This window comes from Phacochoerus africanus, chromosome 6 (genome assembly GCF_016906955.1).
Source record: "Phacochoerus africanus isolate WHEZ1 chromosome 6, ROS_Pafr_v1, whole genome shotgun sequence".
In the NCBI taxonomy this organism is placed as follows: domain Eukaryota; kingdom Metazoa; phylum Chordata; class Mammalia; order Artiodactyla; family Suidae; genus Phacochoerus; species Phacochoerus africanus.
Window position 1 is genome coordinate 106,832,343 of NC_062549.1, and position 1,132,753 is coordinate 107,965,095.

The 1,132,753-nt window shown below is 42.7% G+C and overlaps 12 protein-coding genes, 4 long non-coding RNA genes and 1 other non-coding gene across 31 annotated transcripts; 10 read left to right on the forward strand and 7 right to left on the reverse strand.

Moving 5' to 3' along the window:
• The first annotated feature begins 2,056 nt into the window (after positions 1 to 2,056).
• On the forward strand, positions 2,057 to 47,975 carry SYT6 (synaptotagmin 6). Its single transcript, XM_047784957.1, has 4 exons — positions 2,057 to 2,253; positions 13,129 to 13,394; positions 14,737 to 15,292; positions 47,627 to 47,975. The coding sequence occupies exons 2-4, from the start codon at positions 13,225 to 13,227 to the stop codon at positions 47,801 to 47,803; spliced, it is 903 nt and encodes a 300-aa protein (XP_047640913.1). The 5' UTR covers positions 2,057 to 2,253; positions 13,129 to 13,224; the 3' UTR covers positions 47,804 to 47,975.
• A 94,509-nt stretch (positions 47,976 to 142,484) lies between these two features.
• Positions 142,485 to 148,254, forward strand: LOC125129821 (uncharacterized). The gene is made up of 3 exons (XR_007135565.1): positions 142,485 to 142,898; positions 143,124 to 143,218; positions 148,097 to 148,254. It is a non-coding gene; the product is annotated as an uncharacterized LOC125129821 (long non-coding RNA).
• OLFML3 (olfactomedin like 3) lies at positions 145,553 to 148,409 on the reverse strand. Its single transcript, XM_047784959.1, is given in 4 exon segments — positions 145,553 to 146,238; positions 146,240 to 146,853; positions 147,178 to 147,466; positions 148,174 to 148,409. Coding segments are annotated over 4 exon segments (1,224 nt in total). The 5' UTR covers positions 148,288 to 148,409; the 3' UTR covers positions 145,553 to 146,031.
• Positions 148,410 to 149,981: 1,572 nt separating this feature from the next.
• On the reverse strand, positions 149,982 to 206,545 carry HIPK1 (homeodomain interacting protein kinase 1). Its single transcript, XM_047784958.1, is given in 19 exon segments — positions 149,982 to 154,544; positions 154,546 to 154,749; positions 155,829 to 155,959; positions 158,090 to 158,331; positions 160,942 to 161,148; positions 161,610 to 161,792; positions 162,830 to 162,852; positions 162,854 to 162,974; positions 165,856 to 165,923; positions 165,925 to 165,990; positions 167,276 to 167,397; positions 173,210 to 173,435; positions 174,037 to 174,199; positions 174,789 to 174,973; positions 175,662 to 175,748; positions 176,583 to 176,702; positions 183,918 to 184,041; positions 194,723 to 195,800; positions 206,407 to 206,545. Coding segments are annotated over 18 exon segments (3,633 nt in total). The 5' UTR covers positions 195,799 to 195,800; positions 206,407 to 206,545; the 3' UTR covers positions 149,982 to 154,259.
• Positions 206,546 to 228,694: 22,149 nt separating this feature from the next.
• On the reverse strand, positions 228,695 to 235,828 carry DCLRE1B (DNA cross-link repair 1B). The gene is made up of 4 exons (XM_047784966.1): positions 235,206 to 235,828; positions 234,174 to 234,339; positions 233,630 to 233,812; positions 228,695 to 230,023 (listed from the first exon to the last, which is right to left on the reverse strand). Exons 1-4 carry the CDS (start codon positions 235,392 to 235,394, stop codon positions 228,948 to 228,950), a joined length of 1,614 nt encoding a protein of 537 aa, XP_047640922.1. The 5' UTR covers positions 235,395 to 235,828; the 3' UTR covers positions 228,695 to 228,947.
• A 31-nt stretch (positions 235,829 to 235,859) lies between these two features.
• AP4B1 (adaptor related protein complex 4 subunit beta 1) lies at positions 235,860 to 247,184 on the forward strand. Of its 4 annotated transcripts, none has more exons than XM_047784964.1 (11): positions 235,860 to 235,954; positions 236,201 to 236,390; positions 238,006 to 238,230; positions 239,486 to 239,616; positions 240,262 to 240,409; positions 240,745 to 241,241; positions 242,388 to 242,471; positions 243,371 to 243,516; positions 245,030 to 245,237; positions 245,738 to 246,019; positions 246,406 to 247,184. In XM_047784964.1, exons 2-11 carry the CDS (start codon positions 236,278 to 236,280, stop codon positions 246,825 to 246,827), a joined length of 2,256 nt encoding a protein of 751 aa, XP_047640920.1. In that variant the 5' UTR covers positions 235,860 to 235,954; positions 236,201 to 236,277; the 3' UTR covers positions 246,828 to 247,184. The 4 variants fall into 4 exon arrangements, with proteins under 4 accessions (XP_047640920.1, XP_047640919.1, XP_047640918.1 ...); XM_047784963.1 differs by having other exon boundaries at positions 235,901 to 236,050; XM_047784962.1 differs by having other exon boundaries at positions 235,916 to 236,078.
• On the forward strand, positions 246,793 to 261,196 carry BCL2L15 (BCL2 like 15). The gene is made up of 5 exons (XM_047784967.1): positions 246,793 to 246,907; positions 253,935 to 254,086; positions 254,638 to 254,759; positions 258,578 to 258,802; positions 259,418 to 261,196. The coding sequence occupies exons 1-5, from the start codon at positions 246,852 to 246,854 to the stop codon at positions 259,433 to 259,435; spliced, it is 573 nt and encodes a 190-aa protein (XP_047640923.1). The 5' UTR covers positions 246,793 to 246,851; the 3' UTR covers positions 259,436 to 261,196.
• A 9,112-nt stretch (positions 261,197 to 270,308) lies between these two features.
• Positions 270,309 to 335,480, forward strand: PTPN22 (protein tyrosine phosphatase non-receptor type 22). Of its 3 annotated transcripts, none has more exons than XM_047784971.1 (21): positions 270,309 to 270,559; positions 291,415 to 291,523; positions 292,053 to 292,129; positions 292,243 to 292,338; positions 292,758 to 292,796; positions 294,372 to 294,443; positions 294,561 to 294,620; positions 295,751 to 295,893; positions 296,660 to 296,726; positions 297,508 to 297,585; positions 301,012 to 301,098; positions 309,850 to 309,926; positions 310,075 to 310,892; positions 313,825 to 313,908; positions 314,057 to 314,166; positions 316,084 to 316,111; positions 320,735 to 320,818; positions 321,055 to 321,170; positions 323,883 to 323,913; positions 328,831 to 328,908; positions 334,371 to 335,480. In XM_047784971.1, exons 1-21 carry the CDS (start codon positions 270,473 to 270,475, stop codon positions 334,433 to 334,435), a joined length of 2,406 nt encoding a protein of 801 aa, XP_047640927.1. In that variant the 5' UTR covers positions 270,309 to 270,472; the 3' UTR covers positions 334,436 to 335,480. The 3 variants fall into 3 exon arrangements, with proteins under 3 accessions (XP_047640927.1, XP_047640928.1, XP_047640929.1); XM_047784972.1 differs by having other exon boundaries at positions 270,310 to 270,559; positions 310,078 to 310,892; XM_047784973.1 differs by lacking the exon at positions 270,309 to 270,559 and adding an exon at positions 273,737 to 273,875.
• Positions 335,481 to 335,961: 481 nt separating this feature from the next.
• Positions 335,962 to 385,033, forward strand: RSBN1 (round spermatid basic protein 1). Its single transcript, XM_047784974.1, has 7 exons — positions 335,962 to 337,125; positions 349,910 to 350,583; positions 369,425 to 369,562; positions 369,860 to 370,002; positions 378,059 to 378,226; positions 379,397 to 379,505; positions 380,406 to 385,033. Exons 1-7 carry the CDS (start codon positions 336,441 to 336,443, stop codon positions 380,877 to 380,879), a joined length of 2,391 nt encoding a protein of 796 aa, XP_047640930.1. The 5' UTR covers positions 335,962 to 336,440; the 3' UTR covers positions 380,880 to 385,033.
• LOC125129830 (uncharacterized) lies at positions 382,891 to 387,378 on the reverse strand. Its single transcript, XR_007135573.1, has 2 exons — positions 387,320 to 387,378; positions 382,891 to 383,076 (listed from the first exon to the last, which is right to left on the reverse strand). It is a non-coding gene; the product is annotated as an uncharacterized LOC125129830 (long non-coding RNA).
• A 419-nt stretch (positions 387,379 to 387,797) lies between these two features.
• Positions 387,798 to 459,910, forward strand: PHTF1 (putative homeodomain transcription factor 1). 7 transcript variants are annotated; one of them, XR_007135567.1, is made up of 23 exons: positions 387,798 to 388,032; positions 388,317 to 388,391; positions 389,650 to 389,706; positions 415,145 to 415,214; positions 415,677 to 415,835; positions 421,916 to 422,072; positions 423,380 to 423,514; positions 425,690 to 425,849; positions 426,907 to 427,080; positions 427,162 to 427,251; positions 429,269 to 429,490; positions 432,830 to 432,958; positions 433,560 to 433,832; positions 435,333 to 435,464; positions 436,221 to 436,307; positions 448,364 to 448,519; positions 450,107 to 450,202; positions 450,905 to 451,030; positions 451,540 to 451,672; positions 454,731 to 454,815; positions 455,027 to 455,138; positions 458,889 to 458,999; positions 459,792 to 459,910. XR_007135567.1 is itself a non-coding variant. In XM_047784975.1 (19 exons), the coding sequence occupies exons 2-19, from the start codon at positions 388,347 to 388,349 to the stop codon at positions 451,558 to 451,560; spliced, it is 2,289 nt and encodes a 762-aa protein (XP_047640931.1). In that variant the 5' UTR covers positions 387,798 to 388,032; positions 388,317 to 388,346; the 3' UTR covers positions 451,561 to 452,084. The 7 variants fall into 7 exon arrangements, 1 of the variants encoding a protein (XP_047640931.1); XR_007135566.1 differs by lacking the exon at positions 454,731 to 454,815; XR_007135568.1 differs by lacking the exons at positions 448,364 to 448,519; positions 454,731 to 454,815.
• On the reverse strand, positions 456,984 to 696,654 carry MAGI3 (membrane associated guanylate kinase, WW and PDZ domain containing 3). Of its 2 annotated transcripts, XM_047784969.1 has the most exons (22): positions 695,785 to 696,654; positions 558,021 to 558,137; positions 545,945 to 546,064; positions 540,056 to 540,265; positions 534,446 to 534,620; positions 530,157 to 530,236; positions 515,167 to 515,224; positions 510,841 to 510,935; positions 503,549 to 503,737; positions 500,716 to 501,321; positions 499,421 to 499,452; positions 496,720 to 496,876; positions 494,896 to 494,987; positions 490,525 to 490,717; positions 487,427 to 487,615; positions 481,565 to 481,750; positions 472,670 to 472,772; positions 471,805 to 471,931; positions 470,465 to 470,608; positions 461,473 to 461,611; positions 460,570 to 460,660; positions 459,907 to 459,968 (listed from the first exon to the last, which is right to left on the reverse strand). In XM_047784969.1, exons 1-21 carry the CDS (start codon positions 696,098 to 696,100, stop codon positions 460,611 to 460,613), a joined length of 3,378 nt encoding a protein of 1,125 aa, XP_047640925.1. In that variant the 5' UTR covers positions 696,101 to 696,654; the 3' UTR covers positions 459,907 to 459,968; positions 460,570 to 460,610. The 2 variants fall into 2 exon arrangements, with proteins under 2 accessions (XP_047640924.1, XP_047640925.1); XM_047784968.1 differs by lacking the exon at positions 460,570 to 460,660 and having other exon boundaries at positions 456,984 to 459,968.
• LOC125129829 (uncharacterized) lies at positions 607,612 to 625,063 on the forward strand. The gene is made up of 3 exons (XR_007135572.1): positions 607,612 to 607,886; positions 619,957 to 620,041; positions 624,955 to 625,063. It is a non-coding gene; the product is annotated as an uncharacterized LOC125129829 (long non-coding RNA).
• Positions 696,655 to 755,213: 58,559 nt separating the features above from the next.
• TRNAE-UUC (transfer RNA glutamic acid (anticodon UUC)) lies at positions 755,214 to 755,285 on the forward strand. Its single transcript has one exon. It is a non-coding gene; the product is annotated as a tRNA-Glu (tRNA).
• Positions 755,286 to 928,104: 172,819 nt separating this feature from the next.
• Positions 928,105 to 994,508, reverse strand: LRIG2 (leucine rich repeats and immunoglobulin like domains 2). 3 transcript variants are annotated; one of them, XM_047784979.1, is made up of 19 exons: positions 994,053 to 994,191; positions 989,832 to 990,010; positions 963,134 to 963,199; positions 960,557 to 960,631; positions 960,261 to 960,395; positions 959,582 to 959,725; positions 959,317 to 959,460; positions 956,297 to 956,440; positions 955,956 to 956,099; positions 953,576 to 953,656; positions 952,279 to 952,350; positions 952,073 to 952,141; positions 945,201 to 945,364; positions 942,367 to 942,687; positions 940,894 to 941,175; positions 939,268 to 939,717; positions 938,522 to 938,671; positions 936,171 to 936,461; positions 928,105 to 932,605 (listed from the first exon to the last, which is right to left on the reverse strand). In XM_047784979.1, exons 4-19 carry the CDS (start codon positions 960,625 to 960,627, stop codon positions 932,379 to 932,381), a joined length of 2,889 nt encoding a protein of 962 aa, XP_047640935.1. In that variant the 5' UTR covers positions 960,628 to 960,631; positions 963,134 to 963,199; positions 989,832 to 990,010; positions 994,053 to 994,191; the 3' UTR covers positions 928,105 to 932,378. The 3 variants fall into 3 exon arrangements, with proteins under 3 accessions (XP_047640935.1, XP_047640933.1, XP_047640934.1); XM_047784977.1 differs by lacking the exon at positions 989,832 to 990,010 and having other exon boundaries at positions 994,053 to 994,508; XM_047784978.1 differs by lacking the exons at positions 940,894 to 941,175; positions 989,832 to 990,010 and having other exon boundaries at positions 994,053 to 994,508.
• Positions 994,509 to 1,064,630: 70,122 nt separating this feature from the next.
• On the reverse strand, positions 1,064,631 to 1,073,228 carry LOC125129832 (uncharacterized). Its single transcript, XR_007135574.1, has 2 exons — positions 1,072,226 to 1,073,228; positions 1,064,631 to 1,064,850 (listed from the first exon to the last, which is right to left on the reverse strand). It is a non-coding gene; the product is annotated as an uncharacterized LOC125129832 (long non-coding RNA).
• A 16,554-nt stretch (positions 1,073,229 to 1,089,782) lies between these two features.
• Positions 1,089,783 to 1,126,152, forward strand: SLC16A1 (solute carrier family 16 member 1). Its single transcript, XM_047784980.1, has 5 exons — positions 1,089,783 to 1,089,985; positions 1,112,737 to 1,112,997; positions 1,118,040 to 1,118,183; positions 1,122,015 to 1,122,881; positions 1,124,056 to 1,126,152. Exons 2-5 carry the CDS (start codon positions 1,112,781 to 1,112,783, stop codon positions 1,124,331 to 1,124,333), a joined length of 1,506 nt encoding a protein of 501 aa, XP_047640936.1. The 5' UTR covers positions 1,089,783 to 1,089,985; positions 1,112,737 to 1,112,780; the 3' UTR covers positions 1,124,334 to 1,126,152.
• Positions 1,126,153 to 1,132,753: the final 6,601 nt, after the last annotated feature.

A 1,132,753-nucleotide genomic window follows, 5' to 3' on the forward strand; every position in this document is an offset into this window, starting at 1 on the left:
CTCCGAATCTCCTCCCTCCGGAACGTGAGTCACTGCCCGAGCCACTTCCAATTAGCGTGTTAATTAGGAGGAAAGACCCTCCTCCTCCACCCACCAGTCGGGTACACACCAGCCCCGCGGCTTCCAGAGGCTCCGGATAAAGTTTCCTTCCCAGCTGCGGAAGGCAAAGGGGCCTGAGCCTGGAGTGTCAGGTGAACCCCACAGAGGAAGGGGCCCACCCTCCTACCAGCCGAGAAAGCAAGACTTTTGTGACAGGACCACCGCAGGGCTGCGACCTGGTGGCTGTCCACAGACCTCCAGGGCTGACTGAGGCACGTAGGAGCTCCTCAGTCAACCTGCTCCTAGGCCACACACCACAATTCCTGGAAGAGAGTTCTGCCCGGTCTAGCCTCAATCCTTCGTTTCAGTTTTCGGTCTTTCTGGCCCTTGTTACACTTATTAGCAAGATACATCATCTCCGATGGTGTTGCACCTTTGCGGGGAGATGGGTCTGGCGGGAACCGAGCGCCCTCTTGAAACGCCCCCCATCCCTATTCGGCAGAAACTTTCCCCTCCGGTTGCCATGGAGAGAGACGGCCGCTGCCTCCCGTCGCCATAGCAACGTGCGGGTACCGCGGACCGCAGGATTGCGGGGCTCAGAAAGTCTTTTTGCAGTTCGCATCGCCCCGCGGTCTTAGGGTCTTCTGCCTCCGAAGCCAGGAGCTGGAGGAAGTCTAACTTCTCCCATCAGAAACCTTGGCCAAGGTCCTCCTGCCCCCAGCGGGTCATTCTTCTTTCCGTAGAAGGTTCATCTATTTCGTTACCACTTGTGTGGTATGTGGCAATCTACCCAGTGTTTTCACAAACATCATCTTTATATCCCCAGGCAGCCCGTGAAACACTCGTAATTATTATACCCCTTTCACAGAGAGGAAACACTGAGGTTCAGAAAGGCTTAAGGTCACTCCAGGCAGTGGATGCGGAACCAGATCCCAGGCTCTTTCCTGGGTCCTGCACCCTCCAGGATGCGGGACAACCTGGCTCCCAGCCTTGAACCGCCCGGACTCAGACCGGTCGCTGAGTGTAGAGGGGGCGGCCGTGAGGCGCCAGACTTGCCAGCTGCCGCGGGATGCCACGTGAGGGGCGGAGACCCTGCGGGGAAGTGATTAAAAGCTGAACCGAGCCGGAGGGGGCTGCTGCGGGGAGGGTCTTCTTGAGGCCGTCTTGCCCCGCCCCACTCCGGCCGCGGCGCGGGTTTGGGCGGCTGCTTGGAGGGCCTGGGTGTCCCGGGCATGAGCGGCGTGTGGGGGACCGGGGAGCCTCGGTGCCAGGCGGCGCTCGCGGTCCTGGCCTCGCTGTGCCGGGCCCGGCCGCCCCCGCTCGGGCTGGACGTGGAGACTTGTCGGAGCTTCGAGGTAGAGCCCCCAGAGCGGAGTCCGAGCGCAGCCGACTCAGGTAACAGGAAAGCCGAGGCCCCCTCCCTTCCTAGCTTCTCGCCCTGGCTGTCCCAGCTCTCCAAAGCCGCGGGCCCGGAACCCCGGAACCCAGATGGAGAACTCCGGCTCGGGATTAGGGATTCGGATCCAGCCTGGTCCAGTGCCCTGGCCTATCGCCCGCAGGGCAAGTGGAGAGACACGAAAGGGACCGGGAGAGACAGAATCCCCCCTGCCCCCTCCCGTGAGACTCTGCGGGGTCCCCGCGGAAAGCGGGCTCCAGGGACGCGGTGCCCTAAGGGCCTCAGTTTCCCTCGCGTCTTTCCACTCGCCCAGCGGGCGATCTGCCAGGGGAGGGGTCCATGGGGCGAGCAGCAGACCTAGGACATCCCGGCTGAGGAAGTAAACTCATCTCTTGGCCGGTGTCGAGGTCCCGGGGTCCGCCGGTCGGTCTGCCCGTCAGTGTATCTGTTCTCTCGGGGAAGGCGGCTCGAGAGCCCCTGGGTCTCTCGGGGAGAAACTTGGGTCTGCGGCTGGCACGAGGTCTTTGTGTCCGGGTGTCTCCGGCTGCCGGCGGCTTTCTGCGTCTCGGCGGGGGGCGGGGTGGGGGAGGGTGTCGCCGCGTCCTCCCGCCCACCCCCCGCCCCTATAACTCGCTCCCTCGGTCTCCCTCTGACTCACTCGGACTCGGGGGCCGGTGCGCGACTGAGCCGCTGCCTCTCGCCGACTTTGCCAAGCGGGCGCCTCCTGCCCGAACGGCGCGGACCCTGCGCCGGACGCAGCCCCAGGCGGCCGCCGAGCCCAGGCGGGAGCCCGAGCCGAGCCGAGCCCGCCGGAGCCGGTGAGTCCCGAGCCCGAGCCCCGCGGGGCCGGGGCCCGGCGCACAGCTGCGGCGTCTCCTGGGAATCGCGACAGCGGGAATGGCGTGTCGCGCCCTGGCGGCCGGAGCCGCGGGAGGGTGGGTGGCGTGGCAGCCGGCCGGCCGCGGGTATTTACCTGCGGCACCGGCGCCGCGCGGCCGCGCTCGCCCGCTGCAGCCGGGCTTCTTTGTCCGGATCCCGACGTCTGGAGGGTCCTGGGCGGGAGGGGCACCGGGTCGCGTTCCCTCCGGGGGGAAGAGGCTGGAGGCAGTGCGAAGCCTCGAGAGAATGCGGAGTGGGGGTGGGGAGATCCTGCGGGGACCGAGACGCCCGGGTTCCTTGGGCTCCGCAGACTCCAGCCCTCCTGGTACCCCGACCCTGACCTCAGCGGCGCTGGGCCTAAAGGTACGCGGGGGTCGCCCCGCGGCTGCGCACCATCCGCGCGGGAAAGCGAGGAGGGGGCCGCTGGAGGCGGGAATTTCGTCTCCCCGCGCTTCTCCTGGGACCAGAAGCGGGGACGGATGCCGCGGTTCGGGGAGGAGGTACAGGTGGGGTAAGCTCCCCTGGGGACTCAGGTTCCAGGGCCCTGTTTTCACTTGAGGTTAAAGGTCGAACATAGAGAGAGGTCCTGGGTTAGGAACGGGCCTCGAGGATAGGGGAGAGGGAGCGGGGGAGTGGGCCCGTGGGAGGCTTGTGTGTGTGAGGGGGCTGTGTCCAGCCTTGTGTGGGTGGAGCCCACTTTGGCCCTGTGTGAGTTGTAGGGGGCGCTGCTCTCTCTTTCTCCCTCTCTCTGGCTCTGGCCTGTTTAATCAATGGGTCGATTACTGCAGCAGATGGGATTGAGGTTAGACATGCAGAAGAACTTTTAGAGGGTGGTACAATGATGGAGGTTCGAGAGGTTGATTCTTCTTGAAGAACCTCAGAATGTATTAGGCCCAGCTGGCATTATTAGACTTTGGTTCTCTGGTGCCATCACCTCCTGCACCACCCAACTCCCTGTATCCACCAGACACAAAACGTTTCCCAAGACAGGGGCTTTCTTCCTGCCTGCCTCCCCAGCTCCCTTCCATCTCTTCCTCCAATGATTCATCTCCAGGGGATTCTGACCCCTCAGACCCTAAAGTGGCTAATTCAAGGTGAGAGCACACCTGTCGAGTTCCACCTGGGATGGAGGCTGTTCCTCCTGTTCAGGGGAGAAATGCCGTCAGGGGCGGGGGGCGCGGCACTGGCATATGTGTTGTGGCACATCCCGATGCAGGGCGATACTAGTGTTCTGACTCCAGAGGGAGGCCTCATAGTCTGGAATGGCGGGTAGCTGGATGGCCAGGCTGGGGGTGAGAGAAGGCTGAGAAGTAAGAGCCCCAAGGCCCAGAAGAATCAGTATGCCTTCCCCGCAGGCTGCTTCCGAAAGGGAGCTTGAGTTGTCAGCCCTGGGGAACTTTAACTTTGGCTGCTGAGTCACAAGCCTCAGGAAGCCCGGGGACCAAGCTGGGGGGCTGAAAGGGATGGAGCAGGCAGAAGGAGACCCTTGATCGAAGGAGAAGAAAGAGACTGGTCGGGCATGGCTTTGGGATTGTGGGAGGTGGAGGGGTTCAGTGAGCAGGGGGTCTGGGGAAGATGCTGTGGAATTTGGGACCAGGTACCCAAATGCCCTCCCTTCCAGCCAACTCCCTGCATCCCAGAGCCACTGTCTGGGTCCAGATTCTCCAGTCAGAGAAATGCTGCATCTTTTCATTTGCAGTTTCATGAAAAATGCAAGTGACTAGAGCATGCCCAGTTTCCTTTACCCATTGCGTGTTTTTCCCCCTGCCTTCCTCCTTCCCTAAATCTCAAGCTCATGGGATTTCTAGTAACACCCTGAGAGTCAACCACCGAGATTCAGACTCTACTGTCATTTACTGGGACCCTCCTATACACCAAGGTCTGTGCTAGGAATTGCCCAGGAAATCTCAGCCAGACCCTGACGGGGGAACATCTCTACACAAACTGTCCAAGCTAAAAGCAAGTCCCATCTTTCTTGAAAAACTCTAAAAGTGAAGGGTCTGCTTTCCCCTACCTCCTTCAGTGGATACTGGCAGGCCGTTCTCCACCTTTCTTTGTGTCATTTGTCTTATGGAGATGAATATACTTTTTACATGGCCAAGTTGCTGAGTGTTAGGTCTGGGGAGCATGGGTTCTAGTAGCATAGTTCTCAAGGTAGTAAGCAGAGGCACAGTGTTGTTCCAGAAAGTGCAGGAATCTATTGGAGAGCCTGAGCTGCCCTGCCTCTCCCAGGCTGGCAGCCAGGAATGGTTATTCTTTGGCTTACCTATGACCATGGGAGGTATGTGATGTTCGTTCACTTTCCCAATGACTCTGGAGAGGTTCTGTGATTCAGCCTCCTGGCTTTGAGGTTGGCCTTTCGCAGCGCTGATAATATTTTTCCTGCTTGTGATGCCAAGCGAAATACACAGCATTTCATCAAAACACAAGCGTCCTGCTTCTATAACTGAAGAGTCAGCCACTCCCTCACTCCTTGATGGAAGGAAGGGATTCTGCAGACTTTGCCTTCCTTGGGGGAAGGTGCAATGCACAATCCTTCTGAACCCATGATGATGGTATTTGGACGCTGTGATGTGTCTTGTGCATTGGGATTCCTGAACCAGGGTCCAGTATCTAGGAGTTGCAGAGCCCTTGGCTTTAGAGGTCTAGAAGTTCTCTCTGTGTGGGGACTTCAGGAGTCGGGAAAGGTAGATCCGGAATGCTGCATCCCTCTGAGCTCTGTGCAGAAGATGTGTGCTCTTCTGACTAGTCTAACATGATCCCGCCAACAGACTGTGGGTATAATGTGTGACTGCCAATAATTAGGACTCACAATAGAGGCATCTGGATCAGGCCAGGTTTCTTTAGGTCTGTGTAGGGCTCTCTGGAGTAGGGGGACGCAGGGTAAGAGAAAGTCCTGACCCAGCCAGGTGGCGCCTCTGCTGGTCCAGCTTTGGAGGAGAAGCCTCTAAAAACAGAAGGGCTCAGCCACCCTCAGGAAATGAAAGCAGGGGGGCTGAAAGTAGAAGTAAGCCGGGCATCCAGCTCTGGGCACTCCGGGTGTGTTGCTACCCGCTCCCTCCCTTCTCTCTACTGGGGGCGGTGGGTAGCACTGAACTTTTTCTCCTCTGTGAGGACCCAGGCAGACCTCTCTTCTCACTAGTTGCAGGTATGAACTGGGTGAGGGAGGCAGAGGGAGAAGGATCTGGCTTTCTGTCTGCCTCTCCCCGCATCACCCCAGCCTTGACTGCCCCATTCGGAGGGGCCACGCGCCTGACCAATCGGGCAGAGAGGTACAGTTACCATCTGCCAAAAAAATAATACTAATAATTGCTAAATTAATGTCAATGCTCTGTTAGCCGTAACACTCCACATTAGTCTCCAATTTATCCCTGAGTCCCCTAATGATGGTGGAAACGGGGCCCAGTCATAAAGCTTGGTGCGGCCGTAATTAGCCCAGCATTGTCTCTCCTCATCACAGCTTTTCCAAGAGCATTAATTCCTTCTCTGTTTGGACTCTGCTAATTATCCCCATCGGTAGTTCGGCCTGGATCTCTGAAAGAAGGAAAGGAAGCAAAGGCTTTCTGCTCCCCCGCTCCCCACAACCTGAATTTTAATTACACCAGGTTCTCCTAATACATTTACAAGCCACAGCAGAGTTTATTATTAATGGAAGAAGACTGTGAGCCTCAGAACAGCATAGCCCCTGCTGCCCCAACACACACACACTCAGGTATTTCTCAAGTACATCTCTGGATGGACCTTTTCCGGGGGCCAGTGGTTATTTGCCGGGTGGCTGTAGTGTCTGCACTTTCCAGGGAAGAAGAAACAGATGGGGCATGAGCAGGCTGGTCCCAAGCCTAGTCCCCAAAGTTCTGTCCGGGTTCAGAGGGTCTGGCCAAAGGGTAGTGATGCCTTCCGCCCTCTCCTGATTAGAGTGAAGAAATGCCTCCCCAGCTTCTCTGCCCAGCTGTCACCTCTGCAGTTCCCTCAGAGGCGTCCCGACCCCTGGCTCAAGAGGTCTGGCTCAAGAGCCTAGGCTTTGGCATCAGGAAGGCCCAGATTCGGATCCCAGCTCTGCACAAGTTACTTTCTTAACATCTCTAAATTTAGTTAATTTATCTTTCAGGAGCTCCCACTGTGACACAATGGGATGTGCAGCATCCTGGGAGCCCTGGAACGTGGGTTCAACCCCTGGCCTGGCACAGCGGGTTAAGGATCTGGCGTTGCCACAGCTGTGGCTTAGTTCAAGGCTGTAGCTCAGATCTGATCCCTGGCTGGGGAGCTCCATATGCCACGGCGTGGCCAAAAAAGAAAAAAAAAACACAAAAAATTATCTTTGAGAAGTGAATATTAATTTTTTAGGGAGGATGTAAAGAGTAAATGAGGGAGTTCCCGTTGTGGCTCAGCAGAAAATGAATCTGACTAGTATCTATGAGGACGCAAGTTCAATCCCTGGCCTCACTCAGTGGGTTAAGGATCAGGCGTTGCTGTGACTGTGGTGCAGGTCGCAGACGTGGCTCGCATCTGACATTGCTTGGTTGTGGCGTAGGCCAGCAGCTACAGCTCTGATTTGACCCCTAGCCTGGGGACCTCTCCATATGCCTCACATATGGCCCTAAAAAAAAAAAAAAAAAGAGTAAATGAAAGTAAATGAGATAATATAAGGGCACTGTGCCCACTATAGAAATAAATAACTAATATTACTAGTATTAATGGTTCTGTCTAGAGTCTTTTCCTTTCCTGGGCTAGACACTGTTCCTTCCAAGGCTTTAGGGCCTCTGAGTTTCTTGCTATCTGGTCTCTGGGTTGTGCTGGTCTATGTCTCTGTGTCTGAATGGGAGCTCCTTGGCCAATGTAGCACCTGCCCAGCAGCGCCTGCCCAACAGAGCCGGGCACTGCCTGTTTCTGAGGTCCATCAGCAGCCCAGGCCTGGAAGCCAGGCTTCTCCAGCTCTGGGGGCAGCCAGGAAAATGGTCCTTTCTTTTCACTTCCTCTCCCCAGTTTATCTTTTCAATTACAGTCTGTGAGTGAGAATGCCTGTTACTATTACAAAGTGGATCTTCCCGACCATGGAAACCCATTAGAAAAGTGGGAACAATAGCAAGCGATAAGAACTGCTGATAAATCCTAACACTATGGGTGGAGAGAAGGGGAGGGGACACTGGGACACCAGGGCTCTATCTCTGGAGAAAGACGTGTCAGTGGGGAGATAAGAAAAGCCCTGCATTGCTAATTAATAGCCTACCGTTTTCCAGAGGGAGAAGGAGGCCATGAGCCATCACCCCTGCCAGACAGTCTCACTTAAGGTGACAAGCAAGTGCTGCCCTGATGGCATTCAGGGGGATCTTAACTTCCCAGGAGAGAAGGGGCCTGAGGTCTTTCAGATGCTTTGCCCTCTGGTCCTGGGTCCCCCTCCCTTGTTTGAGATGGCCAAGCTTTGGGCCCGTTCAGTACCCGGGAAACAATGATCCTCCAATAAAAACAAAAACCAGGAAGAAATAATAGCAGCTTACTTTTGGGAGCATGCAGGCACTGTGCTCAAAGCCTTAGATTATTTAATATTTGCAATGATTGTGTGAGGGAGGGATAATTAGAATCCCCATTAAGTAAAAGAGGACACCAAGGCTTGGAGAAGTGAAGTTACTTGCTCAAGATCATACATTTAGAAATGCAGATGGATTCTGGCACTGGTGCTCAGCTGAGATGTGTGCCTGGTGTCCGAGCACCCAGTGAGGTCCACTTCCCCAGCCAAGGCTAGAAGCCAGGTGACCTGCACAGCGCCGGGTCACTGGGTATTTCCGAAGCCAACTTCCATGCCTGTTTGCTCTCCTAGAGGCAGCTGGGTACTTGGCCAGTATGGTTTCCCAAATCAGGTGCCCGCTGAATACTGCTCTCCTCTGATGCCTGAGTGCAAAAGTTTCACACCGGATTTTAAATTACGGACTTCTTTTCCCCAATTTCCAAGAAAACTTTGCAAAAGCATAGCATGTTCTCAATTGTACATTTTTCTTCCCCAAATTTCTTCTTATTCCTTTGGAGCTTGCTCCTATTCACCAGCTGGCTGGTGGCAGTAATGACAAAATAACTGAACAAGCAGCAAGCAAATGAGTATTGACAGAGAAACTTGGAGAGTGAGATCTTTGATACAGCACACAGTATGTCTTGAGGTACCGGGAGCTCTACCTACCTATGACATAGTTATATTATGTCTACTAGTAAGATTGCCCCTGGTTTTAGGTCTACTAGTAAGATTGCCCCTGGTTTATAAAGTTAAAGCTGTTTATTAGTGTTCATGGTTTGCACGTGTTCTGCCCACGAAACAAATTTCAAAACTAGGGGATGTTCAAAACAAAACTGGGCTGAACTAGCTAAGCCTAGTAAACATAGCTAATCTTTACTAGAAGGTTCACTACCTTCTAGGCACTGTCCTTAGCCCTTCTGATATACTCGATCTCATTTCAATCCCACAACGACCCTCCGAGGTAGATCCTATCACTATCCCCATTTTATAGACGAGGAAAAGCAGCCTGAGAGAGATGAAAAGTCACAGTTTGAAACCAGTAGAGATGGACATTGAAGGAGCCCAGTCTGACTCCAGGGCAGGGCCTCTTTCTCTCCAGGCTGAAGAGAAATTAAAGAAGGAAAAAGAGGGAGGAGGAATACGAATACAAACAAAGTTCTTTCTCTCTTTCAGTGCTGTGCTAAGGGCTTTCTCCCTTCCTAGAGGCTCACCTCTCTCTTGTCACGAAGCTAGTGTCTGGCATAAACATGAAGGGCACTGGGTCAGGATTTAAAAGGTGGCTGAGCTGCCCATCAAATTTCTATCCGCTTCACAGGGTTGAAGTTCAAAAAAGACATGAGTGAGACCTCCCTGTGCTGTGGGTGCAGCTCTAGAAAAGACAAAAAGACCCCCCCCCCCCAAAAAAAAGACATGAGTGAGAATAAGGCTTCAAAGGCTGCCTGTGCCCCTGGATTTACACTAGGGCAACACATCCTGGTGGGTTGGCCCCGGTGGGTAGGAAGGCCCATAGTGCAGGTCATCGGGGCCTTTTTTTTTGTTTTTTGTTTTTTGTCTTTTTGCCATTTCTTGGGCCGTTCCCTCCGCATGTGGAGGTTCCCAGGCTAGGGGTCCAATCGGAGCTGTAGCGGCCGGCCTACGCCAGAGCCACAGCAACATGGGATCCGAGCCATGTCTGTAACCTACACCACAGCTCACGGCAATGCCGGATCCTTAACCCACGCAGCGAGGGCAGGGATCGAACCCGCAACTTCATGGTTCTTAGTCGGATTCGTTAACCACTGCGCCATGACGGGAACTCCCATCGGGGCCTTTGGACAGCCCTGGGCCATCCAGGAGCCTCAGTGTACCTTCAGCCAGGCTCTTCGGGCTGGCCGAGTTCAAGGGCACACGTCGTGATTTTAGAGGGGCTAACTCCCATCCAGTCATGCCCACCCAGGCCTCCTTCTGCTCTTCCCAGCCTGGCTCACCGCCTTGCTCCCCTATGGGAGTGAACCCACCCAGCATCAGGGCCTAGTTCTCCTTGCATGGCCTCTCTGTGAGATCCCCTGGAAGAAGATTCTCCAGGAGAGGAAGGGGCCCCTAGTCTTACCCACCCAGTATGCTGAGTCCCAATAATCCATACCTCCGCCTTCCCTAATCACAGCTCCCAGGGAACCGGAGCCAGGGGTCACGTGGAGACGCATTCAAAATAGCAACCACACCGAGGAAAAATTGATTCCTCCACCTCTCTTTTCATTTATGAATTCATTTTTTTTTTTTCAGGCTGAACATTCAAATGCACTCTCTGCTCTCTGGATTCCCCCCCGTTTCTCCCCCTTTCTCATTAAAATTCTAATTATTACCAGGGCAAGTAAGAGTTATGATCAAAGGAAAGCAAAACCCTAGAAATACCTTTTGTTTTCAGGTGACTCATAGTGCAGAGAAGGCACCCGGAACAGCTGTCATGGAACAGATGTGAAGGGCCTAGAGATGGTTGGATATGTAGAAGAAAGACGGGTGTATCTGCGGTAGCGCTCCTGGTGGACCCTGGGGTCCAGGTGGGGGCTAAAGAGATGGTCTTGGAACCATTTAGATCAGGAGCTCCTAAGAGCAACATTTACTTTGATCTAAGACCTCCAACCTGCATGTATTTGTTCCCACATTCTATACACATACACGGGGCGAGGCGGGTGGGTGGTGTTGACCTGAACGGTCTGGGTTGTATCTCAGTCCAAACACTTAGGAGCTGTGTGACCCTGGGCAAATCTATTGAACCCTCGGTTTCCTCATCTGCGAGATGAGAATAATCATCTTACCTATGTCACTGGAGACTATGAAACGAGCGAATACCTAAAAAGCCCTTTGTACCTAGGACGCAGTCATGTTCAATTCCTTGACTACATCCAATAACCAAATGCTATCATTCCCGTCACTATCAACCTGTATATTATACGTTTGATTTCTTCTTTTTAAGACAATGAACGAATATTCAAGCAATCTGATCATGTTTCCTCTTGGATTGCCAGGATACATGCACGCCAGGATTGGAGACCTTTAGACGTTAACTTAGAAGCAGCTTTCCTGGTCCCTGCCAGTCTCTGGCTGACTCACCTCAGTTCCTGTGCTGGGAAAGGCTCCTGTGTCTCTGTGCAGGGGCCTGGGGGCTGGGCTAGGTGGCTAAGGACTTGAGGATCCTGTGCTCTTACTCCCTATTCCTGAAGGTGGTAGCTGTCAAGGCCAGTACCCTACAGCCAGTGCAGTCAGGGGCAGTGCTGGTTCCCCAGAGAGGGTGGCTGATGTCTCAGCCTCCTTCTCAGATCCCTCTGGAGGGACCGCTTTCCCAGGGGCCTGTGTGCTGTGGGAATGTGCATGATCCCCCCCAGGAGGGACCAGGCATTTCTGCACTCTCAGCCTAGTTTAGCACCTGGAACGTGGCAAGTGCTCAGTCCATATTGGTTGAGAGATAATGACAGCTGTTTTATGTGCTGTTGATGGATCGATTGATTCACCCATTCATTCTCATGCACCAGTTTCTGTGCTGAGCCCTGAGTCAGATAAATACAAAAGCCACAGGGTTATAGTAGCCTACAGTTTAACCAGGGACAGTCTGGGACAGTAAAACAAGCCCCGAGTAGGGCAGTGGACATCTAGATCCTGGTCCAGGGTCTGTCTGACCTGTGACCGCCCTCCCCTCACCCCCCTGCCCAGGCAAGTCCCTTCTCTGGACCACAGCTCCCATCTGCAAAAGCACAGCCTGATCTCAGTACTTGGGGGTCATTTCTCACCTTAAATCCCAAGAGTCTTAAAGCATTGGGACAGGACAGTCGAGAGGCCTGCAGGGGCCAGGCAGATAACAGGGAGTGCAGCTGCTGAGCAGCCACCCTTCCCAAGGGCATCACCAGTTCCCACCATGCAGGAGCACGGGTCCAGATGCCAGGTCCTTAGGCCTTTCCCAGAGAAGCCAGGAATCTGTGTGATGACGACAATGGTGATGATGGGATTGCTCAATTTCCCAAGCATCGTGCAAGCCAAACAAGACTCTTCTGCTGGCTTTGTCTACACGTGACCTTTGTGCAAACCCACTGGTTCAAGGCCTTCTGACCTCTCACAGTAAGAGCAGCCCTTGGCTCAAAGGCTCACTCCTAAGGGTGGGGTGGAGGCCTCGCTCACAGCTCACCTGGGGTAATGGGCAGCCTGCTGGGGCAGAGGAGGCCTGGAGGTGGGACAGTGAACATTCCCCTCTGGAGCAGCCATCACATTCAAAAATACCTGCTTTGGAGTTCCCGTCGTGGCTCAGGGGAAACAAATGTGACGAGCATCCATGAGGACGCAAGTTTGATCCCTGGCCTCGCTCAGTGGGTTAAGGATCTGGCATTGCCTTGAGCTGCGGTGTAGGTTGCAGACATGGCTCGGACCTGGCGTTGCTGTGGCTGTGGTGTAGGCCCTAGCCTGGGAACTTCCATATGCTGCGTGTGCGCCTCCCCCCCCCCCCAAAAAAAAAAAAAACGCTTTCCAGCTAAGCTCTCACATAGCCACAGGAATGGAAAAAATGGCTATCGGAATCATTTGTATTTATCCTTGAAGTTAAACTGTGTGGCTCAGGCTCCCATTCAATACAAGTGTTTATTGAGCCTACTGTGTGCAAAGCTCTGGGCGTGCAGAAGATGCAGTTGATCTAATCCCCACTCTCGAGATTACACCCCATCTCATTCACCTCAAGTCAATCCAGTAACTATATATTAGTTCCTGGTGGGTGCGGGGTAAGGGGAGAGGACGAGGGAGCCCAGCCTCCGGTCCCCAAGGCCTCGCAGCCTGTGGAGGAAGAGAGCTGTGTACAAAAAACGGCTCTGCTCTACTCTGGCCAGAGTAACGGCTCTAATAGAAATTCAAACAGCATCCACATGTGAACGCTTCACGAATTTGCACATTTGCTTAGGCTGCTATTTCAATTACTTTCCCTTCCCCATGCACTTGCCCGCAGGGAGCCGGGGAGGAGGCCCAGGTGCTCCCCAGGCTGGTGGGGGGGGGGGAGCCGGAGCCAGAGCTGGAGGGGTCGCGGCTGCAGCTATTTCCCAAGGTGGACCGTTACCCCTACAACCGTCCCCCCCTCTGCGTGGGCAGCTTTCTCATGACCACTCTTTTCTCTTCTTCCGTCTCTGTCCCTTGTGTGTGGCCCCTCTTGGAACACCCTTCCCCGCGTCTCCCCGCCTCTGTCTGTCTCTGTCCCCTCCCTGCCCGGCTGAGGGCAGGCCCCTCTGTCAGCCTCCTGGCAGTGGTAGTTATTGTGTGTGGCGTGGCCCTGGTGGCAGTTTTTCTCTTTCTCTTTTGGAAGCTGTGCTGGACGCCCTGGAGGAACAAGGAGGCCTCCAGCCCCTCCTCTGCTAACCCCTCCCCCGAGGCCCTCCCGAGCCCCAGCGCCAGGGGCAGCATGGCAGACAAGCTGAAGGACCCCAGCAGCCTCGGCTTCCTAGAGGCAGCCGTCAAGATCAGCCACACGTCCCCAGATATTCCGGCCGAGGTGCAGATGTCGGTCAAGGAGCACATCATGCGTCACACGCGGCTGCAGCGACAGACCACAGAGCCAGCGTCATCCACCAGGTGAGCGGGGGACCCTCCCTTCCCTACGCTGACCTTCCTGTAGCCAAAGCAGGAATTGAGGTTCCAGCCCGTGAGGATCGGAGACCAGAAATAACCGCACGTGCGCTTTGGCGGGAGATCACGGCAGAGGACGAGCTCCCCCGCGGGGGACCAGCTAGAAAGGGGGCCCCAGGGGTGACTTCGGGCAAGGGAAACTTTGAGGTGGGGGGCTGTGCAGGTGGGCAGCCCCGGGATGTGGGTGGGGGGCAGGGGTCGGCTGGTGTGGAGGGAAGGAAGGACTTCCGGCAGAGGCGCAGAAGTTCTCGATGGGTCTGGGCTGTGGCAGTACAGCCTCTCGACGGAACCGCAGTGCGTGGGAGATGGAGCAGGACAGTCCTAACATTGTGCGTTCCCCGCACGACAGCGGCTGTACAAAATGACAGCAAAAAACAAAATGACAGCAAAAAACAAGAACCGCGTAATGACAAAAAACCTACTCTAAATTCAAGCAACACTTTAAAAAGATGTGGTACACGCAGGTATTAGGCATTGTATTTAGGAAAAACCTGGGGTTCTTGTGGATTCCTGGGTCCCTGGAAGGCTTCCTCAGGCTCCCAGGGGACCAGCCAAAGGGAAGCAGGCCTGGGCTTCAGATCGTAAGCCAGAAATGATGAAAGTGTGGGGTCACGTTTACAGAGTTTACGGTTTGATCTCAGGCAAGGTGCTCATCTTTCCTAAGCCTCACTTTTCCTAACTGCAAAATAGGCCGAATGACTCTCATGAGGTTGCCGTGAGGAGCCAGTGAAAGAATCCCTGTGATAATAAGCACTAACCATGGGTCACTTATTATATACCCGGCCCTCTTCCAAGGACTTCAGGTATATTGATTCGTTTCACCCCCCCGCCCCCTCAGCAATCCTATGCAATTGCTACTTTTATTATTCTCATCTTACAGCACAGACAGGCTGTCCCAGGTCACAGAGCTAGAAAGTGGCAGAGCCCAGATTAGCCTGGCTAAGCACGAACTATGGTGGGGTGATGGTCCTTCCCAGTGAGGGAGCTTACGGTTTCATGGGGGAACCAGAGCCACGTCTACCAGGAAAGAAGCCTAGAAAGCAGGCAGCAGCAAGCGGGGGAATGATAATGATCGCCACGGCTAACAGTTACTGCCGCTTACTGTATACCAGGCCCCATTCCAACTGCTCTACATGTGTTAAGACGTGCAGGCAAGGTGGGTGCAGAGGGAAAGAAGGTCACCGAGCGGGAGGAAGAGGGGGCCCCACGAGGGCTAGGATGAGCCAGGGCCCCGGGCTGTGTCTGCCTGCAACCCCCTTACCCTGCGACCGCTCCTGCCCTCTGCCAGGCACACGTCCTTCAAGCGCCACCTGCCGCGGCAGATGCATGTCTCCAGCGTGGACTACGGCAACGAGCTGCCCCCCGCGGCCGAGCAGCCCACCAGCATTGGCCGCATCAAGCCCGAGCTCTACAAGCAGAAGTCCGTGGATGGGGACGATGCCAAATCCGAGGCCAAGAGCTGTGGGAAGATCAACTTCAGCCTGCGCTACGACTACGAGAACGAGACCCTGATCGTGCGCATCCTGAAGGCCTTCGACCTCCCTGCCAAGGACTTTTGCGGCAGCTCCGACCCTTACGTCAAGATCTACCTCCTGCCCGACCGCAAATGCAAGCTGCAGACCCGGGTGCACCGCAAGACCCTGAACCCCACCTTCGATGAGAACTTCCACTTCCCCGTGCCCTACGAGGAGCTGGCTGACCGCAAGCTGCACCTCAGCGTCTTCGACTTTGACCGCTTCTCCCGCCACGACATGATCGGGGAGGTCATCCTGGACAACCTCTTTGAGGCCTCTGACCTGTCCCGGGAAACCTCCATCTGGAAGGACATCCAGTACGCCACCAGCGTGAGTACAGCCCTGCCCCGGGGCTGCTTGAGGGTGTGCAGTTCTGGGTTCGCATGGGATGTGTCCCCACCCCGCTCCCCCCTCCAGACAAGGGGGCCTTTGCCCTGCAGGACAGGAAGGGGTCTCTGGAAACCGATGAACAGCCCCGTCCACCCTGGGAAAGCCCTTGCTGCTGTGCCCCAGGTTGTGGAGGGTAGGGGCAGCGGAGCCCCCATGTGGGGAGAAGGGAAGGGAATTTGCAGCTATCGCTTCTGATCACGTGTTCTGGGATGGGTCTCTCTACCTGCCACCTATAAAATAATGTACCTCGTGGAGTTTCCCTTGTGGCTCAGGGGTAACAAACCTGACTAGCATCAGTGAGGACAGTGTTCGATCACTGGCCTCACTCAGTGGGTTAAGGATTCGGTGTTGCTGTGAGCTGTGGCACAGACGTGGCTCAGATGCCCCATTGCTGTGGCTGTGGCGTAGACTGGCAGCTGCAGCTCCTATTTGACCCCTACCCTCGGAACCTCCATATGCCTCAGGTGCAGCCCTAAAAAGACAAAAGAGGAGTTCCCTTCATGGCTCAGTGGTTAACGAATCTGACTAGGAACCATGAGGTTGCAGGTTTGATCCCTAGCCTTGCTCAGTGGGTTAAGGATCCGGCGTTGCCTGTGAGCCGTGGTGTAGGTCAAAGACACGGCTCGGATCCTGCGTTGCTGTGGCCCTGGCATAGGCCTTCGGCTACAGCTCCGATTAGACCCCTAGCTTGGGAAACGCCATATGCCGTGGGACCGCCCCTAGAAAAGGCAAAAAGACAAAAATAAATAAAGAAAGAAAAACAAAACGAAACAAAACAAAACATGTCTTCAGTGGTGGGTAAGGACCGGGCCAGGCAGCAGCATCTGCCAAGGTCACTGATGTGTCCTAGAAGCCTCACGCAGGCCCTCGGCAACAGGCTACATTAATCGAGCTGAACCAGGTTATGCTGTAGCAACAAACAATCCTAGGATCTGGTAGTTTAACTCAGCTGAGATTTAGTTCTTGTTCATGTTACACATGCTTGGCAGCTTGGCAGGAGTTCCATTCTACCTTGTTACCCAGGGGCCCAAGCCGACAGTGGCTCCATTTTGACCTGTGCTCCTACAGGCACCAGGAGGAAGAGGAGGTGGCAAATCGTGCGCTATTTCTTAAAGCTTCCATGCAGACGCATGCCACATCCAGCCACCTTTCATTAGCCAAAGCAAGACAAGTACAACTCCTAAAATCAAGGGGGCCAGGCACAGGGCTCCTACCACGTGCCCAGAAGGGAGACCAGAAGCACTTAATGACCAGCAGTGACCACTACGCAGTGCAGCTCCTGCCCGGGCCCGGCTGGAAGGTGGGGGGCCAGCCTAAAGGAAGACCTGGCTGATCCACGCATGGAAGCGGCAGTGCTTGACTGTTCACGGTCCAGTGGAATTAACCAAGAAGTTTTTAGGGAGCTGGGGCTCAAGTTGGCTTTTAAGAGGGAGGACAGGTCTGGCACAGAGAATTAAGAGGGCATCTCCAGGGCCCTTCTGCACAGTTTAGACAGCATTCTCCAGTCCCCCGGGTGGCTACTGAGGAAGCTGTGCAGCTGCACCTGGCAGGGGTAGGGGGCGTGCCAGTCTTGAAGCCCAGCCAGGCAGTTGAGAGCCCCGCAGAGGTGTTACCACCAAGCACCCATGACCCTGTGTCTGTGTCTTGAGTGCTGGGTGGACTGGCTGAATATCTCCTGGGATATTTCTTGCACTGTTTCTCTGGGTGTGGAGGTGACCCCCCCCAAACCCCGGTCTGCAGACCCTCCCTTTGGACGGTCAGTGCTCAGTATCTCTGTGCTGCATCTGTAAGGAGAGAAGCTGGGGAAGTCAGCCCCACTCTGGTGGGAAAAGGGCGAGAGTCTTGATTTGTTCCAAGGGAGAAAGCTTGGTGGGCTCTGTTTCTGCTCCAGGGAACGTCTCTGGGACACCCCATCCTCCTGGCTGGTGCTGGCTTTGACCGGTCCAGTCCAATGTCCCAGTGTGTCCCCCACCTCTGCTTTCCTGAACCGTCATCCCCCAAACCAGCACAAGCAGCGGGGCTGGCAGACGGGGCGGGCTGGAACAGCAGCTGTGCGCCAGCCCTAAGCCCAGGAGCTCTGCTCTATAAATCACTCTGAAGTTTACATCTGGTGCAGCTCTCCCCTTGTGGTCTCGGAAGGCAGCAGCTTCATTATGGTAACTATACAGGTAGAGAAAAGCAGCTCAATCCTCCCCGTCTGGAGGGGAGGCTCAGAGAGAGGGAGGGGTGCAGGCCAGGGACTGGGGCAACGGGGCTCAACTCCAGCCCTCTGAGGAGCCTGTCTTCTCCTCTCCAGAGACCGCCCCCCCCCCGTCCCCCGCCAGCCCCCACCCAATCCTGTGACTTTAGCTCTGGGCATGATGCAAATCCTAGTCCTGGTGCAGGCAGTCGGTGCACAGGGGTGCTGTTCACCTGAACACCAACATCCTACCTGCTGGAACTCTGTGGCTGTCCCGGCCCTTGTCCCACAGCCCCTCCCCCACCCAGCTCCAGAAAAAGGCAGATTATCCAAAAGGAGCTGGACAAAGCGTCGCCGTGGTCATCATCCTTGCTCGGTACACTTACAGCCCTGCTCCGGCTCCTCCCTTGCAGGACACTGTGCCAGGCGCTGGGGAGTGAGTGGGGAGTGAGGGGGGCTGGGGTAGAAGACACCCTCTCAAACCCAGCACGTTATAACCTGATTGCAGAGACAAGAATGATCACGTGACAGCCAGAGATGCAAAGTTGCAAATACTCGACGCTGTGTGCGATTCTAAGACTGAGAGTTAGGATAGGAAGGTTTCCTGGGTGAGGGAGGAGAACTGAGCTGGTGGGGAGGAACTGGGGCACATAACTCACTGGGCAGAGAGGAAGGGGAAGCATTCCAGCCAAGAGCAGGGGGGGTCCCGGCCCGGGAATTGCTGAAGCCAGAGAGTGGGTTGCCTGCTCAGGCTGCACTGAACGTTGTGCCTGGTGAGGCCTCTGGGACCCTCCCATCCGCAGCCTCCCCGGCAGGCCGGCTCTCAGGGGCAGGCTGTTTATCCTGAGGTGAGGAATCAGGCGAAGGAAGGGAAAAGGAAATAAGAAAGCTGGTGCATTTACCTGCCTTTTTTGGTGCTGACTCTAAAACTGAAATTGTTTGGAGCCCAGAGAGGCCTGAGTCCCGGCGACAGGGAATGATGGAGCGCGCAGTGTATATGACATCCTGCAGCCAGTGCGGGGGGGGGGGGGGGGGGGGCGGTGCGCAGCGCAGCCTGCTCTCATCTCGCCTGCACCAGAATCCTGCCAGATTCCCTTCCTAGAGCTGCATTTCAGCCTCCAGCTCCTCGGCCCCAAAGGCTGGTCCCTGAACACACCCGGCATTCCTGCCTCTTGCTTGTGCTCCTAGGGCTTCCTCTGGCAGGTGCGCCTTTCCCCACCCCTGCCTGGCACAAACCAAACCTTTCAAAGCTTCCCCCAAGTCCTTCCGCTCTCACAGCAATTGCTCCTTCGGATTTGTTCTCTGGGTCCCTCAGTTACACGCCCAGCCCAGCCGCAGTCTGTTTTGCAAGGCCCTCCCAACGGCTCAGGAATGGCTTGTGTCCCACATTTGACTCTCTCTTGTATTTTCCCTCGGGGCTGAGTGTGTCATTTTAGGTGAACATAAGAACTCTTATGCACATTCTTGTTAAATGACCAATGGCTTAGTTAATTCAAATACAAATATGTATTGATGCACAAGGAAAGGATTATTAGAGAAGCAATGGCAGTTGGGTGCAGTTAACCTGGGAAGGTTTCCTGAAGGAGAGAGTCAAGCGCTATTTTGAATATGGGTAGAGCCAGGCGTGATGGGGAGAGACCCAGGCGGTGCATTCCTGCCAGAGGTATGGTTAGGGTGGATGGTTTGTGTCTGGAGTAACAAAGAGATTAACACCTGGATCCAATAGTCTGCACTGAAGTGGAGGGTCCGTGACCCACACTCGGGGTGTAAGGAGAGGTCCTGTGAGTAGGGAGCTCAGGAGGCTGCACTGAGGTCAGACGGGCCACGAATGTTGTCCCCTGGCTATTCCTCGCATTTGTATGGGAGAACCAGGTGCAGCCCTGGCAGCTGGAAGCAGGCAGGGCCCTGTTTGGGTCCCTGCCCCGGTGCTCAAGGTGGTGGCAAGTAGCAAAGCCTGGAGCATTTGTGTTGCTTGTTCACAGCCACTGACCATGGAACTTCAAGGCTAGTGAAGCGGAGGATGCATTTTTGCTAACTGCAGATCTTAAGCCTCAAGGGACACTGGCTCTGGCACCCCCAGGTTGCTCTGGCGGGAAGCCTAGGCTGTAATGGAGCTAAGGTACCCCCCAACTGGAGGGTGAGAAGCAGGCAAAAGAGATGGACCAGGGCAGTCGGAGGCCTCTGCTGTTCCCTGGAATCAGGAAGTGCCGGCGTGGGAAGGAAATCGCAGGAGTTCATCAAATGCACTCGGGCCCAGGCAGGGCTGCTTCTGAGGCCACCCCACTCTTGCCTGGCTTGACCAAGGTCCCCGGGGGGTCTCCTGGGCATTCCCAGCGGCTTGCCATTTTCTCTCTAACCAGAACTTTGATTGGCTGAAACCACCCTGCTCTTCCCTTCCCCCCCCCCTCCAGCCCCCAGTCTCATTATTTCTATATAAAGCTGTAGATTTATCATTATAATAGAGCCGCCATCACCGGGCTTTGCTAACATCTCTGTAATCTTGTAGTTATTGCTACGGAGGCGCCTCAGACCCCACTGCACACAACTATTCCTGTCGCCATTCCAGCTCCTTCATGGAGGCTGTAATTGGGGCCATAAATATGTGTTGTGCTCGGTGGCATTAATGGACTCAGCCATCTTCCTGCCCTACCAGGTTCCTGCCAGGTCAGAGTGAGTGTGTGCATGTGTGTGGGTGTGTCTGTGTGTGTATGTTGTTGGGGGTGACGGAGTGCTCTCTATATTCCATGGAGCCTGGACTCAAGAGTCTGCAGGGAGAAGGGGAGGCCTTATGAGGCAGAACAGTCTCTCCTCTAGCCTGGGAGTGAGCAGCAAAGAGCTCAGGCTTTGGTGCCAGACAAACTTGTGCTGCATTCTCGCTTCTTCATTTTCTAACTCTGAGACCTTGGGGACATTATCTAAACTGTGCCTCAGTTTCAACATCAGTAAAATGGGGATAATATCGACACAGAGCATATAGCGGTGTTACAGTAGTAAATTAAATTAAATACACAAGATGCCTAGGACTGCCTGTCACAGAGCAGCCTCCTGAGCCCCATTCTCACAGTGCCCTTCCTTTTCACTTGGCCTGTGGTTCACTACGTGTACCACTCCCAGGCCTGATCCCCCACTTTGGCCCAGACCACCTATTCCGGATAGGTCATTTGTTATTCTTATTCCTCTTTTATTGATTTCTCTAGTTTATGTCTTGTCCCATCACCTGTTCTCTGTATGACTTTGGAAAAGTGACTTGCCCTCCCTGGACTGCAGTTTTCTCAGAAACCAGCTGCAAGGTTCTGAGATTCTTGGCTTCTCCTGTAGGGAGGCGCTTGGCTCTCTGGCTTTCAGAGCAGAGCCACCCAGTCCCAGGAATGTGGACTCCCAGGCAGAGGCCTAAAGCCCAGGTTCATAAGCCACTGTGCAGAATTTCCAGACATATCTTCCTCCCTTCAGTGTCAGTGAGAATCAGTCCTGCCCTCAAGCCCCTGGGAAATGCCCTCCAGGGGGTTCCTGCCACAGGGTCCGCTGTCTCCCTCCTTTGCCCGCGGGGCAGTCTTGTGACCAGGCTTAACCCCCACCCCCTTTCAGGTCCCCCGTTTACTGGTGATGAGTATGCATGTTATTACTGGAGCTTCTCCCAGGAGCACAGCCACTTGATCATATTTCATCCTCACCATAAGGGTTATTATTGTGCCCTGTATGTAACTAAGAAACAGAGGTGCCAGGTTAAGTGCCACCTGGTGCCACCCAGGCAGAACGTGGTAGAGAGCCAAGTCTCAAGCCCAGGCCTTCGGCAGAGCCTGCGTTCCGGCCCGGCCCCTCGCACGGAAGACAGACCCTGAAGCTGTGCAGCTCATCAGGGGATCCACAGAGGCGCTGCTGTGCTCTCTGTGGCCTGCTTCGTTTCCCTCCCTGCAGGGGACACTCTTGGGCTGACACTTGGATTCCATTGCCATCTCCCCAGGGTTCCTCCTGTGGGCACTGAGGGTGACAGTCATTCCTCGGTCCTTCAACAAACACGTACTGAGTGTCAACGACGTGCTGTCCGTTCAATCACTGAGCATGTGTGGCAAAGAGGGAGCCCAGCTCCCAGCCCGTGAGGGGGCAGAGCATGCCCAGTGGCCCCCAAGCCCCTGACCCCCTCGCGCCCTGGGCACACTCTTGGGGACAGACCAGGTCAGGATGCTGGCCACAAAATCCCGCAGGCTGCGGCACTGCAAGGCATGGACACGAGTGTTGTGGAGAAAGAGAGGAAAGAAATCCACGTCAGATGAGACAGGTCTGGCAAAGTTTTAGAGAAGGAAAATTTGAGGCCAGGCTTTATGGCAGTGAAGGAGGAGAATGCTCGAGGAGGGAGGGTCGGAGGGAGGGGAGTGTTTCTCTGTTGTCTTTGGAAGGACCCAGAAAGAACTTCTCTCACATGTGATGGGTTCCTTTCTTTGCGCAGGAACTACCTTCGGGGTAGTTACCATGCAGCAGGCACCGGCCAGCACCGGGAGTCCAAGAGCTGCAACGCAATCCTGTCCGCAAAGCCTCACAGCTTAACGGGGGAGGCCAGGAAAGCAGGCTCACCGTCCCGGGGCACACGCAGGTTCCAGCACACTGATGGAAGGCTGGCCTCCTGCAACGCAACCGCCTGCCTTGCCAGAAAAGAGTTAGTTGCCTCCTTTTCTTACACCCACATCCTTGAGTCCATGAAATCCCGAGGTAGCTCACAAAAAGCTTTTGCAAGCAGAGCCCCAGAATCCGCAACATTGATTCACTGTGACTCACTCAGTCATCCTGGGATGGGGCCTCCCAGGGCTCCCTGACCAGCAGCTTGGGGCAGCACTGTCGGGTGCACACCTTGGATCTAGGGTCCTGGTTCTGTCCTGGCCAGGAGAGCGGCAGGAGCATGAAAGAAGCATCATGAACTGTCATCCAACCACCATGTCTTCAGTGGTCCCTGAGAACTTATTTGGGGTCCCCAAACACTGGATATTAAAGAGACACACATAGCCCTTGCTTTCAAGGAGTTTACAGTTGGGGTGGAGCTTCCAGAGCAAGTGAAAGTGTAATCAAAAGAACACAATTATTTCAGCTGCATGAAAAGGGAAAAAGGGGGAGAGGGAGGGGACTATTGAAGCTGGAAGAATGGGGGAGCGGGATGGGGGCTGCAGGTGGTGGAAGGAGAATTCGAGAACAAGAACTGAGTCCTGGGGAACACGGACAGGCAAGAAGAAGGAGGGGACGGGCCAGCAAAGGGTCCCAAGTAGGCGGAGAGCCGAGAACAACGGGAACTGAGGAAGGTACAGGAGGGACGGCGGGGGGACTGTGCATCCAGCACGATCCGTGTGAGCATCTGCGGGGCAGGGACAGTCCTAGACACGGGGCGTGCAGGGTAAACGAAGCCTTGCTCTCCCGGAGCCCAGCCCCAGGTGCGGGGAGGCCAGCGGATCGGTGAGGTAACTGGCACGCCTGAGAGCGCTGAGTGGCGTGGAGAAAACAAAGTCAGGAAGTGTGCTGGGGGTGGGCTGGGGGGGCGGCTTGAGTTGAGGATTACAGGGTGAGACAGGGCAGTCAGGGGAGCCGTCCCTAAGAGGCCATCTGAGAAGGCCCGCAAGAGCAGAGGAGAGAGCCACAGGGATGCCTGGACGAAGCACGGGCCGGGCAGAGAGAATGGCTGATGCAGAGATCCCGAGGCGAGAGGATGTCCAGCCTGTTCAAAGAACAGTAAGGGTCCAGCGTGGCTGAAGCCGAAACAGGGCTGGGGAGCAGAGAGGCGAGGAGAGGAAGTGAGACAGGTGAAGGGGCAGGAAAAGTTCATGGAGACGCCGAGTCAAAAGCTGAAAAGCATCACTGCAGCTGGCAGGGTGGGAAGAGCCTCAACGGCCAGGGCAAAGCGGGGGAGGGCAGCTGGGAGGCCGTCACCATAAAAAAAGAGACAGCAGTGGCGTGCACAAGGATGAGGGTAGGGATGTAAGATGTGGCTTGATTCCAGGTGTATTTTGAAAGTAGAACTCTCAGTACTGGCTGACAGATTGGGTATAGGGTGGCGGGTGGGGAGAAAGAGAAGCATCACAGTTGGCAGCCTGGCCAGCCCAGGAGGGCATCGCCACTGACTGGGTTGGGGAATCCTGGCAGGAGAACCCCCACAGGGAGGAAGACCAAGACCCCAGACTTGGACACGTTGTTGTCGTCGTCGTCGTCGTCGAGGTACTGTTGGGCCATCCAAGTGGAGATGCTGGTCAGGAGCTTGGATAAAGAGTGGAAGGTCAGGGAGAGAGGCCTCGGGTAAAGAAATACATTTAGGAGACTGCTAAGCAGCAGCCAGTGGAACAGGAAGAAACCAGGCAAAGGCAGTGCCCTGGGAAACAAAGACCGTGTCTTCAGGATGAGAGAGGGAAGGATCAGCTGTATCGGGCGCTGCGATGGATGGAGGAAGATGCAGGCTGAGTCGGAACCACTTTGTTGAGCACCAGCCTTGCCAAGAGCCGTTTAGGAGGAGCCCCACTGGAGATGAGGTTATCTGTGGAAGATTGGGACATGGGCTGTATCATTTTAGGGGAACTCTTGTTTATCATTTCTGTATCATTTAGGGAAATGAGATTTCAAGTACCAGCAGGCTAGTTCCAGGTAATGGGCCAGAGCCTGGGGGAGAGATGGGGGTAGGGAAGGCAGGGGCGGCGGGAGTGGGGGGGGGGGGAGTGGCCCCCGTCCACTCAGAGCAGCTCAGGCCAGGACAGCACGTTGTGTCAGGAATTTGCACCCCTAGAGCTCTGCCTTCAATTCCCAAGTGTCTGGACTCTTGCTGGCAGCCCCAAGCCAGGACAGAGGCAGATAGAGAGCTTTTCCTAAGAGCCCCGCAGGGCAGATCAAGGTCACATGGAAGCTCCAGGAGGTGTGAAGGGAGCAAGGCTGGGCCTGGGCTGCCCGCCCAAATCCATGAAGGCTGCTCCCCCAGCCCTAGAGCCAGAGCTGCTCTGAATCACATGTGAGATGACCAGTCCCGCCGGCTCTTTGAGCGGCCTGGCCCAGGGAGCCCCAGCTGTGCCGCCTGACCCCACGCCTGAGTCAGAGGGCCCTGGGTGGCTCCAGGGCTGCAGGCCTCGCTTGTTTACTTGCTGCTCAGCTGGAGCGGCTTGTCTCTGCTAATGGTCACTTACCCTCCCTCCCTTGGCCGGGCCTCGGTATCCTCATTTGCCTCTGGAATGCCCAGCTCTCCTCCTGCACCCCCACCCTCAGGCCGGTGGCGGGGAGGGGCGGGGGGAGGCGAGTCCAGCCCAGACCCCTGCCTGGTTTACTTCTTTGGTCCCTTGCAGCGCAGAGGGCAGCTGGCTGGGGGCTTTCCTTTGCTCTCCTCCCTGAGGAGGGAGGAGGGAAGGGGCCTGGGCATTTGTCCCCTGCAAGGACACTGTGGGACGTGGGATGACGGGGGCTTGGAAGCCAGGAGCAGCTCTTCTTGCTCCAGAATGAGGAGTGCAGCCCTGCCTTCCCAGCTCATGTCCTATGATGACAGGGAGGAAGTTGGGAGGGGCTGTCCCAGGGGGACCTCCATGCTCCAAGCGGAGGTCCTGAGAACGTGGCTGCCCCCACCAGGCCCCAGGTTCTGAAGCCACTGTGACCTTGACTTTTCTGGAACTAAGCAAAGGGCCAGGTCTCCCCTAGCAAAGGGTTGCTGAAAATCCATCAAGAACCCCAAAAGCGGGAGAGGCAGGGTGTGGGGTCTGGGCAGCGTGTCTGTTCCCGGGCGAGGGAGGGGACACGATCCCAGAATGGCACCAGGGCCTCTGCACCACTGGTGAGAGCTCCAGGTCTGCGAGTTGTCCCTTCCGCAGAGGTGATGGGACCTTCCGCACCTTCTCACTTGGGCTAATGGGGATGAGTAGCTGTTCTTGGGTGCATGGGGTTAAAGGTTTCCCTTGCGGTGCCGGAAACAAAGCAAATTGGTGCAGGCGGGGCTCGGACCCGGCTGTAGGCAGAGTTGCTCCGTAACCGCTCCACTGGCCTTGGGTGTTCTCTCCTAAGTCCTTTCTAAACTCAGGCTTTCACAGTAGGTCCTTCCCTGCAGCTGCAGAGGAAGGGGCCCTAAGAGGCTGCCAGAGGCTCAGAACAGCAGAGACGGTGCCCTTCTCATCCTTGATAAATCGCTAGCATCCAGACAGCCCCACTGCCCACTCTGGCCAGCTGCCCACAGAACCCAGTTCCCACTGGCAACCGGGCCGCAGCCCTTTCCGCCTCCCTCCTCTGCTGGCAGCTTGCTGTAGCTCCAAGCTGGCTGGGCCAGCAGACCCTGCCCTGCCCCGGCCCCACGTGCCCCTCATTTGTATGCTGTGCATCTCCACGGCATAAATATCTAATCTCCCCCTTACGAGAGGATGAGTGGGAAATCATTAGGCAGCAAGCTCATGCATCAACATAAAGCTATTCCTCCAACACTGGTGCATTTTCTGTGCTTCCCGCACCTTGCCCGGCCGAGCCTTTGCGCTTGGCTTGTTGCTTCTGCCACCTGATAACCCACAGTTGACACCTTCTCCTGGAGAGAGATTATGTGGTCACAGGGACGCAACAGCCAAACCTCCCCTCTGGACATTGCCAAGGACATGCAAAGTGCAAGAATCATTCAGGAGGAAGGGATCACAGTGGGTGCCCTGGATCAGCGGCAATCCAGCGACTGGGGTCACCAGGTGTTACTCTGACCAGAATGGCAGCCAAACTGGAAGAACCGGGGGAGTCCCTGAGAGGTTTCTACTTCCTGCAGACGCCGATGTTATGACTCCATATCCTCATGGACTTGGGGAAGGTCAGAGCTGGAAAGGGCCTTGGAAATGATCAGGCCCAACCGCCTCCTGCCACAGATGGGCAAGTTGAGACCAGAGAAGTGACATGGCTGTCTGAGGTGGCTCCGTGAGTCTGTGCAGGTTGGGACCCGAGCCCCGGTCTCACGAGACCCAGCCCTGTGTCTTCCCACTGCCTTCCTGTCTCTAGGTTTTTACAGGGGATTCTCTTGCCCTGTTTTGTTTTGGTTTTTAACTCCCTCCCCCCTCCCCTCCTAGGCCTCTGCCCACTCCCAGTCCTCATCCTGTGCCTGCGCCTGCGCCTCTCTAACCTGCAGGGAAGACAGCCAACACTTGGGAGTCCCGGGCATGAAGGGTCAAAGGGCACAGAGCAGAGACGACACTCTCTCTGCCAGTTAGCGTCTTCCGTGCGAGAGACTTCCAGTCTCCACTGGGAGCGGAACAGGCAAACCAACAGGCAGTGTCAGCAAGGAGACCAAGGAGCAAAGAGAAGCTATGTTTCAAAGTGCCTCGGACCCTAAGCCAATGAACCCCCCAACCTCCAAGCAGGTATATATTTATACCTTGGAGGAGGAAGGGGCCAAAAAGCGGGCTGTAGAGTCGGGGTCCACCCCGTCCAAGTGTTTGCATATTTTTATGGTGTTTTGGTGTTGGCAACAATGCAGAAAAATGTGGCCTCTCCAGCAGGCACGCTCCTGCCAGCCCTGGTCCCCCGCCAGCCCCGTGCCCATCTGGCCATCATTCATCCTCATCAGTGGTCCCCTGTAGCCACACTGTCCTCTCAGGTCTGAATGGGCACCTGCTCATTCTCCCTGAATATTTAATGCCTGCCTTTCTGGACAAAGTCTCTGAGACCTTCGGGGTCTCTCTAGGGCTGCAGCAAAATTTGGGAAGGAGGGTTTTCCACAGAGTCCACTTGGCCTCGGGATTAGAGTAGGGAGACAGCCCCTGGGGCCGAAGGGGCTCACCCCTCTGTGGCAGTGCAGGCTGGCCTTGCCCTCGGTCTTGGTGGCCTGAGAAGCACCCGTGATTGCTTCAGAAGACTTGCCTGTCTTCCTGCTGATGGTCTGGACTTGGCACAGCTTGGAGTTCAGGGAAGGCACCGACTCCCTTGACAATGAGACTGGTTTCTCCAGGAGCTATTTTCTGTTGTGATCAGAAATCGTGTGTCTGAGTGTGTACATGGTGGGAGTCGAGGTGAGATGGGATCAGATGAGAGAACAAGGCTCAGATCACCATCTGGGTGCAGAATGCCCATGACAGGTGTGAGCGGGGCATCAGCTGGGGCCTCCCTGCCTCCATGTGCCAGGCTCCAGGGGCTCACATTAATCCTCACCGCCACCCTGCAGGGCGGGTACCGTTATTATCCAGCCTCGAGGTCACAAAGCCAGTGGGAGGCTGAGCCTGGAGTCAAAGTGGGCGATCTGGCACCGCAGTATGTGTGCTGACTCCTTTCAGCTGCCTTAGGAGCAGGCTCAGAGGGGCTCTCCCTGAGGGCCCGCCTCCTCCTGGGATGGGGACAGCAGAGGTTTTCCTGGTCCCCTCTTGCTCTAATTTTCTGTCCCTTCTGAAGTCACCTCCTCCCAGCCTCAGATAGCTCTTCCTCCTTCACTGACCCAGTCTCAGGATGCAAACCCCCACTCCAGCCCACCCCAAACAACACCGTGAGTAGCAGCACACCGATTGGAGGTTTGTCCTCCTGGGAACTAGGGATCTAGGCGCCGGTGCCACATGAACAGCCTCACGTAGCCGGGGAGGCTCTGGGGGCACTTACCCCAGACATGGTCCCTGATCAGCCTGCTCCCATCAGCCCTCCCCCATCCCCACCCTTCCCTGGTTCCCTGATTCCATCACAGACAAATGAACTCGGCCCCTTTAAGTGCCCTGGGCAATGTGGTTCTCACCAGCCCCCACCGGGCTCACTTCCAGCCCCACCTTCAAACATTCAGAGCTCAAGAAGGTATTCAACTCAATGACGGCCCTGCCCCGGTTGGTGAAACCCTGAGACTGGTCTGATGCCTTTGCTGGGCTCCACCCTCCATAGAAGGTGACTGTGGTTTTAAAAAGCATTTTTTTCTCTTGTTATCTAAGAACTTCTATGGCCTCTGGCATCCTGTGAGCCCCGAAAAGGAAGGTAGCACCATTCCTGCATAGAGGAGAGGCCCTCTTTAGGGGGAGAGAGGGAGCTGCTACCTGAGATATAGGAGGACCCACTTCCGACCCAGCCCTCCCAGTTCCGCCAATGGGCTGACGCTGAAACAGCCCCGCCCACCAAAACGAGGCTTCAGAGGGAGGCCCCAGGCAGTGGGAGGATTGGATGGAGTTTCAGCCGCGAAGGATAGAGGTTGTTAGGAGACCACAGATGAGTGCCCAGAAAAGAGAGGATGCCACTCCCCAGAAAAGGGCAGAGGGCTGCCAGGGAGGGGCCTGTGATGTGTCCCAGACCTTTGGGCCTAGAGCCCAGTGGTTAAAGACTCCAAAGGTACCCTCTCTGTGTGCCATTGTGTTGTCTGTGCTTATTTCTTTTGTTCAGCCCTAGTGTTGGAGAAGTTCTTTTTCCCATTGCTGAGTTATTTAGAGATGCTGTGGGAACCAGGAATAGGCCAGGTTCAGGTCTACACTTAGGTTGGAGTTTTAAAGAGAGTGCAAAAGATGATGGGGCAGCTGGAACTGAACAGAAAACCCCACAGGAAAGATGGGACAGCTTGGGGTCAGGGAGAAGGGAGGTACTGCCCCCCAGCCCTCTCCCGAGGCCTCCTGTGGGAGGGATGGGGAGAGGGGGCTCCCCAACCCCAGCCCTAGAGCAGCACCGGCCTGGGGCTCTTTCCCTTTGGGACCGAGTAAGTCGTTGGTTGACTCACATCCCTGACTCACATTGGTCCATGTGCTAGGAACAGTCCAGCTTCCAGAGAGAGAAAAACAGCCCTGATGGTGTGTCATGAAAACATGATAAGCATGTCCCTTCTTGAGAAGTTGGGGACAGGCTGGCTTTGTGACTCGAGGCACCTGCTCGAAAATGCCTCCCCCACATTGTCAGAAACCATCTCCAGCTGAGTCACTCCCCAAGGGCCCTGCTACGGGGACACTCCAAGCCCCCCCCCCCCATCTCCCCAAGACCAGTACATCAGACTAACGGAGAGTTAGCTGGCAAGTGAAAAAGCAGGAAGAAAGCACACAGGACAGCCAGGTGTGGGGTGCCTGGAGGGCAAGGGACAGTGTAATTAGGGAGAATTCTGGAGCCAGTGTGCTCTCCTGGGAAGCAGACCCTGCACAGGCATTTTGAAGGTGAGCTTTAGGACTCTGAGGTGGCTCTTTAGGGGGCAAAACATGGAACCAAACTTTCTTGTGGCTTCTGGGCATTTTGGTTGGCTTGGGAAGAGACAGGGGCGAAGGGGGGAAGGCAGACAGGGAGTGCTTTTGTAAGTCCAGTTCCTGCTGACAGGGCCTTTTTTTTTTTTTTTGTACTAGTAAATCCTATCTGAGACTGGGCAGATGCCCAGCTCTCTTTAGGGAGTGAGTGTTCCCTAAGGAAAAATACTCCCCAACCCGATGTGGGCCATGTTTACCTGAGGAACTCTGGCCGAACAGCTGTTTTCTCTTTCCTGTGAGAGGAAGGGAGTGTCTCAGCAGAGTCCCCTGACCAGCCTGGCTCTGGCCAGCTGGAGCCAGACCTCAGGAGCCCACGCGTGCACGCACACACACACACACACACACACACACACACACATACACGCTGCATCCCTCAGACACTGAGGGCCCTGCAAGGGGCTTGTTCCCCTTCAATTTTGCTTGACGGGCCCTTTGTCGCCTCCCCTCCCAGAGGACTCCAGCCCCCCCAGAGAGGGACATCTTTTGGTTTGTCCTGAGAAACTGGCACTTGGAAAAGAATTTCAGGAAGACCTTGGGTCCTGAAGATCGTGCCACTGGTTCATGCCCATAGGAGTGACAAGCCCACAACGGCCTCCGCTTCAGACCATCCCCCTCATGCTGAGAAGGGGCTAAGGGTCACCTGCCCACGTAACGCGTGGGGAAGCCGACGTGCTGAGAAGGGAGCAGGAGGGTTCAAGGCTGCACGGCCCGCTCGGGCCTGTCGGTCAGGACCCACGGGGCCCCGGCAGGCACTTAGCAGACCCCGCCTCCGTCCCCCAGAACCTGCAGGTCTGTAGGACTTGGAGTCTGGAGGCCAGGACCGAATCCTGCCTCTGCTGTGTGGCCTTAGGCCAGTCACATCACCTCTCTGCTCCCTCATTGGTCGAATGTTGGAAATGGCCTGTAGCCCATAAGGATGAGGTGAAATGTCAGCGGGAAAGGGCCTCCAGAGGTTCTCATCAAGGTTTCTTGCTCCCGATTCTAACAACAATGACACCTGGCATGTCTATGAAGCATGCTGCAAGTATGGTGTCTCATTTAACCCTCTCCACACAGTTAGAAACCAGCATTTCAATTTTATACATGAGGCCAACTGAGGAGATTCCCTGGAGTCAGTTTTAAAGCCATAGAACAGGGAACCAAAGCGGAGGTCATTTTCTTTAAAAGCTGTATGACTGTAATGTATTTCACCCTTCCTCGCCTCAAGGCAAAGAATTATATTCTTGTTTTAGATATTTTGGAAAATACAGAAAGCCACAAAAAAAGAGAAATACAATTCACTAGAAGCCCATTATCCCAAGATAACCACCATTAACATTTTGATGAAATCTAAAATCTTCCTATTACTTAGAAAAATTGCATGAATGCCGAGAGAAGCAGGAAGGCTCTGGAGACTGAGAGAGGGTTGACGCACTGGCTGGTTAGGTCTGGAAGTTTCCGGCATCAAGTGATTCTGGAAGAATGCTAGAAGGAAGAGAAGGAAGCAGTGTGGAGAAACGGAGGAGGCGGTTAGGCGAGCAGGGCAGAGGCTCACAGGCGGGGCAGTGAAGGAAGACAGACTCAGAAGCCGGGGTCTCCCACCCCACCTCGCCCCCGCCCCAGGGACCAAGGCCACGCTCATCTGTCACCAGTGAATCCCTGAACTGTGAGGAGCCGTCTCTTCCTGGCCGATGAGGTTGACACATCCTGGAAGACTCTCTGGGGAGCCCTAGAGCCTCACTGTGACCTTCCCTTGGGGACACGGGGTGGCCCTGGAGACAGCGGCAGTCTCTCTTCAGCCGACTGCTTCCCTTTTCCAGTGGGCAGAGCCACAGGCACAGCCTCTGAGTTTGGGAGGGTGCAGCCTGGCACAGTTCTAACGCCCAGGGCGCGTTGGGCCACTCCCTCCAGGAAACCCATCAGCAGTTCTGAAAGTGTCTTCTCAATGTGCAGGACTGGGCTCAGCCAGCCAGGCCCTCCCCACCAACCCCTAGGTCCAGACCACTCATGGTGCAGGTGCCCCAAGGGCAGGGACCCCCTCTTGTTATCAATAACAATACTGCTATCACGTCCACCTTGCCCACACCCCGCACTATCCAACTGGCAGATCCCTTTGGCACACAGTGTCTCATTTGATCCTCAGCAAGCCTTTGTAGGGAATGAGCCTAATACCGCAGGCAGAGAAAAATCAAGCTGAGACAGCCTGAGTGAATTGTCTGCAGGTTGCACAACAAGTACTAAAACCTTTCGTTTATTTGCAACTGTCGCTTCGTGTTGCTCCAAAAAGGATTTAGCTAGTTCACAAGATCTAGAACATGATGAAATATAAGTTGAAGGCATCATACACATGTGGCAAAAGGCTGAAATGAAAGAAAGTCAAGCAGGGTCCAGAGAGGCCACTACCCATTACGTGGGGGACCCGCAGTCCAAACACTGCCCGGGGCAGGCTCACACGTGCCCCGAAGCATTCCAGCAGCTACGTGCCAAGAGAAGCCCAGTCACAGAGTCCATGAAATAAACATAAACCAGGTGCTCGGGTCAAACAAAGCTGTTCCTGCTCCTAGGATGGGCAGCAATCCTGAACATCACAGCGGCAGCTCGGAGCCCGGTCTCTGAATTCCAAAGCCTGAGCAGTATCTCTGAGTTCAGTTTCTCCATCTGCAAAGCGGCGCAGGGCAGGGGGAGATCCTAAGACCTGGTGCATAAATTTGTTCTGACAAGGACATGAGTTTCTTTCTAAAAGGATTTATACACATGAGGAATTGAGATAACCAGCACATAGCACTGTCACACACGGCCTAACCAGAGCTCCAGAAGCAATGGAGAAAACCAGAACATCGGGTAATGAGATCGTGGAGGAGGCCTGAACACAACCTTTCAGCGAGCCAAGCGGGTTTGGCGCGGTGGTGGAGAGGGTGGGCCCTGGGGTCTGGCCGCACTTCCCTCCTCTTAGGCTGGTTACGATCTCTGCGAGCCTCTCTGAGCTGGCTTCCTCACCTGTAAGGTGGGGGTAAGAATAATCCCCAAGCTCTTAGCCAAGCGCCTGTGAACCAGGGCGCAGTGAACACGAGATGCATGTAGAACCTTGAGGGCTCTGTCTTGTCACCACCCTTACTGTGACACTGTGGAGGTGGGCGGTCTCTGGAATCGGGGGCTCTCGATGTTCCACTGCCACCCCTTGTTTATTTGCACGTCCCCTGTCACCCTTAACCCAGCCTCCATCTCATAGGTGCCCAGTTTACACACATGGAATGAAATGCAAACTGGGAGAGGGCTTACAAGTGGTCCAGGCGCTGAAAGACTCCATCTAGCTTCTGATCTGTAAAATGAGGTCTTTGTGCTATCCAAGAGCCCTTGAACTCTTACGTGGATCATCACAGAGAGGTCCTGACTGTGAAACTGCTAATTGCGCTGGTGACAGAAGGTGCTCGGCTAGGAATTCTCTAAAGAGCGCGGGCTCCCGCCCTCATCTCTAAGAAAGGGCTGCGCTAGAACAGAGCTGGGCGTGTGCATGGCGGTGCTTTTCCAGGAGCCATCCCAGGTCCCGGAATCTGATTTCTCATTGCCTGGCCTCGCGGGAAGAGTCTGGGTGGGCCTGAGAAGGGCCTACCTTCTTGAGGAAGAGTGGCCTTGGCTGACAGACAGGAGATGGTGCTGCCTGGTGTGAGAGAGGCGGCAGATAGGGGAAGGGGGCATGTGAAAGAGGATGGCTCTGGGTGGGAGGCCAGGAAAGCAGGGCTGCCACTTGGAGAAGGAGCCTGAGAGGTGGGGAGGTTACAGCAGCCACATCAGGAGGAGCAGGAACCCCAGGGGTGCCGGGGCCCTAGGGGCTGAGGCTGGGCCAGGATGTGGCCGTGGGTTGTGGCCTTGCCTTGGTGCCATGCTGACCTCTTCCTGAGTCTGGGGGCTGTCCAGGCTCATTCAGGGCCCAGAGGCAGTCCCTCCAGGAGAGAAGGAAGGAAGGATTTGCAGGAACTTCCTCCACGGAGCTCAGGCACCTCTAGCCTCTGGCTCCCAAAAGGCAGCATCAGAAGGTCAGAGCCCCAGGAGCCTCGGCTCCACCAGTCCTCCCTGCCCACCCCCGGGGCTGCCTCCTGGTCCTGGCCTCACTCTTTGTTTCTGCCTCTCTGCAGCGGGGAGGAAACAACCATTAGTGTCACCTGCTCACCACTGGGAGACATTAGCGGCTCTGGCAGAACATGCGGCCTATAATTTTTGGAGGAGTTACAATAATGGAGCTAATTTGGTGTTTCATCATCATGCTTCTGGGTGAGCAGAGGGGGAAGGGAGGCCTGGGGCCTGGTTCAGAGCAACCTCCCAGCACAGAGCATTTGTACTTCTTCCCGCATCTTCGGGGGTCCTGGAACCAGGTCTCCTCCTCCCTTGGCCTCATCTCCCACCAGTAGCTTCTCCTCCTAGAGATGGGCTGTCAGTATGCAGCCTGGAGACGGCCCCAGCTGCCAGGTGCAGCTCCCCGGCAGGACAAGGCTGCAAGGGGCCTGAGAGTTTGAGGAAGTGTATGAAGAGCCTGCTCCGCACTGGATGGGGTGCTCAGGGCACACAGTCATTCATCTCCAGGTCCCCCGCTTTACAGATGGGACAGTGAAGTCATCAGGACAATGCTTTGGAAACCGCAGCTCAGAGAGGCCCGGGGGTAGGCCCTGGATCACTCCCCTGGCCTCCTGGCCCTAAGTTCAATGTTACCCCTACGTTTGTCCTGTTGCTGGGGGCACCTGAGCTCAAGAAGACCCTTAGATGCCGCTGGGTGGGGAAGCCCAGGGCTGAAAGGAAAGCAAGAGGCAGCCTTCCAGCCAGTACAGCTCCCTGTGAAGCCAGGGGCTGTGGCCTCTGAAACCAGGCTGGAAGATGCCCTGTTCCCATCCTCCACCTGGGGACATGGCCAAGGCAGCTGCTCCTCTTCCTTCTCTTGCTGACTCAGACGCCCACAGAGCACACCTGGCCCCTCCGCCCAGCAGGTGGCTTTGGGCAGCACCCCTGTGGGTGCAGGGCTACCACCTGCTGGACGTGGCAGGAGAAGGAGAGACATACAAACACTGCACCCTTGCTGTACATAAACCTTCATTTTCCTACTAGCAGCTGGCAAAGAGGTTTCCTCCTCTGCCTCCAAATCAGGGGCTTAGGGCAGCTGCCAGGAGGGAACCACCTGGGAGATGGCTGATGCTCCTTGTCAGAGGGGGTCAGACAAGGTCACAGATGTCACAGTCATGCAACTGGAATGCAGTAGAGGAGGGACCTGAACCCCGGATTTGGCCCTCAACTCCAGGCATCCGCCAATGGGGCTTTTCCCTTGTAGCAGAATTGTGGTTCCCACCCCTCTGGTTGGATGAAGAGCTGAGACCTCAGCTTTCCTCCAGCCCCGATGGAGAATTCTTTGTTGATGACGGTTGTGAGTCTAGATGGAGGCCCTGAAATGCCTGGAAACTACAGGCAGCCAAGGATGCTGAATTTCTCAGCTTTGGAGAAGGGAAGGCAGTAAAAACTACGGTCTTCAAGGCTCTGAAGGCGTAATGTCTGTGTTATGATGAAACAGCAGGCGGGAACTAGGAGAGAAGGGCCGAAGTGACCTGGGAGGCAGTGGATTGGACAGCAGGGGAGTTTCCTGTGTTCCAGATGGAACACGGAAAAGGTGTGAGTGAGATGTTTTAAAAGAGGCCTCAGTTGCTGAGTTTGGTGTGGTTCTGCCTGGAAGATGAGCTGACCAGTCACACGTGGTCTCTTGCTGCCTAGTGACAGGGGGCTGGGGTTGTCTTGCTATGATCCACAAAGGGCCCACATCAAGGGAGCGAATCCTGAGACAGGATACCTGCAACCCTCCCAGGAGGCCTGCAGGGGCTGCAAACCATCCCTTGCGGCACCTCCAGAGCTAAGAAAGCAAGAAAACCAAAGGGAGGAAAATAGCTCCAACCCTGCAGGAGACGGAGGGAAAGGCGTTAGCCACCCCAAACTTGCACGTGAAGGCTTCCTCCTCCCAGGCCCGGTGTCTGTACCCCAGAGACGCGCGGGTGAGAAGACCCCCACAGAGGGCAGGCCCAGCTTCCTCCACGAGGCAGAGCCCACAGCGCCTCTTAGCACTTGGCCAGCCCATGCCGTAGGTGTGCTGCATGAGCAACGGCTGCCCAAGGCCGGGATGCAGCGAGGCTGGGATGAGGGCCCCAGGCTGCGCTGGAGGGAGCAGGGGAGTGAGCCCCCCAGAGTCTGTAAGAGGCTGACATCGCACCCTTGGCCCCTTTCAAGAGGAAGCCCACTGGGCAGGCAGGGGGCAGCCACCACTCTAAGTCTCAGACAGCAGGTAGTCACAGCACAATTTCCGAGCAGGGTACGTGGCTCTGTGGAGAAGAAGCAAGGCCTTGAGAGTCATAGGCAGGAGTCCGGGTTGCTCACTCTGAGACCCTTGGCGATTCCTGAACCTCTGTGGTCCTCAGTATGGCGATAACTGTGGATTCCCCCCAGAAACGTTGTATGAATGAAATGAACCAAGTCCAGTGAGTGAAGGACCCAGCATGGGTCCCCACAAACAAGCTGAAGCTCCCAACCTGTTAGTCACCTTCTCCCCGGACTCTGGCTTTGATCTCAAAAATAAGGAGAAGAATTGGAAGAAACTCCAACATCTTGGCCAGGATGCGGGTGCTCAGTGGGTTCTTCCACCTCCACAAGGCAGTAGTGGTAGCCCGTCCCTAAGTGCAGTGGTGAGTCCCACCCCCTGGCGACGGCTGCCGGGTAATTGGCGTTTCTGGCAAGTTCCAGGTGAAACTGATGCTGCTGGTCAGGCAGCCTCCCTTAGAGAACGGCTCCAGTAAGAAACATTCGCAGAGGTGTCAGACACCTTTGAAACACCGTTCCGTTTTCTTAAACCCTCTACATGTGGGTGAGGCATCCTCTCGCTGAAATTTGGCTCTGCAGCGAGCCTGAGGTTCGCCAGGAAAACATAAAGGGTGAGAGCGAGCCGGTGCTCCAGGTGGATCAGCAAGGCTTTGACCCCCTGGACCCTTGTTCTCCGCTATCGGAGGAGAAGGGGCCCTTCTGTGACCCTGTGTTTACTTGCCAACACTGACACCCAGTGACACTGAGTGACACTCCACATCACAGAGACTCTAAAGGGGTCTCATCCAGGGCGGCCTCGGAATCGCCTGTCTGCCTTCCGTTACCAACGGAGGTGACAGAAGAGTCACCTGGGATACCTGCCAATCACTCACACCTGCAGCCGCACCCTCCGGGGTTCTGACTCCAGAGACCTCGGGCGCAGCCCAGGCGTCAGGTCCTCTCCTCCCCTGTGCGCCTAACACAGGACATCTCCAGACCACACCCCGAGAAACCCCTCGTCCCCGTCTCGTTACTCACCCGCGGGGACGCTGCTGGGCAGACCGAGGCTGAGGTTAAGCCAGGGCCCACGCCAGTCCTTTTCACCACCTTCCCGCCACATGCACCCCACAAAGCTGTGTTGCTCCTTAAGTCAACAACTATGGGGGAGCACGTGGTGTTTCCCAGGCACCGTGCTCAGTCTTGGGAACACGGTGGTGCGTAAATACAGGGCTGGGACAGGGTTAGGCAAGCAAAGCCCCAAGGAGGCAGAATTTAAGGCGGCGCTGGCTCTCGGAGGCAGGCATGATGCCAAGAGGGAGGCCCTCTGCTGCTTTTGCTTCTGTGCTCTGGGCACCTGGTTTGCTCTGCCTGGTAAAACAGACCCTGTTCCTGTCTCTGGGGAACACACAGGCTCTGCAGGGGGTGGGCTTGCAGGGGGGCCTGAAGGATGAGTGGACTGACACCTGCCCTGTGAGCAGTTTGGGAAAGAGTGATCAAGCAGAGGGAGCAGAATGTGCAAAGTCCCTGGGGCAGAAGGAACCTGGGACACTTGAGGAGCGGAAAGGGCCTGAGGGGCTGATGCTCAGTGAGAATGGCTGTGGTGGGGGAGCGTGGAGGGTTGCTGGGCCCTGTAAGTCTTGGCAAAGGTTTTGACTTTTATTTGACCACAAGGGGAAGCCATTGGAGGGTTTTAACAAAGGAGTGACATGCTCCACCTTACAGGTGGGGAAGAACTTTCTCCTTGCTCTGTGGAAAGTGAGGCAGGAGGACAAAGGGAAGCAGGGGGACTGTTAGGTGGCTCTGGCGTGTGGGCAGGTGAGAGGTGGCTCTGCCCTCTGCGTGGCGCTAGAGGTGGAGAGAGGTGGGTAGACTCAAGATCTGGAGCTAGAATTGACAGGGCTTGACAGGGCTTGGAGAACTAACGCAAAAGAAAGAGGTCTTGCCTTCATGATGAGGTCTTGCTTCTGTCTGTCTGGAGATGCCGGGTGGATGGAGGGGCCATTTCCTGAGTCGGGAAAATGAGACAAAAATGTACATGGAAGCTCAGCATCCACACTGAGCCTCTGAGAAAGCTGGGTTTCTGTGAGACGTCCAAGCTGGGATGTGGTGTTCCACATGAGTCTGGAGTGTAGAGGGGAGGTCTGAAGGCATCATCGATTCGGGGGGGCATGAGCATGGAGATGGGCATTGACATGATGGGTGGGCGAGAAGGATCAGACGGTGGAGGCGCTCACCTTCTCCCACAAACACATCCAAAAAAAACCCATCTACATGTAGAACGAATCACACAGAACATCTACTGAATGCTGGCAGAAGAACTTAAACCTCCAAAAAGGTCAAGAAATCCTCCACATTACTGGGTAGAACAAAAGAAGAAAACACAACGGGTGAGTGAGGAGAGAATGAGGGTTTAGAACCCACTGCTCAGAGTCAGGGAGGGGAGGCGGATCCAGCAGAGACGGGGAAGGAGTGGCCGCAGAGGTGAGAGGAGAAGGACGAGGATGCTTCAAGAGCAGCAGGGGCAACTCCATGAAAGGCTACAAAGAAGCTCTTCACCGAGCAGCCTCCTCACAGCAAGACCCGAGATCTGGAGCATCTGGAGCAGGTGAAGACCCAAACCCTCAGGTCATCAAGGACACGAAGACGCTAAAGCCCTCTGTCCCCAGTGGTTCAAGCACTTGCCCTCAGCTGGACCAAAGCCCTATCTGTTGGCATCCCGCCAGCCCCCGGCACCTGTTTTGCCAGCTGTTCCTCCTCCATCCCAGGGGGCCATCCCATTGGGATCAGGACATCTTCCCTCCTGCTGAGAGCCTGCTGCGACAGCTCTGCGCTGGCAGAGAGCAGATCACTCTCCGCTGAGCTGCCCGCCCCTCTTTGGGGGAAACTGACAGCTGTTTGTCAGCCACATGGCAGGACAACTTGAGACAAGAAACAAAGACAGATTCTCATCATTAAACTTTATGAACGTGCCATTTACTCCCTCTGTCATCCTGAAGATGCCAGTGGATGGACCAGAGTGGAGGTCAGGTCTCTCCCAGACCAGCACCTGTGGTGCAGCCCCTCCAGCTTGACCAAGCATTGCCTCCATCTCTTCCAGAACTTCCAAACTGCTCTCCTCAAACTCCTTCACCCCCTCGTAGCCCCTCTCCCTTTCCGCCCACCTTTTAAAAAGTCATTAAGAAGAGATCTGCACCTCCCAGTGTGATTCTGACTCACGGATATTTGCCCAAAAGTAATGGTGCGTGTGAAACGCTAAAACCTCTTTTCAAGGGCAGGTTCACAAAAGAGAGGCTGTGAAAAAAAGTTTCCTAAATAAAACCATCTGTTTCCCTGAAGATGCTCAGATAGAGAAACATTTGCCTCCCACTGACATACTGTAGTCTCTCAAGGGGTCCCACCCGCCCGCTCCACACCAGACCAAACCCACCGCAAGGCCTCACCCACCTCCTCCCGCACCCTCCCTGAGTCCCACAAGCTGGACTCTTTTCCACTGGCCCGCCCCGGGCTCTCAGTGTCCACGCCACAGGCCGCAGCAAGAGTGTATGGAACTCGTTTAAGGCGCCTCCATTCTGCTGGATCATTTATTCATAATGCTGCAAATCCTTTGGGGCAGAAAGCACTTGAGAGAAAAAGCAGGCATGGAAGTCAGAACAAATAGAAGCTGCCCCAGCTCCCAGCAGGGAGCCTGAGCAGCACAGCAGACAGGGCCCGCCCTTCCACCCCGGCCACCCCCAGCAGGCATTCTCCCCGAGCCCGGCAAGCCCAGGCCCCGGAGGAGCAGGGAACAGCCTATGCCAGCGCCAGCCCCGTGTTCACAGCAGGAGCTCTCTCCTGGCACCCCCGGGGGAGAAGCACCCACCCTTCAGCTCTCCTTTCCCAGCAGAGAGTTGAGCCAGGCACGGGGGCGCAGGGCGGGCAGGGTGTCAGTCTCTGCTCTCCTCTACCGCAGCCCCCGCAGCCACTGGGTCACCAGATCCTACTGATTTTGTCTGAAGCAAGATGTGCCTTGCCTTGCTTCGAGGAGTCTGTAACACCTGTCCCCAGGCTGTTAGACCCAGGGGCGTGGGAGACAACCAAGTCAGACCAGAGAAGTGAGGGCAGGTGGCCCAAGAGGAGGGAATGGGACAGCTGGCCTGGAAAGACGAGTGTGGTCTGGGACAGTCAGAGGGAGAGAGAGGTCACTTCAAGCAGTGGGAGGAACAGGGCGAAGGCACAAGGTGCAGATGAACCCAGAGGGCTGGGGGAGAGGGGCTGGTAGAGGAGGGTGTAGTGGCTGAAAGTGCGGGCTCTCGAGCCTGGCCCTGTGGGTCCCATCCCCACCCTGCCAGGTACTGGCTGTGTGCTGGGCCAGTGGCACGCCCTTCCGTATGTCAGGGGCCCCATGTAGAAGATGGAAATAATCCCAGCACCCATCTCATAAGGCTGTTGTGAAGATTATATGGTTTAATACACATGTGCACTTGGGACAGGATGGCCCATAACAGGGCACCCAGACCAGAATGGTTGGTGAGAAAGACAAGAGCCAAATCATGAGGAAACCGGAATGCCACTCGATGCTGGGCTAAGTGATTTTCAAGCCGACTCCTAGAAGCTCCAAGGAGGTGGGTTGAGGGGCTGAAGCAGGAGCACTGGGTACCTGGTCTCTAAGCCACTTGTCATCCATTTGGGTATATATTTGGATTTCTAGCAATATTTCATGTGAAGAGTTTTCCAATCACAAAACAAGTTTGGAATGGGGAGCCGGTGAAAGGTTTTGAGCAGGAGAGCAAGCCACCCCCTCCCCGTTCATGGCACGGAGGACAGATTGGAGGGGTAGGAGGAGGGAGTTAGAAAGGGGGAGGTCAGGGGAGAGGTGCAGAGGTGCTGCCGTCTGAGCTGAGGTGGGGGCTGGGGTGGGGGGGAGAGTCTGGGGATTCTGAGCCAGCAGAGCGTGTGGCTGGGCTATAGGAGGGCGAGGAACCGTCTGGCTTCCACTCCACCTCCCCCACCCCCATCCATTCTCCGCAAGCCTCCCCAGGTCCTGCGTTTCACAGGGAAGAAAATCCAAACGTCCCCCAGGGCCTCTGAGCCCTTCCCGCTCTCCCGGCCCGGCAGCCCTCCCCTCCACGCATCCCCACCCCGCCTGCCAGCCCTGGCACTCCCCGCGGTCTCCTGGCTCCCTGAAGGTCACCTCCCTCTCCCAGGTCTGACCGACCTTCTAAACTGCCCCCCGCCCCGCCCCCACTCATCACCCTCCCTCACATCCCCGGTTCCCTGGGCGCCCTCAGACACTCTCTTGCTTCCTTTATTCTTGTACAAGCTCCAGGGGCGGGCTAGGACTCCGTCTCGCCACTCCGTGTCCCCGTACTCGGGAACATTTAGTAGGCGGGCAATGAATAAATGACATACACGTGAAGATGGTCTCGGGCGTGGGCGTCTGGGCGGAGGGGGGGGGGGCGCTGTGGACCGAGTGGGAAACCGGGGCGGAGGAGCGAATGTCAAGATGTCTCCATCACCTGCGGGGTCAAGGGCAAATTCTCTGGGCTGCTCGAGGCCCCACCTCTGTGTAGCCCTCTAGCCACATGGAACTTCTGCGCCTTCCCTACATGTCTTTAAGCCCCGCTGCCTGTTTCCTCTGTTGTAAAACCCCTTCTGCTCCCCTGGCCAGAGCCTATGGAATATCACCCCTCTGGGAAGCCTGCCCTGACACCCCTGGCAGCGTTGCCTCCTCCCTCCTCCACCTCGCACACCTTGTCCACACCTCCCTTCCAGCACTGATCAAACCAGACACCACTGCCCACCCATAGCCCCTTCTCTCCCCTACCCCTGCCCCAAGACTGTGAGCTCGTGAGAACAGCAGTCCTTACAGTAGTAACAATGATAATAGCAGCCAATGCTTCCTGAGCACCTGCCCTGGGCCAGGAACTGTGCTAAGCACTTTGCACAAAACGATTTCATTTAATCTTTACCTAACAACCCTAAGAGGTAGGTACTATTATTAGCCCCATTTCACAGATTAGAAAACCACGACGATGAAGGGATTAAAGTAAGTCACCCTCCTCAGAAACGTCAGAGCTGGACCCAGAGCTGCCTGACTCCAAATCCATAGGCTCAGCTGTTCCTCCGTCAGCCAGTATCTCCTGAGCACTCACTGTGCATCAGGCCCTGGGCTAGACATGGCGGGGAGCACAATGATGAGTAAAACCAGACCCCATCCCCGTCCCCAAAGAGCCCACTTTCTAATGAGAACACAGCATTCCTCACAGACTCCCCACAATCAACAAAAAAGTTCTGCTCGAGGCGTGGGCTCCGGAGATGTCTGTGGTGCTGTGGGGGCAGGTATCAGGGAGGTCGGCCCAGGCCGGGCGTCCAGCCTCTACGCTGACTCATCTGCACCCCCAATTCCAAGCCCCAGGCTGGAGCCAAATTGGCTTCCACCCCACCTCGCTTCCAGCCCCCCAGCCCCAGGGTAACTTAACAGTACTTCCTGCCCAGTGCTTCAGAGATCCTTCTAGGTCTCCTGTGGCTTTCCTGAAAGTGTAGTGGATGCTTCTCTGCTGATGATGAGCGATTCAGACAAGCCACTTAATGATGAAGAGACTAGAAGTGTTCTCTAAGAGATGGGGAAGCTTCGTTCTTGCTTGGCTCAGCCTGGATTCCCAAGACGACGCGGAGGCACTGATGCCACTCACCGCCTCCTGAGGAGGAAGAACGCTGGCCCTGGAGAAGGACGCTGCACCGGGGGTTGGGGGGGGGGAGTGGGAACTGAAGGCACGAGAGCATCGGGGTTTCAAAACAAGAGTGGCTACAAGTTCCCGCTGTGGTTCCACTGGGTTGGTGGCATCTTGGGAGCCCTGGGACGCAGGTTCTCTTCCCGGCCCGGCACAGTGGGTTAAGGATCCAGCATTGCCACAGCTGTGGCTTAGGTCACAACTGGGGCTAGGATCTGATCCCCAGCCCAGGAGCTCCATATGCCATGGGGCGTCCAAAAATGAAAACAAAAAAACCAAACAAACAGCCTTGCTAGATTCTGAGGTGGATGACAGACTCTAGTGAGGCCTCCTTGGGCCATCACCATCGGCGATGGCTGACGATGGGTTTTCCAGATTGAATGAGGATTGGTTTTTACGGCTGGCGGGGACCTTAAGGCTACTACATCTAGTGCAACACCCTCATTTTACGGACCGAAGCCCAGAGATGTGAGATGACGAGCCCGACGTCCCTTGGCTGGTTAGTGGTGAAGCCCAAGTCTCCTGACTTGTGTTTCACTGCTCTTTCCTGTGCCGCCATGGAGAGGAATGTTTTTCCAGGCCGAGGGCTGTGTGAGTGCATCGAGGAGAGAGAAGAGCTTTAATGAGCTGTTGCAGATGGGCTGCTGGGGAACCAGCGAGGGCAACGCTGTGCAATGGACGGGTCTTTACAAACCTTACTGCGCAGACGCCCTGGCACTGCAGCCAGGGGACAGCACTACTGTAAGGGCCAGTGATGTAGGTGGACAAGCTGCATGTACTTAAAAGACAGACTTCTCCAGAAGCTAACATCCTAGCTGCAGGCCCACCTGCTCCAAGCACTAGTCAAGACTTCTACCAGCTGCTCCTGGGCTCAGATCCACCCTGTCAGCCCCCGGAAGGGCGGCTGAGAGGGCCAAGTTGGATTCTGCAGCTTTCTGGACAGCAGGGACCACTCCAGCACCAGGGAGCTCATTACCAGTCAGGGGCCCTACAGCAGCTTCCCTGACAGAGGGGGAAGATGAGAGCAATAACACGCCGGCTATTCTGCAGCCCCCAGTCACCCCTGGTTTTATTAAAGCCAACATCTCAGGCATCTCTAATGAAGATTAAAAAGGCTGGCAAGATGCACAGGATCTTGGGCTGAAACCTCCTGAGAAAGAGGGTGGCGCCGAGAGGACCTGGCAAGGCCACCCATGGGGCTGAGCTGGGCCCAGCTTTCCAGAGAGGAAGGTGGCTTCCAGGAGATGCTGGCTCTGTTTGCTTAGCCCCACCTCTCTATTTACTGAAAAGTAACCTATTTATCTTCCTTTATCAAATAATCCAGTCCTCTGCTGCCTGTGTGTGCAGGGGAATTAACATCCCCTTGATCCACTCAGCCAAGAGCAGCCAGCTTGCTGTCAGGCCCAGTGAGGCCTGATCACTGGGACGGTCCGGGGCCAGCCTTTGGGTCCCCGGCCCCTCTTTCCTCTCCGCCTCCAAGTCACAGTGGGGGTTTGGCCTGCTGTCTTTGCCTGTCTGGGCCCAGCGATGGAGGGTGGAGCTCACTGTTGGATGCAGAGACCAGGCTGGGGGTTGGCAGTTCCAAACCAGACTGCGGACTCAGCTTCCAGCTGCTCCAGTTCTGCAGGGAAAGGGCACCCCTGCAGAAAAGGGGGGGCCCTGTTGGGTCAGCGCTCCCCCTGGAGGGAGCCATCCTTGAGAGCTGCAGGTGGTTCCATGACCCCTGAAGAATCTCCCACATTCCCAGGCGCGTCTCTCAAGTTCACAAATCAACTTAGACTCCCTAAGATGAGACGCCCTTGAAGCCTCCACTGTGCATCTGTCAGGTGGCCCGGGGGGCAGCGGCGGGGGGGGAGGGGGGGAAGAGTGACCCTCTTTGATTCACCCTCTCTCAGGGGGGCCCTAGGAGCTTCCAAATTCCTTCCCAGGGCACTAACTTGATTGTAACACTGATGTTGAGAACCATTCCTTCGAGGGCTCTTCCGGCTAAAATGTTACCATCTGTTTCAGGCATCTGGTAGCTCCTCCTGTGCTACCGGTCGCCTCCGAAGCACAGCAGGCAGGAAGTGAAGCCCCTGCCCCAAGGGGCCTCCAGTCCCTGGACGCTATGGGAGGGCCCCGCTCTGGCAAAGCAGGGACTCAAAAACACCGGTGAGCAGCTCAGGGCCAGAAAGTGCTGCAGGGATGTAGGGGAGACGGGCTCTGAGTGGGACGAGCCTCGGGGAGGATCCCTGCCCTCCAAGAGGGCACAGAGAAGAGGAGGAGGCATTCTGGCCAAGGAGACCAAAGATACACCGGCCATGTGGATGGAAGAGAGGGTTGGTGCAGAGGGAGAGAGAGAGAGAACTGGGTGAGGAGGGAAGAAGGAACCCAACTGCCGAGGGTCCTGAAAGCAAGCTAGGAAGATAGGCCTTGATCCCAGGAGCCAAACCAGGAGAAGTCACCACGAGCGTTCGAGCAGCAGAGCCGGTCTCTGAAAGTCTCGCTAGTCGTGGAACCTCGGGCAAGTTGCCTAACTTCAGGGAACAGTCATCTGCTCTTGTGTGCGGTGGGTTATTAAGAGCGCCTACCTCACAGGCTGTGGGGAGACTCGGGGATAATTTAGCAAAGAACTTGGCACATGGTACACATGCAATAACCTTTGTTCTTATAGCTGTTAGTGTGTCTGAAAGGGTTCCCCTCACTCTGGGCAGGATTGAACCTTGGAGGGTTATAAGGAAATAAAGGGAGCGGGGGGCCTCCTTGAAGCTCAGTGCCTCAGCCAGGTGCATTGTGGACCCAACTCCTGCCGCAGAGGGGACAGTCAGGCTCCCACACCACCGGTCACAGGCCACCCCTGTGTCCCCCTCCCTGGACAAGGGGACTTGGGAGACAGGAGATGCATGAGAGGAAGATGGGGATCCTGGCGCCTTCTTTTAACTGGTTACATCCCACTAGGCTCGTGCGCGTTGAAGGGGACAGCACACGCCACACAAAACATGGTGCCCCGAGCAGGTCCTCAGTAGATACAAACAGAAGAACAGGTGGGGTTGTGGTCGAAGGTCTACAGGAGCCAGGGTTACCCTGAGATGCTCCAGAGGTGAGCTGGGAGGGCGCTGCTCTCCTAAGGGTCGGAGTCCAGCTGTGTCCCCCTCCCCCACCCCCACCCCTCGCCGTGGGAGCCTGGGAAGGACTTTACACTTGAGTTTAAACACTCAGTTTGTCTGTGAGCTGGAGGGTATCATGATAATACCCCCTGCCTTGCAGAGATGCTGTGAGCCCCAAAGGTGGGAATGCGCGTCACAGAAGAGCACAGGAGCCCATGGGTGTTGGTCTCGGCTCTGTGTGCTGGGGGCAGGGGGCGCGGTGGATCTCTCTACCATGTGTCCATCTCTGCCCCAGCCAAACTCCACCCCCTTCCCCCACCCCTCCACCCCACTCCCTAGGGAGCTGGGAGGATTCACCTGCTCCTGAGGGCATTTGATTGGGAAGGGGTGAAAAAAAGGACTGGGGCTAGGGAAAGAGTGGGTGTGAGTGCCACCTACAGGAGAGCATTGGGACCACATGCTCTGGAAGGGGTGGGGGATTATTTCCGGTAGGGCCAAGCATCAGTTGTCTCTCTGAGTTCCCACTCAAGGGTCGTTCTTTGGAAGAAGCAGCAGCAAAAACCTTGGAGTCACCCTTGACCGCTCTCTTTCTCAGAATCACCTCTTCAGGGAGGCCTCCCCAGCTAACCTGTCTAAAATTTCAACAACTACAGCCCATGAGCATTCCACGGCCTCTTTCCCCGCCTTACTTTTTTCTCCTTGGCCCTTTTTACCACCGTATTTACCTTCTTGTCTTTTGCCCTAGTATAAAATGTAAGCTCCGTGAAGGCAGCAATTTTTGTCTGTGTTGTTCTTTTCTGTATCTCCTGCAGCCTGAGCACCACCTAGCACATGGCGGGTGCTCAATTAATATTTGTAGACTGAAAGAATGAATGAACAAATGGGAGTCCTCATGTGAAATCAGAGCAAGCTACCCCAAACCCTGTCTTCCTCCTCTCCCACTCCAGGTCTGCGGGCTTTAAGGGAGGAAACATCTCCATGGCTTGGAGCCCCATGTCAGCCTCAGAGCCTGAGGGAGGGGGTTGGCAGGGACAGCACCCTCCTCCATCAGGTGGGGAGCAGGACGTCGAGGCATTCCAGCAGGGTGCTGTTTAATTCAACAGCCAGACGTGCTTCCCATCTCTGAAGTTTCCTAGTTCCTGCTGCTCAGAAGCTTGCTGGTACTGGGATCCCCGGTCATGGTGCCTCTGGGGGCAGGAGAGGCAGCAGAGTGTGTGCTCCGAGCTGGGTTCATTTTTGAAGGATGACCACATTTAAGGACAAAGTGGATCCAAGGCCTGGCCCAAACATGGGATGGCGAGTGGACGTCTCCTTGGTCAGCAGCAGGTCCTGGGCCAGTCCCAAGTACCAAGTGAGTTTCGGGAGAGGCAAGAAAACTGCCAAGGCAGAGGGACTCCCAAAGAATGACTGAGCTGAGGGCTAGCAGCAGATCTGCGGGGAGAGGAGACCCTGACGGCTGGAGTGCATCTTGTAAGGGACACTGACCAGGCCAGGCAGTGCGGGGACTCAAAGGGACCAGTGACCAAGAAGGGTGAGCTGGAGAATATGGCTGAGCCCCAGAGGGCCTGGTGATCTGGAGGCTGCAGCCACGGGGCAGAGGTAGGGCAGGTGAGGCCAAAGCAAGAGGGGGAGGACCTGGACCCGAGTCTGATCAGAGCTGAGAAGGCATATTGAAGGGGCCGAATTCTACTGAAGAACCAATATTGCTATCACTGCCTTACAGACCCTGGGACTCCCAGCATGGAGGCCAGACCCTCGGGTCTTAAAGACACGGTGCTCTGCCTCCAAGAGCCTTCTCCTGGGCCCCCACGGGCGCTGCGTGCCCCTCACCTGCTCTCTTGTCTGCTTCTTTGCAGGAAAGTGTGGATCTGGGGGAGATCATGTTCTCCCTCTGCTACCTGCCCACCGCAGGCAGGCTCACGCTCACGGTGATCAAGTGTCGGAACCTCAAGGCGATGGACATCACGGGCTACTCAGGTACCTTTCCTCCCCGAGGGCCTGCCCCGTGGCCTCTCGGCAACCCAGATGTTTAGATTTGGAGAGATGCTGAGAGAGAAGGGGGAAGAATCGTCAGTACTCTTAGATAGGAGCACAGCCCTGGAGGCAAACGGCCTGGCTGTGAAGGCCAGTTCTGCCACTTTGCTGTGGGATGCTTTGGTTTCCTGACCAAAAAAAAAAAAAAAAAAAACCATGAAAAAAAACCACAAAAAACGAAAATGTATGCAGGTTGCTTTAAGGATAAACATGTAAATGCTTAGAAATGTGTCAGACACATAATGAGCACTCAGTAGGTATCAGCTATTACTATCATTCTTTCTCTTTGATGATGGAGAGAAGAAGTAAATAAATAGAAAAAAATAAGGAAAAATCTTTCTAGTTTGTGTGAGGTCTCGGGACTGCCAAGGGTTATGTCAAGTTTGAGTGTCCAAGTGTCTGTAGGTCCACGCAGCCCTGCGGCAGCCCTGCAGACTGAGTCAAAGGAACAGAGCCAATGACAAGCAAAGCACATTTGTATTTGAGGTTTTCCTGCAGGGCCCTGGGCCTCCGTGTCAGCACCAGGAGAGCTGCTGGGTACAGCAGGAGTAAGCAAGTCCTGTTCTAGCAACCGAGGAGGTGCTTGTTTAAATGCAGCTCGGAGCCTGCAGGCTGGATGTGGTGTCACAGGCTTAATCCTTTTGCACGATGCTGCAGGTCGTTGTCAGAGAAGGTTTCTGAGTTCTGATGTAACAGAGGAGTCCCAGCGCCTCCATCCCTGTGTCAGCTCACATTAGCCCAGGAAGTGAAATGGGCTGGAGTGCCTCAAAGAGCAGACACGTACGCTGGGCTGCACTCAGAGCAGCAAATGCAGGGAAAGGCTGGGTTTATTTTCTTTGACCCCCACCCAAGGGGCTCTTTTGAAGATTCCAATCACCAATGTAAATCCACTCCAGAGGTGCCTCTGAACTTGGCGGGGAGTATATGGAATATTTTTCCTTTGAATCATTCATTATTTCCTGGAAAACTCCTTAGTATAATCAGAGCGGCCAGAAAGCGGGGACGGTCCAGCTGGAAAACATCTGGGCCCAGGCCCAACCTGGCGCAGCTGGAAGGAGATGAGACATGAGGCCTTGAAAAATGAGGTTTCGGGGAAGGGTAGTCAAGAAAAGCTGAAGGAAGGTGTGTTTGCTGCGGCTCTGAGTCCCTCAGAGCCTCTGCTCCCAGCCCCCACCATGTCTCTTGCAACACTCAGGTCTTTCAGGCCAAAAGCTGCCCCAGACAGCGCCTGCCCTGGCATGTCTCCTTCCACTGAAGCTGCCACCACACACCAGGTCGTGGCGAGGAGCTCAAACCACCTCTCCTGACACGTGCAAACCTCTGAGGCAGCAGGAAGCAGGGCCTCCTCTAAATATACAGCCAATGTAGATTTCATTTTAATATCAAAATAAGTATGTGCAGGGATGGAAATTCACTGAGGACTCTCAAGACTGCTGAAGGAAATAGGATTTTGCTGCCCCAGTCCCCACACTATCTTCTCTGGTGTAATTAAACTGATGGGCTAGAGAGAAAGCTTACGGCAAAGCCACCAAGGTAATCTTAAAGGCCGTTCCACGTCAGAGGGTTGGGGGGCAAGAGATTTTTCTCATGCAAAGTTCTAACCTCCCTCTCAAGATCGCCCCTCTTTTCTACCTGACTTTGGAATCTGGTATTCAATCTCGGCTGCATTCTGAAAATCCCGGGGTCCTGTTTTTGTCAGGGCTGTCTATCTATTTTGTTCACTGATAGAAGCAAACGTATGAAACAGTGCATGGAACATAATAAGCACTGGATAAATATGTACGGAATGATGAATAAATGAGGAATGAATGAACGAACAAACTTACAGCATAAGGAACCTTGTCAGAGGGTGATGCTGTGGGGACGCACATGCCAGGGGCCTCTCACACCAGATCTCCTGTTTCAGAGGATAAGGCTGAGGTTGCCTTCGCTCAGACCGCTTTGATGTTAGACTGAACGAAGGAGCGCATGGAGCTCATTAATTGCCTGTTCTTGATGTATGTGACACTGACCTCTAAAACCCAGCATCTTCCTATTCTCCTTGATCCAGTCCAGTCATGAATCAATTCTCTAAGCCTATCCACTGAAACTATGGCAATAAAAATAATACAAAATAATAACAAGGATGAGTACGCCCCGAAGGGGTGGTGAGTCGGTAAGCCTGCCCATCTCTGCCACCCCTGGTCTGTACTGCTCTCAGTCCAGGGAGTACAAATGTAAACTTTGGAGTCAGGCCTAACTTCAAATCTTAGGCAGGTTTCTTAATCTCTCAAACTTCCATTCCCCTATCTATAAAAGAGAGATGATGATAAATACAGAGTTGATGTGATGTTTAAATGACATGGTATGTGTGGAGTTTCTGCTGTCACACGAGGAGACTGGCAGCGTCTCTGTATCGCAAGGACACAGAGTCGACCCCCAGCCCAGCACAGTGGGTTAAAGGAGCCAGCGTTGCTGTAGCTGTGGCGTAGGTCACAACTGTGGCTTGGATGTGATCCGTGGCCCAGGAACTCCGTATGCTGCAGGGCAGCCAAAAAAGACATAAATAAATAAATAAATAAATAAATAATAACGGACACGATATATGTAAATTTCTTAGCACAGTGCCTGGCACATACCAAATGCTGAATTATGAGGCTTCATGACAAGGAGGCTGAAACGCACTACTGGTCTTTGCGCCCCTCTCTCACCACATAAAACAGCACAGGCCGATAGAGACGAAAGGACCTCAAAGGTTGTCCGGGGCCAGCGTCCCCCTAGAAGCACAAGCTTCTGCTCCAGAGCAAAAACCCTAGGAAACAGTCATCTCTCTGCTTAGCTCTTTGGATGAGGGTGAGATTGCTGGTTCCGTCATGGGCAACAGCCCCTGAATGGTATAAACTGGATATGCCTGGTGGGGATGAAGAGGGTTGGGGAAGGAAGCTGAGATTCTCCCAGTTAGTAACCAGACATTTGCCTAGGGGCCCATGGGACAGGTGGTCTGTCACATCTTTCCAAGCCTGGCGATGGGCACGTTTGCTCTGCTGTGGGGGTGTATGGAAACAGGCATGCAGGCAAGGAGACAGCGCCGGGGCAGCCACAAGCCCAGAGACGCTTTCCAAGGCCACATTCACCCCCGCGGAGTGCAGAGGTTGCCTGGCTCATGCAGGTCTTGGAGGTGGCTTTCCCACCTGTCCCCTAGGACCTGAACACTTGTCCAGGGCGTATCCATAGAGCATGGAGTGGAAACCAGAAAGCTGTCTCTCAACAGCTCCAGGAACTCCTCCTTACTCTTTACCGATCCCCTTGAGACAGAGCACTTGCAAAGGTTTGGTCAGAGACGGCAGGGTGATTAAGCGCCTCCTGGTCTCCCCAGGTCCCCCACAAACCCAGGTGCCCCCACGGCTGAGGCACAGCTGCTGCTGTCACATTGCTTAGATGGCGGCTCCTGTGGGTGTCTAAGGCTTGGGCTTCTGATCAGTTGTCGCACTTCTCTGTAGCTTCCCCAAAGCTGTGTGCCTCATCTGCCACGTGAACGATGCCCCCTGGGGCAAGAGGGCCTCGGGGGTACTCAGGTGCCCCAGAGGTAGAACCATATGCCTGTGAGTCAAGGAGCGGGGGAGCAGCTGCTTGGCCCGCACCTCTTGGCAGATTCACATGAGCCCTGGCTCCTGGGCAAGAAGGTATCTCAGCACATCAGCGTCTCAAAGGCTGTTATTACCCATGCATCGCCCTCCCATTTCTTGAGCTGTGCAGCATAAATAACAATTACGACGGTGGCCGAGACACCTGCACGAGGAGATACAATAGGTGTCACTTTACTTGGATGAGTAGAAAATTTCAGGGTAGGAAGCTGACCATGAAATACCCATTCAGAAAATGAAAGAAGAGACAGAGATTGGAGGCACGTGGAAACTCAGTAAAAAGACATCTCCTAGGGGGCTGGAGCAAGTCCGAGATCCTGCTGAGAAATGAAATGTCAGCCGGCCACCCTGAGTCCCAGGAGGCCGCCTCCCTCACTCCCCTGGCCACAGCCCCTCCTCCTCCACTGCCCCGAAGTGGGCAGGAAACAGCTTCAGGGCCACTGCTCCTCTCCCTGATGCCAGGGGGAAGTGAGCTTCCTGGGACAAAGGGACCCGTAACCCTACTGTCAGATGGGAAGGACACAACAAGCATCAGGAATGTTGCTGTTCACTCACTCTGTCACGCTGCTGCTACTCCTTGGGTGTCACCGATTCTGTTTTTACCCACTTCATCCTTTGGTTAATAATGCTGACAGGTCCCCTGAGAAAGGCTCCAAGTAGGTGAAAAGAACAGAGAGCTGGTTTAGGGCCATGATCTGCATGCCCACGGGCAGGTGTCCTGTCTGATTTGGGGCCAGCTTTCCCATTAGTGAAAGTCCATTAAGCAGTCTCTCCAGAAGCCTGAGGTCGCTAAAGACTCTGTGCTTATTAAGCACAGGGTGTCCTCAGAGACAGGTGTGCTACATAAATACAAGGTGGTTGAATTATTTTAACAACCCACGGACAGCATCTGAGGACAACAGCAGGCCTGGGGCTCCCATCCCCCGCCGCACATGCTGTTTGACGACATCCGTTTAACACGCTCCCCTCCCTGCCCGCTGCCCCCATCGGCACAGATCCATACGTCAAGGTGTCCCTGCTTTGTGACGGGCGGAGACTGAAGAAAAAGAAAACCACCATCAAGAAGAACACCCTCAACCCCGTCTACAACGAGGCCATCATCTTTGACATTCCGCCCGAGAATATGGATCAAGTCAGCCTGCTCATCTCGGTTATGGATTATGATCGGTAGGTACAGGCCCCAGAGGGCCACGTTTTCTGCCCCCCCCGCCGGCCCCAGTGCAGCGTAGGGCTCCTTGACCTTGGACCTTGTGGGTCACGGCTCAGACACTCACTGGCCTCAAATCTGGCTGCACCCCAGGAGGGTACAGGGGTTTGAGGAAGAGCCTGGATTCCCTCCAAGGCAGAAGCTCAAGCTTTTTTCCCCAGAGGGCTCATTTCCGTCAGGGGCTGCCTCACCCATCAATTTCCCGGAATTCACTCCTGATCATTCCCGTTCCTCCATCTGGCACCAAGTCTTAGCATCTGTCCTTTCGAATCCCTCTGTCCTCTCCATTCCTGCTGTTGCCTACCACTCCCCCTGGGGGATGGCTGCGCGGCCTCCCAGCTGAGCCCTGCCTCCCTCACCCCCTGCCTCAACCCAGCCAGCACCCTAAAGGCACACCTCCCTAAACGATCACTTTGCTCCTGGACCTGCCCTTCTCAAGAACCATCAATGGCTCCTGTTGTCCAAGCTCTTCCCCTGGCCTCTTAAGACCCCCCCAGATCTGGACCCAGCATATCCACTCAACCTGATTTCCCCTTCCTTGGCTATGTTTCTTCTCTTCCACTTTCCAAAGTCTGCTCTCCTGTCAAGGCCGACTCAAACACGTTTTCCAACTACTCCAGCCTCTGTGACTCCTTCTCTCCAGTTGCCATTTCACTGAGGTAGGAAGCAAACATGCAGTAAAAGCTCATCTCAGATCGTTGGCACAAGTTCTCGGGCATAGTAGGTGCCTGGTGAGCAAATGTGAGTGATGACTGATGTTCTTTCTGAGTGAATAGCTCACATCACAGCCGCTGGGTGAGGAGGAACGGTACTCAGAACAGGCGGATTTATTTCCAAGTAGTGCTGGTGTCTCAAATGCTCGCTGAGTCAAATAAAGGCAGAGACTGACATTCTCCCACTCCCCAAAGCCAGGCCATCTGCCCACCCGTCCTGAGATGCCAAACAAGTTGAGAACCTTTCATAAATCTGTCTGTGTCCACTGTCCACCCAAGGAGGCTGGGCCATGTTTCACTGCTGCTGGCACCCTGAGGCCCGGCCAAGCATCTGTTTGCATTGCTCAGCTTTCTGAGTTGGATGTGTGGGGCTGAGACCCAGACCCGGGGACCTCCCTTTAGGAGCGTATGTCTGGTCTCCGACACCAGGCCCTCTGTTTCTCCCTCAGCGTGGGCCACAATGAGATCATAGGAGTCTGTCGTGTGGGGATCAACGCCGAAGGCCTGGGCAGGGACCACTGGAACGAGATGCTGGCGTACCCTCGGAAGCCCATAGCACACTGGCACTCCTTGGTGGAGGTAAAGAAATCCTTCAAAGAGGTGGGTGAGGTCGCGCTTGGCCCTTGGCATGTTTGCTGCATGGCAGCGTGGGCTGGAGAATGGCAGTCGGCTGCTGCGAGACCTCGCCTTCGTGGGTCCTTGCGGTGTGGGGGGCGGGGGGGGGGGGCACACGCTTCTCAGGCAGGGTGTGACAGGTGGGAAGGAAGTGGAGGAAGATGGTGGGAAGCTGCCTGACAGACAGCCTCTGATGCTGAGTCTATTGAAAGCGACCCTGACTTCTAACCGGAAAATAAAAACTTGGAGGAAGCCTTCCAGCAGCAGACCATGCCAGGCCCAGAGCCAGGTCAGTCCTTTTGGAGGAAGCCCCAAGAGGGTGAGGTCAGAACTTGGCAAGAAAGGCCACCCCTGTCACAGCAGTAAGTTCCCTGAGGCTCTAGCCAGGCAGTCCTGTGGCGTTTTCCACTGTGCGGACGGAGCTGGCCAGAGAGCGGATCCTGTTCTCGAGAATGTGGCTGGAGGAGAGAGTGTGGCTTCAAGGTGGCACACCTGCTGGCTGGGTCCTAACAGAGACGTAACGGACACAGCACTGCCTGGGAGTCCCGAGACTTGGCTCCAACCCCAGCCCTTTCCACTTGCTGTATAATCTTGAGCTAGTTACTTCTCTCTCCACTGCAAAGAAAATGTCCCAGTGATACTGGAATCTGCTCCACCACCACCAAACTCCACCACTCTAAGATCCCGCCATCCAGCACCTTGGTGCTTCCCCGGCCGGCTTTTTCTCAAGTGGGCTGGGACACAGGGTAGCCAGGCAAGTTTTAACCTCATGTTGAGTATCTCACACGCCATCCCGGTCCTCCAAAGTCAGGTAATCACTCACTCAGTTGAGTAGGCTTCAAGCCAGAAAGTCTAGAGAGTTGTACAAAATTGGCAAATCTGCTAATAAAAAAATGAAGCTCTAACCCTGACATCCCATGGTCTGTCGGCTTAAAAGCAGAGTCGCATTAAAAACAGAGTAACCTGTGACACAGAAAAGGTGTGGACAGCAGGCCCAGAGGACCTGCCAGCTCCCCTTCCTTCTCAGGGTGGACAAGCCTCTTTCCACCTGTTTCCAGCAGGATGAGGTCTCGCCAGAGAGACAGAGCTGAGGGCCCTGGACCCAGGGCCTCCGGGGAGCCAGGCTCATGATTTGCCTTCCCAGGTAGGCATGGGTGGTGTGAAGCTCCCGGAGGAGTAAGGCACACGCGCCAGGCGGCTGTCTATCTGAGGCCTCGCGTTTCTGTCCCGTGGTTGCCTTGATTTTCCCACAGCTGTGGAGCTCGAATGCGTGAGGCCAGTCCCTCAGCTCCTGGGCCCCCCTCCTCCTTCTTTTCCAGAAGGCCCTCTCTGTGGAGCGTAGGTGAGGCACCCACCACCAGCCTCCTCGTACACAGGAGGCAGCTACTGGACAGAAGTCTAGATGACCTTGAGACAGAAGTCTAGATGACCTTGAGGCAGCACTCAGCCCCTGACTGCAGGCTGATACAATCTAGGGAAGGGGCAAGGCAACCTTTTTTTTAATCCTTTGGAGATATTGAAGAATACAGTAAGTTTACCAAAATGCTCAGGATGGCATAGGGGCGGGGCAAGGAATGGGCCCTAAGAGGCCTCTGACGGGCTGCAGGGCCTCAGGCAACTCACTGCCCCACCAGGCCTTCAGTTTCCTGGTTGACGAAATGTGGGGTGGGGTCCTCCCATCTCAGCGTTTCTAAAACTCTGACCCTAAATGCTGGACGAAGGGTGGCAGCTGAGCCCACGTCTTGCATTGCCTTTCTTTCTAATCTTGAAGCTGCAATAACCCATCACTGTTACCCAGCTGGTCTGTCCACACACACTGGATTAACCGGCCAGCAGTGGCTGGAGTTGGGAGTGGGGGGCAGGGGTAGCATGGAGGGACTGGGCCTCGGCCCCAGGATCACTCTCCATGATGAATACAACCTAATTAAGCCACATAATTGATTCCAAGTCCTGTTTCTTTGAGAACTCTGACTCAGTAGCCCAGACTACAAAAGAAAGACAAAGTAGAATCAAGCCCTTGAAAATGAATATTTGATGAGACAGAAAAGGGAGTGTAACAGTATATGGAAAACGAAAAGAGAATAAATTGATTCATATCCTCTTGGGTTTGCTTTTTGCCTGACCTCGCACACCGAGGTCCTGAGCCTGCCCCTCCCCGGCCCCCTAGCCTTCCATTTTCTGCTCAGCTGATCATGGTTCTCCGTATGAAGGAGCCGGAAATGACACTCATCCTGGCCACTTCGGATTCCATCCGTGCAGATTTTTACAAATGGGTACCTACACGTTCAGCACCCGCAGTTTATGTACCTTTATAAACATGCATCTAAACCCCACCGGGCTAATAGGAAGTAAACCCCCTTTGTGTTCTTGTGGGGCTCTGTCCTTGAACACGTACCATCTCAGTCGTCCTTAGCGCTCACATCCTGCCAGCTTTTTGGTCCTGTTTTGGAAACCCAGCAAGAAGCCAGCTCCTGGTACTTCTTTCTACCATTTGTATAAGACAGAGAGAGATCTTCCTCTCCCAGCCCCGGGAAGATATATGGCATCATATCTATGAAGCGATGTGTTCCTATTGCAGCTCTCTCAGAGAAACGTCAAGTGCTGTGATCATTTCTGTTTCATTAACGAGAACAGGGGGCACCACACTTGCTCTCTTGTTTGGGGTTTTGAAATAAGGTTGAGGAAACAAATTACCTGGAAAGGTATTTTTCCCTGCTGGGATTTTTTTTTTTTTCCATGAATAAAAACTGATTAAGCCATAGCGAGCATCCTTCCCCGGCAGTGGCTGTGGCCCCCTCCCCTCTGAGCACTGCTGCCCAGGGCCTGTGTGTCGTGGCTGTCACCACGCACCGAGGCCAGGCTGACCAGCCGTCTTCTCTAAGGCGTTTTATAAGGGCCAAATTCAGGTCATCTGCCGGAGGTTTGAGATGCTCTGTTGGAACGTGACCCATTTCAGAACAATACAAGATCTGACTGGAACACAGCCGCCCTGGAACAATCATCATCCTTGGTGTGCTGGGGACCAACCCCTGCCATTCCAGAGCCTGCAGGAATCATTCACCTTCTCATTGTCCACAAACCCATCTCCTCCCTCTGTGTATCTTCACAGGAAAAATCAGGGGCTGGCGGGGGAGCCAGTGTGCCTTCTTCATTTGTCCTGCATCAACAATTATGCTCCATGTGACTCCTCTTTGAGCTCTGATATAAAGAAAAAAAGAGGTACCCGGTGTGGCCATTTCGCTTTTTCTCCTCCGAACTGGCCCATCAATCAGGTTGTTTAAGTGGCATGCTTACCCAGGGGAGAAGCCCGTCATTACAATGTACCTTTCACTGACATTAAAGGTTGTCCTGAAAAAGGAGAACTTCTAAAACGAAGGTCTGTGAAATGAGAGCATTAGTAATCATCTTATGTCACCTTCTGGTTAAGAAACACTTGAGGCAGAAGTCACGGTGGGCGCAACAACCAGGCATTTATTTATCTAAAATATTTCACCAGGGAAACCCTCGGTTGTGATTTCATTCACGTGGATGCTGCAAGCAGAGAGACTGCCACCCGGAGTTAGGAGTAAGTACCTGGTGTGGACCCAAAGAAGTTAGGTTTCTTATTCCATCGTGTCTCCTTCTCCTGGTGTGGCCAGGTGCCAAGGTGGCCACAGGTTGGAGTGGACAGAGCACTGCGTATGGAGTTAGGAGACCGGGTTTCTGCTCCTAGCTCTGCTCTTAACCAGCTGTGCGTTGACTCCTCTGCATCTTTGGTTTCTTAGCTGCAAGAACAAGAGAGTTAGCCTGGAGGCTCCCCCAGGCCGCCTCCCAGTCGCTTCGTGCTAAGATTGCTCAGCCTTCATCCCATAAGGGTGGGCATCAGGACCTCCCTGTCCAGCCTTGCTTAGTTGTAAAGACCTGCAGGTTGGCCGGTCCAGGGGGGACCAGAGAGAACCGAACCCCGGGAAGGATAACAGAGGCTTTCCTTAGATCTGGGAACTTGGTAGGCGACCAGCAGGTCTGGGTCCTCCTCGGCAGTGCGGGTTCCCACAGGAGATGCTGGATGGGACGGTCTGATCCTTAGGTGGCTCGGCTCTGTCTGGAAGGGGCTGTGCTGTGAGCTAGGGGTGCGGGAAGGAGCGTGTCCTTCCCCACCCCACCCCCACCAATGGCACAAATGCGTAGTACCCTTCTCCTCGGCCCCATCACTCCACATGGAGACCCCAAAAACCCACGAGAAGCAGAAGGGACTGCACCTCAGGTTCAGAAAAGCCATCTCACCCACCTACCTAGCTTCTCTCCCTGGAGCCTAGTCCTGCAGGCATCCAGGAGAGTACTGAGTCTCCTCTGCCCACAGAAAGGATGGTGTGAGCAGTGGACACCCACTAGCTTTGAAGTTATACCACCCCCGGAAGCAGGTCAAGAATAGTCATGGGGTCAGACCCTTGCCCAGAAGACACTGTGCCAGCTCTGTCTGGCTTTTCAATTTAAAGAAGGGTTTGGGAGTTCCCATTGTGGCTCAGCAGGTTAAGAACCAGGATCCATGAGGATTCAGTTTCAATCCCTGGCTCCACTCAGTGGGTTAAGGACTCAGCGCTGCCATGAACTGTGGTGTAGGTCTCAGGCATAGCTCAGATCCTGCATTGCTGTGGCTGTGGTGTAGGCCGGCAGCTGCAGCTCTGGTTTGACACCTAGCCTGGGAACCTCCATATGCAATGGGTGCGGCCATAAAAAGCAAAAAATAAAAGGGGGGGGGTTGATCGCCCAAGGGTGGGATATCCATCCTCAGCCCTCCCCTCACTCCATGACGCCTCATTACACCACCGTCTTTACAGAGGGTTAGAGTTGGGCTGAGGTGGCCAACTTGTGAGACAGGAGAGTGAGGAGCAGAAGTGGGGGGCACCGGCAGGGGAGGGGCTGCCATCTGCTCCCACCTCTCCACTAGTCGGGAGTGAGGCCCCCTAAGACTGAAGAGGAGAGCCCAACGCCGAAGCAGTATCAGGGTTTTAGCTGTACTAACAGCTCCCAGACAAATTGCTAATAATTCATGATTGCGGGCTCTTGGCAGTAAGGGCATACTCTGCAGACGGCCTCTTTTGCTGCTAACAAAATCCGATTTTCAGTGTGAGAAATGACTGAAGCACTCAGAAATGGTCCAGCCGTAGCATCTCATTAACGCACACACGCACACACTCCACGTGCTAAAGAAAGCTTTCATTATCTCTGCAGTAGATCTTTTCTAGAAGCTCGAAAGCTGTTTTCCTTCTGTTTTTGCATGGCTAACAGCAAAATTCAAGAAAGCTTACAAAAAGCTGGGAAAAGGTGAATTCAGTGCATGGGCCGGATGAGTTGCAAAAGTTGAGATGTACGTTCCCTCGGCCGTGGGTAAGTGGCTCTTTTCCTCTCCGCAGTGGCAGGGCCGAGCCGCCAGCTTCGACAGCGAGAGCTCGTGCCCGTCTCCAAAACCACCTCCGACACCATGAGCTGCACAGCCGGCCGGGCTACACAAACGAGACTGAGCAGCGTTCTTTTTGCACTTGTTCAACGTCTAAACACAGTGTGTGCAGCAGCGGCCGCAGGGGCAGCACGCCTCTCACTCCGGAGTCTTAACTGCCCCTGTGTCGGTCAAGGCCGGGACGCTCGTCACGTGCTCAGAGCTGTCTTCGTCGTCTCTTGTCTCCCAAGGTGATGTTTTTGTGGTTTTTTCACTTTGTGTGGATCTGCTGCCAAGAAGGGAAAACACGTAGAGAAAAACAAAGAGGGGAGAGCCGTTGGTTCTATTAAATATGTAAAATAGTCTGGGGGGGAGGTGGTTTGAGTTTCTGAAATTTTGTGTCTCCGCTGAGCTCTGTAACCTCAGAGGACAAGGAGGTAGGATGGGCAGTGGCTGTTTTTGCAGACGCCAGCTGGAAGGGGAAGGTGCAAACCAGGCGAAGAGCCTTTACAAGGACTACTTAGGACTCTCAGAAGCTCTTTGCTAATGTGACGTGAACCGAGATTCGGATTCCTGGTCCCGTGTTGAAATCGCAAGCACTCCGAGGTATCCGTAGAACTTCAGCTGGCCTTGCAGGGCTCCTCGCTCCCCTTCCTCGTGGACTTTCCTCCTGAACTGACCGTGTCTTGATTCCTCACGGGAACCGAGTCACTTTCTTTGGGAATGATTCTGCAGAAACTCAATATGCCATATGTTTCCTGGCGTGCCACAGTTAATGGCCACATTTGTTTGAAAACAGATCTTTGTCCTCAAAAATAACCTTTATTGTTTAAAAAAAAAAAAAAAAGGAAGCACATATGTTCTGGAATGATTTCTGCATTATACATAGCTTTATAATTCCATGAAGTATCAAGCAGCTGTTTAAAATGCCTAAACAGATCCAAGAAAAACCTACCTAACGTGCTCATTTCTGAACGGGGAGTTGTGAAATCCAAGTAAAAGGTAGAGTCTGTCTTTCTGTGAAGAACATCTTCTTGATGGAAACCAAGTCAACCTGAGTCTATTTCAGCCCCCTTGACTCCGGGACAATGTTCATCTTAACTTTAGTTCTATAAATTACTAAGTACTGCAGTGTGTGTTTGTTTCAGTGGTAGTAAAGGGTTGTTTTCCTTTAGATCTCTACCGTAGGCCATATTCAGTAAAAAAGAAATGTTTGAACTCTTCTGTATTGTAATCGTACATTTCTGTTAAGAGCAGCCTTCCTACCAACCCCCTAGAACTAGGTTGATTTGCTCCATCTCAGTCTGTATAGTCCTGGTACATGTGTGGAGGTGGGTTTTTACGTCTGTTTGTGGCTGTGAAATGCCAATTTCCAGAGCTGTGTGTGTGACCTGCAAGAGGCAAGTCTGCTGAAGAAACAACCCTTCTTTCAGCAATGGAAGCTCAAGAACGTGAACACTGTTCACCTACCCTGTGTCTTACTCTTTACATGTCACCTGCTTTAGGAGCAACAACTCAATAAAGTAACCCTTGTTCTAAGCCAAGTTATCAGGTTTCTGTACTGATATTAACTTTGGGTAGTATCTTCTAGTCCTAAAAATGACCACACTGGGCAGGAGGTAACAGGATATTGTGGCAAAAGAAGCTTTCAGCTTAAAAAGAAAAATGTAGATAAACCCATACTCCACCCTATACAGAGCCCTGGACTAGGAGCTAATGCGTCATTGGTACAAAGGTGAGTTTTCTTCCCAAATGTCTTGTGATTGATAGGCCTTCCCAGTTAAGTGGTCTTGCAGCTGGATGTTCTCTTGAGGGAAAACAAACCAACCCAAAAAAACCTGAAGGTCATCACAAGACTTCCCACAGGCCATGAACCTTATTCTGTTTCTTGACTCTAGAATGACCCCATCAAGCTGGCCATCTGAATCATTGGGTAGATCCTGCAGGACCCGCACTAGGAAGGGGTCATTGAGTTTCCTAGGCCATAAGGAGCCCAGAAATTAGTGTGAGGGGGCCTTTCCAGAAGTGAGCTTGAAATGCATGTCCAGCTGTCATCGTCAAGCCTGTGGGCAAGTGAGGATGACCCTCGACCTTTCGGAGAAGGGAGGGTGATGAGTGCGAACCGTGGGAGAGTGACTGCTCTTAGACACCCCTCTAACACACCCTTTCATATCCAAGCAGCCATCTCTCACGGGGAAGCCTCCAGTGAGGGGGCAGCTCTGGAGAATCATTTCCTGGGCAGTTTACGGTCAGCCCCTGTACCACCCTGGCCAACTGCCACCACTCCCGCTACAGCCGCCTAGGTAAATGCCTACAGGCTGTGGAGCCCACCCCATCGAGCTCTCAGCTCCTGGACCCCCACCCCCTGCATCCTTGGGGGAGACCAGTCCTCAATTCAAAGCACGAATGGAACCTGAATTTCTGCCAATTTCATTATCTACCGTGCGTGATCTCTCTCCCTCACGGAGGAAAATAAAATGATTACAAGTTGCAGAATAAAATGAAAATACAAGGTTGATTCATGTGTCAGCTTCCTCTGCCATGAGAAATCTTTCTTGGTTTGGTGATGTGAGTTTTGCAAAGTCACCACAACCAGGACCTTTTGCATCGACGGGTTGTTGTTTATTTTTTTCATTTTTTTTTTTTTTTTGAAAATGCAAAGTTCCTTTCTCCTTTATTGAGCTGTATTTCCAGGCTAAAGAATGCCACTCCCCCCTGCCCCATACTCAGGATGTTAATTAATTGCATCGTCATTTTAAAAAATTACGTTATTAATTACTGCTTTGTGTCTTCCACCCCGTCAAAGGCTGGAGTTTAGTTTCTATTCAATTAAATCTCTGTCTCTTGACCATTTCTCTTGTTATTGTCTGTTCCTGAGGTTTGGCAGTCAGCACACACACCGGACACTACAAGGCTTTTATTTTTAACCTTTGTTTCACATAGATAACCACTTCCCTTCAATCAGAGGTACAGCAGAAGGGCTTGTTTTTTATCCAGCCCAAGGAACACCTGCGTAACCCGCAAGGCTGGAAGCCACCTGTGTTTTGTCAGGCTTGAAGCTCAGAGCATTTGGTACACAGGGTTCTGCTATTTCCTCAGCTGTTCAGCTCAACAAGCAGCCCCTCCAGATGCCGAGGCTTCTCTCGGGAAGCTTCACACACTCACATTGAGAAAGTGTGAAGCTTTCACTCACCGGGAGAGAAATCCTGCGAACTCTCGTAAAACACAACTTGATGAGACGCCACCGCCACCGAGGGAGCTGAACTGCTGAGAGAAGCACTTGCTGCCCAAAGATGCAGCTCCCTCTTGCTTCTGCTTTCCCATCAGGTCACCCACCAGCCACAGGGATCCAATGATGTGCTAGGCACATCGAGAGCAGATCAACCATCAGGGTAAAACGCGTCTGGCTTGCTGGGCTGCGCTATGCCACAGGAGCAGCCTTCAGATTTCAGCGGCTGAAAACAGCAAAGGTTTATTTCTCATTCGTGCTAGATGTTCATCACAGGTCAGCGAGGATGGATGGGGGGAACTCAAGATGACCACGCAGCCAACCTCTCAGACATTGTCAGTAGCCACACCAGGGGATAAAGAGAGCTCAGGAGGATCTCATCCTGGCCCCAGTGCTCTGGCCCGACAAGAACGCATGTCACTTTCCTTCACAGTTCCTTGCCCAGAAGTACTAAAACCTAGGGGGTTCATTCCCAGAGGAAGAAGAAGTAGAAAATATTTGGTCATCAGCACTTGGGAAGACCCAGTGAACTTGGGGTCCCGTGAAGGGTCCAGCTATGAAGGGTTGACTCAGAGAAACGAATGAAGGGAAACTGCAGTCTATTCATTTTGGAATGAAGTCATGGACTGTACACTGAGCCACACAACTGTACTAGTTTCAGACTTGAATCTTGCCCACAAAAAGCTTTTTAGTCTAGTAAGTTAGCCACACAAGTAATTACAGTCCATGGTAGAAAGTGCTAAATGCAGGAAGAGAGGCGAAATATAAGGCTACGTCCCGTCGTGGCGCAGCGGAGACGAATCCAACTAGTATCCATGAGGACACAGGTTCAATCCTCTGGCCTTGCTCAGTGGGTTAAGGATCTGGCATTGCCTTGCGCAGCCCAGCAAGCCAGACGCGTTTTACCCGGATGGTTGATCTGCTCTCGATGTGCCTAGCACATCATTGGATCCCTGTGGCTGGTGGGTGACCTGATGGCGTAGGTCACAGATGTGGCTTGGATCTGGCGTTGCTGTAGCTGTGGTGTAGGCCGGCAACTGCAGCTCTGATTCGACCTCTAGTCTGGGAACTTGCAGCCTTAAAAAGCAAAAACCAAAATAAAGAAAGAAAGGACATCTTCTAGCCCCTCTAAGGATGGGTAGGATTCGGGGATGTGGAAGCTGTGAGGAGGGGGCACTTTCCTGGCTGAGGGGTCCACAAAGGGGAAGACCTGGAGCTGAGGAATTCCCAGGGCTGCCAGGTGCCCTGCATCCAGGGGAGACAAGGAGCCCCCTGAGCACGACTGTCCCCTTGCCGGCATTCGTCAGCCCAGGATTCTTCCTGGGGACTGCATCTTTCCCCTCCCCGGCCTTCCCTGACCCTACCTGGTTCTTGCCAGTTGCCCCCACCGGGCAAGGACCTGCTGCCCCTCCCTCCTCCAAGGGCTTGGCTCCTGCTCCCAAAAGGACTGACCCCCTGGAACCACAAGGCTCTCGGGAATCTGAGATCGGTCTAGCTGCCAGACCTCCTTACCCAGCCTCACCTCCTCAGGCCCTTCTTCAGCCACAAGGCCATGCTTTGTCCTGAGTCCTGCTCCGTTCCTCTTTGAGGTGAGCCCTATTCAGATGTTTGAACTTCTAGTACAGGGAACAGGACTGGCTGCTCCCTGACTGGTTCATAGTGGCGCCCCCAGCACGGCTGTGGAAGCCTCCGGGGACAGGTGGAGGTGAAGAGACCCGCAGGCAGGTACAACACTCAAGAGGGGACCAAGGGCTCGGCCAGCATAGACAGTGCCCAGGACAATATGGGTGTGGAAAACACGACAGAGCCGACAGCTGAGCAGCTCTGGAAGAAGGGAGGGGGAAATGGGACTCAAAGTTGTGTTTTCGAACTTGAGGCCAAAAAAACGATGGTGCCTTCTTTAGAAACTCGGCAGAACAAGGGAAAAATTGATGAGTCCAGCTTGGGCCCAACTGAGTTTGAGCTGCTGGAGGGACGTGTTGCAGACAGCTGTGGTCCAACATGCAGCTTGGCAGAGAGGTCAGGCATGAGACTTCCATTTAGAGAAAGCTCACACCCCAAAACAAGACGTGGAGGCAGGAGCTGCCGCTGCCACGCCGGTACATAAACAAGGGGAGTCTCCCGGAGATGAGCTTCGGGGCCGTCACCATTTAGAGGTCAAGGAGAAGGGAAGTGATGGGAATAACGGCGGCGGTGTGCCCAAGCGAGGCCAAGCAAGGAAAAGGCTGAGGAACCAACACAGATCAATCAAGGGCTTCACGAAATGATTCTTCCCAACAAGTTCATCCAAAGTGCTTAAATGCAACTTGACTCCCAAGTCTATTTTCACCCACATTTGCAAGGACCCACCTCTTTTTTTTCTACCTCAGCTCTGCCCTCACCTTAAAAAAAAAAAAACAAAAAAAAACACAAAAACCCTGACGTAAAATAAACATAAAATTTACCATGTTAGCCATCTTTAAGTGTACAGCTCAGTGGCTTTTAAACGTATTCACATTTTTCTACAATCCATCCATGGATCTTTTTTCATCTTGCAGAACTGAAATTCTATACCCATTATTCAACAGCCTCCCAACCTCTCTTCTCCCCATCCCCTGGGAGCCATAAATCTACTTTCTGTCTAGAAGTTCGACTACTCCAGGGACCTCATGAGTGGACCTAACATGATATTTTGTTGTCTGGATTATTTCACTTAGCCTAATGTCCTCAAGGTTCATCCATGTTATATCATGTGTCAGAATTTCCTTCCTTTTTCAGGCAGAGTAATAGTCCATCTATGTATGTGTGTACCGCATTTTGCTTTCCATTCATCCATCAGTAGACATTTCATTGTTCGGCTACTGTAAACAATGCTGCTATGATCGTAGGTGTGTAAGTATCTCTTCATGTCCCTGTGATTTTTTAAATTTTATGGCCACACCCGAGGCATATGGAAGTTCTTGGGCCAGGGATGGAACCCACACCTCCACAGCTGCAATAGGATTCTTAACCCACTGCACCATGGCAGGAACACCTTCGTGTCCCTGATTTTAATTTGGGAGAGTATATACCCAGAGGTGGAATTGCTGGGTCATACGGAAATTCTCTTTTTAATATTTTGAGGAACCCCCATACCATTTTCCATAGCAGCTACATCATTTTACATTCCCACAAGCAGTGCAAAAAGATTTCAATTTCTCTGCATCCACATCAATACTTTTTTTTTTCTGAGTTTTTGATGGTAGGCATCCTAATAGGTATGAAGTGTATTTGGTTGAGGTTTTGATTTGCATTTTCCTAAAGATTAGTGATGTCATCTTTTCATGTGCTTATTGGCTACTCTTTATATATTCTTTATATTAATCCCTTATCAATTTTCTCATTTGTGAATATCTCCCAAACTGTGGGCTGCCTTTTTATTTTTTTTGCCTTTTAGGGCCACATTTGTGGCATATGGAAGTTCTCAGGCTAGGGGTCAATTTGGAGCTATAGCTACCACCCTACACCACAGACACAGCAACACTGGATCCTTAACCCACTGAACAAGGCCAGAGATTGAACCCGCAGCCTCACGGATACTAATTGTGTTCAGAACCCGCTGCGCCACAACAGAAACTCCTGGGCTGCCTTTTTACTCTGTTGATCATGCCATTTGACGAACAAAAGTTTTTAAATTTGATGTCCAATTTTGTCTATTTTTTCTTTTATTACCTGTGCTTTTGGTGTAATATCCAAGAAATCACTGCCAAATCCAATGCTATGATGCTTTCCCCCCATGTTTTCTTCTAAGAGTTTTATAGTTTTAGCTCTTATACTTAGGTCTTTGATCCATTTTGAGTTAAATTTTGTATAGGCTGTGAGGCAAGGGTCCAACTCCACTCTTTCGTCATGTGGATATCCAGTTTTTCCTGTATCATTTGCTGCAAAACTGTCTTCCCCATTGAATGACTTTGGCCCCTTTGTTGAAAATCATTTGACCATATATGTGAAGGTTTATTCCTAGGCTCCCTATTCAGCTTCATTGGTCTATATGTCTGTCTTTATACCAGTATTGCTCTATTTTGATTACTCTAGCTTTGTAGTAAGTCTTGAACTCAGGAAGTGTTAATTCTCCAACTTTTTTTTTTCAAAATTATTTTTGCTCTTTGGAGTCCCTTGAGATTCTATACCAATTTTAGGATGAGTTTATTTTTACTAAAAAAAAAAAATCGAGATTTTGATAGAGATTACACTGAATCTGTACATTGCTTTGAGTAGTTCTGACAGGGGTCCAACTTTTAAGGACAACTAAATCCCCCACAAGGGCCATTTGGTGACATTCTGGCCATGAATTAATCCTCACCTCTGGGGTTCCTACTGATAAACACATGTGTGATCCTTGGTATGGGGCCAAGTCACAGAGGTCAAAGCCACTGATTGGACCTTTTATAGTAAAGGAAGTCATCTCCCACAACTGCAGATGTCCTGGCCCAACTCCCAGCCTGCCGCTCAAACTCAACCTTACAGACCCAGTTCTCTCTCCTGCCCTGCTCAGTCCCAGAACACTCAGCTGGACTTATTCCCATGAATGTGGCTCGTCTCTCTCTACCTGCACACAGGTATTCACTCCACAAACGTGTGTTGAGCACCTAGTATATATCAGGTAACATGCTAGGGCTGAGGGCACATCAATTCATAATAATAACTAACAAACACTAAGCATTTCCTATATGGCAGGCACTGTTCTAAATGCTTTACACTCATTACACCACTGATTTCTCCCTCTAGCCCTAAAGGGTTCAGAAACTTGCCCAAGGGACACAGCTGAACCCAGATAACTAAATCCCAGACTCACATGCTTAAGCACCATGCCAAGCTGCCTTCTAACAAAACACAGAAGCTAATGCCAAGCTGCCTTCTAACAAAACATAGGAGCTCACGATTCAGAAGAGGAGACAGACACAGGAGTAGATCAGAAAATTATTAGAAAATAGAAAATTATTCTACAAAGAGGGCAATGGTAGAGATACAGCAGAGGTGTAAGGTATCCAGCCATCTATGCATATACCCCTCATGGCACACCCCTAAATGTACCCAGCCTCCCTGGAGAGAGCCCGACAACGGCCTCTTTGTGAACCCTCAGTCACACATCCTAATTTGATCCCCTACATCAGCTAAAGAGATGTGGAGTCAGCCCATAAACTCGTTCTATGCTGGACAATGCAAGGAGGAGGGAAGGCGGGCTGTAGTTTAGCAGCTCTACTGAAAAGCGGGGTGTCGAGTTCAGACAAGGGCTCATCACATTACGATGTGCAGCTCCGAACAGAGCCTGTGCCATTCGACTGGAAAAAAAGGGAAATTAATGATGAGCTGCCACAGGTGAGAGCAAACAGAAGAATTCAGAGGGTTCAGAGGATGCCCGCAAAGTCAGGAACTCACATAGGCGAGCCCCCCCTCCACCCCCCACCCACCACCTTCCTGCATCTCTTTCCTTTCAGACCTGGGTGGTGAGTCTCCCCCTGCAGGGATCTCAGCCGAGGACGAGGACAACTAACTCGCAGTAAATTAGTACTGGGAGGAGGAGTGGGGAGATGTGTGACTCTTTTCCCTGAGGTGACTCTTTTTTTCTGCACAGATTGGGAAAGTTTGGTGACACATCAGGGATTATCCAGAGAAACACATAGCATCAACGTGGGCAGGGGCCTCAGGCATCCTGAGCCATGTAGCAATTCTTCTTTTCTCGGTGGCTTCACCTTGCAGTCTGTGCCTGAGTCAGGTCTATGGGGACGCTTCAGGCTGAAGCAATAAGGGATGAAAACCCGTGGCTGGAAAGTCTGAGTGTTTTTGGAAACGTGAGTCCCTGAGATGACAGAGGACTTGCTAATCACAGTTGAAAGGGTTACGGCCCTTTATACCATGGTCTTTCATCTCTTCGGAGAAATTACTGACAATGACACACTGCAGTTAAAATGGATTGTGAAATCAAAGAGCTAGACAAGCAGCAGACACTGTCTTCCTTCAATTACTAGGAACTTTCTTTCCCAGATAATCCAAATATGCATGACTTTCTATGCAGAAAAGTTCTTCCTGTTATCCCCTGGTCTCGAACCTGGGACTGCCTTGACGTCCCAGGGGCCCGCTCCCTGGCAGTGAAGCAGGGGGTACAACTGTATTCGCTGTAGGCGCTTTTCATTCCAGCAGCTACCTGTTTCCTGCCAGATCTGCCATATGAGGATGGATTCATTTCTTTGACCCCAATAGATCTGGAAAACTCAAGAGCCTAAAGCCAGGAGAGCTGGGCTAAGTCCTGGCTCCCCCAGCTTTCCCAGTCCACCCTGGGCCTATGGAGTGCCCTCTCTGAGCCTTACCACCCCACCTGTGGGACAGGGGTGTCCTTGCTTTGATGGTGGCCGTGGTCAGACCCCGCCTCTGAACTGCACCCTGAGAGCCTGTTGCAGCACTGCTGCCTGGACCATCTCCTCTTTCCTTGAAGGCCTGTCATTTTCACAACCAGGGAACTTGAGAACAAAGGGGATAAGCCACCGCGCTGCTTCTCAGTCTGCAGAGGGTGGGAGGGAGCAGCAAGGGGAATGTAAGGAATAAATCAAGCGGCTATGTAATTAATTTAGAATAACTTAGGCGCTGAACATTGAAAAGAAACAAAAGTGGTGACATTTAGTGAGTGTGTCAGTCGATATCTCACTCATTCTGGCTGTCTTTTTAAATGTCAAATCTCTCACAGTCCCTTTTCCTTGCAGCTGGAAGGTTCGTGTTAACAACAACTGCTGGTTGTGGCTGATGCCCAGTAGGTCAGTTCGGACACGTGATTTCAGAAGCGGGAAATCCTGGAGGCCGCAGGAACAGGAGACAATGCCTGTCACCGCCAGAGAGCCAGGCTCTGCAGCTGCTCCCAGGGCCCCCCAGCGATTCATCCTCCGGCCCCTCTCCGCCTCTGGCCATCAATGCCAAAAACCACGAGGTGTCCACACCCAGAGAAAGATAGTCAGTGTGTTTTCATGAACACCCCCCCCCATTTGTGCCTCTTCCAACTTCTCGGAGCTTGAAAGTTTTCAAGAGAAAAACCTCAGCTGAACTCCAGGGAGAGAGAAAGCCAGGAGCCGGTTGCTCCAGAGAACTCCAGGCTCAGGAATTTCCATTCCGAGCTGATTGGCCCTTGGTTCAGTCCTCTATAAATACCAGATACAGCTTCGCAGACAAACCAGGGGAAGGAGCCAGCTGGGTTTTCACCGTGGGGAGAAAGCGTGAAGCCAGGCGGCACTGATCAGCCTCCGTCCCCACCTCCGTGCCTCCCCCAGAGCCGCCGCCCCACTGGGAGCCAGAGCTCCGCCGCCAGTCTCTTCAACCCCAGCGGGCGCAGCGCTGCAAGGAGGGGGGGCACCTCAAACCCAAATGGAAAACTGGCTGGTGTTCAACCAACCTGGAAGTTTAAGTGGCCTAGGCGGACGGGAAAGTTCCAGCAACCCCAGCTCATTTAGCAGAGTGCAGCTTCTGGCTGGAGGAGCAGCTGGGGCTGCGGTATTCTGGGCCGCCTGGGGAGTGGGGGAGGGGCAGCCGGTTTGGGACAAATGGTGACAGCTCAGCCTCGGCCAAGCCCAGCTGCGCAGGGAGGACAGTGACATGTCAGAGGAGGGGCTACCCTTCTACTGTCCAGTTCGCAGCCCGATTGTGCGAGAGTCCACACCAGCCCCTCAGGGAAGCCAAACGCACAGGTGCTCCACCGCCCCCAGCGTCCCCCCACTTAGAGCAGAGCCAAAGCACATGAAGGCTCGCCTCCACTGCCGCCTCGCCAGGACGCAGAGCCAGTGGCTTATTAAAGTCAGTGTTCCCACTCGGTCCCCGTGGCTCCCGGATGGAGTGTCTCCTGCACAATCAGCCTCCTTCCTTGAGGTCCTCTCCTCACCACAGCATCCCACCTCGCAGCCGCCCCAGCTCTTAGCCACTGGCTCCTAGAATCATGACCTCCCCGGGGCCCAGTGCTCTCCACCCTCTCCCTGGACGGTTCCACCCACCTCCTCCTCCACGGCACCTACCACCTCTGTGCTGGTGCTGATCTGCATCCCCGCTGCCCCACCCTCAGAGCACCAGGCCTAAATGGCCACCTGTCACAGACAAGGCCCTTGGACATCCTGCTGCAGCTTAAACCCAGTATTTCCCAAAGCAAACTTCTCTCCGAGCTGGCTCCCGCGGCTGTGTGTGAACTTCAGCTCTGGCCCATTGGTGTAATTTCAACTCTCCCTCCATCAGTGACCAGGATCAGAGCCTTTTTCTTGTCCAGCAACCTGCCCCCTCCCCTGCTGGCAGTGCCCTGCATGTCCAGCTCCCCACCACCGTGGACCTGCTAAGAGGACGCACCTACCCCCAGAAGCGGGAGGACACAGGAGCCAAGACCAGAGTCAGTTACCCAGATTCAGAACACAAGCGTGTGGTTCTAGAAAATCAAGCATCATAGTAACGAGGATGATTCTCCAGCAGTGGGTCTCAGGCATTGCACTTGAGCCACCTGGAAAGCTTGTTAAAAATGTAAATCACTACCACAGAGATTCCGATGCAGCAGACCTGGGGTGTAGCCTGGGAATCTGTCTTTCTTTCTTTCTTTTTAGGGCCCCACCTGCAACATATGGAAATTTCCAGGCTAGGGGCTGAACTGGAGTTGTAGCTGAAGATCTACGCCACAACTACAGCAACGCCAGATCCTTAACCCACTGAGCGACCCTAGGGATTGAACCTGCATCCTCATGGATCCTAGTCAGGTTCGCTTCCACTGCACCACGACGGAAACTCTGGAATCTGTATTTCAACAAGCCGACAAGTGATTCTGATATTGGTGAAGTCCATGCATTGAGGACCATTTGGCCCCAGAATTAAGACTGGCTTTACCGGGAGTGGGACAGCTGTTCCTACTCCAGAAGACCCTGACCCAGCCCCAGCTCCTCGGGGACTGTGCTCTGAATTCCAGGCGCAGGCAGGCACAGAGGGCTGCATTCCTGGACAGCATTGGGGTGGGGCTGTGCCCCCACCAGGTATCTGTCTGGCAGCCCATGAGCAGCACACTGTCAACCTGACCAGGAGGGGGATTGGCAGCAAAGGGCCCCACTCTGAAAACTCCGCTCTGTGCCCTGAAGGTCACCCCCCCCCCCACCGGCAATAGTTCAGACCCGACCACAGCAGGGCAAGGGCACTGCTTCCCACCCCACACCCTCGCTCTGCAGCCACGGAGCAAAACAGGGGCAGACAGCCTGATCATGACTGACAGCACTGCTCTAAACCAGGCTGACCACAGGCTGTGCAGGGACGGCAGGCGGTGGCCAAGTGCTGTCCAGAGCCCCTCCATCCACTCGCTCCCTAACCCCATCTTCTCCTTCTTATAGTCGACAAGCACCCAGGGTCTGAGAGACAGATGCGGAGGATCTTAGGAGGCCGGCTCTACATGATCAGGGACGGACTGGAGCAGAAGGTAACAGAGAAGGTGGAGGCCTGGGAGGGTGCTAGTCCCACTCTGTGCACTGAGTCTGAGGCTGCAAGGTCAACGGAAGCCCCAGGTTTTCTGCCCCTGGGAAAATGTCTTGAGATGCCTCCCAGGCTCCTGACTTCCTGCTGGCAAACTCCACATGGCTGACTGCAGGGACCCCAAACTGAGGGTGTCCCTGTCTCCCCAACTCTCCCCTCCCAGCCTTGGGGCTCCTGCGCCCCCACCCTCGCCTAGTGCACCAGTGACATTCCCTCCCTGGGCCAGGGCCTCTGAATCACCGGCTCTCTATTCCTCCCTCTCCTTGGCCACAGTCGCTCACACGTCCTGTCAGTTGCAACCGCAGACTGTCCCATACCTGTCCCCACGTTTCGGAAACCCCAGCCCTGCCTTAACTCAGGCTCTGTCACTTCTGGTCCAGGCGACTGTGGGCGTTGACCAGGGGGCCTGCAGATCTCTGCTCTTTGACCTCTCTTGGTTCCCAACCTGGCACTTTCGGATTATCTATGGATTGTCAATATTTAAAAGAACTACCAAAAGTGAACCCCAATACTGCCTCATGGACTATTAATAAACATGATTTGTGAAATGGCTGAAATCAAAGTGTGGGATCTATGGAGGTAAAGTTATGAAAGGGGTTTCCTGATGGTGAAATGTTGGGACCCAACCTATCTTCACAGGGTCCCGGCTAGCCACCTCCTGCAACGAAGGTCTGATGTCCCTTGTCTTTGGCCACCCGCCCCCGTTCCTCCAGGTCCCCTCCCAGGCATTCGAGTCAGCGCCGTTCAGCTCTCTCCACTCAGGTGCGTTTCCCAGCCCTCGCTGCATCCCCCACTTTGCCGGGACTTTGCTAAAGCGGTTCCCTCATCCTGGAGTGTTCTTCCATTCCTCCTCCTTTGCCTTGAAACTTTTCCTGTCCTTCATGTTGCTGTTCAAATGTTCCCCCTAGGTCTTCCCAGAGTTCTGCACCTCTCGAGCCAAAATTAACAGCTCCTTCCTCTCTGCCCCTCTAGGTCCAACGTTTGTCATCTCTTACCTGGAAGACGTTTCATTCTGACGTAGGTTGTGGTCAGGGTCTTCCCATCAGAGCAGACGCTGCTTGAGAGCTGATGTCCCCCCTGCACTTTGCACAGTAGGTGCTTGACAAATGCCTGTCGGATAAGTTGGAAGTGAAAGCATGAGTGGACGACTTCTACAGATTAAAATCAGCATCATCACAATGCCCCAGGATTATCTAACACCATCCACAGAGCATAGGATCATTTCCGGGAGAAACAGGCGAAAGAGAATACACCTTTGGAAGGTTCTCTAAGTGTTCCCACCACCCCTGTGGTCCAGAGTGGCCACTTAGGACCACAAGGCCACTATCTTCTGACAATACTAACACTAAGAAGAGCCGCTGTTATCTGTTAAATGATTATGATGTGCCAGGCCCCGCACCAGGTTCTTTACATGCAAGACCTGATTCATTCTGACATCAATCCAGCCAGGCAGGTTCTATTAGCATTATCTCACTGTACAGATGAGGAAACAAGAGAAGCCAAGCCACTTGCCCAAGGCCAAGGAGAGGAGCTGAGAACAAAACCTAGATAAATCTGATCCTAATCCTGCTTCTAGAGGGCAGGGCCACCACCACAGCCTGCAGCCCTGAGCCATCAGCATGGTCATTGGGTTTATCTCTTGCCAGGGAGGCTGTGAGCTCCGCCAGGCAAACTGGGCTCAAGCCACAAAGGACAGACCACTGGCTGCTTGCCCTGCCCAAAGTGCAGGTTCCTCCACAGGCCCCCAAACACTGCCCAGGAAGCATCTTCCTTTCTGTCCTAGAAACCTGGACCCATGCCACTGAGTGTCACCAGACTGAAAATGCTGCTTCTGCCCCCATGCCAGCCTTCTTTCCTTCACAAAGTGGTACCTGAGATCGATGCCTCGGATAATAGATGCTTTCAGTACTTTGGCCAGCCCTGCTAAGAAGGTTTGAATATAAACTGGGCCAGCAGGAAATGGTAATTAGGCAGCACTTTCCTGATGAGATGGGAGGATCAGCAGGTGTAAGATCAGGGATCTGAGTCCTAGGGTGTATTTAATTAAGCATCGCTGTTCTGTTCACACATTGGGTGGCAAAGCTTGAAAAAAATCCCAACCAATCTCTTTCCTCCTAATTCCGGATGGGGGCAGAGGAAGGAGGACAAGGGTGCCAAAAAAAAAAAAGAAAGAAAAAGAAAGGAAAAAAAACCAACAACACAAAACAGAGCAGAGCAGCCAGAATCTCGAGACTTGTTCTTCTACAAGCTCAGCTCTTGATTATGAAAAAGAAGAACCAAAAGGGAACAGAGAGAACCTTGGGGAGACAGGGCTCTAGACGACCCAGTGGCACACAAAAGGGTTGTAGGAAGGGGAAGGAATGCTTAAAATCGGTTAAGGCAATAGCTGAGAGTCATCCCATTTAAATTCTAACAAGGCTGCTATTCAGAGATAACAAAGGCCACGGTGTTTAATTAAGGGTATAAATGGTAGAAATATGAGACAGGAGCTTTTACGAACTGTTAATGAGGTGGATGGGAAACCTCTAAAAATAAACCAGGGTGAGTTGAAAGGGTAATTAGGGGCGCAAAAATAAACAGAGGGTGTCAATTTGAGAGATGTTCCTGCAAAGGCTCCTGCAGCTTGTCCTCAGTAGGTAGGGCAGGCCTAAGAGAGGGCCCCCAGGGGTCAGGGCCAGCAGCAAGGGCCCAGGAGTCCTCTTAACTTGCCTGGTCGCCTTCCTAGACGTTCAAGAATGATAATGAACTCTCCTACCCCGCCCTCACCCACTCCGACCAATCAGCCACAGACCCCTGCAGAGTGTGAGGCAGGCTGGGCCTTATTTAACAGGGAGTCCTCAAAGGGACCTGAGCAAATATTAGAGGATGAAAGACCTTAAGAGCTAAGGGATAAAAATCAATCTGGTTTCTGCCCTTGAGCTGATAGCCAGGAATTCTGCCTACCTGCAGAGGTGCGTGGACACGGACCCCCCCCACTTATCATCGGGGAGATTTCCAATCAAGGCCAGTTGCTCCCTATAGATAGCGGGAGTTGCTAACCCTTGAAGTGGATTTGCGGTGTCCTTATAAGCCTCTGGCCTCCCACCTCCACACTCTGTATCTCCCCTCCCCCATTACCACTCTAAACACTCCCACACTCCCTAGTGTTCTGTGGTCAAGGAGGTTCGGGAAATTCTTCCCACGATCCGCCCCTGGAGAGATGTGCGTTAACACATTTAACGCTCTGAGGAGTGTGGTAAAGAAATTTCTTTGTGTTTCTTTAACCCGGCCTTTTCCAAACTAACCTTTGTCCACAAAATACCATCGACCATGGCTCCCCGCTACCCACCCCCAGCTAGTAAAATCTGGGGGCATCACACGCAGCTCTGGGGACCAGGGAAGTGACTGTGGGAGGGAGGCTCTGGAGCCCAGGCCCCTCCCTGCTCCCTTGATGAGGCAGCAGTGCTCGGCCCCCAAGGTTCTGGGGGGCAGCAGGCTGCTCCTGGGGACCCGGGAGGAGGACACTTACCAAGGGAAACGAGGGGGACTCTGGAGACTAACATCCCTCATTTCACTCTCTTGCCAACTTCCCTGCAAATATTAGGCAACGCGGGTTCTTAGAGAGTTGTGTCCACCTCAAGGGAAGACCAAATCCCCCAGGTTCTAGTCCAGAGCAAATAGCTCGGCCCTGTGGATCCCTATCTGTTCCTAATGGGAGCTTAAAAATGGATCAGTCAGGAGTTCCTGTCGTGGCTCAGCAGTTAAAGAACCCGACTAGTATCTATGAGGACGTGGGTTCAATCCTGACCTCGCTCAGTGGGTTAAGGATCTGGTGTTGCCCTGAGCTGTGGTGTAGGTTGCAGATGCGGCTCGGATCCCGAGTTGCTGTGACTCTGGCGTAGGCCGGCAGCTACAGCTCCGATTAGACCCCTACCCTGGGAACCTCCATATGCCGCAGGTACAGCCCTAGAAAAGGCAAAAAGACAAAGATAAATAAATAAAACCATGGCCAGATATGAGAGGGTCTGGAATTGAAATCAGGGGAAACCCTTTAAGAACAGAGGCAGCACTCCGGTCTCTCCCTCGCCAGGGTCTACTTGCTCTCATCTCCCACCCCGTCACCTTCCTCTGTCTACTCGTTAACCCCCAGGTGTTTAGGACCCAACTCAGAGCCCACAGGTTCCATGAATCCTTGTTCAAGTGTTGGAAGAAAGAGTCTCCTTAAAGGAGCTTATCCATTCAATCCAAACAACAGAGGTCATAGGATTGCCTGCCCAGGGTTAGGTGTCCAATGCAGGTCCAAGGGCCATGACCCTGTGGAGGGAGGGTATCATGTGATATACAGAGCTGTCCCTTCCAGCATCCCTGGATGGGACAAATAATGAAGGCCTGTCAATTCCATTCTTCTGCTTGCCTGTCTGGCACACGTAACCTTTTCCCCAGTCAAACATTTCCAAAGCTGCTCTCATCTAATTCGATCACATTTACAGCTATAAGCCAACAGAAACGTGAAGTCACATTCTGCTCCTCATCCGGAGTCAGTGAGTGTCATGAGGCCGTCTCAAGGTTACTTGCTTGGCCCAGAATCCACAATATTCCATTTCTGTCTCCCCCTCTTCTACTTCTGTGAGATCCTGTCCAAATATGACTGCTCATTTTCTTATAAGCTATGAACTAAACAGTAAATTTAACTGTTGCCACTCCTCTACTGTCCAACAATAGAGCAAAAACAAGAGGACTGCAGAGTGGAAAATCATTTTCTTAGAAAAATAGAGGAAAGAAAGAAATCTCTAGGATAAGAATCATACAGTGAATCCTTATCCAAGCGTACATCAGATCCCGAAGCAACAGGGGACTCCTGGTCACCACCATAAAGCCAATGTCCTTGGGAAGCTGCCTATTCTTAGCAGCCCAAATGAATCCCAAGGTCCAGGTTTACACACCTTCTATTGTTTAGAACCCAGGATTCATTTCTTCAATCTGACTGTTCTTCCCTTAATGGCTGATACCACATGGTACAGAAGGGGTGTCACTGAAAAACACTAGGTATGTCATTCCTAGTCTGTCTGTCCTTATCCACACTCCACCCCAGCCATGAGACTTGCCTCTCAGTGGGAGGGTTCTTCTTGGGAAAGACGGGGTGAGAAATGCCTGGAGGAGCTTTTGGGAGTATCAGCTTCTCCAGCAACTCCTTCTCCTCCCAAGGAATTCTTTCCCAATGGCCTGAACATCCATCTTTGTCCATCAGAGCTCTTAACTTTGGCACTAGAAACTCAATGAGACAGAAAATTAGGACCAGACCAAAGTCGGGCTGGGTCCATTGGTTTCTAAACTTGGCTCTAAGTAATCAGAGAGCTCCAGCTACAGGCAAAATGGGCTTCCTGCATCCAAGTTACATAATCGCCCTGCTTTTCTTATTCACTCATAGACAGCCACTCTGGACAGAAACCTGTCTCTGCTGCTGGCCCTTATGTAGGTTATAAACAACAAATAATCTGCTTCCTTATCCTTACATTCAGGCGTCAGGCTTCCCGAAGTTCCATCGTTGGTGTGCCTGTGGTCTGGGTCTTAAGGGATAGCAGGTGGCAAATTAATTAGTTGTTTTTCCACCAAAAATTACAGACTAAAAACTTCCTATTCTGTAATGAAAAAAATTTTTTTTATTATATCTCATTCCAATGATACCATAGCTGGTCTCAAGTCTTAAGGCTCTAGCACTAGAAACCCCACTCCTGGTACCAATTTCCATTCTAATTATAACTTTTCTGGTTGAACATTTAAAAGAATGAAGGTAAATTTTTAAAAATATGTTTAACACTTAAACATACATATGTGTGTATTTGTGGGTGTATGTGTACATGTGTGTATATATGTGTATGTACACACACACACACACACACACACACACACACAAAGGGAGAGAAAGAATGACAGCCATGCTCAAGGAAACATGAAGTACAAAATAGAAAATAAACCCAGCATCTTCTCTGTCTCTTTCTCTCTCAGGGTGGTGACACATGGTGACCCAGGTTTTCAGCAATCTGTGTCCATTCCATTAGCCTCTCTTTTCAGGCCTTTCAGGAAGACAACTGGGAACTTACTCACTGCCCTCTCAGCAACCTCCACACGGCCCCAACGGTGTTACCACGGCCCCTGATTCTATAAGACCTTCCAATACCAGTGTCCACTGGTAACAGGCAGTACTCAGTGGCTTGGTTGAAACTCTGCAGAGGCAAAATCTGATTGGCAACGCTCACTTATCTGAGCCAGACCACACACAGACAGGTGCTGGTCAGCCATTGTATCCTCTGCCTCTTTGCCATCTATCCCATGTCAAGCCAGCCTTGTGAGAACCATGTAGTCTGTAATTCTGTCCTTCCTGGAGTTATGAGCAGCCAAATATCATGAAACAAATATCAGAATATCCAAATACTATGTATATCTATCTCTACATGGAATCCACAGGCCTGGAAAGTGAGTCACAGCCCAGACTGCAACTGTCATCTTTCTGTATGACCATCCTTCTCCTTTCATGGTCCTGACCTGAGTGAGTGGCACCAGCATCCATACAGCTCTCCAAGCTAGAAACAGGGGGTTGCCCTTCACCGTCTCTTCTACTCCAATCACATATAATTAAACAGTAAATTTCATGATTTTTACTTCCTAAATATCTCTTGAATCCATCCACTTCTCTTAACCCTCCAGCGTCATCTTAGATAATGCTACTGTAATCTCTTAACTAGCTTATCTCTATAGTCTTTTAACTGATCTTTCTTATTCAGTCTTTCCTCCTTCCAAAATATTGCCCATACGGCTTTTAGACAAATCTGATCCTACCACCCTTAAAACCCTTCAGTAGCGCCCCGACGTTCCAAAGCCTCCATAACCTAGCTTCTGCCTACCTCTCCAGCCTCGTTACTGGATTTCACTCTTAGAGCCATGCTGAGCACCACTGTCTTTCAGTCTCTCTTCTGGCTCAGCTTTGCACATGCCAGACCCCTCCAGGAGGTCTTCTCTGATTTCCCTTAGTCTAGGTTAGTTGTGTTTTCTGTGCACTCTCAGAGGGGACTTAGCATTACCACAGTTCTTATCCCTCAGAATTGTAAGCACCTGTTTTCTTATCTGTAGCCAACACAAGACTTTAAGTGCCTTAAAGGTAGGGACTGTGTCTTGTTGATGCTTGTGCTTGGCACATACGCAATACCGCAATACCGGTTTGTTGAATTAAAAAAGACACGCTTAGCTATTGCCATATATATACCTCCCACCTCCTGGAGACACTTCTTTGTTATTACAATGAGTGCTAGCCTTAGTGCAGGTCGTAAATTTTGTAAAGGATCTGCATAAGTCCCATTGGATCATCCCAGTAACCACCCCACCCCTGCCCCTGGTACAATGCCAAGAAGGAAGGAGGGGAGGAATGTAACTCTTATTTACCTAAGACGGAAATATGATTCAAATCTGTTAAGTGACTTGCCTGCTAGCAAGTGGTCAGGAATGGCTCCTACTTGGGAAATTCATAAGTGACAACTGGGGAGCAGGAGCCAAACTCTGGTGACAGAGAAAGCAAATGAATGAGCATGTTCTCAGGAAAACGATGCTATGGGTAGTGAGATTTGAGACCCTAACTCAGGCCACGCTGAAGTTAAGAAGGCCACGAGGGGCTTCTTCCAGACGCTCACAACTGCCACTTGGACACAAAGGAGAGGGTGACCTCATGTTCTAACCATTAGGCTGGTTATCATGGTCCTCAAATGATGATGTGTGATGCTCTCTAATGGCAGTGCACAGGGCTGGGCTGGGCAGGGATTAGACATAACACAACAAGCTCAAGAGGCGGCTAAAAATCATTGACCAGGGGAAAGTTAGGTACAGGGTGACCTGATTTGCAAGAGAACAACATGACAGGGCAGGCCAAGTGCTGGGCGGAAAGCACGGATCAGGGGGGACGGCAGAACACGGAACAGGCTGGGCAGCTGCTGCTTACGAGGGATGAGGTTGGCCTTGTCTCGCATGGCCCCATCCCAACCACATTCCGGGCACCGTTCAGAGCCTCCTTTCTTGATCAGTAACAGCACTGTGTGTGTGTGTGTGCGTGTGTGTGTGTGGTGTGTGTGTGTGTGTGTGTGTGTGTGTGTGTGTGTGTGTGTGTGTGTGTGTGTACCACATTCCGGGCACCGTTCAGAGCCTCCTTTCTTGATCAGTAACAGCACTGTGTGTGTGTGTGTGTGTGTGTGTGTGTGTGTGTGTGTGTATTTTAGCACCAGGACATCAGAGCACTTCAGCAATAACAACAGCAAAAAAAAAAAAAAAAAACATTTTGCTTTACACATAGGGAAAAAACTCAGGCAAAAAAAAGACCTGGCTGCATTAAACAAGCTTATATCCAGAAAACCCAAAGCCACTGATAGATCCACAGTGACAAATGCACATCTCCATTTGTCTTACCAGTTGTACTGAAAGGAAAAAGAAAAGGGTGACACCAAAAACAAATAGCTACCAACAAATAGCTTTGCCCCTGGGCAGATCACAGGCAGTCAGTCAGGAGATCCTTTGCCGCAACCAGGACTTGCAGCTGAATTAAAGCTCCCTAAATGCTGACACAGTGGTTCTGGCGGCTAAATGGGTGTTTGCACAATTGATCTAACCAAGAGTAAATTTGAGATCTGTGTTTCTGGGTTCCGCTGCTGACAGGCACTATGGGATGACCAAGCGTGGGAAAAAACAATTTCTTCCAGGAGAGGCTAAACCAAGGGTTTTACCTGAAGGTTAGAACTACGGTCCTAATAGGAAGTGACTTCTTCCAATTGCCCAGCATTAAGGAATCTGTAGCTATCCCAAACTTTTCAGCCATTCTTCCAGTCCCCCTGCCTCTTCGCTAGCTCCACACAGTTGTGTTTCTAACTTGGGCTCAGCCCAGCCTCAAGGCCAAGAACATAAATTTGACCTGTGACATAAAGAATTTGAAGAGCCTGGGTTCCCCATTTCTCCAGCCCCAATCTATTAAGGATTAGTTTGAGAATGTAAGCCCTGGGGTGGAAAAACAGGCTCCCTCATTGTCCCCAAAGTCCCTTTCTTACCCAGGCTGCTACCATACCCCTCAGACCTGACCTGCAGTTCTGTGGCATCTACTCTGAAATCTGTCTTTATTTCCATCGCCACCCCCCACCCCTCCCACCCTACTCTAAGCCACCATCTCCTCTCTCCTCTCTTTAGATGACTGCAAAGGCCTCCTAACCAGTCACTTTGCTTCCACTCTTGCCCCCTGCAATCCATTCTTCACACAAAAAACCAATTCTTTTCTTTGCAACTTTTAAGATGCATCCCCACCCCCCTTTTTCGGTCTTTTTGCCTTTTCTAGGGCTGTGCTCTCGGCCTATGGAGGTTCCCAGGCTAGGGGTCTGATCGGAGCTGTAGCTGCCAGCCTACGCCAGAGCCACAGCAACTCGGGATCCGAGCCGTCTCTACGACCTACACCACAGCTCACAGCCACGCCACCCACTGAGCAAGGCCAGGGACCGAACCCACAACCTCATGGTTCCTAGTCGGATTCGTTACCCACTGAGCCACAATGGGAACTCCCTCCCCAATTTTTTAAAGTATGGTTGCAATGTTCCAGGTATAGAGCAAAATGATTCATTCATACATGTATATAGATTCTTTTTCATATTCTTTTTCATTATTACCAGATATGGAGTTTAGTATGGAATTCAGTCCCCTGTGCTATGCCGTAGGTCCTTGCTGTTTATCTATCTTACACATAGTAGTGTATGTCCGTTAATCCCCAATCCCTATATTATCCCTTTCCCCTCTGGGAACCGTAAGTTTGTTTTCTATGTCTGTGAGTCTATTTCTATTTTGTAAATAAGTTCCTTTGTATCATTTTTTGGATTCCATATATAAGTGATACCACATGCATTTTTTAAAAGATTACCTAAGTAGAGAATATAGTATAACAAAGCCCCGAGTTTTTGTTGCTTTTTTTATGCATGCACGTGTGTGTGTGTGTGTGTGTGTGAGAGAGAGAGAGAGAGAGAGAAAGCTATGTCAAAGCAAATCTTAGGTATCATGGCATATCACCCACAAACACCTGCACATTATGCATCTCAAACGAATACAGAATTTCTTTTATCCTAAGAATCATGCTATTATCCCACTTAACAAAACTAACAATAATTACTTAATATCATCTGATACCAAGTCTGTATTCAAATTTCCTAGGTTTCTCAAAGATCTCTTTTCATAATTTGTTTGAATAAGGATTCAAAGTGGGTCTATACCCTGTGTTTCCTTATGTCTTTAAGGCTCTTTTATTCTATAATAGACCCCTCTCCTCTCTTTCCATGTCATTGATTGATCTCTTCAAAACAGAAATCAGATCAGGTCACTTCCTGCTCAAAACCTCCAACGACTTGCCCTTGCAGTTAGAACAAATCCAGACCTTCACCAAGCCCACGGCCCTGCATGATCCAGGCCCCGCCCACCTCTCCACTGTCCTCTGGCCACTTGTCCCATTCAGTCCAGCTGCAGTGGCCTTCCCTGGACTCACCAAACCTGCTCCCTGCAGGGTTCTGCGCTTGCTGTTCCCACCCCCTGAAATGCTTTACCCTGCGTCACCACACACACACCCAGATGTTGGCAGAACCAACTCCTTGTCCTTCAGGTCACAAACACAACTCAGACTGCCACCTCCTCAGGAAGAACCTCCCCCAGCCTAAATTCTACATTTGTTCTTCTTCCCCAAGGCCGCCTTCTAGCTGCATTTCACCCCATCTGCATTTCTTCAGACAGCTTACTACAATCTGAAATGATCTTCTCTTTAATTTGTTTACCTGTGTAACAGGACATTAAATAGAAGTTTCAGGGAGTTCCCATCATGGCGCAGCAGAAACGAATCCACCTAGGAACCATGAGGTTGCAGGTTTGATCCCTGGCCTCGCTCAGTGGGTTAAGGATCTGGCAAGCTGTGGCTGCGGTGTTAGGCCAGCAGCTGTAGCTCCAATTCGACCCCTAGCCTGGGAAGCTCCATACGCCGCGGGTGCAGCTTTAGAAGGAAAAAAAAAAAAGAAGTTTCCACCAAAACGCCAGGGGACAATAGATGTGACATATCAAAGCTAGATAACATATATGAAATCTACAAAGGAAATGATGAGAACATGTCCACGATTGTCAGTCCCTGCAGACACATCAGATAATATAGGTAAGAAAATAAAGAAGGAAGGACTTCTAGAGGATTTCTTTGGAAGGAGCTATTGCTGTCCTGAACCAGCCAACCCCTTCCACCCAAGAGGAAGGCCTAGGATGGGGACGCTACCTCCTTCAGGCCTGGAGAGAGGACCACTTAGAGCTCCTACCACACGTTCTCTCGGGTTAGCAAGAGAGGAGGAGGAGGAGAGAGAGAGCAGATGTGTGCCTGACTCTCACCTGAGGAAACTGAGGTGGTTAGCCTGGGAAATAGAACGGAGGGTGCTGTACTGGGTCCAGTCTGCACTTCCAGAGCCTGCTACGATAAGGAGGTGCTTGAGTACTTCCCATGGACCAATGTGGTTTTGTTTGTTTTGTTTTTTTGTGTTTGTGTGTGTGTGTGTGTTTTTAGGGTTGCCCCCACGGCATATGTAAGTTCCCAGGCTGGGGGTCGAATCAGAGCTACAGCTGCTGGCCTACACCACAGCCACAGCAATGCCCGATTCTTAACCCACTGAGTGAGGCCAGGGATGGAACCTGTGTCCTCATGGATACTAGTCAGGCTTGTTACCACCGAGCCACGACGAAACTCCTCCATGGACCAATGTGAACCGTGCAAGAAAATTCAGAGGGGTTCTGCCCAATGGGAGTCCCCAGAGGATGCAGTGATCCCAGCTGCAAGAAGCTGGAAGAGAAGGCTGGTCTCTAGAGACAGAGGAAAGCAAATGACCCCTCACAATTAAGATGCACGGACCTGGGCCAAAGGAACTTTAGTGACTGGCATTTCCAAAGGAAGGTCAGCTTTAAGTATTTGCCCGGCCGGAAGAACACAGAATAAAATCAGTCTAGTAAGAACTGCCCCATCCCCTTACCACACACCCCATAGCCCTCTCACACACACACTCCTCACCCTGAAAGGAGCAAAATCCTAGCCAGGAAGAGGTGAGAGGTGAGAGGTGAGACTATGTAACAAGAGAAAGCAGAAGCTGGCTATGTCCCTTTTCCTGGGGTCAGGAAGCCATCAACAGGTCAAAACTCAGAGGCTTTAATTCAATCTTTGGGTGAAACTGGAGTATTTAATCATTATCTTGCATCAGACATTCCAGTTTCTGTTTTTTTTTTTTGGATGTTAAGAAGCAAGCAATTTATTTTTTAATTTTTTTTTATTTCCCCAATACAATTTTTTTCTACAGTACAGTATGGTGACCCAGTTACACATACATGTATATGTTCTTTTTTCTCCCATTATCATGCTCCATCATAAGTGACTAGACATAGTACTCAGCACTACACACCAGGATCTCATTGCTAATCCATTCCAGAAGCAATAGTTTGCATCTATTAATCCCAAGCTCCCAATAGTATATTTTTTTAATAATGATTTTTTTTTCCATTATAGCTGGTTTACAGTGTTCTATCAACTTTTTACTGCACAGCAAGGGGATCCAGTCACACATACATGTATACATTCTTTTTTCTCACATTATCATGCTCCATCACAAGTTACCAGACACAGTTCCCAGTGCTATACAGCAGGATCTCATTGCTTATCCATTCCAAAGGCAATAGTTTGCATCTATTAATCCCAAATTCCCAGTCCATCCTATTCCCTCCCCCTCCCCCTTGGCAACCACAAGTCTGTTATCCAAGTCCATGGTTTTCTTTTCTGTGGAAAGTTTCGTTTGTGCCATATATTAGACTCCAGATATAAGTGCTATCTATACAGTATTTGTCTTTCTCTTTCTGACTTCACTTAGTATGAAAGTCTCTAGTTCCATCCATGTTGCTGCAAATGGCATTAGTTTGTTCTTTTTTTATGGCTGAGTAGTATTCCATTGCATATATATACCACATCTTCTTAATCCAATCACCTGTCAATAGACATTTAGGTTGTTTCCATGTCTTAGCTACTGTGACTAGTGCTGCAATGAACATGCAGGTGCATGTATCTTTTTCAAGGAAGGTTTTGTTCAGATATATGCCCAAGAGTGGGCTTGCTGGGTCAAATGGTAGTTCTATGTATAGTTTTCTGAGGAACCTCATACTGTTTTCCATAGTGGTTGTACCAATTTACATTCCCACCAACAGGGCAGGAGGGTTCCCTTTTCTCCACATACTCTCCAGAATTTATTTGTGGACTTATTAGTGATGGCCATTCTGACTGGTGTGAGGTGGTACCTTATAGTAGTTTTGATTTGCATTTCTCTAATAATCAGTGATGTTGAGCATTTACCACTGCTGTCCCAGCAGCCACCTGAAGCACTGACTGAAGCCCTTCATGTTTGCATAAATAAGTCCTCTTCCCAGCAGAATGGGGCCCAGATAAGCCCAGACAGGTACCTGGGCCCAACCAACCCCAGCCTCGCCTCCCTGGTGCCAGCTGCTACTTCATCCAGCTTCCCTCAGGTCTTTACTATTTAGAAACCCTGCTATCTCATTAGGGGTCTCAGAGCGGAATGTCTGCCTGTTGCATCAGCAAAGAGGTCTGCTCCTTATTCTGTGGGGCTGGAAAGACCCCGTTCACCCCATAGCTGGGTCAGCCACCAATTCTAGCTCTGCCCAGTTCCCTCCATGCTGACCCGTCCCGCTGTGAGTCAACACCCAAGCCTCCGAGAGCCCGGAAATACCTCCCTCACTTCACGGAAGTAGAACAGGGACCTGGCATTTGACATGCCCAAGGTCACAGCTGGTCAGAGGCAGAGCTGGAATCCGACCCTGGCCCCCCCCGCCCACTCCTCCCATCACACCACACACCTTTGGAGCTCCATCTCCATGCAATCCCCAAATCACCTACAGTTCTCCAGGCGCTGAGTCCTCCTTGTCCCCACATCCTGGGAGCCTTTCCACATCCTCTACCTCAGCCATGCCTCCTTCACTTGACTCCCAGGACACACTTTGCCCAAGAAGCCTGCTCACAGGTCCTGGACCTGTCCTTTCTCCTTGGGTCCCGTTGGGAAGGTTTGTTCTATGCAGAATGTTGAAATCAAAAGGGGCCCTAATGACTGGGTTTACTGCCCTGTCTCCCATCCCCCACCTTATAAACGAGGAAACTAAAGTCCTGGGGGCTGAAATGCCCTGACGGAGATCACACTGCCAGTTGTGGCTGTTTGAAGGAGCGGGCACTGCATACATACCCCTTCAGACACTCTTGGCGGTACCGCTCCTTCTTTACGCAACAGTCAGGCCTCTGCGGGATGGGGCCACCTTTGTGCTGTTACCCTGATGGCTGCCACTGCTCCCCCCACCCACTGCCCCCCAGCCAGGACTTCTCTGCCTACAAGGAGGGGAACCTGAAACAGCTGGGGAGTCAACATTCGGCCAGTTGGTGGAGGAATGAAGCTCTGACCAGAAAGGGATGGGAACTGATGGAGAAATGCTGCTTCTTTCTTTCCTCCAGATAGATAGCTCTGAGATGGTCCCACGCCATCAAACAACCAGGGAGTGGCCCACTTGCTAATGCATTGGGTTTTTGGGTTTTTTTTTTTTTTGCTTTTTTTTTTTTAAGGGCCACGGGTGCAGCCTACGGAAGTTCCCAGCCTAGGGGATGAATCACAGCTACAGCTGCTGGCCTGCGCCACAGCCATAGCAATGCCAGATCTGAGCCACATCAGCAACCTACCTACCCCACAGCTCACAGCAATGCCAGATCTCTAATCCACTGAGCAAGGCCAGGGATGGAACCCACTGCTCTCATGGACACTTGTTGGGTTCATTCCCTCTTGACAGGAACACCCTGCTAATGCATCTTTGCATCAGCTCTCATGTCCCTGCCTCACACCCTCTGATCCTCACTCCGGCTCTCTGGTTCCGTCCTGCCAGTACAATCTCCCATTTAAGCCTTAGCTGCAGGCTCTTTCCGCAGATCCTGGACACAGACAGAGACAGAAAAGGCGACCCCGAGGAGTGCCTGGCTGCCAGGTGGGTCTCATGAGAGTGCGCCGGTTTGGCTTAATTCATCAATCCCATGTCTTGCCCTCAGCCTCCCCAGTTCAGAAATTTGATTTTTCCGGAACCAGATAGAAGATCTCTCCCAAGGGCGCTTAGGTCGCCCAAGCTCACCAGGATAGGATACCTGTCTGCTTTGTTACCATATAAAACACAACTGTCAAACAGGCCAGAGGCCTGAATGCACTGAACCAGTGCCTCTTCTCTCTGTGGATGAGAAACTTGAAAGGCCACAAAGCCAGCAAGTCCTTCAGTGAGAGGTAAACCCTAGTCGTTCTAGAAGATCCCATCACTTTGGGTCATACCTCTCAGCTAAGCAGCTTGAGAACCTCTTAAGCAGCCTTGTCAAGATATTAACGGTAAGTCTACTTGGTCAAGAGCTCTTTTCCCTAAACAGTGTTTTGATGGGCACCATCTATATCTGCCTGTTATATTCCTATTTCTACACTTCTACATCATTATATTGTGATTATGATGATAAGTCAAAAAAAATTTTTTTTCTTTTTATGGCTGCTCCTGCAGCATATGGAAATTCCCAAGCTAGGGGTTGAATCGGCCACAGCCACGTGGGATCCAAGACATCTGTGACCTACACCGCAGTCTGCGGCAATGCCGGATCCTTAACCCACTGAGCAAGCTCAGGGATCAAACCCGCATTCTCACAGACACTGTCAGGATCTTAACCCACTGAGCCACAATGGGAATTCCATGAAGTCAAAATTTTGAAAAATTACTAATATGCTTTTCTCTTTTGCCATTCAGAGGATATGATCTCCCCTTCACTTAGCCCCAAGGATCTATCTGCCTGGTGAGAGATTAAATTGTTAGAGAAGAAGAAAAAAAAATTAATATTCTGCTATGGACATTTAAAATGAGATTTCTCAGCACGACACTTGTCTTTAGATCCAAGCCATTATTTTGAAAAAGTTAGAACTGCCAAGTGGCTAAAATGAAAGACTCGGAGGCACAATGTCTGTATTCAAATCCAGGTTCTACCATTTACCAGTTACTGAGGGAGTTCCCGTTGACTAGTAACAATGAGGTCCCAGGTTCAACACCTGGCCTCGCTCAGTGGGTTAAGGATCCGGCATTGCCATGAGCTGTGGTGTAGGTTGAAGACACGGCTCGGATCTGGCATTGCTGTGGCTGTGGTGTAGGCCAGCAGCTACAGCTCTGATTAGACCTCTGGCCTGGAACCTCCATATGCCACGGGTGTGACCCTAGAAAGAAAAAGAGAGACAGAGAAAGAAAGGAAGGAAGTTACTGAATTTCTCTCAGACTTAAGACTCCTTTTCTAGAAAATGGAAGTAATTATAGTGCCTTCCTTATAAGATTGTTGTAAGAATTTAACAAGCTAATACATACAAAGCACACATTCAATAAATTGGATTTCCTTTAAATATCAAGTGCTGTAATACTTAGAAGAAGTTACAAAGTGTCTGGAACATAATGAGTAGTCAATAAACATAGGCCATCAGTTTCAAAATTCCTTTATCTTCCTCTTTAGTGTATCAAGAACCAGTTCTAAGAGGGCCAATGAAGCCACTATGCTCTCTCTGAGGCAGGTGAGGGACAGGACACAGAAAAAGTGAAGAAGACCTTTCCTTTCAGTCCTGAGGGGTTATGGGTGGAGGAGGTGAGAAGGAGACAGAGAAAGGAGATAATTTCTCTCATCACACACACACACATACACACTGATTGACCTTCTGAAATGCCCAGAAAATGAGAAGTATTAAGGACACAGAGGAGCTCCTGTCATGGCTCAGTGGTAAAGAACCCGATTCGTATCCACGAGGATGCAGGTTTGATCCTTGGCCTCACTCAGTGGGTTAAGGATCTGGTGTTGCTGTGAGCTGTGGTGTAGGTGGCAGAAGTGGCTCAGATCCCATGTTGGTGTGGCTGTGGTGCAGGCCAGCAGCTGCAGCTCCCATTCGACCCCTAGTCTGGGAACTGCCATATGCTGCAGGTGCAGCCCTAGAAAGGAAAAAAAAGGACACAGAGACCTCATGAGGCAAAGCGTCGATAATGAGGACCAAGTAGCCATGTTGGGCAGGAGGAGGGTGCAGAGACCATGAACAGATCAGCAGGGTTGGGGAGCCAGGGGAGGGACACAGCGGAAACTCAGAGGGACCTCCACCCCACCAGGAACCCTAAAGGGAGGCTGAGTTAGCCAGAGAGTAATAGTGTGCCTGCCCAAGCTGAGAGGGACTAAATCAGAAATCCCTCTAGCTGCTGGCTTTGGTTGAACAAGCAGTGACCAGGACCAGGGACGGGAACCTCAGGAACCAAGAACATCCCCACACGGTTCCAAGGGGGTGGTGGGGGGCGGTGAGTGGACAGAAGACCCTGGAAACTGGGAGATGGGGTATTTTTACACAGAGAGACCAAATGTTTCCCAGACTTACTGTTTACATTGTTGCCCGGATTGAAGTGAATCTAGATTTTTCTAACAGCTATGAAGAGGCTGGAGACAAAATCAAGACTCCGGGTCCCTCCAGATGCCCAAGGGATGGTGTGAGTCTCACGAGCCCAGTCCAGTATCTACTGTCAGTGTTATTCTGGTGGATGCTGTCATCCGTGGAGCCCTTCTCCTGGGGCAACTGCTCTCCACGGGGCAGTCCAGACAAACATCGTTGCATGAAGAGGTCCCGCTCCCTTCTCCCCCCTAACCCAGCCCCGTGGATGACTGGTCCAGGGTGGACACCTGGCTCAGGCTGGGCCAACTATACTCTCTGCCTTGGGATTTAAAGATTTGGACCTGAGGAAGATGAGCTGTTAGTTACTAGAAATCACGGTAGATTTCCAGAGCAGTGACCTTCAAAGTACTACGGTGCGTGAGCCTCAACCCTTCCCCAAAAATACAAGTCCTTGCTTCTCTTCTTCTGTGGAAGGACATTTCTATGTAACGCCTTCAATTTGTATACATAACACGGGATGATTTTCGCATATCTACTGAATGGGTCATTGTGGATCACTAAAATTTAGGACCTACAAACTAAAGGGACTGTTATAAAAATGTTCTGAGGACTCTAATGGGATGTTCTGCCAAGGACGCTGTCTGCTGGGCCAAGTTGGCAATGATGAGCTGCTCTCACAGCGCGGGCGCACAGAGAATTGGAATTCCTGCAATTTGGGGTAATGACACTTTATTCAGTGCCTCATCAGTGTTGTTTTGAATCAACTGCGGGTTTTGGTAGCTTAATTATATTGATCATTAATTATAAATTGCATTCATTATCAATCACTGTAAATTTGGCTTCTCGATTGTTTAGCTTTATAATTATCAGTTTAGTTTATTGTGGTTGTTGGGTGTAGCGAACTTTTAGACCTATCATTTTTCAATAATTAGGCTTTAAACTGCATTATAATTCAATTAATACCATGCCCCCATACATGCATATGCATGCATATTCTCCCTTGCAATTTTATTAGTGCAGTGATAATTCATGCAATACTTCTATCCTCTAGAAATTGGGAATCCTTGGAAGGTTTCAAGGTTTTTGCTCTTCAGTGAGTCACAGTGAAAAATCTGAGCCCCTACTCTGGAGGATGGACCACAAATATCTGACATTAACCCACCAGAACTGTCCTTTTTCTTGCCTTTTCAGGAACCTCATTAGTCAACTCCTCTTTTAGTTCCATGAATGTATACAATAAGTTCTCCTTTTGACTTAAACTAGCTTGAGTTGGTTTTGGTTAATTGTATCCCAAAAAACCCTTAACTAATAAAGTCATCATATTTAAGAGGGAAACATAAATATTAGTCAATTCACAATCATTCTCCCTCCAAGTTCCAAGGAAAATTCTGAGTGAAATGGAGATGGTAAAGACTAATCAGATTTAGGTTACAAGAGGCATGGCACTAGGAAAAGAGGGAGACTCAGAAGGCAAGAGGAACAAAGAATGAAGGAGGAGCCAGATGGGCTAGAAGATTCTGGAAGAAGAGGAGAGTTTTGCAGAAAATGGCTGCCATGATGAGTGGGGGGATAGGAGGATTTTTAGGAATTTTACTTTGGGCAGAGACCACCCAAAAGTAGCCAGTGGCATTCAGGTTTGAACCTGACCAATCCTCTTCAGTGTACAGAGATTTTTTCTTAAAATGGGTACAATCACTAGAACCAAATCCCTAGATTCCACTAAATTCCAATCACATTTTAGTCTTGTTTCCCTGGGGTTCCTCCCATGTTCCCAAATTCTTCATTCCCACATGAGAGACCATCTCTTAGTTTATTCCCACAGATATACAATCACATCTATTGAAAGTTTTATTCTTTATCTCTGAGGCGACCTTAATTCCAAGTTCTGAGCGGGCTGTTCACTGCTGCTAAGCTGACAGCAGCTCCTTCTTCCTGACGCTGAGGCCTAACTGCATAAGCCCAGAGCCCAGCTCTCAGCCTGGTGCTCTTCCCCTGCCCCTCAGTCTGCCTAACTTTCGCCTGAGTACCTGAGTGTCTGTTTTGCCCATCCGGTCAAACGGACAGCACCATGAAGCCAGACCTATCAGTTCAGTTGTTCTTGTCATGGTGATACATCAAAATCAATTCGGGGGGGGGGGGGGCTTTCAAAAACCATAGATTCCTAGGAGTTGCCATTGTGGCTCAGCAGTAACAAACCTGACTAGTATCCAAGAAGACATGGGTTCGATCCCTGGCATCACTCAGTGAGTTAAGGATCCAGCTTTGCCATGAGCTGTGGTGTAGGCCGCAGACACAGCTTGGATTCCAAGTTGCTGTGGCTGTGGTGCAGGCCGGCAGCTGCAACTCTGATTCGACCCCTAGTCCGGGAACCTCCATATGCCGTGGGTGTGGACCTAAAAACAAAACAACAAAAAATAGAATCCTAGGCCCCAACTTAAACCCACCAAATATGAATTTCCCTGGGGGAGACTATTATTTAGAAAACAAAAACCTCCTCACAAATACTGACAGATACGCCTGATTTGAAAATACTGAAGAGTGGTACTTTTTTTTTTTTGCTTTTTAGGGCTGCACCTGTGGCATATGGAGGTTCCCAGGCTAGGAGTCTAATTGGAGCTACAGCTGCCGGCCTACGTCACAGCCACAGCAATGCAGGATCCAAGCCAAGTCTTCGACCTACACCACAGCTCGTGGCAACACCAGATCCTTAAACCACTAAGCAAGGCCAGGGATCAAACCCGAATCCTCATGGTTCCTAGTCAGATTCGTTAACCACGGAGCCACAATGGGAACTCCCTGAATGGTACGTTTTTAAAGAACGTTTTAGTGTCTATGGTGTCTTATATCCTACTTCTAAATCCTGTAGTGTTAGACACATTACAATATCAGCTAAATAAATTCTTGTTTGTTTGGCTAAACAGCCTGTTTATTATTAAACACTTCTTTGACTTAGTAATATTTGTTTATTACCCAGGGAAGTGGAGGCCTTTGGAAAAGTAAGACTAATGCAGAATTACTATATCAATAAATATTTATAATGTCATCATAAAGGATATAAAAGAGAAAAATCAGTTATTCTTGGTTGTAAATAACAGAATCCACACTAACTAGTTTAAACAGGAAAGGAACAAGTTCCTGCTGCAGAGCACAGGGAACTATATTCAATATCCTGTGATAAACCGTAATAGAAAAGAATAGGAAAAGAGGAGTTCCTATTGTAGCTCAGTGGGTGAAGAATCTGACTAGTATCCATGAGGATGCAGGTTTGATCCCTGGACTCACTCAGTGGGTTAAAGGATCCAGCGTTGCCACAAAATGTGGTGTAGATCACGGATGTGGCTCAGATCTGGCGTGGCTGTGGCTGTGGGCGAAGGCCAGCCGCTATGGCTTCAATTTGACCCCCAGCCTGGGAACTTCCATATGCTGTGGGTGAGGCCCTAAAAAAGACCAAAAAAAAAAAAAAAAAAAGAATGTATGTGTGTATGTGTACATATATATAAAACTGAATCACTTTGCTGTATGTACATCAGAAGTTAATACCACATTGTAAGTCAATTATACTTCAATAAAATTTTTTTAAAAATAGAAAAGGAACTTATTAAAGAATATTAGATCATTCAAGGAATCTCTAGAAGAACCAGACAGTGGGCTCAGAAGCTACACAGTTAGGGACCCTGCGCCAAGCACCTTGTAGGGTGTTCCCACGAAGAACCCCCATCTCAGCCACTTGGCAGCCCACACCGATGACGCAGAGGATGGACAGATCCAGCGTTTGCAACCGTGAAGGGCTGAAGCCTCCACCGCCACTCTCACCAAAAAGAGAGAAAAAGAAAAAGTAGATTCTACTTTCTCCTGTGGGTCACTCCTGAACTAAAGGCTCTAGAGTCAGCTGGCTGGAAGATTCAGATGTCCGTGCCTGAGCCGCAGGGGAGCTAAGAGAGGGAGCTGGATTTCTGGCTTCTGTCTTGAGGCGGCAGGACTAAATTTCCCAGAGTTAGAAAAGCTACCCAAAAGTTGGTAAGAGATTCTTCTTTCCCTTTCCACTCCTCTTCCTCTTCCCTTCCCTTCCTGACCTAAACAAATGTGACATCTGCACTGGGGGAGGGGAAGTGGCTGTGATGGGATGTCGGAACCCGATTAAGGTGAGGTCGTCTACACTGAGGAGAAGGTGGGTGTCCAGAACAGAGTATGAGGGCCTGAATGCAGTGAGAACACCAGCAAGGGAGAGTGGGCAACACAGAACCGTGGAGCCTGAGCAGGGTAAGGAGGGAGACGGTGTCACAGTCCCAGAGGGTGACAATGGCAGGATGGGGGGTACAACCCAGTGTAAGGTGTTGAAGCCTGAGAGGATGCAGGTGGCTTTTGCATACAAAGCTGGCCCAGGGCAGAATGTTGGAGCCTGCGAGGAGTGGGAAGGACAGTAACATGAGGGTGGGAACATCGCAGCATGAGTATCTGAGCAAGCGCATGAGGAGGACTTGCATATTGGGGTGGGCCTGTGTGCAGTTTGGGGGCCCAGGCAGGCTGAAGATGGCATCCACACAGAGGGAAGCTGCAGTGACCCAGCACTGGGCGTCAGAGCCCAGAAGGATGAGGGAGGGGTTCTTGCTGTGGAGGGGGCAGCATCGGGGGACTGGCTTCATTTAAGAAATTGACCAAACAAGCAAATTACGCATAATGGAGCTAGACGTATCACTATCAGAAATGGGAGTTACAAACACGGAAAGACAGACAACTAGAATCAACACTGTAGTTTGAGTCTTGAAATGGAGGCAGTGGTGTGAATTCACGGTTTTCAATATACACAGAGAAATAAATACATATGTAAATGTGTACACACAAAAACACACACACACACACACACACACACACACACACACGCATGCACACAAGCACATTGTATCCTCCCGCTCTGTCTCCTCAGAGAACAGCAATACCTCCAATGTCATGAGCACCTACAGCATCCAGCTGGTGGCTTCTAAATACCATCCTCAAGTGAAAGAACTAAAGCTTCTTAGAGAAACAGCTGATTCCATGATATCCTAGTCTGTCTAAGATAATATCAAAATATCACAGACCGATTGGCTTAAATAACAGAAGTGCACTTTACAGTTCTGGGGGCTAGAAGTCCAAGATCAAGGTGCCAGCTGTTTCACCTCCTGGTGAAGTCTGTCTTCTTGATTTGCAGAAGGCTGCCTTCTTACTGTGTCTTCGCATGGCAGAGAGAGAGAAAGGAAGCTCTCTGGAGTCTAATGGTACCAGACCAGGACCACACCTTAATGATCTCATTTAACCTTGACTGCTTCCTCACATACCTGTCTCCAAATATAGTCACTTTCAGGGTTAGGGCTTCAACATATGAATCCGGGGATACAATTCGGTCCACAGCACATAACTGGAATAGGGACACTGTAAGCTGAACCTAGAACACTTTGTTTTTCCAAAAAGTAAGGAAGTCCTCAAGGAATGATTGAGATGTGTCAAAAGAAAAAAAAAAAAAGTCACAGAAGTCAGTTTGAAGGGAATCACAATGACAAAATCTGTGGGAAAATATTGTCATAGTAACACATTGTAACCCTTTGAATAAAATGGAAAAACGAGCCCTATTGCTATAAAAACCAGAATAAATCGAAAGCTTGATAAGGAAGGAGATTGTTACATAGTCTCTGAGTACCACCTCACAAACTACTCATGACAAAAGTAACAAAGAATAACTTCACGGTGGAATGAGCTATAGACATCACCTTAATTAAGTGACCAAAGTTAATGCCATCAGCAGTGGGACAAATAGAAACCCTGTGTTACCTGGTAAGATGCAACAAGAATCACAAAGCATCACTCCTGTGATAATTGTACTGAAGGTTCGTACCCTAAATACCTTAAGTCGAAGAACAGTGTAGAAAATAACTGGCCTGGAATCTTCCAAAGTGCTAAGATCATGAAACTCAAGGAGAGACTGAGGAAAGCCTTCCAGATTAAAACAGACTAAAGAGACATGACCAAGAACACGACACGTGATACTCAGCTGAATCCTTTTGCTCGAATAAACACTGTCAGAACAACTAGCGGAACTTGAACAGGGTCTGAGAATTACATGGTGGCATTGTGTCTACCTGAGTGTCTGTGTTTCAAAGGTTATGTGGGCGAATACTCTTTTTTGTAGAAAATACACCATAAAGAATTTGGGGATAATGAGCCACCATGTCGGCAACTTCCTCACAAATGATTCAGAAAAACAGTTCTTCAAACTGTACTTGCAACTCTCCTCTAAGTGTGAAATTGTTTGAAAATAAAAAAAGAAAAATTTAAAAAGGAACCAGGGAACCACAACAGGACAAATGTATACTCCATACCCAATGTCACCACTTTTCTCTCACGACCCAGCAAACAAGGTTACTTCTTCCTCAACAGAGAGGCTGGATTCCCTTCCTACCCCTCCTCCCGACAGCGGGCAGCCTGCCTTCCTCTGTCAGCTTCGTTCCTCCCCCCAGGTCAGTGAGAGCCGCATCCCTCCCCCACCAAGGCCAGCCCTGCCGCTTCCCCCTGAGATCCCACCTCTGCTCCCGCCATCAGTCCCCTCGACCCTTTGTCTCCAGGCTCCTCTCTTTCTATTGGCTCTGCCCCTCCAACAAGCCACGCTTACCCATCCGCCACTGCCACATGTTTCAAGTCCCCTCCCTTTCTCCACGATTACTATTTCAGACCCTCATCCTTTTCCTCCAGCCCACCATTTCCTCAAGAATCCTTACTTTGAGGTAGCAGAACCTACTCTAAGAGTTAACTAGAAAAAAATTATTATATGACTACCTACCTCCTAGTGCCTCTGGGAGTACCAGAAAGTTAGACTCCAAAGGAGTGGGACTTGGAAACAACTCCTGCAAACCTCTCTCACCCAAGCTCACTCCCCCACTAAACTTCTGGCAAAGTCAGTCCACCCTGACTGCCTCCCCTGCCCTCACATTTCCACTGAAAATCACCCTTGCCCAAGTCTCTGGCATCCTCCCAGTTGCTAAGTATACAGACCCTTTTCCATTCTCAGCCTCTCCGAAATCTCGGCAGCATCGGAGGCTACTGTCCCTCTGGACACTTTCTCCCCACTTGACCTCCGTAACCCCTCCACCACCTCACCTACCGCTGGTTTTCCTCCTCTCGGGCTGGCCCGGCTCACTCGCCTCCGCAGGCTCTTCTCACTCGCCCGGCTCCTGAGGGCTGGTGCGCCTCAGGCTCCCTGCCACCTCTTTCTCCTGTACGCATGTGCTTCTTCCCAGGTGCACCCCCCGCCCCAGACGCACGTCCCCTTCGCCAGGTTCAACTCCTACCCACATGCTGGGGGCTCCTGAGTCTCCATCTCTAGCTCAGACTGTCCCGAGTTTCTGACCCATATGTGGTACCTAATGGCTACCAAGCGCTTTCACCAAGATGGCCCCCAAACATGTTGGCATCGATGTTACAAGTGAAAGAAAATCCAAAATGTTTTCAATGGAAAGGAAGTTAAGGAGAAGAGTCACAACTCATGTGCGTTATTTTAAGCTGCTAACTTTGTGGTAATTTGTTACACAGCGTTAGAAAACCAATACAGCCTCTCTGAGGCAGGCAGATTATTCTGCAAGAAAGCTAAGCCATGGAAGAGATTCCATGTTCCTAAACTCACCCCTCAGATCGCTCAGGGAGCCCAGGACTGGTCATCTAATGAAGGCGCCTCCACATAGAAACATGAAGCCAAAGAGAAGGAAAACTGTGCTTCCGTCCTGCCCCGTCTCCGGAGTAAAGAAGAGTAGAAGCGAGAACTGTTAGGAGGCTACGATCATAGTCCAGGCAGGCGATGACAGTGATCAGGATGGGGAGAAGTAGACGGACCTGAGACATGTTTGCAAAATATATAAATGGCCAGAGTTGCTAACTGACTGGATACAGAGGGTGAGAGAGAAGGGAACTGGAATCACTTCTCGGTTTCTGGCTCGAACCTAGAAATCAGTAGGGCTCTGGGGCTCTGCAGATGCCACTGACCGAGACAGGAAACTCTGGGAGAGGGACAGTTTGGAGGAAGAGTGGAAACCTAGGGGTTTCATTCGGGACATGTTAAGCGTGAGCCCCTGGGAGGCATCCAAGCAGAGATGTCAGTTAGGGGGCTGCGTGTGCCAGTCTGGAACTCCGAAGAGAAGTCGGGGGCTGGAAAATAAAAATGTATGAGTCATCAGCAAAGAGATGTTATTTAAAGCCATGGGAAGGGCTAGAACCACCAGGGGAGGGAATGCAGACTCATGCCCTTCCAGCCTCTCCTCCATACCGCCCTCGGACACGTCTTGCTAAAATGCAAATCTGATCATGTCGTTCTGCTTACAATTATGCAATGGCAGGCAAAGCGATTTTTCTTCTTTTAAGTTTCAATTTTCTAAAACTTAAAAGTTGTTTAAACTGTAAAAGCAAAGTTATGTTAACACATTGTACATTGACCTAGTTTCACGGAGGAAATCATATAGCACGGATTAAACGCGGGTACCATGTCTGGCAAGTTGGAAGGGAAACAGAGAACACAAAGAAAATACAATGAAGGCAAGCAAATAATTAAATTACAGCACATGTGTCGCTTTAAGGTTATGCTTCTCAGAGTAACTATGATCATTTACACACCCAGCCAAAGATGTGAACTGCTATAAAGGCTACTCGCTAGCTGCGTGACCTTGTAAATGGCTTTAATCTTTCTATGTCTCCTTTTGCTTTTTCTATAAGGTGGGAATAATGATGTTTGCACTACTTTCCTGGAAAGGCTGCTGAGAGAGCCAAGTGAGATAATGGAAATAAAAATACTGGAAAGTTTACAGGAGGAAGGGGAGGGCATAAGCTCCTTAAGTTCAAGGACTATGACATGTTATATTTGTATCCTGTCTGCCCCGCAGAGTGCCTAGAGTTCATTGCAGGGTCACTATCACAAAGGGGAAAAAAAAAAAAATGTTTCAAGGGCTCCCTGTTGCCTTCAGAATAAATCTCAGTTCAACCCTGAGAACAGAGTTGAAGATTGAGGCTTGGGTACAGATAGTTTATAAAACTGTCAAAGAAAGAAGGGATGAGAGAACAGGAAGAGATAGAGACAAAGGGAGCAAACCATACAATAGGGTACAATAGGGACCCCACAGCTGAAGACCCCTGAGAAGCTGACTGGGTGACTCCCAAAACTGTCCACCTGACAGACAGGAGGCTAGAGCACGTGTTCGCCTGGGTTCGAGCCCCTCCACTCCACGTGGCTGTCCTGAAGTGTATTGACCACCCACCCGCCCCAAGTGGAGCAGCTCCTGTGTCCTTGGAGATACTCAGAGTCAGCAGGTGGACCGTGCCTGAGGGGGAGCTATCACTGAGCCATGAGCCTGAGCTGGCCCTGAACCACCCACCGCAGCAGCAAGTGAAAGCAGAGGTGGCCTAAGGGGATGTGATGTCAGACACCAAAAGCTGTCTGCTACAAGTTCCAAAACTTTTCACCTGCCCTCTGTCCTCCCACAGCTCACAGCCCTTCCAGAGGGAGTTTTCCTGCCCCTGAACTCTGCTGAAAAGGAAGCCAGGTGTGGGCCTCTTTTCTGTTTTGTTGTGTTTTTTAGGGCCACATCTGTGCCATATGGAAGTTCCCAGGCTAGGGGCTAAAATGGAACTGCAGCTGCCAGCCTATGCCACAGCCACAGCAATGTGATCTATGCTGCAGCTTGTGGCAATGCCAGATCCTTAACCCACTGAGTGAGGCCACATCCTCACAGACACCATGTCGGGTTCTTAATCAGCTCCACCACAACAGAAACTCCTATGTGGGCCTCTTTTGTGCTTTGAAGCCCTGTCTGCCTCCCAGTGCCACAGCTAATAAGACCAAGAAGAGACACTCATCCTGTCTTAGTGCCACAGATTGGGTGAAAAATTGAAAAACAGAGGCGTTCCTAGAGTTTCCTGTTGTGGCTCAGTAGGTTATAAACCCTACTAGTATCCATGAGGATGTGGGTTCGATCCCTTGACCTCACTCAGTGGGTTAAGGATCTGGCGTTGCCATGACCTGTGGTGTAGGTCACAGATGCCGCTCAGATCCTGCAGTGCTGTGGCTGCGGTGAAGGCGGGCAGCTGCAGCTCTCATTTGACTTGACCCCTTACCTTGGAACTCCCATAAGCTTCAGGTGTGGCCCTAAAAAAAAGAAAAAAAAAATTCCAAAAACAAAACAAAAAATAGAGGAGTTCCCATCATGGCTCAGTGGTAACAAACCTGACTAATATCCATAAGGATGTGGGTCCCATCCCTGGCCTCACTCACTGGGTTAGATCTGGCATTTCTGTGAGCTGTGGCGTAGCCTGCAGAAAATGGCTCAGATCCCTCCATAGCTGTGGCTGTGGTGTAGGTCGGCAGCTGTAGCTCCGAGTTGACCCCTAGCCTAGGAACCTCCATATGCCACAGACTTCTTGAAGTTAGGAAGTCCACGATCAAGATGCCAGCTGACTCAGTTCCTAGGGAGAACTCTCTGCCCGGCTTACAGATGGCCAATTTTTCACTATGTCTTCACATAGTGGAGAGAGAGAGAGAGAGAAAGCGCTCTGGTCTGGTTTTTATATAAGGACACTAATCCCTTAATGGGAGCCCCACCCTCATGACCTTTTCTAAACCTATTACTCCCACAGGCCCCACCTCCAATACTATCACCATTGGGAGTGAAGGACTTCAAGATATAGATTTTGAGGGGACACAAAAATTTAGTCTATTAACATGTCCCAAAGGCAGTCAAACTTTAGGCTGACTAGTAAGCTCTAACTAGATAAGACAGACCAATCGGGTTCTTCCTCTGGGGAATCTGAACTGGGGAAAGCCAAGAGAATGAGTCCAGCTGCACTGAGTGTTGAAACTGGCCAGATGAAAGGCCAAGATAAGGCCTTAAGAACAGGTCCGTTTTACCTGGGGCAGGTGGGTCAGGAAAATTTATCATAAAAGAGACAATTCTTAGACTGAATCTTGAAGGTTGATTGATCATGCACATGTCTAAGAGTAACCATGTAGACAAAATGAATCAAAATTACGACCAGACCAAGATGATGAGAAAATAAAAGAAAATGTAAAGAAAAAGCGAGTGAGGGTGAGAATCAGGCAGTGGTGGTGGGCGGTGGGGAGATACTTAAAGAGAGACTAAACTTCCTGAAAGACCAGCACTACCCTATAGGAGTTGTTCCTGCTGCTCCTGAAGCCACAGCAAGGGGCTTCCCATCCCTGTGTCTTCTGACCACCCCTTACTCCTTCAAATAAAGGGCCTGAAGAGTTCCTGGCACTCACAACGGTGCCCTTCTCTGTATATTCCACAGTTTCTCAAGCCAGCCCTGCTTCAACTTCCCAGCCTCCTCTGTTCACCCTTTAAAAACTCAGTTCAGGCCTCAGAGCATTTCCTGTCTCCACTGCACCCCTCTAACCCTGAGTTACAGGTCTTTCCTCTGTCCTCTAGAATACCCCATACTTAACTCCATCCTAGCATATTCTTTGTCTGCTACCATTACATTGAGGCTCTCTGAGGAGAGGAGCAAGCAATTGATTATCCTCATTTAACAAATATATTGAGTGCCAACTATATGCCAGGCACTGTCCTGGACACTGGGACAGGAAAGTGAATAAGCCAGACAGAGTTCTTGTTCACAGCTTCTACTCTGTTTGTTTGTTTGGGATGGATGGATGGGTGGGTGATTTGATGGTTGGGTGTGTAGGAGGATGAATGGACGGAAGGATGGATGGACCGAAAGACAGATGGTTAGATGGATGAATGGATGGGTATGTGAGGGCATAAGTAGGTGAAGCTTTGACATAGGTAAGTCTACTGTGAGGGAACAAAAGGTCCTCTCTTCAATTAAACTTAAGGGAGTCAGTTCTCAGATCCAGGCCAGGACCAACTTCATCCCTGTATTGCTTAACTATCACTGCAAACAAATCAGCTTAAACCAACAATGATCAATTATTATCTCAGAGTTGTTGTGTCTCATGAATTTAGACAAGGCGCACCAGGAATCACTTGTCTCCACTCCACCCCACAACCTCTGGGTCTCACCTGGACAACTTGAAAGCTGGGGACCCTGAAATCACCGGCAGGTGTGACTGAGGATGGAGGACCTGCTTCCAAGGCACCTCACTCACACGGTTGTGAGCAGGCTAGTCCCCCTCCACATGGGCTTCTCCCCAGGGCTACCTGAGTGTCCTCAAGATGCTGCAAACAGAATTTTTAAATGGGAAGTCTAGGGAAATTTTAAAGTTGCCAGAAGAACTGAGAAAGAATTGGTAAGAGGTTATTATCCCTGGGAATCCCCAAAGCTACCACACCCTCGGTCCCCTGGCTCTCATAGGCCTCCTACCCTGAGATGGTCCCACAAAGGAATTTGTTTTTTTATTTTTGTTTGTTTGTTTGTTTGCTTTTTAGGGCCGCTCCCATGGCATACGGAGGTTCCCAGGCTAGGGGTCAAATGGGAGCTGTAGCCACCGGCCTATACCACAGTCACACCAACGTGGGATCTGAGCTATGTCTGTGAACTACACCACAGCTCACGGCAACACTGGATCCTTAACCCACTGAGCAAGGCCAGGGATCGAACCCGCATCCTCATTACCGCTGAGCCACAACTGGAACTTCCAAAAAGGAGTCATTTCCCTTCCTGGGGATTGGTCTGTACTTCCTGTCTGGCTGGATGGCAGACTAAGCTATCTAACCCAAGTATATCTGTTGTGACAGCTCTTTTACATGAGATGGAATTTTTGGTCTTCCAGATCGCCTCACTCCGTGCAGGCACCTTAAGTTACTCTACTTGTAAACTCTGCAGCTGCCCGCGCTGGTGCTTCTGTCCTGGTTGCTAGACACCGGGAAAGGAAGGCCAAACACATCTACAGATATCTCTCCCTGGTCTGGGGGTGTCCTACACAGACCTGAAGGTCACAGCACCATCATCTCTTGCTTGGAAAACTTCAACTGCCCCTGCCTGGTTCCCTCCCAACGACCTTGCACACCTTAGCTAGAGTGACCTTGCTAAGTAAGGTCTCATCTCCCTGCTCCCATTCTGGAGACTCTTCAAAGTCTCTTCATGGCCCCAGAATAAAATCCACACTGTGACAGAATCTATGAGGCCATTCATGCTCTTGCTTTGGTCACCTCTCCTGACATCAGCTTTCAACTGGTCATTACTAGGTTGTCCGAGTTCTGTGTCACCCGTGGACTTTTACACAAGCTGTATGCCTCCCCTGCCACCACCAGCCCACCCAGGCCTGTCTCATTCCCACGCACTTTCCAGTGTCAGCTTGAGTACCACCCTTCCCAGGGGCATATGCCTGACCTCTCCCCACCCCAAGCTGACACACTCACTCCCACTTTTCACACTCAACTGAATGTTGCTTGTTTGTCTATCTGTACTGTAAAAACCTTGAAGGCAGAAACCAGGTCCTGGATCTTTACTACCCGCCATGGTGCCTGGCTCAGAGTCCTCACTCAGTGAATATTTCTGGCTGAATGAATGAGCAGGGCCCCTCGTCGCTCTCCTCCAGGATCTGTGGCTCTGCTTTCTGGAAGCCTGCCTCAGCCTGTTTCTGCCACATGCAGCTGCCTAAAGAAAGCTGACTTAGCAGACAGATGGGTGCTAAGGTGAACTCAGTTCTCCTGCAACCTCTGCCATCCTGAGCCACTGTCACAGCTGTCTTGTTAGCTGCCATGCAACATGGCAGACTGGCATCGCCATCACCAGGTTAGGTCCAGCCCAGGAATCCATGCAACAGGTCCCTCCAAATCTCTAGGTGGCAGGGGAATAACCTGCCATCTGGCCACCCTCTCTGCCTGAGTAATCAAAGCTGTCACCTGGGGTGTCAGATAACCAGTGAGTGCGGACTCTCCTTTTCCTGGTACAGCCTGGTCAGTCCTTGCCAGGCTGGAGAGTCACATTTGTCATGGCAGTTGAAGCAGTTCTTTACCAAGGGCACCCAAAGCTGGAAAGATCCCAAGCACTGGAGTTGACACCATTCTGCTTCCATCTCTTTATACCGGTTCAGTGCAGGGTTTGGGAGCTGAGGTCCAGACTCACACTTCCCAAGATGCAGCTGGCTTCCACCACTCGCTGGTGGAATGACCTTGGGCAAGTCACATGAGCTTTTTAATCTTTTGGTTTCTCATCTATAAAACAGAGATAGTGCCTTCTCTTAGGATTGTTGTGGGGGTGGGGGGGGGGAGTTAAGGGAAACCATGGATGTAAGAGCTTTGAACAGACTCAATCCTCACATAACTGAGAGCTACTGTTATTTACACAGAGGGGAGGCAAGGCCCCATGGAATGGTCCTCATTCCCTAACTCTCTTCCTCGTCCCACTTCTTCCCCCTCCGACAGGATGATGACAGGATCAGCCCACTCTCTTCCTGGCCTTTCAACCCTTCAGGAGGCTGTCTCAAGGTCTTCCTCCTCTGGGGCTCTGCGGGTCCACTGAGAACCATGTATGCACTTCCGTGCCTGCCGGAGCTGATGAGCAGCTTATGGGTGTTTTAACTCCATCTCAGCTTCTCTCCACCAGCAATGCTGTAGTCTGCTTTTTCCCCTGAATGACCCCCAAACAAACACCCCTTGCTAGGGCAACAATTTATTTTCTTCCAAAGACCAGAGTCTAGAATACAGAAGGAGTGCATATTCTTCCCATTAACGCAGCTTTGACCTCTTTGGGAAGTAATTACCCTGGACCTATTATGCTAAGATCATCCACCCACTTCTGGGCGTGATTTTTATTACAAAGCATCTCCTGTTAACTGAAAAGGTACTGGCTGCACCATCTCCCTGCTATCACTTCTCAGATCCCCCTATTTCCCTTTTAATAACAGCTGTTTTGCTTTCTGCTATCCCGCCATCCACTTCCACCTTCCTATCCCGAAGCTCCAGCCCCTGTGGCAACTCCCACTCAGCCGCAGTTGCCAACCTGAAGGGCATGTCTTGGTCCCAGCAGCTTACTGCAGAGATGACTAACACAACCTAAGCCCAAAGATGACTCACTCAGGTTCCCAGCTCCGACCGGTTGGCTCACAGACCCCGTGACCCCCGTCAGGCACCCATTCCATCTCTGTCCTCCTGGAACTGTGACTCTTGCCTTTGTCCCTGTCCAACCACCCCACGTGCACCTGTTCCCACATCCTTAGCACAGAGGGCATCTCTGGATTTTTTCCTTTCCTCTCCATCTGTTGAAGTCTAAGGCTACAATCCATAAATTTCCTAAACACAAACATAATAACAAACATGATTCCTTCAAGGAGAAGAGACGCCCCGCCCCTAGCCCCCAAATCTCTGAGAGTTAATTCCATCTAAACCCCAAGCCCCCACACTCCCGGAGGCCACCAGTAACAAGGCACCCATAATAGGCACTCCCAGCGCCCCAGTTTTCTAAGTCTGCTCAGCAACCAGAGCCATTAAATCCAGAAACTAATTTGTAAGGAAAACAATGAAAAGAGTAATAGCCTCTCTGTAGGATTCCAATCGCAGGTCCCCGCCCGGACTGGTGCTCTGTAAAGAACGGAGAAGGGCACCTGGAGAGAAATGCCTATTAACATTCAAAAGGCCCCTAGTGGAACGGAAGCTGACCCGCTGCAAAATGGAAATCTGCCCCGGCCCACGGGAGCCAGCACTCCGGTTCACATTATTTATCCTGCAAACCGAGGCGCTAATAGGAAGCAATGGTGGGGCCACTCCAGCAGCTCAGGGGCAGCCGGCAGAGGCATCCCCAAGACCCGCGCCTGGTGCTTTGGAGCAGTGCTATTTGGAAAAGAAGAAAAGGAAAAATAAAGTGGTGAAGCGGGAGGGGGAGAAAGAGCCAGGAAAGCCGAGAGAGTCCACGGAGGGCAGAAAGGACAGTACAGGAGTCTTGGCAGGGCCCCGGCAGAAAACAGCCAACATTGGTGGGAGGGAAAGGTGGCTGTGGTCTCCTGTTCCCCCGGGAGGGGGCCGGGGACTCAGTGATGGGTAGAAATTCACCTTGAGTCATCCCCTGAGTCAGAGGCAGGCAGCAGAAACAGGTCTTCTGACCCGCTGTTCCTTGTCACGGGTGTCTTGGAGCATCTTTAACCAGGACTCCTGAGTGGGGATGGATTCGGCTGCTCCTTGGCGGCCAGCCGGGTTCATTTGATGTGATGTCTATCCTCTGCCACCCTCAAGGCAAGGGATTTAAACTCAAGAAGGAGCAGGATCTTCAAACAGACGTCCTTGGCCGAGGCTACCTCTCACCTCACATCAAGTACACCTGCTACCACCACGGCCAGGTGTGACTCATCGGCTTTGTTTCTCCCTCACCTCTACCACCGGCTCTGCTCACTGCCACACACCTCATCCACCAAGCCCCCTAGGAAGTTCATGATCTCAGAAGGCCTTCCTTGATTAGTTCGACCCAATTTTGATCTTTTCTATTGCTTGTGACGCAGCGTGGAGTGCCCACCCAACAGCCAAGGCCCCCTACTAACTTGCATCGGAACTCAGATTAGGGTTCAATATTCACCCTCCCCAGGCGCTCGAGGAAGGTGTTCCTTCCCAAGGCCCCTTCATACTTTGAGCTCATCACGATAGGACGTTATCATTGTTTAAATCTGGGGTTTATTATTTTTCCGGTATGGTGAGGCCGACACATCAGGAAGCTGATTGCCATGAAATGACAGTTACAGCTTCCAAGAAGAGGGAGCAGGCCACACCACGCGGGGGTGTGGGGGTGTTGGGGGAAGAACTGGGGTGAGTCTGGAGGGAGAGGGAGCCACAGAAAATGCAGGCAAGAGCCTTTCTTGCAGTTTCTCTAGGAGGAACAGGTGAGGCAGGGTAAGCAGGCCGAGGATAGGCTAAGTAGATAATTTCAGCAGACTCTGGGGCATTGGGGGCGTCCCCAGTTGCCTGGAACCTGGGCCTGGGGTGATCAGGAGACAGGGATGGTTGGGAAAGGTGGCCAGGGGGTGAGAGCCTGATAAGGGAGGTGGCTGGGGTATGAGGTACAGGATCTGGACTGGTTGTGAGGCAGGAGATAGATGGGCTCCAGGAGAGACGCTGACGACTCACCTGTTGTTTACGCTTCCGGAGGCAGGAGACAGGTGGGCTCTGGGATGGACATTTACAACCAGCCACCTATGGATACTTCAAGATAGAAAGAACCACAGGCGCAAGGCAAATAATTGGCACTTGTCTTCCGTGGACCTCTTAAACAATGGTAATGACAGGAGCAGAATAGGGCCTGAGCCCTGCTTGGGCAAAGGACCAAGAGACCACATGCTTCCCATCCTCAGGATCAGGGAGACCCCAACTGCACATGCACAGAGAGATGCCTCTGGCTCAGAAAGGCAGCGGACGCCAGACCATAGTAAGTCTAAACAACCTTCCCACCATGCTTTGTTTTGGAATCCATCTTGACCAAAAGATATGCACACATATCAGGGAGGGCCCTGGGTCTGGTCAGGGGTAAAACATAAACAAGGTAATTGGCCAGAGGAAAACAAAGACCCCGAAGAACTGTCCTATATAAGAGATGGAAATCACCTCGCTGGGGCGTGCCTCATTCAAGAAGACCCCCCACAACCCGCACTCCTCTTTGGGGTGTGTATTACTGCTTTGCTTCTGCCTTAGATAAAACAGACTACTTCTCTGTGTGCTCTCCCACATGTCCTACTGTGTTTCTAACAATAAACCCTCTATCTGTTTTCAGTCTTTGCCTCCTTGAATCATTCTTGCTTTCAATAGGGGACAAGAATCAGGACAATTCAGTTTTTAGCCTATAGCAGTCCTGGTTTTCAACCAGGCTGCCCAGGTTCAATTTCTGAGCAGAGAATGAAGATCTTGCTTCAAGCCATCACTCACTGCTGGCTCTCCAAAATCAGCTGGTTGGTACATGAAACGTTTGCTTGCAGGCCAGCGCCAGCCCTAGGAGAGGCAGTTTCTCCAGGGTCAGCAAGGGTCCAAGAGGTCAAAGCGTCAGTTCAGAAAATGGAAGGTCATGACCAATATAGTTAGACCTGAAGCTGCTCCAGCCGTCTTTTGACCACGGAAAAAGCCAGCAAGATCCCCAAGAAGCCACTTCAAATCCCCTGACCTTGTTGAACTACCAAGCAGAGCAACCCTAAATTGCTTCACTCGGATGCTCTCATTATGACAGAGAAATCCTCTAATGCTGCAGCCACTTTTTTTCAGCTATTATGTTACTTACAGCTGAAAGCATCCTAACTCATACCGCATTTAAGCCTTCTGTTTACTCTCAGGTAAAAATTCTAACTCCAACTTGTTTTGTTACACTAGAATTGCTTTTTAAAAAATGAGTTGCCTGAAATAACATCCTGCCCAGGTTGCAGGAACTATACACGAAGTCATAACAGCCCATTACGTTTGTTTAGAGCCTCATATTTTACAGCCTCCCCAGAGTCAAAGAGGGAGTGAAAAACAATCCAGCTGAAGGAGGAGGCGGTATCCTTCTCCTCTCCTGATTCCTGGATCTTCTTGTATGATGTTTCCTCTTGGAGAGAGGTTTGGACTCCAGGTAGGTGAGATGGTTGGAGGGGAGACTTGATGAGGCCAAAGACAGTGAAATTCAATTGCTATTTGACTCAAGGATCAACTAAGTACATGGTAGAAACCTTATCTTAGAAGGGAGAAAACAAGCTTCCTAGAGTTGGCTTGGCTGCTGCCCAGATAGGTGCCCTCTGCCAATCACATCACTTGTCTAAGCTTTGGGCCCCTCATATCACAAAATGAAGGAGCTGGACTAAGTGATTCCTGGCATGTCAAATTCCATGTAAAGACGGACCATCTCAATTCTCTTTCTGTTAAAATGCCAACCATGGAGTTCCCGTTGTGGCTCAGTGGTTTAAGGGCCCAACAAATCACTGAGTTGTCGGAAAAGATGCGAGGGTCAATCTCTGACCTCACTCAGTGGGTTAAGGATCTGACGTTGCCATAAGCTGTGGTGTAGGTCACAGACAAGGCTCGTATCTACCGTGGCTGTGGCTGTGGCTGTGGCTGTGGCTGGCAGCTGCGATTCAATGCCTAGCCTGGGAAGTTCCATGTGCCACAGGTGCGCCCATAAACATAAATAAATAAATAAATAAAATTACAAGCACAGGACAAGGACTATTTTATGAATGGAAAAAACTAGTTGTAAGTGTTTCACACACACACACACACACAAAAAAAAAAAAAAAAAAAAGAAGGGAGTTCCCGTCGTGGCGCAGTGGTTAACGAATCCGACTAGGAACCATGAGGTTGCGGGTTCGGTCCCTGCCCTTGCTCAGTGGGTTAACGATCTGGCGTTGCCGTGAGCTGTGGTGTAGGTTGCAGACGCGGCTCGGATCCCGCATTGCTGTGGCTCTGGCGTAGGCCAATGGCTACAGCTCCAATTCAACCCCTAGCCTGGGAACCCCCATATGCCGCCGGAGCGGCCCAAGAAATAGCAACAACAACAACAAAAAAAAGACAAAAGACAAAAAAAAAAAACCTAGTTGTAAGTGTTTCTGTTTGGCAGGGCCCTCTACCAAGATATGGAAATAACTTATCAGTGATGTCATTTAGACTGGGCTGAATGGTGTCCTTCTTCCCAAACCCTGGTACCTCAGAATGTAGCCTTACTTGAAAGTCAGGTCCTTGCAGATGTAATTAGCTAAAATGAGATTGTACTGAAGAAGGGTGAGCCCTTAGTCCAGTGACTGGTGTCCTTACAAGAAGAGAGGGAGAGCCACAGAGAGAACCCCATGTGAAGACCCCGGGGGAAAGACGGCCAGCGACAACAGAGGCACAGGCTGGCGTGATGCATCTACCAGCCAAGGTGCACCAAGGGTCAAGGGCAACTCCACAAGCTGGAATAAGCAAGGAAGGATCCTCCACTACAGGCTTCCCAGGGAACAGAGCCCTGGTGATACCTTGATTTCCAGCCCCCAGAACTCTGAGACAATACATTCTGGGTTTTGGAGCCATCCAGTTGGTGGGACTCCGTTTGGACAGCCCTAGGAAACGAATACAATTGCCAATAGCTGATACTTATTGAATGCTGACCCCGTACCAAGAGCCATGCTAAGTACTCTACGCACACAATCTCTTTTAATCTTTCCCACAACCCTGTGAAGTTGATGCTGTTTTTATCCAGGTTTTACAGGTGGGGAATATAAGGTTTTAGGAGTTAAGTACATAGCCGCAATCATCTAAGTAAATAGTCAGCTCGGAGCTTTGAGGATCCTTTGGTGCAGGAATTTCTGTGTTAAGGGGATTTTATATATTCGAGGCCTCTTGTGAATACCAAGCTTCTGCGCTACTTGAGCTGTGTGGCCCGTGCACAGTTTATTTGCCCACCAAGCAGCAGAGTAAAGCCCCTCAAGTTTAACAGGTCCAAAATGGCACCCCTCATTCCCCCCTGCAAACGTCTCCTTCTCACTCTTCACCAGTCTCACCGAGGGCTCTGGGCATCTGCTCAGACCAAAATCCTAAGTCTCTGCATTTCCTCCACTCACCCCCAACACAGGAGCCTCCAGCAAGTTCCTGTGCCCTCGGGTTATGTATTAAATGAGTCTCCACCCTCCCCTCTGCCACCACCCAGGTCCTAAGCACCAGCATCTTACTGCTCTGGCCTAACTAGTCTCCCTACTAGTAGTCTGCACTTCTGCTTCCCGGGAGTCCTCTCTGCATAAAATGTCCTTTCACACTTGAAGACAAAGCAGATCATACTATTCTCCTGATTAAAACTCTCCAAAGGCTTCTGATTCCACCTAGAATAAGATCCAACTAACTCTTTCCGTGGTCTCTGAGGCTCAGATGATCTGGCCTTTGGCCCCCTGGTAGCCTCATCACCTATCACTCTCTAGCTGTGCTGCTTGTTTTCGTGATCCTCAAAATTCCTTGGCTTTGTTGTTTTCACCTAAAATGATCTCCCCGGTTGGCTGCTTGCTTCCTCCTCATCATTCAGGCCCCCAAGGCCTTCCCTGACCACTATACCCATTTTGTAAATTGTCTCCAGGAGTTCCCTGGTGGCTCAGCAGATTAAGGATCTGGCATTGTCAGTGCTGTGGTGCAGATTCAATCCCCAGCCTGGGAACTTCTGCATGCCTCAGGCATGGCAAAAAAAAAAAAAAAGATTGTCCCTTTTCCCAATCCCATTTCACCCCACCACCCTGTTTTATTTCCTTTATTCTCAGAAAATTAGCATATACATTTATTCTTCATTAACTCTCTTGCCTGTTTGTTGTCTCTCTACATTAAAATTTAAACTCCCTGGGAGCAGGGGTCTCATCTACACGGGTTCACTGCTTTATTCCCTTGCCTAGAATGTGTCTGGCATATAACAGGTGCTTCCTAAATGCTGCCTGAATGCATGAATGAGATGCTAAGGTTCTCAAAGTGGGATCTGTGTTTCTGGCGACTCTCTCACATCTTTTGCTGCTCCCGGTTTAGTTTTGAGGCCCAGGTGTCACCCAACCAAACTCGGGTCCACTCGTCCGCAGGCCGTAAAACCAATCTATTGACCCAGGGTTGTGGGGAAGGAAAGTATGGCTTTATTGTAAAGGCGCCAACCTAAGAAGAACGGGTGGCTGGTGCGCTAATAAAACTCCCAACTCCCTGAAAGGTTTCAGCAAAGCACTTTTATAGGCCAGGTGAGGGAGGGGCATTCCAGGGGACACGATCAGCTCGTGCACAATTCTCTGATTCTGATGGTGATCAATTTTTAGGTGCCAGGAGGTCCAGGGGCTACGTGCTCCTAATCATCAAGTAGTTGGGAGTTAATTTCTTCCAGCTGGTAGTGGTTTTCAGCATCTGAAAAGCTCAGGATATGTGCAGCAGATACTGTTAGCCTGGTACTTCTGAGAGGAGCTACAGCTGAGGATGTGGGGGAAGGGTCTGTCCTGGGGAGGCCTCAGAGGGTCCCGCTGGGTTGAACAAGCAAAGTGTTCATCAAGTGCTTGCTGGTTGCATGACCAGAGAAAATTTTCTTCTCAAATTTCTGATCTTCTCGAATAGAGAATTTTCTGGGTGAAGCCAAGGACTTCACATTCAGAAAGCCATTACACGCTGTGCAGATGACTCAGGACGGCGCCCTCCAGCTTCTTCTCTAGAGGAAGTCTGTTCAGTGAGACAGATTCACCCTCCACACACACACACACACACACACACACACACACACACACACACACACAGGCCGGACCTGCCCCCAAGCCTGGGACACTGCTCTTCTAACTAAACTCACATGTGTAAATATTTTCTGGATTTTTAATTACTTCCAACAGAGAGAACACATTGGAGGCCCTTGCCAGTCATTCTGCTTCTCTTACCACTCCAAACTGCTTGGGAAAATGAGTTTTTCTGCCACAGGGGACAGAGAAGAACACTAAGGACTTTTTTTTTTTTTAATTAAATCCATATTTGGTGCTCTTGTCAGATGCATTGCCTCTATTTGTAATAAATGGAAGTGGACTTGTGTTTCTTGGGAACTGATTTATCCATTCCCCTTAGTGCTCTGTGGACCTGAAAGCCCCTCAGAAAGTTGTTCTTAACTCCAAGTTCCCTGGAGAGGGTGGGGTGGGAGTAGATGGAGAAGGAGGCGTTGGCTGGAACTGTGGTAGCAGGTTCCATGAGACCCTTGAAAAGTCTGCAGGAAGCACGGTCTGATGAGGGAAACTGAGCTTTCAATGAGTCCTGGCAGTTGTTTGCTCTTCCAAGAATATTACATCACACAGCACACATAAAGTCTCCAGGGCAGATGTCTGCATCCTGTCCCTACCCGTCTCCATAGTCATCCATCCCCGTTCTGGCCTAATCACTCCAGGCCAGGAAGGAGAAGGAGGGAAGTGATTTAAAGCAAGTTAAGTAAGCCTGGCATTAGCCTCTAAGAAGGAAGCAGCCGAGTCTATTTTGGGCAGTATCATTTCTCAACAGAATTCTCCAAATTCCTCTTCCTTTGGTAAAAGGTTGGGAAACCAAGCTGACTAAGCAACGTGTTTTGGTGAAGGTTCTTTTGGTTGCAAATAACAAAAACCCATCTGAGCCAGCTTAAACAAAATAGGAAAATGGATCATATGGAGGCAAGGTATCTCCCAGAACCCAAGATGGGGGGTGGGGGGAATCTCAGGTCAAATGCAAACCAGAAGCTAGCAGGCCCATGGGAACCAAATCAGCCATGATCCAGCTTTCTTTTATTTCAGGATCACACAGTCGCTCATCTCTGCTTCTCTCTGCACCACTATTTGATTCTCTCTCTCTGTAGGGTTTTTTTTTTTTTTCTGCTTCTCTCTACAGAGACCATCACTCAATTCTCAAGTTCATTCGTTCTCAGTTCAAGCCACACACAGGAACTCATGGTCCCTGAATCACAGCGCCAGGCTCTCTGGAGAAAGAGTCTGATTGGCTGAGCCGAGTCCACTCCTGATCCAATCCAGTCTCAGCCAAGTGCACATACACGAGCACATGTGGGGAAACAGGGTGAAGCAAGAAAGCTTCTCAGACAGAGCACTGAGGGGCAGGCAGCAATCCTCCAAACACCTCTACTGTATTACTACCCTGCATGGACGGAGAACTGCTTTTTCATTGTTGCCTCTGTTCCTTTAGTGACCACGGAGTGTTGAAAATGATTGTAATCTGACTCTTCATATATGGCTTTTGTATCTGAGAAGGTATTGTTTGTTTTGGAGAGAGGGCGTGTTGGCCATGCCTATGGCATATGGAAATTCCCTGTCAGGGATCCAGCCTGAGCCACTGGAGTGACCAAACTGGATCCTAGTGACCAAACTGGTGACCCACTGAGCCACCAGGGAACTCCTATCATTTGTTATTAGAACTTTCTAATGAATCCTAAAATGATTTTTTCCAAAGTAGTTGTTTTTTGTCCTCTTTTTGAATGTCTGAACAATGGTTCCCAAACCCCTAGCTCATGATTCATTCTCAAATACTGGGAACTAAGGTAGCAGTCCTGGGACCATGTTCACTGAGACTAAGAAATAATGGTAATAATAATAATAACGGGAAGAGGTAGTAAAGGAGAAGAAATAGACGTGAAAGAGGAGGAGGGAACGTGTATCAAATGCTTCCGACTGCCAGGCATTGTAATAAGCATCTTAGGGATCCACTGTCCCCTCCTTTCCTCAAGCAAGTCAGAGACACCAGGAACTTTAACTGCATTACCCACCCACATTCAGGACTGCTGCTCTCCCCCAGAGGCCCTGCAAGTGCTTGGTTTGATTGAACAAAATATTACTGACTATTCTCACTTACACAATAGCCTTCATTTATACCTAATCACCACGTAGCACAAAGATGATTATATGCTGATTAACTTGGCTTTAAGATTAATTTCAACATTAAACTCTGCCCATTACTTTCAGGCTTCCTAGTTTATTGTTTTACAGAATCAATTGTCTACTCAAACAAAAATAATTAGAGGAAATATCATGATACTAGGCTGTAATATAGATGGCATACATACGGCTCCTTCCCAAACATCAGAGGATAACTGGATATCTTGAAGAACTGATCTTAAGATATCTGGGTATCCCTTTGGAAATGGAAAGAATACGAGTGTCATGGAGATATATGGTATGGCCTAGCTGCATTTTCAGGTGCTAAACAGAGAGGTGGGCAATAAGATATTGTGGAAGGGTACTTGCTTCCAACAGCAACTAGCTATGATATCTCAGGGAAGTGAGGACGTGGAGGAAACTATTATTTGTTGAGTGTATACCACTGTAAGTAATACCAATGCCGGATACTTTAGTGATAGTAGGAAGTAAAGACAATAATACAGAAACTATAGAAATAAGAGAGCTAGGGAGTTCCCGTCGTGGCTCAGTGGTTAACGAATCTGACTAGGAACCATGAGGTTGCGGGTTCCATCCCTGGCCTTGCTCAGTGGGTTAAGGATCTGGCGTTGCCGTGAGCTGTGGTGTAGGTTGCAGACGTGGCTCGGATTCCGCGTTGCTGTGGCTCTGGCGTAGGCTGGTGGCTACAGCTCCAATTGGACCCCTAGCCTGGGAACCTCCACATGCCACAGGTGCAGCTCTAAAAAGACAAAAAGAAAAAAGAAAAAAAAAGAAAAAAAAAAGAAAAAGAAGAGAGCTAGTGTCTATTGAGCTCTTGTGCCTCAGAATAACCCTGATGCTGTCACTGTCCTCGGTTTTCCAGAAGAGGAAACCAAAGCTCAGAGATGCTAAGTAACCTGACAAAGACCATGTTGATAATTCATAGCTAGTCTGGATTTGAAACCAGGTCTGCTGGGCATCAAAACTTAAGGTCTTCCCTGTTCTTCTAGGCTGTCTCTAGGATCTCTCATCTCCAGGATTCTCAGCTTCCTCACTTGTAAAGTTGGATAATAATATTTTCACTTAAAATACAAGTTTTTTTGTTTGTTTTTTGTCTTTTTGCCATTTCTTGGGCCGCTCCCGTGGCATATGGAGGTTCCCAGGCTACGGTCGAATCAGAGCTGTAGCCACTGGGCTACGCCACAGCCACAGCAACTCAGGGTCCGAGCCGCGTCTGCAACCTACACCACAGCTCACAGCAACGCCAGATCCTTAACCCACTGAGCAAGGCCAGGGATTGAACCCACAACCTCATGGGTTCCTAGTCGGATTCGTTAACCACTGAGCCACGACGGAACTCCAAAACACAAGTTCTTGATGAGGGTCACAGGGTCCTATGTCTGAGAGCACTTTGTAAAATGCTAGCAAATGTAAATTGTTAGGGACTCATAAACGTAACCTATCTTCCTTGGAAAATATAGGCAAACCCTCCTGCCTTCCTTCCTTCTCTCCCTTGCTCTTTCTCTTTCTCCCCTCCCATTCCCTTCATCTCTTTGGTTCTTCCTCTGCTTTCTCTGGATCCTGCAACATCACCACCCTCCCCATCCCCGCCTGGTCTGGGAAAGCTTTAACTAGGGAGCCCTGGAGAGCGTGCATTTTAATTAGTTACCTATGACTCACTGGGAGATGGCTTTGTGACTCTGAAGAGAGAGGTCTGGCTGAGAGCTGGCTGCACACCCAGCAGTGGCTCAGGGCACAGTTGCTACATGATGGATGATATTGTTGCTCCAGTTAGGGTGCTCACTGGAGAGATATGAACAATTTCCTTTTATAATATCATCTTCACACTGCGTCTCAGGCACCAACCTGGAATTCTTCAACAGGAAATTGGACAACTGCCCCTCATAGGCATATTGTCTGTGATCAGATCTAGATCTGAGTCCCAGTTGTGCTACGTTTTTGCTGTGTGACCTTGGGGAAGTTATTTAACCTCTCTGAGCCTCAACTGTCTCATCTCTGAAAAGGGGACAGTGGTAAGAACATGTGTTGGAGATGTGAATATTAAATGAGGTAACAGCTACTTGTGAACAGTGCGCTTACAATTATCACAAATATTAGTTGTAATTATAATTATGAATTTTTCCAGTAAAGGGGAGAGGACAGGGTGAAAGGCAGTGACCTGAGGCTCTGAAAACTCCCTCATGGGTGGGATCTACAGAGGGTTTGCCTGGCACTTACTTTCCTTTATAATTTTTGCTGTTTAGAAAAACAAACACAGGTGTCTCCTATCATAACTTGCAGTGTAGACCCAGGCACCTGAGACAAGGCAGTGACGATGGTGAGCAGAAGGGGTAAATTCCAGGGGAATGGGCTTTGTGAGGAAGGGGCCCAGCAGGCAACTCAACAACGGCTCAGGGAGGTAAGTGAGGCGAGAGAGACAAATGCCCATTAAATGCAATTAGCAATCACCCCACAATCCTGAACCATGTGGATGCCAACACCCCTGAAGCTGTTGCCTGGTCCCTACCTCCACCCCCGGCTGCCCAGACACTCCTTCTAACCTGACTTTGAGTAGGCAAGGATGCTGGAGGAGGAAGACATCTGGTGAGGTTTGCCCCCGGCCCCTCCTGCCCCTCGTCGGCAGGGCAAGCTCACATCTACCACATCCTTAGACAACAGCAATGCCACACCCCCCGTCGAGAAGGGAGCATGACCCTTGCCCAAGCGCTGAACTTGGTATTAGAGGACCGGGAACCCCATTCGGTTTCTGCCATAGAAGTACTGTGACTCAGGCAGCTCACTTCATCTCTTGAGTTGTCTCCTCCGTCAACTGGCGATGTTAGCCTGTCCTGACCTCCTCTTTGACATAAGAATCAAAGTAAAAGCAAAAATCATGGGAACAAAAAAAAATCTGTTTCAATGTTTATTTTCAGGAGAATAAAAATGCAGTTAAAAGCAACGGACGAGGTGTACACAGGGCAACATGATTGGATCTTAAAAACATGGCCCTGAATAAAAAATGCAAACATAATGAGCTCTATAACACAATGCTGGTAACATAAATTAAAAATATATGCTCATAGGAATTCCCTGGTGGCCTAGTGGTTAAGGACTCGATGTTGTCACTGCTATGGCTCGCGTTTGATCTCTGGCCTGGGGACTTCTGTATGTCACAGGCGCAAGTCAAAATATATCTACATACACTCACAAAATAATCATACGTGTTTTTCAAAGAGTCAGCCAATGCGGCTTTACACAGGAAAACATCACACCTAGACATGCCTTTTATTTTTTTGTGTTTTTTTTGTTTTGTTTTTCTTTTTATAGCCGCACCTGCAGCATATAGAAGTTCCCAAGCTAGGGGTCAAATCAGAGCTGCAGCTGCCGGCCTACACCACAGCCACAGCAACACCAGATCTGAACCACATCTGTGATCTATGTGGCAGCTTGCAGCAACACCAGATCTTTAACCCACTTAGTGAGGCCAGGGATTGAACTCGCATCCTCACAGATACCATGTCAGGTTCTTAACCTGCTGAACCACAATGGGAACTCCTCCCATGCCTTTTAGTAACCACTCTGGGAGTTCCGGTAATGGTTCGGTGGTTAATGAATCCAACTAGGAACCATGAGGTTGCGGGTTCGATCCCTGGCCTTGCTCAGTGGATTAAGGATCCAGTGTTGCTATGAGTTGTGGTGTAGGTCACAGACGTGGATCGGATCTGGTGTTGCTGTGGCTCTGGTGTAGGCCAGTGGCTACAGCTCCAATTAGACTCCCTAGCCTGGGAACCTCCGCATGCCGCGGGTGCAGCCCTAGAAAAGACAGAAAGACAAAAAAAAATAAATAATTAATTTAAAAAAATAATCACTCTGGACACTGGGACTGGGTACCAGGAGGGAAGCCTGAGGGTAAGGAGACCATTTAGGAGATTGTAGGAACATGGGGAGCCTGAACTAAGGCAGTGGCCATGGGATGGAAAGAAGAGCCCAATCATCTCTGACCACCTCTGAGGGCTTCTCTCCCTGCATCCAGTCAGACACCAATCAGCAGGATCCCGGATTCTTCCTCCCTCTTCCTATCTCATGCCCTTGGTCTCCTCTCGCCATCCCCATGGCCACTGCCTTAGCGCCAAGTTTCTTGTTGGAAACCAAGGCCGCTGACCGTGCCCTTCTCTAGCACAGGAAATCCAGGAGGAGGCACGCGTGGGCAAGACAATGACTTCGGTTTTGGAGAGATTAAGTTGCAGAAGGTGGCTGAACATGCAATCACCTACACAGCTCAGGAGAGGGCCCTGGGCTGGAAAGATCCATATTTGGCAGCACAGAAACGTGAAGCCACAGGAGGAGATGACACATCAGGGAGAACTTGGAGGTGAAAAGAGAAGAGGGCCAAGAATGGGCTATTCGTTGAAGGGGCGGGTAGAGGAACGGAAACTGCAGAAAGAAGGAAAGAAGAAGAGACCAGAGGAGAAGAGATTAAAAGTGAGTCATGGAAATTAAGGAGGAGGGAGGTTTCAAGGAGGAGGAAATGCAGGGTCAGAAGCTAATGAAAACAGGTCAAATGACAGCAAGGCTGAGATGAGTACAGTAACAACAGGAAGTAAACCGAGACACAGCCAAAGAACGAGCAGAGGAGCGCAGAAAATTCTTTCAAAAAATATGGCCTGGGAAGGGAAAGAGGGAGAGAGAACTGTAACTAGAGGGATTCAAGGAAGGAATTTTTAAAGAATGAGTACATTCTTTAAAATGAACATAGCACAGGGAACTATATTCAGTATCTTATAAGAACCTATAATGGGAAAGAATCTGAAAAAGAATATATATATATATATATAGCTGAATCTCTTTGCTGTACACCTGAAACACTGTAAATTATCCAGACTTCATTTACAAATATTTTAAAGGATGACAACTTGAGTATCTACAGAGGAAAGGTTTGGGGAGCGAAGAAGAGCCTGAAGATATGAGAGAGACAGGCAAATGGATGGTAGGGGATCCTGGTAGGATGGCCGGAGAAGGTAATGAGGGCAGAGTTCAAGGGCACAGCTAAAAGGCTTCACATGGGTTGAAGAAGGCACCTCTGGCCCTGGATGCAATGAATTTTCCAGCTTTCCTAATACTGCAGACGCTTTCCACCCCCTGTAAATTAAGACTGGTCTCTTAATGAGGTGACTGTACAGTCTGCTCCACTTCCTATTTCCTCTTTCCCAACTTCCTCCAACAATGGCAAGAACACTGAGGTACCTGAGAAGCAGGAAGGGCCAGGAGCTAGTAGGGCTAAGGATGGAAAAGAGAATTGGCCTGTAACAGGACAGAGAGAGACGTCAACATCCCTCATAGTCCCCAAAGCAACACCTCAGCTGAACTGCAAGGCAGGCTGAGACTCCTCACTAATTCATAGGGAAAGTGTCCTGGCTGCTCCATGATTTAAACTTGTTCTCACTTCCCCCACCCTCCGAACGCCGGGTCCACCTCTCAGTGCACACACACACACACACACACACACACACCCTGCTCCTCTGGCCTTGGCTGTCCTTTCACCCCCGCTCCTGATGCGTGGCTCCTCCTCCAGAGCTTGCCTTGTAGTCATTACCTTGACTCGCTAGCTTTTGTCTATCTTGGGTAAAGGGATTTGAGGGGGTTAACAAAGATACACTGAATAGAACAAGATTTAACAATTAGATCATGAATCGGAAGGAAAAACAAAGTTAGAAGAAACAGGATAAATTCAAGGTTAAGGTGAAAATGTCAAAAATGCACTCCATAAGTTTCTGTAACCCTTATTTTATTTTATTTTATTTTATTTTTTATTTATTTATTTATTTTTTTGCCTTTTTTTTTGTTGTTGTTGTTGTTGCTATTTCTTGGGCCGCTCCCGCGGCATATGGAGGTTCCCAGGCTAGGGGTTGAATCGGAGCTGTAGCCACTGGCCTACGCCAGAGCCACAGCAACGCGGGATCCGAGCCGCGTCTGCAACCTACACCACACCTCACCGGCAACGCCGGATCGTTAACCCACTGAGCAAGGGCAGGGACCGAACCCGAAACCTCATGGTTCCTAGTCGGATTCGTTAACCACTGCGCCACGACGGGAACTCCTGTAACCCTTATTTTAAATGGCCATAGAGTGAGTTCTGAGCCTCCCAGCAGTCAAATGTAAAGAAAAAAACAGGAGGAGGTATGCTTTTATTCACTGTATTTTAATTTAATTTAATTTATTTATTTTGTCTTTTTAGGGCCATACCTGCAGCATATGGAAGTTTCCAGGCTAGGGGTCGAATGGGAGTGAGGCTGCTAGCCTACATCACAGCCATGGCAATGCCGGATCTGAGCCACATTTGCAACCTGGACCGCAGCTTGCCGAAATGCCAGATCCTTGACCTACTGAGCGATGTCAGGGATCAAACTCATGTCCTCATGGATACTAGTCAGGTTCATTACCACTGAGCCACAACGGGAACTCCTGTGCTTTAAAATAAAACAATTGTATTGAAATATAAGAAAAAGGGAACCCAAAGTAAAGGAGGAGCAAAGGGAACCTCCAGGAGGAGAGTAAAGGAAAATCCCAGGGTACCAGCCACTAGAGCGCACCAGAACATTCCTGGAGCTGTCCCCATCGGAGGAAACTGATGGGATACCTGATACGTTTGAAAGTATTAAAGAATTTAGATAAGTAGGGAAACGGTCAGCATGAAATAATGATAAATACACATAAATTAAGCATAAAGACAATAATTATCCCCAGAATAAAAAAATAAATAAAATAGTATAAGAAAGAAAAACTAACACTCTACCATCAGCATTTCAGGGGTCATAATAATCATGAAATATCAATATAAATGTTGATCAAATTTATGCTATATTGAGAGAAGAAAATGATGATGAAAGATATTTATTGTTTCAGTCCACTAAATTTTGGTGTAATTATATTTCTCACTATAAAAATGAAAAAGTGGGAAATCAATAATGCCTAAAATCAAAAAATCGAGAAGTAGTAGTTTAAATTTATTATTTAGTGATATGAAAGTTTGTAAGAAAAAGAAAGCTTACAAAATTTGGGGCTAGAGGGAGTTCTGGATGTGGCTCAGCAGTAACAAACCCAACTAGAATCCATGAGGACAAGGGTCTGATCCCTGACCTCGCTTAGTGAGTTAAGGATCTAGTGTCGCTGCAGAGCTATGGTGTAGGTCACAGATGCGGCTCGGATCTGGCGTTGCTGTGGCTCTGGCACAGGCCAGCAGCTACAGCTCTGATCGGACCCCTAGCCTGGGAACCTCCATATGCCACACATGTGGCCCTAAAAAGGAAAAAAATTGGGGGGCTGAAGATATGCTTCCAAGATGACTCATTCACGTGGCTGGCTGTGGGCAGGAGGTCTCAGTTCCTCACCACACAGACTCTCCATAAGGCTGCTTGAATGTCCTCACGACAAGCAGCCAAATTCCCCCCAAGTGGGCAGGATGAGAAAGAACATGGTGAAAGCCACAGTACCGTTTATGATCTGGCTTCAGAAGTCACACACGCAGTGTCATTTCAGGTTGGTATAGGGTCACACACGACAGCCCTACTCAGTGGGGGCGGTGACTCCACAGACATGAATTACCGGGGTGGCAAGGATGATTGAAGGCTGCTACACAAGTATTCAAAAAGCAGAAACTTGCCTAATAAAGTGAACCTCATCCTTAACATTCTTATAATAAGAACATCGTTAAGCCCATGGCATTGCAGAGAAACCTCCGTTTTAAAAGGCTAGCCAACCAGAGGCCAAAATGATATGTTCCAGCACCCAATCTCTGAAAATCTCTGTAGGTCTGACTTATCCGTGGATAAGACAGGGGATCTAGAGGGATGGTGGGAATGCATGTCTTTTGCCTCCATTGATGCTATTTTTTGCAACCGAGCAGTTGGTAAATGTTGAGTCGCAGGGAGCTCAATGTTATACTATCTGACAAGTACATGGAGTTCAGCTCCTCCCTGCTACCAATTAAGGGCAAATCCACATTCTTTAATAAGCTGAGCTGGAGATGGGCTGTCATCCACCTGTGAAAGTTCAGGAGCCTGGCTGGGACATATGCTTGGCTGGAAGGACAGCCTCTTGTATGTAATACCTGTCCTCGATGCAGACAGCCTTGGCATTTAGGACATTCCCTTCCTTTTTGCCCAAGAGCAGAAAAATGACCCATTCCCTCTTTCAAAGTTCTGTCACCCTCAGGAGTTCCCTAGAGGCCTACTGGGTTAAGGCTCAGACATTGTCACTGCTGTAGCTTGGGTCACTGCTGTGGTGTGGGATCAATCACTGGCCTGAGAATTTCCAGAGGCCACAACTGTGGCCAAAAGATAGATAAATACAATTGAAAGTTTAAAAAAAAAATAAGAAGAAGGAAGAAAGAAGTTCCCATCGTCGGAAAAGAATCCAACTAGGAACCATGAGGTTGTGGGTTCAATCCCTGGCCTTGATCAGTGGGTTAAGGATCCGGAGTTGCTGTGAGTAGGTTGCAGACGTGGCTCAGATCCCCCATTGCTGTGGCTGTGGTGTAGGCCGGCAGCTGCAGCTCCCATTCCACTCCTAGCCTGGGAATTGCTATATGCCGTGGGCAAGGCCCTAAAATAAATAAATACACAAATACATACATAAATAAAGTTCTGTGGATCCTCGAAGTCCAGCTCAAAAGCTCCTTGTCCATCAAGGCTCCTGCACTCCCTCCACACCTGCTCTTCTACCTCCTCCAGACCAGTGTCCAGGCCTCCCAGCCCCTCCTCTGTACTGACCATGGTTATCAGGGTGCACAGAGGTAGATGTATTGACTCAACAAACTCCACCATCTCATTCAGGTACAGGACACACCTCATCCAGGTACCACCATGTCAGCTTGTACCTTCCTAGACCTCAGGTCTGTTCACGAGAAATCCTTGTCACATTTGCCTCTACAAAGTGCCTTTAGAACAGGATGGTTCTAGGGCCACAGGGACACCTACAAAGGACATCCATAATTTTGTGTGTTTTTTCAGGCATTTCCCCCCCTAGGGACAAGACCATAGTTTTCATCAGATCCTTAAGGCCCAAAGAGCTTAAGAATCCTTGTTAGAGGTCACAAATCAGGGTGTGCAACCATATATGACCCTCTTTAAAGGTCAGAGGATTTTACACAATAATAAAGATTTCCAGCTTTTAGAAAGAAATTGAAAATGAGGCAACCCTGAGCCCTGGTGGCAAGAACTGACTAGATCAGGGCAGCAGCTGCCCCTCGGATGGGGCCCACAGGCTGCCCACAGTCCCCAACAGACCAGTTTCTTTTTGCTGATTCTGCCATCTTAACCCGGGTTTTTCGAGTTATTTCAGATCTTCAAAAACTGGCGAATGCTTCTCTCCCCGCAGTTGGTTTTTAGTGGTTTCAGTCGACTGCTCGCCTTTTTAGGAACTCTCCACCTGGCGCCTCATCTTTCTAAGGAGCTCACCCTCACACACACTCTTCTTTTCCAGAGAAGATATTTCCGTACCTGGGAAGGGGCCCATCTGGGCGGAACCCCCGCCTGACTCCGCCCCCCACTCCTGATTGGCGGGTGGGCGGGGCGAACCCTGCCCCACCTCCCGCCTACGGAACCAGTGTTTGATTCCGTTCTTAAGGCCTGCAGGCCTGTGAACTTACATATGCCACAGATGCGGCCCTAAAAAAAGGAAAATCAAAAGCAAAGCAAAGAAAAAAAATATACTGATTAGGCCTCATTTAAAAGGATACTTTTTTTTTTTCTTGTTTAAGGGCCGCACCTGCAGCATATGGAAGTTCCCAGGGAAGGGGTCCAAGGGGAGCTACGGTTGCCGGCCTACACCACAGCCACAGCAATGCTGGATCCTTGACGCACTGATCGAGACCACGGATCGAACCCGAATCCTCATGGATACTCGCCGGGCTGGTTGCCGCTGAGCCACCATGGAAACTTGGGAAAAGAAGACTTTAAGCAAAGGCTTGAAGGAGATAAGAGAGTCAACGATCTTTCCTCCAGATGGAGGAAGACTGTTCCAGAGGAAGAGAAAGCTCAAAGGCCCAGAGGTTCCTGAGACAGGAGTGTTCACGGATCAGCTGTCAGGGTGGCTGAGCCAGGGACGACTGAGTGGGAGATGAGGTCAGAGAGATAACACGTCAGTATGCGCCCCCCCCACACACACACTTCATCGTAGTCTTTGTTGGTCTTAACTCCGAGTAAGACCAACTCAGCCTTAACTGAGACTCCCCATTTTTCACCTGCATTATTGCAGTAGTCTCCTACCTGGCCTCCCTGACTTCAGCCTTCACTCTCTCTGCTCCACCTGTCAGTGCTGTCAGAGTCAGCTTTCTAAGACTCATCACTCCAATTTTTTTTTTTTAATGGCCACCCCCATTAAAGGCATATGGAAGTTCCTGGGCCAGGAATCAAATCCGAGCTGCAGCTGTGACCTACTCTACAGCTGCAGCAACACCAGATCCTTTAACTCACTGGGCCAGGGATGGAACCCAAACTCACTCACTGGGCCAGGGATCGAACCAAAACTCAGCAGTGACCGGAGCCACTGCAGTCAAATTCCTAACACACTGCACCCCTGCAGGAACTCCTCCTCACTCCCATTCTTAACACCTTCAACAAACACCTGCCCCCACCCCCCCCCCCCAATGTTGCCAGAAAATGTCAATTTCCTCATTGAGGCTTTTTTTTTCTTTTTTTGTCTTCTTAGGGCAGCACCCAAAGCATATGGAGGTTCCCAGGCTAGGGGTCTAATCAGAGCTGAGGCTGCGGGCCTACACCACAGCCACAGCAACGTGGGATCCAAGCCGCATCTGCAACAGCCGCATCCAGCAATGCTGGATCCTTAACCCACTGGGTGGGACCAGGGACTGAACCTGCATCGTCATGGATGCTAGTCAGATTCATTTCCACTAAGTTGCGACGGGAAGTCGTTGTTGAGGCTTTAAAACTTTGTACTTTGGGCTTAGATCCACCTCTCTTATCTTCCTACAATGCTGTCCAAGGAGCACGCCCTGCACCCAACAATGTGAAACCCACCCTAATTCCCTGTGTGGGGCCTGCCTCTCACCCTGTATTTGTGCCAGCTGCTCCTCCTGCTTCAACCCCTTCCCCTCCCTCTCTGCCAATAGCTCTAGTGCTTCCCTAAGCGGCCTGGGGGTGGGGAGGGGCCAGGAGGTTCCCCTTTGCGGGCACCTCTACTGCAGACTGTTTCATTGCTTTCTCATCACCTGTTCTCTCATCTGTCTGCCTTAGAGAGCCTGCTGAAGACTAGACAGTGTCTTTTTCAACTCCATATCTCTAGTTCCTGGCACAGTTCTCTGCACATAGTAGCCGCTCAATTAAATTCTACTTTTAAAATGAATGATCTCTTTCCTACCCTCTTCAATCCTAACCCAGGAAGCCCGAGTTAATCTTTTCCTCTGCTCTTAAGTACTCTCTTGCCCTTGAATTTGAGCAGTTACTGCAGTCCAGCCTTCATTAGTTACATACATACAGGTGTCCTATCCCTTCTTGGGTTATGAACAAATTGTCCAGGACGCTGGAATTAATTTTGATAACTACACTCCGCCCTCATCCCCACACCACCTAAGATGATGCCTCTCACAGAAAGATTCTAATAAAATTAAGAGCATGGCCCTGGAGAGTTCCCGCTGTGGCACAGCAGAAATGAATCCGACTAGGAACCATGATGTTGAGGGGTTCAATCCCTGGCCCCGCTCAGTGGGTTAAGGTTCTGGCATTGCCATGAGCTGTGGTGTAGGTCGCAGATGTGGCTTGGATCTGGCGTTGCTATGGCTCTGGCGTAGGCCAGCAGCTATAGCTCCAATTAGACCCCTAGCCTGGGAACCTCCATATGCAGCAAGTGCGGCCCTAAAAAGGCAAAAAAAAAAAGCATGGGCCAGACTGGTGTTTCCTTTTTAGCTTCCAGGCCTGTGTGGTCTTGTCCAGCCATTTTACCTCTAAGCTTGTTCCTCTTTTTTGGAAAATGTGTATGAGGATGGTGATGCCTACCTCAGAGCAGACTGAAGGAGTTAGATGAGCACAGAGTTTGCTATTTGATCAAAGGCTCAGCAAAGGCAGCTGTAATCATAAGAGGCACCGTGCAGAACTTCTCAAACTTGTGTGAAGTTTGGTCCCTAAGGGAGAAAATTTTTCATGGGATCCCTTAGAACAAATGCAAAAACACTGACTTAAAAATAAGTTGTGTCTCAGAGTTCCTGTCATGGCTCATCAGTTAACGAACCTGACTAGTATCCATGAGGAATCAGGGTTCGATCCCTGGCCTAGCTCAGTGGGTTAAGGATCCGGCATTGCTATGAGCTGTGGTGTAGGTCGCAGATTCGGTTTGGATCCCATGTTGCTGTGGCTGTGGTGTAGCCTGGTAGCTACAGCTCCAATTCGACCTCTAGCCTGGGAACCTCCCTATGCCACGGGTACAGCCCTAAAAAGACAAAAAAAAAATAAATCAATAAAGCGTCTTTATAAGTGGTGTGAGAATTTTTGTAATGCTTCCCATAAAAGTGCAAAGTCAAAATTCAAGCAATTCTTGGAGAACCCACAGACCCTAATGGAGGAGCCTCTGTTTACTAAGCTGACTTGGGGCAGAACCAAAGGCAGAAGCAGGCGGGAGGCCACTTCCAGCGCCAGCCGTGGGGTTATCCTCCAGGGGATGTCCACCGCTGTGGTCTGCAGACATAGAAGCCTTTTGTTCTATGGGGGAGGGGGAGGGGGGAGGCCAGGGAGGAGGAGCCAAAAGGCCAGTGGTTTGTCCCTGGCGACTCCAGCCTGATGTGGGTCCAGCCTGTGGGTGTGAGTGACCTCTCACCAGAGCCCTGGAGCCAGCAGCGCCTTGCACAAGACTGAGGGGAGAGGGACTGTGGGCAGAGGCAGAAAGAAGCTCAGGGGAAACAACGCAACTCAGAAATTTTATCTGCAGCAGATGGGAAAATCAGCAGGGCAGGAGCAGGTCATCCAAGCAAAGAAGAACCGCAGCAGCTAAACATAAAGACGGACCCCTGTTCCCGCTCCTTCCTGGCCCCAGACCCTGCAGGGGCTGAGGGGCAGAGGAGACTTTGGGGGTCTGCTGCCCTGCGGGTCCCTAAATGCCACTTCTCCAGCCCACACCACCCAGAACACCACCCTTCCCTCTCCTCTCTCCTAGCAGAAGCCGGTGTCTGGGAGCCACCCTGGCCACAGACCCAGAGCGGAAACATCTAGAGATTTTCCAACTCGCACTTCAAAGAGATCTGGAGCGCTCCCTCCCCACCAGCCACAACAGGGCTGCTTCTCCCACAAAGACAGGCCGAGGCCTCAGTAGTAAACATACAAACCGCACATCGTCCCTGCTCCCCCCAAAACTAAATAAAAGTCTAAATGACCAAGACAGCCACCGGTGGCCTTATGGTGCAAATCCGACAGAGACCATTTCCATTTCGGAATGAATCTGCAGGGGGCATTGGCGTCTCCAGGCTCTCTTTCCTCTCGGAAGAGGCTCAAGCTTGAAATGTTATTTTCCTCTTCCTCCCATCAGGAGACTTTGGAAAGATACAGGTATGAAGCTGAGCCTAGCATCCTAAAAACGTTCCCAGTGGCAACTCTGCAGGGGTAGAGAGTGCCCGTGTCCTCCAGCCACAGCACCCGCACGCACGTGACACAGCTCCTGGGAGACCACCTTCCCCATGGCTGTCAGATCACCTGTGACAGTGCTGGTAGAGGCAGGACATGCCAGGCCCAGCACCTCCTGGGAAGGTTCTGGATTAGTGGGAAAGCAGCTCTGCTCCAAATCTCTGTAGTGTATACCACTGTGTGGGAAAGTGAAACTCAATGGTTGACCCAGAGCCCAAAGCCGAGGTAGAGCTCCCTTTTCTTCTGTCATTTTCTTCTCCTTCAACGCCTTCCCTCCTCCCTTCCCACTGGAAACTGGAAGTATTTTCCAGAGGCCACTTAGGCCATGTGTTCCTAAGTCTGATTTCTAGGAACTAGCCCAAGAAAATAATGTTTGGTTTGGTTTATATCTGTAAGTGTTCTCTTTGGACTGTTACCTATAATAAGCATAAAATGACCCAACAGTAAGGGACTGAGTAACTGACAGTATGCTTGCACTCTGGAGTACGATAAAATCTAGGGGAAAAAATATGGGGAAAATCTCAAGCTACACAGGGAATTTTTAAAAAGTATTTTTCCAGGAGTTCCCTTTGTGGTGCAGTGGAAATGTGAGCTGTGGTGTAGGTCACAGACGTGGCTCAGATCCCGAGTTCCTGCGCCTGTGGCATAGGCTGGCAGCTATAGCTCTGATTTGACCCTTAGCCTGGGAATCTCCATATGCCTCAAGGGCAGCCATAAAAAGCAAAAAAGAAGAAGAAGAAAGAAAGAAAAGTATTTTTCCAAAACATTATTTCAACATATTTCCAATGAGATAAAGATAGAAGAAAACAAAAATATGTAAGAAAGAGGACTGGAAAGTAGTTCCTGGGTGGCTCAGTGGTTAAGGATCTGTTATTGTCATCACTGCTGTGACAGAGATTTGATCCCTGGCCAGGGAACTTCCACATGCCGCGGACAAGACCAAAGAAAAATGGGGGTGGGGGGGGAGAGTTCCCCTTGTGGCTCAGCGGGTTACAAACCCAACTAGTATCCATGAGGATGTAGGTTTGGTCCCTGGCCTTGCTCAGTGGGTTAAGGATCTGTGTTGTCATGAGCTGTGGTGTAGGCTGGCAGCTGCAGCTCCAATTCAGACACTAGCCTGAGAACTTCCACATGGCACAGTGTGGCCCTAAAAAGAAAAAAAAGAAAAGAAAAAAAAAAGAGGACTGGAAAGATACATTGTCATGTGGTAGGAACACGGATGATTTTTTTCTTCTTTGTACTTCTCAGTTTTTCCACAATTAACATGTATTACATTTTAATCAGGGTGTAAAAAGCAATAAACTCTCAGTCTTTCTAAAACACAGACACATGCTTTTACCCAATACACGTATTTGTAGAACAAACATTTTATCACTTTGTCCTCTGAGAAAAGCCAGAGTTGGAAAGGGCAAAGGAACACAAGGCAGGTGGTGATCATTGGCTGATCATTAATAAGTCTACAAATAACAAATGCTGAAGAGGGTGTGGAGAAAAGGGAACCCTCCTGCACTGCTGGTGGGAATATAAATTGGTACAACCACTATGGAGAAAGGTATGGAGGTTCTTCAGAAAACTGAATACAGAACTACCAAATGATCCAGCAATCCCACTCCTGGGCATATATCCAGACAAAACTACAATTCAAAAAGATGCCTGCACCCCTATGTTCATAGCAGTGCTATTCACAATAGCCAAGACATGGAAACAACTTAAATGTCCATTGACAGATGAATGGGTTAAGAAGATGTGGTACACATACACATGGGAATACTACTCAGCCATAAAAAAGAACCAAATAATGCCATTTGCAGCCATGTGGATGTAACTAGAGATTATCATACTAAGTGATGCAAGTCAGAAAGACAAAAACAAATACCATATGATGTCACTTTTATGTGGAATCTAAAATATGGCACAAATGAATCTATCTACAAAACAGAAACAGACTCACAAACATAGAGAACAGACTTATGGTTGCCAAGAGGGAGGGGGAGGGAGTGGAATGGATTGGGAGTTTGGGGTCAGTAGATGCAAACTATTACATTTAGAATAGATATGCAGTGAGGTACTGCTGTACAGCACAGGGAACTATATCCAGTCTCTTGGGATAGACCACGATGGAAGATAACATAAGAAAGGGAATGTACATGTATGTATAATTGGCTCATTTTGCTGTATAGCAGAAATTAGCACAACACTGCAAATCAACTATATATATTTTTTTAATTTTAATAAAAAAAAAAAGAATCACTGGCTGGCAGGTCTGGCTACATAATTTGCAGGGCCCTGTGCAAAATGAAATGGGGCGGGGCAGGGTGCTCCTTTTTCCAAAACCGAGAATTTCAATAGCAGGAGTTCCCGTCGTGGCTCAGTGGTATCGAACGTGACTACTATCCATGACGACTCGGGTTTGATCCCTGGCCCTACTCAGTGGGTTAAGGATCCAGTTGCCATGAGCTGTGGTGTAGGTCACAGATGAGGCTTGGATCTGGCGTTGCTGTGGCACAGGCTGGCAGCTACAGCTCTGATTAGACCCCTAGCTTAGGAACTTCCATATGCCATGGGTGCAGCCTATTTAAAAAAAGCAAAAACGGAGTTCCCGTCGTGGTGCAGTGGTTAAGGAATCTGACTAGGAACCATGAGGTTTCGGGTTCGGTCCCTGCCCTTGCTCAGTGGGTTAACGATCCGGCGTTGCCGTGAGCTGTGGTGTAGGTTGCAGATGCAGCTCGGATCCCGCATTGCTGTGGCTCTGGCGTAGGCCGGTGGCTACAGCTCCGATTCAACCCCTAGCCTGGGAACCTCCATATGCTGCGAGAGCAGCCCAAGAAATAGCAACAACAACAACAACAAAAAAGACAAAAGACAAAAAAAAAGCAAAAACAAAAACAGACTACATAGCAGAGCATGAACCAGGGGTGGGGCCCTTCTAAGCATGGGGCTCTGGGCGGCTGCCTGGGTCACATAACCAGCAAGCTGGCCCTGGTCACTGGCCTGGAGCAGAACACTTCGGTCCAGCAGAAGTTGACAAGCTGGGAGGAGCTGACGGGAGGTCCCACTGCTTCCTCACCTGTTGCTAAACAGATTTTCTTTCTTCCTGAGTCCAGCTTCCCAACAATCAACCTCTGGGACAGTGACACACTTCGTCACATACATGCATATCAGAAGCCAACCAAGACGACTTAAACTCTGGATCATAACCTCCCTTTTTCTTTTTTGAAGGTAACAGCTTATTTATTCTATTTTAAGGATACGAGAGATGCCAAGCCATCTTCTACCCTGAAATTAATGACAGTCCCTACTGAGAAGATATTGTGGAATTTTTTAAAAGCAATCTCTAATTGTTTTTTCTTCAGAATCATCAAGAACTTTGATGTGCACAGCTTCTTGGTCTTTTTCTGGTCCAAGTCCCCCCCCCCCCTTTTTTTTGCCAGTCCCTTTATTTTGAGAGCAGAGAGGAAATTTATTAACAAATTCACTCCAGAGCATTATTTATTCCGCATGTCTCACTCCGAGGTTTTTAATATCAGGAGTTATGGTAAATCACCCCTGAGTTGTGATCCCGTGAATCTAACGAGGCGCTCAGAGCAGCATCTCTGCTAATGACTGAGCGAAGGCAAGGCTGGAGGAGTGTTGATTCCCCTTGTCTGGGGGAGAGCAACCTCATTACCTACCCCTTGGATTAAATTATGTGCAAAGCAAATCTCTCCCTCTGCAGCCAGTCACAGCGGCCTCCTGCTACAGAAACGGAAACAAATCAGATTCAAACCACGGCCAGACACCTGCCTGAGCCAGAGCTTGTGAAAAATGGATGCAGAGTTGCTCAGGCAGAAACACACACACTAAACTCCCTCCTCTAACTTCTCTGGGAAACTGTGCAGGAGGCGAGGTCAGGGGTGGGTGAGGCAGGGCCCCAGTTCTACCCTTCACCCTAAAGGCCAGAAAAGCCCCTCTCGTTTTCTAAGATGCAGCATGTGGAGCTTTGCCCCATGGCCAGCCATTCCAAGCCCTCTGAACCTCTTTCCTCATGACGCTTCCTTTTTTATCTTGCTGAAAACTGAACAAAGTTTGAATGCTGGAAAACACTGTGAGGAGCATTTAGGTTCCACTCCTCCAACACGTGCACCCTCCATAAAGCCCCACCAACATTCATCCAGCCTTTGCTTGAACACCTGCAGGAATAGGAAGCTCACCACCACCAAGGGTAACACGAAACATTCTGGCACAGGACTGACCATTCTTCCTTGTGTTAAGTGGAACTCCCTCTCTTTGTGTAACCTACCTCTTCTGAGAGCTTTGTTCTACCCTTCGGGCCCAGATAAAACAGCTCTTACGATGAATTTTCTGATATTTGAAGACAGCGCTCTTACTTCCCATAGGTCTTCTCTTCAGTGGGCGTTTGCAACACCGGTTTCCAGTGACTTTGGCCTGGGACAGCCTCTTGGAGGGTCAGTTTTCGTGCTTGTAAAATGAAGAGAACAACATCAACTTTCAGGATTGTTGTTGGGATTAAAAAGAACACATGTGAGACATTTCACAGGAGCCCAGCATACAGTAGGTGCCTAATAAAGGGCACCCGTTCTAATTAGCCTCCTCACCTAGGACAGAAAAGAACACTGCTTCTCCCATCTGACCACAGCAGAGTAACCAGGCTGCTGCCCCTCCTCGCCCGCTAAAGCTGTGCTTCTATTCACTCAGCTTGAGAATCACCCTCCAGGCAGCCACACCATAGAGACCTACTGACATAACCTTACATCAAACAAAACCTTGAAGCTTTTTTGCTTTAAGCCTGTCATGCAACTAAAGGTGGTTGTTAAATGGGAAGATGCTAGTCAAGTGCCCACAGTAAGGACTCAAAAAAGAGAGGAGCTGTTAGCTGTTACCAGTGACAAACATGATTGTCCAGGAGGAGAAGGGAATGCAGGCTCTGAGGAGACTTGCAGGCTCGGCTGGCCCTCACTTCCTCTCAGCCTGATTCCAGTCATCTCTTGCTGCCTTTGTGCCAAATTCCCTTCGGTGTTGGCTGTTCCCCTCTTCTTCCTTCTCAAGTTCCCAGCTGCTTCCCAGCCCCTTACCCTCAGCAGGCCACATTCTCCATAAGACTGGGATTCTTGGAGTTCCCGCAGTGGCTCAGTGGTTAACAAGACCAATCAGTATCCACTGAGGATGCAGGTTCCATCCCTGGCCTTGTTCAGTGGGTTGAGGATGCAGAGTTGCCCTGAACTGTGGTGTGGGTCGCAGACGCACTCGGATTGGCATTGCTGTGGCTGTGGTGTAGGCCGGCACCTGCAGATCCGATTCCACCCCTAGCCTGGGAGCCTCCATATGCCGCGGGTACGGCCCTAAAAAGACAAAAAAAAAAAAAAAAAGAAAAAGGACTGGGATTCTTTTTTTTTTTTTTTTTGGCCAATTTCCTGTTGCTCAGAAGTTCCCCGATCAGGGATAGAACCTGTGCCACAGCAATAACCAGAGCCACAGCAGTGACAACACGGCAGCCTCAAGCCGCTGAGCCACCCAGAAACTCCAGCACTGGGTCTTTCTAAAGCCATTTCCCTCGGTATCTCGGCCCCTTGCGCCTTTTTGAGGAACCTTGTCCTTTTTCCTCCCCTCTCCTCCGTCCTCATCCTAAAGAGGCCGGCCCCCTGTCTCTGTTAACACATCAGCTCTGCCCAGACGCCTACCTTTTCCCCTCTGGAAACAAATACTGTGCGGATTCGGGAAAGGAGCAGCCGCCCCACGGGAGAGAACTCCGGCGCCCAGGGAACGTGAAGACGGACGCACAGTGACGCACGGCTTCCCCCACTTCCGGGGTCGTGGACCCGCCCACGCGGGCACGAGGAGGCCTGACCCGGGACGCTCTACACTGTGTGTGCAAGTGAGAAGTGGAAACAGCCCGCAGGAGGGGACATGGCGTATTAATGCTGCAGGGATTAAAATGAAGTAACCAGAGCTCTGTGATCATCTTGGACCGTCTGCAAAGTAACGCTGAGGTTTAAAAGACTGCTTACATGTATTTATAGGAGGTGCGAATTTTAAAACCTACGAAATCATTCTTCTCGCTGCATTGGTACAGGTATGAGCGATAAACATGTTTGTTTGTGGGGTTTTTTATTTATTCGTTTTTGGGTTTTTTTTTTTTTTTTTGCTTGTTAGGGCCGCACTTGCGGCATGTGGAGGTTCCCAGACTAGGGGTTCAGTTGGAGCTACAGCTGCCGGCCTACGACTCAGTAATGCAGGATCTGAGTGGAGTCTGCGACCTACATACACCACAGCTCATGGCAACGCCAGATCCTTAACCCAGTGAGGGAGGCCAGGGATGGAACACTCAACCTCATGGTTCCTAATGGGATTCATTTCCCCTGTGCCATGATGGGAACTCCATGGGGTTTTTGTTTGTTTCAATGCAAGGGACTCATACTAATTTAAGGATGGTAATTACCAGTGAGGAGGGAGAGAGGAGAAGTGAGGATGGGAGGGGGATTAGCTGAATCTGTAAGCCTCTAAGTCTCTTTTTGTTTTTTTTTTTTAAAGAAAGGGGGAAAGAGCCATATCAAGCATCAGAAATGCTAACATCTGGGAGTTCCCGTCGTGGCGCAGTGGTTAACGAATCCGACTAGGAACCATGAGGTTGCGGGTTCGGTCCCTGCCCTTGCTCAGTGGGTTAACAATCCGTCGTTGCCGAGAGCTGTGGTGTAGGTCACAGACGCGGCTCGGATCCCGCATTGCTGTGGCTCTGGCGTAGGCTGGTGGCTACAGCTCCGATTCAACCCCTGGCCTGGGAACCTCCATATGCCGCGGGAGTGGCCCAAGAAATAGCAAAAAAAAAAAAAAGGAAATGCTAACATCTTAAGTCTGAAGGGTGATTCGTGGTTGCCAGCTATATTATTTTTTTACTTTCAAAATATTTCATAGTTAAAAATACATGAAAAAAGAAACCTCCCCTCAACCCTGCTTCTCTTTTTGTCCTGCCTCCTGCTCAGCCTAACTACCGGCTGTTCACCACATTTCTTCAATGAGTAACCTTGTTTCACTGTCTCCCCGCCCCTCACTGACTTGCAGTGCACTGCAAATGCCCTCCAGCCGCCTCCAGCTCTGTCCCTCCTCTTCCTGGCCTCTCTGAATGTTGGAGAGTCCTGGCTGCCTTCTCCTTCTTGGTTCTCCCTCCTCTCTGGGATTTAGTCCTGAGGATGTCTAGTTCTACTCCGTCTCTCTCCTACCCTGGCTCCTCTTCATTCTCCCAGCCCCTGAGTAAACATCGATGCTGCCTTGAACCTCAGACCTTTTCCCCATCTCTGCTGTCTCCCTCCACAAGCTCACCCACTCCCATGCGGTCGCTACAGTGAAGGGGTCAAGGACATGACCTTTGGTGCCAGAGCCAGACAGACCTTGATACACGTTCTGGCTCCATAGCTTTCTAGGTGTGTGATCTTGGAAAAATTATGTCTTTAAACCTCAGCTTCGCCGTCTGTAAAACGGAGCTACCTGTCCAAATCTGCAGGGCGGTTGTTCTGTTAGCTCAACAAATGTTGGTGATAACTCACACAACATACTCACCTTGATTCAAAAGCTCTCCCTCAGCAATATGGCCTGACGGGGGGGTTTTGTTTTGTCTTGTCGGCTTTCTTTTCCCTTAAAGACAATGTATATTCTCATAAAACTCACCTAGTAGGTCTTTCGCAGCTACCCTTGTGCCTGATCCTCTCCACACCTGGGCGTGTGCCAGTCCCCGCTCCTGGGACGCCCTCTCAGTCCAGCCCTTGGCTGAGGCATCTCAAACACTGCCACTTGATGGCATTCTCTCCAAGCCCCGCCTCCTTGGAGTATGACCACTTCGTCCTTGGAATTCTCATGAAGCGCCCATCTCTTCAGGCACCGATCTTGAACTACTTGGGCAGTGGGGAGTAGAGAGAAACACATGCCTGCACATCGTCCTACCCTTAACCACGTCCCTGTGAGTTTTCACCCCTCACCCCAAGTGAGTTTTCAGCCTCTGGGAAGTCAAAACGGAGTCTTCTTAGTCGCCAGGACAAAGCCTGGCTCTTCCTTAAATGTGTTGGGAACCACCTTCCTGAGGGTTGAGACCCCTGCGTTTGGGCCATGTATGGTGGGTACAAGAGCCTCTGTAAACACTACTACAATTTACTATTACTGTGGACAGAGCTGAGTGCCCTGCAGGGACTGCAGCCCAAGGCAGAGGTGAATCCCCCAGGGGAATCTAGTGAGACTTGCTCCAGGGGCCGCGAAGCTGGCAAGGAGTTCCTGTTCCCAGGAGACTTGCAAAGAAAACTGTGCAAAAGCAAAAAACTGGCCTGGGCTCTGGCTCTCTGGCTGCTGGCTGGCTCATGAGGGAAGCCACTACATCAGGAAGAGCTCACAGCTCTGTGAAGTCCTAATGCCCCAGGTTCTCACCTTCAAGTTCATGGAGAACAAGCTTGGAAGGAGAAGACAGCCGTGGACATGAAGACCCTCCTTTCTCCCTCTGTGCCTTCCCGCCTTTTCCTCTCCTTGTTCTCCTCCAACACCCACTGAGCTGGAGCACTAGGTACCAAAGCCGTAAAGACCAAAGTCGCTGTCCTTGCTCTCAAGGGGCTGCTTCCCCACAGAAAGGGACAGTTTCATAGTCTAGTCTGGGTCCATTAACAAACAATGGCCTAAGGAATGACACAGGAGGCTGGAGCCAAGAGAGACTCCGGGGCAAGGAGGTCAGGTGGGAGCCTCCTGCTGTGGTCCAGTTTAGTGAGGGCCACAGCAGGGGCAATGGCGTGCAGAGGGGCCCTCATGGGTGTCCCTCCAGCCAGGCTGAGGACCCTGTAGAAGTTGGGTCCCACCACCCCCACCACGGACAAGGCCGGGGTAAAAGCTCTTCCTGGAGCACAAGCCCTTCCCCGCTGCAGCGTGATTCCTATTTATTCACCACCAGTCCATGAGCCGTGAAGACGTGTCCGCATCTGTCTTATTCACTGTTGCTAAAGAAGTACGTAGCACGTGGTAACTACTTCATCGATAGCCATTAAATTAGTAATTAATCCATCGTGCGTCCCAGTTGGCTTGGACACTGCGGTGAACCCACAGATGCTGCCTCCCACCTGAGCTCCGCTCAGACTCCACCATCGCTCAGGGGCCTTCCCTGACTCGGACCTATGTCTCACCCCAGATTTGCTTCCTGCTCCAGAACCAGCCGTCGGGCCTCACGCTGCCCTGTCTCTGGCTATGCAGAATGAACACCGTCTTGGACTTTGTATTTTCTGCCCGCCGACGACCACTTCTAACAATTCAATCCCACAACAAGGTCCGGGCTCTGTAGACTTCATCTCCCTTTTGTGAGTCTAAGATATCTACATGTTCCTTTGCCTGGTAATCATCAGCTTTCCTGATGATGGGTTTTCATTTGAACAGCATCTCTTTGCTCCTTCTTGCCAGACGGGCTCCTTGGCCTGCCCCATGCCTTGGCCGCCCGAAGCCCAGCACGGCGAGAAGACCCTCTATGCTGAGTCAACTGAGTAATGTGAGCGGTGGGCATCTGTGTAGCTTTATGATTTACGAATCACTGTCACAAGCATTATCTCATTTGAGTCATCACACCCCACCCTGCGAGGGAGATATCAATATTGTTGCTCTCTTACAGATGAGAAAACTGCGATCATGATCACGCAGGCAGAAAAGAGCTTGAACCTCAGGCATCTGCTCTGTGCCCTGCCACCGCCCTGCCCTCAGGGAGGCGGTAAGCCAGGCTGATCCTTCCCAGACGGTGAATCAGTAAGAGCATTGAGCTGCCCCAACTGCCCTTGTTAAAAACCCAGAGAAAATAAATCCCAATTTGTGGCTGATAATTTGTCTGCCATTTACAGGCTTTCGAATGAATAGTGAAGTCTGATTTCAATGAGTTTACTCCTACCTCAATTTAAAATCCAGTGATAAAACTAACATTTCCCCTTTATCTCCCCTTATCGACTTAATTATTAATAGTGTTTCTGGTTTACATCTTCTAAGCTTCACCTAGATACCTAAACAGTCTATAACAGTAAAAAATGTTTCACTTCAGTCAAGACTAAGGAGGGCTGGAAAGGACAAAGAGAGGAAGAGAAGGGAACTTCTATCAGGAATGAGAGGGGAGGAGTTCCCGTCGTGGCGCAGTGGTTAACGAATCCGACTAGGAACCATGAGGTTACAGGTTCGACCCCTGGCCGTGCTCAGTGGGTTAAGGATCCAGTGTTGCCGTGAGCTGTGGTGTGGGTCGCAGACATGGCTCAGATCCCACGTTGCTGTGGCTCTGGTGTAGGCCGTTGGCTACAGTTCCGATTAGACTCCTAGCCTGGGAACCTCCATATGCTGCAAGTGAGGCCCTAGAAAAGGCAAAAAGACAAAAAAAAAAAAGGGAATGACAGGAGAAAGCCACATCTACGTGTGTTTACCTTCCCTGTGCTGGGAAGGGAAAATGCTTAAGAATCCAGGTCATTGATTCCAGAGGCAGAAACCATTGCATTAGTAGCCGCTGCCAGCAGAAAGCATGCACCCGCTTCCTAAGCCACTGAGTAAACTGACCCCATCATGGCGGAGGCCCTGGAAAGGTACAGTGAGTTAAGAAATACTTGCAGGACTTAAGAGTCCCAGACCGGAGGACAGTAAGGCCTCCTCCAGATTCAAATAGCCTATGCTTCTGGTCTGTGCAGTAAGTATATTGCGACTCCAGTAAAGGTACCTGACATGTGCTGACTTTAAAATCGTTCGCAGCCATTTAACTCTTGTTCTGCCCTAGCCTAGAGTGGACAGCTGATTAGAAAGAGCGATGGAGATTTCTCGGAGTGGACCCCAAGGCTGCAGAGCGAACTGACAGGTGACAGTGAGGGAGGAGAAAGGAGAAAACCTGGGAAGAAAAGCATCATGGCCACATCCTACACAGACTAATTGGTTCTGAAGGCATCAGGGCATAACGGCACACATAGTAATTGATGTTGATAACAACCCTGAGTCATCACGAGGTTAAATCATAGATGTGTCACCGCAAGCTGATTCCCCACTCACTTACAAAATATTTATTGGACACCTAGTATGTGCCTGACTCTGTCTGGATCCCCAGAAAAGAAAGATGGATAAGGCATGGTCCCTGCCCTCGAAAGTCTCTCTGGACTTCAATGTCTTTCTTTGTAAAATGATGGAGCTAAACACTGTAATTCCTAAGATCCTTCCTGGAGGTCCTAAAAGCTTCACCCATTAGGGCTGGAACCTCAACAGTCCTGTGAGATGGTAATCCAGGGAACATAATCCTATTTTGCAAATGAGCACTGAGACTCCGGTTAGCATCCGACTCAAGGGCACACAGTTAACGAGAGGCAGAGCCAAGACACTCAGCCCTGTGAACCAGTCACACTGAAATAGAAGTCTTCTTCCTCCCACCCTGTGCTCTTTCCACACTGTCTTCCTTCCTCCAGAAGGGCAAGCAGAATAGATGGAGAACAGCTCATGCATTTGACAACTGCCTGGATTTACGGTCTGAAATACAATATTCAGCAGCTACAAAACAAAAATCATGTGCAATTGGACAGTAATAAATATCTGCAAGGCCAAGTGCAACCAAAATGGCATCAAAGGATCTATCAAAATCAACAGCAAGGTAAATCCAAAGAGTCAATAGTGATGGCTTCTAGGGACCCATGCTGAACAACCAGAATATCTCTGAGAGAGAAAATGCGGTAGAAAGAAAAGGAAGGTTGGGAGCACTGTATTTAAAAAAAGAAAGAAAAAAAACCTGAAAACCAAACACACATCATGGCAGGTGGAGTTGGTTCAGGCGCAGAGAAAAGACAGGGCTGCTTCCATAGACCCTGCTAACTTCCCTCATGGCTGGCACAGGACACCTGTCAACCCCACTGTTACTGATAATATAGAGACTATGGTGGGAAAGCTGCCCTGCCTTCCCACTGCCAATGGACAGAGAGAAAGGGCAGCCGAAGAGCCACTGGATCAAGACAGTTGATCACCAAACAGAGATGGCCCCCTGCACTGTCCAATATGAGACAGCAAGTCATGGCCCTGGGAGCAAGCATTTGGTGAGCAGATGTTCTGCTAGATATTTTATAACCACTAGTCCATGCATCCTTCCTGACAAGTCTTCGGAGTGGGTAAGACTCTCTGACATGCAGAGAACTGATTTGCTCAGGATGACATGGCCAGCGAGTGGCCAAGCAAGTATTTGAACTCAGCTTGCTTTCAGAGCCCTGGCCCTTCTCCACCCATCCACAGTCTCCAAGACTTGGTTCTGGCCCCACTACACTTATTAGCTGTGCAACCTCAGACAGACCGTTTCTCTCTATAATGCTCGGGGTCCTGAGACCTGCCTATCTCAGGGAATTGTAAAGGTCTGAGGAGATAAAAAGCACGAACAGGGAATTCCCGTCATGGCTCAGCAGTAACAAACCCAACTAGTATCCCTGAGGATGCATGTTCGATCCCTGGCCTCACACAGTTTGCTGAGGATCCAGTTGTTGCTATGAGATGTGGTATAGGTCACAGACACAGCTCAGATCTGGCATTGCTGTGGCTGTGGCTGGCAGCTGTAGCCCCCATTTGACCCCTAGCCCGGGAACTTCCATATGCCATAGGCAGGGCCCTAAAAAGCAAAAAAAAAAAAAAAAAAAGCATGAACTTTTTTTTAATCCCAAAAAACCTCCTGCAATCAGGATGATATCAATAACAATAAAAAATACTTTTTTTTTGAACCCAAGGACCAGGGATTGAACCCAAGCCACAGCAGTGACAACTCCAGATCCTTAATCACTAAACCACCAGGGAACTCCAAAATCATACTTCTTGAGCACCTACTCTGTGCCAGGCACGAGGCTTACTGCTTTACAGAGATTACTTCATTCTCACAACAATCTATGCAGTTGGTATTATCCACATTATATAAACTAGGAAAACTGAGGCTCTCAGAGGTGAAGTAACTTGCTCACAAGTGGCAGGGCCGGGGTGGGAGCAGGCTTAACTACTCCAGAACCCCCACTGTGACCCAGATGCTGAACCACAAAGGTCTTCTGTAGCTTTATTGCCTTCCTTCCCTTGGCCACAGGGCTTAGCTGTGCTGGCCTACTTTGAGCCGGTCCCCTTAGATGTAGGAGCTAGAAATCGTCACTGTGGGAAGGCCAGCACGTTCCGCAGTTGAAAGCAGACTGCTTTCTGTTTTTATCTGTAGCTCGGCTTTGTCCAACTGAATTGAAAAATGCCACGGAGAGCATTTACTGCCTGCTGGCCCGAGTTAGCTCCCGAGTTAGGAGACCAACCTGCCCAGAAATCCGAGGGTTCACAGTCTCGTGGGGGAGCATGAATACAAGGATGTATGGAGCCCCATCTCGGAGCCAGGCTCTGGGTTAGGCCCTGGGGACACAAAGATGAGCAACACAGAACCCATTGTGTTACCAGCTCCAGCTGGGATGCACACAGGGTCAATCGGGGCCCAGAGAAAAGGGCCCCCGACCCTGCTCCTGCCAGATGGGAGCGGGTGCAGCCGGAAAAGCACTCCTCCCCCAAGGAAGTGGGGCTTCAGAGCTCCATTCCGATTGTCTGCAGTGCTAGAGTTGGCATCAGTCCTCACAGCAGCAATCCTGTTGGGGAGATATTATCTTGCAGATAAGGTATTAAGGAATTTGCTCAAGGTATCCGAGCAGTAAGTAGCAGAGCCAGACACCGACCTCAGGAGCTCTGACTCCAAGCTGGCCAGACCCTAAAGTCTGTGCTCTAACAAGTCAGGTTGCCTCAGAGAACACTGTGCTGCAAGCTGTGACAGAGGAGGAGACAGAGCTCGGGGGACCAGAAGAGGAGAGGGGAACTGAGCCCTCTGCGAGCTGTCCTGGAGGACAAAGGGTGTGAACGAGCCGCAGTAGTGATTCAGGACAGGCCTGCCCAGGTTCTTTAGTGGTCTCGTGAGTCCCTAGGGCATGTGCAGGGAGGAACACTAAAAGGTCAAGGCCAGGAGTTCCTGCTGTGGCACAGTGGGTTAAGGATCCGACTGCAGCAGCTCAGGTCATGGAAGTGTAGGTTTGATCCCCGGCCCGGCACAAGGGGTTAAGGATCCATGTAGGTCACCGCTGCACTTGGATTCAGTCCCTGGCCTGGGAACTTCCACACGTTGCAGGTGCAGCCAAAAAAAAGCAGGGGTGGGGAGGTCAAGGCCAAGTGCCCAAAGTTCAGAGGATGGTGTCTTTTTTTGGTGGGAAGAAAAGGTGAAGATGAGTTGGGTTTGGGTTGTAGGAAACAGAAACCCACTCATCTTAACTTGAGCAAAGAAATAATTTAAGAAAAGCAAACGATGGAGTTCCCATTGTGGCTCATCAGAAATGAATCAGACCAGCATCCAAGGGGACGCAGGTTCGATCCCTGGCCTCGCTCAGTGGGTTAAGGATCCAGCGTTGCTGTGGCTATGGTGTAGGCCGGCAGCTGTAGCTCCGATTCGCCCCTAGCCTGAGAAGTTCCCTATGCTGCAGGTTCGGCCCTAAAAAAACAAAAAAATTTAAAAATTAAAAAATAAAAAGACAAAAAACAAAAGCAACAAGAAAAAGGAGTGTTTATTTTAGGGATTCAGGCATTTTGTAGAACCCAAGGGTAGAAATTTACCATAAGCCCAGGAGGGCTGGTTTAAGATGGGACATGCACACTGGCCCCATCAGCCGCCCTCTCACTCCCGCCTCTGCTTCTGCCTAGGTCTCCTCACCCTTTTCCCTCTGCAGTCTGGCTCTGGCTCTGGCTCTGCGCAGGAGGGCAAAAGATGCTTTCTCAGATCGAAAGAGCTCTGATCCGCAATTCTAAAGCCCTGGGAGAAAGAATCTGATTTGCTCCTCTTGGGCCCCGCAGCTCTGGACAGGGAATAAGAGTCCATGCTCAGAGAAGGTGAAGTCTGGGTGGCTGGGCAGACCCCAGAGGTCATGCCGGAGTGTTCTGGAATGTGTCCAACTCCAGATATTGTCAGAACCCATGTTCCGGAGGGAGGGTGCTGAGAGGTCTTCGTTTTTACTTCCTCATTCTGCCCTTTAAAGTAGAACATTGGCTTCCACATTTACAATTCTTCTGTGGAGTTATTAAATCCATAAATAAAGATTTAATCTTTTAAGCTCTGCATCGTGAGAGCAGAAGAGCAGGCAGAGGAGAGCTGACCAGCCTTGGAGGCCAGGGTAGCAAAGGAGGAAGCGGCTGGGCTGCTAGGGCAGAGGAGCAGGCGAGGCTGCCGTGGTGGAGAGGAGCAAAGAGCAGAAGGACGGCCCCTGCCCTCTGGCTGAAGGAACAGAAGAGCCCTCCTGGGGCAGAAACCACCCTGCCGAGGCAGCCACAGAGAGGCTAGACCGCAGGCCCTAAGGAGACCTATCCTGCAGGCTGGGAGGAATACCAGGACAGTCTCAACAGCTCTCCAAACAGACATGTTTTGACCTTGAGCAGGTAGAGAAACGGGGAGCAGTGGCCGGGGATGCTCCCAGGAGTCTCGGGGAAGGGGCGCCTATCCAAGGAGGAGAGTGAGAAGGAATCCAGAAAATCTGAGTCTGGAGGAAGAGGAAGAGAGAAAGGGCTCTGGCTCCTGTTGAGCTCAGAGCCTAATCCCAGAGGCGGCAGTGACAGCTGAATCAACATCTTCATTCCTGACATCTCTGCCCTCTCCCTCCCCAGCATCCCGGGCTCAGACATTGGCTCAGGTTCCTTGACGAAGACGGCGAGAGGAACACGTTGGTTTCTCTGGCAGACAGATGCAAGGACCAGCACAGGTAGGAGAGGATACTGAGAACAAAGAGGACAGCTGGGAAGGTACGGCGGGAAACCCTACGGGCAGAGTGAGGGGTCAAGGGAGCCCCGGGACCTTGCCCGGTGATGGAGAGGCGACGCCTGGGCCAGAGATGTGGCGGACAGCTGTCCCCACAGCAGCAGGCCCTCCTGCTTCTTCATGCCGGTCCCACAGCCCCTTCCCTGGCTCTCGACTGTCTCGGGGCCAGCTGTCAGGAGCAGACGTGGAACTTCTCCTTGGGCTCTTAGCCCCTCTTTCCCCCACCAGGGCCTCAGCTTTCCAGTCTTCTGTTCAGCCCAAACCAGAGGCTGTAGCCTTTTTCTGCCACGTAAGGTGTTACGGAGGGTCTGAGAAGGGGTGGTGAGGCTGTTTTTCGGTGATAGGATTCAGCTACCGAGGCTGTCTCCTCGAGCAGCGGATAATTTAGTTTAATGAATTTGGACAGTTCACTGGATCTGCCCACACAGTTCCACTCACCTCCTAAAACACGTCCAAAATAGCACTAGCTATTGTACACCAGCCAAAAAGGCAAAAAGCAAAGTAAGAAATGACAAGGCCCCAGAGATTCCTGCCCTTTCAGAAAAGTCTGAGTGAACTTTTCCCACGAAATTGTAAAGGGGGGTGGGCATGCTCTTTCCCTCCCGCCACGGAACCAGGCAAAGGAAGCTGCCCCAGAGGCGGCACACGCCTTGCGAGGGAAGGACGCGCTGTTAGCAGGTGCTCCTCGCACGGATATCACCGACACAGTCTGGGAAGCTGTTCCCTCCCCGGGGTCGTCAAAACGCCAATTTTTTTTTTTTCTTCCGGTGTTTGGTGCTTTTTCAAGCTACCTCTCCAGACACGACCTCCCCCTTCAGCAGCTCACGGTCAGACACTGACAATATGCTGCCGCACGAGGAAGCTGCCCGTGCCCACGTGCGCATGCGCACAAGCCCCCCTCAAGGCTGGACGCTCCCCCCCCCCCGCCCCGTGGCACGGCTGCCACCGAGAACTCCCTCCTTCCTCCACTCCTTCCCCGTGCACCGTGCGCGGCTGGAGCCAGATGTTCCGTGGGCAGACCCCTCCGTGGGCTGACAGGCGGTGATTACTGCTGCCAGCCCCACATTAGAGAGAACTGAATGGGTGCGAGCCCCCTCCCGCCCCGGGCTCCTGACAAAGCGCCTTTGTGAGGTGCTGCGCTGCCTTGCTTTGCCCCTGCCTCCCCGACCTCAGGAGCAGCTCCGCCTGGGGAGACCAGAAAAGACGACAAAGGGAGGATCTCAGGGCCCTGACTGATCACCCTACCCTGAGTGGAGGAGGAGAGCTGTCCTGGGATGGGGGGATGAGGGGGGAAAGACCTGTTCCTTTCCCTTCCCCCTCCCCACCCCCCACCCGGATCAATAACCAGGACTCCCAGGGCTGCCTGACATCAGCATACTGTCAAAATGCTGGATCTTGTCCACCGGCCTGCCTTGCTCCTGGGCGTTGGACGTGAGGTTGAGGCTGGAGTGGGGCCTGGTACAGAGCTCAGCAGATTCCTAGAGGCTGGAGTCCAAAGCCCGGGCTTCCTCCTCCTGCCCCTTCTTCCTTCCCCAGAAGGCCTTCTGCATTTCCGGACCCGAGGCCAGAGTGCCAGGCAGGAGAGGGTTAAGTCTCCCAGATAGACTGCAGCCAGGTGCCAGGCCTGGGGTAGGAAGGTGGGAATGAGGAAGGGGCGAGAGGGATGTGCTGGGAAACTGGCTAGACTAACGTTTGGGACTTGGTCACTGCCCCTCCTCCTTGCCCAAACCGCAGACACCGTGGCAGCAGGAAAATCAGAGTGGTTCAGACCAGGCACGATTGTGCAACCTGGCCCTGGGGACGAGCCTGATGCTGGAGATGGGAGTGGGGTTCAGCGTAGGGGGCAGAGTCCAGAGGTGAGACTTCAAGTTCTTACTGAACAACACCCAGGCCCCCGGGAGCTGGTTTCCACACTCGACTTCAGTGGGACTAAAATCCATTTTCTGGTTCAAAACCTCAGAGAATTGGAAGCTCTGCCCTGGGCCCCAGTCTCGTGGCCAGAGGCACGGTGCCACGGGTGGTTCTGGGAGGGCCGCTGTGGACCTTGGTGGGTGTGGAGGGAGGCCTTGCGCCCAACCTCCTCGACTGGCGGGATTCTGCCGCCTCTCCAGGCGCCTCACAGTAAAATCTGTAACCGGAGAAGTCCCCTCTCCCTCAGCAAGGGAGGCCAGCCAAGTCCTTAATGTGGCCTAAGGAGTGGGGATGGGGCGGAGGAGAAGACTGAGGGTCACGGGGGAGAAATCTGATCCGAGGGCTACCCCAAACAAACACAGGCGAGGAGCAGAGGATTTTCCTTTTAATGCAAAACGCCGCAGTACAAACGAGTCTGAGTCTCCTTCTTTAGGGCACTGAAGGGAGAAAGGAGAGAGGGGCAGAGTTCAAAGTCTCCTCCCAGCCCTCTCTCCCCTGACTCACACTGTGCAAAAAAGAATCTGTGGCCTGTTCACCAGGGTCGCCCCCCTACAAGGGTCAGAGCTCTGGGTCTGAGTCATCTTTCACTGGCTTGAAATTCTTCGATAGGGGGCAGGAGAGCAGGAGTGAATGCTGCGGGCTTTCTCTCTCTCAGCTCCAAAGGGATTCCTCAAGATCTGGAGTCCCATGTGAAATGAGGGGGCAATGAGAGTTTGGTTTCCATTGGCTAAAAAGAGGAGATTTGAATCGCAACTTGCGCACATCTGGAGAATGAGGAGCAGAAACTTTGGGAGGGATAGAAATGGATGGAGGCGAAGGAGATTCAGAAAACAAAGACCAGCTCCCTCACACTTCTTCCTCTTTCTTCCTCATCTCCAGCTTATAGACAATCTGGTAGCCATCATCCCAGGCGTAGAGCTGGCGCTCTCGGGGGTTATAGCGGAGGCTGGCATGGGCACCATATCGGCGGGGGAAATAAGGCAGTGCTGCCCTCTCAGGGGTCAGGGTGCCGCTGGCATCAAAGGAGCACTGGATGCGGGCCCGACTGGCCGGGGCGAGTATTATAGACGACATACAGGGTCCCACAGATGACAAAGGCAGCCTCCGCATTCTCTCTGGGACATGGCGTGTCCCACTGCTGCTCTGTGTCCAGTGTCTGTGGGTCTAACTTGGCCAGACACAGGTGCCTGTCATCCTCCCGGGTGGCATAGACAGCCCAAAGGCCCTCCTCATCAGCCGCCAGGTCTATGTACGTGTCTGCCGTCAGCCCGTACGGGGGGATCAAACCCTCTGCTGGGAACACCGAACTGTCCACCACTGTGCGGTTTGCCAGGTGGAACTTGATGAGCTGCAAAGTGTTCTCCAAGTCACCACCCCCGCCGGGTCCTCCAGGGGGCCTCCGGGCATAATAAAGAAAGCCACCATATACCAGCTGACCCGTGCCTACCCAGGGGAAGGGCACCCGGATTCGGGAAGCTTTCCGGGCAGCCATGGCAAGGGTGAAGTCACGCAGCCTTGGGAAGACAAAGGCCGTGTCATTCTGGGTCCCATCTAACACGAAGATCTTCTCTGTGGGCCCCAGTGGATCCTTGGTCCATAGACCAGCTGGGCCACCGAACCGCTTCAGGATCTTCATTGATCTCACCTGAGAGATTGTGTAGCCACAGTCTGGTGGGAAAGGAGAAAAGTACAGGACAAGGAAACACAGGCACGAGTTAGACGCTCACTGCAGGAACCCCCCACGGTGGGCCATTCGGAGAAGAGAAGGCATTTGCCCCGTGGACGCCTCCACTCTTACAAAGGCCGGGGAAAAAAGCGCACCACAGAGGCTTGGGTCGCCAGAAACTCTCCTTAACAAACCTGACACCACAGATTTCCCTAAGAGATTCCAGAAGCAGAGCTCAAGGGACCGGGACACAGAGGAAAAAAAAGGGAAAGAGCCAAGGACAAGTAAAGGTACTGAGTGTCAGGGGCCTGTTTGAGATCACTTACCTGTCACCATGTCGTACTTCTCATTTCTTCTTCTGCCCTTGCCTTTGGTCCCAGGGCCTCCGGTCACCTTCTCATCAACCTCCACACAGGGTGAGGCTGGGTTCTGGGTCTCCAGATAGTCCACCTCCCGCTCCAGACGGTCCACTCTCCCCGCAATGGTGTCAGCCTCAGTTCTCAGCGCCTCCCGCTCCTTCTCGGCCACCTCCAGCAGCGGCAGCATCTTGTTCTTGAAGTCGCGCAGCTCAGCAGCGTGCCGACTACTCTGGTCCTGGCACTGGGCCAGCCGTTCCTGAAGGGACGACGGGGTAGCAGGAGGGAGGGCTGAAGGGTTACAGCTCCCAGGCAGGGAGAGGCCCAACCAGGGAGTTGGGAACAGGGAAAAGTACAAACTCAGCCAGGCATCAACATCCCCTTCAACCCCCACCGAAAGGAAACCAAATGTTCAGAGATGCTAAATGTGCAGAGAGCCCGGCTGAGATTCACCAAGGCCCCGTCTCCACGTCTGTCCTTCAGCCCGTGTTCTGTGAGCAGGGCCACTGAGTCTTCTGAGCCTCTGGGGCAGTCTGAGCGCCTGAGGGTGAGAAGGGGTCTCGGCTCCATTATACAAGCCTCCTCTCAGGAATAGGCTGCTACAGACTTCAAAACTGTTGAAAAGGCAGAAAGTTGCAGATTCGCTGAGAACTTCCAACTTTCACAGAATCATCAGCTCAGCCTGAAATGCACCCGCACAACCCTAGCTCTCATTTCTACTCTGTTCCCTTATCCCATCTAATCCCAGGGGTAAAATGCAAAGGTCTCTTTGCTCTGGAATTGCCCTATGCATGTGGGGGAAGAGGAGGGCTTGCCATTCTGAAGGTCCTCTTATTAAAAGAGGGAGTTTTCTGTAGGTTCTTACAGAGCCCTAACTTGTCATCCCCAGATCCCCGACAAACTGGGCAAATCAACAGAAGATGTGGAATCCTTCCAGGCAGGGCCAGGAGAGAAGGAGTCACTTACCTCTAAAGCAGCTAGTCGGCGTTCCATGTACTCCACAAGGTGCTGCTGCTGTCCTTGAATGGGTCCCGACCACGACAAAAGGACCAGGATGAGGACAGGAGTGTGGGGCCCCATGGCAGCGGGAGAGCAGGGCCGGGCAGCGTGCAGTCCTGCGGCCAGCCTCCTCCACTCTAGCGGGCGGCGGGGCTAGCTTTGGAGGCGGGCTGGGGGCGGTGCCTCCTCTCTTTCTGGATCTCCCAGTCTCCCTCACTACTCTGGAATGCTTTCAGTCTCCTTACGGGCCGCCACCCCCTCCCTTCCGCCTGGATTGATCAAACACAGATGGCCCTGTTACAGAGAAGCCAGAAGCCTTAACCACCTCCCGCCTGAGCTGGTAGGCTCCCCAGGAGAAGGGAAGGAGATTGGAAACCCCAGGGCAAAGGCCTTCTGGGCAGTCACCAAGGAAAAGATGCTAGCAGCAGGAGGCAGAGGCCCCAGAGAAAACAGCAAACTCTATTCCTGTTTCAGAATGCTCCCAGTACTGCATGAAGAAACATCCTTCATTAATTCTTTCCTTTACCGGCAATAAAATAGTGTGAATTGTTTTCTGCCTTTAGTGGAAGCTGGAAGCAGGGGTGATGAGGGTTAAGGGGAAGAGATGGGAAAAAAGGCCTTGGAGGTCGTCTGTACTACCTCTTGTACAGCTCATTGGCGCCACCTTGTGCTAAATAAGCACCTGATGTCATCTCAGGATTAACAGGGAAACCAAGGCTTAGACTTCACCTCTTGAGGAAAATTTTCCACAAAGCAAGCCAAGTAGATTGAATTTACAGGGATTTTCATGATTAAAATGCAGCCTTCCCCATGGGGCTATTCAATTATTTATGAGGGCTATCTCAATCTCTCTCTGATTTAGCCTAAGAAAGAGAATGTAATTGAAATAAACAATTATATTAAAAAAGCCCAAAAATAGGTCATTGAGAAATGAGTAAATTAATTCTTGATTATCTAGACATGAGACTGACAGCAGAACTTTTCTATATATAGTCTTCCTTTGCCTGAAATCATCTATGCATATTCTCTTACCAAACTTGGGGAGTGTTGAGTGAGTTCACACTAATTTTACACTCATCTATTTAGGGGGAAAAAAATCGGAAAAACATGTTGAGTCTAAATCAAAATAAATGCATTCTGACTTCCCTACTAATAGGAGAGAACAGATTATGGATCATTTCTCTTGGTTATGCCCCAAAAGGGCCTTTCTAAATGTTTCTCATTTCCATATCCAAAGTAGGACTGCAGGAGCCAGCCCAAAATGAATTAATGGCCACCGTAAGGTACCCTTGTCCTAAGACACATGCATCAAAAGAATTCAAACAAACACAGCATTTATTCAGAGACCTGCAGTGAATGAAGCTCTAATTCCTTATCAGGAGAAATTTTACTCACTTTAATCAAGAGAAATCTGATCAGATGTCCTTCTCCTCTGGGAAAAAAATAGTATCTTCTTGTGGTTATTCTTATTTTCATTCTGCTACTTTAGATGTCTGGTGGAACATGCTAGGAGGCAGTTTAATTACAACCAGTGTGAGAAGTCTGTGCCTCTTTCAGAGGGCCAGATCCAGATGATCTTAAGTTAGGGCCCTGGATGCTCCATTCTTGGGAAGCGTCCTCTACCGACCCCTATTCATTTCTGCGTGGAGATCTGTATGAAGAATGAATTTGCCTCTAACACTCTACTGAGGTTCAGATGCAATGGACCTGGCCATTCCAAAGATGCCTATTACTGACCCTTTGGAACACTTACAACAGAAATCAAAGAGAGCCACTTGAATCAGAAAATTTATCCATTTTATTGATGCATTGCAATTGCTCTACATTTTACCATATTATGTAGAAAATACTGAAAATACAAGCTACTTTGTAAAACTAAAGACAAACATTGAATCCAAAGATAAACTATGTTTTACACAATGGACCCTTTTCCCATAGTTAGTATTAAATTTTAAATATCTATTTCCTTTGTTAAAATGATTATTTTACATACTCCCTAAGTACATCTGCATTACAAACAAAGCTCAGTAATTCTCAGAAACTGTTTCTAGAGGCTCGTTGTAAAAGGAAGCGCACAACCGGAAAAGGGAGAAAGCAAAAAAAGTTTAAATCGCACACAATAACTAGCATATCAAATACATTTAATAAAGTTGGAATTCCATTGCAATATCAAGGGTTCAAAGCAGAAATACTAACAATACATATAATGTACATAAAATGTACTGCTACATGTAGTGAGATTATTTTTCAAGCTGAATCAAAACCACACATTATATAAAGTTTAGCAACAAACAACCATGTAGACATGCTGCACCATCCATCAGTTTAAAAAAAAAAAATCGAAATAGGAAGCAGGCTTGGGTCATTCCTGTCACTGAGAGGCAATTTCATTTCCTATCCTAAAATAAATCACCCTAACCAGTGGGTTTTGCATAATAATGCTGAAGAAAACACACACTACTGTGCTTGCCTGGCTCTAGGCAGTCAAGCTCAGCCCCTCTAGTGGAGGAGGATGGATGGTCACAACTGTTTAAGTGGAGTTATTCCTGGGCCTGGGGATTTTAGCTGAGCACTGACTGTAGTATCACTTCCTGGGAGCGACTGAAAACTCTGGAATGATCTAGTGTCCTGCTGAGCCTAGAGTGGCTGTACCTAACCCTTCCCACTTCCTCTCTCACCCCGAAGGGGAGAAGTTGGAAATACAAATTCTGAGAGGAACTAAAGCCTTAAGCTGATCTGAGGTCAGGCCACTGTGACCTGGGCCAGATGCTCACTTAATTCCAGGGGCTTCCCCCATCCTGTCAGGGCCAGTAATGTTAAGCCCCAGGGACAGGCTCTAAAGCCACACTGAGCACATATACACAGACATGGGTGGATGTTTTTATCTTGGTAAGTCTGAAATGCCAATTTGCAAACTAAGACTGAAAATGTTTAAAATTCTTAAAGCCACACATTGCTAGTAAGGTGATTAAGGTAACAGTACAAGCTCTTGGTATCGTCTTCTCCCTGTGAAGACTCCTATCTTAAGTGGTATCCACTCATTGGACTGGGGGTGGGGAGGGGTGGGTAGGAGTGGAGTGTTTTGTGGCGGTTTTTTTTTTTTTTTTTCCTGCATCTCATTTCTTACAAAAACAACAAATCTTATCCCTTGTAGAGGAAAGATAAGGAACAAAAAATGTTTCCATCAGAAACTAGATCTGTCTTTGAGCAAGAAAATGAGAATGTGCTTGGCAAAAAGAGACACAAAGATCACACACGCTGACCAGAAAACTATGTAATACTAGTGACAGAAACTATACAAACTGCTTGGGTATCTTGACCAATAATGCTGAAAACACAACTCAATATAATGATAAAAAATATATATAGAAAACGCCGACATGTTCCTGGTCGGCTGTACTGACTATCTGTCCCCTCTTGAAAGCCCTTCCTACTTACAATGAAGATATTCCAAATACCTTGACAGCTCCTCGGTGTTCAACCTGGTACAGAGCTTGCTGACCAGGCTCCATGAAATCTCCCATCTCCATCCTGCACCTCCTTGACACCATCTCTACAAAGAACCAGTCCTAGACTTATCCCTCAAATATATAACTTTCAGTTCAGATGGAACACGTCTAGATCTCAGGGTTAACCTTCTTCCCCTAAATCTTTCACGGGCAGGAACTTCGCCATCCCTAGTGCCCTCTACCTGACCCAGATCCGAGCAGGAGCTGAGAGTACAAGGACAATTTCACAATTTGAAGGGCCCCAAGAATCCACAGTTGTTACAAAGAAACCTCAAGAGCCCAATGACTCAACAGGCTTTGGTTCCTTCTCGATATTCTTCACCGGCTAAGAACCTTTCTGTGAGTTCCCTGTCACCAGCGGCATCACAAAACTCTTCCTCATAGTACGGGGACGTGGTAAGCAATACAACAGGCTCTTTGGTATAAACACATCTGTTACATGTTTTGTCAACAAGCAAATATTTTACTAGGAATGTCAACTATTTGCAGGAAGGACTGCCACATGGAATAAAGGAAAAAATAAATCTCATCTAAAAGTGATTGCACATACTTAAAAAAATGCATATTTAATATTGGCTTGACTCCTCTCACCTGCTTCCCAAATTCTCACAGAAGCAAGGTAGCAACGCACAGTGAGAGAGCCACGTGGGGAAAATGCTTCTGTGAGAACTCAGCTGAGACTCCAACATGGAAAGGGGTAGAGGTGACAGTAAAAAAGAGAAGCTGCTGTTTTTATTTTCACTGTCGGCAGGGAAACTGAGAACAATGCATATACACAACACAGCTACTAATCAATCCTGTTCTGATAAATCCCAGTGAACAGCTCAGGGTCCACGGGGGCTTGCTGGTCCATCCTAAGGCAAGCTCACTGTAAACTCTATTAACCACTACATTATCATATAAGGCACTACAAGAAGGGAAGGAGGAGAGAAGGAAGGAAGAGACACACACTGAACAACTCCTCACCAGACACACCTGTGCAAAACAATTCCAAGGGTCTCCTCTCCTTGCAGGCAATGCCCCTGCTCACTCAGCACTACAGTAATATGCTCTAATATAGTTGCAATTAGTTCACATACATTCCAACAAGTATCAGTTCATTTTGGTTTAAATACAATGGAGACATCAATCCCATCTCCGGGGGTAACACTGGAGGATCAGATACACACTAAATACACAATTCAAGTGTAATCACTACACATTTGATTACAAATAACATTTTGGGTTAGCAGGAAAAATTGCTTGTTATAGTCTTCTAATCAATATGTACATATTTAATTATGCAAAATATTAAAACACCACCAATTACAAAACTTCTAAAATATTTTTAAATTCAGTAATAAATTTTTAAAATATTTTGCAATTCCTACATGCACTTACTGTGTAAGTCTTAATAAGAGAGCATTCAATTTGCTGCTGGCATACAAAGAAAGCTACTTTAAAGTATAAAAGCTATACACAACGTTCTTATCTGGTGTCAGATTCTCTAGCTTTTGCCCCAAATAAATCACATAGAATGAAGGAAGAGATGAGGCAAAGAGAGAGAGAGGTGTATTACTGAAAATTCATTCTAAATCTTCGGGCAAAGCTCATCAATGCCAGTATCACATAATACAAAGAGATTTTGCGTATAATAGGTCAATCACCACCATACAATAATAACCACCTTAATGGCTTTTCTAGTAATAAAATTTAAGCTGAATCAGAGAGAAGGACTTTTAAAAAATAATTTAAAAAGAACACACAGGGCTTCATTAAAAAATACCTGATGCTTTCACGGTAGGTATAGATTCTCTCACACGAAGTTGCCAGCAAATGGTGAGCTGCCTCTTTAACATTACTCTATAATTAACACAGGAGCAACTGAGAGAACCCCAAAAGCAACACAAAATAGCATGTAACCAGTTTTGCAGAAAATAACAATTTTCCATTAAGTATAATGTCACATGAAAACAAAACTAAAACACTAAATGTCCCATTAGCAAGGGTAAAATCTTCAGAAGTGCGAGATAGTAAAATATAGACTTGTGCAAGTTGCTCTTAAAGTAAGCGATTAAGTCTTGGTTTTTAAATAAGCAGAAAGTAATGATTCTTTCTTTTCTTATTTGTTACCAGATTTCTAGTCTTCCTATCAGCATTGTCCTCTGATCAGCAATTACAATACAATAAAGTTAAATAAAGAGGGGCTTCACTTGTTTTTAAAAGCATTTATAGAAATCAAGTCAGAGAGAGAAAATATTTTTCAAAGGCTAACTTCAGAATGATCTCTCTTCCTGGGTAATTGCAGAAGATGGGCATCTGAACTCTTCCAAATACCAAAAATGCTGTCACAAAAATGAAGAAGTAAAAAATAGGGCAGACTTTGGGAGACTACAACAATGCAGTCAACACTGAGACAGGTTCCCCAGAGAAAAGCCTTCTGCTTCAGTGGGCCCCTGCAGAGCAAGTTGCTGGCTACGGAGTTTCAGGAGAGGGTAAGGGAGGAAGGAGCTCTTCACAGCCCATGATTACGAACTCTGACCCCTCCTCCCTCATGCTCACCAACTACAAGTACGAATACTGGCTGATCTTGGTAGGACTCAGTGGATATCCAGTGTAAATTGCTGAGCCTCGGGAAGACCCAATATAAGACTGGGTGGCAAACTGGTGTTGGTACTGAGCAGGGGCCACGCTGGCAGAAGTGAGGAGACTGGGCCCAACACTGACAGGGACCTGGTGCACCAGAGTGCTAGGGTGGGTGGTATAGGCTGCAGCATGCCTTGAGGAGCCCTGGGGGGAGAAGAGATGAGCAATGGAGCTGGTGGAGCCCAATGCAGCAGCAGAGGTGGGGGGCAGCATACGTATACAGGTGAGGCTGGCTTGGCAGGTGAGCAGGGGCTGGGGCGAGGTGTGGGTGGCCCGACGAGTGTAGTGGGCTGCCATGCTGGAAGGCGTAGGGGGCTTGGGAGAGCGGGGCCACAAACGCCTGCTGCCTGCGGGGAGCAGGGTTGCTGCTTCTCTCCTGCGAGGTTGGAGCTGATGATGACTGCTGGTTCTGGAAGGAGGAAGAAGGGAGTGAGGAATGTGGAGATCACTCTGGTTCAGGGGACCAAAGGCCAATATGAGAGCTGAAGTTCTAACTTATACTGCTTCCGGCTGCCACAGCACGGAATCCCCCCAACTGGCAATGCTGTCAGAAGTCAGCCAGCCATCTCTCTGCCCCTTGGTAGAAGAGATCCTAACCCAGCCCAGATAGCAGAAAGCTTGCTCTCAAGTTTGACAGAGAAAGGGAGAAATCAAGAGTTCACAGGGTTATTATCCACTCCTGCACGTGAATAACTGTTGACTCAACTCACCCTATTCTGGCGTCAGTGACTTTGAATTTTTCCTAACCTTTCTTCCTTGCCATTGTTTTTTTTTTGTTCTCCTCTAAGTTCTTCATATCCCTCTTCAACTGTGGAGCCTAAAACACATGCACTAACTTGAACTTACATTTGCACTTGCATGTGCTTCCTCTCTCTCATGCACATAGCACACACACAGTTACACCCTCATATTTACACTTTCTCACTACTGGTAGACATCGTTCAAGCACCAGAATTTTAGCTGAGCAAAAAGTGAACACAAATAGAACAGTGACTGACCCAACCCCATCAAAGGAACAGATGGGAGGGAAACACCCCAAGTCCCAGACTCAAGCAACATGTAGGCCTAGAACCAGTTAAGTGGCCAGAAAGCTTTTTGCTGTCTCTTGCCTCAAGTAAACAGTGTAAGGCTCAGAGCTATGACCTGGGCAATAAAGGAAGAGAATCTGTCTCAATGCATGTGGTGTTATGGAACTAGGCACGGACTAAAGCATCTTAGGCTCTTTCTAAATTCCAGATATTTCTCTAATCTTCCAGGATGGATTAGGGAGGTCTGATAGAAATCCTGGAGATTACATCCTGAGCGCACCTGAGAGGGAAAGAAGAGACACAGCACATGCAGATATGACGCAGGCCACAAAACACCAAACTGTGTGACACCAAAGGGGCTTCATTTGGCTTTATTCAGCGATCCAGCCAGAAGCAGGGTTCTCCAGAGAGTAACAATAGGGGGGGCCCCAAACAGAAGGCAGCAGCCCCTAGCTCTTACCTGGCTAAGGTTGAGTGGCTGTGCTGCGCTGGTCCCCCCGCGTTGAGCTCGATACCCTGTGGGGGTGATACAACATCCAGATGACTGCCCACTCACTGAAGCCACTGGCTTGGTCTTACTGCTCAGGAGACCTAAAAAAGGATCAAGGTCTTAGTTATGAGCAGACATGGGCATCATATTAATCAGCCCATGTTTGTATGAGGTTTGCAAGAATTAAGGTTTCATGTATATTTCATTTCTTCAATCACATTACACCAGAAAAACAAAAACTGTTACTATTTCTTTTCTGTCTTGCTACAAAACTCCATAAAGGATCTTCAAAAGGTTTGCTTCAGTAAATATTACCTAATCTCCTATAATGTGGAAGGTACTATTAGAAATACAAACACAGGAGTTTCCCGTCATGGCTCAGTGGTTAACGAACTCGACCAATGTCCATGAGGATGTGCATTCGAACCCTGGCCTTGCTCAGTGAGTTAAGGATCACAGCATTGTGGCGTAGGTCACAGACTCGGCTCAGATCCCAAGTTCCTGTACCTGTGGCACAGGCCAGCAGCTACAGCTCCAATTTGACCCCTAGCCTGGGAACCTCCGTATGGCGCAGGTTCGGCCCTAAATAGACAAAAGACCAAAAATATATATATATAAAAACAAGTAAGACTCCCAAGGATACTTGGAAGGGATTAAGTAAGTACAGAAATGACAATGTGAAGCCGAGAAAAATACTGGTAACACTCAGGACATTTAAGTGTCAAAGGGGTTTAAGGGAAGGCAAGATTGTAACTTGTTGGGCATTCACTGTCTTTAGATTATAGGCAAGTGCATGGTAATTGACTATAAGCATGATCATTATTCAACTTTTTGTTTCCCTCTGTGGTCCCACTAAGACAACTGGAGCATTTATTCAGTGACTGGTGGAGTAGCCTGTTTTCTTTGGACCCAATAGGGAACAGAGCTGCTAACAATGCCGATCAGTAGCCTGGCTTCAGGAAGTTTTGCCTTGTCTGCAGTGGAACAGCTGTCTGCTTCTGGGGAGGGGAACCACACATCACCTTCAAACCATGTTTATGTCTCTGGCAGTAATATAATCCAGAATAAAACATTAACTTATAAAAATATGTAATAGACAGCTATACTGATGCCAAAAATTCATGCTCCACTTCTTTGGTGTATATATAGAGTTGCCACTGGAAAGGAGATGTCCAGACAAGGGCTATGTTTTCTGGGCCCTCTTGCGTCTATAGGGGCCACATGATGAGTTTTCACTATTTCTAGGGCTGAAGAGGTTAAAGACTACGTGCCTCCTCCAAACTTTCTCTTCCTGATTGGATGCTGAGAAGTCCAAGGCTCTGATCCTTAACTCCCTGCCGCCCTACCAACCAGGAGCACCTGCACTGGGAACTTATGTGAGTAAGAAATAAACTTCTATTATGTTAAGCCAGGAAAACTAGGGCTAGTTACCAAATAACTGAAGCAGGGCACCTAAATCCAGTACCTCACAGAAAAAAAAAGATGGAGGTAATCAGGTTAATAATAAAATCCACAAACACATCAATGTATATATACCACTGGGTGAGAAAGATCTACAGTACATGCTTTTTTTAAAAAAAAAACTTTTGTACTTTTAATATTATCATTTCCTTTCCATTTTTGGATTGTCAAATTTGAATCACTTGTAGCAAAAAAAAAAAAAAATTGCCCAATTCCCCCTGTCATAGAACAGATGTCTTATCCACCTTCTCCCATCAACAGGGAGTGTATTTCTGAGACTACAAGCTAATTTTATATTAATCCAAGCAAAATAAGCATAGGAGGGAATTCCCATTGTGGCTTAGCAGGTTAAGAACCTGACACAGTCTCTGTGAGGATGTGGGTTCAATCCCTGGCTTCACCCAGTGGGTTAAGGATCTGGTGTTGCCAAAAACTGCAGTGTAAGTCACAGATTTGGCTCGGGTGCAGTGTTGCTGTGGCTGCAGTGTAGACCTGCAGTTTCAGTTGTGATTAAGACTCCTAGCCTAGGAACTTCCATATGTTGCAGGCGTGGTCATAAAAAAAGGAAAAAGAAATAAGCACAGGAAGATAAACTGATGGCCCAAGATAATTTCGCATCACAAGGAACTGATTTCTGAATTAAGTAATTTTTAAGAACATCTATGCCTATGCCACTGGTCTATATACCACTGGTGTTGTATAGATTAGAGCAAAATATTAACAACACACACATCAAAGGAGAACTCAACTCCAGCTGTGAAAATACTCACCCGAGGCCTGGGTTGCTACAGTGCAATCACCAAGCTGAGTTTTCAGTGGAGGCACAATGATGGTGCGGGTGCCAGTGCCATCCCCCACGACTCTGCCGGGCCCCTCGGGAAGGGGTCCACTATTGCCCCGGAGAGCACTGAGGGTATCAGTGGAATATGGGCTGCTCAAGGAAGAGTCAGAGTCTGGAGAATCATTGACGGTGACATAACTGATGACATTAGACCTTGCCTTCAGGCCAGAGCTGACAAAAAGAAAATACAAGGAAATTCAACCCCTTTTAGCAATGCTTCTTTGATGGTCTCTAGTCCTTGAAATGAAGGATCTTGATGAAGATCATGATGATAATAACAACAGTAGCAGCAGTAACTTCTGAGAACTTATACCTTCTTGGAGGTCCCATCGTGGCAAAAAGGAGAAGACAAATAGATCTTATCTTTTCTTTTTGCTTTTTTTAGGGCCACACCCATGGCATATGGAAGTTCACAGGCTAGGGGTGGAATCAGAGCTACAGCTGCCAGCCCACACCACAGCCACAGCCACAGCAACACCAGATCCTTAACCCGCTGAGCCACAATGGGAACTCCAAGCACTATCCTTATACTCTACACATTTCTCACTGAATCATCTTAACACTTCTAGGAAGTAGGTAGTATTATCCTGGTTTTTTCGGATAAGGGAACTGAGGCAGAGGGAAATTAAGAAACTTGATCAGGGAGTTCCCGTCGCGGCACAGTGGTTAATGAATCTGACTAGGAACCATGAGGTTGCGGGTTCGGTCCCTGCCCTTGCTCAGTGGGTTAACGATCCGGCGTTGCCCTGAGCTGTGGTGTAGGTTGCAGACGCGGCTTGGATCCCGCGTTGCTGTGGCTCTGGCGTAGGCCAGTGGGCTACAGCTCCGATTCAACCCCTGGCCTGGGAACCTCCATATGCCGCGGGAGCGGCCCAAGAAATAGCAACAACAACAACAACAACAGCAAAAAAGACAAAAGACAAAAAAAAAAAAAAAGAAACTTGATCAGGAATTCCCATCATGGCTCAGTGGTTAATGAATCTGACTAGGTTTCGGGTTGGATCCCTGGCCTTGCTCAGTGGGATAAGGATCTGGCGTTGCCGTGAGCTGTGGTGTAGGTCGCAGACACGGCTTGGATGGTGAGTGGCTGTGGCTGTGGTGTAGGTCGGCGGCTACAGCTCCGATTAGACCCCTAGCCTGGGAACCTCCATATGCTGCGGGTGCGGCCCTGGAAAAGACAAAAGACAAAAGGACCAAAAAAAAAGAAAGTTGATCAAAGTCACACAAGTGATGAGAGGGTGAGGACAGGATTCAGACCCAGGACAGAATGATTGCAGAGCACACACCTCTAACAACTACTCCGTGTTGCTTCTCAGCCATTTCCACTCACAGTTACTTCAAAAATATTCTTCCAACACCACTTCTTTTCCATATCATCCTACTAGGCTACCAATGGTTCCTTACTGTACCTAATCAAACTTCTCACTACAGCTGTTTTTTAAAAAGTTTCTTCACAACTGATCCCACCTTACTAACTTGAGTTTTCCTTAATTTTTTTTTTGTCTTTTGTCTTTTTTGTTGTTGTTGTTGTTGCTATTTCTTGGGCCGCTCCCGCGGCATATGGAGGTTCCCAGGCTAGGGGTTGAATCGGAGCTGTAGCCAATGGCCTACACCAGAGCCACAGCACCCAGAGCCACAGCAACGCGGGATCCAAGCCGCATCTGCAACCTACACCACAGCTCTCGGCAACGCCGGATCGTTAACCCACTGAGCAAGGGCAGGGACCGAACCCGCAACCTCATGGTTCCTAGTCGGATTCGTTAACCACTGCACCACGAAGGGAACTCCAGTTTTCCTTAATTTTAATAGGCTTGGCTCCAGTCAAAGCAATCCTGCTAGTCACATAATTATGGCCATATTAGGCCCCTTCTCCTCACTGCAAAGTTTACCTCTTTCCTTCCCCAAATCATTTCAAAGATCACTTTCAAAACTGAGCTTCAAGTCTACTTACCATTTGTAAGTAGTCTTTTGTAACTGTAAATACCATTTTGTAAATAGCCCTTTTGAAGTATTTCATTCTAAACTTACTCTTTCAAGTTCATTTAAACTTCATTTACATATGACTGTTAGGTCTCCTAAGTTACTTTCATGTGTGAATCATACTTCCTCAGGTAAAAGTAGGGTTATTTCTTCTTTTGGTATGCCTGACACCAAAAACCCAATGAAGAACAGAGAACAGTGAAGGCAACTGACTCTTTTCCCTCCGAGAGAGATGTATATCACTGTTCTTAAATGTGGCCACTCTCTTTTAGGTGACTGCCCAATTAAGGATTTGGATTAAGGTGCTGGAATAAGAGGAAATAATCTGGTACTTAAATTCTTAAACTGAATGACCATATAGCAGAGGGGGTAAAAGAAGGTAGCTTAAAGTTCTACCTCTTCCAAAGAGGCAGCACGTTGCAAATCTACCAACTTGTTCCAATTAACTGTTGTTTATAGGCTTCTGCTACAGTATCTATTTTCAGATTCTGAAATTCCCTAAAGACAGGGGATCATGTCTGGACATCCAAGCTAGGAAAGCCTGACAAAGTAATATATACCTTCCATCTAATGTATCTGAAAAAGCTCATTTAACTGATGAACATATATATTACAGAAAATTTGACAAGGCTCAGTTATGGAAACTTGAGTGTTCTGGCTCACTCATCCAAGGCCATACTTCCAAAATATTCCTTTTCAGTCCTTTCTTTCATAGCCCAAATTGGGCCACTTGCCTCAAACCAACAGACTAAAAACCAAGGGCGGGAGCTACTGAGCCAGCGAACCATTCACCTGTCTTACCTATTGGGCTTATATTTGTTGTCTTCTTCCTCATCAGTGTCACTGCGGATAGTGATGACACTCACAGGAGGGCTGGGAGTATCTGGAATGATGATTGGCTGATGCTGATCTTGTACAGGGACTAGGGAATTATAGGAAGATGTGGTACGGAGGGGGCTGCTTCCAACTAGAGAATAGACTTGAGAAGGCAGAACATCCAGAGAGGACCTGTTGGAAAAGGTCGAAGGAAAGATCATCCAGTGCTTGGTCCCCAAAACTATTTATGTTTTACCTAGAACTCTTTCAAATTTGCTCTTTGATTCTCTTACAGAATCATTAAGCCAATACACTTCGCTATAAAAAATAAACTAAGCACTTTAGCCAGGGTTTCCAGGGACAAGAACATACATTTTATTTTTGTATGTTCTTTACCCCATGGTTAAATTTCACTTGTAAAGTAGGCAGAAAATAAAAGTATCAGCAAAAAGAAGGTTGGATTCAAAGTGGCAGCAGAAAGAAATGATTAGCATAACCAAGACACCTCTGTATACATACTCAAAGGTTAGCTCTTTTCAACTGGCAGCTTTTTGCTGCTTCATAGCCAAAGTATCTATAGCACAACACCTAAATGCCAGGCAACATCTCTCTCAAACTGACAATTTTAATTATTAGTCCTAACAAAGACTTACTTAGAAGAGACTGGAGCAGACTGCTTATTTTTCTTTGAAGGGAGGGAACTGGATTGTTGTTGTCTGACAACATGGGCAACGCCAACATTAAGGGGCTGAGCAGTGGCCAACGTCACATGGTTAGTTAGCAAGGACGGCTGCTGCATAATAGTGCTGTACTGGTTGCCATGAGAGTGGGCATTCCTGTATCAAGAGAAAAGAAGAGTGAATGCCTAAAACAACTGGGAAATCAGGACCAAATGCAGTTAAAATAACCAATAAAGCTGTTTTATTTTTACAATTGGTTTCTAGATTACAAGCTTTGGAGTTTTCACTGTATAGTTGCCTTTTTTTTTTTTTGCTTTTTTAGGGCCGAACTTGCAGGCATATGGAGGTTCCTACACTAGGGGGTCAAATTGGAGCTACAGCTGCCGGCCTACACCACAGCCACAGCAACGCAGGATCTGAGCCATGTCGCAACCTATACCACCAGCCCACGAACAATGTCGGATCCTTAACCCACTGAGTGAGGCTAGGGATCGAACCTGAATCCTCATGGATACTATGCCACAACAGGAACCCCCTATATAGTTTCTTTTTCTTTTCTTTTCTTTCTTTTTTTTTTTTCCCCAGCAAGCAAGCAAAGCTTTTTTTTTTTTTTTTTTGTCTTTTTGCTATTTCTTGGGCCGCTCCTGCAGCATATGGAGGTTCCCAGGCTAGGGGTCGAATCGGAGCTATAGCCACCGGCCTACGCCAGGAGCCACAGCAACGCGGGATCCAAGCCACGTCTGCAACCTACACCAGAGTTCATGCAACGCCGGATCCTTAACCCACTGAGCAAGGCCAGGGACCGAACCCCAAAACCTCATGGTTCCTAGTCGGATTCATTAACCACTGCGCCACGACAGGAACTCCAGCAAAGCTTTTATTAAAGAAAAGCAAATAACTCCCAGGCTGCTGGGAGGTGGGGAGAAGAGCCCCCACCCCGTATAGTTTCTAATTGCGTAAGATTTTCTTTAAATCTGAAGAAAATAATTCCTGAACTTACAACCTATTATTTTTCTTGTATTCAAGTTTCTTACAACTCTGTCTCTTAGCCTGGTATGGATTCTTTTCTCCCAGGATTTCACAGATAATCTCTTCTTTCCTTTATTTTTTTCCTGTCTCACCACATCCGAAAGTGTTCCTACTCTAAGGGATCTGCCCTTGCAAAGCTCCCAGAGAGGAACACAGGCACTTGCCTCCAGTCTGTGAGCTGCTGGCCAACTGCCCATGGCCTCTGGAATCACTGCTGTGGGCTGGACAGAGTTGTGTAGAGCCACCCAAGGCAACTGTTGCCAAGTTGAAGGCAGGAGAATTTGTTGGGTTCCTCCAGGCCAAGCCCTGCTGTAAGGAAACACAGCACAGAAAAACATCCAGACTTGATTCATTCTTTGGCTTTTTAATTCTGGTTTTTTAGATGAAAAGCATAAAATTCCGTATCTAAAAGAAAGTTGCTCGTAATTGTTAACTGCAGAGAGTTAAAAAGAAAGTCAGAGGGCTCAAAGGTTCCAAGTCTTATGAGTAGGGAAAGAGGACATGCTGCTTCCTCTTGGCACCGTCCATAACCTGACCACACAAGGGTATTAAAGAGAAGGACCTCCTGTGGTTAAGAGTGTTCCTAATTATACTGTAAAGGTGAAAGGAGTCTGAAAGTTCAAAGGTAAGTGTCTAGTTAAATGCTGGAGTAACATTTTGCAGAGTCTTAAGACATCCCTAGAAAGAGTTAAGATAGCTCTCTTGAGATTAAAAATGGGAATTTAAAAATATGAGTGCTAATCAGATAAAAGACATCAGGTTCAATTCAACCCAATAAAACAAGGGGAGAATGTTCCTTTTAAAAGGGTAGTTACTTGGAAAGTGGAGGCCAGAGTGTGGAGGACCAAAGGCCAAAATCCTTTGGCAAACAAGTTTACACCAGAAAGAGAAAACTAATTCATCATTTATAGCCATGGGAGAGAATTTAAAAATATGGCAATAAGAAAAATACGTAAGAAATAGATGCAGGGAGTACCATATTTTGTTTTTATTAGTTACCTAAAATATGTATCACTTGTAGAAACATAACATAAAAACTAATCACCAGAAGAAAACACATTATTTGTAGTTTTTAACAAGCCATGCCACTTGCCACAGACAGCAACAAATATGTTTTCTGTATTTCTTAGAGAAATTGTGGCATTTCCTAAAAAATGGGAACAGATTTGAAAGTTTCCTTTTTAAACTTGAATTGTACAGTACAATCACCTACAATGCTGGGGTACATATGGTTCTGTTTCTTGAATTTGAAACTGCAAGGCTATCAACAAACTGCTTTAAAAATACTTCTGCAAGTAACAGATCCACTTGTTACAAATACTGGTTCCAAACAAGAAGCCTTCAAATCAGAGAAACTGCAAACACGTCTGCTACCATAAGCAGAATTCAAAACAAAACAAAACAAAACAAAAAATAAGAGAAGTCTGTTAAGTCACACCATGCGTCTTTCCATAAGCCAACACCTGCACAAGACAAGGATGTAGTTTAATACAGAGCAAGAAATAACATTTCAACGTGAGGCAGAAAATCTGGCGTTCCAAGCGACGAAACTGTTTTGACAGAGGAAGAACAAAAATATGCAAAGCTTAGCAAATGGCTAATGCAAACTTAAGAGAAGCAGCAAAGGAGAAGTGTCAACTAACATTCCCAACCTCAAACTCTAGGTGTGCAAGTTAAAACCAATGGCTTAGATCAGTCAAGTTAGAAATACATCTGATCCCTTACACTCAAGTTTTATGCTTATGCTGTAATTATTTGGCAGTGACAAAGACTTTTAAATTGAAAACCAAATTCCAGTATGTTTCTGAAAGCGTTTTTCACTCACATGAAACAACAAATTTAAAGCTACTTTGAAAGATGGAGAAATATTAGGATTCAACAGTATCAGTTGGGTTTTCAAGAACTTACTAATTTCATTTTATTTTATTTTTATTATTTTTTGTCTTTTAGGGCCACACCTGCAGCATATGGAGGTTCCCAGGCTAGGGGTCTAATCGGAGCTGTAGCCGCCGGCCTACACCACAGCCACAGCCACTCACCATCCAAGCCGTGTCTGTGACCTACACCACAGCTCACGGCAACGCCAGATCATTAACCCACTGAACAAGGCCGGGATTGAACCCGCAGCCTCATGGTTCCTAGTCGGATTTGTTTCCACTGTGCCACGATGGGAACTCAAGAGCTGCTAATTTAAAATTTAAATAATAAAGTGCTAAATGTCAAATAAACAATTCTAACTCCCCCAAAGAAACCAAAACACATCCAAAATCACTATTAATAGGTTACAAATCCTGCAATTTATCTCTAAGTCCTGTTTGTTTTCCTATCTCTAAGACCCATTACTGCATTTGCTGATGTATTTAATAACTTTTCCCATGACTTTTGATAACGAAGATATTGTACTTGCATGCAGTTTTTCAGTCCTATTTTCACCTTTGTATAAAGACATATATGTAAAATACTTAACTTCTCCAAAGCCCCTATAAATGAGCTCACCTTTGATTTCAACCAACAATGAAATATAATCTAAAAGGGTTCCAAAGGGAACATGTTTAAGTGGAAGATATAAGCTGCCACTGATCATGAGTGGCAAAGAGTTATCTTCATGTGTTTATAGAGGGAAGGTTACTATCAACAGATAAAGAAATAAATTAAGAGCATCTTAAACATCTCTACAGGCACAAAAGTTGTAGAAGCTTAAAACAGAAAATAAAGAAGGAAGCTAACTTGCCAAGGGGTTCAAATTTTGGTCATCCGGGTACCTGTAGCAGAGCCAAATCAAAGGCCATTTCCTTCATTCTCAAGATTCAGAGGGTAAAAGATAGGGCAGAAAACAGGTGTAACAGTATTGAAGCTTTTTCGAGGCTACACCGAGAGCTTTTATCACACTAGGCTGGCAAAGAAGAATCAATGGAGCTGACTCCTTACAGAGCCACACTGAACATCAGAGTCAAACAGTGCTTCAGCAAATGTTGGGGAGGAAAACAATGAGACATTAAGGATGTAGCAAGAACACAGCCACAAGATGGCACATGCTTCCATGCCCCTCTGCAAAGACTAAGTCAAAAAAATTTTTTTGAAAAATGAGAAAACCAGAAGAAAACAGAACAAAAACAAACAGGAAAAAGTAAAAAAAAGAAAGAAACCAAAGAAACTCCGTTAGTAAACACAATCAAGTGAGGGGAATTACCAGTACAGCGGCAGTCTGTCAACCAGCGCCGGCCGGCCGGCTGCGCAGCTCAGAGTAAAGGGCACCGCCATACTGCGGTGTGATGGTGGCTACTTGAGGGTGGAGAGTTGCTACCATTAGTGGTGTACAGCTTCCCTGAAATGTAGATCAGGCAGGTGAGTGAAACAAACATGGAGGCAGGTTATCTGGATTCAGAAGGGTTTTCATGCCCCCCAGGTTTATTACCAACAATACGCAGTGATTTCATATCATTTAAAATGCATGTACAAGACACATCTTTCCCCTTCAACTGCACATACAGCACTGGCCCACCAGGTCAAATGTCAATGGCCTAAAGCAAAACAGTACAAGAATCCTTCTTGAGTCAGATTCTGAGGATCAGTTCTACAAAACTCAATTCTTAACAAAGGCTTGTAATTAAGAATTCCTCCTCTTACAACTCATGAAATAAGTTGGATTTCAGATTTCAGAGAATGTGTCATGGGCCACAGACACTTACACATAGAATGTAAAATACTGTATCTGTTGCTCATATGAACATTTCATGATTTTCTTGAGCATCTCAGTTGCATTTTACATGGCAGATAGAAACTTTTTAAAGCTTTCTAGAGCCTGACCACAATGAATGAAGGAATGTAATACTTGAAGAGGCATCTTTTTTTTTTTTTTTAAGTTGTTGGACCTCTGGACCCTGAGCTCTTTAAGGGTGGACAGCAGCTTCTTTTTTTTTGCTTTTTAGGATGCACCCTTGTTGGCACATGGAGGTTCCCAGGCTAGGGGTCTAATTGGAGCTACAGCTGCTGGCCTACACCACAGCCACAGCAATGCAAGATCTGAGCCACATCTGTGACCTACACCACAGCTCACGGCAACACCAGATCCTTAACCCACTGAGTGAGGCCAGGGATCGAACCCGAAACCTCACAGGGCCTAGTCGGATTCATTTCTGCTGCACCACGATGGGAACTCCTTGAAGAGGCATCTTGATGTGATCCAGCCTCTTAAGTGTGATAAAAGTCTGAAAGAATGAGTAAAGGGGACACTAAGAGCGCAAAAGGGAAACCTTTTACTTTTAGAATCAAGGTGTCATTACATATGTTCTATACCTTTAAAAGCGTCAAGATAAAAAAATTAACTGCATCCCACAAAATTTGAATAAATTCACTCAGGAGACAATTTCTCAAAGTTGGGATATTTATCTCTCCAAGTCTAAGGAAGAGATACTAGCAGAGTTGCAATAGTGTTAGGAATGAGTATGTCAGTCCAGTATAGATGCTGCATTTTAAGTCCACTGAATCATGACCAAGAAAGCTCTCATGGGTCAAAGCAAATACCATTTTCTAGGACAAAATATGTTGATTTTCAACAGTATTTCAGAGAACGTGAGCACTACTGAGCATCCAAGCTGCTCTGCTTTTACCTGTGTAAGAACTCCCGACTGTATCTGCAGTGGCTGAGCAGCTGGTGCCTGGGGTACAATTGGCACAGCATTATCCATCCTCACAGGGAATCCAGAGTGCTTTGTTGTTGCCTGTAGTCCAGCTGGAAAAAGCAGCATCAGTTACATTGCTTTGCTAGGTCCAGGATACTGTTTATTTGGGGGCTTTCTGGTTTGTTTTTAGCTTTGTTGTTCAAATAATCCACCCCCGAGGTTTTAGTTCTACGTACTTAAGACCAAAGAGTTTCACAGAAGTCTGGGGAGTTAAGAAGAGGGAGATTTGATTCCCTGCAGGTTAGTTAATGGAAAGATGCTTGATACAGGGAAGGTTGGTTTCAGGAAATTCTAAAAAAATTTTTTTCATCTGACAAAGCTTAAAATATAATACTCATCCTACTCCCATTAACAAACAGTACAGGCAAAAATAAACAAGAAACTTTCAGTTAGTAATTTACATTCACCTTTTAATTCATTAGAGGGGGGACAAAAGCCTAAACATTTAAAAATGTAATTTATTAAAAGCAAGGACTTTTAATTATTTATAACTTTTGGTTAATTATAAGAAAAATTATGAAAATCTCAATATTTATTATTATTTAGTTGCTCTTTTGTTTAGAATATTTTAAAGGGATGTTTTACTCAACCCCTCAAAAACATATAACGCATATAACGTAACTCACAAATTAGTCATATACTTTAACCAGTATGTGAACTGAAGGAATTATGTCTAGAATAAAAATATTTTAAAAGCAGATCCTGTGGTTTTTAGAAACACCTTTTTATACTTATTTTAGAAATCTGATCTTGTCACTGACAGCTTTCTAAGAAGACTCTTTTGCAGCTAATGGAAAGCTAGGAAAATCAAGAACTTTTTGCTGCCTTTAAAAGAGTGACCATGTCTCTCTCTCTTTTTTTTTTTTCTCTTCAGGGCCACACCCACAGCATATGTAAGTTCCCAGGCTAGGGGCTGAATTGGAGCTACAGCTGCCAGCCTATGCCACAGCTCACAGCAACATGGGATCCCCAACCCACTGATGGAGGCCAGAGATCAAACCCTCGTGCTCCTGGATATTAGTCGGATTTGTTTCCACTGAACCACAAAGGGAACTCCCACGTCTTACCACTTTTTATTCATTATCCTCTGAGCACAAATGCTGAATAAATTTTCCTACAGTTGGGAGGATCTCATTCTGGGGAAAAGAAGGGCTCAAGATAGTTCTCCCTTTTGCTAAGGCTTGAGAAGACAGCCTTCAAAAAGCCTTCTTTTAAAATCTACCTATCAAAGCTTTCAGTGTAGAAAATTTAAATCTCTATTATGCCTCTAATCACTAATGCCTACAGTTTTCTTAAGTGAGGATATATCCTTTTTTTTTTCCTCTGTCTTTTTGTCTTTTCTAGGGCCATACCTGCAGCATATGGAGGTTCCCAGGCTAGGGGTCTAATAGGAGCTATAGCCGCTGGCCTTCGCCAGAGCCACAGCAATGCCAGATCTGAGCTGCGTCTGTGACCTACACCACAGCTCACAGCAACGCCAGATCCTTAACCCACTGAGCAAGGTCTGGGATTGAACCTGCAACCTTGAGGTTCCTAGTCAGATTCGTTAACCACTGAGCTACAATGGGAACTCCAAGGATATATCCATTTTAATTAGAATATCCTTCAGTGACATTTTCTAGGCTATCGCCAACTAATTTCTCCAAAAATTACTATGGAGATATTAAATGAGCATAACTCATAAATTCTAATATTGTGTTCAACAAGTCCTCCAATTTCCCATTTCAGTAATTTATATAATTCAGTAACTAATTTTCACATAGGAAGACTTAATCAAGAAATGTACAAAGTAAGAGAGACTAGTAAAATCAGAATTAAAAGACTCTAGTAATAACTTTTTAAAAAATGCTACTTACATAAATAGGTAACATATTCATAGAAAAAAAAAAATGTACCAGCCATTCTTCCAAAGCAATACTATCAAAAAGCTAAGTGACATCAAAATTCTTGTTTCTATGCCCATGGCTAACTACAAGACAGTATTACTGTAACAGCTTCCTACATATTAGTAGGAACTGAGGAGGAAAAACCTTAGGAAGAAATGTTCACTATAAAAGTTCATCGTTGTGTCCCAGGATGATGAAGTAAAAGAGGACAAAATTACAGAATAAGAGTTGTTCAACTGGAACAGTACAGAAAGTAGTATTTATATTACTGACCTACAAAATGACTCTAAATAAGTATGAGATTGCCAAAGTAATTTAGGCTAAACCACAGCAAATCAAGACAGTTTAAAATTAGCTTCTTCAGGGAACCCCAAGTGGAAACTAAGAATTAAACAAAGGCAACATAGGAGTTCCCTTCGTGACTCAGTGGTTAACGAACCCAACTAGGATCCATGAGGATGCAGGTTCGATCCCTGGCCTTTCTCAGTGGGTTAAGCAACCGGCATTGCCATTGTATAGATCACAGACACGGCTGGGATCTGGCGTTGCTGTGGCTGTGGCATAGGGCAGTGGCTACAGCTCTGATTCGCAACTCCTAGCCTGGGAACCTCCATATGCCTTAGGTGTGGCCCTAAAATAGCAAAAATAAAATAAATAAATAAATAAATAAATAAGGCAATATTTTGGACAGGTTCTCCCTGAACTAAATAGGACTAAAGTTCTGTTTTAATTTGTTTTGTTGAACATAACTAAATTAAAAAAGCATTGCAATGAGTGTGACCAAAAACACAAAAACAAAATAGAACTAAACAAAAAATCCAAACCCAACAAACAAACAAACAAACGTATGGAAAGAAGAATGAAACTGTCTATGGATGAGGGACTTTTCTCCTCTAAGTGTAGGACCTTGTATTGTAAAACAACAGATGGTGAAAGAAAAGCACGCAGCCCGGAATAGAGGACTATTGGGCAGAAACCAGCATATGCCTGTGGCTGGCAAATCAACTGACAACTCTTTACAGCTATTTGAGTCTTAATATAGAATAATACTTCAAAATATATAAGCTATGGACCCCACTGCCTGGGTTCAAACTGTGGTTCTACCACTAACTAGTCATAAAAATTGGGGGCAGATGAGGGAAAAACTGAATGATCAATTTTCTCATCTATAAATTGGGCATAATGACATTACCCACTTCCCAGGGTTATGAGGATGAATACATGTAAGTACTCAGAACATTATCTAACATGTAGTAATACATATCAGTTTTCATCACTGTCATCAATTTATTTATTTATTTATTTATTTATTTAGGTCTTTTTGCCTTTCTAGGGCTGTTCCTGCAGCATATGAGGTTCCCAGGCTAGGGGTCGAATCCGAGCTATAGCCGCCGGCCTATGCCAGAGCCACAGCAACGGAGGATCCGAGCCACGTCTGCGACCTACACCACAGCTCACGGCAACGCCAGATCCTTAACCCACTGAGCAAGGCCAGGGATTGAACTCGCAACCTCATGGCTCATAGTTGGATTCGTTAACCACTGAGCCACGATGGGAACTCCACTGTCATCAATTTAATTAATTAATTTTTTTTTTTTTTCTTTTCTAGGGCTGCACCTGAGGCATATGGAGGTTCCCAGGCTAGGGGTCTAATCAGAGCTGTAGCTGCTGGCCTATGCCAGAGCCACAGAAATGTGGGATCCGAGCCGTGTCTGTGACCCTACACCACAACTGATGGCAACGCCGGATCCTTAACCCACCGAGCGAGGCCAGGGATTGAACCTGCAGCCTCATGGTTCCTAGTTGGATTCGTTAACCACTGAGCCACAACAGGAACTCCCATCAATTTAATTTAAAAATTCTCTTTAATTTGGAAATTTAAAAATTTGCTCTATAGCTAGCTCCTCAGGTTATTTAGACTTCCTAAATAGCAAAAAAAATTCCCAAAGCTTATACTTACCTAATTATACCAAAAGGGTTGTTAAAACCACTTTCCTCTCTACCTCTTCAGTTTACATTTTTATTAAAGGAACTATAAAGTTCTTTTGCCTGATCTTTTTTCTTTTTTTTTTTTTTGGTCTTTTTAGGGCTGCACCCACAGCATATGGAAGTTCAGGGGCTGAATCAGAGCTAAACTACAGCCACAGCCAACTTGGAATCAGAGCTGCGTTTGTGACCTACACCACAGCTCACAGCAACGCTGGATCCTTAACCCACTGAGCAAGGCCAGGGATTGAACATGCAACCTCATGGTTACTAATTGGGTTTGTTACCACTGAGCCACAACGGGAACTCCTGCCTCATCTCTTAAATATCATGAGAAGAAAGAGAAAACTTCAGAGTCCCACATTTGAAAACTGTTCCAATGAAACTCACTTTGGGAAAGGTGAGGGAAATGGGGGGTGGCTATTTGCTGAGTTCAGTAGAAGAATACTCAACACATGACAACCCAAAGTATAGAATTTACTATAATGAACACAAAAAAACAATTTGGTAAATTAGGCTAAATTTGCATTTACGGGTTTTGAATCTGCTCCTCCGCTCTCCCTGTAGTTTCTCCCTGGTTTACATGGCTATCGCTCTCCTGTCCTCCCGGTAATCTCTCAGTCTCCCCTAGCCCCTCTTTTCCTTCTGCTTGCTCCAACTCTGTCAGAAACCAAACAAACAAAAGAGTCACAGTCAATAAGTAACTGAAGTAAAAAGATAAAAATGCTAACTGCTTCTATGTAAACTGCCATGAGAAGCCTGAGTCTTGGTTTATTCCCAGAGGGCACCAACACTGACTTGTCATTAGAAAAGTCAAGGTGTCGTCAGAATACATCCTTAAAAAAAATTACTTAACTTTTTAAATGGCTCACCAGATCAATAAACAAGGAACAATAATGAGAAAATGAGGAAGGATGGGAATGTAAAAATTAAAATCTTATTGTAACACATCAGGTCAGAGCCCCTGCAGCTATTCTGTTCCTCGGTTGACAGGAGTTTGCAGGAACAATGTAAAATTCACAAGCTGAAGGAGATAATCCTTTTTTTTTTTTTTTGTCTTTTTGCCATGTCTTGCCGCTCCCATGGCATATGGAGTTTCCCAGGCTAGGGGTCTAACAGGAGCTGTAGCCGCCGGCCTACACCAGAGCCACAGCAACGCGGGATCCGAGCCGCGTCTGCAACCTACACCACAGTTCACGGCAACGCCGGATCGTTAACCCACTGAGCAAGGCCAGGGACTGAACCCGCAACCTCGTGGTTCCTAGCTGGATTCTTGTTAATCACTGCGCCACGACGGGAACTCCTGAAGGAGATAATCTTAATGCCTTCCCCACACAAATACCTCAGCTTGTAGAATTTTTCAATTCAATAATGATCTGGGGGCAGAGCCTCCTTGCCTGCCCACTTGCATCTCTCACAAGCGTCCTAGCTTAATAAATCTATTTCTTGCCTATCAAATAAATAAATAAACAAATAAATAATGATCTTTACTTCTGAATGTAATCGAAGAGGTTTCTACATTCTTAAACATGATTTTTACATTTTTGAATAAAGTTACCTTTTATTTGGCATGTCAAGTTACCTTTTATTTGTAGTTTTATTTTACAAAGGAAATAAGATCCAATATATGGCAGTTTCTGTTTACAAGTTTTTTTAAGATGTATATACTCTGCTATTAAAAGATACATGTTTGTGCTAGATATAGGACACTGGTACAAGACCTCTGCCGGCAAGAAAACTGGTATTAGGCAGTTCAAATAAGGAAATATTAACTGAACTCCTATGTGTCAGACAGTACCATAACTAGATAAATAACCAATGTAAAAAAGGTAAACCAACTCTGTTAATTTCAGTTATCCTCATAATCAGAGACTGAGTTTAAATGTGTCAAAGATCAAAACTAAACAACTAGATAACCTAATTAGGATCTGCCTAAAGGAGGTATGCCTTGATAATTCACCAGATATGATATAGGAGTTTCCCCACTTACTTTGAAAAGCAGGTGGACACACTATAAACGTTTGCTGAAATGGATCTGTCTGAGTGCAAATCTGGGTGGTTCCAGGCTGCAAGGAAACACCCTGCTGGGCAACTCCAGGGACTGGTGCTGCAGATGATGGGTACAAAGCCGACTGGTAGTTTAGCAGTGAGACATCTGAATTAGCCAGAGAAAGAGTAGCAGCTGCTGCAGTAGAACTGGATGCTAGAACACTGGCCTAAAAACAAAAGGATTATAACTGTATACTGGCATAAATTTTTTTTTTTTTTCCAGTTGTACCTGTGGCATATGTAACCCAGGTTAGGGGTCAAATAGGAGCTGCAGCTGTCAGGCTATGCCACAGCCACAGCAACACTGGATCCGAGCTGCATCTGGACCCATGCCCCAGCTTGTGGCAATGCCAGATCCTTAATCCACTGAGTGAGGCCAGGGATCACACCTGCCATCCTCACAGACACACCATGTTGGGTTTTTAACCCACTGAGCCACAACGGAACTCTGGTATAATCATTTTTACATGCATAGAATCTATCCAGAAAAAGAACAAAGTTCTTTCAAATAAAGAGAGTCATTTGGTTAAAGTCAATACAATCAACAGCAGTACAAATGGCAAGTTCTACTTATTTGACAATGCTAAGACTATGAGGGTGTGCGTGGATTAGGCCTTTGTGCTTAATTTTTATCAGCACATGACTGGTAGGTATTATCAGTGTGAAAATTCTTACAAAGCAAGACAACCAAGCACAGACTGGTTTCTTTACTTCACCTTGTGCTCTTATAGTTTCTACCCCACTTAGGTTTGAGTTAAAATCATTTACCTGATTGTGCACTGTATTGAGTTGGTTGCTAAAACTCATGGTTAGATTTGTGCTTGTATGTGGAGCAACATGTGTAGTGAAGGGACTCTTGATCTGACTCACTGTATCATACATGTGAACCCTCCGCTTGCAGATCTCCATGTTCTGAAAACATGACTTAACACTGAAAAAAGATATTAAAAATTCACTGAAATAAATGCTGAGATTTAACAGACAGCAAATACAAATCAACATTTCCCTCCCCCTAAGTACTTTCAGAGAAAATGAATCAAAAGTTTTTATAACCATAAAGAGGAAAAATACATGCCTAATTTTTATTCTATTTTATTTCATTTATTTTTTTGTCTTTTTGCCTTTTCTAGGGCTGTTCCCGAGGCATATGGAGGTTCCCAGGCTAGGGGTCGAATCGGAGCTGTAGCCACCAGCCTACGCCACAGCCACAGCAACGCGGGATCCAGGCCACGTCTGCGACCCACACCACAGCTCATGGCAACACCGGATCCTTAACCCACTGAGCAAGGGCAGGGATCGAACCTGCAACCTCATGGTTCCTAGTCAGACTGGTTAACCACTGCGCCACGAAGGGAACTCCATGCCTAATTTTTAATCTCATGATTTTTCAATAAGAAAACCATAAGTGAGCCAAATATCCAAGTACCAAAGCTAATGCTCATGTGATACTTCCATTTAGCTGTAAGATGGTAACAGAGAACCATATCATGGCAAAATGCCCCAGATCATACTATACTCACTGATTGCTATGTGGAAAATCCAGAAGGTGAGTCATTGTTACAAACTGATGGTTAAGAGTTTTCAGAGGAGTAATTCTCTTATCTGCATCAATTGTTAGCATTTTTTTTAAAAGATCAATGTATTCTCTTCGATCCGCCTTCTCTGCCAACATGTCTGTTCCCTCTAAGTCTGTGGACATATTCACCTTCCAAAGAAAATTTAAAATTATTATACATACTTCATCATTTAACCTACCATGTTGACATTTAACATCTGCACTATGTATACGTATTCTTATAGAGAGAATATTGATGTGTATATGTGTGTGTGTATATGTGTGTGTGAGTATCTCTCAGAGAAAAAGCTGAAGAAACTTTTTCACAAATGTAAGCTCTTCTTATACTGTCTAACTAAAATCTTCAATTTGGTACAGTTTTTTAATAGAATAAAGTTGAATAAACTCTTTTCACTAAAAAATCGGGATCAAAGAAGTTAAGCAAAAGGGATTGCAAAAAAAAGTGATTGCTATTACTTAAGTTTCTATTACTGAGAAGATTAAATGACTTAGTACATATTTAAACAGAGTTTGGAACAAAAGCATTAAATAAATTTTAGCTCTTTTGTAAGTATTTAGTAGAGAAAATGGACAGTAAACAATATTTCAAAATATTGAAATGTAAGCAAAAAAGCAAAGGAGAAATACATAATTCTAAAAATATACTTTGCTATCCTTTTAACACAAGGCAGAATATTAATGTTTATTTTTCTATAAAAAATGAAAGCATATACTAGAAGATAACAGTTTGAACCTCCCCTCAATATAACCAATGGAAGTGTATCTCTGATTAAAGAGATACATAAATGTCTGGCTTTCTGAAACTTTTCATACTCACCTGAGCCATGTCATCTAAACAATTAAAAATGTACTTTCGAGCTTCTTTTGATTTGATTCCAGTCTCCAATTCATGTTCTTCAGGTGTCTATAAAACACAGATTTTTTAAAAAATTCCACCTGTATGCTAATTATCACATTTTATTCTAAATTAAAGCCAGATTACAAAGAAACAAGTGTTGTCACCCTGCCAACAAGATCACAAACATAAAAGTAATTTACAACCAAAAAAATCTTCCGGTAGAGAGATGAGGTCTTGATACCTGGCCACCCTTTGAACAGTGATAAAATAAATATGCAAGCAATGATGCAGCACAGTTCCTAAAGAATGTCAATTAAGAAGAGACATTACCATTTTTCTCTAAAAGCTACCTTCAAATGAAACAATATTTCAAATGCTAACTATTCAATAGATTCAGAGGCCAAGAGTCACAGAGTTAATCAAATTACTCAGACACCTCTCAAGTAACAGAAGTAGGCTCAAAAGTAAAAAAGGAATATTTGTTTCAAGAAAATATGCAGGGTCTTAATGTGGACAGTTATCAAATAATGTTGTTTTGTCATATTTATTGAGAATTCTCTAAAAAAAAGGCCACTACTAAATCACTCTAGTTCTTCCTATCACTCAACGGTAAGCACTACTTGCCATACCCCCGTCTCAGTTGCTGACTGAAATATATAAAATAACCACAGTCAAATGAACTGGAGTTTAATGGGTTTGTTGTTTTAACCAAAGCTAGGGCCAAATGAGTACAACGAAATAATTTTGAGAAGTATTTCCTCCTGCAAACACACCTTCCCACTGCATCCCCCCCAACCCCCTCCCAACCTTTGCCCTCCTCTACCTCAAGAATAACTAAACTTTGTATTTAAATTGGGATTAAGAAGTACAGGAATGAGTAGTAGAGTAGGGGAGTCAGACCTTAAGCCTCCACAGTGGGTACCCCAAATTAGGATCTCTGTTGAAAAACCTGGTTGTTTTCGTTCCGGCACTGAGAAGATATTCAGCTGGCAGGCCTTGTGTTTGTGAAATGTAACGAATCTGAAATGTCAAAACCATTAACAAACATTGATTTGGAGTGAAAAGGGAAATTATTTAAAACTTCTACACTAAAACATTATTAGCTCTAGCCAAAAAAAGAAAGGTATGCAAAGAAATTAACTGTTTGATCAATATAAACAAAATTTATCTGTTAATACATACATATGCTAACCCACTCAGACCATTCCAAATATTTATTCAGTAACTCACTTGTTACTATACCTGACATTTACGAGGAAAACTCAGTCTTGAACATGTTCTGTGTGACTTTTTTTGGGTTTTTTTGTAGACTTCTGATACAGAGTTTAGAAAACTTTTAAGAGATTTCTAGGACAGAGCAGAATAGTTTCCAACGAACTATATCATGGATTACCAAGGGTTTGTCTGCTTGTTGATACATCACCAGATTTAAAAGATTAGAAACAAATTTTCATAAGCCTTTTTCTTCCTTGGCTACTCTAGCTCTTATCAACTGCCCCTACCCTAAACTGCCACTGAACTTATCTCTCATCCCATAAAATTAATCGCTTAATTTAGTTTCTCTGTCCCTACATCAGTAAAGGAGGTATGATGTTCATTCATTCAAAATTTACCAAACACTTACTTTGAACTAGGCCAACAGTGCTCAAAGTGTGGTCTAAGGGAACCCTTGGGGTTCTCTAAGAAACAAACTATTTTCATAATAATACTAAGAAGTTATTTGTCTTTTTCATCTCTTTCTCATGGATGTACATACAGTAGAGATTTCCAGAGGTGATATGTAATGTCTTTGCTCCAATGACTAAAAAGACATGTACCTGCATATTCTTGTGTTTTCTCAGTTTTATTGTTCACACTTTTGTTTTCACAATTCTCCCTACTCAAAAAAGCAATATGCTTTTTTCCTAACCTACTGAAAGCAATACAAGAGGTCATTTCTTTTACCATCCCCCCTCCATATATGAATGGCTATATTTAACGAAGAACTTAAAAAGAAACTTGTAAGCAAGGAGATCTTACTTCCCACCTCTTCTCCCAAAAAACTTGCTGTAATTTCTAATGCAATATATATTAATAGATATAAGCTATATAAGAGTCCTCAACAGTTTTTAAGAGTGTAAAACACAGGTCAGCAAACTATGGCCTACAGACCAAATCTGGCCTGTTGCTACAAGACTATTTTAGACAACAGTAGGATACTACCATAAATCTGTGGGAGCTGCAGAGCTGAAAACCAAAATACAGCACTAGCAAAATAGAAAAAAAAAATGTAATGTGGATAAGAACATTTAAGAGTCTCATGCTCTACCAACTGAGCTAGACGGACACATAAGAACATTTTAAATGTGAACTTCTGCATACAAAAAGGGTGAAATATTTAAAATCCAGGATAAAATCTGTACAATGAAATTATTATGCTGGTATTTTTTGTTGTTTTATTTTTTAGGGCTGCACCTGTGGCAAATGGAAGTTTCCAGGCTAGGGGTTGAATCAGAACTATAGCTGATGGCTATGCCACAGCTACTGCAACACTGGATCTGAGCTGCCTCTGCAACCTACACTGCAGCTCACAGCAACACCAGATCCTTAAAGCACTGAGCGAGGACAGGGATCATAAATGCATCCTCATGGATACTAGTTGGATTTGTTACCACTGAGCCACCATGGGAACTCCCATGCTAATACTTTAAATGATAGGGTAGAAATACATTTATTGACATGTAAAGAAAGATATTTCATAACATACTAAGTGAAAAAGCAGATTCAAATTAAATATAACCTCACTTTAAAAATTACTATATTTTACTGATTCTAAGAGGCACATTTTTTCATATTAACATCTTAAAATCAAGATATGACTTACAACTGATGGCCATGATAAATCACGGTTTTAGTGGCAGCATTCTTTCTTAGAGGTACAGAAAAATGGTGCATCTTTAATCAATGATGTCTTAGATTTGATGAAACACAGTATATAGGTTCCTCTCTATCTGTAAGGTTATATCTGAAACTATAGGTAGCATGTATTCATTCATTCTTTCAATAAGTACTTACTGAGTCAGGCAGTGGTGATTTTAAGATAGACATGGTTCCTGCTCTCACAGACCTTGCAGTCAAGTGAGGGAAAAGAAACTGAATGCATAATTTGAATTGAATAGACATTCTAAAGAAAAATAGGCTTCTATAAAAATACATAACGAAGGAACCTGATCTAGACTGGGAACTGGTGAGGAAAAGGTCCTTGAAGAAGTGACACTATAGCTAATAAATGAGTAGGGACTGACTAATTGAAATGAATGGTGGTGGAAAAGCATTCCAGAAGAAAACAGTTTGTGTGAGGGCCTGTGCTGGAAGGAAACATTCTTACCCAGGGTTGAAATGATGCCAGTAGGGCTAGGGTAAGAAAAGCAAGAAGAAATGGTTTAAGGTCAAATCTAGAGAGAAGAAAGGGGAGGGACAACCCATGTTTAGGGCTCAAAGGCCATATTAATTAAGGATCTCGCCCGTCAGGCTAGGTGATGGAAAATCATGGAAGAACAGGGGAATGGCACGATCAAATCTGTGCTCTGAAAAATCACTCTGGAAAAAAGATTGGAGGGAGGTCAGAGTAGATAAAGGAGACTGTCTAGTAGCCCAAGTAATGATGAAGAGAGCCAAGACTAGGGTAACAGCATGGGAAAGAATGAGTAGACTCAAGAGGCACTAGGACATAAATGGTCAGGAGACACATGCATGCACATGCATGTACACAGTAAAACTACATTTTCCTTCAGAGAACGTATCTCAATTGCACTGTACAATTATTTGTGTGATTATTTAATGTCTGGTTCCCATTACCAACTATAGCCTCCAGAGGGCAAGTTTTATTCAGTCCTATATCCCTAATATCCAGAGTTATCTGGGACACAAAGTAGGTACTCAACGAACACATGAAGAAAATTAACAAATTAAATATATAAATATATACAAAATATACCAAAACATTAATAGGTTACCTCTGAGGAACAGAACTACTAAAGGTTGAAATTTTTGTCTCTTGGCTTATTGTACCTTTTCCAATTTTTCTAGAATGATGCACTTATAAAGTTAAAACATTAAAAATTCTAATATTATAGAATGAGTTTCACTGTGAAAGTATAATGGGAAGATATCATACAGATACTGCTTTTCACATAGCTTAAAATAAAGTGACAACAAAAGTCCCACATTTATGCAAACAAAATATTATTGTCCCTTGTTTTAAATAATTAAAATGTTTGCAACAAAGTTGAAGCCATTAACTAACATCTAGAGAGGGCACAGACATTTCACTTCAAGACTCACAAACATCTGCTATAAAATCTCAGTCATAGCCTTTATGAAACAACCACAGCTGATAGCATACTTAATAGTTAAACACTGCTTTCCCCCAAAATCAGAAACGAGACAAGGATATCCACTCTTACTACTTCTATTCAACATTGCACCAGTGTGGTTCAATTAAAAGTAGTTAGGGAGTTCCCGTCGTGGCTCAGTGATTAACGAATCTGACTAGGAACCATGAGGTTTCAGGTTCGATCCCTCACCTTGCTCAGTGGGTTAAGGATCCGGTGTTGCCGTGAGCTGTGATGTAGGCTGCAGAAGTGGCTGGGATCCTGCATTGCTGTGGCTGTGGTGTAGACCAGCGGCTACAGCTCCAATTTGACCCCTAGCCTGGGAACCTCCATATGCCATGGGAGCGGCCCAAGAAATGGCAAAAAGACAAAAAAAATTTTTTTAAATAAAATTTTAAAAAAAGTAGTTAGGCACAGGAAAGGAATCCAATTGGAAAGGAAGATGTAAAATTATCTTTATTTTTAGATAACATGATCTTGTTAAAAACTGTAAGGAATTCATCATAAAAACTATTAGAACTAGGGAGTTCCCTGCGTGGCTCAGCAGTTAACAAACCCCCAAGAGGATCCATGAGGATGTGGGTTCCATCCCTGGCCTCATTCAGTGGGTTAAGGATTTGACATTGCCTTGAGATATGGTATAGGTCACAGATGCGGCTCAGATCCTGCATTGCTATGGCTATGGCTGTGGCTGTGGCTGTAGCTGTAGCTATAATGGTGGCCAGCAGCTGTAGCTCCAACTCGACCCCTAGCCTGGGAACTTCCACATGCCGCAGGTGCGCCCCCCGCCCCCCCTAAAAATTAGAACTAGAGTTCTACTAGAAAACTAAGAAGAGTTCAACAAGGTTGCAGAATACAAGATCAATTACAAAACTCACTGCATTTCTATGTGCTAGCAATTAACAGAAAATGAAATTAAGAAAATAATTCCATTCCCTATAGATCTAAAACACAGAATAGTTAAAAATAAATTTAACAAAAGAAGTGTAAAACTTGGACTCTGACAATTATAAAACACTTGTAAAGAAAACCCAAATAAATCTGATCATGTTTAAAGATCAGAAGACAATATTAAGACAGCGATTACTTCCTAAAGCAATTTACAGATTCAAGCAATCCCTACTAAAAAAAAAAAAAATTATTATTATTTTTTTTTGCAGAAATAGAAAAATCCAACCTTAAAATGAATATGGAATCTCAAGGGACCCTGAATAGCCAGAACAATCTTGAAAAAGAACGAAGTTAGAAGACTCACAATTCCTGGAGTTCCCGTCATGGCTCAGTGGTTAATGAATCCGACCAGGAACCATGAGGTTTCGGGTTCGATCCCTGGCCTTGTTGCTCAGTGGGTTAAGGATCTGGTGTTGCTGTGAGCTGTGGTGCAGGCTACAGACGTGGCTCGGATCCCGCGTTGCTGTGGCTCTGGTGTAGGCCGGTGGCTACAGATCTGATTAGATCCCTAGCCTGGGAACCACCATATGCCACAGAAGCGGCCCTAGAAATGCCAAAAAGACAAAAAAAAAAAAAAAAGAAGACACAATTCCTGGTTTCAAAACTGAAAGCCACCTAACAGAGAGACAAGTATCATGTGATATCATTGCTAGCGGAATCTGAAAAAAATGACACAAATGAACTTACTTAGAGACTCACAGACATACAAGACAAATTTATGGTTACCAAAGGGGAAAGGGAGGGGAGAGGATAAATTAGGAGTTTGGGATTAACATATTTAACTATTACATATAAAAAGGATAAATAACAAGAATCTACCCTATACAATGGAAAAGAATCTGAAAAAGAATATACATCTGATTCACTTTGCTGTGTACCTGAAACTAACACAACATTGTAAATCAACTATACCTCAATTAAAAAAGAAAAGAGGAGTTCCTGTTGAGGCTCAGTGGTAACAAACCCAACTAGTATCCATGATTCTTGGCCCTGCTCAACAGGTTAAGGGTCTGGCATTGCTGTGAGATGAGGTGTAGGTAGCAGATATGGCTTGAATCTGGCATGGCTGTGTTGTAGGCTGGCAGCTGAAGCTCCAATTTGATCCCTAACCTGGGACTTCCATACGCCATGGTGCGGCCCTAAAAAAAAAAGGACCAAAAAAAAAAAAAAAAACCCAAAAAACCCCTGCTCAGCTCTAAGACCAAAGATCCTGCTATAGGAATCTATTTGTATAAGCAAAGATGCATCAGGATAAACTATCCCAATTCTTGCTCTACAGCAGCAACATCCTATTTATTCATGATTCAGCATGGGAAAAACAACTTTCTCCTACCAGCTACAGTTTCGCATCTATGCAGCAGGCAAAAATTCTCAAAACTATCAGTTTCTTTATAAGGTAAGCCCCCATTGTATCTTACCTTCTAAATCTTACTTTATTTGGTTCCACTTCCTAGGAATATTTACAATTCAATCTGTTTACTAAGGTTGGAGATGCCACAAAACGGTTGACCTAGGAATGGCACACTGGAGGCTATAATTGCTCAGAGCAAGGTTTCTTAATCAAGGGGTTCATAAATTCTCTAACTTTGTATATAAAACATTGTGCACTTATTTTTCTGAGAAGATCCATAGCTTCATCAGATTCTCAAAAGAATTTAAAACTCAGAAAGGGCGTTCCCCTTGTGGTGCATTGGAAATAAATCTGACTAGGAATCATGAGGTTGCGGGCTCGATCCCTGGCCTTGCTCAGTGGGTTAAGGATTCGGCATTGCCATGAGCTGTGATGTGAGTCACAGACTCGGCTCAGATCTGGTATTGCTGTGGCTGTGGTGTAGGCCGGCAACTGTAGCTCCGACTGGACCCCGAGCCTGGGAATCTCCATATGCCTCGGGTACGGCCCTAAAAAACAAAGCAAAAACAAACAAAAAAAAACCAAAAAACAAAAAAAATTCACTTATCAAAAAAACCTCAAAATACAAAACAAAACAAAAAAACCTCATGTACCTACTATGTGCCAGATACAATGTCAGTAGCTTGGATATACTGCTAGAATCAAACAGTCTCTGCCCTCAAAGAGCTTATAGCATAGTAGTTAAAACTGTTTTTTGATGGGTTGTTGTTGCTGTTGTTGTTTTAAAGAATAAGAAATGTAAGAATTCACAATATACTTCCATGACAAAACTTTTCCCCTTAGGACTAGCTTCTTAGGAAAGTATAGCATATCTTCTAAAGTATGTCTGTTTTGAAACATAGATAATATATTATAGTATTTTTCAACTCATACGATTTCTATGATATGACATAAATCCTATGATATGATATAAACCTTATGTTACAGAGACCTAATCCACACCATAGCTTCTGGGGTCCAAGGTGTTTTAGTATGCAGAGAGTAATAATTACTTCATTGTGTGTCATGTATAAAGGAAATAACAGCTCTGAATGAGCCAAAGTTTGTTCTTAAAATTCCAGCTTCACATCCTTGCATTACTCTCCTATCTTAACTCACAAGACACATTCGTTAAGCAAAGTTAAATCTCTAAAAAACTATTACAGATTTGGAACAGTAGCAACCTAAAGTAATATAAAATAAAATCTTTAAGTGCAGAATTGCAAATATAACTTCAGAATAAGAAGCAGGGGGAGTTTCGGTGGTGGCTCAGCGGTTAACGAACCCAACTAGGATCCATGAAGATGCAGGTTCAATCTGTGGCCTCGATCAGTGGGTTAAGGGTCCAGCATTGCCATGAGCTATGGTGAAGGTCGCAGACGAAGCTCAGATCCCGAGCTGCTGTGGCTGTGGTGTAGGCAGGCAGCTGTAGTTCCTATTCAACCCCTAGCTTAGGAACTTCCATATGCCACAGGTGCAGCCCTGGAAAAAAAAAAAAAAAAGACAAAAAAACACTCTTACCTGATCATATTCTGAAGCACCAGGATAAAGAGGCCATCCCAGGAACAGCTCAGCTATCACACAGCCCAATGACCACATATCAATAGCTTCACAAAATGGTAATCCAAGAATTATTTCAGGGGCTCTAGCAAAATCAAAAATAGTATATTAAAATAATAAACATTATTTTGGGAAATTAACTATGTTTACCAAGTTGTGCTTTAGTATCAGGTAAAAGTACACTGATTTAATGAAATGGAAAGGATCTTTGGTATAAAATCTGGAAATTGAAACTCCTGGCCCCAGTTGTGTTTTGAAATTCAGAATGTTTTGAATTTCAGAAAGATACTGCCATGTATAAACTACCCACTGTGTAATAACCCCAATGAAGTATATAGGGAAGCATCCTATAAATAAACATATTAATATTTCTGCAACAAAACATGAGCAATCACACCAAGCCAAACAAATACTTTTAAAAGCCTTACACTGATTCAAGTCAGGTCTTGCCAAGAAATAGTTTATATCAAACTTAGAAAAAGATTTTAGTTTTGAGAGCTTTCAGAATTTTAAAATTATGGATTTAATTTTTAAATTAAGGGACTATGGATTTATTCTTTTTATTTTTAGCATCTTTTAGTTATAGACAAATTAAATGACCTGATCAGTAACTACCCCTTTAGGATAAAATGCCTTAGTGACATAGTGGTTCAAATTCTAGTCCATTATTTAACAGCTGTAGGCAATTAATCTTTTGATGCCCCAGGTTCCTCATTCATAAAATGGAGATGAGTACCTACTACATAGAGCCATGGTAAGATTTAAATAAATAAGTTAAAAATAGGAGTTCCCATCGTGGCTCAGTGCAAACGAATCTGACTAGTATCCGTGAACCCATAGGTTCGATCCCATGCCTCACTCAGGGGGTTAAGGAGCCGGCGTTGCCATGAGCTGTGGTGTAGGTCATAGACACGGCTCAAATCTGGTGGTGCTGTGGCTGTAGAGTAGGCAGGCAGCTACAGCTCTGACTGGGTTCCTAGCTGGGGAACCTCCATGTGCTGTGTGTACGGCCCTGAAAAGACCAAAAAAAAAAAAAAGTTAAAAATAATAAAGATGATGATGATGACGATGTTGTTTAAATATGAACACTCTTGACCAGTGCCTGGCACACAGCAGAAGCACTATGTATGTGTTAGATAAAACAATGACTATTATTTTAAAAATTTTGAAAAATAAATAAATACACAAGGAGTTCCCGTCATGGCTCAGTGGTTAACGAACCCAACTAGGAACCATGAGGTTACGGGTTCAATCCCCGGCCTCGCTCAGTGGGTTAAGGACCCAGCGTTGCTCTGAACTGTGCTGTAGGTAGCAGACACGGCTCAGACCCCTGTGGCTATGGCTGTGGTGTAGGCGGCAGCTGTGGCTCCAATTCAACCCCTAGCCTGGGAACCTCCGTATGCCAAGGAAAATTATCCCCATTTAGAGAGAAGAAACAGAGGCAAACAGATTAAGAAATGTGCCCAAAATCACATAGTTAATAGTGGCAGAGCTAGAATTTGAATCCTGGCAGTCTGGCTCTGAAGTTGAGTAAATTATACTGTCTCTAAATAAGTAAAACACATACCCATCTATGCACATCTATTTGGCAGGGTGGTACATAACGGTACTTTTTAATTGTGACTAAAATTAAGAGATAAGTGGGTTCAAAAGAGGGATGATAATAATAGGTAACAATATTCATAAAAATAGATGATATTTATATAGTGCTTACTATGGGCCAGGCACTGTTCTAAGTTCTTTATAAATGTGGAGTTCACGTAATACTTACAACAACTTTTTTTTTTTTTTGGCTTTTCTGGGACCACACCTGAGGCATGTGGAGATTCCCAAGCTAGGGGTTGAATCAGAGCTGTGGCTGCCGGCCTGAGCCAGAGCCACAGTAATTAGGGATCCGAGCTGCATCTACGACCTCCACCACAGCTCACGGCAACACCAGGTCCTTAACCCACTTATCGAGGCCAGGGATTGAACCCACAACCTCACGGTTCCTAGTTGGGATTTGTTAACCACTGAGCCACAACGGGAACTCCAATCCCTATAACAATTCTTGAAAGCAGGTATTATCATTGCTAAGTCATCAACTATAAGATGCACTTTTTTTTTCACATTTTAATACCTCTGAAATTAAGACGATTCCTGCAAATGGTTTAATGGCAGTGCCTTCACTTTCTTATTGGTACATAAAAAATAGTTCATCTTAAGGACACTCCAGATCTAGATCCTTCATTTGAAAGGAGCTAAATGGAAAAGGAGATCTCTCCATTAGGAACCATCTAATAGGCTGTGTCTCCTCATGGAGTGCCTAGGTTTCCAAACTTTATTTTCAAGCAATACGTGCTTATTGTTGCTTTGTGTGTATGTGGGGGAAGAAGAAGGGACAAAGATTGAGTGGGGAGGGTATAAAGATATCTCCCTAAATAAGAATATCCTCCCTGAGTAATTTTCTAAGTAGCCCTTAGAAAATAGAGTAAATTAGAGAACTTCATAGGGTTTAGAAGCTTTCCTGATCCTTGCACAGAAATAGCAGAAGATCCAAGCCTGCTGATACTGAACACTACTTGACAGCTAAGGATAGAACCACTAATACCATTAGGTCTTGTACTATTTGATGAGACCTGTGGTTTTATTAGCCAAAGAAAACAACCTTTAAAAGTGATAATCCCATTGCAGGTGGCTACAGCCCCATATTACTGATGGAATCTCAAAGTTCAATTAAATACAACCACTGTGGCATGTTTGGTAGCATGAATAAATGAGAGTACAAGAGTACACAGAAACATAAAAGCCTTTCCAAAATTGAAAAGGAACAAAATCTTTACTTTCACTGAGCAGAATTGTTAATTTCTAAGTTTATGGCAGTGCCAAAAATAGCTGGCAGGGAGAACACAAATGGCTTTGTGCCAAAATAAAAACTGGGCTTAGAACATTCCTAAACAACAACTGAAGAACAGCATATTGATTTTGCCATTCCCACTATACCAGGAAGACATTTTAGAATCCAAAAGGTAGGTCATAGGAAGGGGCCAGGCCACCCAGTAACTTTCTTTTAAAAGGCAGCCCTAAGATGTGATAACTGTTAGGCTTCTAGAGCTTAAAGTTGCAGGGAAATTAAGAAAAACACTAACTCCAGCCCCCAAGCCCTATTAAACAAAGAGAAAACTCTGAAGATTGGCTGGAATCAGTTTTTCCATTTGGTCTTGCCCTGCTTCTGGAGTAACAAAAGCCACTAAGGACTTTGAGCAAAAGCTCACTCAAAACAGTAACTCTACCACATCTACCATCCGAAAAGATAAGTACAAAGGGAAAAAAATGAAAGCAGTAAAAACAAAATAAACTAAGGTTTATTGAGGATTTTTTTTTTACTATCATTAGAGCCTATAAATGTTAGACTTACCTAAACTCTAAGAAGCAAAAAGACTGAAGTTATCTTCTTTTACTGCACAGAAAGAAATCATTTACATTCACCTCTAAAGACAATGTTTCAGACTCTGAATTCAGATTAAAATTCTTGATAATATTTTCATTACTATATCATCTTTCCCCTTGGCCTCCACTATTTCTCAATGCTTCAATATAAACTAAACACCGAAATTCTGGTTTTACTTCATCTATCTATAAAGTTACTCTTTCAGGTCTTTTTCCAGTTCTGACATTCTAAAAACCAGGCAGTAAAAAAGATTACTAGTGAAGTATAGGAAAGAGGAAAACAAAACTAGCAGCCTTCATTTTGGTAGAAGAATGACATTAATTATACTTTGGACATGGTGGCTCTCTTCTATGAAGACATGTCTCATCCTTAAAGAACAATTACTAAACAGGCTCTAATTACTGTAACCAGGTGGTAGAAATAGCAATCCCCGCTTTTTGATTTCCCAATTTCAAACTCCTTTAAATTGAAAAAGTCCACCTAAGTTATAAAGCATTATTTCACTAGAACCCAGAGTAAGCTGAGGTTGGTATCACTTAACAGCACAAATCATTCTCTGCTCATTTTCATGAATATTCTTGTTTCTTCCTACCCTTCTCAGAAACATCATACCAGAAAAGAGATGTTACATGAAGTCTAACTTCCTGCATCTGTGGCTTAGGTGTAACTGGTTTCAGTGTCAGATGAAACTGGATTGATTGTCTGTCTAGGATAAACTAAAAATATGCTTTTCTTATCCAGAAGGTCCAGATAAGAAATGTCCTTCCATACATAACAAAGTGCTCTTTCAAGATTTTAAGTATGGCAAAGCTTTGCGCCTAAAATTCAAGCCCCAAAGACACCAACTTTTCTTGGAATTAGTCTACATTTACATTTACAGTGGGCTAGGAAATAAAGCACTTTACTTCTACTGCCTGAGTCATTTAGCCATGCCCATGGTGGACAGAGACAGGGTGGCGGTAAAAACTTATGTCAACTGATAGAACTCTGGCACGTTATCAACAAGATAAAGCAATGTAAACTAAAAAGGAGGGTAAGAGGAAAGCTGGCTCTAGAGCCAGAATGCTTCACTGACCAAAGGATTTCAGAGAGGTTTTCTGAAAGACAACTGGGTGAGGACTTAATGGACTCCAATAAAGCAACAACACCAACACAAAGAGGACCACTGTGGATAAAACTAATGATAAAGAAGGAATGCCTGAGCTGCTGTTCCATTTGCCTAAGGCTCTAGCATTAAAGTGATACAAGAGAATACTCATGTTATTTATTTTTTTCTTATTAGGGCCACACCTGCAGCATATGGAAGTTCCTAGGCTAGTGGTCAAATTGGGGCTGCAGCCGCCGGCCTTCGCCACAGCCACAGCAATGCCAGATCCGAGCCACATCTGCAGCCTACACTGCAGCTCAAGACTACACCAGATCCCTTAACCTGCTGACTGAGGCCAGGGATCGAACCCACATCTTCATGGATACTAGCTGGGTTCTTAACCCACTGAGCCACAATGGGAACTGCAATGCTCAAGTTAAATCCTAAATGTAGTCAAGCCCTGGATACTGAATCTCAATATGCACAGTAATTACGCAATGATACACAGAATGAATTCCTGTTTTTAAGGGGTAAACTCAGTTCCATTTAAAATTATAATTGGGGAGTTCCCATGGTGGCTCAGCGGAAATGAACCCAAGACTGGTATCCATGGGGATGTAGGTTCAGTCCCTGGCCTCAATCAGTGGGTTAAGGATGCCGTTGAGCCATGGTGTAGGTCGCAGATGTGGCTTGGATCCAGTGTTGCTATGGCTGTGGTATAGGCCAGCAGCTGTAGCTCTGATTCGATCCCTAGCCTGGGAACCTCCATATGCCTCAGGTATAGCCCTAAAAAAAACAAAAAAAAATTAAAAATTAAAATAGAAAAATAAAATTACACTTGGCCCTCTGGATCTGCAGATACAAAACCTGTGAATGCAGAAGAACAACTATACTGCTGTACTACAGCTTTTTTTTTTTTTTTGGCTGCCCCCGTGGTATATGGAAGTTCCCCAGCCAAGGATCTAATCAGGATCGAATCCATGCCACAACTACAGCAACACCAGATCCTTAACCCACTGTTCCAGGTTGGGGATCGAATGCGCACCACTGCAGAGACAACTGCCAGAATCCCAACCGGCCGCGCCACAATGGGAACTCTTTTATCATTTTTAATAAGAGACTTGAGCATCTGTGGATTTCACGTGAGGGGGCCTAAAGAATTTATCCCCAGTGGATAACAAGGGATAACTGTACTCCTACAGTGAACAACTAAATGCAGTGGACTTACAGGAAGCTTTGTTGAAGTTGGTGGATTTAAAATTTTGAAAAACAACAACAAAAAAAGACAAAATAAAATAAAATAAAATAAAATATGGAGTTCCCGTCGTGGCGCAGTGGTTAACGAATCCGACTAGGAACCATGAGGTTGCGGGTTCGGTCCCTGCCCTTGCTCAGTGGGTTAACGATCCGGCGTTGCTGTGAGCTGTGGTGTAGGTTGCAGACGAGGCTCGGATCCCGCGTTGCTGTGGCTCTGGCGTAGGCTGGTGGCTACAGCTCTGATTCAACCCCTAGCCTGGGAACCTCCATATGCTGCGGGAGTGGCCCAAGAAATAGCAACAACAACAACAACAATAACAACAACAACAACAAAAGACAAAAAAATAAATAAATAAATAAAATAAAAAATAAAATTTTGAAAAACATATTTTCTATAAAAATAAAACAGAACCAAATTACTCAAATGACAGCTTAAATTAAAAGGATAAGGAAAGTAGCAAAGAACAGCAACCTAACACTGAAAATTATTCAAATAAATTACATATTAGAGAAAGCTAAGCTACCAGTACTATTTATCCCTCAAGCCTCCTTTACCCTTTAAGAGAAAATATCAGAAAAAAATTTTTATGAAATTCTTTTTTTCTGTGTCTTTTTAGGGCTGCATCTGAGGCATATGGAGGTTCCCAAGCTAGGGGTCTACTCGGAGCTGCTGCTCTCCACCTACACCACAGCTCACAGCAATGGCAGATCCTTAACTCACTCAGTGAGGCCAGGGATGGAACCCGCAATCTCATGGTTCCTAGTCAGATTCATTTCCACTAAGCCACGAAGGGAACTCCTATGAAATTATTCTTATCTCTATTGCTCTGTTACCACAAGAGATTGCCCTTTGTCTTTGACAGAGCAAGTAGTTAAAGGACACCTGCAGTTACCGACTAGAGAAAAGATCAAGAAAGCAGGCACTTATCAGCCCTCACGCCTCAGCTGTGCTCTCCTTCTTAGCTCCCCAGTGCTTACAAAATGAGATGCAGAATTGAACTCTCTGGTGCCGAAAGTAGAAAGTACTGTATTTATGTATTGCAGGGGGTGGTGGGATTGCTCAAAGGAGAATATCAGGAACAAAAGTAACTGGAACCTAAATATCTCAAGTCATAAATAAATAAATAGGGTGAGATTCTCAAAATTAGCCAACTTGCCTAGAGTGGCATGAAACCAGAAACCAAAGGCTTTATTCCATCTCACTCCAGTAAGAAATATCATAGTTTTATAAAATGATTAAAAAAAGATAAAAATAAGGTAGATTGTAAGACAATGCGGTTAAGACATTAATACTACGCAAAGTGATTTACAGACCAGTGAGGTTTTTTCAGAAATAGAAAAAACTCCATCCTAAAATTTCTATGAAATTTCAGGGGACTCCAAATAGGCAAAACAATCTTTTTTTTTCCTTTGTTTTTTTTGGGCCACACCCGAGGCATATAGAGGTTCCCAGGCTAGGGGTCTAATTGGAGCTGCTGCTGCCGGCCTACACCACAGCCACAGCAACGCGAGATCTGAGCCACATATTTGACCTACACCACAGCTCACGGCAACGCCGGATCCTTAACCCACTGAGCGAGGCCGGGGATTGAACCCAAAACCTCATGGTTCCTAGTCAGATTGTTTCCGCTGTGCCACAACGGGAACTCCCACAACAATCTTGAAAGAGAGTAAAATTGGAGGTCTCTCACTTCCAGATTTCAAAACTTATGACAAATCTACAAGCAATCAAAAAAGCATGGTACTAGTATAGACAGACATTTAGAACAGCAGAAGAGAACAGAGAACCCACAAATAAACCCTCATATATAAGGTCAAAGGCTTCTGACAAGGATTCTCCACTCAATGGAGAAAGGACAGTCGTTTCAGCAAATGGTGTTGGGAAAACTGAGTGTCTACTACATGCAAAAAAATGAAACTGGATCCATACTTTATATCATACAAGAATTAAGTCAAAATGGATCAAAAATTCAAACATAAGAGCTAAAACTATTCAAAGAAAACACAGGGGAAAAGTTTCATGACATTGGTTCAGCAATGATTTCTTGGATGCCAAAAGTATAAGCAACAACAAAAAAAGACAAATTGGACTCTTTTTTTTTTTTTTTGGTCTTTTCTAGGGCCGCACCCGCAGCTCATGGAGGTTCCCAGGCTAGAGGTCTAATTGGAGCTGTAGCTGCCAGCCTATACCACAGCCACAGCAATGCAGAATCCAAGCCAAGTCTGTAACCTACACCACAGCTCGCGGCAACGCCGGGTCCTTAACCCACTGAGTGAGGCCAGGGATCAAACCCACAACCTCGTGGTCCCTAGTCAGATTTGCTAACCACCGAGCCAAGACAGGAACTCCAAGACAAATTGGACTTTATCAAAATTCAAAAATTTTTGTGCAAATGACACCATCAAGAGTAAAAAGGCAACCCCACGAAATGAGAGCAAACATTTGCAAATTATGTATCTGACCACGGATTAATATCCAGAATATATTAAGAACTCCTGCAACTCAACATCAAACAAGCAATCCAATACAAAAATGGCCTAGCAGTTAAGGATCTTGCATTGTCACTACTGTGGCATAGGTTCAATTCCTAGCCCAGAAAATTCTGTATGCTGCGAGTGTGGCCTGAAAAAAAAAAAAAAAAAAAAGGAAGACTTAGACCTTTGTCCAAAGAAGATACAGATGGTCCATAAGCCCATAAAATGATGCTCACCATCACTAATCATGCAAATCAAAACCACAGAAGATATCATTTCACATATATAAAGATGTCTATTAGCAAAAAAAAAGAAAAAGAAAGTGGAAAATTTGGAATTCTTATACACTGCTGGTGGGAATGTAAAACTGCATAGTGGCTGAGGAAAACAGTTTAGCGGTTCCTCAAAAAGTTAAATACATCCAGCAACTCTCTACCCAACAACTCTACTTCTAGCTTTATACCCAGAATAATTGAAAAGAGGGATTTAAGCACTTGAACACCAATGTTCACCACACTATTATTCACAATAACCAAAAATGCATAAAAAAAACCCAAGTGCCCATCAACAGATGAATAAATAGATAAAACGTGGTACATATATGCAATAGAATATTATTCAGTCCTGAAAAGGAATGACATTCTTGGAGTTCCCATTGTGGCTCAGCAGTAATGAACCAGACTAGCATCCATGAGGACTTGGGTTCGATCCCTGGTGTCACTCAATGGGTTAAGGATCCAGTGCTGCTGTGAGCTGCAGTGTACCCATCACAGACGCAGCCTGGATCTGGTGTGGCTGTGGCTGTGGTGTAGGCTGGTAGCTACAGCTCTGGTTCAACTCCTAGCCTGGGAACTTCCATATGCCACAGGTGCGGCCTTAAAAAAAAAACAACCTAAAAAAAAAAAAGAAAGGAACTCTGATACATGCTACAGAAATTCAGAGATTAACCTTGAAAACACTGCACTAAGTGAAATAAGCCAGACCTCAAAAAGGACCTATATACTGTATGACTCTACTCATATGCAGTATCTAGAATAGACAAATTCATAGAGACAGAAAGTCAAACAAAAGTAACTAAGTGGGAGCTCCTGCGGTGGTGCAACAGGATTGTCCGAGTCTTGGGAACCACTGGGACAGGGATTCAATCCCTGGCCCGGCACAGTAGGTTAGGGATCCAATGTTGCCGCAGGTGCGGCTTAGGTCATAACTGTGGCTCTGATCTGATTTCTGGCCCAGGAGCTCCAACATGCCACAGGGTGGGTGGCCAAAAATGACCCCCCAAAAAAGGTAACTAAGGATGGGAGGTTGGGGGGGGGGGGGTAGTAACTGCTCAATGGTTACAGTTTCAGTTGATAAAAAAAATTTGGAAATGGATAGTGGTGAGGGCAATATCACATTGTGAATGTACTTCACAAAATAGAATGGTACACTAAAAAATGGTTAAAATGGTAAACTCCATGTTAGGTAGATTTAACCACAAATTAGAAAAAACAAAAAAATACATAGATGGCATATTTTCTGAGTCTTTGGTTAAATAGGTTAAAATATCCCTTACATTATTTTCACACATAATATAAAATTCTTAGTTCAGAATTTCCACTTTGTCAAAAAAATTTATTATAGGCATTTGACATGGTGGGCATCACTCTCGATAAACATATTTTGTGTGTTATCTTTGTTTATTGTTTTACTTCTTGATTCAGTGAGTGTACAATCTGTGTTTAATGCATGACTATTAAAATAAATACCAGATTCTCTTAAAATTAACAACTAGACAGAAAAACAAGGTACTGAGAAACAAATCCTTTAAAGACTTTCCTCTCTCCTTTCAGTAACACTCCTTGGTTACAGTACAAAGAAAAATTCCATATACTAGCATTTAAGTACTGGCCCAATAATTATTATATATTGAAAAGGTAGCTTTGTTAGAAGTATCAATATGGAAATATAAATCACTAAAATGCTTGCTTGGGTCAAGGCCATTTTAGGATAACGAAGTAAGTTCATAGAACTATGGAGAATGTTAAAATGAGAAGAAACCTTAGCAATCATCTCATCTAATTCTATTACACAAGAAAGAAAATGTAAAATAAACTGTTGCTAGAGCTAAAGTTGGAATTATTCCCAAGGCATCTTACCTGCCAAGATAGGAGCCTGGAAAAAATAACAGCATATGCTCAAATTCATCACAAATAAGTAAATACCTTATACATTTAAAGATACTTTGAGGTGGGGAAATTATGTATAATGGTGGTAAAGAAAGAACCACATGCTAGTATCATTCAACCAGGAACATCCTTTAGAATCAGACTGAATTAATTTTTCAAGAGTAAACAAAATTTCAAAACTAATGTTACATATAGGAATGCTGCACACATGGAATGAACTAAAACATATTATCTTATTCTGTGTTGAAATCTGTAAATAAATTCATTGTCATATGTAGCCCTTTGTGATATGGTAAACATAAAGACAGACCTCTAGCCTAAGACATGTTTTTCAGCATTTGCCACTTGCCTGTAGTAACGTGACTGTAAGTAGGTTGAGCACACAGCTTTGGAAACGTGACTAGCAGAACCAAAGTCAATGACCTTCACTCGGTAGGGCTGGCGTACTGGATCAACCAGCATTATGTTTTCAGGCTTAAGGTCAGCATGAATCAGACCAAGACTCTTGAGCTTCATCAGGGCTGTGGCCACCTGCTGCAAGATTGGTCTGATGTACTTGAGTGGCAGTGGGCTAAACTTGTTCTGCTTTAGAAAATCATATAAGTTCTGCTCCAGCATCTCGAACACAAGGCAGGTATGATTCTTATGCTGAAAACACTCGTAAGAACGGACAAAATTATACTCATCAGCATTTTCACTGCTTAGGCGAGAAAGGATGCTCACTTCAATCTGTCCTTGTCTGGCATAGGAGGGGTGGTTCTTCAAGATTTTAATAGCCACAATTTCCTTGGTGCTTCGCTTCCAGCACTTAGCCACCTGTCCAAATGTTCCCCGGCCTAGGAACTCCAAGACTTCATAGCTGTTGGTCATAGAGCAAAGGATCTCATGCTGGACCAGCTGGTAATCCCCTTCTCCACTGGAACTGCTACTCTTCGTGGTCACAGTGGTGGTCGTGGCAGCAGCACCCACCACAGTCCTGTTTTGCAGCATGAGAGGGGGATGTTCTTCTATGATTTGCACGCTACCGTTGCTGTCAACTTCCTCACTTTTTCTTTTCAATCCACATTTTTGATATGGCTCAAGCAAAGAAACGTTGCTTCTGTGAGTCAGGGTCTGGCTGCTTTGGAAGGTTGATGTAGCAGCACTGGCCGAGCTATCAGCGGCTGTTACAACAATATGCTCCACTGCAGGAGCTGGGAGGAGTAGGCCCTGGTCGTAAGCAGGGATGTTGAAATTTGCTACCTGGTGAGAGGAGTTGGCTTGCCCTTGTGTGGCTGGGAGGGTTTTGCTGTGAGTATAGTATTTGTCGTTGCTGCTCTGTCCAGAAACATCCCAGCCAGAGGGCTCTATTTTCAGTTTCTTCGCACTGCAAAAGGCACTCGACGACACTGATGGGGGGGAAAACACCTGCAGCTGTGATGCCATACCTACATTGAGAAAGAGGAAGAATTAGACTCTCAATTTTGTACAAGCCCTCAATTAGTATTTAAGAAAACTTCAAGTTTAGCAAAACCACAAGTAAACATATACCTAGCTGGAGTTTTATATACATTTTCCAAAACATGTTTCCTGTGATAGAATGATAAACTTTTTGGTCTAATTACACATCCTTAATCACTCTTTGAGACTCAATATAATAGGACATATTGTTAAATGAGTATGAATATCTATGATGGTTTACAAAATAAAAACAATAATAATAAGCTTAGACGACTGATGGCTTACTATGTGCCAAGTAGTAGTCTAAACACTTCATATACACTAGTCATTTAATTCTCACTACAACCTTTTGAAAGAAGATCATTATTTCCATTTTATAGATGAGAAAACTAAGGCACAGACCGGTTAAAATTATTTGCCCAAAATGACACAGCTATTAAGTGGCAGCACTGGAATTTAAAACTAGGTTCTTTGGCCCCAGAGTTCATTCCACAGATGTCTTCATTCCTGTCCTGATTAGCTTTTTAATCAATTATTTAAATTTAGACATAAATGGCATGCTTATAAAATTCATAGATGAACCAAATTTGGGCAGGACACTCAATATTGCTAACAGGTCCAAAAAGATCATAAAGAGCAGAAACCATAAGGTAAACCTAGCGGATGACATTTAACACAAATTTAGACTTCCTTCTTGGGTCCAAAATATGGCTAGCACAAAAGATAAAAGATTTTAGAAGGAGCATATACAAAAAACACTTTGTAAGCAAGAGAAATATTGTGTAATAATGTTCCCCATCCGCAAAAGCTAATTCAATCTTCAACTATATTCACAGAAATAGTGGTGTCCAGAATGTGGCAGACAAAGTGTAGGCAATCCACTCTGCTCAAATCACACATAAAAACAATGTCTAGGTCTGTCCACTATATTGTGAGAGGACCACTGATAAACTAACAAAGTAATCAGGATGATGTGAAGCCTAGGGAAAATCTTCTAAAGAACCGTGGGAAGTTATTTTTAGAAAAATATGGAGAAAGGGAATAAGAACAACCCATCTTTCTGTCCCTTAATGTCCCATAGACACCTCAAGCTCACTAAGCTCAAAGTTATTATTTTTCAGAATGAAGTCTAAACATTTGACGTAGCATATAAGCCATTTCAAACTTCTTTTTTCCCTTCTCAACTATATAATCCCCAGGTGCCTTGGGGCTCCATACTAATCCTGCTTGCCTTGATCCAACATTCCCCCTTTTTGCTATTTCGCAAGTTTAGTCATCTGAGAAAAATTCTCATACTTCTCTCTCTAACCCAGAATTCCCTCTCTTGAACTCTAAATCCTTATTTCCAAATAACTGCCCCACACCACACTTCAACATGGATATCTTAGAGACATCTCAAATTCAACATATCCAAAATTAAATTTTTGAGCCTCCACCCCGTGCCCAGTTTTTTACCCCAATTATGAGACACCACCATACCTCCAACACCTCAAGCCAAAAATCAGTGAGCTAATGAGTCTCAGTTTTCTCATCTGCTAAAATATTGACAGCAGTACCTACCTTATGGGGTTATTCTAAGGATTAAATAACTTAATACACATTATGTGTTCAGTGCCTAGAGCTCATTTAATATTATCCTCACTCATTCCCCTCCCTTAGTTCCCCATATCTAATCTATAATCAAATCTTATCATTCTACTTCCTAAGCATATTTCGGATGAGCCATTTTTCTCTACCCCATCAACCTTTCTAGTTAACTGCCAATAGCCTCCAAACTCATCTGGAATGCACTCAGATCTTTGTTTTTAAACTACGTAAATCCAAGGACTGCTCTTTCTTAATCACCTCTCTGCCTTTAGGGTTTTTTTCTTTGGGGATAAAGTCCAAAATCTTCAACCTCCCTTACAAAGCTCTCCAAAAATCTGGTTGCCTCTTCCAAAATCTCCCCACCTGGATTCCTCCATTCCAGCAGTACAGCCCTTCTTCCAGTTCTTGGAAGGCCTTCTAATATGTTAGAGACCTTCTGCTGGGAAAACTGTTCTCTCTCGTGCTCACTCATTCACACAGAAACACACCCCACAATCACCACTACCACTCCCGTAACACTCTGTTCCTACTTTATAAAATAAAATTATTTAATGTTACATTCCCAGCTACAGTAAAAGTTCCACAAGGACAGGTACCAAATCTGTATTGTTCCTTTGCTTATGTCACCAGAACCTACTATACAGACTCTGGTAATATACAGATACTAAGTATTTGTTGGGAGATTTGACAGCTGCCTACCAACCTCGTTTTTACTCTACTCTCATAATAGTATTTGGTGTTAAACTGCAGGATTTGCAAATGCTTTTGGTTTTTGACCTCCCTCTCTTTCATCTCTGCAGTCCCGGAGATATGGGGGAGTCTCCACTCTAGTACATACAGCATAATTTTACTAGTCATAAGAGAATAAATACACACAACTAGAAAGGAAGGAAACATAACAAAAGATGTTACAGAACATAAGAAAGCAAAGTATACATTTCTTTGTCTCTGCATGCAACTAAAAACCATCTGCACTGGACCAGATTGCTGGAAGAACAAATCTGCAAAATTCAATTTCTAAAATGTGATCTGGATTTACTTTAAAACAAAGTTTCCATAATTTATGTGAACCTTGAAGAGAAAAAAGTATAAATTAAAAGATGCTATTGCAATTTAACTCATTGGCTACAAAAATTTACAAATCATCTTGTTCTACATAAATCACTGACACAATACCAAACTACAATAAAAGAAAAATTGTAATCAAGTAGTGCCTTTACAGAGTTCCCGCAGTGGCTCAGTGGTTAACGAATCTGACTAGGAACCGTGAGGTTGCGGGTTCGATCCCTGGCCTTGCTCAGTGGGTTAAGGAGCCGGCGTTGCTGTGAGCTGTGGTGTAGGCTGCAGACTCGGCTTGGATCCCTCATTGCTGTGGCTGTAGCGTAGGCTTGTGGCTATAGCTCCAATTAAACCCGTAGCCTGGGTACCTCCATACACCGTGGGAGCAGCCCTAGAAAAGGCAAAAAGACAAAAAAGTAGTGCCTTTACAAAATTTACCCACTAAGGGAGTTCCCTGGTTGGTTAGCAGGTAGGATTCAATGCTTTCACTGCTGTGGCCCGGGTTCAATACCTGGTCTGGGAACTGAGATCCCACATCAAGCTGCTTGCCACAGCCAAAAAGATTAAAAACTAAAAAAACAACCAAACAAAATTTACCTACTAATATATGCAAAACTATTTATAGTCATCATAATATCAAGCCAGTTTTTGAACAGTGAAGCATACTGTTTTGAAATTTGTTTTCCATTGTATGTTAAGTTACTAATTTTAACAATCTCGAAAAACATGAACACAACATTTATGTAACTAAAAATATTTGGTAAAACAATTTAAATACAAAACTTGCAGTTTGTAGCCATGTCTAGGAATACAGGGGCTTAAACTAACAGTAAAAAGAAGTCATGAAATGTACCATCAAATTGTTGAAAGTATTATCATAACTAAACATTTTTTTAAAATATTCCATTTACCAGAGGAATGTTAAAAACTTTTCACCTCATGAACAAAGTAACAGATACTGATGGCCTCAAATTCACATTGAGCACTGCGAAAAACACAAATTCTAAGAAACTGTTCTAAAAGTTTAAGTATACAAATGAACATAATTCTGACTCAGTAAGATAAACTTAAGTCCACTCGTAAGGAAATAAGAACCTAGAATTTCACTTGCCTTCCCCTTAGCAAAGGTGTGTGGTACCTGAGTCAACATCGTGCCACCAGGACTACTACAGTGTGGTTGAGACTCTCCTGACCCAGTCAACTAGCACCGGGTAAGAAGATACCAAATCAAAGCTGCCTAGAAAAATCTACGCTAATTTATGTAATATTCTCAAATTCAGCTAAGAACAGCCAATTCTAGACACAAAATAAAGATACTATGTCCCACAAAATTTGCTTTTGCAAATGGGGACGCATTTTTGACGCATTCCCCCGCCCCTGCACCTGTAGCATGTGGAAATTCCCAGGCCAGGGATCAAACCCTTGCCATAGCAGCAACCTGAGCCACTGCAGCGACAACTCCAGATCTTTAACTCACTGCACCACAAGAGAACTTGGGGAGGCACTTTTCTTCCTAGGCTGAGAATTCCCAAACAAAACCATGGAACAAAATTAACAAACATCTGTGGAAAATTTACTATGTATGAGACTCTATTAGCAAATCACACATATTTTCAATTCACATGAGAACAGCTCCCAATAAATTAAAAGCTAACTTCCTGAAAATGCTGCACCTCTTCACTCTAGCAATAAACTGATCTTCTCATTTTAAACTTGACTTTCCAAAGATTTAACCATCTAAATATGAGGACAAACTTGCCCCCTACATTAATCCCAAACTAGAACTAATAGGCAAAAGGCTACTGGTACTTGTATGTATTACTAAAAAGAGAACTGAGTCTTGCTAGAATCCAAGGCTTTCAAAAATAATCAAATTAGCAGCTTCCCCACTCCCTGCAACAGTCACATCTATTTAACAACATTTACTGATGCCCCACCCTATAGGCACTACAGGTAGATAATCTTACTATAAACAATTCAAATATTTTATCTGTGAATGAAATAGCTGGGATGACAAACAAGGTAATCATTTGTCAATGTTTCACCCTTAGTCTCTAGTAACTTCCACCTTTTCCCTGCTACATCAATAATAAATTCCTACTGCTTTTGCTTGGTGTCATCTTTGCCTTTTTGATTCAGTTTAATAACTGGTGACCTAAATAACCTAAAACCAGTACTGCTTATTGATTTCTTCCTCTAGTACTTGTCCTCAGCTGCCATGTACAGATGTACACATTCTCCAGCACACTGATACATAAAAAAACACCCATATCACTCAAGTGGGTAAATAAGAATACACATTCTGTAAAAATAACAAGGTTGGGAAGAAAACTCTTTCACTAGAACACCAAATATCTCTCATTCCACCCCTACTACACAATTCTGGGCTATTTACTTCAACAGCCTAACCTGTCTCCCCAAATGGTACTTACTCTCAAGCCCCCTAAAAAGAAAAGACAGGAAAAAAAAATATCTATCCCCCACTTAAAACCTTAGCCTAGTCCAAAATCTCTAATTTGGATTGTCAGGCTTTATAAGATCTGGACCCTGATTATTTCCGCAGCCTCGTTTCAGCAACTCTTTCCCCCAGGCACTCTTCCAGTAGTGCTAAATGTCTCTGGGACTAGAGCAAGCCTTGATTTTCCTGCCCCAGTTCCTTCACACATAATGTTCTCTCTCTAAACTGCATTTTACTCTCTTAGCCTTCTCTTCTACTACTTCTCCTTTTAGCCTACGTTTAAAGCTCATTTTTTTCAGAGTAGCATTGGCTGTTGGTCTGGATCAAAGGCTACTCTCTTCTTCATGCCAGGCACAAGGCTAGACTATGTTTACCACTCCCTTTTCAACAGAAAGTGATGTATGAACCCTGAGTGTTCCTTTCCCTTTCCACCAGCAGGAACTCATGGAGACCCAGTTTCTGCAACGAGACCACACCCAAGGGATGCAGAGCAGAAGGATGGAAAAAACATCAGTACCTGAAGGATCTTGTAGAACACAGCCACCTGCCCATTATGAATGCTCACTTCAACCTGGACCATTAACTTCAGGCTGTTACATGAAAGAAAAATGATCTTCCTTAGCAAGAGTATTGTCCAGTCAAGGCCTCTGCGGATAAAATATACTCAGGAAAGTGTATTGTCCGGACCACTTCATACTGTTAGGTTTCCCTGGTAAAGCCTCCCATAGTATCCTCTACTACTTCTTAGCATTTATCACATTTGTACTTGTTTCAATTATTCATTGAACAAATGTATTCTGAGCACCTAGTACATCTGCCTGGCATTGTTCTAAATCCCAGGGAAAACAGCGGTGCTCCAGATGGACAAGATCCCTCATTCCCTGGAATTTACTTTCTACTGGGGAGACAAACACCCCTCCCTAAAAGAGCAACTAGTGATAAATGTATGATGAAAACAAACACAATGGTATGATAGAGCTGGTAGGAGAGAAAGAGATACTCTCGATTTGGTGGTCAGGGAAGACACTCTAAGATGGTGATGAGACTGGAGTTCCCTGGTGGCCTTGTGGTTGAAGACTGGTCATTGTCATTGTTGTGGCTTCAATCCCTGACCCAGGACTTCCACACGCAGCAGGTGCAGCCAAAAAAAAAAAAAAAAGCTGACACCTAATTGACAAGAAAGAGCCATTCCAGCGAAAGAGAACAGTTAGTGCCAAGGTACTTTCTTGGACTGTTTGAGGATGAGATCAGGGAGTTCCCGTGGTGGCTCAGCGGCAAAAAAAAAACCAACTAGTATCCACAGGATGTGGGTTCGATCCCTGGCCTCGCTCAGTGCTCAGTGGGTTAACAGTCTGGCATTGCCATGAGCTGTGGTGTAGGTCGCAGACAGGGCTCAGATCTGGTGTTATTATGGCTGTGGTGCAGGCCAGCAGCTGTAGCTCCAATTAGACCCCCAGCCTGGGAACTTCCATATGTCAGAGGTGAGGCCCCATAAAGACCAAAAAGAAAAAAAGAGAGACCAATATAGATGGAATGGAACAAATGAAAAAATAGCAGAAACAGGACCCAAAGAGGGAGACAAGGCTCAGAATCCAATGATTTGTAAGCCTCTCTGGATTTTATTCTATTTGTTTATTAAAAAGTGACTTCTAAACTGCAAGTTCCATGAGGGCAATTCTCAATATCAGAATACATATTTTCTTTTTTGTATCATCAGCATCAATCACGATGGTTGGCATTCAGCATGTGTCAAATTTTGCTAGAATGAATGGCTATAAAGAGATCACAGAACTTCTCCATATAAACAAATGAAAGGAGCCTCAGAAGTCATTCTGTCCAAATTAGAGAAATACTCACATGATAGAACAGAAATTATAGTCCCTTGTCTACAAGAGAGTACTTTTCTAAGAATAGTGATACAGAAAGAAAAAGTAATCTTGAAACCCTAAGGACAGCATGTGAATCAATGTTCCCCGCCCCCTTTCCTGTAGCACTTCCTTCACATGGAACCTTGTGAAACAAGTCAGTTCCCCAACTAGTATGCAAAAATAGCGTGTGGAATATAGGTGATGTTAGCTGACAAAGGAGTAACTCTACAATTCTATGTAACTTCCAGCCATTTAAACCAATTTTGTTATGTTCTGATAAACCACTGAGGGGTGCTTTCCTCCTAGGCAGGATATTTTTTCCTAAATTTTAACAGCTCTCAGATTTACCTGGAATGACAAACCCACAGCAACAGACAAAAGAAAAGTAGAGAGTTCCCATCATGGCTCAGCAGTTAACGAACCCGACTAGCATCCAAGAGGACACAGAATTGATCCCTGGCCTTGCTCAGTGGACTAAGGATCCAGCGTTGCCCTGAGCTGTGGTGTAGGTCGCAGATGCGGCTCGAATCCCAAGTTGCTGTGCCTTTGGTATAGGCCAGTGGCTACAGCTCCGATTTGACCCCTAGCCTGGAACAACCTTCATATGCCCCCAGGTACGGCCCCCCCAAAAAAGACAAACAAAAAGGTAGGTGCTTTTTGTGTTTGGTAAAAAGGTACTATCTTACTGTGTGTACAGAACAATTTACAAGGTCTACAAAGTTTAGAATAAAGAAAACTATACCTCAAGGAGTTTCAATCATTGGAAAAAATGACAAATTAACAAAGCACAAATCAATGTGAAATGTTAAGAAAGGACCCTGTTTAGATCAGCCAGAAAAGGCCTAAGGAAAATAGGGCTTAAGTAAAGTAACAACAGTTTGACAGATGGGAGATAGAAGAAGCTCTTACAGATGCAATAACTTTTGCCAATATGCCAGAATATGTCAAAAAAAGAAAAACCATTTAGAGTAACGTATTTGATTAGAAGCAGAAGATATTGGCAAAAAAAAAAAAAAAAGGGATTCTTACAGCTAAAATGAATCTTTAAAGACTCTAAAAGCCCCCTAATTCCAAGAAGAGAAAAAGTAGACCCAAAAAAGCCAAACAAGTTTTACACAGAGCTAATGAGTAGCAATGCTGGCCAAAAAAAGTCAGGTTTTCTGATTCTTGTTCACTAAGCATGGTGGGAAAGCACTGTACCAGGTACTCTTAAAGAATCCAAAACAAACACATTTAAGTTTCTCTATCTTCAAAGAACTTAGAACGTTGCTTAGGTGATAATGACACACAAAAAAAGAAAAATATAAAAACAGGATGTGAAAAAAATTTTACGTCCCTGATCATGCCCTTTTTACAAAACTGCATAAGGCATTTAGGGTGCTGGAAGATTAGGAACAAAAAATAAATACAAAAAAAAAAAGAAGCAGCAGCAAAAAGCAAACCAGTGATTAAGTGGTACTTCAAAGAAAAATTATTTTAATGATTTATGTTCAGAATGGCATGAAATTAAGGCAAGAAACTGGAGAGGAATTAACTGTAACTTTTTCAAAAATTCATTGTTTTATAAGCAATATCAATATATAGTCAATCAATCATGACATATATAAACTATATATAGTCATGAAAATGGAAATAAAAGAACCAATCAGGAAGTTCATGTTTGCAAAACTACTTCAAGTTACAAAAGAACCAGTTACCATACGTAACTAACAACAAGTTGCACAAGTTCTGAGTGTAAGAAGTTTATAAGGCAGATTTGGCTCACTGATTTCCACCAACACAACCACTGACTAAGCTATGCTTATGAAAACAAAACCACAGAATAAAAGAATTTTATTTTCCAAGAGAATTGTGAATCTTGAGATTATCTTTTTTCTTTTAGGAGTTCTGGTTTGGTTTTCGATCTCAAGTTAAACCAATCAACTTGCTCTGCAATCCATAAAGCTACAATGTCCAAAGAGATGATAAACTATTCATGGATAAAAAATTCCTGAAGATACCACCAGCAAAAGTCCTACTGACTAACTAGATATATTTACAATATCTCATTCACCATTTTACTCCTCAGATGCTTCACTGGCTTGGCAGCCTCCAGTTCCAACCACAAGTACTTTACCAAAATATCCCTCAAATCAGCAACAGTGTCTTAGAGTCAATCCATCATACCAGTTTTATAACGCAGAACCCTGAGATGATCACATGTATATCCAAAATCACCAGCTGAATTAACTACTATCAGATGAAATGACTTGTTGGTATATTTTTAAGTGTTTTACAGAAAGCTTTAGACCTACGTATAAAAAAGAACTGGTATGATTTGCATTCTCTATAATTAAAAAGAAAAAGGAAAAAACAGAAAACAAAAAAACAACTACAGACCAAGAATCAAAAATAGCTTTACACAAACAAGAGCAAAATTGTAGGTTTTGCTGAGGGCATCAGCCACTTAATTTAACCCCACTTCATCAGGAGCAGGAAGCCATGCTGCTGTTTTCATCAGTTACTAGGAAACAAGTAAGATAAAGGACAGACTGGGCAGAAGAAGCTATAGTCGAAATTAATATTTTGATGCAATTACTGAAAATTCCCAAAGTGTCGCTAAGAAAAAGCGCCTATCAAGGGCTCCCTCAAGATGAGTATCTGCAACTGAGTCAGTGGTTTAAGGGGAGGAAAGACACCTTCGAGCTTGGGGTTGTTTTTTTCCCCTTCTCTAGCCCCTCCTCCCTTCCCCCACCTAAACAGGAAAGAAAGCGCGCCCAGCATAAACACAGGCCAAAGCTCACGGTTTGTCACCACAACACACTGGAGGTTAGACCAGCGCTCTTAGAGACAGAGCCCCAGGTCTCGGTTGCTAGGCACAAAAAGGGCCTCTTTCCCACAGACCTGTGAACAGCAGGAGCCTTACCCAAGAGTTTTAGTAGTTTCCTCATAACCCATCTTTTTTTTTTTTTTTTTTAATGAAAGCTTTGGAAAACTGGCGACAGATAGCAAAAGTTTCCCTCTGAGCCAAACCTCTAGATCTGCCTTGCACAGATATACATTAGGTGGGCCGGTCCCACCGAGTCTCCACCATCATTACAATTTACCAACCTAAGGATTAAAAAACTGAAGCCGAAAGGATAGAAAGGCTTCCACACCCACCCCAGCAGCGCCGTCCTTTCCAGACACCGCTTCCCGGTCCCCAACGGCACAAATAATCCCAAACCATGGCGCTAAGCAGAGCTGTGAAATCCACACGCACAAGCCCCACACTGGGAACCGGCCACAGCAGCCGGGGGAAAAAAACCGGCCGGGTGAGGAGACGCCAGGCGGCCCCCTGTCATCTGAGGACAACAACACGCCCAGGAGAGAAGTGGCAGGAGATAGGGGGAGTTGCCCCGAAAACAAGACCCGAGCCTCCCCACTTTCCTGGGAACGCCATCTCCTCCGCGGCCGCGAACGGCCGGGCCGCAGGACTCGGCGCCGGGTCCCGGGTGGGGGCCCCGAAGGGAGGCGCCCCCCGCAGGCCGGGTGCCCGGGAGAACCCGCGGCCGGCCCGGCCCCGCCTCGGGGAGCCGACGGGAGGTCTCTCCCGCCGAGGCCCCTGCCTGCCTGCCCGCCCGCCCGCCTGCTTCGACTCACCGCCGGTGTGTCTGGTTCTCAGCCGCGAGCTGGGGCTGCCGTGAGGAGGCGGCGGAGGAGACGAGATCCGGGGCCCCGCCGCCGGGTCATCATACCCCCCGCGCGAGCCGGCCCGGGCCCCGGCCCCCGCCCCCCGGAGCCGTCCCTGCGCCCGTCCCGCGGGGGGAGCCCCCTCAGCCTCCCGCCCGCGCCGCCGCCCGGCCCCTCGCCGCCGCCGCCGCCGCCGCCTCAGCCCCGCGCACTCCCGCCTCGGCCTCCCGCTGCCGTCCGGGGCCACCGCCGGCCCCTCGCTCCGCAGCCGCCGTTGTCGCCAGACCAGACAAGCTGAGCGCCGAGCGGCCGCCCCCATCCGGCCGGCCCCGCCTCGCGGGAACTAGTCCCCCGCCCCGCGCCATGACACCTACTGAGGCGGAAGTGCCGGAGGGCGGGCGGGTCAGGCCGACCGCATAGTACTGATGGGAATGGGAGTGGGTGGGCCTCCGTGGGGAGCCAGCGTGGATCGCGTGCGGGGGTCGGGTTCTCCGCCCCCTCCGCACGGCCGACTCCGCTGTGATCAAAAAGTGCTTGGTGGCGGTGGGGAGGTCCAGCTTTAAAATGTCATCCCCGCCAATGTGACATCACCACCGGCTAGTGTGACACCCCTCAGAAATTGGGCAGCGCGCTGGGAGGCAGTGCCTGCCGGGGAAGCCCCCCTGTTGGTGAGGAATTACCTCCCTTTAGACTTTACTGTTCCTCGCTATCTAGAGACGTCCTGAGTGACAGCCGCGTAGGGGATCAGTAAGCCTCCACGAACATTAGCAGCCCCTTAAGGTGCTCTTCCATTGCCACCTTGGAAACCTTGGTTTGCATTAGATGAGAAAGAATAGCTTCGCACTGAGCCTAACCCCTCAAAACCTCTAGTGAGCAAATACTACCATAATTTTCTCTTCTCTACCAGGAGATAGTAAAGCCGGGTATTCAGGAAACGGCATGTGTTGGGCACACAACATTCTGAAAAAACATAAACACTGCATGGAAACGGGGTTATCCTAATAGAAAGACAGTTGCCATCTCCCAGGGACAAGATATTCTGGAACACTTAAGATGTACCTCTCACTATGTGAAATGCTCTGATTTCTAAAGTGTGGGACACTTGTAGGGAGAAGGTAGTATGTACATATACATATATATATATATATACACTTTTTTTTTTCATCCCGCAGGTGTTGGAGGCAATAGGGATCTGAGCCCTAGAAAGTAGCTGTACAGCAATAATACATAAATACCAGATATGTATTTGCATATACTCTTTAAGGAGTGGGTAGATATGGCTAAGACAAGATTCTGCTATCAAGTTCTATTTCTCCGGTCTCACTCATACATCCTTGACCTCTTTGAATCAGAGATAATTTTTGTGAAGATGTGCTAAAGTGATTATACTACTTTTGGGATTCTCTCCTGGCTTAACAACACTAGGAGCAGTTCTATTTTACTGGGAACAGGGAAGTGTATTTCCCTAGAGAACTAGGGTTAACAGAAGTGTTCAATCCCATAGGGAAGCTTTGTTTGCTTATTTTCATAGAAACTTAGAGAACACAAAGTCCTACACTGGGCTAACCTGGGAAACATAAAGACACAGAGTGCGGGTGAGCATGCCTGCCTGGGGAACCAGGAAAAAGGCAGAACTTGGGTTCTGGGGTAGAATAGATTCCAATTGAAAAGCAGGCTTCAAACACACTAATTGCTTACCATGCCTTGGTTCCAGCCAACTCCATGACAGGCTTCTAAGATCCTTCTCTCCCAAGTTATGTCTGTTTCCTCTTTTCAAACCCATGGCAAAATCTACCTGTTAGAAAGCCTTTCCTGATTGATTCTCGTTGTTCACTTCAGTATCTTCATTTGACTACTTTATTTCTTGTGTCTTATTTATTTATACTTTTTCTTATTTATTTATTATCCTATTTATTTATTTATTCATTATCCTTAGATCATTTCTTCAGTCTATATCACTACATAGACACTTTCTTAAAAATCTAGTATTTCCCCCCCTGTGATATTCATTCATCCTTCGGACAAACTGTGCCTGCTTGATGCCACGCATTCTCCCAGACATTGGATCATATGCAAAATACATAAGACGGGACCCTTTCCCTCAGAGAGTTTACAGTCTAGTGAGGGGAAAAAAATACACAAAGACATCTATATTTAAGATTTGAGGACTTCCTGTGTGGCTCACAACATAACTACTCGGCGTTGCTTCTACAGTGGCTGTGGCTCGACCCCTAGCCTGGGAACTTCCATATGCCGCAGGCGCGGCCACTTGTTTATTGGAGTTCCCGTCGTGGTGCAGTGGTTAACGAATCCGACTAGGAACCATGAGGTTGCGGGTTCAATTCCTGGCCTCACTCAGTGGTTAAGGATCCAGCGTTGCCATGAGCTGTGGTGTGGGTCGCAGACGTGGCTTGGATCCCACATTGCTGTGGCTGTGACGTAAGCCGGTGGCTACAGCTCTAATTAGACCCTAGCCTGGGAACCTCCATATGCCATGGCAGTGGTCCTAGAAATGGCAAAAAAAAAAAAAAGATTTGAATGACTGAGTCAGGGAGGATATTCAGAGAATGCCCTATTTCAACATAGTATATACTCAAAGAAGTTTCAGAGTTTAATGTAATTGGAGTTCATTCATCCATTCAGCAAATATCTATTATCTTCTGTATGCCTGCACTATATTAGAAATTAAAGATACAAAGAAGAAAATGTATGATCTGTGCCCTGAAAGAGCCTACAGTTTAGCAGAGAAGCGGCAGAATGTGGAATTAGTGAGGTAGGTGGAGTCAGATTTTGAAAGGCAATGAAGCTTCAGTAGAGGTTTAATCATTCAGGTAATATGAAGGAATCTGTGCTTTAAAGAGAGAGCTGGTGGCTGGCTGGAGTGGGCGAAGACTGAAGAAAGAGAGCCTAATAGAAAACTATGATGAGGGAGTTCCCTTTGTGGCTCAGCAGTTAGCAAACCCAACTAGGATCCGTGAGGATGAAGGTTCAATCCCTGGGTTCATTCAGTGGGTTAAGGATCCAGCGTTGGCTGTGGCTGTGGTGTAGGCCAGTAGCTACAGCTCCTATTTGACCCCTAGTCTGGGAACCTCCATATGCCCCTGGTGCAGCCCTAAAACAAAAGGAAAAAAAGAGAACTATGATGAGGGTTTGTTCAAGCAGGGAACTTGCAGAGAAGGGGGCAGATATTTGAACCATTTCCTCCCAGACCAAGCCAGGGCAGCTGGAGAGGAATATGGAGCTATTGCCAGTTGGAAGGACTGACATCCCATCTAGCGTGTGATATCCCTCTAGGGCCTGGAGCCTAAATTCAGTGTTATCAACAAGAAGTCCCTTGCTTAGGAGCTGCAGTGCTCAAGGCCAAGTAGGAGAAACTGACCAAAAGGCTGTGGCTTGAGAGAAAATGAGTCAAAAAGCTAGGCAAACTATCCAAACAAGTGGTAAATCCAAGGAACCAAGAAGAAAAAGAGAATTCAAGTAGAAGCCAAGAGCTGGAAAAGTGGGAAAAGTGGATGAGGGTGAAGGTCTGAAGGAACGGATAGGAGGCAGAACCTGGGGAAATCCTTTGAACCAACAAGAGAGAATCCTCACTTTTTTTTATTTTGTTTTTAAATCTAGACTCCAGAAAGCTTTTTATTTGGAAGTTATTTCAAAATATAGAAAAGTTGCAAGAATAATAAAAAGAGCACCCATACACCCTTTACTCAAATTCACTTATTAACATTTTATCCCTGTTGCTTTAATATTTGCATTCTCAGAGTTCCTGTCGTGGCGCAGTGGTTAATGAATCCGACTAGGAACCATGAGGTTGCAGGTTCAATCCCTGGCCTTGTTCAGTGTGTTAAGGATCCGGCATTGCTGTGAGCTATGGTGTAGGTTGCAGACGAGGCTCGGATCCCACGTTGCTGTGGCTGTGGCATAGGCCGGCGGCTACAGCTCTAATTAGACCCCTAGCCTGGGAACCTCCATATGCCGAGGAAAGTGGCCCTAGAAATGGCAAAGAGATTTTAAAAAAAAATTGCATTCTCATCCAAATAGGAGATTAAGCACACTTAATTTTTTTTTTTTTTTTTTGGCCACACTGGTTGCACATGGAAGTTCCCAAGCCAGGGATCAAATCTGTGCCACAGGGCAACGACCCAAGCCGCTGCGGTGACAACGCCAGATCCTACTGTACCACAAGGGAACTCCTACACACACATTTTATCTGACCATTTGAAAATAAATTACATACATCATGCCCCTTTATCCCTTAATAGTTGAACGTCCTAAGTACACTCTTTGTTTTTTGGGAATTTTTTTTTCTGCTTTTTGAGGCCATACCCATAGCATAAGAAGTTTCCCAGGCTAGGGGGTCCAATCATAGCTATAGCTGCCAGTCTACACGACAGCCACAGCAACTAGGGATCCAAGCCCTGTTGCTCATGGCAGCACCAGATCCCTGACCTGCTGATGGAGACCAGGGATCAAACCCACATCCTTATGGATACTGGTCAGGTTTGTTTCTGCTGCGCCACAACAGGAACTCCCCATACATTCTTTTACATATACAATACATACAATTATCAATTCCAGGATAAAATACTTTTATCTCATATGCCACCCATATTCCAAATTTGCCAATCTAATCATGTCTTTCTTACTGTCTTTTCCCCTTCCAGTATAAGATCCAATTTAGAACCATTTATGCACTTAATGTCATGACTCTTTAGACTCCGTTAATCTGAAACTTCTCCTTAGCCTTTCTCTTTGATATTTTTTGAAGATTACGGACTCATTTTATTTTTATTTTATTTTTTGTCTTTTTAGGGCCGTTCACCCGCAGGACATGGAAGTTCCCAGGCTAGGGGTCAAAACAGAGCTGTAGCTGGCGGCCTACACTACAGACACAGCAACGCCAGATCCAAGCCAGGTCTGTGACCCATGCTGCAGCTTATGACAATGCCAGATCCTTAACCCACTGAGTGAAGCCGGGGATTGAACCTGCATCCTCATGGATACTAGTTGGGTTCTTAACCCTCTAAACCGCAAAGGACACTCCCCAGACTTCTGTTTTGGTTTTTTTTTTTTAATTGTCTTTTTGCTGTTTCTTGGGCTGCTTTCATGGCATATGGAGGTTGCCAGGCTAGGGGTTGAATCGGAGCTGTAGCCACCGGCCTACACCAGAGCCACAGCAACGCGAGATCTGAGCCGCATCTGCAACCTACACCACAGCTCACAGCAACGCTGGATCCTTAACCCATTGAGTAAGGTCAGGGGTCGAACCTGAAATCTCATGGTTGCTAGTCGGATTCGTTAACCACTGAGCCACAACAGGAACTCCCCCAGCCTGCTGTTTTAAAAATAATAGAATGGTCCTCATTTTAAGTTTGTCATTTATGTTTATTTCATGTTTATTCATTATCAGATTCAAGTTATCCATTTCTGGCAGTATTTTGATACTACATAATGCTATTGTGTCCTTCTCAGGATATCACACCTAAGGCCAGATGATATCTCTGTCCTTCACTGAATGAAAAAAAAAATTTTTTTTTTTTGTCTTTTTGAGGGCTGAACCTGAGGCATATGGAAGTTCCCAGGCTAGGAGTCAAATCGAGCTTCAGCTGCTGGCCTACACCACAGCCACAGCAACGTGGGATCCAAGCCACATCTTCGATCTATACCACAGCTCACAGAAATACCAGATCCTTAACCCACTGAGTGAGGCCAGGGATCGTACTAGTCAGGTTCGTTAACCACTGAGTCAAGATGGGAACTCTGATAATATTTTTTTAAAATTGAAGTAGAGTTGATTTACAATATTGTGTTAGTTTCAGGTGTACAGCAAAGTGATTCAGTTATATATATATGTGTGTGTGTGTGTGTGTGTGTATTTTTTTCAGATTATTTTCCACTACAGGTAATTACAAGATATTGAATTTAGTTCCTTGTGATATACAGAAAATCCTTGTTGCTTATCTATTTTACTTACATTAGTTTATAATCTGTTAATTCCATACTCCTAATTTATCCCTTCCCTCCCTCTTTCTTTTTTCTTTCTTTCTTTTTTTTTTTTTTTGTCTTTTTATCTTTTTAGGACCGCACCTGTGGCATATGGAGGTTCCCAGGCTAGGGTCAAATCGGAGCTACAGCTGCCAGCCTACACCACAGCAGCAATGAAGGATCCGAGCCATGTCTGCTACCTACAGCGCAGTTCATGGTAACCCCCAAGCCGATCCTTAAACCTACAAGCAAGGCCAGGGATCGAACCCGCAACGTCATGATTACTAGCCAGATTCATTTCCTCTGAGCCATGATGGGAACTCCCCTCCCTCCCTTTCCCCTTTGGTAAACAAGTTTATTTTCTATGTCTGTGAGTCTGTTTCTGTTTTGTGTATAAATTCATTTGTATTATTTCTTAGATTCCACATATAAGTTATGGGGTGATAGTTTTTTCCACTTTTATCATTTTATTGAAGTACAGTTGATTTACGATGTGTTGATTTCTGCTGTACAACACAGTGATTCAGTTATACGTATACATACATCCATTCTCTTTCAGATTCTTTTCCCATGGGTAATAATAATTTTGATCATCTTGTTGAGGTTTCTGATTTCTCCACAGTATATTTACTCTTTTTTCTTGTTATAAGCAGTTTGTGTGGAGACACCTTAGACCATGCAAATATCTTGCTCCTCATTAAACATGTTCCCTTAGATTTAGCATCAATTGATGATGCAATTGTTAGTTATTTATTAATAACACAGACTGATGGGAGTTACCATCGTGGCTCAGTGGTTAACAAAACAGACTAGTGCCCATGAAGGTTCGATCCCTGACCTTGCTCAGTGGGTTAGGGATCCAGTGTTGCCGTGAGCTGTGGTGCGGTTGCAGAGGCGGCTTGGATCCTGCGTAGCTGTGGCTGTGGTATAAGCCGACAGCTGTAGCTCTGATTCGACCCCTAGCTTGGGAACCTCCACATGCTGCCAGTGTGGTCCTAAAAAGATTTTTAAAAAGACAAAAAAATAATAATAATACAGACTGATGGATTACTATGCTTTTCCTTACAGTCCTTAATTATTTGGATGCTGAAATTTTCCAGATTTAGCCAGTGGGTGCCTTTTCAAAATCTGGTATCTTTTTTTTTTTTTTTGTCTTTTTAGGGCTGTACCCACAGCATATGGAAGGTCCCAGGCTAGGGGTCAAATCAGAGCCACAGCAACATGGGATCCAAGCCGTGTCTGCAACCTACACCACAGCTCACAGCAACACTGGATCCTTAACCCACTGACCAAGGCCAGGGAATCAAACCTGTGTCCTCATGGATCATAGTTGGGTTCATTACTACTGAGCCACAATGGGAACTCCCCCCTTGTATCTTTTTAAGCATGTCTCTCTAACAAGATATTCTAGACTCATAATTTCTCTTTCCCAGATCTAAAGTCAACCATTTCTCTGAGGAGTCCTGGTTCTCTTTGAGAGTAATTATATTAGAAAACAAGGTCTGGGCAGTAGGAGCACAGTGATTTCCTATAGATGCTTGTGGCTTTGGGTATGAATGGCAACCCTGAATGGACAGTTTGCTCGTTTGTCCCTTCTCCCAGGGTTGCAAGACAGGTATCCCTGAGATTTTCCTTTCCAAGACTCCTTTAGGGTGTCTTTAGTAGAGAGAGCTTGGGTACGAGAATGTGGCAGACATTGTTCATTGCCTGTTCACTGTATAGTTAGGGTTTGATGACTGCTATGACACATAATCTCTGTCTCTTAGTGGCTTAACACAATTAAGGTTCATTGCTTGCTCATATCATCAGTCTGTTGTAGGTGGCCAGAGCAAAGTGCCAGTGATGGGTGCTTTCTGTCTAAATTCTTGGATTTCTTCACTGGATGTTTTACATCTGAGCAGGAAAAAAGGGGAAGTTTTTATAGGGCAGAACTGGAAGTCGCCAACACGTATACCCACTCTTCACACATTACACTGGTGAGAATTCGGGAACACGGATGCTGCTAACTGCAGAGAAGCTAAGAGGTGCTGCAACCTAGCTCTGTGCCCAAGAGGCAAAGACATACGATTTAGCGAAAATTAAGGCAGCATCTACTACGCTTATCCAAAAGCCATTCCCTACATTACTTCTCTTAATGAGGGAAGAAGCATCCCAGTTTCCTTCAGACAGAAGGAAAATCCTTTGATTTCAGGGATGGTAAGTTCCTCTCTTCAAATCAAGGGATAAATCATACTTGGTCTAAACCAGTCCTGGTAATTCCATTTCTCTTTGCCAGTGATTGGTCTAGAAGTGGGTATAGGGACTCAGTTCCGGTGGATGATATATGAAAGAAGTCAGCTGAGAGGCTCCTGGGAAAGTCTCTCTTTTTGTGTATATATATATATAAAAAAGACAGTTATTTGAGAGAAGAAATTCTTTTGCTCCTGTCTCTGTCTTTTGGCTAAAATAAAGGAATGGAGCCACAAGGCCTGGAGCTACCAAAGCCATCTCAGTGCTCTGCTGGGGCATCAGTGAGGTGAGCTTTGCTTTTGGTAACAATCTTAAGGACATTTTTCATGCAAAATGTGAACAGAAGAATAAATATGCCATTAAAGTATCATACACAAGGGACATGAGTTCTTAGGTATGACAAGTGTGCTCTTGGGAAAAAGAGGTTAGTGGTTGCCAGAGAGCTGCAGGGTTAAAACTAAAACCAAGGGAGAGAAGAGTGTGGTATACAAAGCTGAGAAGTGAAGGGCCCGCCTGCCTTTGGAACCAGCCCAGGATAATCAGGTGGGTAAGAACTCTTCAATCACCATGAAAATCTCTCATCTGTACTGTGAGAAGGCTGTGTTCCCTCGCTGCCTCTGCACCTCCCTCCTTCCCCAAAATCTCCCTCCCTGAGGCTGAGTTGGCTTCTGGGCTGAAGAGTGTGACTGCAGGTGAAAATCTGACTTGCAGAGTTCCTGCTGTGGTGCAGCTCCAGGTTGCAGGTTCGATCCCTGGCCCGGCAGGGTGGGTTAAAGGATCTGGCATTGCCACAGCTGCAGCTTAGGTTGCAGCTGTGGCTTGAATCTCATCCCTGGCCCAGGAACTCCATATGCTGCAGGGTAGCCAAAAAAGAAAAAAAATCTGACTTGCTTGCTCTCAAGTCTAAATCTCACTAGTCTTGTTTTCTTTTTGCATCAGAATAGGACATTTTGGGGACTGGGTCCCCACAGTACTGATGGCTTTGGTGGAACAAGAGTTTGGGTGAAGGCCATGCCTGTGGGATTAAAGGGAAACAGTCAAATACAAGCAATGAAAAGAATGAGGGAGTTCCCATCATGGCTCAGTGGTAACAAACCCAACTAGTATCCATGAGGAAGAGAGTTCAACCCCTGGTCTTACACAGTGGCTTAAAGGATTTGGCTTTGCCATGAGCTGTGGTATAGGTTGCAGACATGGCTCAGATTCCGTGTTGCTGTGGCTGTGGTGTAGGCCGATGGCTACAGCTCCGATTCAGCCCCTAGCCTGGTAACTTCCATATGCTGAGGGTGTAGCCCTAAAAAAAAAAAAAAAAAAAAAAAAGAACAACAACACAAAAGAATGAGAAGGTGAAACGAGAGAGGCAGTATTGCATAGCATTGTGAATGCACAAAATCCCACTGAATTGTACACTTAAAAATGGTTAATTGTATGTTAAACGAATTTCACTTCAATTTTTAAAAGGGAGGGGAGGATGAAAAGTTTGCAGGATTTAGGGATGATGGTGTAAAAAGACTTCACCCCTAATTTTCAAGGGTCAACCAGAAACTATTCTGGAGGAAGAGCAATTGCCTGCACAACCCAGTCTATTCCTCCTCAAACCCTCTTCCCTCCGTAATCATTTCTGTTTCCTCCCTTATCTACACATGACCATCTTACTCTCTCACTTTCTTCATGCCCTGACTCTTCAGCAAAACCAAGGGAATGTGCTTGTCTCTCCCCCTCCCCTGGATCAGTATCCTTTCTCATTATCATGCCTCCATCATTCCCTACCTTATCACCTTTCTCTCTGACCACCTGTTACACCAGCTTTTAGCACCTGCGTCCCATAGGTCATTCCCTACCGTCAGTTCCAAGCCAAAGCCAAAGCCAAAACAAATGCTCTGGGAAGATACACAGAGACCTACAAGGGAGAGAGCAAAGAATAGGTCAGGAACTCAGAATTTAATAACTAAATATTATTTGTGCTAAGTCATTTTCCACTTCCTACAAACTCAGAAATCAAAAACACCTGAATGATGTATCCCTCACCTAACACACAATTTCTGATCTGTGCTTGGTACTAATAACTGTTTTGTTCATTTGTTTGTTTTTTTGTCTTTTTTAGGGCCACACCTATGGCATATGGAGGTTCCCAGACTAGGGGTCGAATCAGAGCTAGAGCTGCTGACCTACACCACAGCCACAGCAACGTGGGATCTGAGCCGCATCTGCGACCTACACCATAGCTCATGGCAACACCAGATCCTTAACCCACTGAGCGAGGCCAGGGATCGAACCCTCTTCCTCATGGATGCTAGTCCGGTTCGTTAACCACTGAGCCTTGGTAGGAACTCCAGTAATAACTGTTTTGCTGGAGTTCCCGTCATGGCTCAGCAGTTAAGGATACCAAATGGTATCCATGAGGATGGGAGTTCCATCCCTGGCTTTGCTCGTGGGTTAAGGATCCAGCATTGCCTTGAGTTGTGGTGTATGTCGAAGATGTGGCTCAGAGCCCATGTTGCTGTGGATGTGGCGTAGGCCAGAAGCTACAGCTCGGATTCGACCCCTAGCCTGGGAACCTCCATAGGCTGTGAGTGGGGCCCTAAAAGACAAAAAAAAAAAAACAACTATTTTGCTAAATAAATTACTGAGTGTTTATTCACAGTGCTCAAAGCCTCAGGATTCAGTGAAACTAGAGAATAGAGTTTAAGAAATCTCAAAATAGCAGTCTTCATCTTTGGTTGTGAATATAACTGAATTTTTGTATTACTTTTGGAAACTCTGTAAGCAGTCATCACGGGGTTACAAATGGTACTATCCAGTGAGGTCAGAAGAGGTTCCTTATCAAAATTCTAGAGGGTACATTCTCTGATGTGAAATAGGGCTTCTGCCTGACCGAGCTCAGCGCTCCCAGGACGTCCAGCATAGAAGAGAACATGGGCTTTGGAGCCCGATGTCAGCAGGAATCTTGACTCTTCTAGGGCATCAAAGTGAACATGCTCAGAAGCTTCATTTGCCTCATCCTTAAATGGACATGATAATACTTTTGCTTTAGCTCCCTCATTCTGTCAGATAATGTCTTCAGTGTTATTTCCAAAAGAAGACCCTGAATCCACGAATGTTCACCTCCACTGATACTGTCCTATGAAATCAGAAAGTCTATGAGAAGTAAAATATAGAACAATAATAATAGGGACTTTTCATCCTATCTTGATGAAAAAGGGCAGGTTTTCACTTTTGTTTCTGAGCAGAGCAAGGTTTATTGCAAGAGAATGGGTGACTCATGCTCAAAAACCCTTAAGTCCCCAGTTGTTTTCTGGGAGAAGTTTGTGTTTTTTCTTTGGCTGTGCCCTGAGGCATGTGGAAATTCCCAGGCCAGAGGTGGAATCTGCGCCGCAGCAGTGACAATGCCAGATCCTTACCCACTGAGCCACCAGGGAACTCTGAGAAGTGTTTTTTGTTTCCGTTTATTGCAGTATAGTTGATGTGCTATGTTGTGTTAATTCTGTTGTACAGCAAGTGACTCAGTCATACATAGATATTCTTTTTCCTATTCTTTTCCATTATCATTTATCACAGAATATTAAATATCACTCCCTGCACTATGCAGTAGGACCTTGTTGTATATCCATCCTATATGTAACAGTTTGTATCTGCTAATCCCAAACTCCCAATTCGTCCCTTCCCCACCTCTCCTCCCCCTTGGCAACCATAAGTCTGTCCTCTATATCTTTGAGTCTGTTTCATTTTGTAGATACGTTGATTGTGTCCTATTTTAGATTCCACATTTAGATATCTGCCTAAAAGTGCAAGTTTGAATTATGTGCATATCAACCAAGAGCCTTGCAGAAAGAGGCAGCTTTCTCTAGAACCAAAAATTACTTTGTTCATTCAGGTGCTCTTCTGTAAGGATGGAAAATATCAAACTTGGTGAATTAACAGAAAGGCTCAATTCAAACTCAATTCGATGATGCTCTGTTCTCTATTATATCTAACAGATCTCTCCTCAAAGATATTCAAGGGTTGGGACTAATGTTATTCTCTATAAAATTTGATGGTTAAAACTTCATAATAATTTGGAGATACCACTGCGGCTCAATGGTTAACGAATCCGACTAGAAACCATGAGGTTGCAGGTTCAATCCCTGGCCTTGCTCAGTGGGTTAAGGATCCAGCGTTGCCGTGAGCTGTGGTGTAGGTTGCAGACACGGCTCGGATCCCCAGTTGCTGTGGCTCTGGTGTAGGCCAGCAGCCACAGCTCCGATTGGACCCCTAGCTTGGGAACCTCCATATGCCGTGGGTGAGACCCTAAAAAAGGCAAAAAAACCACAAACAAACAAAAAAACAAAAACCCTTCATAATAATTTAAAAATAAGTATTTCTGATAAATTAATCTTTTTACTGAAGAATCCTAATCTTTCAGGAAGTGTAACCTCTACCCTGAGGCTTGTGTTGACTCCAAAGCAAGTAAAACATGTTTTTTCCTGTCTTCAGTACATAGTTATAAAACATGTCTATTATAGGAAATCATGTTAATTCATAAAATATTCCAATTATTTACTTGTAAATACACTCTTCTTTTCTTCTTCCTTTCTTCATTCCACCCAAATATGTGTATCTATATAATATCTTTGGGTGTATATATGTGGTTATAGATACACTTTGCCTTTGTGAAATCTTTGATGGAGGAAAAGGGATGTCTTTCTCCCTTCAGCTGCTTGTGCAAAAGTGGTAACTCTTAATAGATTCGCCTCCAAACACAATGCAAAACCTCTTTTTCCAAAAACCCCAGTTCAGCTCACCAATATCTGTCAGTGCTGTAAGAACTTCCTGATTGGTATTCCTGATTTCATTCTTGCCCCATTCTCCATCTGATGTATACATCAGGAGTTCCTTCCATGGCACAGGGGGTTGAGAATCCGACTGCAGGGGCTTGAGTTGCTGCACAGGCGCATGTTCGATTCTTGGCCCGGGAACTTCATGTGATGTGCTTGCAGCCAGAAAAATATCTCTGTCTACATATAGGCATCAGATCACATCAACCCTCCCCCTACAGTAAGCACTCCAACAGCATCCCCTTAGACTTAGACAGAACTCACGCTGGCTTGCTTTAAAACCCGTACGTCATATCAGATCTGACTTCTCCCTCCCTCTCGGAGCCCATCCACCTTTGTCTTCTCCCCAGCAGGCACAGCTCTTCGTGATGGTCCTTGCGCACAGAGCTCATTGCCATCACACAGTCTTGGCTGTGATGCTGCCCCAGCCCTTTGGCTGACTGGCTCCTTTTCGTCTCTCAGGTCTCTTCCGAAGTGTCAGTCTCACAGAGACACTTCCTTGATGCGCATCTGAACTGCTCCCCATCCCTATTAGCCAGCATTATTTTCTTCTTAACATATGTCACACTCTGATACTTATTTATGTATACCGCCGTCTCTCTCCTTTAGAATGTAAGTTCCACATGAGCAGGACATTTTCTTTTGTTTGTTTGTTTCTTTTGCCTTTTCTAGGGCCGCTCCCTCAACATATGGAGGTTCCCAGGCTAGGGGTCGAATTGGAGCTGTAGCTGCCGACCCACACAATAGCCACAGCAACACAGGATCTGAGCCTCGTGTGTGACCTACACCACTGCTCACGGCAATACCGGATCCTTAACCCACTGAGCAAGGCCAGGGATCGAACCCGGACCTCAGGGTTCCTAGTCGGATTCATTAATCACTGAGGCATGACGGGAACTCCAAGCAGGACATTTTCTGTCTTGTTCACCATTTCCTATCCCCAATGTCTAGAATACATGGCTGGCACATAGCAGGCATGCAATAAATATTTGTTAAATGAACAAATGAATGAAGGAATTTACGGACACTAGCTTTCTCATAAGAGAGTTGCAAGTTACAGAGATAATATTTATAAAGTATCTGCTGAACCAAGCACTCAGTGGTTGTCAGCTCCTTGAGGGCTGCGGACTCTGCTTTATTCCCTGCTTGAGAGAAATAGTATTTATTGGGAGAGGATTGCCTAAAGGATGTGCAGTCCATCTGTTCTCCCATATTCATTCATTTTCACTCATTCAGCCACTGTTTATCATTAAGAACTTGCTCTGTGTCTAGACAGTAGGGACAAAGCAGTGAACAGAACAGATGGGGAAAAAAAAACAAAGTCCTAGAGTTTCCCTCTAGTACAGTGAGGCGCATGCCAACTCAATAAGTCAATGATATAGTATGATACATTCTCTATGGAGAAAAAGCCAGGCAGGGAATGAAGGGATGGCAGGCCAGGTGATTGCAGTCTTAAATAAGATGATGAAGAGTAGCCTCACTAAGAAAAACCTTGAAGGAGGTGAGGGAGCCCTGTGGTATCTCGGGTGGAAAAAGATTGTAGGGAGAGGGAAGAAGGGAGGCAGTGCTTACCAGGCGCATTGGAGTAACTGCAAGGAGGTCAGCTTGCCTGGAGTAGAGTGAGTGAAGGTGGGAGAGGAGGCGGCCGGTCATGAGAACTCGGGGTTTTGCTCTGAGTGAGCTAGAAAGCCATTCATTGGAAGATGTGAGCAGAGCAGTAACAAGTCTGATGTATGTCCTGCCTGCTGTGCGGACTATTCTTGTGTGTTTAGAGAGGAGGACAGTGCTGGAAGCAGAGAGAACGTCTGAGAGGCTGTTGAATAACTCGGACAAGAGACGAAGGTTGCTTGGACAAGGGTGGTAGAGGTGAAGATGGTAAAAACAAAACAAAACAAAACAAAAAAAAGACAAAACAAGACTCAGGATATGTTTCAAGGTAGAGTCAACGGGATTTACTGACAGATGGTAGTGTGGATGGGAGGGGAAAGCAAAGAGAGAAAATAGGAAACCAAGCTGACTAGGGAAACATGAGGATCACTCGGCGGCATGGAAGGCCATTCTGTTGTATGAGATGGTGAATTTAAAATGAAACCAGGGAGTTCCTGCCATGGCTCCAGTGGTAACTAATCTGACTAGTATCCATGAGGATACAGGTTCCATCCCAGGCCTCGCCCAGCGGGTTGGGGATCTGGCATTGACGTGAGCTCTGGTGTAGGCAGCAGATGTGGCTTGGATCCTGAGTTGCTGTGGCTGTGGTGTAGGCCAGCAGCTGAAGCTCTGATTCAACCCTTGGCCTGGAACCTCCATATACCACGGGTGTGACCCTAAAAGGCAAAAAATAATAAAATAAAAATAAAAAATCATCCTGGTTGAATGATGCCTCCAACAGCATTTAGTTGCTCCAGTTCAGGCAAAGAGTAGGTAGATAGCATGATTTATCCAGAATTAGAGTTTTTCAAGGCAAGTTTGAGTGAGAGCAAACAAGGGAGTGAGGTTATGTTGCTGAATCCTGGGCTGCAGTCCAGTCAAGGTAGGAAGCGAAGCTCAGAAAGGGCTTATAACAGTAAAATGCTGGCAATGAAGGTACTTGAACAGATAAGCTGGGACAAAAGAGACTTTAAATGTGAGGTTTCAGGTATCGCATAATTTCTGGTAACGACAGGGTGGTAAGGTCGAGGGAAATAAAGTCTTCGGGGTCAGAGAAACTGAGAGGGGCAGAAAGTGGAAGTCATCCAGAATGACACAGTTCCGAAGGAGGAAGTGACCATGGAGGCGGGGAGGTGGCCCTAGGAGGGCGTGGAAGCTCCCTGCCCTTTCCCACGCGCTTCGCCCCATGCATCTCTCCCATCTGGCTCTTCCTGAGTTACATTCTTTGATAATAAACTGATGAACTAGAGAGTAAAATGTTTCTCCGAGTTCTGTGAGGTGCTCTAGCAAATGAGTCGAACCCAAGGAGGGGGTCATTGAACCGTCCAGTCTATAGTGGGTCAGTCAGAAGCGCAGATGATAACCTGGACTCGTGATTGGTGTCTGAAGTGATAGGAGGGCCGTGTTGTGAGAGCAAAGCCTTAATCTGTGAAATCTCCTAGTAGTCTCAGAACTGAGTTGAATTAGAGGGTACCCAACAGGTGTTAGAGCATTGTTGGTTGGCAGGGGCCCCGATTTAGGCATTCAGTGCTCAGACCTTTTAGCAGGTTTTCTCCAAACTTTATATTCCTGATGCCCTAAGCCCCAGGAGTCTGGTCTCACCCTCATGCTTTTTTTTCTCCAGGATCTGATTCATAGGGTGAGTGAGCGGGACCCTATTTTCTTTCTTTTTTTTCCTTTTCTTTTTGCTTTTCAGGGCCACACCCACAGCATATGGAGGTTCCCAGGCTAGGGGTTGAATCGGAGCTACAGCTGTTGGCTTATGCCGCAGCCACAGCAACATTAGATCTGAGCCACATCTGTGACCTACACCACAGCTCACAGCAACGCCAGATCCTTAACCCACTGAATGAGGCCAGGGATCAAACCCGCAACCTCATGGTTCCTAGTCAGATTCATTTCCACTCCCCCACAACGGGAACTCCTTGACCCTATTTTCTTGGTTCCTCAAAAGCACATCTTTCAGTGAGCACATTAAGGATGGGGACAGACTTCACCCTCCACTCCCCAAAGTTATAAGAAATTGATGGGAGGAGTCCCCATCATGGCTCACTGGTTAACGAATCCGACTAGGAACCATGAGGTTTCGGGTTTGACCCCTGACCTCGCTCAGTGGGTTAAGGATCCGGCGTTGCTGTGGCTCTGGTATAGGCCGGTGACCACAGCTCCGATTAGACCCCTAGCCTGGGAACCTCCATGTGCCGCAGGTGCGGGCCTAGAAAAGACCAAAAAATAAATAAATAAAAATAAATTGATGGGAAGAGTCAGGACTGGCTAGATAGCCTTATTATAATAGTGTTTTAAATATGTGAATATTGCAAGGGAAAAAACAATCCAAGCTTTGTGTGACTAGAAAGTTTTGTGTGACTAAAAAATGATTCAATAGGCTATCTGTTTCAGGGAAGAACTACTCCCAAGATTCTGGGTGCTTTCTGTGATCAGATGGGTCAAGGATATGTTCAAGGAAGAGAAAGTTCACCAGGAATGAGACAGTCAAGGTGGAAGGGTATGTCTAAACAAAAGCACTGTAGATGGCCAGCTAGCTCAGTCTGCAGAGTGTGAGACTCTTAAATAAAAACATTGTGGTTAAAGGAGTTCCCATCATGGCGCAATGGAAACGAATCTGACTAGGAACCATGAGGCTGCGGGTTCGATCCCTGGCTTCACTCAGTGGGTTAAGGTTCCGGCGTTGCCGTGAGCTGTGGTGTAGGTCAAAGATGAGGCTTGGATCCCACGTTGCTGTGGCTCTGGTGTAGACTGTTTAGACCCCTAGGCTGGGGTGCAGCCCTAAAAAGACAAAAAGACAAAAAAAAATTGTGATCAAAATAAAGACAATTATTAGCCATTCTGAGGATGAGCCTTCCTCCCCCCCACCCTCCACCAGGCGGTTATAGATACAGATGAGGGCAAGCAGAACCATTCTGTACTGATGTAGGTGGGATGTCCTGGGAAAGAGACAGGCAGAAACCATGATCCCAAGACAAACAGCTGGTTGTGGTGGTGGTTAGGGAGAGTTGGGTGGGAAGCAGGTAACAAATCAACAGCTACTCACTGGTGGTAGCACCAAAGATATGTGCACATATAGGGAACTATATTCAATATCCTATGATAAACCATAATGGAAAATATGAAAAAGAATGTATACATGTGTATAAGTGAATTACTTTGCTGTACAGCAGAAGGTAACACAAGATTGTAAATCAATTATGCTTCAGTAAAATACGTTTTTATTATTTATTTATTTATTTGGTCTTTTTGCTATTTCTTGGGCCGCTCCCGTGGCATATGGAGGTTCCCAGGCTAGGGGTCGAATCGGAGCTGTAGCCACCGGCCTATGCCAGAGCCACAGCAACGCAGGATCCGAGCCTCGTATGCAACCTACACCACAGCTCACGACAATGCTGGATCCTTAACCCACTGAGCAAGGGCAGGGATCGAACCTGCAACCTCATGGTTCCTAGTCAGATTCGTTAACCACTGTGCCACGACGGGAACTCCTAAAATAGGTTTTTAAAAAATGTGCACATGGACCCCCAGATGGAACTTCTCCTGCCCATGAACCACTCCAGGAATGCAGAGAACTTTCTCCCTGGGAGTAGGCCTGACACAGAGAACCTAGGTCTAAATCCCTTTTCTTGAACAGGAGAGTCACTTCTATGTCTTACCACGAAGGGCAGTCTGGGTCAGGAATAAGAGATGATCCCCCAAGGCCAGCCAGGCAGATTTTCTTCTCTAACGAGACAAATCACTGTCAATCTCCTTGTGGAAAAGTAAAACTTTTCCCACACATCATGAAACAAACAACAAATTGCTCTCTAGGGAACTTCCTTTCTCCCAGTTAAACTTCAAGCTTAATTGCAAGATTTTCTTAGATCTATGGGGTCATCCTTGGATGCTAAAAATAAATTGGCTTCTAAAAGATATATTGCAATGCAGTGTTTTAATATGAGAGTGTGTTGAGAAGTCAAAAGAAGGCAACTGTCAATCTCTATTATAAGAAGCCAGACAATTTAGAATAGTATGAGAGTTCCCATCATGGTGCAGTGGAAACAAATCCGATTAGGAACCATGGGATTGTGGGTTTGATCCCTGGCCTCGCTCAGTGGATTCAGGATCCGGCATTGCTGTAAGCTGTGGTGTAGGTCACAGATGTGGCTGGGATCCCATGTTGCTGTGGCTGTGGTGTAGGCCGGCAGCTGTAGCTCCAACTTGACCCCTAGCCTGGGAACTTGCATATGCTGCAGGTGTGGCCATGAAAAGCAAAAAAAAGAAAAAGAGAAAAAAGAATAGTATGGGATCTTCCCATTATTCACACACAGACATGACACCAACCACCAAATTACCCAAAGCCTTTTGCTTCTACTCCATCTGAGTTCATATAGATCCCAATTCAAGGATTATGTGTGACACAGCATGTGCCAGGAATGGGCAGGTTTTCTTGCTGCTAGAAGATAACTCTGATCTGGGGGCCCCTGTGCTGGAGAGGGCCTTATCTCTCTCTCCCAGCCACCTTCGAGTAGCACAGAAGTGAGACAGCTAGAGGTTTCCGGATGAAGTCAGGCGAAGCCTTGCCCACACAGCCTCATAAATATAGCACACAAGATGAGTTTTCATGTACCATTCTAATGACATCATTTGAACTTAATGAGTCTTCAAGGTACTTTAATGCTGCCCTCTTCTGCAAAAACGATGGTAAAAAAAACCCACAAAAAAACCCTCTGGAGGGCACTGGAACTGGGTACAATTTGCATCAGGAACTTAAGATGGTTATCCCACTTTCCATAATTTACTCCAGGAAAATAAACAAAAATATCATGATATATGCATAGGGATGTTCATTGTAATATGTATAATTGTGAAAAAGGGGCACACGAAATGCCGACTAAAACAGAGGTAGTTTAATTAAGGTATACCCATATAACAGGGTATTATACAACCATTAAAAATGACATTTTGAGGAGTTCCCGTCGTGGCGCAGTGGTTAACGAATCCGACTAGGAGCCGTGAGGTTGCAGGTTCGATCCATGCCCTTGCTCAGTGGGTTAACGATCTGGCGTTGCCGTGAGCTGTGGTGTAGGTTGCAGACGCGGCTCGGATCCCGTGTTGCTGTGGCTCTGGCATAGGCCGGTGGCTACAGCTCCGATTCGACCCCTAGCCTGGGAACCTCCATATGCCGCGGGAGCGGCCCAAGGAATAGCAACAACAACAACAATAACAACAACAACAAAAGACAAAAAAAAAAAAGACATTTTGAGGAGTTCCCTGGTGGCTAAGCAGTTAAGGATTCACTGTTGTCACTGCTATGGCTTGGATTCTATTCCTGGCCCAGCAACTTCTGCATGCCAAGGGCATGGCCAAAAAAAAAAAAAAAAAAAAGGCAGACATTTTGAATATTAATGATACAAGAAAATGCTTAAGATACTAAGAAAGTAAAAAATGTAGGACATAAAACTATATACGTATCATCCCAATTTGGAAAAAATTATGTATTTAATATATCTACATGCACAGAAAAAGACTAAAAGAAAACAACTGATCTATATGGAGGAATTATAACTGAGTTTTTCTTTTTTATAGTTTATGACTTCCAAAGTTTCTTATTTTATATAGAGAATAATTTTTTTTTAAAGAACCAGAGGCTAAGAGAGCCAATATTCGAAATACCCATCACGTGGTAAGCACCGAGCTAGGAATTTTACCAATTACCTGTCACGGCGATCAGGAGGGGTAGATATATTTCAGCCCCTTTTACAGATAAGAAACCAAGGCTCTGCTTTTCTTTTGGCCTTGCCCGTAGCTTGTGGAAGTTCCCTGGGCCAGGGATCGAACTTGTACCACAGCAGCAACCCAAGCCACTGCAGTGACAATGCCAGGTCTTTATGAGCTGTCTACAAGAGAACTCCCCAAGGATCTGCTTTGAAGCATGGTATCTCTATTTGCTCAGCATGCCCTGGATTCAAGCCCAGGACAGTGCTCAATTTCTCTGCCACTCCACATGCCCGCCCTGCTACAGCTCCTGGGGGCCCATGGGAGGTTTACGGTGAAGGTCATTGGCAAAACAGAGCTGCATACAGCTTGTCCAAGAAAAAGGCCTTATTTTGCTTTGTAAACTCTTCTTCTAGAAGTAGGAAAAAAAAATCCCCCCCCACCGCACCCCGCAAAAGAAACAGAGGCGTCTTCATTGTGAAGGCTTGGGGCTCCATCCTGAAGCAGTTCTTATCCATGTGCCCAGCTCCACACGCCTGGGCCTTCTGAGACCATGGTATCTGGCGTCCGGCTTATCGGCTTGGCATTTTGTCAGGCTGTGAGCAGAAGGACAGGACAGAACTGCACGCCCCCACCCCGTCCACCAGCTGGCTCCTTGGTCTCTGCCCTGGATACTAGAACAAACAGGCTGTGTCCTCTGGCTCCCTGCTCAACCCAAGGATGGAGGGGGGGATAATGGGAGCGGGGGGCCAGCAAATACCCCAGCTATGTGAACAATCAGGACTATCTGGCAGCACATTTGATCCTCTGTAAACTTATTTCAGCCAAATGGTCAGGCCCTCCAGGCGGCTGGGGGGGGGGGGGGGGGCTAGTACCCTAAGCCTCATGTCTGGCTGGGTTCCAGGTACTGCCATGGTGAGGGGTGCCCAGTCCCCCAGCTGGCTCCCTTCCAGGTAGGTCCCCAAGGACACTAACTAACACTCCACTAACAAGGAGGCAGAGGTGGAATTTTCCTCCACTGTTTCAAAGATCTTCATCACTTCCTGTTCCCTCTCAGGGGCAGAGAGGGGAAGTGACTTGGATGGAGTCATAGCAAGTCAGTGACATTCAAAATTGCAATGTGCTGCCTGGGTCACCATGTTATCCTCCAGCACCACAGTTCCTAAACTAAAAGACAGAATTACCTAGGGACTTCTATCTAGGAAGAGACAGAAAGGGACATGGGAAATGTCATGTGACACACAAAACAGTGTGAATAGGAGTTCCCGTAGTGGCGCAGTGGAAAGGAATCTGACTAGGAACCATGAGCTTGCGGGTTTGATCCCTGGCCTCGCCCAAAGGATTAAGGATCCGGTGTTACCGTAAGCTGTGGTATAGGTTGCTGACATGGCTCGGATCTGCCGTTGCTGTGGCTGTGGTGTAGGACGGCTATAGCTCTAATTTGACCCCTAGCCTGGGAACCTCCATATGCTGCAGGTGCGGCCCTAAAAAAAAATATATATATATATACAAAAATGTGAACAAATTGGCCTTTTTTTCTTTTTGCCTTTTCTAGGGCCGCACCCACGGCATATGGAGGTTCCCAGGCTAGGGGTCCAATCGGAGCTGTAGCCACCCACTTATGCCGGAGCCACAGCAACGTGGGATCTGAGCCGCGTCTACAATCTACACCACGGCTCGTGGCAACACCAGATCCTAACCCACTGGGCAAGGCCAGGGATCGAACCCACAACCTCAGGGTTCCTGGTCAGATTCGTTAACCACTGAGCCACAATGGGAACTCCCAAATTGGCCTTTTTGATCAGACTCTTTTTCTGCAGCCATGTAAGAGGACTATATGTTCAATTTGGAGAAATACGGGTTAAACAAAGTTAAACAGATTAAGTTACTGCAGGACTTCTCAGTACCTTTAGTGTGCTCACATGTACTGTTAGCAGGTTATAATGAAATGTTTCTTAAATATAGTCAATTATAAAACTAAGGATTCCATAGGCACTAGGATTCCAATGATCACCCTTGGAGAAGTCTCGTTACAGGGTGAGTTCATGAGGATCCCGTCAACACAGAAAAGTAAGGCCCCAAGTAAGCTGTCAGTCACTATCTTGAACTTCAGCATTGGATCCAACAAGGCTGTCACTCTGTACTCTCCTTTTTGTGCTTGAGCAAGAGCTTATGGTATTTTTCCACTTGCTGGTCAAAGGCCCTGGAAGAGAACCTTGCTGGGAGAACATTCACTGGGGTCAGAAGGTATTTTAGTGCCAGGCCCCTGAACTCAGGAGCCAGGACAGGGGCAGCCTTGCTGCTGTGAGACAGGGGACCATCCTGGCCCATCCAGGCTCTCAGGTTCCCTGGGGCTGCTGAGTCCTTACTGTCGCCCCTGGGCCCCAAGGAGGGCCCTATACTGATTTCCTCCCCAGTTTTCCAATAGAGAAATTCTTCCTCTGTAGACCTTAAGTGCACTGGAAAACTGGAGGGGGCAGTCAACACAGTCACCATCTTTGGAGACTCAGAGGAAGGGACTGCCCCCTCCCTTGCCTTGCTGCACATGTCTGGGAACGACTGCTTCTCGGTCCGCAAAGGAGGGTGGCAGGGCTGCTTCTCAAGGTTCCCAGGAAGGTTCTTGGTCTTCTTGGAATCCCTATCAGCTTGAGGGTGATCAGCATTTTCCTCAAGGGATTCAAACACGACACCCTGAGCCCTCAGTCTCTTGAGCTTCCTTTCCAACAAGAGCCAGAGAAAACTTGGTTTTCTGGAGGAGGAGCTCATGTACTGCTGCACAGAGTCAGGAATCAGGGGCACAGAGAGCCTGGGGCTCAGGCTGTCCTGAAAGTAGTCCTTACAGGGTTGTCGACTGACAATGGGCACCACCTGGCAGGGCCTGAGGGCTGCCACAAAGGCCCGGAGCTCAGAGAAGGAGGAGTGGTCAGAGTAAGGGATGATATGGATATCCGGGTGGGAGCGGTAGATTTTCCGGCTTGTGGGAAGGATAGCGATGGTAGGGTGGGTCTGGTTCCACCGCAACACGGCGGAACGGCAGATCTCCATGTGGTCCACGGCGTGGATGCGGCCGGCCTTCTCCTCCACTGTGAATACATCTGCCAGGCCCAGGAGCTGCACCAACTCCAGGCGCCGAGGACTCAGTACCACCCAGGTCTGAAACTCCAGGGCCAGCTGCTCCAGCAGTGACTCTTTTCCCAGGCTATAGAGTCCTGAATAATGTGAAAGGGGGTGCGGGAATAAGAGAAGAAAGAGAATCAAGCTACCGGGGAATCCTAATAAATCAACCAAATGTTTAACCAAAATATCTAAAATCAATGGGGCTATCCCCTGACGGTGCATCAGGAAGGAGGTGGCATTTGAGCTGAGGTCTACGGAGGATGGGGTAGGGGGAAATTTAAGACAGAATCCACTCATTCATTCATTTCAACAAAGGGAAGCATCTGCCGAGTGTTAGGTACTATGAGAACAAGCAAAAATCACAGTCCTTAAGGAGCATAATCTACATGGGACACAGAACAACGCATGTTGGAGACATCCACACAGTATGATGAGGGCACAGAAAAGTATCTACCAGCTGGTGGAGTTAGGGAAAGTTTCCTGAAAATGACAATTCAAATGTCTTAAATGATGGGTCCAAATTACTCTGGCAGGGGAAAGGGATGGGAGAGGACATTTTAAGAGGGGTCATTTCAGGGGCGTTCCCATTGTGGCACATTGGAAATGAATCCGAGTAGGATCCATGAGGACGCAGGTTCGATACCTGGCCTTGCTCAGTGGGTTAAGGATCTGGTGTTGCTGTGGCTGCGGTGTAGGCCAGCAGCTGTAGCTCTGATTCGATGCCTGATCTGGGACCCTCCATAGACCCCAAATGTGGCCCTTAAAAGCAAAAGAAAGGAAAAGAAAGGAAAAGAAAAGAAAAAGAAGGAAAAGTGAAAAAGAACCTGTATTTCTTTTTTTTTTTTTCCTTGCTTTTTAGGGCTGCACCATGGCATATGGAGGTTCCCAGGCTAGGGGCTGAATCGGAGCTAGAGCTACCAGCCTATACCACAGCCACAGCCATGCAGGATCCAAGCCGCATCCACAAACTACACCAGAGCTCATGGCAATGCTGGATACTTAACCCACTGAGTGAGGCCAGGGATCGAACCCTGAAACCTTTTGGATCCTAGTTGGGTTTGTTAACTACTTAGCCACGAAGGGAACTCGCGAACCTGTATTTCTTTCAAATCTATCTTATTCCTCAGCATGGTTCAATACCTCACTCTTTGGGCATAAATGTAGCTGGCTTTCTTTTCTCTCTCCCTATTTCCTCCCTCCCACCTCTTTTTTTTAACCTTTTCTAGACTAGACTGTAAGCCCTCATACTTTTTTTTTTGTCTTCTTTTTTTAGGGCCACACCTGTGGCATACGGAGGTTCCCAGGCTAGGGGTTGAGCTGGAGCTGTAGCTGCTGGCCTGCGCCACAGCCACAGCAATGCTGGACCCTTAACCTGCTGAGTAGTGCCAGGGATTGAACCTGCGTCTTCATGGATACGAGTCACATTTGTTTCCGATGAGCCAACACGGGAACTCTTAAGCCTTCATACTTTATTAATTTTTCCATTCCCACTGCCTTTCAGGATACTTGGCACAGAATAAGGGCTTACTGTATATTTGCAAAATTAATCATGCCTGACTATAGTCTCTTCCTAGCCAGCTGTGCTTCTCTGGGAAAACTGCAGTGAAAACTCCAAGAATAGTTAGGACAGATATTTCTTCATGAGTAGTCAAGCAATCCTGAGAGGGAATAGCTCTTCATCAATTTGCTAGTCACTTTGAAAGGTATACGATTTTTTTTCAATGCCTTTGTTTAAACCTGTTTTGAAACTCCTTTCAGAGTTGGGTATGTCCTTTTAAAATAGTCATTGTGGTGGCAAATCTTTTTCCTTTTGTGGATTTATTACAATTTTAGAAATAATCAAAAAATCATATGAAACTAAATTAATTACATTTTTTTTTTTCTTTTTTGGCCACCCCCAAGGTATATGGAAGTTCCCTGGCCAGGGATCAAATCCAAACTGGAGCTGCGACCTATGCTGCAGCTGCAGCAACACTGGATCCTTAACCCACTGCACCACAGTAGGAACTTCCAGCTATTACATTTTTTAAAATAAAAATTGATTTTCGGGAGTTCCTGTCATGGCTCAGTGGTTAATAAATCCATGAGGACACAGGTTCGATCCTTGACCTTGCTCAATGGGTTAAGGATCCAGCATTGCTGTGATCTGTGGTGTAGGTTGCAGATGTGGCTTGGATCCTGAGTTGCTGTGGCTGTGGCGTAGGCTGGCAGCTACAGCTCTGAATCGACCCATAGCCTAGAACCTCCATGTGCCTCGGGTGCGGCCCTAAAAAGCAAAGAAAGGAGTTTCCGTCATGGCACAGTGGAAACGAATCCGACTAGGAACCATGAGATTGTGGGTTCGATCCCTGGCCTCGCTCAGTGAATTAAGGATCCAGCGTTGCTGAGACCTGTGGTGTTGATCGCAGACATAGCTCAAATCTGGCGTTGCTGTTGCTGTGGCTGTCGAGTAGGCTGGCAGCTAGAGCTCCGATTCGACCCCTAGCCTGGGAACCTCCATATGCTATGGTTGCAGCCCTAAAAAGCAAAATAAAAAAAGAAAAATATTTACTGAATATCTCTACCAGGCATTAATCTAGACATTTAGGATATATCCATAAGTGAAATAAAAAGCCTGTCTATTGTGGAGCTTTCATTCTAGCAGGGGGAGACAGATTAATAAAAACTAAATACAGGGAGTTCCATCATGGCTCAGTGGTTAATGAATCTGACTAGTAACCATGAGGTTGTGGGTTCGATCCCTGGCCCCGATCAGTGGGTTAAGGATCCAGCGTTGCTGTGAGCTGTGGTGTAGGTAGCAGACGCAGCTCGAATCCCACGTTGCTGTGGCTATGATGTAGGCTGGCAGCTGTAGCTCTGATTAGACCCCTAGCCTGGGAACCTCCATATGCCGCAGATGCAGTCCTAAAAAAACAAAAAGACAACAACAACAAAAAAACCCTAAATACAATCAATACATAAACTATGGAATACACTGTTAGGTGATAAGTGCAATAGTGTTCCTCTCCTACTTAAAACCCTTCAATAACTTTGTCCGAAGAGCAGTGGTTCAAAATGGCTTACAAGCACTTCAGTCCTTCCTGTTTTTCCAGCCTCCTCAACAACTGTGTGCCTGTCACACTGACTACTGCTTCTCTTTTCCACCAACACAGAAGACTTCCTCCCACCTCCACGCATGCTCTCAAGGCATCTGTGTGCATGCGTGTGGCCGGGGAAGTGGGGTCAGACAATCAACAGTAAGCAACAGCAGGGAGTTCTCTCGTGGCGCGGTGGGTTGGGGATCTGGTGGCACTGCCACTGTTGTGGCTTGGGTCACTGCTGTGGCACAAGTGCAATCCCTGGCCGGGGAACTTCACATGCCGTAGGCTCGGCCAAAAAAAAAACCAAAAAAACAAAAAAACCCAAAACCCCCAACCAAACCCAATGAGCAACAGCATATTAAAACATATACATATATGGAGCATATCAGAAGTTGATGAGTCCTACGAAAAAATGAAAAAGTTGAATTGGAATAGGGGATTGGGAGTTGGGAATGTCGGAGCAGGGACGCGGGGCAGATGGCAATCTTAAATAAGGTGGTCAGGGTAGGTTTCATGGAGAAAGGAGATCTGCACAAAGAAGGATGTAAGAAACCCCCAAAGAACCTAGATCTCCTAGCTCCAGATGAGTGAGAGAAAAAGGAAAGGAAAACCTCTCACCAATTTTTATGTTATGTTGTGGGTGCTTTCGAATGAGCTCAACAATCTGGCGGGCAGCTTCCTGCTGGGAGGGAAGAACCAGAGCTGGGTTGCAGTTGGTGTTGTCTAAGTACAAGGTGTGGATCGGCTTCCCCAGTCGTAGGGCTGGCTCCTTCAGCATGGACGGTGTGAACCGAAAATCACCTGGAAGAAGAATGTATGGGAGGCAGAGAGTCAGAAACAAAAAAGTACAGAAAACAAGCTTCTCCCAACTCTGGCGAGAGATGGGCATTTATTTACTAGCCTGTTAGAAAAAACTCGAGTCTGGCAACGATCTACTGTAGCACAGCTTCTTTGCGGAAATGTCTTCATCTTGCTCCTTTTTTTTTTTTTTAATTACTCTTTACAAAGTTTCTGCCCTTACAGAGTGGGAAACAAGTTGCGAAAGGGTCACTGTGCTCATATGTCAAAGGTCAGAGGCCTCCAGACTTCTATCGTGAGTCAAGGCTGCTTGAGAAAAACAGTGTCTAGACTGAGAGTGGGAAGGACTCTTCTGGAGGCTCACCTGTGTAGAGGATGGTTCCAAAGTATCCTTCAAAGAGAAACATGACAGAGCCGGGGCAGTGATTGGCATCGATGAGAGTTACAGTCATGGTCTCTCGCCCAACTTCATCTAGAGGCAGGATGTGGCTCTCACCAACCTCCAGGGCTCGGATCCACTGCTTAGATACCTGAAGAAACAGGTGGTCATCCCAGGGAATACAGACGCCCCTCCCTCATTTTTCCCTGGATCAGAAGCTGTGATGCGGATTTCCAAACAATCTTCCCTTCCACCTCCCACTCTCTCTCTTTTTTTTTTGGTCTTTTTTTAGGGTCACACCCAAGGCATGTGGAAGTTCACAGGCTAGGGGTCTAATGGGAACTGCAGCGGCAGGCTTACACCACAGCAACGCGGGATCTGAGCCCCTCTGAGACCTACACCACAGCTCAGCAACGCCAGATTCTTAACCCACTTAGCAAGGCCAGGGATAGATCCTGCGTCCTCATGGATGCTAGACAGATTCCTTTCTGCTGAGCCAGCCGGGAACTAACTCCCCCTGCCCCGGCTTTGTCCAAGTTTAAATTAAGAATCCAGAAAACAAGTCTAGTCAGCGATTCTCAAACTTTCTTGATCATAATAATCTTTTAGGAGGCGCCTGCTTAAAAAAAAAAAAAAAATCCAACTAGATTTCCAGGACCTGCACCAGCTATCTACTGAATCAGATGAGGGAGGAGTGAGGTCCTGGAGAATCTGTGTATTTACTCACTGGATTCTTAAGATAAGGCAAGTTTGGGAAACACTGGCCTAGTTTATGTCAAGAGGTAGGAACAGTTTCTTTGGCTGGACTAAAAGATATCCCCGACTTATCGTTAAAACATTCCTATTCGGCCAGATATAAGCCATACTCCTATTTTGGGCTAACGATGCATATCTGGGTTCAAACAACTATGGCATTTGTAAACATCAGTCCTCCCTAGCCCCTACCTTAAGACTTCAAGGCTGGGACAGATCAGAAGTCCCCACCCACATGCCGGGACCATCTCTTGGTCCCCATACCTGCAGGTGACGATGCAAGAGGTAAGCAGTGATTGGGGAGCAGTAGACGGGCCGGCACCAGGTGCTAGACAGACCCACGGTGTGGTCCGAGTGCATGTGGGACAAGAAGAAGAGCCGGGCGCAGCCAGCCCGGCGTAGGCTCCAAAAGTCCACAGCGATGGGCGTATGAGGGATCAGGACCCCGTTCATGGTGGCAGGGTTGGAGAGTCACCAGGCGGATCTTCATGGAAACAGAGCTCCTGCGTGAGGCTACGACAGCGGCATCATGAAAAAAGGCATGCCGGGGCAAGTACGGAGCTAGAGACCCTAAGAAAAGCCAGCCCAGTGGAAGAATGAGTGGGCAGAAAGAAGGAAGTGACCGTGCCCGTGGGCGTCCTGGGGTGGAAAGGCAAATCTCGGAAGGCGCCGGGCGGAGCGCCACTCCCCGCAGCGCGCGCGGGAGCCGGGGCCGAGGCCGGGCACTCAAAGCGCGCGCTATTGGGCGGAGACAGGCCGAAGTAGCCGACTTCCGATTGCGCGCCGATGCTCCGCCAGAGGGAGCCGCGCGGCTGCGCCGGGAGGTGAGAGCTTGGGGGAAGGGCACCCTAAGGTCGGGATCCAGTCTGCGCTCGGCGCTCCCTGGGAGCGGGTGATTGGCAGCTGCTCTGCGTGGTCTCTCTCGAGGAGGCGGGACTTCCGCAGAAAGCTTGATTGGGCCTGTCGGTGACCGCAACCGCGTGGAGGCGCAAGAAAGGCTGGAACCGGAGAGGGTGGGGTCCGCGGACTGTTGGCTGCCAGGCTGGAAATCCGCCCCGGGCCCTAGAGGTTGCGGGAGAGATCTGTGGACGGGGTGAACCTGTCTGCAGGTCCGGGGATGGAACCGCACAGCTTAGGGTGGGCCTCGCCCCGCAGCGAGAGGGTTGAAGTTTGGGCCTGGATGCCGGCCCTGGGGAAGCCAAGGCTGGGGCAACATCGCGCCTGTAGTGTCTTCACTGACTGACTTTTCCTTTACCCAGGTTCCCACATCAGGGCTGGAAGGAGCCCACGAGTTACCCAGGGATCTGTGGGAACTGCCCCGTGACTGTTGGAGAAGATGCCGTACCTTGGCTCGGAGGATGTGGTGAAGGAGCTGAAGAAGGCTCTGTGTAACCCTCACATTCAGGCTGATAGGCTGCGCTATCGGAATGTCATCCAGCGCGTGATTAGGTATCACCTAACGCCCCACCTCCCCCCTGGCCACCCCCATCAGGGCTCTCTACCCCTGGCCTCTCGGAAGGAGTAAATGAACTTTCTTACATGGCAGTCGTATGATTTGGTCTTGCTGCTTCTCCGGAGTGCCATCTAAGTCTCCCTTGTGGGACATATTTTACTTCTTTGACTCAGCTGGGTGTTGTCATCCATTTCTTGGACTTATACAGCTGGCTTCGGATGCCTAGTACAGACCTCCTCTTTTATTTTTCCGCCCACACATCCTACTGCCTGCTTGTGATTTTAACCTGGATATGTCTTCAAAGACATGCAAAAATAGCACTTACATCCCTCCCGGCTCCCCAAACCTGCTCTTCTGCTTGTTATTTAGGCTGATGAATGTCACCAGCCAGCTGACCAAGCATGGGCGTCAGTCTTGACACCTGATCTTCACTACTTGAGTCAGATGGTGTGGATTCATGGTTCTAAATATCCATCCCCCCCCTCCACTTTGTTAAAATTGGCACTCTGTTGTTCTAGTTTCCTTTATAAAAGCAGTTGCCTTGGCTTAGTAGTAGGTCACCTTGGCACCTCATTTCATTCAGAATGGTTTTGCAGCATACGAGTTTGACAGTGACCTGTGGGTCACAAACATTGGTATGCACAAAGTCCCTTGGGGATGCTTTTTAGGAAAATATAAAAATTTCACCCAATCCAGTAACTCTCATTTCAGTACAGTGGGATAGAACCCAGGAATCTGCCTTTGAAACAGGTAAACTCTCTAATTCATGTAGGAGATCATACTTTGAGAAACAGCGATCTAAAGAATAAAGTCCAAATTTCTTATCATAGCACCCAAGAAACACCCAACTACCTGCAGACTCTCAAAAGAATGTTCCATTCTTGCTTATGTCTACATGCCTCAAAGTGTGTCTCATTACCTATCTACTACACTTTCCTGGAGCTTCTGCTCATTCAGCTCAAGTAAATTACTTCCTCTGTGGAAACATTTTACAGCTTCGTGGCAGTGTTAGATCTGATTTCCACTGCATCTTTTCTGTTACTTCTGTTAATAATACTATAATAGCTATCATTCTGTAATTAGTGGTGTTCTTGTCTGGCTCCTTGGTAGACTTTGAGTTCCTAGATATCTGAGACCGTGCCTTCTTCAAGATTATGTCCCCAGAGGACTTGCTGGGAACTCTACCCTGTATTCTGTGATAATCTACATGGGAAAAGAATCTGAAAAAGAATAGATATGTGTACATGCATAACTGAATCACTTTGTTGTATAGCAGAAATTGTCACAACATTGTGAGTCAATTATACTTCAATAAAACTTTTAAAAATGGAAAGAAAAGAAAAAAAAAAGATTTTGTCCCCAGAACATATCCCTGGAATGTAAAACCTGAATGTCACTGAAATGTACTAGGAGTTTAGTAGTTTGTTTGTTGAATGAATAGAAGAACGTTTACTACAGGTGCATGGTATGAAGTATTGTGTGAAATGATAGACTTCCCTCCAAGAGATCACAATCTAGTTGGGTATCCAGGATAGGTATAAGTAAAACGTTGTCTGTTGTAGGCTGGGGATTATATATTTTACTTTTTCCTGCTATGCCTTTTGGTTTCAGGCACATGACTCAGGGCTTGGACATGTCTGGTGTTTTCATGGAAATGGTGAAAGCCAGTGCCACTGTAGATATTGTTCAGAAGAAGTTGGTTTATCTGTACATGTGTGCCTATGCCCCCCTGAAACCAGATCTGGCTCTCCTGGCCATCAATACCCTGTGCAAAGACTGTTCGGACCCCAACCCAATGGTGCGAGGGCTGGCGCTACGGAGCATGTGTAGCCTCAGGTGAGCACCCCTTTCCCTACCTGTATCTTGGGCTGATGAGTTCACGTGGGCATCAGGCAGGGTTTTTTTCTTTTTAGGGCTGCACCTGCAGCACATGGAAGGTCCTAGGCTAGGGGTCAAATTGGAGCTGTAGCCACTCGCTGGCCTACGGCACAGCCACAGCAATGCCAGATCCTTGACCTACTGAGCGAAGCCAGGGATTAAACCTGCATCCTCATGGATACTAGTCGGGTTCATTACCACTGAGCCACAATAGGGATTCCCAGGGAAGGTTTTCAATGATGACTATTTACTTGAACTCCTTAATACTGAGGAAAACACTGTTGTAACTTGAACTCATGTTTTCAGCCATTACCTTGGTTTAAAAAGCTATGTTTATGATTTCATTAAGGGATTTTTTTTCTTTTTTCTTTTCTTTTTTTTTTTGCCACACCTATGGCATGTGGAGGTTCTAAGGCTAGGGATTAAATCTGAGCTGCAGCTTCAGCCTATGCCATAGCTGCAGCAACGCCAGATCTTTAACCCACTGTGCCAGGCTGGGGATCAAACCTGCATCTCAGCAGCAACCTGAGCTGCTGCAGAGACAATGCCGGATCCTTTAACCCACTGCTTCACAGTGAGAACTCGTGTGTGTATGTGTGTGTGCGTACATGTAGGTGTGTGTGTATACATATATGCGTACATTTTAAACCTTCCCGTGCGGCATTATTCCACGTGGAAAAACCAAGTGAGGGTTTTTAAATTTGACAGGATCTTTCTCCAGTTTGCTGGAGAAGAATCTGACTGATGCATATTCAAACATATACATGTGATGATCTTTGTACAACTGTAAATATAATAAAATTCATTGAGTTTAAATAATGAATAATTAAAAAACCCATACACTGAACCCTCTCTTAAGTAATAGGAGCTAAATTATGTCAAAACTAGTACTTCAGGGAGTTCCCGTCGTGGCGCAGTGGTTAACGAATCCGACTAGGAACCATGAGGTTGCGGGTTTGGTCCCTGCCCTTGCTCAGTGGGTTAATGATCCGGCGTTGCCGTGAGCTGTGGTGTAGGTTGCGGACGCGGCTCGGATCCCGTGTTGCTGTGGCTCTGGCGTAGGCCGGTGGCTACAGCTCGGATTCAACCCCTAGCCTGGGAACCTCCATATGCCGCGGGATTGGCCCAAGAGATAGCAAAAAGACAAAAAAAAAAACCAACAAAAAAAAACTAGTACTTCAGGATCTGGCTGACTCTGGGATGTGTTGCTTAGGATGCCTGGCGTGCAGGAATATATCCAACAGCCTATTCTCAATGGTCTGCGGGATAAGGCTTCATATGTCAGAAGAGTCGCAGTGCTTGGTTGTGCCAAGATGCATAATCTTCAAGGAGACTCTGAAGTGGGTACGTTTCAGTGTAATCCATCATGATCAATATCTGTTTATATTTCTATTTTATGTTTGACTTTGTAAAAGATTGTGTTGCTTTGGTAGATGATATTGTGGCTGCACTTCTGTATATTTCTTTGTAGTAGGATACAGGGCTCTTTTCTGAGATTAGATTAGATAAGTCCTTTCTTTGGGTCCCAGGTGAGATCCTCTGCATCAGCTACATAGAACAGCCTGGAAATGGCAATGTTTTGGCCTTGTAGTTTGTTACTGCCTTTGCTATTTTTGTAGCAGAGAAGTTCTGCTTTGTCTACCAGGAACCATTACTCTGGCTCTATCCCTGTGACTCTGAAGCTTTTCTTTGTTCTTTTTTTTTTTTTTTTTTTTCTTTTGGTCTTTTGTCTTTTTAGGGCCCCATTCATGGTATATGGAAGGTCCCAGGCTAGGGGTTGAATCAGAGCTGTAGCTGCTGGCCTACACCACAGCCACAGCAACACAGGATCCAAGCTGCCTCTGTGACCTACACCGCAGATCACAGCAATGCCACATCCTTAACCCACTGAGCAAGGCCAGGGATGGAACCTGTGTCCTCATGGATGCCAGTCAGATTCGTTTCCACTGAGTCACGATGGGAATTCCAGGTCTTTGTTCTCTTTTATAGATGGTGCCCTAGTAAATGAATTATATAGTTTGCTGCGTGACCAGGATCCAATTGTGGTTGTGAACTGCCTGAGGTCTCTCGAGGAAATCCTGAAGCAGGAAGGAGGTGTTGTCATCAATAAGCCCATCGCCCACCATCTCTTAAATCGGTTTGGATGTCCCTGTGCTCTTTTTGTCATGATCAGATTTGCATATTAGTGGGATCTTTTCGATGTGTTAATTTGAGGAGAGGTCTTGAATCTGGATCTGTGCTACAGTGATCATATCTTTGACCTTAGACAACTGCGCATTTGGGGGTTTAAAGCCTTATTTTTTTGTAAACTTTAAGTGATAAATAAACAGAGTAATTCAGTTATGCCACAACCTATCTTCAAGAATTCTCCCCTCGTTTTGATGGAACAGATGACTAGTAACATGGTAGTAGCATGGAGGAGGTCCTAATTTTGTTGCTGCAATAGCACTTTTGTTTTCTTTTTTTGGATAGAATGCCAAAACTGGACCAGTGGGGCCAGGCCGAAGTATTGAACTTTTTGCTTCGCTACCAGCCCCGCAGTGAGGAGGAGCTGTTTGACATTCTCAATCTGTTGGACAGTTTTCTCAAGAGCAGCAGCCCAGGTGTGGTGATGGGAGCCACCAAACTCTTTCTGATCTTGGCAAAAAAATTCCCCCATGTGCAAACTGACGTGCTCGTGCAAGTCAAGGGACCTCTGCTGGCTGCCTGTTCTTCAGAGAGCCGTGAGCTCTGCTTTGCTGCCCTCTGTCACGTGCGCCAGATCCTGCACAGTTTGCCGGGTCACTTTAGCAGCCACTACAAGAAGTTTTTCTGCTCCTACTCGGAGCCCCACTACATCAAGCTGCAGAAGGTGGAGGTGCTATGTGAGCTGGTGAACGACGAGAACGTGCAGCAGGTGCTGGAGGAGCTCCGGGGGTACTGCACTGACGTGTCCGCTGATTTCGCGCAGGCTGCCATCCTTGCCATAGGTAGGTGTCTGCTGCTTTTCCTTTTTGAGAGCCCAGACCAACCAGCCAGAAACCACAGAGACCAAAAGGGAATGAATCTTGCTTCAGAGACCAAGTACCTTGCGCCAAAGAATTGCAAACCAGGTGGGGGCAGAAGGATTTTTTGGTCAACACTGGTATTCCATGTCTTCTAAGATATAGACTATGGGTGACTCAAACTGTAGCACAATTTATATTGCCTCTTGTTGTCTGTTATCCAAAATACTTTACTATTTGTTCTGTTACCACAGTCTTGTGGGGCAGTCAAGAAAAGTACATAAGTGTTATTAACTTCATTTTAAACATGCAGAAACCCAGGAGTTCCCTGGTGACTCAGCAGGTTAAGGATCCAGCGTTGTCACTGCTGTGGCTTGGGTCACTGCTATGGTGCAGGTTCGATCCCTGGCCTAGAACTCCCATATGCTACAGGTACAGCCAGAAAAAAGAAAAACTTGAAGAAACTCAGTCACTGTGGGGTTCTTAAGTTGCCCAAAGGTCATATAGTTCTTGAACTGGGATTGGAACCCAGCTTTCCTGACCTAAAGTCCTGTGTTAATTCAGCAGTCATTTATTGAGCGTCTATTCTGGGCTATGTTTTGTACTGTGTAAACCAAACAGAATAAAACCTAAGACTTATAGACCTTTTCATGCTACCATGTCTGGAATGTAAAAGGCTAGAGAGAATCACAAAATGCAAGCAGCCAGGGAGCTAAGTTTTGGAGGGTTTCAAGTGGAGGAGGAGAAGAAACCCTCACATGTAGAATAAAGTGTGGTTATTTTTAGGGGCAGAGGAGGGAACAAAGGAGCATAGAAATTCTTGCAGTCAGGAGCCAGCTGCCAGGTGTCTCCAGCAGGGATATTCCTGTGCAGGTGTGTTACAGCAAACTGGCTGCTGCATAAATAGCTCTGTTACTAGAAGTTTTCAACCTTGTTCAATGGGAAATTCTCTTTTACCAAAGTTCCCTTTATGGCAACTTTAGATCCTTATTTCATCAAGCAAGCAGTGATTTTTTTTTCTTTTTTTTAGGTATTTCTGGCTCTGCATGTCTTTGGCTGGTGGGAAATTATTTTAGAATGAGGTGGTAGTACTTGACCTAACACTTTTTTCTGCTTTCCCTTCCTCTGTAGGTGGCATTGCCAGGACCTACACTGATCAATGTGTGCAGATTTTAACAGAGCTGCTGGGGCTTCGGCAGGAGCATATTACCACAGGTAACAGATACCTTTCTAGGATTTTTTTTTTTCTTTTTGAGGGGGCCATACCCTAAGCACATGGAGGTTCCCAGGCTAGGGGTCTAATTGGAGCTACAGCTGCTGGCCTACACCACACCCCACAGCAATGCCAGATCCTTAACCCACTGAGCAAGGCCAGGGATCCAACCTGCGTCCTCATGGATGCTAGTCAGATTCGTTAACCACTGAGCCATGATGGGAACTCCTGGATATTTTTTTTTTTTTTTTAATTGCTCGGCCTATAGTAGTTACACAAAACATATTTGTTGTTGAATAACAGAGGTTTCAGCGTTTCTTTGCATCATCATCTGTTGCCATCAGAGGAACATATAGATCTAACAAGGTAGAGAGTCTCAGGTTGCCATGAGTCTACAGGCTCTTCTGTAGATGGGAAGGGTGCTAGGATGACCGCGTATGTCATTTCCCCACCTTTACCCCTCTTTTTGCTTTATGGCAGCATACTGTAAGCAGTGGTTTCCAGGGCCGGGCCAAGGGTGAGGCAAGCAAAGTGCCTAGAATGCAAACATTTAAAGAGGCACCCACTCTTAGCTTTGTGCCAACTCTGTGTGTCTCCTTAAATTTTACACCCTGGCACCTCGCTTGTAGCCCCAGCCCTGGCAGCTCCATCTATATTGTCTTCAGAGTCTCATTCGACAACTTGCACTCCCCACATCTGTTTACGTCTTTCTGGTTTGCCTAGTGCCTTTGCATACATGGATTCATTTATCCTCATGGCGACTGGCTAAGAGCCACATTCATTTAAGACATCACTGTCCATGTCAGACATTTCTCTGGTAACCACTGACGACCCCTCCGACACCCGTTTTACAGACAGTCACCCAGCAATCTAGTCTGAATATGTGACTTTTCCTGCACAGAGGCACTAATCCTGTGCTCTTGTATCCTGAGCTGTGTTGTAGTGGTGGTGCAAACTTTCCGAGACCTGGTCTGGCTGTGCCCTCAGTGTACGGAAGCTGTGTGTCAGGCCCTGCCCGGCTGTGAAGAAAACATTCAAGACAGCGAGGTGACTGTAATTCTCCTTTACTTCTCGGTGGAGGGGGAGTGCTCGGGACCCTGCTCTGTGAGATAGAATAATTGCTTTTTCTACCCAGTATCTAAAGTGGAAATTCTTAAAATTGATTGCCACCTTGGATTCTCTTTTGGTGTAGATGGGATATCCATTATTTATCTATGCATTTATCTATGGTTTTATTACGTGTGTGTGTGCTTTTTAGGGCCATACATGCAGCATACAGAAGTTCCCAGGCTAGGGTTCTACACCAGAGCCACAGCAACGAGGGATCCAAGCCTTGTCTGCGACCCACACCACAATTAATGGCAATGCCAGTTCCTTAACCCACTGAGAGAGGCCAAGTATCGAACCTGAGTCCTCATGGATACTAGTCACTGCTGAGCCACTCCAGTTTTATTATAAATGTTTTGACACCATTTTTCTTGTGAACAGATCTGCGTCAGAAATTTAGACATATGGTGTTTTTAGTTGGCATGAAAATGAGAATCATTTGGCGTTCCCGTCATGGCTCCAAGGTTAATGAACCCGACTAGTATCTATCAGGACACTGGTTTGATCCCTGGCCTTGCTTAGTGTGTTAAGGATCCAGTGTTTCCATGAGCTGTGATGTAGGTCGCAGATGTGTCTCGAATCCTGAGTTGCTGTGGCTGTGGCATAGGCTGGCAGCTACAGTTCCAATTTGACCCCTAGCCTGGGAACCTCCATATGCTGAGAGCGTGGCCCTAAAGAAGACAAAATAAATAAATACAGGAAAGAAAATTAGAATAATTTGTGGAATTTTTATAAATATTTGGGCTTAACCCCAGGTCTGCTCAAATGATCAGGTATGGTAGCCCTAGATGCATATAGTTTTTTTTTTTGTTTTTTTTTTTGTTTTTTGCTTTTTAGGGCCACACCCATGGCATATGGAAGTTCTCAGGCTAGAGGTCGAATTAGAGCTAAAGCTGCCAGCCTATACCTCAGCCACAGATACATCAGATCTGAGCCACGTCTGCGACCCACACCGCAGCTCACGGCAATGCCAGATCCTTAACCCACTAAGGGAGGCCAGGGATCGAACCCGCAACCTCATGGTTCCTAGTCAGATTCGTTTCCGCTGCACCATGATGGGAACTCTGACACATATAGTTTCAAGAAGCTTTGCGGGTAACTCTGCTGTTAATCACCACTTTAATGGAGTAACTTAGGGAAATCTTCCAGTAGCTTCCACTGAAACATTAAACTCCAAGTTGGATTAGAGACCCCAAAACTGAGGACGCCTTATTGCGTAAGCAGCACAGGCTATGAGAGTCCAGAGTCTCCTTTTGTGTAGTAGAATTTTATTCCTGTTTGTTGTAGAGACTGTAGTGGGAGGAGGGGAATCAATAAATGCCAGTTGAAGTGAAAAAAATGTTGCACCTTTTCTGCTGACACTGGGGAAAAGCAAAACCTGCAACTGCCTACTCTCACCTGTGTTTGGAGCAGCCAAATGTTGAGCACCTGTTTTTACCCCTGTACTCCCTAGGGGAAGCAGGCGCTTATTTGGCTGCTCGGCGTCCATGGGGAAAGAATCCCCAATGCTCCTTATGTGTTGGAAGACTTTGTAGAGAACGTGAAGTCGGAGGCGTTCCCAGCTGTCAAGATGGAGCTGCTCACTGCTCTGCTGCGCCTTTTCCTCTCACGGCCCGCCGAGTGCCAGGACATGCTGGGGCGCTTGTTATATTACTGCATAGGTAAGCTCTTCGGAAGGAAATAGTATTTGCCATGACCAGTCATAAAGGTTCTCACAGCTTTCACTGTTCAGTGAGCTGTGTCTGGGACCCTGGAAGGAAATGTCAGCGTCTTCTAGGGATTCCTCCATCCTTCATTTTTTTTTTTTTTCCTGCTATTTTGGTTGGCCCAGGGGTAGATAGAGGGCTTTTATTTATTTATTTATTTTGTCTTTTTGCCTTTTCTAGGGCCGCTCCCGAGGCATATGGAGGTTTCCAGGCTAGGGGTCGAATCGGAGCTGTAGCCACTGGCCTACGCCAGAGCCACAGCAACAGGGGATCTGAGCCGCGTCTGCGACTTACACCACAGCCCACGGCAACGCCGGATCCTTAACCCACTGAGCAAGGTCAGGGATCGAACGTGCAACCTCATGGTTCCTAGTCGGATTCGTTAACCACTGAACCACGACGGGAACTCCAAGGGCCTTTATTTTTAGTTAACTTAGTCTGTTGTCTCACCTCAGAGGAAGAGAAGGACATGGCAGTACGGGACCGAGGTCTCTTCTATTATCGCCTCCTCTTATCTGGCATTGATGAAGTGAAGCGGATCCTATGTAGCCCTAAGTCTGACCCTTCTCTCGGACTCTTGGAGGATCAGGCAGAAAGACCTGTGAACAGCTGGGCCTCAGACTTCAACACACTGGTGCCAGTATATGGCAAAGCCCGCTGGGCAACCATCTCTAAATGCCATGGGGTAGAACGTCATGGCCCAGAGCTTCCTAACGCCACATCCTTTGCTACAGCAGGTAAAAACAGTCTTTACTTTCTATCTTGTCATTAAAAATCTTTATCTTTTGTAATGACTGATAGAGAGTGGGGTACCTAGCTAAACCTCAGATTGTTCTCGGAATCTGAAGTCTTTGTGAACAAGAAAGAAGTTGGCCATTGGCTTTATGCCATTTCTCCAAAGATAGAAGACACGCGGAGTACTTTTGGAAATCTAGATTAAAAAATGTTGGAGTTCCCCAGTGCCCTAGCGGGTTAAGGCTCTGGCTAGGTCACTGCTGTGACGCAGGTTTAATCCCTGACCTGGGAACCTCCACATGCCACAGACGTGGCCAAAACAAAACAAGACAAATGTGGTTCCCCCAGGTTAAGAACATGTCTTACACGAGCCGTCTGACTCTTTTAGGACCCCTGATTCCGGAAGAGAACAAGGAGAGCGGGCAAGAACTCCCTGATTCCGGAGCCCTCACGCTAGTCCCCAATCACCAGCTCACTGCCGAGTGTTTTGAGAAAACATGGCTGAGCCTCCAGGTTGCCCATCAGCAGGTGTTCCCGTGGCAGGGAGTGGTCCATCCCGACACCCTCCAGATGGCCCTGCAAGTCGTGAACATCCAGACCATCGCCATGAGCAGGGCTGGGGCGCAGCCGTGGAAAGCCTACCTCAGTGCTCGGGATGACCGAGGCTGTCTGTTCCTCACAGAGCTGCTGTGGGAGCCCGAGACCTTGCAGATCTCTGTGAAACAAAACGAGCCGAGGACGGAGGCACTGAACAGTTTTGTTTCTGTGTTAGCAACTGTGATTGGCACGATTGGAGACTTAAAATCCTAACAGCTTCTTCCCTGTCCTGATGAAATGAGTAGCTGTCAGAGTTCCTTGGTTTTTCTTATTATAGCTGCTTGTAAGTCCAGGTAATATCAAAAACGCCAAGGCGAGTGGGAATCTGGGGAGTAGGATTCTTAGGTTTTTGTCCAAAGGCCGTTGACCTATTCTTCTCATAGCTGTTGGCGGGTGGCTCCATTTTTCCAGGTGATGTTGTAAAGGTTAAGGTTGTTGGTAAGGGGGTGGGAACATCCCACACTGAGGGATGTGTGGAAGATTCCTAAGAGGGATGGAAAAAAAGAATTTGGATTCTTTCCTAATCAGTTCAGGGGACAGTTTTACTAATTAAAGAGACCTGGAAACTGATGGAGTTGTCATTTGCAGAGGCTGTCTTTCTTTCCGGGATTATTGCTGTAATCTGTACTGTTCTCATATTTCTAATCATGCTTCATAGGCCAGAGTTCAGAGTCCTTGGCGTGGCATGTAAAGAACCTCTTGGTGCCATGTCTCAGCACTCTCCAAGACACCCTCTGTTTTGGCAAGAGCAAACCACTTGCGGTTTCCTCAATACACGAGGCTCTCTCTTGCCTCTGCACTCTGGCACCTGCTTTTGTTTCTTGCCTGGGGCATTTCCTCACCCTCATATCCTCTTTAACTAACACCTAGTCTGTCTTTCGGTGTTCAGCTCAGGCACAGGCTCTTTCAGGAAGCTTTCTGGGACCCTCACTGCCTTCATGAGGGTCTGGTTCAGGCTGTGAAAGCAGTTAGTACAGATGTCTAGCCATCCTATTGTGATTGTTGTTTGTTTGTTTTGTCACTCTCACTTTTAATTTTATTTATTCCTGGCCATGTTTTATACATTGACACAACTTCTGGCAAAAACAGATGTAATAAAATGATGGCAAAGTGTAAATAACCAGAGAATTCGGCATAGGAAAAATAAAAATATCTGTTAAGACCAGCTGGGTTAGGGCATTTCCCATTGTGGCTCAGCAGAAACAAATCCGACTAGTATCCATGAGAATTCAATCCCTCGTCGCACTCAGTGAAGGTTAAGGATCTGGCGTTGCTGTGAGCTGCGCTGAGGTTCCCAGAGGTGGCTTGGATCCCGAGTCGCCGTAGCTGTGGTGTAGGCTGGCAGCTGTAGCTCTGATTGGACCCCTAGCTTGGCAACTTCCATATGCCATGGGTGTGACCCTCAAAACCAAAAAAAAAAAAAAAAAAAGACTAGCTGAGTTTGGGATTGGAAAGTATACAAAATGTTCAGGCCAAAAGGGCCTGCATAGTTGGTACAGTTTAGCCTCAGATATAGCTCTGTAAGTGATTTGGCATTCAGAATAAAGAGAAATACATAGTTGGCATCATAGAGGAAGAAACACTTCAATTCTAATTTCTAAGAGAAATTCACACGTAGTTTCACATAGATGGCACAGAGGGATGTGTGGAAGATTCCTAAGAGTGATGGAAAAAAGAATATATATATGTGTATATATATATATATGAATATATATGTGTGTATATGTGTGTATATATATGGCTGAGTTACTTTGCTCTACAGCAGAAATTGGCACAACATTGTAAGTGAACTATACTGTAATTTAAAAATAGGTATGTAAAAGAAGATTCCCGTAGGGAGTTAGTAAAGGGTTTCCCAGGGCTTTCTTATAGTGTTCTTTAACGTAGGCAGAGAGCATAACTAATATGGAGCTTAGTGAGGGCATTTTTTCAAGGACTAAAGATAATAGGACCTAAATATCACCCAGCTTAATTCAAGAACTTCTACCAAGATACATAGATGGACTGCATATCCCTCAAAGAGTGCTTCACCCATCATTTCTCCCGACTAGGGTTTTTTTTTTTAAAGGTCTTTTTGTCTTTTTAGGGCCGTACTCTCGGCATGTGGAAGTTCCCAGGCTAGGGGTCCAATCGGAGCTGCAGCTGCCAGCCAATACCACAGCCACAGCAACGCAGGATCCGAGCCACGTCTGCGACCTACACCACAGCTCATGGCAACACCAGATCCTTAACCCACTGAGTGAGGCCAGGGATCGAACCCTCATCCTCATGGATGCTAGTCAGATTCGCTAACCACTGAGCCATGACGGGAACTCCCCAACTAGGCTTTTAAGAGGTGTAAATAACAGACAGTACTGAATTTTCTGGCGAGGGCCTGGGTTTTGTGATTGTCCACTGGACAGTTTCTAAGGACAGTGATTATCTTTCCTTCTAGTCGCTGTAGTGCCTACCACATAGTAATGACTCAACATGTAGTGCTGAATAGATGGCTGTATGTAAGTAATTAGATTTTGATGATGTTTTGGGACTGGTGTTTGAAGTGTGTTTTGCTGTAGCGTGTCGACTGTACAAAAGATGATAGATGGAATTCTGTTTAGACTAGGGTTTCTCAAAAGTGGTACTATTGACATTTGGGGCTAGCTAATTCCTTGCTGTGGGAGGTTTTCCTGTGCACTGTAGGATAATTATTAGCAGTACCCTGCTCTATACCATGAGATGCCAATGGAACCCCCAGTTGTGACGACTAAAAATGTCATCAGACATTGCCAAAGGTACCATGGGGGGCAAAATTGCCCCCATTTGAGAAAGACTGATCTAGACCATGGATCCCCAGGGACTGGAAGTAGGGCGATCAGAACAGCTTCAGAATTGCTTTCCATATTTTGACTTGTTCAGTTAAACTGTGAATGTTTAATTAGGTACTAAAAGAAATGAAAGTGTTAAGTGCTGCCAATTTAAAGTGTTACAAGGGGAGCTTCCACTGTAGCGGCAGCGTCTTGGGAGCACTGGGACTGGGATTTGATTCCCAGCCCAGCACAGTGAGTTAAGGATCTGGCATTGCTGCAGCTTCAGCTTAGTTTAAGGTTAAGGCTCGAATCTGATCCCTGCCCTGGGAGCTCCATCTGCCGCTGGGCGGCCAAAAAATAAAAGGAAAAAAAAAAGTGTTACAGGGAACAGGATTTAAGCGGTAGAAATTGAATAAATTGATTAACTTTTTAAAAATTAAAGACTGAATTGAAATGCTGACAAAAAAAAAAAAAGGGAGTTCCCGTCGTGGCGCAGTGGTTAATGAATCCGACTAGGAACCATGAGGTTTTAGGTTCGACCCCTGGGCTTGCTTAGTGGGTTAAGGATCTGGCATTGCCATGAGCTGTGGTGTAGGTAGCAGATGCGGCTCGGATCCTGCGTTGCTGTGGCTCTGGCGTAGGCCGGGGGCTGTGACTCCAATTCGACCCCTAGCCTGGGAACCTCCATATGCCGTGGGAGCAGCCCAAGAAATGGCAAAAAGACCAAAAAAAAAAAAAAAAAAATGCTGACCTGAGGAGTTTGCGTCGTGGCACAGCGGAAACAACCTGATTAGGAACCATGAGGTTGCGGTTTCCATCCCTGGCCTCACTCAGTGGGTTGAGGATCCGGCGTTGCCGTGAGCTGTGGTGTAGGTCACAGACATGGCTCAGATCTGATGTGGCTGTGGCTGTGACATAGGCCGGCCGCTGTATCTCCAATTTAACCCCCAGCCTGGGATCCTCCATGTGTCGTAGGTGTGGTACTAAAAAGAAAAAAAAAAGCTGACCGAAGGAAAATTAGGTATGGCTCAGCAGTCGGATGTTACTAAAGTGATCCCAACTACTGGAACTTTTAGACAATTAAGTCCCATTTTAGCTGCTTTTCTGTAACGTAAGGGGCAGAGCAAAGTATGAAACTGTTGCTTTTGAGAAGTGTAATTTTAAAATGATCTCAATGAAGAACTGATTTCTTTTAACTATAAAAATGACTAAGGCTTATAAAATACCATGAAGGTATACCATGAAATTAATTATTTAATATTCCTTCTTTCTAGGAGCTCTCTCTAGCTTCTGCAAATGTATGGCTTAGTGATATAAGTAGACACTTATCTGTAAAATCCGTCAGAATAGTTGATGCTGTGCTTTTAGAAAAATGGCTTTTTAATATCTGTCTTAGTAAGTGATATGTAACATGTAATGAATGTCCACCAATGACATTCCAAAGTGGTGCTTTGGAACATTGTAGAGGCAAAATCATTTGCATAGTTCCTGACGATAATTTTATTGCTGTGGATCAGTGACTGTTTGATGCCTCCATTCCCTCTTTTTTTTTTTTTTTTTGGCCTCTTAGGGCCACACCCGTGGCATATGGAGGTTCCCAGGCTCGGGGTCCAGTCGGAGCTACAGTTGCCAGCCAGCATCACAGCCACAGCAATAAAGGATCCTTAACCCACTGAGTGAGACCAGGGATCAAACCCACAACCTCATGGTTCCTCTTCAGATTCATTTCCTCTGTGCTATGACAGGAACTCCCTCTTCCTCTTTTTTGAATGTCCTTTTCTCACATACTGGGTATTTAGGAGGCAAAAAACTTATTTTCCTAGTTGCAGGTCTTCACATTGATTCTCGTTCACATTCAGACTGGGTGCACATGACAAGATCTTGGATTTTGAGCCAGTGGTATAAAAAGATAAGGCTTTGGGAAAGGGATAGAAATTGTTATGGCCAGAGCAGCAAGAGAAGCAAATGATAGTGATAAAAAATGTCAGCCTCATTTTTCAGTAGTGAAATCAGGATACAATATTTGCACTGCAAGAATGAAGGATACGTGGACTAAGGGGGAAGGGAATTGATGGCTGGGAGACTGATCCATTGCAGATTCAGAGAGAAATAAAAGGAGGAGAAAATTTTACCCCACATTGCTCAAGGAAGGTATACTCTCTTTTCTATGGCTTTACAACCTTGATTATACTAGATAATGCAAAGAATAGATAAGATAAGGAGTTCCTGTCATGGCTCAGCAGTTAGCAACCTGACATCCATGAGGATGTGGATTGGATCCCTGGCCTAGCTCAGTGGGTCAAGGATCTGGTGTTGCTGTGAGCTGTGGTGTAAGTCACAGACAGGGCTAGGATCCTGAATTGCTATGGCTGTGGCTGTGGCAAAGGCTGGCAGCTGTAGCTCCAGTTGGACCTCTAGCCTGGGAACCTCAATGTACCTCAGAGTGCAGCCCTAAAAGGCAAAAAGACAAAAAAAAAAAAAAAAAGATAAGATAATGCAAAGATTAAATTCCCAAGATGGCATTTACCCATAAGCATATCAATAAACCTTTGTGGGAAAAGGTTTATTATTTATGGTAAGACACACTTGGTTTTAAGTTTCTCTTCTGCCACTTACCTTGAGCAAGCTACTTAACACCAATTGGAGAGTATCTTATAAGCTTTTTTTGTTTTGTATATTATTTTGGAAGTATGTTGTAAATGTATTTATCGGAATCCTTAAATTGTCAATAGCCAGCTCCAGTGTGAAAGGAGGTTGGCCTCAGAGATGAGCGATCTTCTGACAAAAGTCTGAAGGCTACTTAGCAGAAACTGACGTTTTGGAGTTCCCGTCATGGCTCAGTGGTTAATGAATCCGAATAGGAACCCTGAGGTTGCGAGTTCAATCCCTGGCCATGCCCAGTGGGTTAAGAATCCGGCGTTGCCATGAGCTGTGGTGTAGGTTGCAGATGCAGCTTGGATCTCGAGTTGCTGTGGCTCTGGCATAGGCCAGTAGCTATGGCTCCAATTTGGCCCCTAGCCTGGGAACCTCCATATGCTTGGAGTGGCCCAAGAAATGGCAAAAAGCCAAAAAAAAAAAAAAAAAGAAACAAGTTTTAGCCCTAATGATAAATAATGACACACAAAAAAAGGCCTTTAGTGGAGTTCCCATTTTGGCACTGCGGAAACAAATCCAACTAGGAACCATGAGGTGCACAGCGGAAACAAATCTAACTAGGAACCATGAGGTTGCCAGTTCGATCCCTGGCCTCGCTCAGTGGGTTAAGGATCCAGGGTTGCCATGAACTGTGGTGTAAGTTGCCGACATGGTTCAGATCCCATGTTGCTGTTGCTGTTGTTGCAGCTGTAGCTCCGATTAGACCCCTAGCCTGGGAACTTCCATATTCCGCACCTGCAGCCCTAAAAAATAAAAAGGAAAAAAGAAAATATCCTGGAAGGGCTGATATGTTTGAATGCTGCTCCTCAGATGCTAACCCAAAATTTAGGTGTAGCTACATTAAGAAGGCAACTGCTAAGTCTAAGTGTCCAATCCTGAGAATCTGTAGAACAAGGATGGAGTTCAACCCTGTTAGGAAAATCTCAGTTAATCCCATTAGAGAATAAATCCCAGATCCCTTTCCTCCTGGTCTTTAGGCCTTGGGCTAAAAGGAGTGTCTTAGATACTGCTGGGTCATTCCACAAAACCTTGTCTTATTTAATCCTCATTATTTCCCTATGAAATATTCTGTGTTATCTCCATTTACAACACCTCAAAATGCCCAAATTTTTATTCACCTGCTCATCTTGTATATATCCTCTTCCCTCCACCTGGAGTGGTCTTATTCCTACTCTTTGCCTCATGAATCCCTACTTGTCCTAGAGCTCATCTCAGATGTTACTGCTTCGGGGAAGCCTTCCTTACTATACACTTTGTCATAATTCACTGTACCTCAATAAACACAAGAAATTATGTGATTAGTCACTTCATGTATCATTCATGCTGAAGTGTGAACTCCATGAGGACGGGAATTATAATCTATGTCACTTTTCCAGGTTATTTATAGTGCCCAGTATGTGTGTAGTTCCTTAGACAAGGGCACTCAGTAAATACTCAGTGTGTGGTTATGGCAAATGAATGCCAGTCAGGAGTCGAATGCTTGTGTAATATAAAACTTCAAACTTTTCCTTTAGATTACACCATGCCCGGAACCCAACAGGAAGTTTCTTAGTGAAATTACCCAAGAGGCCCTTCCTCAACTCTATTTCAGTTCTAGGTTGGCTATCTAACTTTTAAGGTTATTCATTAACCTTAGGTCTGGCTTGGGCGTGGCTCTGAGATAAAGAGCTGAAAGTCTTCAGCAAAACCTCCCCACTTAAGTGTGGGTGAGCTCTTCAGAGAAGGCCCACCTTTCTGAGCAACTCTTTGGAAGACAGGTGTAGGAAAGACTCCAGGGCTCCATGTCCCATTAAGAAACTTTGCAAGAGGTAGACACATCTGGTTTACCAGTGTTTTGGACTTGCTGCTGAGCTGAAAACTGCTTTGTTTTGTGGAAAAGGAAAACTCGGCTGCAAACATCGAAAATGAAACCCCCCCGAACTTTTGAGGAGCAAACGGAATGTATTGTGGATTCTCTACTCACAGACTTCTTAGGCCCCTCTTGCCAGGTTGCTAACCGGAGCCTACGTGGTGTAGATGAAACAGATTCAGGTAAGGCTTTTGGCCTGAGGTGGTAAATGCTAGTCAATTAGAGAAACTGAATATGCTTTCTTAAGTTTTCTGGGGATTTAAAAAAATTGTTTAGGGCTGTGCTGGTGGCACATGGAGGTTCCCAGGCTACGGGTTGAATTGGAGCTGAAGCCGCTGGCCTACACCACAGCCACAGCAACTCGGGATCTGAGCTGCGTCTGCGACCTACACCACAGCTCACGGCAACTGGGGATCCTTAACCACTGAGCGAGGCTCGGGATCAAAACTGCCACCTCATGGATGCTAGTCAGATTCATTTCCACTGAGCCACAACAGGAACTCCATTTTCTTACGTTTTTTAAGTTTTAAAAGGTAAACTCTAAGCTTTTAGCAGAGTCTGAAGGGAAAGTAATTCTCATTGAAGGGAGATTTTCTGTCTGTTGGTATTGATGGAATATTGAAGATTTTCTTAAGAGGGAACAATGCCAAAATTGTTTAGAAGTCCAATGCCCAGATTCCTAGAACTTGCCATCCCTTCAAGCACTGTGACAAATGTTTTCCTTCTGTTTTAGGAGAAGCTTGCTCTTTTGATGTGGCCATCATTGCTGGTCGCCTTCGGATGTTGGGTGACAAGTTCAATGGAGAATTGGAAGCTTCTGCCAAAAGCATCATTGCAGAAACCATTCAGGGACAGGTCAGATTTCCACTACCTTCTATTGTTTGCTGCTTTTTAAATTTCAAGCATTATTCCTATATGAATGTGACTAGAAATGTTCTAGGAAAGATTTGGGGGGTTAACACATTCAAGGAAAGGCAGCAGGAATTCTTCAGTTGCCAGTTCTGTAGGAGTAAAGGCCTAGGTGATATTGAGGTGGAGAGTTGTTTTTGTTTGTTTGTTTGTTTGTTTGTTTGTCTTTTTGCCATTTCTTGGGCTGCTCCTACAGCATATAGAGGTTCCCAGGCTAGGGGTCGAATTGGAGCTGTAGCCACTGGCCTATGCCAGAGCCACAGCAAAGAGGTATCTGAGCCGCATCTGCAACCCACACCACAGCCCACGGCAACGCTGGATCCTCAACCCACTGAGCAAGGCTAGGGATCAAACCTGCAACGTCATGTTTCCCAGTCGAATTCGTTAACCACTGAGCCACAACGGGAACTCCGAGGTGGAGAGTTTGTAGCATAGGCTGATCAGCCTCAGGTTATTTCGTATTTTTCATCAGAGTTGTGCTTAATGGCATAGAACATATATTTAGCACTTTATTCTTTTTTGGTCTTTTTAGGGCCACACCCGTGGCATACGGAAGTTTCCAGTCTAGGGGTCAAATCAGAGCTGTAGCTGCCAGCCTATACCACAACCATAGCAACGCTGGATCCTTAACCCACTGGGTGAGGCAGCCAGGGATCAAACCCAAATTCTCATGGATGTTAGTTACCACTAAGCCTCAATGAGAACTCCCTAGCACTTTATTCTTGGTAAAACATTTTATTCTTTTATGCACCTGTTTTAATATTTATTTTGCTGGTAGTGGTTGTCTTTTTTTCCTCAAGGTCCAGCAATAACATTATATACAGGAAGAATAGGAAGTTGACAAGTCTGATGAAATTAAGGATAAATATTTACAGCAGTTCACTAGGGTGTATCTGGCTTTTCTTCAGAGTCCTGGTTCCTGGACTCTGTATTGGGTATAAATATTGATAGACAATGCTCTAGAAGATGTTTCTGATTAATATCAATCATGACAGCTCAGGAGTTCCCATTGTGGCTCAGCAGGTTAAGAACCCAACTAGTATCTATGAAGATGCAGATTCAGTCATTGGCCTCGCTCAGTGGGTTAAGGATCTGGCATTGCTGTGAGCTGTGGTGTAGGTCACAGATGAGGCTCAGATCTGGCGTTACTGTAGCTGTGGCATAGGCAGGCAGCTGCAGCTCCATTTTGACCCCTCGCCTGGGAACTTCCATATGAGGCCCTAAAAAGGAAAAAAAAAAAAATGACAGCTCATATTAACTTATCACTTACCATGTACCAGTCAGTATTCTAAATGCTTTACACTTATTATCTCATTTAATCCTTACACCCCTCTATGAGGTATTAGAGAAGCTATTATCCAAAATAAAAATAAAAATAAGGAAAAAAAAGAAGCTATTATCCTTAGCACGACCTCTTCCCATCTGCATATAATACTGTGTGAGCAAACATCTATCCTGTTTCGTTCAAAGCTGTATTCACACAACCTAGAACAAAACTTGATATACAGGAGGCCCGCAATAAGTATTTTAACCCAATAAGTGTTTTGACCCACTGATTGAGGACAGGGATTGAACCCGCAACCTCATGGTTCCTAGTCGAATTCGTTAACCACTGAGCCACAACGGAAACTCCTGGGCCAGTTATTTTGTAGACTGTCCGTTTGGGTTTGTTTGATGTTTCCTCTTGAAGAGATACAAGAGATGTCCCTTTGGTAGGAATATGTTGCCAAGTCCATCTCACTGCATCCCATCAAGTGGCACAGATTTCCCTTTGTGGGACTGGTGGAATTTTAATCACTTAAGATGGTATCTGCAAGGCTTCTTCACTGTCAAGTTAATCCTTTCCCCTTACTTAGTAAATGTTTGTAGGGAGGTACTCTGAAGCCATTAGATGTCCCTTATCTCCATTTGAATCTCTTCATTGATTTCCTTTTTACCAGCATGGACTCATGAATTCCTACTTCATTTAGTGGGTTGCAATTTGTTCCTATTGTTGTTTATTTGTTTTTGTTTGTGTTTTGCTTTTTAGGGTCACACCTGTGGCAAATGGAAGTTCCTAGGCTAGGGGTTTGAATTGGAGCTGCAGCTGCCAGCCCACACCACAGCCACAGCAACGCCAGATCCGAGCCTTGTCTGCGACCTATGCCACAGTTCACAGCAATGCTGGATCCCCAACCCACTGAGCAAGGCCAGGGATCAAACCTACATCCTCAAGGATACAATTTGGATTCGTTTCCTCGGTGCCACAATGGGAACTCCATTGTTATTCATTTGTATGCTCAAATTGCCCTATCTCTGCCAGCAGGAGTCCTCGCAATCTGGGCAGTGTTTTTTTTGCATGTCACTATCATTCTCTGAGTACTTTAATTCCTTCCTTCCTTCCTTCCTTCCTTCCTCCTTCCTTCCTTTCTTCCTTCCTTCCTTCCTTTCTTTCTTCCTTCCTTTCTTCCTTCCTTCCTTGCTTGCTTGCTTGCTTGCTGCACCTGCACCATTTGGAAGTTCCAGGGCCAGGGATCGAATTTGCACCACATTAGCAATCTGAGCCACAGCAGTGACAATGCCAGATCCTCAACCCACTGCACCGCCAGGGAGCTCCACTTCCTTAATTTCTGACAGAAATCTTGAATTTTCCGAACCTCAGCCTGAAATTAGCCATTCCCTAAGGAGCTCTGGTTCCTTTTTTTTTTTTTTTTCTTTGGTCTTTTCTAGGGCCGCACTCGTGGCATATGGAGGTTCCCAGGCCAGGGGTCTAATCAGAGCTGTAGTTGCTGGCCTACATCACAGCCACAGCAATGCCAGATGCGAGCCGCGTCTGCGACCTACACCACAGCTCACGCCAACGCCAGATCCTTAACCCATTGAGCGAGGCCAGGGATCAAACCCGCAACCTCATGGTTCCCAGTCGGATTCGTTAACCACTGAGCCACGACGGGAACGCCTCTGGTTTCTTTTAATGGAGAACAATATTTAGAAACCAGAATCTAGTACTTTCCACATGATGCCCTTCCAGCTCATTTGGGTTGACACCCTGCTCTGACCACCACGGGCCCTCCTAGACTACACTACGGTGGATTTTGCTTGGCCTCACCTAATGGCTTTTGGACCAAAATGTTGGGAAAGGAAAAAAAAAAAGCTGTTTTATCACTTTAGAGTTTCCCAGACTTTGGTCATTCAAGCCATACCTTCGCACTTTGACCACCTATACTGTCATATGCTTACTCTTTTTAATCCTTTTGTTTTTCTTTTAATCATTTCATCCATTCTGAGCAATAATATCTGAAATCATGGGTTTGATGGGCTACTTATGTTTTCTTCTAATACCCATTATAATAAATTTTTTGTTTATCTTTTTTGTCTTTGCAGGGCCGCACCCGCGGCATATGGAGGTTCCCAGGCCAGGGGTCCAAACAGAGCTGTTGCTGCCGGCCTACACCAGAGCCAGAGCAAGGCCAGATCTGACCTACACTGCAGCTCACGGCAACACCAGATCCTTAACCCACTGAGCGAGGCCAGGGATCAAACCCGCAACCTCATGGTTCCTAGTCGGATTCTTTTCCACTGCACCATGACAGGAACTCCCTACAATAAATTTAAAATATTAAAATAAGGAAAGTTTATCTGTCTGCTCCCTAAGATGCCCTCAGATGCAACAAACGTACACCTGCCACTCTTTGAGAGATACATGCATTACCAGACTCCTACCCCTGCAGGCTCCTGTCTTTTTTTAATCATACTCTGCTAATATATTCTGTGTTTTTCCCCAGGCAGAAGCTGTATTTCAGGACATAGTAAAGTCTCTCAGCAAGGCCTGGTGCGCTCAGGATTCTAATTTGGCTTACGAGAGAGCCCTCCTGGGAGTGTCAGTGAAGCTTCTTGAATATGTGGCCCACTTGGCTCCTGATGTAGCAAGACAGGTGGCCACGCCCATGAGAAATATGATCAATGGGAACAGTGCCATCCGAGAGTACATCCAGGGCCAGGGAGGTTGGGTAAGTATTTTGGGACCCCTGGCTTTGCTAGACATTTGCTCTGTTTCTAGGTCTCCCAGTTGCGATTCTTTCTGTCAAGTGGAAACCACACAGGAAAACAGGCCTTCCAACTTTGCTGAAAATGCCAGGATTTTTCAAAGGGGAGCAGTCAGAAGCTCAGCCAGCAAGTCCTAGACCCCAGTGTCAGGCTGTCTAAAATGTTGACTGCCAACTCTGTCAAGTGACTTTCCACTTCCTTTCATAATCATCTGTGAAGTATATTGATGGTGGGGTTCTAATCTCAGTCTGACTTCACTCTGCTCCCTAGTAAATTTCTGGATCTTCTTTCCCTAACATCTTTGGATGTGTGTTGAGGAAATTCAGAATCATCTTACCGTCATCTAACAAAGAACCATCAGTGACATCTGCTGTGGTGATGATGATAGGAGGCATTCTAGGCCCAGGTTTTAGTGATCATAGGACCATCTGCCCCTGTAGAGCTCTCCCCTTCGTCTCAGGATCAGAAGCCTTACAAAGAGCTGCATTCCCTGGAGGTATCTGCAGGTCATTCTGATTTCTTTAGGGAGGTCCTGATGGCCATCCCTTTAACCGTAGGTTGTTCGTTGTCCTTCCTAGGAAAATCTGGAGAGCTGAAGAAGAGGAGGAGCTGTTTCCTGGACTTCTTTGACTGATCGGGTGATTGATTTCCAGCAGTTAAAACAGAGAAACAACGAAATCAAACACCACTTTCTCTTGGACAGAATTAAACTTAGCCAAATAATCTATTTTCTACTGATCGTTAAGTTAGGAGCAGCTCCCAGAAGTCTACAGAGATTTCATACTTTCTGTTTTTTAGGTGATTTTTTTTTCCCCCTGCATCTGTGGCATGTTTAAGTTCCAGGTCATGGATCAAACGCACACCACAGCAGTGACCCAAGCTGCTGCCGTGACCATGCTGGATCCTTAACTCACCGAGCCACAAGGGAACTCCCATGATTTTATGTGAGTTTTAATGAAGTTTTGTTGAAGCAAAGACTTCCAGGTGCAAAGTGGTAACTTGTTAGTAGTGGAATTCCAGGCAACAGGACAGGCCTTTGCTGGAGGTGTTGCAGGGGGAAGGGAGCACATGGTACACCAGCCCTTCAGACTTAGCCCTTTCCTTTGGTAAGGCTTGTCACTAATTTTGCAGTCTAAAGGATCTCAGGGAGATCTTCGGTTGGAAAATCTTGTTATTTTAAGTTGAGGACTTTCTTTTAAATTCATAACCTAAATTTCGTGTTAATTTCATCTGAGCCAAATTATTTTATGTATTTTCAAGGTTGGAAGCAAAAAAATAGCAGTCTGTTCATCTGCCTTTCTACTAAAGGCCAAAGAGAAGTAGGATAGGTACTGCATTTTTATTGCCTCAGGATGCGGGCAGTGCTGGCCCACTTCTAGGACTGTGGGGCCATCCCAGCGTAGATGAAGCCAGCTACATACCACAGAGTTTTTCAAAGTGTGGGTCACGTACCACTTGTGGACCTTCTATATTGCTGATTTCCAGGCCCCTTCTATAGGGATTCTGATTCTGTAGTTGTGGGCTGGGGCCTAGGATCCTACGTATTAAATCTGATCCACAGCTGATTTTGATGTATGTATGAAATTTGAGTACCATCACTTGATCAGAGGTTGGAAAATTACAGTCCAAATCAGCCCACTGCTTTTTTTTTTTTTTTTTTTTTCCTGTAAAGAACATTTGATTGGAATGCAGCCGCACTCACTTGTCTACATATTATCTATGGCTGTTTTAGCATTGCAGTGGCAGAGATGAGTAGTCATGGCAGACACCATACGGCCTGTCCTGTAAAGCTTAAAATATGTGCTATCTGGCTCTTTACGTTTACAGACCCCTGCTCTAAAGCTAAATGAACATTTCTCCCCGAGTAATTTAAACTCTGTTGCAATCCCGATAATTCCTGCCAAACAGAATTGTATGTTACTCAGCTCTTTTTTTCAGAATTTAATCTGCGTGTTTGTTAGTTCTTGCATAGTCCACACTTTCTCTAGGACCTTTGGCAAATCAGAGAGCTCTGTGACTCCTGAGTATTTGACGGTGGGCATACATTTCCCCGGCCCTGCCGCAAGTGATTGGAAGTAAAGCATGTGGTTTCTGTGGTCTGTGTATCCCATAATAGTTCTTAATAATTTCATAGACTAGTAGGCTGTCATCAAGTAGAGGCTCCTTCATCTCTAAGCCCCCAAACCAGACAACGTACCTCAACATCAAGAAGAAAAGCATTGCTCTATCTGTTTTTTAAGAGAGGTGTTAATGGCTTCGGCTAAAGTGCAGCAAAGCTAACCACATCCCCTCCCTTCAGCCACCCCGCCACTTGGCTCCCCTAGATGCACAGAAATAAAGATGTAGTGCTGCTAATACATTTTGACTTTTTCAAGTTATGCTATTTCCTCTATCCTTAGATAAATCACAATAGGTTATAATCCAGAAATGAGATTTCATGTTTCCCTTTAGTAGAAATTAGCTTTTTTTTGGGCTACCAATTTAAGACACTTGATGTACTTCTTTGTGTCCTTATATTGTATTTGACCTCTTAGGTGGAATCACTATTTTCACTTTGACTGATGCTGTTCTATTCATGAAAATAAGATTCTTCTGTCTATGCATTTGAGCAAGTGCAAATGTTCCACAAGTGCATTAGAACAAGTGCACATCTCAGCAAGTGCAATGTAAATTGGACAATGTAGAGACAGAGCAGATTGGCGGTTACCGGGTCGGGGGTTGGGGGGCGGGGGGGGGGGGGGACATAAGTGAAGGTGGTCAAAAGGTACAAACTTCCTATGAGCTGAGAAGTCCTGGGGCTCTACCCTACGGCATGGTGACTAGAGTTAACAGTACTGTAATGTGTATTTGAAAGGTGCTAAGAGAGTCGATTTCTAAAGTTCTCGCACACCCAAACTGTAGCTACGTGAGGTGATGGATATGCTAATTTATAGTAATCATTTTGATATATATATATGCCAAATCTTTATGTTGTATGCCTTAAGACTTATACAAAGTTATATGCCAATTATATTGCAATAAAGCTAGAAAAAGATTGAACGATAAATGTTAGAGGCCAGCAGCCTCCTCTTTTCTTTTCCCTGTTAGCCATACTTTTTTATCCTATATTGCCTGCAAAATGTCAGAATGTGAATGTGAATCAAGTTCCAAGTATATTGTCGTATTTTTTTTTTTATTTTTTCGTCTTTTTGCCTTTTCTAGGGCCGCTCCCACGGCATATGGCGGTTCCCAGGCTAGGGGTCCAATCGGAGCTGCAGCCGCCAGCTTACGCCACAGCCACAGCAACGCGGGATCCAAGCTGTGTCTGCAACCTACACCACAGCTCACAGCAACGCCGGATCTCTAACCCACTGAGCCAGGCCAGGGATGGAACCTGCAACTCCATGGTTCCTAGTCGGAGTCATTAACCACTGAGCCATGACGGGAACTCCATATTGTCCTATTTTGAGACAGAGGCTGGGGTGCCCCAGGGGTTATACCAGGACAATTAGTAAAGCATCTCTGGCCTGGGTGCTGTGTTTGTTGTTAGGCTGCCCAGTCTTGGGAGAGCTGAAGTGCTTGGGCTGCGGGAAGACCCTGTAGCCCAGAGACGGAGAATGCATTCAGATTGTGTGATTTTGACAGCTTAGTTTCACATAGATCATGTGACATCTGGGCAAGTAATCCAATTCCTTTGTGCCTGTGTTTCCTTAATCGGATTATTTCGAGGGATAAATGATACACTATACTTTGTAATGGCCTTAGCCCAGTGCCTGGAATAGTTTGTAAGTACTGCTTAAATAATTTGGAGCCCCTGGGCTTTGGAGTCCATTAAGTTCTAGCCTGACTTTTTTCTCTCCTTTAACTCTGCCTCCCACAAAGTTAAGCCAATCTTGTTTTACCTTTTACCTCAATGTGGGTTATTCATAAATCTGACTTATTCTCTCTTCTCCCCAAATCCACATCCACAAACTCAATTTTTATTTCTATTGACATTTCTTATCCCCATTCTTTCCCATATTGTTATCCAACTAGCCCCAAACTGTCATTTTTCCCTCTTGCCTGCTTCCAGTCCTACTCCCCCACTTAGTCTTTCATGATTATTCTTCCTTTTTGTCCTGATTCTCCCTCCAAGTTTATTACCACCTGCATGGACTACTGGTAAAGCCTTCTAGTTACGCTTTCAGTGGGTCATTGATCGTCCTGTTGCAGGCTCACCCTGTTCCAGTCTGTCCCATGTATTGGTACCAGATTGGTCAAAGCTGTTTCTTTGTCCCTTGTTTTGATTCATTTTTATTTTTTATTTTATTTTATTGTCTTTTTAGGGCCACACCCACAGCATATGGAAGTTCCCAGGCTAGGGGTTGAATCAGAGCTGCAGCTGCCAGCCTACACCACAGCCACAGTAATGCAGGATCTGAGCTGTGTCTGCAACCTACACCTCAGCTCACGGCAACGCCAGATCCTTAACCCACTGAGCAAGGCCAGAGATCAAACCCACGTCCTCATGGATACTAGTTGGGTTCATTAACCACTGAACCACGACAGAAACTCCTGATTCATTTTAAAATTTTATATACTACTGAAGGAGATTTTTAAGAACTGGGAAAAATTCATCAGAAAGGGGCATTTACGGAGTTCCCATTGTGGCTCAGTGGTTAACAAATCCGACTAGGAACCATGAGGTTGTGGGTTCGATCCCTGGCCTTGCTCAGTAGGTTAAGGATCCGGCCTTGCCATGAGCTGTGGTGTAGGTCGCAGATGTGGCTCAGGTCCCATGTTTCTGTGGTTGTGGTGTAGGCTGGTAGCTATAGCTCCGATTTGACCCCTAGCCTGGGAACCTCCATATGCCGTGGGAGTGGCCCTAGAAAAGGTAAAGAGACCAAAAAAAAAAAAAAGAAAGAAAGAGGAAGGGGCATTTATTTATTTTTTTAAATTAAGAATCATTTTCCCAAAGCATTGTCCACCCCACTTATTTTTGGTTGTACCACTGCATGCAGAAATACCTGGGCCAGGAATCGAACTGCACCATGGCAGTGACATCCTTAACCCACCGAGTCACTGGGAAGCTCCCCACAGCATTGCTTCGATTGCCATTCTCTTATAATCATTCAGTGGAGCTTTTGAAGGTAATTGGATATATTCATTATCTTGATTGTGGGGATGATTTCATGAGGATGTATACGGGCTGGGGAGCCATCAACCCTACACTTTGAAGTGTATAGTTTATTATGTGCCAATGCTCCTCAATAAAGTTGTTTTTAAACAAACAGTGGTTTTCCATTCCTATTAAATAAAGCCTGACTTTTCAGCCTGGTATTCAACTTTTCCCAGAGTCTGGCTCCAACTGCCCTTTCTAACTTTATGGATCAAGAGCCTCCTCCACATAACCAGTTCTCCAGTCAGGCTGAGCCACTCACTAAGCTACCCTCCTCCGAGTGTTCTCTGTGTTTCCTATTTTTCTCAGGCTCTACAGGCATCTTCAAGACCCAGCTCAAATGTCACCTCATGAAGATTATCTAGGTAACCCCAGTAAGAAGTGATCTTTGCCTTCTCATAATTTTTTTTTCTCACCCCAACCCTGACTGCCTTCTCATAATTTTATTTGCCCCATGTCTATGGTCATATCACAAATGGTCTTACATTATAGTTTTTTGTGTATTTACCTTCCGTACTAGAATAAAGGATCCTTGAATGGGGAGAATTTATCCTTCACTTTCGGAGCCCCCCTCCTCCCCATTCTCTTGCATGTATGCAGATCTTATAAGTATTCATTAAATGAATAAATGGGTGAAAACAGAGTGAACAATCAAATGAATGATTCAGCTTTGATTGTACTTTGAATAGAAGTCAACCTTACCAAGAATTCCAACTCTGTGGAGAAAAAAAAAAAAGGTACATTACTTCCGTTGCAAGTTATCAATTGACATTTGCCTCTTGAGGATTGGTGTTTCTGAAACCAAATTGCCTGTGTGCTGGGTGGGACGCGGGCTAGGAAGCTCCCCGTGGGGACCGAAGAACACGATGAGGTCTCAGAATGCTGTGGTGGCTAGAAGCCAGCTGGAAGATGGGTAGGGGACTTTTTGCTGTGGGTGATGTGAGAACATGAACAAAGCAAACAGGCTTTGTTAGAGGTGCTTATAAGCCTCTTCTGTGTCCATTTCTAAAAGGAGGAACATTTTTTTTCTGGAAATAAAGGAGGCATTTTTTTCCTGGACATTGGGGGTGCATTGCAGCCCTTTGGGCGGGGGGGCGGAGGTACTCTGTGCTTCAGCAATGGAACCATTCCTTTCACAGTGACAGCCCCGCTGCTTGGGCAGCAGCATTCAGGGAAGGACTCTGTGCCAGGACCCTGGACCTCTCCATAGGGAAGGCCCATCTGCTCCTGGCATAGTGAAGGTGCCCAGCCAGAGAAAGCAAGAGACCTGAGTAACCGATGGAGTGAATAACCAAGTCAGAGTGGATCTCTCACGAATGCCTAACCACAACAGTTATTTGTCACAGCATAGCTATTTTAGGTAGGCTCAAAACCATGTGAAGCCCTGTGGGTTATACAAATGTATAGAAGGCACTCTCATTGCCTTTGATAAGCTTAAAACTACAGGGAGGGGGTGGGCATTTTAAGTGCTTCCTTTTGAATAAATTCCTCTTTTCAGTAAATGTATGGGAGACAAGAAACGTGAAAAAATTAAAACGTCTGTAGCAGAATATAAGGATTTATACTGAAAGAATTCATACTAAAAGGAGGTCATGGTGAGATAGAGTTAGGGGCTGGGTTTTTGAAGAAAAGAGTAACTAATTAGTCTTTATGGTTTTATTTTCATCTTGATGAAAATTAGGAGTAATTGTGAGAGTAGCCAAAGAAGTGGCAATAGAATGACCAGGTCGATGGGTGATGTTGTGTAGGTGGGCTGGGGACACTTGATGAGGAGGGGCAATGGGACAAGCTAAGAAGTCTGGACTGGTCCCCATCAATGACCAGTAAGGCCTTTAGTTGTTCAGCATTAAAGTGGAGTCTTAAGAACATTTATCCAGCCTTAGTGACCAGGAGATATAAGAGCGGAAGATAGGAAGATGACCAAGAGCTTACTGCTGCAGGAATCCAGATGTGAGATGGGGATAGTGGTTAACATGGGAACAGAAAAGACAGATTGAATCTGAAAGACACCGAAGAGAAGGGACCAAGAGACCTTTTAAACCAAGAGGATGCTTACAAAGAACAGCGTGTTGCACAGAAAATACGCAAAGCCCATGTCACGTCAACGACCTTGGGATGTAGGGGAAGGCAGGAGTAGTGAAACTGAAGCAAAGTGGGTAAGTGGCTTTCTGAGGGTAAAAAACGCCTCTCCCAGGAGAAGGGTGTTCTGAGAAAGCTGAGTGTCTTCCCTATTGACAGGTTTATTTCGTTCTAATAACCTCCCCTCCCAACCCCGCCTTCCAACAGTGTCTTTGGTTAAAGTGCTTTTGTCATTTAACGCCCAACCTTCGTGACACTAATGTTTCCCCTTACACTGGCACACTCCCCTCTCCTTGGAACAGGTGACAGTGTCTTCGGCGCTCCTCCCTGTTGTCATCTTCCTCCTGAACAAACACGGGGGCCAGATGAGGCAACAGTGAGACGTTCCTTCCTCACGCCTCCTCAGGTACTGCGGGGTCACTTTCCACTAGAACTCAGCCTTGATGGCGCTGATAAAGTGTTTCTGAGCCTTTTGCTGCACGGAATTGTTGTGTTCCTGTAGGGCTTCTGCCAGACTGGTTTAAATGTTTCATCGTAAATGCTTCACTGCTTTGAGGTATTTGCCAGTCTTTGCTGAATGACTTGTTTCCCTTCCCCAGCTCTGATCTTCCCACAAGATATAAGTGAGTCAACAGAATCTTCAGTTATGCTCCTATTGTCCTCCAATGTCGGTAGACGTGTGAAAAATTAGGTCGTAGCTCAGATTTATTAAAAATAAAACAAGTGTTTTGTTTTTTCCTTCAGTTTGTTTTTTGCTTGCTTGAGTGGTCTGCTCAGGAAATGGCCTTTCAGCTAAGTGGGTTTTTGAGGTTTGGTTATTTCACGATGTTTCTGTATCTTTTAGTTTTACAGTGGAGCAGAATCCTAAGCATGGCTGCTTGCTTTTAAAGATCTGCAGTTCTGCGAAGACACTGTTTTCAGATCCTTCTGTATCATATCTAAGCGAGTTTTTCTTTCTTATCTCATATCTATCTCCATCTTGTCCCTCCCTAAGAAGAAAACAAAAAGAGAAATTGTTCTGCAATATGGACTTGCGGAAAATAGATTTAAATTTTATTTTACTCACCATCTTTTTGTTTATTCCTTAGTAAAGTTCTGATTCTGATGGAAGTAAAGATTTTCTAAGGTGACAGAGAGATTATGAAACTGTATGTCTCTTACTTGTCCAAATATAGAAAATCACTCTCCTTTTAAGGTTTTACTTGGCTACTTTGCAAATGTGTAAGTTAGCTTGGAATCTTTTAATTTTTATCAGTAATTAAGTCTATACCTTAATTCTGAGATGCTTTATTTGGTTAAGGATGGTTTTCACCACGTTTTGCTTGTTCACTGTTGTATACACAGCCTCAAACCTAGTGCTTAGCATTCAGTAAGTATTCAATAAATTTGCTGAGCAAATGAATACATTTTTTCTAATTAGAAAATAATCTCAAAGGAAGAGTTTTAAAAACCATCCATAATCCCAGCGCATATGAAACTGATTCTTTTCTGCAACTTTTAGTCTTCATTTAATCATGTACGTACTTTCACATGGTTTTAGTTGTTGTGAACTTGAAATTTTGTCTCTTAAAATTTTTTCCCATATTTCATGTTTTTAAAAAGCCACATTAGGAGATTCCATTGTGGCTCAGCAGGTTACAAACCTGACTAGTATCCACGAGGATGCTGGTAAGATCCCCGGCCTCACTCAGTGGGTTAAGTATCCAGCGTTGCCATGAGCTGTGGCGTAGGTCGCAGATATGTATCAGATCATGAGTTGCTGTGACTGTGGCACAGGCTGGCAGCTGTGGCTCCTAGCCTGGGAATTTCCATATGCCTCAAGTGTAGCCCTAAAAAGAAAAAAGAAAAAAGAAAAAAAAAAGCCACATTAAATATTGCATTATTTAGAGCAGCAGGGAATTTTCCTTTAAAGCTAGTTAGGGATAATTTGAGAAATACTATCCTGCTCTCAACAACTGTTGAAGAATTATGGTTCATTTTATTTTATTTATTTATTTTTACAGCTGCACACACAGCATATGAAAGTTCCTGGGCTAGAGGTTGAATGGGAGCTGTAGCTGCAGCCTACGCCATAGCCCCAACAACACTGGATCTGAGCCACATCTGTGGCCTACAACACAGCTTGCAGTAAAGTTGGATCCTTAACCCACCGAGAGAAGCCAGGGGTAGACTGCAATTTCACAGGACAATGTTGGGTTCTTAACCCCCTGCACCACAACAGGAACTCCTATAGTTCATTTGATTTATTATGGAGATCAGGATTGAAATTCTTCATTGGCTTCACATTGCTGGTAAGCAAGATACCTCAGTGGCCTCTCCCTCCCGGTTGTAAGGCTCAGTGAAGAAAATGCAGCCCAAGAGTGTTCAGAATCATGTCCTGAAAGAAGTTTAAAAAATGTTGCAAGACAGAGGAGTTCCCGTCATGAGTCGGTGGATATGAATCTGACAGGTTCGATCCCTGGCCTTGCTCAGTGGATTAAGGATCCAGTGTTGCTGTGAACTGTGGTGTAGGTCACAGACATGGCTAGGATCCGGCATTGCTGTGGCTGTGGTGTAAGCCAGTGGCTGTAGCTCTGATTCGACCCCTAGCCTAGGACCCTCCAGGTGCGGCACCCCCCCAAAAAAGACAAATGTTGCAAAACAGAAAGGATTGCTAATATCAAATAGAGGAATTTCTTTTGGAGTTCCCGTTGTGGCTCAGTGATTAACAAATCTGACTAGGAACCATGAGGTTGCGGGTTTGATCCCTGGCCTTGTTCAGTGGGTTAAAGATCCGGCATTGCTGTGGCTGTGGTGTAGGCCAGTGGCTGCAGCTCCGATTCAACCCCTAGCCTGGGAACCTCCATATGCCGTGGGTGCGGCCCTAGAAAAAAGACAAAAAAAAAAAAATAGAGGAAGTTCTAACAGTGTATTTCCAAATTTTCTTCATGATTATTTCCAACTAGTTTTGTTAACATATTATTAGTTGAATTTCTGTCCTCAAACAGATATGTTATGCTGATTTTTGTTTTGTTCTGTTACCAAATGAGATACTCTTGGGTAGGTCTGTACCCATTGAGGAGAGAATTTATGCAAGCTGAGCCGTGGAAGCTTTTTCTAGAACAGAAAGGCCCCATTAGGGGCCAAATGCCACATGCACAGCGTGGCTTCCTGAAACAGTGGCCTTCCCGCATTGGCTGCAGAGTACACGTGTCTTCTCTAGAGATAGTTGTTCAGGCTTTCAGCCTTAAAAGTTGCTCTGTTCCCGGCAGTGTGGTTGATTTTTACTCTTTTTCCTCTTCCTTCATATTTTACTAGCATGACATTCAGGGGATTTTTTTTTTCCCGCCTTTTAGGGCCACACTCGCAGCATATGGAGGTTCCCAGGCTAGGGGTTGAATCGGAGCTGCAACTGCCGGCCTACACCACAGCCACAGCAGCGCCCAAACTGTGCCATGTCTGCAACGTAAACAGCTCATGGCCACGCCAGATCCTTAACCCACTGAGCGAGGCCAGGGATCAAACCCGGAACCTCATGGTTCCTAGTCGGAATTATTTCTACTGTGCCACACAGGAACTCCACATTCACGGGTTTTGTGCCACCTTCCCAGTCACAGGCTCCTTCTGGGGGCCACTGTGCTCCTGGATCCTCTACAGACCAGTGCCCTCGGTCTTTATACCCAGAACCCAAAGAAGCTCAAGAAGTCCTGGAGGGCTGGGGTGGGTTCTGAACTCAACGGCACTTCCCTTACTGGACGTGAGCACTTCCCCAGCCCTGGGAGAGACGTGGACTGTCAGAAGCAGCTGACTTTGCTTCACACAAAGGAGAGTTTGAGATCTCTACGGCAGACTTAAACTTTCTGAAGAAAACGGCCTTCTCTAATGCAGAGAAGTTTGCTAGGACCACACTGACAAAAAACTTCTGAGAAGACTCCAGGGTCTGTCTCCCGTCTGAGGTTAAATGAACCTTATAGAGTTCATCTGGGCCTTAAGGAATCAGAAGCATCAAAGGGTCTTTGTGCTCATTGGGGAACTAGGCAGAGACCATCCATCCGTGGGGACCTGTAATTCTGCCTTTTCTCTAGGAAGCAAGAAAAACGATGACTTTGGCTTCAGGGCAATGGAGGAGAATAGACTCGGAGCTATGTTCTTTCTGCTTGGCCTCCTGTGTATTACAAACCTGACTTGTAATCAGGTTCTTCTCTTGGGAAGGAAGGCGCTAGGGCCCAGGAGTGAGGTGCTGGCTTTGTTGTGTGACCACAGAGGGCTGGTTACGCACTAATTTCCTCTGGGGCTTGTGATGAAGTCAGTAAACCACAGCCTTCAACATGCTCTGCTCAGGCAGCAACGGTGGCTTCTCAGTGCTGTCTCGGCCATGACACACATTTGACATGCCCTCCTTTAAACCGCTCAGAGACGGTCTCTCTTGCCCTGCAGCATGGACCAAAGAGAAGTCCTACAGAAGTTCCTGGATGAGGCCCAAAACAAGAAAAATAACAAAAAGGAGTTTGCCAATGAATTTCTGGTAAGTCCTATATGTGACCCGGTCGGGCTAGTGACATAGATGTTTAACTGCCTGCAATGGTCCAATTCTTTTAGACCAAATTGCTCTTGCAATCAAGTGCATATCAGACCTTTTGGGGAAGAAGGCATCCTAAAAGTGTGACTTCTCTAAGTGGCGTGTGTGTCCTTCGGGTGTCCTCTACCATGCCTGATAGCTTAGCTTTCTTAGCAAAACATAGTTTGGAATATTTTGTGTGCTAGTTCTTGGAGGTTGACTGGGAATCCTCCAAAAGACCTGCATCATTCCAGGGGTACAAACCTAATATTCATTGAACATCTGGAGTTCCCAGGTATCTGAGTTCTAGGTTTATGTTTCAAAGGACTCATTTTCATGCATATCAAGAGGAACCAGAGCAAGGTTCCCTTTTCATGGAGCATTACCCTTTTGGCCTCCTGTGGGGTTCCATTTGGATGACAGAGGCTTTTGAAGAGCACCAAAAGTACTTTCTGCCACGTTTATTTTTTCTCGTGTCTTTGGGCAATAACAGGGTTTCCTTAACCTCCTTTTGCTGGCTGGGGTAGGACAGGGAACAGAGAAAAGTGAGGGACATGGAGAGAAACATAAGCACAAGGGAGCCTGGGATCACCTGGGTTTGATTACCCAGGGGAACACGGCATCTCCTGCAGGGGAACTGGTTATTGACGCAGTGGCAGCTGAGCAGGCCTCATTCATTCTATGAGCCAGCTCATCCAGGGACACAGGATATCTGAGGGTACCTACCATGCATTTTGGAATACTTCCAGCTGATGATTCGAAGCTGTAGGAACTTCAAACTGTACCTTTTCAGCTGTGAAGAAATGGGAAAAATAAGAGAGTTTAAGTGTAAAATCTGAGATTAAATCATGATTCTGTCCTCAAGCAAATGATCAACTATTTGAAATGTGCCTTGATCTCACCCGGTCTCTATTTTCTAACTTCCGCAGTGGGGATAAGTCAGGCCCTGCCTCTCTGCACAGGATTATTGTGATGTCTCAATATCCATAACAATAATGCTTAAATGTGGCCGTTCATTCAGTAACACTTAATGAGCACCTGCTGTGTACCAAGTTCAGTTCTAGGCACTGAGGATATGGTAGTGAACAAAACAAAAACCTTTGCCCCCGTGGAGTTAACATTTCGCAGATAGATGTGAAACCACTTTGTACATGTTCTCGAGTGATTAGGTTCTTATCACTGAGTTATTGCCTATTATGATAGAAACCACTGTGTCAGCTCAATTTGGATTATATTGTGGTATCATGAAAAATTGCACTCTAACTGCCGCTGGCCAGGCATCTGAGTCTCTTTGAGTAGAGTTAGCAGGGATGGAGGGAAGACAGAAATCCTGGCTTCTATGTCTGTTAGACATGTATCTGCTCCTGGACTATAACTGGACTATAGCTGGAGCCAGATTCATCCAATGCAGAGAGGTGAATGGTGAGCTGAGGGGGCAGTGGCAGCTTCTGTTTTATTTTGGTTGTGTTTTTGAAAATAATATAGACAAAAAAAGAAAATAGAAAAGAAAAGAAAAGAATGCAGACTACATTCCTAATATTTTACCTTTTCTCAGCTCAGTTATTATAACCTCTCACCAAATTCTAGCAGCTACCTCACCTCCTGTTTTCTCTGCCTCTTGCCTTGCCCCACCTTCAGTCAATTTTCCCTTCAACACCCAAGTGATCTTTTAAGACTACAGATCTGGTTATTTGGTTTTTTTTCCCTGCTCAAAAACTTTTGACAGTTTGCATTTTTTTCCCAGCTGTTTGAAATTGTGAACTGTAACACATTTAGAAAAGTCCACACAACATGTTTAAGTATAATCATAATGCAACCACTACTCAGGTCAAGGAATAGAACCCTGTCAAACCCCAGAAGACCCGTTTAAAAAAAAACCCTTCCCCATCTGGTCCCTCACCCCACCCTGTCCTGCCCAGGCCAAGGAATAACCACTAAATTGACTTCTATATTAATCACTTCCTTACTCTTCTAGCTTCTGAGTTTAAGGACTTTGTTTTTGGGTGGTGATTAAGTGGAACCTCACTGTTCACTGACTCATGTCCTCCAGTGGAAAAACAGAGCCTTTCCCTCCCTCAGCCCCACCTAAAGGTTTAGCTGAGATACCAGAGAGTGGCTTTGATGGGGTGCTGGGTGTGAATGGGGCCAGGCTGCTTGCTTGGACAAGGTAAATAACTGCCCTTAAATTGGAAGGCTTTCCACTAGGTCACGTCCCACATTCCATCTTCAGCTCTTCACATGTTCTTCCAGGATGTGCTGTTTCTGAGATCTGGGAGCTGATTCTGTGACATAGGCCTACAGAGGGCTGCCTCTGTGGGAATTATCAAAAGTCCTCTCCACTTCCAGGTAGATGCTCTGTGCACCCTGGCCCCCCAACCCGCTGGGTCCCTAGTTTTGATTTCTGTCCCCACTTCCCTCTTGTGCAGAGCGCATAGCCCTGCTATGACAGCTAGAGCCAATATCATACTGTTTCCGTTTTTCCCCATGCCAAGTTTAAACTCAATAATCCTTCTGTAGTTGAAACTGCCACTGACCCCTCCTGTAAGGTTTTCACGCATTCACTCTAATATTTATTGAGTGCTCACTGTGTGCAAAGCATCATGCTAGATGCTGGTTCTGCAATGCAATGCTCCAGGCTTTGGCGGAGCTTATCTTCTAGGACAATAGAGGATGCCTTAGAGATGCAGATGTTAAACATTAACTACTCTATTAAATATTTATATAACTGTGATAGTCCTGGTGGGGTGTCAAGGAAGCATCACATTTATTGTCTTATTTATTACTCATATAAAAAACCAAACAAACTCGGAGTTCCCATTGTGGCTTAGCAGTAACGAAACTGACTCATATCCATGAGGTTGTGAGTTCCATCCCTGGCCTCGCTCAGTGGGTTAAGGATCTGGTGCTGCCGTGAGCTGTGGTATAGGTCTGTAGGTGGTAGACGTGGCTTGATCCTGAGTTGCTGTGGCTGTGGCATCAATGGTAGCTGCAGCTCTGATTTGACCCCTAGCTTGGGAACCTCCATATGCAGCCCTAAAAAGACAAAAAAAAAAAAAAAAAAAATCCAAGCAAACCTTATGAGCTTGTTCTAATCTCTGACTTCCAGATAAGAAAACCAAGACTCTAAGAAGTTAAATAATTGGCCCAAGCACACTCAGCTCTTTAGCCATAGACATGAAATTTAACCTGGATCTGCCATTTCAGAGCCTGTTGAATGAATTCTTATACAATAGTGCCATGCTTCAACCAATAACTTGAGTCCCTCAAAGGCCCTAGCCTGATGGTAAGTCTCTAGTTCTATAGCATAGTTTCTATACAGCAGACATAGCAGTATGCAGGAAGTTCCCGTTGTGGCACAGTGGAAATGAATCAGGCTAGCATCCATGAGGATGCGGGTTCCATCTCTGGCCTCGCTCAGTGGGTTAAGGATCTGGTGTTGCTGTGAGCTGTGGTGTAGGTCACAGATGCGGCTCAGATCTCAAGTTGCTGTGGCTGTGGTGTAGGCCTACAGCTGTAGCTCTGATTCAACCCCTAGCCTGGGAACCTCCATATGCCACAGGTGCAGTCCTAAAAAGAAAAAGAAAAGACAAAAAAAAAAAATAGCAGTATGCAACCACACTCTAGAAAATTCCTTAAAGGTACTTAAAGAAAAGGCCCTTATTGTTGTTATTTTTATAAAAAAAATCATTGCAAGTTAAAAGAAAATAAGTTCATCATAGTACCAAGACCCCAACAAATACTATTTTGGGGGTTGTAGAAATTCTAGTTCTTGTCCTTTTATAGGATGCCTTTTATATTATCGTAATTATAAACATAGCTACAATTTTTCATTTTCATATTTTCACTTAAAATGACAAAAGACTCTCAGGATGATTAAAATCTATATTAATGACGATGCAGAATAGTATAATGAAAGTATAATTATCATAGTAACAGCTAATACTTACAGAAACTGTCCTAAAGCCTTTTATATATCAATTGACTTAATCTATTGAGGAGGCACTGTTATTATTTCCTTTTTAGGGATGAGGAAATAGAGACACAGAGAGGTTAAGTGACTTGCTCAGGGTCATATCACTTGTAAGTTGCAGAGCAACTCAGGGTCATATCACTTGTAAGTTGCAGAGCTGAGTTTTTTTTTTTTTTTTTGTCTTTTTGCTATTTCTTGGGCTGCTCCCGCGGCATATGGAGATTCCCAGGCTAGGGGTCCAATCGGAGCTGTAGCCACTGGCCTATACCAGAGCCACAGCAACACGGGATCCGAGCCGCATCTGCAACCTACACCACAGCTCACGGCAATGCCGGATCGTTAACCCACTGAGCAAGGCCAGGGACCGAACCCACAACCTCATGGTTCCTAGTCGGATTCGTTAACCACTGCGCCACGACGGGAACTCCAGAACTGAGTTTTGAGTTCAGGTAGTCTTGCTTTGCCATCAGTACTTGTAACCCCTCTGGAGTCATAGACATCTGGGTTTGGATTTACCTTCTGCCTATTAGTAGCTATGTGACCTTGAACAAAGTAACTACAAAGTGATAGCAAATAATATTCACTTTGCAGAATTGCCGTGGAGCTAATCAAATAAATATATAAAATACCTGACATGTAGTAGGCACCCATATAATTTAATTCTTTCTCAATTGTTGGACATTTAAGCTCTTTCTAATTTTTTCATGATGAGTGATAATACCGAAATAAACATATTGGTCCACGTGGTTTTTCCCTTCGTTTGGATTATCTCCTGAGGCTAGATTCACCCGAAGTATTATTACTGGACCAAAGAATATTAGCATCTAATTGGTTAAGTTTTGCCAAATGTGTTTCCAACAGAGTTTGAAAAATTTGCAATGTCTGAATTTATCATCTTCTCTACGACCTTGCTAGTCTCAATTTAATATCTAAAAAAAGATAGTAATAGATAAATGTTTTCACTGCTTATCATATGCGAGGCAATCTAAGTGGTTTACCACTTGTGATGTTAATCACTACAACCAACCCAAGAGGAAAATATTATCTTCATTTTACCCGTGAAATGGCAAACTAGGATTTGAAATGTGGTATGTTTGATTCCAAATCCTCTTAGCCTCTATACGTACACTTTGTCAAGTAAAATCATAACGTTTTATGTTTCTAATTTAATTAGTATAAAATGCTACTTGTTAGGTTAAATTTTTTTTTTCTTTTCTTTTTAGGGCTGCACTCACGGCATATGGAGGTTTGAAGGCTAGGGGTCGAATCGGAGCTGTAGCCTCTGGCCTAAGCCAGAGCCACAGCAACACCAGATCTGAGCCGTGTCTGCGACCTAGACCTACACCACAGCTCACGGTAACGCTGGATCCTTAACCCACTGAGCAAGGCCAGGAATCAAACCTGCAACCTCATGGTTCCCAGTCGGATTCGTTTCCACTGCACCATGACAGGAACTCCTTTGTTAGGTTAATTTTATTTATTTGATTCCTGAACCTGAAAATTTTCCATGACTATTTTCTTTTATTTTATTTTAATGATTTTTAAAATTTTCTTCCCTTATAGCTGGTTTACAGTGTTCTGTCAATTTTCTACTGTACAGCAAGGTGACCCAGTCACACATACACATATACATTCTTTTTTCTCACATTATCATGCTCCATCATAAGTGACTAGATATAGTTCCCAGTGTTATACAGCAGGATCCCATTGCTCACCCGTTCCAAAGGCAATAGTTTGCATCTATTAACCTCAAATTCCCAGTCCGTCCCACTCCCTCCCCCTCCCCCTTGCCAACCACAAGTCTATTCTCCGAGTCCATGATTTTCTTTTCTGTGGAAAGGTTCGTTTGTGCCATATATTAGATTCCAGATATAAGTAACATCATATGGTGTTTGTCTTTCTCTTTCTGATTTACTTCACTTAGTATGAGAGTCTCTAGTTCCATCCATGTTGCTGCAAATGGCCTGAGTAGTATTCCATTGTGTATATATACCACATCTTCTTAATCCGTCTGTGGATGGCCATTTAGGTTGGTTCCATGTCTTGGCTATTGTGACTAGTGCTGCAATGAACATACAGGTGCATGTGTCTTTTTCAAGGAAAGTTTTGTCCGGATATATGCCCAAGAGTAGGGTTGCTGGGTCATGTGGTAATTCTATACCATATGGGAGGTATGCATACTATTTTCCATAGTGGTTGTACCAATTTACATTCCCACCAACAGTGAAGGAAATTCTCTTTTCTCCATACCCTCTCCAGCATTTGTTATTTGTGGACTTATTAATGATGGCCATTCTGACTGGTGTGAGGTGGTACCTCATAGTAGTTTTGATTTGCATTTCCCTAATAATCAGTGGTTGAGCGTTTTTTCATGTGCTTGTTGGCCATCTGTATATCTTCTTTGGGGAAATGTCTGTTCAGGTCTTTTGCCCATTTTTCAATTGGGTTGTTGGCTTTTTTGCTGTTGAGTTGTATTGGTTGTTTGTATGGTTTAGACATTAAGCCCTTGTCAGTTGCATCTTTTGAAACACTTTTCTCCCATTCTGTAAGCTGTCTTTTTGGTTTTTTTATGGTTTCCTTGGCTGTGCCAAAGCTTGTCAGTTCGATTAGGTCCCCATGACTATACTCAGTCTCCATTTCTTCATATGAACTTTCTGTTCATGCACTTTTCACAGTAACTAACCCATGGAACTGAGTTTCAGACTCTGTGCTTGAGAGCTTCACAAACAGAACATCATTTACTTCCCCAAAAGCCCTTTATAATGAATGGCCAGCAAAGTCCTGCCTGGACCACCCGTCAAGTGCGTCCCAGCTTCTCACAGCACCTTCAATTTCTTGCCCTTGTCTTGCTTCCTCTGCCACAGGGACTTTGCACATGCTGTTACCTCTGCTTGAATATTCCCTCATACTCCTCTACCTAGTTAACGCTTCATAGTTCTTCAGCTATCAATTTGGTGGTGACTTTCTCAGAGAAACATTCCATCTCTAACTATATCAAATACGGTCTTAGCATTATCAGACATTTTTTAAAACGTTTTTTGCTCCTCCCACTCCTCCAGCTTTAGTAAGCTATTCGCAGCACTTATTGCAGTTCTAATCTTACATTTATTTGTGTGATTACTTGATTAATGTCTGCTTTCCCATCAGATTGACGCTCCACAAAGGTAAGGCTCAGATTTAGTTCTGCTTATTTCGGTACCCTCAGCGACCAGCATAGTGTTTGTATTAGACACTGAGGGACAGAGAAATTAAACAACTTACCTGAGATCATGGATTTCATAAGTGGTGTAACTCAGACCTGAAATAGAGCTATCCAACTTTTAAGCCTGTGCTCCTAGTCCATTCCGCATCTTCCCACTCTATTGCTTTCAATTTTTCCATTGGTCTTAACTTTTTACACTTAAAAAGAAAAAAATTGTAGAATATAGGAGTTTCCATCATGGCACAGCAGAAATGAATCTAACTAGGAACCATGAGGTTTTGGGTTCGATCCCTGGCCTCACTCAGTGAGTTAAGGATCCAGTGTTGCTGTGAGCTTTGGTATAGGTCGCAGACGTGGCTTGGATCCTGTGTTGCTGTGGCTGTGGTGTAGGCCGGCAGCTGTAACTCCGATTGGACCCCTAGCCTGAGAACCTTCATATACTGTGGGTGCAGCCCTAAAAAGAAAAAAGAAAAAAAGAAAAAAAAAAAAACCAACAAACAAACAAAAAAATGTAGAATATAACATATACACAGGAAAGTGCTTTAAACATACATATAGAATTTAACAATTAGTAATAAAGTAGGCATCTATATAAGTGCCACTCAAATCAAGAAATAGGACATTTGGAATTCCCATTGTGGTACAGCAGAAATGGATCCGACTAGGAACCATGAGGTTGCACATTCGATCCCTGGCTTCACTTGGTGGGTTAAGGATCAGGCATTGCCGTGAGCTGTGGTGTAGGTCGAAGACTTGGATCCCCTGTTGCTGTGGCTGTGGCTGTGGCTGTGGCGAAGGCTGGCAGCTGTAGCTTCAATTTGACCCCTAGCCTGGGAATCTCCATATGCTGCAGGTGCTGCCCTAAAAAGAAAAAAAAAAAAAAAAAAAAAAGGACATTATCTTACAGATGTGGCTTGGATCTGTCATTGCTTTTGCTGTGTAGGCAATACATAGCCAGCAGCTGCAGCTCCCATTTGACCCCTAGCCCAGGATCTTCCATATGCAGCAGGTGCATCTGTAAAAGGAAAAGAAAAAAGGGCAGGGGGGAGAAATAGGACATTGCCCACAACACACCCTAGAAATACCTTGGGGTATCCTTCCAGATCCCACCAGACTAGAGGTAAACATATCATGATGTTATTTTTTTTCTTTGTTTTTCTGCATAGCCTCAAGGCCTATATATCACTAAGCAACAGAGATTAATTTTACCTGTTTTTGAACTCTATGTAAAATCATACTATATATACCTTTTTAATATCTTCCTTCTTTTGCTCTACATTATGTTTATAAAATCCATTTAGTTGCATGTTTCTGGGTCTTAATTCTTTTTTTTGTTTTTTGTCTTTTTGCCATTTCTTGGGCCGCTCCTGCGGCATATGGAGGTTCCCACGCTAGGGGTCGAATCGGAGCTGTAGCCACCGGCCTATGCCAGAGCCACAGCAACGCAGGATCCGAGCCGCGTCTGCAACCTACACCACAGCTCATGGCAACACCGGATCGTTAACCCACTGAGCAAGGGCAGGGACTGAACCCACAACCTCATGGTTCCTAGTCAGATTCGTTAACCACTGCACCACGACGGGAACTCCTGGGTCTTAATTCTTTCTAATCATTTTTATGAACTCTGACAATGTTTAATATGTTGCAGAGTGCACTGAGAGATGCCAGCAGGTAGTCACTTTGGATGGTATTAACTATTTTGGATCACCATAGTCCAGTGTCTTTTTTTTTTTTTTAAGGGTCACACCCACGACACATGGAGGTTCTCAGGCTAGGGGTCTAATTGGAGCTGCAGCTGCCAGCCTACACCACAGCTCATGGCAACGCCACATCCTTAACCCACTGATCAAACCTGCAACCTCATGATTCCTAGTTGGATTCATTGCTGCTGTGCCACGATGGGAACTCCCATAGTCCAATGTCTTGACTTTAGCTTTACTGGCTTAAAAATTCAGTTTTGTCAGTTGATCAGGTTCAGGCAAACATGCAAGAAATTCACTAGAAACAGGAATGTTAAGTTAGTGATTTTGGGGGGAGAGAAATCAGTGTCAAACAGAGCAGAAGTTTGCACTACTGGCCAGCATATTCTCTAAATTTGGAGAAAAACTCATGTGAGAACCAACTATAATCAGAAAGTTGTCTGATGAGGATTTTAGCGGCCTCAACAGTGATGGTATAAAGTCACCATCTCCTTCTTCGAATCCCCAGGCTATTGGCCAGCACTCTTTTCTGGAGGACACGAGAGACTTTACTTCTGAAGACCATCCTCTTCCATTAGCATTTTTTAGCAGATCAGTTATAATTCACAAAGAGTTCACTGGTGGTTCAGTGGGTTAAGGACCTAGTGTTGTCACTGCAGCAGCTCGGGTCTCTCTCCTGTAGCGCATGCTCCTGCCTTGGCCCGGGAACTTTCACATGCCGCAGGTGCGGCCAAAAACAAAAAATTTGCAGAGGAACATGTATTCACTTTGGTCAACTACTACCACCAAGTGTGGTTTTCTGACATGTACATTTCAACCATTGTGTTAAATAACGCGTTAAAGCTTGGTCATACGTGTTTATGCTGGTCATTTTGCCGCAGTCTTTAGGTTTAAAACTTCTTAGATGTAGTTTTTCTTTTCTACATTGGAGGCGGATGAGGCATTTTCATTTAGAAAGCATATTTTAAAAATGTTAATATGTGTATAAAAAGTGAGAGCTTATTGAAGGACAAGAATTGTGCTAAATATACATATATGAACGCATTGGATGTCTACCTGTATTTTTTCAAAGATCGTAGGTACGAAAATATGAACATGGCTTCATGTAGGGAGGGCAATTTGATTACAGTGTATTTTCTTCCTTCTAAAAAAATGTTTGGGGGAGTTCCCGTTGTGGCGCAGTGGTTAATGAATCCGACTAGGAACCATGAGGTTGCAGGTTTGATCCCTGCCCTTGCTCAGTGGGTTAAGGATCCGGTGTTGCCGTGAACTGTGGTGTGGGTCGCAGACGCGGCTTGGATCCCGCGTTGCTGTGGCTCTGACGTAGGCCAGGGGCTACAGCTCCAATTAGACCCCTAGCCTGGGAACCTCCATATGCCAAAGGTGTGGCCCAAAGAAATAGCAAAAAAGCAAAAAAGCAAAAAAAAAAAAGAAAGAAAGAAAGAAAGAAATATATGGTTGAATAAAAATTGAAACTTAAAAAAAAAAAAATGTTTTGGGAGTTCCCGTCGTGGCTCAGTGGAAACGAATGTGACTAGCATCCATGAGGATGCAGGTTCAATCCCTAGCCTTACTCAGTGGGTTAAGGATCCAGTGTTGCCCTGAGCTGCGGTGTAGGCTGCAGATGCTGCTCGGATCCCGCGTTGCTGTGGCTGTGGTGTAGGCCGGCAGTGACAGCTCCAATTCGACCCCTAGCCTGGGAACCTCCATATGCTAAAGATATGGCCCTAAAAAAACAACAATAAAAAAATGTTTTGGAGTGAAGACACTGCAAATAGAAGTACAGAAAACAAAAATACCACTAATATCACTTCACCTATCAAATGCACCTATACTTAAAACATTATCATCCTAATGTTTGTCAGAGTTGAGAAATATGCATTCTCCTACATTGTTGTTACAACTTTCTGGAGGCAAAATTTTTATATCAGTTCTGATATATATAGTTAGGAATATAGGCCAAAAGCCTTTGAAATGGAAAAATTCTTTAACTGCTCCTGAGAGTTCATCTGAAGGAAATAATGAAAGATATTTATATAGATTTTGGCCACCTATTGTCATAGCATTCAGAATTATTGTTTAGGAAGACTGGAAGCCACTTAAACGTCCAATAATGTAAAGGAGCATGTGAAAAAACTTATGTTGCATCTCACACAATAGAATACTCTGACATTATTAAAAATAATGTAGAAGAATACAATTTGGTAAGTAAAAGAGAAAGTTAAAAAACCCTTTATACAGTATGAACCCATTGTCATGACACACATATAGATAAAAGGTTGGAATATAATTTTTTTTTTTGTCTTCTGTCTTTTTAGGGCTGCACTCGCAGCATGTGGAGGTTTCCAGGCTAGGGGTCAAATTGGAGCTGTAGCTGCCGGCCTACGCCATAGCCACAGCAACAAGGGATCCGAGCTACATCTTCAACCTATACCACAGCTCACGGCAAGGCTGGATCCTTAACCCAGTGAGCAAGACCAGGGATCAAACCTGCATCCTCATGGATACCAGTCAATTTCATTAACCGCTGAGTCAGGACAGGAACTCCTGAATGTAATATTTTGAGATATTAAGAATGATTAACTCTGGAGTTCCCCGGTCACCTAGTGGGTTAAGACTCTGGCATTGTCACTGCTGTGGCTTGGTTCATTCCACTGTGGCTCAGGTTTGATTCCTGGGCTGGGAACTTCCCCATGCCTTGGGCATGGTCTGAAAAAGAGCATGACTAACTCTGAGTAGTGGGGGTTATAGGTTATTTTTATGTCTTTTTTTTTTTTCTTCTAGGGCCACCTCCTGAGGCATATGGAGGTTCCCAGGCTAGGGGTCTAATCGGAGCTGTACCTGCCCGCCTATGCCAGAGCCACAGCAACGCGGGATCCAAGCCGCGTCTACCACCCACACCACAGCTCATGGCAATGCCGGATCGTTAACCCACTGAGCAAGGGCAGGGACCGAACCCGCAACCTCATGGTTCCTAGTCGGATTCGTTAACCACTGCACCACAACGGGAACTCCTATAGGTGATTTTTAATCATCATTTTTTTGTTGTTCTCTGTGTTCTAAAATTTCTCCAATTAATATATATTACTTTTTAATTTAAAGAATCTGTATTAAAATTTTTCCTTTAATGTTGTTGGATTCAATTTAAACAATGATTTAAAAAAAGACATATTTCCTGAAGATGAGCTTTCATAGAAAAGGTAAATATTTCATTTATTAAATACAAAGACATATTTATTAAATACGAAGAACTCAGTGAACCTAATAGAAAGAAGATACCCAGTTCTGAGGGCCAGGTGCTAATGTCCATTTATAATGCATTAGAAATCAGATTGGGGAGTTCCCGTCGTGGCTCAGCGGAAACGAATCTGACTAGGAACAAGAGGTTCCTAGAAAAGACCAAAAAAATAAAAATAAAACAATAATAATAAAAAAAAGTCAGATTGGTTTTGGAGCAATTCTGCAGACTTATCATAGACAGACCAGAGAAGGCTTAGATACATTTTAGTTCTATAGAGAAGATCTAGATACATCCTAATTCTAGGTGTTCCTTTTGTGGCTCAGCCCTACAGCTCCAATTTGACCCTCTAAAGCAGGAACTTCCATATGCCGCAGATGTGGCTGTTAAAAAAAAAAAATTAAAAAAAATTTTTAAAATAGATACATCTAGTTCTGTATTTACTTATAGTTAACAATATTTGCCAAGCAGTCGGGAACATAGTAGCTCCTGCATAGCAAGTGCACAAACATCTGTTGAACTGAAATGACTCATTTATGTGAATCAGCCTGTCACTTGAACATATTATCAGCACTTCCTGACTTTCGTGCTGGTGAAGGTGCACTTTTTTTGCTGCTTCCACCAGATTAAATATATCATATTACCTCTGAAGCTAATTTCTCCCAATTCTATCTCCAGCGTCTCACTAGGGACCTTCCCGTTCCACATTTTCAGTTATTCACAGGTCATTTAAAATACATTTTTAGGAGTTCCCATCATGGCTCAGCAGTAAGGAACCCAACTAGTATCCATGAGGATGTCGGTGGGAGAATTAAACCCAGTGGGTTAAAGGATCTGGTGTTGCCGTGAGCTGTGGTGTAGGTCACAGACTCGGCTCTGATCTGGTATTGTTGTGGCTGTGGGGTAGGCCGGTGGCTGCAGCTCTGATTCAACCCCTAGCCTGAGAACTTCCATGTGCCACAGGTATGACCCTAAAAAGAGCAAAAACAAATAAACAAACAAACCCACCACATTTTACAAACCCACCACATTTGAAATAAATTTCTTGCCATATCCTCTCATTTTCTTTATTTAAAGTTGAACCTCTTGGTTTATTCACCCCAGTGTAGTTTAGTGCTTATCCACCCACTCACCTACCTTTCTATAGGATTGCAACCCAATCCCCTTAAGTTTATTTAGTTGGAGACGACTGCGCACACACTCAGAGCCAGTTCAGTCTTGCCCCGTTCCTACCAGTAGTACAGCACCCTTGTTTACTGGTGTAGAGGCCAGAGCGCCTAATTCCATTCTTTAGCATTCATGCTTTTGTTGCAGGGCTTACATACAGGGAGAGAGGAAGCAGCCTTTATTCGTGCAGGCACTGCCTCAGGAGATTCATAGCCAAAGGCTGAGCTGGGAACGAAGCCGGGTGCTGTTTTACATACACTCTGTTATTTTTTTCTTTTACTCTTTGGTCCCTTTGTCCCCCTTATAAGGTAACATACATTCTGTAATTTCTGAGTGGACAGTTATAGATAGGGTTGGCCCCTGGATTCAGGTCATGTTACATTGTTACAGAGCTGCGCCTGCTCTTACAGGTGCTGCTGCCACATGTTGCCTTCCCTTTGTTCTGGGAGGGCCTGTCCCCCTCCCCACTATACTTTCTCTATCCTGTTGGAGGCTTGGAATAGATAATACTGACCTGCAGCTGTAAGTCGTTGAGGGAGGCTCTGGAGATACCCCAACTCTGAGTCCCCTCTTCTACCTGGGACAGAAAGGCCAAGTTTGATTTTTGCTACTCCCAAATGTAGCTTATGCTATGTATTTTATGCAGTAATGTAGCCTCCAAGGCAAAGATAATTGTAGTCTCGTGCTTTCTCTTTTCTTTCCCTTTTCTTTTGGGAGTGACCTTAATTCATTTACTAGTAATTACTAGTTAACGAGAAGTACAAGCAATAGATTTGTTACTGACCAGGGTTCTTGGCCTTCCTTTTCTTTTCTTTTCTTCTTTTTTTGTTTGTTTTGCTTTTTAGGGCCATACCTGCGCCACATGGAGGTTCCCACAATAGGGGTCGAATTGGAGCTACAGCTGCCGGCCACAGCCACAGCCACAGCGTCTGCAACCTACACCACAGCGCATGGCAACGAGGGATCCCTGGACCTGACCCACTGAGAGAGGCCAGGGATTGAACCTACAGCCTCATGGATACCAGTCAGATTTGTTTTGCTGTGCCACAAGGGGAACTCCATCTTGGCCTTTCTTAATCAAAAGAAATTGATAAGGGAGTTCCGCTGTGGTGCAGCAGAAATGAATCCGACTAGGAACCATGAGGTTGAGGGTTTGATCCCTGGCCTTGCTCAGTGGGTTAAAGATCTGGCTTTGCTGTGAGCTGTGCTGTAGGTCGAAGACTCGGCTCAGATCCTGCATTGCTGTGGCTATGGTGTAGACCGGCAGCTATAGCTCCAATTCAACCCCTAGCCTGGGAACCTCCATATGCTGCAGGTGCAGCCCTAAAAAGCAAAGAAAGCAAAGCAAAGAAATTGAAAAGAGGCCAGAGAAGAAACTCAGGCAATGCTTTACTGGGGCCCTTGCTGCAGCAATAGGCTAGTGAACATAAGTAACAGTTTCCCTTGCCCACTGTCCTAGGGAAGTGGCGGGGAGGTGAGATGAGGCGGGGGAAGTGTAATGGGGGGAGGGCTGCTGGTTCCTTATATGGGGTGAGGGCAGGGGTGGGGCCAGGGGTCGGAAAGGGTGGCTTAGATAGTTTGCCCACCCTTTAGGTGGTGGTGTATGCAGGGTGCATGCTTAGCACCGCTTCTGCTCCTGGTACTCTGTCCTATTTGCTCAGGGCTCTTCAGAAGTGGCAGTTGGATTTTTGGTCTTTTAGTAGCATCTTGTTCACAATTTGCCCTAGTGGCTCAGGCACATCGTTATTTTTAGTCCCTTCGTTTCTTCCTATTTTGTTGCTTGCGGAGTTGCTTTGTCCAGGTGCAAGTGCTGTAGCAAAGGGTCTCAGGTCCCAGACTGTCTCAGACTCAGTCCTAATTTCTAGAGTTTTATGGTCAGGACCTCAGTTCTGTTTTCCTGTCTTGAAAGGAAATGGGTAGTAAGTACAGTCCAGAAACCAAATCGGCTTGCTGTTAACTTATTGAGCACACACAGAATCTGGTTTCTCATACATTTCAACTGATCAGGGCTCAGGAAGGATTCTGGCCCCTTTTCCTTATTCTTTCAGCATCTCTTCTTTATTCCCCCCTCGCTCTTCTTGGAGCATCTCTAGGGAACTGACATCCCTTTTGCGGCTGGCAAAGAAATACCTTCTTTTGACGTCTCTTTTCTCCCTCACCCCCAGCCCACTCTCATGGCCCTGCTTTCACTTTTAAACCCTTTTGCTTCCTATTCTCAGAGTTTCTCTTTCTCTGGTGAGGTTTATCACTTCTTCTGTCCCAAGTCAGCTCGGCTTTATTTTCTTTTGGGGTGTTGCAGCCTGAGGCTCTAGCAGGGAGAGGAGAAGAATGAGAAAGATGAGATCTTTACAGTGGTCTGACCACAAGGTAAAATATCTGGGAAAAAAAAAAATCTTTCACACTTTCCAAATTAACAATTCTCCAGGCATTTTCTATCCTGTGCTAGAAGAATGTCTCCATTTGTCATCAGCCAGATAACACCAAGAGAAGGAGTAGAGTGGGAAATAAAAAGCCATTCTCTCCTGTTGTCGTCGTCAAAAGTGGCAGTCAACACAGCTAAACAAGCATAGGTTTTACACACACACACACACACACACACGCACACCTTTTATCTGTGAAATGTTATCCAATTAATGTAGGCATGTCTTTCAAAAAAGGGCTTTGCCTAAAGCATCTCCCTGGAAAGCATTTCACGAGCAAGAAAAGCAAAATAAACAAAAACAGTGTAACAAGTAATATGCACTAGGCTTCGTTTTGAAGTTTTTTAGAATGAACTGCACTAGGACTTGATATCTCTTCAGCAGTCCTGGAATCAATGGAAACCTGAAAATTATCATTATTGTTCTGTGGGTACATAAGAGCAGAGTGAGCTGAAAAACTGGTGTAACTTGAGTGGAAATATTTTTAGTCTTTCATGTATTTGTGCCACCTCCTTAAATTCCCAAACTAGCCCGCCTATATCCATCTCAGCATAAAAATATGCTGTATAATGATCCTTCAGCATCCCTCCTCCTGAGTCCAATTCTGAAAACCCATAAGAATTCAAACCATGGTAAGAAACTAGGATTTAAGAACGGACTGTACACCTGTTTTTTAATAGGTTGCCTATGTCTGATCTAATTCTACAAATAGAAGGAAATAAAATGGTCATTAGAACAATACATCCTAGTATTTATGGTCCAGCAAATAAGTAGGCAGTGGCTATCTGTTCCATTTGTCATTCTTAGTTGGAAACAGCTTACACTACTATACTTTGAGTTGTTATAATAATTAATGATCTTATTATTCGGAAAGTCTCAGCTGAATTAGATTCTAGATATTTGATAATTCTTTGTATTATGCTGACAAAGCTTTCATGACCCCACTTCTTTCCTCTCCTTACAGACTCAGTTGTCAAGTTATCCTGAGCTGATTTTGAAATCTTTTTTTTGTTTGTTTTTGTTTTTTTTGTCTTTTTGTTGTTGTTGTTGTTGTTGCTATTTCTTGGGCCACTCCCGCGGCATATGGAGGTTCCCAGGCTAGGGGTTGAATCGGAGCTGTAGCCACAGGCCTACGCCAGAGCCACAGCAACGCGGGATCCGAGCCAAGTCTGCAACCTACACCACAGCTCAGGGCAACGCCGGATCGTTAACCCACTGAGCAAGGCCAGGGACCGAACCCACAACCTCATGGTTCCTAGTCGGATTCGTTAACCCTTGCGCCACGACAGGAACTCCTGATTTTGAAATCTAATGATGAATTTGGATGCTTTGTTGAAACATTTTTCTATTCTCAACTACCTCTTTTATCTCTCTTTCTGTGCCACTATACCTTTATTTATACGCTCTCCCTTCCTCGCCCATTTCTTTTAATGACTTAGTATGACTGCCCTTAAGTAAACTCCTACGGATAAGACACACATCCTCATTAAGTATGTGAAAACTCTATACGAAATCTAAACACCTAAGGAAAATAATTAACCATTTCCTTCTTTTACAGTTTTTCTTATTACTAGTCACAGGGGAAAAGTTCTCTATTTCCTTATTTCTTTCTAATAGTTTAGGCTATGGAACAAAATAGACCATCATCATGGGTGAGAAATGCAAAAACAGTTCCGGGTGTACATTTATGAGAAAGGAACGGAAAGCCACCGTTTTAAAGAAGGGCTGTTACCCATAATTGTCAGTGACATCAGTTTGTACAATCTTGAAAGAACTTAAAAATCAATTTTAGAAGACTCATGCTTGTGGGACGGTGGAAAATATGGAAAATTAGCTTGGAGTCCAAGTGGGGAGAGTCTTCAGTACCTGGCTAAGGAGTTTTGACTTTTTCCTAGGAGCAAGGGGATTCGCTGGATAGGTTTGAGCCAAGAGAGATAAGAAAAGCAATACTTTAGTAAGAATAAGTTAGCATAATTGTGCCTAATTAATTTGAATTGGGAAAGACAAAAGTGTAGAGAGGAGTTAAGAGGCAGCTATCACTGTTCAGGCTTTAAGGGAAAGCGCCTGAATTAAGGTATCTCCAGGGGCATAGGAAGGAAGGTTGATGCGAGACATTGCATGGATAGAAGTGTTAACCTTGCGGTCTGAGTTAGAGGTGGGAATTGTGGGAAGGGGGGAACCAAAAGTAACTCTCAGTTTCTGGAACATGGTTGCCTAAGATAAAGATATTGCCATCGACATTAACAGTGGGGAGAGTAATGATTTTACTTTTAAATGTGCTTAGTTTGAAGCTGCAATAAGATACCCACTATGGCTCAGTGAATTAAGAATCCAACTAGTATCCATGAGGATGCAGGTTCAATCCCTGGCCTCACTCAGTAGGTTAAAGGACGCGGCATTGCTGGGAGCTGCAGTGTAGGTCGCAGACACGGCTCAGATCTGGCATTGCTATGGCTGTGGTGTAGGCCAGCAGCTGTGGTTTTGATTTCACCCCTGGCCAGGGAACTTCCACATGCTACAGGTGCGGACCTAGAAAGACAAAAATGACAACCAAGGGGAAATGTCGAGGACAGGCTTGGAAATTCAGGACTGGAACTCAAATCTCATCTCAATCTCAATAAAGAAATTTGAGTTATTCAATAAGGATTGGAATTATAATTCAATTTGAATCGGTTAAATATTAAAAAAACAACAACCAAACACTAGTATGCCGTCTGTAAAATATACTATCTCTGAGCAAAAGCCTTTAGTGAGAAGAACAGAGAGTTGCAGACTTAACTTTGGAACTTTGGATAATTCATAATTAGAAGATAGAAATAGGAGTTCCCGTCGTGGCGCAGTGGTTAACGAATCCGACTAGGAACCATGAGGTTGCGGGTTGGGTCCCTGCCCTTGCTCAGTGGGATAACGATCTGGCGTTGCCGTGAGCTGTGGTGTAGGTTGCAGACGCGGCTCGGATCCTGCGTTGCTGTGGCTCTGGCGTAGGCCTGCGGCTACAGCTCCGATTCAACCCCTAGCCTGGGAACCTCCATATGCCGCAGGAGCGGCCCAAGAAATAGCAACAGCAACAACAACAACAACAACAACAAAGATAAAAAAAAAGAAGATAGAAATAGACGTGGAAGAAAGGTTGAGAAGTGCGAAAGAGAAGTCAGATAAGACAGATGAGAACCAAATAATGTGAACTAATAAGGGCAGAGGGAGGACGACATTTCTAGAAGGAAGTTAAGTTAAAAAGAACGAAAACTGAGAAGATGCTGGGGGATCTGACGCAGAGGAAGTAATCAATGATCTGCATGTGACCAAGTCACCACTAACTAGTGGGCAAATGATGAAAATTCTTTTCTGTAGTTCAATTCAGTACATACTTATCAGCTATCACACATGCTTTCCCTTGTCTTTCTCAAATTGAATAAGGGTTGACCAAAGTCAGATCTGCTGCATATGCTTTCTTTGAGTGATAAAGGAGTTAAAATCCAGAACAAGGCTGATTCATAAGAAGGAACAAAAGAGGAATTATCATGTCCTCTCACCTGAAATTTTGGTCTGTAGTGTAATATTGACAAGTGAGAATTATTTTATTATTTTAATAACAGAGCTTCTCTTTATTAAACATCTACTCTGTACCAGTGCTTCACTCATTTTAATTCCCCCTCTAAGGTAAATATCCCCCCCACACTTTCCTTACAAAGAAATTGTGATGCAGAAAGATTAAGTAACGTGCCCAGTTTCATTCAACCAGTAAATGTAGAAGTCATTATTCAAACCCTAGTTTATCCAACTCAAAAACATACATCAAAATTAACGACAGAGCTGGTTAATAATGCAGATGCCCAGAGTTACTGCTATGACTCAGAGGGTTAAGAACCCAACTGGTATCCATGAGGATATGGGTTTGATTCCTGGCCTTGCTCAGTGGGTTAAGGATCTGGTGATGCTGTGAGCTGTGGTGTAGGTTGCAGACGTGGCTTGGATCTGGTGTGGCTGTGGCTCTGGCTCTGGCCAGAGGCTGCAGCTCTAATTGGATCCCTAGCCTGGGAACTTCCATATGCCACCATGGGTATGGAAATAAAAAGAAGAAAAAAATAATACAGATGCCCTTGGACTGCCATTGACTAAGTCATGTGGTACAGGTTTCTGTGCAGGTTGAGCCCTGAACCAGGTTCTAAACACTCTGTCCATTTAGAATTGTGTTTTGGTAGTTTTGTGATCCTGGGACCTTTACTTAACTTCCCTGTGCCTCAGTTTCCTTATCTTTAAAATAAAGAATAATTTTATTTTATGTTTTTATTTTTGTCTTTTTAGGGCCACACCTGCGGCACATGGAGGTTCCCAGGATAGAGGTCAAATTGGAGCGGTAGCTGCTGGCCTACGCCACAGCCATAGCAATGCCAGATCCAAGCCACATCTTCAGCCTACACCACAGCTCAGGGCAGTGCTGGATCCTTAACCCACTGAGCAAGGCCAGGGATTAAACCTGCATCCTCATGGATACTAGTCAGATTCGTTTCTGCTGAGCCACGATGAGAACTCCTAACAGAGAATTATTTTAAAGAGATACTTCACTTTTTCAACCATATTATGCTAGCCTCTGACTGGCCCAGATCATGTTCTATCAACAGAATATGATATTATTTAAAGATTATTGTTTGGTTGAAGGGTGGACTTGAAGTTTGGGTTATCTTTTAAGAAATGACTGCTTTGGGGACTGAAATCTTTGAAATTTTGCTAGCTGCGGAGAGATTTTAGTCATCTTAAATTCCATTTCTACTTGAAATAGCCGTGTCTTAGGTATAAAGAAAGCAAATCAAACTTTTAATATCTGATCTTTGGGTGGAACATAGTTTCTTTTCAGAAGATATTGCTTTTTAAAATATTCACCAGTTTCGCCTCTAAGTTTTAGCTATGTGTAGTTCAGCTGCATTAAGTGTGATCTTTTCACTTCTCCAAATCCACTGAACTCCGAAATCCTCATGCTCTGGGGCTCTGTTCTGGATGGAACCAGCCCTAGCAGATGCTGAAACGGCTGAAGTGGAATGTCTGGGCGGTGGAGATCAAAAGCTCTGTAGAGAAAGCCTCTTACCTTTTTCTCTAGGAAGATTGAATTACTGTAATTTTATTACAGATGCTGAAACGACAATCTACCAAGTACAAGGCAGATAAAACCTATCCCACAACAGTGGCTGAGAACCCCAAGAATATCAAGAAAAACAGATATAAGGATATCTTGCCATGTAAGTTTCATTTCTCCCTTTGAACTTGTACCTTCTCCTTCTCCTAAATTCAATCATCTTATCTCTTTTTACTCATTGGTTTCTGTTTTGTTGTTGTTGTTTTTCTTTTGCTTTTGGGGGCCAAACCCATGGCATATGGAAGTTCCCAGGTTAGGGGTCGAATTGGAGCTCCAGCTGCCAGCATACACCATAGCAACGCCAGATCCAAGCCACATCTGTGACTTACACCACAGCTCATGGAAACGCAGGCTCCCCGACCCACTGAGCAAGGGCAGGGATTGAACCCGCATCCTCATGGATGCTAGTTGGATTGGTTTCCACTGTGCCACAATGGGAACTCCTAGTTTCTGTTTCTAATCCTGGATTGCGGCTTTGACAAGTTAGTTTGTACCGTGTATGACTACAAAGGAACATGCATCCGTTCACTCTTCAAACACTTATGAGCAGCCACTATTCCCTGTGTTGGTTTCTGACTTACAGAAAGCCCTCTGAGCAAGCCCTCTCAATTATTCTTTCTTGTGTGTTACAGATGATCACAGCCTAGTAGAGCTGTCCATGATAACCTCTGATGAGGATTCCAGCTACATCAACGCCAACTTCATTAAGGTACACTCAATAGTTCCTATTTCTCTAGGTCCCTAAAGGAAAGGACGCGGGAATACTAGACAAGCAGCACATACTATTTGTAGTTACCTCATGTAATTTCTCTTCCCCTTTAGGGAGTTTATGGACCCAAGGCTTATATTGCCACCCAGGGACCTTTGCCTACAACTGTCCTGGATTTCTGGAGGATGATTTGGGAATACAGCGTCCTGGTAAGTGCAGAGTGGCTTTTGGTACGAGATCCTCCCAGTGTTTAGAGAGGAAGCAGTGTCAGGATATGGGACTGAGGTTTCCTGTGTATTAAAACCAGTGGGTGTGGGGGTCAGTGGCTAGAATTTTGGTGTTCAGGCATCTCTTAGTCAAAATCACCATGTCATTACTGTTCAAGGCAAGAAAAATTCTCGTCTTGACAGGCTCATTTGTTAATGAGAATTTGCTGATTTGAACAGAGAAAAGGGAAGTAAGGACAGAAGGAAGAGTGAGAGCAACATTTGATCATTTATCAGGACTTCTTTTTTGGTTACAAGACAAATAAAGAATAAGTAACACCTTTGAACTCTGGAACCCATGTATGAACTGCTTTTTTCTAACTGTATCAATGTTTAAGTTCCTGTCTATTTCATCCCCCCAGGTCATTGTTATGGCATGCATGGAGTTTGAAATGGGGAAGGTGAGTTGCTTTCTGGTATACCTTAAGGTAAAGGAAGAAGGAAAAGAAGGGGGGACATTGGTAGCGGAACGCTTCCTTAAGTGTGACTTGGTAAAAATGCTCCTCTTCCTAGTTTTCAGTTTGGGAAACTTGAAACACATGACTCTCAAGGCTTCTTTTTTTTTTTTTTTTTTTTTTCCACCCCTGAGAACCTCTTTTGTCTATTTTCCCAGTAGACTCTGTGGGTTTTATTTTGGTTGTGCTTGTGGCATGCAGAATTTTCCAGGCCAGGGATTGAATCTGCAGTAGCAATAATCAAAGCCATAGTCGTGACAATGCTGCTGAGCCACCAGGGAACTCCCTAGACTCTGTGTTTTAAAATAAAAATAAGGTATACTTTTGAAAGTAACCATTCATTTTCCTGTCATTGCTGAGAAGACACTTAAAACTACCAGTCAGAGCTTTTTTGTGCTGTCTGGCTTGGCTGCCACTAGCCACATGTGGCTCTTGCCCTCTTAAAATATGGCTGGTGTGACCAAGGAGCTCATTTTATTTCAAGGAATTTAAATGTAAAAACTGATATTCACTTTAGTTTTTGGAAAATCTTAAGTTATTTTTGGAATAACACAGACACTTGAATCTTTTTCAACCATAAATTTTATGAAATCTAAAGAGAGGTAAAATATTTTCAATTAATAGTCACCATATTAATTGAAATGTGCTGTTAATATAAAATACACACTAGATTTTGAGACAGTTTAAAAATGTCAGATATCTAATACAGCCACCAGGGAACTCCTCTAATAACTGTTTTAAATTGATGACTTGTTGAAATTTTTTTATCTATTGGGCTAATATACATTAAAATTAATTCCATCTTTTTTCATTTTGAATGTGGCTATTAGAAAATTTAAAATGGTATACACAACTCATATTTCTATTGAACAACGCTCTTTGAATCTGCTCTTGCCATTCTGAGTTGATACAATTCCAGCTAAAACCCAGAGAACGTGGGTTTCAGTTGGCTTGTGCAGCTTTGTTTTAATCCTTTTGAAATACTGAAAATGTCAGATCCCTATTTCTACTTCCTCAGACTTCTAGGAAGTCTGTAATTTGTTTTTTGTGGTTTATTTTATTTTATTTTATTTTATTTTTATTTTTTAATTTAATAGTTATTTCCCCAATACAATTTTTTCTACTGTATAGCATGGTGACCCAGTTACACATACATGTGCACATTCGATTTTCACACATTATCATGCTCCATCATAAGTGACTAGACATATTTCCCAGTGCTACACAGCAGGATCTCATTGCTAATCCATTCCAAAGGCAATAGTTTGTATCTATTAACCCCAAGCTTCCCAACCACCCCACTCCCTCCCGGAAGTCTGTAATTTGTATATCCTTATTTAATGTTTGTTTTTCCATCTTTGAGAATTCAGACTTGGGTTGAAGCCTAAGGGGGTAGGAATTCCTAACCTAAGGTGAAGGACACATTGCTGAATTTGCTTCTAAACAAGGGAGGGGGTTCTGTTACCCACAAAAGACTAGAATATATGGAGGGGAGTCACTATATTCTGCTTTGTGCAACAGAAAAAATGTGAGCGATACTGGGCTGAGCCAGGAGAAATGCAACTGCAGCTTGGCCCTTTCTCCATATCCTGTGTAAGTATCATGTCTATTTCCATTATGGCTGAGCAAATGCTCCAAGACTTACTTTATTTGAAAGTAGTCTTTGAATATTAGTCTTTGAAATAACTAAGATTTTAATTTTCTTCTTAGGAAACTGAAAATAGAAAATCTGATTATACAATCAGGACTCTAAAAGCCAAGTTTAATAGTGTAAGTATAAGACACTAGAGGTAGACCAAAAGCCCCATAGAGATCAGGCAAGTGAATATACAGATATGTGACTTGGTCTAGGCATACGACAGGGCGTGGTGGGACCTTTGATGTTCTGGATAAATCTTCATATCCATAAAAGACCTTTGGTGTAATCTATGCTCCTCAATCTACTCCAGGAGTTCCTGCCGTGGCTCAGGGGAAACGAATCTGACTAGTATCCATAAGGACATAGGTTCCATCCCTGACCTTGCTCAGTGGGTTAAGCATCTGGCGTTGCCGTGACCTGTGGTTTAGGTTGCAGATGTAGCTCGGATCTGGTGTTGCTGGGGCTGTGGTCTAGGCCAGTGGCTACAGCTCTGATTCAACACCTAGCCTGGGACCCTCCATATGCCGCAGGTGCAGCCCTAAAAAGCCAAACAAACAAACTACTCCACAGCAATGGCATACATATAAAATGATGATATTTCTAGGGTGAATAGAGGCTATGTACAGTAGATAGGGGCTGGGAACCAGCTTCAGAGCTCAGGCTGCTCAGTTTCTTTAAGGCAAAGGGATTTAGAATATCAGCATGACTGTGACCCATTGGGATGCTCTGGTTTGGACTATTTTCTTTTTTATTATTATTATTTATTTATTTATTTGCTCTTTTAGGGCCACACCTGCAGCATATGGAGGTTCCCAGCCTAGGGGGCAAATTGGGGCTGCAGCTGCCGGCCTTCATCACAGCCACAGCAACGCAGAATTTGAGCCACATCTACGACCTAAACCACAGCTTGCAGCAATGTCGGATCCTCAACCGAGGCCAGGGATTGAACCTACATCCTCATGGATACTAGTTGGGTTCATTTCTGCTGAGCCACAATGGAAACTCCTGGTTGGGACTATTTTTGTACCTCCTCTTGTGAGTGGGGCAGATAGGGACAGGTCAATAATAAATGACCTGAAATTATTTATAATTGTTCCTAGAGGGAATATGGTCACCAGAGGTCTATAGGGAAGAAAGTCCCATCAACTGCAAAAAATGATACAGATGCTATTTACTAAATTAGAGTAATCTTGTGGTGGAATGAGGTGGAGTCGCAGCCTTGAGCTCTCCTTTTAATCTGGCTTTTTTTTTTTTTTAATAGGAAACTCGAACTATCTATCAGTTTCATTACAAGAATTGGCCAGACCATGATGTGCCTTCATCTATAGACCCTATTCTTGAGCTCATCTGGGATGTGCGTTCTTACCAAGAGGATAACAGTGTCCCCATATGCATTCACTGCAGGTATGATGCTGTTGCATGAACCTTCTACCCAGAATAAACCAAATGTCACAGTCTGGCCAGGACTCCTGCTTTAATTGAAGGAAGACTGGCTTTGTTAGAATTAAAGGATGTAGGCTCCTAATTCTAGGCTTACTTTTTCCAGTCAATCAGAAAGGAATGAAGCATAAAAATGCAAATGATTGAAAGGGAAAGGTCAATAGCAGAAACTATAATAAATTCAACCTGAGCATTAAATTCATATTTCTCTAAATTTTTTTGGTGAACGCCAAAACTGCAGAGATTCTTTTTTTTTTTTTTTGTCTTTTATTTTTTTAGGGCCGCACCCACGGCATATGGAGGTTCCCAGGCTAGGGCTCTAATCAGAGCTGCAGCTGCTGGCCTACACCACAGCCACAGCAACACCAGATCTGAGCTGCATCTGTGACCTACACCACAGCTCACAGCAACACTGGATCCTTAACCCACTGATCGAGGCCAGGGATCAAACCTACAACCTCATGGTTCCTAGTCAGATTTGTTTCTGCTGTGCCACGACGGGACCTCCACAACTCCAGAGACCCTTGCAAGTGAGCTGTTGCCTCAGATCTGTCCTGAGGCTCAGTGTGGCGTATGGCAATTGACAAATATGTTATGGGAAATGTGGGGTTTAGAAAGTTTCATGGCCTCTGGGTTTCTTCTTCTACCAACCTGCTGGGGAAAATTTTCCAGCTACTGTCAATGATCCGCTCTCTGCAACTCGACATGCTGCTGTGATCTTTCATTTTAGCGCTGGTTGCGGAAGGACTGGTGTTATTTGCGCTATTGATTATACGTGGATGTTGCTAAAAGATGGGGTGAGTTTCTCTCAGCAAGCACTTGCATTTTCTTACCTTGTTCCTTTCAGACTTAGGAATTGTTTGGTTCTTCAAAATATCTATCTCTGCAATTCATTTTTTTTTTCCTAGAATATTAACTTGCTTTGTCAGATGATTCATTTAGTTTCTAAGCTGGTGGTTCTCAAAACGTGGTCCCCACAGCAAGTGGCATCAGTATTACCGGAGAACTTGTTAGAAATGCAAAATCTTGGGCCCCACCTCAGGTGAACTGAAGCAGAAACTCTGGAGGCTGTTTGTTGCTTCTGGCACATGCTATAGTTTTGAGAAGCACTGCCCTAAATGACATAGTTACCCTTCCTTTAGCCATACTGCTTTAGCGGAAGAACTCGATTTACTGTAAATTTTGTGCTCCAATCTATAAATTGTTTTTTAAAAAGTCTAATAGGAAATGAGAAGTTTAAAACGTGGGCTTTAGAACTGTCTGCAAACTTCTTTCATTTCCATAAAACTCTCATCCTTGCTCCCTTACTGAGATTTCTCCTTCATTATATTTTGAACTTTAGACATTTGATCACCCCAGGTGAAATTATTCTGAAGAGTTTCAATATTTCTGAGGTTGTAAATCATGATGCAACTGATGAGAAACTTCATTAGCTTAAAAAATACATCCTTTTTTCTGATATTGTCCCATGTTAGGAGAGCAGATTTCATGAAAGTAACAAGTCTATGAGACAGTGGCAATAATTTATTAACAAAGATAGGAACAAAGGAGTAAGATATTTTTTTCTTTATTTGATAGATAATTCCCGAGAACTTCAGCGTTTTCAGTTTGATCCAGGAAATGCGAACACAGAGGCCTTCATTCGTTCAAACTCAGGTATGGGTTATGGTGAATAACATGACGTGTCTGAATCTGGCTCCATCTCTCTGTTTGATAACAGTAAGGCATCTAAAAACAGCTGACTGCTTTACTGTCAAGGATGTTAGTCCATTCCCATTTCCTCTAACTCTGAATAGCCTAATATTTGGCCCTTATCCCTTGCCTGGGCCAAATTCCTTTCATCCTTTATATTTTACTGTTTATTCAGAAATATTAAGAAAACAATATAGATATTTCTTACAAAGGTATTGAAAAAACTCAGCACGCTCTTCGACTTATTAGGAAGAAATCGCTGAGTCAGGTTAACTTGAAGTTCTGTAGGAGTTCCTGTCCAGGTTCAGCAGTAATGAGCCTGACCAGTATCCATGAGGACGTGGTTTCAATCCCTGGCCTCGCTCTGGATTAAGGATCTGGCGTTGCTGTGAGCTGGGGTGTAGGCCACAGCTGCATTCCAATTCAACCCCTAGCCTGGGAATTTCCATTATGCTATAGGTGCTGACCTAAAAAGCAAAAAAAAAAAAAAAAAAAAAAAAAAAAGGAAAGAAAGAAGGAAAGAAATTGTGTAGTAGTAGTTCATTTTTGAAACCACAGAAAATCAGAGATTTGTCATTTCTTCTTCAGGAGGTAGTAGCAGAACCTGGAAGATGCAGTCTACAAGTTCATTTTAGGAAATAATAAAAAAAATCTAAAATCATCCATATTCCTGTCATCTAGACGTAGCCACTGTTAACTGTTTTTCTATAGTTTCGCCTGGTCCTTATTGTATGCATACTTTAAAAATTACAAAAACCCCCATAATTATGATTATCATACTAAGTGAAGTAAGTCGGACAAAGACAAATATCATATGATATCACTTATATGTGGAATCTAGTAAAAAATGATACAAATGGATTTATTTACAAAACAGAAGTAGACTCACAGATTTTGAAAACAAACGTATGGTCACCAAAGGGTAAGTGGGGGTAGGGAGGGATAAATTAAGAGTTTGGGATTAACGTATACACACTACTATACATAAAATTGATAACTGATGAGGACCTACTGTATAAGACAGGGAACTCTACTCAATATTCTATGATATATATATATGGGAAAAGAATACGAAAAAGAATGGGTATATGTCTGTGTGTTATTGAACCACTTTGCTGTACACCTGAAACTGACACAACATTGTAAATCAAGTTTAATTTTTAAATACCTCATAATTACAGTCATACTATATATATGATTATATATGTATCACAGTATATTAACTCACCCCAGATTGCTCACACTTGTTCATTCCATTAAAAATGTTCTTCCCCGGGAGTTCCTGTCATGGTGCAGCGGTAACGAACCAGACTAGTATCCAGGAGGATGTGGGTTTGATCCTTGGTCTTGCTTAGTGGGTTAAGGATCCAGCATTGCTGTGATCTGTGGTGTAGGTCACAAACATGGCTTGGATCCCGCGTTGCTGCAGCTGTGGTGCAGGCCTGCAGCTGCAGCTCCAATTGGACACCTAGCCTGGGAACTTCCGTATGCCACAGATGTGGCCATAAAAAGCGGGGGGGGGGGGGGGGGGGAGGTTCTTTCCCTTTTCTTTTCTCCAGCTCACATTCCACCTCCTAGGTAAAACATTCCTAGGCCAGGTCTCTCCCTTTCTATGATATTAATTCCTCCCACATTTCTATACCAATAATTTAACTATACTTCTAAATGGTCTCCTTCTTTAAGATAGAGCTTAGCATTCACCTGTTCATTCCTTCATTTCTTACTATTTAATAGGTAACAGGCACTTTGCAAAATTTGTTAGAACTACTTTTTAGTGCTTAACCAGCAAGACCCTGAAGTATTTAAGGCACTTACAAGTGAACTTGCACATAGGTTTAGAAGTAAAACAATTGACAGTGGCAGTTCAGATATTTTCATCTAGAAGTTGTGAATCAAGGGGAAAAAATGAAGAGCAATTATAATATTGTTTGGCCCACACAGGTTTTCCACTAATAGCTAGTGGAAAAAAAAGAATTCTTTTTAATGCGTTGACTGTAGGTGTTTTCTATATTCAACCTGTAGAGAGGAAAGTGTAGGTCAAATGATATTGGCTGGTTTAGTGCTGTCAGACTTAAAAGGTTGATCCATGTAAATGTATTAAGATTCCAGGAGGTATGCGACCCAGTTCTATAATATTAAATTGTAAATTAATACCAAATCAATAAATAAAAGCCATACCCCGTCTCGGAAAAAGTCCATTTCAGGCCTACTGTTAAGAATTGGAAGGGAGTGGAATCACTTTTAAGTAAGCCTTCCTGTTTTGGCATTTTCAACGACTGTCTTCATTGATCTATGGAACAAATATCTTACCAGGGATGGCTGCTTCCTTCTGACACGATTCTAACCAGGAAATTGCACAGTAACCAGACGAGTGCTTCCTGTGTAATTTTTCTCTCTTCTTAAAAATACTGAAGAGTGTGGGGGAAAAAAATGTATACATGTGAGAATAACTTGATCCCCATGCTGTACAGAGGGAAAAAATAAAAAAATTAAAAAAAAAATGAAAAGTGTACCAATGGCTGTTTGGGGTAACATAGACTCTGTATTGTTCTCTTGCTACAATTATTTTTGGAAAAAGTTATCCTTTATTTATATACAATTATGTAAAGTGTCAGGGATAATCCTGAATAGGCCCATCCGGATGAAAAGTAGAGCTAAAATTAAGTGCAGGTACAGAGGCAAAAACGGAGCAGTAAGAACCCATAAATGTTCTAATTGTAGAGATCTCATTTTTCTATGGTGAAATCCGTTTATAACCACAAATTGCCAAACTCTATTTGGCAGTCTACTCTTCTTTGGTATCTTTGCTAAGACAGTAACAGCCGCTTGATTTAAGTGTACCAAAGAGTCGAAAGATTCATATTCTAACCAGGAAATTACTTTCTGAATGACTTTGAACAAATTGTAAAGAGGGATAACTTTAGAGATCAAATGTGAGAGTCATGTTAAACAATACATATTAAAGCTGTCTGTGTAGCCATTAACCACGTCTTTTCCCTGAAGAGATGAATTACCAAAAACAACAACAACAACAACGCATCCAGGGTAAAATAAAAAATTTTTAAGTGTGAGCAAGGAAAACAGAATTAGAGGATGACCGTGGAAAGAAAGATAAGTAAGGAAGTGGGATTAGAACATAAAAAGCATGCTGCAGCTTCCTTGTATATTAGCTAGAGGTAGAGCAAGTATTTAGCTGTTTCTAGCAGCCTAAATGTGCTTCAAGGTCTAACATGGGCTGCACAGACACAGGGCACTGTAACGAAATCGATGTGGATGGCCCTTTCGGGTCTGCTCTACGAAGATTGGATGGCTGTTCATGTTCCCGAAATCTGATTAGTTCATCAAGTGTTTTGCTTGTTTTTGTTTGTTCCGGTTTTCGATGCGCTTCAGGAACAGTACGAACTGGTCTACAACGCTATAGTAGAACTATTTAAGAGACAGATGGATGTCATCAGGGATAAACACGCTGGGACAGAGGTAAGTTTTAAACTTGATATTTTTGTCGAAAAATTTTTGTCATGTTTGGTTTTGGTCAAGTTGCAGGACATCTTGGAACTTGTCACCTCATTGGAACTGGAGTGTCAGGTGTGCGGGGGGGCTGCACTATAAATCTCCTCTGGAGAAGGACAATGTAAAGGAAGTACTTTAATTTAGAAAATTAATCTCTTGGTCACCCTGTTGCATACAATTTTCAGCTGAATTTAGAAATAATAGAAGTGAGCGAAAGGGCAAGCCTGTATTCTGTTCCCACGTTTTAAGCAGTTGTGTGATAAGTTAGAAGTGAGAGTGGATAATTACGAAATGAAATGATAGTTGAGTACTGATGTGATTTTTCACATCATGTTAGCCTCGTTTTGATTACATATGTATCATCAGATTTTGAGAGGTTTTTGGGTTTGTTTTTTGTTTGTTTGTTTTTTAGGGCCTCACATGGAAGTTCCCAGGCTAAAGGTCTAATCAGAGCTACAGCTGCCGGCCTACACTACAGCCATAGCGACTCAGGATCCAAGCCAAGTCTGGAGATCTACACACACAGTTCACGGCGACACTGGATCCTTAATCCACTGAGGGAGGCAAGGGATCGAACCTGCACCCTCGTGGTTCCTAGTCAGATTTGTTTCCACTGAGCCATGATGGGAACTCCTTCAATATTTTTGAATTACAATTTGGTCAAATTATAATTGATTTCATATCTAACACTTTCAGCTAAAAGTCCTTTGTATATTTTAAAATACTCTCAGAGTTCCCATCATGGCACAGCAGAAATGAATCTGACTAGGAACCATGAAGTTGCAGATTCAATCCCTGGCCTCGCTCTGCTCAGTGGGTTAAGGATCTGGCATTGCTGTGAGCTGCGATGTAGTTCTCAGATGTGGCTTGGATCTGGCGTTGCTGTGGCTGTGGTGTAGGATGGCAGCTGCAGCTCCAATTGAACCCCTAGCCTGGGAGCTTCCAAATGCTTCAGGTACGGCTCTAAAAAGAAGAGGAAAAAAAAATATTGGTATGTGAAGCAAAAACTGATAGAACTAAAGGAGTGATAGAAAAATCTGCAGTTATTGTTGGAGACTTCAATACCCTCCTCTCCACAATTGACAGAAAATCAGCAGGAATAGAAGAGAACTTAACAGCATCATCACCCAACCAGGATCAAATTGGTGTTTATAGAACACTCCACTCAACAATGCAAGACTATATATACATTTTTTCAAGTGCTGATTGAAATATGCCATATGAATCCTCTCTGGGGCCATCCAACAATCTCAAAAATATGAAGAATTGATATCACATAGAGTGTACTCTCTGACTACTGTGGAATCTAGAAGTCAGTAACAGGAAAAAAAAAAACGAGAAAAGATTCAAACACTTGGAAACTAAACTAGACTCTTCTAAATAATTCATTGAGTCAAAAAGGAAAGTTCAAAGGAAATTTCTAAAAAACACCTTGAACAGAATAAAAATGAATACATATCAAAATTTGTTGGACAGAGCTCTAGTAGTGCTGAGAAGGAAGTTTATGGCATCCTAAATGCATACATTAGAAAACAGTAAGGGTCTCAAATCAATAATGTGAGTTCCCACTTTACAAATCTAGGGGGAAAAAGAACAAAATAAACCCAAGGAACACAAAAGAAAGGAGATAGTAAAGAGTATGAATCAGTTTGAAAATAGGAAGACAAAAGAGAAAAATCAGTGAACCAAAAATCTGGTCTTTTTTTTTTTTTTTTTTTTGTCTTTTTAGTGCCACACCTGTGGCACATGGAAGTTCCCAAGCTAGGGATTGAAACAGAGCTATAGCCGCCAGCCTACACCACAGCCACAGCAGCACAGGATCTGAGCCTCGTCTGTGACCTACACCATAGCTCACAGCAACGCTGGATCTTGAACCCACTGAACAAGGCCAAGGATCGAAACTGCATCCTCATGGATACTAGTCAGGTTTGTTTCTACTGAGCCATGAGAGTAATGCCAAGATATGGTTCTTTGAAATAAAATAAAATTGGCAAACTTCTAGGAAGAATGATAAAAGGGGGGGAGATAAAAAATAAAAATTACCAATATCAGGAATGAAAAAGGGGATATCTTTACAGACTTCACAGATATCAAAATGATAATAAAGGAATATAGTATGAACAACTCAATATACATATATTTTACCACTTAGGCAAAATGGATTACTTTCTCAAAAAACAAGCTACCACTGCTTAACTCAACATGAAATAATTTGAATAGCCCCATAATGATAAAAGAAACTGAATTTTTAATTTAAAAATTTCCAAAAAAGAAATCTCCAGGCCCACATAGTTTCACTTCAGAATTCTACCAAATGTTTAAGGAAGAATTAACATCAATTTTGCACAATCTGGGAGTTCCCATTGTGGCACAGCAGTAATGAACCTGACCCATACCCTGAGGACATGGGTTCAATCCCTGACCCCTGGGGTGTAGTTTGCAGATGAGGCTCGGATCTGGCAGTGCTGTGGCTGTGGCGTAGGCAGGCAGCTGCAGCTCCAGTTAGACCCCTAGCCTGGGAACTTCCATATGCTGTGGGAGTGGCCATAAAGAAAAAAAATTTTTTTATACAATCTGTACCAGAAAACAGAAGAGGAGACAATTTTCCATGAATAATTTTTATTGTGGTAAAACATATTATTTTACCACAATGGGAAAAAATGACCATTTAAATTAACCATTTTGAAATGTGCAGTGCAGTGGCAGTAAGTACCTTCACAATGTATGTGACCAGTCTCTCCTAGTTATTTCTAGAACATTTTCATCATTCTAAACGAAACTTTCCATTCCCCCGTACACCAACTCCTAATAGGTTCAATTATGTCTCTCTGAATTTGCCTATTTTAGGTACATAATAAAGTGGAGTCATATATTTATTCTTTTTATCTGGCTTATTTCAGGTGGTATGTTTTCAAGTTTCATCCATTTTGTAACTTGCATTGGAATTTCACTCCTTTTTGTGGCTATATAATATTCCATTGTGTGTAATACCACATTTTGTTTATTCATTCATCTGTTGATGGACACTGTTTTGTTTCCACCTTTTGGCTATTGTGAATAATGCTTCTATAAAAACTGGTGTACAGGAGTTCCCATTGTGGCTCAGTGGTTAGCAAATCCTGCTAGTATCCATGAGAACGTGGGTTGGATCCCTGGTCTCACTCAGTGGGTTAAGGATCTGTCATTGCTATGAGCTGTGGTGTAGGTCACAGATGTGGCTCGGATCCTGCATTGCTGTGGCTGTGGCATAGGCTGGCAGGTACAGCTCCAATTCAACCCCCAGCCTGGGTACCTCCATATGCCGTGGATGCAGCACTGAAAACACAAAAGATAGAAAGAAAAAAAAATGGTGTACAAATATTTGTTCAAGTCCCTCCCGTAAATTCTTACGGGTATATACACAGAAGTAGAATTGCTGGATTATGTAGTAATCCTATGTTCAATCTTTTAAGGTATTGCTATACTGATTTTCACAGTGGCTGCAAAATTTTACATCTGTACCAGCAATGCACAAAGGTTTCAGTTTCTCCACATTCTTATTAATACTTGGTAACAAAAAATACCTATTTTCTTTGTTTGTTTTTTGATTTTTTGTGGATAACAGCCATCCTAATGGATATTGATTTGCATTTGTGAAGTGGTATCTCATGACCTTGGTTTGCATTTCTCTAATGATTAGTGATGTTGAACATCTTTTTATGTGCCATTTGTGTATCTTCTTTGGACAAATGTCTATCTGAAGTCCTTTGCTCTTTTTTTTTCCTCCAATATTTTTATTGTGGTAGCACGTACATAAAAATTACAACCCTAACCAATTTTATGTGTATAGTTTAGTAATGCTATGTATATATGTGTTATTGTACAACCATTGCCACTATCCATTTCCAGAACTCCTTTCATCCTGCAAAACTGAAGCTTTATGCCCATTAAACAGTAACTCCCCAGTCCTCCCTATCCCCAGCCCTTAGTAACCACCATTCTACCTTCTTTGTCTGTGAACTTGACTACTCTAGGTATTTCACCAGTGCTTGTTATGCTCTGTTTTTGTTTGTTTTTAGATAGTAGCCACCCTGATGGGTGTAAAGTAATAGTTGATTGTGGTCCTCTTTTGCATTTTCCTAATTAGTGATGGTAAGCATATTTTCACATGCTCATCAGCCGTTTGTATATCATTTTTGGAAAAATATCTATTTAAGACTTGTGCCCATTTTTGAGTTGGTTGTTGTTGAGTTTTAAAATTTCACCCTATATTTTGGAAACTAATCTCTTATTAGATATGTGGTTTGAAAATGTTGTCTCCTTTTCTGTGTATTTCCCTTTAATCCTTTTGATTGGGCACTTTGATGTATGAAAGTTTTTAATTTTCATAAAATCCAATTTGTCTATTTTTTCTTTTATTGCTGGTGCTTTTGGTGTCACATCCAGGAAATTGTTGCCAAATCCAGTATCATGAAGCTTTGTGTTTTCTTCTAAGAGTTTTAGTTTTAGCTCTTATATTTAGGTATTTGATGCTTTTTGAGTTAATTTTTGTATATACTCTAAGGTAAGGATCCTACTTCATTCATTTACATGTGTATGCCCAGTTTTCCCAGCACCATTTGTTGAAAAGACTGTCTTTTCTCCATTGAATGCTCTTGGCAGTCTCATTGAAAATCAAGTGCTCACATATTTGAGTTTATTTTTAGGATCTCTGTTTTATTTTATTGGTCTATATGGCTGTCCTATGCCAGTACTATACTATTTTATTATTGTAGCTTTGTAGGACCTTCTGAAATAAGAATGCGTGTGTTCTCCAAGTTTGCTCTTCTTTTTCAAGATTGTTTTGGCTATTCATGGTCCCTTGAGATTCTGCATGAATTTTAAGATGAAGTTTTCTTTTTTTGCAAAAGCACCATTGAGATTTTGATAGGAATTGCATTGAATCTATAGGTCACTTTGGAAAATATCATTACTGTAACATATTATGTCTTCCACTTCATGAACATGGAATATCTCTTCATTTATTTGTTTCATTTAATTTGTAAGCAATGTTTTACAGTTTTCAGTATATAAGTCTTTCACTTCCTTGGTTAAATTTATTCCTTATTATATATATATAATATATATGTTATAAAATATATATATATTGATGCTAATATAAATAGAATTGTCTTAATTTTCTTCTCAGATTGTTTATTGATAATGTATAGAAATGCAACTTGTCTCTGTGTGTTGGTTTAATATTCTGCAATTTTTCTGTATTAATTTACAAGCTCTACTATTGTTTGTATAATCTTTCAACATATCAAATCATGTCATCTGCAAATGAAGATAATTTTATTTCCTCCTTTCCCAATTTGATGCCCTTTATTTGTTTTTTCTTAACTGATTTCTCAGGCTTAGAACTTCCAGTATTATGTTGACTAGAAGTGTCAAAATTTGGCATCCTTGTCTTATTCTTCATCTTAGGAGAAAAGCTTTTGGTCTTTCACCATTGAGTATGATATTTGTTATGGGTTTTTCATATATGGCCCTTATCATGTTGAGAAAGTTCCCTTACATTCCCAGTTTATTTAGTGCTTTTATCATGAATTTGTCAAAAATTTTTTTCTGCATCAATCGATATGTTCATGTGGGTTTCTTCCCCTTAATTTTATTACTGTGATGTCTTCCATTGAATGATTTTTGTATGCTGAATCATTCTTGCATTGTGGGACTAAATTCCACTTGGTCCTGGTGTATAATCCTTTTAGTATGTTAAATAGAGTTTACTAGTATTTTATTGAGGACATCTGCATCAATATTCATAAAGAATATTTGTTTGTAGTTTTCTTTTTCTTGTACAGTCTTTGTCTAGCTTTGGTAACAGGAAAATGCTGGCCTCATAGAATGAATGACTTGGTATTCCCGCCTATTCAATTTTTAAGAAGAGTTTATGCAGGATTAGTATTAATTCTTTATTAAATGTTTGCTAGAACTCACCAATGAAGCCATCTGGTCCCAAGCCCTCCTTTCTTGGGAAAACATTTGATTACTGATTCAGTCTACTTACTAGTTGTAAGTCCATTTCTTCCTGAATCAGTTTTGGCTGATCACATATTTCTAGGAATTTGTCCATTTAATCTAGGTTAAGGCCTCCTTTCTTGGGAAAACATTTGAATTCTGATTCAGTCTAATAGTTGTAGATCCATTTCTTCTTGAATCAGTTTTGGCTGATCACATGTTTCTAGGAATTTGTCTGTTTAACCTAGGTTATATACTTCTACTTCTGTAATTTGAGATTTTAGCAATTTTTGTCTTTCTTATTTCTTTGGTCAACTTAGATAAAGGTTTTATGAATTTTACTGATCCCTGCAAAGGATCAAATTTTGGTTTTGTTGATTTTCTCCATTGTTTTCTTTGTCTCTATTTCAGTTATCTCTGTTCTAATTTATTATTATTATTATTATTATTGTTTTTATTGGCTGCATCTACACCATAGAAAAGTTCCTAGGCCGGGAACCAAATCTGCCCCTTGGCAGTAAGCAGTGACAATGCAGGATCCTTAATGTGCTAAGCCACCAGGGAACTCCTATGCTTTAATCTTTAGCATTTCCTTCCTTCTGCTGGCTTTGGGTTTAGTTTGCTCTTTTTTTAATTCCTTAAGGGATAAAGTTAAATTATTGATTTGAGATCTTCTTTTTCGATATAGGCATTTGCAGCTATACATTTACTTCTGAGCACAGCTTTCACTATATCCCATGAATTTTGGTGTGATATATTTCCATTAGTTTCTAAGTATTTCTAATTTCTGTTATAAATTGTTCTTCGGCCTATTCATTGTTTAAGAGTGTTTAATTAACACGTAATTGTGAATGTTTCAGTTTTCCTTCTGTTATTCCTTCTAGTGATTGGAAAAGATATATTATATGATTTCTATCCTTCAAAAATTTATTACAACTTGTTTTGTGGCCTAACATATGGTCCATCCTGGAGATTGTTCCATATATGTTTGAGAAGAACATTTGTGTTGTTTGGTGGAATGTTCTATAAGTGTTTATTCTAATTGGTTTACATGTTTATTCATGTCTTTCCTCTCTTTACTTATTGATCTTCTGATTTTTCTATTCATTATTGAAAGTGGGGTATTAAAGTCTCTGTATCAGTTTACTAGGCCTGCTGTTACAAGTATGACAAACTGAGGAGGGTTTAAAATGACAAATTAATTTTCTCACAGTTCATCATGCATAGCTCTAGGGAAATAATCTTTTTTTTTTTTTTTTTTTTTTTGCCTTTTAGGGCCAAGCCATGGCATATGGAAGTTCACAGGCTAAGGGTCCAATCAGAGCTACAGCTGCTGGCCACAGCCACAGCCACAGCAACTCAGGATCCGAGCCACATCTGCAGCCTACACCATAGCTCACAGCAATGTCAGATCCTTAATCCACTGAGTGAGCCTAAGGATCAAACCCACATCCTCATGGATCCTAGTCGGTTTGTTAACCACTGAGCCAGAACGAACTCCTTGCCAGCAATCTTTGATGTTCTTTTGCTTGCAGATACATTACTTTAGTCTCTTCCTGCATCATCACACTACATTCTCCCTGTTTGTCTCTGAGCCTCTGTTTTTCCTCCTTGGAAGGACATAAGTCATTGCATTAGGGCTCACCCTAATCCAATATGACCTCATCTTCATTAATCTCATCTTCAAAGACCCTGTTTCCAAATAACTTCATATTCACAGATATCAGGGGTTAGATTTCAACATCTTTTTGAGAGTCACAATTAAACCCATTATAGGTAGAATCTTATAATTACTAACTTAAAAAAATATTTAAACATCCCCAAAGGCAGGATATATTTTACAGTTGATGATGCCTTGGATTCTATGAGCTACAGTAACAGACTTCATAATGTGATCATTTCTATGAAGAAAATAAATATCGAGAGTGGGCAAGTGTGTGGGAATGTGATTTTAGGTTGTGTGGTCAGAGACGGTTTCCTTATGTAGGTGGTTTTAAGTAGAGAATAGTTACTTAGAAGGAGCCAGCCATACAAAACATAGAGCAAAAGTATTTCAATCAGAGTGGGTAGTAAAAGTAGAAGCCTTGAATTGGAGATGAGTTTGATATGTTTTAAGGAATGGCAAGAAAATCAGTATAGCTAGAGCATAGTAAAGAAGAAAAGGGTAGAACAAGATAAGTAAGAGGACTTATAAAGGGTTGGAATGATGAAATTTCTGGAAGTAAAAGTATTCCAGAGAATGAAGTTATATTTTAAATAAAGTATTTTACACTTTAACACTCCTGCGAATGAAAAGATGATACTATAAGTAAATCCTCCCTAATTTCGTTCTGATCCTTTGATCTCAGTATGTGAACAAGTCCTTGCTGGGCTCAGTATTTGGGGAACTCAGAGTTTTTGCTGTAGTGCATTGGGATTGGCGGTGTCTCTGCAGTGCCAGGATGCAGGTTCAATTCCCAGCCCACTGCAGTGGGTTACAGGGTCCAGTGTCGCCACAGCTGTACTATAGGTTGCAAATGTGTCTTGGATCTGACCCCTGGCCCAGGAATTCCATACGCCACAGGGCAGTAAAAAACAAAAAACAAAAAACAAAAAAACCCTGGAAACTCATCTGAGTCTTTTATTAATTGTTTTAAATTGTTATATTTTCTGAAAAATACCTTCTCAGCTTTATGATTGTTAAAATCTCTTATTGACAGTGTTTCACTAAAAAACAATCTCTCACTTCTCTTGAAGATTTCAGCAAAGTATTCAGATTCTCAGCAAAATCCCAATCTAGAAGCAGGCTTTTATTCTCCTAATTTACCAAAAAGGTGAGTATAATTTTATACATCTAAATGTTCTCTAATTGGGTCTGAGAGGTACATCTCATGCTTCTAGCTTCTTTGTGATGCTGAGAAGAGGATATGAGAAGAGGCCCTTTGGGGATATGGTATCATCAGTACTTTCTTTTTGTTTCAGCAGCATACAAGAAGCAAAAGTGATGGACCAACAGAGCAAAAGAAGGATAAGGGTGAAAAGTGCAGAAGCTTCTTCCTTTGACTTCAGGACTTCTGAAATAAGTGAAAAGGAAGGGCTAGTTATGCACCCTGCTAAACAGAGCAGTTCTTTAGAATTTTTGGAGCTGAATTGTGGTTGTAACAAAAATGCTGACACAACCATGAAATGGGAGACTAAGGCATTTCCAATAGTTGGGGAGCCTCTTCAGAAGCATCAGAGTTTGGACTTGAGCTCCATTTTGTTTGGAGCATGTCCTAACTCTAAACCAGTTAATGCAGCTGGAAGATATTCTAATTTAAAGGAACCAATAATGCGGACCAAATCAACTCCCTTTGAATTGATACAAGAGAGAGACACCAGAAAATTCAACATCAAGGAAAATTTCTATTTGGAATCTCAAGCACACAATTCTTGTGTTGAGCAGGCTCAAAAAATGAAGCATGTTTCTTCAGCGGAACTGAATTATTCGCTGCCATACGACTCCAAGCATCAAGTGTGTAATGTCTCTGAGGCCAAGCAGTGTGACTCTGGTGCATTGAATGTACATTCTTACATGTCTTTAGTAGAAGATTCTAATTTTTCATCCTTGTCCCCAAGCAGTGCTGGTTCTAAGATGTCTCTTGATTTACCTGAAAAGCAAGATGAAACTATTCTACCTTGTTCTTCTCTGCCAAAATCCTCGACAACTTTCCTTCCTTATAACAGTTCACATGATTCTTTAGCACTGAATCCTCCAACCAATTTTCCCATGCCCCTGAACCAAGAGACAGCAGTAATAGGTAAGTTATTTTATAAAGTTTGTGTGGCATCTTAGATTTGACCTCATTTCTATAAGATTTGGTTTCAGCTCATCCTCCCCCTTGTCCTTCTCTGCTTCCTTCTTCTTTTTGTCCTTGTTTGTTTGTTTGTTTGTTTTTTGATTTTTAGGGCTGCACCCAAGGCATGTGGAGGTTCCCAGACTAGGGGTTGAATCGGAGCTACAGCTGCCAACCTACACCACAGCCACAGCAACGCTGGATCTGAGTCATGTCTTCGACCTACACCACAACTCACGGCAATGCCTGATGCTTGACCCACTGATTGAGGACAAGGATCGAACCTGCAACCTCATGATTCCTAGTTGGATTCGTGTTTACTGCGCCACCCACGGGAACTCCTTCTTTTTGACCTCTTGAAAGAAATAAATTCCATGAGTATGTTGATGATAAGTTGAACATAACAATAACAAATATGTAGTATTCCATGTAACAAGCAGCCGTGGAGGCAGTCAGATCTGGTATAAGACCTATGCCAGCAGGAGTGCTTCTAAACGCAGCAAACCTCGGTCCTAGAAGTATCTGTCAAAATCCACAGTTTATCCCTAGCATGCAGAAGAAACTTCCAGAAGAACATCAGAGAAGATTTTTATCAACAGCACCACATGGTCACTAAGAATTTTTGTTGGAGAATCGTGTGGCTATACTAAATTGAATAGATTGCTAAGAATTGAATTCTCTTCCTGTAGGAGTTGGAAGATGAGAATCTGATTTCCTCTGGTCCTTTTGTAATAACTTCATAATCAAGGATATGTGTTCAGTATTCTGTATGGGATTTTAATCTTACATAAGCCTTTTTTTTTTTTCTTCTTTTCTCTTTTCTAGGGCCGCACCCACAGCATATGGAAGTTCCCAGGCTAGGGGTCTAATCGGAGCTGTTGCTGCCGGCCTACACCACAGCCACAGCCACGACAGATCTGAGACCTACACCACAGCTCACGGCAACACAGGATCCTTAATCCACTGATCGAGGCCAGGGATCAACCCCACATCCTCGTGTATACTAGTTGTATTCATTAATGGCTGAGCCATGACCAGAACTCCCTCTTTTGTAATTCTGGATTTTTTCATATTGTACATATTGTTTCATTTTACTGAGTGGTTTGAAAGTACAACTATACATTCTGTTAGATAATTATAACAGTTTGATGTGGAGAAGATGAAGGAAAGCAAAAAGTAAGTTTAACTCTTGTAGGTAGATCATCAGAAAATGATAAAGAACATTCCCCTGATAGGAAGCAGAGAAAGCCTTTTCTCTGTAACATTATTTATTGTACAGTTTCTCAATAGATGTGTAGATGCATAGCTTTATATTTTTTCAGCTGGCCTGTGGCATATGGAGTTCCCAGACCAGGGATGGCATCCAAGCCGCAAGTTGTGACCTAAGCCACAGCTGTGACAACACTGGATCCTTAACCCACTGTGCTGGGGCCAGGGATCAAAACTGCTTGACATGCCATCCCAGCACTCCCAAGACACCTCTGATCCTGTTGTGCCACAGCGGGAACTCCTTCTATAAGAATATTTTATATGGATCTAGTTCCTTCTTTGATTATTTATATACTTTGATGTTGTTTTATAAAGAAATTTAATTTTTCTGGATACTCGTAATACCTTAAACTCAGAGCATCAACATTAGAAAATGAATCCTTAGCATCAAGGATTGTAGCAACACTGACATGTGTGCCATCTGGTGGTAGCTTATAATAACATTTAAATTTTTCTATACAAATTGTGAATATTTCTATAGAAATATAGAAAACTCCGTCATACTATTGCTTTGTAAAAAGGAAAAATACTTCCATTCTTTATTCTATAAGTTTGAAGAAGAAATACTAAAATCTGTATGATTTTAGTCTATAATTGAATCTGGCATGTCAGTGGGCTTTTTGATTCTGTATTGTATATTCTATGTAAAACAAAAGGCAAGAGTTATGCAGAAAACCATCCAAAGCTTCCTAAATTGATGTAACATTTTACATTATATTAACTGATGCTCAATGACTTGATCAAAATACCTTTGGGCTTTAAAAGAAACAATGAATTTTGAAGAAGAATCAAAAACCTCTTAAGTTTCCAACTTAGGATAAGAGAATTTATTTTACCTTTTCCTTGAGTTAACAGATACCAGCTTAGGAGTTCCCATCATGGCTCAGTGGTTAATGACTCCGACTAGGAACCATGAGGTTGCAGGTTCAAAACCTGGCCTTGCTCAATGGGTTAAGGATCTGGTGTTGCTGTGAGCTGTGGCATAGGCCAGCAGCTACGGCTCCGATTAGACCCCTAGGCTGGGAACCTCCATATGTGGCAGGTGCAGCCCTAAAAAGCAAAAACAAAAAACAGAAAAGCCCAAACAACTTAAACATTTTAGTGATATTTGATATAATTTCTATCAAGATTAGAATATAAATTTTTTTGAATTTCCTAGTGGTCTAGTGGGTTAAGGATCTGGCAATTTAAAAAAAAAATTTTTTTTTTCTTTTGGCTTTTTGCCTTTTTCTTGAGCTGCACCTGTGGCATATGGAGGTTCCCAGGCTAGGGGTCTAATCTGAGCTGTAGCCACCGGCCTACGCCAGAGCCACAGCAACGCGGGATCCAAGCCGAGTCTGCAACCTACACCACAGTTCATGGCAACGCCTGGATCCTTAACCCACTGAGCAAGGTCAGGGATCGAACCTGAAACCTCATGGTTCCTAGTCGGATTCGTTAACCACTGTGCCACGACAGGAACTCCCAAGGCCTGGCATTTTTACTGCTGTGGCTAGGGTCACTCCTGTGGCATGAACTGGCCTGAGAACTTCTGCATGCTGTGGTTGTGCCCCCCCCCTCCCCTACTAAAGATAAAAGAATATAAAATTTTCAAAATTTGTGATTATGTTTCTGACATTTTGGACAGCAAATTCTCCAAGAATAGATGATGAAATTCCCCCTCCACTTCCTGAACGGACACCCGAGTCTTTTATTGTGGTCGAGGAAGCTGGTGAGTACAGTTTAGTTAAGTGCAACAGTGGATTAATTAGATTACTTCTCAGCCCCTTTCAATGCTCTGTGTGCTTTTGCTGAGAAACCCTTGCTCTCTAAAATTACAACACTCCTAAGAATTGAACCATATTTACTTTTTTTCCTAGGAGAATTACCACTTAGTGGTCCCAAATCTGTATCTTCCACTGTGAAGGTAAAAACTGGAGCATCACTAGAATGTAGTGGAACATCTGAATCTAAGAATTCTGATAACCTGGTAAGGTTTAGATTAAACAAGGTCAATAACTTTTCTGACTCTGCTCCCTGAATTCAACAGACTATAGTCCTAGTTCTTATATTTTTAACACTTAATAAATGTTAAGCAGGAGTTCCCGTCATGGCGAAGTGGTTAATGAATCCGACTAGGAACCATGAGGTTGTGGGTTCGATCCCTGGCCTTGCCGTGGGTTAAGGATCTGGCATTGCCGTGAGCTGTGGTGTAGGTTGCAGATGCGGCTTGGATCCAGTGCTCCCGTGGCTCTGGTGTAGGCTGGTGGCTACAGCTCCGGCTAGACTCCTAGCCTGGGAACCTCCATATGCCATGGGAGTGGCCCTAGAAAAGACAAAAAGACCAAAAAAAAAAAAAAATGTTAAGCAGATACTTAAACAGATACTACTTATAAAACAATGTGCTAAACAGCAGGGTCCTCCTGCATAACAGGGAATTTATGTGATATACTGAGATAAACCATAATGGAGAAGAATATACACAAGGAACTATATCCAATCACTTGTGATAGAACAGGATGGAGGGTAATGTGAGAAAGAGAATGTGCATAAATGTATAACTGGGTCACTTTGCTGTACAGCAGAAATTGGTAGAACTTTGTAAATCAGTTACAGTAAAATTTTTATATTAAAGTTAATATAAAAAGAATGAATATATATGTGTAACTGGATCACTTTGCTGTACAGCAGAAATTAATGCAACATTATAAATCAACTATATGTCAATAAAAAATTAAAATTAAAAAAATTTTAAAATGTGCTAGAGGATGTGGGGGATAAACAGATGTATAAGACACAATTATTCCCTTTAAGAAACTTATAGTTTAGCAGCGGAGATATAGCCTGCGTACACAAGTCTTTATTGTTGTATTTATTATAACAAGGCATCTATGATCAGTGCCACATGAAAGATAAGAGCTTTGAAAGTGTGAGAGATCCCTTCGGATTGGAAGTGATCAAGGAAGACTTAGTAAAAGAGAAAACAAACATTTGACCTTATTCCTGAAGGACAGTTGAGGAAAAAATAAATGTTTCATGGAGTTCCTGTCATGGCTTAGCAGTTAACAAACCCAACTAGTATCCATGAGGACGTGGGTTCAATCTCTGGCCTTGCTCAATGGGTTAAGGATCCGGCATTGCCCTGAGCTGTGGTGTAGGTCACAGATGTGGCTCAGATCTGGCATTGCTGTGGCTCTGGTATAAATGTTTCATAAGTAGGGTGCTTGTTCATAATGGTTATTTGGTAAGCTGTGTCATATTAGCTGTGATAACATATTACAGAGAGTAATTTTTTTAAATGACAGATGTCTATATTATTTAAGATAAACCTTTGGAATTATGTTTCCTGCTTCTAGAAGAGAAACCTACACTTTCAATAATTTGTGTTTGTATGTAATTCTATGAACCAATTATTTTAAAATTTCAGAGATCAGAAAAGTAATTAAAATATTTGAATATGCCTGCAATTGCATTGCTGGTAGGCAAATACTCTCTACCTTTTAAATTACACTTTTAATTTACTAGTAACTGTTATTATTATTGCTAATGGTTTTTATCTTAACAACTCCCAGATAAAGAACAATCACTACTTCTCCAGTGGCATGAAATACCTTCAATTGTAGCAGCCTTACCTCATATTAAATTTTCAGAGAAATGTTCTAGATAGGAAGGAAATAAGTATAAAAAGGATCAGTTTAGGACCAATTGCTGTGATATATAAAAATCACTCTGAGTGGATGATTCTTCACAGTTCAGCACATTTATAAATCAGGAAAAATAGGGTTAATGTTTCATAACTATTCTATTGGTATGTGAAGTATAATTTCAAAAATGCTATTTAGTGCTTTGAGTGTGTAAATTTGTGTACATATTCTTCTTTCACTTTGAATTTCTTTTTTCTTTCCAGAGTATTAAACTCCAGAGTCCCAACTCAGGTAAAAAATTTCCCTTGGCTTTATTTTATTTTATTTTTTGCTTGTTAGGGCCACACCTTCGGCATACAGAAGTTTCCAGGCTAGGGTTCAGATTGGAACTACAGCTGCCGGCCTGCACCACAGCCACAGCAACGGGGGATCCGAGCCTCGTCTGCGACCTGTATCACAGCTCACGGCAACGCCAGGTCCTCAACCCACTGAGCAGCGAGGCTAGGGATTGAACCCACATCCTCATGGATACTAGTCGGATTCGTTTCCACTGCGCCACAATGGGAACTTCTCCTTTGGCTTTAGATGACATTTATCCCCAAGGAACTTGTGCTGTAAAAATGGCTCATTGGCTCATTAAGTTTATTGTAATTTACTACATGGTTTCCATACTAGCTTCCACTGTTTATTGATTGATTTCTTGTTTTCCTAGGCTAGTGGTTTGTATTGTTAGGAGTAAGGGGAAGACAGGATTTTAAAATTCTGCTCCTTGGTATATTATCCTTAAAGAAAAACCAAAAATGATACAATCTCTTAAAGCTTTGCAGCAGTTACATTTTATTGGTTTTATCATTGTCGATTCTAAAAAATTATTTCTGGCTACTTAGGTCTTTTCTTTTTTCTTTTTCTTTTTCTTTTCTTTTTTTCTTTTTGTCTTCTGTCTTTTTAGGGCCGTACCTGCGGCATAAGGAGGTTCCCAGGCTAGGGGTCTAATCGGAGCTGTAGCCACCTGCCTGTACCAGAGCCACAGCAACTCCAGATCCGAGCCGCATCTGCAACCTACACCACAGCTCACGGCAATGCCGGATCGAGGCCCGGGATCCAATCCGAAACTTCATGGTTCCTAGTCAGATTTGTTTCCACTGAGCCGCTTTGGGAACTCCGGGCTTTTCTTATTTTTCTTTTGGATTTTTAGGGTCACACCCACGGTATATGGAGGTTCCCAGGCTAGGGGTCGAATCAGAACTGAAGCTGCTAGCCTACGGCACAGCCACAGCAACATGGGATCCAAGCCGTGTCTGCGACCTACACCACAGCTCACGGCAACGCTGGATCCTTATCCCACTGAGCAAGGCCAAGGAGTGAACCTGCGTCCTCATGGATACTAGTCAGGTTTGTTAACTGCTGTGCCACAACGGGAACTCCCACTTAATTTGCCATTGCTTCTCCAGTCCTTTTCTGTTATTTTAGACATTGAATAACAACATCAACAGCAAATATTTATTGAGCACTGATAGGTGCTTTATATACACTGTAACAGGTAGCAGTTGCCTGCCCTTAGCATATTTATTCATATTAACATATTATTCAAATACATAGGTAGTATAACATGGAGGTTAAAAAGCATGGGCTTTGGAGTTCCCGCTGTGGCACAGTGGATTAAGAATCTGACTGCAGGTGTTTGGGTTGCTGTAGAGGCGTGGGCTCCATCCTCAGCCCAGCATAGTGGGTTAAAGAATCTGGGGTTGATACAACTGCAGCTTGGATTCAGTCTCTGGCCTGGGAACCTCCATATGCCACAGGGGCGGCCATTTAAAAAAGAAAAGAAAGAAAAGCATGATCTCTGGAGTAAGGTAGACTTTAATTCAAATCCCTAGACTATCAGTAGTTATTAAAATGTATGGCCTTGGTTAAATTATATACTTTATCGATTTTTCTCATTTGTAAAATGAGAATAATAGAATTTTCCTTCTAAGAGGATTTTTGTGGGGATTGAGATAATGCATATAAAGCTTTTATTTTTAGCACAGTGGACAGTGGTTGTCAGATAATAAGCTCTCATTAAATGTTACCTATCATAACTTTTATTAGGTTATTTTTCTTTTAAAAAATGTTATTAGGTAATTATAAAATAAATATTTCCTAAGCAAGTTCTGTGTGCCTTGTGTGATGTTAGAATGGGCAAGATATATGAGAAAGGGCACTGCCTAATACTTACATATGTATTCAAATTGGGTAGACAAAATTAATACTCACTTGGAACCATTAAGTGATAGTCTATGTGGCACTGACTATAATTGCCAGGAATTTGGAAAAAAAGGAAGGTAGCATTGGAGTGGATGGCAAAGGCTTCACTGAGTAGCAGAAATAAATTTAAGAATATAGATAGAGGGAATTCCAGGAGCAGAGACCAAGAGATAAATATAAGCACGATGGGTACAGAGAATTGGTAAGTAGGTTAATTTAATTGCAATAGAGCTTCTCTTTTAGGGACTATGGAAAATAAATTTGGATAGCTAAAATGTGGGAAGATTCTGAAGGACTTAAAAGCTAGGGAGATGAGATATCCAGAACAGGAAAACATATATAGAGGGAGCAGATTTGTGGTTGCCAGTCTTATCTGGGAGGAATGGAGAGTGACTGCTAAATGAGTGTGGAGTTTCTTTTCAAGATGACTAAAATATTTTGGAATCAGAGAGCAATGATGGCCCATAATTGTGAACGTACTAAATGTCATTAATGGCATTATGTATTTTATCACACACAAACTAGGCAGAAAATTTTAGATTTAATTCAGTAATAAGTACTGTAGGGTCTTCATTGGGAGAATATTAAGAAAACGGTATTTTAGGAAGGTATTTGGCAGGATTATCATTCCCTGAAAGTTATCGTTTTCATAATATTTCCTAAAAGCAAATCGGAAGATAATAAGCTACTTGCAAGTAGTTATCAAGTATTTATTAAATGCCTACTATCTGCCAGTTATTGTATTAAGTGTTAGAAATGTTTGTAGTTTACTTTTGCATATTACCCAGCATTTAAGGAATAAACAAGAGAACTTGCTTTATAGATAAGTCCTAAGACCTAAAAAAGCCCAATGACCAAAAGTAGATAAGACTCTAGCAGTTAACCACATATTCATTTTCAAAAGGCATTAGTAAAGTATATAATCATACTTGGCACTGTGTAATAAGAAGCCTCTGTCAAGGAGTGGATCAAGAAGATGTGGTACATATACACAATGGAATATTACTCAGCCGTTAAAATGAACGAAATACCAGCATTTTTAGCAACATGGGTGGACCTAGAAATTACCATGCTAAGTGAAGTCAGCCATACAATGAGATAGCAACATCAAATGCTTTCACTGACATGTGGAATTTGAAAAATGGACGGACTGAACTTCTTTGCAGAATAGATGTTGACTCACAGACATTGAAAAACTTATGGTCTCCGGAGGAGACAGTTTGGGGGGGTGGGGGGATGTTCTTGGGTTATGGGATGGAAATCCTGAGAAATTGGATTGTTATGATTATTATATAACTACAGAGGTGATAAATTCATTTGAGTAATAATTTTTAAAAAAAGCTAAAAGAAAAAAAAGAAGCCTCTGTCAATAGAATACCATTTGTGTCTTTAGGATTTACAATGTAGGAAAATAGCTCCATTATTTAAAATCCTTTATTGTAGAAAATTTCAAACACACAGTTTAAACCTACCGTAATGGCATTAATCACACTAATAAAATCAGTAATAATTCCTTAGTATTATCCAATATCCAAAGTGTCCAGTTTTCTCAAATTGTTTCAAACACCTTTTCACAGTTTGCTTATTTGAAGCTGGATTCCAACAAAGTCTACCCTTTGTATTTGGTTTATATGTTTCTTAACCCTTTTAAAGTTTGTAACAGTTCTCCTTTTTATTTTATTTTTTTTTAAATTTTTTGTCTTTTTTGCCATTTCTTGGGTCGCTCCTGCGGCATATGGAGGTTCCCAGGCTAGGCGTCGAAATTGGAGCCGTAGCCACCAGCCTACACCACAGCCACAGCAACGAGGGATCTGAGCCACGTCTGCAACCTACATCACAGCTCACGGCGACGCCAGATCCTTAACCCACTGAGCAAGGCCAGGGATGGAACCCACAACCTCATGGTTCCTAGTCGGATTCGTTAACCACTGCGCCACATCGGAAACTCCCAGTTGTCCTTTTTATATTTATCATGTCATTTACTTGTTGGCGATAATGGGCCCTTTGTCCTTAAGAAGGCTAACATTCTGGATTTGGCTGTTTGCATCCTCATGGTTTTATTTAACATGTTCCTCTAGCTTCAGGATTCTCTGTAAAATTGTAGTAAGAACTAGGATTTTGACTAAATTCAGGTTCAATTTCTTTTTTTTTTTTTCGTCTTTTTGCTATTTCTTGGGCCGCTCCCACGGCATATGGAGGTTCCCAGGCTAGGGGTCCAATCGGAGCTGTAGCCACCGGCCTACGCCAGAGCCATAGCAACTCGGGATCCGAGCCGCGTCTGCAACCTACACCACAGCTCACGGCAATGCCAGATCGTTAACCCACTGAGCAAGGGCAGGGACTGAACCCGCAACCTCATGGTTCCTAGTCGGATTCGTTAACCACTGCGCCACGATGGGAACTCCTCAGGTTCAATTTCTTTGGAAGAATACTTTCGTTAAGTGAACAACAAGTTTGTGATGGAGCATAACACCATTGAGTGAAAAGCTAGGATAACTGAGTTCTTGAGGCTCCAAATCATTGTTCAGATAATATTTTCGGGGGGTTGTTGTGGATTAACATTGAAAAATTGGAAGAGTTGTACAAAACCAAAAAGTTGATCTTGACTTGTGACTTTTCATTGATGATTTTTTTTTTGCTTTGTTGTATACTCTCTTCTTTTCATAGATCTATACCAAGATCGTTCTTCTTCTCCACCACCTCCACTGCCAGAAAGAACCTTAGAGTCCTTCATTGTTGCTGATGAGGATTGTAAGTGGCAGTGCTCTCTTTCAAAAAAGTTATAGAAAATGAGACTGTTAAAAGGTGAACAATAAAGTAGGACCTAGATGGAAAAGGTACAAAGAATGATTAAATAAGATTAAAATAATACATTTTAAAAACGCATAATATATTGTAAAAATAATGCATAAAAAGTCAAGCTAAGAATTACTGAATATATACCTATATACAATCTGAAAGCAACAACCTCCCCCTTTTTTTTTAAGGTATGCAGGCTAAATCTATAGAGACTTATTCTACGAGCTGTTCTAATACCACGGAAAATTCAACATCTTCAAAACAGACACTGAAGACTCCTGGAAAAAGTTTCACAAGGAGTAAGGTAAAGAGATAGGGGTTTATGGAAACATGCCAGAGGCTTTTCATTATTTAAAGCATCCCCAGGGCTGCCAGCATTAAGATGAAAAATTAGACTAAGTATCTTCACCATATTGATTGTTGACCTCACAACAATCAAAATTAATGGAGGGAAACTAAAAATAAAAAAAAATCATAAAGCATGCTCAATAAGATGATAAACTCTTTCCTCCTGAAACTAGACAAACGGATTCTAAAGTTCAGATGCAGGAAAAAAAGAACAAGAATAGCCAAGGAGTTTGCTGGTGGCCTCGTGTGACCTGGCATTGTTACTGCTATGGCACAGGTTTGATCCCTGGCTTGGGAACTTCTGCATGCCACAGGCACAGCCGGGGAAAAAAAAGGCCAGTAAACAGCCAAACAGAAAAAGAGTAAAAGCAATGAAAGGAGGATGGCCTTACCAGATGTTAAAATACTGTGAAGCCTCAGTAGTTAAAATGGCATGATATTGGTGTATGAAAAGAAACTCCTACCAACAGAGCAGAAAGAAAAGTTCAGAAGTAGATCCAGATCCAAATATATATAGGAATTTAGTATATGATGAAGGGAGCCTTTCAAATAGTGAATAAAGGTGGATGTTTTCATCGTTGTTGTTGATGAACTGGAAACCACCTAGAGGGAAAAAAAATAGAATATATCCAGGATATATTCTAGATGGAGAAAATATTTAAATATTTTAAAAAACTAGAAACAAACAAAAAACTAACCCATCAAAATACTAAAAAAAAAAAAAAAAACTTGGAAAGATTATTTTACAACCTGGGAGTAGGAATGACCTTTATAACTATGACTCAAAATCCAGAAGCCATAGGAAGAGAGATTTACAAGTTCAGCTAAATAAAGCAAAATTTCTGCATGGCAAAACAAAGCAAAAAAAACAAACCAAAACAAAACAAAAAAACAAAAACAAAAAAAACCTTGAAAATCAAAAGATAAAAAACAAATTGGGAAAAAAAGAAATCTACATTGGCATCACAGTCAAAGGACTATATTTCTTTCTTTTTTTTTTTTTTTTTTGGCCCACACCTATGGCATATGGAAGTTTCAGGGCTAGGGATCAAATCCAAGCCACACAGCTACCTATACCATAGCTGTGGCAATGCTGGATCCTTAACCTGTTGTACCACAGTGGAAACTCCTTTATTTCTTTAATACTTCATATTTCTTTAATATATAAAGAGCTCTTAGAAATTCATAGAAAATAATAATCTTAAAAGAAAAGCGAGCAAAAATACAGGATCTGATAGTTCAAAGATAAGTAAACGTTCATGATCTGCCCTTTAAACCTTTGATGTGTTGAGCCCCACCAGAGTAAGAGACATACAAATTAAAACCCCAGTGACACACTGTTTTTCATGTTTCAGAATGGCATGTTCCACTCTGACCACTCTCTCTTATGCAGGCGATGGGAAAATAAGCACACTCTTGCACTGTTGGTGGGAACGTCAAGTAGTTTAACTTCCACAGAGGACAAGTTAGCAATATCATCAAAATTACAAATGCAAATATCTTTGGACCTGACAATTCCACTTCTAGGAGTTTATCCTACAAATACACTTGCTTACAGCAACATATACTTGGTTATTTGTTAAGTCTTCATTTATAAGGGCAGACAATTGGAACAGATTAAATAAACCATAAATCATGGCGTATGAAACAGTGGAATTGTATACGGCTAAAAAAAGAATGAGGACTCTCTCAATATGTTTTTATATATTTTCTTAACTTTTGTTTAAAAGGGTAAAACTAGGACCTATATTATATTATATATTCCTGAGTAACTCTGGAAAGATACATAAAAAACTAAGGACAATGGTTACCTGCAGGGGGAGGGTTAGAAACTAGATAGATGGAGAACAAGGATGGGAACATTTTTACTAGGATATTCTGAATGATAAATAATCTATATTTAAAAATCTAAATAAAATATTTCAAAAAAATAATTTATGAAGTATCTATTATATAGAAAATCACCTTTCTGTTAAGTAGTTAGGAAAACAGAAATGTCATAAAGGACATAGACATGCCCTTGAAAAGAGTACAGTTAATTTCTTCGACTAGAACACCTGTATGAGAAACAACATGAAAATTATAAAAAATAAAATTACCATGAAACCCATTGAAAATGTACATCCTGAGGAAATGTGAAGAAAAGGATCAATCTGGGCAGGTTCCTGGAAGAGCTAAGTTAGCGCCTCTATCCTAAAGGAGGCAGAAGACCTGGGTTTGCTGAAAGGAGGGAGCAGAGAGTAACGTGGTTCACAGGAGGCGTGAACCTCAGGAAACTGAGTACAGAAAATGACCGGCAAATTTTTTTGGCTAACATAGGAACGGCACTGTATCATAGCTATCTTCAGGAACCCTTGTGGGCCCTGGAATGGTTCCTCATAAAGAAGAGACATAGGAACTCCATCTTTCCCCCTGAGACAACATAGCACTATTTCTAAATACACAGTATGATTCTGATATGGGTGGGGAAAATAGCAAGATGAAGTCAAGTGGAGACTTTGCACTGAATTGAAAAAATTCGAATGGAAAGATAGAAGAATAATTTTGTGCATTTGGATAGTCATTTTGAAAGCAAGGAATCCTTTTGACTGAAGTCCATATCTCGAGTTGATTAGTTTGGATTTCACAGGGAAAAAAACTAACTTATTCCTTTTCTTCGTTTTTGTAGAGTTTGAAAATTTTGCGAAACATGAAAAAGAGTAAGTTTCTTTTACTTATTTTCACTTGTTTTTGTTGGTTTGTTTGTTTTTGGTGGCACCTCTGGCATGCAGAAGTCCCGGGCCAGGGATTGAACCCATGCCACAGCAGTAACCCAAGCCGCAGCAGTGACAATGCCAGATCCTTAACCTGCTGAGCCATCAGGGAACTCCTTTTTCACTTGTTTTTAGAATATAAGGGTTCCCATTGTGGCTTAGCGGAAATGATTCTGACTAGTATCCATGAGGATATGAGTTCGATCCCTGGCCTTGCTCGGTGGGTTAAGGATCTGGCATTGCCATGAGCTGTGGTGTAGGTTGCAGATGCAGCTCAGATCTGTCATTGCTGTGGCTCTGGCACAGACTGGCAGCTGCGGCTCCAATTAAACCCTTAGTCTGGGAACTTCCATATGCTGCAGGTGCGGCCCTAAAAAGAAAATACCACGCCACTTCCACAATTATGTAATTTTTCCTTATATAACCACTCTGAAAAAAATTAACACTCTCATTTCTAAACAGAGCCTCACTAGGGTCCTATGTATCAGAACAGTCACCCCCAAGCTTTACACTGTGCTAGGCTCCACAATGCTAATATTCAGTAGGGAGTAAGGGGAAGGAAAGTTTGTTTGATAGACAGGAATAATCACATGATATGTGGCACTTCCTACCCATTCTAAGATGCTGTCATACAAGTGTATTATTTAAAATTCCCAGCAGCCTAACCTCAGATGTATTTTCTTTGAAAGTAGTCACGGCGAAGCATATTGTGAAACCAATGTGTTGGTTTAATGAAATAAGCCAAATATTGACACATTTCCATTTTTACCAAGTATTATTAGCAATAAAAGTCTGTTGCTTACTGTTTTTCCTATATTGCACAGAAAACAAAACTCAACTCCTGAAACTGTGGGAAACTGATTATCTCAGAAATCCTATTTACAATTACACAATATAAAACATGGTGATATATTTTTTATAAACTTGAGCTCCTGGGTTAATCATCAAGGACCAAATAGATACTTGGTATTCTCCTGGTATTGTAGGGAGGGAGAAAGAGCGCTGAGAAAACTTGATTTACAATACTATCTAAGTAAGAAGGTTTATAGGATTACAATTGAATCGTATGCTTTTCTTTTGAGTTTTCACTCTATCTCCCTATCCATAAACTTGTGCTAGTCCACTTTCATTGCCACTGCACTTGATCTCTAAAGTGAACTGATTTCTCACCTACAGTGGGCTAAAGCATGATTGGAAAATACACTCTTTCCTCTAAAGTCACTCAAAAGCGAATTTAAACATTTCAAGAGGAAATCATAGTACAAAACATAAGAAATAAAACAGCTAAAAGCAAAGAAATGAGTGACTGTGACTAGCCAGCCAGAGACTGATTTTTATCAGCTTAGTTTATGAAATACCTAGTTTTAGTTCTCTAAAAAAAGCAGAAAACAAAATAAAAAACTTTCTTTCTGTAGCTCCAATCTTGTCTCGGGGATACCAAAGATACAGAAATTTCAGGTAAATTTAGGTTGACATAGATTCGAGTCTGAATCTTTGAGACTCTAGCCTTATTTCTAGTAAGAGCTCCCAGGTCATTCTGTAGATTTAGGCTAATTTCTGTTTCTCAGCTGCCTTCATCCTCTGGTCTTTGGTGCTTAAATGAAGAACAAAATCCAGCCTCTAAAGCTGATCCTGAAGTTTTATACTTATCTGCCTTTGCTTGCATGTGTGTTCTCTTTCCCTTCTAGAAGGTCCCGGACTCCTAAATTCTATATATTGTCCCTTTAGCCTGGATCTCTTATCAGTCCTACTTTGAACAAAATTAGGATTCTTCACTCGTTGTTTTAAGTTAGCATCCAAACCTGATGTCTGCCTCTTTCTTTCTTTCACTTATGTGCTGAATATTTGTTGAGTGCCTACTATGTGCCAGACATTATGCAAGGCACTGGGTACCTGATGGTGAACAGAATAGTGTGAATTTGGGAGTTCCCGTGGTGGCGCAGTGGTTAACGAATCCGACTAGGAACCATGAGGTTGTGGGTTCGGTCCCCGGCCTTGCTCAGTGGGTTAACGATCTGGCGTTGCCGTGAGCTGTGGTGTAGGTTGCAGACGCAGCTCGGATCCCGCGTTGCTGTGGCTCTGGCGTAGGCCGGTGGCTGCAGCTCCGATTCGACCCCTAGCCTGGGAACCTCCATATGCCGCGGGAGCGGCCCAAGAAATAGCAACAACAACAACAACCACAACAACAAAAAAGACAAAAAAAAAAAAAGAATAGTGTGAATTTGGTGTGTTGTTGGAACTCAAAGGAAGTCATAGCTGCAGGGTACTAAGGGGAGAAAGGGGTAAGCTGTGTCTGAAAGATGAGAGAGATGAGGGAGAGGTAGTTAGAGCCTTATGGGCGTGAGATGTTACGGGATCTGTTTTTTGAAAAGATCCTTCTGGCTGCTGGTTGAAGCTGTCAACTATCATGCCTGATGCCTATTTTTAGTGGGAAACTTTAATTGCTGAGAAATCCTTCAATGCCAAGTGACAGAAAGCCCAACTTAAACTAGTGTAAGCAGAAAAATTTGCTGGCCTGTGACCAAGAGTTCAGACGATGTAATTAGGGCCTAATCTCTCATTATGTATCTCCCAATGTTGTTTCACTCCGTGTTAGCTCAGTCATAGGCAGGATGTTATCATGTAATTTTAAGCTTATGATGAAAAAAAAAAAATGAGCTCTTTCCTGGTTGCTCAAGCAACAGCCTGATGCCTCGTGTTGATTGGGCCTGACTGTTTTGGCTAAACCCCTAAACCAATTATTGCCAGAGTAGTCAATGCTCTGATGAAGAGGACAGTGTTACACCTTATTTTTAACAATTGTTACATGTGGACATTGACCAATAAGGAATGAGGTCAGGCCTAAATAACTGGTGTGACCATGGCAAAGTACCAACTGACAGCTCCAGTCACTGGTCAGTTCCTTGACCTAAGGGTGGAATCAGCTTCACCCTAAGTATGAAAGCTGAAAACTGGAGAGGGGTGATTTCTTAAAGGAAACTCCAAGTTTTTTGTTTGTTTGTTTGTTTGGTTTGTTTTGTTTTTGCTTTTTAGGGCCACACTCATGGCATACAGAGGTTCCCAGGCTAGGGGTCAAATCAGAGCGGTAGCTGCCGGCCTACGCCGCAGCCACAGCAATGCAGGATCCGAGCTGCATCTGTGACCTATACCATAGTTCATGGCAACACCGGATCCTTAACCCACTGAGCAAGGCTAGGGATCAAACCCATATCCTTATGGATGCTAGTCAGACTCGTTAACCACTGAGCCACGACAGGAGCTCCCAATTCAAGTTCTTTTATCAGAAGAAGGAATTAATGCTGAGTAGGCAGCATAAAAATATTGATGACAACCCAAATATTCAGAATAATAGTTCACTGAATGTATATGCGAAATCTTAGTCTCCAGTTGTAAAAAACCAATATTCTCTTTTGGAACAATTGCTTTCTTCCTGAAGGATGTATATAGTTCTCAGCTCATACGCACTTTAGCGATGACTGCTATCCCCCAACTTTCTCACCTTCACCTACTTATTATGTCCCTATTGTCAGTGCCTGGGCCAATGCTTGACACATAGTAGGTTTTCAATAAAATACATATTTTAATTGAATCTGATTGAAATGCATGGTCTACTCTAGTGACTCATACTCAAGTAGCTCTGAGAATGGGGCGATGTTTCTAGAATCTTAGTATTGGGTATTGGTGCACAAAACACATATGCAGTCCTTACACTACATTCTGTGAATGAACCAAAAAAAAATGTGAATATTTAATCATTTCTCCCTAATTATGTACTGTTTCTTAGAAAGTTTATACAAACCTGAAATTATCTTTTTTTTTTTTCCGACTACACAGTGCTTGTGCAAAATATGGATCATGTTTCACTGGATTGTTTTCAAAATTGGGCAGAAACTGATGCATGAATATATTAAGGTGCTGGGAATAGAACTACATACATATATATGTACTATATATATAATGTATATATATATAGTCTTTTCAGGGCGGTGCCTATGGCATGTGGAAGTTCCCAGGCTAGGGGTCAAATCAGAGCTGCAGCTGCTGGCCTACACCACAGCCACAACAACACCAGATCCAAGCTGAATCTGTGACCTACACCACAGCTTGTGACAATGCTGATCCTTAACCCACTGAGTGAGGCCAGGGATTAAACCTGCAACCTCATGGATACTAGTCGGGTTTGCTACTGCTGAGTCACAACAGGAACTCCTGAGAAATATGTTTTTAAGTTTACCTATATGTAGCTAAAATACAAAAACAAGGCAACATAACAAGGATTTGGGGAGATTCTGGGCCTAAGTAGCATCATCTATAATGAAAAAAAAAAGAGTAGGCTGGGAAGTGAAAAAAGATATTCCAGGAATGGAAGATGGTTGAAAAAAATCACAGGCTTGTCATGGATGAACTAATGTGAAGAACAAATGATTTAAAAGTGTGCAAAGAATGCTGGCACAACATTGTAAATCAACTGTACTTTAATAAAAAAGTAAAAGATTAAAAAGTGTACTAAGAATGGTCAGAGTGCAAAGAAAGATGAAGTTGAAAGCCAAAATGAGAATCCCAGAAAAAGTTGATTCACAATAAAATGGATCTTACTGAGTTCTTTGGTGATTTTCTTTAGTGTTGGGTTTACTACACAAACAATGTTTGCAAAGAAAATAAATCTTTTTAAAAAATATGCACACAAAAATGAGAAAATTATAGTATCACCCCATTTGTAAGCATCTGTATTTTGTTACATTTGATAGTGATGTGTTTATATGGAAGTACTAATTAATTTGGAGAAAATGTTTAATCTAAACAGTTATGTAGTCTGAGTTAGTCTTTACTCTTTCCCTTACATTTTTTTCTTTTGACTTCTAGATGTCTGTAATTCTTCCCCACCAAACAAGCCTGCAGACCCTGTTCCGTCAAATAACTCCAGTTCCTTTCTGAATTTTGGTATGTGTGTTACCTCCCAGCAGAGTTTTAAAAAATGTTTATCTTAATTATTCATGTATAGTATAAAATATACAACTTTAAATGATTTAAGTTTGCATGTATAAGTCCTTATATTTATATTATTTTCCATGCCATTTACATCCATCCATCTATCTATCTATCTATCTATCTATCTATCTATCTATCTATCTATCTACATTTTTAGAGCCAAACCCGTGGCATATGGAGGTTCTCAGGCTAGGAGTTGAATCAGAGCTGAAGCTGCTGGCCTATGCCACAAGCACAGCATCGCTGGATCCGAGCTGTGTCTGCGACCTATACCACAGCTCACGGCAATGTCGGATCCTTAACCCACTGAGCAAGGGCAGGGATTGAACCCGAATCCTCATGGATGCTAGTCGGGTTTGTTAATTGCTGAGCCATGATGGGAACTCCATATTTTTATTTTTGACCTCAGCCACCTCTTACACCTTACATAGGCCTGAATTACATAGCATATGTGGAAAATAAAGCTAGGTAACCAAATGATCACATTGGCAGGTAGTAAATGAATGTGAAAGCCGAATGAAATGTTACAATACTTCAACAGTAATAAAAAAAATGTACAAGTGTGATGAAAAGAAGAGCAGTATTGCTATCCTGTATAATTCATTCAATGGTAGCTGAAGCCCAATTCTGACCGTTTAAAGGAATGTTTGCCCAATTGCTCCTAAGTATAAGCTATACATTGAAATGATAATTTTATATTAAACATTCTATTGTTCTTTTTTTTTTCATCTTTTTGCCATTTCTTGGGCTGCTCCCACGGCACACGGAGGTTCCCAGGCTAGGGGTCGAGTCGGAGCTATAGCCGCCGGCCTACATCAGAGCCACAGCAACGCAGGATCCGAGCCGAGTCTGCAACCTACACCACAGCTCACGGCAACGCCAGATCCCTAACCCACTGAGCAAGGCCAGGGATTGAACCCACAACCTCATGGTTCCTAGTCGGATTCGTTAACCACTGAGCCACGACGGGAACTCCAAACATTCTATTATTCTATATGCCAAATTCATGACACTATCTAAAGCAATAATATGTATACTATAACTTTTTGTAAGAAGTACAGTAAATAATGTAGGCTATTACTACTAAAAATGATTACTAATCAAAAGCCAGATCCCCCTGAAGAGGTCTGGGGAATCCCCAGGGGTCCCTGGGAACTGCTGCTCTATGGTATCGTCCTTATCTGAATAATCAAAATTGTTGCTGCCACATTCAAATTGCAGGTGACAAGAAGAGGAGAGAGAAATGTGGAAGAGGTGTGGCCTCCTCTTCTGATCTAAAGGCACTGACTGCCCTGAAAGAGGCAACATTACACTGGCTCATTCCTTTCCCTTGAAGAGAGCTTATACGTGTGCTATATCTAAATTGTAAAAGACACTGGGAAATGAAATAATGCTGGGCATACAGTTTCCCATATACTATTCTATTCCTGAAGAAGAAGCAAGGAAAAATTTTGGTGGACAGATAGCAATTTCCGCTGTACCTGGTGTTATGGTCCCAATCTTACTATGGCAAAATATTTAACTAGAATCTCTGGATCTATTTCTTGGGCTTTAAAATTTTTATTTGGATTACATTAACTCTAAAGTTTAAAAGGCTATAATTAGAAACAAGGTATTCTTCTTATGAAATCATTTAGTTAGAAAATTCAGGAGTTCCCGTCTTGGTACAGCAGAAGTGAATCTGACTAGGAACCATGAGGTTGTGGGTTTGAACCCTGGCCTCGCTCAGTGAGTTGGGGATTCGGCGTTGCCAGGAGCTATGGTGGAGGTTGCAGATGCGGTTCGGATCCTGTGTTGCTGTGGCTGTGGTGTAGGCCAGCAGCTGTAGCTCCATTTGGACCCCTGGCCTGGGAACCTCCACATGCCCCAGGTGTGGCTCTAAAAAGCAAAAAAAAAAAAAAAATTCAAATGAAATATTATTTAACCTATGAGAAAAGCACCAAACTCTGGAACACAAATGTTTCTTGCTTCCTTCTTTTCTCTCAATGAGAAATAACATTTGAGTAAACTCATGGCCCATCTAACTTTACAATGACCTATGATCTGAGGATAAAATATACAGGTGCCTCCATGCTGTTTCTTCAAAGTTGAATATTTTACCTACATGAAAAACAGCACTTGGAGTTCCCTTCGTGGCTCAGCGCTTAACCAACCTGACTAGGATCCAGGTTGTTGGATGTGTGTTGCATCCCTGGTCTCACTCAGTGGGTTAAGGATCTGGTGTTGTCGTGAGCTGTGGTTTAGGTCACAGACGAGGCGAGGATCAGATCCCGAGTTGCTGTGACTGTGGTGTAGGCCGGCATCTGTAGCTGCGATTAGACCCCTAGCCTGGGAACCTCCATATGTGGAGGGTGCGGCGGCCCTAACAAAGACAAAGAGACAACAAAAAAAAAAAAAAAGAAAAGAAAAAAGAAAAAGGGGCAATATAGGTATTCCTCAAATTTCAGATACTTAGTACTTGCATGTTATGTTCTTACTTCTATTCTCAGTCTATTTGGGTTAATTCAAACTATCTGGACTAATGGATGATTTTGTAACTATTGTGTGAAACAATTTAACCTGGAATATTTTTCCTTCTATTTTACTTACCACTCTGAAGAGTAAAATGTGCATGAATTAGGCTGTGTTCCCCCCCCCCACAATTTTTTTTTTACCATCACCATTAATAAATTAAATTTTAGTGGGTTTCTGGGTTTTATCCTCTTTTCTTCTTCCCTTATCTCTTTTTCTTCCAGTTCTGATATAGTTTTGTGGTTTAGATTTAAGCAACACTTGAGTAGTTTACTATGTGCCAGGCGTTGAGCTAGAAGCTTTAACAAATATCTGGTCGTTTTCATCACTTCTATAAGGTATTAAATTCCCACAATTTTATAAGATGATGAAATTACCTTTGAGTTTTGTTTTCCCTTTGTATTTTGATTCTTTCATTGCTCAATCTGAGCCCTTAAAGTTGCTGAATGCAAGAATACCTTGAAAATATATCTCCACCAAATAAAAGCAAAGTTATATGTTGCTAACGTGATAAAGAACCTATGTCACCAACCTGCATATATTCTGAAGTTACCCAAAAATAGCCTTCATTGGTTATGCAAAATTGCCTGATTCTCCTTCTATGTGTGTTCTGTGGGTGAGGAGGTTGGAGGGGAGTATTTGAGGGGAGAGATAAATAAAAAGAATTAACTACTTAGGTTTTCAGGATTATTTCTTTATTTTCAAATATAATCTCTGAGTAAATTGAGGGCTTTCTGGGTCGAAGTAGAACTGGATTTAATACAATAATTTTCTAAAGCAATAGTGCTTATTTTTCTGAAATTTAAATTTCCTGGGTTTTTTTTGTTTGTTTTATGAATGAGTGGTGGATGAAAAGATGCAGATAAAGGATATTACTAAAACAACAACAACAACAAACAAAACAAAACAAAAACAAAACAAAACAGATTAAAAAATGGGTGAGGGAATTGGATAGAAATTTTTCCAGAAAAGACATATAAATGCTCAACAGGCACATGAAAAGATGCTTAATGTCAGTAATCATAAGGGAAATGCAAACCGAAAACCACAATGATATAGCATATCAAATGTTAGAATGGCCATTATCAAAAAGACAAGAGACAAGCGTTGGTGAGCCTATGGAGAAAGGGAGCCCTTGTGTAGTGGAAATGTAAATTGGGGCAGTCGCTACGGAGAACGGTATGGAAGTGCCTCAAAATATTAAAGATAGAACTATTATATGATCTAAAAATCCCACTCTTGAATATATATATCTGAAGGAAATGAAATTATCTCAGAACAAATATTTGTACCTCCCATTCATTGCAGCTTTTTTTTTTTTTTTTCTTTTTAGGGCTGCACCCTTGGCATATGAAAGTTCTCAGGCTAGGGGTCGAATTAGAGCTGTAGCCACCGGCCTACACCACAGCCACAACAACGCAGGATCCGAGGAGTGTCTGCGACCTACACCACAGCTTACAGCAACACTGGATCCTTAACCCACTGAGGGAGACCAGGGATTGAACCCCCATCCTCATGGATCCTAGTTGGATTCAGGAACTGCTGAGCCATGAAGAGAACTCCGTATTCTGGCTTTATCTACAATAGCCAATTCACGGAAATAACCTATGTGTCCACTGATAGATGAATGGCTAGAGAAGATATGAGAGAGATGTATGTATACAGTTGACTCTTGAACAACACCTGGGTTAGGGGTACTGACCCCCTTCACTGCAGTGGAAAATCCTCCTATGGTCACCCCTGTCCCACAGGAACTTGGTTCCAGGCCCTCCCATGGATACTAAAATACAAGGATACTGAAGTCCTTTATATAAAATGTTTTATTTAGTATTTGCATATAACCTACCTACATCTTCCTGATTACTCTCAATCATCTCTAGATTACTTATAATACTCCATACAATGGAAATGCTATGTAAATTATTTGCTGATGTGTGGTAAATTCAAATTTTGCTTTTGAGACTTTATGGAAGGATTTTTTGAATGTTTTTGATCCACTGTTGGTGGAATATGCAGATGTGGAAATTGTAGATGCATAATCTGATGATAGGGAGGGCTGACTCTATATATACATATATGAATATTTGAATATTATATATGAAGGTATATACACATATATTCATTCACAAAAAAGAAGGAAGTCCTGTCTTTCTTTTGTGACAACATGGATGGACCGTGGGGGCATTACTTACTCTAAGTGAAATAAATCAGACAGAAAGACAAATACTTTATGTTCTCACTTATATGTGGAATCTAAACAAGCTGAGCTCACAGAAATACAGTGGTGGTTGCCAGGGGCTGGGAGGTGGGGGAAATGGGGAAATGTTGGTCAAGGGGTACAAACTTCCAGATATAAGAAGAATAAGTTCTGAAGATGTAATGTACAGCATGGTAACGTAATTAACAGTTCTGTATTATATACTTGAAAGCTGTTAAAAGAAGAATCTTAAATGTAATCACCTCACACACTAAACGGCAATTATGTGAGGGGATGGAGGTGTTAACTAACCTTAATGGGGTAATCATTTTGCAATACATACATGTAGCACCTTAAACTTATATATGTCACGTGTGAACATACATATGTCAATAATATGTCAACAAATTTGGGAAAAAAGCCTATTACATGCTGAATTAGCAAAGGCTATTATAACCAGGGTCCTTTCATCTATTACCATTATTAAATTTGTAAGTGTTCTACAATTTTAAAATGTTATTAGTATTGTTATCATTTAAATATTAACCTATTAGAATGCCTTTACAATCTATTACTAACTTAATCAAAGATGCGTCTAAACTTTTGGAAAAAACTCCATGTATTTGCATGTATAATACACTCTAAAATCCAAGTGATAATTCTATATAAGAAATCTTTTTTCATTCAATTTTGTTTTTGTTCCCAGGTTTTGCAAATCGTTTTTCAAAACCCAAAGGACCAAGGAAACCACCATCAACTTGGAATCTTTAACACAACTTTGGAATATAGACTGGAACTGAATCTGCAAATAAAACTACTAGAATACTGCTAGCTAAAATAAATGATCTATATTCATAATACCAACAATGAAGATATGGAATGTGTTAGTTTTTAAAAGAAAAGCAATATGCAAATAAGTGCCAGAAGTTTTACATTTTCATCTCATTTACATTGGGTTGGGAACGTGCAAATAAGAGTTTGTCACTTGAGCTATGTATAAAGAATGCTGTATAAGAAAGTTTTAGAATGGACTTATTTTCCATTTTTGGAAGTTATTTTATTTTACTTTACTTTTCTACCTAAATAGAAACTCTAAAAGACTTGTAAGAATTGGATCTCAATTAAATGTCGGATACTGCCAGAAATGACTATAAATAGCATTTTGAAAAGTCTTACCTTGTGGTTACAGTACAAAATTACTGCTTGTGACAACGACTATTCTCTGGGAGTTATTTTTGCCTAAATGGAGTATACATCTTTCTAAATGTTGTGGGAAATAAGAGTAGTAAGAAAAGAAGTTATATTTAAGAGAATAAAATATGTATGTAATGCCAGTAATCAATCTTTTATGTGGATACACCAAATAACAAGAGTTCAGTTACATTTCTGATGAGTTTTAGGTGAAATTATTCAATTACTAAATCTAGAAGAATAATCAACAAAGTAGCTATCTTTTGATAGCAATTTTTTTTCATCTCAAAAGTCCTATATAAACTTGGACAATTTATATTCAGCTCATCAGAGGTACTACTAGTTAAATTTTTTTTTCTATGTGAATATGGCTCTGTGTTAAGAAAGTTTATCTAATTTTATGTAACAAATAAATTAGCAGGTAATAATGAAGCATTCCGCTGAATTCCCCTCAACGATTTCATTTAAAATTTTTATAAACTTTCTAAAAATCAAATACTTAAGACAGTATTTGTTCTTCAATATTTTTCATTAGCAATCCCAATGAAGGCACACAATGGATGAAATATTACCTGTTGTGTAATGTATACAACAGGTGCTCAATAAACTTCTGTTTTTAAACTAACTTTAGTGTTCGTTGAGTTGAATCCTTCTTGAGGCACTAGAGGTACCAAACCACAGTGATTTTATCTGAATACTTTATTGTAATCTATTACTTCCGAATATCTTTATCAAGGAGATAAAAATCCTAACGCGATGGCGAAATTGTAAATAAATTTCTGTCCAGAAACCTTGGGGAGCAGTGACGATTTCTGGAGTGTTCTCTGGGAGGCACACTTCTCAAGTTTATGCAACCTTAAACGATTTGAAAAAACCTCAAATTCCTAAACACGCTTTTCCATCTAGAATTTTTTCTTAACTGTAGAGAGCGACTCGACCCTTCCAAGCACTAGCTGGGATGGGGCTCGACCGCGAGCTGGGGCGGCGCTGATCAGTCTCTCAAGCAGTTCTTGCACCTGCCTCGTCGCGCCTCTACTTGTAACCATAGCAATCGGTGGCTAGGAAGAGGTTCAAAAATGTCTGATTTGCAGTTCCGCTCTATTTCAAAGCAAAATCGCCCTCAGAACACATTACTAAGTGCCCCTTTCCTCCGCATCTCAACGATTGTGCAAGGGTAAAGGCCGGAGATTCTTTTACCTCACAAAGGTTATGGAAGGAAGAGGAAATTTAAAAGTAACTATGGAGACACCTCCTCTGTGTTAAACGACGAAGGGGCAAACGGAGACGATAATGGGAACGCGCCGACAGACTCGGAAAGCCATTAACATTGTTTCGGCCGTTAAGGCGGTTGGCGGCAACTCTCCGCCCAGCGGCGGTTGCGTCGCATCCCGAAGCGTGACTCGGCGCACGCTCTCTTTCTGCTCCTCCGCTTGCCGAGCCAGCGACGCGGAGGGGGCGCGGGGGAACTACCGCTCCCGTGAGGCTCTGCGCGGCCCAGGGTGCTTTACAATAGAGCTGGGTCGGCGGGGCCTGCGGAGAAGAGCTGGGAAGTGCCGCTTCCGGCTTGTTCAGCTCCGGACGAAGAATGGCCGAGAAGTGGAGGGTGGGGGAGAGACTCCAATGCCCAGCGGGCCGTGCGCGGGCGGCGCCTGCGCGGTACGCGGACGGGGGGGCGGTCGGGCCATTTAAATGTGTGTTTGTGGGTGAAATGGCTGCGCAGGTCGGAGCAGTGCGCGTAGTACGGGCGGTGGCGGCGCAGGAGGAGCCGGACAAAGAGGGGAAGGAGAAGCCCCATGCTGGGGTCTCGCCACGGGGAGTGAAGCGGCAACGTCGAGCGAGCAGTGGGGGGTCTCAGGAGAAGCGGGGGCGGCCGAGCCAGGACCCCCCTCTCGCTCCCCCTCACCGGCGCCGTCGCAGCCGCCAACATCCCGGGCCGCTGCCGCCAACGAATGCCGCCCCAACTGTCCCAGGCCCTGTTGAGCCTCTGCTCCTGCCGCCTCCACCGCCACCTTCGCTGGCACCCGCCGGGCCCGCTGTCGCTGCCCCGCTCCCCGCTCCGGGCACCTCGGCCCTCTTCACCTTCTCGCCGCTGACGGTGAGCGCGGCCGGGCCCAAGCATAAGGGCCACAAGGAGCGGCACAAGCACCATCACCACCGCGGCTCTGATGGTGATCCCAGCTCCTGCGTTCCGGGAGAGCTCAAGCACAAGGACAAGCAGGAAAACGGCGAGAGGACTGGAGGGGTGCCTCTAATCAAGGCCCCCAAGAGAGGTGAGAGCGGGCGATGTGCCCCGAGCTTGAGTTCCATCTAGGTCTCCTCTCTCTGTTGCGATATCCCGCCCCTTTAGCCCTGAAAGACGCCACCCCCCTGCTTACCTCCTGCTGCTCTACTCCCTTGAGCCTGCTGGGGTGGACCCTGGATTTCAAACCGTTGACATAGTCTGACCTACTTGGGGCTCCTCGTTTCGAGGCCGAGCTGTCAGTTAGTAACCCCCTTGTCCCCTCCCGAGCCCTTACCAACGTTTGTTTTCAAATTCGCCAGGCTTTCCGCGCCGCGCGGTCCTTGGCGTGGGATTAGTAGGTGGGTTATTAAAAACTGCCTGTCTAAAGTAAAGGTTTGTCGCTGAAATCCTTTTTTCCCGTTTTCCTTGATGGGAAGCTTTAATATTCGCTCTCTTCTGCTCCAAAATATTTACGAGTGTGGTTTGGGGCTTTAATGAGTTTAAATTTTTACGGAGATCAACTCGACTCACTGGTTTTCTTAGGTTCTGCAAGGTGAGATATCAGATGCAGTTTATCTTGGTTGTTTTTTTACTTGGAGGTAAAAAAATCATTTTTAATCTTCATGTGCAATCTTAATTTTCAGAAAAGTAGTGGGGGAGGTTTCCTCTCCTTGATCCTAGACTATTGGCCCAACCGTACCTCTGAAAAGTGGCAGTGTTCAGTAGTTGCATTTTAATCTGTCTGGCACAGCAAATTGAGAGTTTATTTATTTCCAGCAATCCTCTCTAGAGTCAAGAATATTTAACCTAGAAAGTGAAGAATTATCTAAGTGAGTGTGGGTTCCAAAGAAATTAGGTTGACTAAAATTGGGTTTTCCTATTTCCTAGTACCTATAGCGTTTATTTACATTCTCTTTAGCAGAAAAGGCAAGGCGAATAAGAATTTTGATTATGCCCTGTGTTTGTACTTTGTATATGATTTTATATAGTTTGTTAGTGTTATCTAATCAAGAATTTAAATACTGTGTTTCTTAGTACTGGGGCAGTTATTGCATGTTAGTGAACTTGTCTTTCAGTCTAAAGTTTGGTGAGTCTTGGATTTCTCCCACATATTTGTTCTTAACTTAGGGCTAATAAGTTTTTTTGTGGTGCCATTTTCAGATATTGCAGTTCCTTGCAAATAATTGTGTGATAAGCTTTTATTGAATTGAATTAAATCTTTCTTCTTTTGGTGTATCCAAACCCAAATTCCTCAGGAATAGCACTTATGCCAAACTGACACGAGTGTCTGTTTCCACCACCAGTATGCAGTGGCCTTGCTCTCTTTTTGTTTTTACCTTTATTTCTCACCTTCTTTCATGTGTATATGTGTTTTTGTGTGTTTTAACTGTACAGAGCTAGTGGGACTCTCAGAGATCATCCAAGTCAAATTTGTATTGTAAAAGAGAGAAAACTGAGGCCTAAAGTAGTGAAGGCACTTGTCTAACCTAATCACAATAACACGTATCCCCCAAAAAAATTAAAAAAAAAAAGACTCGTTGGCACAATAGGGAGTAGAACCCAGATCTCCTGAATCCTGGTTCAGACTTCATCCCCAAGCTGCATCATGTTGCTTTCTCCTTTTGCTCTTCATTTCCCCCACTTCTTTCCTTATCCTTTCCCTGTGCCGTGGCTTCAGGGTGGCAGTAGTCATTCCCATTAGGAATTTTTGACCTATCCTCCTCTTAAGGGGGGATAGTGGCAAATTAATGTATAATAATGTATTCACAGTATGACAATTTTCTCTGAGAATTGCAAAAGCTGTATCTTTAAAAAACAAAAACAAATCATTAACCCAGTGCTGCCAAAACTTTGTCCAGTGATGGGAATGTTTTCTATAAATGTGTTGTCCAGCATGGTAGCTATTAGTCATCTTCGGCCCTTGAAATAAATACTGAATACTTGAAATGTGGCTACTGTGACTGAGGAACTGAGTTTTTGATTTTATTTCATTCTAATTAATTTATGATAGTTTCCTTAGGCTAGCAACTACCACACTGGGCAGTGCAGCTCCAAGCATTTGTAGTTTGCCAATATCTGAAGAAGGAAAGTGGGTTAAGATTAGATCATTTAGGGAGTTCACTAATGTAATCTAGTGGTTAGATTCGGCACTTTTACCAGCTGCTGCTGCTGCTGTGGCCTGAGTTCAATCCCTGGTCTCCGAACTGAGATCCTATATCAAGGTGCTGTATGTGTGGCCAGAAAAAAAAAAGTTAGGCCATTTAAAAATGTTTAAACATTTAGGTTTTTCTAAATATTGACATGTAATTGACATTTAACATTGTGATTAGTTTTAAATATATAAAATAATGATACAATATTTATATGTATTACAAAATGATCACCACAATAAGTCTGGCTTAAACATTTTGACTTTAGAAATGAGACACTGTTGGATTACATGTCCGGGGGGGAAGGTTCCCTGCCTGGCCAGATATATTGGGGAAAAACAAAGTGTACAATAGCCTTCTAGATACATGACCCATGCTGACATTTTAAAAATTCTGAGAATCTTACAGAAAAACTGATTTAACCTTGTTTAATTCAGGTTTTGTACCTGTTTTAATGGATACCTTTTGTTTTTCCACTGAGTATCTTTATACGTGTTATAATAGTAAACATACCTCTGGAGTCTACCTGAGTTTAAATTGTGACTCTGCCCCTTCCTTTGTGACCAGGAACAAATTAACATCCCTCAGTTTCAGTTTTCCTGTCTATAAAATGGGGTTTTGGAGTTCCTGTTGTAGGCCAGCGGAAAGGAATCTGACTAGTATCCATGAGGATTCCGGTTTGATTCCTGGCCTCGCTAGTGGGTTGCTGTGAGCTGTGGTACAGGGTTGCAGATGTGGCTCGGGTCTGGCATTACTGTGGCTGTGGTGTAGGCCAGCAGTAGCTCTGATTCAACTCTTAGGCTGGGAACTTCCATATGCCTCAGGTATGGCCCTAAAAAGCAAAAGAGAAAAACTAAAATAAAATGGGGTTTTGGAATTTCTTTTATAAGATTGTTATGTAGATTAAATGAGGCGTTATGTGGAAAGCTCTTGAAACAGTGTCAGTCATTAGGCACTGTGAAGACTGCATTTTGTTATTTTATCGTGCTTGGTCCTTGAAACAACTGTAAGGTTAATATGGAGAGTGGCTAGATTCTTACAGAACTATGTCTTCCCTTCTCTTATCCTCAGATTTTCAGAAACTATTTTAACTTTTTATTTTGAGATAATTATATATTCATAGAAATTGCAAAACTGGTACAGGGAGGTCTTTACCCTTCACTAATTTCCTCCAAAGGTTACACCTTACATAACTATTGTATAATATCAACACCAGAACATTACACACAGTGTTGTGTGTATAGTTTTGTGTCACCTTTTTTTTCTTTTTTGGCTATGCCTGCAGCATGCGGAAGTTCCCAGGCCAAGGTTCCAGTCTATGCCACAGCAACAACCTGGGCCACAGCAGTGGCAGTTTAGGATCCTTAACCTGCTGTGCCACCAGGGAACTTGTGCCATCCTAACACCTGTAGATTAGTTTAACCACCACTGCAATCAAGATAACTATTCCATCACCACAAAGATCCCCCTTGTGCTATCCCTTTGTAGTTTTAGAACATCCCATGTTTTCACCTTCCTTAGCCTCTAGAAACCATCAGTTTATTTTTCAGCTCTATAATTTTGTCATTTTGATAATGTGACATAAATGGAATAATATGGTATATGATCTTTTGGGATTTTTTTTTCACTCATTACGTTTTCAAAATCATTTCAAGTTGTGTGTCTCAGTAGCTCACTCTTTTTCACTGCTGAGTAGTGTTCTATGGTATGGATATACCACAGTTCAACTAGTCACCTTCTAAATAACATTTTGATTATTTCCAATTTGGACATTATGGATAAAGCTTCTGTGAACATTCACATTCAAATTTTTGTGTGGACGTAAATTTTTATTTCTCAGTGAATGTGATTGCTGGGTCATGTGGTAGGTATATGTTTGGTTTTGTTTGTATTTTTGGTTTTTTGTTTTTGGAAGATAGGGCCAAACTTTTTTGGATTATCTGTACCATTTTACATTCCCACCAACACTGTATAAGAGATCCACTTTATCCACATCCTTGTCAGTATCTGGCATTGTTACTATTTTTATTTTGTCTATAATGATACCTCATCATGGACTTAAGTTGCATTTCCCCAATGGCTAGTGACATCTTTTCATGCTATCATTTGCTGACCATATATCCTCAAAATGTCTTTATGTCTTTTGCCCATTTTCTAATTGTTTGGGTTTTTTTTACTACTAAGTGTCAAAAATTCTTTATATATTACACACACACATATATCCTTTATCAGAATAATGGTTTGCAAATATTTTCACCCACTCTCTTGTTTTTTTATCCTCTTAACAGAGTCTTTACAGAGTAAACATTTTAAATTTTGTTGAGGTCCTATTTATTAATTTAGTTTCATGGATTATGCTTTTGGTGTCATGGGTAAGGTCCTACAAACTAGGTCCCAAAGATTTTCTCTTGTTGGTGTCCCCAAAATTTTACAATTTTTAACTTTTACATTTGAATACCTGATTTATTTTAGTTAATTTTGTATAATGTGAGGTTTAGGTCAAGGTTCTTTTTTTTTTTTTTTTTTTGCCTGTGATATCCAATTGCTCCAGCACCTTTTGATAAGAAGACTAGTCTTTCCCCATTGAATTACTTTTGTACCTTTGTCAAAAATTGGTTCTATTGCCTATTTTTATACAACTAATGAGCTAAGAATAGTTTTTACATTAAAAACATTTTTTAAAATTATTTACAGGTTTTTACATTTTAAATGGTTGGAGAAAAACCCATGACACGTAAGAATCATATGAAATTCAAGTTTTCTAGAAATAAAGTTTTATTGGGACACCACTCCACTCATTCAAATGTATTGTCTGTGGGAATTTTCATACTACGGCAGTATAGACATTACATGGGACAGACCATATGGCCTGCAAAGCTTACTCTTTGGCTCTTTATAGAAGTTTGCTGACCCCTGAGATAGATCATTCAGCTAAGACACATGCACACCAGCCCAACAGTATTCAATCCAGATTCATGTAGAAGTCAATTATAAATTTTGAATTCTAGACATTTCAAGTTGCTCGTAAATAGTTGAAAGAAAAATTTAATCTATGGATGTTAAGGTAAGCCTGCTTCATGTATAAAATGAAAGTAAAGGATTTTTGAAGAGGTGAAGTGTCGCACTTCAAATTTTCTCCTTAGTGTATGAAAGAACTGAATCTAGAATACAGGTTTTTGTTTTGTTTTGTTTTTTGACTCACGGGTCAGTTCTCTTTTCACTTTTTACAAAGCTCATTTGCATTGTTAATTAAGAGATGTTAGGAGTTCACACTGTGGTGCAGTGGGTTAAGAATCGCTGGCTGTGGCTTGTGTTGCTTTGGAGGCATGGGTTCAATCCCTGTCCTGGTGCACTGGGTTAACAGATCTAGTGTTGTTGCAACTGTGACATAGGTGGCAGCTGTGGCTCAGATTCAGTCCCTGGCCAGGGAATTTCCATTTTGCTGTGGGTGTAGCCGTTAAAAAAAAAAAAGGTACTAAAATATTTTTTTGTTTCTTGTAAGCAACAGGTTTGAATCTTGATGAAATATTATAGATACTTTTGCCTTTTTTTTTTCTTTTTATGGCCACACCTGCGGCATATGAAAGCTCCCAGGCTAGAGGTTGCAGCTGAGGCCCACGCCACTGCCATGGCAACACGAGATCCAAGCCACATTTGCTACCTGTGCGGCAGGTTGTGGCAACACTGGATTCTTAACCCACTGAGAGAGGCCAGGAATCCCCATGGAGACTATGTCCAGTCCTTAACCTGCTGAGCCACAATGGGATTCCAACTTGTGTCTTTTGAAATCTTAATTTTTTTCTGTCCCTCTTATTACTCATAAAAAACCTAGAACAAACTTCCTCAAAAAAAAAAAAACATCAAAATAAGTAAATGCTTCTTTTTAGTTTTTCTTGGCTAATGAATTTTTGATCTTAGTAGTATTTATATATATACACATACTTTTTTTTTTCTGTCTTTTTAGGGCCACACCCATGGCATATGGAGGTTCCCAGGCTAGGGGTCCAATCAGAGCTGTTGCCGCCGGCCTGCGCTACAGCCATAGCAATGCCAGATCGGAGCCACATCTGTGACCTACACCACAGCTCATGATAATGCTAATTTCCACTGTGCCACGATGGGAACTCCTCACAGTTTTCATCTTTGTCCAACTGCTGTCGTAGGAAGAGTGTACCTAGGTTACACAACTAATCGGACTTTTCTGTAATGTCAAGAAGCTATTTGCAGGAATTTTAATCCAGAAACAGCTGATTGTTTTTGGTGATAGGAGTGGGGAATTATTTGGGGATTATGCAGAGACCTGAAATAATCAAATAATCTCATTTATCAGAACAACACCTTCAGGCACTAGTATTTTTTTCTTACCCTAGAGAAAGGCAAAAAAGCTTTTAAGGACGTTTTTGCATAACCTAAATAATGTTATTTTTTGCGATTATGCAGAATTATTATGTTGTGGGTACTAAGTAAAATATTTGTTGAATATACTGATGTTCCTTTTATTGGAGGTTCTTCCAAGCCACCTCAGGTCCCTTAGTTACAATGAGATAATTTTAGTTGATCATCTAAGGGGAGTGTTGCAGAGGAGTAGATAAGGCAGAAAGGAAGAGCATATGGTATAGTGTACTGGAAGAGTTGTGGAGTCATACAGGTAAGAGTTTGAATCTAGGTTGTCACCTACCATCTTTGTGACCTAATATAAGTAACATACCTTGGTTCAAGCTCTGTTTCCTTCTCTGTAGAAAGGATTTCCATATCTACTTCACTGGTTTGTTTGGGGATTAAAATGAGCTAATAAACATGATCCCTAGCAGACACTTGGTGACTAATAGTTTTCTTCCCTTTCAGAGATCCCCCCCCCCTTTTATGTGATTCTCCTGTGGTATACCACATTGTACTCTAGGATGATAAATTCCAGCTCTAGTTTTGATATGCTAGAGTTATTGCCAATTATTTCAAGGAACGTTATCAAATATTGTGAAAATGATAAAGATGGTGAGGGAGGGCTCATTCTGTGTCAAATGCTGTGATAAGGGCCTTCTGTTCATTGTCTTAATTCTTACAATAACTCTGTGAGATAAGTATTAGTATTAATAGTATTTTAGATGGTAAAATGGAAGTTTAAGAAGATTTGTGAGCTTGCCCAGAGGCCTTAGTTAGCAGTAGAGTCAGGACGTTAACCTAAATTGGTCTAAGTGTGAAGCACCTGCTCTTAAATAGGACAGTCTGCTGCCTCTACAATTCAACTATTTTAGAGTAATAGCACTAGTTAACATGTCTTGAGTATTTGTCATGTTCTGGGACTATTCTAAATATATACTTTGTTTTACACTGATTTTATGAGGAGGTATTATTTCCCCCCATTTTACCAATGAGAAACAAGGTACAAAGTAACTGTGAAGGTGTTACTGCTGTGAAGTGGTAGGACAGGGATTCAGCCAGTCACTTTTATTTATTTGTTTTTTTGTCTTTCTAGTACCACACCTGAGGCCTATGGAAGTTCCTAGGCTATGGGTTGAATTGGAGCTGCAGCTGCCAACCTATACCACAGCCATGGCAACTCGGGATCCAAGCTGAGTCTGCGACCTGCATCACAACTCCTGGCAACGCTGGATTCTTAACCCACTGAGCAAGGCCAGGGATTGAACCTGAGTCCTCAAAGATGCTAGTCAGATTAATTTCTGCTGAGCCATGATGAGAACTCCGCCAATCACTTTTAAGCACCATACATAATTAGAGGGGTGGCAGGAAAAGTAAGACAGTGTTACAAGCATGCAATGATTTACTAAAATGATGGCCTTCAAAATCTGCAGTTTTTTGGTTTTGTCCTTGGTTTTTTCTTTTTGTCTTTTTGTCCTTCTAGGGCCGCACCAGTGGCATATGGAGGTTCCCAGGCTGGAGCATAATTGGAGCTGTAGCTGCCCGCCTGCCAGAGCCACAGTAACACCGGATTCGAGCCATGTCTGCGACCTACACCACAGCTCACGGCAACACCAGGTGGTTAACCCACTGAACAAAGCCAGGGATCGAACCCACAAGCTCATGGTTCCTAGTTGGATTCGTTACCCACTGAGCCATGATGGGAACTCTTTGTCCTTGGTTTTTATGTGGAGCTAGTAGAACTTTTAATAAGACCAAAGAGAATTTCCTTTCAAAAATAAAACTTTACCTTTTATTATGATTAATAAAATATAAAAAATTATAATTGTTTTGCTTATCCACCATAATTTTTAGGAATTGGGGCTATCATGTATTTTTTAGTCTGAGCTGTAATTCAAGCATAGTAATGGTATTATGAATTTTTAAGTTTTGTAATATGGCCAGGTAATTTTTTTACATTAAGGAAGGATTCAGTAGTGATGTTAAATGGTAGTATTTAATTGTTGCTAATATTAAGGGTATTACCACATATGAGGATTGATAATGTCATGTATTAATCTACAGTTACAACGACTTTTTTTTTTCCCCCTAGTGCTACTCCTGTGGCATATGGAAGTTCCGAGGCTAGGGGTTGATTCGGAGCTGCAGATCTGGTCTACACCACAGCCACAGCAATGTGGGATCCGAGCCGCATCTGTGACCTATACCACAGCTCACAACACCAGATTCTTAACCCACTGAGCAGGGCCTTGGGATTGAACCCGCATTCTCATGGATACTAGTTGGGTTTGTAACCTGCGAGCCACAATGAGAATTCCTTTTTTTTTTTTTTTTGGTCTTTTTGATCGAACCTGCAACCTCGTGGTTCCTAGTCGGATTCGTTTCTTCTGTGCCACATTGGGAACTCCGAGAATTCCTTACAGTGACTTTTTTTTTTTTTAAAGACAGCCAGCAGGTTGTCTCTCAGATATTTGTATCTTTTCCTCTGTAGAATTACATACTTCTCTTTATATTTAATTTCACAGTTTGATATGTGAAAGCTGTCCTTAATCACAGATACAGTGTATGTTAGTTCTTTTTCTGTTAAAGAATGGATGTCAGTTAAACATTAACTTTTGCACCATAGGGAAATACTCAAAATGTTACTCCCTAAATATGTTCCCTGGAAAGCTAAAAGCACTCTACTAGAAATGGAGATTGTGAGGACTTTAGACATTGACTTTTTAAAAAAAATTGCTACATAATTGACATATAACACTGTGTACACTTAAGGTATAAAACATACGGATTTGTTACATTTATTGCATAAACATTGACTTTATTTATTTAAAAAAATTGTTTTGCTTTTTAGGGCTGCACTGCAGCTTGTGGAGGTTCCCAGACTAGGGGTCTAATCAGAGCTACAAGCTGCTGGCCTACGCCACAGCTCACAGCAACACCAGATCTTTAACCACTGAGCAAGGCCAGGGATCAAACCTGTGTCCTCATGGATGCTAGTTGGATTCGTTAACCACTGAGCCACTGTGGAGCTCCCAGAAACACTGACTTTTAAATAACATTTTTAATTCAAGGCAGGACAACCCCAGTATCATTCTCTTAAAGCAATGATGACTAATCTTACTCTAATAACCTTTAACAACTTTGTACATATATGCCATTGTCAATTAGTTGCCACCACAATGATTGAAAAATAAATTTTCTTTATTCATGGAAATTCATTAGCTAGTATGATACAGCTAGTCTGAAATATCTGTAAACAAAGCTGAGCTTTCTTTATCCCAGCCTTAGATAAGAATCAAAATTTGAAAAATAGGATTAGTGAGGAGATTGAAATTTATTTCACATTTCAAACTTTTATGTTGAAATATGAAATTACAATCAATTTAAAGTCCATTTCCTTGTATGGTGGTTTTATTTGAGATAGATAGGCTGTGTTGGATTAATTGAATGGTTCTCAAATAAATGAGTTTTGGAATAAAATCTGCAGAGATTTGGCCATGATAGAAATACCATTTGTAAGCTGATAGTAATATAGAAAATGTGTTACAATCAGGGTAGCTCCTTCTTGGTATTAACTTCAGTGGCAGATCTAGGTCACAATTTATCTTCTGCATATACCAGATACCTCCTCTGATGCTTAAAATAACAGGGTCTATTTAGAGGTATTTTTTTTTCTTTCTTTCTTTCTTTTCTTTTTTCTCCTGCAAAATTGCCAAAACATTTAGCAGAGGGTAATTAGATGACTGTTTTAAAATTGGTTTAACCTTTATATTTAATTGCATTAACATTTAGTTGCTTGGGAGAAATGCTCAAATTACTGATTTGATGTATGGGAAAAGTATTTAGATTAATTTTATTTGATAAGAAATATTAATGGCTATTACTAAGTATTGTAAGGAATTCTCAAAGATTTAGTTATAAATAAAAGATTGTTTTTTCTCTTGCCACTTTAAACAGTCTAATTACATTATATTTTGATAGATGATCTTAGTTTAATCCTAAATTATACTTGAAAATGAAGAGTTTTCTTTTGTTTAAAAGCAATTTATTAAACAATAAAAATCATTTGGTATCTGTACACTTTAAAGTCTTTGACTTGTACTTTTAAATATTTTCTTTAGAAGGTTTTGTAGCTATTATATCTGGTGATTTGGAGTGATTTTGTATTGAGTACTGTGATTTGACATATATTTACTTACTATGCTAAGTAAATTCTTTACTGGAAAATTTATTGAACTTGTTCTTCCCAGATGTAGTAATAGAATTAATTGGAGTATCTGTCTTAACACTGAATTACTTAAATCATATCAGAAATACTATTTTTATTTATTTATTTATTTTTTTGTCTTTTGTCTTTTTTTGTTGTTGTTGTTGTTGTTGTTGCTATTTCTTGGGCCGCTCCCGCGGCATATGGAGGTTCCCAGGCTAGGGGTTGAATTGGAGCTGTAGCCACCGGCCTACGCCAGAGCCACAGCAACACAGGATCCGAGCTGCGTCTGCAACCTACACCACAGCTCACGGCAATGCCGGATCGTTAACCCACTGAGCAAGGGCAGGGACCGAACCCGCAACCTCATGATTCCTAGTCGGATTCGTTAACCACTGCGCCACGACGGGAACTCCCAGAAATACTATTTTTAGGTGGATAAATTCTATGCAGTAAATATCACACCAAGCTTGAAGGTTGGTCAAGACTATATACCCTGATATTTAATCCTAAAGATACCTTGCTAGAACTGTTTTCCAACTAGTAAATAAAGATGCTATTCTATTTTGGATTTAGCAATATGTGATAATCCTTTAAAAATTGAAAAAATATTTAAAATTATACAACTAATAATGTTTATTTTAGAAATTAGAAAATAAAAATAAGCAATAAAGAAGAAAGCTAGGCATTGATAATCCTACCAGCTTAGATAACTACCATTAATACTTTGGTGAATATTTTTCCAGATATTTTTCTGTGTTATGTATATATAAAATGGATATAGATCAGTCATACTTTTTTTTCTCTTTTAGGTCCTTTGCTTCTCTCTGAATATTTTCCCCTAGAAAACATATTTGGCGGGTCTTATTATTTAGGACTCAGCCTAAATGTCACCTCCCAAAGCCCCAGCATCTAGAGTCGCCTACTGAACTTTCTCTTTGTAGTCCAACTAGATTTTAACGTCCAAGAGAGTAGGGATTGTGTCTGTCTTGTTCAACACTATCTCTGTGCTCAGAAGTGTCGTTGGCATGTAGTAGGTACTTAATAAATGTTTGAATGAATCAATATTTAATATTTTAAAAATGAGATCAGATCATGCATGTGTTAACTGCTCTGGAAAGAAAGGTAAGATATATATGTTTGACTTTAGATTGCTTGTAGTCTAGAGGAAAGGTGGAAAATTAAATAATAACACTCTGATAAGTGCTGTAATGGGGAAGTACTAGGGGAAGTACAGTGTTAAGGAAGCACATAGTAGGAGTAGCTGTTCAAATTGGGTGAGAAGAGTTGTTAGAGAAGGCTTTCTGGAAGCGTGACATGTAAACATTTTATAAGCTTATGATTTGTCAGTTCTTTTCCGTCTATAATACAATTTATAATGGCCATGTAGTATTTTGCCAGTATGTAAGTACCAGAGTTTCATCAATATCCTGTTGGTCATTTAGGGGATTCCCCAAATAACACCGTCTTGGATGTCTTTTTGTATCTTTCCTTATTTTTTTGGGTGTAGAATTTATGGGTCTAAGAATTACAAATATTTTCAAGGCTTTTTGGTACGTACTCACTTTGGAGGGGGGCTACCAAATTGCCCTTCATGAAGGTTGTACAGGTTTATATTTCTAGCAACAGTATATAAGAATGCTACCCCTCCTCCAAAAAAAATCTTGCCAATTTTGTAGGCAAAATGATGTCTTACAGCTTAATTTGCCTTTGTTTGATTCGGCTGTATGTATCACAGTAATTTGTAGACAAACAGCAAAATAGGATGAGCTTCAGTTTAGATTTTACAGTGGTTTCTGAACAGGTATTCCATACATGTGGAACTATTGGAAAAAAATAAAAACTTATTTCAGTTTCGATTGTAAGTCATGTTTAGTTATATGCTTACCTTTGCATTACCTACTTTTAGCATAATCTTCAACCCAGAATATTTTTGCATTTTAAGATATTTGTCTCATTCATCTTATAAACATGTAAATTATAATGGCAAAATCAGAGAAATTGAGAATAGACTGTTTAATTTGAGATCAAGTACCTTAAGAAGCTTGTATATTGACACTAGGCCTAGCAACTAACTTCTTTTTAATTATCGTGGCCAGAAACACCAGATGAAAATGGTAAAACCCAGAGAGCCGATGATTTTGTCTTGAAGAAAATAAAGAAGAAAAAGAAAAAGAAACACCGAGAAGATATGCGAGGAAGACGCCTTAAAATGTACAATAAGGAAGTACAAACCGTCTGTGCTGGCCTGACCCGCATCAGTAAGGAAATCCTCACCCAAGGACAAATAAATAGCACTTCAGGAGTTAATAAGGAGTCCTTCAGGTATCTGAAAGATGAACAACTGTGTCGATTAAATTTGGGCATGCAAGAATATCGGGTACCCCAGGGAGTACAAACACCTTTTATGACTCACCAGGAACATTCTATTCGTAGAAATTTCTTAAAAACAGGTACTAAATTTAGCAACTTTATCCATGAGGAACACCAGTCCAATGGTGGTGCTCTTGTCCTTCATGCTTACATGGATGAACTCTCATTTTTGTCTCCAATGGAGATGGAGAGATTTTCTGAGGAATTTCTTGCTTTGACATTCAGTGAAAATGAGAAAAATGCTGCTTACTATGCTTTAGCAATAGTGCATGGAGCGGCCGCTTATCTCCCAGACTTCTTGGACTACTTTGCTTTTAATTTCCCCAACACGCCAGTGAAAATGGAAATTCTGGGCAAGAAAGATATCGAAACAACCACCATTTCAAATTTTCACACTCAGGTAAGGTAAAATGATTATTAAATTATTTAGTAAATACAGGTTACAGTATTTACAAAAGTATTATCCTCATTCTGTTGCAAGCACATACCAGTACACTTTAAAAAAAATGTATTTTATTGAAATTTAGTTGATTATGTACCAGTGTATTTGATTATATACATTTAATAAAAATTCATGGTGGTAAAGGTGGTTCAAATTGTTCATTTATACTTTTAATTGAAAAATCTTAATTGCTGAAATTCTTTGGGATGTGGCTTGTTACTTGCTTTGTCTAAGAAATACTTTATACATGCTTTATATCAGTTTTTGAGGAACAAGTTTTTGTGGAAAGCCAGCTTGAAAACCAGTCCAGTTTTTCACAAATTGGGTAATGTTAGCACGGAAGATGTGATTTAGTAGCCTCAAGGTAACTTTACTTAAGACTTAGCTTTCATGTCATAATAGAACACATGAGGGCATTGGCTTGTTTGTCAGGTTTTTGCTGTTTTTGTTTTTCTTCTTTCAGTAACTTGTTGGCAGTCTGTCCCAGAAACATACCGCATTTATGTGACTTGGAAGTGTCACTAGGAAGACCGCCGTAGCCTCTGCTCCTTCTGCCTATGCACTGTTGTAGGTGAAGACGTTTTCTGAAGCCTTGCTTGGGCAGCTAGGCTTAAGTCAGCAGGGAAATCTCGCCTTCCTAACTAGTGATTTTTAACCAAACATTTTTTTCATCGAAGTTATTTTAGGGCATAAAAAGTTGATATCATATCCTAGTTTTTTTCTTGCTTGCTTTTCTCAAGGATTATGAACATGAATGGTCAGCTGTAAGTTTGTATTATAAATTCTACAGAGGTTTAGTGGAGAGTGTTTCACTTTTTAGAGATTTATGATTATATAACCTGTTTCTTCAGGTTATCTAATAATTTGCTGCCATTCTTTTCCTTAAGATTTTTTTTTTCCCTTAGGTAAATAGACCGTTCCATAATAAGACTCTCAGCCACCTGCATTATAGTGGTTTCAAGCCACTTAGATTTATATGAAACCTTTTCTAACTTGAATCTTTTTAGTAATTCTTACCATCCTTGCCTCCAGTGAGGGGAGTATCCAGTTTAGATTTATGAGCTTCAGAATTTCTCTAATTGAAGTTCTCTCTACAGTAGAGAGAGCAGGAGCAGCCAATCTGGAGAGGTCGCAAGATGGGGCTGCCCAAGACGTTGGAACACGATGTGCAATAAAGGGCTTCGTCTTGGATTTTGGCCTTGTTACCACAATCAGGTACCGAAGTGCTGACTTTTGTAGTAGATTTTGTTTTTTCTTTTTCTTTTTTTTTTTTTAAAGGAGTTTTGCCCTTTGAAGGTTAAGGAATCCTATTTTTATAAATATTATTGCAAAAGGGACTGAAAACTATTAAGTTCTCTTAATATAGTCCATAATCCTCCTAAGTCCCTATTTAACAAAGAAAGATATTGCTGAGAGCAGAATTAATGTGCTCTATCACTTTTTTAGTTTAGAAAAATGCAGCAAATTTTCTCTTCTGATTGATAGTCTAGCAAGCATATCTGAGAAATAAGCCAGACACTTGGGGGAAAAAGTCTCGGTTTTGTAATGGTGACTTTTTAACTTTCATATTAGTTAATCTCTAGTAGATCAAGCTTATATGTCAATAGATAGTACCCAGTCTAAATAGTTAATAAGAGAAAATATTTCTAAATATTCCCTGCTGATTTTTGTCCTCCAATTAATTTTTTAATGGAGCTGAAATTTAAATGACTGTACCAACAACTTACCTTGAGATTTACTTTGAGATTTATAAAATACCATGTTTTAAGAACATAAGTTATTAAGTTAAATATCGTTAATCACTTCAATCACATTAAGAACATTGAGAACTATTGAGTAAGTCTTATGCTCCTGGTAATCCTGGAACTTTATTTATGAATTTTCAGTCGTTGGAGAGACACATGGGGTGGGCATGGGAGGCTGAAGTAGCTCATGAAACTATATTTTGAGGCTGTAAAATCTTTAGCACATGTTGGGATGGAAGCTAACACAGTAGTTTAAAATTGTTTAGCACTTCATGGTTTATTGAAATGCTTTCACATTCATATCTCACTATTTGAAATAATCTGTGGAATAGGTAAGCAATTTTATCTATTTTCCATCGAAGAAACTGAGGTTTGGAGATACTTGTTGTTACGCAAAGTTGTGTAGCTAGTGAGTAGAAGAAGTCAGTGTGCAGGCCTAAGTCACCTGAACAATAAATGCATTGTTTTACCATGTCCCTCTCTTCACTGGAAGAGAGAGTAGTATTTTTATTTGTCTAAACATTGTAGTCAGTGAAATTAAAATATCTCCGTTTAACACAATATTCAGAAAGCTATTCTAATATTTTTCACAAATACCTTTAGATTGTTGGGAATTAAGTGAATACCTTAGGACTTCCCTGGTTGTAAAGTCTTAGGAAGTTCTGTTAAGCCTATTAATAAAGTGAAGTAGAATTTTTATTACCTTTAGAGTCACAGTTAATTGAAGTTGTTTATAGTTTAAATGTATAGTAATGGTAATTACTCATGACTGTATTTCAAGGTGGTTTGTTCAGCAAACATTTATTGAAAAACTACCATGTACTGTACATTTTGTTCTTAAAATAACTAATTGGAGTTCCCGTCGTGGCGCAGCAGAAATGAATCCGACTAGGGACCATAAGGTTGCAGGTTCGATCCCAGGCCTTGCTCAGTGGGTTTAGGATCCGGCGTTGCTGTGCGCTGTGGTGTAGGTCATAGACGAGGCTTGGTTCCTGCATTGCTGTTGTGTAGACCAGCAGCTGCAGCTCCAGTTAGACCCCTACCCTGGGAACCTCCATATGCCACAGGTGGAACCCTAAAAAGAAAAGGAAAAAAAAAAAAAGGACTAATTGATGAACTTAATCTAGTGGAAGAGATGAATACACCAGCAATTATAATACAGTTTGATAAGTAGTAGAATAGAGGTATGCATAGGGAAAAACCCTACGATAGAGGGAGCACAGTTGGTAGTGTTACCTAACTCAGACCTAAAGGGATTAGAAAAGGCATTTGCAGCCTGTGATACTTGAGTAGAGTCTTGAAAGAAGATTAGTACTTAGTGTAATAAGGGCATTTTAAACAAAAGGAATAATATCCTATGTAAATACATGGATGCATTAGAGAATGTGGCACTTTTAGGGAGCTGCTATTGCTTGACATGGCAGGAGTACATGCTAACTCTTAAAGAGTGGTGGGAATTAATACCAGTGAGACAGACAAAAATCAAAATTGTTAAGAGGTTTGTATGATCTGCAGAAAAGAAATTAGTTACTATTTCCCAAAGGTAATGGGGACCTGTTGGTGAATTTTAATAGGGGAGTGCTATCAAGTTACGTTTACAAAGATTACATAGTGGTGTGAAGTGGGGAGTTGAGGAAAATGAAATTGGAAGCAAGAAGACTGGTTAGGTTACTATAGTAACCAGGTAAAAAATGAGCCATGTCCAAACTGAAACTAGAGAGGAGGGAATGCAATTTGAGAAATAATTAGAAGACAGGATTAATTGCAGTTGGTGAGGGAAAAGGAGAGTCTTCAAATGTGCTTTGGACAAATAGGTGGATGGTGGTGCTGGTCACACAATCGATACAGGGTTGAAAAAGTTTGCTTCTAAGGGTATAAGGTGTTGATGAGTTCAGTTTGAGATATTTAATGTTGAGGTAGGTGCTTGTGAGGACTAACAGTTGGAAATGTCTACTAGGTAGTTGAATATCTGGATCTAAAACTAGGACATATCTAAGCCTGAGATGCAGAAGTTGGACCATTAACATGTAGATAATCCAGGGACAGAATTAGAAATGGAAGAGAGATGAAGCTAAGAATGGAATTCTGTGATGTACCTGCATGTGTGAGGAACATGGGAAGAGATCAGAAAGAAAGAGATAGAAGGTTACAGTACAGGTTTTAAAGGTTTTAAGAATGAAGGGGTGCTTAGATATCATATCCTTATTGGGGGTCAAGTAAGAAAAGGACAGAGAAGTGTTAGGTTACTCAATTAGGAATTTAATTGCCAACATCAAGACCAGTACTTTGCAAACCATGGCCATCTAAATATTGTAAATTTTTTTTTTTTTAATTTTTGAAGAATTTTGCTACTTGCTCTGTGAATAAATTTGGCAGCACCAGGGAGCTTGCTAGGCATGCAGACTCCTAGACCCTTACCCAGATCTTCTGAATCACAATCTTCATTTTAAGGAGACCCTTAGGTGATTTCATGTGCACATTAAGGTTTGAGTAGTACTGCTTTAGAACTCCTGCTCTAGCTGGAGGAAATAAAATATAGCTTTGTTTTGTGCAAGGAGGATTATAGCTTCTGTTACTTTTATATTTTTAAAATTATTGTAGTAGCAAAGCTAGGATGTACATATTGGTAGTTATTTTTTCTTTTCATATTCTATAAAACTCAAGTGTTTTAACACCAGAACAGGTAAGTTCATGATAAATATCAATTGAAGCACCAAGCTGATCCTCAAATTTTATTAGCTCTCAACAGCTAATACATGATAACTTTATAGAGTTTCTAACATATTATGTATTAACACAGTATGGTATTTTTATAATTCTGTAGAATTATTAGGTCTAATTAAGTTTTAAATAGTCATTGGCTAAGTAACAGTTTTGACTAAAAATAAGTTTGTGGAATCTTTTGGTTGGTTAATGGAGAAAAATTAACGGTCTTTTAGAAATGTATTTCTCCCTTAGAAGTAATGAAATAAATACAATTTTAAAATATAATTTATGATTTTTTTTCCTTAGGTGTTATATCTTGTAATTATTGGCTTTTAGAAATGGTTTTCAACTTTGAAGTGTAATAGTTCTGCAATAAATATGCAATCCTCGGCTTTCCTCCTTATAAAAATCCTGTGGCAGCTGATAAACTGACTAAAAGTTCAAATATTATTCTAGTCATTTTATGGACTAAAAGGATTTTAGAGCAAGTGGGGACCATTTCCAAGCTTTTGTTTTATGGATGAGAAAGTTCACTTTTTTTTTCTTCCCATGGCTGTATCTGCAGCATATGGAAGTTCCTGTGCTACAGGTTGAATTGGAGCTGCAGCTCTTGGCCTATGCCGCAGCAGCACCAGATCTGAGCCGCATCTGTGACCTATGCTGCAGCTTGTAACAATGCTGGATCCTTAACCCACAGAGCGAGGTTAGGGATGGAACCTGCATCCTCACGGATACCAGTAGAGTTCCTAACCTGCTGAGCCACAGCAAAAACTCTGAGGAAGGTCACATTTTGGTTTACCTTCCCCAAGGTTGAGTAGTGGCAGATCTTCAGAGGAATTTTTTCCTCTGTCTTTAATCCTGTAGTTGAGGGTTTAGCAAATTTTAATGTGCATATGAAATGCAGATTTTGATTTTGTAACCCTGGATTGGGGCTTTAGAGTCTATATTTCTAACAAGCTTACAGATGACGTTTATGTTACTGGTCCAAGAATCAGTAAGGCTATAAGTATTTGGTTTTGTACATGAATTTCAAACAAAAGCAACAAAAAATACTAAAATATGTATGAAGTGGGGAGTTGTTTTAAATATCACCATCTGAGACTATTTTCATTTTATAACATCTGTTAATTGAAGGGTATAATGAAGATGAAGGGTATGTGGTGGAGAAGAGAGGGGATTGAGTTTTAAAATATGTCTACTGTCATAGGATTTTGTTCTCTTTATCTGGCAAAGGTGTCTTTTTGTTTTTGCTGCGCTTGCAGCACATGGGAGTTCCCAGGCCAGGGATGGAATCTGAGCCTTAGCTGTGACCTATATGCCTCAGCTATTGCAAACGCTGAATCTTTAATCCACTGTGCTGGGCCAGGGATAGAACCTACTTAGCCACAGAGACAATGCCAGGTCCTTAATCTGTTGCACCACAGTGGGAACTCCCAAATGTGCATATTTTAAGTTATGCTTTAACAAAAATTTCTCCATACATAAAATATTGAAATATTTTAAATTTTAAATACTTTAAATTAATACTCATTTTAACTTTAGGTGGTAATAGAAGTTCTCACAACTGTTACTTTTACTGCTATAAAATGATAATGTCTACTATTTCAGAGAAAATTAACAAATGTCATTGTGTGTTGTGACAAGACTTAAGATGGGTTTATTGGGTGTTCCCCGTCTTTGATTAATTAACATTTTATAGTGAAATGATAGTACTGATTAAGAGTGGAACTCATGGAGTGCTTTGTAGTTGGTAAATAACGGAGAAACTCATAAGGAACCACATATCAGTGTGTTATATAAAAGGAGAAATAAATATTTTAGTTAGCTGATTTTATAAAACAGCATAAAAATGGTAGGTTTGGTTCTTTTCTCTCATTCTAAGTACAGCTTGTAATAAACTCATTTTGACTCACACTGATTTTTCACTGTATGTTTTAAAGTGGGAATGTCTTTCTATTCATAGGTCACAAGATTAGGAAGATTGCTGGCTAGCTTTTTCCTTTCTGTTTTTAAATGGTCAGCTCAAATGGACTTCTTTCTGGAACATGAGTTCTGTGGAATAATTTCTACCCCATCTCTTCACCTGTCTCTCCTGCCTCGGGTTTTTTTTTTTTTTTTTTCTTTCCGTATTGTGTATTTCTGGCTTGGTGTTCTGAGTTTTTATTTTTTAAAAAGAATTTATTTTTTCTAGAGCAGTTTTTGGTTCACAGTAAAATTGAAAGGAAGGTACAGTGATTTCTCATATATTCCCTGTCCCCATCTGTGCATAGCTTCCCACATTATCAGTATCCCCTACCAGAGTGGTATGCATTTACTACAGTTGCTGAACACTCTGACATATCATGATCACCCAGAGTTCATAGTTTACATTGCAGTTCACTCTGGTATTGTACAGTCTATGCGTTTGGACTAATGTTTAATGATACGTGTCTATCATTATGGCAATGTACAGAGTATTTTCTCTGCCCCAAAAATCTGTGCTCTGCCTAATTCTTCCCTTTTTTCCTTACGCCTGGCAACCACTGATCTTTTTAGTGTCTCCATAGTTTTAACTTTAAATGAATATCCTATAGTTGGAATCATATAACATGTAACCTTTTCAGATTGGCCTCTTCCACTTAGTAATATACATTTGAAGTTCCTCCATGTCTTTTCATAGCTTGATAGCTTATTGTTTTTTAGTATCTCATTGTCTGGATGTACCACAGTTTATTTATCCATTCACTTTACTAAAGGACATGTTCGTTGCTTCCAAGTCTTGGAAATTATGAATAAAGATGTTATCTTCTAGGTTTTTAATCAAATATAAGTGTTTAAACTTTTATAGACATAAATATAAAATTAAATTTCCTTTTTTTTCCTTTTTTTTCTTTTTGTCTGTTTTGAGGGCTGCACCCACGGCATATGGAGGTTCCCAGGCGAGGAGTCCAATCAGAGCTGTAGCCACCGGCCTACACCACAGCCACAGTAACAGCAATGCCAGATATGAGCCGCCTCTGCAACCTATACCACAACTCATGGCAATGCCAGATCCTTAACCCACTGAGCGAGGCCAGGGATCGAACCCACAACCTCACGATTCCTAGTTGGATATGTTTCTGCTGCGCCACGGCGGGAACTCCCCTAAATTTGAAAATTTTAATGCTGCATAGCTAACTACTGTTTTCTTATAGGCATTATCCCCCTATGTACAATCTATTCTATAATCTCACCCCTCCCCCTTTGCCTTCTGATTTTACTAAAGGCTGAGTTTTCCCTGTTGGACATTGTTTCTTGCTTCCATAGCAATCTTCCTTTTTTCTGTTCTTTAGTCTCCTTCCAGTCGTCCTTATACTTATTCCTTCCTTCACTGTGCCCCCGTAGTACACTAGGTGAGGTGGTAGAACTCGATTTGTTCTTTGCTTCAAATGTCATTTCCAGGCCAGTTTCTCAAACGTGCCAGATCCTAAGAATAATCTTGGTTTGCTAGTTCCAGGGACATAATTAGAATTCTCACATTCCTCTCCTGGAAATTCTGATTCGTTAGGTCTGGAGTGAGGCCTGAGATAAATAGTCCAGGTGATTCAGTTCCTATGATCAGGCAAGTTTAAGAAACGCTGTTTTAAACTGTATGCTGGAGTTCCTGTCGTGGCGCAGTGGTTAACGAATCCGACTAGGAACCATGAGGTTGCGGGTTCAGTCCCTGCCCTTGCTCAGTGGGTTAAGGATCCGGCGTTGCCGTGAGCTGTAGTGTAAGTTGCAGACGCGGCTCGGATCCCGCGTTGCTGTGGCTCCGTCGTAGGCCGGTGGCTACAGCTCCTATTAGACCCTTAGCCTGGGAACCTCCATATGCTGCAGGAGTGGCCCAAGAAATAGTAAAAAGACAAAAAAAATAAAAAAAATTAAAAAAAAATAAACTGTATGCCATCTACCTAATATTCAGACTCCCTTCATTTGACCAGTAGGTACAGTCCTCTTAGAATTTCATAGAATCATAAAGGGCTTTTGAAGATAATCTTGTCTAATGTCTACCTAGTGCAAGTGTTTTAGAAAATCAGTTTTGAATTGATAATTATTCAGGGTTTGTCTCTTCATAAGGTTTTATAAGGCCTCCAGTGGGCCCACAACATTGTGTAAGAAACTTACTTCTTTTCTTTGGTCAACTTGCTTGCCTTCATGATGACTATTCAAGCTTTTTATCTTTTCTGCATTCCCTCTTGTTACAGTAGAGAAGCTATCCCAACTCCTTCTCAGAATTAATCCTTCTACCTTTGTTCTGGATTCCATCCCTCATTCTGCTTAGAGCTCTTAAAACATTGTTAAAAAATATACATAACATGATTTACTATTCAACTAGTTTAAGTTGAATAAGTCATTGGCATTAAGTACTTTCACAGTGTTGTGCAGCCATCACCACTATCCATTTCTAGAATTTTTTTTTTTATCATCCCTAACTGAAACTGTACCCATTTGCTTAGGATCTCCCCCCCATACCATCTTTCCCCCTTCCATTCCCATATAAAGAAAAGTGCACATTATTTTAAGTGAATTCCTGCTTTATATGTTTTCTTCATTTTTATTAAAAGAATTTTTTCTTCCCCAGAACTAAATCTTTATTCTGTATTTGAGGTTTATCATATCCATGTATCTTCTAATCTTTTGCTATGCATGTATCAATACATAAACAATGTATGTAACTATTTTGTGTGATTTAGCACTCTACAAATAGTATATTGCATGTATCATTCTGCAGATTGCTTTGGTTCAACATTGCTTTTGAGAATTATAATATAATTCTAGTTCATTTATTTAAATCACTGTATTTGTTATTTTGTTGTGTGACTACATCACTATTTATTTATTCTGTTTTCGGACATTTAGTATCTTTACAGTTTTGTAATATTACTGTGTTTCAGTAAGAATGTTTTTGGAGGTCTATCCCAAGATGTGTATACATCTCACCTATCTTGTACATGTATATCCTGGGATTTCTGTTGGCCTTTTACCTGAGTCTCTTCTGGGATCCTGTGACTGTTCTGCCTCAGTTCCATGACTCAAATGAGATCTCACATGTCTGAAAAGTGTCTCTACCATTACATTTGATTGATAGTTTAGATAGGTTTGGAATTCTAGATTGGAGGTCGTTTTTCTGCAGATTTATAAAGGTATTATCCACTGTCTTTATTTACACTTCTAGTGTTGCTACTGAGAAATCCAATGTCAAGATGTCATGTTTCCTCTCTGGAAGCTTTCAAAACTCCTTCTTGCAAAATTTCAGAAGACTGAGAATAAGCTTTGAGATGGGTCTTTTCTTGATTTTTAATTTATGAAATATTTCAGACATAAAGAGGTATAAAGAATAATAGGAATTCCCTTTGTAGCTCAATGGGTTAAGAGCCTGACATCTTTGTGAGGATACAGGTTTGATCCCTGGCCTTGCTCAGTGGGTTGGGAATCTGGTGTTGCCATAAGTTACAGCATAGGTCCAGATGTGGCATGGATCCGGTGTTGCCATGGCTGGGACTGGGACTCAGCTGTGACTCTGATTCGACCCCTGGTCTGGGAACTTCCATCTGGTGCGGGTGGCCATAAAAAGAAAAAATAATAATAAAGACCTGTGTTCTTGCCACCTGGCCCAAGGCATAAAATATCACCAGTATAGTTGAAGGCCATCCCCAACCCTGTGATTTTTCTCATATCTCATTGGGGTGAGTCTTTTTTTTAATTCACTCTCTTAAACATTTAGGGTTTTTTCAATGTGGGAATGCATAGCCTTCTGTTAGGGTAAATTTTTTTGTATTCTTAGTTCATTTCCTTATCTCACTTTTTCTGAGGCTTTTGTAACTTGGATGTTAGGCCTTCTGATTGAACCTCTAATTTTTTTTACCTTTCCTGTAATTTTTCTTTGTCTTTTTGTTATTTTCTTTGTCTTTTTATTATTTTCTTTGTATTTTTATTCTGGAGATATTTAATTATCTTCTTTTTCTCCTGTTGATCTATTGTAGCTGCAATATTTTGAATTTAAGAGTTCTTTTTTTTTCATAACTTCTTGTTTTGATCTCATGGGTGCAGTATCTTTCAGATATTATACTTGTTTTGAATTTTTATTTTATTCCCTGGGTTGTCTCTGTTTCATCAGTTTCCTTTTTGTTTTAATCTCCTGTTTATGTGAGATACTTTCTTCAAACGTCTGGTGAGCTGTTTATATTTAAATGAGTTAGTAAAAAACTGTTCAGAAACTCTGTGAACACGTAAATGGGACTTATTCTTTGATGACTGGGTAGAAGATCCGGCCATATCACTTTAAGAAAAGCTCCAAATGTCAGCATTTAGAGATCTTTTCTTTGGGGCTTTTAGTTTTTACAGCTAAGAATCTGCCTCATTTTTGCCAGAGAGGTAGAGTAGTTTATACATACCCCTATCTGCTAGAAGTCTTGGAGCTGAAGTATGAAATTAAATATATGGAATTTTAATTCCCTCTTTGAGTATACTGGGTCTCTTCCGTACTTGTGTCTGGTTTCTTTGTGTAGTCTCTTTGGTTCACTTTCTTCATAAAAGAGGGTTAAGAAAGAGTATAGGATGGAGAGATGGAAGGTAAATGGAGGGGTTTGACTCTTTAAATAGATTTTACCCATCTCCTTTGTTTTTAGTTACATGCTTTGTTCCCCACCTGTGATGCTTAGCCTTTCTGTGATTTTGTAGCACAAACCTGCTTTTTGGATATCTTCTGTACAGGTACTCAGTATCCAGAGTTTGCAAACTGCTAATTCCTCTATATATTTTTTACCTTCTAAAAATGTTTTGATAGCTAATATCATTTTTACTTCTGTTCTCTTTGAGCTTCTGGAATTTATAGCCTTTTTATTTTACTCTCACTTGAGTGGGGTTTTGATAAGGAATATGAGTAAATCATATGTTCAGCCTGCCTTTAACTAGCAGTTGTCTTTTTTGTTTTGTTTTTGTTTTTTGTTTTTTTGGCTACATCTGCAGCATGCAGAAGTTCCTGCCCCCCCCCCCCCCCCCCGACCCCCCGGTGCCACAGCAATGGCAACACTGGGTCCTTAACCCATTGGGCCATGAGGGAACTCCTAACTAGCAGTGTTCTTCACCTTTTCACCTTTACCAAACTCTTGGCATTAGTATTAAAACATAACAAAAAGGAAGACGTAAATGGAAAGATATCGTATGTTCTTGCGTTAAGAAGAACCAGCATCAAAATAATAATTTCCCCTAAATTATAAATTAAGCATAATCCCAATAAAAACACTACCAATAATTGTTTTTTTTGTTGTTGTTTTTTCCTGTGACAGTCACCTGATTTGGAAGTTTATATGAAAAAAATAGACAAGAATATCCAGGGAAACTTGGAAAAGAAAAGCTATAATGGAGGAGTGCCCTATTAGATACCAATACGGTCTAAAGATTTAATTATTAAATAATTGTATACTAGTTTATGAATATTGTTCAATGAAACAGAAAAGTAAGTCCAGAAATAGACCCCAAAACATATTAGATATTTGATATGTAAAAATGATAGCATCTCAAATCATGGGTGGCAGAGAGAAGGTAGTATTGGGACATTTGGGTATCTAGAATTTATCTTAGTGTACATAGCACTGTATACCATGATAAACTCTAAATGAGATCAGAGACTTACATGTAGAAAATGGAGACATAAACATAAGAAAACATGGAAGAATTATTTTCATAACTTTGGAGTGGCAAATGTCTAACTATGACTAAAACCAAAACAAAAATCACTGTAAACAAAGTCAGAAGACAAATTTGTTTCGTTTTGTTTGTTTTTGTAGGGCCACACCCAAGGCATATGGAGGTTCCCAGGCTAGGGGTCCAATTGTAGGTGTAGCCGCCGGCCTACACCACAGCCACAGCAACGCCAGATCTGAGCCACGTCTGTGACCTACACGACTACTCACAACAACGCCCAATCCTTAACCCACTGAGCGAGGCCAGGGATTGAACCCACGACCTCATGGTTCCCAGTTGTATTCGTTTCCACTGCACCATGACGGGCACTCCAAAAGACAAATTTTTAACACTGACAAGATTAACCTTCCTAAACTATCTCTAGAAATAGATAAGAGAAATAGTAGCAACACCGTATAAAAATAAGCAAACATTATAAATGAACAGTTGACCGAAAAATACAAATGGCCATTTAGTCCTCTTATCTGAAAAGATACACAACTTTATTCCTAAGAAAATGAAATTAAAAATACTAATATGCTAGTTTTTACTTGTCAATTAGTAAAAATCCAAAAGTTTTATAACATCCTGTTTCATGAGATTCTGGGGCAGCACATACTTTCTTATATATACAGCCCATTGAGGATTTCTCAGTCTTTCTGTGTAAAAAATTCCCCCTTTATCCTATTTCCTCTTCTAACTACAACCATTCTTTCTTTCCAGCCAAACTTTTTGAAAGAATTGTCTACACATGCTGTCTCCATTTCCTCATCTCTCCACGCTGATTTGGTTTCTGCCCTCATAATTTCTCTGAAACATCTCTTGCTCAGGGTCACTAATGGGTATTTTTCATCTTCATCTTACTAGGGGTCTCAGCAGCATTTTGACCAAACTCTTGAAATATGGTCTTAGGTTGACTTTCATGATACTGTGCTGTCTTAGTTTTCTTAACTTCTCTGACCACTTGACAACTCCTTACATTGTTTTTTGGTCAGCTTTTCTTTCCCTTTTGTGTTCTTTAGTTTGGCGTTTTCCGAGACCTCTGCTCTTTGATCTCTGTCTATTCTCCAGTCATCTCTTATAAATCTAAAGTTCCAGTTATGCCAGTGACTGGGGTTTATATCCTCAGTCCGCATTTCTTCTAATTTCAGGCTCATCTGCCTTCTTGATGTATGCACTTGGATGTTTCAGAGGTACTTTGTATTAGTTTCTGTTACTGCTATTACCAGTTACCGCAAATACAGCGTCTTAAGACAACACAAATTTAGTCTCTTACAGTTCTGAGGGCTCTGAAGGAGAATCTATTTTGTGTGTGTGTGTGTGTGTTGTGCTTGGGTTTTTTTTTGTTTTGTGGGGTGTTTTTTTGTGGGCTTTGTGTGTGGTGTGTGTGTGTGGTTGTTTTTTTTTTTCCCCCTACCTCTACTGGCCGTCTGTATTTCGTGGCCTGTGGCCTCCTCCTCTGTCTTCAAAATATATCAATCCAGTCTCGCTTCTATCATCACATCACCTTCACATCTCTGTGATCAGCTCTCCTTCTGCTTCCTTGTCATAAGGACACTGATTACATTTAGGGTGCACTTGGTTAATCCAGGTTAATAACTCCATCTCAAAATCCTTTATTTATAGCTACAAAGTCCTTTTGCCATATAAGGTTAACAGTCACAGGTTTTGGGTAATAGGTTCTGGATATCTTTGGATCTCTCGCTCTTTTTTTGGGGGGCACACCCTCGGTATATTGAGGTTCCCAGGTTAGGAGTTGAATCAGAGCTGTAGCTGCTGGCCTGTGCCATAGCCACAGCAGTGTCAGATCTGAGCTGAGTCTGTGACCTACACCACAGCTCACGGCAATGCCGGATCCTTAACCCACTGAGCGAGGCCAGGGAATGGAACCTGCATCCTCATGGTTACTAGTCAGAGTTGTTTTTGCCTAGCCACAATAGGAACTCCAGGTTCTGGATATCTTTGGGAGCCAAATTATTCAGCCTGTGACATACTTCAAACTCATCATGTCCCACACTGAAGCTATCACCTCCCCACCCAAACCTGGTCCTCTCCTCCAGTTTGATTGCAAAGGGCAGAACCTGAGAAACATCCTTGACACTCCTTTTTCTTCTCTATCATATCCAGTCTTTTCCCAAGTCTTGACAGTTTTATCTCGTGGATATTTTTCAAATCCTTTCAAAAAAAAAATTTAAAATCAGCTTCACTGCTATTAGGTTAGTCTATTGTTTCTTATTTGGAATAGTAAAAAAACCTAATAATCTCTTTTCTTTCAGTGTTCCTTTGAGAAAACAAAAAGCAAAACATCCAAGCCCTCCCCCCCCCCCAAAAAAAACAAAGGCAAATCTGCTAACTTTCCTTTCCTTTTACTACTTTAGAACTTTTAGTGATTTCCCAAATTCTTTTTTTTTCCTGCTTTTTGGGCTGCACCTGCAGCATATGGAAATTCCCAGGCTAGGGGTCAAATCAGAGCTATAGCTGCTGGCCACAGTCACAGCAATTCGGGATCCAAGGCACACCTGCAACCTACTCCACAGCTCACAGCAACGCCAGATCCTTAATCTCCTGAGTGAGGCCAGGGATTGAACCCAAGTCCTCATGGTTACTAGTCAGATTCGTTACTGCTGAGCCACAACAGGAACTCCTGATTTCCCAAATTCTTAATGTGGTCTTTAAGACTTTCCATAATCCAGCCATAGCTCATTTCTCCAATCTTTGTTTTTCTCTTTTGTTCGTTTTTATTTAAGGTTATAAGTTTACTCTTCTGTGATAAGCTTCCAAGTATGTGAAGATTATTGTGTCTCCACTTTTATCTTTTCAAGTCAAATACTTTTGAAATAATTTTAATTTCATCACTCTTCCTCCAATTTGTATGATTTCCAAGTCACTAATCATCTTAATTGTTCTCTTTAGGGTGTGTTGTTTTAATAGTTTTTTTTTTTTAAAAGCCCAGAGTAGGAGATGGAGGCTAAACCATTGTAACAAAGAGATCTCACATACAGTGGCTTAAACAAAATAAGTTTCTCTCTTAAGTGATAAGTCCAGAGGGTAAGCAGCTTTGTTCCATGATGTCATCCAGGATTCTACTTTCTTTCTATCTTTTCAGTTTTGCCATTTCCTTTGGTGTTGTCATGTGCATGGTTGAACTTGGCCCTCAAAAGAGAGAAAGAGGAAGTGGAAAGCTAGCCATGTACTTAAAAAGACATGATCTAGAAATTGCATATTTAACTTATGCTCACATTTCACTGACTAGAACTCAGTCACAGACCACACTTAGCTGCCAAGGAGTCTAACTCACTGGCTATATGCTCAGGAAGTTCTGTTGCTAAAAAGACGGTAGAATAGATACTGGGGGATAATTTTAGTTGCTTGTTTGGTGGTGTCACACAGTTGGTACATGTTGAATTTCTGGCTGTAAATGCTGGCCATCTTCTAACTTTGCTGTTAATTATTGAAATACATCACAAACATTAGCATTTGTTAAAATTTTTTATACAATTGATAGATATTGTTAATCAGCTTTACTACCACTACTTTTTTTTTGGCTATAGTTTAATGGTCGACAGCAAACATAAATTCAATAGTTTCTCCTCTTTGTTTCCAAAAAAAGGAAGGATGCTTAATATTTACTCATGTCACATATTAATTATTCTAGGTGTTTACATTTTTACTTTGTCCTCAAGTTCAGTGCTATTGATTTAGTGGTATTTAAATTAGGTAAACTTGGAATACTGTGGTAGAAAGATGTTAAATCAGTCTCACTTTGTGTGCAAAATTTGAAGTAATGTGAATTCCTTCAAATTAATAATGCATTAAGAGTCGTATGTATAATCTTGGAGTTCCCATTGTGGCTCAGTGGGTTAAGAACCCAACATAGTGTCTGTGAGGATGTGGGTTCGATCCCTGGCCTCACTCAGTGGGTTAAGGATCTGGTGTTGGACAAGTTGCAGCATAGATTGCAGATGCAGCTCAGATCTGGTGTTGCTATGGCTGTGATGTAGGCCTATAGCTGCAGCTCCAATTTGACCCCTAGCCTGGGAACTTCCATATGATGCATGTGCAGCTATAAAAAGAAAAAAGAAAGAAAAAGAGTTGTACAATAATCTCAAAGCTTGCACACCAAGTAAGTTGATGAAAACTACCATGTGACAGTGTATTTAAGACTGGCCTGTTAAGTTATGTGAGATTTAAATTGTGACAGGTCTTTAGGAAATTTATCACATAGCTTGAAAGCCTTTTTTGGAAGGCATTTCTGGTAATTGGGAAGAGTTGGGGGAGGTATTTGGAGGAGACTGATATTTCTTTTATTAGCCTTGAAAGCATACAACTGTTTCCAGAACTGGTACTAATGTAAATCTGCTTTAGTCATTTTAGGGTGCTTGGCTTAGAAAGGTTAAAATAATGCTTAGAAAAGCTCTTACTTCACCTTTCTTATCTCTCTATCCTATAATCATCCTCTTTCTCAGACTGCCTCCACTGGCTTTTACAGCATGATGATGGTACAAGTGGAAGGTAATTCATACAAATATATGCAAGGTAATTCTGGCCTGAGAGGTTACTGTGCAAGGATTACCCGGGGAGATTTTGGGGGAAAGATTTGTAAGGAATTAAGAAATCACTACAATTTGATAACAAGATCTGAGACTTTGTGTGTGTGTGTGTGTGTGTGTGTGTATGTGTGGGATAATGTTAAATTGTCTGTGTAAACAAAACCAGTGGCATGCTTCTGAAATTGCTGTTAAGGAACTGCTAGTAAAGAACTGTGTAAGAAATCCTAGATGGTTATTTATGCTTTCTATTGAGGCAAAATTTAAAATAGTAGCAATTGGAGTTCCCATTGTGGCTCAGTGGTTAGTGAACCCAGCTGGCATCCATGGGGACGTGGGTTTGATCCCTGGCCTTGCTTAGTGGGTCGAGGATGTGTTTGCAGATGCAGCTCAGATCCCATGTTGCTGTGGCTGTGAAGTAGGCCAGCAGCTGCAGCTCCAATTTGACGTCTAGCCTGGGAACCTCCATATGCCACAGGTATGGCCCTAAAAAGAAAAATAATACAAAATAAAATAAAAAGTAAATAAAATAGTAACAGTTGATGCTTTTCTTTTTTTCTTTTTTGGCTGCCATGTGGCATTTAGAGTTTCTGGCCCAGGGATCAGATCCGAGCCACAGTTGTGACCTATGCCACAGCTGCAGAAACGCCAGATCCTTAACCCACTGTGCTGGGCCAGGGATCAAACCTGTGTCCTGGTGCTCCAGAGAATGCTGCCTATCCTGTTGCTCCACAGTAGAAATTCCACAATTGAGTCTTTAAAAAAAACCTTTTTTTGAATGTTCAATGGAGACCCACTTAAAAATATAATAATATATTAGGCTTTTCAATTTAATCTGTGTCTTAACTAGGGTAGAAAATTCTAGGTTATTGATTCAAAGAGGAAATCCTTGTTAGAATGCAGCATTTTTAGTTTAGTCATCTGTATGCATAAGATCTGTGACTGTGTTTGAGAAACATTCGTTCTGGATTGGAGGTAGGAGTGTTAAGAACATACATGGGATGACTAGAAGAATAACATCTTTTTTTTTTTTTTGTCTTTTTGCTATTGCTTTGGGCCGCTTCTGCGGCATATGGAGGTTCCCAGGCTAGGGGTCTAATAGGAGCTGTAGCCACCGGCCTACGCCAGAGCCACAGCAACGCGGGATCCGAGCCACGTCTGCAACCTACACCATAGCTCGCGGTAACGCCGGATCTTTAACCCACTGAGCAAGGGCAGGGACTGAACCCACAACCTCATGGTTCCTAGTCGGATTCGTTAACCACTGCGCCACAACGGGAACGCCAAGAATAACATCTTTTATTGTACTGAATCAATTGGTAGATTCTGTTTGAATGTTAGGATTCTTTGGGCTACAGATTTGTATAGAATAGGCCCTATGTTTACTGGAGAGTCAATACAGAGAAAATGTGTGTGTGCTTGCAGGTAACATTAGACTTCAGAAAAGGGAAAGATTATGAGGAGTGATCAGGATGGCTTCTAGAAGAAAAATCTTGAACTGATCTTTGCAAGATAAGATTAGGTTGACAGAAAAGAGGATATCCTAAGAAGGGCAGATTCAAGAGAAAAGTCTTGCAGATAGAAATGAGTTTGGCGTAAGTTGGTTAGAGAAAAAGATTAGCCTGCCTAGAGTGCAGGATCTTATATGATTGGGTTTGATAACCATCATCTCGGTTGTCTGGCCTGATGGGAAAGTTTTCAGGCTAGGGAGTATGAAGTGAATGTGGAATATTAATTTGACAATAGTCTTTTTTTTTTCTGCTCTGTCAATTTAAATGTTTATATACTGATTTTTTTTGCTAATAAAGATGACTTTAAGTGTTCACAAAGTTCAAAAATCATTCTCAGAGATGTTTAAGTGTATCTTACTGTTTTCAGTATTTCCTTGAGATGTTGGAACCATAGACTAACTTGCACCTTGAAATTTCTGTTCATGGCTCATATATCAATGTATTTGCCAGTGTGCTAGAGTGCCCTTCTGTAACAATTGACTTTATCCAAGGTACTGACTGTTGAGTTCTTAGTATGTAGAAGAAATAGCAGCATTGGAAACAATACCCTATTCCTAATTCTTATAATATACTTCAGTCCTCCCCCCCTTTCGTTTTATCTCAGGTCAACAGGACATACTGCTGTGGCACCTACCGGGCAGGTCCTATGCGGCAGATAAGTCTTGTTGGAGCAGTAGATGAAGAAGTTGGTGATTATTTCCCAGAGTTCCTTGATATGTTAGAAGAATCACCATTTCTGAAAGTGAGTGTCTTTCAGATTATTAAAGTTCTGATCATTACCTAAATGGACATTTTCCATTAAAAAGATTTAAGCTGATGTTGTCTGTTAAAATTAAATTTTATCCAGTGTTTTGAATAGAAATGTTTAGAAAATTATTGGTATATTTCAGTTATTCTTTTTTACATATAAATTACTGTCTAATAACAGCATTTTTTCTTCATATGCACACACAGAATACACTTCCTAGAATTTTCTTTTGGATGTAAGGGGTTAACTTCTAAATAGTATAAACTTTTTTTTTTTTATTGTGACTTCCAGATGACTTTGCCCTGGGGTACACTTTCCAGCCTTCGACTCCAGTGTAGGTCCCAGAGTGATGATGGGCCTATCATGTGGGTAAGGCCAGGAGAGCAGATGATCCCTACAGCAGATATGCCAAAGTCACCCTTCAAAAGACGACGGTAAACATCCATTTTTCTCAAATAAACAAAAGCACTTTTTAAAGTGTAGAAATGATTGAGACCTGAGCACAGTTTGAAAACTGCTTGTTTAAATTATTTGAAGAGCTATCTTAAGAAATTAGTCCAGTTCACTCATTACGTGGTTATGAAAGTGAGGTGTCCTCCTAAAAAACAAATTTAATTTTTACTTTTTTTCTTAAAACCTGGCTCCTAAATGCCTGCAATAGAAATGTCCAAACTCCTTTGTATGGTTTTCAAGGATCTTTCATAATCTGGCTCCAACATTATCTCTTCTAGGTGAATCTGCTTCTAGTCCACTCTAGCCACATTGAATTCAGTTTCTAAACGATGATCTTTCATAATTCTGGGTTTTTGCATTGTTGCTTTTACTTGGAATGGCACGTCTTCCCCCATTTTCTTCTCTACTGGGCAAACTCTTAATAAATTTTCAGACCTTAACATGGATGTCACCTCCTTTGTGAAGCTTTTCTTTGTTCCCTTAGACAATTAGTTGTTCCCTTTTCTGTGTTTATCGTTCTGTTCATTAATGATCTGTTATATGTTTTTTGGTTTTTACTAAATTTTTACAAAGTTCTTCTGTTTTCATGACACATAATGAGTGTTCAGTATTTGCTGAATGAAAGCAATAATGTGTTCTCCTATAGTAACTCATACTGACCTAACATTTTTTATTTCAGACAGAATGTGTTTTTGTTTGGAACATATAGATTACCTTACTCTAGACCTGTGAAAAATCTCATTTATTAAATGACTGAAAATGATTTTTATTTGCTTAGACTGTGCAAATAGCAGCTCAAAATAAGTACCCAAATGGGAGTTTTAATGGACTAGGCTAGACTTTACCTTAAAGCTCATAGGAGAATAATACTAGAGACAAGTATGGAATAACAGTAAGTATTTGAGATAACCATAAAAACACTTTGTAAAAAGTATTTATGAATGCACAGTGGTGGCATGGTAAAACATGGCAGTGAACCCAAACTTCTGCACATTGCTAGACCACACTAGTTGTTGTACATCGTGATGACTCTTGATATTCTGATACTCTCAGTTCTTGAGTATTGTACATATTTTTTATGCTCTAATCTTTCCCAAAAGGAAATGAGCATTGTTTGTTTCCTGGTTATTATTATAATCTTAAAAAAATCAGATAATAGAAGAAAGTGAAAAGGCAAGAATACCCATAATCCCACCCATTTAGGCATATTAACGTTTCAAATTTTGGTCCGTATATACTCATAAATTTTCTTTGTGTACAAATGAACTCATTCTTTACATGATGTTTACTTTAAAACTTGTTCCTCCCTATGTTAGGTTTATGTCTTACAAACCGTAAGATACAGCCATATCATCATTTCTAAATGACTGTATAGTTTTGACTCTATGGTTGTATCATGATTTATTTAACCAATTCTTTATTAGTGTAAATTATTTCCAATTTTTCTTTTTTTAAAGATTTTTTTTAAGTATAATTGATTCACAATGTTGTGCCAATTTCTCCTGTACAGCTAAGTGACCCAGTCATACATACATATACATTCTCTTTCTTACATTGTCTTCCATTATGGTCTATCCCAAGTAACTGGGCATAATAGTTCCTTGTGCTATACAGTAGGACCAATTTTTCAGTATAAATGATGTTTTGACAATCATGACAGTGGTGTGCTGGAACCAGTTTGTATCACCTCATAGGGCCATTATTAGCCTTGCAATTTTACATTGAGTGGGGTCACATTAGTAGCTTGAAATTGGCCACACTGGCAGTAGTAATACCATAGAAGTCAGCTACAAATCAGCCGTCTCTCCTCTGAGGCCAGGACCCCTCCCCCCCTTTTATTTTTCCACAGCCGCACCTGTAGCATATGAAAGTTCCCAGGCCAGGGGTTGAGTTGGAGCTGTGGCTGTGGCCTACCACACAGCCACAGCAATACTGGATCGGAGCCCTGCGTCTGTGACCTATGCTGCAGCTTGATCAGTGCCGGATCCTTTTAACCCACTAAGCCAGGCCAGGGTTGAATCTGCATACTCATGAGACAGGTCCTTACACCACTGAGCCACAAGGGGAACTCCTGAAGGCAGTTGTTGAAACATGTATAACACATCACTGATGTTGGCTGGCTGGTTGGTTGATAGATAGTAGGTAGATAATATCTTTGCACATATGCACGTTTATTTTCTTAGTAGAAATTACTAAATGTTCAAAGTATATGTACCTTTCTAACTGACTTCCACAAATGTACCACTTTATACTCCCCTCCACATTGTTGGTTTTTTTTTGTCTTTTTGCTATTTCTTGGGCCGCTCCCGCGGCATATGGAGGTTCCCAGGCTAGGGGTCGAATCGGAGCTGTAGCCACAGGCCTACAACGGAGCCACAGCAGTTCGGGATCCGAGCCGCATCTGCAACCTACACCACAGCTCACGGCAACGCCGGATCATTAACCCACTGAGCAAGGGCAGGGACCGAACCCGCAACCTCATGGTTCCTAGTCGGATTCGTTAACCACTGCGCCACGACAGGAACTCCTCCCCCCCCACATTGTAAGATCACTTTTTTTATCTGATGGAAGAAAAAGTGGTATTTTAATTTGCTCTTCTCTGAGGAGTTTGTATTTTTTCTTCTGTGATTCTCTTAATTTTCTTTACTCTTATTTCTGTCGGGGTGTTTTTCATTTGTAAAAACCCCTATATTTTATAAATATTAACTTATGTTGCAGGCTTTTCTCTTTTTCCTTTTAACTTTTTTGTTATTCTTTATTCATAGTCTTTTTCAGTTTTTTTTTCTTTACTCACAAAGTTTTGTTTGTATGTTGTCAGATATATCTTTTTTTCCTAAGGTTTTTCTTTAGTGGAAAGCGTAGAAAGACCTCCTTTCATTTAGTATTGTAAAATGCTCACCTACATTTTCTCCTAGTACATCTGTGATTTCAGTATTTACATGTTTTATCTACCTGACATTGATTTCAGTATTTACATGTTTTATCTACCTGACATTGATTTCAGTATAGAGGGAGAGATTTAGTTTAACACTGTTTCCCAATAGTTAGGCAGCTGTACCATGATTTATTTAATACTTTATTATTTCTCAATTAATCTAAGGTGCTGTCAAATTTTATTTCTCTTGAGAGTAAAGATTAAGACGGGCATTCAAAGTTAGAGTGAATAAATCAGAACTTAAACCCTAAAGCCATCTTTTTGTATTAATGAAAATGCCTGGTTGCTGAAAATGATGGAATCAAAGTGAGAAGCTGTCTAGTTATCAATGGTATGGCTAATGAAGATGATGATCTTTAAATTTATAAACTCTAGAGTTAAATAAATATATATACAGAGTTTTAAAACATCAAACAGTATAGTAGGGTTTATAATGAAAAATCCTGGCCACCTTTCCTTCCAGAGGCAAACAAACTTTTTACCAGATGCAAAAACCATTTTTTTTTTGTCATGCCTTCAGCATGCGAAGTTTCCAAGCTAAGGATCGAACCCACGCCATAGCAGCAACTGGAGCTGCTGCAGTGATGCCATATCCTTAAGCTGCTGCATCACAAGGGAATTTCCCATTTCTATTTTATAATGATTTTTATTTTTTTCCATTATAGCTGTCAATTTTCTACTGTACAGCATGGTGACCCAGTCACACATACATGTATACATTCTTTTTTCTCACGTTGTCATGCTCCATCATAAGTAACTAGATACAGTTCCCAGTGTTATACAGCAGGATCTCATTGGTTATCCATTCCAAAGGCAGTAGTTTGCATCTGTTAAGCCCAAATTCCCAGTCCCTTCCACTCCCTCCCCCTCCCCCTTGGCAGCCACAAGTCTGTTCTTCATGTCCATGATTTTCTTTTCTGTGGAAAGGTTCCCATTTCTGTTTTTAATATTTTGTTTTGTTTTAAGTCTTTGACAGGACATTTGTTAATTTCTTGGTATAAGAGATAGGGATGCCTTCCCTTCATGGGTTATCCAAATAGTTAAATGACCTTTATTTTACCCTCTTCCTCCCTCTCTACTTTTTGTCAGCTGTGCTTATACATTGTTGAGGTTAATTCATATTCTGCTTTAAAACCATAATTGGGCTTTATATGCTTTGTCAATAAGTGTATTCTAAAATTTGAAAGCCAGTAAATGGTATTTTAATTTTTTTTTTTTTTTGTCTTTTTAGGGCCTCAGCTGTGGCGTATGGAGGTTCCCAGGCTAGGGGTCCAGTCCAAGCTACAGCTGCTGGCCTATGCCACAGCCACAGCAACACAGGATCCTTAACCCACTGAGTGGGGCCAGAGATCAAAGCCACGTCCTCATGGTTACTAGTCAGGTTCACAAACCACTGAGCCATGAAGTCCTTTTTTTTTTGGGAGGGGGGCGGGTATTTTAAATATTATAGGTAGGTAAAAAATGTAATACAGACCCAACTAGTAGGCTAAAACTCATTTAAGATTCCAGTGGTTTATTTTTCATTCAAATGAATAATGTAAAAAAAGGATCTTTCTTTTCTATATTTCTTAGATACTGAAAATCCTGCCACATTTTAATGTGCTTCGTATTTGGATTGCGTAAATTTTTAAAAAATTGTTCCATTTCTTCTGTAGTTTCTGAGTGCTCTTTTTTTTTGAGGGGGTACATAGATTTTTCTTAACCATATCCCTGATTTCTTTTGTTTTCTTTGTTGCTTAAGATAGATTGCTTTTTTTAGAATCACACTGATGTTCTCTATGATTATGGCTGTCAAGGAGAGTATTGGTAGTTATATTGCATCCTTTGCTTTTATCATACCCTTGAAAATCCAGAATTTTAATCATACTATCTGTTATAGCACTTTTTACTTGGAAATATTTGGAGCTCTGTGTTTTCTTAGCTCAGTGTGAAAAGCTTATTTCACAGTTACTATGTAGAACTTCCTATTTAATGCTCTTCTGCTTTAGCCTAAGGTTTGTCTTTTTCCTGGGTTTATTTCTTTTTCTTATTTGATTACATACTCATAGTCTAAGAAAAGGAAGGTATTGAGTCAAGTATGTATGAAAGTTTCTTTTTCTCTCATTAAATATGGTTGATAGTTTAGCTGGAGTCCAGAAGGTATATTTCCTGTAGAATTTTTGGCATTGTCCCAGTGTCCTCTGGTATCTAATATATATATTTTTTTTTCTTTTTTTTGCTTTTGCTTTTGCTTTTTAGGGCCACACCCATGGTATATGGAGGTTCCCAGGCTAGGGGTCCAGTCAGAGCTACAGCTGCTGGCCTATACCACAGCCACAGCAATGTGGGGTCTGAGCCTTGTCTGTGGCCTACACTACAGCTCACTGCAATGCTGGATCCTTAACCCACTGAGCGAGGCCAGGGATTGAACCCGCAACCTCATGGTTCCTAGTCAGATTCGTTTCTGCTGTGCCACGACGGGAACTCCTGGTATCTAATATTGTTTATGAGTTTATGAGAAGTCTTTCTTTTTTTGTTTTTTATTTTTGGCCCCCCTGCGACATATGGAGCTCCTGGGCCAGGGAATCAGATCGGAGCCATAGTCTCACCCTAAGTTGCAGCTGTGGCAATGCTGGATCCCTAACCCACTGTGCTGCCCTGGGGATTGAACCCAAGTCCCAGTGCCCCCAAGATGCTGCTGATCCTGTTGTACCACAGTGGGAACTCCTATTTATGAAAAGTCTTAATGCCAGTGTAATTTTTGTTCTTTTGTAAGTAACCTATTTTCTCTTAAAAATTCATGTCTCTTGAAGTTTCCCTTGTGGCTCAGCAGTACCAAACCCATCTAGTATCTGTGAGGACTCAGGTTCTGTCCCTGGCCCCACTCAGTGGGTTAAGGATCTGGTTTTGCCATGAGCTATGGTGTAGGTTGCAGACACGGCTCAGATCTGGCATTGCTGTGGCTGTGGTGTAGGCGGGCAGCTGCAGCTCCGATTAGACCCCTAGCCTGGGAACTTCCGTATGCCTCAGGTTCAGCCCTAAAAAGACAAAAAAATTTAAAAAAAAGATTCATGTCTCTTAACTTCTAGGAATTTTTCTTGCTTATTTGTTTCACTAACCTCTTCATTTTCTGTGTTATTTCTTTTAGAAACTACTGTTGGTTGAATTATGGATCTTCCAGTTTGATTATCCTCATGTGTCTTTTTGCTTATCTTTTTGCTTTCAGTTTTGGGGCTGGAATTTTCTTCTGACAAAATTATACATTTCAGCATTGTTTATTTTGGTCAGGTTGTTACAAGTTATCTTCCACATATCTGGTGATTCTTGGTTGATGTATTTATATTTCAGTGAGGCTTGTCAATAGCTTTCTCTTTATAGTTAACAGACATAGAAGTAGACATTAAAGATATGTCCAAATGCTAGAGGATTACATTAGTTCTATTCATATGGTAAGTTTAATGTGTTCAGAGAAGAACATGCAGGGGGGTTTTTTGGCTGAAAGTTTATCAGGATGCTTTTGGTTAAAAGCAACAAGACTGATTCATACTGACTCATAAAATATTATTTAGTATATCAAGAAGTTCAGAGAGGTTGACTCTAGGCACCATAGAGTCAGTGACTCAGTGCTGTCATTAATGAACAAAGGCTTGTTCTTTTCTCTCCTGTCATTCTCTTTGCCTACCTAGGCTTTGTATTCATGGTGGCTTCCTTTATGGTTGCTGGTAGTTCTGGGTATCACGTCTGGATTTGGTTATATCTAATAGTGGAAGAGACCTTTTACTTCTTTCTTAGGTGCTCGGAAGCTTATCAGAATTCTTCTGAGCAGATATCCTCTTGTACTGCTAGCCAGAATCTGTTCGTCCTCTTTCCTAAGTCAGCCACTAACAAAGGGAATAAGCTTGGCATAATATCCCAGAACTTATCAGGATCTACTTTTGGAGCTTGTGAATGAGGTTCCATATAGGGTAGGAGCAGATTCCTAATAAAGATCAGAGACTTTCAGAGAGATTGAGATGAGAGATGGATGCAGGTGAGTCACCCACAGTCTTCTCCATGACAGTAAATGGCTGAATGTCCAAATTACTGCCACCAACGTGGCAGGTGACAAATTTGTTTGCAGAATTTCACTTTATTTGTCCCTTTCTCAGTCTTTCTTCATTTCTGTTATCATCATTATACTAGCCTTTTTAGCTGCCAATCTCTCCTTGTGTGGTCTAGACCTACGACTTTCTATGCTTAGGTTCATTAGTCCAAGACACTTGTAATCGTTTTTCATCTTCCAGAAATGTGTTGATATTGTTCTTTCGCTCACTGATTCATTTCTTTTGTTGCTTTATATTCATTTCTTTACTATCACCTTTTAGATTATTCTATTTAGAAGGGTTTGAGCATATTAAAAGAGCAGAAGATAATACAATAAACTCCCATGTATTCAGTATTAGCAATTCACAGCCAATTCTGTTTCATCTGTACTCCCATTCATTCCCCCACTGCTCTCCTCCAGTCCTCCCACATTAGTTTCATTTTCGTGTGGAAGAAGATCATGTAGGTGACCAGTTTGCCATCTTGAGTTAAGTCTAGTAGGATGTTTTGAAAGTTAAGAATGTTTTGAGGGTTAAAAATGACTCAGCGTAAAGAAACATACAGCTTTGAACTTTGAATTGTATTTTCTGTTGCTAGACAACTAAATTTTCTCTATTCAAATACTATATTTGAGCCAAATCAAAGATTCAGCTTTTTTTTTTTTTTTGGTCTTTTTGCCTTTTCTAGGGCCGCACACGCGGCATGTGGAGGTTCCCAGGCTAGGGGTCTAATCAGAGCTGCAGCCGCCAGCCTACGCCAGAGCCATAGCAGTGCCAGGTCTGAGCCATGTCTGCGACCTACACCACAGCTCACTTAACCCACTGAGCAAGGCCAGGGATTGAGCCCGAGACCTCATGGTTCCTAGTCGGATTCGTTAACCACTGAGCCACGATGGGAACTCCTAACACGTTAATGTTAGTGATTAAAATCATGAACCTTCTCAGCCCTCATCTTGTTTAAAACTTAGTATTTTAACATAGTTCTTGCCTTATTGCTATTAATACTTTTCCCCCCTTTACTTCAAACCAAATCAACTGCAGATCAATGAATGAAATTAAAAATCTCCAGTACCTACCTCGGACCAGTGAACCCCGTGAAGTCCTCTTTGAAGATAGGACAAGAGCTCATGCTGATCATGTAGGTCAGGGGTTTGACTGGCAGAGTACGGCTGCTGTTGGGGTTTTGAAAGCTGTACAGTTTGGTGAATGGTAAGTTAATGGAACTTAGCTGCAAGATTGGTTAATGTTGTCTTAAGAAAATGTAGACTCGGTTTGAATGGTAGGGGACAGTTTTTAAAAAGTTGTGGTAAAATGCACGTAACAAAATTAAAATTAAAATCTTAACCATTTTTTAAGTGTACATTTCAGTAGTGTTAATTATGTTCACATTGTTGTAAAACAGATCTTTAGGACTTTTTCATCTTGGAAAACTCTAACTTTATACCCATTAAACATTAATTCCCTTTTCTCCTCTCCGCCACCCACCCCCAGTTCCTAGTAACTGTCATTTGACTTTGTTTCTATGGATTTGACTACTTTAAATACCTCATATAAGTAGAATCAAACAGTCATTGTCTTTTTGTGATTGATTTATTTCAGTTAGCAGGATATCCCTAAAGTTCATCCATATTGTACTGTGTATCATAATGTCCTTTCTTTTTTTAAGGCTGAATAGTATTCTCTTTTATATATACGCCACATTTGTTTATCTGTGTATCTGTCAGTGGGCACTTGGATTGCTTTCACCTTTTGGCTGCTGTGAACAAATATCTCTTCATGTCTGTGCTTTCATTCTTTAGGATATATACCCAGAAATAGAATTGCTAGATCATGTGGTAATTCTATTTTTAATTTTTGGAGGAACTGTGTACTGTTTTTCAGAGGTTAGTACCTTGTGTACTTGGTTGGGACCCTGTTTTAAACAAGGCTCAGAACATATTTAGAAACTATTTTACTTTTGTTTTTCGTATTTATGCCTTCAAGCCCTTTATAATTACTTTGAAAACTGGAAGGTGTTATGTTTGTGTGGCTGAGACCTGTTCTCCATTTCTTTCCATCCTGGTGATGTCATCATAGGGTGGCATGGAGATAGTGGGAAAAGTGGTTAGGGGATGCAAATGCATTCATTACCACTGCACCACAATGGGAACTCCTGTTTTAGTTTTATAACAGCTAATTTTCACTTTAAAAAAAACCAGCTTTATTGATGTTTAATTTTTTTTAAGTTCATTAAAGAAACAAATGTATACTTTGCCTTAGGAACTGCTTTGTATCTATTTCTGGGCTAGTGTAGCATTTCCAGCAACAGGAAGATTGAAATTTCTCATCATTTTCCATTATGAGATGCTTGTTTCTAAAGCTTAATATTATTAATCTTAGGAGTGACCAACCTCGCATAACCAAAGATGTGATTTGTTTTCATGCTGAGGATTTTACTGATGTTGTACAGAGACTTCAGTTAGACCTTCATGAACCTCCAGTTTCCCAGGTAATAACTTTTATTTTTTTATTACTCTTTGAGATTTTGGAAGTAGGTCTGTACCCATTAAATTTTGCATTTTATCTTATAGTAGGATACATGGGATAGTGAATTTAATTTTATTACTATTAAAGGCTGTTTGTGGAGGATGTTGAAAATCATTAAAAGAGCTTCCTAAGCAGAATGCTTAGGAAATCTTTGGGATGCCAGTCTTGGGCCTGGGATGCTCAGAGGGTGCAGGATGCTCAGTTCTGGCCACGAGCAGGCTCAGCTGTTTAACCCCACTGCACTGCGTGCCCTCACCTGAAGAAGTTGAAAAACACCAAAGGCACAGATAATTGTTGCCCTTATGTGTGGCAGAGAATATTGATATTTAGCTGCAAGTGAGTATTGAAATACTTATTTAAATGATTCCCTCAGCCATCGGAACTTTAACTTGTACTTTGTTACCAGAAAAGTAGTAAGGAGTTCTCTTCATGGCTCAGTGGTTAACGAATCCAACTAGGAACCATGAGGTTGCGGGTTCAATCCCTGGCCTTGCTCAGTGGGTTAAGGATCCAGCGATGCCGTGAGCTGTGGTGTAGGTTGCAGATGCCACTCAGATCCTGCGTTGCTGTGGCTGTGGTGTAGGCTGGCAGCTACAGCTCTGATTCGACCCCTAGCCTGGGAACCTCCACATGCCATGGATGTGCGGCCATAGAAAAGACAAAAGACCAAAAAAAAAAAAAAAACAAACCCGTAGTAAAATATAAGGAAAAATGAGTCTCCAGAATTATAGGAAATTTTAGAAAATTGTGTCATTTAATATTGCTTAGCTTTAATTTGACCCTCCTGGTTTTTCCTGTGCTAATGTTATTTGACAGAATCATTACATATTTTATTGTAATAAAACTTTTGTCCTCTTTTCAGTGTGTACAGTGGGTGGATGAAGCGAAACTAAACCAAATGAGGCGGGAAGGCATTCGTTATGCTAGAATTCAGCTATGTGACAACGATATCTACTTCATCCCTAGAAATGTCATTCATCAGTTCAAAACAGTGTCAGCAGTGTGCAGCTTAGCCTGGCATATAAGGCTGAAACAGTACCACCCGGTTGTGGAAGCGTCTCAAAACACAGAAAGCAGTTCTAGCACGGACTGTGATTTAAATGGAAAGCGAGAATTAGAAGTTGACTCCGAGTGTGTGAGGATAAAAACTGAATCTGAAGAAACATGCACAGAGATGCAGCTTTTGACAACTGCTTCATCGTCCTTCCCACCTTCATCTGAACTTAATCTACAGCAAGATCAGATGACTCAGCCTCTTCCAGTTTTAAAGGTGGAAAGTAGACTGGACTCTGACCAGCAACACAATCTACAGGAACATTCAAGCACTCCTGTGTGATATGTACATATTCAAACACATTTTTTAACTTTTTTAAATTTTGATGTGAAGTTATAGTTTTATAACTGGCTTAAGTTAAGTTTTATTGGAGAAATCTTGCCTATAATTCTATAAAGAGAAATGACATTCCACAAATGTCAAGCATATCTTTTTTACACAGATTATGCAAAGTTAAGAGTTGTATCTTATCCCGTTAGTACAGTATGTAATAGTGGGTCTGCTGCTACTTTCTGTTTTAAGGTGTGAGGTAACAATTCAATCTCTTCTTCAAATCAAAATGAGGATTCTCTGGAATAACAGATTCTTATTTGGTAAATTATTCACTTCCTTTAAATTTATCTTGCCCTGTCTCTTGCCATATTTGCTGTTTTTATGATAGAAGATCAGATTTATGGTTTAGTACTGGTGCTTTTATGGCACAGATCCAATTTCTACAGTTAAAATGGCATACATAGGTTGCAGGAAGGAGACATTCCTGCATCTTATACATGGGCTTGTCAGTTACTTAGTTGCAACCATAAAGAACAGGTAGTTTCTAAGGAATTCAGTGACTCTTTGGTTTCTTTAACAAAAGAGAAAGCACAGCACTTTCTGATCCAAACTCTTTTTTTGTATCTGTTATTTAAAGCCCAGTGGATATTTCAATTAAAAATATCTAAAGATGAATAGTCCTTGGTCATTCATTATCCATGATTCATTAATCTCTTCTAGAATACATGGTAACTATGGAAGATATTTTGGGTAAAAGAGATAATGTTGACATGATACTCTGTTGTTCTGCTTCCCAACTTCCTCACATTTTGTGTGGATACTTTTGCTTCCTAAACTGATCATGAGTATCACACTTAGAGAATGATATCTTTCTGATGAGGCTGCCATATTTTGTGCATGAAATTTAGGAAAAACTATTTTTGTCACCTGACATCAACTTCTTCATGGTAAAGATCTGTTGAGATACTTCAATTCACAGTTTCAACTGGTGAATACTTGGGTTTATTTATTATTACTCTGTGTTGCTACTGTCTAATAAAGAATATGGCACTAAACTTCATCCTAGTTTCAGGTAGCCTAATCCTTATTAGTGCCTGAGTATTTAACAATTTTTTTCAAACAGGCACGGTTCATATAGCTAGTGTAGTCTTAACTTTCTATTATTTTAGAATGTTAATGTGATACACATTTCACTTTCTCTTAGTTAATAATACAGTAGGCCTTTTGTTTATTAAAGGAAGAGTACTCCCCACACCTAAGACCAGATTCTTATATCTACCTGGTTATAGTGCAATTTGGAGATTTTTTTTTTTTTTCTTTCCTGGAGGGTGAGATTTGGAATATTTACAGTAACATAGGCAAAAAAAAAAGATGCTGCTTTATTATGTCTGTCACCATGAAAACTTAGCTGCATCTTTTGAAATATCAAATATGAATTTTCTCAAATATTCTGAAATAGGTTAAATCTTATATAAATATTACTTTGTGCAATATTGTTGTGTAGTTAAATGCATATTAGCAAAGTATAGAGGTCACTGTGTAAACGATAGAAAAGTAACCATCAGCAAATACTGCAGTGATTAGTTAGAATCTGTATTATTCCTTATATATATGTATATGTATGTATTCTCTGTTACAAAGGATGAAGACAAATAGAGAAACGTTTCAATGTAAACCATTTATGAATTGGAAGTGATGTTGGTTTTAGTTATCTTTGTAAATAAGGTAATTAGAATGGTATGAAAAGTAATGTGATTATTGCAGGGGTGTTTTAAAATCTTGGGTATAAATTTTAGGGTAAATTCTAGCTTATGAAGACTAGTTTTTAAGGGACCTGCCTTTGAGGGTGTTTTTTTGGTTATTTTTTTGGGGGGGGGTGTTAATCACAAAGTATGTGGGTTTGGTTATTTTTGTTTTTGTTTTTCTGTCCAGAAGAATTTCATAGAGCTTTACTAGGCTGTGCAAAGTAAAATTCTTCTCAGGCAACATTTGCTTTTTAAAATAATCATGAAGAACAAGGTGGTTGTTAAAGCAAAAACTTTTTATTTTTTTCTTGTCTTCCAAGATCCGATTTCCCCATCTCCCACTTGCCATCCAGCAGATGCCATCTGTCATCTAAGCTGGTCATTGTTAATAAACAAGGAGACTGTCTCCTGACAGCCAGCACTGTGTATAATCACTCAGGAACCAGCGGATCTGCAAAGACCTACAATCAAAAGCAAATCCCCATTTTCTTTTTATAAAACATTCTACCCTCAACTCCAGTATAAACGTATTAAAAGAGATAAAAATGTTTAAAATCATGTACTAATAAATTCATTGTATGTTAGAATTGCAGTAGAACGGAGAGAGAAACATTTAGCTAGTAATGTATTTGGAAACTCTGAATGTCCTATGTGAGTATTAGATTTTAATAGCATGCTTTAAAGACTGATGAATATAAAAGCGCAAGTTTTGAGTTATTTACTGCTTTAAAGCTGTATCCTAGTTTAGTGATACCAATGATTGCAACTTTTCTAAAATCATTAAATTATTTGGTGGAGTGAGGCATGGAGCAATCTGGCGTCTTCTGATTTGTAAAGTAGTGATGGCAGTGAAGTTGTAGCTGAAATTGAAACTGATCTTCCTTTTTAGTATATTATCCGTTGTGCCAACTCTTTGAGATTATTTGCAGAACGTGGCTATAAGTTTTAGTATTTTGTGGAGCAGAGGGATATTTTTAAATGTGCTCATGGGAAGGGCTCAGTAAATGAGTATTCCTAACTTAGTCACTAGAAGGATTTTAAGGTATTCGTCAATCAGGAGAAAAGTCTTCCCCCTGCCCCAGGAGTCATGCTGTAATTACCAAGATATGTCAGGAGTAGGATTATGATTCAAAGAGGTACCCCAAATTCATAAAGCAATACTAATAAAAACGATGTATTTGTTTTCCCCTCCAAAGTTTTAACTCTTTAAAAATGAATTCCTAGGCTTAACTGTACTTTTAATTTGCTTATTAGTACTTAGAATTTATTTCACTGATAGTTTATTATTTTGAATTAAAGACTTTTGAAAGGTGCCCATTTCCCCTAAGAGACAGGTGGAATAAGTTGACTAATATTACAAGCTCTTGTAGGGAAAAGGAGCTTTTAAAATTATTTACTGAACCTTAGGAAAATACGTCTTACATCATCTTGCATCAGTCTTAATAGGCATAAAGTTCATGCTTAATGACTGGAGAAACTTTTGCTTATTGCTTTTCCCTCTATAAATATTGTCTAGAATGAAAGCTAATTTAGGAACAAGACAAAAAAAAAGCCCTTAGTGCATATATTTTTGATTAATATTAGTTCATTATTAGATCATTTATTTTCATCTATATTTGCCATTAAAAATTTATTTGCATTTATTCCTTTAGAATAATTGAGTTTGTGTCTAATAAATCTGTTTTATCATTGCTACAAGTTTTAAAAAAGAACCTTTCACTAGTACATGCAGAGGTTCATATTTCTGCTAAAAATTATTTTTTTAAAAATAGGTTGTAACTGTATTTATTGGTCATGCAGTAAATAGAGGAAATGTACAAGACATATTTTTTCTTTAGCACAAAGGGACCTATCCTCATCCTGAAAGTTTGTTGCTTTAAAAGCAAGTATCTCTCCATAAATATTATGGCCTTCCATTTTCTCCATACATCTTTTAGGATCCACTTGTGCATGTAGTTGAGACCACTGTCTCTTAATATAGCACTTTTCAATTCTCTCTAAAGAAATAATTATGTACTACTATCACATGTTGTAAATTTTCATGTAATAGTGTTTTCTGTGACTAAACTCCATTTTGATTGGCAGCTAAGACTTTTTTTCCTGTGGCTTTAATTTATCTAAGAGGTCTTTGCATATAGATGAAATGTATAATTTGCCTGGCGGACTATTTGCGTTTTGTGGCCTTAGTTTGTTTATTGACATTAATGAGTGTTTTAAAAAAGTTTTTAATGAATAGTCTTAAATCTAAATTTGTGTGAATAATAATCCTTTTAACACAGTGCTTTTTTGTAGCTGTCTAAGTGTGTTAAATTGTTAAGCTATTTCTTTGTAAAATAGGACAATGGAATGCATAGAGGTTTTGTTTTTTTTTTTCCTGTAAAGTATTTTTTTAATAAACAAAGTCTGATTTGTCCTTTACTGATGTTTCATGACGAAATGAATAGCACATGTGAATTCCAGTTACGGGGTACCTGTTTCTTAAGTATTTATCCCTTCCTTCTGTGTTGTGTGTTGTTTTGTAGTGTTTTAGAAACTCTTGTGACTTTTCTGACCTAAAGACAACGTCACAGATACCTGGAGAAAATTTCAATCCACATCAAGAGGCAGTTTTGGAGAAGAAGAAAAACTACACTTGGCATTTGTGGCAGTTATGCCTCTTGCTGCATAAATTGATTTATACTTATGAGAGAAAAATCTTAGATTTTTGTTCTGGGAAGCTAATATTTTTTCTTTCATTTCTTTTTTTCTTTTTTTTTTTTAGGGCTGCATCTGTGGCATGTGGACATTCCTAGGCTAGGTGTAGAATTGGAGCTGCAGCTGCTGGCCTCCACAGCCACCAATCCTTAACTAATTAATCAAGCCAGGAATTAAACCCACTAGTATCCTCATGGATACTAGTCAGGTTCTTACCCTGCTGAGCCACAATAGGAACTCCTGGGATGCCGGCATTTTTGAAGGTATAGGCACGCAGTGTTAGTTAATGAAGGTGATTTATAGATGTTTCAGATGTCATTGATGTATTGACATAACCCAGTGTATTTTTTTCCTCATCAGTTTTTGTGTGAACTTCTCTATAATTAACCTACCTGTCCTAAACACTGATAGCCCTTACTTAGGATTAGGAAAGGAAAAGGAAGCAAACAGTTTTAAGTAACTGCTGTGGGCCAGGCATTTTATATCAGAGTATTATCTCATTTAATCCTCGCAGCCTTGAGTAGGAAATTAACAATACAAGTAAGAACACAGGCTTGTTATGTTGAATAAATTGCATAAGGTTTGTCAGTGGGAGCAGGGATGTGCATGCAGTTCTGGGTTCAAAGCCTATGCTTTGTTCAGTGAGAGCCCTACATTTGTAAAGGGGGTCCTGAAATAAGATTTGCTGTTTACCACTCTTCTCTAGTGTGTCTTACCTGGTTTCTGTTCTAGGAACTCCCCTCAAAGCCTATTTGTGTGCTAAGCAATGAAGTAAAATTTTCCTATTAGTGTAATTTATGTCTTAAAGCAAAAATTGACATTTTCCAGTTTTAGGTTTTTGTTTGTTTGTTTTGAAACCCAACAGAAGTGTCATGTTTAGCTCTAGGGAAGGAGAACCTGTCAGAACAAAAGCAGAAAGAAAACCACTGCCAATGTGTGCAATATAGAAATCAAGCCTGGAGTTCCCGTCATGGTGCATTGGAAACGAATCTGGCTAGGAACTAGAGGCTGCAGGTTCGATCCCTGGCCTCGTTCAGTGGGTTAAGGATCTGGTGTTGCTGTGAGCTGTGGTGTAAGACGCCGCTCGGACCTGACCTTGCTGTAGCTCTGATTCGACCCCCCCTAGCCTGGGAACCTTCATATGCTGTGGGTGCGGCCCCCAAAAGACCAAAAATAAATAAATAAATAAAACTGGGTAGTGCTATTCATTAAAATAAAATAAAAAAAAGCCCGGGTGAAATAAATTAGTTCTATGGGTGTTATTTTTATCTTAGTCGACTTGCTTCAAAACGGGGGTAACTTACGCCTTTATATCGATTTGATAGATAATCAAAAATAATGATGTAAATCATTTAGAACTGCACTCCTTAGAAGGCTTGCTGAAGTGGTCTCATCATCGCAGCTTCAACTGACTCAAACGCTGCGTGCTGGGCTAGCAAGGACATTGCTTCAGTTGAGGTGAGAATGGCCGTTAGGGGTCAGTGTTCCATTAATGGCCAAAAAAAAAGCAGGGAAGCAGCTTAAAACCTTATTAACGTATCCTTAAATATTCATTAGAGGTCGCAACCGTCCCTTTTCCCTGGCCTCTATCAGCCTGCTTGAATTAAACTAGAAACAGTTCCTGCTGCCGCTCCCCTCCGCTCCCGTATTTGGGGAAAGGACCCCGAGCTGCCGGAAGCCTCGGCCTCCTCTTCCTTTACCCTTGAGCACCTAGAAAAGCTTAAGTCCTAGAGCAGCGGAGGGAGGAGCGAGACGGGGAATCAGCCACAGCCCGCCAGGCCCTTCGTCTCAGGACGGCGTAAATTCATGACAACATTCTTTCATTCAGCAAAGATTGGGAACCTATGTGCCGGGCTCGTGCCAGACCCCCGTCTCTCACCTCATGGAGCCCACGGCCCATTGAGGACGACCGGGTAGTAAATAACGAAGCACTAAAACCCTATAAAATCACAAGGAAAGAAGAGGGTCGCAAAGAAATGAACGGGGAACTATTGGAATATCGGGACCGACCTCCTTTAGATCGATGTCTGGGAAAGTCATTTCCGAGGAAGTGACCTGAACGGTGATCTTGAGCAGCTGCTCTGGGCCGAGATCTCGGTGTATCTCCCTAGCTCCTCGTTCAGGAGCCCTGCGGAGGCTCGGCTGGAAGGCCCGGGGCGGGGGCGGAGCCATCTTCTCAGCAAAACCCGGAAAGCGGAAGCCGAGGCCCGGCTGCACCGTGGTCTGAGGAGCTGCAGTTGCCCAGGTCTCGGCCGGCTGAGTCACGGCCCTGCCGGGCCCGGCCTAGCGAGGACGCGCCCCCAAGCAGCTGCCAGCCGAGCCTTGGGGGGCTCTGCACTTGACTTTTCCAGTCGGGCACAAAGCCTTTTGCCGTTGCCGTGGCGACTGGCAACCTGGCGAAGACCCCTTTCACTTTCTATCCCCCTCCTTTCCCAGTTCATTCTTTGCTTATTTTGGGGTCAGTCCGATGACCCTATAGGTCTGGCTGGCAGGGCGCCGGCTCTCTGGCAACAGACTGCCCTCCTCCGGGCGCTGGGCGGCCGGCTACTTCTCAGGCTGGGGCGGCCTCGGCAGTCTCCATGGTAACGGCCCCGCCGGCGTCTCAGCCTGGGAGGGAAGATGCTGCCTGCCGGGCCCGCTCCCTTGCCCCCGGCCTCACGGCCGGGCAGGGGCCACTGAGGAAGAAGGTCCCGGCCGCCGGACTTCGGGGCAGGGGGCACCAGGTGAGAGCTGGACTCTGGGGAGCGGAAGAGGTGGGGTGCAGGTCAACTCCAGCGACCTCCCCTCCTCTCCCCCTTCCCTGCATCAAACGCTCGCACAAAATATCGCAAGAGAGGCTTCTGTCGCCACTGCGCCAGAGGTTTTTTTGGTATGTTTTTGTTTCTCCTGGCAAATAGCCGGAGAACGAGACCCGGAGAGGCTGAGAGAAGCGGTTTTGAGTTCTACCCAAACTGCGAGAGTCCCTTTCAGCAACTGCACTCACCGACTGGTGTTCCTTCATTTTCAGTGAAATCCCATTCTCTGGCTGGAGACACAGATGGCCTCAAATGAGAGAGATGCTATATCGTGGTACCAAAAGAAGGTAATTAATATCGGTGTATTTTTATTTGTAAAGCATGCTTCCTGCAGAAACTCCCACAAAGAATACCGATGATGTTAGTTTGCCCTGAGCTTGGTAGTACAGGTATTCTTACATGGTATCTTTCAACATAAATGGGAAAACTAATGTACAAGGTCATCGGGTCTTTTAAACTCAGTTCCAGGTCCCCGAAGAAGATTTTCAACCTCCCATCTCCAGGCTGCATTCACAGTGTCACAGCAGTGCTTTGAAAGTTTGCTTCTGATCAAATTGCTGTTTTTTTTTTTCAGACAGAAAACTTATCTGCAGAAGCTCAGATTGACACTGTCAACAATCTTATCGAGTTATTTATTACCTTTTATTTTTCTGTAGTTTCCTACTGATGTTTTCCTCAAGAAGTGGAAATACCTTTTTTTTTAATTTTTAAATTTTATTGAAGTATATTTGACTTACAATGTCATGTTAGTTTCAAGTGTACAGCAAAGTGAATCAGTTAAACATATATCCATTCTTTTTCATATCTTTTATCACATAGGTTATTACAGATTATTGAGATCTTCCTATGCTATACCATAGGTCCTTGTTATTTTTTTATTCCATTATTTGCTTTTATTTTTTTATCACTTAATGAATTTTATTACATTTATAGGTGTACAATAATCATCACAACCCGATTTTATAGCATTATCATCCCAAACCCCCAGCACATCCCCCTACCCCTGAACCTGTCTCATTTGGAAACCATAAGTTTTTCAAAGTCTGTGAGTCAGTATCTGTTCTGCAAAGAAGTTCATTGTGTCCTTTTTTTAGATTCCACATGTAAGTGATAGCATTTGACGGTGTCTCATTGTCTGATTGACTTCACTTAGCATGATAATTTCTAGGTCCATCCATGTTGCTAAAAATGCCATTATTTCTTTCCTTTTAATGGCTGAGTACTATTCCATTGTGTATATGCACCACATCTTTATCCACTCCTCTGTTGATGGGCATTTTAGGTTAAGAAGTGGAAATATCTTTTAAGGTGATATTTAATTTGAAATATTTTGGACATTGCTTTTAAACTTACTTTTAGATCCAGCTAACTTTAGAATTTTGAAGGAAATGGTCCCTGGAAATAATAATTTATTCTAGCCTCAGAGAAGCACAGACATTTCCCAGGTATCATATCGATAATTAATAGTTCCGTGGCTTTTGTGAAACTTAACCTAAATCAAAGAATTTCCTTTGCATCATTTAAATAGCTTGCTTCCTATTTCAGATTGGAGCATATGATCAGCAGATATGGGAAAAGTCGATCGAACAGACTCAGATTAAGGTAAATTGATTTCTTTGATGTTTTAGCTTTGTTTTGGTGTATCAATGTGAAGAGTGGATTGTACTTGCTTTTTAAAAAATCTACTTATCCATCAAGTATGGCGTTCTTTGTTCTTTGACGTTTATGAGGAAAACAACACTGCAAGTGGAATAGTGAATGACATTTGACCTCTGTATCAGGGAACTAGAAAGGGGTAGTTGGTCTGTGATGAATCTGAAAGCAGATGCTCCATAAAAATGGAGCTATGGCTGTTTAACTCGTGGGTTTTACTTTGTGATAATGCAGGCCCAGTATTGCCAGAGCGTCAGAGTTTTCAAGAGAAGCCCAAATAATGCATTTTTATGTGAACAGCTGAGGTTTTCAGAGCATCTCCTCTCCTTCTTCCCTCCCCCCCTTCTCCTCCCCTCCTCCCCCACCTTTTTTTTCGTCTTTTTCTTCCTGTGCAGGTCGGATAAAATACATTTGTTGCCTGAATCACTTTTTCAGTATTGGTTTGGAGTATGGTCTTAAGTACCTCAGGTTCTTAAACTTTGTCTCTATACTGTTCTTGGAACTGAGCAGATTTGGGGGGTTATTTCATGCTAACCAAGCAACCCAAAATTGATGTGTGATTCAGAATGCCAGTTTATTAATTTATAGTAGGGAGGGGAGGGTTAAATAATCTTATGTTCCAAAGTCAGGGTTGTAGGGACAACATGTGTGGTGGGGAAGGGTGATGTAAATTAGTCATGGAAAGTCTGCTTGGTAGTCAAATGTAATTGCATAGTCTTGATAGATGTGGAAACGCCGAAAGACCACCTTGCGCTTATAGAGTGTCTCTGTTGGTCTTAATACTTACATCTTTGACCTTATGGGGGCGAGGGTAAGGGTGAATCTAAGGGTGAGGAGGGGTGGCTTAGGCGGTCTGCCCACCCCCTTGGCTTTGCTGTGCGCAGAGTGCATATGCAGTACCCTGCTTTTGCTCTTGGCTGCTCAGGAGTGGCAGTTGGGTTTATTGTCTTTTTGTATCGTATTGTTCATAATTTGTCCCAACTGCCCATGCATGCAGTTACTTTTAGTCCATTATAGTTTCTTTGTATTTTGTTGCTGGAGGAGATGTTTGTGCAGGTGCAGTTACTGCAGCAGAGGGTCCTAGGTCTCAGGTCCCAGCCTGCCTCAAGACTAACTAAAAATTTACTGAGTTAATGTCCCAGCATGTCCTAAGTGCTAGGAGTACAGTCAACAAGATATGCGTGGTCTTGCCTTTATGAATTTTACAGTCTAAATGTGATGGGAGGAGTTCCCATTGTGGCTTAGCGGTAAATGAACCCGACTAGTATCTTTGCGGACTCGGGTTTGATCCCTGGCCTTGATCAGTGGGTTAAGGATCTGGCCTTGCCATGAGCTGTGGTGTAGGTTACAGACGTGGCTTGGATCCCGTGTTGCTGTGGCGTAGGTGTAGGCTGGCAGCTGCAGCTCCATTTCGACCCCTAGCCTGAAAACTTCCATATGCCAAAGGTGCAGCACTTAAAAAAAAAAAAAAGGTGGTGGGAGAAAAGCTGAGTTATCTTTTTAAGTATGTTTAAGTCTTAGATGAAAATTTACCAAAGTATAGGATACAAAGAAGCATTTAATGCAATTTAAAACAGATTACACAAATATATTTTTAAAATAAATTAAAAGAAAAAAGAAAAAATTAAAAACAGAAAATAATACACACTATTAACATCAGCTCATAATACAGTAAAATTAGAAATTGTGTAATAAAAATATAACTCAAAATTATAAAAGATAAAGATTTTAAAAATCTTGGATCATGAAAAGTGGTATGAACTATTCTACATTTTTTGAGCTGCTATATTTAAGGCATTTTGCTAGGTTCTGAGCACAAGAAAAATATTTATAAACAGAAGGGCGCAGGTTTGATCCCTGGCCTTGCTCAGTGGGTTAAGGATCCGGTGTTGCTGTGAGCTATGATGTAGGTCACAGATGCAGTTTGGATCCGGTGTTGCTGTGGCATAGTCTGGCAGCTGTAGCTCCGGTTAGACCCCTAGCCTGGGAACCTCCTTGGGTGCAGCCCTAAAAAAAAAAAAAAGAGAGAGAGAGAGAGAGAGAGAAATAAAAACACTGTAAAATTTGCCGTGTGGAAAATATAGTCATTAATTCTGTATATCTTTATATGGTGACAGATTATAAGTAGACTTATCTTCGTGGTCATTTTGAAATGTATGGAGATATGGAATCACTATGTTGTATAACAGGAACTAACATACTGTTTTAGGTCAATTATATTTCAAAACCAAACAAGCTCATAGAAAAAGAGATCAGATTTGTGATTGCCAGAGGCGGTGGGTTGGGGGAAGAAGAATCAGATGAAGGCAGTTAGATGGTACAAACTTCCAATTATATGATAAATAAGTATTAGGAATGTGGTATATAACATGATAGATATAATTCATGCCTCTGCATGTTATATATGAAAGTTGTTAAAAGAGAGTGAACCCTAAAATTTTAAAAAATAGAGTAAAACCTCAAAGAGTGAAAAAAAACCCAGGAAAACAATTTTTTTTCATTTTTAAAATTTTGTATCTATATGAGATGATGGATGTTCCCTAATTTACTGTCATCAATTCATGATATATGTCCGTCAAATCATTATGCTCTATACCTTAAAACATTCAGTGCCATATGTCAATTATATCTCAATAAAACCACAGGAGAAGCTACATGGAACTAAGAAATGTCTAATTACTCTCTCTTGTTATTTAACACACTAGGAAAGACTATACATTCAAATATTTTGAATATTTAAAAAATGGTTGGAGTTCCCGTCATGGCTCAGTGGTTAACGAATCTGACTAGGAACCATGGGGTTGAAGGTTCGATCCCTGGCCTTGCTCAGTGGGTTAAGGATCCGGTATTGCCGTGAGCTGTGGTGTAGGTCACAGACGTGGTTCGCATCCCACGTTGCTGCGGCTGTGGGTATAGGCTGGCGGCTATAGCTCCAATTCGACCCCTAGCCTGGGAACCTCCATGTGCCATGGGAGTGGCCCTAGAAATGGCAAAAAGACAAAAAAAAAAAGAAAAAAAATGGATAAGGAGTTCCCTTGTGGCACAGCGGGTTAAGGACCTGGCATTGTCCCTGCAGTGATTGCTACTATGGCACAGGTTCGATTCCTGGCCAGGGAGCTTACACATGCTTCAGGCACGGCCAAAAAAAAATTAAAAATTAAAAATTTAAAAAATAAAAACTGTTGAGAGGCTCCTTGCCCAAGCTGAAGTGAAGTTGCCACTGGAGTGTGTCCCAGACCCCCTGAGGACACACAGGTTCACCTGCTTGGTTCAGAAGCCCGAGTGATGGAAGGGAAGGGCCCCTCACGCACCTGGTCACCACAACACCCTGAAGGCTAGGACCAGCCCCTTCCAGGTAGTGGCCACTTCAGTGATGAGCATCAGGTCAAGGTCAAAGTCAGAGATTCCAGACCCACTGGGGCCATCCCTGCCTGTGTCCAGGGCAGTGACTTGGTGGGACAATAGAATGGATTCTGAGTTCTGGGCATAGTCTAGATCATGATTTGGGCAATGGCTACAGGAGTGTGAATAATTTGTAAATAATCATCAAGCACTACAATTAATATCTGTTAGGCTTCACTGTATAATTACTTCAATAAATGTTTATTATAAAAAAAACTGCAAGAAAAAAATTCTTCCCCAGGCATAATATGGAGCTTTTAATAAACTACCATCCTGATTTATTTTTCAAAAATTTATCATAAATATAATAATCTTATATTGAAGCCAATAATGTATAGAACAGATTAGCTACCATAAACAAGCGGGATAGCTGAGAAATGTGTCATTGATTTAACATTCTAAAATAAATTAACGTAAAAAAAGAAAATAATGTAACATAAATTAATAGACTAAAGGTCAGAACCGCATGATCTTTTCAGTAGAGACAGAACAAACCTTTGACAAAATTCAGGATGCATTAATGATATAGTAGAAATAGTAAGTAATTTCTTCAGTCTGTCAAACGGTGTCTATTAAAAACTTAACAGCTAACACGGTACTTAAAGATTAAAGACTGAGGGCTTTGCCCCTCAAATCAGGAGCAAAGCAAGGATGTTTTTGCTCTCCACAACTCTTTAATGTTGTATTAGGGAGTCCCGTCAATGCAGTAAGGCAAGGAAAAAAAAAGACATTGAGATGGGAAAGAAAATGAAAATTGCCTTTATTCAGGATGACGTGATCCTATATGTAGAAAATCCTGAGATATTATTAACAATAAATGAGTTTAGCAAGATCCCTAGATAAAAGGTCAGTATACGGGCATTCCCATCGTGGTGCAGGGGAAATGAATCCAACTGGGGACCATGAGGTTGCGGGTTCGCAGATGCCGCTCGGATCACACGTTGCTCTGGCATAGGCCGGCAGCTGTAGCTCGGATTGGACTCCTAGCCTGGGAACCTCCGTATGCCATGGGTGTGGCCCTAAAAAGCAAAAAAAAAAAAAAAAAAAAATCAGTATACAAAAATTAACTTATTTTTTCTGTATACCAGCAATGAGTATTCCAAAAATGAAATTAAGAAATCAACTCATTCACAATAGCATCAAAAAGGATAAAACAAGATTGACAGAATATTGTAAATCAGCTGTAATGGAGAAAATAAAAAATTTTAAAACATTTACAAAAAGGTTAAAACACTTAGGAATGAGTTTAACATAGAATGTATAAGGTGGTAATTCTCTCCAAATGTATCTATAGCTTCACTGTAATCCCTTTAAAATTCCAGCATTCTTTTTTTGTTTTTGGTAGAAATTGATAAGCTAATTCTAAAGTTGATAAGGAATGCAAAGGACCTAGAAAGTTGAAAATAAGGTTTAAAAAGAGTAACAGAGTTAGGGTACTGGATTTCAAAATTTACTGTAAAGCTGTAAGTGATCAAGATAAAGTAGCTTTTTTCTTTTTCAGCCACACCTGTGGCATTTGGAAGTTCCTGGTCCAGGCATCAAATCCGAGCTGCAGCTGTGACCTATGCCACAGCTGTGGCAATGCTGGATCCTAACTCAGTGTGCCACAGCAGGAACTCCAGATAGTATAGTATTGGCACGAGTAATAGATCAACGAACAGGATAGAAAATCTAGGAATAAATCCTTACAGTTTTGATAAATTGATTTTTATAGAGATGCCAAAACAATTCAATGAAGAAATGATAGTCTTGTCAACAAATGGTTCTGGAACATTTGAATATCCAGAAGAATAAACATGAGCTTTGATTTTTACCTCACACTGCACACAAAAGTTACATAAAAGGACCATGTGGCTTAGTGGGTTTAAAGACCTGATATAGCCTCCTTGAGGATGTGGGGTTGATCACTGGCCTCACTGAGTGGGTTAAGGAGCTGGTGTTGCAGCAAGCTGTGGCATAGGCCTGCAGCTCCCATTTGACTCTTAGCCTGGAAACGTCCATATGTCTCAGGTGCAGCCTAAAAAGAAAAAAAAAAAAAAAGGATCTTAGATGTACGTGTAAGAACTAAAAGTCTAAGGTTTTCTAGAAAGACATAGAAGATCTTTGGGAAAGGCAAAGATCTCTTAGGAACACAGCTATAAAAGAAAAATTCTGATAAATTGGGGCTTATCAGAAATTAAAACTTTTCTTCAAAATATCCCATTTTAAAAAAATGGGAAAAAGCACGCCCACAGACTGGGGAAAAATATTTTCAAATCGTATGTATAATGGAGTATTTGTACCCATAATGCATAAAGGACTCCTACATTTCAATAAGAAGACAAAAAACCCAATTTAAAAATGGGCAAGGAGTTCCCATCCTGGCTTAGTGGTTAACGAACCTGACTAGTATCCATGAGGACATGAGTTCGATCCCTGACCTTGCTCAGTGGGTTAAGGATCTGGCGTTGCCGTGAGCTGTGGTGTAGGTTGCAGACACGGCTCGGATCTGGCGTTGCTGTGGCTGTGGTGTAGGCCAGCGGCTACAGTTCCGTTTAGACCCCTAACCTGGGAACCTCCGAATGCTGCAGGCACATATGCCTCAGACAAAAGACCAAAAAATATATATAATAAAATAAAATCAATAAAATGGGCAAAAGATTTGAATAGCTGTATCACCAAAGACGGCACATGAATGACTGGGCCCATTAAAAGATGTTCCACATTATCCGTCAGTCATTAGGGAAGTAAAAATTAAAACCACGATGAGATGCTACTGTGCACCTATTAGAATGGCTAAAATTTAAAGTAAGTGCTGGCCGGGACCTGGAGGGACTAGAACTCTTGAACACTGCTGGTGGGGATGGAAAGTGGAAAATAATTTGATGGTGTCTTAAAAATTTAAATATGTATTTCTCCTATGATCAGCATTTCCATCCCCAGGTATGTCCTCAAGAGAAATAAAAACATATGAGCACATGCAAGTGTTCATAGCAGTGCTATTCATAATTGCCAAAAACTAGAAAAAAAGTCCAAATGGCCCATCAACTTGTGAGTAAACAAATGTGTTAGGTCCATGCAGTGGAATATGACTGGGCAATAAAAATTATTAATACATACTACAGCATGAAGTAACCTCAAAAATGTTATGCTAAGTGAAAGGGGCCAGACACAACAATACTGTGTGTTTCGGTTTATATGAAATTTCTAGAAAAGGCAAATCTAGAGAAACAGAAAGCAGATCAGTGTTCATCTATAGCTGGGGGATGGGAACAGAGATTTATTGCCATTGTCTTTCAGGTGATGGAAATACTCTAAAATTTGAATGTGATGATAACTATAAATTTACCAGAAATCTACCAAATTATTTACTAAAACTATGCACCTAAAAATGAGTGCGTTTTATAGTGTGTTAATTGTACTTCAATATAGCTGTTTTCTTAATCACACCAATAGAAAATAGGAGAAATCATAATGTAGCACATAGAAATTCATACATCTTCTAAAATTTCTTAATAAAATATATTAAGTCTAAGGTCTAACATTATTTACAGTGATGAAGCTCACCTTAGTTCTCTCCTAAAAATTGAATAAATCAAGAATTGCTCTTATTACTATTTAATATGCTGAGATATATTTGCTAAGATGAGCAGAACAGTCTAATTTTATCTTTGCTTTAAAATATTTTTCTTGGGGAGGTTCCTCTGTGGCCCAGTGGGTTAAGAATCTGACTGCAGGAGTTCCCGTCATGGCTCAGTGGATAATGAATCCGACTAGGAACCATGAGGTTGCAGGTTCCATCCCTGGCCTCGCTCAGTGGATTAAGGATCTGGCATTGCTGTGAGCTGGGATGTAGGTCACAGATGCGGCTCAGATCCAATGTTGCTGTGGCTGTGATGTAGGCTGGCAGCTGTAGCTCCAGTTGGACTCCTAGCCTGGGAACCTCCATGTGCCATGGGTGCGGCCCTAAAAAGCAAAAAAATAAAAATAAAAATAAAAAATAAGAACCTCAGGAATTAGATGCATCAGGTATTGCTACAGTTATAAGGTAGAACTGAAAGTAGAATTGTCTGCATATATGAATAAATGGCAATAAACCCCTCCCCAGATTCTCTTGTTACTCTACATAGCCTCAGAGTCACCTTTATCTTCCTCTGAGACGAGATTGAAGTTTGCTCTCTGGAGAGGCTGACCCGAGAAGTTCTGAATTATGGAATACCATACACAAATGAGGTGCACAAATAAAGGGGATTAAATAAAAGTCTGGTGGCCCGGCTGATGATCCCTGAACAGAAGACTGGATTTCTTTTTGCAAAAGCTGACTAGAAAGACCTAAACGAGCAAGGGCTGGTTACCCCTCCGTAGTGAAGCTGCTGTTCAACAGCTCCCAACACTGCACCTTTGCATTCCACATTTTAGCACCTCATTCTTTTTCTTTTCTTCTTCTTTTTTTTTTTTTCTCTTTTTGCTTTATAGGGCTGCACCTGCAGCATATGGAAGTTCCCAGGCTAGGGGCTGAATTGGAGCTATAGCTGCCTGCCTGCCCCACAGCCACAGCAATGTGGGATCCAAGCCATGTCTGCGACCGTGTCTACACCACAGCTCAGGCCAACGCTGGATTCTTAACCCACTGAGCAAGGCCAGGGATGGAACCCGCCATCCTCATGGATACTAGTCGGGTTTGCAAGCTGCTGAGCCGCAACAGGAATTCCCTAGTACGTCATTCGTAAGTATAAATAAATAATTGAAGATGCTAAACTATCTGAGACCTAAAGACAAAGAAGGAAAGAGATTTAAACAAATGATATAGGAATCAGGAGTTCCCGTCATAGCGCAGCAGAGGTGAATCCAACTAGGAGCCATGAGGTTGCAGGTTCGATCCCAGGCCTTGCTCAGTGGGTTAAAGATCCGGCGTTGCCGTGAGCTGTGGTGTAGGTTGCAAACGTGGCTCGGATCTGGCGTTGCTGTGGCTCTGTCATAGGCTGGTGGCAACAGCTCCGATAGGACCCCTAGCCTGGGAATCTCCATATGCTGCAGGTGTGGCCCTAAAAAAGACAAAAAATAAAAATAAAAAATGATATAGGAATCATAAGAATACTGTTTTAAAAGATAATTGATATATTTAAAGAATTGGATACTATTTGGGAAAAAAAAAGTGATCAGTAGATGAAAAAGTAGAACCAGAAAATAAAAATAACCCAAAGAAATCCAGTAGAAAAATTGGAAGATAAAGTTGAAGCCATTTCCCAGAAAAATAGTATGCAAGAACCAGGAAAAAGAAAACAGAAAAGTGAGTACAATTCATGCGGGAAGCCTAACATCCAACTAAGTGTTCCAGTAAAAGGAAACACATCGAGGAGGAGAAGTCATTTAATAGGGAATGTAAAAAAATTTCCCAGAACTGAAATACACATACTTAACGATCAAAAGGATGTTTTGAACAATGAGCATCTATACTAAGAAACATCATTATGAAATTTCAGAACTAAATTTTAGAAAAATTCAGTTCAATCTACATGTGTTTCTCCTGTGAGTCTCCCTTACCACTCACACAAAACACCACTCCTGGTCACTGAATGTGTGGTGGTTTTTCCCCCCTCCAGGCAATTCTTTGTGACACCAGCTGGGTGTCCTACAATTCAACTCAATTCTGATGCTGTGTACCTGGATGTAGTGTCAGCTCCTACAAGTTAAGGCCTCAGTCCCACAAGACTGCTCCTACCCACTTTGGATGCCCATTGCAAATAGCAGGTCCTAGGTTATCCCCACCTTCTGTCCAATTTGGCCCCAACTCAGAGGTTCCCACAACCTTCTCAGTTTAATTAATTTCCTAGGGTGGTTTACAGAACTCAGGGAAATGCTTCCTTAAACATTTTATCAGTTAATAAAAGGATATGATAAAGGATCAGATGAATAGCCAGGTGAAGAGATAGCAGGGTAAGGTCTGGGAGGGTCCCGAACACAGGAGTTTCTGTCCCTGTGGAGTTTGGGATAGGTCACCCTACCAGGGTGGATGTGTTCAGCAACCTGGAAGCTCTCTGAATCCCATCTTATTGGCATCTTTATGGAGAATGCATCAAGTGGGCATGACTAATCATTAACTCTGTTTTCAGTCCTTCTCCCTTCTCAAGGGAATGGGAAGTGGGGCTGAAAATTCCAAGCTTCTAATCATGGGTTCCTTCTGGTGACCAGCCCTCATCCAGGAGCCCTCCAGGAGCCCACCTAGAGCTGCTTCATTAGAACAAAAGGTACACTTGTTACCCAGGAAATTATAAGGGTTTCAGGAGCTCTGTGTCAAGAACTGGGGGCAGGAGTTCCCTTCATGGCACAGTGGAAACGAATCTGATTAGAAACCATGAGGTTGTGGGTTCCATCCCTGGCCTTGCTCAGTGCGTTAAGGATCTGGCGTTGCCTTGAGCTGTGGTATAGGTTGCAGATGCCACTCAAATCTGGCATTGCTGTGGCTGTGGCTCTGATGTAGGCCGGCAGTTACAGCTCTGATTCGACCCCTAGCCTGGGAACCTCCATATGCCGCGGGTGCAGCCCTATAAAGACAAAAAAAAAAAAAAAAGAACTGGGGACAGAGACCAATATAAATTTCTTATTATGTCATAACATCATAAAAACACTGGGAATTAGAGCCTGGGTTACGCAGGGAGTAGGGAGAAGGATCAAAACAGATCATAGACAAGATTGGGAGTCAGAATGACATTGGGCCTCTCAGCAGCAACTTCTGGCTCATCTGGAAGCTGGAAGATGATGGGCCTTTTAATTCTCAGAGAAAATGACTTTCAACCTAAAATTTTATGCCCAGCCTATTAACCGAGTATAAAAATACCACATGAAGACATATTTGGACCATTACAGTCTAAAAAAAATGTACACTCATTTCCCCTTTCTCAGAGGAGGACATGTGCTCTATTATAATGAGTGAGTAAACCGTAAAAGGAATCCATAGTGTCAGGAAACAGGACAGCCAACACAGGGGTAAACAGATTCCAGGATAATTAAGATGAAAGTTCATTTATTAGACCTAGAAAATAACAAGACCAGAAAGGAACAGGAGGTCAGAAAACTTGGTATACAGACATTTTCAAGGAGGAAAAAAAGAAAGTGGTGTTTGTTGTGTTTGAGCATATTGGGAGCAGGTCTGTACACTTACAGAGAGTTGCTGGAGTTCCCGTAGTGGCTCAGTGGTTGACAAATCCGACTAGAAACCATGAGGTTGCGGGTTCAGTCCCTGGCCTTGCTCAGTGGATTAAGGACCTGGCGTTGCCGTGAGCTGTGGTGTAGGTTGCAGACGAGGCTCAGATCTGGCATGGCTGTGGCTGTGGTGTAGGCTGGCAGCTGCAGCTCCGATTGGACCCCTAGCCTGGGAACCTCCATATGCTGCAGGAGCTGCCCAAGAAATGGCAAAAAGACAACAAACAAACAAACAAAAAAACACTTATAGAGAGTTGCAAAATGAATTAGTAATAGATATGTTTATCATAGATGGCCTTTATTATGTTGCGTTTCTTTGCCTCCATACTCACTTTGTTGGGAATTTTTTTTTTTTATCATAAATGGGTGTTGAATTTGGTAAAGTGGTTTCCCTGTATTTATTGAGATGATAATATGATTTTTATCCTTCATTTGGATAATGTAATGTATCACATTGATTTGTGGATATTGAACAATCCTTATGTCCCTGAAATACAGTATATGATCCTTTAAATGTATTGTTGAATTCATTTTGCAAATATTTTGTTGAGAATTTCTGCATCTATATTCATTAGAGATTTTGGCTTGTAAATTTTTTTTTGTCTTTTTGCTATTTCTTGGGCCGCTCCCGCCGCACATGGAGGTTCCCAGGCTAGGGGTCGAATCGGAGCTGCAGCCACCGGCCTACGCCAGAGCCACAGCAACTCGGGATCCGAGCCTCGTCTGCAACCTACACCACAGCTCACAGCAACACCAGATCGTTAACCCACTGAGCAAGGGCAGGGACCAAACCCGCAACCTCATGGTTCCTAGTCAGATTCGTTAACCACTGCGCCACGATGGGAACTCCAAATTTTTTTTTTTATAATATGCTTGTCTGGTTTTAATTTCAGGGTAATACTGACTTCCTAAAATGAATTGGGAAGTGTTCCTCTTCTTCTTTTTTTGGAAGAGTTTGCGAAGAATTGGTATTAATTCTTATTTAAATGTTTGGTAGAATTCACCAGTGAGGCCATGTGGTCTTAGACTTTCATTTATTTGGAGGGTTTTTTTTTGTTGTTGTTGTTTTTTTTTTTGGTCTTTTTGCCATTTCTTGGGCTGCTCCCATGGCATATGGAGGTTCCCAGGCTAGGGGTCTAAATGGAGCTGTAGCCACCGGCCTACGCCAGGGCCACAGCAACACGGAATCCGAGCCGCGTCTGTAACCTACACCACAGCTCACTGCAATGCTGGGTCCTTAACTCACTGAGCAAGGCCAGGGATCGAACCCACAACCTCATGGTTCCTAGTTGATTCATTAACCACTGAGCCACGGTGGGAACTCCTATTTGGAGGTTTTTGATTACTGATCCCATCTCCTTACTAATAATTGGTCTGTTCAAATTTTCTGTTTCCTCATGATTCCATCTTGGTAAGTTATGTGTTTCTAGGAGTTTATCCACTTCTAAAATGTCCAGTTTGTTGGTGTATAATTGTTCGGTAGTCTCTTTTGACCCTTTGTGTTTCTGTGGTATCAGTTCTCATGTCTCCTCTTTCATTTCTGACTTTATGAGGTTTTTTTTTCGTGGTGAAGCTAGCTGAAGTTTTGTCTATTTTTTCTTTTCAAAAAAACAGCTCTTAGTTTTGTTGATCTTTTCTATTATCTTTTTAGTTGCTATTTATTTCTGCTCAGATCTTTATTTCCTTTTATCAACTAACTTTGGGCTTCATTTGTTCTTTTTTTCTAGTCCCTTGGAGTATAAAGTTAGGTTTATATTTATAATCTTTCTTGTTTCTTAATATAGGCATTTACCACTATGAACTCCCCCTTTTAATCTGCTTTTTTTTCTGAATCCCATAAGTTTTGGTATGCTGTATTTCTTTTTTTTTTTCATTTTTAAACGTTTTATTGATTTATAGTTGATTTATAATTCTGTAATAATTTCTGCTCTACAACAACGTGATTCATTATACACATACACATACACATATCCACTCTTTTTCAGATTCTTTTCCCATATAGGTTATCACAGAATATTGGGGAGAGTTCCTTGTGCTATGTAGCAGGTGTCCTTTTGCCCTCTGTCATATATACAGTAGTGTGTATATGCCAAACCCAAACCCCCCCATCTATCCCTCCCCAACAACTGTCCCCTTTGGTAACAATATGTTTGTCTGTGAAGTCTGAGTCTATTTCTGTTCTGTAAATAAGTTCATTTGTATCATTTTTTTTTAGATTTCACCTGTAAGTGATATCATATGATGTTTGCCTTTCTGTTTATGACTTTTTCACTTAGTGTGATAGTCTTCAGGTCCATCCATGTTGCTGCAAATGACATTGCTTTATTTTTTATGACTGAGTAATACGCCATGTATATATGTATCACATCTTTATCCATCCATTCCTATTTCAATGGACATTGAGGTTGCTTCCATGTTTTGGCTATTGTAAATAACGCTGCACTGCACATTGAGGTGCATGTATTTTTTTGATTTGGAGTTTCCTCTGGATATATGCCTAGGAGTGGCATTGCTGGATCAGATGTTAGTTCTATTTTTAGTTTTTTTGAGGAACCTCCATACTGTTTTCCACTGTGGTTGAACCAATTTACATTCCCACCAATGGTGTAGGAGGGCTACTTTTGCTTTGTATCCGCTCTAGTATTGTTTGTAGACTTTTTGATGATGGCCATTCTGACCCACGTGAGGTGGTACCTCAAAGTAGTTTTGATTTGCATTTCTCTAATAATTAGTGATATGAGCATCTTTTCATGTGTTTTTTGCCATCTGTCTGTCTTCTTTAGAGAAATGTCTATATAGATCTTCTCCCACTTTTTAATTGGGTTGTTCTTTTTTTGATAGTGAGCTGTTGAGTTGTTTGTATATTTTGGAGATTAATGTCTTGTCAGTCACTTTATTTGCAAATATGTTCTCCCATTCTGTGGCTTGTCTTTTTATTTTGTTTATGCTTTTCTTTGCTGTGCAAAGCTTTTAAGTTTATATAAATCCCGTTTATTTTTGTTTTTATTTTCATTATTCTAGGAGGTGGTTCTGTAATTTATGCCAAAGAGGATTCTGCTTATGTTTTTTTCTAAGGGTTTTATAGTATTTAGTCTTATATTTAGGTTTTTAATCCATTTTGAGTTTTTTTTTTTTTTTTGGTATGGTATTAGAGAGTGTTCTAATTTCATTCTTTTACATGTAGCTATCCAGTTTTTTCAGCACCACTTATTGAAGAGACTGTCTTTTCTGTATTGTATAATCTTGCCTCCTTTGTTATAGATTAGGTGACCATAGGTGTGTGGGTTTATTTCTGAGCTCTCTGTCCTGTTCTGTTGATCTTTATTCTGGTTTTTGTGCCAGTACCATACTGCTTTGATGATTGTATCTCTGTAGTAGAGTCTGAAGCCAGGAGCCGGATTCTTCCAGTTCCATTTTTTCCCCCTCAGGATTGCTTTGGCTGTTTGGAGTCTTTTGTTTCCATGCAAATTTTAGAGTTTTTTGTTCTAGTTCTGTGAAAAATGCCTTTGGTACTTTGATAGGGATTGCATTGAATCTGTAGATTGCCTTGGGTAGCATAGTCATCTTGACAACATTGATTTCTTTCAATCCAAGAGCATATATATCTTTCCATCTGTGTCATCTTCAATTTCTTTCAACAGTGTCTTATAGTTTTTGCAGTTTGGGTGTTTTGCCTCCTTAGGTAGGTTTATTTCTAGGTATTTTATTCTTTTTGATGTGATGATAAATGGAATTGTTTCCTTAATTTCTCTTTCTGATCTTTTGTTGTTACTGTATAGAAATGCGAGAGATTTCTGTGTCTTAATTTTTATCCTGCAACTTTATTGAATTCATTGATGGGCTCTAACAGCTTTCTGATAGCATCTTTAGTATTTTCCATGTATAGTATTTTCATGTCATCTGCAAACAGTCATAGTTTTACTTCTTCCTGTCCAATTTGGATTCCTTTTATTTCTTTTTCTTCTCTGATTGTCATGGCTAGGACTTCCAAAACTACATGGAATAAAAGTGGCAAGAGTCGACTTCCTTGTCTTGTTCTTGATCTTAGCAGAAATTCTTTCAACTTTTCACCAATGATTTTAGCTGTGGGCTTGTCATATATAGCCTTTATTATGTTGAGTTAGATTCTGTCTATGCCCACTTTTTGGAGTTTTTTTTTAATTTAATTTTTTTTAATCAAAAACGGGTGTTCGGTTTTTCTTCAAAAGCTTTTGCTGCATCTGTTGAGATGATCATATAGTTTTTATTCTTCAATGTGTTAATGTGCTGTATCACACTGGTTGATTTGCTGATACTGAAAAATTCTTGCATCCCTGGGATAAATCCCACTTGGTCATGGTGTATGATCCTTTTAACGTATTGTTGGATTTGGTTTTCTAGTATTTTGTTGAGGATTTTTGCATCTATACTCATCAGTGATATTGGCCTATAATTTTCTTTTTTTGTGGCATCTTTGTCTGGTTTTGGTATCAGGATGATGGTAGCCTCAGAATAAGTTTAGGAGTATTCCTTCCTTTGCCCTTTTATGGAATAGTTTCAGGATAGGTGTTAACTGCTCTCTAAGTATTTGATAGAATTTGCCTGTGGAGCCAGCCACCCAGTCATGGGCTTTTGTTTGTTGGAAGCTTTTAAATCAGAGTTTCAATTTCAGTACTTTTTATTGGTCTGCTTGTATTTTTTATTTCTTTGTGCTTCAGTCTTGGAAGATTGTACCTTTCTATTTCTTCTAGGTTGTCCATTTTATTGGCATATAGGTCCTTGTAATAGTCTTTCAAGATTCTTTGTATTTCTGTGATGTCCATTGTAACTTCTCCTTTTTCATTTCCAATTTTACTAATTTAAGCCCTCCTCTCCCTTTTTTTCTGGATGAGTCTGCCTAAGGGTTTATAAATTTTGTTGATCTTTTGTAAAAACCAGCTTTTAGTTTCACTGATCTTTTCTATTGTTTTCCTCATTTCTATTTCATTTATTTTTGTTCTGATCTTTATGATTTCTTTCCATCTACCAACAGCGGGTTTGTTCTTCTTTCTCTAGTTGCTTTAGGTGTAAGGTTAGGTTGTTTATTTGAGATTTTTCTTGTTTGCTGAGATAAGCTTGTATTGCTATAAACTTCCCTCTTAGAACTGCTGCATCCTGTAGGTTTTATATCATTGTGTTTTCGTTTTCATTTGTCTCTGGGTATTTTTTGATTTCCTTTTTGATGTCTTCAGTGATCCATTGGTTGTTTAGTAGTATATTATTTAGTCTCCACATGTTCGTGTTTTCTGCAGTTTTGTTGTGGTTGTTGTTGACTTCTAGTCTTATACCATTGTGGTCAGAAAAGATGCTTGATATGATTTCAATTTTTTTTAATTTACTGAGACTTGATTTATGGCCTGGAATGTGATCTATTCTGTAGAATGTTCCATGTGTGCTTGAGATGAATGTGTATTCTCTTGCTTTTTGATGGAATCTTTTTAAAATTTATTTTTAACTAATTAATTAAAAAAATTTTTTTGAAGTATAGTTGGTTTACAATGTTGTGGTAATTTCTGCTGTACAACAAAGTGATTCATTTATACATATACATATAGCCATTCTTTTTCAGATTATTTTCCCATATAGGTTGTCACATAATAATGAGTAGAGTTCCCTGTGCTATACAGCAGGTCCTTGTTGACAATCCATTTCATATACAATAGTGTGCATATGCCATTCCCAAACCTCAAGTTCTTCCTTCTCCTCATTGGCCTTCACCGTGGAATGCTCTGGGTGTTCCTCTTCCCAACGCCAGACCCCCAGACTGGGGAACCTGATGTGGAGATCTCTCACTCCTGTGATATAATTATTTTCCAGTTTTTGAGTTGCCCACCTGGTGGGTATGGGATATGCTCATATCACAAAAACATCCCTCCTACTGTCTCCTTGTCACTTCTTCTTTGTCTTTGGGTGCAGAATATCTTTTGGGTAGTTTCTAGTCCTTTTTGTCAATGGTTGTTCAACTGTTAGTTGTGATTTTGATGTTTTTGTGAGAGGAGGCGGTCTTGAGTCCTTGTACTCTGCCATCTTATCTCTAATCCTGAAGTCCATTTGGTCTAATATGTTTCTTAAGGCTATTGTTTCATTATTATTTTTTAGAAGGATTTGTATTCAATTCATCTAAACTGAAAAAACAAAACTTTACACATTTCTCTTATCCTCTACTGCCCACCTCTTGCAACCACCAGTCTGCTCTTATCTGTATCTATGAGCATGGTTTTGTTTGTAAATTCTACGTATACGAGAAATCATTCAGTATTTTTTTTTTGTCATGGCTCTGCGGTTAATGAACTAGGATCCCTGAGGATGCGGGTTCCATCCCTGGCCTTGCTCAGTGGGTTAAGGATCTGATGTTGCCGAGATCTGTGGTATAGGTCGCAAATGTGGCTCAGATCCCATGTTCCTGTGGCTGTGGCGTTAGGCCAGCAGCTGTAGCTCTGATTTGACCCCTGGCCTGGGAAACTCCACATGCCACGAGTGCGGCCCTAAAAGGCAAAATAAACAAACAAACAAAAAACAGACTACAGTGAGATATCACCTCATACCTGTTAGGAGGACAATTATCAGAGAAGTCAAAATATAATAAGTATTGGCGAGGCTGTAGAGAATAGGGAACCCTTGTGTACTGTTGGTGGGAATGTAAATCGGTACAGCTGTTAGGGAAAAGAGTATGGAGGCTCCTCAAAAAATTAAAAATAGAACTACCTTGTGATCCAGCAATCCCTCTTCAAAGGAAATAAAATTCCTTGCTTGAGATAGCTGGACTTCCCATTCATTGCAGCATTATTCATAGTAGTCAAGATATGGAAACAAACTGTGTCCATTGACAGATGAATGGGTAAAGGGAACATGCCCTATCTCTTTATTTGTCTCATGTGGTAGAATGTTATAAACCTTAAAAAAGAAGGAAGTACTGCCATTAGGGACAACACAGAGGAGTCTGAAGGGCATCATAGTAAGTGAAAAAAGCCAAACACAGAAAGCAGATCCTGCAAAATCTCACTTAGATGCAGAATCTAGAAAAGTCAAACTCATAGAAGCAGAGAGGAAAATAGTCAGCAGGGGCTGAGAGGTGGGGGACATGGGCGTGTTGGTCAAAGGTTACAGACTTGTAGTTAAAAGATGAATAAATTTGGGAGATCTTGTATACAGCATGTTGGAGTTCCCATCCTGGTTCAGTGGTAACGAACCCGACTAGTACCCATGAGGATGTGGGTTCAATCCCTGGCCTCGCTCCGTGGGTTAAGGATCCGGCATTGCTGTGAGCTGTGGTGTAGTTGCAGACATGGCTCAGATCCCCCGTTGGTGTGGCTGTGGCATAGGCCTCAGCTGCAACTCTGATTCAACCCCTTGCTCGGGAACTTCGATATGCCGTAGGTGCAGACCTAAAAAGCAAAAGCAAAACAAAACAAACCAGCATGGTAACTGTAGTTTATAAGATTGTCTTGTATACTTTAAACTTGCAAAGAGTAGATTTCAAATGTTCACAACACATACACAAAATGCTAACAGTTTGAGTTGAATAATAAGCTTGATTGTGGTAATTATTTCACAGTGTGTGTGTGTGTGTGTATGTGTGTATATATATATATATATCAAAACATCACATTGTATATCTTCAATATATACAGTTTTTATTGCCAATCATACTGCAATATATATATATTGTTTTTAGCCTTGTTTTTAGCCTTGTGATATATGGGTTTTTTTGTTGTTTTGTTTTTTGTTTTTTGTTTTTTTGCTTTTTAGGGTCGCACCCGTGGCCTATGGAGGTTCTCAGGCTAGAGGTCAGATCAGAGCTGTAGCTGCCAGCCTACACCACAGCCACAGAAACATGAGATCCAAGCCATGTCTGCAGTCTACACCGCAGCTCACGGCAATGCTGGATCCATAAACCCACTGAGTGAGGCCAGGGATCCAACCTGCATCCTCATGAATGCTTGTCAGATTCATTTCCACTGAGCCACAATGGGAACTCCATGTAATATATGTATTTTATTTTTTATTTTTTAATGTATTTTAATAAAAATAAATATTTAATATAATTTGCCTTCCATAATATATACATATTGAATGAAGTTTCCTGAGTAATAAGATTGATATAGATAATCCATGAGATAGATGAATAAATGCATAGATGGAGGTATGTAAATGTATAGGTATATAGATATACCACCAGCAAAAACAACACATCTCATCAAGATTTAGGCATAAGCTTTGGAGTCAGAATTAAATGTGTATTATAGTAATTTTCTTAATTATTCAGTCCCCTACCTATAAGAGATTATGATGGTGTCACCTTTTGTCACGTGATTTGCAGTGCCTTCCTGATGTCCAGCTTGGCCGGTCGCCTATGAGCAGAATGTGACCTCCCTGCCCTTTGGCGTCTTTTACTTTTCCCTTTTAGTGAGAAGTTAGTGCTGCAGTTGGGGTTTAGAATTCTTCTGTGGCTTAGCTTCACACTGATCCCACATTTTGAATTACCGAGACTTCTGGACTCGACCTCCTAGTATTTTTTGACTATGAATGCTTTTCCCAGTTTATGCTTCTAATGCCTGGACTGACCTGTTGTCTGTACTCATCTGGTCCACAAACCATTGCCTGCAGCCAAACTCGCTGGAGCACCACAGGCTTCGTGCTGTACATGTTTATTGTCTGTCTAAGTCAGCTTTTATGCACCGGTGGCACACACCCTAAAATACCACCCGCCCTTTACAGACAAAATTTGTCCACTCCTGATCTAGATTACTGGAGCAGATTTTTTTTTTCTTTTCTTTTAGGGCCACGGCATTTGGAAATTCCCAGGCTAGGGGTCAAATGGGAGCTGCAGCCGTTGGCCTACACCACAGCCACTGCAACAATCCAAGCTGAGTCTGCAACCTACACCGCAGCTCACAGCAGTGCCAGATCCTTAACCCACTCAGTGGGGCCAGGGATTGAACTCACATCCTCATGCATACTAGTCAGGTTCCTTTCTGCTGAACGCCAATGGGAACTCCCAGAGTAGCTTTTTTAACTCTTTGTTTACGTTGTCCTCCCCCCCATAATCACTGAAGCCAACTTATTGTTACTTTGTTTTTGTTTTAATACAAATCTGATTGTTGTTCTCATATTTAAAACTGTTGTCTGACTTCCTAGTATCTTTACAATAAATGCAGACTCTTAGCGTGATGATAATCTTTAAAATCTGGCTTTTATTTACCTCTCCAATTTTTCTCTCTCATACTTTAACCCCCGTTCCCTTCCACTCTGCTTTAGGCCTTTTGAACTTTCTTCAGTTTTTGTCATGCTATCTCTTATTTCTTGGTTTTCTCATATACTTTTCTTAATGTCCCCTCTTGCTACACCCCCATGTTCATCTTTACAAATTCTTATGCCTCCTTCAGGTCTCAGAACAGGTGTTATTTCCTTTGGAAGTCTTTCTTGGACTGCTTAAATCTGACTTAGGTGTCTTACCCATATCCCTGTAGTGCTCTACTTGCCTTGTCATTGTTCCTTTGTTGTTCATCATCTGCCCTCAATCGAGTGACTTCTCTCTTTGTGCCTGACTGCTATCCGGTAGCGGTAGGTAGCGTAGAATCAATGGCAATAAAATGGACATCTCAGCACCCTGAGAGAGAGAGAGACGTGTTACAGGGTTTCGCTTGTCTTTTATTCCCTGTTAAATGTGGAGCCTGACAAAATAGCAGCAGTCTTTCTAGTGCTTTTGTCCCTCTGCCTAAAAGCAGGAACTACACTGGTCGGGCGGTTCTGAGCTTTGATGATGTTACACAGCTATGTGGAGACAAACAGTAGACAGGACTGAATACAGCCTGTAGCTGGGCTCTGCAGAAAGCTTCCAGACCATTTCCAGATAACTAGTACAGAGTTAGCCTAATTCTTCCCTACAGTTTTCCCCTGGGCTGCTAGGTTGTGGCCAATATGCAGATTCACTTACAGCTCCAGGGTTTAATCCCATTACCTTTCAGAGGCTTGCAGTCTTAGCTCAAACAAAATCTCTCCCTCCATTTAATCAATGCATTTTGAACTGTATAGTGAGAGGCAGGATGTGTAGCCGTTTGTAGTGAAAATGAATGGGTTAGAGTCTCTATGCCTTATTTTTTGTTCTTGTTTTTTTCTTTTTGAAATTGAGGAATAGTTGATTTAGAAGTTTGCTGGTGGCTCAGCAGGGTAAGGATCTGGCACTGGTCATTGCTGTGGCTTGGATCACTGCTGTGGTGTAGGTTTGATCCCTGGCCCTGGACCTTCTGCATGCTACAGGCGGGGCCAAAAAAAAAAAAAATAGTTGATTTACAGTGTTTCAGGTGTACAGCAAGCAAAACAATCAGTTATACATATGTTATATGTGTGTGTGTATATATATATATGTATATATATATTCTTTTTCAGATTCTTTTCCATTATCGTTATTACAAGATAAGGAATATAGTTCCCTGTGCTATAAGCAGGTCCTTGTTGTTTATCTGTATTATATATAGTAGTGAATATCTGCTAATCCCAAACTCCTAACTTATCCCTTCACCCTTTTCCCCTTTGGTAACTATAAGTTTATTTTCTGTGTCTGTGAGTCTATTTCTGTTCTATGAATAAGTTCAAAATCATATGATATCACTTATATGCGGAATCTTTTAGAAAAAGATACAAATGTGCCTTGTTTTTGTCATGTGTAAAGTGAAGAAGATCAAGGTGCCTGTCTCACACAACAGTTGTGAGGACTAAATGAGTCAAACAAATTAATATAAGTTTATGTAAAATGCCGAGAAGAGTGGCTGGCACATTTTCCCTTATTATATATGCTATGGAATGTGTAGGCTAAAAAAGAAGGCTCCTAAAACAAAAGCATGGGATGTGTTTTTTATTCTTCCTCAGCAGAAAAATACATGAAAGTATTTAGTGACTTTGGCATCTGTCTCAAGAACAGTGGTAATAAATTTCTGAGTGACTTCTGTCCTCTTAGGAAAGAAAAAGTGATGAGGGAGGTTCAGGGGGCATTTCCTTCCGGAACCCTGGAACTTTCGTCCTTATACTCGGTCTTCCCTTCGGTGCTGTGCGTTCTTTGGAGGTAGAACTGTTCTTCGACCTCCTTATTACTGTGTTCTTAGTTCAAGCAGAGTGTCTGGATTGTAAAAAAAAAAATGCATTGCTTTATTTGTTGACTAAGTGATTGAATGAATATTTTTCTGTTGCTAAGGGAAGTTTTCCTGGTTTGGTATTTACCATTAGTTAATGCTAATTCTGATTCTATAACATTGTAAGTGAGACCTTTAGAATGCAAAGAAAGTAGAAAAATTCATTTGGCTCTAGAGTTAAGGGACTCTAAGCTTCTTTAGTTAGGAAAGTACTGATGCAAATGTCCCAAGGCCTATGTCTGATAGAATACAATACAGTGGTATTTTTACTTTTTAAATGTTAATTTCTGACTTTTTTTTTTTTTTTTGGTCTTTTTGCCATTTTCTTGGGCCACTCTCTTGAGGCATATGGAGGTTCCCAGGCTAGGGGTCAAATCGGAGCTGTAGCCTCTGGCCTACACTAGAGTCACAGCAATGCGGGATCTAGCTGCATCTGCAACCCACACCACAGCTCACGGCAACATTGGATCCCTAACCCATTGAGCAAGGCCAGGGATGGAACCCGCAACCTCATGGTTCCTAGTCGGACTTGTCAACCACTGAGCCACTATGGGAACTCCCCTAATTTCTGATTTTGAATGTGGCACAAGATCATTGTTATTCCCATGAAATTACACATATTTCAAAAATTAGCGCACCTGCTTTTCCATAGGGTTCCTTTTTCCTCAGAAATGTCTAAATTTCAAAATTTTATTCTTTCTTAGACTTAATTTAATTACATTTAGAATTTTCAAATGAGAGGGTAAAATCTGCAGTTTGTAGTTAACTGGATAGAAACATTGGATTCACTTAAGAGGAATTGACTGCATCTATTTAAACAGAACTAAAGATCAATACCGGCTCAATATCAGAAGTGAGGAAATAGCAAATTATTGTGACATTTAGTTTTTACATAGTTTTATTTTATTTTATTTTTTGCTTTTTAGGGCCATACCCATGGAAGTTCCCAGGCTAGGGGTCAGACTGGTGCTCTAGCTGCTGGCCTATGCCACAGCAATGCAGGATCTGAACTGTGTCTGCAGCCTACACCACAGCTCCTGGCAATGCCAGATCCCTGACCCACTCATCAAGGCCAGGGATCGAACCCGCATTCTCATGGTTGCTAGTCAAATTTGTTTCTACTGTACCACAATGGGAACTCCCTAATTGTTACTTAATTTTAATAGTTAAATATCTAACTTAAAAAAACTTGATTGGGCATTAGCGTGTGCAAGTGTTGATTGAGGATGAAATTAAAACTCATCTTTTAAAAGTTGTATTTATCAATGGTAAAAAAACAAAACTATTATGCAAACTGGGAGTTCGAAACACAAAACATAATTCACAGATTTGCTTTTGATTTGTAATATACAGCACGGTTATCATGACTTTCAAATCCAGAGTTTTTCCCTATAAAACCATTGTTTATATGTGTTGATAAAATAAAACATATTTAGTAAATATGAACATACAGGTTTCCCCCATTATCTGAAAATAGAGCATTCCTATGAAATTTTTCCTAAGCCGAAGTGGTGTAAAGTGAAGAAGTAATTAATTATCTTAGGACATTTGCTGACAGATGCACAAAATAAATGGAGACAGAGCACAGATGCTCACAGACACAGTTCAAAGCTCCGGGGCCTTGATGCTGAGACACTGAGTGTAGCGCCTGGGGAAGGAGCGTGGTGGGGCCCTCTCCCTGCTCAGATGTGCACCGTAAGGGCTCCTGCAAAGCAATCCCTGAATGCTATTTGTGCTCTTTGCCTTCTTCTGTGATATAGCTTATATGTGGAATCTAAAAAAATTGTACAAATGAACTTGCTTATATTATAAAACAGACTGATAGGCGTAGAAAACAAACTTACGGTTATCAAAGGGCAAAGGTGAGAGAGGGGTAAATTGGGAGCTTGGGATTAGCAGATACACAATACTGCATATAAAACCGATAACCAGCAAGGACCTACTGTACAGCACAGTGAACTATATTCAGTATCTTGTAATAACTTATAATGGAACAGAATCTAAAAATGAAACTTGTGAACATCATGAATAAAGTGAGGATTCAGGAGCTCTTGCCTTGGCTCAGAGGAAACAAGTCTGACTAGCGTCCATGAAGATGCAGGATCGATCCCTGGCCTTGCTCAGTGGGTTAAGAATCGGGTGTGCCGTGAGCCGTGCTGTGGGTTGCACACGTGGCTCGGATCTGGCGTGGCTGTGGCTGTGGCGTAGGCTGGCAGCTGTAGCTCTGATTCGACCCCTAGCCTGGGAACCTCCACATGCCACACGTGTGGCCCTAAAAAGACAATAAATAAATACATAAATAAATAAAGTGAGGATTCAGGGGAAAGAAACAATTCGCATTCCAAGGATCAGGAATCAGAATGGCATTGGAGTTTGCAACAGCAGCATTGGAAAGTAGAAAACAATGGAATAGTATCTTAATTCCTGAGGGAAACTTAAAATTCTACATCTAGTGTACCTTTTAATGAAGCACAGGGGTAGCATGAATTGGTATTCAGGCATGCAGGATTAAAAACACTGTGTTCTGTGAGCATTTTCTCTGGAAGCTGCTGAAGGACATGCTCCCAGAAGACATGGATCTAGAAATAATGGACTCATCGCAGAGAGAGGGGCAGGGATTGCCAGTATGAGAGTGAGAAGTTCTGGGGTGACAGCCGGGCAGCAGGCCCAGCGAGCATCTAGTCCATTGCAGCAGGAAGACAGGGGGTCCTTGGGAAGGGACTTCCAGGGTTTTTGTTTTTTAAGGGAAGAAAGGAATCTGATTAATTTTTTGGTATTTGAGTATTTGGAAAATGAGAAATATTTTCACTAACCTCACAGAGTAAATGGAAGAATATAAGTGTAGCTTACAAGGAAAGATTTTTTTTTTTTTTTTTGTCCTTTTAGGGTTGCTCCCGAGGCATATGGAAACTTCAAGGCTAGGGGTCAAATCAGAGCTGCAGCCGCAGGCCTACACCACAATCACAGCATCGTAGAATCCGAATCACGTCTTTGACCTACACCACAGCTCACAGCCATGCCAGATCCTTAACCCACTGAGCGGGGCCAGGGATCAAACCCACATCCTCATGCATACTACTTAGGTTCCATACTGCTGAACCACAACGGGAACCCCCACAAGGAATGATTTTCATAGTGATCAAACTGTAACTACTGATTACTGATTTGTCAAAAATTAATTGACTATATCTCAGAATGTGGAGATTAGTGGAGATTAAGAGAGCTCAATTCTCATTAACTGTATTAGGAATCCATAGATGATTTGTAAAATCAATTAAGTTAAAAAATATCAGTCTGAACATATTATTTAGCCTACGTAAGTAAATACCAAGAGAAACAGCTAAGAAAAGATGAAAGTTATTTGTTTGTAATGACTGAAATTGGGAGGAGAGGTGAGGTGGATCAGGGGAGTACTGTTTTTTACTTACTGACCTTTTGGTGCTGTTTGATTATTTTTAAAGATGATAGAAGCGTTTGCATGCATTACTTGGTAAAACTAAAACCTAAAGCAAATGTCAATGGGCAGGTTCCTTTAAGGAGCACTAGGATTCAAGTGGACCCAGTGAAAGAGAAAAAGAAACATAAGTTTACCTTTTGTTTTAAAAGGGCTTTTTAAACTTTGTTTACTTTTGGTTTTCTGTTTTGGTTTATTCTAGGGCTTCAAAAACAAACCAAAAAAGATGGGTCACATAAAGGCAGATTTGATTGATGTGGACTTAATCAGAGGTGAGTTCTAAGGTTGTCTTGTTTCTTAGGTATATCATTACGTTATTTCATAGCGGTGCTAAAGATTCTTTTCCCACATCTTCCCTGTTTGATGGTGTACTTTCATTTCCAAAAGCGATGTTCTTCCCTCATCATTCAGGCTTTAGCATTTTTCTCCCCTTTGCTGAATACCGTGTGGCTCTGTAAATTACACGGTTTCCATGAGGGCGAAGGAGGCTTACTGCTGTGTAATCAAAATATATTATGTACCATTCAAACGAGCCTGCCTTTTTTTGAACTCCTGATCTAGTGTTTGAGGCAAGAAGTTAGTGTCGGTAATGAACATCTAAGAGGATTCTTTTTAACTGAACGGGTTATGTGCTGATTTTTGCTCTCATCTGTTTTTATATCCTGTTACACGTGGGCTAATGTTAGTACAGTGTATATCAATGTTTGATGTTTTGTTTTGTTGTATGTTTAAAGGCTCAACATTTGCCAAAGCCAAACCTGAAATCCCGTGGACGTCTCTGACTCGAAAGGGGCTTGTTCGAGTTGTATTGTTTCCATTTTTCAGCACTTGGTGGATTCAGGTTACCTCTTTAAGAATCTTTGTTTGGCTGCTGCTGCTTTACCTCATGCAAGGTAATGGGAGGAGTCGGAATAAATGATGACAGTTTCTTTTTGCTGCTTTTGCTATTAGATCATGCAGACCTTACTGTTCTTACATTTACCCTTTCCCTTGGTGGTATCACATACACTTGGAAATCATCATCAATTCATTTGCTGAGAGAGAGCAAACAGGATTGTCTGACTCTCCGCTCTCGAGTTTCTTCCCACCTGTCTCCCCAGCCAGGCCTTTCCAAACCTTTCTTCTTTCTGCCCTTTGAATACTGGATTACCTCAAGGTTGCTCCTGGATTCCCTTCTCTTCCCTGGGTGCTCTCATCAAGCCCTGATGCTTTCAACATAATCACGTACTGGTGATTCTCAAATTTGTATTTTCAGGCACGTCTCTCTGCTGAATTTCAGTCTCGTAAATTCAACGCCCTGTTTGACATTTCCATATGGGGATTTAATAAATATCTTGAACTTAATCATATCCAAAATGGAACTCTTGTTTTTTGTTTTTTTTTTTTTTTTTAACAAACGTTTCTTTTGTACGGACTTAACCCCTCTTCAGGTCTTCCCTTATTTCATTGAATGATACTATCAACCGCCCAGTTTTCAAGTGAAAAATTCAGTCTTCCTATTCTTCTCAACCATCAACTCTCGCTTGCCATCTGTCGCCAGGTCTGTAAGTTTGACCTCCAACATGTGTCCTGACCACTTATCCCAGCCTCTGCTGCCACCATCACAGTCCATGGCACCGGGATCCCTTCATCTGGATCGTGAGAGTGATGTCTGCTCTGAGCTTTCTTTCTACCAAACACTCTTTGCACAGCAATTAGAGAAATCTTTTGAAATGGAAACCATATCACACCATTTTCCTGCTTAAACCCTTTAGTGATGTCTTATTGCCCTTAGAATAGAAACCCCGACTTTTCACCAGGGCTACGGTGTGCCCTCCATGGTCCGTTCCCCGCGAACCTCTGGGATGTGATAGCACCCTGCTCCTCGCTCACCCCAGGCGTAAGGGCCTTTTCCTCTTCCTCACACAGGGCCTTTCTTTCTGTTTGAAACAACCATGAAGTTTTCACGTGGCTACCTTTGCTCTCATCTTTAAGATCTGCGCTCAGACGTAACTTTCATAGAGAGGCTGTCCTTGTCTATACTGTCTAAGTAGTCCTTCCACCCCTCAGTCACTATCACAGGAATCTTTTTATTTTATTTTATTTTTTTTGGCCGCACGCACAGCATGGGGAAGTTCCCGGGGCAGGGATTAAATCTGAACCACAACAGCGCAAGGGAACTCCCAGGAATCTTTTAATTTCTGTATTGCACATCACTACCTGATGTTTTTTTCTCTTCTCACTGTGTGCAGGGAGGGACCCCGTGTATTCACTTCACTATATTCTATTGCCTACCAGGAGCACTTCCTGAAAGAGGGCAGTGTATATATGGTTATACCTGAGCAATCAGACATGAATTAGAACAAAGAGTAGGTGGAAGGTGAAGTTTGGGTTAGGGTGAAAGGGTTTGGGGTGATTTTTTTTTTTTTTTTAATCTTCTTAGGGCCGCACCCTAGGCATATGGAAATTCACAAGCTAGGAATTGAATTAGAGCTGCAGCTGCCGGCCTACACCACAGCCACAGCAACTTGGGATCCGAGCCATGTCTGTGACTTACATCACAGCTCATGGCAATGCCAGATCTTTAACTCATTGAGTGAGGCCAGGGATCCAACCCGCATCCTCATGGATACTTGTTACCTGTGAGCCACGAAGGGAACTCCTAAGGTGATTTTTGTTACCTTTTATCAGTGTCAGTTTTTTGAATTGTCTTCCTAACTATCATTTTAGTGGCTGCATAATATTCCATCATGTGGACACACCATCATTTAAAGCTATCATTTTAAGCTTGTGTGAGTCTATCATATGGATTTACCATAAATACTCTTTAATAACTGCTTAATATTCTATTATATAAAAGTATCATAATTTATATACCATTCCCATATTGTGAGCATTTAGGTTGTTTGTAGATTTTTCCCTATTAGTAATACTATCATGAACAAAATTTCTCACATTTTATATTACTTCCTTGGAATTTATTCTCTGAAACAATTAACAGATCAAAGAATGTAAACATTTTAAGGCTTTTAGTACATATAGTGAAGTCGTGGGCCACACAATTCTTTTGGAAAGTAGGTGATAAGAATGTTTCTTTTACCACAATCTTACCAGCATTATTATGATTTAAAAAATTGTTACCTAGTTTGATATACAGAAGATACTTTGCTTGTCTAATGTGCATTTATTTGGTCACTTGAAAGGATGAAGTTAAATGTTAAATATTTTTTCTACATGTGAAATAATTTCTTTCTTGTTGAGATAAATTAAATTTATTTTCATGTACACCATTACCTATTTCTGGACTTCGTATTCTGCACCATCAACTTGTCTGATTATTCTCTTATCTATGCCAATTTTTTAAATGACTGTAGCTACTTAATATGTAGAAACCTTGAGCAGGACAAGTATTCCCCTGTTATTCTACCTTTTCAACATTTTTTCTTAGGTTCTTACTTGGTTATGCTTTCCAAAATAATTAGAATTATTTTATCATGAACAGAAACAAAAACAAAAAATTTTGGAATTTGGACTGGAATTCCCTGTTTCCCGCCCCCAACTCCAAAATGTAGATATGGATATATTTAGGGGGAATGGGAAGAAAATTGAGCTATCTCTCTTTTTAATCAAGTCTCCTGTTAATCTTTCAGTAAAGTTTTATAGGAATTTTTTTTTTTCTTATAAGACTTGCTTAGATCTTAAACTCAAATTTTAAAAATTGTGTTAAAATATATATAACCTACAAGTTACCATCGTAACCATTTCTAAGTATACAGTTCAGTGACAGTCAGTACATTCATGTTATTATGCAGCCATCACCACCGTCCATCTCTAAGGCTTTTTTCATTTTTTTTTCCGAACTGAAACTGTACCCATTAAATCAGCAACTCTCCAATTCCTCCTCCCTCTAGCCCGGGGCAACCACCATGCTCCTTTCTGACTCTAGCACTCTGACGACTCTATGGGTAGCTCATAGAAGTGGAATCATAGAGCATTTGTCCTTGTTTCACTTAGCACGTGTCTTCAAGATTCATCCATTTGGAGCACATGTCAGTATTTCCTTCCTTTTTAAGGGTGAATTAATAATTGATTGTATGTTTCTACCACATTTTGTTTGTATATTCATCCATCAGAGATGCTTGGGGGCTTCCACATCAAAGTAGAATATTTTATTTTTTTGGTCTTTTTTTGCCTTTTTAGGACTGCACCTGCGGCACATGGAGGTACACAGGCTAGGGGTCTAATCGGAGCTGTGGCTGCCGGCCTACACCACAGCCACAGCACCTCGGGATCCAGGCCACATCTTCGACCTACACCACAGCTCATGGCAACACTGGATCCTTAACCCACTGAGCGAGGCCAGGGATCAGACCCGAGTCCTCATGGATGCTAGTCAGGTTCACTAACTGCCGAGCCACGACAGGAGCTCCTAAAATCAACTATTTAATGTTTTAATTTCTGTTGCTCCTGTTACAAGTATGAGACTTTTTGTTATGAATTTTAACAGTTACATTTGAAAGCATTTAGTTTATATTTAAAATTGTTATAACCAGGCACTTTATTAAACTCTCATTGATTCTCATAGTTTTTCAGTGCTTCTCACACATTTTCCAATGGTACAGTCATACTGTTGGCATGATGAAAAGTTGTTCTCTTTTTCATACATTTCATTTACTCATATTGAGTTAGTGACCATGTTCAGAGCAGTGTTAAGTAATAACCGTACGAGTGGTCATCTTGTTTTGTTCCTATTCAGAATGTCTTCGTTAATATGATTCATGCTGATTTAACTTAGATATTCCTTAGTATATGTGCTGCCGAAGCGAGCACTACCTCTATATTCTTTAGGGTGTTAAAGAAATATTTTTATATTCCTCATATTTTTGAAAAGATTGGCATGTATGATCAATTACAAATCAGGAACAAATCGTTTGTTTTTATGGAATCCTTTTTCACTATTCAAGTTGGACCAAACCTAGCAGGTTAAAGGCACAGTCCTTCCCAAGACACCAGCCTTACTCTGGGAGTCCCTAGGGCCGCCCTTCCTCTGACCAGCTGACTCCAGCTCATTCCTTATGGTTTAATGATTCACTTGAATGACCCATAGAAACCAGGAAAGTACTGTACTTAGACGATACAAATGAGAAGAAATGCATGGGGTGAAGTCGGGGAAGGCTCCAGTCAGAAAGTGTTCATCATCCTCAGGGCTCTGTTACCTTGCCATCCCTGATGGATGGCAGCGTGCAGAAGGTAGTGCCAGCCAGAGATGCTCACCCAAGCTTTGGTATCCAGAGTTTTTACTGAGGGTTTATTGTACAGGCGTGATTGATGGAGTCACTGGCCAAGTAGTGGCCCTCTGTCTTTAGCGCCCCTTCCCTTCCCAGAGGTCAGGCTGATACTATGTGGCTCAAAGGCCCAGCCCTCTAATTACATAGTTGGTCTTTGTGGTGTGGCTACTCGTACTCCTAGTCACTTTATTGGCACACACTGTCAGGTATGGTCCAAGATGCCCACCATGAATAACAAAGATACTTCCATCATTTGGGAAATTCCACGAGTTTAGAGGTTACCTCCCAGGAATCAGGGACAAAGCCTGTTTACGCAGCTGTCAGTTGAGACGGTATGTATGCAGGCAATCAAAATGACATCATATTAAAATATTAAATTACATCAGTTTAGTCAACAAATCCTTAAGTGCATGGCATGTCTGTGCCAAGTATTCTTCTATTCAACATGGTCTTGGTGCGTTATTCTTTTGCTCTATTGTCAAATGACTTTGATAGGGTTTCAACTATTTGTTCAACAAATGCTGAGTGCTTACTACGTGCCAGATACTGAACTAGGTATAGCAGTGAACAAAATAGACAAAAATTCCTGCCTTCATGGTGTTTACTTTCTAGAGGTAAATTTATAACCATTTTCACAAGTCAGCAAGGTTTGCAATGTGTTGTTTTGGTGCTGCTCTTGCTATGTTTGGGTATCAGAGTATCAGGGCATGAAATTGATTTGGTAGCTTTTTCTCCATATACGAAAGTTCATGTAGCACGAGAATTATCTTTATGTTAAAGTCTGAATGAACTAATCTGGAAGTTGTATCTGGAAGTTTGGGGAGATGGTTTGTGACATTTTTCTTGCTTTTCTTTTTTTTTGACTGGAGTAGAGTTGATTTACAATGTTGTGTTAGTTTCAGGTGTACAGCAAATCCAATCAGTGATACATACACACACACACACACACACACATCCATTCTTTTTCAGTGTGATGTTTTAATGTTTGTTTCTTTCATTATTTATTTCTTTGGACATTTCGTGTACATGTACAAAGAGGCAGTGTAACACAGCAGTTAAGAATAGGACTCTTGGAGCCTGGCTGCTGGGTTCCAATCCCAGCTCTGCTGATTGCTAACTCTGGGCCTTGGAAACTACTGTTCCTTTGAGCAAAACAACACTTCGAAGGATTTTGTGGCATCTAGTTTTGTGGTAGAAAGTCTTTTGAAATATCTAGATTATCATACTGCTAGAAAGGCAGATCCTTTGGACACATTGTTCTTTACCTATGCTGCGGTCTAGGGCTTCAGGTTTTCACTCAGCTAACGTGCAGGTGGATTGTATTGTAGGAAATTATATGCTTTCACTTGCGTACTTTTTTTTTTTTCAGGACCATGCCCGTGGCACATGGATGTTCCCAGGCTAGGGGTCCAATTGGATCAAAAGCTGCTGACCTACACCACAGCCATAGCAACGCCAGATCTGGCCTCGCCTGCAACCTACACCACAGCTCATGGCAACACTGGATCCTTAACCCACTGAGTGAGGCCAGGGATCAAACCTGCATCCTCATGGATACTTGTCAGGTTTGTTATCGCTGAGCCACAACGGGAACTCCTGTATGCTTTTGAAAATGATAGATTTTTATAGAAATAATGTGTCTAGTTATTAGAATTGGTGTTAAAGCTGAGCCCTAATGTTTCCCATTTTGAAACTCTTCTTTTCAGTTATAGCTCTCGTGTTATATTTTCTGATGCCTATTGTGAATGTAAGTGAAGTCCTTGGACCCTTGTGCCTTATGTTACTCATGGGAACTGTCCACTGTCAAATCGTGTCTACTCAGATCACAAGGCCATCAGGGAACAATGGAAATCGGAGAAGAAGGTGAGACGAGAAATCACACTTCTGGTTGTGTATTTTACAGGATAGGCAACATCTCTAAGTACATTAGTTAAAAAGCCATCCACTTTTGCATGTATTTGTCATTATTTTTTGGCTTAAAAAGATGAATGCTTTACTTTTAGTTTTTCTCCTTGATGATAAGAAACCTTGTCATGAATTTTTAGTCCAAGGTGAGGCTTTGTCGTTCAGTACAACTGTTTAAAAGGAAAATTCCTACACTATATTATTCTTTATTAAAATTTACCTTAAATAATGATTTTGAAAAAGTGTTTTTGTTCACATTCAGTCTCAATTGAAATTTGGTGAAAATTCACTGTCGACAAAGATCTTATTAGTACATTGGATTAGGGCTACTAAAGTTTTTACCTTTTTTCAGTGGTGTATGATAAGAGTGGTTTTCTAAGTGTTCTAAACTTTTAATAAAGATTTACCTTTTCTGCACATCGAATTCATGTCATGTTTTTATTGATTATGTGCTGTGTGGAGGTTTTGGAGCTATTAAAGGTTTCTTAGATATATATGGTATTATCTTCCAAAAGTCATCTTTCCTCACAATATTTATAGATTTTTGTCCCCCTAAGGAGTTAATATATCAGATTGCTTTCACTTGGTGCAAGGAATTTCAACCTGTTTATTCTTAGTTTTGAATGTTGTTTTCAAAACTTTTTTTTTCCCCAGAAGAGAATATCCAGTTTAATTGATTTAATTTTGTTTGTTTGGTTTGGTTTGCTGTGCCCACAGCATGCCAAAGTGAGACCAAGGATCAAACCAGAGCTGTAGAAGTGACAACACCGCATAGCGTTAGCCCACCAGGGAATTCTGATTTAATGATTTGTAGGGAAATCAAATTCTGTGCTGTGTCTCTTTGGTATTTACAGGGTATATCTTTTCACCAAACAGGGTATCAATAAAAAGTGATCGGTTGCTATTATTTTGTGTTCTCCTGATTATAAGGTGCCAGATGGGTAGATGTCTCACTTAAAGACATTGTTTATTCTTTTAGTGGTTCCTAAAAAGATTCATAGTCATACATATGAAAATTTTCCTTCTAGTAATGTTTTAGAATAATGGTCTCTTTCTTTAATGAATGAACAAGATGATAACATAGGATTTTGTTTGGGAGCTTTTTTTGCCCTTAAGTCAGAAATGTTCCTGCATAATTTATTCTCATAATATGAAGTTCATTATACTTAATTTCAGGTAGCAGTTTGTAGGGATATTCTGAGCAGAAACAGAAAAGGTCTTGAATAATCTGAAGTTGTTGAAAATTTTTTTTTTTTTTTTGGTAGAAAGTTACGAAAAACTGCAAATGGTGATGGGAGCCGAGAAAATGGAAATAATTCCTCTGATAAAGCCAGAGGAATAGAAACTTTGGAATCTGCACCCTTTAATGGTGGCTTTTGGGGGACACTCTTTGGCAACAGGTGGGAAGTCTTACATTGGAATTTTTACGTGGTTTTTACTAATTGTGTTCACATTAATGTTTACATAGTATAGAGTCTGATTAGGTTATAGGTTAGAGGAATATGCAGTGTAAGTGTATTATCATTGTGGGATTTTTTTTTTGTCTTCTTAGGGCTACACCTGTGGCATACAGCAGTTCCCAGGCTAGGGGTCGAATCAGAGCTGCAGCTGCCGGCCTACACCACAGCCACAGCAGATCCAAGCAACCTCCTATGGCCTACACCACAGCTCATGGCATTGCTGGATCCTTCACCCACTGGGTGAGGCCAGGGATTGAACCTGCGTCTTCATGGATGCTAGTTGAATTTATTAGCACTGAGCCACGATGGGAACTCCTGTGTTGTGATTTTTAAAGGCTCTGGAGTGATTTGCTTATTTGTTATTTTTGTTTGTTTGTTTTTTGTTTTTTGTTTTTTTTGTCTTTTTAGGGCTGTGCACGCACAGCATATGGAGGTTCCCAGGCTAGGGGTCCAACTGGAGCTGTAGCTGCCGGCCTACACCACAGCCACAGCAACACTGGATCCGAGCCACGTCTGCGACCTACACCACAGCTCATGGCAATGCCAGATCCTTAACCCACTGAGCAAGGCCAGGGATCCAACCTGCGTCCCCATGAATACTAGTCAGATTCATTTCTGCTGAGCCATGACAGGTGTTGTTTTTAAAATTTTTTTATTTTTATTATTATTTTGTCTGTACCTGCGGTATGTGGAAATTCCTGGGCCAGGGATCAAACCCTCACCATAGCAGCAACCCAAGCCACAGCAGTGACAATGCTTAATCCTTAACCTGCTGAGCCACCAGGGAACTCCTGATTCGTTTATTTGAAATGTCTCCACAGTCTGTCATGTTACCTGTAAGTCCAGTTATCTACCATAAAATTTTCATTCTATATGAGCTTTAATGGTCTGTTAGACCACAAGATTACAGAAATATAAACATTCTCAAAGAGTAAATATTTTAAGCCACATTGGTGAACATCTTGGGAGAGAGAAGAATTTTGAAAACAAGAGGTATTTTTCAGTGCGGGAGCTGGTTAGAAGTGGGATGCAGGACAGGAGGCTGGTGTCAGTGGGCTGTAGGACAGAAAGGGAAATGAATCTAAGACAAATTCGACCTCTTTCATGATTTTCTAGGTCATGACAGCACCAGCATGACTTGAAGAAATATTTATTTTGTAATATATTCGTTTGTGACTCAAAAGTAACATTCTTTGGCAGCTTCTTTTTTGAAGATGAAGTGGTTCACATAGTTTTTCTAAAGATAGATTGAACTGTTAAGTTCAAGTGTTTCAATTCTTGTGCTCAACATTGTACTGGGCTCTGGGCATCCCTGTTCCCAGTGAGTTTACCCATCTAGTTGGGAAGGTAAGAGTAGCAGCTATCATACAGTGGCAACCATGTGAAAACACCATAAACGGTTCCATGCAGTTCAGCAGGTGGATTGATTATTCTAGGGTGACGTGGACAGCAGGAGGCATGGAGGAGCTGAGAGTTGTTGGGCTTGGAAGGGCAGGAGAGGGGAAGATCTTTTAGGAAGGGGCGCAAGTAGGCTTCATAAGGGAGGGGTCGGCATCGTGTTTGAGAGGGAGACTGTGATCCCACTTCCTTGGAAAACAAAAGAACAGGCTTCCTCTCAGTTAACTGATGCGAGACTTTGGAGACTTGGAGCGAACTATGTTCTGGCTTCCTACACCCTTAGGCAAACTAGGAGCCTGAACAATATCATTTCTGAATTTCCTTTTTCTTTCCTTTCCTTTCTTTTTTTTTTTTTTTTGGATTTTTAGGGCCACACCTGTGCCATGTGGATATTCCCAGACTAGGGGTTGAATCAGCTGCAACTGCTGGCCTACGTCATAGTCAGAGCAATGCCAGATCTGAGCCACCTCTGCAACCTACACCACAGCTCACAGCAACGCCAGATCCCTAACCCACCGAGGGGGGCCAGGGTTTGAACCTGCATCCTCATGGATACTAGTGGGGTTCATCACCACCGAACCACAACGGGAACTCCTGATTTCTGAATTTTCCTGATTTCCAGAATAATATGTTATATTCCTTCAAAGAAAGTGATGTCATGAAAGATATTATTTTCCGAAAACTAATGAGTAACCTTTTTTCCTTTTTTAAAAATAGGATTAAAAGAGTAAAATTAATATGTAACAAAGGGACGGAAACTGACAATGACTCAAGTTGTTTACATCCTGTCATCAAGAAGAGACAGTGTCGACCAGAGTTTAGAATGTGGCAAACAAGAGAGAAAGCAAAATTTTCAGATGGAGAAAAGGGACGAAGGGTAAGATCAAGATGAGTGTAAATATTACAAGGTTTTTTCTTCCCTGTGTAAAAGTTTTCTCTTCTTAAACTCTGCTGGAGAGACAAAATAGTTACTGATAGATTTTGTGATTTGTGTGCATGGAAAAACCACGGGACATGAAGAGGAGGGCATCATGAAGAATGGCGTGAAGACTGTACCTTATTGTTCCAAGATCGAGGACCAGAGCCTGTCATTGGATCTGCTCGGGTTCAGCCTGAGCAGGAGGCTGGTAGATTTAATAAACAGATGAGCATGAAGGCTTCCGTGTCATCTTCCAGAGAGGCAGCGTTAGTGTGTTAAGGTTTGGGAAACTCTTTTCTCAGTTTTAGTAGAAATATTCTGCTTTATGTCTAAAACTAAGTACACTTTTACTTCATAGTCTTGAAATACTTTCTTATGTGTTAGTCTGTGGCGTCTGCACATTACGAAAAGAGCTAACGTTTTTGAGCCTTGGCTGCAACCAGGCGCTATTCTAAGTGCTTTTACATGTAGTAGCTCACTTGTTTCAAGAGCTTTGAGGTAGGTGCTTTTATTTAATTATTTTTAGTCTTGTTTTTGAGGTAGACGCTTTTATTATCATCACTTTTCAGATGAGGAAGTTGGGCCCCAGAGACATCTCCTTACTTGCCTGAGGTTACACAGCTAGTAAGTAGAAGCGCTGTAATTCCGACTTAGAGTTTGAGTCAAGCCTGTGCTTCTAACCTCTGCATCATTTAGGCTATTTAGTTTCAAGAACATTTAATATTTTTCTTTTTTTTTTCTGTGTGTGTGTGTGTCTTTTTAGGGCCCCACCCGTGGCACATGGAGGTTCCCAGGCTAGGGGTCGAATCGGAGCTGTAGCCGCCAGCCTACACCACAGCCACAGCCACACGGGATCCAACCTGCATCTGCAACCTACACCACAGCTCACGGCAACACCGGATCCTTAACCCACTGAGCAAGGCCAGGGAGTAAACCCAAAACCTCATGGTTCCTAGTCAGATTCATTAACCTCTGAGGCACGATGGGAACTCCGAAACGGCTGTTCTCTTTGCAGGAGTCTTTTAGGCATTTGGGTAATGGGATTTCAGATGATCTGTCAAGTGAGGAAGACGGCGAAGCCCGGACACAGATGATGATACTGCGGAGGAGCGTGGAAGGGGCCTCGAGTGACAATGGTTGTGAAGTTAAGAATAGAAAATCAGTACTTTCACGGCACCTAAACACTCAGGTAATTTTTGTTTTAGTTTATAGAAGATAAACAAGATATTTAATGTTTTTCCTACTATTTGTTGACTTGATTTTTTGGCAGGTAAAGAAAACCACCTCCAAGTGGTGTCCTATTATGCGGGATTCAGATAGTCTGGCTGAATCAGAGTTCGAATCGGCTGCCTTCAGTCAGGTAACATCTTTTTTCAAGGCGTATTCTTGCTTGTGATAACTTTACCCATTCCCCCATTTCTTTGTCTTAAAGTAGTGTTTATATTTGCCTGCCCCTCTCCTGCCTCCAAATATCTTTCTACCCCTCAAACAACTTTTTTATTTTATTTTACTTAATTTATTTGCTTTTCAGGGCCGTACCCATGGCATATGGAAATTCCCAGGTTGGGGTTGAATCAGAGCTGCAGCTGCTGGCCTACACCATAGCCAGAGCAGTGTGGGATCTGAGCCGTGTCTGTGACCTACACCACAGCTCACAGCAACGCTGGAACCTTGAACAAGGCCAGGGAATGAACCCACACCCTCATGGAATCTAGTCAGGTTTGAAACCTGCTGAGCCACAACAGGAACTCCATCAAGCAACTTTTATATGACTGCTCACCCCCAGAAAGAGAATGAGCTCTTTCTCTTTGATCTAATCTGAAAAGTATCATGGATGAGGAGTTCCCGTCGTGGCTCAGTGGTTAACGAATCTGACTAGGAACCATGAGGTTGCAGGTTCAATCCCTGGCCTTGCTCAGGGGGTTAAGGATCTGGCGTTGCTGTGAGCTGTGGGGTAGGTCACAGACATGGCTCGGATCCCGCGTTGCTGTGGCTCTGGCATAGGCTGGCAGCTACAGCTCCGATTGGACCCCTAGCCTGGGAACCTCCATATGCTGCAGAAGCAGCCCTAGAAATGGCAAAAAAAAAGACAAAAAAAAAGTATCATGGATGATACTCAGATTCCTCAATCCTAAAATGATGAGAAGGCAACTTAATTTTCCTTTGGAATATGGCATTTAGTTATTTTTATGTATTTCTTTTTATGGCCGCACCTGCAGCATGTGGAAGTTCTCAGGCTGAGTCGAATTGGAGCTGCAGCTGCTAGCATACACCACAGCCACAGCAGACACCAGATCTGAGCCGCATCTGTGACCTACGCTGCAGCTTGTGGCAACCCTGAATCCTTAACCCACTGAGTAATGCCAGGGATTGAACCTTCATTCTCAGAGAAACTGTGTTAGGTTCTCAACCAGCTAAGCCTCCACGGGAACTCCTTAAATTTATTTTTAAGCATCATTTTTAGTTAAGTGGGCTCGATGCTGATGAGGATAGATTTTTGAGAAGGGACCCCTGAGAGATGGGAGCAGTAAATCTCATGAAAGCTAACAGACGTATTGTACATTTTGGGACATTGTACTTCAGGGGTGAGAAGAGTAGATGGCAGTAGCTTTTGCTTTGATTGACAGTTGGGATTGTGGAACAACTTTCGTATTTATGTTTGTACTGCAGGAGGGCTGCAAAGTCCATCCTTTTCTCTGCCTGATGAGCCTTTTCCCTGTTTGGCTGGGCCCTTGGATGTGACTAGATCTACAGTTGAGCTCACGATATTTAGAATAGGAGACACTTTAGGTGTGTCGTTAGGCTCAGCCACTCCTGCGTCCAGAGTCGGTCCTCTGGATGGGCTTGCAGGAGTCACTCCCATCCCAGGGCGCCTGAGTGGGCAGTAACTTCTCAGAGGGGGTCTTCTTTTATAATCTGTTGGAGAGTCATCAGAGGTTGCCCTTTAAATATGGAAATGTATTATTGTCATCTGAAGCCTTGTGCGCAAACAACTACATGTGATCAGTTCATGAAAGCTTCCCGGCCATCACCACAGGGAACTTTGTTTTCATTTTATTTCAGATATATAGGTGTTTTTTGTTTTGTTTTGTTTTGTTGCCTTTTCTAGGGCCCGTGGCATATGGAGGTTCCCAGGCTAGGGGTCGAATCAGAGCTGTAGCCACCAGCCTACGCCAGAGCCACAGCAACGAGGGATTCGAGCCGCATCTGCAACCTACGCCACAGCTCACGTCAACGCCAGATCCTTAACCCACTGAGCAAGGCCAGGGGTCGAACCCACAACCTCATGTTTGCCACAATGGGAACTCCTCAGATATATAGTTGTATTTTAAAAAAAAGAATGAAAAAATAATTGGGGGTTTCGTTTTCCCTTGAAGGGCTCTAGATCTGGCATGAGCGGTGGTTCTAGAAGCCTCAGCATGTCGCGAAGAGACTCGGAGAGCACCCGCCATGACTCGGAGACAGAGGACATGTTGTGGGACGATCTGCTGCACGGCCCCGAGTGCCGGTCGTCGGTCACCAGCGACAGTGAGGGGGCCCGTGTGAACTCCCTTCACTCGGGGACCAAACGCGACCCCAAAGAGGATGTTTTTCAGCAGGTCTGTCAAGGTGGTGATGAGAATAGCTCATGTTTACTGTGTACTTTCCATGTGCCAGGCACTGTATTATCTCATCTGACTCTACGATAGTTCTATAAGTGGACATTATTATTATCCTTAATTTAGAGATGAAGAGATTGAATGTAGTTTGTAAATGGAGATGTTGGGATTAGAACTCAAGAGCAAAGTACTCTTGAGGTCCTTTTTTCTTTTTCTTTTTTTTTTGTCTTTTTGCCTTTTCTAGGGCCGCTCCCGCAGCATATGGTGGTTCCCAGGCTAGGGGTCCAATCGGAGCTGTAGCTGCCGGCCTACGCCAGAGCCACAGCACTGCAGGGTCCGTGCTGAGTCTGTGACCTACACCACAGCTCACGGCAATGCCGGATCCTTAACCCACTGAGCAAGGTCAGGGATCGAACCTGCAACCTCATGGTTCCTAGTCAGATTCGTTAACCACTGAGCCACAACAGGAACTCCTCTTGAGGTCCTTTTTAACGTGAATTTTTCTTCCCAATGCCTTTTCTCATTATTTTCCTTAGAATGATACTTAATGTTCCTTTTGTTTGAGCAGGGTACATTGATTGTTACGTAGCCTCATGTGATATTTTTGTAGACATCGCACAGTGTTACATGAATTACCAGGAGACAGCGTTGCTTGCTTCTCTAATAATGTACAAACCAAGTAATGCTTTTAATTTTAAGTTTTATTTTTATCTAATAAAATCAGCCTAGAAATGGAGATTCCTTAGAAGGTTATTTCAGCCTTCCAGGCAATATAGGAATTCATTTTACACCTACGGAAACTTTTTTACTACCTGTCACCTAGTAATAACAGCTCCTCCTTCTTAGAAATATTGTAATCTATCTCGTGGGATAATATGAAGTGCTTAGCACAATGCTTGGCAAAGAGTAAGTACTAATACATCTTAGCGTGGTTATTAATACCCCATCAAATGATCAGTTAGTCTCTGCTTAAATACTTGTGGAGCTGGGTGGTTGTCATTTTATGATTAAACCTTTTGTATGTCTAATGACAATGACCATGATTCTTCTTAGCTTTATCTTTTTCTTAGGCTAAATATTTCCACAAGGACTTAATCATTTGTTTAATTGTTGTATTTTCTTGATTCTAAGTTACCATTGATTTAGGTTACACCTTTTAATGAAAAAAATCCTGCTTCATTAAATATGTACAATTTTCAAAAACCAACTAGAAACAACATACATTTTTTCACCAAAGTTGTAAGCTTTCTCTTCCAACTTTGCTATCGAAATATGAATCTAAATATTGTTTGCCTTCGGTGTGAGGATTCATCTACATTATTTCAGCCCTTGGTGGGTACGCCTAGCATCGTGCTGACTATGACCTCCTTGGAGCCTTGGGGGTTTGCAGTATAATTTTAAGGCATATGTAAGAATAACTAGGTAAGGTGAAACTCACTATTGGGAAGTCATCGTTTCCAAGTTCTCCCACCTAACCTGTTTTTTCTCTTTTATTTTCCGTATTTCTAAATGCCACCACTAACCACCCAAATCGGAAACCCTTGGGGCCGCTCTTGACCCTGCACTCTCCACCAGGCTTCTCATTCTCTTGATTCTCCTGGCTCTTTTCTGCGTCTGCCCACCTGTGTCCACTCCGCTTGGCACAGATCATCCTCAGCCCTCGTCTGGTCCCTTACAGCAGCTTCTCCAGGCTCGATCCCTTTCGTTTCATTTCCCACACTGCAGCCAGAATGATGCCTCTAAATTGCAAATCTGGTGCCACTCCTCTTAGGATCCTTTAATCGCTTTCTTTTCCCTTCTGGATTAGTTGCTTCTGTTCCTTTATGTGCTCTGACACCGTCTCACATGGTAGAGTGTAACTTAACTGAATTTCTTCCAGTTTCTTCATGTTCCTCTGGGACTTTGCAAACCTGGTTTATTTACCTAGAACACATTTTCCTCCAATACTCATTCCTTGGGCTCATTTCTTTTCATTTTTGAAGTTTTGGCTTGAGTGATACATCTTTGGAAGCCTTTTCTGTATATTCCTAAAGCCTTCTTTCCTTCCCTTATCACACTGTTCAGTAACGTTACTTCATCACCTCTCCTTCGTAAGTCTGTGAGCTCCTTGATGCCAAGAACCACGTCTGTCTGGTTCTCCATTGTAGCTCTAGTGTGTGTTGCATAGGAGCTGCTTAATAAATATTTTTGGCCAAGTCAGTTAAACAATCCACACAATATCCTCAGCATTATGTTAAGCATTATTGTAGAAGGAGAAGAAATATGCAAGGTAGTCTTTTTTTAAGTGACTTATATATTAGTTTGGGAACAAGGTGATTTTGTGGGAAATAAGTAGAGGACATCATAAAAGCCGTATATTACTAGATGTGAATTTATCTGATTGATCGGACCCAAAACCTCATGGTGCCTAGTCAGGTTCGTTCCCTCTGCGCCACGATGGGAACTCCAAGGGTTTTTAATTTCAGAGAAGGACAACATGAGTGAGGCTTGTGGCCATCAGAGAGACAAAGTTGGTGAAACAGGACTTGAATAAGACACGATGTGGCAGGAGTTCCTACTGTGGCACAGTGGAAATGAATCTGACTAGTATCCATGAGGACACAGGTTCAATCCCTTGCCTTGTTCAGTGGGTTAAGAACCTGGCGTTTCCATGAGCTGTGGTGTAGGTCGCAGTCATGGCTTAGATCTGGGGTTGCTTTGGCTGTGGTGTAGGCCGGCAGCTATAGCTCCGATACAACCCCTATCCTAGGAACTTCCATATGCTGTGGGTACAGCTCTAAAAAGACCAAAAAAAAAAAAAAAAAAGGCATGATGTTGAAGAGGAAAATGCAAGGCTGTTTTCATTGTAACCTTCTCTGGAGCTTTCTATGCTTTTCCATATTGTGATTAGACTGGAGGAAAGGCTTACCTCTTCAGTCCTTCATGTAATAGCTAAGGCCTGTCAGCACCTCTACCACCTAACTTCCTGCTGCCGCTGATATAATCATGTTGCTCTGCAAATCCTTCTTACTTGATCTCCCATAAATACACCAAGCTTATCTTCATTCCCTACGTTTAGAGAGGGAAGGAACCTTGGAGATGATAGCATCGTACCTCCTGTCATTACGGAAGACCCTTAAGACCCTTAGCCTCTCTCCAGGTGAGGAATTGGCTAAGTAAAGAAAAAAGGACCAGAAGCCAGAATCCTGGGGGTGGTGATTGGAGTGATGAGCTTTGTGAGGAAGAGCATAGGATGATGAGGCTGAGCCCTGGGAGTGACCTGGGAGCTGGACCAAGGGAAAAATTTTAATGGAAGAAAGAAAGAAGGAGTGGATGGAAATATTTATTTTTTCTTTTCAGAACCATTTATTCTGGCTTCAGAACTCAAGCCCTGCATCTGATCGCGTTAGTGCCATAATCTGGGAAGGGAGTGAATGCAAAAAGATGGATATGTCTGTGCTGGAAATAAGTGGCATCATCATGAGCAGGGTAAGATTTAATGAGTTTTCTCATCAGAACGTTGACTCTGCTTTTTTTTTTTCTTTTCTTTTCAGGGCCACACCCATGGCATATGGAAGTTCCCAGGCTAGGGGTCAAATCGGAGCTACAGCTGCTGGCCTGCACCATGGCCACAGCAACTCAGGATCCAAGCTGCATCTACAACCTACACCACAGCTCACGGCAATGCTGGATCTCCAGCCTACTGAGTGGGGCCAGGGACCGAACCGGCATCCTCATGGACACTAGTCAGATTCATTTCTGCTGCGCCACAGTGGGACCTCCTGACTCTGCTTTTGAAACACAGATCTGTATCTTAAATTCTGTGATCAGAGGCTTCACTTGGTAGTACATTTTTTTAAATTTGTTGTGAGGATCTCTGTGACATGATCAGTTGTTCAGATAGAGTTTACATATGTCCCTTATCTCATTCAGACCTAAAAGTGAGAAATCTGTTCATCATTTTTATTTGTATTTCTTTGAGATTTAAATCAGATTTCGTTTTAAATAATCTAGACAGTATTTGATAAACACTGCTTCACAACTCCATGTAGCTAGGCAATAATGATGGACATTTTAAATTCATTCCCAGGTCAATGCATATCAGCAAGGAGTCGGTTATCAGATGCTGGGGAATGTCGTCACCATCGGATTAGCCTTTTTTCCTTTTTTACATCGACTGTTCCGTGAGAAGAGCCTTGACCAGCTAAAGACCATCTCAGCTGAGGAGATCTTGACTCTCTTTTGTGGGGCACCACCTGTTACGCCTATTATTATTTTGTCTATAATTAATTTTTTTGAACGATTGTGTCTTACTTGGATGTTTTTTTTCATGATGTGTGTGGCAGAGAGAACATATAAACAGGTTGGTAGTAAATTAAGTAAAATTTCTTAACTCTGTTTTCATATATGATGTTCTGTTGAGTTCCTTTTATCCTCTTTTATCCTCATTTTTTTTTTTGGTCTTTTTGTTTTTTAGGGCTGCACCTGTGGCAAGTGGAGGTTCCCAGGCTAGGAGTTGAATCAGAGCTGTGGCTGCCAGCCTACGCCACAGCCATAGCAATGCAGGATCTGAGCTGTGTCTGCGACCTACACCACAGCTTACCACTACGCTGGATCCTTAACCTGCTGAGTGAGGCCAGGGATTGAACCCTAGTCCTCATGGATACTAGTCAGGTTCATTAACTGCTGAGCCACAATGAGAACTCCGCTTTTGTCCTCTTGGTTTGTTCTCTTAATGGGGACAATGAAAGATTGATAAGTGGGCTTTGGGTATTTGTGGGTTTAGCCATTGTGATACTGACTGTTCACAAATGACATGTTATAACTGAAATTTTGCTGAGCTCATGTGTAGAAGGCAGTGGTTTAGCCAGAGAGAGGGGCCCCTGACTGCTCAGCACTTGCACCTCCATGTGCCTTTTGCTGTTTTTCACCTGTAGCGTATGTAGTAATTCTCAAAGTGAAAATGTTTCTGAGAAAAATGGCCAAATGAGAAATAAATTTATTGCTCAGAGTTAGGTATTGAGGACTTAATATATTGGACTCAATATGTTGGTGATGTGTACAAAACCCACGATTTTAGGGTGGGTGCAATCCTGACAGGTGGAAATTCCTAGGCCAGGGATTGAACTTGCGCCATGGCAGTGACCCAAGCTGCTGCAGTGACAACACCAGATCCTTAACCTGATGCGCCAGAAGCAAACTCCCAAACACCATGAATTTGAATGGAAATGTAATTTGGGAGGAAGTTAGAATTTTGTATAAATATTTGCGTTTGCAAGGGTAGAAATTTACAGAGGTCTCCTTGAAAAGGTCCAAAGTGTACCCTATTGTGAAGAAGTGTTTGTTTTCTTTTGTTTTTTTTGTTTTGTTTTTTGCTTTGTTTGTCTTTTTTTTTTGCCTTTTCTAGGGCCACTCCTGATGCATATGGAGGTTCCCAGGCTAGGGGTCTCATCGGAGCTGTAGCCACCGGCCTACACCACAGCCACAGCAATGCCAGAGCCAGATCTGAGCCACGTCTGTGACCTACACCACAGCTCACCGCAACACCGGATCCTTAACCCACTGAGCAAGGCCAGGGGTCGAACCCGCAACCTCATGGTTCCTCGTGGGATTCGTTAACCACTGCGCCACGACAGGAACGCTGAAGAACTATGTTACTACACAATGTGCTTTGTAAGCAACGGGTTAATGAAATAGTAACAATGTTTTTTCACTGCCTGGCTTACTGCCTACGGATTAGAACTTGATCCTTTTAATACCATTTTTTATATGCTGGAGATATTGTTTGCAATTATGTAAATATACACATGGTGACACATAAGTACATTTCACTTTGTGATTATTTTTTTTTAACTTCCTCCAGAGATTTTTATTTGCAAAACTCTTCAGCCATATTACTTCTGCCAGGAAAGCTAGGAAGTATGAAATACCTCATTTCAGACTTAAAAAGGTAGAGAACATTAAGATATGGTTATCACTGCGTTCCTTTCTAAAGGTGAGTTATATTTGACTAACTATGAATAATAGTTATGAATAAGCAAGATAATAGCTATGAATAAGCAAGAATAAGCAGAAAACATGCTCATGAAATTTCTGGTGGCAGGTACACAGTAGGCGGTGTAGTTCTGTGTACTGGACAGATTTTATCAGTGCCTGACAGACTTGCTGGGTACTGGTTTGGGAGTGATCTATCTGCAAAGCTGTAGAGCTAAAGATGCAAACTATTATATGTAGAATGGATAGCAAGGTCCTTCTGGATAGCAGGGGAACTATATTCAATACCCTATGATAAAGCGTAATAGGGAAGAATATGAAAAAGAATGTGTGTGTGTGTATGTCTGAATCACTTCGCTATAGACCTAAAACTAACACAACATTGTAAATCAACTGTACTTCAGTAAACAAACTAAAAAAAGACCCTAGTAGAGCTAATAGGAGCTTAGAAAGGGCAAAGAAGATTTAAATTCCTAGGGCAGAGTGGTACATTGAATATTGCCTCTTTCGTTGACCTTTGGGGAACTGTTGCACATGAAAATATGTTAGTGTATCAGTCACACCCTTAATTTGAAGGGCACGGCTCTCAGAGCTTAATTAAAGTTGAAGGTGTCCAACATATGTTAAAATTCTCAGTCAGAAGCTTCTTATAGGCGTTTGTTTTCACATCAGTAGAGTCAGATCAGAAGCGTGAAAGATGCGAGGGCTGTGAGTCTCTGCACTGATCCCAAACGCTCACCTCCGTCTCACTCCACAGAGACGGGGCCCACAGCGTTCAGTGGACGTGGTTGTGTCTTCAGTCTTCCTACTGACACTTTCCATTGCTTTCATTTGCTGTGCGCAGGTAAGAGCTTCGGATCTGTTTTAGTAAAAAATGGAAAACATTTTCTGTTTTAAACCAGTTAAACTTTCTGTTTTAAACCAGTTAAACTACTGTGTTTAAGTGTGTGTGTGTGTGTGTGTGTGTGTGTGTGTATACACAAAAGAGTATATGTATGTACAAAAGAGTGTATGTACACACACACACACACACACACACACACACACACACACACACACACAACAGACTGTTGTTTCTCACAGCTCTGGGAACTGGGGAGTCCAAGCTCAAGATCCCAGCATAGTTATGTTCAAGTGTATACATATATATATATTAACATGTCTAATTTTCTTTTGCTATTTTGAATATGTGTTAATTTTTCTAACTTTTGGAATGAGAATAAAGGTAACTTTGAAGTCCTTTAAGACTCTTTTAAGACCAGAGTTCCCTTGCAGCTCAGTGGGTTAATGGACCATGTTGTCACTGCTGTGGCTCTGGTTTCTGCTACGGTGCGGGTGGGGTCCCTGGCCTGGGAACTTCCACATGCCATGGGTGCAGCCAAAAAAAAAAAAAAAAGTCAAGGCAAAGTAAAATCTTTATTTAAAAAAAAAAGACTCTAAAATCATGCTAATTTAATTTTAGTTGGCAATTTTTGATTAATAATAAAGCCATCTACCATGGTTACAAAATGATTTTGCTAACGTCATCTTTTTTTCTACTTTTATTACTTGCCCCTCTAAAGTAGACATTTCCTTTTTTCCCATTTATTCATTCAATTATTTATTATGCTATGGACTCCTGTGTTCTTATTTTTATGCAATGGATTATAAACTATTACTATATTTCTTTTGATGCTTAAATTGTCCCAGATTTGGTTAGTGGAAGGCCCTTAAAGCCCTTTCCTCTGACAGGTCCCTATACCTTTATTTTTTTTTACTTCTGTTTCTTGTTTGTTTTAAGGGCTGCATGTTTGGCATGTGGAAGTTCCAGGCTAGGGGTCGAATTGGAGCTGCAGCAGCTGGCCTACACCACAGCCACAGCAACGCGGGATCATAGCTGTGTCTGCGACCTACACCTTAGCTCACGGCAATGCCAACACTGGATCCTTAACCCACTTAGCAAGCCCAGGGATCCAAACCTGCATCCTCATGGATACTAGTTGTGTTCATTACTGCTGAGCCACAACAGGTACTCCCATTACTTCTGTTTTCTTTGTTACAAGATGTTACAGCCTTACTTGTACTTTTCCATTAATCGAGTTTTTTAGCTCAATTCTGTTCTGGTCAGAGAACATGAACAGAAAAACTGAATGTTTTCAGTCCTTTGACATATGTAGAGGGAGTTCCCGTTGTGGCACAGTGGAAATGAATCCAACTAGGAACCGTGAGGTTGTGGGTTCAATCCCTGGCCTTGCTCAGTGGGTTAAGGATCCGGTGCTGTGGTGTAGGTTGCGGACACGGCTCGGATCTGGCGTTGCTGTGGCTCTGGCGTAGGCTGGCGGCTACAGCTCTGATTCAACCTGTAGCCTGGAAACCTTCATACGTCACAGGTGCGACCCTAAAGAGACAAAAGACAAAAAGAGAAAAAAAAAGAAATGTAGAGAGGGATGTGCAGGGGGTTTGGAATAGAAATGCTATAAAATTGGGCCTGATAATCACTGTACAACTATAAATGTTATAAAATTCATTAAAAAAAGAAATATGTAGAAACTTCTTTGTCATCCAGTATATGTTCAGTTTTAGTAAATCTTCCATCAGCATTTTGAAATCATTTGTATTCTGTTGTTTTGAGAAGTAGTGTTCTCTCTGTATAAATTAGCCCAAGTTTATTAGTTGTATTGCTGCAATTTCCTATATCCTTACTCATTTCTTTTGGTTTGCTGATTCTGTCAGCCATTGAGAGGTGTGGTCAAGTTTGCTATAATGGTGGATTTATTTTTTCTCCCTTTTATTTCTGTCCATTTTTGCTTTGTATGTTTTTAGCAGTGTAATTTGGTACATACAGATTTAGAATTATTATCCATCTTCTTGGTGGATTGACTTTTATGTTCTTTATAGTAATTTTTTTTCCTCAATCCAGGATCACATATTACATTTGGCTGTCACGTCACTTTAATCTCCTTTAATTGTGATCGGTGTCAGACTTTATCTTTCATGATACTATAAAATGTCTCTATTTCTTATTTATTTATTTATTATGAAATATAGTTGATTTACAGTGTTGTCTTAGTTTCTGGTATACAGCAAAGTAATTCAGTTATACTTACGTACTTATTCTTTTTTTCATATTATTTTTCCTTATAACAAAATATTAAGTATAGTTCCCTGTACTATAAAGTAGGTCCTTGTTGATATGTGTTTTATATACTAGTGTGTATATTGTAATCCCACACTCCTAATGTATCCCTCCCACCTTCTTCTGCTTTTTCCCCTTTGGTAACCATAAGTTTGTTTTCTATGAATGTGGGTCTACTTCTGTTTTTGTATGTAAGTTCATTTATGCCTTCTTTTTGTTTAGATTACACATATAAATGATGTCATATTTTTTGCCTTTCTCTGTCTGGTTTACTTAGTATGATAATCTCTAGGTCCATCTGTGTTGCTGCAAATGGCATTATTTCATTCTTTTTTATGGCTGAGTAATATTTCATTATATATATATGTACCACATCTTCTGTATCCATTCCTCTGTCTATGGATGTTTAGGTTACTTCTGTGTCTTGGCGATCGTAAAATAGTGCTGTGATGAACATTGGGGTGCGCGTATCTTTTTGAATTATGGTTTTCTCTGGATAGATGCCCAAAAGTGGGATTGAAGGATCATGTAGTAATTCTCTTTTTAGTTTTTTAAGGGACTTCCATGCTGTTCTCCATAGTGGCTTCACTGATTTGCATTCCTCCAAACAGTGTTGGAGGGTTCCTATTTTCCACACTCTCTCTAGCATTTATTATTTGTAGATTTTTTGATAACCATTCTGACTGATGTGAGGTGATACCTCATTGTAGTTTTGATTTGCATTTTTCAAATAATTAGTGATGTAGAACATCTTTTCATATGCCTTTTGACCATCTGTATGTCTTCTTCAGAGAAATGTCTGTTTAGAAGTTGAGCCAATTTTTCTATTGTGTTTGTTGTTTTTTCGATATTGAGCTGTGTGAGCTGTTTGTATATTTTGGAGATTAATTTCTCGTCAATTGCATTATTTGCAAATATTTTCTCCCCTTCTGTGGGTTGTCTTTCACTTTATTTATGGTTTCCTTTGCTGGGCAAAAACTTTTAAGTTTATATAGGTCCCATTTGTTTATTTTTGTTTTTATTACTCTAGAAGATGGATCCATCTTGATTTATGGCAAAGGGTGTTCTGCCTATGTTTTCTTCTAGGAGTTTTATAGTATTCAGCCTTACATTTAAGTCTTTAATTCATTTTGAGTTTATTTTTGTGTATGGTATAGAGTGTTCTAATTTCATTCTTTTACATGTAGCTATCCAGTTTTCCTAGCACCACTTGTTGAAGAGACTGTCTTTTTATCCATTGTGTATTCTTGCCTCCTTTGTCATAGATTAATTGAACATATGTCCATGGATTTATTTCTATTTCTGGGCTTTCTATCCTGTTCCACTGATCTATGTTTATATTTCTCTTTTGGTGCCAGTACTGTTTTGATTACTGTAGCTTTGTAGTATAGTCTGAAGTCAGGGAGCCTGATTCTTCCACCTCCATTTTCTTTCTCAAGATTGCTTTGGTTATTCATGCATGGTCTTTTGTGTTTCCATATAAATTCAAAATTTTTTTGTTCTAGTTCTGTGAAAAATGCCATAGGTAATTTGATAGGAATTGCATTGTATCTATGGATTGATTGGACAGCATAGTCATTTTGATAATATTGATTCTTCTACTCCAAGAGCATGTTATATCTTTCCATCTGTTTGTGTCATCTTCTGTTTCTTTCATCAGTGTCTTATAGTTTTCAGCACACAGGTCTTTTGCCTCTTTAGGTAGGTTTATTCTTAGTTATTTTATTCTTTTTGATGGTTAATGGGATTGTTTTCTTAATTTCTCTTGTGAGTGTATAGAAATTCAAGAGATTTTTGTGTAATAATTTAGTATCCTGCAACTTTACTGAATTCATTCATGAATTTTAGTAGTTTTCTGGTAGTATCTTTAGGATTTTTTATGTATAGTATCACGTCAACTGCAGATAGTGACTGTTTTACTATTTTTCCAATTTGGATTCCTTTTATTTCCTTTTCTTCTCTGATTGACATGGCTAGGACTTCCAGAACTATGTTGAATAAAACTGGTGAGAGTGAACATCCTTGTCTTGTTTGTGATCTGAGAAGTAATTCTTTCAGCTTTTCCCCATTGAGTCTGATGTTAGCTGTAGGTTTGTCATATATGGCCTTTATGATGTTGAGGTAGGTTCCTTCTGTGCCCACTTTCTGGAGAGTTTTTGTAGTAGATGGATGTTGAATTTTAGCAAAAGCTTTTAGCAAAAGCTTTTTCTGCATCTATTGAGATGACCACATGATTTTTATTCTTTGATTTGTTAATGTGGTGTATGTATCACACTGATCAACTTGTGGATATTGAAAAATCCTTGCATCCCTGGGGTAAATACCACTTGATCATGGTGTATGATCCTTTTCATAAATTGTTGGATTTGGTTTGCTGATATTTTGTTGAGGATTTTTGAATCTATATTCATCAGTGATATCAGGCTATAATTTTCTTTTTTGTGTGATATCTTTGTCTGGTTTTGGTATCAAGAAGATAGTGGCCTCATAGAAAGAATTTAGACAGGTTCCTTCTGCAATTTTTTGGAATAGTTTCAGAATGGTAGGTGTTAATTAACCCTTCTCTAAATGTTTGATGGAATTTGCCTGTGTAGTCATGCTGGTCCTGGACTTTTGTTTGTTGGGAGTCTTTTTAATCACTGATTTGATTTCAGTACTGGTAATTGGTCTGTTCGTATTTTTTATTTCTTTGGGTTCAGTCTTTGGAGATTATACCTTTCTAAGAATTTGTCCATTTCTCTTGTCCAACTCTTCTTTCTAGGAGTTGTCCATTTTATTGGCGTATAGTTGTTCATAATAGTCTCTCATGGTCCTTCATATTTCTGTGATGTCAGTTGTAACTTCTTTTTCACTTCCAATTTTACTGATTTGGGCCCTCTTTTTTTCTTGATGAGTCTGGCTAAAGGTTTATCAATTTTGTTTATCTTTTCAAAGAACCAGCTTTTATTTTTTATTTTATTTTATTTTTTGTCTTTAGTCTTTTTAGGGCCGCACCCACAGCATATGGAGGTTCCCAGGCTAGGGGTCTAATCAGAGCTGTAGCTGCCAGCCTACGCCACAGCCACAGCAATGTGGGATCTGAGCTGCGTCTGCAACCTATACCACAGCTCATGGCAATGCCGGATCCTTAACCCACTGAGTGAGGCCAGGGATCGAACCCGCATCTCATGGTTCCTAGTCAGATTTGTTTCCACTGTGCCACAACGGGAACTCCAAGAACCAGCTTTTAGTTTCATTGATCTTTCTGTGGTTTTCTTTGTCTCTGTTTCATTTATTTCTGCTCTGATCTTTATGATTCCTTTCCTTCTATTAACTTTGGGTTTTGTTTGTTCTTCTTTCTGTAGTTGCTTTAGATATAAGTTTAGATTGTTTATTTGGGTTTTTTCTTGTTTCTTGAGATAAGCTTGTATCACTATAAACTTCCCTTTTAGAACTGCTTTTGCTGCATTCTGGAGATTTTGGATTGTCATATTTTCATTTTCATCTATTTCTAGGTATTTTTAAAATTTTCTCTTTGAAAATTGGTTATTTAGTTAGCATATTGTTAACTAAATCCATTGATAATTAGCATACTGTTTAGTCTCCATAGGTTTGTGTTTTCACAGTTTTTTTTCTTATAATTGATTTCTAGTCTTATAGCATTGTGACGGTCAGAAAAGATGCTTGATATGATTTCACTTTTCTTAAATTTAACTAGGCTTACTTTGTGACCTAGCATGTGATCTATCCTGAGGAATGTTCCATGTGCACTTAAGAAGAATGCATATACTGCTGCTTTAGGATGGAATGATCCATATATCAATTAATTCTAATGTGGATTTAAGGCCTGTGTCTCCTTATTGGTTTTCTGTCTGGATTATTTGTCCAGTGAAGTGAGTAGGGTATTAGAGTCCCTCACTATTATTGTTACTATTGATTTCTTCTTTTGTGTCTGTTAATATTTTCCTTATATATTGAAGTGCTTCTATGTTGGGTGCATATATATTTACATTTGTTATACTTTCTTCTTGGATTGATCCCCTGATCATTAAATAGTATCCTTTGTCTTGTAACTGTCTTTATTTTAAAGTTTATTATTTTTATTTTTACTTTTTGGTATTTTAGGGCTGCACTTGCAGCATATGGAGGTTCCCAGGCTAGGGGTTGAATTGGAGCTGTAGCTACCGGCCTACACCACAGCCACAGTAACACCAGATTTGAGCCACATCTGTGACCTACATCACAGCTCATGGCATTGCCAAATTCTTAACCCACTGAGTGAGGCCAGGGATCAAACCCACATCCTCATGGATACCAGCTGGGTTCATTAACTGCTAGGCTATGATGGGAACGCCAAAGTTTATTTTGTCTGATGTGAGTATGGCTGCTCCAGCTTTCTTTTGATTTCCATTTCCCATCCCCTCACTTTCAGTCTGTGTGTGTCTCTAGATCTGAAGTGGGTCTCTTATGGTCAGCATGTATACAGGTCTTGTTGTTGCATCCATTCAATCAGTCTGTGTCTTTTCTTTGGAGCATTTAATCCATTTATATTTAAGATAATTATTGATATATATGTTCTTATTGTCATTTTGTGAATTGTTTTGGATTTGTTTGTGTACTTTTTTCTTCCCTTCCTCTTTGTTCTCCTCTTTTACGATTTGATGACTATTTTTAGTGTTGTGTTGGATTCTGTTTGTGTTTATATCTATTATAGATTTTTGGTTTTCACTTACCGTGATGTTTGTCATAGAAGTCTATATATATATATATATATATACACACACACACATGATTGTTTTAAGTTACTGATCTCCTAATTTCAAATGCATTTCACATATCCTGCAATTGTGCTCCTCTTCTCTCGTGATTACTGCTTTTTTTTTTTTCTTCACTTTTTAGGGCCGCACCATGGCATATGGAGGTTCCCAGGCTAGGGGGTCTAATCAGAGCTACTGCTGCTGGCATATACCACAGCCACAGCAACGTGGGATTCAAACTGCATCTGCAGCCTACACCACAGCTCACAGCAACGCCAGATCCTTCACCCACTGAGTGAGGCCAGGGATCAAACCCACAGCCTCATCGTTCCTAGTTGGATTCATTTCTGTTGCACCATGATGGGAACTCCAGCGATTACTGTTTTAGGTATCATATTTGTACATGGATGATTTCCTACCTTTACTGTACACTTGGCTTCACTGGTGAACTTTCCCATTTCACTATTTTCTTGTTTCTAGTTGTGATCTTTTCTGCCTAGAGAAGTTCCTTTGACATTTGTGGTAAAGCCAACATGCTGATGCTGAATTCTTTTAACTTTTGCTTGTCTCTAAGCTTTTGCTTTCTCCACAAAGTCTGTATGAGAGCCTTGCTGGGTAGAGTATTCTTGGTTATAGGTTTTTCCCTTTTATCACTTTAAATATATCATGCCACTCTCTCCTGGCCTGCAGTATTTTTGCTAAAAAATTAGCTGGTAACCTTATGGGGATTCCTTTGTATGTTATTTGTTGCTTTTCCCTTGTTGATTTTAATATTTTCTCTTCTTTTGAGTTTTGCCCATTTGATTTTTAAGCCTGTTGGAGACTGCACTTCCTGGACTTGATTGACTGTTTCCCATGTTAGGAAAGTTTTTAGCTATTATCTCTTGAAATATTTTCTCAGGCCCTTTCTCTTTCTCTTCTCTTTCTGGGACCCCTATAATGTGAATATTGTGTGTCTGACATTGTCCTACAGGCCTCTTAAACTGTCCTTATTTGATTCTTTTTTCTTTATTCTGTTCTGTAGCAGTGATTTCCGCCACTCTGTCTTCCAGCTCACTTATGCACTCCTGCCTCATTTATTCTGCCATTGATTCATTCTAGTGTTTTTCACTTCAGTTATTGTAATCTTAAACTGTTTGTTCTTTATATTTTTAAACTCTTTGTTTATAAACTCCTTGAAACTTCTCACTCTGTGCCTCCATTCTTTTCCCTAGTTCTTGGATCATCTTTATGAGATTGTTACTCTGAACTCTTTCTTGGGTAAAATGTCTATCTCTGTGTTACTTACTTATTCTTTTTTTTTTTTTTTGTCTTTGTGCTATTTCTGGGGCTGCTCCCATGGCACATGGAGGTCCCCAGGCTAGGGGTCTAATTGGAGCTGTAGCTGCCAGCCTACGCCAGAACCACAGCAACACAGGATCCGAGTCACGTCTGCAACCTACACCACAGCTCACAGCAATGCTGGATCCTTGACCCACTGAGCAAGGCCAGGGATTGAACCTGCAACCTCATGGTTACTAGTTGGATTCATTAACCACTGAGCCACAACGGGAACTCCTACTTACTTATTCTTTAGGGGTGTTGTTCTTTTGTCTGTAACATATTTCTTTGCCTTCTCATTTTATGTAAATTTTATGTATTTGGAAGGCTACCTTGACTTTGGAGAGTGGCCCTCTGTTGCGGATATTCTATGTGTCCCAGCAGTACTCTCCTCTTGTCACCCAAGGGTCAGGGAACCAGCTGGTCCCGGGATAGGTTCTGATTTTGTGGACTCAGTTCCTCAGCCTGTGAGATTATATTTTTCTTGCTTCTGGTGTCTGCCCCTTAGTGAGTGAGGCTGGTCTAGAAACTTGTGCAAGCTCCCTGGTAGAAGCAGCCAGTGCTTGCTCACTGGTGAGTGGAGCTGGGTCTTGGCCCTCTTGTGGCCAGGGCAGTGTCCAGGTGTGTGTGTGGAGGTGGCTGTGGGCTCAGGATAACTTTAAGCAGACTATCTGTTGATGGGTGGGCCTGTGCTCTCGCCCTGTTGGGTGTTTGATCTGAGGCAACACAGCACTGGAGCCTATAGGCTATTGGGTGGGACCGGGTCTTGGTGCCAAAATGGCGACCTCCTGGAGAATTCATGCCAAGGAATACTTCCTGGTCCCTCCACCACCAGTGACCTTATCCCCACAGTGAGTCACAGCCCTGCCACCCCCCGCCACCTCCCCAGGAGACCATCCAAGACCAAAGGTGGGTCTGGCCCAGGCTCTTATGAAGTCCTTGCTTTCGCCCTGGCTTCCAGCACACATGAAACCTTGTGTGTGCTCTCTAAGAATAAAGTCTCTCTTTCCCCCAGTTGCGTGGAGTTCCTGCCCTCAAACTCTGATGGACTTTAGAGCCAAATGCTCTGGGGACACCACCTCCTCCTCTCACTCCTAGGCAGGGGAGCCTGACATGGGGCTCAGAACTGTATCTCCTGTGGAAGAACTTCTGCAATGTAATTGTTTTCCAGTTTGTATTTTGCCCCCCCCCCCAGGGGTATGCAATTTGATGTTATCACACTTGCACCCTTCCTACTGTCTCCTTCTGTCTTTGTTTTTGGATGTAGAATATGTTTTTTGGTAAATTCCAGTCTTTTTTATTGATGGTTGTTCAGCAATTAATTGTGATTTTGCTGGGCTCGTGAGAGGAAGTGAGCTCAAGGGGCTTCTATTCCATCTTCAATAATATTCCAAAATGTGTCCATTTTTAATGTTTCTTAACTTCAATTCTAGTCTATTTGATATTAATTTAACTATACCATTTATCTTTTGATTAGTTTTCATATGCTATATATTCCCCCCCCCCCCATCTTTTTTTCTTTTTCTTTTTAGGGCTGCACTCACAGTATATCACAGTATATGGAAGTTCCTAGGCTATGGGTCATATTGGAGCTACAGCTGCCAGCCTACACCACAGTCACAGCAGTGCTGGATCTGAGCTGTGTCTGTAACCTAGACCACAGCTCATGGCAACACCGGATCCCCAACCCACTGAGTGAGGCCAGGGATCGAACCTGCATGCTCATGGATACTAGTCAGATTCACTTCTGCTGTGCCACAACAGGAAGCCCTGTCCCTCCTCTTTGATTTATTTTGTCTTTCATTTAGTTGTGTCTCTTGTAATCACCATATCCCTTTTTCATTGCTTGTTTCTTAATCCAGCCTCCCAGTTTTTGTGTTTTGGAATGTCTGACCTAGTTAAAATGAATGTAGCTACTATAACTACAAATAGTATTTTGTTACTATTTGGTCTACTTAATGTCCCTTTTTTTCTCCTTTTTTTGGGGCCATCTTTAAGTAATCAAATATTCCTTAATATTTCATTTAATCTTCTCTCTTAACTTTTTATATATTCCTTTACTCCTACTGATGCCAGAGACTACAACATACGTCCTTAGTTCATTATAGTCTAATAAAGTTATTAATTTACCATGCTAGGACCTTACAACACTATCTCATTTGCCTATTCACTTTTCTGTTATTAGCATCCTTCATTTTAATTTTAAAACTATAAGACGTAATTATTATTTTTTGAGGTTAATTATTCATTTATATTTGCCTTCACATTTACCCTTCCCATCGGTTTTTATTAGTTTATGCATTTCTGTGTTTTTCTCTGGGATTATTTTCTTCCTGCTAGAAGATTCTACTGGTGATGAGTTCTCTCAATTTTTGATTGAAAATGTCTTTTATCACTTTCATGTTTGAAGGATATTTTCACTGGGTATAGATTTCTAGGTTGCCAGTTACTTTCAGCACTATTAGTGTTCTGTTGTCTTATGATTTCTATATTTTATCTTGAGACAGCAGTGTTAGTCTTATTGCTGCTCTTTTAAAAGTAATGTCCTTTTTCTCTGGCTGGTTTTAAGAGTTTTTGTGTTTGGTTTTATAGCAGTTTGGCTGTGATCTGTGTCTTAAGTTATCTGTGGTATCATGCTGCTAAAGAGGTTGCTACTGTTTGTTACTTTCTTCTGATAGTTATAACTAACTGGCAGGGGTGAATACCTGACCTAGACTAAACTATGTATATTCTCTCTTTTGGAAATTATAAATGAAAAGTCAGAAGGGGTTGGTGGGGACGGTGGGGTGCTATGACAAACGAAAGCTGGAACAAGTCAAATTTAGTGGGGGGAACAGTAGTAAGGGTCTTGCAAAGCAATGGAATTAGCTGAAAGGAGTGGTTTTCTGGATATTTTTCATTAAATCTCATTTTACCTTGGGCTTGCTTGAGTAAACTTCTTTACATTTCTATCAACAAAAAATTTTTGGAAAAAAAACTTGGGAGTCCCCGTTGTGGCACAGTGGAAACAAATCCAACTAGGGACCGTGAGGTTGAGGGTTCAGTCCCTGGCCTTGCCCAGTGGGTTAAGGATCCGGCATTGCCATGAGCTGTGGTGTAGGTTGAAGATGTGGCTCAGATCTCACGTTGCTGTGGCTCTGGTGTAGGCTGGCAGCAACAGCTCCGATTAGACCCCTAGCCTAGGAACCTCCATGTGCTGCAGGTGTGGCCCTAAAAAGGCAAAAAAAAAAAAGAAAAACTTTTATCTGAAAACTTGACACATAATAGACACTTATTTGATAACTAGTGGCTGCTGCTGCTATTGTTATTCAGATCCTAAAATCGAGTAAAGAACTGATCCTCAGGATTTTCTAGTCTTGCCAGTGGCATGGGCCACATGTTTTGGGAGTCTCTACTAATCCAGTGCAAATTTAATACTTTGAAAAATGGTCGCTGTATAATTGTGGGTGGACACACCGATGGTTAAAAAGTTTGGAAATGCATCTGTCTGATTTCACTTACTGTATTTTGTTTTTCTCCTTTGTTATTTCCAGACCCGTGCTGTCTTTCATGCAAAGGAGAAAATCTAGGCAACTTAGATACATAATGACTAATTTAATTAAATAGATCATACTTTATGAGTATTAAAATATTGATTTCTTGGAAACATTTTTAACTTTCTAGAGTAAAGGAGTAATTATAGATTTTAAGACAAATGAAAGAGTTAACTTTTTTTGGTCCTTTTTATAGGTTCTCCGGGGACATAAAACTTTCCTGAATGATGTTTATAATTGGGAGTTTTTGATCTGGGAATCAGCTTTACTACTTTTCTTACTGCGCCTAGCCTCATTGGGGTCTGAAACCAATAAGAAATACAGCAATGTTTCAATATTACTTACTGAACAGGTATTGCTTGATCTCTGTCAGTTTGGTTCAGTGTGTAGAAGATTCAAGGTTGAGTCTAGGGTCTGTCACTTTCTTTCTTTGTGTGTGTGTGTGTGTGTGTGTGTGTGTGTGTGTGTCTTTTTTTGCCTTTCCTACGGCTGCTCCCTCGGCATATGGAGGTTTCCAGGCGAGGAGTCAAATCGGAGCTGTAGCCCCTGGCCTACGCCAGAGCCACAGCAATGCAGGGTCCAAGCTGCATCTGCAACCTCCACCACAGCTTATGGCATCGCTGGATCCTTAACCCACTGAGCAAGGCCAGGGATCAAACCTGCAACCTCATGGTTCCTAGTTGGATTTGTTAACCACTGTGCCACAACGGGAACTCCTAGAGTCTGTCACTTTCTAGCTATATGACCTTACACCTTGAAAGTTACTTTGCAACCATATAGTTGCTTCCTCTTGTAAAATGAGGATAGTATCTTCCCCACCTGCTCCCAGGGCTGGATGCTATTTTGTAGTATAAAAATTATTTTTGTTGGTGGTAATGGAGCATGTTTTTAATCTCATATGCTTTGCAAGTATTAGATCTTTAGAATTCCTGTCATTTAAGTATGTTTAATAAGCTTCTTGAGGAGTTCCCTGGTGGCCTAGTGGTTAAAGGATCTGGTATTGTCACTGCTATGGTATGGGTTCAATGTCTGGCTAAGGAACTTCTGCATGCCATGGGCACAGCCAAAAAAATTTTTTTGAATTTCTTCTCTACCAGTCATAGAATGCATTCAGTGTTTGGGAAGTACTTGCTCTTTAATATGTGAATAAATGTTATGATTGAGAAATATTTCTTAGAAATACAGAAGAGTGTAAAGGTAGTTTTTTGTTTTTAATGTCATGTTTTTCCATATGTTTTAAATAAAAATATCTGATAGCATTCATTTTTTTAATTAGCCTTAGAATTATGGTGGAGAATTCTTCCTATAAGGGAAAAAATAAGGGATTATTCTCCCATTCTGTAAAGTTTAATGAGGATGGATTATTTGGATACCAAGATTAATAAGATACGGTTTTCGAACTCAAGGAGTTGACATCTTTTTTTATGGCCACACCCAAGTCATGTGGAAGTTCCCAGGCTAGGGGTTAAATCGGAGCTGTAGCTGCCGACCTACACCACAGCCACAGCAATGTGGGATCTGAGCCGTGTCTGCAATCTACACCACAGCTCACAGCAATTCTGGATCTTTGACCCACTGAGTGAGGCCAGGGATTGAATCATGTCCTCATGGATTATAGTTGGGTTCATTACTGCTAAGCCATGATGGGAACTCCGAAGGAGCTTACATATTAACGGTTATAATTAATATGAAAATTTCATTGTTTTGATAAATTGCTGCATCATTATTTTTTTCTCCACTGAATAGCTCTTCTTTGCCAAATGTGACTGATTAGAGATGGGGGTTTGTGCAGTAACATATTTACTCTGCCAGAGTAGCTACTGAAATTTCAAAATTTATTTTACTTGAAAATCTTGCCCTCAAAATCCACCATATTGAATGCAATGTGTATATGTATCTTTTCCATGACCTTTATCCTAATCTCTGTTCCTTCCCTTAGATTAATTTATATCTTAAGATGGAAAAAAAGCCGAATAAGAAAGAACAGCTTACTCTAGTAAACAATGTATTAAAGCTCTCCACCAAGTTGTTGAAAGTAAGTAATATCCCGTGATACGCTTTTCCTACCATGTCGATCAGTTCAGTGCTGTGCTTCTGGAAGAGGATCCTGGGAACAGATCGAGGCTGTGTAGAGTCAAAATGCCAACTTGATGGTTTAGGGTTGATGACTCTCGGGGGGAAGGTTTCCCGTCTTAGGACCCAAGTTCTAGTAATTGCTCATGTCCATTACATTCTTTAAATTACATTTAAAAATCACAAATAGCACACTGTTTGAATCGACCTTTAAACACTTCGCTAGTGGAAAAGTAGGTGAGAGTCCATTGCAGGTTTTAATTTCTTTCTTTACTTATTTTTATTTATTTATTTTAGTTGAAGTGTAGTTAATTTACAATGTTACGTGTACAGCGAAGTGGCTCAGTCACACACACACACACCATATTTTTTGTCAGACTCTTTTCCATGGCAGGTTATGATATTAAATCTAGTTCCCTATGTTATTCACTGGCTCCTTGTTGTTTGTCTTTTTTGTATGTAGTAGTGTGCATATGTTGGTTCCAAATTCATCCCTCCCTAGTTTCCTCTCATTTAGGTTTTTTGAAGGTAGCTATTGAACATTTAAGGGACGCGGTCTTAAGGGGTCATCCTCACCCAGAACCCAAGGAAAAACCAGCCCAGAGATCCTTGATAGCTCTTGGGAAACCATGTATTTTATCTCAGTTCCTTCACGTTTTTGTAGGAGTTGGACACACCGTTTAGACTCTATGGACTGACGATGAATCCCTTAATCTACAACATCACACGAGTCGTGATCCTCTCTGCTGTCTCAGGTGTTATCAGCGATCTTCTAGGATTTAATATACGAGTGAGTGTGATTACCATGCTAGTGTCTGCTGTGGTCTTCAAACTTATTGTACATCGTCATCTTTGTTGTTCCCTTGGTGTCGGGCTGGCAGGGAAGGACGGGTCGGGTGGAGGAAGGGAGGCACTGGCACGGGAATAACCCTTGAGGTAGAGGAATGGACATTTGAAAGAGACACTCAGCTTAGGTTTTCTCATTTTACCCAAGTACAATAGACCATGCTCTTCAGTGGAGCAAAAAAATCAAGTATGAGTCTCCTGTCAATTTAGTAGCGTGGGCTAGGTTAGCCTCTGACATAGGGAAACGTACAGAGTCAGAGTGAATGCAAACCACAAGCCCCGTGACCTGGAAATTGTTACTGTTTTTTCCTCTGTGGTGTTTTGTGGTTGCTCTTGCCGGAGCTGATGCTTTTATCTTATGTAAAGGGTTCTTGGTTCAGTCACGTAAGTGTACCTATCAACGCCACCGGTTTGTTTTAAAACTAACTTACTTTGGTGATTTTCTTTTCTTAGCTGTGGAAAATTAAGTCATAAGCTGAGCCATGTGCCTGGACTCTCTCCCCTTGCTGGCATCACTGCTTAACCCATTAAGGAAAGAGATGACTGCAAAACCATGAGATACCCACCTGCTTGTTCACACACAGAGGTGCCCTCAGCTCTGCCTAATCTAACAAATGGTGTTTTCAAAGGAACAGATCCTTTTCCAGCTGGGCGTGCAGGCTAAAAATGTGTTTTTTTTTTTTTTTCATGGTTTTCAAATAGTATGAATAGTCAGGAGACTGAAGAACTGTTGTGTTATAGAAATGTAAGAGCAACTTTTTCAGTTAGGAAATTTATTCTGGGCATTTCAGTGCTGTGACAGTTATATTTATGGAAATAGACTTTTGGGCAACTATGGTAGACACCCAAAGCATGAAGCAAATATTCTTTATTGGAAATATGCAAATTCAGTACTTTTTTTTATAGTCTATGGAATTGGAGATTTCACTTCTCTAACAAAGAGAAATCAAGTTTAAACTATTTTAGGTTGAACCCAAATAAAATAACTTTATTGGAGAGTTTCAGTTTCTAGGCTTTTTTGTTGTTGTTGAAAGAAAAAAATAACTTTTTAAACTGATTTTCTGTTACGCTCTGGGGAAAATTTTAATTAGTTTTTAATTTTAAAGTTAATCCTATAGTTAACTGTATAGTTGTTGGTGAAAGAGTCATGCATATAATATGGCAAACTTAAGTATGTGACACTCATGCATGTCCACTGTACAGCGTTTTCCATTTAAGTCATCTGAGCTGTGTTTTCCATCACAGTTAATGGTTTATCTGTTGTAGGACCTGACCTAACGTATTCAACCCTCAGCACAGTCTCAGGTCCTGGCTGTCGGTACTGAGCCATTGATAATTGGAGTCTCCCATCAGCATCCCATTACACATCCGGTAACACATACATATGTTAATGAAAACTAGAGGTCCACATATAATTCCTGCTCATTAAGTTACCTGCTTTGAAGAATCCCCTCAGGCCAATTGAAAGCCCCTATTTTAATGATAAGATTTTGTGAACTTTTAAATGGAAATAATTAAGAAACTTGGTTAATACACGCAAAGTATGTACAGGTACAATCACTGTATCATTTACAGATATCCCAACATACAAGAGGATTTTTGAGGTTTAAAGATGAATTTCTCAAGTCTAGGGATTGAGGTCAGACTTTTCTGGATTCAGATCTTTGGTTCTGCCACTTATTAGCTTTAGAGTCTAAGGCATGTTAACCTGTTTGCATCTCAATTTCCTTACCTGTTTAATGGGGATAATAACCACCTAATAGGGTTGTTAAGGTTAAAAGAGATTATCATGTAAAGTACTTAACACAGCATAAAGTACTTAGCCTATAGTAAATCCACAGTAAACATTTGTAATTACTTACGATTTAAGCTCTTTAAAAATCTTTTGCTAGATTTTGCTAGATAGATTCCTAACTGTGAAGATAGAAACATAGCGGGAGTTCCCGTTGTGGCGCAGTGGTTAACGAATCCGACTAGGAACCATGAGGTTGCGGGTTCGGTCCCTGCCCTTGCTCAGTGGGTTAACGATCCGGCGTTGCCGTGAGCTGTGGTGTAGGTTGCAGACGCGGCTCGGGTCCGGAGTTGCTGTGGCTCTGGCATAGGCCGGGGGCTACAGCTCCGATTAGACCCCTAGCCTGGGAACCTCCATATGCCGCGGGAGTGGCCCAAGAAATAGCAAAAAAGACAAAAAAAAAAAAAAGAAACATGGGGGCAAGGTTGCTGAACCGGAAGTACATTACCCCAAATTTGCAGCCACTCTAAATGCTGTGTGAGGGTTGAGATTGTTTTTTAGTTAAAGGTAAAACCCCATTATAGTGGTGTACCTTAAGAAGGAACTCTTCTGTAAAGGCACTGTGGCATCTCAGCGGTGGCTCATAGAAATCATGCTTTAACTGTTTTCCATAAGGAACATTAGCAACTATCTCAAATCCAAGACTGAGCTTTTCAGTACAGATTTCAGATGAAGAAAGCTGATGCCTTTATCTTTTGCCCCACAAAAAAAAACGCTGTTCTATTTTTAATTGATTTTTTTTACACAGTGAATTCTCGAGTTAAATGCGCTATTTAGAATAATTTACTGTTGTGAGTTGCCTCAGTTATGGTTTTGATGGTAATTGGCTTAAATGATTTTTCAGGGGGGTAAAATTACATGTCTGTATAGTTGTTCATGTCAGAAACTTGGGAATCATTTTTGACTCTTGCTTCTTATACCTCACATCCATTTGCCAAGATTTTGAATAATTACCTAGATATTTTTATAATCAGTCAGTTCTTCTCTAGCCCTCTGCCCCTGCCCTCATCTAAGTCAGTATCCTTTGTTTTTGAACAAGATTCCAAAACAAGATTTTGAAAAGATTATGCTTTTCTGCTCTTGCATATCCTCTGGCCCCTCTCCCCCATTCCCATCTGTTCATCTCAAAAGCTAATGTTGTCTTTTCTGAAATGCAGGTCTTATCATTTAGAATCTATTAATCTACTTAGAAGATAAAAATTCAAAATCTTTTTAGTAAGGTGTATAGAGAGAAAGATTTTGAATCTCTATGTTTGAAGGATATTTTGCTAGGCATAAAATTGTAGTTTTAAAGATACGGTTGCTATATTACCTCTTGGAGTGCACTGCTTTTGTCAGGAAGTCTGCTGTCACTCTTTTCACTTTCTTCTATATGAAATGTCTTTTTTTAAAAACTCCGGTTTTAAGGTTGTCTTTTTTTTCATTGAATTTGTGCTATTTAATGATAATGTACATTGCTGTAGTTTTCTTCCCTTTTTTTGGTCTTTTTAGGGCTGTACCCACAGCATATGGAGGTTCCCGGGCTAGGAGTCTAATTGGAGCTGCAGCCGCCAGCCTCCACCACAGCTGCAGCAACGCTGGATCCTTAACCCACTGAGTGAAGCCAGGGGATTAAACCTGAATCCTCATGTATGCTAGTCAGTTTCATAACCTGCTGCGCCACAATGGGAATTCCCTGTTAAGTTACTTTTATAATTTGTTGTTTTGGGGAAAATTACCCCTTCTAAAACTGCTTTGGAGGTATAACGTCAAACTTCCTAAATATACATTATGCCTCATCTATACTAGAAACGCTTTGAAAAGTTTAACTAAATCCTTGCCTAATTAGGGTATGATTTTTCTTGACTTTCAGAGACAAGTAAAAAAATTCTAAATACCAGGATATGCTACAAAGTCTAAACTTATATGGCTGTGTTTTTGTTTTATTGTATCTAGAGGTAAGTGAACCTGTGCACTGTAAAAATAATCTTTCAAATTAGTATAATTCACTTTTGAAATTTTTTATATATGACTTTATAATGAGCCAAATGGGTCTCACTACCAAATAAGAGTGTGCGCTTTGGGATTATCAAGAAGTAAATTCACGAATCTCATCTGTACGTGTATTGACTAGTTTGGTCATTTAAAATAATCCTTTGCTTTTTGCAGTTATTGGTGCCCATCTTGAATAATGAAGTTTGAATTTCACAAATTGCAATAATCCCCTCCCTTTCCTGCAGTACATCCTGAGCCCATATGCTGTAATACAGTCTTATTCAAGGTAACAAATAGTTATTGTTTACCAAGGACAAAATAAGCCTCTTGGTTTCTGTATTTGCTTATAGTTCTGCTTGACTTTGATGCAAACATTGTAAAATAGACAAATACCCATAGGAGTGTTTGGACAAATATAGGTTCAGGCCAAATGAGAACACATACTTGGCTATGTTTTTGTTTTGCTTTTTTTCTTTTTTTGCCATGGCCATGGCATTCAGAAGTTCCTGGGCCAGGGATCAAACCTGAGCCACAGCAGCGATAGTTGCTGAGTCCTTAACTGCTAGGCCATCAGGGAACTCCCTATGTTTTTGTATTTTAATGTATATGTGAGAAAGGTTCGGAGTTCTTTAGCAGATAAATTCTAATCTTCATAAGCCCTTCATACTCCCTTCGTACTCTTAAGGGTCTCTTTGTATAGCAACACTGAAAACAGAGTCACGTTAGTGGGGATCTTAAACTGATATTGTAGAGTTCATGTAATTATGGCGTGCTTTAAACAAGTTACAGCATTGCTGGTAAACCGCCATAGCATGTCCAGTCGAGAGCTGCCTAAATAAATAAATGTGCTATTGTTTGAAAAGCACAAGGAGGCCCTAGCATTGGAGCATGCCAGGATGATGTAAGACGTTGCTTTGATGTATTCTTGATGCCAGACTGAAACATCACGTTTTGAAACTCAAGTCTGTTTTCAACCGGTGTTGCTTAGTTGCTGGAGCTCGCTCTGGACCAGACTTCAGCTTAAACACATCTTTGTGGAGGTCAATAGTTAAGCTGTGTGACAGTCTTAACTAATTTGAGTACGTCCTGCTTTCTTAAAACCCAATTCTCTTTGAATGTTGGACACATTAAACATGAAATCCTTCATTTGTTTGTTTAAATGCAAGTAACTTTTTCTACATGAGACTTTTAAAAAATAATTAAGATATTCTCATGTAGCAATAAGCCAAATGCTTTTCTTTGTCCAAGACTTCTGAAATAGGAGTTGACGCTGTGCAAAAGCTACTTGGTCCAAATAATTTGATAGAAGTAGGTTAGAAGAAGATTATAGGATCTTCCTCACTAATCTCTCTAGGGAGACAGTGTAATCGCCTCCCAGAGCTTTTTTGCCATTGCGATCAGTAGGAAAATATGTCCATTGAAACAACTAAATGATCTTCCTACACCCTGCGTGCTTTGCTGTGACACACATCTCCATGGTGGGGCTTAGGAGCCAGGGGTTTGGGGTTTATTTTCAGTGTGCGTTCGCCGTGTGATAGAGAGGAATTAACTTTCCTCCTTAAGAATATTAAATTAACCTCGGCCTTGAAATAGGTCTTAGGCATTATTCATACCAGGAAATTTAAGTGAAGTCAAAACACTTTGTTCTACAAGTAAGCACAACCCATAGTAAGTAAAATGATTTAAAAATAATGTAACGTGTGAAATGTCATAGTCTGATGACATTGACGTAAGAGTTTGTGACCTTACGGTAACCTAACTTACACAACTTTGTCCATCAGAAATGTCTAATCACAAAAGACAAGTCCTTTACTGTCCCCGACAGTATAAGAAAGGACTTCGGGGGTAGCAAATTATTTATAAGGCTCCTTTCCTTAAAATGAAAGGTACAAAGTAGGTATAATGATATTCAACTCAAACTAATTTCGAGCTTTACATATAGCTAAAGGCCCAGCTATACAAGGCAAGCCATCCTTCTAGGCGGCTTCCTGATGGTGGGGCTATGAATGTTTGTTACTTGCAGGGATAGAATCTATTTGAGAACTCAGACAGTGATGAGACTCAGCTTTATGAACAGAAGCAGCAGCAACATTAAATAAACCTGACAGTAAAAGAAGTGCAGGCCATGAGCTGATTTTTGTTTTTTTTAATATCTATATAAAAAATAACGAGCGATTTACAGATCTTTCTCTAATCGGAACCTCAAGTGTATATATAAAGGTACTGTACAATATATAAACATTTACAACCAGTACATCCATGTTTTGCTTAGCATTCCAAGGCCACATTGCTAAGTCAGTAAGGAATCAGTACAGTGACAAGTTACTTGGAAAGGAAAGAGCCACATCTGACTGACAATGTATGACATCAAAGTTATGTCACAGTTAACCATTAAAAATAGGATTTTTATCACTAATTGTGGACTATAGGGAAAATAAATCATTTTTGTGGTACTAAATTCTTAGCATTTATTAAGCCTTCTAATTTTTCTCTATTCAAGTAGTGACAACAGGTGGGTAAATATAGTTCTGGATGAAAAGGGGATTTCAAAAATCTCACGCTGGGAAGCATGTCTTATCTACAGGGGCTGATTCAGTTGTTATATTAGAGACTTTCACAGTCAGACTCTGAGAGGGACGAACCTGGACATGATGTGTTTCACAATAATGAGATGAACCCGAGGTGACAGGACGAGTGTGTTCAGATACTCCAGGAAATGGCTGTATTCTGAGACTGTCCCTTTATTTATAGATGCTACTGAATGCTGCTTCCAGGGGCTAAGAAACCTGGGTCTATTTTATGGAGTTAAAAACTGTCTCCACCTCCCAACAAACATCTTTAGACTTTAAAGAAAGAATTCTGAAAACTTGTGTAAGCTAAGCAGGTGCTTCGTCTCCCTTTCTTATTTTTAAATAAGTTAATGTAGCTAGAAATTGAAATTAGATCTAGCAGGGGCTGTCTGCCGTCACATTTGTCCTCACGTGCTGGGCTTGGCTACACGGTTCTGCTTGGAAACACCCGACTCTGTGCCGCTGCTGCCAGATGAGGAGGTCCTTCATCTGGCAACAGACTGTGAAACTGGCTTCATGATTAAGTCCCTCCTCAACTATGTCTTAGTGACTGGTGCCTTAGTAGTCGGTACAATCAAAATAGCCAGAGATAGAAATTTGGTAGTTTTTCTTCAAATAGCAAGGGGCAATAATTCCACATGCTTCTTTGTGATTTCATCCTAAAATAACAGAAATAAAAGGGTGACCTGAGAGGCTGTAACACGTTAGGGTTGGATAACCTAGCAGGAGGTGAACTCTTTCTCATTTGAACATTCATTTGTAAGTAATATCTTTAAGTTCCTTGAAATACCTTAGCCAGCCGAATTAAAATAAACAACCATCAGAAAGTCAATATTTAACTACGTTTTTTTTTCTTTTTTTCTTTCCAGTAGTGATGTTTGGAAGTTGTATTTTTAAATGGGGACATCATCAGTAGCTGTCAGAAGAGGCTGAAGGCCATCCTTAATGATGAATTCACAATCTCTTCTGCAAGGGCTCAAATATTTCTCTCTTGTAAACATGCAACATGCTATTGAGAATATCAACTTCCAAGCCAAACCTAGTTTTTTCATTACTGTGGAAATAGCCGAGTGAGAAGGATAGAATAGACATGATACAGTAGATAACTTGGCACAAATATAAAGTGAGTTGTGACCTCGTCGTCAGTGTCAGCATGTCGTTCGTTCAGACACTCGTGAAGACAAGCTGGGCAGCTGAGCGGGACATGTCAGATGAGTGCATAGGGGCAGCTCCTTCCTGAGCGCAAGGCGGGCAGCCAGCCGGGGACAGTGGGTGCTTAGCAATCCTAAAGGCCCCTCATGCAGCCTAGGTAACTTAATGCTCAAATTAAAACGTACTATGTTTCAGAATTTCTGAAAAAAAATGATTTTTTTTTTTTTTTTTTTTTGCTGGGGTGGGCAGGGCTGTGAATGCTGCTTTTTAGGAAGACGAGATTACAAGTTGTTTTTCTTTGTTTTATACTAAAGGTCACAACCGCTTCTCGGCCACACCCGTAGTGCCTGTGGCTCTGTTTGCACTTGGCACCTTCCAGGGCCCCGGAGTTATTGGTGTTTTCTTAGCTGGAGAACTGCTTTCAGGTTTGAACCCTCTGCTCTCCTTGTTCTTGTCGGCCGTCTCTAGTTCTTTTCCTTTGTGATCTTCTATTTTGTTTGAGACCATTCTTTCTTCGGGTTGCTGCTTCAGCTTCTTTTCTGCTCTTTTGACATTTTCTCCTGTTTCATCTTTACTCGAACTTGTTTCTCCTAAGGTTGCTTTCTTTCCTTTGTCATTTTCTGACACTACTCTACTAGACATGTTATTCGTCTTTCTGGATGGAAGAGACTTTTCCTCCATTCTCTTGCTTTTCTTCTCTGGAGACCTGGCTCTGCTTTTTCCAAGCTGACTCTGGGTTGCGTCTTTCCTGGTGACGCCTGATCTTTCTTTCCTGTCTGCGATCTGCTCAGCATGGTCGCTGGCATGGCCCCCCGCTCTTCGACTCATGCTTGACTGGTCTTTGCTGCCTTCGGTTTTTGGCTGCTGCTTTGGGCTTGAGGACCGTCCCCTGCCTTTTCTGCAGTGATCTGGTCCAGTCTGACAGCTCTTGTTCTCCCCTTTCCTGGGGCTGAGTGATCGATCTCTGGGTCTTCTCTTGGGGTCATTTTTTAAAGGACTGGGGATCTTTTCTAAATGTTCCTCTGAGTGTCGACTGGCTGACTTTTTGGGACTAGCAGATCTACCTCTTTGCGTGACACCATTTTCTACTTTCAAGAGATTTTTCTTATCACCATGCCCATGACTGTTGGGTGGATCCCTTTTATTCACATTTTTATGGAGAAGAGACTGATGTTTTATATCAGACTGATGTTCATTTAAAGTGCTTTTCTTTTCAGGCACAATGTCCTTTAATTCTTCTGCCTTTTCGCATGTCTGAACTCTCATTAAAGATTCTTCAGTCACTGGCACCTGAGACTCTTCAAATATGGAAGCAGAATGTGAAGATGGGGGAAATGATGACTGTTCATCATAAATCACATTTGAAGACGAAGGATTATTAACATCCCAATCACCTAAAAAAGTGATTTGAGTAGAACATCAATCATTAAATTTTGAATTATAAACAGGAACAGTTAAATTTTGAACTTTGACAGCCATTTGAATTGTACTGACTAAACAGCCCAAGTATTTTATAAATAAAGTTGATCTATGTTTTCTCTCTCTCTATAAAGGCAGATGTATACTGACAGCTGTAGTTATACATGAAGGGTAGGTTGTTTTATATATACCCCAAATAACAGTATCATCTTTCAATTACTTTTGTTTAATAAATGAGGTAATATATGATGTGTCAATTCTTTATAAGTAGTAAAAAAGCCCAATGAAAAACTTAAATAATGAAAGTGGACCAAATTACCTGGTCCAAATAGCTTACTGATTTAGCTATTATTGCTGGATAGTCCAAAATCACTAATAAAGGAGACCGAACTGTGGTAACCAGAATGGAGTTCATGGGCATTTGTACATAATTTTCTTGCATTAAGCTGTCAAATTTAATGTCAAAAGGAAACTGAAAAAGTGCAGAAGACAGAAGTAGATGTATTTAATAGCATCATTTTTAATTAAAAAGAAAAAAAAAAAGAAGGAAGTGATTTACAAGACATGCAAATTTACCAAGTCTTTTTAAGGAAAGACCAAGAAAAGCCCTGAAAGCCTTAATGTTGCTCAGGTTTCACGTAGGAGCACAGACCGGAAGGAGCCAAACCTGAAGAAGGAAGAGAAAAAGCCTAGGACTGTGTAAAAAAAAAAAAAAAAATCACAGTGCAGTTAGCAAAGATGTCACTGGGGACGTATGATTTACAAGCAGATGGTGGAAGATAATACAGTCAGAGGATCACAGGCTGGAAGGGCACTGTAGGAGGTCATGGCTACTCTTATCCCTCAAAAGCTCTCTGGGGGGAAGGGATGGAAACTAGAAGGGACAAGTGCTAAGTGGTGTATTTTATCTCCAGACTACTGCACTCATTGAAAGACACTGTGACTCTCAAATACTGTGATATTTCCAAAACACATGCTGAAACCAAGCAAGTTTAATCAGATCAGTCCAGGAGTACAGGTATGGCCCCAGGTCCAACTCGTTGTCTCCAAGTAAGGCCATAGCAACTAATTTTTGACAAGTGACTAGAAAAGCCTAAAGTTCTTATGCTGCTCATTGCAGAACTTATCATACTACTGGGGGGAAAAAAACACCTGAAAAGATTTCAAATGCTTTTTTATGACATTAAAATAATCTGTCTCTAATATTCTTGTTCTTTACAGGATATTTTTCTACACAAGCAACTGTTTTGCATATATTCTATACTAACCAAAGTCCTACAAAAAGTCACTTATTTTGTAATATTATTATTTATAAGAGCTATGCTGTGTAACTAACTGTAGGTGTTCTGGTGGTTACCTTTGAATGAGCTAGTAAACCATCTGTCTCCACCAAATAGATATTCCTTTTCCTTCTGCTGCTGCCGCCCCCTCCCTGCCACCCTCTCAGCCTTTCAGCGACAGGGGAGCTCCTTCACTTACCATGGTCAGGTATCAAGCCAGTTCCTGGCCTCAAAAGAAGAAGAACTTTATTTCCACCGGCCTGAATGAGCTCAATTGCTCGAGTATGTGTGATGCCTTGAGTAGGTTCCCCATTGATTTCAACAATCTGGTCACCAACCTAGACGGGAAACATTCACAGAAATCACATGCAACTCCGCATCCTCCTTCAGAGCTGCTCTATGTGCAGTCAACCCTGGAGTCCCCCCTACCCTGGCCCCAGCTCCACGGAATGACTCTCTCCTGTCTGTGAAATATTTCGCTCATCCCTGGTGCTATCATGCTCACGGAGAGGAGGAGTGGACAGACGGCAGCAACAGGAAGAGACAAGGTCCAGTTTTATTTACTCTATAAATGTTTCTATGACTAGTAAGCAGTTCCTGGGCATCTTGAAATCCAGAATTCAATCCTAATTAACCTTAACCTGAGGTTAAGTGGTGGAAGAGGTGAAGGCTCTATGACCAACATGATGCCAGGGGGCCGCCTGATTAGTCCACGTGTGAAGCATACTTTCCAACTTGAGCTGAACATCCTAAAACCCAGGCAGGGAGCTCCGTGTCTTGAAGCCTTTCCTGGCCTCCAGGGAGAAGTGTCCACTCCTCCCTTTGCGTTGCCACTATGTATATGAGGCAGTAGATAAATGAAATACTTATTAAAACTGAGAAATTGAAAAAAAACCTGAGAATATACTGAGAATATACTGACAGCTTAAAGATAATGATGGTAATGATTTTAAAATGTATTGCAGATTTTAAACTATTTCAAGGTGACAAGCAACTGAAGGGAATTGGCTTCAAAAAACTGAGAATATACTGCTATGAATACTTATTTAAAACCAAAGCTGTCTTATACTTCCTAACTTTAGTGTATAGTAAGTTCCCTAGAAAACAACTAGAGATGAGAACAAGATCCCTCAGAACCCCACTGCTATTTACTGGAAATGTCTCCAGTTTGAAAAAAAAAAAAAAAAAAGGAAAAATATGAATGAGTGACGTATAACTTTTGCAAAGGACCTGACAGCTTAAAGATAATGATGGTAATGATTTTAAAATGTATTGCAGATTTTAAACTATTTCAAGGTGACAAGCAACTGAAGGGAATTGGCTTCAAAAACAAAAAGTGAACAATGGACAATTACTGAAATGTCAAAAGACAATTAAGTATTTGTAAAAGCTTACTAAAGAAATACAAGCCAGAAATAACAGCAGCAGATGCAATAATTCTTTCACAAAGGCTGGTAGAACAGCTGTGTATCCACGACTGCGGCAGAGCACGAGGGCTCAGAAGCTGGGCTCTGGGGTCACGGTGTCTGCGCTTCACTGTGGGCCCGACCCGGGCGTGCGGCGGGCTCTCCTTTTCCCCTCCATTCAGCAGGGGTAACGCGAGTACCTCCCTACCTCCTGGGGTTGCCGGGATGATTTAATGAGATAAAAATACGATCATCCGCCAAGCACAAATAAGTGTTAGTTTTCAAATGATCTATTTTCTGGTTTTCAAAAAAAGATTTTAAAGTGTATCAGGATGAAGAAGATTTACCTGTAGGCTGCACCCCATTCTATACAATGCAAAAAATTTTTCATGTAAACTATGAAACAGAAAATAGAACGAGTTGTGTGGCATATTTTTTGGGGAAAAAAAAATGAGAGTCTTACTCTTGAAGAAACAGAGGATATCATAAGACAGATGGATTTAATATATAAAGTGGGGGGAAAAAAACCCTTAAAGTAAGATGTTAATAAACAGAATGGGAAAAAAAAGGCTAACCCTAATTCATAAAAACCTCTATATACAGAATAGGTATATAAATAAAAGTCAGGACGCCCATTTCCTTTAATAAGTGACTGAAGAAAAATTATTATCATGAGGAAAGACAGATGGCAAATCAGCACCAGATATGTTAAAGAAATGAAAATTAAAGTAGATACTATTTGGGGTATGCTTTGGGTACATCTTGTAAAAACATGATTGAGGTTATAATTAATTTCAGTTAATTCTTTGGCTTAAATTCACTGTCCAAATCTGCATATTATTCTTTCAGCACAAGTATAAACTTGTAATTGAACAGATCTGCCACCAGGTGTCATTTTTGTTTAACTTTGAAACTAAATTAGGGGAAAGCAGAGGAAAGCCAAGACTTTAGGATTTATGGTAGAGAGGCCCTCAGAAGGGGAAAAGGTTCTAAATTGGACTATACAAAGTTAAAGATTAAAAAATCACACCTTCGGAGTTCCCATCGTGGCACAGTGGTTAACGAATCTGACTAGGAACCATGAGGTTGCAGGTTTGATCCCTGGCCTTGCTCAGTGGGTTAAGGATCCAGCGTTGCTGTGAGCTGCAGTGTAGGTTGCAGATGTGGCTCGGATCCTGTATTGCTGTGGCTGTGGTGTAGGCCAGCGGCTACAGCTCCGATTGGACCCCTAGCCTGGGAACCTCCATATGCCACGGGAGCAGCCCTAGAAAAGACAAAAAAAAAAAATCACACCTTTGAGAGGGAAATGTAAACATTCTTTTAAAAGTTTGTTAAATTCAAAGGTGTACAGTATGGTAGTGGTACAAGGGCAGACATACAGACGAATGGAACAGAATAGAGAACCCAGAAATAAACAGAGATACCTACGGTCAATTAATCTTTGACAAAGGAGGCAAGAATATAAAATGGGAAAAAGACTGTCTCTTCAGCAAGTGGTGCTGGGAAAACTGGACAGCTGCATGTAAATCAATGAAACTGGAACACACCCTCACACCATGCCCCCAAATAAACTCAAAATGGCTTAAAGACTTAAACATAAGACAAGATACCATCAACCCCTAGAAGAGAACACAGGCAAAACACTCTCTGATATCAACCTTACAAATGCTTTCTTAGGTCAATCTCCTAAGGCAACAGAAATAAAAACAAAAATAAACCAATGGGACCTAATCAAACTGACAGCTTTTTGCACAGCAGAGTAAACCATAAAAAAAGACCAAAAGACAACCTATGGAATGGGAGAAAATAGTTTCAAATGATGCCTCTGACAAGGGCTTAATCTCTAAAATATACAAACAACTTATACAATTCAACAGCAAAAAAAAAAACCAACAACCCAATTGAAAAGTGGGCAAATAGACATTTCTCCAAAGAAGATATGCAGATGACCAACGAGCACATGAAAAAATGCTCAGCATCACTAATTATCAGTGAAATGCAAATCAAAACTACTATGAGGTACCACCTCACACCAGTCAGAATGGCCATCATTGATAAGTCCACAAATAACAAATGCTGGAGAGCATATGGAGAAATGTTGGTAGGAATGTAAACTGGTATAACCACCATGGAATATAGTATGGAAGTACCTCAGAAAATGAAATATAAAATGTATGATGCAACAATCTCACCCCTGTGCATATATCTGGATGAAGCTTTCCTTGAAAAAGATACATGCACCCGTATGTTCACTGCAGCACTATTCACAATAGCCAAGATATAGAAACAATGCAAATGCCCATCAACAGATGAATGGATTAAGAAGACATGGTATGTATACACGATGGAATACTACTCAGCCATAAAAAAGAACAAAATAATGCCATTTGCAGCAACATGGATGGAACTAGAGACTCTCAAACTAAGTGAAGTCAGAAAGAGAAAGACAAATACCATATGGCATCACTTATATCTGGAATCTAATATATGGCACAAATGAAACTTTCCAAAGAAATAAAACAAACTTATGGACATAGAGAACAGACTTGTGGTTGCCAAGGGGGAAGGGGAGGGAGTGGGATGGACTGGGAATATGGGGTTAGTAGATGCAAACTATTGCATTTGGAGTGGAGAAGCAATGAGATCCTGCTCTGCAGCACAGGGAATTATATCTTGTCACTTGTTATGGAACATGATGGAAGATAATGTGAGAAAAAGAATGTGTGTGTATGAATGACTGTGTTACTTTGCTGTACAGCAGAGACTGACAAACATTGTGAATCAACTATAATAGAAAAAATGAAAAATCTTAAAAAATAAAATTTAATTAAATCTGATAAGAAAAAATAAATGGGGAATATATCTTTTGATAAAAAAATACTCAAGGGGAGGTTTTTTTGTTTTGTCTTTTTTTTTTTAGGGCCACACCCATGGCATATGGAGGTTCCCAGGCTAGGGGTCTAATCAGAGCTGTAGCCACCAGCCTATGCCACAGCCACAGCAACGCCAGATCCGAGCTGCATCTGCAACCTACACCACAGCTCACAGCAACGCCGGATCCTTAATCCACAGAGTGAGGCCTGGGATCGAACCCGCAACCTCAGGGTTCCTAGTCGGATTTGTTTCCGCTGCGCCACGCCACGATGGGAACTCCCTCAAGATCAGGTTTTTGTGTCATTGAAAAATGGAATTATGGGAGAAGAGAGAAATAAAAGGGAAAAAAATAGAATCAAAAGGAGAAAAGAAGAAGGATAAAGAAAATTGTGGAGTTCCTGGCGTGGCGCAGTGGTTAACGAATCTGACTAGGAACCATGAGGTTGCGGGTTCGGTCCCTGCCCTTGCTCAGTGGGTTAATGATCCGGCGTTGCCGTGAGCTGTGGTGTAGGTCGCAGACGTGGCTCGGATCCTGCGTTGCTGTGGCTCTGGCGTAGGCCGGTGGCTACAGCTCTGTTTCGACCCCTAGCCTGGGAACCTCCATATGCTGTGGGAGCGGCCCAAAGAAATAGCAAAAAGACAAAAAAAAAAAAGAAAATTGTGTTCCTTTTTTTAAAAAAAGTCACTCTTTTTAGATAGCCCTGTAATTTTTAAAACAACATCCACTAAAAATGTATTAAAATGAAAAAACGGTGGAGCTCTCTGATGGCCCAGTGGGTTGAGGCTCCTGTGTTCTCACTGCTGCGGCTCTGGTATAGTGTATGTTTGATCCCCAGCCTAGGAACTCCCACATACTGCCTGTGTGGCAAAAAAGAAAAAAAATACCCCTCCCCCTCAAAAAAAAATCAAGAGAGAACCTGAAATAAATGTTGCAACTCTTTCTAAAAAAATAAAATGAAAAAACCGTATTTCTAACACATTGCTTACATTGTCTTATAACCCATTAAGAAACTACATGCCTCCCACAAAGGCATCAAGTGTAAATGACACAAGCCAGGGCCTGACATGAAGGCACACAAAGTGGTGAGGGACCAGGGACCCAGGTCCCACCAGGTCCCACCATGGCTGTGACTTAGTTTCCTGGAGCCCCCGTTTTCAATCCTTAAGTGGGGATGATGCCACCTTCCTCAAGGGGTTTCTGTGAGACTAAAACCAGTACAAGTGAAAACACATTGTCTCGAAGAGAGCAGACTCTTAATATTTGCCAAATCTGATTCTCCGATAAATACTGAAGTCGGGCACTCTTCTCTAATAGGAACTTCTCCCATTCAGCTGATTTCTCATTCCGTCAGCCCAGAACCTTTTTATCACCTCTCAAGTCTTAACAGGACTTAAGGACCAGCTGAAGACACACTAAACGTACAGATCCTCTCAACAGCTTTCCAGCTATATTAGAAGTTAACAGTTTCTTCTTTTAGAGAATTCCACTGTTATATGTGTTTGCGCAAGTCCTGTCTACCCAGTAATAAGTTCTGGGAGTTAATCTCAAATATTGAAAAAAAGTTCTTTTCTGGAAATATCAACCACGCACCCTATTACCCTATTCTTTCAACAAATATCTATGGAGCACCTACTATCAATATTCAGGGCACTATTTCAGGTGCTACAGTACAGGACACAACAGTTGTCAGCCTAACAGAAAAAACACAGGAGGCCACGGAGATAAGAGGCTGCTCAGGGGCAGTGTCGGCTGGAGAAAAACGCTCAATTCTTTGGGGCTACCTGAGTCACTTGTCATTAACAAAGCTCCCATGATCGTCATGCCAAGTCAAGCTTTTGATAATTTAGTAGCCAGAAAAACAATTCCCTGAAACGCGGACCTATTTTCTTAAGAGTTTAGAACAAACCTGGGCACAGCCATTAAGAGCTTGTTTGTTTTTGTTTTCAAATCTCAGTTTTTTGTTTTTTTTTAATTCAAGCTGATTCAATCATAGCATTCTAAAATTTCTGATCATTTATAAAGAATACTGTGTTTCAGAAATAGACTGTGAATCCTTCAAGGCCTCTGTTTGCCTTTTATTTGATGAGATTAGTACATCAGAGGATTCTACTGAAAACATTTCAATTATATCCTCATTTGTTGGTTTAATTGGATTTTTGTGATAACAATAGGTGTTTTTGTTTTGTTTTTTGCTTTTTAGGGCCCCACCCGTGCGTGGCATATGGAGGTTCCCAGGCTAGGGGTCAAATCAGAGTTACGGCTGCCGGCCTACACCACAGCCACAGGATCTGAGCCATGTCTGCGACCTACACCACAGCTCACGGCAACACCAGATCCCTGAATGACGCCAGGGATCGAACCTACAACCTCATGGTTCCTAGTCGGATTCATTTCCACTGTGCCACAATGGGAACTCCTACAATAGGTGATTTTTAAGAAAAACTCCAGATTTAACAGTGCCTCAAACTGCTCTTACTAAAACTTTAAGAAGACATGTAAATAAATGTGTATTTTACACGTACATCTGTGTCTTACAGATTAGGAAAGTGAGGTTCAGAGAAGATACCCAACTGTACATGACTGCAAGGTGGCCAAACTGGAGTCCGAGCCTTGTCCTATCTGATTTCCAACCCATGTTCTCCCCACGTTATTCAACTGTCTCTACAAGAACGTGAACTGTGGGGAGAGGCAGCGGCTCTTGATCAGCTTCAGCTACAGGCACGGATGGGCCATCGGCCCCCCTCTCCAGCTCTGGTCTGCAGCTCCCCAGTCTCACCCTCCCCATTTTCTCTGCCTTCTCTGGCCCACTCATGACAGGCCTTCCCCAGAGTCCTGCCCCTGCTCACACCTCTCTCCATTTTCCCCTTTGGGGATCGCATCCACAGAGGAGGCAGCAGTCATCACCTCTGTCTGCTTGATGCCACAACCTGGGACGTGACCTCTCGTCCTAACGGCCTGCTAAATACTTACACCTGCTCAACCAGCTGGTCCTTCAACATGACCCAAACTTAAGAGATCATCAGTTTCGCCACGTCCTTCCTCCCATTGGCCTCCCTAGCATTTTGCCCACAGTGCATAGCACAGGGCGAAGCCTCTAAGCCGTCCTTCCTCTTTCTTTTCCTTCACCTTCACTCATTCAATACTTGTCAGTCATCGAAACTGGTCTTTTGTTCAGGGTGACCATTCAAATTACACTCCCACTACTACGACCGGATGCCTTCTCTATAGCGGGCTCTACCCCCTCACCCATCCTACACACTAACAGACCCAGTGCACCAGCGTATCGCTCTGAGAGGGAACTCGTGGCTCAAAAGCCTTCTGGGACTTCCCATTCTCTTAGATGTACATAGTGTTGAGCCATCCTACTTTTATATTCTTCTTTCTTTATTCCCCTATGAAGTTTCTAAACAGACTCCAGGTAAACCTGACCACTGGGTAGCTCCCTCTATGCGATGTGTACTTGCTTAGTTTTACCCTTTTGCTCATTTCTTCAGCCTGGACTGTGTTCTTTCCTTCATTTCTCCCTATTCAATTCCTACCCACCGTCAATGCCACCTATTCTGTGAAATTGGCTCTGTTCATACCCATCTTTGAACTTGTACAAAAGTCTAGTCAGCCATCCAGAGAAAGGATGCTCTCTTGTTTGGGGGGTTACTCTCCTGAGGCCTTCAGTAGGATGTCTAAGTCCTTGGGTAAAGCAAACGCTCAGTACATGTTTATGAAGTGAGTGAGGGAAGGGGAGCAGTGATGTGGCAAATTCAAAACTGCAATCACCCAGAAGACTTTTCTAATCATGAGAATATACCATCTAACAATATCCCAGCATCATTTGCCTTGCTAACTAGTTTACATGGTTAAAAGAGAAAAAAAAAAAAAGAAGAAAAAGAAAAATTCCTCCTTCCCTGAAGCTTAGGGTAGTAGAGAGATGAAGTCCAAAGTTCTCTTGAGTAGCAGGGATGAATGCTGCCCAGATTTAGAAATGTTTAGTGTATAACCTAACCGAACATCAGTGAATGAACTGTTTAAAAATTAAGGCCAGAAAGTGTAGATTCCTTTAAGTAACAGAGAGGGAAGGAAAACATCTCATGCAGATCCACACACAATTTGGCCTGCAATGCTCTGGACTAAGCTACAGCGTGGAGTTCCCGTTGTGGCTCAGGGGAAGTGAATCTGACTAGTATCCATGAGGACCCAGGTTTGATCTCTGGCCTCACTTAGTGGGTTAAGGATCCAGCGTTGCCCTGAGCTGTGGTGTAGGCTGCAGACGCGGCTCGGATCCCGAGTTGCTGTGGCTCTGGTGTAGGCCAGTGGCTACAGCTCTGATATGACCCCCAGCCTGGGAACCTCCATGTGCCCCGGGTGCGGCCCTAAAAAGACAAACAAACAAAAAAACCCCAAACCAAAAAACAAAACAAAGCTACAGTGTTGCAGACTCGAGAACAGCTATGCTAGAACACTGCTGATGTGACTTCCAGTCCTGCGAATGATAGTAAAGGTTGGGAGAGTCATGCTTTTCCACCTCTGGCTGCCTCCAGAAGATGCTAAGAGGAAGAAAGAAAATCTTGGGCCTATTGTTTTTGGAAGAAGTCAATGAATCTGTTTCATCCTGGTTTCCCCAAGACACTTAATAAGATGAAGGTACATTTATTATCCATTTGCCTTTGAATGTTGACTCTGTACGTAAAAAATGATTTTCTCTTCCTGACCAACGTCAATGCAGCCAAAGCGGCATCGCTGTGATGCCGGACAGCACCTGCGGGGAAGGAAATCACGAGCATCTGCCCTTCAGGCTTTAGTGATGGAAAATCTTGCTTCATAGATTCAGGAGGTCTCCGCGTTCCCTTTCATCACCTATTTTCAGAAGTTTCCGGTCTGGAGCCAGAACCAAAGGCTGCAAGAAGCCGACTCACGTGAATTCTGCCGTCTTTGATGGCAGGACCATCCTCGGCGAGACGCAGGATGAAGAGCCCCATGTTGTACTCCTTCCCGCCCCTGAGGCTGAAGCCAAAGCCCCGGGGGCCTCGCTCCAGCTCCACTGGGTAACAGCCAAGGCTCTAGACAGAAAGGAGTGTAAGAGAAACAAGTCTGCATGGGCCACTGTATTAAGTCTCAAGAAACACTGCTTTGATGGCTGGAAGAAATGATTTATACTCTCAATATGCATTTCTTCTTTTTGTTGTTGCTGAAGTATTGCTAATTTACAATCCGGTGTTAGTTTCAAGTGATTCAGTTTTGCACACTCACGTGTATATTCTTTGTTCAGATTCTTTTCCATTATAAGTTATTACAAGACACTGAATATAGTTCCCTGTGCCATACAGTGGGTCCATGTTGTTTATTTTATATACAGTGGTGTGGATATATATATAACTCTCAAACTCCTAATTTCTCCCCCCTCCCCAACCCCCACTACTCCCTTTGGTAACCATAAGTTTGTTTTCTAAGTCCGTGAGTCTATTTCTGTTTTGTAATTGAGTTTGTATCTTTTTAAAGAAAATTAAGAATTTTTATTTATTTTTTGCTTTCTTTTAGGGCCGTATACAGCATATGGAAGGTCCCAGGCTAGGGGTTGAATCGGAGCTACAGCTGCAGGCCTATACCACAGCCACAGGCGATCCGAGCTGTGTCTGTGACCCACCGCAGCTCACAGCAACACCGGATCACTGACCCACTAAGCAAGGCCAGAGATCGAACCTGCATCCTCATGGCTACTAGTCAGATTCATTTTCACTGCGCTGCGACAGGAACGCCCTCATTATTTTTTTTTAGATGCCACATATAAGTGATATCATATGATAGCAGTATTCACTTCTGTATCATAGGAAGGAAGGTAAGTTTTGGTTGAGGGGCTACTTAATTTCTATAAATGCAGCCTAGATCAATGTGAAGACCTCACATCTTCTCTACTAGTTGGTCAATGTGCAACAGAACAGAATTTTGGAAAGTGCTTCCTTTAAGTAGATGTTGACTAATTTTCCTGAAAAAAGACCCCTCCCCCATCCTACTCTGACGAGCCAGAACACTGCTATTTCTAGGAAATTAACTAGAGGTTCCGATTCCTCCAATGGAGGGTAAACTTCTCTTTCAGTCTGTGTTCTCACAGACACCAACAGAATGCCAACTACCCAGGAGGTCCTTAGGAATGACTCATGTGGGGAACACATTTATCTGAACTGATTTGCAATTGAAATCCATCGATGTCAGCGATCCAGCAACTGAGAAGAACAGCCTGCGTCTGCGGGGCTGTTACCTGATTGTGCCGACCGCCTACGACCGAGATCGTCGCCGTGTCGGGCTGCGCCAGGTGCTTGTGGTCAGACCAGGAGTGTCTGTACGAAGTGGGGACGTCCTTTCCAACCTCACCTTCTGTGGCGCTTCTACAGGAGAGAGAAACCTAATCACGCCCTGAACTGAGAAAACGAAAAACGGCCTAAAAGGAAAGGCGGATCGCTTTTTCTTTTAAAAGCTGGACCCTGCCCCTCTCGCTCGGAAAAGCTGCTGTAAGGAGCAGCTCTCCAGAAGCAGAGGGATGCCAGGCAAAAACCTGGCCGTTAACCCTAGCGGGGCTGAGTCTGGCAGCAGCCCCACGCTTTGTTTTGCTTCGTTTTGGGGTGAAGGGCGTCTCAGTGCCGTGTGTATCAAGGAAAACTGCACTCAAGTCACTGAACCAGAGGGCAGACAAACGGACCTTGTCACAGAGAAAAATGGCTCTCCTGCAGCACCAAGGCCTGAGAAGACACTCAGTTTCCGGCAATTTAGTTTCTGGTTCATGGCTAATATTTTTAACCCAAGAGGAAAGACATATGCACAAATACTGCCCGGTTCTGCGCAGGTCAGAGGATGGCGATCCGTGCGCATCTGGGCTCCCCTGCGAAACTGAGCAGCAGAGCGGGTGCTGCGCGCCTTCTTTCGAACCCCCACCCATCCACATGGTCCGATGGTTACTGCACCCAGGCTGCCTCTGGGACAAGGGCTGAGGGGTGGTGGGCGTACAGGGAGCAGAGGTCTCACGTCACCCTTACTGGCTGCTCCCGCAGGACCATATGGAGACAGGGGTTGGGGTGGAGGGGGGGGGGCAAGAAAAAAACCCCGAAACTTGAGAAGCGCAGCCCCACCTGTCCCCAGGCCTGTGGTTGGCCTGTGACTGTCCCATGGGCCGGTGCTGCAGGGCTGGGCTTTGCCTGGCGGAGTTTGTTCCCGATGGTGGGCCAAGATGCTCTGTTCAAAGGAGAAAGCAACAGACTTGAGAGTTTGTACATAAAAACGTGGAGGCCGAGGGGCTCTATGGACAGGATGACCTGACGCGTGCCTATGGCCTTCCTGACGGTGGTGACGTCACACGAGCAGCACTGTTGTCACCTGCCTGCAACTGGAACGTTAACGTCTTTGCCCCTGTGGCTTCCGGCTGATGTGTAGGTTTGTTCTGGTCGTCCACACAACACCAACATCGGAAATGGACAGACTCCGCACTGGCTAGAGGCCTGAGCTCCGGGAACTCTCTGGCAGCCCGTTTCCGGAGCGCAGAGCTGGTAACCACTCTAGCCGACAGGGACACGTCTCAGGAACACTGGAGCGCAGGGGCCGGTCTGGAAACCACACTCATATCTTTAACCTGCATCTTTTATACAGGAGTGGTTATTTTACCTGACACTAATATCAAAGACAAATTTACACAATCATCCTGAGTGTTGACAAATGTTTATAACGAGTTGACTGATTCTGTTTCCTAAGAGCACAGACATAAGTGAAAAAGGACCATTTATTTCTGTAGCAGCCTCAACAGCTCCGGGCCTCCTGTTGTTCCTTGAAGGCAGATTTCATAACTAAGCACAGCAACTGCTTGTACCTAAAACTGGATGCCAATTCATGGGAATGACAGCTTTTAAAAGACACTCTCAAGGTTGTCAGATGGAACCTGAGCCACAACAGTTACAACACAGGATCCTTTAACCACTAGGCCACCAGGAAACTCCCAGACTCATCTTGTTAAAGCTGAAATTTCTAATGTTTTATCCTGCCCACATTTCAAAACATAGGATATTTATAATATCAAAAAGAGGAGTTCCTATTGTGGCCCAGTGGTTAACGAACCCAACTAGCACCCATGAGGACATGGGTTTGATCCCTGGTCTCAATCAGTGGGTTAAGGATCCAGCATTGCTGTGAGCTGTGGTGTAGGTCACAGATGTGGCTTGGATCCCGAGTTGCTGTGGTTGTGGTGTAGGCTGGCAGCTACAACTCTGACTGGACCCCTAGCCTGGGAACCTCCATATGCCGTGGGTTCAGCCCTAAAAAGACAAAAAAATACATGTATATCAAAGAGAGAGCGAGCATAGCTTAACGATTAAGACTGTGAACTTAGGAGCAAGACTGAGAAGGTTTATAGCTGACCTCATCATTTACTAGCTCTGTGTCCTTGAACGAAGTACTTAAATTTTCTGTGCTTCTAATCATCTCACTATAAGAAGGGAAATACCTCAGGGGGCCATTGTATGACATGAGCGTATCAAGGTACATGCTCAGAACAGTACCTGGGACATCGTGTTCGCTATGTGGATGTTTACGTCAAAATCACCATTTAGATGATTATTATCATAATCATCAAGATGGTTGGGGCTGTACTTCTCTTCAAGTGTACATTCTGAAATATTTACCTAACTTAGCAAAAATGTTCCATGGAGGGGCCATTTTTAGGTTAGGACATGTAGATACTGATATCAACTGAATTTCAGAATATGATGAAAACAAGACTGATGTGAAAGACAAGGAGTATGAATGTTTAGGAAGCAACCTCTATGGAGAAAGCTGTGACTTCAGGGTTGCTCAATGCATCACTATTTTATGGCTCGGATTAAGCTGTTTCTCTTCAAAGTACTAGGGACTAAAAACATAAAATAAATAATGCATTCTTATTTAAGAACTTCTTGTAACTTCTCGGACTCTGAAAACACAGGCAAGAGTATAGACAGTATCAGAGGAGATTAATGATCTAAGCTAGGCTGGGGCAACCCCCAAGGATTTCTGATGCTCTGCCCGCTGGGCATGTGTCTATACGGATTTCAAAAATTGGACCAGGTGTAGAGATGGAGGACCAGCCTCTGCAGAACTTATCCAGAGGGCTATCGCTCCTCTTAAAAGTCAAATGTTCCAGGAATTCCAAGAAGGCAGAATGGAGCATGAATTTTTTTTTTTTTTTTTTGGTGACAGCAGTGTGGGGGTGGGTGGGTGGGGGCTGGGAAACTTGCTTGCTGCTCTTTTATTTACTATCATCAATTTTCCTAATTAGCTTAACAAGTTACTGAGGTTGGCCTCCTTGCCACCAATCTCATCTTTATTCTGCCTCCTGGATTCCAGTCCTAGCATATCCACTGAAATATGCCCCTGCCCTGCTTCAAAACCTATGCCAACTTTCTCTTGCTCCTAAGACAACCAACTTCATCACCTGGCACTCCTGGCTTCCCACTTCATCTCCTGTTCAAAATGTCACCTCCTCTGGGAAGTCTTACCTGGCTCCTTAAGCACCCTGTTTTCACAGCATTTACCACACTGTGTCAGAGCGAGAATACCTGTCTCCCCCGCTAGACTGTGAACTCCTTGACTGCAGGAATCATCCCTCATTTATATTCCTATACCCACTAGAAATTCCAGAAATTCCAGAAGTCCTTCCACCTTTGCTTCTTTGGATGTCAACTTCAGTGCCCGTAAGGGTTGAATTCTCGTTCCGTCATTGTAAATTCATGGCTACTATTAAGGGAATGGAAACTGGTGGGAAAAATTACATCTATCATCTAGATGACTAGGAGATCCTTGTACCTTTGTATGAATTCAATTTAGATAACTTTTCGCTTCATTAGCTTGGCTAGAACAATGGCTATATACAGAGCAGGACATTTTAAATAAGCTGATCAATTCCAAGTTTTCCTCTGCCTTCCCTCAAGGATAGAGATGTCACTGCTAGGCAAAAAGCACCACAAATTATGCTTATTCTTTTAGTGACATGTTTTTTTGTTGTCCTCTTCAAGGTTAAATAAACTTTCCGTCACTGGTATTTTTTTCATGTTAGCCCTTTGACTCATGCTACGTAACTTCTCCAATTTACTTCTGTGTCAAAAGATCTTCTGCTTCTCACAGTTAAATATGTCAAGCAGGCCTATATTCTCTCTGAATTTTAACTGAAAGTTCTTCAAATAGTAAAGCAATAGGTTAAGTATACCTTTCCCTCGATGAGAATTAAACTTTTGCTGGCGTTTCTGTATGTAGCTACTTAAGAGCAAGTGCATTATCAGAGGCTAAACGAAAAATCCTAGAGTTAAAACTCCAGCAACAAACATTACAATCTATTTGGCATCATCTTTACCAAAAATAAATAAGATCCTTATGAGAGAACTTCCTAAAACTCTATTGAGAAGATGATCTGAATAATTGGAGAGAGAGCCCCTGCTCTTTGGTGGGATGATTTAATATTTAAAGGTATACATTTTCCCAAAAGTTAATATATTTTCAATATAAGGTCAATTAAAATTCTGGTTGGATTTTTGAGAGGAGCTTAATAATCGGCTCTAAAATTTTACATGAAAAAGTTTCATAAATATCTAGTTGATTTGGTGGGGGCCTGGAGAAAAGTCTGCCTTAAGATACATTAGAATATGCCACAAAGTTACAGATTAAGAAAAAAAGTGTATGTGTATACATACATATATAGGTATGTATACACTCTTAAAACTACTTTATATTAAAATTATATTTATATGTATTACAAATACATATAGATAAGAATGGATAAACTGACAGACTAGAATAGAGAGCTTGGAAATTCATGTTTAAAGGGGAGTTAACATACAGAATAAATGGCTCCACGGGTCAATGAGAAAAAAAGAAGTACTATTTAGTACTTAATAGCTGGTATCAGAAAAACTGACTCACTATAATAATAAAAAACAAAACTGGAGCCCTCTTAAAACTATATATAAAGGTAGGGTCCAGGTGGATTAAAGACTTAAATGCAAAATCAGTCATCTAAAACATGAACAGAAAATCTCTGTGACATGGGGTAGGTAAGGATAACTTAACTTCCAAAGTGCAAGCCCTAAGGTGAAAATTGACTAATTTGGTGACATCTAAATTAAGAATCTCTGTGTAATGAAGGGCACCATGGTCAAAGTGAACGTACAGATGACAAGAAAAGATATTTGTACTTTCTAAAACTAAACTGGACTACTGCCTATACAATTCACAAGGAATCTCTAAGTATCAACAAGAAAAAGAAGATACCACAACTAAATGCCCCGGAAGATCCCGGATTTGATCCTGTAACAATAAAGTGACACACACAGAAAAGCATATGGTTCTGTGAAAAAAAAGCAGCATAAAATCTGTAACATAATACCCTCTATACAGCTCAAAAATAAATGACAAGGCACAGAAAATTATGAATTTTATAGACATAACTAGGAAGTTCCTGCGGTGCACAGTGGGTTAAGGATCCAGCGTTGCTGCAGCTGGGGCGTAGGTCACAGCGGTAGCTCGGATTCGATCCCTGGCCTGGGAACTTCCACATGCCACGGGTGCAGCGGAAAAAGAAAAAAAAAAAAAAAAAAACTTAAATGAAAAGAGGCACATAAAACACATTGGCATTGACTGCCGGTGGGAGTGGTGAAAGAAAGGTGATTGGAAAACAGAGACAAGTGAGAATTAACAGATAAACAAAACCAAACAAAAATGATGGCAACGCCACCAGAACAATTCTAACGTTAAGTCCTCGGGAGCCTTCGGTAACTTGTGTTCATTCTTAAACATTGCAATGAAATAAAAATGTCCTGACACAAAATGAGAAGTCAATTTTGAAAAACAATACAATCGAAAGATTTCTTTACGAGAAGCAAGAAAAAGCAGGCTGATCAACTGATGGCTGTACACTTGCGGGACGAGGCGGCAGTGCTGCGGGAGGCCAACGCCACGCGACTGAGGGAGGCCCGGGTCCGGAATGCTGGAGGCTTTAGGCCCCACACAACACTTGGCTTGGAAACTTGGCAAAATTAGCATGACTGTGAATCTGTATGGAGCAAAAGGGGGAAAAGCAGATGCTGGGGACACGTGTTCTTTTTCCGGGTAGCTCTTCTATCTCTGAACAGGGACTGGCTGACGGGGAGTGGGGAGCAGCACCACAGGGGAAGGACTGCAGCTCTGAGCTGCCCATTGGGATGTGCCGTTTCGGAAACAGCTGGAGAGCGATGAATGCTCGTTTGACTCTTGAGTGCAGTTGGTGGACTTTGGTGGAGACGATGAGAAGCTTGGAAGACTCTCACACTCCATAAATGGGATTTTATGGACAGAAGGGACACTTTTTTTTTTTTTTTCACCTGAGCAAAGATATTCTGCATGTTTCCATAGTTTAATTGAACTTAGAGTATAATGAAATAAGGTGTAACCATCAAAATGAGAGATTTTACGTGTCAAATGTGATTGCCTTTTAAGAGGCGGCTCCTCCATGTGAAATACACTGTAAAGCGTGGATCTGCTGGGGAGTCTCCTTCCTCCCATCTGCTTTTCCTAGATACTGACTGGCATATTTAAGAGATCTTCATACCGTCCAGAAGGATTTGGGTCAGAACATCAAAGTTAACTTTTACTCCAAGGAAAGTGACTGAGCAGTTTTCCCGGGGAAAACGCCATCAACAATACAGGGTAATTTTGGAAAAGAAAATTATGCCAACAAAACTCAGCTGCAGAGAGACCACTTTCTCTGTCTCAAGCTACTCAATGTGTGGTCTGCTGGTCAGTCCGCAAAAAGATGCGTACTGATATTGAGAGTAAGAATTTAGAAAAATGTATAATGATTTGACAAGAATTTTCTCTTTGTTCTTATTATTCATTTAATTTTTACTACATTTCACAGAAATGCTGTGATAGACTGCAAGACCCCTTGATGCCTCTAGAGAAGGTCTGAAGAACCCTGATCTATGCTACTTTCCAGCAGCTTCTATCACTCCTACACCATTCTCAGAGCAACCCAGAAATGTCATTTCCTGTGGCACTGAGGCCTGCTTCTCTTTGTGGGTTACAGAACAAATCTAAGGCTAAGAAGCAGGCTTTAGAGATCACGGTAAAGAAACTGAGACAAGGAGTTCCCATCGTGGCTCAGCAGTTAACGAATCCCACTAGGGTCCATGAGGATGTGAGTCTGACCCCTGGCCTTGCTCGCAGGGTTCAGGATCCAGCGTCCCTGTGAGCTGTGGTGTCGGTTGCAGATGTGGCTTGGATCTGGCATTGTGGTGGCTGTGGTGTAGGTTGGCAGCTGTAGTTCCGATTACACCCCTAGCCTGGGAACCTCCAGATGCTGTGGGTGTGGCCCTAAAAAGCAAGAAAGCAAGAAAGAAACTGAGATAAAGAAATCTGACCAAAGTCACATTATGTTATGCTAAGCCTTCATTCAAAAAATGCTTCTGTGCACCACCTCTGGGGTTAACGCTATTTTAGTCCCTTGGGATTTAGCACCAGGACTTGACCATCTCTCTAACCTCACAAATCTCAGGACTTTACATTCTAGTCCAAGAGATGACAATAAACCATAAACGCATAGTTCAATGACCTCAGGTAGAGATAAGTACAATGAAGAAAAGCAAAGCAGAGCTGAGTTAGGGGCCAGAGGAAGACTGGGGCAGGCGGCGGGAGGGGCGGTATTTTAGATGCTGTGGCTCACTAGGGAAGCAGAGCACTTAAGAGCACAGACTATGGAGCCAGACGGCCTGATTCCAATACTTGTTCTGCCGCTAGTTTTAGGATCATAGGCAAGTCCTCTTGCTGCTCTGCGGTTCCTTTCCTCACCTGTGGACTGGGAGAGCAACAGTGCCTACCTAGGGTTAGTGTGAGGGTTAAATGAGTTCGCAGCTGTACAGTACTTAGGACAATACCTGCCACACAGGTAAGTGCTTCCTAAATATTATTATTTCCTTAGGCGGTGAGATTTAGGCAGAGACCGAACGAGGGAGGCAGCCATGCGCAGCTGTGATAAAGTAATGAGAGCGATTATTAGAGGAGACCTCAGGGTATGCACGCAGGTTATGTACATTTTCACCTTTCATCTTCACGGTGATCCTGAAAGTAGATATTATTATTCCCCTTCCATAGACAAAAAACTGAAGGTGAGAAATGTTAAGTGGCTTGCTTTAGGTCAGAAAACTAGCTAATAGGTGTCGGTGAACTCTGTCTATCAAAAGTCTTACTTCGATTGCGTTTATATCGCCTCTGCTAGGGACTGGCCCAGAACTGAAAAGCTCCTGACTTTGACTTTGGCCATTCATTCATTTATCCGTTCACTCATTCCTTCATTCAAACAAATATTTACTGAATGCCTACCAAGCATCATAGTCCACTGGGAGCATTTTCTTTGTCTGCAAAGAGCAGAGCCTTTCCATAGGGAGAGAGTTGTGCAGGAAGAATGCTCCAGGCATTGCAGAGATCAGGAGGGCTGTGGGACTCAGGGGAGGGAGCCCAAGTGCGGAGACCAATGAGGCTGCATTCACAAGAGGCTTTGGAAAGAGCACTTGCTGGGAAGTAATCCGAAAGGCAGGCTGGGAGCCAAAGCACAAACACTTCCTGTGCAGAGAGTGGGGAAGCACTGGAGCTTCCGCTCAGAAGGAGCTTAGAACAAAGAATCAGCGGAATCTGGGACAGAGTCTGGGCAGAGTGTGAACAGACTAGAGATGGGGAAAGAGCAGAGGCAGGGCTGTCACGCAGTCTTAGAACAAGAAGGGGCCTCGGAGAGCAGCCAGGGAAACAGGGAAACGCAGGTCCATGGAGAAACAGTCCCTCCCGAACCTTGGACAGAAGGGAGATTGACGGGAGTTCCCGTCGTGGTGCCGTGGTTAATGAATCGACTAGGAACCATGAGGTTGCGGGTTCGATCCCTGCCCTTGCTCAGTGGGTTGACGATCTGGCGTTGTTGTGAGCTGTGGTGTAGGTCACAGACGTGGCTCGGATCCCGGTTGCTATGGCTCTGGTGTAGGTTGGTGGCTACAGCTCTGATTTGACCCTTAGCCTGGGAACCTCCATATGCTGTGGGAGCAGCCCAAGAAATGGCAAAATGGCAAAAAGACAAAAAAAAAAAAAGAAGGGAAATTTATGGAATTCCTTAGAGACGTATGTATGTGAGGGGAACAGGAGAAAGGGCAAAGAAATGAAGAAATCAAGAATTAAAGACCCGAAAAGGGACTAGATGAGAGGGTCGTGGGGGAAAGGGCGACATGAAGACACATCACGGTCAAAGGAATTTTAACAAGACAGACTGGCCCGTCACAATCCTGCTGCTTTTGGCTTCTTGTTAGTTTTTGCAAAATCAGGAAAAATGAGATGGATATTATGGAATGGTTACCTTGTAGTTCATAAACAAAGAACATGGACTGGTGCTATGCAAAATGCTTCCTAATTAGAAACTCTTAATGATCAAAGGCAGCCTTAACGCAAGGCCAGACACCAAGTGCGTTTTATGCCCTATTTACCGCCCATTCCTACACGCTCCCTTTCCCCCATTTTTCAAGCAGCTACCCGACGAAGCCCTGCCCCAAGACCAGGCACACTGGCATGGGCCTGACGTGGAAGGCTCAATATCAACAGTGACTTTCTCTGAACTCTTTAGAGGATTTTCTCTCACTCAAGCAGAGACTTAAAGACAGTCTTTTAAGAAAATAAGACCTGAAAAGTATCACCAATCTCTTTCCCTCTGGGTGCTTGCTTCTCCAGCACATTAAAAAAAAAAAAAAAAAAAAGGCTCCCACTCACTAACTCACTAGCTGGATTATTTTTCTTGAGCTACTGACAACTTTATAATAAGCTGTCTCTTAAATTCATTAGATGGAATTAGATGGAAAGGGCAAAAAAATGAGACTCCAGGGTGTATAAATGGTTCTATCACTGCAGTGGTTCTGGCAGCACGTCGGAGGGAGCCACAAGCCTTCTGCAGGTTCTAGGGCCCTCAGATCAGTTCGGGGAAGGCAGGCCTACTGGTTGCTTACCTTCTTCAGCGACGACCGTTAGTGTGACAGTGACACCAGCATCTTTGATCAGCTGAACAATGTTATCATGGGACAATTCAACAATGGACTGCCCGTTTACAGCAGAGATATGGTCTCCAACTTTCAGCTTTCCACAGCGATCAGCTGGACTTCCTTCTATGACTCGGCCAATCTTATGAGGAATAACTTTGGGGAAAAAAAAAATCCTCAGTGTTGGATTTATCATCATCATCATCAAAATTCAACATAATAACATCAAAGAATATTCTTTTCTCGTCTTTTGTCCTTTTTAGGGCCGAACCCGCAGCATATGGAGGTTCCCAGGCTAGGGGTCTCATTGGAGCTGTAGCCACCGGCCTACACCACAGCCACAGCCACACCAGATCCGAGCCGCGTCTGCGACCTACACCACAGTTCACGGCAACACTGGATCCTTAACCCATTGAGCGAGACCAGGGATCGAACCCGCAACCTCATGGTTCCTAGTTGGATTCGTTAACCACTGAGCCACGACAGGAACTCCAAATGCAACTATTTTCATGTTGTCTTCCACTCTTTGCCCACATGTATAGATATTCTTTACATAGCTGCAATCATAGCATATAAAACCTCTTTGGTATCTTCCACTTACCATAAATCTTTTACCAATTGTTATGTTGTCATCCTAATAATCCCGTTTAAAGGCCACTGACCTCAGTGATACTTATAATATCTCATGGGTCTGATGGTTTTTGTTTGTCATTGGCTATTTAGACTGCATCATGATTTTGGCTATTTTAGAAAGTATTACAATGAGACCATCTTTGGTTCTGTTGAAGGAGTATTTATTCCCACAAGGAATCTTACAAATAAATGCAGTTCAAAATCAAGTTTAGGACTCAGATTGGTCAGAAACCCATGTGTACACTGTGGCATATGAAATGACTAGCCTGCTGTATAGCACAGTGCACTCTATCCAACATTTTGTGACAATATATATGGGAAAAGAATCTGAAAAAGAATGGATGTGTGTACATGTATAAATGAATCATTTTGTTGTGCAGCAGAAAATAACACTGTAAATAAACTCTGCTTCGATCAAACTTTAAAAGCTGAAAAAAAAAACCCCTACAAAATACAAAATAAATAAACAGCCATCTCCCAAAAAAGAAACTGCACTTTATCTACAATTCAAATTAGTTGATTTTACTTTTCATGTTCATTTAAAACTGTTGTCTATCCATTAATGTTTCTTAAACTGAAAGTCATTAAACAATATTAAACAATACTTTTTATATGCTAGAAATGGCTTTAAAACTTTTTATTGAAGTGTAATTGATTTTCATTAAACTATTTTTATTATGCAAAGAAAAATAAAATGAATCATACTTACTTCCCTAGCAAAATTAATTCCCTTTATTTATGCCTTTAGACTTTTTTTAAATTAGAAAAGCTGAGTGGAATTAGAATATGAAATGTTTAACATTAAGATTATGGATAAAACTCTACCCTGAATGCACAAAGCTGAGTCTAAGACGTTTGCAAAGACACGAAGTGCAGTTCTATTCTCTCTCTAGCATCAATGCTAAAGGCTTTCCTAGACTAACTGTTAAGACCTTCACTGTTATAATGGCTTCAAATGAGTTCTCAGACATTCAGGGAATCTTGTCAAAATATATTTCACCCTTTAATAAGCGGCATTCGTATTAAGAAACAAATGTTCTTTCTATGTTCTCTGAGAATTTCTTTGCCTAGGTCAGTAAATTTATTAGGCTCTTGGGCTCCTGCTGAATATGGTCTGTTAAGAATAAGGATAATTCATATTTTTAAGTGGCACTGTGATTACATTTCATTTCCATAGTAAAATGGGCTCCTTACTAGTATTTCTGAATTATATCTAGGTGTATGTTAGGGACATTTTAATAGACCTCCGTTTGGACTGGAAGGTACTCTTGACCATGATTTATGACCCCCCCAGAAAGTGAGGGCCATTCCTTGGCTCTTCTAGGATTACAGAGTGGAAGATTTGAATATTAAAAAAGAGGAATCCAATGTTGGAAGCAAGTGCTTTTTAGTTCTGAATGACATTAAGCCCTTATTGTACCACTTGCCTTATAAACAAAATAATTAGAAAGCTCCAGAGCGGTAAGGGCCGTGTTCTGGGCCAGGCGGCAGGAGCTGATGCCCTGAAAGAGCAGGTGGCACATCAGAAACATATGGTGACTCACACAGTGGCCCTGTGGTGACCTTCTAAATCAACATCTTAGTTATTCTCCTTCTTAGAAGCGATTTTCTTGTGCTCAGTGTTCATTCCAGATCCCCTGAGAAGAAAATCATTCCGCTCCTTGGCACACTCAAAGGCGTTGGTTCACACGTGAGGAAGCATCAAACAAAATTAATCTCTGATGTCTCAGCGGTTCCTTTCTCATCGTGTGAGCGATGTGGTCAAAAAGAACCGGTGCATCTTGGTACGGAACTTCCTCGAGGGTGAGTTGGTGAGGTGAGGAAGATGAGAGTAAGCACGTGGTTATTGTCTTGGCGTTTATAGCGGTGCCTCCAAAACAGTTAAAAATGCAAATAGACCGGTAGAAAAGTAACTTCTGAGCAAACTCTGAAGAGCCTGGGAAGTTTTCAAGGTACCTGCTCAGAGTACACATGCCAAGGACAAGTCTCAAGCCCTGCCTTGCTGCTGTTGGTATACACAGTCTATAGGCATTTGCCACAAAGCCAATTTATCTGTCTTCCCTCATCTTTGGCCTAAATCTGTCCCACAGCTTGGCTGCGGAAATCACCTTCGTGCTCTCAAAATGTTTCTTTTCAGGAAAAGAAAGGACAGTAACAGCAAATGTCCCCTTCTCAAAGAAATCCTTTGCCACCAGAACTGAAAAGCATACGATAAGAGAAACACTTAAAACCTCTGAAGTACTCAATACAAAAACTAGCCAAGTCCTTTTCATCTTCAATAGAGGTCTTTTCTAAGTAGAGGTCCATTCATTTATTAGCCCTTCCGCAAACTGGGTCCAGGGCAAGAAGGATGCTGGGCCTGTCACCCTGATCTTTGAAAAAAGTCTCAGAATTTTATAACTGGTATTAGAAATGCTATTGGGGGCATTCCCGTCATGGCGCAGTGGAATCGAATCCGACTAGGAACCATGAGGTTGCGGGTTCGATCCCTGGCTTTGCTCAGTGAGTTAAAGATCCAGCGTTGCTGAGAGCTGTGATGTAGGCTGCAGATGCAGCTCAGATCTGGAGTTGCTGCGGCTGTGGTGTAGGCCAGCAGCAACAGCTCCAATTGGACCCCTAGCCTGGGAACCTCCATATGCCACAAGTGTGGCCCTAAAAGGACAAAAGACCAAAAAAAAAAAAAAAAAAAAGGAATGCTATTGGGAACTCTTCTTGTGACATTTCATCAGAAGAAAAAAACCCACCAATATCCTATACTGTGCAGAATATCGACCTATACCAAGACAAGAGCCATAAAGAAGGCTCTATTCTGACAGAGAGGTTTCTGGCCTTTTCACCGGTGCAAACTCTTTTCTAAACCAAACTTCCACTGTTATGCAGTTTGCAGTAACTGCTCAGGTTTTCTGAGTGACAGCTCCACATCCAAGCTCACCCCAGGATCCTTCCAGCTATAAGAGAGAATGGAGTTCAAGAAGGACGCTTGCGGGGCTCAGAATATCATGAAATTATTAACCAGCACTTCAGTGAAAGTCTGAATTCTGATTCTGCACCAAGACTGAAATCTCAAGTACTTTATATAAAATTCATTGACAACCTAAGCCTAATTTACCATCAGGCTGATAATTAATGAGCTGCAAACACTCATTTCCTGCCACACATTAGCTGCTGCCTCGAGCGTACATTTTAATTGGGCTTTCTTTCCCATCTCATTACTCAAATATTGATAAAGTTTTTAAAATTTCTTAAAAAAAAAAAAAAGGTCAAGAGGCAGTGACAATTTTATAAACAATGATGATGGTAACGGCAGCGGAAACTACAACAAGCAACAGCAAATGACATGGATGGAAGGTCCAGGCAAAGGGTTTCGCACGCATTATCTCCTTGAATCCTCACAGACACGTGAGGCAGGAAGGGGTACCGTCATCATTTCATCGGGGAAGACGGAGCACTTGGGGGGGTGAATAATATGCGCAAGATCAGATAGCTAGTGAGAGACGTAAGCGGGTCTAAAATTCAAGTTTGCCTGTTTACCAAGCCCGGCACTTAATAACACTGTCTTCAGAGGTCTAGCATCTAGCCATCAAAAGAGTTAAAAAAAAAAAAAAAACTTCAATAGGTATAAAAATATTTGTACATTTTCAACGTAACAAAATATATACAAAGAAAAACATATTTAACATATAATGTATGAAAATATAAATTTTACATATCAACAGAGACAAAAATATGTCCAACACATTCGAGTGAGCACATTCGTTTTTCTTAATTCCTCTGTATCTCTTAGTTTCACGGTGAACACTACACTCTTCTCTAAATTTTGTAGTGTTAGAGAAGGGGTGTCCTCAACATGAGAAGTGGGGAGCATCTACCACGATGAGTAACAATCCTTCGCTGTTTTTGTTCATCTGAATGTCTGGGATTATTGCATGGTATTAGAATATGATGATCTAAAATGTTTAATTGCTTTTGGAAATACTGATTTCCAATGATACAACATCGAATCCAGCTAAAAGCTGCTCCCTTTCATTTTTCTGACACCGGCCACATAATCATCCGTACAGCATCAGTGACAGTTCCAGTTCCAAGCGTTACCATAGCAACTGCTTTTGGAAAATGGAAACTAGTATCAGCGAGCAGTGACCTGATACTAGAGTAATAACTCATCCATGTCATAGACTGTTCTTCCTTTACACACTTGCATTAATTTTAGCAAGATTTTTGCAAATTGGTTTGGCTCAAAACACTTTCCTAAAAGTGTTTCTTTTTTTCTTCACTCAGGTTTTAGTGACCACCTAGTCCAAAAGGATCACACTACCCAAGACATAATCAAATCCACTGGCAAAGGCACGAGCACATTTTCATGTGGTGAAAGATTTTTATCACTTGACTTGGAAAAATAAAGCTACCAGACAAGCATGATACATAAATCTCAATTTCCTGGTTCACATCTTATATTCATTTGGAGTTTATAATTATATTTAAAGATGATTATTTCTTAAAAACATAAAGACATGACAAACATTTAATTTGCTGAATCATAACAGCCCTGAACACACTAGAGTAATTCCTCCTTTGTTAAGGGAATTAATATATACATTTGTCCTTTTCAGATGACAATATGTGTTCAACTGGGTTCAGGATATTTAGATTAATTTTTCAAGGTTCTGACAAAATTTTTAACTTTCATTGAAGCATATAAGGTAAAAATGCCTCTTATCATTCACAAAGGTTGCTTTATAGCTAGAATGTGACAGTTATTATCAAAAACATGAGAGGACTATTTAAGACATATTTGGGTCAAGATTTTTCTGTTAATCTGTTTTACTTCTCAATTGCATCTAGCATCTAATTCATTTCTGCATACATGGTTTTTCCTAATTAAAAAAAAATCTATGCCCCCATATTTAAAAAAATTCAGCATTCCTTTCACTAAATCAATGAAGTCACATCCCTGATACACTGCCACCATAGCATCTTGAAGCAAACTGAGCTACTAAATAAGACTTGTTTTCTGAAATCTGAAGCCTCCAAGGTTTCATTCAGATTACCTAATTTTGAAAATAAAGAAAATATTCAGCATTGAAAAAAAGAGCTAAGTCTGTAAGGCAAATATGATTCCTAATTAGTTTCATAAACCCCAGTGGGTGACTCAGAAAATTGGAATTACGGAGATGGACAACAGGACACAGAAACCCTTACCTCCTGGAGGTGGTTTGCTTTTGGAAGTTAGAATGACAAAGCCAAATCCTTCATTTTCTTTCCGTTGCAACACAACATCATAGGCTTCCTGGGGAGCAGGCCTGGCTGGGACCTCTGCTCGGTTCAGGCGGGGAGATCCATTCTGTGTTGAAAGGAAGGCTTGAGAGCTGTCATCCTCAGGTTGTTTCTCTATAACAAACATGATCCATTTTGATATTTCTGCAACATTGTTATTTTCGATAACTAAAGTCTTTTTTGTTTGTTTGTTTTGTCTTAGTGCCTTTTCTAGGGCTGCTCCTGTGACATATAGAGGTTCCCAGGCTAGGGGTCTAATTGGAGCTGTAGCCATTGGCCTACGCCAGAGCCACAGCAACGCGGGATCCGAGCCACATCTGCAACCTACACCACAGCTCACGGCAACGCCGGATCCTTAACCCACTGAGCAAGGGCAGGGATCAAACCTGCAACCTCGTGATTCCTAGTCGGATTCGTTAACCACTGCGCCACAATGGGAACTCCAATGACTAAGGTGTTTTTGTGCTAAGCCTTTTACAAGAAAGTTTAGTTTCTAGTAACATAAAGACTAGAAAAGCAGTGCCTCCACCTAAGTGAGCTCTGGACATAATTTGCATGCAGAGGTAGGCAGCAGCAGTCCATCTGACTTGTAAACATTCTTTAAGTACATAACTGGAAAAAATACATGATATCTCACGTTAAAGGAAGTTTTTCAAAGCTTCCATGAAATTTGATAGTAAAAAAGTCCTTCTTGTAATTGTTTTAATTCCAACAAGTTTTTTAACCTTGACTAGTAACTTGAAGTTAATAATGGGAAACAACATAGTCAACTTTCTTTTAAAATCAACCTTAGATATAATTTAGTGAGGTAACGGACTGGACATTCATGACATCTAAGAGGTGACCACGGCAGGACAGAGATGTTACAGGTTAGAACAGTATCCTATCTACAAAGTCTTTTACGGTGTGTTTTACAACTGCTGATTTTTTTCCGGATCGATGACGCTGGATGAGTTCACCATTAATGGTTCTCAGGCCTATAACGAGCTATGCACATGAACAGGAAACTCTCCTAGAAATAGATCAGGGCATGTGGCCTCGCCAGCAAATGAGCCGTTCACCTATACTGTCTTCCTCCTATTCGAGGATAACATGAGACTTTGAGAAAGAATGACACAAGTTAGTCCTCACTGATTTCAAGAAAAGTGCCCAATTTCATGCCATAATTTGGTACAAAACATCAACAACCACCACAACAGTCACTGGTGAATATGCATTTACAAGGTCTCTTTGGTGCAAAATCTCCGCAACTCTGAGAATACGGTTTTGAACCTTAACAGTGTCACCAACATCCAATCATTAATAAAAAACAAAGTTCTTTTTGATATAATGCATGGTGAGAATGAACTAGCTAAAATGCTAATTTTAGCAAGTAGTTAATATCAAACTACTATGAACCTTCTTCATGAGGCTTTCCAGGAGGGAGCCAACCTCTAGTTGGCACATCACATTTTTCATGTTTTGTAGCTATGTTTTGACTCCAGCACAACCAAATGGAGGCATTAAAATCTGTGTGTGTCTCAGAATGCCTGAAATTTACGAAGAGAGGTGGGCCTTTACTTTGGATGTGGCGATCAAACACATTGTGCCTCCTTTTTTAGAGTTACTGCAAAAGTTCATCAAGTCCGCAATCACTTTTTTTCATGCCCACTCTGTGCCGGGCAGGCACTCTTCCAACTATGGAGGATACAGCACATAACTAAAAACCCCAGCATTCAAGGGGCTTACATCCTTGTGGTACTGCAGAGTTGTCTTTTGAACATTTTTAAGTAGCAATAATCCACTTCTAAAATTTCTACTGAATGTTCACAAATATATTGAAGAGAGAAATATAAGATATTTTCACATCCTAGTGTAATGGTTTAGACTATAGGCTCTGCGATTTTTTTTTTCTTTTTTTCTTTTCTTTTGGCCTTTTCTAGGGCCACTCCCGAGGCATATGGAGGTTCCTAGGCTAGGGGTCTAATCGGAGCTGTAGCCACCGGCCTAGCCAGAGCCACAGCAACACTGGATCCAAGCCGTGTCTTCGACCTACACCAGAGCTCATGGCAACACTGGATCCTTAACCCATTGAGCAAGGCCAGGGATCAAACCCGCAACCTCATGGTTCCTAGTCAGATTTGTTAACCACTGAGCCACGATGGGAACTCCAACAGGCTCTGTGATTAAACTACCTGGTCCTACTACTTACCAGCCAAGCATTTCTCAACCTTTCTGTGAATAACTGGAATGGTGACAGTGTTTATATCATAGTGTTGTAAGGAGTAAGTAAAAGAATCCTTATGTCTGGGATACAGTAAGCCCTCAAAAACTGTTTACACTGACACTTCTCAAGTAGAAAGAGTCTGTCTTCTTTGAATATTTAGAATTTCATCGGGATCCAAAATCCTTTGCTATTCAGTTAATGAAATATCTTGGTATGACTAAATTAACTTTGTATTTGCATTTCAGAAAATATATTTAACCTTATACTCCAATCTACAATATCAGATTGGAAAAATTTATCACTATATTAATATAATCTTAATATAGAGGCCCCAAATTAATTTATTTGTGATAATAGTAGTATTATTTCTGAATCCTTTTGACCATACATGGTCTTTCACAATGAGGCCCTGGATCATACCAAATGAGTTATCTCATACACTATTAAACACAAGAAAATGACCTCAGAAAAAATAAATTTAAAAAAAAGTGGACTAAGTAGTCTCTTTGTTTCTTTTTTTCTTTTTTTTTTGCACTTTTTAGGGCTGCACCTGTGGCATAGGGAAGTCCCCAGGCTAAGGGTCGAACTGGAGCTGTAGCTGCCAGCCTGTAGCACAGCCACAGCAACGTGGGATCTGAGCTCCATCTGGGACCTACACCAGAGTTCACTGGCAATGTTGGATCCTTAACCCACTGAGTGAGGCCAGGGATTGAACCTGCATCCTCATGGATACTACATGGGTTCATTACCGCTGAACCACAACGGAAACTCCTCTGTTTCTTTTTTAACTTAACAGAGCAGGAACAGGTTCACTTACCACCATAGAAGATCTTTCTTCTGACAGTTAATAACACGTGGCCATTTCGAGCAGCAGTTGTCATTAGGTCTAGGACTTGTTTGTGTGATTTCCCTTTAACAGGAATTCCATCAATGCACATCAGCTCATCAGCCGCACGGAGCCGACCATCTTTCTCAGCTGCACCCAAAGGAATGATGGCCCCAATGTATATCTAATAGGATATAAAGTATAGGTTGGTCTATACAGTCTCTTAAGATCTACTAAGATCCTTAACTACTTAGTTAAGGATTTTCTGACTCAGTACTGTGCAAACCAACAATTTTTGCAGCTCGATATGCAAACAGTCATATTTTAGAAAAGTGCAATCTCAGAAATTGATCATTCTCCAAAATGGCACTTCAAACCACACCGCACCACATGATCTCTTCTGGATCCTCTGGGCTGGGTACAAGGAAGACAGAAAATACAAAGTAGTTCAAGAACTTAAAAGCACCACTATCACTTCCATCACTATAACAAAACAAAAGTATTAAACTCAGAAAATGCAATTCTATGGAGAAGCTACTAAAAGGAAAGTCCACTGAATGTCATCAGGAAAGACTTTCTGTACACTATTAACAGCAACTGGGATAATTCTTACAATACTGCCATTACATAAGGCTATCAGTACAAACTTAGTATATACCAAAGAGAAATATTTCCTTTTTTAAAAAAATTTTTTATTACTCAACGAATTTATCACATCTGTAGTTGTATAATGATCATAACAATCTCATTTCACAGGATTCCCATCCCACAGCCCAAGCACATCCGTCCACCCCCCAGACTGTCTCCTCTGGAGACCATAAGTTTTTCAATGTGTGTGAGTCAGCATCTGTTCTGCAAAGAAGTTGAGTCTGTCCTTTTTTCAGATTCCACCTGTAAGTGATACCATGAGAAATATTTCTTGTTCCGTAATTATAAAGCAGTAAATATTTTAAAGGAACAGAGTGGTATAAGATACATTTCTGTCTAGGTGAAGAGATTGAGTTCATTGCATTTGATAGCAACTAGAATCCTATAATTAGGTAATCCTAAATGTTTGGGCTAGTTTCAGAGCTGCTAAAACTTGACATTTAAGGGAAGATAAAATGCAAGCATTTCCTCTAAGGACAGGAGGAAGACAAGGATGCCCACTCTCACCATTTTTATTCAACACAGTATTGGAAGTCCTAGCCATAGCAATTAGACAAGAAAAAGAAATAGAAGGAATCCGAATTGGAAAGAAGTAAAACTGTCACTGTTTACAGGTGACATAGTACTACATGTAGAAAATCCTAAAGATGCCATCAGAAAACTAGTAGAGTTTTGGAGCCTCCATCGTGGTGCAGCAGAAACGAATCTGACTAGGAACCATGAGGTTGCGGGTTAGATCCCTGGTCTTGCTCAGTGGGTTAAGGATCCGGCGCTGCTGTGAGCTGTGGTGTAGTAGCAGACACAGCTCAGATCTGATGTTGCTGTGGCTGTGGCATAAGCCAGCAGCTACAGCTCCAATTAGACCCCTAGCCTGGGAACCTCCATATGCCATGGGTACGCCCTAAAGAGACAAAAGACAAAAAAAAAAAGAAAGAAAACGAGTAGAGCTCATCAACAAATGCAGTAAAGTTGCAGGATACAAAGTCAATACACAGAAATCAGTTGCATTCCTATACACTAACAGCGAACTACCAAAAAGAGAAATAAAGGAAATAATCACATTTATCACTGCATCAAAAAGAGTAAAATATCTAGGACCAAACTTACTAAGGAGTGTAAAAATCTCATGCTTGCAAAACTATAGGTCACTAATGAAAGAAACTGAAGATGACACAGACAGATGGAGATATAACACGTTCTTTGATTGGAAGAATTAACACTGTTAAAATGACCACACTATCCAAGGCAATCTACAGATTCAATGCAATCCCTATCAAAACACCAAGGGAATCTTTTACAGACCCAGAACAAAACATTTGTAAATTTGTATGGAAACACAAAAGACCCCAAATAGCCAAAACAATATTGAGAAAGAAGAACAGAGCTGGAGGAATCACCTTTCCTGACTTCAGACCATACTAGAAACCTACAATAATCAAAACAACATGGTACGGGCACAGAAGCAGACACATAGATCAATGAAACAAAATAGAGAGCTCGAAATAAACTCACACACTTATGATCAATTAATCTATGATAAAGGAGGGGCAAGAATATACAATGGAGAAAAGAGAAATCTCTTCGATAAGTGTTTCTGGGAAAACTAGACAGCTACATGTAAAAGAATAAAAAGAGGGTTCAAAAAGAAAGTCAGAAATGAAAGAGAAGTTACCATTGATACCACAGAAATACAGAGGAACTACCTTTGGGGAAATACAAAGGGAATTTGTAGCAAAATACAAAGTAGTTCATAAGAAACTACTATGAACAGTTATATGCCAAAAAATGGACAACCTAAAAAAATGGATATATTTCTAGAAGCATGTATCCTTTCAAGACTGAATCATGAAAAAGTAGAAAATCTAAACACATGAGTTACTAGTAAGGAGATCAAATCAGTAATTAAAAACCTTCCAGTCAACAGAAGTCCAGGACCAGACAGCTTCACTGGTGAATTCTACCAAACATTTAAAGAAGATTTAATACCTATCCTTCTCAAACTCTTCCAAAAAACTAAAGAGGAGGGAACACTTCTAAACTCATTTCATCATGCCAGCATTACCCTGAAACCAAAACCAGACATGGACACCATGAAAAGAGAAAATTACAGGTCAGGATCATGGATGAACATAGACGCAAAAATCCTCAACAAAACCAAATTTAAAAATTCATTAAAAGGACCATATACTATGATCAAGTAGAATTTATTCCAGGGATGCCAGAATGGTTCAACATCCACAAATCAATCAACATGATACACCACATCAACAAAGGAAGGATAAAAACCTTATGATCATCTCAAAAGATACAGAAAAAAAGCATTTGACAAAATTCAGCATCCATCTGTAACAACTCTCAACAAACTGAGGGAACATGCTTCAACATAATAAAGGCCATACATGACCAGCCTACAGCTAACATCATATTAAACAGCAAAAAGGTGAAAGCCTTCCCTCTAAGATCAGGAACAAAACAAGGATGTCCACTATTGCCACTTTCATTCAGTGAGTCCTAGCCATAGCAATTAGGGAAAAAAAAGAAACTCACAATCACATCTTCTTGATACACACACACACAAGAAAACTACTCAGACATAAGAAAGAACAAAATCTTGCCAACTGTGACAACGCAAATGAACCTCAAGGGCATTATGCTAAGTGAAATAAGTCAGACAGATGAAGACAAATACTGTATAATCTCATGTATATGTGAAATCTAAAAAAAAAAAACAAAATAAACCAACAAAAATAAAACTCACAAATAGAAAGAACAGAATGGTGGCTGACAGTGGGAAGGGGGTAGGGAGTAGGTACAAACTTCTGGTTATAAAATAAATAAATTATGCAGATGTTATGTGAAGCATGCAGGCTAGAGTCAATGAAATTGTAGTGCAGATCTGAAAGTTACCAAGAGAGCAAATCTTCAAAGCTCTTATCAAAAGAAAAAAAATTTGTAACTCTGTATGGTGACGGATGGTAGCTAGAATTATTGTGATGATCATTTTGCAGTGTATACAAACATCAATCATTATGTTGTACATTCGAAACTACTATAATGCTACATGTCAGTCATACCTCAATTAAAAAGAAAAAAAGAAACAACCAAGATATTTCGTATTTGTCCTACATAGGGCAACCTACCTTAAGCTTTATTTGCCTCTGATGATTATTTTAACATAATCAGTATGACTAATTAGAACATTTATGCCATAAAAATATTCTAGTCAGAAATAGAAAGAAGCTTGTCATATTAAAAGAATATTGTTATTCACTTAACTTCCAAGCATGATAATAAAGTAGTCTTTCTTGATATTCTACCAGAAAACTTTAAATACATTCTTAAATTCTAAAAAGCACCTTACTTCATGGTCAAACTAAGGGCAAAACAAAAATAAACCCACTATACTTGTTCTTTAAGGGAGAATCCCATATAAATAAAATTCTACATTGAAATGCTTTGCAAATATAACCATTTATTATTCTCAATTTACAGCTGACATATTCAGATTTTACCTGCAGTTTTACCCTCAGCTATATACCAAGTTAACAGAGGTATCAACACCAGCAGAAATGCAGTTCTTCCCCATATTAATGAAACCATTAGAGAAATCTTAAAAAACCAAAGTAGAAAACAAAGCAAAAATACCATTTTCTACCAAATCTCCACTTTAAAGTTTTAACAGAAATGGCTAAATTCCAAAGCATTTAAACTTACAGATTGGTCAGGTCCATCTCCTCCAAGCACTCTGAAGCCAAACCCTGATTCCTGCTTCCGAAGAAAAACATCCAAATCTTTGGTGTTTGGCGCTAAGGGAAACCAGAAAATAGTTAAGTACACCCAAACACACATACACATATACTCTGATGTATTTTAAAAGGATTAATACTGCAAACATTTCGATCATAAATCTTTGTTTTCTCTCTAACCAAAACTTTGAATCAAGACACCTTAGGAGGGAGTTCCCATCGTGGCTCAGTGGAAACCAATCTGAGCAGCATCCATGAGGACTCAGGTTTGATCCCTGGCCTCGCTCAGTGGGTTAAGGATCCCGTGTTGCCGTGAGCTGTGGTGTAGGTCGCAGACACAGCTCGGATCCTGTGCGGCTGTGGCTGTAGGCGGGCAGCTGCAGCTCCAATTGGACCCCTAGCCTGGGAACTTCCATATGCCTAAAATGTGGCCCTAAAAAGACAGTAAATAAATAAATAAATAAATAAATAAATAAATAAATAAGCAAGCAAGCCTCAGGAATCTTTACACCCACTTCCCTGCACTTGGTCTTACACCGCCATTAATTCTTGATGCTTTCAAATCAATGCTTCACTTTCCTAAATGCAGCCTGCGACTATCCAGATAAAGACCTGCGACTGGTAAGTATGAAGTCAACTGTATATAATACTTCTGCCTGCATACACTTTCCCAAGGTAGAGTTAGAGCTATTCCTAAAAATAAATAAATTAAAAAAACTAAACCTACTTAAATCTACAATTTTACTTTGGAAAAGATCTATCAGTAAGCAAATTAGTATGAAAGTGAGCTTCTGCCTTATGCACCCTCCCTTCTCATCCCCTCTCAGGTGGGCTCCTCTACAGAGTCTACTCTTTTGCATCCCCCCCAGACTGCACACCCCTCGGCTTCATCATCCTTCGTATTCCTGCCAGGAAAAACTTTCTAAAACACAGGTCCAACCATTTCATGCCTCTGGTTAAAACCACCCTGTGGCTTTCTCATGTCTATCACCATCTCCATCTTCCCAAGAACGACACAATCCACCTCGTAAGCTGCCCCTGCCCGCGCCCCTCTGGTTTCCCTGGCCCACCACACCCAGCTAAAGGGAACTACTGGCAGAACCTAGGTCATGCAAGGCCAGTGTGCAAATGCTAGTCCTTCTTTCTTTCTCTTGTATCTGTCTCTTAAACACCTCTTTGGCATTCAAGACAAAGCTCAACTCTCTATATGAAGCAGTATTTGCCACTTCCTACGACCCGCGGTGGTAAAACTGACCACTTCCTACTTCAGATGCCAATTCATCCAGTCTCTCCTTCTATTACTGCACCTGTTAGGGGCTTATCTGTACTTAGTTATATATATTTACTTGATTAGCTATTTATCTTTACCCACAGTGGTAAAATTGACCATTTCCTACTTTAGAACCCAGTTCATCCAGTCTATCATTCTATCGCTGCAGCTATTAGGGGCTTATTTGTACTTATTTCTATATTTATTTGATAGCCCTTTATCTTTTCCATTTAGGTTTAATCATCTTTTTAGGTGCGGGGCCCATGTAACCTGTTTCCTCTGTAGTTCCATTACCTACTGTGATGTCAGGTGGACAGAGAACACGTAATATATGATTTTTGAAGAAAATAAATGAGTTAATGTTGAGTATTCAGGGAAGAAGCCCAGAGTCATATTAAAATTGGAGTGAAGGAATAACCTCAATATGATTTTGAAAGACAGGAAAGTCTTGAGTTTTTTTTTTTTTTTTAATTCAAATTAATTTTGCAGCATGCTCTCTTGAAATATTCCACAACTACTTACGTTTATCTTCGTATAAAGTCTTAGATTTCAGGTAGACCTCAGAAGGATCCAGTTTCGGAGATCCTGACCTGATAATGCTGGGTGGGAAAGGCATAGGCTGGGGGATGGACTCATTTATGGCCTCCAAACTTCCTGAATTTTCCTTCTTCTCTGTTTTCTGAAATGGAAAAGGATCTTAGTATTTCAAAAAACCAGATGGTTGATGAGTGCATGAAACTGTTGTCTAAATCAAGTATGTCAACTGATTACAGCTGTATAATTGGCAGGGACAAAACCAAAGTGTTTTTGCAATCTTAAAGGAATCCACTTTCATAGCCAGGTGTAGATGGTTAAAACACATTTCACTCAATTTAGAAAAAGTTGTAATGAAGTCAAGAAAAATGCCTTAATTAGCCCTATGTTTAAGCAATTTCGCCTTTCTCCTCCACCCAAACACAAGCTGATTTTAAGAAGATAAACAGGGATACAACACAAGGCAGGACTTATTTTTTTTGTTGTTTTTTTTTTTTTTGCTTTTTAGGGCCACAGCTGAGGCAGATGGAGGTTCCCCAGGCTAGAGGTCTAATTGGAGCTACAGCTGCCGGCCTATGCTACAGCCACAGCAGTGCAGGATCTTAGCCGTGTCTGTGACCTACACCACAACTCAAGACAATGCCAGATCCTTAACCCACTGAGGGAGACCAGGGATCGAACCCGCAACATCATGGTTCTTAGTCGTATTCATTTCTGCTGTGCCACGATGGGAACTCTAAGGCAGGACTTCTACGTAAAGCAAGAGGGAGCCTCTGAGAGAACAGCTCCATAAAGCCCTGGGTAAGTCCTACCTCCCCACTCATTGAATTGAATTCCCAGGGAAGATGTTTAAGGTGATATTCGTTCTAAGAAAATGAAACAGGAAGTGTTAACTCTAATTTAGGTTATAAAGATGTCACTGTGAAAACCCGCGTGGCCCATTCAAATGTATCACGAAAAACTGCCCCATGCCAGGGAATCAGATTTGGGATAACAGAGTAGCCTATTTTCACATGTTCCCATTTAGATAGAACTTGCACAAAAGAAGAGCTCAGCAAAATGACCTCTCTAATAAAACTTTAAAAATGAAATTCAATAAATAGCCTAAGAAAAAAATACTTTGAGAACAGCTTGTTATCCTGATTCATGGTTAGGAGAGGGAGATTACAGAAGTTTGTGATAAAATAATTAATGTGACTAGAATGCAGGAACAGGAGTTCCTGTTGTGGCTCAGCGGTAACGAACCCGACTAGGACCCATGAGGACGTGGGTTCGACCCTGGCCTTGCTCAGTGGATAAAAAAGGATCCAGTGCTGCAGTGAGCTGTGGTGTTGGTCGCACATGTGGCCTGGATTCTGTGTGGCTGTGGCTGGGGTGAGGGCCAGCAGTTGCAGCTTCGATTCAACCCCCAGCCTGGGAACTTCCATGCGCCGCGAGTGTGACCCTAAAAAAAAAAAAAAAAAAAAAAAAAAAAAGGCAGTAGCAGCAGCAGCTTGTTAGGGAGGAGTGAGAGGACAGCCTCCACAAAGTGCTGTGTCCAAGAGGCCCCTACATTGGCCCGGACCCAGTCAGAGTCCACGTCCTAAGACTGCCAGAAGCAGTGAGAGGTCATTAGAGACGTTCAGCAATTATAAAGCATCATGGTTGCTGTGTCTGCACTGGCATCTATTACGAAATAGATACAGTGGCACAGGAGTTAAAAATGGTTCCAGGGGACCAGAGAAATGGAGAAAAACACAGTGCAATTTTAAGTGAATAGGCAAGACAATTTCTGCTCACTGGACCTACGTGGGACAGTCTTTACAAGTGCTGAGTGTTTCTTTCCTTTTGACCCATAAAACAGCAAATCTGTGGAGGATCCTATTTGGTGGGCTATAGAGAATTAACCCATTTTATGTCTGATGGCCTTTTGTTTAGTAGCCTAAGGTTTATGGTAATGGAAGACCATCTTTCAACAAAAGATGACAGACCTCAAATCAAGCAACTTAGGATTCTATACAAAACTGTCTTTATATCCATCTAATTGTGGATATTTAAGTTGGCACACATGTGTACCTAGCACAGTTTCTTTCAAAGCATTATTTACTGCATTTTTTTTTTTTTAAGGTCTTGTTCTCTATACAGGTCCTGTCAGTTATTCAGAAGAATGCCAGAGAAAACTGTTCCAAGTCTGACAGCCTCTCACGTCGATAACAAGCAAATTAAGTACAGAGGCCACAGCTACTCCAGAAAGTCTTGTTTAGTCCTAACCGTCAGAAGGTTATCGAAATGTGGGTGTTTACAGTCCCCCAAAACTTGGGTGAAAGTGCCGCATCTTCTCTTTGTGGTTGTACACCTGCCCGAACAATTAGCTACTTCTTACCCCGGCTCCTCTGAAACACCAAGAAAGTAAAAGGACCTATAAACAGGCACTTCAGTGTGTCCACATGTCACACACAGGACTATCGGTGGTACAGGCTCCGAGAGTCTTCCAACAGAAATACCCAACCAGGAGAGCACGTCTTCTCTCTAGGGGGCTTTTTCTAACTCACAGGCTTCCCTGGTTTCTGATACGAGCCCGGCGCAGAATGCCTCCTGCCTCCTCCCCATCTGTCATCACCACCACCACAAGCTGCCCTCACGGAGGGCAAAGTGGTATCTCTCTCCCCGTGATGAGAAGCAGCATTTGAGGACCACTGCGTATACTCACCATTTTGGCAGTTTTAGTTGGTGATGGAGGACCTTAAAAAAAAATGAGCCACATTTTAAAAACAGAGGAAGCATTCCCAGATCACAAATACTGCTATGTTTATGCTAAAACTAGCTTTGACTTTTAGTAGGCGAGTCAGTTATGTCCAACATGTGTTCTACGTGTCAAGGGTTATACATACATTTCATTTTTAAAGGACAATCCTAAGGCATAAATGCTACTACCGTTTTATAAAGAAAGAAAACAAAGACTCAAATAGATGAACATCACTTTCCGCTCCTGTTGAACTAATAGGTAATAAGACAGGAAATTGACACCCAATTTGTTTGACATCAAACCCTGGACTCGGACCTTTTTTGGGACACTGGGTAACTCTCCAGCCCTCACAAAGGGATCTGTACCTACTCTGAGCGCATTCTACCGTATCACCCAGAGAAGAAGCAAAAAGGGTTCAAAGAAATGAGAATAATGAAAAATGCCCCAATGAAGCTAAACTGCTCATGTGCCTCAAAAAATGAAAACTAAAAGCCAGAGAGATACATGTGAAGGGCTAAATTTTATTCTTTAAAATGTTAGTCATTCACAGGTATGGATTTAAGAAAGCCCATTAAAATGCAACTTTGTGATTGGTCCTTGGAACTGGATTGATGTCTGGGAGCCGTTCAAGTCAGCTGATGACCTGGGAAAATAAAATTATATTTCTCTCATATGAGCACTGTGGGGTTTAATTAACATTTATGAACAGATACTAAAGCTTAAGATAAAAGTTTTATGAGCACAAGCTACCATGATTGCTTTTACAGAACAGATTAACACGCCAGCCAACATTTTGCTTATTCACAGAGATGCTATGCTCCTTCAAAACATTTTTGGTACATTACAGAGGTCTGGATCAAGTACCAGTGGTTGAAAGAGTCCATTCCTATTATTGCCATCAACAGAGAAAATGAAATTAAGAAGATATATTTTGCTGAAGGAGCACAATGCTGTGACTCTCTCTAATCATTAAAGTCATAGATTAGATTTTTTAAAAAAATATAGAGGGAAAGAAACCCATAATGGACACAATGAAGCCACTAATAACTAAAAAAGAAAAAAAAAGAAAAAAAGAAAAAAAAAAACTGCTGCAAAAGATACTGCTTATGGAAGCAGTCGGGCAGAGCTTAAGGAAAATGCACACTAATTACGAGTTAAGCCTGCTGGAAAAAAAGATTCTGACCTGTAGTAAGGAAGGACAGCGAGTAGGTATAAATCTACGAGCAATGAAGCTTTTTCCTTTTCGTGCTTTTACTCACCTCCTCTTAAGATAAGCAATGGTACATCTGCACCTACTGGAAACTGCTTTAGCACCTCTACCACTTGGAGATGTGTTAAATTCTGCACATTTTGATGGTAAATTTCCTTAATTATATCCCCTTTCTGTAGGCCTTGACACCACTGGCTATCCAGTATCATTTTCACCTTCTGTCCAGTGGGGCTGTCAGCAATTGCAAACCCAAAGCCTTTAGGGCCCTTAATCAGAGGGATAGTCACTAGTTCAGGCTGGGAGCTGCCTGATGATGCCATAGATGCTCTCTGCTCACTCAGATCTACCGGTCCATTGAGACGATCACTGATCAAGGTGTGTCCCGATTTGCCATTCTGGTCCAGAATCGCGGCTCCTGACTTAAACTCCTGAGTACTCATGCAAGTCTCTCCCTTCGTTAACGGCTGTCCATTGATGACAGGAGTAGCAGCAACAATGTCCACGACCGGATCTTCATTGTCATCAGGAAGTGGATAACCACGACATAAAGTGAGGTTGACATACTGATTGACGGGTACCAACTGAAACATCTGGACAACATCTGCATGGGTGTGACCAAGGACACAGTTGCCATTGATGTCGACAATAACATCACCTGGTAAGACATAAGTCACGTTAATATATCAAAACTATCAAGTGAATTTGTGTTGTTGGAAGAGTCAAAAATAACTGAAATTCAGCATCTAAATTTGGATCCTAGAAACCTCTTCCTGGACATTAACAACTGAAAAGATGTTGCTTTTCAACATAGATATGCCATTCTCCCTTCTGTGACTCCTCTTTAAAAAGAACATATAAATGCACACATTCTTGGTTATCTTAGTGCCAAAGAATCATGACCTCAAGCTCAAGTGAATCTTTAAAAAAGTAACTGAAAACTCCTATTACCAATGTTGGTATATCCTTTGAGTCATACCAAAGTGGCCACATAAAGCTAGGGGCATTATAGTAGGTATTCAGTACATAACAAAGGAGCAAATATTCCACTGGCTACTTGCACAAACAGGCAATCCTGAAATCCTACCTTATTTCTTGATTTTAAGCAGCCACTGATTACAGTGTACTTAAAAAGTCATTCTAGGTTGAACAATGCAGGGCTGAAGATTAGAATAATAACTTATGAATGTATTTTCTTTTAGCACCCTTCTTTTTTGTAAAGATTTTCAATTTAATATAATTCAGTTTTCAAAAGGAGAAATACCAACACAAAAGCTCAACGCAAGCAAAGAACATATTATTTAAGATATTGAAAAGTCAGCTCAATTAATCCTTGTGAAAGTTGGGTTTTGCTTTCCTGATTTTACATTATTATGCCCGCTTTTGGTTGCAGGATCATTACCACTTGACATTCATCAATTGTGTGTGTTTTTTTTTAATGCAGCTTGAACTTCTAAAATTTGTCCTCTGATGTCTCATCTATTTGCTGCTTTTATTTGAATATGATTATTTAAAAGGTTATTGCCAAATAAAGGTGCTATAATTTGTTCTGATTGCATGTAGGCTTTAAAAAAATCAACATGAATGGTATTTAAAAACAAATGTTAGTCTGTAGAAATTTGTTTCAAAATTCAAGATATAGAAATTAGACTAATTAGAAACAAAGTTTTTGACTTTTCCTCCCCGACCAAAGTTGCCAGATTTTTAATCTAAGTATTACATTGTTATATAAACTCATAACAGTTTCAGACAAACCTGAATCTATATTACAAAATTCTGGTAGCATATACAATAGCTACCAGATGCGTTTCATGAACAACATGTAAAAAAGTAAAAATTGAGGACTTAGGAAAAAAAACCCCTTACTATCAATTTTAATCTCTAGAGTTTGTAAATGTTAGAAAATAATAAAGGAGGGCTAAAAATTTTTTTTATAAATAAAACTTTTGATTATTTTAAGTTTTCTTGTTTTAAGTTTTCTATCACCTAAATGGGAAAGTATGAGTGATTCCACATTCTAATTGAAAATAAGTTGATATCGGCCATCAAAAGTAATATGACAATTGAATCATGCAAATGTGGGGCATATTTATACCTAATATATGAAATAACAGAGGATTAGAAAAGCATAGCCAATAGTGTAAGAAGCAATCTCAGTGGAATACTAACCTCTTTCTGGAAAAAAGTACTTAAACTTTTCCCATAATCAGTAACTAGTTCTAAATTTCCTCTAACCATCCCCAGCCATAAATACTGTCAGTCATATAAAAAATACCTAACAATTACCAAATAAATTTTAGGAAAACTATGTAAAGGACAAATTTATATACCTCTGTAAAAATGGTAATATTATTACCTGTAATTCTTAACATGGCAGTTTAATTTCACTAACAGACAGTAAGGAAGCAAAAAACAAACAAAAAACTCCCAACTTGGGGAAAAAACTGTGGGATACAACAATTTGTTCAGTATCACTATAAACACCACAATGAATCATCTTCCAAAAAATATTATAGGTGAAAGTTAAAAACTCCAAAAGTACTCTATATAATCAATGAAAATCAAACAATTACAAACAGTTTTCTGAGATGGTTAATAAATCTTTAGTGAAGCCAAAATTATACTACTTAAAATTCATACTACTCAAAAATCAAGAACTTAAGGTTTTCACTAAGTTTCTACTTTTTCCTCAAAACTAGCATACACTTAGTTTAGAAGCTAAACTATTTTAATATAGGAAACTCCCTCTTCAGTTGAATAATTTAGTTCTCTCTCTCTCTCTCTCTATATATATATATATAAAATTACATATATATATAAACTTTTTTACTATAATTTTTGTTATAGTGTCACAACTCTCCAAGTATTTCTGAGCAATCTGTTACCTGGTGCAATCTTCCCATCCTGAGCTGCAGGACCATCCTTCAGCACATTTTTCACTTGTAGGAACTCATCAGGCCTATCTCCACCAATAATGGTAAAGCCAAATCCCATTGTGCTCTTTTTCAATGACGCTCGAACAAGGATGCCTTTAAGCTGAGATGGATCTCGAGTAAAATGTGATTTTTCCACATCTGCACAGAAATGAGAGACAAGAATAATGACAATGAGGGAGTTCCTGCCGTGGCTCAGTGGTAACAAGCCAGACTAGCAATCTGTGAGGACGAGGGTTCGATCCCTGGCCTCATTCAGTGGGTTAAGGATCTGGATTTGCCATGAGCTGCAGCGTAGGTCATAGACACGGCTTGGATCCCACACTGCTATGGCTGTGGTGTAGGCCGGCAGCAGCAGCTCCAATTTGACCCCTAGCCTGGGAACTTCCATATGCCATGGATGTAGCCCTAAAAAATACAAAAAAAAAAATAATAATAATTACAATGAATATAGCCCTCAAAGCTAATCTCTAAGATAGTCTATTTAATTTAACAAATCATAACAGAAAGAAAATAGATTCTAAAGTTAAAGAAGAGCTGTAATTTAAATTCATTAACTAAATCAATGAAAAAAATTCTTAGTGAATAAATCATTTATTTTATAGGACTCTTCACATCAACTGAAAGGTAAAAGCGTCCACTTTACCTCTTCATCATTGCCTTGTTTGGGCTTACTTGTTCTTATCCCAGAGTCCTTTACATAGAAATTAAAATGACACACCTGAAGGACAGTCTTTATCAGTAAATACCTGAAAGCCATGGGCACGCATTTGGCTGTCTATTTCCTCGGAATAAGCAGCTATGGAGCTCTGTGTAGAAAACACTATACTAAGAGGAGTTCCTGTAGTGGCTCAGTGGTTAATGAATCGATCTAGAAACCATAAGGTTTCAGGTTCGATCCCTGGCCTCGCTCAGTGGGTTAAGGATCTGGCATTGCTGTGAGCTGTGGTATAGGTTGCAGACGCTGCTGGGATCCAGCATTGCTGTGACTCTGGCATAGACTGGCGGCTACTATCTTTGATTAGACCCCTAGCCTGGGAACTTCCATATGCCGCGGGTGTAGCCCTAGAAAAAGACACACACACACACAAAAAAAAAGAAAAGAAAAGAAAACACTATACTAGGAAGATGAGGGCAACTGTCATGAACTTGTACAAGAGAATACATCAGATTTTATCATTTACAACTCGGGCTTTCTGCAGCCTTTAATTTGCATCTGATGAGAGGAGTGAATCCCTGCACTGCCAGTAAATAGCTGTATGCTTCTTTCTCTTTTACTCATGTTGAGGGGATACTTTAGGAAGGAAAACAACAACAACAACAACAACAACAACAACAACAACGAAAACACAGCTTCTTTGAAAAGTCTATTTTAAAAGTTTTTCTCAGGTGATCCTAGAATGAAAAGTGATCTACATTTGCATGTGAGACCTCCCTTCTCTTTTCCAGAAACTTTCCTTCCTCTCTTCCACCCTGCTGCCGTAAAGGCACTTGTGGGGATCAAATTGTACAGGTTCATAATCCACAAAGAATTGTTTACATTATCTTTTGAAAAGATAGTTAAAACTTTTCTACAGGAGTTCCCGTTGTGGCTCAGTGGTTAACGATCCTGACTAATATTCATGAGGACTCGGGTTCAATCCCTGGCCTCACTCAGTGGGTTAAAGATCTGGCATTGCAGTGACCTGTGGTGGAGGTCACAGACGTGGCTTGGGTCTGGCATTGCTGTGGCTCTGGCGTAGGCTGGTGGCTATAGCTCCGATTAACCCCCTAGCCTGGGAACCTCCACATGCCATGGGTGCGGCACTTAAAAAAAACAAAGACCAAAAAAACCCCCTTTTTCTACAAATCTATAGCCTTATTGAGATATAACCCACGAACAATAGAATTTAGCCATTTAAAGCATACAAGTCAATGATGTGCAGCCATCCTCACAATCTAATCTTAGCACGTTATCCCCCCACCTCTAACACACATCAAAGAAATCCCCGTGCCCATTACGAGTCACTTCCCATTTCTCTCCAACCCACCCGAACACCCTAGTATAGACAACCACCAATCTACTTTCTGTCTACAGATATGTCCAATCTGGACATTTACTATAAATGGAATCATAGGTGGTTTTTTAAGTGGTTTATTTCACTTAGCATAATTTTTTTTGAGGTTCATCCATGTTGTAGCATGTTAGTACTTTGTTCCTTTTTATTGCCAAATAATATTCCACTGAATGGACATTTTATTTACCCATTTATTAGCTGATGAACATTTGGGTTGTTGATATCTGGATACTATGAATTATGTTGCTATGAACACTCAGGTAGAAGGTTTTACACAGGCAACTATCTTCGTTCCTTTTAGGTACATACTGGGAGTGGAAATGCAGCAGTTACCGTAAACATACCGTAACTACATTTAGCATTTTGAAGGACTGCCAAACATTTCCAAAGGGGACCGCCCCATTTTAAGTTTCTACCATCAGTGTCTGAGGCTTCCAACTTCTGCACATCCTTGCCAACACTTGCTACTGCCTGCTTTTTTGGTTACAGCTATTCAGGTAGGTATCCAATAGACTCTCACTGTAGTTTTGATGCTCATTTCTCTAAAGACACAAATTAACAAGGGTGATGTGTCATATTTTGACCACACTTGGGCCTAGTACCAAGCCCAGAGTTATCAGTTATGTGTGTTTATCTGCTGCTGCCTCTCTTAGCAAAGTGTTCTAAGGGGCGTGCATTAAAGCTTGTTCTCAGAAAAGAGCAATCCCTGGGGCTGCCCTGTATAGTTGTACAGATTTTGCAGTATAGACCTGGCTCCCTTAAGAGGTAGGGCTGTCTTGCAAATACTGACAAAGGCAGGTTTGGGGTAGGAGTAGGTTTGCTTTATTTGTTATTTTCTTCCCAGATTTGCTGATCTCTTACAAAGAAAATACTTGACATTAAAAAAAAAAAAATCAGCTATTTTGGGCTTCTCAAAGTAGAAGACTTAGACAGCAGTGCATTACCACACACAGTAAACTATTATTTTGTGAGGCCTCTGAGTTTGGCCAGTCAGGCTGCGTGTGGTGATACCTCTGTGCATTGCTGAGCTCTTGATGTGTTTCTGACATTCAAACTAGCAACTCATCTCTGAACAAAATATCACTTAAAAAAATTATCTGACACGGTCAAAGCCTATTCAGTTATGTAAGCTGGCCATGACTGCCCACTACTGCTGCCTACCAGACTGTAGATAAGATCATTTGTTTAAGTATTATGTACTTGGACAGGTACTTGAGGAAAATACATTTTTTTTTTTTTTCCTTTTTAGGGCCACACTGGCAGCATATGGAGGTTCCTAGGCTAGGAGTCGAATTGGAGCTACAGCTGCCAGCCTATGCCACAGCCACAGCGTGGGCTCCGAGCTGCGTCTGTGACCAGCTCATGGCAACACCGGATCCTTAACCCACTGATTGAGGCCAGGGATTGAACCCGCATCCTCATGGATGATAGTCGGATTCCCTTCTGCCGAGCCACGTCGGGAACTCCCGAGGAAAACACCTTTAATGAAATGTACCTTTCTCATTTTTATGTCAACTATTGAGATATTTCTGATCAGCGACCTGAGCATATCAGAGCAAGACTAGTTTGTAAGGGCTAAGCCAGAAAATCGGCCTATAACAGAGGAGCACCGAGATGTACAAACATTCAAAGGGGAGGGTAAGTTTTGGTTAACGCCTAATTAGGGGAAGTAGTAATAAAACAGCCAAAGCCAGTTAGAAGTTGGTCAGAAGTAGGTCTTATCAGAATTAGATACAGGAAAGTGAGAATAAGAAAGGTACAAAGAAACTATGAGTCCAATAATCCTGATTTTAAATTCAAGCTTCGTGATTTAGTTGAGTCATCTTGGAATATTAATCTTTTTTTTAATTTTTATTTTTATTTTATTTATTTATTTATTTATTTATTTATTGTCTTTTTGCCATTTCTTGGGCCGCTCCAGAGGCATATGGAGGTTCCCAGGCTAGGGGTCGAATTGGAGCTGTAAGCTGCCAGCCTACACCAGAGCCACAGCAACGCAGGATTCAAGCCGTGTCTGCGACCTACACCACAGCTCACAGCAACGCCGGATCATTAACCCACTGAGCAAGGGCAGGGATCGAACCCACAACCTCATGGTTCCTAGTCGGATTCGTTAACCACTGCGCCACGACGGGAACTCCTATTTAATCTTTTAAGTCTCAGTTGCCTCATCTATAAAATGGGGATAACAGTACCTACTTCATGGGATTGTTACAGGGATTGAACTAGGTAATGCATAGAAAGCCTAAGAAACAGTGCTTGACAAATAGTAAGTGCTCAAAAAATGCAGATAAGTACGAACACATACAGGTTGGCTAAGGAAGGCGGCTCATAAACTTTGAGTATTTCTGTCCCCGTGGCAAGTATATTCCTGGGATGGAAGCATTAGGCAACTGTAACTTGATACCACTGAGGCATCTGGATAGGGAAAATAATATTAATAATCTTGCAGCAATAGTTTGAGATTTAGATGAGCTGATGTTTACAAAGTATCCAATTCAGTACCTCGACATTATCTCAGTAGATGGTAACCACTGTTCTTCCAGGACTAGCATAACTTCCATCACTTCTAGGAAGCCTTTCCTTCCCTCTCACTGTCAGATTTAAAGTCTCTCTCCTTTGTTCCAACACTGTAGTTTATTTCATTTCATTTTATTTTTTGCTTTTTAAGGCCACTCCTTCAGCATATTTAAGTTCCCAGGCTAGGTGTCAAGTCGGAGCTGCATCTGCGACCTATGCCACAGCTCACGGCAATGCCGGTTCCCTGACCCACTGAGCGAGGCCAGGGATCGAACCCTCATCCTTATGGATACTAGTCGGATTTGTTTCTGCTGAGCCACAATGGGAACTCCCACTATAGTTTATATATCTAACATCATACAGAACAAAACGATGTGTCTATCTCCCTGGCTAAGTTGTGGGCTCCTAAAAGACAGAGGCTAAGTCCTTACTCTTTTAATGCCTAGTTCACAGGCAAGTGCCTGGTGATTAAAATCAATGAAACACAAGGTTACTGCCTTCAAGGAGCTTAGAGTTTAGTGGGGAGAGAAGATCTCCTCTGATGGGCACCGTGGAAGCCACGGGCCTTCAGGAACCACACGTTCTAATACAAAGAGCTCTGCATCCAAAGTCAGTAAAGCCAGGTTCAGATTCGGTCCTGACACTCGCTGTGATTCTAAGGAAGAGGCCTGATCTTTCCTAAAGTCTGTTTCTTCATCTGTAAAATGGGGACTTGTGTTTCTCCTCAGTTAATGTCCTCTGACTACCCTCTTTCATAGTCAAAGCTCTCCAAAAAGCTGGTTAAATCCACTGTCCTCACTTCTACACGGTCCATTTCCTCCTTATTCTACCTGATTTTTACTTTACTCCCCCCCTTGCCCTTGCTGGAATGACAAATGACCTTCATATTTTCAAGTCCAAGGCAGATACTTCTCAGTGTTCACCTTTCTTGACTTTTCAGCACCATGGAACACCACAAATACCCAACTTCTTCTTAAAACTTGCTTCTTTTCATGGCTGCCTATCCTCCCAACTTCAGCTCTTGTCACTACCCCGCAAAACCCCTACCCTACACTCTGTTCCCTCTACCCGGTATGCCTCCTTGCTCCTCTAAAATTTTTATCTGCCTGATTTAGCTTTTTCTGACGCTTCAAGACCCAGTTCAAATATGGCCTCTGTTCACAGGTTCCCCTGCCTCCTTGACTCCCTCCACCAAAGCAGAGATGAGCATGCCCTCCCTTCTGCCAGCCAGCACTGTACCTTGTATGTCTCTATTAATAACAATGAGAGCTACTGCTTATTGGTTACTACGTGCCAGAAAGGTGTTTGTAAGCCCTTTGCTTGTATTAATTTGCATACTCAGAACCACCTTGAGTCATAGGAATTACTATTATTCCTTTTTTACAGATGAGGAAACAGATGCAAAGAGTTTAAAAACTCATGCAAGATGATACACCTGGGAGTCGAGCCTGCTCCACTTCCTGCACCTTGACTGATACAGGGTGGCACTTACATATACTAACCATATATTGTACCCGTTTGTTGCCTTTGTGAGACTGTCAACACCTGAGGGCAAGACCTGCCTTACTCTTAATCATTTTTTAATACATGCACCTAGCAAAGCACTTGCTATATAGCAGGTGCTCCAAAATATTTGTTAAACTAAATGTCTTTGCTAAATCCAATGAAAAACTTAAGAGAAGGTTCTGTGCTTTTGAAGAGTAGCTATAAGAAAAAAACTGTTTCTTTCTTTGGCAACAGAAGGGAAGAATCCACTCGATTTCTCCAATATGGCCATACAGACCTCTGGTTATTAACGACAAGTAGAGAAGGGCGAGGAGATGAGGAGAGAGAAGTAGGACATAAGAAATTCTCGGGCATCTTTCTCAAAATACACATGGCTAATCTCATCAAAATCTCAGGACCTCCATATGTTTTTAATGTTCCCCAAATGACCCTGATATTACTAATACCCTACCATCCGACTTGAGAATCAACGATGTAAGGCAAAAAATATAGTGAGTTTACTTATTATTACTGTTATTTTGCTTTTTAGGGCTACTCCTGCAGCATATGAAGTTCCCAAGCTAGGGGTCAAACCAGAGCTGCAGCTGCCAGCCTAGGCCACAGCCACAGCAATGCAGGATCCCAGCAGCGTCTGCGGCCCTTCACCACAGCTCACAGCAATATCGGATCCTTAACCCACTGAGCCAGGCCAGGAATTGAACCTGTATCCTCATGGATGCTAGTCAGGTTTGTAACGTGCTGAACCACAACGGGAACTCCCTATGGTGGGTTTATTTAGTATTTGTTCATATCAGTTAATGAAGAATCCTGAACGGTTTCTGACAGGAGATCTAAGCAATTAACTTGGGAGAAGCTCATAATGAATTTGAGATCTCACACTGGCTGTAAAAACTAGGAAACAACCCAAACTTTGAATCAAAACTTTGAACCCTTCTCCCAACAATTTCATACTTTCTATATAAGCAGCAAGAAACATCCCAGGATTCTCAATATGTACAGACGTTTTATTAAGATTATTCGTCACTTTACAGTGACAAAAATTAGACAGTCTCGTTTAATTTCAAAGTCCCAGCAATAAAAACATCAAACTCACTTTTATTATTTTAGCATATAAAATTCACAAGTTATTCTTAGCAGAGAAGACGGAAGTAAAAGTCCTACCTGGTTTTGAAGACCCAGGATCGGCCTGTCCTAACTGCTTTTTCCTTTTGGCTTCCTCCACTGGATTTTCAAACTGGGTTTTCTGGTTGAGATGACTATAAAATGTAGAAAAATAAGTATTTCAGTCTCATATGAAAGAATTACATATAAATGGACTAGCAAACCATTCCATCATCTTGGGTTAAGGGACAGATAAGAATCTTTAAGCTATAGAACCCAGAGAGGCTGAGAGGTCAGTCAGAGTGGAAGGAACTTTTGGTAACTAAAGAAGGGGCCACAGAAGATACCTACACGTCCAAGCTGGTGAACTATTCACAACAGCGTCTTTAGAAATTTTCCCAATATAGCTAGTAACAGTTTTCAAAACTATAGCAGAAGCCCTCATACATGACACAATTGGAACTGCTGGTAATTAATCAGTTAAATTTTTGTAAGGCAGTTAATGTAGGAAGGTTTTAAGTTTCTCTAAAGTAAAGACACTTTTGAAGAAATCTGAGGACAGAGCCTTCTAGAATTTTACTCTTATTTTTCCAACTCATGTCATTTAGCAGCAACTGAGAAAGTGAGTTGCTTTTACCAAACTGCATCACAGAGCAACTCTTTCACACTTAAGGTTCTGTCAAACTATGTAATAATTAAATGAATGATGCAATTATAAGTTTTAACTGGTTTTTATGACTTAGGAACAATCACAACTGATTCTTAGAAAGCGTACAAGTCTACGGGGGAAGCGGAAGAGTGTGGGGAGATCATTAGCCTATTGGATTCAGTAGCCTATGGGCAAGAGCATGTTTCACAGAGGGAACTGAGCATCGGTTGTTCTGGCAAGTCAGTTAAGTGTAAGTTGGTTAAGAACACAACTACTGTACAAAAGAAGTTTAAGATTGCAAATAGGTCTAAATACAGAAGCAAGGAGAATTATATTCTAACAAATTTATTTATTATTGAAGTGCAGTTGCTTTGCAATGTTGTGTTAGTTGCTGGTGTATATAGCACAGGGATTCAGTTATGCATATATCTGTATTTTTTTCATATTATTTTCCATTATGGGTTCTTACAGGCATCGAATACAGTTCTATGTACAATACAGTAGGACTGCGTTGTTTATTTTATACACAGTAAGCTTGCATCTCCAGTACTTTTATAGTACAAATGTATTTCAGCCAAATGATGTGCATTTTCCAATAGAATCCATTTTATCAGGAGGTGACATTTGTAATATCAACAATTAAACATAAAATCACTAGGATTTCAGATTATGATTGTTTCAGGTAAGCTGAATATTACAAAATCCACATATAGTTATACAACATGGTGGGTGTTCACGTTGCGGTTTGTGAACACTAATCCTGATGGAGGAGGGGCAGCAAGGACAAAAAAAACCAAAAAAACCTTACTGCAAGGTATGCTGGCTTCTGAGTATCCACTGCTATGCCTTTTAGGCTTCTAGCGCATTATTAACCCTGGAACAGATGTAGTTATTTAATTTCAGAGCTCTGAAAATGGCAAGTTCTACTTGACAGTCTTTGGATTCTGATTTCGCTAAAACTCAAGTACGCTCTGTTTCTCCCAATGAGGCGGTACCTTATCAGCTGAGCTAACTGTTTAACCCTATGTGAAAATGAAGATCTCTGGTGTTAAGGTAGGTACCATTTTTAAAGTTATTTATTAGGTACTGATATTTTACATATTCTTGAAAAAATAAAACACCTAGAAACTGACACTTGGAAAAGAATAAACCTGTTTAGCAAGAACCTTGGCTCACTTTAATGTCATCAGCTAGAATGACTCACTTTGCCACCCAGGCATTAGAACATAAAAAGTAGTAATTTGTATTTATACTCTTTGTAATGTGTGGGAAAAGAGAGTAGAAGTATGCAAATGAGTAATCCCTTTCCTGAATTCTTTGACAAAAAAATGTAAGATTTTAGTGAAGGGAGTAATTGCATCTGTTACCTTAGAATACCTAGGTTAAATATCCCCCCCAAAAACAAAACAGTAAAAACACTCCTTTTCATTTAGTTACTTATACCCTTAATATTATTAAGAAGTAACAGATTTTGTTTTCCTTATAACTAGCTGTGGGAAGTAAGAGAGGAGAATATGACAGATTATCAGAAAAATTAAACAAGGGTGGCAAACAAGCATAATTAAATATATAATACGAAATTTGAGATCTCATTTGTATTAAGATTTTGTATATAATATATGGATTTTAAGAATTCATCTCTACAAAATCATGATCCTTTATGAAGAGCTGAGATATGTAAGCAGATGTATATTTTGACTTTGTCACCTAACCACACCAAGACGGTTAAAGCAATATGGTAAGACAACACTTCTAAATACATAAGCATTCTTATGGAAGGCCTGCCATTAAATTTGGGGAAGAATTTTATGTTCAAGAAGAAATTAATCCATTTCAGAATCTCATTTTCTAAAACAAATACTCACCAAAAAAACCTTGCCATTGCAGTTGGTGTTACTACTACAAGGCTCCTGCCAAGAGCAATCATTGTGCCATCTGGTTTGACAAACTAAGAGAGCCAAAGAGTAGCCATTCAAGTAACAGCTTTTTATCTCCACCAGTAAACTCACTGCAGGTTACTATAGTTGAGATTCAAAGCCTACCTAATCTGGAAATCAGGCCACACTCCACAGCTCAGCTGACTCTGTACTAATGTGCATCTTGAGTACAGCCTGCTTTTTCTTTTTCTTTCTTTCTTTTTTTTTTTTTTTGCTTTTTCTTAATCTAATAAATTACCCTCCTGTAAAATGAGCTCGTTCTGGGAACAATCGTACAAAATCACATTGCTGCCACTGCTGTTGCTTCTAATCAGGCAATTTCACATACCTCCATGGCAGCTGGGAGCAGGTCACTTCAGGATTTGCCCTGAACTTGCTTCAACACTAGTATATCCTCGCTTAATGAGAACCAGATCTTTTAGCCTAAGATTTTATAACAGGCAAATGTCTTTCACCTCTTGACCATGTATTTAAATTCACTTGGAGCAGATAGTACGAGAATGAGAATCATTAGTGCCGAGATGTTTGGCAGTATTAGCGGCAAGTAGTAATGGATTAAAGCCCACTTTAAATAGACTGACTATGAGGGGAGAAAAACCCCCACAAATCCTTCTCAGCTAGCCTTCAAAGGTTCTTTTGATGAGAAGAATTTTTCTTTTAACTAAATGTGCTTTAGAAAAACATAACAAAAGAGCTGCTATATACTTTTCACATCACAGTATCAAAAAGATATTAAATTAGCACTATGGAAATAAAATTAATATAACCTTTCAACAGAACTGAAATATTAACGCTATTAAGTTATAGATCTAAGGGTCAAACTGAGTCATTTTCTTAGTTAGATCTTAAGAGATAATTCCAAAAATCTTTCTAACCACCCTGACTCAAGTAACAGCCTACACATTAGAATAAAGACTAAGGTTACAAGAGAACTCAGAGTTTAGGGAAGTGACACTGGTTTGTGCCAACGAGTGAGGAAATACTACTAAGCAGTCATAAAACAAGAAGATCCTCATATTTGCTATTTTTCCAGGTAAAAATATCATTTTGCCTTCACCACCTAGGCAGTTGGTGCAGATACCTAGCTTCCAGGTAGAGTAACCTTTCTAATGCAATTATTTGCCTGATACTAGATGCCTAGGGTCAAAATTCTATCTATAGCATCTGGAAAGAAAGCAATCCCAATGATCAAAACAATATAGCAACTAGAGAAGAGAAGAAAAGGCACAGAAAAATTAGATGTTGACTTTCTCCTAATTTCTCTGGCTAACACAGGCAGGGGCCTAAACCACAACAGTTTAAACTCTGATACGCTTTATGTTTAAATTTAACCACAACAGCTGTGTGAGAAGCACCTCGCACCCCCCAAAAGAATACTGAGCTTTCCTTGATTAACTCCTTGAAAGAGAGAATCACATACTTCAAATCTCTGGACCATTATGGTACAACACCCTTCAAGTCCTTTCCTTGCTTTCAGAACCATGCAGGTACAGTGTGGAAGGTGACCTTGGCAGTGCGTTTAGGCTGGTGCCCTTATTTCAGTCCTCTATCTCCAGTGTTCCTCTTCAGAGGCTGGAGAAGCAATGCCAACATCTGCAGCTGTTAATCATCGGGGCAGCTCTCTATCCGTACTTCAAAGTCAGTGAAGTACACGTTCACTGTCCCCACCTTCTCGTTCCTCTGGTGGCAGAACCTGAAAGCTCGACTGCAGAAGCACAAAGTGCTGCGTTCGGTATTCCCTAAAGTGGTGCGATGAAAGGAGAACATTTGGGAGAACATCAACCGAGGTAACACACTTACTCAACATAGTACGTCCCATACTGAGGGTCCTCTATTTTCTCCCAGCCATAGGGAAGTTCTGCACAAAAAAAAAGAGAAAAGAACTAAGCGAAATGACAGTTTCAAAACTATCGAGAGAAGAGTTTACCTAGAGAATCTGTCTTTTATTTCATTACACTAATACTTGGGAGACAGAAAGCTGAGGGTTCGCTTTCAAAAAACCAACAGCTTTGAGGCTGAGTGGTTCTTCAAGAGCTAGGGAGCATCTCAGAGAGTAATTAGAAGCCCAGAACAAAAGATGACATTCAACTCAAAAGGTGTTTATGCGAATCACCAGCTATAAAAATGCTAATTATTTAAGAAATCGCCTGGTATACATCTTTCATTTAAAAAGCTTGATAACAGCGATGTGACACACACCCTGTAGGCAATACGAGCAGCAGGTACTTGTTAATTTTTTCACTATTAAATAAAGGATTTGTCAATTATTTGTTATCATTCTTTTTTTTTTTTTTCCTGGTTGCACCAGAGGCATAGGGATGTTCCTGGGCCAGGGATGGAACCCTCACCACAGCAGGGAACCAGGTCACTGCAGTGACAATGTCAGGTCCTCAACCTGCTTGCCACAAGGGAACTCCCTATTATATTCCTTTTTAAACATTAAAATATAGTTGATTAAAATATAGTTGATTTATAATAGTGTTAATTTCTGCTATATAGCAAAGTGACTCAGATATACATATATATATCATATATATATATAAAATTTTTTTTCGTATTCTCTTCCATTATGGTTTATTACAGGCTATTGAATATGATTCCCTGTGCTATACAGTAGGAACTTGCTGTTTATTCATTTTATGTATAACAGTTTGCATCTGTTAATCCAAAACTCCCAATCCTTCCCTCCCCCAAGTTATTACACTCTGACCCTCTTCTCCCCACAGGAAGGTCCAGCCTTGGATTTTTGCCATTTCAAGTAGACAATCTAGTTTTGCTTAAAATCTAAGAAAATAGCTACTTTACCCTCCATCGACTTGATCTAAGCATCTGAAGGAAAACTTAATTACCACTGTGCCTTGTGCAGAATGTACATTTGCGTATAGTAACAAAGAAACATCTTATATAGGTTATTATGCATTATTGCAAGTAACTGACCAGTAAAATACAACCAGAAAAACTGAAGGTGGCTGAAGTTCTGATAATTAAAAGGAAAAAATTCTGACCTTTCCAACATAAACTGTCCCTGGGAAGAAAAACATCCTCTTTCCCTCCTATTCTGTCTGTTTTTCAAGGTAAGGCAGCTGAACAATGGCTTTATTAGTCAGACATGGATTAAGTTGGCAGGAATGTTCTTAGCAGGTAGTTTTTATTGCTATCAATTATATACAGGAGCCCAGCAAGCAGGACTTATTATTATTTTTTTTTTGGCTTTTTAGGGCCATACCCATGGCATACGGCGGTTCCCAGGCTAGGGGTCGAATTGGATCTGCTGGTCTACACCACAGCCGCAGCAATGTCAGATCCAATCTGCGTCTACGACCTACACCACGGCTCATGGCAACGCTGGATCCTTAACCACTGAGGGAGGCCAGGGATCGAACCCGCAACCTCACGGTTCCTAGTTGGATTCGTTTCTGCTGCGCCATGACAGGAACTCCAAGAAGGTATTTTTTAAAAACCTACAGCTGTGCACTGTGATGACCACCTTTTTATTTTCAATTTCTTTTAGACTGTTCTTCTGCTATGCTCAAACATGTTCACATGTGCATACACACATACGAATGACATGCTAGAGAACAAACAGGCTTAGGAACTATCAAGGGACTTATTAACTTCATGTACTATTTAATTCATTTCATGTATTTTCTATATATTTACATATTAACTTTAGCTTCAGTATGATGTATTGACTTTGGAAATAAAAATTCCATTATAAAGAACCTGATAAACAATACAAACTGCTATGCTCTAAAAAAGGTATTATTCCACATTCAGAACAAAAGGAGAGAATGGATGACGAGCCTCTAGATGAAAAGCTCTGAATCACCTCCACCCCTTTCCTCCAGTATATTTTTCTGCCTGTGTATATATATTAATTGGTGGTTTTGAAGCGTGGTGAGTATACTTTGTGGTTTTCCTTTGAAGGACGTGGTTGAAGTGTCTCAGAAGGAAAAAATGAGAAGCGCTGAAAAGTAACTGCCACGTGAAAACAGATCAAAACAACTGAGAAGAACTAGGATACACTTCAGTTCACTTTGATCCTCCACAGCTATGAAGCAAACAATCATGAATTAAGTCAGTACAATATTTTATGACCCATGCGAACAAGAAAAGAACAAAGAGCATCACTCATCATCCAGTTCTGTGAGGGTTAAGTTGCAACCCACCGCAGTCACCCAGAACAGTGCCTCCTGAAAGGCATTCAGGATGAAAACAAAACAAAACAGGATGAGGCACTCTATGCTTTGGATAACAGGGCCCCTGGCTAATTAGATGCATAGAGCAGCACGAATTTCAATGGCCCCAGATCCTCGCATCTTCCCATACACAGAGAAGTACCAAGACTACTAAATAAAGGTATCTGTTCTTTGTGATTAACAGTCATCTCTTTTTTTTTTTTTTGGCATTTCTTGGGCATATGGAGGTTCCCAGGCTAGGGGTCCAATCGGAGCTGTAGCCACCAGCCTACGCCAGAGCCACAGCAACTCGGGATCCGAACCGCGTCTGCAACCTACACCACAGCTCATGGCAACGCTGGATCCTTAACTCACTGAGCAAGGGCAGGGACCGAACCCGCAACCTCATGGTTCCTAGTCGGATTCGTTAACCACTGCACCACGACGGGAACTCCCACAGTCATCTTTTTTTAAGATGTATGCTTGACTGCATGTATCTCCTAGCCAAAAAACAAAACCAAAAAAACAAACAAAAAAACATATCCTGGCTCCTTTCCTACCTCTCAGAGCAGGTCCTCAAGCTACTGAGTGGCTGTCTTCTGGGCTGTGGTGCTCAGCAAGACCCCAAATAAAACTTACAACTCTCATGCTGTGCGCTTTTCTTTAGGTTGGCACCAAGCAACTGTTACGTGGATAAGAGTATTTGTTGGATTATATCTGTGAAACATGCTCTGTGATATTACTAAAGCATCATCATTAAGGATCTTTGATGAAAGAGATATTTTTCTTTAATAGAAATTTTCTTGAAATAGCATGGGGACTCAGTCGTGTTATGTAAGGATGAATTCTACACCTGCACCACACCTGGGGTTAACCCTTTATCTTTAGAGAATTCTGGGGAATCGAAGCAACTATTGAGCTGGTTGAAACATTCCATTTGATAGCTTAAAAATTCACTAAAAAGGATGTATTAATGTTTAACAAAAGATCGGGGTTCCCACTATAGCTCAGTGGAAAAGAATCCAACTAGTATCCATGAGGATGTGGGTTGGATCCCTGGTCTCGCTCAGTGGGTTAAGAATTCGGCATCACCATGAGCTGTGGTGTAGGTCACAGATGTGGCTCGGAGCTCGAGTTGCTGTGGCTGACGGCTCCAATTTGACCCCTAGCCTGGGAACTTCTATATACTTTGGGTGCAGCCCTAAAACAAACAAACAAAAGAATCAAAGATCAATATAAATATATTTCAGTGTTAATGTGGAAATTAGCTAATTTTAGTTAGTACTTAAATCAATTCGCAACTAACAGATGAAGTATAGCCCTTTCTTTAGGTGAGTAAACAAACTGGTAGTTTATCTTCTGATTACTTTCAGTAATCACTTTAAACTTTCACAGGTAGTAACATTAACCGGGTTATTTTGCAGAGCAGATTCATGCAGATCAAGAAGTGGTTATTATTTGCCCACTTACGTAAAGGTAATAAAAACAAAACTAAAATAACTAACAAGTTTATACACTAACCAGTGAGTCAATCTGTTCACTGAATTCCTTCCCCTTTCCTTCCGTTTTCCCCTGCCTACCTGCTTTTCCTTCTCTTTCCTTCCTAATGCAAAAATAAAAATTAGAAACAACACAGTTCTTGGCCTCAAGGAGTTCGCAGTCGAAACACTGAAGACAAAGGAAGTAAGTGATACAATGAAGATAAACACAAGCTTTTGGGGGAGTGCTGTGGAATGACACCTATTGCCTGGTAAAGGGGTTATTAGAATAAGCCTTCTGGAGTTCCCGTTGTGGTGCAACAGGATTGTCGCCGTTTCTGCAGAGCCAGGATGCAGGTTCAATCCCCAGTCTGGCACAGTGGGTTAAGGGATCTGGTGTTGCCACAACTGTGACTCAGATCTGATCCCTGGCCCGGGAACTCCATATGCTGCAGGGCAGCCCAAAAAAGATAGAAAAGAAAAGCCTTCTCAAAGAGGGTGATGTTTGAACAGTCCTTAAAGGATGCGTTGGGATTGAGGAGAGGGAGAACATTCCACAGATCAAAAAGCACCCAAGTGTTAAGAATGACTGCCATTTGTAGTAATTACAAATAACTTGATGGGACCAGAGTGAAGGTTGTATACAGGGGGCTTGTCTTATAAGCAAGTACCAAAACACATCTCTAGAGGGCTGGGTTACGAAGTTTGGTCTTTATTTTAAGGACGATGAAACTGATTAAGCTGGACTGTGACATGATGAAATTTATATTTGAGAAATATTATGGGTAACAGTGACAACGGATGCAATGGATGAAGTGGAGTGAGAATAAAAGCAGACCAACAAGAATATCGTTAACAGCCTAGGTAAGGAATTATGACGGCTGGAACTAGGGCATTGATGGTGGGAACACAGAGAAAGAATGGGTCATAGAGACAGGAGGTCAAAGTAACAAGACTCAATGACTAACCCGAAGGCTGAGGGAGGAAGAGGGGCAGGAGGCCAAGATGCACCCAGGTTAATGGCTCTTCAGACATGAAGATGATACATTACCAAATATTTATTGGATACCTACCATGCAAAGAGCTGTGGGAAGAGGAACAAGGTATTACACCTTGGATTTAGAAAACACAATATATAAAAAGTGCCTCGTGCCAATGGATACTTGAAAGATGGCATATTTTTGGCGGGGGGGGGGCAATATCTGTGCATGCATTAGTTCCCCGGGCCAGGGATCAATTCCGAGCTACAGCAGTGACAACAAACCACAGCACCGACAACACTGAATCCTCAACCAGTAGGCCACCAGACAACTCTGAGATGGCCAAGTTTTTTAAAGTCACAGTTGCTAGAACGTGGTACTTGGCTGCAGTGAAGAAGATGGAGGAAGGAAAAAGTCGAGGGTGAAAACCTGTTTTAAACGCCGGGAACTGGGAGGATGTGATGTCATTTGTTGACAGCAGGAAGGGCAGGGATACAGAAGATCTAGGTCCGTTTGGGAGGTATTAGGTTTGAGGGGCTATGCAATAAGGATATACAGATCTTCATCCATCTCTTAGAAACAGGAAGCTGGGTCTCAGAAGAGAAATGCAGGAAGATACAGATTTACAAGCACTGTAGTTAAAGTAATGGCACTAGACAAGATCCCCTAGATAAATTGTGAATAGAAAAAGATGGTGAACAGAAGCGAAGGGGCATTAACCATTTAAGGAGCAGAGAAAGTGAGAATAGTCAGGGGGAATGGTGTCAAAGAAGACAGAAGAGGTCAATGCCAGCAAGGGCATTTTAAAGCTGTCGGGACTAGAGATAAGGGCTAAAAAGAGTCCACTAAATTTGGTGATCAGGCAGCAGGTTATTGGTAACCTTAAGAAAAGCAGGTTCATTGAAGAGGTTGGGGCAAAATTCAGCACGCTGTAGTACTGAAGAGTAAAGCAAAAGCAGAGCCCTTGAGAAAAGATAGCTTCGGAGCTCCTGTTGTGGCTAAGCAGTAATGAACCTGGCTAGGTCACAGGTTTGATCCCTGGACTCGCTCAGTGGATTAAGGATCCCTCATTGCTGTGGCTGTGGTGTAGGCCAGCAGCTGCAGCTCCGATTTGACCCCTAGCCTGGGAACTTCCATATGCCATGGGTGTGGCCCTTAAAAAAAAAAAGAAAGAAAGAAAAGAAAGAAAGAAAAAACAGCTTTTCTTTTTTTCCTGAAAACTTGGTTGTTAAAAAAAAAAATTGTGTTGAGAACCCTGAGGGAGAGGTAGGGTCAAGAGAAAATCTGTTTATATACTTTTGAGATAGGAAAAACCTAACCATATTTTTCTGTGTTAGAAGCTAAAGCATTCCCCACAAAAACGGATTCAAAAGGCAAGACCATTTCTGGCATATCAAGCAGCTGATTGGTTCTAAAGTCCATGAATTTATCTTTTTTCCTCTTCCCAAACTAGGATTTTTTTTTTGGCTTTTCTAGGGCCGCTCCCGCAGCATATGGAGGTTCCCAGGCTAGGGGTCCAATTGGAGCTGTAGCCACTGGCCTATGCCAGAGCCACAGCAACACGGGATCCGAGCCGTGTCTGCAACCTACACCACAGCTCCTGGCAACGCTGGATCCTTAACCCACTGAGCAAGGCCAGGGATCGAACCCGCAACCTCATGGTTCCTAGTTGGATTTGTTAACCACTGCGCCACGACGGGAACTCCGGATTTTTCTTATTTAAACCTATGAATTACAATTGTTTTCTTGCTGTGGAGCTCTATTCAGTTGATTGTTTTACTATTCTCTAAGTTCCAAAATGACATTGGACATTCAATACATTTTAGTAAAAATGTCTTTAGTAAAAAAAATTTCATCTTTCTTTCATCGTAAGAGAAAAGGGGTGGTTTGAGGGTAAAATGGATTCCTGACGTTGCATTTTTAAGATAACCACTTAACTTAAATGTTAATTATTTTACCTGAGTGGAAGAGAAATATGTATATCAATTAAACCATCAGATATGGTAGAAAAACACAGGTTCTAAATATCAGAAGCCTGGGGACTCAAAGGGAAAATTTTAGAAACTAAGATTTTTCTAGAAGATCTTAAATGGTCAGCATAATACAAACAATATCGTAAACAATGGACATTTTAAATAGTATTATTACTATCCCCTTTTGAGCATCTCCTCTGTGCAAAGTACTGTGGAGATAACCAATGTCAGTCGGATATCGTCTAGTCTGGAAATAGCCTATTGTGGGGCTACTTCTCCCCGATTCAGGGAGGAGACAAAGTATATGGCGAAAGTGGGAATGGCTGGCTGAGCATGAAACAAATAGGCTTCAGGTTCCCAATTTTGGGGTCCCCGTAGGCAAGTACAGGTGATGCTAGAAAAGTATACCCAGTAATGGCGATGGGAGAGTAGCCCTTGTATTAAAAGGTTATGGGCTTCTCTAGAACACTGAGTGCAATGTTCGTTGCTCTATCTTAAGAAAAACATAATCGAGATGACCATAAAATGTACTGTCCACTTTTGAGAGGAAAAAGAAATACCATTAATAATTATGTTGGGACAAGGAATAAGCCAGGTTAGTCCTGGGCCAAGCAGGACAGACGGTCTTCCATAATGTAAAGAGCATCAGGAGGACACACTCACCCAGAGAAACATTTCCACTTTCTCTAAACCCTTTACGTTGTTCTCCAAGGAAGGAAGAATGGAGTTCCTGTTGTGGTGCAGTGGAAATGAATCCAACTGGTATCCATGAGGATGTGGGTTCGATCCCTGGCTTCACTCAGTGGGTTGGGGATCCAGCGATGCCATGAGCTGTGGTGTAGGTCACAGATGTGGCTCGGAGACTGAGTTGCTGTGGCGTAGGCCAGTCGATTCGACTCCAAGCCTGGGAACTTCCAGATGCTGCAGGTGTGGCCCTAAAAAAAAGAGAAAAAAGGTCTTATCGGATCTGACTAGTGAGTTTTAGAGAATGCATTCAATATTCTTGCCTCAGGGCCTCTCGGGTTCTTTTGCTGTTTTAGATGCCAGCCTCTCTGCAGAGAGGGTGCAATTTGGTCTATTTGCCATGTCTGCCTTGTGCGAGGAGTCAAAACAGCTGAACACACAGACCAGAGACTGAGTGCTCAAGTCTGCTTCCTGTAGGGGTAAAATCTTAGCAAGCCCATAAAGGTGCAGAGCTAAAGCTATGTTCACTCATCAGACAGCATTCTAACTGCATCTTTTTCCTGTGTCCTCTTTCTCCATTGATTTCTTACGAGTGGATGAAGACAGAATTATAGTTTATTGCTTCCCCCAGAACCTTAAAGAGATTAAACATTATTTTCAAGAAGGACGACCAAAATAATCTGAAAGATAGAGTGTTCCCTTCTCTTCCTCCTCCTCTTCTTCCAAACGTTTAAGTCTTTACTGAAGGAATACACAGATAAGACAAAATCACGGCTCTTACAGAGTGTAGGTATCAGCTAGTTCCCGTGCAGTGTAGTAAGTACTACAATAGAAATACACATGTGGTACTGCCGTGCAGATGAGAGAACATCTAATCCCGACCTGGAAGAGAATGACAGACGAGGCTACAAAAAAATATATACTTTAGACGTGAGCTAAAAAGGATAAGTAGCTATGGGCCAGGTAGACACAGGGAACAAGGCTGGTTCCTGGCAGAAGAAACGGGACTGTGGCAAAGGCAAAGACAAAAATGAGTCATATGTATGGCATGAAAATATTCTGAGGAAGAAATAAAGAATTTAGTTTAGTTACAAAAAATCTTCAAGACATCCCCAAGGAGTCTAGACTTTACTCTGCTGACATTAGGGAGCCATTTACTATAATGGCCACTAACCTGAGACGTTTGGAGGCAGGTATATTTTAGAAAGATTAATAGACAATAAAGCAAAAGCTTTTTTGATCATGCAGCCTTGTCAGTAAAAAAAGTATGTACATGTACTTCTGAGAGAGATATGTGTATATATATGTGTGTGTATATATAAACATATATGCACGACTCTAATAATAAAATGTATGTAGTAGAGCATACAAAAATAGAAATTTTAAAAGGAGATGAATACTAAATAAGTAATTGTCACTATTTTACCTCAATGTGGTTTAAAAAAGCTCACATGAGGTGTATGAGAAGTGTCAGTTCTAATGTTTTCTCACTGTTACCTTGGCGTGCATATCTGCATTATCTTCAATCGGCAGTGTCTTTGCAGAAATCTAAGTCACATTTCAGTTTTGTGTGGACTAAAAACCATGGAACATAGTCTATAAATCCACTTAACTGGACATAAGTAAACTGTAAAACTTTATAGGGCTCTTGACAAGAGAAAGGGTGCCAGTTCCAGTCTTTTGTCAAGACACTCCAGGTAGGGTACATGATAATCTGATAAACAGGATGAGGCAGAATGCCACTGCCCTTCTGTAGATAAAACAGTAGAAAAGCCTAATTTCTTTGCCCAATAGAAGCATTCTGACATTTTCTTTCTGGACCTGAATAGATAGCTGGAACACCACCATTTTACAGACCACAGGCATAAAGACATATTGGAGAAATAACTAGGAAAGAAAAAGATCAAGAATAATCCAAGGGTGCGGTGGGTAAAAGGAAGGCAGAGAAAGACATAAAAGGAAAACCATGGAGAGACACAGAGAGGAGAGAGGGATAGGTAGCTACGCGAAAAAGCAGAGATAGCAAAATGTTCATGATAATATATGTACTCACTGAAAAGTTCTTTCAATTTTTCTATGTGTTAGAAAATTTTCATAATAATCCATTGGCAAAGCACAGGGGGAAAAAAAAAAAAGAAAGAACAACAGGAATTGGGAACTATACAAGGGAACAGAGTAACAGAAGAGGAAAAAGCAAATACGCCTCAAAGGATTTGGCCCAGAGGAGGTGAGGATGGTACCTACGACAGAAAGAGGGATGCGGTGACTGTGGGAGAAAGATGTGAAATTCAGTTTTAAGTATGTTTATCTGAGAGTTCCCTGGTGGCTCAGTGGGTCTGGGTTCTGGTGTTGTCAATGCGGCGACTTGGGTGGCAGCTGTGCCGCAGGTTCAATCCCTGGCCCTGAAATATCCACATGCTGTGGGCATGGCCAAAAAAATATATTTATCTGAAGCGCTGGTAGAGCAATCAGAAAGTCTCAAACATAGCACGAAATACAGAAATAGCATTCAGAGCAAAGGACATACTACAGATTTAGATAAGGGAACCAGCTCCAGCAAGTTGATAGTTAAGGCCATGAAAATAAATACATTCTACCAGGGACAACAGGAAAAGGCAGAGAATTGAACTGAAACAATCAGTAGGCAGGAAAAGAAATGGAGTCCAGGGAAAGAAATGGAGTCCAGCCTGAGAAGACTAATACCACATCTACCGTCTTTAAAAAGTCCAATTCTGTCATATCACATGTTCCAGTTTACCTTTACAATGGCTAATTTCACCCTAAGAAACCTACAGTGGAAAGCCCTAGAGACAAGGGAAGTATGTTATAAAAATTTCTTTGAAAAATTATTTCTTGAGGTATTCAACAAAATGTACAGATCTTAAATGCTCATTCAATGATCAATGTCAATTTAAGTGCTCATTCAGGAATAAATAAATGAGTTTGGGCATTGCATGTGCCTATATAACTGTCGCCCCGAGGTGGAGAATATATCCATCATTTCAGAGAATTATTTCATTTCACCCTGCTCTCCCCTCATTTGCTCACTTCTGTCAACCAGAGGAGTTTGCCTGTAGTGAGGCTTTAAGTAATGTTCTTTTTAAGTACCCCTTCTTTTGAGTCTGGCTTCTTTCATTCGACATATTTCTTTTTTTTTTTGTCTTTTTGTTGTTGTTGTTGTTGTTGTTGTTGTTGCTATTTCTTGGGCCGCTCCCACGGCATATGGAGGTTCCCAGGCTAGGGGTCCAATCGGAGCTGTAGCTGCCGGCCTATGCCAGAGCCACAGCAACGCAGGATCCGAGCCGCGTCTGCAACCTACACCACAGCTCACGGCAACTCCGAATCGTTAACCCACTGAGCAAGGGCAGGGACCGAAGCCACAACCTCATGGTTCCTAGTCGGATTCGTTAACCACTGCGCCACGACGGGAACTCCTCATTCGACATATTTCTGAGATTCATCTATGCTGCTGAGTGTTATCAACAGCTCTTTTTATTGATGAGTAGTATGTTGTTGCACAAACATACCACAAACTGTTCACCCACTCCAGCTGATGAATATCTGGAGTATTTCCAAGTTGGAACTTTTACCAATAAGGCTGTTGTGATCATTCAGGTAAAGTCTTTTGAGGAACCGATGTTTTCATTTCTCTTGATACAATATCTCAAAGGAAATTGCCAAAATTTCTCCAAAAGGTTTACATAATTTTATATCCCCACCAACTGAAAGATCCAGTTGCTCTACAGTCTCACCAATTGTGAGCACTATATTTGACTTTAGCCCTTTGAGAGGGTGTGAATGGCATCATGCTATAAGGATGATTAATGATAAGTGCCTTTTAATGTTCTTTTTAGATTTATTTATTTTTCTTTGGCTTTTTGGGCTACACCCACAGCACATAGAAGTTCCAAGGCTAGGGGTCCAATCAGAGCTGCAGGTGCAAGCCTATGTCACAGCCACAGACACAGCAACATGGAATCAGAGTTGCGTCTGTGACCTACACCATAGCTAACAGCAATGCCGTATCCTTAACCCACTGAGCGAGACCAGGGATTGAACCCGCATCCTCATGGATACTAGTGGTTTAGTACTACTAAGTCACAATGGGAACTCCCTATTTATTTTAATTAATTAATTTTTGGTTGCACTTGCAGCATGTGGAAGTTCCCAGGCCTAGAAGTGAACCTGCACTATAGCAGTGACCTAAGCCACAGCAGTGACAGCACCAGATCCTTAACCTGCTGCACGCCAAGAAAACTCCTATTCTCCCTTTTTAAAATTAAGTTGATGTACACACATTTTCATGTTCTCATTGGCTTTTTTTTTTTTTTTTTTTGTCTCTTTGCTTTTTCTGGGGCCGCTCCCGCTGCATATGGAGGTTCCCAGGTTAAGGGTCTAATCGGAGCTGTAGCTGCCGGCCTATGCCAGAGCCACAGCAATGCGGGATCCGAGCAGCATCTGCACAGCTCAAGGCAACGCCAGATCCTTAACCCACTGAGTGAGGCCAGGGATCGAACCCGCAACCTCATGGTTCCTGTCGGATTCGTTAACCACTGCGCCACGACGGGAACTCCCATCATTGGCTATTCTTTTATCTTCTTTTGTGAAGTGTCTGTTCCAGTCCTTTGACCATGTTAAAAAAAAAAAAACTTTATTGAGGTATAATTAACATGTCATTAAATTCTTCTGTTTTTGGAGGTCCCATCGTGGTGCAGTGGAAACGAATCTGACTAGGAACCATGAGGCTTTGGGTTCGATCCCCGGCCTTGCTCAGTGGGTTAAGGATCCAGCGTTGCCATGAGCTGTGGTGTAGGTCGCAGATGCGGCTCGGATCTGGTGTTGCTGTGGCTCTGGTGCAGGCTAGCAGCAACAGCTCCGATTCTACCCCTAGCCTGGGCATCTCCATATTCCACGGCAACAGCCCTAAAAAGGACAAAAGCAAAAATAATAATAATAATGAAATAAAATTCTTCTGTTTTTAAAACAATTCAGTGATTTTTAGTAATTTACTGAGTTGTGCCACCATCACCACGATCCAGTTTTAGAACATTTCCGTCACCAGTAAGATCCCTCATGCTGCATACAGTCCTCAGCCCAGGGCAACCACTGACGTACTCTGTCTATAGATTGGCCTATTCTGGACACTTCATGTGAATGGAATCATACAATAGCTGATCTTTCGTGCTTAGTTTTTCCACTTTGCGTAACACTTTTGAGGTTCGTTCATGTTGTAGTATGTACAGTATTTCATTATTTTCACTGCTGAGTAGTATTCCACTGTATGCTTATGCCACAGTTTATTTATCCATTCATTGCTTAATGGACATCTGGGCTGTTTCCCCTTTTTAGCTATTATGACTAGGGCCACAGTGAACATTTACATTCAAGTCTTTGTGTGGGCATACGATTTCATTTCTCTTGGGTAGATTATCTAGGAATATAAGTGCTAGATGATATGGTAATTTTTTTTGGCTGCGGCATGTAGTGACTTGATGTGGAATCTCACTTCCCATACCAGGGACTGAAACCAGACCACAGTGGTAAAAGCACTGAGTCCTAAGCACTAGACCACCAGGGAACTCTCCGTATTGTAAGTTATTTATTTATTTATTTTCGTCTTTTGTCTTTTTAGGGCCGCACCCATGGCATATGGAGGTTCCCAGGCTAGGGGGCCAATCGGAACCGTAGCCGCCGGCCTACGCCACAGGCACATCGACGAGCGATCCAAGCCGCGTCTGCGACCTACACCACAGCTCACAGCAACGCTGGATCCTTAACCCACTGAGCAAGGCCAGGGATCAAACCTGCAACCTCATGGTTCCTAGTCGGATTCGTTAACCACTGAGCCACACCAGGAACTCCGGTATTGTAAATTTATATTTAACCTTTTAAGAAACTGCCAAACTCTCATTCAAAGCAGTTGTGCTAGTCTACATTCTTCCCAGCAATGTACAACGGTTACTATTTTGCCCCCATCTTTATGAATCTCAAAGTTATGAAGATACTGTCCTAAGTTTTATTCTAAAAGCTTTAGGGTTCTAGCTATCTGAAATCAATTTTTGTATACGGAGTGAGGGCATAGTTGAAGTTCATTTCTCCTTAAGTTGTCCCATCACCATCTGCTAGAGACTTTCCTCCCCTCACTGAATGGACTTGGCACCTTGACTGCAAATGAAGTGATCACATATGTATGCATCGATTCCTGGATCCTTTTATCTTGTCCCACTGATCCATTTGTCTTTCCTACAGACACTCACTCTTGAATGCTGCAGCTCAGGAAGTCTTCAAATCTGGGAGCCTAAGGCCTTTACCTTTGTCCTTTTTAAAGGATGTTTTGCTAACTAGAGCCTTTCTAGTTCCATATATGTTTTAGAATCAGGTTGTCAGTTTCTTAAAAACAGACTTTTAGAATTTTGATTGGGATTGTATTGAATCTAGATATCAAGTTAGGGAAGTGATCACTGGCAATATGAGTCATCCTATCAACATAGTATGTCAATGAACATAGGGTATTGCTTCAGTAATTTTAAGTCTTCATTAATTTCTTCCAGTGATGTTTTTAAATTTTTAGGGTAGTGGACTTGCACATCTTTCAGATTTGCTCCAAAGTGTTTAATTTTTCATATCATTACAAAATATTTTAAATATTTCATTTTTCAATTGTTTATTTCTAGGAAAATTCTTAACTTGTAATCTTGAACAAAATACGTGTGAATTCTACTTAAATTTTTCTCATAGATTGGAATTCAAGCTATAGGGCTACCTGAATCTCATTCTAATCTCATTTTTACTAAACCTAGGTGAATAATTTCTGATAAGTGATACAAAATGAACACAAATTATGCCCAGCTACACTATAATTCGACACACATAGCAAATATTTTGGTTGGGGTAAATTCTACACTTATTTGTAAGACTACATATTAAACAGAACCTATAATATACAAGACAGACAAACATTATTATCTAAGTATTCTTAGAGAAATAATTTTTCTAATAAGCAACAAAAATTGTGTGTGGGGTGGGAGGTACATCAGAGACTCTACTGCTGAGTTCTACTGTAGCTTAAAATGGCTAAGGATTATAGATACTGGCACATCTATCCTATTGACACTAAGTTAAATATATTTTTTGAGGGATTAGCAGTCATGTTGAGGCTACCCTGTGGTTGAGAATATACCTAACTTACTAAAATATTTATTCAGAATTTTAAAAGTTTGCCTTTAAAACAAATGTGAAAAATGGTCCATTCATTTTTATTAGGATTTTCTAAAGAGGATTTAATTGCATACTTCTCAAGAAAGAGAAATAAAATCTCATAAAATTAGATGTAATGACACAATGACCAGAATTAGCTGATTATGACACCCACCCACTGCTCAAGTGCTTTTGCGCATTACGGTTTGTTTAGGGTTTCGTACAATTCATTTGCTAATCAAGAACAACAAGAAGGGACAAAGAGAAGAGATATGGTAGAAAAAAATTCTGAATCTCTACCTCCATCTTCACAGTCTTCAGGGGCTTTGGCTTTCTTACAAAGGCGAGGATCCAACCAGGTGGTTGTCTTGGTATTGTGGCTGGAGAACAAAGATTTCAATTAGAAACAGTGAAATAAAGAGGGAGAAAGGTATTTCAAAAGCAAGGATGAAAAGTGACAAAAAGGGATATGATGTTTGAACATTTATCTCCTCTGGGCTTCATTTGTATACTTCTGATTCAACAGTCCTCTTCTTCTCAGTCTGCTACTTCAAAACTGCCACAAAGGAAAGGTAATGCCAGAGGCACTAATTTGAGAATGAAGACTCTAAAGAAGGCATACAGTGCCAAGTGCATAACAACAGATGCTGATGTAAGGAGTCAAAAGTGTTTCAAAGGCTGGGCACATGGCCCCATACTGTGCATTATCTTGGCCAAAAAAGCTGCCCTGAAAATCCTGCTTACTTGCTGGCTGAATTCCTTCCTCCTTTCCTTCAAAGAACATTACATTTCTTAAGTGCCTTTGATGTGTGGACATTGGGCTGGGGGCTGGGAAGATAGAGAAGAAGAAGCCATCAGAGCCTCTGCCCTCAATGGGACTCTTTCAAATAAGAGTTAGAATCTAATACAGCATTAGAAGTCAACTATACTCCAATCAATTTAAAAAAAAAAAAAAAGAGTTAAATAAAATAGAAAGTGTCTGTTTCCGCAACATGCAAGTAATAATGATGGATTTAGTAAAAATCAACTCTACAAAATTAAGTTTTCATCAGTATGGACGATATATTTTAACAGGAAGAAAAAGGTACATCAAAGAGATCCCCCTGGAGTTCCTGTCATGACGCAGTGGAAACGAATCCGACCAGGAACCATGAGGTTGCGGGTTTGATTCCTGGGCTCGATCAGTGGGTCAAGGATCCGGCGTTGCAATGAGCTGTGGTGTAGGTCGCAGATGTGGCTTGGGTCTGGCATTCCTGTGGCTCTGGCGTAGGCCGGTGGCTAAAGCTCCGATTAGACCCCTAGTCCGGGAACCTCTCTATGCTGCAGGTGCAGTCCTAGAAAGACAACAAAAATCCCCCTCACTCCTTTACATGAAGTAGGCCTCAAATGCTTCCAAAGAGCAGTGTGTGTTTAATTTCACTATGGGTCATAATCAGTTAGCATCAGGGCAGGTCACCATGCAGCAAATAATAAAGCTAAGATAAAGCTATCACGCTGCTGAGTAGACAGTGTTTAAGTATCTGAAATATGAGGATATGATGATGAGTTCGCATCATGGCTCAGTGGAAACGAATCTGACTGGTATCCCTGAGGACGCAGGTTTGATCTCTGGCCTCGCTGAGTGGGTTAAGGATCTGGCAGTGCCATGAGTTGTGGTGTAAGTTGCAGATGCGGATTGGATCTGGCATTCCTGTGGCTACGGTGCAGACCAGGAGCTGCAGCTCCAATTGGACCCCTAGCCCGGGAAGCTCCATATGCTGTGGGTACAGCCCTAAAAAAGAAAAAAAAAAACAACAAGTAGTATGAGGATATTAAAGAAAGAAAATATCATGGAGGAAAATGTATAGGAAGGATGCAAAGTGACTAAAAGGTGCAACAAAATGTAAAGTTACTATCAGATCAGTCTGAGAATAACAATGTGAATGTATCATCTTTTCCTGGTGATTTCAGTCTGAGATTAACTCACTAACCTCTACATTGACCACTCTTGGGAAAGGAAGCCAACGGTTTCAAGGAATTAATCACATCTTCTATTCCTTTTCTGGAATGCTGAATAATGCATAATCTAAGCAAGAGAAATTGGGATTGTTTCTAGAAAGTCTGTGTTATCCCTTCTGTCAAAAAGATAATCTCCCCAGACTAAAACCAGTTAAAGCAATCTTGGCAAAATGAAAATGATCAGGACTCTAAAGCCCAGGAGCATACAGGGTGTGAGAAAAATAATACAAACCAACATGGACATATCTAGCTAAACCAAATTCAAAGTTGCTACTTGAGAAATAATGCTTGACTTTAGTTCCGAAGACCCAAAACTGTTACTGCTAAATTAGCAGATGTGTGCAATCTGCTAGGATTTCACTCGTTATTTCCCAAGGTAAAGAAATGCCGATGGAGTCTATACGCAGAACAAAATAGCTAAAGACTATAGACCTATATTAATATTTTTTACAGATTCATGATCTAATGGCAGCAGTAACACAAGACTAAACACATTAGCTACAGCAAGCAAGAGAGCTTGATCAAGCAGCACATAGTATGATTCAACTATATTCTGGATATTAACCACTTATCAGATACATGGTTTGCACGTATCTTCTGTTCCATAGATGGCACTTTCACTCTGCTGATTGTTTCCTTTTGCTGCACATTAGTTTTAAAGTTTGATGTAGTCCCATTTGCCTTTTTTTGCTTTTGTTTGCTATCATATCTAAGAAGTCCTTACCAAATTCAACGTCATGAAGCTTTTCCCCTGTCTTCTTTCAGGAATTTTTTTAGTTTCAGATCACACATTTAGGCATTTAATACATTTTTTTTTTTTCCTTTTTAGGGCTGCACATGAGGCATATCGAAGTTCCCAGACTAGAGGTCGAATCAGAGCTGCACCTGTTGGCCTACACCACGGCAACAGCAATGCCAGATCCGAGCCACATCTGCAATCTACACTGCAGCTTGCGGCAACACCAGATCCTTAACCCCACTGAGCAAAGTCAGGGGTCAAACACACATCCTCATGGATACTAGTCAGGTTCTTAACCTGCTGAGCCACAGTGGGAACTTCCAGCCTTTAATACATTTTAATAATGTTCACCTATAAAAACATTTCTTTTACAAATTCTCCCCTCTGCTTCCAGAATTTACTAACTTTATCTCTGTTTGCAGGGTGAAGGACTGTCAGCTTCAGTGTCTCATAATGTGCTTCTAGAGACACCTTAGCCTCTTGTAGTGACTCTACATCTTACCTGGGGATTTAGTTCTAAAGTCAGCATTAAAGTCAAAAGTCTAAATTACCCTTAAAAGGCCCCTTAAATTAGAGCTCACCTGATTTTGTTTTGTATAATCCCGGCCATTAGTGTGTACATAAATATATAATGTAATCAATAAGGTACCATATATGGTAAAAAGAACACCATGTATATAAAATTCACATCTTTTATTTTTTTTTTGTCTTTGGTCTTTTTAGGGCCGCACCCACGGCACATGGAGGTTCCCAGGCTAGGGGTCGAATTGGAACTGTAGCCGCCGGCCTACACCACAGCCCAGCAACTTCAGATCCAAGCCGCGTCTGCAACCTACACCACAGCACACAGCGACATCAGATCCTTAACCCACTGGGTGAGGCCAGGGATCGAACCCGCAACCTCAGGGTTCCTAGTCGGATTTGTTTCCGCTGCGCCACGATGGCAACTCCAAAATCCACATCTTTTAAACACTAGAATCACACTTGTACAGCAAGATATTCACTCTATGGGAAGATTGTGGAATTTGGGACCAATTGAGGAAACAAGTTCAAGTCTCCTACCCCTGATTCCTTTCTGAGTATGTATATATTTTTTTGAGTGTAGGTCCAGCCCTCGATATTTTGATTATTATTTAATTATTATATTCTATTACTTTACTACATTCATATTCTACCTCTGGGCAAATCACCTTAAAGAGAATTATAACTACATGGGAATATAAAAATACTTTCTATTTTATAGTATATTTGCAAAATTATTTGTATAATATTTGTACTCAGGTGCAAACAATATAAAATTTTAGGGTGAGCAAATACACATGGTATTACATTAATAGTGCTTTTCCACAGAATAATTTTATTTTGGGGGAATTTATATTGTACCAATTGCTCTAAGTATCAGTGACGTTTTCCTCCTATATTATTTAACTAGATCGCCTGAATACATCAATTCCAAACTCTAGGTCTGAAAATATTTAGCTCATTTAATAAATATGGGTCCCTTCCAAATGACAGTAATTTGTGAAATGCTCATTTGAACAATCTATCCAAAAGGTTTTTTTAAAAAAAGCAAAGCAAAATACCCTTTATTCCTTGTATTTTTCCTGATAAATCTGTTTTTAATCCTCCAGTTTTTAATCAAAGCAGAGGTCAAGTACCCTGTGACTTTATCCAAATCAAAATGAAATACCATCCAGGGAAATAGTCAGATCAAGAATGTATCATAGCTTGTATGAACAGTATTTTTAAAGAAAGAAAAAAGAAACGGAAGCCTTGTGAAATGGGGTTGAGAAAATTTAGGCAAGTCTCACAGTGACAGGGCACATCAGAAAAGACTCAGACACTTGCTTACTCAATGAAGTAGATCATTCCTGTGTCAGTGTAGGCCATTTCCCAGTTTTTTGGCAGTGGTTCCAGATTCTCATCTCTCATCATGTAATTTCTAAAGTCCATGGAACTGTTTGTTTGGTTGTAACTCGGGACGGTCTTCATCCAATCAGATGCCTCAGAGTGCCTCTCTCGGTTTTCTGTTTTTTGAACATTTGAGAGTGAAAAGTAAAGTTACATTCTCTTCAAACAGTGCTATTTCTAACAAAATGCCAAATATATATTGCAAATTTCCTTGTCTGTCTACATCCTGTTTTAATTTTTGAAAAAAACAAAGCAGCATACTGACTTTTGTCTTTTTTTCTGCTTTTTCGGGCTGCACCCATGGCATATGGAAGTTCCCAGGATAGGGGTCGAATCAGAGCTGTAGCTGCCAGCCTAGGCCACAGCCATGCCAGATTCAAGCCGAGTCTGGGACCTACATCACAGCTCAGGGCAACACTGGCTCCTTAATCCACTGAGTAATGTCATCATGGATACTGGCCGGGTTCATTATCGCTGAGTCATAATGGGAACTCCCACATACTGACTTTTTTCATTTGCTAAGTGACATTAACCCTGTGCAGCACCTCTGATGCTAGTTTGGGAAAGAAGCAAAAAACAACACTAGAACCAATTCTCTATATACTAAATATGTACCAATTGATATCATATCTATGACAACAGCCACACCAGCCTTTATCCTGCCCTTTTATGCACCAGGCTCTATTTTGAGGACTTTACACATCTTAACTCATCATCTTCACAGCAACCTTGTGAGTATATACTGCTATTACTGCCATTTCATAGATAAGAAAACTAAAGCACAGCAAGGTGAAGTTAATTTCGTCAAGGTTACACAGCTAATAAACAGCAAAGCCAGGATGTGAATTTAAGCTGTCTGCGCTCTTAACTGTTCTGTCAAGCCTACTTGCACACACTTAACATAGGCCTTCAAAAAAATACTAATTAAAAAAAATTAAACCCAGTAGACTTCCTATTGTGAAACATAATTCTCTGTTGGTAATATTAAAATCCTTTTAGAGTCCCAAAGTCCACAATATAGGTTAAGAATTTTAAAATTTGGTTCCCCTCTAGGGAGCTCACAATTCCTACACTTAGAACTTGTTTCTAGAACTTTAAAGATAACATGACTGTAGTAACTTCAAACTGCAGGCAATGCCTCGGAATCAGAGAATCTTAGAAAGGGCCGTAGATCCCATTATATGTTACTCCTCATAGTACTTTCACTCCAACCATCATTTATTTATCCAACCAAGTTCTGTAACCCACTGAACCTACTAGTTACTGCCTTTCACTGTTTCTCACCCCATCCATGCCCCTGCCATCGCCTCATTGCCCTACGTACCTAACGTACCCACAATCAACCACTATAATCATTCCTCTGTAGGTGCTTCTGATTCCTTTGCCCCGGCCCTCATCACACTTGCCTGGCTGAACTAGAACTCTGCTTAAATCTTACTCTCCGCCTACTCTTTGCCAATATATGTAGCTGAATGCAGGAAACACAAACGAGTTCACGTTTAACTTATGATCACTAACCTCGAGAGTGCATTATAATGATGTACGACAGCCATGGGACATTTCTTTAGTCCATTCACCCTGACTCTCCAAGATAAGTATTTTATACCTTCTTTCTCCTTAAATCGTCTACTTTCGCCTTATCCCTAATCTCATTTCGTGACCTTGATTCGGAGAAAACAGAAGCAAGCCGAAGAGAATTTCCGCAAATTCCCACCATCATATCTACACAGCAACTGTGTCCACCTATTCCACCTTCTGTTACTATGAAGAACGGTCTGCTTCTAGCAGATATCCCCACTCCCTCTTGCCTCTAGTGTCCCCTCTGTCTCTCATCACCAGTCTGTCTTACCTGGTAGATCATACCATCTCCACGAAAACAAATCATTTCCCCATTCTTTAAGAGGAAATGAAGTAATTCTCTTTCCCCTCCAGCGAGCATCTCATTTCTCTCCCTTTTATACCAAACCTCCTTGAAAGAGTTGATACTTGCTACCTCCACGTCCCCTCTTCCATTTATCTTGAACTCACTCCAACAAGGCTTCGGATTGCTCATCAATAAAACTCTTCTTATCCAGGTCACCAATCATCGCCACGCGGCTAAATCCAACGACCAAGGCTCAGTGTCCATCTTACTCGCGCTATCAGGAGCATCGGATGTGGGGAGGTGAATCACTCTTTTCTGAAATACTCTCTTCCCCTGGCGTCCAGGACACTGTACTCTCCTGGCGCTCCTATCTCACTGGCTCTTCTCAGTCTGCCTGATCCCCATATACTCGAGTGCCTTCTCAGGGTTCAATCCTTGGACCTTTTCTACACTCACTCTCCTGGTGATCTCACTCAGCGTCATTGCTATACAAGCTGTATGATGATGGTGTCCAAATGTGTACCTTCAGACCAGACCAGAGCCTTTTAAATCCAACTTCAAACACGACCTTTCCATTTGGATGCTAATGAACATCTCAAACTTAAATATGCTGGCCTGAGCTCTCTTTCCCACCCCAAACGGACTCCTCTTAAAACCCTTCTCATATCAATACCTGCAATTCCATTCTTCTAGACACTAAAACCCTTGGAATGACCTCTGACTTTGCTCTCAAACCTCATATCCAGTCTGTTGACAAGTATTATTGGCTCAGGCCACTTCTTACCTTTCATGCTTTCAATGGGCCTATGCCACCATTTTTCACTTAAATTACCATAATAACCTAACTAGTGTCCCTGTTTATGCTCATGCCCTCCTACTGCCTATTCGTAATACAGTAGCCAGAGTGAACCTCATAAAACATGTTTTATCACAGTACTCTTCTAAAAACCATAGAATGGCTTCTCATCTCAGAATAAAAAGCAAAATTCTTCCAATGACCTCTAAGGCCCTACAGACTGACTTCTGCCCCACCCTTCCCCCCATCATCATCTGCCTGATGACATTGCTTTCCTTGCTCTGTGAATAATCCAGGCAAGCTCCCACCTCAGGGCTTTTGTACTTATAATTCCCTTTGGCTGGAATGTTCTTTACCAAGATATTTTGAGCTTCCTCCCCTCACTTCTTTCAACGTCCTCTTCTCAGTGAGATTTTTTCTGACCTCACTCTGTCTAAAGGTGCCAACTTTGGCCACTGCTACTTTTTAATCCTTTTCCTCCTCTGCTTTTCCCCTTTAGCACCATCGAACATACTATATGTTATTTTTTTATGGTGGATAATTCTGTCTCTCCCACCAGAAGGTAAGACTCACAAAGACAGGGGTTTCTGTCTGCTTTGTTCACTGCTTCATTCCTAGCTTTTAGAATAATACCAAGGCACTCGGTAGCCTAGCAGGTACTCAATAAATATTTGTTGAATGAACAATGTGAATGAAACACATGATTTATTCTTTATGAAGAAAAAGTGAGAGAAATTAAAAAGACACCCATTGTATAAACCAATCTGAGAGGGATTTACATTCTTGGAATACAAATAGACTGGAGAAAAGCAGAAACAACTATAAGAGCTATTATATTTTTCGGGATAGTTTCAAGAGACTGCATAAAGGAGTTTGCTGAGCAGCCAATGACTTGAAAATGTTGTTTATCTAATACCACCTCCTGGAAAAAAAATTTAGCATTACTGCCTAACATATATCATCCTATTGGGACACATTACCATTCTTATGTTAATTCTCAGCAAGATATAAAATAATGTACATATTAGTATATACAAATAAACTTCTATCTAGCCTCTCCTACCTCCATTCCCCAACGATTATCTGATTTTTCAAGGCAGGGATTTTTGTCCCCCAAAGCAATACACAAAGCAACTTTGAATAAGTTAACAACTGTGGTTAGTACTGATTCAGAAAAGACCAAGGGCTTTTATTTTCTGTTTCAAAGAGATATACAATCCAATGGAAGTGTTTTATGATACCCTCACACAAGAGGGAATATACAAACTGCCTCCCACACACTCTTGGATACCCCCCTTTTTTTTTGTCTTTTGTCCTCTTAGGGTCGCATCCGAGGCATATGGAGGTTCCCAGGCTAGGGGTCTAATTGGAGCTGTAGCCGCCGGTCTATGCTAGAGCCACAGCAACGCAGGATCCAAGCCTCGTCTGCGACCTACACCACAGCTCACGGCAATGCCGGATCATTAACCCACTGAGTAAGGCCAGGGATTGAACCCGCAACCTCAGGGTTCCTAGTTGGATTCGTTTCCGCTGCGCCACAACGGGAACTCTTACACTCCCTTTAAATGTTAGCATCAAAGAGTATGTAACATCTGGTTTAACAACTGGCTCACATGGCAAGCATAAACTATGGAGTTGACAGTTAAGTTTATCTCTAGGGGAACTGCAGTGGTTACTGAAAGGCTCTGCATTAGAAGTAAAAAAATAAGAGCGTTTTCTTTTCCTTCAAATTAACAACATATAAATTCCCATATTCAGACAGAGTCATGGTCTCTAATCCCAGTCTTAAGCATTAAAATTGTTAATACATGTAATTTTATGGAAGAGCAAAGCTGACATCAGCATCATCAATTAGATGTGGATTTACTTAACCCTTTTTAGAGCTGTTTTCACCAAAATACATTGGTGTAATTCATTAAACATACATATGATATAACAATGTGAGATGTTGGGACCATTAAACAGGACTCACACTTGAGGGGGATGCAAGTGGTAAATGCATTAAAATAATAGATATAATATATACTGCAAATTTTAATAACTCATGAAGGAAAATATCAGGATGTTTTGGAAAATGATATGGTAATGGATTCAGCAAATTTGAGGATATAAGCAAATTCATTCATTACTGGGTGCCAATACGATTATTTTTTTAGTTTCTAGTATATGCCATGCACTGTTTATGGTTCAAGGAATCCAACAATGAACAAAACAAGCAAGAATTCCAGCCCTTATAAATCTAATGTTTTGAATGGAGATATTATAATAAATGCCCCTGAAATCAGTTTTGCTATGAGTCTATGGTTTCCTACTTATACTCTTAATTAGAGGTTACAAGAATTTCCTAAGTAATCACTACCTTCTTTAGGGGTCCTCTAAAGAAGATTCTCCACCACAAAATTTTTGGTGGTTTTGGAAAATTTTTTTGAGTGATTTAGAATTTAAACTCAAAATACTGCTAACAGATCATTCATATAATTTTTACTAGCTTATTTCCAAATATCTGTATTTTGTTTTGGTTGAAGGCTGTATTTCATTCATATTCTATAAAGCAGGACTTAGGCCAATAAGATTCCAATATTTAAGCATCAGAAATAGATCTCACATCTCTTAAGCAGCAGGGTAATGGCATATTATATTCATACAAATGACATACCATAGTATAATTGATTTATCAAAACTGCCACTTGGGGCACCTCACTTCAGCTTACAAAATGGCCAACAAGAGACACACTTTGCTTCACACAAAACCTTACAAAAAGAAAAAAAACAACAACTTAGAATCCCACGCCTTTCTCTGCATATGCTTTGTAAAAAATTGTACTGCTTTCAATTCAGTGTCATATTACAACCCAGAGAATCAGTCAGAAATTGTTCATCTGTTCACAAACCTGCATTTCCACTGCCATTAACAGCTTCCTTGTCTTCATCTTCTTCCTCCTCGGGAAGAGAGCTGTCCATTCTTTCCATCTTGCTGACAGATGTAGTTCGTTTTCTTTGGGATTCTGTGTCAAACTCATTATCAAAGAGGACCTGATCAACCGGATCTGGCTGGAAAGGGCTGGGCTCCGCTGGAGGCTTGGGAGTTCCATAGAAGTTTCCTGAAGTGAACAAAATAACCGCAGCTGAAAGTACTAATGTTGAGTTGAGAGTCAGAACAATGTGATCTAGTGTATGTCTCTGCCGTGTATCTTAGGGTTTTTTTCATACCCACCATTGGCCAAAAGAAGGCCAAAGCACCTTTTCTTGGGAGAGGAGGCAGTAGAATGACCAGGAGGAGTGGATATCTCAAGTGCCCTCCATCATATATTATCTAACATTTTAAGACTAATTGTACTAAAGCCAGGAAGTTGACTTTTAAGTGTGTAGGTTATTTATTCCTACAGGGCTTGCTTTGCATGGGTTCTATATTAGTGCCTAATTTGTGAATTTAAATGCATCAATGTTCTCATGCAAGACTAATTGGCATAAAAAGTGGGAGTAAAGGAGGAAAAAACTAATTCAAATAATTTTGTTCCGGTGTGTAACATAATGAACTATTTTGGTGAAATAAGGAAACACGCAGGCAAAGGAGAAAGCTAAGAACCAACCAGTCTGTTTTGAAATGCAGCCTGCATGTATAAAAGTAATTTTTAAAAGTTTTTCTGAGCATTTAAATTATATTATTTTATCAGACAATCTAGTGAACAAATAGAGGCTTTATTAGCATAATTCAATGTTGGCTTACTCTCAGGCAAGCAAGAAATACTTTAATATGTTAAGTCTTAAAAATCAGTAATTTTTGCACTAAAAATGAATGTCGCAGAATAGAAAGAAAACAATTGAATATCTTCTCAATTTGCCACACAGTCCCCAGTAGGCAGCCACAGACAATGGAAAAGTGCTCACTGGGTTTAATCTGCATTAACAGTTGTGGTTCTTGGTTTAACCTTTTATCCATCTCCATGCTGATGTTATATTAAGATAGACAGGGAGTCCAATACTCATGATCTTCTTTTATTATTTTTGAAAATCACATCTCCTAATTAAATTCCTTGGCTCTTAAGGACGTCATTAGGATGTTTGTTCACATACGGTAAATTAATGGTGTATGTAATGTTTTACTTTTCCTAGATGAAAAAAAGAAAAGCATAGGTCGTTTACCGTATCACTGAGGCAAATCTATAAATAACACGGTTTGCCTTAAGTCGTGCACGGTTTGCCTTAAGTCGTGCACGCTTTGCTGGGGAACAATATTAAAATGGATTCTTCGGTTTTGACTTTGGGCAGTAATTGTCATTAAAATAGTCAAGATAAAAAATGAAGTCTAACTAATAATACTTTTCGGCCTCTCCCTACCAATTTACTCCCTTGCTTCCAAATCCATGTTTGAAATGGAGTTACTCTGGTCATGCCAACGGAAGCAAAAAAATCATATTAAAACAGACTAAGAGCATCTCTACAAATGGTTCTGGTCCACAAGAAAAGCAAGGACCAATGGCAAAGCTGGTGCCCACTTCTCTGGGACAGAGGGCACAGAGATGCTCCAGACAGAGGTTTGGCTGGGGAGCAGGATGTGGTTCAATACATTCATGAGGATGAATAGATTCCTGTATTATATCCAACAATCATGCTACCAGGGAATGTGGATGTACCACGAAAAAGTAAGAAGTCCACCTTTCCCAAGGATGGTAGTTTTACAGGAAACAACTAGAAACACATTATAGTGGGTATGCTTAGTAATTATTACCTAATTCTAGAAGGTTTAATTTTTTTGTAGAGTGAAAATTAGAAAAATTCAGGATATTGTGACTGCTTTGTCCACAGTCACTGATAAGAGTTTAGGACTACATAATACATTCTGGCAGTTTCCTAATTTTAAAAAATTATTGGCTGAGATTAAAAAAGAAAACTAGCATTGCTTATAAAAATAAATTTGATCTACTTTTCTTGAGTTATTGGTAAATATCAAGATTTCAGATTCAGGAAGGTAGAGAGTTGCAAGGTTTGTGAACCCTACCCACGGTTATTCACAGAAATAGTTTTTTCAAACTTTGTGAAGCTGTTTTGGAGCATTTTCTCTTTTTTGGAGGGTTTTCATTTTTACAACGAACAATCAACTATTAGATATTTTAAACCGCTCCGAAATCATAGACCATAGTGTTAGAATAGTATTAGGAACTTATTCATTTATTTACACATCCCCAGATACTAACTTTAGCCAGATTCCCTCCGGCCTCCCCCTTTCCCCTCTTTAAGGACACAGATGTATGGTCACATATACAATTAAACCCTCACTTCCTGTCTCTGTCCTCCCCTCTCTCTCCTTGAGTTATTCTAATGTTGGTATATGTCATTTCCCAGCAGAGTGTGTGTATCCAGGACACGTGTCTATGCACACATAACATATAAATACTATACTTTTAATAAAAGCTTCATCTCGTGCTTATAACACTTCATATCTTTCTAAATAATATACTGTCCAAACCCTTTGGCAACGTTTTTATACAACTGTTTCTAAAATGTTTTCTTATTGATACATGTCCATTCTAGTTTACCTAACTGCTATATAGTAGTCTCTTTTTATGAACAAATTAAAATGTATTTGTTTCTATTATCTCCTTGTTCCAAATAATGCTATAGGCTATTTTGGTATTCTATACATGTCTACATATACACACAGACAAGGGTTTTTCTAGACTAAGCCTCCAGAGGGAAGTGCTGGGTCGGAGTTAGGTGCATCTCAGAATTCACTGGCTATTATCAAGATGCTCTGCAAAGGGACTGTACCGTTTTATATTCTACCCAGCTGTGTGTGGGAGCTTCCATTTCCCACAATTATCAGACTTTAAAATTTCTGTCAATCTGATGGGTGTGAAATGGTGGCTGACTGTTATTTCAATTTGCATGTCCTCTGAATTGAGTGTGCAGTAGCTAATAATGTGGAATATGCCACTGTGTCACATACCAGGTCCTTAAATGTGGGAGAAAATGTGGGAGAATGTCTTCTTGATCTAAGGACAGGGAACAACTTTTTTTTCTTTTTTTTCCTTTTTCAGCCACAGCTATGGCGTATAGAAGCTGCCGGGCCAGGGACTGAATTGAGCTGCAGCTGTGACCTACACCACAGCTGTGACAATGCCAGATCTTTAACTCACTGCACCACAGCAGGAACTCCTCAGAGAATGACTACTTAAAACAAAACTTCAAAGCACAAATCATAAGGAAAACAGTGATAAATCTGCTAGATAAAAGTTAAGGATTTCTGTTTAATGGAGAAACACAGGACAAGGTTATTAGGTGTCAGAATGGGAGAAAATATCTATATCCAGCAAGGGATTGATATCTAAATAAGTATCTAAACATTTAAGGAATCTCCGCAAACTGGAATGGATTCAGATCTCACTTCTTTAAAAGTGGACAAAGGAGGAGTTCCTGTCGGGGTGCAGCGGAAACGAACCTGACTAGGAACTGTGAGGTTGTGGGTTCAATCCCTGGCCTCACTCAGTGGGTTAAGGATCTGGCATCGCCGTGAGCTGTAGTGTAGGTCACATATGTGGCTTGGGTCTGGCATTGCTGTGGCTCTGGCATAGGCCAGCAGCAACAGTTTTGATTAGACCCCTAGCCTGGGAACCTCCATATGCCACAGGTGCAGCCGTAAAAAGACAAAAGACAAAAAAAAAAGTGTAAAAAGGAAATGAAAACAATTTGCAGAAGCCCAAAAAATTAAAAACCCTATGAAAAGATGCTCAAACTCTTGGACTCTCAGAGAAACTAAAATTAAAAATGAGATACCATTTCTACAACCATCAGATTGGCAAAATTATAAAGCTGGATGATGGCGTGTATTGATGAGGACATGAAGTCATTACTACGCTGCTGCAGAACCATGTCCCCGTGGCACTGCTGGTAGAATACAGACTGTGGAGCTACCCAAAACTACTCCATCAGATGACCTGCGTGTATACCTTACAAGCTGACAGTTCGGCTCTTGGGTATATACTCCGCAGACATTCTCACACAGCTCTCTCTGTAAGGTGCCATGTGTGAGGATGCTGCAGATTTATCTCTGGTGATGGGGAGCTGGAGGCAATCTGGAAGTCCATCACTAGAATAGTTAGGTAAAATGGAGCAGATTCACAAAGTGGAGTACTGTGCAGTGGTTAAAAAGTAGTGAATTACATGCAGATACAGTATACCGACATGGATGAATCTAAAAAACACAGTAATAAGTGAAAACAGTCAAAAACTAATTTTATATAGGACATGGTCCAGATGCAAATGATACCTGTACACAAGACACAACATACATTTTGCAAGACTAAATATACAAACAAAAATATACATGTTAAACACATCGGAATGCTTGCCTATAAGAGGGAGGTGAATGAGAGGAGGCTCTTTGGATGAAAATAAAAAATAAGCAGCTGTCATTTCCTCTGAGAAGTCTTCACTGGCCATCTTAGCTAAACAAGACTTTCCTATTATTTTCTTTAAATCCCTTGTTTTTGTTTCCTTCATAACATCTCAATTTAGTTATTTGGTTAGTTTTTTCGACTGCCTTCCCCACTGACATGTAGGATTTATGAAGGCAGTATCATTTTACTCTTGCTCAGCACAGCACCTCCAGTCCCTCTGATAGTGCTTGGCACATAGTAGGTACTTAACAAATGGGATGGTGAACAAATGAAAAAGGATCAATAAACCAATACATGAATGAATGAGTTGGGGGAGCTAAGCCCAGAAAGGGGAGCTGAGTCAAACTTAGCAGGGAAAAGGAAATCACGCAAGATTCTGAAAGAGAGCCGTGACCACAACTGCACCTGAGGAAGACCAGCATGGTGGAAATGAGCAGGGTGGATGGCTGAGAGGGACGAGGTTGGAACAAATGAGGTCCCCTGTGACAGCTGACATGCGCTAGTTCAGTGGGTCTGCAATGAGGTGATGGAGGTAGAAGGGCAGAGTGAAAGCCGTTCCAGAGGGAGCAATGACTAGATTTGGTAACAGACTAGATGAAAACTGTGAGAAAAAGAAGGAAGCAAATGAAGACTCCCCTGTTTTGAGCACTTGGTGCAGCTCAAGAGAAATTACAAAGAACTACTCTTGGGTATGTTGCATTCATGGCTAGAAACCTATGAACACCGTCTCTAAGCACCAAAGATAATATTGAGTAAGAAAGACATGCTCTCTGTGAGAAGGGCAATTACAGCAGCATGATGAAGCAGGGATGGGAAGGTATAGGTGCCCGCGGGGTGCACAAGTGTGCCAGTCATGAGGGTTAGATAAGAAAGAAAAAAAGATCCAATCAAGAATCTTAACAGTTGAAATTGATCTTACATCAGTACTTCTTAGAATCACTTGACTAGAGATGATTTAGGACAAGAAAACCATTTTTTTCTGGTCTTTTGTTATTTTCTCCCTCATCCTATGTTTTCCCCAGACAGCCAAGGTATAAACAGATTTTTTTCAAATATACGGTATTTGGATTTCCAACCACAAATAGAACTCACAAGTACTTGGTGACTTGATATGATAAATAGGAATCGCATGCAAACTGGCCAGTCTGAATGACTTCAGTATACTGCATACTTTATAGTAGGATGGAGTGCTTCTGCTAATCGATTAATCCATTTTAATTAGCAAATCACAAATAGCCTAATCAAAAGAAAAATCACCCAAAGACTGACAGGAAAAACTAAAAAAAAAAAAAGGGGGTATTTTGCTGATTAAATTCCCTCTAAAAGAATTCCAAACAATCAGGTAGTTTTCTGGGTTGCTGTTGTCAGTATTTAGGGACATACCATCATACGTTCCACTTTCTAATAATGCTCCACTCTCTTCCAGTGCTTTGAATTGTTCAACAGAAATGAAATTATAGTCCACCCCTGGTACTTCCCCATCCCTGGGGGCCCTCGTAGTGCCTAAGGAAAAAAACAAGAAAAAAAAAAAAGAGATTGTAAAGTGCTTTTAAACTTAGAGAATTTTGAGACTAAGAGAAAATTCAGTTTATAGAGAACACATGGAAGAAACAGACTACTGAATATAGTTATCTTCTAAGAGTGATGATCAGAGAATTTTAGGCAAATCAACATTCCTAGATGAAAGGCGGACAGTAAATAATGCAGGATGGGTACATGTATTTTAATAAAATCTACAGATAGCTATGAAATCCAAAATCACAAAGATTAAAATGTTAACGTCAAAGGAAGCTTAAGTTTCAGAGACACAGTAGTTAACGCTTCTTTCAAATCTCAATTATCATGACTTAACACTTGAAGGAGAGAGAAATCCACTAAGGATAAACTTTGTGTTTTTGTAGCTGTATTTTCCCTTCCCTAGCATAAATGTAAATTAACATTCTACTTAACCAGAGGTGTGAAAGGCAATAAAAAGAAACAATGTTTAAAAGCTCTTCTAATGAATCCCATTTAGAAAACTTGAACAAATGTTGATTATGAAATTATGTTAGACTAATGAATAAAGGGTTTAAGGCTTAAGCTAGGAACTCACATATTGCTTCTCCAAGCCATTCTTCTCTTCAAGTAATTTTAAAAAGCTAAGCACTAAGTAAACTGTTCAATGAAATTCACTACGGCAACAGAGCACTAAATGTCTGTCTATTAAGGAATTGATGACAAAGTAAAATCTTTCGTTTAGATCCAAGACATAAGTTCAGGTTATGGCAGCATTGCTATATTTTACTGAATTTCACTGGACAAAAATCAATACTCTTTTGAACTGATGTTGGAAATATTGCAAATACTAGAGAATATGAAAAAAAAAAAAAAAAAAAGAGATCCAGGTACTCAGCCTAGAAACAGAGTTAGGATATTGTCCTGTGCAAGGATGCCTTCTCCAGCCCGTTACTCTACTTCTGCTCCCTATTTGTCATCAGCATTCCAAGCCAGAAACCTGAGAGTCAGTCGCCCTGAGTTCTTCCCTCTACTCCACGTCCAGTCACCAAATCAGATTGATTCCATCTCCTAACTACCTGCAGGATTTATAGCCTTGTCTTCATTCTCACACCCACTTCATATCATTACCTATGGTCTGTTTCTATGGTCTCCTGGAGTCAACCCTTTCAGCTTCCTGGCTCCACCTCTTATCCAACCTACAGCCAATGCCTTTTCTAAAACAGTCTGAACAACAACAACAAAAAACCCCTCTAAACCCATCAATAGTTCCCATGATCCTTGGCATAAAAATCCAGACTCTACCTCACTGGCTTTTTTCTTGCCACTCCCTTTTCATATTCTAAGTTTTAGCCATAAAAGATTTTTTCCCCCCAGCTCTTTCAGTGTTCTTTGCAGCTGCTTATCTCCAAGGCCTTTGTCCAAGCCATTCTTTTCCTTGGAAGACTTTCTATTCTCTTTGGCGCCCCCTTTCCTCAGCTAATTTCTACTCATCCTTCAGGTCCCAGTTTAGAAAGCTTCTTTAGAGAATCTGCCTTGATTCCCATCGAGGGAACGGCAATATGCAGGGACCATGTCTATTCAGTTCAGAGTAATAGCCCCATGTCTGAGCACAGTACAGAACCCCAGTAGGTACTTAATATAAATAAATAGCTGTCAAAGAAATTAAGTGAAACTTTATACAAATGTAATTAGCACAGTGCCTGGCAATATGCTATCATTATTATAAATTAATTCATGGCAAGTTATTAATTGCATTTACTTATCAGTAGCATTACATTCTATTATATTTTGTGACATGTGAAAAAAATCCACAATGATGATGATAAAACATTTATGGTAATGCTCTCAGAAAATAATGATTAAGCCAACATTCCAAGCAATGAAGACTGTATTCAATGAATGTTCCCTCTTATTTTTACTCAACTTTTTATAAAAAAAACAAGTATTTCCTTTGCTGTCTTATCTCACGGAGGATAGAAAAATCTGGAAAACATCACTTCCTTTTTTCTTAACATATTTTTCATCATCAAATTTTTGTTTCTCATATACTGATGAAAACTACAGTTAGATTCCCTGAATCGACAGCTTTTAGTTCCATGTGAAGTACAAGTTAACATTAGAAAATAAATTCAATGATTGAATTCATGAGTAGTAGCTGTGAAAGATGGAAACCCATGGCCACATTTGTACTGTTGCCTCACCTTTTGAATCTGGGCTGGATTTTTTTGGCTTGCTTTGAATAAATTAAGATGATGTTGTGCAAGTTCAGGAGTCTAGATTTCCACCTTTGCCTTCTTGGAATGGTCCCACCACATGTGTGGATGTCCAGGCTAGACTACTGAATGATAAGAGGCCCATCCAACAAACAGCACCAAGGCCCCAGACATGTGAATGAGGCCAGTGTAGCCCCTCTGACCCCAGCTGAGCTGCCAATGACCGAGCTCAGCTAACTCATGAAATCATGAGAGATAATACATGATGGTTATTTTAAGCCACTAAGTTCTAGGGTAGTCTGTTATGCAGCAAAGGCTAATTGAAATAATACCCAAATAAACTCTGCTATAAAACATAATGAACTATATAAAACCCAATTTAAGAGCAAACCATGTTATAGATGATATATCTATATCTATCTATATATATATATATATATGTATATATATATATTTTTTAAAGGCACTAATCCAATGGACAGAACAACTCTGCTTTAGTCTGGTGTGATTATTAATGGTACGATTTTGAGCAAGCCCTTAATCCTTCTGGGGCTCCCTTCTGTTTCTACCAAGTGGCACTGAGCAAGAGGGTGTTCACGGTTCTTTCCATTAATAGATATAAAATGTTGTGTGATTCCAACATATAAATTTCTAAGATTTACAAAGTAGCTTTAATGTTAATTCTCTCTACAAATATATTATAAATTTTCACTTCTCCCCAAAACATGTAATCTCATATACATAAAAAGTTCTCTGCCTTCCCCTATTCTACTCCATTTTCAGCATGCCAGAAAATTTATTCTTCTATTCTCCTGATACTCTATATAGTAAAGCCTTGTACATCCCCTCCAGTCAACCCCAAGTTTCTCCTTTTTACATAAAAATTCCTCTGAGTTGTGTTTACTCAGTCTCCAATTACTCTCCTCTCGTTCTCTCTTGGGCCCACTCCAAAAAGATCATTGCCCCAACCATTCCCACTGAAACAATTTGTTAACTGCGTCATGGGTCTCCACTTTGCTTAATCCAAAGGTCAAGTCTACTACTTGACCAATCAACAACTTTTGACATAACTGATCATTTCCCCCTTCTTGTTTTATTCTGAAATATACAGAAAAGTACATAAAACATACAAAGTTTAACAAGCAATAATAAAGCAAACTCATCTGGATGAAGAAAGAGAACATTACCAGGATGTCAAAAGCCTCCCGTGTGCCTCCAATCATAAATCTCTCCTCCCCTCTGTCCTCAAAGTAATCACAACCTTGACATTTGTGAGGAGATTTCTTTTAAAATGTTTTTACCAATTAAGTAATGCATTTCTGAGCAACACAGCTTGGCTTTGCCTGTTTTGTAATTCCCTATGAATGGGATCACACAATATGCATCCTTTTGTGTCCACATCAATACTTGTTATCAGGTTTTTAACTTCTGCCAACAAGCCAAATATGTAAATGCATCTCTGTGTATTTGATGTGCAACTGCCTTATAAGATTAAACATTCTTTTTCATATACTGACTCGCCACAGAGATTTCTTTTGTTGTGAAGTGGCTGTTCAAGTCCTTTGCCATTTCTCTAGTGGATTGCCTGTCTTTTTAAAATTGTAGTTCTTTACATTCTAGACATTACTTTACTTCATCAAATCTAAGTAATCAACAGTTTCTGGAACACTATTATTTCATGCCTAAAAAAGAAAAAAAACCTCTGGCAATATGTAATCTAAAGATTTCATGTATTTTAAGACGCATTCCAATTACAAAGAGGTTAAAATGTGAAATAACTGTGTCTTAGTATTGAAGCAGTGCAGTCCTTTGCCAGATATATGTGTTGCAAACGGGGTGTTTCTGCTAAAATGGGAAATACGTTTTCCTGAAATAGTGACTTCTTGCAAAATCATGCACCAAAAATAATAGAAGATTATAGAGAAAATAGGGTAGGGTTGATCTCTCCAAAACTACCGCACCTAGTAAAGTCAGTCCCAATGAAAAACATTAATACAATTTAAAAGATGTTATATTCCTAATAAGAAATACTAGAGTAAATAAAATACTGTCTTTTAAGAACATTAAGAAGAAGCCAGCTAGCGTGCACCCCACTTCTCAGCACTGTAGAGAATCTTAGCACTAAATCATGCTGTTCCCTAAAAGCTTTGTCTTGTGTTAAATGACTGACTTTTTACCCGGGTCCTCCAAGGTCGTCCTGAGGTGGGCACATGCGCAGATATGAGCAGTAGGAGGGCCTAGGCAGTGCAGACACAAAGCTGTTCCCTGTCTTGAGTGCCTGTGAAATCCTTTATGAAATGAGCCACCCGCCTTAAACTTATTTAACACCTTTAAAAAAAATCAAAAAAATAAAAAGAAGAAAAAAAAATGAAAAGGTAGCTTGACAGAAAGGGGTACATGGAGCGCTAAGGCTACTGAATAATACAGCCCTTATTGGAGAAGGTATGTAGCAGCCCACTGGATAGTAGAGAAGTTTGCTAGGTGCCTTGGGACAGAGCTGGTTCATAGACAGTGGGCAGGGAACTGTCTGCTGGAGTACCAATAAAGGTCACCAAGCAAGCTGCCTTGAATGGTAGGGATGAATGCAGAAGGTGTTTCTGACTTACTAGAAAACAAGCTGGGACACTAGCTGGGCTTGCTAGAAACCCACTGGAAAGCCACTTGGAAGAGATATTGCTGAAATCTGGGGTCCCCACAGAATTCAGCAGTAAAAGAGGAATTCAGCTGGTGCATTGGTAGAACTCATGAAGCCACCTACGAAGGTGTTCCAGAACTTACTGCTGGGGTTCTCCCTGAACAGCCCCCATGTGCACCACTGAACTTGCCCCTGGGGAGCTGATGCTAGAGTACCATTGAAACTTACTCTCTTTTGTAGGCAGAAGCCAAAAGAAAAAGACACACTGGAACCAGGAAAAGAAGGCTCTTCTTTCTCCAGTAGCCTTCCTGCACCCTCTACTGACAAAGCTTAACACTGTGCCAGATGGTAAGGGGAAAATGTGACAGTATCATAAGTGGGCAAAAAAAGATATGAAGCCATGAGGCAGTGAGTAATAACTGGCAGACTAGTTTTCAGAGAACGTCTACCACAAACTGAAGTTGAATTTCTTCAGTCAAATGTTTTTTCAGCACCTATTGAGAAGATCATATGGCTTTTCTAGACTGTTACTATAATAATTTTCAAATGTTATACCAACCTTGCATTCCTGGGACAAATTCCACTTGGTCATAATGTGTTACCTTCCTTACATGTTACTATATAGCATTTTGTTAAAATAGTTAAAGGATTTTTGAGCCTACGTTCATGAAAGAATTTAGTTTAATATTCTTTTAATGTTTTCATTTGGCTTTAAAATCAGGATAATGCTCAGATCACAGTGAGTTAGGAAGTGTTCTATTTTTCAGAAGTTGTGCAGAATTGGCATTATTTCTTCCTTAAATATTTGGAACAATTCACCAGTACCATCTGGGCTTGAAATTCTCTTTATGGAAAAGGTACAAACTACAAATTTAATTTCTTTTACAGATTATAGGGCTGTTCAGTTATCTCAGAATGAGTAAGGATTGGTAGTTTTTGTCTTTCAAGGAATTTATCCATTTCATCTGAGTTGTTGAGTTTACTAGCTTAAGATTGTTTAGCATATCCTTTATTATTCACTTAACATCTAAAGGATTTTTTTTTTTTTTTGTCTTTTAAGGACTGCACCCATGACACATGAAGGTTCCCAGGCTAGGGGTCAAATCAGAGCTGCAGCTGCCAGCCTACACCACAGCCACAGCAACTCGGGTTCCAAGCCATGGAACTGCAGCTCATGGCAATGCCAGACCCTTAGCCCCTGAGTAGGGCCAGGGATCGAACCTGCGTCCTCATGGATCCTAGCAGGATTTGTTACCACTGAGCCACAGCCGGAACTCCCTATAGGATTTTTAGTGATGCCATCTCTCTTATTCCCAACACTGTTGTTTATCACTCGTATTGATCTGAAAGCAGCAGCTCTGGATTTCACTGATTTTTCCCTATCACTTCTGTTTCTAGTTCATTGACTTCTGCTCTTATCTTTATTATTTCCTTCCTGCTACTTAATTTGGGTTTATTTTCCTCTTAAGATAGAAATTTAGATCACTGAATGAGATCTTTATTATTTTTAATATAAATATTTAATACTATAAATTTTCCTCTCAATACTGCTCTAGCAACATCCCACAAATTGATATGTTATACTGACATGTGTGATACTTTGTGATTTCCCTTGTGGCTTATTTTTTAACTCACAGGTTAGTTAGAAGTGTGCTATTTAATTTCCAAATCCTTGGAAATTCTCCAGATGTCTTTCTGTAAATGATTTCTAATTTAATTCCATTAGGATCAGAGAACATATTTTGTATGATTTAAACCCTCTAAAATTTACTGAGTCTCATTTTACGGCCCAGAATATGGTCTATGTTTGTAAATGTTTCTATGCACACTAGAAAAGAACATATATCCTTATGTTGCTGGGTGGCACACTCTAACAAATAACAATTAAGACAAGTTGACTGAAAGTATTCCACGTGTTACAACCTTATATTTTTACTTACTTTTTCTAAAGAGGGTACTGAAATCTTCAACTTACTTATGCTTTTCTATTTTCCTTTTATTTTCATTCTGGTATCATTTCCATTCCATCTGAAGAACTTACTTTAGTATTTCTTAAAGTGCAAGTCTGCTGGAGAAAAATTCACTTACCCTTTTTGTCTCAAAAGTTCTTCATGTTTAAGGTTATTTTATTGTACAAAGAAATCTAGGTTGGCATTTTTTCCTTCCAGCATGTTAAAGATGACATTTGATTAACTTCTGGCTTGTATTTTTTCTATCGATAAGCCTGCAGTTATTCTATGTTCCCTTGTATGTATGGATCTCTTTTTCTGTCTGACTTTTACATTTTTCTCTTTATCACTGGTTTTCAGCAATTAGATTATTATGTACATTGATATATCTTTTGAAATTATTTCTTCAGCTTGGGGCTTGTTGAGTTTCTTAGATCTACGGGACTATAATTTCTGTCAAATGTGGAAACATTTCAGCCACGATTTCTTCAAAGATTTCTTTTTTCTGCTTCGCCGACTTTGGCTTGAACCATAGATCAATATGAACAGACCACAGTTCTGTTCTTCCTATAATCCAATGTATGAAAATAGCTGTTATATATATATCTTGCCCAATTTCTAGTCATTTATGGTAAGAGGGTAAATCCAGTACCAGCTAGTTCTTCATGGCAAAAGTACAAGTGTCTCTGTCTCTCTCACTTTTTGATTGCTTAAAAAAAGTTTACTTTAGTCTTTTTCCTCTTCATGTTTCAGTCTGACTAGTTCATACTGCTATGTCAAGTTTACTGATCTTTTCCCTTGTAGTTTATAATCTGCTCTTAAGCCTATCCAGGGAATTTTTGAAGTTCCATTTAGTTCTTTCAAAAATACACATTTTGTTTTCTCTTCATCCTGTTCATACTGTCCTTTAAATCCTTGCACATATTTATGATAACTCTAAAATTTTTGGTATGGTCATCATCTGTGTCATTTCTGATTGTTTTTTCTTAATCAGTTCACTTTTCTTTTGATTATGGGTCACATTTTCTTGCTTTTTTGTATGCCTAATAATTTTTTATTAAATACTGATATTGTGTCTAATATTCAGTATTTACATTTTGTTGTCTTTCTTTAAAGAGTGTTGATTTTTTTTTCTCTTTTCCTCCCTCCCTTCCTTTGTTTTTTCTAACAGTTAAGTTATATGCATGTTCGTTGGATCTTTTGGGGGTTTTTAAAATTAAACCTTGTTAAAGTGGGCCGTAGGAAGCTTAATCTATGGCCATTTTAACCCTACTAGTAAGCTTTGCCCCTTATGAGGTCTCTCCACTCAGACTGGCTAGAACTCAAATTTCTCTTGGCCCTGTGTAAGCTCTGGGAATTATTAACCTTACAGCTGCCAAAGAGTTCTTTATTCTGCCATGTAGATTCCCATCCTACACATTCTCAGTTTAGTATTTAGCAATGCACCCAAGGAGACACCTTAGCAATTTGCCTGAGCTCCTTTTCTTTCCAGCTCTTTCCTCTCTGACACCCTGTCCTGCAAATTCCAGACACCTCTGAATCATGAACTCAGATTTCTGTTCCCTCAACTCAGAGTCTGCTGAACTCTGCCTGGGCTCTCCGCCCCTGTGCTATGGCCCATAAAGTGCCCCCAGGCAGAAAGTTGAGGAAATTATAGGACTCCTTTGTGTGTAGTTTCCTCTCCTCCTCTCTTAGGGATCATAGTGTGTTCTATCTACAGTCCAATGTCTGACAACAGTAGAAGTTTCTCTCTCTCTTATTATTTTGTTAAATTGTCTCAGATTTTGTCAATGGGCATGATTTGTAGGTGGCTTTTTTATGTTCTGATATGGCCTTCAAATAAATACACTTTCTAGTACAATTAGATATTTCAAGCTCACCTTTTACTTTCCTTGCCCAGCCCTGGAATCAGAATTTTCTCCAGGACGATATGGTATCTTTCAGTAAAGAATTACATTTAGAGGCCAGGAAGTGACCATTCAGTTTGCTAAGTGCTACTCATACATCAGAGCTTCCATATTCTTGGACAGGTTTTGGACATTTCGGTTTTTAAGTTAGGAGGTCTCGTTAGGATCTGAAATAGCTGCAGCTGTTTGGAACCTATGAATTATAACAAATAAATTGTAGCTCCTTTCTAGGACAAAACCTCATACTGGGGAGAAACTGCAAAACTAGGACAGTAGAAGTAAGTTAAAAAGAAGATCCAAGTGAAAGTGGTAGAGGGCAGCAGAAAGTGCAAGGACATATTTTTATTAACTTGCTTTAACAAGGAAGGAGGGAGCTCTAGAGCTACGAAACTAAAAATGCTACCCTGAAACACCCAATGTGGGCAAAATACCAAGTTACTTACAAGGGAATAACCATCAGATTGTTTTCAGATTGTGTAAGAGCAATGTTTCAATGCCAGAAGACAATTAGATAACTGACTAATAAGAGTCAGGGAAATCTTTGTGCGCCAAGGATTTCATATCCATCCAAAAAAACTTGAAAATATAAAGGCCAAGCATACAACTCCTATAAAGATCCTGTGAACCCTTTGTGGCAATCTGGTAGAGAGCAAGTTTTAGAAAACCACAATTACTGAAGAAACAACAATATAAGGGTTGTTAATTAAATATATATCTACCCATAGAATAGAGAATAAATGCTTATAAAAATGGGAGAGTATGTAATGGCTATTTGCATTGCCCATATAGATACAGCTCAAATATCAAAAAACAGTGAGAAAAAGGAAACATATGCAAAGTAGAATAAGCTTACTGATTACCTTATATTTGTTGGAAATAAAAGATATTACTTCAGGAGTTCCCATTGTGGCTCAGTGAATGAAGGACCTGCTGTTGTCCCTGTGAGGATGCAGGTTAGATCCCTGGCCTCTCTCAGTGGGTTAAGGATCTGGCATGGCTGTGGCCTAGGCCGCAGCTGCAGCTCTGATTCGACCCCTAGCCCAAGAACTTCCATATGTTGCAGGTGCAGCTGTAAAAAAAAAATTAAAAAAAAAAAGAAAAAGATATTACTTCAAGTCAGATGATGGGACTAGGAGAGAGAAGGGGTTAGAAGAAATGATTAGATAATTTTAACACTGCTCATAGGAGGGACACCAAATGGAGGAGGAGAAACAGAAGAGTTTTATATCGAGGTGCGAAGGTAGCATTAGCATAAAGATGCAAATCTTCCTAACAAGAGAGAGAAATTAAACAGACTACACTGTCAAAGCCTTGACAATACGAAAGGCCTGTGTATGGGTAAAACAGAAAAATATGACAAAAATGAGACTAAAGATATCGATCAAACTAATACATACAAAGCTTCACTTCGGGCTACAAAGTTCAACACAATTTGTAAAACAGAGATTCAGAAAGATAAAAGAATAAAAAGAGGGGTAAAGATTTATCAGGCAAATGCCAAGAAAAGATGTTAGGACTTGTGATTCTGAAATCTGACAAGGCAGATTTATGGGAGGAAATACTCAATAGTCAGATTTTAAAACAAAATATTTTATAGCATGTTAAGGAGTCTAGACTTACAGTCAATAGAAGTTTTTGAAGGATAAACTGTAGATGGACAAGAATCAGACACGCATTTTAAAGATGGACTCGACTGAGGTGACATGGGAGGCAGGGGACACAATAAGAATGGGGCAGAAGACAAACACTGCTTGAGTACCTGCTCCAGACCAAGGGGTTTACATCTGTGTTCTCCCTTTAATCCTAGTAACCAAACGCGTTGAGCCCAATTATTCACATTTGAAATATGGAGATTCTGAAGCCTAGGAAGTTTAAGTAACCTGCCCAAATGAACCAGCCAACAACATGCTAAAGTCAAGATTTTGAGGTCAGTTTTACAAAGCTATTTGCCACCACATGACATTATTTTTTTTTCTTTAAAAAAAAAAAGTCCAAACAAGGAGTGAGGATCTACAGTAGTATAGATGGATAGGTATTTAAGACGCATAATTAGAAATGCTTGGTGATGGACTGAACATTGTGTGAGATTAAATAACAAGAAAAAGAAATCAAGAATTCCAGAAGCTTTATAAAAGGTAGTATCCACAAGGAGTTGCAGATACACTCCAAAGTAAAAACAAACCAGAATGTTCTTTTATGCCCTTTTATTGTTTTCTGCTATTATCCTTCCCCAGATTACACTAAATTAAACTAAGCATACATGATTTCTTATGTGTTTAAAAAAAAAAAAAAAGGTAGTAATATTGGTGCATTGGTAGTAACATCTCATGTCTTCCTTAATATCAATCTTACATTAGAAATAATGGAGAAGGGACCCTAAACTTAACAGAATTAAATTTAAATTATCTCTATTTCTCAGTAGCAAAATGGAAAGACCAAGAACACTCAGAGAACAAAATAAAAGCTCATAGAGTTTTATGAGAACTGTTGGGGTCACAGGCGCAACCTCCAAATATGCTTCATACATATTTGAATTAAAATTACTTAAGAAATGGCTGGTGCAAGACAGATACTTCTAGAAAGTACCATTCTACTGTCTTATAGTTCTATAACAACCTTACCCAGATATCAATTATAAAAGCCTGTCTAAACCAAAAAAAAAAAAAAAAAAAAAAAGGCCGAAAATAAAATACCATTACAGTAACAGTCAGGTCCTGTGAAGACTAGTATAGGTAAATACACCAACATTTAGATAAAAATTCAAAGTGGATTACCACAAAGCTGGCGCTTCATGCTTCCTCCTTTCTTCCTTTGGAGAAGAGGCAGACTTTAAGATTAGTAATATCCATATAATTAATATAAGAATGTTTGTTCTAGTGTATAAAGAATTGAGGGCAAAAAAGTCTTCATACTGCATAGGCTTTAGAAATGGATTCATAGGAATAAAACCTAGTTAGCAACACGCACATTTAGACTCTCAAATTTTTTAAAATTTCCCCAATACATTTACTTTTAAATTCTTAAGGTCCAATGACTTTAAAAGTCACACTATAGACTCTCCTATTTTTTCTATTTTAAAAACAAAACCCATGAAAGTCCTCTGAAAATTTTTCTCTTTATCCATTTTTTGTTTCATTCCAGTGTCCCAGCTTAGTCTTCAATTTCACCTAAAACACTCTACTTAATATGTCTAAGTGTTTGACTAGTTTAAATAAAGACATTGCGACCTCCATTTCTTTTATTCCATCTCATACTTACATGGAATGGTTCTCAAATAGAGATTATCTCTGATCACTTGCTGCAGTTTGTGGTCAATTGATCCTTTCTGAAACTGAAGACTCAGGTAATGTCGCAAATCTTTATTAATGACTTTGCCTAAAAAGAAAAACAAAACACAGAAGAAAAAACACGTAACTGTTAGATCTCCAGTTAAATATTGATGCCAGTGAATGAATACCCTTAAGCCATTTAGCTATAAATAGGAAAAAGAAATCAGAATATTTTACCAAATAAGATAACTATACAAATTTATTATAGGTACTATAATATTAAATAATTATATTTAATATATTAATACTAATTAATGTACTAAAACATATCCCTGTAATACACAATGCGGTCATCATTTTACCTGGTAGGAGAGAGAAGAATAGGACTTAAATACGATCTATACACTTACCACATCTCTTTCCCTGACCTATCTTCAAAATCATCAAACTCTTTCATATATACTGCAGATGTATTTTGGAAGTCAAAAAAGCACCTCAAATTTCAGATGACCAAAACAGAACTCTTAATTCTATACTCCCCCAGTGTTTTCCTCATCTTAAAAAATTACCACCCTCGATTCAATAAAATAAAAACCCAAAGCTAGAAGTCATCCTCAATTTCTCCCGTTTATTTCCACCCCCTGATGTAGTTTATTAACAGCTTTTGTCAGTTCTACAACCAAACATATTCCATAAATGCCCACTTCTCCCCATTTCCACTGCCACCACTCTAAGCTAAGCCACCATCACTTCTCATCTGAAACTCGGCAACAGACTTCTAACCAGTCTCCCTGCATCCATTCTAGGCTCCCTCCTGCTCCCACCATTGACACACAAGAATGAGGTTTTAAACATAAATCAGATATTCACCACTCTGTTTAGAGCCACCATTGACTTCTTGCTGCCCTTGGAATATAATTCTAACATGTTCCAGCTCTGGCCATCTCTGACCCAAATTCATTCACTCTTTCCTTTCTCAAACTATGTTCCACCCAGACTGGCCATCTTTCTGATCTCTAACAAGTTGAATGTTAGAGATCAGAAAGATCAGAACTTTCTGCCCATCACTAGGTTGAATAGGCATTTTCTGTCCCAGATACAATGCGAATAAATAAAAGCAAAAATTTTTTTATTTGTGGGGAAAATGGGAAATTAAGAAGAGGAATATTAGGGGGTCTCAAAAGAAATACTAAGGAGAAAAACAGGGGACTTCAGAAATCATTCAGCAATTATTATTATTATTTTTTTTTTTAGGGCTGTACTGTGGCATATGGAGGTTCTCAGGCTAGAGGTCCAATCAGAGCTACTGCTGCTGGCCACAGCCACAACCACAAAAACACAGGATCCGAGCCGTGTCTGCAACCTACACCGCAGCTCACGGTAACACCAGATCCTTAACCCACTGAGCAAGGCCAGGGACCAAACCTGAATCCTCATGGATACTAGTTGGGTTTGTTACTGCTGAGCCATGACGGGAACTCCTGACAGCAGTGAATTTGTAATAAGGGTTGAACTTAAAATGAACATCAAAGCAATCCAAACATTTTAGACAAGACTTCAGATAATTAGAAAAGAGCAAAGCCAAAAGAAAATAGATTATCTTATTGAATACGAAATTAAAATATACTCTTTGGGTGTTTCATTTGGAATAGTATAAGCATGACCAGATTAAATCATTTAAAAGGTTACTACAGATCAGTTCATTCTTGTAACTATTATTCCAAAGCACAGCATTTCTAACCCCCTCTTTTGGTCTTTTCTCACATATATAAATAAACATTAACCTATATGAGAGGGTGTTAAAATAAGCAGGAAACCAGAGTGCTTCAAAACGTTAGCGATAACATTCACGTCCTCAACTAATAAACATAAACCAAAAAGTCCCTATTTAGCCTTGTCAAAAATAGATGCTGAGGAAGGGAAACTTGTGATCAAAGAAAAACCTGAGAGATACTCACAGGGATAACACAGAACAGTCTGTGGTCACAGAGGCTGCTTGTGCCAGGCACTCTGGGGCCCCAGCAACCCATGTCCAATTTAGATGGAATCTTATTATTTCATTATTTATTTATATTATAGTACTTGTTCCTTGCTGGGTAGAAGAAAAACCCAATTCATAATCAATTCTGGGAGTTCCGTCGTGGCTCAGTGGGTAATGAACCTGACTAGGATCCATGAGAATGTGGGTTTGATCCCTGGCCTCACTCAGTGGGTGAAGGATCCAGTGTTGCTGTGAGCTGTGGTGTAGGTTGCAGCTGTGGCTCTGATTCGACCTCTAGCGTGGGAATTTCTATATGCTGCGAGTGCAGCCCTAAAAAGACCCCCCCAAAATTTTTTTTAATTCTGTAGTCCCATTGCTTATTGAATGAAATCATACCCAAAAATGAGTTCGCTAAGCATTTTAAAAATTAGGTAAGGAGTGCTTCAAATGCATTGTAATAATCATTATACAAAAGCTTTGGTGGACTGTTACATAGCTCTTGAGAGTGTTTGACAATGTTCACGGAAGTTTGGTTAAAGTTTTTAACTAGACAGAGAATGCATCTTTTTTTCTATTTAAAATATTATTATATAGGTTCTAATATCTAAAAACCTGCAATCCAACATATTTTCAGGAATCGATTTAATTTGGATACAGGAGAAAGAAGACAATCTGAATCAACGCTTTTTTAAATTCAAGGGTTTTTTTACTTTTTAATTTGAAGTTTTACTATAAAATATGGTATAACACAGATAACTATAAAATGCTAAAAACCCAGATTGGATTTTACTCTATAAAAATGACAGCCATTAAATTAGATATAATTGAAAACAAAGCCGTAATAAAAATTATAGATCACAAATTTTAACAGGAGGGGCTCTCTTAAGGCAAAGTGAAGTTAACTCAATTCCTGTTTCAAGGGCCCACAAGATCTGAAGACAGAATTGTTAAAAGCAGAAAGAGATTTAAAGAGTAGCACCTAGAATTATCAGGACAGACACTGCTCTCTATTTTCACTCTCAACTTTTACTGGCTCTGGATGCAAGGATAAGATGAACAGCTGCAAAGAAGAGGATGACGTACGATTTCATAAAAGGGTATTTCATTTAAAATGTGCAACTCTTCAAAGAAATCATCATACTTTTCTTAGGTTAGGGAAAAAACATTATAAATACCAAAGAAATGTCGGTTATAAAAGATTAACACATATATGAGTTGGCACTCTTTAAGATTAATAATAATTAATAAAATACACTGGATGTAGCAGTCATCATGGACTCCCTGCTTGAAGAAACCAAAAAAACTTCTGTAAGGGGACAGAATATTATAGTTCCTTCTTTGATGTGATTCCAGGGAATTTTTTTTAAGTACAAATATCCTGTATAGGCAGATGGCAGTGGAATCACCAGAAGGCCAACAGAAACATTAGCTCACAAAGATGCTGCTGAGATTATCTGTACTACTGAATTGTATATGGTCTTCTGCCTTTTGTTGAGGGAGAGCTTCCTAGAAATTTGACATTTCAAGAATGTGAAAAACATCTTGCAGTTAATGCAGATGTTGTTAAACAAATAAGAAAAAAGCTGCTTCGTAACTGCATTCTTATCCAGCCAGCCTTTGCTTTTAAGTGGTAAGATTATTCTTGGACTTTTAAGTGATTTATCAGCCAAGCTGATTTGATTTATGAAACTTAAAAATAGACGGATAAATCTTTACACATACAGCTCAGCGCAGATGGGGCAAAGTCTATAACTGAAATCTCAATCATATGAATAAATCCAGGTGCTCACTCATGTTTCACTATATAAATCCTTTATCAAAAGAACTCATAACTCAGGTCTATGCTTTGTGAATGTATGCCAATTAATATTCACCACCAGTTCTTTTCTTTAATTAGAGTATAGATGAGTCAGTGTCATGTCAATTTCTGCTCTACAGCGTCATGACCTAATCATATACATACACGTGTATGTACACACACACACATTCTTTTCCTCATATCACACACACACACACGCATTCTTTTTCTCGTACTATCTTCCATCACGTTCTACGCCAAGAGACTGGAGATCATTCCCTGTGCTGTTCACTACCGTTTCTCTTTAAGGAATCAGTATATAGAGTCACTGGTTATTACCTAAAGACTGTGGAATGCTGGCATAGGTGTGGCCATGTAAGCAGCTGTAAACCAACCCAACTGCCAACATTTCACTGCCTTTTCCATAAAGATAGTCGAGGAAACTTTGTAAACTACTTGTTCAAGTCAAGATATGACATGTCTTTATTACTGTCTAATCCAACAGTAATTACACAACTGAGAAAAAAATAGATCAGTTTGGCATATCTTGTTCTTATAGATTCACACTGATTCATGGAGACCACCCCATTCTTTTCTAAACACTGAACTTTTTTTTTGTCTTTTCTAGGGCTGCTCCCACAGCATACGGAGGATCGCAGGGTAGGGGTCAAATCGGAGCTGTAGCCACCAGCCTATGCCACAACCACAGCAACGCGGGATCTGAGCCACGTCTGCAACCTACACCACAGCTCACGGCAACGCCGGATCCTTAACCCACTGAGCGAGGCCAGGGATCGAACCCGCAACCTCATGGTTTCTAGTCAGATTCATTAACCACTGAGCCACGACGGGAACCCCTGAACATTTTATTATTATTATTATTATTATTATTATTATTATTACAACCTCTGCAAATGTTGCTGAAGTTTAAAGTTAAGGAAGTGGACTTGTGTTTTCACAATCTATGCCTTTCTGGAAATGGTGACTTTTGTTTCTCTCTCCTCAATCTCCTGGTACTTCTCACCTTCGCCATGATTTCACAAAAAATACTGACAGTAGCCCTGAGATTATACTTGAGAGTCACTTTAACTCCTGGAAGGCAATTCAGCTCAGTCTTGAAAACTTAAGTGAATGATACTCTTATTATCGCCTCCTCTTTTAAAAATTTAATTTCCCTCATTTGAGATTGTTTGTTTTACCTTTCACTGCTGGAAAAGTAATTCTTCTAGAAGCAAAGTAAGAATTTTTGCCCATAAACAGCCAGTGGTGGAGTTTCCCTCGTGGCACAGCAGAAATGAATTGGACTAGTATTCATGAGGATGCTGGTTCGATCCCTGGCCTTGCTCAATGGATTAAGGGTCCAGTGTTGCCATGAGCTGTGGTATAGGTGGCAGGTGCATCTTGGATCCTGTGTTGCTGTGGCTGTGGCGCTGGCCAATGGCTACAGCTCTGATTCGACCCCTAGTCTGGGAACCTCTGTGTGCCATGGGTGCAGCCCCCCCCCCCCAAAAAAAAACCCAGTAGTAACACCTTCTGGCAGTAAGCCTATCTCCTTCTCATTGCTCTTGCGCTAAACGAAACCTCAAAAGCTCTTTGAGCTCTCTAAAGTAGCTTAACTCCTTTTGAGCTTTGTCCTAGAGCAAAGAAATTTTTTTTTTCTTTTGCTTTTTAGGGCCGAACCCACGGCACACAGACGTTTCCAGGCTAAGGGTCGAATCGGAGCTACAGCTGACAGCCTACACCACAGCTGCAGCAACGAGGGATCCAGAGCCACATCTGCGACCTACAACTCACGGCAACACTGGATCCTTAATCCACTGAGCGAAGCCAGGGATCGAACCCGCGTCCTCAAGGATATGAGCTGGGTTCTTAAGCCACTGAACCACAATGGGAACTCCAAAATTCTTCAATGTTTACTTCTCACAGTCTACTGAGCATGGTACAAATGTGATTATGTGTTCCATCCAACTAGCAAACATATACATCTTTTAAAGCCCTGAGCTGCTCAGAACATTCTGTGTACCTCTAAGAATTTCTTCACATAACTTTTTTTTTTTAGAAATCTCTAGTCTTAGAGCCACATGTATAGATGACATAAACTTAAAAAAAAAATTCTGTCTTCCTCAAAGGCCAAGTACAGGCATAACCGTGTCCCACTTCTCTTCCTGGGTATGAAGACGGTGAGACAGCCAACAAACTGCTTAATCTAACTAGTGCAGCACAACACATGTTACTAACTAGTTGTTTCCCACTAAACCAGACTCAGAAGAGCAATGTATCTTATTGGGTATTTTATTGCCTCCTCTAAGTCCTGAGCTCCATGAAATTAGGGAAAAAGATACACGTAAGCTTAACTTCAAATGGCTCCTTGGCCCAAGTTCTTTTCTAGATCATCAGTATCTACACTTTCCATACAGAGATAGAGTCTATGGCACCCAAGTTATTTTAAAATTTCTTATACAGTCCTTAAACATTAACAGTTTGTCAGCAATTTCAGGGCCAAGGCCGTGGTTTGTTTTTCCACAAGTAGTTCCGGTATCTGGTGCACAGAACTAGTCAACCCGCTTAACCGATCATTTGACCTTCAACATCCTTTAATACATGATGTTCTAGACTCACTTAACTGATACAGGACTCGTTAAGGGTCTATCTACGCCGTGAAACTGGGTTTCTTAAACAAGGAAATTAACTTTACTAGACTCGGTCAAAATGCTAAAATAAATTCTTCATTGACACAGCAAGTTTAATGTCTTTAAAGGTACATTTTAATTATAGTTTACATGGCAATTCCTCAAATTCTGTTCTTTGTGAATATCTTAAAATGTATTTACAAAATGGTATCTGGCTATCCTGAAATAAAAAATGAGGCTGAATCAACAAATCAGGTCTATTGTCTTCTAGCTCCACTGGGGATAACAATTCTAGAGCTAGGAGGAAAAAAAAAAATCCCAAACTCTTCTTCTGCTTTTTCTGGGGGGAAGATGTAAGAATGAAAAGACAGTGGGAAAAAGAGAACACTGGTGACTAGGACTGCTATTTTATAATCATTATACTGTACATATATGATACATATTTTCACTCATTTCTCATGAAAACCTTTTGGGTAGATATTGTTACCTTTCCCATTTTATAGGTAAGGAGCTGAGGTATAAAGGTCTTGGCCAAGTTTACGTCACTCAGAGTCACAGATCTCAGTAAAAAAGATCTACTGAGTCCTGAGTAGTGGGCTCTTGGAGGTAAACCATGAATGAGAGATGGCACCCAAAGGAAGCTGAAGTCTCATGGGGGGACATCAACACCGAGGAAGAAATGTCAAACATGAGAGCATGATGAAAGCCACGTATAGAGCACCGTGGAAATCTATAATCTAGATCCTAACTAGAGTTACGGAGTCTGGGAAGATGTCACTAAGTCACACTAGAGCTGAAACCTAAAGGATACATAGGAGCCCACTAGGCAAAAAAAAAAGGGGGGGGGGTGTTGGTAGAGGGAGTGGTACATGCAAAGGCACTTGAGGAGAGAAAACACACAGTGCTTGCAGGAACTGAGAGAAATCCAGTATAGCTGGTTCTTAGAAAGTCAGCAAGCGTCCACACAAGCTGAGACAAGAGTTCCAAGGACAAGTGGGTTGAGAAGAACCATGTTCCAATAATTTAAAAAGAACTTCAACCAACTCAGATATGACACCACGGCCCTTCATAACCGCTATAAGCCTACAACTATGGACATACTCTTACTAGCCACATCTGCATTTCATATTTGTGTTCAAATGCCATGTTGTGATGTCTATTGTCTTTCATCTGTAAATATTCAAGGTTGTAAACTTAGAAGACTCCTAACAATATAATTCTTTAAGTGTGCCACTCTCATTCAAGCCAAGTAGAAATGAATTTTAAAAGTATTTTATATAACGAAATTCTTATTCTGTCCCAGATTCGAAAAGCGCTAAATCTTCTGGAATCTCTTGAGCCGCTTCAGTGTTTAAACCTGGCCCATTTTTAGTACTCCTCCGGGTTACAGTATGAAGAAATGCAGACTGAAGCCATCAAGCAGCATTGCTCTCTTCTTCAAAGCACTGCTGCCACTCACCCATCGGGAGAAAGGCTCCTGCCCGCAGAGGTCCCATTCTTTTCTCCCCCACCCCCAGTCTTTTGAGATATTACTGACATGGAACATATGTACGTTTAAGGTGTACATGTGATGATCTGACCCACGTGTGTATTGCTAAATGATCACCACAAGAAGGTCAGTACGTAATCCCAGCCCTCACACAATTACCATTTTCTGTTTTTACGGTCCTAACATTTAAGATACTCTCTCTCCACTTTCATGTATGTAGTCCGGTGTCATAAGTCACCATGCTGTCCATTAAACCCCTGACCTTACTCATCTTAGAGCTGTAGGATTGTAATACTTTGGACCAACATCTCCCCCTTTCCCCCACTGAAAACCATCATTCGACTCTATTTCTTGGAGCATATGAGTTTCTATTTCTAACCCTATTACCTTCCACATGTAAGAAGATACAGTATTTGTCCTTCTCTGCCAGAGGTCACATAATAAGTCTACCTTACAAGTCATGGCAGTGGTACATATTCAAACTGGAGTGTCTGTTCTCCACCGGTGCCTGGAAGCAGCCATCATAAACGCATCGGTCAGATTTCATCTACTGCCCTGGGTCCTGTATCACTGGCAGCTGAAGGTCAGGTCTGTGGCTGCACACCTGGTTCTTGCCCAGGAAACCCTAGAAAAGCCTTCTGTTCTCTCTCCCTCCTTTCCGTCCTGGCTTCTTTCCTTCAATCCCGTCTTTGATTATTATTTTTGTTAATGCATTTAGCACCAGAACTGGGAGCACAGCTCAAGAAAGAACTCTTTGGTTTAGACAGTCTATAGATCTGAAAAATCCCCGAGTTACACCAAGCTAAACATATCTCCTTCTAAAAGCCTAACACTGTTTACTACATGTAGAACTCAGTATTAACACAGCACTGAAATTGCTTCATTACCCTCAAATTATGTGTAAATAAAACCCATTATCATGCTGTACACCTCTTCTGGAAACTTTTTTTACGGTTTTTATTTGCTTAAACGAAGCAAGTATTTCCAAGTAGAATGTAGCTGCACATAAAATCATTTCTCTAAAAATTCTGATACATGGCCAGGGATCTGGGTTACAAAGAAAAAGTTGGTGGCCTAGAGGAAAATGCTGCTGTACCTGTATTTATTCTTCTGAGGCAAGAGATACCAGTCCTGTGAACACCCTGCCCTACCCTTCTAACCTCCACACCCAACTCGTTCCCCTACTGGTTGCAGTGTTGTGCCTACTCCACCTGGCGCCCTGCAGCGCTGTGTACATATCAACACTGTCAGAGCGAAATGCCTGCACGTGGACCACTTGTTCATCTGCTCTTCGAAGCCAATGCACAGGCAGACTCCACAAAAAGAAGCTCCTGTTTTTCTCTTTCCTCCCCGCTGATTCCTGCTACGAACAGTGGGGTGCATGGTGGCCTCCCTCACTGCATCTGAAGCCTGGGTGACGTCAGGAACTACGTTTTGTTCATCTCTGCATCTATCCTCCAAAATACCCAGCATAGCGCTGAATAAACACTTTCTCGTAACCACGCCAAAATGACACTTGAGAATGCGATTGCCATTCTGATGGAGCTTTAAGCGGAATTCATGTCAGAAAAACATTTTTACTGTACTCTTTACCGAAATCCCTTCATTAAGCAGCACTGTTAAAAATAATTTTTTGTTAACAAGTGGTCAAATATTCATAATAATGTATTTTATATGAAAAAAGCAGCTCACCAAATCGAATATTCGACCCCAAATTGTAATATATCTGAGGATATGCAAATTTTAAACATGTAAGGGTCATACATAAACTCATACTTAAATACTCAGCAATTCTTAAAATGCTATTTCAGATATAATTATTGGGTGATTTTTAAAAATGTTATCTATGCCGTTTTTGTATTATCAAATTTACTACAGTGAAGAGAAAAAATCTTTTAAAATCTAGAAACCAGGGAGTTCCTGTTATGGTGCAGTGGAAATAAATCTGACTAGTATCCATGAGGATGCAGGTTCGATCCCTGGCCTCACTCATTGGGTCGAGGATCCAGCGCTGCCATGAGCTGTGGTGTAGGTCGCAGACACGGCTCAGATTCCATGTTGCTTGTGGCTGTGGCTCTGGTGTAGGCTGGCAGCTGCAGCTCTGATTCGACTCCTAGCCTGGGAACTTCCATATGCCACGGGTGCGACCCTAAAACAAACAAAAAACTAGAAACCATATTTTCAAAAACTGTACCCTTCAAAGGAAGCCTGACCCAGAGGAATATTATAACAAAAAACTTGCAAAAGTTCCATGCGAAAGATGATATTATTTGCATAGATTTTCCTTTCATTATTTGTGTTTTTAATAAGTAGTATTTTTGCCATGCCTAGGTTAAGATGCAACCATTTCATTTTTAACTGAAACTCTCAATTGATATATAAGCTACAGAACATGAAAATCTACATTTGAAAAATAAGATGAAAATCACGATTCTAGAAAAGACACAACAAAATCACAATTTTCCCTTGAAAAATCTTATATCAGGAAGAGAAGAATAAGATGAACCTTCCTAGCAGAAGAGAGTAGAATGAAATAAGAAATCATCAAAAGTGAGTCTTTTTTCTTTTCAAAGCTTTACTTGATGGGATCATGTAGATTTAGTCCTTAAAGAAAAATGGTATTTGTACAGGGCTTCCCTGAGGCTATTTACAGTTTTTTCTTTGTGGCACTCACATCAGGAATCATTAGCAAACCTGTCATAATGCCAGATAACTAGTGCCTGGATGGCACACCAATATCTGAATCACAGCATTAGTGCTTCATCCTTTTGACAAGAGGGGACAAAGCCATCTATTGTGCCCTGTCATCTTCCCTGAAAGGAGAATAACTAGGTTCAGTGCTCTTTGCAAATCAAAAGTTATATGCTGCAGCAGAATGTCCAGGACTGGAAGTGGAAGATCTGTTACTGATGTTGCATTATAACAGCCAATAAAAAGACAACCGAAAGGGCATACAGATGTGCTTGATTAGAAGTCTGACTGGAGAAAGATGACTACTGGAGCATTCAGATTGTATTTTAAGATGCACCCTTATGTAAACCATCTCCGCTTCCATGTTCAGGCAGTAGGGAGAGTCAACATTCATTAAAAAAACTGTCATTCCCCATTTTCATTTCTCATCTCTATGCTTGATCAGTAACATATTTAAAAGGATTTTTTTTTTTTTACTATCCTTACCTAAAGTGCTAAAATTTCAAAGAAATATTTTTAAAAATAAATGACCATTTCTATGGATATCCCCCCTATTCAGATTCCTCCACTAAAAATCCTCTCCCTGCCACTCACCCCAAATACAAGGCTAAGTAAATTAGGACCTTTCAGAAAATGTCACTGTAAAATGAAAGTGCTAGTCTCCCATTTCCCATTAAAGGACCTTAACAAACCAACACACACACACACACACACACACACAAAGGAAGGAAGAAGAGAGAGAGAAAGGAAGAAAGAAAGAGGAATGGGAGGGGAGAAAAACAAGGGAAGGGAAGGGATCTGTATCCCTAAACTAAACCAACAGCTATAAATGATCTATTTCAAAAATCAGTGGCAATTTCTATCCATCCCAATATCAATCCGTGAGAACCAAGAAACTGCACTGTAAGAACCACAATCAAGAGTAACTAAATGCCCTTATCCAGCTTGATCATTCTGAATTTAAGTTCAAGAACTGACAGAGAGGCATCCCCGTTTAAAAGGTAACCTGACACAATTGCCGAGGGGGCTGGGAGGGAAGCAAATAAAGTGAGAAGAGTTAGTAATTCTTCCTTGGGGTGTTACCTCACAGCTGCATGTGGTAGATGTCACTGTCAAGCCATCTTTCGATGATCGCTTTTTGAAAAAAAAAGCATTTCACCCATACTTAGGTTATGAGGTCATGAACATATGCCCACAACAAAAGCGAGGGGAAGAAAATCCGCCCGAATCGTTCTTCTGGTGGGGACAGCAGTATACACAGATTTTAAAAACATCAAAAACAATGCAGATGGAAAGGGAGAGAGGAGAGGAGAAGAGGAGGTGATCTGGAAAACTGTGTTAGACGACTCGTTCCAGGGCTGACAAAATACCCAAGATGTAAGGCGAAGAGTTGGCACCAAATTTTTACATGAGGGGAGTTCCCGTCGTGGCGCAGTGGTTAACGAATCCGACTAGGAACCATGAGGTTGCGGGTTCGGTCCCTGCCCTTGCTCAGTGGGTTAACGATCCGGCGTTGCCGTGAGCTGTGGTGTAGGTTGCAGACGCGGCTCGGATCCCGCGTTGCTGTGGCTCTGGTGTAGGCCGGTGGCTACAGCTCCGATTCAACCCCTAGCCTGGGAACCTCCATATGCCGCGGGAGCGGCCCAAGAAATAGCAACAACAACAACAACAACAACAACAACAACAAAAAGACAAAAAAAAAAATTTTTTACATGAAATAGGGGGGAAACAGTATTTCTAAATTTTGTTTCAAATACATGTATAATTAAATATTAGAAGTAGAAATCTAATTATATCCCTAAAAGTTTAGATTCATTCTGCCAAGTCGAAAGGAGGGATATTTTTTTAAAGCTTTAAAAAAAAAAAAATGCTGAGCTAGCTTAAGCTTAACTGCAGAGTCTCCTCATATTTGTGATATTGTGGTATCTGTGCTATTGTGAATACAATCCATTAGCCTTGCTAATATATTTGATAGGAAGTTTCAGGGGGAAAGAGACAAGAGAAAAGATCACTCCGGGCTTCTAACTTGAATAACCAGGAAACTTTAGTTCCATTTAAAGAAAAGAAATAGAAAGCGGAAGAAAAAAAGGCTTGGGAATTGAGGCAGGAAATCAGGTTATGGCTTGGGGCATGTTATTTGAGATGCTAGTGAGACAGATACCACGTGAAAATAACAAGAGATCTGAATTTAGAGCTATAAATTGGGAGTCTTTAGTTCATAGGGAATAATTGACAAAAATCCAGTCTTGGCAGAGATATGGAGCAGTATTTTCTTGCACTATTGATGGTGGATAGACTTTTCTGAAAGGCATTATGGCAACACTTAGCCACATATTTACCTGCATACCTTCTGGCAGAAGAGCTCTAAAAAAACATAAAAGATGAATATTCATCATAGCATTATTTACAAGGAATTTAAATGTCCAACTACAGTTACTGGTGGGTAAATTACAAATGATGAAACACATCTTCAATTACTGATATATGATGGAGTTTACATATGTTGAATTAAAAAAAAAAGGGGGGGGAGCTGTAGGACAGCATTTAGCCCAAGATGTCACTTAGGAAATAGGTACACTTTTCTTATGTGTATTTACGCAGAAACATACTCTATAAGACGCTTATATCTGAGTGGCAGGATGTTGAAGAATTTTACCCTCATCTTTGGTAATTTTTCCATGTTGTTTTGAAAGACAGACAACAAAAAAAAAGACAACAAAAAACATTATTTTCTAGAAATATATAAAGCTTATTTTCCCTCTTTCTTAAGTGTTTAAGAATTAAAGCACAGGATTTCCCGTTGTGGCTCAGTGGTAACGAACCTGACTAGGATCCATGAGGATGCAGGTTCAATTCCTGGCCTCGCTGGGTGGGTTAAGGATCCGGCATTGCGTGAGCTGTGGTGTAGGTCACAGACACAGCTCGGATGTGGCACTGCTTTTGCTGTGGAGCAGGCTGGCAGCCACAGTTCCGATTTGACCTCTAGCCTGGGAACTTCCATAGGTTGCTGGTGCAGTCCTTGAAAGACCAAAAAAAAAAAAAAAAAGAATTAAGGCACAATATGATCTTGGAGGTAAACAATAAAAACAGGAGAGGAAGACCACCCTGGCTGCAGAGCTGGCTTTCGATTTCAGGGCTGCATAACTAGGAACACATTGTCAAAGCTGGAGCACCCTAGGCTTGAGACCAAACAATTAGACTAGAGAAGTCGGTCCGAGATGGCCTAAGCCTGTAATTTGATTACTAAAATGAACAGTGACCGGGTGTTTTACAGGTCACTCACAGAACTGGTTCCTGACCTTGACCCAGAAACTGAGTACTATGGTGATTGAGGACAAGTTACCGCTAAGACCACATTTTAAGGATTAGTAACTTATGTACATGAAAACACAGACTGGAGAAATGCAAGTAGATAGGCTAACTCCACTAAAAATATTTCCCATGAAGAGGAAAAAAAGAATAGAAGGATCATATGATGGAGGCCAGCCTGTCCCTTAAAGTAAATACAACCCAGAAGACAGGAGGGTAATAAAACAACACCAGGCACTGCACTAGAACTGAGGCTATAAAAATCCTAATACCGTACCCGCCCCAATGTTATGGTGCCATGGACAAGTATAAACCAATAACTACTCAACCTAGTTGGAAAGCATGGTACAAGGTGCAAGAGAGTATGTAGCCAAGAGAAGACAAATAATTATGTTTAGTGGGCAAAACCAGTTCATCAAGGCTAAGAGTACGGGTGGGGAGCATGGGATCGGGAGCATGGTAGGCATTCCAGGCACGGGGCAGAGCGGTGATGGATTACAAGACCAGAGAGAGATGCAGGAAGCTCAGATAACAGGAGGCTTTACTTACAGAACATCACTCTGTAGAGAAGAGGCAACTACAATTTTTACCGGGAGAATGACAGAGCCAGCCTTGTGTTTTAGATGGTTCATTCTAGCAAAAACGTGGACTCTAGAGACAAGGACAAAGTTGGAGGGTACTGAGACCAGCACAGGATAAACTTGGCCACAAATCAATTAATACTGGCAGCAGAAGCAGTAACAGAAGAATCAATGCAGCAGAAAATTGGATTGGTGAAATCAGAGGCAGACTCAAGAAACATACACTCATCACAAGAAATTAACCAAGACATGAAATGAATGCTCACAGATTTACAGAGGGCTGTAATCCCAACTCCACAAGACAGGAGTTCTTGAAGGAAAAAAAGAGAACCAACTATTAACGAACAATTAATAAAACAAGTTGTAAAGTTGAAGAAAACTGAAAAATGTTAAAGGAATAAAATCGGAAATTGAAAGGTTTGCTATATCTCAAGAAAAAGAACAACAGTATCATAAAGACACAAATTTAAATTCTTTAGGTTTTTTTTTTTTTTTTTTGGAGGGAGGGCCTAATCTCTAAATTTCCCCCAAAGAAAGACCAGATATTATTTAAAGAGTCAAAACTGAGAGATTAAGAAGATAGCTCCACAGTGAAAGACCTGATGTGATATCTATACTCCATTTGCTTGGCAACAAAAAGTCTTTCAGAGTTGCAGTGCTGGTGTTACTTAAAACATTTTTTTTTTTCATCTAATTACCTTTTCTTCAGAGAGTAACAAAAGGAGTCTATGACTGAAGCTAAAAGAAAACCTTGTCATTTAGAGTTGTGTTGGACCAATACTATATAATATCATTACCGTGACGCATCAAAACAAAACAGGTGACACATGAGAAAAAAAATAAGAGACACGGGCAAGGTAACAAGACCAACAGATCCAGGAAGCAGGTATAATCCACAAACTATTTTTCATGGTGAAAAGTCAGAAATTACTGCTTTGTGGAGAAATAATAGCAAAATTAGGTTGGAAAAAGTTTGTGGTAAGTTCAAGACTATCAATTCTCAATAGCTCCTCAAAAATAGATACCTTCATATGTGATTATGTCACCTTATTACTGCCATTGTGAGGCATTTTTATAATACACAGTTAGAATTAATGTTTCTAAATTCTCAAGAGGAGTTCCCATCGTGGCGCAGTGGTTAACAGATCCGACTAGGAACCATGAGGTTGCAGGTTCGATCCCTGGCCTTGCTCAGTGGGTTAAGGATCTGGTGTTGCCGTGAGCTGTGGTGTAGGTTGCAGACGCGGCTAGGATCTGGCGTGGCTGTGGCTTATGGTGTAGGCCGGTGGCTACAGCTCCAATTCGACCCCGAGCCTGGGAACCTCCATATGCCGCAGAAGGGGCCCAAGAAATGGCAAAAAGACAAAACAAACAAAAAAACCCCATAAAATTAAAACCAAAGCGCACTTTTGCTGTTCTTATGAGAGGAACCGGTAGACAACAAACACTACCATTGGAAAGAAAAATGCTTTTCTAGTCAAGGGTTTTTAAAGAATTAGACATGAAGATTTTAGACAAGATCTTAAAAAATAAGATAAACTGGCCAAAAATTAAATAACTGCCTGTGATAAAATTATGCATTACTATGCCTTAGGTTTTTGTCTTAAATATTATTGCCATTTTTATAATTCAAAACAAAACTTACCTCAAATATGAAAAGTAGGTGGAGTTCCCGTTGTGGCTCAGTGATTAACGAATCCCACTAGGAACCATGAGGTTGCGGGTTCGGTCCCTGCCCTTGCTCAGTGGGTTGAGGATCCGGCGTTGCTGTGAGCTGTGGTGTAGGTTGCAGGCGCAGCTCAGATCCCACATTGCTGTGGCTCTGGCCGTAGGCCGGTGGCTACAGCTCCGATTTGACCCCTAGCCTGGGAACCTCCATATGCCGAGGGAGCAGCCCCAGAAAAGGCAAAAAAAAAAAAAAAGAAAAGTAGGTATACTTTGTTTTAACTATAAAGACAAAGATATATATTAATAATGACTGAAAGGGAATTTTCAGACATGGAAATAAAGTTGAAAGTTCAGTTCTGTTTTGGGGGGGTTGTGAACACTTATAATTCAAAAATTCAATGAGACACTGAGATACCCCAAGATTCACAGCTGATTCTAAAACATGAAATTACCATTTTTCTTACAAAGGGTGAATAATCTTTAAGCAGTAAGGCTATATTTACATGACAACAATTTTAATTAAATCATTTAGTCAATTCAGCGAAGAACCTAATTAGCTCCTTTTGTTAAATTAATGATTACTAATTGTCTGGGTTATAATTATATATCTGTCATTGAACAATGGTATTTTACAACATTTAAAATAACAACTCTTTATAGCAGAAGTTTAAAAAATGTTACAAGAACAGAATTCTATCTTCAAAGAAATTTTATGAGGAATTTGAATGGACAAAAATAGTTAAGACTGCCTAGCCCAATTTGAAAACCCCTGCTTCGCCAGTCATAGGTTTACCAGGTTAATACATGGGAGGTTGTTTTAGTTCCCGGTACAGCTGCAACACACTTCAGCCACCTTAAAGGGGGAAAACCGGGATTTCTTTTAACAGGATGTTATGTATTAAGGCTTCCCCAAAGCACAGGCAATTTAGTCGATGAAAGTGTCCTGCTTTCTTCTTTTTTTGTTTTTTTCCCCAATACAACTTTTGTTTAAACGTAGAACTCTTCTTGTATAAATTGAAAAGAGGAGGAAAAACCATCAGGAAAAGAATGGCAAAAATTAATGACTACCATGTTCACAGAAAAAGAAATGCAATGACCTTTAAACATAGAAAAAGATACTCAACTTCATTCATAGTATGATAAACACTAATTAAAAGCCACACTGAGGAGTTCCTGTCATGGCTCAGCGGAAATGAATCTGACTCTCATCCCCGAGGACACAGGCTCCATCCCCAGCCTCACTCAGGGGGTTAAGGATCTGGCATAGCCATGAGCTGTGGTGCAGGTTGCAGATGCAGCTCAGATCTGGCAGTGTTGGTGGGCGCAGTGGCATACCAAGAGTATGGTGATAGAAACAGACCATGCCAGGTGCCCTCAGTAAGGGGTTGCACTCTACATAGAGAATTTATAAACCGAAAGTTGATCTGTTTCTTATCATCACATGCCAGCAATTTTTCTAATTGTCAGCAATAAAATGCTGTCTGAAAAAAATCTTTTATTGTTCCAAATTCTAAATACTTGCTGCTGTTGAGTTTTCATAACATATATATGCAAGCTTCAAATTAGACATTTCTATTACTTATTTCTTAAACATCAAACTACAGATTAGAACTCCTAGTCTGGCCTCTGATATACATGGACTCAGTTCTACACAATAATTTCAGAAGTCTGTAATATTCTGAAAAGGTTCAAACTCCATTTGAGCACCGTTTTCTTTAGTGCTTGTGTTATACTGCATATTCCTGCATTTAAACAACAGATTCAAAATAAACAATGACAGATGTATGCTATTTCTCTTTTCTAGGTTCTCTCTTTTTTTCTGGCAAGAAGTTTAGATGAGTTAATCGGACACAAAAATATTTGCAGACAGCCGGAATCGGCCTTGAACAATGACTAGTAAAACACAAAGCTTTAAAAACAGTTATTTAAAGAACAGTGCACGGAAACTGTGGTTAAGGTCATTAACTATACAACATAAAACACAAGGAAATGGACATTTACAAAGAAAAAAGAATTGAATTTTAAAGAATGCTAGGAGTGAAAACAAAAGATGCTTGCTCTTATGTTACTAGAAGAAACCAAAAAGGCAATGTTTATTTGAATACCTGGTTATTAATAGTGCCAATGTTCCCTATCATTCTGTTTATTTTCTCTTGATTTAGTACCAAAAACCCCCCCACAAAACACAAAAAAACTCAGGAGGTTTTTTTTTTTTTTAACCAAATACGATAAATTCAAGACAAATTTTCTGGTGCACATATTTTAGCAAACATTTGCTGTAATGGACTCTTTATTTTAAACTTTATTTTTGGAGTTCCCTGGTGGCCTGGCAGTTAAAAAGGATCCAGTGATGGCACTGCTCTGGCACGGCTCGATCGCCGGCCTGGGAACTTCTGCACCTTGCAGACACAGCCCTCACCGCCCCCCGCCGCCCAATTATTTTTACTAGCATGATTGTATATTCAAATGTTCAATAAAAGGAAACATTTGATATGTGCATTATTTTGTTTCTATCATTATTACATGATCATTACTGAAAATAATTTTATCATATAGAAGAGGGATATATTAAAAAATTACCTGCTCTAGGCCCAAGTACACTACATATGTCCCTGTGGAATATAAAATGATGTAATAGCGTGAAAGAAAAAAAAATGGGGACAGTTATAGTTACACAGTAACAAACAGGAGGAGGCTATATCAGAAATTAAGAATGTTTACCTATGATGGAGGTGGGAAAAGAACTGAAGTAAGGGGTATATACAGAAAATAGAATCCAAAGTATAACTTTTTAATAAGTTCCACTTCTGAGCCATACAAGTGCTTTATAATTCAAGGCAATAAAACTAAATTTTGAAATGTAAACAAGCAAACTTTAACACTAAAAACAAGTGGACACAAATGAATTTAAGTGCATATCAAGCTGGTAATATAAATAGCCACATGAAGACAAAAAAATATTTCAAGTCACTTTTGAACATAGTATTTTGAATCGCATCCTTACTGGGATATATTCTAAGGATAATAAAAATTGCAAAGAAACCTTAAACTCTGCATAATGGTTGTGCTATATTACTTTTTATAATTTTGAACCTATTTCATTTGCTCTATAGGAGAAAACACACAGGTAATTATGTAAATGCTATTAGAAACCAAAGTGTTCAATGGAAGACAAAAGAGACAATAAAATTGTAACGTTAAATCTGTACAGATATCAACATGAAGCCATAACTTTAAAATATATATTCATATGTAAACATAATTAGAATAAATATATGTATATATACACATTCTAATTATAGCCACTAGAGTTGATGACATCCTAGCAGTAATGAACATTCTAAGGTTCATACCTTGCTTTCTAAATACCTTCACCATTAAGAGGAACCAAGAAATGACTGGAGAAATGACTGGTTCCAGATCTGGGGCAAGGAATTACATTTTTCTAGAAAATAAGGGAAAACTAATGAAGGGCTGTCAAAAAGGCACTAGAGCCAACTTTGAGAGGTCTTCACCAGCCACTTGAGACAATCTGAGCATTACAAAGCATGACAATAATAACTAATTACAACAAACTGAATAAATAAAAATCTATGAGTCCATAATAACACTCTAAAAAGAGGGGGGAAAAAAGGATTTCATCTGTAACCAGTGGAGAGACTATAACACCAAACACCAAACTTCCTATTCTTAAAACTTCTCATTACAAGTAAAGAATTAAGCATTTGTTCTGCCTTTTAGCTTAAGAACTAGTGCTCATCTCCAGTGGAAAAGGGAAAGTTGTTCAGAATGCCAGCTGTAATAGATGTAGAAGGAATGATAGAATTATCAATGAAATAATCACTTCGCAGATTACTTGCTCATTTCAAAGGAGAAAAAGTATGTTGTTACACAGGAAAGATCAAACTTAGATTGTTCACAGTGTACAATGACCATGTGACATCCTCCTAATACAATGTGACATGAAGTATACAGTGTCGCCTATGACACAGTCTTGCCAAAATTTTTCATCTGATTAGAACCAAGCCTTCAGAACCATGTTCCAATTTACAGGAATTACAAAGGATAGAGGAGCAGATAAATGATGTCATGAGAAAACAATCAGACGAATACAGAATTGAGAACATTCTGGTTTCATAAAAAGTATTTCCTTCCCCCAAAAAAGCTCTAGCATAAAAGAGACTAAAGATGTATAACACCCATGTATAAGGTGACATGTGAACCTTGATTGGGTTCTTTTTAGGGAGGGAAAAAAAAAATCTATAAAACATTAAGATAATTGGCAAACCTGGATATGGCCTGAATAGTAAGTGGCATTAAGAAATTATTATTAATTTTCTTAGGCATAATAATGGTACCGAAAGGTACAATACTGCAAGGTAGAATAGGAAATACATGTTAAATATTTTAGGAATCAAGTAGCATAAAGTTTGCAATTTACTCTGAAATGGTTTCACTCAAATACACGCTCACAAGATGAGTATGGAGTGGAGGTGATGGTAACATTACATTGAATTATAGGTAATTCGATGTCTTACTCTTTTCAAGATTTTCGTAGGTTTGAAAACTCTCATAACAATAAGTTGAAGAAGCAGATAATTCTTTAGTAAATACAGCAGTAACTAATCCTAGCAATATTCAATAGGACCAGTGATTCACGAAAGGATAAGAACTCATTCCATGTTCTGTGTCATTCTGACAATTAGGAATCAACCTTTGATCTTTTATTTCCCTCGGCCAGAAGCAGAACAGCAGTTGGCAGCAGCTGACTATGTTAGCAAATGAACTTCTCTCCTGTTCTAGGTTTTCTCAGCAGAGGAAGAATTTTCTTCCACCGACTTCCACTTTACCTCAGCTCAAAGTCCTCTGCAGCCTCAATTAATGTAAACGAAGTTGTGCTGAATGTTGAAAAGCCTTTAAACCCTCTCCTTGGCACCAAGCTTTAGACTTTGGCTTATGGCCTAAATAATACATCCTTAAAGATAACACGACCTCATGCCTTTTCCTCCCCATCTAACCTGCTCTGCACTGGAGGGGTCTCATCCAAGTCCCCATCTCTAATCACCTATGTTCTCATGATGCCCAAAAGGATATCGCAACTCCTATCTTTCTCCCTATTCCCCATTTTTTCTGCCTACTAAACGCTTTCACCTGGCTGTCCCAAAAGTTCCTCAAAAACAGCAAGCCCAAACATGGATTCATCAACCCTCCTCTCCTATTAAAAAAAAAACCAAAACACACAAAGAACTACCATAATTTGCCTCAACAGCCCAATTAGAAATCTGGACATCAATCCCAGGCCTTCTCTCCCTTCAATGACATATCGAATTAATACTACTACTACTAAAAAATTGCAACAGTAACTACTATAGAAGCTAAGGCTCACATAATATTGCATACCTGTCACTGTTCTAAGTTCTGTACCTATATTAATTCATTTAACACTCCCATAATCTGGTAAGTATTATGGGGTTTTTTTTTCATTTTAATGAGGAAATGACACACAGAAGTTCAGTTAATGTGCCAAAGTTCACAAAGCTACTAAATGAGAGAGTTCGGATTGGAACCCAGATGTTTTGATTCTAGACTGTTTTCTTCAACTAATACACTGTCCTCCCCCTCAATCACCAAATGCCATTGATTTCATCTTCTGAATATTTCTCCAACTCCTTCAGTTCTCTCCACTTTAAGGACCGCTACCCTTATCCAGGTCACCATCATCTTCTGTCTGGTCAAGCCAAGAGCTACCTAACTGGACTCCTGCCACCAGCCTTGTTCTCCAATGCAGTAGCCAAGGTGGTTATCCCAAGTACAAAGCTGATTACATCACATCTCTGCTTTCACATATACAACCTTAATGGTTTCCAGCTGAACTAAGAATGGCATTTCAAATCTCTTATCGTGGTGTATGAAGCCTCCAGCTTTCCTCTTCAGCCTCATTTCCAGCCTCATCTTCTCTGTAGTCCTGGCCCCATACTCCAGCATCACTGCCATTCTTACATTCCTTAAATGTTAGTTTTTTTGTTTTGTTTTTGTTTGTTTGTTTATAAACTTTTTTTTTTTTTTGGCTTTCTGCTATTTCTTTGGGCCGCTCCCACGGCATATGGAGATTCCCAGGCTAGGGGTCGAATCGGAGCTGTAGCTGCCAGCCTACGCCAGAGCCACAGCAACGCGGGATCCGAGCCGAGTCTGCAACCTACACCACAGCTCACGGCAACGCCGGATCGTTAACCCACTGAGCAAGGGCAGGGACCGAACCCGCAACCTCATGGTTCCTAGTCGGATTCGTTAACCACTGCGCTACGACGGGAACTCCAAATGTTAGTTTTTCCCCCGGGACTTCGTAAGTGATGCTCCTTGTCTCTGGAACACTCCTCCTTGTATACGCTTTACCTCTACGTTCATGTCTGTGCACGGCTGTCATTTCTTTGATGAGAGCTCCTGATGTCCCAATTCTAAATTAGCTGCTTTACTGAGATAGTATTTAATTCCTTAGATCCCTGTAATGCTTTTATCAAACATACATACTCAAATGCTTTATCACACGGCACTGCAACGGCCTCTTACCTGTCTGTCTCACTCCCTGGACTGCAAACATTTAGGAGAACTGGGACAACACAGCAAAAGTAATAGCTCAATACATACTGAGGAATTAATAAAATGCAAAAGAGTAACTGAAAGCCTCTGTCAAAAAAAAAAAAGCTTCTTGGTCTAATCATATTTTTTTCTTTATAAATTGAATTAATCTTATCTTCCAGAATAGTCTACTCAAAACATTTATTTTATTTGTAATGATCTTCCCCATTATTCAAATTATCTCCATTATTCACTTATCTTCTCAAAACTCTGAACTGTGAAGAGAACACTAGAGAGAAAATACAGTTTAACAAAATCTGCTGTCTTTTAATCTCTCTACGCAGTTTGCAGAAGAACAGTTTACAAAACAATTGCCCTAGACTTTTAAAAAATGTCAATGTCACAAAATGAAGAAAGAAAAAAAAAAAGAAGAAGAAGAATATAAAAGAAAAGAAAAAAGGGCAGGAAGCCTGCTTCAAATTAACAGCCTGAAGAGTCAGGACAAGTAAAGTCAATGTGATGCTTGTTTGGACCCTAGATTTTCAAAAAGACAGAAAAAAAAGGAAAAGAAAAAAGTTAAAAAGGGCTTTTTTGGAACAACTGAGGCAATCTGAACATAGCCTGTATATTACGTACTTCTACTGTCTCCTTCTAACATTTCTGAGTATAAAAATGTTAAGATTATGAAGAACTTGTCCTTATTTTTAGGAGATTTATGCTCAAGTATCATGAGCACCATGATGTGTGCCACTTGTTTTCAAATAATTTACCTTAAAAAAATCACGTACAGGAGTTCCCATTGTGGCTCAGTGGTAATGAAGCCACAGAGGCTGGAGGACAAATCCTAGTATTCAAGAGGATGCAGGTTTGATCCCTGACTTTGCTCAGTGGGTTAAGGATCTGGTGTTGCCCCTGAGCTGTGGTCTAGGTCGCAGATGTGGCTTGGATCCCACGTTGCTGTGGCTGTGGTGTAGGCTGGCAGCTGCAGCTCTGATTCAACCCCCAGCCTGAAATTCCATAAGCTGTTAAGTGCAACCCTAAAAAGCAAAACAAAACAAAAAGTCACATACACACAAAAGAGAGAGAAAGCAAATCTGGCATAGGTTAAAAAACTAGTCTAAGCAAAGGATAAACACTCAATGACTCTTCTTTTCCTATTTTTGTAGATTTGAACTGAAAAAAAAGTTGGGGAGAAATAGCTAACATTTACTGAGTAGTTAATAAGAGGTGGAGGACACCATTCTAAAGTATTTGCATGTATTAACTCACAACTCACTTGATCCTAATGAGACCCCTGAGTCTTACTACAGTACTTACTATTATTACCCCCATTTTACAGATGAGTGGCCTGGGGCATTAAGAGGTTGAGTAATTTACCCAAAGTCACAGCTCGTTGCATCTATGTGGTAAAAAAACCAAACCTAAACAAACAAAAACACAGCCTCTAAGAGGACAGAAGGTATGCAAGGAACTCCATAGAAAGGTACAATAAACCTAGATGTGCACAGATGGCACTGTAGGAATTTCAAGCAAAGGAAAGACGAGTAAAATCAAAATTCAGAGTCTATGCCTCCTGGTTTCCCAGCTTGTGTCCTTTTGTGGAGCTACAGCTACAGACGTGACAGCAGAATCTGGCACGACGTGAGCAGACAGGAACAACCCTCTTAGAGGAACATGGGCTGGAGGACAGATCATCCTAAGCCTTTTATGTTAGGGTAGTCAGATCAAAGAGGGAAATGAGGAGTTCCCGTCGTGGCGAAGTGGTTAAAGAATCCGACTAGGAACCATGAGGTTTCGGGTTCGATCCCTGCCCTTGCTCAGTGGGTTAATGATCTGGCGTTGCCATGAGCTATGGTGTAGGTCGCAGACGTGGCTCGGATCCCTCGTTGCTGTGGCTCTGGCGTAGGTTGGTGGCTACAGCTCCGATTCGACCCCTAGCCTGGGAACCTCCATATGCCGAGGGAGCGGCTCAAAAAAAGGCAAAAAGACTAAATAAATAAATAAATTTTAAAAAAGGGGAATGACATGAATCAAGTGAAATTGATTAATAATTGGTAATTCTGGAATAGAGGGGGAGGAAAAGGGCAAAGACATGCTGAAACAGAAAACAATGATATTTCTTCTCATATCAAATTTTATATGAAAGCAACATCTGATTACTGCTAGTACTGGACATTAGCATTAATGCTAAATACCAACTTTTTCTTAAACTAAAATTACCAGTTACCAAAATGTTAGTGGCGACTGGAAGCAGGAAGAGCATGAAGAGGTGCCAGTACAGTGGTTCATCACAGCCCCAAACTATGTAATTAAACACAGCCCCTCCTCCTCTAGCACAAGAATCCAGAACTCTGAACAAGACATAAAGAAATTTACAAAAATAAAAGCCTGGAGGCTGCAAAGACACATAAATAATAGCATATGGAATTTTTTTTTTTTTTTTGCTTTTTAGGGCTGCACCTACGGCATAAGGATGTTCCCAGGTTAGGGGTCAAATCAGAGCTGTAGCCGCTGGCCTACACCACACTCACTCAGTATCTGAGCAGTGTCTGCGACCTACACTGCAGCTCAGGGCAACACCAGATCCTTAACCCACTGAGCGACACCAGGGATCGAACCCGCATCCTCATGGATGCTAGTCGGGTTCATTAACCGCTGAGCCATGATGGGAACTCTGGAAATTTATTTTAAGACCTCTTTATGACATACAATCCAGAAGCGAAATAACATTCCCTATGCTTGTTTACATTTCTGTCACCTTTGCTGGAATGTGGGCTTCTCTGGGGCAGAGCCATGCCTCATGGTTCATTTCTGCATCCCTAATATCTAAAATAGGTACACAACAGGCCCTCAAATGTTTGCTGAACTTAAAACATGTGTACGGAAATTATGCATGAAGAAACTGAATAATAACGTCACCATATATTCATTCATACTGAGGTCATTTTGTAACATGTAATTTTTATTTCTATTAAGAGTATAACATCAGATCTAAAAATTGAAAGGCTTGAAGTATTAAAGCTGATCATGTTAATATTTATTTCACAGCACAGATATTCGCTGTTCTTAACCTGTTTTATAGGCATGAATTCATTTTCATCTCCCAAAGCAATAATAATTATGATGGGCAAACTTTACCCATGACAACTCAAGTTATATTGCTCGTATGCGGGAAAGAGTTAAACAGCAGGTCTGAGTCTGCTATCCTCAGAGAGGCTTACTTCAGGATTGGACCTCGGTTCACTCTGGGAACTTGGAGTGGATTTGGAGAGGGTACCCACTGTTCCCGAATAAGAATGTCTCACTGTGCCTAAACTGTTTGTGAAAACAATGTGGGTCATGCATATCTGCTTTCCTTCTGGGAGCCTGGAATTCGGGCACGTGCTAGGCAGAGGATGTCTCTGTCACCAGCCCCCATAAAAACCAGGAACTGAAAATCTCTAATGAGCTTCCCTGGTATACAACATCCGCACACACTGCCGTAACTCAATGCCAGAGGAATCAGGAGCATCCTATGGGAGTCCACTGGGTTTCCTCAGGCTTTGTACACGTGCCTTTCCTTCTGCAGCAGGAAACTCCCCCCCAAGGAGCAAGACTTAATGCTGGCTCTTTTGAGTCCTCCTAGCATAGCACCAAACCCGCAAATGATCGAGGAGACCCCTGACACAAGCATCCTTTATCAGACAGTAGCCCCTTTTGGGGGGGGGGATATTGAACATTATCAAACATTTAGCACATTTCCATAAAAAGTCATAACCAAAAGAAATTTAAGAGAACCCACTGAGATTTTTACTTTGGACTGTGTTTTACAATAATTACTTTTATCCAGTGGTTATAACAGGCTCCCTCATGGGACAAGACAGCCGAAAGATAATTAATTATGAGAAATTCAATCATACTGGTTCATGGATTCAAGATCTCAAGTCTCCAAAGTAATGGAATTATTCTTAAGAAATCTCATTTCCATCTCTCCCTAGCTTATATGAAAAAGTTCATATGAAGCCCAATAGACATACCTCTAGAATAGGTTTCTGGAGCTCAGGGATTACATTTGAAAAGAAAAATTCTGAAGCTTTTGTCTCTGTTTACATGAACAGGATTAGGGTTATGTCAGAAAGCATCAGTGCTCCCCCCTTTCTTTCCTCCTATAATGATGTGCAGCTCATGATAATGAAGGAAACAAACCATTATTCATTCCCTGAAAGAAATAAAATCTGGAGATACTAATATTCAAAAGTTGTTTAGCTGCTTCCTGCATTATACTTTCCCATTTATATGCAAGCACTGATGAGAACTCTTAGACATCCATTCTCTTAGACTAGGCATATTTTATATAAAACACTGAATAACATTCTAAATAAATATAATTACTTTTTAAATTAAAACGGTTAGATTAAGATCCCTTTAGGGACAACACACAATACTCTGTTTTTACTTATCACAGGAACATGTATTTGATGTAACAAGCTTCATAGCCATTTCACTCTGAAATAATTCTGCTAGCTACAGAAAGATTAGGTACTTTGTCCAAACTGTAAATCACTGCATGAATGGAGGCAACTTATAAATAGCAATGGGGATGGGGTTAGGAGATTTGCTCTTCTGATCAGAGGTGAAATGCTTCAATATCTAATCAGACAACCAAGTTTAAGAGATAAATAATTATATTTTTATGGTGGGACAGGTAGACATGTAAGAAAAAAACACAGCCAAGTTTCTGTCCGGTATGATTTTAACTACCCTGCTTCTCCCAACTACTAAACTGAAACTAAGGATAAGGCCAATCATACTGTTTACTGGAAAGCCATCGCGTACAGAAGTAAAAAACTGCCACTACTGAACTTATAAAGCCAGACTGTAAGACACCAAAACACAGCAACCTGGTCAAGCTAAACACGATGAGCAAAAACAACAGCCGCAAATCTAAACCTTCATTCATTCGCTTATTCCGTCAAAGACAAGGGAACCATTCCTGGGGACAGAAAAATGTGGTCTCTGCGCTCCAGGACCAACGGTGGAGGTACCCACTGGCTTCATTACAGAAGCCAGTAAGACGGAGTCGGGGGCACAGGAGAGGAAGTGGTCACTTTGGAAGCACTTAAGGAAATGTCAGCAAGGGAAGATCTTCCTGGCAGGCAGCCGCGAACCATTAAAGGGTTAACAGAAAGGGCAACAGAAGGATCACATTTCACACCCACCTGCTAAAGGAGGGGCCGGGAGAGGAAGCAGACGAAACCCACTGCTGAGCCCCTCCTCGGTCCTTTATTTCCAGCTGGCTGAGCGGCCTTCAACAATTTTCTTAAATCTGGTCCCTCACTTCCTTATCCATCCATGAGGACGTTACCTACTCTATTGGGTTGTTTTAAGGATTAAATGAGACGGTGAGACAGACCATCATGTAAAAACCTGGCACACCGGCAGAGCACACATCCGAAAGGTTATCAGATCACTTTTCAAGGTCATATGTCAATAAAAAGCAACTTTAGTCTGTGAAACGTAACTGCTTCATAACATAATAATGAAGTTCTTAACTAATTTTAGACAAACATCTGAGAGGAGAGAGTAAAATTTATTTTCTGGTTTTCATTCACCCATTCTTTTTAGTCAAAACTCTACAATAAGCCATGCTGCTGTAACCAAGCAGGGCCCTGTGGGGTTCCTGGGCCCAAGAGCCTTTCCACGTTCCCTTCTGGGTTTTGGAAAATGGGCCTCGTTCAGGCTCCAAGGCCTTCCCTGAGCTCCAAAGGACAGGTTCAGGTAGTTGCTGATCAGGCAAGGAAGGGGATGCAAAGACGGGGGTGGGAGACCAGCCAAGCAATAATAGTACAGCCTTTGGACAGGGTCCTGGTTCTCTCTCAAGGGATCCAACATGATGACAAAGGCATCTTATACGCTTAAGTGAAAAGGTAACAGCTGCCTGTGGGTTAAAGATTATTAGTACATGATGCGGTTTTTGTTTTTTAGGAACTTTCCTAGTTTGTTCTAATCTCTGATCAATATGCCCTTTTTGCAAGTGCTGTTAATTCTAGGCAATAACCCGGAAGACCACCACCAGGATCATGCCGAGATCTCCTAACCTCAGCTTCAGCTTCGATGACTAAGATTCCCCCAAAGAGAGAGGAATGCAAGTTTGCCCCAATCCTGATTCTTATCTGAAACCCTGTTTTTCTCCTTTTAGACTATAAATCTCCCTGCAATTCTCCCCCAAAGGAGGGCACCCTCTTTAAGGCATTAGCCTGCTGTGGCCTCCTTTGCCTGGCAAAGCAATAAAAGTTTTCCTCCTTTACCCAAAACTCCATCTCCTCATTTCTATTTGGAATCGGTGGACAAAAGGCAAAGTTTTGACAACACTATTGCCACTTTATAGGTTAGATTCCACTACAACAAATGTCATGTCACAAAAACTGAACAGGCGCGAACATTACTCGTGTCAGCCAAATATCACAACAAAATGCTAAACATCAGCGGCCGTGGGGAGTTTGATGCAAGGAGAGCACAATTTTCTTTGCCATTTTTACTGGAGAAATGGTTTTCTCCTTTCCGTACTTTCATTTTGTCACTGTGAGGTGGTACAGAAGAGAAACTGTTATTCAGAGACCCAAATCAACATCTATCCTCTGAAGAGCTTTATTGTGTCCACATCAGATTTAATTATAAAGATACACAATATATGCTTAAAAATATCAGGCAAAGGTTGGCAATTAGGTCACTGACCCAGAACTACTAGATGTCAGAACTTATTACAGTATGAAAATTCCTCTCTTCCTCGTTCTTCAAATTTTACATTTTAGCCTTATTCTTTGCCATGTTTTATATCCTGGAGGTAAGTTCTATGTTTAGAATTTGGATCTGTGGTTTAAGAGCGCTAGCTCTAAGAGTACAAATGCATTTAGTATAGATGAGGACGGAAGGAAAAGAACGTGCTTTAAAAATCATAAACACTATGCCCCCCAAAGCATATTTTTTTATTCCTCTTCCTTACAAATGTAACAAATATAATTTTTTCTTAAGGAGACAGAATAAAAAGAACACAGAGATGTGAATGGCTTAGAAAAGAGTAGTTCTCTCCATCATTCTCAAAACAGAACATTCAAAAGTATTTAGATTTCTAAGTGTTTGCAACAGTAAGTAATAGAGTTAATCACGCTCTCTTCAAGGCCTGCAATTTACAATTAAAGCCAAATAAAGAGAGATCTTAACATTTCATTTTTAAATCTTAGTTTTCAGAAGGGAAGATTAATGTGCTTAAACATCTGCAAGACACAGTCTGACTTAGATTTAGAAATCTAACATTTGACATAGAAGAAAAATTTTTTTTCTTCATAGTAATTATCTTAGTCTCGCTTTTTAAGGCCACTCTTGTGGCACGTGGAAGTACCCAGGCTAGGGGCTGAGTCAGAGCTGCAGCTGCAGGCCTGTGTCACAGTCACAGCAACACTGGATCTGGGCTCCATCTGCAACCTGCACCACAGCTTGCACCAGTGCCAGATCCTTCACCCACTGAACAAAGCCAGGGATCGAACCCGCATCCTCATGAGCACTATGTTGGGTTCTTAACCTGCTGAACTACAACAGTAACTCCAAGAAGAGTTATTTTAGTGATTTTAAATGTGGGATTTGCTTTTGCCATTTAAGTATTTCAGATTAAAGTTACTGTCTTTTCCCCCTTAAAGTACTACATTTAAAGAGAAATAAAGATGCCTAAAGGAGAAACTTTTTTGTTCTTAAAATGTATCACCCATACCAAATGAAGCCAGGAAATTTAAGCCAGGAATTTCAGCCTCTATTACAGCTATGTTAGCAGGTTTGGGGGAGCATGTTAGAGAGATAATAACTTGCAATGATTCCATTATAATTTTAAAAGTCATGTTTCCTCCATTCATTGCAATTCCAATTCATTTCCAATATTAAATCTTCTTCCATGCTTGTAATTCATTAATTCTAAATAACATGTAAGAAAGTAGTTTATTTCACTATAATCTTGCTACTTTTACAGCTCCAATTTGCTGCCATCTGAGAGCAATGCTCCTGAAAAGTGACATTCTCCTCAATTACTTCAATTTTATTGGGTTCAAAACCCCTTAATTTATAGCCCAATATCAGATTCATTAAATATCCTTTCTTATTCATTTTCATAAAACTACTATCTGGCCACTTATAACTACAGTAAGAAATCTTTAATTTAATTGAAACTGAGGCACAGAGAAGATGAAGGAACAGCTCACATTTTCACAGCAAGTTAATGCATGACTTTTTCTTTCTTTCTTTTTTAATTTGCCTTTTTAGGGCTGCACTCACGGCAAACAGAGTTTCCCAGGGTAGGCATCAAATCAGAGCTGTAGCTGTTGGCCTACACCACAGCCACAGCAATGCAGGATCTGAGCTGTGTCTGTGATCTATACCACAGCTTAGGACAACACCAGAGCCTTAACCCACTGAGCAAGGCCAGGGATCAAACCTGCGTCCTCATAGATGCTAGTCAGATTCGTTTCCACTGAGCCACAGCAGGAACTCCTACACATGACTTTCTTACAAACTTACCTTCATACACTTGTTATTACCTGATATAATTATAAATTCTAACAATAGGTTTTAGAGGCCTAAAACTAAAAGAAAATATTTAGAGCACAACAACTTCAACAAAACAAATAAAACTACTCTAACTTGACTTCAAATAAGAGAACATCCCTAAAGTTTAACCAAAACTAGGGAGATCCTAAGTGGGAACAGTATTTTCAGTATTTTTGCTATTAAAATAATCTAAACTCAGACATCCATTCATTTAAAAACAGTATATCCAAAAAACAAACAAACAAACAAAAACCTAATCAAAAAATGGGCAGAAGGCATTTCTCCAAAGAAGACATTTCTCCACAGAAGACAGATGGCCAACAGGCACACGAAAAGATGCTCATTGCTAATTTTTTGAGAAACGCAAATCCAAACTACAATGAGGCATCACCTCACATTGGTCAGAATGGCCACAACCTATAATGGAAAAGATTTTTTAAAGAACACACACACACACAGGAATATTACTCAGCCACAAAAAAATGGAATAATGTCATTAAACAATATAGATAGACCTAGAGGTTATCATTCTAAGCGATGTAAGTCAGAGAGAGAAAGCCAAATATTTTATGATATCACTTACATGTAGAATCTAAACAACAAACAAATGAACTTATTTACAAGACAGAAACAGACTCAGACATAGAAAACAAATTTATGGCGAAGGGGAAGCAGGTAGGGGGAATAAATTAGGAGTGTACAATTAACAGATACGCACGGTCACATATAAAATAGATGAACAACAAGGCTTTACTGTATAGCTCAGGGAACTATATTTAATATCTTGTAATAACCTATATTGGAAAAGAATTTTTAAAAGTGTAGATAACCAAATATATGCACATACACAACTGAATCACTTTGCTGTACACGTGAAACACAATATTGTAAATCAACTATACTTCAATAAAAAAAATGAAAGCAAAAAAAAAAGAACGTGAAATAGCTCATCAATTAAAAAAAATTCCACATATCAAATGCCCAGCCTATGCCAAGCCCTGTGATAGGTACTAAAGACAACTAGCTATCACGTCCATGGCAACTGGATAAAGCTATTCCCGGGAGCTCTTTAAAGGGCCCTTTAGGCTGCATGCTGGGGGGGGGGAAGGAGGCGGGACTTCCTTTTCTTAACACTACTTGTGACATTCATTTTAACTCGATTTTACTTAAGACGTTTTAGTCTCTTTTTGTGAGTAGGGGTAAATATTAGCATAAGTATTTTGCCCGATGAATGCAATTATTCAATGTAGTGATATGCTAAATTTTTATGCAGTGATAGGCAAATTTTTATGCAGATAGTAGAACATAAAAATGTAACCAACCTGTAATTAATTACCTTGTGGAGGCAGGAAAGACATCTGCCATATCATGAATCAAAATATTCTACACTAATCACCTCAAGACATAAAAATGTTAAGTACATACCTATAACATTTGCATAACAAATAATGAACTTCCATCAAACTTATGCTTGAATTTGAAACTGATTTGTTGCTGGCTGAAAGAAGGGAAACAACAAACCAGATAATATGAAGCAAAAGTGAATTTTTTGTCCCCTTCTAAACATGCACACATGCTTAGAAGGGAAAAATCCAGCTGCTTCAAACTGGTACTCTGAACTGACCACTATTTTCTATTCAAGCAAAAACAAGACACAGATAACCTGGACAAGTGCGAAGTTAGATATAATTTAGAAGTTTGCACAATTAAAAAATGGCTACCCTTGCATTCTTTCCCAACGTGTGTTTGTATGTGATCACTCCTCTGTAGTATTTATTAGCTCAATTTTAAATATTCATTACCATGCAAATTTTAACAAGATTTTATAGATCATACTTTAAGGCTACCTCCCCCCCACACCTACAACCAAATTACCAGAATATTCTGAATAGGTACTACTTTGAAAGAATGCAATGCAATGCAAAGAAGATACTATATTCCTCAGACGTTTTTACAGCTAAAAAAATTCTTTCAGGGGAAAAGATGTGTAAACCCTTTGTCTGTGCCCAATTCACTACCCAAAGGAGTAGCAAACATCCCTACGTGACAGGTACCACCATGGGCACAGAAGGGAGGATTTACAAAAATAATGATTATTCCACAGTTGAAGAGTCCCTAATCTAGTGGGAAAGACAAACAATTCATCATAATATAATTAAGGTTTTAACAGAGACCTAGACACATGCTATAAGGATTCAAAGTCCTAGAGAAATCAAAGGATGTTTGAGCAGCAAAATAAGAGAATGACACTCCGGGCAAATGGTGCATGAGAAGATGGAATCAGGAAGGCAAGTCTGGGAACAGCCAGTGGTGCGATATGCTTTCACGTTTGGGGGAGAATCACAGTGAAGACTGTGAAACTAGTAAATCAGGCAGAGGCCAGTATAGCGAGGGACCTGTGTGTCATGCTAGAGCTTAGCATCTTTCCTCTGTACATTCGAGATGCTGGAGACAGTGAAGCAGGAGTGTGACATGACCAAGAGGGCCTCCAGAAAGATAATCTGGCAACAGTGTGAAAGAGAAGCAGTTGAAGTTCCAAACACTTGAGGGAGAGATCCCAATTACAGCTTATTTTGAGTCTTAGTCAAAGAGTAAGTTTTCGGCAGAACAGAAAGACTCAAGAATACTACTAAAAAGACCAAACAGTTATGTGTGATGTGAACTGCACGCGCATATGCACACTTGGCATGCCATGAGGGTGGATGATATTATCCTAAGTAGGACAAGTGAGTCAAGGCCTAGGATTAAGTTTATTTTACATCTGTTTATCTTAGAAGCATATTGCTCCTCTCTGTAATGTTTAGAAATGCCTTATCAAATGCTTATAAAGTTTCTATTAGCTAAGTAGCAGTTACATGAACAATATGCAGGAGATAAGGGTTTACAGATGTTTGGTTCCACAAAATTGCACTTTTCAAATCTACTGAGAAAAAATAGGGACCATAACTGATAAACAACGATATAGAAAATAAATACTATTCACCAGCCACCTCTCAAGAATGATTTCGATGGTGGCACGCTCGTTCTCACACACAAACTGCCAAGGTAACAATGACATAAGTTTCATGAAGACAGTTGAATAGTATTCATTAGCGATGACAAACTGAAACTTTATTGGGATTTCAGTTGAGGGAATTCATAATAAGCAGGCAAAAATAACCACGGAGGTGCTCATTTTAAGGTTTAGATGTAATGGGGCTTTTAAAAATAATAAGTTTTGGGGATTTTGGTTTTTTGCCTGTGTGTATATGATCTGTTGTTCTTTGGGGATGGGAAAAATTTTCTAGATCTCAAAATGGTAATTTAAGGGAAAAAAAAACAACAGCAAAAAAACCTCATATCAAAGAGTTTCAGTAAATACCCAAACATAACAGCAAAGTCCTCACAAAGACCCTCTTGCTTAATGTTAGGCTCGCCTAAGTGAAAATGGAATTGTTTACAAAGAATACCGTAATTTGCTCACTTTGTATAATTTCCTCCCACTCATTTTTTGGAGAAAAAAAAAATCACGAAAAATATTCTCTCCACATATTTTATGCATAAGTGTTTCCCTGTTTTGCAACAGGGATGACAACATCCAACGAAGGTCCTGAAGGGCTTTTTGTGAAATTACTCAATGAATTTTACTACATTTATAGGTGCCCAGTGATCATCACAACCCAGTTTTACAGCATTGCCATCCCAAACCCTCAGGGCATCCCCCCAGCCCCACCCCATCTGAAGGTTTTTTGTTTTTTTTTTAATACCCATCATTTTCACAGTGGGGAGGAGCACAGACAAATAGCGTTGACCTGTTGCCTCCATTCTGACTCCATTTGGGAACACCTTCTGCACGCAGGTATATTTATGGGGACAAGGAGTGGCCCTGAGAGGTTTCCTGGCAATGAAGGGAGGGGAAAGCACAGCAGCACTCGCACTCTCCCACCTCCCCCGGGTTCTCCATCCAGCCCTGGCTCACATCTCCCCCCAGTCTCAGAAACAAGCTTGACCAACTAGGTACCGTGCTAACTGCCCTAAGCAAGTTCAGCTAAACCAGGTGAGTTGAGAGATGGCTTCAAAGAGCATTTTAGTTACCACTTTAATAGACCTTTGGGTCTGTGAGGACACCATTGGAAAAGGAGCCAGGCCTGCAAAAACAGACTGGATTCTAGCCGTCTGACCAGAGAGATTAAAACTCCCTTCCTGTATGGAAACTTGCAAAGATGGAACCTTCCAATCACTTCAGAGTCTATCGCTTCATTTTCCCCTTAGCAAAAATACTAAGCTGTACATTTGCATTTACACACCATTTCTTTTTTGAAAATTTCCAGTGTTTCATAAATTAGCAGGGGCTCAAAGAAAGGAGACCTGTTTGAAAATTTAAATCCTAGTTTCCCTTTGTGGTGGACAGTGAAAGTTACCATTTTGGGTTGCTCAAGCTCCCTCTTCCTTTCCTTCTAGAAATGGAACCTGCCTCCATGGCCTAGGATTGGCCAATTATAGTATCTCATCTTTTAGGAGTATTGATTGGTCCAAAAGGACCAGGGTCTTTCAGTAGGACTGATGGGTAAGTAAATATTGGGAGACGGAAATGCTCGCTGCCCACTGGGGTGGCTAAACTGGGGCAGTTGATAGTCATACTGTCCTCCCTCGTAGAGCAAACCTGTCTTTCTTTAGCAGATAAAAGCGGTACCCATTACAAGAGAAACTGGTCTCTCCATACAGTCATTCAGTTAACATTTACTCAACATCTGCTGTGTGCTGAAAGGGTTGTGCTGGGCACTGGGGATTTAAAAACAAAGCAGTACGGTGACTGCATCTTGTGAATCAAAAATGAAGGCATTATCTGTTGAAAACATTTTTGTATAACTTCTGGATGTGAAATGTCATCTGAGAGACACTGTTCAGATTCAAAAACGTGGTAACTTCTAAGACATTTGGGTAATTTGAGGGGAAAAAAAAATCAGTCAGATATCCAAAGTTGGAATTACAATAGAAAAAGGCAAGAGTTACTTACACTTTCCATAATTATAAGGTGTCACCTGGCTCTCACATTTTCAGTGTTTCAACACCATGTAAAATATATGAATAAAAAAGACCAGTGAAGTAAGAACATATAAATGCTATCCCCGCACAAGTAGGGTTGGGGATACCCTAAAATATGACAGAAAGGCTGAGGTGCTGAGTTTATCTGATGGCAATTAAAAGACACACATGCTACTTGTTTGCCCATAAGTAAAACAGGAACAGTAATAGTAGCTACCTCATAGGGCTGTTTGAGAATATTTAATATATGAAAAATACTTAAATCAATACCTAGCACCTGGCAAATAAGAAGTGGGGTTTTTCTGCCCCAACTCTTACTGCTATGACAACAAAACAATGAAACTGAGGGTGAAAGCAAGCTCTGAAAGAATATGAAAGGCGAACACTGGAGAGTGATCTACAACCTCTGTCAAAAAAAAAAAAAAAAAAGACTATGAAAGTCTTTATTGTGGCTGCTGTGAGATTTACAGGAAAGACGAGTTTTAATCACTGCTCCCCTTTTTAATGTATCTGCTTTGCTCTTTAATACCCTAAAGTGGTCTACTTTATCAAGACTAAGGGTACTGGAGTTCCTGTAGTGGCAAAGTGGTTAAGGAATCCGACTAGGAACCATGAGGTTGTGGGTTCGATCCCTGGCCTCACTCAGTGGGTTAAGGATCCGGCGTTGCCGTGAGCTGTAGTGTGGGTGGCAGACGCGGCTTGCATCCCGCGTTGCTGTGGTCTGGCGTAGGCCGGCGGCTGCGGCTCTGATTAGACCCCAGCCTGAGAACCTCCTTTCATGATTTTCAAATTCCTTTCCCTCTACTTTCAAAATAACCTGAAATCTCACACCTCTGATCACGATTTCCATCCTGGTCTTGCTAATAGAGACACCGTCACCTCTTGCTACATGAATGCAACTCTTGGCTCTTCTCTCCTGGGGCAGTTTTCACACAGCAGCCAGAGTGAGCTTCCCTACATGCAAACCAGCACAGGCTGCAGGGCTCGTAGGCCTCCGTGCACTTCCCATCACAACCAGGTTGAGCTCCAGTCTCTTTAAATGAGTAAATACGCTCAAATTTGTCCATTCACACTCTCCCTCCCCTCCCTCTGCTTTAGTCACTCTGGTCTGTGTCAAGCCAATTCCGGCCTCAAGGCTCTCTTACTTCTTCAGTCTGAATGAAAGGCTCTTCTCCCCTATTTCCACTTGGCTAGATTCTTCATTTCATTCAGCTCTTTTGTCAAACACCCTTCCTCAGAGAAAAACCTTTCCTGACTACCTTCCACAGTCACCTCTCCTCCCCTCACATTCCCTGCCCTCTTTTTATCCCTTGAAATGCTTTATTTTTTCCAGAGTATTTATGTGACCTGAATTACGTATGTAATTACTATACCAGGGGCCTTGTACGTCTTATCATTTTAAGGCCGATAACAATGCCTGACACAAAACGGGTGCTCAGTAAGTATTTGTTAGATAAATAAAAGCTTCTTATAAGCATCAATTAATACATCTTGGCTTGGGTTTGATCCCCGGCCTGGGAACTTCCACATGCTGTGAGTGTGACCAAAAAAATTAGTTTGTAATTTTTGATATTATAAGCAGTGCTGAAGTAAACATCCTTTAATTCTTAGAGATAGAGTCCCTGAAGTGAAATCATTAGGGTGTAGAGTATTTTCTAGTATTTTAATAGATATTGCCAGATTACTTTCCAAAAAAGGCAACAAGTCATACTCTGTCAGCAGTGTCCAAAAATCTCCCCATAGCCCATCCCAGGTAACAAGTGTTTCTCATCATTTTAATTGTTGCCAATCTTACGGATGTAAAGTCATAACAGTGTTGGTGTTATTTTAATTTGCGTTTCATTGACTGATAATAAGTCTGACCCTTCTTTGAAATATCTGAATTTGTTCTTCTAAAAATGCCTACTCATGAGTTCCCTTTGTGGCTCAGCAATTAACAAACCTGACTAGGATCCATGAGGATGAGGGTTCAACCCCTGGCCTCGCTCAGTGGGTTAAGAATCCAGTGATGCCCTGAGCTGTGCTGTAGGTCGCAGATGCAGCTTGGGTCCTCCATTGCTATGGCTGTGGTATATGCTGGTGGCTACAGCTCCAATTTGACCCCTAACCTGGGAACTTCCATATGCCATGGGTGCAGCCCTAAAAAGGGGGGGGGGCAAAAAGTCTATTTATATCCTTTGCCCATTTTCCTATTGGGTTATCTGTCTTCTTATCAAATAGAAAAAGCTTTCTGCGTATTATAGACACAAGCTCCTTTATCTGACACCTCTGTTGCAAATATTTTATTTTCCATATTTGCTGTGGATTCTTAAAATTTGCTTATGTCCTATTTTGCCCTGTAAGTTTAAACTTTTATTGTACAGCCAAATTCTTTTTTCCCCTTGTCCAGCTTCTGGTTTTCCTGTTGAACAAACAAGGTACTCTAGAAGATAATTCCAACTTAAATAGCAAAGTAAAATATAAAATATGAGAAATCCTCCTCCAAAAATTCTTCATCAAGAACCATTATCACTTTTTTATTTTTGGGCTTTTTGTCTTTTCCAGGACTGTACCTGCGGCATATGGAAGTTCCCAGGCTAGGGGTCCAATTGGAGCTGTAGCCGCCGGCCTACACCACAGCCACAGCAACTCCAGATCCAAGCCATATCTGCGACCTACACCACAGTTTGTGGCAACGCTGGCTACTTAACCCACTGAGCGAGGCCAGGGATCGAACCTGCAACTTCATGGTTCCTAGTGGGATTTGTTGACCACTGAGCCACCGCGGGAACTCCCCATTACCACTTTTTTTTTTTTTTTTACATCTTGTTCTTCTGTCTAGTTACTATAGCACAAAACCTTGACATTATAATTTTTAAAATAAATAGACTTCCCACAAAAATTTGAAGAGAAAAACAATACTAGATGTCACCTTGAACTTTCCATCCATTACAGGGACTCTCCTCAGCAACGTCACTGTCAAAGAATAATCTAACCTCTACCTGCTCATTTTCAGTGATGAGAAACATATTACTTCTCTAGACCTTACCGTTCCACTTTCCAGAAGTTTCTATTCCTTTCATTCTGAATAATCTATATTTTTTATATTTTAGGGGGCCACTCCCACAGCATGTGGAAGTTCTGGGATAGAACCTGCACCACAGCAGTGACGTGAGCTGCTGCAGTGACAGTGCTAAATCCTTAACCCACGATGCCCCAAGGAAAGTCTTCTATTTTTCACATTTCTATTGAAATACCAAACTACACAGATATGTAAAAGAAATCAGACTCAGTAATTAAACTGTGATGTTCTTAGTACCTGAAAATTATTCATGTCCTTTCTCCTTTTCCTCCAATGACTATCTTTATGTTAAATGTTTGAAATACAAAGAAAAGGAAAACACAACTTCTGACCTTAAAGTCATGGAAAAGTAGTATATACATATAACATTATACATGCATATTGTGAATACATAAAGAAATTACATAATGAGAGAAAATTACTGTACAGTGAAACTGCTATTCAAGATCTATTTTAAGGAATTCTAGTGTATATATTTGGTCATAACTGAAATAATTGCAAATTATAGAAGTTAACCAAGCTGAAGATTGAAAAAGACATTTAGAGTATTGAGAAAATTAAAATTTAGCACTGTTTTCCTGAATCTGGTTCAATCAATTAAGCTCTAATTATATTGTTTTATCTAAGAATATAATATTCATGTTGGGCAATGTAACATGTTTTACAAGAGATCTAATAAGCCCTAGGCAATAGATCACATATTTTGAAGGATAATCTGGCCTAGATAAAAATTAATTTATAAAAATGTCCAGTTTGCAAATTTATTTGCTCATTACGGGTCAGGTTTTCTTTGGTAATCAGTACTATCCCGAGACTGAGCAAAAAATTTGGAAAATTATAAACACAAACATTTAAACATCTTGAAAATATTAACAATTGAAAATTGATTCAATGTGATGAAAAATGGGGGAAAAGCTCAAATAAAATGCAATCATGATAATACTAAGAAATGGACAGACCAATAAGCAAACAAAATGCTAACAAAATACACAAGAAACTGATTATCGATGCCTCTTCCACCAAGGCAGAGATTGGCTCCTTCTGTGGAATTCTCAGAGACTCTGCAACTCCTCACTTGGGATTGGAGAGTAACTTGCTTACTGATTTACTCAGTGTGGACAGTCACATTTAACAAATGCATGTAGGATTTCATAGGCAGTGAGCTACTGCAAGCCTTTACCCATCCATCCATCAGTTGGCACAACCAATTCCTAATTCAAACCCCACACACAAACATGCAATCTTTCTAGAACAAAGAAAGAATATAGTTCTGTTTATCCGGACCAGAAACGTTACCCTTGGCAGAGACAAATTTCATCAAATTTTAAGTTGAAGCAGTGATCCAAGTATGATATCTACCTGAAAATGTTTATTGTTCCACCTTAACATTGAACTATTTGAAAATCATAAAAAGCATTAACAATAGACCAAAAAAAAAAAAAAATTAAAGCACAACTTCTTTATCAGACTATAAGGCTAGGAATTAGGTAAAGATAAACAAAATAAAAAGCTGACAAAAAGATTTTAATGACTAAAGCTTCAAAACCATGAGTCAGTTTTATCTAGCATATGCGAGAAAACCGAGGCATACTGCGGGAAACCACAACTATTGGTCCAGGACAGACTTCTATAATCATAGCAGGTCTAATGATGTCAGCTATTTTGACTTATGTGGTCATAATTTATCTCGATTTTAATATGGCAGAGTTAACTGAACTCTGTTTCTATAATGTATTATTATAGATACATTAGGAGGATTTTTTTACACCTGTCTTTTACGTTAATCTGTAAGCTCTCAGAGATAACAGTCTTTATATCCCTAATAACAAATACAAATCATTGTTCAGTTTGTTAATGATGTTGCATAAGCAGGATGATCTTAATCAGGTTTACTTTCTATTATGTATATCATACCTTCATAGACTATGTAGTTCCAATATGTATTACAAGTCAGCATTAAAAGAAAGGTATAGTATCTTCAAAACCAAAATAAAACATCATATTCTTTATAAGTCTACAGGCTGAATATTTTGAAATTTTGAATCCTAAAAAAGCATATAGGGCTTGCTCTATTAAGGGTTACATTTATTTTTATTTTTTATCTTTTTTGCTTTTTTAGGGCTGCACCCACAGCATATGGAGGTTCCCAGGCCAGGAAGATCATCAGACTCCAAGACGGCCCCCAATGATCACTGCCTCTTAGCAGCCACTTTGTGAAGTGTCCCCCAACCCTACATTAAATAGTGCTGATGTATGCTGACTATTAAAATATTATGAAAATGACAGAATGTGATTTCTAAAGCTAAATCATAACAGATACTGTGATTCCCCCTTGCTCTCTCTGGCATCACCTGCTGTGGGGAAAACCAGATGGACACCCAGCAGCCCTAGGGAGGTGAAGAACTGAGGTCTCCTGCCAAGAGCTGGCATCAATTTGTCAGCCATAAGAAGTGAGTCATCCTAAATGAAGATTCCCCAACCATAACAAAGTCTTCAGATGAGTGCAGCCCTGGCTGACATCCTGACCACAACCTCATGAGCAACCATGAACCAGCAAGCCACTACTAAATTCCTCACTTGTGAAACAATGTGAGATTAAAATATTTATTGTTTTAAGCCATTATATTTTGGGATAATATGTTACACAGCAACAGGTAACTATTACATTTACTATGTGACAGGAACCAAGACTTGACTTTGATTAATTCATTCTTTCTACTACAATCCATAAAGGCAGATACTGTTATCATCATTCTATAGATGATAAAAGTGAGGTACACAAAAGTTCAGCAACCTGTTCAATATCCTAGTAGTGGAGCCGGGATTTAAACCTAAGCAATCTTCCACCAGAATCTGTTTTTTTGTTTTTTGTTTTTTCCTATTGCTATGCTATGCTATTTTCCACATACCAGGCATTGCTAGAGCAGACACAAAGCATACTAGGAGGAGAAGGACTTCAACAAATTCATGTAAATCAAGATGTCAGGGAGGTAAATACTATAAATTAAACCACAAGAAGTTAAAGGAATCAAGGTGACGGGAGAGAATGGGATTACTAGGTAGATAAAGTGACCAACTAAGATTTGAAGAGATGACATTTGAGTTGGTTTCTGAATGAAGTGAGGGAAGAATTTATATATGGATAGTTATGTGCTTACATGGCAGGGAAAAGAGGAGAGGGCCTACGGCCACTGTGTTCTTGGCATATTCAAGGCAACTAAGGCTGAAACTCAGAAAGCATGGAGAAAGTGGCAGCAGCTATGGTCAGAGAAGTAACCAGGCCAGACTCTGTAGAGATTTGTAAACACGGTAAGAACTATTTTACTCAAAATGTCATGAGAAGTCATTGGAGAGTTGTAAGCAGGGGAAGGAGACAATCAATGTTTTTAAAAGAAAGAATTTTGAAGTCTCTACGGCGAAGAGCCTCTAAAGAGGCCAGAGCAGACACAGGGGAAATCTTCAGGAAGCCACTGCAGTGGGCCACCCTAAGTCTAGCTCTAGAAGAAAGGATAGGGTAGTTTTGACTAGCGTAGATGGAGGTGGTGAAAAGATGTCAGAGGTGAGACAGTATGAAGTTAGGCCACAGAATTTGCCAGTAGAGTACATGTGGAGTGTGAGAGAAAGAAAGGAGTCAAAGACAACTCAAGTTTTGGCCTGAATAGCTCAGCAAACGGAACTGCCACTTACAATAGAGGGTAACTTGAATAGAGCAGGTTGGGTAGAAAGATGGTCATCAAGAGTCCTGTTTTAAGCAGGTGATGGCTGAGCTGCCTGGAAAACAATCAGGTAGAGATGCCAAGTAGGGAGTTTAAGAAGGTTTAACTGGAGATACAAATTTGGAAATCATGAAAGGATCCCCAAAGTATTAATGTTTTATCTTTTAAAAATTGTGGTACAAATGCATATAACGTAAAATGTATCATCTTAGCTATTTTTCAATGTACAGTTCAGTGATGTTAAGATTTTTCACATTGTTGTGAAGCAGATCTCCAGGACATTTTTATCTTGCAAAAGTGAAACTCTATACCCATTAAACGACAACTCCCCACTTCCCCCCTCCCTTAGCCTCTGCAACCACCATTCTAGCTTGTTTCCACGAACCTGACTACTTTAGACAATTCATGTGAATGGACGCCTACAGCATTTGTCTTCCTGTGACTAGTTTATTTCACTTAGTATAATGTCCTCAAGGTTCATCCATGATGCAGCATGGGTCATACATAACTTTCTTTTTAGGACTGAATAATATCCCAGGGTATGCACATACCGCATTTTGTTAATTCATTCGTCCACTGATGGACATTCATGTTGTTTCTACCTCTTGGCTGATACGAATAATGCTAATATGAACATGGATGTGAAAATCTCTCTTCAGGATCCTTTTTTTAATTATTTTGGATATATACCCAGGAATGAGATTGCTTATGTCATATGATATTTTTCTATGTTTAATATTCTAAGGAACTGCCCTAACTTTTTTCCAAAGCTGCTGAACCACCTTACATTCCCACCAGCAGTGCACCAAGGGTTCCAATTTCTCCACATCCTCACCAACATATGTCATTTTCTGTGTTTTCTTTTTAACAGCAGCCATCCTAATAGGTGTGAAGTGCTACTGTAAATTTGAATAACATGTTCCCATGTGACTGTGCCTGAACGTGTGCTTGTACATGTGCCCCCAACACCTTATGAGGAAACACAAGAGCCCAGTGACAGTAACAGCCTACTAGAAAGGGAACTGGGAAGTGATGAAGTTATCCTCATTATTACCCTCTGTTCAGCACCGTATGTGTGAACTGCCAATTAAATACACAACACAAATTTAAACTTTCTAGATCTTTTTACTAGTTTTAATAAAATTCTTCTAATTTTCCCACTGTCAACCATTTTTCTTTTTTCATTTGTTTCTAACTCCTTTCTCCACGAAACTATATACAGAATAATCCTTCCCAATAGTCAATGAAGCATGAATTTCCAGACTAGATCTAGTGAAATACTTAACTAATTTTATGATGGTCAATTAAAATAGCCACAAATTAGCAAGAGAAATAACAAGTAAGAGGACATTTCGGAATGATAAATTATCAGGATAAAATATTAAGGTAGATATTTTCAAGGAAAAGTTTATTATCTCTTTATCATAACTTTACTATTTCTACAGTTTAATCTTACAAAGAATGAATTCTTTAGCTCAATAACAGCAGAATACTTTTAGTAAATAAATGCTACAACCACTCAATATTACATAGCCATTAAAAAGAATTTCTTTTATAATTTGAAGCAGAATACTAAAATTTATATTCGGCAAGATCAAATATAAATAGATACACAATACAGAAAAAATTACGCAAATAAAATACTGAAATGTCAGTAGCATTATCTTTGAATGAGGAGGTGGCTATAGATGATATTTTTCTTTTTAATTTCTATTTTTCTCTACTTAAATTTATTACATTTTTCATTAGAAATTGTAATGATTATTTTTATTCACAATATATCACGTTTCCTATTTTCGTTTAATCTAATTGTTACACATGCCTTATGCTTATTAATGCTGTTAATTCTCGTTGAATTTTTTTTTTACATAAAAGGGCAACTACAGGAGAAACTCTAGATTTCTGTCAGCAAATATTCAAGCCCAATGGAACCTATCTGATCTCTTACCACCCAGCTCAGTTTCTTCTGTTTCTGAATTTTCCTTGCATTTTGTTAATACATGTATTATATTTAACTGTTCTTCATAAACAATTTACCTTCATTCATTTCTTTGTGTACCTCCTACTTCTCTTAAATTCTTAGAGATTAAGGGTTACTGTCATATTTCCTAGAGTATCCAGCACAATGTTCTATCTTTAAAGGATATTTAATGTTTGTTAAATTACTGAAAGACATGGAATTTTAGTGTTAGAAGAGAACTTGACAAGAAACCTTTCCCATATCACAAGACTTTGGAGACCTCTTGTTTTTATCTTCTCAAGAAAGCATGTAAACTAAAAGAAAACATCAACAGTATATACAGAGTTTAGGATCTCGCATCATCTATGGATAATTTTGATGTCCAAAACACCATTGAAAATTCACAGCTTGAACTCTCTCTGGCTTAGAACCATACTCCAGGGCATTGTTTTAAGAATGTGCCATGGTTTCCACATGACGAATCTTTAAAACTCCAAGTTTTTGATATCACTTATATGTGGAATCCAAAAAAAAAAAAGGTGAACTTATTTATAAAACAGAAACAGACTCGCAGACAAAGACAACAAACTTATAGCTACCAAAGGGAAGGGAGGAAGGGATAAATCAGGAGTTTGGGATTAATATATACACGCTACTGTATATGAAATAGATAACCAACAAGAACCCGCTACACAGCATGGGGAACTGTATTCACTATCCTGTAACAACGTATAATGAAAAAGAATCTGAAAAATTGATATATGAATATGTACAACTGAGTCACTCTGCGGTACACCTGAAACCAACACAATATTGTTAAATCAACTATACTTCAAGAAAGAAAGAGAGAAAAGTATTTTTGAGATGATTGCCTATTCTAAGATGATGGATCACGGCAAGTGTAGTTAAAATTCCAATGTGTCAGTTGCATTAGGTTTGAAAGGGTATGGAAAAGTATAGAAATAAGAAGACTGGAACTCTCAAATTAAGGAACTTAAGACTCAATAAATTATTTGAAAAAAAATTAAAAAGTTATGAATGCCCTGCTAAAATCATCTGTTTCAGAATCTGAAAACTGAAGAGATCTGAATATGAACGATACATTATAGCATGACATCAATGTTAAATCTCCTTAGTGGGATATATGCTGAAATAGTTGAAGCTGCAATATCTGCAAACAATTCTCAAATGATCAGGAAGAAAAAAATCTGTACCTATATCAATACAACTATGGATATGCACCCGCTCACTCACACACGCACACACCTGTAACACTTCCCTATGTTACAGACAGCATGTTTAAAACTGCCTCAAAATGCTAACTGTCAGTGAATATAGATGAAAGTTATACAGGATTTGGCATACTATTCTTGCAACTCTGGTGAGCTTCGCTATTTTTCAAAATAAAAAGTTGGAGAAAAATAAATAAATAGTTAGATCCCACTCCACCCCCGACAATATTCATTTCATGCCGTTAGGTCTTTCAGATATGCTTAAAAAAAAAAAAAAAAAAAGAGTTTTTGGCACTAAAAATTTTATTTAATAGCACAACAGAATTTATCAAAAATTCCCTAAGAAGAAATAACATCAGAAGTCAGCTACTAGGGACAGCGCTCGTTTGTACATATCAGTACCAGCTTGCTTTCATATCAAAAGGCACTCATGTATGCTAAACTATGAGGCAGATTTAAATTCTCCAATAATCTTTTAAAAGGGTAGGGAAAGCATGAGGAAAGGATTCTAGATATCGTTTCGGACACTGACAGAGCAATTCAGAGAAGGTTTCTTGTTTATAACCATGCGGCCAATTCAAAAAACGTAGTCTTTTCCATATAAATGACATGATTCAATTAGAGAATATGTTAAAAACTGGATAGAATCATCTGAACTAAAAGAAATTCTCATCCAAACAATTAAGACAATCTTCGAACGACTACAAGAGCGCTTTCACATGTTTGAAAAGGAAACTGAGACCCTCAAAGGTTCAACATCATCACCACCACCACCGTCCCTGTCCATTTAACGCCTTTCTCTCCTGTCTCCTGACTGTCACAGTTAAACAGAGAACTGGAAATACTGTGGTTTAGATACAATGAGTTGTATTGAGATTTAGTCCCTGTCACAGAGATTTAATCTCTCCCCAAACTCTAAACTAAATTTCAAAGGACTGAAGTACATTAACGGAGACGGGGGAAGGAGAAGAGAAATGAGAAAGAGTTTGACTGAATTGTTGTTATTGTTGAAAGCCAAATTGTACTTTCTTTCCTATTCAGAAATATATAAATATTAGAAATGCTGTAAAAGGCAGAACATTCATGCAATAACACCTCCTCCTCCATTAACCTGGGAATATGATACTTTACATAACAAAAGGGACTCTGCAGATGTAATTAGCAGTATGAACCACTGAGATGTTGAGATTATCCCAATGGGCCAAATTTAATCACATGGGTCCATAAAAACAGAACTTGAACTTGCAAGGCCAGAGAGAAATGAGATCGATGAAGGAAGAGAACTTCAAAGCCTGAGACAACTCCACTTACTTTGCTGGCTTTGAAAATAAAGGAAGGTGGCCATGAGCCAAGGAATGTGGATGGTCTGAGAAGCTGGGAATAGCCGTCAACTGACACCTGGCAAGAAGACAGAATGTCAGTCCCACAACCTCAAGGAGCTGAATTCTGCCAACATCTGAATAGCAAGGAAATGGTTTCCTTGAACTTTCAGAAAGGAAGGCAGCCCTGTGACACCTTGATTTCAGTCCAGTGAGACCTGTGTTGGACTTCTGAACTGCAAAACTGAAAGATAATAAATTCATGTTAAACCACTAAATTTGTGGTAGTTTGTTACAGCAGCAACTAAAAACAATTATCAATATAGAATTAGGTTTATCATACAGGTGATTAGTGGTATTCTATGGAAAACATTGGGTTTCATCTGGAAAAAAAGAGGAATGAGAGATTTGGTTTATATATATTATAAAATTGAGGAATTTGCCAAATAACAATAACAAAGTCATGCCACCAACTTCAGGTGCACCAGACGAAAGACTTAAAGATCAGGATAGAGACGTGCTTCTTTTTTTCCAAAGACTTAAAGCTAAAAAATAGAGTCCTCATTAGTTCAAAATTCCAAGTTTTATAAAGTGATTTACATTGCTAACATAATTGAATTGATCTTTATGAAAATCATCCATTTGTGTGGGGTTTTTTTTCCTATGTGTGGTATTTATTATTTCAGAATAACACCTCTACCAGAACAATCAAGATATATAGAAACAGATTTGGATGAACTACAAAGGCAGGCCTAAGTAGGCTTATAAGCTTATAAGCTTTGAGGGATAAAGCAATAGAGATCTTCTAAAAAGTATCTTGGAACCCTTGTGTATTCTTTGCTGAGATGCACACTTCTAGAAAGTAATATGCATTGCTAAATAGAAAATTACTGAAGGAAACAAAGAAAATTAAAAACAAAACAAAAACAAGCAAGCAGCTGGAAAGAATACTGCCAGAAAAGTAAGATGCGTATTACTTCAGTAAACGGAGGGAGTGACACCACCAAACCAGGCATCAGTAGGTTAAGAGCTCACTTTCAGATTCTGATTTCATTAAATAGTAACATATTGAGAATGAAGCCCCTTCTTCCTGGCATTCTTGAGACACCTTCAACTTCAAAGACAATGGTTAAACATACCCATGATTTCTAGGATGACAAAAGGTTTGTGACTGGTGGATTCGAACGTTACATTAGACAGTAGAGACCGACATTGCTTTTATGTGCAAAAGATGGACAGAGATACCCTGAGAAAGTTGATAAGAGGAATAAAAATGCATCTATGAGAGGAACTTATTCTAATTCTTCTTCATCTCTCAGATCTTTTCAGGATAGAATGGCCCAGAGCATAGTCTTTGCACCGCTTCTCCTTAAGCTGTACTCACTCCCTAGATTTTTAAAAATATCATCTATAAACTGGCACCTACCAAGATAATGTCTTCACCCAAACCATTAACCCTGATTCAAGGCTCACATATACAACTGCCTATTTCCCATCTTCACCTGATATAAACGTGTATCTTAAATTCAAAATACCTGGAGATAAATTCCTGATCATCTCCCTAGAAATTGTTTGATTTTCTGGTCTTTGCTAACGACGACACCATCTTTCTACGTGCTTGGGTCAAAAATCTTCATTCCTTCTTCTGATTAACTAACCTCTTAGGCATGTGTGGCGGAAACATCCCCTTTGAGAGTTTAGCAGACACGGGGTCTGTCCAGCCTTGAGTTCAAATTCCGGCTCTTCTCATTCCTTTCTGGGTGACCTGGCCTGAGATATTTAACCTCTTTGCATCTCAGTCACGAAGAGTGAATGAGATAACTTAAGCACCCTGCACGAGATGTAACATATAGTTAAGTGCTGAATACATGAGAATCAGTCACATGGAAGGGACTCATTCTTCTCTTTTAAAAATAACTTCTACGTTTCCTGGCCTCATGTACAGAGAGATGTGCCCTATGACTAAGTTCCGGCCAACAGGATGTGAACAGGAAATATTGTATGTAACTTCCAGGCTACACATTTTTTAAGAAGCTGCTCACCTTCCACTCGTTTTCTCCCTTGTCCCACAGACTAGAATGTGAATGTGGTGATAGTGACTGAGATTCATCTTTGTAAACAAGAGCAAAAACCTCCTTAGGGGGTGATGAAACAAGATAAAAAGAATGAAGTCTCTGGATAACAGTGTGGAACAGAACTGCCTGACGCTCAGGACTGTCAACTCAACTGCCTGCCAACCCAGACTCAGGTAAGCAAGAGAAGTAAACCCATTTTCTGCATGCGAAATGATGATGCCTCCAAGTAAATTCATTACCTAGACTCCTTCTGAAGCTTTTGACAGTATTGTTTTTCAAGCTAAGTTTTCCAGAATACTTAACAATGTATGACTTCTCAAAATGTATGTTACAGAAAAGAATCATGTGAACGGGAAAAAACAAAGAACAACCCAAATTCAGAACACACAAGAATTTGTGGCAGCATATCAAAAATGAGAGGAAAAAAGTACTTTCCTTTGAACATTACACCCTGCTGCTTCATGACTATTCATTTGATAAGATTTATTCAGAATATTAACATACTGGACTTTCAATTAGATATGAAATAAAATTTTCAGTGGGTTACATTAACAGAAAGCTAAAGGGAAATAAACATATCCTTGCTTTTTCATTTCCCCCTAAAAATAAAGTGTCACTGAAGAGCTGATTCCTGGGGGCTCTATGTAAGTGACCAATTTGTTTTTCCAGAAGCCAAATGTTAATTTTCACTTATACTGTACCAGTGACAACACTTTAATGCTTCTTCATGAGCTGAAAAAAAGTCACTAAAAATACAATAGAAGAGCTTATAGGGAATGGACAAAAATACTTTGATTGCTGAACTTTAATAAATCTTAAAGTAATTAAAAGGCAGACTACAATTCCTACATTAATTTTCTTCATTTCATTTTATGGGATCTAAACACCAAAAAGTCCCCCAAGTCCAGTGCTGCCCAGGATGCATTCATATCAATCCTTTCATACCCTAAGAGTAATTAAATAATCATGGGTGACCATAATGATACTACTTTCTATGTCCTTAGCATAGTGGTAAGAAGCACAGACTATGAAGCCAGGCTGCCAGGATTCATGACACGGGAAAATCAGTTAACATTTTTGTGTATTTGGGCAAGTTTCTTAATTTCTCTGCCTTAGTTTCCTGGAAATGGGGATTATTAATGGAACCTGGCTCACAGATACTGTTGCCATGACTTAATGATTTAATTAAAGAAAATGCTCAGAACAAGTGCTATTACTGTTGTCTTCCTAGGTCTCAAGTTTTTTCCTTCTCTGTGCAGGTGTGTTTATTATCAATCATATCTAATATACTATGAAACTGACATATACCTAAAGATCAACAAAGTTATCTGCCCTAATCTGAAAAGCTTCAATTCCTCAAAAGACTCCTGGTTACAATTTCTGGAGACTACTTAATTTCATTCATTCAACAGCTGGTTATTAAACACTTACTGTATAGAAGGTGTGATGATAGTTGTGATAAAACCGGAAAGGTAGATAAGTTCCTTGCCCACAAGAAGCTCGCTGTCAAAATAACACTGTCCCAAAAGACATATAATGTGTGAAACAAAGGTGAGCCAAATGTAGGGGTTTAAACTTTCTGGTGGTAACTTTAAAATACTAAAATGAAACACGTGAAGTTATTTTAAATGATACATTTAATTTAATTCACTGCGGTCAAACTATCATTTTAATAGCTAATGGATACTAAAAATTACCGGTGACAAGTTCACATCTTTTTTCTTTTTTGGTACTAGGTCTTTAAACGTCAGAGTGGGTTTTATACTCGCATCTCAATTCAGCTGTTGAACTTTCATTGGAGACACTGATCTCTACCCACACCTGCCATTATTCATCCTATTGTCACACTGCAAAAGCAGTGAACTATGTTGTTCAACAGAGTAGCTACTAGCCACTCGTGGCTATTTACATTTAATTTATAGTCAATAAAATTTAAATTCAGTTCCTCAGTCACAGCGGCCACATTTTAAGTGCTCAGTGGCCACTTGCAGCTAGTAGCTACTGCATTGAACTCTGCAGGTCCAGAGAGATGACAAATGTACAACAATTAGACTGATGATTCCTACAGCGGGAGGATCTGTGAAGTACAGCACGAAAACCTAAGAAGTAGCACCAAAGTCTGCCCAAGGCAAACACATAAAAGAGGAGGTGAACGATCAGCAAATGTAGGAGTTCCTGGAGGGGCACAGCAGAAACGAATCCGACCAGTAACCATGAGGTTGAGGTTTGATCCCTGGCCTTGCTCAGTAGGTTACCCGCATTGCCAGGAGCTGTGGTGTAGGTCACAGATGTGGCTTAGAGCCGTGGCTGAGGCCACGCCTAGCCTGGGAACTTCCACATGCTGTGGCTATGGCCCTAAAAGACAAAACAAAACAAAAAACAAGACATGAAATGTAAAGAATAAGTAGGAATTTGCTAGACAGACAAGGTAGGAGACAAAATTACAAGTAAAAGGAAGAAAACCATGAGAAATAGCCCAGGAACTTCAGAGGTTTATTAGGATAATCATAAATAGTGCAAGAGCATTGAAAATATGAAACTGGTTGCGGGCAGGGACCAAATCCTAAAGCGTTTTACAGCCCACGATGTAACACTGCAGGATACTAGAGATGCGCTGGAGGAAGCCTTTTCTCCCTAAACATATAGTGAAATTAAGGTAGTAGAAAGAGGTCAGGAGTTCCCGTCGTGGCGCAGTGGTTAATGAATCCGACTAGGAACCATGAGGTTGCGGGTTCGATCCCTGCCCTTGCTCAGTGGGTTAAGGATCCGGCGTTGCCGTGAGCTGTGGTGTAGGTTGCAGACACGGCTCGGATCCCACGTTGCTGTGGCTGGCTGTAGGCTGGTGGCTACAGCTCCCATTAGACCCCTAGCCTGGACCTCCATATGCCGCGGGAGCGGCCCTAGAAAAGGCAAAAAGACAATCAATCAATCAATCAATAAATGAATGAATGAATGAATGAATGAATGAAGAAAAAGAAAGAGGTCAGTATTGTAATGAGAGGAGGAAAGGGAGAATCAAAGAAGCTCTATCTTCAGTCCAAGAGGCTAAAACTAAATATCAACATACAAAATTTATGAGCATAAGCATGTAGAATAACAGTTTGGCAAACATGACCTCTGAGTTTAACTGTGAGCATTTTACCATTACACCAAAGAATTTTCAAACAGTCAATGTTAAGAAATTTTGAGATCTTGCTTCTTTGGAGAGTTTCAGAAACTGGGTTTTGAAATTAGTCTGAAGGGATTTCTGACAATGATGCTAAATAATTTCTGCATCCAACAACCTCATATAGTGGAAGCCAACCGTGAAAATTTCAAGAGCCAAAAGACATCTGTATTGTTTAACTGCCACTGAGTTCCCGGAATATCACTCAGAATTGTTCCAGAAAGTCTTATTTGTTCAAGCAGGCTTACAATATTGAGCTATCCCAAAACACAGAGGATTAAGATTGTAACACAGAATAAGTAAAATAACAAATTAAAATGAAAAGTTGTAAAGAAGACTTTTGATTCCCTTAAATCATAAAATAATGAAGTTGGCATAACTACATATCCCAGGCAATTAAATATGTGGTTAAAAAAAAAAAATCACATTCCAAATCTGAGGCAGCTAAAGAAGAAAAGTTTTGAAGTCAATTTCAGTGTCAACTAGATATAATCCCTACACTCTCAGGAGAAACATTATTCTTTAATGAAACACAACAGTACCCAAACCAGTATTTTAAGTAAAGGTTCTAACTGCTCCAAACTAGCCCATTCAATAGATATTAGTAAATCAGTTTCTACAGTGTTTTAAAAACTTTTCCTCCATTATAATTATTTATATCTCAAAATACATATTTCAGAACCTTTGTTCTTCACAATCCCAAGCAGCATTCATGCAAGAAAAAACAGCTAAAATTAGACTTTTATACCATTCAAAATAAAACGCAATTTCAATTCATCTTATAATTTAGATAGCAATTATTATAATTTAACAAGTCCCAAAAGATAAGGAAATCTAGTTAGCAGGTACATGCCACTTAAAAGTATTAAATGTATTCCAGAAAACTGGGATTTGACTAACAAAGATTTCAATTTTTCCCTGTTGACTTGTATCATAAAATCAGACAGGCAGGCCGATGTTGAGGGCTTTTGTCTCTTACCAAGCAAAAAGCAAGTAAAAATCCTAGCAGAATTTTTTTAGCAAAGAAGAAGGGGGAGGCGGCTGAGCAAAGGCTGGTCTCTGCTCCCTCCTAGAGAGTATTAATATGAGCATATTAGTACAGAGCCTTCGTGTATTAATTTAAGGTATCACTATCTCCCAGGCTCATACCCCAATTCTAAGAACTCAACCAATTACTTTGTCTCCTAAAGTGTATTTTAAAAAGAAACTCTCACCAACTATAGTTTCTCTGCTTCCGCTTCAGAGCAAAATCGACTGAAAAAAATCACCTCTGCTTTTTATTTCTACTTTCTCACTTTAGTCCATTACAAATAGGCCTTTGGCCCCACCACTTCAATGAAACAGGTCTTCTCAAGGTCATCGACGATCCCCACTTTTTTTTTTTTTTTAAAGGCCAGCAGTCAAACCTCTCAGTTCACTTCAAAAAAAAAAAAAAAAAATCAGCTCTCAGCATCCTTTGATCCAAGTAATTACTTACAACGCTCACCTCTTAGTACCACAGGTACCTACCTCACTGACTGCACCCTTTTCAGAGCTTTTTCCTTCACCCGGGATGCTAGAGCCTTGTGCACTCACCCCAGGAACCTATTCATAGTCTTGGCTCTTTCCTCTTTTCAATGTATACGCCCTTCCCAGGAGAGCCCATCTAGGACCCAAGGCCTCAAACACCATCTGTGTGTTGATGACTGGCTGAATGAAATCTCTAGCCTGCATCTCCCCCCAGAACTCCAGGCTCAGAGTCAACCACTACTACACATCTCCACTAGGATGTCTAATAAGCATTTCAAACTTAATCCTTACTTATACCACTAGGTTACCTGGTTCCGAGTTTTATTTTTAAATATTTTTGAACCAGTTCTATTTGTAAGGGTTGATCTTTTATAACTTTTACTTTTTTAGAGCTCTTTCAAAGAACAAAGAGATATATTACTTTAAAAAACAGAGTAAAAGTCATTTTATCTTGAACTTACCTTATGAGTCCCAGTGGGCTCTTTGATAAATCTGAGAATATTATGGGGCCCCAGTGACTTTGTTTTTTCTTTTTCTTTTCTTTCTTTTATTTATTTTTTTTGTTTGTTTGTCTTTTTGCCATTCCTTGCCTCTGTGGCCTATGGAGGTTCCCGGGCTAGGGGTTGAATTGGAGCTGTAGCCGCCAGCCTATGCCAGAGCCATAGCAACTCGGGATCCGAGCCACATCTGTGACCCACACCACAGCTCACAGCAACGCCGGATCCTTAACCCACTGAGCAAGGGCAGGGATCAAACCCGCAACCTCATGGTTCCTAGTCAGATTCGTTAACCACTGAGCCACAAGAGAAGCTCCTTGTTTTTTATCTTGAAATCTTTGGCCAGTTCATCATCTTGAAATTTATTTCATCATTTCCTATAAATTATTTCTAGCTACACTAAAAAACAATCAGAGAATGGAAGAAAAATGGAATTGCCTAGAAGGATGACACACTACTGTGCCATCCTGCAGTTTTCTTATTACATTAGCCATTGCCTTGCACACCTTTCAAAAAGAAGTCTGGAGATACCATCTTTGTATTCTTCTTGGGTTTTTTTTTATTTTCATGCTCAATTTTTATTTCAATGTTACACAACTGCCTAAGTATACAATATACAATTACGGCATTCACAAGAAATTTTAGAAAAAACATGAGACCGCAAACACTTGATTGCACGTATTCTGAAAGACCTTTAAGCTAGTAAAGTTGAGAACTCAGAATATTTCATTTTCTGCTTATAATGGCACAGAGAAGAAAACTGTCAAAGAAAGCTATTTCACAATTATTAGTTGGTGAATGTGAAGAGGCAGGTAGTAGTAAAAATTCAGATAACGAACCTTCAGATGACAGTATCTTAGATGAATTTTCTCAAATATAAGAAGCAGTAAGTATACTATATATGTATTTCAAGGACAAAAAGAAAAGGCGGGATTCCTAGCAAGTAAAACAGGAAGGACTTCCTTAAGTAATATGTTACAACAAGAACCTGGACTATCCCATTTACCTAAAAGGATGTGGGACGGTATTCTTTCATTTTTTATGATGTTCGTACAGCAAAATTTACTCGATAAAGTTCACAGGCAGATAAATGCTAAAGGCAGGCATTTGTGTATAGAAGGAAATAGGTGATGTAGAAATGAAAAAATTCATTGGATCGATCATTCTAATTGGAGTTTATAAATGTGAAAAAGGAAAACGGTCATCCTTTCTTCAATAAAATCAGCAGTTTTCAAAAGTATTGCACTTTTGACAAAATGCAAGAACCAGAAGTAATGACAAGCAATAGCCTATTAAATGCATTTGAAATCTAGTATCAGTATTTACCTGATGTATACATATCAGGTTTATGAATGGCAATTGATGAGCAGTTATGTATTAGAGGGCTTCCCATTTTGAATATGCACATGCTTTCAGGAACAGAAAAGTACAGAATACAAACGTGAGTTTGAATCCCAGCAAATTATTCTGTACATATTGACTCTACAGTTTATGTGGAAAGGCAATGCTCTTCTTGAAGCGATACAAACCAAGCTGGAGGCTAGACACTGCGTGACATCAAGACTTACTATAAAGCTGCAGTATCAAGTCAGTGTGGTACTGGCGAAAGAAACCAATGGAACAGAAGAGAAAGCCCAGAAGTAGACCCACATAAATATAGTCAACTGATACCTGACAAAGGACCAAAGGCAATACAAGAGAGAAAAGACAGTCTTTTTAACAAATGTTGCTGGAATACCTAGACGATGACGTGAAAAAAGTAAATCTAGACACAGATCTTACACTCCTCAGAAAAAATTAAATCAAAATGAATCACAGACCTAAATGCAAGATGCAAAACTATAAAACTCCTAGAAAGTAACATAGGAGAAAATCTAGATGATCTTAGTTTGGTGATGACTTTTAAGATATGACACCAAGGGCCCAACCAGTGAAAGAATTCATTATATTGAAGAACTGAGTTAAAATAAAAAATTTCTGCTCTGTGAAAGACACTGTCAAGATGATGAACATATAAGCCACAGAGTGGGAGAAAATATTTGCTAAAGACACAGTTGACAAAGGACTGCTATCCAAAATATACAAAGAACTTCTAAATCTGAACAATGAGAAAATAAGCAACTCAGTTACAAAACGGACCAAGCACCTTAACAGATATCTCACCAAAAAAGATATACAGATGGCAAATAAGCCATCATATGTCATGAGAAAAATGCAAATTAGAACAATGAAATACCACTCTGCACCTATTATAATGACCAAAATCCAGAACACTGACAGCATCGAATGCTGGCAAGGATGTGGGAATACAAGAATTCTCATTTGCTGCTGGTGGGAACACAACATGGTACAGTCACTTTGGAAGACAGTTTGAAGGTTGTTCTCAAAATTAAACATACTTACCACAGGATACAACAACCACACTCTTTGGTTTACCTAAAAAAGTTGAAAAGTATGCCCATGCAAAAATTTGCACACAGATGTTTAGAGTAGCTTGGAAACAACCATCATGTACTTTAGTAGGTGAATAAACTGTAGTACATTCAGATAATGGATTATGATTCAGTTTAACAAAGACATAAGCTATCAAGCCATGAAAAGACATGGAGGAAACAAACACAAATTACTAAGTGAAAGAAGCCAGTCTGAAAAGGCTATAAATCATATGATTCCAACTACATGATACTCTGGAAAAGGCAAAACCAGAGACAATTCAAAGTTCAGTGGTTGTCAAGAGAACGACGAATGAATAAGTAGAGCACGGAGGATTTTTAAGGGCAGTGAAAATACTCTGTGATACTATAACGGTGGATCCAAACCCACCGAATGCCCAACACCAAGAGTGAACCCTAATATAAACTATGGACTTTTTGGTGATAATGACGTGTCAAGCGTAGGTTCATCAGCTGTAACAAATGTACCAATATGATGCGGAATGTTGACGACAGGGGAGGCTATGCATGTTCAGGAGCTGGGGGCATGTGTATTAGCTCTGTACCTTCCTCTCAATTTTGCTATGAATCTAAAACTTATCTAAAAAAAAGAATATTAAAAATGTGAGTTTGAGTTTGTGATGTTTAAATTCTAATTAAAATTCCTAATAAAGTTTTTCTCACTATTCCTATATACTTACTTCTACGAATTATTTGTAAAATAACTGAAAAATATAAAAATAAAAATTTAAAGTAAAAAGAGGGCAACAGATTAAAATGGCAAATAATGACAATTCGATACAGAATGATTTTTTTCATTATTTTATAAGTCCCCTCTCTCTTTCTTTTTTTTTTTTTTTTTTGTGTGTGTGTGTGTGTGTGTGTGTGTCTTTTTGCCTTTTCTAGGGCTGCTCCCGCGGCATATGGAGGTTCCCAGGCTAGGGGTCTAATCGGAGCTGTAGCCGCCAGCCTATACCAGAGCCACAGCAACGCAGGATCCAAGCCGTGTCTGCGACCTACACCACAGCTCACGGCAACGCCGGATCCCTAACCCTCTGAGCAAGGGAAGGGATCGAACCCGCAACTTCATGGTTCCTAGTCAGATTCATTAACCACTGCGCCATGACAGGAACTCCTAGAAGGCCTCTCTTTTACTGGCTTTTCCTGACACCTGAGCTACATGGATGCTGACAACCAATGGGCATCCATCCTCTAAATCCACCAGAAGTGCCACTCCTCAATACCTCGGTCTTACTAGCTTCTGGAGCATCCATCACATGAGCCCATCAGAGCCTTATAGAAGCAAACCGCAGGCACATGCTCCAAGCTCATTCTATTACAACTGCCCTAGGTTTCACACTACTACAAAGCCTCAGAATATTACGAAACACCCTTCACAATCTCAGACAGAGTGTACAGATCAACTTTCTTCATGTCTACTCCATTCCACGGTATACTGAGGGTAGATGTGGCCCAAACAGGGACAGTGTTCTCAGCCCACATCTTCACATCCAACCTCGAGACTTGTCCAGTTCAGCAAATAGCAGCGCTATGCACTTAAAGTACTGATACCAAATATGTAGGATTGTTTTTGACCCTTTCATATCATTCCAATCTATCTAAAGTAGAGCAAAAATCAACAAAATATACACTGAATCTCCGCTACCAACACCTTGATCTAAGCCATCACCATCCCAATTCCAGCCTACCTAGCCTTCCTGCTTCCATTTTTGCTTTCCTCTTGTATCTTTAACACAGATTATAAACATCTCCTTTGAAAAACCATCTAAAGTTTTTCATCACATTTTAGAAAAGCCAAACTCCTCCCCATGGCTTACTAGCCTCTAAGTAATCTGGGTACATCTCCGACTTTGTCTTATTGCACTTCCTCGTTAGCTCACCATTCTTCAGCTACAGTGGCCCCCTTCCTGTCCTGGAACCCACCAGATTTACTTGTGGTTCTTGTGGTTCTTTCTGCAGGAAATGCTCTTAGAGCAGGTCCTCTCACGGTTTCTTTCTCTTCATCCTTCAGGTCTCAATCCAAATGTCACCTCTTCTCTGACTCTAGCTAAAGAGCTGCCACAATACCCCATGCCTTCATAATCACCTAATATCTGTCTTCTCCTAGTGATTTCATCTTACCGATAATTATTTATGTACATGTTTATTATCTATCTGCCCCTTTTTACAATCTTCTTAAGTGTTGAAACTACTATCCAGTTCAACACTGCATTTCATCAAGAGCAGGGCTTTGGCACTTAACAGGAACTCATAAATACCGGCTATTTAATTGATAAAAGGATCCATGAAAGTTACCTTATCCTCCTTGCTGAGGACAAGAGGACAGCAGTACAGGTCAGCTGCACTTCCTCCCCTACTCAGGATTCCTTACTGAATAAGGAATAGAAAGGTCTGTATCCCAACCCATCAATATCAGAGTCTACACACTCAAAGAGTCTATCGGTGGTGACATGTTTAATCCGTATGGGTCAAACAGAACACTGTGCACGTTTAAAAAAAAAAAAAAAAAGAGAGAGAGAATGACGTCTCTGCCCTCCTCCAAATGCCTTTCCCTAAAGAAAAGCCTGTTTACAAATATTAAGCAAATGAAAAGCTGCCAAATTTTGATCTCTCTCAACATTCACATCGGTTTAGTCGCACTGAAAAGAAACATGACTCAGAATAATGTGGAGCTGGTCAGGCTCCCTTTCCTCCCCTAATAACACACTATGAAGCCAGCTTCCAGCAAACACAACCCGATAAGTGCAAGAGGGCCTGGAAAGCCTTTTAAAAGTCAGCTCAAAACCATCTGAACTACCAGAAAAACAACCTATAGTGTGTGCTATACTGACCATGAATAAGTGATACTTTCATTACCATGGTTTTAATTTTCAACAGAGTAGCTATTACAAATATCCAGATATTTCAATAAAACTATATTAGGGTATTGAAAATATTCAAATATTCTTTTGAACCTTTGATGGGAAAGCAATATAAAACAATAATCCTATGAAGCCTATTCATAAAAAGTGATGCATTAATTATGGAGTTCCCGTAGTGGGGCAGTGGTTAACGAATCATAAAAATCATTAAAAAAAAACTGCATTTTAAGTAATGAAAACATCTTACCTTATATTTTGTTTTGCCCCTCCCTTTTCGGTAGAACACTTTCTTTTAAGCACAATTTTATTTTTAAGATGGGACCCAAAGGAATTAGAGTTGCATCTTCTGCATTGTGTGTGTGTGTGTGTGTGTGTGTGTGTGTGTGTGTGTGTGTGGGTGGGTGGGTGTGGGTGGGTGTGTGTGGCCATGCCCGTGTCATGCAGAAGTTCTTGGGCCAAGGATCAAGCCTAAGCCATAGCAGTGACCCAAGCCATATCAGTGACAGCACCAGATCCCTAACCTACTAGGCCGTCAGGGAACTCCCTGTATCTTTTTTTTAAAACATCATTTAAAAAATTTTAATTTTAATTTTTTATTTTATTTTATTTTATTTTTTGTCTTTTGTCTTTGTTGTTGTTGTTGCTATTTCTTGGGCCGCTCCCACGGCATATGGAGGTTCCCAGGCTAGGGGTCCAATCGGAGCTGTAGCCACCGGCCTACGCCAGAGCCACAGCAACGTGGGATCCGAGCCGCGTCTGCAACCTACACCACAGCTCACGGCAACGCCGGATCGTTAACCCACTGAGCAAGGCCAGGGATCGAACCCGCAACCTCATGGTTCCTAGTCGGATTCGTTAACCACTGCGCCACGACGGGAACTCCTAAGAAATTTTAATTTTTAAAAGTCATTATGGAGTTCCTGTTGTGGCTCAGTGGTTAATGAATCCGACTAGGAACCATGAAGTTGCATGTTCGATCCCTGGCCTTGCTCAGTAGGTTATGGATCCCACGTTGCCATGAGCAGTGGTGTAGGTTGCAGACATGGCTCGGGTCTGGTGTTGCTGTGGCTATAGTGTAGGCCGGCAGCTATAGCTCCGATTAGACCCCCTAGCCTGGCAACCTCCATATGCTGCGAGTGCCACCCTAAAAAAAGACAAAAATACAAAAATAAATAAATAAATACAAGTCATTAAATTTAACTATTTACAGGACAAAGCTATTGCTATCTATAAAACATAGTATATCAAATTCTACTTTCTCTCCTTACTATTCATAATTTGAAAACAATTTCTGGGGCATAACCCCTGTTAAATTCCTCCATTATTGGACAAAGAGATTTATGTCCAGATTCCTACTCAGATTACATTCGGGCCATTCTTAGTCATTTGAAACTGTTTTTTTCCCTCTCAAACCAGCTGCTGAGATAAACTCTGATCCCATGAACTGCCACCCTTTTTTCTAGTATTAACCTCTTCCTTGCCAAACTCTAGGTTCCAGAGCTACAGGGATTTTTAAAAAGAATAAGAGATGAAGGAAATAAAGGCACTAATAACTATCTATAAAGAGAAGCAAAAGGGAATTGCTTGGTATCTGTAAACCACAAGGGTTCAGGTTAAAAGGGTCACAGACTTTGAAAAGAAAAAGGAACTCTAGGGATCATTCAGTATACCTACCTCCTTTTATAAACAAGGAACCAAATTACTACAGATCAAGTTAATTCTCTAACTTAGCCATTGCTTTAAATCCCATAATTCAGATGAAGAATATCTACCAGACAATGCAAAGAACAGCAATGTTATAATAACCTGTTTCAGAAGCATATCCCAGACTTCATCTATTGGGTGAGTTTAATTTTGAGCTTGATTTATGTGCAATACAAGTGAAAACATTTCATTCATTCCACAAATATATACTGAGCACCTACTATGTGAAAACAGCTGGGATGGGAAAAGGTACAAAATCCCTGCCCTCATCAAACTTACATGTTAGAGAGGGAGAAAGAAAGGCAATAAATGAAAGATATAAGCAATAGGTAAAATACAGCATCTTAGTAGGAAGCTCTAGGGAGAAAATAAAAGGCAGGAAAGGGTGATGCCAAGCAAGTTCACAGCTGGCAGTGACTTAAAAAGAGTAGTCAGGGAAGGCTCCCTGGGAAACTAACGCGTAAGTAAGTGAGCACAAGGTATTAAGCAAGGGCAATGTGATCTGACCTATGATTCAACAGGATGACTCTGGCTCTTGATCAGCTGAAGCCAGATGTAGCATCTCAAGACTAGCTAAAAGTCTAGAGCAATTATCCAGACAAAAGATCATGGTGGCCTAGACTAGGAGGGTGGCACTGGAAATATCAAGAAGTCATTGCATTTTAGATACTTTCTGAAAATACAGCCAACAGGATGTGTGGACAAGCTGAATTCAGTGGATACATACAAATACAAAAACACAAATGTACATTTAACACACACACACACACAATATAAAATAGATACATAGTAAGCTGTATCCATTTAAAGTATACAATTGAGGAGTTCCCGCCGTGGCTCAGTGGTTAACGAATCTGACTAGGAACCAAGAGGTTGCGGGTTCGATCCCTGGCCTTGCTCAGTGGGTTAAGGATCCAGTGTTGCCGTGAGCTGTGGTGTAGGTTGCGGACATGGCTCGGATCCCTCATTGCTGTGGCTCTGGCATAGGCCGGTGGCTACAGGTCCAATTCAACCCCTAGCTTGGGAACCTCCATATGCCATGGAAGCGGCCCAAGAAATGGCAGAAAGACAAAATAAATAAATAAATAAAGTATACAATTCAGAGTTTTGACAGATGTTACATACACCTATGAAACCAATGTCATAGTCAAGATACAGATCTTCACCCTCAAAAGATTTTTCAAATCCCTGTTCCGTCCCCAGGCAAGCACTGATCTGCTCTCTGTCACTATAGATTAGTTTGCAGTTCTTAGAATTTTAAGTGGAATCTTGTATTATAAATCTTTATTGTCTGTCATCTTTCATTCAACATAATGATTTTGAGATTTATTTACACTGTTGCATGTATCGGTGGATCACTCCCTCTTATTAGTGAGTAATGGTACATTCCCTATACAAATATACCACTTTTTGCAACCCATTTACCCACTAATGGACATTTGGGTTATTTTCAGTTTAGGATTGTGATACTGTGGTATAAGAAATACATATATTTTCACGATATGGAAGCAATGACGTGTCCATCAAGGGATGGATAAAGGAAATGTGGCGTGTGTATATGTGTGCGGAATATTATTCAGCCATAAAAAGAAGGAAACTTTGTCATTCGCAACAACAGGAATGAGACTAAATGGCATTATGCTAAGGAAAGTAAGTCAGAGAGAGAGACCAATACTGTGCGATCTCACTTACTGGTGGACTCTGAAAGCATCTACGGTTAATAATACTGATCATCTTTTCATGTGCCTGTTGGTCTTTCTCAGATATTTTGTCTTATTGTGAAGTTAATTGACTGATTTTTAAGTTTCTTTTAAAAAACATGAATTAATTTCTTACATATGATGAAATCTGTTTCCGGGTTTATTCAGATGGGTTTATCTATTCTTTAGTACCTAAATTACTGTTTTACAAAACATATGTGTTTGGTCATACTATTTCCTGCTAATTACCATTCACTGAAAATTTTGCCTTTAACATTGGTTTATTTTTCCAAACAAATTTTCTGGTGAAATTTCAGAGAAATATTTTGGGGTTTTAGTACAGTCAATATTAACCAATTTTGAAAGCTCTCACATCTTTACTCTATCATTCCATTCATAATCATGATATGACTTTCCATTTAAATTCTTTTATATCTTTCAGTAGAATTTTATAATTTTCTTTATTTGCCTTTCTTCATTAAAGCGTACCTTCATGATACAGTTAGTGGATCATTTTTCAATTTTTTAAATTTATTATATGTTACAGAAAATTCATTCACTATCTTTTATCTAACTTTAATTTTCATTAATTCATATCAATTAGTTCTAATAGTTTTTCATTTTCTCTTTGCTTTCTAGGAATAACCACTCTGTGCAAATACAAACATAACTCGGAGATATTGCATTTCAGTTCCAGACCACTGAAATAAAGTGACCATCTCAATAAAATGAGTCACACAATTTTTTCTGTAGTTTCTCAGTGATATAAAAGTATGTGCATATGTTTATATTATACTGTAGTCTATCAAGTGTAATAGACTTATCTAAAAATATGTGCATACCTCAATTTTAAAATAGTTTATTGCCAAAAAATGCTAACCATCACCTGACAACACAGGGTTGCCAAAACTTTTTTTTTTTTGTAAAAAATGCAATATCTGTGAAGTGCAAAAAAGCAAAATGCAATAAAATTACATATGCCTGTAATGGGAACTGTATCTTTTTCCCATTAAATCCTACTTTTTATTTCTGTTATATTACATTGTCCATAATTTGACAACAAGAACCCCCCAAAAAGGTTAACTAATGGTAATATTAATGAGACTTTGTTTTATTCTATTTTCACAGAAATGCCTCTAGCATTTCATCACATAGCATAGTATATACTGGCTACTGATTTGGATAGAAATTCTTTACCCCCAACTAAAGTTGTCTTCATCCTATTAAAGACAATAAAGAAGGAATATTGAGTTTTATCGAACTCTTTTCTGGCACTGGTTAAGGTAACCACAGTTTTTTATCTGACCTCAAATCCACTCATCCTTTTTATTCAATGGATACATTCTGATTATGACACATTGTTCTTTTAACATCCTGTTGAATCTGATTTGCTAGAATTTTATACTGGCTTTTCCTATAACTGATCCAGGTCTATAATACCACCTTCTGGTATTTTGTCAAGTATGATTATTAGGAAAAATGAACTAGATAGCTTTCCGTATGTATACATGTATACTATGAAACAGTTTAATACAGAAAATTGTTTCCTAGAAAGCTTCAAAGAAGGTGTCCATAAAAAATCACTTAGATTTGGGGTCTGTTTTGTTTTGAGAGAACGGGTTTGTAATTTTCACAAGAAATGGCAAGTTATTTGATTGTGCAGGTATTTATTCATTCAGTGACCATTTCCTATGTACTCATCTAAGTGTTAGGCACTAGAGTCCCAATGGTGTGCAAAAGAGCCACCAACACTACCCTCAAAGAGGGTACACGAATAATCAGAAACCGTTGTTCACAGAGTTAAGTATGGAGGAAAGCTATAGGGAACCATGGGGACCCAAACCTAGTCTGTGAAGATTAAGGGACAGTTTCCCTATGGACATGAACTTCTGAGTTGAAACCTAAAGAAAAATAGAAGTTACCTGTTCAAAACAAGGGTAACAGCGTTCCAGGTAAAACAAATAGGATGTGGAAAGGTCCTATGTGAAAGAGGACAGTGTTTGGTGGCTGAACAGAAAGAAAATAAGTCTGGTTGGAGTCCAAGAGCCAAAGGCGTGAGGGCAAGGTCAGCAGAGCAGGCAGAGGTCAAAGGACAGGGGACTAGAAGGCAAGGCGAATGTCTGTATCTTTATCTTGAGAACGATGGAAAGCCATTTACGGGAATTTCAAACAGAAGTGTGACATAATCAAATTCTTCCACTTCTCTGGTCAATTTTTCTAATTTATTACTTACTAGGAAATTACAGATTTTATCAGGATTCCAAATACATGACCACAAAACTCTGCATATCAGTCTCTTTTTTTCTTAAGATCGCTTCCCAACGTGTGGTATTCCTTTTGTGTTTTTCAAACCATCTCCCTTATATTTTTTTTTTTTTGATTAAATTTGCCACAGGTTCCTGTTATTTGATTGGGATTTTTCAAAAAATCTATTCCAGCCAGGGGCTGAGGGCTGAAGGAATGTTGGTCAAAAGGATGCAAAGTTTCAGTTATGCAAGAGGAATAAATTCTCGAAATCTAATGTATACTGTGGTGGCTACAGTGAGTAATACTATGCCGTGTACTTGAAATTTGCTAAGAGGGTAAATCACAAACGTTTTCACCACACACATACACACCTCATTATAACCATGTGAAGTAATGGAAATATTAATTAGCCTGATTGTAGTAATCATTTCACAACAGATACATATATTAAAACGTCACACCGGACACCATTAAAATATACAATTTTGTCAATTATACTCAATAAACCTGGAAAAAAATGTTTAATGGCCACTCTCATGCACATACCACTACATACCTATTCTCTACTTATCAATTTCTCTTGTCACTTTTATTATTTTCCTTTTTTCAGCTAATTTTTCATTTCTACTCTGATATAGTATTTATCTTTCAGGGAACAAGAGGCAGAGCCCCAAACTACGACAACTATTCTAGATAACACCCTCAGTCTTCACTTAGGCCTTCCCTGGCTCTCCTACTTCTTGTTTATTTCTGTACCTCATCTCCAATACTCCTATCCGGGGGTCATCTCTCTACGCACATTTTCGACATTGATAAAAGGATAATGGTAGCTATCCTTTATTGAGCACTTCTACATCCTGGGCATTTTTCTATGAACTTTGCATGAATTTATTTATTTAATCTTAATCTTCACAGGAATTTTGTGACGCTAATCCCTATTTTATAATGATGTAACTGAGACAAGAAAGGTTCGGCAACTTCCCCACAGTCACACAGCTACCAAGTGAAACAAAAACGTGTGGGCTGAACATTATTCGTTAGTCTGACTCCAGAGCCTAAACTCTTGCCTCTGGGTAAAAGGCAGTTATCCTTCCTTCTCTGCAGGTGCTGAACAGGCTAAAGGCTGTGCTGAACCACCCCCACAAGGATGAAGACTCTGCTATCTAATCTGAATCAAGCAAAATATTCCTCCCAAATAAAGATTATCAACCAACTGGGTTTTTTTTTTTTAAAGTGTTGTTATCCACTCATAATTCTATTTGGATTTTGTCTGCATAGGTGGTTTGTATAATTTCTCTTCTTATTCTTTTACTGATATACTGCTATCCTAACAGAAGATCAGTCTTAGTCATTCTTCCAGAGATATCTGAAAAGATGGTAAGCTCTGGAGGTTTTCAGTTCATTCACCACAGAGAATACATCAAAATTACTACATTATTTTCTAGGCATCGCTCCTTTCTTATCTACTGGATGTATCCTGGACACAGTGTGCTATTCTTCCCACAAGGGGAAGGTGTCGAGAGCACAGTGAGGCACCTGAGCTCTGAAATCGGACTGCCCGTTACTCTCTCCTCCTACTAACACTTGTATATTTAGCTCCTGAACAACTCTCATCATCAAAGATCATTGCTAAAGGTCTTATCCATAAGGTCCTATCATGGCTAACTGTTCTACAGAAAATATAGGCAATGACTAAAACGAACACAGAGGATACTTCCCAAATGGGCTGGTCTCCTCTGTAGTTATCTGCTAGTTCTATGTTTTCTCTTTAAACACTGCTGCCCATAGCAAGCGAAATGCTTGAATCAGACTATTCCATTAGCAATATACTGTCACATTCTGTTTTCCCAAGTTAAAATATTATGCTGTTTCATTCTCATCCCTTTTGTGGCACCCCGTTTGTGATTACGTAATATTTAATTAAATATTGTGAAATGTGAATACATAAAAGGGAGTTTCAGTGAAAACGAAGATAAATGTTTCGGGAAAACACTGAAATCTATGGGGAGGTAAATCTCTAAAAATTAGAAAAGAGACATAATTATAAAAGTGAAAATCAATTAGGATTCCATACAAATTGCATATGTAGGTGCTTAAATTCTTTTCCTACTTTATGGAACTTGGAATTCAAAATAGTAGATAAGTATTCTAGATTATTTAAGAAAGAAAGATGATACAAATCCCCAGGTAGTGGACCTACACTCAATTAAAAAGTTGGGCTTTACTTCAAAAGATTTTAAATGAATGTGTAATATTTGCTTTAAGTTAAAAACAAAATGTTTATAGAATGTGAATATCAATCTGTAGTTCTCTATATTTAAAAAAAATACATTATCCCCATTTTGTTATTATTAGGGTTTTTTTTTTTTTTTTTTTTGCTTTTTAGGGCTGGTCTTGTGGCATATGGAAGTTCCCAGGCTAGGGGTCGAACTGGAGCTGCAGCTGCCAGCCTACACCACAGCCAAAGCAACATGGGATCCAAGCCCTATCTGAGACCTACACTGCAGCTGAAGCAACACCGGATCCTTAACCACTGAGTGAGGCCAGAGATTGAACTCACATCTTTAGGGACACTCGATCAGGCTCTTAACCACTAAGCCCCAATGGGAACTCCCTTGTAACTCTCTACTTTAACTAGTATTTTCAATTCATCAATCAACTGTTGGTTCTTCTCAAATCCCACAGGTAATGCGCAAGCAAGGCTGGGCTGGGGGTTACCCTCCCATGAGAAACCCATGGCTTATACCCAGATTTATGCTCATATACTTACAATTTATAACCTATCCACCTACTTACAAGGCCCTGACTGAGCATGCAAGGAGGAATGTATCAATTTGCCAACCACCTAGCAAGTGCACTTTCACTTGCTTGGTAATGAATAATCCAAGTATGAGTTTCTGCCATTTTCTTTGGGAGTAGTTACCAAGAAAGCCTCTTCATCTCTTTGAGTAAAATTTCCCCACTGAATGTTTACAATCTTGGGTTTTCTTGTGTCCCATTTTCCTTGTTTCTCCCTCATGGTACTTGAACCACCTTACTCTTTGGCCTGTGCCATTTTGCTGAGTAGCTGGTTCACCTTATGGGTTGTTTGATCCTACTCAAATCAACAGAGGAAAAAAAATACAACACAAGCACTGGGTTTGTGACTCTCCTCTTGTCACTAAAATATAAAAGCAGTTGCTTCAAAGAGACTGTCCTGAATCATAAATCACCATGAAAGGCTTTGGTATACTAAAATTAAAAAGTCAAGAAGTCAAAGAGCGAAAGACAAATACCATATGATATCACTTATATCTGGAATCTAATATATGGCACAAAGGAAACTTTCCACAGAAAAGAAAATCATGGACTTGGAGAAGAGACTTGTGGTTGCCAAGGGGGAAGGGGAGGGCGTGGGAGGGACTGGGAGCTTGGGGTAAACAGATGCAAAATGTTGCCTTCGGGATGGATAATCAATGGGATCCTGCTGTGTAGCACTGGGAACTCTGTCTAGTCAATTATGATGGAACACGTAATGTGAGAAAAAAGAATGTATACATGTATGTGTAACTGGGTCACCATGCTGTACAGTAGAAAATATATATAAAGAAATAAAAATTTTTTAAATAAAACAAAATGAAAAAAGTCATTGCAATGGCTATGACTGTGGCATAGGCTGGCAGGTGTAGCTCCGATTCAACCCCTGGCCTGGGAACCTCCATATGCCATGGGTACGGCCCTAAAAAGCAGGAAAAAAAAAAAAAAAACAATGAGAGAGAGAGAACACCTTTGTTGTCAGGGCAAACACAGTATTGTACCTCCATCATAATTTTCCTTAATAGTATATAAAAAGAGGTTAAATAATTAAGAAATAAAATTTTCATAGAACAATGAGATTTCAGTGTGTGTGTATGTGTATGCACAGAAACTAATCCAACAGAATTAACACATCAATAGTTGGCTAAATCTGATGTCCTAATGGAATAGTTACAGAGAGATCTTTTAGACAGGCCATCTATCTTCACAACAGATTTCAGATTAAAACTCTGCAATGAGGCAGTCAATTGTCTCAAAACTCCAAAAACGAATTAATGCCAAATGACTTCACTGCACTTCAATTCCCAAAGAGGACACCCTTATGGCTACATACCTTGTCTTTCTAAAAATTACACTAGATCTCCAGGATAGGAACATTCCTGCAGTTAGTGCTAACTACGCTACAATTCATCTTGCCCTCCCTCTTTCATTCCTTCCTCTTCCTGAAAGGAGAAGTTAGGGGAAGCAAGGAAAAGAGGGACCAACAACACAATACATTTCTACTGCTCGGGAAACAAAGCCACTATGACCCGTCTCCTCTTCACAAGCAAAGACTAGCCTTCCAAAGCAAAAAGTGGGCAGTCAGTACGAAACGGAATACTTCAGAATCCGTCTTGAGAGCTAAGAGGTAACCACGAAAAAACATTTATAATCCATCCATCCATCCTCATTTTTGCTTAACCGGTTCCCCAAGAGGCAAAGGGAGGTAGGTGAGCAAAAAGAAAAAACTAAGGTGTACATACAGACACACTGCCATGGCATCAAGTGTCAGGTTTATTTCTACTGCATGTCTCTGTAGAAAATGTACGAAAATAGAGAGGAAAATGCTACAGAATAAAAACCACCCACAATCTGATCATACAGAAGGAACTATTAATATTTGGGATTATTTTCTTCTGTTCATGTTCTATGTTTCTCCCCAGGAAAATACCTACCTGACTGTACTGCCTACTTTCATCTCAAAAAAAACAAAAACAAGGAGTTCCCGTCGTGGCTCAGTGGTTAACGAATCCAACTAGGAACTGCGAGGTTGCGGGTTCGGTCCCGGCCCTTGCTCAGTGGGTTAACGATCTGGCGTTGCCATGAGCTGTAGTGTAGGTTGCAGACGCGGCTCAGATCCCGAGTTGCTGTGGCTCTGGCGTAGGCCGGGGGCTTCAGCTCCGATTTGACCCCTAGCATGGAAACCTCCATGTGCCGCGGGAGCGGCCCTAGAAATGGCAAAAAGACAAACAAAACAACAACAACAAAAAAAACCCTCTTGATTGACATCTATTTCTTTTTTTATATGATTTTTATTTTTTCCATTATAGTGGTTTTACAGTGTTCCGTCAATTTCTACTGTACAGCAAAGTGACCCAGTCATAATATATGTGTGTGTGTATATATATATATATTCTTTTTCTCACATTATCCTCCATCATGTTCCATCATAAGTGACTACATATAGTTCCCTGGGCTATGCAGCAGGATCTCACTGCCTATCCGACATCGGTTTCTTTATGAGGGACAACAATCTCAAGTTCAAGACTGCTTCTGCAGTCATCTTCGCTGACACTTTCAGGAGCACCTGGCATCAAAAAAATGAACCTTATGGAGTATCATAAAAGAAGTATAACTGCATGTGTGGATAAATTTTTTAAATATATAATGTGTGCAATTTTGTTTTCAAACTCTAACTCATGTTACTCTTAAATCGTTAAGATTTAAAAATCTACAGAGGTTTGACTATTTTCTAGAAAAATATAAATTATCAAAAATCATCATCTGAAGAGACCCAAAGCCAGAGACTGGAAAAAACAACTATCTGTATGTCCTCAGAGTCATTTAGGATGAGATCATTTTTAGATGTTAAAAGCCTAAAATAACACATAATCCTTAAAGAAAGTTGATCAGCTCATTCTATAGACTGACATAATCCTGATGATAAAACTTAAGAATTACCTCCCCTAACATAAATACTAGACCAATTCTGCTTTGCAGATACATTTTTCTTAAAACAAACAAAAAAACAAAAAAAAAACAACAATCAGCAAGTTGAATGTAGATATTAACTGAATTGGTTGAAAAAATAAGATATTTGTGGATAATTTACCCAGAATTTCCAAATTATTCTCAATGGGTATCCCTTTCCAATTGTTTAGAAAGTATAACCCCCAAATGCTATGATGATGAAGAAATAAAGATACAGTCTTCCAAATCTGCTAGATGAATTATCTTGGTTTTTTTTAACATTATCTGACTTCAGGACCGAAGCCTGCACACACACCCCAAATGAAAGACAACACTCACAAAGGATTTATTTCCTACCCCAAAAGAAGACTGAACAAGGGAATTCCATACTAATGCATTATCTACGGTGCCACGATGAGGTCACTCTCATCATCAATTATGATCAGGCCCTTTTTCCATCGTGTTCAGCCTCGACATCTATGTCATCAACACTGATCCTTTACCATCCAGTATATCACATGACTGCCATCTGATATTGCGAAATGTTCTTTTTCTTTTAAGCAACTAATGTAACATCTAAAAATGCACTTGGGGGAGTTTCCGTCATGGTGCAGTGGAAATGAATCCCACTAGAAACCATGGGGTGGTGGGTTCGATCCCTGGCCTCGCTCAGTGGGTTAAGTATCTGGCGTTGCTGTGGCTGTGGTGTGGGCTGGCGGCTGTAGCTCTGAATGGACCCCTAGCCTGGGAACCTCCATTGGCCACAGGTGAAGCCCTAAAAAGCAAAAAAAAAAAAAAAAAAAAAAAAAAGAACAAGAATAAGGATTAAGTTTTCATACTAGACTAGAAATTCCCTTGTGAGTAGAGTAATATGATTACTCCAGGAAAGATTTTTTTTTTTACCCGAGTTGCGGTCTGAGAGGAAGTAATGGGGGGGGGGGTCTCAACCTGTCCTCCTCTAACAGTACTCATCACCTGTAGTCCTGAGGCTGTAAGAGCTGAAGCGCCAAATGTTCTTTTATATAATGGGGAGGAAAAGTTGTGTTCATAGATAATCTGCATCTGGTGGCACATCTGTATTATTTCTTCATTTGTTTGTAGGCATGATGTCTAGCAAACAAATAACCTAGCCCTTGGGCTCCTGTGACATGCAATGCCGGATCCGAGCCATATCTGTGACCTACACCACAGCTCACAGCAACACTGGATCCTTAACCCACTGAGTGAGGCCAGGGAGCAAACCCACAACCTCATGGTTCCTAGTCAGATTCATTTCTACTGCTCCAAGAATGGGAACTCCAATCCTTATTCTTATATACACCCTCAAGAAATATTTGAAAAATTGATCAGATTAGCTACATATGCTCACATAGAAGAAAATCAACAAAAACCCAGGTATGATTTTTCAGCATAGAGAACCATTCAAGAAACTCTAATAGCCTTCTCCATGCACTACTGCCTTGAGAGAAGCTTCTTGGCTCTAACTAAGCCCAAGTGAAGAAAATGACTCAAGGCATTATTTGCTCATTCTTTACAAGCATCTGTCTACTTAAAATAGAGTGAACACTACCAAAACTAGCACAAGACATATTCCTATTACAGCTTGTTTCCATCTTTTTTTTTTTTTTTTTTTTTTTGCTTTTTAGGGGCACAGCTGCAGCATACAGAAGTTCCCAGACTGGAGGTCGAATTGGAGCTACAGCTGCCAGCCTATACCACAGCCACAACAATGCCAGATGTGAGCCGTGTCTGTGACTTACAGCCCAACTCACGGCAATGCCGGATCCTTAACCCACTGAACAAGGCCAGAAATCTAACCCGCATCCTCATGGATACTAGTAACATTCTTAATCCACTGAGCCACAATGGGAACTCCTCATTTTCTAGCTTTTAAACTTCCACTACCTATTTACATGATCTTACTAAAATGCAACTATCTGCACACTTTTAAAAGGAAAAGCTTAAACTATTACTTAAATTACACTTCTAATCCTATTAAAATCAATGTGAATATATGGGCTAGAGAATTGTTCTTTCACAATCAACATGAACAATAAAAATGTTCTATATTCCTAAGTAGTTACACCTTAAATATATAAAAATAGTAGTTTCCAAATTTATTTAGGTGACAGGGTACCAGAAATACTTATGAAACATTTACATATGTTAATTTCTTTTAAACAATATATAAGTTTGTGTATTTGGAACTAGATTAATTAACAGTAAATTATTTAATAACAGTTTAGAAGGAAAAATTAAAGTTCAGTTACTTTTCTGTAACCTGGAAAATAATTATTACCTCCATCTAATTTTACACTATGTTACAAGGAAACTCATTTTTCTTAGAGCTCATTTCTCACCCACCAGGATGGCTATAATCAAAAAGACAGGTAATAAGTGTTGGTGAGGTAGAAAAATTTGACTCTTCATACCCTAGCTGGTGAGTATGCTAAGATGTAGACCCTTTGGAAAACAGTCTAGCAGCTTCTCAAACGGTTAAACAGAGAGTTACATATCACTCAGCAATTCTGCTGCTAAGTACATACCCAAGAGAACAGGAAGCATATTCACATTAAAAACTTGTATACAATGTTCATAACAGCATTATTCAAAACAGTCAAGAAGTGGGAATAGCTCAAATATCCATCAACTGATGAATGGATAAACACAACTGGTATATTTATACAATGAAATATTATTCCACTATAAAAAGGAATGTATGAAACTGGAAAACATGCTAAATGAAAGAAGCCCAGACACAGAAGGCCATGTATTGTATAAACCCATGTGAAATCTCCAGAACAGGCAAATCCAGAGACAGAAAGTAGATCAGTGATTGCCAGGGGCTGGGCAGAAAAGAAAAGGAAATGACTGCTAACAAACATGGATTTCAAATCTTTTCAGGTGATAAAAATGTTCTGTAATGATAGATTGGTGATAGCTGGACAATTTTGTAAATACACTAAAAGTCCCTGAATTATATACATTATAAAACAGTATTTTGTTTTCTTTTTACGGCCTCATCTGTGGCATACGGAAGTTCCCAGGTCAGCAGTCGAACTGGAGGTGCAGCCACCAGCCTACGCCACAGCAACACAGGACATAAGCTGCATCAGCGACCTACATTGTAGCTTGTGGCAACACCAGATCCTTAACCCACTGAGCAAGGCCAGGGATTAAATCCATGTCCTCACAGGGACAACGTTAGGTCCTTAACCTGCTAAACTCCAACAGGAACTCCAATAAATTTCACTCTATACGAACTACATCTCAATTCAAAAAAATAATAAATTAACACAAAATACATAGGTAGTGAAGGTTAGTGAGGTATTGAAGCATATTTTAAATATTTCATCTATCATGAAATCTTATCCATCTATACATCTATTAAGAACCTTGTTTTTATGAGGTAAACAGTTTAGTTAAAAATGTCACAACTGGAGTTCCCAACGTGGCGCAGTGGTTAACGAATCCGACTAGGAACCATGAGGTTGCAGGTTCGGTCCCTGCCCATGCTCAGTGGGTTAAGGATCCGGCGTTGTCGTGAGCTGTGGTGTAGGTTGCAGACGCGGCTCGGATCCCGAGTTGCTGTGGCTCTGGTGTAGGCCGGTGGCTACAGCTCCGATTCAACCCCTAGCCTGGGAACCTCCATATGCCACGGGAGTGGCCCAAGAAATAGCAAAAAGCCAAAAAAAAAAAAAAAGTCACAACTGTCGATAACTTTTACCATGTTTCAATGTATCAATCAAAACTTTTAAATTTTTTTAAAAAGACTCTTAAAAGTTGCAAATTAAAACAAAACCAGGACTGCTTAGTCAATAACTGCTCATTTTTATGCTATACCACAATGAATGCCCCAAACCTAGTATTTACGCTCTTGTTATGTCTTAATCCTATTAATTCCCTTCCAGAAAAAAAAAAAGACCATTCTACAGGAACTCAGAACGAACGCATTTAATAGCTTCAAATTCAAATTAATATTACTGGAGGGCTGTATGAATTCTTATTACAGTAAAATAATAATGTGTGAATTATTAATATACTAAAATAATCTCATTAGTCCTACTACACAGAGTAATTCATTTTAATTTTTGAAAAGTATACTTCATTGCCAAGACAAGAACCTGCCTAGGTCTGCTTCACTGACTAAGTCAATGACTATTTGCATAGCAATTGTTATGTCCACAGTATTATAAGGAATACAAAGACACTAGTCCCCATACTTAAGGAATCTACAATATCATACAAGATGGAAGTGAGCAGGTAATAAAATGTGGAGATAGGTTATAAATATTAAGGATCTTAGAGTTTAACCCACAGCTAATGAGGAAACCATAACATTTTCTAAGCCATCTACTGAATTAGACTAGGAGAAACAGGCCACAGGGAAATCAGCTGGGAGACTAACATGACAGTCTAGATAAGGATGATGAAGAATATAAATTAAAGTAATGGCAGGGGAAGGAGAGAGAAAGACTCTCAAGTCTGGAGTTCCTGTCATGGCTCAGCGGAAACGAATATGCCTAGTATCCATGAGGACCCAGGTTCGATCCCTGGCCTCACTCAGTGGGTTAAGGATCCAGTGGTGCCGTGAGCTGTGGTGTAGGTTGGAGACACAGCTCAGATCTGGTGTTGCCTGTGACTGAGGTATAGGCCAGTGGCTACAGCACCGATTTGACCCCCTAGCCTGGGAACCCTAAAAAAAAAAAAAAAAAAGACTCTCAAGTCATATTTAAGAGGTAAAATCAACAGGACATGAGTGGCTACATATAGAGGAAGCAATACCACCTAGAGGTGAAGGCTCGCACAGGCTCTGAAAACACACTCTTGGTTTAGAGGTTTGGCTCTGACTCATTTCGGCTGTGTATGTTGGGCAGTGACTTCATCACATAGGTTTCCATTTCCTCTGTAGGTAAAATGGAGATACTCACGGTACCTACACATCATACGGTTGTCATGAGGACTGAATTAGGAGGGAAAAAAAAATCATGTGGAGCACTTAGCACAGCGCTGTTACATAGGATGACCAGGTAAACAGGGATCCCACTGACAATGACAGAAAACACAGGAAGAACTATAAATGGGCTAAGGGTGGAAATTAGCTTGGGGTGGACAGTCAGAATTTTAAAGTCCCAAGAAAGTGAATACAGTAAGCTTTGTGCAAGCAAGTTAAATATAACTAAAAATTTCTGGCTAGGAAATGCCTTGAATATCTTGCTACAGGATTTGAATTGAATAATAAAGCTACTGTCTCTTAAATACAGAGTTTAGAGCTCATCTATTATTTCATGCCTTTACTTTCTAGATGAGGAAACTAAGACCCACAGAATGAAGGAACATCTCAAAACTCACACCACTCCATGGGTATATACAGTATGAGCTCACTCATAAGCGCTACTCGTATCCTTGATTTGCTTAACAAAACTGAGTCCTTCCACAAAACTTGCATCTATCTCCATCCTTCAGATAATGGAAAATTTGAAATGACTGGGATAAAAATTAAGACGACTTAATGAAATCTAGTGGTGACGATTATAATGGAAGTTTTCAACAAATATTGTTAAACCTTTTGCTTAAAAAAATAAACAATTATAGAAATTTATAAAAATCTCAAAGGGGAATTCCCGTCGTGGCGCAGTGGTTAACGAATCCAACTAGGAACCATGAGGTTGCGGGTTCGGTCCCTGCCCTTGCTCAGTGGGTTAATGATCCGGCGTTGCCGTGAGCTGTGGTATAGGTGGCAGACGCGGCTCGGATCCCGTGTTGCTGTGGCTCTGGCGTAGGCCGGTGGCTACAGCTCTGATTCAACCCCTAGCCTGGGAACCTCCATATGCCGCGGGAGCGGCCCAAGAAATAGCAACAACAACAACAAAAAAAAAAAAGACAAAAAAAAAATCTCAAAGGCTGCCATGTCCTAGGCCTGCCTCTATTACTGATGATATGATAGATATTAAGTAGGAAAATAAGTCTTTTTTTTGTCTTTTTGTCTTTTCTAGGGCCACTTCCCACAGCATATGGAGGTTTCCAAGCTAGGGGGTCTAATCAGAGCTGTAGCCACTGGCCTATGCCAGAGCCACAGCAACAAGGGATCCGAGCTGCGTCTGCAATCTACACCACAGCTCACGGCAACACCAGATCCTTAACTCACTGAGTAAGGGCAGGGATCAAACCCGCAACCTCATGGTTCCTAGTTGGATTCATTAACCACTGCGCCACAATTAACATTTGTTTCCTTCATTTTGAGAAAATTACAGAGACAATAATTTTTATAGTTCTAAGACCCCAGTTCAGAAAGACGCTATAGGAATTAATGAAATATCTATAAGAGCCCCGTCATAAGTCTCTAAATGCCAACAATGACTATTATATACCTCTCTTTCCTTTTCCTTTTTATAACTCATGTCTTTCACTTCATGTAGCCCTCCCTCTCTGTCCACTTGCTACCTAGGCTTCCTTGTGGTACCGCCAGATTGGTGCTTAACCAAAAGAAAGCTTGTCAGTACTCAACAAGGCAGATGTTACATTATACGCATAAAACATTTTCAACTCTAATCAAAAGCAGAGTAGGCAAGAATAAGACTGGTCAATGAGTGAAAATTTTTGCAGACATCATAACCAGAACAATGTTATATACCATGTGAGATGCCAAGGCCCTCAGAATCCTAGATTTCAGTTCTAAAATATTTAAATATAAAGAAAGTTGAATATTCTAATGAAAGAATCTCTCTTTCCTGATCCACAGTATTATAAGAACGTCTATCTTCATTTAGTTTTTAAATCAAAATAAGAGTGTCTTCAATTTATTGCAGACTACTAATACAGGAACATGAATACCAAATTTATTTTATTTGCTCTTTTAGGGCCACACCTAAGGCACATGGAAGTTCCCAGACTATGGGTGGGATCAGAGCCATAGCTACCAGCCTATGGCACAGCTACAGCAATGAGGGATCTGAGCCATGTCTACACCATAGCTCCCAGCAACACTGGATCCTTAATGCACTGAGCGAGGCCAGGGATCGAACCTGCATCCTCATGGATACTAGTCAGGTTGGTGAGCCACTGAACCGCAACAAGAACTCCCAAATCTTATCAATTTTTATGCAACCTAATTCAATCACACTCACACATTAATAAATGTTTAATTACACTTGTCATTTTCACTTTCAAATTATACTGGCCTTGACGTCTATAAAGTTTTAAGGTATTTCATCATTTCTGTAAGAAAATCCCAGGTGTGGTATGCAACATCTCTAAGTACTGAGGAAGAAAACTGCTGAACCAAAAGAAACTAATTACAAAGAGCTGATGTAGTATATAGAAATAATTTATAGGTATAAAACAGTTCAATCTTGGGTCCTAAAAGAGAAAACAGAATGGAAGATAATTTTAAGTACGAAAGAATGAACTTTTCCTGATTACGTTTACTGAAAGAGTTTACCATCTACTCAAAGAGTAAAGATCTGTAGGATGAGAAAGCCCTGTCGCTTCTTACAGAATACATGATGATAAAGGTCAAGAACACTCTACTTTGTAGTTAAAATGGTCATACAAAGAGACTGGGGAAAGAAGCATTTTGATAGAAAAATTTTAAATAATTAATAGATTTGACCTTAAAAAATTCAAAAAGGAACTGGAAAAAAATCGGTTTCATAACAAATAAAAATGCTAATATAAACATATTTAGATTTATAGACACCAAACTGAATTTATTTTACTGAAAATGTATTTTTCCACTAAATTCAGGTGCTAAGACATGTAATGCTAACATTTGAGAATGAAGACTCTAATGGGTTAACCAATTTTTTTTTTTTTTGGAAGTGACCTGGGTATGACTTACCCACAATAAAATCAACTTTTCAGCAACACAGATGGTAGACGAGACACTGCCAATGTTTTAAGCTTAGAAAATGCTTTTAATTTTTTTTTTTTTATTTCCCCATGCTGTGTTTACTGCTTTATATATGTCTCTGACTGCCAAAGAATTGTTAACTAATCGGCATGAGATTCATTTTGTTAGTACGCAGCTGGGTTCTTTAGTCATACAACATCTGCTTCTCAACATATCTTCTGTCTTTTCTTCATCTATTTCAAAACCTTTTGTAAAAGCTGTCACAGTAAAGCATATATGCCCCTCGATATCTGGAATCCAAACCTGATAATCATCGTTATGTTTTGGGGTTTTTTTTGTTTGTTTGTTTTGTTTTTTTAAGGGCCACACCTGTGGCATATGGAGGTTCCCAGGCTAGGGGTCTAATCAGAGCTGTAGCTGCCAGCCTACGCCACAGTCACACCGGATCCGAGCCACATCTGTGACCTACACCACAGCTCATGGAAACAGCAGATACCTTAACCCACTGAACAAGGCCAGGGACCAAACCCGCATCCTCATGGACACCAGTCAGGTTCCTAACCTGCTGAGCTACAATGGGAACACCCATTGTTATGTTTAGTATTGTTCTAAATTATTGCGGCTTCTGAGTAACTGAAAACCATCCAGTCAATCTAAGTTCTAGATAATTTGGCATTAACACTGATTGGTAAAACAACATAGTTGAGCCAAAGAATGAAACTCAGTAAGAGTCATGCAATGATGATATTATTCTTTACATAAATATTTCGTAAGTTCTCTGAGTGAAGACTTGATGCAAAAATAACTAAAGCTTCAAAATATAAATGTTAAAAATTTTTAAAGTAAGATATACGCACAGGAAAGAACATTCTTCTTTCTGCAGCCAACACTCAGATTTTCTACATACTTCACTTTTTATTACAGAGGGAATAATTAACTAGGCTATGAATTATCTATGTCCCAAGCTTCTCGTGCTGCCTTTTCACTTTGGATGAGTGTTAGTCCAGCACGCCACCAAGCACAGAAAGGCGAAACTCAAGCACAAGCCATTCACCTCATGATGTATATCCTATTCCAAAGCTTTGTTTTTAAATTCGTTGGAAGCTATAAAATATTTCCCTATTGGAGTACTATATAATGGTACTGGGATCTCATTCCTGAAAGCCAAAATGTAACTGAACTAGAGAATAATAATAGCATCCAACCCTAACATTCTTCATACCACTGTTTTTATAACAAAATTCACTCCAGAATCCAAATGAGTATTTGAGTAGCATATCTTCCCAATCACTGGCAAAGCAGCAAGAGCCGTGCAATTTTTTCCCCTCTTTTCTCTCACAAGCAGCCAAAAGTCAACAGAGCAAGCAGGTACAAAGAGGTCAAATAATTGTGAAAGATACCAATGACAGGAAGCTAGGTGTAGGAGGCACAGGTAGAGAAGATTCCAGTTTTCAATGAATCTGATGAGGGTGGCAGGGGAAATCCCTAACATGAGATACTAGGCAAGAAATAGTGGCTTTAAGAGTATCATGAATTTAGGGCAGTTAAAGCAAAAACTGAGTCTCTCTCAAAAAAAAGTGGCAGCCACCAAACTACCAGAGAGACCCCACTGATATTAGAGGGGTTTCTTGTCGTCTCTGGCAGTGGTTGCTGTCTATGAGGTTTTTATTGTTTGATGTGTTGGTTGGGGGGTGGGGGTGGGCAGTCAGAAGTGGTGGCAATTTTTGGTAAGCATTCTCTTTTTTTTTTTTTTTGCTTTTTTTGAGGGCTGCACGAGTGGCATATGGCAGCTCCCAGGCTAGGGGCTGAAGTGGACCTGCAGCTGCCGGCCTATACCACAGCCACAGCAACATGAGATCTGAGCCACGTCTGCGACCAACACCGCAGCTCACAGCAATGCCAAATCCTTAAGCCCTCATCCTCAGGGATACTAGTTGGGTTCATTACCGCTGAGCCACAGCACAAACTCCTGTAAACATTCTTAAGCCAACAAGATAAGAAAATAACTGAGAAACCAGCTTTGCAAAAAATGTTAGCACTTAAATGAGACAATATGGACATAGCTAATCTACTCTGAGCTTTTATTTGATATGGATTAAAATAATGCACAATGCTCACTTGTTAACTGCTCTGGATTCATGAAGTGATAATCATACCTTGTAACATTTTTCAGGGTTATGTTATCACTCAGCAGCAGCATCACTACAACCACAGTGAAAGATACCTCCTCTCTAATTTTATACGAGGAAGTGATGTTCTTACCCCTGGATGAAGAATGAGTGCTGGTTTCATCACAGCTGTTCCATTCTTCCCTTGCCCAGCCTCTCTCATACCTTGGATGATGGCAAGACTGTTTAGAAGAGCAGTTAAGCTGTTACTGAAATCTATGCCTTCTCACGTTCTCCAACTTTTGACATGACACCTGAAGCTATGAGACATGATATTGTGTGACTATGAAAAAGGCAAGAAACCTAAGTCACTGAAGATGATCTCCAGACTTTGCATTATGTGAAGCCATTGAAAAAAAAATTTTTTTTTTTTTGGTTTAAGTCTTTGCTAGTCAATCTTTCTTTTGCTCACAGCTATATATGCTTACCTGAAACAACTGCAACCTATAAGGTAAGTAGATCATATGCCCAGCACTGCATAAAATCATCTTCCTATGTTATTTCACTTAATTCTCACAGCAATCTTCTGAAGTAGGTAATGCTATTAGCCACATTTTACAAAAGAGAAAAATAAAGATTTATAGAGATTATGAAACTTTCCAACAGTTGGTTAAATGGCGAACTAGAGCTCAAACTGAGATCTGCCTGATGTCCAAGTCCATGTTTTTCACACTACATTATACTACTGCCCATCATCAATTATATTTATATGGCTCGGGAAGCAGCATGGCAAAATGAAATAACCAGAGACCGTGGCGTCAAACCAGGCCTGGGTCAAATCCTGGCTCCACCACTTAATAACTGTGTCGCTGGGCAAATTAACATCAGTTTTGTGAACTATAAAATGCAGATATGAACGAGTTCTTGCATAATCATCGTGGCAACTGAATTCATTCAATTCTGTGCAAAGCACGGAGAGAGAGAGGCAAGAGTCCATTTGTGTTCTCAGAGCTCACAGTCAAATAAGGTGACCAACAATACATGTAATGACCTTGGAAGCTCACAAAGGATGCTGTGGAAGTACAGATAGAAGGAAGTATCGTGAAGCGACTCCAGGAAATGATCTGTGAACATGCTGCAAAGAGTTTGTCAGGCCACGCCAGAAGAACACTCCAAGCCTAGGGAACAGCATATGCGAAGGCATGGAGGGAGGAGAAAACAGGATATATTTCAGGAACTACAAGTAATTCAGAACAGTTGGGGCTAATGATTAGGAAGTGACAAGAGAAGGGGCTGCAGAGTTAATAAGGAACAGACATAAAAGTTCTTACACACACACAAAAAAAGGATGACTGCCAGCAAAGGTGGAGGGGGGTACAATGGAGAAGTATTAAAAAAAAAAAAAAAAGTTAGTACACAAATAGAAAAAATAAGCCTCTGAGCTTTTAAACTATTAACTGTAGTGCTCCAAACACAAGTAGAAAAAAGATTAATTCTACACATTTAGAGACTGAAAGAGTCACAATATATATAGTTTAATGCATTATTCAATACAAACTAAGGCAGTAGAGAAATATTCCTGCCAGCAGCAAGCATAGTTCAATAATAAATAACTGAATGAAAGTCAAATAATCCTTAAATCCTACCCTTTCTATTTTCTTGGGGGAAAAAAAGAAAAAAGCCAAATTAATTACAAGACGAGATTGGCAAGAAAAAGAAAAGAGAAGAGCAAGGGTCTTCTCTTCTATCTTCTAAAAACCAAGATATTTAGTGTTGAATGATGGAAGTAGTTAATTAATTTAAAAAATAACATGCATTTACTCTAACTCCAACTTTACCGTTGTTATTAAACATTAATAGGTAAGGACAAGTTTAATTCCAAGCCTAAGAGGGAAGGGGGAACGGAAAAGACTAACAAAGACATATTAAGGTTTACACAACACTAGTATTAAACCATAGTTATGTAAAAACTAGGCTAAGCCTGGGAGTGGGGAGGAAAATCAAAGAAATAAAATTCTGAGATTGTTACTTTTAATTACCTCATTTTAAGAGCCTTAAAATATCTGATGCAATATTGATTTCATTCTTAGTTGACATCCTCTTTATTAATGTCAGGTTCAAGTAACTCTTCACATGCATACGCACCTTCATAAAAGTTGGAAGGTCTTATGGGGAGAGAAGGACTTATGCTCTTCACATGTACAGGGCAATATATGAACACACATGCATATATATGTGGGTACATGTGCCCAGGCCCTTGAACTCTGAGAGCGAGATGTAGTAGCTGATTCATCTAGTCAAAGTAAATAAACAGAATAATACAAAATTATTGCCTTTCCAAGGAACAGGTTTTTTTTTGTTTGTTTGTTTTTTGTCTTTTCTAGGGCCGCTGCCGTGGCATATGGAGATTCCCAAGCTAGGGGTCTAATCGGAGCTGTAGCTGCCAGCCTATGCCAGAGCCACAGCAACTCGGGATCCGAGCCGAGTCTGCAACCTTCACCACAGCCCACGGCAACGCCATGTCCTCAGCCCACTGAGCAAGGGCAGGGATCAAACCCACAACCTCATGGTTCCCAGTCGGATTCGTTAACTACTGCGTCACGAGGGGAACTCCCTCCAAGGAATAGTTTTGAGTATAGGAATGCCTGCAGTACAAAATGGAAACAAGTCTTTAAATGACTTCCTTCCTTTAGACTACTTTTTAAATAAAATCTTCCAAAATAACAGAATTTTAAGAGTGACCTTGCTTTAATATAACTTGTCCAGCTACCATTCCATTCCTAAGTATTTCAAACAATACAAAAAAAGGGACTTTTTAAAAAAATTTTTTTCCCATTATAGCTGGTTTACAGTGTTCTGTCAATTTTCCAGTGTACAAGCAAGGAGACCCAGTCGCACATGCAAAGGGACGTTGCTTTATTAAAGTAAACGGGTATCAAAGGGGAGAAAGTATCATTTCACATTCCCTGTACTATTAATACTACCCAGATCAATGGTTCAATTAGATCCTTTCCTTTTTAACTAAATGAAAAAAACAGACTCCCCCAAAACAGCCTAGCTTTCAATTTTTGAATCCTTTAAACCTCCCTGCTGATGATAGATGTATTTATTAGTCATGTATAAATAAAAACACAGTAAGAATCATTTAGGCTTGTAAATACACAAGCTGCTGTGTGGCCTTTTCACCATCCCTATAAACAAATGGCCTTTAGAAGAATCCTCTTGTTTTTATCTCACTCATGTTTTCATGTCTTGATTTGGCTTTCTACATGTTAACAAAATGTAATATAGGAGGCAATTAGGTGATGTCGCTTAAATAAAAGTATATGTCTTACACAGCACACTGGAATTACAAAGAGGTTAATGAGAAGAAAATGACTATTTTTCATCTTTCTTCTAATAAAACCATAACTTCTCTAAATTTGTAATCAAAATTTATATTATTCTATAGTAATTTTAACAATTATCATTTTGAACAGCTCATGAATATGTTCATATGCATATTTTCAACAATCACTCTTTCTAAATATTTAATTGAATCCTCACAAACTCACTGCAACAAATGTAAGACACAAAGATTTAGAATAATAACTAAAATCATTTCCAAAAAGTCTTCACTTATGAAGATCTATAGCCTTGTGCTTTCAGTCAAAAATATCAGAATGTCTTTTTTTGCTACGTTTTACATAATGGTCAAGTAAGATGTTAGCAAAGGGTAAAATTCCATGAAGTTCTTCTTTGCTCTCCTTTTTCCACAAGGTGTTTATATTCTAGCCTTCTATAGTATTCCAAATCTTAAATAGATTTAAATATAAAATAAAAGCTCCCTCCACACATCACCTATGTTTAATTCTTTTTGTATCTTTGCATTTTGCACAGTGATTGCCATATAGTAAGCACTCAAAAAAATGTTTATTAAATAAATGACTGAACCAAGGGTGAAAGAATAAAAAAATTGTATGACTATCCAATAACATCTTAGGAAAAATTATACTATTAATTCCTTAAGGGTAACAAACCCCTCTCTCCCTTCTCTACATTGGCCTTAATTTTATTTCTGGAGGCATTAATTTATAAAATGAATATGCACATTTTCAAAATGCTTCAAATACATTAGCAATTGTGAAACAAAGACACTTCAAATTACACATTAATATTTTCAAGAGTCAAACGTGAAGAGAAGAGAAAAAGTGTGTATCATTGCGATTCATAATGAGAAAAAGTTATAATTATCATACTGAAGGTTAAGCATTTATTTAGCCATTTAAAAGTCAGTCAAGAATAATCATCTTGGGTAAAATTCAATGAAACAGAAAACCAAAGAGGCTATTATCATGAACAAATGTTCATTAAGCGCCTGTTATGTATTTGGCATGCTATACTGAACATTAAAATACTTGAGGAAAAATAATTTAGATTCTCAAACTCGTATTCTAAAATGTGTAAGACATACTGTCCTTGAGACTGAATATTGAGAATTTAAATCTGGAGTGGACAAGCAATGAGATCCTGTTGTGTAGCCCAGGGAACTATATCTAGTCACTTGTGATGGAACATGGTGGAGGATAATGTGAGAAAAAGAATACACACACACACACACACACACACACACATGAATGACTGGGTCACTTGGCTGTGTTGCAGAAATTGACAGAACATTGTCAACCAACTATAATGGAGAAAATAAAAATCATTTTTAAAAAATTTTAAGTAAATAACCAAGAAGAGTGAACTACTAATCAAAATGTATATAAATTTCAACCTAAAGATTTAGTACACTTAGTTTCTGAAACACACATATTGCATAACAACTGAAGATGCAACTATAAAAAAAATCAATGTATTAAATGACTTAAAGATAAAATTTCATAAGAATAAAATGTATTAGAGAAAACATGGATGAAAAATTGTCAGGAACAAAATGAGAAAACAAAATGTAACATAAAAAGTAGTATGATTAAAAATACTACCTTTGAAATTCGACGAATGCCAGAACTTTCCTTGTCTGTTTTGTTTACTTCTAGCACTCAGCACAGTGCCTGACATACAGTAGGAATACAATATGTATTTGTTGAATAGAAATGCAACTATGTCGACAAGACACCAAAAAAAACCAACCTTGTCCCCAAACACCTTACTAAGAAAGGAAATATGAAATTACTAGTCACCGTTCAGCCTGAGCCAGTGCTGTAAGAGAATATGTTAGCAAAGAGAGAAACAGCACACCAACTGGAAATACCCGCAAGAGGTGAGCAGACCTGCAGGAGAATGGAGTGAACCAAGCAAATGAGGGAAGAAAGTCACACCATGTCTTCATTCCATAAACATGTATAAAGTGCAGTTCCAAGTATAGGAAAGTGAGAAATCAAGGGGCATTCAGGGACAGGCAATTAGGCAATTAAAGGGCATATTTGGGGGGTATAACGAAACATGAGCATTTACTGCTATTGACAGAATGTACACTCCACAATGGCAAGGAGCTTTTTGTCTGTTTTTCTACTCCTTATGGCAGACAGCAAAAATGGCCATAGTTTGTTTCCTTTTAGCCATGCTTCTTGTGATGTGATTTTATAGCTCCTCCCATTAAAAAACAGAGTCCTTTATTCCACCTGTTGAATTGCGGATGGCTTCGTGACTTGCCTTTGCCAACAGAATAGAGCAGAGGAAAGCAGTGCAATTTCCAAATTTAAGCCCTGAAAGTCTTGTATGCTTCTCCTCTCTTTGGGAACCCTGTTGCTGCCATGTGAAAAGCCCAGTCTAGCCTATTCAATGAGGAGAGACACACAGACCAATCAACCCCTATTGTCGTAGACCAGGGATCGTCAAATCTTTTCCGTAAAGGGACAGATAATAAAAACTTCAGGCTTTGAGGGCCTTATGGGATCTCTTTCACACATTTTTTTCTTTTAATTAAAACTCTTTAAAATATAAACACCATATAAAAACGGGGGTCATGGATATCCAACTCCTGTCTTAGATGATGGCCAACCAACCCCCAAAAGCAGAACTGTCTACCTGGCTGCAAATGCATGACCCAGCCCATCCAAGACCACGAGAACCACACAACAAACGCAGTACAAACCGGCAACCCACACAATCGTGAGCTAAATGAAAAGTGACTGTTTTTCACCACTACATTTTAGGGTGGCGAGTTAATCATCAAAAGCTTACAGATATATGCTACTATCTTTAGTGCCTAGAACAGTGCATGTCATTGAGTAGATGCTTACTAAATACTTAGTGAATCAAACACTGAATAGGGAGAGTTAGAGGTTAGAACATGACACTCTGTGCCAAGGTTTGCAAACTCAAAGGTCCACATGGGCCAGGCCAATAAATTAAATGAGTGACACAATCATATAGAGAACAGATCTGGAAACAATGGAAGGGAATCTACATCAAGAGACTAAGAAAACCGAGAGGCCACTGTCATTCTAGCCAAGGACGAAGGCAGAGGGAGAATAAACAGAAAACAAAGAGAAAAGTCAAGGATTTCTGAGGTAGGATCGAAAGACTTTGGACAGAAATTGTCGGTCTGGATAAAAATCAATATTTAAGGAGTTCCCGTGGTGGCACAGTGGTTAACGAATCCGACTAGGAACCATGAGGTTGCAGGTTCAATCCCTGGCCGTGCTCAGTGGGTTAAGGATCCAGTGTAGCCATGAGCTGTGGTGTGGGTCGCAGACGCAGCTCGGATCCCACGTTGCTGTGGCTCTGGCGTAGGCCAGGGGCTACAGCTCCGATTGGACCCCTAGCCTGGGAACCTCCATATGCCGCAGAGAGCGGCCCTAGAAAAGACAAAAAAAAAAAAAGATTTAAGTATATATTGTCTGCAATGACACCCCTTTAGGTACAAAAAATATAGACTTTTTAATAAACAGGCTGGAGGAACTGGATATCCATATCTAAAAAGGTGAATTCAGATCTCTATCCCACATCACACACAAAAATTAACTCAAAATAGTCCACAAACCTAGATCTAAGAAGTTATAAAACTCTTAGAAGAAAACATAGGAGTTTATCTTTGTGATCTTGAGTTGGGCAATGATTTCTTAAATAGGACACCAAAATCACAAGATGAAAAAAACTGACAAACTGAACTTATTCAAAATTAAAAACTTTTGTGCTTCAAAAGATAGTATTCAAAAAAGTAAAAAGGCAGACTAGGCAAATCCACAGAGACAGAAAGAAGATAAGCGGCTGCCAGAGGCAGTGAGAATGGGGAGTGAATGCTAATGGGTATTAGGTTTCTTCAGGGGTACTGAAAATATTCTAGAATTACATAGTGGTGATGATTGCACAACCTTGTGAATATACTAAAAACCACTGAATGGTGCACGTTAAAGAGGTGAGTATTATGGTATGTGAATGCTATCTCAAGTTTTTTTTAAAAAAAAGAAGAAAGCAAATAATCACCCACAGACTGGGGAGAAAATATTTGCAAATCCTATCTAATAAGAGACTTGCCCCTAGAATACACAGCAGGCTTACAACTCAATATTAAAAAGACAACTCATGCTGTGGCTCTGGCGTAGGCCGGTGGCTACAACTCTGATTCAACCCCTAGCCTGGGAACCTCCAGATGCCACGGGAGCAGCCCAAGAAATAGCAGCAACGACAACAACAAAAGACAAAAAAAAAAAAATTAAAAAAAAAGACAACTCAAATTTTTAAATGGGCAAAGGAAGACATACAAATAGATAATAAGCCCATGAAAAGATGCTTAACATCACTGGTCACATCGAAAAACATATCAACTACAAGTCATATCAAAGACAAATCAAAACCAAGTGAAATACCATTTTTTACCCACTACAGTATGTAAATCAAAAAGACAATACCAAGTATCAGCAGGACTGTAGAGAAACTGGAACCTTTGTACATTGCCGGTGGGACTATGAAATGGCACAGGCACTTTGGAAATCAGTCTGTCACTTTCTTTAAAAAGTTAAGCACAGATTTACTGTATGACCTAGCGATTCTAAATGAAAATATATGTCCACACAAACACCCACAAACAAGAGTTCACAGCAGTATGATTCATAACAGCCCCAAACTACAAACATCCCAAATACCCATCAACTGGTGACTGGATTAGAAAAATCTGACATATCCACACAATAGAATGCTACTCAGCAATAAAAAGGAACAAAACACCATTACAAGTTACAACATGAACAAACTTCAAGAACAATATGCTCAGTGGAAAAAGCCAGACCGAAAAAAACACATAATGTATTATTCAATTTATATGAAATATTAAACAACAACAAATACAGAAACAAAAAGTAAATGAATGGTTACCTCGAACTGGGGGTGGGAGTGGAAGTGACTGTAAATGGTGTGGTGTTTTGTTCAAGGTGACAAACTGTTGTAAAATTAGATTGTAGTAATGGTTATATAATTCAACAAATACACTAAGATTTACTGAATTGTACCCTTAAAACAGGTGAGTTTTACAGTATATAAATCATAACTCAATAAAGCTATTTAAAAAAAAAAAAGAATCAGCAGAATTTGGTAACTGATTAGCTATGCTAAAAAAAAAAGCAAGTGGGAGAAACCTAAACAAACATGTTTAGCTTTAAAAATGGTATGGATGGGAGTACCCTTTACTGAAAGGGCAAGGTGGTAGGGAGAAGGAGTAGGTCTACTGTGGGAAGACAATAATGAATCTGGTTTGAGGCCTGCTCAATATTACATATTGATATAAAGACATCCGGCTAAACACGACCTATAAAAAGCATTTCAGATTCATTCATTCAATCAATGTGTCCTGAATGACCACAATGTCCCAGGAAACATATTTGACCCTGGCAATAAAGCAGTTAACCAGAAAGATCCAGTCCCTACTGTCACGAAGCTCATACTCCGTGGGGCCAAGTTTTTCAAGGAGAAGACTTCTGGCTGTATCACCACGCACGTCGTGGTGCAGTGGTTAACGAATCCGACTAGGAACCATGAGGTTGCGGGTTCGGTCCCTGCCCTTGCTCAGTGGGTTAACGATCCGGCGTTGCCGTGAGCTGTGGTGTAGGTTGCAGACGTGGCTCGGATCCTGCATTGCTGTGGCTCTGGTGTAGGCCGGTGGCTACAGCTCCGATTCGACTCCTAGCCTGGGAACCTCCATATGCCGCGGGAGCAGCCCAAAGAAATGGCAGAAAGACAAAAACAAACAAACAAACAAAAAAAAACCACGCAGTTGAGAAGAATCAACACAGAGGTGCCACTTCAGCCACTGGTGCGACTGAGGTCACCAAGCAGAGTGTGGAGAGGAGGAGGAGGGCCAAGGACGCTGAGAGAGACAAGCAGAGCTATGAAGTCAGACAACTAGTCAGAGAGGTAAAAGGGAGTAACTCCATCTGAAGGAGGAGATAGTTCAAGAAAGCGGGAGTAGCAGGAGGAGGATGAAGGAGGAAAAAAATGTGTTTGAGTGGATTTGATTTAGCACTTCATTTATTCAACAAATATTTCTGGAGCACCTATTAGGTGCCAGGTACTTTGCCTTTTCTTCTGAGTAAAAGGCAGGAGCCACTGCAGAGCTCTGAAGAGAGGAATGAGATGATTTAACATTTTAAAAAGGTCACTCTGGTGCTGTGATAAGAAGATTAAGGACATAAGGGCAGAAGCTGGGAGACCAGTCTGGAGGCTCCCCGCAGGAAACTGAGCCAGAGATGATGATGACAGCAGTGGAGAGAGTAAGAAAAGGTCAGATTCTTTTTTTTTTTTTTTTTTCTTCCTTTTTTGGGTTGCACCTGTGGCATATATGGAAGTTCCCAGGCTAAGGGTCAAATCGGAGCTACAGCTGTCAGCTTACACCACAGCCAAAGCAATGTGGGATCCAAGCCGCATCTGTGACCTACACCACAGCTCACCGCAATGCCAGACCCTTAACCCACTGAGTGAGATCAGGGATCAAACCTGCATCCTCATGGATGCTAGTCAGATTCGCTTCCACGGAGCCACGAAGGACGAGAACTCCCAAGAGTAGTTACTATCATCTATGTTTGTACCTCTCAAATTTTCTTACGTGAGTATGTATTACTTTGAAAATTAGGGAAATTTTAAAACTTTGTCTTGAAGTATAACCGGTCACTAAAGATCAATGCATGGGATTAAAGCTGTATAGCCTCTTATGTAACAGGATTGTGAATTTCCTTGAAAGAGCATACATTAGAAGGAAATCATTTCTGCAAAGTAAATCCTCAAGTTTTAGGTTATTTCCTAATAGCTGTGGATTTAGAGAGAATAAATCAAATGTTAATCCTTTCAAATGTTACAAACCGTACCAGCAAATTCAGTGTTCTATTAAATGATTTAAGAGTACAGCTTAAATGAAGATTAAAAAAATATCCTAGAACCCAAAATCAGCCAGAGAAGCAGATCTGATCATGGGTACTTCTCTGATAAAATTATAGATCCACAAGTACCTGGAGGTAGAACCATAAACTACACTCCAAAGTGCCAACTGGTCAGCCCACATCCTGTCTCCTACAGGCTCTTCTTTAAAGAAACAAAACACATCAAATAGAGACACGATGCTTACCCTAACAATCAAAGATTGCAAATTAAAACCATAAATATACCATGTTATGGCCACTAGGATCAGAAGACATTCCAATCATGGAAGAAAACATGCAGCAACAAAACTATTATATGTTATTAGTATGACAGGAAATCTTTATATTTCTATCCTATCTTTAAAGGACAGGTTACAATCCCCTTCTTGTTAGAAGTATTACAAGTATCTTCTCCCACTTGGCTTTTCACTTTCTTTATGATATTTTCTGACAACAAAAGCTCTTAATTTTAACGTAGCCAAATTTGTTGATTTTGTTTCTTTATGATAAAAACACTTTCCTGAGGTCATAAAGACATGCCTCCACACAGAAAATTTAGAATTTTGTCCTGTGCAGTTAAGTGAGGGAACAGGACAGCATAGTGTTAAGAACATAGAGGAGCCAGACTACCCGGGTTCAAATAAAGCTCTGCTACTGTGACCCTGGCCAAATTACCTGATTTCTCTGTGCTCATCTCCGTTTTCTCATATAAAAAAAGGAGATAATAATAGCACCTACCATTAAAGATAAATGTGGTGATCAAAAAAGGAAATGTATGTGAAGTGCTAGAACAAAATCAAATACATGAATAAGCACTATGTAAGTGTTAGCTGTTTCTATTAAGCCTTTTATCTGCCTGAACTTGATTTTTGTATAGAGTATGAGGTAGAGATCCTGTTTCATTTTTTCCCACATAACCAATTATTGAAGGAATACACAGTGAATAGCTTATTTTTTTCTCACTAATGTGCAATGTTACTCTGACATACCTTAAGCTCCCATAAAGATCTATTTCTGTGCCTCTATTCTGCTTCATTGGTTATTCATCTCTATGCTGCTACCATACTGTCAAATTACAAATTACTCGCAGTAATTATTAAGGTGCACAGCACAGACCAAGCCGTTGCCACAACATGTTCATCAGGTTACTAGGATAACCTGTCCTCTGCAAATTTAAAAAATTTTTTAAATGAACTTTGAAAACTTATTAGAATATTGAGTGAAACTACATGAATTTTGACATCAACTTGTGAGGAACAGACTTAAAATGATGTTATCCAGTCTCCCTATCCGTAAACACAATCTTTCCATTTACTTTTGACTTTTTAATTTTCAATCAAGAATGTCTTATAGTCTCTGTAAAGATCTTATACATTTCTGTTTAACATGTATCTATACATGGTGGCATTATAAATGCTATCTTTAAAAAATATATTTGTAGTTTCTGGCTTATTTAAATGCTGGTATTATAAATGCTATCTTTTAAAAATACATGTGTAGTTTCTGGCTTATTTAAATGCTGTTCATTTTCAGTCATTATTTTATACCCAGCAGCTTTAATAATTTTCTGCAGACTCTTTGGAATTGTCTATGTAGACAATGCTATCAATTACAAATGACAGTTTTGTTTTTTCCTTTCCAATTCTTTTTTTTTAATTGTGAAAGGTTAAAATTTATTTTTAAATGTTATTGTACCAACATCTCTTTTAACAGGGATAATTTTCTTATATCACTTTTTTTTGGCTTAGAATTATGCTTTATTTTTTTTTCTTGTTTTATTATTTTCTTTCTGCTGTACAGCATGGGGCCCAAGTTACTCTTACATGTATACATTTTTCCCCCACCCTTTGTTTTGTTGCTATATAGGTATCTAGACATAGTTCTCTCCTTTCCAATTCTTTCCATTCTTTGTCTTGTCTCATTAAGTTGGCTAGAATTTCCAACAGAAAAAAATATTTCAATAACACATAAGTAGTTTATATATTAATAAGTTATAAGTAATTTATAACTTCCCATATAAAGTAGAAGCAATAACGGTGAGTATCTTTGTTATGTCTCTGGATTTTTGTTAAAAATGCTGTTAATTCGCCAAGCACCTTGCTACAGGTTTTAGTGAATTTCAACAGGTTAAGAAAGTTTCCGTCTAAGTTTGTTAAAAGTTTTTAGCCTGAATGAACACTGGTGAATTTTATCAAATTCTTTTTCTCTATCTATTGAGATGTTATATTACTCTTGCATGAAAATACATCATGACCAAGCTTGACTTTTCTTGTATACCATTCCTTAGTTTTGCTGGTATTTTGTTTGGTTTTAAATGTTCAGAATATACTAATCTCACTGAAAAGATTTTTATTTTTGTTTCTACTGAGTTTGTATACCACTAGAATTGTTATTTTATTGTTCAGAATACCGTCTGAGCCTATTTTCTTTTAGAAGATCTCAGATTGCTGTTTCTTTATACGAATTTTTAAGTTCTTCAATTTTGATAAGCTACATTCTTCTAGAAACTTGTTTCATCTAAATTTTCAAATTCTGCAGCATAAAAGTATTCCTAAAATTCTCTTATCTCTTTAGTATCTGTAGCATCATTATTTTGTCCCATTTTTCATTCCTAACATTTTATTAATGTCTTCTTTGAAAGAAAAACTTTGGATTTGCTGCATTTTAAGTCACTGACTTCTGCTTTTGCCTTTATTATTTGCTTCTTACTTGCCCGAATTTATTCTAATTTTCTTTTTTTAAAACTTATGTCACATGCTTAGCCTATTAATTTTCAGCCTTTCATCTTATATTCCTTTAAGGCTATAAATTTTCCTATGAATACTACTTTAGCTGCATAAACTTCATGGTAGTTTCATTATTATTCAATGCTAAGTACTTTCTAAATTTCTATTATGACTTCTTTGATCAAGGAGTTAAGATTTTTTTCCCTTTTACATATGTATATTGGTATGGAGAGGAGAATACTGATTCCTAACTTCATGGTACTTCAGTCAGAAAATATAGTCTGCGTGACAAGGAAATGTGTTGAGACTTTTACAGCTTCAAGCAGGAGCAGGTAAACTAACATCTATAGGCCAAATCCAGCCAGTCACCTGTACTGGTAAAGAGAACTTTATTGGAATATGGCCACACTGAGTTTGCATACTGTCTACAGTTGCTTTCAATATACAACAACAAAACTGAATAGTTGCAAGAAAAACCATATGATCCATAAAAGCAGAAAATACCTACTATTTGGCCATTTACCAAAAGTCTGCAAACCCCTGGGCTAAAACATGGTCAATTTTCACAGGTGTTCAGTATGTGCTTGGGGGGAAAAAAAAAAAAGTATGTTTTCCAATTGTTGGGTACAAGCTTCCACATATATTCTCCAAATTAAATCTACTAATAATGTCCCCTCTTCTATAACTTACTTTTGTCTGCTGAATCTAGGAATTACTAAGAGATGAGTATGAAATTTTCCTGCTATGATAATGTATTTGTCCAGTTTTTTTGTAGTTCATTCAATTTTTTTTCTTTATAGTTTCAAGTTAGGCTATTAGGTTCATACAAACTAAAAAAGAGCTTCTAGTAAAATCATTTTATCATTATACAGTGCCCATCTCAGAGGTTATTAACATTTTGCCATAAAACCTATTTTATGACAATATCTGACAATAACATTCCCACACAAGAAATATTTTGGTTAGTATTTGTCTATTTTTTTCCATTATTTACTTTTGACCTTTTTCTATCCTTATCCTTGAGGTGTTCTCTTATAAACAGCATATAGCTAGACTTTGTTTTCCTTTTTGGTTAGACCTTTTTAGAGTCCACTAATAGTTAATTTGATTGTTGATATTTGGATTTATTTCTACCATTTAATTTTATGCTCTTAGTGTTCCCACATTTTCTGTTTCTTTTTTCTTTTTTGCCTCTTGATTACTTTTTTCCTCATTACAATTTTTTTTCTTTTCTCATTTAAAAGACAGTTACTGTTTTCATTATTTTAAATGTTAAGCTTTAATTCTTAACTTTCATATTACAGACTTGCTATGTTTTAGCTTATTCTCAAATGATACAAGGGCCTGAAGAGTATTTAAATCTAGTTATCTCCTTCCCATTTACATCAAGTTGTAATACAATATTTTATGACAACCCTGATATTATTAAGGTCTTTCAAATACCACAATTTGAATGTTTTTGTCTTACATCATTAATCTATCTTTAGATTTATCCCCCTATCTACCATTTCACTTTGTAATGCTCCTTCTTAAATCTCAAGCCTTCCTTCTAAGATGAGAAGTAAATCATTCAAAGTTATTTGGAGGACAGAGGCTTAGGTAAACAGGTTAAACTCCTTGTTTTTGCTTATCTGAAAATATATTTTACCTTCTCCTTTGAAAAACTGTTTCACTAGAAATACAATTCTCAATTGGCCCTTATTTTCTTTCAGCATTTTCATTACGTCCCTAATGGCTTCTGCAATTAGACCTTTGTCTTTATTGTTCTGCGTTTCACTACAATAAGTCCACGTGCCCAAGCATGGATTTCTTTCTATTTTTTTGGCTTCCAAGACGTGAAGATTATGATCTTTTTTCCTAGAATAACTTGAGCCATTCATCACTTCAAATATTGTCTCTTCCCCATTCTCCCTCTATCATCTTCTGCAGTTTATTCCTTGAATCTCAGCCTTTTTATCACAATTTCCATTCCCGTCTCTGTGCTGCCTTCTCTGTATGAGCTTCTGACCTACCTTCTAGTCATCTTCTGATGAATCTAATCTCCTATTTAACATTACTAGTGATGTTTTCAAATTTGTTTTTAAGTTTTCATTCCTACAATTTCTATTTGGTTCATTTCCAAAACGGCCTGGTCAATAACCCCTTGCTCCTTATGATGTTTGCAATTTCTCCTTTTATTCCTTTAATGATACTAAAATACTCCTTCTATAAACTGCATTAGTATTCCAATAACTAAAGTCTACTGCGTTTGGTCCTTTGGTCTGGTGTCCCTACCGACTCTCGGTCATGGTGGCTTGTTATGACAGATGCTTCCGATTGTGTGCTCCTATTCTATGTAACTCAGTGGCAATTCTCTGCAGCTTGGCTGAAGATATTTACTTCCAGGGAGCACCTGAGTGTGGTTCTGTCAAGCACCTGGAGCTCCAAAGACCCAGGTCTGAGTTTCGGTTTAGAATTTTTCAGATCATGCAAACAGCATTAATCTAACTCCAAAATTTCACCACTTGCACACATGAGGGCAAGTTAGCAGCCACAAATTCTCAAGGGAGTTTGTTTTGTTTTGTTTTGTTTTGTTTTTTTGCTTTTAACCTCTATTCAGAGCCAAGGCCAGAGAGTACCCTGTGCCTACTTTCACAGGGTACTTTTGGCTTTATGCTTGCTTGCCCTTTCCCTAAGGTAGTCTCTGATCTGGCGTTTCAACCTGTGGAAGCCACATCTTGGTCCCTAGCCTCTCTGTGCTCTAAAGCTATAGGTCCCCTAGGTCTGTATATGCCACCTAGGTCTCTATTATTTTTTTCAAATTCTATAGTTTTAAAAGCCATCTTACTTTCCTGATACCTACCTGTTCCTTTTTGCAAACTCACCCATTCATTTAAAATGACTTTCTGTTGTCATGCTTTAAAAAAAAAAAAAAAAAAGTCAAGCATGTTTTCAATGTTTTATCACTTAAAGATTCGGGCAGTCATTTTGTCAGAAAAAGAAATCCAATGAATGCTTTCCTGACTGCTCGACCTGAAACCCAGTGAGTGTTTTCTTGACCGCTCAACCTAATACCACGGCCATCTGAGTTTTAAAACATTTTCTAACTTAAAAGAACTATGTAGAAATTATCTCAGGGCTCTCGATTCCAACAGGAACTTTTCTTATTAAACAAGAATTTAATAAGTTAGTTCACAGGGTAGTGATGAAATCAAAGATTTAAATGTGGTAATGTCTGGGTTAGAACAATTAGCCAGATAACTGGTCTTACGTGAATACAATTTGGGAACTATTTAAAAAACATGAGATGATTTACTTTAATAGTGTTCTATTCAAATCAGAACAATTTACTTTCTAGTCATACATCATGCATCATGAGTTATACCAAATTATATAGTAATTCCATTATAATTATGTCCCCAAACACCTCTTTTCATATTTTAAAGAAATGTCACAAAGTCAAAACGCCATATATTACTTTGTGTAATATTTCTCAGCCATTTTAACTAAAAAAAAAAGTTGGTCTGCAGTAACTGAGGGCCCAGCTTGTGAACTACAAATATAAGGCTCCACATCTGGTCAAAGAGTTCCAAGTATATTGTCTCCATTTATTTACTCAAATGTTTGAATACCTACTAAGTGTCAGGCCCTGTGCTTAGTACCAGAAATAGTACAGAGGAGTATATAACTTCCAATATAAGGAAGGAAGGATTTTTTTTTCATATTCTATATTTTTAAATGATGTCTGATTTGTGACTTGCATAATTGATATTCGCAATGCTCTTGAAAAGCCTATGCCACACCTCATGTTTTATTTTATACTTTTGTGGAGATGCAAATAACGAGTGGCAGGAAGAGTGATGCTGATGGTTCTGAGCTAGTTGCTTAGCTAACCATGCAACTAACCGTCCAACCTCCGTATCTCAATACAGGTGTTGTTTTTTTTTTTTGCTTTTCTTTTAATTATGTAAACAGGTAACATTGCGAATAGCAGTAACCATGAGAAAAAATGCTAGTGAAGTTGACAAGGTGATTCTAAAATTTATTGGCAAGTTTAAAGGATTAATAATAGCCAAGAATAAAGTTGGAAGACTTGATACTTCCAGATACAAGACTTATACAGATATAGTGATTAAGACAGTGTGTTACAGGAGCAAGGACAGACACAGAATGACAGCAGAATGAAGCTGTACTGTTCAATACAGTAGCCACCAGACACCTATGACTGCTGAGCACCTGAAATGTGGCTAGTGAAATTTAGGAATTAAATTTAAATTTGATTTTAATGAACTTAAATTCAAGAGCTGATGATAATTGGTTTAGCTATTAGCAAACATTTAAGTATGGTTTGGACCAAGTGAGGTATGTCGATCTACTTTTTCAACTGTAAGTTTTATGAAATCTAAATACAAATCAAGTATTTCTGATGAAAATTTTATGTCAGAATTGAGATTCGTTGTAAATGCAAAATGTAAGCCAGATATCAAAAAAATAGTAACAAAAAAATGTAAACTCCCACAATAATTTCCTATTGATTACTTGTTAATATTTTTATGTACTGGGTTCATATACAAAAAACAAATTTCATCAGTTTCTTTTCACCTTTTTAAATGTGGCTACGAGAAATTCATAGCTGCACATACGGCTCATATTTGTGATTTGCTTTATACTTCTACTGGATAGTCCTCGCATAGTGTGTCCAGAAAAAGACTCACTCCTAGATACTTGATTTATAAGAAAAATCATATTACAAGTGTGGTGGGAAAAGGATAGTCTTTTCAATTAATGGAGTTAAGTGAACTGAATATCCATATAAGGGGAAAAAAGGAATCTTGAGGCCTCATATAATTAACAAACATCAATTCCAAATGTATTATATATGTAAATGTGAAAGTCAAAACAATAAAGCTGATAGAAGAAGAAAAAGTATCTTTATTACCTTGGGTTAGGCGAAGATTTCTAAATAGGATATGAAAAGTATTAATCACTTTTAAAAACTGATAAATTTACCTACACAAAAATTCTTCTCATCAAAAGAAATGAGTACTAAGATAAAGAAAGCCAAGCTGGGGAGGGGGGGAATGTTACAGCAGTGGTAACACATAAAAGAGAGGGGAATACGTGACACACCAAACACACACACCTCCCACACACAAAGAATGTAGCCATTGTATATACACCAATACCTCAGTATCTGACCACTGTTTTCCTATTACAACACTCTGCTTAAGAAAAGTTCAAGCAACTGAAATTTATCTATTCAAAAAATGAAAATTTTCTTTAGCCAATTTTGATTCCCTTTGGAAATACATATATTCCTGGTTGGCAAAGTAAAAGTAATGTACACAAAAATCAATCTTTACATCATCACATAAGGTTATTGGCTGGGGTCATTATTTAAGAAGCAAGATATCCTCAAAAAAAAAAAAGTGTCTTCTGTTAAAGTTACATGTAAGTTGAAAATTAAAATATTTTAAAACATAACTGGGACTTTCCCCACAAGACAGCTTGGGCTGGTTTCTCCCTGCTCTTCTCCTCTAAGTACAACTATAAACCCTAAAATTAATGAAAGAGACAACCAAAGAATTTTGGAGGATGGTAAAAGGAAGGCATACTGGTTTGGGATCCTGAGACTAGAGAAACAACACAGGGGCAGGCATCTTCTGCTCCCACCCAACATAAGACAGTAACCTAGTTGTGACATGTTGCAATGCTCAATCCAGCACAGAAGACAGTCCAAGGCGGACTCATTCCTCTCCAGGATTTAACAAGAAGAATCTCTCCAACAATGCCAGGTAAGGCCACCACCAGAGGCAAGGGGATTTTATTGGGGGGCCCCACTAACAAGCAGCAGTCAGGGGAGGGACTCCCCTTCTCCTCAAGGGCTGAGACTGCCCTAACTGAGATGTAACAGGATGGCCAAACGGCACTGGCAAGAAAAATTCCACTACAAGTGACTACACCAGGGAGTATCTTTAGTCCTTAAGACCTGAAATGCTGCTCTTCCATACAAAGACACAAGGTGGCCCCGCCTGGGGAAAGCCCTTCCACCTCCTCTGGCAGCACTGGCAGGAACCAGGGGGAGCCCCAGTAGTCCCAAATAAACTAAGAAGAACAAAATAACACCACAAAGGTTCTGAAAATTAAGCCATCACTAGATTCACAGTCCATAAAAGGAGGCAGGATGCTAAACCTTTACAGGATGACTATCTGTTAAAACAGAAGTTTTAAATAGGACTCAGTATCCAGCATAGCAGACAAAATGTCCAGAATGCAATTAAAAAAAAAAAAATCACCTGTCATACCAAAAACATGTACATCACAACTCAAATGAAAGAAGAAAATAAAGTAACGTTGATACAAAGGTGAATCAAATGTTGGAATTATTTGACAGGGAAGGTGAAGCAGTGGTCATAAAAATGCTTCAACAATCAAGTTCATATTCTTTTGAAACAAATGAAAAAAAAAATCAAAAATTATATATAAAAATAATATATATTCATTTATATTATATATGTAATAAATGAAACTATCATATACACCAGCAATCCCACAAATACTGTAGGAGTTCACAAACGTGGACTCTGAAAACAAAAACAAAAAAACCCAAGTTCATAGAAACAAAATAGATCAGTGCTTGCCAGAGACATAGGAGCTCGAGGATCAGAGCAAAGGGTAAAGGGAGTCAAAAGGTACAAACTTCCATTTACAAAGTAAATAAGTCATGGGGATGTTATGTACAGCATGGGGACTATAGTTAATAATACTGTATTGCTTACTTGAAAGTTCAAAGTTGTAAAGAGATCTTAAAAGTTCTCATTATAAGAAAAAAGAATTGTTTGGTAACAATGTAAGATGATAGATGTTTCTCAGGCTTATTGTGGTAATCATTTTGCCATGTATACACATACAGAATCATTATACTATATATCTGAAATATAACCGTATGTATCAATTATACCTCGTTTTAAAAATTTTAGTAAGTAAAAAAGAAAAAGAATTGTAAGAAGGAACCAAATGGAAATCACAGAACCAAAAAAATACATTGACAGAAATACTCTCTAGATGGGATCAATAGTAGAGCAGAGAGAGGAAATTTAAAAAAAAAAAAAAAAAAAAAGGAAACTTGAAAAAAGAAGAGTAGAATTTAACCAATCTGAGCAACAGAGAAAACTAACTGAACACAAACAAATGCTTAGGAACCTGTGGGACTCTAATAAAAGAACCATCATTTGTATCATCAGAGTCCCAGAAGGAAACGAGGAAAGAGAACAGGACTGAAAGAGTATTCAAATAAATCATGGCTAAAAACTCCCCCAAACTGGCAAAACAAACAAATTCAAAGATGCAAGAAACAGAGCGAAGCACCAAACAGGAAAAACACAAGGAAATCCATGACAAAATAAATGATAATTAACCCTCCACCAACTAAAAACAAAGAAAAAAAAAATCTGGAAAGCAGCCAGAGAAAAGCAATGTATTATCTCAAGAGGAATACCTGCTTGAAAGACAGGGGATTTCTCATCTAAAACCATGGAGACCAAAAGGAAGGAACACATATCATTTTTCAAGCACTGAAAAAAAAGAATTATCAGCCACAAATTCTATATCCAGAGAAACTATCCTTCAGGAATGAAGGGCAAAAACATCAAACAAATAAGATTTTCTAAAAGAATCTGTCACTAGCAGATACACCTTAAAGAAAGGCTAAAGGAAGTTCTTGAAACAGAAAGGAAATGAGAAAAAAAGAAATAATGGAAACTTTGAGCATCCAAGAGAGAATAACAGAAAGAACAGATATATGGGTACATACAATAGACTATCCTTCCCATGGGTTTTATACATCATAATTGAGGACCGAAACAAAAATTATAATACCCTCTGTTGTTTAATACTTAAAAGCAAGGATGGTAAAGGAACCTAAATGGAAGTAAAGTTTTAACACTTTCCTCAAAAGTGTAACATGTTATTCACACTTTACTCAAAATGATAACATGTTGCTACCAGAAGCCTGAACGAGAACCAGAGGACGCAAAGAGAATATAAATAATAGGCAATAAACTACTATGGTGTGAACTGTGGCTCTCCCAACCCAAATTTCCTATGATGAAGCCGTATTTGGAAACAGGGCCTGTAGAAGATAATTAACTTTAACTGAGATCAAAAAAGGTGGGGCCTTGATCCAATAGGATTAGTGTCCTCATAAGAAAAGACACTAGAGAGTTCCATTCTCTCTCAGCCCACACACAAGGAGGTCATATGGGCAGAGAGCAAGATGGAAGCCACCTACAAGTCAAGAGAAGAGGTCTCAGAATGAAACCTACGTTGCCAACATCTTGATCTTGGGCTTCTGAGCCTCTAGGACTGTGACAAAATAAATGTCTATTATTTAATTACACAGTCTATGGTACTGTTACAGCAGCCCAAGCAGACTAAGACAATTACCTTAAATGTAAATGATCCAAATACTAATCAAGACAGACCGAGAGCATGCATTATAAAAAAAAAGTGATCCAAATGCAAGCTTTCTATGAGAAACGCAATCCAAATTCAACAACAGAAATAGGCTGAAGGTAAGAGGATAAGAAAAGTTGCACTAGGAAAACATTAACTTTTTAAAAAGCAGTAATGACTATATCAATCTTGGGTAAAAGATTTCAGAGCAACAAAAATTTCAAAAGGTAAAAATATCAATCTACCAGGAAAACTTAATTATCCAGCAAAAGACAGAGCCTCAAAATATAGGAAGCAAAACCTGACACATCTGAAAAGGGAAAACAGAAAAACCCACAGTTACAACTGGAAACTTCAATACCCTGACCTTGGTAACTGACAGAACCATCAGAAAGACAATGAACAAGGTTGCAGAAGATCTGAACCACCAAAATAAACTAGGATCTAACTGACTTAACTAAATAGAACACTTTATCCAACAACAGCAAAATATATATCTTTTCCAAGTACGCATGCATGCATAGAACTCACCAAGAGGCTATAAATTTTTGACAAATTTTAAGAAATGAAAATCATATACAGTGTGATTTTAAAATCAAATTACAAATCAGTAACAGAAAGACAACAGGATAATCTCTAAATGTGAAAATCAGAAACACACTTTGAAATAAATAGCCCATGTGTTAAAGATGAGGTCTTGATGGAATATTTAAAATACATAAAACTAAATTAAGGAGTTCCCGTCATGGCTCAGTGGTTAATGAATCCGACTAGGAACCATTAGGTTTCAGTTCAATCCCTGGCCTCACTCAGTGGGTCAAGGATCTGGTGTTGCCGTGTGGTGTGGTGTAGGTCACAGATGCAGCTCGGATCCTGCTCTGCTGTGGCTCTGGCGTAGGCACGCAGGGTGGGAGGGGGATCGGGGCGCTACAGCTCCAGTTAAACCCCTAGCCTGGGAACCTCCACATGCCGTGGGTGCAGCCCTAGAAAAGACAAAAATAAATAAATAAAATTAAATGAAAATGAAAATACAAGATCCCCAAATATGTGAGATGCAGCTAAAGCAGTACTGACAGGAATATATATAGTGGTAAATATTTACATTAAAAACAAGGAAAAATCTCAAATCAATAACCTAAGTCATTACCCCAAGAAACTAGAAAAATATAAAAATAAACCCAAAGCAAGAAAGCAGAAGGATGAAAATAAAGATAAAAGCAGAAATCAATGTCATTAGATAGCCAACAACAACAACAAAATCAACAAAAAGTTGGTTCTTTGGGGGGGAAATCATTGCAATTGATTAATCTCTATCTACTTAGACATAAAAAGAAGACACAACCACTAATATCAGGAATTAATAGGGGCTAACACTACAGATCCTGCAGTGGTTAAAAGGATATGAGGAAATATTACAAAGAATTCTATACTCATAAATTCAACAATTTAGAAGAAAGGAGTATTCCTTAAAACCACTCAACTAAGATAAAATAGATAACCTGAGTAGTACTATAAACATTAAAGAAATTGAATTTGTAATTTAAAAGTTGCAAAAAAAGAAAAAAAGAAATCTCCAGGCTTAGAAGATTTCACTGAAGAATTTTATTAAATATTTCAGGAAAAATTAAAACCAATTTTATACAATATGTTAATGTATTCTAGAAAGCAGATTTCTAGAAAGCACATTTCCCAACTAATTTTATGAGGTCAGTATTACCTTTTCATTTACGTACACACTAAAATCTGTACATGAATGTTCACGCCAGCTTTATTCAGAGACTGAAATCAGTCCAGATGTTCTTCAACAGGTGAGTAGTTGAGCAAACTGCACTGCATACAAAGCATGGCACACGACTCAACGATAAAAAGGAACAAACTATCAATACACGCAACAACCTGGATACTTATCCAGGAAATTACGCTGAATGAAAAATGTCAATACCCCAACATTTCAAATTTCAAAGGAGGTGAGTGTGTTTATAAAAGGGCAACTGGAGGCACCCCTGTGGAGGAACTGTTCTGTATTTTCTCTATGGTGGTGGATACACAAACCCACAAAAATGATAAACTGTACAGAACTATATGTACACACTTGTACACATGAGTGCAAGTGGGGAAATCTGAGCAGATTGATGGATTATGTAAACGATGATATCTTAATTGTGACAGTGCACTATAGCTGTAAAAGATGCTACCACTGGGGCAAGCTGGAGATCTCTCTATCATGGGACCTCTCTATTATTTCTTACAACTATTCAGCAACTCACAGTTCTCTCAATAAAAATTTCAATTAAGGGAGTGCTAAGTTCACTCCCTTACAGACAATAAAAACGATAAAGGGAGAGTTGGGCAGGCCACCTTTCATCCATAGCTGTAAAATCGGTTCACACTATTAGTGGGAGGGAAAATTCCACTACCAATGCGACTTCCAAGGAAGCACAGTCCAGCAGCCAGGTCACCAAACCCTGTATCAGGTAACTGGTAAGCAAGGCTAAATCCAAACACATTTAAAAAAAAAAACAAAAAAACCCAGGTAGTTACAGGCAGTAGAATATATCAAGAAACAAAACAGGAAAAGACCAGACATAACACCATAAAGGACCAGGAGCAGTCAATGAGCCACTGCCGCTCATACCTGGTTTACTGCACACAGATACTGTCCACTTCTGAGATCCTTCCTAAGATAATGAGAACAGGCTGTGAGGTCTATTTCACTACAACATTAGCGGCATCCATTCTTATAATAATACAGTTCCCTATCTCTTTTAAGATGAATTTCCTTCTTTAGGCTGCAGATACATCAAAAAGCCAAGTGTGGTGAGAATTTTATGTTATATTAAGAGTAAGGCCCAATGCTGACTACAAACTTGACACATGATGCTTTTGAAAGAACAGAAAGGAAGAAGGAAGTAATCCGTGAATGAATTAATATAAGTCTACGGACCCTTGTGCTATTAAAAAGGCACATGCACAGAGATTTTGCACAGAGCTTCAGAGGGTTCTTGAAGGCCCTAAAGTCCAGGATTTATCAAACTGTGCTTTAGATTCTGTATCTTGAGGAAGCAGCTGCAGCAATTTTGGTCATTTGTCTCTTTAAAGCAGAGCGTTAGATAAGAATTTCTCAAAGCCTTTTCCAACGCTAATTTAATGATTGACACCCTGGTCAAACCCTCTTTCTTTCGCTGTCCATTGTAATGGCACGGGATTTTTAACGGAACTTTTGGTTTATCCAACAAGATCCTTAAGCATATTTACCATCTGGGACAGGTCTGAAATACAAGGAAGAAGAAGCTCGAGAAACCATGAAAATCTTTCACGTATCCTTAGCAGAGTCACAAGACTGTTCGTTAGAAAACATGAGGCACAATCGCCTGGGGAAAAAAGGTAAAAGCTATGAGGCTGCACTACGCCAGACTGGTTGGAAAGTGGCTCCATTTAGCTCAATTTCAGCAAAAAAAAAAAAAAGAAAGAAAAAAAAACACACTTCTCAAAGCAAATGCAGTAGCTCCTCCCCACCGAAGTTTTAATCTATATACCTCATTTTAAAATGTATGAAGGAAACGAATTTGGTACAAAACACATTATGAGATGTCTTCAAGTACAAAAAGCACACAAACTTTGTCAGGTCTCCCAACACAGTCTTCATTGGAGGCCAGCACAAAAACCACTCCCCAGTATAAGTACCTTTACCGTAGATTCCCTGAGTATTGCTCTGGGGTGAACCTGAAAGGGAACGACTTACAGCAACTAGATCTTCCAACTAAAACCACAAATTATTCAGCACGGATAAATGGACTCCATCCTACGATATTCTTCACCTTGAGTCTTCACTTGGGCCCAATGATTTCCCAAAAAACATCATCTCCTATTTGGAAAACTGCAGGATTAAAAATGCCAACTCCTTTCCATGTAACTTTGTAGAATATCATCGATCCTGCTTTTTTTGTTTTTTAAGGTATTTTTTTTTCCCACCTGAATGAAAGAACTGGAGTTACTAAAGTAAGTGAAAACAGATTTAACCCACAAGAATTTTCACCAAATAGAACTGGGTCATTGCCTTAGCAGAGAGTTCCTCCAGACCTTGCTTTCAATCTCTCTTGCAGGCTTTGCTGCACAGTTGAAGGGGTGACAAGCAAACAATAAAGCAACCAATGGAGTCCAGCTTGAGCTGCTAAGGCAGAGGCCATGTTTCATATCCAAATAGTGCCAGCACTGGGCTGTGCACAGAGAATCACACAACCTCAGGGTTACCAAAGGTCTAAGGCTTGTCTAATCCAGCCAAAGCATAGATTCCACCTTCAACAATTCCCCCAGGAGACCTTACCCTCTGCTCAACACTGCCAGTGTCTGGGACACGCTGCTTTCTGAGACTGCCCACTCCATCCTCACAGCTCTGTGAGAAAGTTCTCTTACAGTGGGTACAAATCTGTCTCTCTGTAATTTCCACCCACAAGTTCTAATTCTATCCCTTGGGACCACACAGAAAAAGCCTAATCTTTCTTCCATCTTCCACAGTCAGCCCTTCAAATATCTGAAGATGTTATGAGGTCGCCAGTGATGGTCGTGGTAAGCTGAATATTGATTCCCCAAAGATGTCTATATCCTAACTTCCAGAACCTCTACGAGTGTTATCTTCTAGGGAAAGGGCCTGTGCAGATGTGATTACATTAAAGATCTAGAGAAGGAGAGATTGGCCTGGATTATCCTAGTGAGCACAATGTAACCACAGGGTCCCTATAAGAGGGAAGTGGGAGGGTCAGACTGAGAGAAGGAGACTTGACACAGGTCGCAGCAGCTGCAATGAAGGACTTTAAAGATGCGGATAGCAGCCATTAGCCCAGGAGTATAGGTGGCCTCTAGAAGCAAGAAAACAGATTCTTCCCTAAGGCCTCCAGGAGGAATGCAGCCTTACGTACACATTGAGATGTCTGACCTCCAGGATTTTAAGGTAATAAATCTGTGTCCTTTCATGCCATTAAATTTGTTTTAATTTATTATGGCAATAATAGGAAATGAGTAGACTCATACTCTTTCCAAACAAAGATTTCTTTAACCAGTCTTCCAAGGACAGTTTCAAGTCTCACCCTCAGGACATTCCCAATCTTTTGTCAAAAGCCTCGTGTGTTTCCTTTGACCTATCCCTGTACCCACCTCTCCTGGCCCAAATAGCTTTAGACTTTCTCTCCAGAAATGATGTCGAAAGCCCCGTCCATTTGGTCCACTCACCTTTACCAAGCACATTCTCAAAGCAACTGCTCAATAAATAGGCAGTTGAACTCCCAACAGTGCTGATCTTCTAAAAGATTAAAAGGCCTTCTTCCTCCTCTTCTCTCCTCCCAAACTGAGTAATGATAACGTGATTTAACCTTGAGAATTCTCAAGTTCCTCCCCAACTGTAAGGATTTTAAAAGATCACATAGAATCCCAATCGAGATTTCCAGTCACGTGACTCCTTCATTAATTAAAATATTGCAGAAACTGAAAACAGAAAAGCTCCTATATTTATGTATATGACTGTTTCTTAATACTGTGTCCCTTAAACACTAAATTTATTTTTAATTATCACACAAATTGTGATTACATTACAAAAATCAATTAAACAAAAGTACAGTATTAGTTAAGCCAAAGGTTCTGGAAAACATTTAAATGGTTATATAATAGCTTCATCTGCCAACATTAACTTCTTCCAGCAAAATAATGATGCTAATAATGATGATGACGACGATAAGTGTTAGACAAGTGACACTAAAATAAACATTGTACCTATAGTATAATTTACTCAACAATCTTAAAGGCTTTTCTATAACACTTCTATTTATGGATATAAAGCTTAGTGCACTGATCATTGTAGTTCAGAGCTTTATTAGATATTAAATGACTCGCTATAATACTTTCTCACTGAGCTTCTATGCATAAGGGCAAATACGTCCCTACTTATTCTCATCAGATATCTATTTATTGAAGACAGAAGATACATGTTTACTGAGCCCAAGTCCTACATTAAATGTATCCAAATGTGTCCAAGACGGGATATCCCCAACTTCAACTTGCTTTCAATCTTGTACAAGAAGGTGGCCTATTTATAAATGAAAAGAGGAAAAGAACTACTACAAGGCACTATAACAAATGAGTAGCATAGGCAGTTTAATGCCCTAAGACTTCAAAAACAAAGTACACTATGGAAGAGAATGGTCAAAGAAGTTGAATGTGGGACTTGAGTGGAACTCACAAAGAAATGGAAAAGAACACATCAGACCACTGAAAAGGCACAAGTTAAGAAGGGAATGACATGTTCAAAAAATGGTAAACAAACCAAATTAGACATTGTGGAGAACTTTACGTGAAAAGGCAGAAAGGATGGCAGGAGAAGTCTGCTGGGGACAAGTCACAGAGCATAACAAATCATTCATCACAGGGCACTAAATGCATCAGACTCTCAAACTTTTTAAGTAAATTGTAAATCAAGGTTTTGAACGCTAAACAAGTAACTTTATGTTTTTCTCAGGTAAGCCACAGGGAACCAATGAGGTTTCTGGATAAGAGAATGATTTATGTACAACAGAATTAGCAATTGTACACAAGATCCAAAAAAAGCAAAAAAAAAAAACCAAAAAAAACTGAAAACCATAAACTCTGGATTTGAGGTGGGAAAAAGCCCAGACAAGCAAGTAGATAGGAAAATAAGAATGAATGGATGGAAATATAAAAAGAATGACAAAGAAAGAAGCGACAAAACTTATAATTAAAGTATTTAAGTCTTGATGACAAGGAAAACTCATTCAAAAATTACTTACTGAGTCCCTACTATGCCAGTCACTGGGCCAGGTGGCAGGGGTAACATAATGATCCTGACAATGAACTACCCTCGGTGAGGCTTAAAGACTGACAGTGTGATAAACGCTCTGTGTGAGCAAAGCAAAGCACACAGGAAAAGTACCTAGCTCCAAACTGAAATAGGGAGAGGAAACTGATGTTAGGAAGGAAATCAAATGAAGGATAGGGTGGAACAAGCAAAAAAGTGAAAGGACACTTACACGTCAAGTCTCTTTTTTCAACTATCCAGTTAAATATGAGATCCAAGCTATCACAAATCAGTAAATGTGGTCTCAAATTTAAGACCTCCAAAAGTTTACGTCTGTAATCATCTGATTGGCTGAAAACCAAAATGTTTATTTCGATGAACTCTATTACAACATGAAACTGAAATCCCCCCAGAATCACCAAAGATGCACCAGAGAATGTGAAGGGTAGTGGAAATACTCTGAGTTTTTAATGTGATAGTGATTACATGACTATACATTCATTGAAATCAACAGAAGTACTCCCCTAAAAGGGTGAATTTTATTGTTTAATAAAGATGACACTTAAAGATTATCAGTAACTTATTAACTGCTCAATTCAATGGTAATTACTCAGAAATGATTCAATAGTTACTTAATGTTATATTAGAAACAGTGTATGCCGATATCATATTTACTATTTATAGCACTGTATACTATAAGCTATAAACATATACATTTTCTTAAAAAGTATGTACTTTTTAAATTTTCACTTGAATGGTACTCCATGCATTTCACCTTTTTTTTTTTTGTCTTTTTGCTATTTCTTGGGCCACTCCCGAGGCATATGGAGGTTCCCAGGCTAGGGGTCGAATCAGAGCTGTAGCCGCCAGCCTACGCCAGAGCCACAGCAACTCGGGATCTGAGCCGCGTCTGCAACCTACACCACAGCTCACGGCAACACCGGATCCTTAACCCACTGAGCAAGTGCAGGGACCGAACCGCAACCTCATGGTTCCTAGTCGGATTCGTTAACCACCGCCCCACGACGGGAACTCCATGCATTTCATCTTGAATTCAAGGAAGAAGTCTTGGTGCTCAGGTTCGGGATCCGACCTGAGGATCTAGTAGTTCATGTCCTATCATCATTCTAATAAATCTAAATCATATTCCGTCTTAACCCATCTTTTACTTCTTCTGTATCTCAAGATTTGTTACCTCTGATATCTGGGATCTCCTCCTTGCCCTACTGTCAGTTCTACCTATCCTAGAAAATATGATCTCCCCTTAAAAGTTTCTATTCTAATCACTATCCCCCCTGATCTGTCCTACACATTAGTGCCAGGTTAACCATATACTCTTATTATATAAACCCCAGTCCGAAAACATTTGGCTTTAGGATAAAATGCAAATGTCTCCAACTAGCTTTCAAATCCTTCCTAATCTGACCTAATGCTATATACTCAACCTTCGTGAGACAGTATAAAACGAACTGATTTAAAAATCACAGAAAGGGGAGATATTGGGAGAGAGCAAAGGAAATAAACTAAAAGTTTTAAAACTTAAGTACAAGGCATATTTGAGGAGTAAAAAACAGACCAATTTCATTAGAACAGGGGGAAATAATTGGAGAGAGGCTGGAAAAGTAGGCTGGGCCCACACTTGTTAAGACATACATGCTAAACGGAGGATTTTAGTGGGCAACGAGAGAAATCTTTATGCATTTTTTCAAACAGAAGTATGACGTAACAAAAGTGATGCTCAAAAAAATTTTTCTGGGGCTGCAAGATGGAATGTGACAGTGAAGGGATGAAATAGAAAACAGGCAAAGGAGGGTCACAGCCATTGTGAAGAGTCTCAGAAGAACATGAAAAGGATTTGAACAGGGACAGGAAAAGTTGCGGAACAAGGAGAAACTAGTCATTCTCAGCTACCGCTGATATATACACATCTCCCAAGACAGTGTTACATGTTCCAGCAGGTACTGGGGAGGGGGAGTGTTTATAAAAATTCATCCACACAGTATTTGAATAATTTCTGTTAATTTGAACAATCTGGAAAGCATTGGCCTAGATAACACAAAAACACCCAAAATTCCTGTCTCATTTTGGCAGAAAGACTACTTGAATTACAATTGCTTACCTGGGCTATTAGTATCACCTGTGTTCCTAAAAAGCCTACTAACTAAGCATTTAGAAGAGAACCACCTAAAAACATAATAGGGAAGAGGATCTAGGATTAAAAATTGTTCTATCTTTGGAAGACACCAAAGATTTGCTTCAGATTTTCATTATCTGGTCTAGGAACACCTTTACCCAAATATTGTAAAACTTGTAATCATAATAATAATGTCATCTCACTAGGAAAATAATATATATAATTTCATATTAACAACTGGAATTAGTGTTAGAAATATGAAACAAATTCTTAAGCTTTAATTAGCACCTAGTAATGTCTTACACATAAGCATCATTTATTTGAGTCTGCTTTAGTCATGTAAGTTAACTTGCATTGAAACAAGTTAATTCATAGAACTTATGACTAAATGGTAAATATATTTTTATTTTTATGTAAATATTACAAAGAATAGAAAGTTCAACTTGGTTGCTCATGATTCAAAGAGGAAACCAATAAATAAATCAACTTCCTTCAAAGAAACCGGTTTTGTTTAATTCTCAACACAATTACAGCTCTTTGCATTTATCGGCTTTTTAAGAATCATTGTGACTTAAAACACCGATTTCAGGTACTTAAAATTAGAACAGATTATGGGAAGGTAATCAGAGGCAATTAATTCACAATGTAAAAGGACACACATGAAAATCAACCTTTATTCACAAATTAGCCTTCTGAGAAAAGATACAATAGGGATGTCTAATTATACCACCATAAGTAGCTAGTGAAAACTAAGGTTTAAAAACAGCAATTTAAAGGGAGTTCCCTTCGTGGCTCAGCAGTTAATGACCCCAACTAGGATCCACGAGGATGTGGGTTCAATCCCTGGCCTCATTCAGTGGGTTAAGGATCCAGCCGCTGCCATGAGCTGTGGTGTATGTCACAGACAAGGATCGCATCTGGCGTTGCTGTGGCTGTGGTGCAGGCTGGCAGCTGCAGCTCCCATCAGACCCCTAGCCTGGAACTTCCATATGCTTCGAGTGCAGTCCTAAAAAAGTGCGGGGGGGGGGGACCAAAACACCCAAAAGCTAGTAATTTAAAATAAGGCTTCCTGTGGATACTAAAATGAAAGCTGTGTATATATGAATTTAAAAGCCTTCTGCTTTCCATAGTCGATTAAGGTCAATGTGCCCAACAACTCAGCTTTAACACTGAAATGCTGCCACTCAACAAAGAGATTACGTTTCTGAGAGTTGTATAAATTACGTATCACGGTTTTATATTTATATACTATATATAGTATATGTTATATATTACAGTTTCATTTTTGTCAAGTTTGTGTATTTTAAGACTTTGGCAATTTATTTGTAGCTTACCCCAGGTTTGATTTTGGTTTTTAATTTACTTACTGACTTGAAATTTAAGACATTCAATTTTTTAAAATGGAAGTATCAACAACCCTGGCTGTAGAGCCAAGAGACTTCTGCTTTTACGCAAGATCCATCTGGCTATCTAACGGAGGGCCTGAGTTCCAGAGATGCAAATTAGAGATGTTTACATATAGAATAAAAGGACCATACTTTGTGTAGATCCAAGCAGTTACCCTGCGGCAAGTTTTTAGGTATAGAAGACGGAATACAACCAATCACCAACAATTCCTAGGCATCCTCAATGGGCTCTTTAACTACCTAGGCAGGGCTCACAGCCTGTTATATTATGATCATTTATTAATAAGACAGATAGTGCTGTGAGGTGAGGGCTGGGATTTTCCTGTATAGTTTATAATTTAGCAAATAATCCAAAATGATAGATGACTGGTGGAACCAAAAGAGAAAAGAATTTCTGTTTAGCTAAAAGATCTGGCATTTGCCTAAAAAGGAAAACATTGGAACACTACAATGTGATAAAGTATTAGTTCCAAAACCAGAAAGATACAACCTGACAATGATCAAGATCCCCAAAATATGTTCATATTTTTTGACCAAGTAATCTCACATCTAAGAATGTCATAGCTGAAGTTGAAAGCAGTAAAAGAAAAGGTGATTGTTTTTGGGTGGTAAATGATAGAGTAGCTGCTTTTTGTCTTGATTCTTTGTACTTCTGAATACAGAATTATGGCAGGGCTGGGATTCAAATTTTAAATAACCAAAACCCAGGCACAAGACATCTTTGTGACACATGGAGAGGTCTGCCAACCTCACAAAAGGATTGGTACTCAGAAAAGATGAAGCTGACATACATTTCAGTTCTTACAAAGAATCTCAAAAATACAGGGCACTCTCTCAATTAATTTATTTTGAACAACAAAATACTACTGCAGAAAGCAATCTGGCAAGACGACAGATCAGGAAGGCAACCCTTCAGGCAAGAGAGGTGAAACTGCCTGAGAACTGTGATGATAAAAGTGGGCTAGAATCGCTAGATACCTTCCTTATACTTTCCAGAGTCAGTTAAATTAGGCAGAATAAGTTTAATGGGGTTATTTGAGGAAAAGTTCTTACAGCGTTGCTTGAAAGTCAGTTATTTTAAGTCATACAGGAGGTTAATGGGGAAATATCCCTGAGTAGGTTTAGCAATGATAATTCCTCACACTAGTTTAGCAAAATTTAGTATAGACTAGGTTAATAAGTTTCCTGACACCTGTTAATAGAAAGGAAAAATGCCAAGTGGTGAGGCGTGCCAATCAGGGAGAGGAGGCTTAAGACAGTCAGCCGACAGTGTACAGACACAGGAAAATAATTCCAAGATGTAAAAATGAGGGTGGGATAGGAGGGAAGGAGGGGAGGCGGTTATCAAATGCCAATTCCAGTTTATACCCTTACCCATGTCCAGTGCTAAGCCCTACCTCTCCCTCACGCGATGATGTTATGAAAGTTCTTCTCCCAGGCATCCTACTTGATTTTGTATGAACGGGGACTGATGTTCATTTTACGTTTGTACTATGATGTTTTATGTTTGTACTATGTTTTTCAAAAGGTTTTAAAAAGTCAATTCCGAGTTGAACCATACATCCCTCAAGAAGTTCGAATGGACATTCATTGTGACTTCCTCTTCCCCTTATACTTTTCTAAGTCGGAAGACCAAAGAACTAAATCCCACTGATTTCTTTTTTCCCTTGTCCCATCTAGGAGAGGAAGCTATGTGCTCCTCTTGAACGTGTCGGCCAAAATGAAGCTCTTCAAAGGCCCAGAGCTGCCTTTCAGGCTATCAAGTGTTTCCCTGATTAATGTAAATTTGAACATTTTTCCCAATATTGGTACCAGACCAATTCTACCACCACAGCCTGCTGGGTGGAATCTAAATTATTGCAGCGAAGAGCTACAAAATTAATAATGTACAATGGCAAAAAGAAAACTCTAAGTGTCTGGGGTTACCATGTATAGCAATAAAAATGGCAGTTCCCATTGTGGCTCAGCGGAAATGATTCCGACTAGCAACCATGAGGACACAGGTTCGATCCCTGGCCTCACTCAGTGGGTTAAGGATCCGGCGTTGCTGCGAGCTGTGGTGTAGGCCAGGAGCTATAGCCTGGGAACCTCCATATGCCGTGGGTGTGGCCCTAAAAAGACAAAAGACAAAAAATAAAAATAAAATAACAAGTTCAAGTTCGAAAGACAAACACGGCTCCTATTTTAGTACCAAACTGAATCTTTACTTACTTCCAAATTGGACACTGATGTAACGGGGATAACCGGGCTAGTTAATACCATCAGACACAAACTAAAAGGGCATATTCTCACTCCTTAGAAGAGAAGGTGCTCAGAAGAAAGCAAATGAAAAACCTGCAGCCCCTGTCCAGGCACACAGAATTTTTCCCACAGAGGCTGAAATTTTACCCAGATCGAATAAGCTTCTCTATCTTTTTGACCTTCAGTTTTTATTACCTTCTTTGAACAAACATATAATACAGCAAAAGATGGAGAGAGATTTTCGAAAACTACAACAGAAGTCAAAGGTTAAATTCCTTGAAAGAATGGAAGTGAATCATTCCCTCGCTATCTCGGCCTGGCATGGAGCTCAGTGCATAGTAGGCATGTGAGGAACATTTGCTAATTAAATGCAAAGGCCTTGCCAACAAGAGGATTAATGCTTGAAAGAATCCCAAGCTACATTCCTGGACCAAATATCTGAAAATGTTCTCAATTCTACATCACATTGTACTTTCCAACAAGTTCCAAGCGCTAAGCTAACTTTGTAATCCAATCAAATGCAACAGTAGTAGTACTACATTCTCTGCATTTTGTCTTTGAAATTTGGGTCCAAGTGTTTTTAGCACGTAAACCAGCTGGCAGCAAAACTTATCCAGTTTTCCAAAATTCATTTTTATTTTTATAAGTTAAAATATAATCCAATTAGGGCCCTAGACGAATGATAACCTGAAGATAATCCTAGCTCCATCAGTAATTAGCTAGCTACATGACCTTGAACATGTCACTTTTCTCTAGGCCTCAGTCTTCTCACCTATAAAATGAGGAAAATGGGCATTTAAAAAGATTTCGTTATGGGTGGTCAACAAGGACCTGCTGTAGAGCACAGAGACCTCTACTCAATATTGTACAAACTCTATCTAGTCACTTGTGATGGAACATGATGGAGGCTAATGTGAGAAAAAGAATATATATGCATGTATGACTGAGTCCCTTTGCTGTACGGCAGAAATTCACAGACACTGTAAATCAACTATAATGGAAACAACAAAAATTGTAGAAACTTTTAAAAAACAAGAAAATAGAGAAAAGGGAAAAAAGGAAAAAGAAATAGTGTTTGGGATGTGTATGTTTAAGTGGAAAAAAAATAAAACCAAAATACTCACGTTTTAAAAATGTATGTATACATTGTGTGATAACCTTTAAAAGAAAGGAATCCCTAAAAAACTGGATGTATGTATATGTATCACCGAATCACTTTGTTGTACAGCAGAAATTTACCACAATGTTATAAATCAACTATATGTCAATAAACTTTTTAATAAAAAATTATTCCTTGAGGAAATATACTTCAATTTAATTTGAAATGCATAAAAAAATAGGATACACGGGAGGTTCCCCAGTGGTTTAGTGCTTAGGGATCTGACATTGTAACTGCTGTGGCACGGGTTCGATCCCTGGCCTGGGAACCTGTGTGTGCCACAAGTGTGGCCAAAAAAAAAAAAGAGAGAGAACAGGACAGATGATAGATGGATAAACACATAATAAAGCAAGTAGAGTAAAAAGTTAAAAAAAAAATCTAGATGGTGGATATATCTACTCCACAGGAATATGACCTGATCAATCCTCCTCAACCTCCCATTTTAAATACCACCACTCACCCAGCTGCTCAAAGCAAAAAACTAGACGTTTTCCTCAAGTCCTCTTCCTTCACTCATAATCCATCAGCAGGTCCTAGTACTTCCTTTTTCTCAAATACACACTTCATTCACTGCTACTACTCCATACCAGTCCAAGCCATCCTCATCCTTCCCCTGAACTAAAAGGCCTCCCCTCCCGAATGATAAACAATGACTCTCTGAAATAAATGTAAACAAGACGATCACTCTCCAGGTCTACATTTTCCAGTGGCACCAAGAATAAATAAAATTCAAGTCCCTTATAGTGGCTTGCAGCCCCTCACTGGCTCCTGTCTATTTCTTTGGTTTCACCTCCATCACTTTCACCCCCTCCGCTACTGGGTACCAGTTCCAGTGGCCTTTTCATTTCAATAACACACCAAGTTCTCACATTAAGGTCTTGAACTTCGCAATGCCCTTTGACTGGGGTGTTTCTTGTCAACATTTTCCCACGGCAGACTCTTCTAGTCATTCAACTTGCAGCTCACATGTCCCCTTCTCAGGGAGGCCCTCCCTGACCACCCCAGCTAAACAAAGACGATGCCTATCTCATCATTATGCTCTATTCTTTTTAAAGCGGCAGCGCTTATCACTTATGAGCAGAGAATCTGCAGTCACATGGCCTGGATTCAGGGTCCAGCCCTGTAGTTCCTACTTGTGGGTCCCCAAGCTTACTAATTGTGTGACTTAGTTTTTCCTTTTTTTGTTGTTGCTTTTTGTTTTTTAGGGCCAACCTCATACCATATAGAGGTTCCCAGGCTGGGGGTTGAATTGGAGCTGCAGCTGCCGGCCTACACCACAGCCACAGCAACGCAGTTTCCAAGCTGGGTCTGCGACCTACACCACAGCTCACAGCAACACCAGATCCTTAACCCACTGAGCAAGGCGAGGGATTGAACCCGCAACCTCATGGATCCTAGCTGGGTTCATTACTGCTGAGTCATGATGGGAACTCCCTGACTTAGCTTTTCTGTGCCTTGGTTTTCTCATCTGTAAAAAGGAGACAATACTACTTCATAAGGTCATTGTGAAGCTAAACGGAGAACACTTAAGAGCAATGCCTGGAGTTCCCGTCGTGGCACAGTGGTTAACGAATCCGACTAGGAACCACGAGGTTGCAGGTTTGGTCCCTGCCCTTGCTCAGTGGGTTAACGATCTGGCGTTGCTGTGAGCTGTGGTGTAGGTTGCAGACGCGGCTCGAATCCCGAGTTGCTGTGGCTCTGGCGTAGGCTGGTGGCTACGGCTCCGATTAGACCCCTAGCCTGGGAATCTCCATATGCCGAGGGAGCGGCCCAAGAAATGGCAAAAAAAAAAAAAAAAAAAAAAAAAAGACAAAAACCAAAAAACAAAATAAACAAAAAAAAGAGCAATGCCTGACACATAATAAGGGCTGGTTATATGTCTTTGCTACCATGATTATTATGGCATCAGTTTACAATTTTTTATTATCTATCTTCCAACTGGAATGTAAATTCCAGAAGAGACCTTGTTTGCCTTGTTTATTTACACCCAATGCCTAAAACATAATCAAGCAACAGCAGATATTCAATAAATATATGCTGAATAAAATTATTACATTCTTACATTTGATTGTAGTACTATTTCTTTTGCCCTCAGTAAACATCTACTTACAATGTAGCTTTTTTCTTCTGCTTAAATTCCAGAAAGTATGTGGAAGAAATAAAGCCAAAAAGCAAAATTACACAGGGCATATTTAAGATTCCACTAATTTCTTAATTTATGATTTTAAAATTCATCTCTCATTTAAAAAAACAAAAAAAAATTTTTAGTTATTTAAAAGTAAATTTCATTTCCTTTCCTATCTTAGCTAAAGCACTGAAAAATAGGTTTAGCTCTCAGCTGTTCATTTTCATAATAAAAGTATAACATCTACATATCACCTTTTTAAAGGATCCACCTAGGAGCTCCCATCATGGCTCAGCAGAAAACAAATCTGACTAGTATCCATGAGGACGTAGGTTTGATTCCTGACCTCGCTCAGTGGGTTAGGTATCTGGCATTGCCGTGAGCTATGGTGTAGGTCACAGACGTGGCTCAGATCTGACATTCCTGTGGCTGTGGTGTAGGCCGGCAGCTACAGCTCTGATTCAGCTCCTAGCTTGGGAACCTCCATATGCTGCAGGTGTGGCCCTAAATAGACGAAAAAAAAAAAAAAGTCCACCTAAAGGCAAGTTAAACTGGACTGATAGTGTTGAGCAGAGGTCATGAGCCAGGAAACTGTTGCAAGAAAGAGACATCACCTTCTCTATAATATTGCAGCCCTTGAGCCTTAGGGAATTTATACGGCAATCAGCTTGTGTCGTCTACCACATTAATTGCTGAAGAAACAAAAAGTATTTGGCTACCCATAGCATATTAATCCACAATTTAATATGTTATAAAGAAGATCACAATTTTAATAAGCTGAGATATTTCTTAAATAACATGAATATATTCATCATTATAATATATACACATACATATATAATATACATTATATATATATATATATGTATAGCTCCTGGGGCAGCTATAACAAAGTCCCACAAACGAGGTGGCTTAAAACAACAGAACTTTATTTTATTCTCTCACAGTTCTGGAGGCTAGAAGTCCAAAATCAAGGTGTCAGCAGGGCCATGCTTTGAGACTCTGGGTAGCATCTGTCTTTGGCCACTACCAGGAGCTAGGAATGGGCAACCATCCTTGGCACTCCTAGGCTTGGAGCTGGAGCCCTTCCATCTGCCTCCACAGGCATATGGTGTTCTCCCCTCATGCAATGGTGTCTTCTTGTCTTAAGGGCCCACTCTACTCAGGAGGATTTCATCTTAACTAATTATGTCTGCAAAGACACTATTTCTAAATGGCAGTGCAAACTTTGAGAGGCACACAATTCAACACATAACATATACCTTGGCATATATGGCATTATTAACTGAAGTTACAAACTTCCAACTTGTCACGATATTATTTAAAATGGACACAAGTGTATTTCTGATACTTAATAATAAGAAGGACCATGTTCTTTCTGGCCCCAGTTCTCCAGGACTGTCTTTTCTCTACAGGTAAATTAACAGCTTCATAATTATGAGAAATATAATTATTAGGTCGGTGATCCCAAATCGTAAATATTCTAAACCTGTTACAAACAAATGTCGTGATTAAAATAATAATGAAATTCCATTAAATGTCACTAAAAATCCATTTAGATTGGACCAAAAGATGGGTTGGAGGTTATGATTTCTTCTTTTATTATGTCTACCAGCATAATAAAATATAAAGTAAAATTACCTGTTTCAAATCCTGTGTTTCTATTTACTTACATTATTTTTTAAAAAGCAAATAAATAACAACAAACAGGTACTCTTATTTCCCCTGGTGAAAAGATTCCTACAGCAACTTGGTGTAAAAACCCTGGGCAAGAAAGGACCTCAGTTAAGGGGTGTAGGTTGACCACTAGACTCTAGTACAACTGTTCTTCCAGGAAAACTGTCCCGAGTAGTTAATGACTGTCTTGGTGAGGCTGTACCACTGCTTAAAGAGAGGGGGTCACCATCAGCACCCCTCATCTAGTCAAGCCCCCAAAGTCCGAAAGGGACCACAGAAGAGCTATGACCTTTTAATTTTTACAGATGCTTCTTCAATCACTACCAGTGACCATTATGGAGAAAAAAAAAGTATCTCAGGAGGTGAAAAGTTCACAAACTGCAGGTAATAAAAATTACACATAGTCTCATTTAGCATTTTTGTAACAATAAAATATTTCTATATTGTTTGCTTATAAGAGGTTCCTTAATATATGAAAAGTGCTGATGAATTTCTCATCTGCGTTACAGCACTTTGGTGGTGGATTAATGTGCCACAATTACACAATTTTTTATTCTTTCATTTAGTAAGAAATCATCCCAAGTGATTATCTACTGGCCTTTCAAAGATCTATTTCCAACCACTATCTTTTTTAATGACTTTTTAAAAGAGTTTGGTTTACTAAAAGCAGTCCAGTTTGAACTTCCAAAACAAAGATATCAAATAAACAGCAAGATATTAGCTATCTAGAGACCAGGCTTCTGGAATATTTCCAAACCCAGGACTAGGGAAAACACAAAACGAAACATATATACACACGTTCTGGGGATAAAGAGCAGCTGCGGAACATCTGTGCAAGGACACACCTAACAGACAGACGACAGAAGCATGCCACCCTAGGCTGACATCCGACCCCGAGACCCGACAATCCACCAGGGAGAAGTTCATGAGCACCACACTGGCTTCCAGGATCACTACAAGGTCTGTTTTTTTCTTTGGAAAGCAGAGAAGCATGGGAGAAGCAATCAGGGAAAGGAGAAAACAAAACAGGAACAATGAGCTAAGAGAGCAACTGATCGGGCTGAGGCTGTGAGCTACCCACACAGCTGGTCCAGATCTAGGGTCGGCACCTTGGCCATTCCTGAGAGCACAGGCAGGAGCCACAGGAAGAGAGAAAGATACCGACGGCCCAGGATTCTGGCCTTGAGGCTTGGGGCATTTACAAAATAACAAGCCACTCTGTGTACAAGCAACTACAAGCGTCTGTGTACTGTTTATATGTGAAAAAATACCACAAACTATTTTTAATACATTTACATGAATATGTATATTTATAATAGTCACCCCTTCATGAAGTTTGCAATCTTATTCTCACGTAAAACGTATTGGGGGAAGGGTATGGACCAAACCCCCCAAGTCATAAGCCCCCTCACCTAGGAAATTCTCATACATCACACGTCTCTCTATCCCAGAAAATCTGAACCCAAACTTTTCACATGCTGTCTCCCCTTCAGGAGAAGAAAAAAAAAAAATTTACATGTTTATTATATGTAAACATAATAAAATTCCAGAATGTTTCATTAAGGTTGGTAACACAGGAACTCACCATTTCACATAATTCCAAGGACAGGGAATAAAACAGGGTTGGACCTTTTGCAACTGGAGCTGTCGATGACTCCAGAATGATTCTGGATCTTGGGAAGAGGCGCCTCTGGCCCTTCCCTCCAGTGCTCTGCTATTAACACCACGCAGCCTGCCGTCATGTGTCAGGTTTCTCTGATTACTCACAGTTTCTTCTCCCAGAAATGTAGTTTGCACACGGTTCGGCGTGGCCTTTTCAGCCTCGGCTCTCCCTCCCCACCCCCACAACCAGGGGTGTGCTTGGTAAATGCTGACAACTCCCACCACAGCCGTGACAAGGGTGAAAACAGCTGGGAGGGTAGGGCCGTGGCACACCATGATGTAGTGTTTCTGCCACACAGAAGAGATGCAAAGACACACGCGGGCACAGACGCTAGTACAACACAGTGAAGTGAATAGGTGATGACGTGGAATCTAAACAAACCAACAAACCACAACCTCAAACAGTAGGATGCTGGTTGCCTCGGCCTGGCAGAGGGCAGGGGAGGTTGGTAAAGGGTACAAACTTTCAGCTGGAGGATGAATAAGGTCTGAGGATCTAATGTGACTAGTAGCTGATAATACTATACTGTATAACTGAAATTTGCTAAGAGAGGTAAGTGTTCTTGTCAAAAAAAAAAAGAAAGAAATACATGAGGTGTTTCCTCACTTATTTCCTCAGTTGTGGGAATCCTTTCACAATATATATGCTTATCAAATCATCACACTGTTCACCTTCAATATAATACAATTTTATTAAGTATACCTCACCAACGCTGAAAAATTCCAAGACATTAATTTCGAGTAATAAGTACCTGTCTTTTAAATACAATTTAATTATAATTTCATCAACTTTTTTCTTCAATGGCTATTTTAGGCAACTAACTCACAGAATTTCAGAAAACTTAACAATCTCATAAAATAATAGAGCCAACCCTCTGGCTCATCACTGCCAAACCTCTCAGCTGAAGCCCCAATAACTAATTGAAAACTGATGCAGCCACTATCCAGACTAATACAGAGGTTCCTTAAAAAACTTAAAATAGAGTTGCCATATGATCCAGCAATCCCACTCTTGGGCATATATCCAGAGAAAATTACTCTTGGGCATATATCCAGAGAAAATTCTAATTTGAAAAGACAGGATGCAACCCAAGGTCACTGCAGCAGTATTTATAACAACCAAGATGTGGAAGCAAGCAACCTAAACATCCATCAACAGATCAATGGATAAAGAAGATGTGGGGTACACACACACACACACACACACACACACACACACACACACACAGAGGAATATTACTCAGCCATAAAAAAGAATGAAGTAATGCCATTTGCAGCAACATGGATGGTCCTAGAGATTATCACACTAAGTGAAGTAAATCAGACAAATACAAACATGATATGCTATTACTTAAATGTGGAACCAAACAAAAGTATATAAATGAACTTATCTGGCAGAACAGAAACAGACGCACAGACTTTGAAAACAAACTTATGGTTACCAAAGCAGACAGATGGGGGGAGGGATGGACAGGGGGTTTGGGACTGGCATATGCACACTGTGGTATGTGGAATGACTGGCCAAAGGAGACCTGCTGTATAGCACAGAGAACTCTGCCCAGCATTCTGTGAAAATCTATATGGGAAAAGAATCTGAAAAAGAATGGATGTGTGTATACGTATAATAGAATCACTCCGTTGTACAGCAGAAATGATCACAACATTGTAAATCAACTGTACTTCAATAAAACTTTAAAAAATGAAAAAATAGTTCAGTCAAGCTGAGGGAAAAGAAAAAATACATGCACCCCAATGTTCACTGCAGCCCTGTTTACAATAGCCAACACACGTAAGCAACTTAAGTGTCCATCAGCAGATGAATGGATAAAGATGTGGTGTATTTATATGATGCAATATTACTCAGCCATAAAAAATGAAATAATGCCATTTGCAGCAACACAGATGGACCTAGAGATTATCATATTAAGTCAGAGTAAGACAGATTTCCTATGATATCACTTATATGTGGAATCTTAAAAATTATATAAATGAAGTTATTTACAAAATAAAAATAGTCCCACAGACATAGAAAACAAATTTATGGTTACCAAATAGGAAAGTGAAGGAGAGAGTTAGCAGTTTGGGATTAACATATTCACACTATTATATATACAACAGATAACCAACAAGGACCTACTGTATAGCACAGGGAACTATATTCAATATCCTATAATAACCTACAATGGAAAAAAAACCTGAAAAAGAATAAAAATATATGCACCACTTTGCTGTACACCTGAAACTAACACATTGCAAATTTACTATAATTTTTAGAAATATTTAAAATAAAGTCTAGCTATGAACAGGTAAAAAATAAAGAGTAAAAAAAAGAAAAGAAAAGAAAATCATTTCCTTTTTGTCTGAGTTCAAATCCCCAGCAAAGGTTCTCACCCGCCCCATTCATCTTTTTAAGCCACAGAAATCATATGCTGCTGACCAGCTTCTGAACTGGTTGCTTCCGATGAGGTGCCTTCCCTGCCCTGGATGCCTGTGGCTTGCAGAGAAGGTTGAGATCAAGTGATATAAAACACAGATGTCGCAGCACACAGACGGCAGATGACGGCTGAGAGGACAGACACAAGCTAACCTAGTACAAAAAGATCACTACAGATGTTAAAAACCCATCAGCCCGAGATCATTCTAACTACAGGCCATTTCAGAAAAAGCAGCTCACAGAAACGACAGTGAGTTATCAAGAAAGGGCTATGTTGTATTTTAAATACTATATTTAATAAGATGCACTCAGCATCCACCTCCTTACAGTATGCCTTCCTAAAAAGCAGAGATTGGGAAATTAAAAACTATTATTTTCCAGACTCCTTTACCTCCAGTATTCAGAATGCAAATTTGCTTCTACCTTTAAGATGCAGGACACAAAATACAGAAGGCAGCAGTAAAGCAGGCCCCTATCAGCCTATGGCTTTTAGCTGCTTTCGGCGAGCAAAGAGGGTCACAGACATGTCAAGATCTAGTCTCCAGCTTCTAGGGTGTTGAGGGACAGTGGCAGGAGCAGTAGTGCCAGGTTGAGCATTCCGATGTCTAGTCCCTAGTTATAGGCATCAAGGAGAAGTTGTCACAGCAGTGGCCAGACGCTAAATTTCTCACTTCAAGCAGTTATGATGCCAACGGCAGTGGCTGCTGTGACCTCCTTGATCACTGCGACAGTGCTATTTTCTAGCCGTGGTTTCAGCGGCAATCTCTTGATTGCCACTTTCCTGACTGTGGCAGAGGTGGCAGCTCCCAGGGCGAGGTGGCCCAAGGCATCCTGGAAGTCATTCTCAGAGGCCTGCCCTGCAGCCCAGCCCTCCAGCTCTTCCAAAGCTTCCCTAAGCAACAAATGCCCTGCATGACATCCATTCTGTTTCCTGCACTGAACCCTGACGGATCCTGCCAAGGAGCACATGCTAGAGTGACTGCACACAGACAGATTCCTGCTGTTCTTGCACAGACATACAAAGGGTCCAAGCTAGATGCCACCATTCCCATCAGTCTCCCCAGAACGGCCACCTCAAGCCCCTTTCTTCAGTCTGCCGCACATAGGTGACACCTTCTCCCCCGCTGCGGCCAGCCCTCCGTGACCTGAGACATCTACTTGCTCCGTAGCCAGCAGGGGCATAGTCCCTCAGTCACTGCAGTTACACGTCAACTCTCATTACAGCCAGACAAGCTCAAGGACCCTGAACCAAAGGTGCCTGACATCTGCCACACACCTGAGCAGTCCCTGGCCCTAAAACGCCTCTTCCCCCCACACCCCCTAGGCAGTGGAGGGGGAGAGAAATCAAAGTAGAGGTGGTTCTAAATCAGACGCGCTCACCACCTCCCCAAGGAGGGGCAGGGACAGGATGGCAAGAGCCGCCTGCCCTACGGCAGCACCCACTCACAGGGACTCTCCAGCAAGTATAGTGAACCATCTTTCTGATAGGAAAATAATCTGTCAAAGCTAAAACAACGAACAGCAAAAAATACTTAAGTATTCAGCTGTTATACCAGCTAACAATTTTCTGATGATTTAAATCTAACCGTAAGCTACAGCGTCATGGAAGGCTAAAAATGCCCTGAAAACCTGCGGCACGTGATTACATTTCTCTCTTGTGCTCCAGCTTCTGGGTTTCCACTGCCTCTGATGACACTCATGCATGCTGATGGCCCAACACGCTGAGTCAGCAGTCAGCATGCGATACTTAATGCCAAAAGAATGCGGATTTCATCAAGACACAGAGTAGGTTTAACGAGGCTAATTCTTCTTTCATGGATTTCTTACAGAAATTCTTATGCCAGAAACCCCAACAATAAAAGGAACCTGAGTCCTCGTCCCTGCTCTGCCAGCTTCATGGTAGGACTCCTGAGCAGTGTTAGTCTGTCATTCCTAAACCTCAACTTATTTATCTGCAGACAGAGTATTGGCTGGATTGCTACAGTTCCCTTCCAGCTCAGGGACTGACTTTAAACCCAAACAGAACACTTCACAGCCGAAACACTTAAAGACCAAAAAGGTGCCACAGCCTGTCTTAACCACCTCTTCAAGGGAACCACCTTGCTGGGTGGTACTTGAAGGCTAGAAAAAAGAAGGGAGACTTGAATACAATGAGTTATTCTTCTATCTAGCTTAAGCTCTATCTAAACCAAGTATACTTTGAACAGAGTCTGCATACTTACTAAAAATTCCTAATTCCAAAACATCTTACATTCTTCAGAACTTTTTCTAGGCTATGTCTCTCAAGATGAGTGTGCCAACACACCCCTCCCCAGGGAGAGAATTTTAGACCAAGTGCACAGGAAACACAAGCACAAGATATTCTTTCCAGTATCAAGTATACAATTTTCACAAGCATATTTACCCTAGAAGTATCTGGGCTTTAACACGTAACTGCTGAAGATATTTTCTTACAAAGGTAGCCAGAATTAAGGCGGCCTTTCTGTTTGATTAGTAATTCTTGGGAACAACTGCTTTATCATGCAGTCAAGCTGTACAGATCCAACTGCATTGCCACAACTTTGTTTAGAAACAGAACCAAGCAATGAAGCCTTTATTTTAAGTCCTTGCCCAGTGTTTTACTTGCATTTAACACCCACTCAGACAATTCAGAATTGTGGGGGTTTTCCTTTTAATAGAGAAAAGGGAAGTAAGGGAGATTTTTCAGATATAATGAAATAATGTTCTGTCTGCAAGAAGGAAGATTCAAAACTGTTTCAGTTCAGTCTTCCCTGTGAGTCTGTGTGACCTGCATGTTCATCTTTCCAAACCTCGGTTTTGTCAGGTGTAAAAAGGAGATGATAACCCTTGACTGACGGAGAATAACAATACATGCGCTTTTTACAGGAATACAGGCATGTCAACACACATGTTCTTATAAGCCAAATGAGACAGGTGTATGACGCCCTAACGTACGATCGTGACTGAGTAAACGGCAGCTGGCTTTACCATGACAAGTCCCCACGTCACAATGTTCCTATGAGACTTAGAGCAAGGTCGTTAACTCAGCGTTGCCACCACAGGGAGGGTGATGTGTCATTTCACTCATCAGCATTACACCGTGAGACAGTTCTCATTAGCAAATCTTACTCTATTCAAAGGGAACTGAATCTGTCATTAGCATGTACATTCCAACCTAAATCAAACACTGAATTAGTGAATAGTATCCTTAGCTAAAATTAATAATATTTTGACAAAGTGTTCTGCCAAAAGCTACAGAGGCAGGCTAAACTATAGCCCTGTGACGAAGACTGTATTAACACACTTCATGACTTAATACAGAGAATTAATACTCAAGAGCTCTGATGCTCTGGTCCTAACAGCCTTCTTCAGTAGGAGCAATAATTCCCCAAATACAGTCTAGAGATACTCCAAGAGGGACATAAGCTCATCTAAAGATACAAAGTCCCTGCTGCGATTCGTATTGACAAGTCACACCCAATTCCACGGATGTTCTGTTTCACGCACAATTAAACGTATTAACCAATAACCTGCCAACATTTACCACGCACTGAAGTTCACCCACCAGACACCTGACAAAACTGCCAACTCTTACTATGAATGTCATACACCGACTGAAGGTTCATATTAACATTGTTTTTAGGGCAAAATTGAAGACATTGACATAGTAATTAGAATATACAAATAAAAGGTATTCTGGGTACCTGCCCCTCTCTTTCAGCCACCATAATACCTCTGTTCCCCCAGTGGAGGCAGGAAAGCACTTAAGAAAGGTGAAGACTTTATCCTACAAAGGCCAATAACTTTTTTGGTGCTTAAACAGATTCACATTTCACTCTTCGGCAGTGTTTCAAAGTTAGAGTCAGTGAAGTAGTTCCTAGAAATCATGGTTAAAAGGTATTATTAAGGAGCCCTAAGAAATAATACAATAAATATTTAGTCTCCATTTGTTTTAAAAGACCGTTGCTGTAAAAGCAAAACATCTTAGAAGCAACTGGTTTAGAATTTCATTCTCAAAATGATACAACATGAAGTTTTAAAAACTGCATTAACTAGACTGATAATTATTTCCTCAAATGCCAAAAATAATTAAATGATCCTCCAAAGTATTCTACCTACTTAAGAATAAGCTGCATTAATTTAGAGAATCTTATGTGATACAAAAAAGTTCAAAGACGGAAGAAACACTGCAAGCAGCACTTTTACATTATGCACGTCAAGGTATCAACACTGCAATTTTTTAAAGAACTGGCGTTTACATAAAAGCAGTTTTTAGACAAAAACATCCAAAATGACAATATTTAAGCAAAATATGTGAGTAAAATCAATGCCTCAGTTGTGGTCTTACAGCCAATATCTGGTCTTGAAAAATGATAGCTTTATGACAACCGTGTACTGCTGCTGGCTTCAAAGTAGGAGAGATTAAATGTTTTAAAAGAGGCTATTTCCTGCAGTGCTGTCTCCCCAGCATCTGTCTTTTGAGGAACTTTCCCTCCCCTGTACCTTGGGGTTTGGATATAGTCATTCATCACACTGTGCTTTCTATACCCACAGCTCTAAGAGTGGACATGTCCCCCAGGCCTGACCAATCACATACCCCACGGCCCTCTCCCCACAACTGGTCTGTGATGGGCACAAAGCCAATCAAAGTCTCTGCCTGAGATCTGATTTGTTCTTGAATTCCAGAAAAAAAGAAGAAAAAAAAAAAGAAAAAAGAAGATGAGAAGCTTTAAGGAGCGTATGACTTGGAGGGCTGAAAACCACCTTTCCTGCTACCCAGCGCGGAGCCCAGAAAGAAGCAAACCTGGAGCAAAAGAGAGTCAAACAACAGTCCTCAAGAACTGTTTCGTTCTTACTGGGTTTTCCTGTACATAAGCCAATACATTTCTTTTTAGCCACTAATTCCAGTAGTGGTTCTGTCAGGATTCTTGGTACAGAATCCTTACAAATACAGAAACCAATGTGAGTTGGGGATGTCTTTCCCTTCCTGCTGAAATCTAAGCTACATATCACAAGATAACCTGTTGCAAACTTGATAACCATATCTGAAGAGTGATACAGTACCAATCCACTAAAGTAGTTTTTTTTTTTTTTTTGCTCTTTAGGGCCACACCTGCGGTATATGAAAGTTCCAAGGCTAGGGGTCCAATCGGAGCTGCAGCTGCTGGCCTAGGCAAAGCCAGATCTGAGCCACACCTGTGACCTACAGCACAGTTCACGGCAACACTGAATCCTCAACCCACTGAGCGAGGCCAGGGATGAAACCCACATCCTCATGGTTATTAGCCGGGTTTGTAACCTACTGGTCCAGTTTAGGAACTCCCTAAAGTGCACTTTTTAAAAAATTACTTTCTTGGAGTTTCTGTGGCCGTGAGCTTTGGTGTGGGTTGCAGATGCGGCTCGAATCCCGCATTGCTATGGCTGTGGTGCAGACCAGCAGCTGCAGCTCCAATTCGACCCCCAGCCTGGGAACCTCCATATGCCAAGGGTGTAGCCCTAAAAAGAAAAAAAAAAAAATCACTTTCTTGGAGGAAAAAACAAAGCCATTTTAACATAATTCCATTTGATTAAATTCAGAAATCAAGCATTTATTAATAAATGCCTATTTTTTCCTTCCTTTTGGAGTATTTTCATTTCATAAAATTAACTTCTGTTAAATTCCACCATGTATAGTAAAATCCCATTTTTCACAGTCACATGTAATTCCCAGTCAGAACAACGAGATACACAGTAGCCTCTCACAAACTTCCCTGAAGCAAGAAAAATAATTTTGTGTTTAAAATTCTCTGTTAAAAAAAAAAAAAATGGCAAAGAGCCCAAGATGCCTGAAAATTTTAATTAAGTAGAGCCATTACTGTTCACACTGCATACCCAAAATGAAAAGAAGGGAGGCTTCTAAATAGAATGGATCCTAATTATTCGTCTGAAGCAAAGTTTCCTTACAATTCCCATTCCATAATATTAAAAACCCTAAACCCCTAATAAATTAGAACAAAAAAGCTTAACCCTCTGTATTTCTTACTGAGTCTCTAAAGCAATATGTCCAATATGAGTGTTTTGCTTTGTTTTGTTCTTCAGCCACACCCCCAACATGCGGAAGTTCTGGGGCTGGGGATTGAACCCGTGTCACAGCAGCAACCCAAACACAGCAGTGACAACGTGGAATCCCTAACCCCCTAAGCCACCAGGGAACTCCAGAAGTGTTAATAAAGTACAATTTATGAGAATAGTCTGTCCTTTCTCAGGTATTAGGATATGTCACAAATCAAATTATGGTCCTCAAAATGCAGTCCATGCTTGCCTGGCCGTGCTGGGATGTCTGAAATGGGGAGGGGAGGGGAAGAAATGCTCCTGGGAACCACTGTAATGCAGGTGCGTTAAGGATTAAAGTCCTGGGGTTGGGGGGCAATGGAGAAATAATGGTGCTACCCTTTTCAACGGAAGTCAGTCAACTGTGCCTCTAACAAAAGAGAAGGCAAAGTTAAGGTGGAAATATATTTTCAGTTGCCTTTTCACTAGACTAGCCAATCGTGTTCTCCCATAAAATTGGCTAGGCATCCAAAGCAATCCAAGAAAGCCTATTAGCCATGAAGTATGGTACTAATGGTAACATTCAAGCTACACTACGGGTTAAATAAAAATACTCATGGTATTACACGCTGAGTTGAGTAAGGCTGACAGTGGAAACAGCAGTAAGTACCTTCCTAGCATTACTTACAGAAGAAAAAAAAGATTTCAAGTTCTAATTTAAAAAAAAATCATAGGAGACACTTCATAATGGAACTACCTACACATTTAAACAATATGATTTTCCCTATATTTTCCAATTATTCTATAATGTGGGTTTTACACTTTCAGGCAAAATCAAGTTTTACCCACACAACACACACAAAAACTACAGCACAGACTACAGTGTAGACCTTTCTTTATTGAACATTGTTGCCCCTTGTTTTGCTCCTCCTCTGCTTCTTACCTACTACTCAGAAAATCTCAATTTCACTCAACCACAACATATCCATCTTTCAAAGACACACCAAGTTCAAAATTCTTCATAATTCCCTTTGCAACCATCCAAGTAAGGGCTGAAGGCTAGGACTCCAACAAAACATAGAAAAGAATGAAACCCTTCTTTTACCTCATGTATACATTTAACATCCATAGCGTCACTATGTCATTTCATTTCTCCCAATTAAATGACAAGCATTTTTTTGTAAAATACAGCACTTTATCGCAAGCAAACTACTTCATCTGGTGTTCAACCAACCTGTAGCAATTGGTTCCAGCATGGGTGGAAAGGGGGCATATAAGACTCATCCTAAAAATGGTACAATACAAACACAATGTATAAAATACATTATACAGTAAAATACATATCATCAAACACCTTGTAAATAGAATACAACACAGTGTATTTTAATGGCAATTTTCTTTTTCTTTTTTGGCCTTCCCATGACATATGGAGTTCCTAGGCCAGGAACCAGATCAGAGCTGCAGTTTTGACCTACACCACAGCTGTGGCAATGCCAGATCCTTAACCCACTGTGCCGTGCTGGGGATCAAACCTTTGTCCCAGCACTCCAGAGGCACCGATCCCATTGCACCACAGTGGGAATTTGAGAACTTCTCAAAAGATAATTTTGTTTATATTTGATTTCCCTCTTTTTGTAAGGACTAGAGAAACTCTTTCTCTCTGAGATGCAACTCCGTATCACTTTTTAGAACAGCCTGCTGGGCAGCCAATTAATTAGTTTCCACCAAAATTCATAGCAAAACTTACCTAAAGGGTTTTGTTTAAGTACTAAGAAAAAAGTGCAAACAGTAAAATCCTTACTACAGGTATTACTTACCAATGCATCATAAAGCTCCCAATAAATTCTGAGCTTCCTGAAGACAAAGGCCATTTCTAACTTGTTTTTGCATTTTATGTTTTTATATTACCAGGACTAGATCACACGATAGGGTCACCACTAAATGTTTGAGGAGAGGATTAATGTGTGCCAGTAATAGAACTTTTAACTTTCTCTTTATAAAGAGAATAATATTTGTTCAAGGAGAAGAGCAATGAACTTGTCACTCTTCCCATACAAACAAGTCTCTCACAACACCAGCCTCCGGGCAACTGAAAATCTTACCCTTGGGAACAATTTTATTTATTATTTTTTTGTTGTTGTCTTTTTGCCTTTTCTAGGGCCGCACCCTTGGCATATGGAGGTTCCCAGGCTAGGGGTCTAATCAGAGCTGTAGCCACCGGCTTACACCACAGCCACAGCAATGCAGGATCCGAGCCACGTCTGCAACCTACACCACAGCTCAGGGCAATGCCGGATCCTTAACCCACTGAGCGAGGTCAGGGATCGAACCCACAACCTCATGGTTCCTAGTCGGATTCGTTAACCACTGAGCTACGACAGGCACTCCGGGAACAATTTTAAATTAAGGCCGTTTGTTCTCTCTACCAAAATCTAACAGTGCAAGGAGATAATTTTGCAGAATTTTAAAAGAGAAATAAAAACAATTAATTAAAGAAGACATAGTTTTAGTCTTTAGTACCAAAACACTTACCTCTGTCAAATCACAACCAAAACTTGACTTGAAATTGGTCGGTAATATTGAAGTGGTTCATCAAAATGAAGTTATCCTACAACACACTCCCCACACACTTAGCGCCTACAAAATTTACAGAGCACTTAGGGGATATACAGCAAAGACAATATATGAAACTATTCACCTAAGGGGATTATGCACTGACTTCAGAAGTCAGATGCTGGAACAAATGTACATTTGTTTTTACCATCAATTTATGGTCAACACGACCAGGAGGGGGAAGGGGGAAAAAAAAATCACTGAAATTTGCCTCATCACAAGAAGCGCTATAAAGTACATGCCAGAATCTCAGAAGAAAAGCAATTTATATTCCTCGGGAACACAGAGTTATGTTCCACAAAAACCAGTTTAAGCATTAAACTGAATAAAATAAAAATGATCTGAAAATTGAAAGGGCCAAATGTTAAGAGTTTTTTGGTCCTTCCTTTGGGGTATAAGGCCAAGAGTCAGATGAACTGAAGGTGCCGATGAACAGAATCCAGAACCAAACCTTGAGTTATTCAAATCGACGTGAGGACCCAAAAACTGTAACCAAATTTTGAAAAAGGAACAAAGTCTAAAATTTAAGATTTTTCAAAATTTGAAGCCATCTTCCCCAACAAAGGGGCTGCCTCACTCAGTCTTCTAGTTTCTTTAAAGAAAAGGTAACAGGAAATTTTTTTTGTATTGCAAACCTGGGAGGCTAGCAATTAACTCTAATTCCTCTCACCTTTCCCTTCTTTAAATGTTAACAACCATCTCACACTACCTGCTGAACCAAAGAGACTAACAAGAAGACACAAAAGGTAAGAAGAAAGGGGTAGAAGTCTTCGGTATTGACATGAAATAAACATCCTTACTTAAAAGCATTTAGGAACTTCTTCACCAGTGGGAAAAGTACTTCTAGGAACGTGCTCATTTGAACAAAATTCCCTTATAAACTGGATGTCTCAAAGGGTCAGTGGCAAAGACTCTTACCTACATTTAATGAGCTTTAAACAAGATCTGTTTCAAATTAGCTTTTGCTTAACACCCTGAAACCCTGTTCCTCCTGATTTTCATCTCTAGATTCAGTATCAGACGGAGTAGCTGAATGCACTGCGTGCATGATGATGGCGCAGACAATGATTTCATGTACTTACTGCATCAATACTTGATCTTTGGAATAAAGCCCACATAATTTACAACCACTGAAACACGTGTTTAAGGTCTATGAAGCAAATATTCCATACAACTCTGCACAATCATAGTTTGGGGAATTTTCAACAAAATTAACTATTTCTATCATTAATCACGACAGAAATTGTTTAAAAATATACCCTTAAGTAAAAATCAAAGAAACGAATCCTAGTCCCGGGACTATTATCATGAAACGATTCCATCAGAGGGCCAAAGTTCAACTTCCTTTACTACAGGGAAAAGACAAAGTTCAAATTCAAGTGAAAACTTTTCTCCTTGCAGAAAGCTAAATGTCAAGGTTGTAGTTAAGAAACAGGTGACTAGCCGGGCCAAGAATTTGGTGGCGCAGAAAAGAACTAAGTATTACACTAACAAGAAGAATTCAGTAGGAAATTCCTAATTCTCTCACAAAAGACTCAGAATTAGGAAACTTACGTTAAAGAGTTACTTTCAAATCTCCATTAAAGATTAGAACAAAAGAAAATGAATCAATAAGCCCTTAAGTCAAAGCTAAAGACAGTCACTGCCAGAAAGAACCCTCACTAAATGAACTGGATGATGGCACTGGCTCTGGCTGAGCTCCCTGTAACATCTCCTAGATGAAAAGAGAAATTAAGAAAGAAACAGTGCTACGCCGGTCACATCCTACGTCCTGCTCATCCTTCCACCATGGACTTTGTCAGAATACAGTATGAGATCATTCCCCACCTTCCAGGAAGGGCTGAATTTACATGGTGCTAGTTTCTAAATGCCATCATATATATATATACACACACACACATATAGTTTAATAAAAAGTTATTAATCAAGACAAGAGACAGAGTGCTAAGTACACTCAACCACACCATATTAAATTGAAAAAATCCATTTCTCTCACAAAACTTAGATAAAAGGGAAGGGGAACCCCAATTTTCAGCTCAAGTTCCTTTTTAAATTCCCTTACTCTGCGTGTTCATACTTTTTTCAAATTTAATCCCAACAGTACAGAATCTTTGTCATCTCTGGAGATAACACATATGTTGTTTTAAAACACACTCAGTTTTACAAATAACCACTTCGGGTTCTTACTTTCTAATTTTCAAAGTCATGTGCTTAACTGGCAAAAATCTTGCTATTTTATGGCAAATGTTGTTTATATAAAGCCATTTAAGAAAGCAATGTATTAAAAAATGAGAAACAAAAGAAAGCAATTTGATACAATGCCTAACATGAGGCTATTAAGAAACAAAGAATACTGTTTTTTTAAGAGATTAACAACTTGCTTAGAAACAAGAATATTAATTCAGATGACATGCTTAGAAACAAGAATATTAATTCAGATGACATACAGCAGTATCCTTTAGAAATTGTTGAAGCAGAATGCATATTTAAAAAATAGGTGTAGGTTTCAGAACGTTTATTCTTGATAATTACAAAATGTGCTATACCCAGTACGCTTTATTTTGGCTAACATTTAAAATAGGACAGTATGCAAGAGGGAAAATTTTTATTACTATAAAAATGTCATCTACATTCTGGGACATATGATTTTTTTTAACAGTTAATTAACATCGCAGAATAAACTCTAAACCTTGAATTATTTTCTTAAGTTTTCTAGAAAGATTGAGAAAATGTCTAACATACAGACCAGACTAATATCAATGAAAGACACATTTCTCCAGTCTTCTAAAAGAATCACAGTAACCTGAGAATATATCGCTTTCCCTTAGTCTATCAATTTTTAAAGTTTTTGAAAATAAGTTATACATACTCTCATATATGCCTCTAATTATGCCTCCAATGCATCAAAACAAGACACAAAGCAATGATGCAAATGTTCTCATTATTCCCTGACTCATGGGATTTGAACTAAATTGCCCTTAGATCAGTAAGTGCTGGTTTATAGTATTTTGAATATTACAGAGAGTGCCTGACTGGCTAAATTACAGTCCCAGAAGCTTTCCTCTACTCTTCACATATGGCTCTAAAAGTTTGACTTAAAAAAGAATTTTTGAATTCAAAAAAACATACAGAAAATGATGTTCAAAGTCTACCAAAGTTTTTTAAGTTAACAAAAAGACAACCTCACTTAAACTCGTAAGCTTAAAATGAATGGGATGGAATCGACCATATGAAGAAAATCTTAATATAAGATTGCAGGGACATGTGAGTGTGTGTGTGTACACGTCCACAATACACACAGATGGATGTTGCATCAAAACCCATCATGTTCCCATCAAGCCTAGACTATTAAAGAGATTTCCAAAGTGAGCTGAGAAAGGAGAAAAAAAAAAAAGAAATGTGAGGAAGATAACATGTTAGATTTCTCTCCAGAATTTTCTAGCATCTTGCAGTGAAGGTATGGACTAATTGTTCTAGCCCAAGTCATAATTAAGCAGCCCATTATGTTTTGATGCACCGTATATCCAGTAGAGCACATTCAGCAAAAGTAGTCTGATATCTAATAACGCTGTAGCCATAATTCTCTTCCCTACAAACATCTCATGCAACTGAACCCCATTCTACCAACGCTGAAACGAAGCGATGCTGTCGACAACAAATACAAGGGAGCTATTACCTCCTATCAGATTTCACTGTACGCAGTCTGATCAATGCTTTGAAACTGGCAAGTATGCCATAAACGTAACGAGCTTTGCAGCAGATTTTAAAAGACACCAGGGCAACGGGGGCCTTTGAAACCCACCACTTCAACAAAATTCTGTAAAACCAAAGATTTACAAGAGATTTTACTCCAAGAGGCACCTAGGTCTTCCTTGGAAACCTAGACTATTCACAGCTTCCTGCAAGAACACACCATTCTGGCACAAATCGCATACTGTACACCATCGGCACCCAGACACCTGAACCACCTGGGCTGACAAGAGTTAGGCTGTCAGCTCCGAGGTGTTGCTAGTGTGCAAGAAACACTGAAGCAGATAAGCCCTTTCAGATACACTAGGTGGTAACCTTGGCACCCAGTGCCTCAATAGTAAAGATCTTTTTCCCTATTTGAAAATGCGGACGATTGTTCCAAAGAAAATATTACAATCGTGAGGACCTTTTCCACAAAGGAGAGCAGAAAAAGCCTGGGTTTTCCTCCAAGCAAAAACTGCGGTGGGAGACGGAGCTACAAATTAAGGAAACCCAGCTCCTGGTGGCCATCCCATGACAGCCCGGGCGAGCCATAGCTCAGTTTTCCTACCAGCAAAATGGGAATCACCCACCGCCACCCCACCCCTTCGACAGGGAGTTCTGCACACCCTGGACGACTAGCGGGTGTGGGGCGGCTACTCCCCAGACACCCACACCGGGCTCCCCCCACCCCCGAGACATAAAGGCAGGGCCAGCGTACCTGGCTTCACAGTCTTGAGACGGATGGGCTCTCGGAAGTGGCGGATGACAGCCAGGGTATCCCGGTTGGTAAGCCCGCTGACAGGCGTCCCGTTCACCTCCAGCAGCACATCCCCCGGGCTGGGCGCCTTGCCCGAGACAACGCAGCAGGTGCCCCCACCGGGCTCCTCGCGGAGCCGCCCCAGGTAGGGGAACTCGCCGCGCTCCGCGCCTCCCCGGATCTCGGCGCCCAAGTCGCCCGGGGGCCCGGCCCAGGACACCGCACACTCCTGCACCTTGCTGAGCCAGTGCTTCTTCTTCTTCAGTGTCTTCGACATCCCGAACCCCGCTGCACCATGGGGAGGACCCCGCGCAGGCGGCAGGGGTGCCGCTCCGGCCCCCTCTCAGCCTGGAGACCCCGGGCGGCCCGCGCAACCCGGCGAGGGGGGCCTCACCGCTCCGGCACCCCCCCCACCGACCACAGCCCACTGGGGGCCGGGCCGCTCCAAGCTCCGAGACGCCCCTCGGACGCCCTCCCGGTGACGCTCCCCGGGGCTGGCCGGAATCCGCGAGGGCCACCCTGGGTTAGGCTGAAGAAAGGAGAAGGGGATTGTCCCCGGGCGGCTCCAGAGGGGTTTCGGGCGGGGTCACAGCCGACGGCTGGCCCCCGGGCTCCGCGCCGGAGCGGCGGGAAAGGCTGAAGCAGGGGGCGGGGAGGTGAAGAGGGAAGAGCCGGAAAGGAAAAAATCCGTCGGGGGCGCGCAGAAGCGCGCGTAGACCCGTCGCAGGATCGATCGCGGCCGCTGCGGAGCTGGAGCGCGGAGACCAACGCCTGCCCGAGCTGCCAGGAAACTGCCGCTTTCAAACCCGCCGCAACCTCCTCCTCCCTCTTCCCTTCCCCCCGCCCTCGCCCATCCCTCATCCAGAGCCCCGCCCCCTCCCGCCGCGCGGCGCCCAGCGCGCTGCCGTCACTGACCAGGCGCTTGGGAACGAGCCCCAGCACTCGACTCCCTTACCGGGGATTGGTCCCCGGTGGGCAGGGGGCGGACCACCGACGAGAGAGAACTACCGATTGGCTGGTGGGAGTGGAGGAGGCGGGCACTAGGATGACTGAAGTTTAAAGAGGGTGGAAAAAAGAAGTTTGAAGAGTGAGAGAGGGCAAAGGGAGGGGCAGGGGAGTGGGACCAGCTGCTGTCCGCAGGAGCGAGAGAGGCCAGACGTGCAGCCGCTGGAACTGGGCGAACCCTTGGATAGGAAGAACCCAACTCCCCGAGGTGTGGGCGTGGCAGCAGAGCCGGGCGGAGTCGGGGGCGGAGTCTGGGATTCAGTCCGGGGCGCAGAGGCTAGCGGGTGTACTTCGCTGGGGAGACGACGTGCTGAGGCTGAGGCCAGGGGTGGTAGGGCCTCGGGGTGGCCGGTTACAGCCAACCTCTTAGAATGAGTCGATGTTTCTCGTTCGTTCATCCATGCAACATAAGTTACTACACACCCGTAGAGGCAAGGACTCTGGAGTCCCGGTTGATGGAAGGTAGAATCCTACATATTGCTGTGTGACCTCGGGCAAATTAAACCTCTCTGAGCTATAGCACCCTCCAAGTTGTTGTGCATGTAAAATATCAGTATAGCGCCTGGCAAAGGGTGGGTACGCCTTACCATTTGCTAGCTGAGGAGGAGGAGGAGGAGGAAGTGGACTTTATGTCAGAAATTGTGCTATCTTCTGAGGTTCAAGGATAAGCAACACAGATCCTGCCCTCAAGGAGGTCAAAGCCTAATAGGAGAGACTGACGAGTAAGCAGACTGCTTGAGGTGAGGTAGGGTGGGGTGGAGGCAGAAGATGGATTAGGAACCAGCCTAGTAGCTAGCAGAGCTGGGTTGGAGTCCTGGCATGCTTCTTACTTGCTGTTTGACCTTGGCCAAATGTCAGTTTCAAGTTTACTCGCCTGTAAAGAAGGTGGAGGGACAACAGTGAATAAAGGACATCTTAGATCCCTTCCAGCACTAATTTTTCAGGAATTCTTCTTGAGCTTTCTCTCCTCCCCAGCTTGACTCACAACTCTCCCCTGTCTTTGTATTTGTAAAAATCCTATCCATCCTCAGCCCAAATGCCATCTCTTCCAAGTAGCCTTCTCTGACATCTTATCCTCAGGTGGAAAGTGTTTTCTCTGAGCTATGATACTTTCACTTTTGCAGTATGACATTTATGTAGTCTCATCTCTCTTTAATGGTTGGGGAAAGCCCTTATTTAAACTGTGAATAGCTCCACAGAATCTCACCACATCTCAGATAGACTGGCCCACGCTTCAAAAGCTGCAGTGATTTTTTTTAACACCATTGTATCAGTCCAGGCCCAGGCAGGAAACAAAAGGTACTTACCCAATGCGGACAGGGTGTGGGAAACCACAAGGGAAGTGTGGAACCCTGGGGCTATGAGCTTCTAGATCTGCGAAGGCAAAGGGAAGTTACCAAAGCCCAGCACAGAAAGGGCCACATGATAGGAGCCTGTGACCTTCAGTCAAGGGATGCAGTCAGCCTAAGTAATCACCCAAGGACAAAGCTGGGGGATTTCTCTCTCACTCACCTCCCTCCTCCATCCTCCTGCTGGTGCATCCCAAGAGCCAAATCCAAGAGAAGCCAGAGGGCAAGAGAGCCTTTTGAAACAGTCCTTATCAGTCAATCACACAGAGAAGAGGAAGCAGTGCATCTGAAGAGAAAAAGGGAAAAGATCCAGCACAGGCATCACATGGATTGCTCATATTTACCCAGAGCTGAGACAAGGCTGAAGTATTTTCTGAACTACCACCTACACCAACAGATTCCTGCATGAAATCTTGATAACCTCCACCTCATTTATTTTGGCAGCAACTCTGGGAAAACATCTTTCCCTGCCCAGATTGTAGCCATCAGAATACATTTGGCCACAAGGAATGGAATATCTAAGGGTAACTTAAAGAATGAGGTTACATGTTACATTTTTAACAAGTTCAGATATAGTGTCAGCATTAGTTAAGCAACACTATCATGTCATTAAGGACCCAGGCTCTTTTTGTAGCTGCTCTCTACCATCCATCTTTTTATCTCCAGGCTTATCACCTCTTGATCGCAGTGTGGCTGCCACAGTTCCAAACATCACATCCTCAGAGGTCATTGTCCAATGGGAAGGGAGGGAAAGGCATAATGCTACCACTGTTTTTATGAAGAAAAACCCCAGACTGTGCCTCTCCCCACCCCCCCATGTAGAATCACCCTTCTTGGCCAGAAAATGGTCACATGCCGCCTGACAAACGAAAATGGGATTGCCACCATTTATTAATGTGTCCCTCCCAAGCAAAATAGGAGTTCTGCTTCAGAGGAGAAGGGGGGAATAGTTGCCAAGGGGGCACCCAACAGGGTCTGCCACATGCTTCAACCAAGCTTAAGTTACACTGACTCTTAGAAAACTGCAGTGATCAGGAGCTCGAACTCTGGAGTCATACTGCAAATCTCAGGTTTCCTACCCAGCAGCTCTGAGATCCTGAGGAAACTATCTTGCCTAACCTCGGTTTCTTCATCCACAAAATCAGTACAATAACAGTGCCCACCTGAGTTGTAAGAACTGAATGGAGCTATTTGAGTAAAGCAAGCACTTAACGTAGAGTCTGGCACATAAACCTTCAAATCATTTTAGTTTGTGCTAAATAGTAGTATTTGTGACGAGGCCCAAAGCATTGCTAATTACCCTTATAACTCCATAAATATTAAATTCACCCATCTTAGTAAGCCTAGGTTCCGTCTTTAAATAGTCTAGAAATAAGCTGCCCGCCCCAGTGAATCGATGCTGATAGGATACTATTCTGGAAATTACTGCATAATTAAACCGAGTCACATTGCAAGTGTCTCTCTAAAACAGCACCTAGTCAAATAATCAGATCATACATTCATCATTGTTTCCCAAACCTAATGATTGGCTTACTCATTGTGATTTCCATTTAGGAATATTAATAAGCTAAACAATATGGAACCTGGCTTAAAAAATAAATGATACAGTTGAATATGAGCTAACTCTATCCATCTAATCTCTAGTGAAAAACATAGAGGTGTTTCAATAGGAAGCATATGTGAATTAGGTCCCAAGAAGGCTGCAGTGGCTCCAAATAACAATATAATGACTGAAAGAAGTGTCTCCTTTCCTCAGTCCTTTTAGTAGATCCAGGAGAGTTTTCCCAAAGGCCCCCAGCAAGATTTCCCCTCCAGTTTATTGGCTGGACTTGGCCAATGGCCTTTCCTAAACCAAAGATGCAAAGAGTAATGAAATACTTTTAGCTAATTTCCCCTTTGTTGCTCACTGGGGGGATCCATTGTCAGATCAAGTGCCTGGCAGCACAATATCTGGACACAGTTCATGGGGTGGAGGGTGTTTCTTAGCAAATGTGAAGATGAGAGATTGCTTGATTTGGTTCATATGTGTATACACATACATACATAAATATGTATAATATATATTACATACATACACACATATCATACACGTGGTTTTCGGCAAGGTGGAAAGTTTTGTTTTAGAATACTCTGCCGAGTGTTCTTGAGAGTTAAATAAACCCTCTAAGTAAAGAGCTTCAAAATGGCAAATATAAATCCCCAAATTTTCCCAGTGATCTGTGTGTAGCTCCTCCTCTGCACCATCAGAGCTGCAGCATGTGGAGGTTTGTGTGCCAACAACTCCAGGGACATCGCTCACACCAGAGTCTGTGAATTGTGCCCCCGGAGTTGTGCATGGCTCTGTGCCAAAGCAAAGCAATTGCACGGAGAAATTTCTATTTCATTTGTTTATTTTTATGTATGTATTTAGGGCTGCACTTGCGGCATATGGAAGTTCCCAGGCTAGGGGTTGGAGCTGCACGTGCCGGCCTACACCACAGCAATGCTAGATCTGAGCCGCATCTGTGACCTACACCACAGCTCATGCCAGTGCCAGATGACCGGGGCCAAGGATTGAACCCACACCCTCATGGATACTAGTCAGGTTCATTTCAGCTGAGCCACCATGACAACGCCTCATTTATTTTTAGCTTCTATTTCTTTCAGGGAAACCTGAATCTAGAAACAGTAAATCAAAATTATATTTAAGATTAAGTCATTCTCAAGTATTAAGGTGGCAGACGGTGGGGGAGAAGTGGGGGCAAAGATAAAAACAAATATTTGCCTTCTGTATAGACTACAGGATCATTTATCCTGTTTTTATTTCCACAGATTATAATAAAATCATCTTGAGTTATAAAAATTCTGATCCACAAAATCCTTCACCGCCTTAGAAAATGTTCATGTTTACCTGTATTATGGAAATGAGCTATGTAATGCAGCCTAACATTAATAGCCTAACTGAATTCAGGATTAATATTTTATTGTATCTTTACATTTTATTAGCATTTTTATTTGCCTAGGCCTATGGGCTAATTTGCATGCGCATGCTAGAATATGCTCACTTCTAAAAGCCATTACATGGAAAATTTTATTTTGGGTTGACAGATTTATTGTTAAAATTTGTATTACTGTGTTTCATACAGAAACATGCATTTTTGCCCAGAGGTACACTTACCTCCAAGTGACCAAATGCACATGGCCCAAATTCGCAGAACAAGAATGTTCAGAACCAAGTGCGGTGCCAACAGGCTTTGAAAGGGAGGCTAGTTAAGTAGTCAGATGTCAAGTTTGTCAGAAAAAGCAGGACAAAGAGATCACTGAATCAAACAGAAAATACCAAAATACCCATCTTTCAGCTTACATGTAACCTCTGATTCAAGGCCAGCCTGGATTTCCTACAGCCAAACATCATCGTGTCCTTCTCTAGAATCAAAAGCACGTTGTCTCTGTGTTCTCGTTTCCGGTAGACCTCAAGATCCTTGAGAGTTGATCCCTTTGTGATTCACTGCTACATCCCCCTTGGGCTGGGCATGTTGTCTTTAGTGACCAAACACTCATGCTTTCATCCAAAAACAGAAGGAGGGGGCCTCTTAGGAGCAGGCATTGTTTTAGGTGCTGATTGACAGCAATGAACAAATTTACAAGGTCCCTTCTTTCATGGGGAAGACGACAGTGCAGGGGAGGGAGTTTTCTTCAACCCTCTTAAGGTCTGTGGCTGGATCTGAAGATTAGACTGGGCAAGATAGACTAATAGGAGAAAAGTATAGACATTTCTTTAAGTTTTATGTGACATGAGAGCCTTCATAAGGAAATGAAGACCAGAAGACATGGTAACGCTGAGTGTTTTCACACTATTAAGGACGACTTGAAAGAAGTGGTGAGATGTGATAAGGCAAAGAGGACGAGCTAAGTGTAGTAAATGGGGGAATTTAGCCAGAGCTGTTTGCTCAGATTCTTCCCCATTATCTGTCCATCTTGGATGTGAGGGTGTGCCCTCCCTTCAGGCACAGGGAGAGCATCTGTCACCTCAGAGTCACATGCACTGCTTCAGGGATGAAAGGCAGGGGGACAGAGAGAACTCCTGCTTCTGCCGGTATCCTTAAACTTCTTCAGCTTAAAATATTCCATATGCCAAGCTGCCAGATTTTCGGGTAGCATGTCCTGACCTCCATCACCAGTAAAGGATCAAGGCAATTACAGTACCATGAGTATGGGAAACTCAAAGTGATGATGAAACGGAATGGAGTGATAGGCGATTAGCAGAGGACACAGGCTGCATTAGATAGAGGTCGTAGAGAAAGTCTGGCTCACTGGGAGACAAGTTCTGCCAAGACCTGAATGACAAGTAAGAGGGAGCCAAGGGAAGACCCAAGATCCAATAATTCGAGGCCAACATGAGACCGTGGGTAGACCTGTGTCTGAATTGGAGCAACAGAAGGATGCTGATGAGACTGGAGTCGGGTGATGCAGGAGAGAGAGGTAGGGAAAGAATTCAGAGAACAAGGCTGGAGGCCAGATCACACTCAGCCTTCCAGGCCAAGGAATTTGAATCTTATTTAGAGCACAATGAGTTTTAATGAGAGGAATAGCAGCATCTGACTTACATTTGAGACTGATGGTTCTGACTGCTACACAGAGAAGGATGGAGGTGACAGCGGAAGCAGGGACACCAGATAGAAACTTGGTATAGGAGCCCAGTGGGAAGTGACAGTGGTGTGGACCAGGGTGGAAACAATGAAGATGAAAATGTGTTAAATGCACATCGGGACATGGAAATTATAGCTTTAATTTCCTAGACTGATCACAGTTAAAGAAATACGTTACAATTGTATTTAATAAGAAGCTTTGTGGAATGTAATTGCTTTGTTGAAATGTCCCCTCACAGTCAGATAAGGGAGAAGTTAGAAAATAAATGTAGGAGAAATGCTCAAGTTTAAATTTGTACAGGTTCTTCTATTATGTTTATTGAGAAGAGCATCCAGAGAAATGGAATGTTAATTTCAAGGGTTGTTTTTTGTTTGTTTGTTTTCATCTCTTAGGAAGGTAACCCATCCACTCAAAGCAGATGATGACCTTAGACTTCATGTAGGGTTTTTTTCATCTACAGGGTGTGTTGTTATAAGTGAAATTTGTTCCTTAACTTATAAAAGAATGCACCAGCTTCGTTTTAAAAGAGCTCTACCACCATATAAAATCTTTTAGTTTCTTTTAACTAGTTAGACAACTTCAGGCCCTTGAGTCTTATTTTCTCATTGCAGACCGAAAGCAAATAAATGGTGCCTTCAGTGGATTCCAATACAAAGCACCATATGAAGCTCCCTTTCTTCAACAGAAGGACAATTCCTCATTTACTTGGCTAAGCTTAGGTGAAGCATTTCCAAATGCACACTCCCAAATTTCACAGTAAAAATGATTGGAAACACACCACATGAGCTTAAAATAAACACCCCCCCCCATTAAAAAACCGGGTACTGTGGTCTTTCTTAAACTTAACAAAAATATCCGTCCTTATTTCCCTTTATTCAAAAATGGAGAGCAGTCTTGTTGGATTTGGGTTAAGGGAAAGGAGGAAGCTAAATTTCAGTGCAGGGAGTTCCCATTGTGGCTCAGCAGTAAAGAACTCAAATAGTATCCATGAAGATGTGGGTTCCATCCCTGGCCTCGCTTGGTGGGTTAAAGAACTGGCATTGCTGTGAGCTTTGGTGTAGGTTGCAGATGCAGCTCAGACCTGGTGTTGCTGTGGCTGTGGCGTAGGCCACCATCTACAGCTCTGACTTGACCCCTAGTCTGGGAATTTCCATATGCTGCAGGTGTGCGCCCCCCCCCCCCAAAAAAAATTTCAGTCTAGAAGCAGAGCAATATGCTAGATTATATGGGTTTTGATGAATCGCTTCTGTGCTTGGAACCTAAACTTAATCTTGGCACATTTAAATATGTAACTGTTGAGAGTAGATCTTAGAAGTTTTCATCACAAGAAAAAACTATAACTGTGTGGTAATGGACGTTAATTAGGCTTACTGTGGTCTACTGCAATATATACATATGTATATCAAATTATGCGGTACACTTGAAACTACTCTAATGTTATATGTCCATTAAACAATCAATCAATAACTGTCCATTCATAGTTTGAGGGACACAAACAGGACAAAGAGAGCAGCTGGTTATATCAACAGCAAACCTTCAGATGCACTAATGCAAATAATACATGGTTAATGTGCAAGGTTATCTCTTCAGCCTTGGTATATTTGAGAATTTTAACAGGTTGAAAATTTCACCTTGCAAGCTCCAATAGACCCAACTTTCCACCCCCACCCCCCTTGCCCCATAGTCATATGTTGAAGCCTTAACCCCCAATGTGACTGTATTTGGAGATAGGACCTTTATGGGGGTAATTAAGGTTAAATGAGGTCCTAAGGATAGGGCTCTGATTCAATAATAGGTTTGGTGGCCTCTTGAGAAGAAGGAGAGATTTCCTGTCCACTTGACTCCACTCCAACCATACTGGCTTTCTTACAATTCTTTCAACATGCCAAGCATGCTCCTGTCTTAGCCCTCCCTCTGCCTAGAGTGCTCTTCCCCTGGGTACCTTCATGACTTATTCTCTCACCTCTCTTTGACACTGGCTCAAATGCCACTCAGCTGGGGACTCTACTTGACCTTCCTGTCTAAAACGGCAACATCCCTCCACATCCTCCTTTCCTTCCTTTGTCCACAGCATTTATAACTTTCTGATACACTGTACAATTTACTTAGTATGTCTCTTATTTTTTTGTCTGTCTGTACCCTAGAGTGTAATGATGTATCCCTTGTACCTAGAATAGCACCTAGCTCATGGGAAGGACTCAATTAATACTTGTTTGCTCAAGGGCTTTTTCTTCAAACTTCTTTCAGATATATTTCCTACACCATGATGGTCAGTATAAGACTTTTTTATTTTTTTTGTCTTTTTTGTTGTTGTTGTTGTTGTTGCTATTTCTTGGGCCGCTCCAGCGGCATATGGAGGTTCCCAGGCCAGGGGTTGAATCGGAGCTGTAGCCACCGGCCTACACCAGAGCCACAGCAACGCGGGATCCGAGCCGCGTCTGCAACCTACACCACAGCTCAGGGCAACGCCGGATCGTTAACCCACTGAGCAAGGGCAGGGACCAAACCCGCAACCTCATGGTTCCTAGTCGGATTCGTTAACCACTGCGCCACGACGGGAACTCCAGTATAAGACATTTTAACAGTGGAACAAAAGGTCAAAATACTCAAATTGGGAAGTCAAAATCTCTATTACATCTGCGTCAGAATGGTAAAATAATGAACTGATCCTATTCAATGTTAGCAAAAAAAAAAAAAAAATTGTAGACATGTGAGAACCCCTATACACTGCTAATGAGAACGTAAATTGGTTCAACCATTCTGGTTGTTTTTGTTTTGTTTTTGGTTCAACCACTTTGGTAAACTAGCAGTTTCCACTACAGTGAACAAATGTATACCCTAGAATCCATCAATTCTACTTGTGGGTATATACCCAACAGAAATGAGTACTTACAGTCTCCAAAAGATCTATGCAAAAATGATGCTTTATAGTCCCAAACTGGAAATAATCCAAATGTCCATTAAGATTAGAATGGCTGCATAAATCTTGGTATATTCTTAGACTACTGCACAGCAATGGGAGAAAAAAGGTCCAATACAGCAAAATGGATGAATGTCACAGGCCTAATTTTAAGCAAAAGAAGCCATACACAAAAGTACATACTGTATGATTCCATTGATCTGAATTTCAAGAATGGCCCAAACTAATATATGGTGATTAAGTTCAGAATGGTTACTTTTGAGGGCATATTGACTGAAGGGGCCCACAAAGAACTTGCTAGGGTCTTGGCAATGTTCTATATCTTGATCTGGATAATGCTTTAACGGGTATAAATATATGCAGAAATTAATCTAGCTGTACACTTAAGATTATACACTATCGTATAAGTTAGATAACAAATAACTCTGTGTGGAGAAAAAGGAACCCTCCCACACTGTTAGTGGAAATGCAAATTTGTACAGCCAATATGGAGAACAGTATGGAGGTTCCTTAAGAAACTAAAAACAGAGTTACCATATGACCCTGCAATCCAACTCTTGATCATGCATCTGGAGAAAACTCTAATTCTACCGTCAATACTTTAATTTTTTTCTTTTTATGGCCTCACCCGCGGCATATGGAAATTCCCAGGCTAGGGGTCAAATCAGAGCTGCAGCTGCCAGCCTACACCACAACCATGGCAACACCAGATGTGAGCCATATCTGTGACCTACACCGCAGTTTGTGGCAATGCCAGATCCTTAACCCAATGAGCAAGGCCGGGAACTGAACCCGCATCCTCTCAAATACTATGCCATGTTCATAACCTGCTGAGCCATGATAGGAACTCCTGAAAAGACTCTAATTCGAAAAGAGGTACCCCTATGTTCACTGCAGTATGATTTACAATAACGAAGACATGGAAGCAAACTAAATGTTCATTGACAAATGAATGGATAAAGATGTGGGGTGTACACACACACACACACCGAAATATTACTCAGCCATAAAAAGAGAATGAAATAATGCCATTTGCAGCAACACAAATAGACCTAGAGATATTAAGTCAGAGAAAGACAACTATCATATGATATCACTTATATGTGGAATCTAAAAAAAATGACATAAATGAACTTATTTACAAAACAGAAACAGACTCACAGATAGAAAACAAACTTATGGTTACCAAAGGTGGAAGGAGGGAAATAAATTAGGAATTTGGGATTAGGAGATACAGCTACTACATATAAAATAGATAAACTAGGTCCTACTATATAGCTTAGGCAACTATATTCAGTACTTAAACTCTAGTGAAAATTAATCTGAATAAGTATACATACTTATAAATGTGTTACTGAACATGAGATACTAACACAGTATAAATTGACTATACTTCAATCAAAAAAATTTTGACTACAAAATTTTAAGTGTACATGATCCAAAAATTTATATGGAACCATTAAAGACCCAGAATTGCCAAAGCAATCCTGAGAAATAAAAAGCAAGCAGGAGGCATAACTCTCCTAGACTTCAGGCAGTATTACAGAGCCACAGTAATCAAAAGAGTGTGGTACTGGTCCCCAAACAGACATACAGACCAATGGAACAGACTAGAGAACCCAGAAATAAACCCAGACACCTATGGTCAATTAATCTTTGACAAAGGAGGCAAGAATATAAAAATGTGAACAAGACAGTCTTTTCAGTAAGTGGTATGGGAAAACATGTAAATCAATTAAACTGGAACACACCCTCACGCCATGCCCAAAAATAAACTCATAATGGCTTAAAGATTTAAACATAAGACAAGACACCATCAAACTCCTAGAAGAGAAGATAGGCAAAACGTTCTCTGCTATCAACCTTACAAATGTTTTTCCTCAGGTCAGTCTCCAGAGGCAACAGAAATAAAAGAAAAAATAAACCAATGGGACCTAATCAAACTGACAAGCTTTGGCACAGCAAAGGTAACCACAAAAAAAACCAAAAAGATGACCTATGGAGTGGGAGAAAGTAGTTTCAAACAATGCAACTAACAAGGGCTTAATCTCTAAAATATACAAACAACTTATACAACTCAACAGCAAAAAAAGCAACAACCCAATTGAAAAATAGACAAAAGACCTGAATAGACATTTCTCCAAAGAACATATACAGATGGCCAACACGCACATGAAAAAATGCTCAACATCACTGATTATTAGAGAAACGCAAATTGAAACTACTATGAGGTACCACCTCACACCAGTCAGAACAGCCATCATTAATAAGTCCACAAATAACAAATGTGGGAGAGGGTGTGAAGAAAAGGGAACCCTCCTACACTGTTGGTGGGAATGTAAATTGGTACAACCACTATGGAGGTACCTCAGAAAATTAAATATAGAACTACCATATGGCTCAGCAAGCCCACTCTTGGGCATATATCCAGACAAAACTTTCCTTGAAAAAGACGCATGCACCCCTATGTTCATTGCAGCACTATTCACAATAGCCAAGACATGGAAACAACCCAAATGTCCATCGACAGATAAATGGATTAAGAAGATGTGGTGTATATATACACAATGGAATACTACTCGGCCATAAAAAAGAACAGAATAATGCCATTTGCAGCAACATGGATGGAACTAGAGACTCTCATACTAAGTGAAGTCAGAAAGAGAAAGACAAAAACCATATGGTATCACTTATATCTGGAATCTAATATATGGTACAAATGAAGCTTTCCACAGAAAAGAAACTCATGGTCTTGGAGAACAGACTTGTGGTTGCCGAGGGGGAGGGAGTGGGATGGACTGGGAGTCTGGGATTAATAGACACAAACTATTGCCTTTGGAATGGATAAGCAAATGGGAACTATATCCACTCACTTATAATGGAGCATGATGGAGGATAATGTGAAAAAAAGAATGTATATACATATATATGTGTGACTGGGTCACTTTGCTGTACAGCCGAAAATTGACAGAACACTGTAAACTAGCTATAATGGGAAAAGATAAAAATCATTTAAAAATAAATGTGTACATGATAAAACAACCACCATAAACAAAGTTAAGAACAAACTACAGTCTTGGAACAAATATTTATAGTATTTGTTGATGAAGGCAGCTTTCCTTTTTATATGCAAAGTTTTTAATAAATGAATAAGCAAGGTGAAACAAAATAGTCCAGTGGAAAGATAGGCTAAGTTAGATTATAGAAAAATAATAAACTGACTAAACATATGAAAAGGTGTCAATTTTCAAACAACAGTAACATTTCATTTTCCTCCTAACAGATTGGCAAGGAAAAAATTTGATAATGCATTTTGTTGTTCAGATGGGACTATAAATTAGAAAAACCTCTTTGGTGGGTAATATACCAGTATCACAATTTTTAAATTCTCAATGCAGTTTCATTAGTAGGAATCTTTCTTTCTAGGGCTGCATCCAAGGCACATGGAAGTTCCCAGGCTAGGGGTCAAAAAGGAGCGGCAGCTGCTGGCCTATGCCACAGCCACAGCCACAGCAGATCTGAGCCGTGTCTGCCAACTACACCACAGTTCACAGCAACACAGTGAACTGAACAGGACCAGGGATCAACCTGCATCCTCACGGATAGTAGTTGGGTTTGTTGCCACTGAGCCACAACGGGACCTCCCATTAGGAGGGATTTTCCAAGGCTTTATGTACTAGCAGGTACATTGCAGCACTGTATGCAGCAGAGCATGTCTACAATAGAGGCTGGTTAAATGAAATGTGAAATACACATTCAATAGAATATTGTGCAGAATGAAGTAGAGCTTCATTTGCTGATGTGGAAAGATCCCTAAGATGCCTCTTTAAAGATACAGAAGTGCTTGCTCCTATTTGGATTAAAAGCGAGGAGGGGGAGTTCCCACTGTAGCACAGTGGGATAATAATCCTGGTTGCCCCAGCTCTGTGGGTGGCATAGGTTGCTGCTGGGGCGGGGGGGGGAGAAGGGGGCCGGTTGGTGAGGGGATGGAGAATATTTCCATACACCCCCCTCTAGGCCCCTGTCCTCTGGCGGACGCACAGGAAACTAACAGCCGTGGTTGCCTCTGGGCAGTGTGACTAGGAGGTTGAAAAGGAGAAACGCTTCTCATGAAATAGCCTTTTGCACTGTGAACTATATTTGTACAAAGTATATGTACTACTTGAAAAAGGAGATGAAAAATAAAAGCACCTGCATTCAAAGAGGAGGAAGAAGCAGAGTGAAAAAGAGTGGGAATAGGGATAGGAGGAGGAGATAGTTGAGGAAGAGGAAAAATAACCAAGGCCCCCACTTCTGCATGCTGCACGTAGCCTCGTCCACATAGAGAGAGGATGCTGCGTAAATAAAGCTCCAAATCTACTCTACTAATCCTGAATCTCATCCAAGCACCAATTCAATGTTTTCAGTTCAGATTAACCTTTTAAAACCAGACTACTCAGGCCAAGAGATAATTGGGCCAGAGAATGTTCTGCTTCTTGGAGGTAGTCTATATTGGTTAAGAAATTGAACTTTACCTATTGTTCACTGCCTTTAGATGAGATAAGGGGACATGGGTGAAAAACACTATTACACCACAGCAGCATGTTACAAATCTGAAGCTAAACAGACATGAAGTCAGGACAATTCAACAATTCTATATGTGTGCCAATGTTTGTGCTGCAAATGATTTTAAATAGAGAATGAAAAATTCTACCTTCTGTTTAATTGTATTTTAATTAAAAACTGAAACTGAAAAAATAAGTTACTAGGATAAGACTTATGGGCAGAAATTTCATCAGTGTTAGTTTTGGAGCAGATGTGGGGTTCAGCTGATTTCTAGGTTTGGGAGGCTTGCAGAGCATTCTAGCCCATGTTTATCTAGATCAAGATAAGTAGTTGATCTAGTGGGTTAATCTGTACCAAAAGGAAGTTATTTTAAAGTGAATTTAAGCCAAGTTGTATAGAATATTAATAGAGCAATAGCTAATCAGGCAGTAAAACTTGGGAGACTCCTCTGGAATTCAGTTTTTAGTGTATTAGCGTCAAATTGACTAATTTTACTGAAATAAGTCAAAGACTAACACTGTTTGATCTCATTTATGTGTGGAATCTTAACACAAGAAAACAAGACAGACACACAGTAACTTGAACTCAGAGAAACAGAACGGATTGGTGTGGTTGCCACAGGTGAGGTTGCGGGGCGTGGCGATAGGGAAATGGAACAAGATGGTCAAATGTATAAACCTCCAGTTATAAGATAACTAAGTTCTGGGGATAGAATGTACAGCATAGTTAACAATATTGTATTACATATTTGAAAGTTGCTAAGAGAGACCTTAAGATTTTTCATCATGAGAAAAAAATTCATAACAATGTTAGGTGATGGATATTAATTAGTGTTACTATGGTAATCATTTCACAATATATGCATATATCAAATCTGTGTATTGTACACCTTAAATTAATACAATGTTACATGTCAATTATCTTGATACAATTGGAAAAAATAAAAATAAAAATTTTTGCTTAATTAGATCTAATCTATTTGGATAGATTGGTTTACAAGGAAAACACTTTTACAGTCTTAACTGGATTATATATAAGTTTTATGTACATATATGCATATACACTTTTTTTTTTAAGCAAGATTTAAGAAATGAAAACAGACTCTACAGGCCATATCAGCCTCTCCCACATGCTTGCCACAATTAATAGTCTAGGAAAGAACACTAGGCTCTGAGTATTTTAAGAAATCCAACCAATTGCATGGCTGTCCTGAGTCTGAGGGATTTGATCTAGTTCCTTCATCTCTACAGCAATGATGCATTACATTGAGAACAGTTGTTCAGAGTAGTGGCCACGAGACAACAAAAAGCCAGTTATCCACAAAAACAATTCACAGGCTTTCAGAATTTTATATCTGGAGGAGTTAAAGTCATCTACTCCCTACTAATGCAGGGAGTTGGATCTGTGCCATTTTCAACAGCATTGCTTGAAATATGTTTTAGATTAGTCATTAAGTTACTGAAAAAATATATAAAAATAAGGGTTTCCCAGTCTCTCTACTGACTAAGGCTCTACAAGGAAATTTTACCAGGATGGGCTTTCTTAGATTTTGGGGAAAACATAACAACCCACCCCTCTTTTTCTCCATCCTTTAACTCACATGAAGGGGCAAATATTCTATTTTTCAAAGTAATCTTTGAGGGATGTCATATGTTTTGATTCAAAGTACGTGCAGTAGAAAACAGAAGAATGTAGTAGATTTTCATTTGGATTCTAGTTCTACTCATCCATAAATGTGCCAGCTAAAAATAAATCAAAAGTCAAAAAAATCTGATTTTTTAGAGATTTGGTAAAAAAAAAACCGAGACAATATTTGCCTATCTTAAGTAAGAATCTTTCCAGTTTTAAAAAAAGGAATCCCCGTCGTGGCTCAGTGGTTAACAAATCCGACTAGGAACCATGAGGTTGCGGGTTCGATCCCTGCCCTTGCTCAGTGGGTTGAGGATCCGGCGTTGCTGTGAGCTGTGGTGTAGGTTGCAGACGCGGCTCGGATCCCTCGTTGCTGTGGCTCTGGCGTAGGCCGGTGGCTACAGCTCCAATTGGACCCCTAGCCTGGGAACCTCCATATGCCGCGGGAGCGGCCCCCAAAATGGCAAAAAGACCAAAAAAAAAAAAAAAGAAAAGAAAAAGAAAAACCCTACACAAGATAATTAACATACATAGGAGTTCCCACTGTTGTGGCTTAGTGGTAACAAACCTGAATAGTATCCACGAGGATGCAGGTTCAATCCCTGGTGTCGCTCACTGGGTTAAGGAGCGGGCATTGCCGTGAGCTGTAGTGTAGGTCACAGACACAACTCAGATCCTGCATTGCTGCGGCTGTGGTGTAGGCTGGCAGCTGTAGCTCTGATTTGACCACTAGCCTAGAAAATTCTATATGCTGCAAAAAAAAAAAAAAAATTAACATATCAGAACTGTTGAAGTTTAGAAACATGGAGGTTTTGTGTGTGTGTATGTGACCAAAACTATAACCTCTCACACTTACGAAGTAAAGTGAATGCAGCATAACTGAACAAGGGACAAGCTTATTCATAGGAACAAAACTCCCAGTTCCAGAAGAATGGGATGCCTAGGACCTCTGGGGAACCTCACACTCCCTGAACTCTGCAAAACAAGCATGCTATTGCTGCTTTCACCACCACCAGAGCAGAAACAAATATTGCAGTATTGTGACTGGTGGAAGCAGAGTCTCTCCCCCTTTTTCAGTTTTTAAAGCCATCTCTTAGAGGCTGAGATGCATTCTCTTGACTTCTCTTCATGGATCTCAGCAAAATGCTTATGTAACAACTTGGCTTTTTTTCCAAAAATTACACTCTGTGCTGGGACAAGTTGCTAGTTGTATCAAGAGACTTAAACTTTGAAATCCCAAAATGTTAGAGATCTTGAGTGCTCTTTCAAATGAGAAATTATGACATTTATACAGAAACCAATCTGAATTCAAACATAGGAGATCTGAAGTGGCTAGAGCATAGGGGTCTCTGCAAACATGATCATAGAAAGAATTCTGCAAAGAATGTTGGAAGTCCTTGAATTTGCTCAGACTTTATTCAGTAAGCATGGAAAGCCGTAATGCATTAGAAAGCAGGGTAGCAAGCAGTATAATCAAAGCGGTGCTTTTAGGCCATAGAAGATATGAGAAACTGAAGAAGAAATTAGTTTTTAAAAACATACATATGTAGCAAAGAATGTCAGGAAAGCATCACAACAATTTATTAGTAGCGCCATAGTTGAGTGATGGATTAAATAAAAAGCATTGATAATTCCGTCAGTGTTATCTAATTTTATTGAGAATGCATATGTACTGCTTTGCATTAAAGGCCTCAATTATGTCAATGTTTATTTTATAATGAAAAATTCAAACCAATAAGAGTAAAATGAGTCCCATATACCCATCGCTCAGATTAAATAATTGTCAAGATTTTGCTATGTTTACTCCCTCTCTCCCTTTTTCCTTTTTTCTTTTCATTCCTTTACCAATATCTTCCTCTCGCTGGTTTTCGTGTCTTTCTGACCTGACCCATTAGTTCTTGGTAGCTTCCTTGCTTTTTCGCACAGCAAGATGTCCCAGACTCCTCTTAATTTCCTGCCACAGGCCTGGAATCAGCCTATCTTTCAAGATGCTCTATTTCCTTTCAGCGGGTGAAAAATTGTTTTAAGTCAAGGTGTAAGCCAATAGTCAATTCTATACAGAGGCGATTCTTGGACAACTGTGGGTGCTACCATCCTGAGACTTGTGGAGAAAATACTAAAAATAGCCTGAAGAAAATGAGACTATGGAAGCATTCTAAAGTGAATCTGCTTTTAAAACAAAACAGATTTGTCAGCATTAAAAACGTGCCCCTGTAGGTCACCTTCTGCTGAGTATCCATCTTCAATTTGGGAAGTATTCCGGTTCCCCGTGGTCTTTGTCAGCCAGCTCTTATTAAAGAGAATTTAGCATCTTTTACAAGAGCTACCCTTGCTCATTTTCATCGTCTTAACAAAATGGTAAGAACACATTCTCCTTTCTGCTTTAGAGACGTTTTCAGCCTCTAGTTCAGCCCAAAGGACCACTGCTCCCGTCACCCTGTGGGAACCAAGTTTTTTTTTTTTTTCCCATCTTCAGAGCAGTGACTCTTAACTCTCCCTGCCCCACAACAATGGAGAATATTGAATGTGTGTGTGTGTGTGTGTGTTTAAATAAAGCTAAGAAGTGTTTACTGTGTGTGCCAGCATTGTTCTCAGGCCTTGGATGCATGAACACCTTCATTCCTGATAACAATCCTCTGAAGTAGGCACTATATCGCTTTCATTTAAAAAAAACAAGTATATATGTGGAATCTAACATACAGCACAAAAGAACCTCTCTACAAAACAGAAACAGACTCAAAGACATAGAGAACAGACTTCCAGTTGCCAAGGGGAGGGGGGAGGGAGTGGATGGACTGGGAGTTTGGGGTCAGTGGATGCAAACTATTACATTTAGAATGGATAAGCAATGAGGTCCTGCTGTAGAGCCCAGGGAACTTTATCCAATCTCTTGGGACAAAACAGGATGGAAGATAATGAGAAAAAGAATGTATATATACACACATATATATGTATATGTATATATGTAGGACTGGGTCAATTTGCTACACAGCAGAAATTGACCCAACATTATACATCAACTATACGCTTTTTAAAAAAGCATTGTAGTTGATTTACTCTTTTTTTTTATAGATGAAGACCCTGAGGAATAAAAGGAAGCACATTAAGAGCTCTAGATCCATTCAGCGATGATGTGATGGAGCTAGAATCTGAATTTAGGCAATTGGGCAACAATGTACTCAAGGATTTCCCCCGATCCCCCAAAACAGAAAAATCCCAAATCTCAAAAATCTTTAAGAGTGAAGTGCCAGAGCCCCTCACTTTCTAAGCAAGAAAGCAAGGTGCCCATTATTATATTGCTCTGGCTAACCCAGTAACATGTTCGGTTGACAAATGTATTGTTGTTACTCAGGAAAGAGCATGTTTATTGAACTTTCCCTTATCATTCTAAGGGCACTTTCCTCATTGTATTCAGCAAGTTCCATATGGGCAGGGGTGGTATCTTCATCTTTGTATCTCAAATATCATTCTTGGCACATAGGAGGGAAGTAGTACACAAAATTAATCATTGTTAAATGAATTAGATCCAGAGCTCTGTTTTTTGAGTGCATATTGCTCCTGGACACCTAGGTGCAGATGACCACATCTTGTCTATATTTGGACACTTGTGAACATGAAGGAGGGTGTGAGCATAAATTATGCTAGAACAACGAGAAAACCACAACAAAGCCTTCTTATTTGAGTAGTTTTGCTGCAGAAAGCAGCACAATTAACCAAATCAACTGAGTCCCAAGGCAGGGTAATTTATGAACATTTAGTATACTGTATTTTAGAATAAAGGCTCTTTTGCAGTGTAAATTTGTCAGACAAACGTGTAGTTCTTTTCTCTTTACCTGTTTTTATGACCCGTTAGTGAAAACTTTTCCAGCTATCTTTTAAGTCCTTTATTTATGCTGCTGTTCTATTCTCAACAATGTTAGGTTTCTGCAGATAACTGCCTAGACACTTAAGTCTTTGTTCTTGGTTGACATATTTTTTAGCTGAATTTTTTAATCTCCAAAAATTGTGCTTTTAAAGTCAAGACATATCATGATCAGGTTCTGAGAAGGGGAAAAAAAACTTTCACTTTTTGAATTAATCTATACACTTTGCACATTTATGCATTAAGGTTGTTTTTCTTTTTTCATTTTTTAAAATTCCTCCATACATTTTTTTCCCACCGTACATACAGCATGGTGACCCAGTTACAAATACATGTATACATTCTTTTTTCTCACATTATCATGCTCCATCTTAAGTGACTAGACATAGTTCCCGAAATTTTAAAATAAAAAGTGTTAATTCAGTATTTTCATAGTCAAATTCTTGGGGAACTTATACATAATTCTGATTTTTAAGGTTAAACTTTGGGGTCACCCATATAGCTTAGGGGTGGCAAAACTTGATAGGCAATTCAAAGGAGTATTCATTCTTTCTGGTAAAAAAAAAAAAAAAGTTAATCTTTCAATCTGGTGTCTGTGACCAGAAAAAAACAACAAAAAAACCCCAAAAGAAAACAAAAAAACCAACCAGTCTTTATGATTTCCATGAACTTTGCTTATATTTCAGCATTTGGTGGGGTAGCAGTGGTGGTGAAAAATCTCATTGCCTACATCCTTATAAATGATTTAGTTTTCCTGTTTTGTCGCCTCAGCCTTTTAAGCCTCCTATGAACGAGAGCAAGGATACAGTATCATTTGCAGTGTTATTTGCCACCATAAAAGGAAGTGGCAGAATATGGCTCATAGACACCACTTACATTCTATCGTAGACAAGGAAGCAGGAAACATAATCATAGTAGTTATAGATTTAAATGGTTTGCCTGTTGTTCCATAAAACACTTGTTTTCATTTACCCCTCCAAGTCTGTGCAATTCAGCTCAGCTACTGTGAAGCAGAAAATATTATCAATTAGAGCCACAGTATGTTAGTCCTGAATCACAGGGCTTCAATACCCTGGTGGGTTATGATACCCAAAGCTCTACCCTGCTTCCCGCCCCAGCACACACAGCACAGCAGGACAAGATGTGCTCAGAGGCTAGATGTGTACTGAAAATGAATAGGAAAATCCAAAAAGGCAAAAAATTAAGCAGCAAAAGTTTCTTATAAGGTAAAAATCTGGAAAGCCATAACTATAGGAATGCAAAATTGCTCTATGACCCACAACTCTTGCCTCTTCTTTAGTACAGTAAGACTAGACCTCTAAATTGGCAAAAGTGGGAGTGACCAACAGGTCTATCAAGCCCTCATGTCAAACTCAGGATGTGCAAAATGAAACATTTTCTCCTTTCTCCCACCCAACTCCAGCTCCCTGGTCAATGGCAAGATGCCCGGAAAGGCTAGACATGGAAGTTATTTTCACTGAAGTCCAAGCCTCTTTCATCTGCCTAGCAATCCACTGACAAGTGCTGTGGATGGGTTTTGCTCTGAAATCTTTCTCCTTTCCATTGCCTCCCTCCAGTCCAGGTTTTCACTGATTCATCCATGGGCCATCAGCACAGCTGTCCAGCCGGTCCCTCCAGCACGACGTGATCCTCCATTTCCAATCCATCCTTTGTAAATGGCAGATCAATCTTCCCAGAACACCACTTTCATTTTCCTCGCCAGGGAGGCTCAGCTGTGCCATTGCTTCAAATCTAGGTTCCCTCTGTCCTGCTCCAGTGTATTCCTTTGGTTCTGAACACTTATTCTCTGCTTTCTCTCAATCTAGTCAAGTTCTCCTCTATGCAAGCCCATGAACTACAGTTTTTTTTTTTTTTTTCCCCAGTTCTTCCTCGGAGCCCTTGCCTGCTATGCCCTCATTTTCCTCTCCACTGCTGAAATTCCACAAGGTCAAGATCTAAGTTCAACCCTTTCTGTCTCTGAAGTGCACTGTCGGACCAATCTTTGACTCCCTTTTGTCTACAAGCCAAGCACTTATGTCATCTCTACGGGTGGAAAGGCAGAGAGACAGTCACAGTTCTTAAGGGGGGGGGGGGCTCCCATGTGAGAGTCTTTTTTAAAAATGTGATCCTTACAGGAGCCACCATCACAATCTTGTAAATTAACTATACTTCAATAAATCTTAAAAATAAAAATAAAAATGTGACCTGGGGTTATTTAACCTCTCTCAGGCCTGATTTATTAATCTGTAGAAAGGGGGTGATAATAATAGGATCCACCTTACAGAGGTGCCTGAGAGATGAAATGAGACAAGCCAAAAGAAGTGGCCAATATGTTAGATGTTGTTTCTATTCATGAGATGTTTGCCGAGTCCAGGCTCAAGGGTCCTGCCTCAAGGAGTTCGAAGCTCAGTGGAAGAGAAAGATTCACAGTGTGTGTGTGTGTGTGTGTGTACGCACGCACGCACAGGGCAGGAGAGGTAGCATCGGGGATGCTACGGAAGGATGGAGGGAGGCAGCATAACGAAGGTAACCAAGGGCCCCAATAGAAAGGGCACGTCAAGGAAGGAAAGACCATGGGGCCGATTTGGGAAATGTTGAGTCGGACATCGACAGAGCCAGCTGGTCACATAATACTTGGTTTGCCCTCCAGATCCGGATCTGCTAGTCAACCTCCCACACTCTGCCCTGGGCTCACGGGGATGGATCTGAGGGACCACACCCACAGCCTGCCCCGCCTCTGGCTTTTGATTGAGATTGGCCAGTGCAGAGCCAAGCAGAAGATAGGAAGGAGCGGGAGAGAGATGTCTGGATATTTACATATCTAGGGTTTTTTTCACCCCCAACAAGGCCACTTTGAGCTGCTACTGTCCACTGGGACATAAAGCTGGTGAACGCCCCACTCTTTCTACCCCCCTCCTCCGGAAGCTCTCTTACCCCCAAACCTCTGAAATAGTCTCTTGGTAAATCAACCCTCCAGGAATTCTCCCAATTTGCACGTGCCATCTGTTTCCTGTTGGGTACATCATGTTGATATGGCCACTGTGATTTCAGGTCTCAAATCTGGATTTCAGGTCTCAAACCTGAGAGAGCGGTTTTGTGAATTTAAACTGGAGGAGGGAAGGAGTTTGCTGACCGAGAGGGAATAAATGAGGAAAAGAGCATCAGAGGAGAACCTGGGGTGACCTCTGTATATTCCAGGCAGTGAAAGAAAGAATGCACCAGCTTTGAGAGTGAAATAAGGACTCCCTTTGCTTATAACCCTGATGCTCTTCAGCACCACCTTTCCAGAAAGAGGTAGAAATGCAACACTCCTATTGACAGGGACTTCTTTTTAAAACATCATCAGGGTGACTGACAGCTTGAACTTGACTTGCCAACAGCTCCCGAGGTCATGACACACACCCGTTTGTATGAGAACTTCATGTTTTAATTTTTAATTTTTTTATCAGGTAAGGTATTCAGAGGATTCAAAAATCAAAAAGGAAAAATGGAAAAAAAGTCTCTTTCCTACCTGTCCCCATTCACCTTGTTTCTTGTCTCCTGCTTTCTCTCCTAGTTTTTTCTTAGTGGCTTCTATCTTCCCATGCTTCTTAATGTAAATACACGCTAGTGTAACTATACAGTATAATTTTATTTTTCTTCTTTCTTACACAAAAGGCATTCTACTAGATGTACTACATCTTGGTGTTTTTACTTAGTATATCCTATAGGTATAGTCAATGATGGCATTCCAGAAGAGACTGTTCACGTTTTTTATAACTGCACAGAATTCCATAGAATGGAATTCTACCATCATTCTTTACCTAGATGTAGAGGAGCTTTGCTGAGTGCACCCCACCAACCACAAGGCCCTCATTATAACTCTGAAAGCTCCCCCCCCCACCCTCCCCCAAACCCCCCCACTCCCTGCTGCCAAGGTCCCGGGTCCTGTTATCACAGCCTTCTTTTCAGGGCTTTGTCTTCCTCTCAGCAAGGAAAATTGAGGCCTTCAGAAGGAGCTTCCTCAATCTGTTATCGAATATAAAAACCCACATCGGCCATTGACCCTCTTTTCCCCTCGGCTGCAATAGGGGAGACTTTTCACTTCCTGTTTCAAGCCAATCCTTTCATCCCCATCAGGATTCTACCCATCATCTCCTTCTGCTCTTCCCAGGAACTTACACTACTATTGACTTCTTATACTTTAAACTACATCATATAATAATACAACAATCCCTGTGAGACTCTTTTCTCACCCCAGCTTCTGCTCTATCCCTCTGTTCATCTTGAGCCTAATTTCCTAGGAGATTCATCCACGGTCAAAGTTTCAATTGCCCTGCTTGCAGCTCACTCCTCAATCCATCTCAGCCCAATTCCACCCCCATCCACCTACCTGGGCTTCTCACACTAAACTGCCAATAACCTGCAGGTCATTCAACAAGTATTTCAGGTTTAGTTGACTTCACATCCACTATTTGACACTCTGATTCTCTCCCTTTTGGAAATCCCCCCTTTAATGACACTACCCTCTCTGAGATTTCTTCTTACACGATTGCTTCTTCATGTATGAGGAATGGTTCTTAGTCCACAGTTAGGTGTTCAAGAAATAGGGCCTGAGTAGGACAAGGTGAGCAAGACATCAGACTTTCTCACTTTGGCTCCAAATTTAAAGGAGAGATAAATAACTCCATATGTAAATATTTTAATGCAGAAATTTTAAAAATTCAATTAATGCAAAAAACTCACATTGAACAAAATATCGAAATTTTAAATGAAGACCATTGCTGTGCTGATTCAGATTGGAGCTTGAGGCAAAAGAAAAAAATACATGCCTCTACATCATGATGTTATGTATTTATAATGATTAGTTTGTTGCATGAACATTAACATGCTAGAAAAATATTGAAAAATTGAAAAGCAGATGTAGTAACACTTTAAATATATTTCATTTATACCAAGAGAGAATCAATTATAATTTTTATTCAAGTTGAGAAAAACTCACTTAAGATTGCCACTTGGTCAAAAGAAATTTTACAACATGGCAATTCTGTTGTTATCTCCATTGGAAACGAGATCAAAGAAGTAGAGCTTGACAATATTATTGGTAATTCATTTTTCCCTTTGTCTCAGATTCCAATAGGGCATATCATGACACTGTCAAGAAATATCATATTTTATTCAATTTTTTAAGTCAAAGTCTAGATATTTTTCTACTGTCCCACCAGCCTGGTGAGAAATTTAACCTGCGTCATTTTTGGAGCTTCCCATCCTAGAGGTGGGCAAAGATCTGGGCACCATCATACCCCCTTCCTGCCTCCCTCCCTTGTACAGGGGAGAACCTTCTGCTCACTGGCCATCACTTCTCATCACCTCCCAAATACACTTGCCCAGGTCTACCCAGAGCTTTCAGACCCAGGGGTTCTGCTGCCTCTGATGTGTCTGAAAGGCCCTGGGACCTTTGCCAAGATTGAGACCTAAACCATGTGAGGGTCTTTACAATTTAAGAGCCTTTAGGCCTCTCTCACCCGGTTTCACAGTTTCTCTTAGTCTTCTGGACATTTACCAAAAACTGCAGAGACACTTTAACTTTAGGATCATTTTATTTTAGGCCCTGCCAAGATACCCCAAGCCAGGAATAATAAAACTAAGCTACTGGCTTAAAACAGGAGCGAAGGGGAAACAAAGTATAAACAAAAATTACTATTTCCTACAAATCAAAACTGCAATGAAGTAACTCCCCACTCTGGTCAGGATAGCCATCATTCAGACGTCTATGAAGAATAAATGCTGGAGGGGGTGTGGAGAAAAGGGAACCCTCCTACACTGTTGGAGGGAATGTGAACTGGTTAAACCACCGTGGAAAACAGTATGGAGTTCCCTCGAATAAAAACTAAAAATAGAGTTGTCATTTGATCCAGGAATCCCAATCCTGGGCATATATCCAGACAGAACTGTAACTGGAAAAGACACATGCCCTCCCATGTTTGTAGCAGCACTATTCGCAATAGCCAAAACATGGAAGCAACCTAAATGTCTATCAACAGAGGGTTGGATAAAGAAGACGTGATACAGATATACAATAGAATATTACTCAGCCATAAAAAAGAATAAAATCATGCCATTTCCAACAGCATGGATGGACCTAGAAATCATACCAAGTGAAGTTAGTGAAGGATGAATATATCACTTACATGTGGAATCTACAGAAAGAATACAAATGAATTTATTTGCAGAACAGAAACAGACTCACAGACTTTGAAAAACTTACGATTACCAAAGGGGACTGGTGGGGGTGGGGGATGGACTAGGAGTTTGGGATTGGCATATGCACACTGAGGTATATAGACTAATTAGCCAACAGGAACCTGCTGTATAGTACAGGGTACTCTACCCAATATTCTGTGATTATATGCGGAAAGAATCAGAAAGAGAATGGATGTATGTACATGTGTAAAAGAACCACTTTGTTGTATAGCAGAAATTACATATTTTAAATCAATTATACATCAATAAAACTTTTAAAAAATGAAAAAAGGATGATATGGTATATACATACAATAGAATACTACTCAGCCATAAAAAAAAAAAAGAATGCCACTTGTAGCAACATGGATGGACCTAGAGATTATCATACCAAGTAAAATCAGAAAGAGAAAGACAATATTATATGGCATCACTTGTATGAGGAATCTAAAAGGGGACGAAAACTTATCTCCGAAACAGAAACAGACTCAGACATGGAGAACAGACCTGTGGTTGCCAAGGGAGAGGGAGGATAAGGGAGGACTAGGTTAGGAGTTTGGAATTAGCAGAATGCAAACTAGTATCTATTGAATGGATAAACAAGGTCCTACCGTACAGCACAGGGAACTATATTCAGTATCTTGTAACAAACCATAATGGGAAAAAATATGAAAAATAGGTAAAACGGAGTCACTTTTCTGTACACCAGAAACTAACAACATTGTAACTCAAGTATACTTCCGTTAAATAAATTTTAACAAGTTAACATTTCCACAGGCTCTGCTGCCATTATCAGCCTTGTTTGCAGGTTTCTCTTCTTCCTTCCCCCTGCTCCTCCAGTGTAGGAGTCCCGCAGGGTGGGGCCCAAGGCCTCACTCCACACTCTCTCTCAGATTATTTTATTCACTTCCCTGGGTAGAGTTTCTATCCCTAAGCCTATGATGCCCTGATTTGTTTCTCTGGCCCAGCGCTCAAACTTAGCCCCAGGACAATATTCCAGTTGCCCCCTATCTCCATCTAGATCTCTCTCAGTGACGTCAAAATAAATATACCCAGTGCCCCACTCCATCTTCTCTCTCCAATCCAGTCCTTTCCTAGTGCAGCCAGAATCAGAGTCGTCACCCTAGATTCCTCCCTCCCTTGCCTCCCATTTCCAATCATCCCTGAGTCAACCCACTTCCTCTCCTACAAAGTTCTCAAACTCCATTTCTGCTGCTTCCGTTCTACTCTCAACTACCACCCTATCTTGACTATTGTTAAAACCTCCTACTATGGGGGAAACCATAGGGGTGGGATGGGGTGGAATAAATTAGGAGGGTGGGAATAACATTTACACACTATTGTATATAAAAGAGATAATTAACAAAGACCTACTGTTTAGCTCAGGGACATCTACTCGACAGTCTGCAATAACCCATATGGGTATAAAGGATGGATAGATGTATCTATAAAACTGATTCACTTTGGTTGTACACCTAAAACTAATGCAACACTCTAAGTCAACTCTACTCCCAATAAAATTTTTATAAATAGAATTAAAAAATAAAACCTCCTAATTGGTCTTCCCTGCACTCTCTCTGGGCCTCCTCCAATCTCATCACCACAAAACCAGAGTGACCTTCTGAAATACGTATCTGAACATGTCATCTTCTGGCTTAAATGCTGCAAGGCTGTCTGTTGTTCCTGGAAATACACCAAAACACGGGATGCTCTGCTGGATCTGGCCCCCTTCTCTCACCCATCGCTTACCTTGCTCCCTCTTCCTCCCCTTCGCTCCCCAGACCCAGCCTAACAAGCTGTTAAGCTTGTGAGTTCCTACCCACACCCGTTTCTCATTTTTGTCATTACATACTCATTTGCATGATTATGTGATTAATGTCTGACTCTCTATGTGCTCGTGAGAACAGAGACTATGTGTCCCCAAGGCTTCACACAGAGCCTGCGACATTACAGTCAAATGCTTGCAGAAAAATTACTGAATGTATCACATTTTTTCGAGAGTTAAACCCTTCTGAAGCTTAAAAAGTATATGTGTAAACAGTTTCTCTCTTCTAATAACAATTGAGAATGACAGCATTACAGACAGTTTTTCAGTGCTTTACCTGTATTAACCCAGTTAATCCCTACTATAAGCCTAGAAGGTAAATACTATTTTTATCCCCATTTTAAAGATATGGAAACCGAAGCACAGAGGTCAAGTAATTCACTCATGATCTCATAGCTAGTAAGACTCTAATCCCAAAATTCTGCATTGGACCTTGTGTCTATTTAGTAAGTATTACCGAGCAAAGTACCAGGTACCACGAGAGGAATGGACTACGACGTCTTTAAAAGAAGGATGCATAGAAAAGAGATACCTGTCCATTAAAGCCAAAGAGACATAATGCAGAGTATGTGCCCCATCTTATTTAATCCTTTCAGAATGGAGTAAACTAGGTATTATTATGCCCATCTTATAGATAAGGAAGATGAAGCTGAGAACGTCTGCATAACAGGTTGAAGATTTACAGAAGCGGCAGGAGGCATACCTGGAATTCAAAGCCAAGTCAGGAAAGGCTGAAAACAGTGCTCTTCCCATCCTGTGACGTTACCTTCAGAGAAGGGGGTTGGAGACCACGTCCTTTACATCACAACCCAGTCAAAGGATTTATCTGCTGGTTCAATGAGCCACAAATTGAATCACCTGGAAAACTTGCTGAACTCATGGATTCCTGAGCTTCATCATCAGGGGTTTTGGTGTGGGATAGGGCCCTTTAATCTGCAATTTTAAACAAGTACCCCAGGTAATTCTGGTATAGGTGATTCTAGTCTGGTGGTTCCAAAACTTTAGCATTAAACAAAATCACCTGAATGAGTTGATAAAGAACAGATTGTTGGGCTTTTCTGATTCAGAAGATCTGGGGCAGCCTGAGAATTTTGATTTCTAACTAGTTTCTGGGTGATGCACAGCCCAGCTTTTGAGGTCCACTAACTGTCCTAGAACAAGACTCTGTGAGAGATACTTCACTGGTTTTATTTAATTCAATTCTTGATTCTACCACCTTTTTAAAATAGCAATTTCCAAAATATACATGCATCCACTCTGCCCTCCCTCCATACCCTCCTGTTTCAGAATTGCAGAAAATAGCAGATTTGGGAACTTGGAGAAAATTTGAGGTGAAATCCTTCAGCAGTGCTAGATGGAGAAGCTCCTACTTTCAAAATTATGTGACCTTTGTACAACACACACACACAAATGTCTCTAAGTAGGATTGATCCCAAATAAAAAATAGTAAAAGCAGTACTTCAACGTTTTAACCTATCCTGTTTAAGATTTAAAAGGCAGGGAAATTCATTTCTGAACATAATAAAAAATTATGTATTTGTGTGTATTGTGTTTTTGATAGAAGGTAATTTGCATTTAAAGTTGTTTAGCTTTCAGGAAGCCCAGAGGACAAAATATCAGATATATCCAATTCAATACAGGGGGATATTTTAAATAGTAATAGGATTAAAAATTTTAATCTTATATCACTCCATTGGGAAAATCATTTTGTCTTGGGTTACCTAACAGCCAAGATGCGGAAGATAATGCACGTGTGTGTGTGTGTGTTTGTGTGCAGGTAATGGTGTGTTAGCTTTGCTTGATGTCCTGGTCCAGACTCAGTACCATGCACAAAGTAAGCAAAAAAGCATAAAGGAGGAAGATCTCATGATTCAGGATGCATTTACTTGATGAATTTTTGATGTGTTAGGTCAGCTTTGCAGCGTATGTGATCTATGAAGATATTTTCCATACAGGCATTTGGTGAATGAGTTTCTGATGAAATATACTTCCAGACTTTGGTATCTTCAGAAATAATTCAGTCCTTTCATATTTTTGAATTTAAAAAATGATTTATGTTTCTTATAGGCATCCATGAGGAGAGCTGTCAACATTCCATCTTGGAAACTTTTACTAAGATCGATGCCTCCGCAAAGTCCTCTCCTCTGACCCTCCTGTTCCTCCTTCCAAAACAACGGACTCACATTACCCAGAATCCTTCTTCTCAGGGGTAATTGAACTCAGATATCTGATGTACTGTTCTAATGCTCTTCTGACTGAAAATCAACTCATCTTCATTCATTTTCCTTTCTTTTCACTACTTTCAGCTTACATACAAATAAAGAACTCTTCTTTCCTACAGCTATACACAGGAAGTATTTTCAGATTACCAAATCAAATGTCTCAGTGTGTAGGGAATTATGTTTTTGCAGACTCTTGATGATTAAGGCTTCTGAGAATGCCAATAGCCATTTCAGGTTTTCCTTTTCTCCGCTAAAGTAGGCTCAGGAAAATGTGAGAGATGGACTTCGCTAAGTGTAAAGCTGGACTCTTTTTTTTTTTTTTTAATTGACATAGAGTTTGTTCACAATATCATGTTAGTTTCAGGTATACAGCACAGTAATTGAGTTATACATATGCATGCATTCTTTTTCAGATTCTTTCCCCTTGTAAGTTATCACAAAATAGAGTGTAGTTCCCTGTGCTAGACAGTAGGCCCTTGTTGTTTATGTATTTTAAATATAGTAGCATGTGTGTGTTAATCTCAAACTCCTATTTATCCCTCCCCTCCCCTTCCCCCTTTGGTAACCAGAAGTTTGTTCTCTAGGTCTGTGGCTCTATTTCTGCTTTGTAAATAAATTCATTTGTATCTTTTTTTTTAAGTATCTTTTTTTCAGACTCCACATATAAGTGATATTATATATTTGTCTTTCTTTGATTTACTTAGTATAATCATCTTAGGTCCATCCATGTTGCTGTAAATGGCATTATTTTATTATTTTTAAGGCTGAGTAATATTCCATGGTGTGTGTGTATATATGTTCATCAGCAGATGAATGTATAAAGACTATATTATATACAGCATATACATAATATACATAACATAGTCTTTATGTCATTCATCTGCTGATAAACATTTAGGTTGCTTCCATGTCTTGGCTGTTGCAAATAGGGCTTCCACGGAGTGCGTATGGAGTGTGTGTATCTTTTCCAGTTATAGTTTTGTCCAAATATATACCCAGGAGTGGGATTGCTGGATCATACGGTAGTTCCATTTTTAGCTGGGTTTTTGTTTTATTCTTTTCTTTTTATGGCCACACCTGTGGCTTTGGAAGTTCCTGGGCTCGGGATTGAATTGGAGCTGCAGCTGTGGTCTATGCCACAGGTTGCGGCAATGCTAGATTCTTAATCTGCTGAGCGAAGTCAGAGGGAAACATCATGTCCTTAATCCATTGAGCCACAATGGGAACTCCTCTATTTTCAGTTTTCTAAGGAACCTCCATACTGTTCTCCATAGTGACCGTACCAGATTAATTCCCATCAAGAGTGTAGGACTAGACTAATTTGTCTCTTACACACAAAGTGGTTGAAGGCAGGGCCGTCAAGCAGGTAGGCTCTGGAGTCCGACTGCATGAGTTCAAATTCTGGTCCCCACAGTGACTTGCAGTGTAAACTTGAATAGGTTATTTTACTTCTCTGTGTCTCCTCTGTTAAGTGAGATTCTAATAGCACCTGCCTCAAAGGATTACTCTGAGGAGTAAAAGACACTTGGAACAATGCCTTGAATATAAGGAACGCTCAGCAACAGCAATGCTTGTTATTGAAAAGTTATTTCATAGTTATTGAAAAGTTCATATAATGTTAATACGGAAGTGAGAAACAATTTGATTCTAAAAAGATAAGCATTGGCGTTCCTGTTGTGGCTCAGCAGTAACAAACCTGACTAGTATCCGTGAGGGTGCAGGTTTGATTCCTGGCCTCACTCATTGGGTTATGGCTCCAGCATTGCTGTGAGCTGTGGTGTAGGTCAGACATGGCTCGGATCTGGAGTTGCTGTGGCGGTGAAGTAGGTCTGCAGCTGCAGCTCCAACTCAACCCCTAGCCTGGGAACTTCCACATGCTGCACCTGCAGCCCTAAAAAAGCATAAGTATTCATGATAGTCCGGTTCCTGAAAAATGTCATTAAAGTTTATTTAAAAGACAATAGAACAGTTATCGGTTTATTTGATTCCAAATTAAAATGAGAAAGTTCCTTTCTGCGGAAAGCTATTTCTTAACCGCTGAGCAAGCTAAATGGTATGTATAATAAACACAATATAGCTAAAAAAATTCCTTTAAAAAAAAAAACCCTAGATTTTAGTTATGATGAGAAGCCATTACATTACTACCTTGAGACATTTGCTGAGAGGGAAGCACAATTATATAATCAAGCATAATGAATGCATATTCATTTATTTATACTGCAACTTATTCCAGAAAGGAATAGAGGCTGCTATAATGAGTGAATCATAAGAGAAACATAAAGTCAAGAAAATCTTCTAATGGAGTAGGCTAACCCTCAATGCATATAGAATACACCGTGAAAAAAATGTTGCAAGGAATATAAATAAAACATAGAAAATGCTCCTTCTACATTTTTATTATCAACACCAGTATTATTGGAATCTTTACCATTCCTCATTCCCCACATTCAGTCGGCAGCCCTGAGTTCTTAGTTTTGCCTTTGAAATACTTCTTGGATTCACATCCTTTCTTTATTTCTACAGCCAATGCCCTAGCTAACCTTACTTTAATTTTAATAGTTTCCTATTCATCTCTTTGCCCCAGTCTCTCCCCTCTCCATCCTCCATCCCTTCTTTTCTGCCATTAAATTAATTCATCCAATACAACGCTGCTGAGTTAATTTTTCTAAAGTACATCTCTGGTCTTCTCATTGTTTGCCTACTAAAAACCTTCTGTGGCCCCTCACTGCTTTCTGGTTTTGACACATTTTATTTGTACCTCTTTTATGTCACATCATGTTTTCCACCTAATAATAAATTTTGTGTACATTTGAGCTTCTTTACTAGAAAGTAAGCTCCTTTCATCATTTCCCCCACAACATCTAGCATATTGTCTTAAGGTATCAATAAATGTTGAAAAAATAAGTAAATAAAGATGTATTAGAAAATTTTATCTTGTCAATATGCATTTCTAACTACTCTATCTTATGGTGACATAATCGGATCAGGACAAAGATAGATATAAATTACCAAATTAGGAAAATGTTGCTAATTCAAGACGTTAACTACAGATTTGCAAGATGGTCACATAATTCTTTTAAATTGGATGGAACACATTTTCATCTTGTTGCCTGCTATGAAGGTGTGTCAATGAAAATATCACTCAAAGGTTAAGGAAAGCCAGTAGAGTAAAACAAGAACAACCTGTAATTGAAAATAAAAACACGACATCAGAGATTCTAATGAAAATGATAAAATAGAAAGCCCTTACGTGTAAGGTTGCAAGCTATTTAGTGAGTTGAATGCCTCTGAGAAAATTCAGAAATACATGACCATTGAAAGAGAGTAATTCATTTATGCATTTATGATTCTGCAGGCAAACATTCTTGGCAATATGCATTTAAATGTTGTGTGACCCCAGAGTACGATTATATGAAGACGAATTTTTAGCTTGTGTGCAATCTGCATTGTAGCATATTTGGTCTCAGAAGAAAATTCATCTGGGGATTTCATCAGATGTTAAAAGGAGCTTAGAAAAATAAGCAGGCATTTTAATAACAACTCAGGTAAGGTAAAGATAACCATCTCTTAGTAGCTATAATCATTAGAAGGATTAAGATTTGTGTATTTCCATACGATGGTAATACCCATAGCTACTTCTAGGGATTACAATTGTTGCTATATAAATCTCTGAAATATTTCTCTTTGTGGTATCCTAAAAGCTGATTGAATTGAATTTGAATGAAAGACAGGAGCTATATTACATTCAGATTTTTGCATATAAATGCCAATGAAAAAATGTTGCCTGGTGTATCAGTAAACAAAGGATATTGCACCCATCAAGCCATCATATTACAGCCGCCCCCATGGTGAGCCCCGAGGGAACTCAGGATAGAAAGATGATGCCTACCAAGCCATTGGCCATGAAAATCCCCCACCCCCACTCCAACAGTGCACCCTGAGGAGACTCAGGAAGGGATAGAAAGCCCAGTAGCCCCAGACAGCTGAGGAGCATATCAAAGGAATGATTTCAAAGCACCCAGACTTTTGCATCTTCCCATACATAGAAAAGCACTAAACTCATTAACTGCAGATGTCTGGTTTTCTTTAATTAACAGTACTCTTTTGATGTTCCCGATACCTGGTCCTTGTTGCAAAAATTCCGGAATATCTGGCTCCTCCCTCCCCTCTTCAGAGCAGTCTCCCAGAACTGTGTGAGAGGCTGCATCCCAGGCTAAAGTCCTCAGTTTTGTCCACCAAATAAAACATAATTCTCCACTTTGAGGTTATGCCTTTTTTTTTTTTTTGCAGTCAACATAAGGTACATATTTTGAAAACCAATCCCTCCCCACCCCCCATGAGTATGGGCTAGATTTAATGACTTGCGTCCAAAGAATAGCGTATGGAAAGGGGAAAAGAGTAACTTTTCAGTGGAGAAGTTGGCAGACACCATATGAACCAAGCAATGAAGGTTCACATCTTCAGCGATGTCATAAGGATCACTGAAGAATAGTTCACCTCTGTGAGATTCTCTCCCAAAACCCATAACTCCAGTTTAATCATTTAAAAAACCAAAAGACGAAACAAAACAAAAAAAAACCAGACTAAACCAAGGTGAAGGATACTCTACAAAATACTTGGCCAATACTCCCCCCAAACCATCAGGTCAGAGAACAAGACTGAGAAATGGTCACAACCAGAAGAGGCTGTGGAGACATGACAACCAAGTGCAGTGTGGTTCCCTGCACTGGATCCTGAAGGAGAAAGAGGACAGGGATGGAAAACTGATGAAATCCAAATAAAGTCTGGAGTTCAGTTAATTGCAATGTGCTGACACTGGTTTCTTAGATGTCACAAAAGTACCGTGGGAATGGAAGGTGGTTAACAAAACGGGAAATAGGATAAAGCATATGGCAATGCTGTCTAGTATCACTGCAACTTTTGTGTATATCTAAGATTTGTGCAAAATAAAAAGGCTATTTAAAAAAAAAATCTTGGAGTTTCCGTCGTGGTTCAGTGGTTAAGGAATCCGACTAGGAACCATAAGGTTGAGGGTTCGATCCCTGGCCTTGCTCAGTGGGTTAACGATCCGGCGTTGCCGTGAGCTGTGGTGTAGGTTGCAGACGCGGCTCGGATTCCAAATTGCTGTGGCTCTGGTATAGGCTGGCGGCTACAGCTCCGATTGGACCCCTAGCCTGGGAACCTCCATATGCCGCGGGTACAGCCCTGGAAAAGCCCCCCCCCCGAAAAATTTTGCTTTTTGTATGGTGATTCCATTTAAACACAGGTAATCTCTATGTTTATGCTTTTCTCAGGAAAAGCTATGTCCTCTTAGCACAGTGGAGAGTTCCAAGTTACTGTTACCCTCTGGGGAGAGCTATGTTGGATTGTGTATCACAGGTTGCAGCTTACATGCACCCTCTGAAAGAATATCTGAACATTTCAAGTTTTTTATAGGTAGCATTTGGCTCCTGACTTCTTTTAAATAATATTAACAAAGGAGATGCCATCTTTCAAACTGATATAATCTGAAAACTGAAGATCAGAAGACTGGGTCCCAGCACTCCCTGTTGCGTCTTTGCTGCCTCGGTGACAATTGTCCTTACTGAATATTTGTGATGACCATGACTAGCTATTCTTAAATGGTTTCAAGAATATAATTGTATTACTATTTTCGGGAGGTGGGCATAGACTCTCATTGTAAAATTTCTTCTTGATTATTACTCTTATAAGTAAAATTTGCTTATTATTACATTTACCTTTTACCAATACACTTAATAGATTTTCATCCTTGTCATATATTTGCAAATGCTAATATTATCGGTTGACCTGTATTTTTCTTCCAAAGGGAAAATTTCAAGAACTGCTGTGTTTTCTGCATATACATCCAGAAGAATGTCTTTGTATCAAATCCGTTATTGAAAGACTCATTCATCACTGTGCTGGGACTATTACAGACACCTCCTGAAATTCAAAAACTCTGTGTTCTCATAAGAGTTTGCCATTAAGTAAAATGTTGCATATTAAGCCTGATTCTCCAGTGGATTCGAGCAACAAATGTTACACGATTCTCAGTAGAGATAGAGTGACGGAGCTAAGTCTCTCTGGAATAAGAGGAGCAGCGACAATGAGAAGTACAGAATGTCACAACATCGGGATTCGATAGAGCCTGACCCTGGCGAGGGAATGGTACACAGAGACTGGCTGTGTTTGTGTTCCAAAGGCTTTCTTCCTGTCTGGTGCGTCCTGTCCTCAAGCATAATGGGACCTTGGAGGGAGGGAGAAAAGACTTCTGAAGACTCATCATCCTTCATTTTCCTCCCTCCCTCCCTCCCTCCTCTGTCACTTGGATGGCAGGGCAAGGCTCCATCAGAAAGTTGGCCTCAAAGGCTCGAACTCATTGGTATTGCTGGCTCTGCTCTTTGGGATGGGCTCTGGGACGACGTCTGCTGTGCTTGGTACAGAGAATGGCAAGACTTACCTTGCTTTCAGGAAAGGAACTTGATAACTTCTTAGGCTCAGCTCTTGAAATACCAAATAGCTGCTGTCTCCGACAAGATGTGCATGATTTCCTTATAATAAAACACATTTGTGTCACTTAGAAAAGCCACTTTTCATGTGGATAATTTTCCTTACATTAGAATCATTTCTGCCTGTAAGAGAGCAGTTTTGTTTCACTGTAAAGCTCTTATCTCTTCAGTCTGTATTTGATGCCGGCCCTGGTTCTTCATGGGTTCCATGTTTTTCAGTGGTCTTCTTTCTTTCAGAGGTAACTCTCCTTATATTGGTGGTGATTTTTTTCTGCTCTGTCTGTGCATTTGCCAAGGAAGCCCACCAGAATGGAAGCTACTAAGAATGGAGACCATTTTCTACTTACAAATATTTATATCTCCAGAGCCTAACACAGAGCTTGACCCATAAGATGTGTTTTGTTCCCATTAAGTAAAATATACAGAAAGCCATTTTTCTTTTTTTTTGTTTGTTTTGTTTTGTTTTTTTGTCTTTTTTTTTTTTTTTTTTTTGCTATTTCTTGGGCCGCTCCTGCAGCATATGGAGGTTCCCAGGCTAGGGGTCGAATCGGAGCCGTAGCTGCCAGCCTACGCCAGAGCCACAGCAACGTGGGATCCGAGCCGCGTCTGCAACCTACACCATAGCTCACGGCAACGCCGGATCATTAACCCACTGAGCAAGGGCAGGGACCGAACCCATAACCTCATGGTTCCTAGTCGGATTCGTTAACCACTGCGCCACGACGGGAACTCCAGAAAGCCATTTTCTTAGCTCTTTCTTTCTACTGATGTGTGTCACTGCAGTAGGCACCAGAATTCAGGGTTCATACTTTGGACAATTCTGTGATGTCGAGGGCCCTGCATTGTTAGTAGATTCTGGGAGTTGTAAGCAAACTTTAAGTATCTCTCCTGTTGGCTTGACCCTAGTTCTCACAAAAGACCTGATTCAACAGCAAATATCTATTACCTCTTGGTGTCTGTTATCCACTGACCTATTTCTCTGGGGGCTACTTCTTTGCTAACTTCTCAGGTGGTTGAAGTGTTTAGTTGCTTCTATTTCTGACCTCATTTGCGGGAGAAGTAGAACAACTTCGAAAACCTCTCACAGTCTCTCGAGAGCTGAAAGCAGACTGGTTCTTGAAATCATAACTCTAGGGAAGGGATTCAACAGAGGCAGGACCTGAACCAGCCAAAAGTGTGAATTGACCATCAAATCATGCCTATACCATCAATCTCCAAAGAATGTCATAGATACAAATAAATGGCTTGGACCCTTACGACAGGTTAGTTGCAAACTTCTCCATTGACTAAATTCCACTGCACAAACAGTGCCCCTTTCCCAGGTCCAACACACCCCGTCCACAATCTTGTGAGCTTTGGTGCTTCTGTTTCACTAGCGTGGCACACACTCTTCCCCATTTTTGTCTTTTCCCATGGAATCATCCATGTGTGGCTCAGCCCTGTCTCAGTGCAGGGGCCCTTCGCTTGCCCTCTTCTCTCTCACCCCCAATGCTTTTTACTATTTTTTTCTTTCGTTTTGTTTCCAATCCACATTCCTTTGCAGAAAAATTTATTCCATCTACATTCCAGGGCCTCCCTTGCATTTCTCCTGGACACTCACTGCCCCTCAGCCTAACTCCTGTTGACTCACTGGGCTGGAGGGAGGTCAGCAGATCCTGCTCCCCATTCCTTTCCTGGACCATTGCTCCTTCAACTTATGCCTCCAGATTTCCACGAATGACCCTCCCATTCCCAGTATTTCACAGGCTCCAGAGCAATTAATTCCTTTTCTACGTCAGTCTATGGTTTATTCCTGTACTTCTCATATCCTTTCCGCTGCTACCACAAACACTCAGGGACTCTCTTCTTTGCTCAAAGCATTTTTATAGCATTCCTTCTAGTCCCCTTGATGCCAGTCTCTCAGTGTCCCACTTGAAACCCATTGTTCCTTCCACATACTGATTATTTAATGTAAAAGTCAGTTCTCTCTAGGAAGAAGAAGGGGGGGGGGAAGAGGGGAGGGGAGGCAGTGGAATCAAAGATTTCTTTGCTTGTACTGGAGTAAGCTCGGACTCCCCAGTCTGGCATCCAAGGCTCCCTATAATAGGGTCCCAACATTTAACTCCAGTCTTATCTTCCAGTGTTCTCCCCTTCAACCCGTATAGACTACATACTCTTCCTGTTTGTGGGATTTTCTGCCCTTAATGGTGGTAGTGATGCCATTTGTAGGGCACTACATCCAGAGATTGCATTAAGCCTGTTATGTTTTATCAACTGAAAAACAGTGTAAGGAAGGAACTTTATTCCACGTTAGCTGATGGAAACGTTGCGACAGGGAATTCATGTGGCTCTAAACTGGCAGACCCAGATGTGAACTCTGTCCATCTGTTTCCAAAACCCACGCTCTTTCTTTTGATTGGAATGTACGTGCTACTCTTATAAAAATTCTGCCCATCCCCCCCAAACCAGGTCAAATGTAAGTTTCTTCATGAAAACTTTTTTTATCCCTCTGACCAAATGGGATCCTGGGCCCTCACAGTCCTTGGATTGTACCTGTCTTGTGCCACAAAATTTCTTAAACTTTTCAAAGCCAAACTGACAATAGGCTATTACTGCTACCCTACTGAATCTTCCATACCATGTGTTACTTATTGCCTTTTGTAGTCCCTTTGAACACAATAGGCATTTATTACGTGGTTATTGCACTGAGTCTATATCCATCTGTCAATCATCAATCATCTATCTCGACTTGGGCTATTTTGGTGAAGGAATCTGACAGAATGCTTTCCTAGACCATTTTTCTCTGTATACTGTAGCCACAATGGCAACCTGGAAACCATTTTTACAGTTGTCACGGGTTAAAAAAAAGCACATGCTCTATACTTAAGAATTATTTTATTCAACTAAAATAATAAGCTGTTTATTTATCTCCCTATGTATAATCAAGGGCTCCATGTTATCAGCTGCTTTTTTTAAAAAATCCCACTTCTAGAATCTGATGTGAAGACAGCTTGTTTTTCACACAACAGCACTGGGGAAAAACCAGATGTGAGGAATGAGAGGCAAAAGTGACAGAAAGTGGCAGAATCAGTATTTAAATCTAGGTGAATTTGTGTTGCCTACAAGTATAGTCTTGCTATTTTGACAATGTATCTGGCCACTGGGATTAAAATTTGTGTTTTCCCAAAACAATTTAGCTGCCTATTGGTAACTTAGGATGGGAGCTCTTGGTTCTTTGTCTTATTTTGATTTTGACACAGAGAAAATATCCTACCATTTGTCCAAGGAGAATCTTTATTTATTTATTTTTAAATTTATTTTGTCTTTTTTAGGGCTGCACCCACTGCATATGGAGGTTCCCAGGCTGGGGGTCTAATCGGAGCTACGGATGCCAGCCTACACCACAGCTCAGGGCAACACAGGATCCTTAACCCACTGAGCGAGGCCAGGGATTGAACCCACAACCTCATGGTTCCTAGTGGAATTCATTTCCAGTGTGCCACGACAGGAACTCTTATTTGTCATTTTCCTATTACATTTCAGAAGGCAATTTCAAACTTAGGGGTTACCTTGCTGCCTTCATGCATGTATCGTCTATTCATGTAAACCAAAATTCAGTATAACTTGGAGAATGAAGAATAACATTTTACTGCCTGTTTGTTCTGTCTTTAACCAGTATTTTTTTTTGAACCAGGGACTAATCCAGTTTGCCATCCAGCATAGCGCATATGACACAGAAAAGGCAAATTTAATCTGCATAGGTAATGAGAAATCTATCAACATGGACCTGCCAGTAGGTCTTCGAAGCTTTTAGAATGGCAGGAACCATTCTTCAGAAGGTGCATACCATTCTTCATAAATTATTCTTTCTTTACCATTCCAGCTTCTTTTCTCATCATTTTCTCTTCTCATTTCTGTTCCAGACATGCTGAACTTTTTCAGGTCTTCCCAAAAGACGTGCTTTTTCTCATGTCTGAAACTCTGCACATGTTGATCTTTGCTTTCTTTGCTTATCTTCTAACCCCTATTTGTCCTTCAGGATGAAACTAATCCTATGCTTCCTAAAGGGTTTCCCAACCCCACCAATGTCATAAAGATCAGGCTTACCCTCCTTATTTGCCACCAATAGCACAAGTCCTATTAGCTAACAGCTAATTGCCTGTTAGCTTGCCTGTCTTCCCAATCAGCTTGTAACCCCCCACTCCACCTGCCCTCTGCCAAGCGCAGGGACTATGTCTTGTCCCAGGACCTTGGACAGTCTTTGGAACACAGTAGGTGCTTACGACATTTTTACTAGATGAATGAGTAAATGAATGAAAGAATGAACTCTTTTTACAAAAATTTATTGAAATGTAGTTGACTTACACTGTTGTGTGAGTTTCACACGTACAGCAGAGTGAATCAGTTCTACATAGACATATAGTCACTCTTTTTTCAGGTTCTTTTCCTATATAGAGTATTACAGAATATTGAGTAGATTTCCTTGTGAGAATGAACTCTTTTCTAAGATGACACCGTCAGCTTTGTATCTTTTAGGTCTAGATATTATTCCCCGTGACCTCACTATTCCCTGAAGGAGTTGAAAGACTGAATTACAGCAGTTTAGTAGCATCCAGAGTATTCAAATATTTGGGCAACTGCCAGATTTCTTTTTATCAGATGCATATTTTGCATCTGGGTATTTTATTTGCACAGGGATATTCTTCTGGGAAATAATATAGGCATTCCTAGTAAATACACCATCAAAAGCAATGGATCAGCCTAAATTAATCTGAGAAACTAAATATAACTGAGTGGCGAAGAAATAATGCTTATTGTTATTAAGAGGAGAAGTGTACTCTATACTTTTTCTGTAATCAATTGTAAATTTACATTTGATAACTCTGGTTGTTGTTTAATCAAAAATGATTATCTTCCTTGATTAGGAGTATTTTTTTTTAAGGAAAAGGAATTGCTAATTAGTTTGCTAGCACTCTGTTGAAGGTGTTTGCAATTAAATTGAGGAGGTAAGGAAAGCTGCAAATGATTCAAATGCTGAAATGTGGTTTCTAAATATTGAAGGAGTTCCTCTTTGGAACTATATGAAGTTTTTTAAACTTCTTTCAGCAAATGCAAGGCTTACTACCTAAAAAGTCATTCTTACAGAAGAAAAAAAATCTGTGAACTCTTGGTTGAGATTTAAGAAATTGATTATTTGACATTTTTATGATACCTGGATCTAAAAAGCAAAGCAAATTGCTATTGTGTATTTAGATACATTTAGAAAGAGTCACGATATTTGACCAGTTTGAAGTCGTTTCTTCTCTCCATTAATAATGACGCTGACTACAGATAACAGCTGCTTCTGACTAGGTTACATGAGACCTGGTGCCTGAGTCTCCACAAAGTTTTAACAGTCACACACATCATATGACTTTCATTTCTGTTATTCTTTTCACCTGGAGACAATACCAAGGGCATAATCTGCAATGATGCACTTGTTCTTTTGACAATAACATTTGAAGATGTTTGCGTCTTGGAAACATGAACTGTCTACTTAATTTTCTATTTAATTTTGTTCCATCTTCACTATTTTTAAATGTACAGCTCAGTTTTGTTAACTGTATTCACATTGTTGTGCAACCGATCTCTAGAATTTTTCTTTTTTTTAATAAGTTTTTTTTTGTCTTTTTGTCTTTCTTAGGGCTGCACCTGCGGCATGTGGAGGTTCCCAGGCTAGGGATCCAATTGGAATTGTAGCCGCCAGCCTACGCCACAGCCACGCCAGATCTGAGCCACATCTGCAACCTACACCACAGCTCACGGCAACGCCGAATCCCTAACCCACTGAGTGAGGCCAGGGATCGAACCTGCAACCTCATGGTTCCTAGTCGGATTCCTTAACCACTGAGCCACGACGGGAACTCCAGATCTCTAGAATTTTTCATCTTGCAAAATGGAAACTTTATTCCCATTGAATAACTCTTTGCTTCCACCCCCACCACCTCCAGTCCTGACAACCACCATTCTACTTTCTGAATTTTCTTTTTCAGCTTTTAAAAATTGTGGTAAAGTACACATAACATAAATTTTACCATTTTAATCATTTTTAAGTGTACAGTTCAGTAGAATTAAATACCTTCATAATGTGCTACCATTACCACATTCATCTCCAGTACTCTTCTCATGTTGTAAAACTTAAATCCCATACCCATTGAAAAATAACACCCCACTTCCCCCTCCCCTAGGCCCTGGAAACCACCATTACTTTTTGTTTCTATTATTTTGACTTAGATTATGGAATTATAAGTATTTGTGAAATTATACAGTGGAATTATATAGTATTTGTCTTTCTGTGATTGTAACCAAGCAGGGCCCTGTGGGGCTCCTGGGCACAAAAGCCTTTCTGTGTCCCCTATTTCTTAGCGTTAGGAAAGGAGCCTCATTCAGGCTCCATGACCTTCCCTTAGTTCCAAGGGGCAGCTGCAGACAGTTGCTGATCAGGGAAGGAAATGGATGCAAACACCCGGGGAGGGGAAAGGAACAGCCAAGAAACAGTAGTCCTGCTTTGGGGTAGGGTCCTGGTTCCCCCTCAAGCATTATACATAATAATATAGGCATCTTATACACCTACAAGAAAAGTTATATTCCTTATACTTCTTTTAGGAACAAATACTTTAAAACTGACCTGCTTGGAGCTCTTCCTTGTGTTTCTTCCTTTTTGGATTGAACCCTAAACACAATCACCTGTAAGCTAAAGATTAAGCACCCTGAGCACAGTTGCCTGTGATTATTAGCACACGATGAGTTTTTTTTAGGAACTTTCCTAGCTTGTTCTAATTTCTGATCAATATGCTCTTCTTGCAAATACTGTTAATTCTAGACAATAACCCAGAAGACCACCACCAGGCTCATCCCGAGATGAGCTCTCCAGATGCCAGGTTCCATGACTAAGGTTCCCCCAGAGAAAGAAGAATGCATGTTTGCCCCAATTCCAATTCTTATCTGAAACCCTATTTTTCTCCTTTTAGACTATAAAACTCCCTGCAATTCTCCCCCAAAGGAGAGCTCAGTCTTTAAGGCATTAGCCTGCTGTGGCCTCCTTTGCCTGGCAAAGCAACAAAAGTTATTTTTATACTTCACCCAAAACTCTGTTTCTGCATTTTTATTTGGCACTGGTGGATAGATGCCAAGTTTCAGCAACATGACTGGTTTATCTCACTTAGTATAACATCCTCGAAGGCCATCCACATTGTGGCATATTGCAGAATTCCCTTCCTTTCCAGGGCTGAATACTGTCCCACTGTGCATATATACCACCTCTTATTTTCCTATTCATACACTGATGGACACTTGGCTGCTTCTACGTCTTGGCTATTGTGAATAATGCTGCAATGAACATGGATTTACACATTTTTTTTTTTATACCCAGAAGTGGAATTGCTGGGTAGTCCTATTTTTAATTTTTGGAGTAAGTGTTTTCCACAGAAGCTCTACCTTATTACATTCCCACTAAGAGTGCATAGGAATTGAAATTTCTCCCCATCCTCACCAACACTTGTTATTTGTGGTTTTGATAGCAGCCATCCTAATGGGTATGAGGTGGTATCACACTGTAGTTTTGATTTGCATTTCCCTGATGATTAGTGACATTGAGCATCTTTTCTTGTGCTTATTGGCCATTTGCACATCTCTTCAGAAAAATGCCCATTTATGTCATTAGTCTATTTTTAAATTGGATTATTTGTTTTCTCGTTGACCTTTAGGAATTTGCTATGTATTCTGGGTATTAATCCCTTACCAGATATATGATTTACAAGTATTTTCTCTCATTTTGTGTGTTGTCTTTTTACTCTGTTGATAGTTTCTTTTGATGCAAACATATTTTTAATTTATATGAAGTCAATTTATCTATTTTTTGTTTGTTGCCTGTGCTTTTTGTGTCATATCCAAAAAAACTATTGCCAAAGCCAATGTTGTGAAGCTTTTGCGCTATGGTTTCTTCTAAGAGTTTTATATGGGTTTTTTTTGTTTCCTGCTTTTTGCTTTTCAGGGCTACACCTGTGGCATATGGAAGTTACCAGGCTAGGGGTCGAATCAGACCTGCAGCTGCCAGCCTAAGCCACAGCCACAGCAATGCCGGATCCTTAACCCTTGAACAAGGCCAGGGATCAAACCTGTATCCTTATGGATACTAGTCAGGTTTGTAATCCACTGAGCCACTGCAGGAACTCTGAGTTTTATAGTTTTACATTGAGATTTTTAGTGTATTTTGGGTCAATTTTTTATATGGTGTAAGGGAAGGGTCCAACTTCATTCTTTTCCAAGTGGATATCCAGTTTTCCCAGCACGATTTGTTGAAGAGATTCTCTTCTCCCTGTAGGTAGACTTGGCAACCTTGAGAAAGATCATCTGACCATATACGTGAAAATAGGACTTTGCCCTCTTCTGCATTCATCATGCCACTTACACTACAGTCCACTGCATTGATTTCTGTCTCCACATTCTATGAAAAACATTGTATTCATGGGGAGTAATCAGAATGGGGAAGGTCTAGAAATGATTTCATATAAAGCATGTTTGAAGGCATATGAAATACCGAAAAGAGAAAACTAAAGGGAACTTATAACCAGCTTTGATTATTCATTCCATCATTTATTTTAAAAATATTCATTGAATTCCTACCATCTTACTCAATACGATATTTCACCTGTTTTTTCCATTCCTGCCCGCAACCTAGGCAGACCACATATCTGCTGGGATAAGACAGGAAACCAACTTATTTTTAAGTCCAGTCTGAGCGCTTACGAATGAGTCTTATTACCCTGCAAAAAAAATTCCATATTGGTGCTTTCGTCTTGGCTTAGCCTGAAAAACAAGTAGTAGATTTGTCTACAAATTCAATATAATCCATATAAAAATCCCTGCTGGACTTCAAAAGACACAATTAAGACAATGAAAAGAAACAATAGACTTGGACAAAATATTCACAAAATTCATATCTGATTAAAGACTTGTGTCCAGGATATACAAAGAACTAGTACAAGCCAATAACAGGAAGATAAACAACACATCAAAAAATGGCCCAGGAGTTCCCATCATGGCACGGCAGAAACAAATCTGACTAGGAACCATCAGGTTTTGGGTTTGATCCCTGGCCTTGCTTAGTGGGTTAAGGATCTGGCGTTGCTGTGAGCTGTGGTGTAGATCACAGATGTGGCTCGGATCCCACTTTGCTGCAACTGTGGTGTAGGCAGGCAGCTGTAGCTCTGATTCAACCCCTAGCCTGGGAACCTCCATATGCCGCACCTGTGGCCCTAAAAAGCTTAAAAAAAAAAAAAAAGCCCAAAAAACCTTGAATAGACATTTCACCACAGAAGATATGTGAATAGTTAATAAGCCAATGAAAAGATATTCCATTAGTCATTAGGGAAAAGCAAAATAAAACCACAATGAGATGCCATTTCACACCAACTGGAATGACTATAATGAAAAAGATTATATACATACACACATACAGATATAAATTTATCTTATTACCCTATATGTATATTAGAGAGAGACAGTAGAGGGATGAATATATATAAACATATAATATTAAAAAGGCAAAAATAAATGTTGGAAAGGCAGGAAACTTCATACATTACTAAGAGGAATTTTTTTTTGTCTTTTTGTTGTTGTTGCTATTTCTTGGGCCGCTCCTGCGGCATATGGAGGTTCCCAGGCTAGGGGTCGAATCGGAGCTGTAGCCACCGGCCTACGCCAGAGCCACAGCAACACGGGATCCGAGCCGCGTCTGCAACCTACACCACAGCTCACGGCAACGCCGGATCGTTAACCCACTGAGCAAGGGCAGGGACCGAACCCGCAACCTCATGGTTCCTAGTCGGATTCGTTAACCACTGCGCCACGACGGGAGCTCCACTAAGAGGAATTTAAAAGTAAATGTGGGGAGTTCCCGTCATGGCGCAGTGGTTAGCGAAACTGACTAGGAACCATGAGGTTGCAGGTTTGATCCCTGCCCTTGCTCAGTGGGTTAACAATCTGGCATTGCCGTGAGCTGTGGTGTAGGTTGCAGACGCAGCTCAGATCCTACGTTGCTGTGGCTCTGGCGTAGGCTGGTGGCTACGGCTCCGATTAGACCCCTAGCCTGGGAACCTCCATATGCCGCGGGAGCAGCACAAGAAATAGCAAAAAGACAAAAAAAAATAAAATAAAATAAAAATAAGTGTGGTACAGTGATATCTTTACAAGTTAAATATAAATTTATTACTTGGCCTAGGAATGACATTCTTAGGCATCTACCCAAGAGAAATGAAAACATGTATCTGTATACAGACTTGAACTTGATTGTTCTTAGTAGCATTATTCACAAGAGCCAAAAATTGGGAAAAAAATCTAAATGTTCATCAACTGGATATACAGAAGTGATATATCCAAACAATGGAATACAATTCAGCAAAAAAGGAACAAACTGCAGACAAATGCTTCCATATGGATGAACCTCAAAAGTGTTATTCTCAGTAAAACAAGCTGGTAACAAGAGACTACATATTGTACTATACCATTTATATGAAATATTCCAAAAGAGCAAAGCTATAGAGACAGAGAGTAGTGGTTTCCTGCAGTGGGGTGAGGAGAAACAGGAATTGACAGAAAATGTGCATGAGATTTTATTGGGGTGATGACAAGTTCTACAACTGATTCATGGTGGTGATTGTATGTTCTAAAGAAGATATTGATATAGCCAAGACATGGAAACAACCTAAATGTCCATCGACAGAGGAGTGGATCAAGAAGATGTGGTACATATACACAATGGAATATTACTCAGCCATTGAAAGGGACGAAATACCAGCATTTTTAGTAACATGGATGGACCTAGAAATTATCATACTAAGTGAAGTCAGCCACCAGTGAGACACCAACATCAAATGCTTTCACTGACATGTGGAATCTGAAAAAAGGACACAATGAACTTCTTTGCAGAACAGATATGGACTCACAGACTTTGAAAAACTTATGGTCTCCAAAGGAGACAGTTTGGGGGGTGGGGGGATGCACTGGGGTTGTGGCGTGGAGATCCTATAAAATTGGATTGTGATCATTGTACAACTATAAATGTAATAAATTGAGTAATAAAAAATAAATAAAATTGGAAAAAATAATTTTAAAAAATGTAGGAGAAAAAGTTTAGTATGATTAAAAAAAAAAGAAGAAGAAGAAGAAAGGAGTTCCCATTGTGGCGCAGTGGTTAACGAATCCAACTAGGAATCATGAGGTTGTGGGTTCGGTCCCTGCCCTTGCTCAGTGGGTTAACGATCCAGCATTGCTGTGAACTGTGGTGTAGGTCGCAGACGCGGCTCGGATCCCGTGTTGCTGTGGCTCTGGCGTAGGCTGGTGGCTACAGCTCCGATTAGACCCCTAGCCTGGGAACCTCCATATGCTGTGGGAGCAGCCCTAGAAAAGGCAAAAAGACAAAAAAAAAAAAAGAAGAAGATATTCACAAATTTACTTTAAAAATCATTGACTTGGACACTTGAAAAGAGTGGCAAAATAGGCCTCAACAATGTTATTAAAATATATTTTGGCCAAAAAAAAAATCCTTACTGCCTTTTTTTTTCTTTTTCTTTTTCTTTTTCTTTTTTTTTTTTTTTTGCAGAAATTGGCAATCTGACCCTAAAATTCATATGGAAATGCAAAGACTCGTAATTGCCAAAAAAAATTTTGAAAAAGAAGAAAAAAGTTGGAGAACTTACACTGCCCAGTTTCAAAACTTACTACAAATCTACACTAGTCAAAACAATGTGGAGTTCCCGTCGTGGCGCAGTGGTTAACGAATCCGACTAGGAACCATGAGGTTGTGGGTTCGGTCCCTGCCCTTGCTCAGTGGGTCAAGGATCCGGCGTTGCTGTGAGCTGTGGTGTAGGTTGCGGACACGGCTCGGATCCCGCGTTGCTGTGGCTGTGATGTAGACCGGTGGCTACAGCTCCGATTCGACCCCTAGCCTGGGAACCTCCATATGCCACAGGAGCGGCCCAAGAAATAGCAAAAAGACAAAATAAAATAAAATAAAGAGTAATAAAAAAAACAAACAATGTGACACAGGCACAATGGTAAACATAAAGTCATTGAGAGAGAATTAAGAGCCCCCATATAAGCCCTTACATTATGGTCAATTGATTTTTGATAAAGGTACCAAGAAAAATCAGTAGGAACAGAATAATCCTTTCAATAAATTGTGCCGGGATGCTTGAGTATACACAAATAAAAAAATAAAATTTGAACCCCTTCCTCATACCATACGCAAAACAGCTTGAAATGAATCAAAAATCTAAATGTAAGATATAAAACTAAAACTTTTAGAAGAAAACATAGAACATCTTTATGAGCTTGGATTAGGAAAGCAATAAAAGAAAAATGGATAAATTAATCAAAATTTAAAACTGACAAATATACTATCAAGAAAATGAAAAGACAATCTACATAATCGGATAAAATATTTGCAAGTTATATAGCCAATGAAAGACATAGATCTAGAATATATTAAAAAGTCTTACAACTCAATACTAAAAAGATAACCAAATCTAAAAATGAGCAAAAAATTTGAATGGATATTTCCCTGTCTACAAGTGACCACTAAGTACAGGAAAAGATGATCAATATCATTAATCATTAGGTTAATGCAAATCCAAATCACAGTAAGAACATCTCACACTACCTAGACTATCCATCCAACAGACAATAAAAAGTGTTGGTGAGGATGTGGAGAAATTATGCCCCCATAGATTGCTGATGGGAACGCCCATAAGATGGTGTAGCCATTTTAAAAGACAGTTTGGCACTTTCTCAAAATGTTAAACATAGAGTTACCATATGACCCTGCAATTCCATTCCTAGGTAGACAGAAAGGAGAAATGAAAACAAATGTCCCCACAAAGACTCATGAGCAAATGCTCATAGCAGCATCATTCGCAAGTCAACAAGTGGAAATAACACATATGCCCATCAAGGATGAACGGGTTAAAAACTGGAATGATGAAATACCATTCACCAATAAAAAGGATCAAAGTACTGATCTATGGCTCAACATGCATGATCCTTACAACACAGATAAATTTCAAAAATATCTTGTTCAAAGAAACCAGGCACAAGAGAACACATATTGCAGGATTCTATTTATACAGAATGTCCAAAAGAGCCAAATCTATAGAGGCAGAAAGTACTTTAGTGGTTCCCTAGGACTGTGGGTGGGAATGGAAAGTGACAAAATGGGCATGAGATTTCTTTTCGTGGGGATGAAAATATTCTAAAATCAGATGGTTATGATGGTTGTACAACTCTGTAAATAAATGGAGTCATTTCGACATACACTTAAAATGAACACATTGTATGAAACATAAAGTATACCTCAATAAAGCTGCTGACAAGAACATTTTTTAAAAGCTATATTAGACATGGAAAGACCTAGAGATCACCTAGTCTCACCCTCTCATTTTACTGATGAAGTAAATGAGGTTGAGTCAGGCTCAAGGATGTGCCCCTCGTATCCTAGCAGGATAAAGAACTCAGGCTTTTGGAGGTTAGCAATATTCACCAAGTCTCTTTCTTGGTTATACAATCCTTGACTACTAAACCTAGGAGGGGGTCACCTTGAAGATATTGTCACAGCACTGAGTGTGTTTCCTGTATGGCCTTTAAGACAGCTTGTATTGTCCCTTGTTTCTGAGAGGACAGCCAACTCCATGAGAGACGACCCTTTTCCATTTTTGCTGTTTTATCCCCGGTGCCTAGAACAGAGTACAGGAGCAATGTGGAGTCTCAATACATATTTGTGAAATGAGGGAATAAATGTATACACAGATCAAGTCCAAACATTCACAATAGGATTGTGAAGTGATGCCCCAGCTGGAAGCTTTCCCTGGCAAAGCTGGGGGACAGCCTATACAAGGGTCTGCAGAGAGATACCTTACCCACTTGGAGCAGGGCAAGGCTGAGAATTTCATTGGATTTTGTAATAAGAACCAATGGCTTCTTTAGATCGCAAAGAGGGTCTATATCAGAGGAGAATCCCTTGCAGTTGGTTAACAGTAGGGGAAGAACAGAGCTTGGGGGGGGCGCTCCCTCAAGAAAACAAAAGGCTGTAAAAAGCTACAGACCAGGACAGCTGTAAGCTGTGAAGACTTCTTCATAGGCTCTGCAACTGCTGGGTTGGTTACTTTTGTTATTTTGTTATATGTGCTAGGGGAGGAAACACAGACTGGATTGGGGCAAGGGAGGGGAGAATCTAGGTTAGGCAAGAGCCACACAATTTAAATGTTTTTTAATTGTCCCAACAATTTGAAGTATCACAAAGATGACCTGAAAAGTAGCCAGACCTAGAACTTCCCATGACCAATATAAGACTATGAATGATTTCTGCTCCTAAGCAAAGAGCTTTCTGGTCACTGCACCCACAATGCATTGTTGCTGTATTCACACTTCCCATTCCCAAGGAACACATGATGCTGGGGGAGGATAGACCACTAAGCCATTGATTGTAGTACAGAATGACCAGTGCTGAATCCTTTCAGGCTCTTGGCATGCAAGCAACACATGATAATCTGCTATCTCAGGGGGGGGAAAAATTGTGGAAGGATTTGAGGCAGCAGTAAAGACTTAAAGAAAAAATGAAGAAGCAGGACATCAAAAAAGAAAGAAAGAAAGAAAGAAACTTGAATAACTCCAAGGGTCTAGAGGACAGGAACAAATAAAGGCTTCACAGTTGGAATACATCTCCTCTATCATTTCCTAACACATGTCAGTCACTCTCAGAAGAGTCTGATTGGTCAAGATTGATCACATGGCCATCCTTTGACCAGAGAGTGCCAGGAAGCTCCACTGAGAGTCCCACCCAGGCTGTGTGTGGCAGGGAGGGAAAACTCCCCAGAGGAAAACTGAACTCCCAGAATAAGGGCAAACACAGGCTTGCAGGCAGCCCCTTGAGAGTGTTAAATAAACAAGCCATCAAGCTAAGGCATTATAAGAGCCTAGCCCTAACCAAACTGTGGAGAGGTTCAGTTACATTTCCAGAGCAAGGAACATTTACACAGAGACTTTCTGGCAGAGGTTTCTGCAAAATCCTTCCCATCCCATTTTGAGAAACAAGCATAATTAGATCTTCTAATTTGACCTTGTGAAAGTTCACCTTTTGTTCTCTTAAATAAATTCTGAATCTTGAGGTAGTCAGAAGGAACAGAAATTCTGAAATAAATCAACATTTGATAATAATAGTAACAGCCAAGCTATCATTTATGATGTGCTTATTATGTTTCAGACATTATGATTACATTATTTCACTTAAACCTGTCAAGAATGGGTGAGGCTACACTAGAGCCCTGTAAGGTAGAAAGTCCAATTTCTCTCTCTCTCTCTTTTTTTTTTATATTTTTAGGGCTGCACCTGTGACATATGGAGGTTCCCAGGCTAGGGGTCTAATCGGAGCTGTAGCTGCCGGCCTACGCCAGAGCCGTAGCAACACGGGATCTGAGCTGCATCTGTGACCTACACCACAGCTCATAGCAAGGCCGGATGCTTAATCTCTGGAGCGAGGCCAGGGATCGAACTTGTGTCCTCATGGATGCTAGTCAGATTCATTTCTGCTGAGACATGATGGGAACTGCCAATTTCTCTCTTACAAAGGGGAAGTGAAGGGAGTTCTGGTCGTGGCTCAGTGGTTAACGAATCCGACTAGGAACCATGGGGTTGCGAGTTCAATCCCTGGCCTTGCTCAGTGGGTTAAGGATCTGGCGTTGCCGTGAGCTGTGGTGTAGGTCGCAGACGCGGCTCGGATCCCACGTTGCTGTGGCCCTGGTGTAGGCTGGCGGCTACAGCTCTGACTAGAACCCTAGCCTGGGAACCTCCATATGCCAAGGGAGTGGCCCTAGAAATGGCAAAAAGATAAATATAAATAAATAAATGAATGAATGAATGGGAAGTGAGGGCTTGGAGTGGTCATGAAACTTGTGAAAAATGCCCATCAAAGGTAGTGCATAGGATTCAAACTCTGGCTGGCTGGTCTGATTCCCAAGCCATGTTTGCAACAAACATGCACTAAAAACTCCCAACACTTTTACCATAAAAAAGTCAATTATATGTTCTTTTGTTAGCTGTAGTCTTGTTTTAAAATTCAAATTACTTTAAGTTGGCTGGTTTCTATTTGAATGGTAATATTATCAAGGCTATTAAAAATCTAAAATAAAAAATATCAAAGATAAACATGAATCTCAGGACCCTTACTTTATGTTACACACAAAAATTAACTCAAAATGGATTAAAGATCTAAAGTAAGAACTAAAACTGTAACACTTTTAGAGGAAAACATAGGGGGAACTTCGTGACATTGGATTTGGCAATAGTTTCTTGGATATGACAGCAAAAGTATAGGCAAAAAAAGCAAAAATAGGCAAATGAAGTTAAATTGAACTTAAAAACTTCTGCACATCTGGAGCTCCTGTTGTGGCTCAGTGGTTGATGAACCTGACTAGTAACCATGAGGTTGCGGGTTCCATCCCTGGCCTTGCTCAGTGGGTTAAGGATCCGGCGTTGCCATGAGCTGTGGTGTAGGTCACAGACGCCGCTCAGATCCCGCGTTGGTGTGGCTGTGGTGTAGGCCGGCAGCTACAGCTCCGATTGGACCCCTAGCCTGGGAACCTCCACATGCCAAGGGTGCAGCCCTAAAAAAGACAAAAAGGCAAGGAAGAAAACAAACAAACAAACACCCAAAACTTCTGCACATCAAAGGAAGCCATCAACAGGGAAAAAAATCCAACCTATGAAATGGGAGAAAATACTTGCAGATCACATACCTGCTGAGGGATTAATATTCGGAATATATAAAAAAACTCCTACAATTCAAAAACAACAACAACAACAACAAAAAGACCTGACAAAAAATGGAAAAGAATTCAAATAGAGATTTCACCCAAGAAATACACAAATGGCCAACAATAGATGAAGATGTTATTTATAACTAACCATTGGGATAGTGGAAAGCAAAACTACAATGAGATATCACCTCACGTATGTTAGAATGGCTATTATATAAAAAAAAAAAGAAAGAAAAGAAAATTGCAAGTGTTGACAGGGATATGAACTTGGAACCCATCTACACTGTCGGAGGAAAGGTAGAATTGCGTATCAACTATGGAAAGGAGTATACAGGTTCCTGAAAAGATAAACACAAAATTACTATATGATAAAGCAGTTCCACTTCAGGGTATATCTCTCCAAAAGAATTTAAAACAGAACCTTGAAGAGATATTTGCACACCCATGTTTATTACTTGCAATAGCCAAGCATTACTTGCAATAGCCAAGAGGTGGAAGCAACTCAAATGTCCATTGATATATGCATAGATAAATAAAAAGTGGTATACACTTATAATGGAATAGCATCCAGCATTAAAAAAAAAAAAAAGAAGGAAATCCTGATACATGCTACAACATGGATGAATCTTGAGGGTACCCTGCTAAGTGAAAGAAGTCAGTCGCAAAGAACAAATGCTGTATAATTACATGAAGTGCCTGAAGTAGTCAAACTTTGAGAAATGGAAAACATAATGGTGGTTACCAGGAATTGGAGGGGGAGAGGGAGATAGGAGTTTTTGTTCAATGGGTACAGAGTTTCAAGGAGTTTTTGTTCAATGGGTACAGAGTTTCAGTTTCGAGTTCTGGGGATCTGCTGCGCAGCAACTGTGCATATAGTCAACACTCCTGAACTCTACAAGTTAAGATGGTAAATTTTATGGTTTTTTTTTTTTGTCTTTTTGTTGTTGTTGCTGTTGTTATTGTTGTTGTTGTTGCTATTTCTTGGGCCGCTCCCGCGGCATATGGAGGTTCCCAGGCTAGGGGTCGAATCGGAGCTGTAGCCACCAGCCTACGCCAGAGCCACAGCAACGCGGGATCCGAGCCGCGTCTGCAACCTACACCACAGCTCACGGCAACGCCGGATCCTTAACCCACTGAGCAAGGCCAGGGACCTAACCCGCAACCTCATGGTTCCTAGTCGGATTCGCCAACCACTGCGCCACGACGGGAACTCCGGTTTTCTTTTTTTTAAATGTTGGCTCAGGTTAAGCTTGTGGTCACATGAATTCTTCAGTTCTTAAGACACAAGTTGCCATCAAGTCGTCAGTCTCTGTCATCCTGTGTCCGTGAAATGGACTTTTTTCAAAAAACTTAAATGGAGGACCTTGCATTTCTTCCTTTAAATGTTATCATTCGGGCTTTAACTCATCATTTCACATCTGAGATAACTTAGCATCCAGATGCCACTGACCAGTCCCATCAACTTTTTTTTTTAGTATTGATTTTTATTCATTCCATTATAGTTGATTGACAGTGTTCTGTCAATTTCCTACTGTACAGCAAAGTGACCCAGTCACACACATATATATACATTCTTTTTCTCACATTATCCTCCATCATGTTCCATCATAAGTGACTAGATAGAGTTCCCTGTGCTATGCAGCAGGATCGCATTGCTACAGCAGGATCTCATTGCTGTCCCACCTACTTTGTCTACCCTGAAGCATTTGTTTAATACATCTCCTATATACCTCTATCCAAGTCACGGAAAAGAGGACTTAACAACTAACCAAAAATGACCCCCCTGCAAGCATTTTATCTGTACTTTGGTTTCTAATATACTTGTTCAATCCACCAGGTATTTACTCTCCAAAATTTATTGGTTATTTATAATAAATAACCCAATTTATAACCAAACTTTTATTGGTTATTTATTTATTCATCAAACTTTTATTGAAACCATGTGTCAGGCTCTGTGTTTCATGCTGGTGATACAATTATGAACACACACTCCCCCCCAGACTTGACTCTTTCTTCAAGCACGTTTCTGTAGTTATTAATAAATATATCATAAAAGTCTGTAAAATACTTCCCTGAAATTTCAGAAATCCTTAGTTTTAAATACTTAAAGTAGCAATTGCATAGCAAAGCTGAAGTCTAACTTCCCCTCAAATCCAGGCTGATCAGCTACTTTTCTATGATTAATGTTACAAATTCCTATGAATACATTTAACTTTGCTTCATATTTTTATGGTCTGGCTTGCTCTAAACTATTTTTTTTTTGTCTTTTGTCTTTTGTTGTTGTTGTTGTTGCTATTTCTTGGGCCGCTCCCCCGGCATATGGAGGTTCCCAGGCTAGGGGTCGAATCGGAGCTGTAGCCACCGACCTACGCCAGAGCCACAGCAACGCTGGATCCGTGCCGCGTCTGCAACCTACACCACAGCTCACGGCAACGCTGGATCCTTAACCCACTGAGCAAGGGCAGGGACCGAACCCGCAACCTCATGGTTCCTAGTCGGATTCGTTAACCACTGCGCCACGACGGGAACTCCTCTAAACTATTTTTAAAAATTCTAACCAATTGTTAATTTTTTTTATGCGGAACTTAGATATTCAGTAAAGGAGTAAAGATTCTGTTTGGTTTGAATTTGTATAGTTCATTAAACCCATGGTTTTCATTACAGAAATATTTAGAGGACTAATTATCTCTGAGTAATCACAGAGTATGAAGCAATTTAAATGTCATTCCAGCACAGGTTAGAAGCAAATTTACCTATTAAATTATGAATGTTTTACTCTATAGTGGTCATTGAATAATTTAAAAATGAACATGACAATTTCAAAGATAAAAAAATAGGTGCAATGGCAGTAGCTTTGCATCAATTCAGAACAGTCAATTTTCTTAAGAATTGAAAACCGTTGCATTTTCGATATATAGTTTCAAATGTGGTTTTCAAGTAATTTATTCACTAAAAATTTTCAAAATTTCGATTCTATTTTGAAACTTAATGAACATTTAAAAATAGGAATTAGCAACTTTTATTCCAAAAAAAAGTTCACTGGAGTTCCCAAGGTGGCACAGTGGATTAAAGATCCAGCATTGCTGCAGCTATGGCAAAGGTTGCAGCTGCAGCTTGGATTTAGTCCCTGACGTGGGAACTTGCATATGCTGTGGGTGTGGCCAAAAACAAACAAACAAAACAAAGATTTATTTGTTAGTTGGACAATGATAATACAGTATGAGATTAAACCAAATATTACAATTTTTATTAAGCTAAGAATGATTGAAAGTTGGCAATTTCATATTATGAATATATCCCAATATATATAGGTCTTTAAAATTAAAAAATCTCAAAAATTGTAAATAGAATTTAAAACATTACATGAGCTTTGGGGAAAAAGGAATTTTACCACATAAACACAAATTCTATAATAATTTCTGTATATTCCCTCTCATTATTTTCTCTTGTTCATGTTTTCACATGCTTGTAGTCACAGCATGCATAAATGTTTGCATGTATAAAATTTAAAACCATTTATATATTAAAATGTGTGATATAATCTTCATAATTTTTAACGATTGCATATTATACTAATTTACTTACTCACACCCATATTGTTAAACATTTAGTTTGCTTTTAGTTTTTTAATATTACAAGTGGTGTTTTCATGAGCATATTCTGAGTTGCTAAGAAAAGCTGCCTTATATTTATGAAATCCATTAAAAAAGTCTATGTCTCCATATTTTTCCACTGTTTGGATTTTTTAATCAATTATGATGAAAACTCTAGATACATCAGGAAATAGAAAGCCCTTCCATAAGTGTTTCTCTGTAATTTACTGTTACAATTCAAAACTGATTTCTTTCATAGTCATTAATTCATAATGACAACATAATAGTAATTTTCAGAGCTCACATTCTGCTACCAAACTTTCCACTGAGCTTGTAATTAAAATGTCAGAATTCATTCCTGTCCTTAAAAACATTTTTTTTTTGCTTCTGATGATTGATTCAACATTCTGTTTTATAAATCTTCATTCTTACATCTTCTTTTTCAGTTGCAAAATGAATCCTCAAGGTAAGAAAGAAAACCAGAGTTTAGAATTTAAAATCTGTTCTTCTTAGGTGGACACAGACAACAGGGTCAGGTGTTGCTTTTTGACTTTTTTTTTTCATAGTTAAAAATTAAAAATTGAAGTGTGCCATTAGAAGTCTAAATTTTCTATTGGCCTATTGATATATTACCGTTCCTAAGGAGTGTTATTTTTGTGTATTTTAAAGAGAACATGTTCAGTACATTCTTAAGTTAGATTCGTACAACATCTTGGTCTGGCCCAGATTTTACATTCCCATATGGGAAAGCAGAAAAGACTGCCAAAGCATAGTGTAAACTAGAGACATTTACCAGTGCAACCCATTATCTGCCTTTGTCCCTTAACTCCCTAGCAGGCCTACAGTCAACAAATAAACTGGAGTTCTAAAACTCATGAGTCATTGGATGACTATTCACCATTATTCCACCTCTGAAGAGTGGTAACAACAAGTATTAGCAGATGGGTCATATACAGGTTCTTTGTTTTGATTATTTATTTATTTATTTGTTTATTTTGTCTTTTTGCCTTTTCTAGAGCCGCTTCCTGCAGCCTGTGGAGGGTCCCAGGCTAGGGGTCTAATCGGAGCTGTAGCTGCCAGCCTACGCCAGAGCCACAGCAATGCAGGATCTGAGCCCCGTCTGCAACCTACACCACAGCTCATGGCAACGCCGGATCTTTAACCCACTGAGCAAGGCCAGGGATCGAACCCGCAACCTCATGGTTCCTAGTCTGATTCGTTAAACCACTGCACCACAACGGGAATACCTGTTTTGATTATTTAATCCAGAATACTGCAAGTAGAAATACACATCATCTTTCATTCATTCCCTGTAACGATCCTTTTTTTTTTTTTTTTCTTTTTGTGGTCACATCTGCAGCATATGGGAGTTCCCCAGCTAGGGGTCGAACTGGAGCTGCAGTTGCGGGCTACACCACAGCCACAGCAATGGCAGATCTGAGCCACATCCATGATCTATGCCACAGCTTGCGGCCATGCGGGATCCTTCGAGGCCAGAGACTGAATCTACATCCATATGGATACTATCTTGGGTTCTTAACCCACTGAACCACAGTGGGAACTCCCCTTTAACAATTCTTAATGCGAATACTCAATAGTTGACAACACCTACATGGTAAGCAGTAATGCAATATCTAGAATTAGAATGAACCATTTTTATCGAGAATGTCCTAATCTACTTCCAGACAGATCATTCCATTTGACAGGTATTGGAGTGCCTTCTCTGTGTAGGGTAAGAAAGCTGTGCCCTTGAACTTTTCCCTTTTCCCTAGTCTAACGAAGGGCTAAATTCTTCCCAAATACATCCCGTGGCTGAGAGTGTTTTTGTGAGTAGTTATGCAACCTTGTGAAAAAGCATGGTCTTCTCCAAATTGGATACACTATAAATTGAAGACATTAGTCATAGCCAGTGCTTTTTTCTTCCACTGGAAACACACACCCTTTAATACTTTCTTTCAGGCCAATTTTTAAGTGGTGTATTGAAATATTGGAGAAGAAATACCATATGTAAAAAAAAACAAAAAAAAAACTTGGACAGATAATATTTTAAAAAGCAATATGCATCAGAAGGAGGAGAAATGACAGAGTCATTTCCTCACATCTCAACCCCCAGGCCTCCACGTATAATTTAACCAAATGCAAGGTGCTGCAGCACGTGTTTACATCCTCAGCGTGTAATTATTGAGCACTTGTCATGCGTGTCAGCGTAATCATCTCTGTGGGGATATAAAAGAGAGAAGACAAAGAGGGGTGTTCCCTGGTGGTCTAGTGGTTAGGATTCTGCACTTTCACTGCTGTGGCCCAGGTTCAATCCCTGGTCTGGGAACTGAGATCCCACTTTACGCCACTGCAGGCTGTGGCCAGAAAAGAAAAGAAAGAAGGGCCCATCTTTGCTCCCCAAGCAGCTTATAGCACCTTAGGGGAGATAAAGTTTAATAACACTGGGGACTACTGACCCAATGACACAGACAGCAGTGCTTCAGGAACGCCTGGGGGAATGGCCCTGGGAGGGCTATAAAGAAGCAGAGGGGCTTGGGCTGGATCTTTAAGAATGGGTAGGATTTAGCTACGTGAGGAGAGCCAGGGAGGGCCCGCTGGACTGCGGAGAACAGTTAAGAAAAGGGAGATGGAGTTCCCGTCGTGGCGCAGTAGTTAACGAATCCGACTAGGAACCATGAGGTTGCGGGTTCGGTCCCTGCCCTTGCTCAGTGGGTTAACGATCCGGCGTTGCCGTGAGCTGTGGTGTAGGTTGCAGACACGGCTCGGATCCTGCGTTGCTGTGGCTCTGGCGTAGGCTGGTGGCTACAGCTCCGATTTGACCCCTAGCCTGGGAACCTCCATATGCCGCAGGAGTGGCCCAAGAAATAGCAAAAAAAAAAGAAAAGAAAAGGGAGTACTGTGTGACCGGGTCCAGGGGATGGTGAGGGAGTAAGGGACAGACCGGCTGAAATGGAAGGTCATGTTCATGGAAAAGTGAAGCAGAATGAGATTTGGGGAGGAGTGGGTTAGGGAAGGCCACTGCCTCTTATCGCCACCTGCTGTATGTCAGCCCTTTATCTTACTGACTCCTTCCAATAATCCTGTTACGTCCCAGCTTGACAGAGGAGAAATCGGAGGCTCGGACAGATGATGTGATTCATAAGGCTGGCTGGTGACAGCATCAGAATTGAAACCCAAGTCTGTCAGCACATCCCTGGTCTTTTTCTCTGCTGGTTCCCTTAAATGTCTCCCTGAAGGACTTGAACTTGGTTCTGCATGCATGTGTGAACGTGTGACTGAGGAAGACGTAGACATGGTGATTTGTCCTGGGAGTGCCTTAGCCTCCAGTGGCCTGAGATCCTAAACAAAGATAAAATAAGTACAAAAATGCCCTAACTTCCTTAGATCATAAAAGTCATGAGTCCTGAGGTTTGTGATGGCAGAAAAGTCAGGTTGGAGCTCAAGGGTGCCTAAGGATTACAGGTTATATAATTTGACATTTTAGCTTAATTTTACAGAATGTACTCCTAGTTAAATCCTGTCCTAAAAAACTTTCAGGTCTCTATGAAAGTATCCACCCTAAACTTTATGCCAATAAATTTTCTGGAGGAGGCTGAATAATGGATTTTTTGTTTGATGATAATATTTACAGGCATCATCTGGTCTCAGTTGCTGGTTTTAAAACCATGGGACAACATAGGTTCTCCTTGGCGTAATCAACAAAAATAGCTGACTCTTGACGATAAAAAGAAAATAAGAATCCCTTTTTGTCTGCAGTGCTTTCCCATTGTTCCTTCTTTGTTGGACAGCATAACAGCTGCAATACACTGTACATTAAAAAAGGAATGTGGTGGTTAAATATTCATGGCCGCTTGCTATTCAGTGAGTGTTTTTATTATTTTTGGCAAATAGCAGGCTACCTAGTGATTCATTTAACCCAGTTTACAAATGGCCAGGATCTAATTTTTATCTATCCCCGACAGCTTTCTGCTTTTTCTAAAAAAGAAGGGATCCGCCTTGCCTTTATGTGGCCTTTCGAGCCTCTGGGAAGCCCATTTGATGGTGCCAGGGGTTTAGGTTTTAGGATCTCAGGTCTCAGAGTGAGCAAAGTGCAGCAAGTGTAGACCGGAGAGAGTATGGAGACAGAGTCTCTCCTCCCTGGGGGGCAGAGTCCCCCCCAAAATTCAGACTGGGGTAAATGGGGTAGAAAGGTCAAAGGGAAACTTCTGCTTATCATCTTTCTCTTTTATTGTGATAAAAAGGGTGACATTTTTCAGAGTTATTCCCTTAGCAAAGCAAAGAGAAAATGAAGCCGCCCAAAGGGGAAGACAGTCTCCTAAATGTGTTTTCCCCTTTGGCCCAGCAGGGCTGGCCTCCCGGGGGGCCATGCACCTGCGTGGTCACACGGGGGTCCGGTACTCAGAAGGGCCTTGTGCTTGGTCGAATGCTCTGCCATCCTTGTCTAGAAATTCTTAGTTCTTTTTTGAAGTATCTGCGTTGCCATGTTTCACGAGGCCCCACAAATTATGTAGCTGGTCTTGCAGCCTAGGGAAGTACGTGATGAAAAAGCAGCTCTTTTTGCTCTAAGAGAAAGGCTTTTATCAACCTGGCTGAAGAAAGGAAGGCAGCCCCAGGAACCAAAATAAGCAGAGGGAAGAGGGGAAAAGGAAGCAGTTGATGGTAGAGCAGTTTCTCCGGACTAACAATGACACAGGAGCAACTGGTTCTCCAGGGAAAAAAAGAAATACAGTTGGAAAGAGAATCATATATTTGCCACCTCTTCCCATGTGGCTACTTTTTCCTCCCCCAATTCTATATTCCTTGTCACAGCCTCCCCTAACCTACCCTGCTCTGTGCTAATGGTCATTTGGGTGTAGTCTGTAACTTTAGTTAGAGAATCCGCCTTTGCTATTGACATCAAAGGTAAAGGATCTTATGTTGATACTATTAAAACCTGGAGTCTTAGCATGATTTCTATGTTCTCAGGTGTGGAAATAAATAAAACCCGACCCCACGAGAAAAGGCACAGGCTATTTATTCAGCCACGGTCACTTGCAGCGTGACAGAGACGCAAAGGCAGGCAGAGATGGAGTTTCCCATTGTGGCTCAGCAGTGACGAACCCGACTGGCATCCATGAGGACGTGGTTTCGATCCCCGGCCCTGCTCAGTGGGTTAAGGATCTGGCATTGCCGTGAGCTGTGGTGTAGGTCGAAGATACAACTCGGATCCCACGTGGCTGTGGCTGCGGCGTAGGCCTGTGGCTACAGCTCCGATTCAACCCCTAGACTGGGAGCTTCCATGTGCTGTGGGTGTGGCACCAAAAAAGATAGATAGATAGATAGATAGATATTAAAAAAAAAAAAAAAAGGCAGGCAGAGGAATGGGAAAGCTCTATAGTGGGAAAAAGAAGGCTTCAGATGTGCCCTGTTGGGAGGCTGTTGGCTTGGGAAAGCTGCGGCAGACCAAGGAGGACGGGGCAGCCCGTGTGATGGGTTAGGGGATCATATTCGGCTTTCTCTGATTGGTCCCAAGTTGGAAGAAGAGGCAAAAGTTAGGGAAGCTCTCCGTTATTAATCAAGTGCTGGCCATTTGGGGCTGATGTTGCAGAAGTCATTATCGAGCTTCCTGGATGGTACTAGAGGCAGCAATCTGACTTCCTGCAAGCCTGACTTATAGCAGGTTGGCTTCTTAGGCTGTTTATTGTGGATAAGGGGTTGGCTTCCTGGGCAGGTAGCTGCAGGTTGTGGGTCAGAGTTCTATTTTTATACGGTCTGGCTGTCATCCATTTGTGTATTTAGTCTCTCACAAGACACCCCTTAATAACAGGGCTTCGTTGCTCTGGTTAGAATAAATTTCCTATTTCGAATGATCCTATACAACAGGTTTGCTTCTAGTCCAGGCAGCAATCATTTTTCACGCTTGTACCATGTAGTGTATTGCCTACACAGTCTTACTAGAAGCATTATTAGCCAATTCATTTAGAGAGTTTATATGTTAGGAGAAGAGAACAACCTGATTTAAGCCAAACCTTTAATAGTCTTTTTGTTCTATGGAAGAGAATATTAAAAAAGAATATATATGTTTTTATATATATGTATAACTGAATCGCTTTGCTGTACACCTGAAATTAACACATTATAAATAAACTGTATTTCACTAAAATTTCTTTAAAATGATAATTCTTTTTTTTTTTTTTTTTTGGCAGTGCCTGTGGCATGAGCCTGCCAGTTCCTAGGCCAGGGATTGAACCCAAGCTACAGCAGTAATTCCAGGCACAGCAGTGACAACATCAAATCCTTAACCACTAGACCACCAGGGAACTCCCCCCAAATAATAATTATTTTGTTCTGTGTCAGTGAAAACAATATGTACCCCTCAATTTTTCCTCAGATGTCTAAACTGGCAATGTCATCACCGACCATTTTTGGGGACAGACAGAGGGGGCTGATTTTCAGGGCCAGGGCAGGTGTGGCACCAACTTTCCTACTGGTGTACTTCAGGTATAATAAGACTTTGATCTCACTGGGGTTGAACTTAAGAGGCAGGGTGAAAAAAAAGAAAGGAGTTTCCATTGTGGTGCAGTGGAAACAAATCTGACTAGTATCCACGAGGATGTAGGTTCGATCCCTGGCCTTGCTCAGTGGGTTCAGGGATCCGGCATTGTCGTCAGCTGTGGTGTAGGTCGCAGAAGCAGCTCGGATCCCATGTTCCTGTGGCTGGGTGTAGGCCGGTAGCTGTAGCTCTGATTCAACCCCTAGCCTGGGGACTTCCATACGCCGAAGGTGTGGCCCTAAAAAGCAAAAAAAAAAAAAAGGCAGGCTGGAGGCAGCTGGTGTAGGATGAACTTGGATTTGGATTTGGAACAATGGAAGAAAGTTGCACTTTGCCCTCCTCTCCGCCAAAAGTCAAAAGCTAGCCATCAATTCTTAGCAAACAATGTGGCATCATTTTTCCCTGCTCGAGCTTTGTAGACTAAGAATATTGTGCCTGACAGAGCTTCTGTTACACCATGATTCCACTTGACAGACGTGGATTTCTGGTTAACGATCTTTGATGAGTTGTAAATTCTTAGTGGAGCTCACTCCCGTCAGGTTAGAAAATAGGTTAGAAAATATCCATAATTCATATTCACCTCATCAGTAACATAGACTAAAAGTTCAAAGCCTGGATCAGGAAATAAAGTTAGTAAGTATCATTGTTGTTATTGAGATTTATGGACTAGCACTTAAAACTAAATGTTATGATGCTTGATGAAATATGTAATTACTGTAAAAACACACATAATTTATAGATGATGGAATATGTATACTTCTAAAGCTATTAGCAGCCACACTCCCAATTTCTACTCATGCTTCTTTGAGCTCACCGTTTTCTCTCTTCCCCTGCACTCCAGCCAAAGCATCATCCTAGGTGAAGTTTTCACTCGTCCACCTCCAGGTTGTCGAAACAGCTCCTTCCTTACCTTCACCCCAGTCCTTCTGTACAGCTGCCAAGAAGAGTTTCCACTACATGCTCAAAGCCTCAGCAACTCCGTAGCATAAGAAACAGAATTAAGGGACATGGTCACTTCATAGATACCAGGTATTGTGTTACTTGATACGTACAATAGTGTTAGGAGGTGAGGTCTACCCTTCGGAGAAATAGAAACCCTACTCAGAAGGCTAAGCAGCTCCCGGAAGAGCGCATCACCAGAAGGTATGGACCCCAGAGCCAACCTCTTCTCTCAACCACTAGGTTCTTCTGCGTGTGGAAAGGGCAGAGGCTTCAGCATCAGAAAGGCCTGGACTTGAGCTCTCTCTGCCATTTGCTAGCTACGTAGCCTTGGGTCCTTTAATCTATATGAGTCTCAGTTGTTTCATGTGTAGAATGTGAACGTTTTGGGGACGGCAGGATGTACCAAAACTGGGATTCAAACCAGGCACCAAGTCTGCCTCTTAACCATTATGCAAGGCGATTTACATTAAATGCCTAGCACCAAATCTGGAACAGAGTGGGTAGTCAATACAGGTGGTTAACTAGTGCAAATAACTCCGTAGACTAGTTCTGAAGATTCTCTATCGGCTAGATCCTCCTTCTCCCTACTAACTCTCCGGGTTCACCTCTCTAATCTTCACAGCTCAGGAAGCAGGACTGAAAGAAAAGAGAGCATTCATTGGGGTCAGAACACCTGGGTGCCAGTCCTGGTGCTGCCCAGTGAGCTGTGTGACTTAGGCCAACTCTCTTGTCTTTGAATCCTGCGTTTCTTGTCCATAAAATGGGGATTACATCTTTCGTACCTATTTCATAGGGCTGTTATGGGGGTTAGATTGTTATTATATATGAAAGCCCTCTGAGAACATAACAAGTGGCATTGATCTGCTTACTTTGGGGAAGCAATTTTGAAACTCTTCAGTGAAGTAAGTGTACTGGGTGGGGCCCCTCCTGCCTGGCGGGTCAGAGAAATCTCCCTGGAGAGGCTGACTCAGAGCTGACATTTGAAGAAGGAGCATTAGCAGGTAAAGAGAGTTCCAGACTGAAGCAATGATCTAAACAAAGTTAAGGAGATGCAAAGTGTCAGTGTGAGCTCAGAGAACTATGAACACGTCTATATTCTTAGAACGAGAAGTGACATAGGGAGATGCAGACAGAGGTCTGGTCGGGAGGACCTTGTGGACCTGCCAAAAACTTGAACTTTTATGGCTTGTTATGGCCACAAGAGCCACAGAGGGCTTAAGCAAATAGGTCGGTGTTGTAAAAAGATTACTGACAAGGTAGGAGGAGGATGGAATGGGGGGGAAGAGGGATGAAACTGAGAGTGTGGTCAGGAGAAAGGCTTTAGCCACTGTCAAGAGCAGGAGGAAAAGGGTGAGCAAAGGAGGGGTGATGTCAATAGATATTTAGAAGACAAAACTGGCAGCACTTGATGATAAATAATTAGTGTCTTTGGATAATAAAAATTGGCAAGTTTGTTGGTTTGTGTTGGCTGTACCCAAAGCATGCAAAAGTCCCCGGGCCAGGGATAGTACCAGCACCACAGCAGCGACCTGAGCCAAAACAGTGACAATGCAGAATCCCTAACCCACTAGACCACCAGGGAAATCCTAATAATTGACAAGTTTGATGATTGATCCTTGAAAAAATGCCGTAGTCATTTTTTTTAAAGGGTAAGTGAGCATTTAAAAAATTAGAAATTAAATAGGTGGGTTAATTTAACCTCAGAATAGGTTGACTATGAACAAATCATACTAAATGTACCTCATTTTCTTCTTTACACAATGATTTTTCCATAAGAAAATAATACATGCTTATTATAGAAAACTCAGAAATTATTAAAAACCAGGGTAGAAAAAAGTTCTGCCATGGACTAGTAACATTATGTTGTTAGTATTTTTTTTATGAAAACTTTTAATATGGTTGTAATCTTCCTGTACATTGTATCTGTTTTTTACTCTTAGCCATTATAACTTAAGCATGTTTATTCTGTAAACCTGTAATTAGCACTTTAAATAATTTGATATTAACTTTCTACAGATGTGCTTTAATATATTATTGGGTATTTAAGTTATTTCCAATTTGGGGGCACTTAAAATATTGATTTGATTTAATTTGGTTTTATTTATTTATTTATTTTTTGTCTTTTGTCTTTTTAGGGCCACACCCACAGCACATGGAGGTTTCCAGGCTAGGGGTCCAATCAGAGCTGTAGTCACTGGCCTACGCCAGAGCCATAGCAATGCGGGAGCCGACCCACATCTGCGACCTACACCACAGCTCATGGCAACACCGGATCCTTAACCCACTGAACAAGGACAGGAATCGAACCCACAACCTCGTGGTTCATAGTCGGATTCCGTTTCTGCTCTGTCACGATGGGAACTCCTAATTTGATATTTTTAAATACAAAGCACTTTGCATCTATGGGGCAGATTCTCTCAGGCTGGATTTCTAAAAAGTTTTACAGTGTTAAAACATATGACTATTTTAAGGCTTTTGTTACCTATCATTAAACACTTTCCAAAGGACTATAACTATTCACAAGCTACTAGTAATATAGCAGTATCCATTTTACAAGTCTTTTAGCATTAAGTCTTTTAGAATATTAGCATTTAAAAGAATAAACAATAAAAGAATAAACAAAACCATAACACTTTGCTAACTTGATTAGTAAAAATGACATCTCACTTTATTTTCCTTGCTTTTCAAAATATGAACAACACAAGCATACAAGAAAAAGTCAAAGAGTATAGGACATAAAACAAAAAAGCAAACATTTCCCTCTTTGTGCCAATTCCAAACCTCCTTGCTTCCCCAGACTAATGACAGTAGACACTTTCTTGTGTATACCCTTATGGATTTTTTTAAAAATTAAAGCCTTTGCAAACTAGTACTAGGCGCTTATTACATCAGACTGTTCTGGGTCTTGAAAACCTTTCCATGTCAATGCACATAACTCTAATCCATGAATATATACTAATTTATTTAACCAGGACCCTACTGATGGACATTCAGGTTGTTCTCAATGCTTTGCTGTTGCGAGTAATGTTGCAATAAATATCTCTGCATTACGCTCTTGATGAAACTGTGAAGGATAAATTCTTTTACATGGAAAACTTTTAAATTTTAGATTTAAAAGATGTCTGAGGCAATTAACACCCTCACGTGTAAATGTTTATTTCCCATATTTTCATGGATAAACCTTGAGTTATCAGACTTATTAGTTTTTGTCAACCTGAGAGATGAAAACATCATCTCAGCGCGCATCCGTTCACAAGTAGTCATTGAGTTCCTACTGTGTACCAGGTCCTGCTCTAGATGCTTGAGACACACAAGGCACCAAAACAATGATCCCTGTCCTTACGGAGCTAACATTCTAGCACGATAAATTGTAAACATAATATACAAGTAAATCATCCAGTCAATCAGAAGGGAAGAGCAGGGTGCACTAGAATCTCTGCCTTTTCTGCCTCTGACATGGGCTGTCACGGTTACCCCCACACAGTGTAACACAACAGGACCCTGTGGGGACTTCGCAGGACGGACCCCTCCCCCATATCCACTGCTGTAGCTCCTCTCTGAAGTACTTAGACAGTAGGATCTCATACTTATTTTCTGAGTTTTTCAGATGCTAAAACCCATCACCAAAGGGAAGAAATTAACTGCTTGGTGATCATGACCACGTAGCCCCCAGACCTATTGGAACCTAAGGGTTAATAATGTTTACCCCTGTGATCCCGCCCTGTTACCTCACCATCAACCAATCAGAATTGTGCATGAACAGATCACATACCCTGGGACACCCCTCCCTCACCCAACCTTTAAAAATGCTTTGCTGGAGAGTTCCCTGGTGGCTCAGTGGGTTAAGGATCTGGCATTGTCTCTGCTGTGGCACGGGTTCAATCCCTGGCCTGGGGACTTCTACAAAAAAAAAAAAAATGCTTTCTGAAACCCTTTGGGGAATTTGGGGTTTGAGGAAGGCATGAACCATCGTTCTCCTTGCTTGGCCCTGCCGTACACCTTTCTCTGCTCCAAACTCCAGCGTTTTGGTTTGTCTGGCCTCAATGTGCTCAGGCACATGAATTTGCATTGGTTAACAACAGGGTCAACGGGATGCATTTGGGGCAGTTACGACTTCTCAGCCTCAAGTTTCTATTGCAAATTGTGGTACTCGAGGTATCTGGTTGAGGCAGCCTAGATCCTATGATTGCACTACTGCTGTAAGAATGGCTGGAAAAGTCAATATGTGGAAATTCCAGATCCTGTGATGGAGAGAGGGCTCTGTCTCATAAGGTGGGTGGTTCTTCAGACACAAGAAGAGGTTCAGAGGCTGAGCAGCCAAAAGGGATGACGGACATCCACACATTAGGTGTTTGATTCTGGGAAAGTGGGTACCCAGAGTAGCCAGGGGCAGATTTATGTAATCTGATGAGCAAGTACAGGCAAGAGCCAAGGTCAAAACTTAAGGAGCATGATCAGTCATCGTCTAAGGGAATAATGCAAAATGTCACAGGTGTGAAAGCTACACAGCTCTGGACACTAGGAGATTTTGAGGGGATGTTGAGCTTGCCTCTGTGTGTTGAAGGGGTGTCATATGGAAGAGTGAGTGCATGTGGGTCATATGTACTTTTGGAAACTGCAGAAGGCAAAGCTACATTCATCATGTATTCAACAAATATTTAGTAAGTAACTGATACGTACCAGTCACTGGTCCAACCATTGGGAATATAATAGTGGACAAAGCACATAAATTCCTACTAATTTAAAATGGACGTATAGTGGGGGTAGCAAGTGATAAAAAGAATTACACACACATACTTATATATACTGTTAGATAGTGCTAGGTATCCTGGAATAAATAGGGCTAAAAAAATAAATAAATAAAGCATGGGGCCTGACCAATCAAGAAGTGAGAGGGTGATTTTTTTTTTCTTTTTCTTTTTTGTCTTTTAAGGGTCACACCTGCAGCATATGGAGGTTCCTAGGCTAGAGGCCAAACTGGAGCTGTAGCTGCTGGCCTACACCACAGCCACAGCAATGCCAGATCCTTAACCCACTGAGCAAGGTCAGGGATTGAACCCACATCCTCAAGGATGCTAGTTGGGTTCGTTACTGCTGAGCCATGGCAGGAACTCCGAGATGGTGATATTTGAACAGAGACCTGAATGAAGGGAAGAAGCAAGCCCTGCGGGTGTCTAGGGGAAGAAATTCCAGGCAGGCAGGCAGATAAACAAGTGCAAAGGCCCCGAGATGGGAATACTCATAACATATTTGGAAAACATTAAGAGGCTAGTGTGGCCAGAGATCAATGAGAAGCAGGAAATGAGGCTGGAGACACAATCATGGGCCAGGATTCAGGGCCAAGGTAACGCATCTTGATTTCCTCTTTATGTTACAGGAAAACATCAGGGGGGCTTGAGCTGGAGAATGATGTGATTTGATTTACATTTTACAAGGATGATTCAAGTGGCTGCTGGGGGAAGAATAGATCATAGGAAGGGCAAGGGTAGTACCAAGGAGATAGTCAGAAGGCTACTGCCATGGCCCAGGTCAGAGATGGTGGTGGTAACAATGGGTGGAATTTTCAGAGAGACTCGGGGTGGCTTTGTATAAGGAAAACCTCCAGGTTTTAATATAGAATGACCTGGAGTTCCCGTCATGGCATAGTGGAAACGAATCCAACTAGGAACCATGAGGTTGCAGGTTTGATCCCTGGCCTCACTCAGTGGGTTAAGGATCCAGTGTGGCCATGAGCTGTGGTGTAGGTCAAGGACACAACTCGGATCCCGAATTGCTGTGGCTCCAGCATAGGCTGGCAGCGACAGCTCCGATTAGACCCCTAGCCTGGGAACCTCCATATGCCACTGGTGCGACCCTGAAAAAGACGAAAGACAAAAAAAAAAAAAAAAAAAACCCAAAAAACCTATAGAACGATCTGGGTGCTATGAAAGAAGTTTCTGCATTGGGTGGAGTATGGTCTGGGACAGAGATCAGCAATCTATGGCCCACAGGCCACCATATGTTTTTATGAATAAAATTTTATTAGAACACAGTCACACTCATTATTGTCTGTGGCTGCCTTTGCCCTGAAACAGCAGAGTTGAAGGGCTGTAAAAAGACCGTATGGCCTGCAAACCTGAAATATACATCATCTGATCCTTTAGAGAAAACGTTTTCTGACCCTGGTCTAGTCGACTCCTTGGTGCTTCCTTCCTTGCAGTGTCTGTTTCCATATGTACGTGTTCACTTGACACTTTATATTGTCTTTGTTCCATCCAGTTAATAAACTCCTCATGAGTATGAGGCTTGTGTTCTACTTCTCAAATATCTCTTTCTATTACCTAAATGCAAACGCTCACAGCTTCCTTAAAATATCCTCTTGTTTCGGAGGTCAAGGAGAGAGGCCATCCTTCACGTCGTGAAGGAAAAAGAACTGTTCCAGGGTCCCAAGAGTAATGCAAACATTTCCTTGCAGAGAAAAAGTCTATCCCTTTGGGAAGATGCCTGAGGTAGCGCAAGTGAGCGGGACCCTATGGGGCCTTCCCCGGAAAAGCCCTGCCCCCATATCTTCTGCTGTGGCTCCTCTCGGAAATACCAGGATGATAATATCTCTCAGGCACATTTCCTGAGTTGTGTTTCAGATACTAAAATCCACCACCACATGGAAGAAATTATCTGCTTGGTGATCATGACCACGTAGCCCCCAGACCTATTGGAGCCTAAGGATTAATAATGTTTACCCCTGTGATCCCGCCCTGTAACCGCGCCATCAACCAATCAGAATTGTACATGAGCTGAGCACCTGCCCAGGGCCCTGCTCCCTCACTTGGCCTTTAAAGGTGCTTTGCCGAACAAACAAACAAACAAACAAAAAAAGGAGTTCCCTTCGTGGCTCAGTGGTTAATGAATCTGACTAGGAACCATGAGGTTGCACGTTTGATCCCTGGCCTTGCTCGGTGGGTTAAGGATCCGGCGTTGCTGTGAGATGTGGTGTAGGTTGCAGACACGGCTCGGATCCCGAGTTGCTGTGGCTCTGGCGTAGGCCGGTGGCTACAGCTCCAATTGGACCCCTAGCCTGGGAACCTCTATATGCATCGAGTGCGGCCCTAGAAATGGCAAAAAGACAAAAAACCAACCAACCAACCAAACAAACAAAAAAATGCTTTGCTGAAATCCTTCCTGGAGTTCAGGGGTTTGGAGCACTCGTCACCTGTTCTCCTTGTTTGGCCCTGCAATAAACCTTTCTCTGCTCCAAACTACATTTCCATTTGTGTGGCCTCACTGTGCCTTGGGCACACAAACCTGAGTTTGGGAACCGTACCTCAGTAATTGCTGAATAAAGTCATCTCGATATTTTAGGGAAATGATACATGAGATTAAGGACAAAATGTCCAAAGAATGATGACAAAGATCTTGCTCCTGAAAATACATCTAAGCTGAGAGTAACTCACCAGCCAAGAGAGGCTGATCCGGCTCTCAGGTTCCTGAAGATGCAAAAAGGTCACCCATTTGAAGAACTGAGGAATTCCATGCCTGAACAGTCATTACATTTCTTTTAATGAATGAGAAGAATGTTTGCCCAAGATAGAAATCAATCCTATTATCAAAAAAAAAAAAAAAAAAAGGCAGCTGGAGCAAGAATTTGAAATGCAAACAATCCTTATTTACATAATAGAACGTTGGAAGAACAACAAGGCTAAGCAAGAGCAGAAATTCTTTAAAGGAACCTTTTGGAGAGAGGAGAAGATTCCTTACTTAACAGTAGGTTCGAGAGCCTGAAAATGATGAGAACAGGGGGCAAGGAAGGGGCTGAATGTCTCATTGATATGTATTGATACTTACGGTCAGCCAATGCCCCCACTGCTGGCTTCCAGAAAGTAGGTTCTGTCCCCTTTGCCTCCACTAACAAAAACATCGGATGGACTTCCACTTTGAAAAATGCTATCATTTAAGACCAATTACAAAGAATAAAGCTTTTACTTGAAATTCTTTAAATTATGTTCAATTCTTCATCTAGCACATAGCGATATATACATATTGATATATTTAGAAATATATTTAGAAATATTTAGAAATAATTATTCAGACAATTCCAACAAAAAAATGCCCCATACCTGCTTTTTTGTGTTCTTTTCCTACATCTATTAATGATTATATGAAAGCCTAAAATAATGTTTATTGTTTGCCTCAGTAATTGCTTCACGTGGGCAGTAGCAATCACTGCAAAATTATTAGTTTCCTCTGTTATTTTTAGTGAAATGTTACAGTGACCTAATCAATTTAATTAGTTTTGTAGATTATTAATAGGACTGTTGCATAAGACCTTCCCTTCTGGATCCGAGCTTTACAAATTCTCTCCAGAGCAAGTATCCAGGCTAACAGCTCTTTGGTGTGTGATTGTTCATTTACATGTACACACTCATGCTTGTGTATTGCTTAAGGCAGGTGAATCAAGCTAACCCTTACAGGCTGCGTGATGAGTGATAACACAAGTGCCACTTTATTCTTTTTTACCTGGGAGGGGCAGAGCCCTGGTGAAGGAAAACTTCACCAGTCAACCTGGGACTGGCCCCTGGACACCACCGAGCTTCTGTTTTTTCAATCTATACAGTGGAAATAGTAATATAGAGAGAGATGTTGCTAGAGCAAACTTTTTTAACATTGTAACTGTGAATGGACCAATCACGAAGGGATAGCACAGAAAGGATTAGCATATTTGCAAAATACCTTGTCCTCCATTGGACCCCAGATTGTCTTGGAATGATTCACTATCTGGGGAAGAATGTCATCAGTAATGGAATCGGTAAGAAAATAGAATCGGTAAGAAAATACAATTGACCCTTGAACAGCACATGTTTGACCTTCATGGGTGCTCTTGTACCTGGATTTTTTTTCAGTAAATATACAGTTGACCCTCTCCTGCAGGTTTCACATCCATGGATTCAGCCAACTGCAGCCAACTGAGGATCAAAATTTCTATGCTCAGTTCACTGAATCCTCTGATATGAAACCTGAGGACGTGGAAGTGGCACTAGGGGTGGATAACTGTGGATGCTAAGACTCCTCCTTCGCTAATAGAGGAGCCCTGTGGATGGTCTCTCCATTTCTCACAGCAGTTCGATTTCTCCAAACTCCTGTAACTATGCCTCTTTTACTTATTTTACTTATTTTATTTATTTATTAATTTATTTATTGGTCTTTTTGTCTTTTTAGGGCCGCACCCACAGCATATGGAGGTTCCCAGGCTAGGGATTTAATTGGAGCTATAGCTGCCGGCCGACACCACAGCCACAGCAACTCGGGGTCTTGCCGCATCTGTGACCTACACCACAGCTCCTGGCCTGCAACCTCATGGTTACTAGTCTGGTTCATTAACCACTGAGCCATGATGGGAACTCCATTTTTTTTTTTTTTTTTAACTATGCCTCTTTTAAAACTTGCAGCTCTAGTGGTCATTCTCCAAAGTCTAAATCAGGATGTATAATTTAACCTGAGATTTTTGACCCATGACCAAGTATAAGAGATATTTTGTGAGCTGTATTGTGGACACCAAATTACAGGAATTTCTGGGACTTTTTTATTTTTTAATGGGAAAGAATCAGAATATTTGAAATCTAAAGCATCCTTAATGATCAAGGATTTCTGGACATGATGCTCCCGACAGATAACCCACGAATATCCAGTTTTTAGAGGTAAAGTTCAACTGGGAATACAGAAAAATCATCTGCAACTGAGATAATACCAGCTTTAATGAGACAGATGTGCGTTTTAGCTAGTAAATTAAAATGAAGAAAAGGCAGAAAAGTGAACACCCCTTTATCATGAAGAGATTGTCTCAGAATTTCCGTCTGCATCCTGTGACCCAGTGAAGTCACTGCTCCCCTTTCTGATGTGTCTTAGTTTGAAAAAAGAGGTCTGGGGTGAGAGGCGGGGAGGGATAGGGAAGGAATGATCAAAAAGGCAAGAAATCTGTGGTGTAAACTACAGATCAACTATTACAGAACATCTCATGTGAATAATAGCTGTTATTCTTAGTTTGCTATACACTGCGAATGTGGCTTTTGAATAGCACTGGGGCCTATCAGATTGAGTAGGGGTAAAGGCAGGGAGGGGAAAGACAGGTGAAAATTCTATTTTTAGCAAAAACATGGAAGAAAAAAGGTTTCGGGTTTGCATGCAAATTTAGCTTCCTAGTAACCAAGGCAAAGAGGAAAATAACGATGAGCTATGTGACTTCTTTTCTCTAGAAGAAGCAAGCAGGCCAATTACTCAGCAGAGGCAAAGCTTTTCTGACACTGAGCTCTGAAAATAATTTGTCACAGAGGCTTTTGAATAAAGGACCTTGAACGATTTAATGGATGGTATTTTCTAGTTACGCGGTTTTACATACATTGGAGAGCTGAGCTGTTAGAGAAGTGCCCTTTCATGCAGGATAGGAAAGACAATCTTTTTCTCTCCCTTTCACCCAAACACCTACATCCGAGTCCAGGCACGCAGGCCTTCAAAGGGGCATGGCTATGGCGAAACCACAATTACATCATTACTCACAGCTTTTCAGGGAGGTGATAAGAGGTGCGCTCCCTTTGAAGCTGGAGTAACCATTCATCCTGTCCCAGCAGCCTATATACCGAACATGGGATTTGCAGCAGCTGTTTCGTTGTGCTGCCTATGCTGACATTCCTTCTCTCAAAAAGAAATAAGAAAAAAATTAAAGGAAGGGAAGATAGGTGCTCACACAATCTCTTCCACCCAGCCAGGTTTGTGGCTGGAGTTGGTCTTGGCCTGAAGGAAAGATCTGAATCTCCACGCTGTGACCCTAAGGGGGCAGGAAGGTGATGGCAGGTACAGATGAAATACTAGGTCCACTGGGTTCTTGGTGTTTTATAAAACATGACAACTTCAAAGAGAGAAAGGTGAGATAATAGCACAGGGGACTGTGTGGCTCAGAATGGCAGCCTCAGGGCTTGCCTGCTCACGAAAGACCCATCCAAACAAAATCTGAACAGGCCACTGACCGGTGCTAGTGGATTAACACTGGGCTGGATCCCACATGCTGAGATTTCAAAGTTCCTTTGAAGTGAGCATATTAGGACATCACTGTCCAAATCATACCGCTTGAGTAAAATCGAGATGTTTCCTAATCGCTCTGCGATGGAAGAAGTGTTGATTCATTCCTTAGGATCTCATAAGGAGGAGGAAAAAAAAATCTTCCTTCATGACAAACACAGAAATAAGAATATCCCATAATGGATAAAAAAAGGACATGTAAGGTACATGGATTTGCCAAAGGTGATTTTTGTTTTTTCTTCTAAAGATTCAGTTCCTTTTGGGAATTCATAACACTTCTGTTCCCTCAATGGGGGCCTCCATCTTCATAGACCTAATATGAGGGTCGTTTCTTTCAAATATTAAAATTCAACTCATCATTCAAGTGGCCGTTTTCATCCTTGATTTTGTTAATGTTCCTTTAGTGACTCTCAGGCCGAGGGGCACAAAGTCCTCGGGAGGAAGGGTTAGTCTCGTGCTTCCTCTCAGGGTCACTCAGCTTGGCTTAAGGACGAGGCTGTGTGAGGCCTGGGAGGACATAAAGGTGAGGGACAGTTCTGTCCCCAAGGCCCTCCGGGGTCAGATCCTGACTTAGGCCACAAACTGGAAGTTCCCAGCTTTGCAGGTGTAAAGGCAGAACAACAGACTGAGTTCCTGGAGAAGTTTCTTTCTTTTTTTTTTTTTTTCCTAAATAACATCAGTGCTTCTTAGAAAAGCTACAAACAAATCACACCAAAATAAATAAGGAATGTATCACACTCATTAACGCGTATGTAATAGAAACGCACTGCTATTTAAAGGTGGCGGTAGCATGTGCATGTGACTCTGATGACTTTCCTGCTCTCACATCTGTGTATATTTATAAACCTGTCTCAGCACAGAAAACATGCGTCACCACTGATCCCTTGAAAGCAGCCGAGGTTACGGCGTGGGGGATGAACACGAAATGTAACTATGAGATGAAGCTTCTTAAAAGGTCAGTGGGGTGGAGAATAGCAATTGTTCCGGCTGAGCAATTCTCCACAATTCATTTTTGATGCAATGACTAATTATTGTGATTATTGTCATCAGCAAAGCCTCCTTCAGAGCTAAACGCGTTCGTTTTCTCTTTTCCTCCCAAAAAAGTATTTACAGCCTTGGAGGAATTCCGTATGTTTTCTACCTATACTTAGGAAGAGTGCTCTCGTATGTTCCGACAAATGGTGAACTACCAGAGAGGGAGTCCACTCTCCCCGCTGCTCTGCTGCCTGTGAAGCAGTAGTTCTCTCTTCTGTCTATCTGTTCTAGAAAGTCAATCGGGGCTGAAGGAAAATAGTCAGCATCTGAGTTGATAATTTCCTCCCCTGACCTTTGAGGACCCACGGACTCACAGCCTGTAGCCAATAAGCTGCAGTTTGAAGAGCTGACACTCACGGCAATGGAAGGAAGGAAGATGTGGAGAAACTGTAGGTTAAAAAAAAAAAATTAGGAGTTCCCGTCGTGGCGCAGTGGTTATCGAGTCCGACTAGGAACCATGAGGTTGCGGGTTCGGTCCCTGCCCTTGCTCAGTGGGTTAGCGATCCGGCGTTGCCGTGAGGTGTGATGTAGGTTGCAGACGCGGCTCGGATCCCGCGTTGCTGTGGCTCTGGCGTAGGCCGGTGGCTACAGCTCCGATTCGACCCCTAGCCTGGGAACCTCCATATGCCGCGGGAGCGGCCCAAGAAATAGCAAAAAAAGACCAAAAAAAAATTATTTTGGAGTTCTCATTGTGGCTCAGTGGGTTAGGAACTGGACTAGTATCCATAAGGATACCCCACTAAGTGGGTTAGGGATCCCTCATTGCTGCAAGCTGTGGTGTAGGTCGCAGACTCAGCTTGGATCTGGCGTTGCTGTGGCCATGGTGTAGGTCAGCAGCTGCAGCTCCAATTCAACCCGTAGCCTACAAACCTCCATATGCCCCAAGTGCAACCGTAAAAAAAAAAAAAAAAAGAAAAATTGTTTTTAGTCCCTAAAAGATGACCGTCTATAGTTTTACAGATTTATATCAAATATGTCCTCTTTGCTGAGCATTTTTTTCTAAGGAACTTGCAGGAGAGAGTGTGGTTTTGGAGCTGACACACCCACATGGTGGGAGGGATGAAAGACTAACAGAATAATTAGATATAAAAGGTCATTTACAGCACCGTCATCATAACTCCTTAAATCGCTATAATGTCTTAGACTTTTCAAAGGGCTTTCACACATATTCTTGTTTTCTCTTTGTGAACTTGGGGATGACATACCTCCTGGATTTGAAACCAAATGAGAGTAGATGAAAAACATACTTTTCAAGATGTGACCTGAGAAGAACAGTTCTCCAAATTGTGAGATGTCTATATTACCATAGAGACCAATCTTAAGGTTGGGTCTTCACCAGACACTATAAAACTCTTAGAGGAAAACATAGGCCAAACACTCTCTGACATAAACGACAGCAATGCCTTCTCAGATCCACCTCTTAGAGTAATGACAGTAAAAACAAAAATAAACAAATGGGACTTAATCAAACTTAAAAGTTTCTGCACAGCAAAGGAAACCCTAAACAAAACGAAAAGACAACCCACAGAATGGGAGAACATCTTTGCAAGTGAATCAACTGACAAGGGATTTATCTCCAAATTTATAAACACTTCCTACAGCTCCACACCAAAAAAACAAACAACCCCATCCAAAAATGGGCAGAAGGTCTAAATAGACAGTTCTCCAAAGAAGACATGCAGATGGCCAAAAAACACATGAAAAGATGTTCAACATCACTCATCATTAGAGAAATGAAAATCAAAACCACTCTGAGGTACCACCTTACACCAGCCAGAATGGCCATCATCCAAAAGTCTACAAACAATAAGTGCTAGAGAGGGTGTGGAGAAAAAGGAACCCTAGTACACTCTTGGTGGGATTGTAAATTGGTGCAACCCCTGTGGAAAACAGTATGGAGATTCCTCAGGAAACTAAACATAGAACTACCATTTGATCCCGCAATCCCACTCCTGGGCATCTATCCAGAGAAAACCATGACTCGCAAAGACACGTGTACTCCGATGTCCATTGCAGCACTATTTACAATAGCCAAGACATGGAAACAACCTAAATGTCCATCGACAGAGGAGTGGATCAAGAAGAGGTGGTACATATACACAATGGAATATTACTCAGCCATCAAAAGGAATGAAATACCGGCATTTTTAGCAACATGGATGGACCTAGAAATTATCATGCTAAGTGAAGTCAGCCATACAATGAGACACCAACATCAAATGCTTTCACTGACATGTGGAATCTGAAAAAAGGACAGACGGAACTTCTTTGCAGAACAGATGCAGACTCACAGACATTGAAAACCTTATGGTCTCCAGAGGAGACAGTTTGTGGGGTAGGGGGATATGCTTGGGTTGTGGGATGGAAATCCTGTGAAACTGGACTCTGATGATCATTATACAACTATAGATGTGATAAATTCATTTGAGTAACAAAAAAAAAGGTTGGGTCTTTAGAAGCAAAACGGAGGAGAGATTTGGGGGGCTGTTAACCAGACTGTCATATTCTTTCTCTTTCTAGCTCATCCCCAAAATTTAATGAAGGAGAAAACTGTCTTGGCTCATCTTGTTTGAATTCATGTTGTTGAATTAATTCGTCTGTGTTGTTTGAACTCTCGGTATAATTGTCAGCTACTTCTTCGCTCAGGCAACTAGGTGGTTAGTTTGATTTTTCAGTCTTTGAATCACATCTTTAACAGCTTAAAATGCCTGATGAGCAAAGAATATGGGGACCACCCTGCTTTTCACATGAATGAGTTCTGAGAAGGATCACATGCAGGAATCAAACTTCGTTTCAGTTTGCTAAGGCCAGTTTAAGTAAATCTCCGCACAATACATTCATTTGGTCCATGATTTTAAAATTCAGAACCCCAGAATTTGATACCAGTGCGCAGGGTGGAACATCAGGAACAGAGGGGTGTTAATATATCTGTCCATTCAAACGAAAAATATGTGAAGGGAGAAGATATTTATGAGTGCAGATTTCAGAAAGTTTGGTTAAAAATGGTGCTGGAATGTGCTTGGGCTGTGGGATGGGAATCCTGTGAAATGAGATTGTTATGATCACTATACAACTACAGATGTGATAAATTCATTTGAGTAATAAAAAAATGAAAAAAAAATGGTGCTGGAATGTGCTAATATCTTAGGGAAGACTATAAATGCTGGTGTATTTTATACTGTCTTCCCTCATAATAGCTCCCTTTATACTCAAATTATGGCTATTTATTACTTAACAAATTGTAGTTTTTAAAGGTCTTTGGCCTTATCCAGAGATATAACAGGAACTCACCATCACAAGCTTTCCTTTCAGGCATTTTGGAAATAGTCCAAAAATAGACTCTTCATCTTTGACGGCCAGCATGTCTTCACGGAATAGCTATAAGGGTAATTATTCATATTTATTGCATTTTCCTTAACGGCTACTTTAAAGGCATACTTTACGTTTCATCACTCTGTGTCACAATGCGGCATCGTCAGCGTAAACATGAAACCACTTCGTGTTACAGCACAACCACTAAATATCGCTCTATAAAATGGGAGCGCCTTGTTCAACGGCACAGTCTGAAGAATGATTTTTCTGCATCTCTCTAGGCACTGCCTTTCATAACGCAATTCTTTTCCGTTTTAACGGTAATTGGCTTTTCATAAAATCTTAAAGTTGGGAGGTATATTAGTCAAGAGGATTGCTTTCAGCTCCAAGCAGCAAAAAATTTGACAAACAGTAGCTTACAAAAGTAAGAGGTGCCTTGGGCCCTGACAACGGCCATCCAGCCTCTTTAGCAAATGGCCTTGTCTTTGTCGTAATACCATGGCCACTGCACCTTGGGCCTCCCCGTCGCATCCCAGGTCACAAGAGAAGGGATGGGTGAATGGCAACAGGCAAGAGGTCTTACTGCTTAGGCAACCGAGCCTGTCTCTTTTTTCTTTTTAATTGAGATAGAATTCACATACCACAAAATTCACATGGTAAAGTATATCATTCAATGGTTTTTAGTATACTTCCAAAGTTGTGTGCTCATCACCACTGTCCAATTCCACACCATTTCCATCATTCCAAAAAGAAGCCTGTACCCATTAACAGCCAGGCCCCATTCCCCCTCAGTTCCCCTCGCCCCTGGCAACCACTTACCTACTTTCCATCTCTATGCCTATTCTGGACATTTCATAGCACTGAAACCATTGAACATGTGGCCTTTTGTGTCTGGCTCCCTTTGTCTGGCTTCTTTCACTTAGCATAATATTTTCAAGATCCATCCATTGAATGGAAGTATCAGAACTTCATTCCTTTTTATGACCAAGTAATATTCCATGAACATAACACATTAATATATGGACATTTGGATTGTTTCCACTATGAACAGTGCTGTGATGAATAATTGCATACAAGGTTTTGTGTGACTGTATTATTAACTTGATGTTTTAGTTTGTTTGTTTGTTTTGTCTTTTTGCCTTTTCCAGGGCCATAGCTGCAGCATATGGACGTTCCCAGGCTAGGGGTCTAATCAGAGCTGCAGCCGCCGGCCTACGTCACAGCCACAGCAACACAGATCTGAGCCACCTCTGCGACCTACACCACAGCTCATGGCAACGCCAGATCCTTAACCCACTAAGCGAGGCCAGGGATTGAACCTGCAACCTCATGGTTCCTAGTCTGATTCGTTAACCACTGAGCCACGACGGGAACTCCCCAATGTTTTAGTTTTTTAAGGAACTGCTGAATTCTTTTTTTTCAATCCCACCAGGAGGATGCAAGGGTTCCAGTGAGTCTGTCTCTTTCAAAGCCTTTTCTCAAAAGCCTCTCCCACCCCCTACTCCAGAGACTTCTACAAACATCTCCAACATCTCATTGGCCAGAACTGGGTCATTTAGCTACTCCTATCATTGACTGAGTCTGGGAAAGTGGGCATTCTAGCCTTTTTTCCTTGTTCTTTTTAGGGCCACACCTGTGGCATAAGGAAGTTCTCGGGCTAGGGGTCGAATTGGAGCTGCATCTGTGGCCACAGCCACAGCAACTCCAGATCTGAGCCACATCTGCGCCTACACTGCAGCTCATGGCAATGCTGGATTCCCCAACCCACTGAGCAGGGCCAGGGATCGAACCGTGTCCTCGTGGATACTAGTTGGGTTCGCTATCTCTAAGCCACAACGGGTACTCCCCATTCTAGCCTTTAAGCCTCTATTGTAGAAAAGGGAAGGAGGTTTGCCCCTTGGTGTGTTAAAGAAGTGATCCTGGTCATTCTCTTCTGCTGGGAAATCCCTTCTTCAAAACCCTTGGCAGAGGGGCACCCCACCTCTGCTAGAACACTGTCTTTAAGCTAAGAAAGACTCTTATCTCATAAGGGGGCCCCCACTTCACTTTTGAATGCATCTTATTATTAGTTCTTCCTGGGTACTGAATAACACATCTGATAGTTTCCCTTTAGAAAGACTAAAACAAAAGGAATACAGGCATGCAAATGAAGCAGTCATTAATAATGTAAATGTGATGCCCCCAAGTATTATTGCCTAGCTCACAGGAGGCTGCTGTAATTGTTTATCTCCCGCCCTGCCACCCCCCACCTCACCTCCTGTCTTTCCCTTCTTTCCGCTGTAACGGGATGGCAGGAGGATGCAGTGTGTTATTCTGTTAAATTATACATCTCTGGGACATCAGGGATGGGGTTGTCTAATTGACTTTGGTCCACACCTGCTACAACTTACACGCACTCGAGCGTTAATGACTTTTTTTTTCCTGTAGAAAACAAGGACGACAACTGGTGACAGAAGAAACCACTCACAGACCCACCACTGGATTATAAGCATGCTGGGTGCTTAATGAGTTGCTGAATAATATAGCACTTCTTTAGTTCTGTGGCTGCCTCATGATTAAATGCTGTAAATATTTATGATTTATTGCTGACGCTCTGGATAGGATAGGCTTTGGAAGGCTCATGGATCACAGTGATTCTAAAGGACAATAAGGAAATAAAACTATATAAAGCTGCTTATTTATAATGGTGCTCAAATGGGTTATATAATTTTTCAGAGGCTGGTGGAGGTAGAGCTATGCAGTGGCAATGCTGTTTAAATGGTTTCTTCTATAATTGGTAATATGTTTCTCATAATATATTTATAATGAATGGGAGTTAGGGTTTTCACTTTTACTAAGAACCCACTCACCTTTGAAGGGTTCAGTGAGGCTACAAGATCAAAGCACTCAGCTTTGGTTTACGGCAAGTCCTCTCTTGCTGTTTGTGCCAACCAAGGACCAATGCATGGGGCTCTTTTCCCCCAACGTCAGGGTACAGGTTTCTGAGAAGCAAGGTGTGGACATGGCTATACCACCAACCCCAGATGCACCTAATGACCCACCTACAAAACTTTCTGATCCCTGTTTCCTTGGTTCTGCTACCTTAGAGGTCTAGTACCCAAGGAACGGACATTCGTACCAAGTGCATGGCAGTGTTGCGTGGGCAGCTGTGATGTGGGCTCCAAGTTCAGAAAACTGGGCTTGATTCCTGTCATGGCTCAGTGGAAACCACTCTGACTAGTATACATGAGGATGTGGGTTCCATCCCTGGCCTTGCTCAGTGGGTTAAGGATCTGGTGTTGCAGTGAGCTGTGGTGTAGGTGGCAGACAAGGCTTGGATCCCATGTTGCTGTGGCTGTGGTGTAGGCCAGCAGCTACAGCTCCGATTTGACCCCTAGCCTGGGAACCTCCATACACCATGGATGCGGCCCTAAAGAGACAAAAACAAAAAAAGAAAAAGAAAAAAAGGAAAACTGAGCTTGATTCCTAGCCCATCAAGCTGCAGGGCCCTTGGCAAGTTATTTAACCTCTCTGGGCTTTAGTTTCTTCTTGCAGTTCCTGTGGATTGAGTGAATTAATGCATGTGAAGCGCTTACCAATAGGAAGCGCCTCATTAAATATTAGGTATTGTTATCTTCCTTAAAAGGGATCAGAAGCAAATCTTTGACTTGCAATATGCCTTGGAACACAACAGCCATCTCGGAAGGTTGTACTAGATAGCTGATTGCTCAGATATGAGGAAAATGTAGTATATACAGAAAAAGAGAAGCTTTAAAGTTTTCCCCCTCCTTCTGTAATATCTATATGGAGAAGAAAATTATCGAGTCTGGTCTTTTCACATATCTTGTCTAATTGCATCTTTGTACCTGCCTTTTGAGATGATTATTCGCTTTATTTTTGGAAATAGGAGGAAACCAAGACCTTGAGAGATGAACTGATTCGCCCAAGAGGACAACACTGCTAAGTGGCAGAGCCAAGATTTGAACCCACTTCTTTGAAGGGATGACAAAAGTATGTTTTAGTTTTGTTGTTAAAAGACCTAGAAAGGCACGTCTAGGGATGGAGGAGAGGAGGAATGAACAAGAGCACCTTAGGGTAATTCTCAACGGAGGAAAGGATGGTTCTCCTTGAGAAAGGGTCGACCCAAGCCTCTGTGCAGACACCCACCCCACGACTGCAGAAGAGATCTCTTTTTTCCTGAGTTTCCCAAGGCAGCTACTTTGAAACATAACACTCTGCTGATTTTCAATCCCAAAGCCAAGATGCTCAAACAAAATTACGGTTTCTTTTGAACTGATAGGTATAGCCAGAGTCTAAGAGACCTTTGTGTTATAGATGACAGACAGCGTTTTTGCTCCTGCATTTACTCACGCCATTTAAGTGGAGGATAAACATTTCACCATTTCTGGTACCTTAGTGCCAAGGAAGAAAGCAAAAGGTTTGCTGGAAATCCGTGGCTGACAGCTCCCTGCTCTCGGCCAACTAATGAAGTCTCTCCCGCACACACGGCCGCCTCGTGTATCAAGGCTCAGGTCAGGTATTCATGCCACTGAGGGAATGTCATCTGGTTCCTTATTTGAAAAAGGATTCTTAAAACCATCACTCTCACATCTCCCCAGCTTTACTTCAGAAAAAAAAAAAAAAAAGGAATTAGGTAATCAAGTCACATACGGAGAAGGGAATATTTATGACACTCACGAGAGTAAAATCTTTTCAGAACTGAATGGAAGGTCACTCGGTCTCCCTGAAACGTAAAATTCTGACTGGAAGGAAAGAAAAAGCGAGTGAAGCCAAGCTGACCTGCTGTATCACGCTTCGGGGCCCCCCAGCGAAAGGTGTAACTATTCCCATAGGTGAGGTCTATGGCAATGGATAGCATTTATTAAATATTTCCTGTCTGCCAGAGAGACTGTTTTTTTCTGGTTTACTAGATCTGCTAATTAGTACATCTGGTTCACTCCTGCAAGCAGCACCATTAGGTAAAAAATGTTATCTTCATATGAGAAGCGGAGGGGGCTCCCGTTGTGACGCGGTGGAAGTGAACCGAGTAGTATCCATGAGGATGCAGATTCAATCCCTGGCCTCACTCAGTGGGTTGGGGATCTGGCATGGCTGTGAGCTGTGGTGCAGGTCGAGGATGCAGCTGGGATCCTGCATTGCTGTGGCTGTGGTGCAGGCTGGCAGCTACAGATTTGAGCCCTAGCCTGAGAATTTCCATATGCCACAGGTGCAGCCCTAAAAAGCAAAGAAAGAAAAAGAGAGAGAGGTGGAAATTGAGGTTTGGAGAAGACATAGGACTAATTGCAGGTAGCATAGACACTAGATGACATAGCAGGGACTCCAATCCAGGGTTGTCTGTTATCTAAAACCATGCTCTTTTCAATTTTCTACATCTTCTCCTCTCTTTGGAATATGACGCCCTCCCCACCTTTTGTCATTGAGGAGTGTAGCAGTCTGCAATTGCTGCATAACATTTCATGGCTTAAAACAATACACACTGTGAGCCAGGAATCTGGACAGGACTTAACTGCGTCCTCCACTTTCAAGTCTCTCACAAGACTGCAATCAAGGTGTCAGCCAAAGTTGGGGTCTCCTCTGAGGCTTGACTGGGGAGGGATCTGCTTCTGGGTTCACATGGTGGTTGGCGGCACTCAGATCCTGGCAGGTTGTTGGACCGAGGGGCTCAACTCCCAAGGGCCTCTGTCAATCAGCGGCTGCCCTCAGTTCCTTGCTGGGTGGGCCTCTCCATGTGGCAGCTGACTTGATGGATGCCATTGAGGGAGAGAGTCAATAGAGAGAGTCTGCCGGCAGGATGGAAGTTACAACCTTATGCAACGTAATCCCGGCGGTGATATTCCGCCACCCCTGCCATATTCTACGGCTCAGAAGCAAGTCACAGGCCCTGCTCAGGCTCAAGGGGAAGGGATCGCACAGGATGTGGATGATGGCAGGTGGGAGGGCGGAGTCCTCTTAGAATCTATCAGCTTCAAGGAGTTATGTCAAATGTTTTGTGTTTCCCTTTCATTTCTACCAATGCCACAAGCTTGTCGTAAAGCTCCTTGTCCAGGATCAGAGAAAGGCTTTTAATTTTAAAGAACTATTTTAAGATCCCAATGGGGTGTTTATCTCATGCTGGCTGTTAAAAAATAGTGTTGTTTATTATTTCTCAAGACTGGGACCTTAATTCTTATTAGTTGCATTACCATCTTGTTTCTGGAAATAAACTCATTACGTATAGGACTCCAGGGAAGTGTGCGTTTAGTGGGGCTAGCAGGGTCATGAAATAAATATATGGCCTTATATATTTATACACTCATCAACACTGTGTATGAGTGCTAGGGGCTTTCCAGACCCTCCTAGGTCAGCAGGAGTTACCTCTGCGGGAAATGCAGGCAGAAATTCCTACAGAATCGCCCTAGCACAAGGCTTCTGGAGGCCTAAAGGTGCAAGCTTCCAGTCAACAGAGAACACCATTCTTACAATGAGAAATTGGTTATAAAGGTTATCATTTTCATTGCTTTTTAGTGTCTCAAACCCCATTATACCATTGGAATGTAGCCTGCCTGAATTACAGCAGCTTAAAAAAATCTTTTCATCACTATTACCACATACATATGTCTGCGTGTATATATATATGTATGTATGCATGACACCCAAAATTTAGCACCATGAATTCTCACTGCTGCTGCAAAACTGTGTTCCTTCTCAACTGCCTTGACGTTCGCTGCATCCAAAAGAGGCGTTGGAAATCTTCCAGGGCCCAGTTACGCTGGGGGGTGCAAACCTACCCATCGTCCGTCTCCCTGCAATTTCTTCAATAACTTCAGCATAGAGTGACATTGGTTTACCAAGGAAAAGCTAACAGATTTTTTTCTATAAATAACTGGTTGGCAGTGCTGTGGTGACAATTTATATAATAGAACTCATGCTTAAATAATAAGGTAACAGCTTTGGACTGTGAATTTTTAAATGTTTTATTGAAATGTAGACTGATTAACAGGCAAGATTCTTCTTCTAATTATTTTAATTATAGGCTCTTAATGACAAGAAGCCGTAGTAATAAAAACACGTTAAAATTACATTTTTAATGAAGTGGCACCTGGAAGTCCCAACGTCTCCAAAGCAAGTAGGGATAATCTATTGTTACCTAGAAACAATGCATATGTACTTAGAGGTTAAGATGTTCACTGGGGGAATAGGATTACTTATGACCCAGTTTCTCCGAATGCAAATAGATTGAAGAGGACGGGTGGTAAAATGAACACTGGGCTCAGTCAAGAGGCTGATTCCTTGTCCTGGCTCTGTTAGACTGCTTGCCTGTGTGTCCATGTCACCTCCTTTGGTCTCAGTGTTTCACGTGTAAAATGTGGAAGCTGAAATTCATAAATTCTTCAATGTTCGCAGCAGCACAATTTACAATAGCCAAGACATGGAGGCAACCTAAATGTCCATCAACAGAGGCATGGATAAGAAGATGTGGTGTGTATATATATATATGATGTGGTATATATACACAATGGAATATTATTTGGCCGTAAAAAAGAAGGAAATAATGCCACTCACAGTGAAATCGATGGACCCAGAGATTATCGAACTAAGTGGACAAAGTTAGACGAAGACATACATCGTATGATATCACTTATATGTGAAATCTAAAAAATGATACAAATGAACTTATTTACAAAACAGAAATAGACCCACAGACAGAGAAAACAGATTTACGGTTACTAAAGTGGAAACTGGGGAGGGTGTAAATCAGGAGTTTTGGATTAACAGATGCATACTACTAGATATAAAATAAACAACAAGAACCTTCCGTAGAGCACAGGAAACTATATTCAATATCTTTTAATAACCTATACTGGAAAAGAATCCACACATATATACATATATATATATATACACATACACAAATGTATGTGTATGTATATATACACATGTATATGTATGTATATATGTATATGTAACGGAATCATTTTGCTGTACACCTGAAACTAACATATTGTAAACCAACTATATTTCAATTACAAAAAAAGTGAATGAATTCTAAACCCTCAAAAACTTTGTAATTCCATGATTTAATTACTATTTTATAGTGATAAACTTTAAGGGGAAAAGATTAAACATATCTGTCACTAAATATTAATTCATATGCACACATAATGGTGTCAACTTTTAGATTATGGATAGGGCTTTGCATGGAATTTGTCAAAACCAAATGTTATTTGGACTTGTATCCAGGTATCTAGCACTGTGCTAAGTACCATGTACATGGTTTTTTTGGGGGGTTTTTTTTGTTTTTTTTTTTGTCTTTTGTCTGTTTAGGGCTGCACTAGCAGCATATGGAGGTTCCCAGGCTAGGGGTCTAATCGGAGCTGCAGCCACAACAACGCCAGAGCCACAACAACACCAGATCCGAGCTGCGTCTGTGACCTACGTCACAACTCACGGCAACGCCAGATCCTTAACCCACTGAGCAAGGCCAGGGATCGAACTCACATCTTCATGGATACTAGTCAGTTCCTTAACCACTGAGCCACAGTGGGAACTCCAGTACCATGTACATGTGAGTAGGTAAGGTGGAGAGGTGAAAAAAGGGTATTATTCAGCCATCCACCCACCTATTCATTCATTCATTCTCTTGCTTCTATCAGGGAAGGTCTCACTGATAAGGTAACACTTGAGAAATGGAAAGAGAACGGGGAATGAGCTATACAGATTAACTTAGGGAAAAGCGTTTAAACAGAAAAAGAGCAAACACAGAAGCTCGAAGGTAGGAGTGAGTTTGTTTTGTTCCAGCAACAGCAAGCAGGCTAGTCTGCCTAAAGCAGAGGGAGTGAGGAAGAAAGCAACAGGAGGAAAGTCACGGAGCTCAGAAGGAGCCAGGACATGATGGCATTTCACATGAACGTATCCCATTCAGCACTAGCTGCTCATTCTTATCTGTCAAGTCCAGAGAATCATCAGCCATCGTCTCTACAAATAAGTCCCATTCACCCCTCTCTCATTCTCTCTTTCAGGAATTCCTATTAGAGCCATGTTAAAGTTGTACCATCCACTTTCTGTTTTCTGATGGTTCTTAGTTGTAAACCTTATCATTCCATGCTGTCTTCTGAGTGGGTTTCTCAGTACTTTTTTCCAATTCTTTACTTATCTGTTCAAGGATGCCCAGTCTAGAGTTTATCCTATTCAGTTTGATTTTTATTTCAATGATTGCATTTTTTATTTATAGTTATTTTTTTCCTACCCACATGCTCTTGCTTCATCTGACCAATTTTTTTTTTTTTTTGGTCTTTTTGCCTTTTCTAGGACCGCACCTACGGCATATGGAGGTTCCCAGGCTAGGGCCTAATAGGAGCTGTAGCCACTGGCCTACGCCAGAGCCACAGCAATGCAGAATCCAAGCGGCATCTGCGACCAACACCACAGCGCATGGCAACGCAGGATTCTTAACCCACTGAGCAAGGCCAGGGGTCAAACCCGCAACCTCATGGTTCCTAGTCGGATTCGTTAACCACTGCGCCACGACAGGAACTCCTGCTTTTCTTTGAACATATCTTTATCTACACTGTTTTGTGTTTGGAGCCCAGGGATAGGCTGGGAACCTAACGGTGTTAACTGGTACTCTGTCTTCACTAGAAATCTCCTCAGGAGGAATGTGAGACACAAGATAGGCCAGAAAGAATTTATAGGCCCTGAGGAGGCTGGGTGAAATCCCAGACTTGATGTCAGGAAAACACAGAACATATCCATGGAAATGGGTGGAAGCCCATCCTCTGGAGAAAACAATGGCTGTTGAGACCTAGGGGACCCCAAAGTCAGGGTTAGATGCCCTTTGCATGTGCCTCTATGATCCGCTGATCCTCCACTCTCGTCCCACTTGTCATTCCCTTGTAATCACCTGAAAGCAGGTATATCGTATTTACACCGTGTCTTCTCTGTCTTGCACCTGCGCCTGCATATGGTAGATACTCAACAAACGTGTAAAATAAATGAACAAACATTGGGCAGACAAATTATAGTGTGAAAAAGATACGCTGACCACACATAACTTCACCAAACACTAAGTATTCATCTTTTTCTCTTCAGCTGATCAAAATCCCTTTTTTTCCCCATCAGTGCCTTCTAATCCGTCATCCATTCTCAAAACTGTGATAAAAATCCTTACGTCTCCAACAGCCTCCCAGGCACCAAATACAACCATCTATTTTCAATTTTTGCCTCGTACACCTCTCAGCAGTGTACCCCCGACCTCGCTTTTGGCAGCACCATGCTGTCCTGTCCCGGAGGATTTGTGACCGCTGTGGGGTTGGACAGCTGAAGAAACAATTACTTGGTCATGAGCAAGCATTTGACCAAGAGCCTGAACGGGGAGTGACTTAGGGAAAGCTGGGTTTGAGAAAATCCAGTCTGAATGTGAGAGGCACGGCTAACTGACAACATGAGACTGGAGGCAGGCAAAAGCCTGAGACACTTGCATGTGACTGTCTTACAGGTCTGTCTGGTACCTTTCTGCTCCAAGAGGCATCTTCTGATCTACACGTCTCCTTGGTGCTCAGTTGCATGGCCTGGGATTTTAGCTCCTCTTCCCAGGACACAAACCCCAATGACTGACGCTTGGTAGAGCTCTCGCCAGACCCATTCTCTGGCATTAGACCTTGTTTCTAAGACCCCTAACTGATGTCTGGGGCACTGGTGCATGTGCGTGAAGAGCAGTCATCTCCCTAACCTCCTGCGCTATTGGTGGGAATGGAAATTGGTGCGGCGACGATGGAGCACAGTATGGAGGTCCCTCAAAAAACTACAAGTAGAGGTGACGTAGGATCCATCCATTTCACTCCTGGGCATATACCAGACAAAACTGCAATCTGAAAAGATACCTGCACGCCAATATTCATTTCATTCACAGTAGCCAAGACATGGAAACCACCTACGTGTCCATCAAGAGATGAATGAATAAAGAAGATGCAGTACATATATACAATGGGATACTACTCAGCCAGAAAAAGAATGAAATAATGCCATTTACAGCGACAGAGATGGACGCAGAGAATATCATTCTAAGCAAAGTAGGCCCGAAAGAGAAAGCCAAATATCATATATCACTTATACGTGGAATCTAAAACACGACGCAAATGAACATGTCCACAGAACAGAAACAGACTCAGAGAGAACAGACTTGTGGTTCCCAAAGGGGAGACGGTGTGGGGAAGGGAAGGATCGGGAGTTTGGAATTCGCAGATGTTAGCAAACTATTATATGTAGGACAGATAAACAACAAGGTCCTACTGTACAGCACAGAACTATATTCAATATTCTGTGATAAACCATAATGGAAAAGAATATGAAAAATTGGATGGAACCTGCATCTTCCTGGATGCTAGTCGGATTCATTAACCACTGAGCCACAACGGAACTCTGGGATGAAAAAAGAATATACATATTATACAATATATAATATATTACTACATTAGTAAACAAACAATATATTATATAATACATTATTATATAATGACTATTATAATTAATTATATCATTATATTGTTATATAATTATAATAATATATTAATATTAATAGATATAAATATAATATATTATATTATCTGTGTTAATTATAATATATTAATGTCTGATTTATTAATGTAATACACAGGTATAATATGTTACATATTTAATACTAATATAATTTTTACAATTATGATATTAATGTAATTATATGTATATTATCAGTCCCTTTGCTGTACAGCAGAAGTTAATACAACATTGTAAATCAACTATGCTTCAATAAAATTAAAAAAAAAAAAACAAAGAATGATCCCCGAGTTCCGTTGTGGCTCAGTGGTTAATGAATCTGACTAGCATCCAGGAAGACGCAGGTTCCATCCCTGGCCTCGCTCAGTGGGTGAAGGATCTGGCGTTGCCGTGAGCTGGGGTCTAAGTCACAGACGTGGTTCGGGTCTGGTGTGGCTGTGGCTGTGTTTGTGGCATAGGCCGGCAGCTGCAGCTCCGATTAGACCCCCAGCTTGGGAACCTCCATGTGCCGTGGAAGAACCATCAGCTCCCTACCAAACTCCCCTTGTGGCTCTCCCGCTGCACTCCCTGGGATTTCTAAAACAAGGCCTAGGACCCTGCCTGTGGCACCCAGCTTCCCTCTCTACACTCAGCCCACACTTCCCCTACCAGGCGCCTGCTCCGCTCTGGGGGAGGGTCTGGCAGCTGTTGCTTGGCTCTGCCTCCCTGTTGATTCTGTCCCTGTCGCTAAGGACCCAAAAGCTTCACACTCCATGCCTGCCTGGAATTGGGACAGAATGGAGTACGTGGGGCTTGTCTGAGCCCAGAAAACCTGGAGTAGCAGTCAGGTTATCTGAAAGCTCTCAGGCAGAGGGTTCTCAAGGTAGAAACCCGTTAGCAGTCTGGGGCACAAGGAGATGATGGGCTGTGTTAAGTAATTCAGGAAGCCAGTTATCCAAACGGGGGCACAGGGCCAGGGCTGGACTTGTGGTGGGATGATCTGACAGTTTGTTCCATGAAGTTGGGCTGCAGTTCTAGAAACGCCTGCTATCTGAGGTCAGAGCTGGTCACATTCAAGAGAGCAAAGCCTTAGCCTGTAGGTAGGGAGCTAAGTGGCTAGCTATCTGGATTGAGACCGGCAGCCGAGTCAGCACAGGCACTGCCTGCAGAGTCCTTGTATACACTAGTACCGGTGTACATATACTTGATATAGTAATAGAACGCATATGTACAGAGTATATAATTCATATATAATTTCATGTATCACAGTGTGTTAAAGGTATAAACATTGTGACTCAGAATTTAAACACCCCTTCTCTCTCTGAAGGTGTTTTCTTATTCCAAAATGACTGTCCTGTAGTATTCGTGTTCTTTTTTTATTATTATTATTACTTTTTTCTTGTCTTTTTGTCTTTTTGTTGTTGTTGCTATTTCTTGGGCCGCTCCCGCGGCATATGGAGGGTCCCAGGCTAGGGGTTGAATCGGAACTGTAGCCACCGGCCTACGCCAGAGCCACAGCAACGCGGGATCCGAGCCGTGTCTGCAACCTACACCACAGCTCACGGCAACGCTGGATCCTTAACCCACTGAGCAAGGGCAGGGACCGAACCCGCAACCTCATGGTTCCTAGTCGGATTTGTTAACCACTGCGCCACGACGGCAACTCCAGTATTCATGTTCTTTTTCCTGCCCCCTGAGTTCCTTGAGAGCTTTGTCCCTGGGGGCTGAATAGGGATATTATGGACCACGTTTAAGGGCAATAGCCAACAAATGACGCACATAAGATGAAGCCTTTTCTGTCGGCAGCCCATCTAGTGGAAGCCTCAGTTCTCTACACTCAAATTTCCTCTTACTAGTTCTATTCTCTCCTTCCTTTTTTGGTCCTAGGTTACTCTGTCTATCCCCTGGTTACTTGAGTGACCGCTTTTCCTCTCTCAGTCACTCCCCACTATCTCTTTTCTTTCTTTCTTTTTTAATGGCCACACCTGCGGTATAGGGACGTTCCTAGGCCAGGAGTCAAATCAGAGCTGCAGCTGCCAGCCTACACCACAGCCACAGCAACCCGGGATCTGAGCCATGTCTGCAACCTATACCACAGCTCATGGTAATGCTGGATCCTTAACCCACTGAGCAGAGCCAGGGATCAAACCCAAGTCCTCATGGATACTAGTCCAGTTCATTACCACTGAGCTACAACGGGAACTCCCAGGTTCTTAACCCACTATGCCACAGAAGGAACTCCCTCTTTTCATATCTTTATTTGTTCACCCCATGGCAATGGGGCGCTGCTGGCAGCTTGTGACCCTTGTTTGTCTAGGAGACGAACATCAGGAGATTGCTTCAAACTGCTCCTCAGAAGACACCCGACAGCGTCTTTTTGTTGGTTTTGTTTCCTGATGCCTTCCTGGTGTTTGGGCATTTTATCTCATTGAGGTAATTGATTCATCATCTGGTTCAAATCCCTGCCTTTCCTGAGTTGATGATACAAGCCATTAAAAAAGCAGGAAGCTGGCTCTGCTTCAAGAAACGGACAGTGATTCCATCTTCTCTTAGACTTATCTCATTGTGAATTCTGAGTCCAAACTCACTTCCACTCTTCCTGGCTCTGGGTTTCACCTGCCGCCTTTATTTTCCTTTGAATCTGATTGAGCGAGCTGGCTGTGTTATACATTCATACAGAACATTTTCTCTTTGAAATTGGCTTATGTGACCTGAAAAGGAGATGAACTTTCTCTCCTCTCTCCTCCTCCTCACTTTCCCCTCTCTGCCCCTCCCAGCCAGGTTAGCACAGTCTTCTAAAGATATCCTGGCTATTTCTGGAAGTGCTATTCTTGCAAACCAAAGTGGTTTGGTTGCTTTGGAAGGGGCAAAAGTGCTAGAAAATGATTCATTGGCTGCCCTTCAGCGCATCCCTCCTCCAGGTGTGCCCAGCACCGAGCTGAGGACCAGAATTGCTTAGGAACCCCCAGGTGTCCATGAATTTCCCTTCTGTAACCTGTGTAACTTAGAGAGAAATTGTCAAAGCCTCCAGTGCCAACTTTCTCCATTCATTGTAGCTGTAATTAATTAACAATGGCCACTGCAGAGCCGAGCCATTTATTGGAAACCCGCTATCTGGGACAGGAGGTACCTGGAAAGATCCCACAATAGCACCTGTGCACACACACCACAGAGCAAAGAATTCATTTGAGTTTTCTAGAGGGTGTACTTTCTGAGTAACTAAATTATTCCGCCTGGCCTCTCTGAAGCTCTCTTTCCTTCCCCGCTCACTTCTGCTCCTTTATATAATCCACGAGAAACATTTTTCTTCTGATTTGTTGGGGCTCCTTACACACCCATCTCCGGGTCGGTCTCGACTTCGCCCCTCATCTTTCTCTCCCGTCACAGGCAGCAGCGGCATTCGTGTCCAGTGCTGCGGGTTTTGTGTCCTCCATGGGGTTTTTCTTATCTCTGATTACTTTGTGTGCTCCCTTATGCATCTCCTGCGTGGTGGCACACAAAGCCCTTCAGAAGAAGCTAGGTAGTGTTTGCCTGCTTCCCGTCATGTGGGTTTGGGAGTTCTAATTTCATTTCTTTTTTTTTTTTTTTTTTTTAGGTGCTGGAGGACAGGGCTGGTCAAATCCCTGAGAAGGCTACGTGGACCGGGTTGCTGATTTATACTTTCCCTCCCGGGCGCTGGAGTTGGCCCTTTTCCCTCTGCTTCCTCTGCCCATCCTCTGCCCACTGAGGCCAAGGGACCCTGTAACTCACGCCCACAGGTCGCCTGTGCTGTCCCAAATATGCAAGGGGACAATTTCAACTGGACTCGAAGGCCGGCTTGTCCCGATGCCTGGCCCTGCTCTCGATGCTAGTGACACAAAGATAAACAGGCTCAGGCCTTAACCTCAAGGAGCTCCCAAACTAGTGTGGAAAAAACGCACAGATTCAACAAGTAGAAGTCAGTAATCGCGAAGGGTCATGGCCGCTGCCTGCACGGGGACTGTGGGCGCACGTAGGAATACCGATGATTCTCCAGAGATGACAAGGAAAATCGAAGTTTTTATTAAAAAGAATGCTCTTAAGCTTTGATGTATCATCAGCTTTGGTGTCCACGTGGGAATGGAACTGGACGCCAGGGAAGGGGGAGGGGAAGAAGAGGCCTCTCCCAAAGAGTGTGCAACTCGAGCGTATTGAGTCATGTGCACGTGGAAGAGTAAATGATGGAGAGCACACTTACAGCACTCCTAACAAACAAGAGTTTTCCAGACAGACAAGGAGGAAATGCTGTTATTGGTGGAGGAAACCCCAACTTTGCAAAGGCACAGCTGGTACTTCCGGTTGATGGCGCCCTAAGGAGACGTGGAGGGCCATGTGTTAGGGGCTGATGAGGTCAAGTGGGAATGGGCAGGTCCTGGGGGAGAGCACTTAGGAGGGCCCATCCTGGGGTGCGAGGACCAGGTAGATTTGGGACAGTATTTATTCAGAGTAGCGGGAAGAAGATGTGTTCTAAAGTGGTGTGTTTTCTAACGCTTTTGACTGTGTTTCACAGAAAAAGATACATTTTACGTGGCAAATCAGTACATACATATTTAAAATTTACTGTCATTACACACAATTCACTCTGATGTTTGCTATATCAGATATTGTAATTCCATTCTCTTTCTCCCTCTCTAAATATATATATTTCAGCCAAAAAAAGAATGGTAGTCATGACTCTCCAAATTCACTTCATGACTGAGTCATGATTCAAAGTTTGGACAACACTGATCTAAAAGGTGAGTTTAAGTTATAGTCAAAGAGGGAAGTGGGGGTCAATTCAGTTCAAGGGGCAACCAGAACAAAGGAAGCCAGGGACTTGGCAGGAAAGAGAGAGGCAAGGCATAAATTCTAGGATTTAGCTAGGGAACCATACAAGGGTGTCAGGAACCAGTTTTTATAGTAATAGCTGCACATCGTGGGACTGGGCTGGTTAGCATAAATGTATGGAGCTCAGAAAGATGATGACAGACCTCATATGTTATTAAGTTAAGGAATGTTGGCTTTGTTGTGTGGGTAATTTGATGCTCTGAAGAGTTTAAATAGGTATATCAGTTAGCTAATGCTGAATAACAAATCATGCCAAAGTCTAGAGACCTGAAACACCTTTTGATTTGTTTTTAAAATTCTACTCGACAGTGCTACTGCTCTGGGCTAGGCTGGCTCTGCATTTGTAGGCAGCTGGCAGGTTGGCTGGGGCCTGGCTTATCTAGGAGGACCTTGACTGTGACAGCATCGCTTTCTCCATGTGTCTCTTACCACTCTCAGCAGGCTAGTGAAGACATGTCTTATGCTGCCAGCAGGGGTCCAAGAGAGGAGGAAACATACATCAGCTTTTTGAAGTCTCCGCTATGGCAATTTGCCAGCATCCCCTTGGCCAGAGAAAATCATGTGCCTAAGTTTAGAATCAACGTGGAAAGGCACTGTCCACATTGAGCCATTAATGCAATCGGTCTTCACAGTAGAGAAGAAATAGGTCAGATTTGCGTTTTTTAAAAAACTGGCCATTCTGGATTGGAGGGAGGTGAGGCTGGGGGCAGGGGGCCAGGTAGGAGGATGTCTCGGAGATTCAAATGAGAGATGATGAGGGTTCAAACTAAGGAACTAAGGTTGTAGAGACAGGGAATGCTGGGTTCCAGGGGGTCAGTGAATCATACCCATTCCCTCTTGAGTTCAGAACCAATGGAGAGACAGCCTCTCAGAGAAGAGGGCTTTAAATCTGCTGCCAGAAGAGCCTTCTCAAATTCCCTGGACCCTGCTGCTATTCTCCCTCCTCCAGGCTAGGTCTTGGGACAGCGGCTCTGAGGGCAAGTCAAGGTCTGAAGAGTGGATATAAGTGTTCAATGGACTAGGACAGAGGAGAAAGGAAAGGGGATAAAATCTTGCAACACTTAATAGACTGGTTCTAGCCAATCACGAGGTTCACCTGCAGCCAGGAGTTGAGTAAAGAGTGAAGGGAAGATAAATGGCATCTAGAATGGCATCTAGTATGGCATCTAGGACAGGAGTTACAGACTCTCCCGTAAAGGGCCAGAGAGTAAATATTTTACATTTTGTAGGCTATTTGGTCTCTGTTGCTACTATACAAGTCTGCCATGGTCACATGAAAGCAGCAGCCAGAGGCATTGCATCAGTGAATGAATATGGCTGTGTTCCATATATTTATGGACACTGAAATTTGCATTTTCAAGTGTCACAGTATATTCTTCTTTTGACTTATTTTCTACCCTTGAAAAAAATGTTAAGAACCATTCTTAGCTCATGGGCTACATCAAAACAGGCAGTCGGCTGAATTTGGTTGGCAGACCCTTTCCAAGTGGAAGTCCTTCCACAAGAAAAACATAAGGTCAGGAGAAGGGAGTTCCTTTTTATGTTAGTCACAGTCTTTGCAGGAGACATACTGGAAACCATGCACCAGAGGAAAACTTTAAAATAGGATTATTACCATGGTGTGGGCAGAGTTCAGCGAAGCTAACCTGGGACAGTGGAATAACCTGGGGGTGGCAACATTGGGAAGTGCTTCTCTTCTCCAACCTGAGGCATGAATTCTTAGGGGAACAGCACAGGTCTGTGTTAGACCCAGAGAGAAGAGCTGAACTGGAGAGGGCCACTCAACAGAAGCATGGCCTTTTGGTAGAGGGTCACCTAGAGCCTGTGGTGACCTGGCAGGGAGGGAACCCAGGATATGTATAAATAGTCTGACTTCTGCCCTTTGATCCACTCCTGGTGCTTCTGCTTAGCCAAACACAACGAGAAAGCAGAGCGCTAAGGGGCCCATTGATGTGATCCAGACAGGTGAGCCTCGCAGGCCCTGGGGCAGGGGGTGAGGGTGGACCCTGGATCTGGGGCAGCTGGACAACTCCCAGCACAAACCCTCAGAGGAACCACCTAGAGGGATGGAAAGGGGGGAGGTTAGTAAGACTATCCCTTCTCTCAGGGGTCTGAACTTCTCACCCATAAAATGAGAGGGTAAGGTCAAATGGCCTTTCAGAAAAAAATCTTAACAATATTTTTGTCTATGTCAATGTTCCTGACATTCCCCACCATGCTAAGGAGAAAGGTCCAGAAGAGAAGGGTCTTTCTTCCTTGATTTCAGACCCCAGACCCTCAGACCTCCAATTCCTTCTAAGGCCCTCACTCCAAGGTGATGTACCAGTGAAACCACCACCTGCTGAGGGTCATTTCTTAGCTTCTGTGATGAGAAGCTCAAGTCGAGTCAGAGGGGGAGGTGAGGGGTTGGGAAAAGGGAAAGGAACGGGGCCACGAACCTTTCCTCAGGTCTCTGGGACAAACACTTGGCATGTGGCATTCATTTTTTCCCAAAACCATGTGAAGTAGCTTTTTGGGTTTTTTTGTTTGTTTTTGTTTTTGTTTTTTTTGTCTTTTTGCCATTTCTTGGGCCACTCCCTCGGCATATGGAGGTTCCCAGGCTAGGGGTTGAATCGGAGCTGTAGCCACCAGCCTACGCCAGAGCCACAGCAACGCGGGATCCGAGCCGCGTCTGCAACCTACACCACAGCTCATGGCAACGCCGGATCATTAACCCACTGAGCAAGAGCAGGGACCGAACCTGCAACCTCATGGTTTCTAGTCGGATTCGTTAACCACTGCCCACGACGGGAACTCCTGAAGTAGTTTTTATCATCCCCAACTTGCAAGTGAGGAAACAGAATTTTAGGGGTTGAGTACCCTAATCCCCAAGGCCACACAAGGAGTGGGGACAGACTTGGTTTTTGAATCTCATGCCCTTGCCCCCTGTACACCGGTATTTTGACCAGATGAGCCTTTGTGGTCCCCTGCCCCCACCGGGTAAACAAGTACCTTTCCAGTGAAACCACTCTTCATAGGACTCCTCGCCCAGGATGGCCAGAGCATTGCGGGATCTTCAAAATACCAGATGTCTGCAAATAAATCAAGGGCTGAGATACACAGCTATTTCAGGCCCCCAACCCCTCCTTTCCAAAGCATTAGCCTTCTTTCCTTCAGAGATGATGGGCAATGATTCCCAAGGATATGGAGTTCCTTCTTCCTCATTTTGTGTCTTTTTATAGCACTTATTTTTTAATTGAGACAATATTCACATAACATAAAATTGACTTTTTTTTTTTCTTTTTTGGCTGCCCCATGACACATGGAGTTTCCGGGCCAGGGATCAGATCCAAACTGAAGCTGTGGCAACACTGGACCCTTCCACCCACTGGGCCACGGCCGGAATCAAACCTGTGTCCTGACGTTGCAGAGATGCCGCCGATCCCATCGCGCCACAGTGGGAACTTCTAAAATTAACCATTGTAACGTGTACCATTTGGTCGTGTTTAGTACCTTCAGTGTTGCACAGCCACCATCTCCATCAAGTTCCAAATTTAGAGCACATTTTTCCTAATATTTGGTAGATGTTGATCAACCAAATTGGACAACTCATTTCTCGAGCCCCAGGACTGGGTCTGTTTCATCTACATATTCAGAGAAGATCTTATATTCCATGCCCTGCAAATCCTAGTTGAATGGAATTCCAGATACCTGCTTCCCTATATATATATATATATATATATATATTTTTTTTTTTTTTTGCCATTTCTTGGACCGCTCCCACAGCATATGGAGGTTCCCAGGCTAGGGGTCCAATCAGAGCTGTAGCCACTGGCCTACGCCAGAGCCACAGCAACACGGGATCCAAGCCACGTCTGCAACCTACACCACAGCTCACAGCAACGCCGGATCCTTAACCCACTGAGTGAGGCCAGGGATCAAACCTGCAACCTCATAGTTCCTAGTCGGATTCGTTAACCCCTGCGCCACGACGGGAACTCCATCCCTATTTCTTCTTTAGAAGAGCAGTTTAAAGACTGGATTTGGCATCAGTATCTAGACCTTCTTCCTGTCATGTAGCTTCATTACGTCATTGAGTCAAAACAACAAGCTTCATGGTGAAAAAGATTCTCTGTCCTATCTTCTTTGAAGACATCCTTTTCATCTGACTGCTCATCGCCCATGTGGATATGAATTTGCATCAAGCTATAGTTAAAATTTAAATGACCTCCAAATTCATTTTCTGTTTCTAAGCAAACTACCACAAATATGAATATTGAAACTCATTAAATAATTAAATTTTCAAGGATCTCTTCCACTTTGGAGAAGAGCAGATTTTATAAATACGGAAATATAAACTGAGATCTTGGAAATTGAGGCAGATGATATGTGTACATTAGAAAAAAAATAGTGTGGAGTTAGAAAAAAAATAAAATTAAAAAAATTCTGTTTTTAAATTGCAATTTATGAGTCAAGAGTTTACTTTTGAAAAAAGAAGATCCTAATCTATTTTGTGTTTTCTACAAATTGTCAAATGGAAAGAAAACCTTCGAGTTATTGTTACAGAACATTTTAGTCTTTAGAAATAGCTATAAATTAGACCCAGCCATCATCGGAAAGTTCGGAGTTTTTTGCATTATAATTCTATGCAATTTACATGCTATGCAAATTGTGCTCCATTGAACACCATCTAATACATTTATTCTTCTTCAAAATTAGCTAAACACTGCCTTCTCTTCCATTACATCAATCTCCCTGCAAAGGCAGATGTAAAAACACTTGTCTGACACATGCTGTTGCTTCTTCGCTCTTCATTGCTGAAAAACATGTGACTGGACAATGGTAAAAATTTGCAGGGCCTCATTTGCAAAAACCTAATTTAACATCTGAATGATGCCTTAAGGTATATTGGAGAGAAGAGACAGGAATAGGGCCAAGCTTCCTGGAGGTGGAGGTGGGGATTTCGGAAGAGAGCACAGAAGTACAGGGACTAAATGTACTTCTATTGTTACGACTTTTTTTTAATATGTATAGGAGACATTGACTTAATTCCAGAGGAGCATTTCTCATCCCTCATCCCACTCTCATCATCATCTGTATGTATGTCCTGGTATTATTGGAATAACTCCATTCTTTTTTTTTTTTTTTTTGGTCTTTTTGCTATTTCTTTGGGCCGCTTCCCGCGGCATATGGAGGTTCCCAGGCTAGGGGTCGAATTGGAGCTGTAGCCACCAGCCTACGCCAGAGCCACAGCAACGCGGGATCCGAGCCACGTCTGCAACCTACACCACAGCTCACGGCAACGCCGGATCCTTAACCCACTGAGCAAGGGCAGGGACCGAACCCGCAACCTCATGGTTCCTAGTTGGATTCGTTAACCACTGCGCCACGACGGGAACTCCTTTTTTTTTGGTCGGAATAACTCCATTCTTAAGATGTGTTGGAAGGCAGTCACTCTAAATCCCTGAGCTTCAATTACGCTGTTTGATGGGAAAGCCCTGGCATAAACAAAAGACTATTTATACGCTTAAACCCAGATATGCTGGGCTCAGCAGCTACTTCCCTGAGAAACATAAGGGAAAACACCTTGGAGCTGGGTAAAGCGAGAAATAGGTTAGATGTCTCCCAAGCAAAATTCAGTAGAAGCAATCTGAACGTGTGCTCTCTGCAGAAGTAATTTAACTGGGAAAGGGTCCCAGAGCTCAATTAGGAAGCAATCAACCCCATCATCAGCGATTCTCAGCCTGTGAGAACTATGGAGGCCACCTCCCTCCCACGGGCCCTCCCAGATTCGCTGGGTATGGCTTTGAAGCCCAAGGGAGCAGCAGGCAGCCACAGGACTTTACCTTCGGACGGATGGGCCTGGGAGAGACATCATTTCCTGGGCCCCATCCATCTGTCCTGTGTGATGGATCAGTGACATGACTTCGTGAATAACAACTGAGTGTCTACAGACAGACAAGGTTCAAGTTCCTTCTACTTTAGCCGGGAGAGCTTGGGTATGATAAGCTTTCTACACCTCAGTTTCCTCTTTTATCAAGTAGAGATAGGATTACCAGCCAACTGCGCAGAGTTATTCAAGGCTTAGAGAAAAGAAACCCTGCAAAGTAGCTGAGAATAAGCGCTCAGGAAATGCTTGGTACTCTCGACCGTCAGCGCTGCCTTATTTCCCCCCCCCCCCTTGCCAGGATGGGGATGATCAACCTGTTTGTTGTTTTCTGTTTGTTTGTTTTTCTGGCCGCACCTGCAGCATGAGGACGTTCCCCGGCCAGGGATCAAACCTGTATCATAGCAGCGACCTGAGCCGCTGAAGGGACAACACTGGACCCTTAACCCCCTGCACCACAAGGGAACCCATCAACCTGACTTATTTAACCCAATAAATGCCTCACCTTCTCCTACACCAGGAGAGGTCCTTCAGGAGGGCCCTAGATGCAGCTGAATATTAAACATCGAGGTAAGCCCCATGTAAGGACCTGGGCTTGTCTTTGAAGTATGGCTGGCTTTGCAATCGGGTAATGCTTCAATGCATTGGCCAGGTTCCGCCAGAGCTAATAGATCTGTAAGAGTTTTATATCTCTGCTCTCTATCTATAAATCTCTGACAGATATTCTTCTTGGTAATGAGTTTGCCCTGACACCTTCCCAGGTAAATCTCATTTTTCAGTTAAAGAAACCATGTAGATATTTAACTTATCTAATAGATCTTTACTGCCGTGGTCCTCAGTGGCTCTCGCCTCCCCTTTCTCACGCCTTTGGATGGATGTTCTCCCAACATTGACTGTGGGCCTGGTTCCATGACCTCCTTTGGCTAATGGGATGTTAGCACATCTGACCCAAGCTGATGATTGAAGCAGGTTTGCACATGAGGCCTGACTCTCTCTTGTTGCTGGAAACTCTTCCGGCACCATGTGAAGAGACCCAGAGACAAAGATTTAACTAGAGGCCAGCCCTAACCCCCATGCCTACAAGCGAGGCCTGCTTAGGTTATCTTCAGATCCTGCCTCGGCTGTCAGCTGACCGCAGCCACATGCCTGGCCTCGGGTGAAACAAAGCCCCAAGAAACCAGCTGGATCCAGCCCTATTTGTTGACCTGTTGAATAATGAGGAGATAAAATGGTGCTTATCAAAACCATAGATAACTGATAGAAGGCATTTTCGGCTTCTTTTCTGGGTTTCTAGCAAAGCAATATGGAATAAATACAGCATCCTGACTGCTCGATAAAAGAACACGATCCATTGTGGCAAATCCAGAAAGCCCATTTCTTCATTTTCGTTGATGTTGGATAAAGAAGAAGTGGAGTCCCTGTGATTTTCAAAAAGTGTGGCCATGAGAGCTCTACCTGAGCAAAGTGAGACTTTCTGAGTGGCAGGAGAGAGGTTTGCTGGCAGCAAGGACATGCCAGGCTCCTGGGAATAACTCCCTGGCATCATCCCATGTGTGTGCAGCACCAGTTTCTCCTGATGGTTAATACGCATGATCACACACGCATTTTCAGAAGCTTCTGGAGAACATAGATTTTCATCTGGCAGATGGATGTAACCAAGCAGTTGAGTAAAATCGGGGGGGGGGGGGGGCGGGGATGAGGACCACAGCTGCAGAGTCTCCACTTAACGATGAGGATGAAGGGGGAATTTACTCGAAAAGAGTCTGAAGCACTCAAAATAATGATGAGAAGAAACAAAAGAAAGAAACATATTTAGAGCAGAGAGATCCTATGAAAGCCTCTGCCTCCCATGTAATTCTGGCCCAAGAGGTCAAAAATAAACATCTGTCAATATTCTCCAGCTTGCCCAAACAAAACATGCCAGCAGAACTGGAAGAGAGGCATAGCCTTAGATTAAGGCGACTCCGTGAAGTGTCAGGATTATGGGCGGAGGAGGTGGGATACAAATAGAAATTCTTAGGATTCGGTGGACAAGCCAAGACTCCATAACAACCTCACAGGGACTGGAAAGAAGGACTTGTTCAGTATCTTGCTCTGAAGAAGACACTGCGGGGATCTGAGCTGATGCTGGTGGTGACAGACGAGGGGAAGGGTAGAGAAGAGACACAAATGGGGCAACACTTCAGCTTCGTTTAGTTTTCTTCAAACAATCACAATCTATAATTAGTTTTTTTTTTTTATCAGGATACCTCCTTGAAGTGAGGAAAGATTGTTGCCTGGGGTGAGTCAATGGTTATTTTTCTTTTGGGGGGGTTTTTGGGCTGTGCTCATGGCATGTGAAAGTTCCAGGCCAAGGATCCAACCTGTGGCAGTGACTGGAGCCGCAGCAGGGGCTGGATCCTTAACCCGCTGAGCCACCAGGGAATCCCCCACAGTTTGTTTGTGTGTTTTTCTTTTTAAGGCTGAACCTGAGGCGTATGGAAGTTCCCAGGCCAGGGGTCAAACTGGAGCTGCTGCCGGCCTACGCCACAGCCACAGCAACGCTGGATCCTTAACCCACTGAGCGAGCAAGGCCAGGGATCAAACCTGCATCCTCACGGGTTCTAGTTGGGTTTGTTACCACTGAGCTACAGCAGGAACTCCCCCAAGAGTTGTTTTTAATATAAGTACCACAAAAATAACAAGGCCATTTATCGTCACCTCCCCACTTTTTCTGGCCAGGACTCACTGTCCCTCCCCACGGCATGGTACCTCAGTTCTGCACTGAGGCAGCTACCCTGCTCTCTACACCGCCATGTGCTTGGATGAAATGCTGGCTCCCACCCTGGCTCCCAGGTTTGGCTCCCAGGTTAGGCATGTGATCTAGGTGAAGCCATAGGCACATTCTAGCCACCAAAGATAGGCACATGATCCTGCCAGAGCCCATGAAATGCCATTAGACTTCTGGGATTGAGGCATACACTCTGCTTTGCGGGAAGCTGAGGGCGGCTGTGGTTTTCCAGCAAGTGCGACAGTGGGAGACAGCCACATAAGGTGGACCATTGCTTGAGATCTGAATCCAGCCACATCCAAAGCTATGCCTTGCCCCTGGACGTTTCATTTCTAGAAACCAATAAATCCCACTTTTGCTTAAATTTACTTAGGTTAAATTTTCTGTGTCTTGCAAGAGAATACCAATTGTGCATCCCTTATCAGATTTTTAATCTCAAAAGGGGGGAATTCTGCTAGAAGATAACATCTGCCTACAGCCTATAATTCTGATTTTAAGAGAATAATGGGGGAATAGAAGCCTTACAATATTCTGAAGCAAAACAGGTATTTCCAGATAAACTGCTTGTAATCAAGTCAATAAAATTTGTTGAGTGCCCACTATCCTTTAAGTACATATTATGTCTTCCTTTCTGCTTCGCCGTGGAAGGTAAAAGTGCATGATCACATTGAATACCATGTGTACAACACGGGTCGAAAGGTGCCCTTGAGCATGATATGGGTTTAATGATTAGAATCGAATGGCAGAAAAGGCAATTAAAGAGAGAAACAGGCATTCTCACCTTTTAAATAGTAGCATCTGCTGGACCTGTGTGAATGAAGCCTAGACCTTCATAACTATTGCCCAATACTGTCTTTTCAAGGAGAGCTATGCAGGCTGCAAATGGTCTGGTCTTGCAAATTTCCTATTAACTTGAACATACTGGGAAAGCTTAGCAGCCATGAAGTACTGAAAATGCCAAGGAAATTAATGGCTCTGTGCTGTGCTACTGAAACACGTCCACTGATATTTAACACCCGGTCCCAGGACATCGCTCATATCTGCTGACTTAAGCTGAAAGGCCTGGGTCAGCGAGATGGATCAGGCCACTTCTCAAGTCTCTCCCTGTGGAGTATGCGTGTTTCTCTCTCTTTCCCTTTTCTCCCTGCCTCCCTCCTTTTCCCCTGCCTCCCTCCCAGTTTCCTGGGATCAACTGAAAATGTTCCTCCTAAGAGAGCAAAAAAAGGCTTACAGCGATGGAACAGGTTATAATTTGTCAAGATAGATTTCATATTTCTTAGGGAGCAAAACAAACAAACAAACAAATGTACTAAATTTCCGGGTCTCAGTTAAAACGGTCCTGTGAAATCTACATGTATTGCCCTTGAAATCCAGTCGTCAGTGTCTCTGAGGCCGACCTCACCAGGGCCACGTGCGACATTCCTGTGGTCATACATCAATGTCACATCCGAGAGGTGCGGTCTGAGACCTCCCCATTCGTGCTGTCCCTCAGACGACATGGGTCGGGGAGGACAGGTCGGTGCCAAGCAGGCCACACATTGACCTACTGGAGGACCCTCGGCGTGTCTTTTGTGTCATCTCACATCCCTAGAAGCATCGGTACATACGGGATTTTTTGTGGCTGAGCAGAGGGCGGGTCTTACATGGAGATTTAGTCCATCCATCTTCGGCTTCTTGCCTAGGTTGTTGGGTACTCTTATCATTTCGCCACAGACAAGGTTAAGCACGCGCTCGGTGCCAGCCCCTGAGAGGCACGAGAAATACGTACCCGCGGCTCAACCCCACTGCTCATCTCCTGACCGACCCCACCGCAGCAACAGCCCACCCGTCACCCCACTTCTCCGCCTGAGCCTAGTCTGTCCAGGGAAAAACCTCAGTCGCAGGGCTGTGTTCCCGGCTTTCTCACTCGCCATATCCACTGACCTGCCAGAGTCCGAAACCACGTCTCCTCCTCCTTCTCATACCTCAAGGCGCCGCATGGTCCTCCGCACATCCCGGCCCAGGCCCTCTGAGTTTTCCTCGGTGACTCTCGCTCCGGGTCTCCAACCGCAGTTTTCTCACGTGCTGCTCCCCAAGCTAATTCTCTCCGATTCAAACCGGATCATGTCACTTCACTGCTCACCAACGTCCCTGGGCCCCCTCTCCCCTCTCTGCCTGGTGGCTCAACGCCCACCTGGGCTCCCCACCTACTCCTTCTAACCCGGGTGCTGCCTCCTCCCCGCTCCTCCCCACGTGCCTTGCGCTCTGCTCTCTCATGGTGACGCCGGACCCCATCACTTCCTGCCCTGGGTGCTGAGAAGAGCATGGTGTCCTCGGTTGCTTGTCTCCCTTCTCGGCTTGGAGAGCGTCTATTTTCTACCATCCTCCAAGGGTCAGCTCCAGGTCACTTGGGAGGCTTCCCCGCGGGAGTTATTAGCGCCCTTCTCTGATCTCCCCACGTCCCTACGTCCAGGTCGTTTCTTACCAGCCCTGACGGTGTGTTTGCATGTTGAGCTTCCCTGTTAGCCTGGGAGCTCCTCATGTCTTTTCCTCTGAACAGCCCTTGGCAGCAGCAGGTACCCACTTGGTGCTGAGTGGGAGGTGGAGAAAGACAAAGCGGTTTCCTATCCACCCCCCACCTATCAAAAAGCTTGGATAAAATACACATATTATTTGTGAACAATTAACTAGCAATGTCTGGTAATAATCAGAGACCATGAGTGGGACAGCTTCACAGATTTGGGAGAAGGGAGTTACTAGTGGGGGATGGGGAGCCAAGGAACAAGTTGGTGCAGATTGTGGAGGGTTGTTCTTCAGTGGATAGAGAGGAGGAAGAGGAAGGACGTAAAGGAGAAAGATCGTGAGCTAAAGCCCAAAGGCCAAAAACACAGAGCATGCTCGGTGCTGGAAGGGGTAGTGGTTGATGGGACCAGTGGTGGACATGAAAGGCCAAGTTCAGGCCCAAGAACATGGACTTTCTCCCATAGGCACTGACAGGTTTTTGACTAAGGGAGGAACTGTTGAAAATGACGTTTTAGGATGAATTAGCAGAACGGGCTAAGATTCAAAAAACAACTGAGGAAGCTATTACATCATCCAGGTTTGAGGGGATGAGGCCTCATCCAGAGGGGTGACAAAAGGAATTAGAGAGAAAGGATAGAGAAACTACCTTGAGGATGGAATGGAATGGCCAGGGCGACTCCTCAGAAAGGAAGAGCTATAGATGACCCAGGGATTTGAAGTCAGGGAGGAAAAATGGTAACGGCGACAAATAGAAAAGTTAATGGAAAGCCTATGGTTTGCTTTTGAGAGAAGTACAAAAATTCAGCCTAGTTGCATTTGAGAGAACTGCAGGGCATCTGAAAAGAAACGGCCAAGAGCAGAGGACTAGTGGACTGGATTTGAAGCCCGGATGCATCAGTTACAAAGTGAGTACTTTTAGTCTCAGTTTCTTCAGCTGAATGGGAACATAACTGTAGTACTTATCTCACAGGGCTGTTGAGAGGATAAATGAGATAATATACCCAAAGCACACCTTACACACGGTGTCTGGCGCATGGCAAGGGCTGCCATAAATATGGGCCATTATCACTGATAATTAAATTTGGTAAGAATTTTTTAGAAGGTGGAAAATACTTTTATTCGATTTTCCCAACAATTACATAAGAATAATTTTTTTTTGTTTTTTTGTTTTTTTTTTTGGCTTTTTAGGGCCACACTTGAGGCATGTGGAAGTTCCCAGGCTAGGGGTCCAATCAGAGCTGCAGTAGCCAGTCTGACCTACACCACAGCTCCATGGCAACACCGGATCCTTTAACCCAGTGAGCAAGGCCAGGGATTGGTCCTGTGTCCTCATGGATACTAGTCAGGTTCGTTTCCACTGAGCCACAACTGGAACTCCAAGAATTCTTATTATTATCCCATTTTAGAGTAAGGAAACCATAGCTCAGCAAGGTTAACCTAACTAGTAGATAACAGAGCCCACACTCAAACCCAGGTTTTGTATACAAAATCCTATGCTATTCTACTGAAGCTGCTGACTCTGATTTATATGGGGGATGGGGGAGGGAAGGGAACCAGTCACATAATTTGCAAGCACCACCAAATTTCAGGGCTGGATTTCAGGGTCTTATTGCCACATGACAATCCTACCTGAAATATACCAATGCCATCAAGTCCAGCAAATAATAATTCCTAGAGAAGGGGGTCCTTAAAGGTTATTTCATTTCTGCCAAGTGTCTGTTCAGCTTAGATACTCCAGCCCACCTCACCCCCACCATCCTTCCGAACTGGTATACATTCAGAGCCAGGTCTCCTCCTTTAACTTAGAACAAAGAATGCTGGAGTTCCCGTTGTGGCTCAGTGGTTAATGAATCCGACTAGGAACCATGAGGTTGTGGGTTCGGTCCCTGCCCTTGCTCAGTGGGTTAAGGATCGGGGGTCGCCATGAGCTGTGGTGTAGGTTGCAGACACGGCTCGGATCCCGCAATGCTGTGGCTCTGGCGTAGGTTGGTGGCTACAGCTACAATTCGACCCCTAGCCTGGGAACCTCCATATGCCACGGGAGCGGCCCTAGAAAAGGCAAAAAAAAAGACAAAAATTAAAAAAAAAAATTTTTAAATAGAACACAGAATGCTAGTAACAGTCTGATACCTGTCACCAAGAATCTCACCCGGCTGGGAGAGCTGCCCATAAATCTCACATTTCAAGTGATTCCTCCAACATTAAAAAGATTGGGAAATTGTGCTGACAATGAGATTGACAATGAGTTTCTGCCTGGTAGCTGTGAAAACGGTTAGGGTTGACCCTTTTCTGTCTTTGAAATTACTGCTTTGTTTCCTGTCTGGACATATGGAAAGAAGAACTCTTTGGGGACATTGCCAGATACAGCTGGCTTACCTTGGATTCCTGAACGGACGGTATGTCTAAGAATAGACTCCAAGGGGAGATGCAGGAGAGCTGAGTGGAGCCATAAGAATTGGGCATTTTGTTCCCTTTTTCCAATAACTCCTCTGATTTAAGAAGTGAATAAAGTCATGGCATAATGCCATATGGAATGAATAGTGAAGAGCCCTGGAGAAATAATAGGTGCTTTGGAGAAAGCTCTATTATTAAAAGAATGCGAGGAATGAGATGACCCAATCATATTCTTCCTCTGAAGCATCAAGGCAGGAGACTGGTCTGTTGGTTTTACGAAGGGTGGAGACAGGAAATTCAAATTCTAAGCCTACCTTAGAATGCTGGTTCCATCATGACCAAGGGCATTTTTAAAATTATTTCCTTGCCTCTTTTCCCACATCTATAAAAAGAGTTAATCAACGGTGTTGCTAAGGTTTAATTAGTTAATACTGTAAAGTGCTTTGAAGATGAAACGAAGATTGTAACTCTCCACGGTTAAGTCCTCTTAAGAAGTGTGGGGTTGGAGTGAAGATTTAACAAGTCATACTGTCCCCAAATAGCTTGGGGCAAATGAAGTTGGTTTAGCCTTGACAGGTGACTTTCCCAGACATTGCTCCCTATTGCAGGAGGCCAGAAATGACGGGACTCTCTTCTTGGGCTTTTCAGAATTTTGTTGCGAAGAACAAGAGGAAATAGTTTGTCTCTATCCGTGAAAGAAAAATCGGGACATTGAAAGAGATATAAAAATGGATACAAATATTTGCAGTGAGTCTCCACGCACCCCCTCTCCACCCCCTCCCCCCACCAAACACACACGCCCTGCAGGATAATCTGGCCATGACCTTAAAGTCAGCCTAGAGCGGGGAGCTGAGCCTTCCCAGCCAGACACAGGTAAGCGCTCTCCTCAGCTCAGAGGTGTGTGCCTGATGTTAAATACATAGTGGAAGGTAGTGGAAAGAGGCTGTGGGGTTCGTTAGTGGCACCTGGTCTCAGGTGGATCTCAGCTCTTCCTAACTGCGTGAGGCTAAGTTCCTTTGCTTCTTGGAACCTTGGTTTCTTCCTCTGGGATCATTTCTTCCTGCGAGGATGCGGTGAGGAGAAACTGAGATCATTTCATGAAGCATCTGGCATGCAGTTCTTCTCTGACCTTTTATCATGATTTTCATCCTATTTCTCTTCTTCCTTCAGCCCGACTGACTTCCTTAGAAGCTTCTGAAATACCAATATGGTGGGGCCTCATTCTCAATTCAGAGCTGCTGGGGTAGTGCTGTTTATGTTCCATATTTTCACAGGAGACTCCTAAGTGCTCATTCCCAGTACGAAACAACATTCCAGGAGAGGAGGCTCTGTTTGCAGCCAAGGTTGTTTCAGGAGGAAATGCAAGCCCCCCCAAAATTTGTAAAGACTCTAGATTATTTTTTAAATCCCAGATCTAAATTCAGCTCTTTTTATTCCACTATCTTACAACTGATATCCTGATATTAAATTCCTGAAAATGAAAGCTCTCTGAAAACATAGCCCACTAGAAAGAGGAAAAGCCTGGGACGGCCAGGTATGTGCTTTTGAGACCGTCTACTGTCAAAATGACGGAGACCCTCTGGTTTGAGGAGACGGGAGCCCCAGTAGGCATTCCTGTGGGGCTCTTGTGGGTGGCCCTGTGCTCCCAATAAATTCAACCCAAAAGTCCTCTCTGAGATTCGCAGGTCCCTAGAATGGTTAGAGCTGGGATGAGGGGAAGTATAGAAATGGCAAACTGACCCTCCACACCCTAGTTCACTGATGGACATACTGAGTTCCAGGTTCCCAAAAGATGTACATACGAAAAAGAATCATTCACCAGGCAGGTAAACATCACTCAGCTCTACCCATTCACGAGCCGATCTAGCCTTGTGTGACCACTGCTGTAGGAAAAAGTCACCAGGATTTCAGTTATCTGGATAAAAACATAAAAAGAACACCTTAAAAGATGGAATTTCCCAAAAAACATTTTAACCTCAAATCAGGGACAGTGAATTGATTGAGTCCTGGAGGTTGTGAAAAGATGGACGGGACAGGCGTGTCAGGGACGATAGTGGGTTCTAACACATGACGGTGGAGAGGTACTCCAATGAAATTAGCATGAAATTGCTGTTCTTCCCTCTCCTGCCTGGCTCCCTTCATTACTATCGTGAATGCTGTCAGCACTGACATCTTTGAGTACAGAGGACAAAGATAAGAAATGACAAGCAGAGAAAGATACTGAATACGTTTTATCTTTGAATATACCCTTGGTGCATGGCTATATACGAATTTGCCAATTGTGAGCCTACTACAGCTTGAATGTATAAAGGAATTAATTGTCCAGAAAGAGGGAGTTACAAGGTATATACAGGAAGCAGAGAACAAGCAAGCAAGGAAGGTTGTACAGTGCCACGCAACTCAGATGTCCTATCTGTCTCTCAAATGCTTCACCATGGAACGAGGATTGAGATGGCACCTCTTGGGTCTTCAGCCTGAGTTAAAGCAGGTGCACGGTCAAGAGTAGGGACAAGAGTAGAAAGGAAAGCCAGGGAGTTCCCGTCGTGGCTCAATGGTTGACGAATACGACTAGGAACCATGAGGTTGCGGGTTCCATCCCTAGCCTTGCTCAGTGGGTTAAGGATCTGGCATTGCCGTGAGTTGTGGTGTAGGTCGCAGAGGCGGCTCGGTCCCTCGTTGCTGTGGCTGTGGCGTAGGCCAGCGGCTACAGCTCCGATCAGACCCCTAGCCTGGGAACCTCCATATGCCACGGGCGCAGCCGTAGAAAAGGCAAAAAGACAAAAGAAAGAAAGAAAGAAAGAAAGAAAGAAAGAAAGAAAGAAAGAAAGAAAGAAAGAAAGAAAGAAAGGAAGGAAGGAAGGAAGGAAGGAAGGAAGGAAGGAAGGAAGGAAGGAAGGAAGGAAGGAAGGCAGGCAGGCAGGCAGGCAGGCAGGCAGGCAGGCAGGCAGGCAGGCAGGCAGGCAGGCCAGGATCAGACTCTATTTCACCTTCTTACTATCCATCTCCCAGTCTGTCCCCAACCCCTAACCATGTAAGAGAAACAGAAGGCCACGCAGCAGAACCTGTCGCTGTGATTTCAGCATGATCTCTTGGTCCTCCTTGGTCAAAGTCAAGTGTGGGGTGAGGGCAGGAGTGGGGTTGTTCTCAGGTAAGAGTCTTACGCCACAGAGGAAGGTGTTATACCGCAGAGGAAAACCAGGCTCTGACTGTACCCATGAGGGAGAAACACTTACTGTGTGGCCTTCATTTCTTTAGTTTAGGAAACAAGATGAATATTGACCTCTGTTCCCTTCCCATGCTCCAGTGATACTGTCCCAACATGTCATTTGCGAACACCAGGCACCTTCATGGCTGTGCTCCTTTAGCCACACGCTCCTTCTGCCTGGAATCCACTCTCTGCCTCTACACTATGTCCCCACTCATCCTTTTATTTTATTTGAGTCCTTTTTTTCTTTTTCTTTTTTTTTTTTTAAGGATTGTACCCGCAGCAAATGGAGGTCTCCAGGCTAGGGGTCAAATCAGAGCCATAGCCGCTGACCTACACCACAGCCCAGGCAACGCTGGATCCTTAACCTGCTGAGCGAGGCCAGGGATTGAACCTGTGTCCTCATGGATACTAGTCAGATTTGTTTCCGCTGAGCCATGAGAGGAACGCCCTCCCACTCATCCTTTTAGGTCCAACTCAAATATCGCCTCCTCTAAGAAGCCAGAGTTCCATGTATTTTTCTCAGCTACAACCTTATCAAATTAGCAATAGTGCAAACATTTATTTACATATGTATGTTTCTCACAAACTCTAAATTCCTTGAGGACATAGAATCTCTCTTTTTTTTTTAAAGCCACACCCTTGGCATATGGAAGTTCCTGAGCTAGGGGTCAAATCAGAGCTGTAGCCGCCGGCCTACGCCACAGCCACAGCAATGCAGGATCCAAGCCGCATCTGTGACCTACACCACAGCTCACAGCAACACAGATCTTTAACCCACTGAGCAAGGCCAGGGATCAAACCCACGTCCTCATGGATACTAGTCGGGTTTGTTACCACTGAGCCATGACAGGAACTCCCAGGACATAGAAGCTTATGTTCAATTAAAAAGAACTCATTCCATTACTAGCACACTCTTTGCCATAGGAAATATTTCTAACAAATGTTTACAGAATGAAGAAATGAATGGAAAAAAAAAATCCCACAGCCAGAAATAAAAGATAACGAACTAACAGAGGAAAATATTTTCAACACAGGCTAGAAATGATTACTCCCTGTAATACATAAAGATATTTTTCAAATAATAATAAATATATGCAATAACAATGGAAAAAGAGGCAAAGGACAAACATTGACAATTAATTAAAGAAGAAATACAGATAGCAAATAAAACTTGTGAACACATTTCAACTTCATTTATTATCAAAGAGATGCAAAATAAAGCAATCAGAACATATTTTTCCTCTATCAACTTGGCAAAGATAAAAACATAATGTTCAGAGTTGTTAAGGGCCTGGTAAGACTGGCACCCTGGTGGGTATGAAATATAAAATTTATGGAAAGCACTTTGTTCTGTTTTGGTTTTTGGCTGTGCCTGCCAAAAACATGTGGAAGTTCCCAGGCCAGGGATCAAGCTCGTGCCACAGCAGCAACCTAAGCCGCAGCAGTAACAATGCCAGATCCTTAACCTGCTGTGCCACCAGGGAACTCCTGGTAAGCACTTTGTCTATTATGTATATAGGTATCAAATGTCTTAAAAGTGTTTTATAGGCTTTGTCCTAGTAATCCCAGTTCTAGGCATCTATTATAAAGAAACAACTAGAAATGTAGTACAAACCCATATATAAGGATGATATTCAAAGTATTTGTAACATCAAGTATTTGAAAATAAGTGTTCAAAAATGAAAGCATAACTTTAAAAATTAACTCCATATGACGGAATGCATACAGCCATCAAAAACATGTTTTCAAAAGCTATTTCATAGGATACACAGGAAAATATTTCTTATGTAACATTATGAAAAGGGATGCCAAATTCTGTCATATGTTTTCATTTTATAAAATATAAATAGCTGGACATATAGCTATTTATGAAGAAAAAAAAAATCCCAGAAGGATACATACAGTGTAATCTCTGTATATCTGGGTGGGGACATTATGAGTGATTTTTATTTTCCTTTTTATAATTTTATAGTTGTCTTGTTTTCTACATTTTTCATAATAAGCTTTGGTACCAGGACAAAAATAAGCTTTTATGCTAATAGCAAAAAATTTTTTAAAGAACTAGGAGATATTGCCACACAACTATCAAAAAGGCTTAAAAAAATTTGCGTTAACACCAAATGCTGAGGAGGAAGCAGAGAAACTTGATCACTCACACATCACATGGGGGGAATGTAAAGCGGTAGGTACATCCACTCGGAAGAATACGACAGTTTCTCACCAAACATGCTTCCCAAGCGAACCAGCAACTGCACTTTGGGGCATTTACCCTGAGAAATAATAACTTCACATGAAAACCTATACGCAGGTGCTCACAGAATTTTGTTTGTAACTGACAAAAACTGGAAATTAACCCAGACGTCCTTCAGTAAGGGAAGAGTTCAATTCTGGTACTTTCCTTCCGTGGAGCACGGCTCAGCCATAAAAAGGAAGACCTAAGCTGTGGAGGTACACGACAACTCCGATGCATTCAAGGGATTTACACTGAGTGGGAAAGAGCCAGTCTCAAACGTTTACCTCCCGTATGATTCCATTTATGTGGATGTCCTTCTTGAAATGACGAAATTATAAAGGTGGGGAGCAGCTGAAGGATGGCCGGAGGTAACGGAGATGGGGGGTTAGGCCTGTGAAAGGTGCCCGAGGGAGCTCTGTGATGGAACTGTTCCATATCTTGACTGAAAGTGGTGACATAAATCTACACGTGTGATTAAAAAGGCACAGAACCAAACACACACACCCAAGTGCACATAAAAGTGGGGAAATCTGAGTAAGATCAATTTCCTGGGTGTGATATTGCAATCACAATCGTTGTGCAAGATATTAACACGAAGGGAAACTGGGCGAAGTGTGTAGGAATCTCTCTGCATTGCTTTTATAACTGCAATGTGAGTCTACAATTACCTCAATTGTAATCGTGAAAAAAATAAAAGGACAGGAAACTAAATTAAACACGATTTAAGAAACACATCAACCCATTGCAAAGTGTGCTTCTTATTTGGATTCTGATTCCGACTACAAAAACATGTGCCTTTTGTGAGATACTACAAATGTGAACATTGGCTGCATGGTTATGCCTTGAAGGAATTATAGGGCTTGTTTTTTGGGCTGTAGTAATGGTATTGTGGTTATGTTTTTTAAAATGAGTCATTATCTTTTAAAGATTTAACCCAAAATATTTAGAGATGAAGTCCTGTGATATCTATACGTGCTTCAGAACAATATGAGGGGAAAAGAGGACAAGCTGGCTACAGGTAGGTGTGAAATTGATGTCCACTCTGATGGAATATTTTGTGTATTTTCAAAATCCTCCACGATAAAATTTTTTTTTTGAATGAAGGAAAAAGAAAAAGAAGGCCAGACCTCCAAGGAAACCCTTCCAAGGTCCTTATCTGCTTATCGGTAAAGCGTGTGGCTTCTGAGCACCTTGTGTGCCAGGCAGTGTGCTAGGCTTTCAAGATACGGCCGTAAAGAGGCGGCTCCTTCCCGGGCTCAAAGGCTAGAAGGAGCAGAGAGATGGTAAAAACAAAGAAGCACCTTTCCAGCTAGTATGTGCTCATAAGGACTGTGCAGTGGCGGAGGAGCTGCCTGCTCTTGGCAACAGGGAAACGGTCTCTAGGCGGAGTCTTAAAGGACGGGCCAAAGCCTGAGTCTGTGACCATGGGGCCAAGAGCTCTTTAAACCTGGACTCAATTCCTAAGTATCACCTGTTTTCACATCAATGCTTTTCATTTCAGGGAGCCTTCTGACCCAAATTACATGCCACCCTATTGTCAACTGACTCTGCTGTCACGTTCAGGGAGTAGCCTAAACAAGCCTAATGATGTTTACCGAAGTCTCTCAGTTCTCATAACAGGATGATTGGAGCTCAGATTCAATCACCACCACCACCTCCAAGGTCCTTGACCCTTTCAGCTGTGGCTCCATTATCTGGATATTGAATCAGAGGAAAACTGTTAAATGAATGTTTTCAAGGGAAGGAAACTGGTTTAAATATGTCTTAGGGAAAAAAACAGGATGCACTGCTCTTGATGAGGGGAGTGATGCATTGCACCTTGATAAAATGGAAACACAAACGCGAGCAAGTTGTTTCATTCATTCATTCTCTCTCTCGCTCCCTTCCTCTCTCCGTCTCCCCTCCTCCCCCCTCCCTCCCACTGCATTCTGGCTGCTGCCTAGTCACTGGTAATAATGTAAATGATGCCACACGGTTAACAGTATTGAAGCCATAAATTATGTTTCACAGAGTGGTCTCTCCACAAAGCCACTTGGCAAGTGACACTGTGATGAATGCCACACTAGGGAAGGTGAGAACAGAAGAGGAGAGGTGGCAGCAAATGAGACACAGGGACAATGGGGGCGGCAGCCTCTTCTGCACGTGGCTTGAAGGGCGATACCCTCGGATTTCCATGACCAGCAAACAACACCTGCTGGGCTTATGAAAACAAACTACACTTCAGAAAAGCATTAACCTCGGTCCTGGATGTTGTTGTTGACATGCATTATTTATCAGTGCCGTGTTCCATTACAGAGAGTCAATAGATTAAAACATAAAAGACCTACAGAAATCACAATCACCAAATAAAGGTAAATCTACTGGGACTTACTACGAGGCCCGGCCACTGGAGCAAAGCATTTGTTTCTGGCTTTGCCATTTGTCACTATTGATCCTGCCTGTGGGAGAGGACGGGCCCCCACTGCACCCCCACTGCAGTGACAATGCATGATTTATCCTCCCTCGCAATACAATTCGCAGTCTTCAGTCTCATTTGAATCCTTACCTTGAGAGCCTGTCTTCTGATAGAAGAAGCCATAAAGGAATTAGGGTTTTGTCTCAGAAGTCGGCCTGTAATTACTTTTAGTATCAGATAGTTCCAAAAGCTGGAATAGAATGATTTTGAGGGATGCAAATCTTGGCCTTAGATAATAGGTTTGAACACTGTACACAACCGGCTATGCCTGGAAGCAGAGAAAAGCGAGTCTGTGATGGCAGGAATGAAAGAAGGGAAATGCTCTCGCCTGGGCCGACCCTAGATCTTTGCATCTTTCCAAGGAGTGGTTCATGTATTACCGCCACATGGTTTAACAGCCCGACCTTCCGGTTAGGAAAGACCATTCTTTGGGAAATGACTTCATTATCCCAGCTGCCTTTTATTCTGAAAATGAGGGGGAGGGGAAACCAGCCCACTCTAAGCAAGGCACTATAGGTGAGATAAAAAATATTTTCCCAATGTCATTCAACAAAGGCCTGTAGAGCTTCTTTCAAACACCATCCCTGGGCACTAGTGGATCCCCGTTCATTCATCAAATATTTACCGAGGGCCTGCTCTTCGTCAGACAGTAAGCTAGGAACTCAGGACACAGTGATGAGTGAGTCAATCCCTTCTGTCTCAGTCCATTCAGGCTGCCATAACAAAAATATCATAGACTGGGAGGCTTCTAAACCACAGAAATGTGTTTTGCCAAGCTCTGGAAGCTAGATGTCCAAGATCAAGGTGCCACACGATTTGGTCCTTGCTAAGAGCCAGCTTCCTAGTTTGCAGACCTCTGTTTTCTCGTTACCCTCACACAGTAGAGGGTGTGAGGGGGCACTCCCGTCCCTTTTATAAGAGCGCTAATCCCACTCATGAGGGCCCCGCCCTCTTGACCCAAAGGCCCCGCCCCCTTCACCATCCACAGGGGAGGGTTGGGATTTCAATAGATGGAGCCTGGGTCAGGATTTCCACAAATACTCATCTACAGCACCTTCCCTCACAGAGCTTTGTGCCTGGCAGGGAAGACGGCCATTGAACAATCAATGGCACAAGTAACCCATTGAGATTGTGCAAGTGGATGGAGATGTACATACAGGTGCTATGAGAAAATATGATGCGGGTCTGGCTGGTCTGAGCGCTTGAGGAAGGCTTCCCTGAGCCAGTGATGTTTAAGCTGAGAACCAAAGGAATCAGCAAAGTGAGGAAGGGGGCACACTGGGAAGTGGGAGGTAGTTTGGTCTCTTTCTCCAAAAGCTCCAGTAGAGCTGGAAGCCAGGAACACAGATGAGTGGTTCTGACTCTGTACTGGCTGTTCGGGGCTCTATGGGGATGGAATATGTTTGGGGATGGCAGATGGAATCCTGTGGGGTGAGCCTTCCCAGGTCTGATCTTGAACTGGCTGCAGTATAAGAAAGAGCAAAAATGAACACGGTGACACCACACCAGAAGAACAAGAGAGAGAATTATTCTTCTTGGCTTGTCGGCTGATCTACTGTCAGAAAATGTGACAGTCCTTGTTATTATTTCCTCACTCAGATAAGTACTTTGGTTCTTAATTCTCTCTTTTGAAAGATAAAATGAGAACTTGGCAAACAGGCAACCTACGCTAGATCTGAAAAATTAAAAATTCTCCTGCATTAGCTTCAGTGCAGCAAAATATGCCATGGTGAATTTAGGAGGGGATGTAACATTTAGGAGGCCAAGTATGTGAACTGATTCTGCAAACTTTTCGTTCATTCGTTCATTCAGCAGCTCTTTAATGAGCATCTACTACATAGCTGGCAGACAAAGTCCTGTCCTCATGGAGCTTGCATTCTAGTAGGAGAGAGAGATGATAAACAGGGGTTTAGGTAGTTATAAGTGCTATGAGAAAATGAAGTGGATTTAGGTAACAGAGAAAGATGGGTACGAGACTAAAGAGAACCTACTAGGATACACAGGTCGTGAAAGTCCCTCTACCGGGCCAGCTTCATGAGTGTGTGACCAGCAGTTGCACCAGTCACCACATGCAGCTTCTGTGCTTGGGGTTTAATCCGCTGTAGCTGCCATTTTAAGACTTTTATGTTATTTCTGAGTCTGAGGCTTGTCAGTGAAGGCTGATGGGGCAATGCAGTTTGGGCCCAGGACTTGCAGCTTCAGCTCCTGGGGGGGGTCCCTCCTCCTGCCACCCCCCTTGGTTCTTGGCTGCCTGCTCCCCCAGGCTCCAAGCAACTACAGAGACTCTCTGCCCCAGTGGGAGCCCGAGTGTAGACACAGCAAGAGTTGAGAGGGGCAGCAAGTGGGAGCACCTATAAAGGTCCGTAATCAAACCAGGAGTATCCCTGTACCCAAAGGAGCATGGCATTAGATGGCACATAAAACACACCATGACAACGAACGTATACACACTTCTATGTGTAAAACAGACAAGGACCTACTATATAACAGGAACTCTACTCAATATTTTGTAATAACCTATAATGGAAAAGAATCTGAAAAATAATATATATTATATATAGACAATAATATATAAATAATATGTATATAAAAAATGAAATCACTTTGCTGTACACCTGAAACTAACACAACATTGTAAATCAACTATATTTCAATTTTAAAAATATACAGGAGGTTCAAAACTGAAAAAAAAAAAAAAATCAAAAAACAGAAACAACACCACACCATAACAGGTCAAGAAAGATCATAAGACAAAGGAAAAATCTTTCATCCCATTTTTTGAACAAGGGGCCCTGCCCCACATTTTTATGGTGCACTGGGCCCTGCAAATTATGGAGCTGGCCCTGCTTTTCTAAGGAGGGACCTTTGAGCAGAGACTAGAAAGATGCAGGTGTCAGGCACACCAAGCAGGAAGCTCTAAGTGCTGAGGTCCTCAGGCTGGAACAAGCTTGAGAGGTGGAGGAGCAGCAGAGAGACTGCTGTGGCTGGAGTGTCGCCAGCAAAGAGGTGGGGTGGGGGAAGGAGCTGAGACGTAGCCAGGGGCCAAGGGTGTGGGGCTTTATAGGTCATGATAAGGAGGTGGCTTCCAGTCTAGATAGAATCCGGGGGTGTGTTGTAGGCAGGAAAACAATACAGTCTGATTTATATTTTTAAAGGCTGCTTTTATAGTGATGGTGAGATGGATCTCATTTTTGATTTATTAATATAGTAACACATTCTTATTCTATGTTGTCATCAAAGGGGTTGGGTGACCTTGGATGAGGACAATGACAGAGGCTTGAATGCCAGTGCCATGACAGGGAAGAGACGGGGTCACGTGAGCCCCCGTCCCTGAGGCCCTGGGTGTGTGTGGAAGCTGGAAGGAGTGAGTGGAGGGGAAGAGTCCAACGCCTTCATTCTCTGGGAGGTGCCAGGCAGAGTCACGTGCCAGGTGGCTGGGGAAGGGCATCTGAGGACAGAAGATCTGGAAGGTCTTTTGAGAGGAACCGGAGAAAGCGGCCTTGGGACAAAGCAGCACAGCTGGCCCAGCTCTGGTGAAAAACCCTTCTCCCATCAGAGAGCAACCTCCTCACCTAACTTCTGGACCCAACTCTACCGCTGATGGGTCTTCCATACGGAATCCCACTCTCCTTGGAAAGGCACAGATTTCCAATTCTTTCTTTTTTTTTTTTACAGCCACACCTGCAGCATGTGGAAGTTCCTGGGCCTGGAGTCGAATCAGAGCTGCAGCTGCCCCACACCACAGCCACAGCAATGTGGGATCTGAGTCACATCTGCGACCTACACCACAGCTCACAGCAATGCCAGATCCTTAACCCACTGAGTGAGGCCAGGGACCGAACCTGCATCCTCATAGAGACTAGTCAGGTTCTTAACCTGCTGAGCCACAATGGGAATGCCAAGATTTATTGTGTTTATTCATTTTTAAAATGTTTAAGAGTTTTATTGAAGTAAAGTTAATTTACAAGGTTGTGATAATTTCTGCTGTACAACGAAGTGACCTAGTCATATGACCCAGTCATATACACATATCCATTCTCTCTCAGAATCTTTTCCCACATAGATTATCACAAAATAGTGAGAAGAGTTCTCTGTGCTATACAGCAGGTCCCTGTTGGCCACCCATTTCATATACCTCAGATTTCCAATTTTATTTTATTTTTTGTTTTTTTTGTTTTGTTTTGTTTTTGTTTTTTTAGGGCCGCACCCGCGGCATATGGAGGTTCCCAGGCCAGGGGTCGAATCGGAGCTACAGCTGCTGGCCGAGGGCACAGCCACAGCAATGCCCAATCCTTAATCTGCTGAGTGGAGGCCAGGGATCAAACCCACAACCTCACGGTTCCTAGTCGGATTCGTTTCTGCTGTGCCACAACAGGAACTCCGGATTTCCAATTTTTAAAGCACACAGTGCCTTGTGATCCCCTGTTCCATTCATTTTCCTATGTCTCTTCTTCCATGTGTATCTTTGAATGCCTGGCACTTTCTTCATCTCTCTTCCAGATCCGCGCCCCACACTTGTTCCTTAGTCTCTTGTCATCTGATTTTTATTCCATCATGTTATTGAAATTTCCCTTAAAGATCACCTAGGATTTTTACCCTATTCTTGTCTTAGGGTGTGTGTGTGTGTGTGTGTGTGTGTGTGTGTGTGCGCGCACACATGGTGTGTGCACTTAATTTGTAAAGGCTTTTTTGCTGTGCCTCCGCCTCTCATTTCAAACTCTTGTTCTTAATTTGCCAGATACTGATCTGCCATGACTGTCTTCTTACATCTCTGATCACAGCAAACTTAACCTTCCCTATGGCTCTTGGTGTCTCATCATGGGCACCGACTAACACTCAGCTCCAACTCATTGCTTGGCCTCCTCACTCCTTTGGGAGCTGATTTACTTTTCTGCCATCAACTCTCTTGGTGAACATGGCCTCCATGCTTAATGGTCAACTCTTGGTGTCTGATGTCCAAACACAGCTTTAGTCTAAACCTCTCTCTCCCAGATTCTGTCATCATATTTCCAGCCTAAAAATCATCATACCCAAACATTTGCTCAAAATTTTTCCTGTAAAAACATCTCGTCAGGTCTCAAAAAATTAAAAATGGACTTAACAGATGATCCAGCAATCCCACCTCTGGATAGATTTCCAAGAGAATTAAAAGCAGGGACTCAAAGAAATGTTTGTACATCCCTGTTCACAGCAGCATTATTCACAATAGCCAGAGGTAGAAGCAGCCCAAGTTGCTTCCCATTGAAGGATGAATGGATAAATAAAATGTGGTATATACATAGAATGGAATATTATGCAGCCTTAAAAATGCAAGAAATTATGGCACGTGCTGCAACATGGATGAAACTTAAGGATGTCATGCTAAGTGAAGTAAGCCAGTCATAAAAAGACAAAAAAAATTGTATGATTTCACTTGTATTAGGTACTTAGAGTAGTCAGATTCATAGAGACAGAAAGTAGAATGGAGGTTGCCAGGGGCTGGGGGAGGAGAGAATGGAGAGTTAGTGTTTCATGGATATAGTCTCAGCTTTGCCAGGTGAAAGGGTTGTGTAAGGATGGCGGCACGACACTGTGAATGTACTTAATCCACCCAACTCAACATTTCATAATGGTTAAAATGGTGAAAATTGAATGCCATGTGTATTTTTCCATAATATTTATTTTATCTTATTTTATTTATTTTTTTGCCACACCTATGGCATATGAAAGTTCCCTGGCCAGTGATTAAATCCAAGCCTCAGCTGCTACCTACTGCAGTGGCAACACCATATCCTTAACTCACTGAGTCACGGCAGGAACTCATCCTATAATTTTTTGTTGTTGTTGTTTTATTTTTTGTCTTTTCTGGGGCTGCACCCTCGGCATAGGGAGGTTCCCAGGCTGCATATGGAGGTTCCCAGGCTAGATGTCTAATCGGAGTTGTAGCCACCGGCCTATGCCATAGCCACAGCAACGCGGGATCCGAGCTGCGTCTGCAGTCTATACCACAGCTCATGGCAATGCCGGATCCTTAACCCACTGAGCAAGGCCACAGATCAAACCCGCAACCTCATAGTTCCTAGTCGGATTCGTTAACCACTGAGCCATGACGGGAACTCCCATCCCATAATTTTTAAAAAATCCCCTTTAAGTTTCCAAACTTCTAGTTTACTGTTCCTGAGTCCACCATGCTCCCAACTGTAGAGCCAATGTTCTCTTGTGCCCCACCCTGAGCCTCCACTTATCTTGTGTCTCATCAGTTTTGTCTTTCAAGCACGTCACCGATAAAGTCCTTCTCCTTCATTCCTAGAGACTCGTCTACCCAAGGCACAGATTTGAAGTGACATCATAGGTGTAGCTTCCCCTACCTCCTATGACTGGAATCCTCTGTAATGCCCCTGGCCAAGATGATTTAATCACTCATTCATTCAACAAATATTTATTGAGCATGTATTATGTATTCAGGGAATATTGTGCTGGACACATGTGACGTGTGTATTGTAGTCAGGCAGGTAGACTACAAGTAAGTAAATAAACGAAATCATTTCAGATACCGATAACTGGTAGACAAAAAACAAAACACCCTATAATGTAGAAGAAGGTGACACTGGAGGAGGTAGGGCAGAATTCTTCTTTGAACTGAGTGGTCAGGAAGTCCTTTCTGAGAAAGTGACAACCCAGTTCAGACCCGGATGACGAGAAGGAGATGGTCCTGCTAAGCTCCAGGGTGACCAGGCAGGGGACATCAGGCCTGAAGACCCTTAGCCATGAACCTGGCTTGTTTGGGAAAACAAAACAAAACAAAAAGGCTATTGTGGCTTGGGTGCAGTGAGCTAAGAAGAGAATCATGAAAGATTAGTTTGGAAAGGTTTGGAAAGGCAGCTGAGGCCAGGCCAGCTTTTATTTATTTTTTTTTTAGAGCCACACTTGGGGCATATGGAGGTTCCCAGGCTAGGGTACTAATTGGAGCTACAGCTGCCAGTCTACGCTACACCCACAGCAATGCGGGATCTGAGCCATGTCAGCAACCTACACCACAGCTCATGGCAACACCGGATCCTTAACCCACTGAGCAAGGCCAGGGATCGAACCTGCAACCTCATGGTTTCTAGTGGGATTCGTTTCCGCTGCACCACTACGGGAACTCCCAGGCCAGCTTTTTAAGGTTAGGCTGAGGAGTTGGAGCTTTAAGTGCAAGACGAAGCCACTGGAGGGTCAAGGCAGTGATGTGATTTTTTTTGTTTTTTGTTTTTTTGTTTTGCTATTTTGTAAGATCCCCTGGCTACTTACTGTATGGAGAATGGATTGTAAAGTTCATGAGAGGGAGTGCAATTAGGAGGCAGTTGCAGGAGTCCAGCTGATGGCCTGGACTGGGTGAGAGCAGTATAGTCACAGGCAAGTGGACATGTTCAAAATATTTTAGAGTTAGAAGTGTTAGAATAAGTTGATGGATTAGATGTGGGGATACAGAAAAGGAAGAACTAAGGATGACCTCTAGGTTTTGGCTCAAGCGATGGGTGGACAATGGTGCCATTTCATTGGGTGGGGAAGTCTACAGTGGGAGGTCGGTGGGTGGAGAGAATCCAGTATCTGCTTGCACGTTCCTCGGCGTAACAGGACAATAGCTACAGGAACAGGCTCTTGTGCCACTGATACTAGAAAAATCTTATATTGAGCCCACATGTTTCTCTGCAAATTTATTCACTCTAATTATTTTCCTTCGACAAAATGAACAAAGTCTTTCCTCTTTCCTATGTGATTGTCCTTTTCTATACCTAGGGTGTGGAGAATTATTATAGCCTTCTAAGTTTTCTCTTCTCTAGCTAAATATCCCTAATTTACTCAATTAAAAAAAAAAATTCCCGGATCACTGCAGATTCAAACTAGTCTTCCTTCCACCTCACACCAGTGTATCATGCAAAATTCAGCTAGATCCATTTTCCTTCTGCACCAGCTCTTAACCCCCCAGGGCTAGGCATTGTCCTGGGAATATGTATGTAATAGGTGCTAAAATTGGATTTTTCCATCTCAGTTTTGCTAAGGCAAGAAGATGTATATTAAATAATAAAAAAAAAAGGTGTAACAAAAGAAGACAAGAGGTGCTATATCTTAAAAACACTGATGGGCCAAATTTCATAGTTAGCAACGGAGAAAATCCTTAATCCCTGTGCCCATATTTTTAATCTTTCAAGAGGTGAGAATGGAGATTGAGAGATTTGTGCAAAAGGTAATGTGTGCCCTAGCTGTGAATCCCATTCCCCCCAACAGTGAGGGAAGGGCTGCTCCCCCTTTCACCTCAGGTCAAGAGGAAAGGGCCTCGGGGGATGCTTTGGCAAGTGTGATGTGTGACAGCAGAGTTAGGGGAGCATCGTAGACTGGTGACTGACTCCTGCCTGGAAAATCTAAAAGGTACAGAAGGGCTGGCTAGCTGCTGGCCAAGGTAGAAGATCGCTGGCTGCACTGGCAGCCCGTCCAAGCAGGGTGTGAGCAGGGTGTGAGCAGGCAAAGAATGTGAGGCTATTTCTCATCAACTCACGTGGGTCACATGAGAGATGAGGGCTGGCGTGGAGCCATTTAGAGTTCTGCCTGAGAGAACCATCTGGAGATCTCTGCAGAGAGGGCTGTGGGAAACTGGGGCTGAGGGGGTGTCATCCAGAGGAAAATGCATCACCTGTGTCACAGGAGATGCTGTTGAACCTTCCCAGGGGAGCCTCCCAAGAACCCACAAAAAGGCCCAGAAGAGAGTCAGCTTTAAAATAGGTCCCCAAATAGGGAAGCCAGATTGGGGTCATACTAGTCAAGGAAGAACTTCCCTGCTTCCTTTAGCTCTTACCCCCTGCCCCCCTTCAACCAGAGAGGCCAGAAATTATCCTTAGCTACAAGGCTGAGGGCAGGAGAAAGCAGTCGGTGAGCAAAAGAGAAACTGCACCCCCCTCCTCCTTCCTGCAGAAGGACCTCGCTGGGAAATAGGATGAGGTTCAACTTTGAAATTCTCATTATGACACGGACCTGCACACTGTTAATTACTGAGCTAAGACGGTGGTTATGATTTACACAGACTCGAAGGGTAAGCGAGGGAAGAACCTGCCCCACTTTTTAAGACACAGCGGAAGTTCGAAACAAAGTCTCTTCCTGATTATATTTCAAGAGCCCTCCCTGGTCAGCATTCTGGTTACACAGATGCAAGGAGCGTTCACTTTGTCGTTCTCTTGCTTTAAGAATGTCCTTCAGGAGTTCCCGTCGTGGCGCAGTGATTAACGAACCCGACTAGGAACCATGAGGTTTTGGGTTCGGTCCCTGCCCTTGCTCAGTGGGTTAAGGATCCGGCGTTGCCATGAGCTGTGGTGTAGGCTGCAGACGCGGCTCGGATCCCGCGTTGCTGTGGCTCTGGCTTAGGCCGGTGACTACAGCTCCGATTCAAATCCTAGCCTGGGAACCTCCATATGCCGCGGGAGCGGCCCAAGAAATAGCAACAACAACAACAAAAGACCAAAAAAAAAAAAAAAAAAGAATGTCCTTCAATGCTTTTGCCTGTTAGATGAAAACCAAACTCCTAAGCATAGAGTTTGATGGCCTCTATAACCTGAGCTCACACCTATTTTTCAACTAAACTGCCCACAATTCCAAATAAAACATTTAACTGCAGTTCCAGGTTCTTCTGTGCTTTGTCACAACAGCTAAGTTCTATGGGACATTTATTACGTGAAGCAGTATATCATTTAATCCTTATAACAACCCTTTGAAATAGGTATTATTATTATTATTATTATTTCCCCCATTTTGCAGATGCAGCATCTGAACTGAGTAATAAATGATGAGACTGTAATTGGAACCCAGGCAGTCTGACTCCAGAGCCCACAGTCCTTACAGCTAAGCGCACGGCTTCCTCTCTACATTCGTATATTCTTTGCTCATAACCTGCTTTAGGCATCTCCTCCCTCCCTCCTCTCCTCCCTCCCTCCTCTCCTCTGTTTAGGCCATCCCAGATATCTCTCACATTCCAGCTCAAGCTCCTCCTCCTCTGTGAAGATTTCCCTGATTATTTCATACGTGTCTCTATTCCCTGAACTCCTAAAACATTTAATTCACCTCAAGAACTTTAAAACTTGAACTCATGCTGTTTCCTTGTTATCATTTTGGATATATCATTTTTTTTAAGAATTAAAAAATTTTTTATTAGAGTTGATTCACAACATTGTATCAATTTCTGCTGTATAACAAAGTGACCCAGTCGTGAATATATATACCTTCTTTTTCTCATATTATCTTCCATCATGTTCTATCACAAGACATTGGATATAATTCTCTGTGCTATACAGTAGGACATTCTGGGCATATCATTTGGGTAAGTCTCTATAAATTCCTTCAAGGACAAGGCCTGAAGGATGCTATGCTTTTTTTTTTCCTTCCATTTTTGGCTGCACCATGGCTTATGGAGTTCCAGAGCCAGGGATCAGATCCAAGCCACAGTTGCAACTACGCTGCAGGTGCGGCAATGCCTGATCCTTTAACCCACTGTGCCAGGCCGGGGATTGAACCTACACACTGGAGCTGCAGAGACACCACAGATCCCATTGCGCCACAGTGGGAGCTCCACATGCTACTCTTATATTCACCAGAGCAGTGGTTCTCCAACTTTAGTACAGAAAGATAACAAACAGCAGTTCACAGAGTATCAAATATAAAGGACATTTAAATGTACAAAAATATGCTGGACCTCATTATGATAAAAAACTCACAAAGTCTCACTGAAGTACTATTTATCACCTGTCAGATAGACAGAAATCCAAAAGTGTGACAGCATATTCTGATGACAAAGCTATAGGGGAAAGGGACCTCTCATACATTGCTAATGGGAGTGCAAAATCATACAATTCTCAGAGAAGGAAACTTGGCAGTTTAGCAATATTACATGTACGTTCCTTTTGACCCAGTAATCCCACTTTTGTGAATTTATCCTAAAGCTACGCTGCCAAAAGTCTTAAATGCTGTATGGTCCAAACTATTCCTTGAAGTAGTACTATCTGTAAAAGACTGGAGAAAAACCAATGTCAATCAACAGAGGCCTGGTTGAATAACCATGGTACATTCATATAAAAGCGTCCTGTGCAGGAATGAGGAAGAACTGCTCCGCAGTGCTTTGGATGATCTCCAGGATCTATTGTTAAATGAATAAAGCCAAGCGAAGAAAAATGTGTAGAGTACACCATGGTTTGTCTAAGAAAGGCAGGAGCATGCCTGTTTACATACTGGCTTATTTTTGAAAAGGAGACAATGTAAAAATAAAAAAAATGTTATTTATGATGGGGAGAAATAAATAGGGAGGAAACTGGAATGAAGGTAGATCTCCCTAAATACAACTTGCTTTATAGTTTTAACCTTGGAACCAAGCATTTTGTATAATTCCAAAACAAAAGTAAACCAAAAGAAAATATTAGAAACAAACCGAAACATGAATGTATGTGTATGTGATATGTGAATATGTATATGTGAATTGGTTTCTCACTGTTTGGACGGGAGATTGCAGATAAGCAAGAGGAGGAAGCCAGAATGATTCATGTGGTAATAAATTAAAGTTGGAGATATTAGTGTAAACTCATGCTTAGCTTGATAGAGATACAAATGGTTACAAATAGAAATATTTATAGGTATGTGTCTCTATATAGATTAATTTGTATACATGAATTTCCTTGGTTGATCAACTGCTTAGAAGCAATAACACCCCAATAGCAACAAGCACACCTAACACCATTGGTTTCTAATACCATTCTCTAACAGAAGGAACCAGGGCTCCTTGGGAAAGTGGCCAATTTCTAGGACTTGGGTAGGAAATATACAAGATAAGCCTGGAGCATTTTGCAGTGCCAGAAAGAAAAAAGGTGCTCAAAAAAAAAAAAAATTATGGGGGCATGTCAAAAGGACACAAAAGCCAACTGAAAAGCTCCCAATGGCCAAAAGGAGATCAGTTTGAGCAATAAAGTAAGGTAGAATTGGATTATAACATAAAGTATAAAATAATATCTTTACATCCATATGAAATTAATTAATTATAAAAAACAAACAGGGAGACAAATCTCCTGTGCAAAAAGAATTCCAAATTATTCATGCAGATAGCCAACCTTAAGGAGATGGAGCATAACTCCCTGCTCCTTAAGCATGGGCTTCAAGTACTTCCACAGGGTATAGTACAGAAAGGGGGAAATAGAGTCACTTTACAGTAGAGAAACCTGAGAAACCCTGCCTCAGCCAGGAAATCAAGATTAACATCAATAGTGATATGTGAGGTTGACAGTGATGCAATGGAAATGATCCTTGACATAATACAACGGAAATGGCCCTTTACCTACGTGGCCTTCCTCCCCAAAACACACAGTGTAGTCTCATTACAAGAAAAACATCAGACAAATGACAATTGAGGGATGTTCTACATAATACCTGACCACTACTCCTCAAAACTCTCAATGAGGGTCATCCAAAAAAAAAAAAGGAAAGTCAAGAAAAGGAAAGTTTAAGGAAAACATGGTGACTAAATGTAATGGAAAATCCTGGAAGGGATCCTAGAGCAGAAAAGGGAAACAGAAAAAGGTAAAAACTAAAGAAGTTTGAACAGAGTGTGAATGTGAATAAGGTATCAATATGGGTTCATTAAGTGTGATAAATATACCGTATTAATACAAGATGGTAATAACAGGGGAATGCGGACGGAGGATATGTGGAAACTCTTTGCCCAGGACCGATGAGCAACTAGCACTCTTGGATCCCAGATTGTAAACTCTAAATACCCCTTCCCAAGAAAAGGAATCAGGACTTTTTAGAGAAATGATTAATTACAGTTTGGGGTAGATGAGCCCGGGGCATCCTGTTCTACCTGAAAGCAAGGCAATTGTGGAGACCAGTGGGTCATGTCAAACAAAACAAAATAAAACACCTAGCAATACAGGACGCAACTTGAAGTGGCTCCCACTGGCCAACGATGAGACAGTTTGGACATGAAAAAGAGTAACAACTACAATGGATTAAAACACATCAGATATGTAAAAATCTATAAGCCCATAATTTCCCTTCCCCCTAACCTCCAGCCAAGAAAGAAAACTTTATTGGTCACCTTTGGGGAATAGTAAGGTATCAATTATTCTGATAAATATAAAAACAATACATAAAGGGAAAGAGTAAAACTTTAATCTTGCCTCTTCTGTATAGATTGTATTTCTTGATAACCAAATAGTTTGTGAAGTGAATTCCTTCTATACAGAAGAATCACGGCAAATAAAGACAGGAGGAAAGATAGGATTACAAAAAACAAAATCACCATTTTATAACTGCTAATGAAATAGTAGAACCAGGCAATGATCAAGTTGGTTGCTAAAACTATTAAACGAAGTGTGGATGCAGAACTTTAAAACAGATGGATCAGACTGAGAGTATGTAAACCCACTGATCAATCTTAACTAAAAGTGTAATAGCTAGCTATAATGTTTTTCACCACCGGAATAGTCCTCTCCCAAATACTGAATATAATCAGTCTTCTCTCTGTCAGCTTATAAAAAATAAGAGAGATGGGGGAACATGTCAAAAACTGTACCGTGAGGATACACTCAGCCATACCTGGGGGAGATTCTACAGAACAAATGATACAGATTCTTCAATAAATAAATAGCATTAAAATATGGAGTTCCCATCATGGCTCAGCAGTTAACAAACCTGACTAGTATCCATGAGGACGTGGATTGATCCCTGGCCTCACTTCATGGGTTAAGGATCTGGAGTTGCCATGAGCTGTGGTGTAGGTGGCAGACGAGGCTCAGATCCCACATTGCTGTGGCTGAGGAGTAGGCCGGCAGCTACAGCTCTGATTCAACCTCTAGCCTGGAACTTCCATATGCCCTGAGTGTGGCCCAAAAAAGACAAATAAATAAAATAAAATAATGGGGAAGGATGGTTACAAATTAAAAGAGACATACTGGAGTTCCCACTGTGGTGCAGTGGGTTAAGGATCTGGCATTGCTATAGCTGTGGCAAAGGTCACATCTGCAGCCGGAATTTGAGCCCCAGCCTGGGAACTTCCATGTGCCACGGGCATAGTTGAAAATAAAATAAAAGAGACATACCAACCAAACACATTGCGGCCCTTTTTGGATCGTGATTTCAATTAACCAAATGCAAAAAAAAAAAAAAAGATATTTTTGAGACCACTATGGAAAACTAACTGAACTTACCCTGGGAATTTGATAATATTAAATTATAGTTAATGTTATTGAGTGTGATGATAGAACTGTGGTTATGTTTTTAAAAACTGAAAGTCTTTATCTGTTAAAGGAACATACTGGTGAACAGATAAGATGTCTAGATTCACTTCAAAATATTTCAGCCCCACCTCCTCCAAAAAAGTGGATAGAACTGAACTAAGAAAAACAGAATGTTGATAGTTATGGAAGCTGAGTGGTAGGTGGGTCCATGGAGTCCACTCTACTGTTCTCTCTAATGCTGTGTATGTTTAACATGTTCAGGATAAACAGTTTGAAAAGTCCTTTTATTTTTATTTATTTATTTATTTAGTCTTTTTAGGGCCACACTTGCAGCATATGGAAGTTCCCAGGCTAGGCGTCGAATCAGAGCTGCAGCTGCCTGCCTACTCCACAGCCACAGCAATGTGGGATCCGAGCCACGTTTGTGACCTACACCACAGCTCACGGCAACGCCGGACCCTTAACCACTGAGGGAGGCCAAGTATCGAACCTGTGTCCTCATGGATGCTAGTAAGATTCGTTGCTGCTGAGCCATGACGGGAACTCCTGAAAAGTCTTTTTAAATTTAAAAAAAAAAAAAAAAAAGTGCAGGTTTGGAGGCATCAAGGAGATTTTGATTCTAGATGGGGGTGGGGGTGGGGATCTTTTAAACAAGAAGCTCAGGTGATTCTGACCCAGAGAGTCCAGGACCAGATTGATCGAATCTGCTCTAGGGAGCCCACAAACTCTCACTAGGTATTTACTGATTTTTCATTTTGATCAGGAATTGAAGCTGGAAAATGCTCTCCATATGGAACAAATATGGGAAAGAGCAAATGTGATAAGAACTTGCAAACAGAAGTTATCTCCTGGGCCTGACCAGATGCCCACTTCCTAGGGTTTCACAACGGTCATCATTTCTGTTGGATCCCATTTTATATCAGAGTATTCTGGATTCTCCAAACTCATTAATTGCAGGATCAGTTGGATTCCAAAGACTTCCTAAGTGGGCGCCAATTCTGCACTTCTCCTTCCTCCAGCTGCTGGGCTGTGCATGGGTGCAGCTTCTTCCATCTGGTTAGTAGCAGAGTCTGGTTGTCGCCCTTTCTCTCCTCCCCAGATGCCAAGAAAAACATGTTTTCTTTTTTTGCATTTTAGGAGCATATCAGCGGCATATGGAGGTTCCCAGGCTAGGGGTCCAATTGGATCTATAGCTGCTGGCTTATGCCACAGCCACGGCAACATCATATCCGAGACGTGTTTGCAACCTACACCACAGGTCATGGCAACGCCAGATCCTTAACCCACTGAGCGAGGTCAGGGATTGAACCTGCAACCTCAAGTTTCCTAGTCAGATTCGTTTCCACTGGGCCACACCGGGAACTCCAAAAAAGCATGCTTTCTGAGGCTTGTGACCCTTCCAGCCTCTCGGTTTGCTTAGATGCATATTTTAGCTCACTCACCAACAGCAATAAAGGAGGAAGTCGCCAGAGCCTGCGCTTCTGTGGAGCGGTCCCCCAAGATCTCTCAGAAAGTAGATCTGTTTCGGTAAACCAGAAGCCAGAATCCTCCTGAGGCACCTGAGCTACTGAGTAATTGGGCTGCAGCTGCTTTTCCTCCTCCCGCACTCATTCCTGGTTCGGCCTGCGGATAACAGGGATTTACCAGTTAATTGGCTGTTTCCATGATTGTCATTCACTTAGACCCTCTACCCTTGTCTTTGTTACTACAAAACGCTTCTTTTAAAATTGCTTGCTTTCCTATGGATCCGGAAGAAAATTGAGCCACCCTGAAGTCTTTCAGATTTGTTCGAGAGAGGCAGATCTCTTGGGGTGGGGGGAGGGGGTGTTGCTGTGAACAGGGAGTGGAGCGGAGCTGGGACTGGCATCCCGGGTTATTTATTATATAAAGGAGCTGGACCAGTTTCAGGTCTCAGAACCAGTTGGGCAGGTTGAGTTGCTTTTTATTTCTCACCACTCAGTTGAACAGAGGAAACTTTCATCAGGTGAATAGTTTACCCGGAATCATTGGGAAAGGTTAGCAGGTGGGGCTTAGTGTCCAGGGCCCTTCATCCTTTAGGCTAGGGGCTGGACCCCCCACAACTGAGACAAGGCAGCAGAACTGAGTGAGAGGTTTTATCAGTTCAACTTTAGACTTGGGCTGCCACTGGTTTTTCAGCTGGCTTCTGACAGAAAAAAATAATGGGAAACCTTTGCCAAAATCAATCCACGGTGTGTGTTTATGTCTCTGCCTGCCGCAGGTTATATCACGGTGTTGGATTTTGGTGGTCACCCTATCTCCTCTCTGCTTAGTGCCAAGCAGCTGCCCAACTTTCTGCCAAACTGGCCCAGGACCTCCCTGCCTTATCTCTTCGGTGGAAAGTTCCACAGTAATTCTGAGTGTGCCTTTTTGGAGTGCTTGGTGGTTTTGGGGTTTTTTTTATGGGAGTTTTGCCATTCAGGAATTCTAATTGGTTCCTAGGAGATGAGATGATTCTTTTGGCTTTCACAGCCTCTAGATTTCTGCAAGCCATTCTCTGTTTACCAAATGAACACACCAGCTCAGGAGCCAAGGAGAAATTTGTTCCAGGCCCTCTCTACGTAAAGAAGGAAAGACCACTATAGGCTGTAAATGGAAAAGAAAGTCTGGGGGTTGAATTGCAATAAGAGCTTTTTTTAACTCAGCGTTCATCCCAGGGATAGGTGTGAGGTCAAGGGGATTAGAGCAAATAATACCTTGTAAATCTGTAGTATGTGCCTTGCAACTCAGTTGCCTTTTTTCCTCCTTCTACTACCCAGAGTGGGAAAAAGGAGTATTTAAAAACCCCAATGACAAACTTCCCATTGTGGCTTAGTGGGTTAAGAACCTGACTTGTATCCAAGAGGATGTGGGTTTGATCCCTGGCCTCACTCAGGGGGTTAAGGATCCAGTGTGGCTGTGGCTGTGGCGGAGGCTGGCAGCTGCTGCTCTGATTCAACCCCTTGCCTGGTAAACCTCCATAAGCCACAGTGTGGAAAATAAATAGATAAATAAATAACCCAATGCCCAGTCAGCTCCCCAGACCAATTAAATCTCTGTCTCTGGGGAAGGTTTTGTTTTTGTTTTGTTTTTGCTTTAACTCCTCAGGTGATTCCAACTGGTTATGGTCAAGAACCACCACTCCAGTGGAAAAATGGGCTGGGAATAAAATGATCAACTATCAAATCCTGCCTTTGCCATTAATGAGTTTGTTGGCCTATAAAATTATAGGTGACTCTGTTCTAAGATCATCTGAGCTCTAAAATTCTATGATTCTCTTTCCACCGCTCTCTCTCCTGGAAACAAGGAGCATACCAGGGCCAGCTGTTTTTCCACAACACCTGGAATATTTCTAAAGCTGTCTACAATGTAAAAGGACCTGTCTAATTGGGTCAGTGTGTTGGTGAGTCCAGATTGCCTTACCAGGCTTAAGTAAACAAGTAGTGTGGTTTACAAAGGAAAAATACAAGCTACATGGTGTTTCTGATACTTTGGGGCCTATGGGCCAGCTTCAAGTGAGTAGTGGAATTTTTCTTACTGCACTTTTAAGTCCTCTAGCTGTGCTACTTTGCAATTCCTCTGATATTCAGTTAATTCGAATACACCCTTCTCAAGAATGTCTTCAAATAAAAACGGACCCTCCTCCCCCACTGGTGGAAATTTAAATACTTAAAGCTGAGGAGAGCCTTATCCAAAATACGCATTTTTGTCTGGTCTGGACTTTAATTAGATATTACTGTAGTTGCCTAAATGAATAGAGAGAAGCCTTAACTCTTGAACTAAGGCACAATTAGTCAAGCATAGAAGAACTCTAAAGGGATACTAATTGCTTTTTAAAAGATAAATTGAATTGAACCGGAGGAGCAGAAAATTACCTTTGTTGAGAACCATCTTGGTTGTTTAAGAAAGGCAGGGCTTGTTGAAATCGCAGCAACGGAATGAGCATGGTTGAGAGGAGACCCTTACCACTTCTCGACCAAACCTGAATCCCAGAGGCAGCAACATGAAGCTCCAGTGCCGCCCAGGACATTAACGTCCTGTCTTTCTGGACTCTGCAACCTGCATGCCTGAGGGAACCTATGCCAGCGACTGTTCTGGCATCTGACAGTGAGGATTCCTAATGTGATTTGTAAATGTTATCTCAAAGGGTGTGTCGTGAAACTGCCTCCATCAAGGCAATTTAAATTCAGTTTAATTTTTAAAATGAACCTTCGGGGCAGAGGTGAGGTGGCACTCCCCTCTGTGAACTCATTCCACAGCCCTCGAGGGTGCTTGACCTTGAGGATGAGTTCAGTGTGTGTAGAAACTTCCACTCATAGCTCTGTGAGTCAGGCAACATCAAATTCAATGCGCTGTCACACCCCCAGAAGCGCTGCGATCTGCTGACCTGGAGGCGAACCCAGAGATGCTCTCTCCAGGAGGAGGTGCTTAGAAAAACTGCCCTTCCTGTCCCCAGAAAATCGTACTGAGGCTGAGGACATGGGTGGCTTATTCAGTGCCACGTGCAAATGGTCCTTGGCTTTTCCCTCCCATAGCTGAGCACATAAAATGACATTTGGCTTTTTTTTTTTTTTTTTTTTTTAAGGCTGCACCTGCGGCATATGGAGGTTCCCAGGCTAGGGATCCAATCAGAGCCATTGTTGCCAACCTACACCACAGCCACAGCAATGCCGGATCCTCAACCCACTTAGTGAGGCCAGGATCGAACCCGCAACCCCATGGTTCCTAGTCGGATTCATTTCTGCTGCACCACGACAGGAACTCCATAAAATGACATTTGGAAATACTGATTTAATAAAATCCATTGGTGACCGCTGGCCACTCGTGAGCCCCACCTTCCTCCATGTCTCAGCAGCACTTGCAGAGCCCACAGGTCCTGCGTTAGCCATCACCCTCTCCTCCCACCTCAGCCTTCCTCTTTTTCAGGCTCCGTTGCTGGCCCTTGGCTCTGAGACTGGTCCTGGGCCCTCCTCTTCTCTGTGTCACTCTCCCCCTTGGGGACGGCATCGGAGGCCATGGCTTTAAGGACCACCGCTCTGCTGATCCTCCCTCATCTGCATCTTCAGCTCAGACTTGCCTCTGAGCTGCCACGCACTGTCTGCTCCACGTCTCCACTCGGGGTCCAATAGGCATCTGAATCCCTGATCCCTGCCCTCCCTAAGTTCTCCACTAAGTAAAGTGGGACTCCCTAGGGGCTCACACCAAAACCTCACAGTCATCCTCAATTCTCCCCTTTGCTGCCTTCAGATCCGTCAGCGAGTGCGCCGGGCTTATCTCTAAAATATATTCCTAATCCTCCCCCGATCGCATGTCCACTTGCACTGCCCTCTCTGGCCCAGATGACTCTAATAGCCTCCTGGCTGAGCTTCCTGCTTTCACTCTCGCTCCCTACAAGGCCTGCTCCACACAGCAGCCAGGGTGAACTTTGCAAAATGTAAATCAGATCATGTTAATCGCCTGATTAAAACCCTGCCATGTTATCCCAGGAATACAAGGATATCTAGTTCCGTAAAACACCATATTAACAGATTAAAGGGAAAAAAAACCCTACACGATCATCTCAGCTGATGCAGAGAAAGCATTCAATAAAATTCACATGAAAACTCTTGGCAAATGAGAAAGAGAACTTCCTTAATCTGATCAAAACTACATCTACTAAAATACTGAAGCAAACATAATCATATTTAATGGCCAAACTCTAAAACCGCTTCCACTGGAGTCAGAAAGAAAATAAAGCGCTGGGGTTGTGGGTTGGAAATCCTATAAAATTGGATTGTGATGATCATTGTACAACTGTAAATGCAATAAATTCATTGAGTAATAAAAAATAAAACTGCAAAACAAAAAAAAGAGAAAGAAAATAAAGGTAACTTCTAGCAATGATTCCAGTTAACATTATCTTAAATGTCAGAGTCAAGGTGAAAATTCAATTTCAGGAGTTCCCGTTGTGGCGCAGTGGTTAACGAATCTGACTAGGAACCATGAGGTTGTGGGTTCGATCCCTGCCCTTGCTCAGTGGGTTAACGATCCGGCGGGCCGCGTTGCTGTGGCTCTGGCGTAGGCCGGTGGCTACAGCTCTGATTTGACCCCTGGCCTGGGAACCTCCATATGCTGCGGGTGCGGCCCAAGAAATAGCAACAACAACAACGACAAAAAAAAAAAATTTTTTTTTTAAATTAAAAAAAAAAGAAAATTCAATTTCAACAAATACTTACCAAGGCCCTACTCTGTGCCCAGAGCAGGGCTAGGCTCTTAAGATTCGCCCATGAATAAAACGGACAAAATAATACTGGGCAGACAATGCAGAGAAGGAAGGCAGAAAATAAACAATAGATATTGTTATGGGCTGAACTATGTCCCCCCACCCCAGATCCACAGGTTGAAGCCCTAATTCCCTGTACTCTAGAATGTGACTATATTTGGCAAGGTCTTTAAAAAGGTGATCGTGTTAAAACTGAGGGATAGAGTGGGCCTCATCCAATCTGACTGGTGTCCTCACCGGAAGAAGAAACTGGACCCACAAGAGGCAAGAGGTGAGGGGCACAGAGGAAAGACTATGCGAGGGCAGAGAGAGAGACACTACGTGCAAGTCAAGGACAGAGGCCTCCGGAGAAACCAAACCTGCCAACACCTTGGACTTCTGGCCTCCAGAACTACGAGAAAACAGACTTGCGTGGTATTTCGTGGCGGCCATCCCTGCAAACTAATATGGATACAATAAATCAATCAATATACACTGTGTTGACACTCTACGCTAAAATACTATGAAAAAAGAGCAGCGGTAAAAGAAGACAAGGGTACTGAGAAGGAGGGTATGGCTTGCTTGCCATAGCACCTTGGGTGGTCAGAGCAGGCCAGGGTGAGAAGGAAAAAGATAAGATGTGTGAGAACAGGAAAGGAAGAAGGCGGAGGGTGGGGAATGAGTCAGACTTGGGTCCACAGAGAGCTTTATCTTATCAGGAAGGTTTTGTGTCTGGGGCTAGGAAGTGAGTTTCTTACATTATTATCTGTACCTTTTGGTTTGCCCAATATATTTCATCATAATGAAATATATATATTTGGCCTTTTTAGGGCCACACCTGTGGCATATGGAGGTTCCCAGGCTAGGGGTCAAATCAGAACTGCAGCTGCCGGCCTAGGCCAGAGCCACAGCCACGTGGGATCCAAGCCATGTCTTCCACCTACACCACAGCGCACAGCAACACTGAATTCTTAAGCCACTGAGAGAGGCCAGGGATCCAACCTGCATCCTCATGAACACTAGTTGGGTTTTTTGCTGTGAGCCACAACAGAAACTCCAGTAGTTGCATGTTTTAGTATGTTTTTATATCTAACCTTCTATCTTTCCTAGCATGAATTTCTTTTTTCAAAAATTTTATTGAAGTAGTTGATTTACAGGGTTTCAAGTATGCAGCACAGTGACTTAGTTTTACATATATAGATATAGTCTTTGCAGATTCTTTTCCGTTATGGGTTATCAGATGATAGTGGGTATAATTCCCTATGCTGTACAGTAGGACCTTGCTGTTTATTGTATATCTAATAGCATGTATCTGTTTATCCCCAAGTCCCAATTTTTCCCTCCCCAACTTTTTCACCTTTAGTAACCATAGGTTTGTTTTCTATGTCTGTGACTCTACATCATAATTTTTTTTTAAGATTGGATTAGAAGCGTTGGTAACTGGACACTGATTGGTTATTTTTACAAGAGTGCAGTGGGAGAGGCTAAGGAGGGTGGCAGTGAGGGTGATGAGGGTGGGCAGAGAACAGCAGTACCGGGCGGTGTGGTCAGGATGCTATGATTGATTGGACATGGGAGGTGAGAAAGGGAAATGACTTGTGGGCCACTGCACAGGTGACAGGAGAAAGATGGGACCATTACCAGGACACAGGACAAGGAACAGCTATGAGGGTAAGGAGCTGGCAATGGGACCCTCAGCTTAGTCTTGGTGGGACCCTGAGCTCAAGTTACTTTTGAGGTCCTAGTTGATGTTCGATGGCAAAAAAAAAAAAAAAAAAAAGAGGAAAGAAATGAAAGTGTGTCGCACGTATAGTTCCGGGATGCTCACTCCACTCTTAAGGGTAGCCTCCTTTCTGGTTAGACACCAAGGGCAGGGCCCCAAGGTCAAGTTGAGATCATATCCCACCGCAGTTCCTCAGGGCTCAGGCACGGTGCACACACGCCTGGATTCCATGCTCGGAAGCTCTGGAAACCTGCCTCTCTCCCAGGCCCCCTGCCCGGCCATAGGGAAGGATCTTAGCAGCTGACAGCAACTTTTAAATAAGTGCCAAATTTTAGAATAGATTTTAATGGACAGAATAGTTGCAAAGATAGGCCGGAGTTCCCTTCCTGATCCCCACACCCAGATTCTCCTATTATTAGCGTCTTACTTTAGTATCTTGATCACAATTAATGAACCAATACTAATATACCATTATCAACTCATGTCCACACTTTATTCCCATTTCCTTAGTTTTTGACTGCCGTCCTTTCCCTGTTCCAGGATCCTATTCAGGATACCCCATTACACTGAGTCATCATGTCCCCTGAGTGTCCTCTTGACTGTGACAATTTCTCAGGTTTTCCCTACTTTGAATGACCTTGAAGATTTTGAAATGCTGGTCAGGAATTTTGTAGAATGTTCCTCAGTTCGCATGGGCCTAGTGTTGTCCTTCTCACCCCACTTTTTTAAGTAGCAGAGGCTGTCTCCTTTCCCCTCCCCCCAAAAAAGGAGCGAAGAGCTGCAGGTTAAAGTCTGAGGGGATGGTGGGAGAGCCTCAGGGTGTCTCTGTCGAACCCTGCAGGGCTCTGAGAAGCCCAGTCTAGAACAATTCCTCATTTATAGACCAGGAAGTGGCTCTGCCCAGCCCCCACCCCCATCACCCACTCACTGCAGTTGCAAACATCTCCCTCCCACATGAATTTCCTGTCCCACAGGGACCTGCAGACAGACAGTCTCTCCTATTGTTCTGCCTCCCCCCACCCCGTACACACTTGACTCCATCACTGCTGAGCAAACGTATTTACATTCAGAGGTTTCAGCTCAGCAAGATGGGTCAGTGGGTCAAGAACCACTTTGAGAAGTTGGCCAGAAGAACACACATTGAAGGTCTTGTTCGGCCATTTCAAGGACCCACTAATCCTCTGAGAGTGAAACGTGAGGAATCCCAGAGACAAGGCGACATGAGAAATAGATGCACCTACTATGGATTCGATGCTTTATTGCCTCAAACTCACAGGCACAAGTCCTGACCCTGCCCTGTGATGGCATTTGGAGGCGGGGCCTTTGGGACACAATCAGGTCGCGAGGGTGGAGCCCTCATGAATAGGATTAGCGCCCTTGTGCAGGAGATCTCAGAGAGCATGCCCGCCGGCCATCTCTCTGCGGGGGGCAGTCTGCTACCTGGAAGAAAAGCCCAGGGCCCTCTGCAGAACCTGGCATCCTGATCCAGCCTCCAGAACTGTGAGAAATAAGTTTCTGTTGCTTATAAGCCGCCTCGTCTATGGTGCTGAGTTACAACAGCCAGAAGAGATTAAGACAACATTCTAAGTGAAATGAGAGGTGACCTTTAGATGAGCGGGCGCACCCAGAATACTCAGGTTTGTCAAAGCCCGGGCTCCAGGGTCCAGCAGACGAGGCCAGTGCTCTCATTAGTGCTGCCACCTCTCTGGGTCCTCTGGGCTCCCTTTCGCACTCAGTACCCAACTCAGAGGCCACGGGGAAGACGGAGTGGGACCAAGCCCGGCAGGGGCTGGCCAACCTCAGCCGATGTTCCTGTCATTACTGCTGTCGGTGCTGGTGGGCAGGGACAACACAGCCTGCTCCTTTGCCCTGTGCTGGTCTCACCCACCTGCAGACCACAGGTGGAACCACACCCAGATCTAACCCGTTTCTAGGATCTGTACCATTTGAGGCAGTGACCAAAGGGAAACATTTCTCAGCTGAGGCCCAGGAAGCAGCTTAAAACTCAAAATATCCCTTGAAGACCAGGGGCAGCTGGGGCTTCATGTGGATTTTGCCCCGGCTGGAGTGGGGAACACGCCGGGAAGGTCTCAGCCTGTCCTGCTAAGCAATGCTTTTCAGACTGTACTGGATACTGAAGTCAATTGAGTGGGTCAAGACTGGTCCCCCCTTCCACCCCTCAAAAAAAAGGAAAAAGAAAGAAATGGGCTAGACTAGAATAGAAAATATCAGAGGGCATCATTTGTAGCAAGTCTAATATTGTTTCAGGAAATTTATTTCACATATGTGGGCATGCATGTGCATGTGTGTGAGTGTGTGTGTGTGTGTGTGTCTGTGTGTGCACCTGCTGGGCCATACTGTGAACGTGTCTCTCTAGTGTCAGAAATTAAAAACTTTGTGAGCCACTTCTCCGCAGTGTGTGAGAGAATGAGGGGTTGTTTTTGGTGGGGGGGGGATATTAAGCCCACCCCAAGGAATAAGAGAGAAGGGAGACTGTTTAGGACCTAGAGAGTCAAGACTAGGGGTGGGGCCTGGGAGTGGAAGGTGCTGGAATCTGTCACTCCACCACAGGCCCCACCCAGCCACAGGTTATTGTTTGATCCTTTTCCGGCTCCTTTTAGGGATTAGCAGGGTTTAAAAAACACACCAAGTTCTTCAACAAGGAGTCTGTGTGCAGGGGCGGGTGGAGCTGGGAGACTGGGTCTGGTAGCTGGTGCTGTGGGGGCCCAAAGCCTAAGGGACAGAGTGAGGAACGGCAGCCTTAACAGGGCAATTGCTGCTGGAGAGCTTGGCCTGAGAGGAGGCGTCTGACCAGCCTGCGCCTCCCCTTCTGTGGCTTCTCCTGCCTTCAGGGGAGAGTAGAGACGGAACCCTTCATCCCGGCCCTCAGTTTCTCTCCCTATACACACGCTGGAGTCTAGACATCCTGGGTTTCCTCCCAGGCCATCACGCTGCCCTGTCGTCTGGCCTCCCAAGCGGCCCACACTCTTTCTTCTCTTTGGAACATTGTCTGGGCCTTGCCCCTCAGGCCTCATCTTCGAAGTCACCTCCTATCGGCCAACACCAGGCAAGTGACTCTCTGGTGTGGCTCCCAGGGTACAGCTGCCCGCCACCCCTCCAAGAGGGGGCTCTGAGGCAGCAGCACCCAGGTCCAAGCTCAGGGACACCCAGCCAGGCCTGACTTGTTTTTGATTAAATGAATAAGTCAAGAAACAAAAGCTGAGCTCTAGCCTGGGGTCAAACCCTGTTGGCTCTGGTAGGCTCTGGAGCAGAAATTTCCAGAAATCTGAGCCATGAGGGGTGGGGGAGAGCAGGAAATGCTAGTCCAAGGGCAGGGGTGAGTCAGAGAGGCCAAGAGACCACACCAGGTCAGAGGGTGGCGCTGTGCGGCCAGGTGAGGAGGGTGGGACGATGCTGCAGAGCAGGCTGTGGCTGCTTCTACACCTTTGATGGCCCTGGCTGTGGGGGCTCAGCTCCTGCCCCTGGGGACACCTAGAAGGAACTTTAGGACCTCTGACTCTAGGTTCAAAGGTGGGAAAGTACAAAGTGTGTTTGGGGTATTGGAAAGAGAACAGAGTGGCCGGAGCAGTGAGAAAACGGAGAAGAAAGAAGCAGAGGGAGTTCCCGTCATGGCGCAGTGGTTAACGAATCCGACTAGGAACCATGGGATTGCGGGTTCGGTCCCTGCGCTTGCTCAGTGAGTTAACGATCCGGCGTTGCCGTGAGCTGTGGTGTAGGTTGCAGATGCGGCTCGGATCCTGCGTTGCTGTGGCTCTGGCGTAGGCTGGTGGCTACAGCTCTGATTCGACCCCTAGCCTGGGAACCTCCATATGCCGCGGGAGGGGCCCAAGAAATAGCAAAAAAAAAAAAAAAAAAAAAAAGACGAAAGAAAGAAGCAGAGTGGGTGGTGAGGCGGGGGGCATGGAAGGTCTTAGCCGAGGCCACGGGAGATCACCACACAGGGAGCAGAAGGTGCTGGAATCTGTCACTCCACCACAGCCCCCATCTACCCCACAGGCTATTGTTCGATCTTTTTCCGGCTCCTTTTAGGGATTAGCAGTTTTTTAAAAAAAAACACACCAACCTCTATAACCCTCTATAAGGGCTGCAATCACCACGCTCTATAATCACAACTTTTTGCAAAATTGCATTCAAATTTGGGCATGTTTTTCAAGGAAAAAGACCATAGCTTTCATCAGCTCCTCAGAAATGTTGTGACCACAAACAGTAAACAAACCCTGTGTTTGATGCTTTTGAGCAGGTTTCAGGACCATTGCTCTGGCAACGGTGTGCACGGCAAGCATGGAGTTTCCCTAGGTTCCCTGGTGGTAAAACATGTTTCATGGCAAGATGTGCGTAAATATTTGAGAACTGACATTTGGTGCTTAATAAGATTGCCTGTCTCTCCACATCAGAGCTGGAATTCTTATTCTTTAATAGATGTAGCTCCCAACGTGATCTACATGTTCCCTGGGACGTTGGCAGAGATTCTTTCCTTTGCTCCTTACCCCACACACGGCTGCCTTTGACGCTGCCTGGGCCTCCCAGCCGCAGGCCCGGCTGCTTATCCCACTCCAGCTGGCCTGATGCTGGAGCATTTACTTGTTCGTTGGACAAATCTATTTTTGAGTGCTGACTGTGTGTGTGCTAAGCACGGCACTCAGTAGTAAGACTTGCTCCTTGATCACTGGCCAACCACAAGGCAGTAGGGGAGACGGTGGGGAAGGGTAAATGCAGCAGGGGAGGAAGGGGACACATGCGGCTTCCCCGGGGAGGGATGGGCCATCTGCGGCAGGACGAATGTCAGCTGGGCAGAGGGAAGGCCGCCAGGTGAGGCCTCATCTTCTTTCTGTGCTAAAATGCCTAGTGGTCCCACTGAGCTTGACTTTGCTCAAATGCACAAATGAGTCCCACTTCAGCCCTCTGTGTAGTCTAAGACCAACCACTATTGGTTTCTGTGTGTGTATGTGTGTTTTGCTTTGTTTTCCTTTCTCCTTATGGGTTCTAGGAGGAGGAGAGAGAAAGGAATTGGCCTAAAGAGAAGCTCAAAAGGTGTTGCTAATGTATGCAAGTTCATTGCGTTTAAGAATGAGGACATCTGGGAGTTCCCGTTGTGGCGCAGTGGTTAACGAATCAGACTAGGAACCATGAGGTTGCAGGTTTGATCCCTGGCCTTGCTCGGTGGGTTAAGGATCCAGTGTTGCCGTGAGTTGTGGTGTCGTGGCAGACAAGGCTTGGATCCCATGTTGCTGTGGCTCTGGCGTAGGTCGGCGGCTACAGCTCCGATTGGACCCCTAGCCTGGGAACCTCCATATGCAGCGAGAACGGCCCAGGAAATGGCAAAAAGATTAAAAAAAAAAAAAATGAGGACATCTGTCTCCCTTCATCCCAGAAACGTGCAGCTTCTTCCATTCCCATCTCTGCTGACATCTGTGCCTGGATCTCCTGGGCAGAGGTCCCCTGGGAGGGCCCCCCTCCCTCCCCAGGGCAGTCGCAGGGGGGTGACGGTGAGGCAGGCTCCCCTCCCCTTTTCTGTCCCGTCTCTTGATGCCCCACCCCACCCTCACCACTATACCAAAGGTCCTTGTCGTGTCAGATTTATCTGCATGGTTGGAGACAAGAGGAATTATGATATCAGAGGAGAAATCTGTTCACTTGGTGATTCTCCTCCTGATCCAAGAGTACAGCCTCAGAGGAGTCCAACCTGCATCGGAAGTCCCCACCGGGGCTCTTGAATTTCTCCCCTTGCTCCCTTGCCCTCAGCTCCTCCTCTTCCAGGCCACAGTGCAAATATCTGTTCTCCTCTTTAGGGAGTCCCTTTTCCGACCCACAGAGCCGGTTTCCCCCTTGAAGGCATCCTCCTCCTCTCCCTAGATGGACATGGTAATTCCTGGCAGCCCTTTTGCCAAAGTTGGCTGTGCTTGGTGGAACTGGGATGGGGGCGGGGCTGTGGGGAAGGGGTAATGGGTGACCCAGCACCTGGGTCTGAGAGCTCCTGTCGAATGGCTGGCACAGAGCTCAGGTTCTTCTTGTTCATCAGTAGGGTAACCATCGTTAGATACAAATGCACTCTCTAAAGAAACACTGCTAACATTTCCGAGCCACATCCAGGGAGGCAATCACTGCTCTAAATGCAATGTAATCCCCAAAGATCCCTGTCCGCCCTGCGTCCAGCCATTACCATGCAGAGCAGTGTACATCCCGAGTGCCGTTCCCCCACCCCCAACCTGGCTTCTAGGCAGTCAGAACACACCTTGCTGTCCTGTGTGCTGATATTCAATTCTGTTACAGAAGATAAGAGAAACAAACAGGACGGGCACAACAAATAAGAAGTCTTCAGCAGAGATAGGAAGCAAATAGCTTATGAACTATGAGCAAAGCACATAAGACATATTAAAAACAGACATTAAGTCAGGAATCTGTAAGCACAGAATGAACCTGGAAGCATGGAATGAAGAAGAGCATTCCCTGTAGATAGACAGGGATGGAGAGACCAAATCACAAGGTACAAAGCGTGTCAGGCCGACAGGGCTAAATCATTCCCAGATTGCCCAACTGTGTACTGGTCCCACTTCAGCCTCATGTGTGCTCTGCCCTAAAAATGAAGATAAAACCCTTGGCCACGGAGCAGTCTGATCAGTGAGCTGTATCTACCGGCCAGGTGTCCTGGGCCCTGTGACTGGAAGAGCGTGTGTGTACTGCCTCCAGGTTGAGGCTCTGCGCTCAACCTTGTATTAATCAGTGTTCTCCAGAGAAACAGAACAAATACAATGTGCGTGTGTGTATGTGTGTGTGTGTGTGTACATACATACATATATGTGTGTGTATTTGTATATAGAGAGATATATAGATATATAGATGTATAGATGTATGGAGAGAGACTTAGTTTAAAGAATTGCCTCATGTAATCATATATGGAGGCTGGCAAGTCCAAAATCGGCAGAGGAGGCCAGCAGGCTGGAGACCCAGTTGTGGTTTGAATCTGAAGGCAGTCTTCTAGCAGAATTCCCTCCCTGGGGAGGCCCGCCTTTTTGTTCAGGCCTTCACCTGATTGGACAAGGCCCATCCAAATTATGGAGTGCAATCTGCTCTACACAAAGTCTACTGATTTAAATGGTCATCTCCTCCAAAATATTCCATCACAGAAACGTCTACAGTAGTTTGACTAAACATCTGGGTATGGTAGCCCAGCCACGTTGACACATGCAATTAACTACTGCAAACCTCTTCTTTGGTTCTCAAAACCTCTCCATCATTGGGCAAGGCTGATGGAGCTGAGAAAGGGATTGCACGCACAACCAGGGGTCAGAGAGAGTGGTCCTTCCACCTGCCTTGTACCCTACCCTAAGTGTGCTAACTTGTCCCTTTTCCCGTTCGCTTAAGTTTTAAATGGATTTAATAGGCTGGGTTATTAGTGCATCTCAACAGGATCTGTAAGCCTTTTCTTCCATGACCTCTGGGATAGTTTACCTGGTAGTGGACTTGGAGGGTACCATTGCCCAAGGAATTTCTCACACTGCAATGCCCAAATCCTTGGCATGCGCTTTGCAATGACATTTTTCTGCCACATCTATTCTTATTCTCTGGAGGCAATGGGCTAATGGGTTTTATTCTGCTACTTAGAAAACTTTCCCAAAATATTTGACTCTGTTTTTCAGGGACTGGAAGACAGAGGAGAAACTGAAATTACCTTCTGAGCTACAGTGGTTGGTTACTAGGAAGGATAGGAACACTAGTCAGGGACTCCGATCAAAACCAGAGAATGGGAGTTCCTCTTGTGGCACAGCAGAAACAAATCCAACTCATACCCATGAGGATGCAGGTTCAATTCCTGGCGTTGCTCAGTGGGTTCAGGATCCAGCATTGCTGTGAGCTGTGGTTGTAGGCTGGCAGCTACAGCTCTGATTTGACCCCTAGCCTGGGAACTTCCATATGCCATGGGTGTGGCCCTAAAAGTCCAAAGCCAAAACCAAACAAACAAACAAAAGAGAAAATGCAAACGTAAGTTCCAAGATCTATCCCCCTCCTCACCTTCTCCTACAGGAGCTCCAGCCCCAGCCTCTCCCTACCCCCTGTGGGGGTCACCTCCAGGTTGGAAAGGGGGTCTTTGCCCTCCCTACTTACAAGGTGTGTACAGAAACAGTGAGTGACATGGGCTGAGAATTAAGCTCCTTAAAAGCGGGGCTGCTTTTTCTTTGAATCTCCAGCATCTACATCTCATCTGATGTATGACAGGTGCTCAGTGAAAGTTTGCTAAATTGAAGAGGAATTGGAGGGAGAGCTTTTGGCTGGCCTGCAGTGAGGAGAAGCAGTACACACACGCTCTATCTGTTCCTGACACCCCATGTTGGAATCTGAAAGCAGCTTTCCCTAGCAGCACTGTTATAAATGGTGATTATGTGCTAAGTGCCACCGCACGGCCCTGAAGAGTAAAGCAGGCTCGTGTCCACAGATCTGGGGACATAACGAGCATATATATACGTTTTCCTATGGGAGATTCATGACAAATTTGAACTAATTTACTTTCGGAATTAACTTACTTATCAATTGAGAACTGTCTGTCCCCATCACCTCTATTGTCAGCCAACCCATAAATTCAAGCACATCCATATGCCGGTGAGTATATGGACAAGATTTCAAGTTCAGGGTCATCAATTCCAGGAACCTCCCTCCACCCAAGCTGTGGGCAAGATGTTGCACTCCATTCTGCACCCTGCAGCCTAGGTGCTGCAACACCCCAGGGCAGAAACCCTTGCTTATTTTCACACCTTCCTCTCATTGTACACCATCAGCCCCTAGGAAATTGTAAATGTTAGAAACAGAGTAGTCACCACACTGATTTTTTTTTTTTTTTTTTTGCTTTTTAGGGCCGCACCTATGGCATATGGAAGTTCCCAGGTTAGGGGTTGAATCAGACTACACCTGCCAGCCCACACCACAGCCACAGCAATGCTGGATCCTTAACCCCCCTGAGCAAAGCCAGGGATCAAACCTACATTCTCATGGATACTAGTCAGGTTCCTTACCACTGAGCCACAGCGGGAACTCCCCACACCACTCTTTAGGGGAGACTTGTTTTCCACTCACGCTTCTCCCTGGAAATCGAGAGAGGCAGGTTGTGCAGGGTGGGTGATGGGGGAGAGTGCACAGCTGCGCTCACAGCCCCCGACGCACGGCACTCCCACTCATTCTCCAGTAGGGGGAGCCAGTTCCTCCCCTTCACTGAAATGGTCCCCCGACTCAACCCTCTAGTCTTAAACTGTAGAAGAAGGGTTTATGCTGTTAACCGGGAAAGACTCATTTTACTAGAGATTAAACAATTCGAATGGATGAAACAGGCTCAGTGACTGTGAACTGTAAGTGCTTCCACACAGTTCGCAGATAAAATTATTTTAAGCCACAAAGTTTTGTAATAAACCCATGGAGACCCTTCAAGAGTAACCTGGGAAACGGATTCTGAAGAATATTTTTGCAGCTCCATATATTCGAGTTAGGTTAATGGTTCTTAGCTGGGGACAATTGTGCACACACACACACCCTCCTCCCCCGGAGACATCTGGCGATCCGGGGAGACATTTTTGGTTTTGACGACTGGGAGGGGGGAGTAGAGGCCAGAGATATTACTAAATATCCTACAGTGCACAGGACAGCCCCCACCACATAGAATGGCCCAGCCCAAAGTGTGAGTGGTGAGAAACCCTAAATTCAGTGGATATCTGTGGTCTGTCAATGTTGTGATATTACCCAGGGAAACTTCCAGAGACCATGAAAAAGCCTAATATTTGCAAAGACTACAATGTACGTAAAGGTAAATGACTTTCTTCTGAATTTAATTTCCTGATCATTGGTTTACTGTATAGGTTTTTATACGGTGATTTAAGAATGTTTAAGTTTTCCTTAATGTTTCATCTCTCACTGTTAACCATTTTTCACAAATAAATCAAGCTTTTATTACTCAAAGAAAGTACTTATTGAGAGAAAAGAGGAAAAATACAAAATGTATTAAGATAAAGTGGCTAGCTTATTCACCAACTAGGGGACTCCAACAGATTGTATTTTCTGGAAATGACTGCATCAATATCCCCCATCCTAGAGCCTCTTCTTATACTGTGACTTTGGCCTTCCTCCCATCAAGAGTGGGATCTATGTTCCCTCCTGCTGAATCTGGAGAGTTTATGAGTACGGCGCCTATTAAATGATGTGACTTCTGAGGCTAGGTCCTCAAAGGAATAGAGCTTCCTCTTGGTTCCCTTGAAGCCTATCCGCCATGCTGGAAGGAAGCACAAGCAGCCACACATGGAAGAGTTCTGGCCACCAGCCCCAGGTGAGGACTTGAGATTCTAGCTGAAAGCCAGCAGTAATCACTAGACATGTGAGTGAGCGACCCTTTAGGAGGTTTCTGTCCTCAACCATTGAATTGCTCTGTCTTCCAGTCTTTTCAAATAAGGGCCCAGACTTTGTAAAACAGATAAAAGCTGTCCTTCTTGCGCTGTTTTCAAGTTCTTGGTCCACGGAATCCTTAAGTATAATAAAATTATTTTAAGCCACGAAATTTTGGGATAATTGCTGTGTAATAAGATGTTGCGAGACATGTTTTTATAATATTTTCTTAGCCTCTTTGCTGAAAACTCCATCTTGTCCTTCCTTACTCTGTCCCGTCTTCCTGCGTGAGAAACAGTCACGGTGATGGTAAATGACTTGAGCTTAAGAACAAAGACCTAAGGGCATGGGTTATTCGCAGGGTCAGCTGAATGAGGACGTAATACAATGGTCTAGGCGCGCTGGACCTGTGCAGATTGGCACGCCATTTGCACAAGCATGATATGTCCTCTAAAGAATAAGAGAAAGAGGAACCTCATGGCCAAGTGGTTTATGAGTGGTCGTTAGCAGAATATGCATTAGCAAAGAAAACCAAGGTGCAAACCTAGGCACACAGGGTTGCCGCAAATGGGCATGCAGAAACACAGTGAGGATTCTCTGAAATGCTATCATAAATAGCTAACTTAAATACTAATGATTCTTAAATGCCTATAGTTTAGAGTAAAAAGTTTAACCATTTACCAGCTAAGTGACTTTTAAAATTAAAAAAAAAAAAAAACCTATATCCTGCACCTACAACCCCCTTTTCGCTTGACGTAATCCTCAAGAGCACAATAAAAGCAGTGTGGTTTCTTGAGGCAGGGCTCTTGGTCCCTGAGACCTTGAGTCCCCCGGTTCCCACCTTTACTTTAGATAAATGTCTCTGTGTCTTGTTTTATGTTAACTTTTTTTTCCTTAAGTTCCATAGCACCCGTTCTTCAGCCCCAACCTGCTGAGCTGGTCTCGGCAGTAAGATATAAGTAGAACAGTAATTCTTCCTCAAATATACATAAAATTTATCCTGCAACAAAACTTGCAAATTACTATACATCATAGCTTTTTCAGGAAAGTTGGTAAGTGGCTCAAACTACAAATTCTAAATGTTCAAATGTCAATGGTCTTCTACCAAAATGGTAAATAGGTGACAAACATGCTATCATTCTCCTAACCTGTACCTAAGGCAGACATCACTAATTAATCATAGAACTTATTCTTTTTTTTTTTTTTTGGTCTTTTTGCTATTTCTTTTGGGCCACTCCCGTGGCATATGGAGGTTCCCAGGCTAGGGGTCCAATCGGAGCTGTAGCTGCCGGCCTACGCCAGAGCCACAGCAACGCAGGATCCGAGCCGCGTCTGCAACCTACACCACAGCTCACGGCAACGCCGGATCCTTAACCCACTGAGCAAGGGCAGGGACCGAACCTGCAACCTCAAGGTTCCTAGTCGGATTCGTTAACCACTGTGCCACGATGGGAACTTCCCAGAACTTATTCTTAATAGACAAAGATCCAGCCTTAAAACCCTTCTCAGCAAAGCACATCAGCAATCACATTATTGGGACTGGCACACAATTTGAAACCGCTTTCATTCTCAGTCTTTTCTATAAGAGTTGAGGCAGTTTCCCCTGGCTTATTCTCAGACAGAAGGATTTATCTATTGTTTAATCAGGTGCACAGAAAAGGATGTATGGCTTTGGAGCACCTGTTTGCAAAAAGTCTGTTGAATTAGCTCCATAGATGAATACGGGAGGCTGGATCTTTTTATCACGATTTTTGAGAATGTGGCCATAAAACAACAATAGCAATCTACTGATGCCAAGAGCCACTTTTATTAAAAGCAAACAAATGCAAATCCCTAGTACATCAGAAAATGTATAACTGCTTTTAAAAAAATTGGAAAAATCCCTAAAAAAAAAAAAAAGAGTAATATGCTGAGATGAACCCATAAGTTTAGTCTGTGATTGAAGCTTGTCACCTTTATGGACTGGTTCAGAGGTGGAGTCTCTAATTTCAGTTTGACGCGTCCAGCACCCGGGGAAAGGGGGTTTGGTCTGTGTATTATTTCGAAGTTTGTTCAGTGCACATGATTATACCAGGTCTAGGAAAGAGCAGGAAGTGAACATGCCCTCTCTTTTTCAATTTTCTGTTTGTGAATTTGATGTCTTCACCTTGCAACTGACAGTCAAATTTCTCTCTCTCATCTATCAGGGATTCTGAGAAGCCTAAAGTTGTTTATTTTTAAAAGGAATGTAATAACAGTTATTTGAAGAAAATGACCAAGGTGATAGAATTCCTGGGCAGGCAGGCAAACCACATTTCAGAGGTACTTTCTAACCCAAGATTTCAAGGATTCTGGTGCTTTTTCACAGTCAATGTATTCTTTCACGGTGGCTTTTTGAACATTAAATCAAGTCACCTATAAAAAGGAGGCAGGAGTGGGGACAGAAAGGAAAAGTCATATTGGCTGAAATTCTCTAATTGTTCTTTTGAGGACATTCAAGAGCCCTCATTTAACCAAGGCAAAAACCCTAGGAATATGTTCGAGATCTTTACAAACTGTCTTCTGCATCTCTCTGCCGGCTTTCCTGTTTCCCTTCTCACCTGCAGACCACCTCCTGCTTCTCCCTCCATCCCTTTTCCAAACAAATGCTGTGTCTTCATGTGTCCACGTGGACCCTGGAGCCGTCCTTTTCCTCCTCCGTATCTTTTAGAGCTTCCCATGCCTCCCCCACCACCACCCCTGGAAAAACTATGTGACTTCTTGGCTAATCTGATCAACAGATTCAAGATGAGGCATTATTTTAGTCTTTTTCTATTAAGAACCACTCTCCCTGCAGTTTCACCCATTCATCAGAGTGAAAGAGTCATATGTTACTTAGGAGTGGGAGATTAAAACAATTTTTTTTCTTTATTGAGCTTTCTGATTATTAAAAGAACAGGCTCATTATGAAAAACTAAGTTAGGAGTTCCCGCCTGGCGAGGTGGGTTAAGAATCTGACTGCAGCAGCTCCAGTCCCTGCAGAGGCTCAGGTTCAATCCCAGCCTGGCACAGTGGGTTAAAGGATCCAGCTTTGCCAAAGCTGCCAGTGGGATTCAGTCCCTGGCTCAGGAACTTCCATATGCTGAGGTGTGGCCATAAAAAATAAATAAATAATTAAAACAATAAAATAGGAATATTAAAAAATCAGATTTTTCTCATACCTCTTCCTCCGCAGATATAACCATTATTGTTTTGTTTGTCCCTCAGATTTAAAAAAGCTAATTAACTAACAGACACAAATTATAATAACTTTTTTGTTTGCTTCTTTGTTTTTTGCTTTTTAGGGCCACACCTACGACATATGGAGGTTCCCAGGCTACGGGTCCAACAGGAGCTACAGCTGCCGGCCTACGCCAGAGCCACAGCAACACCAGATCCAAGCCAAGTCTTCGACCTACACCACAGCTCACGGCAATGCCAGATCCTTAACCCATGAGCGAGGCCAGGGATCAAACCCACAACTTCATTGTTCCTAGTTGGATTCATTTCCACCGCACCACAACAGGAACTCCTTTTTGGGTTTTTTGGTTTTTGTTTTTTTACTTATAATAACTTTTTAACCAAAACGGAATTCTTCAATTGTTCTTTTTTTTTTCCCCTTAACCAAATACCTTGGACAGATTTCCATGTCAGTATATAAATCTAGTTAAGTTCTTTCAGAAATATTATTTGTCTAGATTATTTGACTTTTATTTTTTATGTAGTAGATCAGTAACTGGAAAAAAAACACTGTTGCACAAATAAATCAGATTTTATCCATCAAAAAAAAAAAAAAGAACCACTGACCTCAAAGGAAAAAAATGATTGTGTGCCAGATAAAGTAAAAGCAGGTGCATGTCATTGTATTATCTATTCAGAAGACTGCATAAAAATTAAAATTTCCAAACAATATAAAAATGTCTATGGATATTAAATGCTCAACTTTCATGGTCCTTTGAGAGATACATAATTGTGTCCATTTTCCTGATGAGGAAATGGAGGCTTAGGCCTGTGAATAGATTGCTTCAAGGTCCCAGGATTCAATCCCAGATTGACTGAACTGCAAAGCACATACTTTTTTTTTTTTTTTTTTTGCCATTTCTAGACCTGCTCCCTCGGCATATGGAGGTTCCCAGGCTAGGGGTTGAATTGGAGCTGTAGCCACTGGCCTGCACCACAGCTCACAGCAACACCGGATCCTTAACCCACTAAGCAAGGCCAGGGATTGAACCCGCAACCTCATGGTTCCTAGTCGGATTTGCTAACCACTGCGCCACGACGACCGGAACCCCCCAAGGCACATACTCTTAACCGCCATGCCTTACTGCCTCCTGGTATATATCTTGGCTTTGAGAGATTTCATAGGATGGTCTTTCCTGGGCAGCTTGAAGGAGCAAGCGCATTTTATCATCCTGATTCCTGAGAGCCGATATTAAAAACAGCTCATGTTTGTGACTGTGGCTCTGCTGGAACCCTTAGCAAATAACTTGCTTTGGATAGCTGAGGGCTTACAAATTTAAACACCAATTTTTAAAGGTGCGTGGAAATTTTTAAGTGTGTTATGTAATTTCTTGCCTTCTTAGGCTGGGTATTCTAAACATAATTTAGCCTTTAGCCTTTCCTTATATACTCCGGGTTCACCAACGTCAGCATTAGCTACAGTTAACGAGGCTCTAAGACAGCAATGCCCTCGGGACTTTTGAAGTACACAGGGCTGTTTTTAACCTACATTTTAAGTGGTCCCAGACTACCGTGCTATTTGAGTTCTCCTGTCTGCTTTTCATAGATTTTCTGCCATGCTGTCAGCCTCTCGGTTATTGACTCTCTGTGCTATTAGTATCTGTCTGCATTAGTCCTTCTTTGCCCTCTTAGATTTGCTACTTATCATTTGCAGTGGATGGATGTGACACCAAGATATTTAGGCATATTAGAATATTTAGGCATAGGAGAAAAAAGAGTAAGTAGTCATTGAATGGCTGAGGGGGTTTCTAGTGACTAGGGAATGTGAATTTTTGTGACTAGAATTTGTAACACCTATTTTAACTTCCTGATTTTCTGGGTCAGTAATTGATGAGACTGTTAGTTAACCAATGTACTAGCCATATCCATGGGTACCTCCCCTCCCACAACCTCCTTTAAGGGAAACTGTCTACAGATCACAGCCTATGACTTCTTGGGGGGCCGTGTTTTAATCATGATGTCCCCACAGTCGCACATACTGCATGAGATTGATGAGTGGAGCATCTAACCCAAGAGAACCAGACCTTGACTGGCCAGTGACCGGGAGAAGAAGATAACCAGAGCTTAGCCCATGCAACTCTGGGGCACTGACATTGGGAAATACATTGAGGCAAGCAGATAAGAGGTAGCACCTGAGAAGGAAAGCAGGTGAGGTCAAGCCATGGTGCATGAGGCCCCGATGTATCAGGAGCCACTGGAAATGATGAAGCAGTAGACTCTCTAGGAAAGCTGGCTAAAAGAAAGAGGAGAGGGAAGCAAATGCAGGGAGAGAGGCAGAGATGCTCTGCAGGGGGGTGGGGGGACAGCGAGAGGGAAGAGGAGAGGATGGGCTTATCCTAAGTGTATCTTTACTCCCAATACCAGTTTTCTTGGGGCAGCTTGAGTGTCTGTGTCTCCCACCCAAAAGAAGCTAACTGCAAAAATCAATTTCTTGAGAGCTGAGTTGTTAGGGGAACTTTCTATATTTTCTGGGCCCTGTGCAAGCAGAAGAATACAAACAATGTAACCAGACAAGAGAAATAACAGAATTGGAAGTGGAGACACTTAACATCAGAATTAACAGAAAAGACAAGTGTGCATGAAGAAAAGATGATAGCTAATAATTATGCAAAACACAGGACTACAATCCTATTATAGCTCCAATAGTCAAGCCATCAACACAGAAGTGAAGATTACAAAATGAAAATGTAAAACAATCAGAAGAAAGCCCTTGGGTCCTGCTAGGTTTCTTTTTAAATGAAGCAATGACAACCTGCATACAACTCCCGGTTATTTGGGTGTGTGTCTGTGTGTGTGTAAGGGGGCCACTGGAGAGAGGAGGAGAGGGTGTGACCATTCCCAGGAGGTCCTCCAGCAGCCCGTGTAAAGAGACACAGCTGGACAGGGGCTCCCACAGGAGCCGCTGCACAAGGAAGAAAGCGGCCAGAGGCAGGAATGAGCCAAACAAGAGGCCAAGACTGGTCTCACCCATGCTTGGTGGCCCTGGAGAATGTGGCTCAGTTGATGCTCTGTGAGCTCACAGAGGTTGGAGGTCCTCTGAACTCTGTTCTTACCCATATGGAAGTTGACCTAAGCTCGGAGATCAGTGGACACACACCTTCCCTGTGCCACACACGTGACTCAAAACCACTGGCGCCCAGGGATTTTGCAGCATATTCCCTGAACTCACACACAAGGCTGGGGAGAGGTGGGCGGGGCCTCCACCCATCCAGGCGATGGCCAGTGTTCCCGGAGTGGCCTGCGGGAACAGAGGCAGGGGCCAGGCAGAAGGGGAGCCAGCGTTATCACCGAGAATTCGAGGGACTGGACCAAATCGGAAGGGCTGGGGAAGATGATAAGCTAAACTGAGCGGCAAGATGGATAACCGGGAGAGGTGAGAACAACGCGCCAGGTGCTAGGTTTCCAGGGCTGAATATTTAGGTCTGTGTCTGAAAAACAGGCTACGCCTGTCTGGGAGTGGGCTGAAAACCAGGCACTTCCAGACACCACATCCACTGCCTACAGCAGGTAGGTAAGGGAGAAGGAGAAGGAGTGGGGAGGTGGAGGGAGAGAGAGGGAAGGAGAGGGAGGGAGGCCATTGAAGAGAGTGTAACAGAGGTGACAAAATGTGGCCCAAGTAGTTAATATCTTCCCCTCCCCTCCCCCCATTCCCTTACTCTTGACAACAAAACAAACCCACTACCAAAACCAAAAACATGACCGAGGCAACCTTCATGAAAGGAATAAGAGCGTTTCCGGAGATCAGAATGGACAAGTCAGTAAATCTCGGTCTAGATTCTAGAAACTAAATTTGCATGCTCACAGCAGCTTCACAAATTCCCCCTTGATTCCTGTGTCAACAGATCTTTTTGTGTGTGTGTGTCTTTTTTTTTTTTTTAGGACCGCACCCGTGGCATATGGAGGTTCCCAGGCTAGGGGTCCAATCGGAGCTCTTGCCAATGGCCTTCACACAACCGCAGCATCACCAGATCTGAGCCACGTCTGTGACCTTCACCACAGCTCATGGCAACATCGGATCCTTGACCCCACTGAGCGAGGCCAGGAATCAAACCCACAACCTCATGGTTCCTAGTCAGATTTGTTTCCACTGCGCCAGGACGGGAACTCCCAGTGTCAACGGATCTTTTAAAACTGACCCCAGCACATCATACATTGGAGAGGCGGGCAGTGTCACCTACACACCTGCCTCAGGGACCTCGAGATCCCTGCTTGCAGGAGGATTGCTAAGTGCTCTGGGTAAACAAGGATGAGACTAAGGAAACCCCTGCCCTGGGGCACTGTCTTGGGTCCATGGAGCTCACCCTGAAGGAAGAGAGGACAGGGGTGTGTGGGCTCCCTCCCAGAGCCACCTGGCATCACCCTCAGTGCTCAGCCACCTGACTCAGCAGGAGCATCTGGCCCACCAAACATTCCCTCCTTCCTGAAGCATTTCTTTTCTTGGATCCTGGGATATTATACTTCCCCTGTTTTTTCGCTTCTTCCTTTATTCGTGGCTCCTCTTTCTGAGAGCGTGAGGGAGAGGGGTTTAATCAGATTCAAGTACCCCTAGTAAATGAGAGAGGACTGATAACCACCATTTTGCAACTCCCTACTGAATTAATGGAGTTAATCATTAGACAATGATTATCAGTGGTTTCTGACATTATAAAAGACGCAGCCATATGTCACATCTTTCCAATGCTACCTTTTTATGAAAAATTCTAATCATAAAAGAAGAGAACAAAGTCCCATATGATCCAGCAATTCGACTTCTGGATATTTATCTGAAGAAAATGAAAACACTAATTTAAAAAATATCAGGTGCCCCACTGTTCATTGCAACATGATTTATAATAGCCAGGCTATGGAAGCAATCTAAGTGTTCATCAATGAATGGATAAAGAAGATGTGATATTACTCATCCACAAAAAAGAGTATTACTTAGAATTATCATATGATCCAGCAATCCCACTCCTGGGCATATATACAGAGAAAACCGTAATGCAGAAACATTCATGCATCCCAGTGTTCAAGGCAGCACTATGTACAATAGCCAAGACATGGAAGCAACCTAAGTATCCATCAACAGATAAAGGCATAAAGATGTGGTACATATATACAATGGAATATTACTTGGCCATAAAAAAGAATGAAATAATGCCATTTGCAGCCACATGGATGGACCTAGAGATTATCATACTAAAGGAAGTCAGAGAAAGACAAACATATCACTTAGATGAGGAATCTAACAAAAATGATACAAAGGAACTTACTTATGAAACAGAAACAAACACAGATTTCAAAATCAAACATATGGTTACCAAAGGGGAAACTCTGGTTGGGGGGAAGGATAAATTAGGAGGATGAGATTAACATATACACACTATGATATATAAGATAGATAACAAGGACCTACTTTATAGCATAGGGAAATCTATACTCCAGTCAATTTTTTTTTTAAAGAATATTACTCAGCCATAAAAAAGAAATCTTGCCATTTGTGACAACATGGATAGACACAGAGGACTAAGTGAAATAAGTCAAAAAGAGAAAGACAAAAACCTTATGATTTTACTTACATGTGGAATCTGAAAAGCAAGAGGACAAACATAACAAAACAGAAACAGACTTATAGATACAGAGAACAAACTGGTGGTTGCTAGAGGAGATGGCAGTGGGAGGATGGGTGAAAAGGGTGAAGAGGATAAAGAGGTATAAATTTGCCATTATAAAATAAATCTCAGAGATTATTTTAAAGAAAATCCCAGTGATCACATCAATTATAATGTGTGTCTCTAAAGACTTCTTCTTAAAATCATAACCTCCATTTCATCAATCACACTCCCCCCAAAATCAACAACTCCTTAATATCATCATATATCTAGTCAGTTTTCCCATTTCCCCAACTGACCAATAAATAGTCTTTTTTTAAAATGGTTTATTTGTTTGGAGAGCCAAATGAGGTTCATATATTGCTTTTGCTCAGTGTGTCTCCTAGGTGCTTTTATAGACTCTCTTTTCAAGTCATTTTCTTTTTCTTACAATTTTTCTGCTGAAAAAACTAGATTTTTTTTTTTAATCCTATAGAATTTCCCATACGCTGGATTTTGCTGATTATATCCCATTGTTTCTTTAACATGTTACTCTGGGTTTTTTTATTTCCTATAAATTGGTCATTAGATCTAGGGGTTTATTCAGATTCAAGTACCCCTTTTCAGCAAACTTTCATAGGTGGCATTGGAAGTAGGCGACATCATGGTTGCGTCTTTTATAATGTCAGAAACCATTGATAATCATTGTCTGATGATTAACTCCATTATTCCAGTAGGGAGTTGCAAAATGGTGGTTATCAATCCTCTCTCATTTACTAGCTCTAATACTTCGATAAAGAAAACTTCCTTCATCAGCTATTTGGGGACCCTGAAGTAGAGCTCCAACAAGAAAGTCAGCCTGCCTGGTTCACCCCAGCAGCACTGGGGCCAGCGGGGTGACCAGGGTCGTCTCACATCTCCAAACTCATTTTCTCACTCACAGCATGAGAATAACCGTATTACTTAATTCAGAAGGGTTGTAAAGGCTAAAGGAAATGACACGCGTACAGTTCCTGACATGCCAGCATTTCATGGATGTGAGCTCCTGTCCTTATTTTCATCGTTAGAGCAAGGATTTCATCACCAGCACCCGGAGAATGCAGCACGGGATGCTGAGCAGTCTCTGTCATTACCGCAGGCTGACTGCAGCCATCAATAGCGTTGCTCCCAAGGAGAGCATCTTTCTGCCGATGCTTATGAAAGTCATCATCAATCGGCTCTGCAGGGAGGGTCGGTGGGAGACCCCGGCGCTGGTGATCAAACCAGCAAGACAAGAGCCCAGTCTTCTGGGGGCCTGAGCAGTTGTGCCTCTTCCAGGAAGAGCCCTAGGAAGTGGAACGGGCTAACTGGTGCCCTTTTGGTTCACCTCGAGGCTAAGATGCCTTTTCTTGGGAAACTTCTATTAGAAACATGTTTACGGGTTCTCTGGTTTGGGCAAGTCAGTTAATTAATTTAACCCTATTGTCAGAACAGTTGGTTGCTCATTCATAATGAGAAGCATTTTATAACGCTTTGTAAAAACCACTCAGGCTAATTTAGGGTCTACCGAAGGCATGTGTCTCAAAATGGGCTCTGAACTTGATTTCTGTGTTTCTGTGCATATTAAATCTTTATATTGCCACTTACATCCTCTTAATGGTCTCCACTTAGTGAAGGATCCTGGAGTCTTTGGTAGCTGTTATAAAACTAAGAAGCCATTTGTAAGTCAATCTACGTTTGTTGTAAAAGTACATCTAATCTTAGGGGCTTAATACCAGAAGTTGAGTTTCTGAGTTTTGAGAAAAGATCTGCCCTTTCCAGTCTTTGCTTCGAAGAGGGCTGGGCCCGCAGGCATGCTTCCGTAGGGAACTAATAATTCACAGCAGGCACAGCCTATGGCTTTTCTCCTTCTGAGGCCTTGGAATAAAATGCTGCACTGTTATCTCAGGATAGGTTCATGTTGAGAGCTTGGACTCTGGGTCAGACTCAATTTATTATCTGCTTAGCCCTGAGAAAGCTACCAAAGTCTCTGGGTCTCAGTTTCCATGTCTGTAAAATAACAACAGCTGTTGTTGTGAGGATTAAATGAGATAATGCGGTTGAAGCACTGAGCACAGTGTCTGGCAAATTTTAAGAACTCGATAATTGTTAGAAACCATTATTATTATAGGTATGACCAGACCCTGGTCCTGGCTGGTCAGGTATTATATCACGATCTTTGTTTAAAACAATATTTAGGGAGTTCCCGTCGTGGCGCAGTGGTTAACAAATCCGACTAGGAACCATGAGGTTGCGGGTTCGGTCCCTGCCCTTGCTCAGTGGGTTAACGATCCGGCGTTGCCGTGAGCTATGGTGTAGGTCGCAGATGCGGCTCGGATCCTGCGTTGCTGTGGCTCTGGCGTAGGCCGGCAGCTACAGCTCCGATTAGACCCCTAGCCTGGAACCTCCATATGCCACAGGAGCGGCCCAAGAAATAGCAAAAAGACAAAAAACAAAAACAAAAAAAACCAATATTTAGTTGGACTATTACTCAACAATTGAAAGGAACAAACTCCTGATACAACAATGCAGCATGCTGAGTGAAAAAAGTCAGTCTCACAGGACCACATTCTGTGTGATTCTGCTCACATAACATTCTCAAAATGACAAAATTACAGAGATAGAGAACAGATTCATGGTTGCCAGGGTAATGTTGGGGGCGGGGGTTGGGGTGTGCAGCTGACTGAAAAGCAGCAACACGAGGGACAGCTGGGGATGATGCAATAGTTCTGTAATTTTTTTTTTTTTTCTTTTCAGGGCCACACCTGCAGCATATGGAAATTTCCAGGCTAGGGGTTGAATCCGAGCTGCGGCTGCCAGCCTATATCCCAGCTCATGGCAATGCCAGATCCCCAGCCCACTGAGCAAGGCCGGGGATCGAACCTGCAACCTCAGAAATACTAGTTGGATTTGTTACCACTGAGCCACAACAGGAACTCCAGTTCTGTATCTTGATTGCACTGGTGGTCACATGAATCCACATGTGTGATAAAATGGCACAGAACTATACACACACATTGCATCAGTGTCAATTTCCTGGTGGATACTGTGTTATAGTTATGCAAATGTAACCATTTGGGAAAACTGGGTGAAGGGTAGTGGTACCTCTCTGTACTACCTTTGTAACTTCTTGTGCATCTATAATTCTTTTAAGAGACATTAAAAAATACTTCGTGTTTACATTATAAAGTCTAAGTATAGCTCATAACTGGGCCACATGGTGTACTGTAATTACATTTCCTTTCTTGTATGACTTTTTCCCCCCTAGATTACACACTGCCTCATATTTTATTTCCTTTGATTTGCTATTTACCTAGTACCATATCTTCCCAGACTCAGTCAAAACCCTCAAATACTTACACTTTAAGTGGTCAAAGACTTTAAGAAACCTCAGCTCCATTTTTTTTTGTCTTGGTGATATCCCTCTTAGAACTCTCTGCTAGCTCCAATATGAATGTGCTGTGCTCCAGGCTGATTTTGTACTCATTTTCTTGGAAAAATATCTCATTGTCTATATGCCAAAGTCTTAAACTGTGGACTTACAGGATGCAGAAATTTCATAATATGCAATAATCTTTTTCACTTACATGTATTTTCTGATTTTACTGCTAATAACTTTTATTACTCATGTTATGCCATCTTTATATCACTTATCACAGAAGGAGGAAGGGGGGCATACAGTCCAGAAAAATAAATAAATAAATGGCCTAACTTATAGCTGTGTGAGCACACACATGGAATCCTGGGGACGATTCAGTCAAGCCTATACTCCTCTCCAAAAGACACAGCCTTCCCTTTTTTTTTTTTTTTTGGTCTTTTTGCATCAAAAGACACAGTCTTTAAAGTGGTAGTCGGAACACTAATAGGGGCTCATCTGTATCTAATCTTGACCCTCTCTTAGGAGAGTAAGAAAATGTAGGGTTTTTCCCCCCCAGAATGTGTTTAAGTCTACTTGACTATCAGTCTAAAGCAAGTAGCTATAAGAAGGGGTTAATGTACTTGAAAAACAAGGCAACCACAAATCAAAAACATACAATAGATTAACAAAAACCAAAGAGAAGAGAACAAAAGCATAATACAAAAGAAAATCATCAAACCACAAAAGGAAAAAGAAAGGGACAAAGAAGAAATAAAACATCATGGGAAAATAAGGTTTAAAATTGCAATAAATACATGTTTATCTATAGTTACCTTAAATGTCAATGGACTAAATGCTCCAATCAAAAGGCATAGAGTGGCGGATTGGACTTAAAAAACAAAAAAACAAAACCAAGAGCCTATAATATCCTTCCAACAAGAGATCTACTTTAGGACAAAGGACACACATAGATTGAAAGTGAGGGAATGGAAAATGATATTTCATGCAAATGGAAATAACAAGAAATCAGAGATTGAAATACCTATATCACACAAAATAGATTTTAAAACAAAGGCTACAAAGAAAGATAAAGAAGGACACTATATAACGATAAAATGATCAATATAAGAAGAGGATATGAGAGTTCCCGTCAGGGTGCAGTGGAAATGAATCCAACCAGGAATTATGAGGTTGCGGGTCTGATCCCTTGCCTAGCTCTGTGGGTTAAGGATCTGGCATTGCCATGAGCTGTGGTGTAGATTGCAGATGCAACTTGGATCTGGCATTGCTGTGGCTGTGGTATAGGCCAGCGGCTACAGCTCCTATTAGACCCCTAGCCTGGGAATCTCCATATGCTGTGTGTGCAGCCCTAAAAAGACAAAAGACAAAAAAAAAAAAAAGAAGAAGAAGAAGAGGATATTATATTCGTCAACATATATACAACCAATATAGGAGCACCCAAATATATAAAACAAATACTAACAGACATAAAGGGAAAAACTTACAGGAAAACAATAATAGTAGGAGATTTTAACAGGCCACTCAGATGGCCTGTTAAATGGACAGATCTTTGAGCAGAAAATCAGTAAGACAACAGACCCTAAATGATACAATAGAATAGTGAGACTTAATTGATATTTTCAGACCCTTACATCCAGAAAAAAGTAGAATACACATTCTTTTCAAGAGCACATGGAACATTTTCTAGGACTGACCACATACTCTGGCACAAAACAAATTTTTTTCTTCAGCAAATTTAAGAGTATAGAAATTATTTCAAGATATAATAACAAAAACAAATAACAAATGCTAGAGGGGATATGGAGAAAAGGGAGCCCTCCTACACTGTTGGTGGGAATGTCAATTGGTGCAGACACTATGGAAAACAGTATGGAATTTCCTCAAAAAACTATAGAGTTACCATATAACCCAGCAATCCCACTCTTGAGCATATATCCAGACAAAACCATAATTTGAAAAGATACTGGCACCCCTATGTTCATAGCAGCACTATTTACAATAGCCAATACATGGAGGCAACCTAAATGTCCATTGATAGAGGAATGGATAAAGAAGATACAGTACATATATTCAATGGAACTTTCCTCAGCCATAGAAAAGAATGAAATAATGTCATTTGCAGCAGCATGCATGGACCTAGAGATTATCATACTGAGTGAAATAAATCAGACAGAGAAGACAAATATATGATATCACCTATAGGTAGAATCTAAAATACAACATAAATGAACTTATCTATGAGACAGAAATAGACTCACAGACACAGAGAACAGACTTGTGGTTGCCAAAGGGGAGAGGGGTGGGGAAAGGAAGGATTGGGAGTTAGCAGATACGAGCTATTATATACAGAATGGATAAACAACAAAGTCCTACTGTAGAGCACAGGGAACTGTATTCAACATCCTGTGATACAACTATAATGGAAAAGAATATGAAAAAGAACACACACACACGCACGCACGCACGCACACGCGCGCGCATATATGTAACTGAGTCACTTAGCCGTCCAGCAGAAATAACACAACATGGTAAATCAACTATACTTTGGTAAAAATTTTTTCAAAATCCTGACCCTCCCTTTGTGCCCAAGGGCAGGGCTCTGGTCCTAGATTCCTGGGGGGTACCACAAGATCATCATCCCTCAGTCACAGCAACCACCCCACTCCCAGACAAGACCCTGCCATCTCTACCCCCTCAGTTCCCTCCTCTGAGGCCCTTAGACATTTTTAGTTCTTCCGTCTCCAATCCTCCCCAGGCTCTAGCCCCAGTTTTTGGTCATTTCAGCAAATTTCAGTCCTGCAGTTGGAAGGAGCAGGAAGAACGTAAGCAGCTTCAGATGTTGAAGCTGGAAGACAGCAGAGTAGAAGCCCTTGCAGAGGTCTGAGCTCAGAATGGGGTGTTTGAAAGACCACTGCTAAATTTAACCTCATTCTGATTCTCTCACATCTTATTAGACCAAAGAGTCTCTTATCTCACTCCAGACTTGGATTATTTTACAAAAGTAAAAGTGACCTTCTCTTAGGTACCACAAAAAGAGATGGAGAGGAAATTCACCAGACTTGGGTAAACGAAAGTGAAGAAGAAAAGTTTGGGGTGGAAGGGAGGAGACCTCTCACACATGCAGAAGGGGCCAGCTGTGCGGTGCACCCTTTATTCTCAAAATAAAGTGTGACTCTTCAAGCGGCCTTTGGGCCCAGAGGAGCTGGTGAAGGGCTGTGCCCACCTCACCCTAAAAGCTCCCCATCAAAGATTCTCGCTCACTCCCTACAAGCTTGTGTTGGAGTATCTGGAATCTCAGAAGGATGTGTTGTGCAACAAATTCTAAAGAAAAGAGCTTTAAAATGCAATGTGTCAGGTGGAAATAAGCCTACCGCCTCAGAAATTCTGAGGCAAAACCCTCCAAACCATGGAGCAATCTAGTAATTTTCTACAAAATGGATTTGCTGCCTTCTGGTAAAAACAAAAATATATTTAACAGCCTCCCCCCAGATTCCTCTAGCTGGATTTTTTTTACATTCAAGAGCAAAGTCATTAATGACATTTCAGGTAAGTCTCACATTCTCTATCTTCTATAATTTCTCAAGGTTCTTGAGTATATTAAAAAACACTTCCAAAGAACATTATAAGAAAAACGATGTTCTGAAGTACAGTTCACCGTGTAATAGGAATTTTTTTTCTACATCCATTCCATAGTTCCTTTTAACAAAATGTCATGATTCAAGTATAGAAGTCCCTAGGAAGCCCTTGGCACATTAAAGCATTTTGAATTTGTTAATTTGATCTAAGAAATAGCCCAGATAACCTATGTAGAAGACATAGCCAACCTCTATTTCATATGTGATATATTTCCTTAAGTGCACAAAAGACATTAGAAATTCTTAATTTAATCAAGATTGTTCACCTTGGCAAGAGAGCCAGCAGTGATGGATGAAACCAAATCTGTGTATTTGCATAAGGCAAGAAGAGCTGTGATTTTACTGTGGAGGCAGAACAAGGGCTGCATGCAATCTCAAAATTTAATTATTAGAAGTAGAGACAGAGGAGTTCCCATCGTGGCTCAGCAGAAACGAATCTGACTAGCATCCATAAGGACGCAGGTTTGATCCCTGGCCTCGCTCAGTGGGTTAAGGATCCCTCATTGCTGTGAGCTGCGGTGCAGCTTGGATCCCCCGTTACTGTAGCTCTGGCGTAGGCCGGCAACTGTAGCTCTGATTAGACCCCTAGCCTGGGAACCTCCATATGCCTCGGGTGCTGCCCTAAAAAGCAAAAAAAAAAAAAAAAGAAGAAGAGACAGAGAGCAATCTTTCACTATAAGATAGAAATTCTAATTTCCCCCTCTTCCCCTCCCCGCTCCTTCTCTCTTGCTATGGCATTAAGCCACTCGTACAGACAAATATTAACAGTAACAAAAATGGTTCTGCTGAAACATACAGTTTTTTATTAAAAGTCCAAGGAAGTCAGAACTTTACTGGCAAATGTATGAATCACAGGGAAGATTATTCATTATTTCTTTAATTTTATTTTTGTGTCAAAGCTTGTTTCTTTAATGACGGAACCATGTTGCTAAGAGACCACAGGCCCCTTTACCTCGACCAACATCTTTAAAGACAAGACAGAATTCATTTCTGGTCTCCTCCCCCCACCCCCTTCCCTGCTCTGGAGCCTTTTGGAGTCTCTAAGGAAGTCTTCATCTCTGCTCCTTTACTGAGTTTGAACAAAGCTGAAAATCTCCTGGTCTTCATCCCAATCTGTCTTGCTTTCATTTATTTTTTAAAACATATTTTTTTTCCTGTAAAAATATACGACGCAACTATAAATTGGAGGTTATGTCTGTGAAAGTTGGGATGGGTAGGAGGGGACGTCGAGCTGTGCTCCTTCGGCACTCTTAAAATGGATCTCAGTATACATGTGGCTGATTTGCTTTGCTGTACACCTGCAACTAACACGACTGGCTAGGTCAACTATAGTCCAATAACATTTTTTAAAATTTTGTTTTACTGTAAGACTATGTTACTTTTATAGTTTTAAAATATTTTTTCTGATGACAAGTGGCAAACATTTATTGTAGACAATTTGTAAAGTAGAGAAAAACGGAAAGCAAAAACTCTAACCCATTCTTGTCCCTGGCTGTAGCTGGTGAGTGGGTGCCTACCTACAGTGGGTGCCAGGCAGGACCCTCTGGGCTTCCTCAGGGTGGAAGGGAAGAGAGGGGATGGACCCAAGGCCGGGGAAAGGTAACTTGGGGTCTAGGTTGCTTTCTTGTTTTGTTTTGCTTTATTTTTGCTTTTTAGGGCCATACACCTGGCATATGGAAGTTCCCAGGTGGGGGGTCAAATTGGAGCTGCAGCTGCCAGCCTATACCATAGCCACAGCCAGATCCAAGCCATGTCTGTGACCTACACCACAGTTCACACCAACGCCAGATCCTCAACCCACTGAGGGAGGCCAGAGATTGAACCTGCCTCCTCACGGATACTAGCCAGGTCCATTAACCACTGAGCCACAACAGGAACTTCCATAGGTAATTTTTATAATCTCTCAACCAGCCCACATTTTCGGCTTCACTGATACCCACCACCACCTCCCTCACTTTCTGGGGTTCTGAGGAGCAGGCTGGCTTTCTTCTAGTGCCCTTGGGGTCCCCTGACCCCTGGGCACTTAGCGGTCATTTTTTGGTATAACAAGTTAGTCAATGTTCTTCTGTCTGCTTTTAAGCTTCTCAAATTTTGCTGACATCTCTAATGTGCTATGGTGTCCTCCTGTTCTTTTTTTTTTTAATTAAAAAAATTTTTTTATTTTTTTAATTTACTTATTTATTTTTCCGCTGTATAGCATGGGGGCCAAGATACACTTACATGTATACATTTTTTTTCCCATCCTTTTTTCTGTTGCAATGTAAGTGTCTAGACGTAGTTCTCAATGCTACTCAGCAGGATCTCATTGTAAATCCATTCCAAGTTGCATCCGATAACCCCAAGCTCCCGAACTCTCCCAATCCCTCCCTTTCCACCCAGGCAGCCACAAGTCTATTCTCCAAGTCCATGATTTTCTCTTTTGTGGAAATGTTCATTTGTGCTGTATATTAGATTCCAGTTATAAGTGATATCATATGGTATTTGTCTTTCTGACATTTCACTCAGTATGAGAGTCTCTAGTTCCATCCATGTTGCTATAAATGGCATTATGTCGGTTTTTTTTATGGCTGAGTAATATTCCATTGTGTATATATACCACCTCTTCCGAATCCAATCATCTGTCCATGGACATTTAGGTTGTTTCCATGTCTTGGCTATTGTGAACAGTGCTGCAATGAACATGCGGGTGCATGTGTCTTTTTCAAAGAAACTCTTGTCCAGATGTATGCCCAAGAGTGGGATTGTGGGGGCATATGGAAGTTCTATGTATAGATTTCTAAGGTATCTCCAAACTGTTCTCCTGTACTTTACCCTTATGGGGTTTTGCCTTTTTGATCTTTTTTTGTAATTTTGTAGGGTTTCCCAAAGGCATAGACGTTCAACTTGCCATCTTTAACTAGAAGTGTCCATATTCTATTTAAAATATTTTGTGGTATTTTTAATAACTATGTGATAACTCTTGCATGTAGATGTGCCATAATTTTTTTTGTCTTTTTTTTTTTAAGGGCTGCATCTGTGGCATATGGAAGCTCCTGGGCCAGGTCAAACTGGAGCTGCAGTCTCCAGCCTACACCACAGCCATAGCAACACCAGATCTGAGCTCCATCTGCAACCTACACCACAGCTCATGGCAATGCCAGATCCTTAACCCACTGAGTGGCGCCTGGGATCGAACCCACATTCTCAAGGATACTAGTTGGGTTCATTACTGCTGAGCCACAACAGGAACTCCCTATGCCACAATTTATTTAACTTTATCTTATAGGTACATTTTTGCCTCTATTATTTATTTCCTTAAAACACTACATGGGGACCTACTGGACCTAGGGATATGAGCAATGTGGAAACTCCTTGCAGGGACTTCCTCACACAGAAAAGTCATCCTCTGTATATTCCAGCAGAAGTTTTATGGAAGCGCTCTCTTCTCTGTCCCCACAAGCCTGCCCCCTCCCTGGATGCTCCACTTTCTCTTACATCCCTTCTCCCTGAAGAGTGATCCTTAATTCTGTTTGATTTTCCTTCTCTTTGGCTGCTGTTCCCTACACATAGCTCCCCTGGGCCTCAGGGAATCAGCTTCTTGCTCTGAGCTCACCTAACCGGGATCAAAATGTACTCCTGAAACATTCTACAGGGCTCCCTTCCAATCATGTTTTGCATTTTGCATTTAGCCTGAATTTCCATTTTGGCTCTTCTGTATAGGAAGCTTCATCAGGATGCTGGTCCTTTGCTTCTCAGCCTTGTTACCTCTGCAGCTTATGCTGTGATATTCTCTCTGCTCATCTGCTTGTTGGTGGGATGAATATTTGTGCCTTCGTCTTATTAGTCTGCATCTCAGAATCTCTGAGGCGATTGCCTGACTAAATCCGCCTGTGATTTTGTTGGTCTACTCTCAGTAAAAAAGAGCTTGCTTAAAAACTAGATGAGTTCTGTGTATAAATATAATCTCTCTGCCAAAAATTTGCAGAGGAAAATGCTCAAGCTGCCACATTTTGCATGCTCTGAGTGAGTTGATTGATTTGAGTAATTTGGGGGTGGAAGAGGGCCTTGGATGGTGCACAGTCCATGCTGGGCTCACCCTCTCCTGGTGCCAGACACATGCGGAATCTCTGAGGATGTTCTAGCACATTTAAAGCCTAACTAAACAAGGGAGTTCCCACTGTGGCTTAGCGGAAATGAATCCTACTACTATCCATGAGGATGCAGGTTCAATCCCTGGCCTCTCTCAGTGGGTTAAGGATCTGGCGTAGCCATCAGCTGGAGGGTAGGTCACAGACGCAGCTTGGATCCTGTGTTGCTTGTGGCTGTGGTGTAGGCTGGTAGCTGTAGTGGATTCGACCCCTAGCCTGGGAACTTCCATATGCCATGGGTGCGGCCCTAAAAAGCACCAAAAAAAAAAAAAAAAGCCTGACTAAACAAGTCTGAGAGTCTTCCTCAGGGGTGCAAGCCCCTGTGTCCTTAATTCTATATATTCTTCTAGTAAAGAGAGTGCCAACATATTGCACCATTTATATCCTGAAGTCACAGAAACACAACACTAATTTTAGTTTTTAATGACAATATCACCAAAGCCGAAAGATGGGGATTAGACTCCATGAAATTCTCTCTATGCCTTTTTCTTGCTCTATTTTTTTGTGTGTGTGTCTCTGTCACTTCGTATTTTCCTTCTATATTTCCAGATATGTGTCAGCTTGTCCATTTCTATTGTTCATTCTACACACCAATTTCATTCTCCTTTTCACTTTTTCTCTCCCATTAGTTTTTCTTCCGTTCTTTCCCTCTTCTTTAACAGGTTATAATAGAATTCTTCTGCCATGTACATTTTTGCTCTGCAATACTGAATTGTTGTCCATTTCCAGTTCTGTATATTCAAAAGTTTTCTGTTCCCAATTTTCAAGGAAGATGACTGATGTCTTTTCATGTCTTTCTCTTTAAAATATAAATTACTTTTGATTCATTGATTTCGGGCTGAATTTTTTTTTTTTTCCCCTCTCTGGGTCAGTATCGCCTGGTGGCAAGATTTCTTTATGCACCTAAGCATTCTTCAACCAACATTTCTGAAGTGTTATGAGCATTCTGCTATTTATTCCAGTCATTTCTCTATGTCCATATATTAACATAAAAATAAGATATAATTCAAATACAGATTTAAAAAAAAAAAAAGCTAACATTGGCATTCCTGTTGCAGCTCAGTGGGTTAAGAACCCAACATAGTGACCATGAGGATGTGGGTTGAATCCCTTGCCTCATTCAGTGGGTTAAGGATCTGGTGTTGCCAGTGAGCTGCAGCATAGATCACAGATACAGCTATACAGCTAGGATCTGGTGTTGCCATGGCTATGGTGCAGGCCGGCAGCTGCAGCTCCGATCAGACCCCTAGCCTGGGAATTTCCATAGGCCGCAGGTGCAGCTGTAAAAAGAAAATAAAAAGCTAATATTTATCAACATTACCAGGCACTCTGCTAGGGGCTTTGCAGTAATCACCTCGTTTGAGCTTTGTTCAAATGTCCCCATCAGTGAGGCCTTCTCTGGCCACCCTATCTGGGATGCCAACCACCTTGACCAAGGCTCTCTTGCTTCATTTTTTTCTCCTTTGGGTTCATCCCTGTATAACAGACTATTCCCCCCCCCCCCCACTGCCCCATTATTTAGCTTCTTTCTTCTCTCTCTCTAGAATATGTGCTTCCCAAGGACAAAGGTTTTTATGGGCTTTGAGCATTGCTCTATATCCTGGCACCCGGAACAGTACCTGGCAGAGAGCAGACCCTCAATAAATACCAGTTGAATGAGAAAATGAACTCATTTACTCTTCACCACAACCCCATGTCTTCTATTATATCCCGATTTTATTTTTTGCTTTTTTAGGGGCGCACCCGTGGCATATGGAGGTTCCCAGGCTAGGGGCTGAATCAGAGCTACAGCTGCTAGCCTACACCACAGCCACAGCAATGCCAGATCGGAGCCACATCTGTGACCTACACCACAGCTCATGACAACGCCAGATCCTTAATCCATTGAGTGAGGCCAGGGATCGAACCCACATCCTCATGGATACTGGTTGGATTTGTCTCGCTGCTCTACAGTGGGAACTCCTATTATCCCCATTTTAAAGATGAGAATGCTGAGGCACAGAGCAGTTAGGTAACTTGCTAAGGTTATATAACTTGTAAGTGGGAAAGCTGGTAACCTAAGCCTAGCAGTCCAACTCCACAGTCCCTGTTCTTAACAACTAACAAAGCTCAGGGACCAGCTACACACATTTATTTTTTATTATTTTTGTTAGAGTGCATGTTACTTTTTTGCATATTTTTGTTCTGTTTTGTTTTCTTGAGGTCTCATTGATGTTAGATATTATCTAAGTTACAGGGTGCAGCACTGTGATTCTCAGGTTTTAAAGGTTATACTCCATTTACAGTGATTAAAAAATATTGGCTATATCCCCTGTGTTGCACAACACATCCTTGTAGCTCATTTATTTTCTACGTCATAGTTTGTACCTCTGAATTCCCTACCCCTATATTGCAGGGCAGGGTAGAAGACCTGAATAGACATTTCTCCAAAGAAGACACACAGATCGCCAAGACACATGTGAAAAGATGCTCAACACTGTTAATCATGAGAAATATGCAAATTAAACGCACAATAAGATATCACCTCACACCTGTCAGAACGGCTATCATCAAAAAGAACATGGGGAGCTCTCTTGTGGTGCAGTGGGTTAAAGATCCGATGTTGTCACGGGCTCTGGTTGCTGCTGCGCCTTGGGTTCAATCCCTGGCCTGGGGAATATCTACATGCCGTGGGTGTGGCCAAAAAAAAAGGAACACAAATAACAAATGTTGGCAAGGATGTGGTGAAAAAGAAACCTTCCTACACTGTTGGTGGGAATGTCAATTGGCGTAGCCACTGTGGAAAATAGTGCAGAAGTTCCTCAAAAACTTAAAAATAGAACTACCATGTGACCCAGCAATTCCACTACTGGGTATATATCCAAAAAAAAAGAGAAAGAAAATGCTAATAAATGCTAATAAAATACTAATAAAGATACCTGCACCCCAATGTTCATAGCAGCCTTATTTACAATTGCCAAGACACAGAAACAATCTAAGGGTCCAGATGAATGGATAAAGAAGATATAGTATGTATATATACATACCCCATACATATATATACATACACATATGACATACACATGGGGGGGTGTATATACACACACATACACGCACAGTGGAATAATACTTAACTATTAAAAAGAACAGCACTTTGCCATTTGTGGCAATATGGATGGACTTGGAGGGCATTATGCTAAGTGAAATAAGTCAGAGAAAGACAAATACTGCATGATACCACTTATATGTGCAATCTGAAAAATACAATAAACTAGTGAATATAGCAAAAGAAGCAGACTCACAGATATAGTAAACTAGTGGCTCCCAATGGAGGGGAGTAGGGGAAGCACACTTTTTTTTTAAATAACATAAGGGAAAAAATTATAGAAAATTGAAGTTCCTTTTTAAACTCTTTCCTGTTCCGATCCCTTCTCGCCCTCCTACATGTAACCACTGACCTAAAGCCGGTGCACACCCACCCTTGGGTGTGTATTTTCTGTTTAGAACTGTCTTCCGGGGGGCTTCTGGGAGACAGTGTGCGAGAACAGTGCATAGAGGTAAACAGAATCTACACCACTGAAAACTCCCCAATCCATCTCTCGGGTAAAGTATTAACTGCTTTTGTTCCTTCCACTTCCCTGTTTTTTTTTTCCTTTTCTACTTACAGACACTCATTTTTCTAGCTGAAAATAGAAAACCTTATCAGATTGGAATAACAGTCCCTCTTGCTGTAGTTTTTTTTCCCCAAAGACGGGATGAGTTTGAACCTCGTCAGAAAGCCATCTGCTGTGTACGCACAGACTCTTCAGAGCCAGAAAAAGAAAATGAAGAGAGAGGGGAGGGGGAAGCCCTGGCTTTTACTCATTTTAAAACAAAGCGCTGTGGCTTGTGTGCTCTTCGTGTTTGACAAAGGCTGACCATGTGAGCTGCCTGAGAGCACAGGGTGCGAGTCCTGCATCGTGCATGGTGACCTTGCAGAACTTTGTTCCTCATAAAGAAGAGGTGCCAAGTCTGGCCCTCTGAGCCTGGGCCAGTTCTCGATGGAAAATGGCCACTGCCCACATCATCACTGCCATCCCTCTGCTGGTTCTGTTTCATTTACTGCTAAGCCTGGTATGCCAGACCTGCCAGTCCTGGTGCAGGACTATCATGGAAGGATGCTGTGAGGGCTTCAGAAAATGCTTCCTTCAATCCTTGGGCTGTCCTTGCGGCCCAAGGCACCCTCACACTTGCCGTTGCTGGCAGATCTTAAGCTAAGGGGCTGCCCACTCCTGGCTTCTGTTTGAAGTATGAAATACTTCATTCTTAACCATGAGACTTATGGGACATTTCCTCCCTAAGACCCCTATTGGACAAGGACTGAAATAGGTAACTGGGCAAGGCCAATGGGAGAAAACCACTTCTCTCTGGACCCCGCATTGGTAACCCCCCGTCTTTAAAGGATAAAAACACGTATAGGACAGTAGAAAGGGGGACTCTTCTTCCCCCTCTCAGCCTGTCCTGGGAGCTATTTGTTTTCCTGTAATAGAGATTTTACTTGCAAAAAAGAAAGAAAGAAAGAAAAACTTCATTCTTTACCTTCCTCAAGTCTTAACCTTCTACAGCAAAAGAAATCAACTGTGCATGAAAGCCCAATTTCAAAACACAATATTTTCACGTTCTTGAGAACATTCGAATAGTATTTTTTAAATTTAATTTTATTGTCTGTTTGTAAGTACAAAAGTAATACAGGCTGTGAAGCAAATAATATATAAATACATAACTTAGACAGGTAAAGGTCTTTCTTACCCCACCTTATAGAAAATTGTTGACAGTTTGATACACATCCTTCCAGACTTTTTCATGATTCACACTTTTTTTTTTTCAGTTATGTAAAACTCTGCTTCAGCACACTTTATACTCCCCATTGTACTTGTTCTGCCGTTTCACCTCTGGCCACTCATGTCCCATGCCTCTGCTCCAGACCGGAATCTCCAGGAGCACCTAGACCCTGTCTGTCTCATGTAGCTGTTACAGCCCCAGGATCTACCTCCATGCCTGATACGAATCTGCTGAATAAATGGTCTCACTCTGGCCATGGGAAAACAGGCAGAACAGGCCCTATGATGCCTTTTTGCTGATAAGGAAACACATTCAGAAACAATTCATGACTTATCCAGGGTCACAGCTATTAAATGGTGGAGCTGAATCTCAACACAGGTCTTTTGATTCCACATCAAAAGGTCTTTCCATCCAAGTACATCTTCCCCTTAATAAATGCCGAGGAATCACGACCAGGCCCCCAACCAGAGGCTTAACTGTGTTCAACTTACCCCATAGTCTTCATTTCACACAGGGGGGAAAGGCATTCATTTTGTTTGTTTTGTTTTGTTTTGTCTTTAGGGCCAAACCCACAGCATATGGAGGTTCCCAGGCTAGAGGTCCAATCAGAGCTACAGCTCCCGGCCTACGCCACAGCCACAGCAATGCCAGATCCAAGCTGCATCTTCAACCGACACCACCGCTCACAGCAACGCTGGATCCTTGACCCACTGAGCGAGGCCAGGGATCGAACCGCAACCTCATGCTTCCTAGTCGGATTCGTTTCTGCTGCACCACAACGGGAACTCCAATGCATTCAGTTTTGACTTTTTTGAGTTAGGAGTAAATAAGCTAGAGAGGAAAGATGACCCTTCATTATTTCAGAAGATAAAACAGTTCAGGGAGTGATGTGCGAGGTTGCTTGCTGAGCAAATGATTCAAACATGGAGCTTGGCCATGTGCTAGCAGAACTGTGGGCCTCTCTCAACGCTTGGATCCCTCCCACAGCCCTGGGCCCACGGCTGCCCACATCAGCCTCCAGGAGCTCAGGCAAGCTTGGGCCTCCACGGCGTCCCCTGGAGGTGAGGATGGAGAGGCGCGGCCCGAGGTGCAGAGAAGCTCTACAAGGGCACTAGCCTGCAGACTGGCATTTCCTTCCAGACGCTCCGGGCTGGCAGAGGAATGATGGAATTGCAATTGGTCCAAGATTGTCAAGCATGTGGCTCCGGGGAAGAGAATGACCTCCCAAATGACTCTCTTTTGTTATATAATCCTTTTTTTTTTTTTTTTTTCTGCCACTCTTACATAGATCTTAGCTCCTTTATTTTCAGAAGGGACAATTTTCTTCAGGGAAGAATTGTGCCAATTTTTCGACATTACAATGCAACGTAAAGGACATTTGTCTTCCTTCCCTTGTTTCCATTTTGCTTTAAGCCAGTTGGAGCGAGTGATTCTAATCTAGAATAGCTAAAGGCAGTCCTTTCCACACTCATGGCTTTAATCATTAAAAAACGAAATACTTCCCCTTTCTTGCTCCTTTGTTCTTCTCTTCTCCTTTCTTCTTTCTTCCTTCCCTCCCTCCTACTCTTCCTTTCTTCCTTCCTACACAGCATTTCTAAAAAATATTGTTTTGTAAAGTACTTTGTTCTTAGAAGACATTGATTCTATACATATGTGTATACATATGCATATATTTTAATAATAGTATGGAAAACTAACTTAACCAGATATTTTTAAAGTCCCAGTCATTAAAGCTAAGAGATTGGATGGACTTGACCATGAATGCAAAGACCATAAAACTGCTATATAGTTCCAGGTATATATGGCAGTTAAGTACCTTATAAAAGTAACACTTTTCAAATCAATAAAGAGAAGATAGATTATTCAATAAATGGTGGTGAAAAAACACTGGCTAGCCATTGGAAAAAGTATGCTTGGATCCAAACCTCATTTTTTAATATCAATTTAAAATCCAGAAATATCATCAAAAGTTCTCATAAAAAAATGAAGCCGTAAAAATAGAAAAATAAGTAAAATTATTCCTCATTTGGGGATGGTGAGACCTTTGTAAGTATAATATTAAAAAATCAGAATAGAACGTATTGGTAGATTTTGCAATATAAAATTTATCTCTTCTCGCCAAAAACTTAAAAGGTTGAGTGAAAGAGGACAGATTATGAAAACGCATTTGACCCACATAAAGTTAACATCCTCGATGTACAAAATGCTCTTGTAAATCAATCAAATTTGCTTATCAATCCTACCCTCAGGGTAGTAGGATGAGGGACAGTTTTTACTTTCGTCTTTATAGTTTTCTATATTTTTGATATTTTTTACAGTATTTATAATACGTTAAATCTATTATCAGCTTGGAAAATCACTCGAAAAATATAGATGGACATCTTTTTTCTTAATACTTAAAATCTAAAGCCCCAAATAATCTCCCAGAATTGTCCAAAGGTTCTACTTTGTAAGAGTAATCATTTCACTTGGCCTTTAACATACTCATAGAGTAAAATAAGACCAACTTAAAAAAAAGGTAAGATACATGAGACATAGTTGGGGAAAAGTCATTAAGAAAAAAGAATATGAACTGGCAGGCCCCCACATCAAGGCCATTTGTTCTTTCAAAACCTTATTTGAATGTAAATCTTCGGATTAAAACTTTTTTTTTGAGGATAAGAGTCCATTGAACAAAAGCTCTTTCATCACTCAAATAGTTATTTTTAGTGCTAAGGTCTTTTCTTCTTAATACGGAGTGGATTTTTTTTTCTCTCTCTCTCTCTCCTTTCTTCCCTGACATCTAAGTTGTACCATTAAGTTAAGTGTATGATTTAAAATTCAATTTTACTGAAGCTGTGGGTAGAATTAAAGGGATCATACAGACGAACGATTTCATTGAATGTCACCTCACATAAATTTACATAAAGCTGCAAAAATCTACACACTCTAAAGTGTCTTCTGAAGGAGAAAAGGGAGAGAAGTGTACATTCATTGAGCACGTCGTTTGTCAGCCGCTTTCTCGGGCTGCTTTGGGAAGGTCATCTCATTTAAACCTTAGAGCCAGAGGTGAAATCAGCAGCGGCATCTTCATTTTATAGAGGAGAGAACAGGCTTGAGAAATTAAATGATTCACGGGCAATCACACTCACCTGACGCAAGCACCCAGGCAGGACCCTTCCCCTGCACCCAGGAACTGTCTCCAACGCATCCGTCTTCTATGACATAAGAGAACGTGGACAGCTTAGGTTCCCTGCATGGTCCTCAAGTCCTTAGCTGGTGTCTGGAACAATCTGCAGACCAGAGACGCTTCCCCTCAGCAGCACATGCTGCCCCATGCTCACGCTCACTGTCCCCCATGCTCAGAGCCCAGGGTGGGTGTCCTCCGCCCCAGCCAAGGCCGCTGGAGTCCTGGCTTCAGTCACAGCAGAATCTGACCACTACAGCTGCTGGTCTCGGCGCCACTCATGTTATATATTTTGGTTCCTTATGTTTTACTTGCCACTACTTATGTCCATGGCCTTTGGGATATATTTTCCCCACGCGGGTGCATAAGCTCTGGCTGGCCCAACTTCTCACTGGGCGTGTGGTCCCTCCAGGCTCACCTGGATTCTAGGTTGGGTGCAATTCGGGCACAAGCCTAATCTGCAGACAGACTCCAGTTTTCCCCCAGAACTTAAAACAACATAGGGCTGATATGCGCCTAGAATCAGGGTTGCATTGCACATTTTCCTTCTGACATTTCTGCCAGAAACTTGTTCCAACAGAGGGACACTGGCTAGCTGGGAGCATCACCTAGGGGGTATCAGTTGCCGATGGCGGGCTACTCCTATCTGCACATGGGGACTCCCGGCACGGCTGTCCTCCTGGGATGAAATGGAGCTGCTGCAAGGCACCCTCTTCCCAGAGCTTCCTTGCCTCCCTCACCTCCATCTGCTTCTCTGAACCTCCTAGCCATCAGGGCTACATGATAGATGCTAAGGGCTCACTTTCTCATTACTAGTAGTCCAAGAGAAGGCTGAGTAAGTCGCTGCAAACTTAGTCTGTATCTGTTACTGTTTCAACTCCAAGAGAGAGGACCCAGGTACAGGGGCTCAGTGGTGGAGCTCCCTGGTGACCTAGCGGGTTAAGGATCTGATGTGGTCACTGCTGTGGCTCAGGTTTGTTCCCTGGCCCAGGAACTTCTGCATGCCACGGGCACAGCCAAAAAAAAGTGGGGGGGGGGGCGCTCCATGTATCCCATCAAGCCCCAGCCTCCCTCGACTCTTTCGTTTCCCTAACACACCTGCACATCTTTGTTGCCGAGCGTTTGCTCCTGCTGTTGCCACTGCATGGACTGCCTTTCCCCCATCTCTGTCCCTGGACATTGGTAACAGCGCCCCCACAAGCTTCCAGACCTCCACCGCCATCACGATCTGCTCACCCCTCCGTATTAGCAATGGTACCTTCTTCTGTGTGTGCATGAGACCGCATATGTTTTGATCAAACTGATTTTCTTTATCTTATTTCATTTTACGCATTTTAAAACATTATTCCAAGAAGAGGTCCATACTCCCCTGATTTCCAAAGGCACCAAAAAGTGAAGAATCCTTGACCGAGATTGTATTCAGTGACTCGGGAGGGTAGAAACCATGCCGTGGTCCTTTTCCTGCTCTCCACATATAACGCTGCCCAGCACACAGTAGGCTCTCAGTGCCTGTTTGTGGATTTGAACTGGGCCCATGTAGGTGGCAGGCCTCACGACCTTTGCAGCCATGTGTCCCCAAACAGCACACACTGCTCTGGAAGGTGGTATGTCTGCTATCAATGCCCAGGGTGACTCTGATTTTACATGTGCCGCTTGGCTGCTCTGCTGACCAGGGCCCAGCATGGCCTTGGGGCTCCCATGCTGCTGAGCCAGCTGTGATCACATCAGGCTGGGATCCAGCTGTGAGCATGTCCATGGCTTCTCAAGGTCACACAGGAGGCTCTATCTGAGGGCTCAGGATCTCAAGTACTAAATACAGTTTCAGCAGAATTCCTTTTAGCTAATTTGTCTTCTTTAGTATCTGACGAGGAAAATTAGACTCATTGTTCTGCTCTTAATAAAAATAAAATTCAATCTGGAGAAGCAGCAGAAAGCTGGTGGTGTCCGCTCAGCTATGCAAGCTTGTCACTAAAGCTGATTGATAGTTTCATAAGCGTGCAAAAATGATATAACTTTTATGTCCCTAGAAATTCCTCATTATACGTCTTACCCCACTTACTGAAGATTCTCAGTGGTGCAAGGTTCATACTCAGGGATGTTTTAGGAAAACAAAGGATCTGCTAATGAAACGCAAGAGGAAAGAGCCGGGCTGGGGCAGGGGGGGTTTCAGTGGTCTTGGAGCATCTACTGCATCCCAGATCCTGTTTTAGGCATGTCACAAACCTTTCTCATTTATTCCCACAGCAACCTTCTGTGTTAACTATGATGATCTTGGGAAAGCCAGGATTCAGAGAGGGTGACTGACTTGCGCAAAGCCACACAGCTAGTAAGGAGCAGGTCTGGGTTTGACTCAGCTTTGTCCCACTGCAAAGCCTGTGCACTTTCCAAATCCATCAAATGGTCTAAAGAGAGGAGTGCTTCAAGTCTGACCTGGATCTCTGGAGTGACAGATGTTTGGTCCTTTCATCCGGGTCTGTCTGAGTGCCCATGGCCCCTGGTGCCACCTGACCTAGCCACAGTCCTTGCTGAATGCGTGAAACAGCCACTACTTTACTGACCATGAACTGAGCAACAGGCAAAGTAAATGGCAGGAAGTCCCAGAGCAGGTGGCAGCACTCAGTTTCTGCCAGATTTATGAAGGGCAGAATATTGACTTTTCTGAAATTCCCAAATGCCTGGCTGTCTTTGCCCCTTTATCCTGCTGTCTCTTCCAGCCAGCGTCCTTCCCACGCTCTCCCCTAAACATCCCACGGTGGCTTCCTCTTCGTTTCTTAGTGTACCTACCACAGCAGAGGTAGATGAATCTCCCCTGACTCTGATTAGACCTAGTGTGTACCCCTCCCAGAGATATTTATTATTTTCCAAGAGTCAAAAACTCTTACAAGTAAGGAATAAATTTATATCTGTGAAGTCTTTGAAGAAGATGGGTTAGGTACTCTGAGAGAAAGCTCGAGAACAAAGGGAGGGGGGGAATGTCTTTCCTGTGGAGCCCCTGATATTACATTTGCTGGGCAGTTGCCAAAAGTGAAATTAGTCCTTTCAAAGTCTCCATGCAGAAAAGGGAAGCTTCGGGCACTGTGGGTGGGAATATCAATTGGTGCAGCCAGTGTGGGAGCCAGTATGGAGGTTCCTCAAAAACCTAAAAATAGAACTACCATATGACCCAGCAATTCCACTCCCGGCTATATATCTGAAAGAAGTGAAAACACTAACTCAAAAAGATTCCCCCATCTTCATAATAGCATTATTTATAATTGTCAAGATATGGAAGCAACCTAAGGGTCCATCAACAGATGAATGGATAAAGAAGATGTGGTGCATCTATATAATGGAATACTACGGAGCCACAAAAAAGAATGAAATTTTGCCCTTTGAAACAACATGGATAGACTTGAGGCATTAGGCTAAGTGCAATAAGTCAGACAAAGACAAATACTGAAAAATACAAAAAAAAATAGTGAATATAATTTTTTAAAAAAAGAAGCAGACTCATAGATACAGAGAACAAACTAGTAATTACCAGCTGAGGGGGGCGGGGGGCAATATAGGGGTGAGGGTTTACGAGGTACTAACTATGAGGTATAAAATAAGTGACAAGGAAAGAACGGTACAATGTGGGAAATACAGCCAATATTTTACAATAATGATAATAGGAGAATAATCTTCAAAAATTGTGTTGCTATAGTGTACAACTTATATAATATTGTATAGCAACTCTACTTCAATTAAACATCAATTAATTTTTTAAAAAGTCTCTGTCCAGATGAGAACTCTAGGCCTGGTTCTGTAACCACTGGGCCAGTTTCCTGTAGCTTTCTAAATTCCCAGCAGGGTTTGCAAGAAGCCATTGCTTTCCCCTTTGTTTATGATGTTGCCTCTTTGTAGAGGCTCCTCTTCTTCAGCTGCCCCCTTGGCTGTCAAGCCATCTGCCACTGTATCATGATGCCAGGACAAAAGGGGATGCCCCATGAGCAGCTGCAGGCCTGTAACAGTTGTGTCTCAGCCAGGCTCAGCTTCCAGTCAGGGTTGGGCTTTCAGGGCAAGACAGAGGCCAGACCCAGTCAAGGAGATTTCAGTCTGGCGGGATGTGTGGTGACTCTAAAGTATGTCCGCATATTTGTGGTACCTGGAAGGGGAGTGTTGCCATAATAAAAACCCAATATACGGGAATGGCTCTGGCACTGGGCCTGTTGAGTGAACAAAGGTAGATACATGGATGGATGAAAACAAATTAAAAAAAACAACCCATGGCAGGAGTTCCTGTCATGGTTCAGTGGTTAACAAATCCAACTAGGAACCATGGGGTTGTGGGTTCGATCCCCGGCCTTGCTCAGTGGGTTAAGGATCCGGCGTTGCCATGAGCTGTGGTGTAGGCCAGTGGCTACAGCTCCGATTCAACCCCTAGCCTGGGAACCTCCATGTGCCACAGGAGCTGCACAAGAAATGGCAAAAAAAAAAGACCAAAAAAAAATTTTTAATGAAAAATTAAAAAAAGCACATGGCATATTCTGGAAACTGAATTACTTTGGAGTTACTAGAGCAGGGGGTCCATTTTGATGGGAGGTGCAGGGATTTTCTTCATTCAAGAACTGTTTGTTGGAGTCCATTGTGGCCCAGTGGAAACGAATCCAACTAGGAACCATGAGGTTGAGGGTTTGATCCCTGGCCTCGCTCAGTGGGTTAAGGATCTGGTATTTCCCTGAGCTGTGGTATAGGTTACAGATGTAGCTCAGATCTGGTGTGGCTGTGGCTGTGGCGTAGGCTGGCAGCTGTAGCTCTAATTAGACTCTTAGCCTGGGAACCTCTTTCCCTCCTTAATCCTCAGGGCTTTGTAGGGTCTCGGCTCCTTCTCTCCCTCTCCCACCACCCCTGCCCAGTCTCAGAGTCTGAATGTCCAACCCAGACCCGCCTGGGCCCCAGCTCCACTGATGGCAGGATAAACTGGTCCCACAGAGACAAGGCTTGCTGACCACTGTGGGTGGACTGCTGGGCCTGCGTTGTGCTCACTGGGGCAGGTGGGCTGCGAGCCAAAGATGAACACCTCCATTAACCAGAATGTCCAGGCAGTTCTTGGCGAGAGAGCAAGAGGGGCAGGAGTGAAGAAATATTTATGTTTCTACTCTCTGGGGGACAATACAACAGCCTAATGCCCCTGGAAATCTTTGCAATGTCATCTACTAATCTATGTAACAAATGTCTAGTTTTCATGAAGATAGTATCTATTCAACTAATGGCTATATTCATAATACATTAGCATATCTATTTACCCTTAATAAATATTTAATAACAGAGTTCCCCTCATGGCTCAGTGGTAACAAACCCGACTAGCATCCATGAGGATGCAGTTCGATCCCTGGCCTTGCACAGGGGGTTAAGGATCCAGCATTGCCGTGAGCTGTGGTGTAGGTCGCAGATGCCACTCAGATCTGATGTTGCTGAGGCTCTGGCGTAGGCCAGCAGCTATATCTCCGATTCGACCCCTAGCCTGGGAACTTCCATAGGCCTCAGGTGTGGCTCTAAAAAGTAAAAAATAGAAACAAAATCAAATTTTTTAAAAAAATCTATTGAACATCTATGTGACAGCTCGTTAATGCGCTGTGAAGTCAGCTCTGTTTGGGGGTGAGGGTGGCAGCGTGTGCGATAAGGTCTGATTTCAGCATCAAGACAGGTGTGGGGCGATGGTCGAGGCCTTTGTGGGGTGGGACTCCCCGTGTGAGTTACACAGTCGTTCCACAAATAGAGAGCACCTCACACAGGCCGGTGCTCTTGTGGTTACTGGGGTGGCAGAGTACCCGCCCTCCCGGAGCTCGGCTTCTTGGGGCACATCTGTCTACTGCCCACCTCTTGCTGTCCCACCTCAAGTGCAGCCTGGTGATGCTGAACTCAGACTCTTACATCCAGCAAACTCGCTTCTTTGCCCCTCAGTTTGTGGTGCCTGTGATTCACGTCTTAGCGAAGAGTATTCTTATGCATGTAGCGACTTGAAACAGAAAGCGGGTATCATCCCTGGTTTTTCCCCGTTATTAACTCATTTTTGACCAAGCCCACTCTGCACTGCTGTACCACCACCCATCAGACCAGCAGGTAACTGCTGCTTTACGTGTTTGTGTGCCCCGTGATGAGCTCTATACCACAGCACCTGGTACACAGGCGGAGCTCGGCAAATATTTACCCAACGGAGGAGGGAAGCACTTGTAATAAAGTCACCATAGATTAAATTGATTCGTCCAGACCTCGGAAAATACACCATTATTACCGTCCTCCTCTCCTCTCCCTCCAGCTTTCCTAAGGCATTGGCTCTGGTCAGGTAATGACAGCTTTTGCTGTCTATCCCAGCTACCATTTGGCAGCATCAAATCCCATCACTGACCTTGCTCCAAAATTGTCACATCCAGGCCTCTCAAAATCCAGTCTGAATTCCTGCCTAGGCCAGGTTTACTCTCACTCCGGGAGCCTGGCCTGCAGTTTTCATTTGGTCCATCTGCAAACAGATCTGCTTTTTTTTTTTTTTTTTTTGCTTTTTTAAAATTTACTTATTTATTTTAATTTTAGGGCCGTATCCGTGGCATATGGAGGTCCCCTGGCTAGGGGTCCAATCAGAGCTGTAGCTGCCGGCCTACGTGACAGCCACAGAAATGCCAGATTCGAACCATATCTGAGACCTACACCATAGCTCAGGGCCACACTGGATCCTCAACCCACTGAGCAAGGCCAGGGATGGAACCTGCATCCTCATGGATGCTAGTCAGATTTCTTTCCACTGAGCTGTGACAGGAACTCCCACAGATCTGCATTTTTCACACAGCCTCCTCCGTGAGGACGCACCCCTCCCTCCACCAGATGTAAAGGACACTCTCATGTGAGCACCTGCTCCTCCCAACCTAGCAGTGGGGGACCAGCCTACTGCGCTATGTCTCCTTCATTCATTCATCCGTTCATGTTATGTTTTGCCTTGCTCTGCAGCTAACAAAGATGTAGGGAAGTGGCAAGCATCAACAGGGCCACCACATCCAGTTGTGCAGGATGTTCACTGCACAAAAGCACATAGTGAGAGGGAAATCAGGAGCTAAAATTCAGTCCATTATCTACTCACTAAGCCATGCAGCCCAACACAGGCTACACCTGCCCAGAGAAGGCTTTTTTTTCATGTGCAAAGTCTTCTGTGTGCCAGAGTGAGATTTAAAAGTAGAATGAAAGAAGAAGAGAGAAACAAAGCTGAGGACAAAGGGCAGCCAGGTATTAAGACGTGAAAACCCACAGGCGCAGACACGTGTTCAAATCCAGGCCCAAGTGTGTCCCCCAGGAAAAAGAGAGCCAGAATATATCCAAGACGGGTAACAGCTGTCACTCCACAGGAACAATACGAAGGATTTTGAGGAACACAGGTCACACTTGCCTTGTGCTCTGGCCGTCATTGGCCTCATTTCTAGATGTGTGTAACTGGAGAGACTAATCAGGTAAAGCAAACATTTATGAAGGACAAGGCATCACCCTCTCCTTCCCCCATGTGGAAGGGTCGGCATTACTAGTTCACGCAAACACATTTACAAGAGCAAATGCTTGTGCCTGAGCACTGGCCCCGTCATACCAGCAAACAACCCAGGTAAGCCTGCAACCATGGTATCTTCTTGGAAGTTTCCCTTTGCACATTCCTGTTTCTGACTCTGCTATGAATTCTCTTCATGGAGGGAATGAGAAATGGACTTTGTAAGGCTGCAAGAGTCTCAAAGCCGAAAAATAAAGATCAGTGGCAATTCCTAGCCCTTCCATGTCTGATCCCTACTTACTGGCTTCCTTGTACTTGGAAAAACAGTTAAAAAGGGCTTTAGCTTTTGGATCTAAGAGCCACACCGCAACACATATCTCTCATCCTGGCTGACCCACCAACATGCTGAACTCAGAACAATCTAAGAATTTAACTCACTTATGGCACCAGGAAAGAACTGTAACTTCTGCTTACTGGCCCCAGGGGCTTGAATTAAGAATTTTATAAGTATTTCATTTTGTTTATTATGTGTAATGCCTGGGAATAACTATTATAATAAACCAAATGATAGTTTGACCTCAGACCCACATCTTGTAAGACCCACGGGCCCAAGATTATATTAACAAATGTAATCGACAAAAATGATGAAATCTAACATGAACTCGGCAGGTGTTTCAGGAAGGTGACGGAGCCATTCACCTGCCACCCCACTGGGGAATGTGTCTGGCTTTGTGGGTGGCAGCTGGGAACTTGGAAGGGTCAGAGGCCACCTTCCTGGAGCCTGTCCCAGGATCCCTCTGTGGTAACTTTTGGGGATCTGCAGGCCACCCAGCAGCTCCCACTGCGTGCTGGGCACCTGCCACCTCTCAAAAGTCAAGGGCCACTGTTAATTTCTTTCTGGTATACTCTCAACATCTCTGAGTTTATACTTATAAAATGAGAATACTCCCTACCTCAAACAGTTCTTTTGAGATTTTTTGTTTCTTTGTGGTTTTTTTTTGGGGGGGGGGGGGGGTGGATAATGTATGTCAAGCGCCTAAAGTACCTGGCACATTAACAGATCTCCACATATTATAGTCATTATCAATCTTAGGAGAAACAAAAAGGTAGAAGATAGGGGTTACTAGTCCAAGTTCTCTCCTTGGGGTTCCTTCTCTGGGTTAACTAGCTTCCTAGAAGATAAAGCAGAAAGGGGATCTCATCTTGCGTGCCATACACTGCACTTGGCTTAAGGTCTGTGTGCTGAACAGTTGCAATGAAGACTGCTTTGTATTCATATCACTGTGGGGCTAGAGGCTGAACACAGCCTGGACAATGGTGCCCAGCTCTTGACCTGGATAAGCCAGTGCATCTCCTGTAGTAGTGTACCTTCATCAATAATAAAAGGCTCTTTATACAGATAGGACCTAAGACACATAGCCACTTTAAAAAAAAAAAAAAAAACCTGCCTCAAAGGACAAGAAGCAACCTTTAAGAAGGTGCAATGTGACAGCAACACAAACAAAAACATTAAAAAAAAGAATAACCATCAGGCTCCTGTCCAAACCCTCGTGCTATATCACACAAGCAGGGAGAGAAACCCAAGCTGTCAGGCTTACATAGCAGAGGAGAAAAAATTCAAGTACCTTGTGCAAAAGGAAACGGAGGATACCGCAGATCAAATGTTCGGGGGTGGGGGATGACTCCGTTTATTATCTCTGAAAATTGAGTTAGAAAACCTTCATTAAGGTCCTGAAATCAGAACAGGCTCTCATTTTGCACGCCTAAACAAAAGCGAAAATTGGAGAAACCATCCCCCTCAGTGGATCTTGAGCCCCAGTGTCACACCAAACCCAAATGCAAACTGTTATTGTCACTGGCGAGACAATCCTTGAGGGATTTGGGTCCCCCTACTCTGCCCATATTCAGTCCTGTAAGAATCAGGGCTCCAGCCAGGGCTAACAGGATAGGCTGAGCACGAGAAAGGCTGACTCTCTTCGAGGAGGCTCTGTATAAATCCTGCTACAACAGGCAGGATTTTCTTCCCACCACAAGGGGCAAAAACCCACCACAAAGGAGCGTAAGCAGATTTATTGGCTTCGGTAAAGAGATGGATTCAGGGGCTCAAACTCTGTCTTTAAGTTTCCCTTCACCTTCACATCCATCAGCTGTGTTTCATATGATACATTGGCTTTGTTTTCCCCAGGTGGTGACCTTTCTCCTTGCCCCTGTGAGGCTGGCTGAATGGAGCTCCAGCATTACTGGTAAGCCTTGCTATCCAAGAGGAAGGTAGAGCGGCTTTCCTTGGGCTTCCATATCCATGCCTGCAGCACATTCTGATTGGTTGTGCTTGAGTCATGTGCCCAACCCTGGGCCAATCACTGGTGTCAAGGATGAGCGGTCTATTCTCATTGGCCAGACTGAGGACAGTTGTTCTCCCTGTGTTGGAGGAGGTGAGGGCAGCCCCACCTGAACCACAGGGAATGGTTTCCCCAAAGCAAGGAGTGGTTTTCTTTCCTGGACAGGGGTGTGGTGCCTAAGTTGGGCAGGCAACAGCAGCAAAAGGCCTCTACTTCTGATCAATAGGAGATTTCCATGTGGGGGCACGGGAATGCAGCCCTGTGAACACCTTGACTTTGGACTAACAGGACCATTTCAGACTTCTCTCCTCCAGAAATATAAGACGATATAGGCTGCTATTAGCTTCAAGTCATACTGCTCATGAGTGGCGGAGCCTTGGCCTGAATCCAGACTTTCTGACTCCAGATCCCATGCTCTTTTCAATAGACTTGCTTCTCTGTTGGCAAAGGCTTCCAAATGCCCATGATGGAAAGTCCTGGGTGGGTCCAGAAAAGGATTTATATGGCACTGTTATGAGCTGAATCTGCCCCAAATTAGTACGTTGACATCCTAAACCCAACACTTCAGAATGTGACTGTAGGAGTTCCCGTTGTGGCTCAGCAGGTTAAGAATCTGACTAGGATCCATGAGGATGCGGGTTCGATCCCTGCCCTCGCTCCGCGGGTTAAGAGTTGGGTGTTGCTGTGAGCTTTGGCATAGGTCACAGACAAGGCTCCAATCTGGTGTTACTGTGACTGGGGCGTAGGCCAGCAGCTCCGATTCAATCCCTAGCCTGGGAACTCCCATATGCTGCAGGTGCAGCCATAAAATGCAAAAAACAAAAAGAATGTGACTGTACTTGGAAACAGGGTCTTTATAGAGGTAATTAAGTTAAAATGAGGTTATTAGAGTGACCCCAAATCCAATATGACTGGTGACCTTATAAGAGGAGGAAGAGATTAGGACACAGACAACACAGGCAGACAGAGGGAGACAAGGCAAGAGAAAGCGGCCATCTCTAAACCAAGGAGAGAGGCCTCAATGCTTCATCTGACACCTAATCTCAGATTTCCAGCCTCCAGAACTATGAGACAATAAATTTTTGTCATTTAAGCCACCTAGTCTAAGCATTTTTTATGGCAGAACCAGCCAACTAACATATATGCTTTACAATATACAAAGCTTTTTTCTCAGACCTGAGCTCACTTAGTTTTCACCACGATCCAGTTGAATAGAGAGTATTATCCTCATTTTATTGATGAAATACTAAACCTAAGAAGCTATTAGCTTCAAGTCATACTGCTCATGAGTGGCGGAGCCTTGGCCTGAATCCAGACTTTCTGACTCCAGATCCCACGCTCTTTTCAATAGACCTGCTTCTCTGTTGGCAAAGTGCTCGGTGCCATGGCTGTCATTTGTTTTCCTGCCCAGCAGCCATTTAGAGGCAGATTACACTCGGTCCCCTTAATCTGGAGAGTGGCTGAGTGATTCGCTCCGGCTTATACAATAAGTTGGTGGCATGAATGGTATTAAAGCAGCCCCTGAAATTCTGGGTCATTGCTAAGTGATAATTCCTTATTTCTCCAGTTCACTCAGCCAGCTCCAGAGAGTCGAGAGCTTGTTCCTGGCTCTAAACAGTAACCAGCCCCGCCTCTAAGGCCTACTTCAGGGGAGCCTGCAGGAGGCAATCCTGGAATTCAGATGCTGAGCACCTGAGGCTCTCCCCCCACCCCTTGTTTATAGGCGTCGGTGCAAGGGCAGGATTGATTTGACCCTTAAGGATCTGCTTTCATCAGTCACCACCTGCCAGGAAGAGACTTGAACAGGGTTCATCTGGGGTTTGCTTTCAACTTAAAGTAGTCATGGCTTTTCCTGAGAATATCGATTGAAAAGTTGATATCAAAATAGGCAAAGGAGCCAGACGAGCAAATTCCAGTGGTTTGAGTTTCTTTTCCCTTTAGGGGGATGGGGTGGACGTGCAGGACAGGCACACACAGCAGGAGTCAATGTCAGAATACGTGAAAGAGAAAATGGTACCCACAATCCTATCACCCCAATTTTTCTTTCTGGCGTGCCTTTTTTGGGTTTTGTGCAAATGTGCATATAATTTTTACAGTTACACTCATGGCAAAGATGAGATTGTATATTTTCATTTAACATCATAACATAAGCATCTTCCCAGGTCATACCATATAATCTTCGAGATCCTATTTTTTTTAATGGCGCATAATATCACTTGAAGGGAAGGATCCCCCCCTTTGCACCATCATTCTTTCCTTAGTCATTAGGTTGTTTCCAAGTTTTTACTTCAAGGGACACATTCCTATGCAGACTGCAGAAAAGCAGCAGGTTCTGGATTTGGCTGGGAGTTTGGTATCAAACAGGGGCTCCGTTTACAGGTGGGTACCCAGGGGCCACCCTGAGGCCGTAGAGACTGATGGAGCGGCCAGTGTGGAGGGAAGGCTGAGCGGGGAGGATGCACAGGAGCCAGCAAACCAGAGCCGGGCGTGATTATCCGATTTCCCACCCAGACTTTCCTGCCTTTCAGGGGCCCCTGGCAGCTACTCAGCTAGCACTGGGGAGCAAGCAGCCTGTGAACACAGCAGGTAAATGACAGAGGGTCCCATTCCAGCTACTGCAAGAAGCAAAACCAACAACAAGCCACCTGAGGGGAGCGGGGGGGGGGGGGGTCCATGCTTCCAGCGCTTCTCAAGCCACTGAGCGTTAGGTCTCCTGAGACTAAACACTCAGGCTACTCGGGGGATCTAGCCGCTAACCCCATGAGCCTGAGCAGAAGAGAAATGGTGTGTCTTGCTCATTCCATCAAGCTGCAGGCCATCTGACCTGATCCTGGCATATTTTTCTGCTTCCCTGCAACTTCTGCCTGAGGGGACAGAAGTGCCAACCCAAACGCAGCCTGGGCACAACCCCTTCGGTTCTGCCTGGGCCAGAAATTCCTCCTGCTCTTGGAACTCCTCCTCCCAGAGTTTCTTACCTGAGCCCTTCGGGAAAAGCCCCCCGTCGCGGAGAACGGCTGAACAGCTTTGGGAAATGGAAACAGGCGGGAAGGCAGAGAACGCTTCCCTTGCATTTAAAGTCGGCTCCATTTGGAGGCAATTCAAAAAGCAGGCGCACTCCTGCGGTCACTGGAGGCCAGGCTAATTCGCTGCCTCCTGGCTCCCTCCGCCCCCTTAGAAAGAGTTGAGTTTTGGCATCTGAGGGCCAGAGAGAATCCTATGGAATCTTCTCCATCATCCCCTTCGTGGCCCATCTCAAGGTCACTCAGGGCCTGCCTGGACTGGTAATAGTAGAAGAAGCCAACTGTGACAGAGTATTTATTGCTAAGTACTGTGCAAAATGTTTTACATAAATACCTCAAATAATCCTAACAACTCTATGAAGAAAGTAGTGTTATTACCCCCATTCTATAGATGAGAAAACTAAGGCCCAAGTCACAGAGCAGGTAAGAGGTACCAGTGGACTCAGTACCCACCCTGAGTACACACGCTCTCTGCTAGGGACACCTCCTCCTGCCAGCCTAGCTGCACCACGGTAATAATAATAATAATAACTGAGCCCTTAGGAAGCGCCAGGCACTTTGCTAAGGCATTTGCTTGCATTCCTGTAGCCCCTGAATGAGGAAATAGAGACTCAGAGAGGTTAATTCACTTCCCCAAAGTCACATGGTTAGTAAGGGACTATGACAGGGAATATTTTCCTCTAAAATCCAATTTCTCCTCCTTATAATATAACAGATTCCCATTCTTAGCTGAATCTGTGGCCTTCCAGAACCAAGACCGTGTTTGCCAGGTTTTGTTGAGCTAGGTGAGTCCGTGTGACTAAATCACGCGTAACAATATGTAAGCAAAAACAGAATATGCAACTTCCTGGAAATGTCAGCCTTCTCTCCTTCCCTCCTTCCCTCCTTCCTGCTGGTGGAACGCTGACCTGCGAGCTGGAGCTGGAGGGGTACAGCTTGAGCCATGCCACGACCAAGGCCGCCACCAGCAGAGCCACAGGGCAGAAGGAGCCTGGGTCCCCTCTGACTCCACAGAACTGAGTCAACTCAGCCATCTCGAGGTCGCCACCCCTCAACCTTTGCATGAAAAAAAAGTAAACCCCCAACATGGTCAAGCCAGCCTCATTTGCGGTTTTCTGCCATTTACAGCCAGACCGAAGCCTAATGAACATAGTGGTGAAGCTGGAATTTAAACCAGTTTGACTCCAAAGGCAACACGTGGCCACTTTGACAGGCTAGCGCTGTACCACTCTATGCCCACATCGGGGCATGTTATTATTACCAACATCCTCCATGCCCTTTGTCTGGAGACTCGCTGGATAAATATTTGCCTAGTGCCAGGCTCTGAGCTAGGAATAAACCAAGAAATATAAATATGGATGATTTTGGTCAGTGCCCTCGAGGAGCTGACAGTCCATCTTGGAAGGCAGATGGCTAAGCAAACAGATAAAATACAGTGCGGTGAATCTTGTAATAGAGACATGAGCCAAATGCTCATGCACTCCACAAAGAGAAGTGACTCACGGCCTGGGGGTCAGGGACGATTTCCCTAAAGTGCAGCAGATGCGCTGCACCTGCTCAGTGGCTGCAAGAAAGTGTGAAGACCACTGGGTTCCCATACACACCAGTACACTGGAACCACTGGCCGCCAGTGACCCTCCACTTTGGTCTAGAAATGCAGCCCATTCTCCTTTCTCTGGAATTTTGATCTCGAATTCTCCAGCACTGGAGACCCCTGGAGGCCCTTGGGCATTCAGACTGTTTTTGGTTGCTGGACCCACAGCCATGAAGAAATATATTTGTGGAAATCCTCAGGCCAACGAGACCCTGCGCGCGCGCGCGCGCACACACACACACACACACACACACACACACACACACGCACACACACACAAGACAAGGAGGAAAATGGCAGCAAGAAATGGAAGGCCCCCGGCAGCAGGGCTGGAAAAATAAAGATTGTTCCGTCTCGCTGTGAAAGCCAGATGAGTTCTGTCCGTAATTACTCTGCGCTCGGAAATGGTGCTGCCCGTGTGACCTTTCTACCTGCCGTTCTGACGGTGCAGCTGCTGTCGGTGCTCACAAAGCCCAGCCCCGGCTCTCCCTGATTGGAGCCAATTAGAACTACCCGGAGAGGGCAGCCAGGGCAGCCTCACCGCTAATGAGGGCAGCCAATGTGCTGGTGTTGGCTTATTGGCCCAGTGACGAGCGGATAGGAAAGCTCGTCCAGCCACGCAGTCCCCTCTTCCCCCCTCCCGGTGCCTCCAATAACTCTGCGCAACTATTTCTTGAGCACCAGCTTTAAATCAACGCAATGAGATCTACTGGGGGAAATAACATCGCCTAGATAATGAGGCCAAGTGACACTTTTCCTCACTCAGCATGTATATACATACGCACACACACACACGCATATATGTATATGTGTATATATATATATAGTCTTTTTAGAGCTGCATGCACAGCATCTGGAAGTTCCCAGGCTAGGGGTCGAATCAGAGCTACAGCTACTGGTCTATACCACAGCCATAGCAACACGGGATCCAAGCAGTGTCTGTGACTTACACCACAGCCACAGCAATACCAGATCCTTAACCCACTGAGCGAGGCCAGGGATCAAACCTGCATCCTCGTGGATGCTAGTCGGATTCGTTACCACTCAGCCACAAGGGGAACTCCCATACAGCCTATATTTATTACTACGGTAGTTTCCCCTTATCGGTAGGGATACATTCCAAGACCCCCCAGTGGAGGCCTGAAACTGGGGATAGTACCAAGTTCCCATCGTGGGTCAGCCGTTAGCGAACCTGACTGGGATCCACGAAGAGGCAGGTTCGATCCCTGGCCTTGCTCAGTGGGTTAAGGATCCAGCATTGCTGTGAGCTGTGGTGTAGGTCGCAGATGCTGCTTGGATCCAGCATTGCTGTAGCTGTGCTGTGGCCAGCAGCTGTAGCTCCAATTCAGCCTGTAGCCTGGGAACTTCCATAGCCACAGGTGCAGCCCTAAAAAGAAAAAAAAAAAAAAAACTGAAGACAGTACCAAACCTTATATTACCATGTTTTTTTCCCCATACGTTCATTCCTATGATAAAGTTAATTTATAAATTTAGGCACAGATTTATAGGAAAGATTAATAATAATAATAAAATAGAACAATTATAACAGTATACTAGAATGAAAGTTATATGAACACGATCTCTCCCTCCCTCTCTCCTTCTCAAGATATCGAGTACAGATTAAATGACTTCTCCATCTTAACTAAGCCCTTGTCACGCACTGTGGCATTAACATTTGCAGTTTGAGGTTCGACAGCAAAACGACCACAAATTTCTTTTCCTTCCTCACAATTTCACGGATAGAAGATTGATTCTTACCACAGATCTTAGCAACCTCAGCATACAATTTTTTTCTTTCCTTATGAAGCGGAGAGCGTTCAGCTTTTCACCTGAAGGAGGTGCTTGATGACTTCTCTTTGGCACATCCCAGTGGCCGGCATCGCTACTCTCATGCTTTGGGGCCATTATGAAGTCAAATAAGGGTGACTAGCACCCAAGCGCTGCAACGCCATGACATCATTCTGATGAGCCAGGTGGCTACAAGTGACTAACAGGTGGGATAGTCATGTCTCCGGTGGGAGGAGGCGGGATGGCGCAGGACACGCGAGATTTCATCACGGCAGGGAATTTAAAACTTATGAATTGTTTATTTCTGGAATTTTCCATTTAATGCTTTCAGATGCAGCTAACTGTGGGTAATCGAAACTTCAGAAAGCGAAAGGATAAGGGGGGACAGCTATGCTATGTGCCAGGAGAGGTGCCAGGGGCAACACATAATAACAAGGAAGACACACAGAGGCAAATTTACCTTGAAGTTAATAAAGCATAAGCTGTGGGGCCTCCCACTAGCTCCAGTTCTGAAAGGGGCCCTAGCCGTGTTGTTCACGTGGTCAGGTTTTTGTAAACTTCGCAAAAGTGAGCTCTTTTGACCACAACTTGGTTAAGAATGCTGTCGCTTTGCACTCAGGCTCTCACACTGTCCCACTATAAGGAGGCACTGAAGTGGCATTTATGAGATCTGGCTAAGGGGCAGTTAAACAATTGGGTTTGCACTTTGTGGGGTATATTAGGTGGTTTACAGTCACTTTTTTTTTCCCTGTGCCCACAGTATGTGGAATTTCCAAGGCCAGGGATCAAAACCAAGCCACCATAGTGACCTGAGCCACAGCAGTGATAGCACCAGGTCCTCAACCTGCTGAGCCACCAGGGAACTCTGGAGTATCCACTTTTTTTTTTTTTTTTTTGGTTATGTGCAGTCACTTTTTAAGTAAGTTTCTGCTAGCCATCTCAATGTGGAAATGGCTTCCAGGAATCTTCCTATTATCCATGGTGCCTTCTCAACTGGCATGTGGCACTAAGGAGCAGGGCCAAAGATTATAACGGATTTGAATGTGTCCTATGGAAACTGGCCCTGGAATTATGTGGGTAGTGGAGAGAAACAAGATCTGAAATGTAGAGAGCCAAAAGCTAGCCTACAGAAATTCTTCCAATCATCAGATATGTAAAATTCTAAATGCAAGATTCCATTCTCACAGATACCTAGTCATATACACTAGGAACATCCAGTATTGAATTGCAATTCTATGCCATTCTTTTTTTTCCTTTATGAGGACAATTATGCCAAATACGACTTATCAGAATATGTTTGTAGGCTGTAAACTGTAGCGGTCCTACAAACAGCAAGTATGTTTGGTTGTGAAGTGACCTGTTTTATGCATCCCAACCATCAGTAATAAATCTAATTTTATCATGTTAGAGGAGAGACTTCATCCTCTTTCCTTTCTCTATATAGAAAATATGACAAAATTGTTGTTATATAAAGAGGTGATAGGAGTTCTCCTGTAGTGGCAGTGGGCTGGGGATCCAGCATTGTCACTACAGTGTCTTGGGCTGCTGCTGTGGTGAGGGTTTGATCCCTGGCCCAGGAATTTCTTCATGTGGCAGGCATGGCAAAAAAAAAAAAAAGTGATAAAGGAGTATTCAGACAAAAAAAAAAAAAATTCAGAAGAAAGTGTTACAGCCTTGTGCTAGGCGGTTAATTAATAAGAACGTTGTATTACTTTCTGTATCTTGTGGTATCTGTGGAATTTTTCAGCTTTAAAAGTCTTACAATTTGTTGTCATTTCTTTTTTTCATCTTTCTGTCTTTTCTTTTCTCAACCTAAATAAAAATCCACTTTCACGCCTAGGTTTGTTTATTGTATTTTTCTCAAGCAGGGCCCTTCAAGTTGCCTGATTGCAGGCCCCACGCGCCCCCTGGAGCACACAGTCATGCTTTATTTCACTCCTCGTCGTGGTCTCATGGGAGAACGAGACTGCCTCCCCCTGCTCATCATGCATGTGATCAGGGCCCACTGAACACCAGGTTCTGAGCTAGGAAGGCGCATACAGTGGTGGATGAAGCAGATCTGGCACCTTCCCAGGTGTGGAGAGGGAGACACCATTATCAAATAAACCAAATCCTACAGCATGCCATGGGAGAGAATATGGGGGCAGAACTTACTACAGGAAATTATATTTCAGCTGAGACCCAAAGGATAAGTGTTAGATGAAGAACAAAAAAAAAAGAGTGTGCCAAGCAGAAAGAACAGCATGAATAAAGGCCCTGGGGTGGTTAAGGGCTTGGCACATGACAGGTATTTAGTAAATAGCTATTGATTAAATTTTCAAATAAATATTACAATTTGAGCAGGGTCAGGGTGCTATAGGAGCAGGCAAGAGAGGCATGGAACTCCTGCTAAGGGCAGCAGGAATGAAGGAATGAGGAACAAGAATAAATTAGTCAAGTTAGAGTTGACTTCCTGACTTTCAGGTGGAGAAACGGCATGTGCAAAGGCCCTGGGATTAGAGAGAGGTCAGAAAGCTGCTCTGATGGCTGGACCTTAAGGAGCTGGATTTGGGAAGGAAAGTTTGGCTGAAGGAAGGAGGAGAATTGGCGTAGAACTGGCAAGAAACGGGGAAGGACATGTAAACCAGAGCCAGACCATGAAAGGCCTCATAAGCCATGGTAAGATGTTTGGACTTTTATGTTGGATGCTAAGGCGAGGCAGTTTTAGGAAAGGAAATGACACGGTCAGTTCAGCACATTAAAAAGATTTGATTGCAGGGTGGAGAGAGGACTGGTGGGGGGGCCAAGGCTGGAAGACCAGGCAGGAAGCTATCAGAGAAACGGCACAGAAGGTGGTGGCCAGAAGTAGTGGCAGTGGGGATGGGAAGAGGCAGACAGACCCCAAGAGGAGCATGGTGGTACCTGATGCAGTTAGGTGGGCAAGGTCAAAGAATCACATCAGAGGCTGATCCAGGCTGGTTCCTAGATCCTCTTCCTTCAGGAAGCCAGCCAATTCCATGCGGCCCAGGCTTCTTGTTTACAATGGAGGGTTTCCTTCCAGTAACAGGACTGCCTGTGTCCTTGGCTACTGGTCACCCTGTGCTGTACATCTTCTGTTCAACTCTCAGACCCTGCCCTCTATTCTCTGACTTATCGCGGGGTTTGGCCAATGCCAGTGGCCAGGAGACTGGAAGGAGGGGAAGGAAAGTCACCGTATTTACTCCAGGTGGCCTCGCTGCGAGGAGGACCCAGGCTCGTCATGCCCTTCGGTTTCTCTGGAGACAACCTTGTCATCTCTACACTTGTCCTTCCTGGTCTCGGGGCCCACTTCGCTCCCCTTCATTTAGGACTTACTTAGGGAGGTAACAGCTCCACCCATCAGCTGTGGAATCGCCCGACATCCCTGTGGTTCCCCCACACCTCATCCACACCTTGGTAAATTCTTTTAAATCAGACCACGCCCCGTGCAAGTCCAACAGCCAATAAGGCCAAGACCACACCCTCAGCCCTTTTCCTGGTGACCAACCAGCGTCTTCCTGCTGCCTTGTCAAGTCAGGCCTCTGCTCACAGCCTGGCCTTTGGTTCAGGGCTGACCCTGCCCCCTTTAGCCCTTGGGGCTTTCCTCCAATTCTGGAGAGCCAGTCATCAAATACCAGAGATCAAGATTCTCCACCTGCCTTCTCTGAGAAGGCTGGCTACACCTGCCCCATTGTTCTCAGACTCACCCTCATCTTTGGGCTCCCTACTGACCTGTAATCTTTTTTATGTCTGTCTGTCTGGGCGGATGTGTCATGTCTCTAGTATTTGTGTCTGTTCCCCTCTCCTCCACCCCGGGGGCAGGGACATTGCCCTGTTTGCAAGTTATTCCAGCGTCCAGCCCAGAGCCTGGGACATAGTAGTTACTGGATAGCCTTCGTTGACCAAGAGGCCTGTCATCTGCTACCAGTCTTCCCCAGACAAGATAGAGCATCACTGATTAGGCTACAGGTTTCCCAGTTACAACCCTTTCCAGTCTTGTCTCCTGGAGAGGAGTCGCCTCAGCATCATGACTATTTCCCACATCTCCTGGGTCACACATTTATGTGTCCTACAGTTAATGTCTTCATTGACCCCAAGTGCTGACAATGACACAGGGACTGACTTGAGGTGAAATTCAGAATAAAATTTTATTTTTTGATCTAACAATAAACATGAATGGGTGCTAAAATGTTTAAAAGCAACTTTCTAGAGTGTGTCTGCCTGCAAAATCACAAAGATGCTCATCAGAGCAGAACGTATCCTTTCTGAGTTTGCCGGTGCCCCAGGCTTGTCTTGCCTCAACTGGGCACGGGTTTCCATGATACAGGGTAATTCCATTCGCTGTATGTGGATTTTACTAGTTTGACTTGACAAAGTCAAGCCAAGGTGGGGGTGGGGGAGGATAAACCTCCTCCTTTTTTTTTTTCCCGCATCTTGGGAGGACGGCAGTGGCAAGGAGGAGTAAGAGGGAGTCCCATTCCCCATTGTCACTACATGTGCTGTTCAACCTTGGCGCTGCTGTCAGGACAAATTTTTGCATGAGAGTAACCTACTCCTCGAAGGACATTTATCATTTCTGATTTCCAGGTACTAAAGGCTAATAGCACCCCTCAGTCATTGTGACAATTTCTCAAAAAGCCTCCAAAGTCTTCCTGGGGAGCAGTACTACCAAGTAGCATTGTGACCTGCGTGGTGGAGTGCAGGTTGAAAGAATGTCTTTTGAGTGGTCTCCCCTTCTCCTGTTCTTCCATCCTTTCTGCCCTCACTCCTGAACTTGCTGAGCCAAGGTCAGGAGGTCTCTGTGCCCCCACTTCCCACTCTGAGCAAGCAGCCATGGCTTCTTTAGTGTTTTGTCATGTGGTGTGACTGTTGTTATATCATCACCTTTAATATTAATTAACTCAGCGTTTGTTACAGAACACTCTCAACCCTGCCCTTATGTCTCTGGCTAAATGATAGGCTCCCGGAGGGCAGAACCCATGTTTCATACCCCTTTCCTTGGGAGAGGAGAGAAGGTGGGTTTCGGTGAAAGATGACTCAGGAAGAGGCATCGAGGGTTCAGCGTGGCATGAGGGTCTGAGGATGAGAAGGGAGGTTGGAGCTAGATACAGATGTGGGATGCAGCTGTCCCCAGGGAGAAGTGACACTGTGATGGGGGAAGGTATGATGTCGTCTTGAGGAATGACCACATGGAGGATGTGGAAGGAAGAATAAAGCCCAACAAAGGAAAAGACAGGATGATAGGCATCCGGGAAGTCAATGGGGATGTTGCTGAGTCACAGACGTCGACGGGGAGGGGACTGGTCCCCGGGACGGGAAGGAGGCGGGAATGAAGAGGGGCTGCGCCACACGTGGTCGGCTGAGAAGTCAGAGGTGCCTTGTGGGTCCTCACAGCACAGTGGGGAGGGTGGGCCACGCAGTAAGGAGCCAACAAGAACGAAACTAAGGCAGTGAGTACAGTTTTCAAGAATTTCCAGAAATGCTGCTGTATATACAGCACAGAGAACGCTACGCAATATCCTGTGATAATCTAGGTGGGAAAAGAATCTGAAAGAGAAGGGGTGTGTGTCCATGTATAACTGATATAACTGAATCACTCCCTTATGCAGCAGAAGTCATCTGTAAATCAACATTGTAAATCAACTATACGTCACTAAAACTTGAAAAAATGAAAAAAAAATTCAGAGGTGAAGAGAAGAGGGGGCAGGCATGTGAAAGGGCAGCTTGGCACAAAGAAGCCATAACTGTATCTATTTTAAAAATGTGTATTCAGTATGTATATTTCTTTTCCTTCTTTTTTTTTTGTCTTTTGTCTTTTTCTAGGGCCGCACCTGGACCTTGGCTAGGGGTCTAATCGGAGCTACAGCTGCCGGCCTACACCAGGGCCACAGCAACGCCAGATCCGCCAGATCCAAGCTGCATCTGCTACCTACACCACAGCTCACGGCAACACCCGATCCTTAACCCGCTGAGTGAGGCCAGGGATCGAGCCTACAGTCTCATGGTTCCCAGTTGGATTCGTTTCTGCTGAGCCATGACGGGAACTCCTGTATATATTTTTTTTTTTTTTGGCTTTTTGCCATTTTCTTGGGCTGCTCTCACGGCCTATGGAGTTCCCAGGCTAGGGGTCCAACAATTGGAGCTGCAGCTGCTGGCCTACACCAGAGCCACAGCAACTCGGGATCCAAGCCGCATCTGCGACCTACAGCACAGCTCATGGCAATGCTGGATCCCTCAACCACTGAGCAAGGCTGGGGATCGAACCCGCAACCTCATGGTTCCTAGTCGGATTCGTTACCCACTGTGCCACGGCAGGAACTCCTATATATTTCTTTTTTAAGTATACCTGAATATCTAGGAGACAGAGAAACAGTTTGTGGGCAGACGTGGAAGAACCATTCGCAATGGAGTGTTTGAGGATGAACACGAGCCTGGTCTGGGGGGGAGGGCATGGGATCCAGCGGGAGCGTTTAGACTGGTCAGGAAACGGCCGTTCCTGGAAGGCAGGAATGACAGCACGCAGGAGGGGTACATTTTTTTAAAAAATGGATATTTTGAGGTGAAGGGATTGCTGCCCTAGCAAATTTGCCAAGAACATGACATAACTCTGACCCTTTCTTATTTATGCAGAGGCATTTAGATGCATTTCAGAAGCCCTTGAGCCTCTTACAGAATGCAGGATTTCTGTCACCGGATTTAAAATGACTACCTAGGACATTATAGCTGTAGCCTGGACAGGGCATTTGCAGGCAGGCTCAGAAAAAGGAGGTAACACTATGCATGAGTCCAGAAAAACCAAAATGCCTCCTTCATTCCAAGCACGGAGGTCAGTAATAAGAAGGCATTTATCACCGATTAATCCCCAGCCTGAATGCAAAGGTTAAAGGGGCGAAGAAAAGCGACCCTAAACTATACGATGCGCACTCTTCCTTTTTACAACCCTGACAAAAACAAGCAGGAGACAAATCCCATTTACAAGGACAGCAAAAGCTCAGTCTCCTCCCTGACCCAAGCCCTCTCCTCTCCATGCATCATAAATATTTCCATCGTCATAAATATCACTGATGAGGAAGCAGAAGGCTCTTAATTGGCTCCAACTCATTTCATGGTGGAGGAAGCTAGGAAAAAAATGCTCTGAATAAGAATAAGACAGGGTGAGAGATCTCCTGGGAGGAAATTAAAATAGAATCTTCTACCCAAATGATGTTCTATCTATGTGCTGACTTAAGCCAGGAAAGAACTAACTGAAGATTCATTGTTAGGAAGCATCTTCTCCTACTGGCCCAGGGAGGGGTACATTCAAGCCCTTCAAGCTGAGTTTTGTGGTGGTTGATTTCATTGATGATGAGCCACGAGGGAAAGAAGGAAGATAACTAGCATTTATTTAAAATTCATTAGCAGGATAATGCATGGTAGTATATTCATACAATGGAATACTACTCAGCAACAAAAAAAGATGGACCACTAATTACACACCATCATGGATGGGTTTCAGAAACATTATGCCAAGTGAAAGGAGCCTTACATGAGGAGTTCCCTTCGTGGCACAGTGGAAACAAATCCGACTAGAAACCATGAGGTTGCGGGTTCGATCCCTGGCCTTGCTTAGTGGGTTAAGGATCCGACATCACTGTGAGCTGTGGTGTAGGTCGCAGATGCGGCTCGGATCTGGCGTTGCTGTGGCTGTGGCGTAGGCCGGTAGCTCTGATTAGACCCCTAGCCTGGGAACCTCCATATGCCATGGGTGCAGCCCTAAAAAAAAAAAAAAAAAAAAAGGAGCCTTGCATGAAGGAGTACATAGTTTATGATTCCATTTACATGATGCTCTCTAATAGATAATTTAGGGTGGAGAAAAAATCCAAACAATGGTTGCCTCTATGAGAGCGAGCAGAGATGAAATGGGAAATGATAGGAAGACGTTTCTGTGGTGATGGAAATCTACGTCTTGATGGGAGTTTGGATGCACAGGAACTTGGGTTTGTCAAAACTCAGCAAAAGGCTACTTACAATTCATGCATTTCATTGTATCTAAATTTTACATCAAATGAAAAAATCGAAACAAAGCCTGAACTGTAGTTAATGACATGCATGCTGAAGTATTGGGGAGGAAGTGTTCTGATGTCTGCGAATACGTTGAAATGCATCACTAAAAGACAATAGATTCATGGATGAATAGAGAGATGGATAAATATGTGAAAAAGCAATTTTAGTAAGATGTTAATGGCAGAATTCAGGTGGCTAGTAGACAGCTGTTTGCGTAAAATTCTTTCCACTTTGCTATAAAAGAATAATTTTATAGCAAAAATAAATTTTTTAAATTTTTTAAATTTTGCAATAAAGTGGAAGAAATAAGAGTCGTGTGATTTTTTTGAAAGTAGCAAACACTTACTGGGTCCTTAGGTGCCAAGCACTTTACATTCATACTCACACTATCCTGATTTTACAGACCAGAAGGTTAACATTCAGAGAAGCACAGCTTCAGGGTCAGGGACGTGCCCTCCAGATGCAGGATCTGGTCCTTGTAGCTTGGGGAACAGACACGCTCTCCTGCAGCTGCTGCCTCTGAGCCTTCATCCTCAGCACTGGCTTCCTATTAACCTCGAAAATGAAAAGGAGTCCTCGACCACCAATCAACCCACAGGGTCACAAACACGAACTGACCACTACTACATGTAGGGAATTCAAAGACATATAAAACACAGTCTCTGCCTTCAAGAGGCTCCCAGAGCATTCAACCAAGTCTGGAGAACTAGACTCTGTGTGATCCTGGCACTAACTAGCTGTGTGAACTTGAGCAAGTGACTTCAACTCTTGGCCTTTACTCTCTTCATCTATGAAATAAGGGCTTGAACTAGACCATTCCTCAAGTTCCTGGCACCGCTTGTGTTTCTGTGACTTCTTGTTTTTTTTTTTTTGTAGTTGTTGATTTACAATGTTTTGTCAATTTCTGCTGTACAGCAAAGTGACCCAGTCATACATATGTATATACATTCATTTTCTTACATTCTCCTCCATCCTGTTCCATCACAAGTGACTAGATAGAGCTGCCTGTGCTATACAGCAGGATCTCATTGCTTATCCACTCCAAATGCAATAGTTTGCATCTACCAACCCACTTCCTCCCCCCCACCCAGCAATCCCAAATCTGTTCTCCAAGTCCATGAGCTTGTTGTTCATTTGTGCCACATATTAGATTCCAGATATAAGTGATATCATAGGGTATTTGTCTTTCTCTTTCTGACTTATTTCACTTTGTATGAGAGTCTCTAGTTCTATACATGTTGCTGCAAATGGCATTATTTTGTTCTTTTTTATGGCTGGGTAATATTCCATTGTGTATATATACCACATCTTCTTAATTCAGTCATCTGTGGATGGACATTTAGATTGTTTCCATGTCTTGTCTATTGTGAATAGTGCTACAATGAACATAGTAATTTTAAGGGTCAACAGCTGGTCCAGATAGGGTGGCTAATGGAATAGGGGTGAGGAAAACATCTTAGGTTGGGGGTGGGGGGAGGAGTCCCCAGGAAGTGGAGTCTAAGCAACGCCTGTGTGGATGGGAGAGGAGACAGGGAGGTGTCCTAATAGAGGTGATGCAGACTTGGGGTCTGGAGAGGGGACACACGGGGACGGTGAAGAGGGAATATACCTAGACGGGGGGCTAGTGTCCAGGAGCAGAGACAACACAGAGTAAACAATTTGGACTTTAACTTCCGAGAAGTAGGATCCTCCCAGTGGCATTCAGCATGGAAAAATGTGTGACAACACGGTGTACGAGGAAGATGACTCTGTTAGCAGCCACAGAAGAACAGAGCAGCACAGATACAGACAAAGAGTAGATTATATTTAAACTAGGCGGCAGTCTCTAGAATACCCTTGATCCGAAGCTTTCAAGCTATGAGAACATCAGGGTTCTCCAGAACCCAAATGAGATCTTGAGAACATCAGGGTTCCTGGGAAGCGGTGGGAAGCTGAGGAGAGGCAGGGTCCCAGCACCCTTTCCTGTTCCTGCCTTCACTGCAACAGCACTGCTTTGATTGCTTCCATGCATGGGAGCTCCAGATCACATTTATTTTGAAAGAAGAATTCAGCAGATTTCAATTGTAGGACATCAATTAATTACACAAATAAGCAGCCAGACAAATGTGCCAGGAGGGGGTTGTTTGAGGATAAATAATTTGCTGGGCATATGCCTCACGCAGCTCATTGAGATGACTCCACATTGCCACCTGTGAGGTGCCAGCTCTGGCAAAGGCGAGGCATCTCGAGAAGAGGGCGGATTTGGGAGCCGCTGTGCCCAAGCCCCAGGAAGTCACCCAAACGGTCTCATTCCGCGCAACACGTGTGTGCAGGGGACTTTTCATGCACAAAGCCCCGGGGCCCTGACTCGAGCCCAGTTGGGCTTTCTGTCCTGACTTGATTCCCTCTGGGGGCCCCAGGGCCTCACTTACTTGCCCCACCACCACCACCCCCGACCTGCCCCCCCGAAGCTGCCTCCAAGCAGCTTTGGAGTAGGGCAGCGTCTGTCCCCGACTCTGTGGTGCGTTAGGCTAAACAAGCTTTCAAGGCCCTTTCACTCTGTAAAAGGAGGTTATGCAAGTTCTAGATTCCTGCACAAACGTTTTGGTTGGATATCCTGGCTTTTCTTTTGTCGTCTTCATGGGAGATAGTAAGTGACAAATGCTGCCCCTACATTTATTCTTTTTTTTTTTTTTTTTTGGCTTTTTAGAACTGTGCCCTCAGCCTATGGAAGTTCCCAGCGTGGGATCCGAGCCCTGTCTGTGACCTACACCACAGCTTGTGGCAATAAGGATCCTTAACCCACTGAGTGAGACCAGGGATTGAACACAGGTCCTCAGGGATACTAGTCAGGTTTGTTACCACTGAGCCACAAAGGGAACTCTGGCTACGTTTATTCTTCAGTGGTCTCATCAGCGGTCTTTTCTTTCAGACCCAACTCCTAGATGCCCTCAGGCAGAGTGTTAGCTGCCCCCTCCTTGTTTCCCCTGCTTTCTGACCTGCTGTCCCAGGGGTAAAGGGCCTTTTTCGCAGCTGTGTTCTCACCCACTACGCTGTGCATGACCTTGTACTCCACACTCTGCTCATTGAATACTGCCTAACAAATCACCCAAAGCTTGATGGCTTAAAAAAAACAATCATCTCTTCTCTCTCACACTTTCTGTTGGTCAGGAATGTGGGGAGGACCCAGCAGGGCAGCTCTGGCCCAGCACGGCAAGTTATGTGGTTGCAGGACTTGCAAACGTTGGCTGGGGCTACAAGCGTTGGAGGCTTGGCTGGGGTGGATCCACTTCTGAGATGGATCACTCCTGTGACTGCCAAACTGCGGTGGGCTCTTGTTGGGGGCTCAGTTCCTCTCTATGTGGGCCTCTCCGTGTCGCCGCTTGAGTGCCCGCGTGGCATGGCAGCTGGCCTCCCCCAGAGAAAGAAACCAAGAGACCAAGCAGGATGCTGCAGTGCCTGTAATGGCCCAGGCTTGCATGTCACACCCCATCCCTCCTACCCTGTTACTAGGCTTGCAGTGACAGCCCTGATTCAGTGTGAAAGAGGACTACCCAAGGAGACAAGGATCACTGGAGGTGGTCTTGAGGCTGGCCCGCCACACCTAGAGGCGTCAGAAGAGGAAGTTCCCCTGTGGCACAGCAGGTTAAGGATCTGATGTTGCCACAGATGTGTGCAGATCACAACTGCAGCCTGGGTTAGATTCCTGGCCCAGGAACTTTCTACAAGCCATGAGTACAGCTATGGGGGAGGCAGAGGATCAGAAGAAGAGGGCCAGACTCAAGCCATTGAGTCGTTTGCATTTTAGTTGGTGGGGAAAACTCTTACATACCTCTCAGAGTAAGAAGAATAGTAATAATAATGATGACGATAAAGAAAGGGAAAAATCAGCCAGCACATGCCTTAAAATGCAAATCAGGTATGGAGTGAGCAAGATAAACGTAGTCTCTGTCCTCTTGAAGTTTGCACTCTAGGGGGAATCACAGTTTCCATATAAGTATAAATAATCCTACATGGAATTAAATCCAGTCTCTTGACCTTGCCCCTGCCTATGCTTCTCCTCCATTACTCATCTCCTTTCTGGTTGAACTTGAGTCACACCAGCCTCTCCTCCATCCCTCCAGCAGTCCAAGCTCCCACCTCCTTCATGACCTTGCACTTGCCCTTCCCCGGAACGCGCTCCAGGTCTTTGCACAGCCAGCTCTTTCTCACCATTCAGGTCTGGGCACTTAGCTGCTCCCCGATCTTCTCTTGGTTTTGTCATGCACTTTCTCCAACTAGAATGTAAGCTTCACGAGGAGCGCCTCGCCATTAAATCTTCCTCCCTGCTGTGCCTCCAGACCTGGAGAGCACTTGTTACATAGCAAGCGATGAATATACACCACAGGAGGTCAATGAACCTGACCAGGTTGGGAAATTGTATAAAATCTTCCTTCTAAAATATTGTAAGGAGTTCCCTTGGTGGCTCAGTGGTTAATGAATCTGACTAGAAACCATGAGGTTGTGGGTTCCATCCCTGGCCTTGCTCAGTGGGTTAAGGATCTGGCGTTGCCATGAGCTATGGTGTAGGTTACAGAGGCGGCTTGGATCCCGAGTTGCTGTGACTCTGGCTTAGGCCAGTGGCTACAGCTCCAATTCGACCCCTAGCCTTGGAACCTCCATATGCCACAGAAGTGGCCCAAGAAATGGCAAAAAACAAAATTGTAAACCTAAGTTCTGGCCCTGTCACTTGGCCATCCTGCAGTCCACACACCGCTAAGCTCTAACCTTGCTCACGCCTTGACTCTGAATAGTGTACCTCGGCCTCGCCTGATATTCCGCCCCTGCTCCAGTCAGGTGATCCAGCCCGGGCTGGGTTAACGTGTGTTTCCCCTTGGAGACAAGTCCACAGTTTGTGATGGCCTGGGCTTGGCTTCCTGAACAGCTTTCCTCTCTTTCCTCCAAGGGAAAGCTGTGTTTTCAGCTTTCCTGGGCTGAAACATTGAGCGCAGTTGCTCATTAATATCCCGGCTTTCCTGCTTTTCAGGAGAAACAACACGACGAATGGAGACCCCACGCATATTTATTTTTGAAAATGTGGTTTTTAATTCGGAAGCAAATGGACACTGCCGGTCTGCAGGTCATTTCACCTGCTGTGGCGTGTGATTAGTGAGGCCTTTTCTCTCTGGGTGGTGGTGCCAGCTAATGGACTCGTGCTCCCTCGGTATGTTTATTTATCTTCCGTTAATTAAAATTTTGCCAAGTCTTCCTCACCGCCGTTGTGCACAGCAAGACCAAGCATTGGCTCGCGGCACTGATCCGGGCTGGCAGGCTGGATGGGGGTGGCCAGCCTATTAAATATTAATCTAAGCGGGCAATCAGGCCTGTGGGCTTCCATCCCTGGGCTTCTCCCGCTGGGAAGTCACGAATCGATATCAGACCCCAGGGCCTGTGGCCATTCTCTCTGCCAGGCCTGAGTCAGCATCAGATGCAATTTTTCGGGATGGTTATTTGACAGTAAATGTAGGCAGAGTTCTGGGAGATGTCTCTTAAAAACTGGAATGAATTACACGCACCTCTGCCCTGGAAGGGGACGTGAACCCTCATGTGAAACTGTCCCTTATAAATGATGAAGGAGCCAATTCGCCAGCATTAATTTTGCAGTTATGGGTCAGGTGAAGACTAGCAACATATCCTGTACTTTAAAAGTTATGAAACTCTGTCTCCACCAGGGAGAGAAGAGGAATGAAGAATTGAGTGGGCACACAAGGCCTCTACTGCCTCATTTTTGGAAATGTGGGTGCTACTGCCACGTAGCTCCCTTCAGTCACTGTTAGTTTTAGCCTAGCTTTTGCATCATTTCAGCAGGTACCTTTGAAGACAAACTTGGAAGATAGGAAGAGCCACTGTTGTGGGTGGAATTGTGCCCCCGCCCCCACCAAAGATAAATGGAAGTCCTAGCTCCCAGGATCTGTGAATGTGATCTTATTTGAAAATAGGGTCTTTGCAGATGTGATTAATTAAGATGAGGTCATACAGGATCAGGTGAGCCTGATCCAGTGACTGGTGTCCTTGTAAGAAGAGGTCACAGCAAGGTCCTACTGTAGAGCACAGGGAACTGTACTCAGTACTTTGTAATAACCTATAATGGAAAAGAATCTGCAAAAGAATATAGATGGGTAGGTAGACAGATAAACTGAATCACTTTGCTGTATACCTGAAATTAACACAACCTTGTAAATCAAATATACCTCCATTTCAAAAAAGAAGACCTCACAGAAACTGATGTCAGAGGCACAGACGGCAGGGACGCACCAACCAGCCAAGGTGCACCAAGGACCGCTGGCCGCACTGGAAGCTAAAAGAGGCAAGGGAGGATCCTCCCCTAGAACCTTCAGCTGGCGCCTTGATTTTGGACTTGCAGCCTCCAGAACGGAGAGGATAATGTCTGTTGTTTTAGGTCACCAAGCTTGCGGTACTTTGTTATAGCAGCCCTAGGCAACTGACACACACTACTCCCAGCCCCACTGCTGACTGCCTCGGCCAGCGTGCCTCTCTGCGGACCCTCTTTTTTTTTTTAAATTTAGATTCTTTAAAAAATACGTATAGTTGGAGTTCCCGTCGTGGCTCAGTGGTTAATGAATCCGACTAGGAACCATGCGGTTGCGGGTTCGATCCCTGGCCTTGCTCAGTGGGTTAAGGATCCAGCGTTGCCGTGAGCTGTGGTGTACATTGCAGACGCGGCTCGGATCCCACGTTGCCAGCGGCTACAGCTCCAATTCAACCCCTAGCCTGGGAACCTCCATATGCCGCGGGTTTGGCCCAAGAAATGGCAGAAAGACAAAAAAATTAAAAACATGCATAGTTGATTTCCCATGTTATGCAAATTCCTGCTGTACAGCAAAGGCACCCAGTCATACATATATGTATATTATTTTCCATCATGGTCTCTCCCAGGAGACTGGATATAGTTCCCTGCGCTATACAGTAGGACCTCACTGCTTATCCATTCTAAATGCAATAGTTTGTATCTACTAACCCCAAACTCCCAGTCCACCCCACTCCACCCGCTCCCCCTCAGCACCCACAAGTCTGTTCTCCATGTCTGGGGACCATCTGCTGAGCCTCTTGATAGGCTGGATCACCCTGGTTCCTTTCCTTCCCTGAGAGGTCTTATTCAGAGAAATCCCTGCTTGCTCACAAAAGTGGGAAGTTTACCAAGTGGGAAGTCAGACTAAGAAGAAAACCTTATCACATCTCAAGTCTTGCAGATGATTTCTGAAACATCTCAATCTGCCTTCTCGCTGAAGCAGAGGTCAGTGAACACAGTAAGATGGCTCTTTGACAACAGAGGCTGTCACTCTGCCTCAGGGGTCATCACTTGAAATTCAAAGCTCCCTGGTTGGCATCACAGATGCAGAGAGAATAAGATGTTGGCGTAAAATTGGACTGACCCCAGAAGTTATTCTGGAAGTTGAATTTTTATTTTCACATTCCTGGCTAGCTCTTTGTCTCTCCTAAAAGTGGAATGTATAATGACCACAAAACATGGTCAACTGAGTGTTCAAGCAAGGGGAGTTTCTAGCAATCAAGATTCGATAATATTTTGTTGCTTTGAGATAGCTGTGGGAAGAGAGAGTGAACCTGAGGCCAGAAAACTTGGACTTGAATTCCAGGTCTGTTCATTCTCACAAGACGCTTGCAAGGTAATTGTAATTATCGCCCAATGACATGTGGCAGGATGGCGTGAGGCTCCCCTCCCCCTCTCCAGCGAGGTCTTTGCTGAGTGAGGCCCACCCACTGCGTGCAGAAAACTGCTCCCGCCCACAGAGGGAGTTTTCAGAAGTTATCAAGGTGAAAAGGAGGAAGCAAGAAAATGGTTGGCAGGGAAGAGGAATTGAGTGGGAGGGTAAGTGGAGAGGAAAGGTGTGTGGATTTGAAATATTATCTGTCCTGCTGTGTGTGATCTGCGTCTTCCTCTCTATATGTCCCCCCAAAGACTTCCGGCTGATGTGTTCTGCAGCTGGATCTGGTTTGGGAGGTGGGCCTCTGATAAGGAACAAAGAACACCCATGAGGATCCAGTGACCCCAGAGCTGCCAGGGTGCTGAAGCTCAGCTTGGGGGCCTTCCTCAGAGTCACACAGCTTCAGGTGCTGAAGCCAGATCTGCGGGGCCGCACACCTGTGTTCTCTCTTGTAACCTACGGTTTATACTCATGGGGGACTTGCCGTGCTCTTTCAGCCCCAAGAGGCAGTACAGGTTGAAAATTTAAATATTCCAAAATTACTTGTGGACACGCCCTGGCCCACAAGCAGCCACGACCTATTCATTGCAGTTTTCCTATGGCTCGAGCTGGGCAGTGTCAAGAGCAGGCCTCCGTTTATTGAGCATTGGCCCAGTGCCAAACCCTTTCCTATGCATTTTATGATCCAATCTTCTGAGCAGGCCTGAGAGGTAGACATTTGCGTCCCTATTTTACAAATGAGAAAATCTTAAAACATGACGAGCCCGGGTCACTGTTGGAAAGCAGCCGACCCAAGACCTAAAGCCTGAAAAATCATTGAATTTACCTTCTAAATAGGTAATGCGTGCACATAGGACAATGTTTAGCAAGGAAAAGGCCAACCGTGAAGTTAAAGCCTTGCTCCCGGAGATCCCCAGAGACTTGGTTCCTTCTCCGTCACCCTCACTTCACCCACTCTGACCAGCTCTTGCGTGTCCTTCAAAGATATCCTCATACAGGCAGATAACGTAAGAGAAGGAATGTCTACATGCGACTGGGTCACCTTGCTGTACAGCAGAAATTGAAACGACATTGTAACTCAACCATACTTTAATACTAAAAAGGATTTTATATATATATATATTATATATGTTAGGGTTATATGTATGTATATGACCACAGGTGCCTCCCTCAAGGAAAAAGAATGCTGGGAGTGAACCCTCAGCCCTCTCTAGGCTTCGGGTTAAACCTTTGGAGCTCAGATACCCAGGGGAGTATGTTTTCATTTTTCCTGGGAGCTGGTGAGGGGTCCTAAAAAGCGTGCTCAGTCTAGAATCTGGCAGGACTACGTTCAAGTTCATGCTGGGGACAGGTGACCTGACCTCTCTGAACTGTTGCCGCCCCTGAAAACGGAGGCCAGTGTCCCCACGTCCAAGGACTGCCCTGAGGACGATGTCTCCGATGATTCTCTTAATAAAGGTAAAACATCTGGCACATCTGCCATCCTTCCTCACGCCCCCTCCCGCAACAAGAACCTAAAGTTTTCCCAGTGTGCGTCTAGGAATGCAGAGAAAAGGAAAAGCAAACTCCCCGCATCTACATGCTGTTCAGTGATCAGCTTTGACCTAATTCTACTTCAAAGCGTTTCCTTCTCTTTCCTCCCGCCCACTACCTCCCACCCAGCTGCCAAGTATAGAGGATACACGAAAACTTGAGCCAAATGGGAACCTGGAATGTTAAAGCCTTTGAGAAAACAGCTGTTTGTTTGTTCATTTATTACCGTGGTTTTGCCCCTGTCTCATTTGATTACCGGAGCCTGCCAGGAAGAATAAGAATCCTTTCCACTTGGACTAGGCTACCCAGGGATCTCCCATCCTTGACTGCCCTCTGCAACAGCTCTGGAACGAGGCACAACTGCGGGGCAGAGCTGAAATGGTTTGGCTAAGAGGCACAAGGCAGGAATGGGGCTAGAACCCAGGTCTTCACCGATTTCCTTGCCTTTTGTTGCCTCTAGTAGTTTTTATTTGTTTGTTTGTTTGTTTTGTCTTTTTAGGGCCACACCTGCGGCATATGGAGGTTCCCAGGCTAGGGGTCAAATCGGAGCTGCAGCTGCCCGCCTATGCCGCAGCTACAGCAACACCAGATCCGAGCCATGTCTGCAGCCTACACTGCAGCTCACGGCAACACCAGATTCTTAACCCACTGAGCGAGGCCAAGGATCAAACCCACATCCTCCTGGATACTAGCCAGGTTCATTACCACTGACTGACAACAGGAACTCCCTCTAGTAGTTTTTATGTGTCATCACTACTGCATCAGTTTAGGATGCATTTGGCTGTAAGCAACAGAAAACCCAGGCCACACTTGCTCATGTAACTGGACATGCAGAGGCTGGATGCCTTCCTCTGAATCAGCCAAGGACAGTGGCCCTGGGCTCTCTCTGCTCCTCTCCTGTTCCTTCCCTCCTCCGTGTATTGGCTTCATGTTCAGGCTGGTTTCCCACGTGCCCAAATGATTTATTGTGCTCCAAGCTCCACACCAGCACATCGCAGTGTCCACAGGAAATAAGAGCCTCTTCTTGTGTCCGTTTTCTAAACGAGGAAAATTCTTCCTAAGAAGTCCCAGCAAACTGTGCTGTTGCGCCTCATGTTCTCAAACTGGAGCAAACATCTCTCATACTTGTTGTCACGCTGGCTCTTTTGAACACTCATCCTTTGTTAGGACACGTTGAAAATTCTAAGTCCCACCTCCCCAAGGTAGAAGCCAGAGTCTGCTCTCCTGATGCAGACACGGGACTTTTACTCCAGGAGTGATGCAAGAAGCGCAGAGCATCCGCCGCCACCCTCTCCCCGCCCATTTCCCTCTCCTTCCTCCTCTCTCCCCTCCTCCATCCCGCTCCTACAGCACAGGCATCAGTGGTCACAGTAAATTTCTGTTCCTGGCACAGAAGCAGCTGGGGTAGAGCCTGCAGCGCCCGCTTCCAGAGCTTGGTGCTGTCAGCCTTTCTCTCGCAGCTTTGAACGGGGGAGTGGTGTGGGCCAGCTTGGCCTGGAGCCTGGCTCTCCAGCTCTCCCTAGGATCTTCTGAGCCACCCATTGTCCTTTCAGTAAACTTTTAAAGTGCTGAATCACCCAGAGTCAGCTTCTGTTACTGCAGCTAAGAACCTGACTGATCCACCCGCCTGTGCCTAAGCACATGGCCAGGGCTGGACCCGTGCCCTTTTCTACTGGCACACACCTGGTTCGTGAGCCAGTAATATGGGCCAGAGGGTTGGGATTGCCCTACATCAATCAAGACTCCTCCACCAATCAGCTCCGAAGTTCAGGGGGAACTCAGAGTCCCAGGAAGCATGGGGCGGGGGGCGGGGGGTATGAAACCGTCATGAAAATTGGGACTGTGTGAGAGGGGAAGCATGGATGCTTCTTGGGCAGCTGACAATCTACCAAGCCCTGCTGTGAGGCTCTGCAGCTAAACATGTTCTCTGCCGACCCTCCACAGGGTAGGTGCTTTCCTCACTTAATGGACGTGGAAACAGACACGGAGATATTAAGTACAGGATAATAAAATTAATCAGCTCAAATTCAAATTAGGTCTTTGGACTCCAGATCATTTGTTTATTTATTTAGTGTTTTTTGTTTTTGTTTTTGCTTTTGGCCATGCCTGCAACATGGAGATGTTCCCAGGTCAGGGATTGAACCCTGTGCCACAACAGTGAGCATTTTGGATCCTTAACCTGCTGGGCTGCCAGAGAATTCCCAAAGTCATTTATACATTCATTTTTCTCCCTCTCAGGTCTGTGGATCTGCTGTGGCTCTCCCAAGACCCCGGGGTTTGGCTCCAGCTGCAGGTGGTGTTCAGATTGGCTCATAAACCTCCTCATTTTTCTTAGACCAGCAGCTACCCAGAGGCTACCCAGGCTCTCAAGGCAGATGGAGAAAGGCATGAGGCCAAGTGAATAACCCAGCTTTGCTGGCCTCATGTCCACTAACAATTCGTTGGCCAAATCAAATCACATGGCCATGCCCAGCATCAAGGGGACAAGGAAATATCCCTTACCTGTTCTGCTAACAGGTATTGCCAAGTCAAATGGCAAAGGTTATGCATGTAGAGTAACTAGAACAGGGAAAGGGCAAAGAATGGGGAATAATAATTCAGTCTATATGATGTGGCATTCTTTTTTCTCAACTACTTTTTGCCCATAATCTTTCAAGATTTCAGTAGGTGTTTATTGAGCATCTACTCTGTGTCAGGCACTGTTCTACGCAGTGTAGCTACTATGAGGAAAAAGGCAGATTTAGTCCCTTGTTCTCATGGAGATTACAGCCTAGTGAATTTGCCCAGTGTGTGTATATATATCCCTCTCAGGGTCTTCAAAATCTGGCCAAAAGAAGCCAGAAAGGGAGGACAGAAGAATGGAGGAAAAGGAGTTCCCATGGTGGCGCAGTGGTTAACGAATCTGACTAGGAACCATGAGGTTGCGGGTTCCATCCCTGGCCTTGCTCAGTGGGTTAAGGATCCGGTGTTGCCGTGAGCTGTGGTGTAGGTCGCAGACGTGGCTCAGATCTGGCATTGCTGTGGCTCTGGCGTAGGCCGGTGGCTGCAGCTCCAATTAGACCCCTAGCATGGGAACCTCCATATGCCGCGGGAGCAGCCCTAGAAAAGGCAAGAAGACAAAAAAAAAAAAAAAAAAAAGAATGGAGGAAAAGTAGAGATGAGGGGGCAATAGAGAGGCAGAAAGCCCTTCCCCACTTCTAGATCAGTCTGGGGCCCAACCAGAGGCCATCCTATAGCTAAGCCTCCCCACCTGCTCTCCTTACCTCCTCCCCACTCCGCACTGCGTTCCATCTGCCCCTCCTGCCCCAGGTGTGCTAGGTCTGCTCCTCCAGGAGGCTGGGCTTTGGCCCCTCAAAACCTGGCCCAGGTGTAGCAGACGTTTGTCGTTTGGGGGGTGTTCATTCTCTCCAACTTCACGTCGTTGCCTTCCTTTCCCTTTGGGGAAAACTGCCCGTTGTAGATGGCTGCCCTGACACAGTGGGGGCTGAAGTGACCAGATCATGCCTTTCCCTGGCCCAGAGCTGTGGGGAGAGGGGGAGTGGATACACAGACCTGACCAACTGCAGACTCTCTCCTAGACTGGGACCTTGGGCAAGAGCCAGCGGTCAGGCTGCCAAGTTGTGCCAGCCCAAGCACTTCCATGGGGTGGCCCTGCCTACGGCTTCATTGCCTGGCCACTGACCAACCGACCGATGGCTCTTGTCCCATTTTCCAGGCCCAGCCCTTCAGCCTCTCCTTTGGAGGATTCTGATATTCTTGCTGGTAATTTCTTCTTTAAGAGTGTCAGGGAAGATTCTGCTGTTTGCAATCAAGAACCCCATTCAGCAGTTCTCGTTGTGGCTCAGTGGTAACGAACCCAACTAGTGTCCTGAGGATGAGGACAGGGGTTTGATCCCTGGCCCCTCTCAGTGGGTTAAGGATCCAGCTTTGCTCTGAGCTGCGGTATATGTCACAGAGGCAGCTCGGATGTGGCATTTCTGTGGCTGTGGTGTAGGCCAGCAGCTGCAGCTCCAGTTTGACCCCTAGCCTGGGAAGCTCCATATGCCACGGGTGCAGCCCTAAAAAGAAATAACCCCAATCATACCCTATGACCTAGCAATTCCACGTCTAGGTATATATCCAAGAAAAATGCTAAGTCTATGCAAAAATTTGCACATCAGTGTTCATAGCAGCACTCCTCATGATAGCCAAACAGCTAAGACAACTCAAATGTCCATAAACTGATAGATGAGTCACTAAAACGTAGTATATCCATACATTGGATTATCATTAAGCCATACAAAAGCATGAAATATGGATATATACTACAGCAGGAATGAACTTTGAAAATATTATGCTAAGTGAAAGAAGCCAACACAAAAGACCACATATGATTCTATTTATGAAAAATATCCAGAATGGATAAATCTACAGAGATAGAAAGTAGATTAGCTATTGCCAGGGCTTGGGGGGAGGGGGATTACTAATGGGGCTGATATTGGTGGTGATAAATATTCTAAAATTTTGCTCAACAAACCCATCTACAAAACAGAAACAGACACACAAACAAGGAGAACAGACTCGTGGTTGCCAAGGCATGGGGGAGGGAGAGGGATGCAACCGGCGTTTGAGGTTCGTAGATGCAAAACAAACTATGACATTTGGAATGGATAAACAATAAGGCCCTGCTGTATAGCACAGGGAGCTCTATCCAATCTCCCGGGATAAACCATAATGGAAAGGAATAAACATTTTTTTAAAAGAGAATGTATACTGGAGGTCGTATTGTGGCACAATGGAAATGAATCCGACTAGGAACCATGAGGTTGCAGGTTCAATCCTTGGCCTCGCTCCGTGGGTTAAGGATCCTGTGTTGCTGTGAGCTGTGGTGTAATTTGCAGACATGTCTCGGATCTGATGTTGCTATGGTGTAGGCCGGCAGCTGTAGCTCTGATTCGACCCCTAGCCTGGAACTTTCATAAGCTGCAGGTGCGGCCCTAAAAGGCAAAAAAAAAGAGAGAGAGAGAGAGAGAATGCATAGGAGTTCCCTGGTGGCTTAGCAGGTTAAGGATTTGTCTTCATCACTGCTGTGGCTCAGGTTCAATCCCTGGCCCAGGAACTTCTACATGCCACAGGCCCAGCCAAATAAACCAAAAAAGAGATCTTTTTAGAACTCGGTACTCTTTTAACTATATCAAAGCAGACCACGGGGCCAGACTTTTTGGGGTGAATGTAACCTGCTGAAACAGGCCGTACATGTAACTGCCACATTTGCCTCTGGGCAGAAACAGTACAGAGAAAGGGACACTAATGTGGCTTCTGTGATGAATTTTTTTTTTCTCATCTTTTTAGGGCCGCATCCGCGGCACATGGAAGTTCCCAGGCTAGGGTCGATAGAAGCCATAGCCACCGGCCTACACCACAGCCACAGCCACGAAAGATCCAAGCGGCATCTGCAACCTACACAACAGCTCACAGCAATGGCAGATCCTTAACTCACTGAGTGAGGTCAGGGATCAAACCCGCAACCTCATGAATGCTAGTCAGATTCATTTCCGCTGAGCCACAACCAACAGGAACGCCCTGTGATGGAAATTGTATCCGCTGAATTTCTAGCATTTCTATATGTCAATAATAAACAGTAAAAAAAAAAAAAAAAAAAAAACCTGTACTTCATTATACACATTCCACTAATATTTACTAGTTGAAAATTTCTACTCCCCACTAGTCAGGGGCACATCTTTCTTATTCATTCCTGTGTCTGCTGTGCTTGGCCCAGTATTTGGCACAGAGTCGGCCCCCACTGAGTTTCCGTTTAATTTACTAACAGCCTCTCGCCTCCAAGATCTTCAGGCCCAGGTGTGTGCGGTGGGGAGGTAGAATGAGGTGGGCTGAGACAAGCCCGCAGGCAAGAGCAGGCTCAGCACCGGGTCCAGGCGCCTGCCCTGCAGGCAGGAGGAGGCTGGTCAGCCCTTGAGTCCTGCGCCCTGCACAGATCGCCAGGGACCCTGAATCCTCTGCCGTGCAGCAGTCTGCTGCCGCCACCCAGGTCCCTCTGCAGAGGTGATTTCGATTTGTCCAGATCAGAGAGCAGAGCAGTGATGCATTTATTCCACCAAACAAATAACTGTTGACAGCCAGCCCCACGCAAAGCCCGGTGCCAGGCCCCGTGGAGGAGACAGATGTAACCCGCACGGAGTGGCACGCGGGGCTTCCAAGGGCACGAAGCCACCAGCCTAGGTCTGCCAGCTCCTCGTGCAGTGTTCTTCTCGCCACAGCACTGCCTTCCAAAAGCAATGTCCCAGCTGCCAGGATTAGGAACATTCTTCTGCCATATCCTCTGGAAGACTGCATCTGAGACTTCCGCATGAGGGGCCAGTGGTATGGCTGGGGCACGGACTTCCAGGGACGGCTGGGGTCAGTGGCCAGGTGAGGTCGGTGGGCAGGAGGCACCCGCGCTCAGAGAGCTAGACCAGGTCAGATGCTGGATTAGCGCTGGGGAGCCAAGGGCAGAGGGAGGAGCAAGTGAGCCAGCCTGCAAAGGGCTGTGTTGAGGGCTGGTTCCTGACAGGGGAGGGAGCACTCCTCCCTGAGGTAACAAGGCCACAAGCTCCTGCTGCAGCCCCTGCCCCTCTTGGGACCAGCCATGACAATGGGCCTGGCCATGACAATGGACCTGAAGGCTTCCTGCTTTCTGCCTCAGGGATCAGCACCCCTCTTCCCAGGAGGTATCTACCCTTCAGGCTTCCCCGAGCCAGGGACCCCCTCTGGATGCTTGCACTCCCTTCCCTAAGACCAGCCACTGTGGATACAGTTGTCCACCCCATTCTGAGACATTTCAGTTGTACAGGCAGACGGAGGATGGAGAACCAAGTTAAAGAGCTCTCAGGAATCCTAAGGAGATGACATGATGGTTGGTCTACATGGGATTTCTCAAGCCTGGCACTACTGACACCTGAGCCAGATCATTCTTTGCCCCTTGCAGTGTAGGAGGCTGAGTGGCTTCCCTGGCCTCTGCTTACTATGCAGTAGTGAGCAACTGCCCAGTTGTGACAACCAAAAGTGTTTCCAGACCTTCCCTCTGTCCCCGGTGGCTAAAATCATCCCCCGATGAAGAACCACTGTCCCATAGGATTCAAGTTTGAACCCTGGCTCCATCATTTGCTAGCTGGGTAAGCCCTGCAGTTTTTAATCGGGCCTCAGTTTTAGCTGTAAAATGGAGATAATAATATCTACCTCGTAATATTGTTATGAAAAAAATTATTACGTATAAAGAACAGTGTCTAGCACATCATAACCACTTAATAAATGCTACTGCTCTTAGCACCAGAAACCGAATGCAAAGTGGAACATCAAAAAGACTGCTCCATAAATACCCATTGTAGTACAAAAATAAGAAATTAAATTAATTCGTTCTCTGCCCAGCTTTTTCCTGGTAACTTAAAATAAAAGCACACACTATGGGGCAATGTCTGAAAAAACTGTTTACAATGCAAAGGTAAATCCTTTTAATATTTAAAGAAATCATACAGATCAATAAATACGCACTAATATCACTTCAATTAATGGGGCAGAACATAGAGCACGTTTATAGGAGAAAATAACATGAAAAATTGCTCAACAAAGATGTAAAAAGGTAAACAGCAACAAAAACCAACCTATTGAAAATGTCAGATTAACAGATAATAGGCAATGAACCTGATACTTTCATATATTGTAGCCAGAAACATGGCAAATTAAAATCAATTCAGGGATTAATAACCATTAAAATTGGAGGAAACACTAGAGAGGAAGAAGTTAATTTTATCAAGAACTCAAAGTCAGATGGAGTGTCCACTTAAGCCACAAAGAGAAACCCGAGCTTCCGAGCAACCACTGCAAAAATAAAAACACAGCCAAGAGAACTCAGCACCAGACCCTCCAGGGTCCATCTAGATCAAATGAGCATAGTTGACTGTTCAACCATCTTTGTTTTCCCAACATCCAAATAAGATAAACTTTTTTCACTAAGCCCAAGAAGAACTTTTATCACGTGAGTCCTAACACAAGGGCCTTGGGTAACAGAATTAGACCGTGTTTCAACAGCAGTCCTGAGACCTGTAACCTGTGCCTCACCTGTAATAAAAGCTCTTTCAGGCACCGCACACAACTCTAAACCTCTGCACTGGCCAAGAATGCGCCCCTCCTCCTTCACCAAGGAATGAATTCCCTGGATCTGCCTGCCCTTCCAGCCAAGTTGGGGCTGGCAGGGAAAGCAGCCTCTCTCCACTGCCTGCCCAGCTGTGCCACAGGCCCCCTCCAGGGTGACTGGCAGTGCCGGTCACCAGGGCCTGCTGCCAGCTGCTTACACAGTCCTGATGGCTTGGCTCTCTGGTTGCGGCCCCTCAGTAAAGGGAGGCACATAGCAGAGCCTGGCACTGGGGGCAACAACGACCTTGTAGCCAAACTCCCCCAGCACTGTTCTGAATGGCTCCCTGGGGGCAGGTAGGGTGGGGAAGGGGCCAGCTCTGAGTGTGTGGAATAAAAGAAGTAGAGGCTCAGAGGGTCCCAAGGCAAAGGAAAACGGGCACCCGCATAGGATGTGGTGAAAGCAGCTTGCCCTCTTAACCTCACTGTGCCTCAGTGTCCTCTTCTGTAAAATGGGGACAATACGGACCCATAGGGTTATTAGGATTAATAGAGGTCTACATCCAAAGCGCTTAGAGCAATGCCTGGCAAGCCGTAAATGTTAGCTACTCTTATTGCTATTATTTTTGCCCTCTGTGCTCTTGTGTGTCTATCCTAGACTGAAGGAGCATACCTCCAGTGCAGGGTGGCAATGGGAAAAGTTTTCGGAACCTTTTAATCACTGTGTAACTCTCAGCCTAGAGACAACCTATGGGACCCAGTACTAGTTCATGCTACACTAGAGGATCCTTAAGCATGGAGTACTAGTCAGCTGTGCCACTAACTGGTGCCCTGGTGCAAGGGCCTTGGGCAAATCCTTGCTCTAAACTGGGCCTCAGTTTACTCACCTACCAAATGAAGAAGATGACACTAAATAATTCCTAACTTTGACTGTGCAACTGGACCACTTCAGGACATCATAAAATGCATATTCCTAGGCTCCGGCAATTGACTCCAACTCTGGAAAGAGAGACTGAGAATCTGCATTTTAATGAGCTCCTTGGAGAATCTTGATGTTCGGTCAGGTTGGAAAGCCCCTGACTAGATAAGCTCTAAGGCCCCCTCCAATCTTCACACACAACATTAAAATTACAGACTCAGGTGTTCCCACTGTGGCACAGTGGGTTCATGATCCAGCTTGTCGATGGGGAGCTGCCAGTCCCATCCCCAGCCTGGTGCAGTGGGTTAAGGATCTGGCATTGCCACAGCTGTGGTATAGGTTGCAGATGCAGCTCAGATTCAGTCCCTGGCCTGTGAACTTCCTTCTGCCATAGGCATGGCGGAAAAAAAAAAAATATATATATATATATATATAGAGAGAGAGAGAGAGAGAGAGAGAGAGAGAGAGAGAGGGACTCCTGGGGCAGAGGGGGCTTGGAGCCATGGTGTGCCTCAGGGGCCCAGGGCACAGGCTGCGAGCCCGTGAGAGAGCTCCAGAGGAGTAACGCCGGAGCCCCGGGTGCTCTCGGGGTTTAATCACCCCCCCAGGGGAGAAGTTATACTTTCTGTCTGATCAAACACTCTCTTAGCCATCTCCGTCCCAGCCTGCAGGCTCTGTCCTCAGTTGCAGAGCAGGGCCACTTGGTGCCCTTCAGCACAGCCTTCATGACCTTGAGTGCTGCCTGAAGTCTGCCAGGTCCCAACAATACGCCTGGAAGATGGCTCCTGATTTTGGCCCTCTCTTTCCATTCCCACTGCTGCTGTCCTAGTTACCGCTGTTCACACCTCTTGTTTGGACCATATGACAGCTGCCCAGCGAATCTGCTGCCCTTCCATCTCCCCTCTCACCCAACTTCCTTTCACGGCATCAAGCGTCACTTTCCTAATCCCAACTCTAGCCCATGATCCTCTGTTTGATCCTCCAGTCAAAGCCTAACCTCTCAGCCTGTCACTCAAGGCCTCTCGGAGCCTAAACCAACCCACATTTCTGCTTTTATAATTTATTGTATTTCTCTTCCATAACCCCCACTGACCCAGAGCCACAGTTATCTTTCTTGAATATTATCGTCAGAGGGTTTCCCAAACTTGAATACTGGAGCTCCCCCCCTCTCCCCACCATGGCCTATTTTTCATGGCAAAAAACTGGTCACATCTCATGGATACTAAGTGATTCGTGTGACTCAGTTTGGGAAACACTCTCTGTGTTCTTCCATCTGCTTATCAATGGCTTGACTCTCTATTCTGGGATCTGCCCAGGTCTTGAACTCCAACTCAGAGCAACCACCCAAGGTCGTCATACCTACTATTTCTCCACCCGGCTGTGTTTTTTGTTGTTGCTATTGTTATTTTGGTGTGTGTATGTGTTTTGTTTGGGGGATGGGAGAGGTAGGCCATGCCTACAGTATGCAGAAGTTCCCAGGCCACGGATTAAACCTGTGCCACAGCAATGACCCAAGCCACACCAGTGACAATGCCAGATCCTTAACCCCCTGGGCCATCAGGGAACTCCTGGCTGTTTTTTAATACCATCAACATTCTACAGAGACATGGAACCAGAACACGACTCTGTCCCCACCTTCCCTATTGAGCTGGTACCACATTTTCCCCCAAAGTTGAATTTCTCAAGTTTCATCTTGATTGACTGGCATGAGCATAGCTGACCATTCACTATTTTTGTTTTCCCAGCTTTCAAATAAACAGTCTCCTCTTCTCATTAGCAACTTCAGTAGGTAAATATCTACCTCTCTTGGGGCTACTCCCCTTTCCTGCATCTAAGCCAGACATTGTTGACTGATCACAGTACTTGCTCCTAAGCCCCAGATGTGATGCTGTAGATTCAGAATCCTTCTCAACGCTATTCCCTAGGCAGGTATTATCCATCAAAGTTGGTGTGCCAGCCGAGACAGTCCTACTTATCATCAATGACCCAGTTGATTAAATAGCTAATGTGTTTACTAGAAAAGCTCTGTTGAGTTTCAATTTCAACTGTCTGATGGAACCTTAAACTAGACTAGTCTCTAGTTACATTCTATCTACTCCAAGTCTTTCAGGGTGGAGGATCTGGGCTGTGGGTGAGGCTCTATTAGAAGTCTAATTTGGCCTAAGAGTTGGAAGAAGACGGCCAAGGTCAGAAAGGCTTTTCAACTAACAACTATCCTGGACCACTGTCCACCTCCCAACTCTTTCTCCCGCCAAAACCCACAGAAGGGTCCGGCGATCTGGCTGGTCTCGAGCCATAAAGAAGAGCACCCGGGAGGCTACAAAACAAGTGACAAACCATCCCTAGAAAGATGCATCTCTGGGGCAGAGAGCAATTGGAGATGCCTTCAATGTCCCTGAGCAGCAGCAAGGTTTTCAACTTGGCCTGAACCTATGGAACCCTCATCGTTGGAGACACTGATACCTTCGGTCAGATAGCAGCTGTTCCAGTTTCTTCTCTCTCCTCCACCCCCTCCTTCTCCTCCAAGCTGATCACATTTCCTTGGTGATTTTCATGCTTAGTCAGTAGGTCTTAGGAGACAAGTGTGAATTCCATAGGGACCTTGTCCATATAATCTACTCTGTACTAATGTTATCCTCTGTATCTTCCCTCCTTTCCTCCTGCCATAATCGCTGACTAAACACCTACTGTGTGCTATGTGGTGAGCACCACGTTAGAGAAGAAAGCCCTTGAACTCCAACGGGAGCCACCAGGGGAGGCTCTGTGGAAATGAAGGTAATGTCCCTTCTCCAATCAGCAGAAAATGCATTTCAGTGGGTTGTTTTGTTTTGTTTTGTTTTGCTTTTTAGGGCAGCACCTGCAGCATATGGAGGTTCCCAGGCTAGGAGTCCAATCAGAGCTACAGCTGCCAGCCTACACCACAGCCACAGCAACACCAGATCTGAGCCGCGTCTGCGACCTACACCACAGCTCACAGCAATGCTGGATCCTTAACCCACTAAGTGAGGCCAGGGATCAAATAAATCCACAACCTCCTGGTTCGTTTCCACTGCACCATGATGGGAACTCCTCAAGTTACTTTCTCCTTTAGATCTCAAAAGAGCTATAATTGAGTGGGAGAAAACTGAGAGCCTGACAGCTAGAACACAGGAATTCCAGGGTATCCTCCAAAATCATGAAGAGCCTCTGTAGGGTAAACACAAACCACAAACTGCTCAAATCCAGAATCCAGGTAAGAAAGATCGGCAGAATACTTTCTAGCCTTTAATTATTATCAGGGACTGTTTAAACTCTTTTATATTTATTAACTCTCTAAATCTCCACAATAATGCTATGAATTACATATCTTATTATCATCATCCCAAAGATGAGAAATAGAGGCACAAAGAGCTTAAATGACTCGCCCAAGGCCAGCAGCTAGGAAACGGTGGAACTAAGACTTGACTTTATGTGGTCTCCTTGCAGAGTCCTAAATTACCTGAAGTATGCACATTTAAACAACAAAGAAAGTGCTGATTCATGGATCGTAGTGGGGTGGGGTGGATAATACCTGAATGAAGCTTTTGATCCCAAGATACCCTATTAGCAAAGGATAGAGGGTTTGGATAGATGGGAAGCTCAGAGCGCCTCACATCCCCTCCTACTTTTAAGGAAGCCCTCAGAAACACCAGCCGCTCCCCCAGATCTGTCTGCGCACACCCCTTGGTGTCCCCTTGAGAGACAACAGACTGGAGCCCTGGTGCCTGACCCACATTACAACGGCGGTCATGTTCTCGAGTGCCAGACGTGGGTCTGCGGGAGTCCCTGTAACAGCAAGATAAATTTTTAACTGGAAAAAACGTGTCCTGCAGTAAGTAGCTAGTGAGGCAATGTCCCTGGTCCTGGAAGCCTGAAGCCCTAACCTCTAGACTCTACCTCCTACTGTCCCTTGATTTGGTTTTTTCATCTATAAGTATTTATTCATTCAGTAAACAATTTAAGTGTCTCTTTGTGCCAAGCTCCACAAACTAAACCCTGAAACCACTCAGCTGAATTCAGTAGTTGCCTTCAAGGAACTCCCTCTTTGCCGGGAGGGAGATCTTTACCAAGCACTGTGTTCTCTCAAGGCTCCAGAGACCAAGGGAGGGCTCCACCCTGTCCCTTCTCCCTGGGAGTTTGTGAGCAGTAAATGAGATCACACAGGGGAAGGTGTTTTGTAAACAGCAGAGGGTGAGAATGAGGTGTGTGGGGAGGAAGCCACAGGACTGTAGCACTATCTGCCACGTCTGGGAACCTGGGGCTGGGAACCTGGGCAGGAGGAGACAAAACCTGAAGCTCTGGGCTCACTCTCCCAACAGGCCAAGCCCAAATCTTGCTGCCCTGGCCAAGCTACTCTGGGCTCTGCCTTGGCAGGAACCTAAAGCTGTGTTATGGTGCTTGAGACTAGCAGCCCCAAACTCCCCCCCCCCCCCCACCGGTGTCTTCTAGGTCGTAGCCTGAACGTGACAAAAGCCAGATCCGAGAAGCAGGAGTCCCACGAATCCCCCTATATAATGAATATCCCTGAGACCTGGTGGCCCGAAGTGATGCCAGCCGCTGCCATTCTCTGTGCTGCAGCGCCACCTAGAGGCCAGCGCTTGTTCAAACGCTTGTGAAGATAACTTACAATTTGCCTCGGTAGGGGGAAGGAGGAAAAAAGAGGTTCGAGAGTCTAAAAGGCAAGAAAACGGCAGAGGACTTATAAGAGGAGCCCGTGGCTAGCGACCAGTATGAGAATGTCACTGTTTTTCACATACTCTAAACTCTAGATCCGAAGAGTAAACATGCCAAGAATACCCTCCAGTTTGCCCTGCAGTCCTCCTCCTCTCCTGCAAATTCAGTCTCTCTGGCTGGCTTTGGAAAATGGGTTTTCAGTGGATAAGGCCTCCTCTTGGGGAGAGTCTGCTGATTCTGCTTACATTTCTGGAATCAGCTACCCTGCACTGAGCATGGAGACACATTTATCGTGGGCCATTTATTCAGTAGTTGGATGAGTCTACAAAGGCACTGAAGATAAACCAATACTTTAAAATCAGCAGTTATTTTTGCCTGAAGAAAATCCAAGCCAGATGGTAGCAGAGTATTAAGAAAAGTAAGCCAAAGCTCCCAAACTGAGCAAGAAGTTCTTTTTTAAACCCTCTTACTTTAGGTTTTTCTGTTCCATCCTTTGCCAGACCTGCAATTTAGTGTCCTACTGCTGGGCTTATTGAACTCTTAAGTATAATTGGAAAACAAGATACATAAAATATTCAAGCTCTCCTTGTCCATCAGAGCATCCTAGTTCACGCTGCTTGGAGGCAGCACCATGTGTGGTATCCAGGGCAAGACCACAGAGGTGACAGCGTGTCTTCGCCTGCAAGCAGTTGTTGGTCCCTCTTCAGACCAATGACAGTTCAAACAAGGGCTAACCCCTGAGGACCCTTGGGAAAACTCCTATGGGCTCCACCCTGAGTGCCCTTAACAAGAGCTAATAGTGAGTTTATTGAGCCCTGTCTGGATACGATGCTTAGTACTTTATATGCATAAGCCCCTCCCAGTAACCACATAAGGTAGGCCTGCGTCTTTCTACTTTACAGACAGGGAGAATGAGGCACAAGGAACTGGCTTCCGCTTTCACAACTTAAAAGAGGTGAAGGTAGGATTGGAACAGCTGTTTTATATCAAAGGCAGTGCCCCTAATCACTAACTTAAAAGCCATATGGTAAATGCAGGGCCCAGGGAAACTCAAATTCAGGCTGATCATAAAGAATCCTTATATACCAGTCGGCTGTCCCTGCAGAAAACTGCAGCCCCTGCCTAGCTTGAAAAGAGGGCATTTCCAACACAGACAGCAAATTGGAGACTTAGTTTAGTTTCTCGCTTCTGCCCAAGCTCTCTTCCTGGGGGATGGGGGAAGAGTGGGCAGAGCAATAAGAAGGAAAGGATTCAGGACTTGGCGGCTCAGTGGCAACAGAAAGGAAACAGGTTTGCGTTCTAAATCAAAGGTGTCCTAAAAGATCACCCTGCCATCAAGAGCTATTAGAAGAAATTCTATGCCTTTCTTAACTTCTTCTGCCACCCTCAGTAACCTTATCTGCAAGAACCTGAAAGAGACACGAGGAAGGACTTCTGGGAAAAATGAACCAGTCGTCTCTGTAAATTGAAATTTCTCTTTATAAAACCCCTTTCCTGGAGAGCGGAAAGTAATGTACCCAGCCAGCTCTTAGGTCCATCTCTAAATGAAGGCTGCCCAAAGGAAGAAACACCAAGATTTTCAACGGTGAAAACGAGGGCAGGACAAGGGGATCGTTTTTGAACTTCATGCCTCCCTGGGTTTTAAAGTCTTTCAAGTTCAAAGGACCCTCAGGAAATGGTACACATTCACAGGTAAGACAGACAACGTAAGGTCTAGAAAAGGAATCAGAGAAAGCTGGTACTTGTGGAGGAGTAGCGACCAGGAGGCAAAACTCCTGCCAACATGATGCATTGCTTTTCCCCCAAATCTGCAATTTGTTGTGATTTGGTGCTCCCTCCAAGTCAAAAGTTCTCAACACTACACACTTGACTCTTAAGTTCCTTTTCAACAAGAGCTCATCTGCCTGGTCCCCGAGCCATGCCCAGGTTACCTGTATAAAGAACAGAGCCCTAGAAGCAGCAGTAATGCACTGTTTGATGACAATGCTATTTCTTCTCTGCACTGTTTCTGGCATGCAACATATACCCGTACACTTGTCTGTGGAGCTTGCCCAGAAGAATAAATAATTCAGGGTAGCTTCTATCGTGGCTGACCTTAACCACAAGCCTATTGTTTTTGAGAGAGGAATTCACATAGGCTTTGATGAAGCATTTTAAAAGGACACAAAATTAAATGACTCGATCCGGCATTTGACTCAAGAGCAGCCAGTCATTGCACATATGGGGTTCTACTTGTTGATTTAAAAACTTGGCTTCTCCTTGGGAGAGAAGAAAATAGAAGCTTAAAAGCACTTACTCTCGAACGCTCCAAATCCTTGCTTCTTTGTTCCCAGATGCACTCGACTTACAATCATTTGTGCTGTAAACACATGGCCGTTTTTTGTGTTCTGGCAAAGCACCTTCAGTGCTTTAGTCCCTTTTGTTTGAACCACTGTGAGGCTGGCGATCGATGTGCGGTGCTTCAGAACTGCAAGCGTGCAAGCCCGTGTTCGACAGTTTCATTTCTGGTTTCCCTACAGTGCTTTGCAGTGTATAAAGCACAGACTAGGGTCAGAGGAGCAGCAACTCAGTGGAAGACTGTGGGCTCTGGATCATGTGACTGCAGGCAACTCATTAAGCGTGAGTCATAAGAAAATTCCACCCACCTGGCTGGCTTATGGAAGACTCACTTTGTTGGGGCTGCTGTAACTAAATACCACAGACTGAGTGGCTTAAAGGACAGTTCTGAAGTCTGGAAGGCCAAGGTCAAGGTGTCCGCAGGTGTGGTTTCCTCTGAGGCCTCCTCCCATTGGCCAGCACAGGGCGTGCTTCTTGCACATGGTCTCTTCTGTGCACGTGCAGGCCTGGTACCCAAATTTCCTCTTCTTAAAGGACCTCGGTCATATTGGATTAGAGTCTGCCCCAAAGACCTCATTAAAGACTTTATATAGTCACATTCTAAGGTACTGGTGATTAGGGCTTCAGCCTATGAATTTGGTGGGCACAGAATTGAGCTCACAACAGACTACATGACAAAGTAGGGCCTTGATAAATGCTCACTTTTTTCCTTTCTTTGACATGGGGAAAGAATCCGTGCTTTGGACTCATGAAACAATTTCAATTCTTGGTTCTGGTGCCTGTAAATTATGTAAATTTGGCCAAGTTGCTTAACCTGTTTCAACATCTGTAAAGTGGGAAAGAGGCTACCTCCTTCAAACGATGGTTGTGAAGATAAAGTGCTGAGTATGTTAAGTGCTTAACAGTATCAGGAAGGTGTATTTGCTAATACTGCATTATTGGTTCCTAGCAATAATTGTCATGAATGTTTCTTAATTTGTCTCTTTTTGGCAAAGAGCTTTGGCAACTGGCCTTGATGATGGCCTGTGGACTAAATAAGGCAACAAACTCAGTCCTGGAGATTTCAAGATTTTCTGATTGGTTGAACAGAGACAGCAGCAGAGGTGGCACATGGAACACCCCCAGCAGAGCCTTACTATAGCGATTACACAAGACCACGTCAGACCCCCAAGCATCAAACCATCTCCTTCTCAGCGCCACCATCCCTGTGCCTCCACTTTCCTTAGCCTACCTTGTGACAGAATTTCCCCTGCAACGAAAGTCACAGGCAACCCATCCTGAGAGCACTGGCCAGAGAGAGAGGCAGGACTGAAATGCAAGTAGCATGCTACAGGGAACTGCACCACACAAGCAAGGAATTTAGTGCAGGGGGAGGGGGCTGAGCTGAAGTCTTGTAACTGTTGCTTCTAGTCAGGGAATCCTCTAGACAGAAGCCCACTTCTCAGTGTCAACCTCTGCAAACCAGCAAGATTAAAGGGCGCCTCCAAAGTAAGACCAGCCGCCCCCATGACGCATAGCCATGTTCTCACGTGGCTACAGCAGTGCTGCTCCAAAAGTGGTCTGCAGGTCTTGCCCATCTGCCAACTCTATGCTACTGGTCCATGACAAAGCACAGAACAAGCATTTAGTAACTTTAACAGCCGTTTGACAGGAGACTTTTTATATGTTACATATGTAATAAAAAACCTTATGCCTTTGTGCCCTTTCATTTCATTTTTCTAGAAATTCATTCTTACTGCATTTTATAAAAGTAGCAGTCCACGGCAACTGGCCCTGCAGCACAGACAGCTTTAGCACTGGGTTACAAGCTTCTAGTCAGATATCTGAGTGCAAACAAATATCTTTCACACCTCAGCAAGACACTCCTGCTTGTGCCCAAGTACACCTCACTTTGAGACAGACATGTTAAAACCCTGGCATTTTTTCTACATTCCACCTAAGAAAATGTGTGTTTTCCTATCAGGAATAAAGTACAAATCAGCTTCCAGTGTACATTCCAGTCCAGATCCTCACCGCACAGGAAGTGATCAATGTCCAGGGGGCTTTTAGTCAAACATCTATGACAACTATAGACGCAATACACTCTGTTCAGAACTGGATGTTTCACAGGAGGAAAAATCCCGAATATGAGTTACAAATTCTGGATTCAAATCCTGGCTTGACTGCCTAAAAGCTTTTTGACATTGAGTGCCTATTTTTAACTAGAAAAAGTAGAGGTTAAAGCCCTCTACCCAACTTATATCTTAAGAGTGTTGTGAAGAGTCAAATGAGATGATGCCTGCAGGAAGTTCCTCTGCAGCTCAGCCTCTAGGGGTTAAGGACCAGGCATTGTCACTCTTGATTCTCAGGTTGCTGCTGTGGCATGGGTTCGATCCCTGTACCAGGTAATTCCATATGCTGTGAGCACAGCCAAAAAGAAAAGGAAGGAAAAAGAAGAAAAAATAAATATGACATCCGTGGAATGTAGCTCATAAAGTGCAGCAGAAGGGACAATGGGATCAGCACTGTGAGCTCAGCCTTCAAAGAGGTGACAGACTCAAAGGAAACTGCTCCTAATAGGGCACAGTGAGTAAGCTGACCAGAACACCAACCTTCAAATATCCTGTTAAAGGTTTACCAGATTGGCAGTTCCCAGTGTGGCTCAGCAGGTTAAGAATCCAACTAGTATCCATAAGGGTTCAATCCCTGGCCTTGTTTGGTGGGTTAAGGATCTGGCAACGCCCTGAGCTGTGGGGTAGGTCGCAGACCTGGCTCAGATCTGGTGTGGCTGTGGCTGTGGCTGTGGCTGCGGCTGCCAGCTGCAGCTCCAATTCAACCCCTAGCCTGGGAACTTCCATATGCTGCAGGTGTGGCCCTAAAAGAAAAAAAGAAAAAAAAAATTTGGCAGATTAGAAAACACTGCCTTCAAATTCTTAGTGCAGAATGCCCTCTTATTTTCTCAGGCACTGTTAGGTGTGTTTGCTTCCATCCCTCCACGTCTAGCACCACGACGGACACACGAGGGAGGAAGGGCACCCCTGGGAGCCGCTCATAGTACAGGGCGCGCCGGTGGCAGGCTCCAGGCAGTGTGTGACTCTGACACACAGCGGGAACTAGAGAAGGACACCCCTTCCCCATTTTAACCTGCAAAACTATTTGGAGACCCTCTCAAAAAGACCACAAAGTTAAAAATACACCATTTCACTCCTGTCCTTTAGGCAAAAGAAGACCAAAAAATCATATGTATTTTTAGCTTTATTGAAGACATATTAACAATAAACAAGTAGACAAACATGCTTTATAAAACATACATTCTCATGTGTGAGAAAATATAAATAGACACTGGGAAAGGGCCACACTGAACAACAACTTGGCTTCGAACTCTCTTCAGGTACACCTAGTACCAGGGCTGCTCATACTGATATCCTCTGATACGGGTAAAAAAGGAGAACCAGGGGAAAGTGGAAGGTGGAGGAGTCTCTCTGCGGATCAAGAGGCCGCTTTAAGTGGCCAAGAGATATTCCAAGAGCACTTGACCACCTGATGATCAGTTTCTCTCTGAAGACAGTTACAGCTGACAAAAGACCACTTACTCCTTACTTTTGAAAACAGGCTCAAAGCAAGCTGTTTTTTCACCTTCACCCCCTGTTGGTAGAGATGATCAGGACTGCTAAGAAACATTCAACACACAACCTGAGGGAGCAGGTCCAAATATTACTCTTCCCAAGTGCAGGTGCACGCGGACGCACACACCACACACACACACACACACACACACACACACACACACACACACACACACCACACACACACACACACACACACACACACACACACACACACACACACACACACACACACACACACACACACACACCTCTCACTATCGACCAAACTTCCAGGTTTGAAGGTGTTCTCTTAGGAGAAGCTTACAACAGCTCTCTTAATTCAGAACATGTTCTTTTTGTCAACAAACTAGGCAGCTATAGAAAGGAAGGAAGGGAAGGAAGGAAGGAGAAAGAAGCAAAGAAAGAAGTAAAATTAAGGCTAACTGATACTGGCTTAGACTGAACTCAAAACGAAGTTTTAAGTTAGAAGAAGAAAGAGGAAAACATCTGCCAAACTGAACCAGGAAAGAGACCACGTGATACAAAAATGAAACATCACCTAGAGATGGCCAAAAAATCTTAGATCAATTTTCTAAGGACCGACTGTTTGACAATCACCTCTCTAATCTGCCTCTAGAAGCAAAATCAGAAATGGAGGACGTAGCACAAAATGACAGCAAAGTTACCTCTGTTGCTCCATTACCCTTTTGGCATTTCTGTGGGCATTAAAATGATTAGAAAAGGCCATTAACACACTTGAGTAAAATACTGGGTATAAAACTGAATATCACAATTCTGACCCCATTCCAAATGGAGTCCCGCAGATAAAAAGAAACAGGAATAAAAATTAAAGAGTACAAGGTAGGCTTAAAATACATCACAGGCTTTAAATATTTTTTATTATGGTAACGCCATTTGGGTTAGTGACTAGTTAGAGACTTTCTCAGAAGTATAAGCCCAGAGTTGCATGTTTTCAGCCATTAACATAGAACAGGCTCCTTCTGTCAACCAAAGAACAATCTTTTAGCTTAAAATCACTTTTTAAGTGCTCTACACTTACTGTATATCAATGACTCTGAAGGACCAAGTTTTAAGACTGTCAGGTTGCTCCTGGAGTTTCCCAATGATAAAACGGAATGAGACCTGAAAGTCATCTTGACCACAGGCCACCTCAATGCAGAAACTTCTTCAACACTATTAACAGATGATAAGGTACCTCCTGTGTACACTTTTCACGTGAAAGGCTGGAGACCCCAATTGTAAGACAAATATAATTGTCAGAGTGTTGGCTTACATGAAATTATTGGCAAGTGTACACTGCACCTTCCTGTAACTTCCGCACCACTGACATGACCCTTGTCCTCTGGCATAAAAAGAGCAAAGCTAAGCCTTGTTTCACATGACAACCCTTTAGGTAACTCAAGACTCTAATCATCTCCCCCTTTTCTTGGGAAAATGAATAGTAGAGTCTAAGTTGCTTGATAGTTTAATGTTCTTTTCCAACCTCCCAATGGACAATGTGAAGGCAACTGTTAATACACATTTAAAGCATTCTAAGATGGTACTTTAGAGGGAGTGGCACGTCTGCTGGGTTTCTGATATTTCCTGTTCTACAGAGTAACTTGCACACTAGGGAAAGCACCTTGAGGCTGCTGAGGGACAGAAAGCCAATGGGTTAGGCATAGACTTGGTGGCAGCAGGGCTTAGAGTACAAGGAAAATGTTACTTCTTCCAGGCAGACTTACAGAATCGGTCTAAGAAGGGGCACACACAAATCAAGAGAATTAATGTGTCCCTAATGATATGAAGTGGTAACTGGGTGGAGGGCAGAGATTACTTCTCTCCGCATTTAGTTCGCCTTTGCTTTCGCAACATTTCTGATTAAATTGGCGGCAGGCTGACACTACACTGCTGCGAAAAAACACTGATGAGCCACTAATTCTGTCTATAGCAGAGCACCTGCTTGGTCAAAAACACAGGCAATAATGAAAAATTTCAGGAATTCCATCTCCTAGGATGAGAACTTATTACATTTATTATGTCTTAAAACTGGGGTAGGCTACCCACACTTAAATAAATTCCTGACACTTTTTAGTTACTTAGCAAGCTAGCAATATCTGGGAGGACACCTTAACTATCTGAGTTGACGTAATAGAGAACCTGGCCATTCAGGAGACCGGGAGGCCAGAAAGACACCACTGGCAGCAGAAGGACCATTGCTAAAAGCAGAAGTAGCACTCCTTTTTTTTTTTTTGGTCTTTTTAGGGCCACACCCGAGGCATACATGGAAGTTCCCAGGCTAGGGGTCAAATCAGAGCTGTAGCTGCCAGCCTATGCTACAGCCATAGCAAAGCAGGATCTGAGCCTCTTCTGAGACCTACACCACAGCTCGTGATGACACTGGATCCCTGACCCACTCAGCAAGGCCAGGGATCAAACCCGAGTCCTCAGGGATCCCAATCCAGTTTGCTACCACTGAGCCACAGCAGGAACTCCCAGCACTTTTCTAGAGCACTGGTTTGCAGCTTGTCTTCTATCTTCTCCCAGGGGACAGCTGATGCTCACCTGCAGGCTAGCTCTAACTCTTTTTCACTGAAGTCCTCCAGAACATGAGTAAGAGAACTACAAGGATAACCTCGAATACATTAGAGAAGTAAGTGAGTCACACACTAGTTCATATTCGTTGTGGTACACCTCTCACCTGATGCTATAACACCAGCATTCAGACCTACTCTAGAAAGCAATGGGCGGTTCTCAGTCACCGATACTGTATCAGAAGCTGAATATTTCTCCTCGTGAGTATTTCTTACAGCATTACGCCTGCTATAGAGGAAATAAATCTGGCTCAAGTCAGAGTAAGCAGCATCATTCCTGTTCTACTTGAACAAATATTTCATGAAAGCAGCTTTTTATTACAGTGGATAATCCTCCTTGATTCCTGGAGGGATCACAGATTCAGAGAATGTTATAGCTGGAAAGAGCTTTAGCACATCTACTAAAACACCCTCATTTCATAAATGAGAAAGTCAGGCTGAGAAGTAAAGGGACTTGCCCTTGATTACACAACTAGTAGGCAGCAGAGCCAGCAACTAAATCAGGCTGCTTGATTTCTAAGTCAGCCTGGTACAAGTTATACTACAACCTAGCAAATAGGAAGGATCACAAATTGAAGGGAGAAGGAAATAGTGATGTTTGAGAAGTGCACAGTAAAAATGGACAGAGGCTGAGAATTTAAAAAGGAAAAAGAGAAAGGCATGGAGGTATCAAACAGCTGGAAAAGTGCTGCTGCCTATGGGAGAAAAATTTAGGATTAAAAACTAGTATGAAATTCAGCTAAACTGGCAAAGAGCTGAGAAATTACATGAGTTTAAAACCCTTGAAATGCACAATGACTCAGAAATAGGTATTTTCATTTAAGTGACTGAAGTCATCTAATACATAACTAGTCCTCACTAAATTTACAAGACAGGATCTGCAGCCTTTCTGAAAGCAGAAAAAAAGAAGAGCTGTAGTCCATTACATTCTATTAGCGTACTAAGTCTTTTGTCTACATAAAGCTTTTTGCTATCAGAAATTCAAGAAAACTTTTTGGCTTAAATAATCACTAATACAAAACAAGGACCACTCTAAAGCTTTATGGTATAAGAATTTCTGCATGTTCTTATACTCTCAAAAGCAGTCTTCCTTCTTAAGACAGACTGTGCATTAGTAGAGGAGATATTATTTTTTTAAAAAAGAGGAGATCCCGTCATGGCTCAGTGGGTAACGAATCTGACTGGGAACCGTGAGGTTGCGGGTTCGATCCCTGGCCTTGCTCAGTGGGTTAAGGATCTGGTGTGGCTGAGAGCTGTGGTGTAGGTTGCAGACACGGCTCAGATCCCGAATTGCTGTGGCTCTGGCGTAGGCTGGTGGCTACAGCTCTGATTTGACCCCTAGCCTGGGAACCTCCATATGCTGTGGGAGCAGCCCAACAAATGGCCAAAAGACCAAAAAAAAAAAAAAATACACAGACACACACAGACACAGACACAGACACACACACACACACACACACACACAGAGGAAAAGGCAGTCTTTGGTTTCCTCTTTAACTAAGTACTTTGCTGAGACATATTCCCAAAACAAGTTTTCCCTTTATCTGTGTGCACATGGCAATGAAAAGACTGCAATTTGTTGAAAGAGCCTTTTTATGCTTGAAAGATTATACTACCTGGCACTTGTAAACAGATGACAAATGATTAGATACATGAATCTAATGAAGAAAGTGGTTAATTACACCAAGACTGTGTTTGCGTGTACTCAATCACTAGGTATCCTGCCTCTATACATATACTTCTTAACAAATATGTATTTAAAACTTTAAACAAAGTCTTTAGAGTCACTAAACCAAGTTGTACAAAATCTGTGGTCTGAGAAGCTGCTGTCAATATTTTAACTGGATAGTATATATAATTTTGGCATATCAAAAATATTTACATTGCAGCCAACATATTATGATCGATGAATACAAAAATTATTTATAAATACACATATATTTACAAAGAGATCCCTGGGCAACAGGGACATTAAAAAAAAAAAAAAGGGTGGGGGGGGGGAGAGTCACAAGAATATAAAACCCTTGACCTGGTAATAGTTGGTCAGGTCTGAGATTCCTCTTGAAGACCTTGAATATCAAAGCCCCACTCTCAACTATATGCTTAAAAACACTGCAGAATCCCAGGCACACTTCCCAGAGGACTCCAAAGTTATTCCTGTTCCCTGGAAGGCCACACAACAGCGATGTTTGCTCAGGATCACTCTGGGGATTGGGACAATCCAGGATGCTAAGCTGCGAGGAGAGAGACCCTTCCTAACAGGCAATGGGCACCTGGGCACAGCCCAGTAGAGCCATCAGAGGGCACGTCTTTCCTCTATCTTCCTCTGCTGTCTTGCACATTTTGTATTAGATGTGCCATTTCTGACAGCCAGTACCCTTTCTTCACCAAGCAGAAGCCCAAACAAATGCCTGGCCCACCCTGGCGTGGTCTGATGTACCTGTAGACAGAGTAAAGCAAACGCCGACTTTGGGGTTTCTTCTGAATGCTGAGGTAGTAAATACAAAATTAACTACTTTGAGTCTTTGCCCAGATTTCATCCTAGAGTGAGTTTCATGTGCCCTCACTGCCATCTTGAATGTTCCGAGTCCTACTAAAATCGAAAGCGTGGTCGAGTAACCTGCGGGAGGGCATGGGGGAAGTGGAACAGTCTGGATCAGTCTCTGCCAGACCCTCGTTCTGATGGAGTTGTGGTGACTCAAGGGCTGGCTGCTGGGAGAATGGAGCACGAGGCATACCTAGATCTTTGCTTATGTTCCACAGAGGCCGCTGCAAGGTTTCTGTGGATGAAAGATAATCATTATCAGTGATACATGGAAGTTCAAAATTGATTTTCTAAACCTTAATTTTCTTCTACCCAAGTCCTCAAAGAAATAAAGACGCCCAATATTACTGAGTAAGAACACTGATATCAAATGCGTACTTGCCATATTCTTAGCAACACCCCCCCCCCCAAAAAGAAAACAAAACAAAATCTGGAACCCTGGTCTTTCAAACACTTCTACTCAATACCTTTATCAATTATTTACTAAAACCATGTTATGTGTCATCTACTTTTTCCCTATTATTACTTTTCTGCTGCTATAAAAATTTTAAAATAAAACCCTTAGGAGTTCCCTAGTGGCCTAGCAGTAAAGGACCCAGAGTCATCACTGCAGTGGCTTGGGTCACTGTCATGGCATAGGTTCTATCCCTGGCCCAGGAACTTCCATATGCTACAGGCACAGACTGAAAACTTTTTAGACACATAGAAACAAACTAAAAACAAAAAATTAGTATCCATATAGTAGTGAAAGTTGCATGACATAGTTAAAAATCATTGATTTGGTACAATAATTGTGTCTTTAAATAAAATTAAACACCTTTAAAAAAAACCCTTTTTTTTGGCAAGGGGGCTGCACCTGCAACATGCAGAAGTTCCCAGGCCAGGGATTGAATCCATCCCACAGCAGTAACCCAAGCTGCTGCAGTGACAATGCCAGATCCTTAACCCACTGCACAAGAGAACTCTCAAAAAAATCATTTTAAAAATAAACAAACAGGAGTTCCCATTGTGGCGCAGAGGAAACGAATCCGACTAGGAACCATGAGGTTGCAGGTTCGACCCCTGACCTTCCTCAGTGGGTTAAGGATCCGGCATTGCCATGAGCTGTGGTGTAGGTCGCAGATGCGGCTAGGATCCAGCATTGCTGTGGCTGTGGTGTAAGCTGGCAGCTAAAGCTCCAATTCAACCCCTAGTCTGGGAACTTCCATACGCTGCAAATGAGGCCCCAAAAAAAGCAAAAAAACAAAAAAAACAACAACAACAAAAAAAATAAACAGCCAACCAGGGAGTTCCCTAGTGGCCTAGTGGTTAAGGATTTGGCATTGTCACTGCTGTGGCTGGGATTTGATCCCAAGCCTAGGAACTTCGGCCTGCCTCACATTTGACCAATAAAATATTCATACTAATCAAATAAATAAACGCTCCCCTCCAGCTTCTAGCATGTCAATAATTCTAATAATAACCAAAGCTGATATTTTTAAATCAGGTTATGTGTACTTTGGTTTCAAAAATAAAAATTTCTCATTCTTCTAACTTATTGCAGTAGTGACCTCTTTTCCCAGAGAACATTTACTCTAAGTTATACTAACTTCGCAGGGATACATCTTGGAAAAAGCCAGCCAAACATTCTAGAAACAGAAATTCAGAAATAAAAATAAAACCCATCCAAATCCTGGGCATCTATCCAGAGAAAACCATGACTCAAAAAGATACATATTCTCCAATGTTCACTGCAGCACTATATACAATAGCCAAGACATGGAAACAACCTAAATGTCCATCAATAGAGAAGTGGATAAAGAAGATGTGGTACATATACACAATGGAATATTACTCAGCCATTAAAATGAAAGAAATAACGGCATTTGCAGCAACATGGAAGGACCTAGAAACTATCTTGCTAAGTTGAGGTTAGTCAGACAGTGAGACACCAACATCATATGCTATCACTTACATGAGGAATCTAAAAAAAGGACACAAGGAGCTTCTTTGCAGAACAGATACTGACTCACAGACTTTGAAAAACTTATGGTTTCCAAAAGAGACAGGTTGGGGCGTGGGGGATGGGCTGGGGGTTTGGGATGATTTCCGTACAACTATAAATGTAATAAAATTCATTGAGTAAGTAAAAAATAAAAATAAAACCCATGTGTAACATAAGCTAGAACAGAGCTTCTCAAGCTTTAATATGTAAACAAATAATCTGGGGATTATGTTAAAATATAGACTCTGTTCACTAGGTCTGGAGTAGGACCCATGCTCTGCATTTCTAACAAGCCCCTAAGCGATGCTGATGCTGACAGACCTCACTCTGAGCAGCGAGGAGCTACAGCACCGTAGATAAGGAACAAGCAATGCACAAAAGCATTCTCATTTACTGATTTCCTCACTAACAATTAAGATAGTCCCCAAACTGGGGAAAAATGACACTGCACTTTTCGTTCTACTTAAAAAGTTATTTGTGTGTATATCTCTTCTAGGACGTGGGGAAATGGATTTAGTGTTGGTGCACTTTTTTCACGGGCACAGAATTTTAAAGACAAGAGGCTAACTTCACTAACAGGATATTCTTCTCTGACCTGTACCCTCTTTAGAGCTGGTCTCTGTCTCTTAACTAAAAACAGTGGAGTGTGGAGTTCCCGTTGTGGCGCAGTGGTTAACGAATCCGACTAGGAACCATGAGGTTGCGGGTTCGGTCCCTGCCCTTGCTCAGTGGGTTAACGATCCGGCGTTGCCGTGAGCTGTGGTGTAGGTTGCAGACGTGGCTCGGATCCCGCGGCCGGTGGCTGCAGCTCCGATTCGACCCCTAGCCTGGGAACCTCCACATGCCGCGGGAGCAGCCCAAGAAATAGCAAAAAAAGACAAAAAAAAAAGAAATGGCAAAAGACAAAAAATAAATAAATAAATAAATAAATAATAAATTTAAAAAAACAACAAAAAAAATAAAAACAGTGGCGTGTATCTTAAAAGTTCACATCAAACTGTTTACTTGGCTAGAACCACTCCGGAAGCACCATTTGCAATGCCTTCCACTGGGAAGCTGCACAGTGCCTGGCACCCACCCCCTCCACCCTCATCGCTACTTCCAGTGCTCTTCCACTGCAGGCTGACAGGAGGGTGACAGCTGATGAAAAGCCTGGATGGACAGGAAGACATGCTCAGAAGTGCCCTTCATGGTCTAGAAAGAGTTTTGTTTTGTTGTACTTTGTTTTACAGACTGGGTGGAGATCAAATGCCTCATCTGCACAAAGTAACATGTGTTTCTTTTTCCTGGGCCACCATCCCCAGATTTCTTTCCCACTTATGGCCCTAAGTGTAGTATTTCATAGACAAAACAAACACCTGTCCAGTGATACTGACACTCAACGTGGACCTGACAGAACAGCAGCCAAATACAACATCTGCAAATCTTCTCAGTGAAAACCTTCACCCAATTATGCCCAAATTATATCTTTAGCATTTCAAATCTCTATAATTTAAATAAAGATGGAAGAAAAAAGTAATACCTATATGAAACTTTTTTATAGAAACTTTTCTACATGGCTTCTGAATTTTTAGTAACATGATCTTATTATTCCCACAAAAGTCGTTTTCATCCTACAGATGCAGACTTCTTTCTAACTCTAATCTCTAAAAATCTCTGGTTCTAGTTTATACCAGCTAACGGTAGCTAATTACTCCATTGTATCAATGTGTTTGCTTCCTGTCAAATGAGAGGACTACCTACAGGACAAAAGGAAAACTCAAGTACGCAAAAGTGAGAACAAGTCAAAATAAACAAAAGACACTGTGCCCTTTACCACTGCTCATCTGTGTGGAGGGAAGTTTCTTCTCATTTATCCTCTCATGGTTGGTGGGAAAGGCAGACATCCCTCTATCTGCTGATGATACCAGGCTCTCCAGGGTAGTGGCATCTTGGGGAGGATGTGCCAAATATGTCTCTTTGGGCATCTGGACCATGAGGCTGGAGAGCGTCTGCTCTAGAACATCCTCTTCAGCAACGTAGGTGTACGGACAGTATTCTCGGGTCCGGGAGTAGATGTTAGCATTGTCATAACAATCTGAGCAGATAACCCGGGTACCAGTGCCACCTGAGGACAACATGGAAAAGAACCCAAACATCCTTCAGTTAAGAAATCAGCTTTGCCAATCAGTAGTTTTCTCTAACCCCTGTCATCATTACAATCATTAGCTGGTATTTGTTCAAAACTTACATGATAAACCAGAGGAAGTTTCAGGGTCTTTCTGTGAATTAACTAATTTAATTCTCATCACCTCCCTAGGAGGTAAATACTATCATTATCCCTATTTTACAGATGGAGTAACTACAACACAGAGAGGTTAGGTCACTTGCCCAAAGACATGCTGCCAGAGACCAACCTTCCCAAAGCCATACAGTGGAGAGCTGAGATCGACGCTCAGACCCTCCGGCTTCAGCATCCATGTTCTTGAATAGTACATTAAACCATCTCTGTCCAGCCTGGACAAGGTCATGCTCAAATCAAGGGAGTCAAGATAAGGCCGGCACTGTGCTACAGAACCCATGCTCGGTTTCAGCAAACCAAGGCAGAGAACAAAGTTATGATGACTTCACAAAAGCCCACATTACTTCCACGAGTCAAAAGGGTAAGAAATGCTAACTGCTAAAAGCACCCCTAGAGAAGGACTCAGATGGTCAAGAGTCCTGCCTGATAAGCGTGTGCTTGGCAGGAGTAAAAGTTTAATAATGAACTCCCTGGACCATTACGTGCTTTGAAAACTGAACGATGAAGGGAGGAAAGTGAGAAATTGAGAGCGAGTTACTTACTCGTGATCAAGCAACAGAATGTTAGGACTGGAAAAGAACTGGAAGTGATTAACCCAGAAAGCAGTGTTATTTCCTACAAATTTCAAAGAGTAGAGGTTTTTAAGTATTCTTTCAAAAGCTAGAAATACGTCCTTCCCATGGAAAGCCAAAACAAAACCCAACTTACCAACCATATAGAGAAGTTCTATTAACACTAAGCCTAAAAAATCTCTGTAGCAATGGAACAGACCTTTCATTTTTATAGTACTTGAAGCACTACACAGATGTGTCAAATATGGGAGCATATTGAGAAAAATGCCTTATATTATTTATTTTTAAAATGAGGAAATTAAAGCTCAGATTTTAGTAACTTGTTCATGATCACATAACTAGAAAGAGGAACTGACAATCAAACCCAAATCTCTCTCTAGTTCACCTCCCTATGGTCTGTCACTCCCTTTGGGGAGGGGGGAGTAGGGAAAAGCAGTGTGGTAAAGTCAGGTTCACATAATTATGTTACATCTCTCTAATGTTCTCCAATATATGCAGAGAATCTTCAGTGCCTTTTAAACCTGTCAGCAGGAGAAACAACCTCCCCTGGATATGGTCTGAAGGCTGCTCACGCCTGAAAAGGATACCACACACCTGGAAAAAAGTTTCTAGAGCATCTCCTTCCCATAATAATACTCTAGTCTGAGAGCCTCTGCTGTGTTCTTTAATCCCTTTTTAAGGATGTGTTTCTCCTTCTGTCAGATGATTTTCTCCTCTGTTGAGACTTAGTCAGTTTTCATCCTATTTTGCTTGGAGCCAAATGTTTTCATTGAGTATCTTACTTTAAAATATTGCTTCAGGAGTTCCCGCTGTGGCACAATGGGATCAGGAGTTGCAGGTTTGATCCCTGGCCTGGCACAGTGGGTCAAGGATCTAGTGTTGCCACAGCTGTGGCTTAGGTTGCAACTGAGGCTGGGATCTGATCCCTGGCCTGGGAACTCCATAAGCCGCAGGTGTGTTGGAAAAAATAACTATCTAGGAGTTCCGGTCGTGGCGCAGTGGTTAACGAATCCGACTAGGAACCATGAGGTTGCAGGTTCAATCCCTGGCCTTGCTCAGTGGGTTGAGGATCTGGCGTTGCCGTGAGCTGTAGTGTAGGTTGCAGACGCGGCTCGGATCCCGTGTTGCTGTGGCTCTGGCATAGGTCGGCGGATACAGCTCCGATTGGACCCCTAGCCTGGGAACCTCCATATGCTGCAGGAAGCGGCCCTAAAAAAGGCAAAAAGACAAAAAATAAATAAATAAATAACTATTTAACTCAATGGAGAAGAGGGCTGACGGACACTGTAGGCATAGACAAGGAAGAGTCATTACCATCAGCGCCTTTGTGTAAATATCCATTGGCAGGAGGCATAAGCTGCTGGTGACTGCCTGCCTCCGAGTTGCTGTAGCCTTCCTGTGGCTCAGACAGTGTTCCCTGGGAAGACAAGTAGCTGGGAATGTCTGCAGGCAGATTGAGCTCCTCTGTAAAAGAAACATCTGTAACTCCCAAATAAAGTTAGGCAAATTTAAGACAATACTCAGAACACTCTTGCAAACGTATTGGTACAAATGGCCAGAAAGATGTTATGTACCTAGAAACTCAATCGCTCTTAGGATTTTCTCTGAAAACTCTTTCTCACTAGAATTCTCATCAAAGCTTCATTTCGAAAGTCATAGCAAAAGAAACAAGACCTAAAGTCTGAAATCTTATCCACAGACACACTTGCACAATCTGTCTGGCTGAAGCTCTTCTCTCACAGGCTTTCAGGGTGAGCGATGTCAAAGACTGACCTACGTCATACGGACTCCACTCTTTCCCACAGGAAACTACAACGGAAATGGGCCTTAGGCATTAAAGCAAGTACACCTGCAATTGTTTATCAGAGCAAAATTCTTTACAAATTCTTAAAATTATTCATTGGAAAGGTTCTATTACATCAAAGAAGACATTTTAACAGAAAAATCCTTCCTTCTTAACAAAGTACCAAAGCTCCTCGGTTTTTCATATTTTACCATCAATCCTATACTACATTCTTGACTGAAGTATAAGCTACAGGTGCCAACTGGGTACCACTCACCTGTGTTTGTGATGCTATAGTCTTCATTTTTCCTCCTCATGTGGTAAATAACAATGACCCAGATCAAAGAGGTGCCCACAACACAGCAGACCACAACAATGATGACAATGCCAACTGTGGTCCAGCCATCATCTTCATGCCCAATGCTACCCTGGGAAGAGTCACAATTGGAGGATGAAATGACATTTAGGTAAATGTGACCACGTTCTGTCCCAAGGGTGTTGGACATAATACAGGTATATTTCCCGGCGTCTTCGAGCCCAGCATCGACAATGATGAGGAGCTGGTTGGCTGCAGCAAAGAAGTGCCGTTCTGTCACCAGCAGTGGTCCATCATCTTTGGTCCAGTTGAGGCGAGGGGCAGGACTCCCTCCAGCTATGCACTGTAAGACCGCAGTCTCACCTCGGGTCACTGTCTTGTCCTCCAGAGGTCTAATAAATGAAGGTGTCTCTAGCAGAAAGAGGTATTAAAAAATCACATTAGGCAATCTGATTCCTAAAACTCTACTGAAGTAGACTAATGAGGTAATCATGAAATAAGCACTTTCATATATCACGGATTACAAGTTAATATTTCAGAAAAGCAAAAGCCTCAAAAAAAATCTAAATATTATCTCAGGAATTCTACCTCAAGCAAGCTATCCTCAGCAAAGAATTCAAAGATTTATATACATAGATGTTCATTACAAAATTAGTTGTAATTTTTACAGGGGGAAAAAATCTAAAAATCTAACAGAAATATAAGTAAATTATAGAAAGCCACATGATATTTTATGAACATTTAATGACATGGTTACCCTGTGATACAATATTAAGTGGAAAAAAGTAGGCAGACATAACCATATAAAGATGAGTGCTTTAAAAAGTCCAGAATATGCCAAAATCTTTAACAGCATTTGAAGGACTTTCCATTCTTTTTTCTAACTGTCTATATATCAAATTTTCAAACAATAAGCTTATTTTTCTGATTACACAATTACACAAAGCAACAAATTTTTGAAAACCCTAACATCTAAAGGAAAGGAGAACTAGAATTGGATTTGAGTCCCAATAAAGAAAAGGATTCTCATAAGAAAAAAATTGGCTTGTCTGGGGAAATCTCACAGGGAAAAGACATTTTACCAGAGCATAGGATTAACAGGAGCATACTGGAAGGAAAACAGGAAATTCCACCAAAAGACAGGTCATTTTTTTTCATCTTATAAATTTTTTAAAAAATATGAACTGGGAAGGAAAAGTTAAATTGTCTCAAGTTCACTGTGAAACAGGACGTGAGGCAGTATAAAACTGCAAACTCATTAAGTGAATAGTAGAAAAAAACAAATATACATGAAGTAGAAAACTTAGACAGGGAAATATAACAAAATATAAAAGGTTGTGAATTTTCCATTCACGGAATAAAGATCTCTAACGCTGCCCTCAGAATATCCTCAGATTTCAGTTAATGAATCCACTAATACCCTAGGCTGACACAACCCTGCATAAATTGGCAAAACAAGGTAACAAAGAGATAACGGTTCACAAATGAAATCTCAAACTTAAGACTTTTCTTGCCATTAAGACCAAGAGTAGATCCACAATAAAAAGGCTCCTGCAAAGGCAGGGACCCACGGAGCAGTTAACATACCTAACACTGTTAGCGAGGCATTTGCTGAGAGACCCCCTGCTATATTCTGTGCCATGCAGCTATAGATGCCCATGTCTTCTATTTTCACGTTTGCAATGAAGAAGACATCATCCTCAGGCATGACATGCATGCGTCTTTCCCGAGCAGCAGGAAAGTCAGTACCACCATCTTTCTGCCAGGAGATCTGAGGCGCAGGGTGGCCCTCGGCAGCACATTCTAATCTGGCCATGGCTCCAGTGCGAATAGTTAGATCCATTGGCGTTTTCAGAAAAGATGGCATCTCTGTTCCAAGAAAGATCACCAAGACAAAGCGGGTGAGGGGACAAATACATATACATATATATATGTATATATACACACGCACACATATGTACAAGGGAGACTTTGTTAGCAAAACACCAACTGTTGTAATGTCTATTTCTTTGAGAAGACATGCTCTCTGGACTGACAGTAAACACACCTTCAGAGACCATCTTTTCTCCTACAACCTCAGAGTATTTGATAACTAACTCTTCTAGAATGCAGGACACACCTCCTTGATCTCCTTGGTAAGAACAGAGAAAGCAGAGGCCACAGACCTTTTTGAACTCCCTATTTTACTTGTTTTTTTGTTTTTTTTTTTTGGAAGGGTGGCCACATTCATGGCATGCAGAAGTTCTCGGGCCAGGGATCAAACCTGCACCACAGTGACCCAAGCCACAGCAATAACAGCACTGGATCCTTAACTCACTAGATCACTAGGGAATTCTTAGAACATAATATTTACTATGACTCCCTTGCTTAAGAGACTAAATGGTGCTTCCCAAATAAACAACTACAAAGTTGTCAAGGTAACCATGATTAAAAAAATTTATGCCTTCAAACACCTCATAAAACAACCCAAAGCAAGACACATGTACACCCTTTAATTATACAAAGCCTAAAATGTTGTAGTTATTCAATCTAATAGGCCATAGATAAATCAAGCCATTTTGTTTTTCTTACAACCACAGTGAAAAAAGAGCACTATTTTAAAAAGTGATTTCATGTGACAACATTCAGACAACGGTAATAATCACTGGATCCAGAAATGTTCTAAATACCCCCAGTTATTGGAAGGCCCTGTGAACAGTGTCAGGAATAAATTTCATAGTTTTCAGAACAGAATTGTGGTTCTGAAAAAAAAAAAATGGAGAATTTCAAAAGAGTTCTTTCAAAAGCATAAATAAAAGCGAAAGTAGCCTATCTCCTGGGGCCACAAATTCACCTTTACCCCTCAGTCAAAGACTAATTAAGGACAATAAATGAGTAAACTAGCAATCCAGTCTATATATTATCACAACCTTAAAGACAAAAACAGTAAGGACCCCAGGACACCCCTCTGAAATGTCATCAGGCCTAGCCTAATTTTCTTGGTCAAATGGTTCAAAAATGAAACATGAAAAAAAGTTTCAAAAATTAAACACAAAACTATCAGGGAGCATAGTTTCTTACCATTCACAGTCAGTTTGGCTTTCTGAGAATAGTTAGAACCAAAGTGATTAGTAACGATGCACTGATATTTTCCTTCATCTGTGAAATTCACACTGAAAAGATGTAAGACACTAGTATATTCCAGAGCTTCTCCAGCTTGCTGTTGATAACGTACAAAGTTCTCAATATCAGCATCATACAAGATTTCACTATCTTTGCGCCACACAGCAGACATGGCTGAATCACTGCTGCTCACTGCAGTGCATGTCAGAGTCACGTTCATGCCCCTTAGAGCAACTGTGGTTTCAGGATGAGTTCTTATTTGCGGCTTGAGAAAATCATCTAAAGGAAAAAAAAAAAAAAAACAACAGGACAGGAGCCAAGTCAATTATTTATTTTTGGATCTATAAATCCAATTTTTTTTTTCTTTTTCAGGGCTGCACCTGAGGCATAAAGACATTCCCAGGCTAGGGGTCAAATCAGAACTGCAGCTGCAGGCCTACACCACAGCCACAGCAACTCAGGATCCAGGCCACATCTGCAACCTATACCACAGCTCACAGCAACGCCAGATCCTTAACCCCCTGAGGCCAGAGATCAAACCCGCATCCTCATGGATACTAGTGGGGTTCTTAACCCACTGAGCCACAGTATAAACTCCTATAGATTCAAATTTTTTTTGTCTTTTTTTGCCATTTCTTCAGCCACTCCCACAGCATATGGAGGTTCCCAGGCTAGGGGTCTAATCGGAGCTGTAGCCACCAGCCTACACCAGAGCCACAGCAACTCGGGATCCGAGCCATGTCTGCAACCTACCCCACAGCTCATGGCAACGCCGGATCCTTAACCCACTGAGCAAGGCCAGGAATGGAACCCGCAACCTCATGGTTCCTAGTCGGATTTGTTAACCACTGAGCCACAATGGGAACTCCAGATTCAATTTTAAAACAAATAATGTATAACCAAATGTTCTGTTTACAAAATGGCATGTTAAGGTTGAAAGGGCTGTAGAGCTCTAAGATATGTACATGTCAGCAGCTGAGCCTGGACCAGAACCAAGGTTTTCAGACTTCAGGGCTTAGCACTCTTTCCACCATCTTTTACTTACGCTTAGAATGTACTTCTTAAGCACTACCAGTTACTAGGAAATGGAGAAACCTAAATTAGAATTTTAAAACAAGTTCAAATCCTCTTACCCATTATATATGTATGCGTGTGTGTGTGTATATATATAACATACATAAAAATAGATATTCCTATTAGTAAAACACAATATTTGAAAGTACTTTGTGCATAAGTTTCACCTAAAATAGTGAAAAATTCCAAGCATGTAAAAAATCTAAATGAAGACTGGCTTAGGATTAGCTAATAAACTATAGATAATAATCAGAAATAATAATCTATTATTGGATCCATTCAAAGCAGTAGGTATATGAATTCTCAGCCAATATCTTTACTGGGTAACATTCCACTGTGCCATAAAAGTGGTAACTAAAAAAAGAAGATAAAAGGAGCTCCCATTGTGGCTCAGTGGTAAAGTCAGAAAGGCAATTGTGGCAATGAAGCAGAATTTAGTCATTATTAGGTTGTTTTCTTCTTTAAAATTTGTAAAAATGCAAGTATTTTGTGCACCTGAACTTCCAAATGTCCTAAGCGTCTTTAAGTAGATGGTGGAGATAGATCTGACAATATACAGCTATCTAAATAATCAGTTACTAGTGATATGCAACACAGATACACTGATCTAAAAGTGAGACTGTGTAAAGCTAAGAACTATTTACTCTACTTCAAAGGAAAATTTAAGGATAAAAAATTTTTCCAAATTGAGAAAATTAATAGATTATATACATGAAATTATAATTAAGTGCTAGATAGAATCAAGACAATTTGTCTATGACAACTATATATATAATATACCCCCTTTCCCCTCTCCAAAACTCCCAAACCTTGCCACTTCTGTCCTTAAAAAAATGCATCGTAAATAGAAATCAAGGAGTTTCCATTGTGGCTCAGTGGAAATGAGCCCGATAAGTATCCATGAGGATGCAGGTTTCATCTCTGGCCCTGCTCAGTGGGTTAAGGATCCAGCATTGCCTTGTGCTGTGGTGTAGACCGGGAGCTAATGGCTGTGATTTGATCCCTAGCCTGGGAATTTCCATATGCTACAAGTGTGGCCCTAAAAAGCAAAGAAAGAAAAAAGGAAAGGAAAGAAGAGAAAAGAGAAGAAAAAAATGAAAAAAAGAAAAAAGAAAAAAGGAACGAAGGAAAAGAAAGAAAAGAAGAAACCAAATAAAATCGGTACAGTCATACATTGCTGGTGACAACATAAACTAGTAATAACTCTTTGAAAACATCTGGTAGCACTCTTCAAAATCTACTCAATATAAAATCATACTTTTTTTGGCCATGCCCACAGCATGTGAAAGTTCTGGGGCGAGGGACTGAACTCATGCCATAGCACTGACACCACCAGACCTTTAATCCGCTCTCTAAAATCATATTTCTGAATGAATTCATGAAAAAAAACTTCATACTTTTTGATTCAAGAATCTTACTCCTAGACATTTATTCTAAAGTTAATAATCCCCCTAAAAGGGAAAGGGCCTACATTCATAATGATGCTATTATACTGATATTATTTAAAATGATCATTTAAGAACACACAGAGGAAAAAGCTGCTTATGACATAAGTCAAAGAAAAAAAAACTTAAGCTATGATTACAATATAAAAATACTGGAGAAGAATGTAAAGAAATGGAAGCAGATACGCTAGTGGGAAGGCATTCTATTTAAAAATTTTTAAATTTTGTTAAGATAGTATCTAATATACAAATTTTTAAAACAAAAATACAAACCACAGACAAAATCTTTCAGATCCACATTCAGGATGCTCTGCCCTGCTAGCCATTCAGGGTGTGCACAGCTTACATTCACAGAATGTTGAAAGTTATTATCAACCAGCCATTGAAGCAACCACTTCAAATGGCAGTCACAGAGCAAACTGCTTGTGTTCAGAATCCTGCAGAAACAAAGAGGAAAAGAAGGGCCCTTTACTTTTCATTCCAAGTTTCTCCAACATTAAAAGCTTACTACACACCCATGCATTTTTCTTGTCAAAACAAAAAACAAAACCTGTTTAACATGGATCTAACCATGAGAAAACAAATTCAGACTATCAGCCTTGTTTCAAGTATGATAGTGTCATGAAAGACACTAATAAAAGGGGGGGGGGACACAGGTAAGGGATCTGTTTTGGATTAAAGGAGACTAGAGAGCCATGATAACCGAATACAGAGTCTGATCCTTCATTAGAAAAATATTTACCTACAAAGGACATTTTTGGGACACTGGTGAAATCTGAGTGTGGACTGCATATTAGATAATATCATTTTATCAATTTTAACTTCCTTGGGTGTGATAATAGTGCTGTGGTTATACAGGAAAACACCCTTCTTTAGAAAATACATGCTGAGATATTCTAGGGGTGAAGTCATGGGGTCTGTAACTTACTTTCAACTGGTTAAGCAAAGTAACAGTGTTCGTGTCTATACCTATGAGTGTGTGGGAAGAGGGAGAGAGACAAAGACAGAGAGAAAGGGAGGGAAGGAAGGAGAGAAATAGATAACAAATTCAGCAAAAATTAACAACTGATGAATCGAGGTAAATGGTATATGGGTGTTTGTCGTTCCTTTAAGTTTTCTGAGTTTAAAATTTTTCCCAGAGAAGTTTGGGGAAGAGCTTACTACATATGTTGGATTGTAAAGACATCTTTGTTGTAGAGAGGATGTAATTATTTTCAAACTATTTCATCAAGACTAAAAACATTTCAGCCCTGTGGCAATGTGTACTCCAACTTAAACTAAGAACCACTGAAAAATAGTTTTAATAGGCCTATAAAATATATCTGAGAAGTCGGTGTTTTCTTTTAATAACCATTAAATTGGGAAGCAGGGAAAGCAAGATTTTGACAACATTATAACTTACTTGGAGTGCATCTTCAAGATCCTCAAGCAGTTTTAAAGTCTGGTATAAAATATCTCAGATCTGATTCCAAAGACTGATTTCAAACAGTCTTTAAGGGCACCTCAAAAGCCATACTCTATCAAGGGTAATTTTAATTAAGCAGGCCAAAAGTTACCTTTGGCATTTAAGAATTCTTATGTTAATATTAATTCATTCATAGAGAATTATCTGAGTTTACCATAGGCGCTGCTGTAGCTGTGGGACTACAGCCCTCACAAAGCTTCTGTATTTAGAACCAAGCAATAAACAAACAAGAACAAAGTATAGTGTCAGAAAGTTAAGTCCCATCAAGAAAAACAAAGCTAGGTCAAGACCCAGAGACAGAAGCTACCAGTTTAGATACAGTGCTCAGGGAGATTCTCTGGGCAAAGACCTGAAAGAAGTGAGAGGACAAATCACATGAAAAGCTGAGGTAAGAGTGTCGCCAAAAGAGGAAACGGTACACAAAGACCTTGAGGCAGACGCTCCAGGAAAAGCAAGGAGGCCACTGGGGCTAGAGCACAGAAAGGGAGGGGACAGTGACGGGAATGAGGCTGGAGAGTTAGGCAGGGAGGCCAGGCCATGCAGGTGCTTTATACACTAAGCGAAGAACTTGAATTGTTGTCTTCCTTTGTGTATAGGGAAGACACTGGAAGGCTGAGAACAGAGGAATGATGTGAACGCTACTGGATTGATACTTTCTCAGGTATAATGTACGTTGGCGCATGAGACCTGAACTGATATTCAAATTCCACTACTTACCTGAGACAAGATACTGAATGTCTCTAAGATCTTAGTTTCCATTTCTGGAAAATGGGATTAAGAATGCTACCTCAAAGAAAAAATGTTTAAATAGTTTTTAGCATCGTGCCTGGCCACAGATCCCACAGAATTCACATGAGTTCCCTTCACTCTTATTTCTTTTGCCTCTTTCCACCCTTCATATGCTAATGAACCCTGCCACACCTAATGGAGTATTTAGCCTATATTCTCTCCACAAGTGTATGGATAGATATATACCAAAATATCAACAGTGGCTGTCTTTGGAGCACTGGGGGTTTGAGGGTCTTTATCTCTCCCTTGGTTTATCTTCTAATTTTCTACCATGATCATACAATTTTAATGCAAAAAATTTTTTAATTTTTATTTGACTCTCCCACCTCCCCGAAATATTTATGCAAGGCACTGTGAAGGATACCGAGATATTAGGAGATATTTTAGTAAATGTTGATGTGAAAAGCACTATAAATATAACTTAGATTTAAAGTAACCAAAAGCAACTAAAACTTCTCAGTAAAAAAGTTGCATTCGGGAGTTCCTGTCGTGGCACAGTGGTTAACGAATCCGACTAGGAACCATGAGGTTGCGGGTTCGATCCCTGCCCTTGCTCAGTGGGTTAACGATCTGGCGTTGCCGTGAGCTGTGGTGTAGGTTGCCGACGCGGCTCGGATCCCGAGTTGCTGTGGCTCTGGCGTAGGCCGGTGGCTACAGCTCCGATTGGACCCCTAGCCTGGGAAACTCCATATGCCTCGGGAGTGGCCCAAGAAATAGCAAAAAGACCAAAAAAAAAAAAGTTGCATTCGATGGAGTTCCCATTGCGGTGCAGCAGAAACGAATCCAACTGGGAACCATGAGGTTGCAAGTTCGATCCCTGGCCTTGCTCAGTGGGGTTAAGGATCTGGCGTTGCCGTGAGGTTTGGACATGGCTCGGATCTGGCATTGCTGTGGCTGTGGTGTAGGCCGGTGGCTGTGGCTCCAACTGGACCCCTAGCCTGGGACCCTCCATGTGCCATGGGTATACCCCGAAAAAAAAAAAAGTTATATTAGAGTTCTTACATAAATAGCTTGTTCAAACCAACTCCCAATTACCAAATGACTCTCTGAAGAATGAAACTACAATACTGCTTTCACCCACTATTGAAATTATATTTTAAAATGAGTTCTCTGTTGTTGTTTTTTTTTTTTGTCTTTTTAGGGCCGAACCCTCAGCACACAGAGGTTCCCAGGCTAGGGGTCTAATCAGAGCTATAGCTGCCAGCCTATGCCAGAGCCACAGCAACACTAGATCTGAGCCACGTCTGCGACCTGCACCACAGCTCATGGCAACACCAGATCCTTAACCCACTGAGTGAGGCCAGGGATTGAACCCAAAATCTCATGGTTCCTAGTTGGATTCGTTTCTGCTGTGCCACGATGGAAACTCCAAAATGAGTTCTCTTAACAAGAGTTAAAACTTTCTTGCTGGCCTTCAGATTATCACAACCAAAAAAAAAAGGTAATACTGGTATGCAGTTAGTTGTGCCTTTTCAAGTTAAACTAAGCCTCCAGAGAAATAACTTAAAATATCTCAAGACCAAAACAAAACAAACAAAAAAAACCTACCTAAAGAGACAAAAGACCTGTACTCTGAAAACTATATGACGCTGATAAAAGAAATCAAAGACGACACAAACAAATGGAAAGATACAGCACACTCTTGGATTAGAAGAATGAATATTGTCAACATGACTATACTACCCAAGGCAACCTACAGATTCAGTGCAATCCCTATCAGATTACCAATGGCATTTTTCACAGAACTAGAACAAAATATTTTACAATTTGTTTGGAAGCATAGAAGACCCAGAATAGCCAAAGCCATCCTGAGAAAGAAAAATGGAGCTGGAGGAATCACACTCCCTGACTTCAGACCATACTAAAAGCTACCATCATCAAAACAGTATGGTATTGGCACAGAAACAGAAATATAGATCAGTGGAACAGGATAGAAAGCCCAGAATTAAACCCACACACCTACAGTCAACTAATCTGTGACAAAGGAGGCAAGAGTATACAACGGAAAAAAGACAGTCCCTTCAATAACTGGTCTTGGGAAAACTGGACAGCTACAAGTAATAGAATGAAGTTAGAACACTCCCTAACACCATACACAAAAATAAACTCAAAGTGCATTAAAGACCTAAATATAAGACCAGATACTATAAAACTCTTAGAGGAAAACATAGGCCGAACACTCCCTGATATCAACCATAGCAATTATCTTCTCAGATCCACCTTCTAGAGTAATGACAAAAAAAAACAAAAATAAACAAATGGGACCTAATTAAAAGTTTCTGCACAGCCAGGGAAACCCTAAACAAAATGAAAAGAAAACCCATAGAATGGGAGAAAATATTTGCAAATGAAGCAACTGACAAGGGATTAATCTCCAAAATTTACAAACATCTCCTAAAGCTCAATACCAAAAAACACACAACCCCATCAAAAAAAAAAAAAAAAAAAAAGGGCACAAGATCAAAACAGGCAATTCTCCAAAGAAGACATACACATGGCCAAAAAACACATGAAAAAATGTTCAACATCACTAATTATTAGAGAAATGCAAATCAAACTACTACGAGGTACCACCTTACACCAGCCAGAATGGCCATGATCAAATGATAAATTCTGGAGAGGGTATGGAGAAAAGGGAACCCTATTACACTGCTGGTGGGAATGTAAATTGGTGCAACCACCTTGGAAAACAGTATGGAGATTCTTCAAAAGACTAAAAACAGAATTACCTTTTTGATCCAGCAATCCCACTCCTGGGCATCTATCCAAAGAAAACCATGACTCGAAAAGCTACCCGTATCCCAATATTTACTGCAGCCCTATATACAATAGCCAAGACATGGAAGCAACAGAGGAGTGGAAAAGAAGATGTGGCACATGAACACAACGGAATATTGCTCAGCCATAATACGGAATGAAATAATGGCATTTGCAGCAACGTGGATGGACCTAAAACTCCATCATGCTGCGTGAAGATAGCCAAGACACAAACAGTATATGCTATCACTTATATGTGGAATCTAAAAAGTGGATACAATGAACTTACTTGCACAATAGAAACTGACTCACAGACTTTGAAAAACTTATGGTTACCAAAGGAGACAGTCTAGGGGGTGGGGGGAGAGATGGGCTGGGGTTTGGGATGGAAAATTAGGTTGTGATGATGGCTGTACAACCATAAATATAATAAAATTCACTGAGTTTAAAAAAAAAAAAGCCACTTTAAAAATCCAACAAAAAATAACTAAAGATGATCTCCATAACATCTTAACTTTTTTTATTATCTTAGTAATTCACCTTTTATTATATGCCATGATCTGTGTGGAGCATCTTCGCAAAACCCTCAAAAGCTTTCTAACGCATTTGGGGGGAAAATCCTAATTCTCCAAGGCCTGTTCAGCCCTACGTGATCAGCCCTGCTTAACTCTCTGACCTCATTTGCTACCACTCCTCCCCTTGCTCTTGCCTTCCTGCCACACCAGTGTCTTTGTTGTTCTTTAAGGACAAAAAGCAAGCTCCTACCTCAGGGCCTTTTCACTTGCTCTCCCCCTGTGCCTGGAATGCCTTTCCCCCAGTATTCAATGGTTCATCATTTCATCTCACGAAGGTCCTGGCTCAAAGGCTGTTTTCTTCAGAAAAGCCATCCCTCACTACTTCAAGACAGCGGTCCCTGTCACTCAGTACACCTCTGACCCAGCTTCTTCTTCAGAACATTTCTTACCGAATGAGATACTATAGACCTACTAGTTTACGATTTAACTTCCTTATAGAATTTATTGTAATACGCTATATGACAGATCTTGTCTTGTTCACTGATGCATTTTTAGTATCTAGAACAGTACCTTACAGAACAGATGACAATAAATATTTCTTGAATTAACAAATTACCTCATTTTAGCCTCACATATCCCCAAGGGCAGTACTATTCCCATTTTGAGAAGGGAAACAGAGTCTTAGGCTAAATACACAGCTGTAAAGAACGGAGCAATACTCTAAACCTGGGCATTCTGAACTCACATACTTCCAATGCATCTCAAATTATATGTGGAGAAGGGTTTTTTAATTCTCCATCTGCTGTATATCAATACTTCTATAAAATTCAACAAAAGCATTACAGTAACGTCAAATTGTCCTAAAAGTTTCTAACTGCTTATTCTGAGTTTCTACCCTTATCTCGTCATGAATCAGTTCTGGTCCAGAGACCTTCCTCTGAGGAGCCTTTAGGCGAGGCAAGATAAGTTGATACAGCCCCTTGATTTTAACCACCACCTAAATATTCAAATCGCCAGAGTTTAAAATTAACAGCAATGCTCAACTAACCACCCCTCTCCCTGAGAAATCTCTCCTGGGAAATAAGAACAATTTTTTTAAAAAATCATGAATGAAAAAAGGTTAAAATGTCTAATTTTCTATTATAACTATTCAACAGTTTTGGAACATTTTGGTAGTTTGAACAAACAGATGAGAGACACCCTCTCTGACCATTAAACTTAAAATGCTAGATCATCTCCAAAAAAATTACATAATACCTTAATTGTAACCAACCCCCAAGAGACCACATGTCTCTAATAGTCCAAACGAGGACGGGGAATAAAAAAGGAACAGCAGGGTAGACCTAAAGCATAAGAAGTGGTGCCAAGGTCCCTTTAACTATAAGCATCAGGAACACAGAATAAAACAGAAGGTCTTGGTGCCATCTACTCTGGGCTCTTCCATGCTGTGTTATTTTTACATTACATTCAGCCGCTAAAACAACCAAATGTTAACACTTTCTTTTTTCCTGCCTGAATTGTGTGCTTTGGGAAACATTTGGGTCACATTCATCACATTTTAAGCACAACAAACATGGATAATGATCTAACTGGTGACAAAAAGGACTTAAGTTACGTACAGTTCTTTCAAGCGAGTCTGAGAAAAAGCATTTTCTTGGATAGACGTTATAGCATTGTTGTTTAAATCTCTGAAATGAAGAGAAATGAAACATTACCAATCACCATTTCTGTAATTAAGTCATATAAACACTTTAAATGGTCATGAAAACCACTGCTAATAGCAAAGAGATTTATATACTGAGCAAAACGGATACAAAATACTTACAGATGCTCAAGGGATTCAAGACCAATGAATGCTTTCTTTGTAATTGACTTAATCTGATTTCCTTGTAAGATTCTGAAATACAAACAGACCTTTCTAATAAAGTTCTCTGCTAAACAAAACTAAATTCATTAAAACAAGCATTTACCTATAAAAAGTGAAAATAAACCTACTATACATTTTTAAGAAAGCTGCAGGAATTCCTGCTATGGCACAGTCGGTTAGGGATCTAGCATTGTCTCTGAAGTGGCTCTGGTCACTGTTGAGGCTTGGGTTCGATCCCCAGCTCGAGCAGTAGCTTAAGGATCTGGCATTGCCACAGCTATGCCCTAAGTCGCAGCTGTGGCTTAGATTCGATTCCTGGCCTGGGAATTTCCATACACTGCAGGTGCGCACACACACACACACACAAAGTTGTGAACCTTTATTATTAACCAATGTAAAGCACAGAATAAAGGCTTCTATTAAGATGTTGGCATTTGGAGTTCCTGTCGTGGCTCAGTGGTTAACAAACCCGACTAGTGTCCATGAGGATATGGGTTCATTCCCTGGCCTCCTTCAATGGGTTAAGGATCCAGCATTGCTGTGAGCTGTGGTGTAGGTTGCAGACATGGCTCGGATACCCTGTTGCCGTGGTTGTGGCAGAGGCTGGCAGCTGTAGCTCTGATTCGAACCCTAGACCGGAAACCTCCATTTGCCACAGATGTGGCCCTAAAAAGACAAAAGACAAAAAAATTTAAAAAGATGTTGGTGCTCCATGAGGTACCTGTAAACAACTGTCCTGACCACAGATACACTTGTAGTTTTCCTTATGAAAAACTGGCTTGAATTCTAAGTTTCTCCTTTCTCAGCAAAAGATCAAAAGGTCAAAGAAATTCAAAGAAATGCGAAGCCTTGGACAAATTCTCATGGGAGAAGATCTAAAATCTTACTTAAGAGAATCTGCTCTTGCTAGTTAAATTACCCATAAATCTCACATGATTAAGCAGATTACTAGTTCAGTTCAGGTTTCTCAGTGCATTTCTTTCACATAAATCAAAACTCTAGTTCCCTAAATAAATTCTAAGTGACCATAGGAATATGCTTTCAGAGAAAGTGCCCCACCACAAAAAAAAGAAAAAAGAAAAAAAAGAAAAACCCCAAAACAAAAATTTTAATAAACAAGGCTTCTTCCTTTAGTGGCTGAGTCAGAAGGCTCAGACTTTCTAGCCATAGCAAACAGACACAATCCAATCACATTTACAAACTGGTTCTTGAAAATATACCTTCATAGACATACATAAATATTATAAATACATACAATTTAGTGAGACTTGTGAGTCCAGAAAAGGCTTCGCTAGCATCTTCTATGGCCCATGAAATTTCATTGTTTCTTAAGTTTCTACAAAAACATCAGAGATAGACAGGTTCTGCTAGTCAACATGACCATTACACCATTAGGTACCATCATGATACAGCAAGGCTAATTTTGATCTTCATTTTAAAGGTTAAGCTATTTATGATAAATGCTGGACTCTTCTTTTTAAAGAATACAGGTAATAAGCATATAGGGACCAATTCTCATAAGCTAAGAATTAAGCCAAGCTTGATAAATAAATTAAGCAACCTGCTAAGAGTATTAATCCTCCTAGCTAAGAGCCCATAACTGTGTTAGCATTATTAAAAATTACAGTCAGGGTCCTACAAAAAGCAGGAAGATTTCAAAACGCAGGGGGTATATGGCTTACAAATCTGATTTTAGACTAACGGGAGTTCTGGGTGACCCAAGCCTTCCCCCAAGCCCTTAAACCTAAAATGGCTGACAAAAGTAATGTCAATACAGAGCTTCACAGCTCAAGAGCAATTAAACATGCCCCCCTGGGAAGGAGGAATGATCTACCCATGTGCTAAAGCGATCATTCTGTTTTCTTTAAGAGGAAAAGTATGGATCTTTTAAAATCCACTGTTCCATTCTCAGAGGAAACGTAATTGCACCACACCATATTCTCATGGAAAAAATACCAGTTAAGGATGTTTAATCACTTTCGCTTCCTTAAGTCATCTCATAATAAAGCACAAAGCTTTCTGCTTTATAAGACATAAGGAAAGTTACATGAATAACAGTAAGGAGATAGATCACTCTTCCCATTTAGCTATGTCTTTACTTGAGGTGAAAGCTAACAAAGATCATTTTATTTTACTGAAGAATAAACACCAAAACAACTGATGGCTCAATGCTGCAGGACTTTGCCCTCTTCTCCAGAGAACAGCATAAAAAGAAATCACTCACCAAAGTGCGTGAGAAGTCTACCTACTCTGGCAAGAGCACTGGTCCAAAGCCAGAACATCTCAGATCTGTTCCTAAGTCTTCCTTGTACATTAGACAATCATTTACTCCTGCAATTACTTTCCTAAACTTTAATGCTAAAAGTAATAATCAGTGGTATACTGCAAGGACCATGCATGGCCAACAGGCTACAGCTTCATCTAATATAAATTCCTGAGTTTGCACAGATCTAATTTCACCTCTGATAATGTAGAAAAGAGAAAAAGAAAAAAAAGAGAAAAAAAAAATGAAATCACTTCTAATTTTTCAAGGCCAAAGCTTGAAAAATTAGCTAAAAAAAAAAAGTTACTAAAAAAAAAAACAAAACATCAAACACACACCTGTACGTGCACAAACACCTTCACAAAATTATCATGCTTTCTTTGTCACTCATGGTTAGGTCCCAAAGTTGGAAACCTGCCCCTTTTCTGAGATGGTTTATCAATTCTAAACCTGACGACCAAAAAGTCCCCTATTCAGGAACTTTAAGAAACTACAAATTCTACTAATCACTCTTTTTCTCTTATTCTGCTCTGTATTTGAGATTGTGGTATTTCACTAAAATATCTCTTCATTCAATTATATTCCATGAGCAAAGTAAAACATTCAACTTACAGAACCGTGGAATTTTAAAATTGCCTTTAGTAATCATCTAATCCTATGTGCATCCATTACTGGACAAAAAGACAAAAAAATAATAACACTGAGGAAAGGCTAAGTGATTCTGCTTATCTGGTAGCAAAGTAAAAAGTGTATGAGCTTTAGTATAAAACAGGCCTGGGTTCTAATCCTCAAACACTTAAAAGGTATGTGACTGTAAACAAACCCTTTTCATCTCTCTGAGCCTTGTTTCCTGATGTGGAAAAAAGCAATATCCCAGATTCTGAAAGTACCTAGTGCACATCAGATCACTAATACATGTTATTTTTTCTGTCCAAAGTCATGCAGCAAATCAGTAATAGTGAACAGGTCTCCTGCCAGAGTTGCTCCCAACACATGTCATGCATCTTTTTGAATAAGAAGTGGTGGTTCTGGTACACTACTATTAGTTTGAGGTCAGAGGAATCAGAAAACATACATTCTTGACACTAGCAACTGTGTTTTATTCCACAGTAACCGGCACAATAAAAGACGCTTTGTTGTTTAACTCAGAATTAAAGTACAAACTGAAATGGCTAGAGATAAATAAAACTTACATACAGGAGTAGAGAGAAACAAGATTGTCTTGCCCTAAGACACAGGACCGAAGAACTGCCAAATATTAACTACATAAATCTGTAGACTGAGAGCTGTTTTGTTTGCTTTACTACTTAAAAAAAAAAAAAAAATTAGCAAAAAACTTCAAACCAAAACAAAAAAGGACAGATGTACTTACAGTGTCTGAAGATTGGAAAGAAACCTAAATACGCCATCAGCAATGTGAGTGACTCTGTTGTCCCCTAAATTCAATCTCTCCAGTAAGCTCAGCCCCACAAAGGCAGATTCATCCAGGCGAGTCAACTGGTTATAGGACAAATCACTAAAAACAGGAAACATGGAAGGTAAAGAATTCACCCTTTCAGTTCCACCTTCCTATTCTTATTCGACTTACGTGATAAATTTAAGGCTTTCAAACTTCTAATAAAGAGGGATATTAGAGCTCATTAATGGCCATGGGAATGACATTCAACCTGCTCTAGTCACACAGCCTCCACTTAAATGCCCCCCAACACTCACAGTTCAGACAGTCTCTGGCAGAACTCCCATGCATCAGGACTGATTCTTTCAACGGCATTCTGGCTTACATAGAGCTGCTGTAACATTCGCAAGCCATACAACCACCCCTTGTTCACTTCCGTAAGGTTATTATGCTCCAGTTCCCTGAAGAATTAGAGAAAGAAAGGAGGAGATATGTTTCAGAATAAGGCACTGAAATGAGAAGATTCCAAAAATTTTCATTAAGTCTTGCTCAGAGAGGCACTGACCTTTGTTCAACCCAAGTGAGCAGACAAAGCCTATTCATAAATACACGTTACTTAAGACTTAGTACAAGAAGGTAGTAAGACTAAGACAACAGATCTATAAAATCAACACAAAAGAAGTACAGTATACCTGTTCTGGATAAATTCTGATAATTGTCATCAGCCAAAGATTAAAGCAATATAAACTTTTTTTTTAAGTTACTGTTTCCTAGTTTTTTTGGTTTTTTTTTTTATTATTACTCAAATGAATTTATCACATCTGTAGTTATATAATGATCGTAACAATCCAATTTCACAGGATTTCCATCCCACAACCCAAGCACATCCTCCCACACCACAAACTGTCTCCTCTGGAGACCATAAGTTTTTCAGTGTCTGTGAGTCTGCATCTGTTCTGCAAAGAAGTTCCGTCTGTCCTTTTTTCAGATTCCACATGTCAGTTGGTGTCTCATTGTATGGCTGACTTCACTCAGCATGATAATTTCTAGGTCCATCCGTGTTGATAAAAATGCTGGTATTTCATTCCTTTTAATGGCTGAGTAATATTCCATTGTGTATATGTACCACCTCTTCTTGATCCACTCCTCTGTCGATGGACATTTAGGTTGTTTCCACGTCTTGGCTATTGTAAATAGTGCTGCAATGAACATTGGAGTACATGTGTCTTTGCGAGTCATGGTTTTCTCTGGATAGATGCCCAGGAGTGGGATTGCAGGGTCAAATGGTAGTTCTATGTTTAGTTTCCTGAGGAATCTCCATACTGTTTTCCACAGTGCTTGCACCAATTTACAACCCCACCAACAGTGTACTAGGGTTCCTTTTTCTCCACACCCTCTCTAGCACTTATTGTTTGTAGACTTTTGGATGATGGCCATTCTGGTTGGTGTAAGGTGGTACCTCAGAGTGGTTTTAATTTGCATTTCACTAATAATGAGTGATGTTGAACATCTTTTCATGTGTTTTTTGGCCATCTGTATGTCTTCTTTGGAGAACTGTCTATTTAGACCTTCTGCCCATTTTTGGATGGGGTTGTTTGTTTTTTTGGTGTGGAGCTGCAGAAGATGTTTATAAATTTGGGAGATTAATCCCTTGTCAGTTGAATCAATTGCAAAGATGTTCTCCCATTCTGTGGGTTGTCTTTTCATTTTGTTCAGGGTTTCCTTTGCTGTGCAGAAACTTTTAAGTTTGATTAGGTCCCATTTGTTTATTTTTGTTTTTACTGTCATTACTCTAAGAGGTGGATCTGAGAAGGCATTGCTGTCGTTTATGTCAGAGAGTGTTTGGCCTATGTTTTCCTCTAAGAGTTTTATAGTGTCTGGTCTTATATCTAGGTCTTTAATCCATGGTGTTAGTGAGTGTTCTAATTTCATTCTTTTACATGTGGCTGTCTGGTTTTCCCAGCACCACTTACTGAACAAGCTGTCCTTTCTCCATTGTATATTCTTGCCTCCTTTGTCATGGATTAGTTGGCTGTAATATAAACTTTTTAGATGAAATGTTTTTAAGAATTATGACAGGAGTTCTTGTTGTGGTGCAGTGCAAACAAATCTGACTAGGATCCATGAGGATGTGGGTTTGATCCCTGGCCTCTTTCAGTGGGTCAGGGATCCAGCACTGCCGTGAGCTGTCATATAGGTTGAAGATGCAGCTTTTATCCAGCGTTGCTGTGGCTGGGGCGTAGGTTGGCAGCTGGAGCTCCTATTCAACCCCTAGCCCAGGACTTCCATATGCTGTGGGTATGGCCCCAAAAAGCAAAAAAAAAAAAAAAAAAACAATGATGACGAAAGTCATCACCAAAAAGTCTACAAATAATAAACACTAGAAAGGGTGTGGAGAAAAGGGAACCCTCTTACACTGTTGGCGGGAAATGTTACACTGGTGCAACCACTGTGGAAAACAGTATGGAGATTCCTCAAAAAATAAAAACAGAACTACCATAAGATCCAGCAATCCCACTCCTAGGCATCTACCTAGAGAAAATCATAATTCAAAAAGATACATGTGCCCCAATGTTCATTTTAGCACTATTTACAATAGTCAAGACATGGAGCAACCTAAATGCCCATCAGTGGAGGAATGGATTAAGAAGATGTGGTACATTATTACTCAGCCATAAAAAAAGAATGAAACAATGCCATTTGCAGCAACATGAATGGACCTAGAAACTATCATACCAAGTAAAGTTAGTCAAACAATGAAAGACAAACATCATATGATATCACCTGTATGTGGAATCTTTAAAAAAAAAAAAAAAGGCACGAATGAAATTATTTGCAGAACAGAATGAGACTCACAGGCTTTGAAAAACTTATGGTTACCAAAGGAAGCAGGTGAGGGGAGGGGTGGAAGGGAGGACTGGGGGTTTGGGATTGGCATATGCACACTGAGTATATGGAGTGACTGGCCAATGGAGACCTGCTTTAGCACAGAGAACTCATCCTGGTATCCTGTGATAATCTACGTGGGGAAAAATCTGAGAGAGAATGGATATGCGAATATGTATGACTGGGTCACTTTGTTGTACAGCAGAAATTACCACAACCTTGTATATTAACCATACATCAATAAAACTTACCAAAAAAAAAGAATGATGATAAAAATTCCAGTTAGAGAACAAAACTTTAAAAGCTTTGTGTACAGTATTTATTCCACGATAGAGAAAGGAGGAAAAGCTAAAGTACTTGGGTGTAATTAAAGCAACTGCCCTAGCTGTTTGGCACTGAAAAGCCCAGACTCCTTTGCTAACAATCTTCTATTCTAGTTCATAATACTTACAATTCTTCCATGTTATCCAAGCCAAAAAACGCTCCGTCCTTAAGTTTGCTAATTCCATTCCGCTGCATTTTCAAAGATCTCAAAGAGTCAAGCCCTTGGAACGTTAGCCCTTCCACAACTTTAATCCTGTTTCTTTTAAGTTCCCTTTAACGAAAATAGTTTTACCGTCAGAAAATGGGTTTGCTGATTTTCTCTAACAATAATATAAAGAAAGAGACATTGTAAGAATAAATTGATTTTCTTATCCATCTATTTAGTTACTCACAAGAACTGGAGGTGAGGTAGCTTGAAGATCTTGGGTGGAATCATGCTAATTCTGTTCCTGTTTAACTTCACCACTAGTAAGGAACTTGATAAGTTATCGAAGCAACCAGCCTCCAAGATGGTTATCCTATTATTACTCAAATTTCTAAAATGAACAAGATAATGACCAAAAAAATTTTAGTGAAACAAAGCATTCTATCACTAGAAGGCTGCCCCAAGTCTATGACTGAGTCTCAGCTCTACCATTTAGCAACTGTATACAACTTAACAAATCATTTAACTGCTGTCTCTTCAACTACAATGTAAGAATGATACCTACCTCATTTGGGTTAAAACAGTATGTGTGAATATGTTTTGTAAACTGTAAAATACTACCACACATGCTAATTATCATTATCATTATGGAGGGTAAGCCACTGTTTAACAAACCACTCCCATTTACCTGTTAGTAAAACACAATCCAGAGTTAAATCTCAAAAATTACCCTGGATACTTAATATTTTCTGAAAATAGTATACTCTTTCCTTAAGGGCAGAAAAAAAAATCTAATAATTTTAACCTCGGTTTGTTTCACATAAGCATAGCAAAATCACAATAAATAACAGATATATCTGGGAAGTAAGTATCAGTGAATAATAAACGTACTTTAAAGTAAATCTAGTTTAAACTATTTTACTTACAGATATTTAAGCTGCATTCGAGGAAATGAAGATGTCTTGATTTCTGATATTATATTTGAGCTGAGATCTAAATTCTCAAGAGCAGGGTAAAACTGGAACACTTCTGCATTTATTTCTGGGATTATATTATGGACTCTACAAAACAAAGATTATACTGAAGCTACTGAAAGTGATCCACCCTAGACCACAAAAATGTTAAATAATTAGGATCGACAATAAGGATACTTAAAACAAAAACAAAAAAATTATGTACTACTCATAATTGAAGTAAAAGACCTGAAATCTTATGTACTTACAGTGAGAGCAGAGTAATATTAGAGGTTGATTCTCCAAAATATGGGATTTCTGTTAACTCATTATAATTCATTTTCCTAGATGGGGGGAAAGATATGAAAGTTTAGTGAGGAAAATGTTACCTCTTGAGTTTTGGTTTCTGGGTAATACATATTCTTAAAGATAGGTGTCAAATGTGAAAAAAGCCTATTACCCAGAATGAGTTAAACTAAATGTATTTTACTGAGAAATTAGAGATTTTAACAAAAAAACATTTTCATGGTATAGATGAACAATTTGAGGGCGTTCCCGTTGTAGCTCAGGTTACAAACCCAGCTAGGATCCATGAGGACTTGGTTCAATCACTGGCCTTGCTCAGTGGGTTAATGATCTGGGTGGCTGTGAGCTGCAGTGTAAGTCACAGATGCAGCTCTGATCCCGGGTTGCTGTGGTGGTAGCGAGTAGGCCGGCAGCTGCAGCTTTGATTCAACCCCTAGTTTGGGAACCTCCATTTGCTGCAAGCACGGCCCTAAAACAAAACAAAAAAACCAATTTGATACCAATATTAGAAAGGTTAGGAAGTATTTTGCGCATTAAGTATTTTTAATCCCAGCAAGGTCCCCTGAATACTTTTTTTCTTAGCCACAACCATGGCATGTGGAAGTTCCCCAGCCAGGGATCAAATCCGCCACAGGAGTTCCCGTCGTGGTGCAGTGGTTAACGAATCCTACTAGGAACCATGAGGTTGCAGGTTCGATCCCTGGCCTTGCTCAGTGGGTTAAGAATCTGGCATTGCCATGAGCTGTGGTGTAGGTTGCAGACGCGGCTGGGATTAGAGCTCTAGTCTGGGAACCGCCATGTGCCACAGGAGCGGCCCTAGAAAAGGCAAAAAGGCAAAAAGACAAAAAAAAAAAAAAAAGTCCATGCACTTCCCAATGAGCATTTTTGGGCCTTTCCTCAGGGCCTACTCTTCCAGCTAAAAAGCTTGTCCACTGTTCATTTAGTCCACAGCAGATGAGAGGAAGTCAATTCAAGGCAGGGAAGGAGAGAAGGCAGAGATAATGAGAGTATGAAGTACCCCTTGTTAGAAAGAAATTCAAAAGAAAAATTCATCTGAGGATTGGGGGGGGTGTTGGTACAGAGGTAGACAGGCCTCAATAGTTGTGTCTCTAGGAATACCACTATGCAACAACTGATAATTATAATATTTTAGAAAGCTATCTCCAGAAAATACATAATAATACGTCCCAGCACTAAAGGAAAACTTCAGTGAAGTAGAAAATTGAATTATAGTAACTACCACATTCCAAATGATACCAAAAATAGTGTAGTTCATATAAATCTACTTAAACTTAAGACATGAAGCTTCCACCTTAGACAAGTCGTAACACTAAAAAAAAAAGCAAACAAAACAAAACAAAACAAAACAAAAAAAAGGTTAACCCAATAGTTTCCCTGGCTAAAACTCTGGCCAAAGTTTCCAAAATATATTCACTCTGGGGGAAGAGAGAGTGTGGGATGGACTGGGAGTCTGGAGTTAATAGATGCCAACTATTGCATTCGGAGTGGATGAGCAATGAGATCCTGCTGTATAGCACAGAAAACTATATCCAGTCACTTGTGATAGAATATGATGGAGGAGAACGTAAAAAAAGAAAACATATGTATATGAATGACTGGGTCACTTTGCTGTACAACAGAAATTGACTTCACACCATAAATCAATATAATGGAAAAATTAATAAATGAAAAAATAAAAATCATAAAATTAAAAAATAATCACAGGAGTTCCCGTCGTGGCGCAGTGGTTAACGAATCCGACTAGGAACCATGAGGTTGCGGGTTTGGTCCCTGCTCTTGCTGAGTGGGTTAACGATCCGGCGTTGCTGTGAGCTGTGGTGTAGGTTGCAGACACAGCTCGGATCCCGCGTTGCTGTGGCTCTGGCGTAGCCCGGTGGCTACAGCTTCGATTCAACCCCTAGTCTGGGAACCTCCATATGCCACGGGAGCAGCCCAAAGAAATAGCAAAAAGACAAAAATAAATAAAATAAATTAAATAAAATAAAAAATAATCACAAAATATATTCACTCTGAAGAGTGAGAAAATCTTACTTTAGAGCCCAAGGAAATAGAACAGTATTTCTACACAGTTTGCAATGTGAAATCACCAGCCCAATGGCATGATACCCAGAGACTTTGTGACAGTAACAAAGCCAAAGACAAGGAGTTCCCATCATGGCTCAGAGGAAACAAATCTGACTAGCATCCATGAGGATGCAGGTTCGATCCCTGGCCTCACTAAGTGAATTAAGGAGCCAACGTTGCCATGAGCTGCGGTAGGTCACAGACACGGCTAGGATCCAGCGTTGCTGTGGCTGTGGCATGGGAAAACAGCTATAGCTATAGCTCAGATTCAACTCCTAGCCTGGGACTCTCCATATGCCGTGTGCGTCGCCCTAAAAAGACAAAAAAAAAAAAAAGCCTCAAGTTTTATTTCCTTCAATTTTTTGATATTTCTGGATCGAACATCCTAAAATTCACAATTCATCAAATCAACTCAAGGAATTTAATGTAAATTTAAGTGAATAAAAATAACTTACACTTCCTGTAATGTTTGAGATTCCAAGCTGATGTTCCAATTAGACAACCGATTATGACTCAAATCCCTGAATGGAGGACAGAAGATCATACTTAGTGTTAGAAAGCACAGTTAAAGAAAGAAAAAAAAACTAACTAAAATAGGAATCTAAAGCCCATCTAGTGTTTATTTGAGGAGTACACATAAAGAAATGTTTACAAATGATGAATAAATTTATCTGGATTTCAAAACGGCTATTTTACTTTTTCATTTTTATAAAGTTTCTGTTGCTTTTGTTTTACTAACTAGGAAATATAATCACATGGTTCAATAATCAAAAAGTATAAAAGGATATACAATAAAAAGTCTCCCACCCTTGTCTCCAGCCACCCAGTTTTCCTCCCCAACAGCAACGAGTGAAATTACACTATTTCTTGTATTTTCTGTCAGATATTTTATGCATGTATCAGAAACGTTTTACATAAATGGTAGAATACGTACTATTTTTTCCTCTTTACGATACATCTTATAGATCATTCTACAGCAATGTTCTGGTTCCCTCATCCCTTCTAGTGACTATGTTATACTTTATTACAATGCACTACACTTTATATACTTTTGAAAGAAATATACACTTTTTAAAGTAATATAATATAAAGTAATATATACTTTACATAACATATAATAAAATACACTTTAGCTGTAGATAAATTGAAGATGAATTGGATTTCATGAGTCCAGATAGTGAGCTTCTACATTAGAATTGGGGTTGACTATATCCCTGAGAGATGCAGCCTTTGCTTAAACAAAGCAATCTAGCCTCAAGGAAGCTCACTTTGGAGAAATTCATCTCACTCCAAATTACGTTAGTGATGGTGATAGTGATGGAGGCAATGGCTAACATTTAAAAGCCAGACACTCGTCTATGCACTTTGTGCATATTAACTGCCTAAATCCATGCCACAATCTTATGAGGCAAATATTTTTCCTGACACAGAAACAAAGAGATTAATAATCTGTCAATCCGAGGTCATACAGCTAATAAGTGAGAAAGCCATAAACTTGAAACTTCATCTCACATCTAGCAAGTAATTTATTAAATAGAGCAGAGATTTCACTGAAATTAGTCATGAGTCTAAACATTTAAGTAGGCTTTAAAAAAAAAATCACCTTGATGCTTTCTGGCATCTTTTCAAGGCTGAGGTGGAATCCAGCCCACACAAGCTGTCTGCCCCAGAGATATATTATACACACAATATGGCCAGCAATAGGGACACACTATAGAAACATTACAGGTCACTTTATCTCACTGTGCCACCACAGGCAGCTGACAGATGCATGCAGTTTTAAATGATGTCTCTATCACAGCAGAACAATTTGTTCTCAGCTAGATTCATGTCTGTCCATGTGTAAAACCTAGCCACTTTCATTTACGAGCTTAATTTAAACCATGATAGCACTAAGGCTAGCTCAAAGCATCACTTTTTCACAACACTTTCAAAACCTTTATTCAACGATATCTGGCACCAAGTACCAGCTCAAGGACACTCATGAATGGAGGGGGGTGTTGGGAAATGTTAAGAAAGAAAAATATGAACTCACTCCACATGAAAATCTTACACACAGGAAGTTCACAGCAGATTAAGGATCTGGCACTGCCGGAGCTGTAGCACAGGCGGAAACTGCAGTGCCCAGGAACTTCCACGTGCCACGAGTGCAGCTCCCACCCACAACAAAAAAATCTCACATACAAAGACTTTCATCCAATTCGCACTTGCTGCTAAACAACAAACAAAGGATTTCATACAAGCAAAAAGATGTCTGAAAAGATGTTTGTGTATTGTGGCGTTTCAACTGAAGGAGAAATTCAGCTGTTCTCATTTAGACACTCCATATTCTGCTCCAAAGTGGCTAGTCTGGCAGAGAGCTACTATCACTTGTTGTCGTGGGCCACCACAATATGATCTAATTCTACATCTTGCACTTTCCAGAATTTAATTTTTTTCCCCCTTTACAGATTAAGGGCTCTCATTTTAGTCAGTTTCTCTAATGCCTTTCCAAACCTTAATTCCCTTTTGCAGCGTAACTTTTGCCTATACTATTCGCTGTAGTTATCATAGATGTCAATAGTGGCCAGACAATATTTTAAAGAAAATCATTATTAAAGAACTCTAAAAGCAGTAAAATTAAACTCGACTTATATATGGTATAAACCACTATAAATCAACTACACTTCAAAATACAAAAAAAACCCACTATATATTCAGTATCAATGAAAACTGTCTGGTGTCTCCAGTAAGGGAAAGAGTAACTTTCTCTGTTTTGTCTGAAGAGCCTCTAAAGCTTTTCAATAAACCCAAATTATAACAAATCCTTTGGAGCCTTCTATACAGACTAATGGTGTATTAAGAAAACCTGCCTCCTGGAGTTTCTGTTGCAGTGCAGAGTTAAGAATCCACGAGGATGAGGGCTCGATCCGTGGCCTTGCTCAGTGGGTTAAGGATCTTGCCCACTGGACCAGGAGTTGCTGCATACACTAGCAGCTACAGCTCTGATTCGACTCCTAGCCTGGGAACTTCCAAATGCCGCAGGTGTGGCCTGTAAAAAGAAAAGAAAGAAAACCTGTCTCCTAGTTCAGATTCCCATATAATGAGGCTCCCTGGACCTTTCTGCAACAAATCCAAAATTAAATGGATTAAAAAACACTAACAGTGAACTGAAATATACTCCCAAAATACACTCCTAAAATAGATGGAAAGCAACTAGTAAAAATCAGTTTAACTGTTCTATCAAAAGATATTAACTAGAATTAGGTGTGTAACTAGAATTAAATGGATGGATCTGATATCAGATATTCATGCAGTAAACATTAATTGAACCATGTGCCAGGCACTGTGCTGAGTGCTGAGTCTAAGGTTACATCCACTGTCAACTTGAATAAACTTTTTGTCTTTTTTTGAAAGCAACATTCGTAGTACTCTGTGGAATCACTTCAAAACTCTAAACATTACATCTGAATTTTAAAAATGAAAAAAAAAACAAACCTGTAAACATAAATTCAACATCGACTATTACCCTTCACTGAAATTGCCTAAATTAACTGTCTTCTATATCTACATCCCACTTTGGCATTTAATACGACATAAGTATATGGGAGTATGCAGACACACTCTTGTTCTCCATAAGCATGCCTTTCCTCTCCCCTATTTCTTTTTCTTTCTCTCTTTTTATTTGGCAGCATCCACGGCATGTGGAAGTTCCCGGGGCCAGGGATCAAACCCAAGCCACAGCTGCGACCTATGCCACCACTGCAACAAAGCCAGATACCCCCCTCCCCGCTTGTTTTTTTTTGCTTTGCTTTTTAGGGCTACACCTGAGGCATATGAAAGTTCCCAGGCTAGGGGTCAAATCGGAGCCACAGCTGCTGGCCTATGCCACCCCACCCATGCCACAGCCAAAGCAACTCAGGATCTGAGCCTCGTCCTCGACCTACACCACAGCTCACAGCTACGCCAGATCCTTAACCCACTGAGCGAGGCCAGGGAGCAAATCCTCATGGATTCTAGAAGGGTTTGTTCACTGCTGAGCCATGAAGGGAACTCCCATCAAGGCCAGATCCTTAACCCACTGCACCAGGCCAGGGATCAAACCCATGCCTCAGCAGCAACTCAAGCCACAGCAGAGAAAAGGCCAGATCCTTAACCCACTGCACCAGGCCAGGGATCAAACCCATGCCTCAGCAGCAACTCAAGCCACAGCAGAGAAAAGGCCAGATCCTTACCCCACTGCACCACAGCAGGAACTCCTACTTTTTATAAAGCACTCAAAAAAGGCTGAAGACAAATTTGAAGACTTCAAATATCAAATGTAAAATTCAGAATAAGAATTTGAGTAATTTTCAAAATTAAGGTCTATGACTATTCTTATCAGTAGCCAGTCATTAATTCGATTTAGTTCATATAAACTAATGCTAGCTGTGTGTTGGTGGGGGTTTTTTTTGTTTTTTTTTTTTGGTAGTCCTGAAATGGAGAACTGTCTTTCAAAGATTTTCCCCTTGAAATATCGTTAACATGCACTTAAAAAGTTGAAGTAATCTAACGCTTGATAAACATAACCTAGAGTCTAGCTTTATAACAGTCAACAGTCTTTTTTATCAGCACTAAAATCTCAGTATTTATGGATATGACATTTGGAGAGTAAAGGTCTCACAGAAGCCCTGAGTTCTGTCTTATAAACTCAGCTCCCACTCATGCTAATCTGCAGGAATAGAGCTGTAATAAAAGATGAATTATTAAAGTTCTTGATATCATGTGGAGCCAGAGGTGCCATTAATGCAGCCGCTTAGTACCATCAGGGTGTAAATAATTTATAGGATGTACAGAGCAATCACAACAGCTTGAGGAGAATCAAGTTCTGCAAGCTAATCACAAAGAAGTCCTGTAGCAACGAAGGTACGTTTTCTTCTGCCCAGTCATATACATACACTTCTAAGTCGTCATCAATCTTTTTTGAGAATCTGTAGCATTAATAGGCTGAACTGCAAATTTCAACAATAACAAAATTTCTGATAAAGGGGCCATCTCCAATAGTTTGGGTATGACAATGCTTCACATACTGCCCTTTCTTTTGCGAATGGAAATCGCTGTTTTGTTAGAATGTATCTAGCATAATTTACTTTTAAAAATAATACTCCGGATTATCATTTTGATCAATTATAGTACTGTGATTTAACAGGGTGATGATTGCAAGTACTCCTGGAGTATACTAAAGACAAGGATTCCAAACAATTCAAAACTCTATTTTAAGTTTACTTCTCCTTTACCACTAAGAGTTTTACACCAAAAGCTATCCCTTCTTAGAAAACTGTCAGCCTTCCTGTCTGCAACAGTGCTACTAGAGATTTTTCTAATTTGTTACTTCTTTTTTTTTCCCCCCACTGTACAGCAAGGGGGTCAGGTTATCCTTACATGTATACATTACAATTATATTTTTCCCCCACCCTTTCTTCTGTTGCAACATGAGTATCTAGACAAAGTTCTCAATGCTATTCAGCAGGATCTCCTTGTAAATCTATTCTAAGTTGTGTCTGATAAGCCCAAACTCCCGATCCCTCCCACTCCCTCCCCCTCCCATCAGGCAGCCACAAGTCTCTTCTCTTTTCTGAGGAGATGTTCATTTGTGCTGGATATTAGATTCCAGTTATAAGTGATATCATATGGTATTTGTCTTTGTCTTTCTGGCTCATTTCACTCAGTATGAGATTCTCTAGTTCCATCCATGTTGCTGCAAATGGCATGTCATTCTTTTTTATGGCTGAGTAGTATTCCATTGTGTATATATATCACATCTTCCGAATCCTAATTTGTTACTTCTAATTAACCGCCATGGGCTAGGAAACCAAGTGCCTGTTAGAACTGCCTGAAATAGGAGTAAATGAAATAACTTTTTTGCTTTTTTGGCTGAACTAGGGATTGCCTGGAGATACTGGGCAAATATTTTTTTAGGATAAATAAGATTGTATGATATGAAGCCTAATGCTATTCCAAATTAAAGTTTCTATCCCTCATTTGCATTACTTATTTGTAATACACTGCACAACACCTGAATTCTAAAAGTTGGAGGTGGTAGGAAATGGGAGCATTAATTTCAAGAATAAGAGGCTTATGTTATTTTCTTCCATTATCTTTCTCTGGGTCCTCAGTGACTGAAAATATTGCTTCATTATGGGGAATAAAACAACAACAAAACAAAAAATATGAATTCTGCAGTTACATTTAAGAACACCTAGTTCTAGTACCAGGGGCAAGTCATTTCACCTTGCTAAACTTTAGTCTCACCTACCATTAAATGAGGGTAAAGGATAAAAATAGAATGCTTAGAATTCAGGTCAGTGTGTAAATAGGAGGTTATTATACAATACTAGACTTAAGGGAGTTCCCTGGTGGCCTAGTGGTTAGGACTCAGTACTTTTACCACTGCAGCCTGGGTTCAATCCCTGGTCTGGGAACTGAGATCCCACATCAAGCCAATGTACACAGTGGCAAAAAAAAAAAAAAAAACCTAGATTTGAAATAAAACAGTGGTCCAGCACTATCATCTCTTCTGAGTATTTATTTTTTGTACACATAGGCATAATCAACTTCCCAAGTTAAAATCTTAATTAATTAGAACTATTCCCCTAAACTAATTAAAGTCGTATACTAATATTGGTTCTGAAATACAATTTCATGAGAAAGATACCAATAACAAGGCGACCCACCAAAGATTTAGTCAAATTCCTGAAGTACAATCTCTATTACAAGACTTGATGTTTTAGAATAGCCTAACGATACTTCTAAGAACCTATTCTAGGTACACAGTCATAAAATGATTAAGACATATCAGGAAGTTATTATAATAGCAAAATCATAAAATAAACCTCAATGTTTATTAAAATGGGATCAGTTAAACAACTTATGAAAGTTCCATACAATGGAAATCCCCACAGCCAGTTTAAAAAAAAAAAAAAAAAAGGCATAAGGAATATGGTCAATAACATTGTAATAACTTTGAATGGGGACAGGTGATTATCAGGACACCAGACTTCATCATGGTGATTGCTTCATAATGAGTGCAAATGTCAAATTATTATGTAGTACACCTAAAACTAACAATACTGTCAATCAGCTAAATTTCAATTAAAAAATAAGATAACATAGATATCTATATATAGTGCATAGTATAGCCTCATGGCTTCATGTATGTACACTGTGAGTGTGTGTTTTAAAGAAAAGAGAAAAGATATATATGTCAAGGAGTTCCCGTCGTGGCTCAGTGGTTAACGAATACGACTAGGAACCATGAGGTTGCGGGTTCAATCCCTGGCTTTGCCCAGTGGGTTAAGGATCCGGCGTTGCTGTGAGCTGTGGTGTAGGTCGCAGACTCAGCTTGGATCCCGAGTTGCTGTGAACATGGCATAGGCTGGCGGTTACAGCTCCGATTAGACCCCTAGCCTGGGAACCTCCATATGCCGCATTAATGATTCTATTCCCCTGGATTTTGTCCAAATATGAAATAAATAATTTGGATGGAATCTAATTACTTATGCTTTTATTTTTTATTTGCATCAGCTGAATACCTTAACATTTTTGATGACTGGAATAATACAGAATAAACAAGTTGAGTCATTTACCTTGGCACCGAAAAGAAAATACAGCATAGGAATGAATCCAGATTTTTTTTAACATTTTTGCTAAGTTCTTAATATGATGTGTTTTCTCTACTGCTTAAATGCCAGTTTTCCATAAAGATTAAAGGGCTTTTAAAAAGAAACAATACCATTTAAAATGTCATGGACCTAGGATGAGGGAAATCTATTTTCTAGCATCAGGAAGCTAAACGATTATCTTAATGTCAAAATAATTATTTGATTATCCATGTGCTGACTATATACACTGTATACAAGGAAACGCAAAATACTTTTAATATAATGAGACATAATTAGGACAATATTCCCTATTAAAATAAGTGTTCTCCAAAGCATAAAGGAATTTCAAAGAATTAAGTAAACCACAGATCTCCTCAATTAACATTTAATAAGCAACAACTGTTTAACACAGTTCACTTCAACATGGTTCACTACTGTTGGACATAAGCTCTACCAGAGAAGACTCTAAACACTGATGCTGAGGTCTCATCCAGACCAATCAAAGCAGAATTACTGGATGTGAGGCCTCGAGCATTGCTACTGTGCAAAAGCTCTCCCCGTGATAGTCTATTGTGCAGCCAGCACTGACAATACTGCGCTAGTCCAGAAATCTAAAACCCCAAAGCCTGATGGCCAGAGGATGCGCTGTTAAGATTCTTTCAACTCTTTTCCTTTTCTTGCCTTACAATAAACCTGTCAACAAAGATTTGAATCTACCATATGCCAGAGACTGTACTAATTAATATGGAACAAAACAGGCATCTTAGGAGTTTATATGATCCCTCTTGGAGTTTATAGGATCAGATGGGATTAAGATGTCTGGAATAGAAGGACTGGAGCTCAACTTCTCTCCTAAAAACAACAAAATTCACAACTAAAGGCTGAGCAATCTTCAACCAAATGGACCAGAAACCTTAAAAAGGATATCCTACTCCAGAAGACAAAGAGGAGGCCACATCAAGAGGTAGGAGGGGCGATTACGATAAAAGCAACCCTATACCTCCTGGGTGGGAAGCCCCACAGACTGGAAACTAACTGGTTTACAGAGACTCACCTACAGGAGTGAGAGTTCTGAGCCCCACATCGAACTCCTACGTATGGGCATCTAGCACTGGGAGAAAGAGCCCCTGGAGCATCTGGCATTGAAGGCCAGTGGGGCTTGTGCGCAGGAGCTCCACGGGACTGGTGGAAATGGAGACCCCATTCTTAAAAGGCACACATAGACTTTCACGTGCACTGGGTCCCAGGGCAAAGCAAAGTCTCCATAGGAATCTGGGTCAAACCTGACCACAATTCGTAGAGGACATCCTGGGAAAACAGGGGTGAATGTGGCTTGTTGTGAGGGAAGGACATTGGAAGCGAAACTCTCGGGATATTCAGGAGCTAGTGCCTTTCTCTGGAGGTGGCCATTTTGGGAAAATGTGGCCTCACCTTCAGTCAGTGCTGAGAAGCCCCAGGGCAAACAACAACCCAGCTGGGATCACAGCCCCACCCCTCAGTAAACAGGCTACCTAAAGACCCCTCAGGCACACAGCTGCTTCTAATCCCATCCAGAGACTAAGCCCCACCCACCAGAGGGATTAGATTCAGCTCCACCTACCAGTCAGCAGGTATCAACCCCTCCCATCAGGAAGCCTACACCAAGCCCCCTTACCAACATTAGCCACAAGGGGGGCAGACACCAGAAGTAAGAGAGGCTACAACTCTATTATCTGTAAAAAGGTCACCACACCAAAAACCTATAAAAATGAAAAGACAGAGAACTATAACTCAGATGAGGGAGAAAGGAAAAACCCCCAGAAAAACAGCTAAGTGATAAGGAGATTCTCAGCCTCCAGGAAAAAGACTTTAGACTGTTGATGCTGAAGATGATGCAAGACATTGGAAATAAACTGGAGGCAAAGATGGATAACTTATAGGAAACACTGACCAAAGAGATACAAGATATAAAACTTAAGCAAGAACAGATGCAAAATACAATAACTGAAATAAAAAATTCATTAGAAGCAGCCAACAGCAAAATACAGGAGGCAGAAGAACAAATAAGCGAGGTGGAGGACAGATTAGTGGAAATTACGAATGCAGAACAGAAAAAAGATTGAAAACAAATGAAGAGAGTCTCAGAGAACTCTGGGACAACGTTAAATGCTCCAACTCCTGTATTATAGGAGTGCCAGAGGGAGAAAAGAAAGAGAAAGGGACAGAAAAAATATTCCAGGAGATAATAGCTGAAAACTTCCCTAACATGGGAAAGGAACCACCCACTCAAATCCAGGAAGCACAACGAGTACCATATAAAATAAACCCAAGGAGGAATACCCTGAGACACATATTAATCAAACTGACCAAAATTAAAAACAAAGAGAAAATCTTGAAAGCATCTAGGGAAAAGAAACAAATAACATACAAGGGAACCCCAATATGGTTATCGGCAGATTTTTCAGCAGAAACTCTGCAGGCCAGAAGGGAGCACATGATATACTTAATGTGATGAAAGCAAAAAAATCTCCAACCAAGATTACTTTACCCAGCAAGGCTCTCATTCAGATTTGAAGGAGAAATTAAAACCTTCCCAGATAAGCAAAAGCTGAGAGAATTCGGCAACACTAAACCAGCCTTACAACAAATACTAAAGGATCTTCTCTAGGCAGAAAAGAAAAAACAGCAACAGGAAACAAAAATACCACAAATGACAAGGCTCACCATTAAAGGTATATATACAGTAAAGGTATGAAATCATCCATGCAGAATTATGCCACCAAAATCAGAAATCATGAGAAGAGGTGGGTACAAATGCAGGACACCGGAGATGAACTTGCAATTAAGAGTTTATAGGACCACCTTAAACTAAAACCTCGTTGACATTGAAAAGCTACTAAATTATATTTACTATCAAGAAGAAATTCCTATAAAATAAATTCCTATTTGCAAGCCAAGGACAACCACTATTAGATTCTAGAAACATTACAGCAGCATATTCCCCCTTCCCTCCAAATGTGCTTTAGGATTTACCAATAGGTCTGTTTCTTTTAAAGAATGAAACTGGTATTTCTGCTGGCATCAAGACAGGGTATTCAAAAGACATCCTCAATACCTTTGAAGTATCCCAACTTTAGAAATGGGTGGCTGGTGTACAGGTTGGAAAGAAGTTGTGAACTATTAAAACCCCTCAATCTATAGCTGCGAGCTATAAGGACACTGTATGCAACTCATTACTCATTAATATTTAGTAACTATCCAATAGATGCTGCCAAGATCTAGAAAAACAAAGATAATCAGATTAAACAAAGATTTCTAATCCAATGAATTTTATTAGTAGTAGTTGTACAACCACCATCACAACCTAATTTTAGAATATTTCCATCCCAAAAAAGATTATTTGTCCATGGAAAAGTTTTTCTGAATTTTCTTGCAACTAAACAAAACATCCCAGAGTGAGATGGGAGACAGAAAATTGTAGTAACTCAGTGTACTTACATTTAGATTTTTTTTCTAAAGATGATCTTAAAATACAAATAAATAGCTAAGATGATGCCCTGATTCATTTACAATGTTTACTATGGAGAATGAGGTACCTTGGAAAGAAATCATCTAATAAGATTTTTGTTTTATTTATTTATTTATTTTTGGCCACCCTGCAGCATATGGAGTTCCTGGGCTGGTAATCAGATCTAAGTCACAGTTGTGACTAAGCCACAGCTGCAGCATTGCCAGATCCTTAACTCACTGTGCCAGGCCAGGGACTGAACCTGCGTCCTAGTGTTCTCAAGACACTGCTGACCCTATTGTGCCACAGTGGGAATTCCTAATGACATATTTTTAAAACTAGAGAAGCAAATGAAAAAAGACTCCTTTAATTTCTTTGAGAACTTCTCCTGATCTCCCTCAAAAGGCTTTCTTTAATTATTGGCTGCATTGATTCAACAAATATCTTTGAGTACCTGCTGGTCACTGTTCATCTACAGCAATGAACAGATAAATATCCATGTCCTCATGATATTTACATTCTACTGTATCTACAAAGTAAAATATGCAGCATGTCAGAAGAAGATGCCTACTAAAGACAAAAACAAAGCCAAGAAGTGGGGTAAGGTTGTCTCTGGAGAGGTGACATAAGCCACAAGTCTTAAGTTTCCTGTGGAGACCTGTGTTAATGAGAACAAAGGGCATAACGGGCCTGGTGCTGATGGTCTCTCAGCAGATACTGGTCGGTGGTGGGGGTGTGAAGGTCAGGGCAAGGAAGGGATGGGGAACCTTTCCAGGAAAGCACAGATCTTCTTTACTCTGGAGCGCAGGCTTGGGACAGAATGATATTATCCAGAACAAGCAGAGTTTCCTCTCAATACCTGCCTACCAGCCTAGAAGCCAAAGAAGCTAAGTCCTACTGTGGTTTAAGGACAGAGTGAACCAGATTTCTAAACCCACTCTATGCTCAGCCCCATAGCCAATCTCACTTCTGTGTAAAACGCAATGAAAATATCATGGAACACAAAGTGGAAAAAGGAAGCACAAAACAAAGACAGTAACAAGCGAGGTAAATGTGAGGGACCTTAATAGAAGGGAAATCTAATTTGTACCTTTTTTAAAAGGACTCATTTTCAGTTCACCACCTGTGGTCTGAGGCAATTAAAGCAGATTCTTCTCTTCCCATTCCAGCTGGATTACCCAACTGAAAAGTATCAAGTTATGTGAAAGTTATGTTTCTGCCTCTCACAGTTTTCTTCACAACCTATATCTTCTACACATGACAGAAGGTTGAAAGAGATCATTTTCAGAAAAACAAATATTCTCAAATCAACTCCCCTACCATATCACCTTTTTAAAACCTAAGAATATTTTCCAAAGAGTATCAGTTCTTACCAGTATCACTAAAAATGCAGACTGGAAGGATACTACAGATTACCTGCCCCATTAGGAAGGAAACGAAGGCATGTGGTTTTTGCTTGCCATTACACAGTCATTCATTGGTAGTGCGTTCAGGACCTTTAAAGGAATCAAGGCTTATTTCACCTGTTAACTAACATTGAAAACATTTTGCCAAAGTTACTTAAACAAAGCATCACCTAAAGAAGTTAAAGCTCAAGTCACCTGTAAATTTGGAAAGATTTCCCAGAGTTATTCAACATAAATGGACCTCTCTGTATGCTAAAGAACTAATCGGTTCACAACCACTCCAAAGAACTATGCAGGAGATCCCTGGTGGCTCAACGGGTTAAGGATCCAGCAGTATCACTGCTGTGGTGCAGGTTTAGATCCCTGACCCTGACCCTCAGAACTTCTGCATGCCTCAGGTGAGGCAAAAAAAAAAACAACAAAGCAGACAAATCTTAAACAGTAACTATTATGAGAATAAAAGGGACTAGGAAACTAGAAGTAACTAAATGCATATGAAATTCAATTAATCTAGTACAGTAATGGCTCCCAAATCTATGAAGTTTTCACCAATCCATAGCAAAATGAAAATAATTAAGGACATGGTTACAAGTTTTCCATAAAGCCAAATATATTTAATCTGCGGAACTGTCCCTAACTCTAAAATTATGTATTCCCTAATATTTTATATCATGAAATGATCATAACAACATAACTGTTAGAGGAGAGGGGTTCTAACACCCTTATTTGACAAAACAAGAAGCTGACTAATACATCTGTTCCTTCGATGTGTGTGTGTGTCTAAGATTGGAACAGTATGATACAGAAGTCTGCACCCAAGGAGAATCCAGTCAGGTTTCAAATAACCACGTAAAACTTGAAAGAGTTTCTGACATACAGAAGCATAGAGACAGTATCTAAATAGGTTTCTGCCTAGGAAAAAAAAAATTTCTATCTTTACTCACACACACAATGCTTCTGACCAGATATATGTTTTGGGTTTTTTCCCTACACCAACCATTTGTCCAACACCAGCTGGATGTCCTGCAATTCAATTCCATTCTGACACTAGCTGGATTTAGTTCAGACTTCACTGGCCAAGGGCTCAGTCCCACAAGTCGGCCCCCCACACTTCAGACACCAATCACAAATGGTAGGTCCCATGATGCCCACAATTTCCATCCAACTTGGCTACAAACTGGAGGTTCCCATAATCCCCTCCTCCGTGGATTCAAGCACCTGCTAAAAGAGCTCACAGAACTCAAGGAAACACTTACTTCCATTTACTGGTTTCTAGATAATAAAGGATATGATAAAGGACACAAACGAACAGCCAGATAAAAAGATACACAAGGCAAGATCCAGAAGGGTCTGATGCAGGAGCCTCTGTCCCCGTGGAACTGGGTCCACCACCCCAGAGGCTCTCAGAACTCCATACTTCCAGGATGCTTAGGGAGGCTTCATCACACACGCGTGATCAATCACTACCGCCATCTCTAGCCCCCCTCCTCTTTCAGCAGAATGGGGGGTGGGGTTGAAAGTTCCAAGCTTCTAAGCATGGCATGGTCTTTCTGGTGACCAGTCCCCCATCCAGGAGCCCACCAAGAGTCACCTCATTAGGTCAAAAGACACTCCTATTACTCAGGAAATTCCAAGAGATGCAGGAACTGTCGGAATCATGGTCAAAAGACCAAACATTAGAGCAAAAGTCACTCCAAGGACTCCTATCACTTTAGAAAGAAGAGTTTCAGGAATCTGTACCAGGAATCAAGGACAGAAACCAATATAAATATTTTCTATCATTTCACAGCCCATCCACTTGGTCTCTGGTCATAAACCCCCTTAAAGCAAAATGATATACAACTCCAAAGATAATGGCACCTAGGAGCTCCCTTGTAGCCTAGCAGATTAAGGATTTGGTGTTGTCACTGCTGTGGCTTGGATCCCTGCTGTGCTGTGGGTTCAATACCTGGCCTGGGAACTTTCATGTGCTGCATGTGCAGCCAAAAATATATATACAATTTTGGCTGCACACACACACTATATACATAGTGTGTGTTCATACTGGATTTCCCTTATAATACACTACATATATATAGTGTGTGTATGTAGCCAAAAAAAAAAAAAAAAATATATATATATATATATATATATAGGCACATTGTTACAATCCTATTCAGTTATTAATAATTGGACCAGTCCATCATCAAATGGTATGAAAAATGCCTTCCAGGCAAGGCCACTGGATTTGCAGGCTTCCAGTTAATCTTGTCAGGTTCCAAAAGCAGGTGTGGTCTAGGCAAACATGGTTTCACCCTTTCAGCCATCTAGTGTGAATGAATGAAGAGATGATGTCATCTACTACTCTGAACCCCTTTCGAGGGATTCATATTGGATTTTCCTTATTATACAAGCCATTTCTTCACCCTCAACTACTACTGCTCCTTCTTTCCATGTATACCTAAATTCTTCCAACTTTGGAAGAAACATGAGGTTCAGCCTCTGTGCTGGTCCAGGTAGCAGACAATAACACTAGTCTAGCAAGTACCTCCCCTTTGGTCTATTCATTCATTTAGGGTAAAGGTACACAGGTACAGAACTACTGGGCTAATTTTACCACCAGGCAATATAGTGGCATTCACTGTTCATCTCAATTTTGCCAGACGGGGTGGAAGGCACAAACCACCCCATCAGGCACAATATGAATCTTGACCCCAAATCTAAAATTGGTTTCTTGCGTAAGAATCACCCCTATTTCCAGCACCTGTATTTGCAGCCCTGGCCCTGTGACCCCTGCATCAGCAGGGGAAAACAGAAGTTGATATGATATGTGCAAGAAAGAAAATAGCCAGCATACTTCTCCCTTGGTAAGCACTGCAGTCATTCCACACCCCCTCTTCCCCAGAGCCACCAGAAAGAGGACTCTACATAGTAGGGCCACTCCTTTAGCTCCACCTGTTTTTCTTGTTTGTTTGTGTATCAATTGTAGATTTTTTGGTTTGCAGTTATTCTGAAGTTTTGAAATAAGAATCAATGTATATTTGAGATTGTTTTAAGTTGTTGGTCTCTTAATTGCATCTCCAGTGTCCTGCATTTGTACCCACCTCTTCTCACAACTTCTGATTTTGGTGGCATAATTGTGTGTGGATGACTTCGGATCTTTACCGCATATATACCTTTACCTGTCATTTGTGGTATTTTTGTTTCTGGTTGCAGCCTTTTCTTTTCTGCCTAGAGAAGTTCCTTTAGTATTTGTTGTAAGGCTGGTTTAGTGTTGCTGAATTCTCTCAGCTTTTGCTTATCTGGGAAGGTTTTAATTTCTCCTTCAAATCTGAATGAGAGCCTTGCTGGGTAAAGTAATCTTGGTTGGAGGTTGTTTCCTTTCATCACATTAAGTTCTCTCTCTCTTCTCCTTCTGGCACCCCTATAATATGGATGTTGGTGCATTTAACATTGTCCCAGAGTTCTCTGAGACTCTCTTCATTTGTTTTCAATCTTTTTCCTCTTTTCTGTTCCACATCTGTGATTTCCACTAATCTGTCCTTCACCTTGCTTATTCGTTCTTCTGCCTCCTGTATTTTGCTGTTGGCTGCTTCTAATGAATTTTTTATTTCAGTTATTGTATTTTGCATCTGTTCTTGCTTAAGTTTTATATCTTGTATCTCTTTGGTCAGTGTTTCCTGTAAGGTATCCATCTTTGCCTCCAGTTTATTTCCAATGTCTTGCATCATCTTCAGCATCAACAGTCTAAAGTCTTTTTCCTGGAGGCTGATCTCCTGATCACTTTGTTTTTCTGGGGGTTTTTCCTTTCTCCCTCATCTGAGTTATAGTTCTCTGTCTTTTCATTTTTATAGGTTTTTGGTGTGGTGACCTTTTTACAGATAATAGAGTTGTAGCCTCTCTTACTTCTGGCAACTGCCCCCCTGTGGCTGTAGCCCTTCCTCATGTTGAGTGTGAGCATACTCCCATGAAGGCATGTGGGCCAGCCTTTCATCTTTATCTCCCCACATTTTAGACAGCCCATGTCTTAACTACCCATTCCAATCCTCCATCAAACTAGTACTCTGAGGAGGATCTCTCTCTGCCCACTGTTGGACATTATGGGCTGCAATGTATACTCCTGGTCTGAACAGATGATGGTCGGCCATCCATATTGGTACAATCATCTTGTGTCTTGGCTCTTTTAAAGCACTCTTGAACATTTGTATCTACCACCAGATAAGCAAAGCCTGGTTCAGAGTCAGTGTCTACTCCTCTCAGGACTCACCAGCAGCATCAGTCTCAGGGCTTTCCACCAGGGGAATCTGTCCCTTAGCCATCTGCCATCTCTGACTCTCCTGCTTGCAGACCGAACATTACTGTGCCAATGCTTGTTGTCATTTTGTGCCTCAGACGGTACAAGAGAAATGCGTCTAGATGCAGCCCATCTCTGCATGACTTCAGTGCCCCCATGTCTGCTCATTTCATGGAGCCAGGTGGCCACCTCAAGTCAGCACACAGGGATATTTGCCTGTTGATTCTAATCACCAGCCAAATCTAGAAGGGGATTCTTCTGACGGACATCGACAAGTCCTGTTTGAATGTACCCTTCCAATTCCCACAGTCATTTCATAGGACTATGCCCCATAAGGCATCCCTTTAATAGGCCAGATTTCCTCTGCTCTTCTACCAGAATGTGAGTCAGTAAAAACTCACAGAGGTTTTTTACCACTGTTCAATCCTTCTATTACTCTAGGAAAACAACGTGCAATTCAACCTACGGAGCTAATTTGTTTTTACCATCTTCAATCAGTGGTGGCCTTCCAAATAGGATGCTGCACCTTGCACCTGCCATTCACAAACCATGCAGCTCTCTGTTGGACAGGTATGAGCTGTTTATAGGGCACTGCCAAGTGACAAGTGAATCCAGCAGCCCCTCACACAGTTCCCAAGTCAGTCCTAGGGGAAAAGAGGCTCCCTATTCTTTAGTATCTCCTCCTCACATTTTCCAAGCAGTATGATCCTGTGTAAACCATTTCCATTTTATTAGGAAATTCTTCTAGGTGCTGCCCTCCCCACTAGAATGTTTATTAGATGTTATGTAAGACATCATGACTATTTCAAGTTTTGAGATTACTTTGTAACTTTTAGTCATAATGGCAGTTTCAACTGGTTTCAACAGGAAGCCAATAACTACCTTTCAACTGGAAATTCTCCAGTCCAAAGTCCCAGTCATTGTTGCTGGGAGGCTTCTGCCATAAGCTCCAGTCTACAGTATACACGGGGCTACCACAGAGAATCTGTCCATACCAGCTCTCCAGCTTCTATTCTATGCTTTCTGGAATGCTGGTTCCCATTTAGCAAGTCTAATTAATAACACTGCTTGAATGGAAGATTTACATGCATTCTGTTTTATGATACTCTCCAATCAGATACATCTATCTTCATAACACACTAGGTAAATGCTCTCCAATCAGATACAACATCTACATAATACAATCAGGTAAAAAAGTCTGATCAAACAGACCATTCCCCTACAAACTTTTACCTTACATTCTCAACTGTAGCCTCCATTAGGACATATTAGCGGCCTTCCGTTTTACAATAATAAGTAGGGGAAGTAGTCCCCATCCAGACAATATGTCCATTCCCATAAAACATTCAGGTAAAGGAGCTACTTCTTTCCATAAAGCCTGTTCAAACATTCCAACTTCCATGACTCTGTTAACTCTTCTATCTTTATGTTCTCAATTGTGTCACGTTTCACCAGTGGGTTCGGTACCACAGTGCAAGGGGCTCTCCTATCAAAGAATCCCAAGAACATCTTTTCTCTACCTTTTGACCATCTTACCACTCTAGTGCAAAAGGGTTTTGAGTGTCCACCCACCCCCCACCCCAACCCTACTCCATGCTTTGAGCAAAGGGACCCTAGCCCTTTGGTTAATTTTTATCTCATTTAGTCTGCCTAACCAATCCCCTAGCAACTGCTAGTCAAGTTTCTCACAGCAATCTTACCTTTTGGATTTTTAGATTCTTCAAACTAAACAGAGAAAACAGCCCGCCCTTTAATGTTGGGGTATCAGAAGGAATCCTTCAGCCTGCCAAACCTTGGATAGTGCAATATTAAAACCTTTGTTTTAACCCCATTCATGTCTGTTTTATTCATCCAATTTCTTAATAACCATCTTTCCATTCTGCTAAGTTGAATACTCTTCCCTTTCTTTTTCCTTTATTTTGTTTCTAAGAATATTAACTTTATTCACTTTTTTTTTTTTTTGGTCTTTTTGCCATTTCTTGGGCCGCTCCTGTGGCATATGGAGGTTCCCAGGCTAGGGGTTGAATCGGAGCTGTAGCCACCGGCCTACGCCAGAGCCACAGCAACACGGGATCCGAGCTGCGTCTGCAACCTACACCACAGCTCATGGCAATGCCGGATCATCAACCCACTGAGCAAGGTCAGGGATCAAATCCGCAGCCTCACGGTTTCTAGTTGGATTCGTTAACCACTGAGCCACGACGGGAATGCCTATTCACCTTATTTCTTAATAACTGTTTTTAAACGTCCACCTTGCTAAGATCAGTTCCTTGACCCTCTCCCCTTGCCTTTCTCATTCTCTGTTAATTAACCTATTGTTTTTATTAACACCTACCTAAGATCCAGAGGGGAAGCTGAGACAGCAAATACATAAGGCTTCCCAACTGTCCCTTGGTTCTGTAGCAGTAAGGTTATATGGAGTGTCCACGTAAGGGTTCCCCTTAACCACAGCATTTACCATGGACTGGATAACAGGCATAGTCAGGAGCTGAATATGTTATTTATCATAGATAATGCCACATAGCTTATATAAAACACATTATCTGCTTCCACTTGGCATTTATGGGAGATGGGCAGTCCTCTTTCTCAGGATAAGCAGACTTTACAGTGGCTTTTTACCCAATCCATTAGGCTGGCTGATCCTTCAGGAATAAACCATTTTCTGTCTGGTCACATAAAGCCATCAGCGATTGTTCCATAGTGAGCTATGGATCCTTCGACCCAAATATGCTCTTCCCCACTAAAGCATCTAAAACTAGATACTGCTCCTCAATTAATTCCAATTCGTTTCAACAAAGGCTCTTTAGGAAGCTGATGCAAGTGACCCACAAAACGAAACAACTCCTTCTCACAATACTCCCCGATTTCAGTGGTTTCTTGGTTTTGCCCTCCCCTCACACTGACTACATACAAGGTCTTGGAGGTACTTCTCTTGTCCTTGCACAATTTTCCCCTTGGTGGGCAGCTTTGAGGCAAGTGACCAAAGTTCAGACTTAGTGAAATCTAAGCTTAGTCTAGCATCAACCCAGCACTCTCTTTTAATTTCCATTTTAGCTAGTACTTATTACATTATTTCATTTTAGCTATTGTAATTTGGTTACTACAATAACCAAGGGACTGGACATTTCACCTTGTTCTTATTCATTTCCATTGCCTTTTCCTTGAACACCTTGGGAACTGGATCCATCTCTAAATCCTACTGGTAACTTTTACCTTTAGTAACTGAGAGCAGCACAGTTACACCCCACACTGTGGGTGACCATGTGGTCACCCAGGAATCAAAGGTTCTACATCCCCTGCCTTTCTATCCTTCCTCTTCCCAAACCATGTTTCCATGATCCAGGTCCACTCTAGCAAATACCACTCCTGTGATAACAAATGTCTAGGAAAAACTCCCTATGTTAAAAAGGAAAAAAGATCATTCAAGGACACTTGTTAAAACTCAGTAAGAAAGACTTGATTCAAGGTGGTATAGATTATCTCTATGGGTATAAGGATCACTACGTTGAAATTCTGCTGTGGGGAGAAGAAATTGGGCTCAACTCCAAACACTGTGTGGGCAGATGAAAATTTATAGCTAAGAAGAATAGTCAGACAAAGTCAGTGGGTGGAAAGCTACTAAGATAAAACAACAAGGGCAAGGGGGTTTTTGGCTGAATAGACCTAGCTGGATTTTTGCCGAACATAAGACATGGCAATCAGACATGACCTGGGGGATGGAGCAAGATGAGAAACCAGATGAGATATCAAGGGTGACAAGAAAGCGAGGGAAAGGCTTTCTTGCTAAACTGACTTAGCAGGGTTCTTGCTATAAGTGCATTTTACAAGTATACAGACGAGTCTGAAGAGGTGGTTCAGGAGTCTGACTAAAATTTAGTCAAAGACTCTTTGTCAGTGCCCTTTCTTAGTTCAACAGACATTCTTCTGGGAGTTCCCATCATGGCGCAATAGAAAGGAATCCGACTAGAAACCATGAGGCTGTGGGTTCGAGCGATCCCTGGCCTTGCTCAGTGGATTAGGGATCAGCATTGCCGTGAGCTGTGGATAGGTCGCAGCAGAGGCACTCGGATCTGGTACTGCAGTGGCTGTGGTGTAGGCTGGCAGCTGTAGCTCCAACTTGACCCCTAGCCTGGGAACCTCCATATGCCACAGGTGCAGCCCTAAAAAAAAAAAGAGGGAGAGAGACATTCTTCTTTCCTCGATATGATATAAGTCTATTTTGTCATTCAATGGCCTTTTGCTAATTAAAGACTAGGTGAACCTTCCATGAGGACTTGTAATTAGAGGATTCTTAGATTTGAACTTGAAGCATCTTTAAATGGTAGAGTGAGGATGGCAATGGCCATTTGAAAAATTTTCCTGCTCTGCAGTGTAAATGTGGAACTGAAAGTGCTCCATACCTCAGGAGGCACAAAGGTTGCCCATACACAATAGGTTGTGGTCTTTTTTTTTTTAGGTTTATATCAAATAACCTTGGAGCTCCCCTTGTGGCTCAGTGGTAACAAACCCGAGTAGTATCCAGGAGGACGTGGGTTCAATCCCTAGTGCCACTCAGTAGGTTAAGGATCCGGCGCTGCCATGAGCTGTGGTGTAGGTCGCAGACGCAGCTCAGATCTGGCAATGCTATGGCTGTGGTATAGGCCTGCAGCTGTAGTGCAGGCAGGCAGCTGCAGCTCCAATTTGATCCCTGGCCTGGGAACATCCATGTGCCATAGGTACGGCCCTAAAAAGACAAAAATAAAAATAAAAAATAAATAAAAAATCAAGCAATTTAGCTTCAGCTTGCAGGATTTCAGGAAAAGGGTAATTTTAGTTCTCAGTGATGCCAAGTCAGGACGGTGGGAGAAACACTGGAAACATTAGTTTGGAGAGTCACAGCCAGATATTGAAGGAAATTAGAATTGAGTTTGGCAAAAGTGCAAGAAAGAATCCACAAGTGTACACTACAGTTTTACACTGAAACAAACAAAAGATTTCTCTCTACAGTTAACTTTTTTTTTTTTTTAATTCAGTCTGACTTCCTCAGAGTGTTGTGGTCATCACATGCCTTTATTTATTTATTTATTTGTCTTTTTTTTTTTTTTTTTTTGCTATTTCTTTGGGCCGCTCCACGGCATATGGAGGTTCCCAGGCTAGGGGTCCAATTGGAGCTGAAGCCGCCGGCCTACGCCAGAGCCACAGCAACTCGGGATCCGAGTCGCATCTGCAACCTACACCACAGCTCACAGCAACGCCGGATCGTTAACCCACTGAGCAAGGGCAGGGATCGAACCCGCAACCTCATGGTTCCTAGTCGGATTCGTTAACCACTGCGCCACGACGGGAACTCCCTACAGTTAACTTTTTAATTCCTGTTTGCGAAATAGTTCAGGTCTCATTAGATTTGTCCTAATTATATAAGTACAGCAAGAATAGTGATTGACCTTATAGGCAGGCTTGTTCTGAGTTAGTTTTGCTAAAACTTTTCATAAGGAATCTCAGATTAGGCTTTTAAAAGCCTCTAGAAGGCTATCCAGGAGCTAGCCACTGGACTTTATCTCCCACCCCTACAGATTTAGGTAAATTTCTTTCTTCTTGAGGTTCCCAAGACAGCCTCAGGTTCCTGGACCTGCCAGGAAGTGACATTTCTTACTCATCTAACCCTGCAAGCCAGACACCAGGCCCGTTTTCCCAAGAGCATGGTTCCATAAAGTCAACCTCACTCCCTTAAACCAGAGGCTATGCACAATTTACTCTTTTTTTGTCTTTTGCCTTTTTAGGGCCGCACCTGCAGCATACGGAAGTTCCCAAGCTAGGGGTCTAATGGGAGCTACAGCTGCCGGCCTACACCAGAGCTATAGCAACGCCAGATCCAAGCCGCGTCTGCAACCTACACCACAGCTCACGGCAACGCCAGATCCTTAACCCACTGAGCGAGGCCAGGGATCAAACCTACAACCTCATGGTTCCTAGTCGGATTCGTTAACCAGTGCACCATGACTGGAACTCCACAAGAGCAGATTCTTATTGAACTTACTCAAATTACTATGTTGTCATGAAAATAAGAATACTGAATAAAAGCTTCTGAATTCTTCATGGACCAAGTACAAAGAAAAAAATAACAGTTTCATCTTTGTTCACAAAGGTATAACCTACTACACAGTTGTAAGCTATAGATAACATAAGAGAAAACAAAAAGGTTCTTTAAATTTGAAGAATAAAACATTAAAAAAACAGAATGTTTCATTCTTCCTTTTTTTTGACTGCACCCACAGCATGTGGAAGTTCCTGGGCCAGGGATCAAACCCATGTCACAGCAGCCACCCAAGCCGCTGCAGTGACAATGCTGGATCCCTAACCCACTGGGCCATAAAAGAACTCCTAAAGAACCAGCAATGTCTCAAACAAAGAGTCATTAAAAAAAAAAATTGTTGGAGTTCCTGTTGGGGCTCAGTGGTTAACGAATCCGACTAGGAACCATGAGGTTGCGGGTTCGGTCCCTGGCCTTGCTCAGTGGGTTAAGGATCTGGCATTGCCGTGAGCTGTGGTGTAGGTCGCAGACGAGGCTCGGATCTGATGTTGCTGTGGCTCTGGCATAGGCTGGTGGCTACAGCTCTGATTGGACCCCTAGCCTGGGAACCTCCATATGCCACAGGAGCAGCCCAAGAAAATGGCAAAAAGACAAAAAAAAAAAAATTTGTTAATAACCATCATCAGTTTATTCAGTCCAATGTAATTAATTCTTGTTCTGCTTTATCTGGGGTTGACAGTTTTATGAATCCATCAGCTTCATTCCTTCCGGAAGTTCTTTCTCAATCCAGTGGCATGGCCTTAACCGATGCCATCATGAAGCATCCTTGCCTGTGGCTGACTAAATGCTTTCAGAGAAGAATGGCAGTAAAACAACTTGTCTGTGAATGAAAAGACTTAAAATGGCCATGGTTAAAATTCTGATGAGAGTTCATTTAATGAGGAAAATTAGTTATTTCTGTAGCATACAATACTTTAACATAATAACCAGACAACAAGGCCATTTCAAATCTCTAAGAACTTCATACTTTTCTGGAATGAAGGAATATTATATTAGTAACATATATCCAGAGATGTATAACCTAAAAATGTTTGTCCTCATTTATTTGACAATGCTTCTCGTGTAATTTAAAATGCCAAATAAACCTAATTAGTTTAACATCTCTTTTACAAGGTGAAAGACAAATTCTTTGAGATTTTCCAGGGGCCCTCTGGAAAGTCTCAAAGTTAGCTTGAAATCAAAAAAGACCATTTAAAATCTGATTTTGAGAAGTTGTCAAAAATATCAAAAAGTTTATAACACTTGACTAAATAAAAAAATCACAAGTCACTGTGAAACAATACTTAACCATTTAAACAAAGTGACAAAAGACCTCAGGAGTTCCCATCGTGGTACAGTAGAAATGAATCCGACTAGGAACCATGAGGTTGCAGGTTCGATCCCTGGCCTTGCTCAGTGGGTTAAGGATCCAGCATTGCTGTGAATTGTGGTTAGGCTGCAGATAAGGCTCGGATCTGGCATTGCTGGGGCTCTGGCATAGGTCAGCTGTAGCTCCGATTAGACCCCTAGCCTGGGGAACTCCGTATGCTGAGGGTGCAGCCCTAAAAAGACAAAAGACAAAAATAATAATAATAATAATAAAATTTAAAAAAAAAAAGACTTCAAAGGCAAATACAGAAAGTCACATCATTGTAAAAAAAAAACTTAGCTATTCTAATATCGAAAAGACTCATTTTTTTTAAGTAGTCAAAGACTTGATAGACAATATGAAGCACAGGAAATTATTTCGATAATACACAAAATCTTTGTTCCCTAGGTAGATTACTTAAAAGATAAAGGGAAATCTTTTCAAAGTTTTTTTTTTTTTTGGCCACGCCCACAGCGTTGTGTAAGTTCCTGGGTCAGGAATCAAAGCCACACCACAGAAGCGACCCAAATCTCTCCAGTGACAACATGGGATTCTTAACCAGTTGAGCCACAAGGGAACTTAAAGGTTTTGGGGATTTTTTTTTTTTGTTGTTGTTGCTTTTTAGGGTATTTCCCTATTAACTATTTTTACAACACATGCATGTTAGGCAAACTTCACAAAAGTAAAAACCTAAAAGGTTTACATACATGATCTTTTCCCTCTTTTTTCTTTATTTTACTGTTATGCTTAACATACATCAAGTAATTCATTTTTATTACACATTTTATACTCAGTTTGGACTTAATGTCTTCACTATATTTAATGCTGGCAACTCTGAAGACCTGCCTGTTTTTATTTTACCAACAGTTTTTAAATTCGTTTCTGTTTGATTTTTTCTCTTTTTAGGGGCACAACTGCAGCATTTGCAAGTTCCCAGGCTAGGAGTTGATTTGGAGCTGCAGCTGAGGGCCTACATCACAGCCACACCAGATCCGAACTGCATCTGCGACCTAGGCGGCAGCTTGCTGCAAAGCCGGAGCCTTAACCTGCTGAGCGAGGCCAGGGCTCAAACCCCCATCCTCATGGATTCTATGTTGGGTTCTTGACCCACTGAGCCAGAACAAGAACTCCTAAATTAGCTTCATTTACAAAAAATTATCCCAGATCAGGTGAACTCAAAACACTGAGCTACTCTATTTCTAAAGGTTTCAGGAATACTTAATTTATGTAATTGCTCATTTATCTCTAAGCCAATTTGAACACTCTTAAAGGACTTTATGAATTAATCTGGTAATAGCATCTAGAGGTGAAAAAAAAAATCACACATCTATAACATACACACAGACATACATACACATGTAGACAGATTCAAATAGAGATCTTAGAGTTTTCATTAGAAAATTTTAGCCATGAGTTAAACAGTAATACGAACACACTAGTTTATATGAAATACTTAGCTCTTGTTTTTCCTCTATTTTACTTTTTCATGTGAATTGTATTTATAGCAATGGAAAAAGTTTCAGTTATCTGTTTACCAATTCTGTAGAAACCACCTTCCCTAGCCTTGATGTGTAATCTTACGGGGAGGCCATAGACCAAATTTCAGATGCTGACGAAGGACACCTAGAGGCTGTCTGGTTGTCTCCAAAGCCCATCCAACTGGCGACAACATCCAGACTATTACCAATTAACTTTTTTCCTTTTCAGCCTCAAGTAGTTGCTTGCGAGGAGGGTCCCTAAGTTCCTTAACAGCCCCCAATGGAGGGCAGGAGGCTCAAAGCTCAAGTGGCTATAAAGATGGAGATGGAAAAAGGTCCGACAGAGCTGGAGCTGCATAGGGATAGAGGAGGAAGGGGTTTTGAGGGTGACATCTCATAGGATTCAAGGGAAGTAGAGGAAAGACTGAAGAGGTAAGAGCATGAAAGAAGAGCAGAAGCAAAAGGAAGAGAGAGGGCTTAGAAGAGCCAGTGTGGAGAGATCACAAGTTTCCCAAAGAAGCCAGTGAAGTTCCATGCTATTCTCAACAAAAACATGCCAGTAAGAATGGAGGAATGGAGTTCCCATTGTGGCTCAGTGGTTAACAAATCCGACTAGGAACTGTGAGGTTGCATGTTCAATCCCTGGCCTTGCTCAGTGGGTTAAGGATCTGGTGTGGCTGAGAGCTGTGGTGTAGGTCACAGACTTGGCTCAGATCTGGCGTTGCTGTGGCTGTGGTGTAGGCCGGCAGCTACAGCTCTGATTAGACCCCTAGCCTGGGAACCTCCATATGCCACAGGTGCGGCCCTAGAAAAGGAAAAAAAAAAAAAAAAGAATGGAGGCAGAAAGGGCTGACAGAGAATACAGTCAGCTGGGGTTCAAGCAGGGGGCTAGGCCACCTAGTAAGTTCTCATGGGAGGAACAGGGCTTAGAGAGAGAATATAGAGGACCTCACAGAGCCAGGAGGAAGAACTTCCAGCATAAGGATTCAGAGAATTGAAAAAAAAAAAAAAAGCCAGGAAGAAGAGACTTCCAGCCCAAAAAAGTCAAGGAATAATCTCCACTCAAGAAAAAAAGAGCCAGGAAGGAGAATGTTCCAGATCAGGAAGTACCTTTCAAACAAAGAAGGCTAGGACTCTAACTGAGCTTTCCTACAAATAGAAAAACCTGAGATTCTAACCCAGCCTGTGTTTACCTGGAACTTTATCCCATCTTCTGGAGTACACAGTTGACCTTTGAACAAGAGAAAGTTAGGGGCACTGACACTCCGCACTGTTGAAAATCCACATATAACTTATAATTGGCCTTCTGTACATGTGGTTCCTCTGCATCCAAGGTTCTACATCCTTGGATTCAACCGACCCTGGATCATGTGGTACTGTACCATTTACTACTGAAAAAAATCTGTAAAAAAAACCCATGTTGTTCAAGGACCACCATACTCAGACTCTTAAGAATCAAAATCTGTCCTTACCAGCTTCCATGGACGTTTGTCCAGAACAATGGTTCAGGAGTCGGACTCACCAATGGATCCCCGATCAATCAGTCAGGAGTGAAGATAAAGGCTTCAAAAGGTACGTACTTAGGGTCCTGGGTGAGAGGTCCGGGGGTCCAATGATGAATCTGATCCTATCCCGAGTTGTGGCACCATAACTGTTAAAAGGAAAACAATACTCAATGACACTTGTTAAAGCATGGTAAGGAAGACTTCCAGGGACGGAGCTTTCTTGACACATACAGGAACCACTGCAATGAAACTGTGAAGGTGGGGAAAGAGATCGAGCTTAACTCGGAATACTGCCTGAATGAGAGGAAATTTATAGCTAAGGAGCAGGGTGGGGCCAGTGAAAGGAAAATTACTAAGAAGAAACATCAGAAGTAAAGGGGGTGCGGGGTTTACTAAACAGACCCAACAGGATTCTTGCTAAAGACAGGCCTGGGTAATCAGGTATCGCCTGGGGGATGGAGCAGGCGGAATCTAATCAGATATCGAGGGTGGGAGATTCTTACTAAACTGATTTATCAGGGTTACTGCTAAAACTGCATTCTATGAGGATGTGCACAGATGGGGGTCCAGGATAATGTTCAGGAACCTGACCAAAGTTTGGTCAAGCAAAAAAATTTTTCTCACTGGTTTCTTCCTCTACTCACACGCACTGCACTTCTGACAACACGTGTGCTTTTTTTCACACCAACCAATTGTCCAACACCAGCTGGATGTCCTGCAATTCAATTCCATTCTGACACTAGCTGGATTTAGTTCAGACTTCACTGGCCAAGGGCTCAGTCCCACAAGTCAGCCCCCCACACTTCAGACACCAATCACAAATGGTAGGTCCCATGATGCCCACAATTTCCATCCAACTTGGCTACAAACTGGAGGTTCCCATAATCCCCTCCTCCGTGGATTCAAGCACCTGCTAAAAGAGCTCACAGAACTCAAGGAAACACTTCCATTTACTGGTTTCTAGATAATAAAGGATATGATAAAGGACACAAACGAACAGCCAGATAAAAAGATACACAAGGCAAGATCCAGAAGGGTCTGATGCAGGAGCCTCTGTCCCCGTGGAACTGGGTCCACCACCCTCTCAGCACGTAGGTGTGTTCACCACCCCAGAGGCTCTCAGAACTCCATACTTCCAGGATGCTTAGGGAGGCTTCATCACACACGCGTGATCAATCACTACCGCCATCTCTAGCCCCCCTCCTCTTTCAGCAGAATGGGGGGTGGGGTTGAAAGTTCCAAGCTTCTAAGCATGGCATGGTCTTTCTGGTGACCAGCCCCCCCATCCTGGAGCCCACCAAGAGTCACCTCATTAGGTCAAAAGACACTCTTATTACTCAGGAAATTCCAAGAGATGTAGGAGCTCTGCACCAGGAATCAGGGTCAAAGACCAAATATAAAAACAAAAGGTAAGGGAGTGCCCATTGTGGCTCAGTGGGTCAAGAATCGGACTAGCATCCATAAGGATGTGGGTTCGATCCCTGGCCTTGCTCAGTGGGTTAAGGATCTAGAGTTGCCACAAGCTGCAACAAAGACCACAGACGCAGCTCAGATTTGGTGTTTCTGTGGCTGTGGTGTAGGCTGGCAGCTGGTTCGACACCATAGCTCAGGAGTTTCCATATGCTGCAGGTGCAGCCCTAAAAAGAACAAAAAACAAAAAAATAAACAAAACAACAACAACACCAAAAAAAAACCCACAAAAGGTACTCCTAGTTCTCTTATCACTTTGGAAATTAAGAGGATTTCAGGGGTTCTGTGCCAGGAACAGGGAGCAGATAGAGATTTTAAAACTAGGATTAATGAATTTTGTCTACCTCCCTTTTTGATGATTGCCATAAGTTTGAGCATTTGAGTCTGAATCACTAATACATTTAAAGTATTGCACATGTTTTTTGTTTTTGTTTTCAACTTTACTTTTATTAAAAATGAGGTTAGAAGTTCCTGTGGTGGCTCATAAAGTATTGCATGTGTTTTAAAAATTCAAAATTAGGAGTTCCTGTCATGGTGCAGTGGAAACGAATCCGACTAGGAACCATGGGGTTGTGGGTTCGATCCCTGGCCTTGCTCAGTGGGTTAAGGATCTGGCGTTGCCCTGAGCTGTGGTGTAGGTCAGTGGCTACAGCTCTGATTCAAACCCTAGTCTGAGAACTTCCATATGCCACGGGTGCAGCCCTAAAAAGACAAAAAAGACAGGAAGAAAAGAAGAAAAAAAAAAAGGCCAGCTTGTAGTCGAAAAAATAAATAATCAAAATTACATGAAGAATCCCACATGCACATGGTGGTTCTATAGCTGAAGATAACTGATGAAAAATGTTACAATTCTCAGTTTAAAACATCACAATCTCATCTTTTAATATTCTAAGAGTTCCTTTGCTAATGTAAAACCTCCATCCAATCCCATTTCTACAACAGAAATGCTCTCCAAGGCATTCAGTCCAACTTAAAATGTCAATTTCATTACAGGACATTTAAAATTTTTGAATGTCATTTGGCTTTAAGCAATTTGTCTTGATTAGACAAAAATCAAACTTAAACACAAAATAAATGCTTCTTACATAAAACTATTTCTAATTATTGTTTATCTGCCCAATGGAGGATCTCAGAAAGTAGGCCACATTTATTTCAATTACAGCTAAATGAGGTCGTGTTGTTTTTAAACCTGCACAGGATTTATTTTGTCATAATCAGGTAGCTGTTCCAAGAATTTCTTAGAAAAAAAAGTACTTGCTGTGCTAGGCTTAATTCAGACTATGCTTCACGTTAATGTGAATTTTTAAATCTTATTTGCGTCAACAGAACCAGAAGTAGCTAAGAGCGTCACTATCACAAGACAACAGAAAACACCTTATTATACTGCAGATCTAGGCTACTGCAACATTTGGTTAAGTTACCTTAATTTTCTCAAGGAACTTATGAGATATATTTCTTTCCTATCTCCCATAACCTATTTGCAAATGTACAAATGCTTTAAACCTCAGTAGACAATTCTCTCTGCATTCCACTCTTTCATTCCATTTCCAATGAAAATCCAAACAGCCCCTCATATTTTATTCACACCCCAATCTATTCTTTTGTGTGTGACAGGTCTTATTTTTTATTGTTTTTTAGTTTTTTGGCCGTATACAGCATGCAGAAATTCCTGGGCCAGGGATCAAACCCACGCCACAGCAGCGACCACAGCCACTGCAGTGACAACACCAGATCCTTAACCTGCTGCAAGACAAGAGAACCCCAGGCAGATCTTTTTTAGAGATGGCTCTATTAGAAGTGTGTCAGTTACCAAATACATTGCTCAGTTAGTGGCAGAGAAATAACTGTTACTGGTTAAGAAGCCCCATAACTGTAGCATTTAATACCTACTGTTGCTCCTAATGCCACCAGGCTGACTCAGACTAATGAGCTTTGCAGGTGCCACTGCCTAACACAGGCCTGTCAAGATGAGCACTCAGCAGTGGAGTCTCCAGAAGAATTCATCCAACCATTGTACCTCCTTCTCATACAGAAACAAAGAGGACTGATTTTTAGATTCTTTGCCACAAGGAAATGCACTGAAAGCAAAATATCGCTTATTTTTGTAAAGAAAAGGTCTTTCCTTCTTTACCGTGAAGCCTCAATTAGATCAAGGATGCTATTTGTAAAGATTAAATCAAGCATGCTATTTATAAAGATATTTGTCCAAGGTGGTCCTGGATGCAGTAACACATCAAGTTTTAATCCAGCTAAGTGTCAAAAGTACAGCACAAAATTGCGAACTACATCCAAAAGACAGTTCATAAGTCTTTATGACCGTGGCTATAAAATCACGTGCCTGGCCACCATCCACCAGAGATACTGCACGACGCAGCCCAAACTGGGCGAGGAGTCCCAACCAGGCAGAGCCAATGCCGGTGCCCAAGGCCAGTGATCCCTTAACAATATCCCCGCCCCCAACCCCTCCCAGCCCAGGAATCACAGGCTCTCAGGTCCCAAAATTTTCACCCTGGTCTTCATACAAGTCTCCAGAACCTTAGCACCAGGTTTTCAAGCTACCGCTAACCCCTAAAAAAGTTCTTAACATCGCAAAGGCATTTCTCTTCAGGACTTAGGGTCTCCCGACCGCGCCCTCCGACCAGGCCCGTCTCCCTCCTGTCCCTCTTGGAGGGGGAGCCCCTTTTTTCCTTTGATCCCCCACCCAGCGACTCTACTCACAAGCTGGCTGTGTCGGGGGGCAGCGAACTCGAGAGCGCCCTCCAGCTGGGCGCTGGTAATTTCCTGCGACTGCAATCCAGCAGAGGGATGCGACAGGAGCAGGGCGCAGGGCAGAGGCTTGCCCGGGCGGCGGGCAGCAAGAGCAGGACAGCCTGGGCGAGGAACAGGATACGGGAAAACAGTCCGGTCCCACACTCCAGCAGCTGCTCCTCCCGGACGCCTTGGGGCGCCGGCGCCATTTTCCCCCAATCCCCCGACCTGGACCCAGGCGAAGAGAGACGCCAGCTAGAAAAGGCAGCTCGGCGGAGATGCGTGGAGGCTGCGCGACCACCCGGAACACCGGCTGTCGCCAGTAACCTCTAAAGGCAGGCAAGGGGCGGATACAGCGCGGGTGCGGGGGCGGCGGCCGAGGACACCCAAGGCTGAGGCCCCACGGACAACGCTCCTCCGCCCCGCCCCACGACGCAACGTCTTCACGCACAGGAATCCACCAATTGGTGCCATAGGATGAGGTCGCGTCGGGGGCGGTACCCCATGAGGGGCGGTACCCCATGAGGGGCGGGGCCGGAGGCAGTGAGGTCCTTAAGGAGGACTTAAAGGAGTTTAGCGCCTTGGGGCGCCCCCTGGCGTTCGGCCGCCGTTTCTCCGCTGGAGGGCGCAGTGGCTCCTTAGTAAGAAGTGGGGAGCTGAAGCGCTGAAAGTCCAAAGTCCTGATTTGGGACCATCTACTAGTAGTAGAAAAGGATCTTTTATCGTCTCTGGGTTCCAAGAAAGGGCAATGGCAGAAGGGGTGCCTAACAAGCAGCAAAGGTATCCCGCGTCTACGGGGACGCGGGAGCTTACATGTAGCCTATCGGCCTCCAGAATTGAGCTGAGACCTCTTCCGTCCCTCCGGCTGGTTTGTGGATGGTGCAGTCCTGCGAGTGGGAGGCAACTCCCACTCTGCTAACAGAAAGCAAGTTACCACTATCAATTGATGGACTCTTAAACTCCGAAGGTAGAGGCCCTGTTTGTTCATCTGTGTGCCTCCAGCTTCTGTTCTATCTTGGAGTTCAATAAATGTTGATGGAGCCGCACCTGCAAAGCGTGTCTTTAAGAAAAATACTCTTATTTCCTCTGTTTTGAAGAATACTGTCCTATATTTACACTCTCAGAAAAGCAATCGGAACATGTAGGATGTTTGTTTATTTTTTGGCTGCACCCAAGGCATGGGGAGGTTCCCAGGCCAGAGAGCCAACATGGGCCACATCCGTGGCAACACAGGATCCTTAGCCCTCTGAGCCACTAGGGAACTCCCTTTGGGGAGAGATATATATATTGGGGGGGGGGGTGCAGAACATGTAGACAAAGAGGATGTTGAACAGTCAACAAAGTGAAGGTTGGATGTGAGGAATTTTTTACTTATCCTGAAGCAGAGGCTATGGAAAACCTGTCAGGAACAGAGAAGTCTGGCTGCCTTATGCTCACTCAGCCATGTATTATATCCAAGATTATGGATAAGACTTTGACAATAATAGTGATACTTACATTTGGAGCTTTTGTGCTTTTCAAAGAGCCTTTGCATTGTTACATTGTTTGATCTGGAGAACTGAAACTGGGAAACAAGCCCAAAACAGTTAAACTAATTTAGCCAGAAACAGAGATAGGCTGGCATTACTATGAGTTTTCTGACTCTTGTAGGTTAAAAACCCAAGCAGGTTAAAAAGAATGATAATACCTAGGTCATAGGGTTGTCCTAGAAAGTAACTGAAGTCAGTCTTTCCATGGCAGATTTAGAGTCACAATTATACTTTTAAAAACTTTATTATTTTTTTTTTTTTTTGCCATAGTGTGCAGCAGTTTGATGTGGAATCTCAGTTCCCAGACCAGGAATCGAACCCAAGCCACAGCAGTACAAGCACTGAATCCTAACCACTAGGCCACCAGGGAACTCCTCTGCTTCCTAATATTGAAATATTCTTGGAATCAAGGACACATTCAATGCTCCAATCCAAAGAAATTTTAAAGCCAAGATAGCAGAGTAAAATTTACTCTTAGCTCACTTCCCTGGCTGTTGAGAATACTTAACAACCTCCAATAAGAAACCGGGCATAAGCAGGAGCCCCACAAAAAGTGGGGCATCTTAGTACCACTCCACATCACAGTTTCAAAGCTTCCCTATGGGTCCTTTAGAAATTCATGCTCTCTGGAGTTCCCTGGTGGTTTAGCAATTGAGGACTTGACATGGTCACTGCTGTGGCTCAGGTTGGATCCCTTTGTAAAAAGCTTTTACATTTAATTAGGTCCCAATTCTTTATTTTTGCTTTTATTTCTTACATTAGAAGACAGGTCTCAAAAAATATTGCTATAATTTATGTCCAAGAGTGTTGTCTATAGTCTGTGTTATATATTCTGCCTAAGTTTTATTGTTTCAAGTCTTATGTTTAGGTCTTTAATCCATTCTGAGTTTATTTTTGTATATGATATAAGGAAATATTCTAATCTCATTCTTTTACCTGTAGCTGTCCAGTTTTCTCAGCACCACTTATTGAAGAGACTGTCTTTTCTCCATGGTGTATTCTTGCCTCCTTTGTTGTAGATTAATTGACCATAAGTACATAGGTTTATTTTTGGATCTATTCTGTTCCATTGACTTATGTGTTTGTTTTTGTGCCAGTGTAAAGATATAAGGATTTTTTTTTGTCGTCTTTTTGCCTTTTCTAGGGCCACACCCGCGGCATATGGAAATTCCCAGGCTAGGGGTCGAATCGGAGCTGTAACCACCAGCCTACGCCACAGCCACAGCAACACGGGATCCGAGCTGCGTCTGCCACCTACACCACAGCTCACGGCAACGCCAGATCCTTAACCCACTGAGAGAGGCCAGGAATCGAACCTGCAACCTCATGGTTCCTAGTCGGATTCGTTTACCATTGAGCCACGATGGGAACTCCAAGATATAAGGATTTTAAAAGAAGAAAACTATCCTTATTCACACAAGATATGATTGTCTGAAGAAAAAAGTCCAAAAAATCTTCGAGTAAACTCTTGGACTAGTAAAAAGTTTCAACAAGGTTATGACTATAAAATCAACATACTAAAATCAATATTATCCTAATGCTAATAAGTCAGTAATAATACAATATAATTTTTAAAATATATGTAACAGCAATAAAAAGTAAAAATTCTTAGGATAAACTAAAAGATACCTAGACCAAAGAAGTGCAAGATAAGAAGTATATAGAGAACATCATAAAGCATTATTGAAAAGTTTTTTTGTTTTTTGGGGGTTTTTTTGGGGGGGGTCATACCCACAGCATATGCAAGTTCCATATGCTGCCAGGGATGGAATCCAAGCCTCAGCTTCGACCTATGCTGTAACTGCAGCAACCCTGGATCCTTAACCCACTGTGTGGGGCCAGGGATCAAACCCTCACTGCCACAGAGACAAGGCAGGATCCTTAATCTACTACGCCACAGTGGGAACTCCCAAAAAGTATTTTCTTGGGGGGGTTGTCTTTTTTTTAGGGCCGCATCTGGGGCATACGGAGGTTCTCAGGCTAGGGTCAAATCAGAGCTGTAACTGCCAGCCTACACCACAGCCACTGCAATGCCAGATCCAAGCCAGATCTGTGATCTACACCACAGCTCAAAGCAACACCGATCCTTAACCCACTGAGTGAGGCCAGGGATCGAACCTGCATCTTCATGGATGCTAGTCAGATTCGCTTCCACTGAGCCATGATGGAACTCCCCAAAAAGTATTTTTTTTAAGGCTTAAATAGATGGAGAGTTTTGCTATGCTTTTAGACTGAGAGAATCATTATTATAAAGATTAATTCCTCAGGGCAATGTGTAGGTTTAATGTAACCCTAATAAAATTCCCTAATATACATGGCATATTGCAAGGGGAAAATAATATCAAAGACCCTCTCAGAGGAAAAAGTTGTAGAACTTGCTTTACTAGATATCAAGATAGGATTTAAAGTTGTAGTAATTAAATAGTATTGGAGTTCCTGATGTGGCACAGTGGGTTAATGATCTGGCTTGTCTCTGTGGAGACTCAGGTTCGATCCCTGGCCCAGGTCAGTGGGTTAAGGATCCGGCGTTTCCACAGCTGTGGTACAGGATGCAGCTGTGGCTCAGATTTGACCCCTGGTCCGGGAACTTCCAAATACCATGGGTATAGACCCAAAAAAAGGAAAACTATTTTATTTAAAGATGCATACATAGGGAGTAAAACATAAGGAAAAGCAAAGAAATTGTAAAAGCTGAGAGTGGTTACTTCTACAGAAAAGGAGGACAATTGTGAACAGGTGCCACTTGCAGCTCTGGGACTTGACACTAGGTATGTCTCCTCCATGTTTGCTCTCTTTCTCTTTCCTGTAGATGAGAACAAGGCAGTGACCCACCTTTGACTTTAGGAGATAGTGATATGCTCAAGAGGATGGCAGAGCCACAAGATAGCATGAACCTGGGTCCTTCATTGCCTATGTACTGCAAAATCACCTCAGCAAGGAGAACTACTTATCTCTGGACTATTTGGGGAGAAAGAAATAAATGTCTCTATTCTTTAAACCACTGTATTTTAGGATCTCTTTGCTACAGCAGCTCCATCTTCACTAACACAGAAATATTTTGTAACCATACTCAAAGAGCACCAACTAGGAGTTCCCTGGTGGCACATCAAGTTAAGGATCTGATGTTGCCACTGCTGTGACTCTAGTCGCTACTGTGGCACGTGTTCGATCCCTGGCCCAGGAACTTCCACATGCTGAGGGCTCAGCCAAAAAAAAAAAAAAAAATAGAGCACCAACCAGATGGGGAAATGTTAATAAATTTGACTACACCAAAATGAAAGATATCTGTACCACAAAACACCATAAATAATATGAAAATACAAGCTGTGATTGAAAGAAGATATTTATAATGCATATTCGTGTATTTTAAAAAATCCTTACATCAGTGGAGAAAAGATAACCTAATAGAAAAATAGACAAGTGAGTAAACATGATATCACAAAAGAAACCAAATAGCCAAATAAACAGATGAAAAAATGTTCAACTTTTTAAAAATATTCCATTTAAATAGTAATCAGATAAATGCAAGTTAAAATTACATAAAAATATCATTCACATCCCCAAACTGGCAAATATATCAAAAATACTAAAGTCTAACCTCACCATATTTGGCATGAGCGACTGAAACTCTTGTGCCCTGTCTTTGCAGCAGCTTAATCAGTACGACCTCTTTAGAGAATAATTTTGAAAGATATAGTGAAGTTGAAGATACACATTACTATGATCCAGTAATTCCATTCCTAGATATACATTCTAGAGAAACTTGTACATTGGTGCAAAGGGACACATACATGAATGGTTTTTGTTTTTGTTTTTTCTTTTTCTGCCACACCTATGGCATATGGAAGTTCCTGGGCTGCAGATCAAACTCGCACCACCTCAGAGACACCTCCAGATCTTTAATCCACTGTGCCACAGCAGGAACTCCCACTTGAATGTTAATTACAGCATTATTTATAATAGCTGAAAATTGGAAGCAACCTACATGTCCATCCACAAGAAAGCAGACAGATGGGGTAGCACTAAATCTTTGATTTCTTTTTTTGGGGCTGTGCCCATAGCATGTGGAAGTTTCCGACCAGAGATTGAACTTGTGCCAGAGCAGTGACCCAAGACACTGCACTGTCAATACCAGATCCTTAACTGCTGCGCCGTAAGAGAACACCAAACTTAAAGGCAAATGGAAAAAAGCAAACTGCCAATAGATGTGTACAGTATGTCCAAAATACACAAAGTTAAAAATACGCAAAAAATACTTTCTAGTAAATATATAGTAAAAACATGTGAGGGAGTTCCCTGGTGGCCTAGTGACTGAGGATCAGTGTTGTCACTGCTGTGATATGGATTCTATCCCTGGCCTAGGAACTTCTGCATGTCACAGGCATGGCCAAAAATAAATAAATAAGTAAACAAACACACAGCAAATTCAAGAATATTGTGGCCTCAAAGAAATAGAAAAAGAAAAAAGAAAAAACAAACAATGAATATTGTAGCCTCTATGGAGAGAATGTGTGTGTATGTGTGTGTGAGAGAGAGAGAGAGCACATGCTTTAAATTGTCTTTACATGAGGAGTTCCCGTCGTGGCGCAGTGGTTAACGAATCCGACTAGGAACCATGAGGTTGCGGGTTGGATCCCTGCCCTTGCTCAGTGGGTTAACGATCCGGCGTTGCCGTGAGCTGTGGTGTAGGTTGCAGACTCGGCTCGGATCCCGCGGCCGGTGGCTGCAGCTCCGATTCGACCCCTAGCCTGGGAACCTCCATATGCCACGGGAGCGGCCCAAGAAATAGCAAAAACAAAAGATAAAAAAATAAAAAATAAATTGTCTTTACATGAGAAGAAATCAATCTCTGCTTGTGGGCCTCCAGGGAGAAAGCAAAACTCCATGAAAGTCCATTTTTATTCCTGTAGACTTGGAAACAGTCCTATTTACAATTTTTTTTTTTTTTTGGGTCTTTCTAGGGCTGTACCAGCAGCATATGTAGGTTCCCAAGCTAGGGGTTGAATCGGAGCTGTAGCTGCTGACCACAGTCACAGCAAAACTGGATCTGAGCTACATCTTCTACCTACACCACAGCTCACCACAATGCCAGATCCTTAACCCACTGAGCGAGGTCAGGGACCTCATGGATGCTAGTCAGATTCCTTTCCGCTGAGCCACGATGGGAACTCCTACAATTCTGTTTTAATCTCCTTCCTTACATTGTAATTTTTTCCCAAGTTTTACACAAACATACAGTAGTGGTTCTTGAATTTCAGCAAGTATCGGAATGACCTGAAGGACTTGTTAATACCCACACCCCAGAGTTTCCGATTCAGTAGGTGTGGGATGACACGAGAATGTGTATTTCTAACATGTTCCCAAGGTGATGCTGAAGTAGCTGGTCCACTTTGAAAAATCACACTTTGGGAGTTCCATGGTGCCTCAGTGGGTTATGGATCTGGCATGATCATTGCTGTGGCTTGGGTCGCTGCAGTAGCGAGGGTTTGATCCCTGGCCCAGGAATTTCTGTATACCGCAGGCACAACCAGAGAGAGAGAGAGAGAGAGAGAAAAGAAAACCACACTTTGAGACCTAAAGTCTATCATAGACAGCACGTGGGTTTTTATGGTTGTGGGGAACCAGGAGACAAAGCAGAGAAAGAAAATGTGGCATTCTCCACATTCACCTCAGACTGAGGCCAGCATAGAGGCTCATTCTGGGCGGAGAGTGCAAGTGCTGACAGAGCAGCGCATAGGAGCCAGGTGTCAGTGGAATAGGTTTGATTTGAACTCCCTTTTCCCTAAACATATGCCTGAACAGGTATGTATGATGTAACTGGTTGAGGGAGTAACCGGGCATACTTCCCATTAACCATGCCCTTTCGCCATCATCCCCCACCCCCTCCCCATCCTCAGCATAACTTCCATTTCACACCCTGGTGGTGGCGGGAAGGAGCTAGAAAGTGCTGACTCTATTGCGTAGCCAACAAACTAACTGTCTCTGGGCTGCCTGAGCCTCTGAGCTAATGTAGCCCATTTTCTTGTTTCAAGCTTGCTGGGCCAGTCTCCAGACCTGCTCCTTTAGCCTTCCCAGCTCAGGAGGGACCTACTCTCACTCTGGATGATGGTTTTAATGGGCTCTGGGGAACCTCCAGGTTTGCATGTTCTCAGCCATCAGCAGGAGCAGTCGTGCGTTTCTGGGCCCTCCAGCTCCACTCTGTTCACCAGCCTTCCAGGCCGGGAATGTACCCACAAACTCTTTAGCTGACTAAAAACCCAGGGAAGTTGTGTCCAAGCCTGCATTTGTGCGTGTGCATGTGCGTGTGTGTATGTTTGGGGCGGGGGGGGGGGGCAAAGGGGAGCTGAAGGCCAGTGCACAGAAGAAAGCCAGAGGCTTCTGGCTGGTCATTATCTCCAGGCCAGAAGCTTCCAGTCCCTTGAATGGTACTCTGCCAAATGGCCTGATTCTCACTCTGCATAATGAAGTGCTCCCTGATTATCCTGATGATGTACCAGAACGGGGGCCCGTGATGGTCCATCTGCTGCCAACTCTGCTTCTTGTTCTACTATGGACATGAGGATGTCCCTACCGCTCCCCCCACGCCCCTGCCTCACTTCCCCAGCATAAGGCACATCCCCAAGGGACCCTGCTCTGGGGGAGGGGGGGGTTCTGAACTGAAATGACAACCGCAGTTTATTAATTGGACTAATGAGAGGCTTAGGCAGGGAGGGAAAGAGAAGCAGGAAGAGTGAGAAGGAAGGGGGTGAAGACAGGAACACGTACAGCACAGGGGTTCAGGACAAGACTCCCGACGGGACCAGCAGCTCCCTTTCTATGTGCTTGGGGAGTGGGCAGGCAGGGGGTTGGAGGATGGTTTTATACCACTTATATTTTCTATAGGAAATGTGCTAATTTTTCATCAGCAAATTGTAACATCCCCATTTCTTGAAAGCCTGTGCTCTGGCTACTTTGTTGTTTTAGGAGCATTAGCTCAGTTCCACTTCCCAAGATCCACATGAGACAGGAATCCTTATCGCATCTTGCCCACGAGCAAACAGAGACCCGAAGAGGTGTGCCCAGAGTCACCCTCGTAATCAACCACAGAGCCCAAACTCTTAACTCCTGCCACCGTGGGATGGTAGGAAGTAAGGCTCCAAGCGGTCATAAACGTAGCTCCTATGGAGCATTCCTCTAGATCAGGCAGAGCACGGTAAGTTCTTTATAGGTAGCGGCACCTTCAACCCTATATAACGCAGGTGGGTTTACGGTCCCTGTTTTACAGATGAGGAATTTAATCTCAGAGAGGTAAAGTAATTTGCCAAAGGCCACACACCTAGAAAGTGTCAGAGAAAGTGTCCACCTACCCGAGTGCTTACCTTCTGTCACTGCCTCCTTTAACCTCTCTTTGCCCTGAGCTCCCGCAGGCCTCTTATGTAATAGCTGCAGAGATGGTGAGTCGGTTTATTTTTCTGTAGTGGAAGCTCCAGAGTGACACAGAGGATCAGAATGGCTATGAGATTTAGGCTGTGGAACTGCAGCTTAACCAAGCAAGCGGGGAGAACAAATTGCCGGGACCTGGGGCTAAAAGCTTATAAAGGAGGCAACTGCAAGGGTTCCTTCAGGGCAACCTAAAGCTGGCTCATCCTTCTCCACACAGAGGCTTGGAGAGGCTTATTAAGAGCATGAGGGTTACTTCAACATTTTAAAATAAAAAAACATTTTTTTCCCGAGTTCCCCAGCGTTGTCATTGCTGTGGCGTGGGTTTGGTCTCTGCCTGGGAATTTCTGCATGCCTCAGGTGCAGCCAAAAAAAAAATTTTTTTTTCTGTCAATGAGGCTGGTGAAAATAATTTACCCTGGTAGCTGTGTCCTTCCTGTTTGTCCTCCTGAAAGCAGTTCCAGCTGACCAGCCACTGGGAACCTGCTGCTTAAGCAGCTGGTAATAGGCTGCAAAACAACATGAGGAGGGCTGGGCAGGCAGGGGTCAGCGCCCTCCCGGGACTGCAGGCCTGTCTTGCAGAGATGAGCCAAAGAACAAAAACACAGGAGCACAGCTGATGTGTGCATATCTAGCTGCTCTCTGCTCTGGGCTTCTTTTCGTTTTCTGGCAGAAAATAATAAACGCTTCCAACCCTCAGGAAAAATATGAAGTCAAAAGTAAAACTTCCCTCCCAGGTACTCACACTCACCATAACCACTGCCAACTCTTTTGCTATCTCTCTTTTCACACCTATTTTCCGCTAGATCTTGGCATAACTATGACTTTTTTTTTTTTTTTTTGCTTTTTAGGGCCAAACTCGTGACGTATGGAAGTTTCCAGGGTAGGGGTCGAATTGGAGCTGGAGCTGCAGCTGCTGACCTGCACAACAGCTCACAGCAACGCCAGATCCTTTAACCCACTGAGTGAGGGCAGGGATTGAACCTGTGTCCTCTTGGATGCTGGTCAGGTTCATTATCTCTGAGCCACGATGGGAACTCCCTGAACTTGTATTTTTTAATTTTTTATTACCTAATATAAAAAAATTAGATTGATACATTGACCTTCAATTTGACCAATTTAACTCCCATCAACAGTGTGTAAAAGGGTCAGTTTCCTCCCATCCTACCAATAGTGACTGGTTTTGTAGTTAAGCAAAAAAAAATGCCAGTAGGTAAATTGTAAACATACCTCTCCCACTCTTTCCCTTTCCTTCTGTCCTTTCACCTACTTTCAATCACATTCACAATCTCTGACCCATGCCTATTACATGGAATTCCAAAGGTTTGTCAGTAGATGAGAAAACAGGGGAAGGGGGTAACTTATGGCTCATCAGCTGGGATACACGGAGAGGCAGGACTCTGGCAAGGGGATGCCAGGACATTGTGGGTATATGCCTAGAGTTCAAATGTACCAGCTCATTAGCCAGCAAAAAAAGTGTGTGATCAAGACTCTGCTAGGTTTTGGATTTCGGTAGATCCTAGATCCTCAGATAATCACACAGGTAGACAAAAGCAAGCATTACCTCCTTTTTTTTTTTTTTTTTTTCTTTTTAGGGCCGCACCCACAGCGGTGGAAGTTCTAAGGCTAGGGGCCAAACTGGAGCTACAGCAACACAGCCACAGCCACAGCCATGCTGGATCCTTTAACCCACTGAGCAAGGCCAGGGATCAAACCCGCATCCTCATGGATACTAGCTGGGTTCGTTAACCACTGAGCCGCAATGGGCATTCCCCTCCCTATTTTAAAGATGATAAAAAAGAGACTCGCACACATGGATGCTTGGCCTAAGGTCAGCGTGCTAGTCAAAGGTTGAACTCTAAATCAGTTCCCCCTTATACTAACTACATCCACAACTTTCATATGTGTGTAAAATATAGGTGTGTGTGTGTATAGCTATAAACACCAAGTGCACAATGTGTAATTTGTGAACATGTATTTAGGTTACACCCCATTTTATACCAGCAGACATACACTCTAGGCGTAATCTGTGTGTAATACAATGTATATAAAATAAGAGTTCCCATCCTGGCTCAGCGCTGACGACCCTGATTGAGATCCATGGGGGTGAAGGTTCTGTCCCTGGCCTCCTTCAGTGGGTTAAGGATCTGGTGTTGCCAGTCATAGATGCGGCTCAGATCCCACATTGCTATGGCTGTGGCATAGGCTGGAAGCTATAGCTCTGATTTGACTCCTACCCTGGGAACTTTCATATGCTGAGACAGCAGCCCTAAAAAGCACAAAAAATAAATAAATAAAAATAAAAAATTTTTTTAAAAAAACAACGTATATAAATTGTGGTGGATGGTACAAGAGACACTAAAATGTCACCTGGGAGGCCCTGACAAATCCCTGACAAAAGTGCGTCAGGAACCACAATATCGCAAATATAACTAACTCAGCTGTATGCTGTTTATGAAAGTTGTTAAGAGAGTAAATCCTGAGTTCTCATCACAAGAGAAAAAAATTTGTATGTTTCCTTAATTTTGTACTTATATAAAATGATGGACGTTCACTAAACTTGTGATAAACACCTCATGATGTCTCCAAGTCAAATCATTATGCTGTAACCTTAAACTTATACAGTGCTGTATGTCAATAATAGCTCAATAAAACTGGAAGGAAAAAGTATGTCAGAGACTAAAGAGGGTTGAGAAAGGAACTCCAAATGAGATCTCTTATTGTCATGATTCTGGAACAATGTGTGACAGGGGTTAAGTGCATAAAATTCTGGAATCAAATATATGCAGGTTGATGTCCTAGCTTTTTTTTCTTTTTTCTTTTTTCTTTTTAGGGCCACACCTGCAGCATATGGAAGTTCCCAGGCTAGGGGTCAAATCCAAGCTGCAGCTACCCGCAGCTACAGCAACACTAGATCTGAGCCACATCTGGGACCTCATGGCAATGCCAGATCCTTAACCCACTGAGCGAGGCCAGGGATGGATCCCACACCCTCACAGAGACTACATCAGGTTCTCAACTCACTGAGCCACAATGGGAACTCCTGAAGTCCTATCTTAACCACATACTAGATGAATGATCTTGGACTACCAAGTTAAGTTCTCTAGGCTTCAATTTTCTCATCTGTGAAAAAGAGACAAAATTCTCCTTGTTAAAGACAAGATTACTATTAAGTGGATGCAATGAGATAATGCATGCAAAACACCTTGCAATGTGCCTGCAACATATTAGTAAGTCTTAGTAAGCATAGTTATTATTCAATTTTACTATATGTTTGCCTACATTCTTCTTATTTGTTTAGATTCAACATAGTTCAGGTATACATAAACCTAAGCCTATGACTGAAGAGGTGGCAATAACGAAAGATTAACAGTGGTTTCCCACTGCTGCCCAGGCTGCTCACCAGAATATCTTGGGAGCTGAAAACCAGATACTGATGTCTAGGCCAATGAAATCAGAATCTCTGAAAGTGTCGCAAATCACTGGATTAAATAGAGGCTGCCAAGAGTGTAAAGTTTGGGGGACTACTAAGAATCAATGAATGAGGTTATATGAAAATCAAGGCTTTACCTGAGCGAGCAATCTATATCTCTGACACTCAAATGTGGAAGATGGTTGTTGGTTGACCCCTTTTCACTTTTCGCATTGGGAGATCTGTGTAGTCCTAGGGAAGCTGACTCCTTCCCCGACTTCAGACATCAAGCAGGAGACCTCTGAAGGCTAAGGCAGCCACTGCATTTTATCCACCACCACTACAACTGGTTTAAAGTGTGCATGTTGGAGTTCCCGTTGTGGCCCAGTGGCTAATGAATCCGACCAGGAACCAGGAGGTTGAGGGTTCGATCCCTGGCCTCGCTCACTGGGTTAAGGATCCATCATTGCCATGAGCTGTGGTGTAGGTCGCAGACAAGGCTCGGATCTGGCGTTGCTGTGGCTCTGGCATAGGCTGGTGGCTACACTTCTGATCCGACCCCTAGCCTGGGAACCTCCATATGCTGCAGGAGTGGCCCTAGAAAAGGCAAAAAGACAAAAAATAAATAATTAAATAAATAAAGCGTGCATATGTGGTCAAAGCTATTGTAATCAGCTAGGAGCACTAAGATGAAGATGCTGTCTTTCCCCGGGAATGTGAGTGAGACAGTGCATAGCCCTGGGACTTTTTTAAGCCATCTTGGGATCCCAAAGAGAGTCCGCTTTAGTAAGAAGACACCAGAGAAGAAAGCATTGTTTTGGCTGCACCCAAGGCAGGCAGAAGTTCTGGGATCAGGAATGGAACTGGCGTCACAGCAGCTATCCAAGTCACAGCAGTGACGATGCCAGATCCTTAATCTGCTGAGCCACCAGGGAACTCTGAAGGGCATTGTTTTGCTACTTGATCAAGCCTCATCTAAAGCTGGCTGCCTCTAGACTCCCTAACATCATAAGTTAATAAATTCCTTACTCAAGTCTCTTCTGTTAGTTGCAACTAAAAGAATCCCAGTCAAGTATTTCTCTCTCTCTCTCTTTTTTGCAGGGGGCCGCACCTGAGGCAAATGGAAGTCACCAGCCTAGGAGTCGAATTGGAGCTACAGCTGCTGGCCTATGCCACAGCCACAGATATGCCAGGTCCAAGCCGCATCTGAGACCTACACCACAGCTCACGGCAATGCTGGATCTCCGACACTGAACAAGGCCAGGGATCAAACCCACATCCTCATGAATACTGGCTGGATTCATTTTTCCTGAGCCACAATGGGAACTTGCTCTCTTTTTTTCTTTTGATGGACTATACCCACAGCATATAGAAGTTTCTAGGCCAGGGATTGAAACTGAGGCACAGTTGCAACCTACGCCACAATTGTGACAATGCCAGATCCTTAACCCACTGCATCAAGGATCAAACCTGCACCTCCTCAGAGACCTGTACAGTTGCAGTCAGATTCTTAACCCACTTTCCCCGGGTAAAGTATTTCTTTTACCTACATACCTACAGTATGTAGGTAGCAATAACAATAACAAAGGAATGCCTGGTGCTTCTTTCTATTTCACAGGAAAATAAGTATTTTGCTAGAGCCTCATCCTGCTCTTTCTAGAACCAAGAGCCTACATCCCTACGCAAAAACAAATAAACAATAAACAAACAGGGCAGTTAACCCCTCTTCTTTCAAAGTCTTAGCCAGGGAGCTCATGGCCTCGAGCTTGTGGCAGAAGTCTTAGGTTCTCCTTGTTAAGTTGCCGTGAGGCAGTTATACCAGCATCATCCCCACAGCTCTGACTGTTACTCTGCTCACCCATTCTGGTGGCTCCTCAACATCCCATGAGGCCCCTGCCAAGCGGCCTCCATTCTCATCTGCCACTGTACCACCCCATTCTCACATCAAACTATTTGCTTTTCTCCAAATCTGAGAGGCTTTCATCTTTCATCCTCCAGTGCCTGAAGCACGGACAGTTCCCGTAGCCGGCCTCTTTCCCTCTTCGCTACATGGCAAATCCCACCTATCCTCGGAGGTCCAGCTCAAGCGCCACATTTCCCCATTTTCCGGAGGCAGGACAAGGGGCCCTCCCTTGGCACTGTGTACACGCCTCCATCATAGTGCGTCTCACATGCTAGGGTCTGTGCTTGTCTGTGCCAGTGTCCCCCTCCGGACCATGGTTGCCTCAAGAGTGAGGCCTCTCTCTTTTTCATCGAAGCATCCCTAAAGAAGCAGGATAAAGTGATGGTTAAGTAAACTGGTTCTGGAGGAAGCCTGCCTAGTTTAAAATCGCAGTTCTATTAATTATTAGCTCTATTACCTTGGGCAAGATACTGGTTTTTTTTTTGGTCTTTTTTTGTATTTTTTTTTTTTTTTTGTATTTTCTAGGGCCGCTCCTGTAGCATATGGAGGTTCCCAGGCTAGGGGTCGAATCAGAGCTGTAGCTGCCAGCCTACGCCAGAGCCACAGTAACAACCCACACCACAGCTCACAGCAACACCAGATCCTTATCCCACTGAGCAAGGCCAGGGATCGAACCCTCAACCTCCTGGTTCCTAGTCGGATTCATTAACTACTGAGCCACGACGGAACTCCAAGATACTTCTCTTTGACTGAATTTCCTCATCTGTAAAATGAGGGTTTTAATAATAGCCATAGCATGGATGACTGTTAAACAAGGAGTTCCCGTTGTAGCTCAGCAGTTAACAAACCTGATGATGGTTATGGCTTCACAGGTGTGTCCATGTGTTAAAACTCACCAAGTTGTAAGCCTTAACTAGAGGCAGTTTATGATATGTCAGTTATACCTCAATAAATTTAAAAAAAAGTACTCCTCCAAAGTGTCCTCCTCCAAACTGTCCCATGACTCCTCCAAAGTGTCCTCCTTTGTAATCCATCCCTCACTCCCCACCCACCAACCCCGCCCATAGGCAGCCACAGGTCTGCCTTCTGTCACTAGAGATTTGTTTACAGATTCTAGAATTTTCCATAAATTAAATAGTACAAAATGTACTCTTTCTGAGATCTCATTTTAAGATCTATCATATTTTGTGTCTGTCAATATTTTATTCCTTTTTATTTCAGAGTAACTGACCACAGTGTAGATATATCACAATATGTTTATCCATTCATTACTGGATAAACATTTCCAGTTTTTTTTTTTGTGACAAATAAAACTGCTCTGATTTGAATAACAGCAACAACTGTGAGTGACAGTGGTAACGTGTGAGCTGTTTCTCTTCAGCATGTGTAGCTAATATTTGTATAAAATCCTAAAAATAACTAGTGTAGACCCAACTCAAAGGTCATCACTTCCAGAAGGAATCCAGAGTCACCAGACATCTTGAATACACTTTGCAAGAAACTTCGAAACACTGAGAAGAAGCTCCCTGAGGGCAGGAATTTGTGTCGCTGCCATATTCCAGTACCTAAAGCCTGGATTCTCATACATCTATACACACAAACACATATTTTTTTCTTAAGTAGCTTATTCCTTTTTTGGACAGGGGTTTTTTTTTTGTTGTTTGGTTGGTTTTTGTTTTTGTCTTTTTAGGGCCTCACCCGCGGCATATGGAGGTTCCCAGGCTAGGGGTCTAATCGGAGCTATAGCTGCCAGCCTATGCCACAGCTACAGCAACTCGGGATCCAAGCAGTGTCTGCAACTCCAACCACAGCTCGCAGCAACGCTGGATCCTTAACCCACTGAGCAAGGCCAGGGATCGAACCTGCATCCTCATGGATGCTAGTCAGGTTCCTTAACCACTGAGCCATGATGGGAACTCTCATTTTTGGACAGTTTTAATGATTATAAAGTCTGTCCTTATGTATAGCAAATATTGACTGCTATACAAATTTTTGTCCTAATTTGTCCCAATGACGCCCTCTGGAGCCGCATTTTTCACATGAAATATAAAAAATATTTGAAAATACACATCCAGACTCTTTAACCATTTGTGTTAAGGCACAGTTTAACTTAGGACCATACTAACCTGGTCATTCTTCTGAAAGGCAGTGTGCATAGTGGCGCTAAGAACATGGGTGGGGAAGTCTGCCGGATCTGTGTTCACATCCTAATTACAGCTGTAGGATGTGGAGCAAATGTTGAACCTTTTTTTTCTTTTTGGCTATACCCACGGCAAGCAGAAGTTTGGGGGCCAGGGATTGAACCTGAGCCACAGCAGTGACCCAAGCAGCAGCAGTGATAATGCTGGATCCTCAACCCACGGAGCCACAAGGGAACTCCTGTTTAACTTATTGTGTCCCAGTTTTTCCATTTGTGAAATGAGGATAATAATGGCTATCACACAAGATTATTGAAAGAATTAAATGAGAAAACATATGCTAAAGCCTCTTGCACAGTTTATCAATACTGACTATTTTCAGTTTTTTAAGACTCTGCCTAAAAAATAGCACATCAAGCTATATACAGAGCTCCAGACATGACCACTCAGAGGAGAGTTCTTTCATTTTTGGCCAGTTTGTTTTCAGCAGTCATACTAAAAATAATGAAGATCTCCCTCCCCCCCAGGGTTTTTCGTAGGATTTTCTTCTGAACCATTCATCTAAAAGCTCATACTGTTCAATCTGTTTCTAGACTTAATTGCAGGATACAATAATATGCTTACGAATTTGGGTTAATCATTCCAAAACAACAGGATCTTTTTGAATCTGGACTCTGTTATCTAATTCATTAGATATTGCTCCCAAATTTGTCATCTACAAGTTTCATAAAAATGTTTTTAAGTTCTTGATGAAAACACCAAGGAGGACAGGACCAAAGGCCCCGAATCGGTTCACACAGACAAGAGCTATTTAGCCCAGACAATGCAGCACACCATTTCAGAATCTTGTCACATTTTTCATCATTTCCATAATGACAGCAACGAACTCTGTAAATGGTTTGCTAAAATCAAGATCGAACGTAACGACAGTACCGTCCTAATTCACACACTTAGTAACTTTATCATAAAATAAAACAAGAAATATTCCTAGAGATCTCATACTCATTCCAGCGTCATCATCCTTCTTTATGAAGTGTCAACATAACTATTTAACACACGCTTCTAGGATTTTTTTCCTGTGATGAACATCCTACAACTGAGGCTCTGGAATCTGCCCTTTTCTCATTATGATTTCATGTTTCTAGCCTTCTGACACCCTTTTATTTTTACTACAACTTCTTAAGGACTTTTTAAAGTTAAAATATGTATAACTTCATGCCCCAAGATAGAAAATTGCCACTCTATCTATGATCCCATCAAGAGATTATTTTGCTGCTATGAAATAGAATTCTCTGAGCCCAGAGATGAGGGTGAGGGGCATTTTTAAAAAGCTCATTTACTATCTCCTTACTCCTTCTCACTTCCATTTCTTCTCAGCATGTTCTTTGCACTTTTACACTTGCTATGCTCGTCCCTTTTTACCTTGCAGTGTCTACAGGATCTAAAGTTTTGGCTTCAGTGCCCCTTTAGTATGGGAAGGAAAAATAGAAAATAACCAAATCAACAAGAATTAGTTCTGGCCCACGCGCCACCTTGTTATGTATCTCCAGTAATTTTATTTATTTTGATAGGCAAGAAATAGATTTGTTAAGGTAGGACACTTCTGAGAGATGCAATCAGGCAGATGAGGAGGCTCTGCTTCCAGTAATTTTAAACTTGATAACTTAAAATTTATTCATCAGGAGTTACCATGTGACTCAGTGGTGTAAGCATTCAGCACTGTCATTGCTGTGGTATGGGTTCAGTCTCTGGACTGGGAACTTCCGCATGCCACAGGTGGAGCCAAAAAATAAAATAAAATTCATTCATCAGGTATTTGATATTTAGGTTTTTTAATCTTTTGAATCATTGATTTTTTTTTTGTCTTTTTGCCTTTTATAGGGCCGCTCCCACAGCATATGGAGTTCCCAGGCTAAGGGTCTAATCAGAGCTATAGCCACTGGCCTACGCCAGAGCCACAGCAACGCCAGATCCGAGCCGCATCTGCAACCTACACCACAGCTCACGGCAACGCCGGATCCTTAACCCACTGAGCGAGGCCAGGGATCAAACCCGTAACCTCATGGTTCCTAGTCAGATTTGTTAACCATTGTGCCACAACGGGAACTCCGAATCATTGATATTTAAATAAATAAAAGCAAGCGAGTTCCCGTTGTGGCACAGCAGAAACGAATCTGACTAGGAACCATGAGGTTGTGGGTCTGATCCCTGGCCTTGCTCAGTGGGTTAAGGATCCGGCGTGGCCATGAGCTGTAGTGTAGGTCACAGACACGGCTCGAATCTGGTTTTTTTTTTTTTTTTTTTGTCTTTTTGCCATTTTGGGGGCCACTCCTGTGGCATATGGAGGTTCCCAGGCTAGGGGTCGAATCGGAGCTGTAGCCGCCAGCCTACGCCAGAGCCACAGCAACACAGGATCCCAGCCACATCTGTGACCTACACCACAGCTCATGGCAACGCCGGATCCTTAACCCACTGAGCGAGGCCAGGGATCAGACCCGTAACCTCATGGTTCCTAGTCAGATTCGTTAACCACTGCGCCATGACGGGAACTCCACGGCTCGGATCTGGCATTGCTGTGGCTGTGGTGTTGGGCGGGCAACTACAGCTCCCATTAGACCCCTAGCCTGGGAACCTCCATATGTCTCGGGTACGGCCCTAAAAAGACAAAAAGATAAATAAACAAACAAACAAACAAACAAAAGCAGGAGTTCCTGTTGTGGCTCCGTGCTAACAAACCCAACTAGCATCCATGAGGATGCTGGTTCAACCCACGGCCCCACTCAGTGGGTTAAGGATCCGGCGCTGCTGTGAGCTGTGGTGTAGGTCGCAGATTCAGTGCAGATCCTGCATTGCCATGGCTGTGGTGTAGGCCGGCAGCTGTAGCTCCAATTCAGCCCCTAGCCTGGAAACTTCCATATGCCACGAGTATGACCCTAAAAAGCAGTATATATGTTATATATATACAATTTCTAGTAATGTTTCAAAATAACCATGAGTGACTTTAAGCTAATCGATTACCCTCTCTGGGCTTCAGTTTTTTTTAATCCATAAAAATGGGATAACACAAGGACCTACCGTAAAGCACAGGGAACTATACTCAGTATCTTATAGTAACATACAATGGGAAAGAATCTGAAAAAGAATGTATATAACTGAATCACTTTGCTGTACACCTAAGACTGACACAGCATGGTGAATCAACTATACTAAAAATAAATTTTTAATGGGATAACAATAGCGACTGCATAAGATTACGAGGATTAAATAAGTTTGTGTGATCTACAGCAAGGACCATGTGTTGTTTCATTAACTGTTAACCCAAGGCGTTTATGTGTGTAGCAGACATTCCTGAGACTTGAGGAGACACTATAGAAACACAAACACGGAGTTCCCGTCGTGGCGCAGTGGTTAACGAATCCGACTAGGAACCATGAGTTTGCGGGTTCGGTTCCTGCCCTTGCTCAGTGGGTTAATGATCCGGCGTTGCCGTGAGCTGTGGTGTAGGTTGCAGACGCGGCTCGGATCCCGCGTTGCTGTGGCTCTGGCGTAGGCCGGTGGCTACAGCTCCGATTGGACCCCTAGCCCGGGAACCTCCATATGCCGAAGGAGCGGCCCAAGAAATGGCAAAAAAACAAAAAAAAAAAAAAATAGAAACACAAACACCACAAACTGAATTTGCTCTTCATTTCTTCCCCAAAGCCTCTTGGCTTATCTAACTTTCAACCCCCTCCCCCTTCCTTTGACGTCTGGGAAACTCAGTCCCCTCTCTGTGTTATGCACCAAAACTGCCCTCTCCACCCTCTGACTGCCCCCCAGGCCTTCTCTGCTAAGCGGGACTCCTGACCTGTGCTCTGTTAACCTGTGAGCATTTTCCCCACAGCTAACCCTTCAGGGCCACTTCGAAAACTCTTTTTGGGGAGTTTCCGTTATGGCTCAGTAACCTAGTAACCCTGAGGTTGTGGGTTCAATCCCTGGCCTCGCTCAGTGGGTTAAGGATCTGGCATTGTGGTGAGCTATGGTGTAGGTCAAAGATGTAGCTCTAACCTCGCATTGCTGTGGCTGTGGTGCAGGCCAGCAGCTGTGGCTCCGGTTAGACCCCTAGCCTGGGAACCTCCGTATGCCAAGGGTGCGGCCCTAAAAAGCAAAACAAAAAAAAGAAAGAAAGCCCTTTTCTTTTCTCCTTCCCCCAAACCCCTGGGAGGATCAGAGACCAAAACAGAGATTGATTTCCCCATCAGTGTGCATTTCATCACCTTCATTAAAGGGAAGAAGCTGTAAAAATCAATTCTTCTTTTAAACTGCAATTTTAATTATTGAGATTTATAAACATTTTAAATACATATTTTAAAATATACACTCTAAACACATTTCAATATCTTTTATTAACTTCCTTAGTATTAAATTTCATCAATGTGTTGCCTAAATCTAAGAAAAGTGAGGTTTTGAAAGCTCATCAGGATTTCCTAATTCTGAGAAAAACGTCAGGAAGGATGTAATTAGCTCATTCGCCCAAAGATATAGCCCTATTCTGCCCAGGAGAGGAAGGAAATAAAGCAGAACTCTCTTAGCCTCACTGAACACCCAGGCATCAGATTCTGCACTGTTTCAAGTTCTCCTTGCTGCTGTTTGTTCTTCCACACAAGGACCTGGCCAGACCTACAGAAGCCCCCTGCTCTGGAGCAATTCAGAAGGGTGATGGGAGGAAGGTCTCCTAGGAGATAATGGACTTTCTGTCACTAAAGGCAGTTGGGGGCTCATGTGATTAAAGTAAAATTAAAAGACGAGGCTATATTTATACCCTAGGATAGAAGGCATGTCATACCAGTTATGCCTGATTACACAACCCAGAGTGTCCCAAGACTTCATTAGCCTAAGACTACAGAATCGGGTCACATTTCTTTAATACACACATTACAATGACTCCAAGTCATCCTCTCTGGACTCTGAGAAGCTGATTCTCATTGGATCCCCACTTTTCTTCCTTGTTTGTTTGTAGCAGGAGTCACAGAAGAAAGCCCATGCCACACTGGCATTTGCAGGCCTCCTCCCCAAGTACATCTACCTTTGCTGCTGCTCCACATCTCCAAGGCCACCAGATGCCATAGGGGGCCTGTCTCCTCCCCCAGGCGTGTCTCCCCAACAGGCACACAGGCTCCACCCTTCCCTCCCCGAACAACAGCTTTGACCAGCACATGGGTGACAAAAAAAGTCTGACAGAAGCCTTGAGTATCAGATATGGCGTGACAAGGAAAATGGAAAGAAACCTAAACTGGAGGGAACGTATCACAGCTCTCTGAATTTGTTAATCCACACCCTTCCAAGGGGACCCTCTGCCAGAGCTGGCTCCACAGGCCTTCCACCTGTGCAATCATAGAGGCCCCCACGCTTGCAAGGCTCCCACATTTAATGTTCTGCTGTTGCCATCTTGAGATTCTTAATAAAATCTTGAACAAGAAGCTCTTTATTTTCATTGTACACTAAGCCTTGCAAATTATGTACCCACACCCTCCATTTTTTCAATGGAGATGTAATTGACATATGTATAACATTATACCCATTTTAGGGATATAATATAATGATTCACTATTTGTATATATTGCCAAATGATCACAAGTCTAGTTAACTTTCACCACCATACATTGTTACAGTCACACCCTCTATTCCTCTCCTAAACCCCCTACCTGCCAGTATTTGCCGAGCCGAGATCACCCTAACCAGCCAAAGTGTCTCTGATGATGCCCTTTGTACCTGGAGGTCTGGTCCAACTCCAACACGAAATCGCTCCAGAGAGGCAACCCTGCCCCCAACAAAGACAACCAACAGATGACTTAAGAGAGATGAATTGTCCTTCAAGGACCACAACCACAAGGCAGTGTATAAGGTGCTTTGATTTCAACACAAATAGATAACCAGCATTTACCTACATCTCGGCTCATACCCACAAAATAACCCAAACGTGGTTATCTAAAGATCCAGATATTTGATCCCATGTAGACCAAAAAGCAGCAAACAACTACATGTTTAACTAAGATATGCTTGTTTTGGTTGAAGAAATTGGCATCACAGAGAAAGACTTACTCTGTACACGAGGATGTGCTACAGAGAGGCCAGAATGTTCGACACCAGAACATTCTCAAAGCTTTGGCTGCTGCTCTCATCTCCTTCCCACCTTTTACCTCCCCAATTTCTTTCCCCACCCCTACTTCTCCTTCCTTTCTCCGTTCCACTCTAATTCCACTGTGGCCCCTGTAGGGCAGTTTAAGTAACTTTCTAGGCCTGACCCTTAGGTATCTCCCTAGCAGGAGTCCTGTACTCAGCAAAAGTCCCAAGGGATGGGGATGCAGGGGTGATGGCCCACGGACACTCAGCTCTAGTCAGATCTGGGAAGTGGCAAAAACAAGAACCAAGAGGAAATGGGTCACAGCCCCGTGGTTGGCAGAAACAACTGCTGTGCCTGAGCCTTTATTCTAGGAACAAATCTTTGCTCTCTTCACCAGTGACCCACGTGAATCGTAATTCCCAAGAGCCATAAAGCAGAGCAATAAAGAGGGCTGATTCCACATCTGCCGGGTACGTGTTCCCTGGCAAGACAAGAAAGACAGAGAGACACAATGCTTTCATGGAGACAAAAGTAAGAAAGAGACTGGGCCGATGAGATCCTTTATAGAAAGTCTGAGCCTTGACTGACAGCCCCTAGATGCCTACACACCAAAAATCTCTTTTCCTTTTTTCTTTTTTCTTTTGAATCCCTCTGCCTATTTTAAACACCTCTTCTTTCCTTTTCAAGGTGAGGTAATGGGGGAAGAGCGACAGCAGAGCCAAATCAAGCTCGGAGCCTGGAATCATGGGAGCCGGAGGAGATCTTGGCAGAACCCCACTGTTTGTTGGATGGGTTCTGGAAACACCCATTGAATTGGCTACTTCTTCCTTCCTGCAAAGAAGACTGTAACAAGATTCTTTCTACTGCCTGAAGTGGTGACTCTCTGACCTCTTGGCCTTAGTCACGTCCTCTCTCCCACCCCGGCCCCAAGGACTCTTCCTCTTTTCCTTGGCAGGTCCGGAGCCCCAGCGTGGTATTTTTCAGTCTGCAGTAGAGGGCGTCCTGGCCCCGGAGAATGATCGGGTCCACTCCCGCCGTGCGCGCGCGCCCGCAGCGCTAATGACTTGCAGCTCCATCAACATAAAGCAACCTCTTCACAAAGGAACATTGTCACTAAGCATTTTCCTTTTCATTCTTGAAAGCTCCACGGCCCTGGCCAACCCCTTCCCCCTCCCCTCTGCCTTCTTGCGCGCTCTCTTTCCTCTCCCAACCTCTGGGAAGCAGCAGGAAATGAACAAGGTCCACAGTGAAGAAAAACAAATCCCAGGGCCCTGACGAGGGAAACCGCAGGGAAATGACCAAGTGGCATTAACAGCTGCAGGAGCTGTAGACAGCGCTGTGTGTGTGTGTGTGTGTGTGTGTGTGTGTGTGTGTGTGTGTGTGTGTGTGTGAGAGAGAGAGAGAGAGAGAGAGAGAGAGAAGGAATGTGTGTGTATCCAGTAAGTATAACCGTACTTTCCAAATTTCATCATACATAGAGATCATCTGGAGAGCTTGTTAAAACAGAGCTTCCTGGGCCTCACCCAGGAATTCTGATTTAGTAGGTCTGAAGAGGGGCCCAAGAATTTACTTTTAACACTCCCAAGATATCTTAATGCTGCCAGTGGTAGGCTATATTGTGAGTGGCACTGTGATACACCAAATGCAGTGCATACACTGTACAGATCTGGGTCAGGGCCTTGCTTGAATAAAATCCTGATAAGGTGAACTCCCCCAGAACAGTCAGTCCAGATCCTTCCAAATCCAGGCCAGAAGATCTCACAGTTCAGCCTACTGCTGTTCCCTCCCCTTGGAAAAGGAGCAGAGACTGTATCAAGCAGAGCTTTGTTTGGAGGGGGCTGGAGTTCAGAGAATAGGCCAGTTCTCCATCCCAACCAGCAGGAGAATCCCAGCAGGCCCCTTCCTCATAGTAGGCAAGGGATGGAGACTCAACTCTGGCTGTGTTCCACAGCTTGTGCCCTGAGGCCTCTCAGCATCCTGCAAACCCCAGAACCTCTACAGTCACAGAGCTTGGTGGAATAATCTGGTTACCTTCCAGAGAGCTGAGCACTCAAAGGCACTTAGAGTAATTTAAGGAGAGGCACTCGGTTCTGTTTATGCACCACCGGAAGATAACAAGACAGAAAACTTTGATAAACCCAGTCCTAGGAGTTCCCTCTGTGGTACAGGGGGTAAGGGACCTGGCATTGTCACTGCTGTGGCTCTGGTTACAGCTGTGGCACAGGTTGGATCTCTGGCCTGGGAACTTCTGCATGCAGGAGGCACAGCCACATTTTTTTTTTTTTAATAAAAATAAAAACTTATCCAAAGACTGTAATTAGTAAAGAAATAACAGTAGTCACTCATTTAAACAAACAAGCAGTCCTAGTCCTCAAGGAGTCAATAGTTTAACTGGAGAGAAAGACTAACAGATGTGGAAGAGTAAATGTATCTAAGTGTAGTGAGAGCAGGGAGATAGCAAAAAAACAAACAAACCGAAAAATCTTTGAGGCCATCAGAGGAAAGGAGGGCATCTTGAAAGAAGGAGTTGCATTGAAGGGAAAATGTAAGTTCATCACAGAGACAAAAGGGCAAGGGCAAGAGAAGGAGCCATTTGAGTCTTGAGATGTGAAGAAAATTGGAGAAATGTTGAATATAAACCACAGGCTGGAATGAGGCTATTTCAGCTGGCTTTGAGCACTTTATCACCAGAAAACAAAAGGGAGACCAAATGGAAAGTTTTATTTCATAAACACCTGTAGGAACTGTCAGCAGGAGGCACTTTCCCTGCTAAAATGCCCTACATCCCAGGGAAGACACTGGGTCAGGGCAGGGCTGCTTCTCCTTCTGGAGGCCCCTTGGTGAGCCCAAAGAGGCCTGTGGGTCTAGGGTCTGATGCTCAGCTTCCTCATCTGGCCATCTGCATGGCCCTTGCAGTTAAAGGGCTAGCAGCCTGCAGTGCCAGGCTATAGCAGATTGACTAAAAGGGCAGAAACCACAAAAGGGCCCAGAAGGCCAGTCAACGAGTACAAGAAAACCACACCCAGTGACTCCAGAATGACTCAGGAGAACCTAGGAAGTAGGGTAGGTTGTTTCAATACCCTGGAGTAGGGAACAAAGAGCACTGCTTGGTTACTGCTCCTCTGCCCTAGTTTAATTCCCCTGGGCACATGGGAACACATGGTTAAGGTAGAGACCCACAGGGCTGCTAGAGGTTCAGGCATATAAATACTACCCAAAGGATACAGAACCACGGACACTTTCAAAGGACTCAGTTTCCAGGTCCTCAGTTTTCATTCATGTTCTTCCTTAAAACTGGTATGCCTCAGAGGACACCTGCAGCCCCGATTTTCTTTTCCTATCTCTTTCTCAACTGCCCTCTTGCCACTTTACCGAAAAACAAAAAAATGAAAAGCTTACCTCTCATTCCTCTCTAAACCTGCTAAATGAGTCATTCGTTGTTGCTCTAGGATATAAAAACCTCTGGGACATCACAGGGATAATTCCACAAATATTTTAACCCAAGGAGCCATAAACACCTCTCCATTCTTTCTATCTCCTTAAGAAACAAATTCCCAGAGTTCCCGTCGTGGCTCAGTGGTTAATGAATCCAACTAGGAACCATGAGGTTTCAGGTTCGATCCCTCACCTTGCTCAGTGGGTTAAGGATCTGGCGTGGCTGTGGCTCTGGTGTAGGCCAGCAGCTACAGCTCCGATTAGACCCCTAGCCTGGGAACCTCCAGGTGCAGCCCTAGAAAAGACAAAAAAAAAAAAAACAAAAACAAATTCCCAATAAAATGGCGCCTTTTTGTTTTTTGTTTTTTGTTTTTTGACTTTTCTAGGGCCACTTCCTAAATTATATTAAATTATATTAAGACAAGATTACATGAAAGAGGAATCAAAATATAATTACAATTTAGAGAGTTCATTCGAGAATTAGCAAAACTGATGATAATATCAAACTGCTATGTATTTATACGAATCCTTTAGTTTCATTTAAAACAGTGATTTCATAGTTTTATGATATTAGTTTTTACAAAAAGCCACTAATTGTATTTTACTCCTCTTACAATTCTTTAAGCTTACCATAAAAAATGTTAGATGTCAACTTTATATTTTTGGCTGCACCTGAGGCCTATGAAAGTTCCTGGGCCAGGGATCGAACCCATGTCACAGCAGGGACCTGAGCCACTGCAATGGCAATGCCAGATCCCTAACCTGCTATGGCACAACTTGAAAATGTACAGAGGGGATATACGGTTTTGCAAAACTCTTTCAGGAAGATACGGGAGCAAAACCATTTAAGGACTCCAGCTCTGGGCTAAAGTCATTTCTGGAGGGGGAACCTAAAATGGCTGTGACTCAACACCACTGCAAGACTCTTTCAGGGCAGGGCCAGACCAGACCTCAGCTTCTTCTTAGCCTCCTCACCCCAACTCCCCGCCCAGCTCCCTTGGAGTCACTTGGCCTCAGGGTGGCTGCAGACTCAGTCACGTACACAAATACCTGGAGACCCTTGGGCGAGGTCTTTCCATGCCTCATTTCTAATTTATAAAATGAGAATAATATTTACTCTTCTTCCGTTTCTACTACTTTTTCTACTACCACCACTACTTTTTCATTTATGTAGATTACCTTAAAAAAGTGTTTGGCAGTGGAAGTCATTATTGTTTACTTGAATAACAGAAGAGGAAGAATGAGAAACAAAGAGGTCAAGCCAGATGTCAAAGGTCATTTGATTGGTGAGTTACAAAGGACTGAAACTCTGGGATGCCAGCACTTGGCCCACCCACCTCTAATTCCTAGCAGTGACTCAGAGCTTATGGAGGAATCCGAGGAATGGTTCATAACACCTCTTTCCGACACAAGCCTGTCACTAGAAATATTTTTAAATGAATGTCAATTTATGTATTCTTTCATGGGTTTCAACTAAGCGCTGTCCAGAAGCATCCATAGGGAGCAGCATCCAGAATAGGGAGCCCAGGCTTGTACACAGAGGCTGGGAGCCCCAATAGTAGAACACAGTAGGTACCTGCTAAAGTCTCCTATAACTTCTCATTTGTTTATTATTAAATCCTAAAAAGTCTTAGTTTTTAAGAATCTGATAACTAGAAGGAACTTTTTTTTTTTTTTTTTAAATGGCTGCACCTGCAGCATATGGAAGTAGCCAGGCCAGGGATCAAATTCAAGCCAGAACTGCAAGCTACACTGCAGTTGCAGCAACACTGGATCCTTAACCCACTATGCTCGGTCAGGGATCAAACCCAAGAAGAGACAACACTGGACCATTAACCCAATGAGCCACAGAGTAAGTCCTAGAAAGGATTTTAGAAATCAGAGTCCTTTCTTGAAGGCCCAAACCCTTCCCATCAGTCATTCTGCAACAAGGTTTCAAAGATACATTTCTGTCTTTCTCTAGTTGAATCTTGTCCATGCTGGCTGGCCTTGTCACCCTGACACAAAGACAGGTGTGTAGGTAATGAGAAGCACTTCTGACTCTATTGACTAGTGATTCTCAAACTTTACTCCTGATCCTTTTTGATTAAAAAATAGTAATAACAGGGAGTTCCCTGGTGGTGTAGTGGTTAGGATTTGGCACTTTTACCTCTGCATTCTGGGTTCAATCCCTGGTCTGGGAACTGAGATCCCATATCAAGCTGCTGCATGCTGCAGCCAAAATAACAATAACAACAACGACAACAAATACGGATACCTTCCTTTATTGAATTGGATTGAAACAATGTTGGGGATTAAATAATGCATTTTCAATTTACAGGGATCTGACTCCTTGGGAAGATTTGGGCTCCTGCAAAGAGCTCCTGGTTCCATCCCTTTACCTACCCTGTCCAAACCCCCCGAATTCTGACACACACTTCTTGGCTCCACCTGGGGCACACTTGGCCAACCAGCAAAGACAAAGGAGAGATGTGAGCACATGTGTGGTGCATGGGGATGGGGGTGGGGAGGAGGTGCCAAGAGGCAGGAGGAGAAGTTAAATATAAACAAAGAAGCTTAGATGTGGGGCTGGAGGGAACAGCCTGTGAAAATACTCCTGTTCTACCCAACTCAAAGAAACAAAAGCAACAGACAGGTCCAGAGGTTTAAGGCTCAGAAGGTGGGAAGGGCCAAACTGCACAATTCTCTGAAGGATTTCTAGTATGAAGCTTCTGGGGCTCTTCGGTCAGTTTTTCCTGTTCTGTAGTTTACTTAGTGTGTTGAACTGTTCTAAGTGATCTTGCTTTAATTCTTACCAGGTCCTTTCCTCTCTAGTTTATTTGTTTTCATTTATTTTTTCATCTATACCCACAGCATCCAGATGTTCCCAGGCCAGGGACTGAACCCATGCCACAGCAGTGACAACAACGGATCCCTAACCTGCTGGACCACCAGGGAACTCCTCCCCTCTATTTCAGTACTTACACTGGGGTTCTGCCAAATTCACACAGATTAGGATTAGAGGAGCTTCATTTACCAGCCAGTTCAATTCTTTTTTTTTTTTTTTTACTTTTGTCTTTTGTCCTTTTAGGGCTGCACCCATGGCATATGGAGGTTCCCAGGCTAGGGGTCTATTGGAGCTGTAGTCACCGGCCTACACCACAGCAACACCAGATCCGATCCACATCTGCCACTTACACCACAGCTCGCAGCAACGCCAGATCCTTAACCCACTGAGCCAGGCCAGGGATTGAACCTGAAACCTCATGGTTCCCAGTCAGATTCGTTTCCTCTGCGCCACGACGGGAATCTCAGCCAGTTCAATTCTTTTAAAAAGAATTTTGACTATTATTTCATGGTAAGAAGTACATTTTAAATCATGACCTAGTACCTGCATACATAAAGAATAGCCAAACAAGTTTTCGTGAAATTAGACCTTAACCTACCACAAACAGTACACCCTGAGTTCAATGTTAAAAGTACCAGTTGCCATCTACTAAATGGATAAAACAACCTACTAATGAATTACAACTCATATTTTTTTTCTTTTTAGGGCCGAACCTGCGGCATATGGACTTTCCCAGGCTAGGGGTCAAGTTGGAGCTGCAGCTGCAGACATATGGCCTGCGCCTCAGGTGCAGCAACTTGGGATCCAAGCCACATCTGCATCCTACACCGAAGCTTGCGTCAATGCCAGATCCTTAACCCAAGGAGAGAAACTGAACCTGCAACCTCATGGATACAGTGTCAGGTTCTCAACCCCAATGAGCCACACTGGGAACTCCCAACTGGAGTTTTTAAATCCAGACTCATTTTACAGATGAACAGATTGAAGCAAAGGGAAAGCCCAAGTCACCACCACTGTCAAAACCAGAGTTAGAACACTCAACTTTTCCCGCAGGGAGCTAGATTTGACTCTGAATAAAAGCTTTGATTGGAATGGGAGAATTTTTAAAATATGCTATTTTGGTGCATGAGCGTCTTTGTTTTTGCGTGGGCTCCCCGCCATTCTCAATAATTCAGTGCCAGGTCGTTGGGACATAGTAAATGGAGAAATTTTGATGAACTGGGAACTCAAAATCCATCTGCTTTCTTTCGTTTCTTTCTCTCCCTCCCTTCCTCTCCCTTCTTTCTTTCTGCTGCAAACTGTCTTCTCATCCAGGAGGGCAGGCCAGCGGGGACGGGTGGGGGAGAAGAGAGCCGGTGGAGGAGGAGAGAGATGGATGGGATCGCATCTTCCTTCCCCTTCTTCCTCCCTCCCTCCGTCCCTTCCATGAGCAAAGTGGTATTAAACACCTACTATAGACTGGGTCTTGCCCTACTTTCTATAGATGAAGAAAAATCTCTTGAGAAACAAATGCTCTGGCAACGCAATCAACGTCTCATCAGTCGAGCACAAAGGTTAGCCCGCCGCTGCCCCGCAGCGATGGCAGAAGTGATCCGCACGCCTCTCCGAGGAGGGGATGGCGGGGCTGACGCTGAGCAAGTGAAAAGCTGGGGAACCAGGTCCCCACGGAGACCCTGCCTGCCCACGTGACGGCGGTCGGGCTGTTAAGAGTTGCACGAATGCGTAGAATTCCTTACTAATTTTAGGGAAATCTGCCAAATAGTCACTGTCTCAACTCCCACCGCAGGATAATACTTGAACTGGAGAGAGACAGATTCATCGCTCCTATACCTGACCAAACCAGTTTCCGAGGGGACAGACATCCTTGAATTTTGAAATCGGTTGCAACGGAGGTAGGTTGTTTTGTTTTACTCCTTTTGAAATGAGGGAACTCGGAAATCCAGCAAGGAGAGCCGCTGGATATGTAAATGTTGTCACAGCCCGGAGATGTTTAAAAAGCAAAACCATTAGCACAACATTGTAAATTAACTATACTTTAACCCCCCTCCCCCAACCCCGAGAGCACAATAGCCTTACTTAGGAGGCCCTTTCAGTGCTGGAGAGCCAGCCCCACCCCCACCCCCACCGCTGGAGAGGTTGGAGAAATAGGGTCATGTGTTTGGATAGGACACTGGCACTAGAGCTCAGCATCTGGCCTCAGGCGAGAAAACCAAACAAAACAGGAAAGTCAGGAAAAAGCTTGGAAGCTAAAACTAGACCCTTGAAATAGGAAGCTTCCAACCCAGCAGATCTTGGAAGGACTCAAAAAACATTAATAAAAAATTCAAATTTTGTGGAGTTCCTGTTGTGGTGCAGTGGAAACGAATCTGACTGGAAACCATGAGGTTGCGGGTTCGATCCCTGGCCTCGCTCAGTGTGGGTTAAGGATCCCGCGTTGCCTGAGCTGTGGTGTAGGTCGCAGATGCGGCTCGGATCCTGAGTTGCTGTCGCTGTAGGCCAGCAGCTGTAGCTCCGATTGGGCCCCTAGCATGGGGACTTCCATATGCCATGGTTGTGGCCCTAAAAAGCAAAAACAACAACAAAAAAAACCCCCCAAAAAAGACAAATTTTGTCTCAGGATCTAACTTGAAATGATGCCACTTAGATCTTTCTTAGTGATCTCTATGTTGAAAATAATTACATCTTGGGGTTCACGTCGTGGCGCAGCAGAAACAAATTCGACTAGGAACCATGAGGTTGCAGGTTTGATCTCTGGCCTCACTCTGTGGGTCAAGGATCTGGCATTGCTGTGAGCTGTGGTGTAGGTCCAAACTCAGCTCGGATCCCTCGCGTTGCTGTGGCTGTGGCGTAGGCCGGTGGCTACAGCTTCAATTAGACCCCTAGCCTGGGAACCTCCATATGCCTCGGGTGTGGCCCTAAAAAGAAAAAAAGATAATAATAATTACCTCTTGGTCTAAGACTGATTGAGATGATGTTAGAAAAGCTAAATGAAAAAGTCTGACAGACGATGTGGTGGCTTCGTCAACATTCTGCCTTCCCTGGGGATCAGCAGCTTCATTAAGGTCATGCTCTTCTGTTTGGCTAACCACTATCATCTAAGATATCTGAGATCTTTCCAGTTTAATTCAACCATTATTTCTTAGAGATAACAGACTTGAAGTTCAAAAGAAAGTATGAATTATGCAAACTGATTCTGAGGCCTCTTGAATTAATACAAAGTGCAGTTCTCAGGACTTTGAATACATGGCCTTTATTTAACACATGGCATATTAATACCCAGAATTTTAAAAACTTGCCCTGTCTCATATATAACAATCCTAAGAAATAGCCATTTTATTCTACGAGATTCAGAAGTGATGCGGGTAGTGGGAAAAGCAGGCCTGGACCCTGTCAACCTTTGCCCCTATTCTATGCTGAATTCTCCTCTGCTCAAGCCCTCTCATAAATACGCATGTACCCTTAACGTCCCTAATTTTGTTGTTCCGGGAGACACTGCTTTGGGAAAGAGCCCTGGTATTCTCCTCACTTGCTGCAAGTCATAATAAATCCTTCCTCCCTCTCTTTGGCTTGATTGTATCTGTTGGTTCGACACACCCGCCAAGAGGTGAACCCAGTTTTCCGCTAACAACAGTGCTGAACCAAAGCAGGCTCTAATTTAATCAGCTAAAAGCTACAAGCATCATTTTCAAGGCTGGAGAATACCCAGAAACGCTCTCTTTCTCATAGTTTATCCTTCCCTTTCTCTCATCATCCCTTCCTCCCTCCCTCATTCCTCAGGCGCCTTGCTCTCTTCCCTTTCTCAGCTCCCTTCCCATAGCATTTCCAAAATGCCTGACACTCACGCATTCTAACATTCTAACTGAAAGGTCGAGGGCAGGGGTTTCTAACAGGTGTTCAGAAATTTCATGGTCCCACAGGCCACTACCCTGAGGCTCCAAGGAGACCTGAGAGCTCCTCTCTCCATTTCAAAGGAGCCTAACAGCCCTTGTCAATTCTTGTTAGGCTGCTCAGATTTCTTCGTTTTTGTCTGGAGTCCCAGCAATTCAGTGTAGGAGGCCTGGTTGTCTTTGGGGAAATGGAATTAATTAATAAATGATATTTGTCTGGCAGGCTAAAATCTTTCCAAGCATTGAGATCCACCCCTGAGAGCTACTTAGCATTCAAAAAGTCAGGGCTTTGCAATTTAATCTCTAGTAACAAAGTTTTTACCCTGAAGGGATCAAATCTTTCAGTAAACATTGAAGCTACAGTGCCACTGTGTTGGGAGGAGAAGGGTGTGGATTAAAGAACTAATTAACCGTGGTACCTAGGTCCACAATGCAGGACCAGTAGACAACAGAAGTTAAGATAATGGCCAGAGAGACGCCCTTCAGTTTCTGGCACCTGCTACAGGCTATTGACCAAATTTTGAACTTTTCTGTGCATCAGTTTTCTCATCTGTAAATAACAGAAACTATCACATAGGATTGCCAACTGTGCAATGAGATAATACATGTAAGATCCCTGATGTATAATAATGTTTAACAAATGCTTTTACTTTTTTTTTTTCTTAAGGGCCACACCCTTGGCATGTGGAGGTTCCCAGGCTAGGAGTCTAATCGGAGCTGTAGCTGCCAGCCTACAACAGAGCCACAGCAATGCCAGATCCGAGCCGCATCTGCAACCTACAACACAGCTCAGGCAACATAGGATCCTTAACCCACTGAGCGAGGCTGGGATTGAACCCATGACCTCATGGTTCCTAGTCGGATTCACTTCCGCTGCACCACTAAGGGAACTCCTACATTTTTTTTTTTAAGGACCATAACACAGACTTGGTCTTTCATTATGATACAGGTATAGCTCCTCCTCTCACATCTGCCTGCCAATTATTTCCTTTTCTCACCCTCTGAATTAATTGGATGTTCCGGATGGTGTTGAAAAACAGCTGAAACAAAAGCGAGGGACAGTGCCAATTTTTCCACCCTGAGCAAGGGCTACGGCTGGTCATAGCACAGAGGGTGTTTGGGCTGCTGGCACAGGGAGGAGGAGGAGGAGAAAAAGAACAAATAAAACCTGGGTTCTCTGGACGCTCACCCTCAAGTGGGGAGCCATGAGTCATGCTTGGAAAAGAAAGAGACCCGCCAAAACCAGATGGAGGTGAGTGTAAATGTGGAATGTGTGCCTGCTAAGAGGGAAGGTCCGCCTTTTTTTTTTTTTTTTTTTGCTTTTTGGGGCCGCAATTGCAGCACATGGAGGTTCCCAGGTGAGGGATCAGACCAGAGCTGCAACTGCCCGCCTACACCACAGCTCACAGCAATGCTGGATCCTTACTCCACTGAGCGAGGCGAGGGATCGAACCTGAAACCTCATGGTTCCTAGTCGGATTTGTTTCCGCTGCGCCACAAGGGTAACTCCAGGGAAGTTCTTCATTACAGCTTAAGGAAGATTTTCTAAGACTCTGCTATCACCCTTACCTGCTCTTTTCACCCTTCCAAACTGCCCCCTACACACACAGCCACCACAACAATCACCCTAAAGCACTGCTTTATTTCTTCTTCTTCTTTTTTTTTTTTGGTCTTTTTGCTTTTTCTAGGGCCGCTCCCGTGGCATATGGAGGTTCCCAGGCTAGGGGTCCATTCAGAGCTGTAGCCGACGGCCTACGCCACAGCCACAGCAAAGAAGGGACTGAGCTGTGTCTGCAACCTACACCAAAGCTCATGGCAACGCCGGATCCTTAACCCACTGAGCAAGGCCAGGGATCAAATCTGCAACCTCATGGTTCTTAGTTGGATTCGTTAACCACTGAGCCATGACAGGGAACTCCTTTTTCTTATCATTAATATGTTTTAAATGGCCACACCCGAGGCATAAGGAAGTTCCCAGTCCAGGGGTTGAATCCCAGCCACAGCTGCAACCTACCTGTAGCTGCAGCAACACTAGATCCTTAAACCCACTGTGCTTGACAAGGGGTCAATACCATAGCTCTGCAGAGACCGGAGCCGCTTGCAGTCAGACTCTTAACCCACTGTGCCACAGTGGGAACTCCTAAAGCACTACTTTAATCATGTCTCTGCTCAACTAGACATCAGTTCAGTTACAGGATTGAGCATAGACCTCTTAGTCTCTCCAGTATGAACCTGTTTATCACTCCCTGCTCCCTTAGGTGCAGTCCCTGAATTCATCATGAGCTTTGTTGGCTCCTCCACAACTTTATTCTTTTTTCTCTCCCTGGAATGTCCTCTTATTATTTCCCATCTCAGTGCAGCTTTCCCTTCGAAACTTCCCCTAATCTTCTTTGATGCCCTGAACATTCCCTCATTTGAAATGTATCATTTGCTGCCTGAGGTTCTTTATAAAATTTGTTGTTTTTTTTTCCAGTTATTAAATTGCTAACTTGAGAGTTCCTGTTGTGGCTCAGTGGTTAACGAATCCAACTAGGAACCATGAGTTTGCAGATTCGACCCCTGCCCTTGCTCAGTGGGCTAAGGATCCGGCATTGCTGTGAGCGGTGGTGTAGGTTGCAGACACGGCTTGGATCCCACGTTGCTGTGGCTCTGGCATAGGCCGGTGACTACAGCTCCGATTAGACCTCTAGCCTGGGAACTTCCATGTGCCACAGGAGCAGCTCTAGAAAAGGCAAAAAGAATAAACTCAAAATGGATTAAAGACCTAGATATAAGATCAGACACTATAAAACTCTTAGAGGAAAACATAGGCCAAACACTCTCTGACATAAACGACAGCAATGCCTTCTCAGATCCACCTCTTAGAGTAATGACAGTAAAAACAAAAATAAACAAATGGGACCTAATCAAACTTAAAAGTTTCTGCACAGCAAAGGAAACCCTGAACAAAATGAAAAGACAACCCACAGAATGGGAGAACATCTTTGCAATTGATTCAACTGACAAGGGATTAATCTCCCAAATTTATAAACACCTCCTACAGCTCCACACCCAAAAAACAAACAGCCCCATCAAAAAATGGGCAGAAGGTCTAAATAGACAGTTCTCCAAAGAAGACATGCAGATGGCCAAAAAACACATGAAAAGATGTTCAATATCACTCATTATTAGAGAAATGCAAATCAAAACCACTCTGAGGTACCACCTTACACCAACCAGAATGGCCATCATCCAAAAGTCTACAAACAATAAGTGCTGGAGAGGGTGTGGAGAAAAAGGAACCCTAGTACACTGTTGGTGGGGTTGTAAATTGGTGCAACCCCTGTGGAAAACAGTATGGAGATTCCTCAGGAAACTAAACATAGAACTACCATTTGATCCCGCAATCCCACTCCTGGGCATCTATCCAGAGAAAACCATGACTCGCAAAGACACGTGTACTCCGATGTCCATTGCAGCACTATTTACAATAGCCAAGACGTGGAAACAACCTAAATGTCCATCGACAGAGGAGTGGATCAAGAAGAGGTGGTACATATACACAATGGAATATTACTCAGCCATTAAAAGGAACAAAATACTGGCATTTTTATCAACATGGATGGACCTAGAAATTATCATGCTAAGTGAAGTCAGCCATACAATGAGACACCAACATCAAATGCTTTCACTGACATGTGGAATCTGAAAAAAGGACAGACGGAACTTCTTTGCAGAACAGATGCAGACTCACAGACATTGAAAACCTTATGGTCTCCGGAGGAGACAGTTTGTGGGGTGGGGGGATATGCTTGGGTTGTGGGATGGAAATCCTGTGAAATTGGACTGTGATTATCATTATACAACTATAGATGTGATAAATTCATTTGAGTAATAAAAAATAAATAAATAATAGAATTTCTCTTCTTTAAAAAAAGGCAAAAAGACAAAAAATAAAAATAAAATAAAAAATAAATTAACTCCTTAAGGGTTAATACAACATTTTACTCTGGATGGTACTCTCCCCCAGCACTTAATATGTACTCCAGAAATGATTACTGAATTGAATCAGAACTGAGTAAACTTCCATCCCCCACAAGACCTTATTCATACTTATTCTCCTAACAATACCCCTCTGAGTGAAACAGAATTGATTCTTCCTATTTTACTGAGCAGAAAACTGAGGCTTGAAGAATAAAAATAATTGGTCCAGAAGCAATTTGGGGGCAAGGATGGGGCAGAAGTTGATAGGGAAACTAGCAGGCCAAAGCAAATCCAGTGATAATTCTGCTTGTCATTCTCCTGCCTGTTTAGTCTCTCTCATCTCAAGGTTACAGTGACAGCCTGGACTGAATTAAACCCTGAATAGCAACTGCAGGTCTGCAGGCCTGGGAGGAAGCAATACGCCTCTTTAACTCTCTCCTCAGAGAGAATTTTAAAAAGTGGAAAGAGAGAGAAGAAGGGAATTTAACCCCCAGGGAAATTTTCTGCAACGTAAAATCAGACACAGCTTTAAAATTCAATGTTTTCTTTCTCTGAAGATACCCAGGACAGTTTGTCTCTGTTGTTTTTCATCATATGAATTGCTTTGCTCGAAAGGCAAGTGGGAGTAAATATAGCAGCAGTATCTCTGATGTAACATTTACTGACCTGGCCTGGACATGTCCTTGACACTGTCCTTTAGAAAGGAAAGAGAAGGAGAGAAACTGTGTTCCTGCTGCTGTGTGTAGGAGAACTGCCTATTCCTGGCCATTATCAGGGTTCAGGGGACTGGGGGCTGATGAGTACAGAGAATAAAAATAAAGAAGTAAAAGATGCTAGTGACTTATCAGCTTTCCTGCATTTGGCTGTCCCTGGCAGGTGGGCCAGAGCCAGGGCCAGTCAACCAGCAGTATTTACTGAGGTGGAGGTGGCCAGATACTCCTGCTGGAAACCACGAGGGGTTCAAGTTCCAGACCAGTTGCATTTTGAAAAGTGTCCTGCCTAAAACGTTTTGTAAGTGAACTGAATTCCCCTTTCCCCTTTTTTTTTCCAGCCTTTTTTTTTTTTTTTAATTTATTTATTTTTTGTCTTTTGTCTATTTTTGTTGTTGTTGTTGTTGCTATTTCTTGGGCCGCTCCCGCGGCATATGGAGGTTCCCAGGCTAGGGGTCGAATCGGAGCTGTAGCCACCGGCCTACGCCAGAGCCACAGCAAGGCGGGATCCGAGCCGCGTCTGCAACCTACACCACAGCTCATGGCAACGCCGGATCCTTAATCCACTGAGCAAGGGCAGGGACCGAACCCGCAACCTCATGGTTCCTAGTCGGATTCATTAACCACTGCGCCACGACGGGAACTCCTTTTTTTTTAAACCAACAATTAAGTATAGCAATGATAAAACGTTAATTTTTACAGGGTTGGAGCACATATCTCAATGACAATTGTGATTCTCTCTGGGGAGAGGACTAGGTGGGTGGGACAGTAAATTCAGAGGCTGGGGGCTGGGAGAAGGCAGAGCAGACAATGGCTCACAAGTCTTTAAGATTTTGATTCTTGTACAATGAAAATGATTTACTGAATTACATGTGCGGTTTATTCAGGTAGGGAAGGAAGAATGGAAAGGATGGACTGAGAAACAGTTCACCTGTGATTTATAAATGAGACTTCATTTAGACGTATTATAAGCTCCCAATTACCCTCAAGTAAAATATGTTTGGTAGGTTAACTGTGATTATCTTATTTCCAGTGTCTAGAATAATGTTTCAGAAGTCTATTTTTTAAAACTTTGTACCCCTAATGTAAAATTTAAATTATAATACCACATATAAATATATATATGTTGTTTATAGTAAATATATATACACACATTTCTGTCAATCTACCTATTTCTATTTGTCAATTACTTTTTTTTTTTTTGGCCATGCCCACAGCAAGCAGAAGTTCCCAGGCCAGGGACTAAACCTGAGCTACAGCAGTGACCTGAGCCACTGGGGTGACAATGCCAGATCCTTAACCTGCACCACAAGAGAGCTCCCATCAATTATTTTCTTGTTTTCTTGGTTTTTTTTTTTTTTTTTTTGTCTTTTTAGGGCTGCACCCACGGCATATGGAAGTTCCCAGGCTAAGGGCTGAATTGGAGCTGTAGCCTTGGCCTATACCAGAGCCACAGGAACGAGAGATCCAAGCCACATCTGCGACCTACACCTCAACTCACGGCAACACCGGATCCTTAACCCACTGAGCAAGGCCAGGGATGTAACCTGTGTCCTCATGGAAGCTAGTCAGATTCATTTCAGCTGAGTTATGATGGGAACTCCTATTTTCTTGATAAGATAGGAACAAGAGAACCTTGTGATGGTACAGCTGGCATGCATTCCCCCCATCTTAACACCACTAGTCAAATGAACAGAGCAACGCTGTTCTTGGGGTTAATATATACATTAATGCACACAAAATCCCTCAGGCAGTGCCTGGCATATTCTACTTGCTCTATAAAACCAGGACCCTTTCAGAGTTGCCTGGTTGGCCTAGTGATTAAGAATCCGATATTGTCACTGCTATGGCACAGGTCAATCCCTGGCCCAGGAACTTCCACAAGCCACAGTTGTGGCCAAAACAAACAAACAAACAAAAAAAACAAACCCAGCTAGGACCCTTTCTTTCCTCACCCTTATCCATGGAAAAGGACTGGGTTGAAACAAAAGAATTTCGGTTTGTCAGCATCTGGCCTAGGACAGTTAGAGTCAGGAAGAGTTTGATGTTATTTCACCAATCCTCTTAAAACAGGGAAAGTAAGGGCCAGGGAGAGTTGCTTGTTTAATAAAGGTTACAAATGCACTGAGATTCTTCACCGAGTATCTTAGTGACGTCTTCTAAACTTCCATGGATACCTCTGGCTCACTTCTGAACTAATTAAAATAACTAAATTACTCATTTTTAGGCTGTCTTCTCTCCTCCCTTTTCTTAATATGTCTAAATCGAAAACTTATTTTACACCTCCACGTGCTGTAGGAGTAAAACTTCAGAGGAGGGAGTTCCCACTGTGGCACTGCAGTGCTCTGGTCACTACGAAGGCATGGGTTCCCTCCTGGCCCCAGCGCAGTGGGTTAAAGGATCTGGTGTGACCTACACCACAGCTGCAGCTCAGATTCAATCCCAGCCTGGAAACTTCCACATGCCTCACGCACTGCGTCCTGAGGGAGTGAACCGCATCCAGGCGGATGCCAAGAATAATACAACCCTCCGACTCCGCAGGTGGCTCCGCTGAGCCCCTTGTGCAAATGATGGGCAGGGTTTCCAGAGAGAAGCTCCCAGCCCCCAGCTTGCTGCCTGGGGCCAACTCCTGGAAAAGTTTACCTAGTTTCCACCTAGAAAAACAGAGCTCTCCTCTGGAATTCAAACACAATTTAGAGAGGGCAGAGAAATTCACGCCTGGGGCCAGTGTCTGCCTCCTGCCTATACAACCACATATTCTGCTTCACAGTTTGCAAGGCACTATGAAAGGCAGGGGGCCTGAATAACAGGCAGGTTTTACAAAGCTCCCATACCCTTTTTTGAACAGTTAAAACAAAAATGGACCTAAGATGAGGAGGAAGGAAAAACCACTCACACGGCGTGCACGTCCGCGTGTCCCAGACCCCAAGCATTTTTAGATTTCTTACCTCAGTTTCACAGCCTCCCTGGAAGGAAGATTATCTATCTCCATTTTCCAGAAACTGAAGCTCCTAAGCTCGTAGCCCAAGCAGCCTGCCTCCGGTTATACAGCAACAATGTGGCAGAACCAAAAATTCAGCCCACACCTTTGACCTCTGACCTAGTGAGTGTACCTTCCAGAGCCCCAACTGAGGAAACTAAATCCCTGAGTGTTTGATGAGTGCCCTGTAAAAGGTCATGTGGCTAATAAATAGCAGGCAGGGCTGGCTTGTGATTCAGATCTCAAGCTTGATGTGGAGAGTCCGTATTTCACAAGATGTGTTGTTTGCTGATGGGAAACAAACAGTGAGGTGGAAGAAAAGGACATTTTAAACCTAAGTTGACTTGTTTAGATGAGATAAGTTAACTTGGGGTGGGGGTGGGGTTTGCAGAGAAAGGCCCCTAAACTAAAACATTTCAGGATGAGAGCACAAATCAAATGAAGAAGTAGGAACGAAAATGATGAAAAACCCAGGAGGCGAGGCTGGCCAAAGAGCAAAACCAAATTGCTCTTCTTGGCCTTAATCAAGCCTTTAAAACAGCAACTTCACTTTGTGAATAAAAAGATACATGTTCGGAGTTCCCATTGTAGCGCGGTGGTTAACGAATCCGACTAGGAACCATGAGGTTGCGGGTTCGGTCCCTGCCCTTGCTCAGTGGGTTAAGGATCTGGCGTTGCCATGAGCTGTGGTGTAGGTTGCAGACGCGGCTTGGATCCCGAATTGCTGTGGCTGGTGGCTACAGCTCCAATTCGACCCTTAGCCTGGGAACCTCCATATGCCTTGGGAGCGGCTCAAGAAAAGGCAAAAAGACGACAAAAAAAAAAGATACATGGTCATCATAGAGCAGTCAAAAGATACAAAATATGTAACACGAAAAAAATCACTTTTCCTTCCTCCTCTGACCCTCCCCTGAACTAGCCTGGCCAACCACAGAATATCCAGAGACCTTGGTTCAGCCTAAACAGAGGATTCTAGATTTTAGAAGAGAACGCTCTTTCCATGGATGGTGGGCACTGGAGAAAAACACACAATGTAAAGTGTAAAGCAGTTTGATTCAAGGATCTTACTGAGGACTCTCACCCAGGAGCAGACAGCCTTGCAGAAAACTCTGAGGACTTTCTCTAAAGAGGTGAGGAGCTAGGATATAAAGGAGTTTTTTGGCTGGGGGAAAAAAAAATATACGCAGTTGGAATTCCCTGGTGGCTCCTTGGGTTAAGGCTCTGGCGTTGTCACTGCAGCTGCTCGGATTCAGTCCCTGGCCTGGGAACTTCTACAAGCTGGGGGCCTGGCCAAAACAATGCAGTGGAACAACAAAAGATGACTGCTAATCACAAAGGGAATCTCCTTAATGATTTTAGTGCTTTTCTATGTAAAAGATGCAAGGATCTGGGTTAATTGAAATAATTCCTTAGATATGCATCTGAGGCAGAATACTAACTCAGGCAGTTAGTGTAGGACAATGGGCTCAGAGACATCCCTTTGATATGGATGTTGATTAACTTTTGTGGCTTCAGGGATCCAGGGAGTAACACCTCCACAGGCCCTGTTTTATTATAGGAAATGCAAATTACCCCCAGACTTTGTTTACTGTAGGAAACGCCAATCTCTAGCCCACTCCTCAACTGATAAAAAAGGAATGAGAGGAGTGGTGACTTGATGAAATGAAAGAAAAGGACAAAAATCCCCATAAAACTCTGGGGACATTTCCACCTCTAAAACCCCTATTGGACAAGGACTGATACAGGTGATTGAGCAAGGCCAATGGGAGAAAACCACATCTTTCTGGACCCCATGGTACCCCCCCATCTTTAAGGAATAAAAACCCTTAAAGGACAATAGTGAAAGGGGGGCTCTTCTCCCCCCTCCCAGCCTGTCCTGGGAGCTATTTGCTTTTCTTTAATAAAGACTTTGCTTGCTTGCTGCCTGTGTGTTCTCAGAGTTCATTCTTCAACCTCCATGAACAAGAACCCAGATTCTGGTACCATCTTTCCAGTATCACATCTTTGTCTAGGGCCAGTATCCAAAACACAGAATGCTTCCTGTTTCTCTCCATCCTGAATGGTCCTCAGGACACATCATTAGCGCAGCACTGGCTAATGGCTTGATGCTTGCAGAACTGGGAGGGCGGGCAGCACTCCCTGTCCACAATGGTGTGATTTGAGAAATGTGTTAAGATCAGTGTTTTGTTCAAAATACATCTTCACTGGCCTGGTATCACCTTCCCCTTTGATCTAGCAGGAAATTTCCCCCAGTGAGGGGTAATTCTAATGCAAAGCAAAGATGGGGACATTACTTCTAGAACTACACAGGAAAAGGGTAACATTCAAACTCAGTAGTTTTGCCTAAAGGCACTTCTGTTTATCAGCTTAATTATTATTCTCTGGCTATTTTGTTCTTTCCATTTTCTTCTTCAAAAGACCCTCAACTAAGGCAAATCTGACTTCAGGATTTTAAATATAATACATTTTCTCATGGCCCCAGATTTTCCAGAGAGCCAGCATGACACAAACTGAATTTTGCTTAACGGTGAAATGTGAGAGATTTACAATTAAGTGGCTTGCCCCCTTTCCCACTGCCTTGTCACTGACCTTGCAAGAGCATAATTTTTTTAACTCAATGAATTTTATTACATTTATAGTTGTACAACGATCATCATAACCCAATATTATAGCATTTCCACCCAAACCCCCAGCCCATCCCCCCACCCCCAATCTGTCTCCTTTGGAAACCATAAGTTTTTCAAAGTCTGTGAGTCAATATCTATTCTGCAAAGAAATTCACTGTGTCCTTTTTTTTAGATTTCACAGGTAAGTGATAGCATATGATGTTGATGTCTCACTAACTTCACTTAACATGATAATTCCTAGGTTCATCCACGTTGCAAGAGCCATCATTTCTTTCCTTTTAATGGCTGAGTAATATTCCATTGTGTATATGTACCATATCTTTATTCACTCCTCTGTCAATGGAAACTTAGGTTGTTTCCATGTCTTGGCTATTGTATATAGTGCTGCAATGAACATTGGGGTACATGTACCTTTTTGGGTCACGGTTTTCTCTGAATAGATGCCCAGGGGTGGGATTGCTGGATCACACAGTAATTCTATTTTTAGTTTTTTGAGGAGTCACCATACTGTTTTCCATAGTGGTTGCACCAATTTACATTCCCACCAACAGAGTAATAGGGTTCCCTTTTCTCCACTCCTCTCCAGCACTTATTATTTGTAGGCTTTTTGATGACGGCCATTCTGGCTGGTATCAGGTGGTACGCAAGAGCACAATTTAAGAGGACCCTTACCTTCACTCCCTTTTTACAAAGTAGGACAATTAAAAGGAAAAGGTCAGGAAGCTGTCTTAGGCTGCCGCCAACTCTTTTTTTGTCTTTTCGCCTTTTCTAGGTCTGCCCCCATGGCATGGCATATGGAGGTTCCCAGGCTAGGGGTCAAATCAGAGCTACGGCTGGTGGGCTATATCACAGCCACAGCAACGCCAGATATGAGCTGCATCTGTGACCTACACCACAGCTCACGGCAACGCCGGATCCTTAACCCTCTGAACAGGCCAGGGATTGAACCTGCAACCTCATAGTTCCTAGTAAGATTCATTAACCACTGCGCCACGACGGGAACTCCTTTTTTTTTTTTTTTTTTTGTCTTTTCTCTTTTCGGGGCCACACCCGCGGCATATGGAGGTTCCCAGGCTAGGGGTCTAATTGGAGCTGTAGCCTCCAGCCTATACCACAGCCACAGCAACACCGGATCCAAGCTGCATCTGCAACCTACACCACAGATCACAGTAAAGCCAGATCCTTAACCCACTGAGTGAGATCAGGGATCAAACCCGTGTTCTCATGGATGCTAATCAGATTCATTTCTGCTGAGCCACAATGGGAACTCCCAACTTTCCACTCTTAATCAGCTGTTTTACAAAATAGCTAAAGAGGCAGAGCTTACACCTGTTTTGTCTGTGCCTTTCCAAGTTGGAATAAAGCCTGTGCCTAATTTTGCTGCTCTTTAAATATTCCGTCCTCTTTCTACCAGTCTTTGGCAAACTCCTCTAATAAATTATCTGCCCTGGTTATCTTCACCTCTTAACTTTCAACAATTTGGTCTCAATCTCTATTGAAAATGTAATCAGGAGCCATTATTTATTCCTGAATGAGTGGATTCAAATGTCCCTTCACAGTTTTCACTGACTCCCAGAGTCTCCGCTTTGTTATTGCAAACTGCACCCTAAAGATGCTTTTTTTTTTTAATTAAAAAAAAAAATCAATTATGGGAGTGTGAGTCATGGCAAAGCGGAAAAAAATCCGACTAGGAACCATGAGGTTGCGGGTTTGATCCCTTGCCTCGCTCAGTGGGTTAAGGATCCGGCATTGCCCTGAGCTGTGGTGTAGGTCGCAGACACAGCTTGGATCTGGCATTGCTGTGCCTGTGATGTAGGTTGGCAGCTGTAGCTCCAATTAGAGCCCTAGTCCGGAAACCTCCATATGCCGTAGGTATGGCCCTTAAAAGCAAACAAACAAAACAAAAAATTAATTATGGCTTAAGCATCCACGGCATATGGAGGTTCCCAGGGGATTGAACTACCAGGGAACTCTTGAAAGGTACTATTTTAAAAGATAAATTTTATGGTGAGTTTTAGCTCAATAAAAAAAGAAAGGTAGTTTTCATGTTGGAAGAGGAATAACAGACATAGTTAAGATAATTGAAATACCACCGAGGGGAACTTGAACTTATATGAGATATTGCACCATTTTGAACACTTCAGGATTTCTAATAGCAGTACTGAGAGATAATGAAAGAAAGTGCTAATGCTTGCAAACCACAAATAGAAACATTATAACAATTATTATTATTTTAGCCACATCTGAGGCATGTGGAAGTCCCAGGGATCAAGCCCGAGCCACAGCAGCAAACCAAGCTGCAGCAGTGACAATTCTGGACTCTTAACCCACTGAGCTACCAGGAAATTCCATAAATATTATAAAATTATTGAAAGTGGGTAAGTGAAATGTACTGATTCCTATGAAAAAAGACTTCTTTTAAAGATAGAGAACTGACCAAACATGTTTAGTTTAAAATAGTTGCCTATCTAGAGAGACTAGAGAGTAGAGCAAGGTGTTTATTTTGTTTTGTTTATATTTGGTATGACTTTAAAATTACATTCATTAATACATAAATTTTACTCCCCCAAGTTTTTTTTTTTTTGTCTTTTCTAGGGCCGCTCCCGCGGCATATGGAGGTTCCCAGGCTAGGGGTCTAATCGGAGCTGTAGCCACCGGCCTACGCCAGAGCCACAGCAACGCGGGATCCGAGCCGCGTCTGCAACCTACACCACAGCTCACGGCAACGCCGGATCGTTAACCCACTGAGCAAGGGCAGGGACCGAACCCGCAACCTCATGGTTCCTAGTCGGATTCGTTAACCACTGCACCACGACGGGAACTCCCCTCCCCCAAGTTTTTTATGTGGAAAAAAATGACATCTTAAAAACAATGGTCTGATTATAATAAAAAATTAAACAAAAGAAAATTAAAAAAAAAACAACAATGGTCTTAAAATCTTCAGTGATCCCTGGAAGATTTGGGCTGGATTATTAAAAAATGTTTTATGAGCACTTAAAGGAATTGACCCAAGGTGCTAACTTATGTCCACTAAGGTTCATTCATTGAATAAATATTTACTGTGCACCTACTAGATCCCAGTCATTGTGCAAGGCATTAGGAATGAAGCAGAAACAAACAGGCACTTTTCTGCCCTTTGTGGAACTCTAGTAAAGAAAACAAACATTAACAAAAATGACAGCATAGTTACAACTTGTGGTAAGTGCTGTGAAAGAAAATGCAGGGATTCGTTTGAGAACATAATTAGAGGAAGAAGCTTCACTGCAGGAGGGGGCAGTGCTAGAGGAATCCTCTCTGAACAGGCAGCGTTAATGGTAGCCCTGCAGATAAAGAGAATTTAGATAGGAAGTATTGCTACAGAGAAATCTGAAAACCACACGTGAGAAAGGCATGAGACAGCAATAAACTCGGCATGCTGGAGGAACAGAGAAAAGACCAAGATAGCCAAAGTAAACACGATGCAGAGGGCAAGAAAGACACTGTCCAGGTAACCAGGGGTGGTATCTCACACACTAACTAATGCTGTTAAATGCTGTTTCTTTTTTTTATTATTCCCTGCTGTTTCCCTTTCCCCTCCTTTTTTTTATATAATGATTTTTATTTTTTTCTATTATAGCTGGTTTACAGTGTTCTGTCAATTTTCTACTATACAGAATGGTGACCCAGTCACACATACATGTATACATTCTTTTTTCTCACATTATCGTGCTCCATCATAAGTGACTAGACGTTTCCTTTTTTTGAAGTAATCATTGGACAGGTAGATTAAAGAAATCCAAGGACACACTAAATTTGTTTTTAGCAAGACAGTTGATCAACACACTTGGGATGAACTACAGTTAGCAGTTCTACTACCAAATTACAGCCAAAATCTACCCACTTCTCCCTATTACCTGTTTCCTCCTCAGATCAGGTCACCACCATCTCTATCTTGGGTATTGTTACTCTCTCTCTCTTTTTTTTTTTTTTTGGCCACTGCATACAGCAGCTTGATGTGGGATCTCAGTTCTCAGACCAGGGATTGAACCGGGGCTCAGTGATGAAAGTGCCAGATCCTGATCTGTAGACTGCCCAGAACTGTTTTCATTTTTCCCTTGCACAGTCCATTCTCTCGATAGGAAGTTGCTGGAGTGATCTAAAAACTGTCACATCATTTAGATTTTTGCCTTAAATCCTTCAACAGCTTCCAATGTGCCACAAGTTTGAGTTTCCACAGGTGTGGAATCTGAGTTGGGGATCCAAGATGTTTATTAGGATTTAACACCTGTGAAAAGAAAGGAACACAAGCAGGCCTGGGCAGAGGAAGAAACCAGAGATACAGACCCAGCAAAGAGGACCAACTCCTCAGGGACCTAAAATGAGTATTGCTGGAGTTCCTGTTGTGGCTCAGTGGAAACGAAACCCAACTAGCGTCCATGAGGACACGGGTTCAATCCCTAGCCTCGTTCAGTGAGTTAAGGATCCAGTGTTGCCTCGAGCTGTGGTGTAGGTCACTGGTGTGGCTCAGATCTAGTGTTGCTGTGGCTGTGGCTTAAGCCGGCTGCTGCAGCTCCGATTGGATCCCTAGCCTGGGACTTCCACATGCCGCAGGTGCAGCCCTTAAAAAAAATAAAATAAATAAAATAAAATGTATTGTTGGTCAGAAATGTCCGGGGCCACTCACTCAGTCACGGAGGTGGTTTGTTCCACAAAGGCTGTCTGCAGTTGAGGCAGAGGCTGGAAAAGCTATCAGCTTAAGGCCGTTTGCAGACCACGCTCTTCACCTCTGGGCATCAAGTTATTCTCACAACACTCATCTGAGTGTTGTACCCCCTTATCCTGCTCACCGTTTACATTTAGAATAAAAGGACTTCAAGAACCTAGAAAATCTGACTCCTGCCTACCTCTCTTCCACTTGCTTCTGTTGACAATTTGGTCTTCCTGCTTCTTAAAGCTCATTCTCTCCTCAGGGCTTTTGTGTTAGCTGTTCCCCTTGCAAGGAATGTTATATTCAGTCTGCGTGAGGCCAGCCCCTTCTAAAGCTGTATGCCTGCTTCCTCATTACTTCCCATCCTGTCATCGTTTCACTTTTTCTTTTTTTTTTGTCTTTTGTCTTTTTGTTGTTGTTGTTGTTGTTGCTATTTCTTGGGCCGCTCCCACGGCACATGGAGGTTCCCAGGCTAGGGGTTGAATCGGAGCTGTAGCCACCGGCCTACGCCAGAGCCACAGCAATGCAGGATCCGAGCCGCATCTGCAACCTACACCACAGCTCACGGCAACGCCGGATCGTTAACCCACTGAGCAAGGGCAGGGACCGAACCCGCAACCTCATGGTTCCTAGTCGGATTCATTAACCACTGCGCCACGACGGGAACTCCCGTTTCACTTTTTCTCACGCACCTAAATTTATCTAAATTGTTTGTTTACATCTGTCTCATCAGCTAGAATGTAAATTCAATGAGGATATGAATCCTATCTGTTTTGTTCACTGTTCTACTCCAGTCAGTATCTGGAACATAGCAGACTTTCAAGAATTACTTGTTTTTCTTCCTTCCTTTTTTTTTTTTTAAAGAATTGTTAATTTGGATAAAGTGCAGAAATGTATGCTCAATGATACTACAGATAGCTACAGTTTTAGCTAATGGGACAACTTTGCCCAAATAATATTTATTAATGGCATAAGGTTAACCTGAAGGAAGATCTCTACTTGGCTGACACGAATCTGTCTGATCTTGTCAAACAGTTAAAAGTCGATGATTTGTGTAGACAGAGATGATGTAATCATCCAGGTTTCTGATGACACAAAGCTGGGAGTACTGGGGGCTGATATATTAGACGACTGGACTCACATTCAAAAGCACCTAAAAGTCCATCAAAAAAGAATGGATACTTGGGGCTCCTGGATCAGACATCCAGAGATTTTTATGCTCAGACAGGCAGGGTCAATGCCCCTACTCAGCACTGAAGCAGCTACCGAAGACAGACTGTTGCCCTTCTGCTTCTCGTAAGAATATAGGAGTAAAATCTCTGAGAGGGGAATGAAACAGGTGGGAAGGGGGCAAAGTACAAACTTTAAAGAATGACAAAGACCAAAAAAAAAAAAAAAAGAGTTCCCGTCATGGCTCAGAGGTAAGGAAACCCAACTGGTATCCATGAGGGTGCAGGTTCAATCCCTGGCCTCACTAGTGGGTTAAGAACCCAGCATTGCCCTGTGGTGTGTGCTGCAGACAAGGCTCAGATTTTGCGTTGCTGTGGTGCAGGCCAGCAGCTGCAGCTCTGATTTGACCCCTAGCCTTGGAACTTCCATATGCTGTGGGTGTGGCTCTAAAAAGACAAAAAAAAAAAAAGGAAGAAGAATGACAGAGTCATTGAAGATACGACAAAAATTGGTTTGACCCAACTAGGTCCAAGATTCAACTCCCAGTAGACCTTGAGGCTCATTATACGCTCATTGTAATACATTAGCCAAGTGACACACCCACAGGCACCAGGACAGTGTGTAGGCTAATCATAAAAGGGCAAAAAGTGGGTGGTGGCCCAATGCCTGGAAATTCCCGCCTCTTCCCCCAAAGGGGTGAAATAATCCACCCACTCATTAGCCTATAAAATTACCCAGCCCATAAAAAAATCACCACCTCATGTTTCCAGGGCCACTCGCCTTCTGAGACTGTCCACACTCTGTCTGTGGAGTGTGTTCTCCCAGGGCCACTCTCCCGCCTTTCGAGACACACCACATCCTATCTGTGGAATGTATATTTTCCAGGCCGCACTTGCCTTCTGAGATGGCCCACACTTTGTCTATCTCTCTCAATAAATCTAATCCTGAACTATTAAAAAAAATAGAATGGATAATTGTGTAATTAGGTATACAATGAACTACAAGCACAGCCATGAAAATGAGTGAACTACTGTTATCTGAGACATGAAGAAATTCCACAAAGATAAAGTTGAGGGAAATAAACCAGACACACAGAGTGTACACAATATAATGTCATTTCTATGTATTTCAAAACCATTCTAAGGTACTGAAAGTCAGAACTGTGGTTCTCTTAAGGAAGGATGAAGGGGGTATGGTCAGGAGGGGGCATGAGGAAAGCTTTTGAAATGCTGCTAATGTCTATTTCTTGACCTGGGCAGTGGTTATATGGATGTGGTTAATTTGCAATCATTCACTGATTTGTGCACATTTGTATATGTATAATATGCAATAAATTTAAAGATAAGAGTAAAAGTGACATATTTAATTCAAACCTAAATGATTCCTGATTTTGAATGAAAGAATTTGATTTTTTGGGTTTTGTTTTTTTTTTTTGTCTTTTTGCTATTTCTTGCACCGCTCCTGCGGTATATGGAGGTTCCCAGGCTAGGGGTCGAATCGGAGCTGTAGCCTCTGGCCTACACCATAAGCCACAGCAACACGGGATCCGAGCCATGTCTGCAACCTACACCGCAGCTCATGGCAACGCTGGATCCTTAACCCACTGAGCAAGGGCAGGGATCCAACCTGCAACCTCGTAGTTCCTAGTCGGATTCGTTAACCACTGCGCCATGACGGGAACTCCTGAATGAAAGAATTTGAATATTTTGCCATTTAGAATTATAATTGCTATTGATTTGCACTAAATAATCTTTACTGTGTTTAAATAGTTTCCTTTGATCTCTTGTTTCACAGAGGTTTTATTAGCATGGCTGCCAAACAGGCTGTGATACTGCTGCAGGGATGTGGGATAAAGGGTATGTTCTTGGAGCTGCTGTTGAAATATAAAGTGTTACAGCCTTTTTGAAAAGCAACAGCTTGCAACAGCTATTATTTAAAAAATGTGATCCAGCAGTCTCAGTTCTGGGGATCTATCTTATCCAAATAAAACGAGTTTCCTGTTTCAATAAAACAAGTGAAATAACAAACTGTAGTTCTATACATATGTAAAGGTTATTTACCGGAGCAGTGTTTTAAGTGGCAACACACACACACACACACACACACATATTGTAAATACTATGCATGCCATCTATAGGGGAATGATTCCAAAAAAAATGATAGTATATCCACACTTTGAAACATACATTAAAAGGAATACATTTGTATTCTGCCAGTTGATTCAGAGGGGTTTTAGATGGGAAATTGTTTTAGATAAGAGGGAAAAAGTAATCACTTTTTTGTGTGTGTCTTTTTAGTGTCACACCCATGGCATATGGAAGTTCCCAGGCTAGGGGTAGAATCGGAGCTGGAGCCACAGGCCTACACCACAATCACAGCAAAGCCAGATCCAAGCCTCATCTGTAACTTACACCACAGCTTGTGGCAACGCCGGATCCTTAACCCACCCAGCAAGGCCAGGGATCGAACTGAGTCCTCATGGATACTAGTCGGGTTTGTTATCACTAAGCCACGATGGGAACTCCACTAATCACTTTTTAAACATGACGCTCCCTAATCTATATCGAATATATATGCATTTTTGTCTCCATGTGATCACATGAGCATGGAGAAGAATGTTAACAATTAGGTTGATAAAACAGTGGCTGGGAGTTCCCGTCGTGGCGCAGTGGTTAACGAATCCGACTAGGAACCATGAGGTTGCGGGTTGGATCCCTGCCCTTGCTCAGTGGGTTAAGGATCCGGCGTTGCCATGAGCTGTGGTGTAGGTCGCAGATGTGGCTCGGATCCCGAGTTGCTGTGGCTGTGGTGTAGGCTGGCAGCTACAGCTCCGATTCAACCCCTAGCCTGGGAACCTCCATGTGCCGAGGGAGCGGCCCAGAAATGGCAAAAAGACAAAAAAAAAAAAAGTGGCTGGAGGGGTAGGAATTGATGGGATGACAGAGGAGGGGAAAGAGGAGTCAAGGGGAAACAGGAAAATAATAAGAACCAAAGGATTTTTTCAGAAAGCTCTTTATGAGCTAATGATATATCACAGGTGAAAAATCAAATGCAGTCACTGGGACGTTAACAGATTGCATCGTGTCCAAATCAAAGGACATGATCATCACAGTGTACTTTATGCTTCAGATCAAATCTAGTGTATCGTATCCATTTCTGGACACAACAATAAAATTAAGACATTTATCCCACTCCCTGCAAAAATGGTTTTTCTTTTTATAAGAGGACTGGTTAAGAATCAGGCAAACTTAGGTTCCAATTTCTTTTCAGCCACTTGCTTAGCTATGTGACCTTGGGCAAATTACTTAATTCCTCTCTGCCCTAGTTTCTTCATCTGTACAGTAAGGATAATTATAGTTCGTGTGTCTCAGCGTTATTTAGGATAACTATATATGCATGCCAGGAATCAGCATCTAGGTGAAACAATAAGAATAATGTAATTTTTTATGCAAGAGGGGTAGACTTGTTCCATGAGGCTCCAAAGAACCACAGCCAGAGGCAGGGGTTACAGTGAGAGCTGTCCAGCAAAGGAACGGACTGCCCAACACACAGGGAGCTAGCTCCCGGTCACAACAAAGAGTGGAGTCTTGGCTGGTGACCATTTGTCAGGAAAGTGATAGAAGAAATGTCTGCATTGGGAAAGAGGTCAATCGAAATGACTTCTACAGCTCTTCCTACCTCCACCACTTTATGATCAAGAAAGAGTTGCTATGTATGCGTGTCTGATTCATGACCCACATAAGGCAATGTGTGTGGTTCTTACTATCATACTGAGTGCTAAGAAGAGCTTCAAATTCATTCCATGAAATTTAACAGGAAATTCCTAGCATAGGTCAGGGAGGATCTTTCCCTCCTACAAAACTGAGGACGTGCAACTCCGCCAATTAATCCCATTCAACACGGAGAAAGAATTCAAAGGGAGGGGCAGGCCTGAAAAGAGTTTACATCTTATCCTCAGGTGTTGTTTGCCTGCTCTTTAAATACTTGGGGTCTCTTCCTGGGAAAAAGTTCTGATCTGCCAAAAATTCATAGTAATTACTCGGGGCGGGGGAGGAAATAGAAGAAACAAACAAAAAATACACTAATATAGTTGGGAAAAAAAATCTAAGAACATGGTGTTCATGAGAGAGAAGATTAAATGTCTCTATAAGACCCACCCAAGTGCTTTTGATGTCTGACCAATTATTATCTTATTATTCTTCCTGCTATAGATATAGCTGCACTTTATGTAACAGGATGTTTAAAAAGATTAAAGAGAAGCTGTAGTAGGGTTCTAAGGTGATAAGAGTCCCTAGAATATGTATTTACGGACATTTAGAATGTAAGTTCCTGTACATTCTTAGAATAAACCATCTATTTGTTTTTCTTTTTGTAAAGAAACAGGTAAAATTTGTATTTTAATATGGCTGCTTCCTGCCCACAAGTGATATTAGAAATATGAGAGCAAAGAGAGCAAACAAATAACAGAGCAGAGAGAGGATGGCGGTGGTACAATTTGTGATCTCTGATGGTTTTTCATCAGCTTCAATTTGGGGGTCCAAAATATTTTATCCCTATTTTAGAGGTGTTTTCAATTTATTTGGATTAAACCTGTTCATCAGAAAAATGGATTCTTCAACTGTTCAAGCAGGAGAGCTGTGTGGAATTTGTGACTCCAATGATGAAAGTTAGAGAAACAATTTTTGGTTGAGGAGTTTGTAGACACAAAGCTGGGATGAGGTGAACTGACTTTAGGTTAGAAGAGCGTTCAGGAAGTTCCCGTTGTGGCTCAGTGGGTTACGAACCCAACTAGTATCCATAAAGTTGCAGGTTCAATCCCTGGACTCGCTCAGTGGCTGAAAGATCTGGCAATGCCACGAGCGCCAGTGTAGGTCACAGACCAGGCTTGGATCTCGTGTTGCGTGGCTGTGGTGTAAACTGGCAGCTGCAGCTCTGATTTGACCCCTAGTCTGGAAACCTCCATATGCCGCAGGTGTGGAAAAAAAAAAGAGCATTCTATAGGTGTCTCATACATAGGGAAGGAATGACTCACTGGTGTTCAAAACTCTGTGTGGGCTCCCCCTTATCTTACAACATAAATTGGCATGAGACACCCAATTAAAGAGCTTTGGGGCATGTTCTCAGAATTTCTGTGAGTAATTGTGTGTAAATTTCTTGTTCATTTCAACTCTTTCTCCTAGCAACCTAGGCCAATACCTAGCATGGGCTTGTGTTCTTTCCTTTCGTAGGTGTGTATTCATCATTCTTCTGAATGGTTTTCTGCTTGAGGATAAGTTGGAGACATGCCCTTTTCTCCTTGAGAACTTCAGTGTGTGTTTCCTAAAAACAAGGACGTTCTCTTTCAGAACCACAGTGCCGTTATGACAATTAAGAAGTCAGCACTGATTGAATAATATCTAATCTATAGACCTCAATCAAATTTTGCTCAATTGTTCCAATAATATCCATTTAGAATAAAAAAAAAATTCCAGAGCATACGTTATATTCAGTTGTCAAGTGTCTTTAGTTGCCTTTAATCTGGAAGAAATTTTCCACACTTTGTCTTTCATGACCTTGACATATTTGAAGAGTTAGAGGCCGGTTGTTTTGTCTAGTGTTCCTCAACTTGGGGTGTCTGATGTTTCCTCATGATTAGCTTCAGGTTATGCAGTCTAAGCAGGAAGACAACAGAAGTGATGTGATCTTCTCAGGACATAAGGAGTTGATATGTTCCATTCTGACTGAAGTTACTTGTAACAACTTGTTAAGGTAGAGCTTGTTTCCTTATGATTAGCTTCAGGTTATGCAGTCTAAGCAGGAAGACAGCAGAAGTGATGTGATCTTCTCAGGACATAAGGAGTTGATATGTTCCATTCTGACTGAAGTTACTTTTAACAGCTTGTTAGGGTAGAGCTTGCCAGGTTTCTGTACTTTAAAATGACTGTTTTCCCCTTTATAGTTAAGTATCCTGTAGGGAGAGACTTTGAGACTATGTAAATATCTTGTTTCTCATCAAAGTTTACCCACTAGTTTTTTTTTTTTTTTTGTCTTTTGTCTTTTTGTTGTTGCTATTTCTTGGGCCGCTCCCGCGGCATATGGAGGTTCCCAGGCTAGGGGTTGAATCGGAGCTGTAGCCACCGGCCTACGCCAGAGCCACAGCAACGCGGGATCCGAGCCACGTCTGCAACCTACACCACAGCTCACGGCAACGCCGGATCGTTAACCCACTGAGCAAGCGCAGGGACCAAACCCTCAACCTCATGGTTCCTAGTCGGATTCATTAACCACTGCGCCACGACGGGAACTCCTACCCACTAGTTTTGACATCCATTGATGATTCTTGCCTGAGTCAAATATTACTAAGATAATTGCCAAATGGTGACTTTTATAATTCTATCATTCCTTTTTTTTTTTTCAGTTGGCATTCTACCATAAAGAAATGGTAGATTTCTCTTCTCCCTGATTTCTTTGGCAATTTATTTACACCATTGTGACTCATAGATTCTTATTTTATTCAAAGGGTTATAATCTGTTATTGATGCTATTTGTTTTTATTTATTTATTTTGGCTGCACCTGTGGCATGTTGGAAGTTCCCTGGCCAGCGATTGAACCCGAGCTGCAGTTGCCACCTGTGCCACAGCTGTGGCAATGCCGGATCCCTAACCTGCAGCACCACAAGGGAACTTCCTGATGCTATTAATTATGATGCTAAAATTATCCCTGATTTTGATAGTGGAAATCCCTTCACATTTTCCTTTTGAAAGACACATGCACCCACATGTTCACTGCAGCACTATTCACAATAGCCAAGACATGGAAACAACCCAAACGTTCATTGAAGGTGATTGGATTAAGAAGATGCAGTATATACACACAATGGAATACTACTCAGCCATAAAAAAGAACAAAATAATGCCATTTGCAGCAACATGGATGGAACTAGAGACTCTCATCCTAAGTGAAGTCAGAAAGAGAAAGGCAAATACCATATGATTTCACTTATATCTGGAATCTAATATATGGCACAAATGAAACTTTCCACAGAAAAGAAAATCATGGATATGGAGAAAAGACTTGTGGTTGCCACGAGGGAAGGGGAAGGACTGGGAGGGACCAGGAATTTGGGGTTAATAGATGCAAACTCTTGTCTTTGGAATGTATAAGCAATGGGATCCTGCTGTATAGCACTGGGGACTATGTCTGGTCACTTGTGATGGAGCATGATAATGTGAGAAAAAAAGAATGTGTGACTGGGTCACCTTGCTGTGCAGTATGTGTGACTGGGTCACCTTGCTGTGCAGTAGAAAATTGACAGAATGCTGTAAATCGGCTATAATGGAAAAAATAAAAATCATAAAAAAATTTCCATTGACATGTCTTCAAAATTCTTTGTTTCCTTACTTTATGACACAAGATATTCCAGTCTTTTCTTGTATTTTAACTTGCACAACCTCTGAAATCAGCCACTTACCTAAGAAGTTTGGTTCCTTCGGTGGGGAGTAGTATTTAGAAAAGTTTGAGTTCTAGGTGTGTGGTGTGCTAATTACTACTGGTGTGTCACTGCTTGTAGGCTCTCTCAGAGAACAGGCTCAGCCTTTCTCCCCTCTCTCTCATACACAGACACACACACACACACACATACACACACACTTATAATAAAACACTGTGCTCATACTGATTCTAGTCCAGCATTGCAGGGTTCATTTTAGCCTTCCTCTTTTCCATAGTACAGCTTCCTCCCCTGGCAGTGAGAAATCTGTGAACCAGTCTTAACAACCACAGGCAACCACCCCTGCATGCACTCTCTTGACTCTGAATCACTTCGGTGCAATCTTCTGCCATCCTGAAGCCAGCCTGTAACCACACACTTATGACAGGCCCAAAGCACCTGAAGCCACTGACATCTGTGCAACACTGTCAGCGCTCACTGAGGCGGGATGCTGCCCCAACTTCTTTTGGCGCCCTGTCATTTCAGCCTCTTACAACACATTTCCAACTGGCAAAAGCACTCTGCTCCCGTAATTTGCTCTACATAGTGATATAGCCAATCTGGAAGGGCTGCTTTAAGGTCCTGATGGCTCACAGAGATTTTATGGAAAGTACTCTTTAGGGTTTTACGTGCCCTTGATTTCAGCTCTCTTTCCCTGGAATTCAAACACAAATCTGGTTGCTACCCAGAACCACTCTTCTCTCCCAACTCTGCCTTATGGTCCTCTCTTCCCTTAAAATGAACTTTTTTTTTCTTTTTTTTGGCCATACCCACACCATGCAGAAGTTTCCAAGCTAGGGACTTAATCAGAGCCATAGCAGTCACAACACCGGATCCTTGACCTCTAGGCCAACAGGGAACTCCTGGATAGAACTCTTTCTTTTTTGGCTGTCCGGCAGCAAATGGAGTTCCTGGGCCAGGGATCAGATCCAAGCCACAGCTGCCACCTAGGCCACAGCTGCAGCAATGCTGAGTTCCTAACCCACTGTGCCGGGCCAAGAATGGAACCCCTGTCCCAGTGCTCCCAAGCTGCTGCCAATCCTGTGGCACCACAGCAGGAACCCCTGGATGAACTCTTTCTTAGGCCTTCATATACGTGGAACTTTAGCCACGAATATGGCCAGGTCCTCCAAACATGTCTGAATACCAGAATGTGTCAGCTTAAATTCTCAAAACACCTCATCACATTGGTTATTCTCTTAAATTATCTGCATCAATAGTTTAATTCAGAAATGCTCTTGAGGACAGAAGACTATGCCACAGAAGCAGCACAGAAATGAAAGGATTGTAATCCTATCCCAAGGATGTCATCCAAGGAAAAGAACACCCTCAGGATGCTCCTGGCTGGTGGAGACAGAAGGGAACCTGGGGAGCTGTCAGTTTAAAGACTGCCCTGAGCCACACTTAATCACAATGACGCTATTGTCCAGCACGCCTCTTGGAACACCATCATCAGGATATGGATGTGAAGTTGTATTCCTACAGGTGTCAAAAGACACCTACCCTGTCATTCCCTGATTGCTCTTGCTTCCAGCTGCAGGCCTCTGGAGGAGGACTGGCCAGGGTAGCCAGTGGAGTCTGTGGCTTTGAGACTGAAGGTTATTAAACTAATTTGTGCATAGTATTATCCCAAGAGTAAATGACCTTGGTGTCATTAAGGGTCCCTCTTTATTGAGTTAACTAGTCACAGACTGGTTATATTCAAACCTTTCATTACTTAATGAGTATTTAATAATATGCAATTACTTTACTTGCATTGAGATAAAATGTGCTGATTGCATGAAAAATGTACATTCAAGGCAGATAATTCTGAACTAAAGCCAGAGTATATTAAATTTTCAGTATTACAGACATTAACAATAGGCTCTTTATGGTGGGTTCTGAAATTTTTTCCTTTACAAGAATGTAAGTTTAAGAGTTCCCTGGTGGCTCAGTGGGTTAAGGATTCAGCATTGCCTCTGCTGTAGCTCTGATTACTCCTGTGGCAAGGGTTTGATTCCTGGCCTGGGAGCTTCTGCATGCCATGAGTGTGGCCAAAAAATAAAAAATAGGCAGAAAAAAGGATGTAAGCTTCACAAAGGCAGGGTGCCTTGTTTTCTTCATTGCTCTATTTCCAGTATGAGTATGCCTGAACTCATAGTTGGAGTTCAATAAATATTTGCTGTACTAATGAAAATGTTTGGTGGCATAATAGGAGAAAATGTTAAATTATTAAATGAAATCCTAACTGGAGGAAATGGAAATTCCATGCCCCTTCTAAAGACATTAGAAATCATTTAAAGACAGCAACAACAACAAAACCCCATGCTGATCAGCCATGTTTGTGGATGGATTCACTTTATAGGCAGTTTAAGAGCTTTGGTTTAGACTTTATGTTGTTTCTGTGATTTAACATTTGCCCTTGAAAGGTATGTGCCCGTGTGTGCATCTGTGTTCCAACAGTTATTGGCTGGACAATTTTAAGAATAAAGAGGCAGGAGTTCCTGTTGTGGCTCAGAGGGTTAAGGACCAGACTAGTATCTATGAGGATGTGGGTTCATTCCCTGGCCTTGCTCAGTGGATTAAGGATCCAGCATTGCCACAAGCTTTGTTATAGGTTGCAGAGGCAGCTTGGATCCTGTGTTGCTGTAACTGTGGCCAGCAGCTACAGCTCTGATTCAACCCCTAGCCTGGGAACTTCCATAAGCCACAGGTGCGGCCCTAAAAAGAAAAAAAAAAATTAAAAATTAAAAAATAAATAAAGAGGCATATTTGCTACTCTAAACAGAGAGGAGACTTAGACAGGGATCACACTGGGAGAGCCCGTGTGCCCTCCTGGATGATTGTGTGAGAGCCATCTGAAGTATTTGTGGGATTTGGACTAAATAACGCAGCCTCAGAGAATGAGCGACTGGGAGCAGCAAGAGAAAGCTCCTGGAATGAGACCGACTCCGGGGGTAATAGCTAAATCTTCCAAAGTAGGTGGGTAGCCACACAGCAGAGGTTAGGACTAGCAGGGTTCTCAGACCTGAGGACATGGTGGAAAGATTGTAGACTGGCTTATCTCCATGGCCATCGCCCAGGAAAGATGTAGTATCTTGTGACCTTTCTTATTAGGAACTACACTGACATCCTAAAACCAGAACGTACAAAAATTATATAACCATCAATTAGCATCACTAACCTCCTTTTCTTCTTCAGCTCCCGACTTTCTCTTAGGATGGTGGTGGGGTCAGGGCACTTTATTATGCTGGCCTTCCTTCTTCAATCTTTTGTGGGGTCACTAGGCTGAAACTCTTGTGATGCAAGAGAGTTGAGAGCAAAAGACAGACTTGGCTCTTGAAACAGCCAAGTCTCTGTGGCCATGAGTCCAAGTTTCTAATTAAGGAGAGTAAATGGAAGTCTTGATGGAACCTCCATGAAGGTAGCTTAAGTAGAGCTCTGACCAAAGTTCCCTGATGGCCTAGTGGTTAAGGATCTGGCATTGTCATTGCTGCGGCTCGGGCCACTGCTGTGGTGTGGCTTGATCCCTGGCCAGGGAACGTCTGCACGCTATGGGGGCAGCCAAAAAACCAACCAACCAAACAAAAGAAATCAGCACTCTGACCTATCAAATACACTGACTTGTGCTGTTACTCTCAATTTTGACTTCAGTTCAAACTTTTTTTCCTTCCCACCCTGTGATTTCCATGAGTTACTCCAACCAATCATGGAGTCTAATAGACCTACACTACCTTGCGTAGTGGAGGTGGGATGAATAAAGGAGATGAAACTGTAAGGAAAAGTTTGCCCTGCCTCACTTTTACTTACTCTCACCCTGCACTCATCACAGGGAACAACACTCTACCTGAGAGCTGTGCCCAGGAGTTTGGGGCAGTGATGTGCAATGAAGTGAAAGGGATCCATGATGGAGCACATGGCTGGTGAAGAACCAAGGATGCAGCGGGGACCTGGGAAGAATGTGTGATTTTCAACGAGGAGGAGGACAACGCAGAGGGACCCACACCAGTCCTTCTCTCCTTGCTCCACTTACACCAGAGTAGGAGAGGATCAAGATAGTCCTAACAGTAATTGTGATAATCCCTGTGCTTTTGGTGGGTGTTAAACTCATGGATGGGCTACCACTTGTTATTACCTTGGTAAGGGGTCCTAAGGGGGTGGAAGATGATTATTTGTTCTTCAACTGCCTTTCTTCAGCCTAAAATAGCTTTGCACATCATGACTGTTTACAGAGATTTGGAGGCATGAACTCAAATAACTGTGATAATATTTTTACAAACTGAAACATGTCTGAACTTCATGATCCGAGGAGTAAAGGACTTCTGAGATAAAAATGTGTAAAATCTGGACTACCCCAGATAATTTAGGACACACGGTTGCCACAACTAGGCACATAGCAAACTCACAGTCATATAATTACCTCCATAGTCTTGAGATATTTATTAATTTTGGCCTCTCTTAACTTAGAGGCTCATTAATGAAGGATCAGCTTCATTTTTTAAAAAATCTCTAAAAGGTTAAAAAGTAAAGTTTACATCAGGGACTGGATTAGACTGGCTATTTTTCTCAGTTCTGAGTGGGTTTGTTTTGTTTTCTTTGGCCTCACTGCAGCATGTGGAATTTCCTGGTCCAGGGATCAAACCCACACCACAGCAGCCATCCAAGCTGCAGCAGTGACAACACTGGATCCTTAACCAGCTGCACCACAAGGGAACTCCAGTTCTGAGTGGTTTTTCAAGGCAGTTTGAGAATTTATAGTAGGATCCAAAACGGGGACAAGGGAGTGGGAACCTTCCAGCTATGTTTTTCCTGCTATGTTTTAATGATTAAAAAACATTAATCATTAAAAATGATTCAGGAGGGAGTTCCCACCGTGGTGCAGCCTGGGAACCTCCATATGCCGAGGGTGCGGCCCTAAAAAAAAAAAAGACCAAAAAAAAAAAAAAAAGATTCAGGAGGACTTCTTGCTGTGGCACAGTGGTAAGGAACCCAACTAATAACCATGAGGATGCAGGTTTGATCTCTGGCCTCGCTCAGTGAGTTAAGAATCCGGTGTTCTGGAGTTCCCATCCTGGCGCAGTTGTTAACGAATCTGACTAGGAACAATGAGGTTGCGGGTTCGATCCCTGGCCTTGCTCAGTGGGTTAAGGACCCGGTGTTGCTGTGAGCTGTGGTATTGTGGTGTAGGTCCCAGATGCAGCTGGGATCCTGTGTTGCTGTGCCTGTGGTATAGGTTGTCAACTGCAGCTCCAATTTGACTCCTAGCCTGGGAACTTCCTTATGTTGAGGGTGTGGCCCTAAAAGGCAAAAAAAAAAAAAAAAAAAAAATTCAGGAGGTTATCTGCTAAGTGAAGATCAATGATGCTGAAATTTGTTCCCAATGTTTCCTAGACCTAGATAAATGCCCAATGGCTGACCACAGTATCTTCTAACTGACTCTCCTGTTACTATTTTTTATTTTTTTTATGGCTACACCCATGGCATATGGAAGTTCCCAGGCTAGGGTTGAATTGGAGCTGTAGCTGCCAGCCTGCGCCACAACCACAACAATGCCAGATCCAAGCCGTGTCTGCAACCTACACCACAGCTCATGGCAACACCAGATCCTTAACCCACTGACTGAGGCCAAGGATCAAACCTGAATCCTCATGGATACTAGTCAGATTCTCAACTTGCTGAGCTACAACGGAAACTCCCACTTTCCTATTAATGAAGGTCAACTTGCAAAATATTCGGAGAGGTGAACCAAGCTATATCCATATTCCCTACAAAGGAGGCCAGCAAAGGTGACCTAAGACCCTCTGCTTGAGAGTGAAGGCCACACTCCACTCCCCAGTGTTTCTATTGTCCCAGCCTGGTGAACTTTTACCCACAAAGGTCTTTCTTTGAACAGTCTGATCAAAAACAAGGTCTTTAAATTTGCTTTTTTTTTTTAGATTGTTTACTTGCAGCTAAACCTTTAGACAAGAGGCCAACTCCCAGTGATCAATTTCAAATTGGTTAACTTTGGACTGAAGAGATTCAAAAAAAAAAAAAAAAAACAAACCTCTGACTTTCAAACGGACATGTGAATGATGCCAGGATATTTGACTTTCCTGCTCTCTTGAAGTAGTTCTTTTTTCCCAGGGAACATCTCAGGGCAGTACTGTGGTGCTAAGTTTTTAACAGAAAAACTTAAACGGGTAATCTTTGTCCACTACTGAAGTGAGGAGTGCAGTTGATCAAGTGGGGGCCTGCAAATTTGGGTGGGAATGGTTAGATCTGCGGGTGGGAGGAGGGGAGCGAAGGGTAGGGGACGGCAGTACAGTCATGGTACGCGTGTCTCCATGCTCCTTTATACACATAGAGCCTTCTCCTTACGATTCTTTTTTTTTTTTTTGTCTTTTTAGGGCCGCACTCGCAGCATATGAGGTTCCCGAGCTAAGGGTCGAATCGGAGCTGTAGCCCCTGGCCTACACCAGAGCCACAGCAACGCCAGATCTGAGCTGCGTCTGCGACATATACCGCAGCTCCCAGCAACCCTGGATCCTTAACCCACTAAATGAGGCCAGGGATCGAACCTGCGTCCTCAGGCATGCTAGTCAGATTCACTTCCGAAGAGCCACGGTGGGAACTCCTCCTTATGATTCTTCTTTTTTTTTTTTTGTCTTTTTGCCATTTCTTGGGCCACTCCTGTGACATATGGAGGTTCCCAGGCTAGGGGTTGAATTGGAGCTGTAGCCACCGGCCTACACCAGAGCCACAGCAATGCGGGATCCGAGCCGCGTCTGCAACCTACACCACAGCTCACGGCAACGCCGGATTCTTAACCCGCTAAGCAAGGCCAGGGATCGAACCCACAACCTCATGGTTCTTGGTCAGATTTGTTAACCACTGCGCCACAATGGGAACTCCTATGATTCTTGAATGTATGTTTATATACTGATTTTTCAGTAGAGGGTCAGGGTAACATCATAAAGGAAAAATAATTACTGTCTTAAAGTCTCATTCTTGTGCTTTAGGAACATTCCTTTCCTGGGCTTCCCTGAGAAAATTAATGAAGTTCAGATGAACATTTTGTCTGAGTAGTTCTTAGGATTTCAGGAATCATAAGACAAGAATAAAAATTTTGGGGGGGCGGGGGCACAAAATGGTGATAGAACAGAGAGGAGCCTTTGTAAAATGATGTTTGAAAAGGGTCATTTTAACTTTAAACTGCTGGTAAAATCAGCAGATGAACTGACTTTTTGTAACGTCAAAAAATGTAAAGCACCTACCATTTACTGAGTGCTTATTATTATGTGTAATGTCACACTTATACGTAGGTAATGTTTCCAGAACTCCCAAATATTTCAAATCCAGTCCAGGGAATAGATATAAATGTGTAAATAGCCACCAAAAAGCACATGAGGGGAATTCCTGTCATGGCTCAGCGGTTAACGAACCTAACATCCATGAGGACGTGGGTTTGCTCCCTGGCCTCACTGCGCGGGTTGAGGATCTGGCATTGCTCTGAACTGTGGTGTAGGCGGGCAGCTACAGCTCTGATTCAGCCCTTAGCCTGGCAACCTCCACATGCCACGGATGCATCCCTAAAAAGACAAAAAAAAAAAAAGAAGAAGAAAAAACAAGCACATGAGGGGAGTCCCCATTGAGGGTCAGAGGTAATGAACCCGACTAGAATCCATGAGGATGCAGGTTCAATAGCTGGCCTTGCTCAGTGGGTTAAAGATCTGGCAGTGTAGGTCACAGACACAGCTCAGACCTGGTGTTGCTGTGACTGTGGGGTAGGCCTGCATCTACAGCTCTGATTCAACCCCTGGCCTGGGAACTCCCGCAGCCTGCAGGCTCAGTCGAACAAACAACCACAAAAAGCAAAAACAAAAAACACACGCACTTCGCTCCTTAGGAGTTTTAAGTGCTCTCTTACTTCAATTGTGTATAAAACAAAGGGATCAAGAATACGGACCAGAGACAGGGATATCAAACAGCAGAGTGTGTTCAGATGATCTAGCAGGCAGTGCAATGCGCTGGAGCTCTTTAGGTCAGACAGTAATTCTGGTGGTTATTAACAACAATAGTAAAGTACCTACCATTTCCTGAGTGCTTATTATGGTCTACTGGGCACTATTCTACATGGTAAGTACAAATGTTATTCCCAATTTATGCTTGAGAAAACCAAGACATAGGTTAAGTAATTTGACATGTTGTAATTGACAGAAGCGCACGCAAACTCACCTCTGCCAGACTTTAAAACCTAAAGCCCTACCTATTTTGTTTTACGGCTGTACATTCCAATTATAATTTTTTTCTTAATACATTTTCAAAAAAAGACAAATCTATATTCCACGTTGTTGTCTGATAATGAGCATGTGGAACTGTCCAATATGTCTTAGGATGTTATAAATCGAATATGTAATAAATTCATTGGTATTTTAAAAGTAAGCTTCAAATATCTAGAAATTTTATTTATATGGAAGAGACAGGAAAGTGTCAATGGGAGGTTTTCGGGCAACAACTAGGATTCATATTTCTTGCGTAAATGGTGGTTAAACGGTGTTTTTTTTTCTGTTTGCTTTTGACTGAAATGTCCGTGGGTTTAGGTTGTCCAGTCATGCCATTGGGAATAACAACCAAGTTTGCAGATGAGCAAACAATAGCAACAACACTGAAAGCACTGAGCAGTGAAAACAACTGAAAAAGACCATCAATTGTCTCTATTTCAGAGATGTTAAAATGTGAAAATAGATGTTTCTTGGAAGAGATAAAGTATTCATTTTTTATTTGGTTTTTTTTTTTTTTTACAAATAAGAATATATAAGAATAATATATAATACCTGTGGCATGCAGAAGTTCCCAAGCCAGGGATCAAACCTGTGCCAAAATTTCAACCTATGCCACAACTGTGGCAATGCCAGATCTTTTACCACATGGTGCCAGTGCCGGGCCAGAGATTAAACCCCTGCCTCTGCAGCAACCCAAGCCACTACAGTCGGGTTCTTAACCCACAATGCCACAGCAGGAATTCCTATGCTTCCTTTCATTCAGCTTAGTATCTTAGTATTTTTCTTGGCAGTCATTGACTTAGATCAAATTCCTATCTACTAAAACTTCCAAGCATTTTTCTCATGTGCTTCTACTATGCTATATTGCTTAGCCTGTACATGCAGTTATTTTTTCCTGACTTGAAGTACAGTGCCTTACATTTAACTGCTTTCAATTCCCTCCTTTTTTTAAAATCACCCATTCCCAACTTAGCTTGATTTACAATTTTGGTAAGCATACTTTCATGTCAATAATAGAACTGTTAAAAGGACAAGGCCTTCATTGGCAATCTTTCCTTATGGTTATATTAATCCACTAACTAGTCTGCAGTTATAATAATTCAACCATCTGTAATTAGCATGATTTATTAATAACAACACTTATTTCCTTACTGCATCACATAAGAAACAATTGTGACAGGACAGTGAATTCAGCAAGTGTTTTTGTGATGATGAAATATTTGCTACTTCTGTGAAACTGTGGAATTGCTTTCTAGACTACATTTTTAAACCAAAGAAGGCACTTCCCACTGTAATTCTCCACTGTAATTTCCTGGGCTTGGCTTGATGAGTTTTAGTTATTAAGGAAGATCAAGTCTCTTAAAGAACAAAGGTTTGCCCTTATTAAGGATGTTCCACTATATCACATTTCTCAGCTAAGTCCAAAAGAGGAGCTCAGAGTAGGCTTAGGAACATGTATACAGTCTTCCAAATGTATTCCTTTAAAGGAGATGACACTTTTCAAAAGGGTAAGTTTTGCTGTGTTTGTTAAGCCATCAAAGTCAGTTTAACCCAGTAGTCAAATACATTAGCTTTGATCCCAGTTCAATGCCCAGATCTACTACTTGCCAGCTGTTTGACTTTGGGCAAACATATCAATGCTTAGCACAGTGCCTGGCATCTAGTGAGAGCTATAAAAATAAAAGTAATTACCACTTATTAAGCATCATTTTATATTAGGTACTGCATGAAGTGCTTAATATGCTGTCTCATTTTTTTCCCCAAACAATTCTACGAAGTGGACACTTTTGTTGTCTCCAAATCACAGGTGAGAAAAATTGGCAGAAAGATTACACTATTTGCTGAAGTTAAAAATGGAAGAAAGGGAGTTCCCGTCGTGGCGCAGTGGTTAACGAATCCGACTAGGAACCATGAGGTTGCGGGTTCGGTCCCTGCCCTTGCTCGGTGGGTTAACGATCCGGCGTTGCCGTGAGCTGTGGTGTAGGTTGCAGACACGGCTCCGATCCCACGTTGCTGTGGCTCTGGCGTAGGCCCCTGGCTACAGCTCTGATTCGACCCCTAGCCTGGGAACCTCCATATGCCGCGGGAGCGGCCCAAGAAATAGCAAAAACAACAAAAAAGACAAAAGCCAAAAAAAAAAAAAATGGAAGAAAGGATATACATCAAGTCTCTCTGACTGCAGACCAGGATCCCAAACACAATTCTATGCTGCCAGTCCTGGAACATGGTTGAAACCCTCATAGGTCTTACATTGGAGTCTGGGTAGGAAGGATACTGACCACCAACCAGTCAGGGAGCTTCTAGGGATCCCAAAAGGTTCTCCATGGCACAGTCTTACTTTGATGATTCACCATGATGAGGTTCTGGTCCTCAGTCCTACAGACTTAGAAACCCTATTAACACATAGATTGTGGAGTCATCTCCCAGAGCAGACGCAAGCTCCCACAAACTGAGCATTCAAAATCAGAACACCAGTTTATTCATAATGAAAACTATGAATAGAAACAGGAATAGCCAAGGGCTAAAGCATTCATGTCCTGTGATCAGCACCTGAGAATCAGACTGCAAGAGCAGGCTGCTTGCAAAGCATGGAATCAGCAACAAGGGGGTCTGTTTCACATATGAATGTTTGATAGAACCAAATTCATCCAACTCTAAAGCAGTGATTTACCTGCCTCTAGAACTGAACAGGCCGGTGTAACCTCTCATCTAAAAACACATGGATAAACACCACCAGCACTGGCCTCTTAGAAACTCTTCCTTCCTAGGTTTTTAGGGATGACCAATTCTTTCCTGAATTTAGGTTAAAAATTTTTTCAGATTATAGCAAAAATTCTTTTTTTCACCCAAGATTTTGAAAAACTATACTTTGATGCATTGTGCATTGATTTGAAGGTTGAAATCTAAAAGGGCCACTTTTTTTTTTTTTTTTTGCTTTTTAGGGCCGCGCTCGTGGCATATGGAGGTTCCCAGGCTAGGGGTCGAATTGGAGCTACAGCTGCCAGCCTACATACAGCACAGCTACAACCACGCCAGACCCGAGCCGCGTGTGGGATCTACACCATAGCTCACAGCAACACTGGATCTTTAACCCACTGAACGAGGCCAGGGATCGAGCCCGCAACCTCATGGTTCCTAGTCAGAATCATTCCACTGCGCCAGGACGGAAACTCCCAAAAAGGCAACTGTAGTTTCTGGTTCTTGGTGGGTAGTTCTCTCCCTGGAGCCCCCCAGGGTACTGATACCAGTAATAAGGGACAAGACCCCTCCAGTGGAAGCTGACTTCTCCTTTCTGAAGGTTTTGCTGGTTGGCTCTCTAGCTTCAGAAACAGAGACTCTAGTTATCCATTTTTACCCATCTTCTAAAGACTAAATTTAAGGTAACAAACATTTCTCTGCAACTGGAGAGACAGATTGCTTAGAGGAAGATTTATGTGGCTCTGCACATTCCCTGGCTCTGGGGGAGTTGGGGACACACCATGATAACTGATTTTTTTTCTCCTGGCTCTTTGCTATAGGTCCAAGCAGCCAGAGCAACAGTAGCGGTTCCTAACCTCATGCAGAGCTTCCAGGATGCCTGGGAGTCTCCTGCTGATAACAGCCTGGAATGCTTGGAACTAGTGAAGAGAAGACTGGAATCCCTACAGGCTAGATAGAGCAGTCAAGACTCAAAGGAGAGAAGCTTCTCCCAGAATCTTTGGGCCTAGGGTAACTGCCGAGTTTAAGGCCAAGGAATGGATGCCTCACTGCCTATCTGCAGCTGTGAAAACAGATCACAGGGAAGAACAGTGTGGACAAACTCCTCTCCTCTCTCTCTTTTTTTTTGTTTTGTTTTGTTTTGTTTGTTTTTTATTATTTCTTGGGCCACTCCCGCAGCATATGGAGGTTCCCAGGCTAGGGGTCTAATTGGAGCTGTAGCCACCAGCCTATGCCAGAGCTACAGCAACGCTGGATCCGAGCTGCGTCTGCAACCTACATCACAGCTCACGGCAACGCCGGATCCTTAACCCACTGAGCAAGGCCAGGGATCGAAACCGCAACCTCATGGTTCTTGGTCAGATTCGTTAACCGCTGCGTCTCGACAGGAACTCCCCTCCTCTCCTCTCTTGCAGGGTGAGCAGTTTTCATATCTTCTGGGTGCAAGGAAAAGGAAGAGGGTCCTGCCAGAGCAATATTTTTCCAGCACTACTGGGCTGCCACACTGGGAAGGCCTTTCGAGGCCTACTATTCCTAGTTCTGCAGGATGGAAAGAATCTCAGGTAAACCCAGAGCTCCTGGTGCATAAACACAGGACACTGGATAGACTCCAGAATACCGACAGTCTCTCCCTAGAGAGCTTTCTAGATGGTGCTAGGAGAGGGATAGGGTGGATGAGGGGGAAGTCAAGCCATAGTTACTGATTGCCTTCACTGAAGGTCAACCAGGGGACTAGACTGTCAAGTTCACCCAACTCAAAATATCATGATTTACCATCTCCCATCCTTCCCCAACAATCATACACTGAAATGAAGCTCCCAGCAGTGTCCTGGGGTCAAATGAGTCGAAGACATGGCCCCGTTATGACTCCAGATTCTTGCAAGAAATTTGTTTTCTCAACATTCCTCTCTGTACACTCCCCTTTGTCTTAATTGGCCCTGCTCCTTGAGGTATATTCCAGATCTTTCCCCTGTATCCTTTGGCTTGGCTCAAGCCTCTGACCCCTCCACTGTGGAGACTAAAACAGGGAGATGGCCAAAATAGGCAGTCAGAGAAGAGCGCAGGCATTCCTATTGCATCTGCTCAGTCTCAGCAATCCTCATGTCAGGAAACCAAGCGCTCAAGTTTACAGGCTGGGCCCAGGGAGAGAGCTTCCTTTCCTCACTCGCAGTGTGAGACAGGGAGCAGGGTCCCTCGGAGGCTGTCTGCTGAGTGCTGAATGTCATAGATACGGTTGTTGAACATGGGTGTTCTCCAGCGGCTCCCTCTGGGTGTAACTCCTCAGAGCTCTTCCCTGGGGCTGTTTGGGGTAGGGTCTGGACAACTGTGCTTCCAGCAAAATTCACCCTTTCTCCCTCTTCGTCATTGGCTCTCACAGGCATTGCCGCAGGTAACCCCTATTATTGTTGTTGTTGTTATTACGTTTTTAACACTTAGAGAGCCAACCCACAGAGTTGAAGGATTTCCAGCAAGCCAGGCAGGAGTGACAGGAGACCACTTTGGCAAGGTTTACGTGACTGACTGATTCAACATTTATTGAGCACTGGCCTGTGTGATGTGGATGTGCGACAGGATGAAGTGGCGGGAAACAAAGGTGAATAAGAAAACAAAGACTCTCAGAGTTCCCATCGTGGCTCAGCGGAAACGAATTTGACTAGCATCCGTGAGGACGCAGGTTTGATTCCTGACTTCGCTCAGTGGGTTAAGGATCTAGCGTTGCTGTGGCTGTGGTGTAGGCCGGCAGCTGCTACAGCTCTGATTTGACCCCTAGCCTAGGAACCTCCATATGCTGTGGATGCAGTTCTAAAAAGACAAAAAAAAAAAAAAGAGAGAGAGAGAGAGAGAAGAAAACAAGACTCTTCCCAGAGGATATATTCTAAGGGAGGCACATGTGCACCTACATCACTGAAATATAAGGTGAGGACAGAAAGTCACCTGGAAAAGTCAAAGTAGAGCATTTTCACCTATCAGGCCACCAGGCAGATGCCCACTGATCTCCTGGGGGTAGTCTGATTCTACAAAGCCAATACCAAGGTTAATAAAGTCTCTGTTATAACATGTTAAGCACCATAAAATAAATGCTTCATAATGTGCATATAACAGGAGCTCAGTGCATCATCACTTTCTTTTAAGTGGATCTCTTTTAAATTAATGAAACATGTTGACTGCCATTTACTTCCCTTTTATGAAAGGGAAAGAGAAATAGAAAAATTGAACTGAGAAATTGAAGCTGCATTTCCCTTCCCTGTTCCTCAGGGCAACTAACAAGAGAACAAACAGGGTTCAGTACCAGGAATAAAGTTGACTCATACTCTTAGGCTTTCTCTCCTTTTAGAACACATTGATTGAAGACTTGGAATGGGATAACATTCATTCTCATAGAGACGAAGTCACCAAGGGAGAGAGGATTAAGGCAGGAACAGGGAAAATGAGGTGAAGGAATAGGAGGCAGTGGCTACGGCACTGCTTTTGATGGTCTCTTCATCTCAGAAGAAAAGGCTCTTCCAGGAAAATTATATTCCAGGCAGAATGATGAGGATGAGTAGAAATCATATATAGTCTGGCCCAACATCCTAGGGGAAGAAAGTAAGTCTTGTGACAACATGAATAAATATATTTTTGTGGCCTGGTACTAGTTCAAAGTCCATAGGTCTAGAAAATGTAAAATCAATGAGAGTATAGGCTCTAAACTGTAGCATTAGTAGTAAAGACAGGTGGACCTTTCCCAAGGCAGGAATCCCAATGGGTGCCATTGAGTAACCTCAGGTCAAGAGATGAGACCTAAAATCCAGGATATGGTCCAAGGTACAGGGAAGATGTGTATGGGACAAGGACATTATATCTTTTCTTTTTCTTTCTTTTTTTTTGTCTTTTGTCTTTTTGTTGTTGTTGTTGTTGTTGCTATTTCTTGGGCCGCTCCCGCGGCATATGGAGGTTCCCATGCTAGGGGTTGAATCGGAGCTGTAGCCACCGGCCTACGCCAGAGCCACAGCCACGTGGGATCCGAGCCGCGTCTGCAACCTACACCACAGCTCACGGCAACGCCGGATCGTTAACCCACTGAGCAAGGGCAGGGACCGAACCCGCAAACTCATGGTTCCTAGTCGGATTCGTTAACCACTGCGCCACGACGGGAACTCCATTATATCTTTTCTAAAAGTGCACCTCAAAATAGTGACATGAAGGAAAATAGGACATGGGGAGCTCCAACTGGCATACTGGCTTTCTAGATACAAGGGTTAAAAATGACGTCTCATCAGCCAGTAAATGCATTTTTCCTGTATCATTCATTGCCTTTGCTCTCCCTTCTACAATTACTGTCAGTTATCGTCACACTATTTAAATATTCATGCTTGTTTTTATATAAAGTACTTGAGGGCAGTGATTATATATTTGTACCTTTGATGGCAACTAGCTCAGAGCCTGTTCTTATTAGACCACTAAGCAATGCTGCTTCATTTCATGTTATAGGAGAATTGGACTTCAAGGGTCAACAGCTGCAAGGGCTGGCAATCCATAGGTCTGGCCAAGAATTTCCCTGAGGCAAGGCATTTGGCAATTACAAGGGCATTCCAGTGAAGTAAAGAGGACTGTCAGATTTTGCAACAGTTTCGCAAACGCGATAGATTTTCTGGAGTGGCTGGGTTCTCGGAAAATTATGTGCTGAGTGGCAAAAAAGTAATCTGGGTTCTCACCTTTAGAGAGATCATGCAAGATAATAACTTCTGCCAGATTCAAATAGGAAAGAGTGACATTAACAAGTTGTCTTCGTACTACATAGCATGATGCTAGGTATTGTACATGTAGAGTATTTTTAAAAGTAAGTAGCTATTGCTGCCCTCCAGCTTCAAATCCTAAGACAGTCAATGTGAATACACATCAACTACTCAGAAAATAATATGAGTGTTACACCGAGTAATAAATTAAACATTACCACACTGTGTTAGAGAAGGCCTTGGAGTTCCTGCTGTGGTGCAGGGGGTTAAGAATCTGCAGTGGTTTGGCTCACTGCGGAGGTGTGGGTTCAGTCCTCGGCCTAGTGCAATGGGTTAAAAAGGATCCGGCATTGCCACAGCTGTGCTCCAGGTTGTGGCTATGGTTTCAACTCAGTCCCCAGCCCGGAATTTCTATATGCTGGGCATGCAGCCATTAAAAAAGAAAAAAAAAAAAAAGACGGTGGCCTTGAGATGGGTCTGCAAGACCCCTATTTTTTGTGGGGTTTTGCTCCTCTGAGGCTTTACAAAGTTATCCTGTGGACATTTGAAATATAATAAAGTTTATTGCTTTAAACCCTACCCCACGCCACCTCATCCCTGCCTATTAATATTTCAAGACAGTGTTATTCTCTGACCCCTGGTCTGGGAACTGCTGCATGCCATGGTGCAGCCTCCCCTCCAAATTTTTTTTTTTAATGTATATAATGATTTTTTTCCCCCATTATAGCTGGTTTACAGTGTTCTGTACAGCATGGTGACCCAGTGACACATACATGTATACATTCTTTTTTCTCACATTATCATGCTCCATCATAAGTGACTAGACATAGTCCCCAGTGCTACACAGCAGCCCTCCAAATTTTTTCAAGATAGCATGTCATATACCTGGTGTAATCATGTGCTTAGCTCTTAATCTCATAACACTCTAGGCTTTCAGCTTGAATCTATAACCCTAACTTGGAGTTTAAGCTTCATTCCAATTCAAAGACTCAAATTTTTATGCTAGAAGAACATGAGGAGACTAGATCACTAGTTCAAAGATTTAGTCTCAAAGGCAATCAAGTTTAAGCGGGTTCCTGCCTTATATTTCTATTCTGCAGAACTAGATTCTTGCTGGTAACTTCTCCTATGAATTGAATTACAGCCCCCCAAACTACTCTTTTCAGTAGGACCTCTGGTTTCTACGGGGTTTTGTTTTGTTTTGTTTTTTGTCTTTTTGCCATTTCTTGAGCTACTCTCATGGCATATGGAGGTTCCCATGCTAGGGGTCCAATCGGAGCTGTGGCCACTGGCCTACGCCACAGTCACAGCAACCTGGGATCCGAGTCGAGTCTGCAACCTACACCGCAGCTCACGGCAATGCCGGATCCTTAACCCACTGAGCGAAGCCAGGGATCAAACCCGCAACCTCATGGTTCCTAGCTGGATTCGTTAACCACTGAGCCACGATGGGAACTCCTCTACAGGTTTTTTGGATGCCAGCTTTGTGCATACCTGAGTATGTCCACATTGACTAATGCTTGCTTAGATTAACACTTTGAATTTTTTTTTCTTTTTCTTTTTATGTTTGGACCTGTGGCATATGGAACTTCCCAGGCTAGGAGTCAAATTGGAGCTGCAGCTGCCGGCCTACACCACAGCCACAGCAACACGAGACCTGAGCTGCATCTGTGACCTGTGCCACAACTCACTGCCATGCTGAATCATTAACCCACTGGGCTGGCCAGGGATGGAACCCACAGCCTCATGGATACTAGTCAGGTCCTTTTTTTTTTTTAAATGACTTTTATTTTTTCCACTATAGTTGGTTTATAGTGTTCTGTCAATTTTCTACTGTACAGCAAAGTGACCCAGTCACACATATATGTATACATTCTTTTTCTCACATTATCCTCCGTCATGCTCCATGATAAGTGACTAGATATAGTTCCCAGTGCCATATAGCAGGATTTCATTGCTTATCACTAGTCGGGTTCTTAACCTGCTGAGACACAACGGGAACTCCAACACCTGAATCTTGAATTCATTTTGGATTTTAATTATAAGTAAGAATGTTCTGCATGGTCCTCAGGGGCTAGTTTTGGCACCAGAGTCACAGAGAAGGCAGTACACTGTAGCCCAAGGGTCTCTTATTTCAAATGTTTCTGGCTACAAGGTAAGAGCAAGTAAGATGCTGTAGCTCTGTGACTGGCTCATAGTCATCAACTTGTTTGCGATCCAAACATTAGCACAGGTGATTTTTAAGGCATGAAATGAGGAAATGAAAGGGGCATTTTAGGCAAAAATAATACAGCAGTAAGTGGACTAAGTTAGCAAGATGATCAAGACACTATATGCCTTAGCCTTTATATCAGATCAAATGTGATAATGCAAACAAAGTTCCCTACACATGGAGTTCCCGTCTTGGCGCAGTGGTTAACGAATCCGACTAGGAACCATGAGGTTGCAGGTTCCATCCCTGGCCTTGCTCAGTGGGTTAAGGATCCGGCGTTGCCGTGAGCTGTGGTGTAGGTCGCAGACATGGCTCGGATCCCATGTTGCTGTGGCTGTGGTGTAGGCCAGCAGCTACAGCTCCGATTAGACCCCTAGCCTGGGAACCTCCATATGCCGCGGGAGCGGCCCTAGAAAAGACAAAAAAAAAAAAAAAAAACCAAAGTTCCCTACACAGTTCCTGGTACACCGCAAATGTTAGTTCTTTTCCTTCTGCATCTAAATTAAAGTGCTTCTGGAGTTCCCTGCTGGCTCAGTGGATTAAAGATCCAGTGTTGCTGTAGAAGCTCTGTTTGCTGCTGTGACAAGGGTTTGATCCCTTGCCTGGGAACATCCACATGTCATGGGCATGGCTAGAAAAATAGAAAAAATTGTTTTGCATACATTAAATCCCCCTTAAAACCTTCTGAATTAGGTATTTCCCCTAAGGAATAATGACTTGACCCCCAAAGTAGCACATCTGAAAAACTACAGGGCTGAGATCAGACTCAGGTCTTCAGACACCAAAGCCAGTTCTCTGTCTCCTACCCTTATCACACTGTCCTAGATTTAAGATTGTGAAGTCTTGGACTGTAGTGTTAACAATGGGACAGAGATCAAAGAATGACGTGAGCTCCTGGGTAGCTGAGCTTCTTGGGGCCTTATTATTATATATCCTTATTTGTAAAAAAAAAAAAAAACAAACAAATTAAAAAAACGAATACTTTATCTCTTCCAAGAAACATCTATTTTCACATTTTAACATCTCTGAAATAGAGACAATTGATGGTCTTTTTCAGTTGTTTTCACTGCTCAGTGCTTTCAGTGTTGTTGCTATTGTTTGCTCATCTGCAAACTTGGTTGTTATTCCCAATGGTATGACTAGACAACCTAAACCCACGGACATTTCAGTCAAAAGCAAACAGAAAAAAAAACACCGTTTAACCACCATTTACGCAAGAAATATGAATCCTAGTTGTTGCCTGAAAACCTCCCATTGACATTTTCTAGTAAGATCAGAAAGAACAGCATCAAAACTTTCAGAATGGATGTCAGAAGCTTGAAAGAAAATCTCAGAAAAAAATGGTGGAGGCGCACTTGGAGAACGTTCTTCGCCAGTGCTCTTGATGGCACAGAGGGTGACACCGGATTGAAAAATACAGACATCAACGACTCAGAGCTGAAAAGTGATTCAGAAGACAGACTCAATATAAAACCATTTTAGACTAATACAACTGAATTTCCACTCCCTCCCTTTTATTTTCAGCTACCCTGGGGACATGTGAAAGTTCCTAGCCTAGGGATCAAATCTGAGCCGGAGTTGTGACCTACACCACAGCTGCAGCAATGCCAGATCCTTAATTCACTGTGCTGGACCGAGGCTCCAACTGACACCTCCACAGACACAAGCTGGACCATTAACCCACTGCGCCACAGCGAGAACTCCATTTCCCCTTTATTAACGCACAAGTATGATATACAGTAAAAATCAGTGTTCAAATCAACCTAAATAAGCCCTTTAATATGGGCTGAGTGAAAAGAAAGCATTGTACCAAAAATTAACTCATAGCATTATTTTCTTTCTTGGTAATACATGAAGTTATGGTGTGCCCTACAATTGGCAGTGTCTTATATTTCATGAGAATGGTCACATAGTAAACGCTTCATTGTTTATAGCGTTAACGCATTTTGGTCACCATAACCTTCTGACATTAGGAGCAAAATATTACCATCAAGTTTTAACTGTAGAAAAAAAAGGTAGATTAAATAACCTACTCGGCCAGCCATAAAATAGGGATAAAGACTTATCCAAATTCAGTCCTCTAGAATAAGCCTAAAATCATTTTTTTTGCTCCAAAATTTCAAGGCTTGGAGTTCCTTTGTGGCACAGCCAGGTTAAGGATCTGGTGTTATCACTGCTGCAACTCAGGTGGCTGCTGTGGCAAGGGTTCAATCCCTGGCCCAGGAGCCCCCACGTGCTACATACAGGTTTGGCCAAAAATTAAAATTAATTAATTAATTAATTAATTTCAAGGCTTGTATCAATCTTAGCACTACTTTTTTTTTTTTAAGGAGCAGATTTGATGAGAATGAATATAGTAGTTTGGGAGGAGTATTAAAATTGCCCCCCCCCTTTTTGGCAAGGAAAATGATTATCAGGGTGTTAAGAACAATAAATCATTGTTACAAACAGCCTAGTAGTGTGTACTACCACATAAAAGCTGTTAAGTAAACAGCAGGAGTTGTATCACTCAGGGTAGTGAATGCTGGCTGTCCCAGCAATCAAACCCTGAATTCTTAGTGATTTAACCAACTAAAATATGTACCACACATCTGCCCTACAGTTAGCACAGGCTGGCGTGTGGTAAAGGTCGGGTTGCTCTTCTCCACAGCTTCGCTCAAGTAACCGAGATGACATGGGATCTGCTGTCTTGCGGCTGTCCCATGTGGAACGTGTAACTTCCAAGGTCACTGTGAGGGGGGCAAAAGGGTTAGGGGTGGCACATCGGCTTATAACTTCCTCAGCCTGAAAATGACACAAGACTTCCTTCAGGCCGCCAGCCAGCAGTACTCCCTCACTTGACCGCAATCTCACTGAAGGAAGGCTGGGAAAAGCAGAGGAGCCAAGGACTGCATGGTGACTGCTGTCTATACCACAGAAGTCCTATCACTATTTCCATGAGGACAAGAATCTGTTTTATTTACTGATATCCCCAAATATCTAGAATAGTGTCTGACTTAGAGTGTTCGCTAGTAATTATTGAATTAGTAAATTGCATAGGAAGCTTATTTTCCTTGTTTCAACTATGAATCTACTCTGAAAAGTTTCTGGATAGAGAGAGATACTCAAGTTCGATTCAATATTTCAGTAACACTAAGATGGTATTTTGGATAAGAATGTATTTGAGGTTGGCAAACTCATTCTCAAATGTAATTAGACCACATGAAATCTTTCTTTGGGAGCCTAATGATTCTTTAAATCGACTGAAATACTAGGAAAACACAACACTCAACTCTTAAAAGCCAGTTTGGAGTCTTAGTTTCACTTAAAAATGAACACAGACTGAAATCGTCCTAAAAATGACTGCTTAAGGAGTTGATAAGAATCTCGATTAGAGAGGTATGAAAAGGCAAGCAGTAGTCAGGCAGGGGGAACTGAATGATAAGCAGCAGTCTATTTGGCTCCAATTCACCACCTATTCTTAATATTACCTGCATGATCAGGAAAGCACACAGAGGTCAACACTGATTTTCACAAAGGACGCTCAAATGATGTAATTCATCAATCATTCAATAAGTGTTTCTCAGGCACCAAATATGCCCAGAGCATAATGCTTAGTGCTGATTCAGGTGCAAAAGACAGATATAATTCCTACTGTAAGGGAATTTTATAACCTAATAGGAAAGATAGACACCAAACAACTATTATCATAAGCATGACACAGGCTGCAAAAAGGGAAGTACCAGGTGCTATGATGTGATGAACTGGGAGACTCCCTGGTCTTGAACCTTAGGATCAGGGGAGCGCTCCTCAAGAAATTGAAGTTTCAACTTAAATCCAAAGGATACAGAGGATTTAGCATTGGAACACTGAGGGAAAGAGGAAGAAATACCTCTTCGCAACCCCACCATGAAGTTCCTCAGGATTACATGCTTTAGTATATAGCTGAAGAAATGGTAGAAGAGTAAAGTGATTTAAACAATGTTCGGAGGACATTGTTTAGCGAATAGATTAATTAGAACCACAGGCCACATTCCTTACCTTTCAGGGCAGGGCACGTGATTGTCTCTCTTTCCTGATTCAAAACAGTAACTGAGACAGTCATTCTCATGACCCACCAGGCACATCAACCAGCCATGAACTAGACTGATTTAACAGATATATATTAACAGCCTGTTTCCCGGCGTGCAGAATGAGAAGAGCCTTAAATTGCTTTCATGCAGGAAAAGGGTGGGGTGTAGTGGCCGAGGGGAAAGCTTCATTGGTGAGAGCCAAGTGCTAAAAGCAGCTGCTTGTGACATTTCCGTCAGCAGTCCTCCCCTCCTTCATTGTGTATGAGACACACATCAGATGTTCCGGTTTATGATTTCAGCTTCAGAGAACATACCCTTTGAGATCTAAGTTCAAGTATCTCTTCCTGGCACGATGCCTGCTCATTAACTGGACACCAAAGCCCACCTGAGAATGATAACCAAATGCTGAGAGCACTGGGACTCCTTTCTCCTACCTTCAAGGAGGTCTGGACTCTTGTGGAGTGGTTAAGTCCTGAGCCCAGGTGCCTAACTGCTGTATTTCTAGAAAGTGACAAAGCACAGGCTACCAAAAAGATTCTGTCCAGATGCCAGAACCATGTCAGAATACAAGGTCACATACAGCTGCTGTCTTCCCTTGTTTGTATCAGCCAGAGGACGATCTATTCTCTTTTCTCTGGAAGACGCAGCAGAGACTAACTCATGGAGGTCCAGGTAAGTACCACCCGATCCGTTAGGTAGACCAGACCTACTGAGGGCCAGGTTTTTGCCTTTTCATATTGTGTGGGCCTCCCCAGGTAAATTAAGGCAGAAAAAAAAAAAATCCATTATCTATGGGGAGATAACAGAGGAAAACCCTTATAGGCCCTTGGATAAGTCCAAACTTTATTTTTTGCATCTATAAAATAAAGGAAATTGGATTATTTCTAATTCATCCTCTAGCTTGACTAACTAGTACGACTTCATCTGACACACAAACTCTCCTCTTTGTCATCCTTTTTGTTGTATATGAAATGCTCAGTCTTCTCTAGTTAAAAAAAAAAAAAAATCACTTACTACAGATGCCTAAAATAAAGTAACTATATAGAAAGTATTCCTTTTTTCCTTCAGGTAGTCATGGCAACACTAACATTATAAAAAATATCCAAATAAAGATATAAAGAAAATAAATACCACCCTATAATCCCACCACTGAGGGATAAGCATTCTCTTTTTTTTAAATCTGTGGCACAAGCCACAGCTGCAGCAGTGCCTGATCCTTAACCCACTGTGCCACAGTGGGAACTCTAAGGGATAAGCATTCTTAACATTTGGAATTATAATCTTCTAAAATGACTTTTGTGCCCACACTTTTATGCATATTTACTTAAAAAGTAAAAAGTGTGGTAGGAGTTCCCTTGTGGTGCAACAGGTTAAGGATCTGGTGTTGTCATTGCAATGGCTCAGCTAATTACTGTAGCACAGGTTTGATCCCTGGCTTGAGAATTTCCACATGCTGAAGCTGCTGCCAAAAAAAAAAAGTGTGATGACTTTGTCCTTCGGTGTTTTGAAACCTGCATTCTTTAATAGTACACCATAAACCCCACTTTTTCCTAAAGCATGATTGATTTTCACAGCTGCATTTGTAATACCATAATTACAAATTTAGAAAGACCACAGTTTAACTCACCTGTTATTGTTAAACATCTAGGTTATATATAGTCTTTATTATAAATAACACAGCACTGAACAAACTTGTACAAGCATACCTAATTATTTCCTCTGGATAAATTCTCATAACTAGAATTACTCCTACTAGCAATGTATAAGAGTGATAGTTTCCAGACACTCTTGAGAATTACAAAACTGGATTTATGATTTAAATAAATCTTTGCCAATATGCTACGTGAAAAACTCTTAAGGTCCTGGGCTTTATAGTTTAGAGAAACCTTGTCAATATCCATGTGTGATTATTTCTGAACACTTCTCTGTATTTGATCATTTGTATTTCTTTTTTCTTTTTTTTCTTTTTAGGGCCGAGCCTGTGGCATATGGAAGTTCCCGGGCTGGGGGTCGAATAAGAGCCACAGCAAGCGGGATCCCAACCACGTCTGCGACCTACACCATGACTCCTGGCAATGCCAGATCCTTAACACACTTGGTGAGACCAGGAATAATAGTTGGGTTTGTAACCCACTGAGCCACAATGGGAACTCCTGTGTTTCTTTTTTTGGCTAAATGTCTATTCCATTCCTTTGCCCATTTGCCTGCTTGTTCACTAATTTTCTTTTTGAGATCTCCTCAAATGATTCATTATTTTTCTTTTTTTTTTTCCTGTCTTTTTGCCATTTCTTGGGCCGCTCCCGCAGCATATGGAGGTTTCCAGGCTAGGGGTCGAATCGGACCTGTAGCCGCCAGTCTACAGAGCCACAGCAATGCTGGATCCGAGCCGCGTCTGCAACCTACACCACAGCTCACAGCAACGCCGGATCCTTAACCCACTGAGCAAGGGCAGGGATCCAACCCACAACCTCATGGTTCCTAGTCGGATTCGTCAACCACTGCGCCACGACGGGAACTCCCATTATTTTTCATGTGTAGATTTTAGAAGATGCCCTGCAAATTCAGGGAGATTCAGGTTTGTTTTTTGACTCCTATTTTATTTTTTATTTTTTCTTCCAGTTTTATTGAGATACAATTGACATACAGCACTGTGTAAGTTTACGGTGTACAGCATAACCATTTGATTTAAATACATCATGAATGGTTACCCCTAATAAGTTTAATGAACATCTATCATATATAGATACAAAATTAAAGAGAAAAAAAATTTTTTTTTGATCATCACAACCCAACTTTACAGTATTTCCATCCCAAACCCCCAGCGCATCCCCCCATCCGCCAACCTATCCCCTTTGGAAACTAAGTTTTTCAAAGTCTGTGAGTCAGAATATGTTCTGCAAAGTTCATTGTGTCCTTTTTTCAGATTCCACATGTAAGTGATAGCATCTGATGTTGGTGTCTCATTGTCTGACTTCACTTAGTATGATAATTTCTAGGTCCATCCATGTTGTTAAAAATGCCGGTATTTCGTTCCTTTTAACGGCTGAGTAATATTCCATTGTGTATATGTACTACCTCTTCTTGATCCACTCCTCTGTCAATGGGCATTTAGGTTGTTTCCATGTCTTGGCTATTGTATACAGTGCCGCAATGAACACTGGAGTACATGTGTCTTTTCGAGACATAGTTTCTCTGGATAAATGCCCAGGAGTGGGATTGCTGGATCAAATGGTAGTTCTATTTTTAGTTTTCTGAGGAATCTCCACACTGCTTTCCACAGTGCTTGCACCAGTTTACAATCCCACCAACAGTGTAATAGGGTTTCTTTTTCTCTACATCCTCTCCAGCACTTACTGTTTGTAGACTTTTTGATGCTGGCCATTCTGGCTGGTGTAAGGTGGTACCTCAGAGTGGTTTTGATTTGCATTTATCTAATGATGAGTGATGTTGAACATCTCTTCATGTGTTTTTTTGGCCATCTGCTTGTATTCTTTGGAGAATTGTCTGTTTAGATCTTCTGCCCATTTTTTGATGGGGTTGTTTGTTTTTTTTTTGGTATTGAGCTGTAGGAGGTGTTTATAAATTTTGGAGATAAATCCCTTGTCAGTTGATTCATTTGGAAAGATGTTCTCCCATTCTGTGGGTTGTCTTTTCATTTTGTTTAGGGTTTCCTTTGCTGTGCAGAAACTTTTAAGTTTGATTAGGTCCCATTTGTTTATTTTTGTTTTTACTGTCATTACTCTTAAGAGGTGGATCTGAGATGTTGCTATCATTTATGTCAGAGAGTGTTTGCCCTATGTTTTCCTCTAAGAGTTTTACAGTGTCTGGTCTTATATCTAGGTCTTTAATCCATTTGGAGTTTATTTTTGTGTATGGTGTTAGGGAGTGTTCTAATTTCATTTTTTTCCATGTGGCTGTCCAGTTTTCCCAGGACCACTTATTGAAAGGACTGTCGTTTCTCCATTATATATTCTTGCCTTTGTCACAGATTAGTTGACTGTAGGTGTGTGGGTTTAATTCTGGGCTTTCTATCCTGTTCCACTGATCTATATTTCTGTTTTTGTTCCAGTACCATCCCGGTTTTGATGATTGTTGCTTTGCAGTAAAAATTTTTTTTTCTTGAAATGAGAACTTTTACTCTCCTCACAATTCTCAAATATAATTATATTTACCATTTTGTACATTACACCCCTAGTACTTATTTCAATTATAATTGGAAGCTTGCACCATTTGACTGCCCTTATCTAATTCCACGTTTCCCCCAACTCCCCATCCTCTGGCAACCACAAATCTGATCTTTTTCTATGAGTTTCTTTTTGAAATATAATTGACTTACAACATCATGTTAGTACCTATTACACTACATAGGGTTTCAATATTTCCATTTTTTTTTTTTTTTTTTTTTGTCTTTTCAGGGCTGCACCCTCAGCATATGGAGGCTCCCGGGCTAGGGGTCTAATCGGAGCTACAACTGCTGGCCTACACCACAGCTCACGGCAACGGCAACGACAGATCCTTAACCCACTGAGTGAGGCCAGGGATCGAACCTGCCACCTCATGGTTCCCAGTCAGATTCGTTTCCACTGCGCCAGGAAGGGAACTCCTCCATACATTTTTTTCTTTAATCTTTTTTGTCTTTTTTGCCTTTTCTGGGGCCACTCCCGTGGCATATGGAGGTTCCCAAGCTAGGGGTCTAATCGGAGCTGTAGCTGCCAGCCTACACCAGAGCCACAGCAATGTAGGTCTTCGACCTACACCACAGCTCATGGCAACGCTGGATCCTTAACCCACTGAGCGAGATCAGGGATCGAACCCACAACCTCACGGTTCCTAGTCAGATTCGTTAACCACTGAGCCACAACAGGAACTCCTCCTCCATACATTTTAAAATGATCACCATGATAAATCTAGTTACCATCTGTCACCATACAAATATATCACATTATTGACGGTATTCCCCACTCTATACATTCCATCCCTGTGACTTGTTTTTATTTTGCAACTGGAAGTTTGTACCTTTCAATCTCCCTCATCTATTTCTCTCCTTCCCTCTGGTAACTACCTGTTTGCTCTCTCTGTTTCTGTTTTGTTATGTTTGTCATTTGTTTTGTTTTTTAGATTCCACATATAAGAAATCATATGGTATCTAACTTTTTCTGTTTAATGTATTTCATTTAGCATAACACCCTCTGGGTATCTAGGCTGTCGGTAAAAGAAAGATTTCATTCTTTTTTAATGGCTGTGTAATATTCTATTGCATATACACCACAAAACTCAGTTTTTTTCAAGATCAAAAATCACTAATAAACAGACCATGATGGAAAAGAATATAAAAAAAAGAATGTATATATGTATTTATGTGTGTGTGTGTGTGTATACAAGTGCAGCCAGGGAAGTTCCCAGGGCCAGGGGTTGGACTGGCACCATAGCAGCAACCCTAGCCACAGCAGTCACAACCATGGATCCTTGACTTGCTGTGACACCAGGGAACTGCAGAATCAGAGCTGCAGCTGCCAGCCTATGCCATAGCAATGCCAGATCTGAGCTGCATCTGCAACCTCACCACAGCCCATGGCAATGCCGGACCCTTAACCCACTGAGCAAGGCCAGGGATCAAACCCACAACCTCATGGATGCTAGCTGTGTTCGCTAACTGCTGAACCACAACAGGAACTCCCTGTGGTAACTAACTTTTTGATTCTGTAACAAACACTGTCTATTGTCTTTAAGGAAATCATTTCAGAGTCTTTTCTGGAGCATCTTTTTTTTCCCTCTAAAATGTTGGCTATGATGTAATCTAATGTACCTAAAGAGCAATAAATCTTATTTTAAAATTACAACACTGTTAAGTGAAAAAAAAAAAGAGAGGAGCAGAATAGTATATATAATACACTACCATTATACGCACACACACAAATCCATGTATATACTTATATATACATAGAATAGTTCTAGAAGAATATAAAAGTAACGTAAAAATGCAACTGGTAATATTAGTTGATTCCGGGGAGGTGAGGTGAATGGCTGGGGAACTGGGGTATAAGATTTCTTTTTTGCTGTACATTCCTTTGCACTACTAAAATTTTGCCCCATGTACAGAAATCAGTAACTTTTTAAAAATAATTATAGCAATCATACTCTGCATAGTAGGTATCCAATTAACATGGAATGAAGGCATAAATGAATAAATGGATGAATTAAGTAAAATGAATGAACGTCTTAAGTATGTACTGGAATTACTAACGCTTTGTGGAATCCATTTTACAGCAGTGGTGTGTTAAAAATAAATGTGCCAAAACTGTAGCAAACTTTCTATAAATGCCTTCAGAAATAGCAATAGTGTGTTATAGCCAGAGAAAGTGCTTTGACTGATAGAACATTTTTTATAATTGGTTCTAGGCAAGTGCTTTCAATCTTCCTAAGTAAACAAAGCCAGCTTGTGCTCCATCCTCTAATTCTACTGAACAATTACTACTCAGTGGCAAAACACCTCTAGTAATCTAGAAGAACATGCACTCTTTCTTAAAAAGTCAGGTCCTGGAGTTCCCTTGTGGCTCAGCAGGTTAAGGATGTGGCATTGTCACTGTAGCAGCTCAGGTTGTTGCGGTAGCTCAGGCTTGATCCCTGGCCTTGGAACTTCCACATGCTAAAAAGAAAAAGAGAGAAAAAAAAAAATCAGGTCCCAAGCTTGTCTAATGGAAGTTTTAGCAACTTCCTCTCACTGCTAAATGGTGAAATTTCATAATTGCATGCAACTAAATGGCTTTTTTAGAAATAAAATCTGACTGGAGGAGTTCCTGTGGTGGCTCAGTGCAAAACGAACCTAACTAGTATCCATGAGGACGAAGGTTTGAGCCCTGACCTCGCTCAGTGCGTTAATGATCCAGCATTGCCATGAGCTGTCCTGTAGGTCGAGGATGCAGCTTGGATCTGGCCTTGCTATGCCTGTGGCGTAGGCCAGAGGCTACAGCTCCGATTTGACCCCTAGGCTGGGAACCTTCATATGCAGCAGGTATGGCCCTAAAAAGATTAAAAAAAAAATCCGAATCGGAGGAAAAAACTATTTGTTAGATTCTAAACTAAACCAATCCATTACTCCTTATTACATTATAAAGGATAAGGAATATATATATATATATATGTATATATATATATATTTGCTGAGGAAGCTAGTTCTGAGCAATATTTTTCTGAAAAATGATGAAAGGTAGAGCAAACAAACTTCAACATTTTTATTGCATCTCTTTCTTCAGTGAAGCTAATCAGGTGTTCACACCAAGCACAAAGTTACTTAAGGCTTGTTTGTTGCTTTATACTCTACAATAAATAAAGCAACTGCCAGTTGTGTACTCAGACCAACTCTTGGGGGCAAGCATGGATCTAAAAATAACAGTTTGTTGCAGTCAAAATAATAAAGAGAAGACAACTGAAATTCTGGTTATTCTTGTTGGGGAGGTGAGGCTGAACTTTGGAACTGACTGGAGCACAGACTTTGTTTTTGGTCTTCTTAGGGCCTCACCTGCAGCATATGGAGGTTCCCAGGCTAGGGGTCAAATTGGAGCTGCAGCTGCCAGCCTACACCACAGCCACAGCAACGCAGGATCCGAGAGCCGTGTCTTCGACCTACACCACAGCTCACAGCAAAATGCTGGATCCTTAACCCACTAAAGGAGGCCAGGGATCAAACCCACATTCTCATGAATCCCAGTCGGGTTCGTTAACCGCTGAGCCATGACAGGAACTCCAAGCAAAGATTTTCAGTGTTTTACCAGAAAAATAGACAACCAGATAAAAGTTAATCGACTCTACCCAAAATGCTCATGACACTGTCTGGCACAAAGGCTGTGCTGTATCAATGCTGATCGCTATTGTCCATCATCATTACTATGCTGACACCACCTTGGAATAATCAACCAATTTGTACTGGTTGTATTCGTAGGTCTATATAAAGCAGTCTGCATGATACCAAGAGAAGAAAGGGACCCTGTCTGTAAGATGTTTATAGTGATACATTTTGAAGGAGAAAAGATAGAAAGTTAAATTGTTAATGAAAAAAAAAATTAGTAGTTTCTTTGAAGCAATGTCTTTTGCTAGTTCAGCTGGAGTCCTGCATCAAAGGTTGAGAAAAGTTCACAGCCTATTCTTTTCCAAACAAGTTTAAAACAGATCACTGATATTTAAAATAAACAGAAATTACAGTAATAATTTATTGCTTTTCAACAATTCTAGTGTCATAAAACTTAACTGACTCAAACTCCACATTACTTTGAATATAGGAATAAAAATTCCCAGGGAAGTCAGGCCCTTGAATGTGGGCTTATAGAGTAATTTTTTTTTTTTCCTCCAGATAAGGAGAAAATACCAAGAGGAAGAGGCCAGGAGGAAGGCTGCCTAGAGATCTGGATGCCTGCGAATGTCTTTAGGCTTCATCTATGCTTGCCTCTATTTCTGAACACCTTTATTTTTTGATGATTTCCAGTCTAAAAGACAAAGGGAGGAGGTATAAAAGGAACTGTACAGAGAAGTAGAAAATATTCTTTTTTTTTTTTTGTCTTTTTGCCATTTCTTGGGCCGCTCCCGCGGCATATGGAGGTTCCCAGGCTAGGGGTCTAATCGGAGCTGTAGCCACCGGCCTATGCCAGAGCCACAGCAACGCGGGATCCGAACCGCGTCTGCAACCTACACCACAGCTCACGGCAACACCGGATCGTTAACCCACTGAGCAAGGGCAGGAACCGAACCCGCAACCTCATGGTTCCTAGTCGGATTCGTTAACCACTGCGCCACGACGGGAACTCCAGAAAATATTCTTCTATGAGTTAAAACCATCTTGGAATCTCTTTGAAAAGGAGTAAGCAAAAATGTTAAGAGGAAGTCCTAATTTCTAGTACAGATTGTTCTAGAAAGGTTAACCTTCCAAGTTGACAGTCACAACGAACACACGATTTAAATGCCTCTCTATACATAGCTAGAAAATCCCTGGGGCATAGGCTTTATTTTGGCCATACCCTGCATGTGGAAGTTCTTGGGCCAGGGATCAAGTCCGAGCTGCCACTGTGATCTACGCCACAGCTGCAGCCATCCTGGTTTCTTAACCCACTGCTCTGGGCCAAGGATCAAACCTGCACCCTTGCACATACAATGGTGGGTCCTTAACCAGCTGTGCCACAGCGGGAACTTTTTTTGTGGCTAGGCCTTTTTTTTTATTTTCTGGTCTTCTTAGGGCCTGGAGGTTACCAGGCTAGGGGTTGAAGCTACAGCTGCCGGCCTATGTCAGAGCCACAGCAACTCGGGATCTGAACCACATCTTCAGCCTACACCACAGCTCACGGCAATGCTGGATCCCTAACCCACTAAACGAGGCCAGGGATCGAACTCATGTCCTCATGGATGCTAGTCAGGTTCATTAACCACTGAGCCACGACAGGAACTCCTAGGCCTTTTTAATCTACCTTAAAATATACCCTTTCCTTCCCTCTCCCCAGCTTTCTCTCCTCACGTGAAAATAAAGGATGGAGTTCTCTTGTGATGCAGCAGGTTAAGGATCTGGTGTTGTCACTGCAGTGGCATAGGTCCCTGCTGGTACAGGTTTGATCCCTGGCCTGGGAACTTCCACATGCAGTGGGTGTGGCAGAAGAAAATAAAGGAGCAGCTTAATTTGCTTTACTGACCTGAGGAAAAGCTTTCTATATGGAAAATGTATAAGGCAGGTCACAAAAGGTTTATATGCTATCCAGTACTCATGATAATTTCTGAATTATATGACTTTTGCATTCTTTTTGTTTTTTTTCAGACTTATTTGGTCTTTTTAGGGCCACACACACGGCATATGGAGGGTCCCAGGCTAAGGGTCTAATAGGAGCTACAGCTGTCAGCCTACGCCACAGCCACAGAAACGCCAGATCTGAGCCAAGTCTGCAAACCACACCACAGCTCACGGCAACGCCAGATCCTCAACCCACTAAGTGAGGCCAGTGATCGAACCCGAAACCTCATGGTTCCTAGTGGATTTTTTTCCACTGCACCACAACGGGAACTCCGAATTCTTTCTTTTGTGATAGTTTTTATTTTCTTAATTATAGTTATGACTTTGCATTCTTTATAGTGGACAACTCATTAGAAGTTTGGAATGCCTGCATTTTAAAGTACAAAAAGCATCCATTTTTACTTGGGGCCCTTAAAACTTCAGGAAATTCACAAACCTAGAGAAGCTCTTCTCTTGAATTGGCAAGGCTGATGAATAGGCAATGTTTTAAGAGAGAGATCTTCCAGAGGAAGTAGGGCAAGATATGGAATTCAATTATCCAAGCCAAAGCTTCTTCCAAAATAATTATGTGCCCCCAGAAAGAAATAGGAAATGAAACATATTATATTTAACTTGGATTTGGAAGTGGGTTTCCTAAGCAATTTATTCAAATGTGAACAATAGTTTTGTAGAAAGAACCTGGTTAGTAAATATGACTAGTAATTATGAAACCTTATGAATTCACATTAATTAGTGGGGAAGCTAAATTGGATTATGAAGAGGTTTGGATTATATAATAGATTTATTAAAACTACTCCCTTGTTAGTCTATCTGCTTCTCTTTCACCTCAGTGTTATTAAATATACAGCTTATCTGGTACACGGAGGAAGTGCTTCCTATGAAGAAATAGCATATACAGAGGCTCAGAATTGGGACTATGAAACAGTCCTGTATTTCCTACCTCTTATGCTCCTCAACCCCATCCGTCCCTCAGAATTTTAGATAAATGAAAACAGTCCAGCATTTAGGAGCACAAGCTAGAGTTAAGTAGACTTAAGTTTACATCTCAACCTTATAGTAATTATAAGCTAAGAATTACCCACTTCATGATTAAGAATAGCTTAGTAACACATCTGTAAATTTGGGGGGGGGGGATGAGATTTCCCTAGATTCCTGGTGGAAGGTCTTTGTAAAAGGGCTTGGTTGCAACAAAAAGGAACTCCCTCAGTAAGTTCTGGAGTGCATACCTCACTCATCCCACTGGATTCTCTCTCTTTTTTTTTTGCCATGCTCATGACACGTGGAAGTTCCAGGGCCAGGGATCAAACCTGTGCCACAGCAGCAACTCAAACTGCTGCAGTAACAACACTGGATCCTTAATCCACTGCACCACAAGAGAACACTGGATTCTATAAGTAGGCTTGGTCAACATAGCTTGAATTACATGTTCCGATGTTATGGTTAAAGCATAGATGGGTTGTGTCTCAGGCGTCTCACCTGGATTAGTCAATGGGATGTCCAGTGAACCACAGGGCATGCATAAGAAGTTGAAAGGTTTCAAGATTAACTTATCTTTTCATTGGAAACAAAATCCCCACTACTTAGCTCGTTTGGGCCTGATTGAACATGAAAAGCATACCTAGTCTTCTACATAGATGGCTACTCTGATGTGTGTTGCCTATTTGCAATTTATGACTTTGTGCCTCTTGTTGGCATGTAACTGCTCCAGATTCTGGTTCCTGCTGATGTGGCTATGGCAAGCATACACAAAACAACGAGGGAATGAATGGTGAAAACAACGGCTGCAGTAGAGTGGTATATTCTGAGCTTGCTAAGAGTTACTATACTTCTGGCTTTGGGACAGTGAGTAGACCAGCTATCCTGAAGGCAGGTAACACAGAACAAAGAATACTCCTCTATGATACTCCAATTTCTTTTTTGCTCCTAGATTACAGGTGGTCAACATCTAGAAGAGGGCTCTTCCCAAAGCAGGGTAAAGTTAAAGCCCTCAGCCTGAGACCATGAGTTTGAGACACTAGAGAGAAAATAACTTGTCTATAAGCAGTTGGAGCTTGGGACTGAAGGCTGTGCACTGCAAAGGATGAAGTGGGCCATTTCAGTTACTGTGGCTATGGTGACCAAAACGGAACCTTGGGCCTGGGAGAGGAGAAAACTGGGGGTGAAGTTGTAAGGCAATCAAGTATCTTAAACTTGAGTCCTGACCTGCCCAAGGTCATAGTGGAAGAAGAATCTCCTTATAGGGAGGGGACTGCCAAATTTTGTTACTAAGACCCTTGTTCTGAGACTAAATTTTTCCTTGGAGAGCTTTCATAAATCACCACTGACACCATGGGGAGGACTAGGGGCTGGGAAGGAGCACTCCCCATTTTGCCTGCTTCTTAAATACTGCAGCAGAGACCAAGCTGGAACAGACTAGCCTGCTGCAATCTTTGTTCACCCTACTTCCCATTGCCTATCCATTTCTCACTTTCTAACCCCCACATAATTTTGTCATTTTTTTTCCCACTTTATACTGATTAAAAATAAAGTGTTAGGAATTTAAAGAATTCTGTTTTCTTTTGAATTACTAAATAATGTATTATGTAGCAATGTCAAGCAAACTTGGACTGTTAGTGCTACTCGGGGAAGTGCTTCATTTAAAACACGTGAACCTGGATACCTAGAGGAAGAGAACTCCCTTTCCCCATACTGCTCGCCACTCTTATCTCACCCTTGAGGCTTTTCACTTAGTTTGAATCTTTCATTTAAATTAAACTTGACTGAAGTTCAGGGATAAGTAGAGTGATGCAGCAATTAGCAGACTTACACAACATGGATATTTACCTTTATTTTTGGATCTCCAGGAAAACCCAGTAAGGCAGCTCTATGGCGGAGCCTGTTTTCCCCCAATCAGTGAGGAGGGCCTTCAATATTCATAACTCCTCTAAGTCCAAATCCTAAGAAGGTAAATCCAGAAGAGCCACCTTACCTGTTCCATGTTCCAAGTTCTCCTGTGGGAATTCTCTTCTATGGATGATGGATGATGAGAAAATGTGCCTTATTTAGGGAAACTTTTACTTACACTTTACCCAAAGGTTATGGCCTTATTCTATGACCACAAAAAAACAATCCTATCAGGATAAAATACAATAGGCATAACATCTGAACTCAGGATTCAAGCAAAAGGAAGGGCGATGGGGAAAGGCTTTACTCTATTAATGCATGGCTCAGAAGTGGGTGGGATTGGTAGCCCCTGGACCTCACCTGGGTACAGGCGTCACAGGTACTATATGGTGCAGGGCACTGTGGCAAATTCAGGCTTCTGAAAGCTCAACACAGATTGATTTCTGTGCTTTAAGCCTCATCCTGTACACCAGTGCAGCAGTATCAAGGTCCAGTTAGAACACCCAGACCTGGCTCCCCAGGCAGCTGGATACATAAAGCTAGTCATTGTGATCTAAGAGGCTTTTTTCACTGCACAGACTCCTCTCCTGAGTCACACCAGTTTGAGGTACAGCTGTTTAGGAGTTCGAACTGCCTTCTGCTGATGCTGCATGAGGGCCATGAGGTCCAAGTTCTCACAAAAAAAATCTCACAACATTGAATGCGGGTGCCAAGGACACCCAGAATTTCTTTGATCTTAAGTTGTTGAAAAAGATGGCCCCAAATCTCCACCCCCAATTTAGCTGCCCAAAGGCTAACAACCATCCCAGATTCAGGTAAGTAGAGGGTAGTTTCTCCTGAAACTAGTTTCAAGGGCAACTTTCATGGCCAACAGTTTTTGCAATGATTGTTCAGCTCTACCATGGGTAGAAGGAACCTAGAACATGCTCTTCCTAAGTCGACAGCCTTCAAAGCCTATGGATTAGTCTCCTATTATTAATAGTTACTAATGACCATTTCTATTTATTATTATTTTTGCCTTTTTGTCTTTTCTAGGGCCGCTCCTGCGGCATATGGAGGTTCCCAGGCTAGGGGTTGAATCGGAGCTTTAGCCACCAGCCTACGGCACAGCCACAGCAACTCGGGATCCGAGCCATGTCTGCAACCTACACCACAGCTCACGGCAATGCAGTATCCTTAACCCACTAAACAAGGCCAGGGATTGAACCCACAACTTCATGGTTCCTAGTCGGATTCGTTAACCACTAGCCACGATGGGAACTCCTAAATGTTGTTTTAAAAGAATACTTTCCTGGAGTTCCCGTCGTGGCGCAGTGGTTAACGAATCCAACTAGGAACCATGAGGTTGCGGGTTCGATCCCTGCCCTTGCTCAGTGGGTTAACGATCCGGCGTTGCCGTGAGCTGTGGTGTAGGTTGCAGACGCGGCTCGGATCCCGCGTTGCTGTGGCTCTGGCGTAGGCCGGTGGCTACAGCTCCGATTCAACCCCTAGCCTGGGAACCTCCATATGCCGCAGGAGCGGCCCAAGAAATAGCAACAACAACAACGACAACAACAACAACAAAAAGAATACTTTCCCGCTTTGTTTGGTATTAGAGAAATAGGGATAACAGTACCTTTCTATTTTTTACTTACAGAAATGATGGAATAACTGAGGGAATGTGAGTGAAGTATGCAGTGGAATTCCAGAGAAAATACACTGTAATTTTATTATTCTCCTTTTCCAGATAAAGAGGTTGAGTAACTTTCTCAGCTTGAATAGTAACTAGTTGTTATGAACTTCCAAATTTTGTATTTGCATTTCTCATCCCATTATTAATCTCTGAAGTTATAACTCAGAAATTTCAAAATCTTCAGAAGTTTTGTTCATTTATTAACAAGCTTGCAAACAGTCTATTAACCTTTAGGAAAGAAAAGTGTGTGTGGGGAATTTTGTGGTAAAGCCAAAAGCCACTAGAGCCTTCTCTGATTTTGAAAGACCCTGTGACAAAATGCTTTTATCCTAAAGATTGCTTGGGACAGTAAGAACCTGGATACTGGAGATCTAGTTCTTCTGATCATGCCATTTATTAGATGGCTGGTCACAGAAAAGTGTTTTAGTGTCCCTGGGCCTTGATTTCCCTTTCGGTGACATGTGGGGGCTTATGCTAGATGATCTTCAACCTCCTCTCAGCTCTAAATTTCTGATTTTGCGCTTTTTAAGTTTACTCCTTCAGTGCTTCATGGATTAATCAGGAAGAAAAGCTGGCAAAAAAGTAGAATTTTACCTGTATTATTTCATCATTTTTGCCACCTCACCCCACTCCATTTATACTTTTTCAGCTAAGAACCTTGGAGGTGCTTTTGATCTTTGCCTCTTATACATTTATGGACAAATTATAATATTCATAAACATTTGTTGAGTGCTTTTCAAGTTTTACCAATCACTTTTGCAAATACTATCTTATTTGACTGTCACAACAGCTCAGGCTGGTAGATATTATCAGTGCATCTGGTAAGAAAACAGGCCCAGGATAAGTCAGTGAACTAATTGCTCAAAGTAACAGGGATAAGTTATAGGAACAATCCTTCTGATTCCAAAGTCTATATTCTTTTTTTTTTTTTTTGTCTCCTCTAGGGCCGCTTCCTGTGGCATATGGAGGTTCCCAGGCTGGGGGTGGAATTGGAGCTGTAGCTGCCAGCCTATGCCAGAGCCACACACAGCAACAAGGGATCTGAGCCGGGTCTGCGACCTACACCACAGCTCGCGGCAACACCGGATCCTTAACCCAAAGCAAGGGATTGAACCTGAAACCTCATGGTTCCTAGTCGGATTCGTTAACCACTGCGCCACGACGGGAACTCCTCCAAAGTCTATATTCTTTTCACAACACTAGAGTTCCTACTAGGAGCAGATCTAGATTTTGTGAGGCTTAAGGTATACATAATTTTGGTGGATATCTTCAAGAAAAGGAATACAAAATTACACCACCAAGTATGACCCTGTGGATACACTGGGGAGGGGCTGCCTCTGCTGCCTCCCCTCCCCTCCTCCCCAAGGGAGGGGCTTTAAGGGTTAAACATTTATGGTTATACTATTATTAGGTGCTTACTATATGCCAGACACTAAAGTAAATACTAATTTTATTATCATAACAACCCTATGAGGAAGGTACTATTCTTGTTTTACAGAGAATGAGGGAGGCTTAATGATTTGCTTAAGGACAAAGAGCTAGAGGAACTGCCAAGTATCAAAGTTGGAATTCAGATCTAATCCTAGGTCCATATTGTGAACCTATCACACTAAGCCCCTCCAAAGCCTTCTTTTGCTATTTGCTGGGAATCATCTACTTCTACCACTTCCCACTACATTCCATTAGTCAGGTTCACACGTGAACCAGTCCTAGTTTGTCTAACTCAACTCTCCTACCACCTACCCTGAATGCTACTACTTCCCTGATACCCTGAAGCACTGGTTTCCCAAGTCCTGGCCACCCCAAGGACCTGAAGTGCCTTCCTTCTCTGTATTTATTAAAGGTAAAAAGCAGTCATTGCTTATAAGCATATCTGGCTATTCTAATTGTCCTGAACTGTCACTGAAAACTTTTGTTGTGTGAAACAGAAGCAGAGTGGGTGAGAGAAAGAAAGCACACAGGAGGAGTTTTTAGACCTTTCCCTCAACCCCCACTCCATCACAATCTAGGTTCTTCATTTGCAAAACAAAAAGCTTAAGGCCAACCTTACCCAGCGGTAGAGAGAATTAAGTGGGGAGGAGGGGAGGGGAGGCGGCAGAGGCAGGCCTGTGCTCATCAACTGCTGGTAGATTTCTACCTGCCTCCCTCCACCTCCCCAGAAATTTATAAGCGTGGGGCCTTACAAAGATTTTGGGTATTTCTCAAGTCTCGGACATCAGAGGCACTCCACGATCAGTTAATTTGATCACTTCAACTACAACATTGGGTTGGGCGGTTAACTCAGGTGAACTGCTAAGCACATACATAATCGACTCTAAAGAATTCTTAGCTGTATTTGCCCCAAACCTTCAGCGTTCATTACAAATTTGGCCTCTCTGCATTCTCATTTCCCCACGTTCCCCACACACAGACCTTTCTGTTTCTAGCGTCCCCACCCTCAGACCTGCTCTTCTCTCCCGACTTCTGCATTTGGTACCCACCATTCAGCAAATGCTACAGACCCGGCTCTGTAGTAAGAAACTTCTCATGAAAACCACCAAAAGCCCTTATGAGGTCGCTTCTATTAGTGTTGCCATTTTAGAGCAGGAAACAGGCCCTGAGTGTTTGAGTGACTTCCCCGAGGTCCCTGAACTCAAGCAGCGAAGCCACAAGCCGCGCTCTTAACTGCTGGTCCCCGGCCTCTTCCCGGGTCCGAGGTGAACCCGCGTCCCTTCAAGCCCCGCCCGCTCCTCCACTTCCAGTCACTTCCCGGCTTCTCCGCGCGCCGCTCGCCCCCCACACCTGAGTCAGGCCCCGGGACGCGCCCCATCCGTCCTGGGCGGTTTTCCCCTTTTCTCCGCCCGAGACTGAGGCTGAGATCTACGGTGGGGTCCCAGAAGCGAGGAGGTCACCCCGAGGTCCTCTGACGGCCAGTCCGAGGGGCGAGTCCCGCGGGGAAGCGAATACCGCAGAGGAGCACATCCCGCCGCGGAGCACGGCGACGCCATCCCCGCCGCATAGCGGGGGCGCGGCGCGCGGGTCTTACCGGGCCACCGGTCACGTGGCGAAGAGGGGGCGCCGGCGAGCGAGCGCGAGCGAGCGCGAGCGAGCTAGCGGGCGCGCGCCTGAGAGCTCGTGGAGGCGCGAGTCGCGGTTCCCGTGTAAGAGTAGGGGGGAGGGGGCGGCGGCCGGGAGGGCCGACTCCGCCTCCTGTGCGCATGCTCCGGCCCGAGGGTTATAAGGCAAGCCTCGCGGGCCCGGCCCGACAAAGTGCTGGCGAGCTGCAACGTGACTGGCGCGGCGCGTGGGTGCCGGGGCAAGCGAACAAGGCAGCCGGCGAAGGACGCGACCTGAATCCTGGGCCCCGCGGAACTGCAGCCGCGCCGCCGCGTCACGCTCACGCCTGGCGCCGCGAGCCGCGCATAACGGTTAGTTAGTAACGGGCCCGCCGCGCGCTCGGCGTGGACCCCGCGGTGTCCTCGCTTCCTCGGCGGGGTCGGGGGGAGCGGAGAGCTTGGTCCTCCGGGAAGGAGGGGGCGGCCGGGCGGGGGCACCGTGGCCGCAGCAGCCACGTGGCCACGGAGCGCAGCCTTGGTGAAGGAGACCTTGGGACGCTGAGGACGGCGCCTCTCCCGGCAGAGCTGTGGCCCCGTTGTCAGGTGCCGGTTACCGACCTGACCGAGGAGTTGGGTGGTGCTGCCGGTGACCTTGGGGAAGTCGCTTCCCCTCTAGTCTTCAGTAGGTTCTTCAGGAGATGCTTTTTGATCTGGAAATGGGACGACGTGGGGCTGATTCACGTGGTGCCTCCAGATTGCTGGCGGCGTTCTCCAAGAGAAGGGACCCGGGGCTGGAGTAATTTTGGACTCGTGGCATGCCCGCCCCAACCTCCTCTGCCAGCCAATCCTTGTCCCACCTGGTGACTTGCGGTAGTGGCTTGGGGGACCTGCAGTCCCCGCAGCCTGGGCGTGACTGCAGGGCTTCGAGTGGACTTTGCCGAGGGGACGGTGCCACTGGCAGACGCCCGGAGTGGTGCTGAGGGGAACTCTTTGTCATTCAACCTGTGGCTGCAGAACGTCCGCCGCAGCGCCCTCGCTCTGGGGTTTTAAGGCGGCCCTGTCCAGAGGAATCTGAAGCATAGCGTTACACTTGGTCTGATGCGCGCTTTTTGTTCCAAATACATCCCTTTTTTCCCCACGTGCGTTTTAACATTTCATTTCTTTGTCATGACTTATTTGGTGCGACAGGCTGTTGCCAAAACTAGTTGGTAATTAATCTTAACCAAAAAAAAAAAAAAAAAAATTACTACTTCAGCCGAGTTGCCAGTGTCTGCATATAAATCTAGGCATCCACTGGTAACAGGGAAATGTTAAGTATTTTGTTCATAACTAGGTTTGAATTTTTTTTCCAAGAGCTATTCTGATTTTGAAATAAACTGTGTACACTTCAGTGCCCTGATAAAACAGTTGTGAGACTAGTTACTGGAGGGAAGTCCGTGATAGGGTGAGCTCTGAATTGTGTGAGAGTTTGGAAGTGTGAGTAGGAATTAGCTATAAATAAGCAATTTTGGTATCAGCTACCAGCCCAGTGAGGTGAAGCAGAGAGTATTTTAGTTTAGTTTTTCAGGCATTGAATACTCCCATAAATCTAAGTCTTACGCCCTGGGGTACAATTTACCTTTAAATTGTCATGTAAATAGTAAAGAATTTAAGATATCTAGCCCTTAAAACAAGTACTGGAGAAGTATTATTTAAATGCTGAAGTTACTTCAGTAATTAATTCAGGGATTAGATAGATGCTGTTCTTTCTTTGGATTGCAGTGACCCTTGATAAAAATGCAAGTTAATGGTCTGGGGAGCATTATGTGAGATTTTTTTTTATAGCTGAATGGGTTTAAAGGTTTAGTTTTAGGCTTAACATAATAGGCTGTAACATACCTAAACAGATTAAAAAGGAAAAAAGATCATGCCACCATAGGATGAGCCAAGTGACCAGTGTTTCAAGAGTTTACATATCTTTTTGGCCTTTTATATATTAATGCATGTAACTCTGGAAAGGATCTTCATGACCAGCTAGTCACTTTCCCTTATTATACAGATTAGAAAACTAAGGCTGGAGAAGTTAAGTGACTTCTCAACTTTTTAATGATTGGATGGGAATTATGTGTGGTTTTTTTTTTTTCCCATATTAAAAAATTTTATTGAAGTAGAATTGATTTACAAGTTGTGATCATTTCTGCTATACAACAAAGTGATTCAGTTACACATATACACACATCCATTCTTTTTCAGATTCTTTTCCCATATAGATTATCACAGAATATTGATTGCGTAGAGTTCCCTGTGCTGACAGCAGGTCCCCACTGGCCAGGCATTCAGTATACAGTGTACATGTACCAAGCTCAAATCCCCAGTCCACCCCTTCTCCCACCCCACCTGTCTCCTTTGGTAACCATAAGTTTGTTTAAAGTCTGTGAGTCTGTTCTGCAATAAATTCATTTGTATCTTTTTTTTTAGATTCCACATATAAGTGGTATCATGTGATTGTTTTTCACTGTCTAACTTCACTTAGTGTCTCTAGGTCCTGTCCATGTTGCTGCAAATATGTGTGGTTTTTGACTCCCATTTAATGAGTTTGGCACTCTTGAGATTTCTTTAAAATTTTAAATATACATGAATTATCTCACACCAAAATCATTTGTTTTAAATCATAACTTCCTAACTTGTTATATCCTTCATTCCCACTGGATTTTCCATCCACTTCATAATATGCATTCCTCTGCAGGATTTAGGTCCATGTAAATACCTGTGGAGCCAGTCTGGTTTTGTCATCGAAAAGGACCAGGAGAATGGGACTTGATTTGGTATTGGCTACCATGCACTATGAGAGACCTAGGATTCAGCAATAGAAGTTCTAGCCCTATCACTCCTGGAGTATATAGTCTAACTGGAAAACAGTGTATATCATTTCCACAATAAGTACTCTACAGACAAGTAAACCTTTATTCCACAGGTTCCTATGGGAACAAATACTCTATTACGTAGGTGTGAGAAGACACCCAACTTAGTATAGGAGCAATCTGGGTAGGCCTCCCCAGGAAATGCTGTTTAACCTGAGACTTGAAGGATGAATAGGAGCTACCTATTCACTAGGGAGTGATAGTGGAAAGAGCATTCTAGACGTAAGTATTGAAGTTATAGTCGGAGTACAGGGTACATTGGAAAAACTTTAAAAATTTCATTGGGAGTTCCCGTCCTGGCTCAGTGGTTAATGAATCTGACTAGGAACCATGAGGTTGCGGGTTCGATTCCTGGCCTTGCTCAGTGGGTTAAGGATCTGGTGTTGCCTTGCCGTGAGCTGTGGTGTAGGTTGCAGATCCGGCTCGGATCCCGCGTTGCTGTGGCCCTGGTATAGGCTGGCAGCTAGAGCTCCAATTCGACCCCTAGCTTGGGAACCTCCATATGCCACGGGAGCGGCCCTAGAAATGGCAAAAAGACCCCCAAAAAAAAATTTCATTAAAGCTACAGCTTAGAGAGCAGAGAGAATGAGGGAAGTTGGAGAGGTAGACAATATCAGATAATGAAAGGCCTTATTAGTCATATCAAGGAAATAGGAAAGGAATTAGATTAAAAAAAGATTTAAGGAAGTGCTCTTGTGTTGAAGCTAAATGAAGCAATTTGAAGGTTTTAAATGGGGCTGCAAATAGCATGATCAGATTTTAGGAACACCACTCTGGATACAGTGTGGAGAATAGGTTGGAAAGAGGCTCTTGGAGTTGTGTGAGACCACAGTGATGGACAAGATGGCCAGAGGTGGGAGTATGAAAAAGAGTGGAACAGACAGAACTCAGTGGTAGACCTGATGTGGGAGACTGGGGAAGCCAGAGGAATTAAAAATATCTCCCAATTTCTAGCTTGAGCAAATACAGTTTATTATTTGTGTCCACTTAACTAATGCGGCCATTAAGAAGTTGTGTGACTAGCCCAGGGCTGTTCAACTTGTAAGGGTTCGAAACAAAACTCAAATCTATTCTTGTCCAGTAATATTTTGCTCTTATCAGTGGTGATTTTTTTTCCCCCTTTCTAAACAGTTATGGAAAGTTGCAAACCCAATTGAGAGCCATTACTGTCTCATCTAAATCCTACCTACTCCCCCTAACCCCTACTGGTTTATTATGAAGCAAATCAGTTATGTAAGTATTTTATCCGTAAACATTTCTGTATATCTCTAGAAAATACGACTTTTAAAAATTGTAACTGCAATACCATCATCCCACCTTTAAAAATTAACATCACCAAAAAACCAGGCAGCATTCAAATTTTCCTTAATTGTTTCAAAAATAATTGGTTTGTTTGATTTGGGATCCAGACAGGGTCACACATTACATGGTTGGTTTGTCTTTTAATCTACAGGTTCTTCTTTTCTTACTTTCCTCATAATTTATTTGTTGAAGGAACTAAGTTATTTTTTCCACATTTTCCCTCATTTTGGATTTTGTTGAATGTGTCCCTCTGGTATAGTTTAACATGTGCTTCTATTCCTTGTATTTTCGGTAAATTGGTAGCAAAATTGAGGACTTTGAGCAAGCTTAGATAACCTCAGGTTTGATTTCTGAGAGGAGGCATGCTGTAAGGGAGGGGGCAGATTTAATTCATAAGTGGTGGCGTGTATCTCCATCAGGAGACATATGACGTCTGCTTGTCCCTTGTTGTGCTATATTGTTGGCCTAGTTCCATTATTTCATTAATGGTTTGCAAATGACAATAATTTGTGCTTTTAATTCTAACATTCCTTCTTAATATATCAACTAGAATATTTCTCTAAAATAGAAGTAGTTTGAATAGGAAGGGCAAGTTAAAATTTGTGTGCTTTAATGTAATATGATATATGGACTTCCCATGTGGCTCAGAATGTAATATCATATATATTTGTAACACTATCTTTTTGGAGAAATGTATTTAAATGTATCAAAGTATATCCTTCTTTGTTGTTGTTGTTTTGTCTTTTTGCATTTTTTAGGGCCGCTTCCACAGAATATGGAGGTTCCCCAGGCTAGGGGTCCACCAGCCTATGCCAGAGCCACAGCAACGTGAGATCCGAGCCGCATGTGCAACCTACGCCACAGCTCACGGCCACGCCAGATCCTTAACCCACTGAGCAAGGCCAGGGATCGAACCCACAACTTCATGGTTCCTAGTCAGATTTGTTAACCACTGCGCCACGACGGGAACTCCTCAAAGTATATCCTTCTTTAAAAGCCAGTACGTATTTTGTTGAAATGTTTTTTAGCACTTGATGTTAGTGTTTCAAATGCTTTTTCTTTGTTGTTTCTTGAAGAGTTTATCTGTTCCCATAGCTTTGGGAGAATTTCTGGTAGAATCACTCACTACCAAATCTAAATCTCCAGCCTAATCAAATTACAGATTTTAAATTCCTTGAGGACAGGGATCAACTATTCCCTGTAGCAGGCTTAAAAGTCATCTTGGAGTTCCCATACGGTTAAGGATCTGGCATTGTCACTGAAGTGGCTCAGATGGCTGCTGTGGTTTGATCCCTGGCCCCAGGAACTTCTGCATGCCAAGGGCGTGGCCAAAAAAAAAAAAAAAAACTAAGTCATCTTCATACTTCTCTAGTGGGCCCCCCTGCCCGACCAAATGCAATTAAGTGCCAGCCCCTTCTCCCCTTTATCCTGTGTCCACTCCTTCCTATACCACTTCACCCTCCTTTTTCATTCTTATCCCTTCTACCTAGTTTAGGCTGCTGCCAGGATTTTATTGGTACAGTGGACTTTTAAGTTATATGTTATTCATCCTTTAATTTGCCCTGACAAACTTTTCTCTATACTTTTTTCACCTGTAATTTATTTCCCTTCTCCTGTTCCTTCTTCTTTCTCCTCTTTCTTTCCCTTTTTCTCCTTCCCTTTCTCTTTTCTTTTTCTTTCTTTCTTTCTCTTTCTTTCCTTCCTTCCTTCCTTCCTTCCTTCCTTAACTTCCTTCCTTCCTTCTTTCTTTCTCTTTCTTTTTTTTTTCATTGTAGGATCCATTTTATAGTGGATTTATGTCAGGAAGACTAGTATAGGTGACCCCTTTGAGCCATCTATCTTCCAGAGAAATGATGAAAGCAGCAGTAACAGTCTTATAGAAACGGTGATTTCTCTTGTGGGTCACAGTATACGCATGAGTTCACATCCACCATAACAGTATGACTGGCTGCAGGGGCTGAGCCATAGAGGAGTGCTACTGACCATTTATTCTGGACCTAGCTCCTTTGGTTGTCCACGTTACCTTCTTGCCAATCACAACAACTCATCATATTGTTGGATCTGATTTGATTACAGTGATTTAGCCATTGTTTAAAGGAGAAGTTCCTCAAAATAGGCATTATAACCTGTACATTTCACCATTCGTTAAAAAATATCTCTTCTCTTTGATTTTGCTCTTCCTATATAAACCTTCTGAAGATTATTGAATGACTGAAGTCCTGATGATACTGCTGTGCTGTGTTAAACTGTTTTGAATAGTAACAGAGCTTTTGCAAATTGCCTTATTGAACTTTTGGTTCTCAAAGTTTTTACAGTAACTTTCTCTTGTCTTCCCCATTCGGGTTTTGACTTGGCATCTGTAGATTGATCCATGTTGGATGGAATTCAGGGAGTCTATGAACTTGGCTGTGGGAGAAATTACAGCTTTTCATTAACCTCTAAGTAAAATTTAGAATCTATTTCAACTATGAGTGTAGGCAACAGACTGTGTCACCAGCAGAAATGATACAGTGGTTATAGCTGCCTTGAAATTGTTTAAAATCATCACTACTTCAAAATCACTGTGGTTATTAGACCCACTACTAGATCTTACCTAATTAAAAAGCACATTGTTGGAGTTCCCTTCGTGGCTCAATGGTTAACGAATTCGACTAGGAACCACGAGGTTGCAGGTTCAATCCCTGGCCTTGCTCAGTGGGTTAGGGATCTGGCATTGCTGTGAGCTGTGGTGTAGGTTGCACACGCAGCTCAGATCCCCGTGTTGCTGTGACTGTGGCTGTAGGCTGGTGGCTACAGCTCCTTTGGACCCCTAGCCTGGGAACCTCCATATGGCATGGGAGTGGCCCAAGAAATGGCAAAAAGACAAAATAAATAAATAAATAGCACATTGTTATATCCATTTTAAACTGTTTTGACAATAATACCTTTGTATACATTTAAAAACATTCTGATAAAGGCTCCATAGATTTTATCAAACTGCCAAAGGAGTCTGTCACCAAAGAGGCTAAAGACTCCTGCTTCTAACTCCTTCTTTTCCCATGTGAGAGTAAAGTTTTCCAGAACCTGTGATGCAACACAGCACACAAATTGTGATGTCACAAGTTATGTAAATTTTTTGACCACTGACTTTTGTGTATTAAATCAAATTCTGCCCTTACAGATTTAGAGGGAACAAAATGATTGTGTATATCTAAGGGAGAGTAAAATGATTTTCACAAATTAAGGCAAAATAATTTCCTTTTGTATTCAGGAAGTATATGTTTAAAATTACTGCGTCCAAAGGAGTTGCGATATTTTAAGTGCCGTATGTTAAATGGAATAGTGGGTCTTCAATGACTTGGATTTTTTTTCCTCTTTTGGGTACTTCAGTAAATGTACTTGGAATTGCTTCACATCTTGTCTTCAGGAGTTCCCATCGTGGCGCAGTGGTTGACAAATCTGACTAGGAATCATGAGGTTGCGGGTTTGATCCCTGCCCTTGCTTAGTGGGTTAACGATCCGGCGTTGCCGTGAGCTGTGGTGTAGGTTGCAGACGCGGCTCGGGTCCGGAGTTGCTGTGGCTCTGGCATAGGCCGGCAGCTACAGCTCCGATTAGACCCCTAGCCTGGGAACCTCCATATGCCACGGAAGCCGCCCAAGAAATGGCAAAAAGACAAAAAAAGAAAGAAAGAAAAATCTTGTCTTCAGCAGCTTGCTGTGTTAGATGCAAGCCTTTATTTTGCTCAACTGGGGGAATCCCTAAAGATGTTGATGAACCTCAGGTTTGAAATACCTGCTCTGCTGGTTAGAAATGCACTTCCTTACTTAAGTCTGTTGTGGTTAGGTAATGATGTTATTTGTATCGACCCTGTCACCTAGAGAACTACTTGATTATCTTTAATTTTTCTTTTTTGCTGTGCCAGTGGCATGTGGAATTGCCTGGGCCAGGACTGAACCTGTGCCACAATAGTGACCCAACCCACAGCAGCGACAATGCCAGATCTTTAACCTAACTGCTAGGCCCCAGATAACTCTAGGAACTGATTATTATCTTAATGAGAACGTAATCTAAGATTTATATTGTTGGCAATTAAAAAGACTATTAAGTTTAATTACAGTATATTTCGAGGTAAAAATGCTGACTTCTTTTGGATACATTTTCATTGTCTAAAAGCTTTATAAGTAAATATTTGAGAATGCTTTAATACTAAATATTCTTCTCTTTTTTTTTTTGGCCAAGCCTGTGGCATATGGACCTGGGATCAAACCTGAGCTAGATCAGTGACAATGCTGAATTCTTAACTGCTAGACCACCGGAGAACTCCTTCAATACTCAATTTTAGTATTCCTTTGCAGTTTGTTACTAAGAAAACAGTTTTGAGACAATCAAGGTTAAAGGTAGCACAGTAATGAATAATGAAGTTCAGACTCAGGATATTTATTAAACAATTACATATATAAGAAATTACTAGAAAGGGATGAAGAAATACATATTTTAAAAATATGGTTTGAAAACTTTTAGAATGTGAATAAAGCTTTGAAATGTCAGCGTATTACTGTGTTGCCTCTAGTCTTCTAAAATCTAAAAACTTGATTTTTAGGAGTTCCTGTTGTAGCGCAGTAGTTAACGAATCCAACTAGGAACCATGAGGTTGCCGTGAGCTGTGGTGTAGGTTGCGGACACGGCTTGGATCCTGCCTTGCTGTGGCTCTGCCATAGGCCAGCAGCTATGGCTCCAATTAGACCCCTAGCCTGGGAACCTCCAAATGCCCCAGGAGTGGCCCTAGGAAAGGCAAAAAGACAAAAAAACAAAACAAAACAAAACAAAAACTTTGATTTTTATTTTATTTTGCTTTTTAGGGCCGAACCTGTGACACATGGAGGTTCCCAGGCTATGGGTCCAATCAGAGCTACAGCTGCTAGCCTACACCACAGCTCACAGCAACGCTGGATCCTTAACCTACTGAGTGAGTCCACGGATCGAACCCACAACCTCATGGTTCCTAGTCGGATTTGTTTCCTCTGCGCCATGACGGGAATTCCCAAAACTTGATATTTTTTATGTAAAACTAAGAACAGTGTTAATTATTTCTGCGAGTGAAGAGCTCAGGTCATCCTTTTGCAAGATGATGAGAAGCTTTCTTGGTTGTTCATCTTTCAATGAATTGTAATTCCTTTATTCTCCCCATTAAGCCTCAGGATATGGGTAGTGAAGTACCACCCAGTTTTATTCAAATATTCATTTATATTCAAAGTAACGTATATGACACAATTTTGACAACACATCTATTTGTAATTTTAATTCAGCCCACTATCTTTCCTCTTTAGATTTTGGAACAAGGTAAGCCATATATTAATACATTGAAATGCCCCTCTTAGATTTTGATTTGTTGAAAATACGCTTGCATTGCTGTAGAAAACAACGTATACACGTATTCCAAAATATAACCTAAAATTCTGCCAAGCAAAACCTGCCATTGCAGGACATATCCTCCTACTTCCCTTTCTTCAATACTACTGGAGTACCTTCTTTTTTTTTTTTTTAGTTTTATTTATTTATTTGTCTTTTTGCTATATCTTGGGCCGCTCCCACGGCATATGGAGGTTCCCAGGCTAGGAGTCAAATTGGAGCTGTAGCTGCCGGCCTATGCCAGAGCCACAGCAACGCAGGATCCAAGCCACGTCTGCAACCTACACCACAGCTCATGGCAACGCCGGATCGTCAACCCACTGAGCAAGGGCAGGGACCGAACCCACAACCTCATGGTTCCTAGTTGGATTCGTTAACCACTGTGCCATGCCGGGAACTCCTCGAGTACCTTCTTATGTTTTACATAAATTTGAAATGGTCTTATATTTGGAAACTCTTGCCAGACCAGAGCAAGAGATATGAAAGGGAACAGGACTTGGTCTCAACATGGACAGTAGCCAGTTTTTTAGTCTGCTAGAATCAGGCAAAAAGGAAGCATAAAGAAGGCACAATCTGCTGATGACTAATAACGCAAAGAGTGAGAGTGATCACAAGTTCTGTGTGCTGAAAGTTGTAGTCAATAAATTTTTTTTCTTTTTATTAAAAACAAAACAGGAGGGGTTCCCCACTATGGTACAGCGGGTTAAGGATTTAGTGTTGCTGCAGCTGTGGCATATGCCACAGGTGTAGCCATAAAATGAAACAAATAGGAGTTCCCATCGTAGCACAGCAGAAATGAATCAGACTAGGAACCATGAGTTTTCGGGTTCGATCCCTGGCCTCACTCAGTGGGTTAAGGATCTGGTGTTGCGGTGAGCTGTGGTGTAGGTCACAGACATGGTTCAGATCTAGCGTTGCTATGTCTCTGGCATAGGCCGGTGGCAACAACTCTGATTAGACCCCTAGCCTGGGAAACTCCATCTGCTGAGGGTGCTACTCTAAAAGGACAAAAGCAAACAAACAAACAAAAAGACAAAGCAGGAATTCCCATGTGGACCAGCAAGTCAAATATCTGGTGTTGTCACTGCAGTGGTTGCTTCCGTGGCACAGGTTCAATCCCTGGCCCAGGGAATATCCCTGTGCCATGCCATAGGAGTGGCCAAAACCAAACCAAACAAAAACACCTTTCTGCCTGTTTCTTGTATGTCCATAACATCACTGAAGGATTTTTTTCTGGTTTCGTGTTTTTCTCCAGTTCTCAAAAACTGGGAGAGTCAGATTCTTTGAATCCCAACATTTGTTCATGGGGGAGGAGTTAGGTTTAAGTTTAAAGAATAGCCTCTGTCCTTAATTCATGATCCAAAAGCACACACCTAAGCTGATTAGGAAAATAGTTACTTAAAAGGAAAGAATGAAATGTGTAACTTATTATCTTACAGTTTTTAGAATACTGCCCAGAAAGCATTGAGTAAAATGTCATGGAGGGGATTAATTCCATGTGGCAAGGTGTACTTAGAAAAACAATGATATTGGTGGACTGGAGTAGACTTTTAGTATTAGATAAATTTAGAATTATGGTGTTGTCAGTTAATGGAAAAAAAAATTTTTTTTTAGGGCCGCACTTGTGGCATGTGGACGTTCCCAGGGTAGGGATCCAATAGGAGCTACAGCTGCTGGCCTACACCACAGCTCACAGCAACACCAGATCCTTAACCCACTGAGCGAGGCCAGGGATCGAACCCTCAACCTCATGGTTCCTAGTCAGATTCGTTTACGCTGCACCACAACGGGAACTGCAGAGATTTCATTTTTGCAAATTACTAAATGCTTGTATTGATCAAGCAAATCAATATGTGGATTTGGAACAAAATTATACTCTCTTCCTGCTTTTATTAGTTTCTGACTTAGTCTATAAGCCTAGGATATCTTAAAGCATTGGTGCCTCTTGGTGGCCAGTATGTTCTTTTCTCCCTGGAAATCATAGGGTTGACTTTCTCTTCCCTCCTTTGTTCATTCACAACTTATGAATCTATAAACTACGCATACATACTTTAAAAGTCCCTCCTCTACTTTCAAGACTTTCACAGTAGACTTATCAGAGTATCTCTTCTTTTTTTTCTTCTTTCCTCTTTGGTTTATGAGACAAAAATCCTCTGTCTTTGCTAGTAAGTCTGAGACGTGCTAATGGAAACTTGTATAAATTTTTCTTTTTTTTCCTTTTTAGGGCTGCACCCAAGGCATGTGGAAGTTCCCGGGCTAGGGGTCAGAGCTGCAGCTGCTGGCCTACGCCATAGCCATAGCAATGCTGGATCCTTTAACCTACTGAGCAAGGCCAGGGATCAAACCTGCATTCTCATGGAAGCTAGTTGGATTTGTTTCTGCTCTGCCACAACGGGAATTCCAGTAAGTATAAATTTTAATTGAGGTTGATGTAATAAAGAATTTGTTCTGGAGTTTCCATCATGGCTCAGTGGTTAATGAACCCAACTAGCATCCATGAGGATGCAGATTTGATCCCTGGTCTCGCTTAGTGGATTAAGGATCCGGTGTTGCTGTGAGCAGTTGGATCCTTAACCCACTGCAGCACAGCAGGAACTTATGCTGCTGTTTTCTAAAATATACAGCCTATACTGTAGTATAAGCTACAGTACTTTCGCTTCTCTGTAATGTGACTTTGAGTGTAGCCTAGGTGCCTAAGCAGAATGAGGTGGGATAGTGCCCTGGAAGATAGAGATTTGCCGTGAGAAGTAAGAATTAATTTGCCACTTCTTTCGACTAGGTGTCAAACTTTCACCCAAGGATTTTAAGTGATGCCCAGTCCTAAACAATCCACAGACTTGTTATATTGGAGAGTTAGCTGCTATTTAATGAAGGAAAAATGTAGATTTTGGTAATTATCTGTCTTAAATTGTTGACATGTACTGAATACTGGTGTGATTCTTAGGTAAAAATGCTTTTGTCGGAGTTCCCATCATGGCTCAGTGGTTAACAAACCCGACCAGTAACCATGCAGTTGCGGGTTTGGTCTCTGACCTCGCCTTGCTCAATGGGTTGGGGATCCACTGTTGGCGTGAGCTGTGGTGTAGGTCTCATACAAGCCTCGGATCTGGTGTTACTGAGGCTGTGGTGTAGGCCAGCAGCTGTAGCTCTGGTTAGACCCTGGGAACCTCCATATGCCCCAGGTACAGCCCTAAATGCAAGGGAAGAAAAAAAAAGATGATATATTTGATTGCCAGAAAACCCTGCAGGAAAACGTCAACCCAGTTCACTAAACAAACAAGCCAGGAATATCGATGATGCATGTCATTTGGTGGTGGCACTAAATTCCATTCTTAGAAAGTCTTTCTCAGTGCATTATGGGCACATGTCCCCGTGTTATTGGCAAACTTGTTTCTGCATTTTCAAAACAATTTCAACTTTGAGGCTTTGCTCACCTAAGCAGAAGGTAACTGATTAATATTTAGTCCTGAAAGCTGTCATGCACAAGGTAGAAAAGTGTCATATTTGACCGTTCTGTACTTAATACTGCAGTGGACAGAAAGGTGTCAGAAAGGCTGGGAATTAAGGGTGTTGGTTATTTATGTTGAAGAAACCTTCCTCCCTCAAATTCTGACACCCCCTCCTGTCTGTCTTATTTTAGGTGGTGAAAGGGCCTTGAGACCTAACAAAACACCCTCCATTTCATCCCCTATCCGTTGGCACATGATAAATTTACTTGAAACAGTAGTTCTTTTCTAGATCACAATAGAAATGAGGGCAGTTACAGATGTTAGGTTTCATCTGTTTCAAGATACTCTGGGCTCCTGAGAAGTATGTATTGTGGTCTTTCTTGGGAAAAATTCTAGCTTTAGGTAGAAAATGCTTTCCAAGAATATAGAGGTATTTGGGATTGTAAGAAAATATGAGGACAACTACAAGGAGTACCAAAGCCAAAAAACTCTTCAAGGAAAGGAAGTTATTATTTGTTTGTTTGTTTGTTTTGTCTTTTTGCCATTTCTTGGGCTGCTCCCACGGCATATGGAGTTTCCCAGGCTAGGGGTTGAATCGGAGCTGTAGCCACCGGCCTACGCCAGAGCCACAGCAACTTGGGATCCGAGCCGTGTCTGCGAGCAATGCCGGATCGTAAACCCACTGAGCAAGGGCAGGGACCGAACCTGCAACCTCATGGTTCCTAGTCGGATTCGTTAACCACTGAGCCACGACGGGAACTCCCGTCATTTTGTTTTCTAATGAAGTTATTGCACTTTCTTTTTGACTGACTAAAAATTGCAAAGATTGACATCCTTGATCAAAATTATTTTAATAATTGAGAGGTTATATAATATTTACAGTGCTTATCTGAAACAGAGCAGGACCCTATGGGGCCCTCCCAGGTGCAAATCTTTTCTGTGTCCCCCATTTCTAATTTGTAGGAAACCAGCTTCATTCAGCCTCCTTGAGGCCTTCCCTGCGTTCCAAAGGGCAAATTCAAACAGTTGCTCGGGGAAGGGAGGGAATGCAGAAACAAGGGAAGAGCAGTCAAGATGAAACATGGTTCTGGTTTCTCCTCAAAGAATATACATAAACAGTACTTTTGACTTTTTCTGTAGGAACTAAGGCTCCCACCCAAGTGCAAGTTGGTAACTTCAAGCTCAGCACACTGCCCCCACCCCCACCAGATGATTTTCTCTCTCTCTCTCTCTCTCTTTTTTTTTTTTTTTTTTTTTTTTAGTTATTTTTAGTTTTTTAGGGCTGAACCTGGGGCATATGGAGATTCCCAGATAGGGGTCAAATTGGAGCTACAGCTGCCGGTCTACACCAGAGCCACAGCAACGCGGGATCTGAGCCGCATCTACAACCTACACCACAGCCCACAGCAACGCTGGATCCTTAACCCACTGAGCGAGCCAGGGATCCAACCCACATCCTCATGGATGCTAGATGGGTTCATTAACGGCTGAGTTACGAAGTGAACTCTGAGATGATTGTCTTTTTAAAAACTTTCCTGGGAGTTCCCGTTGTGCCTCAGTGGTTAATGAATCCAGCTGGGAACCATGAGGTTGCAGGTTTGATCCCTGGCCTTGCTCAGTGGGGTAAGGATCCGGTGTTGCCGTGAGCTGTGGTGCAGGTTGCAGATTTGGTCCCAATCCTGTGTGGCTCTGGCATAGGCCAGCAGCTACAGCTCCTTTCAGATCCCTAGCCTGAGAACTTCCACATGCCGAGGGTGCAACCCTAGGGAAGACAAAAACAAAAAACTTTCATGGTCGAGCAGAGTCTTTGGAGTTGATTTTTGGATACCATCTCCCCAGGTTGCCAGCCTCCCGAATAAAGCAAACTTTCCATTCCTACCAGCACATCTCTCAAGTATTGGCTTTTCAGTAGCACATAGCTGAACCTGAGTTCAGTAACAAAGTATAAAATAATATATATAGTTTAAACAGACTCATAACCTACAGTGAAAAACAGTAGACAATCCTACTATTTCCCCTATTACATATGTATCAGCTTTTTTCTGTAATTAATCTACCCAAATTATAGTGTTGTTTACTGTAGCACTTTAAAAAAACATTGCCAAACTAACACTTCTCAAGTTTGAGTACAGTACCAAGAATATCCACAATTATCTGAAAAAGGCTATTAAAATACTCCCTTTTGCAACAAGATAATCTACTCAGAGTTGCTTTAGACCAAAAGCTTGTTAGGACACTCTGATCAGTGTGAATAATTTAAAAATCTGGAGATTATTAATAACTAAAATATTGGGTTTTTTAGGGACTGTTAAGTATGAACTAAATGAAGCAAGATCTAGAATCAGTAATATATTCTGAAGCATTCTAGTTAGCAAATAGTTAATTTCTCTTCAAGGATAGTATATTTAATTTCTTGTAATGTGGGTTAGATTTGCCCTGAATGATAAGGGAGATACAAACAGTTGCAAGTTCATTAAAACCAAGTTTACTTTTTTTAAGCTTCTTTATATGCTATTTGATCAAAATCATGCATTTTGTAACTGCTGAGTGTTGGGCTAGTCAGTTGCATAGTTTTATTTCTTCCTTTCACTGGTACCTTCTGCTTGTTTGTGGTTTTGTTTTATTTTATTTTTATTTTTTGTCTTTTGGCATATGGAGGTTCCTAGGGGTCGAATCAGAGCTACAGCTGCTGGCCTACGCCAGAGCCACACAACTTGGGAAGCGAGCCTCATCTGCGACCTACACCACAGCTCACGGCAATGCCAGATCCCTAACCCACTGAGCGATGCCAGGGATCAAACCTGCAACCTCACGGTTCCTAGTCAGATTCCTTAACCACTGAGCCACAACAAGAACTCCTTGTTTTGTTTTAAATTTGTTTTTGTTGTCTTTTACTATTTAATTTCAAAAAGGAAAAGAAAACAGTGTGAGGTTTGAATCTTGAGATTTACCTTGGGGCAAGCGGTTCTGAAAGCCATGAAGCTGGACTAGAGATTGAATCTTGAGATTTACCTTGGGGCAAGCAGTTCTGAAAGCCATGAAGCTGGACTAGGGCCATTTATAAATAGCAGTACATTAGCTACTTTAGCAGCAGTAGCTTCAATAGATCATCCTTTCTGGATTGTAATGTTTTCCATGTGAATGTGAAACCCCAGGCTGGCATATACTTAGTAACAAATTCTTTTAAGACAATTGATTTTAGATTCTTTCTGCCTCTTTTAGGTTCACAAACATGCCCTTGTCATTTTAGGGAATGACAGTTGCTTTGTTTTAAATGTTGTTGGGGAAAGTATAGAGAACATAATGACTACTATTTCCAAGGGCTTTTGTACCTCTGGCGTGGGGGCAGAACGTGGGCTGTGGGACGCTCAACCTTGGCTTCCCAGAGGTTTACTTGCCCAATTCCTGAGAGTTAGAAAAGGAGAGAAATCAGAAAATCTAGAAGAACTTCCCCATTACCCTATCACCCTTTTTTTTTTTTTTTTAAATCTTCCTGTCACTTTCAGGCAACTACTGGAGGGTCAGAATTAAGCTAGTTGAAAGGCTGCTGTACCCACGGTAAGAATTAAAATATTAAACGTTCATCTCTTTCAGCCTCAGGACTAAAGAGACTACCTCTTCTCACTGGGGCTCTGAATACTGTGTAAAGGGGCCTGCTCACGTAATTTACTTTTTGAATGCACCCTTTGTTAATAGCTGAGATTTGGTCTGTTAAAAAGAAAATGGTATGTTTAGATAATGATGTTACGCTTTTTCTGTCATGTACCATTACAATCTTTAAATTAGGAAGAACAGCTCTTATTTCTTCTTTCCTTCTGAATCTTTTTAAAACTTCTTGAAGTTTTAAATCTTACTTTTTACACTATGGAATGAGGTATTACTAAGTTGATGAGGCAAGTTTTCGTGACTAAAAATTGTAACTGCTATAACTAACTGGGACAAATTATAGCTGGCAGCCAAGCTCAAGGTTTAATCACGTCCAGCACGTATTAGCTGTTCGAGTCAGACTTTGATGTGTTAAATAGCTCTACCTTCTGTGCATGGGTGTCTCTGTGTGTGTGTGTAAACATTCTGAGGGAAATTAATCTTTTTAGTGGTTCTTTGAAAAATTTCAAGTGCTTTTCTCTTATTGCATATTTACATAAAGGAAAAACTCATAAAATTAATGCCTTGAGCAGTTCTGTTTAACATAATTTTAGAATCTAGACTGTTTGCTATAGTAGAACTGAGCTGTTAAATAGCTTTTAGTTATATTCAGTCCAGTAGAAATTTAAGGAAGTTTCAGAGTTCCTCTTGTGGCTCAGCAGAAGTAAATCTGACTAGTATCCATGAGGACACAGGTTCAATTCCAGTGCGTTAAGGATCCGGCGTTGCCATCAGCTGTGGTGTAGGTCGAAGACTCGGCTTGGATCTGGCATTGCTGTGGCCGTGGTGTAGGCAGGCAGGCAGCTGCAGCTCCAATTCGACCCCTAGCCTGGGAACTTCCATGCTTTTCAGGGCAGGTGTGAGCCTAAAATGACAAAAAAGGAAGAAAAGTTAGAATAAAAACAAAACAAAGCACATTGGAAATAGTCAAGGCAACGATGAAGAGTCAAGATGGGCACCTCAAACTGCCATGTGTGTTGCAGACATTTCAGTCAAATTGAGTTTTCAAACAGAAAATGAACAGACCATGCAGACAGCTGATGTTAAAAAAAAAAAAGAAAAGAAATTTAAGGAAGTTTCAACATGCAAATCTTTATATCACACCTGACTTATAGGTAAGTGAGAGGCTCTAGGACAAAGATCTTTACTCTTTAGGTTGTATTTTTAATGAAATTATTCTCCAGAACCTCAGATTCATATACCTTAACTAAAAATCATCTCTCCTGAGAATAGATGCCTGAGGTCTTCTGCTTTTCCTTTTTTTTTTTTTTTTTTGTCTTTTTGCTTTTTCTAGGGCCGCTCCTGCGGTGGCATATGGAGGTTCCCAGGCTAGGGGTCCAATCGGAGCTGTAGCCGCCGGCCTACACCAGGGCCACGGCAATGCCGGATCCTTAACCCACTGAGCAAGGACAGGGACCGAACCCACAACCTCATGGTTCCTAGTCGGATTCGTTAACCACTGCGCCACGATGGGAAGTCCTGCTTTTCCTTTTTTAATTTGCTTTATCCCAAAGCCCTTACCTCCACTGCAGAAGAAACATATAGCTCTTATTTATCCCAGCTCTTACTGTAGTTCACTGCCCCAGGCTATAAAAATCACTAAGAAGGGAACATTCCAGAATCCGTAGTCTCAGAGAAAGAGTCTCGTGACAGAAATCCAAAGAAGAATTAGGCAGAATATTAGAAGAGGCAGGACTTTGTTCCATCTGGAAAACCTGCCTCCAGTTGGAGTCTCAGAGGAGTGGAAAGAGGGAACAGTGAAGAATCACTATTTGAGTATGTGGTAGCTGAAAGCTTTTTTTAAATTGATGGGAATCCTGTCTTGTCAGTGTGATTATGTGTGAGTTATATAGTCTGTATTTTCTCATTAGGTCTTTTTTTTTTTTTTTTGATTTTTCTCTTGGCTTGGTAGATTTCCTTAAACTATAGGTTCATATTTACCTGGAATATCTGGAGTTCCCATCATGGCACAGCAGATACGAATCCAACTAGGAACCATGAGGTTGGGGGTTCCATCCCTGACCTTGCTCAGTGGGTTAAGGATCTGGCGTCGCCGTGAGCTGTGGTGTAGGTCACAGATGCGGCTTGGATCCAGTGTTGCTGTGGCTGTGGTGTAGGTGGGCAGCTGTAGCTCTAATTTAACCCCTAGCCTGGGAACTTCCATATGCTGCAAGTGCAGCCCTATAAAGACAATAAATAAATAAATAAATAAATAAATAAATAATCTGGAATATCCTTAGCCAATGACTTTTTTTTTTTTTGGTCTTTTTGCCATCTCTAGGGCCGCTTCTGCAGCACATGGAGGTTCCCAGCCAGGGGTCTAATCGGAGCTATAGCCACCGGCCTATGCCAGAGCCACAGCAACTCAGGATCCGAGCTGCGTCTACAACCTACACCACAGCTCACGGCAACGCCGGATCCTTAACCCACTGAGCAAGGTCAGGGATTGAACCCACAACCTCATGGTTCGTTCCTAGTCGGATTTATTAACCACTGAGCCATGACGGGAACTCCCAGCCATTAACTCTTGAAAATTGTCTCTTCCCACAGTCTCAATTCTGTTCTTACAATGTTTGCCAGATCCTCCCATTCTAAGCTCCATGTTTCTAAACCTCTCTCCATAGCTTCAGAATAACATTCTCCCCTGGATTTTATTTTCTTCAAATCCGTCCTCCAGTTCACTGTCTCTTTCTCTCTTCCCAGCAATGTTCAGTCTGGTGGTTGGTTAGCCCAGTACTAATTTCTTTGAATGCACTTTGCATTTCTAGAAGTTCTGTTTCAGATTAATTCATCTTTATTTATAGTGTGTGGTTTTTTCCTCCTAGTTTTTAAATGCCTTATTTTATGCTTTTGATCATTTTAAGTATCCATATCAAACGTCTATAGTTCCTTTTTTTTTTTTTTTTTTTGACTATGCCCATGGCATGCGAAAGTTCTTGGGCCAGGAATCTAACCCATGCCATAGCAGCAACCCAAGCTGCTACAGTGACAACCCTAGATCTTTAACCTGCTGCACTACTGCTCCTGTAGTTCTTGAATGTCTAATCTGGCTGTGTTGGACTGACTTTATTTACTTCACTCACAATTGATTCTTGGTGTGTTTTGAAATTTTCGATTGTCAGCTTATATTTGGCAGGGCTTTGTCTGTGGGAAATCTTTGCTAGCAAAGTCAAACATAATACATCTCTGAAAGAGCAACGGAGGTTTCCCACAGATGTTGCCCTGCCAAGCATAAGTTCTTACAGGCCTCTAGTTGTGAATTCTCAGGAGAGAGTCTTCTCTCCTTTCTCTTCTTTGTACTCTTCCTTTTCTTTCTTTTAACCATCCACATAGCCAAGGTAGAGGAATCTGCCTACCATCTCCTTTTGCTGCTATGTTGTCTCCCTGTGCCAGTGAGCAGATTTTTATCCTTGCCACTGTCCTTGATTATATTTTGTTTTGATCAGCTTTTTTTAGCTACACCTATGGCATGCAAAAAAGTTCCTGGGCAGGGATCAAACTGCAGCACAACAGTGATCTGAGCCGCTGCAGTGACAGCACTAGAACTTTAACCTGATGTGCCACAAGAGAACTACTGTAAACTTTTTTTGTTGTTTTTTGTCTTTTTAGGGCCACACCTGGGGCATATGGAGGTTCCCAGGCTAGGGGTCTAATCAGAGCTACAGCTGCTGGCCTACGCCACAGCAACGCCAGATCCAAGCCACATCTGTGACCTACAGCACAGCTCATGGCAATGCCAGATCCTTAACCCACTGAGCAAGGCGAGGGATTGAACCAGCAACATCATGGTTCCTATTCAGACTCATTTCCACTACGCCACGACGGGAACTCCTACTGTAAACTTTTTAATAAAAATACTGTTATGTGCCTTCAGAAATCTTTGCCTAAATTTTGATTTTTTTCAAACCATAAGGATTGATTAGCTGCTTAGTTGTTTAATTTCTTAGTAATATTTTGCAGTTTTCAGTGTACACATCTTATAGTTTATCAGATTTGTTCCTGTTCGGTTTTTTGATCTGTTGTAAATTGATTTTTTAAATTCTGATTGTTCATTGCTGGTTTATAGAAAGGCAGTCAATTTCTATTTATTGATCTTGTATCCTGAGATCTAGTTAAGTTCATTTTTAGTTCTTGTACTTTTTTTGTATATTCCTTAGTATTACCTGCATGAGCGATTATATCATCTGTGAATAAAGACAGCTTTACCTCTTCCTTTCTAGACTTGATGCCTTTTCTTTTTCTTGTTTGCACACATTGGCTAACACTTTTAGCCCAGTGTTGAGCAGAAGTGATAAGACCTATATCCTTGCTTTTAGGGAACCTTTCCGTAATGACTATCTTCTTCCTGCCCCTGCAGTGTCCATTGTCCTAAATCATATTTGACGTGTTCAGATGGATTGGAAGGAACAGAATTTAGGGCTTAACTACTACAACACTGCTCCTACACTGTAGAGCTCAGATTTGGGGGGTTTTTTTTGTCTGTGCCCATGGTATGTAGAAATTCCCAGACCAGGGGTTGAACCCAAGCCACAACAGGGACAATGCCAGATCCTTAACCACTAGGTTGCCAGAGAACTCCTAAAGAATGCTATAGCCAAGAGTGAGCTTGTCTTCTGTGACCTTTATTTACTGTAGTACTACAGTTTGGCCATAATTTGAAATTGATATGCTAACATAGGCGTTCCCATCGTGGTCCAGCGGAAAAAATCCACCTAGGAACTGTGAGGATTCAGGTGTGATCCCTGGCCTCGCTCAGTGGGTTAAGGATCTGGCGTTGCCATGAGCTATGGTGTTGGTTGCAGACATGGCTTAAATCCTGCTTTGCTGTGGCTGTGGTGGAGGCCGGCAGCTGTAGCTGCAATTGGACCCTGCCTCGGGTATGACCCTAAAAAAAAAAAAAAAAAGGTATGCTAACATAATATTTATTGTAAGATGAGTTATAATATAGGGTGGAAGTTGGATTTAGATAAGTTAAAGGAGACCTTCATGAGAACACAGGTAGGCCTACTAACAACACTCCCATCTTTTCCTTATTCATAATCTGACTGGAAATTTCATTTTCTAACAATGCTTTCCATTAGTACCAGGTGGCTGCAAGAAAAAGGGATGATCTTAGGTTTGAAACTACCATCTTTTGACATTATAACTTGTGAATTAACTCTATTGATTATTTGTTATTTAGAAGCTTTTCTTATAGTAAGGGAAAAAAATTTGAGTCAAAGAAATTAAATAAAAGGAAACTTCTGAAATAATTTTTCAGCCCATTAAATGAAATTCGTATGTGTTCAGAATGGACTTTCATTTTGCAAATTGCTACATATCTAGTGCGTCAGGTACCCACTTCCTGTTACTTTTAAGTCCGCACATAAGAGAAAGTAAAAAAGTTTTGAAGAGTTCCCGTCGTGGCGCAGTGGTTAACGAATCCGACTAGGAACCATGAGGTTGCGGGTTCGGTCCCTGCCCTTGCCCAGTGGGTTAACGATCCGGCGTTGCCGTGAGCTGTGGTGTAGGTTGCAGACGCGGCTCGGATCCCACGTTGCTGTGGCTCTGGCGTAGGCCGGTGGCTACAGCTCCGATTCGACCCCTAGCCTGGGAACCTCCATATGCCGCAGAAGCGGCCCAAAGAAATAGCAAAAAAAAAAAAAAAAAAAGTTTTGAAGAATACACGGGAAAGGGAAAAAACTTACAATGCCTATGTTAAAACCTGTAACTTTTGTAGGGTTTGTGTTAAGTGAAATGTCTATTGGCCAAGTAACATTGAGAAATAGTTCTTTCTGGGAGTTTTCCGTCGTGGTGCAGCAGAAAAAAATCCAACTAGGAACCGTGAGGTTGCAGGTTTGATTCCTGGCCTCAGTCAGTGGATTAAGGATCCGGCGTTGCCATGAGCCTGTGGTGTAGATCGCAGACACAGCTCGGATCCTTCATTGCTGTGGCTCTGGTGTAAGCTGGAAGTGGTAGATCCGGTTAAACCCCTAGCTTGGGAACCTCCATATGCCTCGGGTGTGGCCCTAAAAATACAAGAAAAAGATCAAAAAAATAAAAATCAGGAGTTCCCGTCGTGGCGCAGTGGTTAACGAATCCGACTAGGAACCATGAGGTTGTGGGTTCGGTCCCTGCCCTTGCTCAGTGGGTTAAGGATCCGGCGTTGCCGTGAGCTGTGGTGTAGGTCGAAGATGCAGCTCGGATCCTGCGTTGCTGTGGCTCTGGCATAGGCCGGCGGCTACAGCTCCAATTCGACCCCTAGCCTCGGAACCTCCATATGCCGCGGGAGTGGCCCAAGAAATAGCAAAAAATAAATAAATAAATAAAAATCAAAAATCAAAAAAAAGAAAGAAAAATAGTTCTGAGAGCTAGGTGTAAAGGGTGAAGTTTTTTGTTGTTGGGAATACCAGGTGGGAGTACTTTATTGCTGACATATTTAAAATTTATGTTGTTCAGATACTTGGATTTGAACTGCATTCTGGAACTTATCTACACTTACAATGCCACCGGCAGTTGGAGGTCCAGTCGGATACACCCCCCCAGATGGAGGCTGGGGATGGGCGGTAGTAGTTGGAGCTTTCATTTCCATCGGCTTTTCTTATGCATTTCCCAAATCTATTACTGTGTTCTTCAAAGAAATTGAAGGTATATTTAATGCCACGACTAGTGAAGTGTCATGGATATCTTCCATCATGTTGGCTGTCATGTATGGTGGAGGTAAGTATTGCTTTAATTTTCGTCAAGCAACCAGAGTCTCTGTTTTAGGTAACTTTTTTTAAAAAGTATTTTATTGAGTAAGGTGTTTTGAAAAGTCATTTCTTAAAGCTTTATGTTTAGAGTTACATCTTTTATTCTCGTTAGCAACGACAACTCTTGCTTTGTGTGTTCCACTATAGTATTCTGAAATAGAAACAAGAATTCGTGAGGAACCCTGATTTGTTCTACCTCAGTATCATTGAACTTAAAAAAAGCTCTCAGAAAAATGACATGTGCACAACATCATTTAAAATACTATTTTTCGGAGTTCCCGTCGTGGCGCAGAGGTTAACAAATCTGACTAGGAACCATGAGGTTGCAGGTTCGATCCCTGCCCTTGCTCAGTGGGTTAAGGATCCAGCGTTGCCGCGAGCTGTGGTGTAGGTCGCAGACCCAGCTCAGATCCCATGTTGCTGTGTGTGGCTCTGGCGTAGGCTGGCAGCTACAGCTCTGATTAGACCCCTAGCCTGGGAACCTCCATATGCTGCAGGAGCCGCCCAAGAAATGGCAAAAAGACAAAAAAAATAAAATAAAAATAAAATACTATTTTTCATTTTGGAACATCAAATCACAATTAAACATTTAAAAGTCAAAACCTCCCATAATAATAGATAATTGCTTAGTTAGTAGAGATTCTGAAGTCAAGATTTATTTATTGGGGTTGACAGTGTCTCTTGTTGCTTATTTAGCCAAGCTTTTACTTCTGTTAATCTTACTTTTTATGATAATTTAGTACCTCAAATTCCTGTCTCAAGAGCTCTTTAATAGCCAATACAGTGTTCTATATTTCAATTGTAAACCTTAGCCTTAGGCTTCTAATCTGGTAACATATTCAACCAGTTCTTTTAAGCCCTGCACACATTCCTCACTAGGCAAGGTGTTATAAGTGACAGTGAACACTGATCTTCATCCCTGCTTTTGGGAAGTTTGTAATCCTCTTGAGACAATAACATAAACTCACCAAACAGGAGTAAGTATTTGAAGTCATAATTTAGTTAAGTATTTGATTTCATTGCAGAGAAAAAGAGGTAAACTGGCTGCCTGAGAGGGAGATAAAATTGGGTGTCTGGGAAGACTTTTTTCCTACTGTATATATTTTTGTGCCTTTTAAATTTTGAACATATGTCTGTTTTGTCTATTAAGTACTTTTTAAAAGAACATAGGTGCTAAATTGTAGCACTTTTTTTTTTTTTTTTTCTCATGAGCTCTGAGAAATCAGAAGGGACTTTGGAATTTTCTAGCTTCTGAGAGCCAATAATTTTGGAGGCTCTGGACTCCACCTGCCAGGATTTCTAATCAGGTTTTCACTCTGATGGATTGAAGAAATTGGTATAAATGTTATCCAGAAGTACTGCAGGTGCTCAGTGTATCTTTAAGTTGGCTACAAACCAGAGTTTCACATGTTGCAATGCTGAGATGCCAAAGAGCTTGAGAACCATTTGCATTTTGCATCAAAAGTAAATGATGTCAGTTGTGCTAATTGCACATGACACTTTCTTTTGGGAAAACAGTTCCTTCTTTGTCCTCACCCAGAAATAACTAGCACATTTCTCTGAATTTGTGATATAATAGGCCTATAAACTGTACCCCTCTCTATTTTTAATGATAGCTAATTGGGGCCATTCTTCCTGAAATAACTCTGAAAGACAAATTGCATATCCAGAACCTTGTGGCAGAATTTTTACTAAATGGCTTCTTTTGTTTTGATTGGCTCCTAGGAGATATGTCCCCTTAAGAGTTATTACTTTTACAACTGCCTAATTCTTTTAACTTACCCATTTGAGCCACACCCTCAAAACTAATAATGTTTTGAGTGGTTTAAGGTTTTCTTTCTTTTCTTTCTCTTAGTTACCTACTCTTGGTTTATTTATTTGAATTTTTCCTTTTTTTAACAGAAAGTAAGAATTTACATATTTTCAGTTCCACAGTACTGTTGTCTTAACATTCCTAGTTTAGAGTTTAAAATAGGGCAAACTTGACAGCATTACTTCTACTTCGCAATCAAGTGTGACAGGGTTTTTTTGATCTTTGTAATTCTGACTATATAAAATCTATTTAATGACTTTTTTATGGAAGTATTTCGTGAATATTCTTTCAATATTTAATTTTTTAATCTTACACAAGCTGTAAATTCAGATTATTTCCACCCAGCTGTGGCCTAATATTTAAATGAAGTGGTCTCAGCATGTGGTAGTTTCTGAGCAAGGGATTGAACCTGTACCACAGCAGCGACCCAAGCCACTGCACTGACAATACAGGATCCTTAACCTGCTGCACCACAAAGGAGCTCCAATAGAAACTTCTTTCTACGTGTCCTTGGTTGAACCTGAAGTCTCTTTTGTGGCCAGTTCTTGACCAAGCCCCTTAGAGAGAATTGGTCCTCTGAAATACTAGGATATCAAAAGCTTTAATTCCTTGCATGTTTATTATATGCATTTATACATATATACATACAATAATGTGAAACTGGTTTTTTGGGGCCAGAGCCTATCCTTTTAATATTAGTAACCATTGGAGTTCCCGTTGTGGCACAGCAGAAATGAATCTGACTAGGAAGCATGAAGTTGCAGGTTTTCTATCCCTGACCTTGTTCAGTGGGTTAAGGATCTGGCATTGCCATGAGCTGTGGTGTAGGTCACAGATGTGGCTCAGATCTGCCGTGGCTATGGTGTAGGCTGGCAGCCGTAGCTCCAATTGGACCCCCAGCCTGGGAGCCTCCATATGCCACAGCTGCGGCCCTCAAAAGCAAAAAAAATACACACACACACACACACACACACACACATATATTAGTAGCCATACTACAATACTGAATAATAGCACTAGAATATGAGTAATGCAGAATTTTTCAAAGTGTTTATGGAAATAAAATGTCAGCATATGATTGATAGTATATTCTGAATATGTACATTCTTATGTTTATTTTTTATTTTTTTTTTGCTTTTTAGGGCCACACCCATGGCATATGGAGGTTCCCAGGCTGGGGGTTGAATTTGAGCTACAGCTGCTGGCCTAAGCCACAGCCACAGAAACGCAGGATCTGAGCCACGGCTGTCACCTACACCACAGTTCACAGCAATGCCTGATCCTTAACCCACTGAGCGAGGCCAGGGATTGAACCTACCTACTCATGGATACTAGTTGGATTCGTTTCCACTGCACCACAACGGGAACTCCCTCTATGTTTGTTTTTTAAAATAGACTTACTGTCTCCTAGAGAGCTAAATATAGAATAAACAGTAAGATCAGGATTTACTGTGCCAATAGAAGAAAAACAAGATTTGTACATCTTCTACTTTATAACTTAGTTCCAGAAATTATACATGTAATGGGGGAGAAAGTGGACTTGATTCAAAACTTGTTTCTCACTAGCTTTGTGACTTCTCAAATTCAAACATTAGTTCTTTTCTTAGTGCCCTCCTCCCTGCTGGAGCATTGCAGTGACCCTTATTTGCAGTCATATGCCTTAACCAGGCAGAAATGTTATAGTGTCAAAGTTTTCATCTCCAATGTCCGTAGCCATGAAGTAGGGACATGAGTATTCTTATAAATAAATGAAATTCAGTGAATGTCAAATGTCATTCAGTTTGTAATCAGCAAATAGTCTACTTAAGAGTTGTGTTACTGGGAGTTCCCATTGTAGCTCAGCAGTAATGAATCCGTCTAGTATCCATGAGGATGCTGGTTCCATTCCTGGTCTTGCTCATTGGGTTATGGATCCGACATTGCTGTGGTGTAGGTTGAAGACACGGCTCAGATCTGGTGTTGCTGTGGCTGTGGTGTAGGCCAACAGCAACAGCTCCTATTGGACCCCTAGCCTGAGAACCTCCATATGCTGCAAGTGCGGCCCTAACAAGCCAAAAAAAAAAAAAAAAACCGAAAAACTATTATTTGGTTTCTTCTCTTACATTCACGGAAAACTGATATTTTTGGTATGCATCTCTTTAGCTGAGGAAATTTAATATAGTTTTCTTAGGTAACACTCCATTTCCCATCCTTTGAAGTTGTTAAATGTGAGGATATTGACCATTATCTAACTTAATCTTCTCCTACAAACATATTTTCATAGTTTTGCTTCCACAAAACAGCGATAGAGGCATGGAACCAGGTTAATCCTAAAAGACATTCCATTTATTTCAATACCTGAGATATCTAGGTGTAACTAGAAACAGTTTTTGTTTTGTATTGTTTTAAATTTAATTGTCCTAATTGCAAAAACTACTTAACTTGGAAAAACTAAGTATGTATTTTTGCCCTTGTTTTTTCTTCCTTAAAAATATGACACAAGGAGTTCCCGTCGTGGTGCAGTGGTTAACGAATCCTACTAGGAACCATGAGGTTGCGGGTTCGGTCCCTGCCCTTGCTCAGTGGGTTAAAACAATCCAGCATTGCCGTGAGCTGTGGTGTGGGTTGCAGACGCGGCTCGGATCCCGAGTTGCTGTGGCTCTGGCGTAGGCCGGCGGCTACAGCTCCGATTTGACCCCTAGCCTGGGAACCTCCATGTGCCGCGGGAGCAGCCCAAGAAATAGCAAAAAAACAAAACAAAACAAAAAAATGACACAAACCACGTTTATGATGATGTGAAAAAATAAGCTAAAATCTCTCATCCTGTCTAAAAATTAATATAAAGCAAACGTAACTAAATGTGTGTTGATCATACCCTAGATAAATCAAGAATCCTATGAAAATCCATCACCAAGGAGTTTTCAGCCTGTTCTGCCATATAAGACAAAGACCAAGGATAGACTATAGTCTATTATATTTTACTACAGTTCCGTCCAATATTTCAAGTTAGATACACAATTAATGATTCTCTTGGCATCTTTATTTTCCAGCACACATACTTATGATTATGAAATAATTATAGATAGCAGTATTCTCACCGTTGCCTTTTGTTGCATCTGCTAATTTTGGAGGACTTGTTATTTAGTGTTGTTACTGCCTTTGTAGATGTGGGGTGGGTCTCTTTCCTCTGTGTTACTAAAATTTTGCTTATCTCTTAGGTCCTATCAGCAGTATCCTGGTGAATAAATATGGCAGTCGTCCAGTCATGATTATTGGCGGCTGCTTGTCAGGCTGTGGCTTGATTGCAGCTTCCTTCTGTAACACCGTGCAGGAACTTTACTTGTGCATTGGAGTCATTGGAGGTGAGTTGATTCATTTTCAAACACAGTAGGTGTTTACTGTTGAATAAATGAATGGACAGAAAGAACTGATTGTATCCCTTGTCCTAAGAATAGTCAGTGGTTGTAGATAGAGTGGGAATTTGTTGCAAGGGTGGTCACTGGTTACTATTCTCTCACTATCTGTTCCTCTCACAGGGAATAGGCTGTGCTGTTGGAGCAGGAGAGAATGTTCAACATAAAAGCATCAGGAATTACCTGGTAGAACGTCCAAGTCTATTTCTGAGCAATAGAGAATCTGCTTGATAATTCCTTCCCCCCTTGTTTTAATAACCAAATTAAGATAGTGAATTGCTGATGAGCATGATAAAGATTACTCATGGTTTCACAATCCAGAGACCTTGACTACTAATATTTGGATGTACATTCTTCCCAACATTTTTCTATATACTAACATGATTTTTTCAGAACAAGAAAGGATAAGACAACGTAAAATACCTTGTAACCAGCTTTTTTCTTTCACTTAACAATAGATCATGAACAGCCATAATATGTATGCCAGGCACTGTCTACGTGCTGTGGGCATAGGGGAGGAAACAAGTCAGGCAAAGTTGTGCTTCTTCATGGGAGGAGGCAGACACTCTACTCACAGATCGATGATAGGAGTTACCGTTGTGGCTCAGTGGTTAACGAACCCGACTAGGTCCTTGAGGATTCCGGTTCAATCCCTGGCCTAACTCAGTGGGCTAAGGATCTGGCGTTGACCTGTGCTGTGGTGTAGGTTGCAGACACAGCTCAGATCCTGCATTGCTGTGGCTGTGGCGTAGGTCGGTAGCTACAGCTCCATTTGGACCCCTGGCCTGGGAACCTCCATATGCCACAGGTGTGGCCCTAAGAAAAAAGACAAGCTCCCCCCCGCGCACCAGAAAAACAGATGAATAAATCAGAGAAATCAGGGAGTTAGCACTACTCCACAGAGCCTTGAAATGAAGTGTTGTGACAGGGATGGACTAGATAATCAGCAATGCTAAGACCTCACTGAAGAGGTGACCTTAGTAGAGATATGAGTGACAGCAGGGAACTCGCTTTGTGAAAGAAGATTTAGGGGAACATAGGCCCTAAATCAGCATCATGCTTACTTATTGGCACAGGTGACAGTGGTCCTGTGTGACATCAGGGAAGGAGGTAAAGGTTAAGGTTGAAGGTTATGGACAGGAGGCCATTAGCAGGTTTGAAATCGGGGAGTGACCTAGTTTGGTTTATTGGTTTAAGTCTCTGTGAATAGCTTAGACATAAATGGTAGGGAGCAAGGGGGACCAGGGAGAGCATTTAGAAGTTATTTGAATATTTACTTATACTACCACCATCTGTTGAGTAATTCCTTTTGCAGTAATTAAAAATGTCACTTTTTGGCGTTCCTGTTGTGGCTCAGTGGTTAATGAATCCGACTAGGAACCATGAGGTTTCGGTTAGATCCCTGGCCTTGCTCAGTGGGTTAAGGATCTGGCGTTGCCCTGAGCTGTGGTGTAGGTTGCAGATGCCGCTTAGATCCCATGTTGCTGTGGCTCTGGTGTAGGCCTGTGGCGACAGCTCTAATTAGATCCCTAGCCTGGGAACCTCCATGTGCCTTGGGAGCAGCCCTAGAAAAGCCAAAAAGACAAAAAAAAAAAAAAGTGGGATACCTGGATCATATGGTATAACTACTTTTAATTTTTTGATTAATCTTCATACTGTGTTCCATAGTGTCTACACCAACTTACATTCCCACCAACAATGTAGGAGGGTTCCCTTTTCTCCATATCCTTGCCAACAGTTGTTATTTCTTGTCATTTTGGTAATAGCCATTCCAGCTGTTGTGAGGTGATCTCATTGTGATTTTTTTTCTTGAATTTCCCTAATGGTTAGACATGAATATCTTTTCATGTGCCTCTTGGCCATCTGTATGTCTTCTTTGGAAAAAGATCTATTCAGCTAGTCTGTCTGTTTTTTTTTGTTTTGTTTTGTTTTTGTTTGTTTTTTTTTTTGTCTTTTTGCTATTTCTTTGGGCCGCTCCTGCGGCATATGGAGGTTCCGAGGCTAGGGGTCCAATCGGAGCTGTAGCCACCGGCCTATGCCAGAGCCACAGCAACGCGGGATCCGAGCCGCATCTGCAACCTACACCACAGCTCACGGCAACGCCGGATCGTTAACCCACTGAGCAAGGGCAGGGATCGAACCCGAAACCTCATGGTTCCTAGTCGGATTCGTCAACCACTGCGCCATGACGGGAACTCCCTGTCTGTTTTTTTAATTGGGTTTTTTGTTGTTGTTGAGTACAATGAATTCTTTGTATATTTTGGACATTAACCCCTTATCAGATTTTATTTGCAAATAACTTCTCCCATTCAGTAGGTTTCCTTTTTATTGATCCATTTCCTCGTTTACACAGAAGCATTTTAGTTTGATGCAATCCTATATTTATTTTTGCTTGTTTTCATTGCCTGAAGAGGAGACATATCTAGAAGTATATTGCTAAGACCATACTGCCTATGTTTTCTTCTAGAAGTTTTATGGTTTCAGATCTTATATTTAAGTCTTTTTTTTTTTTTTTTGCTTTTTAGGGTTGCATCCACGCCATATGGAGGTTCCCAGGCTAGGGGTTGAATTGGAGCTACAGCTGCCAGCCTATACCGTAGCCGCAGCAATGTGGGATCTGAGCTACATCTGCAACCTATACTACAGCTCATGGCAACGTCAGATCCTTAACCCACCAAGCAAGGCCAGGGAGCAAACCCTAGTCCTCGTGGATACTGCTTGGATTCATTTCTTCTGAGCCACAACAGGAACTTCTATAATTAAGTCTTTAACCATTTTGAGTTAGTTTTTTGTATATGGCGTGAGATAGTGGTCTAGTTTCTTTCTTTTTCTGCATGTGGCTGTGCAGTTTTCTTAACACAATTTATTGAAGAGACTATCCTTTCTCTAGTGTATGGTCTTTGCACCTTTGTTGTAAATTAATTGTCCATACATGTATGGGTTTATTTCTGGGATCTCAATCCTGTTCCATAGATCTATGTATCTCTTTCTCTGCCGGTAGCATCCGGCTTTGTAGTATAGTTTGAAATCAGGGAGTGTGAGTCCTCCAACTTTGTTCATTTTTCTCTGGATTACGTTGGCTCTTTGGGGTCTTTTGTGGCTCCATATAAATTTTAGAATTTTTTTGTTCTATCTCTAAAAAACTGTCCTTGGGATTTTGATAGGGACTACATTGAACTTGTGGGTTGTTTTAGGTAATAAGGCATTTTAACAATTCTTCCAATCCATGAGCACAGACTATCTTTCCCTTTATTTTTTATTACTCAATGAATTTTATTACATTTATAGGTGTACAACAATCATCACAACCCAATTTTATAGCATTTCCATCCCAAACCCCAGGAGCATCCCCCCACCCCCCAACTTGTCTCATTTGGAAACCATGTTTTTCAAAGTCTGTGAGACAGTATCTGTTCTGCAAAGAAGTTAATTGTGTCCTTTTTTTAGATTCCACATGTAAATGATAGCATTTGATGTTGATGTCTCATTGTCTGACTTCACTTAGCATGATAATTTCTAGGTCCATCTATATTGCTGCACATGTCATTATTTCTTTCCTTTTAATGGCTGAGTAGTATTCCATTGTGTATGTGTACAACCTCTTCTTGATCCACTCTTGTGGATATTTAGGTGGGCATTTGGGTTGTTTCCATGTCCTATTGTCTTTCCATTTATTTTTATCTTTTTGAATTATATGCCTCTTATTTTCTTGGTTAATTAATTCCAAATATATTTCTGGGATTTATTGCAGTATGTGATTCGTTTTTCCCCTCTCCCCAGGTCTTGGGCTTGCCTTCAACTTGAATCCAGCTCTGACCATGATTGGCAAGTATTTCTACAAGAGACGACCGTTGGCAAATGGATTGGCCATGGCAGGCAGCCCTGTGTTCCTCTCTACCCTGGCCCCCCTCAATCAGGCTTTCTTCGGTATCTACGGCTGGAGAGGAAGCTTCCTAATTCTTGGGGGCTTACTGTTAAACTGCTGTGTAGCTGGAGCCCTGATGAGACCAATAGGGCCCAAGCCAACCACTGCAGACAAATATAGATCCAAAGAATCCCTTCAGGAAGCTGAAAAATCTGAAGCAAAAAAGGGGGCAAGTGATGCAAATACAGATCTCATTGGAGGAAACCCCAAAAAAGAGAAACAGTCAGCCTTCCAAACCCTTAATAAATTCCTGGATTTATCCCTGTTCAAGCACAGAGGCTTTTTGCTCTACTTGTCTGGAAATGTGCTCATGTTTTTTGGACTATTTACACCTTTGGTGTTTCTTAGTAATTATGGCAAGAGTCAACATTACTCTAGTGAGAAGGCTGCCTTCCTTCTTTCCATCCTGGCTTTTGTTGACATGGTAGCCAGACCCTCTATGGGACTTGTAGCCAACACCAAGTGGATAAGACCTCGAGTACAGTATTTTTTTGCTGCTTCTATTATTGCAAATGGAGTGTGTCATCTGATAGCACCTTTATCCTCCAGCTATATAGGGTTCTGTATTTATGCGGGATTCTTTGGATTTGCATTTGGGTGGCTCAGCTCAGTATTATTTGAAACACTGATGGACCTTGTTGGACCTCAGAGATTCTCCAGTGCTGTGGGATTGGTGACCATTGTAGAGTGCTGTCCTGTCCTCCTGGGGCCACCACTTTTAGGTATAGTATGTCTCCTTATTTCTGTAGTTCTGTTCACATAAAACCAGCATGGAAAATTGGGATGGTGATAGAAAACAGAAATCAGTAGGCTGCCTGATGGTGGACAGCTAGGCTTTCTCATTTCTGTATCTGTGCTAGTACGGTGCTTACTGAGCATAGCATAATTGCTCAAACGCTTACAGATTTAGAGTATCAGTATGAAAGAGGAGTTAGGTATTTTTACAAATGGCATTGTTTTTTAAAATGTTTTCTTTTCGGAGTTTCTTTTGTTGCTCAGCGGTTACTCTAACATTTTACTATAACAAAGATTTAACGGCCAAAAAAAGTTTGGAAATGCCGAAATAAATGTCTTTATCAGACCTTAGGAAGCCGTTAATAGAAGCCTATGAGGACTTCCCACTGAGCTGGATTAAGAGTCCAGCTGCAGCTGCTCAGGTTGCTGTAGAAGTGCAGGTTCTACCCCTAGCCTGGCACAGTGGGTTAGACGATCCGGCATTGCTGCAACTGTGGCATGAGTCGCAGCTGAGACGTGGATTCAGTCCCTGCCCTGGGAACGTCCATGTGCCACAAGTGTGACCATAAAAAAGAAGAAAAGACTGATGTGTCGTTTGCAAGTTCCTTGACTTGGGAAACCTCAGGGAGGTGCCCTGTAGCACAGTTCCGGGCCTCAGAGCAGACTTGCTGGGTTTAACGTGTGTTCAGCGATGGGCAGGAGGAGAGCATCTTGCTGCTCTGAGGGTTAAGCACCGAGAATGGTGGGAAGGTGTTGCCGTTGCTTCTTTAGCAGAGGATGAGTGTTCAAGGAAAGCTCCTTGGGAAACGCTGATGTCACAGAAAGAGCCTTGGCCTGGAGACTGGAACGAGCTCTCTGGCCTTGGGCGAGACTCCTGAACCTCTTTTGAGCCACAGATTTTTCCATTGAATATGGAGAGAATTGATCCTACGTGACCTCTAGGTCTTTCCCAAATCAAATTTGCCAAGATGTAATTATTTTTTCACGTTGCTAAAGATAGCAGAATGTGCAGGGCCGTCCAAAATCAGTGTGACATCGTAAACAAAAGATCAGAAAATACTTAGCAGGTAATTTGTCATGTGTGGACTCTGAGTGGGTCCTTAAGCTTTATTTGGGAAAAGGTATGATTGTTGACCTAGTTTGTTTTTGATATACTTTTAGGTCGTCTCAATGACATATACGGAGACTATAAATACACATACTGGGCATGTGGCATAATCCTGATCATCTCAGGCATCTATCTTTTCATCGGCATGGGCATCAACTACCGACTTCTGGCAAAAGAACAGAAAGCAGAGAAGCAGCAGATAAAGGAAAACAAAGAGGAGGAGACCAGTATAGACGCTGCTGAGAAGCCAAAAGAAGTTACTGATGTAGCAGAATCTCCAGAGCAGAAAGGCATAGAAGGAAGCCCCAAAGAGGAGGAGAGTCCAGTTTGAACCTGTGAGGCTGAAGAGCAGATGGAACAGCTCACGACCCAAGATATTTTAAGATTCTCTGTTGTCCTGTGATCTTCCAGTGGTGCTCAGTGCAAATACTGGACATTTGTGTGGGAGCCATACCAGGGGTTCATTGATGGAATTTGTGTTTCACTCCTTATGAGTAGCCTGAATTAAAAATGCCATAGCCTTTGGGGAGGGAGTGGTTGAAAAAGAATGAGGGAAACAAGTTAGTTTTATTTTGGGTTTTTGTTTGTTTGTTTTTTAAAATCTTAGTTTTTAACAGACAGTGTCATGAAGATTATAACATGTGCCTTAAGTTTTAGTCTTTAGAACTCTCTAGAGAGCCTTAACTTTTTAAACCATTCTGCTTAATTCATTCATTTTAAGTGTTCTGTTACAAGGAAAAATTACTAGTTTGAGGCAAATCTAAAATCTTAATCTTGCTTCATTATTATTTGTAACATATCATCAGGCATTGTCACTAGAAGATTTATGAATAGAAATATTTGTTGAAAGTTGGGGGTTTTATAAAATCCTGACTAAAATATTTTCCTAGCATCGATAGTTGCATGGCATGTGTGCCTGCTAGATATATATTTAGGAAATTTAAGGCATAAAACTTTGGAAACACCTTGGCTGTTCCAGATGCACTGTACTCAGCAGCAGCCCTCTGGTATCTTTTCTTGGGTTGCTTTGTAGAAGCCAAGTGCTTGAGAGTTGACGTCATTAATTTACTATTCTTGCTCCCCTTTCCAAAGAAACATTTTGAGTGGTTATAGATCACTGCCCCTTTTGAGAGCACATAGTATTTTTTTTCCCCACTGTAAAAGTTAGTATTAAAATACACAAAACTACGTATTTGTGCCTCCTTAGCAAATTAAACATAGATATTTCAAACAGCAGCCGAATTCAGCTTAGGTTTTTCCCAAACTTCGGTTAAACTGTGAGATTTGGAATCTTTTTTGTTTTTCCTGGAATTTCCCCCCTTTGATTCATAGTGGTTCCATTTATGTCTGCATCCAGCTTAGCTCTATGTGTCAGATATTCATTCTTTATGTGTTCAGTTATTTCTTTTTAATGTTTGTTACTTAAAGAGAGCCAGAGAGATTTGGCCCAGACAAACCAATAAGGATAAGATTGGGAGAGAGGTTGTTATGTGTGGTTATCAGTTGGTAACTCCTTTGTTCTAAGAAGGCCTTAAAGAAAATTATGTTTTGCTTAGAATTATTGGACACATTCTTACTCTTTACACAAGCCTAAAGATTTTGTGACCCTTTTCAGTTATCTGAAAAGTAGAGAAATGGGTTTAGTAGAAGAATAGGAAGGAGGGTGGACCAGAATGAAAACTGTAAATATTTTTTAACCTAATCTTTTAAATTACAGCAGGAAGATAATGGTAGACATTCAGTGAATTATTTCAGTGCATCTAAAAATATTTTAATTGACAGTGTGAAAGTATAGATATAAAACCTTATTTAAGAGGCTGGCTTTTTAAAATAAATTTTTTTTTAAGAAATGTTTCTTCCTCCAAATGTTTATTTTCTTGAGGAGAACATTGTCTTCATTTTCAAGATTCAATTTGGCCATTGCTAATATTAAATAATTCAGCTTATGTGCTTTGGGATTTGTGTATATGGCTTATTTTGCTTTTTCTCCTTACCTCTTTAAGGCAAGCAGGAGAGGAATTTTGGAACTATTCAGTTTGGACTCTGACATTTTCCATAGACCTAACCTCTGAGTGCTTCTATCCCTTTCTGTGAAAAAAAGGATCACCTTGAATAGAGTATTACAAGTAAAAAACGTGGGGAAAAGTAAACTGGGTGTATAGGATTATTTTCCCCCATCCCGGCTGTCAAGCTACATCCACACCTAAGACTCTGCTTCGTCATTTTCCATTAGTTGCATCTCGCTAGTGAAGTGAGGGGGCTTTGGTGCAGACTGACCACCATTTATTTATTCACAGAAAGGGTTCTGAGGTTGCTGCATTCAGAAACATGTTAAAAACTCACTCATACCTGCACTTAAACCTTTTATCACCCAGTCCAACTCTGACTTTTCCCACTGAAGATACAAGCTGAAGGGATTTTTGTCTTTTTTTTTGTCTTTTTCCAGGGCCGCTCCTACGGGCACATGGAGGTTCCCAGGCTAGGGGTCTAATCAGAGCTGTAGCCACCAGCCTACACCAGAGCCACAGCAACTCCGGATCCGAGCCGAGTCTGCAACCTACACCACAGCTCATGGCAACGCCGGATCCTTAACCCACTGAGCAAGGCCAGGGGTTGAACCCGAAACCTCATGGTTCCTAGTCAGATTCATTAACCACTGAGCCACGATGGGAACTCCAAGCTTAAGGGGTTTATTCAAGATCAATTTTGGCAACAGAGCCAACACTAAACCCGTATAGGCCTGCTCTGCCACCTGTTGCTTGTCAACAATCAGCTAATCTGTGCTGCAGTGTGGTGTCAACCCCAGATGCACCTGGGCGTTCTGACTGGGCAGTCTCTTGTCCCTTGCTCCATGTGAGGAATGACTAGACCTAAGTTTTATTTCAGTTGACACAGTTTCAGTGGCTGCTTTGGGAAATCAAGTACCTGCCTATCTTTGCTCTCCTCTGTTCCACGCCCTCTGTCTCTAAAGACACAGAGAAGTTATGGACAAAGAGACTTGGGACTGTTCAAGAGTACACTCTGAAATAGCTTCCCAAGTCAAAAGCTGGAAAATAATTTAAGAACCTGATAGGGTAGGCAGTTGCAGATGATCGTGGCAACAAGACCATAGTATCACGTTATAGTCCTCTTTTGAGATTAATCAGGAGTGCCCCTCCCCCAACTTTTGGTTGGAAAGATGAGAAAGGTTAACAGTTAAGTTCCCACCTTTGCAACATGGCTTGTTTTAATAAGCTCAGGTATTTTAAGAAAGGTTAATGATAGACTTGGGTCGCTATGAAAACTTGATAGGAAGTAATGGCCCTGGCTTGCCCAAATGTTAGCAATTAAGCCAAGTTACCTTGGATTAGAAGTTATCACAGGCAGTTTCAAGAATAGCATTCCTGGAGTTCCTGTCGTGGCGCAATGGTTAACGAATCCGACTAGGAATCATGAGGTTGCGGGTTTGATCCCTGCCCTTGCTCAGTGGGTTAACAATCCGGCATTGCCATGAGCTGTGGTGTAGGTCGCAGACGCAGCTCGGATCCCATGTTGCTGTGGCTGTGGCATAGGCCGGTGGCTACAGCTCCGATTCGACCCCTAGCCTGGGAACCTCCATATGCCGAGGGAGCGGCCCAAGAAATGGCAAAAAGACAAAAAAAGAAAAAAAAAGAAATGCGTTATAGCTTTATGGTTTCAGATTCAGTCACTCTTTCCCCTATTTAGTCTGGCCACAAATCAGTCAAATGAGAGCCATTGGTGGAGTATCTTTCTCCTCACCTGAACAGCATTGATTTACTTCTTGCTGACTTTTATCTTGACTTGCTAGAGGAAACTGGAATAGCTAGCAAATGAATCACAGTCTACTTGTTACTTAACAATACAGGCTACTGGGGCTCAGAGGCTGTGTGACCTCAAACCTTAGCATCAGGTGTTTTCTTCTGTAAGGTATTAATAATTAGTACCAACTCTCTAGGGTTGTCACGAGGGGTAGTTGATATGTGACAGCTTGTGTTAAGCACGGCCTTAATAATTGTAAGCATCTGACTATTAAAAACCAGGAATTCCTAATGTGGCTCAGTGGGTTAAGAATCTGCAGCAGTTGGAGGTGAAGGTTTGATCCCCAGCCTGGCCAGTGGGTTAAAGGAGCCAGTGTTGCCACAGTGTGTGCACAGAGTACATTTATACACGTGGACATGCACAAATGAATCATTTGGTAAGCTTGGTAAACTTAAGGTAACTTTTTTCTGTATTTTTCCCACATTCTAAATTTTCTTATGTCATGGTTATTTTTTATACTAAGAAAAATTTTTTAAAAGAAATTTTTTTTGGGCCATACCTTTGACATATGGAAAATGGAAATTCCTGGGCCAGAGAATGAATCCAAGCTGTATCTGTGAGCTGTACCCCAGCTGTGGCAATGCCAGATCCTTGACCTACTGTGCCAGAGCAGAAACTCCTAAAAAAAATATTAAACGAAGCATGTATTACTGGTTTACAGTGCATTTGTTCTGGAACGGTTCTGGCAAGATACAGGATTCTTAAGAAAAAGAAGCTGATGCTTATTATAAACAAGTTATATTTGCTGCTTCAAGAATTGTACCTGTTGGGGAGTTCCCTTCGTGGCTCAGCTGTAAAACCCGACTAGGATCCATGAGGATGAGGGTCTGATCCCTGGCCTCACTCGGTGGGTTAAGGATCTGGCGTTGCTGTGAGCTGTGGTGTAGGTCACAGGCATGGCTCAGATCCTGAGTGGCTATGGCGCAGACCAGCAGCTGTGGCTCCAATTCGACCCCTATCTTGGGAACTTACATATGCCTCGGGTGCAGCCCTAAAAAAAAAAAAAAAAGAAAAAAAGAATTGTACCTGGTGAAAGGGAGGTGAATGAGATGGAAGTCAAGAGCACAACGGTCTTTAGCCGTGACTTAGCTAGTACTGGACCAAAGCTGTGGAGTGTAGGGTCCACAGGCCACCTCTGCAGGTCACCAGTGTCCCCTCCCTGAGACAGTGCTCATGGGACAGCATTCTGTGGTCTGCCTTCTTTCTGATCATCATTCAGCTGAAAGTGACTGTTAAACTCAGGAAGCCAGAGCATCTGCACTTGCCCACATCACAGTGTTAAGGTTGTTAAACATGATCTCACTGAGATGAGCATCAGAAAGAAAAGTTTTGCTTGTCTGCACAGCTATCATTTACTTACTACTTCCCAAGCACTGTTCTAGGCTTTAAGAACCCAACCATGGACAAAATAATGTCTTTCCATGCATCTTACTTTCTAGTTGGGAAAGCAAACAATAAGATACAGGGAAAACCACAATATTCAGGACAGATCAATGGATATAAGATCAACCTTCAATAAATCATCTAAGGTTCTGGGGGTGTTTTTTTTGTTTTTTGCTTTTTGTTTTTTGGGCCATACCCATGGCATATGGAGATTCCCAGGCTAGGGGTCTAATCAGAGTTGCAGCTCCTGGCCATGCCACAGCCACAGCAACGTAGGAATCAAGCTGCGTCTGCAACCTACACCGCAGCTCACGGCAAGGCCAGATCCTTAGTCCACTGAGGGAGGCCAGGGATCGAACCTGCAACCTCATGGTTCCTAGTCGGATTTGTTTCTGCTGTACCACCACAGGAACTCCTGTTTTTGTTTTTTGAGCATCATCTATGTGCTTGAATATTTGCTGGATAGAGGGGATAACGTGCTCAGAATCCAGTTCCTGGCACGCATGGCTTCTAGGGGGGAAGACTGCAGGACGTGCGGGGAGGGCACAACATGTGGAGTAGTCTAACCCAATCTCATGGGGGCCCAAGCAAGACAATTGAGGCATATACTCTTGAGCAAGTTAACTTCTCTAGGCCTCTGGAATTATTGTGAGGATTGTGAATGTACAGCGCATACTACTGAGTGCACTGTAGTATTAATTAAACTCAGTTAATTCACCAGAACAATAAAAAGACAGCTGGTAATATTTGTATAGTTCATCAGAGTGTACAAAGGCCTTTCAAATATGTGTCATCCAACTCATGCAAAATTCTAGGGACATGGGTACAAAGGAAAATACTGACCCTTCGCTGAGTCTTCATCCTAGCAGGGCACTCCTGTCTCTACCCCTGCTGTCAGAAGAGTGCAAAGCAGACTGCAGGCAGCTCGGCTGCTAGAGCTGAAGGTTGTATTGGATGGAAGTTTGGAAACCAGAATGAAAGAAGTTGAATCGAATAGGGACCAAACCAATCACTTGGTTCTGTACCAAAGTGAGTAAAATGGTCCTGCCCCCAGTGAATTCACGGACTGACCCACAATCCTTTTCCATGGCTTTGGAATTTGTAATGTGATTTTTTTTTTTCACTTGTGTGATTTCCTTTCCTAATATGCTTTACTGATTCCAGAATTAAAAGTTGCATTTCCTGAGCTTACTCTGGCCAGGTCCCAAGAGGAAGTGGACAGCAGCCATTAAGAAGCTGAGAGGGGAACTGGGCTGGGATTAAAAATCACCTGGTGTGCTGACAATCTGTACGTCCATAATTATCGAGAAGCTTTATGAGTTCTTGTGTTTTTTCTTACCTATTGAGGCCCAAATAAAAAAAGGCTGGGTGCTTTTATGTCAGGCCCAATTGATATATGCTTTTCAGAAAGGGAGCTTTAGAGATTTTTTGGTAACAACCCTTTTAAAATTCTAAGTGCTGGGGTTTCTTGCTGTGGTCCCGTGGGTTAGGTATCTGGCCTTGTCTCTGCAGCGGCTCAGGGTAGATCCCCGGGCTAGCCCAGTGCAGCAGGTTGTCACAGCTGTGGTTCAGATTGGATCCCTGGCCTGAGAATTTCACAGGCTGCAGGTGTAGCTGAAAAAGAGAAAATAAAATTCCAAGTGCTGTCTTGTGTCTCAAATGCTAAGAACAAGCGTGAACAGGCCTGCTGTGGAGAGTGTCCTGAGCTTTGCAGGGCTCCAAAACTGCCTGCGCTCAGCTCCTCCCCACGCCCATATGCCTCGTCGCTTCCCAAATGCACAGACTGAAATGCTGGACTGTTTCGCCCTGCCCTGTCCGCCTTTTCTTCGTCCCCAGCACAGGCTTGGTTTCTCACAGCCTCCCTATCTGTTCTCACTACTTCCAATCCAGCCTCAACACTCTTGCCAAAATGACTTTTCTAAAAAGGCCGGATTTCTCAGCTGCTTTTGTAACTTCAAATAAAAGCAATGAAGATAAAAATAATAAAACGCATTGACTCATGTCACTCCTCTGCCCTGTAGTTTGAAGATGAAGTCCACACTCCCCAGCCTGACCCACAGGTCCTTTGGAATTAGTTACTGTGTACCTCATCTTATCTCCGGCGGTGCTCGGCCCACACCCTGCTCTCTAGCCCAGCTGAACTCAGTTCCTTAGGCCTCCCAGCCTTCCTACCAGCTGACCTGGGAACCCCTCTCCTTTCCTCTCTGTACCAACTCCTATCCACCATTTGAAACTTGGTTTAGGTCTCTTCACAGGTGGCCTTATCTGATTCCCCAATTTGGGTTTTTTTGTGTTTTTTTTTAATGAAATGTTTTTAAAATTGTATAGTGCTTAATGATTTTCAAAAGTTTCACACACATGATTTCATATAATCCCGTAATAACCCTTTTTTTCCTCCCACCCCTGTATCACCCCTCCCCTCTCCCCACTGGTAGCCACTAGTTTGTTCTTTGTGAGTCTGCTTTTGTTTTTTTTTTGCTTTATTCACAGTTTGTTATATATTTTTAATTATTTCATTTTTTTGGCTGCACCCACAACAAACAAAATTTCCCGGGCCAGGGATCAAACCTGAGCCACAGTAACAACACCAAATCCGTTACCACTAGGCTACCAGGAATTCCTGTTGTATTTTTTTGTTTTTGTTTGTTTGTTTTTTGACTTTTTAGGGCTGCACCCAAGACATGGAGGTTCCCAGGCTAGGGGTCAAATTGGAGCTGCAGCTGCTGGCCTACACCACAGCCACAGCAATGCAGGATCCGAGCTGCATCTGTGACCTACACCACAGTTCATGTAGGTCAGCTGAGTGAGGCCAGGGATCGAACCCAAGTCCTTATGGATGCCAGTCGGGTACTCTAACTGCTGAGCCAAGACAGAAGTCCCTGTTGTATCTTTTAGATTCCACATACAAGTGATGACACATAGTATTTGTCTTTCTCTATCTGACTTATTTGACTTGTATACTGCCCTCCAAGTCCATCCATGTTGCTGCAAATGGCAAAATTTTATTCTTTTTATGGCTGAGTAGTATTCCATTGTGTGTAAGTACCACATCTTTATCTGTTCATCTATCCATGGACATTCAGGTTGCTTCCATGTTTTGACAATTATAAATAGTGCTGCAGTGAGCATTTGGGTGCATGTATCTTTTCAAATGACTGCCTTTTTTTTTTGTTTTGTTTTGTTTTTTCATATATATGCCAGGAGTGGACTTGCTGGGTCTGTAGTACTTCTATTTTGAGTTTTTTGAAAAAAATCTCCATAGCTTCCCACAATGGCTGCCTCAATTTGTTTTTTTTCTTTTTTTCTTTTTAGGGCCAAACGTGTGGCACATGGAAGCTCCCAAGCTAGGGGTCGAACTGGAGCCGCAGCTGCCGGCACACCACAGTCATAGCAACACCAGTTCTGAGCCACATCCACAACCCACACCACTGCTCACGGCAACACTGGATCCATAACCCACTGAGCAAGGCCAGGGATCAAACCCACATCCTCATGGATACCAGTCAGGTTCTTAGTCCGGTGAGCCATGATGGGAAGTCCCACCATTTG

What these genes read in the sequence shown, in the direction of transcription:
- SYT6 (XM_047784957.1), top strand. Translation starts at nt 13,225, where the DNA reads ATGGCAGACAAGCTGAAGGACCCCAGCAGCCTCGGCTTCCTAGAGGCA. An exon ending in GAGCCAGCGTCATCCACCAG is followed by an intron (nt 13,395 to 14,736) that starts GTGAGCGGGGGA and finishes GCCCTCTGCCAG; the next exon opens with GCACACGTCCTTCAAGCGCC. An exon ending in ACATCCAGTACGCCACCAGC is followed by an intron (nt 15,293 to 47,626) that starts GTGAGTACAGCC and finishes GCTTCTTTGCAG; the next exon opens with GAAAGTGTGGATCTGGGGGA.
- DCLRE1B (XM_047784966.1), bottom strand. Translation starts at nt 235,394, where the DNA reads ATGAACGGGGTCCTGATCCCTCATACGCCCATCGCTGTGGACTTTTGG. An exon ending in TCTTGCATCGTCACCTGCAG is followed by an intron (nt 234,340 to 235,205) that starts GTATGGGGACCA and finishes CTGTTTCTTCAG; the next exon opens with GTATCTAAGCAGTGGATCCG. An exon ending in TGGAACCATCCTCTACACAG is followed by an intron (nt 233,813 to 234,173) that starts GTGAGCCTCCAG and finishes TTCTTCTTCCAG; the next exon opens with GTGATTTTCGGTTCACACCG.
- AP4B1 (XM_047784964.1), top strand. Translation starts at nt 236,278, where the DNA reads ATGCCGTACCTTGGCTCGGAGGATGTGGTGAAGGAGCTGAAGAAGGCT. An exon ending in AAAACATTCAAGACAGCGAG is followed by an intron (nt 243,517 to 245,029) that starts GTGACTGTAATT and finishes TGTACTCCCTAG; the next exon opens with GGGAAGCAGGCGCTTATTTG. An exon ending in CTTGTTATATTACTGCATAG is followed by an intron (nt 245,238 to 245,737) that starts GTAAGCTCTTCG and finishes GTCTCACCTCAG; the next exon opens with AGGAAGAGAAGGACATGGCA.
- BCL2L15 (XM_047784967.1), top strand. Translation starts at nt 246,852, where the DNA reads ATGAGTAGCTGTCAGAGTTCCTTGGTTTTTCTTATTATAGCTGCTTGT. An exon ending in ATAGCTGCTTGTAAGTCCAG is followed by an intron (nt 246,908 to 253,934) that starts GTAATATCAAAA and finishes TTTGTGGAAAAG; the next exon opens with GAAAACTCGGCTGCAAACAT. An exon ending in TGTAGATGAAACAGATTCAG is followed by an intron (nt 254,087 to 254,637) that starts GTAAGGCTTTTG and finishes CTTCTGTTTTAG; the next exon opens with GAGAAGCTTGCTCTTTTGAT.
- PTPN22 (XM_047784971.1), top strand. Translation starts at nt 270,473, where the DNA reads ATGGACCAAAGAGAAGTCCTACAGAAGTTCCTGGATGAGGCCCAAAAC. An exon ending in AGTTTGCCAATGAATTTCTG is followed by an intron (nt 270,560 to 291,414) that starts GTAAGTCCTATA and finishes ATTTTATTACAG; the next exon opens with ATGCTGAAACGACAATCTAC. An exon ending in CATTGTTGCTGATGAGGATT is followed by an intron (nt 320,819 to 321,054) that starts GTAAGTGGCAGT and finishes TTTTTTTTTAAG; the next exon opens with GTATGCAGGCTAAATCTATA.
- RSBN1 (XM_047784974.1), top strand. Translation starts at nt 336,441, where the DNA reads ATGGCCGAGAAGTGGAGGGTGGGGGAGAGACTCCAATGCCCAGCGGGC. An exon ending in AATCAAGGCCCCCAAGAGAG is followed by an intron (nt 337,126 to 349,909) that starts GTGAGAGCGGGC and finishes TATCGTGGCCAG; the next exon opens with AAACACCAGATGAAAATGGT. An exon ending in AAGAATCACCATTTCTGAAA is followed by an intron (nt 369,563 to 369,859) that starts GTGAGTGTCTTT and finishes TGTGACTTCCAG; the next exon opens with ATGACTTTGCCCTGGGGTAC.
- PHTF1 (XM_047784975.1), top strand. Translation starts at nt 388,347, where the DNA reads ATGGCCTCAAATGAGAGAGATGCTATATCGTGGTACCAAAAGAAG. An exon ending in GCTGCTTTACCTCATGCAAG is followed by an intron (nt 415,836 to 421,915) that starts GTAATGGGAGGA and finishes TCTTCTTTTCAG; the next exon opens with TTATAGCTCTCGTGTTATAT. An exon ending in GGGACACTCTTTGGCAACAG is followed by an intron (nt 423,515 to 425,689) that starts GTGGGAAGTCTT and finishes TTTTAAAAATAG; the next exon opens with GATTAAAAGAGTAAAATTAA.
- MAGI3 (XM_047784968.1), bottom strand. Translation starts at nt 696,100, where the DNA reads ATGTCGAAGACACTGAAGAAGAAGAAGCACTGGCTCAGCAAGGTGCAG. An exon ending in TCTCAAGACTGTGAAGCCAG is followed by an intron (nt 558,138 to 695,784) that starts GTACGCTGGCCC and finishes TTTTCTTTTTAG; the next exon opens with GCAAAGTCATTAATAAAGAT. An exon ending in AACGGTCGTCGCTGAAGAAG is followed by an intron (nt 472,773 to 481,564) that starts GTAAGCAACCAG and finishes TCCTTTGAACAG; the next exon opens with AGCATCTTGGCCCACCATCG.
- LRIG2 (XM_047784977.1), bottom strand. Translation starts at nt 994,291, where the DNA reads ATGGCGCCGGCGCCCCAAGGCGTCCGGGAGGAGCAGCTGCTGGAGTGT. An exon ending in TTGGATAACATGGAAGAATT is followed by an intron (nt 956,441 to 959,316) that starts GTAAGTATTATG and finishes CTAATTCTTCAG; the next exon opens with GGAACTGGAGCATAATAACC. An exon ending in CTCACAAGTCTCACTAAATT is followed by an intron (nt 952,351 to 953,575) that starts GTATGTATTTAT and finishes TTTGTATTTCAG; the next exon opens with AATCTTACAAGGAAATCAGA.
- SLC16A1 (XM_047784980.1), top strand. Translation starts at nt 1,112,781, where the DNA reads ATGCCACCGGCAGTTGGAGGTCCAGTCGGATACACCCCCCCAGATGGA. An exon ending in GGCTGTCATGTATGGTGGAG is followed by an intron (nt 1,112,998 to 1,118,039) that starts GTAAGTATTGCT and finishes CTTATCTCTTAG; the next exon opens with GTCCTATCAGCAGTATCCTG. An exon ending in CCTGGGGCCACCACTTTTAG is followed by an intron (nt 1,122,882 to 1,124,055) that starts GTATAGTATGTC and finishes ATATACTTTTAG; the next exon opens with GTCGTCTCAATGACATATAC.